This window comes from Dermacentor andersoni, chromosome 4, assembly GCF_023375885.2.
Source record: "Dermacentor andersoni chromosome 4, qqDerAnde1_hic_scaffold, whole genome shotgun sequence".
NCBI lineage: Eukaryota > Metazoa > Arthropoda > Arachnida > Ixodida > Ixodidae > Dermacentor > Dermacentor andersoni.
The window spans coordinates 219,535,501-220,437,560 of NC_092817.1; the positions used below are offsets into that span (position 1 = coordinate 219,535,501).

At 47.0% G+C, this 902,060-nt stretch overlaps 5 protein-coding genes, 6 long non-coding RNA genes and 1 pseudogene across 19 annotated transcripts; 6 read left to right on the top strand and 6 right to left on the bottom strand.

Moving 5' to 3' along the window:
* Positions 1 to 24,482: 24,482 nt before the first annotated feature.
* Positions 24,483 to 504,999, top strand: Mip (Myoinhibiting peptide precursor). Of its 3 annotated transcripts, none has more exons than XM_055074774.2 (5): positions 24,484 to 24,650; positions 250,425 to 250,479; positions 437,656 to 437,860; positions 470,031 to 470,181; positions 504,568 to 504,999. In XM_055074774.2, the coding sequence occupies exons 3-4, from the start codon at positions 437,657 to 437,659 to the stop codon at positions 470,151 to 470,153; spliced, it is 327 nt and encodes a 108-aa protein (XP_054930749.1). In that variant the 5' UTR covers positions 24,484 to 24,650; positions 250,425 to 250,479; position 437,656; the 3' UTR covers positions 470,154 to 470,181; positions 504,568 to 504,999. The 3 variants fall into 3 exon arrangements, with proteins under 3 accessions (XP_054930751.2, XP_054930749.1, XP_050041165.1); XM_050185208.3 differs by having other exon boundaries at positions 470,031 to 470,160; XM_055074776.2 differs by lacking the exon at positions 470,031 to 470,181 and having other exon boundaries at positions 24,483 to 24,650.
* Positions 505,000 to 562,288: 57,289 nt separating this feature from the next.
* LOC140217435 (uncharacterized) lies at positions 562,289 to 567,684 on the bottom strand. 2 transcript variants are annotated; one of them, XM_072288037.1, is made up of 5 exons: positions 565,326 to 567,684; positions 564,908 to 565,235; positions 564,511 to 564,591; positions 564,022 to 564,298; positions 562,289 to 563,913 (listed from the first exon to the last, which is right to left on the bottom strand). In XM_072288037.1, exons 1-5 carry the CDS (start codon positions 565,432 to 565,434, stop codon positions 563,836 to 563,838), a joined length of 873 nt encoding a protein of 290 aa, XP_072144138.1. In that variant the 5' UTR covers positions 565,435 to 567,684; the 3' UTR covers positions 562,289 to 563,835. The 2 variants fall into 2 exon arrangements, with proteins under 2 accessions (XP_072144138.1, XP_072144137.1); XM_072288036.1 differs by having other exon boundaries at positions 562,289 to 564,298.
* Positions 567,685 to 599,548: 31,864 nt separating this feature from the next.
* Positions 599,549 to 625,034, bottom strand: mRpL53 (mitochondrial ribosomal protein L53). Its single transcript, XM_050185262.3, has 3 exons — positions 624,798 to 625,034; positions 608,829 to 608,941; positions 599,549 to 599,841 (listed from the first exon to the last, which is right to left on the bottom strand). The coding sequence occupies exons 1-3, from the start codon at positions 624,920 to 624,922 to the stop codon at positions 599,741 to 599,743; spliced, it is 339 nt and encodes a 112-aa protein (XP_050041219.1). The 5' UTR covers positions 624,923 to 625,034; the 3' UTR covers positions 599,549 to 599,740.
* A 128-nt stretch (positions 625,035 to 625,162) lies between these two features.
* On the top strand, positions 625,163 to 629,715 carry LOC129386662 (uncharacterized). The gene is made up of 2 exons (XR_008613961.2): positions 625,163 to 625,389; positions 629,551 to 629,715. It is a non-coding gene; the product is annotated as an uncharacterized lncRNA (long non-coding RNA).
* A 13,944-nt stretch (positions 629,716 to 643,659) lies between these two features.
* LOC140217291 (uncharacterized) lies at positions 643,660 to 644,729 on the top strand. Its single transcript, XM_072287709.1, has 2 exons — positions 643,660 to 643,741; positions 643,915 to 644,729. The coding sequence occupies exons 1-2, from the start codon at positions 643,660 to 643,662 to the stop codon at positions 644,508 to 644,510; spliced, it is 678 nt and encodes a 225-aa protein (XP_072143810.1). The 3' UTR covers positions 644,511 to 644,729.
* A 345-nt stretch (positions 644,730 to 645,074) lies between these two features.
* LOC140217212 (uncharacterized) lies at positions 645,075 to 646,563 on the top strand. The gene is made up of 2 exons (XR_011893741.1): positions 645,075 to 645,966; positions 646,475 to 646,563. It is a non-coding gene; the product is annotated as an uncharacterized lncRNA (long non-coding RNA).
* A 12,433-nt stretch (positions 646,564 to 658,996) lies between these two features.
* On the top strand, positions 658,997 to 746,829 carry Doa (CDC like kinase darkener of apricot). Of its 5 annotated transcripts, none has more exons than XM_050185248.3 (11): positions 658,997 to 659,349; positions 673,512 to 673,612; positions 689,406 to 689,523; positions 690,164 to 690,248; positions 690,401 to 690,467; positions 705,481 to 705,594; positions 705,647 to 705,746; positions 722,346 to 722,809; positions 726,964 to 727,069; positions 738,552 to 738,730; positions 746,665 to 746,829. In XM_050185248.3, the coding sequence occupies exons 2-11, from the start codon at positions 673,521 to 673,523 to the stop codon at positions 746,666 to 746,668; spliced, it is 1,329 nt and encodes a 442-aa protein (XP_050041205.1). In that variant the 5' UTR covers positions 658,997 to 659,349; positions 673,512 to 673,520; the 3' UTR covers positions 746,669 to 746,829. The 5 variants fall into 5 exon arrangements, with proteins under 5 accessions (XP_050041205.1, XP_050041207.1, XP_050041209.1 ...); XM_050185250.3 differs by having other exon boundaries at positions 659,000 to 659,349; positions 705,656 to 705,746; XM_050185252.3 differs by having other exon boundaries at positions 659,001 to 659,349; positions 726,982 to 727,069.
* LOC140217072 (piggyBac transposable element-derived protein 4-like) lies at positions 696,488 to 704,861 on the bottom strand (annotated as a pseudogene).
* Positions 746,830 to 766,407: 19,578 nt separating the features above from the next.
* On the bottom strand, positions 766,408 to 774,607 carry LOC140217436 (uncharacterized). 2 transcript variants are annotated; one of them, XR_011894012.1, is made up of 6 exons: positions 773,839 to 774,607; positions 773,686 to 773,751; positions 771,979 to 773,078; positions 768,310 to 768,475; positions 767,661 to 767,743; positions 766,408 to 766,718 (listed from the first exon to the last, which is right to left on the bottom strand). It is a non-coding gene; the product is annotated as an uncharacterized lncRNA (long non-coding RNA). The 2 variants fall into 2 exon arrangements; XR_011894011.1 differs by having other exon boundaries at positions 768,310 to 773,078; positions 773,839 to 774,603.
* Positions 774,608 to 796,846: 22,239 nt separating this feature from the next.
* On the bottom strand, positions 796,847 to 806,387 carry LOC140217437 (uncharacterized). Its single transcript, XR_011894013.1, has 2 exons — positions 806,299 to 806,387; positions 796,847 to 798,310 (listed from the first exon to the last, which is right to left on the bottom strand). It is a non-coding gene; the product is annotated as an uncharacterized lncRNA (long non-coding RNA).
* Positions 806,388 to 833,177: 26,790 nt separating this feature from the next.
* On the top strand, positions 833,178 to 837,722 carry LOC140217213 (uncharacterized). Its single transcript, XR_011893742.1, has 3 exons — positions 833,178 to 833,795; positions 834,436 to 834,495; positions 836,533 to 837,722. It is a non-coding gene; the product is annotated as an uncharacterized lncRNA (long non-coding RNA).
* Positions 837,723 to 881,620: 43,898 nt separating this feature from the next.
* On the bottom strand, positions 881,621 to 885,549 carry LOC129386708 (uncharacterized). The gene is made up of 3 exons (XR_008614009.2): positions 884,781 to 885,549; positions 884,084 to 884,146; positions 881,621 to 881,836 (listed from the first exon to the last, which is right to left on the bottom strand). It is a non-coding gene; the product is annotated as an uncharacterized lncRNA (long non-coding RNA).
* Between the last annotated feature and the right edge of the window lie 16,511 nt (positions 885,550 to 902,060).

Below are 902,060 nucleotides of genomic sequence, written 5' to 3' on the forward strand. Positions count from 1 at the left end.
TATGAAAGAATCGCGACTTTCAACAACTGGGACTCTGACGACAAGCTGCGGCATGTACACTTCGGCTTAGAAGACGCCGTGGAGATGACGTACCTGTCCCGCCAGCCCACGCTGAAATGTCCGAGGAGAAAAAGCTTCGCCTACTCATGCGTGGCGTCAAGCAACAACTTTTCGCCGGAATGATACGAAATCCACCGAAAACCGTCGAAGAGTTTCTTCATGAGGCCACAAGCATCGAGAAACCTCTGGAAATGCGGAACCGGCAATTCAACCACCGCGCTAGACGAGCAAACTAGGCTGCAGTTCAATCATTGGCCACCTACGACCTACGCGAGACCATTAGAGCGGTCGTGTTAGAGCAACTTCAGAGGATGTTCCGAAGATCCCAGCCGCAGGTTGCGTAGATCGCGGACGTCGTGAGAGTAGAAATCCAGCGGCCACTGGCACTTCCCGAAGGCCAGCCGAAATCGCCAAAGGCCCAGCCTGAAGAGATGACCTACGCCGCCGTCGGCCGCCGTCATAGTAACACTCCGCAACCGCGCCAGAGCGCAGTAACGACGGAGTTCAGCCGTCACCGCCGCCGCCGCCAGCTCGCCCCCCCCCCCCCTCTCCCCGTCGTCCAGCGAAGCTACACAAGGAAAACAGACGTCTGCTGTACCTCTGAACAGCGCCCGCTCTGTTACCACTGCGGAGAAGCGGATCACGTCTACCGCCGATGCCCATACATGCGAGGTTTCACTGTTAACGCGCCACGACAACAGCTTGGCGAACGACCTCGCGATATCGCCGACCACCTCGCCTCAGCTAAGTGGAGCCCTCCACGACCGTCCCGTTCGCCATCACCAGGCCGCTACCTGTCGCCGCAGCGCCGACCATCGCCGCAGCGCTGGCCCAGCCCGGGGCCAGTCTGCGAGCCCCATATCCGGAAAACTAAAATCAGCAACCGATGGAGGTGCGGTTGCTGTTCGCCGAAACTGACGAAGATCCTCCGCCGCCGACGCAGACGGGGAAGAGACCATCTCGACAACATAACAACGAAACGCCGCCATCCCGACCAAGTCTGGAAGCAAAGAATACGCCGACGAAAGACGACCTGACGACGCGACGTTCCAGCTTGAGTTCAACACGACGCAGCCGCGATCCGATGCCAAGACCTAACTCGAACGCAAGACAAAGAACCACCGATCTCGACGTGCTTCTCGATGGCCACGCAGTCACTGCCTTAGTGGACACAGGAGCCGATTACTCCGCCATAGGTGGGCCCATCGCCGCCCTCTTGAAGAAGGTTTAGAATGCATGGGAAGGCCCTCAAATTCGGACCGCTGGAGCACACCTCATCACGCCGACTGGAATCTGCACGGCAAGAATTACCGTTCATGACCGGACTTACCCTGCCACCTTCGTTATCCTCCAACAGTGTTCAGGAGACGTCATTCTCGGCATGGACTTTCGGAACCAACATGGTGCAATCATCGACATGAAGTCGACTTCGATAACGCTGTCCGAAGATCGAGCGATACCGCCAGAGAGCTGTCGTAGCAACCACTCCTTGAGTGTGCTCGAAGATCAATTCAGCATCCCGCCGCGCTCCACCAATGTCATTTCCGTCGGTATGAAAACGCCAGCAGACGTAGAAGACGTCATCGCGGGTGACGAACGTCTACTGCTCGACCATAAAATTTGTGTCGCAAGAGGGATCGCTCGACTGCACGCAGGAAAAACGAAAGTGTTGCGGACAAGCTCCAGCCAGGAGTTTAAGCACATCAACAGTGACACGACAATCGCTTACGTCAAGGAAATTCTCGAAACCAGCAATGCGTTTGTCCTCTCGGATTCTGCCGCATCTACCCCGACGACCGAAACTTTTGCAGAATCTGAAAAAATCGTCATCCGCCACTGTAAATAACACATGAAATTCGTCATTGATTCCAACGATATTGACCGTGCGCATTTCATTAGATGCCATGCAGAAGGCCGTGCTCGGCCACTTATCGTAAAATTGAATCAATTAAAAACTAAGGATTCTCTACTTTCTAATAGCCCTAAATTGAAGGGAAGCAATTTCAGCGTCGGAGATTTCCCACTGCCCATCAGAATTGCTCGCAAAAACATTATCCCGTTCGCTAAATCGAAATCCACGTCCTGTTCTCTGCGCTTCAAAACATTACATATAGGTACCAAACGACACGTGCATAAGCATTCCACAGAATCTGTTAAGGAAATATCGTAGCAATTACCCAGTCATCAACATGTGCCTCCCCACCCTCGGCCCGCCCCACGATCAAACTTGTTCCTTCCCACTATTTTCACTAATGTACGGAGCTTCATCCCAAAATGTGACATTTCTTCTAATCTGGTTTCGTCATCTAATATTAACGAAAACATGGCTTAGACGTAATGGACAGCGAAGTGCTCGCTGACCTACCAAATTTTCAACTGTTCCGAAACGATCGCAGGAGCACGAGGGGGGGGGGGGGGGGGGGAGTGGTACTTGTCGCCGTAAGCCAAAATAAATCATGTGCATCTGTGAACATGATGTCCCATGTTGAATTCATATGGCTTAAATGCCATGCCGCACCCCATTCAATTTTACTTGGCGTTTGCTATAGGCCCCCTCATAGTACTCCAGACTTCTCTTTCAAACTGAATAACATTCTAAATGAAATAACGACCACACACCCTAACATGCATGTAATTCTATTTGGAGACTTTAATTTCCCTAATATCGATTGGTGAAGCCGGCCTGCACCAACGGCTACATCAAAGGAATCGATAAGTTCCTTGAAGTATGCCCCAACTTTAGCTTATATCAAGTGCTCACAAAATCAACCCGTGTCACCGATAACTGCCAAAATATTCTAGACCTTGTCTTAACAAGTAATCCCGAGGGCGTGTCATCCATCGCGTATCGTCCCGAAATCAGTGACCATAAAGTCATTCATGTCGACTTCGTACATAAACCCGTTTTGACCCCGACAGGTAAAAAGACTATTCGTTTGTATGAAAAGAGCAATTATGAAGCAATTAATTATGAACTAACCCAATTTTACCCCAGTTTTGCAAGTGCCTTTCCTTGTCATGCCATAGGTGAAAATTGGCTCATTTTCAAAGAGAAACTAAACAATCTGGTTGGCAAATACATTCCCCAAATTACCATTCATTCCAATTCAGCACAACCCTGTTCAATAAAGCACAGAAGCGATTAAAAAACAAGAAAAAAACGCCTCTTCCGCGCAGCTAAGTCACGTAACACCCCTAATGCGGGGAATAAATTCAAAGCCGCTGAAACTGCCTATCTAGAAGCCATACATGATGCCAAACGCTCATTCTTTTATTCTGATCTGCCGAACATGCTTAAGAACGACCCAAAAATTCTGGCAAGCATTAAGCCCACAGGACACGCGAACTATTACCCTATCGAGTGAATCAGGTGATGCCCTAACCGACCCAGAATGTGCTCACATGTTCAACACATCTTTTGCATCAGTTTTTACTCATGAAACTGAACTGTCATTTTCTATTACCCATTCGAACTTTCAATGTACTATGCCACCAATTATATTTTTTTCCATCCGGCATTCCATACCTCATAGACAATATCAAACTTTCATCGGCAGCTGGTGTGCATGACATTACGCCTAAACTTCTAAAAACACTAAACATATATGTAATAAACGAGAAGAAAGGGGGTTAAGCGAGGGGCCTAATTTTTATTAGTCATATCATGAGAAGCCAACAAACACTGACACCAAGGACAACATAGGGGAAATTACTTGTGCCTAATAAATGGAATGAAGAAACGATAAATTAATGGAAATTAAAGTGGATGAAAAAGCAACTTGCCGCAGGTGGGAACTCAACCCCCAACTATCGCATTTCGCGTGCGATGCTCCACCAATTGAGCTACCGCGGCGCTGTTTCCCCATCCACTTTCTTGGGTATTTATGTGTACTAGTAGAACCCTGGGAGTGTTAGCCAGCGCCACCACTCACACACCTTGGCGGCGTACGTGGAACGTCCTTTTCGCCGCAGGCGTCACGAGAACGTGATCTTCTTGGGTGAAGGCAACCGGTCAATAAACTCGCCTATGCTACCTGAAGGCATCAATGGTGGTGGATTCGAGACCCTCGTTATGCAATAAACGAGAAGAAAGGGGGTTAACCGAGGGACCAGATTTTTATTAGTGATATCATGAGAAGCCAACAAACACTGACACCAAGGACAACATAGGGAAATTACTTGTGCTTAATAAATGGAATGAAGAAACAATAAATTAATGAAAATTAAAGTGGATCTAAAAACAACTTGCCGAAACATATTTGTGCAGCATACCTCTGTCTTCTATTTTCAAAGTAATTTTCAACAGGCTGTGAATGGCCTCCTGATTGGTAACACGGAAAGGTCGTTCCAGCTCACAAATCGGGCTGCAAACACAGTGGGTGAACAAAACATGGCTTAAATTATCACCCCATCTCATTAACCAGTGTACCCTGCAAAATCATTGCACATATCATCTACACACATATCATGGACTTCCTTGATGCCAACCACTTTTTCCATCCTGCGCAGCATGGCTTCAGGAAAGGTTTTCCCTGCGAAACGCAGCTAGCTATGTTCGTTCACGACCTGCATGTAAACCTTGACTTTTACTTCCAGACTGACGCCATCTTAATAGATTTCGCCAAAGCTTTTGACACAGTTCCTCATGAGCGTCTACTACTAAAATGTGCCGCATTACATCTTAATACCGATATCTTAGCATGGATTAAATAATTCTTGTGTAACTGTTCACAATCAGTCGTCGACAATCAAGCCTCTAACTCTACCCCTGTAACCTCAGGCGTACGCCAAGGGTCGGTCTTTGGTCCACTACTATTTCTAATTTACATTAATGACCTACCAATGCATATACCTTCTAACATTCGTATGTTTGCAGACGATTGTGTAGTTTATCGTAAACTTATCAGCGTTTCTGATAACACATCCCTTCAAGACAACCTGCGAAGTGTACAGCAATGCTATAACCTTTGGCTAATGAGACTAAACCCTAACAAATGTAAGACTGTCTCTTTCCACCGCAGCAAAAATCCACTTCTTTTCTTGTACCAAATTACTGACGTTAACCTTGAATTAGTTCCTTTCTTCAAATATCTCGGAGTAATCCTTTGTAGTGATTTATCCTCGGAAATGAACATTAAGAACACCATTTCATCTGCTAACGAAACACCCGGGTTTTTAAAACGCCATATGGACCAGGCCCCCCAAAATGTTAAATTACTAGTCTATCAGTCTCTCGACAGAGCGAAATTGTAATATGCATCCACCATTCGGAACCTTCATCAAGTATATCTCATTAATAAACTGGAATCACTTGAAAATCGAGGTGCAAGATTTATTCATTCTAAGTACTCGTACGACGTCAGTATATCGGCACTGAAAGCAGAATTCAGCTTCTCATTGCTTGCATCTCGCCGCCGCACTGCTAGCCTTTGTCTTTTTTGCAAGTTCTTTTACAGCTCACTTGGCAAAGCACCGCACATTCTCCCCCCGGCACGCATCTCCAGTCGCACCGGTCGCCCGCAACAAGCCGCGCGCCCGCGTATCCGCACTGTCACTTTTTCGTCTTCATTTTTTGTGTGCACCAACAGACTGGAACGGCCTTTCTAACGAAATCACATCATAACCAATCCTAGCACATTTTTAAACACCGTAACAAATTACCTTACCCTGTAATAAAAATGTGGCCTTCAATTTTTCATGTCATCACGGCTTCATCACAATCATCATCATCATCATCATAATTAGCCTGGTTACTCCCATCATTATCATCATCATCAGCCTGGTTACGACCACTGCAAGGCAAAGGCCTCTCCCATACTTTTCCAACTACCCCGGCCATGTACTAATTGTGGCCATCTGCAGCCCCCTGTTATCTATCTGCAGCCATCTGCAGCCCCCTGTTACGCTTCCCTTTCCTTGGAATCCAGTCCGTAACCCTTAATGACCATCGGTTATCTTCCCTGCTCATTACATGTCCTGCTCATGCCCATTACTTTTTCTTGATTTCAGCTAAGATGTCATTGACTCGCGTTTGTTCCCTCACCCAATCTGCTCTTTTCTTATCCCTTAACGTTCCACCCATCATTCTTCTTTCCATAGCTCGTTGCGTCGTCCTCAATTTAAGTAGAACCCTTTTCGTAAGCCTCCAGGTTTCTGCCTGGAGGCTTAGCAAGGTATGCTCCATTAACACTTATTTACAATTCTTCACAGTCCAGGTTTCTGAATACCTCCTGTAAGCACGCTGTAAATAGCATTGGAGAGATCGTATCTCCCCCCCTGACGTCTTTCTTTATTGGGATTTTGTTGCTTTCTTTATGGAAGACTGCGGTAGCTGTGGAGCCGCTATAGATATTTTTCTGTATTTTTACATACGGCTCGTCTACTGCCTGATTCCGTAATGCCTCCATGACTGCTGAGATTTCGATTGAATCAAACGCTTTCTGGTAATAAATACAAGCTATATATTAGGGTTGGTTATACTCCGCGCATTTCTCTATCACCTGATTGATAGTTTGAATATGGTCTATTGTTGAGCAGCCTTTACAGAATCCTGCCTGGTCCATTGGTTGACAGACGTCTAAGGTGTTGTTGATGCTATTTGCGATTACCTTAGCAAATACTTTATACGCGACGGACAGTAAGCTGATCGGTCTGTAATTTGTGAAGTCGTTGGCGTCCCCATTCTAATGCATTAGGATTATATTAGCGTTCTTCCAAGATTCCGGTACGCTCGAGGTCATGAGGCACTGCCCATATAGGGAGGCCAGTTCTAGAGCAATCTGCCCACCATCCTTCAACAAATCTGTCGTTAGTTGATACTCCCCAGCTGCCTTCCCCGTATGCATAGCTCCCAAGGCTTTCTTTGTCCGGCGTTACTTCTGAGATTTCAAATCCCTCTAGACTATCCTCTCTTCTATTATCGTCGTGGGTGTCACTGGTGCTGTATACATCTCTATCTTGCTCCTCAGCCACTTGAAGTATCTCATCCATATTCGTAATGATTTTGCCGGCCATGTCTCTTGCCTATTCCTAGTTTCTTTTTCACTGCTTTTAGGCTTCCTCCATTCCTGAGAGCATGTTCAATTCTATCCATATTATACTTCCTTAGGTCAGCTGTCTTACGCTTGTTGATGAACTTGGAAAGTTCTGCCTGTTTTATTCTAGCTGTAGGGTTAGAGGCTTTCATACATTGGCGTTTCTTTATCAGATCTTTCGTCTCCTGCGATAACTTACTGGTATCCTGCCTAACGGAGTTACCACCGACTTCTACTGCACACACCTTAATGATGCCCATAGGATTGTCGTTCATTGCTTCAAAACTAAGGTCCTCTTCCTGAGTTAAAGCCGAATCCCTGTTCTGTAGCTTGATCCGGAATTCATCTATTTTCCCTCATACTGCTAGCTCATTGATCGGCTTCTTATGTACCAGTTTCTTCCATTCCCGCCTCAAGCCTAGGCTAATTCGAGTTCTTACTATCCTATGGCCACTGCTGCGCACCTTGCCGAGCACGTCAACATCTAGTTTAATGCCAGGGTTAGCGCAGAGTAAAAGGCCTATTTCATTTCTAGTCTCGCCATTCGGGCTCCTCCACGTCCACCTTCGGCTATCCCGCTTGTGGAAGAAGGTAATCATTATCCGCATATTATTCCGTTGTGCAAACTCTACTATTAACTCTCCCCGCTATTCCTAGAAGCTTTGCTATATTCCCCTACTGACTTGCCTCCAGCCTGCGTCTTGCCTACCCTGGAACTGAAGTCGCCCATCAGTATAGTGTATTTTGTTTTGATTTTACGCATCGCCGATTCCACGTCTTCATAGAAGCTTTCGACTTCCTGGTCATCATGAGTGAATGTAGGGGCGTAGGGCTGTAAGACCTTCAATTTGTACATGTTATTAAGTTTCACAACAAGACCTGCCATCCTCTCGTTAATGCTATAGAGTTCCTGTATGTTACCAGCTATGTCTTTATTATAGGAATCCGACTCCTAGTTCTCGTCTCTCCGCTAAGCCCTGGTAGCACAGGACGTGCCCGCTTTTTATCACTCGTTGCGCTTCTTTTATTCTCCTAACCTCACTGAGCCCTATTCTATCCCATTTACTGTGTTGTGTGTTGTGTGGTGTTTTATGGCACATAGGCAACTAAGGCCATTATGCGCCAAGCTCGAGGTATAGGAAAATTTTCCGTGTAGTTTTATAAAAATGTTAATAGTAGTCGGTGGTGTTGTGTGCTGAAATAGAGTTACCTCATGATGGAGTAAGAAAAAGATTGTAACAATGGGTACTGATAAAAACTTTTAAAGGGGGTCGGGTAACCTCAGCGGCCATCCTTGCCAGGGCAAGGATCTCGAGGCTCCTAACCAATCAAATAAGGTCCTCAGCCTTTTTCTCAGAAATGAGAAGTGGCTGTGGTGTATGAGGTGAAGTACTGCGGGATGATTTACATATTTTTAAGAATACCAGCTTCTGTTAAAAATCTAAAAACGCTAGACATATCTACAATTGCATTATCACTCAAGAGCAGTGCGGGGTGAAAAGGGATGCATTGGTTATAAAACGGGGAAAAGCACTTTTTCCGTAGCTTTTCCAGTTTACAGCATGAAATTAAAATGTGATTGACTGTAAGTTCATCTCCGCAAGTGCAAATTGGTTTGTCTTCTTTCTTCAGCAGAAAGTTGTGTGTAATGTGTGTGTGACCTATACGGAGACGGCAGATAATGACTTCCTTGAAACGCTTCTGGTGCACGCATGACTTCCATTCACCTAGAACTGGTTTTATTAATTGTAGCTTGTTATTTTGTTCGTTGTTCCAAGTGGACTGCCATTTTTCTCTTGCATTACTATGTAGTAAGTTCATGCAATCTCTATAGGGCATATTTACATTCTTAATTTGCTTGCCGTAAGCTTGAGCAGCGCACAAATCCGCTCTTTCATTGCCTTTTATGCCGACATGACTTGGTACCCAGCAGAGCCTGATGTTTTGGCCTTGAGCTGTGGCTGCTGTAATGCTGTGTATGAGGTCTCCAAGCAGAGGAGCCGTTGCATTTCCAGAATGAAAGGCCGTGAGCACACTCAGTGAGTCTGTGTAAATAACACTGTTGGTAAGTCTCTCATTTACTATTTTTTCTATGGCTACACAGATGGCATAACTTTCCGCAGTGAAGATGGAAGCACACTGTGGAAGTCTTACTATTTTAGTCCAATTCCCCTGTACAGCTGCGCTTCCTACATAAGCATCTGTTTTTGAACCGTCTGTGTAAAAAGCTGCAAAATTACTGTACTTTTCTTCAAGTGTGAGGAATTCTTGTTTTATATGTTGTTGCGGAATTTGTTTTTTACGGAAGCGTGTCAGAGTGAAATCACAGATTTCAGGAAAATTGTGCCATGGCGGCAGTGGACCTCGCCTTTGGGCAATGTTTGGCAATATATCTAGCATGCCGAGGTTTTGGCACGTCTCTTCGAAACGCAGGAAGAGTGGCCTAATAGCTTGTGGTTTGTTATTAAACAGTGTTCTTGATGGGCACTTTGTGACTATGGGGTAACATAGGTGTTTGGGAAGCGAACGGATTTTTAGAATGTACGAGCATGTGAGCATGGCTCTTCTATCTGTAAGTGATGGCTCATTGGTTTCTACATGGAGACTGTTTATGGGTGATGTTCTGTATGCACCAGTGGAGAGACGCAAACCTAAATTATGTACTGGATCTAGCCGTTTCAGGTACGATGGTCTTGCTGACCCATACACTATACATCCGTAATCCAGGGTAGAGCGTACTACAGAGCGGTAAATTTGTAAGAGACAAGTCCTATCGGCTCCCCAGTGTTTTCTCGACAGCACTTTGAGTATGTTCAGGGACTGAGAAGCTTTCTTTTTCAAAGCATTTATGTGAGGCAGGAAGGTGAGCTTCCTGGCAAATGTTACACCTAGAAATTTGTGTTCATTTTTTACAGGTATATCTATTTCGTTCAGGTGTAGGGTGGGATCTATTTGTATGCCTCGTCTGAGTGAGAAAAGAATGGCCACCGATTTCTGAGGAGAAAAACGGAAACCATTTCTGTCCGCCCATGTTGCTAATTTGTTTATTGTTAGCTGTATTTGTCGTTCGCATGTTGATATGTTCGAGGATGTGCAAGCTATCTGGAGATCATCTACATAGAGAGAGTACATAACGGATCTTGGAATTATTTTGCAGATAGAATTCATTTTTACAATGAAGAGTGTTGGGCTCAAAATACATCCCTGAGGTACTCCATTTGCCTGGATAAAATTCCTTGAAAGGGTTGAGCCAAGGCGGACATGAAATGTACGGTTAGACAAGAAGTCCTTCAGGCAGTTCAACGTCCTGCCGCGGATGCCCAGTTCAGCCAGGTCCTGAATGATCCCAAACCTCCACGTTGTATCATATGCCCTCTCCAAATCGAAGAATACAGATAGACAGTGTTGCCTGTGTATAAAAGCTTCACGAACAGTATTTTCAAGACGGACAAGGTGGTCGGTGGTGGAGCAAGCCTTTTTAAAACCGCATTGATGGACATCCAGGAGCTCCCGGTCTTCTAACACAAATGTTAGTCTGATATTCAATAGACTTTCAAACGACTTTGCTAGACAGCTAGTTAGAGCTATGGGCCTATAGCTGCTAGGAAGGGTGGATGGTTTTCTGGGTTTTAATAATGGAACAATAATGGCCATCTTCCAGGCTTCGGGAAGTTTCCCCGATACCAAAACTTTGTTAAAAAAATTTAAAAGTGCCTCCACAGCTGGTTCAGATAGATGAGCTAACATATGATAATGTACTTCGTCTGGGCCAGGTGCAGTTTGCTTACCAGCGGACAGTACTCTATTAATTTCCTGAACTGTAAGTAAGTTATTATAGGGTTCATTTGTACCGCCACTTGTCGGCAGTCTTTGTCTTTCAGCTGTGTTTTTGTATTTCAGGAATGATTCTGAATAGTGGGATGAACTGGAGACCGCAGAAAAATATTCACCTAGAATATCTGCCTGTTCTTCTATATTTGTCTGTATACTAGGGTCAGAGAGAAATGGAACCGTGAATGGTGAGTAGCTGCTATTTATCTTTTTTACCATCTCCCACATTTGTTTTGATGTAATTGTGCTATTTATTGAGGACACGTAACCTTGCCATGAAGTTTTTTCTGCATTACGGCGAATATACCGGGCTTTTGCTCTGAACTTCTTGAACTTGATGAAATTTTCCTGCGTTGGGTACCTACGAAAAATTCCCCAGGCTTTGTTTTGTCTCCTTTTTGCATCTCGGCATTCTTGTGTGTACCAAATTTTGTGATTCTCTTTTACTACTCCTGACGACTGAGGAATTGCCAGGCGTGCAGCGGTTAAATACAGTTCGTGATAGCTTGATTCAGTTCGTCTATGCTTAAATTATCTGAAACTATTTTATCTAAGCTGGCCCTTTCTTTAAAAAGTGCCCAGTCGGCTAGATGTAACTTCCACCGTCTTGGTTTTGTTGGGATGACTTTTGGTGGAGAGGTTAGGCTGATTAATACAGGCAGGTGATCGCTGCCGTATGGGTTGTCGATGACATCCCATTTAAAATTGCTAAAAACAGAGGGTGAACTAAAAGACAAATCTATGGAACTCTTTTTTCCCGTGATCGGAGAGCAGTATGTACTTTTGCCGGTGTTTAGGAGGCAAACATTATTACTTAAAATAAAATCTTCTATAATACGGCCTCTCGCATCGGTGTGTGCACTTCCCCAAAAACCGGAATGGGCGTTAAAATCACCAACTAGCAGGTACGGCTCTGGTAGCTGCTCTAAAAGGGTTTCTAAATCATTAAGTGTTATTGTTAGGTTTGGCTCAAGATATATATTGCATATTGTGATTGTTTTAAAATGAATGACAGTGACAGCAACAGCTTCGTATTTGGTTTTAAGTTTGATTACTTGGGCTGCAATACCAGTCTTAATTACAATAGCAACACCTCCAGACAGTCTACTTGCGTGTTCTCGGTCAGACCGAAAGACATTGTATTTGTTTAAGATGTTTTTTTGTTTGGGACCTAAGTTGGTCTCCTGTAAGCATAAAGCCACCGGGGACAGTGTGTTCAACAGTTCTTTTATGTCACTGTAGTTATTTATTAGTCCTCGGCAGTTCCACTGTATAAGGAACGCCATGTTTGATGAGTGTAGTTAAAAATTAGGTTGCTGGTTTTCGGGGTGCCAATACTGGGGTTCTTTCTTTTCTTTTTCGCTCCAGGGAGCTGTACTTCTGCTGCAGCAGAGGCGACTTTTGTGTTATGTCCATTGCCTCACTAGAGGCTCTGGACTTCCGCAGTGAACCCGCGGGTGTACGATTTGTTGGCTTCTCTCGACTGGGGGAAGCCTTGCGGGCAGCCAACTTAGAGGCCGGCTCGCCTTTGTTCAGAGGAGGCAGAGCAGCCTTCGCTGCGTCTGCCGGGGGCGGGAGTGGCCCTGCCTCAGGCTTTGCCTGGGCGGTGGCCGAGGCCTGGTGTGGTGTGCCGCCCCTGCACACCACATCGGCGAAATTTGTTTTTGCTTTGAATTGAAATGTTGAGGAGTGTCGTTTTCGTGCCTCTTGATAAGTTATGTTTTCCTTGGTCTTGATCGTTATGATTTCTTTCTCTTTCTTCCAGGTTGGACATGATCTCGAGTATGCGGGGTGATCCCCTTCACAGTTCGCGCACAGTGGTGCAGCGGTACAGTTCACAGATTCATGAGCATTTGATGAACATTTGGCACATGTTTGGCGGCCACGACAACTCTGAGAGCCATGGCCGAATCTTTGACATTTGAAACATCGTCTCGGATTTGGAATGTATGGTCTTACAGTTATTCTAAGATAGCCTACGTCTATGGATTCGGGGAGTTGGCTGGAGGCAAAAGTAAGGACTATGTGTTTTGTAGGTATTTCCTTGTCGTCTTTTCGGATTTTGATACGATGGACTTCGGTGACATGCTGGTCTTTCAGACCATCCAACATCTCTTCTTCAGAAAGGTTCAGGAAATCATGCTCAGATATTACTCCTTCGACTGTGTTTAGTGAGCGGTGAGTAGTTACGGTTACCCGGACGTCTCCAAGGGACACTAAGGTTGGGAGTTTCGAGTATTGTGCTTTGTCTCGGATTTGGAGGAGTAGGTCGCCACTGGCTAGCATCGTCACCTTGTAGCCAAGGCCCATGGCGTGAGTCAGAGATTTTGATACTATGAATGGGGACATTTTTCGAGCTGGCTGGTCTGGATCTTCACTATGTATCACATGATACCTGGGGAAATGTTCGTTTGTTTTTTGGAAGCATTTGGAAGTTATGTCCTCGGTCCGCACTCTTCTTAGAGTGCGATCATTTTCTGAGAGAGGTGGAGCCATAAAGTGCGTTTAATGTTCGGTCATGATGCCAGCCGCCCACCATGGAGCCCAACGAGGGGACGGGACAGGAACTCGCAAGCAAGTCCTGCCCACGCCAGCTGTACACCTCAACTATAACCTAATACGACATAACCAAGGTAGGTTAGCCACACAAAGTTAACCCTTGCCGCCGGGAAACTGGGAAGTGAGAAGAAGTGAAGACAGGAAAGTTCAAAAAGTAAGAGATAAAGACGAAGATTCGAGAGGAAGAGACAGGAAAAGGCGACTGCCGATTTCCCCCGGGTGGGTCAGTCCGGGAGTGCCGTCTATGGGAAGCAGAGGCCAAAGGGGTGTGTTGCCTCCGCCGGGGGGCCTTAAAGGTCCAAACACCCAGCATCAGCTCAACCCCCAGGATCCCCCTTTCCCCAGACACGGCTAAGCCGCGCACGGCTACACGCGGGAGGGTCCCACCCTCGTGTGCTCGGGTACGTGGTGTCGCAACGCACCAAACGCCTGCTTACGCAGACGCCCCTGCGGGGATCCCATTTACTGCCCTCTAATTCCTCCAATAGCGCTGCTAGACTCGCCTCACCAGATAATGAATGAATGAATGTGTGGTTTTTACTGGCGCAAGGGCCAGGTATGGCCAAAGAGCGCCAAGACAGTGCTAGTGATTTCGTGGTGGAATGATGCGTTCTGTGAAGAAGATGTGACTTGGCTGTAAAGGAGCCTAAAATAGCCGCTGTAAAGTGGGTAAAATCTACGTGGTGTAAGATTATGGCGATGTGTAATGACGAGTACTGTGAGCCTTACACTGCAATGCGGGAGAATGATATAAGAAACATGTAAGATGCAAAAATTAACTACAGCACAACTGCCTCACAAGAGTCCTTGAAACACAAGGGCCTGGAGGCAGGTGCTATACAGTACAACTATCCCAGCGGCATCCTCTAAAGAGAGGAAGCGCTACGAATGTATGCGACTAATTACATGTAAGACCACATCTCTGAGGAAACCTTCGACTGTGTCTGTATTAAAAAGCGGTTCTGGACCGAGAAACATTGCAGGATGAAGAGGAATGTTCTGCCGGTATGCTAAAGGAAAATGTATCTTTCTCTCAGATTCGGCTTCCCGACACTCCAGGAGGACGTGGAGTACGGTCAGCGTCTCCCCGCATCTACCACAGGTTGGTGGCCCTCTTCCAGTAAGTAGAAAATTATGTGTGCCAAATGTGTGTCCTATTCTGAGGCGGCAGAATAGGACGTCTGTTCGGCGCGATTTTGTAGTAGAGGGCCCGAGTCATAACTGTGGCTTTATTAGGTGGAGCTTATTATCCGTTTCCGCGTCCCACATGTGTTGCCAGTGGTCCCGCAGTCTCCTTCGCAAAAAAGGCCTCAGATCTCTGACAGGCACCTCAGCGGTAGAGTTAACGGCTTGCGATGCGATAGACGTGGCCATCTCGTCCGCCAGAACGTTGCCCTCGATGCTCCTATGGCCAGGCCCCCAGCATATAATTATATGCTGGTTAGATATGTACGCTTTACACAAGATGGTGTAGAGTTGATTAAGTACTCGATTTTTGCGTCTATAGAGTGACATCGAGGCCTTCACGACGCTTAGGGAGTCTGTATATATCGCTGATTTTTGAAGTTTTGATTTTCTTATATGATTTACAGAAGACAGTACTGCGTAGGCCTCGGCCGTGAAGATACTTGTTTCCGGATGCAGTCCACCAGATTCTGAGAAGGATGGGCCGAAGGCAGCATAAGACACCCCGGCATTTGACTTCGAAGCGTCTGTGTAGAACTCTACGCAGGAGTGCTTGTGCTGGAGTTCTAGAAAATGCATTCGGATTTCTATCTCTGGTGCGTGTTTTGTTACTTCTAAAAAGGATATGTCACATTCTATCAGCTGCCACTCTCAAGGTGGTAACACCTTGGTTGGATGCATTAGGCGAAGCTTGTGGAGTGGGACACGCATTTCATCACTAAGCTCCCTCACACGAAGCGAGAAAGGCTGTCTTACTGAGGGACGGTTATGGAAAAGTGTAATACATGTCATATCGTTAACAGTGTTAAAACATGGATGTTGATGATTGGAATGTATTTTCAGGCAATATGTAATGCTGATGTAAGTTCTCTGTAGATGGAGCGACCATTCATTTGATTCCGCGTATAAGCTTTCAATCGGTCTTGTTCTGAAAGCGCCAGTGGCTAAGCGGATACCTTGATGGTGGACAGGATCTAGGATCTTTAGTGCGCTCGGAGCGGCAGAGTTATATACGACGGCGCCATAGTCCAATCGTGATCGAATTAGGCTCTTATAAACATTCATCAGACATTTCCTGTCGCTACCCCATGTTGAGTGGGATAGAATTTTAAGTAAGTTCATTGTCCTTAGACATTTTTCTTTAATATATTTAATGTGCTGTATGCAAGTAAGCTTGGAGTCTAGTGTAATACCTAGAAATTTGTGTTCTTTGTTGATAGGTATTTGATGTCCACACAGTTGAACACAAGGATCTGGAAGCACGCCTCTCTTTCTAGTACAAAGAACACAAGAGCTTTCGTGGGGGTTATTTTAAATAAGTTTTCGTCTGCCCACGTGGAGACCTTGTTCAAGCCCTGCTGTACCTGTCTCTCGCATACTGTGAGGTTGCAGGATTTGAAGCCTATTTGTATATCGTCTACGTATACGGAATAAAAAATGGCCGGTGGCAGTGAAGTACGTAGTGTGTTCATCTTAACGATAGAGAGAGTGCAGCTGAGCACGCCTCCCTGGGGTACACCAGTTTCCTGCGTAAAAGGACGTGACACTGCATTACCGACTTTTACTCGGAAGGTACGATTGACAAATAGCTTTCTATTAGGTTTACCATGAATGCCAATTTCTGACAAGTCTCTCAAGATTCCGTAGCGCCACGTTGTGTCGTATGCCTTCTCCATGTCGAGGAATATGGATAGGAAAAACGTTTTGTGTACAAATGCATCACGAATGTTTCCTTCAATACGTACAAGATGATCAGTTGTGGAGCGCCGCTCTCTGAAGCCACACTGATAGGGATCAAGCATTTTGTTCTGTTCAAGAAAATGAATGAGTCACCGATTAATCATTTTTTCAAATATCTTACAAAGGCAACTTGTGAGGGCTATCGGGCGGTAACTTGCCGCCAAGGAAGGGTCTTTACCCTGCTGAAGAAGAGGCACCACAATCGCTTCTTTCCCTGTGGATGGGAGGTATCCCGCAGCCCAAATAGTGTTTAAAAGTGTGAGAAGTGTAAGTTGTGTGTCAGTATGTAAGCTTCTGATCATGTCATACATGACTCGGTCAGGTCCCGGTGCAGTGCTTTTGCATGTGTTCAATGCAGCTCTCAACTCGGCAATACTGAAAGGCTGGTTATACGGTTCATTCTGTCTGGATTTTCGTAAGATTGACTTACGTTCTTCTATTTCTTCAACTTTAAAAAAGGATTGGGAATGGTTGATTGAGCTCGACACGCGCTCAAAGTGCTCCGCAAGTGAATCTGCCTGAGCTTGCAGCGTATCGCCTTCTGTGTTTACCAAAGGGAGTGAATATGTTTGCCGCCCTCTTATTCTATTAACCCTGTTGCATACTTTGGCCTCATCTGTATACGAGTTGATGCCGGATAAAAACTTTTGCGAACTCTCTCTTCTGGCCTGTCGGCGCGTTCTCCTGCCTTGGGACTTCGCTTTCTTAAAGTTAACAAGATTCTCCGCAGTGGGAGAGGCGCGTAGTAACCCCAATGCTTTGTTCTGTTTCTTTCGAGCGATCCTACATTTGTCGTTCCACCACGGGACACACCATTTACACGCCAAGCGATTTACTTCCGATATGCATTTAGATGCGGCATCTATTATGAAGGCTGTATAATACTCCACAGCAGCATCAATTTCTCACGAAGACATGTCAGCCCATGAGATACTAGTGAGAGCTCGGAATTTCTAGCAGTCAGCTACATCAATCTTCCACCTAGGAGCCTGTGGTGGATATTCGTTTTCTTTAGGTGTTCTTAGCAGTATGGGAAAGTGGTCACCTCCGTAAGGATTGTTGATAACTTCCCATTCGAGTTCAGGCAGTATGCACGGGGAAACTAGGCTGAGGTCAATTGAAGAAAATGTTCTGTTTGCGAGAGAATAATATGCGGGTGCTTTCTTATTCAGCAGACACGCACCAGAAGAGAACAGGAACTGTTCAACAAGACGACCTCGCGCATCTATGCGAGAGTCGCCCCACAAGCAGTTGTGCGCATTGAAATCCCCAAGGACAACGTAAGGTTCTGGCAATGCATCTATGAAAGACTGAAATTCATGTTTAGTTAATTTGTAATGTGGGGGTATGTAGAGCGAGCAGACAGTGATAAGTTTGTTTAGGAGAACAGCAGGAACCGCCACTGCTTCAAGGGGCGTTTGTAGCTGCAAACGTTGACACGCTATGCCTTTTTGAATAACAATGGCAACACCGCCGTATGATGCGAGAGCATCATCGCCATCTTTCCGAAAAGTAACATACTGTCGAAGAAAGTTTGTGTATTTTGGTTTTAGGTGTGTTTCCTGTAAACACAGCACTTTCCGATTGTGTTTGTGGATGAATTCTTGTACGTCATCAAGGTTTCTAAGAAGACCTCTGACGTTCCATTCAATAACTTGTGTATCCATATCTAAAGTAACTTGGTGCTGTGTTTACGGAAATGGAAGTGATGCCTTAGTTTACAGAGCTCTTTCGAGGCCCTGTAACCCGGGTTTTGCCCTTTCTGTAGCGTTCGAGGGAGTCTCGCCGCTCCTTAGGCGTTTCGTGCGCCTTGAGGACAGGTGTAGTGTCCATTGCCTCTAGTGAGGCTCCGGACACGTGCTCTTGCAAGCGAGAAGTTTTCAGTGAGAATCCCGCCTTGGAGGGCAAGACCTACCAGCCCGGAGGTCGATGGGGCTCCCTGAGGGATTTGGCTGCGCCGGCTGTTGCCAGCGCTGGAAGGGGCCGGGGAGGTTGGGGCAGCCTGGGCTGCGCCCACATTTGGGGTCGATGGTCCCTTCTGCTCGGCTGGCGGAGCAGTGCTAGCTGCAACCACCGTGGGGGCAGATGGCGTAACTGCCGACTCACTGCTTGTGGGTCGGACAGCCGCCGGAGGCCGTTGTGACGCTGCCCCCTGACGCGCCACTTCGGCAACGCTTTTCTTTGGCAGGTACGCTACCCGCCTGCGTGCCTCTTTGAACGATATGTTTGCCTTAACTTTGATTGTGACTATTTCTTTTTCTTTTTTCCATGACGGACAGGACCGCGAGTACGCGGCGTGTTCCCTATCACAGTTCACGCCGTGGAGAGAGTTCTCACAAGCTTTAGAGGTGTGTTCGTGGGCACTGCATTTCGCACAGGTTTGGCGGCCTCGGCAGCTCTGCGAGCTGTGGCCGAAACGTTGGTATTTGAAACATCTCAGGGGGTCTGGCACGTATGGCCTAACGCGGAGCTTAATATACCCTGCATCGATTGACTCGGGCAGGATATTTGAACCGAAGGTAATTATCAAGTGCTTCGTTTAGATTTCTTTGCCATCTCGCCTCATATTAATTCTTTTGACATTGATTAGATTCTGTTCACTGAAGCCCTCCAAGAGTTCAGCCTCAGTGAGCTCCAGCAAGTGATCGTCCGACACAACGCCGCGGGTGGTGTTCATAGTACGGTGCGGGGTTACTGTTAGTTGGTTATCCCCAAATCACACTAGCTTAGGCAGTTCCTCGTATTGCTTCTTATCGCGGAGCTTCAAGAAGAGATCACCGCTTGCCATCCTGGTGACTTTATAACCGGCTCCAAAAACATCATTAAAAGTTTTTGATACAAGGAACGGTGAAATAGTGCGCACTGGTTTGCCGGGTTTTTCCGAGTGAACTACATAGAAACGTGGGAAGTTGTGGACTTGGCGTCCGAAAAACTGAAAAACTTCATCCGTGCGCCCTCTTTTCTGAGGGCGATCAGGGAGTGGAGGAAAGGAGCTATCCATAAAGATATGTGAGATTTCGCCAGTAACGCCAGCCGCCCACCATGGAGTCCTACAAGGGGACGCTGCAGGACCCGTGAAACACGGCCTGCAAACGCAAGCTGTACGTTACCACTATAACCAAATATGAAATAACCTAGGTTGGCTATTCACACAAGGTTAACCTTTGCTGCCTGGAAAAATTGGAAGTAAAAGGGAAGCCAGAAGAAGACAGGAAAGGTGGACAGTAAGGGAAAGACGAAGCTTGTACGGAGAGAGAGACAGGAAAAGGCAACTACCAATTTCCCCCGGGTGGGTCAGTCCGGGGGAGCCGTCTACGTGAAGCAGAGGCCAAAGAGGCCAAAGCGGGGGGGGGGGGGGGGGGGGCCTTAAAGGTCCGAACACCTGGCATCGGCTCAACCTCCAGGATCCCCCTTTGCCCGGACACGGCTAAGCAGCGCACAGCTACACGCGCGAGGGTACAACCCTCGTGGTCACTAGATAACGTTCCAGCGTTAAACATTGCCAGGTGCAAATTCCAATGGCGGCCTGTTCGTACCCAGGTATTCTTAGCACCCTCTGCTGCGTCACAGGTCTGACCGCCATAGTGGTTAGTTGCTTCGCAGCTGCTGGGGACTTAGGGCCGGGGTTTGATTGTTGTATTCATATAGGAGGTTTTGGCCAAGTGCTGCACCAGGGTGGCCAATCCTCTTCTGGTGAGGGAGTGGAGTGCGTTACCGGTTCTGGTCACCCGTATCAGGCCGCACTCCCGGCCTGTTGATGCAATTTTATCAACACGCGGATTTGTTTTCTTTATTCCAGTGGAACATTCTGCGGCACCGCGATTCGAGCCTCGGTCCTCTAGCAAGCGAAGCAGATACTCTACCTCTATGCCACCGCTGCACCTACGCCATGTATATACCACCCCCCTCTACCTTATGTAATACCCCTTCAATGGGGCCTTTAAGGAAAAAAAATTATATGAAATGAAATTACCGCTGTTCCCGAACCAGACTTCAATATAAATCAAAGTCTCCTCATGATTAAGCAGCAACAGCTAAGAACCCTTGACGATACAAAGACTCCATTTCGACGTCATAGAGGATTCGACAAAGACCAGTCGCAAAACATCGCATTATAACCGATGAGTGCGCTCGACCACTCCGCCAGAGGCCTTACCGAGTTTCGACGCAAGAACGTGAAGCTATAAGACAACAAGTCGACGAAATGCTGCACGACAACATCATCCAGCCATCTAAAAGCCCGTGGGCTTCACCTGTTCTCTTAGTTAAGAAAAAGGACGGAAGCCTACCTTTTTGCGTCGAGTATCGTCGACTGAACCAGATCACTAAGAAGTACGTATACCCCTCCCAAGGATAGACGACGCATTGTATCGGCTCTTCAACGCTAAATACTTCTCGTCGATGGATCTCAATTCTGGCTACTGGCAAATAGAAATCGACGAGAGCGATCGCGAGAAAACCGCCTTCATCACGCCAGACGGCCTCAACGAGTTCAAGGTCATGCCACTCTGACTGTGCTCGGTGCCTGCAACGTTCCAGCGCGTCATGGACACGGTGTTAGAAGGGTTGAAATGATAGACCTGTCTTGTTTACTTGGATGACATCATCGTCTTCGCCGTTAATTTGGACGATCACCTTAGGCGTCTTGCGACAGTACTAGAGGCCATCAAGTCATCAGGGCTAGCTCTGAAGTCAGAAACGTGCCGCTTTGCTTACGATGAGCTTCTGTTCCTCGGCCACGTCATCAGCAGGTCTGTAGTCCCCCCGGACCCGCATAAGACTGCTGCCATCGCAAAGTTCCCATAGGCCATCCACGAGAAGGCAGTGCATCGATTCCTTGGCATCTGTGCCTACTACAGGCGATTTGTCAAGGACGTTTCACGCATCGCTGAGCCGTTGACATATGTAAATGTGATGTCGAGACCAAGTGGGAAACGCCGTAAGCCGACGCATTTCAAGAACTCAAACGACGCATGCAGTCGCCGCCCGTACTTGTGCACTTCGACGAGTACGCCGATACCGAAATCCACATTGACGCCAGTCGCCTTGGCCTCGGTTCCGTCCTAGCCTAGAAAAAAGATGGACATGAACACGTGATAGTTTACGTTAGCCGGTTGTTGTCAAAAGCGGAAGGCAATTATTCTACAACCGAAAAGGAATGTCTCGCGATCGTTTGGGCTACAGTGAAATTTCGCCCTTACCAATATGGCAGGCCATTCAAAGTCGTCAGCGACCATCACGCCTTGTGTTGACTAGCGAACTTAAAGGATCCTTCAGGACGGCTGGCGCGGTGGAGCCTAAGACTGCAAGAATGTGATATCACTGTAAGCTACAAGTCGGGACGAAAACACTCTGATGCCAACTGTCTATCACGTGCCCCCATAGACCCGCCGCCGCAAGATGATGAGAATGACAACGCCATCCTTGGAATAATAAGGGCGGAAGATTTCGCTGAACAGCAACGAGCAGACCCGGAGCTAAAAGGCACACCGACGTTGTCCCTAGGGCATTTAATCGCGGATTGTCTTCGTTTATGCTACAAAACTACCTGCTCGTGAAGAACTTCTCACCAGTGCGCGCCAACTACCTTCTTGTTGTTACGTCAGCATTGCGTCCAGGAATACGGCACGCTCTGCATGACGATCCAACATCTGGGTACCTTGGATTCTCTCGAACGCTGTCAAGGATACAGGAGAGGTATTACTGGCCGCACCTGGCCGCCGACGTCGCCCGTTACGTCAAAACATGCCGAGAGTGTCAGCGACGCAAGACACCACCGAATAGGCCAGCAGGATTACTACAGCCAATCGAACCTCCCTACCGACCATTTCAGCAGATCAGGATGGATTTGTTGGGAGCATTTCTGACGTCAACATCCGGAAATAAGTGGACCGTCGTGGCGACGGGCTATCTCACTCGCTTCGCAGAAACTAAAGCTCTACCAAAAGGCAGCGCAGCCGAAGTGACGAAATTTTTCGTCGAGAACATCCTGCAGCGACATGGTGCCCCAGAAGTCCTCATCACCGTCAGAGGAACGGCTTTTATAGCAGAGCTCACCCAAGCCATTCTGCAATACAGCCAGGCAAGGCACAGGAGGAACACTACCTACCACGCGCAGATGAATTTTCTCACAGAGCGCCTGAACAAGACCATCGTCGACATGCTAGAAATGTACGTCGACGTCGAGCACAAGACGTGGGACGCGGTCCTGCCACACGTAACCTTTGCGTACATCACGGCGGTGCAAGAAACAACAAAGATCACGCCGTTTAATCTGGTTTACGGCAGGAACTCGACGACGACTCTCGACGCCATGCGCACGTCACCGACGAAGAGAATCCTGACGTCGCTACCAATCTCCAGCGCGCCGAGAAGCTCGACAGCTCACCCGCCTACGGATCAAGAACCAGCAGCGTACCGACAGCCGGCACTACTACCTCCGACGATGTTACGTCGAGTACCAGCATGGCAACCGTGTTTGGGTTTGGACCCCCGTACACCAACGAGGACTCATAAGAAACTATTGCGACGCTCTTTCGGACCCTACAAATTCTTCCGGCGGCTTGGCTTACTGGACCATGAGTCATGCCAGGCGGCATTTCGCATTCACAGCGGTGCCGCACACGATCTGAAGTGGCCCAGGAGGTGCGCCTTAAACCTTTTTATGCACGCTGACGAGCTTCCTTATTTTGTTGTTTCTCTGCTACAGGTGTATTTGTTTAATACTTTCGTTTGTTTGCAGCTTCGGGTCGATGCATTTTAAAAGGAGCGTATTGACCCGTGTACCTGTTCATCTTTATCGGGCAACCGCGTTTCATCGCCTTACAAATGTTATCGCACGGCGCAGGATGCGCCTGCATGCATCAGAAGATTCTGGAATGTTATCGATGGTTCCATCCGCTGTCTGTGACCGAACCTTGCGTGAAGTGACTGCGCGTGTGCGCGACGCGAATAATGTAGAACTTTGTGGAAGACACGCGATTCCAAGCGATTATTTTGGAACATTCGACGACTGATGTATAAAAGCCGACGCGCTTGACCCGCTAATCATATTTTCGACTATCGCCGAGTATGTTCGCCGCTATCGTTGTTCTTTTAGTGTAACCTGGTTTTGAGGGCACAAGTTCGCCCAATAAAACACTAGTTTCGTTAATCACAGTTTCGCTGCCTTCTTCACTGTCACTACTAGGTGACACTATCTTACCGTTGCATACGCACAGATTGCGTCCTCGATGTTCAGAGGAATAAGGAAATGTACTTGATTTCGGAGTCATCTGATCCTTCGTGTCCAAGTAAGTGTTTCATCAGTTTACACTTTACCTGCGCTTACACAGAACCGCTCCTCGCGTGTCTAACAAGTGAACAAGCGTGTTCTAAGGAAAATCAGGAACTTGTAACAATGGCGCAAACGGTTAGAGATAAACTGCTGTACAAAAAAAAAAAAAAGCTATTGCGATTGACTGACTTCTGACATTCTCTAATGCTGGATATTTAATTTTCACCAAGTGTTATTCACAATGAAAGCAAAGACAACGAAACAAAAAGCGAGAATTGCATAATTTGTAAGAGAAACAAATTAATCGAGGTGTTTTTCTAACAAGAAATAATAGTTGTGTCGCATATCACAACGCTCATTCGTGCTCACTCACTGAGAACCGTGAGCGCCTTTTAATCCGACGCGACGGACCACCTGCCGCGTTTGTGGTTGGATGTCTGCGTTTGCGTGACGTGAAAACCTTGCCATTCAATTCGTAAATCGATGTGACAGCGCATAACGGCTTCATGTCAGCAGGCAAACAAAACCAACAGTTTCTTGCGCTCACCGTTCGGGGCGCCGCTTCGGTCGCTTCTGTGACGGCGCCTACGCGCTTCCTTCTCCGTTCCAAGCACAGTGATCCGACTAAAAGCGCATGCGCGCGTGTTGTCGGGCGCGACGAATGAGACGAGCAGACCACGCCTCCTTCTCGGCTTCGCGGCCAATTGCGTTGCGTGCGACTGCTTGTCGCCAAGGCAAGGCTTTTCCTTCACACTCCCGACCCTCGCGTCGCTATAAAAGCAGGCGCCCGGTTTAAACTCTGCTCACGTGCTTCGAGGTGCCTCAGCTGAACCTTTTTTTTTTCTCCTCCCGGCGCGCGCTTCTTGGAACCTTCGTCGTGCGCGCTCGCTCTCCGGCGGAGGTGTGACGATCCAAGAACCCGGCACTTGGACTCCGCGGCGACACCGAGAGAGCTCGGCAGACCGGTAAGCCTTGTTTTGTTTCCGCTTTTATTTCAGCGATGACCTTCCACCGCCTTGATTTATGCACAGTAAGCGATGATCAAGCCTGAAAGTCAGGTATGCTTTTCCTCGTATATTCAACTACAGCTGCAGCTGAACTATTTCAGGGGACACTCCGTGGTTCTTGTGGACTTTGAACCTCGGAACCTAACAATTTCCTTGAGGTCGACTCGGCGGTCATTGTAATATTACCGAGGATATGTTGGCCAACTTGTGCTTCGGAATTTATGAAATCAATGTAAAATTTCTAAACAAATACCTAATTGTACTTGTATCCCGTAATGCTCAGTACTTCGCTCTGCTAGAAGGTGGCGAAGCTTACACCAGAATTTTGTTTCTAAACTATTTATTTAATTTTCCGCTACAAGCATGGTTTCAGTATCGAACAGCGAACGAAAAGCGGAATATTACAACACCTACAGAGGCGCTTTCTCAGCACGCCGTCCAGGAAATGCCAAATACATAACAAAATGCGAGCACCTTCAAGAGTCACGCAAGCGATATCAATAAACACATTCGTCAAGAGGAATGCGTAAACAATGTACAAGTGCCATGTGGTCATTGAAAGTAAGGGGACAAAAAAAGCAAACATCACAAGAAAAGCAAACACAACAATTAAACATCTGTGCTTTCAGACATAGATGTGGATTATCATAAATATCATGACATAGTTTTCTATTACTCAGTCTGTTATGAAGCACTTAGGCCAAATAATTTACTGCTAGAGAGAAAATAATTTGTTTAACAACAATATCGCTGCTTATTTCTCATTAACACGGATTCGACCTCACTTTCACGTATTTGTTTATAAATTCGAGGACTTTTGGACTTTGTTGGGAACATAAGTATCTAGTCATTTAGTGCGCTCTCCTGTATACATGGTTTCTAGCGTATTCGACCTGCGAAAAACAAACGGGCTGTTACGGCCTGCAGTGTGGAACACCTATATGGAGAAAAGACATTATTGACCAAGGCGCCCACTCAGCGACTTACTCAAGAAAAGCGTTTGTGAATTTGGCCCCTGATGGGTTTCGTGCTTTCGACTCTGGAACTAGAGAGTAACTTGAATTGAGTGTTATCAGCACATAGGATCCATTCATGAATGTTGTGGCGCGTCAGCAAGCATATGCAGTAAGTGAATAACAATATCTTGTTAGCTTATTAACTAGTTGCGTTCTTTATTATGCTGCTCTCTCAAGAGCGCACTGAAATGCCTAAGAGCAAAAAACAAATGCCTATACCCCTGTGCAAACTGAACAGGGTCGATAATTGGCCCAATAACGACCAAGCTAACACCGAATACAGTCATGCTGTCTCCAACGCAAAAAAAAAAAAAAAAACCGAGAACATTTTGTATTCCGTTACCAGTGCCCTTGCGCTAACACCCTAGTTAATTATGGAACATAGTTATCGACTCCAGCAGCAATTTAGTTCAGCTAACTCTAACTAGTTCGGCTAATGTTCCTACAGGACAGTGCCGTACCATTTTAAGTAACATATTCATTCCGTTTTTTAATCAATACTTTATAACATACGCCCACCTGTGTGTGATTAGAATTTCAGCTAATAGATTCGATTTTTATCGACTGGGTTAACCTTCTTCTCCGGGTCCACATTTCATAAATTCAAAAATAATCTTGATTGCTACAGGTGTGTATTCGTCCAAATTACTGTGTAGGCTGTTCCGCAGTCTTTTGAGTTTTTTCCCAGGGGCTGGAAATTGGGGGCATGAAGAAACGCAAGAGCGGAAGAAACGCAGTAACAACGTCAGAAGTAACCTCGCGCCCAAGTTTAGGAAAGCCCGGCAGTTGAATTCACTGGGAGCAGAACACGTGAAAACTGAGCACGAGAATAAAATAGACTGGCATTTACTGGCATGCACACGAAAAAAAAAAAGAAAAAAGAAACTAGGGAATGTGGCTAAGGCAGTCAACATTGGCATGGCGTTTGCCTTTCTTGTGCGCACTAGAAAATCGAACTGTTTAAGCGCTAGACTCCACCTCATCAAGCGACTGTTCTTGTTTGACATTTGGTTTAACCACACTATCGGTGACAAAAATAAAGGAAGAACCTTTCAAGTAACATGAGAGCTTTTCGAGAGGCCACGCTAAGCAAGCCCATTATTTTTCTGTTGTGCTGTAGGCTTGCTCGCGTGAAGTTAGCTTTCTACTTGCGTAGACAACAGGGTGCTCCTCGCCTTTTTCGTTCACCTGACTGAAAACAACGCCCATACCGTGGTCACTGGCGTCACACTGAACTAAGAAAGGGAGAGAGTAATCCGGTGCCGCGAGAACCGGTGCGCTGACAAGAATATTTTTTAATCGCAGCAAATGAGTCCTTACGCGCCGTATTCCAACGCACAATAGTAGGCTCGGTCTTGCACAGAGCATCTGTAAGAGGACTAGCGATGTGTGCGAAGTTTGGAATGTAGCTTCTGTAATAGTCAGCTAATCCCAAAAAGGAACGCAAGTTAGTCTGATTTTGGCAAAGGAAAGCTGGTGATGGCCTCAACTTTTAATTCGAAAGGGCGTCGCTTCCCCTGGCCAACAACGTGCCCCAAGTAGTGGACTTCAGTGCTTGCAAGACAGTATTTGCTCAGTTTGAGAGTCAAGCCTGCTTCGCGGATTCGAAGGAATACCTGCTGCAGATGGTCCAAATGCTGATTCCAAGTACTCGAGAAAACAGCGATGTCATCGAGGTAGGGCGCAGCGAAAGACTCGGGGCCTGTGAGAACTTGATTCATTAGTTGTGAAAATACAAACGGTGCATTCTTGAGGCCAAAAGTAAGCACCAGAGGGCGATATGTGTCTGTCGGAGTCATGAAAGCGGCGAGCTTACTGGCGTTCTCCGTGAGTGGCACTTGCCAGAAGCCGCGTACCATATCTAGCGTAGAAATGCACTGTGCCGCGGAAACTTTAGGAATAGGTAACGTCTTCGTTATCACATTCAGCTTGCGATAGTCAATGCAGGATCTGGGTTCCTTGCCAGGACTTTCTACGATAAACATGGTGACACGTATTCGCTTTCCCCTGGCACAATTAGACCCATTGAGTGTCAACATGTTCTGAACGGAATCGTTCAACAGCTTCTCATGACGGGGCGAAAATCTGTGCATCCTTGTACGAAAGGGTTGGTCAGATGTCAACTCAATGTCGTGTTCCACAAGGTTTGGCCTACCGCGATAGGTACTGAACAAATCGCTGAAGTTGTGTACAAGCTCTTTTAACTCCTTACTTTGCGCGATTGTTAAAGAAGGTCGTTTAGCGACAGATTCGAGTATTTCTGCTGTTGACGGGGAAGAGCAAGGGGTCGGTACTTGAGGGACTGGAACATTTATTTCCTCTGGTTCGTTTAGGACGATGGTCAGCGTCTCCATACGTTCGATAAATGGCTTCATGAGATTGCAGTGGTAGATTGTCACGTCGTTGCGTTTGCCAGGTTATTGGTGTTTGAAAGCTTTTGCTTCACCGTGACCATGCTACTTCCAGTTTGTTTACCTTCGACGACTTCAAAATTAGCAATTTGTCGCCTTCCTTGAAGGCTCGAGTGCGTGCAGAGCTGTCGTAATAGACCTTCGCGCGTTGCTGCGCTTCTTCCATGGTGATCTACACCAATTCTTGCGATTCACGAAGGCGTTTCAACAAGGTGAGCACGTACTCGACAACGGATTTGTCTACGAATTTGTCTTCCCACTTTTCTTTTAGCAAGGTGAGCGGGGAGCGAAGCGCTCGACCGTAAACAAGTTCAGCCGGGGAGAATCTAGTTGCTTCGCGAGTGACTGAGCGCAAAGCATAGAGCATTGCAGGAATAGCTGCGTCCCAGTCGGCGCCCTTCTCGAAGCAAAGCGCACGCAGAATGCGCTTCATTACGGAGTGAAGTTTTTCAACTGAATTGCTTTGCGGGTAGTAGACAGAGTTGTGGTGAATGAATGTGCCACATTTCTGCAAGAATGTCGTGGTAAGCGCACCTGTAAACACAGAACGTTGGATTTCACTGGGAAATCCGGTTCTGGCAAGGACGCTGAGTAGCGCGTTGACTGCAGCTGTGGAGCTTAATTCCGGTAACACCACTGCTTCCGGGAACTTCGTGGCAGGGCATATGAATGTTAGCAGGTATTTGTTGCCCGCCAATGTTACTGGACCAACGATGCCGACTACCAATCTGCGAAAAGGTTCGCCAATCAAAGGCACTCGGACCAAAGGCGCCTTGAATTTTTCGTTCGGCCTTCCGGTCCTTTGGCAAACGTTGCAAGAACGTACCGAATGCTCAGATTCCTTGAAGCACATCGGCCAGTAGTACTCGTTCAATAGTCTGCTCTTAGTTTTATTTATTCCTAAATGGCCAGCCCAGCTATTGGTATGAACCAGATCGAGAAGTGCAGCACGATACTTCTGGGGGAACTACCAGCTGTTCGAAAGAGCGGCCTTTCTTGTTTTTGAATGTTCAGTACAAGAGGCAGTGAACGATAGTGGTCTCTTTTGGTTCCGTCTTGACCTTTCCCAGCACGTTTACAGTGACTCGTCGTTCGCTTGATCCATTTTGAGAACGCTTTTGTGTACTTTCGCAAGAAGTCGAAAGCTATCACTGACTGGGCTTATCGTTTCGTGTCCGGGCGCGCAAGCGACCGGAGAGTTATCAACGGATGGTGTGGCTGGAACAACTTCGCTCGTTGCGGCAGCTTGTGACGAATCACTTTGCTCTGGAATGCCGACGACACGAGTAGCGTTAGTAGCTTGCGCTCTTGCGTGGGACCTTGTGACGACAATTACAGGGTTCGCATGTAGTTCCATTCCAGCATTTTGCAAGTCCCTCATTGATCTGTTAGAAAAAATATAAGGGAATCCATGCGGCTGCTTGTCTGAAACAGCGGCTTCAGTTTGAAATTTACCGAAGGCGTCCGTCATTTCAACTTTGGCTACCGGGAAGCACTTCGTGTCGGGCTCTAGTGCCTGACGCACCCATACACATGATCCATTAAGGTCTTCGGGCTTAACAAACGACGGGTGGACGATATCAAATGTAGCTCCTGTGTCACGTAGAACCTTGAAACTGAGGCCATTCACCGTCATGTCATAGGTGTAAGGCAAGAGTAAATTGCTCTCTTCAGTTAGCAAGTTAACGGACACAGTTGCTTGTCGGCACCCTACTGCGATATGGCCTGGTTGTTGGCACTTGTGACAGACTAACGGTAGCTTTTCTTCAAACTTGGAACTTTTTGGTTCACTCGACTTGACCGCATGCACCTGGGCGGGAACGTTGTCGGATTTCCCTTGGTTGCTTTCTCTCGCTCGTTTCTGAAACTTTTGAATGCTCCCGACGGTTTCTTTTGCACTTCTGAAGTTTGCATTCTGCGAGAACAGTATTCGTCCGCCAAAGTTGCTGCCGTTTGCAACGTATCTACGTTTGGCTTGCCCTGAATCCGCAGGCGCATTTCCTCCGGAATAGACGCATAGAATTGCTGTAGCGCGAACACTTCAATCAGACGTTGCTCGTTCTCGTATGCGTTGGCACTTTTAAGCCATTCTTCCAACAAGCTCATGGATTGATAGGCGAATGCCGAGAATGACTCCCCTTGACTACGCCTCGTGTTACGAAACTTCATCCTGAAGGCTTCTGTAGACAACCTGTACCTTCGCCTTAGCTGAAGCTTTACTTTATTGTAGTCACGCGCAACTTAATCTGGCATTCTGGCGATTACGTCCGCTGCTTCGTTTGGAAGCAATGTCAAGAGGCGTTGCGATCAGGTCGCTTCTGCAAGTGCTGCTCTAGTACACGTCCTCCCAAAGTTGACGAGGTACAAAGTGATGTCGCTACCAGCCCTGAAAGGTTGCATGTATCCGCGCATGTCGAAACTGTCAGTTCGTTCAAGGCTATGCAGCTGCATCTCTTAACTTCAGTTCTATATCTCTTTCTTTTAGCTGTTGGGAAATTGTCTTCCAACATTCCTCGACTTCGTCGTCTTTCGCTGTGCATTTGGATATTGCTTCAATAATTGCAGGTTTACGCATCGACTTCTGTACAGGGATACCTAACTCTTCTGCTAGCAACATTAGGTTGGGTTTCGTTAACGATGTGAGGTTCATGATTGCTGAGAACAAGTGCTACGCTTGCACGTACTAATATTTAGCAAAGTCAAAAAGCCTCGACTACCAAGTAAATGCCGCTAATGCTCCCAATGAAGTCAAGTAAGCCGTGCTCTCACCAAACCGGACGCCAAGGCCACCGCCGACGTGCGCTCCATCCGCTGCCACCAGCTGTTCGACGGCTAGACGCCGAGAGCGGCAGGGGAACCGGCCCAAGGAACAGACGACCCACGCAGCGTCAGGAAGACGATGACGTTTATTCGTTCGGCGACGCGCTTTTTGAGCGCTAAGCAGCCAATCAGGGAGTGGCTAAAGAAAGGAAGCTATCGCGGCAAGCGGGACAATCTTATCTACAGATTACAACGTAGAATGCGACCAGCACCGCGAATGTTACAATCCACACGACCTGCAGTGCAAAGCTAGGCTGCTGCCAAACGTTAGCCGAAGCTCATAAGGGGGACGCTATCCATGCTGCAGCTGGTCAAACATGCTGTTTTGTTTATTCAGCAAATATTTAGTCACATCTTACAACCTTCTGGTAATAGCGTGCTGATAAGCTATGTTCTTTTTTTAGTAAGTTCTTCATTTGGGCGAAATAAATACAAGGTTTGCCCGCAAGCTAAGGCAAAAGGAGGTCGTAAACCTTCTGACTAAGGCCTTTAACTAGCTGGAGCAGCAGAAGTAGCAGTTTACTAATACAACCAAATACAACTAATAAGACAGGAAAACATCAAAACTATTTACAGCAAAATACTAAACGTATTGCAAGGTATCAACTGTTTGTAAAATAGGAAGTAAATAAAATACAGCACCGTAAATATATGAGCATAAGTTATACATTCAGAATATAATATTTATAACATTACTGTTGATATCAAACAATTTAAAACACCATTCAAATTCGTTAAACGTGTGATCACAAAATAGTGTGTTTTGCATTGCATATTTAAATTTGTGAATTGTTCTACACTTTATAGCTTCGTCAACAATGGTAGGTAGTAGTATTGCATAAACACATAGTTTCGTATTCGACAGTTTGGGTGCCATATTCTGTCCTTGGTTTCTTCATTACTGTTCAAGTGCGACGTAGGCTGTGTCTCTACTCAGGTAAAGATTTGAAAATTGTTGAGTGTTGCTGGAGACCTCTTTTAAGAGCCGTATGCAGATCTTTGTTTTGTTAGAGTCTCTAATATTAGGAATGTTGTAGCACTGTGTTGACAGTTCTTTATCCAAGAGAGGACATTTTGTTCAAGGTGTACTTGATTAGATTTTAGTGAAGGTAAATCACAAGAAACAGTGGCAAACCTCTTTAAATATTTTCCATGGTAAACTATTTCTACTACTACTCCGACTAAGTCTTTATTTGCACGTCGCTCTAATATGGCCCCCTAGAACTGAACCAACTCGCTGAGCAACGTATTCTGCTTGCCCACAATTGCATATCAATAAGCGTATCATAAATTTATAAGATACCATGCATTGTTTTGAGAAGTTAAGCAACCGACCAGCTCGCCGTTCCAGTACTTACAATTTTTCTATATTCGTTTCATTACCATTTCCCCATACTGAGACGCAGAAGCTAAGATGTGAGTGCACAAACGAAAAGTACAGTTGTACAGGTGCTTCTTTTCGAGACTTTAGTTCGTCGGAAGGTTTTTGCGGTACTTCTGCCACTGTTTCTCGTGATTTACCTTCGCTAAAACCTGATCAAGTACACCTTGAACAAAATGGGCTCTCTTGGATAAACAACGTTCAACACAGTCGTTAACAGCACACAGTGACTAACAACTCTTCTTGTTTTGCACCTGTAACTACCGGGAGGCCACAAGTGCCGGTCCTTGAGTGTCTGCTCTTTCTTACTTTTAGTAACCACTTGCCATACAGCGTTAATATTTTCCATAATAAACTGTTTCTATTACTACTCCGACTAAGTTTTTATTTGCACGTCGCGCAAATATGGCCCCCTCGAACTGAACCAACTCGCTGAGCAACGTATTCTACTTGCCCACAATTGGATATTGTGCCACGTGATTGGCCTTTATGGCTCCCATAAACTGCAATCTGACCTTGATAGAATTCCTTGGTGCAATAACTCGCCCTGAGTATTAGTATTAATATTAACAAAAGTAACCCTATGCTTGTATCTCGACGCCTAAAAGCCAATACTAACGCATTTCTTTGTCTCTCCTATGGCGGCACCACAACAGACTTTGTTGACAGTACCTCGCCAGTCATATCGCCAACAGCCTGTCACGGAAATAACAATACCAGTAGCGCTCTTTGGTTCCTGCGGCGTAAATGTCCCAGGTAAACCTAAACTAAACATCTACTGGACACTTTTTTCGCTCGAAATTCGAGTGTGCTTTGGCTCTGGTCACAGGCACCGGCTACGGGGGGCCTCCAGGGCCCGAGCCCCCTCCGAAGTTCTCCGCGGGGGCAGAACTCCATTGGCGGCGATTCCGAATCCCCCCCCCCCCCCCTAAAGTGTAATTACTGGAGTTCTGTTATCCACATCATTTGACATTTCCTTTGAGTTGCCTTTACCTTTACAGTTAAAATATGATTGTGGTTAAAACTTTACTGCACCATTGTTCGCGCTTAATGCTTTCGCTTTGCTTCTGCAAATACTGACACTAGTAGGACGAGCGCATTACAAGCACGAACGACGGGTACCTAATCCGTAATTTTTCACCTCAACATGTTTTTTTTGTTATTTCCGCTGTGAATGTCAAGCACAGACGCAATATATTAAAATATATACACAGGACAATGTTTCTTAAATATTTAGACAGAAGGAGGTAGCCAACTAACAATTATTTCAATGGTATATGGCCAGCCTATGCTTATAGAATGATGTGTTGCTCAATGATAACCTCGCTTCAAACTGATTTACGCGCTTTTTTGACCCTGGAAAAACCTGCAGACTTCAGCGACCCCTTCGGCACAATTTTATATCAACGACATGTGAAATGACCGTGAACGATGTGTGTATCAGTATTGCTTCTCTTTTCAGTAGACAATGCTAACAACTAAAGAAAAAAATCGTATAATAAGTTACAACTTTTATTAGGGATGAAAACATCGCCACTTACATGCAGAGGTCACAACATATTTATAATTATAACAATATTATAACAATATACAATAAAACGTTTATAACAACAACTTACTTATGCTCAGTCAGCGGGATTGCAGACAGCTCAGTCAGCAGGCTCAGAGCACTTATATATAACAACAACTTACAAAACAATTATAATATTATAACATTATAACAATACATTTATAGTTATAACACTCAGTAACCGAAATAATGCCAAGCCGGACTCAATCAAAAACTGAATCAATATCAGGCAGCAGCATCATGAGCACATGAGCGCTCATACTCTGACACACTATAACAGGGAAACAAAGGCTGCAGTTTAGCCGGAAAGGCTAAACTGCCAAGTGTATCTGCTACCTTGACGACATCGTCGTTCTTTCTCGAGATTTTCCAACACACTTTGTTCGTCTTAGTGCGAGTCTCACGCAGTAGTAGGTCTCATAGTAGGTGTCATCGTGTGCATGGAGCGCGTTCTTCCAGACCCCGCGAAGCTCGGGGTAGTAGCCGAATATCCCAAGCCGAATTTCATTAAACGCTCCCAAGTTTTATTCGGCTGTGGTCGTATTTGCGACGACTTTTGGGGGACTTTGCTTCCCTCATCGCGGCTGTTACCAACCTTCTGACAGCCTCTAAGGGCCTGTCTGTTTGGTCGCTAGCGTGCGGCGTATTTTTTCTGACACTACGGCGCTTACTAATGTCGCAACCAATCCTTCGTAACTTTTACCTTAATGCGCCCATAGAGATACATACTAATGCCAGTGGTATTGGCCTTCGTGCAGTATTGGCTCGAAGAAAACCAGGATATCAAGAAGACGCCGTTGCTCACGCGAGTGGAGCCCTCAAGAAAGCCGAGTGTAATTATTCCTTCACTGAAGAGCGAGATGCCATAATTTGGGCTTTGGCTAAGTTTCGTCCGTGCCTTTAGGGCAGCTCTTTCTACGTCGTCAAGGACCATCATGATCTATGCTGACTCTCATCGCTGCAAAATTCCTCGAGATGCCTCGCTTGTTGGGCTCTTCGCCTGCAAGAATACTGTATTCGTGTTGCGTACCGATCGGGCCGCAAGCACTCGGACGCTGACGCGCTGTCCGGCTCGCCGCTAGCGTCCGACACGGCTTGTCCGTCGGCTTCTTCGGCTCCCTTGTCGCCCATTGCCTTCGCAGACATGTCGTCGGGGCAAGGCAAGGATGCGTGGATCTGTCTACCTCTTGACTTACTAATGGATCCATCAACTTATCCAGCCTCAAGAACGCTCCATCTTCAAGCCGCCCATTTACGTATACAAGACAATCCCCTCGATCGGCAGAATTACACGTCTGGTGGCGGGATGTGGCTGCTATTGGTAGCGCGCAACATGCGCACGGAAATCTGCGCTACTTTCCACACCGACCCTCAAAGTGCTCGCGCCGCCGTTCTCAACACCTACAAGCACCTGCTTCGGCGATACTACTGGCGCTGCATGTATATATTTCTGTGAAAGTACATACCTCCTTGCTCTGCCTGTCAGCGGCGCAAGGCTCCACCTCAGCGCCCGGCCGTTACACTTCAGCCTCTCTCTTGCCCTGCCCGTCCATTTGACCGCGTCGATGTGGACATATTTGGCCCGCTTTCCTCGACCACCTCGGGAAATAGGTGGATAATTGTCGGCGTGAATCACCTCAAGCGTTACGCAAAAATTGCAGCTTTGGCCACAGCCACAACGAGAGACGTTCAGTTTTTCATCTCGCGCAACTTCGTCCTGCGCCACAATGCTCCCCGTGAACATGTGAGCGACAGACGACGTGTTTTCGTGTATAATGCTATTCAAGCCTTGTTCGTTCAGTGTCATATCGTACATTGCATGACAACGGCATATCATTCGCGAACGAATGACCTAAGTAAAGAATTGAATCGCACTCTGGGTGATATGCTGACAATGTACACCGCATCGGATCATACCAATTGGGATATCGTCCTTCCTTTCGTCACATATGCGTACAAGACTACTACGCGCACGGCCACACGATTCTCTCCATTCTTTCTCTGGATGGGAAGCGAGCCATCTACACGCGGGACACTATGCTTCCCTAGACATCTGACTCATCTGAATACACTCCAAATTCTGATGTCGCCAGGTACGCCGCAAATTGTCGACGATTCATTGACAACCGACGACCAAGGTCACCAGTAGCTAAGGGACAACGCCGACCGACCTCTCCTTACTTTCGCGATCGGTGTCATTGTTTGGCTTTGGATTCTTCCGAGTACTCCTGGGCTTTCGTCTAAATTACTGGCCCGCGATCACGGGCCCTAGCGCATCCACGCTCGGACATCTCCAGTCAATTATGAAGTTGAGCCTTTGACACCGTCCCAAGGCGTACGTCGTCGTGGTCGAGAAATTGTCCGTGTGAGTCGCCTGAAGCCCCGTTATGACCTCGCTATAATGCCAATGCCTCGCAACGAGCAATGGAAAGCAGAATTATGGGTGTAACGTTAAGAGATAAGATAACATTGTGTGAGGGAACAAACGCGAGTTAATTACATCTTAGTTGAAATCAAGAAAAAGAAATGGACATGGCCACGACAGTAGGAGGGAAGATAAGTAGGAGGGAAGATAACCGACGGTCATTAAGAGGGCGGTGGGCCGAGTAGGAAGACATCTGGCCGGGTTTCTAGGACGCGGAGGATGACGGGTATGGGGAAAGGTATGGTGCGGCTTCGAAGCTACGGCGGTAGGACGTTGCGCAGCGACGACAAAATTGTGCAACGTGGCCAGGTGCACCACACGCAAAACATATTGGTCGGTTGTCAGGAGTGCGCCATTGTCCACTGCTGTACCGCGGCTCAGCGAAGTGAAGAGGTGAGCGCAGTGGCACGACCGATGGGTATGGCGCAAAGGTCGGATGTGGTGGCCGCGCGAGAGCCTCGGCATAGCTCAGAGGTGCAGTCACCTCGGGAAAAGCAACGGTAGTCAGCACAGGCGGAGTCTCGCGCGTAGAAGGGAGAGCTGCGCACAATTGCTCGTGGATGACCTGGCGAAGGCTGGCCGGCAAAGGCGAAGGTGGTGGCGTGGCGGAGGACAGCAGCGAAATCGGACGAGTGACCTCAGCACGGACGAAGTCTTTTATTTGGCAAAGCAGGGAGTCCATCTGAGGAGCCGCAGTCATGCTCGCGAGGGTTTCGTCGGATGCAGGAGGGCACCGCATGAGAAGGCGCTGTGTGCAGAGCTCGTCGAAACACTGGCAAAGCTCAATGACCTGAGAGACAGTACCTGGGTTTTTGGAGAGGAGCATATGAAAGGCATCGTCGGAAATGCCCTTCATCATGTGACGTACCTTGTCCGCCACCGCCATCATCGCGTTGACACGCCGGCAGAGGTCGACGAAGACCTCTATGTAGCTGGTGAACGTTTCACCAGTTTGCTGGGATCGACATCGTACGCGTTGTTCAGCGCGAAGTTGGCGCACGCCAGGGCACCCGAAAACCTCTGTTATGCCGGTCTTGAAGCTAGCCCACGTGCGGATATCGTCTTCGTGGTTTTTGAACCACAGCTTGGCGACGCCCGACAAATAGAAGATCGCGTTGCCGAGCTTTAGGGGATCGTTCCATTTGATGGTGTTGCTGGCGCGTTCATACGATTCCAGCCAATCTTCAGCGTCTTTTTCATCGGTGCCGCTGAAGATATCAGGATCCCACTGACGCTGAGCACCGGCACATACGATGGCAGGGGTAACGATTGGGGATGTCGGGCTGGGGTCGTCAGGCATGACGGATGCCAGGGTTGGGGTGCATAATTGCAGGTTGGGGAAAACCGTAGCACCTCCACCAGAATCTAATATGATTACAGCACAAGAAAGTACCAGGCAGCGTGTCTCAACCGGAGCAGCTCAGACAATCTCCAGCTCGTGCCTCCCGGGCGACTGGCGATGTGGCTGCGGAGCCGGGCAGTCCTCTTCACTACAATATATATATATATATATATATATATATATATATATATATATATATATATATATATAGGGGGCTGAGGAAATCACGCTGGCCCCGGTAGCAAAATGAGGAAACAGAGTACGACGTACGTTGAATTTGCAAAGTCTATTTCACTGACGTTTCGGCTGGTGAGCCAGCCTTTGTCAAAGCCTGGTCCACCCAACAGCCGAAATGGGAGTGAAATACGCTGTGAACGTACGTCGTACTCCCTATTTCTTCATTGTATATATATATATATATATATATATATATATATATATATATATATTGTAAGGAGGATGACGAACGTGCGCGCAGTCAGCAGCATCGGCAGCATCAAGCGCGCAGCAGAGGCTCGAGCTCGGGGATTGAAGAGTTGAAGAGTGGTAGTCGTCCTACGAACGGGTGAGCGTTCACAACAAATGGAATGACTCGGACAAGCTGGCTAACGTAACATTCTACCTCGCGGGCGTGGCCAGTCTCTGGTTCAGAAATCATGAAAGGGATATCCGAACGTGGTCGACACTGTTGGCGACGTCATCAGCTTGTGCCAGAGCTATGATGAATTGCGTAAGCAGCGAGCACTGACAAGGGGATATCCCACACCAAATGCGGCATCACTCTGCAGCCTTACCACCGGCCCAGAACAAGCCTCCCTGAAAACGCAAATCAAGGATTTCTTCCGCGAAGAAGTCGCACCACAACTATCTCTGCTGTCCGTCACTCAGGAGTCTGCCAGCACTTTGCCGTCTCATATCCGTAACGTGATCCATGAAGAGGTCGCGGAAGCGCTGCCGGAAGCGCTGCCGCTGACGACATCCTGCCGGCCGAGCAGAAGGATATCGTGACTACACCAGTCACTTATGCTACGGTGGCTGCAATGGCCCCTCGCAGTGTGCCCGTGCGTCGCTTCCAGCAGCCTGTGCACCGCCCTCCCCCTCCCGTCCCCTGGACCACCACTGCCGTCGCTAAACCGTGGCGTACGCCGGACAATCGCCCTATATGCTTCGCATGTAGGTATCCCGGTCATGTCGCAAGGTTCTGCCGCCGCCGATCGCAGGCGTCCGATGACGATTGCCGAGCGCCCTATGTGCCACCTGATGCAAATGCGCCTTAATAACCCTTCGACCCATCACCAGCTCGCTCCCAGACTGATCGCCGTCCTCGCTTCGAACGCCTCCGGTCACCCTCCCCACGTCGTTAATCGCTTTCCCCTATGCGTCGACGACCCGTCTCTAACGAAGACCTTGCCGCCGGTGTGAGCACGATGCCCATTTACAATAATCTTTCATCGCCGCTATCACTACTCCGCCGAGAATGCCTCGGTTACGTCGAGTCGGTCGATTCAACACAATTTGTCTCCGTCCTCGACGCAGTGTCTTCTACTGCCGCCCATGAACTGAGTGCCCTCTCCGTACGAGACTCAACATCGACTGGTGTGTTCAGCCCATTTATCGCCGAAGATCTGACACCTTTGGAGCGATTTCAAGTTGTCGCAATCCTTGAGCACTTCCGCCTTTCTTTCGACGTTGCGCAAACCTCTCTTGGCCGTGCATCGACAGTCAAGCATTACATCGACACTGGCACTCACTCACCCCTGCGACAAAGACCATATCGCGTGTCCGCTACGGAACGTCGCGTCATTGCAGACCAGGTTGATGACATGCTCCGTCGAGGCGTCATTCAACCTTCCCAGAGCCCATGGGCCTCTCCCGTGGTCCTCGTCACAAAGAAAGACGGTTCCATCCGCTTCTGTGTATACTTTCGACGGTTGAACAAGATCACGCTGAAGGACGTCTACCCATTACCACGCATCGATGATGCTCTGGACTGTTTGCAGGGAGCCGAGTTCTTTTCTTCGCTGGATTTGCGTTCAGGCTACTGGCAGGTTCCGATGGCAGAGGCCGATCGTCCGAAAACTGCCTTTGTTACACCAGACGGCTTGTATGAATTCACCGTCATGCCTTTCGGACTTTGCAACGCACCTGATACGTTCGAAAGAATGATGGATAATGTTCTTTGTGGCCTCAAATGGAAAATAATTCTGCTATCTTGACGACATTGTGGTGTCCGCCCCTGATTTCCCAACACACCTGCTCCGCCTCCAGCACGTACTCACTTGCTTGACCAACGCCGGGTTGCAAATTAACTTGAAGAAGTGTCGATTGCTGTTCGTCAGCTAACAATTTTAGGCCATGTCGTGTCAAAGGAGGGCATTCGCCCGGATCCCGAGAAGTTACGTGCCGTTACTGCATTCCCAAAACCTACTACTATGAAAGAGCTACGCAGTTATATCGGCCTCTGCTCTTACTTGTGGCGATTCGTTCGAAACTGCGTCAAATATATCGCCTCTCACGCAGCTCGTTGGTGGCGCTGGAGATCTCTCATCATGGTCTCCAGAGTGTGACGACGCCTTCACAACCTTGCGCCGTCTTCTCACGACGCCACCCATTGTTCGCCATTTTGACCCACAAGCGCCAACCGAAATCCATACCGATGCAAGCGGTGTACGCCTTGGCGCTGTGTTGGCACAGCGTCAACCTGGCCACCCAGAATACGTCGTCGTATACGCAAGTCACACGTTAACCAAGGCGGAGACCAATTACAGCGTTACAGAAAAGGAGTGTTTCGCCATTGTGTGGGCGCTTGGCAAGTTTTGCCCATATTTATACGGCCGATCTTTTGACGTAGTGACCGACCACCACGCACTATGTTGGCTGTCGACGCTCAAAGATCCATCGGGCCGCCTTGCCCGCTGGGCATTGCGAATCCAAGAATACGACATCCGCGCGGTGTACCGTTCCGGGCGAAAGCACTCCGATGCTGACGCGCTATCCCGATCACTGCTTTCCCCGAAGGCCAGTCACGACTCCCCCTGCGAGTGCACATTATCCTCTCGGGACGTTGACACTATCGCTGCTGCACAGCGTATTGATCCCTGGACTGCATCTCTGCTCGACCTTCTCTCGGATGCGTCGAAAGCTCCAGCGTCACGTAGGCTTCGGCGCCAAGTGCCTCATTTGGCGATTCGCGACCAGCTACTATATCGACGCAGCTATGCCCAGAGGGACGCACCTGGTTACTCGTCATTCCGAGAATCTTGCGATCAGAGCTCTGCTCCTCATTCCACGTCGACCAGACGTGACCGTGTGGCCATGCGGGAGTCTTCAAGACCTACGAAAGACTTCGACACCACTATTACTGGCGGGGAATGTATAATTTCGTTCGAAAGTTTGTCCGCTCTTGTCATGAGTGCCAACGCCGGAAAGCGCCACCGCACAACTCCGCCTGTGAACTCCAGCCTTTACAATGGCCATCCCAACCCTTTGATCGCGTGGGCATAGATCTCTACGGGCCACTTGCGTTGACTCCTGCCGGCAATAGGTGGATAATCGTTGCGGTAGACCACTTAACCCGTTATGCGGAGACTGCTGCTCTACCAAATGCTACAGCGCAGGAGGTCGCCAATTTCCTACTTCGCCGTTTTCTCCTTCGTCATGGAGGTCCACGTGAACTTTTAAGCGAAAGAGGCCGCGCCTTCTTATCTGAAGTCATCGAACAACTGCTTGCTGAATGTGCTATTGTTCATCGTAAATGCACTGCTATCACCCACAGACTAACGGTACCACGGAACGCTTTAATCTAACTCTTGGTGACATGCTCGCCATGTATGTCTCACCTGATCACTGTAATTGGGACCTAGTTCTTCCGTTTGTCAGCTACGCCTACAACACCGCGACTCAGGCCGCTACCGGATTCTCACCCTTTTACCTTCTTTACGGCCGTCATCCTTCGCACACCATCGACACCATTCTGCCCTACCGGCCGGACCCATCCGAATGCCTGCCGATCTCGGAAGCCGCCAGACAAGCAGAGGAATGCCGCCAGCTTGCCCGCCGATTCACCTCGGACGACCAGAACCACCAAAAAGCCATTCACGACGCCCAGAACTCGACTCCCACTTTTCTCCCGGGCGCTCTCGTTTGGTTGTTAGTGCCACACCGCACGCCTGGGCTCGCTTCAAAACTCCTTCCGAAGTATGACGGCCCATACCGCGTTCTCGAGAGAACATCACCCGTCAATTACCTGGTTGAGCCGCTAACGACGCCGTCCGACATGCGACGTCGTATCCGCGAAGTCGTTCACGTTCAGCGTCTCAAGCCGTCTCATAATTCTACCGTCCTTCCAGAAAACTAAGTCGCCAGGATGGCTACTTTATTTCCGCGGGGCCATTGTAAGGAAGATGACGAACTTGCGCGCAGTCAGCAGCATCGGCAGCATCAAGTGCGCAGCAGAGGCTCGAGCTCGGGGATATTGCTCGGTGCATCGTAGAACCGGCATATATATATATATATATATATATATATATATGCATATAACCTCACCAGCCTCGTTACGCCCACTGCAGGGCAACGGCCCCTCCCATACTTCTCCAATTACCCCGGTCTTGTGCTAATTGTAGCCATGTTGCCCCTGCAAACCTCTTAATCTCATCCGACTACCTATATATATATATATATATATATATATATATATATATATATATATATATATATGGGCCTCCAACTTCTCAGTTCACATTAAAGGTAGCTGGACGTGTGTTACACCACTACCGTGCGCTACGTTCCTGAATGTCATACTTGTAATTAACAGTATAGTGGGCAGATGGGGATACCTTTCAAGATACGATTCAATAGCCACAGATCACACTTAAAATCTTTTTTGAACCTTGCCCTATCCGAACATCTCTGCTTTCCCCGTCACTCTTTCGATGACTCAAAAGCGACAATATTGGAATTAGGCTTTCGCTAACACAAGGACAGAGAAATTCGTGAGCCCTACCTTTTTTCTCATTTTAAAAGCGCCATTTCGAGTAATAAAATAACTGAGGAAGTCACGTGCTTACCTTCTGCTTAGAACAATGTGCTTGTAGCCGACAGGAAATTTATTGTAATCTAACCACGATGCATGTCTTGCTTCGTGCTGATACGTCCGCATGTTCCCTCCCCCTGGAGACGCTGCTATGTTGCATGCCCCATTCGTGCGGCATGTTTGTGGCAGAGGGGCGTCTTCTTAGCGTAAACGATCCCTCGAGACTGCCTTAGTTTATCGCAGACATGATTTCCACGTCCGCCACGGTAGAAACTACGTTCTTCTTCCTTTACAGCGAAGCTGCTAGCCTCTAGCTGGCCGGGATTTTTCGATGTGCGCTCACCAGAAAACATTCTCGAAACGGAAGCTGGAAAAGGAGCTTGTGTTTCAGTTTATGCTTACTAAAATTATGGTTTCTCGTACATTCCAACTACAATATAATGCTATCATGTCTGCAGGTTGTGTGTATATTTTACTTTACGAAATTCAATTATTTCAATAACGCACTTGCGCTAGGTGGAGTGCCCACAAGAATGAGGTTATATGCGGCATTTCCACACACGAGCGTGCGCGTGACCTACGTCGCTTTTGGTGGTGGTGCTTGTGTAACGTCTCGTAACGTCGTTCGAATTGAGATACTTGTCTTATGTCGGCAATACGCCACTGTACATCCACTTTCACAAGGTGGAATGGAGGCGGACTTTTTTCCCACATTTTCCAAGGAGAGGGCAATGCTTCCTCGTCCGTGACTTAACGTAGCTCTCCATCTGTTGTGTTCTGTTCATGTGTGACCACCGCCCGCTCTGCTATCACTGCGGAGAAGCCGGCTATGTGTACCGCCGATGCCCATACCGCGACTTGGGACTGAGAGGGTTTGCCGTCAACGTGCAGCGTCCACAGCTTGGGAAACGCCCACGTGACATCGCCGACACTCTAGCCACCACTCAGTGGAACTCTCGACGACCATCCCGTTCGCCGTCACCAGGCCGCTACCTGTCGCCGCAACGACGACCATACGCTGGCCCAGCCCGGGGCCGGTTGGTCAGACCATATCCGGAAAACTAAAAGCAGCAACCGATGGAGGTGCGTTTGCTCTTCGTCGAACTGACGAAGATCTTCCGCCGCTGACGAAGACGCCGAAAAGACTATCTCGACGACACACCGCCGTCCCGACAAAGTCCGGAAGCAAAGAATACGCCGACGAAAGGCAACCTGACGACACAACGTACCAGCCACAGCTCAACGTGACGCAGCCGTGATCCGACACCGAGGCCTAACTGTAACGCAAGACAAAGAACCACGGACCTCGACGTGCTTCTCGACGGCCATGCAGTCACCACCTTAGTAGACACAGGAGCCGATTACTCAGTCGTGAGTGGACCCATCGCCGCCCAGTTGAAGAAAGTTAAGACTGCATGGGAAGGCCCTCAAATTCGGACCGCTAGAGGACACCTCATCACGCCAACTGGTACCTGCACGGCAAGAATTACCGTTCATGACCGGACTTGCCCAGTACCCCACCAGATGCCAGGTAGTAGTGACGGTTGAGCACAAAGCAAGAAAGCTGTAAATGGTGAAAATAACTTTATTGGGCGAACCTGTGCCCAGAAAAACAGGCTACACTCAATGCTCAATGAAAACGGCGAACACAATCGGCGATCGGCGAAAATCTGATCAGCGAGTCAAGCGCGTCGGCTTTTATAGATCAGTCGTCGAATGCTCCAGAGTAATCGCTGGGACCCGCGTGCCTCCCACATAATTTTACGCCATTCGCGTCGCGCATGCATGCAATCAGATTACACAAGATTCGGCGACAACGGACAGCGGATAGAAGCATCGATAACATTCTAGAAACTTCCGATACATGAAGACGCGTCCTGTGCTGAGCGATAACATTTCTTAGGCGGTAAACGTGCTCACCCGTGAAAGATAGAGTTCACATGTCAATACATATATATATATATATATATATATATATATATATACACACACATATCAGTGGCGTTCGGAAGGCTGATCGGGCCCCAGCCTTCCCCCCCCCCCCCCCCCTCCCGTACTCGAACAAATGAAAACTTTCCGCCTATGGCCGTTTGCTCTTAGACCTACACCGCCATCTCCCTATCTTTAAAGTTAGGCATAAAATTTTTCGTTCCATCACTCTCTGCGCAGTCCTTGACTTACTCTCGAGCTTCTTTGTTAAAGGGACTCTGAAACAATTTTGACGATTTTGTACAAGCGTACCGATTCATTAGAGTAGGTCCTTCTGGTCATTAATTGACGCGTATAAATACTCCGCGTAAAGTGTGTAATTTATTATAAGGTTCCCAAAAAGCTACATCACTGCCGATCGCAGCACATCGCTGAGTTGAATTTTAAGCCGTCCCGACCCATTTGACGTCATTCACCCCAATGACATAAGTAGGGCGAGCTATCTGACTGGCTGCCCAGGGCGCGTCATCAATAATTTTTCCAACTTTGTGCCGAACAAATGTTGTTCGTAATAGTTGGAATGTTAGTTAATATGCTTCTATAAAAAGAAAGTAACAGAAAGAGAATGCACGAGAACAACTTCTAGCTACACTTAGGCATTTCCGGCAGACGGCAAGCATCGTCTGCACGTGTTACAACGTGCTCCATTTCGACGAGAGCTCCGTGGTCAGAGTCGGTCTCAGTCTTTTCGCGAGCGCCATAACTCCACTTTGTTGCGTTGTGGGCTGCGAACGTAGCAACTGGCAATATGTCAGGCTGCGACATCGTGCCCTCTGCAAGGCAAATGATGAGCAACTGGCTACAGCGCATCAGGCTGCCGCTATCCGATCAGCGCCTTTGCGTTTGCGGCCGTCACTTTACACCGGAGGATTACTGCCACAACAGCGTCTCGCGAGTCCGGTATTCGGGTAAACGCAAGCGCAAGGAAACAGGCCTTGGCCGTTTGACCGTGCCGTTTAATGGTGTGAGCAGAAGCGCAAATGTGAATGGTCTGTACGGAGCAACCGCCTGCTGGCACAGAGCTCAACCACACACATTAGCAATAACGAAATGTATTCTTCTTTGCTGCTGGTGTAAATTTCTCGCAGGAGTATAATCATCAGCACGTTGTTTTTGTAAATGTATAAAATGTCTTACACTTAGTTAGAGCAATATTAGCGCTTTATTTGGCTGGTTAAGCTCTGCGCCAACAGGTGGCTGGGCCGTCGAGGTCGATCAGGCCGCTCACGTACGTCTGCGCTAAAGTTCTTTCATCTGCTTGAGTTTATGCCTCCAGCCATCCGACGAAATGCTCAGCTCCCCTGCGGTTACCGGAACACCAGACAGACAGACAGAAAAACTTTATTCATAGCAAGTGAGTTTGGACTCCTCTGGGTCCCTGGACCACCGCACGGTCCCGCACTATGTCGAAACGTTCATGCTCCTTTTGTTCATGACGTCGGCAGCCCGAGCCACCGCAGTAACCTGCGATGTCGGGTCCGTCGACGAGAGCAGGACCTCCCAGTCCTCCCAGCTTGAGATGGCGGGCTGTCCCTGCGGGGGAGGATCGGCAGGGCAGCCAAAAAGGATGTGGGAGAGTGTGGCGTGAGGGTCTCCGCATAGGGAGCATGTAGGGGAGATGCCACAGTAGTGGGATAGCAGCTGAGGGGATGGGAGAGAGCGGGTCTGGAGGCGTCTCCAGAGGATCTCTTGGGAGTGCGTCAGGGAGGGGTGGGGAGGAGGGTAAGTCCGACGGTCCAAACGGGGTATTTGCGTGAGCTCCGCAAAGCTGTGTACCCGCTCCCTCGAGAAACCCGGATCGAGGCTGTCCTGAGCCCGGCAAATTAAACCTCGGGCCAATTTATCGGCAGCCTCGTTTCCGGGGTTCCCAGAGTGAGCCGGCACCCACCGGAGCTCAACCCTGCGTGGTAAATTCTGGGTGGGGATGTTCAACAAGTTCCAGGCAGGGCTGTGAATTCTGCCTCTGGCAAAGTTGGACAAAGCAGTCTTTGAATCGCTAAAGATGTATTCAGCATCCGAAAGGGCAAGGGCTAAGGCGATGGCGGTCTCCTCTGCTTCCTCAGGTGTAGAGCCCGAGGGAAGATGGTGAGTTAGGGGTCGGGGTAAGGTTGGGTTGTAAGCAACTGCTACAGCTTCATGCGTTGTACATGCGGCGTCCACCCAGATGGCTTTCTCGACTTGTCCGTAATACTTGTGGAGGGCATTTGCGCGAGCTACGCGGCGAGAGATGTGATATTGGGGATGGACGTTTCGAGGAAGGGGTTTCACTACAAGGGGTGTATGAATGTATCGAGGAATGGCTATAAGGGTTGACTGATTAGCGGGTATGTTGATGCGAAGGGAGGCGAGGATATGGCGGCCAGTGGCGCTCGCGGCAAGTCTTAAATACTGCGTCTGAAGGTGCGCCTCAACTAGTTCAGGAAGCGTGTTATGCATGCCTAGTGCAAGGAGTTTCGCTGTGCTAGTGCTGCGAGGCAGGTTGAGGGCTGCCTTAGTTGCAAGGCGGATCATGGCGTTCACGCGCTCGGTTTCCGTGCAGTTCAGCTTGAGATATGGAGTGGCGTACAGAATGCGGCTAAGCGTAAAAGCATGTACAACTTTCATGTTGTCTGCTTCGTCTAAACCCTTGTGCAGGGAAGATACGCGGCGTAGAAGCTGCAACACTGATTGCGTGGAGGCCTTCAGTGTTTTAAGGGTATGGTCATTGCGTCCGGAATCCTGCAGGTAGAGGCCAAGGATGCGCAGGGTGGGAGTGATGGGGATAGGGGATCCTTGTAAAGTGATTTGGATGGGTGAGTTAGCGGCAGATTTTGGTCTAATTAGGAGGAGCGCGGACTTAGAGGGGGAACATTCGAGTCCGATAGATGATACGTGAGCGGAGATCGTGTCGACTGCTAATTGTAGAGTTTCCTCAATTTCCCCGTCTGAGCCATGAGTGGTCCATGCGGTAATATCATCAGCGTACAGAGTATGTTTTAGGTGTGGGATGAGATTGAGCTTCTGGGCTAAGGGGATGAGAGCAATGTTAAATAAAAGGGGGGAGAGGACCGCGCCTTGCGGGGTTCCAAATTCACCGAGTGTATAAGAGGGTGTGCTGAGCTGATCAATGTGCAAGGAGGCAGTGCGGCCAGAGAGGAAGGCGCGAACGTAGTTGTAGGTCTTAGGGCCTACCTGTAGTTCCTGTAGTTCCCGTAAGATGGCAGCGTGTCGAATTCTGTCAAATGCCTTAATGAGGTCAACCGCCAGGATGGCTTTAGTAAGATGGGGGATGGTATCATCAAGCACATCGTGCGTAATTTGAAGTAGGGCATCCTGCGCAGATAGATGCGCACGAAAGCCGACCATACTGTGGGGGAAAAGGTGATTTTCTTCCATGTACGTTGTCAGTCGGGCAAGGATTATGTGCTCAAAGGTCTTGCCGAGGCAAGATGTAAGAGAAATGGGGCGGATGTTCTCTAGGGTGATGGGCTTGTGAGGTTTTGGGATAAATATAATTTTTCCATGCTTCCAGGGGGCAGGGAGGGTACCTGCCTCCCAGCACTCGTTAAAGTAGGTAACGAGGTGAGATATGGAGACATCATCAAGATTTCGGATGGCAGCATTCGTAATTTGATCTTCCCCGGGTGTGGTATTGCGCAATTTCAATAGGGCTGCGCGAAATTCAGATTCTGTAATAGGAGCGTCAAGCTGTGGTTGGGGTGAGCCCGTGTACTCGGGATGTTTGCAAGGAGGACCTGGGGTGGTATAGGTGCATTTCACCTGCGCGAGGAAGGCGTCGGTGTCCTGCCGATGATTATGAGTGAGGCGGCGAATGCTAAGACGCGTCTGAGTTTTAGATTGCGTGGGATCGAGCATATGGCGTAACAGGTGCCAAGCACGGGTTGTGGAGAGATTGCCTCGGAGGCCGTCACAAACCTGAGCCCAGTTAGCTTTGCAAAGAGTGGCACTATGTTGCTCTATTTGGGATTGAAGCTGGGTGAGTTTTAGTTTTAGTTTCCTGTTGTGCTTTTGAGTTCTCCACCTTCGCGTTATGTTCTCTTGAGCTTCAAGAAGGTGGGCGAGCTTACTGTCGATAACAGGGGTGTCTGGGGTAGTATCGAGCGTTTGGGTATGTTGGCGAATGTCTTTCTGTAACTGAGTAGTCCAGGTGTCTAGGTCGAAGGGGCCCTGTGCTGGCTGCGCTTGCCTAAATTTACGGAGCTGATCCCAATTAGTGTGCCTAGCGGTAAATTTGCGCTGAGGTCGGCGATAGTTCACCGCTATGCGAATCATGTGGTGGTCGCTGCCTAGTGTGGCTTGCGTTCTTTCCCACTGTAGGTGAGCCAAGTTTCTACCAAGCGTGAGGTCTGGGCTAGTATCGGCAGTAACACTGTTACCAACCCGCGTAGGTAGGCTAAAATCATTAAAGATGGTCAGGTGAAGTAATAGCGTATTATTGTATAAAACTGTGCCTCTGTGGTTGGTGCGTCGATAGCCCCAGTCCACGTGAGCGCAGTTAAAGTCACCGGCAACCAGTAGGGGGTTTGATCCGGCCATTTGGGTTACGGATTTGAGGAGTGGAGCAAGTAGGTGAATCGGCTGTCGTGGGAGAAGATAGCAGTTAAGCATGAACAGGGGAGATTGTGCAGGGGTGTGGGGTAAAATTTCGATGAAGGTGTGAGCAATAGGAGAGGTAACGTCGTGCTCCGCGTAATGCAAGGTGTTACAGACGTATGTAACCACCCGAGGAAGATCAGTGGAGTCAGAGGGGATAACAGCGTATCCTGGCAGTTGCCTACAAACATTGGCATCCTGGATAGCGATAATGTCTGGTGGGGACAAAGAATTGGCGATAATCTGCTGCAGAGGGTCGCGCTTTCGCCGAAAGCCCCTGCAATTCCATTGAATCATTTGTAAGGAATTATGGTGCCTCGGAGGAGCCATGTTGAAGGGTGGCGGGGCGAAGGAGGAGTGCAGAAGGCGGGACTGCGGGAGGAGAGGCCGCTGACAGTCCAGATATAAGGTTAGCTAAACGCTCCTCAACCTTGGCCATGATGCTAGATATGACCCTATCTATTATACCGGTAATGGTAGCTTCAATCATAGTCTGGCACTGTGCAGTGACCTGCGCAGTAATGCGCTCTGTGAACTTGGATTCTAGGTTTTGGGCGAGGTCCTGAAATTTGGCTTCCAGGTCTATAGGTTGGACTGGGCTCTCATCAGGCCTCCTCTTTTTCTGAGGAGGTTGGTCGGACGGGTTGGATGAGGAAGATGGGGATGGTGGAGTGGGGGGTAGAGCAGGGGTGGAGGTAGAGAGGGCTGCCTTGAGCTGCCTTACCTCATCCCGCAGAGCCTTCACGTCCAAGTCCTGGGAAGTCATGATGTTCGTCTTGGCAACCTTGGAAGCCCATGTAGAGGTAGACGGGAGGGTCGTGCTAAGCGGGGGAAAGTCCTTCTTGGTAGGGAACTTTGACTTCTGGGGCGGTGGGCTAAGTCGTTTGGTGGCGGTATTTCTTGCCTTGCACGAGCCTGTGCCCGTGAGGTGCTGCCCCCCACAGAGAATGCAGATCGGGATGCAGGAGGGAACATCTTGCAGCTCATGCTTGTCCCCGCACCGCGGGCAGAGACCACTCTTGGGGTGGGGGCACACGTCGTGTCTGTGGCCCGGTCGACGACAGTTTGTGCACGCGTCTGGACTTCCCTTGTACGCCGTGCATCTATGCACTACACTCATGTAGCGTATGGTGTGAGGGACTGGGCCATGCGCAAATGTAATCAATATGGAAAGGGCCCTACCCATTCTGCGGGCTGCGATGATATCAGCTTCCGGGTTGCGAGTCTGTAGGTCTTGTAGCATCTCTTCCGGTGTTTCCGCCCAGTAGGCTTGCGAGATGACTCCGCGCGCAGCAGCGGGCGGCGGTGCGATGTAGGCGGCGACGGGGTAACTGGTTTCTTGAAGGATCACTTCCTTGATTTGGACGAGGTGAAGGGCCGTTGACTCGTGAGGTGTAGCGACCGTGAAGGTGTTATTCGTCGGGTGAATCCGGAGGTGAAACTCTCCTAGGTCCCGGTCAGCGGCGGTGACTCGTAGAGCTTTCATGAGTGGCTGCGCCATGGCTCCGTTCAAAGCGAGGCCTCCTCTTGGTCGGAAGACTACCCTTATGGTGCCGGGAGGGAGTGAAGCAAGTTGCTTACTTCGCAATGCGATTGCGTGCGTCACGCGCAGCTGTTGTTGTTGAGCACGGTATGTCGGCTTGAAGGTCGCAGGGGCAGTGTCGGCCGGAGCACCGACGGCGGGCGCGGCAGGCTTATCTCGAACAGGGGCTGCATGAGGAGGCACAACCAGCGTTTCCGGGCTTGGTTTGCCTCCCTTGTACGCGCGGAGTATCGTGGTCCACTCACTGGGTCTGAACGTTGTCGGGTCGAGGTCTTCGCCTTGCGATTGCACCTCCATGGCTGTTGGGGGTGGGTGCGCTACCAGTGATTGGCCTAGCCTCTAGCGAGGCAATACCCAGTGCGGCGGCTGGCCAGGAGCAGACTTTCCGACATCGATACGGTCCAAAAAAGTTCGGATGTAGGTTTAGCGGTCGGCAGCGGCGCAAACGGAGGGGATTCGTGCGTATTCCGTGGTGACTGGCACACACAGCGCACGGCACCTCGGGAGGCCCGGGCGGGGGGCGACGGGCAAAGCTCGCGCCTCGGGAGGCCCGGGCAGGGGGCGACGGCCAAAGCTCACGTCGGATCGGCTCGGAGTGCGCGCCGACGGCACGTACGTTCTCTTCGGGCAGATTTCGGGGTCCGGAGAGCGCCGACGGCACGTCCGCTCACTTCGGGTGGCTGTGGTCGAGTCCCCCCGGAACACCAGACACGTTCCGCGCTGCAACAGAATGCTTACAAAGCCCGCTGCTTCGTTAGCTCTGGCTTGGGGTTAACTGCGAAGCAGCTGGTAGAGAGTTTGGAGAGGCTTCGCGCGCTCGCTCCTAGAGAACCTGAAGTCGACGACACGACGTGCCATCATGCCGCACAGCCAGTGAAGGCGGAGCTCAGCCCTGATCACTCGGCGAATGAGTTGAGGAGAAACTGCATGACTATGGAGGAGGGTAACCTGTAATCGTCCGTAGCTCTCTTAATATGAGTAGCTTCACACAAACTGTGGTGCGGATGATTAACTTTAGCTGTACCCTACGCGTCTACAAAATTTGTCCGAGCCGTTCCAGGGGACCTCTAACCTCATATTTCTTTCCATATGTTTGCAACGGTAGAATGCTATGTCTGTAGCCTTTCAACAGCAGTGATAAGCTCCCAGACAGGATTTGCTCACGCCTGCCGTATGCGCTCCAACCCATTATTCTGCAAATGCTCTCGTGATCAGATTCCCCTGTGAGCAATTGACCTAGACAAACGTACTCTATACACAGACTCTATAAGCTGACTGGCTATCATGAACTCTTGTTTCGTTTCCGTGCTACTGAACATTAATTGCCTTTGTGTTCTGCATATTATTCTTCAACTCCACTCTTACAGTTTCTCAGTGAAAATCCTCAATCATTTCCTGCAATTTATTCCCAGTGCTGCTGAGCAGCACAATGTCATCTGCAATCCGAAGGCTGCTCAGATATTGCTCTGGGATCCTCACTCCAAAGCCTTCCCAGTCTAATAGCTCGAATACTTCTTCTAAGCATTTTTTATTAACAAATTCTCCAGTTTGCTTACAGAAAACCAGAAGGGTCAGGACTAAAGGCGCTAGCATGATCCTGACTGATGCCTTGACCCCTGTACAATCTGCGCTCCAGCGAAGCAATCAGGACAGCGTAAGAACAAGGAGAAAAGAAAAAAACGGGGCAAGCTTTTTCGAATTCGACAGAATTAGATAAATAGCGTTCGATAAGTTATCTCCTTGCCTGACCCCTTTCTTGACAGGTATTTTTTAACTTTTCTTGTAGGAAATTAAGGCAACTGTAGATCATTGTACATATATCCCAAGATATTTACCTGGGCCTTCTGTACTCCTTCATTTCGCAATGCCTCCATGACTAATGTTAGTTCTACTGAACCAAATGTCTTTTCATAATCTATGAAAGTCATATATTTCTTCAGCAGTGAAACAATACAATTTTTATCGGTTTTCGGCTCAAGAGGAAAGTCCGCACTCTGGAGCAACCGACGTCAGGCAACGTCGGTCGAGCACTCCAGTAACCTTAGCCTGCCGCTCGTTGCACTGGCCGATCGCCATCGCACACTCTTGAAGTTTTCACCCTTATGGGGCTGATCTTGTCCCGCAAAAATATTCGTCATCTATCTCGCCCGCATTTTCTTTCTTTAACGCTGCGAGCCCGGTATTTCTAGGTCACTATCAGCATGCTCGTTGTCAGCGTTGCACAGCGTCGTCGACAGGAAAATAGCGAGCGCATAGTTTTCAAGAAAGGAAACGCAACCAAGGCAGATTACGATTATGATTGTGGGACAAGATAAGCCCCAAAGGGTGCAAACTTATTTAAGAGAGCAGCACAACCGAAGGATTGTGCGCTGAAGACCCTATCGTTCCCCAGGGTGTCTACCAAGTAGACATTCCTAAATTCCCTAAGATTTCCAGGTTTTCCCTGAGAGCCTTTGCAGAATTCTCTCAGCGACACAGAACTTCGTTTTATGTCAAGACAGCTGACACCATGTCACCCAATGCTGCCACTCCCTAGTAGGCAATGCTAAAGAATAAAAACAAAATACTTAACCCAGTTGCAATAGTAAAGAGCAGCGTTTATTTTATTCAAAAAGAAGTCAGAAGGGATGGGTTAGTAAAAGGGGCAGCGAATAAAAGATCTTTGAGAAAGAATGACAAAACCTATTGCAAATCGCGTCGAACATTCTCAAATATGAATAAAATGAGATGCACACAGAAACAAATATTTTCCAATATCCCGTTCAGTCGAGAATCATGATCGACTGTCGATACATATGTGAAGCCTAGGTGGTGTTTGAGACTCCACTGAAAGCAAATCAAGGTGGCACAATGACTCTTTGAGCATTTTAAGATGGTCATCAGAATTACAGAGTAGTTAAATATTTGAATATTGTAAAGCCAGTCATGCTACATTTCTGTATAAAAAAATTAAACCCCCCACAATAATTCAAGATTGAAAAGAAGTATATTTCAAAGTGGCTACCAACATGCACCACATCAAATTTCACCTAAATCCCTGTAGTGCATTCACTAGAGGGGTGCTCTATAACGATACATATCACTCAGAAGTAAAATGGAAGCACTTTAGGTTATCATAATGTTCAGTTTACCCTAAGCCTAACGTCTCTGCTCTATTCCTTACTACCACTGCACAGAAATTGCAAACATAGGTCGCGTGCACAAATGTGGATGCTGTAACTCAAGAGGATATGAGCTATTTTGATTAACTGATAGTAAGCTCATCGGCATGAGGCTCGAACATTGCCACAAGTGAGATTCTGTCGCGACAGCCCCTGTTCTGTCTCGACAACCTCAACTGTTCTGACATACTTTGAGCCCTCGCACAACGCCTCAGTTTCGCGTTTCACTGCTTTGAAAAGTTTATTTTGGTTTCGATGAGGGGCACCTGCATCTCGGCGTCGGCCACAACTTTGTTTTTTGAGCTCAAGCTCCTTGGAAAAAGCGGCGGCACGGGCCATTCCCGTTAATTCCTCACTGCGTAGGTCCTTTCTGTTCTCGTCTTCCATCCACTGTGCATTGGCATCACGGACTATTCGAAGCATCCTCTTGGCCAGTTGTATTGTCAACATCCGATTTTTCGGGCTCCCTAGGGGCCGCAAGTACATCCGAAAAATCGGGCAGTTAGAAACAATGAAAGCATGTCTTTTACGGCCTTTATTGACTGAAATCGCCTCGGGCACATCCGAAAATGCCTGCCAGTACACTTATTATGCATATCGATGATACTACTGTGACAGGAGATTGCGGGTGGACGCGTGTATAATTAAAGAATACATACTGTGTCCCATGACAATTGCCCCTTCCCACACTTGTTATGCTTCACCGCTATACTTTCGCGTATGCTTCACCGCGTAGCAGTGACGTTATAAGACGAAGCTCACTTTTGAGAACCAGCATTATTCAACGCGTCGAGCTTTCCGAGCTTTAAAGCCAATCGCGAGGACCACAAATTCAGAGTCGGTGCCATTGCTGACAGCGGCTAATTCTTTCAGTGAAAAACACGGCGCCGAACGGCAAGATGCCTAATAGCGAACGTCGAAGCAGCTAGGCCTAGCGTATGCAACGGTGGTGGCTACGGCTACCAACAGGTCTGCGTGCGAGAGCGCCGGTTCGAGGCGGCAAGGTTATCGAAATGGCGGTGGTGGTGGCATCGACTAAAGCCGTTTCGGACGTGCGGAAAGTAAGAAGTCCGGGAAAGTCGGACAGCGAAGGGATCTTGCGTCCGAAATTTCAGACGTTTTCATACATTGACTCCATGGGGTACGTGGTGGTGCTGCGAAGCCGTCCAAATTATCAGGCATCTGGAAAGTCGGTCGTTGACTGTGCACTGGTAACTCTTCCAGGCGATGACACGGCTTCAAAGACGATTCGTTACGATGTCTCTCTCTTGCTCGAGCCAGCAATACCGCGACGTTCGTTCGTTTTCAATAAAATTACAGCTAATTTTCTCTGATAGAGGCACAAATTTCCTGAGTTTTTGCTCAGCATTTTCGGACTATTCACAATCCCTGAGAATTCCCGGGTCTCCCGGTTGGTACAGACCCTGTTGCGGTGTTGCTCCGCATCTGCTTCATGTTACTTGCATGTGTAGCTATCTTGTATCTTACGCTCATCTCTGTAGAGGTCGCCACCTGTGTATATAAGGTGGCGTTACAATCTGAAAGGACCTTATATTTATAAGTGGCTTTAGGGAGTGGGAAAAACATTCTTTTGGTTTCCGCCTCACCGGTAGTCCGCCTGCCCCTCCGCTCCTGTGCAGAACATGGTGTCAGGAGTGGGGTCCCACCGTTAACACTAACATGCCTGACGCGGAATCCACCCACACCGAGACCACCGAACCAAAAGTGCACAACGTTAACGCTGGTGCATATGTGGATTCCGACGTTCAAGGATCATGTTTTCGTGGCCGGCCACCACAGTGCCAGCGACGAGGCACAGGTACGGACACTTCTTTACTGTATGAGACCGCAAGCCAGGACAATTCTTTCGTCCTTGGGGGTGTCAACACCAGAAGCGATTTCTTTCAGTGCCGTCAAAGAAAAGTTGGATTCGCACTTCGTGCGTCCAGTAAATGCGATATACGAAAGTCGTCGTTTCCACCGCCGCACTCAGCAGCCAGGCGAATCTGTTGATAACTTTTTTCGGCATTACGCAACCTGATAAAGCGTTGCAGCTATAACAGCTTGCTCGTTGAGGACCGCCTTGTTCGCGACAGATTCGTCGTAGGCATACGTGACGAGAAACTACCTGATCAATTGTGCCTGTGCACAAAACTTACCGCTGAGGAAGCACTGTGCCAAGCCCGCATACACGGTGATGCAGAAAAAGAGCGGTTATCACGCGCTAGATTGACTATGCATAACGCTCTTGCCGAAAGGCTAAATATTGTCTCCACTCGGCGAAATGATACGCCCACCCCTTCACCACGTTTCCGCAATCAGTCTGAGCACCAGGCTAGGTTATCGTGTGGCTTTTGTGGACGACCGCGTCACTCTCGAAAAGGCTGCCCAGCCAGAAAATCAGTTTGCCACTACTGTAGGAAGCTAGCACATTTTGCCGAAGTCTGCGTGAAGAGGAACGCAAATGAGCGACTGGGTTCCATCGAACTTCACAACGTGAATTCACGACGACCAAGGTACACAGACTAGTGAACGGGCACCCGGCCGAGTTTAAGAGACTCTCGCGCGGAAGTATCTGTTGTCTCGCCGTCTTTCCCAGGCTGACCGCGGTTGCTAGTTGACGTTGAAGAGGAAATCTTGGGCCCTGGCGAACAGAGTCTGAACGTACTTGGTACCTTTAAAGCAACCTTACTGTGGGGTGAAAAGTCCACAGTGGAGACCTTGTACGTGGTTGAACGCTAGCGCACTCACCTGCTTGGGCTTCCTGCAATTGAAGCCCTTGGTGTTGTTCACTTCCTGGATTCTGCGGAGTGCGTTCTTTCCCCACCAGCCAAAATTTTCCAAGGGTTGGGAAAATTTCGGCAAGCCGAATATCGCATTGGCGTTAATTCCTGAGCGCCCCAAGGCGGATTCCAATTCCTTTGAACGACGTTGTCAAGAAAGAGCCAGACGAACTGGAGTCGCAGGACGTCATAAGAAAGGTAGACACTCCAACTGAATGGTGCATCTGGTTTGTAGTCGTGCCCAAATCATCGAGCGGCTACAGAATCTGCGTCGAGCTGACGAAGCTGAACGACGTCATCGAAAGGGAGCGCTTCATCTTGCTGACGGTAGAACATATTCTCAGCCATTTGGGTGGAGCGCGAGTATTTTCCAAGTTGGATGCGCGGTCTAGTTTCCATCAGGTGAAGCTTAGCGCCGACAGCCAGGAACCCACTACGTTTATAACGGTGTTCGGCCGGTACTGTTACAAGAGACTCCCTTTTGGTATAGCAGCGGCACCAGAGTATTTTCAGCAGTTAATGCCAAGGGTTCTTGAGCGCTTGCCTGGAGTCGTGAACCTGATTGATGACATTCTAATCGTCGGGGAAGATCGTCGAGAGCACGACGAGCGTCTGGCTGCAGTCCTAGCTTGCCTTGAGGAGGAGGGTGTCACCCCTAACGAAAAAAAGTGTGCGTTTCGGGTCAGCTCGGTCAAGTTCCTTGGAGTAGTGATTGGAGCGGACGGGATTTCGCCAGACCCGGACATGGTGAAGGCTGTCAGGGATCTGCCGCCACCGACCGACGTCAGCGGAATACGACGATTGCTCGGAATCACCAATCACGTCGCATGGTTCACGCCTCACTTATCCGACGTGACGGAACTCATTCGTTCCCTCTTAAACAAGATCAGCACCTGGACTTGGAGTCCCCGTCAAGAAAAGGCCTTCTCACGCCTCAAGTTGCTGTCGAGCTCCGACACGTGCATGGCAAAATACGATTCTTGCTACCACACTGTAGTATCCGCGAATGCCAGCTCCTACGGTCTGGGAGCTGTACTGATACAGGACCAGCCTGAAGGTAGTCGACGGGCTGTAGCGTGCGCTTCAAGGGCGCTTACTCCGATGGAAGCACGTTATAGTCAAATAGAAAAGGAAGGTCTGGCGGTGACTTGGGCCATTTCACGGTACGACCAGTTTCCTTGTGGCCTAATCTTCGAGGTAGAGACAGATCACCTTCCTCTGGTCACCCTTTTCGGTAACAAGGACCTAGAACTCGTGCCGCCTCGCATGCAACGAATGCGAATAAAACTAATGCGATATCATTACGTGGTGAAATATGTCCCTGAAAAGCAGTTAGCTATGGCGGACACTTTGTCGCGAGCTCCCTCTGATTTGCCACCTACTCGCATGGTAGACGGCCTGGAGTTGTTTGTCAGTGAAGTGTTCAAGGAATTACCACCTCTTGTAGCAAGACGGCTAGACAATTAAACATACACCAAGCGCAAGATGGAGTCTGCTCTATGGTCCTGACTTATTGCACAAAAGGGTGGCCAGAAAAAAAAACAAAGTGGTGCTGCAGATCGCCCCATTTTGGAAGGAAACAGACAGGTTGAGCATATACGACGGCATCCTTCTGCTGGACCGAGGACTTGTCATTCCTTCAGCCTTGCGCCAGGACATCCTCGCCCTATCACACGAAGGGCATCAGGGAGTGCGCCGCTACGAAGAACGGGCCAGGGAGTCTGTTTGGTGGCCTAACTGTAACTAAGATGCATGTGGAGCATATGGTGACCCAAAGCGCCATATCCGCTGAGACTCGAGTTCAGCGTTCTGAGACTATGTTGTCCACGGTGACACCCGACAGACCATGGCAGCACCTTGGCATCGATCTGATTCAACTTAGAGGGCGCGATTACGTCCTGATTGTTGATTATTATTACACGTTTCCTGAAGTATTCTCCGTGGAGTCCACCACAGCACCAGCAGTCATCTCGGCGATCAAGAGCTGTATTACCCGTATTGGCATACCAGACATCGTCCGGACCGCCAACGGACCGCAGTTTGTGTCCAACGAGTTCGCCGAGTTTGCGCGATCATACGGCTTCCGTCACGAGACCAGCAGCCCGAGGTACCCCCGTAGCAATGGAGAGGCCGAGCGCATGGTGCGCACAGTGAAATTGCTCTTCACTTGCTCTTCAAAGCCCCTGATCCCTACCTTGCTTTACTGTCGTACCGTGACAAGCCCGACCCCAACGGCATTTCCCCGGCTCAAGCTCTGGTGGGAAGGAAATTGCAAACTCGTCTCCCGAAACTACCGGAACTGGTGCCGTCGTTACCTTGCCACACGAGTTTGAGGGAAAAGGAATCGTGGAAGAAGGCACATCAACCGTTGACCTACAATCACCGTCATGCTTCAAGCCAATTGGCCCATCTGTGTCCTAGAGACTATGTATGTATCACTGACGCACTCTGCAATGGTGAAGTACTCTCGCAGGCTCAACGTCCGCGGTCTTACCTTGTTCAAGCCCCCCAGAGGCGTCCTTCAGCGTAATTGTCGACACCTGGTACTTCATTCATCGGAAGCGACCCCAGCTCAACTGGCAGCTTCTTCGCTTGTCCCTCCCGAGGTCATGCAGCCTGCGACACCTCAAGAAGATACAACGCAGCCAGAAGTAACGCCGCAGGAAACGGTGACACAGACTCGCAGCGGTCTTATAGTGAGACCACCGCGACGGCTGGACTTGTAGGGCCCTGTCCCATAAGAGGTGAAAAGGAGGGATGCAGAGGATGCCACCTGTGTATATAAGGTGGCGCTACAATCTGAAAGGACGTTGTATTTATAAGGGGCTTTGGGGAGTGGGAAGAAGAGCGGGAAGAAACATGTTAAGAAGGATATAAGAAAACTTGAGGGTGTTCAAAGAAAGGCTGTACGGTTTATATTCGGAAAATATAGAAGGACGGATTCACCATCGTCCCTGATGAAACGTAATATCATTACAACATTGGAGATACGTAGAAAAATAAACACACTTTCGTTACTTCACAATTTTATGTCCGGAAAAATCGCCCTATCTGAATCAAGTTACGTTCAACCTGCTGCTACTAGGAAAACAAGACACACAGCAGATTATTCACTGAGACCTATCTTTGCGAAAACTAATTTCTACAAATACAGTTTTTTCCCTAGAACAGTTAAAGAGTGGAATGAGTTGCCGCCAAGTGTTACCAGGGCCGAAGATTTTTCGGCAGAACTTTAACGTTTCTTTTGTGAGCAATAGATACTTGCAATTGTATAAATGTAGGTATTTGCTGCTGGTTTAGTTCTGTTGTGTCTGTTTTGATTATTTTTTGTTGTTGTTGTTTTGTTGAAAATTGCTTCATTGTGTTAGCGCTGTTGCATTTGCCCCTTTTGCTGTTTGCGAATTTATTGCTGTTATTTACTGTTTTGTCATTCCGAAGATGCCCTTCCTGCTAGGGCGAAAGAATTGGCCTGCAGTATGGTTAAATAAATAAATAAATAAATAAATAAACATTGTTTTTGTTTCGGCCTTGCCCGTAGTCCGTGTCGGCCCTCGGCTCGTGTGCAGAACAATCTCGTTGGCCTCTTAAAATCATAATCATCATCATCAGCATCAGCCTATTTGATATCGACTGCAGGACGAAGGTTTCTACCTGCGATCTCCAATTACCCCTATTCTGCGCCAACCTTTTCCAACTAGCACCCGCGAATTTCCTAATTTCATCGCACCACCTAGTCTTCTGCCGTCTTCTACTGTGCTTCCCTTCTCTTGGTAGACATTCTGTCACCCTAATAATCCAACGGGTGTCTAACCTGCGCATTACATGACCTGCCCAGCGCGATCTCTTGTAATGAAGAAAGGAAGAGAATGGCATCCCGATCATCATCAACAGCGAAGGGCACGAGATCGACCCTCGAACACCACCATCTTGTTCTCCCTGCGTACTGTTCCGAGCTACCGCCCGTTTGTTCGACTCGTTCAATAAACCTCCTTACATTTGGTGGATCGTGCTGGGTAGGCACATCGCCGGCACCCTGCGACTCCGATCCCGCACGCTGCACTCGACCATGCAAGCTGACGCAGCCCAACCGCCGCCACCTCTCCCGGCCGCCGTCTGCCCCCGCCCGGTTCGCCAGCGAGACCCCCCGGTATTTTCGGGTACGGAAGACCAGGATGTCGAGGACTGGCTGTCGTCCTCCGAAAAAGTTAGTGGACCCAACAAATAGGATGACGCTGCTAAGTTGAGTACCGCGAACTTTTAGCTGGCTGGCGTGCCGAAACTTTGGTACACGAACCACGAATCGCAATTTGAGAACTTGTCCGCTTTTAAGGAGGCAATATCTGCCGTTTTCGGTCGCCCTGCCGTGCGGAAGTTACGCGCCGAGCAACGGCTGCGCACACGGTCACAGGAACCGAATGAAACCTTTACCGCCTATATTGAGGACATAATCGATCTCTGCAGGCGCGCCGATGCCTCAATGAGCGAAAGTGCCAAAATACAGCATATTATGAAGGGCGTGGACGACAATGTATTTCAAATGAAAGAGCGTAGGTTAGGGCGTGTTGGTATTCCATAACTGAGGTTTTTTAGCGCACTAAAAGGTACGAAAGACAGTGGCGAGACGAGGACACAGCGCTAACTTCCAACAATGGTTTTATTCCACGAAGCGGTACACACACACACACACATATATATATATATATATATATATATATATATATATATATATATATATATAGGTAACACACACAACCGTACGCATGCGCATATGTACTGATTTCTAGTCAAATGAGACAGCAACGAGACATGTGTAATGCAGGAAGCATGGGTGCAGTCCCATTTATAAGCAGTGCACGGTGATAGGGAGAAGCCCAGCGCAAACAACACGTGAGATTATTGAAGCGGCGAAGATTGCTAGTTTAGGGAGCGCTTGTGTTAGCGCGCCTTCAATAGATCTTTCAAGTAAAGAATTTGATTTTTCAAACGTGATACAGAGGGTAGCCGGATGGAGATTACATTTTAATCTTGCAATTACAAAAAAGAAAAACTTTTTTTGGCTATGCATGGTCGTTCTTTCATCTTTGATATCATCTTAACTTTCCATTACACCTGTCTCGTTGCTGTCTCATTTGACTAGAAATCAGTACATATGCGCGTGCGTACGGTTGTGTGTGTTACCTATATATATATATATATATATATATAGTGGTAACTCTGTGCCACAGCTATGACGAATTTAGAAGTCAGCGGGGGCTCTTACCCGACGTTCGTCTCAGACGTACAATCAACCACTCGCTGCACTGGACATCATGCCTGACCAGTCATAACTCCTCGCACAAATGAAAAATTTGTGCGTGAGGAGGTGGCCCGTCAGTTGTCTCTCCTGCCGCTTGCTCAACGTCAGGAGCTCCCACAGCAGCAGCAACTGCAGCGACCAATCCCGTTGGCACCCGTGCTTCGATACGTCATTCAAGAGCAGATTTCTGAGGCCATGCCGGTGCCCATTCAGCAGCAAGCTATCGCCGCGCCGCTTAGTTACGCTGAGGTAGTAAAGCGGCAGCAGCTTCAACAGCCCTCACCGCCCCATGGTGTGTCGTATGCTGCAGCCCCGATGCAGCCGTCCGTGGCCTGAGCTGCTCCCATCACTGCAAATCCCTGGCGAACGCGCGACAACGGGCCGATCTGTTTTGCATGCGGTGGCCCTGGTCATATCGCCCGATTCTTCCGCCGCCAGGATACTCAGACGCCCATTCACCGAACTGCATGGATCGTCCCCGCTCTCGTTATTAAAGCCCGGGTCCCCAAACAAGCACGTCCTCACGTGACTATCCGCAACCTACGTCTCGTGGCTCACCTTCACCCCGTCGCCGCCCGTTGTCGTCCATGCGTCTTCGAGAAGCCCCTGAAAATGAGGGAAACTAGCCCCCGCAGTTCGTGAGGCAAGAACTGCGCTGTCGAAATGCTCAAGTCCTCGAACTTTGCCGTCGAATATTGTCTATGTTTTCGTAGAAGGCACCCGTGCATATGCTCTTGTCGATACCGGTGCAGCCGTTTCTGTTATAGACGCCACACTTTGCCGCAAGCTTCGGAAGGTGACCACGCCTCTTGAGATGATGCCTTTACGTACAGCGAATGGAGACCCTGTTCGGCCTATAGCTGCCTGCACTGCTCAACTGATTATCGCTAAAGAGCACTACATTGTTGAGTTTATCGTCCTTTCATCCTGCTCGCACGACGTCATACTTGGCTGGGACTTTCTCTCGTATAATCACGCCGTTATTGATTGTGCCAGATCTGAACGTGAGCTCTTCCCGTTGTGTGACCAGTCCAACAACCCCGATCATCAAGCCGCACACAAAATAGTCGTAACAGAAGACACAGAAATTCCGCCGACAGCAGCTGTTTTGCTCCCCGTGTTCTGCAACAGCATATGTGATGAAGCTGCATTCTTTGAACCATTGCGCCTTCTTTTAAGTCGGAAGCCACTTTTTTTGCCTTATTCGACCCTCTCTATTTCGAATGGAACAAGCGCTCTCTGCCTCACAAATCCTCTTCCGTATCCCATCAAAGTGCTGAAAGGTGAATCCCTTGGATGCGTGCAACCCATTGATATCGGCCAAATTTTTTCCATGCAGCAAGACTCAGCTCGACGCAACCTCAACGTCGTCAGTGCTCTTAATCCTTCTGATGTACCAGCTGCCCACCTATTCGATTCGTTGATCGCAGACGGACTGTCATAATTTAAACGCTCTGCTCTTCTCCAGCTGCTCTACCAGTTTTGCGACTCTTTCGATGTTGCCCAACGTGCCCTTGGCCGAACTTTTACCATTGTTCACTATATCGACACCGGATCCAACTCTCCAGTGCGACAACGGCCTTACCGTGTCTCCACCGCGGAACGTCAAGTTATTGCCGACCAGGTTGACGATATGCTTAAACGCGACGTTATTCGCCCTTCACAAAGTCAGTGGGCATCGCCTGTGGTTCTCGTTAAAAAAAAGGATGGATCGATTCGCTTCTGCGTGGATTACCGGCGCCTAAACAAGGTCACTCGAAAAGACGTGTACCTTTTACCCACAATTGGCAATGCCCTTGATTGCCTACAAGGTGCCGAGTTATTTTCGTCGTTAGATTTGCGTTCTCGGTATTGGCAGGTGCCTTTAGCAGAGGCCGACCGTTCAAAGACAGCCTTCGTCACGCCTGACGGTCTATATGAATTCAATGTCATGCTTTCGGCCTCTGCAATGCGCCTGCCACCTTCTAGCGCATGATGGATTTGGTTCTGCGGGGTTTGAAGTGGCGCATGTGTCTCTGCAGTCTCGACGACATTGTTGTCTTTGCGCCAGATTTCGCAACCCATCTCGAACGCCTCAACCATGTCCTTACGTGTCTGAAGACCGCTCAGCTGCAACTAAATCTCAAGAAGTGCCGCTTTGCTGCGCGAAAACTTACAATTCTCGTTCACGTCGTTTCAAAGGACGGTGTACTTCCGGACCCAGCTAAACTACGTGCCGTGACCGACTTCCCCAAACCGACGACTCTAAAGCTGTTACGAAGCTTCATAGGGTTATGCTCCTACTTTCGTTGGTTTGTGCGCAACTTGGCCTCTATAACTGCGCCTTTGACCCAACTTTTAAGCAGCGCCTCCAATCTCTCGTCATGGTATTCTGACTGTGACCAAGCCTTGTCCACCCTTCGCCGTCTCCTGACGTCACCACCTATATTGCGCCATTACGATCCTACGGCCGCAACTGAGGTGCACACAGATGCCAGCGGTGTCGGCCTCGGTGCGGTTCTCGCACAACGAAAGCCTGGGTTCGCAGAGAATGTCGTCGCATGCGGCAGCAGGACGCTCACCAAGGCTGAGTCAAACTATAGCGTCACCAAGAAAGAATGTCTCGGCCCTTGTCAAGTTCCGCCCTTACTTATATGGCCGCACGTTTGATGTAGTTAGGGACCATCATGCATTATGTTGGTTGTCTTCGTTGAAGGATCCGTCAGGTCGCCTTGCCCGCTGGGCTCTTCGACTTCAAGAGTTTGACATCCGCGTTATATATCGTTGCAGACGCAAGCATGCCGATGCTGATGCACTGTCGCAGTCACCACTACCCACCGAATCTGCGTCCATATCCACTATAGACCACCCATTGTCAGCTCTTGACGTCGCCACCGTCTCCTCTGCACAGCGCCACGATCCCTGGATCGCTTTGCTTCTTGACGTTTTATCCGAGGCACCCACCCTTTCGACCAGTCGAACACTGCGACGCCAAGCTTCGCACTTCAGTATCCGTGATGGCATCTTGTACCGGCGCAACTACTCGCCAGATGGTAGGAAGTGGCTCCTAGTTATCCCCCGAACGCTGCGCTCTACAATCTGCGCTTCCTTTCACTCCGACCCGCAGTGTGCTCACTGCGGTGTCTTCAAGACCTATCAACGCTTACGGAAAAGGTACTACTGGCGCGGAATGTTTCACTTTGTCCGCAAGTTCATTCGCGGCTGCCACGAGTGTCAGCGACGAAAAAAAGCACCGCATCGTGCCGCAGGTTAATTACAGCCCCTTCCATGCCCAGACCATCCATTCGACCGCGTTGGAATTGACCTTTATGGACCTTTACCTTTGACCACGGCGGGAAACCGATGGGCTATCATTGCTGTCGACCACCTTACACGATACGCCGAAACTGCTGCTCTTCTCACGGCGACAGCACAGGACGTCGCCTCTTTCACATCATCAACCGTTTTGTGCTTCGACATGGTCCTCCTCCCGAACTCCTCAGTGACCGTAGCCGCGTATGTCTATCCGATGTAATTCAAGCACTTCTTCAGCAGTGCAACATTGTACATCGGACGTGTATTGCCTATCACCCTCAGACCAACGGTCTCACTGAGCGGTTTAATCAGACAGTGGGCGACATGCTTGCGACGCATGTTGCATCAGATCAATCAAACTGTTACCTGGTTCTTCCATTTGCGACATACGCGTCTAACACCGCTACGCAAGTCACAACCAGGTTTTTCCCCCTTCTTCCTTCTGTACGGTCGCCAGCCGACGCACACTATCGACACGTTGCTGCCATACACACCAGATGCTTCAGAGTGCACACCCGTGTCGGAAGCCGCCCGTTACGCTGAAGATTGCCGACAACTAGCCAAGCGCTTTACTCTAGCCGACCAACAATGCCAGAAAAACGCCCGCGATGATGACCACTCTCGTGCCGCAACATTCGCTCCTGGAGCACTTGTGTGGCTGCTTGTGCCACCCTGCGCCCCTGACTTGTCGTCCAAACTACTCCCAAATTACCATGGTCCCTACCGCGTCGTCGAGCGTACTTCCCCCGTAAACTGCGTGATTGAACCTCTTACGCTGCAAGGCGACCGTCGTCGACGTGGACGTGATGTTGTTCACGTAGACCGCCTCAAGCCGTATTTCGACCCTCTTGTCCCCACCTGTTAGATCGCCAGGATGGCTCCACCTTTTTCGATGGGGGCAATTGTAATGAAGAAAGGAAGAGAATGACATCCCGATCATCATCAAGAGCGTAGGGCACGAGATCGGCGCTCGAACACCACCATCTTGTTCTCCCTGCGTACTGTTCCGAGCTACCGCCCGTTTGTTCTACTCGTCCAATAAACCTCCTTACACTCTGAATGTCAATTAGAATATCAGCTATACTCGTTTGCTGTCTGATCCAAACCGCTCTCTTTCTGTCTCTCAAGGTTATGCCTAGCAGTCTTCGGTCCATCGCTCTTTGTGCTGTCCCTAACTTATTCTCAAGCTTCATTGTCAGTCTGCAAGTCTCTGCCCCATATGTCAGCACCAGTAAAATGCACTGGTCACACAACTTCCTTTTCAGTGATAATGATAAGGTTCCAGTCAGGAGCTGACAATGTCTGCTGCATGCGATCCAACCCATTGTTATTCTATGAATTTCCTTCTCATGATCAGGGTTCCCTGTGATGAATTGAATGAAAACGGCTACAAAATTATACAGTAATGTTATAGTGCCCTGCAAGTACAATAGCATTATGTGTAATGTGCTGGTGCAATGACTGTGTATATACATGTCATTGCTGAAAAATTTAGCTGATTGCAACTTACAGGTGTTTTCGAATCGACCTTGTTATAATGGGTAATAATTGTTTGGAGTAAGAACCGTATTTTGAAGGCATCATATGTTATCGTCTATAGCAACGTAATCTAAGTATGGTAGCACGTTTTGATAAAAGTCCAGAGGAGGGCAAGTGGCAGAAATACAAAAACGTTTTTTTAATTGAGCACTTCGTCTAACAAGCGTTTACTCCACAAACCAGGATGTGATTTCAGATGGCAATAATATACAACTGAGGCAACAATTTGCATTGAGCTATCTTTTCCCGTGTGTGCAAATTTAAATACTTGCCCTGTGGAGTAAAGCAGCTACCAGTTCAGATTTTGGCAGCTATAAAAAGTAGCATTTCTGCTCGACCATGGATTCGCTACAGCGGCTCAATTAACGTTTTACTATGTGAATAACTTGTGAGCACTAAAGCTAATCCAACTGTTGTTTTATTTGTCATTATATTTACATCATGCGTGACACATATACCACCTTAAGTGCCTAGCTTCAGCAAAGCTGATGCGCAGGTATCTTTAATATGCTTATCGACGTTTTTAATTTAATTGGATTAATATATTTATTACAGTAAAACCGACACGATTGCCTAAAGTATCTGCTACAATGTTCATATGCAAATTACAAGGCCTTTTTCTTATGTTACAATCATGCGCACTGTTGAGTAAAAATTTATTTTCGCTCCCATTTTTCTTACACTTATCCGTAGTTCTCAAATAACCATTAGGCCAACATTGCTAAGCGGCTGTTTTGGCCTGTATGCCTGTATGCAGTACAAAAACATTTAAGACAACCAATGCTGACGAAATTATTTTTTATATGTCTATTTGAATATACAGGTCCCACTTGGGACTGTTACAGGAGTGGCCTTACATACAAGAAAATGCAATTTACAGTCAATATTAAAATAAGATAGTAATCAGGTGTAAAAAGACAAGAAATCAGAGCTTTCATGAGCAAACACATCGAGTCAGGGGCGTAGCCCGGGGGAGGGGGGTCTTATGGGGCTTGAGCCCCCCCCCCGAAATTTTTTCGTGCTTCCCATGCACCGCCGGCCAAAAGCAACCCTCGGCGCCGGAAATCATTATGGATTTTGTCTAGAACGTCTTTTGCACGCTCGAAAAGCCATTTCACCGCAAAAATTGCGCACTCGGGCTGGATTTCGCGGCAACGCCCATGCACCGGGAGTCGCATAACGCAAGCAGCCCCATCAGAGCACAAAGTTTCAAGGACGTCTAGTTCTCATAAACTTTTGATGTGAAAGGTGCATTGACATTTCCAAACGTGTGCTTTCGATTTTCAATTGCGGAACTTTGTAAGTTTAATGTTCCCATAAATATTTGACGCCAAAGGTTCATTAACTTTTCCAAAGTCGTACATCGGGCCATACAACGAGACAAGCCAAATCAACACACTATCAGACAAGTTGACAAATTCCGCAGCGAGGCCCGATGAGACGAAGCGTTGTGGTGGTTTATTCGTGCCGTCATGTCACATAAAGGTATATCAACATTTTTTCTTCACCAGCGCCAAAGCATGCAGTGAAGACACTAAAGTCAGCCAAGGTAACTGCGTTCTTATTTATGTTTTTCTACTTTGACTTTTAATCGCGAGGACACATTGAGCCTCTTTCATTTTTTTGTTCTCGTTCCCTTACCCACTGGCTGCCAGAGGCAGCCAGAGCGCACGCGTTTTTCTCGTGTTGCCCCGATCACCCCGTGGCGCACTTCGGTGCGGGTTTGGTTTTCTCTGGCCGAGTGCATTTTCGCCTGGCAGAGTTTTGGACGCTTTCTAGGTAGCAGACGAGAAAAAGAAACAAGGGTCACTAGCCGCCATCATTGTGGGGACTCGACGGATTGCACCGCGTTCGCTTGAGCGCAACATCTCCAGAAAGTCTTGTCTCGCCGGTGTAGGATACCGAGCAGTATGCGCATGGTTCTTGGTGGACCAAGCGTCTCGTGTTTTCTTCGATATTCCTTTAATAGCCACATTAGTTGCCCAAAGTAGGCATTCGATTGTGACCAACATACTTTCCATTGCGTTTTTTTTTCATTACGGTGCCCTCGCCCCACAAAAGGAAAAAAAAAAATTGTTGCGGCGCAGCGAATCGCCGCATGGTGAAAGTTCTAGTTTGTTACTTTTGCGGAAAGTAATGGGCCATGGGACGCTTAAGCTGCCCGATACTCTTATTATATTATTGCGATAGCAATTATATGGAAACTCTAGGCGCATTTCTGCGGTCACCGTCGCCCTCATATTCCGCATAAAGTCCAAGGGCGATAACATCGTGACCACGCGCCGCATGCTGTATGTGCGAGTGAAAGCGTGGGGGGGGGGGGGGGGGGGTAATGGGTGAGCCGACGATGCTGGCTCAGTCTTGTGTGCGCAAGAGAGAAAATGAGGAGCCAGCGCGCCGCTTTCCGTCGCGCGCGATACATCGGGGGGAGTGGATGGAATGGGGGAGGAATCTAGGGTTCTGTGAATCTGTGATTGCGCAACATGGTTTATTTGCCTTGTTTGAGCCATTATACAGCGTGACTTTTTCTTAGATACGTACATTTATTGGAGGCTTACGCGCAGTGAAATTTGTTTCCAGTGGCACTTTTTTGCCTTTTATCAAGCTGTATCTTTGCATTTGTATATTTCATTGTGTCTTCGCATTTCTAATGTTCGAGGGTGAGTCAAATGAAAGTGAGCCTACCTACCCTGCGCAATTATGGTTCTGTTCATTATGTGCAAGGCCTGCGCATAGCACACAGGCATCTCTCATTTACAAAAGTGACACGCAGGTGTGAGGATAAATGTTCTTTAATGCACTCATACACTGGGTTGAACAGGGTTGCGTGTCGTAATGGATGCTCCAGAAGTTGAGCAGCGTGGTGCCGTGAGGTTTTTGACAGCTGCAGGTGTTTCCCAAAAAGAAATTAATCACCGTATGGCTGCCGTGTACATTGAACATTGCATTTCATTGGCCACTGTGAAGCGTTAGAACAAACGGTTCAAAGAAGGGCGTAAAAGTTGCAAAGATGATCCCAGACCGGACCAAAGCCATCGTGCAATTACCCCTAACAAAATTGCAAGTGTTGATGAGCTGATGACACAAGAACGGAGGATAAGCATCGATGAACTGGCACAGCGTGTGAACATCAGTCGCGATTCGGTTCACCGTCACCGTTCACGCCATAATTCATAAACATCTCGGTTATCGACTCTTGTGTGCGCAATGAATGCCCAAGATTTTGAACCACCGCCAGAATACGGAGAAGTTCGGCGCTGCCTTTACTCATCTGATCCGGTATCACAATAAGGGTGACGATTTCTTGTCTGCAATTGTGCTCGGAGACGAACCATCATGCCACTAGTGCGCACCTGAAACACGACGGCAAAGCTTACAATGGAAACATTCGAATTCACCACCCCCACTGAAAGCGAAGGCCGTCATTTCCGCCGGAAAAGTGTAGTTTACATTTATTTTTCGATCACCAGGGGCCATTACTGATAGAATTTGCTAAATCTTGAGAGACTATCAATTGCTTCCGATATTGTGGAACGCCGGATCGGCTGCGTGTCGCAGTCAAGAACAAACTACGTGAAAAATTGACGAATCGGGTCATCTTGTTCCACGACAATTCCCGTCCCCACGTCGCTGATGAGGTTAATACAAAACTTAAGAAAAATTAAAATAAAATAATGGGGTTTTACGTGCCAAAACCACTTTCTGATTATAAGGCACGCCGTAGTGGAGGTCTCTGAAAATTTCGACCACCTGGGGTTCTTTAACGTGCACCTAAATCTAAGTACACGGGTGTTTTCGCTTCGCCCCCATCGAAATGCGGCCACCGTGGCCGGGATTTGATCCCGCGACCTTGTGCTCAGCAGCATAACACCATTAATACAATACTGGCGAAGTTCAAGTAGGAAACACTGCAACATCCGCCATACCTGACTTCCACATTTTGGGGCAATCGAAATAAAAAAAAACAGCTCAAGGGAACCAGATTCGTCTCGGACGATGACGTGAAAGTCAGTAACTGATGTTTTGAAGCAACAACCCAAGGAGCTTTATGAGACGGTAATTACGCGACTCGTTAGTCAATGAGACAAATGCTTAAATGCTTATGGAGGCTACCTTTAAGTAAAGTACCCCGTTTGTCATATATTCGCATTGGCTCACTTTCATTTGACTCGCCTTCGTATATTCTGCAGGACTCCTGCTTTTTAAACGTGATCTCTGTGGCGACTATAATTTCGGTGCAATTACTCACGATACACGACCGGTAACAGCTGCTCCTGCGTAATACACTGGAACAAATGACAGCGTCATTGAGATTTTTCACAGGCCGTTGCATATGTACAAGAATGTAAACAAGGATCTTTAATGACAAAGTTTCAATAAATATTTGTCCTCAACTTGTTCATTACATGGCCTTTACATTTTTCATATCAGCGGCATGCACTGCTTTGCTGGTTTCGAACTGATGTAGTTCTAAAGTGCGTGTGATATTTTCTTTACTTAATAAATAGACAAAAATCATGTAAGCATTGACATCAGTTATGTTGGGCACAATTTTGGCACATACGAGTATAATATTTTACTTGTATTGACAGTGCGTAGCGTTCAATAATTAGTTTGCAGCATCTTTGGCAATGGCAATGCAGTTATTATTCAAGCTTTAGCTTGGGCCCAACTCCGACGCGGCTTATTCAGATACATGTAAAACGCAGAAACGCTTTTCTGAGATAGCTCCTGAATCGCTTTTAATGATATTTGTTGCATTTGAGAGAGCAAGTTAAATTCTAGTGTATGTTGGACGCGGAATTTCGATTTAGGGCCCGAACTTGGTTTAAAATATTTTGAAAAATTTGAAACTTCGAAAAAAAATAGAAGCACGAAGTTTACAAATTAATAGTTCTGCATCAAAACAGATATCGCGGTTCTGTAAACGGTATCGATTACACCATTCAAGGCGGACAAATTCGGTATGTCTATTTGTATATTATGTGATTTGGTTATGTCATGTACAAGGGTTCTGCAAAAGCCGTATTTCCATAATACTTAATTTTTGAGACTCATGTGTAACATCAATTTTGTCCGCTGTAGATGTACTATTATGTGTAATTCACAGAATTGTGACACCAATTTTCATTGCTGATTTACAAAGTTGTAAACTTCATTGTTTCGTTTTCTGAAAATTTTCGATTTTTGCCACCTTTCAATAAAATATTGATGACCTAAATCGAAAATTCGAAACGAACAATCGCTAGAATTAAATTTTTCTTTTAAATGCAATGAACCTCATCAAATTTGGTGAAGTGGTTGCCGAGAAAAACGAATTATCCTTCGACATGTATTTGCATAGGAGCATCCGACCTAATGTTTCCTCTTAAGAGGAGGCCGAGCTGCATTGTGAGCCCTCCCCCCCCCCCCCCCCCCCCGAACGAAATTTCTGGCTACGCCACTGCCTGGTGGTCAAACTTAATTCGAAGTCCCCCACTACGGCGTTCCTCGTAATGAAATCGTGGTTTTCGCACGTAAAACCCCAGAATTTAATTAATTCTAATAGCACCAAATGGATGACTTTCAATGAAAATACGTACATACGCGTATACCCATCTAGACATGCTATACAGAAATCTGAAACCATATTCGTGTAACGTGGGAAGAGTGCGCCCGTTCATCATAACGTATCTTGCTTTTACAGCCTACTCTGAGACTGCGTATCTAAGAGAACCGCCACTACGTAAAGAAAGGAATGTTCGTCTTAGTTGGCTGTAGGCGTTGGCATAAACGACACTTTCTTGCGTGTCTGCTTTTGCGTGTGGATGTTCGTTGAAGCTAACTGTAATATACTATGGCAATGCAAGTTACATTAAATCAGACCGATAATTTAGAAACAGCCTATAGGAATCAGGGAGCACATAACATTTCTAGTAAAGGTCGCTCCTATGTGAAAGCAAGGGCCAATTTGCACTGCAACGACAGCTTATGTTTGTACGCCTTCCATCGTTTAGACACTGTGAATTACAGCGCCCACTGGGACAAGCACAGGAATGCCACCGGCTGTCCTCGTCGTTTCCTCTGCTGTGGTCTCGCTGTAAGTCAGAGCGACCTGCCCCGTCTCGAAACTCGTCGCAGATTAGACACGCCTGTTGTGCACTGTAGGTACAGCGGCATTCCGTTATTGAAAGCAGCAATAAGTTTTATAATAATGTTTTTATCTTAGCAAGGAGCACACATTTCATAGGCGTAAAAACGCATAAGCAACAAGACATTGTCTGGTTCCTTATGCCAGTTGCTTAAGCCAAAGTGACAAACACGGCTGAGGCCATTGTTATCAAAGGCCTGCCCATGCAGCCCAAGTTTTCCTATAAGACGCGCAACAGACGGCAGGCTTCGGTGCAGACGCAGCTATCCCCTGCTTCGAGCAAGGAAAATATCGCAACACCGCCTTACCAATTTGTGGACATGTAGTCTCTGATTGACACCATAGCTTTTTACCAGGAAGCGTTCTCCACTATTGAGCAGTGACGGCTTAACAGCCCGCGATACTCTGTTGAGCTCGGGTGACGTATCAGCTAGCAGTTGTCTGTCGGCGGCAATGCGCAGACGACGCACGCAACGGCGGCGGCCTCGCTGTTTCGCGGCGTGCCAGTGTGGCCGGCCGGCCCAACTGCGACGACCGGGATGCTCAGTGCCGCCCGCCAGAGAAGCTGTTTGTGCGTTGTATGCCTCGCGGACGACAACATAACTCGGCTCAACTACACGACCGTGATTTCTATCCACACGTGTTTTACTCAAGTCATTGCTAAATTGCAGCGTGTGCATGATTCTAGGCCGCGCCCAGAACTTGCTGCGTGGCGTGTGCAAAGCTCGAAGTGCAGAGAGGGGCACCTTGCAATGAGAACGTGTACGGCGAGTAAAGCAGGCACTCGGCGGAATGACCTGTCTCGGAGTTGAGATGTCAATACAGAAACTATTTCTTCTCTTAAACTAAACACAATGCCTTTATTCAGCAGTCCGCCTGTTTTGCATAATACTAAGCAAGCACAGAGGAGTTCTTCATACGTATTAGTATGGCACAGTGCTATGCAAAAGGCCAGACATCACCATGCGCCTGCCGCAGTTCATGCTTCTTGTTTAATAATCTGCTACACTTGTTTTCGACGTTTATTTGAAATTGTTCGACGCCCTTCAATAAACTTATTTAGTTTCACAGTTTGTTTGTTGTACTTCAAGTCTTGATAATCCATCTTTGTCATAATAGTTCTGCGGAAAACCGCAAGGTGGAGAGAAGTAATTAATAAAGGGAAAATGAGACATCCACCCGAACATAGGAAATCGCTACAAAAGAAACTCAAACGGGTTACTCGAAAGAAAAGGCCTCGCCATTGAAGAAAAATTCGCCCTTGTCCGGGACTCGAACCCAGGACCACCGCTTTCCCGCGGCAGCCGCTCTGCCATATGAGCTAACCAGGCGACTAGCAGATGGCAAGGCGAAGTCGAATCCGTCAATAACTCGAAGCAAACGCAAGAGTTTGACGTAATAATTCTGCGGAAACCCGCAAGGTGCAGAGAAGTAATTAATAAAGGGAAAATGAGACATCCATCCGAACGTAGCAAATTACTACAGATTATTTTGTACATGGGTTGCTACTGCTACAATTGCTACATGGGTTTCCTTTGTAACAATTTGCTACATTTGGCTAGATGTCTCATTTTCGCTTTATTTATTCATCTTTGTGTTTGTGTCCTGTAGGTCATGGTATTCTTAAACCATCACTTTCGGCTATAGTTTTACTTGCACTGGTTAATTCGAGCTCTTATCCTCAACCAGCCAATCAGCGCGCACTGAAAGTGGCATCTCCGAAAATAATAGTGTGAGCATACGGCCCTTGGGTAACGATGCGCATCATTAGTGGGGTGCTGGCAAATAATTTCTGTTGAAACTAACAAGCTGGAGGTAGATTCATAATAATGATGACTCAGAAGGGTTTGGGTGCGAGCTAGTTGGTACGGATCATTCATATTTAAAATAGCGCCAAAAAACACGGACAAGGGAGGACACAGGACGAGCGCTGTTCTGTGTTAGCACTCGTCCTGTGTCCTCCCTTGTCCGTGTTTTTTGGCGCTGTTTTAAATATGAATCATAATAATGAAACAATCACTTTTTTTTCAAGTTCACCACACGGTTTCTTTATTTAGCATTGAAGTATAAAGTGGTGTCTTTTTAAGTGTGTAATCTATTATGTTACTAATACATTAGTAATAGTAATAGATTAGAATAGTAATAGAGTAACGGCACCTGTTATGCAGTATTCTCCTAGTGTGACATTTTTTAAGTAAGACTAAAAAGTGGAATAACACACTATGTGCCTGAAGTAATGCATCGCGCTATTCAATTATTCTGAGGTTTAATAGTGGCTGGCTTTCGTGTCAAGTCCTGCGCAATAAAACAACATGGTACAGCGATTATTTCCTACCTCACAGAACCAATTGAATGTCTTCCTTGATCAAAACATCATAGTAGGTGAAAAACAGTCATAAACCCGGTATTTTCTGCGTGGTGACTTGAAATGCATAAATTGGGAAAACAACTTGTTTATATATTTTTTTTCATATTACAGACCCAGCTGCCATCGTAAATTTCTTAAAACAGCATCGCTCAAATTTTTTTGCCGAACCGACAGTTATGTATTTTAATGCGAGAGGACATATATTCTGGTTAAAAGTATCACGCCAAGTTGAAAAACGCAACTTTTTCCTAAAACCTTGATCTTTATTTTCTGCTTAACTAAGTGCGTGATTTATTGAAGAACAATTTTGCAGCAATTATTAAGTTCCTATGCTGCCTGTTTTAAAACATGCAGAGTTATCATTTTTATCTTTTGCGCAATTTTTATATGTAGCCTGTTGCAGATAACATAATTCTAGTCCGAAGCTGCATTATTCAGAGAGGCGCAAATTACTTGCCCGGGAAATCAAAACACACACTCAATTAATTAACAAGAATTGACTATTTATCTTTTTCTTTATTACTTTACGGCACATAATGGAAATTACGAATTGTAGCCGGTGAAATGGCAAGGCTATCCTCTACGAATGAAATTCCAGAAGGATGTCAATTTTGAGACATGAGCCTTCGAAAGCGCCTTGAATATACACTGTTCCAGCTGCTTTCTTAACAAAACGCATTTTGTGCACTGAAGCACATGAACAACTGGAACGCAAACTTTGGGAAATAATATTTCTAAACTGCCGTCATCTCGGAAGTTAATTTCAAGTGAATACGTCTTCCAGGATCACCGTATATAATTCGTAAATTGCAATATATGCCGTAAAGTAATTGCTTCAGAAATTAATAAGGAAATCTTCCTCAAGTGGTTAAATATGTGTTTCAGTTTCCGTTGCTAGTAATGTCCACCTCTTGGGATAATCCAGCCCAAGGACAAGAATTATGATATGTGCCGCCCCCCCCCCCTCCCAGGCGATATTTAATAATTCCATAAAACTTACAAATCATCATCCCGTATAGCGAGACTAATAATGCACCCAGTGGCTGTGACATGGAAACCGAAGTGCATCAGAAAGCTTGGATTATCTGGCATTTTCTACTTTTCCTAAGGTTAATATTATGTACAAAGGAGTTATAAGGCTTCAAAAACATTCACAGCCTGTTTCCACCTGTGATAAACAAACTCTCTGAAAGGAGACGCACTCAGTTTCAAATACTTTGTTTTGCGTTATCCTGGCGTTTTGTCGGTTAAATGAATAGCCCACTGCATTTCTCTGTGGTGTTTATACAGTTTTTTTTCATGTACGCTTGCAGCTGGAGTATGGCAAAGATGCGAGCGCGAAGGTGACAGCAGCGCTTCGGGAAGTATATAGAAAATTGGTTAAAAAAGTAAATTATGGGGTTTTACGTGCCAAAACCAATTTCTGAATATGAGGCACGCTTAGTGGAGGACTGCGGATATTTCGACCACCTGTGGCTCTTTAACGTGCACCTAAATCTAAGTACACGGGCGTTTTCGCACTTCGCCCCCATCGAAATGCGGCTGCCGTGGCCGGGATTCGATCCCGTGCTCAGCAGCCCAACACCATAGCCACTTAGCAACCATGGTGGGTAACAAAATTGGTAATTGATGTGTTAAGTGTCTGCGGTATTTTTGAATAAGTATTGAATAAATCTTTGGTATTCTTGAAACACTGGAAGGAAACAATCAAAGATCATAGAACTCTGTCATACATTGTCTTGCCCTGAGTAAGTGCTTCGAAAGTACGCATTGGCAGAGGGCAACCAAGAACGCCCATTCGAACCCTGCGATTCTTAAACTTGTGGTATCTGACGCTCTCTATCATTTCAATAATTTCGAGAAAGACATACCTGACACGGTGAAAGCAGTTAAAATAACGTATGACTTTTACAAAGGTAAATCTTGCAATTCATCAGCCGCTCAATGTGAAGCGCCCCCCCCCCCCTCTCCGCTGCTGTATTGATGCTTCAAAACAAACTAGAGAAATAAATCAAGTGCTCCATGCGCAAGAATAGACATTAATAAATATTAGGAGGAGAGAAGCTACGAATTTCTTAGCCGTTATGCTGAACCGATTAATGAATACCTCTACCTCATATTTTCGAAGTCACTTCATAACAGCTGTCTACCATCTAAATGCAAAGTAGCAAAAATAGTCCACATTCACAAATCAGGCGACCTAACGTCCCCGTTAATTACCGATCTATATCTCTGACTTGTACCTGTTGCAAAATTATTGAGCATATTTTCTTGAAGTTTCTCAAAGAACATACCGAGACCAACAATATCATTCATCACAACCCGCATGACTTCAGAGCAGGATTACCTACTGTTATTGGCAGAAATTTGTCATGACCTCGCACAGGCAATCAACGATCAAAGTCGAACTGATATAATTTTCCTCGTCACTCAAGGGCTTTCGACTGTGTCTCACATGCTAAACTGAACTTCAAACTAAATCAGATACTTGTCAATGGTTCCGTTACGAAATGGAGGCCATCCAGCTGGCCAGGGCCGTTGCCGAGGATCTCGAAAGATCTTCCTCGAGCGATGGACCCCTGGCAGGCTAGCCCCGGGCACCACCATCAACAACCGTTGGACAAATAAAGTTTATTCCTATCCTATCCTATCCTTTCAATTAGAACCAGCATCATTCCTAGCTCAAAAACAAGCTATAGTCAGCCGAAAAGAAAGCAGCCAAATAAAACAGCTTCATTGCGAAAAATTACTCACCAACGTCTAGCATCGCTAACATTAAAATATCTCCAAATCTCCCCTCTCTAGAAAATCGAAAACTGACAGGACTTATTTCCAATTTGCGCAAGCTTTATCACTGCAGGTCGTCTTTCAGCGTATGCCACATCAGCCATCGTATCTTCCCGCGCCTTGATCATGCCTTCAAAGGGCAGCCCTTTCTTGCGCGCACTAAGTTTCCTCGCCCCCTCTTTCTCGCGATATATCATTGGAATAATATGCTACCAGACGAAGTCTTATCCGCTCTAAGTCATGATGATTTCCTAGGAAAACCAAAACACTATTTTGGCCTACACACGTGGGATTATCTTGCTCATTCATCCCATACGTCAGTGTTTCCTTGTGCTCTTTTTCCTATTTCACTTTTTTTTCCTCACCATATTTGCGTGTTCCTTGCGCAAATCCCTTTGTGTTGGTCAGCACCGAGTTCCTTGTACTGCAGATACTTTTTTTCTGGTTACGTTCTTTTTCCATTGTTATATGCAATAACTGGTGGTAGGTGTACCTATTTCAGAAGCATTTTCTTTGTACCAAGTAACCAAGTAACCTCGATTTTGTGTAACACCCATTTTAATGCCTATTGATGTCTTCACCGTTTAGGATGTGTCTTTGTAGTGTTACTACGTCCTTTTTTATCTTGTTAACCCGCTTGTGTGCTTGTTTTTGTTTTAACATGCAATATATGTTTAGATGGGTGTACTGTATCTATCACTAGTTTATTGTAACACCCCTATGTGATGAGCCGTTATAGTACTTGAATAAAAAGAATTATTTATTTCATTTATTTATTTATTTATTTACTTGCAGGGCCCGGAGGCACTACAGAAGGGAGTGGGTTAAACATAACAAACAACTTGTGCAAAGAACGTTGGATTTAAGCAAAGGCATGTTGAATGGCGTTCTTGAAGTTAGTAGCGTCTGTGATGGCGGCGATCGCAGTGGGAAGATGGTTCCATTCCGGGCTTGTTCGAGGAATGAAAGAATCACTGTAAAGATTAGTCTTACATGACGGCACACCAACTTTAAAGCAATGATCTGATCGAGATGAAACGTAAAACGGCGGTGTGAGAAGCTGCTTTTTTAATACAGGGTTAAAGTGGAAAATTTTATGAAATAGGGAAAGGCGAGCGCATTTTCTACGGGATGAAAGATCGGGTAAGTTTAGGGTATTTTTCATTGCTGTAACAATGGAATGACGCGAGTAATTTGATAAAATGAATCTAGCTGCACGGTTTTGCATTGATTCGAGGGCAAGCGTTAGAGTGGTTTGAGCGGGATCCCATATAGCGCATGCGTATTCGAGCTTTGATCGCACCAATGTTCGGTAAAGTACTTTAAGGGATGAAGGCGCAGATGAAAAATTACGACGCAGGTATCCAAGCATGCGGTTAGCATTATTACAGACATGCTCAATGTGAGTGTGCCATGAGAGGTTATTTGTGATATGAAGACTGAGATACTTCTTTGAGTCAACAGGTGTTGGCTGATAATCATTAAGAAAGTATAGGCGCATGGCACTGCATTTTGAACGGTGGGAAATTTGCATAGCTTTACATTTAGTTACGTTAAGTTGCATTAGCCATTTACTGCACCAGAGTGACAAATTATTCAGATCGTTTTGAAGTTTGCTTGCATCGGTTGGATTAGTAATTTTATGGTAATGTACACAGTCGTCAGCGAAAAGCTTAATAGAGGAAGAAGTAATGCAGCCAGGGAGGTCGTTAATATAAACGAGGAAAAGCAATGCACCCAGCACCGATCCTTGCGGCACTCCCGATGTTACAGCAGAGGAAAGAGAAGAGTAACCATTAGCAGTTACATACTGTGTTCTGTTAGTCAGGAAGTCTCTAATCGAAGATAAGACGTTAAGATCAATATTAAGTTTGCTGAGCTTAAGGATTAATAAATTATGTGGGACCGTATCAAATGCCTTGGCGAAATCCAGGAAAATGCAGTCAGTATCAAAACTTAGGTCAGCATTAAAGAACAGGTCATTGGTAAATGATAATAGTTGAGATTCACATGAAAAGTGCTTCCTAAAGCCGTGCAGACAAGGGTTAAAAAATCAATTGCTTTCTAGGAAATTAACTAGGTGTGAATATATGACGTGTTCTAGAATTTTGCAAGGAATACTGGTTAATGAGATAGGGCGATAGTTCTTGGGTGAATGCGTAGTACCTGACTTGTGAACAGGAACCACCTTCCTATCTTTCCAATCGTCGGGTAGAATTGAGCACTGTAAGGACTGTTCAAAAATTTTACAGAATAATAGATGAATATACGGCAGTACATTTTAGAATTTTCGACGTGATTTCATTGGGTCCTGCAGATGCAGATATCTTTAAGCCGTTAATTAGATTGGTTACACAGTCCCAATCTATTACAATGGGATTCATAGGTGGGAAACTCCGAACCGCAAGAAAAGGGTTGCAAACAAGCGACACTTTATGAAACACTGATGTGAAAGCATTATTGAGCACAATGCAGCATTCATCGACAGGAACAGCGATGTCGGAATGTTCTAAATAAATTTGCCTGTTAGTTCTCCCGCCAACAATGCTCCAAAATTTACGAGGGTTACTGTGCAAGTACGAAGGAAGTGTAACAGTAAAGAAAACGTGTTTTGCGTCAGCAACGGCGCGAACATAAGCAGCGTTAGCAGCTTGGTAATCTGACCAACGTATAACGTGGTTCGAACGTTTCGCGCATCGAAACAAGCGCTTCTTTTTGTTGCGCAGGCGGTGTAATGTATTAAACCACGGGAAACGTTGGTCAGATTTAACAATTATTTTGGGTACATAACGATCAATAGGGTACAATAATTTGCTTTTATACATCAACCAGTTTTCATTGACCGAGCGCTGATCAAACTCAGCAATAAATTCATCAACAAAGCGCTCTGTTTCTACCGTCATAGCCTGAACATCGGATCTAGAGAAATCATGGATATGCTTTACACTTCTTTTTTATACAAACACGAGCTTGCACATCAAAATGCACCACTAAGTCATCACTTATTCCTGGCTGCATGATAACATATTGAGGAAGCAAGGTCAGGTGAGCTGGTGAGGGTCAAATCTAGGGTGTTAGAGCAATTAGGAGTAATGCGTGTAGGTTTGTGGACGAGCTGAGTGAGGTTGAAATCAGAACATAGGTTTATGAATTGAGTACACTCAGACGAATTGTGCTCTAAAGAAAGAAGTTGGGATTTGCATTTTATGTTCGGGAAGTTAAAATCGCACAGAAGGAAAAAGGTGAATTTGGATATCTTACAAATAATGTGTTAAGGATGTCGTGAAGATCGGAACAAAAAGAGGGTGAGGCAGTAGGCGACCAATAGCACGCGCAAAAAATGAAGTCACGAGAGGAAAAATTTACGCGTACACAAATCAGCTCCAATGACGAGGCAACACTAATAACTGAAGAGTTGAGCGCATCGGCGATGCCAATTAAAACGCCTCCGCCCGAGCGAACGTCGCGATCATACCGATAAATGTTGTACGCTTTTTCACAATCGAATATTTCATTGTTATTTATTTTCGCTGACAACCACGTTTCAGTAAGAATGATAATATCTACCCCGCAAGAATCAACGATAGAAGAAAGCTGAGCACGCTTGTTGAAGATACTACGTGTGTTTGTAAAAAGTACTGATAGATTGCTGCAAGCGGGTCGAGTCGAAGATAGCTGCAGAGGCGGTGTTGGCGGGGTTGGGACTACTGTTCCTTGGGGCGCACGCGGCTCTCGAGCTGTCTCAAGTTCGCACACCATATCAGTAGCCGCACCATAGATATAAGTCTTTTTATGCATTACAAGCTTATTCGGGCGTAAAGAAAAAGATTGGTCTGCAGCTTTGCCAAACTCAATTAACCTTTTCCGCCATCCCCGTGTTTCTCGGCAGAAGTCTTCACTTAGAGAAACGCCTTCGTTTTTTTTTTAGTTTTTTTCTCTGTGATAAAATGCTTTCCCGTGTTTTATATGAAGCGAACTTGACAATTAGAGGACGAGGCTGAGAAGCCATAAACTGTCCCAGTCGGTGTGCTCTAGAAATGTTATGGTCAGAAATGTTGAAATGAAGGTAGCGTGAAATAAGTTCACAAATGTGAGCTTCTGACTCCTCCCAAATCTCGGACGGCTTGTCGGGGATTCCGTAAAAGATCAGGTTGTCCCTCCGTGAGTGATCTTCAAGATTATCTAACCTTGATTTCAGCTCGGCGTTCTCACATTTAACAGCCGCAGAAACCATGCTACTAATATCTTCTGAGGGCTGTGTACCCTCAAGAGATTCAACAATTGTCTCAAGAGTCTGTAGTCTGGTTGATAGATCTGAAACCTTTTGAGCAAGTGTCTCTTGATTTTGTTTAAGGTCACCGAATGCCTGCATTACCTCATTATGACGGGATTCAAATTTTGATGAAAGCGCAGTTATAGCAGCAAGCACTTTTTCATCAGGCCCAGGGTTTAACTCAACGTCACCACACATCAGTAACTGTTTAAACACAAAAACGCATTGTTGTAACGTGGCATAAAGAACACTTGGGCACGGGAGGAGCAGCAAGCATGCATTACTAGAACGCTTAGCATAAAGGGATGGTAATTCACCAACCTGCACAAGGAAATCAAACGGAGGGATTAGCGGCCAGCGCATGTCTGCCGCTCTCCCGTGCCCACTGAAGGCAGCGTGGCGATGCCAGTCGCTTAAGTAGGCCGATAATGGCTTGTTGTTGTCGATGTCGTTGGTTCGTCCGGAGAAAAACTGTAGATGGTGCCCGGGTTCTGTCGATAACGAAGGCACCACTCATCCACCATCGGCGCCGAGAGCTTCAGGTCCAGTGGCGACTGCGCAGTCGTCAAAGCGCCAGGTGTCGAAGGAAGCCGTGTGCCAAGCAGAAGAAACTACACAAGGAAATTAAACGGAGGAAATAGTGGCCAGCGCATGTCTGCCGCTCTCCCGTGCCCACTCAAAAATGCACTACATGAAATTATTGGCAGCAAGAGAATTTAACGCACTGTAGCATAACCTTAGTTCTTTGCAACGATATTAATAACTACTTGTGATCACTGTAGTGAACACTGAGGGCCAAGCTGAGGACCTGAGCGCTGAGAGCCAAAAGGAAATGAAATTTCCTTACCTCGGTAACGAAGCCTTCATTGCGCTGAGGCCACCTAATGTAACTTCGAAAGCTTCCTGACAGAGGGGCCCTCAGCGAAGGTTTCCTTGGCGTTTCCTTGGCGTAAGGCAACTCCGAAGCTACCTTCATGCGTCCTTATGCCGGTCCTAACCCTGAACGAGCGCTTAACCTCACTGATAAGCCACGTGACGTTTGCTTGGGCATGCGCGCTGCCGCCCGCTTGCGGAGGAGCGCGATCATGGCACCTCTTGCCAAGCATGTTCGGCATGAGTGGCGTTCCTAGGCGTTGCGATATCTGTTTCAGACATCAAGTGCAACGCTGCGGAGGATAGACATACTTTTTGCAGTGGCTGCGTCCGTAATTAAGAAAGAGTTCGATATTCTTGACCACAATGGTGCGAAACTGCTCTTCATTCGGGTTCAATACTGAATGAAAAGGAAGAAGTTTTAATCCTTTGAAACACGCCCATCTAAAGCGCTGATTTAGATTTATTTGTTTTTCGTACCGTTTCTTTTGGATTTTTTTTTATTTTTGTAGATGGGCAGCCCGTCGCGGCAACCTCACGTGCACGCTCGCGCGAGCACACGCCGTTGGCTCGCAGAGAAGCACAGTCGCAACGCGCGGAGTGATTCTTCTTTCGTCACCGATCTTTTTGCGTAGGTTCCACAGCGTTGCACCTGATCTATGAAACAGAGAATAGGCGCTGCACGACGGCGGTGTGCAAGCGTTGCTGGAGCACATAAAGTTTGGCGCTATAATGAGGTACTCTTTTACGTTAAGTAAACAAAACTAGAAGAAAGCGTGCACGCTTCTCTAGGCTAGAGCTTCAATTTAAAAATTATGCTACAATACACCATCTTTTTATTAAACAATGGTGTTCGTGTAAAGCTTTTAAGAGATCCTCTCGAACCCAGGCATGCGACAACCTTTCCCTATGTGAAGGCGGGCGAAGGGAGCTTTCAGATGCGTCCTCTATGGGTCTTTCGCTATAAGGAGGCCTCACGTAAGGTTAGGAAGCGGTCCAAGGAAAGGAACGTTTCATTGTTTGGACCTGAGCTTTCCTGTTGCTTCTTTAGAGCGCTATCACAACACAAATGAAATCAGTTGCCAGGCGGTTCATCTTTTACATATGAAAGTTTAGGAACGTCACTCTGTGCTTCGTATGCTACAGTTGCCGGTTCCCGACAACTGCAGCTTACGCTACCGTAATCTCTACAGGGAACCCATGCGCTGAACGCTATGTGCTTCGCATTGTTCAACGCGCCTGATCATCAATCATGTGGTTTGGACACCCCCCTTTTGCTTTTCTTTATTAAAACCAATACTGGGGTCTGTGCGTAGTTCCAATGGAGGTAGGCACGTATTTCGTGGAATGGTCTCCTGTCGACTATTCTCTCGACGGGAGAAATCCCTGGATCCGAGTCATGCATGGATTCGTTGTAATAATTAAACAAAATGAGCTGAGCCCCGAATGAGACATGTACTTTTCTTGCGCGTGCGCCACGTCGCAGCGCCTCGTGAATGCGTCTCGTCTCGTGGCGGCGCATTGAGCCGCGCTGTGTCAGACGGCACAGACTCGTGCTCAACATACCGCAGTCCTTTCCTCGTAGCAGCTAAATAGGCCGCACGCCATCGTTTTAAATGTAGTTTTAAATCAAGTAGCAGATATCGTTAGGTAGGCGCTGTGCGGCGTCCTACTTTCTTCGGGAACGGCCCAGGTCGTAACGGAGCAAGTTGTAACTTTTCATCGCTCAAATAAAAACGAAAGAATCAAGCGTCATACCATCCCCTTTGCGCTGTTGTCGTCATCACGCACGCGCTCGCTTACGTCGCACACGAGCACGTTGGTCCATCTGATGGCCTTTTGCAGAACGAGCGATGGCAGGTAGCCGAATTTACCTGTAAACATTTCTCACATAAAATTAGTTCGCACAGCGTTTTAGAAAGGCGCGGAAATGGGCAAAAAGAATGCGCTTTTGTGAAGCGTCATTCAGGTAGCGCTCTGTCATGCAACAGTGCGCTGCCTCGTTGGCTCCTTTTAATGGTGGCTCATTTTGAGCCCTCGCTAAAGATCCCTGCCGCTAATACGGCTTATGCGCGGCCGCTATCGTCGGCACTCCCCACCACGAGCCGCGGTGACAGCCTTTTTTCTGCGCCGTCGCCTTAATCCAGCATCGCTTGCAGGGCGTCCTCTCGGCGCAGCCCGCAGGATTTGCTCGCTGTAATGCGAGGGTGCAATCTCATCAACTGGGCCGAGTTTAATTTCTTCCAGCCGCAAATCGTTCTCGCGCATTCCCGGCGGCCGCGAGATCGCTGCTCCACGCTTGTGCGAATGAGCCGAGTCGTCCCACAGGGGGAAGGAAGTTATTTTTAATAATTCAAGGAGGTCTTGCAAAATCCACCGGAAGAGAAACGCCTCCATAAAAGATAAAACTGAGACAGAAAGTGAGGAACAATGTCTGGCAAAGAAATTCCGCTCTAGATGGACGCTTGACCTTGTCTGGCGAGCGACGTGAAACAGACGCAATTTGCTCGGGGCTGAGGCTGCTGCATAAATGCGCCGCGAGAAAACTGTAATTGCAATGTAATTAAAGCCGCTTGTTTTGCAATGTGTGCACGGCGAAAACACGCGTTGCTCGGTGGATTTCCGAGGTTCGAGTCGCATAGGCCGCGCACCAAAACGCTTCCAGTGAAAGTGTGCCTACGACGAAGACATTCGTCTTCTGTTTGACTTGTCGCACCTGGCTTGGCTCTGCGCACATTACAGTAAAACCACACAAATGCGACAAATGTTGCAGCCATGCGGTTTCACGCCCTCGGCCTTTCGCCATAATTAGTCGCAGCAAGCAAAACATATCGTCTGGGTAACTTTTGAGTGCCTTAATACTGAAACAGTATCGTTTTGTGCGCTTCATTTTATATCTTGGGAGAAATAAAAGCGTTTCAGGTATGTCGCCGACGTCGTGGGTGAACACGACAAGGGAGCGATGCAATGTGTGCATCGAGCGAGTGCTGGATAGTCGCGGCGAGTGCGAACGGAAGCTGGAGGCGGCTATGTTGCCGACGCCCCGCACGGGCGAGTTAATCACCAGCCTGTGATATCCCTTGTATTACAATTATGTCCCAATTTGTGTTTTACTCTTGCATAACACCCTCATTGGACATTGTTATCCGGAGATTTCATCCATCGCCCCTTCCTGTAATGCGTCCCGACCTTCTTAAGGAGCAAATAAATGAAATGAAAGGACCTCTCCCAGAGCTCTCCGATTATCCTTGTCCTCCGCCAGCTAATTCCAACTTGCGCCTGCAGATTTCCTTATTTCATTGCCCCTCCTATTTCCATGCGTCCTTACCTTGCCACCCGCTCTCTAGTGCACTCCCGCATATCTGCGTTACGTGCTCATTTTCTTTATGAAGTTGAGGGTATGACGGAAGCCCGTCTGGTCGGGATGATGCATACTTAAAAGGAAGAGGTCTGGACACCGACCAAAAATGGTTTAAAATAGGTATTTACGTTTCGGCTCCCCCACGGGAGCCTCGTTCACAGTGAAAGAAGCGGCAGAGCTGGCGCCCCTTTTATGTGCGTTTCAAAACATGATTAAGGCACCTGGCATACATGGGCGGCAGATTGCCTTCGTTGTGATTAAGAGTGTACGCCGTAGTTTGGATGACTAGGGACTCAAGATAAAGACGCGAAGAATGATTTCGTTCTATGGCAATCACACGAGATTTCTCCCAGTTAATCGTATGTGATGTGGCTGCGCGGTGTTCGGCCAAGGCATTCGATGCAACGTGTCGTTTCTGGACGTCATTCATGTGCTGCTTAAGTCTTGTTTTGAAGTTGCCGGTTTCACCCACGTAGACAGACCGACAGTCCGCACACGGAATGATATACACCACGCCTGGGAACTTGTCCTTTTCCAAAGGGTCCTTCACATGCACGAGCTCGTGTCTAAGTTTCCGGGAGGGCACGTGCGCAGTCTGCACGTCATATGACCGCAGGACGCGTGTGAGAGTCTCGCTTATGCCGGGGACGTACGGAATCGAAGCCCGTCTTTTGGGGGTTCCAGGCGGGGTGGGTACTGTGCGAGCCAGCTGGCGCCCTACTGAGTCAATGACGTACTCAGGGTATCCACAAGCCATTAATTCCCTTCGCACAAGTGCATTGTCCGCCATGCGGTCTTCCGCTGTTGTGCACACGTTTTTTGCCCGACGAAGAAGAGAGCCGACAGCAGACCTCTTTTGCGAAGCAGGGTGCACCGATTTGTAGTTTAGGTAGTGGCCCGTGTGAGTATGCTTCATAAACATCTTGAATAACAGGTTTGGCCCTTCTCGTTGCACAAGGGTGTCCAGCAACGGCAGTTGCCCTTCAGATTCCACTTCAACGGTGAACTTGATTGCTGCTTGTATATTGTTTAGGTGAGCCGTGAAAGGGTGAAGGTTTTTCCTTTGCAAAATACTGAAACAGTCGTCGACATATCTGAGGGAGACTTTAGGTGCCGGTGTAAACGAGGACAACGCTTGAGCTTCATAGCCTCCATTGTTAGGTTAGCTACTGTGACCTAAATCGACGCACCCATTGCTGCTCCGTGTACTTGCCGGTAAAATTTCTTCTGGAATGTGAAATACGTTTTTGATAGGCAAAATTTTAGTAGCCTACCTAGGTAATCCACATCGATGGGGGATCTGTCAGGCAACGTCGGGTCTTCGTCAAGGGCGGCGACACGAACTTCCACGGCCATGTCTATTGGTACGCTTGTAAACAGTGAGACCGCGTCAAAAGAAACTGAGACTTCGTCGGGGTGGACGCTTGTCCCTTTAACCCTTTCAATGAAGTCGTACGTGTTGCGTATTTGCGTGGCACGTTTTCCAACGAGTGGCAAAATGATTCTGTGCAGAAAATTTGACAGCTTGTGGAGCAGCGAACGTATGAAGTCCACAATGGGGCGCAGGGGAACGTCGGGCTTGTGTACTTGCGGTAGGCCGCGTATTGCTGGAGCAGATCCATTGTGGCAAAGCAGTCTGTAGTACAACTGCTTGTGTTGAGGCGGCACCATAGGGAAGAAGTCGGCGAGCAGTTTCTGCAGGTCCCTCTGAAGCTTGGGTGTCGGGTCTCTTGCGACGCTGGCGTACGTGTGAACGTCACTCAATAGCAAGCACATTTTTTCGATGTATTTGCTCCTGTCTAGAAGAACGGTAGCATTCCCCTTGTCGGCGGGAAGCACGACAATATCCCGATTCTCCTGCAGCCTCTTGACGGCATCACGTTCTTGCTTGCACAAGGTGTCCACGGTCGGTTGGGCGTGCAACTTCGACAATACGTTTACAACGCGTGTGCGAGCCTCGTCACGGCGGGATTAGTCGACCAAGTTCACAGCGCGCTCAGCGGCGCATATTACTTTCTTCGTGTCCGTTGCAGGTCTCGTGTTGAAGTTGAGACCGAGACCTAGAACTGCCATTTCGTAGCCGTCAGGCTGGTATGAGGACAAGTTATACACAGAGTTTTTGAGGGCATTTGGCGGACGTGCTGTGCGGCACTGCTTCAGACTTTCGAATTTCCTGTCGTGGCATTGCTCATCTTTCTGAGCGCGAAGATTGGCTTGAAAATTTGCATGCTGTGCGTGTATGCGTGCCACCTCTTCTGGGCAGTGATCCTCCAGACGCCGCCGAGAAAAGAAAGCATCATTCCTAAGTCTTCGTACTTGGTCCTTGCAATCCATGATACTCGCTTGCAACAGATGCCGTTCTGCCTTGGAAACCACGCTTAGTCCAAATCTCGTCGACACGGGTCTATGAAGACGTAGCGAGCGCGAGATCGAACCCTGGGACTTGCAGGCAAGGTTGAACGTCACATGCCCGTTGAATGCCAGAATGCGCGTAGTCAGTGAAACGAACCGGCGAATTTCAGTGATCACTTGCTGGCCGTAGGCCTGTCGCAAATGCATGAAGTTGAGAGTATGACGGAAGCCCGTCTGGTCGGGATGATGCATATTTAAAAGGAAGAGGTCTGGACACCGACCAAGAATGGTTTAAAATAGTTATTTACGTTTCGGCTACCCCACGGGATCCTTGTTCACAGTGTATTCACAATGTTTCAGTATGTTGCACAGGAAAAACCTTCACCCTTTCACGGCTCACCTAAACAGTATACAAGCAGCAATCAAGTTCTCCGTTGAAGTGGAATCTGAAGGGCAACTGCCGTTCCTGGACACCCTTGTGCAACGAGAAGGGCCAAACCTGTTATTCAAGGTGTTTAGGAAGCACACTCACACGCGCCGCTACCTAAACTACAACTCGGTGCACCCTGCTTCGCAAAAGAGGTCTGTTGTCGGCTCTCTTCTTCGTCGGGCAAAAAACGTGTGCACAACAGCGGAAGACCGCATGGCGGACAATGCACTTGTGCGAAGGGAATTAATGGCTTGTGGATACCCTGAGTACGTCATTGACTCAGTAGGGCGCGAGCTGGCTCGCGCAGTACCCACCCAGCCTGGACCCCCCAAAAGACGGGCTTCGATTCCGTACGTCCCCGGCATAAGCGAGACTCTTGCACGCGTCCTGCGGTCATATGACGGGCAGACTGCGCACGTGCCCTGCCGGAAACTTAGACACGAGCTCGTGCATGTGAAGCACCCGTTGGAAAAGGACAAGATCCCGGGCGTGGTGTATGTCATTCCGTGTGCGGACTGTCGGTATGTCTACGTCGGTGAAACCGGCAACTTCAACACAAGACTTAAGCAACACGTGAATGACGTCCGGAAACGACACGTTGCATCGAATGCCTTGGCCGAACACTGCGCAGCCACATCACATACGATTAACTGGGAGAAATCTCGCGTGATTGCCAAGGAACGAAATCATTTTTCGCGTCTTTATCTTGAGTCCCTAATCATCCAAACCACGGCGCGCACTCTTAATCGCAACGAAGGCAATCTGCCGCCCATGTATGCCAGGTGCCTTAATCATGTTTTGAGACGCACATAAAAGGGGCGCCAGCTCTGCCGCTTCTTTTATTGTGAACAAGGCTCCCGTGGGGGAGCCGAAGCGTAAATAACTATTTTAAACCATTTTTGGTCGGTGTCCAGATTTCTTCCTTTTAAGTATCCTTTTCTTTATGTTTTTCTCTAATAATGCCAACTAGAATAGTGGATATTCCCATTTGCTCTCAGATCGACACCGCTCTCTTGCCGCCTGTTGATATCAGCCCTAACAATTTTCGTTCCATTGCTCTTTGAGCGATGCTTAACTTGTTCTCCAGCTTCTGCATTAGTCTCCAAGTTTCTGCCCCATATGTTAGCTCCTACTTGTGTCTTGTTCACCATATAAGCCAGCATTTAAATCCATTGTCGTGTACCTGTTTAATCAGTTACTGATTAAAAAGGGTAAATATAAAATGACAGACTACGCCGACCATTTCATATACGAGCTCACTGCACTCATTGCAAAGCTTATTAGAGAGTTTTAGATCAGGGGAATGCAATCGTTGGGGCCCCAAGTACTAGGGGGCCTCAACGCTTGCGTCTGCTTAATCTGAATCGCTATAATCGCTTGATAATCCTAGTTTGCTTTGCGATTACATAGAGGTACTGTGCACCTATTTGTTAGCCTATGCACTTCTTTCTTTTTAATGTCGCTGTGCATTAGCTAGCTAGGTTGTCACTACTTGAACGACATTTGGGCCATGCCCAACTCAATCAAATAACATTACTTTGCTATAGCTCACTGACTTCATGCATCCTCTACAAGCTTCTTTTTTATCTAGGGAAAATAATAAAAAGAGAATGCATGCATAAAGGATGTTGACAACAGCAAACGGTCTCAAAGCAATCATCCTTGATTGTCATGATTGCTGAGAGAGGAAGCGTGTCTGTGTTCACTTTGACCACAGGCTCAACATTGTTTTAAGGCTGATAGAGTTACGGATAAACAGTGAAGGACCAGCAAATTGGCCACCCAGGCCTTTATACATAGGCATTGCTGCCTTGTGTCTCCCCTTAAGCCTCTCTCATCTCTTAAGGCATGAATGAGATAACACTACTGCTATTTGCCGGGACATTTTTAGCACCAACAAGAAATGGATACATTACGTTATTTCACGCCTATATGGAGTGTCTTTTCAGCAATATTAATATTTGTTTTCATACAAACATACTACTCTAGAAAACATATCTGACAAGCATCTCTGCCTGAAGAATTATGATACGTACATCTCACTTTTATGTCTGTGATAATTATAATCAATCGCTGAAGTCCTACTGGTAGGCTAGTTGGTTAGTCATGATGTAATATGGCAGCGCACTTTGAAATAATGACGTAACGTAGAATGAACAAATACTAGGTCTGTCTGTGTGTGTCGCAAAGCGCTCCTGTACGTTCATTCTGTGTTACATCATTGTTTCGAAGTGCGCTGCCATGTAATCAATCGTAGGCTCACTATTAACTTGACAGCTACTAAAGAAACCTCACCAGCAAAGTGCAAGTTTATTTGTTTGAAGTGACGAAGTTGCGTTGATTTTGTGTATCTTCAACGTTTAGGACGTGTCGTTGTATTGCGCTGTTATTCTTTCCTGTTTTTCCGCTTGTATTATTTTTATTGTAGCATGCATTACCTGTTAATATGCCTATGCTATATCTGTCACTAATTGATTGTAAAACACCTATGTAATGCCCGCATGGGCCTTTAGGGTACTTGAATAAAAAAAAATCAACAAGCCATTATTGAAGATTCACAGGCGTAGTCGGTGATGAAGTGACTTGTCAATCAACAAAGCTGTATTTCACTATAATAGAACCATCTGTACAGTAGTATGTTAATAGAAAACGCTGCGGCGCTTCAGTGTGCTACGCTTTTGCTGCGACAGATCTCTTTTTCATTGGCTTAGATACACCTGTATGTTTGGGTACGCGCGTTCTTGCAAGCTGCTGCCTACAGGTTCTGGCCCCGTCCGTGAAAGCAATTCGCATCGGCTCGTGGCAGAAAACAGACTGAGTTTATTTTCTACAACACATGCACACGAGAGCTGCATGTGTTCGAGGGTGCAAACTCTCGGTCCCTGTCCAGTGGCCGAGACGCTGGGGTTGATCGAGAATTCTCGGAACTCGACTCGGGTGGGGTCGCTTCGTGTTTCTTCCGCACTGGCGCTTCGTGCAGCCGAGGAGCGGTGGTGCGTCGCTTGTGCACGACATTGTCCTCCCTTCTCAGACGGAGTTGTCGTAGCGATCCGTGGGGCGTCGTTCCCGCTATGGGCATGACTCTGCAGTTTTGTTTGGCTCGGTCTCAGGGGCAGTGCCAATCTCTGGTTTGGTCACTGATGATTGCGAGGACTCCAGCGTTCCTGGGAGAGTGGCCTCCGACGATGTGGAGTTATGTGCTTTTATCCCAAGCATAAATGGGAGCGGGACACTGCACCCGGTTAGCGCACAGCCCTTATCCTGTGTTGCCGAATCTTCTATGGGGTGTCTCAAAGCGCTGGGCTTGATGTGGTCATATTGTCATCGCACTAACCCGTTAGAGCCTTTAAGGAGGCACGATGTGTAGCCTAGCTTTTCCAAAACCGTTCCCTCCGTCCAGATCGAGTTCCCTCGGAAGTTTCGAAACAAAACTTGTCCTACAGCGAGTGCTATCGACTTTGTGTCCCTGTTGAAGTTGGTATGGATTTTGTTCGCTTTTGCTTATTGTTTGCAGCTCACGCCCGAAAATAAGTACAGCTGGCATTTCGCCCGTTGATGTGCAGATGGTGGTGTGTCGCTTTAGCAAGAACGGGACCAGCATACACGCCAATCTTCCTTCCTTGTTTTCGGGTAATGCTTGTTTCGTTTCTCTTGTTACTGCACCCGGCAGGGACGCCATCACTTACAAATAACTCGGTAACATGAGCGGTACAGCGGCCAGCGGCCTCCTAGAGCACATTAACGAAGCCTGGGAGAGCTCGCAGTTGCCGAAGGAATGGAAGGACGCCGAGGTCCACTTCATTCCAAAGCCCGGCAAGGCCCTCACGATAGACAACATACGGGCCATCTCTCTCACATCCTGCGTGGGGAAGGTGATGGAGCGCATGGTCCTTCGCCGGCTGCAGAAGCACCACGAAGAAATGGATCAGATGCCAGAGACGATGTACGGCTTCAGGCCACATCTCAGCACCCAAGACGTGATGATCCAACTTCACGAACTGGTCGTCACGCCGGCAACGAGGTACGCGCCGCGCGGGATACTCGCTCTAGACCTGAAGGGAGCATTTGACAACGTGTCCCACGCGAGCGTGTTGCAGAATCTAAACAAAACCCGGTGTGGCCGAAAGACATTTGGCTACATAAAAGATTTTCTGTCAAACCGAACGGCGACCATCAGAATAGGGGAGGAGAAGTTGGACCCTGTCGAACTCGGCGATAGGGGCAACCCTCAGGGATCGGTCTTGTTGCCCCTGCTCTTCAATCTGGCCCTGCTGCCCCTTTCCGATGTACTCAAGCAAATTGAAAGCGTGGACCACGCGTTCTACGCCGACGATATTACGGTGTGGACGGCCCGAGTAGGATCCGATGCCTGGATGGAGGAAGTCTTGCAGCGGGCGGCAACGATGGTGCATGAGTACGCAAAGTCGTGCGGACTGAGCTGCGCTCCCCAGAAATCAGAGCTGCTCATGATCCAACCGGGAAAATCCAAGAAGGAGCTGCCGCCGAACGTGATTACCACCATCGCCGGAACTACCCTCAAGCCAACACAGCAGAATAGGATTCTCGGCCTACTACTTCAGAGCGACGGGAAGGCAAAGGCCGCCATCACAAAGATCAAGACTTCTACCGAACAGATACTTGGTATGATTCGGAGGGTATCTAATAGAAACCGATGCCTTAAACTGGACGATGCCATGCGCCTGGTACGCACGTTCATCGTGTCGCGGGTTACCTACTCCGCACCGTATCTCCAGTTGACGAAGGCGAATAGGGACACCCTAAACACGATGCTTCGTAAGGCAACGAAACAAGCACTGGGCATGCCCATTTACTCGTCCACTCAGAAACTGCTAGACATGGGCGCCCACAACACGGTGGAGGAGCTCATCGAAGCCCACCTCTCTAATCAGAGAATCCGGCTCAGTCACACGGAACACGGACGAGCCGTCCTACGCAAAATAGGATGGCAGATCGAGCCAGTACCCATAAAGACGGCCCTTATGGAAGACTGGAAAACGATCATTCAGACAAAACCCCTTCCCCGGAACATGACGCCGGGCAAGGACGACGAGAGGCGCACCGCGCGAGCTAAAGCCCTAGCCCGGAAGCTGGAAGAGAACCCCAGGGTCCTCTACGCGGACGCCTCGCTCCGAAAACACAGTGACCGTGCAGCGGTGGTGGTTACATCAAAAGGCAGGCTGATCGTCAGCGCGTCCCTGAAGACAACAGACCCCGCAGTTGCCGAAGAAGCGGCCGTGGCCCTCGCACTCGCACAGCCAAGCGTGGACACCGTAGTCAGCGACTGCGGTGTCTACAGAAGCTTCCACAGGGGGGTAATCTCCTCCGCGGCCCGAGCCATTCTAGCCAAGCACAAGCCTCCGGGAAGAGGCATAGAGCTCGTGTGGGTCCCGGCTCACTCACAGGTAGCAGGCAACACCATCGCCGACTACCATGCCCGAGAAATGTTAATCCGGGCCGAGCACGAGCCGGAAGAGCTACCGCACCCGGTTACCAGCTTTCGGGACATTACCCGGATGTACCGAGAGGAAAGGTGCAGACTGCCAGAACCGCACCCCAAACTCACCAGGCAACAACAGACGATCCTGCGTCGAGCGCAGGCGGGATCGCTTGCGCATCCCGTACTCATGAACCGCATGTACCCTGCGGAATACGATATCCTCTGTCATTTTTGCAGAAGAGAAAAGGGCACCCTGCCGCACGTCTTGGCAGAGTGCACACAACTCAAGACACTCCCTCCTCTTCTTCCCACCAACAACCCCAATCCCCAACCCCTTGAACGATGGGAGACCTTGTTATCCAGCCCCGCCCTAACGATTCCGCTCGCACTGACGGATAGGGGCCAGGAGCTGCTGGAAACATACGGGTCCCGTAACTAGGGAACCACCCCGTCTGGTGCCTGCGTGCACCACCGATTTATTTCGGGCCCAGCAAATGTTGCTTCATCATCATCATTTGCTTCGTTTCAAATACCATCCTTTCTGCTTGGCCATTCGTTGTAGGATGATATGGTGTGCTTGTTACATGGGTCACCCCATTCTTTTTTAGGAAGCTCTCAGCTTCTACTGAAACGAAGGATGGTCCCTTATCAGTCACAAGATTTTTGGAGAGCCCAAAGGCTGCGAAAAGGTTCCCGAGTTCCTGAATCAATGAGGTAGACTCTGTATTGCGCATGGAGCACACTTCAAACAATTTGCTGTGAGTGTCCACAACAATCAGCAACATTCTCCCTTCTACGGGACCAACGAAGTCGGCGTGAACTGTGTCCCAAGGCATTCTTGTGCGTTCCCATTTGGGCACGGGTGCCCTGGCTCGTGCCCTTCGGTGTTTACAAGTTGCACAGTTTTCACGTGTCGTCACGCTTCGCCCTGTTCCAGACCGACGCTTTTGACGCATTGGCGCGTACCGAAGCTTGCCGACGCGTGCCAGTGGTTGGTTCTTTAAACACGCGCCGTTATCCGTCGCTCGAAAGGCCGTGGGGGGGGGGGGGGAGGGAGGGGCGAGCGAGGGCGGTAGGTGGCGCTGGCTCTGGCAGAAGTTGCGTATTACGCGAACGGGAGGAAGGGGAACTCACGATCGCGGCTCATTCTCGCGCGTAAAACGGAGGAAAGTGGCGAGGAAACGCGGGAGGGAAGGGAGGCGGCTTCTACTCAGCCAGTAACTGCATATTTTGCGCGGTGGGGCGCGGTCGCGCGCGCCGTGTCTTGAAAGCGATCTGCACACGGCTCATACCTTTGCGCTTGCTGCCTTCTCACCGTTTTTTGCGTGTAAGCGATAGATGGCACGAAGGTCACTTCGCTCGCGGCTGCTGCGGCGCTTCCTCTCGGCAGCATTTTGACAGCGAGTGTCCGCGGTCATCGAGTGTGATGCGTTCATGTATGCCTGTGAGCAATGACACCATGCTTGTTAATTCATTTAGTAAGCGAACGTTTCCAAGTTTATACGGCCAAGAAAACTACTATCCTCACTTCGCATAAGTGTCTACTAATTTTATCGGAATCGTTGCTTAGCCTTTGCGGCGAAACACACTGATAACTGACTGCAGCGCGACTGGAAGAGGACAAGGAATTGACATATGCACATCACTACTTTCAACTAGAACTTTTTTATTTCCCTCTGCAAACACACACACACACACATACGCTACAGGCGTTACATGCGATACATGCCTCTCTTCTTGTTTTCCAGGCTTTTAACCAGTTGTTAAGCCATGGTTTTTGTTTGTGCGTTCGAAAGGTAATTTTTGGTATGAACCTATTCGACACGTTGATCATTCTTTCTTTGAACATCTGCCAGTTTTCATAAATGCTGCGGTTATGAAATGTGTTTTAGAAGGAAGGCACAAGATTGTGTAAATTTTCCCATATTCCACCATTGTTACTTTTGTCGTATAAGTGGAAATTATTGTCGCGCTTCAGCCGCAGAGCTGGAGCAAAGCAAAAATAAAAAAGTATAGATGACCTTGTGGTCAATAATTTGTCTAAGAAAAGTGATGGATGACAAGCTGTCTGAGCGGTTCACCAGTACTAAACCCAAAATGTTTCAGTGTCTTGCGCAACGCGCTTCGGTTCCGATACGAGTTCGATTAAAGTTTACGCAAACGTCCGGCAAATCTCTCGTTGAGGTTTCATTTAGTGTAGAGAAAGCACTCTGTTGCGGCAATCAGACACACACACACACATTTGAATTAAAGTTTTCAAAAATATGAATGTCGGCATTAGGGTAGCGACAGCAAAGCACTTTTACTGCATTGTTTATATTTCGAGTGAAGTTGGCATTATAGCGAGGCGGCGTATAACACGCACCTAAATTTACAGATTGTGGGGCGGCATGGCATAGAATAGACAGTATTTCTAATTCTGATGTGATGTTGATAGTAGAGCACGTTAGCTGATGAGAATAAGCACGCCTCCTGCTATAGTCCAGGCACGGTCTTTTCGAAAGACGCTCAAGTGTGGCAAATCAGCCAGAACTTCTGGACGTCGTTGCTTAGCCAGGATTCCGTGAGTACAATAGCGTTCTACGACAGCACGGCACACGGGTTCTCGTTTTAGAATGAAGTATCTTAGGCGCCGCATTGGAATTGGGCAATTTCTTTAGCTCTGCCTTTACTGACGAAACCCCAATATCATGTACTCTACCTGTTAATTATTTAACTTCTCAAATGCAAGATATATGTATCACTACCCAAGGCATCGTAACAGCCATTGATCGCCTTGGTGCGAATGCTGCACATGGGTCTAACGCCAATGCCGCAAGCTACTTAAGAGGAAGCTTTAGCTCAGGCCCAACTCCAAATACAAATTCAGATACATTTAAAACGCAAAAACGATTTTCTGAGATAACCCATGGGCCGATTTTAATAACTTTTTTTTTTATATTTGAGAGAAAAGGTTAAATTCTAGTGACTGTATTAAGCGTAATTTCGATTTAGTTTGTGAATTTTGTTAAAAAGATTTTCAAAAATTGGAAAGTTCATAAATTCATAGCCCTGCATCAAGAACATATATCGCGGTTATGTAAATTGTATTCATTAGACCATTGAAAGCGGACAAATGTTATGTCATTTTATATCTTACGGGAATTGGTTACGTCTTTCACTGGGGTTCCGCAAAAGATGTATTTCCATAATATGAACTTTTTCGAGATTCATGTGGGACATAAAAATCTTGTCCGCTTTACATGTACTATTAGATACAATTCGCATAATGCATTATCATTTTTTGTTGCTGAGTTACAGAGTTGTAAACTTGATTTTTTTGTTTTTGAAACTTTTCGAATTTTGCGAATTTCAAAGAAATAATTGATGACCTGAAGATGAGAAAATTCGAAACAGTCATTATATTTTAAGTTTCTTTTTTGAAATACAACAAACCGTCAAATTTGGTGAAGTGGTTGCCGAGAAAAACGAATTCTCCTTTTAGATGGATTTAGATAGGAGCAACCGAGCTAAAGCTTCCTGTTCAGGTAGGAAAGTTACAAGTAAGTCATACGTTAAGTGCTGTGGTTTCAACAATCTGTTGACAGAGGCTGTGTGCTCGACCACTGGAAGGTGGCTAGCCCGCGTAATCCCTATATTTAAATCGGGTGACCGCTCTCATCCAACAGGCCAATCTCGCTCACAACTGTCGCCAGCAAACTGCTCGGGCACATCATTTCATCTGCAGCCATGAAGTACTTGGGGGAAAATAACTTCCTTTTTTTATAACCAGCGCGGCTTCCTGCGTGGTCGATCTTGCGAAACACAATTGTTTGAGTTCATTACTGACATTTACGTTGTTGTGCGAAATTGACGCCGTTCTTGTGGATTTCAGAAAAGCTTTCGACAAGGTCCCTCATGCTCCGCTAATAAAAAAGCTTACCACTCTTAACTTAAACACTCATTCAACCAATTGAATAACTGAGTTCCTAACAATCCGTTGCAGTTAACGAGAATAATTCCTCATTAACACACGTGAAATCGGAAGTGTCGCAGGAATCTGCGCTCGCACTGATTCTATTTCTCACGTACATTAATAATATCGCTAGTTTCAGGACTTCCACCGTAAGGTTATTCGCAGATCACCTGCGCGTTATATAGAAATGTGACTAACATGAAGATGCTAATAACTTGCAGAACAACCTAGAGTGGTTAGACAAATTTTGCCAGCACTGGCAGATAGAAGTCAACGTGAACAAAACAAAACTGTTTCTTTCACTACAAAATTGAGCCCAATAACGTATCCCTGTACACTGAATAAGAAACCAGTTAAACAAGTGTCCAAATTTAAATTCTTCGGTGTTCATTTAGCGTCTGATTTATCAGGAAACTTAAGTATTTACACTATACCTAGCAGCACATTTAAAATACTTGATTCATTAGGCGCAACTTGTATTTCCCCAACTCTGCTACTAAACTTTAGCGCACAGTGCATTACTCCGGCCTAACTTGATTATACTTTGCAAATCTGGAGCCGTCACCTGGCATACCTTATAAATAAATTCGAATTTCTTCAGAACAAGAATGCCCATTTCATAACCAAGAATTACTCTCGGGCATCTCGCATTACTGAAATAGAAATGTCCCTAAACTTGTCTTCCCTGCAGTCGCACAGACTAGTGTCACTTTTATCCTGGCCACCAAATATTTGCTCGATTAAACCACGAATTCAAATTAGAACCTCTCTTCGCCCCAACAAACGTGTGTTTACGTACTATTTTAGTACTGGCTGTTAATCATTGGAATCAACTACCAGAAGATATTGTCTGCATATCAAACCATGACAAATTCACTCGCAAATTAAAGCTTCATCTTGGTGTCTGAATGACTTTGCATAATTGTCTCAAATTTATTATGTGCCTATATTAACTTGTTAAAAACACCATATAACGTGCACAAATGTGTTCACTTGACTAACTCTAGCAGGATGTGAATGCTCAGCCTTATTAGCTTATTCCCTTCTGCTTTCCTTTTTAATTCATAAGATTTGTCTTTATAGTAGTATACGTTCGTTTCTATCTATATATCGTTTCTGTACCATTAGTGGCGATCGTGTTACGCTGCTAAGAACGACGTCATGGGATAGAATCCAGGCCACGGCGGCCGCATTTCGATGGGGGCGAAATACAAAAACACCCGTGTGCTTATATTTAGGTGCACGTTAAAGCACCCCATGTGGTCCAAATTTCCGAAGTCCCTCACTACACCGTGCTTCTTAATCACATCGTGGTTTTGGCACGTAAGCCCCCATAATTTAATTTATTAATCGTTTCTCTACTTGATTGGTGAATTGATTTAAGGTGTCTATACTACTCCCCACCCCCATATGTAATGCCCTTGGCCCTTTGGGGTGCATCAATAAATGAATAAATAAATACATAAATAAATTACTGAAAGGCAGACATGCGATATAGGTTTCCTTCGAGGGGGGTGGCTTGTTTCTTTTGGCGATGTGATGACTGCTATAGTTATGTCACTGTTTGCTAGGCGTCAGAGAGCACGTAGCGCTTAGAACCGATGAAAAGAGTGCAAAGAAAGTGGCACAGACTTTGATTTCGCAAAAGACACAAGTTGCCTGCGGGAATTACGAACTGCTGGGGAACCGATGCTGATGTCGGCGTCCTCAAGTTTGCGCGCATTTGAGAGTACCATTTCTTTCTTTTCATTTTATTGTGAGTGAACCTTACAAGTATTGTAATGTTACAATTGCAATTGAACCAGAATTGGTGGGCGCTGGCGATCAGCAGAATGGCGGCCAACACGACGTGCTCGCTTTATATCTTGAGGAATTCAATTAGCATTCAGTTCAAGTGGTCCGAGCATAGACGCAAAGCTGTTGCTTCAGACGCGGCCGGCGTCTCTGATGCTGCTGTGTGAGGGAGGCCCTGAAACAAGATTATTTCGCCTTGAGCGGTTCTCTATATCGTCAACGCGGGCATTCAGAGTTCAGAGTTTGAACAAGCCGTGCTGTTTGCTCAGTATCGGCCTATATAGTCTGGATCTCCTTTTGCATTTGTAATAGTTTTTGATAATTGGTCCTCTAGATCCGCTTACCACTTGCCTAAGTTGGTGAGTGCGACACTGGTAGCCGCACCCTGGCTTTCAAGGCCCTGAATGTCGGCTATTATTGTGGCTTCGCCAGGAGACAGTTTCTTCAGTCCGGCAAGCACAGCAGTGATATCAGGACCCAGGTTCGTTTCATCGACAAGTTCTTTGCCACGCATATCTACAGTCTTATCTTCCCAAAGTGAATGATGTGAGTTTAAATCCCCACAGATTGTTCTAGGCGAGGGGCAACGAATACAAAGGTCCTTTAAAAACGCCTCCATGGAGACCTTCCTTCGTGCACTTGCATACACCGAGACCACACTGAGTTTTCGCTTTCATAGGCACACTTGCACAGCTGCGACTTCCAAGGAGGTAGAACAAAGGTCTTCCACATGTAAGGTGACGTGAGGTCTTTCGCGTCTGATGTATATCATTGCACTACCATTTGCAAATGAAGGTATACTCGGATTGCCGTGTCTTATGTACCCTGGAATCGTCCTTCCATTTGGGAGACCAGCCTCCGAGAGTGCTAGTATTGATATAGGCATGTCTCGAAGGAAAAAACAGCCGCGGATGCTGTTGACTTATATGTGGCGAACGATGGCAAACCGACTTTCTTCAGGCCACCTGATTCATGGACTGCCATAGACCTCGTGTTACACTCTACATATATTTTGCTATCATGGACAACGGCCCCGTAGAGGGTGGGCAGTGAACATTTCCCAATCTTCACAAACATCGTTGGATTTCAGAATGCCGGTGGCCAATTCTGTATTGTGACACGCTGGGACACATACAGAAAAGCGTTGGGAGAATCGCTCGGTGAGCTGTTCGCAGATATGTTGCGGGGCAAGAGAGTGACTACTACAGTGTTGAAACTGCCAGCTCATTTCCCTACTTCTGACTTGAAGCTAAAGAACCTCTGTGCAGCGCGTAGGAGAGCAGAGCGGCGACAAATGAGAAAAAAGGAAAATCCCTCTTCGAACACTGAATATAACAGGATAAATGCTGTCATCCGTTACCACACAAGAAGGTTAAGAAGGGTTCAGTGGGCTGCTTTCTGTGAGAGCTTGTCGGCATTTACACCCATGACAAGGATATAGGTAGTACTCAATAGCCCATCCGGAAAGATTCGCCCACACAAGCCATTTGAAGCACTCGCTTTAAAGCAACGAAAACATTTACGAACCCTTGCAGAAGATATTTCAGATGTATACACATCTCGCAGATCAGCGGGAATGGCGAACCCTCTGTCGTCTCAATCATTCCATGAAATGGATACACCATTCACCTTTCCTGAGTTAAATTTGGCGCTTAGCAGATTAAAAAGACGCTGTGCTGTGGGTTCCGATTAGATCAGCAATACAATGCTGACAAATCTACCATACGAGTGAAAGTGTGCCATTCTTGGCATGTTTAATCGCGTCTGAAGCACAGGAGAGATACCCAAAGCGTGGAAGACAGCATGGACGGTGCCAGTGCTCATGTCCGGAAAGGATCCTGCGAACATTGCCTGATATCGGCCAGTATCGTTAGCATCATGCGTATCAAAAGTGATAGAAAAACTAATATATACTAGGTTAACTTGGTATCTTCAGCAAGGAAATGGACTGCCATCGTTTATGACCGTATTTCGCCCACGCTTCAGTGCTCAGGACAGTGTCTTGTACTTACTAAGCCACATCGAGCAGCTTCGCGCTGACGGCATTTCGACACTCGCTATCTTTGCGGGCGTTCACAAAGCATATGACTGTGTGCTTCATACTGGCATCATCAACGGACTCCAAGCCCTTAGTGTCTCTGGAAATGCTCTTCGATTCGTCCATGAATTTACTAGAGAGCGACATGTTCAGGTTAAGCACGGCAATATAATGAGCGAGAAGTGACGCATTTTACTCGGCGTCCCACAAGGAAGTGTGCTGTCTCCCTTGCTTTTTTACGTTCCTACCTTATAGACGCACTGAAGGTGGGCTGGACGGCTGTTAAAATGTCCATCTACGCAGATGACACCTGCATTTGCATCTCGGGGCACCAGCACAAACGTTCGGCCCGGATAGCCTAGGGTGCAATCTCCGTCATCGATCGTCACTTATCGACGCTTTGCCTATTTTTATCAGCGGAAAAATCTTCCTTCATGCTTTTCCAGGGAGTGAGGCGCAAATCAACTCACCTGTCGCTGGATATCAGTGGCCGTCCAATTCCCCATGCAACTAGTCTTCGATTCCTGGGCATCACCATCGACAGTAATCAACTATGGCGGCGCGCAGTTGAAAGTATTGTCGCTGCATCAGTGCAAAGAGTAAGCGAACTTCGTCGCATGTCAGGTGCATGTTGGCAAAACAATCCTGTGTTTATGCTTAAACTGAACGCTGCACTGACAATGAGCCGCATTCTTTGTCAGCTGCCGCTGATATCACCATCACCGAGCCGATTCGAGTGCTTGGAGGTAGTGCACGGAAAAGGACTTCGCTTGGCGATGGAAGTTCCTCTGGCGACTTCAAACGAGAAAGTTCATAATGAAGCGGAGTCTCTTCGACTCCGCCTTTTGGTGTCTCAGGCCTTGGTGATGCAGCTTTTAAGGCTAGGCGAGTCCTCCGCGGGCGCGGCCCTTCTCCGGCGGCTAAGGACGAGTACTCGCTCCTATTTCTAAGCGACGCTGAACACCTTTCAATTTTAAGGATTAGAGTGGCCTAAATGGACTCACGTCGACTCGCCGTTGTCTTTTTCGGACGTTAGTTGCACCGTCGGCGTGCCCCAGCTACCGGCGAAACGCACCCTCTCAACTGCCGAAGCAAAATTTCTTGTGCTGGACCACTTGAGCACAGCATTTCAAAGCCACCTACAAGTGTACACAGAAGGGTCAGTATGTGCACAGACAGGTGCAGCGGTGTTCTGCACACCCTCCCTTTATGTGTCGTGGTCTGGCCGCCTAGATCGCGTGGTGTCGTCTACAACAGTAGAAAGTGCCGCCATTACCGCGGCCTTGCGAAAACTACGCACATATTCCGCACGTGACGTGGTGGTGCTGACGGACTCAAAATCATCGTTACAATTACACCGTGGCCTCTGGCACTGATCAAAGTTTTAATGAGCAAGAGATTTAACGGAAAACTTCAAAGGATTGAAAATTGAATTGAATTTCAAAGTATTTCAACGCAGGTATTGAAGAAAATGAAAAAGCTGACGCTCTTGCACGCCGGGCACGGACACGTGCCCCAAAACTAAGGGCACCAGAGATAACCCCAAGAAAGCAATTCGCATTCACATTAGGGCCATGCACCAGACTCCACACCCAGCCTGTGTGAACCATGGCCTTACTCGGGAAGAAGCAACGGTGTTGTACCGCATCCGAACCTGCTTCGCATGCACCTCGGCTTGGTAATTCAAGACTGAACGATGAGCTTCCCTGTTCTGTGCCTCCTGTGGTGTGATCGCCGACATCGAACATGTCATTTGTATATGCCCGCAGGTTGACACAGAAAGGAAAGCGATGGTCGACAACCTGCGTAGGACCTTTGAAGACGTTGTTTTCCCCGGAGGGCCGGCGGCAATCAGGAAGAGGGCACAACGACTGCTGCTTGCCTTCATGCGAAACACGGGGCTCTTCAACACCTGGTGACACACACAGTGACACTAATAGCAGGCTTAGGCGGAACGATTGCCTGCTATGTATGCCAGGCCAGGTATGCCCTCCTACTGCAACACCACCACCACCGCCACCACGAATAGATGAGGAGTGAGGAGAGTGTTGCTATAAACAAGGGACTGAGGCAGGTGTGCCTTTTATCCCCACTGCTGTTTATGATGTACGTTAGAGAGCATGGAGGGGACGCTAGAAGGAAGTAATATAGAGTTTAATCTCTTATACAAGCTGACGGGTAGAGTAGTAGAGCAGCAGCTGCAAGGTTTATTTGATGCGGACGGCATTGTGTTGCTAGCTAACAAGCAAAGTGATTTCCAGCGGCTGGCTGAGGATAGGAAGACTAGAATTAGGGTATGGAATTTAGCGTGAGAAAATCAGGTGTATGGTACACAATGAAACCAGGTAACAGACAGTGGCAATACAGGGCCGGGAAATACCTCGGGTAAAATATTATAAATGCCTTGATATATGGATAAACGAAGGCAATAGATGTATCGAAACACAGGAAGAAACAATAACAATAAAGGGGAAGAGAAATGTATCCATAATGAAGCACAAAGTCAGAAAATTTGGTTATGGGAACTCATCGTGTTTTTTTTTTAACCTAGGTAGGACATTAGGCAGTATAATAAAGAGCTTGGTGGCGTAACCTACCGCCCCGTTCCAAAGGAGACGCTCAGGAGATCCAGCCGTCCAACCGACATGGCACTTGTCAGAACCGGCGCGACCATATTCAGCGACGCAGTGTTGCTAGTTTTGTCTATATATAGTCCAATTGGGCTACAGAAAAAAGATTTAGCGTCGACTTTGGCGAGTACGCTATGTGGTGACTTGGCTTTGTTTGCGCTATAAGTCACCATCATCAGCCTCACTAAGCCCACTGCAGGGCAAAGGCCTCTCTCATACCTCTCCTACTATCCCAGTCATGTGCTAATTGTGGCCATGCTTGCTCTGCAAACTTCTTAATCTCATCCGCCCACCCAACTTTCTGCCGCCCCCTGCTACGCTTCCCTTCTCTTGTAATACAGTCGGCAACACTTAATGACCATCGCTTCTATTCCCTCCTCATTACATGCACTGCCCATGCCCATGCCCATTTCTTTTACTTGATTTCAACTAAGATGTTCATAACTCACGTTTGTTCCTTCACCCAATCTGCTCTCTCTTATCCCCCCTTAACGTTACACCCATCATTCTTCTTTCCATAGCTCGCTGCATCGTCCTCAATTTAAGTAGAACCCTTTTCGTAAGCCTCCAGGTTTCTGCCCCGTAGGTGAGTACTGGTAAGACTCATCTGTTATATACTTTTCTCTTGAGGAATAATGGCAACCTGCTGTTCACCCGTCGTGGTTGCTTAGTGGCTATGGTGTTGGGCTGCTAAGCACGAGGTCGCGGGATCGAATCCCGGCCACGGCGGCCGCATTTTGATGGGGGCGAAATGCGAAAACGCCCGTGTACTTAGATTTAGGTGCACATTAAAGAACCCCAGGTGGTCGAAATTTCCGGAGTCCCCCACTACGGCGTGCCTCATTATCAGAAAGTGGTTTTGGCACGCGAAACCCCATAATTAAATGCTTAACCTGCTGTTCATGATCTGAAAACGCCTGCCAAGCGCACCCCAGCCCATTCTAAAGTAATAACCTTAAGCATTAAGTAGGCTATAAGCTCTAAGTAGAGTTTACGAGAATACGTTTGGATGCGACAAGCAGCTGGGGCGGCGCAGGCTTTGCAGTGAGGCAAGACGACGACGACATGTACTGTGGCGGTGCTGCGATCGAAGTGGATTGGGCCGCATCAAGGTCGCGCCGTTGGAGACTGCTGGCGATACTTCTCGGTAGGGTCATTCGTACTACTATATGCATTCAGGACCCCCAGACGGTGTTTAAAATTGCATATGACATGTATTTTTGCCTTGAGAATAAAATACATTCTTTCTGTTCTTTAGTTAATTTTATTTTTTAATGCCGCTCAATGATTGCGCGGGCACTGCGGCCGTAGCGTCAGCTTCTATTAAACTATGTTGTTTTACGGTTCCCTTTGGAGAACAAATATGTTTCTTGTTCTTCAAGCCGCCTGTATCGCTCGCGTGTAGCTTTGCGGATACAGTTTTCCATCAGTAGCTTGCTGCTGGCTGCTAAGAAGCTTACTGCTTGCCGCTATAACAAATCAAACATATCTGCCTCACCAAGTACCCTGTACTCAGATTCATGGGAAGTATTCTTAGAGCAAAATAAAGTAACTACAGTGCAACATTCCACTCATGTTTCCGGCTTTCTCGCGTAACAGAATGATGACTAATGGGTACGGGTTCTTTTATTGAGGTCAGACTTCTGGCGCCGAAATCAGTTTTAGCTAGGCATTATATGGTGATCTTTGGCCCGTAAGCCGTGTGAAATTTTTGTCCAATCCATGCTCACTAAGCAAAAGAAGAAGTGGCGCGGTCGCCTGATTAGTGGCTACATAGTCGATATGGCCTTGTGCTGCTAAACGCGAGCTCACGGGTTCATCAAACCAGGTCGCCGCATTCGATGGGAACGAAATGGAAAAAAAACTTGTGTACTTATGGTTACGTTCACGTTAAAGAACCCCAGGTGGTGAGAACTGAACAGGGAGGGGGGCTCACAATCATATCGTCAGGCGTAAGCGCCAGAATTTGTTTAATTAAAAAAAAAAGAAGGTAGCTTGGTCCTTTATCTTTTTCCTAGTTGTGTAAACGAAAGAAATTATTCTGTAGTCCGATTTCTGTGGAAAACATTTCGCACTTATCTTGTGTTTCATCATTATCAGCCCATTTTGTGTCCACTGCAAGACGAAGGCCTCTTCCTGCGATATCCAATGACCCCTATCCTGTGCCAACCGATTCCAATTAGCGCCCGCGAATTTCCTTATCTAATCGCTCGACCTAGTCTTCTGCCGTCCTCGAGTGAGCGTCCCTTCTTGTGGTACCCATTCTGTAACCATAATGGTCCAATGGTTAGCTAACCTGCGCATTACATGACCTGCCCAGCTCCATTTTTTTCTATTAATGTCAAATGGAATATCGGCTATACCCGTTTGCTCTCTGATCTAACCCGCTCTCTTTCTGCCTTTTAACGTTATGCCTAACATTTTTCCTTCCATGGTTCTTTGCGCGCTCCCTAACTTGGTCTGAAGTTCTTTTGCCAATCTCCATGTCTCTGCCTCTTAACGTTATGCCTAACATTTTTCGTTCCATCGTTCTTTGCGCGGTCCCTAACTTGGTCTGAAGTTCCTTTGCCAATCTCTATGTCTCTGCCTCTTATGTCAGCACCGGTAAAATGCACTGATTGTACACCTTCCTTTTCAATGATAATGACAAGCTTCCAGTCAGAAGCGGACAATGTCTGCCCTATGCGATCCAACCCATTTCTATTCATGGCTGAATAAACGTACACTGGCCAACTGAAAAAAATTTAAAACACAGATTGACGTTTCGGCGCCCAATACGGGTGCCTTGTTCACAATTATTCAGCCATGTTCTTTCCTCGCCAGAGGAGTTTTCGTCAAACCCTGGACTGCATTTCTATCCTTCTATCAATTTCCTTCTCATGATTAGAGTTCCCTGTGATTAGTTGACCTAGGTAAACGTCTTCCTTCACCGACTCTAGAGGCTGACTGGTGATCCTGAACTACTGTTCCCTTGCAAACATGTTCATCATTATCTTTGTCTTCTGAATATTAATATTCAACCCCACTCTTACACTCTCTTTGTTAAGGTCCTCAATTATTTGTTGTAACTCGTCTGCAGTGTTGCTGACTAGAACAATGTCATCAGCAAACCGAAGGTTGCTGAGATAATCGCCGTCGATCCTTACTCCTAAGCCTTCCCAGTTTATTAGCCTGAATAGTGAGTTCTTGCGAACCGCGAGAACTCACTATCAATCCACATATCTTGAAGTTCCTGGCAATCATTCTCACGTAGTGTGGTCTAGATTAAACACACTCCTTCACCCCGGCCACCTTACCACCCCTGTTTCAAATCTAGAAGTAAACGGTATAGATATGGATGGATCAGATTTCGCTGACGCATTTAATATTTTGTTCTCTGATATAATAACGAGCGGAGCCCCGGCTGATGCGTGCGAATACGCAAGTGTTCACAACGCACAATCATTGTACTTGCGTCCTGTCACCGCCCACGAAGTCTAATCAACAATAAAAAGTATAAAAAATAGCGCCAGTTGTGATATCGACGGCGTCTTGTCAAAGACGTGTCTGATGTTATTGCGCCAATTTTAGCAGATATCTTTAACATTTGTTTAACTAACTCTGCCTTTCCTTTAAGTATGCAAATAGCAAAAGTGACCGTGCTTTGCAAAAAAGGTTTGCGAAAAAACTTTGGCAATTATAGACCGGTGTCTATCTTGCCTGTGTTCTCAAAGGCTTTAGAAAAAAATTCTGCACACTCGAGTTTCAAATTTCATTGATAAATATAATTTATTTTCACCTAATCAATTTGGTTTCTGGAAAAATAAATTAGCTGAACTTGCCCTGTTGGAGCAAAAAGTGTATATGCTTAAACAATCTGAAAATAAGGCACTCGTTCTTGGTATTTTTATTGGTTTTTCAAAGGCCTTTGATTGAGTAAACCATAAAATATTGTTAAGGAAACTGCATCGCTATGGTATTCGTGGCCAAGCCTTAACGCTTATTGACTCTTATTTATCAAACAGACAGCAGGTCTATAAGCGACTCTATTTCCGGATTGAAACCTTTGCTGTGTGGAGTGCCACAGGGCAGTATTATAGGCCCACTAATATTTAACATCTATCTTAATGACATCGTAAATATTAATTCTGAGTCCAAATACATAATATATGCTGATGATACCAGCATACATATTTCTGGGCATGATATTCACGAGCCTATAAGAACTTCTAATCACGCATTGAAAACGCTAGATAGATGGTCAGCAGCAATTGCTATGCGTATGAATGAAAATAAAACAAAAGCTGTTATATTCTGAACACAAAATTAAATTGTTCCATCTCATGAAGACATAGTACTGAGTACTCACACTATTGACATAGTTGACCATTTTAAATGTCGCATAGAAGTGTTATATGCGCTATAGGCGTGCTCTGTTTGACTTGATCGCGCAGATTTTTGGGTATTTAAGCGGGAAGTTCTTCGAAAATAAAACCAGTTGTTAGAAAGCTCTCGTCCTCGTGTTCCTCTTATTATTTGTCCCTGTTTGTTTGCGCACAAAAACGTTTTTAAATAATGAGTGTTCCAACTAGGCCGACTCGCAGTTATGCTTCAGTTCACTTTTATCTGGTACGAAAATAAGCTATTTATTTTTAAAAATGGTGTCTGTATTGGTTCATGTGCGGCGCCTGCTCCTTGCAGTATTTTTTATAGTTTGTCGAGAGCGCTCCTAAGAGTGCGCTCGACAAACGACAAATATTTAGACATGTTAACGATTTTCTTGTTGTCATAAAACAGAGTAACAACTAATGCTCCCTTCATCATCATCATCATCATCAGCCTGGTTACGCCCACTGCAGGGCAAAGGCGTCTCCCATACTTTTCCAACTACCCCGGTCGTGTACTAGTTGTGGTCATGTTGTCCCTGCAAACTTCTTAATCTCATCCGCCCACCTCACTTTCAACCGTCCCCTGCTACGCTTCCCTTCCCTTGGAATCCAGTTCGTAACCCTTAATGACCATCGGTTGTCTGCCCTCCTCATTACATGTCCTGCCCATGCCCATCTCTTTTTTTTTATTTCAACTAGGATGTCATTAACTGGCATTTGTTCCCTCACCCAATCTGCTCTTTTCTTATTCCTTAACGTTACACCCATCATTCTTCTTTCCATGGCTCGTTACGTCGTCCTCAATTTAAGTAGACCCCTTTTTGTAAGCCTCCAGGTTTCTGCCCCGTAGGTGAGTACTGGTAAGACGCAGCTGTTCTACACTTTTCTCTTGAGGGATAATGTCAACATGCTGTTCATGATCTGAGAATGCCTGCCAAACGCGCCCCAGCCCATTCTTATTCCTTTGATTATTTCAGTCTCAGGATCCGGGTCCGCGGTCACTACCTGTCCTAAGTAGATGTATTCCTTTACCATCTACTTAGGACAGGTAGCGACCGGTGACCGTAGAGGTAGCTATCCTTACGGTAGCTGATATTTTAACTCTGTTCAATGACAATGGCAGAGGTTTAACTTTCACACATGAGCTATCTAGGGACGGTAAAGTCCAGTTTTTAGATTTCCAGCTATCCTTATAAACAGGTCATGTCTGTTGGATCTACTCGCCGCGTGCACGTAAGGAACTTCTACCTTATGCGCCTGCGCACTCAAAGATTGTGAAACGCGCCATTGCTTTGATGTGTCCAGAATCTTCGTTAATGAAATCCTGTCATCACACTGCGAACCAGAGTTTCATTGCACAGTTAAATAGGCTGCAGGCTGCGGGTTACCCAAGTGTGGTGGTGAGGTCAGTCTCTGAGGTATTGCTTCAGAAACTGAAGGAAAGCGTCAAAAAAGTAACTGTGTTACACAAAAGGAAAGGCCTGAAGTTGTGCCGTATTGCTATAGAGTGGCTCATGATCTAAGGAATGTCGCCACTATATACTAAATCCCCGTAGTGTTTCCTGCTCCACAGAAACTGTCAATGTTGTGCAGCCGTGTTTTAAAAACAAGAAAGCTAGTTTGTGAAAAGAACCACGCGAAGGTTGTAGATTGCAGCGTCGATGTGGTAGATAAGATTCCGCTGTCATGTGGCAAAGAGTGTGTACGGTTGTCAGGCCGCTGTGTTAACGGGCGCCTTAGAGAACAGGAGCGATGCATACAGGCAGGCACAGGTTCCCATTTAGCTCAACATTGTAAAATATGCAAATGCAAAGCTACGTTTTATAATACTACAATTTTGATAAAGAGCCGTGATTCCACCGCCCGAGAACTATCGGAAGCTTTTTTCATGCAGTCATTGAGTTCGAAGTGCATTAGTGCGCCTTCGTTAACCTTGTACAGCGCTGAATACAGTTTTTTGGATTCTGTCAGATGAGTGCGCTCTGGTGATCTTATTTATTTATTTATTTATTTATTTTACATACTTTCAAGGCCCAAAGGCACAGCAGAAAGGCATGGTACATAACAAAGCAATGTAATATGCAGACAATGGTATGCAAACAACAATAAGCGATAGCGTGGTAGACTGCTGTTTTGAATGAAGATATATCTGATCTGAATGATGGAAGCAGGAAATTGGTTGCAGTCGACAGTTGTGCGGGGTAAAAAGGAATTATGATACTTGTTCGTTTGGGAGGATGGGACGGCAACAACGATGTTGTTGGTACCTGCACATGGTGCTCACGGCGGATGTTCTTCCAGATTCTGGTCTCTATAAAGGAGTGAGGCAATAAAATGATGTCAGTTAAGAGTGGCGCCTTGTCCTGTCGTCTCTCTTGTGTCCGTTGTTTTGCGCTAAACAAAGTCATTATGGATTTGCACCAACTAGCCAGCCAACATACTGGGCTCACGTGTATTTTAGTACCGTCTAAAAAATGCTGGCATTGTAGAGCTAGACGATGCGAGCGCAGAACACTCCCTCATGTTGTATGGTAGTCTTTATACTGCTTCTGAACTCGCCTGCTACTCAACCACGTTATACAAACGGACGTTTTGTAAGAGCGGTTATTCGTGCACTGAGCGGTTACGTGTACCTGAGCAGTTATACGTGCAAAATAAACATTTGGAAACATTCTCTTTGCATACACACGATCCCGTTGTCGGCTACCACCAATCACGCTCGCTATCCACTGAAGTCTTCGTTTTGGTTCTGCCGGAAAATGAACCAATCTCCAACTATTGCCGGAATGATTCGTGCACAGCGGCACGCAGGCGTTCTGTGCCGAAAACGACTGCCACGCGGGCGCGCAAAGTAGACACGTGCTGGTTCAGCGGGAGGTGGGCCACCGACGGCAGCTGCGAAATCCGGTCGACGCGGTGACAGCGCCTCCACCCTGAACGGGGCGAGAGGGCGCACCCAGGCACCTTAGCCCCGTCTATTGATGTCAATCCTGCTGTTAACAGCGCAAAATGTAGACGAGAGACGAGAGGCCGACACCACAAGTGCTGTGGTGTCGTCTTCTTGTCTCGTCTATCGCCTACACTTTGCGCTGTTAACAGCAGGAGGGAAAACCAACAAGCCCAAGCTGATATTCTATTGGTGCCAATGTTGCGAGGTGCTGTGCTCTGCGGTTGGCTGCACACACGTACTTTAAAACTGATTTTAATTATGCTCGAAGATATATTCGCACTTCATATTTTCTAGACGATATGTATGTGTCCACATAAACCAATCTCACAAGTTAACTGCACGCAAACATTTTGTGTCAGTACTCCTTTAAATTAAGAATTAGTCGAGGCATTCCACGTTTATTGAAAGGACCGCACGAGTGTGAGCCACGCTGTGGTAACAATGAAATAGAATTCCGCGATAAGTTCAGTCTATAGTACGTGCTTAATATTGTGTAGGTCTTTGTGAACTCGCAAGCGCGCTGGCTTGTTTTCGCTTTGACCCCCAGTCCCCCCCAGTCCCCCCCCCTTCCTCAGACGGCGGCGAGTCCTTGCTTTCTGACGGTGTCTTCGGCCATCCCGACGGCCCAGAGCAGCTCCCCTGGCGCCAAGCTGAGCAGCAAAGTCTCCCACTGCTCGGCCGTAGTTATGATGCGTGTGTAAGTGTGGTAGGTGTTGGTGGGTGAGGCTTTGGGGCATTGCAAAATTATTATTACTATTTTGAAATACTGCAGGGCAATGTGGTGGCCCAAGCAGGTGTGGGTTACATCCAACATGAATGTACAAAACAACAGACAACAAAAAGCAAGAAAGAAACAAAAAGGAAAAAGAAAGCTTTAGAGAGAAGGTGACACTCCAACTCAGCGAGAAAATTATTGGAACCAAAAATATCAGACGGCAATGAATTGCAATCTTCCACAGTTCTAGGAAAATAACTGAATTTGAAAGATTTTGATCGGGCAAAGATTTGGGTTAGAGCAAATTCATGGCCGATAATGTGATCGAGGTCAGCGCGGGCCTCGCACGCTTTGCAGAGTGGGGAGTATGCATCGGGGTAAATGCGGTTGTAAAGCACGGGGTTCGGGAAAGTTCGCGTCTGAAGGAGTCGCCAAGTGGTGGATTGATATTTATTCAGTGTTTTGTGTGCTGGGGGTAGCGTAACCGCTCTCTGCGGTCGTGGAGGAGAATTTCTGTGAACGTGACCATTCGGTCCCGCGCGTGACCGCGATGCAGAACAGAGGGCTGGTCGGGATCGGAAGACACAGGAGAAGAATGATGCGCTCGGTGTGCGAGAGCTCGGGCGGCATCAAGGGCGGCTTCGTTTCCAGCCGGACTCCAGTGACCAGTGGCCGAGATGACCTGGACGCGGCGTTGCCGTGAGGGAGGAGTGCCAGAGAGTATCTTCTGCGCTTGGGTCGCTATCAGTCGTCTTGTGTAGTTTCGAATGGCCGTTTTTGAGTCGCTGATGATGCAGTGCGCATTGGTGGCCACGTAAGCCAAAGCGATGGTCATTTATTTTCCTTCTTCGGGTTGCGTGGTGAGTACTGATGCGGCCGCAGCGAGGCGCTACTGCGAGCCCGCGACTGCGACGACCGCCATGGCGTTTTGGTTAGGGTATTCCGCTGTGTCCACGTAGGCTACGTCAGCGGCTTGGTCGTAGCGCTCTTGTAGTTGTATAGCTCTTTCTGCACGTCGCTCTGGATTGTGTTCAGGGTGCATATTACGAGGTATGGGTGGGATAACTAGCTGAGCGCAAATGCTTGGAGGGATGCGTACTTCGGTTCGAATTGGGTGGTGTAGGTTATGCCTAGGGTGCCTGGAATGTGCCTGCCCGTGGTGGAATTGGCGAGTCGTTCGTATTGGATAATACGCTGCGCTTCAGTAAGCTCGTCTATGGTGTTGCAAATGCCGAGGGTGTCCAGTTGCTCGTTAGAGGAGGAGCGGGGAAGATGTAGGGCTTCCTTATTGGCTTTCTTGATAATGGTATTGAGTTTGAGCTTGTCAGTTTCATTCAGGCCTAGGTACGGGGTGACATAGGTGATCCTGCTCAAGGGGGTAGGTGGTTACCAAGCGTATAAGGTTGTTTTATTGCATGCCGTGATGTCGATTTGCGATACATGCTATGAGGCGAGTGGTTTGGTGTACATGAGTATCTAATTGCTTGAGTATCTCCGCATTTCTGCCGTTTCGTTGGATGCGTAAGCCTAGGATACGGATGCTAGATACAGAAGGTATGCGTTGCTGGTGCACGTGGAGTTCTATCTCGGGCAGGTGAGGGTTTAGACTTCGACCTCCCCGATTAGGCTTGTAGAGAAGCAGCTGATTTCTGTGGGGAGCACGGCAGGCCGCGCGGGTTTACGTATGCAATGACATCGTTGATTGCTTGCAGCAGCGTGTCGTCCTGGATGTCCCTGTCGCTGTCCCCCGTCACCCACAGGGTGATATCGTCTACGTAGAGGCTATGCTTGAGGTTGGGGATGCTAGCTAATGCAGGCGGTAGTCCGAGCAAGGCCACGGTAAATAGAAAAGGGGACAGAACCTATCCTTGCGCCGTGCCTTTGCTGCCGAAGTGAATAATTGGTGACTACAACCCTCCGATCGTAATGGTGGCCGTGTGACCTGTAAGAAAATTCTTCACGTAGTTATATGCGATGTCCAACCTGGAGTTGTGCCATTTGGTTCAGTATAGCCTCATGCGTGACGTTATCGAAGGTCTTGGTTAGGTCTAGCCTCAAGATGGCTCTGGTGTCCAGCCTGGAGTTTATATCGCCATCGATAATTTGGTGCTCGAGCTGAATCATAATATATTGAACAGAAAGTTTCGGGCGAAAGTCAACCATGGTATTGGGGAACAGGTCGTGGTCGTTCATATGTCTGTGTAAGCTTGTGAAAATGACATGTTCGAGGACCTTTCCAACACATGAAGTAAGGGAAATAGGGCGGAGGTTTTCGAGTAGGAGGCGCTTCCCTGGTTTGGGAATAATAATAATTTTGGCTTCTTTTCATTGTGAGGGGAGGTTTCCAGTTTCCCAGTACGCGTTAAAATGAGCCGTGAGGGCTAGTGTAGAAACCTCATCTAGGTTGCGAAGCATTTTATTAGTAATGCCACCAAGTCCCGGGGCCGAGTTAGGGCGGAGTGCGAGGATGGCTTCACGTACTTCTGCTGCTAGTGTATACGTGCGTCCAGGTTGTAGTCAGCGGTGCCAGTGTATGCAGGAGCGGGTGTAGTAGGTTGAGGTCTTACGTATCGGTATATCAGCTCTTGAAGAACTTGTGCGTCCTTGCCCGGATTGGTGTGAATAATTTTTCACAAGTTGTGCTGTTGTGTGTTCTTGCTGTTAGCCGGATCAAGGAGGGAACGGAGGATATCCCAAGTTTTGGACATCTTCGGTTGCCGCTCCATGCTGTCGCATGCGCTGGGCCGATTTTGACGAGTAAGTTGTGCATAGTTTTCGATGTGAAGGGTGAGTGTGCTAATACGTTTCCTTAGCGTTCGGTTGAGTTTGTGTTCGTATCTGCGTTGCAGACTGGCGAGGGCTTCCCACATATGCAGGAACTTGCTATCTGCCTCCTGCAGATTGGCTTTCTCAGGTGTAGTGTTATCAAGCACGCGTGACGTAACGTAATCAAGCCTGCGTGCTGATGTATAGCATAAGCAAGACAGATTACACGTGTCGCACTCTTGCTATCATGTCCAGTCATGTGGCTCTTTTCTGTTTCGTTATAAAACTAGCAACACCAAGCAATAAAGCGTTTTTTGATCGGCCACTACCCGCCGGCTACGTTCCGTCACTTCAGTGGCGATGAGGATAGGATAGGACCGGCTACACGATGACAACCAGGCCACCTGAGTTCGACGACACGACCAGTAGCTGGAACACTTACCGGGTCCATTTGGAAGTCTTGAGGGCCACAGCATCGCAGATCCAGGAAAACAGCGTGCGCTTGTTGTGTCAGCACTAAGTGACAACGTGGTTCGCGCACTTCAAGGCCAGTGCCAGTCAGAATCGGTGAACCACCTGAGCTATGAGGTCGTCGTACAGCACCTGGACAACCACTTCGATCCCCAAGTCAATTAGATAGCAGTGAGCTATGCTTTTTTCATGCGGAACCAAGCAGAAGGCGAAAAGGTACGGGAGTACACAACTGACCTTAGACGTCTTGCAAAATATTGCAGTTTCGATAAGTTTTTGGATCGTATGTTGCGGGATCGGATTGTCTGCGGAATCCGTGATAAACAAGCTCGACGACACATGTTGTCTCAGAAAACGTTGACCTTGGTGGAGGCAGAAGCTTTTGCTATAGCCGCAGAAACCGCAGAAACAAATGTCCGGGCAATGCAAGAGAGGAGCTTCAACAACAACGGTGCTGCGAACTTCATACAGAAGCCCAGGATAAATCCGCAGAAGTCCGGACGTGGGCATGGATCCATGACCGAGGCTACTCAATGCCGGAGATGTGGCTCGAACCATGTTTCGGAAGTGTGCAGATACAAGAAAGCGACGTGCTACAAGTGCGGCAGGAAGGGACACCTGGCAAAGATGTGCTCCAGTGGTCGCGCTAACCCCTCAGGAACGTACGCTGTGAAAGAGCTAGACGGCAGTGACGAAAGTGGAGAAAAAATGCTCCACGCTTTGGTGGCTCACAGCTACAGTGGTAACGAGCCCGCACGGCCATTCGAAAGGGATTTTGTCTGGGAAGGCCGGAAACTGCGCATGTTGGTGGAGACATGATCCACTATCAGCGTAATTCCAAGGACGGTATTCGAAAACCATCGCGAATGGTGGCCGACACTGGAGAAGACTTCACTGCGGCTGACATGCTTCCTGGGGTCTCTGCCGGTCCTTGGCCGAGTGGCGAGTGGCCATGAAAGTCCCATACGATAATACGCAAGTAGACAGCTCGCTGGTGGTAGTGGATTGCGACGGGCCTCTGTTGTGCGGCCGGAACACCATCCAAGCCTTCCGGAATGCTGGCATGGCGCTACTAGAAGAATTACGCTCTACGACGCGCAATGTGGTTCACTGCGACGCAGCGACAGCGAAACTTTTGGTTAAATTTCCAGAACTGTTTGAGGAGAAGTTGGGGTGTTGCAAGGGGTCGCCCGTGAAACTACACAAAAAGGAGGTCGCTGTGCCACGCTTTCTCAAGGCTCGACCAGTGCCGTACGCGCTTTCGGGAAAAGGTGTCTGTAGAAATTGACCGCCAAGTACAGGAACGAGTGCTTTCACCAGTGAGAGTTTCCGAGTAGGCTACGCCCGTCGTGCCCGTAGTGAAGCAAAAGGGTGATATTAGACTCTGCGGCGACTTCAAGCTAACCGTTAATCAGGCGGCACATCGGGAACAGTACCCGTTGCCGAAAATTGAGGACATCTTCGCGTCTTTGTACGGCGGAGAGTTGTTCACCACTTTGGATTTGCGGCATGCGTATAATCAATTTCCACTGAACGACGAGGCACGAGAAATGGCCGTGTTGAACACGCACAAAGGGTGGTTTGCATACAACCACCTCACGTTCGGAAATGCATCGGCTCCGGCTTTCTTCCAGCGCCGCTTCGAATCCGTTCTGCAAGGCCTCCCTCGCGTCAAGGTGTACTTGGATGACATCATTATAGCCGAAAAGCAGAACGACAACTCAACTCTCCGGCAAGTCCTCGAGCGGCTGCGCGACAATGGACTCAAGTTGAACCGTGACAAATGCAGGTTCCGCGAGAAGCTGGTTTCGTTCTTGGGCCACAAGATCGACGCAACTGGTCTACACCCTCCTGAGAATAAGGAAGCCATCACCGACGCACCAAGACCGGAGACGGTGAGCCAGCTAAAATCCTTTTTGGGATGGCTCACTTATTACGCCAAGTTTTTGCCTAACCTTGCAACCACGTTAGTCCCACCTATAGGCTGCGGGCTAAAGGAGTTCGATGGCAATGGAAAGCCGAACACGAGAAAGCCTTCCAGGCAGCCAAGCGCGCTATGGTGACAGCGGAACTACTCGTGCACTACGACCCCGAAAAGCCGTTGCGGCTTAAATGCGATGCCTCGCCAGTTGGAGTTGGCGCGGTGCTGTCACACCGAATTGGGGACACAGACTATCCCATATCGTTCCGTTCGAGGACACTGACACCTGCTGAGCGGAATTACTCGCAATTGGCGAAAGAAGCGTTGGCCTTGGTGTTCGGCGTTACTAAGTTTAGAGACTACTTGTTGGCGAAGCGTTTTACTCCGGTGACGGATCACAAAACACCGACTGGACTGTTTCACCCGGAGAGGCCGATACCGCACATGGCAGCAGCGAGAATTCAACGGTGGGCATTGCTACTGTCGGCTTACCATTATGACCTCGAGTACCGCCAAAGACAGCTAAATGCTAACGCGGACGATCTCAGTCGCCTACCACAGCCATGCTTAGGTGACCGAGGAGGGCAAGAACCCATGGAATACGTGCTTTATACGCGGAGCCTAAATTCCATGACCCTTTCCGCTCAGCAATTAGCGGACTTGAGCTGATCGGACGATACGCTGCATCAGATCAGGGGGTGGATCACAAATAGCTGGCCGCAGCAGTTATCGGTTGCACAGCAACACCTGATGCCGTACTTTTCTCGCCGTAACGAGCTCACGGCCTGTCACGATCTGCTTTACTGAGGCCATCGAGTAGTGCTGCCAGAGGCGGCGCGACGATGCATGCTAAAGGAACTGCACGAAAGTCCCCCGGTATCAGTGCCATGAGGCGCACAGCGCGGGCGTTTTTTTTTGTATCCTGGGCTAGATAGGGACATCGAAGTGTCGGTTAAAAGCTGCCCTCAGTGTATACAATGTTGGCCCATGCCGGTTGCCGAAGTTCCGTCTCCATGGCCGGCGAGTAACAAACCATGGTACAGGTTGCATATGGACTTCGCGGGCCCCATCAGTGGATGCCAAGTTCTTGCGTTGGTGGATGCCGAGACGAAGTCGATTGAGGCCATACCTTCGAAGACCGCCACAGCGGAGACGACCATTCAAGTACTTCAAGGTATTTTCGCACGTTTCGGCCTGCCCTAATGCTTAGTATCCGATAACGGACCACAGTTTTCAAGTGCCACTATGTCCAGTGTCTTGAGGAAAGCCACGTGAAAGACATCAGAACAGCCCCATACCATCCTTAGTCAAATGGGTTGGCGGAACGGGCTGTACGGACAGTAAAAGAAGGGCTGCGAAAGAATCCGGCACGTACATTGCAGGAGCGACTCGTCAAGTTTTTATTTCGTTATAGAACGACGCCATTGGAAGGAGGAAAATCGCCTGCAGAACTGCTGTTGGGCTTCCGTCCCCGAACCGGGCTGACAGCTTCACTGACAGATAAAAAGGCGACAGAAAATGATGGTTCCGGCGAACCTGTTCTAGTAGCGGCAAAAGCACCAACACGGTATCAGCCTGGCAGGCAATTATGGTCACGCCAGTTTTAGTCTGCTCGGAAGTGGATGCCGGCGACAGTAGTGTATGACGGGAGCACGCATGGTTACACTGGAAACACCGGAGGGACCGCAGCGGCGCCACGTAGACCAACTCCGGCCACGGCTCGGCACAGGGTCGTCACCTAGCAAGCCGAGCGAAGTCCAGACCGGCGACGAAGCTCAGTGTAGCGCCGAGCAGGCCGCAGCTCATGAAGGTTCGGACTCACGGGATGTCGGCGCTCAAGCCGAAGACCAACAGCTACCTCGTTGTTCGACTCGCCTACGGAAGCCCCCAGATCGTCTCACTTACTCCAGCTTAGGGGGAAGGGATGTAGTGTTATCAAGCAGGCGTGATGTAACGTGATCAGGGCCGCGTGCTGATGTATAGCATAAGCAAGACAGATTACACGTGTCGCACTATTGCCATCATGTCCAGTCATGTGACCCTTTTCTGTTTCGTTATAAAACTAGCAACACCAAGCAACAAAGCGTTTTTTTATCTGCCACTAGCCGCCGGCTACGTTCCGTCACTTCACCAGGCACCAATTTAGTGGCTTCGCTCGCGTCTTGCAGCAAGGATGCGACCCAATCTTCGAAAGGGGGTTAGGTACCGGCGAAAAAGATGAGTGCTCTGGCCTGCCAGAAAGCGTCCCAGTTGGTTATGCGGATTTGACGGCCCTCAGGCTTTTGCGGGCCCGCTCGAATTGTTGTGTGGATTAAATAGTGGTCACTGCCCAAGTTACCACTATTATATAACTATAACGGATTTCACAGTCAGACTGGATCAACACACAAGTTGGCCAGAGGTTCCTTTCAGAGCGGCACATACGCAGTGCATTCATGGCGCAGATTGTCTTGGAGAGAAAGGCATTCAGTGAAAGCGGCACATGCCTGGTGCATTCGTAGCGTAGCCTGCTGATGCGTCTGGTTGCTGTCCTTGAAGAACCTGTGGGACGAGGCTGAATTCCGGTCAGCATCAGATAAATTTCAGTGATCTTTTTCTTCATTGTAGAGTGGCACAATCTCAGTGGCAGACATTTGGTTGCCCAAGTTGGCGTCAAAGACGTTCATTAAAGAGCAGCGCACACCTACTGGCACACCTACTAACAAGCGGGTGCTGCCCAGTCCCGCATCTACAGCGACCCATGGCGGTGTGAAAGCAGTTCGTTGAAAATCAGCACATATGTACACAATGCCACATATTCAGGGACACAAGTCCCTGAATATATCCCAGGTAGTTGGTTTCGAACCCTCTTCCCTCAGTCACTGTATCAGAACGGAATGAAAATAAAAACGCAAAAAAAGAACGGTAGTTTTGACCACAAAAAACGTAACCGAAACTGTATTTATTATTTTGTTCCGGAGTGCGACCGAAATATTTTTCATTGGTTTTTGGTTCAAGGAGAAAGTCGACAATCCAAAAGAACCGACGTCAGGCAACGTCAGCATTAGCGCCTATCCCAGCATAAGCGCGTATCTCAGGCATGGATAGTGCGAGCGATAGCCTGTCGAGCGCCCCACTAATCCACACGTGCCGCTCGGTTCACATCGGCATGACAAGGAAACAAAATCCTATCGTTTCGTTTTGTGCTTGTACAATGCTTTGTTACCGAAGTTTTATCGGCAAAGTATTCTCGCATATCGGCGAGTACACTGAATGGCGAGTTGCTTCCGACATAATTGAGAAAAATAAATACCATGCTTTTATCGTTACTTCCAAAATTTTTGCTTGCGAACCAAAACTGTTATGAACGATTACGGATCTCTGTTTTTTTCTTTTCGTTCTGCAGAAGAGCCGGACAGCACGTTTTCCAGTGGAACGAAACTAAAACCAGAACGAAAAGCAATTCGTTTCGACACCCTGCCCTCTGCAGCCGCCATATGCGCTACCCATTCGACTGCGGACTACTTAGTGACCCAGCTGGGAGTAAAACGGTTAGATAGAAACACATAGATACAAGCACAGCACAGGGCTGGTGCGTGAAGTACCCAAATAATGCTAATGCAGTAAACGTGCTAGCGCTTCTCCAGTCATTTCAGTGCGTTAGCATTGTAGGGTACTTGACGTAATTCCGGGAGATACGTATCTGTGTTAGCGCCTCGATTTCAACAGGCACTAATGAATCTTATAGTGAATTCCAATGGCAGATTCGGTGTGGCCGACGAACTCTGCGCCGGAGCCCTCTGCTACGGCGGAGGGCGACGGCATGGAAGTATGGAGGACGCTTCGACTTTGACAGGAAGCTTTAGCTCGAGTGCTGCCGTGTAAATATATGTAAAAAGAGAATTCTTTTTGCGCCAAATTTGACAACGTTTGTTGCGCTTAAACGAAAAACTTAAAATCTAGTGACTGTTTGTTTCGGATTTTTTATTTAAGTCGTAAATTTTTTATTGAAAATTGGCAAAAATGAGAAATTTTCAAAAAACGAAACAATCAAGTTTACAACTCTGTAACTCAGCAACGAAAATTGATAATACACTCCCGTTAAATGCATCTAATAGTACATCTAAAGCGGACAGAATTGATATGTTACACATGAATCTCAAATAATATAATAATTTGGAAATACAGGTTTTGCAGAGCCCTTGTAAACGACGTAACCAATTAACGTAAGATTTACGACATATTGACACGTGAACTCGTTTATCTTTTACGGGTGAGCGCTTTTAACGGCTAAGAAATGTTATCGCTCAGCGCAGGACGTGTCTACATGTGTACGAAGTTTTTAGAATGTTATCGATGCTTCTATCCACTGTATGTTGTCGCCGTACCTTGTGTAATCTGATTGCATGTATGCGCGACGCGAATGGTGTAGAACTTTGTGGAAGGCACGCGGGTCCCAGCGGTTTTTCTGGAACATTCGACGACTGGTCTATACAAGCCGACGCGCTTGATCCGCTGATCAGATTTTGACGATCGCCGACTGTGTTCGCCGTTGTCGCCGTTTTTAAGTGTAGCCTGTTTTTGTGGGCACAGGTTCGCCCAATAAAAGTTAGTTTCGTCTTTCACAGTATTGCTACTGTGTTCTCCATACGTCACTCCACGTGACAATATAGAATTTGTCCGCTTCCAATAATCTAATTATTTCCGTTTACAGAACCGCGTTATCTGTTTTTATTCAGAGCTATGAACCTGTAAACTTCGTGCTTCTATTTTTTCAAACATTCAATTTTTTTAAGATCTTTGTAACAAAATTCAGGACCTAAATCAAAATTCCGCTACCAACAGTCACCAGAATTCAACTTTGTCTCTCAAATTCAACAAATCTCATTAAACTCGGTCCAGGGGTTATCTCAGAAAAAGTTTTTAAGTTTTACGTGTATTTGAATAGGCCGCGTCGGAGTTGGGCCCGAGCTAAAGCTTCCTCTTAAGAGTAGAACGCGAAAGCACTCAAACATCCCTGACTGCTCTCACGCTCCACCGCAACTGCAGCGTATGTAACCGCAATGTTTAGCAGGAAACGCTCGCGGCGAACCCTATGCACGAAGGCGGGCGTTCGGGTAGAAATGCGGCCTCTTACATTGGCCGCGATGCGGCGGAGGCGAGCGCCATTTGGAAATGTTTCAAAGAAGCGGGCCTGACACTTCGTGGGCTCCCAGATAATTACGCAATGGCATGCGCAAATGACGGACGCCGTCTCCGGTTTATACATTGTAGACACTCCAGAAAAGGACTTTTGGCGTAACAGAACTATGTTTTCTCGTATATTCAAACCACATTACGAGAGCTATCATGTCTGTAGGTTGTCTCTCAGCCGTAGTTTACGATTTTTCGCGCATATTAGCTTGAGAAATTCGATTAGTTCGGTCAATTCTTTGCATCACATGGAAGGCCTGGGTATGCGTGGTTCGACGTCCGGCGCCGGGTGCAAGACGCCGACACCGCATTTTCTGCGATACGGGCTCCTTAACGCTATCACGTTAAAATCTGCCATTGAAACACAGGCACTCCCGTCAGAGCATTTGACAGGGAATGCTACCGCACGTACGCTTCTGAAAACGCTCAGCATTCCTCTCGTTTTTTTTTTTTTTTTTTTTTTGTCGTTTTCGGACTTTTCAGCTGGAACTCGCACGTGCTTTCTGTTTAGAAGTTGTGTGTTTCTTTTTTACGCTCCTTTGCTCACATGGAAGTCACACCGCGTGTGCTCCTGTAGTCCTCTGTGATTGTGTGCCGGACACTGCAGCGACGGCCGCGATAAGTTCGGTGGCAACACATCGAGACAGCCTGACGTTCCTTCGGAACTGCACTTCATCAACACCGGTAAAGGCTGTTAAAATACCAACTTCCGAAATGGAGCCGTTGTTACGTTTTCAATTGTCTACTGGCGAACGACGTTTTCGACAAAACGCGCAACTTTCAGTCTCTTGGACGGCGTCTGAAACATGATGGTGAAAGTCTGCTTCAACACACTAGCTTCCGAAGCTTCGTCGCTTGAGTCCCCGCTGGTCGATTCGGAACTTGAGCTAGAATAATCATCGCTCTACGCAAGCAGTAAAAGCGCACGTTCATTATGCAGAGCACCACTCATTTCTTCGGAGAGACCGTGATTCACGTTCATGGGCGCGCGCGCCATAGCGGTGCGTGAGCTGTGGGTGGCCTGACTTCAAGCGACTTCCGGTGACTGTCAATTTTTGCGGAGTAGAGAGCGCTCCTCCGTGGATGGGATCTAGTGGTGGAGCTGTTGCAATCCGCCTATGAAAGATACGGGAGTTACTCTCAATCTGCCAGTGGAATAGACTTGCTCCGTAAGGACCAGAAAACTACTGCCGGAAGCGCTCACAATGTACCATTGGAATTTATCATCAACCAGCTCACTTCCCACAAAAAAATGTGGCCAATAAAGCTTATGCACAAAACTTGCTTGCACAGACGCCTGCAGCTTCTACATTGGGCACATCCGCGACACGGGTCTCGCAACCGAAAGTGATGGCCCCTATGTCCGAACCGAGAAGCCTCTCTTGAGGAACAATTGCCTACGAGACGAATTCATTCGACCTACAAGCCAGTTCACTCAAACCGTCCAAAATGTTTTCTCCAGTGTGAAGAGAAGTATCTGCCTCCTCCTAAACGACGCATCATAATATGGCTTCACAACCAAGGCAATCCTTTACACTAAGCAGATAGGAATGGGCCCATCTCTGTGAATCACATTCGAACTATTTGGAAATCTTAAGTGAAGTTCCTAAAAGAGATTGCCAGATAACATGTCAACCCAGCTAGGTTCGGACCAAAAACTGCATGGCTGTTATACAGTAAGTTCGGGAGTATTGGTGTTCCATTACTGCTAGATGCAGTAATGTAGAATGAAAAACCGACGAACACAGTGTGCATGTCCGTTTTTGCTTTGGCCTCGTCTTGTGTTGTGCGCTAGTTGCAGCAGCAGTTTTACAGATCGTTTACTGCTACGCTACCAAATTATATTGCTCGAAAAAAATTTCTATCTTCTTTGATGGTGTGAAAGAGGATATAAATATATTGTGACACTCTTACATATGTGCTGGGCTCACTCCTCAGCAGGATGTGAGACATCCAAAACGAGTGTGAAGAGGAGGGAAGGCGATGTGTGGCTGCTAGCTGAATTTCGACAAGCACTCAGCTAATCAAGGCCGTCGCGACTGCCTGACCGATCTATAAATGCCTTTCATAGGCGTAACACAGTGGTGGAGCGTGCGGGGTACGACACAACGTACCACGCAGTCGGAACGTTGTGTACTTCGCCGGAGCCGCCGCCTTGCCGGTCTCTCTCCAACGGCTTTTACCATGTCTCAGGACAGAGGTGAACGAACGCCAGTGCCAGTGGTACCTGCTCAAAGGCCAAATCTCGTTGTACCTTTGCAGCACTACGTGGAACCACGCTCGCTCGTGGGAAAAGCGGGCTCACATGTCGATGAGTGATTGAGGCAATGCGCCAAGGTGAGCCGCTACAACCGTTGGGACTCTGTCACTCAGCTTTACTATGGCGTACTGTTTCTCAGCGAGAGAGGGCTGATGTGGCGTGAAAATCATGAGGGGCTCCCTACCAACGTGGGAGTGCTTCGTCGAGAGAATGAAGAAGTGTTTAGGCGGCTGCTATGCAAAACAAGCGCGCGGAGCGAGCACTAGCCCAAAAAGCTCAAGTTCCAGCAGATACGTGCACTACATACATAGAAGAGATCCCCAAGCTCTGCAAAATATCGAATTCCCAGATGTATGAGGAAAGCTGAGCCGGAAATTTCCTAAAAGGAATTGCAGAAGATGTCTACAATTCCCTCATGGGCAGGGATCATGTTGGCTCCGTCTTAGATCTAACACGACACTGCCGCACATTTCAGGCGTTGAAGACACGTCGCATCGCGGCGAAATTTCGACGAATGGCAAGTGTGACAACCGTTGCAAACGTCGATAAGAGTCTCTCCGTCGATCTTTCTTCTACCTTAGGACACATCGTGCGTGAAAAACTGCTGCGATACGAGGTACTCGCGCGCAACGTCATGCAACAACCTGCTTCCTATTGCCCGGAGCACATGGCGCCTGCAGCACCGTGTGCTGCGTGGCAACCATCGTTGTGTAACACGCACACCAACCACAGAGGAACTCCATGGCCACGTGAGAGCGCATTTACACCCCATCCACGGCATGAAGAAAACCCTCGCCCCGGGCAGGTTTGCACGCAGGCCGACCGTTCCTCCTGTGTGGCAGGCTCGGTCACCTTACCCTGCTATACGACCCCGCACGGCTGAGCGCTACAAGGAGTAGTTGAACGATCGTCGCTTACCCGTGTGCTATAGCTGCGGCGATTTGGGTCATATTGCCAGGTACTGCAATTGCCGACAACCACCGAAGTTCGACCGATCGGCGATGTCTACGTGGTACCGCACTCCACTTGTTGAAGCGTACTCGCCCCCGGAGAGGCCAGGGAACCGTTCTCCAGGATCCGATCGCAGCTTGACCACACCATCCGCTCCTCGCGTAAGCCAGTCGCCGTCTTCGCGGCGTCGCTACGCCGGAAAACTAGTCAGAGTGGCAGTCGGAGGTCGCTGGACAATCTTGGCTGTCGACAGCGATACCTCAGCCTATAGGTATGTTTAAAAATAAGGTGTCTGTACTAATTGACGGAGTTTCAACAATGACCTTAGTGGACACCGGAGCGACCGTTGCAGTGATGAGTCTTGCGTTTACGAGCCTCCTAGGACGAAAAGTGATGTTTCGCTGCTACCGCACTGATAGCATTTCTTGATATTAAGGGAGCCCACGGCAATGTAGACAGGGAGTTGCGGGATATTCGCAAGCATGAAGGCATAGGTAAGGTACTTGTGGAGTAAAAATTCTATGGGAAGGCAGAAATTGTAAAGAACTAGTGCAAATTCACCAAGGACTGAAAGAAGGATGCCCTCTATCTCCACTGTTCAAGCTTCATGTTAGGGGCATAGAAAGATTACTGGAAAACAACCAATTAGGATTTGATTGATGATATTTGCGTAATCGACAAATGATCCAACAGTGGGCCCCCGCTATTATGTATGCGCACGACATAGTTCAACTAGCGGACAGTGCAAGAGATTTACAGACACTGGTCAGTATGTGTAACAACGCAACGACAGCTCTTGGCCTTAAATTGAGCGCAGAGAAATCGGGAATTATGATCTTTGATGAAGAGACGAGTGACTACGTGGTGTCGATAAATATCAAGTCATACTCATAGTCAAGCAGCATAAATACGTCGGCGTATACATAAACGAAGAAAAGATTAACTCAAGCCCCTACCAAGATAACGTGAAAATAAAAGGCAAGCGGAATTCAGCAATAATTAAACATTGGGCACTTTGGCCCCACAATAAATTTCAAGTGATGCGCGGGATCGGGAAATGAGTCACGGTGCCAGCGCTAACTTTCGCAGATGCCATTCCGTGCCTAAAATAGAATACATTGCCGCGGTGGGAAGTTAACCAAGGATCGGTGGGCCGGTTCGCTTTGGCATCCCACAGAAAAACCACAAATAAGGCCGTGCGAGGACACGGGGGCCGAGTTTTGTTTGAAGTTAGAGAAGCACAGAGTAAAATTGCCTTTGAAGAAGGACTCGGGAACCTGGATCAAAAGAAACGGGTGGCGTAAGTGCACAAGTATCTTTGTCTAAGAAGCTTCGATCCAGAAAGGAGGAAGAGGTCAAGAAAGTTGGTAACCAAGGGCAGGGTAAATGAAAGTGTAGACAGAGAGCCAGAAGGAATCAGAAAGAAAGTGAGTGAAATAGAGACCGCGAATTCGATGCGCAGAATGGAAACGAACAAGACCGTGGAGATTGAGAAGAATGAGAGAAAGGAAATTAGACAGGAAAACGTGTACTATAACACGACAGGAAGTGTCTGGTTATTGAGGCTCGAGCTCGTTGCCTAAGGACAAAAACGTACCGCAGCAAATATTCGCAATTAGTTGATAGATGTGTATGATGCGGAAAAAAATTCGGACACCACTGAGCACATCCTCATGGAATGTGAAGCGATAAACCCAGTGTGACAGTAGGCATCCTACACCTTCCAGAAGTGCTTGGATTTAAAGTGCATGGAAGCATCAACCGGTAAGCAGCCGAGATACGCAAGAGATGTTTATAGTATTGGTGGAAACAAAAGCATGGATGAGATTGATACTACCGGATCATGTACTGGCGTTGGCAGTGGTACTAGGTAGCGGTACATTACTTTCCTTTCCTTATCTCTACTTTGTTACCACTTTACCTCCCCCTCCCCTCTCTCCCCAGCGTAGGGTAGCCAACCGGATCTTTTTCTCTGGTTAATCTCCCTGCCTTTCCCCTTTCCTCTCTCTCTCTCTCTCACTAAAAGTCAAAATGCGTAATTGACTAATTGACAGCATTTCTCTAATCACGTTTGTAATGCTAATTGCTTGCTTTACCGCCTCCGTAATATTGCAGTTTACGAAGTGTAACCCGTGGGCTTGCAAGGCATATCGACTTAACACTGTGGATGGGACCTGTTTTGAAATATGCGCTGTTAGACTTGCGGTAAAAGATGTTTTGCAGCGAAGCACAAAAGTAACTGTACCGTTGATCCAGGAAAAACACGGGGAATGCGGGAGATGGAAATGCAAGACGATGAGCTATACGAAAACAAGCTAACAGCCGGAGCCAACGCTTCGGCAAGCGAACATGACTTCTTCAAGGCCGTTAACGTATTTCATCGCCTACTTTGGGAACAGATATCTCGAAATGGGTGTCACGCTTGCAATTTTTTCCTAGTTCCTCACTAACTCACCGACCACAAATACAGTAGAACTATAGAATGAACATAAATTGAAGTATAGTCACTTTAAGAATGACCCCATATATATGATTTTTTTTTCGGAAAACACTTGGCAATGCCTTGAAGTATGGAGTACAAACTTGGGAAGAATTTGTGAGGACAAGTACATTAGCACTCGAAGACACATTTTGGTGCTGTGGCTTGTTCACCTAAAAGTTGCCCAATACTGGTTATTTCAAGAAGGCAAAAAATAAACTGTTGAGTGTGATTGATTATAAGATATTGTATAAATGGCAGAGAACCTTACATCAGGAGGAATATAGTCTGTCATTAGGAAAAAATGGACAGTGCGTTTGCTCGAAAGAATGTGCATATCACGTTATAAAATTCAGGGCAAATTGATAAACGTGCGCTGGTGACCGGTAACATGTACAAAACAGGCACTACAACATGACAATATTGTCATGATTAATGAAAATACATGAGCACGCTAATTCTAAACTGCAGACAAGGGTTTATATCTTATCAGCTTACATTTATCTTATATTCTACAGCGCCTTTATTATCCAAAGAACTTCTTAAAGAAGCCTGAAAAATTGCTTCAGCACGTGTTTCACTTTGCTCCAGTGCCCACACTAGAGGCCAAAGGTCTTCTAGACATGGCATCTCCGTAGCTCCTGACGAACCCGTGTCGATTTCTGTTGCGACAGCGATGATAGGCAAACAAAGGATTGGGTTACTCGTTCGAGAGTTCTTCTGCGGGAGACATTTTGCGGCACTCGAGATAATTGAGAAGCTAACTTTCTTTATGGAAAGAACATCGTGTCAATAACTGCAATGATTAACGGTGCACCTAAACGAGCTTGCCGCAAATTAGTATAGCATTAGAAGAAACGCTATAGGATAAGCTTGGTCTGACGTATCGGACTCTATAGGCGCCGTGTATTTTCGCCCAATTCATCCTCCTCATTTAATGTAATTCCCACCTACACGGCTCTACATTCATCAGTAATCGTTTACACGACGCCCAAGCGTGGATTTGAGTGCAAAGAGTTTCCAGCCCATTGCGTTCGAACGGAAGGGCCAAGGAATGGCGGGCGCCACACACATCAGTGATTTGCCAAAAAAAAAGACCGGCGCTCTTCCTCCTTCCTAGCACCCCCCCCCCCCCCCCCCGCTCACTCGGGAAGGCACTGTCATCTGCAAGTAGATATTGAATCGCCATCCAACTTTTTGCAAGTGGCCAAACATATCTTTTTCTTTTTTGTTTATCTTATCTTTTATCTACGTTTCAAGCACCTAACTAAGCGTCATCGCTAGAACCCGTAGCATTCGGCAAGGAGGGTCAGCGCTCGACCATGAAAAATCGAGCACCTGAGTTTAGTCCCGAGTATAGGTCGGCTGCTAATGATGAATTCCAATAAAACTAGAACTGTCTGCTGGCAACTAAGACACAAAATGCCCAAACATTTCCTCGACAGCCGAAGCGACCCTATGCTGCAAGGCCCAGCTCACCGGTGTGCTGGCGCTTTAGCGATGGCGTCGCATACTGGAGAGCGCTGGGTGCGAAAAGCAGCCCTGGAGCGAGAAAAACGCGGCGCCTGGCTACCGCATGTGTTTTGTTAAGAAAGCAACCAGGTGTATTTTAATGCAATATTAGAAAGAGACATGAAATAGCACGACAACCACACTCTTAATTATGCCCGGCGTGAAGTGCTAGCGAATAGCCAGAAAGCCAGGTCAAGAATGAAACGCTTATCAGTGGTTTGCTTAGGCGGCCCAACCCACATGCGGTGCCATCCGTAGCCGTCCTGCTGCGTAAGCAGCCCACACCGCAGGCAGCGTGTTTTCTCAGCGGCCCAATCTTATAGGCGGGACTCGATGTAGCCCGGAGATTTTTAGTCTGGCGTCCCGGCTAGTTACAAGGCCACCTATAGCGATCTGCTGATTCTTCGTGATTCCATCCCGATTGTCCTGCCAATAGGCGGCTCCCGGAATGAGCGGAATTCTTATGCCCTGGCTATTGGTGGTGTCTAAAAGCGGCAAAAAAAAAATCTTTTCTTATTACTGTTCTTGGTAGTCCTTCTGCGCATCTGGAGTTTGCACACACGCGTTATCCACATACACAATCGTTATACAATTACTGCAGTTAACGGTAAACCGCATATAATTCACAACAAACACACAGGACTCGAGCTCGCGCACGTCGTATCAACAAGCACATGCGCTGTCTGAAACACCTCTATTCTGGAAAGTAGCGACAGCCTCACGCGCGCTTTTCTCCTCAATTATCCTCAAGTTCTCCCAAGGGCCGGCGTGTTGCGCACGGCGCGCTGTTCGGGCCGTCGCCGCGGACGAACCCGTGCGCGCGCTTCTCGTTTCGCTATTCTGAAGCGTTAGTGCGGAATGCATCGCCCACTGACACTGGCACGGCTGTGGTAAACTGGCGACAAGACGTTCTGACGAATATTTTCGAAAATATAATCCGAGATAAAGTAGCGGAAGCGCCCTAAACAATTACTCACATCGACCGGCTTGCTCTCCATGGTCGCCTGGGCCATCCATGGCGCAGCGGAGTGATGCGGTATGCGAAAAATTGAAGCAGTGCAGACAATTTATGCGTTCATTTCATATCGTTTAATTTAACTTTAAGTAAGCAAGATTTTGGTTTTTACCGTAAATTATGCGACCTTTATCGAGCAAGCGCTTGACGCGAGACGCGCGCTTGCCTGAAGATTATTCAACGAAGGACGCGCGTGCTCGGACTTCGCAATAAAGCGGCAGCATGTTTTATCAAGGGGCCCAATGCAATGCGCGCAGCTGGCGACAAGCGGCGAATAAAGCCGCGATGTTCTTCCGCACAGCCAATGCTGACGTAACTTTTAGCAGCGGGTGACATCAGGCCACATTCTCCAATTCCTGTGTACGAAGTTAACATTACTTGGTGTGATGGGAAACTACGCGCGGTTTTTTTTTTCTTGGAGCCATTCGTCGCCGCTGTTCCAGAATTTCCGACACTTTACTCTACCGAAATGTCCAGCTTCTAGAGATGCGAGTACTAATTAATAAAAGAAAAGATGGTTCACAGGTATGCAGACGTGATTCAGCTTTCGCGACTGGTATACAGGCGATACGCCAAAAAAAAGGCCAGAGAGAAAGGACAGCTCTTGGACATTAGCCTCTGAGTACTTATTGCTAGGTGAAAGCTACTTTTCTTTTAGCTTTATTGGTGAATGCACTTTTATGAGATAAATGCAGCCTCAGTGATAATTGCAGTGATAAATGCGGCCTCAGTACAATTCTTAAGCTCGAATTGATTGTACGAAAATGGGGATAAAACGCGATAGCGCTTGGAGTATATTCGAGGCAAGAAAAGATACTCAACGTATTTCTATTTGATTACATTGTTATACAAAAACGGCGTACTACGCAGCAGTTTTTATTGTATGCGTGTCAAAAGACGTTACGTATCTACTGTGTAATATCATAGCAGCATGCATGCCTTGCACCGTCAAAGAGTATTGACGGTTAAGAAGGCAGCAAAACTGTGGTTGACGAAACTGGCGTTTTATTGGGCGAACCTTTGCCCTCAAAAGCAGCCTGCACTTAAAGCACAACGATAGCGGCGAACACAGTTAGCGATCGTCAAAAATCTGATCAGCGGGTAAAGCGCTTCGGCTTTTATATATCAGCCATCGGAGGTTCCGAGAAATAGCTGGTCCCGCGTGTCTTCCAGAAAGTTCCACACCATTCGCGACGCGCATACATGAAATCAGATTATACAAGGTTCGGTGACAACAGACAGCGGATATAGAACCATCAATAATATTCGAGAAACTTTCAATACATGCAGGCGCGTCCTGCGCTGTTCGTCAACATTTATTAGGCGGTGGAAAGCGGCCACCCGAAAAAGATAAAATACACATGTCAATGCCCTCCTCTCAAAAAGCATCGTCCAGATGCTAGAAACATAACAGGTGAACGAAAAACAAAAATGACACTTATGAAACAAAAGTAACAAAAGGACAAAGAAGTAAAGCCCAAAGTAACACATTCCAAAAAACAAATTCCAAAGTTCAGGTATGCAAAGTCCCATAGTTTGTTAGCGCTGGTAGAACGGCTTAAGCCGCACAACGTAGACTATTTCAGGTCTTGAGCAGCGCCGCTGTGACAGCGAAATGCCGTCGGGCACGACCTCATAGTGGAGTACGCCAATGCGCGCGATTATCTTGTAGGGTCCGAAATAGCGGCGTAATCGTTTCTCACTGATTCCTCGTCAGCGTATCGGTATCCAAACTCAAACACTGTAGCCGAGCCGGTACTCGACGTAGCGTCGTCGAAGGTTGTATTCTGCGCTGTCGGGCCTTTGCTGGTTCTTGATCCGCAGGCGGGTGAGCTGTCTGGCTTCTTCGGCGCGCTGGAGCTATGTGGCGACGTCGACATTTTCTTCATCAGTGAGGTGCGGTAGCGTGGCGTCTGGAGTCGTCTTCGGGTTCCTTCCGTAAACCAGCTTGAAAGGCGTCATCTGCATTGTTTCTGGTGCCGCCGTGTTGTCAGCAAAGGAGGTTACGTACGGCAGGATGGCATTCCAAGTCTCGTGTTTGACGCGACGTACAGTGCTAGTATGTCGGCGAGAGTTTTGTTCAGCCGCTCCGTAAGACCATTCGTCTGCAAGTGGTAGGCAGCTTTCCTCCTGTGGCTTGTCTCGGTATATTGCAGAATAACTTGGGTGAGCTCTGCTGTAAACGCGGTTCCTCTGTCGGTGGTGAGGACTTCTGGGGCACCATGTCGCAGCAGGATGTTCCCGACAAAAAATTTTGCTTCTTCTGCTGCGCTAGCTTTCGGCAGAGCTTTCGTTTCAGAGAAGCGCGTGAGGTAGTCTGTCGCCATGGCGATCCGCTTGTTTCCAATGTTGGCAACAAAGAAGTGTTCCATCGCAAAAGGGTCCCAACCAATCCGCCCCTATCGGTCTGCTGAACCGGTCGGCAAGGTGGATCGATCGGCTGTAATCCAGTAATCCAGCTGGCCTCGTTGGCGGTGTCTTATATATCGGTGGCAGTCACAGCAAGCCTTGACGTAACGGGTGACGTCAACGGTCAGGAGCGGCCAGTAATACTTCTTTTGTATTACTGTACTGTATACTGGAAAACCCGAGGTGCCCGGCTGTCTGATCGTTGTGCAGTACTTCTGAACGGAGTGCTGCTGGCACAACGAGAAAATAGTTTCCACGGGCTGATGAAAAGTTCTTCTTCACCAGGACGCCATTTTCCAAGAAGAACGAAGACAATGCGCACCTAAATATCCTCGGGGAAAGTCGGCCTTGCCTTCCAAGTACTCAGCAAGGCTTCTTAGCTCGGAGTCAGCTCGCTGCTGCTCAGCAAAGTCGTCTGTGCCTATTGTTGCTAAAAAAGCATCGTCGTCTCGGTTATCCTTGTTCGGCGGGTCCACGGGAGCGCGAGTGAAGCAGCCGGCATCACAGTGTTTTCGTCCGGACTTGTAAATTATAGTGATGTCATATTTTTGCTATGTGAGGCTGCACCGTGCGAGGCGTCCTGAAGGGTCCTTTAAGGTCGCTTGCCAACACAAGGCGTGATGGCCGCTTACGACTTTAAACGGTCTGTCATGTAGGCAAGGGTGAAATTTTGCTGTAGCCAGCTAGCGTAAACTATCACCCGTTCAAGTCCATCTTTCATCTGGACTAGGACGGCGCCGAGGCCCTATAGTCTACTGGCGCCAGTGTGTATTTCCGTATTGGCGACTTCGTCGAAGTGTGCAAGTACCGATGGTGAGTGCATGTGTCGTTTGAGTTTTTGAAATGCATCGCCCTGCGGCGTTTCCCACATGAACGCGACATTACAGTTAGGTGGATGTGTCAGCGGTACAGCGATGCGTGAGAAGTCCTTGACAAGGCGCCTGTGGTAGGTGCACCTGCCAAGGAATCTACGCGCTGCCGTCAGCTGCTGGAGCTTGGCCATGGCAGCTGTCTTCTGCGGGTCGGGGCGTACTCCAGACTTTCTGATAATCTGTGCCAGAAAGAGCAGCTCTTCGTACGCAAAATTACACGTTTTCAGTTTAAAGAGAGTGCGGAAGACTTGATTGTCTTTCGTACGGTTTCAAAGAATCTGAAGTGCTCGTCGAAACTTGCAGAAAAAACGACGACTTCATCCAAGTGGACGAGACAGATCTGCCACTTCAACCCTGATAACGCCGTGTCCATCACGCGCTGAAACGTTGCAGGCACCGAACACAGTCCGAATGGCATGACCTTGAACTCACAGAGGCCGTCCAGCGTGATGAAGGCTGAATAAAACCCCTCCATCTCCAAAAGTAGCGATAACGACTTCCCTCTTCCTCCGCTGCACCCCCGCCGTCTGCGCGGCCTCGACAGTGGCGCCGCCTATGCTTGCCTTTATTTATTTATTTATTTAATAACGTTACTGCTAAAGGCCCTCCAGGAGAGGGTATTACATAGGGGGGGCGGGCCGATACAGGTTTTAATAAACGCGATACATTTCAGTAATAAGTTCAATAAAACAAGGCATAACACAAAAAGGAAAAATGAACACAAGCAATAACATCAAATTTATACATTTCCGTCACAGTGAAGAAACTCTTGGAATTTTATGATGTCGGTTTCTGTGGCGATGGCTGATGGTAAATTATTCCATTCGATGATAGTACGGGGAATGAATGAATTGGCGTAAGACGAGGCATGACACTTCATACGTTTAATTTTGAAAGAATGATCACGGCGTGGAAAGATGGCATGAGGTGACTGAAACAAATCACTTCGAAGGGAGGGGTGGTGATAAAGTTTATGTGTTAAAGTGTTAAACGAGCAAGTTTGCGGCGATATGACAAATCTTCCAGTTCGGCACTTTTTTTTATGCTGTAACACTTGTGAAGGGTGAGTAGTCTGAAAATATGAAGTGAACAGCGCGGTTCTGCAAGGATTCGATGTTATTGATAACGTAGGCTTGCTCAGGGTCCCAGATGGTCGCAGCATATCCGATTTTAGGGCGTATTAGAGTTATATAAGCCAGTTTTTTAACGTGCATAGGGGCGTGTCTGAAGTTACGTTTGAGAAGACCAAGTGAGCGGTTAGCAGACGCTAGGGTGAGGTCGATATGGGGATGCCATGATAGGTCAAACTGAAGGTGCACACCAAAGTACTTGCATGTTGTTGTTAGTTCTACAGTATTGTCATTAAGAATATAAGTGATTGGAATGCGATCTGTGCGACGAGTGAAAGATATCTCTTTTGTTTTAGAAACGTTTAATGACATTTATCAGGATGAGCACCATAAGCTTAATGCGTTGAGATCAGATTGTAGGCATTGGCAGTCACCGTCACTAGTAATGTTACGGTAAATTACGCAGTCGTCAGCGACAAGTCTAATTCTAGATGTTACACAGGCAAGTAAGTCATTAATAATAATTTAAAAAAAGCAAAGATCCGAGCACACTTCCTTGCGGTACACCAGATGTCACATAAGCAGAGGAGGAGTGAGAATTATTAACCGAGGTGAACTGCGTTCTAGATGACAAAGTTTTTAATCCAAGTGAGCACGATAGGGTTTATGTTAAGCTGTGCTAGTTTCAGTTGAAGTCTGTGATGAGGAACCCGATCAAAAGCCTTTGAAAAATCAAGAATCACTGCGTCGACCTGAAAGCCCGCGTCAAGTGATAATTGTAAGTCGTTAACGAAGCCAGCTCGTTGAGTGTCACATGAAAATCCCTTGCGGAAACCGTGCTGATAATTGAAAATAATGTTATGATCTTCGAGGTAGTTAATGACTTGGCTGTGAATGATATGCTCAAGAAGTTTGCAAACGGTGATGGTTAACGAGATGGGTCGATAGCTCAATGGAGAGGAACGTTCACCTGATTTAAATATAGGTATTACTTTGGCTATCCGCCAGTCATTCGGAATTAGTCCATGTGATAATGATTGCGAAAACAAACAGGACAGCACAGCGCAAATGCTTTGAGATGTACTCTTAAGTATATTATTGTTAAAGCCGAGGTGATCCGAACTACTAGTAATTTTAAGATTGTTTAATAAAGCTAAGATACCTGTTTCATTAATCACAATTTCAGGCATGCAAATGTAATGGATTGTATTTAAGACAGGGGATGAGCGAATGTCTTCTTTGGTGACTACTAATGAAAAGGTGTCATTAAAAGCCTGGGCACATTCAGACGCACTAATTATGACGCCGTTACTGTCGGTAAGCAAAATGTCAGGATGAAAGCTAGGATTTATGATGCGTGAGAACTTACGAGGATTGTTGGTTAGCAGAGGTGATAGGTCGTGATTGAAAAACTGCCGTCTAGTGGATTTTGGGAGTGACTGGTAGTCCTTGTCGCATTTCTTATACTTGTCCCACGCGCTTAGAAGACCATTTTTTAGTGCCTGCCGATAAAATCGCTTTTTTATATTATTCATACGTCGCAACCTCTGATTGAACCACGGTGCACTGCTGCTACATCGGATGGTCATAAGTGGAACGAAGTCATCAACAAGCTTATTAAAAATATTCTTGACTAAATCCCAATTCTGCTCAACAGTGCGCAATAAATATTGATTCATGAACTGGGTTGTGAAATAATCTAATTCGGAATTTATTTTTTCATAGTTAGCTCTGTTGTAACGCTTGATTTGTTTAATAGTAGTTTTCCTTTCGTTAAAGGAACCTGTAATGCGTCCTGTTATTACGCCGTGATCAGAAATGCCGTCTAGATGAATAATGTCTGAACAAATATCGGGATTATTCGTTAATATGAAATCCATAATGTTGGCGGTACACGATGTGCGACGCGTTGGACTTGTAATAAGTTGTGCTAGTGAAAAATCAAGATATGACTGAAGAAACATGTTAGCTTCGGTTTCACTCGCTGTGACGGATTGTGAAAACCAGTTTATACTAGGGAAGTTGAAGTCTCCATATATGAGTAAAGTACACTTAGGGAAACGCGTACATATTTCACACAGGATTCGATGAAATTCAGACGAAAAACCATCATTCATATTAGGAGGACGGTAAACAGAACCAATAATTACATCAGTTGAACAATACTTAAAAGAAACCCATCCACATTCAAGAAAAGAACTAATCATCACAGACACGGTTAGCAAATCATCCCTTATCCCCAAGAGTACACCACCTCCTTTACGGTACGGTGTGTCGCATCGAAAGATGTTAAAATGTGTCTGGCTGACAAAAATTGAGTTATCAGGAATAATATCAGGTTAGCCGTAGCAGGCGACGGCTAACGCGCAACAGAGCACACCTGAGGAAAAGTTCGTTCGATCCCTGCGGAGCAGCTTTTGGTGCGAGATTTTGTTTCGTCAGATGGTAACTGGTCCTAATAACTAACGCCTAGTTGGAAATGCGCTAAAAAAGATCGAGAAAAGGACCATTATTTAAGACGTAAAGCGCCCGCACGTTGAGAGTTCGTGTTGCTGAAACGCGACGCGTGCACACGGAGACCTCAAACACGCGCGTAATTATTTATTTTATTTATTGATGCTGCAACCCCAGGAAGGGATTTTCGCAGGGTTGGCGTACAGATACAAGCACGGACCAAATATTTTCAGGTTTTGACTGCGTGAAAGTGTGCGTCCGTGGTTTCGTAGGGTCGTCTACGTACCTGCAGGATACTTTTGTTCGGCCGGCGCGTGAGAGATTCCAGCTGTCTGGGGCCAGCAATGCCTACCAAAAGGGCCGCTTCTGCTCCGCGCCTTTTCTAGGTGTGTGTAGCCGATGCACGGGGTGTGGCGGCCATGAGCAATGTTTTCACACGTAGATAGTATTGATAATTTGAACAGCATACTAGCACATGAAATCGTTTTTTATTTATTATTACAGTGCAAATGGTTGGAATTTAATACCAAGAGTCAGATGTTCCGAACATAATTATCCCCTCCCTCATTAGCATTAGTAAAGCTTTTGTTGAAACGCTTATTTTATATCTATATACTACTTGCGTATGTATTCTTTTGTGTTGGAAGTTTTGGCAAGGTAGTAGTGTTGCTTTAACTGAAACACCCAAGCCACACAAGACAGAGAGAGAGAGAAGCGTTTATTATTTGAAACAGTGACCCGAGCGAGGCCCGGTATCACCCTAAGGTGGGAAAGCTCCTTAGTCCAGGAACCCTGTGGCTTCTACTGCCCTCTTAGTCCCTGGCGAAGAGTTGTCGTTGGTCTTCCAGGTCCCCGAGGGCGAGCTTGGCCTCCCACGTTTCGAATAAATGGTTTGCTTCTTGTGCTCATTTTGCGTCCGTTTCCGGTTGCATTTCACTGCCTTCCTGCCACAGGCATTGAAGGAGCAAGTGCGCCAGAGTGTCGGGTACGTTGCAGAGTGGGCAGAGGTAGCTGTGGAGCGTCGGGTAGAGACGATGCATTATCGTTCCATGAGCGTACGCGTTACTTGGCAGGCGTCTAAGGATCATGCCTTCTCTGCCGAGTTTAGGGTCCAAACATTGTCAATCCGCCCGTCCGGTCCGCCCTCGTCCGCCTGCGTGCTGATGGCTCTCTAGTGGAGGGCGACGAGCGATCGCAACTATCCCGTCTGCACGCCTGCTCGTCTCTCATTGGCTGAACCAAGGCGGACGGTGTCGGGTGTTGTCACAGCAAACATGGCGCGTGCTCGAAACGAAGTGAAGTGGGGGTGCAAGGCCTAAGCTACAGCCGCGTCAGAAACAGTCTATTTTTCTCCTTCTTATGATTTTTACTAGAGTTTTTTGGCACCCACGGAGATAGTCACCGAAGGCAGAAAGCCGGTGCACCTTTCCAGGCGTCGTCAGTACGTGCGATCGCCGACAGAAACAGACGGAGCGCAGGAAGTGTACCGTGTTTACGAGAGCGTCGGAATAAATATTTGAAGCCGTCGACTTCGTGATCTTTTGTTCCATGCGTCGCGTGCGCGTCGCAAACGAGAAGTCCATCACATATACGAGCATTCTGAGCAGAACACATGTTTGCGCGGCGAAATAAGTATTGTCCGATCGGCGTGCCCAGCGTACGCGATTGGTATCTGTTCTGTGTATGCGGTTCGCTGCCGCGAAGTGGTGAACTCCTGTCCTTCGCAACTTTCAGATGTAATGATACGATCAGTAGCGATAACTTTTTATTGCCTTGTTATCGCTGTCATTCCACGTGTGCTATACAGTGTGTGAGCCGTTTTGCCGGCTGCGATGCGCCGTGGTGACCGCTACGTTGGATCTGTGTTCTTGATGTTATAAAGTGTGTTCTGTACTGCGTGTGAGCCGTTTTGCCGGCTGTGATGCGCTGAGGTGACCGCGATGTTCGAGCTGTGTTCTTGGTGTTATGAAGTGTGTGCGCAAGCTACAAATCGTGATATATATGTGCGACGTGTCGCAGCGTTGCTGGGTGTAGAAGTGCTCGTTCTACGCGATGTGCGCGCGCTCAGAAGTGTTGCCGATCGCGTTTTCATATTTAGTACCCTTATAGATAAGCCCTATCACACCGGCCTTCTCTCCTTCGTGCATGTATCGTTTGTTTCAGAAGTTACTGCACTTTTGAAGCTGGTTCTATTGTGGTGGAGTTTAGCGAACATCATAATAGTTACGTGCGTCAAGACATACAGTGCTGTCCTGAAATGTAGACACGCCTGATAATGTCATGAATGAAAAGTTCAGGCCGCCTTGCTTTTTATCATGTGGATATCGGTGTGAATAGCAATATTTCTAGATTTCACGAAGTAAATTGCTTTATACTTTGTGAAGCAAGCTGCTTACATACCTAAAAATCCTAACTGCTTCTTTTTGGCTGATGACTAAGCACAGAGCATGTAATGGCACCAGTGGCATGGTAGATGAATATGTTATAGGCAAGAACTGGATACTTCCTTCTTATTAAGCACAAATTTTAAGTTTGCGGACAAAAAGCAAGATAAATGTAAAAATGAACACGTAAGACAAGTAACGACAAGTAAGTGTCACAGGGATAGTGAATATGACATTCTGCTAGCAGCCAGCAGAACTGCGTGAAAAAAATTTTGCCTAGAGGTCTTCCACAATGGTCGTGTTATTAATGCAGGCAGAATTCGGTAAGCGAAAGTTTGCCGTTACTTTATATATCCGGCCTATTTAATTATCTGGTTCGTGTCACCTGTTTTGGCACGAGCCTTCAGTTTAAAGCGAACAATAGCACAAGTTCCAGCTTTATGCCTGATAAGTGCTTTATTTTCTACCCTCGTGTTCATTCTGCCAATAGTCATTAGCAAATAATGTGCATTAAACTGACTTGGGCCTGCAAAGTATGTCTAGTGAATGTTTTTCCTGTGCACTTTCATCTATCTGTAAGCTTACTGCTGCCTAACATTCGTGGATGTTGGACACTATAAGGGGCTATCTCACTAATCGTTATATTGCACAGGCCACGGTTCCACTTATTAACTGAACCGTTTTCAGCTGTGCTGCCAGAATGTGGAAAGAGGTGCCTCGGCTCTTCTCATTATTTAGCATGTTCATGGCCACAATGCATTGCCCCTGAGAAGTCAGCTGCTATCACAATGTAAAACGTGCCTATTGGCTGCCATGAGTTTACCCTGAACACAAATTTTCACAGTTATGTCAGCATTCCTTATGTGATCGAAGCCAGCTAATGAGGATGAACTGCTGGCAAAACTTTCAAGTGACTCTGCCGGCAGAGTGTGTGCTCCCTATATTATGTTGGCCACCCTGTTTTGTCAGTGTGCTACATTTTTCTTTTTTTGACATGAATTTAGTACTCAGCCAGATAATATGTTGTCAAACCATCAATTTTAGGCCCACACATATGGTCACTTCTTTGTCATTTTCTGGAAATGACACCCATGTCTAGCTTAGATTAGCAACATCAGCTTAACTTATGCATGGAGTTGGGTTGCTGCATGTGAGAAAAAAATCACTGCGTAGCTAATAGGAATTAGACTGGTACGAAAAAAGTTGTCTTTATGTCTTGTATAAGTTGTGCTGTTCATTTGACGCACACAGTAACACGTAAACACAAATGTATGTGTACCTTGCATTTACGTGCATGTACGTGTGAATAAAACAGCACAACTTCTAATATTAAGGCATGTTGCACCAACTATGCCCCATTAAAGATGTTTTATATGGTATTCAGCTGATCTTATTTAAATTTTATTACATGGTGCAGTTACAACATTACATACCTGTGTGTAAACCAATTTATCGACTGTATCCACTGCATGTGAGAATGAATATTTTAGACCAATGCAGTACCTGAGGCAGCAGCTTTTTATTTAGCTTTTGCCATCGCTTATTAGAGGGATCTTGATTATGCCATGCAAACATCTCGTATAAAGGTTTCTGTTGAGTATACCAGCAGTGAAATACTGAATGCAGCTGTAATTCTTTGCATACTAGTGAGACGAATCCCACTGCTCATCGTTCTGTCACGTGTTGTTCTTTAGTCACACATGGTGGCTCTATTTCGTGGCATGAGTTCTAGGCTCTTTTTCACACAGGCCTTTCGATAAAGTGAAATCTGCCTCTTCAACAGTCAGTTTAGTGAAAAGCCACCACTGGACCAATAGCTCAAAGACGAATTACTGCATGCTTTTCGCCAATCGGATGGCGTCCGGAAACTATGTGCGAGACATCACTTCAGCTACACCAATAATCACACAGCTCAACCTGCTACATGTAATTAAGTCATTGATATAGGCAGAGGAAGATGTTGCACGTATACAACAGTTACTCATCCCTTGAAATGTGAATGACCCAAACCTTCGCGAGCATATTGATCGCAACCATCCGGCAGCACAACTGGGAATCCTTCTGCTGTCACAAGTGAAACCAAGTAGAATAGTGCCACCATCGCAGCTGGTTTGTCGAGATTACCTTGCCTGCAAGTTTCTTGTTTATATTGGGTAGCCTTCCTATTTTATGAATTAACACCTTTCACAACATTTACTGCGCTAATGAAGGCACAGCACAGATACCAGTACTGAAGAAGGTATACACAAGTAGAGCAGAGAACTTATGGGTAAGTTCAAGAATATACAGGTAAAACTACGTCAAACCAACTATTTTCACATTAGAAGATGTACCACCGGCAATAAATGCACATTCAGAACATGAATAAGCGCTATGTGGGGAAGATTGAGACGTGTGATTGATGCCAAGAACCTGTTTGCCTTTTGAATATTGACATAAAGAAAAAGTCCAGCCTGCACTTCTGTGTCCGAGGGTAAAATATCAAAGGAGAGCTGCAATACGGATTTTGTATGCAGCAGTCCCTTATGAATGTGCTACTCTAGTTGTGCCAAACATAGCTACCTGTGTGCAAAGCATTGGACAAGGTACCATATGTATGTCTGACACATTAAAAATCTTTTTTCATTGAACATTGTAAGCTCTAAATGTGAAATGCATGCAGTTTTCAGCAACAAATAGCGCATATATATATTTGACCTGCACCACAATGAGCTTATGTGAAAAAGAAAATTTGTACACCTTAGTGCTATGTTGCTTTTCATGGTGTCTAAGTCTACACATACAGTGTTGAATTTACCGGTTGCTTCACATGTTTATAGCTAAAAACCACAGAAAACTACTTGCATTGCGACCTCCAGGTCACAACACAAGCATTTATGTGGTATCCTTCTTGTCCATTGACGTGGCCTTGCACTATAAACGTACAATGTCACACCTGCAATGCTGACCATCCACCCTTACATTTCAACCTATTTTAATGTTCAGCAGTTATACTTATAAGTACATTCTGACAACAAATCTACACCACATTAATTTAAGCGAGATGTAAATGGCTGTTAGCGCATAGTCAAGCTATTCTAGCGTGCGAGCAGGAATACAGCATTGTACAGTGGCACCGTATAGTCCAGGCGCAACAGTGAACAATTAGTAAACAAAGCGGCTGATAATACTATGCTTACCCATATGTTGGAGCATTATATTCTCTAACCCACATGCAAAGTTGCCTTTAGTGTACTGAAAACCACAGCTTTGATTTGCCAAGTTATATTACTGCTCACACACAGTGCTGAAACAGTCTGTATAAATGGTGAAATGGTGAGCAATGCGCCAAGGAATGAAAGATTACTTGTGATGTGTGGACTTGAATAATAGATGTGAATGCATACCCAATTCACCAGTATGTGTGTTTTCTTCTGCAACAATTCTACATTTGGCACAGAGGCTGAGCCATTGCGGCATCTTACTGCAAATTTCTGTGCTCTCACAGTGCTAATGGGGGTATCATTCATTTGGCTACCCGAATAGTGATTAGATAACGGAGCACAACAATCTTCCAGTTTTACGCAGAACACCTTGTGCTATATTCACGAAACTGAACCTAAGGAACTATTCGTTGGTTTGTTATGCAATAAAAAGAATGGCAATGAATGTTTCCTCACGTTTTATGTGGCCCTGACTTCCGCCATATGAGCCTTCATTTCATTGTCATGTGTATGGTAAAGCAGCTACTAATTAAGAAAGACAAACACAAAACTACTAACTACATCACAACCTTTTCACACCACGAGAGGTAACTGAACTTACTGCTAAGCTAAGTCACTTGATAATCTCGGTCTGCTTTCAAATAAATGCCGGTAGTTACTAGCTGTGTGTTATGCCATGCATTTTTTCATTTTCCTAAAGTATGGCTGTGCATCAGCTAGCTAGGTTGTTAATGCATAAATACATAAACAACATGCAGCCCATGCCCAACTAACTCAAATAACGTGAGTAGAGCTTACAGTAGTTCATGTATCATGTGCATCCTGTGTGAGCTTATTTTTTATATGTAGAGCAATCAAAATAGAACACGCATGTATGATACTGACAGTATCGAACAGTCTCAAGTCGATCATCCTTGTTTGCTGCCATGGGTGAGAGAGGGAGCATGCCTGCCATTGTACTGCTTAATTTTGTGCACTTTGGTAATGTTTTGTACATTGTTGAAGTGTTAAATTAGGTATGTCTAAGTAGTAAAGTGGCAACAGATTGGCCACCCAGGCTGGCAATAAAGAATACAATTGTTTGATTTCACTCATTATAAGTTCTATTATCAGCAAAATATATTATTTGCTTTCAAATAAATACTGCCCTTGGAAACATCTCCTCAGTATATATCTGCATACGGTCACCGCTACACATACATATTGCTTTTATGCCAGTCATAATGAACTGTACACTCACAGCTTCACCTTCAATTCCTTGCTTCATTAAGGTAACCACTTATGCACAACTTTTTTGCACACAGTCAGAACTTCATTCATCGCTGAGCACATCATTTAAGGTTATATTTTGTTTGGAAAGTTTATAAGCAGCAAGTATTACATTTTTAATATGCATGTTTGATGCCTCATCTATGGTGGTTTTTTTATTTTTATTTACAGCATACTGCAGACCCTAACTGGGTCCTTGCAGGAGGGGCAACACAAAAAGAACGACAATAACAACTGCAAAAAGCACAGCAAATTACAATGCAGTAATGAGAATATATAAACAATGACACATAGCACGAACAGAAAACAATAACTCTGCAACTGTCAATAAGTAATTTCGTCCAAGACATCAATACTGGTTAGTAGATCAGTCGGGAGTAAATTTCATTGAGTGATTGTGCGCGGAAAGAAAGAGAACTTAAAGCATTGACTCTAGCGTTGTACGGTGCTAGGGATTCTGCGTGATGATTTCTTGTTAGGCGTGTTGTGGTGGACTTAATAAATGGAGCAGGACTCATGGAGAGTTTGTTATTTTTGATTAAGAAATGTAACTTCAATCTTTGAATTTTTCTTTGATTTCCAGCGTCTGTATGTTGTTGTGCCATGAGAGTGGCGGGGGGGGGGGGGGGGAGGAGTCAGTAGCGCGGTATTTGTTAAAGATAAATCGAACAGATTTACGCTGGATCATTTCCACGCCTCGATGTTATCTTTTGTGTAAGAGTCCCAGACAGTGCATGCATATTCGAGTTGAGGTCTGATTATTGAGGTGTAGGCTAAGAGCTTTGCGCTAGTAGGGGCAGCTTTTAATTTGTGCCTGAGGAGGCAAAGTTTCTTAAAAGCTGACGTGCATATGTTTGAGATATGTTTATTCCAACTAATATTATTGGTTATAGTAACACCTAGGTAAGTGTATTCATTAACTTTTTCGAACGGCTGAGATGGAAGGCTATATGAAAATGATAGGCTACTCTTTTTGTTGGAAACTTTCATGAAGACTGTTTTATAATTGTTAAGCTTCATGTCCCATCGATTGCACCAAGAATGAATGTTCCGAAGGCTAGAATTAAGAATGACTTGATCTTCAGAGGTCCTAATATCATTAAACAATACACAGTCGTCGGCAAAAAGCCTAATCTGCGCTGGTTTACTAATCATATCAACAATGTCATTTATGTAGATTAAGAAGATTAATGGTCCCACCCCACTTTCCTGTGGTACGCTAGAAGTGACTGGGAGGTGGCTGGAACTATGAGAATCAATACTGACGAACTGTGTTCGGTTAGAAAGGTAAGCAGACGCCCAGTTAATTATGAAAGAAGGAAGCCCAGTAGATTCAAGCTTACATATTAGTTTGTCACGTGGAACCAGGTCAAGCGTTTTTTAAAATCTAGAAAAATAATGTCAATCTGCCCGGACCCGTTTAGTGTATCAGCAAGGCAATGAACTACAGATGTTAGTTGGGTGGCGGTTGAAAGTCCCTTTCTAAATATATGTAAATAAAGCAAAGGGCATTTCATGCATCCAAATGCATTAAGCACACTCTTAAATTTGGCAGAATGAAAAAAAATGCATGACCAAGCGAATGCAAGCATGTCAGCAAGCTGTACACGGAGCCTCACACGCGTGCTCAGTGGTAAACCGGGGTGTCTTGGCGACCTATGCAGCTGTATTCCGCGACAGATGTGCGTGTATTTCGTATTCTTGCAAGCTGTCACTAGCACTACAGAAGCTGCGCCATCGCGCCGAACACGGGGATTTCGGACGAATGCTTCCGGCGGCAATGTCACGTTCGCGTGACGTATAACGCTGCACGTTGGATAATTCGAGAGATTTTGCTCAACCAGCTAGGGCAGCGCGCACTCAAAGTAATCGTCCGAGAATATGCCGCATGTTGCCGACATGATGCGATTGCAATACATATTTAAAAGGTGGCGCAGATAAGATGCCTATGCTGTGTTTTGAAGGATAACGGTGGCAGTGCAATACATGCGGCTGCAGAACAGAATGTGTTAGCCTAGAGTCGCATTTTCACACACGCGAAAGCTTGAAATGACATCTACAAAAATGGGCCAGAGTCGTCTGCTGCAGCGCTTCCTCTACGTAAAGCAGGCGATGTATGCTGTCAAAGGTAGTTGCCAACCTTAAGCACATTTGCTCCGCCGAACGGTTACCAGCTGTCAACAGGCCGCGTCGCCCAATAAAAGTGCGCGTGCGATCCGCTCGTGCGGATTGTGCGTGCACCGGGTTTCGCGCAACCACCCCCCTTTTGAGTGTCCGCACGCGGGCGGACAAGGGCGGACGGACGGGCGGATTGACCATGTTTGTGCCGTTAGGGTGCGGTGGAGAGCGCACTTGACGCTCGACCGAATAGTTGGTGGGTACGGCCTCCGCCTCTTCTGTTGCGGGTCGGAGAGCGCGTGGGGAGAGGGGTGCCCGGCTATCGTGCTCGCGGGCAGCGGTGTGGGCCGCTTCGTTCCCCTCTAGTCCCTCGTGTCCGGGTACCCACGTTACGCAGCTGAACGGGAGCGGAGGGATCCGTCTTTTATTGCGAAAGCAATACTGCTCGCACTTTCGGCCCATCGGTGGTCGTGGCGCCTCTTTACACAGCTGCGCGTCACGTGACCATGTGACGTCACGCCAGACCGAGAGACGGGGCCCCAGCTCGCGGCATCGATGGTGGAGGCGAAGCCTTGCGCGCCGCTGCTGCGGCGCTACCGAGAGAGGGCGCTCGCTGGTGTGACGTCACGCCAGACCGAGAGACGGGGCCCAACTCGTGACATCGATGGTGGAGACCAAGCCTTGCGCGCCGCTGCTGCGGCGCTACCGAGACAGGGCGCTCGCGGGTGTGACGTCACGCTAGGAGGATAACTGGGGCTACAGCTCGGCTCGTCGCGTGGTCGGCGCGCTGCCTTGCGCTATGTCGGATGATGTATAGCCATAAGTTTAACAAAGGGCTACCATGTCCACACCATCAGCCGAACCAACGCGCAGCCAAGGGTATTGCTTTCGCAATCTTCCAGGCTTAACCAAGCTAAGCCTTCAGCCAATTTTTTTAGCATCTTGAGTGCGTCGGGCGAGATGCGACGCCCCTCGAGAAGTTTCTACAGGTGGCCTGCGAGTCGGTGAATGTAACTGCTGCGTCTGTGCATGTGGTGGTGGCGAGAGCGATTGCCGCTTCTTCAGCCGTTTCCGGGTCGCGTACCTTCACGGTTGTCGATGCTAACTCGCAGCCTCGGGAGTCTACGACGCTGAGAGCGTACGCGGTACGATGCCGATACTTGGCGGCGTCGGTGTAGCGGGCATTCGGGTCGTGCTTGAAACTTCATTTACCACACAAGACACAGAAAAAAAATTATGCAGGTCCCACGCACAGTTGGAATCGATGTAAGGGAAGCATTCCGTGCTGGATGCTTTGATTGACGATAATTAGCGGTGATGTTGACGGCTAAAGCTTAATTTCTTCAACGTTTAGCCTAACACGAGAGTGGTGAGTTGATGTTAAACGTTACTTTGCGGGTACCACTGCTTTTTGTCTGTGTCTTTGTTTTTGTCCCCTCTGGCCTCGCACGTTATTAGAAAGGGAAACGCTGCAGTTTCTGCAATGCTTCTGAGGGGAGTCACGGATAATTACTGTTGTTAAGTGGCTAAGGTGCTGACGATCAGGGAGCTCCAGACGGTATTGCGCACATTCGACGCGGTGGGGTGAAAATGTGTTTCTGCCGTCGCCTTTCCTCTCTTACTCTCGCCTATCATCCATTTCATCGGGCGTGGAGGAAAGGGCACTCGGAGAGCCTTTCCCGCTCTCTGGCTTGTGCGATTCGGCGCGGCGCTGCTTGAAGGTATTGCTATCGCGGGCTGCGGAACGATTTCGAGACGTTTAAGATCTTACTTTGTGAAATGAACAGAACCGGAATCTATATTACCAGCATGGAAATTGTAAATCTGCTCACTATCTGATCGCTTGGCGTAGGAACTAAAACATCAAACATATGAGTGCATGCTTGTGTACGGCAAACCACGAAACATCTGAGCGGCAGGCGCTATCAAATAATTGTGATATCGGCATCCTTTTCACGCATTTCAAGTCTAGTAGGCTTGAAATCACTATATGTCTACGCTAGCTTTCCTGCATGAGGCCGATGGCGCTGCTCAACACAGCGATCACTGAGGTTTATATTTAATTTAATTTATGCGTGAATTGCCAGACATACCACTCAGGTCTACGACCGAATGAGTTATGTCAGCAGCCACAGAGTGTCCTGCTTCTAGTGACTTTAAGATGTGTTTTTTTTTTTTTAAGAATGACGCAGCGGAGTTCGCAGCACCTCCCAAGTGCACATCCCACGAATTGGGGCCATGCTGCGGGCAGGTGAACCAGCATGATACATGTATAAGCTATGTGCTTCGGCACTGCCGTTTTTCCCTGTACAGAACACACATGGATAGGTGTTTGCTTGAGGCGTGTTGCGCGCCATATTTCATAACGTCTAGATGGCACATCGCATTGTGGCACAAGTATTAAACTTGAATTGGATTATAGGGCTGTACGTGCCAAAACACCAATCAGATTACGAGGCACGGCATAGTGGCGGATTCCGGATAAATTTTGACACCGTGATGTTCTTTAACGTGTCCCAAAATCTAAGTGCGCATGCGTTTCCTATGACGCCCCCGTCGAATTGCGGCTGCGTTGGTTGGGATCAAATCCACGGCGTCTAGCAATGCCATAACCGCGAGACGTGGCAGAAAAGGACTGCCGAGGACGAGGAGGGCGGGTAGAGAGCTGGGGAACGCTGGGTTGAGACGTTGAACGCACGGAGTTTAGACCCATGTTCTCAAATTCTTGTCTGACTACGGCCTGAATCATCGAAATCGTGGTTGCTGGCGGGTCGGGAGGCGTCGCGGAGAAAGTTGGCGAACAGGCGGCCTTGAGCTCGCGGCGAACAATACGGGTTACGTCGTCACAGGTGGTGGTCTGACGCGATCGACCCTCACATGTCGACGTAGCAGCAGTGTTGGGTAGCCGCATGATGTGGTGTGGTACGGCGGCTGTTAGCTTGTTCAAGACGCCGGCATTCTTTTATGATGGCGTCGATAGTCGAGACGTTGCCGAAAACGAGCAAATTGAAAGCGTCGTTGGCGATGCCTTTTAGAACATGTGACACTTTATCTGCTTCAGACATAGCATCGTCAGCTTTGCGGCCTAGAGCCAAGACGTCGAGGATGTATGAAACGTACGGCTGTGTAGATGTCTGAACACAAGACGCAAGAGCCTTTCTCACGGCAACTGTGCGGTCAATGGGGTCGCCAAACAGTTGCCTAGTTTTTCTTTGAAACTGTCCCAACCGGTTATCTCGTCTTCATGCGTTTGGTGCCACAAGCGTGGGGTGCCGCCGAGATAAAAGATGACATTGGCGAGCATAAGCGTTGGGTCCCACCTGTTATTAGCACTGTTGTGTTCGTAGAGCTTGATGCAGTCGTCAACGTCTTGTCCCTCCAGGCCAGAGAACACACCAGGGTCGTGATGTTGGGCAACGGTGACGATTGGAGCAGTTGGACAAGCCGAAGCCGTTGCAGAGGTGGTCTCGTCACCGGGAGGCATGGTGACAAGCTCGATGTACACTCTAAAATATTTAACACCCTTAAGGGTGTAAATGACTTGTCCCATGGGTTACACCTTTTGGGGTGTATTGCTACACCCCAAGCAGAGGGGTGTAAATTAACACCTCACAAAGGAAAAGCTGTTAATATGACGTCACCTTGCCTATGGGTGTGCAACAAACAACACCCTTCCTGTATGGGTGTAACACAGACACCACCCTTTCAATATGGGTGTAGCATGGACAGCAACCTCCCGAAAGGGTGTTATCACTGCATTTTAGCGTTCACTTCAGCCATGCAGTTAATGGACAGACTAGCTGTTGTGAATGCTGCCTAGCCTTAGCTATGATACTACCTTGTTCAGTATGAGCCAGAATGTGTGAGGCGTCGTCATATCGCGCTTCTGCTTTGTCATGTGGTAGCATATATAACGTGCAACCCTTTCAAGAAAAAAAATTAAGTTTCACGATCGCAGCAATGCACACATCCTATGCTTTTTGTCATCTTCCTCTGCAGTGATAGTACACTGCCGGCAGGATGCAGAGCGCAATAAGAACGCACGCTGCACTAAGGACACAGGATCTCCCGCTCCTTGGTGAACCAGTACTTATCACTCCATGGAAACAGCACACAACCGAAAGCATGATATTACATGTATTTTTGAAATAATTAAAAACCTCCACTTTTCTTGGTCAAAAATTTTCGCAGCAACACCAGCTTGACCAAGAGGGAAAGCCACCACAGCTTGTTATTGTAGCTCATATTGAGTGCAATAGAGCGCAAGAAATGCATGGATTGGCGACGGTAACCAGTGCAGTACTACAGAAGCATACGTTTGCCTGTCAAGCAGTTTTTTGCCGTTTTAAGCACATATTTGATACCTCTATTCAGCAAAGCTGTCATTTATCTCCACGGGATGCTTCTACTAGTACCTTCGCATGTATAATGACCTAAAGGTAGCACTGAAAGCCAAAGAACAAAGTGCAACAAAGCGCTTCTTCTTAGAATAATGTTTCAGCATTTACAAACAAAACCGCACGTGTAGCTGTGCGTGCTGTTTAATATATAAGCATGCAATAGTTCGTGAAATTTATGTATGCTCCATTTACTGCCAGTGACCTGCTTTTAACCAATAATTTAGCTTATTTTTCACCATGTGCTTGCACTGAACATCCCACAGGCATTGTAAGTTAAGCTACCACAATAACAATCAGCTAGCCTAAGGTTACCTAATTGAACAAAATCATCGTAAAATTTGTGACGAAATGTCAGAAGAAAAGTATTTATTATTTCATTAAAGAGAAATGGTTACATAATAATGTTTGCACATTTTAAAAGTAAAAAGGAAGGTAAGGAGTAAAACCATACCAATACAAAGACATAAGCACTGAATATTAGCACAGGCTTGTTCAATTAAATTTTAAGCAGAAAAGTTTTTTAAAAAACCTCACTACGAACTATCACATGTTTTCATTCGAAAAGCACTGCATCTTATCATAAAGTACGAAAATAACTGGCCACATAAGAAAGAACAAGTCTGAGTATATCTATGTGAACAAAAGATAGAAAGTTGGACGAGTTAGTACGGTAACATGATCTAGGATTGTAGCGCAAAGTGACACGGACACAGTCTAGAAGCAGACAGGACGAGCGCTAACTCTCAACTAAATTTTTATTGAAACGAAGAACATATATATATATATATATATATATATATATATATATATATATATATATATATATATATATATATATATATATATATATATAGGTGATTGCAAAAAACCGCAGCATAAGAACATGACAAGGTATGAAGACATCAGTTAAACATATCAGGAAGTAGGGAAGTCAAAAAAGGAAACAACGAAAAGACACTACTTCAGATTAACGCACGTGTTGTGAAGATACTGAAATTCGCATTTTACCAGAGACAAAGATGCATGGCCAACGCAAGTTTCTCCTAATCTTTACCGTAGAATGCCTCGATTATTTCCTGTGTGGTTTGGCATTTTCAAACAAAGGTTTACAAACGCAATTGAAACGATGTGACGTTAGATGTGAAGCATTAGGGTTGTTAAGTGAATGTTTGTGTTCTTTTAGTCTTATAAAAATTCGCCTGCCGCTCTGTCCAATGTAAGCCTTACCGCACTTGAGAGGAATCTGATAAGCTATACCAGTGTTTCAAGGCACAAAAGGAGACACGTGTCTAACGCCGCAATCATCTTTTCTTTTTTGCCACCCTGTTCAGCTTTCCTATTTATCATAGGGCACATGATAGACAACTTGTGGGGGGCCGACAAAACTGTATGGACGTAATATCTATTGGCTATGTTCCGTAAACCATGGGATAATCTATGTACATAGGGCACCACAGCAAACCTTTTTTTTTGTTTTTGTTCTTGTTCCTTAGCGGAGCTTTTTACCCATTTTAAAAGCTTTTCGCAGGTTAGTGATAATAAATGCACAGAATACCTACCCTTCTCGAGCCTATCTATTTGTTGTGAAAAACTTTGTTTCATATTGTGTGGACATGACTAGCTTACTCAGCTCTTAAGTCTGTCATTATTAAGTCATGTACACACAATATGAAACAAAGTTTCTAACAACAAATACATAGGCTCGAGAAGGCTAGTTATTCTGTGCATTTATTATCACTAACCTGCGAAAAGCTTTTAAAATGCGTAAACAGCCCTGCTAAAAAACAAGAAAAACAGGAAAAAGGTTTGCTGTGGTGCCCTATGTACATAGATTATTCCATGGTTCACGGACGTGGCCAATAGATATGGTGTCGATACAGTTTTCTTGGCCCCCGCAAGTTGTCTGTCATGTGCCCTATGATAAATAGGAAACTTCAACAGGGTGGCAAAAAAAGAAAACATGATTGCGGCCTTAGACATGTGTCCCCTTTTGTGCCTTGTAACACTCGTATAGTTTATCAGATCGCTCTCAAGTGCGGGAAGACTTACATTGGACAGAGCGGCAGGTGCATTATTATTAGACTAAAACAACACAAACATTCACTTAACAACCCTAATGCTTCACGACTAGCGTCACATTGTTTTAATTGCGGTTGTAAACCTTTGTTTGAAGACACAAAAATTCTTTCAAGACAAATGCCAAACCACGCAGTAAATAATCGAGGCATTCCACATAAAAATATTAGGAGAGGCTTGCGTTAGCCATGCATCTTTGTCTCTGTTAGAATGCGAATTTCAGTATCTTCGCAACACGTGTGTTAATCTGAAGTAGTGTCTTTTTGTTGTTTCCTTTTTTGACCTGCCTACTTCGTGATATGTTTAACTGATGTCTTCATACATTGTCACGTTCTTATGCTGTGGTTTATTGCAATCACCGATATATATATATATATATATATATATATATATATATATATATATATATTTATTTATATGTTATTCGTTTCAACAAAAATTTTGTTCAGTTAGTGCGCGTCCTGTCTGCTTCTAGCCTGTGTCCGTGTCACTTCGCGCTACAATCCAAGAACATAAGTTAACAAAACATGGCTAGTAATAACTAGTGCGCACTGCACAAAAGTTGAACATGAAAACTAGTAATAGTAAAGACATACTTCGCTCAGCTGAACTGCAAGATATTGCAAATATCACAAAGACAGCATAAAAACTGGGCAGGACGGAGCACTGACTGTTAGTTACAGTTGCAATATGCACACCAAATCTAGACATAAAAAGTAAAAACTAAACTGCCGGAAATGGTCATGTCTCTCCAAGAGACCACTGAGGAACGAAAGGTATACTTTTTATAATTCCATCACATAGATTATTGATTTAATTAAACTTTAGACACATGACCCCTTGTGTGTCACAAATGTCCTGTTCGCATTACCTATGCATCATTACCAGCCTTGTTGAAATAATGACTTGCACTAATGCTTTGAAGAAACACCGGTAAAAATGCTGCTTGTTCTCAACTTTCTGCTGTGACAGCTTACTTGTGTGCAGTTATGAACGCAGTTGCCTATAGGGCTCAAACAATATGTTTTGGCTGCACAGGTACCGTCTACCGAACACCTCGTTCAAGATAGCTTGCATCTCGGAGTGTGCAGCCACATTTTTTTTTTTTCACCTTGCCAGTTGATAAAGCCTCGGCAGCTGCAATCACCTGCGACTGCTCGTAAAGGTGCCATAAAGCCAGGCAGCAAACAGATACCACGTAGCAAAACTTTCAGAGTACATTGTGTGAGTCGAGGTGTATATATTGTGTTTTAGTTGGGCAGCATTGCCACAGTCAGAACTATTCATTGCAGCTCCTAAATTTCAACCACATAAACAAAATAAATTAGGACACTTCCTTCAGTACGATGGCAGATGCTCAGCTGCAGGCTTTCTAGAACCATGCATTACCTTCAGACAGTGCCAGTACAGCCCGTAGCGCATCTTTCAAGCACTCCAGACAAGTACACCGATTACATTGTACACAGATCATCTGGTGTGCATTTAGCTATAGAGGCAAGGTAGCCCCTAGAACACGTTTAGTGACAGGCATGCTGGACGCTTTGTCCCCTGAAATGCAAGTGCCATTTGGTACTTCAGTTCCTGTAGTGCCCTTTACTACATCTAAACGAGTATTTAATACATAGTAATAACATGAAGACGACAAAAAAAGCAACCAGCCATCAACTGTGTGGCAAATCTGGGTGCAAGCTATTCTCTTATCAAATATACCTGTAGGCATTGCAACCAATGTGCTCCCAAGATGTATGAGGCATTAGTCATTGCAGAGCTGTAAGGACATGACAATCCTAGGATGATTAGGTTCTTGAGGCTTTTTTCCCCACTTTTCATGTTTTGAAACGTGTATACTGTAGTCATGAAAACAAAAATGCTGCAACTGGCGTGTGGTATGTTTTGCGCCTTATTTCCAAGCAACTCAATGAAATGAACCACGATGACAAATTGGAATGCTGTTACCTCATCAGACATTCAAATTTCTTAAACACTAACAAAACCAGATAGGCATTAGAGTGAGCATCACTTAAATACATTACACTGGTTTAAAGTTATTGCACCGCTTTGTGCCGGGTAAAAATGTTAGAAACATCAAAAATGTTCAGGTTCTACGGCCAACCGTGAAAATTAAATGAAAACATCATTAAGCTTTCTTAAAGGGGTTCAGAAGCTTTACAACTGGCAGTCTTGGCGATGGACACGCTGATAGACGAGCAGCCATTCCACTGAGATGAGAATGTTGAAGGCTTCGCATGGAAGCCTGCGAGACACTGAAGAGTAGTTCTTGGTCCACATGAAGGAGGTTGCTTGCATACACGTCTGGGCCACCAAACTGAATGCATGGTGTTACCGAAACTTTTTCTCCCTGCGTTGTGGTAAAGAAAGCACGGTTGAATTTAGACGATATTTATTATGCATAAAAAGAGGTGTGGCGTGCAGACAGGACACAACAGTAGAGAAGTGGACAACGCGAACGCAAAAAACACGAAAAATTGCATGAAATTGTTTTAATACACAAAATTTTTGTGCTATGTGCCATTCATTATGAGGGTTCATAACCGCAACATATTTCATATATAAGCAAGTAGAATTATCAGCTTGGTCAGTTTGTACAAGCTCGTCTGAGGCAAGTAATAGAGTTTCACAGACAACCTCAACATTCTTGATTGAAAAAGGAACACCTCAGATGACATGCATTTCTGCGAGTGGGAATTGCACAGTTCAAGAAAAACAAATTAAAACTGGCGCACCGATCCTGAAAAAAAGAATAAGCACCTTCTCCTGCAAAAAGCAAATTAATTGATAGGTTTTAATAGCACAAGGGCATCGTTGGCCAAAGAGCACCCAGTCTATACTGCACAAGATAAACTTAGCGCATCTTTACAAAGCAAATATATAAAGATCACTGATGCCTCTCTGCACTACAGTTGCTTCGCTCTCGAATGAAGTCATTTTAATGCATGCGCACGTACATACACACGCTACACCTAAGTGTAACAGCTGCAGAATTAAAATTGGGCAGCAATGATGTCGCAACCTTTAACCCTTGATCCCGAGCTGTACTAGTTAGTGACTGGAGGTAGTACCAATATCGCCAATGAAGAGTCGCACTCTTTCTGCCTGATGTTATGCTGCTGTTATTGTCAAAGATGAGTTACAGTAGGCATTGAGGGAAAGCTGCCCTCAAGAGCAGCTTTTATTTTTGTGTTATTTCTAACCAGAGACCAATGAAGTAATATATTTTTAGAATGAGCATGACACCGAAAAAATGAGTACATAAAAATTTCGAAAATGTGGTACATTATTTCGGAATTAACTTCGGGGTTAACAGGTAAAGCGGCAAATCCAGAAACTAGAACAAGTTTTGACATGTTTGCTACCAGTGAATGCTAGAAAATATGTTTGCATTCTGTAGTTTTGTCCAACAATGCAAAAGGGATTCGTAATAACTAAAGAAATAAATGGAAAGGCATCATGAAGTATACTTCGTGAATGTAATGCAGATTCACTCAGCTTGTGTTACTATATAATCGCCACTCAATTAACCTTGTGGGGGTTCCACTCTGCGTGCGGCTAGGGCTGAAGGCGAGCTCCGGATCTAGCCCCACGCAGTCGCTTCGTGGTACTCCCAACCCGTAGCGCGGGAATCGCGGCTACGCCGGGTTCGGACGAATAAGGCAACCAGCGGTGTCAACGGTAACAACGTTTATTGCTATTAGCAATAGCGAACACTCGCAGAGGGACGTCCTCTCCGTAATAGTAATAAATAGTCTGGCCTCGTTGCCCGGGATAGTCAGGCAACGTGGTCACTCACGGGTAGCAGCAGGTACTCCAGTCCGGCAGGTTATCGGTCCGGCCTCAGAGAGAGCGAGGGTCTCCCCCGGTCGCGCTGTTTTGTACCTTTTTAGCTGGGCGAGGGGAATGTCCTCCTCGCCCGTCAGCTGCCTGCCCGCGAGTCGCGGAGGAAGGGCGCGTGCGCGTCGCGAGAGCGAGGGAGAATCGGGAGAGGGCATAGTGCGCCTCTCCCCCGTCTATGCCGGCTCTCGACGCGACGGCGCGGGGGAAGATGGGCGCGTGTGCTCCCCACAACCTGCACTTTCTGAACTGCAGGCTTTGTACTGGGCGAGTTCACAGCATTCCCTGCACTTGGTCGAAAGGTAGTGCATGTTTACGCAGCAGGTGTGGTGCCGCTTCTGCGCGAGCGAGGTGCAGAAATCATAGAGTTTCATGCAATAATTACTAGAGCGAACTCTGACGCTAGTGTCTACAGGAGATGAAACAAGAACGGTTGTACCAGCATGGGAATTATTGGAAGTACATGGATTTGCCTAAACTTCGTCTGTTTGGCTTAAAATGGCTTTGTGACTTTGTAAACTAGCCGTTTTCAACAATATACTGTGTAATAAATAAATAAATAAATAAATAAATAAACATCATTAATATCGTCCGACGACAGGATTCGAACACAGGAACTCTAGAACAGAAGTCTGATATTGAAACCATTAAGCCACAGAGGCATGTAAAGACAAGTGAGTGCAACGCCCTGGTGAATTTATCGCGGGCATACCACTGCCTTGAGACGCTTGGCGCGTTTCGATTTGGACACCTGGACAAGCTCAATCGTTGCAATTAATAGCAATTATGCGTGTTGGCGGCTTCTTCTGCACTTCGAAGAGTATAGCCTGCGCTGAAATTTACGACAATAAGATTTATATAGCGTATAACATACAAAGCCACACGAACGTCTGAATTCACAAGCACGAAGATCAGAGAAGTCTATGTGCTTCCCATCGTTCCTATGGTGGTACCACTGCAGCCCAGAGTTCCCTCTAGTAATTACTGTAAGAAACTCTATGGCAGAAATAACGGAAGTGCCGGGCATTTTGTTCTGAAGCAATAAACTAAGTTGTGCTGTCCCATAAATCTTACTGGTCAATAATTCCAAGTTTTAGTGCAGTCACATGTTTAGTAGGCAATTTTGGTATTTTGCATAAACATTGCAAAGCCAACGGTGATGAAAGTTCACTCTGCTAAATTGGTTATGATCGAGTAGCATAGACTACTGACGCAATCGCGGCTATTTCTGGAAGGCTAGTGAAGTAATTTTATTATTAGCAGCCTTTAAACAGCATTCGAGCATATGACACATACACCTCAGATATGCAGATATTTCCTTGACTCAGCAAGAAGCGATGCCTCATGTTCCACGAGGCTACTTCAATCAACGCAATATTGGTGCTCTCTAAGAACAATTCCAATGCAGACGATTTAAATATTTTTCAGGGGCAACAGTTATGCCTGAAATCATGTTAGATTACAGTTTTTTAAACACGTGAGCAGACCATGTTAGAAGTGCTTCTTAAACCGTCCTATTAGACTGGTTATATCTCTGTACACAAAGGCTACTAATTAGGTCCCATGCTATATCATCACCTTAACAAAAACTTCACTTAGTAATACACATGCTGTGATAAGATTTCTTTGAGACCACATTGAGATGCTGTACAAGGTGAATTCATTGTTTTTAAAATGAAGCTCCGGTTCTTCCAAACGAGAAGAAAGCGAACTGAGAGTCGAAATTTTTCCTAATCACAGCTGGGAGATGCCAGGGAAGGCACGTGGAAACCTATTTTCAATTTTCTATTTAAATGTACAAACGATAAAGGCAAATGAAAATGGTAAAAAAAAGACAGCCATGGGTGGAGAAAGAACCTACAACCTTTGCATTAGGCATGCGATGCACTAACCACTGTGCTACCAAGGCAGTATTAAACCATCCACAATGGCCCCTCAGATTGTCGACGCTTGAACGCGGCCGTAGTACCACAGTGGTTAGTATATCACATACGTAATGTCAACGTTATGGGCCCGTTCCCCACCCACAGGTGGATGTCGTTTCACCCACTTTCATTTCCCTTGAATTTATCATTTTCATACTTCACTTAAAAAACTTAAAACATGTTCCTGTATGCTTTCCTTGGCCTCATTATCTGCTGGCTTCGTGCAGTTCTCTTACTTCCAACACTTATACATATTCTCATCTGGTAAGTAAACAGCTTTTGCATGATGCTGGAATGCAATATAAAACATTATTGCAGAGCCGTGTTATGTAGAAAGCCTTGCATTGCCCAGGCAAGGTGTAATATTGTAAATTGAAAAAAGAACAATTCCCCCTCTAGACAGCAATGCTGTGTACTGCTGTGTGTAACAGGGTTTAAAGAAAACAACTTGTTCAGAAATAAAGCCACCAAACAACGGGGAAATATGAAGATTTGTGCAGTTGCATGTTAAAAATTTAGCACAGCAACAGATCAAGACATAATGAAGGAAGCGCGAGAATGGTTTATTTTGGAAACACGAGGCAATATACTTGAAACATGCATATGAGCTTACATGTGAAGAAATATATATTGTTTATGTAGCAGCTAAACTACGAACAGGCCTAGAACACACTGATACAAGGTGTCGAGCATGTAAATCTCATCGTGCCCTTAAGTCAAAGAAACATGGCTTTCTCATGATTCGCTACACATGGCTGGCTCACACAACTTAGCCGCTTCTATATATGCCTTGTAAGTACGAGGTGGTCTGTGTGACTTGTGCAAGCTTTAAATATGTACAAGTGCCACGTAGCTGGACAGAACCAAGATAATGTCATTTGCCATCGTTCTGAGAAATTGAAACCAATTTTTTGCATTTTTCCTAGTTAGGTAATTAGTTATTAATGAATATTTAACTGCTGAAATATTATATTCAAAGTAAAAGTGTCAGTGCGAAAATTGTAGAGTATCCTGAAAAATTCCCAATCCAGCTTTGTACCGCTCAATGGGTGCAATACAATTTTTTTTTCAAGCTTGAAAGAAGCCTGTGAATACATGCAAGAATTGCTGTGCAACTAACCACTCGTGCACCTGAACACCATTTGGCTCCTTCTTTCATGCTAGAAAAAAACAGTTTTGAGAAGAATATTTTAGAAATTGATTATTATTATTGACTGTTTAAGTCAAAATGCATGAAATAGTGTGACTGCCACCTCTATTTTCGGCGACATGACTTGACTCCCTTTTCATGCCCAAATCCAGCTATACATGGTGCGTCTTTTGAGCTGGTTTTGTAATTTAGGCTAGTTTTGACTAATTGAAGCTTCGCACCCTAATTTATTCATTCATTCATTCATTGTACCCTCAGGGCCGAAGCATTACAGAGGGGAGTGGCAAAAAAAACATTTCTGTGAGAAGATACACTTATACGTGGAGTTATATAATGTACCAATACAAATACATATACTCTAATTAACAAACATTTTCAAATCAATACAAATCACCAAACTACAAAACAATGTAAAATGAGTAGATGATAAAGGTAAGCACAAGCAAACAAGAGCAAAAAACGAGAAATAACATAAGGTAAAGAACTAATTAGTTACTGTTACAGCCCTTTTGAAATGTTGATGGTCTCTAATTTCTGCAGTAGTGGTAGGTAGATGGTTCCACGCTTCACAAGTCCTGGGAAAAAATGAATACTGAAAAGTAGAAGTCCTGCAAAAGGGAACGGCTGCTTTATGTCGGTGGTCAATGCGTGATGATACGTACTGGGGAAGAAAGATGAAATCATCGTGTAGTGAACGATGGTGAAATATGCGGTGAAAAAGACACAAGCGATAAAACTTACGGGGAGATGCTAGTGATGGTAGTTGAAGGCTCGATTTCATATTAGTCACACTTGCGGTTCGAGCATAATTAGACATACTAAAACGTGCAGAGTTATTTTGAACCATTTCGAGTGAGTAGATTAGATTGTCATAGAAAGGGTCCCAAACAGAGGCGGCGTATTCCACCTTCGAACGAATCAGTGTTTTATAAAGTAAAAGTTTAAGAGCCTGAGGAGCGCGTGAGAAATTCCGGTGAAGATATGCAAGTGTTTTGTTGGCGCTGGCGATTACGGATTCAATGTGATCATTCCAGGTTAGTTTTGAGGATATAGTGACGCCAAGATATCTATATGACGATACTACTTCTAAAGGAAAGTTATCAAGATGATATGAAACATTTGCATTAGTAGATCTAGTTACACGCATGACTTTGCATTTTTTAGTGTTTAATTTCATGCACCAAGTCTTACACCAAGCGGACACAGAATCAAGATCAGACTGTAGAATAGTAGTATCGTTGGGACTAGTTATTTCTCGAAATATTACACAGTCATCTGCAAACAAGTTGATATCGGAAGAGACGCAGGAAGGTAAATCGTTAATGTAGATTAGAAAGAGGAGAGGGCCAAGTACTGATCCTTGTGGTACTCCTGAGAAAGAGGGACTCGGAGGAGAGTCAGTGTTATTAACAGAGGCAAACTGGGAACGATTTAAAAAAAAATTCGAGCCATACAAGCAGTTTGGAATCCAAATTTATTAACTGCAACTTATATAAAAGGAGATTATGGCATACTTTATCGAAGGCTTTAGAAAAATCTAAAAATATACAGTCAGCTAAAGAAGAACGGTCGAGGATGGCATGAAGACGGTGAGTGAAACATACGAGTTGAGTATCACACGAGGATGTCTTGCGGAAAGCATGTTGCGAAGGCGAAAAAAATGAATTCGATTCAAGAAAAGAAACAAGATTTGAAAATAGAATATGCTCGAAAATTTTACACGGAATGTTAGTTAGCGAAATAGGGCGATAATTTAGAGGCGAGCGTGTATTGCCAGGCTTGTGAAGCGCAACCACCCTCCCTATCTTCCAGTCAGCGGGGAGGGAACTGTTCTCTAGCCCTTTCGCTGTCGGACGTTTCTGGCCGTGACGCACCCCCAGTGTCGGCTTGGTTTCAGGGAACGAGCATAACAGGGAATGAACATAGCAATTTATTTTTGATTATGATTGGTATACAAATAACATAGTCAATGCAATATGCACATTTCAGTGTTCTGCAGCTGTTGTTAGTAAACATCATCATCATCATCATCAGCCTGACTATAAAATCTGTTCAACATCCGAATCTGTCGATGCGGAACCCTCTTCGTCTCAAGCGACTTTGTCCGAGTCCGAATCCGAGCTCGGCTCGTATTCTGAATCGGAATTCAGCCACCGCTCCCTTGAGCAGACGAAGGTCCCGCGCGCCGAGCCATCCGAAAGTAACCGCGCGCAGGGAGGATGCGCTTTCAGTCGCCCGCGCAACGGAGAGAAATGGGACGTTGCGTGATCAAGAAGACAGAGGGAGATGGAAAAAGGCTAAACAAAGTTCGAAGGGCTTTATGTTTACTGCTGCAAGTCGGAAGCGAGGGTGCGGCGAGAGAGCGAAAGCAGCAATCGAGTCACCCTTTTTGGAGAGGCAACGGCACGTGCGCCTGAACTTGACGCGCCGTAGCAGGCACACCAACAGAAGAAAAATAAAAACCTTCAAACCAGCGGAGATTGCAGAACAACCCTTGAACCCATAACCACACGCGCGCGACGCATGATCCAGCGAACGCGGAGCCACCGCGCCACTCAGCAAAGAGAAAGTGGGGAGTGGCAGTCGCACCGTACTCTTCAATACATGGGTTAACACAGGTCGGAGCGAATATACGAACTTGTAGAAAGAGTCAACAAATGGCGTGGCCAATCCAGGAGCGCCTGCTTTTGCGCTCAGGCGCGAAATTTTGAACGCACGATAGAGAACGTACCGGTACGTCAGTGACACCGTGGGGGGGAAGCGCGATGACGTACCGGTACGTCAGTGACAACGAAAGGGCTAGAGACTGTTGAAAAATGTTTCTTAATATAATTGATGACTAACAGACTGTATTTATAAGAAACCTAGGATTAATAAAATCGTACCCAGGTAAGGAGGATGCTTTTAAATTTTTTATAGCTTTGACCACTCCATTGTAGTCAATTATAATGGGAGACATTGCTATAAATCCTAAAGGCTTAACATGAGGAAGCATTGTTTGTGTTGTTGTAGAGAAGTTGCTGACAAAGACTTCATTTAACACACGGGCACATTGCGCATCAAGTATAGCATTCCCAGCAGAATCAACAAGACTGATTGCGCTGTCACTTTTAGAATGAAACACGCGCCAGAACTTTTTGGGATCGGATGTGAGCATTGACGGTAACGTGTCATTCAGAAAAGTATCTTTAGCATTCTTTATGGCTGCTATGTACACGGCGGAAGCTTGTTCGTAGGCTGCCCAGCGGTCGTCATCTGGGGACCGTATTGCTGAGCGGTATGTGCGTTTTTTTTTTATTCGACAAACGTTCTATATGGCGGTTGTACCATGGTGCATCAGCGTTTACAATTATTGTACGAGTAGGTATGTATTTATTTGTTAATTCTTGAACCTTATATAAAAATAAATCCCAGTTTGATTGTACCGTTCGCTCTTCAAAACCATCGAGAAAACCGTCAAGAGAAGTGCAAAGTTCCTGGTTGATTAGTTCGAAATTCGCTTTTTTATAATCTTTTATAACTTTCTTTCTGTTTTTTGCATTTTGGACGTGAAAGGTTAATGCGAAATTATAGAATAGAGTGGTCACTTATACCGGGCAGGTGAGTGACGTTAGAAATGTATTCAGGGTCTAGTACGAGATCAGGAATGTTTGCTGTTGATTCAGCAAATAATGGAGTCTACAGCCTAAAAAGAAATTGGTACATAAACGGTCGTTGTCAGTACTCCATAGTCCTTTAACTTAGTGCAATGTGCTTGTGAGCGAAGAAGTTGGTAGTTCTAAGCAGTATTTCTCATTCTGACCTGGTGTTCTGGCCGCGTTACTATGGTGCCATGCTGCTGTCATGCTGGTCACAGCTTCAATCTAGGCTGGCAGCTGCCCTCCAATGGGGGTAAAATGAAATAACGCTTATGGGCACTTAGATTCAGGTGTACGTTAAAGAAGGCCAGGTTCCCAAAACTTTAGGTTGTGACTTTGGAATGTAAAAGCTCTAATTTAATTTTAAAATCTAAAGGTGCTTTATTAGGAGCACGACATCATCTTGAGCTTTTGCTGCACTGCCATGGTACCAAGAAGCTCCGAGTAAATAAAAACAATTTCCTAGACAATCTCCATTTCTTGCAAACATTTACAAACACTTCTCTGCATGCACCCCTGTTGCTGTTATATTTAGTTCCGTATGCCAAGACGGGTTAGGATGTTAGAACAACTTTCAAACCTGTTTTTTTTTTACCGCTTTAAAGTTGTTGGTTATTTTGCATCTCTGTGTGTGCCGAATGCACATATCAGTGCATCAATTTCTTCAGGAAGTGCACTCTTTATTTGTGCATGCAAAAAGGGTTCAGATGAACTGCTTTGTGAATATCTGTATAACAAGCAAGAACAATTCTATGTAGGCTGCACAAAGAGAAATGATTGTTTTGTAAATATGTTATTTAGTTCTTTAAAAAAAGGCAGCTGTAAGTATTCTGTATCAAAGTGAAAATTGCCCCTACCTGGCTCTGCTTCATTTTCCGATGCTGATGGTCCATTCGGGGGCACTCAACTGACAGGCTGCACTTTGGCCTTGTCCGGTGTGCTGTCACCAGGTCCAAGGTCGATTGGCATCCTCACCAAAAGTCGAGTCCTAACTCTATAAAGGAAATATCTCATCGTTTTGCTATCAGTTTTGTCATCTTGTGTATTTCACACACGGCCGTCAGTGAAATATTCCGTCACATGGATACTGAAAAAAATTCAAGCATTTCCTGGCAGCCAAGCTGAATACAGAATAAATGGAGAACATTAAAGAGCAAATACAGTTGTCACATTAGATTGATCAAGTGCAGCAGAAATGGAAATAAATCAGTGATACTGTGTCTGTTGGCTTTGAATGCAAGAAACGTAAAAACATGAACTTGCAGCCACGCCACTTTGAATTTCCCGCGTTTGCTACACCTCACAACAAGTTTCGCATCGTCCGGTACTCGAAGATAGTAATCGCTTAAAATTAAGATGAATGAGTGTCGGCATAAATTAACAGGATACTTAACCGGGCAATATTTGTGCATAAAAGAACTCACGTAGCGAAGCTACTGTCAAATACCCGATGACGAATCTGCGGGCGGTGCGGTTTGGGCGAAGAATTCAAAAAAGAATCCGAGTTTCACTTGTTGCGCGCCTACTAAGCTAAGATAGAATTTGAGTTTCCTACTTAACTATACTGGATATTTACGCTCCGAATAAAACGCTGGAAATTTTGTTACGTCACATTGCGTACGTGTGAAAGTGAGAAAATTGCTTTTATTGTATTCTGCCCAGGCGGCATGTAGCAGCTACCACTTGCATGCAATAAAAGCATGAGTGTTACTCGCGGCACGGAAAACAAACACATACAGCGCCAACGTTACGCCTCTTGGAGTTAGAACTAAGCACGATCAAGCCAGTTGTCTAGCCTTCATAACGCCACGAACACGACCAAACATCAAGCGAAACAACTGTCAACTGTCAACTGTCAAACAACTCTCCAAAATTATTACCGCTTCCATTTACATACCTATCGCAGCCACAAGCAAAAGTCAATGGGCTAGCTGTCCACAAGCCGCAGATTAGACTGACAGCGACATATTACAGCAGCGAAAAACAATTTCCACGCTAACTTAGCAGCCGCGGTGCGCGCTAAGTGCCGCAGTTCTCGTTTGCCGCTCGAAATTCACACCATGATGACGGGAACTGCATCTTTCACATGAAATATTGCACGCTTTGCTCCGGAGCTCAATAGGAGGGCGAAACGCATTCGCACGTACCGGAAATCCGCATGTCGGAAACCCGTCGACGCTTTCGAAGCCCATACGGCCGCTTCACTTGGACGGGAGGCATTTCTATCAAACATTTCACATGCAACATGTCTCACACCGATTATGCGAACACGAGAAAATGACGCAAGCCGCATTGCGACGCCATGCATCGACCGATGAGCTGCGTGCGCGGACTTGCAGAGAACAGAACCATACAAAACGTTAGGAGCGAGAAGATTGCGGCTCTCGTTGCGGAGACGAAGCAGCGGTGTAGCCATGGAGGAAGGAACCAATGTTGCCAACTGTTGGTACCGACGTTATGCCGGCGGCGGTGACTTTAGTGGCAGGGGCGTAGCAAGGGGGGGGGGGGGGGGCGGGCTTGTGGGGCTTCAGCCCCCCCCCCCCCCCCGAAATTTTTTCGGGCTATGATGCACCGCCAATCAAAACAACCCACGGCGCCAGAAATCATTCTGGATTTTCTTTAGAATGTATTTTTGGCGCCCGCAAAAATATTTCGGCGCGAAGATTGTGAACTCGGGCTGGATTTCGTGGCAACGGCCATGCACCTGGAGTCACATAACGCATAGATTCCCACCCGATCACAAAGTTTCAAGGGCGCTTTGATGGCGAGCGGGCCCGCCGCTGCATCTCGCAGAGGCCGCGGAATCTACGGAGCGCGTGGATTTCAATTAAGAAACTTTAGAGGTATAAAGATCACATAATGTTTTGATGCGAAAGGGGCATTGACATTTCCAAAGTCGTGCTTTAGATTTTCCATTCCGGATCTTTGTGGGTTTAATGTTCTATTAACATTTGATGCCAAAGCTGCATTTACTTTTCTAAAGTCGTACATCGTACCATACAGCGAAACGAGCCAAATCAATACACTGTCAGACAAGTTGGAAAAGCAGCAGCGAGGTCCGATGACACGAAGCGTTCTGATGGTTCATATTTGGCATCATGTCACAGAAAACAATATCAACATCTTTTTCACCTGCGCCAAAGCATCCATGTCAAGACACTAAAGCCAGCAAAGGTAACTGCGTTCTTATTTGTTTTTTCTACTTTGAATTTTATTCGCGAGGACACATTGAACCTCTCGAATTTTTTGTTCTCGCTACCCGCAGGCTACCAGAGCGAGCCAGAGGTTATGCGTTTTCATGTGTTGCCCTGACAACCGCGCGGCGCACTGCGGTGCGCGTTCGTTTTTCTCCGGCCGAGCGGATTTTGGCCTCGGAGAGTTTTGGACGCTTTCTGTCTAGCAGACGAGAAGAAGCAGCAATGGTCACTCGCCGTCACCATTGTGGGGACTCGACAGATTGCAACGCGTTCGCTTGAGGGCATCACCATCGTTTCGATGTTATCGCAACGTTTATGAAAAGTCTTATCTCGCCAGCGTAGGATAACGAGCAGCATGCATATGCTTCTCTGTGGACCAAGCGTCTCACGTTTTCTTGGATATTCCTTAGGTAGCTACATTAGGTGCCCCAAGTAGGCATTCAATTGTGGCCAAGATGCTTTCCTTTGCGTTTCTTCATTTCGCTCCCCCGCCCCCCGCACACACACACACGCACAAAAGACATTGTTGCCGCGCAGCAAATTGTCGCATGCTCGAAGTTCGATTTTGTTACTACTTTTGCAAAAAGTAATGGGCCATAGGACTCTTCACTTGCCTGATACTCTTACTATATTGTTGGGATAGCAATTAGGTGGACACTCAAGGCGCATTCCTGCTGTCGCCGTCGTGTTCCGTATGAAGTCCAAGGGCGATAACATCGTCAGCGCGCGCCGCATGCTGTATGTGCGAATGAAAGCGTAGCGGGAGGGGGAAGCCGACGATGGTGGGTCAGTCTTGTGTACGCAACGGGGAAAAGCGGCAAGGAAGCGCGCCGCCTTCCGTCGCGCGCGCTGCATCGGGGGAGTGGAGGGAGGGGGAGTGCGGGCCTTAGGATTCCGTGATCTGTGAAGCTGTGATCGCGCAACATGTTTAGTTGCCTTGTTTGACGCATTATACAGCGTGTTTTAGCTAACTTTAGCCAGAGTTTAAAGATATGCCGATGCTTTCTAAGACGACGCGACCAAATGCATGTATCTCACTTTTGTATGCACTGTGTAGCTATTTCTGTATTTTGTTTAACTAGAAAATGAGTCAAGATTATTTACTAACTTCTGAAGCAACGAAGCTAGGAAACAAATTAGAATTAGAAAGTTTCAGAGGGCTTTGCAAAGCGTCCGAATAAACCGTTTCTGTCTTTCTGTCTATTAAATATTAATGTTTTTCAGCTCACTGCGGAATCCCGCGAAATGCACAAAACGCAACGTGACATGCCCGTCGTGATTTCACTGCTCCCAAGCTTTCCGCGCTCAAACAGCCATCGGTGCACTAGCTGCGACTTAAACATCCACAGAGCAGCGACGCAAGCGTTGGTTGTTCGATTTAAGCTAGCAACCGTCATCTACTGTGCTGTGTAAAGCGACTGATGGACGTGGTTGTAGTGGCAGGTGACAATTCCAGACAGCGATAAACAGACTATCGTGCATCGGCCGCTAAAGCACGAGCAATTTCGTGATGCCTTTTTCCAACGAGGAAAAAGGAAACACGATCCTTCCCCTAGTAGCTGCAAGCAGAGAGAGACGGCAGGCTGCAAGAATATTTCGAAGCTGGCACCCGGGCACGCGACTGAGCCCGATGACAATATTCAACACCTATGAGTTGCTGAAGCAAACCGGCAGCTTCACAAGAAAGAGGCAGATAGCTTCATTTATAAATAATGAGCTTCGCTCCAACGTTTTGCCTTTCACGGCGGCTAATCCACACGCTAGCACGCGTCACGTGGCGCACAGCTCGGCGTGTCCAACTCAACTGCTTGGGTGATTTTGAAAATAGCTGGACTGCACCCTTATCACCTGCAGTGGCATCAATGCCTGGAGTCAAGGGATCTTCCAAAGAGACTCAACTTTGAGAATTGGATTTTGATTCTGCAGGAGTAGGATTCTGACTTTCTCACCAAGGTATCCGGACTGACGAGATGAACGTTTCTTGAAATTGCCAAGTAAATATCCACAACGCCCAGTACAGAAATGAGAAAAATCCCCATTGGCTAGGAATATCCCGCCGCCAATATCAGTGGTCTTTTAACGTTTGGTGCGGAATATATGACAGCACACTCATTGGCCCAATTTTTTTGACAGCACTCTGACCGGCAAGAGGTATGTCAGTTCCTTAAAGCGCAGGTTGAAGACTTCTGCTGCAACATGCCACTAGCCCAGCTTGACGCAATGTAGTGTCAGCACGACGGGGCCAGTCAAGCACGAGCAAGCCTTGATGTTACTTTTCCAAGGCAATTGATAGGGAGAAACGGGCCTGTGCTGTGGCTGACAATGTCATCCGACCTCAACCCTCTTGACTTTTTCTTCTGGGGCTATATTAAGGACCACGTATACACGACGGAAACGGCGACTCCAGAAGCCTTAAAGGAGAAGATAATTGAAGTCTGCCACAGAATTTAACTGACGGTGCTCAAGGCAGCGATAGCAAGCGCTCTCAGAAGAGCCCAGTGTTGTATCGCTGCAAAAGGTGACCTCTTCGAGCGCTTGCTGTGAAAGCGCATGGAAAATAAACGTAAATTAAGTGAAATACCGCGTCTGGTCACTAATGATACTCTTATTCCACTATTTTACTTAAACTTAGTTTTTTTCATTTAGGGATGTTCAATTTGCTTACAGCTATCGCGAAATGACGGACCTGTTACTACCGGCAGCACAAGCGATAACTGCAGCGTCTGCTTAACGCTATGACGAACTTTAGCGAGGGGGGCACATCGCTGGCGTAAACGGCACAGCCGATGCCTATGTGGTTGCCCTGTCGCCATTTAAGTGGTAGCGCGCCTATGGCTGTTTTTGCGCGGTAGGTTGGGGAGCAGCGCAATCAGGACGCGCAAGCGGGCATGTCACTAGTTTTGTAGTTCGCGGGCATCATCAGTAAGCTGAAATACACCAATACCTAATATATATTTAGAAAGACAGAAACTGTTTATTCGGACGCTTTGCAAACCGCCCTGCAATTTTCTATATGGAATTTCTTTCCTAACTTCGTTACTTCAGAATTTGGTTTATAAATCTTGACTAAAAATCTAATTAGGCGAAATACAAAATATAGCGCGACACACCACGTACAAAAGTTAGCAAGATGCACTTGGTCGCGTCGTCTTAGAGTGCATCGGCATATTTTTAAACTCTGGCTAAAATTACCTGAGACACCCTGTATAAAGTGACTTTTGCTTAGATACGTAGATTTATTGGTTACATAAACGTATATTTAAATATCTTGTTGCGAGGCTTTGTGGATACATGCAGTGATCTTTGTTTCCTGAGAAATCTTTTTTGATTTTTATCAATCTTTATCTTGGCATTTGTGTATTCCATTGTACTTCGAATTTCTAATGTATATTTTGCAAAACTGCTGCTTTTTATATGGGATCTCTATTGCGACTACGATTTCGGTGCAATTACAATACGCAACCAGTGACAGCTGCTCCTGCGCAGTACATTGGAATGAAGGACAGCGCCATTGAGATTTTTCCCTGGCCGTTGCACATGTACAAAAAAGTAAACAAGGCTTTCGTATGACAAAGTATCATTAACATATTTGTCCTCAACATGTTCATTTCATGGGCTTTACATTTATCATATCAGCGGCATGCACTCTTTTTCATGTTTCGTATTGATATAGTTCTAAAGTTCGTGTGATATTTTCTTTCTGAATAAATAGACAAACAACATGCATGGAAGCATTGATATCAGTTATTTCTGGCACAATTTTTAGGACATAAGAATACAGTGTTTTATGAAAAAATACGTATTTTACTTGTCTTGACAGTGTGTAGCGTTCAAGAATTTGTTTGCAGCATCTTTGGCAATTGCGATGCAGTTATTATTCATGTATTTGATCCCTCGACAAATTATGTGAGGAGGCCAAGCTCCAACATGAGGCCACCCCGAACGAAATTTCTGGCTACGCCACTGTTTAGTGGCGTGTGTTGCGGCAGTCTAATTTTTTATTTCTTTTCCCCAAACAGTATCGTTAAGATCAGTTCCTTGTTTACATTTTTTTTTCTGTGTCACCTGGCATTATTTTTTGTCTTTTTATGCGATTAAGCGTTCAAATATGGCCTCCTAGATTCGCGTGCTCCAGCTTCGCATGCAAATCTTGTAGGCCATGGGATAACGCGTAAGGATACGTCGTTCTTGTCGTTAACATTTCATCATGGTTACTTCAACTTAGATAGAGGCGTAGTGTCCCTCTTCCCGGAGGTAGGGAGGGGGCGACCAAGACGACATCGCTCAGCGGAGGGCGGGGGAGTAGGCTGGTGTTGGTTGTTATCACGAAATTCGTGAACCCTGCGATTTTCTTTATAACGTAAGCATTTCTATACTTACCCAACAAGAAAAAACCATCCGTCCGTCAGTCCGTACCGCACGATACCTTTCAAAATAGAACCCGCAGCAGCGAGTGAATTCACCTTCGTGCTAGCTCTTGCTTCAACGCGACTGAAGCGGCGAGAACACAGCGCTCACGAAGCTCTCAGCTTATGCCGCACTATGCTCTTTTCGCAGATCACTTTCAAGATAGGTGTACGCGCGTCTGTTTTCAAAGCGAAGTAAACGGTGAGAACACAGCGCGTGAAGTTTTCAGCAGTGGGCACACTCTGTCCAAATTGCAGTTCGCTTTCGAGATACGGTTCGCGCGGCCGTGCCACAAGCAACCGCCGCCGGAGAACGGTTGATAATGGTTCGACGCGGATGAGAAGGGCTGAAGAGCGATAACGGCTCAAAATGAACGGGACGTCGCTAGCGCACCTGGCCCCGCCACCTGCAGTACTTTGTTTGCGACATTCACTTGGCGCCGTCGACCACAGCAGCTCGTGTCGCCGCAGCGCTGTCGCTTATACTCTTCGGATCAAGTCTCATAACATTGATAACGACATGGACTGCATGTACATGAGGAAGTGTCACAATGCTTACGCATACTCAGACAAATCCCAGAGGAGTTCCTGCGTGATTTTTTTTACCGGAAATGTGCAGTCGGTGGTGACCCAGAGTTGACAATGCATGTAAGAGGGGTGCGAAGCTTTTATTTTTATGAGAGTCTTGCCCAGCTCCCAAAGATCTGCTCAAGTTAAGACTTGCTGATGGCTGTATGTGTTTTTTTTTTTTTTATGGTCGCATGCCCTCGAACGGCCATGAATCCTACTATGTAATGATGCATTAGAGCAGTATTCACGTCCAAAAGGAAATGCAGCCGGTAATACGGGAACAGTATTCAGTATTCAAGTTAGGGGGAGGGGTCTAGAGCAATCTTACACCCCCCTCCCCAGAGTGGCGTGGCCTGAAAATTTTTCGTGTGAAGGGGGGGGGGGGAGGTCCCAATTGACCGTGGAAGGGGAAGGAGCGGGGCCATTGCCATAGTAGCAACAAATTTACTGTTACCCCCTTGGCTACTCCCCCCCCCCCCCCGCCGCAATGGACGCAAATCGAGCTATCAGAACGTGCATGACGCGCATGCATGACATAACATGAATGACATGCCGTGAAGGTGGCATGGATGTCGTGACATCATCATCATCATCAGCCTATTTTGATGTTCATCGCAGGACGAAAGCTTCTCCAGCGATCTCCAATACCCCTGTCTTGTGCTAACTGGTTCCACGTGTCTTCAAGTTTCCTAATTCCATCACGTCCACTTTATTCTCTTCCGTCCTCGACTGTGCTTCCCTTCCCTTAGCACCCACTCTGCAACTCCAATAGACCAGCAGTTCTCTCTCTTACGCATTGCAATGTCTGCCCAGCGCGACTTCTTCCTCTTGATGTCAACCAGAATATCAGCTATCCCCGTTCGCTCTCTTATCTACATCGCTGTCTTACAATCTATTATCGTCATGCCTAATATTTTTCATTCCATCGCTCGTTGCGCGGTCCTCAACGTCTTCCCAAGCTTCTTTGGTAACTTCCAAGTTTTGGCCCCATACGTTAGTAACGGTAGAAAGCAATGATTAGCAGTAAGCGACATGGTCATGATTTAGTAGTGCCTGCCGTAAGCCCTCCAACTAATTTCTTTATTTTTGTTAATTCCCTTGATGAGAGGCCCCTGCGAGTAATTAACCTCAATAAACGTATTTCTGCGCAGGTTCTAGAGGCTGACTGCCGACCACGACATTTCGTTCTCTCGCCAGGCTGTGGAACATTACTTTTCTTTTCTGCATACTAACTTTTACACTTTCTGCGCTAAGGTCCTCAAACGTTTTTTTGCAAATAGTCTGCAGCGTTGCTGAGTATGCCAATGTCATCTACAAACCGTAAGTTGGTGAGCTATTTACCGTTAGCCCTCACTCCTAACCATTCCCAGTCTAACTGGTTGCACACCTTTAAGTATTCAGTGATACCATTGTAAATATTTTGCCATTGATCATGCGAAGCCTTTTGCAGATATCTGGCTATGCAAAGTCGGTGCGTTAGTGTCATCCGTTCGATATCAACATTCGTGGGAAACTTCATTTTTGACCGCTGTTCCGAGTCACTGCGCTGCTCCCTAGATGCCCCGATCTAATCATTCCAGCTACCTGATTCAAGCGCAGGTAGCGCGTGTTTCATGTATAGCCAGTATCAACGCGTTAACTGCCAATGTTCATTTATCATATACTGCAAGCATGTTCACTTACGCCCTTATAATTAGGATGTAAATTAGAAGGACTGGGGTGTTCCAAGCGTGTTTTCTTCTTGAATACCCTTTTCCGTTAAAAAATGGTGTTTCAAGGGTCTTTACAAGGGTGAAAAGATAAGTACACCCGCATTACACCCATAAGGGTGTGAAAATTTTAAGAGTGTACCGACCACTTCGGAGTTACGTGGTGAGGACGAGGATCGCTAACGTCCACCATAATGTTACGTATAGAAAGACATGGATGAAAGGGGCTATTTGCAGGCTATTCACACTGGATCCAGACAGCCAGGTCAACACTCGCCCGCAACAAGGCACAGACCGACTTTATCGTCGTTCTTGCGGTGGCTCGTCTCTTGAGTATCTCCCGATAATATCTTAATACTATGAATACATCAGATCTGACTTTATCGGATTAGCTAACGAAAATGACTGCTAACATAGTGCCCGAGTTCTATCCACGCTAGTTGTGGGCCATTTGTCGTTCGTGGGCCGCCGTACGACGATGGTATTGATCGCGAAGTGTAAGATTCGCTTGCCTCGTTGTAGCGTGGGACCCATTTCTGCGCCAGCGCCCCACAAAAGAAGCGGCCACGTTCGGCACAGCGTGGCTTGCACCGACGAAGGGCTTCGTCAGTTATCGCATCACTTGGAAGCAGCGGCCGACGGCGCTTCACAACTGACCACTGACGCCCAGAAACCACAGCGGTCTGTTAACGCTCTTGGCGCTTGACCTCGCGCTTCGAAGAACGCACGCTGATTTCGGCGGTGCTGTCGGCTGCGATGCGAGCACGGCCGAGCCGATACGCTGTTCACCGTGCGCTGAGCGGAACGATATCGTCGGTGCTAGACGTCTGACACTAGGCATCGCTTCTCCTCAAGTACACAATTTACGAATGTCTTTATGCCAGAGTACATTTCTTTGCCTCGATGAGGGGGTGTAGCCGGTGTCAGCGTGCATGCTTCACGGCCGCCCGTCGGTTGCACGGCGGACCTGGAAGAGCTCTCCCGCGGCAGACGTGATTCGGGAAGCTGTTACGAAATGCTTAGCGCTTGCGTAGACATGATTTGTAGGTTCAGTACTCATCGCAGAAGTATTTACAACGTTCTGTTCAGTGGCCAAAACATATTTCAGAATATGTCGATAGCACGCTGATATTGCGATCGCTCCGCTGCTCTATATAAACCCTCTCATACTCGTCTGAAAGCTGAGACTGCGTGAAAATCACACCGATTATCATTGTATCATAAATCTTCAGACTAAAGTTTTGTCAGTTTTGCTGCACCACTGGATGAAGCATTGATTTCCATCCAATTTTATTGGAACACTTCCTGGAAACCGCACTACCATGCAACAGGAAGTGAATGTTTATTAGCAGAAAAACACCGTATTTGTATATCCGGACACCCCGAGCGCCTCTTAAACCCTTGTTTCAGAAGTGCTCTCTTGTCTATACAAATGTATTTAAAGTGACGCGAGAAGGGGTTGAAGCTGCTTTGATAGCGAAGGCCGCTGATAACTGCACAAGTTCCCATTCAGTTCCTCTGACTACAATGGAATTTGCGTTCCTGGAAGCGGCTGCTTTTCATGTGCGGTGATTGGGCCCTTTCGGAGTTCGAGCCTACAAATGCGGTGTATGTTTTGCTGGAAATAAACATTCAGTTCTAAGTTAGCACTCGTCCTGTTGCCTCGCTCTTGTGCGTGTCTTCCAGAGCTATGTCCCCCATTGATGTATCTAGCCAGCTAGCCCAAACAACCATACATCTAAACTGCAGAGCTTACCTTTCTGGTGGACTGCTGAGCACGAAGTAGCGGGATCGAATCCCGGCCATGGCGGACGCATTTCGATAAGGTCGAAGTGTGAAAACACCCATGTACATAGATTTAGGTACATGTTAAAGAAATGGAGGTGGTCCAAATTTCCGGAGTCCCCTGCTATGGCGTGCCTCATACTCTGATCGTTGTATTAGCACGCAAAACTCGATAATTTAAATTTATACCTTTATAGTAACACGCAAGACGAGAGGGAAGCTAGATATGATGGCAGACAGGAAGGAGGAGAGGGAGCAGAAAATAGGTATAACCGACGCAGTCGCGAAACAAGTGAATGCAACAAGCCTTGCAATTCCTCGCTTGCAGTTCCCATACAAAGGGGGGAGGGGACATAGGATGAATGTGACGCGAGAATTAGTCAAAGATGCGCTACTACTATTGACACCACAGCGGTTGCGGGCAGATTCGATAAATTTACGTTCGAAGTACGGTAGGTTCCTGCTATTCTGAACGATAAGCCCCACGAAATTTGTCGGGCGGACAAACTACGCAGGCCGCACAGAAGCAGGCACGCATTAAAGCGCTCCGTGCGCGGCGACATTACGGAAGCGGTCACGCGTCATATCAACAATTCTGTGCTCGCCGCGTTGTGTTCGCGGCTACGGCATTGCTCGAGGTCACAGGTATGATCCCAATCGCGGCAGCCGCATTTCAAGTCGGGCGAAATAAAAGAAAAACACTTGTGCGTTTAGAATTAGCGACGCGTTAAATAACACCACAGTGTCAACTTTTATCCGGAGTCCGCCACTACGGCGTGCCTCATAACGCTGTCGTGGTTTTGGCATGTACAGGCCCATAATTCAATTAAAGCTTCGTGCTTCTGCCACGATGCCATGTGCCATGTGAGGAAATGACAGCGCTCAACCCTCTCAGAGGTTATCAAGTATGGCACGCAACAACGCCTCCAGCAAACACCTTCTCCTGTGTGTTGTCCGTACCATACGCAGACAAACAGCAGTAGTGCACGCAAGGTAACATTTGACATCAGCTCAGCAATCGTGTCGGACTAAATGTTGAATAAATTAAAGATTTTCTGTCAACATCGCCACTAATTATCGCCAATCAAAGCAAACAGCACAAGAAAGATCTCTCACATTGATTCCCTCAATGCGTGGGATCCGCATATTTTTTTTTTTTTTTTTATTCTACAGTTACAGAATGGTTCAGTCACAGTGCAGCCGTCGCCACAAGGAACTAAAACCGCTAAATCACGCCACGTGATCCCAAGAAAATTAACGAGGAGCGGAAATTTGTCGCATGTGTGAGACATTTGGGAAGTTAATGAGCCAGAGGAGCGACGTGATTATGAGGCACGCCCATTGGCGCACCCAACGGGCACCCTTCAGGGTTAGGGCGGCCGCAAATTGAATCTTGTAAATGCTATTGCTTTGTACGAGGTATATTCAAGCTCATATATCTCGGTTGAAATGAAAACAAAGAGCCCTGAAAACGTTGTGCCTCCGTACCAGGACTTTGCATGTGGGGGATTTAGCACAGAAGGTATGACGGTTTGCTGAAACTTGAAACACCTTCTGTAAGCTCTCTTGCCCGCATTCGCTTTTAGCAGTCAGCACCTCGTCAGGCTATTGCTAGCTGCTCGTACAGAATGGTCAAAATCTTATGGAACAAGAAATAAATGACGAAGTTTGTGCAAGCGAGCCTTTTGCCTTTATCGTTACTTTTTTTCCGAGGGCGGCAAGGGCGTAGGGTTGTCACGCTTGCGTGCCCTCCCTAATCTGGAACTCAGTGCCGCCGTATAGTCGTGGACTGCAGTGTAATTTTGACCAGTTGGTTTCCTTTAACGTGAACACATCGGACAAATAACGGGCGTCAACACTTTGTGGGAGGTGGCGCGAAGAGGTAGCCAGCCGTCGCCACGTTTCATTTAGGGCCGATTTACGCTCGAGCAGCCCATCGCCGCAAGCCGCACCGCATGTGGGCGGTTCGTGAAAAGCGGGCGGTTGTCGCGATCGATCACAATATTGTATTTATGGTGAAACCGCATGGAGCGGCGCTAAAGCCCCTTAAACTTCGCAAAGTACTGCCACGCTTTGAAGAATGCCGCCTCCTCCTCGCACGCTCTGGCCTAGGCCAACGCCGCGTCGCTATTCGCCTAATAGCATCACGTGGGCCCTCGCGCCACGCATCAGCGCCATTTTTGCTCGAGAAGCATCTACGGAGTGGCGAGGAGCGCATGTTGGCGCTGTTTCTGCGCTCGAGCAGTGCAGGCGGCGTCGAGGAGGCAGCGTGAAAACGAGGAGGAGGAGAGTGTCGCTACTTTACGAAGGGGCTTTAAGCGGTGCGGCTCGCATGGGCCCTCTGGTTGTCCAAAAAGGTAAACAGCGACCGGCAACATGCAACAGCGAGTTGGCAGCGTCGTGGGCTAAGTAGCGAACATTGCTTAACTGCGCCAAGAAACGAACCACAAAGACAGTAAGGGACAAGGACGGGCGCAGACTTGCAACTAAAGTTTATTCCACAACGTCCACATATAAGTACACCCCCGACATACACCACTGCGCGTGCGCGAAAGAACGGTAAGGTAAAAGAAATGTACAACCTTGTATAAGCAAAACGCGACCTACCTACGCTCGTCAATAAACCTCATCTCACTGTTATAAAAGTACAACCTTGTAACTGTTCTTTTATCTTACCTTCTTTTCGCTCACGCGCAGTGGTGTATGTCGGGGGTGTACTTATATGTGGACGTTGTCGAATAAACTTTAGTTGCAAGTCTGCGCCCGTCCTTGTCCCTTGCTGTCTTTGTGGTTCGTTTCTTCGCGCAGTTAAACAATGTTCGCTAATTTCCACCAACTCGCACAACAACAAGTTCTTCTAAACTACGTGTGCTAAGTAGCCGCAAAATTTCACACCGTGCCAGGATATTTTATTACGTTTGATTTCTCATTAGTTATATTTTATTACTTAGCTCGAGCGGATCGCATGCGCCGGCATCCGCACTCCGATTTGGGGACGCGACCGCTTTTGAAAGCTGGCAACCGTTCGGCAGTGCGCAGAGCTAGGGCGCTATTCTCGACACGCAAGGCGGCTGCACGGCCGCCATTATCCGCCATGTTGACTCTCTGATTGACTGTGGAGAACTCACGTGCCTTCAAATTTGTGCTGGGAAACAGAAGTTTTGGAAAATGTAATTTTGCGTTTTCATGAAGATGATGAAACGTGACGTGGAGCTGCAAATATTATCGACAATTTTTTTTTTTTGGTTCGTGGCACCTATATTGCGACGTTAGCGCTTCAAAAAGAAAGTGAGTGGCAGCGTACAGAAGCCAGTGAAAAGCATCTGCAATTTCGCGAATATGTGGTCGGGATCCAAGATGTGCGCCATGCCGGCTTGCTGATTGGCTGAAGGAATATGCTGTGGTTAGCGTCACAGGAAGGGCCGTCTCTTAAACATCGATTTGACGTTGCGTGACGTTGCGCTGGACCGCCATTGCAGAGATATTTCGCCATAATTTGGGGTGAGACAAGCCGCGCGAATCATGGTAATGAGCAGCCATATACAATGGCGGCCAAGATGAATGCGTATTGGCACGTTTGTCCCGTCGTTTGGCGCCATGAAAATCTTTTGCTCATAACGCGTGCTCATAGTATTTGCATCGCTCTCGGGTGATGTTGGCATTCGTGTTGTGGGCCAAATTTTTTTGAAAGAGCGCGTTTATACGAAATAATATTGGTTGAACATAGCAAACTTTCCGCAACGTTATCCACTTTTCACTGCTGCGTTTGTATTGTAATCAAGATTGATGCCTTTTTGCACAATCGAAAGTTATGACAACGGCGTCTTTCTATCTAACTTATAAAAACGAATGTACGCAAGGCGGCGCCTTGAAATCTCCTCCCGCGGTCCGAGTAACCAGCGAACTGAACAAGAGATGGCAGCACCGGCGCTTGCGTCGCGCTAGCGATTATCTCTGGCGTGCGCGACGCTGTCGGTGATATTCGGCCGTTTCTCAGCCAGCCGAGTCGGGCTGAGTCACTTGCGTTTCACGAGATAGCGATAACGTGCCCTGGAACGTATGCTCAGCAGCATTGGTCGGTCGCGTACGTTACCTCGAGGTAGAAACCAAGCGCGTTGGCACCAACGTACGATGACTCGTTCCGTTTTCCGGGTACACGCATCCTAGCTAATGAAGCAGACGACCGCTTGTACGCTGCAGACGACGCAAGCGAGAAGCCGTTTCGACGGAATAATCGTACGCTTTGAGCTAGCTGCTCTATTTTTACCGAGGAAGAAAACTGCTTTGCTTTATCAAGAACGTTAGGTTAGGTGCCTCCATTTCAGTTGCTTAGGCAAAACGTCAAGTTTGCGTTACGTTACGAAAGCAAAACGGGGCAATCGGCGCCATTTTGAACGCGTCGCGTCTACGTCACGCCTCGAAGAAAATGGCGCAATGTCCAGAATAGCTCCCCTACAGTAGAGTGTACTAGAAGACGGTTGAGTGGGACGAGCGGCTGGGGCGGTGCATGCTTTCCTGTGAGGCGCGCGACGACGAAAAATACTATGGTGGCGCGGCGATCAAACTAAATAGAGCCTCATCAAAGTCGCGCCGTTGGGAACTGCTTACGATTCTGCTCGGCGGGACCGTTCGTACTGCTTCGCGCGCTACTGTTTGCGATGAGAGCGACTAAAGGGTGCTTATAATCGGATGTGACGCGTTTATGCCTTGGGAATAGGTGCCTTTCTCTCGTTTCTTTATTTCATTTTATTGATTTTGAATGCTGCTCGCTGCCTGCGCGTGTATTGCGGCCGCAGTGTCGGCTTTCATTCTAGTATGTTATTGCACGGTTCCCTTTGGAGAACAAATATTTTTCTTGTTCTTCAAGCAGTATGTATGCCTCGTATGTATTTTTGCGCATATAGTTTTTCATCAGTAGGTCTTGCGAAGCGCAGCCAGAAAAAATATATGTTAACGTCCTGCTTGCCGCTTCAAACAAATAAAACACATCGGCCCCATCCGGCGCCCTGTACTCAGATTTCCGGGAAGTACTCTGATAGAAAACAAAAAAAAAACCTGCAGTCCAGCATACCATTCACGTTTCTGTAATCCTCGCGTAACAGAACGCGGAGTAATTGGCGCGGGTTCTTTTAATGCGGATGGCACTCGGGAGCCGAAAACAGTTTTGGGTAGCGATGATGTATGTTAATCTTTGGTCCGTAAGCCATGTCTTCTTGGCAGAACACTTGTTTCCGTGCTCTGTGCATTTTTGGTGAAATATTCACCTTTCGAGGTGCCTCGCCTCCGCGTCTTGCGGCCATGGACGCGGAGCATGGCAGAGGCCCGCCTGGCCAGAAGTCATCACGGCCCACAACCGCAAGGAAGCGAGTTGGCTCCCCCAGTGACACCGAAGACACCGAGCTGTACTCTGTGTCGGAAGCCGATTCATCCGGCGACAGCTTCATACCCGTCCGGAGTAAGAGGGCGAAAAGAAAGATCGTCAACAGAGCGCCGTCAACTCCTGCGAGTACAACGACTACGAAGTCAAGACCTGCGCGCTGGCCACACGTCATCATCTTTATGCCGGAAGAATCCTCAGGCACCCTATGACTGCTGAACGGGCAAGCCCTATCCATCTTTCTGGAATGTGCGGTGCCGGATCAAATTAAAGACATCAGAATAAATCCACGCAAAAATATACTCGCCATAGACGTGTACAATGCGAGTGCGCTTGGAAAACATAAAAAAAATCAGGGAGCTAGGCAGAATGAAAATGCGCCTTTTTATCCCGATCGACGATACATCCATAGCTGGTGTAATTTACGACATTGCCATTCCCAATGATAACCTACCTAGCTTCATGAAGATAGCAAGCGAGGGCATGATCATTACGCAAGTGCGCCGCCTTGGGAAAACGCGCTGCGTAAAAGTAATTTTCAAGGGGGATTGCATACCATCCCACGTTAAAGTCGGACATTTACGACATTCGGTTCGACCATTCATCCAGAAGCCGCTTCAATGCCATCAGTGTTTCAGGCTAGGACACGTCAAGGGCGTGTGTACCATCTCGCTACTGTGCCTCCGTTGCGCTGAACCTCATGCAGAAGAGACCTGCGGTGACATGGTTCTGAAGTGCGCCAACTGTAGCGGCCCTCAAGCGGCCTCGTCGAAAGACTGTACCCGCATCAAGAAGGCAAATACTTTCTGTACCGCCTTGGGACATCGACAAACACAAGTAGTGCACGCAAAGTAACATTTAACGTCAACCCACCGCTCTCGTATTAGACAGCTTAAGAACTCAAACATTCGCCGTAAACGTCAGCGACAATTATTGTTGATTGACGCAAACAGCACAGAAACGTGCACTTACATATTTTCTTACAGTGCGAGGGATCCGCCTAACTCTTTTTCATCCGTCTTGAACCAAGAACCCACACAGGTCATCTTCCCAATGTTACCTAAATTCGACCGCAAGACTGCCACTAATTGTGACACAAGTCAGGCATGTAAGCTTGCTAGTGCGTGAATAATTGTAACTTGTGTTACGCCTTTTCTACCCTTTAGAGCTGATACACAGTCGGCAGCGCGCACGAGACCCCACTGCGGCTACCTCCCTCATACAGCCTACCTGAACTTTATTGTTATCCAAACGGGTTGCTAAGTCATGACATATTTCAAATAAATGCGCTCTACATACAAATTCTATTAGAGAATTGCTTTTTAGCAGTGAAAACGCAGACTGAAATTATAAGAAATAAATTAAGCGTTAGCACGTGGTATCTATTACTCCCTAGCAGATGTCGCGCCATTTCAGTCTTTCGCCACTTCTTCATTGCATCCAGGCTGTGTATGTATATTCAGGCTATGGGCAGTGACGTGGAAAATGAAGTTCACAAGAAGATGGCAAGATGCAAAACCTATGTTGTCGCAGATGACGTCATCGGGTGTGAGGAGACCTGCTGAGGCATAGTGCGCGCCTCAGCACTCCCTCAAAAATTTCATAATAGCAAACAGAAGAGAACGACGACAGTAAAACTTAGACCTTTTTTTCTTTCCTGCAAATTGAAATCGGTGCTTTTTGGTCGTTGTGCATGGGAAGAAAGCGAGGCGCTGATGTGTCGTGCAAATACCGGAACAGGTCGATTGCAAACGTCGTGAAGGAGACAAGAACGAAAAGGGACTTTCGCGCCTTTGAGACTTGCACTCGGGGTGACGGAGAATCGAACAGGCGCAAGCGAGCTGCAGTATTTGTTTCACTTTCGTTTTTAGGATTCATAAAGTGAAAGACCAAAAAAAAAAAAGGTGACGAAAAAAAAGGACCTCTCGTAGACTGAGAGGCGCAAGCGGTTCAGAACAGACCACCGTCTCACTCGCCTTTATTACTATCAGTTTTCATTCACACTGCTTCTGTAGCTGCCACAACGCATCTGGTAAAACACGTGTAGGACGTCAATATGAACACTAAGTAGATACACTCGATATACGCAGATTTTACGACCAAAGGAGTTCAAACCCAGCAAGATTACAAAATCCAGCCATACAAAAAAATCATTATTCGCAACAACTGTGAATTGGCAAGGCATGTATTGTCTTCTTTCTGCTGTCCGCTCTGTTTCACTTTATTCTTAAAGGGCAACTCTGGCGATTTTTCGATGTCGAGGGATCTCGATGAAATTCGCTGGGCACGTTCCTCTGTACACTTCCGTCATGTCCTCAAAAAGTTGGTTTGCGGGTTGACAGATACTTTGCAAATGAATGTAATTAATTGCCTCGAACACCCTAACTTGCCTCCTCCTCAGTTACAGGCCACATTGTGTATGATGTCCGGAGTGTTCCATGTAGAGCATGCCGGGATCATACAGACGACAGCGACGAGAGCGTTGAGGAGTCAACGATCGTCAGCTGGTGCATGGCGTGAGATGTCGCGAGATGTTGCGTTCCCTGCAGATGTCCAAGAGATGGGAAGCAAGTGCTGATGCGTTGTTGGCTGCACGAACTTCAGTCCTTGCCATCCGCACACACAGTTTGAGCAGATGCTGATCGCGTTCAGCCGAGGTAAAGCCTATGTGTCACAGTCGCGTAGTTCATGCGTCTGCTGCTGGCAGACCTGACCGACTGACCTTAAGATAATTAAGCCATCAGGAGGACGAAAATTCCTTCTGTGATTCAGTTTTTGCCACACGGCTCTAGAATAAACGATTCCTCACTTCCTACACATAAAGCGAGAAGCGACTACATGGAGCAGTATCGACATCGGTGTGTTGCCGTTTCGGACGGCACGCTGCCCGCCGCACTCACTGGCATTTCCCTAAATTATATACGACTACGAACGTGCGTGTATTTTTAAGTATTGTCATGCAGACTCATTATTTAGCTTCCGAGGTGCACTGTTTGCCTCGTATGCCAAACTGGCAGCAAGCGCAGGCCCCTCGATACAGCAGCGTGATTAACCACCTCATTCAGCTGCAAACGGGGTCAATACTGGCATCGGCATTTCCTAGAATAAACTTCGCGTTCTCTATATGAACGATCATGCGCGCAAAGCGCTCATTTATGTCCATTTTACGGAACAGATTGTGCGCATGAAGAGAACACGAAGGATGATACGTAGGCAGCATAACAACGCTGCCGTAGTGTGGTCTCCAGCTCGCTGTTTTCGAAGGTGTGGGCACGCTCATATCAGTGTGATTCAGATTGATGCATCATCATCATCATCATCATCATCATCATCAGCCTGGTTATACCCACTGCAGGGCAAAGGCCTCTCCCATACTTCTCCAACTACCCCGGTCCTGTACTAATTGTGGCCATGTTGTCCCTGCAAACTTCTTAATCTCATCCGCCCACCTAACCTTCTGCCGCCCTCTGCTACGCTTTCCTTCCCTTGGAATCCATTCCGTAACTCTTAATGACCATCGGTTATCTTCCCTCCTCATTACGTGTCCTGCCCATGCCCATTTCTTTTTCTTGATTTCAACTAAGATATCATTAACTCACGTTTGTTCCCTCACCCTATCTGCTCTTTTCTTATCCCTTAACGTTACACCTATCATTCTTCTTTCCATAGCTCGTTGCGTCGTCCTCAGTTTAAGTAGAACCCTTTTCGTAAGCCTCCAGGTTTCTGCCCCGTACGTGAGTACTGGTAAGAAATAGCTGTTATACACTTTTCTCTTGAGGGATAATGGCAACCTGCTGTTCATGATCTGAGAATGCCTGCCAAACGCACCCCAGCGCATTCTTATCCTTCTGGTTATTTTAGTCTCATGATCCGGATCCGCAGTCACTACCTGTCCTAAGTAGATGTATTTCCTTACCACTTCCAGTGCCTCACTACCCATTGTAAACTGCTGTTCCCTTCCGAGACTGTTAAACATTACTTTAGTTTTCTGCAGATTAATTTTTAGACCCACCCTTCGGCTTTGCCTCTCCAGGTCAGTGAGCATGCATTGCAGTTGGTCCCCTGAGAGATGCAACGGTGCTTAAATGCGCGAAATCTGCCTATTTTGATATGTTGAGACAATAACTGAACTCACCGATGAGCGGCAAGCATTATACCTTAAACGAACGACGAGTGGTCGCTGTAGGTGCGGATGTAAACAAATGCATTTTCAGTACTTCGGACTGTCAGCGGCGTTCTTGTGGGATACAAATGCGGAAAGTTGTGGTCCACATCTTACAGTGAGCATGCGAAGCGCTTCCATGAGAAGGAATAAAACACTTAAGATAGCAAGCAGCACATATAAAATTAGTGGTTAGGGCTATCCTTGGACTTCGTGTTGCAGAAGGATATGTAGAACATGGCCGATGGCTCTCGTGGTGCCGGCTCGAGTGCTAACGGTGATTCGTGGCTATTGAATTCGTCAGAATCATACCTGTCAATATTTGACACATCCGAAGAGCTGGTGCAGCTGACATTGTCACACGGAGGTCTGGCGCGGTCGCCATTCAGCCGAGCGTGTGCTCTTGGCTGCCAGCAGGCGAGACCGGCATGCCTTGCGCGCCTTTCCCAGTAGGGAAGCTCATGACGTCACACGAATAGGTTCGCTCGGCTGCTTGGTGAGGTATCGGCTTCATTTTTGCGGTTTTTGCCTATTTAAAATTTTCTTCGAATTTTCATAGCAATTCTTCTATCAAACGTGTGACAGGGGTGTCTCGGGAACTAAAGCATTCCATTATCTTGACATGGTCGAAAAATCCCCGGAGTTGCACTTTAACTAACTCGCTCAGCGTCCAGCCATTAGCAGCACAAGAGTTGGATTGCCTTCTTGTCAAGCATGTACAGAATGATATGTAAACATACGTTGGCGACATTCTGAAAGCAATGTATAGCACTTTTGGGTCATTTATTTATTCATTTTACATTGTAATATCACAGATCACGGCACAAGCAGCGTGGGTCATGCAAAAATACACAGTAACAAGATAAGCCAACAAAGAGTTGGAAAGCCATTCAACCTCCACTTGGAGTCGACGATAAACAAAGTCGTCCTGCTCCAGTTGGTGCTGAGATAGGGGCCGAGTCGCTGCGAAGCGCACTTTATCGCGTGACCCTTAGCATGAGTGGAAGAGCGTTGGACTGAAATTTTTACTCAATTGTGTGGGAACTCCAGGCGCATTTCCACCGGCGGCGTCGCCGTGAGGATCCGTATAAAGTCCACGTGCGAAAACATCGCGGCCGAGCACCGTGAGCGTGAGTGAAACCTTGCGAGGGTGAGCCGACGATGGTGGCTCGAGCTCGCTAGGGACGATGGCGGTGACGAAGCGCAGCGTTTTCTTCGCGTGCAAGGCACCGGGAGCCAAGGGCCTTCTACTCGGGCGGTGGCTGCGTATGGCGCGGGTCATACATGGAAAGCGATCTGCGATGGGGACAGAGTGCGCCGAGTGCCGATAGCTTCCTGCACGCTGTGTTGTCACCGCTTAGGTCGCCCTGAAGCGAGAGGCAGCACGAAGGTCAATTTCCTCGCTGCTACTGCCACGGCTCCTCACGCCAATGTTTTAACATCGAGTGTGCACCGTCATCGAGTAAGCTGTGTTCATATTTGGTTGTACGCTCGTGACACCAGGTTTCCTTAATTAACTTAGTAAGCGAATATTTCCAAGTTTATGCGGCTGGTAAAGCTGCTATACTTACTTTGTATAGCTACCTAATAATTTTCCATCACAATCGACGCTTCGCCTTTCGCTGAGACTACGACTACGACGACTCAAAACTACGATCTCATTATAATGCATGCCTTGAGGGCGGGACATCGTAGCCAGACACACTGGTATGTTGCTACAGTTCGTAAACTGCAATATGTGCCGTAAAGTATTTAACAAAAAAAGGTAATTAGTCAATCTTTTTTTCATTAGTTGAACATGTGTTTCGATTTCTGCTACTAGTAATGTCCGTCTCTACGAATAAAACAGCTCAAGGACTAGAATTACTCTATCTGCCACAGGTGATTTATCAACTTGGGAAAACGTGAACATTAAGAAAGAAGCACGAGAACAAGTTAATGACCGTGTAGACAGCCATGAAAGCCAAAATGTTAGGCGTAACGTTAAGAGACAGCAAGATAACAGTGCGGATCAGAAAGCGAACCTGAACAGTCTAGTTGACAATAAGAACAAAAAATGAAGCTGAGCAGGCCATGTGATGCGTAGGGCAGATAAGCAGTGGGTAATTAGACTTATAGAGCCAAGGGAAGTGAAGCCCACTCGAGCACATCAAGAAATTAGGTTGGGTGATGAAATTAGGAAATTTACTGGCACTAGTTGGAATCAGCTAACATAAAACAAGAGTAATTAGAGATCGTTGAGAGAGACCTTCGTCCTGTTGTGGACTTCAAGATAGGTTGCTGCGGCCGCTGCTGCTAATGATGATGATTTCGCACTTTATTCTGCTACTGCGTAACTTTTTTATGGAGCTAACGTGGAGCGCCAACGACGAAACTTAGCTCGGTAACTCCTATATAAATGCCTGGGTACGGAGAGATTGCTTTACTTGGCAACCACTGCACCAAATTTGATGAGGTTTCTAGCATATTAAAGAGGAAAACAGAAACCTAGGTCTGCGAAGCGTGTTTCTTGTGTGGTTGAGAAATTTATAATAAAACTTGTTGAATATGGCAAAAAAGGAAAATCTCAAGTATCAAGTTTACAGCTTTGTGATGAAGCAATAATAAAAGAATATAACAATACTGTAAAAAGAACCTAATAACACATCTCAAGCTGAAAAATTTGATGTGTTATTCAGCGACCTAAATTAAATCGCTAATTTGTGAGTAGGACTTTTGATAAACTTTCCTAAGCCCTCAAACACATTCAAGGAAGCTATGACCTTAAATCTACTTTTTGTCCACTTCAGATGCTTTAACACATCCACTTTCAGCAATTACGATGTTTATTTTTCAATCAGACTTGCAAATTTGTATACGTCGTGCTTCTGTTTTTTTACCCTTCCAATTTTCGGAAATAGAAAGCAAGGCCTCAAGTTTGAATCATATTGTTGCTTCTAGAATTTAACTTTCTTTCACAGATGCTTCATTGAAAGTCATGCAGTGGTTGTCCCATAGTAAAAGTCATCATCATCAGCCTGGTTACGCCCACTGCAGGGCAAAGGGCTCTGCCATAGTTCTCCAACTACCCCGGTCATGTACTAATTGTGGCCATGTTGTTCCTGTAACCTTCTTAATCTCATCCACCCACCTAACTTTCTGCCGCCCCCTGCTGTGCTTCCATTCCCTTGGAATCCAGTCCGTAACCCTTAATGACCATCGGTTATCTTCCCTCCTCATTACATGTCCTGCCCATGCCCTTTCTTTTCCTTGATTTCAACTAAGATGTCATTAACTTCTTCATTCTTCTTTCGATAGCTCGCTGCGTCGTCCTCAATTTAAGTAGAACCCTTTTCGTAAGCCTCCAGGTTTCTCCCCGTACGTGAGTACTGGTAAGACACAGCTGTTATACACTTTTCTCTTGAGGGATAATGGCAACATGCTGTTCATGATCAGAGAATGCCTGCCAAACGCGCCCCAGCCCATTGTTATTCTTCTGGTTATTTTAGTCTCATCATCCGGATCCGCGGTCACTACCTGTCCTAAGTAGATGTATTCCCTTACCACTTCCAGTGTCTCGCTACCTATCGTAAACTGCTGTTCCCTTCCGAGACTGTTAAACATTACTTCAGTTGCCTGCAGATTCATCTTTAGACCCAGTCTTCTGCTTTGCCTCTCCAGGTCAGTGAGCATGCATTGCAATTGGTCCCCTGAGTTACTCAGCAAGGCAATATCATCAGCGAATCGCAAGTTACTAAGGTATTCTCTATTAACTCTTATCCCCAATTCTTCCCAATCCAGGTCTCTGAATACCTCCTGTAAACACGCTGTGAGCAGCATTGGAGAGATCGTATCTCCCTGCCTGACGCCTTTCTTTATTGGGATTTTGTTGCTTTCTTTATGGAGGACTACGGTGGCTGTGGAGCCTCTATAGATATTTTTCAGTATTTTGACATACGGCTCGTCTAAACCCTGATTCCATAATGCCTCCATAACTGCTGAGGTTTCGACTGAATCAAACGCCTTTTCGTAATCAATGAAAACTATGTATAAGGGTTGGTTATATTCCGCGCATTTCTCTATCACCTGATTGATAGTGTGAATATGGTCTATTGTTGAGTAGCCTTTAGGAATCCTGCCTGGTCCTTTGGTTGATAGAAGCGTAAGGTGTTTCAGATTCTATTTCCGATTACCTTAGTAAATACTTTCTAGGCAACGGACAGTAATTTGATCGGTCTATAATTTTTTATGTCGTTGGTGTCCCCTTTCTTATGGATTAGGATTATGTTAGCGTTCTTCCAAGATACCAGTGCGCTAGAAGTCATAAGGCATTGCGTATAGAGGGCGGCCAGTTTTTCTAGAACAATCTGCCCACCATCCTCAAACAAACCTGCTGTTACCTGATCCTCTCCAGCTGCCTTCCCCTTTTGCATAGCTCCCAAGGCTTTCTTAACTTCTTCCAGTGTTACTTGGGGGATTTCAAATTCCCCTAGACTATTCTCTATTCCATTATCGTCGTGCGTGCTACTGGTACTGTACGAATTTCTATAAAACCCCTCAGCTTATTGAACTATTGATCCATACTAGTAATGATATTACCGGCTTTGTCTCTTAACGCATATATCTGATTATTGCATATTCCTAGTTTCTTCTTCACTGGTTTTAGGCTTGTTCCGTTCCTGAGAGTATGTTCATTTCTCTCCAAATTATACTTCCTCATGCCAGCTGTCTTACGCTTGTTGAATAACTTCAAAAGCTCTGCCAGTTGTATTCTACCTGTAGGATTCGAGGCTTTCATACAATGGCGTTTCTTGATCAGATCTTCCGTCTCCTGTGATAGCTTACTGGCATCCTGTCTGACGGAGTTACCAGCGACTTCTATTGCACACTCCGTAATGATGCCCATGAGATTGTCGTTCATTGCTTCAGCATTGAGGTCCTCTTCCTTAGTTAAACCCGAGTACCAGTTCTGTAGCTTCATCCGGAATTCCTCTATTTTCCCTCGCACCACTAACTGATTGATCGGCTTCTTATGTACCAGGTCTTTCCTTTCCCCCCTCAAGTCTAGGTTAATTCGAGTTCTTACCATCCTATGGTCACTGCAGCGCACCCTGCCGAGCACCTCCACATCTTGTATGATGCCAGGGTTAGAGTAGTGTATAAGGTCTATTTCATTTCTACTCACGCCATTCGGGCTCCTCCACGTCCACTTTCGGGTATCCCGATTGCGGAAGAAAGTACTCATTATCCGCATATTATTCTGTTCCGCAAACTCTACTAATAACTCTCCCCTGCTATTCCTAGTGCCTATGCCATATTCCCCCACTGACGTGTCTCAAGCCTGCTTCTTGCCTACCGCGGTATTGAAGTCGCCCATCAGTATAGCGTATTTTGTTTTGACTTTACCCATCCGCGTCTTCATAGAAGCTTTGGACGTCCTCGTCATCATGACATGATATAGGGACGTGCGACCTTCAATTCGTACCTCTTATTAGGTTGCACAAGACCTGCCACCCTCTCGTTTATGCTATAGAGTTTCTGTATGTTACCAGCTATATCCCTATTAATCAGGAATCCGACTCCTAGTTCTCGTGTGTCCAGGACGTGTCCAGAACTCCTAGTTCTCGTCTGTCCAGGGCACAAGACGTGTCCGCTTATTAGCACTGTATATGCTTCTTTCGTCTTCCTAACTTCACTGAGCCCTATTATATCCCATTTACTGCCCTCTAACTCCTCCAATAGCACTCCTAGACTCGCCTCAATAGATAAGATTCTAGCATTAAACGTTGCCAGGTTTAGATTCCAATGGCGGCCTGTCCGGATCCAGGGATTCTTAGCACCATCTGCAGCGTCAGAGGTCTGACCGCCACCGTGGTCAGTTACTTCGCAGCTGCTGGGGGCTGAGGGCCGGGGTTTTATTGTTGTATTCATATAGGAGGTTGTGGCCAAGTACTGCACCAGGCTGGCCAATGCTGCTCTGGTGAGAAAGTGCGTTACCGGTTCTGGTCACCGGGATCAGGCCGCACTCCTGGACTGTTTATGCAATTTTATAAACACGCGGATTTTTTTTAATCTGGTGGAAAATTGCGTGGCACCGGGATTCGAGCCATGGTCCTCTTGCACGAGAGGCGGATGCTCTACCTCTACGCCACCGCTACACGTCTACGCCACCACTTCACAAATTACCACATGTCAGAAAGAGCGAACGAAATAAATGAACACGACCAAACAGGAGACAGGGGGTGCTAAGCTTCTAACTGATTTATTTTGTGACACCTCTGAAAGCCATTGTATTCCGTGGAAGCAACAGCACACGCGTAAAACACTTAGTGGCAAGCCATGAAAGGTCGGTTGTTTACACGATAAATCTAGAGACGCCGTACTTCGACATACATGTATCTGTCCAAATCTTGCTATGGCTTCAGCTTCCTTTATTTTACGTGTAAGCTGACTTTCCCAGTACTCGTTACTGCGCTTTGACTGTGAAAGAAGGTCGTCAGAGCGCTTGCAAACATTGGTATTTCGGGCTGCTGCCGTTGCATAAATCCTTCATAACAAGTGGCAGGCCAGGTCGCAATTGTTGGGCGAGTAGGTGTCCCATAACGTTTTCACGAATTAGCGCCTGTCAAAAACAGCGATCGAAAAAAGCGTACATGACCAAACAGGAGACAGGGGGCGCTAAGCTTCAAACCGATTTGTTTTGTGACACCTCTGAAAGCCTATGTGCTCCGTGGAAGCAACAGTACACGCGTAACTGATTGTAACTCTTAGCGGCAAGCCCAGAAACGTCGATTGTTTACACGATAAAGCTACAGACGGCGTACTTGGACATATCTGACCAAATCTTGCTATGACTTGGGCTTCTTTTATTTTACGTGTAAGCTGAATTTCCTGTTGTCTTTTCACTGGCAAAACTAAGGATGCGTTTCGTGCCCTTGTTTACACCTTCCTAGATTAAGCAACTGCGAGCATATTGATCTTTGAAAAATATGGGAAGCTTCTTCTTTGTCTCCATGCTCCCAGCAGGAAGTATTGTGCAGCTCTTGGAAAGCTGTCCAACTCGATCGTAGCGGAACCAAAGTCGGACGTCGTGCGCTTGAGCTTGCTCGCCAACTTGAGCGAAAGCTTTCCCCGAGAGATCCCGTGCCTGGGTACGGAGAAACAGTTTTGTTCACTGTCTACTGCCAGAACTCGAGGAGGTCTATTTCATCAAAAAGAAATTTCGTCAAAAAGAAGTATTAGAATATAGCCACAGGAGAAGCATATTTTATTAAGGCTAACAATTTTTACGCTTATATGAACGGTCGACTGAGGCCACCGTCGATGCTACCGTTGTCGCGCTGTCCCGCTGACCACGTTTGGCTGCGAAAACGGCCAAGTGCTCAATCGCCTCGCTGGCGATGCCTTGCTGGCCTTGTGCGCGCGGACAATTGAAGCTTACTTGCGTTCCTGTTGAGGGTGGAGGCTCTGGCCCGAGCAGCAGGCGAACGTTATCTGACATTTTTCTCGTCACTGACTCTTCTCGACTACTCATCGAGGTACATCGCCACTGGTGGCGCCTCTCGTCTCGTTGCCAGGGCGCAGTTCCCCTTCAGGACGCCGTCCCAAAAGCATTGCCATCACTTTCACTGTTACGCCTTTCGCGTGAACCTGACACATTTCAAAGCAAACACCTTCAAAATCGCTAAACAAGCATCAAATCGAGAACTACATAAACCGTTATCACTATTCTGTAAACTGTTTATGTTCAGACATCTAAAGCACACTAAATGTATGTGTTAAACGTCCCTATTAAGTTTGTCACTAAATTGTGAGTGGAACTTTTAATAGTAGTTGAACATTGTTAAAATCTCTATGTACCTGGAAATACATACACCGTATTTGGTCATTTGAGATATTGCAGCAGCTAGAGAATTGCAATATTTATTTTTAGTGCGCAGCTATGGATTTCTAAAGCTTGAGTTTCAATTTCCTGAAAGGTATCTGTATAGCGCAGCAAAACAGACACAAGAAGAAACGAAGACAAGCGCTTGTCTTGATGTTGGTTTCTTCTAGTGTCCTTGTTTTGTTGCGCTATACAGATACCTTTCAATGATGACCGACCAACAAGCCCATATCGCCACCCTGGTCGATTTCATGCCTCGCTGATAGTCTGCAATTTTCGTAAATACTATGACACCCTTAATAAAGATCATGCTTCTGTGGAAGGCGGCGCGACGTGGTAGCCGTCGTAGCCACAGTTTACTGCCAGCCATGGTACCGCGGGCCCTCTCCATTTCCCCCCTCTCCACCATGGTCGGCTGCTAGCGATAGTTGCGGCCGCTGCTCTAAACGTGTATCACGTTCCCCCACCTCCGAGATTTTAGCGGCATCGGCAGGCACCCACGTCAAGCCATTGGTCGAGCGCGCGCCAACCTAATAATCGTCACTTCCTCCGCATTGGCTCGGCAGCGAACGCCGTCTCTCCGCTACCTACACCGAACTAGACTGTACTAGAATATGGTTGAGTGGGGGACGAGCGGCTGGAGCGCGCGACGCAGGACGGCGCATGCGCATTCGCGCTTCCGCTCCGCTTAACTGCTTAGCGGAGCGTAAACACGCTCAACTAAAACACTCTACTTTGGCGGCGCGGCGATCGAACTGTATTAGCCCCGAGAACGAACTACAGGGGTACTGCGAGTGCCACTTGCGTGACGTCACGGCACGGACTCGCGCCTGTCGTCTGCGACAGTTCGAGCGTTGTCCGGGCGCTTTCTGCGGTGTTTTCGTTTGTTCGCCCTCGTTCTCTCTGCTTGTATACTTATGGTGGTCGTCTTAAATATATTTTTACGGCGTCTTCCCCTGCGAACATTTACTCAAACATCTAATTTCCTAGACAACAATGCAGCTCTCAAAGGCAACGCTACAGTGCCAGCCGAAGGAGCGAAGACCAGCCCATTGCGGGTTTTTCATGCGCGGATGGACAATCGCAAAACACATAGCATATAAGAATCCAGTTATGATACCATTACCTGCCGCGGTGCAACAAGTATGTCGCAAACGCTGGCTATATATGACTTCTACAACAGTTACGTTGATTTTAATTCGCTAAAACAGGTTTTCTCACGACGAGTAGTTCATGGTATAATATCGATTTTTTTTCATTTCTTCACAGAAACGCTCGGCAGTAACACGGGGACTTAACTAATAATTCTACAGGACCACTTGCTTCTTTAACTACTTGTCAACATTAGGCGGTTCTTCACCTGTTTATTTTAAGCGGCGGAAATTTGAAGTAAAGTTAATGAAGGCTTGCAGCTATTTACAGAATACAAATAGGAATGTACCAATATATATTCCCTTTTCCGTGCTACACGTTCAAATCACTTGAGAAATTTACTGGTGCTTGTTGCCTGAGGGATATACATGACGAATCTGTTTGGCGAACTGACACAGGCTGCTCGGCCTAATTTTTTTGTGAAATATGCCTGTTGTACCGCATGGCTGTAGCCAGAAGGAAGTCGAAGCGTCAATAATTAGTAGTATGGGACATATTTAAGATATCAAAATTTCCCGGTGGAGGGTCAGAAATCAAGTGAAAGGATATACAAGGCTTGTGGTGCTTTCTTTATGAATGTGTGCGATTGGATTGGAGCAAACTTTATTTAGCCTGCCATTGGGCAGGGTTCTCTGTTATGTACCGACGAAGCAAATAGTTATCCGTTTGTATAATTAAAGAACGCTGGATCGAGACATGTTGAGACAGAAGGTGCTTGAATTTTCGTTTTCTGGGCAATCTAAGCTGCGCTGTAGTAGCTCGAGAATACTTTAGCCATTCCAGTTGGCACTTTAAAAAAATGCTTTGTGGTATCAATTCGAAGTTGTAGTGAGCTGATGGGTTTCGCGAACATAGCGTGCCTCGCCATACCGACAGTCGATTGCTACCGTTAGGTGATCAGGGGTGTGCCATATTGTCGATAAAGGCTACTGAGGGCCACTATGAAACATTTTATCACTTTCAATTGATTGGCTCTCGATCTTAACAATGAAACCTTTCTCTGAGGTCATTGCTACTATGGTGTTTGTGAATTAATTATGTAAATACTCTGCATGACGCGCCGTCGTGTTAGCAGCCACGAGCAATTCGTTGTTTGGAGGCCTCTTTCAGAGGGGGATGAAAGTAGCAGCAATCTTTTTCATAAGAAATGCGCGCCTATTTTTTTACGCATTAATGAATGGCCATATTTGAATAGAACAACACACCAGAGTAATAAGAATCATGGGGCAATGTCTTTCTAACACGGATAACAGGCTGACGCCAATTACCAAGATATTTCTTCCATGTAAAATGCAATGTCTCTCATAGCTAAACACTAAGGGAATGTTAAGTGTTTAGTGAGACATCGTACACAACTTCTCGTGTTGGATTTGCAGAAATTCCTTTTACGCAAAATTGCAATATCCATTGCAATGCCCGTTACATAGCTTTCGATATCCAGGCCGCAAATTTTATTGACTCACGCGCATTAGGAGAAGGAACTGTGTGTGGTTCAGGCATGGCAGCAGAAAGAAGCCGACATATCCTTCAATAGTTACGGCTCGAGCCACCCATACCCCAAGCATGCACGAAGGGAACGAGCGCGCGCGGCAGCCCAGCGAGCCGGAGCGAGCGGCGTCCTGGCCGTGACGTCACTCGCGAGAGGGCGCCTCTCCTAATGCTCGCCGCGAATAGGGCCGCATCAAGGTCGCGCCATATGAAACTGCTGGCGATTCTGCTCGGTGGGGTCGTTCGTGCTGCTTCGCGCGCTGCTGTTTGCGATCAGACCGGCCAAAATGTTGATAATTGGATGTGAGATATATTTATGCCTTAAGAACAGATGCCTTCCTTTCTCTATTTCATTTTATTGATTTTTAATGCTGATCGGTGACTGCGCGCGCATTGCGGCCTCAGTGTCGGCTTTCATTCTACTATGTTACTGCACGGCTCCCTTTGGAGAACAAGTATTTTTCTTTTTCTTCGAGCAGTAGGTATCCCTTCTGTACATTCTTGCGCATATAGTTTTTCATCAGTATGTCTTGCCAACGCAGCCGGAAAAAACATATCTAAACGTCCTGTTTGCCGCTTCAGACAGATAAAACATATCGCCCTCATCGGGCGCCCTGTACTCAGATTTACAAAAAGTACTCTGATAGAAAAAGAAAAAAAAACTGCCGTGCAACATACCATTGACGTTTCCGTCCTCCTCGCGTAACAGAACGCGGAGTAATTGGCACGGTTTATTTTTATTGCAGACGGCACTCGGGAGCCGAAAAGTGTTTCAGGTAGCGATTACATATGCTAATTTTTGGCCTGTGCGCCGCGTAAAATTTTATTTTCAGTACATATTGTACAACAAAACTCAGTGCCCTTCCACTCTGTGAAGGATGTCCAGTGAAGCTGTGTATGTGGTCCGCTTAGTGACGAACTGCACCTCCACCGCCGGTCGGCCCGGTATCGTACTACCTTCGGGATCGGCCCACGCCTGCCTCACCTCCGCCGCGGGTCGGCGTGGCATTGCAGCTTCGGGATTTTTTGCTGCACGCGGACGTGATAGTGGGGAAAGTAGATATTAACACCTTCGCTGTTAAGTGGATATGGCGTTGCACTGCTAAACTCGAGTTGACGGGTCCAAACCAGTTCGCGGAAGTCAATTCGTAATTCTGTTTAGGCGCATGTTGAATCCCAGGTGGTGAGAACTGAACAGGGTGCCTCATAAGCATATTACGAGACGTAAAACGCTAGAATTTGGTCAATCAAAGAAGAACATAAAAAAAGAACGTAGCTGCGTCCTTCGGTTTTTTTCTAGGGGTGTAAACGAAAGAAATTATTCTCGAGTATGGTTACTGCGAGAAACAGGTTACGCTTATCTTATATTTCATACCTTCCATGTCATGACCTTCCCGACTGTAAGTCCCCTCAACTAAGCAACTTCTGCAGTATAAACGGCTGCTTTCAGTTATCCGGTGCACTATCATGAAAACAATATTGAAGCATTTAAAGCAACGGCATGACTCACACACACACGTAAACATATTTGTGGATCTGCCATGTTCGTTGAAGAAGTGTGGTACTACACTGGGCACCCATTTTAATGGGTTACAGTCTTGCAGACATGATGAGACTGTCAGAAAACGTTTTCCTTGCCTTAACCAAGTTTGCAGATTTACAGGCTGTGCCAAACGAGTCGTTTATATTGAATCACAGCTGGGAACTTGTTCACCATAACCGATTAGCACCCATGCGTTAATTCTCTCAGCAACTGGTGCCCTGGGCGCAACAGCCACGACTCTCAAGCAGCACAATCATTCGGAATAAGAGTCCTCACTTGCATCGGCCCCTCACCTTCGAGGCTTCAAAAGTGCTGCTATTCCTTACATTCGAACGCAAACGGCTATTCAATAATTTTTAAATAGTGAATTCTGAAGTCGAATACGATCTGAATAGCAAATACCATTCGATTAGACTGTATGTTTCTACTTAAGTTGGCCTGCTGGCAGGTTGAAGGAGACTGCCATACAAGCCATGGAGATGGATTTGCTGAAGACGTTCCGATCTCCACGACTGTGTCTGAGTACACAGGCAATATCTTGTTCCTAACACTGTTGTTCATATCGACACGTGTACTTGTTTTCTTTTCCGGCTGACCGCTTGTCACCTCCTAACAAATGTTATCGCACAATGCAGGACCTGCCTGCATGTATGGATGGTTATCGATGTTATCGATGGTTCGATCCCCTGTGAACCTTGTGTAATCTGGTTGCATGTATGTGCGATGGGAATAGTATAGAACTTTGTGGAAGACATGCGGGTTCCAGCGATTACTCTGGCACGTTCCAGGACTGATGTATAAGCCGACGCGCTTGACCCGCTGATCAGATTTTCGACGACCGGCGACTGTGTTCGCCGCTTTCGTTGCGCTTCGAGTGTGGCCTGTTTTTCGGGGCACAGGTTCGCCCAATGAAGTTAGTTTCGCCATTCACAGTTTTGCTGCTGTGTCCTCTACCGTCACTACCAAGTAACAATATTAACGTTCAATTATTGCCTTCATTCCTTTTCTTGGAAAGTCTATTGGTTCACCTGGGGCTGGTGCAGCTTCTAAAAGAAAAAATTAAATTATGGGTTTTACGTGCCAAAACCACTTTCTGATGATGAGGCGCACCGTAGTGGAGGACTCCGGAAATTTCGACCACCTGGGGGTCTTTAACGTGCACCTAAATCTAAGTACACGGGTGTTTTCGCATTTCGCCCCCATCGGAATGCGGCCGCCGTGGCCGGGTTTCGATCCCGCGACCTCGTGCTCAGCAGCCCAACACCATAGCCACTGAGCAACCACGGCGGGTTTCTAAAAGAAACGCGCTTATTCCGGACGGGAGTTCTCACTTTTTTAATCAGTGCATTTAGAATATTTTATAATTTTTCTCTTGCATACGTGTCGTGGAGATATATGTCCATGTACCCTTAGAGTTACGTAGATAGTTATTACATTGGCCTTTTGCATCTCTTCGCGCTGCGCAGTTAATGAACCTAGTATATGTCACTACAATATTGTTTTCATTGATTATTGCCCTTATCTATATTCCACCAACAAGAAACTCGCGTCAAATGACACGATATCAATAAAGTTTTCTTACGTAGCTTCACGTTGCAGATAGGTGGCCCCTGTGGGGAAAAATTACGTGTTGCATTTAGAAAACAATCTTAAAAAATTGGCTGAAGGCTTAGCTTGGTTAAGCCTGGAAAATTGCGAAAGCAATACCCTTGGCTGCGCCTTGGTTCGGCTGATGGTGTGGAAATGGTTGCCCCTTTGTTAAACTTATGGCTATACATCATCCGACATAGCGCAAGGCCGCGCGCCGACCACTGCGAGGAGCCGAGCTGTAGCCCCATTTATCCTCCTAGCGTGACGTCACACCAGCGAGCGCCCTGTCTCGGTAGCGCCGCAGCAGCGGCGCGCAAGGCTTCGTCTCCACCATCGATGCCACGAGTTGGGCCCCGTCTCTCGGTCTGGCGTGACGTCACACGGTCACGTGACGCGCAGCTGTGTAAGGAGGTGCCACGACCACCGATGGGCCGAGAGTGCGAGGGTATTGCTTTCGCAATAAAACAGCAGTTCACCTTGCTAAAAGTACAATTGGTAACGGCCAACAAGAGTTGTGAGCGCACCAATGCAGGTAAAACGATTAAAAATTTTACTGCACAGACTTTTTGCAAGAAAAACTGGGCGTCCGCCAGCGTCCGCGCAAAGAACGCGCGCTCGCTGGCAGACGACGCACTAGAAAACGACAGCGAAATTGAAGACGTCGTCTTGTATAACACATGCCTGAAATATATATACGTGTGAAAAATGTGGTATTGAAATTTTGCAGTCGAAATAAAGTACTATTATAAGAGCGTACGAGCGCAACCGGTGTCAGGGATCGCAGCGAAATTACGTCGAACTTCCAGCGAAGCGCGTCTCCACCTCTATCCAGTTCGCAGCGCCCTCGCAAAATTTTTCCACACGGGGCGCTTCAGCGAGAGAGCGCCGTTAGGTACACTCGACCATAGTCTGGTGCACTCTACCCAAACCACATGAACCTCCGCTCCAATGGAAAAACTAGCGACGCGGCAAGCATGCAGTAAAGGCGGCATTGCGCGGGATATCGGGAACAGGTAGAGCGGTGTTCTGTTCTCGCGCTACCGGCACGTGCGTCCATCTTCTTTTTCGCCTGTTCTGGAGACGTAATCGCGCCGCTACAGCGTTGCCCTCGTAGTGCGAAGTGCGATTGAAATAAAGTCCAATCACAGAGTGCAGGTAAAGTGTGTAGATGGTGTCATAGTTGTTAGTGTCGGGTTCACGAAATCCCAGAGAGATGCACTAGGCAGCACGGACAGCGCAGGTTGTGAGAGAACCGCGGCCACAATGATCATATTGGCTGTGACGGTGGAGCGCAAAGGACACGGCACTTATCACTCTTTCTGTGTTTCCCATTTGGGCGGGGGCGCAACGCTGCTACAACAGGCCTATAGTACAACTTTTCTTGGACCTGCCCAGCTGCTTTCATCTGCAGTACTATGCTACCTGCAAAAAGCATTTTCATCGCCTATGTTAAACTGGATATTTGAACTTCGCGCCTTCTGTTCGCAAGCCGGACCACGTGTGCTGCCATCGTCGTCGACGAAGCGCAGCTCGTAACTGAGCCGGGGGCTTTTCCTATTATATTGGCTGTGGCGGTGGAGCGCGAAGGACACGGCACTTATCGCTCTTTCTGTGTTGTCCCAGGTTGGTTTCTTTCTCTACGTTACTCATCTTGCAACGCGCTCTTTCCGCTACAGCCAATCTACAGATATGTGTTCATTTGTTGTTTTTATTGCCCTATTTTGGAATGTCATAGACCTGTACAGTTGCAAACTATGTCACGTTGCTGTGAATGTCGCTCTGTGATAGATGAAAGCGAATAGTTTCTGACTTGATCACAATGTGAATTTTCGTATCATAGCGGTACCTGCTCCGGCGTTGCCGAAAGTGCCTTTAAGGGCAAAAGAGATAGATTCAACAAGTCTTGGAAGTGTGAGTCTTGCAAACCTACAGGAAGTAAAAGCTCCTCCTCTGCCAAAGCGTGTAAAAATTAAAAACAGAGATAATAAAAAAACTTGCTGAAATGGACCAAAAACTAAACTTGCTTGTTAGTCTGCCAAACAAGGTAGATGGGATCGAACAGTCCATCCAAACACTTTCCGATCACTTTGATGAAATTGAAAGAAGGCTTGATAGCCCCGAAAAGTAATGAAACACTGTCAAACGGAAGGTAGGAAGAATACAGATGCACGCTTCTCCAAGGGAGCTCGATCAGATTCAGGCTGACATAGACGCAATTGAGTGGCATAGCAGATGTCTTAGCAACGGTGTACTTGAGGCTGACAGTGAAAACCTACGCGAAAAGGTAAATGATCTTGCAAAGAAGCTTGAACTTCTACCTCTATCTGAGGAAGATGTGGCAGGTCATAGGCTCCCGGCAAAGCAAGGAAAAACTCGAGGAATTATAATCCGCCTTGCACGGCAGGAACTGAGGGATGCGTGGATTGCCAAAAGGCGAGCCTTAAGGACAACCAAAGCAACATATTCCTTAACGAAAACCTAACCTCTCGCTCGAGGAAGCCCCTTGCCACTGCCAAAGAATGGGCAAAGGAGGCGGGATACAAGTTCTTGTGGCACTCAAATGGAAAATTTCTCGTGCGTAGGGCAAACGGGTGAATCGCCAATTGTCGTTAAGGGAGAAAATTATCTTCGTGCTCTATAGGAATGAACGTCAACTTCTTGTAGCTTTCATTTAACTTTTTGGCGAAATGAATCATTTGCGATATATTGGCAAGGCAGTTTGGTTCACGTCCTTGGCCACTCAAAGGAAGGGACTTTCTTTCATACATATGAACAATCAATCAGTCGCCAGCAAGCCACCTGAATTAGAAACTATTTTTTTCTTATATAAATAGTCAATGCAATGTAGTCATGCTAGCTAAACGAAACATGGTATTGCTCTGATGATGTCATTCGCCTGCCTTGCAAAAAAGTATTTCATAAAAACCAAACCTCACGTCGCGGTGGAGGAGTATCTGTTTTGGTAGATGATTCGCTAACATGTGAACTGTTAGCCGAGTGTTCTTGTATGACAGGAAACTGAAATGTTCTGTGTCCAAAGACCGGGCGTACTCTTTGCAGTATGTTACCGCCCGCCGGATGGTTTATTGGAACCTCTTTTTTTTCATTTTTTTAGAGTGTATGCTAGAATTTGCGTCAGAAAACAAATATAAAGTGGTCTTAAGAGAAGACTTCAGCATTGACATGAGTGCCCATGGTGCTAGGAAAATGATATTTCAAAGAATTTTTGTGTCAAGCGGATGTACAAATGCAGTTGAAACTTTCACGAGAATAACAGAAACCACGAAAACTGCTCTTGAGCTTTTTATAACGAATTCATTCTTAGTAACTAATGGAATCTTAAACTGTCGTCTTAGTGACCACATGCCAATAGTCATGTTTATGCACACAAGAGCAAACGAAACCGAAAAAGATAACTTTGAAAAAGCATTTCAAACAATAAACGAGTAGACATTAACTGCCTTTCAAGATGCCTTGAGACATGTGTCTTGGAAGGAGGTTTTTCAACAAAACGAGGCTGAGCCAGCATACAACATTTTCTTGCAGAAATTCTCAGCTGTTTATGCACAACATTTCACACACACGAACAGAAACCACAAAGCTTATAGGAAAGCATGGATCACCAAAGAGCTTCTGAAAAAGCAAAGGAAAGAGATAAACTTTATTCCAGGTTTATAAAATCTCGGTAAGGCGAGGATCTAAAATGCTTCAAAATTTTTAGAAATAAATTAAATTAAGAGCTAAGGAACACAAGAAATCGCTATTATTTACGTGCTTTTTCTTCATGCGAGGGACATACAGAGAAGTTGTGAAACAAGTTAAATTCACTAATGGGACGCAAACAAAACACTGAACCTATAAATACAGTTTCTGTAAACGGATGCCTTTAACCGGAGATCGTTTAGTTAACGCATTTAATGATTATTTTACAGACACTGATTCTCATTCATCACAAAGCCCACCATATACATTTCAGTTCCCTGCACCTATGGACACTATTTCTTTTTTCAAGCGACAACCCCTACCGCGATTTGTTCAGTTTTTCTCGAACTGAAAAAATTCATGTTGCTGCGATGCTGATGGCCTCCAAATAAGACCTATCAAACACGTCAATTGTGACATTTCACCTGTGTTAGCTTATATCTATAACTTAAGCATAACATCTGTTAATTTTCCTGAAAAGAAAATGAAAATTGCAAGAGTAATTGTGTTATATCAGAAAAGTGACAAGCTCGATATAAAAAATTGCCTTCCGATATCTATTCTCCCGCAGTTTTTAAAGGTGTTGAAAACATCATTCTTAACCAATTAGCATCTTTCAGCAAGAAACGTAAACTAATAGCAGACGCTCAAGACGGTTTTCAACAAGGTAAATCAACAGAACTAGCACTTGTAGCACGGAAAGAATATAAACTGCACAACCTCAAAAATTAGTTTCTTGTAATTGGACCATTCATGGACTTCACAAAAGCGTTCGCCTGCATAAATCATGACCTCCTGATACTTAATTCATTTGATTTCATTTATTACCACCTTGAAGGCCCGAAGGCATAACAAGGGCGGCGGGCAATACAAACACGTGTAAGAAGGGTTACGTACAAAACAACAAAAAAAGAAACATTGCTGATTTTGTATGACTTTAAACGATCAAAGAAAAATTTCTAATTTAAAGAACTAACGCGGCAATACATTCGAAAAAAAAAAGCTAGCAGCTTAAAAGATGTGGCATCAGGGGCCTTCCTCTTCAGTTACTGACACCGTACCTTAGAAATAGGCACTATCTGTCTGTAAACACTAGCATATCATCTACACCACAAATACAAACAGGTGTCCCTCAGGGAAGTATCCTTAGTCAATTTCTATTTAACATCTACATAAACGTCATAGTTCTCATTCACCGAGAAGCAAAATTCATAGACTACGCAGATGATACAAGTGTGTTTTTATCAAAAAACTCTTATACAGGCCTCACTGGTTCAGCGAACAATTTCTTAACCCATCTCTCAATGTGGAGCCAGGGCAACTTTTTAAAAGTAAACTCCAATAAAAAACAAGCAGTCATCTTTGAAACAAGAGGTACGTGTACTCCATTGGCCCACAACATATTTTACAACTCTGAGAATATAGAGGTTGTTGACGCGGTAAAAGTACTTGGCGTATACTTTACCGACACATTGAAACGGGACGCTCACGTGGATCTTATACTCCAGAAGCTGAGCAGCATAATAGGTATACTACATGGAAATCGGTACCTTTAACCAACGTCAGCTCAACTGATCATTTCCAATGCACTGTTTGCCTCGCATGTAAATTATTGCCATTTTGTATGGGGCACAACATCAGCGTCCAATCTCTCTAAAATACTACTGATGCAAGAAAAAAAAATACGCGCTATCGCAAATGTGCCGTACAACTCACAGACTGAAGGTCTTTTCACCAAGCACAACATAACAAAAAGTCATTATCTCTGCAATCTCTCCTACGCACCTACTACTTTCATGCAAAAGACAGCAGTAACTTAATAACACATATAGCAAACTTAAAAGAGAATACACCCACATATGACACGCGCAGTCATGAATAATGGTTGACACCTTTTTCGAGAACAAATTACGGCCATCAAATGGTCCCAAACACCTTGCCACGGCTACTGAATTCTTATCTAGAAGCCGGCATTGACATCCATACCTTGACACCATTGGAGCTCATCCGTCTGGCGAAAACTACGATTTAAATCACCATGGTACTGTGAAACCATGTGTATTCACAGCGAAAGAAATGTAATTAGTCCCTTTACTTGATGTAATCCACTCTTATTTCTGTTTCATTTGGGAAAGTGTTCATTGCCACCGGTCTGCCAATATGTAAAGGGGGCCAGGGACCACTCAAGCTGCCAATAAGCAGCTGTCACCTTGACACCCCTCCATTTTCTTGTAAATGGGCCCAAATTGAATGCAATTAAATGTAGTATGAAATCGCGACCTGCCGCTGGCTGTCCTATGTACCCGTGTCTGTACAAGTTGTAGATCCAAGAGTAGAGCGTCCGGCAGCTTGCGACTTGCGGGGAGATAGCGCAGGTGTTGCTCACTCATGTTGGCGTACAATTGCTTTTCCAGCTGAAATAACTAGATGCCAGAGCTGCTCCTGCAAAACTTCGGTAGCCCATGCATCCGTGGAAGGTGCGAGCACAGAACAACGGACGACTCACCTGCTGCTGCTTGCGGTGAAATGTCGAATGCCGATAGCATCAGGGTAGCGGTGATTGCTGAATGCGTCGCGAAGGTTGTGCTTGTGGCATCGCCGTTCCTGCGAGAGTGAAATTTGCGCCTTGGGGAGCCGGTGGGAGAGAGCCTCTCCATCGGCGATGAGTGAGGTGCCCCCGAAGGGAAAGCGGACAGCTTGCGGAAACGTCCAAGGAAGGAGAGCGACGGACAATAGAGTAGCTGACAGCGCTCGCCTTTGGCCTCGTGAATTGCTTAGAAAGTGTCGTCGCGCAGCTGCCTTTGAGCTGGAGAAGAGGCTCACGGACCGACTGGAGGTTTGATGCTGGTGCCGGCGCGTGCTGACGATCGGCAAGGGTGGGTGCTGGCAATGTGGGACGACAGGACGCGGAATGGCGCGGCGGTTCAAACGGCGGAATCTCTTGTGAGTGAGCGCTCGGGGTGACGTAGTCAGCGAAGACGACACACTACGTCACCCGCGAGTCCGTCGGGCCCGGGGGATGACAGCCGAAGCCTGGAACCTTGTTCAGAAGTGGCTGTCCAGCTGGCTGAACCAGATGGCCGGCATATCAATGTACAATTCCCGGACATCCTACAATCGCGGCACGTCTGCCGGACTGTGTGAGGCCACGTCACTTGCCTTGGTAGAATCGATGCGCTGGCACGGCTCGGCTAGGTCGTCCATTGTCACCTGTTTTTTGGGAGATGGCGTGACGAGGCAGCCGCCGTAGCCACTGTTTACTTAGGCCGGCCAGCCGTGATGCGGCGGGATGTCGGTGGAGCAGTGTTCTGTTCTCGCTGTACCTGAGCCAACCTCCTTCTTCGCACGCTTTGGAGGCAATAGTCGCGCCGCTACACTTCTACAGACTGTGGAATTTAGCTTTCCCTCTTAAATGCAGGCTAGTTTACTCGAATACGTTCGGTGATTTTCTGCTGAAAGCATTCTGCGTTTTACATTTTTTATACAGAATTTGGAATTGGCTTCCGCTTAACGTGCGTGTCTATGCAGCACTTGCATTATTCACCGAGACCAAAACGTCTTCCAGTAGCCTGTATAAGGAAACCATCACTTATTCGTGGGAAAAGTTACACATGAGGATCAGCCTTTCCCATTATGCGGTAAGTCCCTTTGTAGATCAAGGAAAACTTGTGCATACATGCTAGTTGAAGGATTGTGTTCTTAGTTTCTGCGGGCACGATACGTCAGATTTTTTTTCCGGATGCAGCTAACGATTTACTTCTGAGGTGATTAAAATGTTAACTTAAGGCGAGAACTCTACATTTCGTAGCAAAATTGTCAGGTGGCCTCACGAAGCAACGAAAATGCTGGGGACACCCTGCATAATATTTATCGCATGGTTGGCAACAGTGCCTATGGCGCCCTGCTGTTGCAGAGCACTCCCATGAGCGGCAGGCACATGCATGTCGAGGCCAAATGGGAAAAAAAGTACCTGCTACCGGCAATTCGTTGCGTGTTGGAAATCTAGAGTTACTGAAAATTATTCACAAGCTTCTTATCTGGCGTCCCTCAGCCGAAGCTCTGTTGCTCAGGAACATCGAACCCCGCGAAGTAATCACTCTATAGACCTATCAATCGATTAATAATCAATAAATAACAATGCTTATCAAGATCGCGAGGAATGTGCTATAAGACATCTCAATGACAGTGCAAGACGTATTTTGGTTTGCGGCCATCTCGTGACCGAGGTGGAGAGGCTTTTGTTTGCATGAACGTCACTGTTGGAAAACATTGTAGTATTTATTATCGTTGTGTCTTGCTCTGCGGGAGATTTGGATCGTGAGGTGTTCTTAGATGTCTCAGTATCACGTGTAGATGGATGGTGACACCTGCACGCTCAGTGTTTTCACTTCAGCACTCACTTAAGAGCTCACTATGCTGGAGTTGCCACGATAGAAGCAACCTTTCGGCGATAGCGCGAGGCCACCCGCCTAAGTGAGCTGGAAAATTCTCGCCCTACATTTACGCCTATCGCTGCGAACTGTCGACACAAAGAAAACACCACCAACACCAACATAGCTGTCATTTGTTAAACAGTAATATCTCAGGAAATGCGAAAATGCACTCATTCGTGATTTTTTGCAAGACCTCCTGCGTCGAGAGTGCAGGACCAACAATTGCACCAGAATCCCTTTATTTAAGAACAAAACAAAAAAAAAACGAGCGCCAGTGAACTTCGTGCCACTGCTTGCTCCCTCCTCGCCTGCTATCCACGACAGAACACGGCAGTGCCCGACAGAGGGCGAAGCCTCGGCGAAACCGTCGAAGCAGGCTTGGCTTCTGAAAGCGACCCACTCATCGGCGTGAGCGAGGTGGGTGCCGTTCGTAAGCTTTACGCCCAAGTCAGCCTGACGCTCGCCATGCGAACGGCAACGCGAGCAGGCACCGCGTTATCCGCCGGTATTGCTGCGGAAATGGGATGCAGGCCTCGACGTCCCGTTACGACCTTCCTCCTGATTGGTAGCCCCCTTCGCGCGCATGCAAGCCTCCGGTGGTGCGCACGGGCAATTAGCGGCAGCCCATGGACTGGCAGAATGAATTTACTTTTCTTTTTTTAAACTTTCGAGTAGAGTTTGATTCCCTTGACAACGGGGGCTTCTCAAGTTGGTTTGACCTAGCGTGGTGAATAAGGGAGAGGTGTTATGAGTGCCCGTCTTTTTTTTTTTTTTTGTGCATGCCGCGCTTAGCGCTTTAAGCATGCCACACAGTTCAAGTAATTATACAGCGCAGGTCTACCCGCGGTACCCGCAATGCTGAAGGGTGGCCATATGAAAAAATATGGACAAGGGATTCATCTTTCTCCTCGCAGCTGCAGTGTATTACAATTCCAAAAGTAATTCCGGCCGTGGTCTCACTCTTCAAAGGCGACTGCCGTGAAAGGAAAATTATAATAAATTGTTGACTTTTATTTCTGGAAATGAAGAGTGCATTTGTGCAAAAAGAAACACTGAAATGTTATTTCAGTAATATATTTGACGTTTTGGAGCAAAGGGCGTGAGCAATGATAGCTAGGCTTGACTCCTGGTTGGCGCCATGCATCACGCACAGAGGCGGCTGCTTCTGGGGAAGAACACAATTTGGTAAAACACGTTGATATGAGTTACCTGGAAAAAAAGAACGCGTGTGTGTGTGTCGCATGCTGCCCTGATTTTTTAGTTTTTTCAAGCCCGTTGTGTCATTGCCAATGAATCTTTGAGTGCCAAAAACAGTCGTGTTTGTTCATGATGAAACAGATCCGGCCATTGACATTATCGCGAAAGTGGTCTTGACATCAACCTGTCGTGATATATTGAGGGAGCACCGTGCGAAGCTAAATGCTTTAGCCGGATCAGACCGCCTTGCCAACCACTGCATGAGATGCCAATGCACACCCTTATTTGACAACACGTGTGTTCTTGTACAGTAGACGAGGCCGTCAGGTGCATGAGCCTTCCTTCTCGTTGCACTGGCGAAAGAAAGAACTCGATAATCCCTTGTCAAGCGGCTTCGTGTTTTGCGGTATGAATATAGTGGCATTAGTCAAATTGTTCTAAGCTTATGGCCCAATATGTAGCCTTGCTTTCATTCATTTCAAAGAAGGCATAGTCAGAGATCACCGCCCTAGCTTTTCTGTTGTCCTTTCGTCTCTGCACCTCTATGTACCTTTATTACGCGCTGTAACATGTGCTTATCTAACGTACAACTAGTCCAACTCTGAAAATGCCGAACCTTCAACGAAGATTTGAGCGAACACTGATCGACACAGCTTATAGAAGCGACACACTTGCTCTGTGAGGTGCTTAGCCGATTGGAGATATACCTTAGGAATGGTTTTTGTATGGCTAATCATACAAACTATTATTGACATAACAAATGGTATGTGGCATGGATGTCCCCTGTTTTTGTTTTACAAAACATTGACCATTGGTTCTGGACTGTTACTGTCACATGTTGTGTTCTGACCTTTTTTGTTTCAGTGATCTCATAGTTCACTCACTTATTGAGGCCAAGTTTTTGGCAGAAGACTGCATAGTTTTTTGCTCACCTCCGGTCAGTATCTTTCCAACTCAATAAATACTCGTATAAAATGACGAATGGAATAACAACGAGCAAATGCTTACAAATTTGGAAAGAGCGGTATGAATGGTAGTGTGACGCAAACGCGCACATTTATATTTGATATACGCAGAGTCTAGAGCTCCCTTGTCGGAGTAACTGAATGTAACTAACCGAGTCTAAATGTGCAATATAACCTGAGCTGGACAAAGCACATCGATGATATTGGGGGTAAAGCTGGAAAAAAATATTCAGGCTTACCTGGTGCGGAGCCCGCGCCAACTGCATTGAAATGGTATCTGTTAAGCGACAGGAGCGACGGCGTCACCAAAAAAAGCCACACCTGCTTGGGTGGGATTACTGTGCCGCACGGCAGGAAACTACGCACTTGTTGCTTCCTCCTGCGTGAGCAGCAAGCAGGCGGGATGTGCAGCTGCAGCGTAAGAAATAAACAGAAAATGTTTAATTTATTTTTGCAGCATCATAAACAGATGTGTGCTAGTAAACAAGCATCGGGTTATTTTTATAAATGAGGCGATGTCCGGAGCAACAGGAAATCAGCATATTCGGTATGTCCGATATTCCGGGCTTTTTGCGGAATATTATAGCTGTTTCTTATCACCGTAGTGGAATAAACTACAGCAACGAGTTGTAAGCGAATAGCCGAGAAACTTTCTTTGTTCGAACGCTCTTTCTTAGGAACGTGGCAGTATGGGCACGTTGGTATTACACTTTTAAGAACTGTACAATCGCAAGGAAAGCACGGACAAAAACGGGCACACACACACATAGGCGGCGCTACTTCTAACAATTTCTCTCATCCCGATGCTACTTTTTATCTGTCACATAGTTTGAACACACCAGTCCACAGAACTCCAAGGCAGTAGGAGCCCACAGTTCTGTACGGGCGAGGATGGCACACCCAGAAAATGAAGTTGTTGTCTTGTGAGCGCGATATCGGGGGCATGCTCAATCACATTTCACCCATCTTTTCCATTTCTTCTGCATCTAAAATCCCTCTCATAAGCTGATTCCTATTTCAGCCAACAATTATATAATGTGATTCAACGGAGCAAAACCACAACACCGCCAGAAAGACAGCGGCCACGTTTTTGAAATTAGAAGTGCGCTCGTGCAACCGATCGTTAACGCAATGGCTGATCCAACATAGCTGCGACCAGATGAGAACGATAAGCAATAAATTACGCATTCAGCACAATCCACAAATTTGTTGTTGTGCTTCTTTTCGCAACCACGGTTTCTGTGTGCGTTTTGCAGCCGTGATCTTGCACATATTTCCCAGCTTTTCTGGTGCTGAAAGAACCACACGCACAATATTTCGTTGAGCATATCCTCTGGCTCGCCCAACACCATCCTATGCCATTCTTTTTCTTTGCTTGTGTTTTTTCTTGCTCTTTCCTTTTTTCCCCGCTCTCCCGCTCTTGATGGCTCCCTAAGCTCTGGCTCCCCCAACACCCTTCTCTATCTTTTGTTTTTCCCTTTCTCCCCGCCTTCCAACTCTTGTCCTCTCGTCTTAGAAACCATGTCTAGAGACTTCAGACGACGGCGTGCAGCCAGCTGCCACCTACAACGACCGCTGGTGTCGGCACTCTACTAACCTACTATGACAAACCTGCCTGGAATTTTATGCCACAGTGGGCTATTCCATCTGTCAACACCACACTTGGTTTACGACTTCTTTAGAACATTCTTAAGCACAGACTAGCAATCTTTCTTAGTAGCAGATGCATAAGTGCCTCTTCAGAACTTGTGCTCGCAGCCAGTGTGGTTTCTTCTAACGTGTGTGGTTTCTTCTTTTCTATGACGCATTCTTCAAGACGTTGCGTGTTGTTTAATTTATATAATGTTAAATGGTAAATATCGTAACACATTTTATGTCGACACTGTATGGGGCTCATAGGACATTCAATAAAAAATCCCAGGACAACTAAGCATTTCTTATGAGTTGTGAAATCGAAAGCATTACTGTTCAGTTGAAAGCCGCTACGCGGTCCTTCGACATATGGCTCCCCGCGGGCAAGCGAGTGCGTTGACGCTTGGCACGTCTCGATTGAGCCTTGCCGAGGAGGCGCAGTTCGAACGCAGGCCAGCGCGGGCAAGCAACAGCGTCTTCCTGCACCGCGTCTGCTCCGGCGCTGGCGAGCGTGGGCGATGCTCTCTCTCCCCTCACCGCGCTCGTGACGCAGCAGGTGTCTGACTCGCCCGCGCGGCTCCGTCGAGGCGCGCTTGTGACGGGGCGTGGCAGAAAAAAGGCAGCTTTTTGGCGCTATGGGCAACTTGATGCTTTCGCATCAAAAATGTGCACATCCATTGAACATGTAGGAATCTGTGTGAAGCGAAGCTTTAGGGAAGTGGCTATTTGAGTGCCTTAGAAGTATTAGCCACGTGTACAGTTTTGTTTGCTTTCATGCCATTAAACCTGTAATCTCATGAAATGTTCATGTTTATCGCCACAAAGGTCATAACTTTATTGTCATGCACTTTTCATGTAATAACGCGACATCGATCGGAATTTATGCCAAAATGCAAGCACCGAATCTGCGCTCTTCCTTTATTGTTTTTCTTATTGTGTCCTCGTTTATTTGTGCTTTAAATCAAGTATGAATTTTTACAAGCTCGCCCAAATTTCACCAAATCAGGCACAATGTGAGACGCATGAACAACGATGTCACAAGGGCGAAGGCGATGCACGAGGCTTGTTGGGGGAAGAATGGTGGCGATGGCCCGTGCATGTAGAGGTTGCAAAACGTTCTGACGGTTCGCTGCATCTTGTGTGGCATGCCCGTTTTGGAGCATTCTGGAGCATGCGTCACACACCCAGTGACTGAGTGTCAAAATTGAATGAAATAGGGGAGATAAATGCTGGATCATCTGATGTGCATGCGTAAAACGCGGAGAAATCGTAATCTCAATGTAAATTGTCAAAGAGACATTGTGGAATGCGATCGATGCAGACTTGTTAGTTCCTCTTATAATAATATTATTATTGTTCATTAGAAGAGTATATCAATATGCAAAAGCGGACCTGCGAAAGTCAAATGAGCGTCTCGACACGCCTGTCTCCTAGATGCGATCCTTGTGCCTTAGTTACGTGAGAAGATTTTGAGTGTCTTTTTTTTTTCTGAAGAACGTGTTGCACTTAGTGGACACTTGAGCGCAGCAAACTACACAGATTGACTGTGCGAATTCGGGTGGCGCCGTCTGCTGGGAATTAAAAGCTCTGGTTTGCCCGTTTGGTTTGCTCAAGCATTTAATGGCTCAATGCGCTAATATTACACATTTAGTACTTCTCAACACGCCCGATACTGAAAGAGATTTAAACGCAAGTCGCTCCCCTGTATCACATGTTTCAGACGTAGCAAATTTCCTCAGCTGAATATTGCGCCGGTAATTTGAAGTTACGAGCGCCTTGTGCTGCCATTACCTTTCTTTTTATACGCCTTATAAGGTAACGTTGCAACCTCTTTCCCGTGTAGCATGGTTGTAGAATTTGTGCACTTTTGCTGTAAAGACGTTCTATCATTCAGCTACCGTATTTCTTTAATTTTGCTCACTGCTTAGAAAGGCTGGTTGGCATGCTCTCTGTAACTGTACTCCCGCTTGAGTGTGATGATTGCTCTTATCCTAAACCTGCGAGTTCTTCGATGGTCTATGCTTCCACGTCGTAAATTAACAGTTGCGCTTCCAGAACGTCATCACTGCGCTGTACGTAAGTTTAGATTACGCTCTCTTGCGAAACGAAACTCCCACTACTTCCAAACAAATTATTCTGGGGTTTTACGGTGCATAACCACGATATGATTATGAAGCACGCCATAGCAGGTGACTCCGGAATAATTTCGACTACCAGGAGTTCGTCAACCTTTCGCCACACTGGCGTTATTGCAATTTGGCCCAATCGAAAGGCCGTTCACGTGCGGGATTTGATCCCACGATGCTGGAGCTTAGCAGCGCAACGCCACGGCATTATTTCTCACAAGTGATGTCATACCATCGGTGATTTGAGTATCGACAGCGTACAAATGTTTTGCGCAGTATAATGGATAATTTCCCAACATCGGCAACTTGCGTTACAGCGCAGAAAAAGATACGCTGACAACTCAAGGAACCTTAGCGTTTCACATAGGCCGTGCACTCGATTCCGTTATTCGGCGGGAGGGATTACATCAACCCGGGGCCCGTTGTTTGAATACCGTTGCTTGATTACCGTTTAAGGGAGTAAAGATGGCATCTGGCAGAGCACTTCGAAACAACGAAGTAACAGAGAATGAACAAACACGAGCACTGTACTGCAACTGTCGGTTTGTTTCTGGGAAACATCTTACTTACTTCACAGGCCTTTCTACTGCACACAAAAAAAGAAAATGAAAAACGAAGTGAGTGAAACACACCACCTGACAATGCCGCTTTCAGATACATAAAGGCCTTTTTTGTTTCTGTCAGATAAAGTGGCTGAGGCGAAACTCACCCAAACGCCTGCACCGCGACGCATGCTCCTAGCTTTTACCTCCATATGTCTCACCTAGCCTCTATCCACTATCTTTTGCATAGCTGCGCCTATTTTTAAGCGTTCGCCGGGTACGGCTGGAACTGAAGCTTAAACAGCTCCGCTGTTAAAAATTGAGGAGTTCAGCAAAGTACTATGTCTGGCTTTTTGGTGCACACCAGGCAAATAATAATCTCTAAGGCATCAATATTATCGCAAACAGAGCCCTAGTAATCGAGAAATTGAGGAAAATGCAGGGCATGGTTAGGCACTCTTCCGGGACATTCAAGTACTTGCCGAATGGCGGAAACACTCCTCAGTTAAATTCTCTCACTAGTACTAAACTATTCAATGCAAAAAAAAAAAAAACATCTTTGTATTGTATGATAAGACGAAACGAAATGGTACTTGTCCGGTTCTATCTCACTTTTAGAAAAAAGAACTAATTCAAATTACCCTGGACAACGACGCGGGTGGTCAAAACCTTTCATTTTCGCTCCACTCCGCGCCACCCACGCTTTCGCGTTTCACTCGTTTTGTTATCGCGTAGTGCAGCGCTGGTTTTGCAGGCTCGCAAAACTCGCACGAACTGCAAGTAGCAGAGAATTCAACTGATGTCGCGGGATGCCCGAACGGTCTATGCCACTTGACCAAAAAGCAGCTGCAGCAACGAGTCCACCGCTCTGTCTGGGATCGGTGCCGGCGTCTGTCGGGTACCGTTCTACACCACTGTCACACTGGGCGTCCATTCGCATCGAGTGGCATTCGCCCGCGGAGGTGCTACACTCGAAACATTAATGTTATTCGATGGCGATATCAATGGCGATCATCCCGAAAAAAATGTGGCGAATAAAGCAGAACAAAGTAGGTATAAAGTGCTTGGGTAAGTGCACATACAGTGCTTGCTGATGCATGATTAACCAAAACGTGCCTCCAGGCGCCCGAGTGTTTACAATATGGCCGACGAGCAGAGTGGCGGCGGCATGGGCGGCGGCCAGACGCTGCTGAGCTGGAGAGTAACAACATTTTGCGACAGCCTGCCGTACAGATTTCGTTTCTTTAAAGTAACAAATCCATTAAAACACGGAAAAGTTCTTATTTCTATACGAGTACAGATTTCAATTTGCAAAGGCTCTGTCCTGTTTTGCTTTGTTTCTGGGGTAGAGAGTACACATTCGCTCCGAGGGCGAAGCCGAATGAGTTTCTCGAACTCATTCGATTGCTGATGTCATTCGGTGCTAATGGCATTAAATATCGCGGTGTAGCAGCCCAATAATGTCATACGATGCTGATGGCAGTTGATTCGAATGACACTAAAATGCCCAGTGTGACAGGGGTTTTACTCACCGACGGCAGCAAAGGGTGATGACGACGTATGCAGCGTCACCATTCCCCCGGGTGGCTGCATAGAGATTTGAATTTCAAAGAAGACATTGGGACCCTTCATATGCAATTTTCTCGTAAACTAAATCTTTTGTTGGAGGGAAACAAGCCCTGCGAGGTTTCTGGAACGGTATCTAAACCGTCCACATCGATTTATCACTTGCCTTTAGTGTCCCTTTAAGAAAACTGTAAGGCGCAAAGCTAAAACCAACCGAAAAGACAACATGATTGGTTCTAACCTTGCGCCTGGCATCCTTCGTAAGAGCAGACGCGCATGCGAGCAACTGTCACGAGACAAGCGAGCGGTAGATATCAACTTGGATTTCATCCGCACGGTCGGTGTTTCATTAGGCGTCATCTGCTGCATTGTCATTGCAGCCGTGCGTGGGTCGCACTGTGCAGCGTGAAACCGCAAAATTGTGGCTGTACATTGGGAGCGTGTATAGCGCGAGGGAGCTGTCAACTAGACCGTAAGGAACCGAAAGTAATAATTACTTTCTTGCTCGGCTATCTATACACCGTGCTGCGCTCGATAAAAAATATATAGAACAAATAGGTCATCGGGGGCAGTTGGCCTCGCGGCAACCCCCTGAATTCGTGACGATTCAAGACAACAAAGTTCCTCAAAACAGCTGCAATCTGTTACGTACGTCTGTTTGTACGCGGCACTACATTAGAACATATTTCTAAATCTGGACGTTTCCCAGAAATCGCTCGTCTTTGCCCTTTTTCATCGAAGGTCAGCGTCTTAGCGACCCGATTGTAATCAGCTTGCTATAAGACATCACTCTACAGTAAATGGCCTCGTTGATGTATGTATGTATCCGCGGCCACCGTTTGTATATGTGGGCGTGGCGAATAAACATTTCGTAGTGAGCGCTTCAGCGAAAAGGGAGGTGTGTCATTTACTGTGATGTTTTTGTGTGTGCGTGTGTCTTGTGCGCTTTTAAGAAAGTTACCGAGATAGATTACAAAGTGGCCCAGCTACCCGTTCTTCTAAATCTAATGTAGCTCACTGTTTGGTATTTGTAGTTCTGTGGATGCTTTAAGAGAAATTAAATTATGGGATTTTATGTGCTAGAACCACGATTTGATTATGAGGGACTCCAGAAATTTGGACCACCTGGCGTTCTTTAACGTGCAACTAAATCTAAGTACACGGCTGTTTTCGCATTTCCCCCCATAAAAATGCGGCCGGCGTGGCCAATATTTGATTCCGCAACCTCGTGCTTAGCAGCCAAACACCATAGCCACTACGCGACCACGGCGGGTAGGATGCTTTTCCTGTTCGTGGCTAGCAACAAAAAAAAAAAAAAATTACGATAAGCAGTTGTAACACTCAGTCCATGCATTTAGGCAGCAGTGTTGTGGCAAAGGGATTTGAAAAAACTAACCAATTTCCACCGGACTAACAAAATTTGTTGATGTTGTCACGAAGGCGAGATGTAGGCGACGTGCACAGGGTGTTTGAGCTAACCCTAGCCAGAGATTTAAAATATGCCGATGTACTCTAAGACGACGCGACCAAATGCACGTTGCTCACTTTTGTATGCAGAGTGTCACGCTATTTTTTGCATTTTGCTTAATTAGATAATTACTCAAGATTAATTATCCAACTTCTGAAGCAAGGAAGCTAAGAAAATATTCCAATTAGAAAGTTGCACAGCGGTTTGCAAAACGTCTGACATAGACAGACAATTTAATAGACGACTTAATAGGTAAAAAGACAGTTTGCGTCTTTCTATCTATGAAGTATTAGTGTGTTTCAGTTTACTGCGAATGCTCGCGAAATACACAAAAAGCACCCCGTGACATGCCCGCTTGCGCGTCGTGATTGCACTGCTACCGAGTGTTACGCGCACAAACGAACCTAGCATTTAGCTGGGAGTGCTGCCGCTGCGTCCGCTTATCGCTCTCATGAACCGCCGCGAGGGGCCTGGAGGGCGGTGGTCTAAATCGAAGATGTCACCATGGAGCGCCCAAATGTGGTAGAGATTTTCAGCTTGCGCCTTGGTCAGATCGGGAGCGTTCGACTTCTTTATGTCGCCGAGAGACGAAGAAGCGAAATTGGCAGAAAGGCGGCGAAACATCTGCATCCAAAGCGGCAATCTTGCAGGGATCAAGCGCGGTCGTGGTGGCCGGCGACACTGCCTTGCGGGATAACCTTCGCGTTGCGAAGGGGAACGACTATCGTATCGTCAGCAACGGAAAAAATAGTGTGAGCAAGGGCGACATCGCGGACTAGAAGAACGCCAAAAATCAAAGACGCAGTCGCCATCGCGAATATCACTTGAAGACGTCAAAGTTACGCGTGTAGCGTATTGAGGCGGCAAGCGAACGCGATGTCGAGAGCATAGGCGTGGTGACATGTCGGCTGGAATATCGGGATGATGGGGGAGCTCAAGCTGAAGAGACGTGATTTGATTGGTTGTGTGACCCACAAGTCGCACAATCAATGAAGGCAGATTGAAAGGACAGGAAATCTAAGCCGAACATGAGCTCATGGGGGCACTCCTCGATGATGGCACATTGGACTGGATGGTCAGCAGTGCGGATCACAAGAACGACAGGAGGAGCGCCTCCATCAGCGACGCGCAGGATGCGGGACGCGGCAGACGTGATCACTTTATGAAGGTGACGACGAAAGATCTGCGCGCCCCAGAGTCAATGGGCGCAGAAATGGCGACGCTATCAGCATCAACGTCCAGAAAGCTTCGTCTCGTCGGCAGCATCAAAAGCGGATTTGTGGTAGAAGTCGTCAATGCAGCGTCACTTGCGGGCGCGGAACTCTTTAGTTTTTCTGATAGGCAGGTGCAGGGCTAAAGGGGGACGACGGCCAACGAGTCGGCGGTAAACGAGATGACGGGCGAAGGCCTGGAGGCGGGCGTGATTCGTGACCACGCGGTGACGGTGAGCGACTATTAATCCTTGCGGGAGCATCGGCGTTGGGGAAATACGACCGCGTTAATGTGGGAAGCAGTTAGACTCCGGACGGCGGTAAGGTGGAGATGACGTTCGAGGCTTCGAGGACCAGCGGTGGCACAGTAACGGGTGACTTGGTCGATATGGTGACCACTGCGTGCGTGATTCGTGACCACGCGGTGACGGCTAGCGACTATTAATCCTTGAGTGAGCATTGACGTTGGGGAAATACGACCGCGTTAATGTGGAAAGCGGTTAGACTCCGGACGGCGGTAAGGTTGAGATGACGTTCGAGGCGGCGAGGACCAGAGGTGGCACAGTAACGGGCGACTTGGTCGATATGGTGACCACTGCGTGCGTGATTCGTGACCACGCGGTGACAGTGAGCGACTATTAATCCTTGAGGAAGCATCGACGTTGGGGAAATACGACCGCGTTAATGTGGGAAGCGGTTACACTCCGGATGGCGGTTAGGTGGAGATGACCAGCGGTGGCACAGTAACGGGCAACTTGGTCGATATCATCATCATCTTCTTTTTCTTCATCATCATCATCATCATCAGCCTGGTTATGCCCACTGCAGGGCACAGGCCTCTCCCATACTTCTCCAACTACCCTGGTCATGTACTAATTGTGGCCATGTTATCCCTGCAAGCTTCTTAATCTCATCCGTTCACCTAACTTTCTGCCACCCTCTGCTACGCTTTCCTTCCCTTGGAATCCATTCCGTAACTCTTGATGACCATCGGTTATCTTCCCTCCTCATTACACGTCCTGCCTATGCCCATTTCATTTTCTTGATTTCAACTAAGATATCATTAACTCGCGTTTGTTCCCTCACCCAATCTGCTATTTTCTTATCCCTTAACGTTACACCTATCATTCTTCTTTCCATAGCTCGTTGCATCGTCCTCAATTTAAGCAGAACCCTTTTCGTAAGCCTCCAGGTTTCTGCCCCGTACGTGAGTACTGGTAAGACACAGGTGTTATAAACTTTTCTCTTGAGGGATAATGGCAACCTGCTGTTCATGATCTGAGAATGCCTGCCAAACGCACCCCAGCCCATTCTTATTCTTCTGATTATTTCAGTCTCATGATCCGGATCCGCAGTCGCTACCTGTCCTAAGCAGATGTATTCTCTTACCACTTTCAGTGCCTCACTACCTATTGTAAGCTGCTGTTCCCTTCCGAGACTGTTAAACATTACTTTAGTTTTCTGCAGATTAATTTTTAGACCCACCCTTCGGCTTTGCCTCTCCAGGTCAGTGAGCATGCATTGCAGTTGGTCCCCTGAGTTACTAAGCAAGGCAATATCATCAGCGAATCGCAAGTTACTAAGGTATTCTCCTTAACTCTTATCCCCAATTCTTCCCAATCCAGGTCTCTGAATACCTCCTGTAAGCACGCTGTGAGCAGCATTGGAGAGATCGTATCTCCCTGCCTGACGCCTTTCTTTATGGGGATTTTGTTGCTTTCTTTATGGAGGACTACGGTGGCTATGGAGCCGCTATAGATATCTTTCAGTATTTTTACATACGGCTCGTCTACACCCTGATTCCGCAATGCCTCCATGACTGCTGAGGTTTCGACTGAATCAAACGCTTTCTCGTAATGAACGAAAGCTATATATAAAGGTTGGTTATATTCCGCACATTTTTCTATCACCTGATTGATAGTGTGAATATGGTCTATTGTTGAGTAGCCCTTACAGATTCCTGCCTGGTCCTTTGGCTGACGGAAAAGGACCAGGCAGATTGGTCGATATGGTGACCAGTAAAGCATATCGGTCGATCCTCACGGGTGATTGCGCTGTCGTGTAGGAAATTGCTGCTCTGGAGAGGATGAGAGTGGACGCCACGATGTTTGTGTTGGGCTGCCCACTGCACACAGAGGAAATGCCCATGTTAGCGAGCTCCCGCTAGACAATAGCTTGAACGAATGGAGTCGTAATCGAGCTCGAGTCACCGGCGTGCACTGTGACAGGGGTGATGGCCTCAAGGTCGCGGTGTGGAATCGGAGTAAGCTGATCTAGTGGAACTGACGGCTGTGCTGTCGTGTGGTATTTGCAAGAAGAAGTTGCCGCCGTGTTGGGAAGCCGGGCAGTCGCGTGACCAACGCGTCGGATTTTAGCCTTCTGAAAGCGCCGGCACTCTTTTATAATGTCGCTCACTGTAGAAAAGGTTTTGCACATTAAAAAGTTGAATGCCTCGTCGGCGATCCCTTTCAAAATGCGGCCAACCTTGTCGCCCTCCAGCATCTCGCCATCAGCCTTTCGGCATAGCGATAACAAGTCTTCTGTGTTCGAAACCTTAAGATTCCACAGACGGCTGTGGACGTTACGCGAGCAAATTGTTAGCAGCGGCCTTCCAGCTAACGGGCTTCCCAAATAAGTCTCGTAGTCCTTCTTTGACCCTGCTCCTGATCTCAGTTTCGCTCTTCTTTTCCTGCCCTCGTGCGCTACGCGAACACCACCGCTATGAACCACGACCAACTCGCCCGAGCCTCCACCCTAATCACCCTCGTGGTTGTCGAAACATACTGTCGCAGTACCTTTGGGGTGGAACATAACATTTGGTCCTATTTGTAGTTCGCACTCACGCGTTCGTAATCCGCCAGCCAGTCTTCAACGTCCGCTTCACCGGAACGGCAAAAAGTGCCGGGATCTTGCAGTTGCACGAGCACGACCATTGAAGTGACGGGCGCCACGTCTCCCGCCATTGCCCCGTGTCGCAGAAAATTCTCTGTTGGCGTGGCCCGCACGAAAAAAAAAAAAAAAATTCGTCCCGAACCGCGCAGGCCGTGGCGCATGGGCGTTACTGAAGTTATTGAATGTCTCAAAGCAAAATGCGTCAGAAAATTCACAAAGTACGACAGACACACAGCCTTTCGACATAATAGCGTCAAATTGTAATTTGATTATTCCAGAGTACTTAATTATATGGCGTTGAAACTCAAACACAAACCACTTTTCCAGCTGCCGTTTGACGCTTATCTTAGTGGCCGCGGTCGCTAGGTGTGGATACGAGGGGGACCCATTGAGTGGGTTGTTGTCTTGAACTGGATGAAGTGCGTTAGATACATGTAATGAGGAACGATATCGCGTTCCACTCTTGAAGGCGGGGCTAAGCGTCCTACAAGTTTTTGTTTTCAGTACTAAAATTACTATCACCTGCCTTACCATAGCATTGGTACATTAATGTTCTGAAGTATTCTTGGTGAGATGTTTTCCACATTACTATTTGGCAATGGCACCTTAAGGCTTATGATATGAAAAATTTGTGCCTCATTTTGTGCCTCATAACATTTATTTTATTCATCACTCTGCAAAACTACTGGACAAGAAAATACAGGGATAGAACATTTTATCTGGAGCCGTTGTTTTTTCGCGCCGTGACACATAGGAGAAACAAATTCGAGGACTACGAATTATGCTAAAAGGTTGGAATAGCGAGCACAGCCTCTGCCGCACGGAGCGCCGAGGTGTGTTCGTACGAGCACGTGTAACCTCGACGCTTCGTCGAACGGCCGCCGCAGCGACCTCATACTGGCACATTTATGCAACAGAGATGCGCTACCACAGTTATCGCAAAATCAAGAAGTCCGTTGAAAGCCTGAAACTGTTACTTCTCTACCTTAGCTCGAACATCGGCTCCAGCCTTGTAGCTAAAGTTTTTGTTCATTTTCAACGATAATTTTATTTTCAGATATTACTGGCCCGTGAGTGGCTGCACGAGACCGCTGCTGCGATAATTTCGCAATTCAGAAAATTTATACACGCCGTGCTTGAGCAGTTGGTGGGCAAGCGATACTTTTAATTGTAGCAAATTTTCAGCACTACTAATATAGAAAGGTTTGAAAGTGTCCTGTGTTGCTTATCATTTCAGTGTTTACTTTTCTAGCAGAAAGGCGCTGGGGCGCTCTACAAACTCAAATATTGATGCCAGAGCTGGTCTACTTGTGGTGGTATACTTTGAAGCAACTTTCTTCTTTGCTTCTTTCCCATTAAGAACAGAAGTTCCTTCGAACTGCCGCTACTGGAAGGCACGTGCCCAGACGAACAAACGTCCTTTCCGCCAAAAAATTATGTGACCCACAGTTTTGCACAGTGCCGGATTTTTAAAGACGACGTGCTCTGCATTGTTCAGTATGTTTCTGAAGAGGACGGCGAGAAACAAGAGAAAGTTTGTTGAGTGAGTGAACAAGTGCAGGAAGAATTTGGCCTCTCGGTGCACGTTAGTGACTGGACGCCGAAAAAGGCAGCAGGCTGTGGTGTGCTTCTTTTTACATGTGCTGGTTCCGTCGCGCGGCGTCAGTGATGAAACGGCACGAATGCCTGCTAGCTGGACAATAGCAGAACTTGCGATTCGTTACCCGACCGCCAGCCGCAGATGCTTTGCCGTGTGCACGTGCTGACAGAAGGTGCTCGTGAATCAGTGTGATGAATAGACTACGGGCATCTTCTCCCCAGCTCTTCATTGGTCTTTCTCTCTTAGGGTTCCTCAATTCATACCAGTATTTCCGACTGAATTCCTCGTGGTACTATTAGCTCTGCGAAAACAAGGTTTAATAACCCCATCAGGTGTCACAATAACATATTCATTACACTTATGTTCATCGCTCACTTCCAATGGTGATCCTCATGGTTTGCGTGCGTTCCATTCCATACATCCTGTTCAATTAAGATGCATCAGGATTTTCGGGATACCATATTTATGAATGAAATGTCAGATAGCATGGTGAGAGGTGAGAGCCGCCCTCAGTGGCGTAGTTCCCTGGTTACCTGCAGTGTCAGCATTAGTGCAGCTAGATTCCGTGATATGCATACTGCTTGACTTTTTATACCCAGCTATAAATATTTCCACAGCGTGTTGACACCTTTGGCGCCGAAATTCCTTAGAAACTCGTACAACAGCTAAGTTTCGTTCGATTACGGAGTCGAACACCTTCATTAAAATTTTATCGACACAGGGTTGGTCTGGCTTCCTCCCCGCTGTTTCCGTTCTGCTGTGCAGGTGCATTTCTTTCTTCTTTTGTCGCCGACTCACGAATGCAAGAAAAACATTTTAAAAACAGCATTTCTACAAATTTATGTCAATTTTACGAATCCCTAGTATCTTTCTCTTGGAACCTCCTCTCTTGGCCATTATCACATGGATGCATGCTGACCCGTTAAAGGTTGAAGGTATGATGGTTTGAAGAAGGTTCCTAGTTAATCTTTTTTTTTAGATCTTATATTCCTTTGATTCTTCAGCAGCTATTTCAGTTGTTTTCGTAAAATTACTAATCGGTTTCTAATTGAATACGGCTCATGGTCAATGCCCCAGGATATGGGGAAACAGACTGTGCGGACACCGTTAATAACAGAGGCGAGCGAATGGCCGAACGCTGCTCGCTTCACTTTAACGGGATGATGCGCTAGCGTGCGTATAGTTTTCGCAGGGACTGTATTTTGGCAGCGTTTGTTGTTTGGTCCCGCAGCTCTGTGGAGAACCAGCTCATCTGTAGAGGTCGCTATACTAGCTGGTTCTTCACACGTAAGCTGTTTTCAGCGGTGCGAGCACCAGCGTTTACTGCCATTATTCCCCCCGCAAGGAGGAATAAAGGAGAGGCCATGCTAACGCACGGTGGTAACGATACCGCGGTGTCATGGCAAGAGAGAAATGCTGGAGAAGAACAGCAACGCTAAGCGCATGGCTGGCGTCGGTGCAGCACCGGCCTTTCCCACTCGGCCCTAGGAAGGCATTGTGCAAAACAAGAGGTGAGGTGTGCAGACAGGACACAAGAGTAGAGAAGTGGACAACACGAACGCCGACTCTCAACTGAAGGGAGCACTGAGGCGAAAAAAGAACGAAGACACAAAACTCATCTGCGCAAGCTCAGGAATGCCACGTGTCAGTCGGGTACATGTGCCGGTCTACGTGAGAGATAACTGTTAAGGCACTTAATCGCTTCCTTATGTAATGTAATCGAAGGCTGACCTACGCATGCACATCCACCATTATAGATATTCCATGCCTCCACCATAAGCCGGGTATCTTCATTCTTATGCCTGTATAATATCGCGCATTCATCTAACTCTGGCGTGCAGTTACAATCTTGGCAATTTAGGGAAAGATTAGAAGGCGATCCACCGGTCAATGACATTTCATGTTCCATTAGCCTCTGATTGAGACATCATCCCGTTTGCCCTACGTAGAACTGGCGGCAGCTAAGGGGAATTATATAAACCACACCCATACGACAGTCAGTAAAATTTTTTTCTTATTGTGCTTCACTGGACAAATATTTGTTTGTTTCTTGCCTTTTACCTACTCCTTTTTGCTCTGTACGGCAGCGCATATCTTGCCTAGCTTATTGGGAGCAGTGAAAGCAACATTAACATCATATCTACGAGCAACTTTTTAAAGCCTGTGCGACACTGAATGAATGTACGGAATAGCCACTACTCTTTTTTGTTGTTGCTATTACTGCTTTCTGTAATCACGTCCGTCCCCCTCGAAACCGACTTCTTTAGGCGCGCAGCCACAGTGGCCACTCCTACACTAGGATAACCTGCTTCTAATAGCCGCCGGACCTGCGCACTAAAACTGGCGCTCATTTTGTGCATGCAGGATCTGGTGAGAGAAGACTTAAAGCACGACATGGCAATTCCGTTTTTCCTACTTTGGAATGCTTGGATTGAAAGTTTAGCAAGATCTTGGGGAATACTGCCAACAAACGTGATTTAGTTCAAAGACCAAGGAAATGTCAGAAACTCAATTACGCATCGCTGAGCAAATTCGTTGGTAAACTTTATTCCTCCTCCATAAAGCTTAAATTGCTCACTTACTGAGGTAGCAGCGGAATCGAATTCTTCCCTATTGCAGAAAATCAGGTATTTATCAACGTAACGAGATATCTTGATAACGCTATCACCTAAGGCTTTCTCTGAGCAGCTGTCAACCTTACTCAGGTAAATATTGCTAAGAACAGGGGCAACCTTTGAGCCAATGCAAATGCCTGATTTCTGCAGAAAAACGCCATCTCTCCACCCAATCAGCGTAGACTTTAAGTAGATTGAAAGAATTTCTAGATTCTAAATTCATTCAGAGTCGCACAGGTTTAAAAATGTTGCAAGTAGATATTATGTTAATGTTGCTTTCACTGCTCCCAATAAGTTAGGTAACATATGCGCGGCCTTAGAGAAGAAAAAGCAGCAGGTAAAAGGCAAGAAAAGAACAAATATTTGTCCAGTGAAGCACAATAAGAACAGTTTTACTGACTGTCGTATGGGTGTGGTTTATAAAATTCCCCTAAGCTGTCGCCAGTTCTACGTACGGCAAACGGGATGATGTATCAATCAGAGGCTAATGGAACATAAAAGGTCATTAACCGGTGGATCGCCTTCTAATCTTTTCCTACATTGCCAAGATTGTAGTTGCACGCCAGAGTTAGATGAACGCGCGATATTGTACAGGCATAAGAATGAAGATACGAGTCTTATGGTAGAGGCGTGGCATATCTATAATGGGGGAAGTACACGCGTCAGGAAGAGATTAAGTGCCTTAACAGTTATCTCTCACGTAGATCGGCACATGTACCCGACTGACACGTGGTGATACCATTCCTGAGCTTGCGCAGGTGAGTTTTGTGTCATCTTTCTTTTTTCGCCTCAGTGCTCCTTTCAGTTGATAGTTGGCGTTCGTGTTGTCCACTTCTCTACTCTTGTGTCCTGTCTGCACGCCTCATCTCTTTTTTGCATAATGAATCCTTACCAACTAGCTCAGCTTTCTGTCGTCCTAGGAAGGCACTCGCCGGCGGATTGCTGCAGGAGGCAGTGTTCATTACGAGACAATTCGCAGGACGCCTTCCGAGTCCTCTTTTTATGTTGAGCAGCTTGGGTGGGGGGCTGCACCGGATTGTCGGATCTAGAAATGGTAGGGTTAATATTTTGGACTGATCATCACCGAATAATTGGAATAACAACGGTCCGAGTATATCTGTCTGCTACTCTACTGAGAAATAAATGATAATCTAGAAAATAAATAAATGAGCATATAAAAATCTCTTACTGGCTATAAATTTATTTCACTGTACGGCTGCTCACAAATTTGGTCGTATTAACAGTCGTAGTTTCGATGTCTAATTCAGACCAGCTATCTCTTACGGGCTTTGTGGGTTGGCAGGGCAAAATTACTGGCCTGTTTCTTTTGCGCCCCATTCGGAGACAACACGCAATTGGACAGAATGCCATTTTTCTTTCTCCCCATAACATCGTCGCTGCAGAACCGGGAACTGAAAGCGCTCATGTGCCTTGCAGTAACGCACGTGACATGAATGAGAGCTCCCACTGCGCGAGCAGTAAGTGCCAGAGGCGCGGAAATCTCAGTGGCCTGCCATAAAAAGGGAATTAGCCGTTTCGATGGCGCCGCCTGCTTCATCACTTTTTTATTCGAGCTGGGGATCTTCCCGGCTCTCGCCAGTATTGTCGTCCGCGAACTCTTCTGGGGTGAAAATATTGTCCGCTTCCGCCTCGCTGCCGAGGAGCCAGATGAGGCTAGTTGAGTGCGCTGAACGCCTACGGCCTCCGCGGCGCCGCTAAAGAGATTTGCACTGACGATTGCACGGAAGATTAGGATTCTCTTTCAACAAACGATTTTGTAGTTGTTCCCCCTGGAGTGGCTGTCAGCGTCGCATATTCCTCAAGCTGGGCAGAATTTTCTCAGTAATGAAACACCGGAAAACCTAGCGCGACACAAAAGCACATCGCAAATTACACGTAATCCTATTGGCACAAGTAAATGGTGCACAAAGCTGACATGCTTCTACAACAAAGTACATAAAACCACCTTTGCCGAGAGACTTATGCGTTCTTCCCGCCATGCACCTAGGGTGAGGGAGTAGGTAGCTCGTCTTGGTTTTAGATATGTTAGTTTCATGAGTATGAATTTCGAATGCTTGTTAGTAAGAGAATAAAGAAAAAAAAAACGGGTATGCGGACGGATCCCACGCACTGTGGGAATTAATCTAAACGAAGCTTTCTGTGCTGCTTGCTTTGATTGACGATAATTAGCGGCGATGTTCAGAGCGAATGTTTCATTTCTTCATCATTTAGTCCAATACGAAAAACTGTAAGTTGATGCTAAACGTTACCTTGCGTGAACGTCTGCTTTTTGTCTGCATAGTACACAGAACACACAGAGAGGCGTGTTTGTTTGAGGTGTTGCTATACGCCATTGTTTATAACCTCTGACAGGGTTGAGCATTGCTATTGCCTCAAATGCTACATCGCGTCGTGGCAGAAGTGCTTACCTTAAATTTAGTTATGGGGCTATAGGTACGAAAACACAAGTAGGTTTTGAGGCACGCCGTATTGGCGGACTCCGGATTAATTTTGACACACCGGTGTGCTTTAACGTGCTCCAAATCTAAGTCCACGAGCGTTCTTGTACTGCGCTTCCGTCGCGATGCGGCTGCCACGATCGGGATGGAAGCCGCGACCTCGAGCAATGCCATAGTCGCAAAGCAGCCGCGGCGGGCACCGAAGTGGTGATTTGACGGGCTACCGCTTCCGTAGTGTTGCCTAGACCTTACCGTGCTCAAATGCGGCTTTGGGTCTCCACGCCCTGCGCATGTTTTCTGCTTGACAAATTTACACGGTGCTTACTTTTCCTAAATAGTCGAAACGTGCCATACCGAACCTTCAGTTTGCCCGCAACCGTTGTCACGTGTTTCCTTGCCTTCTCACGTCATCTTTTCTTTCGACGCCCACTGTACGCGAACTGCGAGCAAAGAGTGGCGAGTTCACTCGTGTCGCCACTGCGTCCCACTCTCCGCCCTTTCTCTCTCCTCCTCTCTACCATTCTATCTATCTATCTCGCCTCTGCACGTTGGTTGAAAGGTAAGCGCTGCTCCGATTTATGCAATGCATTTGTGGGGGTCGGGACATCGCGGATGAAACAGCTATTAAGAGGCTAATGTGGTGGCGCCCAGGGAACGCGAGAGGCCATTGTGCACATGCGACGTGAAGGAAATGTCCAAGCAAGGTTCTCGCGTCACCTGTCCTCTCTGCCACGCTCCTTCCATGAGTATACACACCCTGAACCTCCCCTGTCGCGGCGTGCAATACAGCGACAGCAGCAGTAGAAACGCTGAAGAAAGAAGCAAAGAAAGCTACGCTTAAAAAGTGTCAGCGAATAAGGAAAATCTGCGTGTGCAAGAAGTAGTCACTGTTGGCTTTGATTCTACTAATGCGTTAGCATTTTTTGACGAGTACCCCTGCTCCCTCACGCGAAAATGCATGCGAAAAGTTTAATGGTTTGTATCTGCACAAAAATGCGTAATTTTCTTTAACAATCGATTATAATAGTGCAAATGAAGATGATATGTAGCCTTATAAGTCATAAGGAACAATTTAAACGAAAACATAAAATTTATCAGAAAATACCCATAGGAATAAGTAAGCTCCACAGAAGAATAAAGGGGAAGCTCAAATTGGGGTGGGCCAACCTAAAATTTGGAGATAGGCCAACCTAAATTTGGCGATGGGCCAACTTGATGTCTGAGGGTGAGGCAACTGATATTTAGAGGTGGGCCCACTGAAATTCGGGGGTGGGCCGACTTGGAATTTGGGGTGGGCGTACTGATATTCGCGGGTGGCCAACCTAAGTTTGCGGGTGGGCCAATTTAAATTTGAAGATGAGTCAAGTTAAATTTAGGGATGGGCAAGCTTATATTTAGGGTTAGATCAACTTGAAAATTCGGGCTTGGTGAACTGAAGTTTGTGGGATGCCCAACCTAAATTTCGGTGTGGGCACACTTAAATCTTGGATGGTCCAACTTGAAAATGAGTACGGGTCAACTTAAATTTGGGAGCATGCTTACGCACACTAAAACAACCTCAGTGCAGTTTTTTTAATATTCCATACAAGAAGAATTAGTTACGATATTTGCTCTGAGACTAACTCAGACTTCTTTAAAACATTTGCACTACTCAGTTTCAATTGTTCGTCATTCGAAACCTATAAAAAGACTCTTTTGGACAAATAACTTCAGAATGAACTATCCTAGCTCGGAATATTAGGCCTAAAGAATGCTGCGTGATAAGTCTTTCTTTCTCAAGGCACGGTTTCCGATCATGCCAATATTATATGCAATTATATTTCAATAAATGATCCCGCAGCGTTCTTCAAGTCAGGAATATGAAATGTTTAAAAAAAAAGCTCTGCTAAACCTTAATGTTTAGTCTGTTGTTTGTTTTAGAGGTTTTGAGTCAGTGCTGTGTCACTTACGGCGTGCTACCTGAACCTATGCCATTACTCCATAAGGATGACATCTACGAACGCCCGTGTTCATATAAAACTCCACGTCATCTCTTATTCAGTGTGAATTGCGCGCTTTCTTAGTATCTTTAACAATGCTTCCAAACAGGTAATACATATGTACACATTACATGAAAATATTTTGTTTCTGTAAAGTTCTGCTCGCCAGTGCCCGCTTGAACAAGCATCGAACATGCTTCGTAGACGCTACGTCATACGCTCAAGAAGAAGCCTTCTGCTGTGTGGTCATCGACTGTGATTCCAAAGTCCTCAGCTGCGCTACCATCCGCACTTCTAGTTCCAGCGTTGCAGAGCAGGTTGCTATTACTCTTGCATTGACGAACAGTGTACACGACACGGTATATTCAGATTCCAAGGCCACTGTCAGGGCCTTTCAGATGGGAATGCTGATTCCCCAGGCCCTACGTATGACCCAAAATGCTAAAGCCATCAAATATCACTCATTAGCCTGGTTCCCTGCGCACTTTGGAACCATTGCGGGTGCCTCGCTCAACCCCAACGAGGAGACGAACTCGGCTGCACGAGATTTGACTGACGGGCGCCCGGTAACGCATCCTCTCCTGGGCGACCCGAGCCTCTCTGCTCGTACAACGAGATCTGCAAACATAATTATCTATCAAGAAGACTCCTGCCTTTGCTGCACTCCTCGCGGTACTGGGCCCAGGCAGTCACTTCCAGACTTCTGCAAACAAGCACTTACGCAAACTCTGCGGCGCTGCTCATAATATACCCCGAGCGGTTCCCAAGCCCGGACTGCCCTCTGTGGGGTGGTTATGTGACGTCGAGCATCTCCTGAGGGGCTGCACCTCTGCCGGTCCCCCTTTCACGCAAGAGGAAATGATAAAGCTCATTAGGGCCCAGGACCAGACCTCTCAAATCCTGGCAGTCCAGAGGGCTCGCGAGAGGGCCTTCAGGTTTCACCTGATGGTCCTTGAGTGGGCTTAGCCAGGTGACGTTGAGTTTATTTGCGTCTACTGTGGACCAAATAAAGTTGTTTCACTCACTCACTCACTCACTCTTCATGCTACGTTTCGATTATCTGTAATTTGCTTGTTGCCAGGCGCTGCCATTCAAGCCGTCTGTTTCTTTAGCAGGCATCAGTCTTGTAACTGGTTGATATTGTTATCAATAATATAAACAATTATTAGTCAGGTTGCGGTGGCGGCCACGGTAACAAAGTAAAACACGGTAAACAAAGTAAACACGGTAAGTAAAGCGAGAACTGTACAACACACATTTATTAATTCGCATAATGCGTGAAATCAACTTCAAGGATGCTGTCTGCAAAGCAAGCGCTTCTGCCACCAATGCAGTGGTGCTTGTTGTTACAATTCATATGAAAATAACTCTGAAATGAAGAGCGCCTTTGGTTCAGCAACAAAACTACGAATAGCAGAAATAAGAGCATCGTGGAATACAATGACCTCCAGAATTAACTACGCAGTTGATGCGTCGAAGTTGACGGCCCCGACCTCCTGCGTTCTTACGTAGGGCGTATACAGCACGACGTTGTTGGGAATTTTCCATACTCAAGCTTCAAGGGAACTATGAGTTTTACTTCGCCAACCAGTCGATGTTCACTTGCGGAAGCATAAAGTGGTAACAGTTACTTGGCAGTGCACAAGACCACCCTTGCTCCCATGAACATTCCTTCGGCTGATAGCGGCTCGAGGGTGAATTGCATGGCAGTTCTGCAGCCGCTCACGTGGGACGACTCTGGGCAGAGGCTGTTCTATACCTTTATTTTTGTCTTCATGTGCGAAGGAGTTCATGCAGCCATACTAAACTGCAGCACTTCATAGCCAATTCCTCTTAGCTCTTTTCGGTGACACATGTTGGAAATCTCACATGCGAGCATCTCCGGCCTGTTCTTTTACCACAGGCTTCTAAAGTGGCAACACATAATGAGTTCAGTTTAGTTCAGTTTTATTTCGCTAATGACCCCTTGGTCAGGAAATTACATAAGTGCGGGTACAGTTGACAGCATACGTGACAGAAACACAGGTTTTAGAAAAGCGAACGGTGAAAGCAACATTTCAAAAATGCATAAAAACAGAATGAACACCGAAAAGCAAAACTAATGCAAGTGACACGAGAAAGAAGAGAATATTTTTTGGCCAGTAAAGTATTTTCCAAGAAGGACATCGGGCAAGGGATTGCAACGACGTCGCGAACAATTTTCTGCCTAATTCGGCGAATATGCTGCTGGAAATGCTACGATTCGACATTTCAAAGCTGCCAATATAGACTTCGCTTCAACACAATAATTTTCTCTGTAGGACAAGACCCTGCGCAACTTGTGGCAGGGGAGGTTTCTGATTTCACATCGCCACTGTGGAGGGCGCGTCTCCTCTACTTATTACTTTGCTTGTGCTGCGAATTACAGCTGTGCACGCTAGCGCATAACGCGTATTTGCAAACATAACTGTTTAACATCTTCCTCAGGCTTTTCGGTCACAATGTAAGTCACTAAATTGTTGCGCCGACTTCTGTTTCCCAAATCGTCTTTTTTCTTTGTGATAGCCTGAAGATGTCTGTTCGTGATTTCTGCATAGTCTCTCACGTTCATCTAGTCTTTCTTCACATTTCTTCAGTCGGCCCAATTCATTTCGATTATTCCTATTCACCGATGTTCCGACGTGCTTTAGGTTTGTGACATTTTACTTCAAAGTTTGTTGGTTTTTGCTTGTTCTTTTAAAATCTTCTTCAATAGTTCGTTGCAAGGAATGCTGCCAGAATCTGAGTCCCAGTTGGTCCTGGATTAACTTTGACGTCACTGCACGGCAGCAGAAAGAGCCTAATGGCACCATAGCAATCAAGAAGCATGCTTAGGAGAAATCTTGAACTTGGTAGCATCATGAGAGCATCATGAGCACCATGGGTTTCACCTAGCCTTTTCAAAATGATTACAAAAAAAGATCGCCTGTACCACAGTTTTTTGGTAACCAGAAATCCTAATGATTACGTTGTGTTTAAGCACTTTAGGAAAAAATTAAATTATGACTTGCGCAAAGCCAAGCGCAACTATTACTCGGTAATTTTCGCTGGAAGCAAGAATAATTCAAAGCTAATTTGGCGTACAATAAATGAGGCAATTAACGATAGAAATGTATCGAATGACATTGGCGAATTGATTATCGATGGGTCACCAAAATCAGGCATACTATTAGCCGATTGCTTTAACAATTTCTTCACCGAGCAAGCAACAGCAAGATATCACGCAGATGCGTGTTCTATAATTTCAAATAAAACAACCAGCTCAATATTTCTTAGCCCAACAGATCCATCAGAAGTATTTACCGTTCACATGTCCTTAAGAAATAATTCCAGCTCTGATGTAGAAGGCCTCACAATTAAACCAGTAAAGTTTGTTACTGACTTTCTTGCACTACCTCTGTGTCATATTATTAACCTTTCACTAGAATCATGTGTTTTCCCTGCAGGAATGAAACTGGCCAAGGTTATAGTCATTTTCAAGTCAGGCTCGAAAAACGTCATGAGTAATTATCGCCCCATCTCTATTCTACCTCTTTTTTCGAATGTGCTAGAAAAAATTCTGCTCAAACGTTTGCAGAACTTCTTTGATTCTAATCAGTTAATATTGCTACGGCACAATATGCGCGATCGCGAAAGGCCAGCAGTGTGAAGACGACGACGACGATTAGAAGCTAGCGCGGGCTGTTGCCTCTTGGCCAAGCGCAGCGTATTTTCCTTGTAAATATATTTGTACATAGCTTTTCGTCTGCGTCTTCCTACGTAACATATCTGGTGGAGGTGGACGTTCCCTGTACCTCGTCACGGAGCTTCGCAGTGGACGGTACGTCGAGCCTTCCTTCATGGCTCCCGGCGACGACAACCCGACTCCGCCGGCTCCGACACCTGCTGCCACTTCGACGACCTACATCACTCTCCCCGCTCCCCGTGATCCTGGCGTATTCTCGGGCCAAGATGGGGAAGACGTCGATGACTGGATCAGCCTGTATGAACACGTCAGCCGCAATAACCGGTGGGACCCTACTATTATGCTCGCCAACGTAGTCTTTTACCTCGGTGGCACACCTCGAGTTTGGTATCGCACGCACGAAGATGAGCTCACCAGTTGGGATTCACTTAAGACACAGCTTCGAGACTTGTTCGGCAACCCCTACGGTCAACAACTTGCCGCGCAGAAGGCGCTTTCCGGCCGTGTGCAGACGTCAACAGAGCCCTATGTCACGTACATTCAGGACGCCTTGGCTCTGTGCCGCAAAGTTGACACCCACATGACTGAGTCAGACAAGGTTTCCCACATCCTCAAAGGCATTGCCGATGACGCCTTCAACTTGCTCGTTTGCAACAACGTAGCGACGGTGGATGCTGTTATAAGAGAGTGCCGCCGCCTGGAACTCGCCAAAAGCCGACGTATTGACCAGCAGTTTGCCCGTCTGCCCAACACCCCAGCGACATCTTCCTGTGCCGACGCTCCTCGTCCCAACAACACTGCCGATGTTACCAGGATCGTCCGGCGTGAGATCGAGGCCGCCTATCCGGCTGCCTTCGACTCCAGTCCCACCAACACATCTGCAGTCACGGTCTCACTGATCCAGGCAGTTGTCCGCCAGGAGTTTGAAAACATGGGTCTTCACACCATCTGCTCGGCCCATCGCCCTAATACCCGCCCGGCTTCTTCGATTTCGCCCCGTCCCGCATCTTCTTACCCACCACGTTTCCGCAACCCATCTGAATGGCGCACTGCTGACGACAAGCCTATTTGTTTCCACTGCCATCGAATCGGGCACATTTCTCGGCACTGTCGTAGTCGCTGGAGTTCCCCGAGCCGGCCTACTTATACTGCCTACTCTCGCCCCTCAGGTGGCCCTTCTCGTCCCTATGCCGCACGCTCCGATAATGCCGCCACTGATTCTCCTGCAACGAACCGCCCCTATTCTCGTTCGCCTTCGCCCCAACGACGACAATCTCGCTCTCCCCAGCCCCGTCGCGCCTATTCGCCGACTCCCTTCGGACGCCGCTCCCAGCCGGAAAACTAGACGATGCAGCGCCTCGAGGTGACGCTGCATTGCTCCCTACGCCGCCAAATCCTCTACTGACTTTGCCCACTCATCTGAACCTTCTTGACGTGCAAGTCGACGGTGTTTCTGTGTCTGCTCTCATAGACACTGGGGCGCATTTGTCCGTAATGAGCGCTGACCTTCGTAACCGGCTCAAGAAAATTATCACGCCCGCCACGACGCCTGTTGTCCGTGTCGCCGATGGCGGAACAGCCCCCGTAATTGGTATGTGTACCGCCCGCGTCTCCTTCGCCGATCGCTCAACAATCGTGCTATTCACAGTCATCGCCCACTGTCCTCACGACATCATCCTCGGCTTAGACTTCCTTTCCGCACATTCTGCTCTCATCGATTGTTCCGCCAGTACTCTCCGCCTTGACCTGCCTGTTCTGGATCCTGCTGAACCACACCCCAGTCGCCTCAGTTCCGCCGACTTCGTTCGCTTGCCACCTTCGGCACTGACCTACGTTGACCTAGTGTCATCCCCACCAGTCCCCGACGGTCACTACATCGCGGCTCCTATACAAGACGTCCTCCTTACACATGGGATCACAGTACCCTATACAGTTTTATCTATTACGGCGAATTGCGTCTGCCTGCCAGTGGTCAACTTTGGCTTGACGACACAAGTGCTGCCACGCGGGATGTCTTTGGCCCAGCTTTGTTCATTCGAGGATCACTCAGTAGCATCCATTGCAGTAGACGACACTTCATCCGATACTCCTCTACCATCGCAGTCGGCAAATTGTACCATCGCTGACTTACGGAAAATGATTGCCCCCGACTTGCCCTCCGACCACGCTCGTGAACTCTACCGCGTTCTGTTTTCCTACCACGATATTTTTGACTTTAACGATCGTCCTTTAGCCCAAACTACAGCTGTCAAACATCGCATTAATACCGGCGATGCCCCTCCTATTCATCGCCGCCCGTATCGAGTGTCACCAGCTGAGCGTCAAGTTATTCACGCAGAAGTTCGCAAAATGCTTGCCAAGAACATTATTGAACCATCATATAGTCCATGGGCGTCACCTGTAGTACTGGTCAAAAAGAAGGATGGCTCATGGCGCTTTTGCGTGGATTATCGGCACCTTAACAGGGTTACCAAAAAGGACGTGTATCCCCTACCTCGGATTGATGACGCCCTTGACTGCCTCCACGGTGCTCGCTATTTCTCTTCTATTGACCTTCGCTCCGGCTACTGGCAGATTGCCGTGGACGATCTCGACCGCGAGAAGACTGCTTTTGTCACACCCGACGGTCTTTATCAATTCAAAGTGATGCCGTTCGGTCTATGTAACGCCCCTGCCACTTTTGAACGCATGATGGACTCCCTTCTTCACGGTTTCAAGTGGTCCACGTGCCTGTGCTACTTGGACGACGTTATCGTATTCTCCCCAACGTTCGCTACGCACCTCGAGCGCCTCTCAGCAGTCCTGGACGTTTTTCGGCGAGCCGGTCTGCAACTCAACGCATCGAAGTGCCAATTCGGCCGTCGCCAGATTACCGTCCTTGGACATCTCGTTGACGCGAACGGAGTGCAACCGGACCCAGGCAAGATCCATGCTGTTACGCACTTCCCTGTTCCGAAGTGTGTCAAGGATGTGCGCAGCTTCATCGGCCTTTGTTCGTACTTCCGCCGTTTCGTGAGAAATTTCGCCGCCATAGCACGACCACTAACCGACCTTTTGAAAAAAGACGCTCCTTTCCAGTGGGGCGATAACGAGGCCTCTGCATTCTCTCATCTAATCGACATTCTCACAACGCCTCCCGTTTTGGCCCATTTCGATCCTTCTGCGCCTACCGAAGTCCGTACTGATGCCAGCGGTCACGGAATTGGAGCAGTACTGGCACAACGCCAGCGTGGCCACGACCGTGTTATCGCTTACGCCAGCAGGCTCCTCTCACCCGCGGAGCGCAACTATTCCATCACTGAGCGTGAGTGTCTGGCCCTAGTTTGGGCGGTTGCGAAATTCCGCCCATACTTGTATGGCCGATCCTTTTCCGTTGTCACAGACCATCACGCGCTTTGCTGGTTATGCTCACTGAAAGATCCTACAGGAAGACTTGGTCGCTGGGCCTTACGCCTCCAAGAATATTCGTATACTGTCACCTATAAATCTGGCCGACTACACAAGGACGCTGACTGCCTGTCTCGCTACCCGGTCGACGAGCCTGACGACGCCGACAGTAGTAGCGCCAACGGCATTTTCTCTGTCTCTGCCTTCGGTAACATCGCCGATGAGCAGTACCGAGACCTATCGCTGCGAGCACTTATCGAGCGTCTGCGCTCTACACCTACCGACGCATCCGTTCGCCGATATGTCCTCCAGGGTGGCATTCTGTATCGAAGGAACTTCCTCCCTGACGGCTCTGACCTTCTTCTTGTCGTGCCAAAACAGCTACGACAGACTGTGCTCTTTGAGATGCATGACGCACCCACTTCAGGACATCTTGGGGTAACCCGCACGTACGACCGCGTCCGCCGCCGCTTCTATTGGCCTGGTCTCGCTCGCTCCGTTCGACGCTATGTTGCTGCCTGTGATCCCTGCCAGCGTCGGAAGACACCTCAGGTGCTACCTGCCGGTCATCTCCAGCCGATCACCGTCCCTGTGGAACCGTTCTTTCGTGTTGGATTAGACCTGCTCGGTCCCTTTCCCACGTCATCTTCTGGGAACAAATGGGTAGCCGTCGCGACTGATTACGCCACCCGATACGCTATCACTCGGGCTCTCCCTACCAGCTGCGCCACTGACGTCGCGGACTTTCTCTTGCGTGACATTATCTTGCTTTATGGCGCCCCGCGACAGCTGCTTACTGACCGTGGTCGAAACTTCCTCTCGAAAGTTATCGCTGACATTGTGCGTTCCTGCTCCATTCAACACAAACTGACTACTTCATACCATCCTCAAACCAATGGCCTGACAGAGCGGTTAAACCGTACTCTTACCGATATGCTGGCCAAGTACGTTTCCAAGGACCACCACGACTGGGACATTGCCCTTCCTTACGTAACATTTGCGTACAATTCTTCCCGGCACGACACCGCCGGATTTTCTCCCTTTTATCTACTGTACGGTCGCGAACCTACCTTGCCCCTAGACACGGCACTTCCTCCTGCTGCGGTCTCAACAAGCGAGTATGCGCGCGACGCCATCGCCCTCGCCGACCATGCACGCCAGCTTGCCCGTGCTCGACTGACGGCCTCACAGACCACTCAGCAGTGTCAGTACAACGCCCGCCATCGTGACGTACAGTTTTCACCTGGTGCGCTCGTGCTCCTGTGGTCGCCCTCTCGTCACGTCGGACTTTCAGAGAAGCTCCTTTCGCGATACACAGGGCCCTACCGCGTGCTGCGCCAGGTGACGCCTGTGACTTACGAAATTGCTCCTGTGGCCTCAACCTCGTCCTCTCCTGTGGCATCTAGTGATGTCGTACACGTCAGTAGGCTCAAGGCCTACTACACTGCTTCCGAGTCCGATCTTTAGTCGCTCCGGGACGGCGCTTTTGCAGCCGGGGGTAGTGCTACGGCACAATATGCGCGATCGCGAAAGGCCAGCAGTGTGAAGACGACGACGACGATTAGAAGCTAGCGCGGGCTGTTGCCTCTTGGCCAAGCGCAGCGTATTTTCCTTGTAAATATATTTGTACATAGCTTTTCGTCTGCGTCTTCCTACGTAACAATATCACACTCTTAATTCGGCTTCCGTAAAGGTTTTTCTACAGAATTAGCTTTATTAGTGCAATAGGAAATTATTTTACAGAATATTGAAAACAAACTCTTAACACTAGGAATTTGTGGATTTCAGTAAGGCCTTCGATTGTCTAGACCATACTATTCTCTTAGATAAGTTAAACAAGTACGGCGTTAGGGGAAGGACACTTCAAATTTTTAGTTCTTATCTTAGAAACCGTGAAGAAATAGTGAACATAGACGGTTTTTGTTCATCGAAACGTTATCTGAAATGCGGCGTCCCTCAGGGAAGCATATTAGGACATTTTCTTTTCAATGTCTATATAAACGACGTGATAACAATTTTGAGAGAAGCTGATTTTGTAATTTATGCCGACGACGCTTCCCTATTTATCTCTGGTCTTTCGGCTACAGAAATAATTTCAAAAGCAAACAATGCCCTAAACAGCCTTTTAAATTGGTTTAAATTAAACAATCTCAAAATAAACACAACTAAGTCAAAAGCTGTTATTTTCCGCGCCATAAATCGTCACATAGGGACTAACTTAACGATTAACCTAGGCAATAATATTATTGAGGCTGTTAGCCACCATAAAACACTTGGTGTTGTATTTGATGAGCACCTTCGATGGACTGAGCACATTAATTACGTATCCCTAAGTTTATCTAAAGCTGTTGGAGCACCTTCCCGGTGTCGTGGCATTCTTCCAGTGCACATTAGAAAACATATATATGTTTCATTATTTCGATCACACATTGCATATTGTCATTTTGTTTGGGGCACGGCATCACCGACTAACTTGAATTGAATTCTGAGCCTGCAAAAGAAAGCGATCCGTGTCATTGCAGACGAAGAGTACTGCGCACACTCCAAACCGCCTTTTATTCGGTTAAAAATTCTGTCCATCAGTGTTATGCTACAGCACATTATTGTTTCTTTATTCACCACTAAAACCACGTTTCGTATTAACTTGCTTATCAGAATATCAGCGCTCAAGGAACGTGTACCAACAGCCAACACTCGACAACTAGAAAAGTGGTGTCTTCCCAAAACTCGAACGAATTACGGTCAACAAATGTTAAAGTATATAATACCTTACACCCTGAACAATAATACAACCTTAATTGATGGCCCCGCAATAAATAAACGTGCTTTAATTGAATACCTTTTAAACAGTATAGCTTAATTGGCAACAGATTTATATCATACAGTTTACATTCGGCGTTGTGCGTTCTTTTGTGTGGATTAGTGTGGAATGGTTTTGCAGGCATTGTCTAATTTCACTTTTCTTTTTCTCGCTCTCCGCTTTTGACAGTTCATTCTTCATAAAATATTTAACATTATACATGTGTGCACTTGAATGGTGTGTGTATATATGCCATGTACGCGCGTATATGCAAATGTATATGTAGGTGTACATATATGTATATATAGGGGCGTATGCGCGCCACTTCTACGGGTGTTTGCTTGTGTACGTGCGAGTATAACATGTCAGTGTACAATATTGCTTTGTTATTGGTTTATGTATATGTAGATATTATTTTTTCTCGTTCTTCACAGCTTGGTGCGAACAGTTTCTTACTTTCTTTTTTATTATTAGTTTTTCGTTTGTCGAGTTGCTGTTTTTTTTCTCTCTCTCTTCTAGTATGGGTGTACGACATACACTGCTGCTTTGCCGCTGTTGCCACTGCCTGTAGGGCCTCAGGCCTCGTCAAGCTGCTCAATGAGCAGCTTTTTGTCTGGGGTCTATTTTTCCTTGAAGAAAATAAAACTGATTCTGATTCTGACATAATCGTCTCCAACTGAGCAAACAGAGCTTTTGCCACCATACTGTACGACAAAAACAACGAAATTGAACATGTGTCTCTAGTCGGTGCCACCAAGTCCACAGGAGTATCCGGCTGGCGGTATGTTGGTTATATTCCTGCGCAGGCGTGGTTCGGTCGATGTCACAGCGGCAACTCCGTGATAGCACTTCTCCTGGTTTGCCTCGATGTAGCGCTGATTACACGCATTTCCTTGGAAAAGGAGCTGCCTTGCCACCACTGCCGATAAACTGCCTTCCAACGGGGCATGTGCGTCCGGGATGGTGCTGCGGCCAGTCGGTCATACAGCAACCTGTATGGCAAAAAGAGGAAATTGAACATGTGTCTCTGGCCGGTGCAGCCACGCGTATTGAAGTATCCGGCTGGCGGGATATTGGTTATATCCCTGCATAGGCGTGCTTCCGCCGACGTCACAGCGGCATCTCCATGAAAACAATTCCCCAGGCTTGTCTCGATGTGGTGCTGATGTGGTGCACTGCCGATAAACTGCCTTCCAACAGGGCATGAGCATCCGTGCTGGTGACGCGACCAGTTGAGCATAGAGCAACCTGTACGACAAAACGACGAAACGGAACATGTTTCTCTGGTCGGTGCCACCAGGTCCACTGAAGCATCCGGCTGGAGGTATGTTGGCTATATTCTTGCGCAGGCGCGGTTCCATCAACGTCGCAGCGGCATCTCCGTTATGGCACTTCTCCAGGCTTGCCTCGGTTTCGCGCTGATTACACACATTTCCGTGGAAATGCAGCTACCTTGCCACCACTGCCGAAAAACTGCCTTCCAACGGGGCATGTCTTTACGGGCTGGTGGCGCCTCCAGTCGGTCATAGAACAACCTGTATGGCAAAACAAGGAAATTGAACATGTGCCTCTGGTCGGTGCCACCAAATCTACCGAAGTATCCGGCTGGCGGAATATTGGTTATATGCCTGCATAGGTGTGGTTCCGTCGACGTCACAGCGCCATCTCCGTGATAGCGATTCCCCAGGCTTGCATCGATGTGGTGCTCTTTACACGCATTTCCTTGGAAAAGCAGCTGGCTTTCCTCCACTGGGATAAACTTCCTTACAACGGCGCTTGTACGTCCGGGCTGGTGATGCGGCCAGTCGGTCATAGAACAACCTGTGTGGCAAAACGAGGAAATTGAACATGTGTCAATAGTTGGTGACACCAAGTCTACTGAAGCATCCGTCTGGCGGGATATTGCTTATATCTATGCGTAGGCGTGGTTCCGTCGACGTCACAGCGGCATCTCCGTGATAGCGATTCCCCAGGCTTGCATCGATGTGGTGCTAATTGCACGCATTTCTTTGAAAATAAAGCTGCCTTGCCGCCACGGCCGACCGATAGACTGCATTACAACGGGACAAGTACGTCCGGGCTGGTGATGCGGCCAGTCGGTCAAACACCAACCTGTAGGGCAAATACGACGAAATTGAGCATGTTCCTCTGGTCGGTGCCGCCAAGTCTACTGAAGTATGCGGCTGGCGGAATATTGGCTATGTCCCTGCATAGGCGTGGTTCGGTCAACATCATAGTGGCATCTCCGTGACAGCGGCTCACGAGGCTTGCCTCCATGTGGTGCTAATTACACGCATTTCCTTGGAAAAGCAGCTGGCTTTGCTCCACTGGAATAAACTTCCTTACAACGGCGCTTGTACGTCCGGGCTGGTGATGCGGCCAGTCGGTCATACAGCAACCTGTACGGCAAAACGAGGAAATTGAACATGTGTCTCTGGTCGGTGCCACCAAGTCTGCTGAAGCATCCGGCTGGCGTGATATTGGTTATATCCCTGCGTAAGCGTGATTCCGTCGACGTCAGAGCGACATCATGATTTCGGTTCTCCAGGCTTGCTTCAATATGGCGCTGATTACTCTAATTTCTCTGGAAAAGCAGCTGCATTGCCGCCACTGCCGATAGAGTGCCTTCCAAAGGGGCACATGCGTCTGGGCTGGTGAGGCGGCCAGTGGGTCTTAGAGCAACCTGTAGGGCAAAAACGGCGAAATTGAACATGTGTCTCTGGTCAGTGCCACCAAGTCCATTGCCTTAGATGCCTCAACTCTATCTGAATAAATCGTCGCCTAGGTAACTTCACCTTAATTAGCACGAAAGCCTGTGACTTCGACTTCCGCAAATGTTCGTGGGTTCGCCTGCCACCAAAATTTGTGGGCTCGTGTGCCTTGATTAAGTTCGCCCTAAATAACACCAAAGGTCGTGTTTCAAGTGCCCTATTTAACTCAATCTCAAATAACTGCACCTTAACTTCGCTTTAATTAACACCAAATTGCGTGGATTCGAGGGCCTCAGTTAAGTCTATCTGAATTAACTATTAATAACCTTCACCTTAATTAGCACCAACTGTCCTGGCTTCCATTCCCACCAAAGGTGATGGGTTCGATTTGCCTAATTAACTTTGCCTGTATAACACCAAAGGTAGTGGGTTCGAGTGCCTTAATTGAATATATCATACATAGCTGTTTCTTAAGTAACTTTGCCTTAATTGATACCAATGGTCCTGGGTTCGGCTTCCTCCGACGTTCGTGGGTTCACCTCCTACCAAAGGCCGTGGGTTCGAGTGCCTTAGTTAACTCTACTTAACTCAATCTGAAATCACTGCGGCTTAATTATCTTCGCTTAATTAGCACCTACGGTCGTGGGTTCGACTCCAACCGATGTTCGTGGGTTCAACTCCCACCGAAGGTCGTGGGTTGGAGTGCGTTAGTTAACTCTACTAGAATTAACTGTGCCCTAATTCATTTCGCTTTAGTTAACAGTAAATGTCTTGTGTTCCAACCCTCCCGAATGCCATGGATTCGAGTGCGTAATTGACTTTGCTTAAGTAAGACCAAAGGTCGTGGATTCGACTCCCATGAATGGTCGTGAATGCGAACCGCATGAATGGTCGTGGGCTGCACAATGTCCGTGGCCTAGAATTTTAGTGCCATAACACAGGACGGTAAATTTTTCGATAACTAAAAAACAGGACCCATGAGCCACTTAAGGCTTTTCCCTTCAAGTGCAATCGTGACCAATTGTTTAGAGCACCGGGCTGCTATATTGGACGGCAGAGGTTTGATTCCACTATCGGTCTCACATTAGTTTCCTTTTACGTATTACACATTTTAAGTATTAAAGCAAGCCGAAACTGGAACCTACCTTCAAAGCGCCAAGAATGAGTCAAAGGGTGCGTCGCAAAAAAAAAAAAAAATCTCAGCAGCCTTTCACTCTGTGAAAAAGGATGACAAGCTAAGCTGTACGTGTGGGCACCTTAATGGCGAACTGTCCCTCCGCCGCGGGTCGGTCCGGTATAGCGCTATTTTCGGCATTGGCCCAGGCGTGGGGAGTGCTTAACGCCTGCTTCACCTCCGCCGCGGGTCGGCCCGGCATTGCACTTTCTTCGTTATCCGCCCACGTATGGTGAGCGCTTAACGCCTGTTTCACCTCCGCCACGGGTCGGTCTGGCTTTGCACTATCTCCGGGATCAGCCCACGTATGGGAAGTTTTTTTGCTTACCACAACGACACGAAAATTTCCTTGTACAGCTTTGCTGTAAAAAAAAAAAAGTGTGCATACCATATGCAATAGATGTCATGCGAAGCATGAAGATACACATATGCCATATGAACGTTGTTAGTTTCTTTTATTGTTCTTGCTTATGAAATCTACTGCGTCACGCTTTCGCGCGTGTTTTGTTCTGCTGCATGGAGCTCCGCTGCCATTGATGATAAGAGTTACTGCTTATGCCAAACAATGGGACCATATACAGCAGATCTAATTGATGGTGATAATGTTCCGCTTCAAAGACAAGAGCCTTGACGTATGCTGACTGATGGAATAACAAATGCGGATGTCCATCCGGTCGAAAGTCTTGAGGTGTCACTATAAATTTGTATACCTCGACGGTGATAATCACGTAGGCGACAGAGAGTCTAAGTTCTCACCACACCTTTATTAAGCAACTAATAAATGTCATGCTGCGTTTTATTAACAGGTTTCTGCTTCAATCATACCCAAGAGCCAACCATATTTATGCAGGTATGGTCGTCATTTATTGCACGGTTGCGCAGAACATACCTACGCTCCCCTCTACTACTGGGTGGGTCAAATTTTCGTGCTATGTAATCCAGTTCGCTTTAGTTAATGTATTGCAGCTCCAGGAATGCTTGCAGGCGGTTGTCCTTGAGTCTGGATTATGAATGACCAGGATGTAACGATCACGACGACATCACGAACACGACCCATAGTGGCCCTTGCTGGTAGACAACCTGGGTCACTCATTCGGCGTAAACAGACAGACAGACAGACAGACAGACAGACAGACTGACAATAGATAGATAGATAGATAGATAGATAGATAGATAGATAGATAGATAGATAGATAGATAGATAGATAGATAGATAGATAGATAGATAGATAGATAGATAGATAGATAGATAGATAGATAGATAGATAGATAGATAGATAGATAGATAGATAGATAGATAGATAGATAGATAGATAGATAGATAGATAGATAGATAGATAGATAGATAGATAGATAGATAGATAGATAGATAGATAGATAGGGTCAGAACAGCTAAAGTAGGCAAAGAATGGCAATCACAATAAAACTGCTCATACCAAGTCGTTCTTGCGAAAATTGGTGTCAGTGAATGTTATACCCCTGTCAAGCGGGCAAGTTAAGTGCACTTATGGGGAATGCACTTCGGGACCTTGAGTCACACTTTAGGCAACGCGCTTCTTAACGGGAAAACAGAGTGCACTCGCAGTAAAAAAAATGGTGACAGACTAAGAGCGCGTTTTTAAAGAGGTAAATTAACAAGAGAAAGCTGCTAAAAAGAGATTGGTTTAAGTAGAATTATATATAAAAACAAACTTCATCTATTTGTCTCAACAAAAAACGAAGATGTCTTTATTATAAGTGTGTTGCAAGTCAATGCTGGCCAAGACGAATGCCTAGCCAATCCAAAACAACACGGCGGCGTGCGGCAGTTGATCCTGCTCAGATCCTGCTAGAACAGAATATGAGCGAGTATATATGAGCAAAGACGGCGAGTTCTATATTTAGCTACACTGCAAAATGCCACGCACATGGCTCAAAGCACGACTGGCGTGGTCAGCACGCTTTCACACCAAAATAAACACGTACTGAATGAACATGGCGGCGCCGCAGTGCCGCGTCATTCTGGCGCTGTTAGTTGCGTACATGATAAATTCGTTTCTTTATTGTGCTGTTTCGCCTCTCGCTAAACACAAATTATATTGTTAAAAGCTGCTCAATAACTGAAATGAACTTTTGTGTCCTTTATTTATGCATTACATTTTGCGTCGTTGAAAGCGTTGGTGGCGAGGCTAGGCACTCCTTCAACCCGTTGGCGGCGAGGCTACGCACTCGGCCAGCAAAGTGCGTTCCGTGAACGTACTCCGACTTGAGTGCACTCATCTGAGAGTACACTCCGCTGCGACGTTAAGATTTGGGAAAGTGCACTTAAATACCGAGTGCACTCGCCGTAAGTGCACTTACTTGCCCGCTTGACAGGGGTACTATTCTTGTTCTGCTTGCGGTAGAAGGCTTCACACAATGCAGCAGATTTCATAAATTTTTCCTGAAAGACTGTTTGTTGTGCAACAACACGGTTCCAATAATTTTCCCTCGGGTTCTCAATGTTACAGTGGTGTTTGCACTCATGAGATGTTAGGGTTATTCTAATCTTCTACGTTTTTCCGAAAATAAACTTTACAGGTTTGTTTTGTATATGGTTGAATTGGAAACCTTATTTAGTGTGTGTCCCACAGTCACGACGCATATTCAGCTTGCTTTTGACGCCGAAATTACACGCTAAAATATTGATACTTAATGGAGCGTTCCTCCGCTTTCTTTATAAAAAATAATTTTTAATAAGCTTAAACAGACATCTGTAATGTACGCGGGCCATGATAACTTAATCTTTAGTTTTACGAATAGTCTGATTTCGACGGTAATAAGCGAATATGTAGACATTTCCGTTTCTAGTAAGATGAAGCAGCGCAGTGTTCTCCCTGTATAACTCCATACTACAAATTTAAGACCACTTATCTATTGCCATAATTATCGACTGCAAAGACATGGGTCCTTGTATGTTCTGCTTTGTGTATATCATCATCATCATCATCATCATCAGCCTGGTTACGCCCACTGCAGGGCAAAGGCCTCTCCCATACTTCTCCAACTACCCCGGTCATGTACTAATTGTGGCCATGTTGACCCTCCAAACTTCCTAATCTCATCTGCCAACCTAACTTTCTGTCGCCCCCTGCTACGCTTCCCTTCCCTCGGAATCCAGTCCGTAACCCTTAATGACACCCGCCGTGGTTGTTCAGTGGCTATGGTGTTAGGCTGCTGAGCACGAGGTCGCGGGATCGAATCCCGGCCACGGCGGCCGCATTTCGATGGGGGCGAAATGCGAAAACACCCGTGTGCTTAGATTTAGGTGCACGTTAAAGAACCCCAGGTGGTCGAAATTTCCGGAGTCCTCCACTACGGCGTGCCTCATAATCAGAAAGTGGTTTTGGCACGTAAAACCCCATAATGTAATTTTTTTAACCCTTAATGACCATCGGTTATCTTCCCTCCTCATTACATGTCTAGCCCATGCCCATTTCTTTTTCTTGATTTCAACTAAGATGTCATTAACGCGCGTTTGTTCCCTCACCCAATCTGCTCTTTTCTTATCCCTTAACGTTACACCTATCATTCTTCTTTCCATAGCACGTAGCTTTAAGTAGAACCGTTTTCGTAAGTCTCCAGGTTTCTGCCCCGTACGTGAGTAGTGGTAAGACGCAGCTGTTATACACTTTTCTCTTGAGGGATAACGGCAACCTGCTGTTCATGATCTGCGAATGCCTGCCAAACGCACCCCAGCCCATTCTTATTCTTCTGATTATTTCACTCTCATGATCCGGATCAGCAGTCACTAACTGTCCTAAGTAGATGTATTCCCTTACCACTTCCAGTGCCTCGCTACCTATCGTAAACTGTTGTTCCCTTCCGAGACTGTCAAACATTACTTTAGTTTTCTGCAGATTAATTTTTAGTCCCACCCTTCTGCTCTGCCTCTCCAGGTCAGTGAGCATGCATTGCAGTTGGTCCCCTGAGTTACTAAGCAAGGCAATATCATCAGCGAAGTGCAAGTTACTAAAGTATTCTCCATTTACTCTTATCCCCAATTCTTCCCAATCCAGGTCTCTGAATAGCTCCTGTAAACACGCTGTGAATAGCATTGGAGAGATCGTATCTCCCTGCTTGACGCCTTTCTTTATCGGGATTTTGTTGCTTTCTTTATGAAGGACCGAGCACGCCCACACCTTGTATGATGCCAGGGTTAGCGCAGAGTATGAGGTCTATTTCATTTCTGGTCTCGCCGTTCGGGCTCCTCCTCGTCCACTTTCGGCTATCCCGCTTGCAGAAGAAGGTATTCATTATCCGCATATTATTCTGTTCTGCAAACTCTACTAATAACTCTCCCCTGCTATTCCTAGTGCCTATGCCATATTCCCCCACTGCCTTGTCTCCAGCCTGCTTCTTGCCTACCTTGGCATTGAAGGCGCCCATAAGTATAGTGTATTTTGTTTTCACTCTACCCCTTGCCGATTCCACGTCTTCATAGAAGCTTTCGACTTCCTGGTCATCATGACTGGATGTGGGGGCGTAGACCTGTACAATCTTCATTTTGTACCTCTTATTAAGTTTCACAACAAGACATGCAGCCCTTTCGTTAATGTTATACAATTCCTGTATGTTGCCAGCTATATTCTTATTAATCAGGAACCCGACTCCTAGTTCTCGGCTCTGCGCTAAGCCCCGGTAGCACAGGACGTGCCTGCTTTTTAGCACTGCATATGCTTCTTTTGGCCTCCTAACTTCACTGAGCCCTATTATATCCCATTTACTGCCCTCTAATTCTTCCAATAGCACTGCTAGACTCGCCTCACTAGATAACGTTCTAACGTTAAACATTGCCAGGTTCATATTCCAATGGCGGCCTGTCCGGAGCCAGCGATTCTGAGCACCCTCTGCAGCGTCGCAGGTCTGACCGCCGCCGTGGTCAGTTGCTTCGCAGCTGCTGGGGACTGAGGGCCGGGGTTGGATTGTTGTGTTCATATAGGTGGTTGTGGCCAAGTACTGCACCAGGGTGGCCAATCCTGCTCTGGTGAGGGAGTGCGTTACCGGTTCTGGTCACCGGGATCCGGCCACACTCCAGGCCTGTTTATGCAATTTTATCAACACGCGGATTTTTTTTTTAATCCGGTGGAAAATTGCGCGGCACCGGGATTCGAACCACGGACCTCTTGCACGCGAGGCGGGTGTTCTACCTCTACGCCACCGCTGCACTTGTGTATATGTGCAATGTTATTTAATGAGCTTTTAACCAGTCCAATGTATGTATGCAGTAATTATTAACTGTAATCAAATATGATTTTGAAGGAAATAATTGTAATTGTAATCGGTTAATATTGATCTGTAGCGTGTACGAATTTGACAGGTGCTCTGCTATAGCTTTCGCTGCACAGTGAACGAATTGACGAGTACTGGACGAAAACGCGGCATGCACATCACAGTTGTAAGTCAGCTCATTCGTGTGCCGCCGCATTGTCTCGTCTTCGTAAATTCGCGCTAATATTTGTTTACTATTAACCGGAATCAACTAGCCCACCAACGAGCTTTAATCTGTCCTACATATTCGGCGGAGGCTGTACATAAGATGGCCGAAAGGGACACCATCACAAGCAGCGGCACGCATTCAAAACACGCCGGTGTGCTTCTGGCCGACCCACTACCTGTCGACGCGAAATGGTTCCACTAATACTATGGTTGGGTACAGTTGGTGATGTCTCTGCGCTGGCTTCTCATTCTTGCATAGATCTTGCAGAGCGTTTTTGAAAATGTTTCAAAGCAACTGTGGAGCCGTTAACATCCATCTAAGACATTAGCAGTGTTCACTGGCGCTTACGCCGTATATCAGTAATGCTAGTGACCAATTCTCAAGAAATTTATGCTGCATGCGTAAGACATAAGGCGGGCAACTGTTATGACATTCTTGAGGCGATCAGCGCGGAAATAACACTTGTCACAATAGACTAACACAATGCCGGTATAAAAGCTCGCCCAGCAAGCCATCCTACTTGAGACGCTGCACAGAACATGAAACGACTTCGAAGGCCCGTGTATTCAGCGAGCGTCTTGTGCAGTTCAGGTTGCCTTCAGGTGGTAAGGGCGTCCACTAGGAAACTTCCCGAGCTTCGTGCCTTCACTACGACAGAGGAATCAGTCGCGGTATAATTTGATTTCGTTCGCTGGTGAGTCACTACATGGCGCCTCAGTGTGTCACGTCTTCTTTTCGTCCTTGTCTTTTTCACGCGCTATAAGCCTCAGTATATAGGCAGGCTCCCTTACAAGTTGTTAGTCCTCACTGTTGCTGCGGTAAGTAAAACCAGCGATAAAGTCAAGCAATTATCATAGCCAGGCACGTCACGCTTATCAGGCAAGCACGGTATTTACGTAGCCATGATTTAGCCAAAAGGAATAGTGAGAAAAAGAGCCATCGCCGAATTCACAGTTTTTCAGAAGAGCATTCTGACAATAATTGGCTGCCTTTACCAAGTTCGCTCTTACAATTGGCGGCGCCTGTTAGCTCAGCGTAGAAAACTTAATAAATCCGTGAGTGAGCTGCCGAAGCCAACACCCAAGCCGTCTAGAGCACGCTCGACCTTTGTAATAATTATTGGAGATGGTTATGTGGCAGTGGTTATTGCCAAGCGCAATAAGTGTTCTAATCTTGAGTATTTTGCGTGCTTGGCTTATCATATTGTGACTTCTTTGAATGTCTTTCAGAGTACGAGAGCGGCTCCCGGTTTTCGTCTGCTTCAGCTAACATCGAATATAAACTGTGAGTGCATTCCTACTACATTCACACCTTCGTGCATGCCTGTAGCTATCAGTCAGTTCACAAACTCTGCTAGTAAGCAATAAATGTGTGGTTACGAGAGCTTATTCACCGCAAACGCCACTATGTTTCCTCAGAGTGTGTCTTAGAAGTACCTGCGATGCAGCTCATATGCGTGACATGTCGCTCGTGTAATCATTGTGAATCAATTAGTGCACTGCTGCAATTATTTGTGCCACCACAACGTGCGCGTTCTCCATATCTCGACGGTGTTTGTCATTATGTAGAATTCCCTGTGCCATTTTTTTTCATAGCCTTCGAGGATGCACCGAAAACCAACGGCTGACTACTTCTTGAGAAAACGATAAGCTCTTATATTTAGTAGTTTTATGTTGCTATCTACATTGCAAGATGAAACGCTCGAGAAGATGCAGCGTTTCCTTTTTGTAATAATTTATTTGCTTTTTTTATTCATTTATTCGCCATTTGTTTCATTACTTATTCCTAACATCAACAACCATTTTGCTTCGGCAATTTTAAATTTTAGTGCTTCCAAAATTTTCTTGCTGCTTTTTCTCGATCGGCAGTAGAAGGCACTTCCATAAAAAGGCTGAATGCTCAGCATGCGAATTCCATCTCCTCAAACTTATGCATTCCTTCACAGACTTTGTCCTGAAAATGAAAGCGTTTTCCTTTGAGAGGCTTCCTATTTGCTTTCCTCTAAAAAAGAGCCCACGTGACATGCTACGACCAATTACTATCATTTTATTTTACTCAGCGATTGACACTGCTAGTCTACTCTCTTCAGTAGTAGTAGAAAAACTTTATAGTACAAAATATGATGAGCTGTCTTCAGGCTCGTCGAGGCCCTGTTCATGGGCTCCGCTGGCGCGAGTTCTTCGGCTCGCCTGCAGTGTGCGGTAAGGCTCCCCCTATAACTTTTGCGGTGGCGACATGTGCCGCAGGCGCCGCCTAGGAAGCTCCTGTAGCAGACGGCGTCCACGCTAAACCGCGGCATTCGAGAGGTGAAGAAGTATCTGCACACGTGCGGAAATAAAACCTGCTGGTGCCTGACGGTGGTGAAAAACGAAAGAAGGGCCCGAACTGCTAAGTCTAGTACTTTAGTTTCAAATGAGCGCTGAAAGAAAAACGCTAAAGAGAGCGGAATGAGGGCTGGATCGCCTCGATTCTGCATGTTTACACTTCGTTCGTTTGCGCTCAGTCACCGCGCGAGCCTTGGTGGTTGCTTGCACGAGCCAGTGCAAGTGTCGTGACATTCTGAAGCGGCGGTGTGGGTCGTGTCATCGAGTCTCCTCGATTGTGTTCGGGTTGCCAGCATGGTCTAATCTTGCGACACACCAACATTGAGCGTAATGTGTGCGCGCGTGGGAATGCGGTTGACTGTTTTCGCGAACCGTGCGACGTCGCCACGTAAACTTGAAATCATGACGCGCATTGTTGTGTTTTTGCCTTTTCGTCTCCATGCACCGCTACAACCCCGTAAGAATTAGCGGGCACTTATACGTAACGCACGCGGATTGGCCTAGCTGTTACTGCACTGTGTTTTTTCTGGTAATCCTGTATTGCTTCTGGTGTTTTTCTTATGTTAATTTGGAGTTGTGTGTTTTTCATCAGTAAAATGGCATCGCCGATTACTGAAACATCTCCGAGTGTAAGGGAAACTTGGAAGGAATGATCTCGCAGCTGTATGTAATGTACATTGACATATTGTATTATGCTTTAATATTTGATGGCCAGTAGCAGTGGCTATGCAGTATTTGTTATTATAAGCAGAGTAATACAGGCACGTAGCAATATATTTATTCACATATGCAATGCACAAAATACGATTAGGATATGCAGAGTTGAAAATGACTTTTTGTACATATTCTAAAGCGCAGTTAACAACGCGCTCACAAACAAAGGAAGATGTAAAAGTAGAATTCGCTGCCGAATTTTTTTTATTTTTCATAGCACGTAGCGCAATCCGCATATTGGTCAGCCAGTTAATGCGCTTCTGCCCCACTATGTACTTGCGTGCTATTCATACTGCACTTGCTATGTCAACGGGTTCATAATGCACTAAAATCAATAATCTCAGGAAACTTCGGCCGTCAACATTTATGCGCGCGAATGAAATACTATCGCAGCTCTGCACACACACGTGTATACTTTCTCTCGCACCTTCGTATCGCTCTGCGTTACTTTTCTCGCATATAGTCGCGCAATTACCGACAGTTCAGTCCTTCGGTCCACTTCCATGCGGCCACATTCATCTTCTGGTTAGGTTTTGTTTACCGCGAGGGATGCAATATAACTTCTTGCCGTCCTCCGTCTGATCTCAGCACCCACCCGCACAGCAACAAGGCATTTCGGTCCTTCGCTTCCTAGGTCATACTGAGCTATTCAAGGGGCTCAGAAAGAACTAAAATAAATAATCTCCACATACTCCGACCATCAACATTCATGCGCGCGAGTCAAATACTATTGCAGCTCAGTACCCGCACGTGTATACTTTTTATCGCACCTTTGTATTGTTCTATGTTACTTGCCTCGCATAGTCGTGCAGTTGCCGATGGTTCAAAGTCCTTCCGTCCCCAATTCTGTGCAACCATACTTTTCTTCTGGTTAGGTTCTCGTTGCCGCGCGGGATGCAAAATAACTTCTTGCCATCCTTCGTCCGGTTTCGGCACCCAACCGCACAGCAACAAGGCATTTTGGCCCTCCCGGAACGAAATTATCGCAGCAATGTGCATAGCACAACAGGAAACGCGCGCACTTCGCCCGGTGCACAGGAACTTTCATGGCGGCAAAGGGGCGGAGCAAGGTCACATGTCGCCGATCAGCCTATCGCTGGCGTCGTCGGCAGGATGAAACCCCTTCTGTACTTTAATATTATTGAGGGACATTAGTATGCAACCCTCCGGGGCGCCTCCTCCAAGCTGGAGAGGAAGGCCTCCCATCCCTTTCGCGTTGTGGTCTCATCAATGTTTTCTTCAGGCTTCAGTGTAAATTTCCGTTTATTAAGGTGAGTCACTAGAGTTTATTGACACGTGTACTTGTCTTTATCGGTTAACACGTTTCACCGCCTAACAAATGTTATCGCACAGCGCAGGAAGCGCCTGCATGTATCGCAAGTTTCTGGAATGTTATCGGTGGTTCCATCCGCTGTCTGTGACCGAACGTTGTGTAATCTGATTGCATGTGTGGGCGACGCGAATAATGTAGAACTTTGTGGAAGACACGCGGGTCCCAGCGATTACTCTGGAACGTTCGACGACTGATGTGTCAAAGCCGACGCGCTTGACCCGCTCATCAGATTTTTACGATCGCCGACTGTGTTCGCCGTTGTCGCCGTTCTTTAAGTGTAGCCTGTCTTTGTGGGCACAGGTTCGCCCAATAAAAGTTAGTTTCGTCTTTCACAGTGTTTCTACTGTGTTCTTTATACGTCACTACCACGTGACAATATTCATAATGGAGTGCGCAGGAGGAGGTCCGAGATGGTACAGCTAAATGGGGACCTCCGATCCGCAAAGGAAAGGTGCAGCATGTGTAGAAAAAGCATCAAAGAAAAAACCGCCCGAACAATTCCGTACAGATGGTTAAGCACCCTATTGCAAAACCCAGTACCCAGCATCCAGTGTCCAGCGCTTCGCCGCATTATGGGCCCAGTGTTGCGCGCTGGATGCTGAAGCGCTGGGTAGGCGCGTCGTACTGGGAGGCGCTGGGTACTGGTGCGAAAGACAGCTCTAGCACTTAAAGGGACACTAAAGGCTAGTACTAAGTCGACGTGCACTGTTCAAATACCATTCCAGGAACCTTGCAATGCTTGTTTCTTGCCCAGAAATGTCTTAGCTTACGTGAAAATTACTTCGTGCGCAGAAAAAACTTACCTTACGCTAAAGGTACGAATACCTTTAGCGCAATTCAAGCTTTCCGCTGCCCAACCGGAGGAGTGGTGACGTTGCAACGCTATCACCGCCGTCTGCTGCCGTCGGTGAGTGAAAGAGCGTCCGACAGACGGCGGTACCAAGGCAAAAAGCGCCAAGTAAACATGTCTGCAATAGGGATTTGTAAGAGGCGATCGGAAGATTGGTGGAAGAAAAGTAGAGAAACAACAAAAAACGCAGACGTACAAAAGCAAATTTCGCAATAGGTGGTCAGGAAATCTGGTTGTGGGAGTTCATATTCGTTTTTTTTTTTTTAAACCTAGGTAGGACATCAGGCAGTATAATAGCAAGAGCTTCGTGGCGCAACCTACCACCTCGTTCCAAAGGGACGCTCATACATCCATCCATTCATCCAGCGCAAGCGGTGAATTCGCCGCTGCATGCTGCTTTTGGGTCAAGTGGCATAGACCGTTCGGACATCGCGCGGCATCACATGGAAGTTGAATTCTCTGCTACTTGCTGTTAGTGCGAGTTTTGCGATGCAGCAAAACCAGCGCGGCACTTCGCAATGACGAGAGTACTGTGAAACGCGATAACGTGGGCGGCACGGAGTCGAGCGAAAATGCGACATTTCGAGCGCCCACGTCGTTGTCAAGGGTAATTACTGTGAGTTATTTTTGCTACGAATGAAATAGAGCTGAACAAGCAGCGTTTTATTGCGTCTTGTAATACAATCCAAGGAAGTTTCTTTTTTTTTTTTTTTTTTGCACCGAATGGATGAGTACTAGTGAAAGCATTTCAAAAGTGCTTTCGTCATGGGGCGAGTACTTGAATGTCACGGGGAAGTCTCTAATCGGGACCTGCATTTACCTGAAGTTCTCGGTTATTAAGGCTCTGTTGACGCCTTAGAGACTCTCGAACTCTAATCTATCCTTTTAACTTGACATAATATTTGCCTTTCATCATCATCAGCAGCAGCAGCAGCCTGGTTACGCCAACTGCAGGGCAAAGGCCTCTCCCCTACTTCTCCAACTAACCCGGTCCTGTACTAATGCTGGCTATGTTGTCCCTGCAAACTTCTTAATCTTATCCGCCCACCTAACTTTATGCCGCCCTCTGCGACGCTTCCATTCTCTTGGAATCCAATCCGTCACCCTTAATCACTAGCGGTTATCTTCCCTCCTCATTACATGTCTTGCCCGTGCCCATTTCTTTTTTCTTGATTTCAACTAAAATGTCATTACCTCGCGCTTGTTCCCTCACCCAATCTGCTCTCTTCTTATACCTTAACGTTACACCCATCATTCTTCTTTCTATTGCTCGTTGCGTCGTCCTCAATTTAAGTAGAACCCTTTTCGTAAGCCTGCAGGTTTCTGTCCCCTAGGTAAGTACTGGTAAGACAAAGCCTTTATACACTTTTCTCTTGAGGGATAATGGCAACCTGCTGTTCATGATCTGAGAACGCCTGCCTAACACACCCCAGCCCATTCTTATTCTTCTGATTATTTCAGTCTCATGATCCGGATCCGCGGTCACTACCTGTTCTAAGTACATGTATTCCCTTACCCCTTCCAGTGCCTCGTTACCTATCGTAAACGCTGTTCTCTAAGGAGACTGTTAAACATTACTTTAGTTTTCTGCAGATTAATTTTTAGACCAACCCTTCTGCTTTTCCTCTCCAGGTCAGTGAGCATGCATTGCAATTGGTCCCCTGAGTTACTAAACAAGGCAATATCATCAGCGAATCGCAAGTTTCTAAGGTATTCTCCATTAACTCTTATCCTCAATTCTTCCCAATCCAGGTCTCTGAATATCTCCTGTAAACACGCTGTGAATAGCAGAGGAGAGATCGTATCTCCCTGCCTGACACCTTTCTTTATTGGGATTTTGTTGCTGTGTTTATGAAGAACTACGGTGGCTGTGGAGCCGCTACAGATATCATTCAGTATTTTTACATACGGCTCGTCTACACACTGAATCCGTAATGCCTACATGACTGCTGATGCTTCGACTGAATTAAACGCTTTCTCGTAATCAATGAACGCTATATATAAGGGTTGGTTATATTCCGTCCCATTTCTCTGTCACTTGAGTGATAGTGTGAATATTGTGTATTGTTGAGTAGCCTTTGCGAAATCCTGCCTGGTCCTTTGGTTGACAGAAGTCTAAGGTGTTCCTGATTCTATTGGCGGTTACCTTAGTAAATTTCTTGTAGGCAACGCACAGTAAGCTGATCGGTCCATAATTTTTCAAGTCGTTGGCGTCCTCTTTCTTGAGGATTAAGATTATGTTGGCGTCCTTCCAAGATTGCGCTGCGCTTCTGGTCATGAGGCATTGCGTATACAGGGTGGCCAGTTTTTTAGAACAATCTGACCACCATCCTTCAACAAATCTGCTGATACCTAATCCTCCCCAACTGCCTTTCTCGTTTTGCATAGCTCCCAAGGCTTTCTTTACTGCTTCTACCGGTACGTGCGGGATGTCAAATTACTCTATAGTATTCCCTCTTCCATTGTCTTCGTGGGTGCCACTGGTACTGCATAAATCTCTACAGAACTCCTCAGCCACTTGAACTATCTTATTCATATTAGTAATGATATTGCCGGCTTTGTCCCTTAACGCATACATCTGATTCTTGCCGATTCCTAGTTTCTTCTTCACTTCTTTGAGGCTTCCGCCATTCCTGAGAGCATGCTCAATTCTATTCATATTTTTCTTCCTTATGTCAGCTATCTTAAGCATGTTGATTAACTTGGAAAATTCTGCCAGTTCTATTCTAGCTGTAGGGTTAGAGGCTTTCTTACATTGGCGTTTCTCAATCAGACATTTCGTCTCCTGCGATAACTTACGGGTATCCTGTCTAACGAAGTTATGACCGACTTCTATTGCACACTCTTTAATGATGCCCGCAATATTGTCGTTCATTGCTTCAACACTAAGGTTCTCTTCCTGAGTTAAACCCGAATATCTGTTCTGTAGCTTGATCTGGAATTCCTCTATTTTCCTGTTACTGTTAACTCATTGATCGGCTTTGTATGTACGAGTTTCTTCCGTTCCCTCCTCAAGTCTATGATAATTCGAGTTCTTGCCATCCTGTGGTCACTGCAGCGCGCCTTGCCGAGCACGTCCACATCTTTTATGATGCCAGGCTTAGCGCAGAGTATAAAGTCTATTTCATTTCTAGTCTCGCCATTCGGGCTCCTCCACGTCCACTTTCGGTTATCCCGCTTGCGAAAGAAGGTATTCATTATCCGCAAATTATTCCGTTCTGCAAATTCAACTAATAAATCTCCGCTGCTATTCCCGTAAGCTATGGCATATTCCCCGACTGACTTGTCTACAGCCTGCTTCTTGCCTATGCTGGAATTGAAGTCGCCCGTCAGTATAGTGTATTTTGTTTTTACCTTACCCATCGCCGATTCCACGTCTTCACAGAAGCTTTCGACTTCCTGGTTATCATGACTGGATGTAGGGGCGTAGACCTGTACGACCTTCAATTATACCTCTTATTAAGTTTCACAACAAGACCTGCCACCCTCTCGTTAATGCTATAGAATTCCTGTATGTTACTAGCTATATCCTTATTTATCAGGAATCCGACTGCTATTTCTCGTCTCTCCGCCAAGCCCCTCTAGCACGGGACGTGCCTGCGTTTTAGCACTGTATATGCTTCTTTTGTCCTGATAACTTCAGTGAGCCCTATTATTACCCATTTACTGCCCTGTAATTCCTCCAATAGCACTGCTATACTCGCCTCACTTGATAACGTTCTAGGGTTAAACGTTGCCAGGTTCAGATTCCAATGGCGGCCTGTCCGGAACCAGGGATTCTTAGCACCCTCTGCTGCATCACAGGTGTGACCACCGCCGTGGTCAGTTGCTTCGCAGCTACTGGGGACTGAGAGCTGGGGTTCCATTGTTGTATTTATATATGAGGTTGTGGCCAAATACTGCACCAGGGTAGCCAATCCTCCTCTGGTGAGGGAGTCCATTACCGTTTCCGGTCACCGGGATCAGGCCGCACTCCAGGCCTTTTTTATGCAATTTTATCAACACGCCGTTTCTTTTTTATTCAGATGGAAAATTGCGCGGCACCGAGATTCGAGCCACGGTCCTGTTGCACATGAGGTGGATGCTCTACCTCTACACCACCGCTCCCACTCTACGGCACCACTTCCACCAATTTAAGGTTTAATCTCTCATAAAAGCAGGCGGGTAGGGTAGTATAGCAGGAACTTGCAGGTTTGTTTTATATAGATAACGTGTTGCTAGCTAACACGCAAAGTGATATGCAACGTCTGGCTAATATTTGTGGACAGGAAGACTAGAATTTAGGTCTGAAATGTAGCGTTAAAAATTAGGTGTTATGGTATTCAATGAAAACAGTGAACAGAAAGTGTTAACTGGACACTAACAGTTATTATAAAGTCAAGGTAAAGTGATAAACCAATGCTCTAGAACGTCTAAGGCGTCAATATAATCCCAAACAGAGCTTTAGTAACCGAAACATTGAGGTAAATGCATGACACGATTTGAGACCCCCCTGCGACATTCCGGTACTAGCCCGATGACGAAAGCACTCCTCATCATAATTTATGTCACTAGTAGTCAACTACTCGTATTAAAAAGATCATTCCATTAGATTATAAGACGGTAGAAAATGCTATTTGTCTGCTTCCATTAGATTCTAAGAAAAAATATCATTTTGACGTTACCGTTGAGTAGCATGGGTGATCGAAAGGTTTCGTTTTCGCTCGAGTCTGCGCGCCCGACTTTGCGTCGCGCGCGCTTTGGAGTTTCAGTTGTCTCGTTATCGCGTCGTGCTGCGGTGGTGCTGGTTGCTCGCGAAACTTGCATTTGGAACAAGCAGCGAGAATGTCAAGTCCATGGGAAGTCGTGGGAAGCGCGAGCGGTCCGCGGAACTTGGCCAGGGGCGGTCGCAGCGGCGAATCCAACGTTACTTATCACTGTGTGCCAATGAGTGAACCTCTCCGTTCGAAGTGGTTAAGTGCCGTACCTCTGCCACAGCCCGCTGGCAAAGAGGCGAAAAATCACGTAGTGTGCTCGCTGCGCTTTCGTCCAGAGGACTACGAGTTCAACGCCGACTTAGTGAAGTCATGTGGAGTGCCTTTCAAAGCAGGCCGCCGTCGTAGTAATACGCAGCGACGCCGGCAGCGTGAGCCCCCAGCAGCAGGTCACGTTCATCAGTACTTAAATCGCTGAAGTCGAGTAGCATCGCGAGCGAGCCGATGTGTCGTTGTCAGGGTGGTCCATTGCGACGAGCGTCGAAGTTGGCGTCATAAAATAAAGAACCAGCTTATCGTCGCGCGCTTTCCCTTCCGCTAACCACCATACCTCCGCTTTCACGCAGCTGTCGGCTCTGTCTTGGCTCTGTTTCTGGCCGCGCGTTAGTGTTTTGCGCAGAAAAGCCGTAGCGCAGTCAGCGGGCGCCGTTTTACTCACCGACGGCGCAACGTCACTATGAGACCATGACGTTACCACTCCTCGATCGGAGAGCGGGCAATTTGAACTGCGCTAGAGGTACGCGGATGCTTCAGAATGCATTTTCTCTTAAAATAAGTCTCATCATCGCACGAAATTAAAATAAGTCTCTTCATCGCACGAAACAAGCGTTTCGAGGTTTCTGGGATGGTATTTCAACAGTCCACGTTGACTTAATGTTAACCTTTAGTGTCCCTTTAATACAGGGCCAGGAAATATCTCGCGTGAAAGAATATGAATACTTTGTTATATAAATAAACGAAAGAAATATGTAGAAACACAGAAACAAAGAATAATAAATGAAGCACATAGCTAAATCTGGTACAGCGCAACATAGAAAAAAAAAGAAACAAGCCGAACCCGCCAGATGAAGGAACAGAGCGCTCTGTTCCTTCATCTGGTCGGCTAAGCTTGTTTCTTCATTTCTTTGTTGCGCTGTACCACTTTTAGAATGCAATATCAACTCACCCAATCCTCAACCCTAGAAACACATAGCGCTATGGGGAAACAATAGGTACGAGGTGCTCCGGGGTATGTGAAAAGGGGTAATGGTTCCAGGACACACATTTGGAAATGCGGTTGTTTGCTTGAAATCAGGGGTACAATCTGGACTTGATCGCAGCCAAAGGTCAGTGGGACGTCTTGCATTGGGCGCTCACGGGAAAACTACAAATGAAGCTGTGCAGGGTGATATGGGCGCGACAAGTTTTGAAGTGAGAGAAGCTCACTGTAAACTTGATTATGAAGAACGACTGAGAAATATGACAGAAACTAAATAGGCTAGTGTTGTTCAGGTATTTGTAGAGGAAAAACACTGATTTACAGTGAAGGAAACAGAAGTGGGAAGCTTACCAGCAAGTATGCGAGCTGTGTGGTTAGCGACATGACAATAAGATGGTCAAGCGGGAAGCGGGACGAAACCTACTATGAGTAACTTCTTAAAAGGAAAGTAAAACAAAACGAGGAAAGAAACAATTTATGGCAAACTTAAAGGGAAGCTCATTACTTTTCCAAACGAGATCGGGATGCCTAAGAACACGCATTTACAAAACGTGATACAAGAAGGAAAAAGAAGCATGTGCTTGCTGCGGTAAAGCTGTGGAAACAATGAAGCACGTTTTATTAGAATGTCGAGATATCTGCTCGGCGGTTGATTTAGGCGTCTCTAGCCTCCTTGAATCCCTTGGGTACAGCGACAGCAGGGGGAAAGTAAACATGTCCGCAATAAACATTAGTAATATGCGATCGGAAGATTGGTGGAAGTCGAAAAACGACGAACAATGGAGCCATATAAGTTGAAAGTTCCCAATAGGGGTTGAGAAAGTTTGGTTATAGCAATTCTTCGTGCCTTTTTTCATTTCTTTTTTTTTTATCTTATTTAACATAGATACAGCACTAGGCAATATAGTAATAATACGTTGGTTGCGCAACCCACCGCCCTGTTGTAAAGGGGACGCTCGTAGCATCCATCCATCCATCCATCCAACGAGATTCCTTTGATCGCTCTAATGAAGACAAAGCTCACGTCGTGGCACCTGGGAAGGGCTCGTGAGCTAACACGTCTCTTTTAAACACGCAGTACAACAAACACTTTCACCCTGGATACACAAATAATGCTATGGAACGTCAGAGGACTCCTCCACTGCCTCGATGACGTTAAAGAAATACTACACAGATTTAATCCTATGGTGTGTGTTCAAAAGACGCACCTTAAATCAACACAATGCAATCTCCTTCAGCAAATACGCCATTTTCCGCCAAGACCGAGACGACACTTTCGCGTCGTTTGGTGGTGTAGCAATAGTTGTAGACAAGTCTGTAGTTTGTTAGCATCTTGCCCTTCAGATGGTTCTTGATGCTGTGCCAGTACGGGCAATCGTGTTTAGTAAATCGACCACCGTATGTTCTATGTACATATCCCCAAGCTATCATCATGGAAAACGCGATTTTTAAAATCTCATTGATCAGCTTCAGGAACCCTAGGTGCTTGTGGGTGATTTCAACGCTCACAACATGTTGTGCGGGGACTTGTGATGTGATCCGAGAGGTCTACGTACAGAAAACTTCTCTGCAGGTTGTGGTTGGATACGGCTTTCGCGAAGGCTGATTGGAATGACTGAGAGTGCTGCATGCGACGTCTGCGGCGTGGAAGAGAATATCGAACATTTATTGTGCCATTGGTATCGATTTCAGTGGGAAAGACAAACATTACCTATCGCATTGCGACGAGTGGAGGATCGGCCGTTGTGTGTGCAGGTGCTACTTGAAAACCGTCTCGATCGCTAGCCGGCCCACAAAGCAATGAAGACACTTTTGTCTTGCTTGAGGGCGACTGGCCTATGTGAACTCCTTTCACTCGCTCAGGCCGTCCGCGTGCGTGTGCCAGGTCACCGCAGCTTTCCTCCATCTGCCCTCCCTCTTTCTGTCTTATCTTTCTATTCCCTCTTTCCCGTTTCCCAGAGTAGGGTTGCCAACCAGACGCCTTTGTTGAGAACGTCGTTGCCTTCTCTCTTTATTTCCTGCTCCTCCTTCTCATTGACGCAGCAGGAAAGTTCATCCCTCATACAAAAGGTCGCTTACGTGGAAGACGAGTTCCTTAGTGGAACGATGACTGCAGACAAGCTCGGAAGAAGCAAAACAAAGCATTGGGCATTCTGCGCTGAGCGACCGCAGAAAGCCTTGTTGAATTCAAGCATTCTAATCGCAGGGAAGGCGCACGTGACGGCAGGCTAGGAGGGCAAGCTGGGAGAGATTTCTGTCGGGAATAAATTAATATACTCATATACTTATTACTGCAGTGACCATAGGATGGTAAGAACTCGAATTAGCCTAGACCTGAGGGGGGAACGGAAGAAACTGGTACATAAGAAGCCGATCAATTAGTTACCGGTAAGAGGGAAAATAGAGGAAAACCGGATCAAGCTACAGAACAGCTATTCGGCTTTAACTCAGGAAGAGGACCTTAGTGTTGAAGCAATGAACGACAATCTTATGGACATCATGAAGGAGTGTGCAATAGAAGTCGGTGGTTACTCCCTTAGACAGGATAGCAGTAAGCTATTGCAGGAGACGAAAGATCTGATCAAAAAACCCCAATGTATGAAAGCCTCTAACCCTACAGCTAGAATAGAACTGGCCGAACTTTCCAAGTTAATCAGACAGCTGACATAAGAAAGTATAATATCGATAGAATTAAACATATTCTCAGGAACGGAGGTAGCCTAAAAGCAGTGAAGAAGAAACTAGTAATTGGCAAGAATCAGATGTATGCGTTAAGGGTCAAAGCCGGCAATATCATTACTAATATGGATGAGATAGTTCAAGTGGCGGAGGAGTTCTATAGAAATTTATACAGTACCATTGGCACCCACGAGGATAATGGAAGAGAGAATAGTGTAGAGGAGTTCGAAATCCCACAAGTAACCACTGAAGAAGTAATGAAAGCCTTGGAAGATATGCAAAGGTGGAAGGCAGCTGGGGAGGATTAGGTAACACCAGATTTGTTGAAGGATGCTGAGCAGATTGTTCTAGAAAAACTGGCTGCCCTGTAGACGCAACGCCTCATGACCTCGAGCGTACCGGAATCTTGGAAGAACGCTAACATAATCGATAAGAAAGGGGACGCCAAAGACTTGAAAAATTATAGACCGATCAGCTTACTGTCCGTTGCCTACAAACTATTTACTAAGGTAATTGCAAATAGAATCAGGAACACGTTAGACTTCTTTCCAGTTTTGACTTTACCCATCGCCAATTACACGTCTTCATAGAAGCTTTCGACTTCGTGGTCATCATAACTCGATCTAGGGGCGTAGACCTGTACGACCTTCAATTTGTACCTCTTGTTAAGTTTCACAACAAGACCTGCCACCCTCTCGTTAATGCTATAGATTTCCTGTATGTTACCAGCTATATCCTAATTATTCAGGAATCCGACTCCTAGTTCTTGTCTCTCCGCTAAGCCCCTCTAGCACAGGACGTGCCCGCGTTTTAGCACTGTATATGCTTCTTTTGACCTGCTAACTTCACTGAGTCCTATTATATCCCATTTACTGACCTATAATTCCTCCAATAGCACTGCTAGACTCCCCTCACTTGATAACGTTCTAGGGTTAAACGTTGCCAGGTTCAGATTCCAATGGCGGCCTGTCCGAAACCAGGGATTCTTATCACCCTCTGCTGCGTCACAGGTGTGACCGCCGCCGTGGTCAGTTGCTTCGCAGCTGCTGGGGACTGAGGGCTGAGGTTCGATTGTTGTATTCATATAGGAGGTTGTGGCCAAGTACTGCACCAGGGTAACCAATCCTGCTCTGGTGAGGGAGTTCGTTACCGGTTCTGGTCACCTTGATCAGGCCGCACTCCAGGCCTTTTTGTGTAATTTTATCAATAGGCGGATTTTTTTTTAATCCGGTGGAGAATCGCGCCGCACCGGGATTAGTACCCCAGTGCTCTTGCACGCGAGGCAGATGCTCTACCTCTACGCCACCGCTGTAATTTTAGAACTCAGGATACTGGATCGCAATTGTATAGGAAACCATTTATCTAGCGGTCCTTCAAGATGGCTGAGCTTAGAACAGCCTTGAACGTCTGCAAAAGCTTTGCGCCGGGTACAAACAGGATCATATATGACATGATCAAGAAACATGGACACACAAATTACATTTTTCGCACTTTTTACTACCATTTGGGCAGCCGGACACCTTCCAGCTGCATGGAAAGACGCTATCGTTGTTATAGTTTTGAAACTGGGTAAAGGCGCATCCTTGGTAACAATATACCGTCTCATATCGCTTACAAGCTTCCTTTGTAAGGTTTCCGAGAAAAAAGTGAATCGCCATCTTTTGCATGTCCTAAAATCAAACAACATTCTTGATCCCCACCAATGTGCTGTTGAGAAAATCAGTCCACAACCGACATATTGTGGGAATTGAGGCAAATAAACAATATATCTTGTTAGTTGTTCTAGCTATGGAAAAGCCCTATGAGACCTCATTTGGAGTAGGGGGGAGCAAATAAATTGGAAGCATTAATCAGAAAAGCCGTCAAGGCTGCGCTTGGTCTGCCTAAGACTACGTCAAACGATATGTTGTTACGACTCGGTTTGCTTAATACTTTAGATATAATTGCCGAGGCTCAGCGTACGGCACAGAGGGAGCGGTTGCTAGGTGCACCAGCTTGTAGGCGTATTTTAGAGTCAACTGAAGAATCGGTGGCTGTGTCGCACGATAGGGTGCCCCTACAGGAGTTGAACATGAACCTTAGGGCAAATATCATGGTTCGTCCGTTTCCGTGGAATGTGCACCCCTTGCACAATGTAGGGAGGCGGGTCGCGAGAGCTAGGGCTTTGTTGCGAGAGACATAGGATCAGCAGGAGGAGTCTGCGTTTGTTGACGCCGCATGAAATAATGGGGAAAATGCTTATTCGATGGCGGTGGTAGATGGCAAAGGGAGCGTTAGAAATGCTGCTTCGATTTATACCAAAGATCCGGGGGTCGCCGAACAGGTGGCTATTGCTCTAGCAGTAATTGATTCAAGACGAGTTTTGGTGTTTAGTGACTCGCGATCTGCGATTAAAGCCTTCTCGAGAGTGCTTGTTTCGGAACCGGCTAATAGACTGTTGCTAGGTAGAGATATCACTTCGCATACAGTTACTTGATTTCCGGCGCACATGGGGACAGTGGAGGGAGCCCCGCGTAACCTCAACGAGGTGGCGCATAGGGAGGCACGAGGATTAGTGTACCGTGTACTCCCTGAAGGGGCTGGATCTCCCGCTCGTGAGTACAGGGACCAACTGTTAAAATACCACGAAATCACCAAGCACTATTATTTATGGCGCAGGGCATTCGCCCTGCCACATTCTAAGTTTAATAGGCCACAGGCGGTTACATTAAGGCTTCTGGAGACACGAACGTACCCTAACCCACTCGTCATGAACAAAATTAGTCCGGACTGCGGGGTTTCAGTGTATTGTAGTAAGTGTGTGTGTGTGTGGGGAGGGGGGGGGGGGGTTTGCTCGATTTAGAACACATGCTTTGGCGCTGCTTGGCGCTGGCCGGTGATGGTTCTCGAGGTGAACAGTAGTGGCAGCGGATGCTTCACTGTGAAGTGCTGGCGCACCAACTCAGGGCTGTCCAGAGGGCCCGTGTGACCGCCGAGGGGCTCGGCCACTCTGTCCCGACGTGGAAGCGGCGCGCATCAGTACCAGACTGATCCCTCAGGACCTAAATAAAGTTCTTCATACCATAACATACCACATGGCACTACGGCATTATGAGAGACCTATCGGAAATGAGTATCCGTGGCAACATGCGTAGCATAATTAAAAGCTGTCTCTCACACCATACTTTCCGTCTTAGAATTGGTAATTCTCTGTCTACGTCATTTACGCGGGAAGCTGGGGTACCTCAGAGTGGCGTACTTAGAAAACATTTTTAAATGCGCAAATAAAAGGTCACAGAGAGAGCACACAAGGACACAAGGACTTAGATGTAACCGGTTAATTGTTAAAATGAGCTCTTTATGTCCCTGTATTCCACAAAGTATATTTTATTCAACATATGTCCATAATGTACACATTGGAGTTAGATCGTGTAACATCGCAGTCTGCGAGCGACACGTTCAGTTTGGGCTGAACAAAGTATCGGCATGGGCAATTCAGAACAACTTCAAGCTGAGTCCGCAGACAAGCGCTTGTGTCCTCCTTAGAAAGAAGAGAGTACTTGCCGCAGAGCTTAGTATCCAGCTCCATGGTCAACGCTTACCTTCGAACAAACAGCACAAATTTCTTGGTGTCATATTTGACTATAAACTTACGTTAATTCCAGATATAAGGTATCTGAAAGTCAAATGTTTAATAACAATGAGCGTAATTAAAATTCTTGCACACACGACGTAGGGCAGTGACAGGGATTGTTTGATGAACCTGTGCAGAAGCCTCATACGATCACGTCTAGAGTGTGGTTCCATGGTATATCATTCTGCCACCCCAAGTGCATTGAAGATTTTAGACCCCATTTACCACTTTAGTATTCGCCTGGCCACAGCGGCCTTCAGAACAAGTTCTACACAGAGTTTATACGTGGAATCCAATGAGTGATTGCACATGCAAAGAGCGCTATAAACTTCACAGATTTCCTGTAAGTGCAATCTAATCTAATTATAGCTTACAAACATTTGTAAGCTGCCTTAGAAACATTTGTAAGCTGCAATTTCTTTTATCGCTGTCTGGGACTATATAGTTCCATGGGACTCTATTGGCTGGCTAATATTAGGCAAGTGGGCAGTGCTTGCATGTTTCAGTGTTTAGATAATGCCGTGATTTTCACTTCTCTCATCATTGTATTAAAATAGGCTCACTCAAAATGCAAATGGCATCGTTCCTCTCGGCAACGAAGGTTTCGCCTCCGTTACTGTCATTTCATGAACCTTCTCTCACTTGAGGGCATTCAGTTAGATTCTATAAAATAAATGCTGGCAGCGGACGAATTGTCTCTATTACCGAGTCGCGGAATAAAGGCACCAATAAACGAAAGAACAACAGGTACTCTTAAGCCTAGACCTAGTCTTCGAAGAGGCATTTCCGATATAATAGTTCTTGCCGCATAAAAGGAGACATCAGGAAACAATCATTTGTCTTTTCCTCTCTACAAAAAGGGCAAACCGGAGAAGCTACCCAACGGGACCCGTGCAAATAAAATTTCAGGGAAGGAATGCAGGAGAGTTATATTATGAGGGACACCTCAGGCATCCTTGGGTTGTAGAATTCGTAACGCCAGCAAAATTACCAGATGCTTATATTCTGGAGAAGCAGTGAATACTGGTTCTGATAATGCTTTCACGATTGAACGCATCCGAAATCAGGCCGCCGCGATTTGTGCTGTCGCTGGCTTAACAAGAAGGACTTTGGCAGTGATTGTGCAATTTCATTAAAGGACAAACCTACATGACTGGGCATCCAAATAAGAACAATGCATTGCTGATGGGCAGGAACTAGCAAGTGAAAGAGCTTTAGCATGGGCGAATCACTAGACGCGCTAAGGGAAGAGCACACAGATAGTGAGTAAGTGAGAATAACGGCTACTGTAGGGGTTTAGCACAATTTACGTACGGCTAAAATTACTTCTATAAACTAAAAGGTACCCAACGGTACCTGTGAACGCAAAGGTAGAGCATCGCACGCGTAATGTGAAGACGTGGGATCATTCCCCACCTGCGGCAACTTGTTTTTCCAATCCACTTTCATTTGCATTTATACATTATTTCTTTAATTCAGTATGTAAGTACGAGCAATTTCCCCTGTGTGTCTTTGCAGGCTTCGGTGCTCCTATGTAAATACGTGTAAAAGATGTATTTTTTTTTTCTGGCCAACCACTGCAGCAAATTTGGCGACGTTTCTTGCATTTACAAGAAAAATTAAAATCTAGTGACTGTTGGTTTCAAATTTCTGATTGAGGTAGCCAATTTTGTACAAAAAATTGGCAAAAATTGAAACTGTTCAGAAAACGAAACTATCACGTTTGTAACGCTATGACTCAGCAATGAAAATTGGTATCGCATTATGTGAATTGCATCTCATAGAACATCTAAAGCGAGCAAAATTGATATGTTACACATGAAACGAAAAAAACATTGGTCATATGGAATTATAGCTTTTGCGCAACCCATCTACACAAGGTAACAAATTCAGGTTAGATATCAAATTTGTTTGCTTTCAAGGATATAGTGGATGCCGTCCAGAGAACCGCGATATCTGTTCTAGATGCAGCGTTATTAATTTCTAAACTCCGTGCTCCTATTGCGAACTTATGAATTTTTGAAAATATCTTTTGGCCAAATTCACCCCCTAAATCCAAATTCCGCTTCCAACAGTCACTAGAATTCAACTTTCTTTCTCAAATGCTACAAATTGCTTTAAAATTGGCGCAGGGATTATCTCAGAATAAATATTTTTGCAGTTTACATGTAATTGAATATGTAGCGACGCAGGTGGGCAGGAGGTAAAGCTTCCTCTTAAAGGACCGTTCATCAGATCTGGCCATCTTGAGCTGACAAGCGTACAGCATTAATTGCGTGATAACGATCGTGTCTGCAAACTATTACATCGCTACGCGCCGCGGAAAGATGTGAAATTTCACACAGAACGACATTTTCTTTTTCTTTTCCTCGCGGCTGCCGCACTCCAAACCGGAGGATGACGTACTCGTGTCCCTGCGCCTACGCACTGGTGTCCGCAGTGCGACGTCGCTTGTGGTGACACGTGACTTGGAGAATTATTCAAGAAAGCATCTGGTATCTGTGCGATCGGTTGCTTGAATTGACGAATTGAAGTTTAGAGAAATAATAGAACAGACAAACGGAATGTCTGCGTGCTTTTTTTTTTATTTATTTCTCACCGAAACAAGAGCGACGTACCTCCGCTTCGCCTGCTTGTTCCCGCGGTCGTGCGGTCACGCGCTCAGGTACCGAAACTACGCCATTTTCTACCGTGTTGCAGCGCGTGATTATGCTCTGCGATTCGCTTGTTGTGCCTCAGTCTTCATAATTCGTGCAGCACTGAATTATGCTGCTACTCGGGTTTCCTTGTGCACAGTGCGCAAAATCGAGCGCTGCTAGAGACGAGACAACACGCCGCGCTCGACGCCGTCAGCAGAAGTGCCGAAAAAAAAAAAGCGAGGTCATAAAATGATGAAGGCGGGGCCTGTGGCGCGTCACGCGAACCTCGAGGTCCGGTATGGGAGAATGCAGGGAACAAATTTTGCTTGCGGAGGCTAGACGAGGCGAGTGGAGAGAGCGTCTTGCTTGGCAGTGGAGCCCACCTGCTGAAATCATGGGTTTGCGGCACTGAAATATTTCTATCTCGGCTATTATTGAGCCGATCTGAAATTTTTTTACGGCAGAACGCTCATAGAAGACATGTAACAACTTCCAGCGTAATACCAAAATTTGCTACTGGGACTGGTGAGGGGCCCTTTACGGCCCCGAGCGATAACGATGTGTATGTACGGACGACAATGATGCACACTAGAATGTACTAGAACCCGGTTGAGTTGGACGAGCATCTGGGGCGGCGCATGCTTTGCAGTGAGGCGCGCAACGACGAAAAATACTGTGGCGGAGCTGCTATCGAAGCGGATCGGGCCGCATCGAGGTCGCGCCATTGGGGACTGCTGGCGGTAGTTCTCCTCATTCGTACTACTTAGCGCACTGGTATACCCGTTGAGGCCAATCAAATGGTGTTTACAATTGGATGTGACATGCATTTATGCCTGGGGAGCCTTTCTTTAGTTCATCTTATTTTCGAATGCCGTTCGGTCATTGCGCGTGCACTGCGGCCGCAGTGTCGGCTTCCATTCAGCTATGTTCGGTTTCCTTCGGAGAAGAGATATCTTTCTTCTCCTTCAACCACCATGTATCGCTCGTGAGTATTTTTACGCATATAGTTTTCCATCGCTTGGTCTGGCGGAATGCAGACGGAAAACCCATATGAAAACGTCCTGCTTCCTGATTCAAACGAATAAAACATATATGCCCCATCCGACTCCGTGTACTCACATTTACGGAAAGTATTCTTATAAAACAACAAGAAAAACTGCAGTGCAGAATTCCCTTCATGTTTCCGTCTTCCTACATTAATTTATTGGGGTCAGACCTCTGCACCGAAAAGCGTTTTAGGTGGCCATTGCATATGCCAATCGTTGGCCGTAAGCCGCGAAAATTTCTTTATCCAGTCGGTAGAAGACGACGAAGTGTCTTCTTGACAGAACGCTTGTTTCTGTGCTCTCTGCATTTTTGGTGAACTCTTTGCCTTTCGGGGTGCCTTACCTCCCCGTCTTGCGACCATGGACGCGGAGCATGCCACAGGCCCTCCTGGCCAGAAGTCATCACGGCTGTCAACCGCAAGGAAGCGAGTTGGCTCCCCCAGCGACACCGAGGACACCGAGCTGTACTCTATGTCGGAAGACGACTCATCCGACGACGGCTTCATACCCGTCCGGAGTAAGAGGGCGAAGAGAAAGATCGCCAACACAGCGCCGTCACCTCCTGCGAGCACTACGACTATGAAGTCAAGGCCTGCGCGCTGGCCACACGTCATCATCTTTATGCCGGAAGAACCGTCAAGCAACCTACGGTTGCTGAACAGGCAAGCCCTATCCATTTTTCTGGAACGTGCGGTGCCGGATCAAATTAAAGACATCAGAATAAACCCACGCAAGAATATACTCGCCATAGACGTGTACAACGCGAGTGCGCTTGGAACACTTCAAGAAATCACGGAGCTTGGCGGAATCAAAATGCGCCCCTTCATCCCGATCGACGACACATCGATAGCCGGTGTAATTTACGACATTGACATTGCCATTCCCAATGAAGATTTACCTAGCCTCATCAAGCCGGCAAACGAGGGCACGATCATTACGCAAGTGCGCCGTCTTGGGAATACGCGCTGCGTAAAAGTAATCTTCAAGGGGGATTGCATACCCTCCCACGTTAAAGTCGGACATTTTCGACATCCAGTTCGACCATCCAGAAGCCGCTTCAATGCCATCAGTGCTTCAGGCTAGGACACGTAAAGGGCGTGTGTCCGAACTCGCTTCTGTGTCCCCGTTGCGCTGAACCTCATGCAGAAGTAACCTGCGGTGCCACAGTTCTGAAGTGCGCCAACTGTAGCGGCCCTCACGCAGCCTCGTCGAAAGACTGCCCCCGCATCAAGAGGGAGCGCGCGGTTCTGAAGCAAATGGCCAGAGACAATTCGGCCCACAGGGAGGCAGCCGAAGTAGTCCGGCGTCGGCGTCGACGTCGGCACCGTCGTAAGTCTTCAAAGAAGGCGCATGAGCGAAGCGATAGTACCCGCTCCACTACGGTACCACTTAGTCGCGACGCGATAGGGCCCACCACTTCCACGAGGGCATCAGATAAGACTCTTTCTTTAGAGGAATGGCCTACGCTACCGAGCCGCTCCCTTGCTAAGGAACCTCAGAAGGTCACGGCGCCACCGGAGCCTTCTCCGGCCATTGATGATTCACCTAAAACAGATCAAGTCATCTCGGTGCTACGTTCCCTCATGGAGGCCATCCGAACGATTTTAGTTGAGATGGGGACACCGTCTGCTCGAAGCGCACTTAAAGTGCTGGACGCCTTAAGCCCAGTGCTTGAATCCCTCAACTAGAAAGATGGCTACCCATACCCCATCCTTCCGAAAAGAAGTCAAGGCAGCGTCCGTCATGCAGTGGAACGCCAGAGGGCTAAAATCACGAATTTCAGATTTCCGTCAGTATGTGTACACCAATGTGTTTCCACTCATCGTCATTTGTGAGCCCAACTTGTCGAAACCAATCAGACTGTCAGGGTACGAATGTTTCATGTCATCAACAAATAGTGCATGCAGCAAAATCATTTTTGTTCGTCGGGAACTCACCTATGTTTTGCAACCGATTGCGCCCCACGACGACAATCAGTATATATGCGTCACAGTTAAAAAGAACAAACTCTTGTTTACTCTCATAGGCGTGTATATATCGCCTTCCAACAATTTCGACACTAAAAGATTAGCGGATATCTTGAGTGTTTGCCCCGCTCCATGGGTCATCATAGGAGATTTCAATGCACACCATCCAGCATGGGGAAGTACAAAGACAAATGTAAGAGGAAGAAGATTATCAAGCATCGCCTACAACTATGGCCTTACTCTCTTGAACGATGGTAGCCCCACCTTTCTTCGAGGCGTGACATACGGCAGCTGCCTCGACCTTGCTTTTGTCTCCAACTCTCTCGCCAGATATGTGAAGTGGTTTCCAGATATTGAGACCCATGGGAGTGATCACATTCCCACCTATCTGAACATCAAAGGCTTGATGTCTACATCTAGCCCACGGAATACCATTCGGACGATTCAATGGGCCAACTTCAAATCTGATATGGAAGATGCCTGCAGCGAGGGCCTGCCCTCTGGGTTAGAACAAACAATTAAAAATACGATGCGGAACGCCACTCGCATACTGACGATCTCTCACACGCGAAACGACTTCGACATAGAATTAGAGCGACTTCGCGCACTTCGTCGCCGGGCGGAACGTCGATATCGGCGTACAAGATCAATCCATGACCTTAGGGCAGCCAGGAGGATACAAAAGAAGATTCAGCGTCGAATGAATAGATTAGCGTCGGAACGTTGGGCAACGTTTTGCCAAACACTCGACCCCCGCAAGCCGCTGTCTCACATTTGGAAAACGGTGCAAGGTCTGCGTTGCCTTCCGGAACAGCGTTTTCCATTCAAGGCACTCGCGCTTTTCCAAGGGCGGCAAGACATCGATGTCGCAGAAGACTTTTGTGTGCGAATGGCAGACCAAGCGACACGCCCAGATCCTCCAGCCCGAGATGATGTCCCCCATTCCCGAGATTGCCGCATGGACCTTCCTTTTACAATGGAGGAGCTCGAGGCGGCACTAGCTCTCTGCAGGCGCTCATCATCTCCGGGTCCAGATGGTATATCATACCGAGCCTTGTGCTATCTCGGAGAATCCGCACGGACAGCACTATTGAGTCTCTACAACACCTCATGGCAGGAGGGAAATGTTCCTGACGAATGGAAAGTGAGCCGCCTGGTGCCAATATTGAAGCAGGGCAAATCCCCACTAGAGCTCAGCTCTTACCGCCCGATAGCGTTGGCCAGCTGTGTAGGAAAGATAATGGAACGGATGATCCTTGGCCGCCTGGAATGGTACCTTGAACACTACAAGATTTATCCGAGTTCCATGGCTGGTTTCCGACGTGACCGCTCTTCCATCGACAATGTAGTTGATCTCGTTTCATATGTCCAGCACGAAAGGTCCCGTAAACGTTTATCTGCAGCTTTATTCTTAGATGTGAAAGGGGCATACGATAACGTATTGCATGAGGCTATTCTCGACGCTCTTGTGACGGTTGGCCTAGGTGGCCGAGTATTTTTATGGATTGCAAGTTACCTATCTGCAAGATCATTCTATGTATTAACTGACGATGGCCCAACTACGCGACGCTATACCAGCAAGGGCGTTCCTCAAGGCGGTGCTCTCAGCCCGACGCTATTCAACCTCGCTCTTATTGGGCTTGCTGAACACTTGCCAACTACCACCAAAATTTCAGTATACGCAGACGACATCTGTCTCTGGACTTCGGCAGTCACACGTCCTCAGATACGTGCACGGCTTCAGAGAGCGGCTACTTTGACAGCGAGCTACTTGTGTGAACAACGTCTCAGCATATCGCCAGAAAAATGCGCCCTAGTGGCGTTTACTCGCAAACCAATGACGCCTTATGTCATCTCAATCAACGGGCGGACCATTTCCTATGTCAGAACCTACAGATTTCTAGGCGTAATTATCGACCGAGACCTCTGTTGGAGCCCGCACGTGGCTTACATGCAACGACGCCTAACAGCAACCTCCCAGTTGTTTAAATACCTGACAGGAAAGACGTGGGGGATGTCAGTAGACGCAATGCTGAGACTCTACAGAGCTCTGTTTCTCGGTTTTTTAAGATACAGTCTACCTGTACTGAACAACACCTGCAAGACAAATATTCGTGTTCTGCAAGCAGCGCAAGCTCAAGCACTCAGAGTTTGTCTTGGTTTGCCGAGATGCACGTCAACTGAGCCAACTATTGCGATTGCTCGGGACCATCCAATGCAGACTCACATCACGGTGGAAACCCTGAGAACGCATATCAGACATTTGGCACGGGCCCCCTATCACCACCTTGCAACACTACCTTCAGACAGGCACCAAGCATCATTCTCAAAAACTATTGTCAAGTACAACGACAAACTTCCCTCGGGCTTCACCGCTGCATCTAAACCATCGATGCCCCCTTGGTGCCTTGTCAGCCCCACAGTCCATCTCAACGTGCCAGGAATCGGGAAAAAGTCTGAGCTGTCGTCGCCTGTGCTGAAACAACTGTCTCTGCTTCTTCTGCACGAGAGGTACGCAGACAGTGCACATATTTATACTGACGGTTCCACAAACATCCAGTGTTCGTCCGGTGCTGCAGTCGTCCCAGAAAGAGGTATTACCATCAGCTTTAGGACTGACCACCCAACGACATCTACATCTGCGGAACTAGCTGCTCTTCGAGCTGCACTTTGTTTTGTCAATCGGGAACCACCTCGACAATGGTCAATTTTCAGCGACTCAAAGGCAGCCCTACAATCTGTACTATCAGCTCTGCGTCGCGGGCCATCTGAACAGCTCGTATTCGATATTAGATGCCTACTTCATACATCACATGAGAAAGGACATCACGTGACGTTTCAGTGGCTGCCAAGTCACTGCGGCGTCATCGGAAATGAAGACGCCGATAAAGCCGCTCGGACAGCTCTTGAAGACACACAGGAAGAGGCCATACCACTTTCACGTTCCGACGCAGCCAGCAGACTTCAAGTGCTTGCACAGGAGATCACGCTCTCTCTATGGTGCACACCAAGCAGCCAGACCAACCGCAGCGATCATCAACACGACCTGCCCTCCTTGATGCATCTCTGTATGCCAACCGGACTCCGCCGAAGTGAGGCCACCCTGCTTTATCGCTTATGGCTAGGGGTGGCCTTCACGAAATCTTACTCGTTTCGCATTGGAATGGCCGACAACGCTCTCTGCAATGCCTGTCTTTGCGAGGAGACGCTGGAACACATTCTGTGCGACTGTCCTGAATATAATGTTCAGAGACAGTCCATGGCGTCCGTTCTAGCGCACCTTGACAGTAGACCATTGTCAGTTGCAACCATTTTCACATATCGCCGACTGAAGACATCGCAGCTGAAGGCGACGAAGGGACTACTTCGGTTTATGAAGGATACGGGCTTGGACAAGCGACTGTGACAGTGATGTCACATACCACACAAGAGTGACAGACTGTAACCAACGATGTGTGTGCCGTGTTATGTGCCCTCTATCTCTTCTCCCCATCTTTCATCCCCCCCATCCCGCTCCCATGTGTAGGGTAGCAAACCGGTTAGGCAAAACTGGTTAACCTCCCTGCCTTCCTTCTCCACTTTTTCCTTCCTTCCTCCTTTATCCAGTCGAGACGACGAAGTATCTTTTTAACAGAACACTTGTTTCTGTGCTCTCTGAATTTTTCGTGAAATCTTCACCTTTCGGGGTGCCTCACCTCCCCGTCTTGCGGCCAAGGAAGCGGAGCATGCCAGAGGCCCGCCTGGCCAGAAGTCATCACGGCCGTCAACCGCAAGGAAGCGAGTTGGCTCCCCCAGCGACACCGAGGACACCGAGCTGTACTCTATGTCGGAAGACGACTCATCCGATGACGGCTTCATACCCGTCCGGAGTAAGAGGGCGAAGAGAAAGATCGCCAACACAGCGCCGTCAACTCCTGCGAGCACTACGACTATGAAGTCAAGGCCTGCGCGCTGGCCACACCTTATCATCTTTATGCCGGAAGAACCGTCAAGCAACCTACGGTTGCTGAACAGGCAAGCCCTATCCATTTTTCTGGAATGTGTGGTGCGGGATCAAATTAAAACATCAGAATAAACCCACGCAAAAATATACTCGCCATAGACGTGTACAACGCGTGTGCGCTTGGAGAACTTCAAAATATCACGGAGCTAGACGGAATCAAAATGCGCCTCTTCATCCCGATCGACGACACATCGATAGCCGGTGTAATTTACGACATTGACATTGCCATTCCCAATTATGATTTACCTAGCCTCATCAAGCCGGCAAACGAGGGCACGATCATTACGCAACTGCGCCGTCTTCGGAATACGCGCTGCTTAAAAGTTATTTCCAAGGTGGATTGTATACTATCCCACGTTAAATCCGGACATTTTTTGCATCCGGTTCGACCATTCATCCAGAAGCCGCTTCAATGCCATCAGTGCTTCAGGTAAGGACACGTCAGGGGCATGTTTTCCAACTCGCTACTGTGTCCGCGTTGCGCTGAACCTCATGCAGAAGAGACCTGTGGTGGCACAGTTCTGAAGTGCGCCAACTGTAGCGGCCCTCACGCTGCCTCGTCGAAAGACTGTCCCCGCATCAAGAGGGAGCGCGCGGTTCTGAAGCAAATGGCCAGAGACAATTCGACCCACGGGGAAGCAGCCGAAGTAGTCCGGCGTCGGCGTCGACGTCGGCACCGTCGTACGTCTTCAAGGAAGGCGCATGCGCCAAGCGATAGTACCCGCTCCACTACGGTACCACTTAGTCGCGCCGCGAAACGGCCCACCACTTCCACGAGGGAATCAGATAAGACTCTTTCTTTAGAGGAATGGCCTACGCTACCGAGCCGCTTCCTTGCTAAGGAACCTCAGAAGGTCACGGCCCCACCGGAGCCTTCTCCGGCCATTGATGATTCACCTAAAACAGATCGTCAAGTCATCTCGGTGCTACGTTCCCTCGTGGAGGCCATCCCAACGATTTTAGTTGACATGGGGACACCGTCTGCCCGAAGCGCACTTAAAGTGCTGGACGCCATAAGCCCAGTGCTTGAATCCCTCAACTAGAAAGATGGCTACCCATACCCCATCCTTCCGAAAAAAAGTCAAGGCAGCGTCCATCATCCAGTGCAACGCCAGAGAGCTTTAAATAACGAATTTCAGATTTCCGTCAGTATGTGTACACCAATGTGTTTCCACTCATCGTCATTTGAGAGCCCAACTTGTCGAAACCAATCAGACTGTCAGGGTACGAATGTATCATGTCATCAACAAATGGTGCATACAGCAAAATCATCGTTTTTGTTCGTCGTTAACTCACCTATCTTTTGCAACCAATTGCGCCCCACGACGACAATCAGTATATATACATCGCAGTTAAAAAGAACAAACTCTTGTTTACTCTCATAGACGTGTATATATCGCCTTCCAGCAATTTCGATACTAAAAGATTAGCGGATATCTTGACTGTTTGCCCCGCCCCATGGGTCATCATAGGAGATTTGAATGCACACCATCCAGCATGGGAAAGTACAAAGACAAATGCAAGAAAACGAAGATTAGCAAGCACCGCCTACAACTATGGCCTTACTCTCTTGAACAATGGTAGCCCCACCTTTCTTCGAGGCGTGACATACGGCAGCTGCCTCGACCTTGCTTTCGTCTCCAACTCTCTCGCCAGATGTGTGAAGTGGTTTCCAGATATTGAGACACATGGGAGTGACCACATTCCCACATATCTGAACATCAAAGGCTTGTCGTCTAGATCTGGCCCACGGAATACCATTCGGACGATCCAATGGGCCCACTTCAAATCTGATATGGAAGATGCCTGCCGTGAGGGCCTACCCTCTGGGTTAGAACACAATTAAAAATACGATGCAAATCGAAGTCACTTCGTCGCCAGGCGGAACGTCGATATCGGCGTACAAAATCAATCCATGACCTTATAGGGCATCCAGCAGGATGCAAAGGAAGATTCAGCGTCGAATGGATAGACTAGCGTCGGAACGTTGGACAACGTTTTGCCAGACACTCGACCCCCGTAAGCCACTGTCTCACATTTGGAAAACGGTGCAAAACGGTTCCGGTTGCCTTCCGGAACAGCGTTTTCCATTCAAGGCGCTCGCGCTTTTCCAAGGGCGGCAAGACATCGATGTCGCAGAAGACTTTTGTGCGGGGATGGCAGACCAAGCGACACGTCCCGATCCTCCAGCCCGAGATGACGTCCCCTATTCCCGTGATTGCCGCATGGACCTTCCTTTTGCAATGGAGGAGCTCGAGGCGGCACTAGCTCTCTGCAGGCGCTCTCACCTCCTGGTCCAGATGGTATATCATACCGAGCCTTGTGCTATCTCGGAGAATCCGCACGGATAGCATTATTGAGTCTCTACAACACCTCATGGCAGGAGGGAAATGTTTCTGACGAAAGGAAAGTGAGCCGCCTGGTGCCAATCTTGAAGCAGGGCAAATCCCCGCTAGAGCTCACCTCTTACCGCCCAATAGGGTTGGCCAGCTGTGTAGGAAAGATAATGGAACGGGTGATCCTTGGCCGCCTGGAATGGTACCTTGAATACTACAAGATTTATCCGATGTCCATGGCTGGTTTCCGGCGTGACCGCTCTTTCATCGACTATGTAGTTGGTCCCGTAAACGTTTATCCGCAGCTTTATTTTTAGATGTGAAAGGGGCATACGATAACGTATTACATGAGGCCATTCTCGACGCTCTTGTGGCGGTTGGCCTAGGTGGTCGAGTATTTTTATTGATTGCAAGTTACCTACCTGCAAGATCATTCTATGTGTTAACTGACGATGGCCCAACTACGCGACGCTATACCAGCAGGGGCGTTCCTCAAGGCGGTGCTCTCAGCCCGACGCTATTCAACCTCGCTCTTAATGGGCTTGCTGAATACTTCCCGACTACCACCAAAATATCAATATACGCAGACGATATCTGTGTCTGCACGTCCTCAGATACGTGCACGGCTTCAAAGAGCGGCTACTTTGACAGCGGGCTACTTGTGTGAGCAAGGTCTCAGCATATCACCAGAAAAATGCGCCATAGTGGCATTTACTCGCAAACCAATGATGCCTTATGTCATCTGAATCAATGGGCGGACCATTTCCTATGTCACAACCCACAGATTTCTTGGCGTAATTATCGACCGAGACCTCTGTTGGAGCCGGCACGTGGCCTACCTGAAAGGGTGCCTGACAGCAACCTCCCAGTTGTTTAAATACTTGACAGGAAAGACGTGGGGGATGTCAGTAGACGCAATGCTGAGACTCTACAGAGCTGTCTTTCTTGGTTTTTTAAGACATAGTCTACCTGTACTGAACAGCACCTGCAAGACAAATATTCGTGTTCTGCAGGCAGCACAAGCTCAAGCACTCAGAGTTTGTCTTGGTTTGCCCAGATGCACGTCAACTGAGGCAACTATTGCGATTGCTCGGGACCATTTAATGCAAACTTACATCAAGGTGGAAGCCCTGAGAACGCATATCAGACATCTTGCACGTGCCCCCTATCACCACCTTGCAACACTACCTTCAGACAGGCACGAAGCATCATTCTCTAAAACTATCGTCAAGTTCAAAGACAAACTTCCCTCTGGCTTCACCGCTGCATCTAAGCCATCGATAACCCCTTGGTGCCTTGTCAGCCCCACGGTTCATCTCAGCGTACCAGGAATCGGGAAAAAGTCTGAGCTGTCGTCGCCTGTGCTGAAACAACTGTCTCTGCTTCTTCTGCACGAGAGGTACGCGGGCAGTGAACATATTTATACTGATGGTTCCACAAACATCCAGTGTTCGTCCGGTGCTGTGGTCGTCCCAGCAAGAGGTATTACCATCAACTTTAGGACTGACCACCCAACGACATCTACATCTGCGGAACTAGCTGCTCTTCGCGCTGCACTTTGTTTCGTCAACCGGGAACCACCTCGAGAATGGTCAATTTTCAGTGACTCAAAGGCAGCCCTACAATCTCTGCTATCAGCTCTGCGTCGCGGGCCATTCGAACCGCTCGTGCTCGATATTAGATGCCTACTCCATAGATCACATTAGAAAGGACATCACGTGACGTTTAAGTGGCTGCCAAGTCATTGCGGCGTCATAGGAAATGAAGACGCCGATAAAGCCGCTCGGGCAGCTCTTGGAGACACACAGGAAGAGGCCATACCACTTTTACGGTCCGATGCAGGCAGCAGACTTCGAGTGCTTGCACCTCAGATCACGCTCTCTCTATGGTCGACACCAAGCAGCCAGACCAACCGGAGCAATCGTCAACACGACCTGCCCTCCTTGATGCATTTTTGTATGCCAACTAGACTCCGCCGAAGTGAGGCCATCCTGCTTTATCGCTTATGGCTAGGGGTGGCCTTCACAAAATCTTACTCGTCTCGCTTTGGAATGGCCGACAACGCTCTCTGCAATGCCTGTCTTTGCGAGGAGACGCTGAACACATTCTGTGCGACTGTCCTGAATATAATGTTCAGCGACAGTCCCTGGCATCCGTTCTAGCGCACCTTGACATTAGACCATTGTCCCTCGACACGATTTTCACATGCCGCCGACAGAAGACATCGCAGGTGAAGGCGACGAAGGGTCTACTTCGGTTTATGAAGGAGACGGCCTTGGACAAGCGGCTGTGACAGTGATGTGACGTACCGCGCAGGAGCGACAGACTGTAACCAACGATGTGTGTGCCGTGTTATGTGCTCTCTATCTCTTCTCCCCGTCTTTCATCCCTCCCATCCCGCTCCTATGTGGAGGGTAACAAACCGGTTAAGCTACACTGGTTAACCTCCCTGCCTTCCTTTTCCACTTTTTCCTTCCTTCTTTTGTCCAGTCGCTGCTTCGCAAAAAAGAAAAGAAGAGCGGAGTGGTAGCCTAATTAGTGGCTTCATAATGTATATGGCGTTGCGCTGCTAAACTCGAGATCACGGGATCTAACCAAGTCGCGGAATTCGATGGGAACGAAATGGAAAAAACTCGTGTAGTTCTATTTAAGTACACGTTAAGGAACCCTGGGTGGTGAGAACTGAACAGGATGCCTCATAACCATATCGCCAGACGTAAAACGCCAGAATTTCTTTAATAACACAAAACAAGAGGAGGTAGCCGCGTTCTTCGGGTTAATTCTAGGGGGTGTAAAAGAAAGAAATTAATTTCAAGCCTGATTTTCGACAAAAACGTAATAGGCTTATGTCATATTTCATGCCTAAACGGAATGTCGTTCCCAACAGTACGTCCGTTCAAGTAAGTGCAGCTTCTGTATTATAAGCGGCTGCTTTCAGTTATCCAGTGCACTATCATAAAGACAATAATCAAGCAATACAAGGAGATGCATGGCTCACATACACGTAGAGATATGTGTACATCTGCTGTGTTCGTTAAATATTATATTTGTGATAGCACATTGTGCACACCGATTTAATGGGTTGTAAACATGATAAGACTGTCCACAAATATGCTTTCCTTGTCTGAATCAAACGTGCAGATTTACAGGCTGCTCTAAAACGGGGCTTTTATATTGAACGACAGCTAGGAACGTGTTTAGCAGAATCGATTAGCACCCGTAGAGCGCCTCTATAATTTTGTTTCGATCACACGCATACATGAAACTGGCGGCCTACAGAAAAAGCTGTCGTAATGGCTGCTTGACAAGGCCCCTAACTGGCAACTTCACGTAGCACTCAGCAAGTCACACAGAATTTAACATTCAAATCCACGGGATCGAAATGTCTGCGTACAGAAAGAAAAAGAATACATCAATTTCTAGGGCCTCGCCTTACAATATCCGGAAGTCGAACACCATAGATTTTAATGTCAAGACATAATACATCTAACAAACTTTTAAATTCACAATCATCTAACAGAAGTTATTTATTATGTTCAAATTTCAAGCCAACGTACATTTAACAAAGTTTAAATGCGCAATCACTTGTTTCTTTTTGGGGATTTACGTGCCAAAACCACGATTTGATTATAAGGCACGCCGTAGGGGGGGACTCCAGAATAATTTGGACCAGCTGGGGTTATTTAACGTGCAGCTAACTCTAACAAATTGACAACCAACAAACAGAAGTTACTGCATTAACAAAGAGGAATCTACAAAAAGGCTTGGCTCAAAAGAGAGAGCATGATTCAGCAAATGGATTAGCCCCGACAACATGTACAAGAACGCTGTAATAAAATGAAAGCAAATGAAGGTTAGCGAAATGATTCCATGTGCTTTTTAATAGTTAAAGTAAAAAATAAATTATCGTTTTACGCGCCAAATCCACGATCTGATTATAAGGCATGCCGTAGTGGGCGACTCCGGAATAATTTTGACCACCGGGATTCTTTAAGGTACACCTGACTCTAAGAAATTCACAACCAAATAATGAAATTACTGCATTAATAAAGACAAATCCACACAAAGGCTTGACTCAAAGGGCAGCATGATTCCGACAATGAATAACGGTCGGAAAGATGTACAAAAACACTGTAATGAAATTAAAACAAATGAATATTAGCGAGATGATATTGCGTGCTTTATTTTTCACGCAATTATATAACAAAAAAAATGAATTATCGGGTTTACGTGCAAAACCACTCCGGAATAATTTTGACGACCGGGATTCTTGAACGTGCACCTAACCCTAAGAAATTCACAAACAACATAATGGAGTTACTGCATCAACAAAGATAAATCCATCCAAATGCTTGACTCAATATAGAAACCACGATGCCGACAATAAATTAGCGCCGGAAATATGTACAAAAGCCCTCTGATGAAATAAAAACGAATGAAGATTAGAGAAATAATTTCGTCTCTTTTCATTCGATCATTAAAGTTAAAAATGAAATTAAATTGTTGGGTTTACGCACCAAAACTACGACCTGATTATAAGGCACGCTGTAGTAGGGGACACCGGAATAAATTTGGCCACCGGGGTTCTTGAACGGGCACCTAACGCTAAGAAATTCACGTCTAGCAAACACAAGTTACTGCATGAACAAAGAGAAATCCACACAAAAGCTTGACTTAAAGAAGAGACCATGATTCCGACATTGGATCACTGCTAGACATGTGTACAAAAACACTGATGATATTCAAACAAATGAAGATTAGCGAAATGATTTCGTGTATTCTTTTTCGATCATTCGATCATTAACGAAAATAAATAAATTAAGTTGCCGTGTTTAGGTGCGAAAACAAAGATCTGATTACAAGGCACGCTGTAGTAGGGGACACGGGAATAATTTTGACCACCGGGGTTCTTGAACGTGCACCCAACTCTAAGAAATTCACGTCTAACAAACACAAGTTACTGCATGAACAAAGAGGAACCCGCACAAAAGCTTGACTTAAAAATGAGACCATGATTCCGAGAATGGATTACTGCTCGAAATGTGTACAAGAACATTCTGATGAAATTCAAACAAATGAAGATTAGCGAAATGATTTCGTGTGTTCTATTGCAATTATTAAAGTAAAAAATTAAATTAAATTGTCGGGTTTACGTGCCAAAACAACGATCTGATGCTAAGGCATGCTGTAGTGGGGGAGTCCGGATTAATTTTGACCACCGGGTTTGTTTAACGTGCGCCTAAATTCAACTGCACAGGTGTTCTTGCACTTCGCCCCCATCGAAACGTGCCGCCGGGATCGCGCGACCTCGTGCTTAGCAGCGCCACACGAAAGCTACGAAGCAACCACGGCGGGTTTCTTGCAAGTAATGTTCTCAGGTTAACGTTTTTCTTATCCAATGTATTTAACAATGGCTGTTGCCGGTTCTTTAGCATTTGTAAACCATGTGTTGTTCTACATCTGTCAACTCCCAGTCTCTCAAATTTTTGTGTGTTATATAGGGTAGAGTGTATCTTTTTAGTTTCACAAACTTGCGTTAGAAACAAATATTATTGTTTATCTCTTGTTTATGTCCTTTGCACAGCCGATAACAATATGTCTTTGTAACAGGTAATACACTATACGTGAGAATTAAAGATTGAGATGGATAGTACATAGGGACATTTGCAACAGCACGTAGAAACCTTTTTTGTGGAACGTGCATTTTATGTAGATTTTCTTTCCGTGGATGCCCAATCTAAATAGCAATAATTAAGCATCGGACAAAGTAATGCGCAATAGTGTAGCATCGTTTTCTTATGCGGCAGTAAATTGCGTTTCGGCATGCGAGCCCAACTACTTGCGATAGCGTTTTTGTTCTTGTTTTTATGTGCATTCCAAGGCAAGTTCTCGTGGAAGAAAACGCCTAATACACGTGACAATTTCGTTCAGCAGGGCACTCTCACTTTCATTTTTATGTTTGTATTTCTAGCAGCAATAAAACTGTCTTTGTTATTTGTATATTTATTTTAGATAGGCGTCTGTCCATTTTTCTTGCTTAGCTAGAATTTCATTCGAGTGTTGAATAACGTGGTCGATTTCTTTCGCTGACCAAAACATACTTGTGCCATCTGCATAAATGATACATTTTATTGCTGGAGTTAAACGGATGATATCATCTATGTGAAGATTAAAAAGAAAAGGCCCCAAAATAATGCCTTATGGCGATGCTTACTTTTGTGAGCACAGGTGCTCACAATATGCACCGAATAAAAATTTGGCATCGTGATTTACAGTTTTGCTACTGTGAGTACCGTCATTACAACGTAACGATATGTCGAAAGTGATGTCATCCTGGAGTTTGACTTGAAGCGGATAGGTCTTGCAAGCTCACCGGCTACAATTCGTAAAATACAATGGGCCGTAATGTAGTTATTGTTGTTTGCACGATTCTACCATCGTAACGCGCAGTTATATTACCGGCCAAATCTAACACAAATAACTTGGTGCCGATTCCACAGCGCACATCAAGTAACAAAACCCGAGTCGACACGTACCTTGTTGAAACAAGTTTATGGAACATACAAGGGCACACAATAAGATGGCGAGCTGGGCTTGTTGGGTGAGGCTCATGTTTGAAATTTGATTGAAGCGCACATAAGGCGGGGACAAAAATGGGCAATTAGACAGGACAGGCAAGCGCCGTCCTGTCCACCTCCCTATTTGTGTACCCGTATCATGTGTGCTTCAATCAAATTTCAAACATCAAAGGCACAGAGACACGCATACAGCTGAATTTTAGCAGCTAGTCGCTATCGGAGACTGATGACACCGGTGCTTTTTGTTGTCTGCCGACTGCAGAAAGCCATCCTCAATTCCATCTAATGCATTAGAAATGCCACACGTACAGCAGACTCGAATATGGCGACCATTAACGAAGCCTTAAAAAAACATCTATTCGATGACAGTGTATCTAGCTACATTGCATTGGACTTTTGTTTGTAGTAAGAATCAGTTTCGTTTTTGATTTTGAGTAGAATTACTTAAGATTGTAACGCCTTTGCAAATTTTAACACACGTTTTATTAAAAAACAAGGGGTGCGTTAGGATCATGCAAACGCGGTAATTAAGAAGTTATTTGTGATCCTATGTTGATAAGCTGAACATGCGTTTCTATTTATTGTTCTAGTAGTGTCCGCCGCTTCGAATAATCCAGCTGAAGGACAAGAATTCTGCTCTCTGCCTCAGGTGATGTCTAAAGATGCTCATACAACTTGAAGATGATCACCCTGTGCATGCGTGCGTGTCTGGGTGTGTGTAAATACACAATATTCAGCAGCGGCGCCAGAATCCCAACCGTTGCGATGAGCGGTGAGCCGGCTTTCGCGACAAAGCCCGAACACGATCGAATTTCTCGATTTTCATTAGCTCATTTGCGCTAACTTCGAAAGCTAATCACTGTCGAGAAAATCGATCATAACCGTGTTCGAGCGCGATCGAAATTGCACCTTGTTACTCCTGTTTAAGCACCAAAAACAAAGAGAAACTGAGATGAACCGCACAGAGGTGAGCGAACGAAATCGGAGCTGGTAAACACGCCGTGCACGTTGTGTGGAAGGCTGCTGCAAGCTGTCATCACGAACGCAGCCGCAGCGTGCGTCTGCCCATGCAGACGATGTGTGGGAACCACGCTACAGCAACGACGTAACCAAATGCACAGTTGTCACGCATTCTTACGTGCTTATGGTACAGCTAGTCCTACCGTCTAACCTCGCAATCCTGCGTGCAGAGGGCCACGCGCCATGCGAACGAATGAGTCAGGCAGCACAACGGATTCAGTGCGTTCGTGAAGCAAGACTGATGCCGGACTGCGGATGCAGTTCCAGTGACCAGTGTGGTCAGCCGTCTTCCATACTGCAGCGCAAATGGCGCTTCAGGAGCTCATGAAATTAGATCTTCTGAGAAACTTCCTTATTCTCGAAGATTCCGCTATACGACGACAAAGAAGTCGCGGCTTTGATGATGATATGCACAGATGAGGAAAATAAGATGCAAATAGTTTGCTCAACTAAATTCCTACTCTAGCGGAAGTGGCCAGCTTGGCCGCAGAAGTGTGCTACGAAACGCGCCGTACATAAGGTTTCAAACAAGACACGTGCATAATCTCGGTACCGCGACAACAACGGTCAAAGGAAGTACAAAAAGGTGAATTGCGGTAATTAACAGGCGAAGTTCGCTAAAGAATCCAGTAGGGTCCAAGAAAACCACTGTGAAATGTGTCACATAATTCGGGGACACGTACAAGTGTCCGGCGTAGTAATTCGTCGCCAGGGCAGAAAAACACACTTTGGCGAGTGGACTCGTAGCCGTGCTTGAGTGCATCTTGGGAGATGTCGTTAATGCGAGCGAGGTAGCGGCAGTAGGTGAGGCGAGAAACGAATTCTTCGGAAAAAGCATTGCCGGTGAGACAAGGGCCGAGCAGAAAGATGTATAGAGGGCGAAAGTTGCTTAGTGGCAGTAGGCAAGGAAGAATGGGGAAAAACTGGGGGTGCGTTCAGGTGCAGTGCTACAGGCAAAAGTAACAAACGGCATGATTGCATCCCATTTTGTGTGGCCCGGGCGGATGCGTACATTGAGATCACGTCGGAGAGTGTACGATGAAAACGCTCGGTAAAGCCATTGGCCTATGGGTGGAAATTGTCTTATGAACAGTGCTGGTTGCTCGTAGAACTTCGGCAAGAACTGAAAAGAGGAACACCTTGCCGCAGTCACTGAGGAGAACGCGTGGTGCTTCATGGCGTAAAAAGATGCTTCGCAGGAAAAAGTCCGGAACTTCAGAAGCTGTCTCAGCATAACAAGTGAGATGATCAACAGCTTTCATGATCCAGCGATTACCGTTTGTGGACAGGGGAAGAGGCCCGTACAAGACTATTCCGACAACCTCTAAGGGAGGACAAGGGAGGGGTTGGAGGGGCCCACTGGTTACAGGGCGTTTGCGGCGTTGACAAGGCTCGCAAAAGGCGATATACTTGGCCACGGTGGAGGAGAGGTCAGGCCTAGAGAATCGGCTTCGGATCCAGTCGTACGTCTTGTGACATCCATGGTGTACTGCCGTTGGATCGTCGTGAAAAGCTTGTAGAACGTCGCTTTGCAGAGAACTGCGAATGACGAACACCCACTTGTTGCCATCTGGGTAATAAATGTAGCGGCATAGGGTGCCGTTGTGCAACTGGAATTGGTCAAGTTGTCGAGGCAGACGAGAGTTTGGGGGCGAGGAGGAACCGCTAAGGCAGGCAAGAATTATCTGACAGCGCGGGTCTGCTTGCTGGTGCAAAATAAGAACGTGATGACAGTCAGCGCCTTGATAGTCCAGTGTTGCTATTTGTAAAGGGGATGACGATGGCTCGCGAGACCGGCTATATTGAGTAAGTTTGGGTGGGTGATGCGAGAGCGGAAGCGGGCAACGGTAGGGAGCGTCGGCGTCTTGGTGCTTATTGCCAGACCTGTGCTTTATGTCGAAGTCTTTCTCTTGTAAGCGAATCACCCAACTCCCAAGACGACCAGATAAGTTCTTCAGCGAGGAGAGCCAGCACAACGCGTAATGGTCCTTAAGTACCGTGAAACCGCGGCTGTGTAAATACGGACGGAATTTTAGAACAGCCCAAACACCAGCGAGGCATTCCTCTTCAGTAGTCGTATATTTTTTCTTTACTGTAAACAGGCAATGACCGGCATAGGCAATGACTCGCTCACGAGAGTAATGGTCACGTTGTAATAAAACAGTGCCTATGCCATGACCGCTAGCTTCGGTTTGGATGGTGGCAAGTGCAGTCGTGTCGAAATAGCATAATAACGGCTTGGACGTGAGCGCTCGCTTTAGAGCCTGCGCAAGCCTTTTTCACGATTTCGCCGGGGAACGTTGAGGACTGCGACAATCTTCTACGGGTCCGGTCAAATCCCTTTTTTACTAAGTGTCCCAGAACCTTGATCGTCTTGCTCGCGAAATGGCATATTTTTTTGTGTGTTCCGCTGCAGCCCAGCCTTGGCAAGACACGTTAAAATTTCATCAAGGCGCTCGATGTTGTAAGAATGTTGAAGAAAAGACAACTATTTTTTCAAAATAGCATAAGCAGGTCTTCCATTTGAGGCCACGTAAGACACTGCCTATCATGCGCTCCAACGTGTCAGGTAGGTTGCAGAGTCCGAATGGCATCACGTTGAATTCATAGAGTCCGTCTGGGGTGACAAATGCTGTTTTCTTCTTGTCAGGCTTGTACATTGGCATTTGCCAGTAGCGAGATCGAATATCAAGACTGCAGAAGTACTCAGCGCGATACAGCGAGCCCAACGCGTCATCAATTCGTGGCAAGGGATAAACGTCCTTGCGTGTGACTTTGTTGAGGGCGCGGTAGTCGACGCAAAGGCGTACTGAGCCGTCCTTTTTGTGTACAAGGACCACTGGAGAAGACGAGGGACTTGAGGAAGGGCGTATTATACTCCGGTCAAGCATATCGCACAGATTTTTTTTTCAATGAGCTTGCGCTCGGTAACAGACACTATATGGACGTCGGTGAACGATGCGGGAACCATCGGCCTGAATGCGATTAGTGGCGACGGGCGTTTTCCCGAGGACCGGTGAGTGGACGTCGAACAAGGCACCGTGTTTTTTCAACAAATTAAGCAAATCTCGAGTCTGAGTAGGTGAAATGTCTGGGCAGATGGAACTTGTCAGAAGACAGCAAGAGGAGTTGAGAGGAGCTAAAGTTGATTCCGTCGTTGCAACCGTCAAAGGAACGAGGACAACGGGTTTAGTATCAACAGCGCATGCAATAGTTGATCCACAGGACAAAAATTGGGATCGCGAGTAGTGTTCAATGCAGTAACCATCGCACACCCGTCAGTGAAACGAGGAAGGCTGGGAGCGATCACGATTCCTAGTGATGAAATGCAGCCATAAGGGTGAATGAACACGTTGCAATGTGCAATCTCGGCGGAACGAACGACGATGATTTGTGAGGCCGAATCACTTAATCTGTGGCTGTTACGAAACCGCTGTGTGCATGATCTGTATAATGGGATTGCTGACTGCTGTCGGTCAGGGAAAGGAGGCGCTGGCGACAGCTGATATACGCGGAGGCCGATGGCGAGAAATCCCAACCCAAAATAAGTTTCTGAGTGCACTCACGTAGCATGGCGAATACTATGTGAGGACGCATGCACGGTGCGCGCACGCACGTTGACGACAGGGGAGACGCGCAATTCCGAAGGACAGAATATTTGCGAGTCAGTTAGGCCAGATTGTTTTAAGTTTACCAAGATTAATTCAATTCAGCCTTATTCAACATATGCCAGATCTTTGAAGCACGGACAAAAAGCCTGAAAGGCTTTAAGTGTCGTGAACCAATTATTGTCGTTGCCCATTGCTATCCATATCGTTATAATTATTATTCTATTTATCATTATTATCATTATCCTTATTATGAGCATATGACTGTGAAAATGAGGACATCGGCCACAATTTTTTGTGGTCGACATCAAATTCTCAACTACTTACCATGCCTTCTCCCGCCCAGGCGGGTTTCCGTCAGCCCCTTGACTTCATCGTCCTTTTCAGTTAAGTTACACATGTAGGTGTGAAAAGTTCACGTCATAACCGTTTTCGGGAATGCTTTGACGAACCGGCAGTCGCTATACCTTCCTATCGAAGAAACCCTTGACTAGAGGCAACCGCGCGCCTACACCCGGACACTCCATGCTTGCAAAGAGGAGGCGCAGTTGGCACTGCTGTCTACCGCTTCAAGCGAGCGGTAAACTACAAATAACAATGCCGCTGAAATGGAAAAAAGAAAAGGAGTAAGGTAAAATGAAGTTTATTGATGGTGCTGACACGTCACAAGAGGAATACGGAAGTTTTAAGTGGGATCCTTCAGAAACTGAGCTTTTTATTTTTCTCTTCGGTCTGTCACTTAGAATCTTCCTTTTCCGTATTTTTTTTTTTTTGCGCTACAATACCATGTCGTTCAACAAACAACACAGCGGAAAAACGACAATTTTGTTCATTCTTGGTGTTCATTGGATCGACAAGAGCTAAACAGAACGAGACCTGTTCTGCTATTGCAGAGGCGTATTATTTCGGCATTTCCTTGTGGATACCTGTAAAGCGTAGCGATCGGGAGAAGGCGCGCCCCGCCCAGGGAAATCGGCGTAAGTACAGTCATCGCTGGGCTCCGACGCAAGGTTACAATAACCTACCGCGGAACCGGCCAAACCACGCCCGGCGGAAATTTTACTGACCCGCTTGATCGCTTACCTGGCTGTTTACTGCTCCTGAATCCCGAGAAATCACGGGGGTACCGCAAGTTTTCTGAAAACCCATGATAGAGAATCGAGGCAAGATGTGATAGCTGTGCCTCCCTGTAGATAATTTGCTAGGAACACAGATAAATTATGAAGTAGGAGCACATCTATTTATGTTGTCTAATCAAGCTTCTAAATCGAGCGGACATTTCTTGGGTTTCTGGTATTCTTCGAGTCTCCGGTTTTAACGAGTTTAGATATCTTTGTTGAAAATCTTGTAGACGCGATACTCCGCACATAAAAGACTCTTTTATGGCGCTTTGTTTGTGGCCGCGAATAACTCGTGCTGGGAATTGCCGTATCACGGTTGTTGTGTGCTCCCAAGCTCATTCCAACGAGAGTGGAGCACGAAAATTCATGCGCGCTTAACACACGACGCTTGCTCAACACATTACTGAGCTGCGTCCCTTGTTTGCCGCTATTCAGAACGCCGTCCACCACTCATATACTTACAGGCCACACTTGACATATACAAAACCTGTACACTAAGGATCATAAAGGACGTCACTACTTGTATGAGTGCGACAAAACAACGTCAGCATGTCTTTATCAAATGCATCAATTGCGGGAATCTAAAAATTTCTTGAGGGGATATTGATAATTTAGCACCCTCCGCTAATTGCCTATATAATAAAATCATAAGAAGCCAACAAACACTGATACCAAGGACAACATACAGGAACTTACGTGTGCTTTAGAAGTGAAATAAAGAAACGATAACTTAATGGAAATGAAAGTGGATGAAAAAACAACTAGCCGCAGGCGGCGAACGATCGCACAGCCTTTGCATTTCGCGTGCGACGCTCTACCCCCGGGATTCTACTAGGAAGCATAAATGCCCGAGAAGCTTGATGGGGAGACGGCGCCACAGTAGCTCAAGTGGTAGAGCATTGCACGCGAAATGCGATGGTTGTGGGATCGTTTCCCACCTGCGGCAAGTTGTTCTTTCATCCACGTTCATTTTCATCAATTTATTGTTTCTTTATTTCATTTATAAAGCACAGTTTCCCCCATGTTGCCCTTGGTGTCAGTGTTTGTTGGCTTCTGATTATATGACTAATAAAAATAGGGCTCCTCGGTTAACTCCCTTTCTGCTCTTTTAACGATAAAATGAGATGCGATAGGTCGTTACTCCATGTGCCATCCTTGTTTCGTGTTCTCGTTCTCGATGCGAAATGCAATGTAGTTACAGCAACCATAGCAACCGGAAGGTTTTCATCATTCCAGTGGGGGGGATTGAGGCTTGACCAGACTTCTGAACCCCCCTCACACGCGCGCACACACACACACACACACACACACACACACACACACACACACACACACACACACACACACACACACACACACACACACATATATATATATATATATATATATATATATATATATATATATATATATATATATATAATGTTTCTGTAGGTTCTATATATAAGGTTCTGTAGGTCCGGCGCATACGTAGTTGAAGAAACGAAGGAGCACACTTACAAAAATTACATTTTTAATGTTTGTACGTTTCGGCCGTGGCACTGCCTTCGACAGAATAAACACAGATACAAGTGCGCACCCGCTTTTATGGACATGCGCACGTGGGCATAATGAGCAGTACATGCACGTGTACACTTGCTAATAATAACAGAAAAACTGCAGCACTAAGTATAACTTAAGCACAATAAATTACATGTATGAAATATCATTATGGTATCACGATGATTATACATTAATTACAGAATGATATCAATTGCGACATGGCAAAACTAGGAGCAAATTGATTTGGCATGGTTTCTCAATTCTGTACAAGAACATACACATCAATTTATGGCAGAAAGGCACGATATTTTGATTACGCTCTCGCTGATACCAGATGACAGTATTAAATTTATGAATGAGAAAGAATTCTCGTACTTCTCCATCATGGTGCGATTTGAAACCTGACTGTATTACTGTTACTTTGATGTTGTGAAACGTATGACCTGGTAGTCGAACATGTTTAGATAATGGAAGGTGTCGCAAGCTGTTAACGTGTGCTTTGTGGTTGTTCAACCTGATGCGAAATGATGCTTCGGTCTGACCGATATACTGCATATGACACACTGAATATTCAAGCAGATCGATGATGGCAGTACTGTCGCAAGTGAAGTCGCCGTTGATTTTAACAGAAAAATTGAATTCTGTGCTTCTAGCATTCTTTGATGCGGTCATATATGTACAAATTTTACAACGGGGCTTATTACAGGGATGACAACCAGCAGGAGCAATTGCTTTAGTCTTGAAAATGTTACTAGGTCACGCAGATTCCTAGAGCGACGGTCGACCACTCTTCGTAATTCCGTAAAAATGTTTTTAAGACGGTCGCTCTGCGTCAGTAAGTTATAGTGCTTCCTGAGAATGTGCGACACGTTAAGACTAGATACAGAGTGTATCAGGATAAGATTAGTTCGTGAAATTGGTGCCGATCGCGCTTGTCCGTGCAGATCAGTTTTTTCCGGTCGATACAGTCGGCCCGTTTAAGGGCATCTTCAATTATTTGTGAAGGGCATTTCCGTACGGTTAGTGCGTACGAAGCTGGTTACAGTTGCGAGTGAATTCACTGTGGTCCAAACAAATTCTTTTGAACCGGATAGCTTGGCTGTAGGGAATGCTCTTTTTGCTATGTTTGACATGGCTGTTCTTGAGATGTAGATATCGCTGTCGGTCAGTGGGCTTTCTGTAAAGATTTGTAGTTAACTTATAATTGCACAGAGATACCGAGACGTCAAGGAAGGTTATGCTAAAAGATTAATGGGAATGGGAAAAGGAAATTTACGGTGCGACGTTGTTAAAGTCAGTAATTCAGCTTCACCATGGTGCCAAATTACGAAAATGTCATTGATGAAGCGCTTGTAATAGAATGGTTTGAGGTCTCGAGTAGCGAGGAATTTGTTTTATAATATGCCCATAAAATTTTAGCATTAGCATATGCTAACAAATACGACGCACTAGATTCTTTACAGGGTGCCGATTATTTTTCTAGTCGTGATCTTAGATCCGGCTACTTCCAAATACCGGTGTCAGAGTCCGACAAGGAGAAAACCTCTTTTGCCACCCTAGATGGGCTATAGGAGGTTAAAGTGATGTCCTTTGGTCTCTGCAATGCGCCTGCCACCTTCGAACGCATGATAGATAATGTCTTGCGCGGTTTAAATTGGAAGACAGGTCTTTGCTGTCTCGTAGTGTTTTCAACCACGCTCTGAGAACATCTTCCGCGTCTTGAACAAGTGCTAACCTGCCTCGCAAACGGTTGCCTACAGCTCAACACGAAAAATGTACCTTTGCAGGAAAGACTATCAAAGTTTTGGGGCACTTAGTTATCAATGATAGCATTCGGCCGGATCCTGAGAAACATTCCGCCGTCTTTGAGTTTCCTCGTCCTTTGAGCTCAAAAGACTTACACAGTTTTCTCGGACTGGCTTCGTACTTCAGGCGCTTCATACGCAACTTCGCTGCGCTTGCATCTCCGCTCCATTAACTCCTCCCAAATAACGCGCCCTTCGTTTGGTCTACCGATTGTGAAAGGGCCTTTTTGACGCTCAAGCAGGCCCTGACGTCCGACCCGGTACTGTGCCACTTTGACCAAACTGCAGCTGCTATCATTCACACAGACGCCAGCAGTCATGGTCGCAATGCTGTTCTCCTGCAACGTGACACCACCTTGCGTGAACGAGTCGCTCCTTATGCCATTCGGACGCTGTCTGCTGCCGAGAAAAATTGCACCGTCACCGAACAAGAGTGCGTTGCTGCTGTTCGAACAGTGCAGAAGTTTCGGCCATACCTCCACGGCCGTCACTTTACAGTCGTCAGTCATCATAATTATCATCGTCAGGCGCGCAGCTTTTTTTTCGTCGTATATATATACGTGCGTGCGTGTGTGTGTGTGTGCGTGTGTGTGCGTGTGTGTGTGTGTGTGTGTGTGTGTGTGTGTGTGTGTGTGTGTGTGTGTGTGTGTGTGTGTGTGTGTGTGTGTGTGTGTGTGTGTGTGTGTGTGTGTGTGTGTGTGTGCGCGAATTATTTATTTATTTATTTCAAGATTACTGCCAGCCTCTGGTTAGAGGCCTTAAGCAGGAGTGGTTACATACATGACGAACAAGACTGAGTACAAGGTGTGAAGCGTGAGCAAAATGAAATAGCACTGAATTTGAAAATATAAGCAGCGTGTCATTTGCGAAAACGTAGCAATTAGCGCTAACAATGTGAAATTATTCCAGAAGGAAATGTAAACTGCTCTTAGCGCCAAGTTCACAAACACTTAAGAGACAGAAAAACTAAACTAGAATAATATAAGCATACCATTCGTGGTAAACGATTACAGAACATACATCCTGTCAGAGAAATATAATGTGGTAGTGTGTAAAAATGTGTAGCCGTGGCAGAAGCATCAGAAAACACGTGCGTTCAGCTATGTGGAAGGACAAGCCGAAAAGAAAAGAAAAAAAGGAAAGGAGGGCAGGTATGTACCCCGGTCATTTACACAATTTCTTTGAGCAGCTTTAAGAATGATTCGATGGTGTCGCAGGCAACCACCGCAGCAGGAAGTACATTCCATTCCCTAATGGTTCGGGGAAAATATGAATTTCTAAAGGCTTCTGTTTTGCAGTAGTAATCTTTAAGCTGCTTAGCGCGGCTAGACCGAGTTGATCGACGAGTTAGAGGCTCGGTATACGTGTCCTTGTCGATGCCCAATTTTCCATGATAGAGCAGATACATGTACTTTAATCGTTCTTTAAATCGCCGTTTTTGCAGGGTAACCAGTTCTGCTGTTTCGAGCATAGCACTTGGTGATGCATACCGGCTGAAGGAATTGAATACAAATCTTATCGCCTTTCTCTGAATTTTTTCCACCTTTTGTATGTTAATATCGCTATGTGGATCCCAGACGACAGACCCATACTCAAGAATCGGGCGGACGAAAGTTTTGTAAGCTAGTAGCTTTATCTCATGGGGTGAATTTCTTAAGCAACGCCTCAAGTAACCAAGCTTCTGCATGGCTTTCTTTTCTATGTATGACACGTGCTCATTCCATTTTAAATCCGAGCTGATAACTACACCCAAATATTTATAGCTTGTCACGCGGTCTAAAATTTGCCCATCGATCGAATACCGGTTGTTTAAAGGGTGTCGTTTCCGCGTCACGGTCATCGCTACAGTTTTTTTCGCATTGATTTTCATTTGCCATGTGCTGCACCATGATTGCACTGTAGACAGCGAGGTATTTAACAGCGATTGGTCAGCGGGACTACGGATTTCTTTATATAAAACGCAGTCGTCAGCAAACAATTTTATTTTAACTGGCAATACCTGTGCAATATCATTGATGAAAATTAAGAAAAATAAGGGCCCAAGCACTGATCCCTGTGGGATTCCGGATAGTACAGGTCTTGAACGTGAATGTGTTCCGTCTATGTTTACAGTTTGTCGTCTCGAAGTAAGGTATGCTTGAATCCAAGAAAGAAGGGACTCATTTTTGAGTATAGGTTTCAATTTTATCATGAGTTTGGTATGTGATACCCGGTCAAACGCTTTCTCGAAATCTAGAAAAATAATATCAATTTGCCCTTGCTCATCCAGAATAGCTGCGAAATCATGAATGGTTTCTATAAGCTGAGTAGTAGTTGAAAGCCCTTTACGAAATCCATGCTGCCTGGGGTCAAGAAAACCATGAAGCTCAAGATAAGCTGTTAGATGTTTAAAGATAATGTGTTCAAGAAGTTTGGAACATGTGCAGAGTATAGAAATGGGTCGATAGGAAGAAAGCAGCGATGGGTCTCCTCCTTTTGGCACTGGAACAATCTTTCCAAACTTCCAGTCATGAGGCAACTCGGATAGTTGTAACGACTTATTAAAAATCACACATAAGAATTTAGAGCACCACTCGGCATACCGGAATAGGAATGTGTTGGGTATCGCATCGACGCCAGAAGATTTTTTTGTATCAATGTTAAGTAGAAGCTTTAGAACACCTTCTTCCGTTATTATAATATTACTAATAGGTGGAACGCTTTGCAATGTCGAAAATATGGGTTTTTCACCGTTATCAACTGTAAATACGGAACAGAAAAAGTTGTTGAGCGATTCTGCAACTTGTAATTTCTCCGATACTGTTTCACCATTAATGCAGAGGGTGGGCACGGTTTTTGATATTGAAGAAAAATGCCGCCAGAATTTTGCAGGGGACGAAAGGAGAAATTGTTTCATAGTGACATTGTGGTAGTAGTCTTTTGCTTTTTTAATGTTTTGGCTTAAATGAGTGCGCAGCGCTGAAAGTTTGCGCATGCGACTTTCAGAGGGGTGCTTCCGCAGTTGTTTTCTTGTCTTCTTCGCCTTGCGTTCCAAGCGTACAATTTCTTTTGTTATCCATGGGCGGGTTTTGCGGACAGTGATTACTTTAGTCGGTACAAAGTTATTCACGCATTGCAACACAAGATCTTTAAAGTATTGCCAAAGATCCTCTACTGAGCATAAAGCAGACTGGGAGAGGGAAACAAAGTTGGAAAAAGATAAGTCCAGAGCATCTAATATGCGTTCATCATCTGCTCGTGAGAAAACAAGCACTGAGCGCTTTTCATGCTGAACCCGAGCGACATGTCCCAAACACATCGTAAGACATACCATTCTGTGATCTGATATGCCGTTGACGACGCTAAGTCCCGTAACCCGAGGAAGCATACTTCTGCTAACTAAAAAAAGATCCAAGATAGATTCTGAGTCGTTATGTATGCGTGTAGGTTGCTTTACTAATTGCGTTAGGTCATGATACATTAAAAGATCAACAAATCTGTTGCACCCACCCCAATCGCGAAAATTTTTTTGCATGTACTGTTGCTTTGTCAGAACTGCAAGCTCCTTACAGCAACAATGTGTCTTGGCAGTGGATAAGCGTCTAGGGTGGCCTGCTATGCCGCGTACGTATTTAGGCTTGACGCCGTACCGTTTCATGTATTCCCAGACGAAGGCGGGACCCCGGTTGAAATGTAGGAAATAAAGCATCGTTTTTTTCGTACGCGCGTCCTCAAATTACAAGTGCGTGTTCACACACATATATATATCACCAGTTGCACTTTACGAAACTTCGTCTGACCTCGAAGAATTGTTCACTGATGTGACGGCCTTATATGAGTGTTTACAAGACCTCATAGTAGGAGACAGTTCAGTTTCACAGCCTGAGTCTTCTCGCAACAATAAGCATGTGGCGTCTCTCGGTGGTGCAATCTTCCATCGTGTAATTACCGTATACTTCGCTATCACTAATACTGCTTCAGCTTTCCGGAGAAACAGCAGCCCCCGCCTCTCTCTCTCTCTTTTCTTTTTACTGTGCGTCAGCGCTGCTGCGCATGACTGCTGTTGATTGTGACTTCGAATGAATCCGGCTTGCCTCATTTCGATTATTAAGCGAAGTCACGTGGAATAGCTATGAAATGCACTATGAAAAGCTATGAAAAGCTGTGAAATTTTCACGTGCTATGAATAGCAAGTGAACAAAAAAATAAAATAAAGAAGTGAATTGTAGTTTCCCAATGATCATGTACCATGTCCTTAAAGAAGAGCGCGTTACTCATATGGTTATTTTCATATGTAACATATGGTTTCCAGTACAGTGGAGTGGCTGACAGTAATTTTTTCGTTAATGATATTTAACTAGGTAATTGTAATGAATTATCTAACTCGAGAAGTACTGTCCTAATTGTGAATGTGTCAATGAGGCATTTGCAAGCACCGCCAAGGGAAATCTAACGACGGTATATTTAGCGACGTAGTAATTCCCTGCTATTTTTTTTTCCAACTGTTAAAGAAACCCCACGAAATATCTACATCGCCCTCATCACTGACATTTCTCGCTTCAAAGCTGCCATCGAAGGCCATCGTTCAAGTCATATTACTTAACCTGACACGCCGTTCCTTCAATATGTGCCTACCCCTCATATAATGTCTTGTGCAGGGACCTTTGAGGTATAATAAAGAATAATTAAATAAATACCACGTGACTGCGCTGCCACCAGCATCATAAAGCGGCGCCCACAAATAAGCTGATTGAAAGCAGCTGCTTTGCCTGTCTCAAACCAAAGAGAGAGACAGCGGATCACCTGGATAATTTTACAGAAGGAGCACGAACAGCAGGTTTCGCGGCTTCGCAGCTATTCCTTCCTCTCATTTCTATGTCACACTTATTATCGTCTCTCAAGGCCGTCTGATCACATTGATAACAAAAAGCACTCGATAACGCGGCAGAAGCGCCGCTTCGACCACGCATGAAACACGAGAAACAATGGAGTAGAATGTTTCAACATCCCGGCTGTGCTCGCACTGCATCGAAAGAATGCGCGCTCAGCTATATTTCGCGCCAGAAGCTTGTTTCGGACAAAAACGAAATTAAAGTGACGGTTTTACTTTTCATGAGAGTGTATATGGGCTGCAAAAACAGCTTCAAATGGCAAAAAATAAAAGCAAAATTAAGGGACAAGGGAGCGACCCACGTGTAGAGAAATGGCAAAACCGTTGCGTTTAAGTAAGTAAATGTACCGCTTCTAAATTAGCCGAATTGAGAATCAGGACGTCTGCACAAAAAACAACAAAAAAGCACGTCAGATTTAGGTGGTCCTTCATATCTGTAAATTCGTAAAGGCCGCTGGACACCAGTTGCTGCCTAGAGGGCGTGTTCGAATAGGTGTCCTTCTACAGCTACCGCAGCACTGAGTCCGCTTTATCACAACTTCAGTGCCGTTCTTGATGAACGACGCTGGAATTCTACGGCAGACATCCGTTATCCTTGCCCTTCAGCTCATCTCAAGTCATCGTCTCAGTCATGTAAAGGCGATCTTTCGCATAAGCCCATAGAAATAATTCGAGAGGAGAGAGCTCAGGTGACCTAGCCGGCCGATTTACAGGGCCGAGCCTTCCAATTGCGCCGCCAAGTCGCATCCAGCCAGTTTCGTGCACGGCTGCTGCTAGGTGATGTGGTATCTTGCTGATATCACAGATGTTGAAGGCGTGACAGTGGAACTTCGCTGAGAAAATCATCCACCACTCCCCCAGCACAGGGTAGCCAAAAGGTTAACATTCCTGCCTTCCTTTTAGCTCTCTCATCCACCACTCTTCAAGGATTTCGTGCAGGTGACGCTGTCCAGTCAGCGTGTAATCGAAAAAGATGGGACCGATTATAGCAACGGCGTAAATTCCGCGCCACACAGTGAACTACCACTGGTTCTGGCACCGAGTGCGATTTACCCAGTGTGGATTGGAGTCACTCCAAATAGCGTGCATTATACGACTTCACCTGGACGTTTCTGCAAAGATTGGTTCCATCTGTGGAGATGATGTTGCTCAAAAAGCACGGTGACCCATCGGCTTTTGTTAGGGCCCAGTTCGAGAAATCTAGATGATTTTGCAGGTCCCTATCTTCCAACCATTGATGCTGGCTAAGGTGGTACGAGGGAAAGGCCGAGAGATAAGTTGGAAATTGGTACCTGGACGGCCACGTCCCGCACGCTAGCATAAGGGTCTGAAGCCATAAATGCTAGAACATCCGTGCCTATGCTAGGACTGAAAGATGGAGTCCTCCGCCGCTGTTTCTTGAAGCTGCCGGTTTGTCTCAGGCTTTCATAATTTCTGAGAATCGTCAATGCGTTTAGTCTACCGTCCCACTTCCCTCAGTGATATGTCCGTGCGGCCTTCTTCCTGCGGCCATTTGCAGCTCCCAGGGCAAGGATCATGTTTACCTTCTGCTCATCAGAGAAAGACGTAGAGACTGGGACGAAACAAAGCGCACCTTAAGCGTTTGCACTGAAGTCAATTCGCTTTTCTGGGGATAGATATTGTTGAAAAAAAAAAGAACCACCCGTGCACTTTCTTTACGCTAAGACAACATCTACCACAGCTTGTTTCATACTAGCACCAAAAGCGAGGTGCTGCTTCGGCCGGGGCACGGCAGATAAAACACCAGTTCGACCCCGATGTTTTTTTTTTTATTTCCTTTATTTCGTACTGGCTATCCCAGAGGGAGCCTGTTCGAGGGCGCTGCTTTATGATGCCGGTGGGAGCGTAGTCACGTGGTATTTTTTATATTTCGCGGAGTTTATTTCTCAGTCGCAAAAATTTTTACTCAATTAGTACGTCGCTGAAAATACCGCAGTTACCCTTGGCTGTGCCTACAAATCCCTCATTAGCACTTTTATAATTCGGACAGTACCTCTCGTGTTAGATAATTATTTACAATTACCTAAGTAAATCTCAGTAACGAAAAAATTAGTGGCGGCTACTAGACTGTACTGGAAACAATATTCACTAGGTTTTCTTCGACTAATGCATTGGCAATTTCTTTTAAATCTTGGTGCATCATGGTTAATCGGGACGTCCTCTATATATTTGGAACCCCTGCGTATATGTAACCACGATTCCATCCCTAATATATGTTATAACTTATTGGAAGATTTTCTCCTTTTTTTCATGAGTCGCTAGCAATATTGTTTACTTGAAAGAGAAGCAATCATCATCATCATCATCATCATCAGCCTGGTTCTGCCCACTGCAGGGCAAAGGCCTCTCCCATACTTCTCCAACTACGCCGGTCATGTACTAATTTTGGCCATGTTGTCCCTGCAAACTTCTTAATCTCATCCGCCCACCTAACTTTCTGCCGCCCTCTACTACACTTTCCTTCCCTTGGAATCCATTCCGTAACTCTTAATGACCATCGGTTATCTTCCCTCCTCATTACGTGTCCTGCCCATGCCCATTTCTTTTTCTTGATTCCAACTAAGATATGATTACCTCGCGTTTGTTCCCTCACCCTATCTGCACTTTTCTTATCCCTTAACGTTACACCTATCATTCTTCTTTCCATAGCTCGTTGCGTCGTCCTCAACTTAAGTAGAAACCTTTTCGTAAGCCTCCAGGTTTCCGCCCCGTACGTGAGTACTGGTATGGCACAGCTGTTATAAACTTTTCTCTTGAGGGATAATGGCAACCTGCTGTTCATGACCTGAGAATGCCTGCCAAAGGCACCCCAGCCCATTCTTATTCTTCTGATTATTTCAGTCTCATGATCCGGATCCGCAGTCACTACCTGTCCTAAGTAGATGTATTCCCTTACAACATCCAGTGCCTCACTACCTATTATAAACTGCTGTTCCCTTCCGAGACTGTTAAACATTACTTTAGTTTTCTGCAGATTAATTTTTAGACCCACCCTTCGGCTTTGCCTCTCCAGGTCAGTTGGTCCCCTGGGTTACTAAGCAAGGCAATATCATCAGCGAATCGCAAGTTACTAAGGTATTCTCCACTAACTCTTATCCCCAATTCTTCCCAATCCAGGTCTCTGAATACCTCCTGTAAACACGCTGTGAATAGCATCGGAGAGATCTTATCTCCCTGCCTGACGCCTTTCTGTATTGGGATTTTGTTGCTTTCTTTATGAAGGACTACGGTGGCTGTGGAGCCGCTATAGATATCTTTCAGTATTTTTACATACGGCTCGCCTACACCCTGATTCCGCAATGCCTCGACGACTGCTGAGGTTTCGACTGAATCAAACGCTTTCTCGTAATCAATGAAAGCTATATATAAAAGTTGGTTATATTCCGCGCATTTTTCTATCACCTGATTGATAGTGTGAATATGGTCTATTGTTGAGTAGCCTTTACGGAATCCTGCCTGGTCCTTTGGTTGACGGAAGTCTAAGGTGTTCCTGATTCTATTTTCAATTACCTTAGTAAATACTTTATAGGTAACGGACAGTAAACTGATCGGTCTATAATTTTTCAAGTCTTTGGCGTCCCCTTTCTTATGGATTAGGATTATGTTAGCGTTTTTCCAAGATTCCAGTACCCTCGAAGTCCTGAGGCATTGCGTATACAGGGTGGCCAGTTTCTCTAGAACAATCTGCCCACAATCCTTCAACAAATCTGCTGTTACCTGATCCTCCCCAGCTGCCTTCTCCCATTGCATAGCTCCCAAGGCTTTCTTTACTTCTTCCGGTGTTACCTGTGGGATTTCGAATTCCTCTAGACTATTCTCTCTTCCATTATCATCGTGGGTGCCACTGGTACTGTATAAATCTCTATAGAACTCCTCAGCCACTTGAACTATCTCATCCATATTAGTAATGATATTGCCGGCTTTGTCTCTTAACGCATACATCTGATTCTTGCCAATACCTAGTTTCTTCTTCACTGCTTTTAGGCTTCCTCCGTTCCTGAGAGCATGTTCAATTCTATCTATATTATACTTCCTTATGTCAGCTGTCTTACGCTTGTTGAAAAACTTCGAAATTTCTCCCAGTTGTATTCTAGCTGTAGGGTTAGAGGCTTTCATACATTGGCGTTTCTTGATCAGATCTTTCGTCTCCTGCGATAGCTTACTGGTATCCTGTCTAACGGAGTTACCACCGACTTCTATTGCACACTCCTTAATGATGCCCACAAGATTGTCTTTCATTTCTTCAGCACTAAGGTCCTCTTCCTGAGTCAAAGCCGAATACCTGTTCTGTAGCTTGATCTGGAATTCCTCTATTTTCCCTCTTACCGCTAACTCATTGATCGACTTCTTATGTACCAGTTGCTTCCGTTCCCTCCTCAGGTCTAGGCTAATTCGAGTTCTTACCATCCTATGGTCACTGCACCGCACCTTGCTGAGCACGTCCACATCTTCTATGATGCCAGGGTTAGCGCAGAGTATGAAGTCTATTTCATTTCTAGTCTCGCCGTTCGGGCTCCTCCACGTCCATTTTCGGCTATCCCGCTTGCGGAAGAAGGTATTCATCATCCACATATTATTCTGATCTGCAAAGTCTACTAATAACTCTCCCCTGCTATTGCTAGTGCCTATGCCATATTCCCCCACTGACTTGTCTCCAGCTTGCTTCTTGCCTACCTTGGCATTGAAGTCGCCCATCAGTATACTGTATTTTGTTTTGATTTTACCCATCGCCGATTCCACGTCTTCATAGAAGCTTTCAACTTCCTGGTCATCATGACTGGATGTAGGGGCGTAGGTCTGTACGACCTTCAATTTGTACCTGTTATTAGGTTTCACAGCAAGACCTGCCACCCTCTCGTTAATGCTATAGAATTCCTGTATGTTACCAGCTATGTTCTTATTAATCAGGAATCCGACTCCTAGTTCTCGTCTCTCCGCTAAGCCCCGGTAGCACAGGACGTGCCCGCTTTTTAGCACTGTATATGCTTCTTTTGGCCTCCTAACTTCACTGAGCCCTATTATATCCCATTTACTGCCCTCTAATTCCTCCAATAGCACTCCTAGACTCCCCTCACTAGATAACGTTCTAGCGTTAAACGTTGCCAGGTTCATATTCCACTGGCGGCCTGTCCGGCAATACTGAGAAGCAATACTGAAACATATATCGTTAACGTGCATTTCACACGTCATTGATAAATGATTCTGCTGAAGGGGTTACTGAAGTGTGCAGGTCTTCTTTTCAGGATCAAAAAAGCACGCAAAGGAATTTCAAACTAGGTGAACAAGGCACCTACCCATGATTTTTTTCTGGCGGGGGGGGGGGGGGGGAGGAGGGCGGGCAACCCAAGGTAACATTTCTAGCAAATGAAGGGAGGTACCTTTACTAGCACAAATGTGAATAACGCCCACCATTCTCCATAAAACGCGTAAAGCCAAAAAAGAGAAATGAAATAAGGTGCATTTTACAGGTACGCCGGTGCGATGCACCACTCTTTTACTTGGCAAACAAAGAACCATGTCAATTGGACTCGCGCTGGAAAGAAGCGCAGGAAGAACACTGCCAAGAATAAGTACAAAAGTGAAAGATTACTTTAGTAGAATAGAACTTTAAAAAAAACAGCAGTTGGCAACAGATGCGCACGAACCGCGCGGAGTTGTGTTACTCCGCCAGCCAATCACAGAAGCAAACAAAATCGTCGTCATGCGGCCTTTTAAAAATGGCGTCGTACTCTATACCTCCGGAGCTTGTGCCTTTCTTGAAGTCTTTTCATCGGCGAAAGCCATGAGGTGTGCAACAGACATGCACAAAATGTACGGAGTCTGGGGATTTCGCTCTTCAATAGTCTGCGGTTCAGTTTATTTCACTGCTGAACCCGTTTTAGTTGTGAAACTGCACTGCCGACTGAAGTGAAACTCCACAACAAATACTTGCAGCGAAGCAAGCATGTTACTTCAATTCAAGAAAGAATTATGTATTCGCCATTCCACTACAATAGGCGAGGGAACGGCATGCAATTACGCACTAATAATTTTATTTTTGTAGTTACCGCCATCTTTGGGTAACAGAAAAGGTTTGAAGTACTAATTATTTGCAGCCTCGCGGAGGAACGGCGGCTGGCAGTTATATGGGCGTGGGCGGGGTTTCATTGCCGACTTAACTTGTATCCGGCTATAGTAGCGCTTTTTGAATTAGCTCTGGAAGAATTATACACAAATATATTTTTGCAGAACAATCACAGTTCTTTTGGATCCCTCGTTTACTACTCTACCAAGTGCCACAACCAACTCGTATTGCTATTTGGGAAGTTACGTAACGATGCGTGGCCGCCAGTCGCGTACAAGCGCGTATGGCGCAGGAAGTTGCGATTCTACACGTACTGCGCCCACCGCCGGAACGTTAGAAAAACACCTAGATAAGCACAGCAGACAAGTGGCTACGTTAGGCGGCTCGAATGATAACTGTAGAAACGTCATTCAGAACACACGGAATTGTCCTTCACTTCCGGCGGCGTTTTCTCTACTTCTTTTTTTAAATAAAAAGGTGTTGGTCCATAAATATTTTCATAAAGAACGGTTCAATTTGTTAATTTTGACTTTTCCTTCCTGTTTGGCTGTTGCCTTGGCTGTGTCCTTTAGTTGACTGCTTAATTTCTGAAATAAGTGGGGCTATTGTTTCCAGTTGGCAATTTCGCAAGAAAAGAGCTGTGCAATTAGGGAAAACCAAACGAGTTAACGCGTGTAGTCATATTGCTTATGAGTTTAAAGGTTATTGCAGGGTTTGATGATGGACCCTGTCTCGCATTATTTTATTTTCCCCTTTACCTAAACCCATATCACGGGTATATGGTTCCGATGATCTGTCAGCGTCGCGGCGAGCCGTCACTCGAGGAAATAATGAAACAAAAAGAAAAGTTGAACGCAATTGGCATTTTCTCTGGCCACAACACGTTCCACGTACATACAGACCAGCTGACCACGAACTGAATACCTTTCCCGGCCCCTGGATGAGTCTAAACGAAGAAGGTTGAACTAACGAAGCAACAACAATGCGCGTGACCGTTGAATAGACGGTGACAACTGAATCTATCTGGAGTTAATCACGTGGGAACTGAATTGATGAGGAAACTGGACTTCACATCCCAGGAGACGCCGATAACTACCGCCATCCAAAAGCAGTGAAAAGGCCAGCAAAATGTTGACTGCTGAATAGATGTCAAGTCTCAACATCGATTTGGCGGTGCTTTAGGAATGTGTGTGAGAAGTGGTGGGGTGGGCAGGAAGGGGGAGGGGGGGTATGCGTCTTAGTTTCGGGAGGGGGTGGGGCGGCACCCCCGGGCCCCCCTTTAGGTACGTGCCGGAGGGGAACATACAGAAACACATTCATTCTCTAGGCTTAGACGATCTATACCTTTATATATAATTGTTAATTGGCATCTCTCAAAAATATAATAAACTTTGTCCTGTGCATAGATTTAAATATATTGTGTATGTGCACGGTGTTCACAGTCAAAATTTAGAACAATGTGGAAATGAGAAAATACGGATGAGCCAGCCGACGCTTATACTTCCAATGTGCTTGTCATCATATTGTCAGGATTTGAGTAAATAAAGCGAAATTATGAATTAAGAGCCGTGCGCGTCCGCGCCAACAATGATACAGTAAGCTATTAGCCCCAATAAAATTTTAGGTGAGAAGGTAGAGGACAGTCAAAAGAAACCTCAAATGATGTGGTTGACAAAACTCTGGTAATGACACTTTAGGTGGGAAGGATGGGGGGGGGAGCGCGTAGGCTTTGGGATCGCCGGTGGGGGCTGCTCTACCCCCAACTTGAAAACTTCGGAGGGGGCTCTGGTCCCGGAGAGCCCCCGTAGTCGGCCCCTATGCCAGCAGGCGCACTTTTTTTCCGGCGGTGCAACAGGGCTTCTCGTCCGCATGCAATGCACGCTGCGCAGCAGAATCTTGCTGACCAGCAGCAGATTGTTTTACTTTCTCACCTCAAAAGGAGAATCCTCGCGCAGCGACACCAAGGCACGTTTGTTTCCGAGTGCTGCGGTATCAGGCATTCTTCAGGTGTGCTTGGCTGCGAGCATACGCGTCTGGAACGACTCCAGGACCGGAAATTTGTTCCCTGCAGAACAGCGCCGGCGCAGGAATGTCGATGGAACGAAGGCGAACACGTGCGTGCACCGCGGAAACGCGAAGCGCACCTGCTTTCGGAAGTCGGAGAAACGGGTCACGGCGCGGCACCTTCCGTTTCAATAAGCAGTAGACGTGAACGGGCGCCATATCCTGCTGCCATGCAGCGAACAGCTAGGCGCGTGCTCTGGTTGCGCCTTTGGTAGACCTGCGTTACTGCAACTACAAATAAAACAGTTGCATTGGCCACAAAGGGGGCTGTCGTGAATTACGTGACCGAATTAAAGGTTGCTAATGTACATATCTGTTTTGGGAGCAGTGGCTCCTTTACAAAGCAAAAGTCGATACGCGCGCCGTTGAGCACTGGCAGTAGCACTTGTGCAAGGGCGGAAACCAATCACAACTGCATGTGCTCTGGGGAACTTTTCAATCATGGGTACGCATGACCTCTCGTCAGATAACCTCCGAACAATGTATATGTATATATACATCTACTGCATATGTACAATACATGTACATATACAATACACGTATTGTGTATACATGTACACATGTATGTATTCTAATTATTGTTTAATCTTTGAGTGTGCTCTCCCCCCTTACAAAAGGCCTCTAAGGGCCTGTAAGGGTTCTTTAAATAATAATAATAATAATAATAAATTATTCACGAAGGTTTGTCGAAAGCTGGATTGCGCCAGTGCTGCTGCTGCAACTACTCCTAAACTAGAAAAGGCCCTTGTTTTCATTAATGCGCCTGTGCTGGGTGATTGATCGACCAACCTTTGGATTAACATGTTGAAGATTTGGGCACGCCTATTTCCTTAATCAACAAAATCAAGGAAAATCAGGCAGCCGCCGGCGCCGATGCACGCGGTGATTACTGGCCAAACGAACAAGTAAGTGGCCTTGCCTCGGCATGAATCACCTGTTAAGAACGAAAGCTTTATTACCTCGCTAACGCCTGGCGAGAAAACCTGTTGCAGCTGGCAGTGCAGGCATGGGAGTTCAACGAACGATCGCGCGTCGCATGAAGGGTCATTAGCGCAGCACTCTTGAAAGCGTGCAATTCCCATTGCACGATTAACAACCATCCCTCGGCGTGAGCACAAAGCGAAGCTTTATTTTCTCGCCGGCAGTAGGTAAGAGAAAAACTGCGTCATAGCTTAGTCTACAGAGAATTGTTAGAACAGGTCGCACTAAAGACATCTTCAGAAGGTATAAATACCGTAGCGAAGAAGACAGGCATGTGCTTCTGGCGCATGGCCAACGCCTCGCTTGAGAACAAAGCTCGCGCGCTCGGTGTCCGATGCTCGATCAACGGACCTGCCAGTGTATCGTGTAGCTTTCTGGCTTGTTGATTAAATCACCTTACATATTTAATGGAGGTTCCTACGTTTTCCCCAAACCTGGAACTTCTCAGTCGGAAGTTGCTGCCTATCATGCCTGAGTACGACGCATGTCAAACACCACCGCCGGCCTCGCCCACCTTCTGTGTTCAGGAGGGCTCCGTGAACGGGATCCACAAATCTTCAGCGGCTCCGACAAAAGCGACATTGAAGACTCGCTTTCATCCCACGAACGCCTCAATGCCCACGAGAAATGGGAATATGCTTATAAGTTGAACAGCGCGGGTCTTCTACCTCACGGGCGTCGCCAACGTGTAGCTGCGTGACCACGGGCCCTATAACGTAAAACTATTCCAATATGGTTTTATTCCAATCTCCTGACGTCAAATTTGCGTAACCGCCAACGCAAGCATCGGGCGGTAACCCTGCGGATCACCGCCAGATGTCTCAACTGGCCAATCAAACGCTCTCCTCATTTATGACAGGTCACTTTTGTTTGCTTTATAAACGAACAACATTGCCTACACTGAGCGGTTTGTCTTATCTAATTGGCTCACAAGAGGCGAAGAGCAGGCTCAAGTGGAGAGGGATTCGATGGGGCCGAGCCAGTGCACTGAAAATCGATAACCGGATGAAGAGGGTGGTGCCGGCCCCTGCGATTGGTCCGCTTTGCCTTACTTAGTTTGCGGCGGCTGGTGGAAAATCGTGGCGGCATGCAACAGAAGGTTAAGAATGCCGCTAAAACGGAACCTCAGCAAAGAAAAGTTGGCAAAGCGAGGTCGTAAACGTGCTGAAAGTCCTCGAAAACGTTATACGGCCACGCAAAAAGGTTTATTGTAGGCAAATAAACCCATTCTCTCCGGCAGGTGCGAGTAGCCAGTGACTGAGCAATCGGCGACAGCCATCTCTTTTTCCCTTCGGAATGGTGCAGCCTGTGGCTATACAGAAAATAATTCAAATTTGTTCGGCATATTAATGCATCTTTAACGCGTACACGTCACTTTGACGAGGTGAGTTTTCTCGGTTTTGTTACGTCGTGTGACAGGCAGGCGAAGTGGGTGCAGCCCTGGAACTTTTCACCAATAGCCGAGGTGTAATAGCGAAAAGGCGTCTAAACAGAAATAACTATTTTTCTTTTGCTCGGTCCAATCATGCATAATCAGTGTGTACACGTCATACCATCAACTACATAGAAGACGTAGTCGTCCTTTGCAAGCGCGCTAGTAAATCAATGACCTAATTAGAGAAGATCCTTCATATATTGAAGGACATCGAAGACGGTGTGTTTCAAATGCTTCTATCGAAAAACCTGCTCACACGTCGCCGAAGACGCTGATCTTTGTGAGAGTTATGCAGACAACGTTTCTTGACCCGGCGTTCTTCCACGTGGTATGCCTGTATCACAAGCCTTTCGAGGTGCCTCGCCTCCCCGTCTTGCGGCCATGGACGCGGAGCATGCCAGAGGCCCGCCTGGCCAGAAGTCATCACGGCCTTCAACCGCAAGGAAGCGAGTTCGCTCCCCCGGTGACACCGAAGACACCGAGCTGTACTCTATGTCGGAAGACGACTCATCCGACGACGGCGTCATACCCGTCCGGAGTAAGAGCGCGAGGAGAAAAATCGTCAACACAGCGCCGTCAACTCCTGCGAGCACAACGACAGTGAAGTCAAGGCCAGCGCGCTGGCTACACGTCATCATCTTTATGCCGGAAGAACCATCAAGCAACCTACGATTGCTGAACAGGCAAGCCCTATACATTTTTCTGGAATGTGCGCTGCCGGATCAAATTGAAGACATAAGAACAAATCCACGCTTCTTAAGAATATACTCGCCATAGACGTGTGCAACGAGTGCGCTTGGAAAACTTCAAGAAATCACAGAGCTAGACGGAATCAAAATGCGCCCCTTTATCCCGACCGACGACACATCCATAGCCGGTGTGATTTACGACATTGCCATTCCCAATGATAACCTACCTAGCCTCATGAAGATGGCATACGAAGGCACGATCATTACGCAAGTGCGCCGTCTTGGGAATGCGCGCTGCGGAAAAGTAATATTCAAGGGGGATTGTATTCCATCCCACGTTAAAGTCGGACATTTCCAACATCCGGTTCGACCATTCATCCAGAAGCCACTTCAATGCCATCAGTGTTTCAGGCTAGGACACGTCATGGGCGTGTGTCCCAACTCGCTACTGTGCCCCCGTTGCGCTGAACTTCATGCAGAACAGACCTGCGGTGCCACGGTCCTGAAGTGCGCCAACTGTAGAGGGCCTCACGCGGCCTCGTCGAAGGACTGTCCCTGCATCAAGAGCGAGCGCGCGGTTCTCAAGCAAATGGCCAGAGACAATTCGGCCCACAGGGAGGCAGCCGAAGTAGTCCGGCGTCGACGTAGGCGCCATCGTGCGCCTTCGAAAAAGGCGCATGCGCGAAGTGACAGTACCCACTCCACTGCGGTGCCAGTTAGTCGCGCCGAGAAAAAGCCCACCACTTCCCCGAAGGAAGCAGAAAAGACTCTATCTTTAGAGGAATGGCCTACGCTACCGAGCCGCTCCCTTGCGAAGGAACCTCAGAAGGTCGGGGCCCCACCTGATCCTTCTCCGGCCATGGATGATTCACCTAAAACACACCGTCAAGTCATCTCGGTGCTACGTTCTCTCATGGAGGCCATTCGAGCAATTTTAGTGGACATGGGGACACCCTCTGCTCAAAACGCACTTAAAGTGCTGGACGCCTTAAGCACAGTGCTTCCATCTCTCAACTAGAAAGATGGCTACCCATACCCCATCCTTCCGGAAAGAAGTCAAGGCAGCGTCCATCATCCAGTGGGCTAGAGGGCTAAAATCACGAATTTCAGATTTCCGTCAGTATGTGTACACCAATGTGTTTCCACTCATCGTCATTTGTGAGCCCAACTTGTCGAAACCAATCAGACTGTCAGGGTACGAATGTATCATGTCATCAACAAATGGTGCATGCGGCAAAATCATCGTTTTTGTTCGTCGTTAACTCACATATCTTTTGCAACCAATTGCGCCCCACGACCACAATCAGTATATATGCATCACAGTTAAAAAGAACAAACTCTTGTTTACTCTCATAGGCGTGTATATATCGCTTTCCAGCAATTTCGATACTAAAAGATTAGCGGATATCTTGACTGTTTGCCCCGCCCCATGGGTCATCATAGGAGATTTGGATGCACACCATCCAGCATGGGAAAGTACAAAGACAAATGCAAGAGGACGAAGATTAGCAAGCATCGCCTACAACTATGGCCTTACTGTCTTGAACAATGGTAACCCCACCTTTCTTCGAGGCGTGACATACGACAGCTGCTTTGACCTTTCTTTCGTCTCCAGCTCTCTCGCCAGATGTGCGAAGTGGTTTCCAGACATTCAGACACATGGGAGTGACCACATTCCCACATATCTGAACATCAAAGGCTTGTCGTCTAGATCAGGCCCACGGAATACCATTCGGACGATTCAATGGGCCAACTTCAAATCTGAGATGTAAGATGCCTGCCGCGATGGCCTACCATCTGGGTTAGAGCAAACGATTAAAATTACGATGCAAAACGCCACTCGCATGATGACGATCTCTTCCACGCGAAATGACTTCGACATAGAATTAGAGCGACTTCGAGCACTTCGTCGCCGGGCGGAACGTCGATATCGGCGTACAAAATCAATTCATGACCTAGGGCAGCCAGCAGGATGCAAAAGAAGATTCAGCGTCGTATGAATAGGTTAGCGTCGGAACGTTGGGCAACGTTTTTCCAGGCACTCGACCCCGCAAGCCACTGTCTCACATTTGGAAAACGGTGCAAGGTCTGCGTTGCCTTCCGGAACGGCGTTTTCCATTCAAGGCGCTAGCGCTTTTCCAAGGGCGGGAAGACATCGATGTCGCAGAAGGCTTTTGTGCGCGGATCGCAGACCAAGTGACTGGTCCAGATCCTCCAGCCCGAGCTGACGTCCCCCATTCCCGTGATTGCCGCATGGACCTTCCTTTTACAATGGAGGAGCTCGAAGCGGCTCTAGCTCTCTGCAGGCGCTCATCATCTCCGGGTCCAGATGGTATATCATACCAGGCCTTGTGCTATCTCGGAGAGTCCGCACGGATAGAATTGTTGAGCCTTTACAACTCCTCATGGCAGGAGGGAAATGTTCCTGACGAATGGAAAGTAAGCCGACTGGTGCCATTCTTAAAGCAGGGCAAATCCCCATTAGAACTCATCTCTTACCGCCCAATAGCGCTGGCCAGCTGTGTAGGAAAGATAATGAAACGGATGATCCTTGGCCGCCTGGAATGGTACCTTGAATACTACAAGATTTATCCGATTTCCATGGCTGGTTTCCGACGTGACCGCTCTTCCATCGACAACGTAGTTGATTTCGTTTCATATGTCCAGTACACGAAAGCTCCCGTAAGCGTTTATCTGCAGCTTTATTCTTAGATGTGAAAGGGGCATACGATAACGTATTACATGAGGCCATTCTCGACGCCCTTGCGACGGTTGGCCTAGGTGGTTGAGTTTTTTTGTGGATTGCAAGTTACCTATCTGCAAGATCATTCTATGTGTTAACTGACGACGGCCCAACTACGCGAAGCTATACCAGCAGGGGCGTTCCTCAAGGCGGTACTCTCAGCCCAACGCTATTCAACCTCGCTCTTAATGGGCTTGCTGAATATTTGCCAACTACCATCAAAATATCAATATACGCAGAAGATATCTGTGTCTGGACTTCGGCAGTCACACGTCCTCAGATACGTCCGCGACTTCAAAGAGCGGCCACTCTGACAGCGAACTACTTGTGTAAATAGGGTCTCAGCATATCACCAGAAAAATGCGCACTAGTAGCATTTACTCGCAAACCGATGACGCCTTATGTCATCTCAATCAATGGGCGCACCATTTCCTATGTGCGAACCCACAGATTCCGTAGCGTAATTATTGACCGAGACCTTTGTTGGAGCCCGCACGTGGCCTACATGAAACGGCGCCTGACAGCAACTACCCAGTTGTTTCAATACTTGATAGGAAAGACGTGGGGGATGTCAGTTGACGCAATGCTTCAACTCTACAGAGCTCTCTTTCTCGGTTTTCTAAGATATAGTCTACCTGTACTGAACAACACCTGCAAGACAAATATTCGTGTTCTGCAGGCAGCACAAGCTCAAGCACTCAGAGTCTGCCTTGGTTTGCCCAGATGCACGTCAACAGAGGCAACTCTTGCGATTGCACGGGACCATCCAATGCAAACTCAAATTACGGTGGAAGCCCTGAGAACGCACATCAGACATTTTGCACGTGCCCCCTATCACCACCTTGCAGCACTACCTTCAGACAGGCACCAATCATCATTCTCTAAAACTATCATCAAGTACAACGACAAGCTTTCCTCGGGCTTCACCGCTGCATCTAAACCATCGATACCCCCTTGGTGTCTTATCAGCCCCACAGTCCATCTCAGTGTACTAGGAATCGGGAAAAAGTCTGAACTGTCGTCGCCTGTGCTGAAACAACTGTCTCAGCTTCTTCTGCACGAGAGGTACCCGGACAATGAACACATCTATACTGATGGTTCCACAAACATCCAGTGTTCGTCCGGTGCTGTGGTTGTCTCAGCAAAAGCTATTACCATCAGCTTTAGGACTGACCACCCAACAACATCGACATCTGCTCAACTAGCTGCTCTTCGCGCTGCACTTCGTTTCGTCAATCGGGAGCCACCTCGACAATGGTCAATCTTCAGCGACCCAAAGGCAGCCCTACAATCTGTACTATCAGCTCTGCATCGCGGGCAATTCGAACAGCTCGTATTCGATATTAGATGCCTACACACAGGAGAAAGGACACCACGTGAAGTTTCAGTGGCTGCCAAGTCACTGCGGCGTCACTGAAAACGAGGACGCCGATAATGCCGCACGGGCAGCTCTTGAAGACGCACAAGAAGAGGCCATACCGCTTTCACGATCCGACGCAGCTAGCAGACTTGGTGTGCTTGCACAGGAGATCACGCTCTCTCTATGGTGCACACCAAACAGCCAGACCAACCAGAGCAACCGTCAATACCACCTGCCCTCTTTGATGCATCTCCATATGCCAACTGGATTCCGCCGAAGAGAGGCGACTCTGCTTTATCGCTTATGGCTAGGGGTGGCTTTCACGAAATCTTACTGCTTCCGCATTGGAATGGCCGACAACGCTCTCTGCAATGCCTGTCTTTGCGAGGAGACGCTGGAACACATTCTGTGCGACTGTCCTGAATATAATGTTCTGCGACAGTCCCTGGCATCTGTTCTAGCGCACCTTGACACTAGACCATTGTCCCTCGACACGATTTTCACATGCCGCCGACAGAAGACATCGCAGGTGAAGGTGATGAAGGGACTACTATGGTTTTTGAAAGAGACGGGATTGGACAAGCGGCTGTGACAGTGATATCACGTACCATGCCAGATTGATGGACTCCAACGGACGATGTGTGTGTGCTGTGCTATGTGCTCTCTCTCCCGCTCCCCTTCCCCATCTTTCATCTCCCTATCCCTCTCCCATGTGTAGGGTAGCCAACCGGTTAAGCTAAACTGGTTAACCTCCCTGCCTTTCCTTCCTTAACCGCAGTTTCCAAACACGGCCCCCTGCTCTGTGAGATCAGAGTTCACCCACGCCGAAGTCACTCAGCAGCTGTCTTTACTCACTGCCGTTCCATACTCTACGCCATATTTGTATACAGAGTTGCGAGAAATGACACAAAAGAAAGTATCTGAGGATATTCCGTCACCGCCTACACCGTCGCTGGCGCCTGCACCTATGACATACGCTGAAGTTGTAGCGCGGATCATGCCGCCGACGTTCTCGACACAACAGCCCGCTGTACCGTCACGTCCGTCAGCGTTTCCCATCAGGATATCAGCCAACGCTGGGCCATGGTGCACGCCCGACTACCACCGAATATGCTTCTACTCGGGCATCCCTGGCACGGTTCTGTCGACGTCGCTCACGGCTTCCCCGAGCTGACCAACTTGCACACGTCCCTCGAGTTCCATCCTCGTGACGGCGTGAATCCCATCCGACTTGTCTACGCACCGCCAACTCTGCGCAGGATCGTCGCTCGCCATTTTCCCGACATCGTTCTCTCTCCCTAATGCGTCCTCGTCCGATTCCTACCGAACAGGAAAATTAGTCGCCGCACTTCCCGACGCAAGAACTGCGTCTGTATCGAACAGCACAAGGCCTCGCTCTTCTTTGACGATCGTTATCGAAGAATGTGTAGGTGGAGTTGTTGCACTTCGTTTAGTTGACACAGGAGCCGCCGTTTGTGTAATTACCGAAGAACTTTAGTGCTCGCTCAGAACAGTGATCACACCCTTGTCTGCCCGGTCGTTCCGTACAGCAAGCGCGCAGCACGTTACCCCTGGTGCACCGTGCACTACACGCATCACCATTCAAGGACTCAGGTACGCAGTCAAGGACTCGCGACACAGCGCCAGTCTCGTGTTTTTCTTCGTCATTGTCTGTTTCCCGCTGTTAATTTCTGAAACATTATTTACCACCAACTCACCCAAGTTTCTCTTATAGCGCAGTCCATTTCTTCTACATCGGGCTCTGTCTTCTATCCAAACTACTTCTCGAAAAAGAGCTGGAGCTATGCTGTATTGATTGAATGTACCCTTCCCACCCCGTAACTGCCGGAAGGGGCTAACAGTATTTGAAATAAGTAAACAAATAAATAAATAAATAAACAATGTTACCAGCTGCTCAACCTGCCTCGCAAGTACTCTACATTCGATTGTCAGCAAGCGACTGTGGGCCGCACATCGACGGTATATCACGACATCGATCCGGACGCCCACGCTCTCCTGCACCTGCGACCTTGTTCCGTATCACCCACACAGCGCCGTGTTATTGAAGACCAAGTCAGCGATATGCTGCAGCGCTGAGTTATTCAACCTCCAATAGTCCCTGGCCATCCGCTTTAGTCCTTCTAAAGAAAAAGAAAGTATCCGGCCATCCGGTTTTGCGGGGCTATCCCCGCCTTAACAAGATAACGCATAGAGACGTACATCCTTTGCCGCGCATTGACGAAGCTCTCCATTCTTTGCAAGGGCGGAGTACTTTTCCTCACTCGACTTATGTTCCGGCTATTGACAAGTGCCCGTGGCTCCGGCTGATCGCCCAAACACAGCTTTTGTAACACCACACTGCGTGTATGAAGTTAACGTTATGCTGTTTGGACTTTGCAATGCAACTGCTACTTTTAAACGGATGGTAGACAATTTTCTCTGTAGCTTAAAATGGAAGACTTGCTTATCTTACCTTGATGGCGCGGTCCTCTTTTCTCCTGACTTCGCCTGTCATCTGTCACATGTTTGCTCCGTTAACGCAACTGCAGCAAGGCGAAACCGGCCTTTCAACATTGTGCCGTCTGCTCACGTCGTCGTTCGTGCTGCGCAATTTCGGCCCCATGGCTCCTCCCACCGAAGTGCACACGGACGCCAGCGGTGAAGGTCTCGGTGTTGTGCTGGCTCAGCGCAAATGTAGATATAGTGAATACGTAGTAGCCTACGGCAGCAGGACACTGACCAAGGCCTAATATAATCACTCCGTCACTGAAAAAGAGTGCGAAACTATGGTTTTGATGCTTCCTAAATTTTGAACATACTTGCATGGCCTTCCCTTCGATGCCGCTACCGACCATCCCGCCCTATGTTGGCTGTCGACATTGAAAGATACGTAAGGCCACCTCACCCGCTGGGACCTCCGGTTACAAGACGTGCGCGTTGTCTATCAGTCTGGCCGCAAACCCACTGACGCGGACTTTCTCTCTCTTGCTCCCCCACGTCAAGTGACCCGACTGACCTTTCTGTCATCCACTAGGTATTTTCGTCACCAGCAGTCATCAATATGGCTACGGAGCATCGCAAACATCCGTGGATTGCTGCTCTTTTGAACTGCCTATTTGGCTACCCGGCAACTCACTGTTCCCATGCTCTCCGCCACCAAGCGTTTCCATTTGCGGCACGGGAGGGACTGTTATATCGCCGCAACTACCCTTCCAAAGTTCGCAAGTCGTCTCTCGCCGCCTCCGTGCAGATGTGTGCTACGCTTTCCCTGCAGCCCCCGAATGAGCTGGTCTCTTCAAAACGTACACCAAGCTCCGCTAGCGCTTTTAATGGCGTAGCGACTTTTTCTCAAGAAGTACATCCGCTCATGATCAGAACGCCAACGCCTCAAGTCTCCTGCTCGCCGTCCTTGTGGTTCCCTGCAGCCAAATCCGTGAGCTGCTCGACCATTCGAACGCGTTCGCATCAACTTTTACGGTCCTCTAGCCAGTACACCTGCTGGGAATCGCTGTATTGTTGTTGCCGTAGGTCACTTGACGCCCTATGCAGAAACAGCTGCTCTACCAACCGCCACAGCCCGCAACGTTGCGTCATTCCTTCTGATTGACAAAGCACGTGTCTTCCTTTCCGAGGTAGTTAACGCAGTCCTTATTGCATGCCGTACTGTCTATCACACCTCTACTGCGTATCACCCGTAGGCTAACGGCATGACTCAACAATTCAATCGCACTTTAGGCGATATGCTATCCATGCACATTGGGTACGATCACACCAACTGGGACCTTGTTTTGCCAAATGCGACCTAAACATACAACACCGCCTCACAGGCCACGACAGGATTTTCCCTATTTTTCCTCGTATATGGGCGTGGACCTTCCTGCACCTTCGACACGATTCTCCCCTGCCGACCTGACCCATCGGAGTGTGCACAACTGTCTGAAACTTCCCTATACGCCGAGGAATGCCGCCAGCTCGCCCGCTCTTTTACGACTGACGATCAATGCAGCAAACGTTCCGTCGGGATGACGACCGACCGACCAGTGCTCCTGGTCCTCCTGGTGACGGTCCTCCTGGTGACGGTCGCAAGGAAAGCAGAACTAGAGCACCAGGAGCGGTGCCTCCTCGATGGGGTGGATTGCCTTCGTAGGACCGTCACCAGGAGCGCGCCACCTTCGACAGCTGTGATCAAAAGAACAGTATCTTTGTTTAGAGACAATGAACTTCGGCTGTTACTGAGTGACAAAGAGGGCGGTTTCGTGATAGCTCCGTCTGCGGTGGTCTTCAACAAAAAAGCCATTCAGGCTGTCAACAAGAACTCCATTCTGGCAAATGAGAAAGCTCAGAAGGTAAAACGCAAAGCCATTTCTTTATTGGAAAATATAGGCCTCACTAAGATTGTGAAAGATGTAAAACAATGTAAGGTACTTGCTCTAGAGGTTTTTTTCACTGCAAAAACGCCCAAACCAGATGTGCCTTTCCGTAGAATCGTCAGTGAAAACAACTGTTGGGAGGTTTTGGTTAGCCGCTTTTTGCAAAATCAGTTGAAGCATTCAACTATTGACGATCCTTGTGGCATAAAGGATTCTTTCGATGTTGTTTCCTTTCTGGAAGACAACCATTCAGTAGCCGTCATTTTTTCTGTTGACGACGAAGATCTTTACTATTCGATACCACATGATGATGTATTTCGCAGTGTGATGACGTGCATCGAAGAAAGTGGCCAGGTAGATTGTCGCAATGCGACCGGGTTGTCCTCCGAAAGTTTCATGTCCCTTCTTGAGTTTTATTTAAGTGCAACTTTTATCCTGTTCGAAAACAATCTTTTTATCCAGAAAAATGGTGTGTGTATTGGTTCATGTGTGGCGCCTGCTCTTTGTAATATATTTTTATCGTTTGCCGACCGCGCTCTTAAGAGTGCCGTAAACAATGACTCGGTTCAAATTTTTAGATATGTTGACGATTTTCTTGTTGTGATAAAACAGACTAACAACGAATACTCCGTTACGGTGGCTGATATTTTAACTCTGTTCAATGACAATGGCAAAGGTTTAACTTCCACACATGAGCTATCTAGGCACGGTAAACTCCAGTTTTTAGATTTGCAGCTATCCTTACAAACAGGCCACGCCTGTTGGATGTACTCGCCACGTGCACGTAAGGAACTTTTACCTTACCCGTCTGCGCACTCAAAGACTGTGAAACGCGCCATTGCTTTGATGTGTCTAGAATCTTCGATAATGAAATCTTGTCATTACTCTGCGAACCTGAGTTTCAATGCACAGTTAAATAGGCTGCAGGCTGCACGCTGCTGGTTACCCAAGTGTGGTGGTGACGTCAGTCTCGGAGGTATTGCTTCAGAAACTGAAAGGGAAGCGGTACAAAAGTAACTGCATCACACAAAAGAAGAGGCCTGTAGTTGTGCCGTATTGCCACAGAGTTGCTCACAATCTAAAGAATGTCACCACTAGATACCAAATTCCGGTAATGTTTTCCGCTCCTCAGAAACTGTCAATGTTGTGCAGCCGTATTTCTAAAACAAGTAAAAAACCAGATGGTGAAGACAACCACGCGAAGTTTGTAGATTGCAGCCTCGGTGTGGTTTATGATTCCCTTGTCATGTGGCAAAGTGTATGTAGGGCAGTCAGGCCCCTGTGTTACGAGCTGCTTAGAGAACATGAGCGATCCATACCAATAGGCACAGGTTCCCATTTGGCTCAGCATTGTAAAACATGCAAGTGCAAACCCATGTTTCGTGATACCACGATTTTGAAAAAGAGCCGTGACACCACCGCCCGAGAGTTATCGGAAGCATTCTTCATTCAGTCATTGGGGTCACAGTGCATTAGTGTGCCTTCCTCAACCTTGTACAGCGCTGAATTTGGCTTTTTTGGATTCTGTCGCATGAGTGCGTTCTTGGGATCGGATGTTGGTGGCTCCAACGCATGGTGCTCACTCCGCATGTTCCTGTAGTTTCAGCTGTCTATAAAGGAGTGGCGCGATAAAATGATGTCAGTTGAGAGTAGCGCCTTGTCCTGGTCGTCTTTCTTGTGTCTGTTGTTTTGCGCTAAACAAAGTATTCATAGAGGAAGACGTCGTTATTCCGTGCCAACATGGCAGAGTGCAGCGTACGTGATTTCGTCTGGTCCTGGCGCCGAGGAGCATCGAGAAACCAAAATTGCAGCGTGAAGCTCATACTCATACTCCCGCACTCATATTCCCGTAAGCAAGTAAAAAAAATGCAATGCCTCATACCCCCGTAAGGCAGAGGCTATAAGCACAGAGCAAAGTTAAGCGAACAGTGCATATATTCTTTGGAATCACGCATACAACATGTACAGCAAACGTTTCAATAAAGACCAAGCTCAAAACAAGCATCCCAACAACGTAATTGATGATAAGGGGCGCGCGACAGGAATGCGAAACACGTAGCCCTCCCCGCATACGTTTCCCGGTAAAGACTACTGTTGCGCAAGCTGCCGCGGCTACGCCGGCTTGCGACGTGGGGAGTGACGTATATAAAATAACTAGCTTAGCAGCTGATTTCAACGTTATTGCAGCGAGGGGGCGACGCGCTGTCAAGGTGCTCCCATCCCTACCATTGTTCTAACATAGCACTATATGATCATTACTCTAAAGCCATGAAGTATTGCATGCCCCTCTCAGCGGTTGTAGTAGTGGTTTTGAACATCTTCGCTGGACACCCACTTTCGCGGGGCCGGGATGGCGAGCTTTTTCTTCTTTTCATGTTTCACAGGCCTCTTTCAGAGCCCGAAAGGAAAAGTCACGTAAACATGACGTCACGGAAACAACATTACTAGGTGTTTCTAATATTACGCATCTCTGAAGAATGCTTTTAACTTTGCATATTTAAACGTGACTAATTAAGTAACTAATTGCACTAAAAATTCAATGAGCAACCCTACGCGAAAATGAAAAAAACTGTCACGAGAGCGAAAAAGAAGACGATTACTAAGACGAAAGAGAAGACGTAGTGGGACTAGCCTCACGTACCGCCATACTGGTTGTAGCGGCCCTATCTTCTGACTAGTAAACATGGTCCTATTTAACCTGATATGCATATCATATTGACCGCAAATAAAGACAGTGCTCGAGGCGCAAGCTCCGCACACACAGTGTCGTTCTGGAAGCTGGCCACGCTGGTCGCTGCTCCGCTCGGAGCCTTCGCCCTTCTACCAAAAATAAGTGTAAAGACGACCGCACGACTCATGGGCCGCCGTCACGTGCCCCTACAGCGGTGAGCCGGTAGAACGCACCTCTCACCGGGCGACACACTGCCTTGGCTAACTGGCTAGAGCCACAGTTCAGTCCACCACTGCCGCCGTTCCGGTCCAGCTACGTCGGTGCATGGTTCGCGCAGTTTGAGGCCGCTCTGGAGTTGAATAACATATGGATCGAAAAGTTCCAGGCGCTCCACGACGACATCCTGCCGCTTGATCTCCAGCTCTGCCTCAGCGTTCCATCACCTGGTCCGCGCCCCTACGACGAGCTGCGGTAGTCAGTCTTGAACTTCTGCAGCGCGGCTTCCAGCTTTCTTCCAGAGCTTCACCGCACGGTGCGCGACTCATCTCTGCTAGCACCCTCACGGCCAGCACCAGGCACATCTGTTCCTGTGCCCGTGGATCACCGTCAGCAGGTTGGTGTTCTTCCCTCGGCCTGTCACGATGACGTCTCGACGGCCGACAGATGCGCTACCGTGCGTTCCCCAGTCTCATCGCCTTTATCACCACCAACGACGGCACGTGGCATCGCCTACCCAACACCGTGTGCCGCACGTCATTGGGTATGTCTCCACCGACATAGCTCCTGCCATTGGGCCCCCGACATACCCTCTACGCGATCCGCCGCGCCGTCTGCTCAGACGGCCTCCGAGTCGCCGCGTGATCTCTGCTCCTTGCCGACTCCGCTGCCTCCGACCCGGCCAACTGTCGTGCACCGCGGTACCTCTAAGCCAGCGAGAGCAACGCAGCTGTAGCAACGATCTCTATCCCTTTCGTACGCTGGCGGTCCTCTCCTTCGGCCAACTTGCCGTAGGGCCCCTCGGGCGACAGCTCTGACAGGTCAGACATTGGAGGCTGTGAACAATCGACGCGCGACGCGGATAGAGCAGATTGACTGTCACCACTGTCCCTCGTCGCGAGCCCTGATGGTGTCTCATTTCCACTACCTTCTCTATGCTTTGCTTCGTGCCCGCATTGCAGCTCACGAAAGCGCAAGAATGGGCTGCTGCTCCGGCTCTCACAGTCTTTCGCCAAGCCGCGCCGGTTCAGTCATCGTCCGACGACGCCTTCCTCGCAGTCTCGAGCGCCAGTCGCTCCTACGGACGCTAACAGCGGTCAGACCTCAGCTCCGGCTGGTGCCTGCCGTGCTCGTGACACGGGCGGTGTTCTCCGCAGAGGTCTGCAGCTTGCGACAGGTTCCCGTTCGTTTCGCATGGCCTGCCGTCTCCGGCTGCTCTCACACTCTCCGTGCGGGTGTCCTGTGTACCGTTTGTCCGCAGCGCCGCTCACAGCCTCGTCTGCCGGAGGGATGTGCTAGTCCCCTTCGCTGCCAACAGACTCGCACTACTTGTATTGCCCATCGATCTTCTGAAAACGCGCTTTCACTGGCTCCCGCCTGGACCTGGGGCCCTGTATTGCACGGCGACGCAACACACGGACGCTGCTGCCAGCGCTGTCAGCCGGCGCCTTGGTGCCGCCTGCGAAGGAAGATGAGAATAAAGTAGGCAGGCGAATGGGGGCTCGGCATGCGCAGTGTCGTTCTGGCCACGCCGCAGCTCGGCTCACTGCCTTCGTCCTTCTACCAAAAATAAGTGTAAAGACGACGGCACGGCTCTTATGCCGCCGTCACGTCCTCCTACAACTCTATCACAGAGCGCGAATGCCTCGCACTCGCATAAGCATCGAGTACATTGCGGCCGTACTTATACGGCCGACCTTTCACTGTAACCACGCACCACCACGCTCTCTTTGGCTCTCAACACTTCCAACGTGTCACCTAGGTTGCTAGACACTAGGTCTTCAATAATTCATTTACTCCAGCGGTGTACAAGTGGGGTAGGCTCCACAAGGATGCCGATTGCTTGTCTCAAGACTCGTATGATGTACCTGCTGAAGTATTCACGCTCTCCACCTTCCACCACATTGGCGAGGAGCAAGAACGCGATATGTCCTTGCGCGACCTCTACTGCCGCCTCCGTGCCGACCTATAAGACCATGTTTCGCATGTTTCCCATTCTGGACGCCATCTTACGCTACCTAAATGTGCGACGAGAAGGACACGAACTGCTGACAGTCGTTTCCTCTCATCTCCGGGCGACTGTACTCGCGCAACTTCATAATATCCCCACTGCTGACCACCTGTATGTTTTCAGGAGGTACGACCGTGTTAGGCGACTATTTTTCTAACCTGGACTCTCATAGTCATGATGCCCGGATCTGGAGCATCCGCCCAACATGGCTGGAAGTGCTATCTACTAAGTGACATCACTGAACATCTTTCTTTGCTTTTGGCAAAAATGGATGTTTCACATGCGACGAACATAGCTCCAAGTGGCGCTGGGTAACACTCTAGGTCTAGTAAACATAAATACCGAATGTAATGGACGAATTGATAGCCGTCGCTGTAGCACAATTGGCAGTGCACGCAGAATCCAGAAGTAGGGGTGTCGGCTCCCACCGGCGACAAGTTATCTTTTCGTCCAATTTCATTTCCGTTTTCTTCGTTATTTTCTACATTCCAATTTTAGCAACACACAAATTGCCTGATGGTTTCCCTCGCTTCAATGTCTTTGGCCTTTATGCGGTCATGTTTATATACGTATCATATATTGCATGTAAGTACTTGTATATAATTTTCAACCCGTCTATAATTCACCACAAAAAAAAATCTCTTCGTACAACATGCTGCTCTTAATACAAAGCTTTATGCCCAGAAAACCACACTTTATATACACACGAATGGTTCATGAGCAAGTCACACCTATACTGCTTAGATTTACGTGGATGTCACCACGAGTTGTCTCTGCGTGCTTTTATTTTTTATTTTGGGGCACCAAAAGTCCCCCCTACCGTTATATGTTGGGGTCGCGTTATTTACGTGCGAATGCGACGCGTTTTTAAAGTCTCTTAGTGACATTTTTTTTTTCATTTTCAGTATATTCCAACATTTATATAACACCCCCCTTTTTAGCGGGTCTTTAAAAGGCATTCAAATGAAATGAACTACCCTCGTGGCCTTCCTGCCCAATCGAAAACTGGCATTCTTTCAGTGGTACTCTTGCGGTCGGATGTCTTGAAGAGCCACTCGCAGGGAACTGGGCTGACGATAAAACGGCCGCTCTAGTGAAATAACTCCATAAAGAATAAAACAGCATCACACATGAGGGAGTCAAAGACATTACCGGGTCACGTGAACGCTCACTTCATTCGTGTCGCGCTATTAGAACCAGTCGACGCTGTACCAGCCGGCGTCTGTCTATTCTGCGATAATTTATTTTCCTGGGCTCACGTTCAGCGACGCTAAGATCCGTCGTGCAACTGAGAGTGCCCTCTAAGGAACCGCCCCACAACGACGTCTGGCGACACCATCGGCGGGCGTCGCCGGTTGAGCAACACGACGTGGCCCGATCGATGGCACCGTTGACGAGCTCAGTCAGCTTTGCATGCGGTGGCGGAGGACCACGTGTTCCTTCTGAACACGCGTCGGCTGCTGACGGTGTGCTCCGGCTGCCTGGTTGCACATCCGCGGTGCACCGTGCGAGCGCGCCCGCGTGTCCTCTGTGCGCTCCCAGACGACAGCAAGCTCGGCAATCGCGACGGGCGTTCCTGTCTTTTGAATCAACTGCGACGCGTAGCTGAGCACAACCCTTGGTGATCCAACAAAGCCCACATTACAGAGAGCCTAGCTGCAATTATCCTGTGCTTCGACATTCATATTTTACGCCTTCATCAACTGTGCACTGTGCCGATGTCTCTCTTTTGAGTTTATATGACGGCTATCTTTTGTCAATGTTGGTCCTTTGATCTCTTCGCAAAGGCGCACTTTCACTGTACTACACTGAAAGTACAACCCATTTACACGTGTTATTGCAAGGACGAGAAATGCATCCGTTACATTGCCACCGCTGGTGCAGAACGCAGCTATGTTGCGTGGCATCGCATGTTTATCTTTTTTGAAAACACCTTGTGAAGGGAACAAGTATGCATCTGCGACGCCTGCAAGAGTGCAAGTTCTGTCCGCAGTGAGTGGGCCATGGCCTTTTTTTACAAACCCGCATCCTGCTTCAACCTCGCTAATCATCGTTTGGGAAATATTTATATGAAAGGGAGCAGAGGCGGCTGATGGTGATCCGACCAACTCTCTCCCTCCTCATTCATTTTTCTTTCCATTCCTCCCTCCCCTGGGGCACTTTCCCACCTCTGCTGAGACCTGCTGTAAATACCGAGATGTGATGCGAAATTTTTTTCCGAATTATTAGCCTCCAAAATTTCCGTCACCAATATTTCATCTAAAAACTGGTGCTAAAAGTTTTGATTTTGTTGTGCTCTTAACTCTACATTCCCAGCGGTTATATCACACAGTGGTTTCAAGGTAATCCTTTTGACGTGAGCTATGAATAAAGGCCGACAACAAATCTTCTAGAGTAACGCCAGAGAGGGCGCAGGATTCTGTCAAAGTAGCTGCTGCACCACACGATTGAGCGGCAAGGATGTTTCGGCATTTCTCTCGCCTTTTTCCCTTCATGTCGCACTGTCATCATAACCTCGGCCTCGATTTCGTGGTCGTCCAATGTCGACAAACTACTCTTAGTAAGGCTCTCTCCTGTGGATTCACTTACTCACTCGAAACCAATGAAATGTTCTTGAATTATTACTTTTTTCATCAATTGTGTCCAAGAAGCGGACGGCAATCGAGATCTTTGCGGCTGATGTCAGATGTGCAGTAGATAATGAGGTACTTCGCAGTATCCAACTTTTCTAGGATGCGTTTTAGCACGTTCATGGCCATCATTTCGATATCATTTCGAATATTTCTTCTGCACTAGTGAACGGCCACGGTTTGGTTAACCACATATCATGATTTTGGCTTCTAGCGCGAAGTGAAACACGGACACAGAAAGGAGCAGACAGGACGAGCGCTAACTCTCAACTAAATTTTTATTAAAACGAAGAACATATATGTTGGTGATTGCAAAAACCGTAGCATAAGAACATGACAAGGTAAAAAGCATCAGTTAAACATATCATGGGGTATGGAAGTCAAAGAATAAAAATTACTTCAGATTAGTACACGTATTGCGAAGGTACTGAAATTCGCAATCTAACAGAGACAACGACGCATGACTGACGCAAGTGTCTCCTAATCTTTTTATGTGGAATGCCTCGATAATTTCCCGCGTGGTTTGGCATCTGTGTCTAGAAAGAATTTCTATCTCTTGAAAGAAAGGTTTGCAACCACAATCGAAACAATGTGCCGCTAAATGTGATGCATTAGGGTTGTTTAGTGAATGTTTGTGTCCTTTTAGTCTAATGTTGATGCACCTGCCACTCTGTCCAATGTAAGCTTTCCCACACTCGAGTGGAATCTGATAAACTATACCCGTGTTGCAAGGCACTAAAGGGGACACATGTTTAACTCCACAATCATCTTTTCTTTTTTTGCCTTCCTGTTCAAGTCTCCTATTTATCAAAGGGCACATGTTAGACAACTTCCGTGGGGCCGAGAAAACGGTACTGACGTCATACCTATTGGCCACATTCCTTAAACCATGGGATAATCTATGTATGTAGGGTACTACATCAAACTTTCTTTCTTTTTTCTGTTTTTCTTGTTTCTTTCTTGTTTCTATTGGTATAGTTTATCAGATTCCACTCGAGTGTGGGAAAGCTTACATTGGACAGAGTGGCAGGTGCATTAACATTAGACTAAAAGAACACAAACATTCACTAAACAACCCTAATGCATCACATTTAGCGGCACATTGTTTCGATTGTGGTTGCAAACCTTTCTTTGAAGAGATAAAAATTCTTTCTAGACACAGATGCCAAACCACGCGGGAAATTATCGAGGCATTCCACATAAAAAGATTAGGAGACACTCGCGTCAGTCATGCGTCGTTGTCTCTGTTAGATTGCGAATTTCAGTACCTTCGCAATACGTGTACTAATCTGAAGTAATTTTTGTTCTTTGACTTCCATACCCCATGATATGTTTAACTGATGCTTTTTACCTTCTCATGTTCTTACGCTACGGTTTTTGCAATCACCTACATATATGTTCTTCGTATTAATAAAAATTTAGTTGAGAGTTAGCGCTCGTCCTGTTTGCTCCTTTCTGTGTCGGTGTTTCACTTCGCACTAGAAGCCAAAATCATGTTACCGTACCAACTCGCCCAACCGTCTATCCTTTTGCGTAACCACATATCGCAGGTGCTCCTTCACACCACAGTCAAATTCCCCAAGTAGTTCGACTATTCCCCACAAAAGTCCGCTGTTTTCTGTGGAGAACCCGTCAGAAAAGCCGTTAAAGAGTGCATCACAGATATTGCGTCGTTTGTGTTGGACCTATAAGACTTTCCCGCGAATCAGCAAGATAATTGTCGCATTTGACGCGACGTAGTATGGTTCAACTAGCGCCTTTTGCGAATTTTTTTATATGCACAGCGTCATTAAAACCACCTGTAACATGTCTACAGCAAACACAGACTTGTTGTCTATGCTACGTCTTCGTACCTACTATAAGTAACGCAGCCCCCGTCGGAGCTCTCCGTTTTCTTTGAAGCGTAAATATGAACGTCTATGAAATAGTGGTTACATTGTGCATACCTTATTTGAATAGAGCACTTCATAACAGCAAGAACACAGCTCGAACGTCGCGGTCACTTCGGCGCATCGTAGCCGGCAAAACGGCGCACACGCAGTATACAACACACTTCATAACAGCAAGAACACAGCTCGAACGTCGCGGTCACCTCGGCGTATCGCATCCGGCAGAACGGCTCACACGCAGTTTACAACACACTTCATAACAGTAAGGAAGCTCGAACGTCGCGGTCACCTCGGCGCATCGTAGCCGGCAAAACGGCGCACACGCACTATACAGCACACTTCATAACAGCAAGAACACAGCTCGAACGTCGCGGTCACTTCGACGCATCGCAGCCGGCAAAACGGCTCACACGCTGTATCGCACACGCGGCATGGCAGCGATAACGAGTCAATAAAAACTTATCGCTACTGATCGTATCATTACTTCTTAAAATTGCGAAGGACTGGAGTTCACGACTTCGCGGCAGCGAACCGCATACGCAAACAGATACCAATCGCGTACGCTAGGTGCGCCGATCGGACACTATTCATTTCGCCACCGCCCTGAACATGTGTCCTGCTCAGAATGCACGTGCGTGTGATGAACGCGAATGCCACGCGCAAGGCGTGGCAGAAAAAATCACGAAGTCGACGGCTTCAAATATTCCTTCCGACGCTCTCGTAAACACAACACACACTTCCTGCGCTCCGTCTGTTTCTGTCGGCGATCGCAAGCACTGATGAGGCGTGGAAGGGTACACCGGCTTGCTGCCTTCGTTGACTATCTCCGTGGTTGCCAGATAACTCTAGTAAAAATCACAAGAAGCAGCAAAATACACTTTTTCTGACGCGGCTGTAGCTTAGGCCTCGCTTCCCCACTTCGCTTCGCTTCGAGGAAGCACCATGTTTGCTATCACGACACTCGGCACCGCCGCCTCGGACCAGCCAATGAGAGACGAGCAGGGGTGCGGACGGGAAAATTGCGACCGCTCGCCCCTCTCCACTAGAGAGCCATCAGCACGCGCGCTGACGAGGGCGGCACGGACGGACGGATTGCCACGTACCAGACCGCTTACACACGAGCGCCGGCAACGTGTCCTGACGGCGTCCGCCCAAAGCGTCCACTATACATGGCGTCCGCGATTCGCGTGGCTAACGCCGTACTACAGGTTTCCCCGCTCAATTTAATCCAAGCGCCAGTCAATTTAATCCTAACGCCAGTCAATTTAAACCAAGTGCCAGTGATTTTAATCCGATCGCCACTCAATTTAACCCAAGGACCACTCAATTTAATCCTAACGCCAGTGAATCCAGACACAACGGAATTCAAGAATCTTTGAATTTCAAGACTCCTGAAAATTTGCGAACATATTATGAGTTAATGCCTTGAAAACGAAAGAGCGAGGCGAGAAACCAGTAGCTATCCTGCCACGTGACTGAGAGCGACACAGCAGATGACAATTCTCGAAACAGATTGAGAGGAAACGTCAGTATAAGTACGTTGAGTTATTGATACACATGCTATTTGGTCATGGCTATCAAACGGAACAATAAAGGGTGATTCGGTGATAATCACTAGGCCCTCGCCGGGAGGCTTCGGTTGCTAGCGAATACGATTCATTATTCTACTGCAATATCCGCAGCCTCCAATCGAACACCTTGTCATCGATACAACTAAAACACTCATAAATAAATTTTACTATCACTAAGGCAGCTTTCACTCGTGAGTGCCGTCAGTAGTATCATCAAGGTGTAGCAAGGTGAGCACTATTGTGTAACCGCTGTTAACTGATACCACCGAGTTTTCAGTGATTACTCGTGATGCGCCTACTGCGATGCTCTCCGATTTTCATGCAGAATAGCGTCATAGACATAAAATAATATGTCATTCAGACGGCGATTGAATAACTATTATTTATGAACTATAGGACATACTAAGATTGAGTCACTAGTGATGAAGAAACACTTTGTGTTGTGCGATAATCACAGCCATGGTTCATGCACATCATCAATGGTATAAATGAAAGGGTCAATAAATGAGAGTTTTAATGAGCCAACATTGCTAATTGACATAACAGAGTCATTAATGATCAGTAGCGATAAGCTAAATTATGGGGTTTAACGTGCCAAAACCACTTTCTGATTGTGAGGCACGCCGTAGTGGAGGAGTCCGGAAATTTCGACCACCTAGGGTTCTTTAACGTGCACCTAAATCTAAGTACACGGGTGTTTTCGCATTTCGCCCCCATCGAAATGAGACTGCCGTGGCTGGGATTCGATCTCGCGACCTCGTGCTCAGCAGCCCAACACCATACCACTGAGCAACCACGGCGGGTACTAGCGATAAGCTCTGTTTAGTGTCACAGCGTCATGCGTGTCAAATGAAAACTCTTTTTAAACAACGATTCAATTATTGTCATTTACGATCAGTGAGCATTTGTTCTGCTACCATTGCTACCTGATAGTGAAGAGTGATTAGCGATCACTAGTGACAAGCTCAGTTCTTTTTTTTTTTCGTCCTTTCTCAGAGCATAAAGTCATGGGTATCAGATTAAAATTGAGTCAAATGGCAATTCAAGTTTAATAACTAGCAGATGCTAGGAATTTGTCCCTAGTGATCACGAGCTATGTTGGTATACAGCGGCAGCCATCAATCTTGCACGTAGTGATTGATAGCTATCAAAATGTCATTGAATTACCATTTCTTCTGCTACCATTGCGACCTGATATTAAGTACACTCTTGAAACGGTTGCACGCTTGGGGGTGTATATTTGTGCCGCAACAATAATCTTCATCTGCCTTGCTTGCGTTTCCTTTCTTGAAAACTCGGCGCTTGCACCTTTCCTGTCAAGAATATTGCAGTATTCTTGAGAGGAAAGTAGGGAGCACGGGAAATGCGAAGGTTGTAGGATCGTTGCCTACCTGCGGCAAGTTGTTTTTTATCCACTTTCACTTCTATTAATTTATCGTTTCTTTATTTCATTTATTAAGCACAATTACCCCTATGTTGTCCTTGGTGTCAGTGTTTGTTGGCTTCTGATGATATAATTCATAAAAATCAGGCCCCTTGGTTAACCCCCTTCTCGTTTGTCATTTGACATGCATGACGCTGTGTTGCATAAAAGTACCAATGAAACAAAGAAAGCTCCAAACAGAGCTTATCGCTAGTGATCGTTAATGGCTTTGTGATGTCAACTAGCATTGTTGACTGAATAAAACACTCATTGTTGAGACTTTCAATTATACCATTGGCGACATGCATGAACGATGGCTGTGACGATCAAACTACTCAAAGTGATTATTCATCACTGGTGACTCAATCTTATTATTTCCTATAGTTATTAAGTTATACTTATTGAATTGCCGTCTGAATGACATTTCATTTTATATCTATGACGTTATTCTGCATGAAAGTTGAAGAACATCGCAGTCATTACTAAAAACTTGGTGGTATTAGTTAGCAGCGGTAACACAATAGTGCTCACCTTGCTACACCTTGATTGATGCTACTGACGGCACTCACGAGTGAAAGCTGCCTCAGTGACAGTAAAATAGGTGAATAATATTCACTAATGACTTAAGCGTACGAGTTTATAGTATGCATAGTGAGTCACTCGTTTCATCGCATTTCATTGGATATATATGACGTTCTGTTGTGGAAAACACCCAGATCCCTGAACTGCGCATTATATTTCTCTTTTGCTCACTAAGTGACCCGACCATATCAGTTAGGTGTATTATGCAGATAAATTTTATTCATGAGTGTTTTAGTTGTATCGATGACAAGGTGTTCGATTGGAGGCTGCGGATATCGCAGTAGAATAATGAATCGTATTCGCTAGCGACCGAAGCCTCCCGGCGAGGGCCTAGTGATTATCACCGAATCACCCTTTATTGTTCCGTTTGATAGCCATGACCAAATCGCATGTGTATCATTAACTCAACGTACTTATACTGACGTTTCCTTTCAATCTATTTCGAGAATTGTCATCTGCTGTGTCGCTCTCATAACGAAGTAGAAAATAAAAACCTCCAAAAGTAGTCGTTAGTCACGTGGCAGGAAAGCTACTGGTCTCTCACCTCGCTGTTTCATTTTCAAGGTATTAACTCCTAATATGCTCGCAAATTTTGAGAAGTCTTGAAATTCCAAGGTTCTTGAATTCCGCTATGCCTGGATTGAATTCACTGGCGTTTGGTTCATTTCGGCTGGCGTTGGGATTAAATGAAGCGGTGCTTGGATTAAATTGAGTGGTGCTCGGATTAAAATCACTGGTACTTGGATTAAATTGACTGGCGCTTGAATTAAACTGACTGGCGCTCGGATTAAACTGACTGGCGCTTGGATTATACCGAGCGGGAAAACCTGTAGACCCCGCGGTTGTCTCTACTCTGTACGGAGAGGCGGGCGAGGAGGTGGACATCAACAAGGCGCCGTAGCAGCCACCAGAGTAGAACGGCCCTGCTCCTCGCCTCACCGCCCTGCCTCGCGCACCGCAAGAGGGCACGCAACGGGGCCGCGTTCCTCACTCGCGCACGCGTTCGCCGGCTCACCCTCACACGCTGTCTCTCATACGGAACTCCACGGCGACGCCAGAAATGCGCTTGGAGTGTCCATATATTCGCTATCTCAATAATAAATCAACAAAGAAGCGACAAATGAGCAAGTGCCACAAAAGAGCGCTCAGTGAATTGGCAAGAAACGGGTGGCTTCGTACAGCCTACAGAAGGCGTCAGGCAAAAGCAGCTGAGAAGCGGAGCAAGGAAAACGCGCTGGCTTGGGTGGGACGTCAACGCTCGGGAGGCCAACCGCTGTCAGAGGGTCGAGCGCCAACGCACAGCCAAACGGTGAGTGCGCGCTAGTAGACGCTCCGAACAGCCGTGGATATAGGGACAAAAGACTCACTTGCCCCCATGACCTTGTATTCTGTACGTTTGAATGTTGTGTGTTTGTGTGCGGTGGTTGTTGCCGTTCCTTGCTTGCTGCCCTCGGACGCGCCTCACAGAAATAAACCTGATGATTTGTCATGTTATTTTGCCATCGAGCTTAAGGCAGCATCTTGTACAGATGGTTTCAACCGTTTGGCGAGAATTCCCAGCTTCACCGTTTCTCATGTCCGAACACCAGTCGAGGAGTGATCGGCATTTTGGCAGCTGGCTGGTGGCCACATATAACTTGGGTGTTCCTCGCTCTGCTTTGTAGAGCGCGGCGTCTGGAACTTACGCTGCAAACACATCTATCATTGAAGCGCTACTGCCTAATTCTTTACCTGGTCGCCGATGTCCAACGCACGCGCGGAAACTCGCCTAATCGGCCGTGAATAATGAACGACTGGGCCTTGACTAAGAGAAGTCTTCCCCTAGGCTTAATTTCACCCTCGCCACCCTCTCCAGATTACTTTATTTATTTATGGGAAGCATTCCTTGGTTCTTTTCAGACACTTTGCAGTAGGTAGGTTCTTGTCTTGGATCGTTTGGAGCCCCCTTAAATAAATAGAAAATGTGTCCGGCGGCGGTATTCGAACCAGGGCTCTCCAGAACAGACGCAGGCATGGTTGCAGTCACTTCTCCTACAGCTGCCGTTAGAAGACATGCGTCAGGACGTATAGTTTGCCTACATAAACAAATGCAGGTAATTCCTCCCATTCGTCAGAAGCGAGGACAACACACAGCGCGACGTTGCTGTGCCAACGTGCGAGTTGGAGCGCGAAAGCGGAGCGTCACGCTCAGCGCAGAGCCAAGCATTGTGTATCGTCAGTACATCACCAAACTTCGCATCATCAAGCATTACTAGGATTTAGTGGCTTACCATTCAATAGTTTCTCAATTTATCTATAGTTTATATAGGGTGTCCCAGCTAACTTTAACCAGATTTTAAAATACGCAAATGCCATCTTGCTGGACAGTACACAGGCAATGTTTGCCGTCGCTTGAAGATACCCAGATTTTTTTTTTTCATTCCGCCTAATTACATAATTAGCCACTGAATCTTAAGATCAACAAAGATCTAAGAATTTTAAGATCAACAAAGATCTAAGAAGCTAGGTCGTAGGCCGAAGGGTTGGGTACCGGAAGTTGAGCCTTGCATTAGAATTTATACTAGGGGAGGGTCGGTGATACCCAAAGTTGAAGCAATCAGGGTCCTGGGTTTTGTACTTGAAGCGAATAGATCGAACATTAGAACCATTCAGCATATTACCAAGAAGACGGAGGAGGCCATAAGACTTATAAGAAGGATCTCTTATAGGCATAGGGGTTTAGGAGAAGAAGGTGCGATGCGCTTAGTTCACACATTTATTATGTGTCATTTCTCGTATGTGGCAGCTATGCTAAATTGGAATAGGGGGGAGAAAAATAAATTGGAAGCATTAATCAGAAAAGCCGTCAAGGCTGCGCTTGGTCTGCCTATGACTACGTCAAACGATATGTTGTTACGACTCGGTTTGCATAATACTTTAGATGAAATTGCCGAGGCTCAGCGTACTGCACAGAGGGAGCGGTTGCTAGGTGCACCAGCGGGTAGGTATATTTTAGAGTCAATTGAAGAATCGGTGGCTGTGTCGCACGATAGGGCGCCCCTACACGAGTTGAACGGGAACCTTCGGGCAAATATCATGGTTCGTCCATTTCCGCGGAATGTGCACCCCGTGCACAATGTAGGGAGGCGGGTCGCGAGAGCTAGGGCTTTGTTGCGCGAGGCAAATGATTAGGAGGAGGAGTCTGCTTTTGTTTACGCCGCATGGATTAATGGTAAAAATGCTTATTTGGTGGTGGTGGTAAATGGCAAAGGGAGCGTTAGAAATGCTGCTTCCATTTATACCAAAGATCCGGGGGTTGCCCAACAGGTGGCTATTGCTCTAGCACTAATTGATTCAAGAAGAGTTTTGGTGTTTAGTGACTCGCGATCTGCGATTAAAGCCTTCTCCAGAGGACTTGTTGCGGAACCGGCTAACAGACTGCTGCAGGGTAGGGATATCACTTCGCATACAGTTACTTGGTTCCCGGCGCACATGGGGACAGTGGAGGGAGCCCCGCGTAACCTGAATGAGGTGGCGCACAGGGAGGCACGAGGATTAGTGTGCCGTGTACTCCCTGAAGGGGCTGGATCTCCCGCTCCTGAGTACAGGGACCCGCTGTTAACCTACAACGAAATCACCAAGCACTATTACCTAGGGCGCAGGTCATTCCCCCTGCCACATTCTAAATTAAATATACCACTGACGGTTACATTAAGGCTTCTGCAGACACGTACGTACCCTAACCCTGTCATCATGAATAAAATTAATCCGGACTGCGGGGTTTCACTCTATTGTAGTAAGTGTGGGGGTTTGCTCGATTTAGAACGCATGCTTTGGCGCTGCTTGGCGTTGGCCGGTGATGGTTCTCGAGGTGAACAGTGGTGGCAGCGGATGCTGCACAGTGAAGTGCTGGCGGACCAACTCAGGGCTGTCCAGAGGGCCCGTGTGACGGCAGAGGGGCTCGGCCTCACTGTACCGACGTGGGAGCGGCCCGCATCAGTCCCAGACTGATCCCTCAGGACCTAAATAAAGTTATTCATACCATACCATACCATACTGAATTATTCAACTAAATATTTATTCAGTTGAAAAGTGTGAATTAAAAAGCTTGTAGAGCGACATGAAAAACTCCCGATACAGCTTTCTGTGGCTCAATACGCTGTGCACAAATGCTTCTACAAGCGTGAAAGAAGCCCGCGAATGCACGCCACGTGCTTCGAGTGGCCAGCGCACGGCATTTTGCCTGCATTTGCGGGTTTCTTCCACGCTCACAATAACACTTTTACGCAGCACATAATGCGCAACAGAAAGCTGTATCGGCAGTTTTTCATGCCGCTCTACAATTTTCTCATTGAAACTTTTCGTATAATTATAATATTTTAGAAGTTGATTAATTATTCAAGACTAATTGTGTCATTAGGTGGAATGAAAAGAAATGAGTATCTGGAAGTGGCGGCAAACAACATTACCTTTGTTCTGTCCAGCTACGTGGCATTTGTATATTTTGAAACCCTTGCTAATGTTGGCTTGGACACCCTGTATACTCCGTACCTAAATCGCCCTTATTCTCTCGGCTGTGTAACCATCATCATCATCATGATAATGATTAGCAGCCTATTTATGTTCACTGCAGAATGATGGTCTCCCTCAGCGATCTCTAATTATCACAGTTTTGCGCAGCTGACCGGTTTTGACGCCTGTAAGTTTCCTAATCTCGTCACATCACCTAATTTCCTGCCGCCCACGACTGCGCTTACTTTCTCTTGGCAATTGTTCTGAAGCTCTCATAGGCTACCAGTTAAGCATTACAGAGTCAGCTCAGCATCGTTTTGCAGCGCTAGCTTTTTTTAGCGCGTTGCTCAGTTTCGCGGCGTGCCCTTCTACCGCTGAGAGAGGACAGTTCGGCCACAGAGATGCAAAGCTTGGTTCCCTTGAATGTCGCCAGGGGTCTCGCCCTCCGCGCACCACGGGAGGCAAAAACCACTTTCCCGTGGTAGGTGTTAGTGATTCGTAAGCCCACCAAGGTGCAAACCAACCGACTGTGGCCACAGTACCGCGAAATATTTATTTATTTCTTTATTTATATGTACCTTACAGGCCTTCGAGAAGGCATTGTGTAAGGGGGGGAAATACAGTAACATATTAGTATGGAATCGGGAAATAGAAACATCAGTATAATGAAAGGAATATGCACGCAACATGGAAAATTAATACGACATTAGCAAATGCATATGTTGAACAATAACAATGAACGGTAAACAAAATAACATAATAGCATAATAACATTATAAATGGTTTTGCATGTTGCAGTAGTAAAAAAAATTATGATCACTGAAATTCTTTTGTTAACAGGAAAAAAATTGCAGGAAAGAAATTTAAAGCAAGACAAGACGTGTTAGACGGTTGAAACGGCATATTGATCAATTAGAAGATTGCGAAATGCGCTGTGTTTAGATGGCAAGCGATGCTATCTGGCAGAGCGTTCCATAAACGGACCGCACGGGGCAAAGCTGAAAAATTAAAAGCGCGTGTGTTGCCATAAATTCGAGTGTCGCTGAACTGATTGTTCAGTCTTTGTGACGTCGAGCACGCTTTTTTCAGGTTTTATAAGGTAGGCCATCTTTGTGAATGAATCTATGAAATAATATTAGAAGGGCAATATCACGGCGAGTGGTTAGTGATTGCAACGACAGATTGACTTTTATTTGGGTTACACTTGACTGGTTACTATAATTTTTTCGAATGAAACGGCGCGCTCTATTCTGGATACTCTCCAGGAGTTAGATGACGTATTTTTGATGAGGAGACCATATACATGAGGCCTACTCAATTTGTGGCCGTACAATGGTTATGTAAGCTAGTTTTCTTAGTGGCGAAGGCGCAGTTCTTAAGTTGCGGCTCAGAAATCCTAATGGTCTGGAGGAGTTAGCTGAAATGGAGGTGATGTGATTAGTCCATGAAAGATTGTGAGTAAGGAGCACTCGTAAGTACTTATATTCTGTGGTGTGATCAACAATGTTAGTATCCAAATGATACGAAAAGTGAGAGTTAACGGTTTTTCGGGAAAAGGAAACCCCTTTGCACTTCGACATGTTTAGGGACACGAGCCACGTAGCACACCAATCACTAATATGTGCAAGATCATTTTGGAGTGCCGCGTGGTCAGCGGAACAGTTAATGGAACGGTATACAATGCAGTCGTCAGCAAATAATCGTACAGGAAGCAGGACCCTCCACGCGAGCTCAAGATTGTGAATGCCTGTAGCCCGCCAAAAAAGAGTCGTGCATTGCGGGCCGCGGGGACCGGCGACGTAAGTCAGATGACTCATCGGTTCGAGCCGCAGAGGCAAGGCGCGCCATGACCGGGCGGCCGAGACAAAAGCGAGGTGCTACAGTCTGCACTAGTCAAATGTACCAATTAAGATAGAGGCAAGCAACCGAGGCATTCAGCACTCATGTTCGGGATGTGCACTCTGTTGTGGCTCAAGAATGATTTTTGCGCCTCACACCAGACTCATGGGAGCTTCGCAATAGCGACGGCCTCTCGATGTTTTGGTCGGGCTCCTCGTGTCTGCATTCGGTTCGTAAACACAAAGGTTGGCTTGCACGAACGTTTAATAACAGAAATAATAACGAATTTAAGAACGCGTTCTAGTCTGGACTAGAAATTGTCTAGCGCTCATCTAAGACCGCGTTCTCAAATTCGTTAGTATTTTCGTTATTAAATGTTACCCAATACCCAAATACCCAATATGTCCACCAACCAACGGCTATAACTACCCACTCAACTTCCCAGCGTAATCGCTGCTGCTCGGGAGAGAGACAACTTTATTTATCCCATCTTAAAGGGAAAGGGGCTGCGGGAAGAAGGCGAGGGAGGTAGTCCTACTCGCGGCAGGCCTCCTCTGCCACCTCAGGATAGCTTCCTGAAGTTCGGGGTTGTAGCTGCGCATGGCAGCCTCCCACAGCTCCCTACTGCTTAAAACTCTACAAAGATCAGGGGGCGGGGAGTGGTTCTTGCATTGCCACATAATGTGGTTAAGGTCCGCTCTGCTAGCAGGACAAAACTTGCAGGCTCAAGTAGGGTATATTCCCGGGTGAATTTTGTGACGTAAGGCAGGAGATAGAAAAGTGCGAGTCTGTAGTTTACGCCATAGAACCTCGGGTATGCGTGACGACCGAATCATTAAAGAAGGGAGGGTTAGGCGACCTAGGCGGTAATGCCCGCAAATGTCGTGATATGTAAGTAATCTGTCTTTGGAGGTGAATGCTGGAGGGAGATTATTGGCGTCTGAACCGTCCCCTAGTCTAGCCTGTGCTCGGTTCGTGAAAGCTCGAGCACTTAGGTGGGCCGCTTCATTGCCGATTAAGCCTGCGTGAGCAGGTGTCCAGATTAAACTCAGAAGTTGGGCTCGCGGATTGGGAGATAGAATGGCTAGGGCTGTCCTGCAAACCCTACCCGCTCCAACATGGCAGTTTTGGAGTCACTTACTATGACAGAGTAATTGGGTATTGTTGCGGCGAGTGCCACCGCCGCCTCCTCTGCCTCCTCCGAAGAAGAGGCTATAATGGATGCTACCGTCGCAATACTGCCATTGGAGTCAACGACTGATATGGCGAATTTGTGTCCACACGGATACTCTGCAGCATCGACATAGAGCACGTCTTTGTAGTTAAATAGCTTTTTCTGCAGGGCTTTAGCTCGTTGTTGCCTTCTATGTCCGTGATGAACAGGGTGCATATTCTTAGGGAGAGGAGGGATATGAAAGTGCTCATGTATCGAGTGAGGAATATTGAATTTCTCATTGGTCATGGGTACTGGGGCAATACTTAGGGAGTTTAGGATGTGCCTACCAGTGTGGGTGTTCGATAAGCGCTGGTATTGAGTGGTCAGGTGGGCTTCTGCGAGCTCACTAAAGGTATTCAAGGTACCTGTCGCCAAAAGTCCCTCAGTAGAAGCTCTACTAGGCACTGCAAGGGCAGATTTGTAGAGTCTGCGTATCAGTGAATTAACTTTATCTTCCTCGGCCCTAGTTAAATGGAGACAGGGAAGGGAGAATGTGATTTTACTGACAGAAAACGCCTGTACCAGTCTTAGCAATTCTGCCTCGCGGAGACCTCCGTGCTTATTGTACACCCGTCCTATTAGCCGTGTGGTGTGACCTACGCTGGCCGTAACCGTTTGAAGTGTATGCGTATGAGTCGGTTAGAATGAATGTGCATGCCAAGTACACGGATTTTGTCTACTACGGGAACTTGCTTCCCCTTAATGGCAATCTGAATGTTCGGCGTAACGCGTTTATTTGCGGATAGAAGTACCAGCTCAGATTTGGTGGGCGAACACTCGAGGTTCATGAACCCGGCTCCCGTAGCCACTGCATCTGCAGCCTCTTGTAATGTATCTTGAATGTAGCCATCCGAGCCACCCTTAATCCATAGGGTAATGTCGTCTGCATATAAAGAATATTGGAGATCCGGTATTTGTGCTAGCTTCCCAGCAATAGACCTCATAGCTAGGTTAAATAGAAACAGCGAGAGCACAGATCCCTGAGGAGTGCCAAAGCTACCTAAGGTGATCGGAGGCGGAGTTTGATCATTGAGACTTATGACGGCTGTCCGATTGGCGAGAAATTCGCGGATGTAGTCATGCATTTTTCTACCACAGTTAATAACATTCAATTCACGTAAGATAGATCCATGATCTATGTTGTTGAATGCACCGTGAAGGTCGAGTCCTAAGATTGCTTGGGTGTCTTTAGTAAACGTAGGAGTGAGAAGGTCATGCTTGAGCCTTAGCATGGCATCCTGGCAAGGAAGCGACTGACGAAAGCCAATAATCTCTGACGGGAATAACTGATTGTCTTTGGCGTATTTATTCAAGCGATTAAGCATGACATGTTCGAGCGTTTGCCCAAGCATGACGTGAGTTATGTCAGAGGCTTTATTGGGTTTGGCAATAAAGATTACTTTAGCGGTTTTCCACGAGCTTGGAAGAGAGCTGTTATCGAAGCAATGATTATAGTATTCTGTGAGGGCAGAGATTGATTTGTCGTCCAGATTTCAGAGTAATTTATTATTTACATTATCTATACCGGAGGCAGATGTAGTTTTAAGGGAAGCTGAGGTGTCGAACTTCTGCCTCCGTTATTGGGACGTCGAGAAGTTCATCAACCTCGCCTGTATAATCTGAATTCTCATGAGTTGGGGTAGGAGAGAGGTGTAATCGTGCAAGCTCCTGAAAAAGATGGGGAATATTATCCTTGTGTTTGTGCAATAATTGAGTGATGTAGTGACTGTGTTGCGCGCGCGAGGTCGAGGGATCCAGCAAATGTCTCAGCAGTTGCCAAGTCTTTTTACTACTGAGATTACCATGCATGTTTTCACATACTTGGCCCCATTCTTGATTAACTAATTGGGTCGCATATGCTTGAATGTCATCGTCAGGTCTAGCTACACGGATGCGAAGCCTGCGGTTATAGCGACGTCTTTTCCACCGCTTTAACAGTGATTCCTTCGCTTGCCACATGTGTAATGGTTTGGCATCAGCTGTTCGAAAAGGAGCATCAGGTGGCATAGTTGTAGTATGATTGTCAACGTCCGTTTGGAGTTGACTAATCCATTGCTGTAGATCAAGTATGGAATTGGGAGCATTATTTGCGCGAGTTTTCCGAAATTTGTCCCAATCCGTAAGTTTGGGAGGCAGAGTGTGAAAGGGCTTGTGAGAGAAAGTAACAGAAATCTGTATGACGTAGTGATCGCTACCAAAATTGTTTTGAAGGTTTTCTTCCCATTTAGTTAAGTTAACCCGAGAGGTGAGGGTGAGATCTGGTGATGTATCTATGGAGACACTATTTCCTAAGCGAGTGGGTGTGTCGAAGTCATTGTGGAGGGTGAGTTGATGATCCTGAATGTGGGTCCATAAAGCTCGTCCTTTAGGTGTGGAAGTAGTGTGACCCCATAGTTGATTCGGAGAGTTAAAATCGCCAACAATGAGGAGCGGGTGTCTCCGAGCTTCCTGTTTAGCACGAGCAAAAACAGTAGTAAAACGGTGGTGTTTAGAGCTGGGACTGCTGTAAACGTTAAGGATGTAAATAGGAGCCGACCTGGTCTTTTTGGAAAGTATTTCTACGAAGTCGTGATCAGTGTCGATACTCTCGAAATGGGAGCAAGTAACATTCAAATGTTTTTGTGCTAGGATCGCAGTATTGGGACGTTCGCATCTTTTGCATTGGAATGTGTTGTATCCGGGGAATTTAACGTAACCATTCGTTTCTTGTTAAGCGATGACTGCGGGCGGTTGTGGGAGATTGGCTATGTATTGTTGCAGACTGGCCTTCTTTTTCGAAAAGCCCCTACAATTCCACTGCCACACAACTAGGTTGGAGCGCTTAGGGGATGCGGCCTTGCAGTCGATCGAGTCTTTCGATAATTTGGTTGAATCGCTCATTAATTTGGGTAAGTCACGCGTCATCCTGGTTAAATTGAGGATTTATATGGGCACTGAGGCTATGAACGTTAGTAGTGAGGGACTCAAGCTTGGCTTCTACGGCATCCATGCGTTTTTCAAGGGCCTCAAAGCGATTGTTAGAGTTTCTAATGTGTGCGGTGAGTTTACGACTTAGGTTATCGTGTTCCTCCCAAGTATCCCTTGCATCATCAATATATTTGCGCGTGGTGGCGGTTACGGTAGTGGGAGGAGGAGAAGTGTCCATGGTTAGAGTTTAATTGCCATTCTCACTGACAGGGGGAGGAGTTACAGTGGGTTGTTCATCAGTAGAGGGTTGAGATCGAGTGGTAGTAGTCGTACATGAAGAAGGGGTTTGGAGGTCGAGAATTTGTTTACGCAGAAGACGATTTTCTTCCTGAAACTGCTATAGGAGGGCATAGATTGGGGCATCAGGTTGCTTAGGCTTAGGTAAGCTGTGGGAAGCTACCGACGCCCAGCTTACCTGAGGAAAGCTTGATTTGTTGTTAGATGGGGCAGCGGATAGGAGAGGCCAATCTTCGTCTTGTTTTTTCTTAGGAAGAGGTCCCTGCTTCTTGGGCGAAGGAGAAGACTTGGTCTTGGATTGAGAGGAGTCTTGTCAGCCTTGGGGAGTGAGATTTTGGGCTTATATCGTAGTGCGCACTTAATGGATCCACTCTCATTATTTCCACTACATAGTACACACTTGGGAATGCACACATGGTCATTCGGAGGATTCAAACTTCCGTATTTATGGCAAGTATCCTCAGTATGCGTAGGGCACACGTCCGGTCGATGTCCAACTTTCCAACAGCGTGTGCAGGCCTCCATTCTTGGTCGAAAAGGCTTGCACCGGAGCATCGCCATTTCATATTTGACCCAAAAAGGAACTTTCGTTCCCAAGAAAGTCACGAGGACTGCGTCGGAAGTTTTTCCCATTCGTCTGGCTTCTAGAGAGAGAGAGAGAGAAAAAAACATTTATTCGAACCATCGAGGTGGTTGAGCTTGAGGTCGAGTGGGTGGTGTCCTCATTCCGGGACTCCACTGGCCATGGCTGCTCGGCGTACTTGCTGGACGAGAGCTTCTTGTCCCGCCAGGGTATCGCCGGTCAGCTGTCCCTCCCACCGCTCAAATGATGTGCTAGGCGTCTTTAAGTGTTGAGGTTTGCCCCCGCACCCCCACGAGATGTGAAAGAGTGTAGGGCGTGTGTCGCCGCACCAAGGGCAGATGCCGCGATATGCATGTGGGAACATTTTACTGTATCTGTGTAGGTTTGGAAATGTGTTTGTCTGAATAAGTCGGAGAGCTACGGCATCTTCAGTGCTGAGCTTTCTGTGAGGCGGAGGATAAATCCTGCGGTTGAGTCGCTGGATCTCGAGTCGGTCGCAGTAATTGGACGACAGGGGCATGAAGGTAAAGGGTGGGGATTGATGAGACGATTCGTCTTGCCCCGCTCGGTTGATTAGCGCTCGAGCTAGGGCGTTCGCCCTTTCGTTCCCCTCCAGACCCGCGTGGCCCGGCGTCCGCGTGATTTGATGGTATTCTTGCAGCCTCGGGCCTAGAATCTGAGCCGCCAGCAGCGGTGTTCGTCCGTTGGTAAAGTTACGGCAGGCCTGTTGGGAGTCGGTAACGACATGGACTTCCCTGCCTACCCTGTCTTCTTGCCTTATTACCAGCGCCGCGGCTATCGTCTCAGCCGCAGCTGGGGTCTCTGCCCTTACGGAGGCCGCGAGGGTCAAGGAGTTGTCTCTCCCGTTCACGGCGGCTACCGCGAAGAGGCCCCCTACAGGGTACGCCGCCACGTCCACGTACATGTACGTTACGTACGGGTCACCCTTGAATTGTCGGCGCTGTCTGTCGACGCGAGCCTTGCGTCGTCCTTCATGGAGTTCATGGCTCATGTCCTTCGGTATCGGGTTCGCCTTGATCTTGTCTCTGACCTCAGGCGGGAGTGATCGTTGCCCATCGAGGGCACGGAGCTCCGTTGCCGTTCCGGTCCAGTGGAGGATGGCTCTGCCTGCCGCCGTCTTCTGTAGTCTGGTCTTTTGCGAAGCCATAACCGCGTCCGACAGCTCAGCGAAGGTGTTGTGGATCCCAAGGGCCGCTAACTTCTCGTTTGAGGTGGTGACAGGGAGATCCAGGGCCGTTTTGTATGCGCATCTGATGATGGCATCGACTTGTTCTTGGTCGCGTTTGTTTAGCGAGTGATAGTGATACGGCATGCTATACGTTATTCTGCTGATCACCAGAGCCTGGACGAGGCGAAGCGTGTCCTCTTCTCGCATGCCCTTGCGGCTTCTTGTAATTCGTTTTATAATCCGCGAGATCTGGTTGGTGGCAGACCTTAGGGTTTGGATGGTGTGGGAGGCTTTCAGGTTGCTCTGGATCCAAAAACCCAGAATCCTAGTCTTATTGCCTTCCGTGATCTTCTGGCCCTCAAGATAGAGGTCGATAGGGCCGGGGGACTTGTAGATTCCTCCTCCGTGCACCCGGATCACCTCGGACTTTTCGGGCGCACAACGCATCCCGCTCGCTGCCGCAAATCTCTCCACGGCCGTCGCGGCCTCTTGAAGGGTCGCCTCTTTTCGCGCTAGGGAGCCCTTGGTGGCCCAGAGCGTGATGTCGTCTGCGTACAGGGCGTAACCTAGGTCGGGGATCTTCCGCAGCTCTTTGGCCAGCGCTAGCATCGCGACGTTGAATAGAATCGGGGAGATTATCGCCCCTTGCGGTGTTCCTTTGTTCGGCACGTCGATCGTATCCGATTGAGTCAGGCCTATTCCGATGGTTGCCGTCCGGCCCATCAAGAACGATTTAACGTAATTAAAGATGCGCTCCCCGCAGCTGATGTCGTTCAGTCCCTTGAGAATGGCCTCGTGAGAGATGTTATCGAGGGCCCCTTTTAGGTCGAGTGCGAGCAGGAGGTGTTCTCCTCCCTTCGGTATGCCCTTGAGAACTTCTTCCCTTAGGATTAGGAACGCATCTTGCGCAGAAAGGCCCCGCCTGAAGCCAAGCATGGCGTGGGGGAAGAGGTCACCGTCCTCTATGTAATGTTGGAGGCGGGTATCGATGACCCTCTCGTACAGCTTGCCGAGGCACGAAGTCAGCCAGATGGGACGCAGGGCGTCGATCGCGGGCTTCTTGCCGGGTTTGGGAATGGTCACGATTTCCGCGTGTTTCCACTCGTTCGGTACGTGGCCCTTGCTCCAGAGTTCCTTGTTTAGGTAGTCGGTCAAGTCCTGGATGTGCATCGGGCTCAGGTTTCTAATCATGGCATTGGTGATTTTGTCAACTCCGGGAGCAGTGTTGCGCTGTGAGGCTCGTGCCGCGGCATACACCTCTTCCTCCTTGATGGGAGGGTCCAGTTCTGGTCTTGGTTCACTTTCATATTTTAGGAGGCAAGGTTGTATGGGGTCGCTACCCAGATATCTGGTTTTTAGGGTGTCAATCACATCCTGGTCGTTTCCGGGGAACTTGTTTGCGATTTCTAGGAGCGTCCGACTGGTTGTCGATTTCGCCTTGTCGGGCTCGATCAGGCAACGTAGGATGGCCCACGTCTGCGCCGTACTCAGGGTACCCTTGAGCGAGGTGCAAAACTGTACCCAGTTTTGCTGCGTCAGCTCGTTTGCGTAATTTCTGGCTTCGTCTGGTATTTTCTCGATTCGTAGACGTAGCTTCCGGTTTAACCGCTGTCGCTTCCACCGTTTGTGGAGGCCCTCACGGTCTTCCCACAGGTGTAAGAGCCGGCGGTCGACTTCGGGCGTCTCAACCGTGCACTGGATGGTTTTAGTGGTTTGGATGTGGGCGTCATCCGGAGGTGCTGCATCCATTCCGCTATGTCCGTTATACCGTTTTCGGGCGGGGGGTACTGCCTGAATGCCTCCCAGTTCGTAAGCCTAATTTCGCCAATTGTTCTCTTGAGTTTCGGCGTTGATACCGAGATGCTGAGGATGTAGTGATCGCTGCCCAATGTTTCGTCCAGGTGCGCCAATGAGTATTCCCTTGCGTTTTTCACAAATGACAGGTCCGGAAACGTGTCTCGACTTACACTGTTGCCTACTCGGGTTGGTTGGAGGAGGTTGGTTATCAATTCGTTCTAAAAAGTGCATTTGTGGGTTGCACTCACGAAGCATGGGTAGAATGTCTTTTTGATAGATAACTTCTCCCAGGCATACTCTGTCAATGTAGATAATGCCTTTGCACGTCTCGGAGTTTGGAACGCTGTAGGAGGTGACTTCGTGCTCTCGGCCGTCGGCCGTGAGCGACTTGATGGCGAAATATTTCTTCAAGCGATCGCAGCTTTCCGTGTTGAGGGTAACTGTGTTGGTGGTGGGGTTGATGGTAACGATGTCTTGTCGCAGCTCCGCAGTGGCTGGAAAGCTGGCTGCCGTACAGAGAATCTTAGTGAGTTGAAAGTGGCTGAAGCGGGAGGCGTCGAAGCCTCCGCGAATGCGAAAAATAGCCTCGTATGAGCCTTCGGGTAACTTGGGAGGCCTCACTTTGTTATTCCTTGAGATCATCTGTTTCCATACAGCAGCCTTGGCCGTGGCAGCGATGGCGTCCTTGCGGAGTGAGTCTTCATATGCAGCGTCGTATATGTGCGTTTGTCGCCACTTGAGCATCTCCTCCGGGGAAAGATCTTCCCATTCTACTACCTCAACCGGGTTCATGACGCCCGCACGAGGTGTGTCAACGCCTATGGCGTCGGAGAGCCACCAAGCTCTCGTAGGCGAGGAACCACAAAAGTCACAATAACAAGCGTTCTAATGCACAGACCTCTTCAAAAATAGTCTCAAAACGTCGCGGAAATCTTAACACATGTCGCGTGAAAGAGCCACTAGCCTGCTCGGGAAACTTCTAGAATGTTAGATGGGTCATGCTCCCATGCAAGGAAGCCAAGCGCATGTGCGAAACGGCGCACGGGCGACGTCTGCGCGATGCCCCCAAATAAAATAAAAGACGCGCCATCTCCTCCTCATCTCCCGTTTAATGCCAGCACTAAGCTCCTCCTTGACATCGGTTGCCATAACACGGTGGCGGAACTAGTCAGCACTCATCGTTGTCGCCAAGAACTGCGTTTGCAGCGCACGTCTCAAGGCACGCACATCCTCCATAGCATCGGTCATCATCCGGAAGCGGCGTCCCTTCTGAACACGAGCCCACTACCCCCGAAACAACGCGAACTCCTAACCGTAGCTCCACTGCCACGCCATATGAATCCAGAACGAGGCAAGGAGAGGCGACGACAGCGAGTTGCCTACTTCAAGAGGTACACGGCAAGACACCCTGATGGCATATACTTCTACGCTGACGCTAGCGTTGGTGCACGGGGCTCCGCTATAGCAGTCGTGAATAACGGCCTCCAAACTGTACATACTGAGTTACTCCCAGAGACAGATCTGACCTTAGCGGAACTGACAGCCATCGCAACCGCGATCAAACACATGCCCCTTAGTAACTCAGCCTACGCAAGAATCATATTTACCGACTCCATGGCAGCTTGCAGGAAATTGTTGCACAACGATCTCCCGGCCCACATTTCGACATTTATTCAAGAGCACCTTCAGGGTCCTCTGGAAATCATCTGGATACCTGGTCATGATGGGCTGCCGGGAAATGAAAGAGCTAATCAGCTTGCCTGCGAGACTTTGAACCAGGCACCCTGCATTCCGCGACCAGCCCAGACGAAAAGGTGGGCTCCCCTGCTTCTGCGGCCATATCAAGAGGCAAGACGCAAGTTCCCCAAGCTCAGCAAAATGTTCACCCGTGAACAGGGTGTACTGATTCGTCAAGCCCAGACTGAAACACTCCCTACACCAGCGCGAATGCACCTCCTCCGTGGCCTCTTACCTGAAGATCCCCCACCCTGCCGATACTGTGGCGAATACCCGAACACATCCCATATCCTCTGGTCCTGTGGACCACCCCCACCTCCCCTTCCTGCCCCCACAAATCTTTCCCCTAAGCCCCAAGCCGGGTGGCTGACAGAAGCAGCCAGCGCCAACGACCAACGGTACCTTGCGGCGTTTATCAGTGCTGCACTGAAGAATGCCGCAAGCGAGGCTCTGGACTGAGAGCCTTTCCACCATACCACCCAACATGAAAATAAAGTTTTTTCTCTCTCTCTCTCTCCTCCTCATCTGCCTGCGTTGGCTCCCCCTACGCGGTGCTGAACTAGCAGACGCTCTCCGCGCGTTTCTCTTTTACGCTAAGTGAGCGGCGAGAAAAAAAAGCACTGTTTGTCGGCATCGCAGATCTGTTTCAAGCCGCCCGAGTACGTTTGGTCACGGTTGATAAAAGTTCGACGAGAATGGATAAGACGCTCAAGAGCGATAACGGCTTCTACTAATCGGAACGTTATCAGCGCACCTGTTTGCCTACGTACCATCACCGCTTCATAACCTACCGCGATATACTCAAAAGCATACGTTCAGGCCAAACAAAGACAACGCCACGATATGCATGACTGCGCTACAAAAGCACAAAGGAGGCGCGAAACGTCGTGCTTGCGTACGCCACTCTTAATGTTCGGCACCGCGATCGCGGCGGAACCAAAAGTAAGAAAAAAGCGCGTGAGGGCGTTCGGCCAATGTGGGGGCTTAGCGTTGAGGGAAAGCGCAGGGGAGGAGGACGGCGGCAGTCTTCAAAGGCTGGTGTTACTTTTGTTTTTTATTGAGGGGTTTTACGTGATAACTGTGCATGGATATATCCTTGCTATTCTCGTCGCGCACGGTATCTGATTACACAAAGCTTAGCGACGATAGAGCCAGCGATAACATTCGAGAAACCTTCGATGTAGAAAGGCGCGTCTTGCGCTGGGCGATAGCATTATACATCTGTTAGATGAAAGGCGGTCTTCGGGAAAGACAAGTACGTGCGGCAATCTCCTCGTCTTAAAAAAGATAGTCCCAGTGCTGCCTACAGAACACGAAGACGAAAAACACAAGTACAGATAACAAAAAATATAGCGAAGCGACATACAAATGACGTCACAGAGTTCCTTAGCTCGAGTAGAATGGCTCCGATACTTAGGATAAACTTGAATGGTCCGAAGTAGCATGGCAGTAGCTTTCACAAAGTTCACGTCGGTGTATTGGAGTCCTAGATACATAGTCAGTTGTTAGTCTGCCACTAACAACCATGTATCTTGAATGAACAATAAACTGAAACTGAAATGCAAACATGGTCGCCGGGCTGGTATTCCACATAGCGTCGTCGAATATTGTAGCGTCGGCTGTCGGCCCTTTGTTCGTTCTTTATATGCAGGGCGGCAAGCTGTTGGGTTTCTGCGCGCTGTAGGTAGACGGCGACGTAGAGGTTGTCGTCGTCAGTGACGTGCGGCAGCACGGCGTCGAGAGTCGCCGACGGGTTCCTTCCCTAAGCCAGATTGAGCGGTACTGTCTGCGGTGTTTCTTGCACTGCTTGTTGTAAGCGAATGATACTTAGGACTCAGGGAGTGCAACGAACTTGTTGGACGTCGGCGTATATCGCTCACGTGTCGGCGAGGATCTTGTTTAGCGTTCCCTCAAGCCATTCATCGGCGGGTGGTAGGTGGTGGTCCTGAGGTTGCCGGTCTAATTATAATGCAGGATGGCTTGAGTAACCTCTGCTGTAAGAGCCGTTCCTCGGTCAGTGATGAGGATTTCAGGAGCGCGATGCTGTAGCTGGATATTCTCGACGAAGAATTTAGTCACTTCAGTTGCGCTACTTTTGGGCAAGGCTTCGACATCGGTGGAAGCGATAAGGCAGTTGGTGGCCATGACGATCCACTAGTTGCCTGATGCTGACGTCTGAAAGGACACAAACAAGTCCATCCCTATCTGAACGGTCGTCAAGAAGGTTAAATAGGCTGTACCACTCTAGCTGATCTTGTCGGTGGTGTCTCGCGCCGCTGTCGTCTCAGCAGTTGTTGATGTAGTGAGCAAAATTGGCGGTGTTGTAGTCAGTAATACTTCTGTATCTCCCATAACGCGCGGGAAAACCCGAAGTGCCTCCTGGTTGGCTGGTCACGCAGGGTATCTTCAGCGATACGGAGTGTCGGTTCGTTGCTTGAGCGGTAATCGCAATGATGTCGACAGTCATAGTAAGCTGCGTCTTCTTCGTTCTTTCTTTTTTTATAGCGAAGTTCTGTATGCCTAGATTCTGGCGAGTCTAGTCTCTCTTGGTGAATCTAGTGTACATAGACCAACTATTTTTCAAAAGTGGGCCGATCCCGAAGACATTGCAATACCGGGCCGACCCACGGCGGAGGTGAAGCAGGCGTTAAGCACTCCCCATGCGTGAGCCGATCCCGAAGATAGTGCAATTCCGGGCCGTCCCGCGGCGAAGGTGACGCAGGCGTTGAAGGGCCCCTCACCAGGCCTCATAGCAAATTTTGGTTATATGCTGGAAGTTGTTACGTGTATTTTAGGGAACATTCTGCCGCAACGATTTTTCAAATCGGCTCATTATTAGCCGACATAAAAATATTTCAGTGCCGCGAACCGATGATTTCAGCAGGCGGGCTCTGCTGCCAAGCAAGACGCTTCTCCAATCGCGCTGTCTAGCCTTCGCAAGCGAAATTCCTTGCCTCCGTTCTCCCATACCGCACGTCGAGGATCGCGCGACGCATACGTCATAAGCATCGCCGTCGTTTTTTTTTCTCCTCGCTGTGTTTTTTCGGCGCTACTCACTTCCGCTGACGGCGTCGCGCGCGAGCTGTTCTCTCGTTCGCGCAGCACAATATTTTGCGCCCTGTGCTCAAGAAAACATGACTAGCGGTATAATTCAGTACTACACGAATACTGAGGCAGAAAAAGCGGATCGGAGAGCATAATCCCGCGCTGGAACCCGATAGAAAATGGCATAGTTTCGTTACCTGTACTGGTGTCCACAGTGTGACGTCGCTCGTGGTGTGATGTGACTTGGAGGATTGTTCAAGACATCTGTTATTGGTGCCATCTGTTACTGGAATTGACGAATTGAAGTTTCGAGAAAAAATAAAACAGACAAACGAAATGTCTGTATGTTTTTTTTTTTTTTTTATTCACTTCGCGCCGAACCAAGAGAGATGTATTTACGCTTCGTCTGCTTGTGCCCGCGGTCGTGCGGTCACGTGCGTAGGTGCGCACGTGACCGCACGTGCGCACTTCCGACCGACCTCCGGGCGAAATCCACACTGACGCCAGCAGCCTAATCCTCGGTGCCGTCCTAGTGCAGCGGAAAGACGTACTTGAACGGGTGATAGCTCATGCTAGCCGGTCGATGTCAAAAGCGGAAGGCAATTATTCTACGACTGAAAAGAAATGCCTCGCCATCATTTGGGCTACAGAAAAATTCCGCCCTTACCTATACTGCAGGCCATTCAAAGTCGTCAGCGAAAAGCACGCGTTGTGTTGGCTAGCTAATTTAAAGGACCCTTCAGGACGGCTGGTGCGATGGAGCCTCAGAGTGCAAGAATATTGTCGCAGTACAACGTGGACAGAAGACCGGGAGACGATCAAGAACAACAGGACAACCTGTTCAAAACCAAACAGAGCAGAGCCACGTCTTCTTTGTCATCATCCAATCTCACTCTGACCCACTAGGCGGAGTCCGTTAGTGCTCCCATCGTCGTCGTCGTCGTCATCTGTATAGACTACACGTGTCATTTGTCCCTCCCTACGAGAGCATCGTCCCGATGCTAGACAAGAAATGTTACTTGTGGAAGTAAAGGCCGTTAGCATAGTTATTCGCTCACATACGGCTCCATGCGGACAACGTGCACAAGTTCAGGACGGTGTGTGCGGCGGCGCGTACTGTTGGGATTATCGGGAACGACCCCGTAGGTGACATCACTGAGTCGCCGCAATACCCGATATGGTCCAATGTATCGCCTTAACAGTTTCTCGGAGAGGCCTCGTTTCCGTATGGGTGTCCAAACCCACACTCTGTCGCCGACGTCATAGATTACTATTCTACGGTGAAGATCGTAGCGGCCTGCGTCGTAGTCTTGCTGCTGGCAGATCCGCAAGCGCGCGACCTATTGAGCTTCTTCTGCGCGTTGCGTAAACACATCGGCGTCCGTATCAGTGTCGTCAAAGTCGTGTGGAAGCATCGCATCCAGCATCGTTCGTACATCTCGTCCGTGAACAAGGGTGAACGGAGTCATGCGCGTCGTCTCTTGTTTCGCCATGCTATAGGCAAAAGTGTTATACGGTAGGATGTCGTCCCAATTTTTATGTTCGACATCCACGTACATTGATAGCATGTCTTCAATGGTTTTGTTGAGGCGCTCTGTTAACCCATTGGTTTGTGGATGGTAGGCGGTTGACCTTCGATGGGCCGTTCCACTTAGTAGCAAGACACGATCTAGAAGTGCAGCCGTAAATGCGGTTCCTCGGTCTGTTATTACGACGGTTGGCGCGCCGTGTCGCAACACCACGTGTTCAATGAAAAAGCGTGCTACCTTGGCTGCTGTGCTGCTCGGGATTGCCTTTCTTTCAGCGTAACGTCTGAGATAGTCGGTTGCGACGATAACAACGCGATTGCCTGCAGTAGAAGTAGGAAGTGGGCCCAAAATATCCATTCCAATTTGATCAAATGGTCTTCGAGGGACCTGGACGGGTTGTAGGAGGCCGGCTGGTATCGTCGGAGGTGACTTGCGCCTCTGGCAGTCGAGACAAGTACGAACGTGATGTTTCACGGCAGTGGTAAGTCTCGGCCAGTAGTACCTTTGCTGCGCTCTAGCTAATGATCGCGTGTAGCCTAAGTGACCAGAAGTCACCTCGTTGTGGCAAGCTTGAAGTACTTCCGTACGTAGACCTGCAGGAATGACAAGCAAATAGGGGGACCCGGTCGAAGAAAAATTTTTTTGTAAAGGACCTTGGCCCGTAAACAAAACGACAATGGTCCTCTTGCGAAAACTCTAGGTGGTTTCGCAGATCTTCCCTTTAAGTATTTGATTAGTTCAAGCAACTCAGGGTCGTCCCGTTGTTGCGCGATGGGGGATGTGTCCATAACACAAAGAAATGCTGAGTCTTCTTCTTCGGGCGGGGCAGGTGACTCTATCGGCGATCGAGACAAGCAGTCAGCATCCGTATGTCGTTTCCCCGACTTGTACGAGACAGTCATGTCAAACTCTTGCAGCCTTAGGCTCCAACGCGCCAGTCGTCCAGAAGAATCTAAGGTTTGTCAATCAACATAGTGAATGGGGGTCGCTGAGAACTGTGAAGTGGCGGCCATACAAATATGGGCGAAATTTCATAACCGCCCATACCACGGCGAGGCATTCTTTCTCAGTTGTGGAGTAATTAGCCTCTGTACGTGAGGGTGTTCTACTTGCATAGGCAAACACTCTTTCTGTGTTCTCTTGCTGCTGCACAAGAACCGCTTCCAAGCCAACACTGCTAGCATCAGCGTGGAGCAATGTAGGAGCGTTTTGATCAAAGTGAGCAAGCACTGGGGGTGTCTGGAGACGTTGCCTCAAGTCGTTGAATGCACCTTGCTCTTCGTCGCCCCGTACAAAAGCAACGTCGTCTCTGGTCAGGCGAGTTAACGGCGACGCAATGCGCGCAAAGTCTGCAATAAACCGCCGGTAATAGGCACAGAGGCCGAGGAAGCACCTGACAGCCTCTTTATCGGATGGTACGGAAAACTGTGCGACGGCTGCAATTTTTTTCAGAATCCGGCTGGACACCTGCGTGGCTGAAACCGTGACCGAGAAACTGCAGTTGCGCAAAGCCAAAGTGGCACTTCTGCGGCTTCAGGGTGAGGCCGGCGGACCGTATGGACTGCAGAACCGCTTCAAGGCGTTCGAGGTGTTCTTCAAACGTTGTAGAGAACATGATGACGTCGTCAAGATACACTAAGCAGGTTTTCCACTTCAGACCCGAAAGTACAGTATCCATGAGGCGTTGGAAGGTAGCAGGGGCAGAACACAAGCCGAAAGGCAAGACTTTAAATTCGTATAGGCCATCTGGCGTCACGAAAGCAGTTTTTTCACGGTCTCTCGGGTTACTTCGATTTGCCAATATCCGCTTTTTAAGTCCATTGAAGAGAAGTAACGTGCCTGTCGAAGGCTGTCGAGTGAATCATCTATACGGGGAAGCGGTATACGTCTTTCTTTGTCACCTTATTTAGCTTTCGGTAGTCCACACAGAAACGCAAGCTGCCGTCTTTTTTCTTGACCAGAACTACAGGAGATGCTCAGGGACTCGTTGATGGTTGGATCACGTCATCTTCAAGCATTTTTGTCACTTGTTGTTGTATGGCTTCACGTTTTCTAGGAGCCACACGATATGAATTTTGGTGAATTGGCCTTGCCGTATCCTCTGTAATTATCCGGTGCGTTGTTAGAGGCGTCCGTCCGACGCTGGACGTCGACGCAAAGCAGTCGTTGAACTTGGCCAATAGCGTCAGAAGCCGCTCTCGTTCGTGCTGCGACAAAGCAGTGCTAACGTCAAGTACAGGAGCTGGGTCTTGCGTAGGCGCTTCTACGAGTAGTCAACAGCAGTCACGAACATCCGCAACGCCGTCAAAATAAGCCACAGCCGTGCCCTTGGGAAGGTGCCGTCGCTCTGTGCTAAAATTTGTTAGCAACAGGTCTGTGCGCTCGTCGGTGACATTCACGATTCCTCGTGCGACCAAGATACGGTGATTAAACAACAACGTGGTTATTTGGTCGGCAACTCCTTCGCAACAAAACGGTATGTCACATGCTACCGAAACAAGGGCACACGATCGAGGGGGGATGACGACGTCGTCTTCTATTAGACGAAAGGAGTCGCGTTGCGGCGATAAGCAATGGACTGCGCCCAAGAGCGCCCAGCCGGGCCTCGAACCATCGCTTGCGCCCACGAGTCTGTCCTCCACTTCGACTGCTGGCTCCGATGGCGGAGCCGGCATGACATGGCAACCCGCAAAACGGATTGGTTGGAGATGATACTAGCCACAGTCTCAAATGGATATAGTGCATGTTCGCTACAGCACACCCTGACACACCACCCCGCACCACGCCATACTGTGCGCTAGTTCATCTGGACGCTGCCCAGCTAGAAGAAAACCAGCAGAAGCTGGCACGACACGCAGCCAAAGACACCAGAGAGGCAGACTGTAGTGCCCAGCAAGAAGAAGGAAAGCGCCTGAAGGAACCGGCAAGTAGCGTGGCGCCATCTTTTGAGCTGACGCGAAACCCGCGCCACTAAACTCACGGACCGCTGCCGTTAAAAATAGCGCAGGTCTGAGCGACAAAAGATGACAATCAAGTCTATGGTGCCCTGCACCTGCCTTTTGAACGTCGCTATTGGAAATGACAAATGAAACTTGAGCGTACTAGAAGCTACAGCTTTAGTGATATTGTAAGTAAGCCTTAGAAAAACTCAGAAGGAATATTTTTTGTAACTTCTTTGGGAAATAACTAGCGTGTGTACTGGTTGCCCGGATGATCCCGTTTTGTTCTCGCAACGTGTCCGGATAACGGCTCTAGCTTTTAGCTCAAGGTAACTTCAAGGTTGCCGACAACGGGAGCTAAGAGCTTTCTATGCTTGAAAATAAATGGCAATAAACAGGAGAAACGTCTTTGCAAATAGAGGAGAACGTTCACTGTGTCCTTGTGTGGAGCGACATGTTCTCGACCATTTCGAACTGCATGCCTTTTCCATATTTGCCTCGGTTACCCACAGTGCTTGAAGTGACGCATCAGTAAGCGCTCGAACCGTAGCCTAGTACACCTGACGCATAAATTGCTTCGGCGGGAATCCCTGGAAAGACGTTATTTTTTAGGTGCATTTTTTTTGGCAAGAGCGGCACACTAAACGAGAAGTATATGCGGCGGGCAGCGCTTGATGCGTTGGGTCGTTTTCTGCATAGTTGGTTGGGCGGTCAAGAGAGAGGGTGGGGGGTGTCGCGTGCCATGGCGCGCGTTCCTGCCTGCCCCACAGCACAGCCACGGGAAAGTGACCCACACTCAAGAAACACTTCGAGAATCGAACTGTGGTATAAAGGTTATAAGCAGGAATATGGTGCCTCAGAAAAATTAGCCAACGTTTTGATAGGAGGACCTATCTTCGTCAAAGACGGCCTCGTTATCCTCGGCATGTTAGTTTTAAAGGGTTATTACAGTGACCTCACATGTGGTTGTTGTCAGTGGCGCCTGGTTGTAAAGGGAGAGACTTCAAAGAGAATCAGCGCTGTCGCCTGACGTCTGTGAGCGTGGTTCCTAAGACGAGGGGACAAGAGCAGGAGAGCGGGAAGGCGGGGAGAAATGAAAAGGAGAAAAAAAAGAAAGAAATGAGAAGGAAGCTAAGAGGGAAAAAAGCACAAGAAAAGAAAAAGAAGGGAATGGTAGGGTGTTGGGGAAGCCAGATTTAGGGAGCATTCAGGGGTGTCGCTGGCGGCATGTTTTTGTGGCTCTAGAAGAGCCGATCAGGCGGTGAGTGCGCGAGTAACAAAAAGGGCCCAAAAAGATATAAGTTGAAAGAATGACTACAGTAGCGTAGCAGCAATTCATCGAGTAATGTTGAAGGAGTTAACATGGCGACAAGGGGTCTGGGGTGCAATGCATGGGGTAATTGGAAGGGAGCGGCATGGTCTTTCAGGGGACGTTAGCCTCAGTAGCTCAACGCAGGTGTCGTTATGGCGGTATACAGAAGTGACGATGCCTTTTGTGGCTGAGGCGCCGAAAAGGGTATCCTGGCGTCTGGTACCTTGGAATGTGTTAATGAGGGTGTTTCAAAAAATTGTATACTAAGAAAACAGACAAAAAAGGGGAGAACGGAAACCGGAACAAATAGGATGGCGACGTGCGTAGAAGCGGGCGGGGACAGGTGTAGTTGGGAAAAGCGGGTCGTACAGTTTGTATAAACGTAAAAACATGAAAGAGTATATTACATTGAGGAGTAGGCAGGAAAAACATTTTTCGATATGGAGGAATAGGTGAGGTTAAGAATTACGCTTAACTTGTGGCATAATGTGTTTTGTGTCTTGGCTGATGATCTGAGAATTTCAGACTGAAGCTACTGCTTTTAAAGATTCTAAGTTGCCACGTGCCAAATTGATTCCCGTTGGTTGTAGGGAATTAAACGTGTGTAAGTAGTATGATTCCGTATATTTCTTTTCACGAGGTGAACGGAAATGTGTTTGTAGAATATAGAGCCTTGCTTTGTCGGATATATGACCATGTTCATTGAAGTGGCCGGCTACTGGTTTAAGTAAATTGTGTTCTGTATCGGCGCGGTCACCGTTGAGTCTTGTATGAATTTGTTGCCCAGTCTCACCTATGTATTGTTTGCTACAAGTGGCGCATTCTAGACAGTAGACTACGTTGCTTGATGTGCAGGTGAAAGCCGAAGTGACCTTTTGTGCGTAATTCCACGCTGTACTTTTTACTGCAGCAGTAAATTGGATATTGCCACATGGTGTGGCACAGCAAGGGGACTGAAGAGGAAGAGGACGAGAACGGTTAGGTTTCGTGAAGTACAAACGCCTGCATCCCCATTCAGCGTGTATACTTCGGCAGGGTATACGCGACAATTTGGTGGAGCTTGCTGGGTACACCCAACTTATGCAGGAGACCCCACTGGGCAGCAAGAACCTCTCACAATTGGAGTTGACTCCAGTTCACCGCACAAGCCAGCGAATACGAGGCCTCGCCCCAGAATTTGGAAGCCTCCAGCATACAGTGATGACTACGACCACTGCGACGTCTACGGAAAGGATGACGCCGACTTGCCTAACGCTGCTGAACCCCCAAGTGCCGACGGCTTTTCATGGCGACATATTTGAAGACGTGGAAGACTGGCTGGCGGAGTTCGAGCGCGTGGCTGCGTTTAACGAGTGGGACAACAACGCCAAACTCCGGAACATCTACTTCAGCCTCCAGGATGGCGCTCGCACGTGGTTTGTGAACCGCGAAAGTGCCCTGTCATCATGGCCTGAATTCCAGCGCAAGCTACTGGAGACTTACTCCAGCCCCGATCGCGGGAAAAAGCGGAGCGAGCCCTTCCGTCACGCGTCCAAAAGCCCAACGAGAGCGTCACGATGTACGTGGAGGACATGACGCGTCTCTTTCAGCGTGCCGATCCGAGCATGTCGGAAGAGAAGAAGGTGCGTCATCTGATGAGAGGCGTAAAGGAACAGCTCTTTGGCGGTCTTGTTCGGAATACGCCCAAGAATGTCGCGGAGTTCCTCACCGAAGCCATCGCAATGGAGGGGACGCTGCAGCAACGGCCGAACATGTACAACCGACAAGTAAATTCCGCCTGCACTCTGGATACGCCGGTAGGCTTCGGGTGCGACGTCGCCTTGCTTTGCGAGCTGGTTCGCTCAGTGGTTCGCGACTAGCTGCAGAAGCACCACGGTACGTCGCTACCTACTGTCAGCTCCCTCGCCAGCGTCGTACGCAACGAAGTCCAGCAGGCACTGCAGGCATCTCTTTCCAGCAGTGAAGCGCCACCTCTGCCAAGTGAGTTCCGGCGGAAGACTTACGCAGAAACATTACTGAGCCCCGCCCAAGCTTTCGCACCTACTTATGTTGCGTCGCCAATCGCGTTGCAATCGACGCAAGCCGCTCCGACAACTCCGCTACCGTACTTCGACGACCGCCGAACGCCCGCGAGGAAATCAGAGGTTTGGCGAGCACCCGACCGACGACCGCTGTGCTACCACTGCGGCGAAGCTGGTCATGTGTATCGGGAGTGCCCCTATCGACGACTCGGCCTGCGGGGTTTTTCCATCGATTCGCCTTGACCTAGGTTTGGCCAGAGGCCTCCCGACATCGCAGAATTCATCGAGCAGCAGCGCAGTCTGAGCACATCGCAGCGGCAGTCACGCTCACCATCACCGCGGCGATATTTCCCTGCTCGTGATACCACCTCGAGGACGACACAAGGGAGATGACCAAGTCCACGCCAGGAAAACTGATGTCAGCGACCTTCCGAGGCGGGGTCGCTGATACTCGACACGCTGAAGACCTCGTATCGTGCCGACCTCAGAACAACGAGAACACGACGACGCCAGAACCAGTTCCCGCCAACAAGATTTCACTGGACATAACTGTGTTGATCGACGGCAGAAAAATGAGTGCACTTGTAGATACCGGCGCCGATTACTCCATTCTTAGTGGCAAACTGGCGAGGGTTCTCAAAAAAGTTACGTTGCCCTGGAACGGGGCACCAGTTCGCACTGCAGGTGGCCACGTCGTCACACCACTTGGCTTATGCACGGCGAGAGTAGAAATTCGCGGTGCTGCTTTTCTCTCCACTTGTCTGGTTCTATGCGAGTGTTCCCGCGATTTAATCCTTGGGATGGACTTTCTCCGGGAATATGGCGCCATTATTTACCTCCGCGAGCGTTGCATCACTTTCTCGACACAAAGGGCAACAACACAGACCGACGCCGTTGGACACAGATCCGCACTTCGCGTTTCGGACGACAGCATCACGATACCGCCGCGTGCAAGTTTTATGGTTCCGGTCAAGTCCGACGAGCTAGAAGACGGTGAAGCCATTGTAGAAGTCAACATTTCTATGTTGCTTGCCCAAGGTATTTGTGCAGCGCGAGGCCTTGTGGAACTTCGTGATAGCCAGACAGCGGTCCTCGTTACCAACTTTACCTTTGAGCATCGGCAGATTTTTCGTGGCACTGCCGTCGCCTACGCCGAACCTTCAACGGACATCATCGAGTGCTTTGCTTCTGAACTGGACACTGACAACGGTTCACTCAGAGACATCGATGTAGACTCCGAGCTTACGGACGACCAAAAGAGCGCACTGCAGGAACTTCTGAACGAATTCCGCGCGTGCTTCGCTCGGTCTACTAAGGTGGGCCAAACGCCGATCACGAAGCACCGAATAACAACATCCGCCGACGCACGCCCCATCAAACAACATCCTTATCGTGTCTCGCCGAAAGAACGTGAGGCAATTCAAGCCCAAGTCAAGGAGATGCTAGATGATGGTGTCATTCAGCCTTCGCACAGTCCGTGGTCGTCCCTGGTCGTTCTGGTCAAGAAAAAAGACGGAACGCTTCGTTTCTGTGTTGATTATCGACGCCTCAACGATGTCACTAAGAAGGACGTGTACCCACTACCACGTATCGATGACTCTTTAGACAGGTGGCGGCGAGCTAAGTATTTTTCATCTCTCGATCTAAAGAGCGGTTACTGGCAAATTGAGGTAGATGAACGAGACCGCCAAAAAACTGCTTTCGTCACTCCAGATGGCCTTTACGAATTCAGGGTACTTCCTTTCGGGCTCTGTTCGGCACCAGCAACCTTCCAGCGAATGATGGACACCGTTCTCGCTGGTCTGAAGTGGCAAACCTGCCTCGTCTATCTCGACGACGTGGTTGTTTTTTCGGCGACATTTGAAGACCACCTGAAACGACTGCGGCAAGTTCTCGAAGCCATCCGATCGGCTAACCTCACCCTTAAGCCTCAGAAGTGTCACTTCGGCTACAAGGAGCTTATGTTTCTGGGACATGTGGTCAGCGCGGAAGGCGTTAGCCCGATCCCGCGAAAACTGCCGCTGTAGCCACGTTTCCAACACCGACCGACAAGAAAGGTGTCCGACGCTTCCTGGGCCTTTGCGCATACTACCGGCGTTTCATCGAAAATTTTTCGAAGATGGCAGAGCCGCTGACTCGACTCACGTGGGACGATGTATCGTTCGTCTGGGCCTCAGAGCAAGAGACTGCTTTCACTGAGCTTCGACAGCGTCTGGTGTCAGCACCAGTTCTCACGGAAGTTCATACAGACGCCAGTAACGTCGGTCTTGATGCTGTTCTTGTACAACGACAGGAAGGTATTGAAAGAGTGATTGCCTACGCAAGTCGCACACTATCGCGTGCAGAGACCAACTACACCACTACGGAGAAAGAGTGCCTTGCCGTCGTATGGGCGCTGGCCAAATTTCGAGCTTACCTCTACGGCCGCCCATTCAAAGTTGTAACCGATCATCACTCGTTATGTCGGCTTGCAAATTGGCGGGACCCTTCTGGACGACTGGCACGGTGGAGTCTACGTTTGCAGGAGTACGACGTGACCATCGTGTACAAGTCGGGCCGCATACACGAAGACGCTGACGCACTCTCGCGTGCCCCTATAGACACTACCGACCAAGACATTGAGGACGACGGTGTTTTCCTTGGGGCCGTAATCGTTAGTGATTTGTCCACACGGCAGCGCGCAGACGGCTCACTACGACCTATATTCGAACATATGGAAGGACGAAACCCATCAATACCCCGGCACATCGCTCGAGGATTGTCGTCTCTTTGTTTACGACATGGCGTCTTGTATAAGAACTCCGCTGCCACCAACAAGACATACCTTTGGTCGTTCCAGCAGACCTCCGCGCTGAAGTTTTATTCGCCTGTCATGACGAGCCTCCGTCTGGCCATTTGGGTTTTACGCGAACGCTTGATAGAGTGCGCAAATCCTACTACTGGCCGAAACTTGCCGAGTGTGTTAAGCGGTACGTCCAAGCCTGCCGTGAATGCCAGCGCCGAAAGTCGCCAGCTGTGAAGCCTGCGGGATTGCTGAATCCGATTGACGCACCTGGCAAACCTTTCGACCAGGTCGGTATGGATCTTCTGGGCCCGTTTCCACTGTCATCTTCTGGCAACAGGTGGATAATCGTCGCCACAGACTATTTAACGCGGTATGCTGAGACAAAGGCGTTGCCTCGAGGCACAGCTTCCGAGGTTGCCCAGTTTTTCATACAGAGCATCGTCCTACGACATGGCGCCCCATCGCACGTCATCACAGACCGAGGCAAAGCCTTTACAGCGCAGCTCATTGAAGACGTTTTTAAACTCAGCTGCACAACCCATCGAAGGACAACTGCCTATCATCCCCAGACAAATGGCTTGACCGAACGACTGAACAAAACGATGACTCACATTTTATTTATTTATTTATTATTTATTTATTTATTTGATACCTGCTTCGCCTTTGCAGGCATTACAGCAGGGGGGTACATAAACATAAGCATCATATTTGACACCAATAAAGAAACTAATTACACAAAGCGCGGTAAAAAGCATCATTCGACACATTGGATACAATCATAGGCGGAAGATCATTCCACTCTCTTATACATCTAACAAAAAATGAATAGCGGAAGACGTCACCTTTAAAGGAAAATTCATTCACTTTGAGACTGTGGTCCCTTCTTTGGGATATATAGGACGGCTCTTGAATGTACTTCTCCTTATTGATTCCAGTTTTAGAATGGTAGATATTATGGAAAAATTTCAACCTGAGGTTTCGTCTACGATCTTTCAATTCTTCCCATTTAAGTTTACGTTTGCATTCTCTCATGCTAAGTTGACGATTCCAATTACCCAGAACGAATCGCACTGCCCTATTCTGTATTTTTTCAAGCGTATCGATCAGCTCTTTGGTATACGGATCCCAGCAAACGCATGCGTACTCCAGCAATGAGCGCACATGAGTGAAATACAGTTGTTCTTTTAAATTAAATGGACGTTCGCTGAAATTTCGCCTTAAGAAACCCAAAACACGTGCAGCCCTTACTTTGATGTGGTGAACGTGCTTAGACCACCTCAAATCACTCGTTAAATAAACTCCTAGATATTTATATTCCCTGGCCGTGCTTAAAGTAGCGCTATTTATGGTATACGTATTCAACTGGCATGAACGTTTCCTCGTAAAGGTGACGTGAACACACTTTTTAACATTCAACGACATTTCTGAATGGGCACACCAGGATGATATTACATTCAAATCATGCTGCAGGTATTCGGAATCACGTTCATTCTCTATAATCCTGTAAACTACACAGTCATCCGCGAACATTCTGAACGAAGATTTGAGGCCAATAGTAATATCATTTATATACATCAGAAACAAAAGAGGGCCCAGAACTGAGCCCTGAGGAACTCCTGAGGTCACGGGAACATATCCGGAGGAACAACCGTTGAGAACTACCGACTGCTGTCTTAGAGAGAGATACTCGGCTATCCATGCAATAACTGATTCATTCAGTTTATAGCCCCGTAATTTACTAATAAGAAGGTCATGGGGAACAACATCGAACGCTTTTTTGAAGTCCAAGAAAATACAGTCAACTACTTTACGCTTATCTATTGCTAGAGCCAATTCATGCGTGAACTCAACAAGCTGTGTTGAGCAAGAAAAACCTTGCCGAAAACCGTGTTGACTAGAATGCAGAAGATTATGTTTAACCAAATGTGTCATTATACAACTATAAAGGACATGTTCAAATATTTTACATGGTATACTGGTTAATGACACCGGCCTGTAGTTCTCAACGTCATTTCTTGGCCCATTCTTATGAATAGGTGTAACACGTGCTAACTTCCAATCACAAGGTAGTGCTTTCTCAACTAAGCACTTCTGAAATAGACGGTGAAAGTACAACGATAACGTTGCCGAACAGTTCTTTAATATCGCCGCTGGTATATCATCTGGGCCACACGCTTTTGCTGGTTTGAGATTTTCTAACAATTTTCGAATACCAGGCACACTAAAAGTGACCTCGGGCATCACTTCTGCCTCAGTTTGAGAAACCATGTTACCAACGCGTGAAAAACTTGGACTAAACACGGACGAAAAATAATTGCTAAAGATGGCTGCCTTAGACGCATCATCGTCAACGATTGTGTGAGAATATTTTAGAGGAGGAACAGATGTATTATCTTTACCATTGAGACGAACGTATTTCCAAAACTGTTTCGAGTCCTCCACTAGCTTCTTACCAAGACTGGAGAAGTAAGAATTCTTAGCTACTTTAGTTAGACTTTGAAAGTTAAGTTTCATTCTTTTCAGCTCACACTTGTTTTCTACAGAATTATTTTTTTTTACATTTCCTGTACATTCGCCTTATACGTCGCAGTAGAGTACGCAGCAGAGTGTTAAACCATGGTTTATCTCTAGTGCGTTTAGTTGACAAGATTCGAGTGGGAACGAAAGTTTCACGCAGATGAAATAGTTTTTCTTTAAATACGTTCCATAACTGTTCTGTATTCAGTTCGGCTGCTAGTGTATCAAAAGTGGGAAAATAGGTTTCAAATGCCGAATTAATTGCATCATAATTTGCTCTAGTGTACGCGTACACCTTTCTGGCAGCTGCTGTCTATGTACGTAGACGTACAGCACAAGACGTGGGACGAGATACTCCCATACGTAACGTTTGCCTATAATACTGCTACGCAAGAAACAACACGCTTCACGCCGTTTTACCTCGTTTACGGCCGTGAAGTGCAGACTATGTTAGAAGCAATGCTGCCATGCGACAACATCGATCACCTCGATCTCGCCCAAGATGCCGAACTCTTCGTGCAGCCCGCGGAAGAAGCCCGTCAGCTTGCCCGAGTGCACATAAAGAAATAACAGAGCATCGATACGCAACGTTACAATATCCGCCATCGACAAGTCGAGTTCCAACCTGGCGATCAAGTTTTGTTCTGGAGTCCCGTGCGCCGAAAATGACTATCCGAGAAGCTTTTGAGTCCCTACTTCGGACCTTACAAAGTGTTGAAGCGAATTAGTGACGTGAATTACGAAGTCCTTCCTGACGGAAGCCAGCCTCCCCGACGTCGACAAACGCAATCTGAGATTGTGCAGGTTGTGCGGTTGAAACCGTACCATAGCCCCTAAAATTCGACGTTTTCAGCCGCTTAGGTTATTTTGTTGTTGTTGCTCGTCCCTCAGTGCCTTGTGACTACATCGCACACCACAGTGATTGTGACTATGGCCTATGTGTTCGTCCTAGGCCATCTCGGCGCTCTCACGTCAAGCCTGTGTATGTTTTCATTCTTTTATTATTATCTTTTTTGAAGAGGAGGTAGTGCCACATGGTGTGGCACAGCAAGGGGACTGAAGAGGAAGAGAACGAGGTTCGTCTCGGCATCGCGCGTCAACGGTTAGGTTTCGTGAAGTACAAACGCCTGCATCCCCATTCAGCGTGTATACTTCGGCAGGGTATACGCGACAATATGTTTCCATGTAGAGCACCTGGGGCAGCCACAGAGACCGGTACCCAACTTCGTCTTTGACCTTAGTTTGGCATGCACAAGAATATCTTTCAAATTAGTATTGCGTCTGTAGGCTACTCTATGCGGGTCGGGAAACATCTTATTAGGTTTCTGGTTGCTGTTGACAATTAGGTAGTATTTATTGACGATGTTCACGTTTGGCAGTACGTTTGAGAATTTAGTAGTAAGAAGAGGAGTTGTTGTTCTCGTGATCCTCGGACGGGGATTGAGGACCTCTGCTCGATGAAGTTTGGTTGTTGCAGTGTAGGCTTTTTGAAGGTCACTGTTTGGGTGGTTCCTGTTTGACAGGATTTCTTTAAGGGGATCGAATCTATCTATGTAGTCTTGGCTTTCAGCGCAAATGCGACGTAGTCATGTGGCTTGGCCTTTAAAGATGCCTTGTTTGCAATGTCTGGGATGGTGGCTCTTATATTCTAGATACTGTTGTTTGTCGAAAGGTTTCCTATACAGCTTTGTCTTTAGTGCCCCATTGTCAATGTATATTGTTGTGTCAGAATGTTTATGCGCTCAGTTGAAGTTTCTGATATGAATTTTATTGTTGGCTGAAAAGAATTTAGAAATGCTACATATTTATCTAGGCTTTCTTGACTATGGGGAATATTATGAATATGTCGTCTATGTATCGTAAGTATGTGCGGGGCTTCTCACTGCAGCGCGATAGGAAAGCCGTTTCCAGAATACCCATAAATATGTTCGCGTAGGTTGGTGCAAAAGGCTTACCCATGCTTGTCCCGTGTATTTGTAGGTAGTAACCCTCCTGAAATTGGAAGTAGTTATGTGTTTGAACTCAATCAAGGAGAGACAAGGAAACTTCAATAGACTGTTGTGCATTGTGTTTAAACAGCGTTTGTTTTATCGAACATAAACCACCCGGGATTGGAATGTTGGTGTACAGGGCCGTGAGGTCTAGTTTGGCCAGAGACATGTTGTGGGGTAGTGTGCCTTTGGTATTAATGTCCTCGATAATTCTCAGCAAGTGGGGCATATCTTGTACAAATGACGGAAGTGCTTTTGGCAAGTCACCAAGGAATGATTAAGGAATGTGGAGACGCTGTCTGTCGGGGTGTTGTTGTTTGATACTGTCGGGCGAGCTGGAATAATAACGGTGTATTATTGTTCAGTGGATGGAATTTTATCAATTTTTGGAAGGAGATAGAGGCACCCGGCAGTTTTGTTTCTTGGTTTAAGAAATTCGTATTCTGTCGGTGTTAGCAATTCATCTGCGAAAAGTCATTTCAGCCTGTTGTTAATTGTCACTGTGTAGGATAATCTCGGATCGTTATCTAGCTTACGGTAATGTTCTGAGTTGTTTAGTTGTCTGTAAGCTTCGTGCTTGTATTTTTCTACTAGCCAAATAAGCATACTTCCACCCTTATCTGCTTCCTTAATAACAATGTCATTCCGGCAACTAAGATTTGAAGTGATACGACTCTCCGACGCAGTTATGTTTTTAGGTCGCTCAGACGTCTTGGATTGTCTGATAATTTCTTTATTGACAGTTTTAAGGTATATGTCAAGTTCTGTGGCTTGTTCTGGTTCAGGAGTCCAAGTGGTCTGGGCTCTAAGTGGTGTCGTCGCGGTGTCTGTTGTGTTGTTGTCTGCGAAGAAGTGCCTGATACGCATTCGTCGGAATTCTGAAAGGTCCTTGTGAAGCTCGAATTCATTTATTGTGTTGTTCGTGGCACTCGTGGCTCAAAAGTTTAGGCCCTTGCTGAACACGCATATTTCTTTTTTACTTAATGTTATTGAAATGTCTACAACACTGGACTAGTTTATTGTTGTGGAAGTTTCCGTCACGTCTGGTATTTCTACACTCGAGGCCCCTCTTGTTTGCGTGAGGTGGCTGTTTGCCTGGAAGGTTGTTTTTTCGATTAAAGTTTGCTTTTTCCCTTTGTTATTGAACCAATTTTTTAGTATGTTTCTCGTCGTAATGCTCTAAATCTTTCTTCTCGTCCGGTGTCAGAGCTATGTTCAGAAGTCTGTGGCTAAAACATTCGATTTGTTCTTCGCAGTGTTCCTTGAGGATATTCAAAAGTGAAAGTGAGGCATTGTTGAATGTTGTTTGCCAGTTTGCACGATGGTGTGGTGGGAGTGTTCCTAGAGCCTGTACGGCCTTCAGTGTTAGACCTTTAGGAATTATATTTTTCTCTGTGCAGACTGTGTACGTTTTCAGATGGGAGGTGTAGCTCGCCTGTTTTTTAGTAAGTTTTCTAGCCTGTAGAAATTCGGCGCTTCGTGGTGGAGAAGTGTTATTGATTTGCGATGGCTGTCATTTATTTGTCTTCTTGCGGGTAGATTTGCATGGGGTGTGTTTCTGTTTGGCAGATTTATTACCGCATGCCTGGCTTAATTCCACCTCGGTTTCTGTTTGACTTTGTGCGTGTGCAGGCATGCGTGTGGGCGTATGGGGCGCCCACACGCATGCCTGGTGCCTCGCCGAGTGTCCTTCAGGACCCCTACTTTTGGAAATAAATTAATAAAGGGAAAGTTTTACCACCACCACCACCATGGCGGCGCCTGACGTAATTCTATAATGATTGGCGCTCAGATATTTCGAGGCTGCACTGAGTTAGCCGAGCACGCCAAGTGTTCAGATAAATGAAAATATTTTCCCATTAATGCTGGCAGCCCACCAAAATAGTTCACGACTCGTATACATCGAGAATGGTCATGCAAGTTGCGTGTTTTGGGCAGCTGCAGTAGACATTTATGGGCTTAGTCACCGCTGCACCCAAAGGTGGTTGTCTAGGGGCAGTCATTCCTCGAGGACCTCGTACGCGCTGACATCACGTAAATGTTCTGCCCCAGAACGAGCTAGAACATTTACGCATAGCAACGCAGCATGCTACAGCGACGCACACAAGCAGCAGCATCGCGTCAGCTCGCTGAGAGAGCTCGCGAACCTGACGCCTTACCTTTCATTCTCACCCGAGGTCAAGCTGCGGCTTCTAGACGCATGTGGCCAGCTTTCGGCTCAGCAGTTTGTGCTCGATATATAATCGGGTTCGGCGAAGGCACAACACGGCCCAGTCTGAACGCAGCAGAGAGGTATGCCGGCGAGACCTTTGTTCAGACGGCCTTCTGGTGGGAGCTGCTGCAAAATATTGCGCAAGATTATCCAGCGCAATCAAATATTTTTCAACTGCGCTAGCTGGTTCACATATTGCGGCCTAAGCAGGCATTTGTGGAGGTCACAATGCTACTATCTGTCGCATTTTGCATTGTGTATGGGCAGTTTGCGAGAACTTGATAACGAATTCATGATTCGCTCGGCTGTTAAAGCACTCTTAGTTCGCGTGCTTCTTTGTTCAATGCGAGGATACTTATTACCATCGTAACACGGAAAAGAATGTAGCTGCTGCCACACAAAATATTGAAGCTGGTCATAGCGCTTTTTTCCCTCCGTAGCCTCGGGCCAACCATGCTTCTTATTTTTCATCCTGTCGCTCTTTCGGACTCTCGTTATCATAACCACGCGTAATGGGGAATTTTTTTTTTCACGGTAAGCGAGACCGCTTTCGAGCACAGCGTTTTTCGAAAAGCGTATTGGACCACGATGTCGCCTTTCGCAGCGGGGCGATGCCGTGGAAGAGCTTCTACGCGGCAAAGCACGCTCACCAAAGCTCTCTTCAAAGGCGCAAACTTGTCGCTCTGGGCACCTCTGTTGTGTCCACCATTAGCGAGATGTCGACGCCACGTCGCTCTTTGCTGGTGCAAATTGATTTAGGCGCGGCTTGCTCGCCCCCCAGCACAGCGCCGCCGCTGCACTGCGAAGACCCGGCAGAACATATATGGTCGCCATCATTTTTGGAGACACTCACCACCGAGCGCGCCAATTATACATCGTAATTGCATTCCATCCACGCCACCGGTTTCGAGAACTACACGGAGCACGCAGCAGCAATCGCGTCTCCGGCAATTCGCGGCTCTTGGACGAACAGGACTGACGGCTCGCATCGCATGCTGCCTGCACTGAGAGCCTTTCAGGTCCATGGGCTCGTGCGACGTCCAAATATCGCAGCAATTCGTGTTTTCCGAGACGGGCGCCCATCTCAGCCTTCGAGTCGTTGGGTGGCCTGTGTAGCGACGTCGCCTGGTGACGATGGTAAATGTTGTGCACCTCTCTTTCTGGGCTTTGAGCTCTTTCCGCTGACTATCGCATCCCGTGCAAGTTTCCACTGTCATCTCGCACGGCGAGGCGTTGTGCTTGGCTCTTTTTGCGGCAGCATGAGAATGCCTTGGCACCAAGCCACAAACTGCCAAGTCGTGCCGTAACCGAGGACACGTGCCTCATACTTTCGTAGAGCCACCGAGACGAGTGCATGCGCGAAATTGTAGCTGCATGGTGGATTTTCTTTAAGCATGTGCACTCATATCTTCTGTAGCCGTAACTAAAGAGAGCGTTTAATTCTTGGATGATTCTTGACAGATCATCGCATTATTTTTACTTGTCTGTCCCATGGGTATATGTACTCTTACTGAGCCTCTTTCTTTTATTTCATTCTTTCTGCCTGTGTTGTACGTATATGGCATGAAAGATGCTCCAGCTAACTTTATCCAAGTGCTACAGAAAGACAGAAGAGTTGTGCGACCTTGCAAAATTACAGGAGGCGGAGGAACAAACTTTATTTGTAAAAATGAGCTGACCGTGGAGTCGCCCCAGGTAGGCAGTGTCCCATTTAGTTCCGGTTGCCTGAGCTTGTCCCTGCTTACCAGACAATGCTAGTCTTCAGGGCTGGGGCTTGTCAGCTGAGAAAAATTACAGCCGAATTTCTATTGAGTCTGTCGGGCAATTGCATCAATGTAATTGACCTGGCTGAAATTACAATGCATAATTAAAAGAACTCCTGCGTATGACTCGGCCGCTCTGAATGGTGGCGGCAGATAGTGTTTCCCGCCTTTATTACGGATATTTTTTTAAACGTTCTTATGCATCCGCGCACATTTCACATAGCGAGCACATTGTCAGTAACGTTTCCTTTGTTTGAACTGAATTTAGTCTTGGTGGCATACATATTTCTCTCCGGTGAGCATGCTGAATTCTGCGTCGTTCATAAAACAAACTGTCGTGTGCTCTGCTTTTATCCCCAAAGATGAACCAACCAGCTCCTTTGGACACACAGCTAACACAATACTTGCAGTGGTCTGGAATGCTTCCTTGCATAATTTGCCCCTAAGTTGACAATAATTTTACAAGCATTGAACTTCACTCACACACTGCACATATCATGTCCCTAAATTTAGGCATATATAAACGCGGTACCTTGTTCTGTTCACCGGTGATACCAGGGAAACCCACTACGAACCTCGTTCGTAGGGGGAGAAGGAGGAAAACGAAGGTTCAATAACTATTTATGTGGGCTGCTAAGCACGAGGTCGCGGGATCGAATCCTGGCCATGGCGGCCGCATTTCGATGGGCGAGAAATGCGAAAACATCCGTGTAATTAGATCTAGGTGCACGTTAAAGAAACCCAGGTGCTCCAAATTATTCCGGAGTCCCCCACTACAGCGTGCCTCATAATCAGAGTGTGGTTTTGACACCTAAAACCCCTTAATTTAATGAACTTTAGTAATAATTATTTACAACGCTCCTAATTCGGCAAGCGACATTAAAGTTTCCAGACGCACTAGTTATTAGTACACCACTCTGCTGTGCGGAATACTAATAAAAGGGGACGCCTACACGATAACTTATCAGTGGCGCTGGATGCACAGTTGCGCTGTGCGCACACATGTGGTCGCCACCTGCCAGCAACGTCTCCGCACCGCGCAGCATTTGCCGTGTCCGGCGTGTCCGTTCGAACGAGTCGGTTAGACCTCTACGGTCTTCTACGACCCACAATGGACGGCACAACATTCTCGGATAATCTCACGCAATATGCGGAAACTGCAGCCTTCGTCACGGCAACTGCTGGCGACGCCACTTAGAGATTGCCTATGCAACTCTTATATTCATATCGTGACTTCCGATAGGTATGCGTCCGAAAACATCCAGTTCCGCGCTCTGCAGTTTGTCGCCGCACTGCGGGATTCTCGTTTAAATCGTAGGACATGAAATGCCAGAAGTGCCACGTGATTACGCGGCCTCGCGTAACGGCGCAACTAGGGGTGACTCGGGGGTGCTTTTGTTGCCTCACTCGTCAACAAGCGGCCCTGTGGGCTCCCGCTGCGTGTTCGGCGTGATTATGATATTGCAGTGGTGGACGACTAATGACCGATCACCATAGGTCTCATAATCGTACATTGCAGCAGTACATTTTTACCAGCTTAGCTGGGACAACCGACATGTTTTACGTTATTTTCCCACAGCCAGACAGCGTTTGTCTATACTCTCATTACACGTGCTTTCCGGTGCGCTACTACGATTTGAAGTCGCCCCATTTACAAGGCGTGCGATATTCGCTGCCTCGGCACTGCCACTCGCAGAGGCACGGCGTGCGACCAGGAGGACGCCGTGGCTGCAACACGGGTCTCATTGCCGAAAGTCACGGCGACACTGGTGGGGCTTTCGCATCAGGACTCACTATGCGCCTTCGCTGTCTCGGTACACAGGTGTCGTTCTTGATTGGGTATTCGCCCACGTTATAGCCACCCTCAATAAATTTTAATGCCGCAGTGACCGTGAAGAACACAGAAGCCGTAAATCAGTAGCTAACGCTTTTATTAGGCGAAACTGTGACAACAAAATCAAGTTACACTTGAAGCACAACGACAGCGGCGATAGTCGAAACCTGGTCAGCGAGTGAAACGCGTCAGCTTTTGTACTTGACTCACGGAAGCTTCTTGCAAAGCCGAACTGCGCACGCGCAGCGCGCTAGTGGCTGAGGACCGAAGCAATTTGGAAGGCGCACGGCCGGGCTCGACTCTCTCCTCCGAGTGAGTGGTGCACGGCCGTGGCAGGCGCTGCACTTGTCAGTGGAATAGGGCGCCAGCAGTTTCTCGTAGGCCCTTGCGGACCGGCACATATCCGTGTCTTGCCGTTCTACACGGTTTACTCCGACGTATATCGCGATGACGCCTCCCCGTCCAGCAGGCAGACCTCCACTCTAGCCCACATGCACCGGGAGTGCGGGTATAAAGTTATTTCACTCGTCAACCTTGCCATTCTCGCTGCCGCGCGCACGGAACCCCTTTCGAACATTATTACCATCGAAATTTGGCGCGATGCCAATGTCGTGTCTCGATTACGGCTCCACCTCCCGTGACCATCCCAGCAGGGCCATGCGGATTTTCTGATTTCTATCGGTAAAACGTGATCGTCCGCGCCGTGAAGCCTAGATTAGGGCTGCACTTTGTGACAGGTATGTATTGGCATATGCAGTTTACCTCTCTAGTTTTGTCATTATATGAGCAGTCTCGACGAAGACGCAAATGTATGTTTGAGCTAGCGAAACGAACGATCTCTGAGCTCGCGCAACCTGGTTGAGTGAAACGCGAAGTGTTCTTTTTTTTTTTTCTATCGCCTTTGTACGCCTTTATGCGTCCGTCGCTAGAACGCCGTCATTTCTCAACTCCACACCGTGCACCCTTGCAGCTTTATAAACGCTCAGCGAATGTTCGTGAAGTAGGCGTAGTTATGTGTCGGAGCCAAGCTCACCTGCACTGCTGGGCTAACGTGGGCAACAGCGCGCACTGTGGAAGTAGCTGATAGCGCTATTTAGCAATCGTTGCTAGTTGTCGTTTCGTCATTCTTGTCGGCACCAAGTGAATATTTACTTGCAGAAGGCTTTTGTGCACATTTATTGAATTGGGATGTAGCACGGTACGTACTAAGGCTCATTTTCCTGTGCGGCATCTTCTGGAGTCGAGTGGCGCGTCTTATTGTGTAACTGATACATTTCAGGGGCGCCGTCGCCCAGACATCTGGACTTCATACTGACACGTGTACTTGTTTATCTTTTTCGGGTGACCGCTTTTCACCGTCAAACAAATGTTATCGCCGAGCGCGGGACGCGTTCGCATGTATTGGAAGTTTCTCGAATGTTGTCGATCGTTCTATCCGCTGTCGGTTGTCACCGAACTTTGATCCTATTGCATGTATGCGCGACGCGAATGGTGTAGAACTTTCTGGAAGACACGCGGGCACCAGCGATTACTCTTGAACGTTCGATGGCTCATGTAGCTGACGCCGTTGACGTGCTTGACCCGCTGATTAGATTTTGACGATCGCCGACTATGTTCGCCGGTATAGTTGCGCTTTAAGTGTAGCCTGTTTTTCTGGGCACAGGTTCGGCCAATAAAAGTTAGTTTCGTCATTCGCTGTATTGCTACTGTGTTCTTTGCCGTCACTACTACGTGACAATGCCGACGCTGTTTGTGTACACACACCAGTTCAAAAAAAAAAAAGGACGCTATCGACTGATATGTTCGTACAGCGACTCGTTCTAAAAGGAAAGCAGGCGTCCCACAAACAGGAGGCATCACCGATTTTGGTCATTTTGACCATTTCTTTGACATTTTTGAAGATGTACACACACCTTATGTCGCTAAATAACATATGCAACTTGGCATTCTGTTGGCCTCCCCCACTACCTGTGTATGTATGGTGTGGCGAAGTACCTCGATGAAAAATATGAACGAATTATTAACATTGCAAAAAGAGGCCTTAAAAGCTATGGCCAATGTGCACTTTTTTAACTCCCTCTAATACCGCTATACTCAAGTGTTAGGAAAGTAACTGCTCTTGATAGCATGCGTATTCATTACGTGTATAAGTCGCAAATTAAGCACGGAATTACTTGTTTATCGGAAACCCGAATATACAGAGAAACCCAAATGACTATACAAAACGACACCATCAATTCTGGATTTTCACACGTCCGTTAACAAATTATGGAATGCAAGCACTGAAGTATGCCCTTCCGTCAACTCTAAATAAGCATAGTTTAAATTATTTGTCTATTAAAACCATTTCTCCTTAAACCTTAAGAAAATATTTTTTCCGATTTTTTTTATGAAGTTTGGGAAATGTATAGCGTAACATTTCAGTTGTGTTATTAGACAATTCGCTGAAAGTACTATTTGCAATACTCTTATTGAGTTAATCATCTGTTTGCATGAAACTGCCTGATGTACTTACGGAGGATGGGAGCTTTGTTAGGCCACGATACAGTGGCTTTTTTCCAACGTCCTCGGCCATGCGATGTAGTACACGCCTGCAACAACAGAAGGCCAAACGACTAAACAAGTGTCGACGCCCCCCTCTTCAAAAGCGTCGTCCCGATGCTGGAAACAAACACAAAAGCGAACGACAAAAGCATCCGCAGTGAAGAAGAAAACAACAACAAAGAGTCCCACAGATGGACTCCAGGTCGCGCGCGGCGCCGCTGGAATTGCAGCCTTGCACGACCAGTGCGCCAGCACGTCGGATAACCTTGAAGGTACGCAAATAGCGTCGAGAAAGCCTGTCGCTAAGTCCTCGCCGACGTATCGGGGTCCGAACACGGTCGCGGGCTGGTGTTCCGCGTAGCATCGTCGGCTGTCGGTACGCTGCTGGTTTTCGATGCGCAGGCGGGCGAGGCTTCTTCGGCGTGCGGGAGGCGACGTCGAGGTTTTCTTCGTCAGTGACGCGTGCCAGCACGGTGCCGAGAGTCTTCGTATGCTTTCTGCCGCAAACCACCTTGAACGACGCCAACTTCGTTGCTTCTTGCAGTGCCATGTTGTATGCGAAGGTTACGTGCGGAAGGATGTTATGCCGCGTCTTGTGCTCGACGTTGAGGTACATCGCAAACATGGCGGCGAGCGTCTTGTTCGGTCGTTCCGTTAGGCCATTCATTTGCTGATGTAGGCAGCTGTACTCCGGTGACTTCTCTGGCTGTAGTGCAGGATGGCCTGAATAAGCTCAGCAGCAAAGGCGTTCCTCTGTCAGTAATGAGCACTTCTGAGGTGCCATCTCGCAGGAGGGTGTTCCCGATGAAGAATTTCTATACTTCCACCGCACTACCGATGCTGCATAGCGAGTGAGGTTGTCGCTGGCCACGACGATCCAATTGTTTTTGGATGTTTATACGTCGGTAAGAGGCCCAACAAGCCCATCCCGATCTCTTGAAACGGTCGCCAAGGAGGCTTGATCGTCTGCTGCAATCCCGCTGGCATTGCCGACACGTGTTGACGTAATGGAGACGTCGGCGTTCAAGCGTTGCCAGTAATACTTTTCCTGATGTCTCGCTAGCATTGACGAAACCATAGATGCCCTGCCATTGGGCATCTATGGGCATTGGGCATGAAAGGCGTGGAGAAGCTATGGCCCCAATGCGCAAGGCGCAACCAGAAGGTAGCTGCCTCGGACTGGCTACAAGTATTTATTTGCGAGAAGATCATTTTAGAACGAGAACGAAGAGAACACGCGCTTAAATACCCTTGGGTCAAGGTCGGTCTTCCTTTACAAGAACTCGACAAGGCTTCTTAGTTCCGTGTCAGCTCGCTGCAGTTCGGCGAAGTCAATGACACCTATCGTCCGTAGGAAAGAGTCGTCGTCCTGGTCGTCTTGCCGAGGCTGGTGAATCGGAGCGCGGGAGAAGCGGTCAGCGTTGTGGTCTTCTCGTCCTGACTTGCCTCGCGCGGTCAGTCGCGCGGCAATCTTGCGTGTATTTGCGGGCTTCCTTTCCGCTCAGGAAAACACTTTTATTCAGCACGTATTGAGCAACAGAAAGCTACACGGGAGTTTCTGATATTGCTCTACAATTTTATCATGAACATTTTTCATCTAATTACAATATTCGAGAGGTTGACTAATCATTTCAGACTAATTACCTAATTACCCGAATGAAAAAAAAATAATCTGTTATCTCCAGGCGACGGCACACAAGATTACCTTGGTTCTGTGGCATTTGCATATTTTAATGTTTGGCTCAAGTTAGGTGGAAACCCTGTACACTGGCCCCGCGATTGCATTACCTTAGGCGTCACTGAAAGATGCATTGAAGAAAAAGAAACAATAATTGAATGGACACTATCATCCTCAATAAATGCCAGTGCCTGCCGCAGCAAGAGTCATCATAATGCTTCACGTGTTAGCGCAGGTTAATCATAATTAATCATAAAAAATTCTAGAACAAATTCTGAATTCGCAACAGTTGTAATAAAAACGCGGCTCCTTCAAAATATACTCAATAGACGAAGGATTTCATTATGCCTTGATTATATTGCTGGTGTAATTTTCCTGCTGGTGGTGCGCTTGGAGGATGTGTATTTATTTACTTATTTATTGATACCTCAAAGGTCTTAATAGCACATTACATGTCAGTTGGACACGTAAAAGAGGGGAATGATGATGATGATGATGACATTACAGACATGAGTAAAAAATTTGGAAGACGCTTGACTTGGTGGAGCGACGAATTTAGGAAATTCGCTGGCGCTGGTTGGAATCGGTTGGCGCAGGACAGGGGTGATTGGAGATCACAGGGAGAGAGGCCTTCGCCCCACAGTGGGCATAAAATAGGGCAACTCAGGTGATTTTTTGACCATGTCAATGCAATTGAATATTTAGGTTCCCGAGACACGCGTCTCTGGGATGTCAGGTTCTTGGGAAGATATCGTGCGCGCAAGGGCAACCTTGGCGCGAATATTAGACAGAGCTGTTTGCGGACGAAATGCGATCGTTTCTCACTGCACTCTCATAAGACTGAACAAGCTATACTTGCAGCGCATGGGTAGGAGCACTCAGAATATGAAGTCGTTATAGCTGGCAAGAATCAACAAGCAGGGCGCTATCACAGCTTTACACTCTTAGCTCCGTAGCGTTTACTAAATGGGTATGTTCTCACAAATGTCTGCACCCTTTAATTTATAAGTTAAACAGCTGCCTTTACAAGCTTAACTTCTATTAAATGGAAGTAGGTATGCACTTAAACTAGACGTTACAATAACCTTAAGCACTTTAACCGTCAGTGTAGGCATACAGTATTGAGTGCGTTTGCCTAAATATATAGGGTACTTTCTACGGTATACCAGTTGAACCATCAAAATGTTTACAGAAAGCGGCTTGCTGGAGGTCGCAGATGGACGCCGCGCTGCGCATGCTCCGTAGAGCAGGTGCCGCCTAGCAACAGGGGAGCGGCTCTTCTTTCTTCCGGGCTTCTTTCTACGGTATGTTCCATAAAAGCCCGTTGCTCTGCGTTTGCTACGCCTAGGCAGTTGTCGCCCAGCAACAGAGGTGCGTCTCTTCCTTCTTTCGCGCTTCTTTCTGCTTGCGCATCTTCTTTCTTATGCGCTTCTTTCTGCGGTCGTATTAGGCAGCTTGCAGCCATGCGCGGAGGAATGTGCGCCCTCGCGGAGGACGCCCTCGGCCAGTCCTTTTCGGATGCTGCCTCTACACGCGCTTGCGCTTCGAAATAGTTCACGTGTTCACCTCGTGCGGTTTCAAAGGCAAAGGTTGTCCCTGTGTCCCTCTCAGCCTAAGCAAAAAAAAAACATTGCGTTTTGCAGGCAACTTAGACCTTACGCGCCCCGCAAGATCTCCTGTTTGACGTCAAGGATATGAAGAAATAAAAAATTGGAGGACGCTTAAGCTCCGCCTTCAAGAGTGGAACGGGACAGCGTTCCCGTCGACCCGCCAAGGGATGTAAGACATTGCGCTACGGCGCACCGATCACTTATGAGACGCTCCGCATGGGACTTTGCGCCCACCAATCACGCGGTGAGCGCCAAGCAACGCAGCGTTCGGCGCGGCAACGAAACGTGCGCCTGAGCAAGCGGAACGAACCAAAGAACTCGGTGTGTCGGAGGGAAAAACGATCTACGCGAGCCAAACGTCGTGATCGGCACGGAAAGCCGTGCCGCGACGCGCCATGAAGGCCGACGCGATCATGGGGCTGACGCCTCGATGGGACCGTCCTCTATCTCGCTTGGGAGCACCACGCAGACGCATGACTCCTCGGTAGCAGCTCGGCACTCATCGCAGGGGACGCTTTCTCACCAGACGCGCTACGGCGCAGCGACCACGTCAGAGGCGTCCCGCATCGGACGCTGCACCTAGGAATCACGCTGCGAGCGGAAAAAGAAGCCACCTCGCCAAAACACGAGTGTTTGAGTGACGAGTGAAGTTGGAAGGGGAGAGAGCGAGAAAACTTATTAAACGCAAGGGTAGTGGGGCATCCTCGCACCGGTCCCCGCACGGCCCGAAAGGTAGAAGCGGGCGAGTGGGGCGCCACGTGTCGGGGCAGCGCCGTACATTGCGAGGAAGGGGTCTTGTGTGTTTGCCGCAAGATGGCTCTGCGTGTGCGCAGAGCGCAGGAGAAATGTAGCGGAAACGTACTGCGCTACTCGTGCAACTGCGACTTCTGTAACTTACATGCTCATAATTACCGATATACACCGCAGTATAACTTTCTGCGGCACGTTTCTAAGGCAACACCACATTAGTGGCTGAGTGGTAGCGTCTCCGTCTCACACTCCGGCAACCCTGGTTCGATTCCCACCCAGCCCTTCTTGCAAGTTGCTTTTTATTCATGAAGTGCCTCCCGGTATTTATCGCTCACGGCCAACGCCGACACCGACGACACCGGCTTTTCTGCGACACGAGCTCCTTAAGGCTGTCGCGTTAAAATGCCACCTACTGCCCAAAAAGGCGCAACAAAGCTGAGCGCGGGAGCCACAGAAATTTCTCTACTTTCGAATAGTATATTGTAAGTTATAGACTCATATATTCTTTTGGGTTACAATTGTGTAGCTGCTAATCAATAAATGAGGCAAATTTTGGCTTTGCCAACGTCAAGTGTTCCGACCTTTGGCTCGCGCTGTTGCTCTTTGTCTTCTCCTGCACATGCATAAAATTATGTTTACTAGGTGGATTGCTCCTAAGGTATCATTTAGCATGCGAAAATAAAAAAAAAGGAATTTCAGCCGACTTATTTTCTTTCTTGATTTTTGCATGCTGAATGATACCTTTTATTTATTTATTTTTTTTTTTCAAAATACTGCAGCAAGCAATGCCGCCGTAGCAGGAGAGGGTTACATCAAGTGCAATGACAAAGATTTCACAAAGGAATCTACATTTGCACAATCAACAACAGACTCTGGCAGACAATATCACTCTTCAATTGTGAGCGGAAAAAAGACTTCGAAAACATTTTTGTCCTCGCAAAGTACGGGCGGATAACATTCGAGTGATTAATTCTAGAAGACCTGTGTTGTGAGCGGGAATGATATGTTTCGCGCGGGAGACCGATTTTGTTCTGATATATCAAATAAAGCATTTTTAGTCTCGCAATCTTTCGGCGGACACGGAGGGTTTGCAGATTCAGTCGCTGCAACATGTCAGTAACAGATGAACAAGACTGATAGTCAGATACAATAAATCGGGAAGCGAGGCGCTGCATTCGTTCTACTTGTGCGATATCCTTAACGTAGTATGGGTCCCAAACTGCGGAAGCGTACTCAAGGACTGGTCGAACCAAAGTGCGATATGCCTCGAGTTTAACACTTGACGGCGAGTCTTTTAGTTTCCTGCGCAAAAAGCAAAGTTTATTGAACGCTGTTGTACCAACGTTCTTTAAATGTTTGGCCCATCTTAAGTTGCTTGTGATAGTTAGTCCTAAATATTTGACAGACTTTGCCGATTGAATAGCTTTATTAGCAGTGTGGTACGTATGAGACAGTGGCCTTTTCTTTGTGGTTATTCTCATGGCAACTGTTTCATCGAAATTTATTTGTATAGCGTTTCGTTCGCACCAGTCCGCGAGTGTACAGAGGCTATTGTTCAGTAGTGTTTGGCAAGAGGAGCTATTGACAACACTATACATCACGCAGTCATCAGCAAACAATTTTATTGTAACACAATTATCGATGTTAGAAGCAATGCCGTTTATATAAATTGAAAACAACAGAGGACCAAGCACTGAACCTTGTGGGACCCCAGACAATACCGGCAGATCAGTAGACCTAACACCCGCACACTCCAAAAACTGTAAGCGATTACTCAGATAAGCCTGCAACCACAATATCAATCTCTCAGGAAGCCCAGCATCCCTTAATCTGTCAATGAGTAAAGTGTGTGGCATACGATCAAAAGCTTTTGACATGTCAAGAAAAACCGCATCTATCTGCCTACAATTATCTAGAGCTGAAGCAAAATCATGTATAACCGAAATTGTGTAGTTGCTGAGACAGTCCTCCGGAAACCATGCTGATACTCAACGAAGAATTTTTTTGATTCAAGGTGCTGAGATATATGGTGAGCTATTACATGTTCCAGCAATTTACAGCATGTACTTATTAGAGAAATCGGTCTGTAGTTACGAGCTTCTAGCCTGTTTCCCGATTTAAATAGAGGAACTACTCTTGCCGTGAGCCAATCTGCGGGTAAGGAGCATTGGTTAAGTGATGCGTTAAACAGAACATAAAGGTAATGGGACACAATCTCCGAGTACCGTACAAGGAAGGCGTTCGGTATGCCGTCAGCGCCACTTGACTTCTTCATTTTTATATTTAAGAGAAGAGAAAGTATTCCTTCGCGACCAAGAACTAGGTCAGGCAATGAGTTTGCAACGGGCGGTAGGTCAGAGTATTGCCTTCGTAAATATTGAACATTTGGTCTTGTAAACGCTTGGTGAAAAGTAGTGTTAAGTTCATTTACAACAAAAGTAAGGTTTGTACACATATTACCATTATTCTTTAGATAATTCACGCACGGTTGGGAACCTGACAAGTAGCGCCAGAATTTCTCAGGAGATTCCTTCAAGAAAGCTGTAAGAGTTTGGCCGTAAAAATTACCACGCGCAAGCTTCAATTTAGTAACCAGCTGTCCTTGAAGGGCGGTTAATGCTGACGTAGTTTTACCCTTCCTTTTTCGTTTAATATGCCGCTTTACATGGATTATGTCCCGACTAATCCATGGGTTCCGACGCTTTGTAATCTTTCTACGCAAAGGAACAAGCCTGTCAATACATGATGACACTAATTTCTTCAACTCGTTCCAAAGATGAGAAACATCGCCACCATGCTCAAAATCAAAAAGTGAGAGATGCATTGCACCTAGGACAGATTCATCATCTGCAGCAGAAAAGTCATGAAAAGTTGCTACCGAGGGAGGCGTTTTTGTGCTATTGATTTTTAGAGTAACTTGAACAATTTTGTGGTCGGAGATACCATCGGAAGTAAAAACTGAGTAATCTTCAGGAAAATTTTTCAGAGAAACAAGGTCAAGAATCGATTGCACAGTTGCAGTGGTGCGAGTCGGAGTAGTGACTGTTTGTTTCAAGTCATGAAAAAATGAATAATCGAGAAGTAGGCGTGCATTGTCAGCATCATCGGGCCCCGAGATAGCGAGTACATTCCAGTCTATGCCTGGCAAGTTGAAATCACCAGTGAGCACCAGCTTGTGATTTGGTTTGAGCATGCGCTCTAGGTAAGCGGCCAGTGCTTCCAGGTATGACACATTGCTTTTTGGTGGCCGGTAAACCACGCCAAACAAGGTAGAAATATTTTTGTAATTGATTTTACACCAGACACTTTCATGGTTTCGAATGCCCTCAAACTCGATACATTGTACTTCATTTTTTTATTATAGCCACGCCCCCTCCTCGTCCTTAGCGATCGCGTCTTATTATTTCGTCTTTGGAACAATCGCGTCTTTATCGCGTCTATTATTATTATCGCGAATATTTCGCGTCTTTGGAACAATCCACACAGTAAACGTAAATGCTTGCGCAAGAGGAGAAAACCAGCAACAGCACGGGTCAAGGGGCTGAACGTTTGACGTGTTCATGGGCAAAGCAAAAATTTCCTTCATTTATTGCCTAACAGCTACACAATTGTACCCAAAAAGTGTGCGTCTGTCACTTACTATGCAATTCGTAAGTAAAGATCTGTTCTCCCGCGCTCACCTTTGTTGTGCTTTTTGAGCGGTTGAGAGCATTTTTTCACTAGACATCCTTGCAATCGAAGAGGAGATGCTATGGCTCGTGTAAGTTCTAAGTTTCCAGCAAAAGGCAGTTTTCTTTTTTTGCTTAGGCTGAGACACAAGAATACCCTTTGCTGTGGAAACCACACGATCTGGACGCGTGAACTCTTCCGAAGCGCGTGAGGAGACAGTGTCCAAAAAGGACTGGCCGAGTGGCGTCCTCCGCGAGGGCTCAGATTTCTCCGCGCACGGTTGTAGCCTGCTTAATCTGGCCCCGGAAAGAAGCGCGCAAGAAAAAAGAGGCGCAAGCAAAGAGAACCGCGAAAAAAAAGGAAATGACGTACCTCTCTTGTTTGGCGACACCCGTCTGGGTGTACCATGCGCGGATTTGGCTTTTCTAGTACAAAACCAAGAGGTGCCGTGTCCCCGTAGCTAGGCCGCACCCGGCTCGACTGACCATGTAAAGAGTGGGGCCCATATAAAATTCTCTGCAAGAAAACCGCGCAGCTGAATTGGGGTAACAAAACCTTACTCCCATTTAAATCAGTTAAATTGTATTTCAGCCAGCAAAGGGCTATTACTAGTATCCTTTCGTATTTCTGACGGAATGAAGCTCCCCGTGAGATAGTTGATTACTCAACATCTGAGCAAATATGTAACGGCAATGTTCCCAACAATACAGTTCAAGACAAAATATTAAGGGCTGAGGAGAAGCTACAGTTAGCTTGTATAAATTATTCGAGTACAGATTGACAGTCTCAAAGCTGGTATAGGGTTCTTTAGAATGCAATATACTTATTTGAATATACAACATAGGATACACCACAAATACAGCAGGCCTTGCTGGCACATGACTAGATTGGAAACTTCAAATGAAGAGTATCACTTGCATAATATCACAGGAAATCACTTATCATATCACGGTGTTTGATCCATGTATGTTATCATTGAATGCGCGATAACTGTCCATGTAAAAGTTTGCACTGCACTCTGGAAGAAGGAAACAAGGCAAAGGTTAAGTACATGTGATTGAAGGCACTAAAGCATGAATTGGACACTTGAGTTCAGATCCCAACTTGGACACTACAGAAAAATAAAGCTTTACACATCCTGTGCAGCTTTAGAGCACTACAATAAAAACGCTCCCAATTCAATGTAGCAAATGCAAAAGATATACAAAGTTTTCGCTATAGGTGACAACTCGAAAAGAAGAGGGGACCATAAGGCCGTGCATGCTTCCAAACCAATATAAATGTAGATTTGTCATCACGACCAAAAACAAGTCTTTCAGCCTACGACTCAACGTCATCAGCCCGGTTACGCCCACTGTAGGGCAAAGGCCTCTCCCACACTTCTCCAGCTACGCCGGTCATGTATTAATCGTGGCCATGTTGTCCCTGCAAACTTCTTAATTTCATCCACCCACCTAATTTTCTGCCGCCCCCTGCTACGCTTCCCTTCCCTTGGAATCCAGTCCGTAACCCTTAATGACCATCGGTTATCTTCCCTCCTCATTACATGTCCTGCCCATGCCCATTTCTTTTTCTTGATTTCAACTAAGATGTCATTAACTCGCGTTTGTTTCCCCACCCAATCTGCTCTTTTCTTATCCTTTAATGTCACACCTATCATTCTTCTTTCCATAGCTCGTTGCGTCGTCTTCAATTTAGGTAGAACCCTTTTCGTAAGCCTCCAGATTTGTGCCCCGTACGTCAGTACTGGTAAGACACAGCTGTTATACACTTTTCTCTTGAGGGATAATGGCAACCTGCTGTTCATGATCTGAGAATGCCTGCCAAACGCACCCCAGTCCATTCTTATTCTCCTGATTATTTCCGCCTCATGATCCGGATACGCCGTCACTACCTGCCCTAAGTAGATGTATTCCTTTACCACTTCCAGTGCCTCGCTACCTATTGTAAATTGCTGTTCTCTTCCGAGATTGTTAAACATTACTTTAGTTTTCTGCAGAATAATTTTTAGACCCCCACTTCTGCTTTGCCTCTCCAGATCAGTGGGCATGCATTGTAGTTGTTCCCCTGAGTTACTAAGCAAGGCAACATCATCAGCGAATCGCAAGTTACTAAGGTATTCTCCATTAACTCTTATCCCCAATTCTTCCCAATCAAGGTCTCTGAATACCTCCTGTAAAGACGCTGTGAATAGCATTGGAGAGATCGTATCTCCTTGCCTGACGCCTTCCTTTATTGGGATTTTGTTGCTTTCTTTATGGAGGCCTACGGTGGCTGTAGAGCCACTATATATATATATATATATATATATATATATATATATATATATATATATATATTAATATGTTTGAGTAATTTTACATATGCCTCGTCTACACCCTGATTCCGTAATACCTCCATGACTGCTGAGGTTTCGGCTGAATCAAACGCTTTCTCGTAATCAATGAAAGCTAGATATAAGGGTTGGTTATATTCCGCACATTTCTCTATCACCTGATTGATAGTGTGAATATGGTCTATTCTTGAGTAGCCTTTACGGAATCCTGCCTGGTCCTTTGGTTGACGGAAGTCTAAAGGGTTCCTGATTCTATTAGCAATTACCTTAGTAAATACTTTGTAGGCAACAGACAGTAAGCTGATCGGTCTATAATTTTTCAAGTCTTTGGCGTCCCCTTTCTTATGGATTAGGATTATGTTAGCCTTCTTCCAAAATTCCGGTACGCTCGAAGTCATGAGGCATTGCGTATACAAGGTGGCCAGTTTTTCTAGAACAATCTGCCCACCATCCTTCAACAAATCTGCTGTTACCTGATCCTCCCCAGCTGCCTTCCCCCTTTGCATAGCTCGCAAGGCTTTCTTTGCTTCTTCCGGCGTTACTTGAGGGATGTCGAATTCCTCTAGACTATTCTCTCTTCCACTATCGTCGTGGGTGCCACTGGTACTGTATAAATCTCCGTAGAACTCCTGAGCCACTTCAACAATCTCATCCATATTAGTAATCACATTGCTGGCTTTGCCTCTTAACGCATACATCTGATTCTTGTCTATTCATAGTTTCTTCTTCACTGCTTTTAGGCTTCCCCCGTTCCTGAGAGCATCTTCAATTCTATCCTTATTATACTTCCTTATGTCAGCTGTCTTACGCTTGTTGATTAACGTAGAAGTTCTGCTTGTTCTATTCCAGCTGTAGGGTTAGAGGCTTTCATACATTGGCGTTTCTTGATGAGATCTTTCGTCTCCTGCGATAGCTTACTGGTATTCTGTCGAACGGTGTTACCACCGACTTCTATTGCACACTCCTTAATGATTCCCATAAGATTGTCGTTCATTGCTTCCACACTGAGGTCCTCTTCCTGAGTTAAAGCCGAATACCTGTTGTGTAGCTTGATCCGGAATTCCTCTAGTTTCCCTCTTACCGCTAACTCATTGATTGGCTCCTTGTGTATCAGTTTCTTCCGTTCCCTCCTCAAGTCTAGGCTAAATCGAGTTTCTACCATGCTGTGGTCACAGCAGCGCACCTTGCCGATCACGTCCACATCTTGTATGATGCCAGGTTTAGCGCAGAGTATGAAGTCTATTTCATTTCGAGTCTCGCCATTCGGGCTCCTCCACGTCCACTTTCGGCTATCCCGCTTGCGGAAGACAGTATTCATTATCCGCATATTATTCTGTTCACTGCATATAGGCACTGCACTGCATTCTGAACACTGCATATAGCTCGAGGTTACGGCAACAAGCGCGCTACATCGTCCTTTCATTGTAATGTAGGGGAATACGCATCCAACATGCTCCAGGAGGTATTCATACACCAGCAAATTTTCAATTCTGGACAAGCAATGATTCAATTCCGAGTATGAACGCAGCAATTATGCGCGCTCTGTTAGGGCACTGCGTCCTAAGCTTGAGGGAAAATAATAATGGCTAAGAATTTCGCTCTGATACAACGCGTCGCGGTATACGGCCAACACAGCGTTGCACAGTGTCGAGAGAGATCGCTAAGCGGAACACTGACTTCACTCTATTTTGGATCGCCAAGAAATAGGACAGCACAGTGCAAATTGGAGTGCCAACGTCGGTAAACCAGCTGTCACATGCAGCGACAACGGAGCTGCTAGAGACGTCATCGACGCTGATATTACCTATGCGTCTCAGCGTACGCAATATGATATCAGCACAACAAATGCTACACCTTTATCAGATACTTGCAATATCGCGGCTTTATCAATCCTTCATGGCCAAGCAGGAACGTCATTACAGGGCGTGCTCATGCAACAAGTTCAGTTCGTCACCGGCCATCGCAATGCATTTCGCACCATGCGACGTCCGCCAATAACGAAAAGAGTACACTTAAATCACTCACCTATATCGCAATCCATCGTCGATTCCTTCCAATTTTTAAGGTGAAATCTCAAATGCAACAGGTATGCCACCTCCGCACACCGCCATTTGCAGCCGCTGTGAACTCAGTACTCTTGTGCCGGAGAAATGCAACCCGTCGTGCAGGAGCGACGAAGGGTGGTAAGCAGCGCAGCCACTAAAACCTCTTCTTTGTGTGTGTGTTTTCATGATTCGCTAATGAATAATGTGGAAACAGCGTTACCTATGATCATATTATGTAACTGCCGGTGAGAGTGGGCAGTGTCTTTTCTTCATATTCTCTGCGTGTTCCTTTTTCGCTCTTATCATGTTCAGTTGCCCTCCACATTAAATTACGGACCGCTCTCCGTATATCGAAAACTGAGCTCACGTCCATTTTTTTTTTTTTACTTAGAATGTTGCTGTTTTTCAAGAAACGGAACTGTCTACGTAATTTTTACGTATGGTTTGACCGTAAAATTACGAAATATTTTTACAGTGTAACCGCGATAGCAGTAGAACACGTTCTGGCGCTAGTTGGTCTAGTTGCTCCATAGCTTTCAAAAGATGAAGCGACGACAGAGACAACAGACCAATGAAGAAACAACAATGACATGACAAAGCGCTTTATTCTGTCATTGTGCTTTCTTCATTGATCTGCTGTCTCTATTGGCGCTTCATATTTTGAAAGCTCTGAACCGCGATAGGATTTCGCTTGGACTACTCGGAGGGAGGCTGCTGCGGCGGAACAGCGCCCTGCTAGACGTCGATGGTGCTTTTCTTTTTTTACTAAAATTATTCAGATAACAAAACACACATTACAATCACTACAGTTAATTTGCACTCCAACTCGTCGTCACTAGCACACTTGCTACGGGTGCCGCGTCTCGGTCACCGCTCTCGTTCTTGGGGACGACAGGAGCATGAGCAATGTGAAGAGCTTGCAACTGGTTTCTGCGAGACGTCACAACTCAGTCGCTGTTATCGTGCACGGGCTGCGCGGTAACCATCGCCACCCAGTCTCTCCTGTAGCTGGACCACGCCAGGAAACCGAACACCCAGCGCCAACTTGGAAGCAACAAAACGTTAGCTTCAAGGTAGGGTTCTAGGCTCTGCGTAGACACGGCACCTTGATTCTCGACATCTGTTCGAATGACGGTCGGAACGCTCCGTGGACCCGCTCCCTTCAGTCGAGTGGCGCGCCACGTTTACGCTGTTCCGAGACGTGGCGCCGTGGCTTCAGTGAGTCGCTCGCCTGCCAGTGTCGTTTCCCTGCGTGCCGAATCAATTTTCTTGAGAATATTGAAGGCTCGATTCTGCTGGAGTCGCGCACTTAAGAGCAAGAAACGTGAGCACCCACATTGTTATTTAAATTCAGATTCTCGCCAAAGCGAAGGCGATCGAAAATCCGTTTACGGGCTAGACGAGGCGACGTTTCTCCTTCTCGCCTACGTTCCTAATGCACAAATCGAATTCACCGCCACGAAACTCATTTCGCCGGTCAGAACCCCAAACACAGTACGTCGCGTCCTCGCGGCTGCGCAAACACGCACTTTCAGCGTATGTCCTCTCCGCGGCGTTCGCCGAGCAATCTTTTCTTTTTTTCTTTTTTTTTTTTTTTTGCGCGGTTCGTTCTCCACGTGTCCCACGTAACTTGTTCGCCATAGAAGAAGCGCTTTCATTGCCACCTCCGGTGTTGATGCAGCTTTGTGGCCGTCGCTAATTTTCGCGCGTTTTTCCCGCAAAAAAGAACACAAGACGCCGTCAATGCGCGTCGCGATGCTATGTGTAAAAAGTGCGGCACGTTTTTTATAGTTCTTGTTTCGCCTAAATAGCCGCGCCTCTGTAGTAACGGTGTAAAAAGAAACAAATAATTTATCGAGATCTAATAAAATGAATTACTAATACTCAACATTGCGCCCAGTGAGGACTTGCTTCATTTGATGTTTGGTCTGAAATTCACTATTCGCCCCCATCCTTCGTGAGGCAACCTCAATCCCTGCCTGCACTAGCCACGATGCATCGCCGCCGTTTCTTCCATAGTCTGGAGTGCGCATGGGCAGCTCTCGATTTCTTTCGGCTCGAAACACCGCCAAGCGGCAAGGCACTCCAGATTAATTTCGGTCAAGCCGAGAAAGACAGCGGTCGGCTATCTGGTGTGTAATCCAGAATAGAGACATAGTGAATAGGAAGCTCGAGTTGGAGGAGGCCGGAAGCTCAGTCAATCAGTGCTGAGTGGTGTGATAAAAAGTCCAGGCCGAAGATCAAGTCGTGGGAACACCGTTCAAGAATAGCAAATAAAACAGAAGTATTGAAACCAGCAACAGTTATTCGGGCAGCGCACATGCCAAAGGTAATGGGCGCTGCTCCATGAGCGACCCGGATAGTATGAGGTGCGGCATGTGTAAGGGCTTTCTTCAAGCAGCAACAAAGGTCGTTGCTCATCACCAACTTACGGCTCCAGTATTAACAAGCGCTGGGAGAAATACACTGTCAACTTCTACATCGACTACATTGCGTCTGATCGGCAGGTTGACAGGCTTTGGTAGAGATGTCGACAATGCAGCGTCACATCTGAGAGCTGCATCTTTTAGTTTTCCGAAGGTTTGCGCCCAGGTCGGAATGGCTGTGACAGGCGATGGGACTGGGGTGAGCTGGACGATGGGCGATGACTCTGTGGCGAACGGGACTGGTGACTGCTCGGTGACGGTGTTCGACGGCGCCATGCCGTCGTACCGTCAGTGGCGTGCAGGCTCGCATATGGCGTTTGGATATGGCTAAAACCGCCCTCAGGACAAAGGCTGTTCGAGAACGGCGTTGAGGACCAGCGGTTGCGATATTGGGCGACGTGACGAGCACGGCGACAACTAAAGCCAATAGGTCGGCCATCCGGTGTTCGCCACTGTGCCATGTTACGAGAACCTGGACGGATCCATTGATTTTTACTATTCACGAGCAAAGCACGTTCGGTTGGCCATGAACTGGTGCAAACTGACAGCAAGCCGACGAGTTCTTGGCGCACACTAGCCTGAACAAGGGGAACCATAGGAGCGCATGTATTCTTGACAGGTGGCTACGGAGCCGCGGGACGCATGGCGTCCAGCTCACGGCACACGATCTTCGTCAGCTGCTGTGAAGGTTGCTGCTGCCGCGAAGGACGGTCCTGTCGGTCTTCACAGGACGATCTTGCAACTGTATTGGGAAGCTGTGAAAATGACCCATAGATACAACAGCGTGTCACCTGCTCGAAACGCTTGCATACCGCGATAATGTCATTAACCTATGTACGCTTCTTACAAATGAATAAATTGAAGGCGTCATCGGCGATACCTTTTAAGACTTGCCCGACTTTTTCAGACTCCGGCATTTCAACGTCGGCTTTGCGGCAGAGTGCCAGCACGTCTTGTATATAGGCGACGTAGTCTTCGGTGGACGCCTGAGCTCGCGATGCCAGCTCTTTCTTGGCGACGACCTTCGGACCCTGTGGTTTCCTGAAGAAATCTCGCAGCTTCTGCTTGCAGGTATCGCAGTCACGGAGTTGTTCTTCGTGGTTTGGAAACCACTCTCGCGCAGTTCCCGCCAAGTAAAAAATTATGTTCGTCAGCATTATTGCGGGATCCCATTTGTTGTGGCTGTTCTCCCGCTCATACATCTCCAGCCAGTCGTCGGCGCCATCAGTGCCGCAGAAGCTTCCCGTATCACGCAGATACGTGTGTACGACAGTCGACGCAATCGACGCAGGGTTGCCGAACAAGGCACCGTCTCTTGCGACATCGGTAAAGGACTGAAGCGGGGCCCAGTGCGAAGCTTCGTTCCGAGTCGTTACCCAGCCCCTCCACGGAATGTTACGAAGAGGAAGCCCGGTGCACAAATGTATTTACGACGATATACATAGGGAAATGTTTGTAGTAATCGCGCTGGCTGGTACAAAGCTCACAGCTCAAGAAGACATTCTACCACTTCCTCTTCGTCCCTCTCTTGCGCGCACGGTGCCCTAAAAATGCAGCGTAACGATATCAATCAGCTCTCTTGACAGCCAAGAACAGGATAATTGCGGACAAAAATTCATTCTAGCATGATTATAAGAAAAAGTTGGCAGTGGCTTAGCTCTGCTGTGCCAGGATGTACGTAGTGAAAGCTAAGGCATCGCATGGTTAGCCTTGGTTAATCTTGATTGCAAGTCCACGTCAGTGTGGTCATCTAGCTATCTTGCGGCGTTTAGCCTGTCGTTCGGCGCGCTGGGCGTCTGTTTCCTCGGCGATTCGTTTCCTCTTCATCTCGTTCCGATGTCGATTCCAGGACTCCTCCTGCTTATCAGAATTGTCGTCGTTCATACTGCCGCCTCAAGGGTGGTTGAGGCGCACGCGAGCTCTCCTTTTCAATCCTCCGACATATTATCAGGCATGCGATGCAGCTGGCGAAGCGAGCGGAGGCGAGCGCAACGACAGGGAACGCGGTGGGACGTCATACCAAATGGCGACGGCCGAAAGGCGCAGCGCTGCGCAGCGGCGGAACACCTGTGGCTCGGTGCTACTAGTGGCGCATGCGCAGTAGTGACTAGAGATAGAGAGAAATATCCGCGGCGAGGCGCGCGTTCTGACGTCATGTGCCTCCTCGGAGCACCGCCATGGCGAAATCGCAAGTTCGCGCCCAGTAAAGCTTTCGCTTTAAAAGGCACACACGTGAAGACGAGAACAAACTGTGAAATGCAAGTAATGGAGCCTACTCGGAACGGAATGGGGTGATGGTAATAAAATTTACACATGTATAACGCACACAAAGGGTCTTGCAAGTGTTCAGATAATAAAAAAAAGATTAGACACACAAGTACGCAATAATTTACTCAAAATGGGATTGTTCTAGAAGAAAAAATATGGCGCTCTTTTATGTACTTCTGCGAAAGAGCGTGAATTAAGGTAGCAAAATTGTGTGAATTGTTGCATACCAAAATAAAATGGCTACAAAAATAATTGGCCGCGCACCAACCTCCTCACCTCGAATGTGTAAGCCAGTGCGTTCATCATTAAACAGCTGCAACACATTGGTATCTCAGGAAATTAAGCGCGTCGACTGTGCAGGGGGTCTTCATGTGCTGTCTTCAAAGCCTTGCAATTGTCGTCGGATAGTTGGAAACATGCCTTTGAATATGTATGATGTCCTTTGGCTGTACACTATTTTGCGTAACAAATAGCGGAGATTCCTGCAATACGTGGAACGACAGAGGCAGAAGGTAAGCAATACTGGAGGCTTCACAGCTTTTGAATATAAATGCTACGCGCTTTCATGTAATGCGTATTTTTCTTATTTAACACAGCGACTGCCTCAGGTATTGATGTATGTCACCAAAAAGAATGACTATCAAGGAAGCACTGTTATAAATGCTAATGAACGAGGAACTTTCCATAGTAAGGAGTCCATAGACATTTAAAGCATTAAAACACGCGTATTCAGCGGAATGCAACACAGCTAAAGACGTATTCAATTCCAGCAGGACGTTCTGACACGGACAGAACAAGTGCTTGTGTTTAAATGCTTGTGTTCCTAGAAGCATTCCACGCCAACACTCTGAGCCCAGCGTGCGTCGTCGTCTCTTCCTGTCAGAACGTTCCGCTGGAAGCCAATTCTGCTATGCGCAACCAACGAGCTCAGAGAAGCACTATTCTGAAGCTAAAAACGTCCGAGAGCATACAGCATGGGGTACAGGTTAAGAGAGCGCGCATTGTGGCCATGCAGCGAGAAGTAGCCACATCTGTTTTGCTGAACTTTTGCTTTTGCTTCCACCACCTTCCTCAGAAGCAACTGCGCGCAAGCTTCTTGAATAAATCGACATAAAGCCATCTGGAGCGAACGGAATATGCTCAGAGCCCGAGAATGTTTGAGAGTGTAGAAGCGGGGGAGTTGCTCCGTACTGGATGCAGCTGCAATGGCGCCGAGGTCATTCAGCAGTGCACGCGGGGGCCGTCAGCGAAATTATGTTGAGAGCTGCGACGGCGCCCCGACACGCGGGTGACACGAGGGATGACAGAGCACGCGTGCAAAGTGCGTTTCGTGGAATGTGACGGAGGGTCCTTAAGCGTGGAAGGTAATTCCACTGGATGTGGCTTTTTCAATCAGTGTTGCTGCAGAGGGCCACCTGCTCAAGTGGGCATGATGGGGGGCAATTAACCGGCAGCGAGTGAATGGAAAACGCTTGCGGGGTTTGACGAGATGGGGGTGGCTCCCGTAGGGGGACGGGGAAAGCATACACATTCAAAGAATGTACGCATTTTCTTTTTCGCGGTTGTTTGTTTGAGCGAGATGGAGCCCTTCAATAGGCGCGCTCGGGATGAGAAGGGGAGCTGTCTGGGCGTGGCCCACGCTTTGCTGCGGGAAAAAAAACGCTGTCCTCCATCGGACTCTGCATGGGACTCTTTTTTCCCGTTACCGCTCGGGTCATCAAGGGGCGCCAGAAACCATGAACTAAGGCCCCTCAATAATTTTAAAGTAGAGAAAGGCTTCGATCCAGCCGACGACGCCAGCGATAGGCTGACCGGTAACATGTGACCTTGCTCCGCCCCTTTGTCGCCATGAAAGTTCCTGCACGCCGGGCGAAGTGCGCGCGTTTCTCCTGTTGTGCTATGCCCATTGCTGCGATAATTCCGTTCCGGGAGGGCCGCAATGCCTTGCTGCTGTGCGGTTGGGTGCCGAAACCGGACGAAGAATGGCAAGAAGTTATTTTGCATTATGTACGGCAACCAGAACCTAACCAGAAGAAAAGTATGGTTGCACAGAATTGGACGGAAAGACTGAACCATCGGTAACTGCACGACTGTGCGAGGAAAGTAGCGTAGAGCGATACGAAGGTGCGAGAGAAAGTATACACGTGTGTGTGCAGAGCTGCGATAATATTTCATTCGCGCGCATGAATGTTGATGGTCGAAGCTTGTGGAGATTCTTGATTTTAGTGCGTTATGAGCCCGTTGACTTAGCAAGTGCAGTATCACCTAGCATGCAAGTAAATAGTGGGGCAGAAGCTCATTAACTCGCTGACAAATATCCGCATTGCGTTACGTGCGATCCAAAATCACAAATTTCAGCAGCGAATTCTACGTTTACACTTTCCTGTGTTAGGGCTCGCGTTGTTAACTGCGCTTTACAATATGTACAAAAAGTCTTTTTCAACTCTGCATATCCTAATCGTATTTTGTGCATTGCATATGTGAATAAATATATTCCTAAGTGCCTGTGTTACTCTGCTATTAAAAACAAATAGTGCATAGCCCCTGCTACTGGCTATCCAATAATAAAGTATACAATATACCAAAGTACATTACAAACAGCTGCGAGCTCCTTCCTTCCAAGCTTCCCTTATACTCGAAGATCTTTCAGTAATAGGCGATGCCATTTTACTGATGAAAAACACACAACTCCAAATTAACATAAGAAAAACGCCAGAAGCGATACAGGATTACCAGCAAAACACAGTGCAGTAATAGCTAGGCCAATCCGCGTGCGTTTTGTATAAATGCCCTCCAATTCTTACGGGGTTGTAGCGGTACATGGAGACGAAAAGGCAAGAACACAACAATGCGCGTGATGATTCAAGTTTACGTGGCGACGTCGCACGGTTCGCGAGAGAAGTCAACCGCATTCACACACGCGCACACACTACGCTCAATGTTGGTGTGTCGCGAGATTAGACCGTGCTGGCAACCCGAACACAATCGAGGAGACTCGCTGACAAGATCCATACCGCCGCTTCAGAATGTCACGACAGTGACACTGGCTCGTAGCACTGAACCACAAAACACAAAAGTCGTCGTGTAATCGCTACACGACACACACTCAGCGGCAAGAAGGCTGTTGGTGCACGCGTTTCCACACACACACAGGATGTTGTTTAGTTGCCGTGAGGGTCGCACGCTTCAGTGACGTTATGGCGAAAATTTTTCGGTCCAAGCGACTGTCAGCCTTTTCTGCACGAATTATTCGTTCAACGTAACCGCTATGTCTACGCAGCACACTCACAAGCAAAGGAATTCACAGAGCAAACGGGATTAAGCGCAAGCAATCACCAAGGCTCGCGCGGTGATTGGGATGCAAACGAACGAAAGGTAAACATGCGGAATCGAGGCGATCAAGCCCTCATTCCACTCTCTTTAGTGTTTTTTCTTTCAGCGCTCATTTGAAACTAAAGGACTAGATTTAGCACTGCGGGGCCTTCTTTCGTTTTTCACCACAGTCAGGCACCAGTAGGTTTTATTTCCGCGCGTGTGCAGATATTTTTGCACCTCACGAATGCCGCGGCGCTGCGATTTAGCGTTGGCGCCGTCTGCTACAGGAACTTCCTAGGTGGCGCGCGTGGCACGTGTCGCACGGAAAGCCTGTTCGGATTTTGTGGCGGATGGACGTGCTTTTCGGGGCTCCGTGGCGACGACGAAGTCATAAGTTTTTGTGCATGCTTTGAGCTTGCTTCTGTTTTTTTATTTGCTGGTTTTTTGCACTGAAATAATAATTGGGGGGTTTTCCTTTTCTTTCCCTTTTTTTGTCTCTCGTATTTCGGGTGCGCGGGTGTGCTTCGTGTAAATTTGTTTTGCAGGATGATTAGAGCGTCCTTTCGTGCCACGTGTTCCAACACGTGCAGCCGGGTGGGACGTTGAGTGTTTGTAGTCTTTAACTAGTAGCTTCGAAGTGGCAAGACAAACAGCTATTAGTGGTTATACTGTGCGTGTTTGGTCGAAAAGTGAGAGCGTGGCTGCGTGGTTGAGCGCGTGCGAGAGTGTGTCATACCTTCGGTCACCGCGGCATTGATTGTTTTTGAAACAGTGGTGAGAGTTGCTTTGCGGCATTTTGAGGATTTGGATTCTGTGCGTTTCGGTTTTTTCTAAAAGGCACGTGCTCTGCATTGATATAGTATTATAGTATTTGCAAAAAGCCTTGCAATACATGGCCAGAATGCCGGTAAAGCAGGCAGTACGGGGGGGGGGGGGGTCCCTCAAGGCAGATTAGGAGACGCGTGAGAATGCAGAGGGCTTCGAATCAACTGGCACACAATGGGATGTCGATACTAGGCTGCAGAAAATGGAGGCTTCCCAGGAAGAGTTTCTCAAACAGGTGCAAGAGCTCAAAAATGAGCTAAACAGGGAGCGTGAAGCACGGAAGGTAGTTGAAAAAAGGCTTGAAGCAGCCGAGGAAAAGCTGAACAGGGCCGCCATTGTGAACGACAATGTGCGTGAAAATGGAATGCAGACCCCCGACGCGACACGCGAGGCAGGGTCAGAGAAATACGTCGAACGCAGGCAGGGTGATCAAGGGTTAGCTGGAAAGAGCAGCACCTACCTTGAGGCCGCTACGCGGAAAAAGCTGGAGCCCAGGGGACAATCCCCCTTGTCGAGTCCGAATCACGCGGAAAATGACAAAGGGAAGCAGGGAGAGGAAGGAGAAAGTGAAATGGTCATTATCGCTGGCGATTCAAACCTGGCTGGGTGCTCAAAAGCAATTGTGGAGAGGGTGAAAGGCGACAGAAGAGTGGCGGTAGCGACATTTCCAGGGCGCACACTTGGTTCTATCATGGAGCGAGCAAAAGAAAAGCTCGCGGAAAATGCCCACGTGCGCAACCTCCTCATAGTAGCAGGTGGGCTAAATCACGTACTAAACAGGAAAGGGCCAGGACTAGCCCAGCGCTTGGCGAAGGGGGTGGACGACTTGCGTGAGCTATCCCCTCAGGTGCAGATCGTGGTGTGCACGGTACCGGAGGTGCCTGTGCGTGACAGTCACGTAGAAAGAGCCGTAGTGTCTGCTAATGAGGCAATCTGGAAAATGAGCCGAGAGAAAGGCTTCGAGGTTGTCGAAGTAAACAGGGAAGTGAGAAGTTGTGGTGGTTTTAAACGAGACGGGATCCACTTCAATTACAGGTTAGCACGAGAAGTGGGCTGGCGGCTTGGTGGTCGCGCTGTTGCTTTTTAGGGGGCCCGCAGGCGCTCAGGAGGTCAGAGTAGATAGTAATGAAGAAGGTCCCCTAGGGGAACATCAGAAGAGCATCGCTGTCGATAATAGAAAAAGGAGGAAAGCAAGAAAAAGAGCTCGCCATGCAATAGGCTACATAAACATGCAGGGCGGCAAGAGAAAGGAAAAGTGGGCAGAGATTGAGGAGCAGTTACACAGAGAACAAATAGGGGTTTATGCGGTTACAGAAACGCACCTTAGAGACTCAGAAGAGCCGCCAGTTATTGAGAATTATGTTTGGGAAGGGTGCAACAGAACTAAGTCCGAAAGAAAAGGAGGGGGAGTCGGAACGCTCATCCACCAGGGAGCCAAATGGAAAAGAGTAAATTCACAATGTCAAGAGCATCTTTGGTTATCAGGTACAATGAGTGGGAAAGAAACTTGGCTGGGTGTTACCTATTTGTGGACCGGAAAAAAATTGCACAGAGAAGAATAAAGAGTTAGTGGAATGCATAAGCGCCGATATTAAGGGTTTCGGGAGTGGTGCTGAAATTGTCCTATTAGGTGACATGAATGGCCACATACAGGATTTAGATGGCTATACCGACAATAACGGGAAGTCAATGCTGGACCTTTGTGAGCAACATAACCTCGTGATCGTGAATACAGGGCCTAAGTGTGAAGGACAGGTCACGTGGGCAGTGGGAAACCGGCAATCAACCATTGATTACTGTCTGATGACAGAAGAAATTCATGATAAGTTGAGAGAAATCGTCATCGATGAGGAAGGGTTTAACAGCATAGGGAGTGACCATAAACGCATCATATTGAAAATGGGATATGTAGTTGGGAAAGAGAGCAAGGAGACCAAAAGGGCCAGTCCAAATTTGAACGCTGAACAAATAGCAAATACAATCACTAGAGTTGAGGAAGAACTTGGCAAATGGCCAAGTAAAGAGTGGGAATATGGTTAGCTTCTAAGTGTAATAACGACAGAAATACGGAAAGAGAAACAACATGTTCGTTGGAAAGGAAAAAAGAAACCAAAAAGCTGGTGGAACAAGGAGATACGAGAAACGATCGCCGAACGACAGAAAGCATCTCGAGAGCACAGGCAGGCAAAGAAGGCGCAGTTGTCACAGGTTGAAGTAACTAGTAAATGGGAAATATACCGGGAGAAAAAGTCTGTGGTTCAAATACTGGAGCAAGCAAAATTAAAAGGTGAAAGTGAACGTTGGTTGTCAGAAATACGTGAGAAAAAGAAGGCCGCACCTAGAATATTTTGGAACCACATAAAATTATTAGGCAGGAAGTCAACAACAATACAACAACATATCCTAGACGAAGATGAAAGCAGACTGGAAGGAGAAGCGGCAATAAATCACGCCGAGGACGAACACGCCACGGCGTCGCTCGGTCGCTCGGCGCCAGCATCGCGCCTTCTCAAAAATCCCTAAACGATGCTGTCCCTAGGCACCTAGGATCAGGTCACGTGAGGGATTTTTGTACGACAAATAGACGCACGCGCCGAGAGAGGGCCGGCGCACAAATAAAGAGTGCGCCGGAGAAGCGGCAATAAATTACATCCGAAAAATAACAGCCGAATCTTTCCAAGGCAATGACGAGGTTGTATTTGATGAAAAAAAGAGCATGAAAGAGACCCAGGAAAAGGAGCTGGTTCTGACAAATTTAAACTGGAAGAAAGCGGAAGAGAAAATTCCTAAGCGCACAGCCACAGGGCTAGACGAGGTTCCCGTTAAGCTGATAAATGAACTAGGACCAAAAAGTAAGGAAGCTCTGGTGAAAGCAGTGTAAAAAACTTTAAAAGATAGACGGATACCAGACAGTTATCGACAAAGTAGAATGAATTTAATTTATAAAGGTAAGGGGGAGAAAGACAGAATTCACTCGTATAGACCGTTGACCATTACATCGGTATTATACAGGCTAGCAATGCAGGCAATCAAATTAAAGCTTCAAGCATGGACAGAGAATAATGGCATTTTGGGAGAGCTTCAGAATGGCTTCAGAATAGGTAGGTGTTTGTTCTTACTCAGTGTATTGAAATATCAAAAGCAGAAAGCAGACCGTTGTATGTGGCCTTTTTAGACATTACAGGAGCCTACGACAACGTAGACCGCAACATTTTGTGGGATATTCTGGAAGGGGAAGGCTTAGGTAACGATTGTATACAGCTTTTGAGAGAGATTTACCTAGAAAATACCGTTTGCGTTGAATGGGGAGGGATGTGGAGCGAGGAGAAAGTTCATATGAACAAGGGACTGCGGCAGGGGTGCCCTTTATCGCCGCTGCTGTTTATGATGTACATTGTGAGGATGGAGAGGGCGGTAGAAGGAAGTAATATCGGGTTTAATCTCTCATACAAACAGGCGGGTACAGTAATAGAGCAGCAACTCCCAGGTTTATTTTATGCGGACGACATTGTGTTGCTAGCTAACAAGCAAAGTGATTTGCAGCGTCTGGCTAATATCTGTGGACAGGAAGGCAACAATTTAGGTTTGAAATTTAGCGTTGGAAAATCAGGTCTTATAGTATTCAATGAAAACAGTGAACAGACAGTGGAGATACAGGGCCAAGAAATACCCCGGGTAACAGAATATAATCACCTTGGTATATGGATAAACGAAGGCAATGGATACATGGAAACACAGGAAAAAACCATAACAGTAAAGGGGAAGAGAAATGCTGCCATAATGAAGCACAGAGCGCTATGGGGACACAATAGGTACGATGTCCTCCGAGGTATGTGGAAAGGTGTAATGTTTCCACGACTTACTTTTGGAAATGCGGTTGTTTGCTATAAATCAGAGGTACAATCAGGACTCGACGGGAACCAAAGGTTAGTGGGTCGCCTCGCATTGGGCGCCCACGGGAATACTACAAATGAAGCTGTGCAGGGTTATATGGGCTGGACTAGTTTTGAAGTGAGGGAAGCTCGCAGTAAAATTGAGTATGAAGAACGGCTGAGGAATATGGAAGAAAGTAAATGGGCTGGGAGAGTGTTGAGGTATCTGTACAGGAAAAACATTGATTTTGATTCACAGTGGAGGAAAAGAACTAGGAAGCTTACCAGCAAGTATGCGGCCAGTACGGTGGACAACACAGCAACAAAGAAGGTCAGGCGGAAAGTCAGAGAGAATTAATCTCATGGGTGGCGGCAATGGAAAAGAAACCTGTCATGAGTAACTACTTAAGAGGAAAAAACGAAATCAGGAAAGAAACCATTTATGATAACCCAAAGGGAAGCTCATTACTTTTCGAAACGAGATCGGGATGCCTTAGAACACGCACCTATAAAGCGAGATATAAGAAGGAAGAAGAAGCATGTGCTTGCTGCGGTAAAGCTAGGGAAACTACGGAGAATGTTTTATTAGAATGTGAGGACGTCTACCCAGCGGTCGATTTAGGCACCACTGGGCTCCTTGAAGCCCTTGGGTTCAGAGGGAGCAGTGGTAAAGCAAAGATGTCCGCAATAGACATTAGTAAGAGGCGACTGGAGGATTGGTGGAAGAAAAGTAGGGAAACGACAAAAGACGGAGACGTACAAAAGCACAGTTTGCAATAGGCGATCAGACGATTTGGGCGTGGTAGTTCAGAGTGTATTATTATTTTTTTCAGTGTTTTAACAAGGTAGGATAATAGGCAGTACAGTAGCAAGAGCTTGGTGGCGCAACCCACCGCCCCGTTCCAAAGGGGACGCTCATAATATCCATTCATCCATCCAGCGGAAATGCCTCTTTTTTGTTTAGTGCAATATCCTTTAGCTTATACCGGTGCTTTATAGCTTTATACCGGTGGCGTACGCTGGGTACGCGCCGTGCTCGCCTCGCTGGCATTGCGGCATGCCTCAGTTGCCGCGTTTTAATGGCCAGCAGACTAAAGAGCCTCTACTCACGCCCATACAAACAAGCCATAAGTGAGTGAACAGGATGTGCGACTTTATTAGCAGAAGAAAAGCAGTGCACCTTCTCATGCAAGATCAGAAATAAAATTTGCACGTCGAGATGCGCTGAAACCATTAACGCGAGGTCGCAAACTGCTCACTTTTGTCGACAAATAGTAGCGCAAGCAAATTGAGCATTGCACCACCTGTTTGCATCGCCAGTCGCCATAACTTGCACTTCGAAGCGATCGGGTGACGCAAGGCATCTGCTGCCGCGACAGCGACATGGACTGAACGATATTTTAGCGTTCCCGCCTTTCGAACCTGCACGTTTCTTTTTGTTCGTTCAAGGGCCGCTAATGTGTAACTCATAGTTCGTGCCTCACATTCTCTTTATGGGCATCACCATTTTGCAGCCACTTTCGCAGGCCTTTCCACCCATGTGGCTATCAACTTCGGACCATGTAATAACGTGTGCTGGTCTCCGCTCACGCCGCATCACGGCCGATGAAGGCCCACAAGCATAATTTGCCGGTGGCTGCAGCAGGAAATGTCGAATGGGGAGAGCACCAATTACGGTGCATGTAAATTGGGAGTCTTTGTCGCTGTGTGGACTGCAGGAGCACATGGTTGCCTCGGGAGACTGTTGACCATGCAGCTGACCAGGTCGCCACATCGAAGAAACATAACACGGCGACCATTATCAAATTAGACTCTGCATTCAATCACCGCATAAGGTTCAGACAATACACTGTACTTTGGCTAAGATCCACATGACAACAGTGTGCATTCACGCGCTACAGGTCGCTTACAGCACATTCAGCTATCCGACTTCAGACACAGTGCTTGCCTACGTCGCACATGGTGGTCTTGTAACGAGTGACAACCAGCAGCACAAGCAGATTGGACAGTGCCCCACCTGTTTGCACTGACAGTCGCAGTAACTTGCACTGCAAATCAATCGGGTGACGCAGGCACCTGCTGCCATGGCCAACACAGCGACATGAACTACCCGGCATCCTAGCGTTACCTCCTCTCCTACATGCACGTTTCTTTTTATTTTTTCGGTGGCCGCTAGTGTGTCGCTCACACTTGGTGCCCCACCTGCTCTCAATATGGATGTGGTCTGTTCTGTGAGAATCGCCATTTCGCAGCCACTTTTACAGGCTTTTCCACCCATGTGGATATCAAATTCATACACTTCAAACCATGTAATCATGTATGATAGTCTCTGTACACGCCAGGTCACGGCCAAAGAAGGCCACAAGCACACTTTACCCACGGCTGCAGCAGGAAAGGACAAACAGGGAGCACCAATCGCAGTACATGTAAACAGGGAGTTTGTGTCACTGTGCGAACTGCAGGAGCAGGTGCTTACCTCGAGGGGCCGTTGGCCAATGCAATTGAACAGGCCGCCACATCCCAGAAATGTAACACGGCAACCATGACCAAGTGGGACAACATTGAAACAAGATTCTGCAATCAAATCACTTCAGCATACTCTAACATAATGCTCAATCTATACATATGCACTATACATTGGCTACGATCTACCTGACAACAGTGAGCATACACGCACACGGGTTGCTTGCGGCAAATTCAACTGTCCGACTGTAGGCATAGTGCTTGCCTTCGTCGCACACGGCAATCGGATAACAAGCAACAACCAGCACCGCAAGCAGATTGGACTATGTGTCCCGCGTGTTTGCACCGATAGTCGGCGTTGAATATGAGCAACTTGATGAGCAATACGAGCATTGCGAAGCAATCGGGTGAAACAAGCCTCTGCTGCCGCAGCCAACACAGCGACATGGAGTGCCCGGCATTTTAGCGTTACCGCCTTTCCAACCTGGATGTTTCTTTTTGTTCTTTTGTATGCCACTAATGTGTAACTCACACTTGGTCCCCCACATTCTCTATATATGGGCATGGTCGGCTTTGTGGACATCACCATTTTGCAGCCACGTTTGCAGGCCTTTCCACACATGTGGATATCAAGTTCATACACTTAGAACCATGTAATTATGTATGAGAGTCCGCGTTGACGCCAAATCATGGCCGAGGAAGGTCACAAGCAAAATTTGCACATGGCAGCAGCAGGAAAGGACGGAGCGGGGAGCACCAACCACGGTGCGTGTAAATTCGCAGTCTATGTCACTGTGTGGACTGTAGGAGCAGGTGCTTGCCTCGAGAGACTGTTTCCCAATGCAACTGACCAGGCTCCCACGTATGAGAAACGTAACATGGTGACAAGTACCAAGTCGGACAGCAGCGAAACCAGATTCTGCAATCAATCACTTCAATGTAGCTTGCACAGAAACACAGGCTGTCGAGCAAGAATAGCAATCCTGAATGAGACTAGGAATTCAATATGAGAATGAGGAAGCTTGCATTCAAGAAAGAAGCCACTCTACCTTGCAAGCACTGAAAGCCAAGAACATTGACAAAAGTTAAATGCTACATAGCACACAGTGTAAAGCTTAATGCAAGACACACGCCAATGTCGCATCAGCTATTTCAGGAGAGGAATTGCACATGGCAACATACACTAGAAAGTACTGCTACAGATATGTTATGCTTCTAGACAGTGACTGGTATTAAGTATGAGCAAAGACTCGGTTGACCTTTTATGTTCGGATGAGGAATAGGAGTGATCTCTAACAAAAATGTGGAATGAAAAAGCTTGCATTCATTGAAACAAAATTATACTTGGCACGAATTGGCAAGGCCAGGAAGCTCACTAAGGAAGGGCAAGCTGACAGAACACTCTTAGCCAGCGTCGTCTGTGCTTGTTCAGAGGTTGCAGGTACATCTGAAGACAGAATTTTTGTTGTTGAGGTACCTGGATGACTCGGCCAATACCCATGCTGGTGGAATGATGTCGTAGGCGCTTTTCACTCTTGAAACAGTCATCCGTAGACTTGATATCTCATCTAAATAATTCTGGAATGGCTTCTTTGTTCGTGCTCTTGGGAATTCAGCTCCAGCCCCCTCCTGTTGGTGTAGATGGGGCTCCCGTGATGACCAAGATGTACTTGGCACAGACTCTGTTGGGGCAGAACAATGACACATGAGATACAGCAGATTATCGAAACTCATGTAGTGTTTTTTTTTAATGTTCGAACCAATTATGCTGAACTGCAAACATGAACAAACGTTCATATCATCTGCTACAAACAAATGACACGTATCTCAAGACTAGCAAGCCAATACAGCATATATCAAGCGTATTTATTTTTCAACCCGGTGTTGTTTACCTTGTAGTAGCAGCCAAAGTCCACACAATGACCTTGTTGTAGCAGGCAGCAGCTTCTATATAGTGCATGGAGTTTGTTGCTTTATACTGGTGCCATTCTCATTACTGCATGTCTGAAACAGAAATTTTGACTGCATCAGAAATTGAATAAGCACAATTTTGCAATATAAAATGCGAAAAGGTGCGACATATACATTGCAATGGTTTGCGACTACAGAACACACGCAAATGTACACCATTTGTTCTAGGGTGCCTAAGGAGCATGGTAAATAAATATGGTTAATCTCTGTAAAATTGATGTCTGCGTAACTACAATGCATGTCAACAGCTTAAGTATTATTAAGATCACAAATAAGAACATTTGCGCCCTCGTTTATACACTAGAATCACACTGATGATTTCACAAGCGAATAGATGAAAGACATGAAGCTATTAGAAATGATGCATTCTTTTTGTGTATGAACGTAATGCACCGCTTCACTACTGCAAAAATAAATGTCCTGAGATAAGCCAAACTGAACAGCAAGAACATTTGGGACCAACAGGTACGAAATATGGGTGAATTATCATGTGTGCTACTGGTTAATACATTAAATTCAGTACTTTAGCTTCAGTTTATCAAAAGGTTATTCGGTTCTGTGAACGAAAGAAGTTGCTGGCGGACTTGAAAAAAAAATATATTGATAAGGCAACTCATAAGGCAACTTATGGCTACGGCTACAACGAGATGAAAAATGTGACGCTCGTTCCGATATCGCTTTCTCTTTCGTGAATGTGTGTATAATGATGGCCTCGCAACTGAAAGTTTATTTCGGAAACAGCAACGGGGGGTCCTGACTGCCCATATGTTATGGAGCATCTAGTTCTTTAACTTGCCTCCGCCTGTAAGCTAACGAGACGAATAAACTACATAGCGATTGAAGCAGTGGTGTTAAAGGACTCACCGGTATTGCTGTCCCCAGTCGCAGCAGGGCCCGGCTCCCATTTCGATGCAGAAGTGTTCCACATGGCTCACGACTGAAACATTGCTTTCGGGCTTACACCCCAAGTTAAATAACGCGAGATATCGAAGCGCATTAAACTGATGGTAGCACAAAATAACCAACCAATGTACGAACCAATGGAATCCGTACCTGCCGTGCACGCGAACATACAGGTAAAAATTTTTAATCCAGGCCAGAGGTCACGTGGGAGGTCGATGATGCTGAACGCTACTTTGGGTTTAAAATGACAAAAAACAGCAAAGTTGGTAATGAAAAGTACAGTGTAAAATTAGGAATTATAATTTTCTACTCTTTATCGTGTAATAAAAACGCTTCGTTTACTGTTGAAGAAAGTTTGTAGGTTAAAATTGCGCCTACTACGGCGCCTCTAGCGGGAAATAATATGCTCAAGGGGGAACCTTTTTAATTGGTGTAATATGCCGGGTTCTTTAGCAGCGCCGCGCGGTCGATTTTTTCGCCCTCTGTGGTCATTTGTTGAACTTGAGAGTGTTCGGGGCCTGGGGACCTTACGAACTAACTGGCCGCATTTCTCAATAAACCATTTCACTTTCCTTTTTATTCGAAATTCTTCATTGTTTCGAACGTGCTTCGCAGCTCGGACGCTGCTGCGTCGCTGCTACCGCTGAAATCGCCACTTATTGCTGAGCATGGTAAAAAAAGAACAATAATACAAAATGAAATTCAACTGTGCGAATACGAAGCACCTGTTTATGGTTTCGAGACCATCATGCCCCTCTCCCCCTCCTCTCGTCACTCGTTTATGCGGCTAACAGTGACACAACGAAATACGAAGAGAATAAGTGTTTAACAACGTACAAAATAAATTTATGCGACCTTACCGTGAAACAGCGACGAAGCAGTAGTTTAAGACGCTGGCAGAAGAACCCAACAACGATCCTCGGGCGCCTTTAACAGGGTACCGATGTCGAGAGCCCGGCGACGGGGTCTGATTGGCATTTGTACACGTTGGATCGGGCTACCTGTCAAGCTGCTAGCCATGGCCGCAACCGTAACCACCTCATCTTGAAACGCGTAGGGCCAGCTGCCGGAATCGGTGAATTTCTATAGCTTGGCCGCAAAACGGCTCGAGTGTCCACTCTTGCCGTTTGCGGGGTTATTGCATGGTAAAGCCCCGAAAGACTGCACTTTTCGTTTTGGTCTCTGGCTATCTAAGTTCAAGGTTACTGGCATGCCTATTCTTTCTTCGTTCGCAATTCTTCCAAGCATTATCCTAATTACTGCATTTATTCGCGCCATTTAGAATTCAAAATAGTGTATTACGTATTTTAATTGTACTTGTTTTAAGTCTCACAATGTAAGTCAGTCCTAGTGCTTTTTCTAAACCGTTGTCAAACAACTGTTTTCTCTCGCTGAATTTCCTGCACAATTATTTATCCCCTCCTATGTTACCTACATTGTACCATCCCCAACCTTACGCAGTGCATCCATTTATTTCAAAAGCTGTCTTACAGACGTGGCTATGAAGTGCATCACTGTCGGAGAGTGTCGGCCGGGCTTAGTGAAATTGCAGCTTTTTCGCATTGCCGCCGTCCTCTTGAGAAATTCGACTAGTGACCCACTTTCTTTGCGGCTTCGCGTGCGATCTCCCAATAAAAAGCTGCGTGTGAACTGCTTGTCTTGAATGTCACACAGTCGCAGTCTGTAGCGAAATCACTCACTCAATGAATCAACGAATCAATCAATCAGTTAAGTTCACCATAGATAAATGGCCAGGCAACTAGCCATGATGCTAGTTGCCGGTATAAATCAAACTGCATCGACAGGTACGTAACAGAGACGAACTAAAAAAAGAAACAAAAAAGGCGACAAGCTTGAGACAGCATAAGAAGGGTTTAATTCATTATGCAATTGGGAATTTGGTTATGAAGGTTGACGTGACAACAGAAATATACAACTGCGTGTAGGCATCCGGGTATATCACTCGAGAATGCCTCGACGATTGAAGTAAACCGGCTTAGATTATAATTGCAAGCCGCCACTCATGCCTGTCTTGGCCACGTTACAAAATTATTGATTTCGCCCAGTGTTGCACGTTCATTATTTCGAGGGAGTTTGTCAAAGAATGCGCGCGATCGTTTCCCGCAAGCGCCTCCGCATAGTGGGTAGGAGAAAGGAGCTCCAAGCTACGGACAGGCTCGAAGGGCCGAGAAGATGAAGTTGCCGACATGGAAAGAAGACGAGTAGACCGACTTTGTCAAGCCAATCAGTTGTCACTTAAGTTTAGTGCATATAGCAGGGGTCCCTGGCCACCCAGACATTCATATTAATGACATAGCCGATTCCTTAGCACGAGCTTCTTTAGCAGGTCCTGTGCTATGTGTGCTGCCGGCAACTTCGCACATTACTGCAGCCAGATATAGGCAATTTTCTTTGAGCGAGGACAAAAAAGCTCTGTCATTAGCAAAATCTTCAGATTTTTTACACCTAGATCATTCTTGGAACCGGCAATGGTGTCCTAACCGGAAATTCAAAGTTTCATTTACTAGACTGCGTTGCCGTATTCCAACACCTAATTTTCATTTGCAGAGATGTGGTCAGGCAGTATCCCCTCTATGCTACCTCTGCAATGAACCGGAAACTATAGATCATTTTTTATTATCATGTCGGCGGTTTTCTACGCATCTAAAGCTATGTCTAGATATTCCACTTCAAAATTGAGGATTACCTTTAAGCAGTACTGTTATACTCTCTCTTGGAGCAACAGTTTTGGGATGTAGCCACAGGAACGTTTGCCTAGCCATTTATAATCTTCTATGTGAAATAAAAAGAATGCCTTGTTAATAGTTTTTAGTTTCAAGAATTGATTTATTTTTACTTCAGTTTAGAAAGTTCAAAAAGTAAAAACACAAACTCACAGTTTAGATCGTACTATTAATATTCATAATTTACCTTACTTTTTTCTTGCTTTTTTTAACAATACTATCAATGCAAGGCTCACTATAGTATTGATCAATACTTTATCTCGTGTATTCACACTTTATTTTGCATCTTGGGTTATTTGTTTTCCTTTTTTTCGTGTGTTATTTATTTATTAACCAATTTATTTTATTTTACTTATTGAATCATATTACCACCCGATTCGTGGCCTATCCCCCACAGTGGGTTTGTGCCATTAACTGAGGCTTCATTATCATCATCATCATCAGTTGACCAATGTTAGTTTACGCGCGAACGAGCGAAGGTTTCTCGCTGCGTCAGTTATCGAAAACAGGATGACGACATCCGACGCCGCTGACGGCATACAGAAAGGAACGGCGGCGCGCAGCGAAAGCCGTGTCTTGCGATCAAGTGACAAAGATGGCTACGCATGCCCTTTGTGCAGAGCACGCAGCCGCCAAAACCCTTGCGGTGCATCGCGTCACACGAAGTCGGGCCGAAACCTAAGATGGCGGCCGCTGCTCCCGTTACTAATGCACCGGATATGGCCGGTGCCTTCTGCGAGTGCATCCTCGCTAATGGCGTTATGCCTTTTCAGCGAGACCAAGTTACCGCCACTGGACCCAAGTTTGGGGCGACGAAGGTTCTCCTCATCGCGCAGCGCCGCCTCTCAGCGCACGTGCAGAATGTCATCTGGCACGCCTTCCAATAACTTCAGCCACGCGCTGTCGGATCTCGAAGGCCGTGCTTATGGTTTCGGTCCCGCCATGATTTACGGCACCAGCGTTGAAACGTTGTTCTGCGCAATAAGATTTTGCGGTTTGCCCGCATAAGCTATCTCGTGTCCAAATAAAATTATGTTGTGGGATCCAGCCCTACGGCCACCGGTTCGGTCGGCTTGTCGAAAGACGTCGAATGAAAGCCACACCAAAAGAGCCCTAAATTTAATGATGTTTCGGCTCTCATACGGAGATGCTCACTGCTTACGTGACATATTGAAGCGCATTTAAATTCACTGTCTTTGCTAAGGCCGCAGGGCCTTAGCAAAGAGTGCAACACATGAAACGTGAAAAACAGACGCCACAATCGCTTCTTTTTTTTTTTTTTTCGCGTCTTCCCTGCGCTGCTGGCTTGGTACGTCGTACCAACTAGCCCATCAAACCGTGCTCGCTCTCTTTTGCTTCATCGCTTTTGTTGTGAGCAAGGCTCCCGTATGGGAGTTGTGTTGAAAGCTATAAATTTCAGGGACCTACAAAGGGAATACTTATTTCGGACCAGTTCAGCAGCTAAGATGCCTTCTATCGAAGAGGTGGAGTAGAAGCGTATTCTGCGAGCCTCGTACTCTCATTCACCCGGTTTAATGCTGGAGTACGGCGTAATCCTCTGATCAGTGCTGAGGCGATTGCTTTAGGTGGTACTTGAGCTCGCCTGAGAGCAAGTTCGCAAAGTACACTTAATCGCTGTTCCTGCAATGTGCCACGCTGACTTTTCGCAAGGACACGCCCGCGGTCGGCAGGGCGTTTACTTTGCTAATTGGAAACTATAACAGACGACGCTTGAAAACGCGCGCTTAGTTTTAACTTGCACGCGCCATCATTTCAAAACAACTAGCGCCACCGAGTGTGCCTGTACCAGTGGTCCACTATGGGCACTTGTCGCTTCTCAAAGCAGTTTGATCCTATCTGGCTGACCCAATGAAACGGCCGCCGTGCGCTATTCAAATCCACTGCAACTATAACTTCTCTTGTCGGAGAATGCGGACAGCAGCTTTTTTTTTTTTTCTTTTTTTTTGCAGGGCCATTTTGTGAATCTTCCCAAAACCACAAAAAACCGTCCTATTTAGCCGTTGAAGTGTCGCGTGACAGTAATCATTGAATCACACCCAGGAAACGGCTGAAAAGTGCAAAGAGAAGGAGGACGGCGGCAAGACAAAAGAATTTACGAGTCTTTGGCATACGCTTGGATCATCCGCAAAGAGGTCTTTTCCAACCGGGTGACTGTGCGTCGGGTTGTTCAGCACCAGCGTCCATGCCGAGAGTACCGCCCATGACAGCGCTAGTCTTCCATGACCACTGCTGGTGTTCGTCATGCTGCAGTGAATAGAAATTTTATTGACATTTTTTTTCCGCGGCAATCGAATTTAGCTGGCGCACATTGCGAAAACGCTCGTCTAACTTACACTGGAAGAACCCACGTCATGAAAATTGACGCGGTGTCTCCGATGACCCGGGCGCTGCAATACGATGATATATATATATATATATATATATATATATATATATATATATATATATATATATATATATATGTACAGACATCCAGGATAACATGGGAGAATTTACTGGTGCTTACTTATTGAGTAGTTCAGTTTACCCAGCGTTTCCTTGCCTTCTCACGTCACCTTTTCCCTATCCCCCGCCCCCCTTAAATTTATATGGGGAGTGTGAGCGTACCGTGGCAATGATATTATTCACTCGTTTCCCGATTGCGTCGGTTCTACCCATTCTCTGCCCGCATTCTCTCCCCGCTCCTCTTTTCCATTCTATTCATAGTCGGGTACAACTTTAGTAAAAATGGACGTTTACTCCTACAAGAAGGATGTACACGAGCCTCCACCAATGGACGCGCACTCTAGACGGACGTCACAACCTAGACGGCCGGTGACCCCGCCGATGGAGAAGATGGCCGCCCGCGGTTCCAACTGGGCCAACTCGCGTCTGTCGAGTACGTCTGCCTTCGTCAGAGTAAATTACCAAAGTGTTTGTGGTGGCCTACCATGCCGCAAATATTATTGCTAGCTTACGATGCGGCATTCGTGGCGCGTGCGTTTATTCTGAGCCGTGATCCGGCGACGAAAGATTGCAGCGACCATGGCTGACGCTTCGTCTGAAAACAGAATCCCTTGGCGACACACCGCTACAAACAAACATCTTGCGTTCTTGTTCCTTGTTGTTTTCTTTTGCTCCAATATGAAGTTACGACGAGGGAAGTTTTCAAAGTCTGGTGACTACTGTGAGCGGCGGGTGTATTCGTTTACTGTGTCGCTGAACAAAAAAAATTGAAAAGGAACGAAAAAAAAAAGCCGGTCACATTCTTGTAAATAAGTTTGTGAAAACACAAAACCAAAAAAAAAAATATTCAAATCTTATGCTATTTAAAACCAAGGGTATTTGTTTAAAACAATGAATGAACCGGTTTTCTTTTCTTTCTGGCCTCGATCGTCTTCTCGTCCCAGGTTTGTAACGCTTTAGATAAATGCATTTTTTAAAGCACTTGCTCAATAGCAATTGATTCACTTTAAGCTCGGAAAACGAGTAGGAAATAAGCCGTGTATATGTAAACCTGCGCAAAAGCCATGCAGAGCTGCTCTTTTTATTTACATCCCTTCCAATGAACCGGCGGCTGCTGCTTACACGGAGCGGCCGCGCGGGCGCCGTACCTTGAAAGCGATCTGCGACGTGGACAAAGGCCGCGCCCACGCGGGCCTCATCTTCAAAGCGATCTGCGATGTTTGCAGAGTGTACGTAGTACCAGCAGCTTCGTGTGCGCTGTGCTTTCGACGTTTTGTTCGCGTTGAAGCAAGAAATGCACGAAGGTCAATTCCACCGCTGCTACTGCCGCGTTTCCTCACTCCAGCAGAGATGTGTTTTTTTGCGGTCGCTGCGTATTTGGTGTGCTTAGCATGGCTCCAGCCTGGTGCGGTTTCACGACAGTATAGCGTTGATCGATTTACTTCTTCGCCACTTTGCTCTCCCAGGTCACCACTACGACTTGCGTTTTACTGACACCGAACCTGTTTCGCGAGTACACCTTCACACTGAGTCACCCCGTTAGTCTGATTCTCATGCTGCAACCACTGCTTTAACGGACGCGAAAAATTCTGAGCTGACTGCTCCGCAGAAGTAAGACCTTTCTGTCTTTCTGCAAAAACACAGCGCTTTACATCACGTTCACTTCAAGCTTCAGGGGCTCACTTTATTCACATCGCATCGGAACCGAAGGCTGTTCCCTTGTACGCCGCCGCACATGCTACGTGTCTTCCGCAGAGCGAAAATCATTGCGGACAACGTTGATGACATGCTCAAAAAAGACATCATTCGGCCATTGTGCAGTTCTTGAACGTCTACTGTTGTGTTGGTCCTGAAGAAGGACGGCTCTGTATGACTTTGCGTTGGTTATCGAACACTTAAGAGCACGCACAAAGGCCGATGTCTATAATCGACGATGCCATTGCCTCCCTTCAGGACGCTAAATATTTCTCAAGTCTAGACCTCTGATCGCGGTATAGGCAAAAACCTATGCACGAACCAGACAAGGACAAGATAGCTTCTGCAGCACCAGATGGACTTAACGATGTCAACGTGATGCCCTCTAATTTATTTCATGCTCCAGTAACATTTGAATGCCTGATAGGCACAGTTTCACGCGGCCTCATTTAGAAGACCAGTTTGTTTTACTATATTTTACTAGGTTCTACAACTTTTCGTCGATACCTTGAGCGCTAGGACCAAAATTTCACATGAATTTCCAACGCTGCACTGCAACTCAACACAATGACAACCATTTTGCCTGAAAGAAGATCAAAGTGTAGGGCCACCTTATCAGTAAAGACGGAGTTATCCTGACAAGATCGGGGCCGTGATTCGGTTTCCTGGCCCCGAAAATAAACAAAAAATATGTTTCTTGGGCGTGGCATCCTACCGGCGCTGCTTTGCTGCTATGGCGTAGAAGCTGCACAAGTTGCTCACGTCGGGCGCTGCTTGGACTGCGAACGTTCTCTGCGAGCCCTCAAGCAAGCTTTAACACCCGTCTTCTGTCACTTTGATGAAAACGTACTAACTTGTTTGCACATCGACGCCAGTGGGCATGGGATTCGTGTTATCTTTCTACATCTTGATGCCACTACACGAGAGAGAGTTGTTGCTTATGCCAGTCGCGCATTAACGGATGCCGAATATAACTACTCGATAACAGAGCCGGAAGGCCTCGCAGAAGTTCAGGCCATACAAACATTTCGGCGATGTCTTTACAGACACCACTTTGTTGCCATAAGCAACCATCACGTCTTATGCTAGTTGTCGTCACTGAAAACTGTCTGGACGCCTTGGTGGGTAGGTTCTCTGACTGCAAGGGTACACTTTTGACGTTGTGTACAAGTCTGGAAAAGAACATCACGATGCGATGCTCTGTCTCGCTGCCGGCAGCCACTATCACCTACGAGCGCGTCTCTCTATTGCCCGCCACTTGATGATGAGACTCTCCATTATGTTATCACCGCTAGCGGTTACTCACACGCTTTCTTCCAATCACGGCAGTCAGTTCGCCTCGTGTCAGTGTGCTGATCCATACTGCAATCGCATTATCCAACACCTGTGCGGAACTATCTGCACCGAATGCCAGATTGCGTCGACAACTGCGACTATTTAAGATCGAAAACCAAGTGCTACACTACTACACCCACGGACACTGCTGGATACCTGCTCTTCCACGTTCGCTGCGCGCACAAGTCCTTGACGCCTTTCTCGACGACCCATCTGCTGGCCCCTTGGGTTTCTACAAAACACAACCGCGTTAGGAGCCGTTTTTCTTTTGGCCAGGCATGCCCACCTTTGTGGCCAAGTACGTCGCTTCTTTCGTCCTGTGTACACAGCGAGAACGACCGACTTCGCCTCCGGCTGGTTTTTACAGCTTATCCCATGTCCCGAGACCCATTTTGCCATGGTTGGGATAGACCTCGTCGGACTTCTGCCCATAATGCTAGGCAGGTCATTGTGACAGCTGTCGACCATCTCAGGCGGTATGAAGAGAGCGCTCCTCTACCTACTAGTTCGGCCTCAGACGTTGCCACCTTCTTTCTGGGCGCCATTGTGCTGCGTAATGGTGCACATCATGTACTGCTGAGCGATCGCGCGTGGACTCTCATGTCAACAAGGATCAACGAAGTACTCAGAGCTTGTGGCACGTTCATAAGACGACATCTGCATACTACCCTAAAAAATGGCTTAACAGAGCAGGAAAAGCCGCTAGGGGGCCGTGGAGAACAGACGCGCTTCACATGAGCTCCCGCTTCTCGTGCCTGTCAACCAGGATCACGGCCAGCGACCAACTTAATTTTGCCAACTGCATAACCGGCAAGACGAGAGGAATCGGCGGACACTAGCCACCATCAAGTGCGTCTCATATTTACTTATTTCTGCAACGGCCGCACAGCCGCCTAGCTAAGCCCAAGGCCGAACGAGCGGCTGCGACCCCGTGGCGCGTGCTCGCGCCGCTCGAGCGTATCTGCGAGCATAGCACGGGCGCCTGCCCACGCAGCGACGAGCTCTCGAGATGAGCGAAGCAGCAGTAGAAGCAATCAACACACCAAGAGACAGCTGGAAGATACAAACACAATGCAGATGTACCCGACTGAAGTAAGCAACGCAGAAACTGCCTGGAATTATGACGCAAGCAGCGGAAGAACTATTGAACGCGAGAGCATCTGGATTACGAGGGGCAGAAAAGGCAAGAAGGACGCAGAGCATCAAACGACACAAGAAAGCAACCCAGCCAAGCAACAAACGAATGAAAAGCCACCACCACCACAACAGCGAAAGCCCCGAATGCCGCCTCTACCAGTCGACGATTACAAGGTCGTATTCCGCCCACAACCAGGCCTCGAGCTTGCAAAGTGGAACAATGTCGCCATTATGCACGCCATCGGAAGAGCCGGCGATTTTTCGCAGCAAGACTTTGGCGAAAAAGCGTGTGTTCAAGTGCAAAGAATTGAGAACCTGATTATTGCAAGCACGGCCGACTGGGAAGACGCGAAGAAACTCGAAAATATCAGCACAATACAACTTGGCGGCACTTTCTTCACTGTAGAAGGCAACACGAGAACCCCGGACGATGTATCCAGAGGCGTAATAAGCGGGCTCTTGCCCGGCACGAGTGAAGAAGAACTCAAGGCAAGTCTTCGCGCACCAGCGAGGCACACCATCCTCCACGCTCGTATGTCCGGCAATCTTCCGCTGCCGTGATCTTTTTCCAAGGACCGCACGTTTCTTATTACGTCTGCTTCCAGAGTCTCGATTTTCGATGCCGACGCTACCGCAAGTCAGTGCAATACTGCAGAACTTGTGGCAACACGAGACACCGCCAGGATGTCTGCCCGAGACCATGGCCAGCCTTCTGCTCTCAATGAGGCAAAACAAACCCGACCACGAGTGCAAACCCGCATGCAAGTTATGTGGAGAAGGGCACGAAACCGCAAGCAAAGATTTCAAGAAAAGACTGAAACCCAACCCGCCGCCATTCAACATACGACAGCAACGCATCGACAGGCTCGAAGTGAGAGATAGTCGCTGGAGCTCAGACGGCGAACAATTCCCACAATTAAGAAGCTCAACCACCAGCTTGAGGGGCAGTGATGGCAGCATCCCCAAACGAAGTAGATCTAGATCTATACTCCGATCGCCTTCCCGATCACGCTCGCACTCGCCCAAACGCGTGAGCTACGCGGATGTGGTAGGCGGATCGAGTGGATCGAGAACCACGAGCAGCTCCAAATTCTTGTCGGCCGAAACTGCGGCCCTTCAGGCTCTCGAAAATAAGGTGCAAATTCAACAAAACACGTTGCACAATCAAAACAGTCAACTGCAAACCCAACAGGCCCTTATCGACAAGCTGATCCAATGTCAACAGATACAGCAACAGATACGACAGGCTTCTACAGAAGTGCGAGGAGCAAAAAGATATCATTGATAAACTGCAACAGAGATGTACGAAAGTCCAAGAGAGCATTGCACAGCCGCGATCCTCACTTCCCGACGCAGATGTTCAATCCGTAGTTGACGCAAGATTCCAAATCTTCCAACAAACTCTCATGAAAAGTACCCACGACACAATTGAGAAAATCGTCGAGGCAGCAATAACGAATTTCGCCGCAGGTATTGCCAATAAGGTCACCACGCTAGACGCCAAGGTGGATGGACTCGCAGCGCAACAAAACAACTTCATAGCCCACATCAAGAAGACGTACGTAACAAAACAGGACCTGAACACGTCACTCAATGACATTCAGCTCGACAGAAAGCGGCCGCGAGCAAACGGCCGGAGTGCCTCTCGTTCAGTTTCACCTACCCGCGAGTGCCGGCAGGGAACAGAAACACCCGAAGATGGCGGTCCCTAATCACAGGACTACAAATGCGCTCTCAACTCTCCGCATATGGCAGTGGAACTGTTGTTCCTATCGACCACGGCATGCTACCTTACAAGAATTTGTCAAACAAGACCCACCCGACCTCATAGCGCTGCAAGAAACAAATACACAAAACGACCGGCTACAAGGGTACAACGCCCACGTACAAACAAAACGCACGGCAATTCTCACCAAGAAGAATCTCACTGTACAGGAATCGGAACCCGTCAATTCACCGATCGAACACACCTTAATCGAAATCATACCGGAGAGGAAATCGCTCAAGAGCGTATTTGTAGTCAGTGTGTATAGCCCTCCCAGAGACGCCCTTTCAGACTTCGAACACCTTGTCCGAGAAATTAGGAAGCGCACCGATGGTCATCAAGTCGTTATAGTAGGGGACTTCAACGCCCCACACACGGCCTGGGGATACCAGACCACCACAAAGAAAGGAGCCCGAGTGCACGACACTGCGCAACAGCACAGACTCACCATGTGGAATGACCCACTCGAAACAACGAGGATAGGTAATAGTGTCTCCAGAGACACAAACCCGGATCTCACCTTCACGCTAAACGTGCCCTCGGCAGAATGAAGCCGACTACCAGAAACCCTGGGCAGCGATCGCCACATCCTCCAACTAACCGTGGCTCACACTCGCAAGCCCGCTAGGCTTGGAACGGCCCGGGTAACGGAGTGGAAGTCATTCAGAGACATGCTAAATGTCGAGACCACCATCGAGAACATAGATGACTGGCTGGAGAAAGTCCTGACATGGCAGAACGCCACACGAAAACAATACAGCTGAATGAAGTAGTGCCAGCCGTCGACACGCACCTCCTTCACCTCTGGGAAGCCAGAAGAGCTCTCCTCAAGAGGTAGCAGAGACAGAAGCTAAACAAGAAATTAAAGAAGCGAATTGCCCTCCTCACCGAGCAAGCACAGGCATGCGCGGAGAGATTAGGAAGACATAACTGGCGCGCATTTTGTGACAAACTCCAGGGAACCCTGAGCACAAAGACGACGTGGCATCTCCTGCGCGCCCTTCTCGACAACGGCCCTACGAAGACGCACCAGCGACAGAACCTCTGTAGGCTCGTGCACAACCACGCCGGATCGGAAGAAAACCTCCTCCGAGGAATTCAGAAGAAGCTGTGCGGTGACCCACCCCTTAATACGACGGCACATGACAAAGTTTACAATGGGAAACCAAACCGCGACCTTGACCATCCCTTCACGTATGCTGAACTCTGCAGCACTGCCGACGCTCACCAGAAACACTAGCCCTGGCAAAGATCGGATCATGAACAAGCATCTTCGGAACCTTCCGCAGCAGGCTACCGCGGCCCTGTTCCAGTACTTCAATGCATGCTGGGAGAGAGGAAAGCTACCGGCTGCATGGAAGCACTCGGAGATTACCATGATCCCCAAACCAAATAAACAGCTCAGCGTAGAGAACTTGCGCCCAATTTCCCTTACCTCGTGCGTAGAGAAACTTTTCGAGCATATGATTCACAACCGGCTAACCTCGTACCTCGAAGACAACGGATATTTTCCTAACACTATGTTCGGTTTCAGGCAGAACCTGTCAACGCACGATGTCTTCCTTCTACTCAAGGAAGGCCTCACCGACCACCTGAGTACCAGAAGCAAATCATCGATTTTAGCCATCGACGTAAAGGGAGCTTTTGACAACGTTAGTCATGAAGCTATCCTCTGCAACCTCAAAGACCTGGGCTGCGGTTCTAGGACATACGACTATGTCAGGAATTTCCTCACGGGTCACACGGCCACAGCTGGAAAATACAACCTGCGCAGCGACAGCTTCCGACTACCGAGCAAAGGCAGCCGACTCCCAGATTCGTCCCAACGGTCATATCGCCGTTGCTCTTCAACGTCGCAATGATCAAACTACCCAGCCTCCTTGACGCGATACCAGACGTAAGACACTTTTCTATGCAGATGATATCGCGTTATGGACAAGGGCCTCGAACACTGGAACACAAGAAACACGCCTACAGGAAGCAGTAGATACCATCGAGAGCTACTTGCACAAATGCGGCCTCCGCTGCTCTCCCGAGAAGTCCGAACACCTCGTCCTCAAGTCAAGAACGAGAGGCAGACCACCCGGCTACGATGAACCCGATCCTAACGTCACCCTCAATGGAACGCCCATTCCAAAAATGGAAACCCTACCAGTTCTAGGGCTACACATACACAAAGACGGGTCCGGGGCGGCCACCCTCCCGCGACTACAGCGAACGCTATCACAGCTAACGCATCTCGTCCGGAGAGTTGCAAGCCATAGAAGCGGACTTAAAGAACAATACACGCTACGCGTGATGCAAGCACTCCTCACCAGTTGAATAACATACGGCATGCCCTATCTCGCGCTGAAGAATGTAGAGGTAGAAAAAATTAACATTCAAATACGGAAAGCCATCAAAATCGCACTGGGCCTACCATCTACGGCTTCGACTACGAGACTTATCAATATGGGCGTACACAACACCTGGCAAGAGCTAGCTGAAGCTCACAAAGCCAGTCAATTAGAACGACTGAAGATCACGCCCACCGGAAGATCAGTGCTGCAACGGCTGAGCTACGGTGAAACCTTTATAGCCACTACGGACCGAAAAGAAAGAATTCCTTCAAACCTCCGCGAATCCCTGTGCATAGCCCCAATTCCACGCAACATGCACCCCACGTACCACAAGGAAAGAAGACAAGCCCGAGTGGATGCTCTACGGCGAAGACACAAACAACATCCGGACGCCAGATACACCGACGCAGCCAAATACCCGCAAGGAAAGGCTTACGCCCTGAGCGTCGTAAATTCTCAGGGCAGAGAGCTAGCGTCTGCCACAGTCCGTGCACAAAACCCCGAGACTGCAGAAGAGACGGCGATCGCCCTATCAACTACCACGTGCATGGACGTAGCTGTCATCTTCTCCGATTCGCAAGCAGCCGTCAGGAACTACGCTAAGGGTCGCGTGTCGACAGAAGCACTGAAGCTATTGAAGCACCGCAGTACTCCGATCCCCTACACCTGCGTGACATGGGGCTGGAGGGGAACGAAGCGGCACACGCCTCGGCCCGAGGCCACACCTGCCGGGCCAACCCTTCCTACTCTCGAGAGGCCCGGTCTGCGCCAGTGGAGGCAGAGACCGTACCCATCACGGACTCAGGGATCCTTCAACATCACAGGCTGGAACGCAGGGTGTACCCACCACCTCACCCAAAGCTCAACAAAGGAGAAAGTACTACACTCAGAAGACTGCAAAGTAATACTTATATCCGCGGAATCATCATGCATACACTGTACTTAACGCTACAAGGATACCACTGCCCAATATGCGGCGTACCGGACACCTTAGTGCCCCTGATCCTCGAATGTCCATGGGATCTAGACAAAGACGCATTGCCTTCACTGAGAGACGGTCGCAACGCCAGACAAAGCGAAGACCTCATAGAAACGTGGGAGGCCAAGCTCGTCTCCGAGGACCTGGAACAACAACGACGTCTCGTCGCCAGGGCCAAGGAAGCAGCGAAGGCCAGAGTGTTCCTGGAATGAGGAGACCTCCCACCGAGAGTAGAACCGAGGTTTACTCCGGAATACTGTTTCCAAAATAAAAGTTTATTCCTCCTTAACAGAGCAAATTCATCCCACACTAAGACATATAAGGTCATGTATATCGTGCCAACCACAACTGGGACACACTTTTACATTTTGTGACGTTTGCTCACAAAGCCGCTATCCAACCCGCCGTGGTTGCTCAGTGGCTATGGTGTTCGGCGGCTGAGCACAAGGTGGCGGGATCGAATCCCGGCCACGGCGGCCGCATTTCGATGGGGGCGAAATGCGAAAACACCCGTGTACTTAGATTTAGGCGCACGTTAAAGAACGCCAGGTGGTCGAAATTCGCGGAGTCCCCCACTACGGCGTGCCCCATCATCAGAAAGTGGTTTTGGCACGTAACGTAAAACCCCATAATTGAAGAAAAACAGCGCTATCCAACGAACTACGGGATACTTCTCTTTCTACCTCGTTTACGGCCAATCGCCGACATTCACCATGGACACCGCTTTCTTGAATGTCCCAACTAACACATCGGCCAGTATACCCGAAAAGTTTGTATCAAGACTTGACGAATGTCGGCAACGTGCTTGCCTCAACACAGAAGTCAGTCAGCTAGATCGCAAGCAACGTTACGACATCTCGTCGAGACGTCTCCGTTCGTCCTGGAGAGGAAATGCTCCTTTGGACGTTTATTCGTACACCAGGATTATGTGAGAAGTTTGAATGACGTTTCCTTTGACTACATATTTAATGAAGAAACATTCCCAATGAACTATCACGTTACTCTCGACGCGGTTTCTTCGGACCATCGTTACCGTGGTTCGGAGATCCTTCACGTTTCGAGTTCAAACGATTCCTTCGGTGTTTCCGTCCTGGCTCAGTCGCGGCCTGGTTGGCCCCTTGCGCGCGCAGAAAAGTTAAGTGTGAATATTATTCATACACTTGATCTCGTCTGTATATACTCATCATAACGTTTCGCGCCTTTGTTGAGGAGCTCTCACTCGAGAGAATAAATACGTTGTCTTATAATATATATAAAAACCTTTGTATATATTTTGCAAACTAAAATATGCATGCGAACTGTTCTGAAGCGTAGATTCGCGTTGTGAGCAAACCATTTGGTTAATATAGTGCGTATGCAAGTGTACTCGTCTTGCTCACAGTCGCCATTTGTCCTGCGTGGTCATTTCAGCCTTTGTTTTGTTGACGCTGTTTTAATCATGCTCGTAAAGGTAGTGTCGCAGTAGGCACTGAAATATCAAGCGCACTGATTAACTCTCTTGTGGTGCTGTCATAAAATTTTCTACAGCTAGCATCCCTGCTGTTTGCTATTTTATCAGTACATCTCTATCGTTGGTGCTTTCTTAAATTATCTGCTTAATTCTTTTTTTCCGTTTATATAAAACAATGCAAAAATTACAGCAGAACCGATATCAGGATGGCTGTCGACGGTAGTGCCATTAGCATTCAAGCAAAGTAGCGACAAACTATGTTCCTGGAGTCACGTTATTTATAGTGAAATCTATAAATCTATTTTAAATATCTATAAAATCTATAGTGCTATTTCTGAGACTTGCGTTGCTTCACCTACATCGCACATACATTTTCTCCGGTATCGGTCAACTGGGCTATGGCACTCGCTTGCAATGGTCACCCATAAACACGATGGCATGACGACGACTGTATGACGACGCAGTCACAATGATGGGATGACGATGGTATGGGGACAATGGCTATGTGAAGGATGGCTTGGCGTCAGCTGTTTGATAAAGCTGGACTGACGACGATGGCACGGCCACGACGGCAGCAAGACGACGCTAAGAGAGCGGGTGCATGGGAGCGATGCAGTGACTACACAACCAAGGTTCGGTCTCGATAGCATGATTACGATAAAATAATGAAGGAGGAATTGCGTCGATGAAGCGAGGAAGGCGGTATGATGATGGCGGCACGAGGACAACTGTCTGACGACGATGGCGTGACGACAACGGCATGAGGTACTCCGATGGCGAATGTATAAAAGGGCGACGAGGGAACGCTCATGATGGTATCACGACGGCGTATCATGATGAGACAATGACGTCGATGATGTTCCAATGGTGTTAGCAAATAGCATGCCGACGAGTGTATTTTTACGATAACGTGACGACGGCGGTATCAGGAACATTGTATGACGACGATGGCATGGCGAGGTTTCACGATGCCGGCGTGATGAGAACGAATCGACCACGACGTCCTTACGATGAGGGAATGGCAACTAATGCATGGCGACCTTGTTACGATAAAATGTCACGTGGTGGTGACGTTGAAGAACGCAGTAGCAATACTGTGAAAGGCAAAACTAACTTTTATAGGGCGAACCTGTGCCCACAAAAACAGGCTGCACTTATAGCATACCGATAGCGGTGAACACGGTCGGCGATCGTCGAAAATCTGATCGGCGGATCAAGCGCGTTCGCTTTTATACATCAGTCGTAGAATGTTGGCGAGTAATCGCAGGGACCAGCGTGCCTTCTACTATGAGAGCAGCATTCCGGGCAAGTTGGTAATCCATTACTTACTTAACTCTTTTCATTAATCACCCTACTTATTATCATTTCAATTGGGTGGCCAAACTTGCCACTCATATTGGCATTCACGTGAATACTTAGTGTTTTTCTTCGTGTTTTGTTCTGATGTATACGTGTTCTAAGCTGTAATTGCACAGTGACCTATTTAGTTTTGTATTTCTGTGAATGTTACCCGTAAATGAAAAGGGATTCATAATGTCTGCATTTTGTTTTGTTTTTTTGTTGTTGTTTTTTTTCTGTTCGTGTTTTTCGTAACTTGTATGCCAATACTATATCTGCATTCATGTCAATTTCTTCGCCGCAGTGCGACGTAACTTTGTATAAATAGTCCCATTTATCCACATATTGTTTATATTTTTTATTGTTCATCTTGTACTTGTGCACGCATTGCTACGTGATGCCAAAGAAACCAATAAGGGACACAGACCTAGTCAAGCCGATTTTATGGCTTTTTGTCTGTGCCCCTGCTATCTGTACGTTGTATAGATACAAATAAAGTTCAAAGTTCAAATAAATGATATTGCTCGACAACAAAAAAAAACGACACGGACGTGAGAGAAGACGACACACCAAGCGCAAACTTTCAACTAAGTTTATTGTGCCACTGCGTCGATTTTATACATGGGAGGAAGTGTAGACCACTCATTCCCTTACAAGAAAATGAAGTGCGAATTCATGTAACATAGTTACGAGTCATGTGATGCCGCGTCCAAGAAACTTAATTCTTTTTCTGTGAGAGCCAGAGACGGGAAGCTAACACACTTATCACCCCATTTTGCGATCATCTGCGCATCAGATATTTCATGGATGAGCTGCGTGCTGCTACGGGATGCAATCGTGCATTGATCCTCAGGAGGTTTGCATCCATGATCGCGAAAGTGGATCGCCAAGAAACCACCAGAGCCGTTTTTTACTTTGTTGTGGTGTTCGCGGAGCCGATCATTGAGGCAACGCCCAGTTTGTCCGATATATTTGTTCCAACATGAAAGCGGGAGGTTGTACACCACCCGGTGGACAGACTCGACAAACTTTTTGCGGTGATGCTTTCTGCACTTATTGGAAGGGACGGCATTTGGATCCGTCAGCCTGTAAAGCCTGCCGAGCTTGTTGGGAGCAGAAAAAACAACTCTTACATTCGCCCTTTGGGCCATCTTTTTCAAGTTATGGGATATTCCGTGCATGTAAGGAATGACACTTACTTTAGGGCGTGTGCCGGGAGGGGAATCGGCAACTGACTTATGCGTGCTGCAACACACGAGCGGCTTTTCTGCAACACGAGCTCCTTAACGCTGTCGCGTTAAACTCGGGAAAGTTTGTCAGCGTCCGTAAAAGGGTTTAAGACGCACCACGTGGATCACTTCAGATCGTGCGCGGCGGCGCTGTGAATGCGAAATGCCGTCTGGCGCGACCTCATAGTCCAGCGCGCCAATACGTCGGATGACCTTGTAGGGCCCGAAATAGCGTCGCAATAGATTCTCACTCAGTCCTCGTCGGCGTATCGGGGTCCATACGCAAACACGGTCGCCGGGCTGGTACTCGACGAAGCGTCGTCGGAGGTTGTAGTATCGGCTGTCGGTACCATCCTGCTTCTTGATCCGTAGGCGGGCGAGTTGTCGGGCTTCTTCGGCGCGCTGGAGATAGGTAGCGACGTGAAAATTCTTTTTGTCAGTGACGTGCGTTAGCATAGCGTTGAGCATCGTCGTCGGGTTCCTGCTGTAAACCAGCTTAAACGGCGTGATCTGTGTTGTTTCTTGAGCCGCCGTGTTGTAATCAAATGTTACGTACGGCAGGACGGCATCCAAGGTCCTGCGTTCGACGTCAACGTACATTGTTAGCATGTCGGTGAGGGTCTTGTTCAGGCGCTCCGTGAGACCATTGGTCTGCGGGTGGTAGGCAGTTGTCCTCCTGTGGCTTGTTTGGCTGTATTGCAGAATGGCTTGGGTGAGCTCTGTTGTAAAAGCTGTTCCTCTGTCGGTGATGAGGACTTCTGGAGCACCATGTCGGAGCAGGATGTTCTCGACGGAAAATTTCGCCACTTCGACTGCGCTGCCTTTCGGTAGAGCTTTAGTTTCAGTGAAGCGGGTGAGATAGTCCGTCGCCACGACGATCCACATTTTTCCGGAAGTTGATGTCGGAAACGGTGCCAGCAAGTACATCCCGATCTGCTGAAAAGGTCGGTATGGAGGCTTGATCGGCTGTAGAAATCCTGCTGGCCTTGTCGGTGGTGTCTCGCCTCGCTGACAGTCTCGACATGTCTTGACGTAACGGGCGACATCGGCGGTTAGGCGTGGCCAGTAATACCTTTTTTGTATCCTCCATAGCGTCCGAGCGAAACCGAAGGGCCCAGCGGTCGGATCGTCATGTAGGGCGTACAGTACTTCTGGACGCAGCGCCGACGGAACAACAAGAAGGTAGTTGGCGCGGACTGGTGAGAAGTTCTTCACGAGTACGTTATTTTGAAGCGTGAACGACGACAATCCGCGCCTAAATGCCCTAGGGACAACGTCGGTGTGCCCTTCCAAATAATCGACGAGGCCTTTTAGCTCCGGGTCCGCTCGTTGCTGCTCAGCGAAGTCTTCCGCGTTTATTATTCCAACAAAGGCGTCGTCATCCTCGTCGTCTTGCTGCGGCGGTTCAATGGGGGCGCGTGATAGGCAATCGGCATCTGAGTGTTTTCGTCCGGACTTGTAGGTTACAGTGATGTATTCTTGTAGTCTGAGGCTCCACCGCGCCAGCCGTCCTGAAGGGTCCTTTAAGTTAGCTAGCCAACACAACGCGTGATGGTCGCTGACCACTTTGAATGGCCTCCCATATAGGTAAGGGCGGAATTTTGCTGTAGCCCAAATGATGGCGAGGCATTCCTTTTCAGTGGTAGAATAATTGCCTTCCGCTTTTGACAGCGACCGGCTAGCATAAGATATCACCCGTTTAAGTCCGTCTTTCCTCTGGACTAGGACGGCACTGAGGCCTAGGTTACTGGCGTCACTGTAGATGTCGGTATCGGCGTACTCGTCGAAGTGTGCAAGTACCGGCGGCGACTGCATGCGTCGTTTGAGTTCTTGTAATGCATCGGCCTGTTGCGTTTCCCACTTGAACTCATCATCACATTTGGTTAGATGTGTTAGCGGCTCCACGATGCGTGAAAAGTCCTTGACAAAGCGCCTGTAGTAGGCACACATGCCATGGAGTATACGCACTGCCTTCCTGTCGATGGGCTTCGAGAACTTTGCAATGGCAGCTATCTTCTGTGGGTCGGGGTGGACTCCAGATTTGCTGATGACGTGGCCTAGAAAGAGAAGCTCCTCGTAAGCGAAGCGGCACTTTCCCGGCTTCAGAGTAAGCCCTGATTACCTGATGTCCTCTAGTACTGTTGCAAGCCGCCTAAGGTCATCGTCGAAATTTCCGGCGAGGACGACGACGTCATCCAAGTATACGAGACAGGTCTGCGACTTCAATCCTGCTAAAACCGTGTCCATCACGCGCTGGAACGTTGCAGGCGCCGAGCACAGTCCGAATGGCATAACCTTGAACTCGTAAAGGCCGTCTGGGGTGATGAAGGCGGTCTTTTCGCGATCTCTTTCGTCGACTTCTATTTGCCAATAGCCTGACTTGAGGTCCATCGACGAGAAGTATTTAGCGTTGCAGAGCCGATCCAATGCGTTGTCTATTCCTAGGACTGGGTATACGTCCTTCTCCGTAATCTTGTTCGGACGAGGATAATCGACGCAGAAATGTAGGGTTCCGTCCTTTTTCTTCACCAAGACTAGAGGAGATGCCCACAGGCTTTTTGACGGCTGGATGATGTCTTCCCGTAGCATTTCGTCGACTTGGCGTCTTATAGCCTCACGTTCTCGCGTAGAAACTCGATAAGGGCTCTGGCGGAGTGGTCGAACACACTCTTCGCTATTATGCGATGCTTTGCGACTGGCGTTTGTCGAATCCTTGATGACGTCGAAAAGCAGTCTTTGTATCGTCCAAGTAAACTTCAGTGTTGTTAATGCTTAATCATGGGGAGACATGGATTTATGTCGAAGTCTGGTTCGGGAACTACGGTCGTCGGGGTAGATGCGACAGAATCCGAGAGGACAAGCGCATCGCTGGTTTCCTGAATTTCCTCAATGTATGCGATCGTCGTGCCCTTGTTGATGTGCTTGAACTCCTGGCTGAAGTTTGTCAGCAACACTTTCGTGTTTCCTCAGTGCAGTCGAGCGACCCTCTCGCGATGCAAATTTCACGGTCGATCAGTAGACGTTGGTCGCCTTCGATGACGCCTTCTACGTCAGCGGGTGTTTCGGTGCCGACCGAAATAACAATGCCGGAGCGAGGCGGGCTGCTCACTTGATCTTCGAGCACACTCAAGGCGTGGTGACTACGAGGGCTCTCCGGCGGAATCGCTTGATCTTCCGACAGCGTTATTGACTTGGACTTCAGGTCGATGATTGCGCCGTGTTGGCTCAGGAAGTCCATGCCAGAATGACGTCTCGTGAATACTGTTGGAGGATAACGAAGGTGGCAAGGTAAGTCCGGTCGCGAATGGTAATTCTTGCCGTGCACATTCCAGTCGTCGTTTTGAGGTGTCCTCCAGCGGTCCGAATTTGAGGGCCTTCCCATGTAGTCTTAGCTCTCTTCAACTGGGCGGCGATGTGTGCACTTATGACAGAGTAATCAGCCCCTGTGTCCACTAAGGCGGTAACTGCGTGGCCGTCGAGAAGCACGTCGAGTTCGGTGGTTCTTTGTCTGGCGTTGCAGTTAGGTCTTGGCGTAGGATCACGGCTGCGTCGTGTTGAACTGAAGTTGGAACGTCGCGTCGTCAAGTCGTCTTTCGTCGGTGTAGTCTTGGCTTCCTGACTTCGTTGGGAGGGCGGCGTGTCGTTATTATGGCGTCGAGATGGTCTCTTGGTCGTCTTCGTCGGCGGCGGAGGATCTTCGTCAGTTCGACGAACAGCAACCGCACCTCCATCGGTCCTTGCTTTTAGTTTTCTGGATATGGGCTGACGGACCGGCCCCGGGCTGGGCTAGCGCATGGTCGTCGTTGCGGCGACAGGTAGCAGCCTGGTGGCGGCGAACCAGACGTTTGTCGAGGTCTCCACTGAGTGGTGGCGAGGTAGTCGGCGATATCTCGAGGTCGTTCGCGAATCTGTGGTCGCGGCGCGGTAACGGCGAACCCTCGGAGTCCCATCTCCCGGTATGGGCATCGGCGGTAGATGTGCCTAGCTTCTCCGCAGTGATAGCAAAGCGGACGGCGGTCGGGAGCGCGCCAAATGTCACTCTTTCTTGGAACGGCGCGTGAGGTGACGGCTTGGCGTGTTGGCGGCGGGGGTGGTGGTGGTGGATGACGGAACTGCGTCGTCACTGGGCCCTGCCGTGGGCGCGGAATGGGAACGTGACGGCGGGCTACAGCGGCTTATGTCATCGCTTGCGGCTGAGGCTGCGGTGATTCAGGGCCTATTCCGAGTTGTTGTTGGAGCTCCTCACGTACGGTGTCGGCAATCGAAGCCACTTGAGGCTGTGATGAAGGCAACAGCTTCTGTAGTTCCTCTCGCACGACCGCTCGGATAGTCTCGCGCAGGTCGTCGGTGGCCAGTGACTGAACTCCCGCGTAGTTTGTCGAGTTCGTGCGGCGGTTGAATTGCCGGTTCCGCATTTCCGCTCGATGCTAGTGGCCTCACGAAGAAACTCGTCGGCGGTCTTCGGTGGGCTTCGTACCATTCAGGCGAAAAGTTCCTCCTTTACACCACGCATCAGTAGGCGGACTTTCTTCTCCTCGGCCATTTCCGGGTCGGCGGGGCGGAATAGGCGGCTCATTTCTTCTGTAAAGATCGCGGTGCTTTCATTAGGCAACTGCACCCGGGTTTCTAGTAGTGCTTGGGCTCGTTCTCGGCGTACGACGCTTTTGAAGGTCTGCAGAAAGCCGCTTCGGAATAGGTCCCACGTCGGTAAGATGGCTTTTCGGTTCTCGAACCACGTCCTGGCAGCGTCTTCCAATGCGAAGAAGACATGTCGCAGTTTTTCGTCGCTGTTCCAGCTGTTAAATGCAGTGACCCTCTCATACGTCTCAAGCCAGGTTTCCGGGTTCTCGAATGTTGAACCGCGGAACGTCGCAGGCTCCCTGGGCTGCTGCAGCACGATGGGGGACGCTGGGGCTGTCATTGGGGTTGCCTTGGCCACAATCTCCTTGGTCTTCTCAGGTAGAAGTCCGTGCTCCGGGGTAAGCTGTTGAAGACGGCGGCTTGCTCGATGGTCCGGGACTACGTTGGTGTTCTCTTTGCGGTCCGGGCTTGGATCACGTCTTGTCGGAGGCGTCCGGTACATGAACGAAAGGCACCTCCAGCACATGTCACGTGGTGGTGACCTTGAAGAACACAGTAGCAATACTATAAAAGACAAAACTAACTTTTATTGGGTGAACCTGCGCCTACAAAAACAGGCTACACTTATAGCACAACGGTAGCGGCGAACACGGTCGGCGATCGTCGAAAATCTGATCGGCGGTTCAAGCGTGTCCGCTTTTATACATCCGTCGTCGAATGTTCCAGAGTAATCGCTGGGACCCGCGTGCCTCCTACAAAGTTCTACATTATTCGCGTCGCGCACACATGCGATCACATTATACAAGGTTCCGTCACAGACAGCGGATGGAAGCATAGATAACATTCCAGAAACTTCCGATAGATGCAGGCGCGTCGTGCGCTGTACGATAACATTTGTTAGGCGGTGAAACGTTTCGCACGATAAAGGCAAACAAGTACACGTGTGAATAACGTGATGACGACAGCATAATGAGAATCAGATGGCAAAGCTTGAATGACGACGATGCAATGAGCACATTGGCATCACGACCAAGAACACATACCTAGTGGTCAAAACTATTCGCCAGTTTTGGGCTCCTGAGGGGGCTTGGAATGCTTGACAACAACGGCATGAAGAAAGTTACAAGGCAAAACTGAAATGACGATGACAGAATAACCACGATGGCATCACGACTACAATCATAGTGGTCCAAGGCATTAAGCAACTTGAGCCACAGAGTCGGCCTAGAAGGCGGGATGACGACGGCATGACAGGCATCAGATTACGAAACTGGAATGGCGGCCATGGCACGTCAATGATGGCAGGAAGACGACAGTAAGGCAACGGATGTTTGCAAGCGATTGTTTTGTGACTGCGTAAAGACGACTATAGCTTGAAAATGGCGGCCGAGTATCGCGACTGAATGACGACAGCATAATTAAAAAGAGAATAACGAAGAATGAATGGTTACGATTGGGTTTACATTTCTCATGTGATAAAGATAATAAAATTATACGTGACAACGACGGCTTCACAGCAATAGTGAAACGCTGACTGTGACGACGATTGCATGGCGAATACGTCATGACTACAGTCGAACGACGAATCTGATGACGGTGGAACGACCGCGACGACTTAACGGCAGTGGTATGAAGATTAATGCATAACGACTGGGTAACAGCGACAAGCGTGGCAGTGACGGTATGGCAAGAGTCGGATGAGAAAGCTTGGATGACGATGCAACGACCACGAGTGTCTCACGACCTACGTTTTGGACTACACTATTAGACAACTACTGAGTTGGCATGGAAGGCGTCATGGCCAGAGTCACGTGATGATGCTACTACGAGCACACACGCAGTGGCTTGTGTCATTAGGTCGGATAGATAGATAGATAGATAGATAGATAGATAGATAGATAGATAGATAGATAGATAGATAGATAGATAGATAGATAGATAGATAGATAGATAGATAGATAGATAGATAGATAGATAGATAGATAGATAGATAGATAGATAGATAGATAGATAGATAGATAGATAGATAGATAGATAGATAGATAGATAGATAGATAGATAGGCAAGCTCAAAACGCCTGAAGTAGGCAAATAAGGCTTATCGTATTAAAAATAAGAGACGGACGTCATATTGCACTTCTTGTTCTCGTTATTTCTTAGTAGTGTTGTTTTCATTCGCTTTACTACATCGGGCCTTGGCTTTCTCTATTCTTGTGTGTCTAGTTTCTGTAGTGCTCAGGAGAAATGCAAGCGAAATACCGATCTCATTTTGCCTTCCTGCAAAGCAAAGATGTATCAAGACCTGTATGGTTATTTCAAAGTTTCGACACACGCTTCCTTTTACAGCGAAACCTCTCGATGGTCGGCATTTTCCGTGTCCGCGTCCGTTACAAAACATGTGGGCCAATGCCGGCGGCAGTGCAAGCCAGGAGCAGTGACTCCTGTAAGGCAGATGCTTCAAGCACTCAGAAAAGGAGAGCCCAAGGTGCATACATTCTCTGGAATGACGCATTCACCATGCAGGTCAGCACGTTTCAGTAAAGAAAAAGCACAAAACAAGCATACCAACCGCATAATTGATGAAAGGGCGCTCCGGATAACAATTCCAAGCCCTGCATGTATTTCCCGGCAAATATTACTGCTGCGCCAGCTGCCGCGGCGAGGACAGCTTGCGACGAGGGTAGTGACGTCCCTGCCTTTCGTGTACCAGCCAAGCAACTACTTTCATTGTTGTTGCAGCACCGCCGGCGGCGTGCTGCCAAAATTACAATCACTTCCATTACTCTAACTTATCATTACTAGCATTACTCTAAAGTAAGAAAGCATTGCATCCGCCCTCAGCTCTTGTAGTGGTGGTTTTCAACAGCTTCACTGGACATACACTTTCGCAGGGCCGGGACGGCGAGATAATATTTATGGCCTCATTGGGCCATGGATGCCATTTAATCTGCGTCCACTAATTAACATCGACCGAGGCACTGAACAAAGCAGCGCACTGCTAATTTTTGTAAACATTCCTTGGTCCCATTTCTAATAGGCGAAATGTCCGTATTTTTTTCTTTTATCCAATAGGTGGGGTTCAATAAACGCAGAAAGTAGGCGGCACGAACAGGACCAAAAATGAGTGATCCCTCGTACGCGCTGTCCCTGATCCAATTACTGATCGAGGCCTCTGACCATGCTCTTCTTGGCCGTTTGCGCTGTCGACTGTCGAAAGGTTACGCCTATCCATAATTACCGCGACCGCGCGATGTACATGTGCTATCTACCGCGGCATTAATCCTAAAGCCTCTGAGACTTTGCTCTTGAATACACGGGCATCAGAATTAACCGTGCTCCATCAGACAGTATGCGTGCTTTTATAAGAAAAGCCATCGTCACAGAAAATAACAAGGAAACCGAGGAAGGCATTTATCGTAATAGGAAAGCTGAGAAGACGGCCTGAATCAATGTCGAGACCTGGTAACTCAGCATTGGGGAAGAAAAATGGCTGCAAACAGAGTAAGAGAAAAATGTGCTCATGATCAGCGCGAAAATTGTGGTGAATGAAGTTGAACATGGAAGACCGTTGAAAGTGTCAAATCCAAACCATGCAAGCAGTTGAGTTTTATTTTTATTTTATTTTTACTTTTTTTTGGGGGGGGAGGGGGACAACTTGGCTTTGGTCCAAAGGAAAGGCAACAATGCTAAGTTGGTATTTCACGCATGTGGCGCTTGAAAATAAAGAATGCTGTACGCATGCTTCTTCAGGTTTTCTTGAGTCCTCTTAGCGTTCCCTGTTAATTTACGGCAGCATTGAATGTTCTTCATGAGAACCGAAGGGCTCTTGTCAAAGCAACGCGATAATATTAATACTTCCTCAGAATGCAGTAATATCCTAACCTAACTAGGCTCTATGGGCTCGATGAATGGTTTCAATGCATTTTCACACGGTGAGCACAAGCGCTGCAATTATCTGAAATACTTGTGCCAGTCATCAATAATATGAAGATTGTATAATTGCGGGTTACAAATCCTTTACCCCGCCTACGTATCTAGCTGCAAATCTGCCAGAACATAAGAGTCCTGCTTTTATATTCAATAGTGTGGCTGAAAGAAACGCTGTAGTGCACGAGAAACCTTCAATCCATCACCGCGAGAACGGCTGCCCTCAAGCTCACTTTCCTAGGGACGCTTATTGCCTGATCTACCCGCCGCGGTTGCTTAGTGGCTGTGGTATTGGGCTGCTAAGCACGAGGTCGCGGGATCGAATCCCGGCTATGGCGGCCGTACTTGGACGGGGGCAAGAACACTCGTGTACTTATATTTATGTGCACGTTACGGTATGCCTCACAATCGTATAGAGGTTTGGCCCGTAAAACCCCATAATGTAGTTTTTTTTTCATAGCCTGAGCTGAAAACGATGAACGAACTAGAAGATATTTTGCTTTTTCGTTGTAAGAGGAACAACATGATGGAGACAGCAACGACGTCCACTGAAATGGCGAGTAACCGGTGTAAACACGAGGCAACGTGCCGAAAGCCAACATAAGCTGCAACGCAACTTGTTGGAATCTACGTACAGCTAAGCTTCGTTTAAATACATCGAGATAGCTGAAACGTGTGTCAGTTTCCGCGTTATTAGGCGAGGGCTATTAGGCTAAGGCCCAAGGTGCATTCATCTATGCTGGCTCGGGCGCGACTGTGCCACGCGGCGATAATATCAAAGAACTATACAGAGATAAGACGTTGGATACCGCCATCGGGCGCACGCAAAGCTTCTTTTTTATAAATTTGGTTATTTGGCAAGCAAAGATAGATTCTTTCTGGTGGGCAATATTTACGAGCATAACATCTCCTAAGAAGAAGGAAAAGACCGTGAACATGCAAGCAGCACGACATGAGGCCAACTAAAAACAGTGGTTATATTGGTGCGTGTCTATATAAACAAAGACAGCAGTACCAAAGTGATTGCATTACAGTAAAAAAAAGCTAGAACAATCGGGGAAAACCTGCCCTAAACAAGGTAATCAGCCAGTCAATTATTCAATCAATGTTTATTTTTCATCCTGTGGATGTATGTATTGAAGGACTGTGAGCAATCTTTCTTTTTTTATGTGCTTCTTCAAAGCCACGGAATAAATTTCGGTACACTTTTTTTCAGTATAGCCTAAACATTAAGAGAGATACAAATAGTTACAGAGCAACAAGTTCATAACCGCAGCACAACTGCATTATAAGAAAACAACTAGACACAATGGGACTATAATATACTAGATACAAGACTGCCGATCTATCGTGAAACACAAATTACGTATAGGAACATTAAAGAACACAAGAGGTGGAAATTATTCCAGAGTCCCCCACTACAGCGAGCGTCATAATGATACAACGGTTCTGGCACGTAAAGTACCACAAGCTATATTTTAAGTTTTATTCGAAAAAACGAAAATGTTACAAATTTTTAAGCGTAATGCGCCGTAATCTGAAGCACCTTGCCGGAATTTTTCGCATTTATGCATAAGATAATTGATGATGCTCCTGTGAACTATCACATAAGAATTTTGGATGCATAGCTGCACGTTTCTCTAAACCATGTCTTCTTTTCTTTTTGTCATTTCAGTGAAGTCGTTACAAACGTAGTTCAATAAGGCTTCCTGCTAGTCCATTTCCTTCATAATGCTTACAAATAATAAAATACGCAGCGCAGACAAGGACGAGAAGGCGACGAACACGGACAAGTGCAACCTTTCAAAGTTTTTCAAATTTTTCAACGTTCTTTAAGTCTTTCAACGTTGCAACGTAACAAATGTTTTCGTGCTTAGAGAGGAAGTGGCGGTGATATCGATTGGGATAGCGACTCGGTTGTCAAGGTCCCTCTAACAGCCATACTGATTTTCCTCTTGAACGATATCCTGATGCAGTCGACTAAAAAGAGGGTAATTCATGGATCATGCCTTTCCGAGATTTCAATTATCCAAAGGTCGACTGGCCTTTCGTACAATTACGTCAAACCAAGCAGGTGCTAAATACTTCCTTGACGTTTGCTTTAACTTTAACTTAAAGCAGTTCGTGACAAGCCCAAGACGCATAACCCAGGCTTGTCAGAACCTTTTAAATTTATACTAACCACTCATACGAGAAATCTTGTCTACCATTAACTACCTCCGGAAATTGAGTCATCATGAAGTAATTCACGCCGCCTTCACCTTTAGTCGTAACATGCGACTCCACTATATTTTTCGATATGCTGCACTGAATCAAGATCTACATAACATTTATGAAATATTCCAATCAAGTATCAAGTTTTCATTCGCACTCTGGGAAACAACTAGGGACCTATAACCTAAGACTATTCCAATCTGTTTTTGCTCCAATCTCCTGATGTCAAATTTGCGTAATCGCCGACGCAAGCATCGGGCGGTTACCTGCAGCGTTGTCTGACCAGCCCAATCAAACGACGGTCTCCTCGTTTAGAGAAGGTGACTTTCGTTTGCTTTGAAAACGAATAACACTGCGTACATTGAGCGACTTGTCTTATCAACTGGCTGACAAAAGGCAAAAGTGGAGAGGATTTCGGTGGAGCCGACGTTGCGCAGTGAAAATAGATCACTGGATGGAGAGGGTGGTGACGGCATCCATGATTGGTCCGCTTCCCCTTACTTAGCTTGCGGTGGCTGGTCAAAACTCGCGGCGGCGTGCAACGTAAGGGTAAAAATGGAGCTAAAACGGATCCTCAACGCAGAATGTTTGGCCGAGCAATGTCCTGTAAGTGCTGAAAGGGCTCGACAATGCTATCTTGCATGCAAACGTTTTTTATTACGCGGAAATAAATCCGTTCTCCCCGGCAGCTCCGAGTAGCAAGTGCCAGAGCGATCGGCGTGTAGCCATATTGTATTAATCTCGGAACGAGGCAGTCTACGGTTATACTGCAATAAGTTCAGCTTTGATCGGCACATTAATGCATCTTTGATGCGTGCACGTCACTTTCACGAGGCCCGTTTTGGCAGTTTTGTGACGTCGCGTGCACAACAAAATTAATCCGGATTGATTGATTGATTGAAAACATTATTGTTCCACCGAGCTGGGGTGCCCGCCTCTTAACCTACATGTAGGTAGGGGGGGGGGGGGGGGGGGGAGGACGAAGCAGTCCCCGCGCGTTGAGGACGGTGAGTCTTCACGGCCTCAACGGCCAGGCGGATTGCTTGACGCTGGTCGTCTTCAGCCTCGCTCTGGAGCAAGGCCTCCCAGGCTCCTCTACTGTCAATGTTTTCCTTGGCCCCTGGGGAGCCAGCACACTCCCATATTATATGGTCTAGCGTACCTTTTTGCTTACAAATTTTGCAGAGGGCGTCGTTATAGTCCCTCGTCTGTGTTAAGTAGATCCAATGTGGTTATGTATAATTGTTTCCCTGGAGGCGTCGCCAAATGCGAGCGTCCTCCAGAGAGAGAGACCGATGCGGAGGCGGAAAGATTCTTCTTTCGGCTTTGTAGTGATCGACAATTTCCCTGTACGTGATAATGCTATCTTTTATCCCTGGAACTGGCTGCTCTAGAATCCGGAGTCCCTCACTACGGCACGCGTTATAATCACATCACAGTTTTGGCTCAAAAACGTCGGAATTTAATTTGTTTTCAAGTATTACTTTCATGCCAACCGACATCACCAATCGTTTAACAAAACACTTAAAACTGTTGCGAGCAAAAAGAAAACTTCTTTTTTTCGACTCGCAAAAATTAAATCATGTCCCGGCCCCAGGCCTACGAGGCTACGAGGCTGAGCGTGCCTACGTGGATGCTGTGCGCACGCATAAACACTCATTTTATCAGAACAACCCTCATCACGTCATAGCTGTTAACCTACAAAAATTTTGTCGCATCACTAATCCCCCAGACATCTTGTACTACCAGTATTCAAACTGATATTCAAGATGACTGGTCCTTTATCAGACATTGACAGTGTAACGTGTTTGACACGACGTTTTCAGCATAGAATCTGATACGCCCTTTCCAAACATGTCTGCTATTGCCATGTCATAAATAACTGTCATGGTCTTTTCATTAAAAGGCATCAGCAGCGTAATAGAAAATCTCAAAAACTAGTCTGCTGGCCCTGAAAAATCATTTCAGAACTTATAAAAACACCAAAATCATTGCTGCTTTTTTTATTCTTGCTGTTACCGAGTCGTTAAGCATAGGTAACCTACGGATTGAGTGGAAAGTGAGCAATGTCGTGCCTGTCTATAGATCCCGGAATAGAGATTCACCACGAAATGACCGCGCAATTTACATAGCAATAGTCACTTGAAAAATCATGGAACATATCATTTTCTCTCAATTAATGAGCTTTTTCCACTCAAACGGTTTCGTCCATTCATCACAGCACGGTTTCTATAAGGGACTGAATTGTGAAATACAGTACGCCATCTTTCTTCATGATTTACATTCCAACTTCGAACTAACACACAGACTAACGCAATTTTTCTCGATTTCGCAAGATCCTTTCACAAGGTAACTAATCAACGCGTGCTTCTAAAGAATTCTCAATTCAAGATGCATCCTGTGTTAAGATGAATTCTTCAAATATCTAGATATCACTTCTTCTCACGGTATTGACTCGTGTTTACATGTAAATTGCATTATAAAGCTCGCTAACAATAATCTCGGTTTATAAATGTCAGTGACAAAAAGCTCCTCCCCAGGTAACTCTAAAGTTGAATACGTTTCTCCCATCTGGAGCACGCATGAAATTTACCCCACTAGCGCCCTTGAAGCCGTACAGAATCGCACTACTAGGTTCATTCACTGAGCATATTCTTAGCCGCCGTAGTTGATTAGTGGCTATGGTGTTGGGCTGTTAGGCACAAGTTCGCGGGATCGATCCCGGCCACGGCGGCCGCATTTCTGTGGCACGCCGAAATACGAAAAAAACCGTGTACTTAGATTTCTGTGGGCGTTAAAGAACCCCAGAAAGTCCAAATTATTCCTAAAACCCCCACTATGGCGTGCCTCACAATGAAATCGTGGTTTAGGCACGGAAAACATCATAATTCATCAAATTCAGCATATTATTGCGATATGACCCAGTCATTCCTTAAAACAGGCTCCCGTTTGTCAGCTCTTCACCACACGATCATTATCATCACATTAAGTGCCGCGTGCCCCAAGTCTTCTTTTTTTTTTTTTTCGAGCGTACTTGCAGACTGGAACCGCATTCCTTACGATATCGCTGCCATCACCAGTTTATCTATTTCACCCAAGCAGTGTCAGCGATTTCTAGCCTTAACTAATATTGTTTTAACTACAGTTGTAATCCCGCCCGGTATGTAAGATCCATGTCTGGGGTATTTAAGTAAAAAAAAAGAAGAAAAAAGAGAGAAATCCAACTGAACAATTTTATTTTCGCTTGATGCAATCGACTGACAAGCGAAACACAGTGGCATGAGAAAAATCTCCTCTATCGAAGCTTGACCAAACTCATGCAACCCCTTATCTTTCTCCGGTGACTGCTTTTCACGGCCTAACAAATGTTAAACTTAATCGCTCGGCGCGAATTGGCCATGAACAAAACGAGAACATCTCCCGTCTTACCCCTGTTTTGCCTGAATTTCGACCCGAATTGGGTAGCTTTTTCAGGAAGGAACGCGGGCACCACCAAATACGCTGGAACCTTGGATGAGTCGTGTGTGTAAAATAACCGACGCGCATTAACCGCAGGTCATATTTCGCCGATTATACCCACCGCTTTCGTGGTGCTTTAATGTCACTTGCTTTTCAAGGAATAAGTTAAAGAGTTAGTTAAGACACTTGCAGTAGTGCGAATATTTTGTTCTTTCCCCTTCAATATATCATAGCAAAATATGTACAAAGAAAAGGATATAAAGGGCCAAGTAGGATGATCGCTTTAAAATGCTGACCGTCCGCTGATGCTACACTATTCTGTGAACACATTTTGTTGCTTCCTGTCCCACGTTATACCGCTGGCCGCAATGGTCGCTGCCCCACACTGAGCAGTTCCCCTTGCAGGATGGCCACAAGCAGCAGCAGCAGCGTCGCCGGCGTGTGGATGCTGGCGCTGCTGGTGCTCGGCTCGCTGCTGGGCGCCCTGGCCGAGCCGCAGGCTGGCGGTGACTGGAACGCCCTGTCCGGCATGTGGGGCAAGCGTGCCTCGTCCGACTGGAACCGCCTTTCCAGCATGTGGGGCAAGCGGGGCCCCTACGGACCCTACCAGGTACGCCAACTACTGGGCTACACGGGCGCATTTACTTGTCTGTCTTTTGGTGCTGTCTTTCGTGCCGAAATCAGGAGCGCTAGAACGTCAAGCTGTTCCAATTCTTCTAATTTCATTTCTGGCACCCCCTCTTTGCTTGTCTGTCACGTGACATCACAGAAACCGTGATAATTCCCCATCTCATATGACGTGTGCACACCGATCATGTATGATTAGGCGAAACAGCAGAAACAAAATTCTTCAGTGTTCTACCCATTTTTCTCCATGATCCCTACTCAATTGGTCAAAATTTTTCGGGCTGGGCCCACATGGCCTCTATCATGCGACGTCACAAAGCCGTGAGAACTCTGTACATCAAAGTGGCATGCACGCGCTTAAGATTCCTTAACATGCTGAACAAACCCAACATTTTCTATTTCTGAATAGCCGGAAATAGCCTCGTTACGAAAGAATGAAAATGCCAGCCTACCAATGGCATTGGCTACGCAGATCGGCCGGGGACAGCGAATTCCTCCGCCTATAATGAACACTCTTTGGCCGCAGTATAACGCTGTCGAGCCCTTTATACGAGAACACTCTGGCAACTCATTTCTGCTGAGGATCTGTTCTACCGGCATCCGGAGGGTTGCGTCGCGACCCGGTGCCAACCAGCTACCCCAAGCTAAGCAATGGGAGGCGGATAGATTGCAGACGCCGCCCTTCTCATCAGGTTATCGACTTTCACTGTTCTAGCCTGGACCCACCGTAACCCTCTCCACTTGGTCACGTTTGTCGCATCTTGTCGGCCTATTTCACCACAAGAAGCTGTCAAGGCAGGCAACGCTATTTTCGTTCAATGCAAACAAAAGTGTCCTAGTATAAATGAGGAGAGCGTTGGATTTGGGTGTGGAAATAATGCTGTAAGTCACTGCCCGGTTCTCCAGTCGGTGGTTATTAAAATTGTTGCCAGGAGATTGAAATAAAGTCGGAAAGGAATATCTTTATGTGGCCCAAGCACCAACTGATGCTCACTCTTACCATTAGCATAAATATTGCTATGTTATTTTTGTAGCGATAGCAATTATATCTACACTCATCGCAAGTTTTCGCTGTCACCATAATGTTGGGCACATATTTATCTATTCTCATGCTAAATGTTTGATGACTTTCGCCACGAGACAGCAGTTTACTGGAGAATACAAATGGGTTGCAGTGGATGCAACAAGCATTACCAAATCCAGACTTGGAGCTTATCATTGTTGAAAAAAAAGTTCACAATCACTGCATTTACAGGTGCTAACATATGAAGCTTAACAAAGAAGCTCAACAACAAAAACCGCACGAAGACCGATGGAACAATAAACGTTAGGCGTGACATTAATAGACAGAAAGAGTCGTGTGGATCGGAGAACAAATGGAGACAGCTGATATTTTAGTTTACATTACGAGAAAAGAATTCAGATGGACAGGCCATACAAGGCGTACGGCAGGTAACCCGTGAATCGTTACAGAATAGCTGCCAAGAGATAGGAAGCACAATCGAGGACGGAAGGAAAGTTACGCGGGGTGATAAAATTAGGAAATTTGCACGCGCATGTGGGAATCAACTGGTGCAACACAGGACATAAAGATGTGATGATGATAATGCTACATGTTTATCTATCAAATGTGCCACCGTGATGGCTTAACGGCCATGATTTTGCGCTGCTAACCATGAGCTCGCGGCATTATCGTATACAATAATATTGAGCAGCGCATTCAGGGAGGACTCAGGACTGCCGCTCTTGATGTCGAAAACCTTGAGGTGGCGCCACCAGAGCATGGGCTGTTCGAACACGCTCGTGGGATAGAAAAAAGGAAACCGACTAGCTGAATCGACGAACGATAGAAAGCATAACGAGAGCGCAAGTAGGCAAAAAAACAACACAGTTGCCGCAGGGTGAAGTAGCAAGAAAATGGGAATATACCGGGAGAACAAAATGTATTGTTCAAATAATGGTTCAAGCAAAGATAAAAGGTGAAAGTGAACCTTGGTTGTCAGAAATTGGTGATAGAAAGAAGGCCGCGCCTAGAATACTTTGCAACTGCATAAAATTATTAGGCAGGAAGTCAACAACAATACAACAACATATCCTAAACGAAGACGGAAATAAACTGGATGGGGATGCGGCATTAAATTCCATCCTAACAATAAGAGCCGAACCTTTCCAAGGCAATGGTGACGTTATATTTGAAGAAAAAAAGGCCATGAAAGAGAACCAGATGGAAAAGGAGCTGGTGCTGACAAATTTCAACTGGAATAAAGCAGAAGAGTAAATTCCGAAGTGCACAGCCACAGGTCCAGACGAGGTTCCCAGCCGTTAGGCTGATTAATGAACTAGAGCCAAGATGTAAGGAAGCTATGTTGAAAGCAGTAGAAAAAAACCTTAAAAGATAGACGAATACCAGACAATTGGCGACGAAGTAGAAACAATATAATTTATAAAGGTAAGGGAGAAAATATAGAATTTGCTCATATAAATTGTTCACCACTACATAGATAATATACAGGTTAGCTATGCAGACGATTGAATTAAAGCTACAAGCATGGGGGGAGAACTATGGCATATTCGGGCAACATCAGAATAGCTTCAGAATCGGTAGGCATCTGGATGATAATTTATTTGTTCTTACTGATTGTATTGAAATAGGAAAAGTAGAAAGCAGACCGTTAAATGTGACTTTTTAGACATTACAGGAGTGTATGACAACGTAGACGGGAACATATCGTAAGATGTTTTATAAGGGGAAGGTTTAGACAACGATTGTACGCAGCTTTTGAGAGATATTTACCTAGAAAATACCGTTTTCGTTGAATGGGAAGGCATGAGGAGCGAGGGGAAAGTTGATATCAACAAGTAACGATGGCAATTGTGCCCTTTATCCTCACTGCCGTTTAAGATGTACATGGTGAGGATGAAACGGGCGCTAGAGGGAAGTAATATCGGATTTAGTTTCATACGAACAGGGTGCTACAGTAGTAGAGCAGCAGCTTCAGTTTCGTTTTATGCGGACGACATCGTGTGGCTAGCTAACAAGGAAAGTGATACGCAACGTCTGGCTGATATCTGCGGGCAGGATGGTGACAATTTAGGTCTGAAATTTAGCGTTAAATAATGAGGTGTTAAGACATTAAATGAAAACGGTGAACAGAGAGTGTCAATACAGGGCCAGGAAATACCTCGCGTACAAGAACATAAATACCTTGGTATATGAATAAACTAAGGCAATAGATATATGGAAACAACGGAAAAACAATAACAGCAAAGGAGAACAGAAATGCACCCATAAAGAAACACAGAGCGCTATGGGCCATATCCAATATGACCTTGTCAGGCCATATTTGTACGGCCGCTCGTTTTCGGTCGTTACAGACCATCATGCCCTCTGCTGGCTGTCTTCCCTCCGGGACCCCGCAGGACGGCTTGGACGCTGGGCTTTACTGCTCCAGGAATTTTCATTTGTTGTCAACTATAAGTCTGCACGTCTGCAAAAGGACGCTGACGGCCTCTCGTGTCACCCCGTGGATCCTTTGGATCCTGTTGCGCATGATCCGGTGACCTGCCTGATGGCTTTGACTGACATGACCAACATGCGCCCTGAACAACAACGCGATACATCCTTACCGTCGTTCCGTCGTTCCGTCGATCCGTCGTTCTCCATCATTGCCGGAGTGCAATCTGGCAGCACCAACGGCACGTGCCGCATGTTCATGCTGCATGACGGCATCCTCTACCGCCGGAATGTCAAACCTGACGGACCGGAGTCGCTCCATCTTTTTCCTCGTCATCTGTGATCCGTCGTTCTTGAAAAACTTCACGATGCACCGACAGCGGGACACCTTGGAGTTTTGCGTACATACGATCGCGTACAACAGCGGTTCTTCTTGCCGGGCCTCTACCGCTCTGTGCGTCGTTATGTTGCAACTTGTGAATTCTGTCAGCGCCGGAAGAAACCTCCCCTGCCAGCTGTTGGACGACTCCATCCAATTGAAGTTCCCTCCGAACCATTCTCTCGCGTAGGCCTTCACCTGCTTGGCCCTTTTCCGACGACACTAGAGGGAATAGTTGGATCACTGTGGCTACTGATTACACGACACGCTACGCGGTAGCAAAGGCGTTGCCGACTAGTTGCGCAATTGACGTCGCCGATTTTGTCCTTCATGACGTTATTCTCAACCATGGTGAGCCTCAACAGTTACTTAGAGAACACGGCCGCTAGTTCTTGTCTCGAGTCGTCAACGACCTCCTCCGCTCTTGTGCCACTGAGCACAAGCTGTCCACCGCCTACCAGCCACAAAGGAACGCTCTTACGGAACGTCTCAACCGAACACTCACAGAGATGCTGTCGATGTACGTTTCCAACGATCACCGCGACTGGGACGCCACGCTTTCCTACGTGACGTTCGCGTATAACTCGTCCCTGCATGACACCGCAGGGTATTCACCCTTTTATCTTTTCTGTGCACGTGACCCCACTTTGCCCTTTGACACCATCCTACCCTCTGTACCCCGCGTTGCCACTGAGTACGCTCGTGAAGTCGTCGATCGCGCTCACATAGCGCGTCAAGCCACCCAATCTCGCTTATTAGCTTTGCAGCATCTGCAAAAAGAGCGTTACGACCGGTGCCATCGTGATGTTCAGTTCGCCCCAGGTGCTTGGGTGCTGCTTTCAATCAATCAATCAATCAATCAATCAATCAACCAATCAATCAAGTTTTATTTTCGCCGCAGACAGTACATTGTTACTGCGAAAATAGGGGGCCAGAGAAAAAGCTGCATCTGTGCAGCTTGACTAAGCTCTAGCCACCCGTACACCAGCAGGGACACGACGATTTGGTATAAGGATTCAGTTATGTAACCATCAGCAAATAAAGAAACGATCAGACGCTTCCATCACAAATGGCAATTGCAAGAACAATTACACAGCATACATATTTCAATGAACAATTAAAAGCATAAACAGTTTTAATACAGTCAAACAAACAGGTCAAATAAGGTTTTGTTAGCAAGGGCCAGAACGTCCGCATTTTTGCGGTCTAGCTCATTTAGTGTAGTTGCTAGAGCGTAGTCAAGTTTTTCTTTCCCATAATGGGTGCGCGAGAAGGGGACGTAGTATGGCGGTTGATATCGTAAAGGGTAGGAAATTGTACTTTTTCTGAGATTTGATAATTCTTCGAATAGTTCCGCCCTACCTAATGTGGATTTGGTCACCATGTCGTCGGGTCGGCCTCTCACAGGAGCTTCTTTCTCGCTACACAGGGCCTTATGAAGTCCTCCGTCAAGTTAACGACCTCAATTACGACATCGTGCCGTTACAATTTGATCCATCCTCAAGTCCGCTGTCTCTTGAGGTCGTGGACGTTTCGCGGCTGAAGCCATACTTCGCTCGCACTCCTTCGCCTACAATGCGCCGAGACGGCTCTTCATCACCCGGGAGTCCTGTTACGGAAGGGTGAAAGAAGAGAGATAAGAAGATCGCGAGACGCTCGCTGCTGCGTCTTGTTGCTAGTCAGCCATTTTAACCCAATTGACTCTGCTTGTAATTGCAGTGTTATACTCCCAACATCCCCGTGACAATATATACGAAGTCTCAGGGGTATGTCAAAAGGTTTATTGGTTTTAAGACTTACACATGTAAAAGGCGGTTGTTTCCTTTAAGTCAAGGGACTCGATGACAACCAAATGTCAGTGGGACGCTTCGCATTGGGCTCTCACGGGAAGACTACAAATGAAGCTATGCAGTGTGATATGAGCTGGACAAGTTTCGAAGTCAAGGAAGGTCACAGTAAAATTGATTATGGAGAGCGTCTGAACAATAACGAAGAAAGTAAATTGGCTGGGAGATGGTTCAGGTATTCGTAGAGGAAAAACATTGATTCACAGCGGAGGAAAAGAACTAGGTAGCTTACCAGCAAGTATGCATCCGGTATGGTGAGCAACAGGGCCACAAAGAACGTCAAGCGGAAAGTCAGAGAGGGTGAGATAATCTCATGCGTGGCGGCAATGGAAAAGAAACCTGCTATAAGTAGCTACGTAAGAGGAAAAAACGAAATCTGGAAATAAATAATATATAACCCAAAGGCAAGCTCAATATTTTGGAAGCAAGGTGAGGGTGCCTTGGAACTCCCACTTAAAAAGCGAGATACAACAAGGAAGAAGCAAGTGCTTGCTCCGGTGAATCAAGAGAAAAGATGGAGCATGTTTTGTTAGAATGTGAAGATATCAGCTCATTGATCAAGTTAGGCACGTCTGTCTTCCTTGAAATTCTTGGGTTCAGCGAGAACAAAGGGGAAGTAAACATGTCCGCAATAAAGATTAGTAAGACGCGATTGAAAGATTGGTGGAAGAAAAATACGCAAATGACAAACAACGGAGACGTACAAATCCAAAGTTCCCAATAAGGGTTCAAAAAGTTTGATGATGGAATTCTTCGCAGTTTTTTTTTTCACTTTCACATAGGTAGAACATTGGGCAATGTAATGACAAGAGCTTGGTGGCGCAATCCACCGCCTTGTTCAAATGAGCACGCTCATGGCATCGATCCATCCATCCATCCATCCATTCATCCATGCATCGATCCATCAAGCCATCCATCCATCCATCCATCCATCCATCCATCCATCCATCCATCCATCCATGCATCCATCCATCCATCCATCCATCCATCCATCCATCCATCCATCCATCCATCCATCCATCCATCCATCCATCCATCCATCCATCCATTCAGTCATTAATCCGTCCATCCGTCCATCGACCCATCCATTCATCTAGTCGCGTCATGCACCTCTATCAATGCCCTATGGCGCTTTCTATACATTGCCCTTAAGAATGTGCTTTTGTTATTGCTAACACGCCAAAGCTTACACATCCCTGCTTCGACGGCATTGTCCAAATCATTAATTCTAATCTTTATCTCTAACCGGTCCTCGCTGAGCCAGAATCCGTTAGAGAAGTTCTTAGAAAGGTATAGAGAACAGCTGAAATGTGCATGAAATTCTTACAATTACGTGTCACACACGAAAAAGTGTATCAATGAAAACCTAATCCTTCGTATGCAGATATCACTCAAACAAAACATTAATGTTATGTAGACTAAGTACTTTATTTCTAAAAGTCATAGGGTTAACGATGTACTGAATAAAGCAGACGTACTTAATTAGAAAATGATCATTTGCTTAATTACAATATTATTAAAGTAGTATGAGAAATGCAAACCAGCAGTACAATTATATTGTACTAGTTACCTGGTAATTTATTTAATAGCTATACGTTTGAATTACTTGAGTCATTTCAAAGTTGGACAATTAAATATAGTTCATTGATTAAGTAAACAATTAGACCCATTCAGCTCTTTATACTGCGGTGACAAGCGCTGTGTATAAGTCAAGCTGGAATACCTCAGGGAAAATTAAGCCTTTATTTTAAACACTTCCTCGTTTGAACTACACAGACTAAAAAAAAATAGCAAGAACACAAACTTGGGCGTGCGCGCTAGCCACGTACAACTGGCACAACTGACAACAGCAGGAATGAACGATGGTTGTTGGTGGCGGCGCTGCTGTCGGGTGGGTTGGCATTCAACCTTTCCACACTTGCCCCCTCCTCGCGGCAGTGCATGGCGCCTGCCGCCCCTCAGCAAGCGACCCCCCTCGGTACACTTTAGCGGTATCAAATAGCAGCCGCATTTCGATGGTGGCGAAAGAAAAACACCTTGATTCGTGCATTTGGGGCACTTTAAAGATCGTTTGGTGACCAAAATTATTCCGCAGTTACGGCATGCCTCATAATGAAATCGTGGTGTCTGCACGCAGAAGCCCAGAATTCAATTCAATGCGCGGATCATATGCAAGGCACTTGCTATGCTATTCAATCGCCACCGTTGGTCAAACTAGGCCTCGTGTTCCTGAAAAAAATTATGCCTCAGCTTGTTTTTTTTTTTCAATTACCGCGCGCAAGCAAAGTCGTAAAACCTTTTATGCACAGCGCATGCGTTTTACCTTAAATCCTCTTACACTAAGAAAAAGTGCAAAACAATAATAGTGCTTGATCACAATCTAAAAGGGATGTGATTTCATTGGCCGCGCTCTTAGTCGCAGCCAGCGCAGTGGCGCCTGTGCGATGTCCTTACAGGCCCTTCGTGACGTGGTGAAGCTGTCGGCAAATTGGCGCAACGGCGTGTGTCGCGTCCTGCGTGTAGTTGGAACACCATCCGAGGAGTTTGAGTGTAACGCTACAACTTGCTGTCCCTGCCAGTGCTTCAGGACAAACTGGCAAAATTTTGCCAACACTTGTCTGTGTAGGAGCTGAGTCCAAAACTATATAAGCGGTAAATAAAGGGCCACTGCACATGCAAGAAGCGATCACAGCTTTGTCGCACAAGTGTGCATGACAGTGGCTCACTAGAGAGTAGGTCAACTCCTCGCGACAGAGCTTTGTTACTCCACCGCAAGAGAGTGCTAGTACTCTTCCGCAGAGTGCTAATACTCCCCCCACAGGGGTAATAGTACTCCCCCAGACCAAGTGCTTCTACTCCTCCAAACAGAGTATTTCTACTCCTCCAATCCGAGTGTTTCTACTCCCCCAAACAGAGTGCTAGTACTCTTCCCAATAGTGTGAAAGCACTAGGTAGATCCATGGTCACGTTTGAAGGGATTCGCAATATTTACATGTGGGGAATATTTGATACCTTCATAAGCAGCTTCTGCACTTATGCTTGGTGAATGGAATGGAATCTGTAGTCGCCGAGTTACTGAAATTAAGCATTATCTCTCTTAAAAGGACAAAATATTTATTGATCAGTCACAAGACAAACTGAATAATAATTTGAGAAACATACTGACAAACACATAAAATCAGATTACAATGATGCCCATGAACTTTAGAACACATCTTGTAATAAAACATAAGTATATTCTCTAAAGTTTCATCAGTACTGCAGTGTACAAATATCCTTTAATTTCAATTGGCTCCTTCTTTTCAAAAATATACAATGGAATGTTAAGCATAGAACACACATGTGCAAACTCGCAAAGTATTGACACTATGACGAAGAGAAATATGCGCCACATTACTGGCCAGCAAACGCATTTGTGGCACAAAACGCGTGCACTTATATGACAGAGGTTACCAGATGAGCTGCTAAGCATGGGGCTAGTAAACCAGATAAATTGTGCGAGAAACGTTTTTGTGTGCCATATTCTAAGACAGCAGCTCATTTGATAATATCCTGTACAGCGTATGGATGTTCCTGGCTGAGAGTACATTGCATTTAGAAATTGTTGTATATTCTCATGTGAGGCTACAGGTCTAGTTAGCTTTGCTTATACAATGTATTTCGCATAAAGTTATTCATGTGTGGTCTACACCCCATTGTTTCTAAGTGAGTCTTGTCGTAGTTCTGCAGCAATATCCTAAGGACCCGGTCTCAAACCGGTAAAGAGGCGTATTATATTTCCTATTCGGTCGGCCTCCTCACGAAAGTAGTTTCTTGGTGCTGTTGGGATTCATCCGTTACACTTTCTCACAAATAAATAAAATTTACAATATTGCCTAGTGTGTAAAAAATGAATATAGAAGTGCAAGGAGCATTGGCATTAAAATCGTGCGATCAAATTTCTTGTCATATATGGTAGCTTTTCATTCCCATTACGGAATGCTATACTTCTGAGGAGCAGCTTCCATAATTACATGATCAATTATTGTGACTCGTTGAATATTCGATCTAACTCAAGTATAACATGGCTTCAGATATGAACCAAAAATCAGATGTGACGAGTATGATGCATCAAAGGCGACATAAGCATAAGTACAGGCAGGGAAGTGCACGAAAAAGACAAACAAAGAAGCAAAACATGAATTGAGAATGGCACCATCCTGTTTCACATATCCCTTCCATGCACGTGGATTTTGCAAGCGACTATGCATATACTTGCACAATGAACCAGCTACCTGAAACCAAAGCTTGTTTGCTACTGAAGTGGTTAAGATGCGGTAAAGAAAAGTTATCACACTTCACAGTATCTTCGTCCCGAAACAAGTACATATGTGTCTAGGAAGAATAATACATCCCCTCACTGTGCACTCTACCTAAAGTCCTGAAGAATTATATCTGCAGAAGCCATACACCTAAGGTGCTTTTGCTTAATACACATGTTCACATCCGCCTATTGATGAAGAAGTGCTCTACTCAGATGCTCTCAGTTCTTTGCATTAAACGCATCTCTACCTCCACTAGCATACTTGGTTGGCAAGTAGATAAGAGAAACCACAATTTTACATTTTTAAAATAACTTTCAATTCCAAGTGACTGTCCGGCTTCTAAGACGTAAGTTGTGTACCACGGTGTACACAATTAAAGGCCTTAATTGCTCCTTGCTTTTGCTTCGGGAGGCACAAGCAGTTCTAACGAACTGGTTTCGTGAGCATGCACGTGAACGATGACTTCTTAAACATGGGATTATCTTCCCGCAATGCTTCCCCTTTCTGGGACTTAAAAGGAAGCCCTAATTTAAAGCTAGGTGCAAGAAATAGATAAAAACGAAGACATGAAAATCTGCCTGCTTCATGTCAGCATTTAAAATACAGACTCACAGTGGTTTGTATGTGCACACTTGCATTCACATGTTTGAATCTAAGCTATTAAAGCGGTTAACTGTATGTAAGCACTTAACCAAGCAGGAGCTCTTGCTTTTTACAATGAACACAGGCACCGTGCTCATTGCAAGTATGTATCATGCCACTAAGCAAACATGCAATTACATTGTAGCATTATTTTTTATGACATGAATATATCTGCTGAGAGGCAAGACAAAAAGCAGTCGTTTCTCAGAACTAATCAGCTTTTTTTAAACACGGTCTTGGCTTGTAGCGCGAAGTGAACACGGACACAGAAAGGAGCAGACAGGATGAGCGCTCGTCCTGTCTGCTCCTTTCTGTGTCTGTGTTCACTTCGCGCTACAAGCCAAGACCATGTTACCGTACCAACTCGCCCAACTGTCTATCCTTTTTTAAATACATTTCTAACTTTTCAGTGACGCTTGCTCCTATGTGTTTGTCACCAGAGAGCATACTTGATTTTGACTTTCCCATCAGAGGCCCTACATAAATATAGCATGTTAAGACGACTGCCTAGAGCACGTGGGAATTTTCATCTTGGTGTGACATACTGCATTTTGATTTTGTTGACATTTAGTCAAATGGTCACCTAATATACCCACATTCTAGTTTTCTTGTCCAAATTGCATGGCAATGTAATTTGATTCTTTGGCGTTTGCTCCCCTGCACTACGTGAAGTCGCGCTGGGCTGGCTCTTTGGCATGCTTGTGTCCTTGCACTGCCTTCTTGCGTTATATAAAGCGGGTGCCTGAAAAATATCGCGTGCAAAAGTCAACACAAGGACATGGTGTTACACAACATCAAGACAGTCAAGGTCATGGCACTAAAAGAAAGTCTCAGCTCTTAATCTGCCTACTGAAATGCATGCGAAACATCTAAATAACTGCAAAACTGCAACAGTCAACTGCTAAACTAACAAAAATTTAAACAAAAAGGAAATAAGCGACAGTTCATGTTTCTTCGCCACCATCGCTAAATACTCCGGCTAATAAATAGAATATTGGTCATTGTCAGATATCATAGGTCTGTCATTAGTCTGGTGTGTCATTAGTCTGGTTAATCCTCAAATTATGGCTTGAGCAGTGGCACAACCAGAGATTGTGCGGAGGCGCACTGGGCACCTGCTTAGGACGTGTCACAAGTGGTGTTTGCGACACACTAGACTAATGACGGACATATGACATCTGACAATGACCAATACTCTATTTATTAGCAAGAGTATTTTAACGTTGATGGCGAAGGAGGATGAACTGTCGCTTATTTCCTTTTTGTTTAAATCTAAAATTGAAGTTGGTTTAGCGGACCAAGGACCAAAGAGAACATGTTTGCGCAATTCATAATATAGCGCCAGCCTTCGAAGCTTGAGAAATATAAAAAATACCGAAATCAGCTAAATCGAGAACTAAGAAGTGCCAAGTTAAGGTACTTAATGCGTTTTATGAGGGATCCAACGAAATGTCCACAACCAGTGGGACCAATTGAACAAATTACTAAATCACACCTCAAAAACAAGTATTACGACAATAATGAAAGATGGTATACTGATAAGTGGGGAGGAAGTTTGTAATGAATTTAATAATGTCTTTGTTAATGTAACCAAAACATTATACTGTCTCTCTGACACAACTGTGGGTTACGCGTATAACACTCCATGTATTCCGGAATCCCTGTTCATGTATCCCACACATGAAGACGAAATCATAATGGTGTTTAGAAATCTAAGAAATAGCAGAGCTGAAGACAAAGATGACTTTCAGGTCAAACCATTCAAGTTTGTAGTTGACATACTAGCCCCAATGCTAATGCATATCTATAACCTAGCTTTAGCATATGGCGTCTTTCCAAGCGAAATGCAGGTAAGAAAAGTGGTGGTCATTCACAAAGGTGGTGCTACCTCGGATATGGCTAATTACAGACCTATTTCAATTCTTCCGATATTATCCAAAGGCCTGGAAAAGATTATTTACGTGAGAATTAATAATTTTCTAGTTACACATTCAGTTTTATCAGACAGTCAATTCGGCTTCAGAAAACAAAGGTCCACGGAAATGGCACTAATTAAGCAAAAAGAGATAATAATAAATGCGCTTGAGGAAAAGCTCCTTGTACTCGGAATATTTGTTGATTTTTCAAAAGCATTTGGCCTGCCTAATCACGTTTTACTGGTACATAAACTCAATTACTATGGCATTAGAGGAACGAGCTTATCTTTAATTGAATCATATTTGAAATATCGTAAACGAATGGTCTCCCTTAATCACGCTATATCAAACTCACAACCTATCATCTCTGGTGTACCCCAAGGTAGCATTCTGGGGCCGCTATTATTTAATATCTACATTAATTATATATTTTCTGCTCCTCTTCCTGCACACATAATAGCGTATGCAGACGACCTCACAATGCTTGCCTCAAGTAATACAGAAACTGGCGTACTAGCACTCGGCAATAAGTTCTTAGAATTCCTGCGTCAATGGTCCTTTAAGAATTTCCTAAATGTAAACATTACCAAGACGAAAGCAATATTATTCCGAGCTAAAAACAGAAGGGTGCGTGCAAATCTCAACCTTTGGCTAGCAAACGAAAAAATGAGGTCGTACAAGTTGTGAAATGTCTTGGTGTTGTGACCGAGTCTCCTAATTGGGATAAACATATTGGGCATATCTGCTCTAAAATAAACAGGATTAATGGCATCCTATGTCGCCAGAGGCACACACTTCCCCCTAAAGTGAAAATATTAATTCACAGTGCATTTATATTGCCACATATAACTTATTGTCTCATGGTCTGGGGAACAACAACCAAGCAGAACCATATCAAAATTCTGATTGATCAAAAACGAGCAATTAGATTAATAGCTCATGTACCGTGGTGTTCTCATACGGGTCCCTACTTTGCAAGGTTCAATATCATGACAATATCAGAGTTATTCCCATTCAAGTTAATCTTTATGTATAAAAACGCTGTTTTCACTAAGAATGAGTTCCTTTTATCAAGTCTCAACCTAGCTCGTTCTATTCTATCCTACATTACACGAAACAAAATGTCATGGTGTGTACTTTCTTGCCGCACAACATACGGCCAGCAGTCACTGATATATTATTTATCACATTATCTCAATATTTTGCAAAAGAACATCATACTTGAAGGGAAATTAGTCAAACTCATTCCCATGCTTGAATGTATATAGTTCGTGATTAGAGCATTATATATAGCTTCGTGTACCTTCATTTTACTTGCAGTGTATCATTTTACTTGCGTTGTATTGTAAACATGATTCTAAGTGAGTTTCCTGTGCATAGATTATGTGAAATAGTTTTTTTCCAATAACGTCCAGTGATAGTAGAGGCGTAACTTCATGCAAATGTCAGATGTAGATATCTTGTGGCTGCATTTCTTTTGTGTGTTTGTGTTTGCGAGTGCGCTCTTCCACTGTTGTTGTGATCAGCTGCTGGGCTATACACCCCGGCAGAGTGCGCAGGGTGGCTCTCAAGCTGCAACAATGCAGCTTTTTGCATTGCGTCCTCTCTCCGTTGTGGCTGAAGTAACCTTGGGAGAGTTAATAAAATATATTGTATATTGTGTATTAGCAAATGCACAGACATGTGCAAAACAATAAGCATATCCAAAGTGCCCCTTCAATTGTAATTCCACACAGCAGCGGTTATATTCGATACCTTTGCATAACTCGCTGCTTGAAAATTCACCGAGTTGAGTTCGTAGATATAAGCACCCTTTCAGATTCGCACCGTGCTTGAAAACCGCAACAGGAGACATAAAATAACACATATAATCATACCATTTCAATACATGAGCAAATACAGTTCAGTCTTAGGGCTAAACCCCATCAGAGTAATTTAGTGAGCGACGGCGACAAGCGACGGCTTCAAGCGCCAAAACGGGCCGTTGCTTGAACAGATCGCTCGGTTCTGGAAACCTAGAAATCGTCGCTAGTCTCCCGGAAGTGCTATGAGCGACTAGCCAATAGCGCGAAGCAGGAACTGGATGTACATCGCTCAAATACTGCCGATTGTCGCGCGGAACGAGCAAACTATTGAATTTTTATACCTGCAAGGATAAGAACCTACTGCAAGTCCTTCGGAAATATTTCATGTTACCTTTTACAGTAAATTCATCAACTTAAATTACTAAAGCACGCGTCACGCTAGTTTCGACGCTCATTTGCTGCCCTCATACCGGCAACACTGGGGAGACGTCGCTCAATATCGATGCTCGCACGCAGTACGACTTTAGGCGACGAGCGAACGCGACAGCCACATCCATCACTTCGCTTGTCGCTGCCGCGCGCAAGACCACTTACATGTCGTTTATGCTTTATTCAATATAAAACGAATTCCTCATGCGCTTTCAGTAAGCTCAAGATAACGCGCCCAACTGACCTCTTACAGCATGCAGCTGAATGCCTGTGGCAAAGTTTCCAACTAGCACTGGCGCTGCACGTAACTTCAGTGGTCGCAGATTACCCATGGGCGAGATTACCCAGTGCACTGCTTAATTATACCGAAAGCATGCGGCCAGCAAAATGACCCCTTCTGTTATGAGACTCCTTATTTAAACAGCGTTCCGTACACAGTAGACTGCCACACCGAATAAATCCAAACACACAAAACGCATGCTAAGCATGCTCCGCCTAGGTTCGGAAACATGGGCTGGTGAACAAACCATTTTAAGCGTCCTCTCGCCTCACATCTTATTGAACGTGCCACGGTTGTAGTAGCGTTTGCGATTTTCGAAGCTCTTACGCATAGTGGCAAGTGATAAAATCACGTGCAGTTATCGCGACGACTGGCTTTTTCGACTAACATCGAGAGACACAGCGCGCATGCTAGTCCGTTGTCAATCGCGTCGGCTAAGCGCTGCGACGACTTCCTGGCGATGGCACGTCATATACGCAGAATGTGCACCTAAGCTAGAAGTCACTTACCATGGAGGATTTGTTGTTATATCCAACGAATGACGAACGACTGTCGTGTTTTCGCGGCGACGCGAGATTGCTGACACACGATCCCCCTGGGATGGCCTTCGTTACTGCTCGCTGGACGGATAACCTTTCTCCGGTGCTATGTGTTTCCGCGATGTTGAGCGCGCGCGCCGTGGAGCAACTCCGAGTGAAAAAGTAGAGAGCTCGTTCCGCGTTTCTTAAAACTGTGGCTGCCTGATCTCTTAGAAGCAAAAGGGTGTGTTCTTTGCTCAGCGTGCGACAGTGATACATCGCCATGGTCAGGGCCAGCCTCCTAGAGTAGACGAGTAGAACGAGCATTCTACTCTCTCTCAGAATGGAAGAGTGAAAAGCACATTTCACTGTGCCACAGGCGTTTCTTAAAACTGTGGCTGCCTGATCTCTTAGAAGCAAAAGGGTGTGTTCTTTGCTCAGCGTGCGACAGTGATACATCGCCATGTTCAGGGCCAGCCTCCTAGAGTAGACGAGTAGAACGAGCATTCTACTCTCTCTCAGAATGGAAGAGTGAAAAGCACATTTCACTGTCTCCTGGGTGACGGAGTGAACAATGCATTTCACTCCACTCGACAATTTGCGAGAGTAAAACAACGCTTTGAAGAGTAATCGGCGGCTTCACTCCTGCGATACCCTCCCTAGGTTTACAGTGTTCCTTCACCAGTACTGTCGCGGCAGAACCGAGGTGATATATATATATATATATATATATATATATATATATATATATATATATATATATATATAGTGTAGAGAAGGATTGGAATGGTATAGTGGGTTGTCCTCTCCAGTGCTCTCTAGTGGGTCGTTCTCTTCAGCGCTCTTGCTAAGAAAACGCTGCTCGTGCTGTGAATCCGTGCCCTCCTCTAACGGTCGGTCCCAAACGCCGGTTACTATTAAACGCCCTTACAATATTGACTCGTCTACTTATCTTTATCGGGCAACCACGTTTCGCCGCCTAACAAATGTTATCGCACAGCGCGGGACGCGCCTCCATCTATCCGAAGTTTCTGGAAAGTTATCGATGCTTCTATCCACTGTCTGTTGTCGCCGAACCTTGTGTTATCTGATTTCATCGCGTGACGCGAATTGTGTAGAACTTTGTGGAAAGCACGCGGGTCCCAACGATTAGTCTGGAACATTCGATGACTGCTGTATAAAAGCCGACGCGCTGGACCCGCTGATCAGAATTTCGACGATCACCGACTGTGTTCGCCGCTTTCGTTGTGCTATAAGTGTAGCCTGTTTTGTGGGCACAGGTTCGCCCAATAAAATCTAGTTTTGCCTTTCACAGTATTGCTACTGTGCTCTTAACGTCACCACCACGTGACATCTGGTGGAGGTGTTTTACGTTCATGTACCGGACGCCCCCTACAAGCCGTAATCCAAGCCCGGACCGCAAAGACAACACCAGCGCCGTCCCGGAACATCGAGCAAGCCGCCGTCTTCAACAGCTGCCCCCGGAGCACGGACTTCAACCTGAGAAGACCAAGAAGATTGTGGCCAAGGAAACCCGAATGGCAGCCCCAGCGTGCCCCATCGTGCTGCAGCAGCCCAGGGAGCCTCCGACGTTCCGCGGTTCAACATTCGAGGACCCGGAAACCTGGCTCGAGACGTATGAGAGGCTCGCCGCATTTAACAGCTGGAACAGCGACGACAAACTGCGTCATGTCTATTTCGCATTGGAGGACACAGCCAGGACGTGGTTCGAGAATGGAGAAGCCACCTTGACGACGTGGGACCTGTTCCGAAGCGGCTTCCTGCAAACATTTACAAGCGTCATGTGAAAAGAGCGAGCCCAAGCTCTACTGAACCGGGCCGGATAAAATGCCTAATGTGTTTTTAAAGAGATATGCGGTGTGGATATCAAAATACCCGTGCTTGCTCTTTAACCAAACACTGTCGTCGCGCACCATCCCGAAAGACTGGAAAATAGCAAAAGTAATCCCTATACACAAGTCCGGAAATATGAGCGAACATTCTAATTATAGACCAATCTCTTTAACTTGTACAGTTGGTAAACTGCTCGAAGACATAATCCTAAAACACGTAAAGAATCATGTAGGAGAATACAATATTTTATCTCCTTTTCAACATGGTTTCCGCCAGATGTCCGTGGTAACCCAACCGATCGAATTGGTTCATGATGTCTCCTCAAGCACTGATGATCAAAAACAAATCTATCTCATTCTGCTGGATTTCTCTAAAGCCTTTGATCGAGTGTCACATAACAAACTTATTCTGAAACTCCAATTTACGCTGTGCAAGGGACAAATTCTTGATTGGATCACTAACTTTCTCAAAGACAGAATGCAATTCGTAGAATTCAATCATGTGAAGTCCTTAGTCGTACCGGTAACCTCTGGTGTACTGCAGGGTAGTGTTTTGGCGCCGGTATTATTCTTACTGTTTGTGAACGGTCTACCTTCATCTGTTAATGTCGGCTGCAGGTTGTTTGCAGACGACTGCATTTTGTACAAAGAAATAAATTCCCATGATGACCACATAACCTTAAATACAGCCTTAGAGACAGTTTCAGTGTGGTGCAGTGACTGGCAAATGCACATTAACAAAAAGAAGTCCCCTTTGTTATCCATAAGCGGAAAAAAAGATTCATCGAACTTTCATTATACCATACATTCAACTAACTTGTCTAAAGTAAGGAGAATTAATACCTAGGTGTCATATTGTCTCAAGATCTAGGATGGGATTCTCATATACAATATATCGCATCATCTACACTAAAAGGACTGCTTTTTCTAAAAAGACGATTAGAGCTAGCCCCACGAAACAAAGTTGCAGGCCGATAATACACTTATCAGACCCATCCGGGAATACGCAAACACTGCTCGGTTTCCGTACACAAGAAAAAAAGACTAAGCAACAAACTCGAAGGACTTCAAAGTAAAAGCGCTTAGGGTCTTTTTTAACAAATTTAACCGGACAGATTCTCCCAGAGAACTGTTTAAGAAAGCTGGATTACTAGCCATAAGAAGATTGGCGAGCTTAAAAATAATGTACCAACTGCTACACAACCACCTAAATATAGACATGTCCCGTTATATTGAGCAATCCGCAGCGAGAACTACCCACCAGTGACATTGCCATACCCTTGTGCCATACAGATGCCCTCAAATTCACGCTTTTTTTACCTGGCCATCAGAGAATGGAATAACATTACCCCCTGCATTACCAGTAGCACATCTTTAGCTCGTTTCTCTAAATTTATTAAAAGCTATTTGCTAGCCTCTCAATTTTGAAACATGTTTTCACCTTTGTCCTCATATAAACCAAGTGCCAATGCCTTTTATCCGTGCAGTCTACTTTTGTAGATACCGTTGTATGCATTACAGCCGTCAATTGCGCGACATTTGGTTGATAATGTTTTATTTGTCTTTATTTCTATTTTTACTTACTTCAATTTTAGTACTAGCCCCCCCCCCCCCTGTTATAATCCCTATTGGAATTGACAGTACTTATAAATAAATTAATAAATATTATAATACCGAGACCGATCAAGTTGTCCAGCGCTGTTTATTCCAAAAAAGGCAACGCCCGCAGCTCACGCGCGAAGAAGTCGAAGAAGAGGGAAGATGATGATGGCTATGTACAAATGAAAACGACGAAGTACGTTAATAGTGCTTACACTAACTTCCCCCCGTCATGGAAGCGGCCAGCCTGGCCGCAGATTAGAGGTTATCTAAACGGGGAGTGAAGGGCTTCATCCGCGACACGTGAACAATTTCGGCATTCCGGCGGCGCCGGTCAGTGACGGAGTGTACTGGGCGGACGAGATAGTTCACTGCAGATGTTTGCTGCACAACGGTGTATGGACCAATGTAGCGTGGAAGGAACTTCTCACAGAGGCCTGGGGTGCGGACTGGAGTCCAAAGCAGGACTTGGTCTCCTGGGTGAAAACGTAGGTCACGGCGTTTGTTGTCGCAGTAACGCTTGCGCTCAGCTTGGGTAGCTTATGTGCTTTGCCGGGCGATTTGACGGCAATGTGCAACTCGGGCAGCAAAATCTTCTGGAAGCGACGCGTCAGGCGAAGAAGGCGCGAAAAATAGTTCTCTGTCGAATATGGTGGAAGGAGATCGTCCATACACAAGGAAGAAAGGGCTGTAGCCGGTAGTCCGTTGAATAGCAGTATTATATGCGAATGTCACAAAAGGAAGAATTTTATCCCAGTCAGTGTGGTCAGGACGGATGTACATGGCAATCATGTCAGACAGCGTACGGTGGAAGCGCTCAGTAAGGCCATTGGTTTGCGGATGATAAGTAGAAGTAGATTTGTGGACGGTATTAGTGGCTCGAAGAACTTCCTCGAGAACTTGTGAAATGAACGCCTTGCCACGGTCACTGAGAAGAACGCGAGGAGCCCCGTGGCGCAAGACGATGGCGCGCAAGAAAAAGTCGGCGACCTCAGAAGCGGTGCCGGATCGCAGAGGGGCAGTCTCGGCATATCTTGTTAAATGGTCGACCGAAGTGACAATCCAACGGTTACCGGAGGGTGTCAACGGCAAGGGACCATATAAATCAATGCCAACAAATTCTAAAGGTGCGTCCGGGCAAGGGAGAGGTTGTAGTAAACCGGCAGGAGGGGATGTCGAGCGTTTGCGGTGCTGACATGACGCACAAGAGGCAATGTATTTGGCCACCGTTGTGGATAGGCCAGGCCAGAAGCAGCGGGTCTTTATGCGGTCGTAAGTCTTGTGGAAGCCTAAGTGGCCAGCCGATACATCGTCGTGAAGGGCCTCTAATACCCGCAAGCGAAGGCAGCGAGGTAGAACTGGGACCCACCGGTGACCTGTTGGGTGGTAAACGTAGCGGTGTAGCACGCCACCTTGAAGGCGGAATTGTCGAAGTTGGCGTCGCAAGCGGCTGTTGGGTGGTTTGGTGAACCCACTAAGGCGATCCATGAGAGCTCGACAGTAGGAGTCGGCCCGCTGAAGCGAGACGAAATCAGAGCGTGATGAAAGCGTAACTTGGTCCAGGGGCGTTATCGAGAGCTGGTGGGAGGCAAGCGTAGCATCGGAACGACGTGGTTGGGAAGACGACGGCGCGTTACCGGGAGAGAGTGAGAGTGGGCAGCGAGACAATGTGTCTGCATCATGATGGCGTTTTCCAGACTTGTATGTTATGGTGAAGTCATATTCCTGCAATCGCAGTATCCAGCGTCCTAAGCGTCCTGACATGTTTTTCATTGATGACAGCCAACACAGAGCATGATGGTCGGTGACGATGGTGAAGTGGCGGCCGTAAAGGTATGGGCGAAATTTCTGAATCGACCAAACGATAGCCAGGCACTCTTGCTCTGTAATGGTGTAGTTCCGCTCAGCTGGAGAAAGTGTTCGGCTGGCATATGCTATGACTTGCTCTTTAGATTCTGTATTACGTTGCAGAAGTACTGCGCCAATACCTTGTGCGCTTGCGTCAGTATGGAGTATGGTGGGGGCACGATTATCGAAGTGGCGAAGCACTGGTCCAGAAGTAAGATGCCGCTTAAGAGCTTGAAAAGCCGACTCGCAGTCGCTAGTCCACGTGAAAGAGGCACCGGTAACCAGTAGCTTGTGTAGAGGAGCTGCTATTGCTGCGAAGTTGCGTATAAATCTACGAAAATATGACGCCAAGCCGAGGAAACTACGTAGATCTTTCTGTTGCTGGGGGCGAGGAAACTGAAGAACGGCACTAATCTTTTCGGGGTCAGGCTGGATGCCAGCTTTTGAGACGACGTGACCCAATACTTTTATTGTTTTGCTTGCAAATTTGCATTTTTTGTATTGATTTGGAGACCAGCATTCGCAAGGCACTTGAGAACTTCGTCTAATCGATGAAGATGTTGGCTGAAGTCAGACGAAAAGATGACAATATCGTCCAGATAACAGAGGCATGTCTTCCATTTTAGACCACGAAGGACGTTGTCTATCATGCGCTCAAATGTGGCAGGAGCATTACAAAGGCCAAAAGGCATCACGTTAAATTCATAAAGGCCATCCGGTGTAGCGAATGCGGTCTTTTCTTTGTCAGTCTCCTTCATCGGAATTTGCCAATATCCTGACCGAAGATCAAGGCTGGAGAAATACTCCGCCCCTTGTAGTGTGTCCAAAGCGTCGTCAATTCGAGGTATTGGATATACGTCCTTGCGTGTGATCTTATTGAGCGCTCGATAATCCACGCAAAAGCGAACTGAGCCATCTTTTTTCTTTACCAGGACCACGGGAGACGCCCATGGGCTAGATGAAGGTCGTATTATCTTCCGCGCAAGCATGTCAGCAACCTGTTGTTCAATGACCTTTCGTTCGGACGGCGATACACGATAGGGGCGTCGTCGTATAATAGCGGAACCATCGGTTTCGATGCGGTGTGTAGCCGCAGGAGTTTGGCTCAACACAGGGGAACAGCTATCGAAACAGGCTTTGTGTTTTGCCAAGACCACCATTAGGGCTTCGGACTGCGCGGCTGTTAGGTCAGAACCAAGAACGGCTGGAGGAGGGAAAGAATCATCCAAACCTGAGGTTGGGGCTGGCGATGAAGAAGGGCAAAGCGCGACTAGAGAGATAGGTTGAGTGTCGGCGAGGGTTGCCACAGTCATCCCTTTGGGCAGCATCACAGGATCTGGGGTCGTGTTGCAAGCAGACAGAAGGGCGCGGCCGCGTGAAAACCGGACGAGACAGGTGGCAATGAGAATTCCGCGAGAAGTACAGCGGGAAGAAGGGGCGACTAGGGCGTCTCCGTCGGCGATCTGACTGGATGTTACGGCTACAACGTCTTCGTGACCAGGACGCAGGACGTAGTCGGCAGCGATGGTCAAGTTCACGCATGAAAGTGAAGAGTCCGCAACAGGTTCAAGCTCTGTATCCGTGATGTGGACAACTTCCTCTCTACATGAAATGACGGCTGAAGCAGAATGTAGGAAGTCCCAACCCAGTATAAGTTCATGGATACACGTTGGAAGGATGATAAACTCGATGTGGTGGCGTATGCCGTCGATGAGAACACGAGCAGTACACTGTCCGTCAGGGTGAATGAATGCATTATTAGCACCACGCAAAATAGGTCCAAGATAAGGCGTTGAATGCGACAGGCCCAATGCCTTTTAAGATGTGGCGAACGCGTTCGGCTTCCGTCATGCTAGGATTCGCACGGCGACACAGAGCCAAGACATCCTCTATGTATGAGGTGTAAGACTCTCGGGGAAGTTGGCGCCGCGTTCCCAGCTTCTGTTTGGCGACTTCTGCACGGCCAGACGAGGAAGCGAAGATTTGCCGCAGCTTCGAGGTAAACGTGGACCAATCCGCGATGTCGGATTCGTGGTTGAAATACCACGTCTTTGCAACACCGGTCAAGTAGAAGGCGACGTGCCTCAATTTCTCGGTGTCGTTCCACTTGTTGCAAGAACTCACGCGGTCGTAGTGGTCGATCCAATCGTCTACGTCATCACCGCGGAGTCCCGCGAAGACAGGGGGATCGCGCTGAGGGCTCGTCACAGTCCAAGAGGGCGCCGCAGGCGGGGTCGTCGGTGTGGTAGGGTTAGAGGCGCCGGAAGGGCCGGGGTTGGAAGTGTCCATTGTTGTAGGGGTAGCTGGGTGCAGGCGGCGACCGGAACGGAGCTCCAGGGAGGACGGGAACGCGAGAGGACGTCGGGATCTTGACGTACCTCCACCACTTTATAATACCGAGACCGATCAAGTTGTCCAGCGCTGTTTATTCCAAAAAAGGCAACGCCCGCAGCTCACGCGCGAAGAAGTCGAAGAAGAGGGAAGATGATGATGGCTATGTACAAATGAAAACGACGAAGTACGTTAATAGTGCTTACAATATATACATAATAAGAAAACGAACATTAAGGCATATGTTTTTACTGATGTTCCAGCCGGAGGAGCGGCCTTCGTCAGACTAGGGTGCAAGTGTAGTGGCCTCACAGTTATATATCTAGACACCAGACACTAACACTTTGTCCAACACGAACATGCACATAATCAAGCCCTAGTCAAACAAAATACAAAACGAGTACAGCGGGAAAAAAATATAAAAATAGCCGGGCCGCTCTAGAAAACACAGCAGATAGGCAACGTCCCTGCATGTAATTACAGAATCATGCGGCGCTAAAGAAGCACAACCTGCACACTAGTATAAGATGAAGGCTAGCGCTGTATAACGAACTGCAGCGAAAATCAGGCTTGCAGAAAGGAGACACGGACAGACTTAACAACGCACACGTGGACAAAAACCGGTATACCATGCTTATAAAACCAAAGCTTTCCATCGTCTCCAAATTACAATAATCACGCCCGTGGCATGAGCCATTATGTCACCCGTGCAGCTTATGCCACAGCCGTACCTTCCAGCAGCCGGGCACCAATCTGAACATTCCCAACATAGGAAGACGTCGTACAAAAGGCCACCGTAACCACGTGCACAATTAAGAAAGTGTATATAAACTGGTCAATCAAAATTATTGACGCAGGTTAGTTTCCGATGTTTTCGTTAATACTACAAGAAAGAGCGTCGAACTTGTGTATCAGGTAAGATTCGTGGAGCAAACGATCGTGGTGGAAAGGAAAACCAGATTCAAGTATAGTCACTCTAATACCGTCGAAAGAGTGTCCAATTGTACTTACATAGGTGTTTCAACAGCGGAAGCTGTGGGAAATGCTTTGCGTCAGAACGATGATAACTAAATCGGATTCTGAATGGTGTTTCTGCTTGACCAATATATTGTAGGTGGCACGTACCACACTCAAGGAGATAAGTGGCGTTCGACGTGTCACAGTTGAAGCTGCCTTTGATACGGACTGCGAAGTTTGAAGCCCAGCTTTTCGCCGTTATTGTAGTTAGCATATGTGGGCGTACCTTAAAGCGTGGCTTGCTGCATGGACTACAACCTGCAAGTACGCGGGCGCCGATTTTACAAGTGCTTATCAAATCGCGAATATTTTTGAGCGTCAGTACACAACTCGCGGTGCCACTGGAAAAATTGTTATATCGTCACTGTCACTATGGTCTAGAATATTTCCATGCCGTTTGAGAATGTCGCAAACATTAGGAATTGGCGCTCAGTGCGTCAAAATAAGGTTAGTTGCAGAAGTGGTCGCCGCCAGACTGGAGTTAACGAGAATGTCTTTCCTTTTCAAGTTACTGGCTGGTATTATTGCGCGATCAATAATTTTTTTGCGGTGCTGGCAGTCCACAAGTGTACGCTTCAGCTCAGCGCATCAGAATCTATTTGTTCAAACATATACGCCTAAAACGGTGCGCCTGACAGTAGGGCTTTACAATGACGAACGTGGCTGCTTTGGAAATGGAGGTATTGGTGCCTCTCCGTTGGCTTTTTCTAAAATTTGGTTGACAGATTATTTCCGGTTATTGAAACTGTAGCATCGAGGAAGACAATCTCTGAAGAGGAGTGGTTATGTTTAAACAAAATGTTCGTGTAAATGCTATTGAAGGCAGCAATAAAGGTAAGCAGTGTCGATTCGCCATGGAGCCACACCAGAAACACGTCGTCAATGAAACGCCTATACATAGCACAAATGGTTAGGGTGCGGTTTTCATGAAATTTGCTTTCTAGTATGCCCATAAACATATTGGCATAATTCGACCCAATCCGTGTTCCCTTAGAAGTACCACAGACCTGCACATAAAACCTGCCATTATATACAAAATTCATCATCATCATAATCAGCCTGGTTACTCCCACTGCAGGGCAAATGCCTCTCCCATACTTCTCCGACAACCCCGGTCATGTACTAATTGCGGCCATGTTGTCCCTGTAAAATTCTTAATCTCATCCGCCCACCTAACTTTCTGCCGCCCCCTCCTACGCTTCCCTTCCCTTGGAATCCAGTCCATAACCCTTAATGACCATCGGTTATCTTCCCTCCTCATTCAATGTGCTGCCCATACCCATTTCTTTTTCTTGATTTCAACTATGATGTCATTAACTCACGTTTGTTCCCTCACCCAATCTGCTCTTTTCTTATCCCTTAACGTTACACCCATCATTCTTCCATAGCTCATTGCGTCGTCCTCAATTTGAGTAGAACCCTTTTCGTAAGCCTCCAGGTTTCTGCCCCGTAGGTGAGTACTGGTAAGACCTAGCTATTATACACTTTTCTCTTGAGGGATAATGGCAACCTGCTGCTCATGGTCTGAGAATGCCTGCCAAACGCACCCCAGCCCATTCTTACTCTTCTGATTATTTCCGTCTCATGATTCGGCTCTGCCGTCACTACCTGCCCTAAGTAGATGTGTTCCCTTACCACTTCCAGTGCCTCGCTACCTATTGTAAATTGCTGTTCTCTTCCGAGACTGTTAAACATTACTTTAGTTTTCTGCAGATTAAGTTTTAGACCCACTCTTCTGCTTTGCCTCTCCAGGTCAGTGAGCATGCATTGCAATTGGTCCCCTGAGTTACTAAGCAAGGCAATATCATCAGCGAATCGCAAGTTACTAAGGTATTCTCCATTAACTTTTATCCCCAATTCTTCCCAGTCCAGGTCTCTGAATACCTCCTGTAAACACGCTGTGAATAGCATTGGAAAGATCGTATATCCCTGCCTGACACCTTTCTTCATTGGGATTTCGTTGCTTTCTTTATGGAGGATTACGGTGGCTGTGGAGCCGCTGTAGATATCTTTCAGTATTTTTACATACGGCTCGTCTACACCCTGATTCCGTAATGCCTCCATGACTGCTGAGGTTTCGACAGAATCAAACGCTTTCTCGTAATCAATGAAAGCTATATATAAGGATTGGTTATATTCCGCACATTTCTCTATCACCTGATTGATAGTGTGAATATGGTCTATCGTTGAGTACCCTTTACGGAATCCTGCCTGGTCCTTTGCTTGGCATAAGTCTAAGGTGTTCCTGATTCTATTTGCGATTACCTTACTAAATAGTTTGTAGGCAACTGACAGTAAACTGATCGGTGTATAATTTTTGAAGTCTTTGGTGTACCCTTTCTTATGGATTAGGATTATGTTAGCGTTCTTCCAAGATTCCGGTACGCTCGAGGTCATGAGGCATTGCGTATGCAGGGTGGCCAGTTTCTCTAGAACAATCTGCCCACCATCCTTCAACAAATCTGCTGTTACCTGATCCTCCCCAGCTGCCTTCCTCCTTTGCATATCTCCCAAGGCTTTCTTTACTTCTTCCGGCGTTACCTGTGGGATTTCGAATTCCTCTTGACTGTTTTCTCTTCCATTATCGTCGTGGGTGCCACTGGTACTGCATAAATCTCTATAGACCTCCTCAGCCACTTGAACTATCTCATCCATATTAGTAATGATATTGCCGGATTTGTCTCTTAACGCATACATCTGATTCTTGCCAATTCCTAGTTTCTTCTTCACTGCTTTTAGGCTTCCTCCGTTCCTGAGAGCATGATCAATTCTATCCATATTATAGTTCCTTATGTCAGCTGTCTTACGCTTGTTGATTAACTTCGAAGGTTCTGCCAGTTCTGTTCTAGCTGTAGGGTTAGAGGCTTTCATACATTGGCGTTTCTTGATCAGATCTTTCGTCTCCTGCGATAGTTTACTAGTATCCTGCCTAACGGAGTAGCCACCGACTTCCATTGCACACTCCTTAATGATGCCCAAAAGATTCGTTCATTGCTTCAACACTTAGGTCCTCTTCCTGAGTTAAAGCCGAATACCTGTTCTGTAGCTTGATCTGAAATTCTTCTATTTTCCCTCTTACCGCTAACTCATTGATCGGCTTCTTATGTACCAGTTTCTTCCGTTCCCTCCTCAGGTCTAGGCTTATTCGAGTTCTTACCATCCTGTGGTCACTGCAGCGCACCTTGCCGAGCACGTCCACATCTTGTGTGATGCCAGGGTTAGCGCAGATTATGAAGTCTATTTCATTTCTAGTCTCGCCGTTCGGGCTCCTCCACGTCCACTTTCAGCTATCCCGCTTGCGGAAGAAGGTATTCATTATCCGCATAATATTCTGTTCCGCAAACTCTACTAATAACTCTCCCCTGCTATTCCTAGTGCCTATGCCATAATTCCCCACTGCCTTGTCTCCAGCCTGCTTCTTGCTTAAGCTGGCATTGAAGTCGCCCACCAGTATTGTTTATTTTGTTTTGACTTTACCCATCGCCGATTCCACGTCTTCATAGAAGCTTTCGACTTCCTGGTCATCATGACTGGATGTAGGGGCGTAGACCTGTACAACCTTCATTTTGTACCTCTTATTAAGTTTCACAACAAGACCTGCCACCCTCTCGTTAATGCTATAGAATTCCTGTATGTTACCAGCTATATTCTTATTAATCAGGAATCCGACTCCTAGTTCTCGTCTCTGCGCTAAGCCCCGGTAGCACAGGACGTGCCCGCATTTTAGCACTGTATAGGCTTCTTTTTGCCTCCTAACTTCACTGAGCCCTCTAATTCCTCCAATAGCACTGATAGACTCGCCTCACTAGATAACGTTCTAGCGTTAAACGTTGCCAGGTTCATATTCCAATGGCGGCCTGTCCGGAGCCAGGGATTCTTAGCACCCTCTGCTGCGTCGCAGGTCTGACAGCCGCCGTGGTCAGTTGCTTCGCGGCTGCTGGGAACTGAGGGCCGGGTTTGATTGTTGTGTTCATATAGGAGGTTGGGGCCAAGTGCTGCACCAGGGTGGCCAATCCTGCTCTGGTGAGGGAGTGCGTTACCGGTTCTGATCACCGGGATCAGGCCACACTCCAGGCCTGTTTATGCAATTTTATCAACACGCGGTTTTTTTTAATCCGGTGGGAAATTGCCGGCACCGGGATTCGAGCCACGGACCTCTTGCACGCGAGGCGGGTGTTCTACCTCTACGCCGCCGCTGCACTGAATTACTTAATTTCAATATGAGTTTAATAGAGTGGCCAGTGCGAGAACGCTAATGTGCTTCGCAGTTTCAACTCGTCCATAGGCTAGGGACAAAGCGCGAATGCCGTCTCAATGCGGAATATTCGTATAAAAGCATATGAAATCCAGTGTCGGAAGCTGTGAACCAGAGCTAATGCGTAGGTCTACTTATTCGCTGTAGAAATTGCTAGTTTCTTTTCTATAATAAGGGAAGGTAGGGGGAATCGGTTTGATTAGCTGGTCTACATACCGAGAAAATTCTTCGTCTTGTTTGAATATATATCTGACAAAGGGTTTCACGCCAGGCCCGATGGTACAACATTCGAAAAATAAAAAAGGCGAACGTAATGGCTAACGTATTGACTAACGTTTCGGCCGGAGGACCCGAAACATCAGTAAAAGCATATGCTATAACGTCCGTCTATTTCTTTTTCTTTTTTGATATATATATATATATATATATATATATATATATATATATATATATATATATATATATATATATATATATATATATATATATATATATCTATAGAGAGAGAGAGAGTGTGTGTGAGGGAGAAGCTGTGCGGGCAGCTCAACCTGTTGAACATTCTAAAGCAAATAGAGGGCAGCGATAGCGACTGTTTGGAAATGTTTTTCTTGGCTAAGACTCATATGGTGGGATGTGTCTTCCACGTGACCGTCCTTGAATCTAGTACGTGGCAAAAGTGCGTAGCGGACTTCATGCAAATCAAGTTCAAATTACTTCACGTAGTCGACCCGTTCCTGACTAAAGATTCTGCCGCCATTATTGATTTCCTAAGGTGAAGTGACCACAAATGTTTAAGCACTTTCTGTGTTGATATAAAAAATTATTCTTTTACAAATAAAGAACTGCTATTCCGTGTCAAGGCTGCAATTGACGAGCTCGATGCTGTAGACTTATAAAACGCCTGTGGAGTGAGTACCACTGGTTTTTTAGAGTGATTATCATGCTATTCACCATCAACCTTTGTGGCTTTTGACAAGAACATTTACCCGCAAAAACAGAGTGCTTGCATAGGGTCGCACATTGCAAATATTTTAAGTGATTCGCTTTTAGCCCGATGTGACAAGGCTCTTTTTGACCTGCTGGGTGAACTTAAGGTTTCAAAAGTTTTCCGGCACGTTGATGATTCATTATATTTTTTAAATAGATCTGTTTTTACGGGCCCTATTGGCCAAGCTCCTTTAGATTGCTTTTTAGATTTTTCAGACCCTATTTTCTCGCGTATTTTACCCTCTTTTAACGCATGTTTCAGGCCATTCACTTTCGCCTTCTAATTCCGCGAACAGGACAGCATTCAATTTGCGGCTGCGTTTCAGAGATGAACACACGTGTTCAATGAATGAGTCAAGAGCCAAGAAAACCCCTTTACCACACAGCTCAACACATTCTAAGGTTTTCCAAAGAAATATAGTGCACTCTTTCTTGTCTGGCGTTCTCTTCAAATCACGCGATCAATCCATGGTAGAAAGCCTTCAAAGGCAAATGGCTCGCTCGGAGGCGGCGTGGTATGCGAGGCACGCCTCAGTTGCTGAAGGCCGGCATCGCAGAAAGAAGGCTGAATCGAGCATGAGTGACAAGACCGGAAAGTGCTTGAAAGTGCGTCTGCAAGAGCACAACAAAAAAGTCAATATTGCTGCAGACGGCTAACTGGCAGCTCATGGTAAAAAACGTGACGCTCAGCCACCTTGCCGGCCTTTCTTTGACCAGACTGTTGTCGTGTATCGTTATCGCAATAGCTTAGCTAGGGAAATAATAGAAGCTGACGAGATCACACGGGCAGGAGATGATTGAGTCAGTTGGCCGTCAGTGATTTTACGAAAAAAAAAAAAAAAAAAGAGCTTGAATCTTTGACATATTCAGCACGTGGCAGTGTACCTTCTTCCTCTGTGTGGATGGGTGTATCTATATTCTCAGAATCCGCATTAAAATCCTCTTTGAAAGTTAGCGCTTGTCCTGTCTCGACTTGTTCGTGGTCCTTAATGCGCTGTGTTGCTTGTATGACGTGGTCCGCCTACAAGATTCGTTCACCTACCAATGACGTGTTCCTGCCGTGCACGGTTATGCAATGTGCAAAGCTCTCGCTTACAGAAGATTTCAAAGGACTCGCACGTTTCCCGCGAAATAGAAAAAAATGAAAAATAACCGGCCCAATTGTATTGCACATGTATGTTAAGCCAAGTATTTTTAATGCTATTCGCTCGTGAACCATATTGTGTGTATACAAAGAGTGGTTATTGAGATACAAATATTAGTTTAAAGAGCAGCATGGTATGCGAAGAAACTATTTACAGCGAGTGAGGGACAGGATGGACACATATATACACCCAGAACACAATATTTATAACGTTATTTGCTAAAACTTTCAGTGGCGATTCACAGAGTGCTGTTGCACTTATGGTGTTCACGATGCGTCGGTATCCTGTCATGCAAATGCGAATCGAGGCGCACTGAGTTTCGCTCAAGACAGGGTGTTCTATGCCGCTAGTCAAAGCATGCGTGTGTGGCGTAATGGTATCAATGACAGGCTTGTCTGCTAGGGGTCCTGTGTTCGAATGCTTCCTCCGGGAAACTTTATTCATGCTTAATAAATCATTTACCATGCCGTACTTTGCTTGAAATGAGTTAGCGAATTCATAATAACGTTCGAAACCAGAAGGACCAACTTCAGGCTAATTCATGTAATATCGATCACTCCCATACTGGCTGAATTGCACTGCTTGTAGCTCCCATAGACGCTAGTGCCACAGTTCTATCTACTAATTATTGTACGAAACTCTCAGTTTGAGATGGTAAACTAATTCTTCGCTACACCGTCGCTAGATGACGCCACCATTCTGTTCAATGCCTTCGGCCTTAGAGGCCAGATACGTATGCAAAAGTGCCTCGAACTCCGAAATAAAGCTTCACTTTAAAGTTCTGGTCATCTACTACTGACCATTCCGCGGCTTCAGTCGATGGAACCACTAATGGCAAAGGTGAACCTCAGGGTGTTGGCAGCGTCGAGAATAAGACAATATGCCATTGTTGCGCTGCAACACGACTTTCTGTCATGCCCCGTTTCGCACTTAGGGACATTGCTGGAGGAGGAGGCAAATATGCATGGTTCATTGTCTGAAAGCAACATGGCCGTAACTTGTGCCGGAAAATACGCCGAGGCCGACGTTCTCTTTGTCCGAGCCATTGTTTTGCGCTGATCCGCTTACCGTTCCGTTATTTACGGGTTGAGATTTTACTGGCGGTTCGTGATTTTCCTTTGGGGCATATGGTTTGCGACAAGGCGTATAGAAACTGTTCTGGTGGCCTTCAATGCGCCATTACGGAATGTCCAAACGTGTGCAAAAAGTCACTTGCGTGACTCAAATCAAACGAATCTCGAGAAATGTGTACTACAGATTCGATCACGATCTGGCCTGATAAGCTAAATAACCCGGGGCCCTCTCTCAAATGTGCATGGCGTGACTTGTTCACGAGAGCCCAAAAGACATGTCAATAAATTGGACAAATCAGTGCAACCTAGCCAGGAGAAAAAGCTAGAAGCTAAAAGTAGGATAAGAAGTCTTCTTTTTTTGTGTGTGAAAAGGTAAGTTCTCTAGCAGTCCACGTTCATGCACTCCATCGGATGGAGCCAGTCTGGAAACTGGCAGAAGGAATCTCACAGCTATTGCAATGCGGCGTGCAGGCCCTGCTGCTGCGTGCCGGAGAGTCTGGCGAGGGTGCAGGGCACGGCATCAGCGCCCGTGCCGCGGGACCGGCTGCCCTGCGCGAGAACCACTGGAACGACCTCAGCGGCTACTGGGGCTGAGGCCGAGGTGAACGCCCTCTAGCACCACGTAATTCGTGCCCCTTTCTCTGTTGTCTATAAGGCAGCTTATCAATTTAACTGAGTGTAAAGAATTACATTCCTGCGCATGAAAACAAACAAGCTTCGCACCGATAATGCGAACGAGAGAGAGAAAAACCGGAAGTGTCTACCGCACAGTCATGATGATGAAGAAATATAGCAGTTTGGTGAAAATGTTGAATTGGAAATGAGAATGATTCGAAATTACTGCAGTGTTTATCACCGCCATTTAACCGAATATGAATACTCGGTTGGCAACCATGGGGTAATAAAACATGGAAGCTTAAGCAACAAGCTCGGATCATCCTGTCACACCTATCTCATCAATCAGAACGCATCCCGGCCGGCAGGAAGACTAGAATGGTGTCAAAAGTGTTATCTGATCTCGCGTGAGCGCAAAACCAACAGTCAGTCGGTCATGTCATTCCTCTGCAGCAAGCGCCAACCGGCGATCGCAGCCACAAAGGACAAAGGCGGTAGAAAGGTTCGAGAACTTTCTTTAACGTGCGATATCACGGTAGATACACGCCAGAAAAGGCTCCTCCTGCACTAAGTTGGTGATGAAGTCTACCACATATTCCGCTCCGTCCCTCTCAGTACTACGCAAGCCGCAATGGTTACAAGCACGGCCAAGACCACGCAGAGCACATCGACGCTGGAATATGATACAGCACGAGCGAAACTGAGTGCCATCTTGAAATAAAGCGGAAGGATCTCATGCCAAAATACCAGCTTGCCCAGCATTCAACTCTTTAGTTAGGTCAGCATTCAACGCTTTCAACGTTAGTGACGGTATTCTTGCCTTTGGGCAAACAAAACATGAGCACGACACCACCTTGGAAGCTGTTCTGCAATGACTTCAAGAAGCTGGACTGACAATCAATGAAAAGAAGTGTGAACTGAACTTCTTTGGCCTTGTTTGTTCAGCTGATCGCGCTCGTCCTGAACCCCAGAAAGAGCAGTCTTCTTACAAAAATAAAACACCGGAGTTACCACAAGTAGCGACGAGCCTGCTAGGAATCATCAACTGTTCAAGCAAATTTCTGAGAACTCTTGCTGATCTCACACAGCCTTTGCGTGAACTGACATTGAAGAACGTTGTATGGGAAAACAGCAGGAGAAACTGAGTGCGTATTTTTTTTCCACAAGTGAACTCGTTATTTGCGATCTAAAATTTTGTCAAGCACCGCAGAACGTTGGTGAGTCACTAGACGACTTTCTCGCCACTACAAATTTGAGAGCATCGACGCTGAAGTCGAAAACCAAATGAACCTCGCCACAAGATGTTATCGCCTTCAAAATATGCAATGCTTCAGTCCCTGACTTTACCAGACTTATTAAACAGGGGAGAATGTGCGAGGATGTCGCACGGGATGCGTCCGAAATTGAAAAGAACGTCGACAGCAATGCGGCAGCGCTCGCAGTGCACGAAGGACCGCACCATGGCTAAGACCGAAGAAATTGACGACAGGTGCCACGGCAGACCTAAGCACCCCAACGACCTTGTGTCTCATCGACAGATTGTCGCAGCTGCGGTGGGAAGGGGCCTTATCAAAGCGGACGATCGAATTCTGCTGCATCATGCAAAACATGCAAGGCATGCAACAAGGGTGGTCGCTTCAAAATATTCTGTCGTTAACGGAGAATAATGGCACAAACACAGGACAATAGCAATGGTCGAAACAGGAATACACAGGCAGTGTGCAGAAAGAAGAGTTCGAGTACCAAACAACATGCTCCTACCCGTGACACCATTTCAAGCAGTGACGAGTATTGTTGGCTGGTCATCATTGAAAGGTATCTGTTTAGCGCAACAAAGGAGGGCACAAGAAGAAACAAAGATGACGACAAGCACTTATCTTCGTCTTCCTTTCTTCTTGTGTCCTTGTTTTGTTGCTCTGTACAAATACCTTTCAAAGGTGACGACTATGTTTTTGTTGCCATGACTTCCCCTCAAGCAAGCCCATCACCAAAGGTTTTTGCCACGGCCAAAAATGTGCCAGTCACTTTCACCAGCCTTCAGAAAACTATGCCTGTTGAGACACAAACTTAAGAAAGCCCCATTTAACGTTAAAATAATATGCTACTCCTCCCTAATTAGACCTAAGCTGGAATATGCTTGCCTAGTTTGGTATCCACACACAAAAACTAATATCAATAGTGCTGAAAGAATTCAGAGAAAAGCGGTCAGATCTATTAACAAATTTTCCAGATTTGGTTCCCCCGCCGAACTCATGAAAATTAACAACGTTAAACCACTGGAACTTAGAAGACAGAAGCAGAGACTTGAATTCATTAAACTTCTTCACACCAACAATTTATGTCTTGACCCATCTGAACGTTTATCGCATTATCGACCAGAACTACACGCCACCGCAGACATGATGCATTAACCCCTTACTTTGCAAGAGCAAACAAATATAAGCTTTCTTTTTTTTTCTCGAACAGTAACCGAATGGAATTGTGTAATTGAATCCACTTCCTATTCTTGTAATTTCATGGTTCTATTTGTTTTGTCAATCTGATTTTCATTGTATGTACCATATGTCGCCCTACCTCCTTGGACCACGTGTCCGCAGTATTTAATAAATAAAAAAAATAATCGACACAAGCACTTGGCGAGAATAACTTTATGAGCGATCTCCTATATGTGAAACTCTTGGAAGCATTCATCAAGGTGTTCCCATACAAAGCAACCTCCCTACTTGAAGTTCTAGCAATGTCGCTGTCGCAGTGAGATACAAAGATAACTGCAATGAAGAAGACATCTTTGTCATTCCAGGAAAATGTGCACCACTCTTAAGCTTTACAGTAGCATCCAACCTGGGGCTTGAGCAGATCAAATACAAAATTAATGAGCATCAAGGTGACAAGTATATCGTGGAAGCATTCCCCGAATTGTTTAATGGAGCTGGAAAACTCAAAAACCAGCACATTCACCTTTTATGGACGACACCGTTCCACCTGTTTCACAACTACACAGGCGTATTCAGTTTGCCTTACGTGACGCCACAGAAAATGGACTTGAACGCCTCCTGTGAGAACACATCATCGAGTAAGCCATCCGACCTACAGTATGAGTTTCCCCTGTGCTTATTGTGCCTAAACCACACCAGCCTGATGAAATTCGAAACTGCATTGCATGCGTGTTGTCACAGTCCTCCATGTTCGATGCGAAATCAATCTTGATTCATTAAACACAGCCATTCAACGTGAACAAAATTTGTGCCCAACAGTGTATGACACCATTGTTGTCTTAAATGGAGCAACAATCTTCTCCAATCTTGACTCGAAGAATGAATATCATCAGTTGTAATTTGACCCTTCTTCAAGGCAACAGACAATATTCTCAATACATGTTGGTTTGTTTCCCTACAAACGCCTGAACTTCGGCATCAGCAGTACAGCTCAAATGTTTCTGAACGCCATACGCCAAGTGTTCAATGGCGTCCCTAATGTCCTGAACGTTAGTGATGATGTTCTTGTCATTGGGCGAACAAAACAGGAGCACGACACCTCCTTGGAAGCCGTTCTGCAGCGACTCCAAGAAGCTGGATTGACACTAAATGAACAGAACTGTCACTTCCATCAACGTCAACTGAACTTCTTTGGACTTAATTGTTCAGCTGATGGCGGTCTTCCTGACCCCAAGAAAAAAGCAGCCTTCCTACAACTTAGAGCACCGGAGTCACCACAAAGAGCGAAGAGCCTGCTAGGAATGATCAACTACTCATGCAGATTTCTGAGAAATCTTGCTGACCTCACACAGCCTTTGCGTAAACTGACATTGAAGAATGTTGTAAATGAGTGGAAAGAACGACAGAAGGACACTCTTAAGAAGCTAATGCAAGCCATGTCCAATGCCTCCACCTTTGCTTGCTTTGACATATCCTAACCGACAGAGCTGGGGATAGATGCAAGTCCACATGGACTGGGTGCTATCCTCATACAGCGTGACAGTGAACGCATTGCAGTGATAGCTTGTGTAAGCAGAGCGCTTATACCAGTGGAAAGGCGCTACTTCCAAATTGAACGCGAGACGCTCGCACCTGTATGGGCACACATCCGTCTTTAGCGTTTGTGGAGTCAACTTCGTTTTGCTGACTGATCACAAGTCATTGGTGAGCATACTGGGAAGCCTGAGGTCATCCGCGCGCATTCAGCACCTCGCTCTCCGAATTACAAGTTTGATGTACTGCAGGAAGTAGCGATTCTTCCGATCACCTTTCTAGGCATCCAGTTCCTGAGGGGAAAATGTGTGCCCGCATCGACAAGGTACCCAATGAGTATGTCAACTTTGTCCAGTGCCACATCATCTCAAAGGCCTTCTCGGTTGAAGAAGTCGCTGACGCAATTAAAGCAGACAAGCAGCTACGGTTATTCATCGGTGCTATCCAGCAGCCCCCACTCAACAGCTGGGTCTCAGCGGAACTGAAGCTATTTGCATCAATAAAGACAAAACTAACAATAACGCCTGAGGGCATCGTCCTTCTAGGAACACGCCTATTTCTTCCCACAACCCTGCAGAAACAAGCAGTGCTGCTCGCCAAATGTTGGGCGTCAGAGAAAGCGCCACGAACTTGTCAGTGCATTAAAGCGCGAAACTTAACTGTCCACCACGACCGCGTCACAGTGCCAGGCGCGCCCACTGCGTTTTAAAGTACCCCTAAATGTAACGAATATTGTCACAATAATGTTGTGGGTCACCGAAAGCGCCAAAACTTGTCGCAGTAAGAATCAATACTCTAGCAACTGCGTCACAGCACTCTGTGCGATTAGCGTGCTCAAAAACTACCGAAATAAGTTAAAATAATATTTGGGCTCATAGAAATTGTCGCAAACATCGCGCAGTACGACTTTTCAAATTAACCGCGCCACGACGGCCACGCTGTTTTTCGTTAACTGCGTCACAAGTCTAGCCTCGGTGCCGTGCCATAAGCCTAATTGCTTGAAATGCGTCGCAGAGTGTCGAACAAAGTTTCTCACCTTGCCGTAGTCCAATAGTGCCATGTCGATGTTCAGAAAGAACGCAAGAATTCTTCGTGAGCCCACCAACCCAGGCTAAATCCCAAAATAGAAAAACAGGCAGACGGGCGACCGAACAGGCCAACGCTCAGATGCGCGGCCTGTCTCTCTCGCTTCGGTGGTGTGTTTGACGAATCACGCATGACTCTGGCTCGTCATTCGCCGATTCGCCTGTCGCTAGGCAACGGAAGTAAGCCGCAAAGTTTAATTTAATTTACTCGCAGATATTTTTACTTTTGCCGGAAAAGAATAAAAATAATAAAGCGATTTCTGGTAATCTCATTTCACATACTTTTTTTTTTCGATGCTCGCGGCAGCAAACAGTCGGCGTTAATACTATAGCGTGACGTATTTTGCCGAGTGTCCCCTCTTGTTATATTTCTTTCTCTATGACACAAGCTTCGGTGACAACAGGTAGCAGGAAGAAGCATCGATAACATTCGAGAAATTCCCGATGCATGCGCGCGCGTCCTGCGCTGAGTGACAACATTTGTTAGACCGTGAAAAGTGGTCACTCGAAAGAGATAAACAAGTGCACTCGTCAATGCCCCTGTCTCAAAAAGCATCCTCCCGATGCTACAAACAGAAGAGCCAAAAACAATAGGACAGTTATTCACCAATAAAAAACAACAAAGTCCAATGTAGTAGAGACCAAAAAAAAAATAACAAGGAAGTCGAAAGTTCAGCTGTGCAAAGTCCGAAAGTTCGTGAGCACTGGTAGAGTGGTTTAAGTAGCACAACGTGCACTATTTCAGGTCGTGAGCGGCGCTGCTGTGATAGCGGAGTGCCGTCTGGCAAGACCGCATAGTGGAGTGCGCCAATGCGTCGGATGACATTGTAGGATCCGAAATAGCAGCGTAAAAGCTTCTAGCTAAGCCCTCGTCGGCGCATTGGGGTACAAACCCAAACACGGTCGCCGGGCTGGTACTCGACGTAGCGTCATCGAAGGTTGTAGTGTCGGCTGTCGGTCGTCTGTTGATTCTTGATGCGCAGGCGGCCGAGCTGTCGGGCTTCTTCGTCAGTGACGTGCGGCAGCATGGCGTTGAGAGTCATCGTCGAGTTCCTTCCGTAAACCAGCTTGAACGGCGTGGAGTTGTTTCTTGCACTGCCGCGTTATAAGCGAAGGTTACGTACGGAAGGAATGTATCCCACGTCTTGTGTTCGACGTCGACGTACATGTACATTGTTAGCATGTCCGCGAGGGTCTTGTTCTAGCGCTCGGTAAGAGCATTCATCTCCCTCTTACGGCATGTCTTGCTGTATTTCCGAAAGGATTAGGTGAGCTCTGCTGTAAAAGCCGTTCCTCTGTCGGTGATGAGGACTTCTGGTGCGCCATGTCGCAGCAGGATGTTCTCGACGAAGAATTTCGCCAATTCGGCTCTGCTACCTTTAGTATATATAGGGCTTTCGATTCGGTGTAGGTACGGTAGTCGGTAGCCACGACGATTTAGTTATTTCCGGATGTTGACGTGGGAAACGACCCAATACGTTGAAACGGTCGGCATGGAGGCGCGATGAGCTCTAGCAGTCCTGCTGGCCTTGTCGGGGGTGTCTTGCGTCGCTGACAGTGTCGACATTTGTTCACGTAACGGGTGACGTCGGTGGCGACGCGTGGCCAGTAGCACTTGCATTCTTGCGAAGGTGCGGGAAAATCCGAAGTGCCCGCCTGTCTGATCATCGTGCAGGGCGTGCAGGATTTCTGGCAGCAGTGCCATGGGCATAACTATAAAGTAGTTTGAGTGGACTGGGGAGATGTTTTTTTTTTTTTACGAGCACGTTGGTCTGCAGCGAAAACTAAGACAAACCTGGCCTAAGTGCCCTAGGGACAACGTCGGTGTTGCCATTCAAATAGTGGAGGAGGCTTTTTTTAGCTCCGGGTCCGCTCGTTGTTCTGCAGCGAAGCCTTCCGCTAATCGTTCCTGGAAGGCGTCATCATCTTCGTCGTATTGCGGTGGCGGGTCAATAGAGGCGCGCCATACGCAGTCGGCGTCAGAGTGTAGGCTACAGTGATGTCATATTCTTGTAGTCTGAGGCTCCGCAGACTACAAGACTCCGTAGCCGTCCTGAAGGGTCGTTAAACTTCGCTAGCCAACACAACGCGGTATGGCCGCTGACGGCTTTGAATGGCCTGCCATATAGGTTAAGGGCAAATTTTGCTGTAGCCCAAATGATAGTGAAGGATTTTTTTCGGTCGTAGAATAATTGCCTCCCACTTTTGCCGAGGCCTAGGTTACTGGCGTCAGTGCGGATTTCTGCGTCGTCGTCTACGGTCGAAGTGCGCAAGTACCGGTGGCGACTGCATGCGTCGTTTGAGTTCTTGAAATGCGTCAGCCCGCGGCGTTTCCCACATGAACTCGACATTAGATTTAGTTAGATGTGTCAGCGGCTCAGCGATGCGTGAAACGTCCTTGACAAAGCGCCTGTGTATCATATTGACCGCAAATAAAGAGGGGCACAGCGGAAAAGAACAAAAAGAACAGGGGTGGTTTTTGTGTTCTCTTCCGCTGTCCCCGCCTTTATTTGCGGTCAATATGATATGCAGTAAATACCAAATAGGCCAAACTGAAGTTCTAAAGCACCTGTAGTAGCCACACATGCCAAGGAATGTACGCACTGCCTTCTTGACGATGGGCTGCTAGAACTTTGGGATGGCAGCTGTCTTCTGGTGGTCCGGGCGGACTCCATACTTGCTGATCACGTGGCCCAAGAACACAGGCTCATAGTAAATGAAGCGGCACTTTTCTGGCTTCAGAGTGAGCCCTGGTGACTTGATGACCGTAGTACTGTCGCAAGCCGCCAAAGGTGATCGTCGAAATTCCCGGCGAAGACGACGACGTCATCCAAGTAGACAAGACAGGTCTGCAACTTCCACCCCGCTAACACCGTGTCTATCACGTGCTGGAACGTTGCAGACACAGCGAACAGACCGAATGGCATGACCTTGAACTCGCAGAGTTTATTTTTTCTCAATCCCTGTCGTCGTCTTCCAGTTTCGAGTAGCCGGTCTTGAGATCCATCGACGAGAGGTATTTTGCGTTGCAGAGACGATCCAATGCGCCGTTTATCCGTGGGAGGGGGTGTACGTCCTTCTTGGTGATCCTATTCAGTCGATGATAATCCATGCAGAAACGTAGGCTTCCGTCCTTTTTCTTCACCAAGACAACAGAAGATGCTCACGGGCTTTTCGAAAGCTGGATGATGTCGTCGTGCAGCATTTAGTCGACTTGTATAGGTTCACGTTCTGGCGTCGAAACTCGGTAAAGGCTGTGGCGGAGTGGTCGAGCGCACTCTTCGGTCATTATGCGAGGCTTTGCGACTGGCGTTTGTCGAATCCTCGACGACGTCGAAAAGCAGTCTTTCTATCGTCGCAGCAGACTTCTGAGCTGTTGCTGCTTAATCATGCTAAAACTTGTATTCATGTGGAAGCCTGGTTCGGGAACCATGGTCGTCGGCGTAGATGCGGCAGAATCGGAGAGGATAAACGCGTTGCTGGTTTCCACAATTTCCACGATGCACGCGATCGCCGTGCCCTAGTTGATGTGCTTGAACTCCTGGCTGAAGTTTTTCAGCATCACTTTCGCTTTCAGTCTGTGCAGTGGAGCGATCCCTCTTGCGACGCAAATTCCACGGTTGAGCAGTAGACGTTGGTCGCCCTCTATGACGCCTTCTACGACTGCGGTTGTTTCGGTGCCCACAAAAATAAAAATGCTGGAGCGAGGTGGGATGCTCACTTGATCTTCGAGCACCCTGAAAGCGGGGTGACTACGGGAGCTATCCGGCGCTATCGCTTGATATTCCGACAGCGTTATCGACTTCGACTTGAGGTCGATGATTGCTTCGTGTTGGTTCTGGATGATCATGCCAAGAATTACGTCTCATGAATACTGTTAGAGAACAACAAGGTCTAATGGTAGGTCCGGTTATGAACTTGCAGTTTCCAGATGCCGTGCAGATTCCAGATGGCGTGATGAGGTGGTCCTCCAGCTGCCCAAATTTGAGGGCCATCCCATGCAGTCTTGACTTTGTTCAACTGATGACGGTGTAGTTGGCTACAGTGTTTGCAAGCGCGGTGACTTCAAGGCTGTCGAGAAGCATGTCGAGTTCGGAGGTTCTTTGTCTTCCGTTGCACTTAGGTCTTGGCGTCGGATCACGGCTGCGTCGCGTTGACCTGTGGCTGGTGTCGGGAGCTTGACGACTTTTATCGGTGTATTCTTCGCTTGCATGCTTCGTCGGGATAACGGCGTCTCTTTGCTGCGTCGTCGAAATAGACCTTCAATCGTCATCAGCGGCGACAGACCATCATCTTCACTTCGATGTACAGCAACCGTACCTCCATCGTTCTTTTGTTTTAGTTTTGCGGATTTGGGCTTGCGGACCGGACACGGGCTGGTCCTATGTACCGTGCGCGCTGTGGCGACGGCGAGCGTACTGGTGACGGCAAATTCAAAGAACGTCGAGGTCTCCACTGTAGGTCGGCGATGTATTCAGCGATATCGCGAGGCCTACTCACCTGCATACTCCTGCTCTAGGCGGTCTAGCCACGAGCACAGCACACACGCCCTACAGAAAAAAAAAAACTGTCCCGTTCTGTTCGTGTACTGACTCAAACCGCGTTTCTTCCACCGCGTAAGAGCGCGTTGGAAAAAAAGTAAAAACTTTTGTTACGTACTTATATCTAAGCAACAAGCCTTATAACAAGCCTTATTTGGGGTTGCTCCTCCCCAACAAAGCATGAAAAATATTTCTTAAAGATTGCTCGCTAACGTAACACTTCTTAAAATAAATTAGCGAACTGACAAATAAGCAACATCATTGCCCATTGCACTCCGTGCAGATGGTTAACCAGCGAAGTTGAAATGTGCGGCCCCGGCGTTTATCACTGGGTTAATCCCGATTGCTCATTAAGCGATGGCTTGGCAGTCTGCCGGATCCTCGGCACGTAGTTGCTGCTTGCGCTCGGCTGCACGAGCCTGTTCTTGTGTTCGGGCTGCAGCATCGGCACGGCGTAGTGTCGTATGTGTCGATTTGGGGCAGTGGGTAACAGTCGGCTATCGTTCAGCTCGACAGTCGACACAATACTGTAGAGTACCCTCCAGCGTAGCGCCTTAACGGTACTCCTGTTAGGGAATCAAGCAAGTTCTCGGCAATTCAGCAGCAGAATCAGCGTAAGCTCATTGTGCTGTTATATAATGGTGTAGAGTGGCCGCACAGGAGCCTCATCTGTGCGGCCTCATCCCAGCAGACTCTCAACATCTGTTGGGATACTGGGGATGTGCCTCTGGCAAGGTTGTTCAGCACGCGCCAAAGTAAACTCTTTGTTTGTTGTGGCTACTTGACCCCCCTTCCACAAAACCACATAGATTCTCAATCGTGTTGAATTCGCAGTGGTACAGAGACAGTCTTAAGACATCATGACCGTGCTGAGCAGTAATAGTTTCTATACTGTACGGAGTGCCAGCGTTGGGCGCGCTCACTCTTTTTGAAAGTTCGGCACGGACTGATACCCAGCAATCCTCCGCCTTGTAAGCCGCGCTTGGATGCCACCTTTTCATCGGCATGCGTTGGGCACTTTTCCTCGAGCGACATTGCGATGCAGCGCATTGTCCGTACTCTGTTGTGGGAGGTGTTGGGCAACAGCTTCGTCGTAAACCAGTGCTCGAAGTATGTGCCATCCATCTCGAAGTATGTGTCCTCCATCTCGAAATGGTAGTCCACATCAACGCATTTATTGACCCTGAACAAGTCTGCTGCGTCTTTACCGATCCAGTATCACTGCTTCCTGTGTGCATGAGAATCGGGCCGCATGCCTTTCAGGATGGGGCTACAGGACCCGTTGTTTGGCTCTTAGATGACTCCACTGTGCTGCCTTGCCATACTTCGTGCTTGTTATGGCATTCATGCACGGTTTGTTCAGGTAAGTGATTTTCATGCGCAAGAATAGGACAGACATACATATCTACAGCCTACCTGAAATCTTATTTACAACGACAAAGCACCGGGGTGGAATTCACTAAACGAACTTACAAACAAATTTTGCCGTAAGAAATATCTTATGAAAAAAAACCTATTCGTAAAGCTAAAGCTGTTCGTAAGATCAACGAGCTTGCGATGTCCGCCGCTGGAAAGACGAACGCTGTAGTCGAAAAAAGGTACGTATGCAATGGTAGCGCAGGTTCTCTAACTTAAGTACTTGCGTCAATAGCAAGCGTTAGTCGATTCACACAACCTAAAAAGCCGTCGCGGCTGGCGATTTAAGAAGAAACGTCTATGACAGGCCGACAGCAGTGTTACGAATGTAATTATATCTATGTACGCCGCTCGAGCTAACGCGGATGAGCTTTGGCGCACCCTATACCAGCTGATTGGCAAGAGGCCACAACTGATAGCTGAGGATGGCGCGTACTCATAATTTTGTGGCGCGCTCTGATTTGTCAGCTCAAATGCATTGAGCAGTTTTAGTACATAATCGTATTGGGCGTGCGGTGCTGTGGAAGGCCGTAAGATAACTGCTGCGCTGCGAGCCTCTGCTGAATGTCTGATAGGCTGTGTTTTTTTATACGCGCAAAGCCGTATCATTAATACCTTCCCGACACTCTGTTGGGTACCAGCAAATATAAACGTGGTGTCCGTCCCTGACGGCCATCAAGTTTGTCATTCATAACTTTTGAGCACTCATTTTTTTCTAGTTTGAGCTTTCGCTCACAGGGCTTCGGATGATTATATATCGCGGCGCTTTTGCCGCTATACATCTCCATAAGAGATGAAACAAGAAAAGAAACGCCTAAACGTTACTAATTACCAAATCTTGTTGCTGTTGTACAATTAGCTGTCATTTTCCATGCTACCAGCCTTAGCCTTATATTACTCATAGTTTCGAATCAGCGTTAAGTCGAAGCGACGTAGTGTCTGTGCTCACGGTTTTGCTCACCCTGTGGCCTACGGTGTGAGCGAACGTATTCGTACGATGGACGGAAATCGTGTCTATGATGTGAAGCGGGACGTCAAATACGTAGAAGACGCAAAAAAAGAAATAGCGAATAAAGTCACGTACCTTTATTGATGCGAAAATCACGTGGATTGCTAGAACAAGAGTGGTGATGTGAAATAAAATGCGCGTCACGAACGGTCTGAATAATTGTCGCGTGAGTCCACATACGCACACACACACAAGCGCACACCCATAAATAATGGTCATAAAGACGCCCCTGCGTTTTTGTTATTACTGGCAAAGCCTGTAATAGACAAGAGGCCATGGGAAGCGCCAGACTACAAAGCAAAGCGACAGCAGACGATAGCCATCGTCGTCTTATGATCGGCTGCAGATACTTATTCTAAAACCCAGACTAAGATTGGTCTTGGCCGAAAATACGTCACTCGCGTTTCTCAGTTGCTTCGTGCGATGTTCTTTTTATCTTTTCCATTTCTCAACTAAGAATGCTTTCGTAGGCGTTTGGGGATTCAGCGCAAGAATTTTCGTCAATCCAGTGGCGGTCTTACTGTGCTGCGCATTTGCTGCGCAGTAGTCAGGTCAAAATGACGGATGAAAGAGCCGGCCGCAGTGGCCTGGCATCGCGAAGTGAATGATTAGATTATGGGGTTTTACGTGCCAAAACCACTTTCTGATTGTGAGGCACGCCGTAGTGGAGGACTCCGGAAATTTTGACAACCTGGGGTTCTTTAACGTGCACCTAAATCTAAGCACACGGGTGTTTTCGCATTTCGCCCCCATCGAAATGCGGCCGCCGTGACCGGGATTCGATCCCGCGATCTTCTAGCAGCCCAACACCATAGCCACTGAGCAACCACGGTGGGTGAAGTGAATGATGTGAAGCGTGCTAGACGATAAGCATGGTCGCTAAAATGCTTTGTATCAGCAAGATCAGTGCTTTCGTTGCTCGAATTATGCTTCCTTGTCTGCTCTCCCTGCGGCGCGCAGTTCGAACTTCTTTAGTGCTCTTGGACGAAGACAATCGCGTGTAGTTAGCGGCGCAAGTGCATATCGTGCGGATCGCACTGAAGGACTCACATCAAGGCCGCGTATTTGCCACGTAAGTGAAAAGGCCGTGTAAATACGTAAAGACATAGCGCATGTATCCGCAACTCCTCAGGCTTCGAATCTGCATCAGTGATCTGCCTTCGAATCTGCCGCAGGCTTCACAGGTTTTAATTATGTGCAAGAAAACTGGAAAAATACTTATCGAGAAAGTGCTCAGGCAAGGAGACACAATATCTACAACGATATTCATTACATGCCTAGAAGAAATGTTGAAGCTGTTAGACTGGGAAAGATTAGGAGTGAAGGTCAACGGCGAATATATCAACAACCTTCACCTCTTGTGTCTCGTCCTTGTTCCTTTGTGGATGCATGTATTAGCGCTCTTATAATTTTGAAATCAAGTATGCACGAACTCGCCCAGAAAGAAGTTTTAGTTAAACTTCAGCTTGCCGATGGCATTGTCCTGTTCAGCAACGTTTGGAAGAAATTGCAATAATTTATTCAGAACCTTAACCGAGAAAAAGTAAGAGTAGGCTGAAGGTTACTATGCAGGAGACAAAGCTGACATTGAATAGTCTTCCCAGCGAAAAAGAATTGCCCATCGGCCGTCAACCTTTAGTGTGTCTGCGGGAGCAAGTTCATCTAGGTAAATTACTCGCAGGGAATCGTGATCATGATAATAAAATATACAGAGGAATGAAAATAGGTCAGAGCGCACACGGCCGCCATTCTCGAAACATTACGGGGAGCTCAGCACGGTCCCTAATAAAGAGTCTGCAATCATTCCACACTTTCAGCACTATCATATATGGAGCAGCAACTCGAAGGTTAATATTGGAGCTGGAGAACAAGTGCAGGACCGCTCAGACAGGCGATGAAACCAAGGATGTTAAGCCTAACATTAACAGACGGAAAGAAGCAGTGTGGATCAAAGAGTAAACTGGGCTAGCAGTAGTTCAAATTAACACAAAAACTTGCAGCTGTGCAGTGCAGATAATTCGGAGGGCAGATAACAGGTGGTCCATTAGAAATATGGAGGGGGTGCAAGGGGAAAATGAGCGATAATTAGGTGGGGTAATGAAATAATTAATTCTGCAGGCACAACCTAGAATCAGATAGCGCAGGTCAGCGCTAATTATATATCGCTGGGAGAGGCATTCGTCCTGTTGTGAACATAAAAGTACGTTGATGAAGTTTTGCAACATCCAAAACCCGTCCGAAATTTTAACGGACTGTAACTCTGGAGCCGCAGTTCACTTCGCACTGCGAGGGCGCATTCGCATGTTTACAGAACGGCGTCGGGCTCCGCTTGGATGCCGCCACCCCCACCATGGCACCGTACTGTATGTGTACTCTGAACAAAGTGCGTCAGTGCCGCAAGATCGAAGACTGGAACTGATTTGATCCGAAACCAACTAGAATGTTGAACCACTATTTGGTGCGGAGTATTCTGACGAGCATCGATATGGTGTTGACTGATTAGCATTGACTTATATCAGGTGACTCTTGGGCTATGACAGACAGCGTATAGTAAGGGACCCTAGGCCGTGACGTCACCAACTTATAATTTATTACCAGTCTCCAAAGTTGATGTGCACGCGGCTTTGCGCATTTCGCCTCTGTCAGAATGCGGCCGCCGGAACCTGCGAAACAAACTCTCGATCTGGTGCGAGGCCTCATCGTGTTTTATCAGCTTAGGAGAAGCCAAGAAGAGGCGATGGACGCTGATACGATCTCAAAGAGTGATAGGCAGCACGACTCGCAGGTATGCATATTACCCAGTGAAGTTTTCTGTCGTAATTTGCGGATGTCCGTAGCCACGGCTGCTGTCATAATTCTCCGTGCGCTCGACAGTGATCCTATGAGAAGGGAGTTTCGTCATCGGTTGGTGGTGGATGACATCGTTGACCAGCAGCTTCTAGACGGTGTGCCGACTGCCGCAAGGAAACGTATACGCACTCGCAACCGTGTACAGCGCAATCGCATACCACATCGATGAACGTACGGATGATGGGCCCTTTGCCTTGAGGCCATAGAAGCATATATTATGGAGCTTCTTATTTTTATTTCCGTAATTAGCATAGAAATATGGACATTTAGCTGCTCTGTAATACGGTGGTTGTGGTGATGCATACAGACAGGGTCAGCCTGGCAGACCTTGCCTGCAATTGCTCCGACTGAGCGTCTCTTTTTGCGCCAGATATGTCACCATGTGACCGTCAGTCGTGTCTATCGCACAAATGTGAGAAGAATCCGTAACACGTCCACTGCATTTCTTTGTACGGCAGTGCGTTCAAAAGGCGAGGGCGGTGGTGCTTGTCCGCGCTGCAGCAGACGACCCAAAAAAAGTAAGGTTGTCGAATAGGGCGGTTTGCCCTAAGAATATAGCCTCGTCTACACATGCAGCATGTGCGATCATGCTGTCTGCTGACCGCGCTTCTTTCATTTCCTGTCGTTTAATCCGAGCTTTGCTTCCTCCTCGCTCTCATACGGCACCGTAAGTTAAATGCGCTGCCACTCCGGCAGCACACTTCCTTCAGCTATGAACTTTTTTGGCTAAGAGATTGCGTACAGACAGCACAGTTTACTGAATTCTGCCCCTGAAGCTTAGCGACATTGCGTTACGTAAGAAACAATTAAAATGCCAAGTAAAGCAAGTGTTGCTCTATTTTAGCCAATAGAGTGCATAAACTCTTCGCAAACTAACATAAAAAAACAAGAAAACGCAGTAAAATGAGCTAAGCATCTAAATCGCAAAAGTATAAATCATGGTTCGTACCCGCCAGGCTTCCTTAATTCCTCCGTGGCTCTCAAGTAAAACTCTGACGCCAACCAAAAATGATATCATCGCGGTCTATGACCGCCAGCTTTCATTTCCTTTTGTCAAAGCAGTGTGATGCAACACCCTCCACAATGTCGTTTCGCTCAGCTGCGGCGGGTCATCTTCTTCGTTAACCGCTTGCAGAACTTGCTCAAGAGCTGAAAAGTTCTTTTTCAGCATACATACGATGCACCTTCAGCTCAACAGCGAGAAGCATAAAACTGCCCTGCTTAACGGAACGAAAGCGTGACACTCCACGAGCACCCTTCGGTAGTTCAGTCGGCTGGAGGGTCTTCCATTTTGCGACAGTGCGCTCACCTGTCAGCGCTCACAATATCAACAACTTCGCGGGCTCTTAATTAAATTATGAGGTTTAACCTGCCAAAACCACTTTCTCATTATGAGGCACGCCGTAGTGGATGACTCCGGAAATTTCTACCACCCGGAGTTCTTTAACGTCCAGCTAAATCTAAGTACACAGGCGTTTTCGCATTTCGCCCCCATCGAAATGTGGCCGCCGCGGCCGGGATTCGATCCCGCGACCTCGTGCTCAGCAGCCCAACACCATAGCCACTGAGCAACCACGGCGGGTTCGCGGGCTCTTTTTCGGGTCCTTGTCGTGGCATAGATATTCACAATTGCACTGCTTCGAATACATCGCGAAACGTATCCCAGAAAACAAGCGAAGAGCTGATGCGCTTCCCACTGAAGCGGGAGACGCCATTTTGTTTGGTTCAGCTATCCGGACGAAGCAAAACATGATACAAACTATGAGACGGATATTCAAACCAACATGCTTTGGATATTGGAGCATTAAGTGTGGATCAACTTTGTTTCTTAACAAAACAGTGACGAAATCCTAGTTATTATAATTGCGATGACATTTTTTTATTGCCTCGAGCAGCGTTGTGCACTACTTTATGTCGTCGTAAGCAGCACCCTTCTTGGCAGTGTTGCACGTTATGCATGAGACGGAGTAAATTCTCAGGATGTCGCGTAACGGGAGCCTAGTGCGAAGCAGGCGACGCTTTCTGTCGTCTGCTGCAAAAACAGATGAAGCTGCGTTCTTTTTTCACCTAAGCGCTAATAAGCTCGTTGCCCGAGGGCATGCACAAGCACTTTCATTATGCCTTGGCCAGTCCCTGTTATCCGCATTTCGATGGGGTTTAAATGAGAAAACACCCGTGTGCTTAGATTTAGCTGCTCGTTATTGAACCCCTGGTTGTCTAAATTATTCCAGAGTCTCCTACTACGGCTTGCCTTATAATGAAATCGTGGTTGTGGCACGTCAAAGCGCATAAAAATAAAAGGAAAAAGAAGAAAATTATCACTTATCATTTTTTCTACGGCAGCCATTGCAGTCACAAATAGGAACCCGCCACGCCGTTCTTATCCTTTGTTATGGTCATAAATATCACCTACTAGGCCTCCCTAGGTCACAATTTTAGCCGCGGTTTCTAAACTTCGCCTCGGTGCGTGCCCCTGTCATGTGATGCTTGGTAAGAAGTTTGTGGCGCGTCGCTTTTTCGCGTGCACATAAAAGTGCCGTCTGCACTGCGCACTCCATTCAACAGTGCACCGCGCCAAACGACGAGGGCCTGCAGCCGCGATTACAGCAGCGCGCTTTATTTATGCGACAGGCTATTTTCTTTTATGCTCTCATTTTATGGCCCTGGATAGAAAAGACCGGTTCATGGCCTTTCATTCACTCATGTAGGGATAGCACTGGCACTTGTTTAGTTTAGGAAGGGGCCGCAACCGTGAAGGCCGCGCTCTAAATACTGCGTGGATCATGGACTATTGCAATTGCCATGTAAGCATGCGTTCTTCTTTTTCGTTTTTTTTTTTTTTTTTTGTGGGGGGGCGGGATCTTGAATGCTAATGCAAATGCGCATGCTCAAGCTATACATCTGTCCTCGGTACGTTCCGAATTGCTGGAAACAAAAAGCGGCGCTCAGAGATTTCCTCCCGCACGTAAATGTTTAGGTTCTTTTTAGGAGTAATACGAAGGGCGTCATGGAGGAACGGGAGCGTGTGAGGAGCACGTATTCTTGAGCTCTTCCAGTAGGCACCTAAAGCTATCGATGCGGGGTACGCGATTTTTTTAGGTTTGTTTATCTCGCAAGGAAAAGCGGTGTCCCTTCGCACAGGCCGTTTCAAGGATCACTGATCAACGTATTTTGTTCCTTTTTTGGTTGGGTTCGTCACATTTCATTTGCTCAGCTATCTGATATGTGTCAAGTGGATGACCGTGGCCGCGAATACTGTTTGCACTTGAACAGTTTCTTCTACCCTTGACGCAACAGTTTAGTTCTAGAGGCCCTATTGCAATTACACAGGCTATAGTCATAGCCGCTATGTGCAAGTACTGTATCGTTTTCTCCGATTCAATTACTCCCGAACGTCACCTACTCACCACCCAGATATGCAACTACTATTGCGTGCGTACGTGGTGCGCGGTCTTTCACGAACCACTTTCGGATCGCGCTCGTGAATCGTCTCGCGCACGGCGTGCACTTCTCCTCGGGGCAGACCTTCGCTCTCTCTCTTCGCTTCTTTTGTTCCACTTTCAAAAAACACTCCAACCGTGAAATTCCTTAGTTCCTTCGTTCCCGTTCATTCGCTTTCAGTTTTTGCGTTGAGGTGGGATGCCTCGACAAGGTGGCAATTGCGCAATAAGGATAGCCTGCTCCCTCAAGAAACCTGGCTTTCGATTGAGAGTTATAAGTAAAATAAACATGTGTTCATGTAAATAAAATAAATAAAGCATTTGGCATTACGTTAGTACGTCACCAGCTGACATTTTTGATAGGATGGACGTATCAGCTTATGTTTTTACTAATGTAATGCAGACTTAGCTGGACTACATGACAAACTCCAGCTTGCAACTAGGAAGGCTGACTTGGATACGTCGGAGGGATCACGCAAGAGATCAAGGTGTTTCTCGAAAACACAAAGCACCTTTTGACCGTGGCCTCATTCGCTTCTTTCTCCACACGTTTAGTAGGACGGTCTTGAGGGCCAGTTCGATCATACTTGAAGGTTGGTTAAAACTGCGCGAAAAACGAGGACAGCGAAAGAAACGCACCACACGTGTAGACTGCTAACTGTTTATTCATGAAATCAGAGTATAGGCTATTTCAAGCCGGATGCCCGGCACACGACCACATCGTCACTCACACATGTGCAGATAATATGAGAGAATTCTGCAGAATAACTGTCACATAGTTTGCACCGAATAAACATGACAGAAAAAAAAACCGAACCAATCTGTTGTGCGCACAAGCATTGAGCGATGCAAAAAAAAAAAATGAAGACGGCAGATGCCGTAACAGTAACCGAAGTTTAGGCAACATGTGAGGGAATGTAAAAGCGCGATGGTACCTGTAAAACGTGGTTACAAGGTCATTACTAGTCACGTAAAAACAAGAAAAGATAAGCAAGATGGTAGAAGGAAAAGACAACAATCAACTGAAGTAAAGGTGAAGGTGAAACGACTGAAACCTGAAAACTTGTGAAATGGCATGAGGGAAGAATCATGAAACACGTTAATATATGACGAAAGTTAGCATGAACTCACGAGTTCACAAGTGGATTCCTACAAAAAAAGGAATTTTTGGTGTAAAAGCGAGACAGATGGCGTGCTGACACACTTGTCGCTAGAGTTTGTAATGTGAAATGCTTTCGCAATCTCCCTTTCTCTCTGGTTTTTCGATCCGAACAAAAACTTGGTGTTTTCCAACATCGGCTTGCAAGGAGTCTTTTTCTTGCCCTCACCTTTACCTTTCCATCCTTTGCAATGTTGGGCTAAGGTGCCTCCTGCGTTATTCTTTACATTCCAGTTATATTCATATGCACTATCGTTGAAACACCTACCCGTTTGTCCTATGTAGAACCTGTCACAGGTGAGGGGAATTACATAAACAAGCCCACAAATGCACTCAGTGAACTTCTTATCGGGCGTTGTTGTGCACTGAGGCCTATGCTTATTTTCTTGCGTCACCAAAGGGCACACTGCTGAGTTCACATGGAGCCGAGAAGCCGACCTTGACCTCATAACGACTGGGCACTTTTTTAATGTTGTGTGAAACGCGATGAATGTAGGGCATAACCTGCAGTTTACCTTTATTGAAAGTCTCATTATATATATTTTTTTCTGACCTTTTTGTTTCTGCAGGAGACTCACGCGCGCTGGTGAATAAATTCGCCGGATATCCAGCCGGAAGGAAGCGCTGCACTTGGGCTGCCCTTGCACGCCGTCTGTCTCGCTTTTACACGAAAAATAGCTTTTTTCGGGGGGAGCCACTTGTGAGCTCGTGAGTTCATGCTGACCTTCATCATATATTAACGTGTTTCATTACTCTTCCCTCATGCCATTTCACAAGTTTTCAGGTTTCAATAGTTTCACCTTCACCTTTACTTCGGTGGATTGTTGTCTTTTCACTCTGTCATCTTGGTTATCTTTTCTCCTTTTTACGTCACTAGTGTTGTCCTTGTTGTAACCATGTTTTACAGGTACCATCTCGCTTTTACATTCCCTCACTTATTGCCTACACATCGTTTACTGTTATTACATTTTTTTTTTTTTTTGTATCGCTGAATGCTTGTGCGCACAACAGATTGGTTCGTTTTTTTTTTTTTTCTATCATATTCATTTGGGTGCAAACTATGTTACAGTTAGTCTGCAGAATTCTCTTATGTTATCTGCACAAGTGTGATTGACGATGTGGCCATGTGCCGGGGATCCGGTTTGAAATAGCCTATACTTTGGTTTCATGAATAAACAGTTGGCAGTCTGCGCTCACGGTGTGCTGTGAGTTTCTTTCGCTGTCCTCGTTTCTCGCGCCTCTTTAACCTACCTTCTCCGTGTAATTTTCGTGTTACTTCACGCCATCATTGTGCACAAGTCACCGAGGCAACACATGCGTAATGCAGATTCAGTTTAAAAACTTGGCCTCTAATTCGCAAATAACACGTCAACAAGGAGCACGCCGCAGAAGCTCTCAAACATCACAGCGGCGGCACGTGCCATCGGCGGCAGCTAAGCTGTTGAAAGAGAAAACAAATGCGCATTTGCAGGTGGACATTAATATACTTAGAGCAGTGTCCTTGCTGTTTTTCAAAAGTTTTGCTTAGTACTGTCGAGGTTGAGCCAAAATAAAAAATGAGCTTGTTTTGTTTTTGTTGTTGTTTTTTTTTTTCTTGCGGGGGTTGGGGTTTCGGCAGGGAGATTTGTCGAAGAATTCTGGCCATTCAACCTTCGGCCGTCTGTCGAACTTCGCCGCAATGCACAAGCGTAAATCGATGGGCAATATTTAGAAACAAAATGCTATTTTGTGGCCCCCGTGGAAACAAGTTGTTGCATTGTGGTGTCTTAGAACGCTGTCGGGCTCGTTGGTTTATGACCTTAAGGAAACAGCGCTACCACATGTGACGATACAAAAAGGAACTCGCAGAGACAGCGCTGACTGAAAAGTGTATCAAGTTATGACAACTGTGCGAATAGAGAAACTGAGATGTGTGATGAAAACGAGTACGTTTATTTGTTGTTTTGCTTTGACCGTGTCAAGATGAAGATCAAGACTTGATCTTTATCTCTGTAGAGAAGGCAAGGCGTGTGAACAAATTCATGCAGTTGCTAGCGCCGTGCCCGCGTGTTCCTTCTTGTGTGTTGTAGCGCTGTGTTCTTGTGGCCGCAGAATACAGCCCCAATATTTTTGAGCAGGATCAGCGGCTGCGGCAAGAAAAACACCTCCTCCTCGCGATCGACATTGCGACGTCCCTCTGCAAGCGCGCATCCTGGGAACACCGCGCTCTTGGTGGAAGAATTACTGTTTGTCAAGGGGAAGTACCGAACAAAGAAAAGGCAAAAAGCAACCAAAAAATACTTGCAATGTAGGTATGTATAGCGCAGGCGAGTGTGTACAAGACTGAATATGATAAATTCAAGGCCTAAGTATATACTTGCGAATATTGCATATACTTGTAAATTACTCTTGCAAATAGTGGTGTCGCTCGCAACTCCCTCAAAAAGACAAAGAGAAAAGAAATACTTGCTATGTATTATTGCATATTTATAATATTGTTACGCGCAGTACGAGTCATGAAGACGAGCAACTATTTACAGGTTATAGTTACAACAGCGGTTGCAGCGCTGACCGCTTAGATTCACCGCGCGAGCCCAGTTCGTTCTTCCTCCTCTTTTTTCGAGTGATGGCGCCCACGCGCCTCGTTCAAACAATCAAATACCACACGCGTGTAGCATAATCCCCCGGCGGCAGAAGCGACGTCCCGGAGCGTCTAAATGTCATCACTGAGAGGATGATACAGCTTCAGTTGTGTAACGTGCACGATGTCACTGGACTGGGAAGCGCATGGGGTGTCAGGGGCGATCTCGTAGGTGATGGGAGTACGGCACGAAGCACTCGGTATGGGCCTGTGCAACGAGACAGCAGTCTTTCGGACAGGCCGACCTGACGCGACCGATACCATATAAGCACCAAAGAACCTGGCGGGAAGTGCACGTCTAGGTGTCGCCAGTCGTACAAACGCCTTTGCATCTCTTGGGATTTCAGAACGCGGTCACGGGCAATTTTCCTTGCGTGGGCACAGCGGGCGATGACGTCAAGTGCATATTCACTGGTCGGTGCCGCGTGACCAGGGATAATAATAATAATAATTATGGGGTTTTACGTGCCAAAACCACTTTCTGATTATGAGGCACGCCGTAGTGGAGGACTCCGGAAATCTCGACCACCTGGGGTTCTTTAACGTGCACCTAAATCTAAGTACACGGGTGTTTTCGCATTTTGCCCCCATCGAAATGCGGCCGCCGTGGCCGGGATTTGATCCCGCGACCTCGTGCTCAGCAGCCCAACACCATAGCCACTGAGCAACCACGGCGGGTGTGACCAGGGAGGGCTGTGTCGAGGGGCAGTGCTGGTTCTCGGCCGAACAGAAGGGAAAATGGGGAATAACCGGCTGTGCCGGGGCTCGAGGAATTATAAGCAAATGTGACAAACGGTAGAGCGAGGTGCGAGCCAGTGTGGTCTGAAGAGACATATTTCGCGAGCATGTCTGTAGAGTGCGATTGAGACGCTCCGTGAGGCCATTTGTTTGCGGATGGTATACCGTGGATAGCTTGTGTCTCGTGGCACAGGACTGCAGGATGTCCGCGATAACCTTTGATAGGAATGTCCGGCCACAGTCTGTGAGAATTTGTCGGGGAGCTCCATGTAATAAAATCACGTCGCGTAGAAGAAAATCTGCGACATCTGTGGCGCAGCTTGTGGAAGCACTCGGGTGATGGCGTAGCGCGTGGCGTAATCCGTGGACACAGCGATCCACCTGTTACCAGAGGTAGAAAGAGGAAAAAGGCCAAGTAAGTCCAAACCAACCCGAAAGAATGGTTCCGCAGGAATATCGAGTGGTTGACGGTACCCAGCAGGGAGCGTCGATGTTGTCTTGCGTCGCTAGCATTTCTCACACGCAGCTACGTGTCTTTGAACGGAGCGAGGAAGCCCTGGCCAAAAGAAGCGTCGGCCGATCCGGTCGTAAGTACGTGACACACCCAGGTGACCGGCAGTGGGCAGGTCGTGAAGTTCGTGGAGAACAGCCAAGTGAAGGTATATAGGGATCACAATGAGTGATACAGGGCCGTCAGGGTGAACGTTGTGGCGGTAGAGTACGCCATCTTGAAGTGTGAATAAGTTAAGGGAACTGTCGGCAAGTGACGATTTCAGGCGGTCAATGATGATTCGCAAGGGCGGGTCACGGCGCTGCTCGTCGGCGACATGAAGCAGTGGAAAAACAGAGAACACAGGCGTCGGTGTCAGTATCAGACGTAGAGGTCTCGGCTTCGACTGGGTAGCGAGCGAGGCAATCTGCGTCCTGGTGTTGTCACAGTGTAGGGATATTCTTGTAGTCGGAGGGCCCAACGACCAAGCCGGCCAGTAGGATCCTTGAGCGACGAAAGCAAACAGAGCGCATGATGGCCTGTGATTACTGAGAAGGGCTTGCCATATAAATATGGGCGGAACTTTGAAACAGCCCAGACGAGATCAAGACATTCGCGCTCGATAGTCGAATAGTTGCGCTCTGCAGTTGTGAGGAGCCGGCTAGCGTAGGCTATAACGCGGTGGTGTCCGTGTTGGCGTTGCGATAAGACGGCGCCGATCCCATAACCATTGGCATCGGTTCGAACCTCTGTAGGTGCGGACGGATCAAAGTGGGCCAAGACCGGTGGATTGCTTAAAATCGCAACAAGTGAAAATGCGGCAGTCTGAGGGGAACCCCACGTAAGAAGCACATTTTTCTTCAGAAGTTCAGTGAGTGGTCGAGCGATTGCTGCGAAATCTTTCATGAACCGTCGGAAATAAGAAAAGAGCCGCACAAAACTCCGGACGTCTTTGACAGACTGAGGGACAGGAAAAGCTGTTGCTGCTCGAACCTTCTCCAGGGCTGGTTGCACTCCGAAAGCATCGATGAGATGGTCTTGCACTGTAATCCGTCGGCGCCCGAAGTGGCACTTTGATGAGTTTAATTGAAGCCCAGGCTTGCCGAAGACGTCAAGGATAGCTGCGACGCACTCTAGGTGCGTCTCAAATGTAGGAGAGAACACAAGGACGTCGTCGAGGTAACAAAGGCAAGTTGACCACTTGGAACTTTCAAGCAGAGAGTCGATCATCCGTTCGAACGGGGCCGGGCATTGCATAAACCGAACAGCGTAACCTTGAATTGGTAGAGGCCATCTGGAGTAACGAAAGCGGTCTTTTCTTGGTTTTGCTCATCGACGGAAATCTGCCAATAACCAGATCGAAGGTCAATGGGCGAAAAGTATTTGGCACCGTGAAGATAAGAGCATCGTCGATTCGTGGTAAAGGGTAAACGTCCCTTTTAGTAATTCGGTTTAGGTGGCGGTAATTAACGCAGAAACGCCACGTGCCATCTTTATTTTTGACGAGCACGACCGGCCACGTCCAAGGGCTCGACGAGGGCTCAACAGTGCCTCTGGGGAGCATCTTGTTTACTTCCTGCTGAATAACGTGCGGCTCTGCCGTGAACACGCGATACGTGCTGGCGGTGAATGGGAACAGCATCACCAGTGTTTATAGGATGCTTAACAAGGGACGTCTGACCAAGTGGTCGATTGTTAGTTTCAAATATGTCGCGGTAGGAACGCAAAGGGAGATATAGGGTGGCTGCTTGGTCAGGTGCGAAGTGCGGAGCGACCATGGGACGTAATGGGCTGTCCAGGTTCAAGGCATCCTATGAGTAATCAGGAGGATCTGGAGGCGCATCGGCTGCAAAAGCAGTGACGTGGTCGTCTGTCACTGACCTGAGCATGGCCACTGCTAGGGTGGCTAGAAGGGGAGGTGTGAATACCGGCGGCACAAACGTGACCCCACAGCGCACCGATGCCGCGGGGCGGCGCTGTTGACCAAGGCGGGGTAAGCACGCAGCCGAAATGAGCGCCTCGCCAGCCTCGCGTCGGCTGCATCTCTACCACCGAAGTGAAAGTGAGCCTGTTTCGGGTATCCCGCGTTTTCTGCGAGCGTCAAAGAATGAATCTTTATCATGAAAACAATGTTATGTCAGCCCAAATCATTACTCCTGTGAAATTTTACGGGCCCAGTTCGCACTGTATCGAGATTCAAACGCGTTTTGTCTGTGCGCATTTCGTGAGCTGACTTTGGGTGTTAAGAGCTAGTGGGAGCTTCGAAATAATTTCGACCACTTCGGGTTCTTTACCGCGCATTGACATCATACGGCACACGGGCGCCTTGCATATCGCCTCCCTGAAAATGCGACCGTCGTACTCGAGATCAGCAGTCAATCACCCTATGCGTGCCGTAAGACTTGTAAACTGCAGACATTACCTGATAAAGTCTGGACGCATTTACAAACCACTTTTTGTCTGCGCTTGCAGACCTGTAGCATGTCATTTTGACGCTCATATAAGGAATTTACTATGATTGCAGACAGTGAAGCAGCAGATCTGGTCATGAAATCGTTTATTTACAAGTGAGCAAAAAAATTTACAACACACAAGGTTTCAGTGTTTTCCGTTTCTCTCACTGCTCTGCTGATTGACACCTTTAAGCAAAAAGTGAATCCTTGCGAGGCAATAAAAACGTATAACTGAGGCTGTCAGGGTAGCAGAATGGTCTAGGCAACCAATCTTTGACATTTAACCAATTGACTGCAAAATCTCGGCCGCAGCTTCGGCATGCTAGCGTGTTACACTGAATTAAAAATTATGGGGTTCTACGTGCCAAAACCACTTTCTGATTATGAGGCACGCCGTAGTGGAGGGCTCCGGAAATTTTGACCACCTGGGGATCTTTAACGTGCACCTTGATCTAAGTACACGGGTGTTTTCACATTTCGCCCCCATCGATATGCGGCCGCCGTGGCCGGGATTCGATCCCACGACCTCGTGCTCAGCAGCCCAACACCATAGCCACTGAGCAACCATGGCGGGTGTTACACTGAATAAACGAGTGAGCTTGTTTTCAAGGGCATTGTCCAGCTTATAGAACGATTCTGAGGGATATAAAAGGCCCTCAAGGTCCCACTCTTTGGATGCCTCTGGTGGAAGCTCTCTGGGGATATTGCCTTTATGGTGCTTCGCAGTCTTCACAATGTGTGGGCAAAACACGCCTTCTCGCCACATAACCTGCAATGTAATAAACTAGCCGTGCGTCGCTGCGGTGCTCAATATAACTTTGGTGGTTCACAGCATCTCGCCCTCGAATGACGGAATGTCGGGAGTAACACTCCAAAACAGGCGACGAGACCAACTGGCAGCGGAGGGCGCAGGCCAGCGCGGGAGTACCACGCCGTAATACCACGCCGCGAGCGGCAGCGCCACGTTCCCCCTGGTGGCATCGGTGCGCAAAGGGGTCACGCGCGCCCGAAGGAAAGCGCCGCCGGTATTCACACCTCCCCTTCTAGCCACCCTACCACTGCTATGGCATCATGTAACACTTGCTTCGTCAAGCCAAAATTGATAACGAGTAGACACATCCGATTAGCGGCGACGGTTACGACGGAGTGTGGTACAGAGATGTCTTGCGCCAGGAGGACATCACGAATAGGTGCGACGACATAGTCGCCATCAGGCACGGTTGCCGTTGAGGCCAATTCGATGAAGGTTAAGGCTTTTGGAGGTAAGCAAACAAATGGTGTAGTGCAGAGGGTGTTCGGTTGTTCGGGGCGAACGTCTGAAAGAAGAGGAAGCTTGAGGCACAGCGTATCGGCCGAACAGTCGGTGAGGGCAGACTGCATCATCACAAAGTCGAGCCCGAAGATTAGGTCAGGAGGGCAACTGGTCAGCACGGCGAACAGGAGCGGAACTTCGCGGACAGCAATTGCTATGCGAGCAGTGCACATACCCCTGACGGCAACAGTGGCGCCATTGGCGACGCGTACAGCTGGAGTGATGGCAGGCTTAAGGACTTTTTTGAGGCAGCGACATAGGTTAGCGCTCATTATGGACACTTGGGCTCCTGTATCAATTAATGCCGTAAACGGAACACCATCTACGTCTACTTCAACTGACCCGCCGTGGTTGCTCAGTGGCTATGGTGTTAGGCTGCTGAGCACGAGGTCGCGGGATCGAATCCCGGCCCCGGCGGCCGCATTTCGATGGGGGCGAAATGCGAAAACACCCGTGTACTTAGATTTAGGTGCACGTTAAAGAACCCCAGGTGGTAGAAATTTCCGGAGTCCCTCACTACGGCGTGCCTCATAATCAGAAAGTGGTTTGGGCACGTAAAACCCCATAATTTAATTTTTTTTCTGCTTCAATTAGACTCGTGTCGGTGAGGAGCGTCAACGGAAGATTTGGACAGGACAAACGTGATGCAGCACTACCTCCAAGAGCTGCATGACCTAGTTTTCCATCCGTCGGTTTGGCGAGGGAAAGCGGCGAGGTTGGGGTGACGGGGAGCGACGGCGTTCAGGCGACGGCAATCGCACGGAGCTGCAGCTGCCAGGGGCATCAGAAGTAAAGTACAGACAGCGAGGTGAAAAACGGCGAGCGTCGGCGTATGGGTGAGGAGCAGGGTAGGAGCTCCAGTAGGGCGGCATCCAGGTGACGCGGCAGTAGCGGCATACATGACCAACGAAAGCAGATCGGTTTGTCGTCTGGAGTTCGTCATTCAGCAGGATTGCGTGGTCTGGGAGCGAAATACTCGTCCTTACAGGTTGTGGACATGGGAATGGGCGCCGAATCAGGTCGCGAGACAGAGCAGGTAGTAGGGAGGTGAAGGTTTGCAATTTCTTGCCGCAAAACTCCTTGAATAACGGAAATAGTGGGGGCCGCTTCGTCAAGGGTACCGCCAGGGGGTCGTGAATGAAGGGGGGGCGGTCTCGCCGCTTCAATCTCACGGCGAACGATATGTGTGACGTGCTCTTTAAATGGTCGTGTGGTGGTAAGAGCGGAGCAAGAGGACGTCGCAGGGGTGTTTGGGAGCCGGGAAAACTGCCGGACGACGCGGCGGTTTTTGGCTACCTCGAAGCGGCGGAATTCTTTTACGATGGCGTCGACGGTAGAAACGTCGTTATAGACGAGCAAACTGAAGGCGTCGTCCGCGATGCCTATTAGGATATGACCCACCTTGTCAACCTCAGTCATCTGCTCGTCGACTTTCCGCCAAAGCGCGAGCACTGCCTCTATGTAGGAGACATGCGATTCGGTCGAAGACTGGACACGGGTGGCAAGCTCTTTTCACGCAACCTGTTGGCGACCTGACTGGTTGCCAAATAGGTCGCGAAGCCACTCTTTGAAAATGTCCCAGCTGGGGAGCTCGATCTCATTGGTGCGAAACCAGACACTCAGTGTCCCGTCCAGATAGAAGATCACATTGCCAAGCGTGATGGTAAGGTCCCAGTGGTGGCTTTGGCTAACACGCTCATACATGCTGAGCCAGTCGTCGACGTCACCGTCATTTTGGGCGGAGAATGTCCCAAGATCACGGAGACTAGGAACCGAAACGTACGTTGTGGTTGGCGCCGCAGGGATAGGTGGCGACGGGGTGGTTCCATCGGAAGCCATGGCTGAGAAGACGATGGTGCGACCGCTTCGGAGCTCTGTGGCGAGGACAGGGAACGTTCCACCTCCACCGCAATGTTATGCGAAGGAAGAGTCAGAAAGTTCACAAGCGGCGACGTAACGTCGTACGGAATGGGCAAGGCCCGGCCAGAAAAAAAACGGCGACGTACACGGTCATAGGTTCGAGATACGCCGAGGTGTCTGGCCGTTGGTGCGTCGTGAAGCTCTTCCAGAACGGTGGAGCGGAGGTGTTTAGGTATTACAAGCAGGAACTCGCAGTCGTCCGGATGAAGGTTACGATGGTACAGAGTACCGTCGCAGAGGATGAAGAGACGTAAAGCAGCATCGGCCGGAGAGTGTTCAAAACGGTCGATGAGTGCTCTGATGTAGGCGTCACGTCGTTGCTCGTCGGCGAAATGAAGCAGCTGGGATACAGAGAATACGCAAGAAGCACTGGCTATATTGGAGGAGTCAGTGTCGTCAACAGGGTAACGCGATAAACTATCAGCGTCTTGGTGCAGGCGGCCAGACTTGTACATCACGGTATATAAAAAATCCTGTGGCCTAAAAGCCCATCGACCAAGCCGGCCTGTAGGATCCTTTAGCGATGACAGCCAGCAGATAGCATGACGGTCAGTGACTACGGAAAAAGGGCGACCGTAAAGGTAAGGGCGGAACTTTGAAACCGCCCAAACAACAGCAAGGCACTCTCGCTCCGTAATGGAATAGTTGCGCTCCAATGGTGCTAGGAGGCAGCTCGCATAAGCAATAACGCGATCCTTGCCACGCTGACGCTGGGCTAAGACGGCACCTACGCGATGACCGCTGGCATCTGTCCGTCATTCTGTAGGGGCCTCAGGGTCGAAGTGGGCGAGAATGGGTGGTGAGGTTAGAAGAGTGACGAGACCAGAGAAGGCGCCGGCTTCTGCAGTACCCCACGAGAATTGTACGCCTTTCTTCAAAAGATTGGTTAGGGGCCTAGCAATTGTCGCAAAATCAGGAACAGAACGACGAAAGTACGAGCACAGCCCTACAAAACTTCGAACGTCTGCGGGTGTCTTCGGAACCGGAAACTCTCGGACAGCGCGAGTTTTGTCGGGATCAGGCTGTACTCCGGAAGCGTCAACGAGATGGCCCAGAAGAGTAATTTGTCCGTGGCCAAAACGACATTTCGACGAGTTAAGTTGCAGCTTCGCCTTTCTAAATATATCAAGTATAGTTGTGAGACTCTCAAGGTGAGTGTCGAACGTTGGCGAGAAGACGATGACGTCGTCGAGGTAGCAGAGGCATGTGCACCATTTGAAACCTTGGGGCAAGGCGTCCATCATACGCTCAAAGGTGGCAGGGGCGTTGCATAATCCAAACGGCATTACCTTAAATTGGTATAGGCCATCAGGTGTGATGAACGCGGTTTTTTCTCTGTCCATATCGTCAACAGCAATCTGCCAATATCCCGAACGAAGATCAATAGACGAGAAATAGCTGGAACCGTGCAGGCAGTCAAGCGCGTCGTCTATACGTGGGAACGGGTAGACGTCCTTCTTCGTAATGCTGTTCAGATGACGGTAGTCAACACAGAAGCACCACGTGCCGTCCTTCTTCTTAACCAACACCACAGGTGACGCCCAGGGACTCGATGAAGGCTCAATGATGTTTTTATCGATGATTTTGTTCACTTCATCTTGAATTACTCGGCGTTCCGACGTAGAAACTCGATACGGTCGTCGGTGAATAGGCGCAGCATCGCCAGTAAGAATCCGATACTTGACCGCGAGCGTCTGGCCTAAAGGGCGATCGTCGAAGTCGAAAATATCTCTATAGGGCGATAATACATGGTAAAGGTCTTCAGCCTTCGCAGAAGACAGGTGCGTCGCAACCATCTTCTGTATCTTGCGATCGGCGGCCGAGGCTAGCGCGAGGGGCATGCTAAGCTCGCGAGAACCATCGGGCGATAACGCTCCCACGTATTGGTCGCTCAGACAATCAATGGTGGCAAGGCAAATACCTTGCGGTAGAATTTGCTTTGCCAATCCCATGTTACACACAGGCATGCGAGTGTGGTTTGCAGTAATTGTAAGTCTACTGTGAGGCACGGTGACATCATACTGTATTGGGATGTCGGGCAGAGGAGTGACGAGGTACTCGCCATCAGGAACTGGTGGTAAAGACAACAGTTCAATGTAGGCTATGGACTTTGGCGGCAGGCGAAGAAAGCCGGTGGAGCGTAAGCGGCAGTGGGGTGGGTCAGAAGGGTCTGCGAGCATTGGCAACTCAAGGCGAAGGGTACTGGAAGAGCAGTCAGTAAGGGCAGAATGGGCGGAGAGAAAATCGAGGCTCAGAATGAGGTCGTGGGGGCAATGAGCAATTACGGTGAAGAGGACAGGAGTGTGGCGGCCGGCGATGCTGACACGTGCCGTACACATGCCGATGATAGGCACAGTACCGCCATCCGCAACGCGGACGACGCGTGCCGACGCTGGGGTGAGGAGCTTGTTCAGTCGTCGTCGGAAGGCAGCACTCATAATAGAAAGATGTGCTCCTGTATCGATGAGTGCCGTGACAGGATAGCCGTCAACGTCAACGTCAAAAAGGTTTCGGTTCGTGGGTAACGTGAGCAGAGGATTTGTGGGCGGGCTCGACAACGCAGCTTCACCTCCAGAAGCTGTAGTGCCTAGTTTCCGGCTGGCTCCGGGAGGCGATAGGAGGCGAAGAGAAGCGGCGGGGTTGGGGCTAACGAGACTGGTGGCGTCGAGTTGAGGGCGAGCGGCTGTAGCGAAGGTTCGGAGCAGGGGCATCAGCGGTAGTGGGTTCATGGCGGGTGGCATAGGGCACAGGAGGTTCAAAGGTGCGGGAATAAGTGGCGGCGTAAGTCCGAGGAGGTGGTGGCCATCGGTTTCGGCAGTGACGGGCGACGTGGTCGATGCGACAGCAATGGAAGCAGATCGTCCTGTCATCATGGGCACGCCATTCGGACGGGTTGCGGCGAGATCTGGCAGAAAAGGACTGCCGGGGACGAGGAGGGCCGCTAGATAACTGGGGAACGCTGGATCGAGACGTGGAACACACGGTGTTCAGACCGATGTTTTGAAATTCCTGTCTGACGACGGCCTGAATCATCGCAATGGTGGTTGCTGGCGGATCGGGAGGCGTCGTGGAGAAAGCTGGCGAACAGGCGGCCTCGAGTTCATGGCGAAACAACACGGGTGACGTCGTCACAGGTGGTGGTCTGACGTGGTCGACCCTCACATGTCGACGTAGCAGCAGTGTTGGGTAGCCGCGCAATGGGATGCGAGATACAGCGGCTCTTAGCCTGTTCAAGGCGACGGCATTCTTTTATAATGGCGTCGATAGTCGAGACGTTGCCGAAAACAAGCAAATTGAAAGCGTCGTTGGCGATGCCTTTTAGCACATGTGCCACTTTATCTGCTTCGGACATATTGTCGTCAGCTTTACGGCATAGAGCCAAGACGTCGAGGATGTAGGAAACGTATGGCTCTGTAGATCACTGAACACGAGACGCAAGAGCCTTTCTGGCGGCAGCCTTGCGCCCAATGGGGTCGCCGAACAGTTCCCGTAGCTTTTCTTTAAAACTGTCCATACTGGTTATTTCGTCATCATGCGTTTGTGCCACACGCGTGGGGTGCCGCAGAGATAAAAGATGACATTGGCGAGCATAATCGTTGGGTCCTACCTGTTATTAGCACTGGCGTGTTCATAGAGCTTGATCCAGTGGTCGACATCATGTCCCTCCAGGCCAGAGAACATACCTGGGTCACGATGTGGGGCAACCGTGACGATTGGAGCAGTCGGACAAGCCGAAGCCGTTGCAGAGGCGGGCTCGTCACCGGGAGGCATGGTGACAAGCTCGGTGTGCCGACCACTTCGGAGTTCCGTAGTGAGGAAGGGGATCGCTGACCTCCACCAGAGATGTTACGTGTGGAAAGACACAGACGAAAGATGCTATTTACACGCTAGTTACGCTGGAGCCAGGCAGCCAGGCTGACACTCGCTCGTGGGAAGGGCACCGACCAACTTCTTCGTCATTCTCGCGGCGGCTCGTCTCTTGAGCATCGCTCGATGATATCGTAATAATATAATTGGGATTTTGCCTAAGTACTGTGTGCAAAGGCGTGTCGGTGCTTCATATACGCCAGCATGCCAAAGGGGCAACGGAGGAGGCACCAAAGCTGGACGGGACTGGACTGCCGTCGTGGCCACGCTTTAGTTGATAATAGCGCGTGACATAGCTTACATGTCTTCAAAGTTTGATCCTGGAATGCAAACGCTTGAGTCGAAGAATTTGTGTTGAAAACGCAGCGCTGCAGAGCTGAACCACAGAGACGAGAACAGCATATTCGAAGCGCATCTTGCAACAAACAATTTCTTCTATCCGTACGCGCTTGTCCGGGTAACTGAAATATATGTGGTATAAAGCCAATTTGGCTCCAAACCTGAACGTGTCTGTTTTTTTTTTTTCATGATTGCCATTGCTCTATTTTCGGTTCTAAGGTTGGCATAAAGAACGTGACACTTCTGAACTCCAGAAGTCGTGCTCTTGCTGAATTGATTTTTGTGTGTCCTACCCCAATATTATTACGACTCCTGTTTCTGTCATTGAGTGCTGTAGGTAGTGGATGTATCCGATGCTACATGGAAATGCGGAAGCAAAATGTTGTGGTTTTGACCATCCTCATAGCAGCAAATCAGGGTGCATGGAAGGTGATGATATCTATAGGAACTTGTTGGTACGGCATATCTTATTTCGTTGTAGCGCAAGCTGAACAAGGACAACCGAAAGGCGCATCTTACACACAAAGCGCTGTGTGTGTCGGGTTTGCCTTTCTGTTGTCCTCGCGATGAAAAAAAAGTTTGTTTGTTTTTTTTTTTTTTACCACGAAAGTGTTTTGTGCTGAGCTCCACCGAAAACGGGTCCGGTATAGGTACGCCACGCAATCATCTTCGCCATCTGCCGACAAAACTCGCTCATTGTTTGCGGCCTCTATCAAGAGCAGGAGGTAGTTGAAACACCCTACACTGCAAGTAGTTATTTAAGGTATTTCAGTTAGTAGCCTCCGTGTTGAGTCTACCATCACATACTTAAAAAAGAAACGAACTTGTTGCACTGGTGCAATAATTTTTTCAATGCTTTTACCAGTTGCAAAGGTGAAAAGAATGTCTTCTGTAGGAGTATTTAGTGTGCGTCTTAGGAAATTCCTAATTACAGAAAACCAGAGTGTTTGAAAATATGGCAAAAGTCATTCTGAGGCCTTGTGTATATTTAGGTGCCGAAAAAGAATTCCCTATAACTGCATACTCATTTTCTTGGCGCATTGAAACGACAGCGGGCGCCCCTGGTAACTCGTCGCCTTGCTTGACTCATGTCGTGTGCCTCGGTCATAGTGCCTTGCTTGTCAGGTGAAAGATTTCAGAGTTGGTTTATTGCATACCATTAGACACTGCTTTTGCCTTGCCGCAGGTTTACCACCGAGTGCTTCCGACGGCCGCAAGCCCTTGGGTTGCCTCCGCTGATCCCTGGAAGAATGGCAGGCATGTGTACATAGGAAGCCAGTTGTAGCCGATGAGCAGATGATTCTGAAAACACCGCCGTTTAATTTCATTCTGTTTCCGGCACATAACTGGTCACCTGTTGGCGCCAGTAGTTGGATTTCAGCTTGGACTCCCACGTATCTTTTGTTTCGTCAGCCTGTAGCTGCTCATTTCAGCAGCAGCCAATAGGAAATGAAATCTTTCCACGTGCACAGCGTGCCACAGAAATGTTTGTAGCACCTACTGCAGTTTAATTTTATCAGACAGGCTTTGTCCATTCTTTGATATGATTGATCTAACCACGTGTTTCTTTACCTCCGCGAGTGCTCCCGCACCAATAAAGGCAACCCTTTGAAAAAGATGCTGACGGCCTCTGTTTCCTTACTCGTCCAGTCACCGCACATTTCACCGCCATCGCTGGTGCTTGCGTAGATTCCAGAGTGCCCGCTGCTCGGCCATTAATTGGACCGCATGGCGAGCGATGCTATTCGCGCCATCGTAGAATCGCTGGGTGACAGCCACGCTGCATCACCAGGTCGCCTTTCTTCTCATCGCATCAGCCTGGAATACCGCTGATCGCGCAAACTCGGCCACTCAACTTCCCGCCGACCTGTGTTGCGCTGCGTTTCTTTACCGCCGTCGCATTTTCACCCGGCCACTAATGCACCAGAGACAGGAGTGTAATCACAAGTGTGTGCGTGCGTAATGTAGGCCCACGTTAAAGAACCTAAGGTGGTCAAAATTAATGCAGAGTCCTCCATTACGGCGTGCCTCGTAATCGAATCGTGACACGTCAAACCCGAGCATTTAATTTCGTGGATTTTAAAATGTATCGAAGTTCACACAGGCGAAAGTGCTCGTCAAGTTTCGAGTAAGGCAGGCGAGACCTGTGCCGAGGGACAACGGTGATAATCTGGTGGCACTGGCACAGAGAAAAGCAAGACGGTGAACGTTCACAAATAACCGAGTTGTCTGGGCAGCAGCTGGCACACCTTTGTTATAAGAAATTGGGTGAGAGACGAGTCAATAAAATCTATCGAGAATGAGTCGCGAAATGTATTCAAGCGCGACATCTGCCCACACATGAGAAATGAAAGCCGTTTTCTTATATATGGGTGCTATAACGTAAAACTATTCCAAACATTTCTATTCCAATTCTGCAATCAGCCCACCGCGATTGGTTAAAAACTTTTTTCGACCACCCCCACTTCACCTTTCCGTCTCGAGACGTCATGAAAACCGCGAGAGCTCCCCATCTGATATGACGTGTACACACTGATTATGCATAATTTGACCGAACAAAACAAAAATAGCTATTTCTGATTTGACGCATTTTCGCCATTAGCCCTCGGCTATTGGTGAAAATTTTTCGGGCTGTACCCACTTCACCTGCCTCTTACACGACGTCACAAAACCGCAAAAACTTACCGCGTCAAAGTGACGCGCACGCGTTAAATGAGTATTAATATGCCGGACAACGCTGAATTTTCTTCTGAATAGCTGCAGGCTGCCCCGTTCCGAAAGGAATAAAAGATGGCTGCCGCTGATCGCTCCAGAACTGGCTACTCGCCCCTGCCGGAGAGCAGGGGTTTATTTCCGTGTAAAAAAGAACTTTTTGCGTGGCCGTGTAACGTTCTCGAGAAATTTCGGCGTGTTTACGACCTCGTTCTGCCAACTTCTCTTTGCTGACGATCCGTTTTAGGGTCATTCTTAAGATTCCATTGCATGCCGCCGCGATTGTCGCGGAGCCACCGCCAGCTAATAAGAGAAAGCGGACCAATCGCAGACGCAGGCACCACCCTCTTCATGCGGCTATCGATATTCAGTGCAGTGGCTCGGCCCCATCGAATCCCTCTCCACTTGAGCATGCTCGTCGCCTCTTGTGAGCTGATTAGATAAGACAAGCCGCTCAGTGCACGCAATGTTATTCGTTTTTCAAGCAAAGAAAAGTGACCTCCTATGAACGAGGGGAGCATTTCATTGGTTTTTTCAGACAACACTGTGGGTGACAGCCCGATGCTTGCGTCGGTGGTTACGCAAATTTGACGTGAGGAGATTGGAATTAAAACATATTGGAATAGTTTTACGTTATACGGCTCACGTAGTGTGATCTTTCGAGCTAGATTGCGGCGAACGAATAAAAGGCAGAATACTCAGTACATAAATCTCTTCAGAATAATCTGTTAACCTTATGCCAACGTGACGTACGAGCCTTACAATACTAAGCTGTTCGGCTAGTCGGTTTGACATGATTATTCCAAAGGGGAGCGCAGAAGCGTTACGGCAAAGTGGAGACCTGGGGCGCTATAACGTAAAGCTATTCCGGACTTTTCTATTCCAATTCTACAATCAGTCCTCCGCGATTGGTCAAAAGCTTTTTTGGACCACCCGCACTTCACCTGTCTGTCCCGCGACCTCACGAAAACCGTAATAGCTCCTGATCTGATATGACGTGTACACACTGATGCATGATGATGCATGATGCATGATTTGACCAAACAAAAGAATAATTGTTATTACTGATTCGATGCCATTTCGCCATTAGCCCTCGGCTATTGGTCAAAAGTTTTCGGGCTGCACCCACTTCACGTGCCCGTCACGCGACGTCACAAAACCGCAAAGGCTCACCGCGTCAAAGTGACGTGTACGCGGTAACGATGCATTAATGTGGCGAACAAAACTGAATTTTCTTCTGAATAGCCGCAAGCTGCCCTGTTCCGAAAGGAATAAAACATGGCTGCCGCCGATCATTCAGGCACTGGATACTCGCACCTGCCGGATAGCATGGGTTTATTTGCGTATAGTCAAACATTCTGGGTGCCCATGTTACGTTTTGGAGCACTTTTGGCACGTTCCCGCCCTTATTCTGCCAACTATTCTTTGCTGAGGATCCGTTTTAGCGTCATTCTTAAGATTCCGTTGCATGCCGCCGCGGTTTTCGACCAGCCACCGCGAGCTAAGTAAGGGAAAGAGGACCCGTCAAAGACGCCGGCACAACCCTCTTCATCTGGTTATCGATTTTCAGTGCACTGGCTCGGCCCCATCGGATACCTCTCCACTTGAGCGTGCTCCTTGTCTCGTCAGTCGATTAGATAAGACAAGCGGCTCAGTGTAGACAATGTTATTCGTTTTTCAAGCAAACAAAAGTGACCTCCTATGACACAGAGGAGGAGGCGACACAGAGGAGGAGGCGCAGAAGCTTCAGCCTAGGGCGAAGAACGTCAATTCCTTGTCCATCATATGCACTGACGGGGCACTAATACAAAGGTTAACGTGAGCGTGAATCTGATCTGCCTCGAGGATTTGCCTTTCGCGTCGGTCTTTGGATCTGCTTTAATATCCCTTTTATCGAAAAGCAGTTTACAGCCACATTCCCTGCAGTGCGCAGGAAGGTGCGCGGAGTTGCTCAGGGTCTTGAAATATGAAGAATGTTTTCTTAGCCTGTCATTTAGACAGCGGCCCGTCTGCCCGACGTAAACTTTTCCACAGTCGAGTGGTATCTTATGTAACACTTAGGCGGCACAGGCGGCGAGGGTCTTCGTGTGTTTCTTTTCGCAGTTCTTCTTATGGCCGTTCTCAAGGGCACACAACCGAGAAAGCTTGAAAGGAGCGTGAAGACGAGGTCAACGCCGTGTACTTGGCCGATCCTTTTGAGTTTGTAAGAAATCGTGTGGAGATATGGCATCACGACAAACTTATTTGGCCTCCGGCGTGCCATACATTAGGTGAAGCCTGGAACTTCTTTAAAAGTGTTGAACCCACTACGACTAGCACAGTCAACGCACATTCTACCTCTTGACTGCTCTCACACCAAACTGTAAAGACGGATATAGATTTGTCGTGCCTCAAGTCATCCCTGACCAAGTCTTGTGTACCGATGGTTGGTCATAGTTTTGAACTACAAGTGTCTTGCCTGAAAGTCTAGGGATTCCCTACGACTGTGCCACTCGCAGTGGGTTCAACACTTAAAACCACTGCGACCGAGTGCTTCGCGGTGGTTCAGCGTGCATCGCATATTCTACTGCGTGAAAAGCCATGTAGGCAACGTAACATAAGCATTTCATATGGTGGGTCACAGGGATTTCAAAAAGGTAGGAAACGAATTGTGTATGATGTGATATCGAAATCTTTTGTGGGGATGCTGTTTACATCTAGCCCCCGAGTGCATCATCCGCATGTTTTCCCAGAGGGGGTACTCTGGGAGGCTGGCGTCCGTATCGTGGACCATTTCCGGGACAGGGGGAAAGAGTGTGGCGACGGCGCCTGTGCATATGGCCTGCACTTCTGTGGTTATTGCACCACGTGCGTCGGAGGCACCGGCGCTGCTGAAATGCAGATGAGTAGGGGAGAGGGAAAAAAGTGTGGCGACGGTGCTGCACCAATAGAGATGGGTAGTAGGAGAGGGGGAAAAGATTGTGACGAAGCGCCTGCGTACGTGGCCTATGTAACTGTGATTTTAACGTCACGGCATGTCGCAGGTGCCGGCTGCAGTAGCGGATGCGGAAAATGCATGAAGGGTGCGGTGAGCGCGGCGGAGCTTGTGTCGGCGAAGTCTTGAGCCGTACGACAAAAATTTTGATTTCATAACGTATGCAGCCCATGTGTGCAGCTCATGTATGCAGTCTAAACAGCTTCACTGGTAATCCGTCCCCATATTAGTGTTGCGGCCCTTCGAATTTTTCAGTTGTGCTTTGGAGAATGTCTAAGAAGAATACGTTATCCCTACACTTTACAAAACATTGATCAATCGTTTCAGCAGGTGAACACAAACGGTACTTTGTAGACGACGGCACGAAACGACCGCTTTTTCCAACCATCGTTTGAGAGCAAGGGTTGCCGAACGTAACCAAAAGAAAACTCTTTTTATCATTCTATGGACACGCTTAACTATATCTAGGTAATAACATTCCACGTAATTGAAGCGCCCGATTATGGGGAACTGGAAAAACGTTTGTATGAGTGCAGCAAAATATCTTTGTGGGAGGCAGGGAAAATATAACCCGTACAAAATCGAGCGTTTAGAAATTGAAAGTCTTCAAGTGCCTCCGTCAAGAAACACCAAAGGTGCATGTCTGACAGATGACGACACAACTTTTTCTGGAAGTTAACTTATTAATCGAAGTTGTAACATCTCGCTCAGAAATGTACTATTTACGTTAAGAAAGAAGAATGAAACGGAGAAGTCAAAAAAGAGATAGCTCAAAGAAGAAGGAGCTCAACAAACTCAAGAAAGAATTGAGTGTTGTAGAACAGCACAGCCGAAATAGTAACCTACATATTGTGGGAATCCCATTGACATAATCCGAAAACCCAATTTCAACGATGAAAGGAACTTTAGCTGTATCAAAGTGCATGCAAATAAATAAGATATTGATGTCATTCACCGCGTTTCTCTAAACGCGCGCACGTACAGACTATCGTAGTAAAATTTCGTACAAGGACAGTCAGGGATAAAGTTTTGTAAGTAGCAAGAAAATGCAGAGTAAACACTTCTATCCCAGGTTTTCAAGGCGAGAGCAACCAAGCCCACATTTATGAGCACCTGATCGCTCCCAACCAGGGCTGTGTAAGATACTTTGAAATTTATCGAGATACGATACAATATACTCGGGAAACAAGTATTTGAGGCACAGATACAAGATACTACCGCATTTATTATATCCGATGTGATACTTCCTATTTCCCTATTGCAAAACCCAGTGTCCAGTGCTATGCCGTATTATGGGCTCCGTGTCGCTCGCTGGATGCAATGGCGCTGGGCAGGCGCGGCATACTGGTGCTGTGACAAAAACAGCTCTAGAGCCTAAAGTACCCAGTGCCTGGCCACCGCATATATTTTTTCACTATAGAAAGCAACAGAAAGCATTTGAGTGCAATAAAAAATACGAAAAAAATTTTTTCCACCAGGATTGGGTGGATCCCAAGCTCGGTAGCTTACCACTACGCCAAGCCAGGACACGGGCTTCTGTGGATAATTTGCCATGGCAAGGTCAAGGCGTAGCTTTAGTTTCGCAGAGACGGGTATTGCACTGCCATGCGCTGTCGCCCCGCAACTAAAACTTATGCCTGAATCAGAAGAAAAGTTGCTGTCCTTGCTCAATAGTGTGGCTGGAAGTGCCACAACATAGATTGTCGTTTGCGACTCGTGTTTTAGCTTCGAAAAAAGTCCTATAATAAACGTCGACCACGGACGCTGTATGAGCTGTTACTGCTGATTTTGACAGCACTTTCTTGTTCTTAGCGCAAGGGATATGCAACGTTTTCATAGTTAAATGATACGTTTCAATCTGCACGTCACATATATTCGTCACAGAATTGTAAGCTAGCACTGGAAACCTTCGGCGATAGAATGCACATATACCTATGTTTATTACGCGTCACATTGGCGCTCATAGCTTCATGTGCTGATGCTGTAGACATGAAAAAAAAAGGTTTATTTAAGAACACCGATGCGAAAGCTGAAATAGAGAGTGATTTGTCCTCATTAAACTTGTTGATTCCTGAGCCCAGATGGGCCGATAGCATGTAGACGTACTCGGTGGATACGCTAGCCTTAACCTTCGATGGAAGGGACCGATCTCGCTGCGGGTGCCTGGCGAATGTTAAATGTGTGCGTTTGCGACTCAGAACCTTTTATCTATTATTTGGAAAGTGAAAGTGCACGAATCGCCTCAGCTTTGTTATCGGTGCGGTAATATCAATCAGCGGTATGCTTCGAACTCGGGGTCCGTTCGAAGGCGTCTGAACGAGTTCTGCGTTTCGTGTCGACTCCACAACACTGCGTCAACATAGACAGCTCCCAGTCATCGCATACGTACTACCTACTGAAAAACGATGCAACGACAACATAGGCGAAATTATTTGTGCTTAATAAATGAAATAACGAAACGATAAATTAATGGAAATGAAAGTAGATGAAAAAACAACTTGCCGCAGGTGAGGAACGATCCCACATCCTTCGCATGCGATCTGCGATGCGGACAGTCCAGGCGCACTGAAGGTCCAGAGTGTCGTGTGCACCAAAGCAATCATACGCTTTCGTGTCTCCCGCGTTCACGAAGTGAAACGTCACTTACCTTTTTGTTTCCTGAAATGCAATATCTTACATTCAGCTGCGAAACAAGTGCGACCGCTGACCCTGCCGTCGTTTACTATGTAAGCCACGGGGATATTGTATATTAAGCGTTAAGGAGAGGAGGCCCGCCACGACTTCACTACTAAGGTACAGCGCCTACACACAGCGCTATTACCTTTGTTTCGCCTGTACCTCCCCGCTGGAGAATCACAGCTGCAGAAAGTGCGTTAAATGCAGGGTCATCTGCACTCACAGGGGCTCCACGAAGGAGCCATACGCGGCAACTCTGGGCTCTTTCCCAAAGCACTCGACATCATCTACCAACGCGGACGCTCCTTGGACGCCTATCATATCAGTATCCTCGGGCGGATAAAGCTGGTTTAGAAGTGGTGAGGATTCGGCCCACGTTGCAGAAACGTCCTTTTCACGGTTGGTCACTGTGTGCTCATCAGTCTTTGCTGTAGCTGTGTCCGGAGCTGGTGACACTTCAACCTCCTCAGCAGGGTGGTCTTCAGCAAGTGCTTTGCCAAGGGCATCTGCATCTTCAATGGCATCCATGAGGTGATTAACGAAGGTGTCATCGCCCACTGGTCGAGTACGACAGAGTTTGTCAGCATGCGCGCCAGCGCATGCCTCTGCGTTATGACCATAGCGGTGGCCCTTCGCACAGCGTGGTGTTTTACACCGTCTGCCTTCTTATGTGCCCTACTCTTTGCCTCGAATACACAAGGGGAGGCGATCTGGAAATGCGAATGAGGCATTGATGTCCGAAGATTGTCAGAAAATGAGGAAGAGAACTGGTAGAGACGCCTCCTTTGAGCGTAAGCATAATATCGCGATTCGCCATCTGCCAACTCTCCATGCACTCACAACGTAACATTTCTCTCGTTATAAAGTGCACCATGTCATATGGTTCCAATGCCTCCACAACAATACGCTTCTTTTCTAAGTTAAGAGAAACCCAAAGAAGATTAATTTCGGCGTCGCGGAGTGCGAGAGCGACCGCTGCTGCTTCTGCTGCTGCGCTGCATGCGGCGCGGATGGAGGCAGAGGCTACCGGGTTCCCCTGATTGACCACGTCGATTGTGTATTTGAGCCCACGACGTGGCGACGAGGGATACGGGCTAGCGTCCGTGTAGTATGTGTCTGGGTCTCTGAAACAGCGTGTGTGCAACATTCGGGCACGTGCTGCTCTCCTCTCATGATAGTGGGCGAGGTGCATGTTCTTGGGGATAGGATCTACTACAATGTTCTCTCTAACGTGGTTAGGCAGGAGTTGTGTTTCTTCTTTGCAGTACTGGGGTGCCAGCGGGTACCCTAGCCGTTGAATAAGGTGCCTTCCCTGTTATGTCTTGTTGAGGCGCTCCCTCTGCGATATGAGCGTGGCACTTGCTAGCTCCTCAAAGGTGTGGTATACCCCTAGCGCTAGTAATTTCTTTGTGCTTGTGCTTGACGGTAGCTGTAGGGCAGCGTGGTACGCCGTTCTTATAAGAGTGTCTATGCGCTCCGTCTCGCTTTTGCGCTTGACTTGATACGGGAGTGCGTATGTGACACGGTTGATGGCGGGGGCTTGTACCAGTCTTAAGGTGTCGTCCTCTGTGAAACCATCTTTCCTACGCGCTACTCTGGCGATGAGGGATGCGATGCTTATAACGTGAGTTAATTTCTCTCGGGCTACCTTTATGCCGTTTTTCTCCGGTACGTGCATACCTAGTAAGCGTGTTGTCGGGACGCGCTTTATACCTTGTCCGGCAATCTCGAGATGTATTGGCGGGGCTCGATGTTTCTTAGCTTCTACGCGGTTGCACCATTGTCGCACCATAGAGGTTGTGATTGAGTTATGAAGCAAGGCGTTGATGTCATGCCGGGAAAAATTAATAGTGTAATGACTATAGAGAAGGGCTCCTTTCCTATAGTCCTTTCCTTTGTTTGGCCTCCTTGGACGATATGTGCTACCCTACTGTCCGATTCATGGCCAAAACCCCGCTGCGGATATCTGCCATGGTATGGAAATCATCGTCACCATATTCAACATTCCAACAAGCTTCTTGTTCGATCCTCTCTTGTGAGCATATGCCATAGTATGGGAATCATGAACATGCCGCGATCATCTATTCGCCGTTGGCACCAGAGCGTAGGCGCAGTTGCATATGGTCGCGCTTTGATGTCCTCCGCTAAAGTAGGTCAGTCGGCCTGTGGCCAAGGTACTGCCCAGGCTCAAGCAAGCAGTAATGACCATCATTTGCCCTGCCTTGTCTTCCAACTGGCAAGCTCGTCACCGACGCTATTTTTCTACGTGCTGGCCTAGTCGGACCCCCTTAACGCCCTCAAGGCTTTAGAGATACCCTACAGAAGATTATAGACTTAGGAGCAATAAGCCTAATCGGACAACTCCACATGTCCCATGTACGGATGGTGACAGCAAATCGACGTCCGCATAGGTCAGATGAGTCACCTGCGGCGAATTTTCGAATAAATTTTGGCGATGTATTGTGATTGATCCGGAACCGGTCGAGGTAAAAATGACGATATGGTGGCTTCCTGAACGTTTGGAGCATGCTTACATTCGTGAGGTCCTCTGGACTTTCGGAAAGGTGATTTCAAGATCTAAACAAAGCTGGAATGTATCGGATATGGAACAAAAGGCAGCTCTCAGTATAGATGTATTTGTCCTTCGCTTATGGACTCAGCGTTGCTGATATCTGACACCTACTGGCAGTCTGCAACATACAATGTATTTTACGCCTCCCTGGAAGGCCCCCACTATAACTCACTGACACAGAGTTGAGCAAAACGTGAACAAGTTGAATGCAGGAGTCAACGTTTCGACAAGTGGACTTGTCTTCTTCGAGGTGACGTACGCTGTCCTCGCCACAGCATATATAGGTGGGGTTCTTCTAAAGGGGAGAGGGTGTGAGGCGGCAGGTGCGGAAACGAGGAAAGGTGTGGTAGCGTGTCGAATTGAGAGTAAAGGAACGCTGTGCACAAGGTAAAAGGTAGGGCCACACCCCCCCCCCCCCCCCCCCGGTCTGTCAACGCCCGCGTGTTAGCCGGCGTGTCAAGGGCGTCTGACACGCCGGCTAAAAAAAAATAAAGAGGAATGGAAAGGGAAAAAAAGGGTGCGATACGCCGAGAAATCAAACTAAGTGTTGTTGCCTATAGCTTGAAGCTTAGCATAGCGAATAGATTCTAAAGCTCCCTTTGAAACGTCTATGCCTATTGGTTGCAATGTCTTGAACTTATGGATAAGGTATGATTCTCTGTATTTTCTTTCTCGTTCGGAACGGAAATTTGACTGTAAGATGTAGAGTTTAAGTTCATCAAAGTTATGACCTGGTTGGTTGAAATTCTCGGCGACGGCTTTGGGAAGCCTTTTAGCTGTGTCCGCGCGATGTCCGTTTAATCTGACGTTCATTGGTTGTCCTGTTTCACCGATATATTGTTTCTTACAGAAGGAACATTCAAGCATATAAATCACATCCGAACTTGTTCAAGTGAAGCTAGATTTGACATCATGTGTATAACTATGTGCGGTGCTTTTAACTTTATTGTCACTTTGAAGGTGCCTGCAGGTTTTGGAGCTAGGGAGAGAACATGCTTTTATTACGTGGGAATGCTCTTGGCTGACTTTTGCGTGCACTAACATGTCTTTAAAGTTCCTGTTTCGGCGATAGATAACCCTAGGTACATCCGGGAACGCTTTGCGCAGACGCTCGTTACTTGGTAATATTGGGTGGTATTTTCTTAGGACGTTATTTATGTTTGGGAGTGAATTAGAATATTTTGTGATAAAGGCCGGCTGTCTGTCAGATTCTAGTGTGGGCTGTCTCTTCGCCAATTCCGACTGTCTCTCCATGTGACCAACACAGAGTTGGTCACATTTGCCGCCACTGTCGGATGCTTAGGTGCAACGATTTCCCGATGCTTTCGACAAACGGCTTCGGACTGTGCATGGCATATGCTTACAAGCTACGCCATCGAACGTGACCTTCAGATGACGGACTGCAGGATCACATTATGAATGTCACAGAGGTCTTAGGTGCAACTTACACCAACTTACACCTGCCAGCTTACTCCAACGAAGAACTGCCACCGGTCAGCGCAGAAGTTAGCGTGACAGCATCGACTAGGGAGACCAGAATGGCACAGTCGGAGCCTGTGGAAGAGGCAGCAAATGAGTGTGAGGAACTAGAGGCGGTGGAGGCAGTTAGCAGGAAGCACGCCAAAGAAGACGTTCCAGCTGCAGAAACCACCACTGCTCAGTTTAGGAACCGGTGTTCTACCCCTACTGCTGACACCCTCTCAAACGACGGTTTGCTGAAGCGTGGTCTCTCGACAACATCCCTATCGAATGAGCAGAGAATGCCAAGTTCTTCCAGGTAACCGATGTTCCCCCAAACATCAGGAGTGATACCGACGATCAAGATCTAGGAGGCCTGTTGTTAGTAGAGAAGAATTCCCTTCCCCATTCTTCGGTTTTGTGAAGGAATAACAAGAAACGCTGTGCAGTCACTATGATGCTCTCGAAGCAACTATTTTTCGCAACCATTAAGCAAGTGCAGTGCGAGCATACAAGCAGGCGCAGCTAGGCCGACTGCAATACAGCAAACGGGTCGACTTTGTCGCCATTGGGAAGACAAAGATTGAAAGTGATGAAGACATTACAAAAGCTTTAAGGCTCTTTTAAGCATTAAATGCTTTAACCTCTTGTCGGTGACCATAAAGTGACCTTGAGCCAAACGCCAGAGCTTTTACACGGTCACTCAAACGAGATATCCGGGTAACGAGTCAAAACTTTACAAAAATGTGGTATGTTGCGTTACAGACCACCGCTAAAGGGAAGAACTCCCAAGAACTACAACACACAAACCTACAATGACATAATAATAATAGTGTCGTGAAGCACTTTGGGCAGTAAGCGTTCGCGACTAGAATGATGGAGCAGCGAGAGGTAATACAGCCAGTCGTCTGCGTGACCAAGGTCATGATTTTCAGTTACACTGGATCCCGGGTCCCAGGAAATGAACGGGCCCATCGACTAGCGCGCGCTACGCTACTATCCGCGCTGTCGAAACCGCCCGAACAATTACTGAACAACTTACCTGAAGACACGGAAATACACAGCCAGTGGTACGATCCCATGAAATCAATAGCCGAAGCCAAGCGCCATCCACGCAACTATCTCTTCACTACGACCAATCCCATGGACATTGCTCCTCTTCCCTCCCAGCCTGTTACACGTCGGCCGCAGGTTCTGCTCCGGCAGGTACAGACCGTCACCCTCCTTACTCCCTTCCTCGTGCAGCGTTTTCGCAGAAAAGAGGACCTCCATGGCCTGGAATGTTCGCGTGCGGGTACCTGCAGCCCCTGCAACACCAGGGCGGACCTCCAGCACTTAATCTGGGACTGCCCGCTATATTCTGGCCCCAGGCAAAGGGCCCTTGCTTCGCTCCCAACGGAATGGCAACCAACCTCCCTAGAGACCTGGGCGCTAGCGCGACACTGCAGTGCTGCGACCGCCGACGAGCTCTGGAGGTCACTGTACGAATTCCTGGATGATCCTGATGCTCCAGCCACTGAGACCAGGCTTCTTCATCTTGAGCGTACCAGCGAAAGCATCAGAACCCATGATGTAGATAATTAAGTCTCAAATTATTTCCCTTACCTCCTCACTCCCGCCACTCTCCAAACCAATTCACCGCAGCCCTTCAAGGGCAAAAAATGTGAATAAAGACGTGTAAACAACAACAACAACAACAACAACAGCCGATCGAGCACCGAAACAAGGTTTCTCTCTCTCGTCGTCGTTCTCTCTCTCCAAGCCACAGCCCCACTGCTCCTTAGTTTAAAGTACAGCTATCTCCCTCGCGGGAAAGGAAGCCGTCCCGGCGACCTACGGGTAGGACAACGCAGGCGGGTCATAGTACGGCTTTAGACGCTGGACATGCACAATTTCACGTCCTCGACGGCGACGATCCAAAGGTACCTCGAGGGGTTCCACGATATAGCTGACTGGAGACGTTTGGTTGATCACGCGGTGGGCCCTAGCACTTAGACGCGAGTTTCGGTGACAGTCCAGGGCGAAGCGCTGGAACCCAAAGCCACACTAGCGAGCCAGGAGCATAGGATACAGGGGCATGGGAAGTTTCTCGATGGTTCTTCTGGCGTTGCTGGTCTTCTGCCATAAATATGCGGGATAGCTTGTGACACTCTTTTGCGTGTGCAAGAGCTTCGGATAAGGTAGTGGATTCCGTGGTGTCAGGGCGGTACGGAAGGATAGTATCTATTGTGGAAAAAGGTTCGCGTCCGTACAAGAGAAAGAAGGGCGAAAATCCCGTGGTAGTCTGCGTGGCGGTATTATAAGCGTAGGTCAGAAATGGTAGAACGTGGTCCCATCTGCTTTAGTCGGATGCAACGTACATGGCCAGCATGTCACCAAGAGTGCGATTAAAGATCTCGGTCATGCCATTTTTCTGCGGATGATATGGAGTAGTGGTGCGATGAATGATGGGGCATTCTTTGAGGAGAGCCTCGATGACGTCGGAGCGGAAAACGTGGTCTCTGTCACTAAGCAATTCCCTGGGGTCTCCGTGGCAAAAGATGATGTGGCGCAGGAGAAACCAGGCAACGTGACGTGCAGAAGTACTGGACAAAGGGGAAGTTTCCGCATAGCGCGTAACATGGTCGATGGCCACGATTACCCAGCGATTTCCATCTGATGTGGTTGGCAGAGGTCCATAAATGTCGATGCCTACTCGATCAAAAGCACGTGCTGGGCAAGGCAACGGCTGCAATGGAGCGGTTCCAGGACGAGGTGGATCTTTGCGGCGTTGGCAATCGAGGCAGGAGCGCGCATAATGACGGATGAATCGATACATGCACCGCCAGTAGTAACGAAGGCGTAGACGTGTGGATGTCTTTAGTACACCTGCATGCGCGCACTGGGGGTCGTCGTGGAACGCTGCAAAAATATCCGAACGCAGACGCCGAGGGATGACAAGCAACGATTTGTGGCCGTCCGGGAGGTAGTTACGACGGTACAAGAGCCCGTCGCGAATGGAAAAGTGATGTGCTAGGCGACGTAATGCGCGATTGGTAGTGGGTGTTGATGGGGTGGACAAGAAACTCAGCATGGACACGATCCATGGGTCTTTCTTCTGCTCCAGCAGAATGTCCGTGGTAGCAAGGGAAGACTCGGACAATAGGGCCTTCGGGGAGCTAACCTCGTCTGTTAGTGGCGAATGAGACAAGGCATCCGCATCCGAGTGTTTTCGAGACCGGTACAGCACTCGGATGTCCTACTCCTGCAGTCGAAGGGCCCATCGAGCAAGACGACCGGATGGTTTCCTTAAGGACTACAGCCAGCACAGCGACTGGTGATCAGTTATGACGTCAAATGGGCGTCCATACAGATACGGACGGAATTTTGCTATGGCCCAAATTATAGCCAGGCATTCCCTAGTTGTTATTGAATAGTTTGATTCAGGTTGAGTGAGTGCACGACTGGCGAAGGCGACGACGTATTCATCGAAGCCAGCCTTTCTCTGAGCGGGAACGGCACCAAGGCCGACGCCACTGCCATCCGTGTGTATTTCAGTTGGAGCGCTTGGGTCGAAATGGCGCACGATCAGTGGTGACGTCAAGAGACGACGCAGCTTTGTGAATGCGGCATCGCAATCCGGTGACCAGGTCGAAAGGTAGTGGCCACCACGAAGAAGCTACGTTAAAGGTGCTGTTATGGTGGCGAAATTGCGGAGGAAACGGTGGAAGCATGACGCTAACCCAATGAAGCTGCGCAGTTCTTTCAAGGTCGTTGGTCGCGGAAACTGGGAAACAGCTTGTAGTTTCGCCGGATCGGTGAGTACACCTTCTTTCGACCCCACATGGCCGAGGATGACCAGCTGCCGGGCAGTGAAGCGACACTTCTTCAACTTAAGCTGGAAGCCAGCATCGGCGATGCACTTGAGGACGCGTTCAAGTCGAAGTAAGTGGGAAGGAAAGTCCGGTGAAAAGATGACGATGTCGTCCAGATAACACAGGCATATCTGAAATTTGAGGCCGCTCAAAATGTTGTCCATCATTCTTTCAAATGTGGCAGGCGCGTTACACAGGACAAATGGCATCACGGTGAATTCAAATGAACCGTCAGGTGTGATGAAGGCCGTTTTTGGACGGTCTGACTGGGCCACTGGCACTTGCCAGTACCCGGATCGCAGGTGTAAAGATGATAAAAATTCGGTGCCTTGGAGGCAGTCTAGCGCGTCGTCAATACGGGGTAGTGGATAAACGTCCTTGCGGGTGACCTTATTGAGTTGCCGGTAGTCCACGCAAAAGCGAATTGTGCCATCTTTCTTTTTGACCAGCACTACAGGAGAAGCCCAGGGACTATGCGAAGGTTGTATGACGCCGCGTTGAAGCATGTCTCCAACTTGCTCAGCGATGACGCTACTCTCCGTGGCGGATACACGATACGGCCTGTGGCATAAAGGCGCATGGTTGCCGGTGTCGATGGAATGGACAACAGTGGAAGTACGGGCTAAGCGAGATTGTTGTAGGTCGAATGACGCGCGACAGCGGTGAAGGAGATTGACGATCTGGGCGTGCTCACTTGGAGTGAGGTTGGGATCAATACACCGGGAAAGCGTTCGGTCACACGGCGGCGTGGGAGGAGAAACTTGAAGGGCCAGAGCGTCAACCAGAGGAGAAGCCGGGTCGTCAGGCACATCGTAAAGGAAGCTTGGTTCGATTTCATCAACATAACCAAGACACTCATCGTGGAGCAGGCTAGCAGGGCAGAAAAACAGGTTCGATACATAAAGTGCGCTGGAACCTTGACGAATCGCAAGGAGGGCAAAAGGAAGCAAGAAGGGATGACGGCGAGCAACAAGCTTAGATGGCGTGAAAAGAACTGTGGAGTCGGAAAACCCAACGCAGGAAATGGGTACAAGTGCGGCAGAGTATGGAGCAATCTCTGTGTCGCAGGTGACGAACACACGACCGGAAGCATCATCATTATCTTCGAAAATGGTGAGGCCAAATGGCGACAGCGCGAGTTCAGCACGGGCACAATCTATAACGGCATGATGAGAGGACAGAAAGTCGCATCCTAAAATCATGGCATGGGAGCTGCGAGGCGGAACAACGAACTAAACATGGTATAAAGTGCCGCTTGTAACAACGCGCTCGGTACACTTCCCTAAGCGTTCAATCGGCGCAGCGCTTGCTGTACGTAATGAAATGGCAGAATATGGCGTCGCGACTTTTCTAAGGTTAAGACGAAGGTGGCTCGAAATCACTGATATTGCTGCTCCCGTGCCTACAAGCGCATGAACGGCAATGTCTTGTGCATAAACTTCAAGGACGTTCGCAGGAAATACATGAGGTCTTGACGAGTTCGTTGAGATCGCAGTTCTTGCCTCCGGAACTACGGTCCTTAGTTTTACTCTCAGATAGCTTCAGGGTGACGGATAAGCGGCGACGGAGAACGCTGACGGGGAGACGGACCCCGACGGGTAATGAAGGTTCGGGAAGCATGAGGCGAGGTTTCGAACGGCTGAGCGGCAGAAGTGGAACGGGTCGGAGAGCCGAAACCGTTGCCTTGTGCCCTCGGAGAATCCGAAGGATACTATCCGCGCCAGCGGCAAAGCCGTGCTACATGTCCAGGTAGGCCGCACGAATAACAGATAGGCCGGTTGTCATGGGTGCGCCATGGATTGAGAACAGCGGGCGGAGACTGATGGAAATATTGGCGAGGTGGGCGCATGGGCTGCTGTGACGGCGAGGAGCTGCGTGGAGGGGCATATGTTGCAGCCGCTTGCGGAGGTGAGGGAAAGGCGCTGGTGAGTCTGGGTTGAATAGCTGCAGGCGGAGGCCTTGGATTGCGCACCTTCGAACTTTACGGCCCTACTTTTGCGGACCTTCGAAAATACTTTAGTGCGTAGAAGAAGAAAACAAAAAGGGAAAAAGGAATGGTATAGCTAGTGTATAATATTGCTGCACTTTTACTGCGGACTTATCTGCGCTTTCTGCGGTGCATTTTGTGTGCGCTGGTCTCTGGTGGCTTTCTTGTATGAATAAACAGTGTCTTGAAAGCCGAATGTTTGTACTTCCTAATTCTAAAACTTCAAATTACATTGTATTACTTGTATTGCATTTGTAATTGTATTAATTGTATAACTTCAAATTGTATAACATAATTTGTATAACGATGTCTCAATATGGAAGGAGTTTTCTCTTTTTGTATGCATGGATTTCAGTGAGTGCTGTTTATAACTCATATATATTATATAATTTGCTGACTGTTACGTGAAGTTGCCAGTGCGGGGGCCTGCGGCCTTGTCAAGCTGCAATGCGACAGCTTTTTAACGCGACAGCGTTAAGGAGCTCGTGTCGTAGAAAAGCCGGTGTCGCCGGTGTCGGTGTCGGCGGTGTTGGCCGTGAGCAATAAATCTCGGGAGGCACTTCATGAATAAAAAACAGCTTGCAAGATGGGCTGTGTGGGAATCGAACCAGAGTCTCCGGAGGGTGAGACGGAGACGCTATAATTCAGCCACGAGTTCGATGCTTCAAAGTGGTACAAAAGCGCCTCTAGTGAATGCGATGTTGCCTTAGAAACGAGCCGTACAAAGTTATATTGCGGTGTATACCGGTAATTATGAACATGTAGATTACAGAAGTCGCAGTTACACGAGTAGCGAAGCGCGTTTCCCCTACAGTTCCTCTGCGCTTTCCGCACACGCAGAGCCATCTTGCGGTAAACACAGAAGATCGCCTCCTCTCAATGTACGGCGCTGCTCCGACAGGTGGCGCGCCACGCGCACATTGGGGCCGATGGGTCGGATTTAGATTTTGTGGCGGATGGACGTGCTTTTCGGGGCTCCGTGGCGACGACGAAATCATAACTTTTTGTGCATGCTTTGAGCTTGCTTCTGTTTTTATTTGCTGTTTTTAACAGCAAATACGACAAACAATTATTCATTGTTCGTCGACTCGTGTTCATGCGTCGGCCTGGGCGCCGCTCTACAAAACATAAACCCTGTACCACGGTGCATCCGACTATTCGTTGGCCGTGGTGGTACAGCTAGCGCACGACCAATTGCACCTCTTCTCTCTTACAGTAAAACTGGTGATACGAACAGCTCCAGAGTTTGGATGGAATGATCGAAAATTTTTCTCGCTGTAAAGGTGCTGCACAACATTAATCATTGTTCGTCGACGGGTTCTTATGCGTAGCCCTGGGGGCCATTCCACAAAACATAGATCCTATACCCCGGTGCATCCGACTATTCTTTCGCCGTGGTGATACAGCTAGCGCACGACCGATTCCAACATTTCTCTTTTGCACTAAAACTGGTGATACGAACAGCTCTCGAGTTTGGATGGAATGATCTAAAATTTTCCTGGCTGCACAGGCGCTGCACAACATGACTCATTCTTCACCGACTCGTGTTTATGCGTCGCCCTGGGGGCCATTATACAAAACATAAACCCGATACTAATGTGCATCCGACCATTCGTTGGCCGCGGTGCGACAGCTAGCGCATGACCGATTGAAACTCTTCTCTTTTGCAGTAAAACTGGTGATACGAACAGCTCCAGAGTTTGGATGGAATGATCTAAAATTTTCCTCGCTGCACAGGCGCTACACAACATGACTCATTCTTCGCCAAATCGTATTTATGCAGCGCCCTGGGCGCCGCTCTACAAAACATAAACCCTGTACCACGGTGCATCCGACTATTCGTTGGCCGTGGAGGTACAGCTAGCGCACGACCGATTGCAACTGTTCCCTTTTGCAGTAAAACTGGTGATACGAAAAGCTCCCGAGTTTGGATGGAATGATCTAAACTTTTCCTCGCTGCACAGGCGCTGCACAACATGACTCATTCTTCGCCAATTCTTGTTTATGCGTCGCCCTGGGCGCCGCTCTACAAAACATAAACCCTGTACCACGGTGCATCCGACTATTCGTTGGCCGTGGAGGTACAGCTAGCGCACGACCGATTGCAACTCTTCTCTTTTGCAGTAAAACTGGAGATACGAACAGCTCCCGAGTTTAGATGGAATGATCTAAAATTTTCCTCGCTGCACAGGCGCTACACAACATGACTCATTCTTTGCCAAATCGTGTTTATGCGTCGCCCTGGGCGCTGCTCTACAAAACATAAACCCTGTACCACGGTGCATCCGACTATTCGTTGGCCGTGGAGGTACAGCTAGCGCACGACCGATTGTAACTCATCTGTTTTGCAGTAAAACTGGTGATACGAACAGCTCCCGAGTTTGGATGGAATGATCTAAAATTTTCCTCGCTGCACAGGCGCTGCACAACATGACTCATTCTTCACCGACTCGGGTTTATGCGTCGCCCTAGGGGCCATTCTACAAAACATAAACCCGATACCACGGTGCATTCGACTATTCGTTGGCGGTGGTGGTACAGCTAGCGCACGTCCGATTGCAACTCTTCTCGTTTGCAATAAAGCTGGTGATACGAACAGCTCCTCAGTTTGGATGGAATGATCGAAAATCCTCGTCGCTGTAAAGGTGCTGCACAACATTATTCATTGTTCGTCGACTCGTGCTTATGCGTCGCCCTGAGGGCCGTTTCACAAAACATAAACCCGATTCCACGGTGCATCCGACTATTCGTTGGCCGTGGTGGTACAGCTAGCGCACGACCGATTTCACCTCTTCTCCTTTGCAGTAAAACGGGTGATACGAACAGCTCCAGAGTTTGGATGGAATTATCGAAAATTGTCCTCGCTGTAAAGGTGCTGCACAACACTAATCATTCTTCGTCGACTGGTTCTTATGCGTGGCCCTGGGGGCCATTCTAAAAATATAACCCGATACCGCGGTGTATTCGACTATTCGTTGGCCGTGGTCGTACAGCTAGCACACGACCGATTCCAACATTTCTCTTTTGCACTAAAACTGGTGATACTAACAGCTCCGCAGTTTGGTTGGAACGATCGGAAATTTTCCTCGCTGGGCGCTGCATGACATCAATCATTGTTCGTCGACTGGTTCCTATGCGTTGCCCTGCGGGCCATTCCACAAAACATAAATCCTATACCACGGTGCATCCGAATTTTCCTTGGCCGTGGTGGCACAGCTAGCGCACAACCGATTCCAACACTTCTCTTTCGCACTAAAACTGGTGATACGAACAGCTCTCGAGTTTGGATGGAATGATCTAAAATTTTCCTGGCAGCACAGCCGCTGCACAACATGACTAGTTCTTCACCGACTCGTGTTTATGCGTTGCCCGGGGGCCATTCTACAAAACATAAACCCGATACCATGGTGCATCCGACTATTCGTTGGCCGTGGTGGTACAGCTAGCGCAAGACCGATTCCAACATTTCTATTTGCACTAAAACTTGTGATACGAACAGCTCCCGAGTTTGGAATGATCTAAAATTTTCCTCGCTGCACAGGCGCTGCACAACATGACTCATTCTTCACCGACTCGGGTTTATGCCTCGCCCTAGGGGCCATTCTACAAAACATAAACCCGATACCACGGTGCATTCGACTATTCGTTGGCGGTGGTGGTACAGCTAGCGCACGTCCGATTGCAACTCTTCTCGTTTGCAGTAAAGCTGGTGATACGAACAGCTCCTCAGTTTGTATGGAATGATCGAAAATCTTCGTCTCTGTAAAGGTGCTGCACAACATTATTCATTGTTCGTCGACTCGTGCTTATGCGTCGCCCTGAGGGCCGTTTCACAAAACATAAACCCTATACCACGGTGCATCCGACTATGCGTTGGCGGTGGTGGTACAGCTAGCGCACGTCCGATTGCAACTCTTCTCGTTTGCAGTAAAGCTGGTGATACGAACACCTCCGGAGTTTGGATGGAATGATAGAAAATTTTCCTCGCTGTAAAGCTACTGCACAACATTATTCATTGTTCGTCGACTCGTGCTTATGTGTAGCCCTGGGGGCCATCCACAAAACGTAAACCCTATACCACGGTGCATCCGACTATTTTTAGTCCGTGGTGGTAGAACTAGCGCACGACCGATTCCAACATTTCTCTTTTGCACTAAAAGTGGTTATGCGAATATCTCTCCAGTATGGATGGAATGATCAAAATTTTCCTGGCTGCACAGGCGCTGCACAACATGACACATTCTTCGCCGTCTCGTGTTTATGGGTCGCCCTGTGGGCCATTCTACAAAACATAAACCCGATACCACGGTGCATCCGACTATTCGTTGGCCGTGGTGGTACAGCTAGCGCGCGACCAATTTCAACATTTTTTTTGGACTAAAACTGGTGATACGAACAGCTCCCGAGTTTCGATGGTACGACCTAAAATTTTCCTGGCTGCACAGACGCTGCACAACATGACTCATTCTTCGCCGACTCGTGTTTATGCGTCGCCCTGGGGGCCGTTCTACAAAACATAAACCCGATACTATGGTGCATCCGACTATACGTTGGTTGTGGTGGTACAGCTAGCTCACGACCGAATTCAACTCTTCCCTTTTGCAGTAAAACTGGTGATACGAACAGCTCCAGAGTTTGGATGGAATTATCGAAAATTGTCCTCGCTGTAAAGGTGCTGCACTACATTAATCATTCTTCGTCGACTGGTTCTTATGCGTGGCCCTGGGGGCCATTCTAAAAACATAAACCCGATACCGCGGTGTATTCGACTATTCGTTGGCCGTGGTGGTACACCTAGCACACGACCGATTCCAACATTTCTCTTTTGCACTAAAACTGGTGATACTAACAGCTCCGCAGTTTGGTTGGAACGGTCGGAAATTTTCCTCACTGGGCGCTGCATGAGGTGCTGCATGACATTAATCATTGTTCGTCGACTGGTTCCTATGCGTTGCCCTGCGGGCCATTCCACAAAACATAAACCCTATACCACGGTGCATCCGACTTTTCCTTGGCCGTGGTGGCACAGCTAGCGCACGACCGATTCCAACACTTCTTTTTCGCACTAAAACTGGTGATACGAACAGCTCTGGAGCTTCGATGGAAGGATCTAACATTTTCCTGGCAGCACAGGCGCTGCACAACATGACTCATTCTTCACCGACTCGTGTTTATGCGTTGCCCGGGGGCCATTCTACAAAACATAAACCCGATACCATGGTGCATCCGACTATTCGTTGGCCGTGGTGGTACAGCTAGAGCACGACCGATTCCAACATTTCTATTTGCACTAAAACTTGTGATACGAACAGCTCCCGAGTTTGAATGGAATGATCTAAAATTTTCCTCGCTGCACAGGCGCTGCACAACATGACTCATTCTTCACCGACTCGGGTTTATGCGTCGCCCTAGGGGCCATTCTACAAAACATAAACCCGATACCACGGTGCATTCGACTATTCGTTGGCGGTGGTGGTACAGCTAGCGCACGTCCGATTGCAACTCTTCTCGTTTGCAGTAAAGCTGGTGATACGAACAGCTCCTCAGTTTGGATGGAATGATCGAAAATCTTCGTCGCTGTAAAGGTGCTGCACAACATTATTCATTGTTCGTCGACTCGTGCTTATGCGTCGCCCTGAGGGCCGTTTCACAAAACATAAACCCTATACCACGGTGCATACGACTATTCGTTGGCGGTGGTGGTACAGCTAGCGCACCTCCGATTGCAACTCTTCTCGTTTGCAGTAAAGCTGGTGATACGAACAGCTCCTCAGTTTGGATGGAATGATCGAAAATCTTCGTCGCTGTAAAGGTGCTGCACAACATTATTCATTGTTCGTCGACTCGTGCTTATGCGTCGCCCTGAGGGCCGTTTCACAAAACATAAACCCGATTCCACGGTGCATCCGACTATTCGTTGGCCGTGGTGGTACAGCTAGCGCACGACCGATTTCACCTCTTCTCCTTTGCAGTAAAACGGGTGATACGAACAGCTCCAGAGTTTGGATGGAATTATCGAAAATTGTCCTCGCTGTAAAGGTGCTGCACAACACTAATCATTCTTCGTCGACTGGTTCTTATGCGTGGCCCTGGGGGCCATTCTAAAAATATAACCCGATACCGCGGTGTATTCGACTATTCGTTGGCCGTGGTGGTACAGCTAGCACACGACCGATTCCAACATTTCTCTTTTGCACTAAAACTGGTGATACTAACAGCTCCGCAGTTTGGTTGGAACGATCGGAAATTTTCCTCGCTGGGCGCTGCATGACATCAATCATTGTTCGTCGACTGGTTCCTATGCGTTGCCCTGCGGGCCATTCCACAAAACATAAATCCTATACCACGGTGCATCCGAATTTTCCTTGGCCGTGGTGGCACAGCTAGCGCACAACCGATTCCAACACTTCTCTTTCGCACTAAAACTGGTGATACGAACAGCTCTCGAGTTTGGATGGAATGATCTAAAATTTTCCTGGCAGCACAGCCGCTGCACAACATGACTAGTTCTTCACCGACTCGTGTTTATGCGTTGCCCGGGGGCCATTCTACAAAACATAAACCCGATACCATGGTGCATCCGACTATTCGTTGGCCGTGGTGGTACAGCTAGCGCAAGACCGATTCCAACATTTCTATTTGCACTAAAACTTGTGATACGAACAGCTCCCGAGTTTGGAATGATCTAAAATTTTCCTCGCTGCACAGGCGCTGCACAACATGACTCATTCTTCACCGACTCGGGTTTATGCCTCGCCCTAGGGGCCATTCTACAAAACATAAACCCGATACCACGGTGCATTCGACTATTCGTTGGCGGTGGTGGTACAGCTAGCGCACGTCCGATTGCAACTCTTCTCGTTTGCAGTAAAGCTGGTGATACGAACAGCTCCTCAGTTTGTATGGAATGATCGAAAATCTTCGTCTCTGTAAAGGTGCTGCACAACATTATTCATTGTTCGTCGACTCGTGCTTATGGGTCGCCCTGAGGGCCGTTTCACAAAACATAAACCCTATACCACGGTGCATCCGACTATTCGTTGGCGGTGGTGGTACAGCTAGCGCACGTCCGATTGCAACTCTTCTCGTTTGCAGTAAAGCTGGTGATACGAACACCTCCGGAGTTTGGATGGAATGATAGAAAATTTTCCTCGCTGTAAAGCTACTGCACAACATTATTCATTGTTCGTCGACTCGTGCTTATGTGTAGCCCTGGGGGCCATCCACAAAACGTAAACCCTATACCACGGTGCATCCGACTATTTTTAGTCCGTGGTGGTAGAACTAGCGCACGACCGATTCCAACATTTCTCTTTTGCACTAAAAGTGGTTATGCGAATATCTCTCCAGTATGGATGGAATGATCAAAATTTTCCTGGCTGCACAGGCGCTGCACAACATGACACATTCTTCGCCGTCTCGTGTTTATGGGTCGCCCTGTGGGCCATTCTACAAAACATAAACCCGATACCACGGTGCATCCGACTATTCGTTGGCCGTGGTGGTACAGCTAGCGCGCGACCAATTTCAACATTTTTTTTGGACTAAAACTGGTGATACGAACAGCTCCCGAGTTTCGATGGTACGACCTAAAATTTTCCTGGCTGCACAGACGCTGCACAACATGACTCATTCTTCGCCGACTCGTGTTTATGCGTCGCCCTGGGGGCCGTTCTACAAAACATAAACCCGATACTATGGTGCATCCGACTATACGTTGGTTGTGGTGGTACAGCTAGCTCACGACCGAATTCAACTCTTCCCTTTTGCAGTAAAACTGGTGATACGAACAGCTCCAGAGTTTGGATGGAATTATCGAAAATTGTCCTCGCTGTAAAGGTGCTGCACTACATTAATCATTCTTCGTCGACTGGTTCTTATGCGTGGCCCTGGGGGCCATTCTAAAAACATAAACCCGATACCGCGGTGTATTCGACTATTCGTTGGCCGTGGTGGTACAGCTAGCACACGACCGATTCCAACATTTCTCTTTTGCACTAAAACTGGTGATACTAACAGCTCCGCAGTTTGGTTGGAACGGTCGGAAATTTTCCTCACTGGGCGCTGCATGAGGTGCTGCATGACATTAATCATTGTTCGTCGACTGGTTCCTATGCGTTGCCCTGCGGGCCATTCCACAAAACATAAACCCTATACCACGGTGCATCCGACTTTTCCTTGGCCGTGGTGGCACAGCTAGCGCACGACCGATTCCAACACTTCTTTTTCGCACTAAAACTGGTGATACGAACAGCTCTGGAGCTTCGATGGAAGGATCTAACATTTTCCTGGCAGCACAGGCGCTGCACAACATGACTCATTCTTCACCGACTCGTGTTTATGCGTTGCCCGGGGGCCATTCTACAAAACATAAACCCGATACCATGGTGCATCCGACTATTCGTTGGCCGTGGTGGTACAGCTAGAGCACGACCGATTCCAACATTTCTATTTGCACTAAAACTTGTGATACGAACAGCTCCCGAGTTTGAATGGAATTATCTAAAATTTTCCTCGCTGCACAGGCGCTGCACAACATGACTCATTCTTCACCGACTCGTGTTTATGCGTCGCCCTAGGGGCCATTCTACAAAACATAAACCCGATACCACGGTGCATTCGACTATTCGTTGGCGGTGGTGGTACAGCTAGCGCACGTCCGATTGCAACTCTTCTCGTTTGCAGTAAAGCTGGTGATACGAACAGCTCCTCAGTTTGGATGGAATGATCGAAAATCTTCGTCGCTGTAAAGGTGCTGCACAACATTATTCATTGTTCGTCGACTCGTGCTTATGCGTCGCCCTGAGGGCCGTTTCACAAAACATAAACCCTATACCACGGTGCATACGACCATTCGTTGGCGGTGTTGGTACAGCTAGCGCACCTCCGATTGCAACTCTTCTCGTTTGCAGTAAAGCTGGTGATACGAACAGCTCCTCAGTTTGGATGGAATGATCGAAAATCTTCGTCGCTGTAAAGGTGCTGCACAACATTATTCATTGTTCGTCGACTCGTGCTTATGCGTCGCCCTGAGGGCCGTTTCACAAAACATAAACCCGATTCCACGGTGCATCCGACTATTCGTTGGCCGTGGTGGTATAGCTAGCGCACGACCGATTTCACCTCTTCTCTTTTGCAGTAAAACGGGTGATACGAACAGCTCCAGAGTTTGGATGGAATTATCGAAAATTGTCCTCGCTGTAAAGGTGCTGCACAACACTAATCATTCTTCGTCGACTGGTTCTTATGCGTGGCCCTGGGGGCCATTCTAAAAATATAACCCGATACCGCGGTGTATTCGACTATTCGTTGGCCGTGGTGGTACAGCTAGCACACGACCGATTCCAACATTTCTCTTTTGCACTAAAACTGGTGATACTAACAGCTCCGCAGTTTGGTTGGAACGATCGGAAATTTTCCTCGCTGGGCGCTGCATGACATCAATCATTGTTCGTCGACTGGTTCCTATGCGTTGCCCTGCGGGCCATTCCACAAAACATAAATCCTATACCACGGTGCATCCGAATTTTCCTTGGCCGTGGTGGCACAGCTAGCGCACGACCGATTCCAACACTTCTCTTTCGCACTAAAACTGGTGATACGAACAGCTCTCGAGTTTGGATGGAATGATCTAAAATTTTCCTGGCAGCACAGCCGCTGCACAACATGACTAGTTCTTCACCGACTCGTGTTTATGCGTTGCCCGGGGGCCATTCTACAAAACATAAACCCGATACCATGGTGCATCCGACTATTCGTTGGCCGTGGTGGTACAGCTAGCGCAAGACCGATTCCAACATTTCTATTTGCACTAAAACTTGTGATACGAACAGCTCCCGAGTTTGAATGGAATGATCTAAAATTTTCCTCGCTGCACAGGCGCTGCACAACATGACTCATTCTTCACCGACTCGGGTTTATGCCTCGCCCTAGGGGCCATTCTACAAAACATAAACCCGATACCACGGTGCATTCGACTATTCGTTGGCGGTGGTGGTACAGCTAGCGCACGTCCGATTGCAACTCTTCTCGTTTGCAGTAAAGCTGGTGATACGAACAGCTCCTCAGTTTGTATGGAATGATCGAAAATCTTCGTCTCTGTAAAGGTGCTGCACAACATTATTCATTGTTCGTCGACTCGTGCTTATGCGTCGCCCTGAGGGCCGTTTCACAAAACATAAACCCTATACCACGGTGCATCCGACTATTCGTTGGCGGTGGTGGTACAGCTAGCGCACGTCCGATTGCAACTCTTCTCGTTTGCAGTAAAGCTGGTGATACGAACACCTCCGGAGTTTGGATGGAATGATAGAAAATTTTCCTCGCTGTAAAGCTACTGCACAACATTATTCATTGTTCGTCGACTCGTGCTTATGTGTAGCCCTGGGGGCCATCCACAAAACGTAAACCCTATACCACGGTGCATCCGACTATTTTTAGTCCGTGGTGGTACAACTAGCGCACGACCGATTCCAACATTTCTCTTTTGCACTAAAAGTGGTTATGCGAATATCTCTCCAGTATGGATGGAATGATCAAAATTTTCCTGGCTGCACAGGCGCTGCACAACAGGACACATTCTTCGCCGTCTCGTGTTTATGGGTCGCCCTGTGGGCCATTCTACAAAACATAAACCCGATACCACGGTGCATCCGACTATTCGTTGGCCGTGGTGGTACAGCTAGCGCGCGACCAATTTCAACATTTTTTTTGGACTAAAACTGGTGATACGAACAGCTCCCGAGTTTCGATGGTACGACCTAAAATTTTCCTGGCTGCACAGACGCTGCACAACATGACTCATTCTTCGCCGACTCGTGTTTATGCGTCGCCCTGGGGGCCGTTCTACAAAACATAAACCCGATACTATGGTGCATCCGACTATACGTTGGTTGTGGTGGCACAGCTAGCTCACGACCGAATTCAACTCTTCCCTTTTGCAGTAAAACTGGTGATACGAACAGCTCCAGAGTTTGGATGGAATTATCGAAAATTGTCCTCGCTGTAAAGGTGCTGCACTACATCAATCATTCTTCGTCGACTGGTTCTTATGCGTGGCCCTGGGGGCCATTCTAAAAACATAAACCCGATACCGCGGTGTATTCGACTATTCGTTGGCCGTGGTGGTACAGCTAGCACACGACCGATTCCAACATTTCTCTTTTGCACTAAAACTGGTGATACTAACAGCTCCGCAGTTTGGTTGGAACGATCGGAAATTTTCCTCGCTGGGCGCTGCATGACATCAATCATTGTTCGTCGACTGGTTCCTATGCGTTGCCCTGCGGGCCATTCCACAAAACATAAATCCTATACCACGGTGCATCCGAATTTTCCTTGGCCGTGGTGGCACAGCTAGCGCACGACCGATTCCAACACTTCTCTTTCGCACTAAAACTGGTGATACGAACAGCTCTCGAGTTTGGATGGAATGATCTAAAATTTTCCTGGCAGCACAGCCGCTGCACAACATGACTAGTTCTTCACCGACTCGTGTTTATGCGTTGCCCGGCGGCCATTCTACAAAACATAAACCCGATACCATGGTGCATCCGACTATTCGTTGGCCGTGGTGGTACAGCTAGCGCAAGACCGATTCCAACATTTCTATTTGCACTAAAACTTGTGATACGAACAGCTCCCGAGTTTGAATGGAATGATCTAAAATTTTCCTCGCTGCACAGGCGCTGCACAACATGACTCATTCTTCACCGACTCGGGTTTATGCCTCGCCCTAGGGGCCATTCTACAAAACATAAACCCGATACCATGGTGCATCAGACTATTCGTTGGCCGTGGTGGTACAGCTAGCGCACGGCCGATTTCAACATTTCTCTTTTGCACTAAAACTGGTGATACGAACAGCTCCTCAGTTTGGATGAAATGATCGAAAATCTTCGTCGCTGTAAAGGTGCTGCACAACATTATTCATTGTTCGTCGACTCGTCCTTATGCGTCGCCCTGAGGGCCGTTTCACAAAACATAAACCCTATACCACGGTGCATCCGACAATTCGTTGGCGGTGGTGGTACAGCTAGCGCACGTCCGATTGCAACTCTTCTCGTTTGCAGTAAAGCTGGTGATACGAACAGCTCCTCAGTTTGGATGGAATGATCGAAAATCTTCGTCGCTGTAAAGGTGCTGCACAACATTATTCATTGTTCGTCGACTCGTGCTTATGCGTCGCCCTGAGGGCCGTTTCACAAAACATAAACCCTATACCACGGTGCATCCGACTATTCGTTGGCGATGGTGGTACAGCTAGCGCACGACCGATTGTCAATCTTCTTGTTTGCAGTAAAGCTGGTGATACGAACACCTCCGGAGTTTGGATGGAATGATAGAAAAATTTCCTCGCTATAAAGCTGCTGCACAACATTATTCATTGTTCGTCGACTCGTGCTTATGTGTAGCCCTGGGGGCCATCCACAAAACGTAAACCCTATACCACGGTGCATCCGACTATTTTTAGTCCGTGGTGGTACAACTAGCGCACGACCGATTCCAACATTTCTCTTTTGCACTAAAACTGGTGATGCGAACAGCTCCCGAGTTTGGATGGCATGATCTAGCATTTCCCTGGCTGCACAGGCGCTGCACAACATGACTCATTCTTCACCGACTCGGGTTTATGCTTCGCCCTAGGGGCCATCTACAAAACATAAACCCGATGCCACGGTGCATTCGACTATTCGTTGGCCGTGGTGGTACAGCTAGCTCACGACCGAATTCAACTCTTCTCTTTTGCAGCAAAACTGGTGATACCAACAGTTCCGGAGTTTCGATGGAATGATCAAACATTTTCCTCTCTGTAAAGCTGCTGCACAACATTATTCATTGTTCGTCGACTCGTGCTTATGTGTAGCCCTGGGGGCCATCCACAAAACGTAAACCCTATACCACGGTGCATCCGAATATTCTTTGGCCGTGGTGGTACAGCTAACGCACGACAGATTTCATCATTTCTCTTTTGCACTAAAACTGGTGATACGAACAGCTCCCGAGTTTGGATGGCATGATCTAAAATTTTCCTGGCTGCACAGGCGCTGCACATCATGACCCATTCTTCGCCGACTCGTGTTTATGCGTCGCCCTGTGGGCAATTCTACAAAACATAAACCCTATACCATGGTGCATCCGACTATTCGTCTGCTGTGGTGGTACAGCTAGCGCACGACCGACTTCAACATTTCTTTTTTGGACTAAAACTGGTGATACGAACAGCTCCAGAGTTTGAATGGAATTATCGAAAATTGTCCTCGCTGTAAAGGTACTGCACAACATTAGTCATTCTTCGTCGACTGGTTCCTATGCGTGGCCCTGGGGGCCATTCTAAAAGTATAACCCGATACCGCGGTGTGTTCGACTATTCGTTGGCCGTGGTGGTACAGCTAGCACACGACCGATTCCAACATTTCTCTTTTGCACTAAAACTGGTGATACTAGCAGCTCCGCAGTTTGGTTGGAACGATCGGAAATTTTCCTCGCTGGTCGCTGCATGACATCAATCATTGTTCGTCGACTGATTCCTATGCGTTGCCCTGCGGGCCATTCCACAAAACGTAAGTCCTATACCACGGTGCATCCGACTTTTCCTTGGCCGTGGTGGCACAGCTAGCGCACGACCGATTCGAACATTTCTATTTGCACTAAAACTCGTGATACGAACAGCTCCGGAGTTTGGATGGAATCAATTAAAAGTTTCCTGGCTGCACAGGCGCTGCACAACATGACTCATTCTTCGACGACTCGTGTTTATGCGTCGCCCTGCGGGCCATTCTAAAAAACATAAACCCGATACCACGGTCCATCCGATTATTCGTTGGTCGTGGTGGTATAGCTAGCGCACGACCAATTTCATCATTTCTCTTTTGCACTAAATCTGGTGATACGAACAGCTCCCGAGTTTGTATGGCATGATCTAACATTTTCCTGGCTGCACAGGCGCTGCACAAGATGACTCATCCTTAACCGACTCGTGTTTATGTGTCGCCCTGCGGGCCATTCTACAAAACATAAACCCGATGCTACGGTGTATCCGCCTATTCTTTGGCCATGGTGGTACGGCTAGCGCACGACCGATTGCAACATTTCTTTTTGCACTAAAACTTGTGATACGAACAGCTACCGAGTTTGAATGGAATGATCTAAAATTTTCCTCGCTGCACAGGCGCTGCACAACATGACTCATTCTTCACCGACTCGGGTTTATGCGTCGCCCTAGGGGCCATTCTACAAAACATAAACCCGATACCACGGTGCATTCGACTATTCGTTGGCGGTGGTGGTACAGCTAGCACACGTCCGATTGCAACTCCTCTCGTTTGCAATAAAGCTGGTGATACGAACAGCTCCTCAATTTGGATGGAATGATCGAAAATCTTCGTCGCTGTAAAGGTGCTGCACAACATTATTCATTGTTCGTCGACTCGTGCTTATGCGTCGCCCTGAGGGCCGTTTCACAAAACATAAACCCGATTCCACGGTGCATCCGACTATTCGTTGGCCGTGGTGGTATAGCTAGCGCACGACCGATTTCACCTCTTCTCTTTTGCAGTAAAACGGGTGATACGAACAGCTCCAGAGTTTGGATGGAATTATCGAAAATTGTCCTCGCTGTAAAGGTGCTGCACAACACTAATCATTCTTCGTCGACTGGTTCTTATGCGTGGCCCTGGGGGCCATTCTAAAAATATAACCTGATACCGCGGTGTATTCGACTATTCGTTGGCCGTGGTGGTACAGCTAGCACACGACCGATTCCAACATTTCTCTTTTGCACTAAAACTGGTGATACTAACAGCTCCGCAGTTTGGTTGGAACGATCGGAAATTTTCCTCGCTGGGCGCTGCATGACATCAATCATTGTTCGTCGACTGGTTCCTATGCGTTGCCCTGCGGGCCATTCCACAAAACATAAATCCTATACCACGGTGCATCCGAATTTTCCTTGGCCGTGGTGGCACAGCTAGCGCACGACCGATTCCAACACTTCTCTTTCGCACTAAAACTGGTGATACGAACAGCTCTTGAGTTTGGATGGAATGATCTAAAATTTTCCTGGCAGCACAGCCGCTGCACAACATGACTAGTTCTTCACCGACTCGTGTTTATGCGTTGCCCGGGGGCCATTCTACAAAACATAAACCCGATACCATGGTGCATCCGACTATTCGTTGGCCGTGGTGGTACAGCTAGCGCAAGACCGATTCCAACATTTCTATTTGCACTAAAACTTGTGATACGAACAGCTCCCGAGTTTGAATGGAATGATCTAAAATTTTCCTCGCTGCACAGGCGCTGCACAACATGACTCATTCTTCACGGACTCGGGTTTCTGCCTCGCCCTAGGGGCCATTCTACAAAACATAAACCCGATACCACGGTGCATTCGACTATTCGTTGGCGGTGGTGGTACAGCTAGCGCACGTCCGATTGCAACTCTTCTCGTTTGCAGTAAAGCTGGTGATACGAACAGCTCCTCAGTTTGTATGGAATGATCGAAAATCTTCGTCTCTGTAAAGGTGCTGCACAACATTATTCATTGTTCGTCGACTCGTGCTTATGCGTCGCCCTGAGGGCCGTTTCACAAAACATAAACCCTATACCACGGTGCATCCGACTATTCGTTGGCGGTGGTGGTACAGCTAGCGCACGTCCGATTGCAACTCTTCTCGTTTGCAGTAAAGCTGGTGATACGAACACCTCCGGAGTTTGGATGGAATGATAGAAAATTTTCCTCGCTGTAAAGCTACTGCACAACATTATTCATTGTTCGTCGACTCGTGCTTATGTGTAGCCCTGGGGGCCATCCACAAAACGTAAACCCTATACCACGGTGCATCCGACTATTTTTAGTCCGTGGTGGTACAACTAGCGCACGACCGATTCCAACATTTCTCTTTTGCACTAAAACTGGTTATACGAATAGCTCTCGAGTATGGATGGAATGATCAAAATTTTCCTTCCTGCATAGGCGCTGCACAACATGGCTCATCCGACTATTCGTTGGCCGTGGTGGTACAGCTAGCGCACGACCGATTTCACCTCTTCTCTTTTGCAGTAAAACGGGTGATACGAACAGCTCCAGAGTTTGGATGGAATTATCGAAAATTGTCCTCGCTGTAAAGGTGCTGCACAACATTAATCATTCTTCGTCGACTGGTTCTTATGCGCTGCCCTAGGGGCCATTCTACAAAACATAAACCCGATACCACGGTGCATTCGACTATTCGTTGGCGGTGGTGGTACAGCTAGCGCACGTCCGATTGCAACTCTTCTCGTTTGCAATAAAGCTGGTGATACGAACAGCTCCTCAATTTGGATGGAATGATCGAAAATCTTCGTCGCTGTAAAGGTGCTGCACAACATTATTCATTGTTCGTCGACTCGTGCTTATGCGTCGCCCTGAGGGCCGTTTCACAAAACATAAACCCTATACCACGGTGCATCCGACTATTCGTTGGCGGTGGTGGTACAGCTAGCGCACGACCGATTGCAAATCTTCTCGTTTGCAGTAAAGCTGGTGATACGAACACCTCCGGAGTTTGGATGGAATGATCGAAAATCTTCGTCGCTGTAAAGGTGCTGCACAAAATTATTCATTGTTCGTCGACTCGTGCTTATGCGTCGCCCTGAGGGCCGTTTCACAAAACAAAAACCCTATACCTCGGTGCATCCGACTATTCGTTGGCGGTGCTGGTACAGCTAGCGCACATCCGATTGCAACTCTTCTCGTTTGCAGTAAAGCTGGTGATACGAACAGCTCCTCAGTTTGGATGGAATGATAGAACATTTTCCTCGCTGTAAAGCTGCTGCACAACATTATTTATTGTTCGTCGACTCGTGCTTATGTGTAGCCCTGGGGGCCATCCACAAAACGTAAACCCTATACCACGGTGCATCCGACTATTTTTAGTCCTTGGTGGTACAGCTAGCGTATGACAGATTCCAACATTTCTATTTGCACTAAAACTTGTGATACGAACAGCTCCCGAGTTTGAATGGAATGATCTAAAATTTTCCTCGCAGCACAGCCGCTGCACAACATGACTCATTCTTCGCCGACTCGTGTTTATGCGTCGCCCTGTGGGCAATTCTACAAAACATAAACCCGATACCATGGTGCATCCGACTATTCGTTGGCCGTGGTGGTACAGCTAGCGCACAACTGATTTCAACATTTCTCTTTTGGACTAAAACTGGTTATACGAACAGCTCCAGAGTGTGTATGGCATGATCTAGCATTTCCCTAGCTGCACAGGCGCTGCACAACATGACTCATTCTTCGCCGAATCGTGTTCATGCGTCGCCCTGGGGGCCGTTCCACAAAACAAAAACCCGATTCCACGGTGCATCCCACTATTCGTTGGCCGTGGTGGTACAGCTAGCGCACGACCGATTGCACCTCTTCTCTTTTGCAGTAAAACGGGTGATACGAACAGCTCCAGAGTTTGGATGGAATTATCGAAAATTGTCCTCGCTGTAAAGGTGCTGCACAACATTAATCATTCTTCGTCGACTGGTTCTTATGCGTGGCCCTGGGGGCCATTCTAAAAACATAAATCCGATACCGCGGTGTATTCGACTATTCGTTGGCCGTGGTGGTACAGCTAGCACACGACCGATTCCAACATTTCTCTTTTGTACTAAATCTGGTGATACTAACAGCTCCGCAGTTTGGTTGGAACGATCGGAAATTTTCCTGACTGGGCGCTGCGTGAGGTGCTGCATGACATTAATCATTGTTCGTCGACTGGTTCCTATGCGTTGCCCTGCGGGCCATTCCACAAAACGTAAATCCTATACCATGGTGCATCCGACTTTTCCTTGGCCGTGGTGGCACAGCTAGCGCACGACCGATTCCAACACTTCTCTTTCGCACTAAAACTGGTGATACGAACAGCTCTGGAGCTTCGATGGAAGGATCTAACATTTTCCTGGCAGCACAGGCGCTGCACAACATGACTCATTCTTCACCGACTCGTGTTTATGCGTTGCCCGGGGGCCATTCTACAAAACATAAACCCGATACTACGGTGCATTCGACTATTCGTTGGCGGTGGTGGTACAGCTAGCGCACGTCCGATTGCAACTATTCTCGTTTGCAGTAAAGCTGGTGATACGAACAGCTCCTCAGTTTGGATGGAATGATCGAAAATCTTCGTCGCTGTAAAGGTGCTGCACAACATTGTTCATTGTTCGTCGACTCGTGCTTATGCGTCGCCCTGAGGGCCGTTTCACAAAACATAAACCCTATACCACGGTGCATCCGACTATGCGTTGGCGGTGGTGGTACAGCTAGCGCACGACCGATTGCAACTCGTCTCGTTTGCAGTAAAGCTGGTGATACGAACAGCTCCTCAGTTTGGATGGAATGATCGAAAATCTTCGTCGCTGTAAAGGTGCTGCACAACATTATTCATTGTTCGTCGACTCGTGCTTATGCGTCGCCCTGAGGGCCGTTTCACAAAACATAAACCCTATACCACGGTGCATCCGACTATTCGTTGGCGGTGGTGGTACAGCTAGCGCACGTCCGATTGCAACTCGTCTCGTTTGCAGTAAAGCTGGTGATACGAACAGCTCCTCAGTTTGGATGGAATGATCGAAAATCTTCGTCGCTGTAAAGGTGCTGCACAACATTATTCATTGTTCGTCGACTCGTGCTTATGCGTCGCCCTGAGGGCCGTTTCACAAAACATAAACCCTATACCACGGTGCATCCGACTATTCGTTGGCGGTGGTGGTACAGCTAGCGCACGACCGATTGCCAATCTTCTCGTTTGCAGTAAAGCTGGTGATACGAACACCTCCGGAGTTTGGATGGAATGATAGAAAAATTTCCTCGCTGTAAAGCTGCTGCACAACATTATTCATTGTTCGTCGACTCGTGCTTATGCGTCGCCCTGAGGGCCGTTTCACAAAACATAAACCCTATACCACGGTGCATCCGACTATTCGTTGCCGGTGGTGGTACAGCTAGCGCACGACCGATTGGCAATATTCTCGTTTGCAGTAAAGCTGGTGATACGAACACCTCCGGAGTTTGGATGGAATGATCTAGCATTTCCCTGGCTGCACAAGCGCTGCACAACATGACTCATCCTTCACCGACTTGGGGTTTATGCGTCGCCCTAGGGGCCATTCTACAAAACATAAACCCAATACCACGGTGCATTCGACTATTCGTTGCCCGTGGTGGTACAGCTAGCTCACGACCGAATTCAACTCTTCTCTTTTGCAGTAAAACTGGTGATACGAACAGCTCCTCAGTTTGAATGGAATGCTCGAAAATCTTCGTCGCTGTAAAGGTTCTGCACAACATTGTTCATTGTTCGTCGACTCTTGCTTATGCGTCGCCCTGAGGGCCGTTTCACAAAACATAAACCCTATACCACGGTGCATCCGACTATGCGTTGGCGGTGGTGGTACAGCTAGCGCACGACCGACTGCAAATCTTCTCGTTTGCAGTAAAGCTGGTGATACGAACACCTCCGGAGTTGGGATGGAATGATCGAAAATCTTCGTCGCTGTAAAGGTGCTGCACAACATTATTCATCGTTCGTCGACTCGTGCTTATGCGTCGCCCTGAGGGCCGTTTCACAAAACATAAACCCTATACCACGGTGCATCCGACTATTCGTTGCCGGTGGTGGTACAGCTAGCGCACGACCGATTGGCAATATTCTCGTTTGCAGTAAAGCTGGTGATACGAACGCCTCCGGAGTTTGGATGGAATGATCTAGCATTTCCCTGGCTGCACAAGCGCTGCACAACATGACTCATCCTTCACCGACTTGGGGTTTATGCGTCGCCCTAGGGGCCATTCTACAAAACATAAACCCAATACCACGGTGCATCTGACTATTCGTTGGCCGTGGTGGTACAGCTAGCGCACGACCGATTTCAACATTTCTCTTTTGCACTAAAACTGGTGATACGAACAGCTCCCGAGTTCGGATGGAATGTTTGAAAATTTTCCTCGCTGTAGAGGTGCTGCACAACATTATTCATTGTTCTTCGACCCTTGCTTATGCGTCGCCCTGGGGGCCGTTTCAAAAAACATAAACCCTGTACCATGGTGCATCCGACTATTTTTTGTCCGTGGTGGTACAACTAGCGCACGACTGATTCCAACATTTCTCTTTTGCACTAAAACTGGTGACACGAACAGCTCTCGAGTTTCGATGGAATGATCTAAAATTTTCCTGGCTGCACAGGCGTTGCACAACATGACTCATCCTTCACCAACTCGTGTTTATGTGTCGCCTTGCGGGCCATTCTAAAAAACATAAACCCGATACCACGGTCCATTCGATTATTCGTTGGTCGTGCTGGTACAGCTAGCGCACGACCGATTCCAACATTTCTCTTTTGCACTAAAACTGGTCATAAGAACAGCCCCCGAGTTTGCATGGAATGATCTAAAATTTTCCTCGCTGCACAGGCACTGCACAACATGACTCAGTCTTCGTCGACTCGTGTTTATGCGTCGCTTTAGGGGCCATTCTACCAAACATAAATCCAATACCACAGTGCAACTGACTATTCCTTCGCCGTGGTGGTACGGCTAGCACACGACCGATTGCAACTCTTCTATTTTGCTGTAAAACTAGTGATAAGAACAGCTCCGGAGTTTGGATGGAATGATCGAAAATCTTCCTGGCTGCTCAGGCGCTGCACAACATTTTTCATTGTTCGTCGACTGGTGCTTATGCGTCGCCCTGAGGGCCGTTTCACAAAACATACACCCTATACCACGGTGCATCCGACTATTCTTTGGCCGTGGTGGTACAGCTAGCACACGACCGATTCCAACATTTCTGTTTTGCACTAAAACTGGTCATACGAACAGCTCCGGAGTTTGGATAGAATGATCTAAAATTTTCCTTCCTGCATAGGCGCTGCACAACATGACTCATTCTTCGCCGACTCGTGTTTATGCGTCGCCCTGTGGGCAATTCTACAAAACATAAACCCGATACCATGGTGCATCCGACTATTCGTCTGCTGTGGTGGTACAGCTAGCGCACGACCGATTTCAACATTTCTTTTTTGGACTAAAACTGGTGATACGAACAGCTCCCGAGTGTGTATGGCATGATCTAGCATTTCCCTAGCTGCACAGGCGCTGCACAACATGACTCATTCTTCACCGACTCGCGTTTATGCGTCGCCATGGGGGCCATTCTACAAAACACAAAACCGATACCACGGTGCATCCGACTATTCGTTGGCCGTGGTGGTACAGCTAGTGCACGGCCGATTTCAACATTTCTCTTTTGCACTAAAACTGGTGATACGAACAGCTCCCGAGTTTGGATGGCATGATCTAACATTTTCCTGGCTGCACAGGCGCTGCACAACATGACTCATCCTTCACCGACTCGTGTTTATGTGTCGCCCTGCGGGCCATTCTACAAAACATAAACCCGATACCACGGTCCATCCGATTATTCGTTGGTCGTGGTGGTACAGCTAGCGCACGACCGATTTCAACTTTTCTCTTTTGCACTAAAATTGGTGATACGAACAGCTCTCGAGTTTGCATGGAATGATCTAAAATTTTCCTGGCTGCACAGGCGCTGCACAACATGGCTTATCCGACTATTCGTTGGCCGTGGTGGCACAGCTAGCGCACGACCGATTTCACCTCTTCTCTTTTGCAGTAAAACGGGTGATACGACCAGCTCCAGAGTTTGGATGGAATTATCGAAAATTGTCCTCGCTGTAAAGGTGCTGCACAACATTAATCATTCTTCGTCGACTGGTTCTTATGCGTGGCCCTGGGGGCCATTCTAAAAATATAACCCGATACCGCGGTGTATTCGACTATTCGTTGGCCGTGGTGGTACAGCTAGCACACGACCGATTCCAACATTTCTCTTTTGCACTAAAACTGGTGATACTAACAGCTCCGCAGTTTGGTTGGAACGATCGGAAATTTTCCTCGCTGGGCGCTGCATGACATCAATCATTGTTCGTCGACTGGTTCCTATGCGTTGCCCTGCGGGCCATTCCACAAAACATAAATCCTATACCACGGTGCATCCGACTTTTCCTTGGCCGTGGTGGCCCAGCTAGCGCACGACCGATTCCAACACTTCTCTTTCGCACTAAAACTGGTGATACGAACAGCTCTGGAGCTTTGATGGAAGGATCTAACATTTTCCTGGCAGCACAGGCGCTGCACAACATGACTCATCCTTCACCGACTCGTGTTTATGCGTTGCCCGGGGGCCATTCTACAAAACATAAACCCGATACCATGGTGCATCCGACTATTCGTTGGCCGTGGTGGTACAGCTAGCGCACGACCGATTCCAACATTTCTATTTGCACTAAAACTTGTGATACGAAGAGCTCCCGAGTTTGAATGGAATGATCTAAAATTTTCCTCGCTGCACAGGCGCTGCACAACATGACTCATTCTTCACCGACTCGGGTTTATGCCTCGCCCTAGGGGCCATTCTACAAAACATAAACCCGATACCACGGTGCATTCGACTATTCGTTGGCGGTGGTGGTACAGCTAGCGCACGTCCGATTGCAACTCTTCTCGTTTGCAGTAATGCTGGTGATACGAACAGCTCCTCAGTTTGGATGGAATGATCGAAAATCTTCGTCTCTGTAAAGGTGCTGCACAACATTATTCATTGTTCGTCGACTCGTGCTTATGCGTCGCCCTGAGGGCCGTTTCACAAAACATAAACCCTATACCACGGTGCATCCGACTATTCGTTGGCGGTGGTGGTACAGCTAGCGCACGTCCGATTGCAACTCTTCTCGTTTGCAGTAAAGCTGGTGATACGAACAGCTCCTCAGTTTGGATGGAATGATCGAAAATCTTCGTCGCTGTAAAGGTGCTGCACAACATTGTTCATTGTTCGTCGACTCGTGCTTATGCGTCGCCCTGAGGGCCGTTTCACAAAACATAAACCCTATACCACGGTGCATACGACTATGCGTTGCGGTGGTGGTACAGCTAGCGCACGACCGATTGCCAATCTTCTCGTTTGCAGTAAAGCTGGTGATACGAACACCTCCGGAGTTTGGATGGAATGATAGAAAAATTTCCTCGCTGTAAAGCTGCTGCACAACATTATTCATTGTTCGTCGACTCGTGCTTATGTGTAGCCCTGGGGGCCATCCACAAAACGTCAACCCTATACCACGGTGCATCCGACTATTTTTAGTCCGTGGTGGTACAACTAGCGCACGACCGATTCCAACATTTCTCTTTTGCACTAAATCTGGTGATGCGAACAGCTCCCGAGTTTGGATGGCATGATCTAGCATTTCCCTGGCTGCACAGGCGCTGCACAACATGACTCATTCTTCACCGACTCGGGTTTATGCTTCGCCCTAGGGGCCATCTACAAAACGTAAACCCGATGCCACGGTGCATTCGACTATTCGTTGCCCGTGGTGGTACAGCTAGCTCACGACTGAATTCAACTCTTCTCTTTTGCAGTAAAACTGGTGATACGAACAGCTCCTCAGTTTGGATGGAATGCTCGAAAATCTTCGTCGCTGTAAAGGTGCTGCACAACATTGTTCATTGTTCGTCGACTCTTGCTTATGCGTCGCCCTGAGGGCCGTTTCACAAAACATAAACCCTATACCACGGTGCATCTGGCTATTCGTTGGCCGTGGTGGTACAGCTAGCGCACGACCGATTTCAACATTTCTCTTTTGCACTAAAACTGGTGATACGAACAGCTCCCGAGTTCGGATGGAATGTTTGAAAATTTTCCTCGCTGTAGAGGTGCTGCACAACATTATTCATTGTTCGTCGACCCTTGCTTATGCGTCGCCCTAGGGGCCATTCTACAAAACATAAACCCAATACCACGGTGCGTCTGACTATTCGTTGGCCGTGGTGGTACAGCTAGCGCACGACCGATTTCAACATTTCTCTTTTGCACTAAAACTGGTGATACGAACAGCTCCCGAGTTCGGATGGAATGTTTGAAAATTTTCCTCGCTGTAGAGGTGCTGCACAACATTATTCATTGTTCGTCGACCCTTGCTTATGCGTCGCCCTGGGGGCCGTTTCAAAAAACATAAACCCTGTACCATGGTGCATCCGACTATTTTTGTCCGTGGTGGTACAACTAGCGCACGACTGATTCCAACATTTCTCTTTTGCACTAAAACTGGTGACACGAACAGCTCTCGAGTTTCGATGGAATGATCTAAAATTTTCCTGGCTGCACAGGCGCTGCACAACATGACTCATTCTTCGCCGACTCGTGTTTATGTGTCGCCTTGCGGGCCATTCTACAAAACATAAACCCGATACCACGGTGTATCCGGCTATTCCTTCGCCGTGGTGGTACGGCTAGCACACGACCGATTGCAACTCTTCTATTTTGCTGTAAAACTACTATAAGAACAGCTCCGGAGTTTGGATGGAATGATCGAAAATCTTCCTTGCTGCTCAGGCGCTGCACAACATTTTTCATTGTTCGTCGACTGGTGCTTATGCCTAGCCCCGGGGGCCATTCCACAAAACATACACCCTATACTACGGTGCATCCGACTATTCTTTGGCCGTGGTGGTACAGCTAGCGCAGGACCGATTGCAACTCTTCTATTTTGCAGTAAAACTGGTGATACGAACAGCTCCGGAGTTTGGATGGAATGATCAAAAATCTTCCTGGCTGCTCAGGCGCTGCACAACATTTTTCATTGTTAGTCGACTGGTGCTTATGCCTAGCCCCGGGGGCCATTCCACAAAACATACACCCTATACTACGGTGCATCCGACTATTCTTTGGCCGTGGTGGTACAGCTAGCGCAGGACCGATTGCAACTCTTCTATTTTGCAGTAAAACTGGTGATACGAACAGCTCCGGAGTTTGGATGGAATGATCGAAATTCTTCCTGGCTGCTCAGGCGCTGCACAACATTATTCATTGTTCGTCGACTTGCCCTTATGCGTAGCTCTGGGGGCCATTCATCAAAACATAAACCCTATACCACGGTGCAGACGACTATTCGTTGGCCGTGGAGGTACAGCTAGCGCACGACCGATTGCAACAGTTCTCGTTTGCACTAATACTGGTGATACGAAAAGCTCTCGGGTTTGGATGGAATGATCGAAAATTTTCTTGGCTGCACAGGCAATGCACAACATGACTCATTCTTCACCGACTCGTGTTTATGCGTCGCCCTGGGGGCCTTTCCACAAAACGTAAACCCGATACCACGGTGCATACCACTATTCGTTGGCCTTGATGGTACAGCGCACGACCGCTTGCAACTCTTCTATTTTGCAGTAAAACTGGTGATACGAACAGCTCCGGAATTCGGATGGAATGATCGAAAATTTTCCTCACTATAAAGGTACTGCACAACATTATTCATTGTTCGTCGACTCGTGCTGATGCGTCGCCCTGGGAGCCGTTCCACAAAACATAAACCCCATACCACGATGCATCCGACTATTCGTTGGCCGTGGAGGTACAGCTACCGCACGACCGATTCCACCATTTCATTTTTGCACTAAAACTGGTGATAGGAACAGCTCCGGAGTTTGGATGGAATGATCTAAAATATCCCTGGCTGCACAAGCGCTGCACAACATGACTCATTCTTCGCCGACTCGTGTTTATGCGTCGCCGTGGGGGACATTTTACAAAACATAAACCCGATACCACGATGCATCCGACTATTCGTTGGCCGTGGTGGTACACCTAGCGCACGACCGATTGCAACTCTTCTCTTTTGCAATAAAACTGGTGATTCGAACAGCTCCGGAGTTTAGATGGAATGATCGAAAATTTTCCTCGCTGTAAAGGTGCTGCACAACATTATTCATTGTTCGTCGATTCGTGCTTATGCGTCGCCCTGGGGGCCGTTCCACAAAACATAAACCCTATACCGCGGTACATTCCACTATTCGTTGGCCGTGGTGGTACAGCTAGCGTATTACCGATTCCAGCATTTATCTTTTGCACTAAAACTGGTGATACGAACAGCTCCCGTGTTTGGACGGAATGATCTAATATTTTCCTGGCTGCACAGGCGCTGCACAACATGACTCATTCCTCGCCGATTCGTGTTTAAGCTTCGCCCTCGGGGCCATTCTACAAAACATAAACCCAATACCACGGTGCATCCGACTATTCGTTGGCCGTGGTGTTACAGCTAGCGCACGGCCGATTTCAACATTTCTCTTTTGCACTAAAGCTGGTGATACGAACGGCTCCCGAGTTTGGATGGTATGATCTAAAATTTTTCTGGCTGCACAGGCGCTGCACAACATGACTCATTCTTTACCGGCTCGTGTTTATGCGTCGCCCTGAATATTCGTATTGATAGGGTGTTCATGCGCGATGGGTGTTGTTGCTGTCGTGGATGTACACCTGGGAAGGCCAAGATAAATTCGCAGAGTTTGAGCACGCACAGACTGGAGGGCACGGAGGTTGGTCTTACCGGTCCCGCCCAGTACAGGTAGGCTATTGGGGGCGAGGAGTTACTGAGTCGCCATCTGTCGGAAGCGCCTCCCTTGCTATGTATGAGGGGTCACGCGGCGCGCTCCTCACAGGTTTGGGTTACGGCGCTCAATAAAAACACCACGCGGTAGCCCTCCTGGACATTTATGTAAGTACTCTCAAAACGAGGGAAGTCTTTTACTGTCGAAATAATAACCTTGGGCAAACTGAAAGCACAGAATCGTTTACAGACGCTATCTCTTTACCGAATACGTACGGTGAACGACACTGCGCGCGGTCGCCGTGATGGAGTCTTCCGAACCGGCTTCTTGCGTGAACGGTAGGCACACGCTGGGAGTAAACTATGTGAAATGTGTTCTTATAGTGGGCTGTCTGCATAACCAAATGGGGCATAACAGAATGAAGCTTCAATGCAGCGATCGCACGGGTTCGCAGCGACTGACTGCGCGTCTGCATGCATGTCCGCGCACAATGTTTCGCTTTCGCTGTGAGCGCGTTTTCGCACTGGACCGTGAGTCTTAGGCCGCAGCATTTGCCAGTACACTAGCAACCATTGTTGTGTCGACGCTATCAGAGGTGTTCGGAAATAATTTCGTTAAGAGACTTCGACGCCTACGGCGACTGTGATGTGCCGTCGCCATGATTCAATCTTTTTTTGTCTTCTAAATTCTTCGACATTTCAATATTATTTCTCAAGTTGCGTCGCACTGTATGTTTGTTGGTTTTCTCAGCGTGTTATTTCCCTCTGCTTCTTTTTCGTAATCCAGTGCATTAATTCATAACGCAAACATGACCACATACCATGCCTTTTTTTTAACGTGCGTCTTCCGTTTCCTTTCCGTTCCAGTGAACTTGCCAGTATCTAGCATCAACCAGTTCACAGACCAAACCGTCATGACATCAGCCGGGCAGCGGGCGCGGGCGAGCGTCTCAGTGCGCGTTTTCTGCTACTCACCGTGCATCGCATAGTCCCGGCGCGGTAGCAGAAATCTTCCTCGCGTCTGTGCTTGCAGCATACGCGAATTGTAGCTGATGGCTGTCTGCCGGTTCTAAGTTTCGCCAGCCAAGTTTCACGTAGCTTCTTGCCCTGCGGCTACGTGCGAATAAGGCTGACACCGGGCTCCGTTGCGTACGTCCGGCACTGCGGCACCGAGCAGTAGCCTACCATGCTGCACGTCTCCAAAGGCAGTCACTACCTATTATAGTGCTTTCAAATGTTGTCAAGCAGACACCCAAGGCGGGAATGCCTCACCGCTTATTCAAAACCGCGGCGCAGGTGGGACTTTAAACTTTCGTTTTCTGCTTGTTTCGGCGCTTCCGAAGCAGCCGACGCGGCCGCTGTGTCCACGTGATCCCTCATGCCACGTCACGCCGACGGTGGCGTCAGCCTTTCCAGTGATGGAGCTAACCCCCAATAGCGTAGGAGACCCAGGAACAGTGCTTTATAAAGTCGGAGCATCGCACTCACAGACGCACCAGATGACTTTCCTGCAAGGAATCTGAGCACGTGGGTTATAATGACTAGTTTCCTTTCTATAGGTGCGAGGAGAGGCCTCGATATATTATCACTCCTAGAAAGCGGTACGTTTTCTCGTAGGCAATAGGCTGTCCATTAATTTGGGCAACTTACGGTCTCGTTGCTTTGTGCGTGAAAGAGACCATAGAGTACTTGTCGGAGGAGACCTCCAGACTTCGTGCTCAAAGATAACCTGATTTTATTGTGGCCGCTTTTTTGGATTTATAATGCAAAAAACGGCAAGGCGTGCAGACACGGACACAAGAGAAGTGGACAACACGAGTGCTTCTCTTGTGTCACCCGCCGTGGTTGCTCAGGGCTGCTGAACACGAGGTCGCGGGATCGATTCCCGGCCACGGCGGCCGCATTTCGATGGGGGCGAAATGCGAAAACACCCGTGTGCTTAGATTTAGGTGCACGTTAAAAAACCCCAGGTGGTCGAAATTTCCGGAGTCCTCCACTACGGCGTGCCTCATAATGAGAAAGTGGTTTTGGCACGTAAAACCCCATCATTTCATTTTTTTTCTCTTGTGTCCGTGTCTGCACGCCTTACCCTTTTTTGCATTATGAATCCTTACCAACCAGCCCAGCTTTCTGTCGTTCTAAGCCGCTTTTTGGAGTCTGGCGCGCACCTTGGGACGCGCCGCTCCTGATGACTACAAGCATATGTCGCCTGCATATATCGACACCTGGACGGATTGCGGAAGGGTATGAACTAGGTCGATGAGCACGAGGTTAAATAGAATGGGGCTCAAGACTCCGCCTTGCGCTACGCCACGGTAGGTGTTGTGTTGTGATGACGCACCATCTTTTGTTTGCACAAATAATGACTTCGAGTAGCTGAATATCCATCGAAACACAAGGCCACCTAGCCCGACATCGCCCAAGCTGTCCATGATGGCTCTATGGGTTACGTTGTCATAGGCACCTTTAACGTCGAAGGACATCGCCGCTCACAGTCGCCTCAGGTTTTTTTCCTGCTGAACAGAAAATTGTGTGCCCACAGTTTCACGTTCAAGCATCTGTGAGTCTGTCCCACATACAGTAGAGAGGGACGTCATACACTATACTGTATGACGTCCCTGTATGTCTGTATAACACGCAGAGCAGTCAGCGAACCTATCTTTATCTGTGTGTTCGCACATGAGGCACATGAGCTTTCAACGAGGTCCGTCAATGGCACATAACTGGAAAAGGTTTTTTGACAGAAAAACAACAATGCTCCCGCATGCTGTTCAATCTTTCGTAGTCTATGTGACGCGTAATGTATGTATGCAAGGAATAACACGAGATAGGGAATAACGGTGTACATAATGCGAGGTAGAAGGCACCGACATTGGGCTTTCCCACCTCTGCCGGAAAAGCCCAATGCTACCTGCGCTAGGTTCGATTATAATTGAATAGGCCTAAATAAAACAACATCGGAAGTGCTACACGAATGCAGTTTGGATCTTTTGCCAGCTTCGCCCACCCCGTCTTGAAACATTGCCGTGAGAACAGGCCAAAATGGGCCACCTGAGAACACATGGCCTATTCGATAATATCACGAAGGAGACGGGCCATAATAATACGTGCGCCGACGAAGAAACGCAGGCGCCACCGCCTAGCTCTCGCGAGCAGCTTTCCGATGAGATTTCACGCGCGGAGGGGCAGTCACTTTCCATGAGACGCCCAAGTGAGGCGCGCACTTAGCGAAGTGCTTTTAGGGCCATTTCTACGACTGTCTCCTCGCGTTAGCGGGCGTCGACGTCGAACCAATCGGGCCGCGTCGGTCTGGAGGGAGCAGTGCCGTGTGTGCGTGGGGAGCAAGGAATGCGCTCCTTCGTGTCGACAAATACGTGAACCTGCGAAGCTGCAGATACGCCGTACCTGCCCGCGCACTATGCGCAATGAACAGTACTTGGAATAAATGCTACGAACACAAAACGTTTCGCATATATTTTTTTTTATTAAGCATTGATTGAGAGACAGTGAAAGTGCTGTATGGCAAGGCAGAACATTGTCTGCCGTACCAAGGCCTCGTAAACCGTACACTATTCGACCGTGAGGTAGCTTGCATGCATTATACATACACAGCAGACATTATACAGGGTGTCGTAGCTAACTTTAGCCAGAGTTTAGAAATATGCCGATGCAATCTAAGGCGAAGCAACCAAATGCATGTTGCTTACTATTGTATGGAGTAAGTCATACTATTTTTTTATTCTGCTTAATTGCATGATTAGTCAAGATTAATGAGCCAACTTCTGAAGCAACGAAGTTAGGCAAGAAATTTCAATTAGAAAGTTGTAGAGCGCTTTGCAAGACGTCTGGTTAAACAATTTCTGACTTTCTACCTACTACGTATTAGTGTTTTTCCGCTTACTGCAGATGCTTGCGAAATACAAAAAAAAAATCTCAGTGCCCTTCCACTCTGTGATGAAGGATGGCCAGCGGCAGTGCACTATCTTAGGTTTCAGCCCACGTATGCGGAGTGCTTAACGCCTGCTTCACCTCCACCGCGGGTCGGGCCGGTATTGCACTATCTTTTGAACTAACTACTGAACTTCCCACATATAGCACATTCATCAGGCTTCTTTCTATGCTTAAAAACCGCATATTTGGTGTTTTATCGATGTTTAACTGTAGCTGGCTCACTGCTAACGAAATTAAAAGTTTATCTTATTATTATTGCAGTACACGTGGCTGTTACTGAGAAAAACACACATGTGTCGTCAGCACACAAAACTATGTTGGAGTAAGCGGTAAGTTTACAATATCTTTCACGTATATAATTAATGATCGTGGACCTAAAATTGACCCTTGCGGCATACGTAGTGTTATTTTATTCTTTTGCGAACAAAACTCATTATTACATGTGTATCGTTGTCTAGAAGTGAAGTGATTTCCAATCAAGTTCTGGGCAGCCCCGCAAATTTCATGGTATGGCACCTGATTAAATAGGATGATATATTTAATGGAGTCGAAAGCTTTTCTGATACCCAGGAAATGACAAACCGTATATAATTTGTTATTAAAATTACTGAGTATTTTTCCTTTCATCTTAACAAGTGTCGTTTCAGTAGACCTATGTTCACGGAAGACAAATTATTGATGCAAAATTGCGTGCTTTTATCTAGAATATGATTAGACTGCCCTTTTGGAGTCGTTTCAGCGTTGTCAAGAAAATAGAAAGTATGGATATCCGTCTGTAATTATATAAATCAACGACGTAGCCTCGTTTGTGCAATAGAACCAATTTGGCGATTTTCATTGGATCGGGATAGATATCATTGCCTAAACCACTGTTATCGATATGGCATAATAGAGCCGAGGCAACATCAGCAAAAGCTATGATTGGTTCAGCTTTTATGTGATCAGGCCCTGCAGTAGTATTCTTCTTCAAGACCTTAAGAATGGAGAAAGCTTTCATTTTAGTGCAAGTTGATAGGAAATTGGAATTTCAGCTTTCGTAGTTCACATAATTTCAGATTCCATTAATGAATGGGATTCCCCACCAGCCAGTAAATACTGATCATTGAATTTCTTGGCCAAAGACACGTCGCTACATTCAATGTCATCAAACGTTAGAGTACCCGGGTTTGTGCCTTGCTGGTTCCCTTTAAACTTTCCAACTGCGCTCCATATTTTGTTTGGATGGTTTGATACCGTGGAAAACATACTCTCATAATACCTGTTTCTAGCTTTTTTGAGCTGCGAAATCAACTTGTTTCTTATTTCCTCGTATTCACTTAACACAACAAGTTCCTTGAAGCTAATAAATGTATAAAATAGTTTGTCATAATTCTCAATTCTATTATACGTCTCTCGAGTTACCAGCGGCTTCCTTGCTTTCTTGCACCTCCTCATTTCTTTTAATGGAAAAGCGTCTTAATAACAAGACTTTTTTATCTCATAAACGTATCATATGAAATATTTGGATCACTCTCGCCATACGTTTCAGACCATTCTGTGTTTTCTATCACGTTAAAGCGGCGACTGCTATTATGCAGTCGCATAAAGATTAAAATGCAGTAATTACCAACATTAGCTGATTGCGATTCAGAGCGCGCGCAATAATCTTTGACAACGTTCATAATACTACAAATAATTTCCTACTTCCTTCAGAGAGGCAATTAACCTTCGCTATATTGAGCCAATTACGAGCGGTCAGAAAAAGCAGCGCAGCTAGTCGCACGGCGCTTTTCTTTTTCGTTTTGTGGGCATTCCTTCAGGCTTGGAAACCTTTGATGTAGCACATATAGAGCAACAGTGAGTTTAATGACGAATTTTTCAAAATCTTCCATATTTTCTCATTGAAACTTTTCCTCGGATTATACGAAGTTGATTAACTAATAACAACTCATTATTAAACTAGGCGATATACAAAAAATAGTCTGACTAGCTCGAAGCAACGGCAAGCAACATTATCTTGGTTCTCTCGAGCTACGTGGAACTTGCGTATTTTTAAAAATTTTGGAGCAAGTTACATGGAACAGGTGGCGTATTCAAGGGTGATCATTTTCCGGTTTTGCGGAATTTTTCTAAGCTTCCCTGCAGCAGATAACATCATTTTAGTCCTTGTGCTGGAGTGTTCAAAGGGAGTGGGGGGCGTTACTTGCCAGACAAGCCAAAACATTGATTCAATTAAGAAAAATTCACTAATTGACCTCTTAATTGCTTATTTTACTGCACATAATGTGCAGTGTACGAATTTTCGGCGGTGAGATTGCAAGGCCTATCCATTTTGAATGATTAATTTCCACAATGGCACCAATTGGGAGATATGCGCCATCAAACTCGCCGTAAAAATGCATTTTTGTTGCACTTAATTTTTTAACATAATGTAACTGGAGCGCCCATGCATTCCGTCCAACACCAGAATATCTCGAACTTGGAGAAAACGCGAAGTATCCTGAACACGCATACAGGGAAGCCGCGACGGAGCCTACGTATCGCTCGTTCGCGTGTTTGGGGCAACGTGTAGGCGGCAGAGGCCGTAGCGTAACAACACGTCCTGTGACAGCGGTTCTTTGACGGTGAGAGCCTCTCAAAAGGAGCTGCAAGTGCACGTAAGCAACGGAGACGCTAGAAGTGCATCCCCGACTGGTCCCTGGGTTGTGGGCTCGCCGAGGGTGATTAACATCAGCGTTCCGCTAAGCCAGTCAAAAATAAAAAAATGTAAATAGAAATGGGGTTTTACGTGTCAGAACCACGATCTGATTATGAGGCCCCCCGTAGTTGGGGCTATCAAGACTCGGGGTCGAGGACGAGGGATGGACTGTTGGAGCAGACGAAGAGGAGACGAAAACCTTTATAGAATATGTACAAAATATATAGCAGAAAATAGCATAGAAGCAGCGGTTAGAGCGCACCACACCGACGGGGCGGCTAGTGGCGACTCTCTCTCTTAACAATGGGCGGGTGCTGCCTAAAATCCCTTGGGCGACCCATCGTGGACAGAAATGGGGCGGGGCGGGTGCTGACGTCGCCCATGTCACATTCTATTCGCCTTTACACGCATTCTTGCATGTTAATACCAAATGACACGTGCCTATAATTAAATATTTTCAGCTGACGTCGTCTGGCGGAGCTTCCTACAGGAACTACTGATGCTTACCTGGTGTCAAAACGTTGGATGAATGCACAAAAAGCCCGCAACGAGCATTTATATGAGAATAAAACATTTCCTCATTTCACAAGGCGTCTTGCGTCTTTATGAAATTGCACCTGGCACATATTCGATGGAGGTTTATAAAGATCGCTCGAATGAATTTTACTTAACAAACGATTTCGCAGGAATGCCGCGCGCGTACGAGCTGTAGAAGTAAAAAAAAAAAAAAAAGAAACGGCGCAGCCGGCGTGACGCGTACCAGCTAGCATTCAAAACGCGCGCGCACAATACCGAAACCGGAAGTGTGGTTCAGGTATTAACGCCGGTGGCTTGGTGCGCTGCAGTCAATTGGGCCGCTGGGCTCTATGGGAGTGTCCGCTCTTGTATTCATTTCTTTATGGCTAGGCTGTATGGGAGGGTCCACTCTTGTTGAATCATTTTTGTGTGGTCGTAGCCACATGCAGCTGAGCTACGCCCCAGCCAACGCTACTCAACCTCTGGGACGCGACTCCACTACCACTGGAACTACGAGTCGCGCAGAACTCAACTGAGATTAGTGAAAATTGCGCGGTGCCCATTTTATGTACCATCTGTATTTAGTTTGTGTCTAGTCCCACGTCTGCTGTCCGTGTATAAATTCGTTCCTCTCTGTCTCAGATGATTCCTTAGTGCCCCTGGCTGACCTGCGCCCCCACATTTGCCCACAACTTGTAAAAGCTGGAGCCGGAAAGAAAAAAAATTGATTTCACTTCATTCTTTGCACCCATCCCAGCACTGTGTACGACCAGTGCTCCGTTTTCATCGTATTTAACTCTTCCACTAGGTTGACGCTATTTCGAATGCCTTCAGAGCACTGAACAATGATCTCCGCCATCACACAAATGCGGTGCCCTTACTTTCGAGGGTTCCTCTAATCCTCTGCATTTAGCTGATTTACTTTTTGTTACAACATAACAAGATGACACTAGCTTCTTCACGCTGCATACTTTTGTTATTTCTTTTCACGAGAACTGTTGTAAGTTGTAAAGATATAAGAGCAACTGAAAGCACTATCATCAGCTTCATTGTCTTTTTGCAACATTTATTGTTAAAGTGCGGCTAACGTGTCAAAGACATTTCACACAGATTTTCCACGTTTACCATGCTGAGAAATCCTTATTTAACTGTGCTGCACTCTGCTGTTCTAATTAGCTCACATGGAAAGTGGGCGTACTAGACGAATGCCCCGTTTGTTGCACTTGTGCAACGCAGCAGCTGTACATAGCACTATCATACTGTCACTTAGTAGTGACGGTAAAGAAGGCAGCAAAACGGTGCTTGACGAAATTATCGTTTTAGTGGGCAAACTTGCGCCCTCAAAAGCAGGCTACACTCAAAGAACAACGATAACGGCGAACACAGTCGGCGATGTGCGAAAATTTGGTCTGCCAGTCAAGTACGTCCGCTTTTATACACGAGCAAATGAACATTTCAGAGAAATCGGTGGTGCCCTCGCGTCACTGGAGATCCGGCACTGTCCCAACGGAATGGAGGGAGGCCAAGGTGACGTTTATACCGAAACCCGGCAAACCACTAACAATGGAGAACCTCAGGCCCATATCACTTACATCCTGTATTGGCAAAGTAGCCGAACATGCTATTCATAATAGGATAATAGAACACATAGAAAACCAGGAGCTTTTCAGACACAATCTCATAGGCTTTCAGAAGGCATTATCCACACAGGACGCCATGCTAATGATCAAACGGGCTATTATTGACGACCCTAGCAGGGACGTAAAGGGCCTCCTGGGTCTGGATCTTAACAAAGCATTTGATACGGTTGCACATAAACATATCCTACATGAAATCTCAACCTTGAACCTGGGAAGCAATTTTTACAATTATGTGAGGTCCTTTCTAGCTAATCGGACAGCTCGGGTCAAACTCGGGTTAGTCACAGGCGGTCCATACAATTTAGGCAACAACGGCACACCGCAAGGTTCAGTATTGTCCCCACTCCTCTTTAACATTGCCATGCACAGGCTCTCGGAGGAATTGTCCAAAATCCCGAGCTTGGGGCACGTCATATACGCTGACGATATCACAGTGTGGGTCCCAAGGGGGTCACTCGCAGCACTAGAGCAGACACTACAGGCAGCGGTAGACACCACAGAATCCTTCCTTAAGGGCACCGGACTCAGGCTATCACCTAGTAAATCTGAGCTGCTGCTCTTCAGACAGGGGAGACAAGGTGTTAGAAACCTTGTGCCTTTAGAAACTCTGCCAATAAAAATCACAGACAACACAGGATGGGTCATACCCAGAGTAGAGCAAATAAAAATTCTGGGTCTTCTCATTGACGCAAGGAGCTGTAACGCTACGGCCCTAAACCGTCTCACAGGTCAGGCCAACAGTACTTTAAAGCTCCTGGGCAGGGTCTCAAACCGAAATGCAGGCCTCAAGGAGGACAATCTCATCAGAGCATATCCTGCATTTTTCATCAGTCATGTGACGTACATTGCATCATACCTGAACTGGGGGAAGGGAGAGAAGGCTAAGCTAAACGCACTTATACGCTCCGTACTCAAAAGGGCTCTTGGACTCCCGCACGGAACGAGTACCGAACTCCTCAACAAGTTAGGACTTCATAACACTATAGATGAGCTCATTGAGGCACATTCGATGTCACAAATTGCAAGACTCTCCAACACTAAGCCAGGGTGTAAAATTCTAGATGAAGTCGGAATACTGCCTCGAGGTGGAGACGTCTCTAAGTTCAAAATACCCAAGGAGGTGGAGACACAATTAGTTGTAGACCCCATACCTAGAAATATTCATCCTGTGTACAACAAGGGCAGAAGAGACGCCAGGGCCAAATGCATTCTGGGTAAACTGCACCAACAACACAGCTCAGCTCTTTTTGTCGATGCAACTAGTTATGGATCGGGCAACCGCTACGCTATTGCCGTGGTCGATGAGAGCGGTAAATTGAGATGAGAGCGGTAATAAACGGTAAATGAGGAGAGGCTCCACGATTTTCTCTGATTCCCGTACAGCTATTAGGAATTACTCAGCCGGCTTCATCTCAGTGGAAGTACACAAGTTACTTATACACAGTATTAATACTCATAATTACGACCAACTGGATAGCTCACACCTAGTCTGGTTTCCGGCTCATCAGGGCCACTCGGTCAGCCCCAGTGGCTGCAATCCTAACGAGCAAGCTCACTCTGCTGTGCGAGATCTCACATGCCGCGCATCAGATCAGGAACTGCTCCAGGATGACTGCGGCTCCTACAAAGACCCACTTACTACTTTTCACGAGATCACCTCACACTATAGGGAAGGCAGGAGGTTTTTTCCTCCCCCCCATCAGAAGCTCAACCGAGCTCAGGCAGTCACATTAAGAATGATTCAAACTAAATCTTATCCCACACCTTTTGTGCTTAACAAAATTGACCGGGATTTTCCCGCGGAATGTAAAAGTTGTGGACACACTCCATGTCTATTTGATCATATGTTCTGGCTGTGCCCCAACCAAAGGGCTTCGGATCTCAACAGTGAGGAGGACTGGAGTCGGCGCATATCCAGCGAAGTCCTCCAAGATCAACTCCTGGCCGTCCGGAGAGCTCACGACATCGGGAAAGCCTTTGGCCTACCGGTGCCTACGTGGGCGGAGCCACCGACTTAGCCTGGGGGCTTGTGCCCTCAGACCCTAGTTTCTCTGGACTAAAATAAAGTTCTTCTCATGACATGCCATGCCCTCGCGTCCTCCAGAAAGTTCTACACCATTCGCGTCGTGCATACAGGTCATCAGATTACACAAGGTTCGGTGACAACAGACAGCGGACAGAACCATCAATAACATTCCAGAAACTTCCTATACTGTAGCAAGTATGTGATGCCCCCTCGGACATAATCTTGGTTCGCCCGCCAAGCTCGGCGGCCTGCTATAGCTCGGCAGGCAACACTGGTCACCGCACCACAATAAACACCGGGCCTCTTCGATTTTCGGAGTTCTGGGAGCCCGCTGGCAGCCAGACGGCAGCCAGCTAGTTCCGGTTCTGAGAGGAAATTGCGTCATTGTCAGGTGGGCTGAAATTTGAAGGCGAGCCTCAGTTCGTACAATCGAATGCCGCGGAAGGAGCGCCGGCGTCGTCTGCTCGCTTGCGCGTTCTCCGCGTGTAAACATGATTGCCGAAGAACTCCTCCGAGTGGCTACATCGCTGTTCAGCCTGCTTTTCGCGAGATCATCCCGTAATGACAACGCCGACGAAGATTTCATCGGTGATGAGTTCGCATTAGTTCTCCATTTAACGAAGCTGCAAAGACAGGATCGGCACAGGGTGTCTTTGTACGTTGAAAGTGTCGTGCCAATGTACCTGGAATTTGAGTTTAAGAAGTTGTTCCGGCTCTCAAGAAGCACGTGTGGAGCCCTGGTCGAGGAGTTCCGAGGCGTCGAGCTACTACCCAGAAGGTACCCGAGGACGTCCCCGAATTTCGGCCGAGAAAACGGTTCTTATTGCGCTAACGTACATAGGCACGCAACAAACTATGTATCACATTGCCGACAAGTTCGATGTCAGCGAATCAACCGTCCACGCTGCACTTAACCGTGTCTTGGATTTTATCTTCTCCATAAGTGCGAGAGAAGTCTGCTGGCCTGACCGCGACGAAAAGGAGCGGAGCAAGCGGGCGTTCTTGGGGTTGGTTCGTCGCAGGTCGGGACTCCCGGACGTTATCGGTTCCATCGATGGATGTCACGTCCGCATTTCTAGGCCGTCGGAGTCTGAGCAAAGTTATTACAACAGGAAGAAATTCCACTCGATCATTCTTCAGGGGGTCTGCAATGCAGATATGCTGTTCATCGATGTGTTCATCGGAATTCCCGGGAGCGCCCACGATGCTCGTGTTCTCCGGGACAGCTTCGTGTACGACGAAGCACCGGCCAATTGCGAAGGTATGAAATCACCTCATTTCGTACCACTAATGCATATTTATTATAATGCAAAATTAAATTAAGTATAGCACGCAAGGGGTCAGAAAATGCATGCATGTATGCCCACAGGCAAGTAATGAATACGCTGATGATGCGTAGAAGCTCGAATGTTTGATATAGCTGTATATATTTTCGTGTCATATTCAGTCTGTGTGTGTTTCAATTATTTTATCACCATACATTAACCGCCGCAGGAGGCTATGTTTGGGGGACGCTGCATATCCTTTGACGACGTGGTTGCTGCCACCCTACCGCCAGACTACGGCGAACTGGCAGCCATGGATGAGTGCTTTCAACTACGCGCACAGTTAAGCAGCGAGTAGTAATTGAGGGGGCCTTCGGAATCCTCAAAGCGCGGTTCCAGCGGCTGCTGTATATTGATGTCGGCAGCATCAAGCAGGCGGTACAGATTGTACTTGCAGCCTGTGTGCTGCACAACAAGGCTCGACGATGCGGCGACGTCGTGGAGGACCTCGAGGCGAGCGACAGCGGTACCGACGTCTCGTCTGCTGAACCCGCCGAAGGCGATGACGCACCAGCCCTGTCGGCAGCAGCCTTCCGCGACAGCATCGCCCAGAGCCTCTAAATCACGACCTACTGTATAAGGGTTCGTGATAAGGGTTCGTTCGCAAAGGTTATTTACATTTGTGGCTTGACTGTGATATATATTATCTTACTGTACGCATGGCACACACACATATACGTTTCGTTTTTTCAGTATCCGTCCACTTGCGTGCCTCTTTTTTTTCTTTTTACTTTGCTTTTATTCTCACGCATTGATCAATCGAAACCAATATAATTTTCATATATGCTCCTGTTTTATATACCTGCACTAGTTCTTTAATATTCACGTGTCTTGCAATTGTGCAGAAATTTAATCATATATACTTCCAGCTTCGTTTCTTCATTGTATGCTTACTTTTGTAATGTCGAGCGCACATGTGTATGTACTTTTTGTTGCTTGTTCACTTCATCCTCAAGGGATATCACTCTTGATATATGCAACTCATTAAGATTCTTTAATTGTTTGTATACATTCTAGTATTTTCATGTGATTACAGTGCCATTGTGTTACACAATTTGTGCACCCGTTTGATAACTAATTTACAATTTGATTAACTATTCATCCGGGCCCACATTATGCCTGCAACCTGGGGTTGTTTACTACATGCTACATCTTGGAGTACATGCACGTGATGTTCCCTTTTTGAAATGCAGTAGTAGAAATATGAAAGGCAGTCAGCTTTTATTCTCTTAATGATAAAAATAACCTTCATGGCTCTTCTGAACCAGGCCTGTATTGATGATGCTCAGTAACTACAATAAATATACTTTGCACTTGTTACTCATGTATTCTTTGCGATGCATACACACGTGCATACAGCACGTGTTGGCACTACTACACCATTGACTAGTGTATTTTCGTACTACAAGTTTCCGAACAATTGCCTCACTGCATGCATATTGTTTCTTTATTCAAAATCCTACCAGACTAGATAAATATTGCCAAAATTTCAATACAAAATTAGGGGCTCTAAATTTATTTAGCCCACGCTATACATGCTAGGCCACACTGCAACATGTAAACTTGTTGCATAATGGCCAGGATTTGGATAATCAACGACCCAAGATTTTTTTTTTCAATGAAATATTTATTCCTTGGATAAATTTAACTCGCACAAATAGAATAATTCACAGATAACGAAGGTACAACACTACAGTTAAATGGCACAAAAGAATATATAACAAGTGAAAAGGAACAGTTAACATGAAAAAAAAGCACAATGCAACAAATAAAATGAACATTATAATTTAAATATGAAGGAAAAGCTAGGCAACAACAATTAAAGGGTGCAAAGGAACAATAAATGAAAAAGAACAATCTATACGATTGAAAAGGTGCATGCAATAAAAGAATTTAAATGAACGTTATAATTTCTTGGATAAATTTAGCTCGTAGAAATAGAATAATTCACAGATAACAAAGGTACAACACTACAGTTAAATGGCACTAAAGAATATGTAACAAGTGAAAAGGAACAGTTTATATAAATAAAACAAAAGTTACCGACGATTACGTTACTTCCTAATGCGAAATTTGAGCGCAGCAAATAAGCTGTTTCACCTTTTCGATAGATTGAGGCAAAGAAATCGAGCAACACATGTATGCGCTATGACAGAATTTTTTTTTTTATTTTTCACACGTATTCCTTTAACAAAGACTCCACTAACAGTTCTTGACAGTCATGAAGGAAGCTTTGTGGTCGGAGAAATATACTGATATATGTTCGACTTGGTACACCAATGCTTGATTCTCAAAGACGAGATCTATACAAGTGCCTCGCGAGGTTGTCACAGCCGTGGGACGCGTTACGAGCGAGAGGAACGGGATGTTCTCCCGCATAAGTGTTAGGAAATTGCTGTTTGTTTTTATGTCAACATTAAAGTCCCCCACTACTAACATCGGTGTGGGTCGATGGACGGTTAATGCGAGTTGCAGGAAGTGCACGACGTCTTTCGTGAGTGCGGTAGGGGCGAAGTAGGCAGCTACTACCAGCAAGATAATTTCGCAGTGGCGAACGGCAGCGGCAATTTCGGCTCGGGCGGTGCACATATACAGATCCGCCGCCACCGATCTGGCTCTCTGATTGCCACCGCACAGGGCGAACGGCAGCGGCAATTTCGGCTCGGGCGGTGCACATATACACATCCGCCGCCACCGATCTGGCTCTCTGATTGCCACCGCACAGGGGTTGCATTGGAGGAGGAGCGAAGAAAGGAATTAAGTTCGAGCCGGCGCTTTGACAACCGGAGACTCGCAGGAAGAGGGGGGAGGGGGGCGGCGTGTACACCCAGCGGCAAACGATGGGGGCAGAAGCGCGCGCAGCAAGCGGACAACACGATAAAGGGAGGAGGGAAGAGATAGCAGCGACTGACTGATGCCGCTGACGCCGATAGTGAGTCAACCCCAGCTGCGGAGTTGGTTTCAGGGACAACGCCGCCGATGCCGACACAAACAATATGATACCCTCGCTTCCGCAGCGCTAAGAACCAGGTCTAGCCGTGGGAAGGTGGGCACGTATTCGTCGACGTGCCGGGGCCTACGTGAAATAACCGGCGCGTCGGCAACTGAAGAGCACCCTATCCGCCACACAAGAACAGGGGGGGGGGGGACCCTTTCCTCCTCTTTCTGCATGGCGGCGACGGTGTTCTATGCAGTCACGTTATCTTGACTCTCTAGCGGCGTCAGCGGCATCCAGCGGTATCAGTCGGTCGCTGCTAGCGCTGGGGGGATGAAAGGGGGGCGGAGCTGGTTACGAGGCCGACGACAACGCCGACGACGACGCGAAACCCAGGAACGGACGCCAAAGAGCTGCGCTCTAAAACGCACAATGCAACAAATAAAATTAACATAATTTAAATATGAAGGAAAAGCTAGGCAACACAACAATTAAAGGGGGCGAAGGAACAATATATAATAAATGAAAAAGAACAATCTATATGATTGAAAAGGTGCAATAAAATAATTAAAATGAACATTATAATTCAAGTATTAAGGAAAGGCTAGACAAAAGAAGAATATATGTAACAAATTGAAAAAAATTATATGAATGAAAACAAGATGACATAAATAAAATAAATTATAATTTAAATGTTATGAAAAAGCTAGCTATCATCAGGAGCAGGCTGCTGCTGCTGATGCACAACAGCATCTGCCACCTGCTTCAAGACAGCCAGGGCCTCCTGCAAGACAGCCAGGGCCCCCTGATCAAGCCTCATGCGCTCATTGTGGCGCCGTTCTCTGTTTTCTTCCGACTGCTTTAGATAGTTTAGAAACCCTTCTATAAGCACCCGGTTTGGATCTTGTCGAGGTCGTCTTCCTGAAGGGCCCTGTGGTGGTTGCTGGGCAGGACTCAGCTGCTGGGCAGGACTCAGCTGCTGGGCAGGACTGGGCTGCTGGGCAGGACTGGGCTGCTGGGCAGGACTAGGCTGTTGTGCTGGACTGGGCAGTGGTGATGGACAGTCTGGGTCCAGCTCCATCACGTCTTCTGATATGCTGCCCCTACTTGTCGTTGCCTGGGGACTCTCGACAGCTGGCGACTGGGGGCTTGAGACAGCTGACTGGGCACTGGTGGCAAAATATTGTGCCCCAAGTTCAACTGTTTTACAAGATAAAGAGCATTCTACACTGAACAACTAGCAAGCAGTAATAATATTACTTATTACCTCATCACTTAATTACAATAAGGAATAGGTGCTATTTAGGCATGGAAGCTAGGTGATTATTGATGGTATGCACACAATGCATTTCCATAAGAAAAAAAATGAATTGTAACTTGCCTCAATACTCGTCGACGTCCTGCCGCCGCGACGTAGACAGGATTAAACGAGTGCATAGTCTCGAAGACCTCAGCCAGCTGCCTGAAAAACCGAAATCAAGGCTACTTTTGTGCAAGCTTTTAATTGGCAGACTGCTTTTCAGCATGTACCTTCATAAATAATAAGTTGACGGCTGTACAACGGTGGACTCATTGGAATTAAGCTGAAATCTGGTCGATTTGCTGATTTATGAAGTAGTTTCTATTTTTGAGCATCAATTAAGTGGCTACAAAAGAACACAGAGAAAAAATTTTTTAACCATGCAGAATATATAGCTCGAACACTCAGCCATGCGAGAGCATTATGTCGAATTAAGTCGAACTAACATGCAGGGAAGGGTTTAAAAATGTTTTCTCACTCTTCAAAGTCGCAGGTCCTCCGGTCACTGCCAGACATGCTGTTATGTTGCTTCACTAGCCTGTACTTTTTTTCTAGCGATCTCCACTTATTTTCTATTTGCGAAAAAACCATTTCGCAATTAAACCTCTGATTAATTGCGTCCGCCAGCATTTCCCAAACCTGTCGTTTAGATTTCTTCCTATTTCTTAAATCGGATTGATAGCTCTTGTACATTTCAATAAGGAACAAAACTTTGGCCTCGGGCCACATCTCCTCTGCCCTCTCCTTTGAGGGACCTGGGACTGCATCTTCTGCCGCTTCATAAAGAACTCGAACTTGCACGCCTTCTGCAACAATAAAACCACGCTGCGCTAAGATTGCATGAGAAGCTACACAAATAGTAATATCGCAATCATGAGAGGAATAGTTTACTGTACCTGCGGTAATGTAGACCGGGTTGCCGTTTTCTGTGATAGAAAGTCCATCATCATTGAGGGCCGGGAAATTTTCCGTTTCTTCGTCTCCGAGGAGCACTCGTAGAGACATCCTGCAAAGGAGCGAAGTGAGCAAGGAATCGGGAGCTGCAACCGCGAAGTCTTCGCTGATTGTAGAAAAAAAAAGTTACCGACGATTACGTTACTTCCTAATGCGAAATTTGAGCGCAGCAAATAAGCTGTTTCACCTTTTCGATAGATTGAGGCAAAGAAATCGAGCAACACATGTATGCGCTATCACAGAATTTTTTTTTTATTTTTCACACGTATTCCTTTAACAAAGACTCCACTAACAGTTCTTGACAGTCATGAAGGAAGCTTTGTGGTCGGAGAAATATACTGATATATGTTCGACTTGGTACACCAATGCTTGATTCTCAAAGACGAGATCTATACAAGTGCCTCGCGAGGTTGTCACAGCCGTGGGACGCGTTACGAGCGAGAGGAACGGGATGTTCTCCCGCATAAGTGTTAGGAAATTGCTGTTTGTCTTTATGTCAACATTAAAGTCCCCCACTACTAACATCGGTGTGGGTCGATGGACGGTTAATGCGAGTTGCAGGAAGTGCACGACGTCTTTCGTGAGTGCGGTAGGGGCGAAGTAGGCAGCTACTACCAGCAAGATAATTTCGCAGTGGCGAACGGCAGCGGCAATTTCGGCTCGGGCGGTGCACATATACAGATCCGCCGCCACCGATCTGGCTCTCTGATTGCCACCGCACAGGGCGAACGGCAGCGGCAATTTCGGCTCGGGCGGTGCACATATACACATCCGCCGCCACCGATCTGGCTCTCTGATTGCCACCGCACAGGGGTTGCATTGGAGGAGGAGCGAAGAAAGGAATTAAGTTCGAGCCGGCGCTTTGACAACCGGAGACTCGCAGGAAGAGGGGGGAGGGGGGCGGCGTGTACACCCAGCGGCAAACGATGGGGGCAGAAGCGCACGCAGCAAGCGGACAACACGATAAAGGGAGGAGGGAAGAGATAGCAGCGACTGACTGATGCCGCTGACGCCGATAGTGAGTCAACCCCAGCTGCGGAGTTGGTTTCAGGGACAACGCCGCCGATGCCGACACAAACAATATGATACCCTCGCTTCCGCAGCGCTAAGAACCAGGTCTAGCCGTGGGAAGGTGGGCACGTATTCGTCGACGTGCCGGGGCCTACGTGAAATAACCGGCGCGTCGGCAACTGAAGAGCACCCTATCCGCCACACAAGAACAGGGGGGGGGGGACCCTTTCCTCCTCTTTCTGCATGGCGGCGACGGTGTTCTATGCAGTCACGTTATCTTGACTCTCTAGCGGCGTCAGCGGCATCCAGCGGTATCAGTCGGTCGCTGCTAGCGCTGGGGGGATGAAAGGGGGGCGGAGCTGGTTACGAGGCCGACGACAACGCCGACGACGACGCGAAACCCAGGAACGGACGCCAAAGAGCTGCGCTCTAAAAAGAGGATACCACCCATTAGAAACAGGAAGAGATATCACCACAGAAACCGCAAAAGGCGCCGCAACGTAGAAGCACCTAGCTGCAACCTGCGAGACACAAATCAGATGTACGTATACGCAGGACGCGAAAACGAAAGGAGACAAGCGCTGACTAGCAAGTTAAAAGTTTGCCGCCTCGCCTATCGCACCATCTCACAAGTCGGAACACAGTTTAGAAGATAACGACGATACGCGCGCAGTGAGAAAACTCTACACGTGAAATGATCATATCTCCGAAAGCTGGCAGCGACCGCGTAGCTCACCGGCGTTAACGATGTTTGCGGTCTCTCATCATACACTTTGACAAGACGCGGAAAAAAAGGATGTCGGTAAATTTGCGGTGCGGGAATGAACGTCTACAATCTGCGTGGAACACGGCGAAGATAACATGCACACATGTGAGCGCGGCGCGCTGCACGGATAGACGCTTTACGGTAGACACACACACACACAGGTGCACACACAACTTCCATTGCTCGCCGCCTCTCGTATCGCACCGCCTCGCAAGGCGGTACGATGCATTAGAACTTTATAATCGAAGGTGACCGTAGCCAGCTGGCTAAGCGAGGTAAAAAGGCCCTTAGAGCCTGCGCTGCGATCCGTCAGGTCCCCACAAAGATGGCGGCGAGCTCCCATCGCCTCTTTTAGTCGTCTGCTAGACAGAGAACTTCCAGAGAGCAGCCAGACCAAAATCGTCCTGGCAGGTTCTGGCAGCCCGCGGGTAGCCAGAACCGTCCAGCCCGAGCAAAACGAACGCCCGGCGGAAGTGCGTAGAGCGGTGGGCGGAGCAACCCGAGAAAAACGAAGACGCTCTGGCTGGCTCTGGCAGCCCGCGGGTAGCCAGAAGTGGAAAATCGAAGAAGCCCGGTGACGAGCACGGCAGCTCGCCGGTCGGTAATCATTCAGCACCACCACGCTGCGGAGCGTCCGGCTATCGGAGGGTGCCAGAAGCCCTCCCTTGTTCACGACTCGGGGTGGATCGTGACACTGGCGACGAAGATGGGATCCTCGTGACTCTGGCGACGAAGCTGGCGACGAGTACCTACGGAGCGTCCCACGCCGCCGCGGGCGGCGAAACACCGCCCCCCGTTGCTGTCGCCATGCCGCTGTACGGAAGGCTCGAGCCGTTCGAGGGAGATGGGTTCGCCTGGCAAATTTACGAGGAGCAAGTCCACGTGTTCTTCCGGGCAAACGACACACCCGAGGCCAAACAGCGGGACATTTTCCTGGCCAGCTGCGGGACCTGCGTCTTCAGCCTCCTGCTCGACCTTCTCAAGCCAGCCACGCCGCACTTTAAGACGCTGGGTGAGCTGCTTGCCATACTGCGCTCGCATTTTAACCCAGCACCGTCCACGCTAATGGAGCGTTTCCGCTTCAACAACCGGAGCCGCCGGGAAGGAGAGACCCTCGGGCAATTCGTTGCTGCGCTACGAGGGTTAGCGAGTGCCTGCGCCTTCGGAGACCAACTGGACTCGCTGCTCCGGGACCGTTTCGTCTGCGGAATCAACAACCCCGCCATGCAGACGCGACTCCTGGAGCTTCCCGACCCGCCGCTGGACGACGCCGTGAAGGCAGCGCTGGCAATGGAAGCTGCCGCCAAGGACGCCGGCGAGATTTCCCGTGCGACTGGCTCACCGTCGGCGGAAGCGGCGGTCAACAAGTTCGCGACAAAGGGCAGTACCTGCGGTCGCTGTGGTGGTGCCCACTCCCCTTCACAGTGCCAGTTCTCTCAAGCACAATGCTTTACGTGCGGGAAAACTGGGCACCTGGCACGTGTATGCCGAAGTGGGAGGACGAACAGCAAGCAGCAGCCGGATTCAAGCCCAGGTACAACACAAGCCCGCGGCCAGGGTAGCCATCGCAAGGGTACGCGGCGGAGGCATGCGGCAGCAAGCTCAAGTTCTTCCTCGGCCAGGCTCCACATCGTGGCCGAGGACCCACCGATTTTCGACATGTGGCACACAGGCTTTGTACCGTCGTCTGTGCCGCCATACATGCTGACCGTCGAAATCTGCGGGCACCCCATTTCCATGGAGCTGGACACGGGGGCCAGCGTGTCTGTAATGGCCGGGAAGCTCTTCAAGCGGACTTTCCCCGGCGTGTCCGTCGAGGCTTCGGGCGTGATGCTGCGCAGCTCCTCCGGGCAACTCTCCCAGGTCCAGGGTCAGGCACAGGTCAGCGTTCGTTTTGGCGACAGGGAGGCAACCCTTCCCCTTTACTTAACGAAGGGGTCGTCGCCGACGCTGCTGGGCCGAAACTGGATTCATGTACTGGGCATTCGTCTGCCAGAGTACCCGGAAGCCAGCTCGCATGTGATGCAGAGCTGCCAAATCTGCCAGGAGCATCAGCGAGCCTCGCGTAATGTGGAAAGCACCCCCTGGCTGTTCCCACAGAGACCCTGGTCCCGCCTACATGTGGATTTTGGGGGCTGTGGCGGTGGTGGCGGAGCAGCCTCCCTGCGCTTGGAGGACCTGCAGAGCCAGCTCGAGGAACAGCGGGAGCTGGCATGGGCACGGCTGCTGGAGCTGGAACAGCTTCAGCTTGACCATAAGGAGGCCCTGAAGACGGTGGAGCGGCTGCGGATAGAGCTGCGGTCGCTGCCCGAGAGCCTGGTGGTGAGCACGGCAGAGTACAAGTGCCTGCAGAGCCAGTTCTCCGTGCTGTACAACGAGAGCATGCAACTCAAGACTCAGCTGGACGAGTGTCGCTCCTTGCTGTCGACAGCCAAAAACTCACACCTTCGCCACATTGAGCAGATGGAAAGCAAGGAGCTCGTTGTCCAGAAGAAGCTTCGCTCGGAGGTCATCCGCCTCGAGGACAACATCGCGCAGATTCGTCGAGAGTACGAGAATCTACGCACTGAGTTTGAGGCGTCGTCGGTGTCCAGCGAGCAGGCTCAGCCAATCAACCGGGAGATGCGGCACATTATAACGAGCCTGCAGAGCCGCAACAGGCAGCTCAAGAGCGAGGTCTCCCGCAGTAAGCGCAAGCTGCGCAAGGCTCAATCAGAGAAGCAGAAGCTGGCTGCTGACCAAGGGTGCCGTCCCGGGCCTTTGCCAGAGTCGGGAGCTCCAGTTGTCGCCAGGAACTTCCGTCCTGGCCCACCCTGGTCTGCCGGACAGGTGGTGTCTCCTGCCAGCGCCTCATCGCTGCTCGTCCGCATGCCAGATGGGGCCATGTGGCACAGACACGCCCACCATGTCAGACCTCGCCTCGGGACCTGGCCAGCACCCTCGACTGCCACTGAGTTCCAGCCCGCAGGAGGACTAGCGGCAGCACCAGTCGCTTCTAGCGGAGTACCACCTACCTCGGAGGCGGCAACCGTAGCCAGTGGTGCGGCACCCGTTGGACCGGTGTCGAGCTCGGCACCACTCACGAGGCCGACCACTACGGACCCTCCGGATGGAGCGAGGCTGGCCCAGGCAGCACCCGGCGTTGCCACACCCGACCCGTCAACACCGGTGCCCAGGCGGAGTACTCGACGGCGGAGGCCACCAGACCGTTATTAGCCTGGGTAGCAGGCACCGTCGACCCAGCTAGGGTGGAGGCAGAGCCTCATAGTGTGAACTTGGACGTTTGTTTTAGAGCGCAGCTCTTTGGCGTCCGTTCCTGGGTTTCGCGTCGTCGTCGGCGTTGTCGTCGGCCTCGTAACCAGCTCCGCCCCCCTTTCATCCCCCCAGCGCTAGCAGCGACCGACTGATACCGCTGGATGCCGCTGACGCCGCTAGAGAGTCAAGATAACGTGACTGCATAGAACACCGTCGCCGCCATGCAGAAAGAGGAGGAAAGGGTCCCCCCCCCCTGTTCTTGTGTGGCGGATAGGGTGCTCTTCAGTTGCCGACGCGCCGGTTATTTCACGTAGGCCCCGGCACGTCGACGAATACGTGCCCACCTTCCCACGGCTAGACCTGGTTCTTAGCGCTGCGGAAGCGAGGGTATCATATTGTTTGTGTCGGCATCGGCGGCGTTGTCCCTGAAACCAACTCCGCAGCTGGGGTTGACTCACTATCGGCGTCAGCGGCATCAGTCAGTCGCTGCTATCTCTTCCCTCCTCCCTTTATCGTGTTGTCCGCTTGCTGCGCGCGCTTCTGCCCCCATCGTTTGCCGCTGGGTGTACACGCCGCGCCCCTCCCCCCTCTTCCTGCGAGTCTCCGGTTGTCAAAGCGCCGGCTCGAACTTAATTCCTTTCTTCGCTCCTCCTCCAATGCAACCCCTGTGCGGTGGCAATCAGAGAGCCAGATCGGTGGCGGCGGATGTGTATATGTGCACCACCCGAGCCGAAATTGCCGCTGCCGTTCGCCCTGTGCGGTGGCAATCAGAGAGCCAGATCGGTGGCGGCGGATCTGTATATGTGCACCGCCCGAGCCGAAATTGCCGCTGCCGTTCGCCACTGCGAAATTATCTTGCTGGTAGTAGCTGCCTACTTCGCCCCTACCGCACTCACGAAAGACGTCGTGCACTTCCTGCAACTCGCATTAACCGTCCATCGATCCACACCGATGTTAGTAGTGGGGGACTTTAATGTTGACATAAAGACAAACAGCAATTTCCTAACACTTATGCGGGAGAACATCCCGTTCCTCTCGCTCGTAACGCGTCCCACGGCTGTGACAACCTCGCGAGGCACTTGTATAGATCTCGTCTTTGAGAATCAAGCATTGGTGTACCAAGTCGAACATATATCAGTCTATTTCTCCGACCACAAAGCTTCCTTCATGACTGTCAAGAACTGTTAGTGGAGTCTTTGTTAAAGGAATACGTGTGAAAAATAAAAAAAAATTCTGTGATAGCGCATACATGTGTTGTTTTATTTAACAAACAAACTGGTGGTAAGGGGTTGTAGCAAGTATGTGACGCCCCCTCGGACATAATCTTGGTTCGCCCGCCAAGCTCGGCGGCCTGCTATACCTCGGCAGGCAACACTGGTCACCGCACCACAATAAACACCGACGAGCACGGCAGCTCGCCGGTCAGTAATCATTCAGTACCACCACGCTGCGGAGCGTCCGGCTATCGGAGGGTGCCAGAAGCCCTCCCTTGTTCACGACCCGGGGTGGATCGTGACATATACATGCGGGCGCATCCCGTGCTGAGCGATAACATTTGTTACACGGTGGAAAGCGCTCACCCGAAAAAGATAAACAAGTCCACGTGTCAATGCCCCCCTCCCAAAAAGTATCGTCCCGATGCTAGAAACATAAGAGGAGAGCCAAACGCAAGGGGGCCCTTATCAAAGAAAGTCCAAAGTCACACAGTCCAAAAAAATAAAGTACGAAGGTAAGCTACGCAAAGTCCCAAAGTCCATTAGCGCTGGCAGAACGGCTTATGTGGCACAACGGGGACTATTTCAGGTCGTGAGCGGCGCCGCTGTGATAGTGAAATGCGGTGTGGTAAGACCTCATAGTCAAGTGCGCCAGTGCGTCGGATGATGTAGCGCCCGAAATAGCGTCGAAATAGCTTCTCGCTAAGTCCTCGTCGGCGGATTGGCGTCCAAACCCAAACACAGTCGCCGGGCTGGTACTCAACGTAGCGTCGTCAAAGGTTAAAATGTCTGGTGTCGCGGTCCTCTGCTGGTTCTCGATCCGCAGGCGGGCGAGCTTTAGGGCGTCTTCGGCGCGCTGGAGATAGGTGGCGACGTCGAGACTCTCTTCGTCGGAGACGTGCGGCACCATAGCGTAGAGAGTCGTTGTCGGGTTCCTGCCGTAAACCAGCTTGAGCGGCTTGTTTCTTGCACCGCCCAGTTGTAAGCGAACGTTACGTACGGCAGGACGGCATCACAGGTCTTGTTCGACGTCGACGTACATTGCTATCATATCGCCGAGGGTCTCATTGAGGCGCTCCGGCCATTCATCTGCGGGTGGTAAGCAGTTGTCCTCCTGTGGCTTGTCAGACTGTATTGCAGAATGGCTTGGGTCAGCTCTGCTATAAAGGCCCTTCTTCTGTCGGCGGATGGATGGATGGATGTTATGAACATCCCCTTTGGAACGGGGCGGTTGGTTGCGCCACCAAGCTCTTGCTATTATACTGCCTAATGTCCTAACTAAGTTAAACAATAAAAAAATAAAAAAGAAACACTATGAACTCCTACACCCATATTTTCTGATCCTCTATTGCTAACTGTGCTTTTGTACGTCTCCGTTTTTTCTCGTTTTACTTTTCGCCCACCAATCCTCCAATCGCCTCTTACTAATGCCTATTGTGGACATGTTTACTTTTCCACTGCTCTCGCTGAACCCAAGCGCTTCAAGGAGGCCAATGGTGCCTAAATCGACCGCTAGGTAGACGTCTTCACATTCTAATAAAAGATGCTCCATTGTTTCCCTAGCTTTACCGCAGCAAGCACATGCTTCTTCTTCCGTCTTATATTTCGCTTTATAGGTGCGTGTCCTAAGGCATCCCGATCTCGCTTCGAAAAGTAATGAGCTTCCCTTTGAGTTGTCATAAATTGTTTCTTTCCTGTTTTCGTTTTTTTCCTCTTGAGTAGTTACTCATGGCAGGTTTCTTTTCCATTGCCGCCACCCATGAGATTATTTCAGCCTCTCTGACTTTCCGCTTGACCGTTTTTGTTGCTGTGTTGCCCACCCTACAGGCCACATACTTGCTGGTAAGCTTCCTTGTTCTTTTCCTCCACTGTGAATCAATGTTTTTCCTGTACAGATACCTGAACACTCTCCCAGCCCATTAACTTTCTTCCATATTCCTCAGCCGTTCTTCATACTCAATTTTTTACTGCGAGCTTCCCTCACTTCAAAACTAGTCCAGCCCTATCACCCTGCACAGCTTCATTTGTAGTCTTCCCGTGTGCGCCCAATGCGAGGCGACCCACTGACCTCTGGTTCCCATCGAGTCCTGATTGTACGCCTGACTTAAAGCAAACAACCGCATTTCCAAAAGTAAATCCTGGAACCATTACACCTTTCCACATACCTTGGAGGACCTCGTACCTGTTGTATCCCCATAGCGCTCTGTGCTTCATTATGGCTGCATTTCTCTTCCCCTTCACTGTTATTGTTTTTTCCTGTGTTTCCATATATCTATTGCCCTCGTTTATCCATATACCACGGTATTTATATTCTGTTAACCGAGGTATTTCCTGACCCTGTATCTCCACTGTCTGTTCACTGTTTTCATTGAATACCATGACACCTGATTTTCTAACACTAAGTTTAAAACCTAAATTGTTGCCTTCCTGTCCACAGATATTAGCCAGACGTTGCAAATCACTAGGCTTGTTAGCTAGCACCACAATGTCATCCGCATAAAATAAACCTCGGAGCTGCTGCTCTACTACTGTACCCGCCTGCTTGTATGAGAGATTAAATCCGATATTACTTCCTACTAGCGCTCTCTCCATCCTCACCATGTACATCATAAACAGCAGCGGGGATAAAGGGCACCCCTGTTTCAGTCCCTTGTTGATATTAACTTTCTCCTCGCTTCTCATTCCTTCCCATTCAACGCAAACGGTATTTTCAAGGTAAATCTCTCTCAAGAGCTATACACAATCGTCACCTAAGCCTTCCCCTTTCAGAATATCCCACAAAATGTTGCAGTCTACGTTGTCATAGGCTCCTGTAATGTCTAAAAAGGCCACATATGACAGTCTGCTTTCTACTTTTGATATTTCAATACACTGAGTAAGAACAAATGGGTTATCATCTAAACGCCTGCCTATTCTAAAGGCATTCTGAAGTTCTCCCAAGATGCCATTATTCTCTGCCCAAGCTTGAAGCTTTAATTTGATTGCCTGCATTGCTAGCCTGTATATTACCGATGTAATGGTCAACGGTCTATACGAGTGAATTCTTTCTCCCCCTTGCCTTTATAAATTAAATTCATTCTGCTTTGTCGCTGACTGTCTGGTATATTCGTATATCTTTTAAAGTTTGTTCCGCTGCTTTCACCAGAGCTTCCTTACTTTTTGGTCCTAGTTCATTAATCAGCATAACGGGAACCTCGTCTAGCCCTGTGGCTGTGCGCCTAGCAATTTTCTCTTCCGCTTTCTTCCAGTTGAAATTTGTCAGCACCAGCTTCTTTTCCACTTGGGTTTCTTTCATTCTCTTTTTTTTCTTCAAATACAACCTCGTCATTGCATTGGAAAGATTCGGCTATTATTTTTCGGATGTAATTTATTGCCGCTTCTCCTTCCAGTCTGTTTTCATCTTCGTCTAGAATATGTTGTTGTATTGTTGTTGACTTCCTGCCTAATAATTTTATGTGGTTCCAAAATATTCTAGGTGCGGCCTTCTTTTTCTCACGTGTTTCTGACAACCAACGTTCACTTTCACTTTTTAATTTTGCTTGCACCAGTATTTGAACCACAGACTTTTTCTCCCGGTATATTTCCCATTTACTGGTTACTTCATCCTGCGGCAACTGCGCCTTCTTTGCCTGCCTATGCTCTTGAGATGCTTTCTGCCGTTCTGCGATCGCTTCTCGTATCTCATTGTTCGACCAGCTTTTCGGTTTCTTTGTTCCTTTCCTAACGGCGATGGGGCGCCATCTCGCAGCAGGATGTTCTCGACAAAGAATTTCGCCCCTTCGGCTGCGCCATATGGCTGCGCTACCTTTGGGCAGAGCTTCCGTGCGTTTCAGTGTGCTCAGTGGCCATGGTGTTGGGCTGCTGAGCACGAAGTCGCGGGATCGAATCCCGGCCACGGCGGCGGCATTTCGATGGGGGCAAAATGCGAAAACACCCGTGTACTTAAATTTAGGTGCACGTTAAAGAATCCCAGGTGCACGAAATTTCCGGAGTCGCCCACTACGGCGTGCCTCAGAATCAGTTTATTCAAGGCAAAAATGGGAATCATTACACGATAAGTATATACAGAAGGAGGTCCCATAGTTCGAAACCGAAATGGGACCTTCTGTGCATGATGACTAGAATTAATAAAACAACAATGGCAACATGTGAAATTTCCGATAATAAAGGTTTTAGGAGACAAGGCATAAGTGAACAGAAAAGCAGCAGATGAATGTATGAAGCAATAAAAAGGCTTTGGATTAGAGAACAAAAGGTGAAACTACAAAAAATAGCTTAAGAAAAAGAAGAAGTAAACAAAATGCGAGAGACATATAGAGAAACAAAGTGAAAGATAAAAATATAACACATAGTACACTCAAATGGGAAAGTTGGAGGAAGCTAAGAGAAAATACTTAAGTTCTGTATGAAACCTGTGAGCTTTGAACAATTTTAAAGGGAATTGTAATGTGTTTCACAGAGATAAAGCTGAAAAATGTTGTGACTGCTTACCATAGTTGGTGCGAACGATGGGTAAAATGAAGTTCATATTTCCTGCAAATCTAGTATTACTTACATTAGTAAGGGATGTCCTTGGTAGGATGGTTACTGGAATACCATTGTTTAATGACCTAAATGTATATGGCCAGGTTATATTTAACAAGATCCGTCACATTCAAAATATTATGTGCATGTAACAGCCGATTTGCGCTAATGCTACGAGGTGAAAATGTTATTACTCGAATAGCTCGATTCTCAATGACTTGCAACAAAGTTAGGTGACTGTTATAAGTGTTCCCACATGATTCAATGTTATAGTTAATATGAGAATGAACAAAAGCATAATAAAGCGACTTGAAAGTTGAAAATGAGAAATATGGTCGTGCTTTGATTAAAACGCGTATTCCGTATGCCATTCTCAGAAATTTCATTTTCCATTCCATTTTCCATTTTCATAATCAGAAAGTGGTTTTGGCTCATAAAACCCCCAAATTTAATTTTTTCGTTTCAGCGAAGATGGTTGGTAGTCCGTCACCACGACGATCCACTTATTTCCAGATGTCGACGTCGGACAGGGTCCCAACAAATCCATTCCGATCTGCTGAAATGGTCGGCAAGGAGGCTCGATCGTGGTCAGTGGTTCTTTGTCTTGCATTACGATCACTGCTGCGTAACGTTGACATGTGGCTGCTGCGTGGTGTCGTCAGATCGTCTTTCATCGGCTATTCTTTGCTTCCAGATTTTGTCGGGACGGCAGCGTCTCGTTGATATGTCGTCGAGACAGGGTTCTTGGCGTCTTCATTGGCAGCGGAGGATCTTCGTCAGTTCGACGAACCGCAACCGTACCTCCACCGGTTGCTGCTTTTATAGCTTTGCAGATATGGGCTCGGAGAGCGGCCCCGGGCTCTGTAAGCGTATGGTCGGCTTTGCGGCGATATGTAGCGGGCCTGGCGAGGACGGTTGCCGAGGACTCCACTGAGTGGCGGCGCGATAGTCGGCGATGTGACGTGGGCACTCCCCAAGTTGTGGATGCGGCGCGTTTACGGCGAACCCTTTCCGTCGCAAGTCGGGGTATGGGCATCGGCGGTACACATGGCCGGCTTCTCCGCAGTGATTGCACAGCGGGTGGTGGTCGGGGGCTCGCCAAATGTCCGTCTTCCTCGCGTAGCTGCGCTGGGCGGCGGGTGGTCGTGCTGGCGGAATCGCGCCGTTACAGGGCCCTGGCGCGGGCACAGAAGGGGACCTTGAAGGCGGGCGACGGCGGCGTAGGTCATCACTTCCTGCAGTGGAAGTGGCAATTCGGGCTGCGCTTCGGAAACGCCCAGTGACCATCGAAGTTCGTCCTTAACGATGTCAGTGACTGAGGATGTCTGAGATTGGGACGAAGGAAACATCTTGCGCAGTTCTTCGCGCACCCTCCTGCTGCTTATCCGTCGGCTATAGACAAAGCCAGATGGGAAGCCCAGTGCTAATCCCGGTTGTTAACAGTGGTGGCTCCTTGTCGAGCAATGTCCTCAGGTGACATATCACCTGTGGAAATGGGTGGCACCCAGACCAGCTCTTAAAAGCATCTGTAGATGTTGCTGGGCACAGTGCCGAGACGTCTGATATTCGAAATCCCATCTCCTTGCGCCTCTTATGCAGCCATGCGCTTTTTGAAATGCCATCTTTCTCTGTTTAGTGCCCTAATAATTTATTGGCGTTTTCTTTGTCATGACACTTTGGTTGGTAAACAGCCTCTTGAACAAGTCATAGAACTATGTGTGTCTAGGCCAAGTAGTCACAGTGGACCTAGACCACGAGGATAACACCAAATAAGAATGAATTGGAGTGCCTAGTTCTGTCTATTGCTATCCTCGAAGAGAGAACTACAGAATCAGTGCATTCTAGCAATAATAAACTGCAGGCCTAAAACTTGGTGGATAACAAAAACTTGTAAACAAACAAGACCGTTCAATGCATGGTGGATAAGACTGTGACAGGTTTAACATTATGAGACAAGAATTGTACAGCACATATTTGACAGCAAATGAGTGTAGCCAGTATAGTGGTCCAGATTAACAGAACTGGAATTCAACAGATCATGCAATGGAAAGAGAAGATAATCGACACTCTTATTTTAACAGAAAGTCTGCCAAGGGGAGGGAAACATGGTCAAGGGTAGCAGAAGTCATGGTAGCACGGTACTATTAATAAATCTGCAAGCATAGTATGGAGTTCGCTAACACAAGGCAGGATAGCCAGAGATCGCTGTTACCTTCAATGTTTTCCGTACAAGAGAACCCACTGTTTGTACGAAAAGTATGAGTAATCTTGGTTTTCAAGGTATACAAAAGTTATCACAACTCTGTTGTTTTTCATTTCTTTGAGTGTTTTTCACTGTACAGCACCTTGCACTATCAGCTCCCTAGCCATCATCCTCTTTCATTGTTTCCAGTTTGTTAAACGACACTTTTATTGCTGCTACTCCAGGGCACGGCATGTGTCGTCATTTCCTTGCCATATATAATTGTGGTAACTTGGGTCATTGGCTATGTACAAAAATAGACAACCTATTGCTGATTATTGCATGGTGTAGTAAGCAATTTCGGCAGAGGGAATGTGCAACGAGGTATGCGCTCATTCTTGGCTAATCCCCCAGAATGGGTGCGCTACTGAGACACACGGAGTATGAAGCCTCAAATGCATTTAGATATTTATGTACTTGTCTTCGCACATGCCTGTCACCATTGGACCTGCAACACATGCTCATTCACGTTGCCTAGCTGCAGACCTGCTCAATACGGCCCGCCATGAGGTTGAGCACATGCTGGAACTAGGAATCGTGCATCCATATTTCAGCCCATGAGCACGTCCATTGCACCCAAGAAGGCTCCAGGTGACTGGTGCTTCGAGACCTACCAGTGTTTGACGTCCCCGTCTGCTAGCCAGTGCCACACGTTGAAGGCTTCGCAGCAGCACTGCACAGAGCTGCTGTCTTCTACAAAACCTCTCATCTCATCCTCTCAACATTTTCCCATTGACAAGCATCACAAATCGCCTTCATCTATAGCCCAGAGTGCTAACAGCTACAGGCAGTCATGCTGTGCTCACGTGGTATGCTACTGCTGCAACCTCACCAACTCAGACAAGCTTCGTGGCATTTAGATTTCGACACTGTACAGGATCCGCGTGTTTGATGGTGATAACCGCCTAGGTAATATTTTAATACAACCTGTCTAGTAGTATTTGGAATGTTACTATAAATCTGGAAAATGTTTCCTCTACATTTTGTGCAGAACTGCCACAGTGGCGTGCTTCTAGTTCTCGAGGCAAGTTGTATTATTTGTTACATCTTGGTACATGAACGCATGGTTGGTTATAAAGTCAACAATTTAAATACAGCTGTATTGCTGAGTGGTCAATCTGGTTTGCTTGTTTTTCTGGGCAACCGCCATCCAGTGTCACAGTCACATCATCAAGGTCATTTGTTAGAACTAACCTCAACAGCTGCACAGAGTGCACAGAGCCTCACATTTTGCTAATAATCACATTTGCTGCACGGTATTGTGTTCTGCTCACAAGGTGTTAGTACAATGCCGAGGATTGATGGTTGTCGCAGTTTTGTGCTGGTTGTAAGAGTTGAGGAGGACGTACGGATGAAAAACTTGGGAGGTTTATTTACACTATTTACAGTGAGAGTCAATTAACAGTCGTAGAGTCATTACGGGTCGGCAGCAACTCGGACGCTGCGGCCCGTGGCAAGAAGCTCGAAAGAGATTAATGAAGGAATCTCTAGGAATGCTCTCCTGCTGCTCCCGGTCTGTGTCTTTTAAGCCCTTCGGTGTCTCGAGGACACGTCACGTTCGGCCAATGGGCAAGCCCGCTCAGATGACGCCATTTTCGGCCAATCGGCGAGCCCGCGCAAGTGTCGTCATTTTCGGCCAATGGTAGGCGCCCGTGCGATGGTGTCACACCCGGCGGAGAGGGTCGCTGCTTGGTCCCCCAATGTCCGAGGGCTTACTTTTCCCTGCGGTCTTGCCTTGCTGACTTGCAATGCGCCGTCACAATAGGCGGATGGGGGCGACGCTGCCAGGTTTTGACGGTGTATTACAGCTGTCTTGCTTCGGGACCCACTTTACCTGCAACGGTGCCAGGCTCTCGCTTCACTTTCGGGAAGAGTCAAGCAGTGAATAGCTCCACCTGCTGCACACGAAGTGGCGCCCGCCAACTTGTTTCCACGTGCCGCGCCTCATGAATCTGGTATCCGTGCTTCTGCGCTCCTTAATTAGCTGTGGTGCGATTCGATGTGGTCTGGTGAACTCGAAGTAGGCTCAGGAAACGGTCCCGTATCTAACATAGTGTGCTTGAAAAAAATCTGGTTAGCCCAGTAAAGTAAAATGAGTGTTGCTAGAATTATGCATTATTACAGCAGAAACTATATGGTCTGTAGAAGGCCAACTTTTAATTTCACGTCCAGGTATGCGAGTCTCCTTTACTTATGTACTGTTCTGGACAACTACACTTTCTTTTAGCAGGAACTATTCTTCTTTGCTAGTGCTGTATTCCTTCCCACTGGTAGCAGCTTTTATTCTTTTCCTAAGGGAACCACTTAACAGAAATATAACTATTTTTTGTTATATGACAAGGTTAGTGCATCTAGAATCACTGAACAACATAAGTGCTAGCTTGAACCTGCGTGCTGTCCATGTGTGTGCCAATCTGTCCACACTGTTTTTCGGGAAACAAAAAGTGCTAGTAATCGGGTGTAACACGCATGAGCAGAGTTAGAAATGCAGGGTTAATTTGTAGCATAGTAGGAAATTTGTTTCAATAATCACTTCACAAGTGTAGCTGTTTGGGCAAGAATTCGGTAATGCACTATTTGATGTAAGAAGTTCACAGTAACTAGTGAAAACATGAAAAAGGCAAAGACTGGGACCAATAGTGCGGCATGTGTCCGTTCTTTTGCCTCTTTTGTTTTTGTTTGATGTGTGCTTACAACAAATCCTACATTTAATTTGGGAGTGTTGCATGGAGATTAGCTGGTGCTCAAGAGGTTTCAGGGGATGTTAGTTATACTTCGAGCTTTGCTGTAAATGGAATTGATTCCTCGTGGCTGTTAAAGTCTGCAGACCTTTTTTTTACAGGTGCAGTTTCCAGACATTCACCAAATGATTTCGCAGTTCCAAGAAAGTGTGCAAAATTACGTTTTGTTTTATAGGTGAAGCACCCAGCCATTCTCAGTGATTTCTCGATACAAGAATGTGTGTGCAATGAACTTGATTATTACACCAACCTGCCTTTTAAATGTTTCATTTATGATTAATCTCATGCTGGATTGCAGAACAGCTAGAACATAGCCTCAAAACTTTGTAAGATAGTGCAAAATTGTCTGTTCTGTAAATTTTACAAAAGACATCCTAAATACTTGTATATTGGCGTCCAATCTGCAGAACAAACCAATCAAAGTCTGCTGGCTTCAATCAGAAAGGAGATCTCATGTAAGCACATTTTGGTACATTTTATTTTGCATACAGTTTGCTCAGCAATAATGCTATTACACAGGTATTGCACTTAAGGAATTTAGTTATAAAAATTGATTTGGTAAATGAGAAATTTGATATTTCCCACTTTTTTACATAACTGCTTATGTGAATGCACGTTATGTGCATACCATACAGTCGTTTCTTTTTTGTGCATGTGTTCAATATACTACTTGAGTTTTCCCTTTTCCAATTAGGTAATTTATTTTCACTTATAACATGCCACCAGAATTTGTTTAATCCCATCCATAAAAAAGCCTATGTGGCAGTGGAATACAGTTTCTTAACATGAGTGAGAAATGGGCTTTTAGTGCATTTGCAAACCATTATGTATTATTTTATTCTTCACATTTCACCCATTACTCCCAGCATTTTGAAAGATACTGCTGTCTTCATCATCATCATCATCAGCCTGGTTATGCCCACTGCAGGGCAAAGGCCTCTCCCATACTTCTCCAACTACCCCGGTCATGTACTAATTGTGGCCATGTTGTCCCTGCAAACTTCTTAAACTCATCCGCCCACCTAACTTTCTGCCGCCCTCTGCTACGCTTTCCTTCCCTTCGAATCATTCCTGAACTCTTAATGACCATCAGTTATCTTCCCTCCTCATTACGTGTCCTGCCCATGCCCATTTCTTTTTCTTGATTTCAACTAAGATATCATTAACTCGCTTTTGTTCCCTCACCCAATCTGCTCTTTTCTTATCCCTTCACGTTACACCTATCATTCTTCTTTCCATAGCTCGCTGCGTCGTCCTCAATTTAAGTAGAACCCTTTTCGTAAGCCTCCAGGTTTCTGCCCCGTACGTGAGTACTGGTAAGACACAGCTGTTATAAACTTTTCTCTTGAGGGATAATGGCAACCTGCTGTTCATGATCTGAGAATGCCTGCCAAACGCACCCCAGCCCATTCTTATTCTTCTGATTATTTCAGTCTCATGATCCGGATCCGCAGTCACTACCTGTCCTAAGTAGATGTATTCTCTTACCACTTCCAGTGCCTCGCTACCTATCGTAAACTGCTGTTCTCTTCCGAGACTGTTAAACATTACTTTAGTTTTCTGCAGATAAATTTTTAGACCCACCCTTCGGCCTTGCCTCTACAGGTCAGTGAGCACCCATTGCAGTTGGCCCCCAGTTGGTCCAGTTGGCAAGGCAATATCATCAGCGAATCGCAAGTTACTAAGGTATTCTCCATTAACTCTTATCCCTAATTCTTCCCAATCCATATCTATTAATACCGCCTGTAAACACGCTGTGAATAGCATTGGAGAGATCGTATCTCCCTGCCTGACGCCTTTCTTTATTGGGATTTTGTTGCTTTCTTTATGGAAGACTACGGTGCCTGTGGAGCCGCTATAGATATCGTTCAGTATTTTTACATACTGCTCGTCTATACCCTGATTCCGCAATGCCTCCATGACTGCTGAGGTTTTGACCGAATCAAACGCTTTCTCGTAATCAATGAAAGCTATATATAAGGGTTGGTTATATTCCGCACATTTCTCTATCACCTGATTGATAGTGTGAATATGGTCTATAGTTAAGTAGCCCTTATGGAATCCTGCCTGGTCTTTTGGTTGAGGAAAGTCTAAGGTGTTCCTGATTCTATTTGCAATTACCTTAGTAAATACCTTGTAGGCAACGGACAGTAAGCTGATCGGTCTATAATTTTTCAAATCTTTGGCGTCCCCTTTCTTATGGATTAGGATTATGTTTGCGTTTTTCCAAGATTCCGGTACGCTCGAAGTCATGAGGCATTGCGTATACAGGGTGGCCAGTTTCTCTAGAACAATCTGCCCACCATCCTTCAACATATCTGCTGTTACCTGATCCTCCCCAGCTGCCTTCCCCCTATGCATAGCTCCCAAGGCTTTCTTTACTTCTTCCGGCGTTACTTGTGGGATTTCAAATTCCTCTAGACTATTCTCTCTTCCATTATCGTCGTGGGTGCCACTGGTGCTGTATAAATCTCTACAGAACTCCTCAGCCACTTGGACGATCTCATCCATATTAGTAATGATACTGCCGCAGAGAGCTCTCCACATGCCAGGTACAAGCACTCTCGTGAGGCACCTTTCGAAGCGTCTCATCGCTAAAATCGCCATTAGAAGAGCGCCAGCAACGCCTCGCGCATGGCGATACAGCGCGTGTCTCCCGTGCACGCGCTCACGGCAGCGCCCGAGTCTGCCGTCCAATGAGAAGCCACGGCGTGGCTCTTGGCCTTCGGGGCGCGTGAAAAGTGCGTTCGGCGGAGAGACGCGGTTGACTGTGAAATAGGCTGCTGTTAACTCTTTTTTTCAAAGTGTATGAATACTTAATAATTGAGTTTCCGGGCACAAGTTCGCCCACAATAAACCAGTGTGTTTAGTGTGCTTCATTGAAGAGTGCTACATTTCTGGTGGAGGTGCGGGGTATGATTGGAAGTCCCCAGTTCGTAAGAGAACGGAGCCCCGACCCTCAGCGATTGGAACCCAGGGAACTGACTCCAGTACACCAGCGCACAAGCCGCCGCATCCGAGGAGACCCACCCGAGTTCGGACCGCTTCCTGTTGCTGCAGCAGTGCGGGCAACAGCTATCAGTGACGGTGCAACCATGACCAGCCCAGTGGCATCATCCCAGCTCATCGTGTACCCACCACGCACGCCCGAGTCCTTCCACGGCGATACGTTCGAAGATGTGGAAGACTGGTTAGAGCAGTTCGAGCGAGTGGCAGATTTCAACGGCTGGGACGAGACACGGAAGCTTCGCAACGTGTACTTCGCGTTAGAATAGTCAGCGAGGACGTGGTACGTCAATCATGAAGCGACACTATCTTCGTGGGAAGAATTTCGGCGACAGCTGCTTGCCACGTATGCCAGCACCGATCGGCGAGAGAAGGCAGAGCACGCCCTACAAGCCAGAAACCAGCGCACTAACGAAAGTGTCGGCATGTATATCGAGGACATGTCCCGTCTCTTCACGCGCGCTGATCCAAACATGACCGAAGAGAAGAAATTACGCCATCTGATGCGTGGCGTTAAGCAGGAGCTGTTTGCAGGACTCGTCCGCAACCCACCACAAAGTGTTGCTGAGTTTCGCGCCGAAGCGACGACCATAGAGAAGGCGCTGCAGCAGCGTGCCCATCACTACAATCGTGATGTCACCAGCGCACCGGCCGATATCCTGTCAGCAGGCCCAGGCAGTAACACCGAAGCACTAAGAGAACTGGTGAGATCAATCGTAAAGGAGGAGCTTCGAAAGCTGCAGCTACCGGAAGCCACGCCGACAGTCTCAACTCTCGCCGCCGTCATTCGAGATGAAGTTCGCCACGCCATTCTGCAGCCAGGACGTGAGGAACCGCCTGCTCATCATGACCAACCACCACCCGTACGTCGCGTGCCAACGTACGCTGATGTGTTATGCCAACCGACCAGGCATGCATTCGCGACTCCCAGCAGCCGCCAGCCGACTCTGCGCAGTGGACCCCTTCTAGCAGAGCTGAGGCCACGAAAAAGTGACGTGTGGCGTGCACCCGACCGGACACCACTCTGTTTCCACTGCGGGGAAGCTGGACACCTTTACAGAATGTGCCCATATCGCAGAGCAGGTCTTCGCGGCTTTACGATAAATGCGCCTTGCCCCCGTAATGGCGAAAGACCCACCGAAATTCAGGACTACTTGACCCGACAACAGGATCCGGCTGCTAGATACCAACACCAGCCCCGATCATCAGCGTCTGCACGCTACCGATCACCAAGTCCACGGCCATCCTCGATTTCACCAAGGCGTCGTTCACTGAGCCCACGTCCGGAAAACTGAAGCGTGCGACCTGTGGAGGCGAGGCCGCTGACGTTCGAAAAAGCCAAGATCCTCCGTCAAGTTTACCGAGCAGCCGCGACGAACAGAAGCGGATGAATAAGATAAGTGAACAGAGAATTTCTTCAGACTTGCGCATTACAATAGACGGTCATGAATTGAGTGCATTAGTTGACACAGGTGCCGATTATTCCGTCGTAAGATATGCACTCACGAAGGAATTGAAAAAAGTTTTGATGCCATAGAGTGGACCCCAGATACGTACGGCTGGTGGGCACCTCATTACGCCCCTGGGTAGATGTACAGCGAGAATCGGAATTCGGGGTTTTTCTTACGTCGCTGATTTTGTCGTGCTACCAGAATGTTCGAAGGATGTAATACTCGGAATGGACTTTCTCCTAACAAATGGTGCCATAATCAACCTGCAGAATTCTAGCGTGTCATTTTCTACGAAGCAGGCTATAGACATGCAAGAGTCGGAGGAGGTAGAACACGTTGCCTTGCGGGTTACCGACGATGACATAACCGTACCACCACGATGCAGCATGCTGGTTCGCGTAAGAAACGAAGCATTCGACGACTCGGAAGGTATAGCGGAGGCCAACGTCGAGCTACTGTTGAAAAAAGGCATTTGCGTAGCACGAGGAATTGTTCAACTACGCGATGGGTGTGCTGATGTATTGCTGACGAACTTCGGAAGTGAATTTCAGCACGTCGCAAAGAGCACAGCCATCGCCTTCCTGCACAGCGCTACTGCGGTCACAGATGTATGTAGCTTAGCGTTAAGGCCACCTGCTGTCCAAACTATGCATGACGCCGTAACATCAGTTGCGATCAACCAAAGTCTGACGCCAGCCCAGAAAGAAATGATGGAGGACCTTATAAATGAATTCGCAGAATGTTTCTCCACCTCGTCAAAGGTACGGCGCACACCAATTGTTAAACACCGTATAATAACAGACGAAGCGACCAGGCCAGTATACCAACATCCGTACCGAGTGTCACCGGTTGAACGAGAGATCATAAAGAGTCAGGTGCAAGAGATGCTTGAGGACGATGTCATTCAGCCATCAAACAGCCCGTGGGCGTCGCCGGTAGTCCTTGTGAGAAAGAAGGACAATACATTGAGATTCTGTGTTGATTACCGGAAATTGAACAGTGTGACCAGGCGGGATGTGTACCCCCTTCCCCGCATTGATGACACGTTGGATCGCCTACGACATGCAAAATTTTTCTCTTCATTAGATCTCAAGAGCGGATATTGGCAAATTGAAGTAGACGAAAGAGACCGTGAAAAAACTGCTTTCGTAACCCCAGACGGCCTGTATGAGTTCAAAGCGCTTCCATTCGGTCTCTGCTGTGCGCCGGCGACATTCCAGCGCATGATGGACAGTGTCCTCTCGGGTCTTAAATGGCAGTCATGCTTAGTTTACCTAGACGACGTAGTGGTATTTTCCGAAACATTCGACCAGCATCTCCAGAGGCTGCGTTTAGTGCTTCAAGCCATCCGCTCGGCAGGCCTGACCATTAAACCGGAAAAGTGCCAGTTTGGATTCCAAGAACTTCGTTTCCTGGGTCACGTAATTAGCGCGCAAGGTACTGCTCCGGATCCCGACAAGACTGCTGCTGTTGCACGATTTCCAAAGCCTACAAACAAGAAGACGGTACGGCAATTTTTGGGACTATGCGCTTATTACAGGCGATTTGTAGAAAACTTCTCGAAAATTGCCGAACCTCTGACGAAACTTTCTAAAGAAGACGTACCCTTCATGTGGCATGCTGAACAAGAGGTTGCGTTCAATGAACTAAAGGGACGATTGCAAGCCCCACCGATCCTCGCCCACTTCGACGAGACAGCGGACACAGAAGTCCACACAGATGCAAGCAATCTCGGTCTCGGCGCGGTTTTAGTTCAGTGGCAAAATGGGGAAGAGAAAGTCATAGCGTATGCTAGCCGCACTCTCTCGAAAGCTGAAACAAATTACTCTGCGACGGAAAAGGAGTGTTTGGCTGTCATATGGGCCATCAGCAAGTTCCGACCATACCTTTACGGCAGGCCGTTCCGTGCAGTCAGCGATCACCATTCTCTTTGCTGGCTGGCAAACCTAAAAGACCCATCTGGACGACTTGCGAGGTGGAGCCTAAGGCTCCAAGAATACGACATTACTGTCGTGTACAGGTCTGGAAGAAAACATAACAATGCTGACTGCTTGTCCCGCTCACCAGTGGAGTCGACTCCTTCAGAAGAAGAAGATTTCCCGTCTCTTACAGCGATAACAGCTTCGGAAATCGCTGAGCGTCAACGGGCCGACACAGAATTGCTCCCACTCATCAAACACCTCAAAGGATACGACGTCCACGTCCCACGCATGTTTATGAGAGGTTTATCGTCATTTTGCCTCCGAGATAATGCGCTCTACAAGAGAAACTTTGAACGCAACAAGGAAAAATTCTTACTCGTCGTACCGTCAGCCATGCGACCAGAAATTTTGGAAGCTTGCCATGATGAACCATCGTCGGGTCACTTAGGTGTCAGCCGGACGTTCGCCAGAATTCGTCTCAGATACTTCTGGCCTAAATTGTTAGCGTCGGTGCAGCATTACGTGAAGACATGTCGCGAATGTCAAAGGCGCAAAACACCACCCGTGAAACCGGCCGGACTTCTTCAGCCCATAGACCCACCAAAGACTCCATTTCAACAAGTTGGAATGGATCTTCTTGGCCCGTTCCCAACATCATCGTCAGGGAAGAGATGGATCGTAGTAGCGACGGACTATTTAACACGATATGCTGAAACTGGCTGCCTTGAGCGAGGAACGGCAGTTGAAGTTGCAAATTTCTTCGTTTGTAACATAGTACTGCGACATGGTGCACCAATGGTCGTGATTACCGATCGAGGAGCGGCCTTCACAGCTGATTTGATGCAATGTTTGATGAAGATGACTCACACCAGTCACAGAAAAAGCACTGCATACCATCCCCAAACAAACGGCCTGACGGAACGTCTAAACCGAAGCCTGGCCGATATGTTGTCCATGTATGTCGACCTCGAACATAAGACATGGGACGCAATCTTGCCTTACGCCACTTTCGCCTATAATACGGCAGTACAGGAGACAACCCAGGTCACTCCATTTCAACTGGTCTATGGCCGCACAGTAACAACCACACTGGATGCTATGTTGCCGGTAGATGATGACAGCAACAACCCGTACGACATCGACGACTTCCTACAACGAGCTGAAGAAGCCCGGCAGTTGGCACGGTTCCGTATCCGCCAGCAACAACGTAGGGACGCAAGCTACTACAACCTGCGCCGCAGAGAAGTTCAGTACCACCCGGGCGACAAAGTGTGGGTATGGACACCAGTGCGTCGTCGCGGACTAAGTGAAAAACTCCTTCGCCGATACTTTGGACCTTACGAAGTTATTCGCCGAGTAGGTGACCTGAATTACGAAGTCATCCCTCATGAACAAGAGCAATCAAAGTGGCAGAACCATGCGGATGTCGTACACGTAGTCCGCATGATGCCTTACTACGACAGGCAATGAAAACACATCTATAGATAAATTTGTTCCATACGCATCGGGACGATGCGTTTTCGGAGGGGGACTAATGCCGCAGAGAGCTCTCCACATGCCAGGTACAAGCACTCTCGTGAGGCACCTTTCGAAGCGTCTCATCGCTAAAATCGCCATTAGAAGAGCGCCAGCAACGCCTCGCGCATGGCGATACAGCGCGTGTCTCCCGTGCACGCGCTCACGGCAGCGCCCGAGTCTGCCGTCCAATGAGAAGCCACGGCGTGGCTCTTGGCCTTCGGGGCGCGTGAAAAGTGCGTTCGGCGGAGAGACGCGGTTGACTGTGAAATAGGCTGCTGTTAACTCTTTTTTTCAAAGTGTTTGAATACTTAATAATTGAGTTTCCGGGCACAAGTTCGCCCACAATAAACCAGTGTGTTTAGTGTGCTTCATTGAAGAGTGCTACAATATTGCCGGCTTTGTCTCTTAACGCATACATCTGATTCTTGCGTATTCCTAGTTTCTTCACTGCTTTTAGGTTTCCTCCGTTCCTGAGACCATGTTCAATTCTATCCATATTATACTTCCTTATGTCAGCTGTCTTACGCTTGTTGGTTAACTCCGAAGTTCTGCCAGTTCTATTCTAGCTGTAGGGTTAGAGGCTTTCATACATTGGCGTTTCTTGATGAGATCTTTCGTCTCCTGCGATAGCTTACTGGCATCTTGTCTAACGGAGTTACCGCCGACTTCTATTGCACACTCCTTAATGATGCCCACAAGATTGTCGTTCATTGCTTCAACACTAAGGTCCTCTTCCTGAGTTAAAGCCGAATACCTGTTCTAGCTTGATACGGAATTCCTCTATTTTCCCTCTTACCGCTAACTCATTGACCGGCTTCTTATGTACCAGTTTCTTCCGTTCCTTCCTCAGGTCTAGGCTAATTCGAGTTCTTACCATCCTATGGTCATTGCAGCGCACCTTGCTGAGCACGTCCACATCTTGTATGATGCCAGGGTTAGCGTAGAGTATGACGTCTATTTCATTTCTAGTCTCGCCGTTCGGACTCCTCCACGTCCACTTTCAGCTATCCCGCTTGCAGAAGAAGGTATTCATTATCCGCATATTATTCTGTTACGCAAACTCTACTAATAACTCGCCCCTGATATTCCTAGTGCCTATGCCATATTCCCCTACGGCCTTGTCTCCAGCCTGCTTCTTGCCTACTTTGGCATTGAGGTCGCCCATCAGTATAGTGTATTTTGTTTTCACTCTACCCATCGCCGATTCCACGTCTTCATAGAAGCTTTCGACTTCCTGGTCATCATGACTGGATGTAGGGGTGTAGACCTGTACAGCCATCATTTTGTACCTCTTATTAAGTTTCACAAGACCTGCCAGCCTCTCATTAATGCTATAGAGTTCCTGTATGTTACCAGCTATGTTCTTATTAATCAGGAATCCGACTCCTAGTTCTCGTCTCTCCGCTAAGCCCCGGTAGCACAGGACGTGCCTGCTTTTTAGCACTGCATATGCTTCTTTTGGCCTCCTAACTTCACTGAGCCCTATTATATCCCATTTACTGCCCTCTAATTCCTCCAATAGTACTGCTAGACTCGCCTCACTAGATAACGTTCTAGCATTAAACGTTGCCAGATTCACATTCCAATGGCGGCCTGTCCGGAGCCAGGGATTCTTAGCACCCTCTGCTGCGTCGCAGGTCCAACCACCGCCGTGGTCAGTTGCTTCGCAGCTGCTGGGGACTGAGGGCCGGGGTTTAATTGTTGTGTTCATATAGGAGGTTGTGGCCAAGTACTGCACCAGGGTGGCCAATCCTGCTCTGGTGAGGGAGTGCGTTACCGGTTCTGGTCACCGAGATCAGGCCACACTCCAGGCCTGTTTATGCAATTTTATCAATACGCGGATTTCTTTTTTTTAATCCGGTGAGAAATCGCGCGGCACCGGGATTCGAACCACGGACCTCTTGCACGCGAGGCAGGTGTTCTACCTCTACGCCACTGCTGCACTCCTAGGAAGAGAATGGTTTTATGGATATGTGGTACAATACCGCAGTAATATTGTAAGACACACTTGAAAGGAGCAATTGCCAGCCTTGAATGCCAGGATAAAGCCCGCTTGTTGCTACAACCTATACAAACCTTCACGTGAGGTCTGCAACATCATCTGTGGGCAGGCAGTGGTATCCAAGAGGGAACATTGCTGTGGTTACCGCAGCTACGTCTTCATTTTATATGGTCACCTTTTCTATTGTTTCTAAATTATGTAAATCCAGGAAAACAGGGGGAACGCAGGAGATGGAAATTCAAGATGATGAGCAAAACGAGAACAGGTTGAAAGCAGGAGCCAATGTTTCGACAAGTGGACTTGTCTTCTTCAAGGTGACATATAGAGGGCGTAAGGCGGGTGGATGATATAGAGGGTGACATATAGAGGGCGTAAGGCGGGTGGATGCGGCAACAAGCGAAGCTGTGTTAGCGGCGAGGGTGTCGAATTGAGAATAAAAGAGTGCTGTGCACAAGGCCAGGGACACGCCCGTCTGTCAATCACGTGTCAACGGCCGTGTGTCAGCCGGCGTGTTTGGTGGTCGTGGGCTATCGTGCCTCTGAAAGAGATAATAGAAGGAGCGACAGAAACCAGTGCTCGTAAAAAAATATTAAAGAAATAAAAGAATATTCAAATGGAATGAATAAATAAATAAAAGAAAAAAAACGGGAATAAATAAAGAAAATCACTAAGCAACTCTAAGCAATTCTTCCCAATCCAGGTCTCTGAATACCTCCTGTAAACACGCTGTGAATAGCATTGCAGAGATTGTATCTCCCTGCCTGGCGCCCTTCTTCATTGGGATTTTGGTGCTTTCTTTATCGAGCACTACGGTGGCTGTGGAGCCACTATAGATATCTTTCAGTATTTTTACATACGGCTCTTCTACACCCTGGTTCCATAATGCCTGCATGATTGCCGAGGTTTCGACTGAATCAAATGCTTTCTCGTAATCAATCAAAGCTATATACGAGGGTTGGTTATATTCCGCACAGTTCTTTATCACCGGTTACTATATCTCCAATCTTGACATGACATCATAAGCTCTATCGAGAGCAACTTGAGGATAGTTTCTTTCGAGAGACAGTCGGAATCAGCGAAGAAACAGCCTACACCATAATCTGACAGACCACCGGTCTTTATAACAAGATATTCTAATGCAATCCCAAACACAAACATCCTATGAAAATACCTCCCAATATTATCAAGTAACGAGCGTCTGAGTAAAGCATTCTCGGATGTACCAAGGGTTACCTATCGCCGCAACAGGACCTTTAAAGACATTTTAGTGCACGCGAAAGTCAGCCAACAGCATTCCTTTGTAAAAAAGCATGTCACCCCAGGTGAAAAGCATGCAGGGACCTTCAAAGTGACATTAAAATTAAAAGCACCGCAAATTGTTATATACATGAAGTCAAATCTCACGTTACTGTACAAGTTCGGATGTGATTTACATGCTTTAATGTTCCTTCTGTAAGAAACAATATATTGGTGAAACGGGACCATCAATAACCGTGATTAAACGACATTGTGTGGACACAGCTAAAAAGCTTGACAAAGCTGTCGCCGAGCATTTTAACCAACCGGGTCATAACTTTGATGAACTTAAGCTCTACATCTTACAGTGAAATTTCCGTTCTGAATGAGAAAGGAAATACAGAGAATCATACCTTATCCATAAGTTCAATACCTTGCAACCAATAGGCATAAACGTTTCAAAGAGAGCTTTAGAATCATTCGCTATGCTAAATTTGAAGCTATAGGGAACACTTAGTTTGGTTGCTTAGTGGGGATTTTTTTCTTTCCGTTTATTTTTAACATTTATTTATTTATTCCATTTCACTATTTTCTTTGATTTTCTTTCTTTTTACGAGCACTGGTTTCTACCGCTCCTTCAGAGACCATCAGACGCGTCAGCTGACACACGGCCGTTGACACGTGATTGACAAGACAGCCGTGTCCCTGGCTTTGTGCACAGCACTCCTTTATTCTCAATTAAACACCCTCGCCGGTAACACACCATCGCTCATTGCAGCACACACCCACCTTACACCCTCTCCCCTTTAAAAGAACCCCACCTATATAGACTGTGGTAAGGAAAGCTTATGCCGCCTTGTAGAAGACAAGTCCACTCGTCGAAAAGTTGGTTCCTGCTTTCAGCTTGTTCTCGTTTTGCTCGTCTTAAATTATGTAAAGTCATTCTGCATGTCCTTTATGTTTTATTTTTTATTTACAGTATACTGCAGTCACGGAGGACCATGCAGGTGGGAACTTGTTTGTGCACAGTTTTGTGGCCCGAATGAAGCCGCACGGCACACAAGCACGACAATACAAATCAAGCGTAACCACAACCAGTAAAAAAAAACCGGTTCAACCTCTCCAGATAAAATATTACAACCCATAGAAGGGTGCAAAATAATACAGTTCACAATCGAGTGCAAGACCTATAACAGCAGGAAGATGCAAAAAAGAACTCTCCACTGAAATACGTCAGGTATACAGATTCAATGCTTTGCAAATTATGAAATAACACTGCATCAATAAAACATTGACATTCTAAAGAAATGACAAAATATCAAAGTACTAATAGATCAAGTAGCGCACTTTCAAGAGCACTTGCACATTCTAATGAAACTATTTTTCAGGTAGTGAATTCCAATCAGCAAGAGTTTGCGGAAAAAATGAGTATTTGAAGAGGTTTCTGCGCGTTTGATACAGAAGTAGATTGTAAGCACGCAGATTTCTCGACGTGCACGACAAGAATGGCTGAATATATGCGCGTGCATTCACATTGAATTTGTTGTGATAAAGCAAGAAAAAAAATTTGTCTCGCTATTTGTCTGTGCTGCTCTATTTACCAGCATTATGGATGACGGCGAATCTGTTCTTTTATATTTGTTAAATGCAAAGCGTACTGCCCGCCTCTGGACCACCTCGAGCCTATCTTATCTTTTTGATAGTGGGGATCCCAAACTACACTCGCATATTCAACTTTAGGCAAAAGAAAGGTTTTGTAGGCAAGAAGCTTTGCATCAGACGGCACACTTTTAGTTTGTCTAAGTAAACAGAGTTTCCGAGTAGCTGCCCTACAAATGTTTTCGATGTGGGAGGACCACTTAAGGTTATTAGTGATTGTCAATCCCAAATACATATTTGTATTCTGTGGTTTCTGTTCGAGCGTAGTTAATTTTATATGTGAATAAAAATGGTCGTCTTTTATTGGTTACGCGTAGCAGCACGGTTTTCTCCGAGTTCAAGGAAACTGACCATGTTGTGCACCATTCATGAATTTTCGCTAGGCTACAGTTTAATGAAATTTGGTCGTTCTGGCTCATCACCTTTTTAAAAAATCAGACAATCGTCAGCAAACAACCTAATTTGAACATGAGGACACACAGCAGTGGTAATATCGTTCACATACATGAGAAAAAGAATGGGTCCCAACACGCTTCCCTGAGGCATGCCAAACGTTACAGGAAAACATTCAGACGAGTAGCCATCGACATCCACAAACTGAGTTCGGTTGGACAACTACTGTTTGGTCCAATTTATAATAAAAGATGGTAGGCCAAATCTGTGAAGCTTGTTTAAAGGTTTACTATGGGATACACGATCAAAAGCTTTGCTGAAATCCAAAAAGACTAGATCAATCGGTCCAGCCAAATTGAGGGTTGCAGCAATCTCATGAATAATAGTGGCAAGCTGTATGAATGTTGAAAGGTTTTTGCGAAACCTGTGCTAGCGATTAGATAGCAGTTTATTACGTTCAAGGAAGTCGGTTATGAAATGTACGAGGATGTGCTCAAGTATTTTGCAGCAGGATGAAGTCAGGGATATCGGGCGGAAGTTTTCTTTTTGTAAGCAGTCTCCCTTTTTGTGAAAAGCCACTACCCGGGCGACACGCCAATCGTCTGGGATAGCCAGTTTTAAGCGGGAACGAAAAATCGCAGCGAGAATATATGATACAGGCTCAGCATACTGGCGCAAAAAATCATTGGGAATGTTATCTGGGCCGCCTGAAGATCTTTCCTTCAGGTTCCATAAGAGAGAGGAGACGCCTTCAACAGATATAAAGTCAAGATGAAACATTGAAGGCCCAAATGACTGGATGTCGCCTTCAGCTGGAGAGAATACAGAATGGATGTATTCATTTAACAGGTCAGCTATGCCCCTCGGCTCCGTTATAAGCATATCCGCGTTTTTTATTTTGTCAATTTGTTTAGATATTGAGCTGAGAAAGTGCCAGATCTCCTCAGGATTTGTTTTAATAACACTAGGCAAAGTAATCCCGAAATATTTGTTTTTTGCACATGACAAGTCACAGGATAATTCTTCTCTGAGTTGACGTAGCAATTCGTTATTGGTGACTTTTTTCTTTGCTCGCTTAATCCTACGCTTCAAATATATAATGTTCCTATCAACCCAGGGGTTGTGGCGATGCAACTTAATGTCTCATAGAAACAAAATTGTAAATGCATCTTTGAACACTTTCTTTAAACTTATTCCAAAAAGCATCATGGTTTCACAAGTTATCTACTAACAGCTCGTCGAGAATCACGTTATCATTTGCCTCATTAAAGTTTTTAACAGTTTTGCTCTTAGGTGGAGTCTTCACAGGTATTTAGGGTGCAAGAAAAATGAACTAACTTGTGGTAGGATATACCATCCTCTACACCAACGACATGATCAACAATACTTCTGCTGACAAATACAAGATCCAATATTGTGCCACTCCCTTCAGATTCACGGGTGGTTTCATGAACAATTTGAACTAAGTCACTTGTCAGCATTATATCTTGTAATGGGCTGTCAAGCAGGTGAGGTGTGATGCTGCAAGCCCAGTCAATTGATGGCAGATTAACATCTCGAGCCATAATTAGTGATAGTGATCTGATAATGCCAGCAAGAATTCAGAAGGCGAAGGAGGAGGCCTGTAGACAGCACACAATGTAAGTGCATGTCACCAGCAGTTTATTTTCAAAAAAATATGTTCATGGTTTTCTATCTGGGGAAGCAGTGTAGCTAAATGTGTTTTTTTTTTAATATAACTGCAATGCCGCCTCCCCGGGACATACGGTCACGGCGGAAAATATGGTGCGATTCGTCAACTATTACTTCGTCTGGTACACCAACATGCAACCAAGTTTCCGTTATTATTGTGATATGGGGATTGTGGGTAAGGAGGAGGCATTCGAGTTCTTTTGTTTTGTTCGCGATACTACAGGCATTAAGATTAAGCACTCTAAGACATTTTGGCCTCATGCATGCGTGGTCTCATGAATCCTTTGACCCTGTGCTGTGGCTGAGTTCCTCTGATTTGCTCCCTTCCTCTGCACTACCCTGCGTAAATGTTTTTGGTGATAGAACTGCTCGATCGTTTCTGGCTTCATCGAACACGTAAAGTACGCCATCTAATTTTAGCCTGTCATGGATAAGAGACCCTCTGGCCCTATCTTCTTTCTCAGACTGCCACAGAAGTCATCGCTTATATTGTGTCGAAGAACTATAATCATTACTAATCTATAGATTAGTGCCTTTCAACTTATTTGCATTCCGCAGCAGCGGATATGGACAATGACTGGTCTATTTCCACGACACCTTCCAAGGCGGTAAATTCTCACCACAGATTTGCAAGTCTGCCCTAATTTTCTGCCAAAGAGATCCATAATCACCTTCTCTCTTAAAATTTGCTTATCTTCTTCGCCTTGTTCCTGGATGCCATAAACAACGATATTATTAGTCAATAAAGCCGCTTTCTCACAAGATCAGGTGGTAATCTTTTGCTGCACATTATGCACATTTGCTTTGGATGAGTCACTGCACAAAGAGCCCATTTACACACGTTAAATTTTATGCAGGTTATTATAAATAATGTACTGCTTCAATTTATTTTTCAGTTTTACATAATAACATGCCATGTATATGAAGCTTGCACATGGATGGTATGCTGAAGTAGCCATTAATTTTGCTTTTTACCACGCCATTGTAGGATAACCATTTATAAATGCTGCTGTAAGGACACCTATAAAAGCCTGTGTATTGTTTCCGAAGCCATTATAACAGAATTCTGGGAATGTCTAATAAAATGCTAATTTTGTTCTTGTAAAGATGTTTATAAAACATCTTTATATAAGCATTATATATGCAGGCTTCGCCTGCATATATAATGCTTGCGAAGCCACTCCTACACAACTCTGGGAACGTCTAATACAATTCTTGAAGTTGTTCTTGTCGAGATGTTTATTAGCCAGCTTTTAGCATAACGTTAGCAGGGCTTACTAAAGTATCTGTAGGCGTTCACATTTAGAAAAGATCTTGACCAGGACAGCTATTAGACTTTTGAATTAGCTGTTCAAGAGATTTTTTAGACATCAAATAGCTGCTTCCGTGTTTCATGGGTATATATAGGGAGTTTTTTTAGCTCCAAGATTGTTTTGAAAATTGCCTGTGGCAAGTAGCGTAATTCTAACCCATGATCTAAATTACTTGATGAGGCAGCTATTATTTCCATGTAAGATCAGAACACTTAATTGAAGAATTAGCATAGTCAGGCTAATTAACCATATTGTTAATTACTTCACTGCACATATTTCAATCTACGAGTTATAGCCGGCGAGCCAGCACGCCATATCCACTTGGAGCGAATTCTCAGGTCTGCACCAATCTCGAGGCATTATTTTTCAAACTGTCTGAAGAAACACATTGGAGTTCCAGTTACCTTTTTTTTACAGAATACGCTGTTTCATTCATTGAAGCACAAGAGTACCTGGAACACCAATGCATTTTGTCGGACACCCAAAATTAATATCTTGAAACTGGTGTGGTCCTGAGAATTCGTTCCAAGTGGATAAGTCTGAGAACTCACTAGCTTCAATTCATAGAATAAAATGTGTGCACTAAAGCAATTAATTAAACAGCTTATTATCGTATTTATGTTATTCAAATAAGCATTTTGATGTTTCGTAAAATGGCCGCCTCATCGAGTATTTTGGATCAAGGGTTAGAACTGCGCTATCTGCCACAGTCAATATTCAAGAATTTGGTACAGCTAAATATAGAATAAAACAGAATTTATTGACAGGAAAGTCAGAGAGGTCGACCTGAGCTAGTACGCTCTAGTCAGCTACTCTGCACTGGGGAAGAGGGAAGGGGAGTGAAAGTACTGGGATGAATGATGATGATAAGAGAAGTGGTGAGTGCTTATGTTTGAGACAGTTGCCTTGCTAGAGCCGCCCGTCGAGCTTGGTATCCTGCAGAAACTTCAACAACACTTTAGTTGCACTAATTGAAGTTGCAGTGTCAGGCCATTTGACCAGGATAGCTTCCTCCGACAGTGGTTGCCTGCCAACACTGGCAAGGAAACTTTCTAACGTCCTTCGCTCCACCATATATGCTGGGAAATCGTACAGTACGTGTTCCAGTGTTTCAGGCATCTGGCAGTGTTCACAGTCAAGGCTGTTCGATTGGCCGATAAGGTGCATGTAGCGACGGGTGAAAGCAACGCCCAGCTGAATCTTGGGTAGCAATGATGTTTTGCTCCGCGTAACGTTCAATGGCAAACAGAATTTACCCTCTGGGTCGATCATGTGTAGCTGTCTGTGAATGTTGTCATCGTAGGCTCTGTATGCCTTTGTAAGCTCCTGCATGAGTACCTTGATCATGGAGTGGGCAAGGACTCTTATTCGCCCTCGTATATATAGTTTTTAGGTACAGCTAAAGAGAAAAAGGAAACTCTATTGAGGAGGGCGAATCAGAGTCCTTGCCCATTTATATTTTTTTTTCCAGCCAAGTTACGGCTGTAAATGCAAAGTCAACATCTCCATTCCCAGCAGTGAACCTTTCTTGAACCGGTTCGGCCTTATCTGCCGTTAGCTGCACGGCATGGTGCTGCTGACAGTTGTTGAAGATGTTGGTTGCGCATCACATGTCTACTGCGTACGAGCAGCAAAGTATGATTAATTTTCTATGGAGTAGGGGATGAACGCTCATTGATATCCATAGGGAAATGCAGCCCACGTAGGAGGAAAAGTGTCTTGCTTTGAGAAGCGTTGTGGTGCTGTTGCGAGTTTGCAAAAAGGCCCTGAAGACTTGCATGACAATGAGCATCCAGGGAGGCCGCGTGCATTGCTGACCTACGACAAGGGCCTCTCGAATTTAGTGCTGCGATGAGAAAAATGTCTGAGCTGGAGTGGAGACTCTGTGAAAAAATAGTGTAAGGTACATAGTATAGTACGTATATTTGCAATTACCTGTAAGTACCCTATTTTGGCTAATAAAAGATAGGTGCGAAGACTGTGCACCATTATATTCTTCAAGACAGCAGTCACGGTCAGGAAAGTCTTCGGTGTTCACAAAGAACTTTAATAGCAAGTTGCCGCAGCAGGTTGTTGTTCTTTTTAAAATGCTCGTCAAAGACCTCTGCGCCCACTGTGCGACTTTTTGCGCATCAAACACTCAACAGACGTTTTCGGACATGAAAGGGACTACAAGCAACATCCAAAAGCTACAAATCCTAGAAAGAAAAGACACCGACGTTGAGCCACATAATATTTTATTATTCGACGGGGTGCAGGGTGACAAAGCGCGATAGGAGAAAGGCGACGAGGCAGGTGGCGAGCACGAAGCAGGTGGCGAATATGTAGAAGGTCTCCTCGTCAAAGAGGTCCCGGAAAGCGGGCACCTGGCTGTACGCACGCAGGAACAGTTCCGCCTGGGGCGTCAACTTGTCACTGTCCGCCTTGGCCATGGCCCGCCAGACGGCCCACCGCTTGTAGCACTTCCAGGCAGCTCAGGTGGCCGCACCGAACCACGGCTTGACGACCGTCCACTGCGGGCATTCGATTGCTGAAGCGTCGTTCATGCACCTTGCCTTGCCACCCTTGCTACAAAAGCTCACAACAGTGCAGTGTCAAAATTACTTTTATTCAGGCTTTCCCACACCCACCCACGCCTTTTGGCACCACATTGCATGTTGAAACTATTGAATGGTTATAAGTGGATCTATGATGAAGGACACAAGTTTACGAATGAAAAAAAGCGAGAAGTACAGCGAGTCGTTTTCTGGGAATTTAGTTTCAACTGAGAAGGGTCCAAGAATGACTAGAGGCGATCAGGCGAGCACACAGGCCTACATGGGCTACAATGCAAGGAACCTGGCGAGGTCATGTATCTCAGATTGCTGCCCAACGATCTTTAGTTTATTCCTATTTTTGTCCGCTTTGGCTGCCAGTGCAATGAAAATGAGAAGGGTCGCAGGGTGTAAATCGTGCGAGCCCTATCAGTCTTAACACTCTGACAACTGCAGGGGCAAGTTCACTGACTGTAACATGGGGTTGCCATCTATCTAGACCTATTTACATCGTTTGGGGTTTGTAGTTTACCCCAAACAATAACCAAGGTCGATCTTCACTTTAAACAGCTCTATTGGTGCATCGTGGCACGCAGCACGTGTGATTGCTTTTGAATTTCATCTTGCACAAAAACAGGTAATCAAGCCTACTGGCCACCACAAAGAAAGCAAGCAAATGTGCTACCGTCGCGCCGCCGCCGGTTATCCGGTACTCTTCGCTGATGGTGGCGGGATGGCATGACAGTCTACGGAACTTGCGAATAGGACTGGCCTTTGTATCCGGGGCCGGCGGACCTTGCGATCAGTCCGCAGCTCATAATAAAACGTCTGTATTCGTCGACACTATCGTCTGCACATTTATGTCACTCATAAGTGACAGTACAATTAGTTTTACTGGCGCCGTCGGCAGCGATGATAAAACACGCTAGCCAGGCAAGCCACTTCACATGGACAATTGCTGACCACTTGCAAGTCGAAATCACGCCAATGATTTTACTATTTCGTGCAATGTTTTCTAACATGCAGACTTTCGAGGTCACTTTACGGGTTATTTCATGTCAGAAACAAATTGTAGCCAATTTTTGTGCCACCGTCTCGACCAGGGAGAAAAAAAGCACCGGGATGATCGGAGTGGTGAGGCTTGCTCGTCAGCCCCACCCTGCCGGGTTTGCTATGTGCCACGCTATCAGCGCTGTCATTGGCTGCAGCCGTCCGATCGATGCGGCACTTGTTCGAACTAAAGCCCTCTCCATACACGTTTTCAAAAGAGCATGGATGGAGGGGATCTTTATTACTTTTTGAAATGAGATCAGGATGCCTTAGAACATGCACGTATAAAGCGAGATATAAGAAGGAAGAGGAAGCATGTGCCTGTTGTGGTGAAGGAACATGTTGTATTAGAATGTCAAAATATCTGCCCAGCGGTTGATTTAAGAATCACTGGCCTCCTTGAAGCTGTTGGGTTCAGCAAGAGCAGGAGGAAAGTAAACATGTCCACAACAGAGATTAGTAAGAGGCGACAGGAAGGTTTGTGGAAGTAGGGAAATGACAAAACGGAGGCACACAGAAACAAAGTTCACAAAAGGGGTTCCAAAACTTTGGTTATGGGAATTCATTGTGGGTTTTGTTTTTCCCTTTTCTTTCTTTAACATAGGTAGGACATTAGGCAATCAAAATAACAAGAGCATGGTGGCGCGACCCACCGCCCCGTCCCAAAGGGGAAGCTCATAACATCCATCCATTCAGGGGCTTTAGTTCGAACCGGTGCAAGCACATCCAGCGAGTTGGTCACGCATACAGCATGGGAACAACAACTGAGAAAGAGAGCACATGCAAGCAGCACGGCAGCCAACGCAAACTCGTGACTACAGTGTACTAGAAGGGGCAGTGGAACGAACGAAGCGGCTGCGTGCCGCGCCGACAGGCGATCGTAGCGGCGGCACTGTCATCGCTCACTACTGCAACTGTTGAGAGCGTCTGCATTTGGCACGCACGTACAGTGGCCGGCGGAAGCGTGTAGTTGCGTGTTCTTAGCGTGGTTAACGCATCCATGAGTGCTAAGCAGCGTCTCAACTGCTGCTACGCGCCAGGGTGCACGACTGGATATGCACAGGCAAAAAATGCACAAAGACATTCCCTGTTTAAGGCACCTGCCAATCTAGAAAGAAGGCGACAATGGGAGAGAAATTTGCACAGGGCCAACAACCACTCACTGAAGACAGTGCAGTTTGTAAGCTTCACTTTGAGCAGCGCTAAAGCATAAGAGACTTTGGTTACTGTGCTTCGATTATGTGACCTCCGTAGGGCCTGTGTTCATCTCTGCCCCTGAACCGAGCGGAAGGTGCCTGAAGATCACCTCTGACACCACTGAGGCACGAACTGCACGAGTGGTTCTCCTGAGCATACTAAAGAATGCAGGTGTGTAGCCCGTCTCTCCAAGCAAAGTCGTGTATTCCAAAGCCACTGAAAGTGGTTTACTTTTTCTTCCAACAGCTTGCACTGTCTTCTCGCTGTATTCTGTTAGTGAAGTTCTAGCCCAAGCAAGCGGATGCTTGCTTATGACAAAGCTTTCTATAATAAATTGTTTTTACGCATAAACAAGATCATTCTTTGTACACAGTGCAACGCTTGTACACTACACTCAAAATTCTAAGGTTGTTGAGCCCCTCATAACATCGAAAACAAGTCATTTTTAAACAGTGCATTGCCTGTATAAGGAAAACACCCTTTACCAACATTCTTCCGACAAGATAATGTTCACAGCACGACAGTTATTTCAGGTACCGCTAACTTCAGATGACACGGATAATGATGCCAAGATTATTAAGCTCCAATGTACCGATCACTCAGTATTATTTTCTATATTTTTCATATTTTCCACCAATCGTCCTGACTTCAATCCAAGAAATGATTTGCCCTATCTCTCAAGGGCGTTTATGGAGCAGGCATTCAATGCTTTGACGTTTCAGTCATCAAGCATTACGAAAACATGTACTAGAGATGAATGACAGGCACAAAGTAAGCTGCATCAAACAGAGTGCCAGGAAGCGTCAGAAGTGCATAGCCATGCAGGAAGGAAAGAAATCTAGGAGGGAGCGTCACGATTCCGCTAGCCTCGGCAAGCAAACTCTGAAGCCACCCCTCCCGCTGTCCAGGGGCTTGTGCACGGTGCCTTTTGGGTAGGAATAAGCCCACATGGTTGCTGGGCCATTAGTAATTGTTTGGTACGTGGTAACCCAGCCTGAAGTCAAAGGTACGGAGGCACGTAGGAAGTATAGCATGTGGGCTTCTGCTACCGCATGCGTCGTTCATTTCAAATGCAGTGCCTTTAAACATGGAGAAAGACTCAGGAGCCAGACCCACGGCAACATAATGTTCAAAGCACCACTTGCGCTTACCACTGCCATTCATCAGCACTCTCACCTCGAAACCTGTCCAGGGTATGCCCGATGGAGCATGGTCTACTGTTTCGTCAAATCAGCTGTTGTGTACCATAAACTGCGGTGCGTATTATCGTGCTAATTTTTGTTCTGCTGTCTTGCACCTATACAGGACGAGATGAGATGTTTTGAGGGATAGTTATTTGTCGCGTTGTTCATTAGTAAAAGGTCCTGCTGTGTGTCTTTCATTGCGAAATAAATAAATAGCATTAGCCTGCACTCCAAAATCATCGCCTTTTATTGAGATTTACGTGCACTATTTTGTAAGATAGTGTAGTGCAACGTCGTTACGCTGCGGAAACACGCACGCCTATTGAGTTCTCACCGGTCTGTTGAGAGGCAGAATGCACTGAACAGAACGGCAGCATCTACTGGGACTGTCCCATCAATCACCCAGCGGACACAAGTGGCTCGACAGAAGAAATAGAGGTTCACGCAGTTGGTGCAGTCTCGGACCTGGTAAGCAGAAAAGCTCTTGACCGCTTAGTTGCCACAACTGCAAGTGACCCGGAGTTAGAAAAAGTGATGCGCTATATCAGCGGCAGCGACAATCTTGGTGGCTGCATGAAACCTTTTGCTACTGAGCTGTCACTAATAGAAGGAGTGGTGCTAAAAGGAACCAAAGTACTTGTTCCAAAGTCGATGAGGAACGAAATACTTCAACGTATACACGAAGGGCACTTGGGCATAAACAAATGCAAAGCACGAGCCCGACGATTGGCGTTTTGGCCCGGAATTAATGCAGATATTGAAACGATGTTGAAAAGTTGCGCCGTCTGCTGAAAGTATGCATACAGGCAACCAAGCGAGCCTTTTATGCTCAGACCAACGCCGGGCCACGCTTTGTACAGAGTTGGCGTTGATATCTTTCAGCATGGGGGAGGCTCGTACTTGTGCGTGTTCGATGCGCAGTCAAACTTCCCGGAAGTGGAAAAACTGGGCGACACCACGTCGAGCACGATCCTTGCCAAATTGAGCTGCATTTTTGCGCGATATGGAATCCCAGTCGAAGTATGCAGTAACAACGGCCCCCAGTTCACGTCTCACGAGTTTGCCACCTTTGCGTCCAGGTATGATTTCAAGCACGTGACATCTAGTCCTGGCTTTCCACAGTCCAATGGACTAGCGGAGAAAGGCGTCCAGATAGTAAAACGGATCATGAAAAAAACACAAGAAAATCACGACGACTTCTGGCTGGGCCTGCTCAGCTACCGATCTACACCACTGGAGCACGGTCGTTCCCCGGGTGAGCTGTTGCAAGGCAGGAGACTACGAACCAGGCTTCCAGACTTCAGCTCGCAACCTAAAAATTTTGTGTCTAAGCATAGACAACTTGGCACACACAGAACGGACCTACCAGTACTCCGAAAAGGGGATGTGGTGAGGATCCGAGATAAAGCATGGACCCGCAAAGCGCAGGTCGTGGGACCGGCTGCGCCTAGGTCCTATCGCATTGTTACTGAAGGTGACCAAGTACTTCGTCGGAATCGGAGACACCTAATTACAACGCGTGAGCCATTTCGACAAGATGACCTCAACAGCGATGAGCCGGAAAGCGAGGACGACCAGCCGGTAACATCCCCAACTGGAGTGCCAGCAAGCCCGACTCAACTTACAACACCGATCCCAAGACGGTCTAGGCGGATAACTCGTCAGCCAAGACGGCTGCAGTACGACCACAATTTCAATCAAGTGCATTGTGTATCTCGGCTTTATCCAACTATTAAACAGAGAAAGATGTATCGTGCAGACTACGCATGCGTCACATGTATCGGCCTGAACTGACTGACAGCACGAAGATTACGGCAACACATGCCTGTGAATGCCGATGACGATATATACCCTGCGTGTTTCCTGAATAAACGTTCTTTTCATTCTTGGATCCCGTCCATACGATACAAAGATGAGATGAATTTTTTTCACACGGGAAAGCAGTTGCTGTGGACCCTGGATGCTTGCTTGATCGCCTCCCCATGTTTGCAGGGGCAAAAAACATTATTTCCCAGAAGATACCCCCAAACATGATGAATTGCCATAAAAAGGGTGGCTTGGTTGCCTTCACACATTTGCAAGATTAAAGGTTTCCTCATTTCCCTGAAACCGCCCTGAAATGCAACCAGTTGTCCTTGATGTGGTCCACCCTGTTTGTTGAGCCCAATGCCAGTTACAAGACGCTTCCATTTGCTACAGCCTTGGCTGCTGCTTGAACGGCCAGCCACGTGGTGGTTTGGTGCGACTGACATAGCACAGACTCCACTGCCTCACACACTTGAATTCCTTCACTAACCTTGGCGTGGGTTTGCCATGTCTACCATGTGCACAAATTCCGAAACCCCCTCAGCAGAACCGACCAAAGCGAGCAGACTAAATCTACTGCTTGCCTATCACGTGGGGGCATATTTCCCATCATCCCATTTCTCAAAATTTTTTATGACTGGGCTTGACTAGGCTTTTATGACTAAGCTTATGACTAGGCATGATTAGGCTTTTATGACTAGGCTTATGACTAGTCGCCGTCAAACATGCCAGGCGTAGTTGTACCACTCAACAGTTGTACACTCTATCGTGGCGTAGTGTTTCTTCAGTTGTTTACAGGCCCTGTCCATTGATGTCAATGTTGCAAGGTGCTGCCTTCTGCGACTGGCTGTGCGCACATACTTCAAAGTTAATTTAAATATGTTCTAAGCTATATTTGCCGTTTATATTTGCAGACGATGTGTGTGTGTCCACATAAATTGATCTCACAAGTTAACTCGACTTCAAAATTCTGTCGGTACTTCTTCAATGTATAAGCATGATCAAAATTTCGGACACCTTAAGGCATGCCGTTTAATCATTCTGAACCGTCTGCATAACTGCGTGCCAATTTGACCACCAAGTTGAGTGGAAATGGCAATATTTTGGCTGTGATACGCTGCTGGCATTGCCATGGCATGGTCATCAGCCATGTTGATGACACCTCCTCAAAATTGAAACTAGCAAAGCCTAGTTAATTCAGCACAGACTGCACCCCAAACTGTAGGGCAAGCAAACCCTGGCAAAGCATTTGTGAGTCCCGCGGTGTTGGTTCTGTGCATCCGGCATTTGTTCACTCATGTGTTAATAGCAACAAGGTCCCGGCAACTTGACATTGTTTAAATGACGGTGACTCCACCCTCGATGTCTGCAAGGTCAATGACTGTTTCTAAAGAAAGCCAGTCATCATTCAGCTACGATAGCGCGGTCGCCTTCTGGGACGCAATTTCGTAGCAATGCATTACACTCGATTCGATGTGCCACCCTTATCGTCCGTTCATGGCCGGCTGAAAAGGCATCGCCACAACATCGAAGTCCTGTTATGTGGCTGAAGAGTCAGTGCATTCATTGATTGTATTTTCATCTATCTATGGCAACAGCATGACAATGGTAGAGATTGACAGACTGAGTAGACAAGGACTGACCAGATCATAGGCAAACGTATGTGCGTGCAGGAACATGTTGACAAACTTTAGCTTTATTTTTGGACAATCCCTTTTGGAATACTTTTACTACATTTCACGTGACTAGCACCAGACACGTCAATGGACAATAGCCATTGTAGAACAGTGCCAATGCTGTTGTTCGCAAATGCAAATGCGTTTGAGAGAGTTTTGACAGTGCGAAGTTACCGAACGATAAGTGCAGCAATACTCTCCTGGCCAAGCACTGCGCATGCACGCACTTTACGGAAAGACTTTTCGTACGGCATAATAGACGGTAAGGAGTCGTTAAGGCTTGTCTCGCATCGTGTTTTGCAAGCTGAGCCGCACCAAGCCAAAAAATAGTGAAAAACTGGCATTGGCCCCAGAGTCCACACCATGCATGTGTGCGTCTCGCATGCTTTTTTTCACCGTGATAGGGCCAAGGCACAAGTTAACTTTAATTCACCTTCCGAGACGTGACGAAGTGGCAGCAAGTATGACAGTCCTTCTTACTGGAAGATAAACTTGAGCTGAACTGAACTTGTGGCCATACACTTGGTAACAGATGAGTAATATATTCAAGCCAAATGAGAAAAAAAAAAGAATATTAAAAAAAGCTAAAATAATAAAAAAAAACCAGTAAACATGGCAAAAAACTTCGGGTTGGTGGTGTCACCTAGTTACGCAGAGTTTACGTGGAGGGGAAGCAGAGATACCTATATTCTACTTATGTGCTGGTGTAAAGTGTCGGCAGCGGTGCAATTTACAACAAACAGTTCTTTTTTATATACATTTCTTAAACAAAAGCACTTATGTAAAAAAAAAAATGTTTTACGCGTTGTAGGACAGTTTTACGCGTTGTAGGACAGTGTCACATAATGTCGCTACCGGCCTTGTGACTGGCGTCTACACTTGCCGTAATCCAAGATTTCCATAAAGAATAATGTGTATATTCTAGTATTTGCCAAAATGAATATTTTGAGCTCAGCACATAATTATTGTATTCTATAAGGCCTGAATGTTAGCCACTATCATCATTGTAACGTTACCCTATGCATCGAGCCGCACATATAGCTAAAACATCTTCGGTCATCGTGGTAGGTTAGTACGGAACAGTAATACCGTACCATATAGCGCACTTACCGTATGGTAATATAACACTGGTAAAACTCTCTAGTGAGGCGAAATTCCCCAAAGTGATCGTATTCCAAAAGTAGTCATCCGAGAATGCAGCAAATTTTTTTAACCACTCGTGAAATAGTCACTTGTGTTTTGGTAAATTTGGATGTTTCAAACTCCCGATTATTTGGACTTTTAGGCAGTTCATGTCCAGCCTGAATTATCAGTCGGCAACAAGATAAGGCAAAGTTTGATTTATTAAGCTGCTTCAGTCATGCAACATAGAGTGTGGGTGTAGGCCTGCTGGTGATGCATGATTTGGAAAGTTACTACAAAGAATACAAGAAACTTGAAGAAAGGGACAACATGAGGCGGTGCATGCTACGCATGTCTGCAGCCCACTGCAGCCAGAGACGTATTGCACAGCCGCTAAGTTTGGTCCACTTAAGCACAAAATTGTGTTTTTTATGGAGATGGCACAGGAAATCTTGTTAGGCACAATTTGGCACAGGCATGCAAGCACTTGCATATACTAGTAGTAGGCAGGCATATAATAGCTCACTAGGAGGAATATACTAGCTCATATACTAGCAGTGACTACATTGGTTATTCAGCTAAGCTGCACAGCACTCATGATGTTAATCCACAAAATTTCCAGAAAAAGCAACTGCAAGTACTGACAGAACACAGAAAAAGCGACAGCACAGACAGCACCACATATACAGCAGCGTGGTGTCTCAAACCACAAGTCGCTGCAAAAGACCCCGCACCTCACAACCCCTTGCGAGAATGTTTTTGCTATTCGCTTATTACTCCTTCGTATTCTGGATAACTTGGGCTACAACAACATTCACTGAAGCTCTGCACATCTATCTACACTGCCATCAAAAGTGGCGTGCAAGTACACAGACCAATCACTAGAGCAACAAAGATCCCCGAGCTTGGCAGCAGGAAGGTACCTACTTACAGAGTGCAATCTCAATGGTAGGTTCTGATCGGTCGCACAACACTTCCGTCTTGACGGCACACTCAGGGTTGGTCAACCGCACTCGTGATGTACTCACGTGGAATAGGAAGTCCCTGCACAGAAAGTACTTTTCCTTAAGACAACATTTTTATAGATACACTACTTGCTTTGCTGCCAGACAGGCATGACCGTCAGCCTATTGTTTATGACCACTGCAGAATGATCACCTCTCCCAGCCATCTTCAATTACTCTCGTCTTGCACTATCCGATTTCAACTTGTGACGCAAATTTCATAATTTCATTCCCCACCCAATTTTCTGTCATCCTAAATTGCACTTCCTTTCCTTTGGCATTCGCACTGTAGCTCTAATGGTCCACCGGCTACCTGTCCTACGTATTACATGGCCTCCCCAGCTTCATTTCTTTCTTTAATTGTCAATTAGATTATCGGCTGTCCCCATTTCCTCTCAAATTCACACTTCTCTCTTCCTGTCTCTTAACATTACGCTAAACATTTTTCATTCCATCACTTTCTCCATGGTCTTTAAATCGTTCTTGAGCTTCTTTATCAACGTACACGTTTCAGGCCCTTATGTTAGCACCGGTAGAACGCAATGATTGTACACTTCTTTCGATGACAGTGGTAAGGATTTGGTAATGCCTGCTGTATGCACTCAAGCCTATTTTTATTCGTCTGTAAATTTCCTTCTCCTGATCAGGGTCCCCTGTGAGTAATTGAACTGAATAACCGTACCCCCACACAGACTTTAGAGGCTGACTGGCGATCATGAATTCTCTTTCCCTAGACAGGCTATTGAACATTACCTTTGTCTTGTGCATATTAATCTTCAACCCTACTCTCATGCTCTCTCAAACAGGTATACATGTACTGCCCTTCAGTAGCCCCACAGGGCTTTGGCAAGCTTGTTTTCTGTAATAGTGTTGAAAATAAAGTGGTATTTAAGTATTACTTCAAGCAGGGGCTATACTCATCTGCAACATTTAGGTCAGCGTTAGGTTAAACAAGGTTGCCACATGAAAAAATATAGTGGCAAAGGCAACAAAATGACAATTATAACACAAATGGCAAGAATAAATTTTCAAAGATTACCTAAAGCAGAACAGCGGTGAAGCCAGTCGAGTCAAAAACAAGTGGGACACAACTTAAAGGGGCTCTGAACCACTTTTTATCAAAGAGAAGGCATTTGAAGTTAAAATAGGCTATTTCAGAAATACTTTGCCGCAAAAAGTACTTCCATGCATTCAGTAGAAGCGGAATTATTGGCAGTCAAACACGGCCTCCACTGCGCTCCTGTTCTTTCTTCAATGCCTTGCACTGCGAAGGTTACGGCCCAGTGAACCGTGACCACAATGCTCCGCCTTCTAAATGTCACCGTGGCGCCCAGTTCAAATTTCATTTTGGAAACGTTATGACTTCCGCCTTTGGTGTCTACGACGGGCTAAACATAAGCCAAACGCGGTTGTCCTCGGAAAGCCACTGTGCGCTTAGCCAGTGGACTCGTGGCGGCACTCCATGACGGCCACGATATTTACACCATGTAGCCGATCGCAGCTTGATGTCAGCTTTCAGCCGATGGCAACCGTCTAAGGGGATGAAGAGATAAGCCGTCCACAAGACAGTGAGGACAGGGCCTGCTGACGAAAAGAGCGTATTTGAGAGAAAGGTGACTTGGCAATCCGCTTGCGAGCTCCATGCACCACGTACGACTGCAAAACTTAGCTGAGATGTTCACAGCAGCATATGGTACCCACAGACTATGCTATATCACCAATCCTGAGGGGTGGTTCAGGGGCCCCTTAAGGTGGCATTACTAAATAAAGAAAAGAAAAACATCTTGGAGCCCTGCGTCACTTCACACATCACTGAACACTAGTGTGGAATTTCAGCACCCTCCAAGAATGGCAGCAAATACAGTGTGCATTAACACAGTTAAGAGCTCATGCATAGTGGTAACTCTGCATATGCACCGTAAATCATGTGTTAGCTAAAAAAATTTTGCCAGAACCCATCACCTCACAATGACTGTCGACGGTACTGCATTAGCACTGAGCCAATATAGCAACACCTTGTAGGGCCACCATTGAAACAGGTTATATATAAGGTGTGTACTGCAGCAAGACTCCTCTTTCACCCTTCCCTAAAAACAATTGGTGCCATCTAGCGCTGCCGCTGCGAAGCCCGCACATGGTCTCCAAATGCGTGGCGCAGTGGTGCATGCGAACGCTAGTGGCATGAAGCAGCTGGGCTCCTCTGTCGTGCTTCCTTCAAGTCCGCGTGTACACTCCAAGACAAGAATGGTGTGCCGGTGCCTCCAAACGTTGAAAATTGCTCTCTCGCTTGTCGCACACTCAGTGGCACATACTCAGTGACCCAAGTTAGCGAGAGGTTCATTGAAGAGCGACACATAGGCACTTACCCAATGCGTTTGTGGCACAGCCTGCTAATTTGTCAGGCTGCTATCCTTGAGGAACCCTTATGAGATGGGCTCGATTCCACTCAGCAATGAAGAAATTTTAGGGATCTTTATTGTCAATGAAGAGAGCCGCATTCCCATTGGCACGTGCCTAGTTACCCACGTTGGCGTCAGAGGCGTTTATTGAAGAGCGACACACACCTACTGGCACATACCCCGTGACCCAAGTTGGCCTCAAAGAGGTTCTTGGAGACTAGCACAGTGGTGCATACACAGTGACCCAAGTCAGTGTCAAAGAGTTTCTTCAAACAGCAGTACCTACCGGTTCCCACGTATATAGTGACCCGTGTTGGCGTGAAAGAGGTTCGTTGAAGAGCGGCATGTATGTATAAACTGCCACATGCTCAGTGACCCATATTGGTCCGATGGTTGGTTTCAAACTCTGTTACCTGCGCACTGCAGCCCTATGTGCTGCCCATTCGACCACGAACTACCCAGTGACCCATTAGACAGGAAAATGGATAGATACAAACAAACATACATACCGTATTTACACAATTGTAAGTCGACCTATCTTTTTAATTTGAAAATCTCAAGTGGGGGGTCGACTTACAATCAAAACCAAAACATGGCACTGCCAAAAAAGCGAGACCAACAAGATATTAGGGGAGCTACAATGTAGTTACAATTTTATGTTTGCTCTATGGCCCTACCCGTAGCTTTTCGCTATCCTGTGTGTTTGTTCGCTTTTCGGAAGGGTTTTGAAATATTTTTGAGTTTTACAGTGCACACAACACTCATGGGGGGGGGGGGGGTGTCGGTGGTTGATAGAAGTGCTGCTGTTCCATTCACGGCTGCACCCTATGAATGGCGGCGCTTGCGGGCAGTATCAATAGTTCATGGAAGAGCAGACACCGCTCACATGTTTCTTTTTACCTGTATTCAATTTGACTTATTCGATTCGATTTGATTATTCGATTTGACTGCCGGCTACGTGCTACTACCATGCTTCCTCAGTGCTTCCAGGCCCACTAAACATTCGGCGCTCATTCACAGCAGCGTTCAAGAGGGCTGCCATCGTTTACGTCGAAGAAAGAAATCACTATGCAGCGGGCTGCAAGTTCAATGTTTCTGAACGGGTGGTGCGGGAGTGGCAACTGCAGCGATGCAAAATTTTCACCTGTGGCGGCGAGGGAAGAATTTCCCACGGGCCGAAGTCTGGACACTTTTCGTAGCTGTAGGCCAAGCTTGCGGCGAACGTCGCTGAAATGCACGATTGGTCCCTGCCAGTGAAGTGCGACGTGGTCATGAAACAAGCTCGGATCTTCACCTTTTAAGGACCTGCTCCGCCATGAGTACGAGTGGCTGGTGGCAGAAGACCACGAGCTTACGCCAACCGGATCTGTCAAAAGAGCCTCCCTGATGGCTACATGTGGTTGGTGCATTTGGCGTGGGCTGCTGTTCCACAAGATGTCGTAGTGCTGTCGTTTGCCAAATGTGGAATTTCGCTGGACGATGATGTGCTGTGGGACCATAGCAGCGATGACGATGGCAGCACTAGTGAGGACAATGGCACAAGTGAAGACGAGTGGTCCTGTGACCATGTCAGCTACTAATAAATTTTAGTTATCAAATGCGCCCTCGGGTATGCTCTTCTTTTTTTTCCTGTCACACGCGATATGGGGGCTCAACTTACATTCGAGTCGACTTACAATCGTGTAAATACGGTAGACAGATAGAAACATATACATAGCCCCCGTAAAGTGCGTAAAGTACCCCAAGAATCCTAGGGCATTAAGAAGTTATGCAGATCCAATGCACATACGGAAACCTTTGTGAAGTGAAGCTTTTATGTAGCAGTTAATGAAATGCTTTGTGATTGTTCATATTCTGCATGCAGTGTTTTGCAGCGCGGCAACTATGCACGGGCCTCACAAGACTCCCTCCATGTGACCCCCACAACTGTCTGGAATCGGCTCACTATGCTATGACACTGGCAAACCACTTTACTGTGGTCTAGTCACTTTTCTTGGCATGAAACCAACAGAGCAGACATGCCAAACACCAGTGAATTAGGCATAGAACGCTTTGCTTTAATCATGCACTTGGAGGTGTGTACTTGTTGCAGTGTAGATATACATACATATATATATTTTTTTTTCCGCTTCTGCAGAGAACAGAGTGGGCCACAGACAAATATGTAGGGGCAGTACACGAGACTACACACATGATTAGTTTTACGAACCACTGTGTTAGCTATTTGGCAGCAGCCATGCTGAGCAAAGTTTGGGAGGGTTTGCAAAGAAAGCTTCACTTTACAACACATATAGCGAGCAGCACACATTGTGGCCTTCTTCAAGTAAATATATTCAAGCAGTGACAGGGAGCGCTGGTGGCCAGAAGTAACAAGAAAGAAGAACAGCACCTAGCAGCTGTACCCCCATCATCATCAACATCATAAACCTATTTTAGGCCCAATGCAGGATGAAGGCCTCTCCCTCCGATCTCCAATTACCCTCGCTGCGCCAACGAATTCCAACTTGTGCCTGCGAATTTATTAATTTCATCACCCCACCTAGTCTTTTGCCATCCTCGACTGCGTATTACCGACGCATTACATGACCTGCCCAGCTTCATTTCTTTCCCTTAATGTAGATTAGAATATTGGCTATGCCCATTTGCTCTCTGATCCCCACCGTTCTTTCCATCTCTTAACATTAATCCTCCCATTCTTCGTTCCATCACTCTTTGTGCAGTTCTTAACATGTTTTCGAGCTTCTTTGTCAGTCCTCAAGTTTCTGCCCCATATGTAAGCACTGGTAGAATGCATTGACTGTACACCTTTCTTTTTAGTGATAATGGCAAGCTTCCCATAAGGGTCTGAGTATGTTTGCCGTATGCGCTCCAACCCAATTTTATTCTTCTGTAAATTTCCTTCTCATGATAAGAGTACCCTGTGAGTAATCGTCCTAGGTAAATGCATTCCTTCGCATACTCTAGAGGCTGACTAGCGATCCTGAACTCTTGCTCCCTTGCCAGGCTATTGATCATCATCTTTGTTCTCTGCATATTAATCTTCAACCCCACTCTCACACTCCCTCTGCAAAGGTCCTCAATAATTCTTTGTAACTCGTCGCCAGTGTTGCTGAATAGGTCAATGTCATCTGCAAACCGAAGGTTGCCAAGCTATTCGCCGTTGATCCTTAACCCTAAGCCGTCCCAACTTAATAGCTTGAATACTTCTTCCTAGCATGCAGTGAATAACATTGGAGAGATTGTGTCTTCTTGTCTGACCCCTTTCTTTATAGGTATCTTCCTACTTTTCCTGCGAAGAATTAGGGTAGCTGTGGGATTTTTGTAGATATTTTCCAAGACATTTATGTAAGCCAACTCTTACTTCTTGATTGCATAGTGCCTCTATAACTGCTGGTATCTCCACTGAATCAAATGCCTTTTCGTAATGTATGAAAACCATGTAGACAGTTAGATTGTACTCTGCTGATTTCTCGATTACCTGATTGATTACATGGATGTGATCTATTGTGCAGTATCCTTCTGAAGCCAGCCTGTTCCCTTGGTTGACTTTGCATCCAGACTAGTTCACTTGTATTAAGTTTTCTCGTACTTGCTGTTGGCAAGCCATCTGCCGATTTTTCTTGGGGCGTGATGCAGTCTATTTTCGTCCTAATCTGGTAACCCAGCAAACGTTCTGCCGGTGACTTGCCATCCTCCCAGAGTGTTCAACGGTACCTGAGCAAAAAACAATCCAACCGTGTTTTCAAGTCCTTTCCCAGATTTTTCTTTAGTCGTTCCTTGATTGTGTGCACCGCTTTTTTGGCTAACCCATTAGATAGTGGGTGACAGGGTGCTGTTGTGAGTTGTATCTTGTTACGTGCCAGGAACTCGCGGAAGACTATGCCCGCAAGTTGTGGTCCATTGTCAGACACAAACATTTTTGAAAGTCCAAACCGTGCAAATATCAAGCTTAGTGCTCTGACCGTGGTTTCCGACGTGGCAACCTTCAGTGGATCTGCTACAATCCATTTTGTTTCCGAGTCTACACTTACCAAGACCACGTGTCGATCCAATGGACCTGCAAAATCATTGTCCAGACGGCTCCATTTTTCCCCGGTCGCCAGCGACATCGTCGGTGCCTGTACAGGTGGCATTACAGAAGCCTGCGCACAAACATAGCATGATCTCACCAGTCGCTCAATCTCAGAGTCTAGTCCCGGGTACCTAAATAGCGTCCTGGCTGTATTCTTCATGGAAAGCATACCGGGATGAGTTTCAAGTAGCAGGCTTAGTGCACGTCTTCTTGCCGCCAAGGGTAAAACAATGCGATGCCCCCAATATACCCAACTGTCACTTACAGCCAGTTCCATCCTTCTGTTGAAATACAGTCGGTAGTCCTCGTGATCCTGTGGGCGAAACAGCAGCCACCCCTTTAAAATCGATTGTCTGACCTGTTAAGAGTGGTGTCTTCACCGGTCTCTTGTTTCACCTCTCAGGCACATATTGTCGTTCCTTCCAGGCCTTGGGAAAACAAAACGTACTCCTATGCGCCGTGATGGCGATTTCGGGGCTCTGTAGCCAGCAGTGGCAATCAGCTGAGGGCATCGGCATTTGAATGCTCACTGCCCTTACGGTACTGCAACGCATAGCTGTAGTTGCCGAGGAACAAGGCCCAACGCTGAATTCTGGTGACCGCCAGTGGTGGTATCGCCTTCCTTGGATTGAACAAACCAGTCAGAGGTTTGTGGTCCCTCACTAGGACGAACTGATGTCCGTACAGGTAGTGCTTAAACCATGCAACGCCAAACACGAGTGCTAGAGCCTCTTATACCATCTGCGAGTAATTACATTCTGCCCTTGTGAGCTTCCTGGAGAGGAACCCAAACGGAACACCATTGATGTGGTGGGACAAGACAGCTCTATTCCAACTGGTGACGCATCGGACTCAAGCCGCAACGGCTTATCAGGATCAAAATGGGCCAGGAACTTGGAAGCCTCCATTGCCTCCTTAACTTGCCGACAACATTCTTTGTGTTCCTGCTTTCACTGCCACCTGGCTCCATTCGCGAGAAGGGTGTAGTGGGGAGCCAGCAAGGTGGCTAGATTCAGCAGGAACTTGCCGTAATAATTTACAAGATCTAAGAAGGCTTTCAGCTCGCTCACCGAAGTGGGTTCTGGCGCTTCGAGAACGGCCTTTATGTTCTTGTCCTTTGGCAGCAGTCCGTTAACGTCAATACGATGGCCAAGAAATGTGACTTCGCTTTGCCGAAATTAGCATTTTTCCTTATGCAATCGGGGACCATACTCCCATAGTCTCTGAAGGACTTTGCATAGCCGTTACATGTCGTTCTCCTTTACCGCGATGATATCATCATCCAGATATACCTGCATGCCTGGAATATCACCCAGCAGCCCGTCCATCTGTCTCTGAAATGTGGCTGGTGCAGAGCTTATGCCAAAAGGTAGTCGTTTAAAGCAGAAAAGGCCCTTTTGAGTGTTAAGGATCACTATCTTCTGGGCATCCTCATCCAGTGGTAACTGGTGGTAGGTCTAGCATAGGTCCAATGTCGTGAAAACATCCCCGCCGTTCAGCTTTGCAAAAATGTCATCCACTCGTGGCAAAGGATACTGGTTAGTCACTGTGGCCAGATTGACTGTCATCTGAAAATCCCCGCTAATTCTGAGCGACCCACCACTCTTTAAAATGGGTACAAGCGGTGTTGCCCACCCTGTTGTTTTCACCGGCATAAGGACGTCTTCTGCAACTAGCTGGTCCAACGCTTCCAACATCTCTGTCAAAGCATAAGGTACCGTACGGACCTTGAAAAACCACGGACATGCATTTTCTTTTAACTGAAATGTCACGGTGGTCCCTTGGAAAGTTCCAAGACCTTGAGCAAATACATCAGCATGCTCACTGAATAGTGCTTCTAATTCCGTGTTCGCTCCATTGGACTTGATTGGTTGCACACTCGTGACCAAATTCCTCAGCTGGGGCACACCGACCTCGTTAAAAGTGTTTATCGTCTCTGCCACATAGCGACGGTCCTTGGCTGTTGACCACTATGACCGTGTCAGGAATATCTTTCCCATCGCACATGGCCGTCATGCTTAGTTGTCCAAGCACTGGAAGTTTGCCCAATAGGCAGGACAGCTTTAGCTGCGTTTTCCGAAATGGCAGCCACTTCTACTGAAATTATGCTTACAGGTGATCCCATGCCCGCCAGCACTGTTAGAGCGACGTTGTTCCAGCTGATGACTTTGTAAATTGGTTTAACCTTGCGGATGCTGGCCTCTTGATAAACAGCCTCTATTGTGTATAGGGCCCCGTTATCGTCCGAGGTTGCTCTGTCTTCAGCTGTCATTGCGTACGAACCCCGACACCATCCATCTGTGTATGACCTCTGCTGTCGGCGGCCAGATGTGGTTGACTGACACATTCAGCTCAGGTGGCCTCGTTTGCCGCACCTGTAGCACACTGTGCGCAGGTATTTACATTCATTGTCAGCATGTCTTTCACTACCACACCATCCACACAGGCCACGTATATCCGGCTTTGGCTGAAAATTCCCCATACGGCTCTTTTGCCGTGTAAAATTTACAGAACATTGCTCTGTAAAGTGCATCATCCTGCCATTCTCAGCCGCTTTGTGCCGCAATTGCAAGTCGCCGCCGCTCCGCTGTGGCTTAGCGGGGCCGCTCGGAGTGGAGCGTACCGTAAAGACGTTCAACTAAAACACTCTAATAAAACATTCTCCATCATTTCCCTAGCTTTACCGCAGCAAACACATGCTTCTTCCTTGTATCTCGCTTTATAAGCGTGTGTTCTAAGACATCTTGTTCTTGCTTCGAGAAGTAAAGAGCTTCAATTTGAGTTACCATAAACTGTTTCTTTCCCCGATTTTGTTTTTTCCTCTTAAGTGGTTACTCATAAGCAGGTTTCTTTTCCATTGCCGCTACCCATGAGATTGTCTTCTCAGCTTGACTTTCTGCTTGTTCTTTGTTGCCATGTTGCTCACTATACCGGTAACGTACTTGCTGGTAAGCTTCCCAGTTCTTTGCCTTCACTGTGAGTCAATGTATTTCCTGTACAAATATCCGAACACTTTTCCAGCCCATTTACTTTATTCCATATTCCTCAGTCATTAGAAATATATGAATGCTATGAGCATCCCCTTCAGAACGGGGTGGTGGGTTGCGCCACCAAGCTCTTGTTTTATTGCCTAATGTCCTACCTAGGCTAAAAAAGGGGGAAAAAACGATAAATTCCTATATGCAAACTTTCTGAACCCCTACTGTGAACTTTTTCGTATGCCTTCATTGTTCGTCGTTTCCCTATTTCCACCGATCTTTCAATCATCTCTAATTATTCTCTATTGCAGGCATGTTTACTCTCCCCCTGCTCTCGCTGAAGCCAAGGGCTTCAAGAAGGCCAGAGGTGCCTAAATCGACCGCTTTGCAGATATCTTCACATTCTAATAAAACGTGCTCCATTGTTTCCCTAGCTTTTACGCAGCAAGCACATACTTCTTCTTCCTGATCTCGCTTCAAAAAGTAAAGAGCTTCCCTTTGAGTTATCATAAATTGTTTCTCTCCCGATTTCGTTATTTCGTTTTCCTCTCAAGTAGTTACTCATAGCAGGTTTCTTTTTTATTTCCGCCACCCATGAGATTATCTTAACCTCTCTGATTTCTCCTTGACGTTCCTTGTTGCCATGTTGCTCATCATAAAGGTTGTATACTTGCTGGTAAGCTTCCTAGTTCTTTTCCAGCTGAAACAACGCCTCTCTGGGGAAAGAAACAAATGCAAAACCGAATCTGAACTTACATCGCAACAGTGGGCAGCTGGATATTTTGATATTTGAGCGAATAAATGCATGAACACACCAATTTATTTATTTATTACAATATCCTTAGGGCCAAGAGGGGCATTACAGAGGGAGTGGGTGAAAAAAAGAAAGTACAAGCACAAATCGAAAATTATAATGCAAATGCCTGTTCAATGATGTGCTTGGTGATGGCTGTCTTGAAGGATGGCGTGTCTTTAATGCAGGCAATAAGAGGTGGAAGGTGGTTCCACTCTGTGCTAGTCTTAGCTACGAAAGACTTAAAAAGCACATTCGTTTTGCAGCTAGGGATGATCAACTTTATGCAGATGATCAACACGTGACGACATATATGACTGGATTGAAGAAAAAAATTTATGTTTTAGTGTCTGGGTTTGGTCATGAAAAAAAATGCTGTGGAAAAGACTAAGGCATGCAATTTTTCTGCGAACTGCAAGATTAGCTGAACCAAGTTTTGATTTCATTAAAAAAACACTAGCTATGCGAGGATAATTCGAAAGGATGAAGCGAGCTGAGCAATTCTAAACACATTCTATAGCCTCGATTGAAGTGAGTTGTACAGAATCCCAGATGGATGATGCATATTCTAGCTTAGGCCATATTAGTGTTTGATACAAAAGTAACTTCAGATGGGGTGGAGCTTGAAAGAAGCTGCTGCACATGTAGCCAAGGGTGTGGTTCACATTGTTAGTGACATATTCGATGTGCATGCGTCAGGATAAGTTAGCAATGTGAACACCAAGATATTTATAAAATAGTTCACTCTCAAGTGAAACTCCATTAATCTTGTAACCGAATGTTCTGGACAGATTAGATTGGCATGAGATGGATATAGCTTTACACTTAGACGGGTCAAGAATCATACACTATCGCTCACACCAATTCAACACGTTGTCAAGATCAGAGGGGCACAACTATCGTTATGGTCATTTATTGCACGAAAATGAACACAGTCATCAGCAAAAAGCTTAAGGGAAGAGTTAATTCCAATCGGAGGGTCATTAATATAAATTAGAAAGAGTAAAGGGCCCAAAACAGAACCTTCGGGAACACCAGATGTTACGGCACAAGGTGATAATGAGTTGTTAGCTGATACAAATTGAGAGCGGTTAGTCAAGCAACATTAAATTCATTTGAAAAGATTGGGGCCAATATTCAGAGAACTAATTTTAAGGAGTAATTGATGTGACACCTTATCAAAAGCCTTATCAAAAGCCTAGAAGGATACATTCGGTTAGCAAACCACTATGTAAAGACGATGCTAAGATATTAGTGAAAGAGTTGAGTCACGCAAGAAAAATTCTTTCGAAAACCATGCTGACAAGACCTGAAGAAAGAGTTGCTTTCAAGAAAAGAAATGAGATTAGAATATATAATGTGCTCTAGAAGTTTACAGGGAATGCTTGATAATGAAACAGGCCTGCAGTTAAGAGGAGAATTCGCATTATCTTGTTTGAAGAATGGAACCACTCTCGCTACCTTCCAATCAGCCGGCATTGTGGAGTGTTCAACAGACTGGGTGAAAAGGTGCGCTAAGTATACGCTGGAATAAACAGCAGTATTTTTCAAAAACTTTGAATTAATGTGGTCAACACCGCAACTAGACGATAACTTGAGGCCCTGTATTAATGTCCAATACCTGTGAAACCGGCGACAATGGGGTCCACTGGGGAAAAAATCACGCTTAAAGGGATACAGAATAAAAATCGAAGAATATAGAGAAAGCCCCACAATTGCATTCCTAAGACACGATTGCTATAGTATATAGTCATTATTCGGGTTACTTTTGAGCGGATGGCTTTATTTTTGACTCTCTATGAGCGGCCACCGCGTCACTCGCAAAGCGCTCCCGACAACAAGCCGGCGGATCTGACGTCACACCTACCCCCAGCAGCCGCGGAGCGAGCTGGCCGGCTGCGCAGTTTTGTTTTCCTCGCGCTGCGCAGTGCAATATGCAAAGTTCTAGTGAGAGCGATAGCATGAGCGGAACTTATGACTCCGACTTGGATGAGCGGCCTACTGAACGACCACGAACGATAAAGGCGTATGCCTACGATCCGTCCGCGTCGTCAAGCGAAATTGACGACGACCCGCCGCAGCAGTCCCCCTCCGCGGTGCCGAGAGAGCCTGGACCAGCAAAGTGGTGTTTACACTGTGCATTCCATGTACACGCGTTCGCCTCGAGAGATCAGGGGCGGCATCATAGGTGGACACCAGATATAAACGCGGTTGCGGCGGCTCGGATCGCAAGCTCGCACCTGTCACGAATGAGTTAGCTAGACCAGAGGCGCACGCCTCATTGACAGTTTTGCATGCGTGGCGGTGCGCCCAGCGTGATTCACTCACGCAAACGCTTTGCCATGTTTGGCTTCAACAGAGCGAGGACGCTTATGCCTCAGGCTATGCAATGTCAGGCGACGTAAGGAATTTACTCAGCGTTCCGCGCAAAGCGGCTTGCTCCGCCCGCTTGGATGGATAGCTGCTAGCGCGTAAAACATGAAAGCCACCAATGCACAATACAGGTGTCGTGAGTACACACTGTACAAAAAAAAAAAAAAGAAAAACGTAGAAATCGTTGAAGATATTGACGCGTGTAGACCTTCCCTGTACCTACGCCCTCGGAGCAGGTGTGGCCGGCGGCGTGAGCATAACAGTCGGCTGCCGACTCTCGCGCGGCATCAGACGAAAATACCCGCCCCCTCACAAACAACTAAATAGAGAAGACGCCGTAGCATGGCGGCAGCTACAAACGGGAACATTCCCGTGCCTAAACATGCTAAGTAAGATCTACCCCACGCAGTACGAGAGCAAGTGCCCATGGTGTGGAGACAAACCAACCCTATACCATACCACATGGGCTTGCCAGAAAATAGATGGGCTAGCCATAATAAAAAACCCGAGTGCGGAACAGTGGGAGAGGATGCTATCCAGCGACATCCTGAAAGTCCAACAAGGACTAGTAAGGCGTGCACGCAGGGCAGCTACCCTCAGCGGAGCCCTGGACTAGGGGAACCGACCCTGGAGAGAAGATGGAAGACTCCATCTGCAGCCGCAAAAATCACTGCAAAATAGAGAAAATAAACGTTTTTCATCATCATCATCATCTCGCGCGGCAGGTGCTTGATGCGCGCAAGTAGCTGTTTTGAGAATAGATGCGATGAAGCAACGGGTGAGGATTGAAGCCAGGCATGTGCAGTAACTGAAATGCGCCTCTGTAAGCGGGAAACGTCTTGTTACTGACGGAGTGAACGAGTACATGCGCAGCGGTTTCAGCATCCCGTTGTTTCATCGCAGCCGAGCACTCCTTCCCTTGGTGCACACGAGATGGCGCCACCAGTCTCATGTCAGCAATTTTTTTTTCGTCAGCCGTCGCTTCAGACTATCTTCAGACGATGCGGATTTCGATTCATTCTGGCAGAATTGGCCAAACATCTGGCTCAGAACGTCGTAGAAATGACAAATTACGGTCAAACGGCACCTGTGCGCAAAACTACAGCGTGAACGAGTACGCGAGAAAAAGACTACCGCTGCCTGCCGTTTTCACATGCGCACAGCAGACCCACGGCATTTTGCGGCGTTGACACGGCTGCTCCACACATCAAACCACAAATCCACGAGATGAAAGACGAGGTTTTCGAACAGCTCACACGAGGAAGCGGTACGAATAGGACGGTGGAACAAAGAAAGCGCGTTGCTGCAAACGTCAACTCGCCCCTTCGCGCGCTCAGTGTGGACGATCGCTCGCAATAGGCAGGTTGCGCACGTAGTTCCCGCGCCTACTAGGGCGCCCCTCGCGGCGGTGAGCGCGGAACCGGCAGGATACGACCGGCTCGCTTGCGTTCGGAAAGCCTGTATGTGCACTGTTTCGCGCGTAGCTGTTGCCTTTTCTGAGCAATGCCGAAGTGCAGTCCGAGCTGTTGAGTAGTGGGCTGCAACAGCACGTACACCAACTCACGAGGAACAAAGTTTTGCAGGTTTCCAAGCCGACCACATGAACCAGAACGGCGTCAACACTGGATAGCGCTCGTCCGACGGCATAAGCTGTTTTATGTTCCGGCGTTATGCCAATTGCGTTATAACGCTGAATTCTTTGCTTTTCACTGCCTGCAGTGCGTACCAGGATATGCAGCAAACAAAGTAGTTTGTTCCCACACTACACCGCAGTAAAGATGTGGAACTCTTTCCCAATCCTCTCCCATTCAAACAGCGCTAGGGCTTGCTGAGAGATTTAAGGAGGGGTTGCAGCCGGCTGAGCTGGCATACACCCTTCTGCGCCCAGCATATCAACGAAGGGGCAGGTGAGATCACCAAAATTTTTGACAACGTGGTTTATTGGAACCTCCTTTGCACGCAATGAAAAATCGCAACATAAAAGTATCGCGCTTCCAGTAGCTTGGGCGAAAATATTTTCCCAGCGTAGTCTAACAACTGGTAAGTTCATCCCCTTTTTTTGTGTTTGGGGAGAGCAACGTTAGAATACCTCTGGTAGGTCTTACGAGTCGTTCGTACGCCCCACGTTCTTGGATGAAATGTTTTGGATTCGTATTTGCCGTCCTGTATGTACAGGGAAACTACCGCGGCGTCCTTGCACTTCCCTGCGATACCAGCACGGCAATCGCAGCTCCCCGCTAGGATTTGTCTGCTGTCGCCGATCTTCAAGAATCAATGTCGCCTATAATTTCATGCGTCCACACCATAGATAACGAAGTAACTTAAGCTGAGCTTCACGCATCTCGCTGGTGCATTATTTTTCGTTTGCGGAATAAACCTAGCAGCCACTTCCGATCAGTGCGAGTTCAGCACTTCGCTCACGCCGTAGACGTGCCCCACTTCAAATAGACGACTTCCTTTCTCTAAATTCTTTTCCCTAAAAAAGCTATGAAGATCTTGTAATTCCCGAAACCCGGTTAAAATAATATCGGCACGCTGTTTCGCGCCATCGCTACCGTTTGACAGGACGCCAAACACGCAGCGCGGGCTGCTGACGCCGCGAGTAATCCTACCACATTCGCGCAACTATTCGTCAGATGGCGCTAGGGGTCGGAAAGACAGGGCGCCGCCTAGCACTTGCAACGTGCCCATGGGCCTCGAGGTGGGTAAACGTGACGTGATATCCGGTTTTGCCAGAGCTTTCGGAGGAGGCCGGTAGGTGCTGTGATTTGAGAAATATTCACTAAAATAATTACTTTTCGCTCACTTCTACTCAGAAAGAGTGTTGTTTTGGTCGCTCTCGGTGCAACAGCTATCACTGGAGACAGAAATCTCGGCGACAAATTTTTTATTCACTATACCTTTAAGCACTTCAGGGGCCACATCAAAAGAACAATCAGAAAACGATTTCGCAAAAGCGACGTTTAAGGCAGCACAACAGTCATCACTTGTCACAGTATTCCCAGCGCTAGCAAAAAGCTGAATGACATTTCGAATAACGCAGGAGGGAGCCTAACGCCAACTGCAACTCCGGGGAGGGTGGTCTAGCTTGCACAGGTGGAGTGATATGTTTGGCAGGCACTGAATTAACTATCCGATCCTGCGTCGAAAACCCGGCATATGGGTGCGTCTAATATGGCCACTTCGGCCGCTCCATGCGGCCTTCGTGACCATGCATGCAATTCGCGGCGCACGCCTCAGTAAGGATCGCGCGCAGCCGGTCGCGAGCTGTAGTGACCCACCTCACCGGAGTCGCATTGCTGTGAAACGGGTCAATTCTGACCGTCACTCTCTTGAAGGGCTCCAGGTGCAATGCTTTTGCTGCTTGACCGACGGCCTGCCGCAGAACCCTTACGGCGGTGGACATGATGGCAAAACAAGCATGGACGGCTACGAAGAAGAACAAAAAACAGTCAATGGTGCTTTGCGCTCACCCAACGGTCAAGAGAGTGCCTCAGCTTTTTTTTTTTATGTACAGACGGAATCACGCTTTCCTCGTGCACTGCCTCCTTCATGAGGATGAATGATGATGATGATATATGCGGCTTTCCCATTTGTATCAGGTGATTAACGAGAGTTCTGGCACTCATTAGAAGAATCTCATTAGAAGAATCCCCGAAGAATTCATAAAAACACAAAACTAACATGCAAAGAAAAAAAAGACAATCACTTAGCGGAGAGAGGAAAAAAAGGCCGTGTCTGCTGTGCCCAGGAGACGAAAGGTGCCCGAAATGTCTACGTTCACCTATGACGTCACGTCCACTATAACTTATGATGTCACATCCGCTCATTTCCATGGCGGCCGTCTTACGGAGCCGGTTGCGCTGCGAAACGGTCCGTATTCCGTGCCAATTCATCTTTCCGCGCTATATGCGTGTAATAAAAGATTGGGGCTGTGAGCTGTTTGATGCGTTACCATTAGGTACCTTGTGCGCATATTTTGCCTCCTGGCCGCGTCAAATTGCAGCCGGCATGTGGAATGGGCCGTGGCATCTCATGTGAGTTGCTCATGTGAGTGGTATTGCCTCCGTCAGGATCGTCAGTGCGTGCACAGAACCATTCAGTAGTCTGGTTCAGGGGAGGATGCGCGAAAGAACGAGGACGTAAAAAAACATTGGCATGACGAACTGTTCCGTCAGATCGCGTTACATGGGGTTTTTTTTCTAAGACCATCTCGCTCGGGCGAGAGGATCTTAGAACAGCATTACTACTGCTTTTTTACAGCTTTGCTGCGGCTCATTTAATCATCACCTGCATTCTTTTAATAATACAAATGGCATCGCTGCGGGGAAGAGCGTCTCTTGAAGTTTCCAAACAAGAGCCGAGCCAATGCCGCCGTGCCTGCTGCATACACGCTTACCTTTCCTAACGCAGTTAAGACGCGGCACTAGCTCTGCTACTGCGTGATACAGGGTCACCGTGATAAAAAAATTAAAAAGAACAACCGAAATTAATGCAGAAAATGTCAAACGTCGCCAAGCGTGATAAACGAACCTGCCTCGCTAGATGAGTTGAAGAAATCGGGGTCCTGAAGTCAGGTTCGCCGCAGTAGACTAGTGTTACGCGGTGAAGCGTGTCAGAACTGAAGAGTGACCACTTTCACCGACATATATAATATGTGTTCCTTAATGATGTACGCGTGCACCTGCCGTCTCCTGTTACATTACGCGCGCCGAGGCGCCTAAGTGTACTGGCCGGCCTTCAGCGCTATTTCGGACGTGGCTGTGATGCTTTGAGCCGTTGGTTTGTCGACCTCGTTAGCCAGTTAATGTTTACACGGCCATTTTTTTTCTGAGCTGTTGATTTCTTCCATAACAGCTACGTAATTTCGTAGTTTCCTGTTCAACTGCTTTGGTCATATGCGAGTCAAGGTGTTCTCTTTAGCCGAGCGCAGTTTTCGAAAGCGAAACGACGCTTTTGCATAAGCATATACCGTCGCCCATTTACAGCACAGTCAATCAATGTCATTTTGTATGTCACTGGGAAACCGCCGATAGCAGGGAACTCATTCGCATGCGGGGAACTGCATAACTAGCCACGGGATTAGCGTGCCTCTTGGGAAGCTTGCACCAGCCTGTTCGGCCACCGTTATCACCGCAACATATTTGTGTGTTGCGGTGAAGCATGCCGATATTGTGAAAGATTTACGTGAATCTGGAATGTATGGTTTCTGTCAGCAACGAACCTAATGTTCTACTCTCAACAAAGCAGATTTTCGTGGCAGGATGCATGATGTTTTGAGAACTTTTGTTGGCTAAAGCCATACATGCCAGGTTAGCTCTTGTCACAATAATACGCTTTACCGCAATGCACAAGAGGCCTCGCTGCAGGACATGCCTGCCGTAGTTAGCCAAAACCTTACGTGATCGTTCACTGCAAAACACCTCCTGTATTGCGGTGAATCGTAATAAAGCACATTTGTCAGTTTAGAATGTAAAGACCCTTGCCCTTCGCTTTTGTAATATTGTTACGTGTAGAAAGATACAGACGGAAGAGGCTATTTACAAGCTATTTACACTGGACTGGAGCCAGAGCGCCAGGCTGACATTTTCTCGCGCCAAGGGCACGGACCCACTTCGTCGTCGTTCTCGCGGCGGCTCGTCTCTCGAGTATCTACCGATAATATCGTAATACTACCCCCCCGGCAGCAAAAGCGCCGTCACGGTGCTTTTAAATATCCAAGTTGTCATTTTGTATGTCACTGGGAAACCGCCGATAGCAGGGAACTCATTCGCATGCGGGGAACTGCATAACTAGCCACGGGATTAGCGTGCCTCTTGGGAAGCTTGCACCAGCCTGTTCGGCCACCGTTATCACCGCAACATATTTGTGTGTTGCGGTGAAGCATGCCGATATTGTGAAAGATTTACGTGAATCTGGAATGTATGGTTTCTGTCAGCAACGAACCTAATGTTCTACTCTCAACAAAGCAGATTTTCGTGGCAGGATGCATGATGTTTTGAGAACTTTTGTTGGCTAAAGCCATACATGCCAGGTTAGCTCTTGTCACAATAATACGCTTTACCGCAATGCACAAGAGGCCTCGCTGCAGGACATGCCTGCCGTAGTTAGCCAAAACCTTGTAGAAAGATACAGACGGAAGAGGCTATTTACAAGCTATTTACACTGGACTGGAGCCAGAGCGCCAGGCTGACATTTTCTCGCGCCAAGGGCACGGACCCACTTCGTCGTCGTTCTCGCGGCGGCTCGTCTCTCGAGTATCTACCGATAATATCGTAATACTACCCCCCCGGCAGCAAAAGCGCCGTCACGGTGCTTTTAAATATCCAAGTTGTAGGGCTTGAGTCGGGTGACGTGGACAATGTCACTGGTTGTCACACCGGAGGACGTAGTGGGCGTGGCTAGAACAATTTCACAGGTGACATCGGTCACTTGGCAGAGCACGCGATATGGGCAGGTATAACAGGAAAGCAGTTTCTCACAAAGGCCAACTTTACGCGATGGTGACCAAAGCAACACGAGGGTGCCGGGCACAAAATGGACATCATGGTGACGGAGGTCGTAGCATCGCTTCTGTTTGTCTTGAGAGAATTGTAAACGAACGCGCGCAAGTTGACGAGCATGGTCAGCACGGGCGATTGCATCACGGGCATAAGCGCTAGTTGAAGCTGTGGTGGACGGAAGCACGGTGTCTAGTATTAGCGTCGGTTCGCGGCCATACAAGAGGTAAAACGGGGAAAAGCCGGCAGTTTCGAGACGGGGAAAGTTGTATGCAAAGGTAATGTAGGGTAGAGCCAGGTCCCAGTCACGGTGGTCGTCTGAAACGTATTTGGATAGCATGTCTGTAAGGGTGGGGTTCAAACGCTCAGTGAGGCCGTTCGTTTGAGGGTATTATGACTCAGTTTAATGAGAATGTGTATTCACTGCTAAAAACATCCACATTGAAATGGAGATATGAACACTGATGGCAGCCTGTGTGATGTTTTATCCCTTTAGTTTTTTGTGTACCTGTCACGCTGCCATTATTAAATTTTCCTGTACTTTGTAAGGTGCTGATGTACATAACATTACATCACAAGGAGCCACTGTGTAATTAGTGTTCAAGGACCAGTGTGATGGCTTTTCTTAAGAAAGGTTTGGGTTATGTTGTTGTGAAGGTTATTTTTTAGAGAGGTAGCTTTCTGAGAAGAAATCAGTTGTCAGGAAATAGACCCCAATGGCACAGTAATCTTGGCTGCCTTTTGCTCAAACGTGGCCTAGACATGCATAATTGAGTGATTTGCACTTGCAACTGGACAGCAGCCTTAGCTTGGGAGACCAGTGATATGGCATATTTTATCAAACTAAGTGAAACATAGCATTACCAGTCCGAATAGAGACCTGTTTAAGTGTTTGTCACCTTTAACACCTAGATTTTCGACCATGAATTCAGAAAAATCTGTAGCACATTTAGAGCCTAGATTTTAAATGCTGTATAAGTTGGCTTCTTGTTCACTGCAGCTGTGCTCGGCTTCTGTCCAAACGGGAGAGCACTTCTGCACAGCTTATTAGGGAACATTCTTATTTACATACCTTCTTTTTATTTATCTCGCCTTCAATCACAATCAAATGTTTATAGCACATGAATGGGCTGTGCATGAATCTAACTTACAATGCCATGTTCAACAGCACAGTGCATGTAGCTTGTGTTGGTTCATTCAAGCTAAGCATTGCTACAGCCTTTAACTGTAGGTATCATGGTATGAGAGCAGAGAAATGGATATGCAAAGACAGTTGGGCACATTGAGACAATATCTTTGTTGTGTGTGAAAAGGTGACAGATGCATAATATGGGGAGAACGCATGCACTTTCATATTTTCTCGCGCACAAAAAAAGCCGGAGGAATAAGGTTTCTTCACTGTGCCATAGAAACTATATGTTAGCTCTCAAAGGTAATTCTGATTCATTGGATATGTTCCTGTGCTGTGTTTATTTTCTTGAGTGTGCTTTAGTTTTTGCACGTTAATGTTTCAAACTCGTTTTTATTTTCACAGACTGAACATCCCATGTCTTGGTTTGACTTCCTGGTACAGGATACTTGCACTTAGCATGGAGTGATGAAGCAGAGCAGTGTACTTTTATTAAATGTGCAGATTTTAGCAGTATAACAGCAGTTCACTAAAAAAACGTGTGCTGAAAATAAAGTGTTCTTACCCACATTCCTCGTTGTCTATTTATTTATTTATTAATACTGTCAACCCTCATAGAGGGTCATAACAGAGAGGACAATAGAATTACGTAAATCAAATATTGACAATGTGAATGTATGTAAAGTTGCTTAACACTTGTCAATTCACAGTGAATAAGATGTTCACTTGAATGCTGTTCAGCACACTTCTGACATTTATCCAAATACGTATAATGAATATCAAGTCGCACATATCACTTGGCACTTCAAAACTAAATCGAAAACTCCCATAAATATGCCTCAGCAGCATTTTCAAAGTCGGTGACATCTTTTAGGCTAACAATAGCGTTTGACAATTGGTTCCACATTTCTATCGCATCCAGGAAAAATGAGTATCGATATGTATCACTGTTGGTACGGTCTGGCTTTATGAGATAGTCGTGGTTAGTTCGCGGGTATCTTTTGCCTGGAGCATGTAGATATTTGAGCTTATCAATCTTAAGTTGATCCTGCATTATTTGATAAAGCACCTTCAGCCTATATTTTTTCCTACGTACCTCAAGAAGATCGAAGTTGCAACGCTGTAACATAAGCGTGACCGATTCCTTCTTTTGGTATGTCAAACAAATAAAACGCGCCGCCAGACTCTGTATCCTTTCCAACTTCCTCTTAAGCGTCACTTGATGGGGACTCCAAACAACGGCTGAATATTCTAGTATCATCCTAATGAAGGCGGTGTATGCAATAAGTTTTACATTACGCGATGCACATTCCAGTTATTTTTTCTCAGAAAATATAACTTTTGATAGGCAGTCATGCAGATGTTATCTATATGTTGGTTCCATGTCAATTTTGCTCGTATTCCTGTATTCTCTTCAGCAAAACCACTTACATGGGGAACTGATCATGATAAGTGCTCATGAGCATTTTAAAGAACAGCCTTGAACCCTACTCATGCACTGGTAAAATGTATAGATGCAGTGAAATTTAAACAGAAGGCAAAATAGCAAACATGATGCAGTATTTGTCAGACAATTATGTCCGCAATTCTTGCATAAAACGATTTACTTAGAGCATACTAGCACTACAAAGCACCCATCTTTCTTGTTAGGCATACGTTACTACAAGCTCTTTAAAGGTGGTCACAAGAGAGATGCTGGCTTTAATGAGGAACTATAGAGGTTAAAGGCAGCCATGAAAATGTATTAAGAAATTATGCAATGCATAGCATTCACTCAGTTCAGAGAGCTTCCAATGTTGCCATAAGGCCTTGATAGCTGTGGATGAGGGAACAGTTGTAGCCCTATTTGGAGCATGAGAAATGAACATTAAGATCGAAACATAAGTAACAACTCGTAATGCAATTAAAAAATCTTGCTATACTTTTAAAAAGACAGTGAAATGAAGTTAGTGACACAATTTCCTTTTCTTTTTACTTCATTTAGGTTCAATATACTGATTTTAGTAACACAAAAAAGCAGAGTGGTGAAGCACATAAGAAAAATGCTAGTCTGTTTTTATATTCTGCCTTCTCTAAATTCAAAGTTCAGTAAAGTTAACTTAGAAAGCTACGGTGAAGCCATTGCTTCAGCCTGAATGGTGCATTACAGCAGCAATCGCCAGCCTAACTGCTTGGAATTACAGTGCCTTATTTGTATTGTATACCTTTTAAGTGCTGAGCTACTGGAAGATTGATTAAGGTGACCAACATGCTGAACCAGTAGTTTACTGAGTAAAATACATGGAGAAAGGTGGAAAGATAGGACAGAGCACATGGGATGTATTCCGTGTCCACCTAGTGGAAATGTCCATTTCATCTGCTCCTGAAGTTCTGATTGGCTAGGCTGGGGTATGCATGAGAAGGAGACATGCTCCCCCAGCTAATTTGCACTTCAGCAGAAGAGGATATGGACATGTCCACTAGATGAATACTTACAAAGCTATTTAATAAAGTACTTCTGTAACCAACATGCCTGCTATGCCATCCTTGCTTTCAATGTTTGTCTTAGTAAAAGTGTGAAAGAACCAGGTTTATGTATGAAAAGTTTTCCTGAGGGTGTGTGCCTTGAAGCCCGTAGTGGTAATCACAGGAAACGGGGGTGGATCCAGAGTAGCACCAAAGGGCAAGCCTTCATCGAAACAAATATGGAGGGAAGTGACTGCATGCTCAAACTTGTCAGCTCACAAGTTTTCCAAGACCAAGTGATATCAGAAGTTGATGAAGCCTACATGGTTAATGTATAACCGCTTAGGCCAAAATTATTTAGATACTTTTTATGAGGACTACATATTTACTGGAAATCTCAAAATAATTATGTTAGTGCAGAATACCTTCCACTAGTTGTGACGTCCTTGAAAGAATGAAAATGTTTGAGTTGTACTTGTGTGGTGCATGAAGTTACTTAAAAAAAAAGACTCGGCAATGGAAACAAAATGCAGAGTAGTATTCGAAATAAATTTCCACCTCTTTAGGGCTAGATGAATTCAAATAATAATAATAAGCAAATGAAGATCGGGCATACAAGATAGATGTCTCGGCTCCCACTTGAAAGCCTTGTTCACAAAGATTGTGAACAAAGCTCCAGTTGAACCAGTTCTAATTTTTCATTTTTATGGTTGGCATCTAATTTTAAACTACTTACCGTGCCTTTTTTGACCAAACCAGACAGGCTGCCGTCAAACTCTTCACTACTTCAATGCAAATAATTGGAGGTTGGCAAATACATTTTTCTAATAGGAATAGTAGGTAACGAATAGTCAAACACTGATGCATACAGGTACAGCAGGCATATTTATCTTGGAATTAAGCACCATGCTTATATTGTCTAGTAAAAAAAGGACAGCTATCAAGGAAGATTAGGATTATTTTTAAGCAAAAGTAATTATACCTCATATACTTGAAGCAGATGTAGTGCTTCTCAAGAATCACGTCCAAACTGCACACACTAAAACATTAAGCTCGGATATTCAAAAAGACAAGTACATGTTTTGCTCGCCAAGTGACTTTTAGTGTGCTCAATTATGTAACATGTGCTATTATATGATTAATGTAATTTGCTAATGTAAAGAAAGAACAAGCCAGGATCTCTTGCTTCATATATGTGTGCTGAATCAAGAAGGTAATTAAGGAAGAGGAACACCAGAAATCCAGAAATAAACACGAATATTTGTGTGCTTTCTGGCATAAAATAATTCTCATGTAAGCCACATAACATGCTTTCCAAAGCATCCCCTACCTTAACTTACAGCTGCATCACATGAAGGCACTTTCTAAGAACACACATGCTTCATGATCATTCACTGTGTTAGTGAATCCCACTGAAGTAAACTGAGAACATATCTGGGCATTGCATTCAGTAGCTGATGTAGAGTGAGAAGACTGCTGCTTGTAGGTATGAGTGAACCAAGTGAATAAGAAATATAGGTTCTCAAACTTCTAGTAGTAAGTGTGGCAGCAGTTAAGAAAAACATATTGCAACTAAAAATTGCAACACATGATGAAATAACTGAAATAGCTAGGGAGAGTTTAATAGACCAATAAACAGGAAACTGCAAATTCCCAACACTTCTGAATACTTTTCTTCACATGTACTCACCTCATAAGTATGACTTCCCTTAATGCTCGAACCTCTGCCTTAATTTCATGATTCCCCACTCTCGCTGCTTCGCTCATGCCGATTGACATCTAGCACAAAGGTTGGCAAAAGTAGCTGATCATGTGCATGTGTTGTGAGGCAAGCTGCCCACATCTGGTAGCCGCATGCCAATTTCTCAGAGTAGATGAAAGGGAAGCCTTGAGGGTAAACCATAGAGAAGACGGATACCTTGGTTCAATATGATAACTGAAAACACCAACATGGAAAATTTGGACAGCCCACAGAATCAGCAGAATTGACATACTTTGGAAAAACTGAAAAGATGCATTATGATATTTATGTTACACAGGTTCCAGTCAAGTTGAAGATTTTTACTGTCTAATAAACTATGACAATACATGACCAGCAATACTGTATGGAACCTAAACAAGTTTAATAAGGTCACCTAGAAGTCAGGATGGAGAAGTGACTGAATTGAGGATGCTAAAATGGATGAGGTGGAGGCAGATTGTGAAGACAGGTCTTAAAAAATTAACATACAACACACACTTAAGTTGGCAAAGATTGGACTCAATGTTCAAGAAGAAATTGACTAAGATAATTTATTGATATACATACATGAGAGAGCAGCAACAATACAGCAGAGATAACTGTCATGCAAGAGGAAAGGACGTCAGTCTAAAAATTAACATTTGATCAGAAGAATGGTTATGCATGGGCTCAGGCTCATGTACAATTCTGTATGGTACGCATGATGTCAGAGCTGCATTGCATAAGGAACTGTGGCCTTACATGCCTCGATTATGAAATGATGTGGGCCAAGAGTGGAACAAGGATAGCATCAAGAGGGGGCCTCCTCCAAAAGGAGAATGGTAGGAAAACGGGGCGAGAGAGATTTTCTACGCAACAGATACAGAGTCACATGAGTCACAGTCATATAGAAACCATGACCCAAGGAGCTGCACAACAAGGTATATAAATTCAAATCTCTATACAGTTAAACCTCAGTATAACGAAGTATTTAACTTTTCATAACCTCTTCTCCATAGAACACCATGCATTTAGAGCATCAATATAAAGAAGTGTGAATTTGTGTGCAATTTCAATATAACGAAATATCGCTTCTGCCGCAGAGGAGTGCCAAGACAATCAATGGTAACTTCCGCGGACGCAGATAGTCGAATGACTGAATTACAAGCGGCTGCTTGCAAACGCACCTCTCAAACTGCGTGCAGCGCGACAAGAACAGCAGCTTGGAGCCGCATTATGTTCCGTATAAATTAAGTCCAAGTGCGATCAGATCCTATCGCGCACTTGTGCTTTAGGTGCGAGTGAAAGTGTGCGAGGGTGAGACAAGAAAGATGGTGGCTTCATAAGTGCGGCCTTCCCACGCGAGCAATGGCAAAGTGGGGAAGGAAAGCGAGCTCGCGGTAACGCGATCAAGCGCGCGCGAGGGGGCGGAGCGGGGGGGGGGGGGGTAAGTTGGCGCGCGTCTCGGCCATGACTGCGCGTGGCTGTAAGCGCGGCTGAGCGCATACGCAGCCGCGCACCCTGCTCTAGAGGTAATCTGCTGCGTGTGGAAAGAGCGGGCATGCCATGAAGGCGTGGCACCATGTAAGCTGTTTTCCCGCACGTTTAGTATTAAAGGTTGCGCAATCTCAATGACCCGTTGGAACGAGAAACAGACGAAGCATTCGCTCCCAGCTGCCGGCGCTTTTCATGATAGCGTCGTCGCAGTGCGACCGGGCGACGCTTTGGGGGCGGAGTGCACGCGAAAGCATGGCGTCACTCAATTCGTACCGCTGATGTGAAGATATCAACGTGGCATATGAAACCGTATCATTCATCGCTGACTCCTATATTCGTCAAAATAAAATGTTTTCTCATTCAAACTTGCTTTTTTTTATTGCCCAATAATTCGGAAAATTGCATGGCCCCTTTCGTGCAACAAAAATCGATCGGTGACTGTACTCATTTGCATAACAGATCGAATTTCAATACAAGGAAATTTATATATGACGAAGCGAATTGCCAATTTTACCTACTTTGTTACATCAAGGTTTAAGTGTATAACGAAATTTCCTGTTCTCTACACGGGGGTGGCAATGCGGGCTTGTTCGTTGATCATCATGGAATGGCATGTAGTGTAGCGCAGCAAAAACAAGAACACAAGAAGAAATGAAACACAGCTAGACACAAGCGCCTAATTATGTCTGTGTTTTGCTTTTTCTTGTGTCCTTGTTTTCGTTGCATTACACTACATGACATTCAATACTTTCACTGCCACATCGAGCACTGAAAACCTAGAATCAACTAATATCTTGCCTGATTTGCCATAATTAAAAAGAAAAATGTGGGTATAGTAGGTCTAATTGAGTTCTGGGGATTTTAGTATCACTGACATATATAGCTTTTAAGAATGTTTAATCGTTTCTTCCTTTAAGGCAGAGTACATGCTCAACTGCTACAATAAGTGTGAACGTAGGCAAAAACGACATTTTTGGCTCTTGCATCAATTTTATGGCATGTTGCGTGATCTAATCAAGTGGTTTCAATTTGACGAAGTTCTCGATTTAACAAAATAAACCCTCACATCCCAATAAAATTTATTAGCTAGACTTACTGTACTTTATAACCAAAGTACTGTATAACTATAAGCAGCTACAGCCGCCATGAGTGGCGAGCAGAACTGAAATGAAATTGCTTTAGTCGAAACACGCCGAGCGCTGCTGCTAAAGTACACGCCACATGCATTGGGCAACTGCGGGAACCGCGGTACCACACGCACTTATTCAAAGCAGCACATAAAGGTGCCGCGGACTCAAATTGGTTAGTAAATGCATTCGGAACCAGTCTTTCGATTACTCAATTAATATATCAGCCACACACTCGCATAGCACGGCCACGTGGCAAACGCGGCCATGCGGACGCTTCACTATGCGCGGATTGGCTGGTTGCAATATTGGGGCACTCTATGGGTGCATGTTTAAAGCACAGCGTTTTTTGCCTATCGCGTGATCGTTGCGGGTGCTCCATGGCTGAGTGTATTGCATGGTACAGAATTGGCCCCAGTACCAAAAGTACACAGGTAAGGCGGTCCGTGCAGATGAAGCGTGAACGCGAGCTCAACATAACCACGTCGTCATTATTCTGTAGCGATTATTTATGCGAAAGCGTCAAATGGCCCATTGAGCAAAAAAGCCGGTGTCTATCGTCTCAGCGAAACAGCGCCTCAAATCCCATTGGCTGCGACCACATCACGAGCGCGCCTCGACGAAACAGAGCAGGTGAAAGGGTACACCTGCTGTTGCTATAGTGCACCAGGTGTTGCATGAGGGGAGAGGGCATCGCCGCGACGCCACGTCATCCTTGCTCTCGCAAGCCGCCGCCCGGTCCGTATCTCCCCCCTCCATTGGGCTTAGCTGCTGCGCGTGCCTGCCAGCCTTGGTGGCCACTGCTGTTTCCTGGTCTCTGGTCGTGCAGCAGGTCAGTGGCATGCAGTGTTGGCACCACAGGCTGCTGCTGCTTGCTATCTCGGGCCCAATGTAGCTCTAGGGTGCATCACTTGCAGCGTAAAACTCGAAGGACTGCTCAGTGGCTTTCAATTGGGCATTAATGCTTTCGCAATCACAACTCAGATAAGACATGCTTACCTGTGCTCATATGTTTTTCTTTAGTTGCCAAGTGGACGCATCATTGTTCACCATTCACAGTCTTCAATCTGTCATCATCATTGCATTGTCATTTCAAATTAGTTGTAATATCACGCCGTCGGATGCTGCCGCCTTCACGCTGTGTAGTAGATACGCAGTCATTGCCATGCATGCACTCATCATCCCAAAGTCGTTATGCCTCAATCGTGATGACTCTAGAATTGTCATCCCATCGTTGTCACCGCATCAGCATCATACTGTTGTCGGCATTCGACAGATGCATTACACAGATTAGCATTACCTTTTCAGCTTCTAGAACAGAATGCACGTGGTGAACCGCAGTAATATGAGAGACACTTGGGCGGAACAATTGCTGGCCTCAATCGCCAAGCCTCCCTGTAACATCATTTATTTTAATCTCCATAATAATCCTAAATTGTGTCACAAAACTTCTACAACGAATGTCAACATGGTTGCCATAATTAAGACCTTGTCTCTCATGAAAAACACAACTATATTGTCATGTTCACTAACTTGATCTCCTCCATTGAACTTAGTTCTTGTGTTGAATGGACGCTTTTAGCATTTTAAATTCTGCTACTTTGTGCCACTGCCTCCTTCTCCTGAATAAGCTTACTTAATATTGATCCACATGCAATTACTAAAATTCACTGAATGCTTTCTTCATGACTAAACACAATTTGTATGTTAACAACTCCAATTCACAAATCTGTCTTTTGTCACTTCTGGCATGCCACAATGCTGAGTGTATAGGCCCTTGATTTTTCTTTCTGTTGATGACTGTGTGTTTTGTCATGAAACAACCAAACTCTGGCAGGTCCGTTTCTGTTCAAACAGACTTACAAACGGCCCACTGAGTAAAAAAGCCAGCGTCTGTTGTCTCAGCAAAGTGGAACCTCAAATCCCATTGGTTGTGACCACATTGCGAGCATGCCTCTACGGAGCAGATCTGGTGAAAGGGTACATCTGCCATCACTCTAGTGCGCCAGGTGTTGCGTGAGGGGAGAGGGCGCCGCCGCAATGCCACGTCATCCTTGCTCTCTCAAGCCGGTGCCCAGTCCATATCGCCCCCCCCCCCCCCCCCCCACTTGCTTAGCTGCTGCACGTGCCCAGTGGAGCAATGTCTCCACTAATGTCTCTCCGGAGTGCCAGCACTAGTTAAAAACCCAACATCAGTACCCTAGCAAAAAAAACTGATAGAAATTTCTACAAGTCTCTTAGGAATATGTATAGGTTGTACGGGTCCTCTAAGAGTGATATATACTCCTACCTGACCCATAGAACTATTTACCAGATCGACTGGCAGGCAGCAGATAGATCTCACTGTGCTGCCTACAAGACCAAATAGCATGATGTATCAGTCTTTTAAACCCAGATAGAGATCATCATATGACATACAGAAATCTGATTGAGGCACTGATAAAGCATGTTAGAAATAGCACACATGCCGGTGCCCACACGCCTGAAGAGACGTTCTTAAAATGACCATTCCCAAACCCGGCAAGAAGCCCGCGATCGACGCCCTGCGTCCCATCTCGCTGACTTCGTGCCTCGGCAAGCTGTACGAGAGGGTCATCGAAACCTGCCTCCAACATTACATAGAGGACGGTGACCTCTTCCCGCACACCATGCTTGGCTTCAGGACGGGACTTTCTGCGCAAGATGCGTTCCTAATCCTAAGGGAAGAAGTTCTCAAGGGCATACCGAAGGGAGGAGAACACCTCCTGCTTGCACTCGACCTAAAAGGGGTCTTCGATAACATCTCTCACGAGGCCATTCTCAAGGGACTGAACGACATCAGCTGCGGGGAGCGCATCTTTAATTACGTTAAATCGTTCTTGACGGGCCGGACGGCAACCATATCGGAATAGGCCAGACTCGATCGGATACGATCGACGTGCCGAACAAAGGAACACCGCAAGGGGCGATAATCTCCCCGATTCTATTCAACGTCACGATGCTAGCGCTGACCAAAGAACTGCGGCAGATCCCCGACCTAGCTAGTTACGCCCTGTACGCAGACGACATCACGCTCTGGGCCACGTGCTCCCTAGCGCGAAAAGAGGCGACCCTTCAAGAGGCCGCGACGGCCGTGGAGAGATTTGCGGCAGCGAGCGGGATGCGTTGTGCGCCCGAAAAGTCCGAGGTGATCCGGGTGCACGGAGGAGGAATCTACAAGTCCCCCGGCCCTATCGACCTCTATCTTGAGGGCCAGAAGATCACGGAAGGCAATAAGACTAGGATTCTGGGTTTTTGGATCCAGAGCAACCTGAAAGCCTCCCACACCATCCAAACCCTAAGGTCTGCCACCAACCAGATCTCGTGGATTATAAAACCAATTACAAGAAGCCGCAAGGGCATGCGAGAAGAGGACACGCTTCGCCTCGTCCAGGCTCTGGTGATCAGCAGAATAACGTATAGCATGCCGTATCACTATCACTCGCTAAACAAACGCGACCAAGAACAAGTCGATGCCATCATCAGAGGCGCGTACAAAACGGCCCTGGGTCTCCCTGTCACCACCTCATACGAGAAGTTAGCGGCCCTTGGGATCCACAACACCTTCGCTGAGCTGTCGGACGCGGTTATGGCTTCGCAAAAGACCAGACTACAGAAGACGGCGGCGGGCAGAGCCATCCTCCACCGGACCGGAACGGCAACGGAGCTCCATGCCCTCGATGGGCGACGATCACTCCCGCCTGAGGTCAGAGGCAAGATCAAGGCAAACCCGATACCGAAGCACATGAGCCATGAACTCCATGAAGGACAACGCAAGGCTCGTGTCGACAGACAGCGCCGACAATTCAAGGGTGACCCGTATGTAACGTACGTGGACGTGGCGGCGTACCCTGTAGGGGGCCTCTTCGCGGTAGCCGCCGTGAATGGGAGAGACAACTCCTTGACCCTCGCGGCCTCCGTAAGGGCAGAGACCCCAGCTGCGGCTGAGACCATAGCCGCGGCGCTGGTAATAAAGCAAGAAGACAGGGTAGGCAGGGAAGTCCATGTCGTTACCGACTCGCAACAGGCCTGCCGTAACTTTACCAACGGACGAACACCGCTGCTGGCGGCTCAGATTCTAGGCCCGAGGCTGCAAGAATACCATCAAATCACGTGGACGCCGGGCCACGCGGGTCTGGAGGGGAACGAAAGGGCAAACGCCCTAGCTCGAGCGCTAATCAACTGAGCGGGGCAAGACGAATCGTCTCATCAATCCCCACCCTTTACCTTCATGCCCCTGCCGTCCAATTACTGCGACCGACTCGAGATCCAGCGACTCAACCGCAGGATTTATCCTCCGCCTCACGGAAAGCTCAGCACTGAAGATGCCGTAGCTCTCCGACTTATTCAGACAAACACATTTCCAAACCTGCACAGATACAGTAAAATGTTCCCACATACATATCGCGGCATCTGCCCCTGGTGCAGCGACACACACCCTACACTCTTTCACATCTCGTGGGGGTGCGGGGGCAAACCTCAACACTTAAAGACGCCTAGCACGTCATTTAAGCGGTGGGAGGGACAGCTGACCGGCGATACCCTGGCGGGACAAGAAGCTCTCGTCCAGCAGGTACGCCGAGCAGCCATGGCCAGTGGAGTCCTGGAATGAGGACACCACCCACTCGACCTCAAGCTCAACCACCTCGATGGTTCGAATAAATGTTTTTTCTCTCTCTCTCTCTAAAATGAACTGAATATACAACCCTGAATGCATTGCCTTCCACATGAACAGATTAACAAACACAGTTGGGATATTAGAGTATCAAATAAAAATGAAGTGTGTAAACTGTGCAATTATCAAAACTTTTTACAGCTTGTATGCAGATATATTATCCTAAACATGTTTCAACATAAATTAAAGCGCACATTTTCAAAGCACAGCAGCGTTACTTAGCCTGTGAAACTACATTGGGGAAGTTGCATGAGAAAAGTATCAGTCCATCTTTGTAGCAGGTTTGCTCCAGTTCTTTTAATACAAAATTACATTTACAAATTTTGCGAGACGGATGTGCAACATTTAATGCATATCCAAAACAGGATTACTGTCATCATCATTATATTTATGTCCACTGCAGGACGAAAGCCTCTACCTTCGATCTATAATTACCCCTGTCCTGCGCCAACCGATTCCAACTAGCACCCGCAAATTTCCTAATTTTGGCGCACCACCTAGACTTCTGCCATCCTCTACTGCACTTCGCTTCTCTTGGTACCCATTCTGTCACCCTAATGGTCCAACTGTTATCTAATCTGCGCATTACATGACCTGCCCAGCGCCATTTTTTTCTCTTAATGTCTATTAGAATGTCATCTATACCCGTTTGCTCTCTTGTCCAAACTGCTCCCTTTCTGTCTCTTAAAGTTATACTTAGCATTCTTCGTTCCATCACTCTTTGCACGGTCCTTAACTTGTTCTCAAGCTTCTTTGTCAGTCTCCAAATCTCTGCGCCATATAATGCACTGATTGTATACTATCCTTTTCAATGATAATGGTAAGCTCCCAGTCAGGAGCTCACAATCTCTGCCGTATGCGATCCAGCCTATTTTTATTCTTCTGTGAATTTCCTTCTCATGGTCAGGGTTTCCTGTGATTAGTTGACTTGGGTAGACGTACACCTTCACAGACTCTAGAGGCTGACTAGCGATCTTGAACTCTTGTTCCTTTGCCCGGTTATTTATCATTATCTTTGTCTTCTGCATATTAATCTTCAGCCCCACTCTTACACTCTCCCTGTTAAGGTCCTCAATCATTTGTTGTAACTCGTCCGCAGTGTTGCTGAATAGAACAATGTCATCGGCAAACCGAATGTTGCTGGGGTGTTCGCCGTCGATCCCTACTCCTAAACCTTCCCAGTTTAATAGCTTGAATACTTCTTCCAAGCACGCAGTGAATAGCATTGCAGAGATTGTGTCTACTTCTCTGGCTCCTTTCTTCATAGGTATCTTCCTACTGTTGTAATAAAGTTTATTTACAAAAGCAAAACAAAGCACTTTCAAGACTGTGAATACTAACTGTAGCTCTAACATGTCAGGCTGAGTTTGTGAATGCCATAAATTAGACACTACCAACGTGATTTCATTAAAGCTACTTTCTGGGCTAGTTGGTGCATACTTGATTTGAAGATTATAACAATGCTAATGCATCCATCCACAAAGGAACAAGGACAAGACACAAGCAACATGACTACAAACATGACTAGGGTTTATTTTACACTCCATTATCTAAAGAATAAGCAAGCAACTTTAGCCACATTTAAACAAACACATAAGAGGAAGAACACAGACTGAAGTACCAACTTCACCATGCCCATTTGTGCTCACATATGCTGTATAGAACACCAGGTCTAATTGGCACATGCTTTTATAATATTACAACTTCATATGAAGCTATTTTCTCTAGACTATGCACTTTTGCATTCATCCCAAAAGTGTTGTGATATGTGACAGAACACAAGTGAGCTTGTGCAAAAAGAACAAACTGGCATGGCACACTGACAGGAAGCAAGGAAACAGGACAAGCATCGCTATTGGTACAAGATCTACAGCAATATATCAGAACATGACAATGCAGCAATATTATTTAAGCAAAAGTGAGTACAGATCTGAGAACTTATTCAAGTAAGAACATGGATTTACCACTTTTAAAACCACACATTCATGAACAAAAACAGCTAAACATCAGTGCACATATTGCAAAATCAGAAGGCACAATTCTTCACTGGGTGCTAGTTCAACCACCGCACGTCTAAATGTGTAAAAGTAGTTTAACCTGTGTAGCCTTCAGCACGCGACAGCAAAGAAGACTATTAGAACAGGCTTCATATATAGTGTTTGGAGTCTTTGATTCAAACCGTAATACACTGTTAAAATAAAATTTCAGAGTTTTCTTCTTTCATTCATAAAAAAGATAGTGTCTTAGTCATGCCGCCACAGTTAATGGATAAACTTGCACCATGCAGCTACACTGAGTCAAAGGAGAAAATAAAGTGAGGAAGACAGATGCATGGTGTGAAAATGATGCTGTTGTATCAAGTAGCATAACTGCTCACTTAACATTCACCTGCTTTCCATGCCTCTGCATACAGACTGAGAAGCTTTACCTCTTCACCATCTGCTAGTGAAGCACTGTTTGTTCACTGTGATCACCCACTCAAGGCAGTCACTTGGTTAAGTAGGGTCCTTCGCTACATGTAAGGACACCGACCGGAAACTGTGCATAAGTCCTGTAAAATATTGTCATGTTTTGGCTACTGCAACTGTTCATCAGCAGCTGCGTCACTACTGCCAACATGCAGACCATGCAATTCCCCAAGCACTTAATTAACAAGAGTACGATAATGAAGAGTGGCAAATTGGGCTAGCTGGTTCATTAGGAAAACAAGAAGCTATCGCTATAAAAAATAAACACTATAGAATTTTGATGGCTCTGGCTTGTTTAATATATTAATAACGGAGAGCTATCGGTTCTTCAATCGCTGTCAGTTGGAAGGTGAGCCCATTCAACAGTTCATCGTTGAAGTTCGCCGGATTGCGGATGGCTGTAATTTCGGTGGCATGCTAGACCGGATGCTTCGCGACAGGATCGTGTGTGGAGTGAGGTCAAGCGCTGTTCAGAAGCAGCTATTAGCGAAAACAGATTTGACGTTGAGGGAGGCTGAAACAATTGCCATATCAGCTGAAGCAGCGGAAAAAGATGCAAAGAAGATGTCATCTGACATTGAACCCATGCTCAAGGTCAGTGCACGACAAGCTGATGAACTAGTGTCAGTATGTGGGCGTTGCGGAAGTCAGAAACACAACAGAAACGCCTGCGGCTGGGCGAAAGCGAAGTGTTACCGCTGTGGTGTATACGGCCATCTGGCGAAGATGTGCCAAAGCGACGTGCGGAAAGGACGCCCAAAAGCTCGCTCACAATGCAGGCAAGGAGAAGCGTTTGCAGTAACAGCGGATGTCACTGAGGAAAATGCAACGGTGCGCACATTTGGACACTAACCGCACCCTCCAATGGTCGGCTACCACCACCTATTCTTCGTACTTTCACATGGTGTGGCATTGATGTACCTATGATTGTGGACACCGGTTCACCGGTCTGTGTTGTGTCCAAAGAGATTTTTGAGAAAAACCGTGAACATTGGCCGCAATTAGAAACCGCATTCATTAAACTGTCCTGTTATCTTGGAGAACTTCCAGTATTAGGGAAACTGAGTATGTCAGTGTCCTACAACGACAAGGAGGTCAAGAGTTCCTTGATGGTCCTGAACTGTTCAGGTCCGAGCCTCTGTGGACGAGAGTTGATTTCCAAGTTCAATGACGCAGGATCCTCGGTGTTGAACGTATCAGTGCAACAAAGCTCTGGTCCAGGAAGCAGCCGTACCCCCGCCATTAATGCCGTCCTGTCAGAGTTCAACGACGTCTTCAGCTCCGAGCTGGGTCTAATTGACGGACACCCTGTCCATCTGAAGCTCAAGGAAGGCGCCATGCCAAATTTTGTAAGGCCCGTTCCCTTCCATTTGCTTTACGCGACAAAGTTTCGGAAGAGATTGATAGGCTCGTAACGCTTGGAGTACTGTCACCTGTAACGCACGCCGAGTGGGCTACTCCCATTGTGCCCGTAATGAAGAAGAACGGCGCGGTTAGAATCTGCGTTGATTTTAAGGTGACCTTGAATCCCGTCTGTGAACTGGAGCAGTACCCGTTGCCAGCTATTGATGACATTTTCGCATGCCTGAACGGTGGGGACTGCTTCAGCACGCTGGATTTAAGAGACGCGTATAACCAAGTTCCCCTCGATGAGGACTCAAGGAAGATGTGCGTAATCAATACACACCGTGGGTTGCTTTGCTACAACCGACTGCCGTTCGGCATAGCTTCCGCGCCTGCCATCTTCCAGCGGAAAATAGAAACAGTTCTGCAGGGCCTGACAGGTGTTCAGGCTTACCTTGACGACGTTTTGGTATCAGAAAAACTTGGTAGCACCGACACGTTACGACAAGTACTGCAGCGTTTTCGTGAACATGGAGTGAAGCTCAGACTTGAGAAATGCAGCTTTCGCCAAGAGGCAGTGATGTATCTGGGTCATAAAATTGATCGTGAAGGTCTGCATCCAATAGAGACCCAGTCAAAAAAAACAATTGAAACCATTTGGAAATATCAATGGGTCCAACTGGAAACGGCAATTTCCAATTGGGCCAAGTGTTATCACCAACAGGACCATTTGGACCAGTTAGAACGGCCAATTGGTTCATATGGAAACCCTCACTTCCAATTGGGCCAGATGGAGTCTCCAGCAGGACCATTTGGGTAAATCTGGATTGCCACATGGTCCAAATGGAGTTTTCAAAACCATTTGGACAAAATTTAAGTGAGAAAATGTTACTGTCTTTTGTGTACAAAATTTGCAGATTTCTCTTTCCCTTTTGAAATTTCTCTTTTGAGATTTGGACGTGAGATTCGAGATTGGATTCGTGAGATTGGAAGACACTATTTGGCATTTGGAGGGCAAGTAAATGTGGAACGACCGCAAAAAAAAAAGTGGTCGGTCTATTGATCATGTTACAGTAAAAAAAAAAAAAAAAAAACTTGCACTGTTTTATGTGTTTCTTAAACACACGACTCAAACAACTTTTAGGCATAAAACAATTTGTAATTTAGCAATAATGTTTAAATTTTTTATTTCACATCTATGAGATAATTCTTCCTTGGAATTAAATTTTCTCTCAGCGTCATTTTTCCTTGGCGACCGAACGGGAGAGCATAATCGACATCAACATTAGCAACATGTGCTCGTGTGTGCTGATCGCCTTGCGTGCTTCGTGCGACCGTCTGACAGCACTATGATCACCCACGCGTACGTGCGGTACGAAATCGACAAACATTTAGCAATTGTGCCCGTGACAGACATAAAGAACTTCAAGCCTGACGACGACTTTTCGGCGGCTTTTTATATGGTCAAGTGGACGGACGCGGCCGGCACGTGTGCCCACTACCGTGCCAGAATTTTGCAGATCGGAGGTAAGTTTCCGCGTTTCCAAAGCTCTTGTAATTATATTGCATTACTGCACTACACGAGTGCACGGGTCACTCACACTCGTCTGAGTTAAATGATTGCACGCATATATGTATACGATTTTGTGTAATGTAGCAAATATGCATGATGCACTGAACTAATTTGGACAAAAAGGTTTCAAGTGTGTTGCATGAGTGTTTTTTTAAAAGCAAGGTTTCCCCGAGAGCGTCGTGACAGCACTGGTGAAACATACGTGGGGGAGAACATTGCTGACATTGACAGAACAGCGAAAAGCTATACTGATTAGAACAATTTTCTTCCATTTGCTGCTTGAACCTTAGCTACATAAACAGCAAATTGTGACTCTCTTAAACCTGGTCGGATTGCTGAACATTAAAGTTGAGGTGCCTTTTTATCCAATTTCAGCTTGCCTGTCTTGCCAGCTTTTGAGGGCAACAGGTTTTTCAGGAGTCCATACACAATGCTGTCTTTCTTTTTTATCCATTTCTGCAGGTTGTGCCGCGACTAGACCGGAAAGGTGCCATGAACAGTATCCAGCATTGCATTTTCCTTCGTAATAAAGCTTTAAATCCTACTTTTCACTTGTTGCCTCATTGTCACATGTAGTTATTATCTTAAGGAAGTAGTGGCTCCTTGTTGTGTGATATGATGTGAAGCAAGAAAAGCATTGGAAAGAGCATTAATGAAGAGATTCGCTTTTTGTGCTGTTCATATTGTTTTGCATCATATTAGATCTCAATATGTATTAACCAACTTGCCGAGCAACATGTAACGTTGTGGTTCCTTATTGCTGTGCTAGTTTGCCAGATTCACACAGCGCAGGCCGTGCACAGCCAAAACCATTTGACCCGTCGAGCGGCTCCATTTGGACCATTTGGTTCCATGCCAATTAGCCCAATTGGTTCTATGCCAACTGCACCACGTGACCCAATTGGCAACAACCAATTGGTTCTATGCCGACTGCACCATTTGAACCAAATGGTATGCAACCAATTGGCCCAATTGTTCCAAGTGGCCCAATTGTGTACTAATACACAAATGGAACCAATTGGAAACAAGTGGAAATTTTCCAATTGGGTCCAATTGTTTTTTTTAACTGGGGAAGCATGTTGAAGCAATCGCGCGAGCCCCCAACCCAGAAAATGTTCAGCAGTTGAGGTCGTTTCTGGGCATGATTACATTTTATTCGAAGTTCGTGCCCAACATGTCTTCCGTACTTGCACCGCTGTACAAGTTATTGGAGAACAGCACGCGTTGGTTCTGGGGACATGCACAAGAAGCAGCTTTTCGTGAAGCAAAAAAATGCCTTCGCGAAGCGGCTGTGCTTGCTCACTATGATCTCGAGAGACCCCTCAAGCTAGAATGTGACGCTTCACAGGACGGAATAGGGGCCGTGCTTTTCCATACATTCGGAAAGATAAACAAACCTGTCGGGTTCCGTTCTAGAACGCTAACAAGGGCTGAGAAAAATTATTCCCAGCTTGAGAGGGAAGCCCTTGCTCTTGTGTTTGGAGTGTCCAAATTCCGTGATTATCTCGTAGGCCGAGAATTCGTATTGGTCACCGACCACCAGCCGCTCGTGGGCCTGCTGAAGGCGGATCGACCAACTCCAGCATTGGCAGCCGCCAGAATACAGCGCTGGGCGCTGTACTTAGGCGGATTCCGCTATCAGCTCCAGTACTCTCCTGGTAAACAACTGCCACAACGGACGTCTGAGCCGAAGCCACCAGAAGCGGACCCACCAGACTATCTGCTGGCCTTGACTGTGTTCGATGAGGGAACTGTGTCAGTTGAGGAGCTAAGGCAGTTGACTGCTGGTGACCCTGCTCTCAGTCAAGTTATGCGATTCGATCACTAAGAACGGTTGGCCGCCCTGCGCAAAAGGCTTGAGCACGAGTGTCGCACCTTTTTTTGACAAGAAATTGGAGCTTTCTTTGGCCCACGGGTTGTTATACTGGGGCCGGCGAGTAGTCGTTCCGATGGAGGCGCGACGTCGCATATTATACCTTTTGCATGAGACGCACCAAGGATCGTCCGCTATGAAGTCGGTGGCTAGATCGTCATTCTGGTGGCCAGGGTTAGATCGCGAAATTGAGGCAGTCGCAGCGTCGACCATGTCAGAGTTGTGTTCAAAACCTGCCCATGCCAGCTACAGCAACGCCAAAAAGCTGGCCCGCTACTGTTGAAAAATGGGCAAGGGTGCATATCGATTTTGCGGGACCTATAGCAGGGAACATGATACTCGTGGTCGTGGACGCATACAGCAAGTGGATTGAAGCTGTGCCACTCCGACAAGCAAATGCTTCATGCACGATCAACTGCCTGCGCGGTATCTTCTGCAGATTTGGCGTGCCACGAACCATCGTATCCGATAATGGAACGCAGTTTACCGGTGACGAGTTCGCTACTTTTGTCAAGAGGAACAACATAACGCATCTGCGCACAGCTGTATATCACCCTCAATCGAACGGACTAGCAGAAAGGGCTGTCAGGACAATTAAGGACGGCCTCAAGAAGATTGGTGAGGGGCGGTTGGAAGATAACATAAACAGGCTGCTTTTCAATTACAGAAGGACACCTAACCGCTCTGGAAAATCACCGTCAGAGCTGCTCTTCGGATACAAAATTCGATCCCGTTTAGATACATGTTTCCCTCCTGTGCACGCAGGGCCAGCCAGCGAAGCAGACGAGTGGCCACTGCCATTGCCTGAAGCTACCGTGTACGCCCGCAACTTCGGAACGGGTGAGAAATGGACTCCAGGAATTGTAGAGTCTACAACAGGCTCTCGGATGGTGAGCATTCGAACACCAGCCGGATCAGTAAGACGACATGTTGACCAGGTGCGGAACCGGGAAGATGCGAGTCCGCCACCGCTTGGTAAAGACCAAGAAGCGGCAAATCGAGAATCAAGAACAGGTACTCCTCGCGACTAACCATTGTCGCCGAGAACGCCAGCCGAACAAGGGGGCATAACAGAACCTGAGCATGAACTTCAGCCGGAACTCGCAGGGAGCAACGCTGAACCCGTCAGATCACCCCAAGCCTTGCGGCGCTCTACACGTCAAAGAAAACCAGTGCAGCGACTTCAGTATTAAGGGAGAAGAGATGTTGTAAAGTGACGTCAGCCGCAATCAGACTGCCTTGCAAGCGCTGACGGCACGTGCGTTTATCGTTTGATATCCTTTCCTTGTTCTCCCTTTCCCCTTTCCCCCCTCTCGAGAGGGGGGAAAGGGGAAAGGCAGATCTGTTTCGTATATATACGAAACAGATCTGTTTCGTATATATACGCTCCGAGACGGAAGCAATAAAGATTCATGTTCCAACCTTCGAACGGCGTGCTGTCGTATATAGTAAGGCACAGCACGTGTGTCGTAACTATGTAACAATATTCAAACATAAAAAAGCTGATTATTACAGAACGCCATAAAGCGTGGTGCACTGTTACCAACTGTTGTTTTTTAAAGCTATAACCTGTTATTACCAGACATTCATGTACCATGGCTAAAGACATACTGTTCATTGTTGCCATGTCTTGAGCAGGGGAATTAGTCTCTTTCATAAAGGTTTCGTATTGTCCATTCAAAAATATTGTTGTCTATTTCTATAAACACATAAAGGCACATAACTTCGCTGGGTGTTACGTAAACTAGTGGCTCCTCTCTCCTGACGCAGACTGAAAGGTGCTTTGCATGGAGAATTTCAACAGGAAATAGTTTCTTGCATTTCAGAATTATACAAGAATTCGCTCCAGTAAGAATTCTACAAATGAGAGAAAAGGCACCTGAGAAGCTAACAAATGCACTGTTTTTAGTCTTTATAGTTCAAGTGTACTGGAGAGAGTGGAATGTTTGTTGGTTGATGACCATTCGGTAATATTCAGTGACACTTGTTGAGTCACCGCCACGGTTGTGGACTACAGCCTGTTTTTCACTTTCATCAAGTTCAGGCACAGCTTTCCAGTGCCTAACAAAACTGTCTGCTGACCAGCTCTCCTTTCTTGTACACCAAAAAAAACTCACTGCTTCTGGTGAAAGATTTAAACTAGCTTTAGCTGCCTGTAACTTACAAGCAAGTACATAACATTCCAATATTTGTAAAGGAACATCATTAGCTCCGCTGACCAATTTCACAAGAAGTTCATTTCTGCCTTCAAATGCAAATGAAGAATGCGACCAATGAGGTCCTAGTTTAGCCGCACCTTTAGGAAGATGCAGGATTTGGTGTACATTGTGTGTCATTGCACCCAATTCATACAAGGACTGTGCTCTCACAACAAACTCCCAGAGAAGATCAGATGATCTCATTATGGTCATCTGAAGTGACGGTGTCTAGTAGAAGTATATATATAGACACCCTCCACAAGCAAACTGGAATGTCTGACATACTTATCCGGCAAAAAGCCATGAAGGCGTGGTAATGAATAATGAAGAACCCACCACTTCCATTCACTAGCTTTCCAGATTGTGAAGTCTGATAATCTTCGTGGTGTACGTGTGAACCATTTCGGTGGCTTGATTGCCAATAACCTCCTGTTTAAAGAGGCTAAACTTTGTTGTGAACCAATGCAAACATCTTTTCTCTTTTAAATGTGATCACATTTTTATTCTTTTTAAGCTGTTGTATGGTGTATATTTGTTCCAACAATCTTTCCTTTCTGAATCCTGGGCTTCATATTTGATTTATATGTATTGTCTTTTGTGATAATATAAACGCATTATTTCTGACTCATTTTTTGGGCAAATGAGGAAGCTTGCTTCTCCTTGAAGCACATTACACCTATACAACACACATAGATACTGATAGACTATAGATCTGGCGAACTAATATGAATACACTATTACACTAATAAAAAGATACACTAGTAGACTTGTACAAGCAGAACAGCACAGATACGTCCAGAATAGAACTAAAAGTAATTTTATCAGTGTGTCAGTTGTATCGTTTCATAATGCAATAGAAAAAAACTGATATAATTTTTATTAGGTTGCCCTATCAGATTTTTTGCTAGCAATCTTTCAGTGTAAATGTATATCAACTTTTTGACTAATGCTAATAACTGAACACTTGGCTTTTTGTGTTGCAAGTTTTCTTGGACTCCTGCTTCCCTTAAACTTACACTGTATAATATGCTTGCAAGATAAAAAAAACTGGAGTATGCTTCACCAATCCGGGATATACCTACAAAAAACACAACTCTCATATTTAGTTGAAGCCATACAAAACCAACCTCTAAATTTTATTGTAGCTGCTTATTCCCATACCGCAAGCATATCAAAACACACACACACACAGACACACACACACGCACACACACACGCACACATATATATACCATGGCACCCATTCCGTAACTCTAATGCTCCATACGATAGAAAATACGATAGAAAATTGGGCAAGTTCTTGAAGCTTCATGGCAGCTACTGCATGACAGATGCCGACAAAAGTAATAGAACGGGACAGGATACAGCACTATCAAATGAAGTTTATTGAAAGAAAACAACCAATATATAACACACATCACGTGACCAACACCCGGCCCCCTAGCATATGCAGAAACATACCAAAACAACCTTCACATCACCGGCAACACACATGTCACGGCTGATTAACCAATGTAAAAAAACAATTACTAAGGCACAATGCAACTCAGTGGCTTTACTTAAGATCTAACACGGCAACCTCGCTATCTTGCAGCGAGATGGATGGCTGGCTAACACATAGTGAGCTTTTCTTTCTAATGTGATAAGCCTCCATTAATTCATGTGAGAGCTTTTCACAGTGTGTGAACAGCAGAATAGTACTTTCAAAAACTGGATGACGCCCAATGCTGCAACAATGCACAGAAAGGTGTGGATGCGCAAAAACCCTTAAAAAAACTATGGTACTTCCTTAGTCGAATGTTTAAGCACCTTCCAGTCTGACTGATATATATTTTGTAGGCTTCAAGAAAAAGGAATCGAATAAACAACATTTCGTGTGCAAGAGACAAACTGTATGCTATATTTCACTTTGCAGTCCTCCCTGCTCAGACACCCGTTGTGAAGATTGCGCTTGTTTATTGCTTCACATATTCACTTCAGCTTATCTTTAAATGAAAACCCAATCCTCTCCTGGAACTTAGAAGTCACCTTTTTCTGCCTGTGCGACAATTAATAGAGAGGATAATGGCAACTTTGATACACTCTTGCTCCTTAAGCTTCTTCCACCCTGGTTGCACCTTAAGTTCCTTAATTAACGTGTTTCAAGATAAAAAAACCACTGAAACTGAATAACCTGCCTCGTTAAGCCTTGTCACCAGATTCCTTACACTTTCAAGGATAAGGTGAGGATAGCTCTTGGTTGGGGCATCTCTAATTGTGTGAGTGGCAATACTGTACTTAATAAGTTTTGAATGGCTAGACCTATAATCAAGAAGGGGCTTAGAAGTTCTCGACTGATATCCCCAGCATACGTGATCCCACATAAAAGCAAGCCTGATATAAGAAGTTGCAGCACATTTTTTTTCTGGAACTTCTAAAGTGAAGTTGAAACCTTGCTATTGTTCTCTAAATAGCTTCAGTACTTCGATGACAGCTCTGCAAAAGTTATCATTTGCTCATGAAAAACAAATAATCATCCACGTATCTGAAAATTTTAGAAGCAAGCCCACTCAGGTTTTGATTATTTTCTGGTCAACATAACTTAAAATATTACTAAGCACTGGTGCAACACCAGAACCTATGCAGATGAACCTATGCAGATGCCAGCATTCTAGACAGATATTTTACCTTCCCACTGGACCAAAATTGACCTTAAATAGAAATCAAGAAGCTCCAGAAAGTTTGCAACAAGAATTTTACACCTTTCAGCAAATTCCAGCTAACCTGTTTGATTGTGTATGCAGTCCTTAACAAACTGCAAGAGACGCACCTACGGCAAAGAATTGTATAGATCTTCTGCATCTATACTAAAGCCTGCCTATTTTCCCAGATTATGCTCCTGCAGGAAGTGTACAACAGTCTGAGAGCTGGCAGCAAGGAATTGGTCGTTGATTCCCAGCCTGTCAAGGTGTGTCTGCAGAAATTCTGAAACATGAAGCCATGATTTATATTACGACACAATGGTTCTGAAATGGATTCCCTAAGCTTGTGTGTTTTGCACTGAAGAAGGCGCATAAAAGAAGACCTTTTTCCACCTTAACATCATTTGAGACTGTTGTCAAACCAAACTGATTCAACTTCGTGACAGCTCAACATTCTATGTCAGCTATATTGGTATAAATTTCATTAAAATGTATGTCAGTGGCTGACACACCCTCCTCCGGAAAAGCGCTTTCCAACATGACATCACAATGTCCTTTTTTGTCTCCAAGAAACCTCCAAGTTTCTGCCCCATACGTTAGCACAGGTAGAAGGCAATGATTCTATCCTTGATTGTACACAATTATATGTGTATATATATATATATATATATATATATATATATATGTGTGTGTGTGTGTGTGTGGGTACTTTGTATTCACCATCCAGGGCCAGGGAACAAGAGAAGCCAGACACCACTGACCAATTTCTGACTAAAAGAAATAATTTTTGACCTTATACATCTTGTTTTTACTGTACATGTCCCTTACCTCCATCCAGGTTCCCAACATTTATATCTAAAAAGCTTGTCTATCACCACATACAGGGTCTGTCCTGAAAGTAATGTCAGTAAATTTATTGTGATGTGACTGTATGTCAGAGCGGTCTAACTGGTTGAAACTAGTAGTGACAGAATCCAGCTGAGCAGCGGTGCGTCACTCACTGTGCTCCGAAAATCGGAGAGTGTTGGATGGGCCTGTCCGTGAGAGCTGTTTTTTATTCTTGTGCAAGTGAAAATGCAGCGCTCATTAGAACAAAGATTTGCGATCAAGTTTTGTGTGAAATTGGCAATACCGCTGCGGAAACTGTTACTATGCTCAAGACTGCTTATAAGGAACATGCCCTGTCAGATCGGCAAGTGTTTCGGTGGCACAAGGCCTTTTGGAAAGCCGGGAAGAGGGCGACGACAAGGACTGCGCTGGATGGCCATCCACGACCACTACGACTGACAATGTGACACGAGCGAGGGAACTGTTGAACTCAGACCAACGATTAAGTGTTCGTTTAATGGCCGACATGTTAAACGTTCCAAAAACTCAAGTTCATGAAATTGTTACAAACGATATCGGCATGCAGAAGGCGTGCACAAAAATTGTTCCAAAAGTGCTCACTGACAACGAAAAGTCACGCCGCATTGAAACGTGCCAAGAAAATCTCAACATGTGCAAACGTGAGCAAAAATTTTTGGACGTCATTACAGAAGACGAGACTTGGGTATTTGAATATGACCTGGAGACCAAAAGGCAATCATCTGAGTGGCACACACACTCGTCCCCTCCCCAGAAGAAAGCCAGGATGAGCAAATCAAAGATCAAGATCATGCTCATCATTTTTTTTTTTTTTACATGCATCCACAAACTGGTTCATCATGAGTTTGATGAACCTGGAACCACTGTGAACTCCAAATGTTATGTGGATGTCCTCGAAAGACTGAATGCCGTGTCCGTCGCCGACATTGAGAGCTAGCTCTCGAAATAGGTGGTGAATAAATCGGCGTTGCTACGGTACGCCCCCTCATGCAAACGCAGGGTTCAACATATCCGGCCGGACATTGCACACAACTGGAAGTTGCACCCCGATAATGTGCTGGCCCACAGTGCCTTCATCGTCACCGACTACCTGGTTAAAGCAGGGGTGCCAACGATCCCCCAGCCCCTGTACAGCCCAGGCTTGGCTCCCCCCAACTTTTTTCTGTTTCCATGCCTCAAAACACAAAGGCAATCATTTTGGGACAGCGGACGTGATCAAAGCAGCTAGCACCACAGCATTAAAGGCCATTCTGGAGGAGGACTACCGCAACGCATTCAAGAGCTGGAAGTCTCGCTGGAGCCGATGTATTGATGCAAAAGGAGAGTATTTTGAAGATTTTTAAACTTTTTGTAACAAATTCAATAAATGATTTTTAATCGCCTTACTGAGATTACTCTCAGGACAGACCCTGTACATATTGCACCTTGAAGGTATGTATGTGGAAAGCATTTCAACCTCTGCTTGCTATTATGGCATGGAATAAAATGGCCTTTTGTCTCTAAACCACTTACTTTTAAACTATTCCATTTGGTTCATTTTTCTAACTTCTGCAGAGTTGCATTCACAACTTTCATAGTTAACCGGCTCCGTTTTCATTCTTGCTTCCTAAAATATGCCCTCCTGTCATGCATAATTTGGAAGGCCTTCTGTTAGCAATGAGTATTGTATTTCAAGACTATCAGTGCAATGTTGCATGAAGAAACCTATTCTTGGAGTGAATTATTGTTCAGCTTGATATCATGATACTGCTGCATGGTTCTTATTTAACTATGCAAGAGAATGGTCCTGCCATCCTACCAAGAGTTCATTTCATCCATGGGTATTAGTCTCTTTCTTTGGACATTAGTTTATGAGGCTTACAGATATGTATATGTGTCAACAATAACACCTGACATCTAATTTTGTGCAACATGCACTACATTTAATCAGATAAAAGTTGCATGTTTTGTCTCTTGGACCAGTCTGCTCAGTGGTAGGAGGTCGAGACCACAAATGAGAATGACTGGCCAAGATCAGTGGTGTATGTCCCGTGTTATGCATCTGACAAGATTTCATGGTGGCAAGAAGACATGTCAGACATGATGTGATCTTTCTAATTATTGTGCACATATCAGCATGATAATATCCTTGATGCTATAAAGAGTACCTCCAGCAAGCAGTCTATATGCTTATGCCTTTTTGTTGCTTATGGCAACAAAATCCAACATCCTTTGAAACATGTTCACTTGCTGTCTGATGCACAAAATGAAGAATGCTGCCTTCTCTAAATTTATTAGCAACAAGAAAGCCACTCTGGAAGCAATTCTATACATACACAGCAACACACACTAAAACCTACAAATGGAGAAAAAACACAAACTAGGCTAACAATAAAAGAAACCTGACACCCAACAAGTGTTACATGTTACTCAAGTATGCACATTCTACCTGAGTTCAACCCGCACTCCCGTGCATGCATGTGGATATGTTAAGCCTCAGCTACTCTTTCTATATCATAACTATCCCCATGTTTGTGAAATCTGTTGTACAACCGCAAGAACAATGATGGCTTGACAGGTGGTTCACCTTTCAATGAGTTCTATAAGGAGGGTGCATCAACTCTTCCAGCCAATGTACACATTACCACATGAAAGCAGCAGCTTATAAACAGCACAACACCATACAGCACAAATGATATATTTGCCACATGTTATTAAACTTACATCATTAAAGTACATTAGAATTGGTGCTAAGGCTGGTGCACAATATATGCATATACTTTAAACAATCATAAATAATGCAGGAGTTTGAAATATGATTGACTATTCTCGGAACTGCTTTGATAATACAAAAGTCAAGGCTTTGTTTTGGCATCACCCACTCTAATTCGTTTTCTTTTTTTTTTTAATTTGAAGCATTGGCAAGGTTTATGCCATGCACATCGACCGTGATTTTTCCTTGTTCGCGCACGGCCATGACCATAATACAAGAAAATCGCCCCAGTAACGCAGTGGTCCCTGCCTACCTTTACATATACTTTACCGCAATACATTACGCATGCTTCACCGCATATCATGGCTGTATTGCGGCAAAGCTGATTTTATGGAACTGGCATTATGTAACGGACCTTTTGTCCTTCTGCTGCTCGCATGAGCATAAGCTCGAAAAACCACAAAATACAGACTTGGCTTGCTGCTGGTTGATTTCTAGCTAACATTTCGAGACGTCCACGTTGTTTACAAAAAATCGGGGAAGTTTCTCGCGCTCGGACGCGCTTCAAAAGGCAGCGTGACCACCTATAATTAAGGCAGTCATAAGCGGCAACGAAATCCACACAAGGTACATCAACTTCCACAAAGCTACTGGGCAACGCCATCAATAACTGGCACAGGGGCCACCCAGGAGCTGGCAAACGCTGCGATGACATCCACACAAACCACGTCGCTTTCCACAAAGCTAATTGGGCAACACGATCAGTCACAGGCACAGGTGAAGTCCACAAAACACTACATGGGCAGAACTACTACGGCCATACTCAATCACTTCGCCACAAGCTCTCACATTTAACGACATCAAACAGCTACAATCACTTCTCCACAGCAACGGACACAGGCGAAGACCGCACCACACGTACCGCACGGGCAGAACGGAAGCACCGCTCTCGTCGCGTTCTAGAGTTACTGTGTATGCTACCACAGGTAGCATACACAGTAACTCTAACCCCTGCTAGATAGTAACTCTAACCCCTGTGTGCAATTAACAGCTTCGAATGTACGCCCGCATGTATTGATTTGGTTTGTGCACGGTGATTAACGTTTTTAACGTTCCGCGAAGCGACTAAAGCTAGGATGGAGGTCGTAGTGGATGACTCCGGATAACTTTATCTAGCTCGCCTGGGGATGTTTAACGTGCACTTTGATCGTACGTGGCCTGGTAAATTCCTCGTTGGTGTTTCATAATTACTCGCGCGCTAGCGCTGCTTTAGAAGTTGGCGCCTCGGCGCGATTGTATTTCTTCAATAAATGTTATTTACTAGTTGTAACAACTTGTCATTATTTCGTATTACTGACGGCGCCTCCAGGGCACCAAAGCGGCAACGGGAACACCAAAGCTAGAACCAGGGCTGGATGGGGCTCGCCGAAGCCTGTGCATGCCAAGGGGGTATAAGATTGCGGACAGCCAATTTTGTATGCGAACACTCCCTGCGACGCCTGCATTAGTGTAATGTTACGTGCTCTTCAGAGGTCTCCGTTAGCCATACATGTGCCCTCCTGGAGCAGTACTTGTAAAAAAAAATCGTCACGATTACCAAAGCACCCTGCAATGAAAAAGCGGCCCTGTGCCAGGCATTGCTGACCGCACACAGCCGGAATCTCTCACGCGCCGACCGAACAAAAGTGTCCTGCAGGTACGTGAATGAACCTACGAAACCACGTACACATACTTTCACGCTGTCAACACCTGAAACTTCGGTAATAGAGTGTTTTAGTTGAGCGTATTTACGCTCCGCTAAGCAGTTAAGCGGAGCGGAAGCGCGAATGCGCATGCGCCGTCCGCTTAGCCGTAAGCGGGATAGCGGAGCGAGGAACTCGGTCCGAAGCTGCCTGAGCGGAGCGTGCCGCGCAGCACTTTGGCTAGCGTTGGCGTCCGAACGGATTGGATTGGATGCCGAAAGCAAGCGCGCTGGCTAACACGTGGCGTTCCCCAAGACGGCGCTTTATTTTCCATTGGATAAAATGGACCGGTAACGCATTACAAGCGCACGTCTAGATACTTCATGAAGAAACAAGTTATATATATACATATATACGTTTTACGGCATAAGAGTGATCATAAAGTGTTTTTATTTTGCTTCATTAGCCTGAATTTAGGCAGGGGGCGCTGTAACTACGAAAGGTCCGCTCCGCTACGCCAAACGTATAAAACGTCTGCCCCGCTGCGGCTTAGCGGGGCAGCTCGGAGCGGAGCGTACCGTAAAGACGCTCAACTAAAACACTCTAATTACGCGCGTGTTTGAGTACATCGCGTGCTTGCGTCGTGTTTCAGCAACACGAACTCTCAAAGTCGCGCGCTTTACGCCTTGAATAATGGCCATTTTCTCTATTTCTTCCGCAATTCCAACACGAAATTCTAAAGGCCAGTTACCGACTGACGAAGAAAGATCTCGATTGAAAAAACTGCTCCGCAGTGCTTGAACGAACTTTTCTGCGGATTTCCTCCCGTAGCGTGTTAGCCGTCGTCTGCTACGGCAGGCCCACCACCGGCGGCGCCACCATCGAGGTCGCGCCGAGCGGAGGAGGAGGGAAGCGAATGGCGCAACTTTGGGAGATTGAGGGGCTTTAGTACGTCGTAGACACTAGCGCCACATTTCCCTCTATTTAGAAACTCTATGGTCATAACCTTTTCATGAACGTTCTAGGATTTAAAATATTTTATGCTTAAAATAATAACGAGCATGTTACTTGTCCCAAAAACTTAACTAGCAAAGTAAGGATGTGTATTTTTGTTTGTTTCCTCGTTCGTCGTCCCACATCTACACGCAACTAGCTCGACACGACGTTCGTGGCTGCGCCATTTTTTTCATTCGGGCGATATTAAAAGATAGCCTCCAAGCTGAAGTTTTAAGCTCGCGGACTTGCGTTGTTGGCGTCTCAGAGGTGCTAAGGTGAAGCCTCTTCAAAGAAAGAACGTCGGCGTGTGGTGACTGCACATTCAGCGAGCTCCAAACGTTTCTGAAGGTGAGGCCTACTTGACTGCGCTCTACTGAGGTGCGAACAACCGTCAACCGTCTCGATGGGCTCCGTGCCCAACGTCATGTCGGGAGCCGCTCCTTACGTCTGCTGCTTGCCTACGCGCCGTGTTCTGAGGGCGGCGAGTTAGGTCAACGTTAGGTGTTTGGCTACAGCGCGGCGTGTTAGGCTTCGCGACTTTCTTGTTGCCATGTTTGTGGCATTGGTCTCGGCATAGCCTCCTAGATAGCTTCTAGGTGTCGGTGTCCGCTCGCCATCATTGCTTTCTTCTGGAACTTTCTACACGCATGTGCTGGTTGCATGGGCGTCTCGTCAGTGTGCACAGGTGTCGCAGATGCGGCGATTCAGTGGAAATCCCGATTGAGCGGAGAACCGAGCTGCATTGCTGTCGTTTGTCGGTTGTAGGTGACACGCGAGCGAGTGACGCAGAGCCAGCGGCATGTAGTGCGGTGGTTGCGCTTCAGAGATCGTTAAGATATGCCACCATCTTTCAGGATAAAATGAAAATTGGGTCTGAAAGCTAAAAATTATTAAGAGTCTTAGATGGGCTAGTTGGTTGCTGGTTTGATGGAACATGGTCGTAACGGCTAGTTTTGAGGACTGGATACAGAAAGAATTCACTGAGCGACTGTTCTCTGCATTCTTTCTGTGTCCCGACCTCAAAATGCGCCGTTACAACCGTGTTCCTACAAATTCCGCTCATTCTGTGGCGAAACGGAGACGTCAGACCATTTCGTGTCTCGCAGGAGTTTTGCTGTAATGATATGCGTACTACGGTGTGCACCCCTGCTGGAACGTCACGATGCACAGGTGCCACCTAGGGAATGGCAGTTCTCGCATTGGTGAATATTTTTTTTTTTAGCACGTGTTAGCATAGAGATTAGGGTTGGTGCAAGGTTAGGTTAGCGTTAAGCAAAGTGTGTAAAGGTACGTTGGACGTACCCGAATCCCAGAAACTAAATATACGTCGGACGCACTTGCCCTGCTTCCGTTTCGCTAGCTCCACGGCTCCCGTCTACGGATTTTTGCAGATGTTTTTGCAGAAGGACGTCTATTTAACTCGAAGGGGAGCATTAAATAAATGCTTTTGGAAAGCCGCGGAGAGCAGCGTACGAAAAGCGTAGCACAAGCGTAAAGACTACTGGAAATTCCGCTTCGCAATATTGGCCTAGATTTAGCTCTGCTTGTGATCCTCTTTTAGAGCGTCTGTTATTGTGTTCAGCCACAGAAATGTTTGCTTGGCAGACCAAAATTACCTCATTGAATCTAATTGATTACCATAGTAGACTGACCGCCCCCCTTCCCTACCATAGTTTTATTTATTTATGTACCTGTTATTAGTTTTTTTTATTCGCGGTTTTCGTTATTGCGTTCTTCCTCTCACAAAAAAAATTTAGTTTCTGCATGTTCAAATGGTTAATTGCCATAGTTTTATATGCACAATATAACCACCCAATTCATCCACAATCCCCCACTGTAGGTATGTGCCACAACCACTCGGGTCAACAACAATTTCATTTTCCTTGTAAAGCCTAGTTGAATAAGATGGTTAATATGGTTCAACTATTGAAACAGAAGGTCTATGTTTATACGTTGAAAAGTGTCGAAATGAGGGTGTCTGTGAGCAGTAAACTAATACTGTAAGATGCAAAACCAAAACTGTTTGGCAGGTCTGTTGGAATATTATTGAACTGTGCAAGGGACAAGCATCAGGCCGCAACGCATGCTTAAATAAAAAAGACCTTTATTACAAACTTTTTTTGGACTGCCTATGTCAAACTATACTATGTCTCATCAACCAATCTAGTACATGCCCAGCTGCAGCAATCCCTCAGGTAAAATTGTCAAGTGGGGAGTACTGCAAGAATGTGACTATTGCGAATTGGAAAACGTATCGACACCATCATGCCTATGCCAGCTCTGTGTTCCTGAATGCCACGCACTGCATTGTGTATTATTAGCATAGAAATTATTACTACCGCAAGAATGTCACTTGTTTCCATTCGAGAAGTGGCAGCTGGCTAACTGGTGCCATAAAGTGGCTGAATCCAGATGGCTCAGTGTGGCAACCAAGTGCGTTCCTGTGGGGAGGGTGTAGTACTAATGCAGCAACTGGTGCAACAAAGTATGTTGCTCGTGTGATGCCTGAGGCTGACTCTGTGCTTTAAAAAATAATTGAAGCCCAGTCACAGCAATAACATGGAGACTCGCTGATCCACTGCCCACAAACCTGATACAAGCGTGCTCAAATGGAAGCCAAAAGAGCACTGCGCTGTCAGCTTCCATGGCCATGGAAGGCACGAGTTGGGCTATAGTAGGATACAACTTAGAAAACTGCAGTTTGCAACCGAGGCACACAGACCGCCTGGGGTTGTGTTACTCTGCCAGCCAATTACCGGACAAAGCAAAATCGTTGTCGTGCGACCCTTTCAATATGGCGTCGTACTTGATGCCTCTGGAGTGTCTGCTGTTCTCTGGTCTTTTCGTCGGCGGAAGTGATGAGGTGTGCAACAGACGTGGACAAAGTGTGTGGAGTCTGAGCATTTTACTCTTCAAAAGTCCGCGGTACAGTTCATTTCACTGCTGAGCCTGTTTTACTCGTGAAATTTCACTGTCAGCTGAAGTGAAACTTGACAATAAATAGTTGCAGCGAAGCGAGCGTTTTATTTCAGTTCAATAAAGAATTAGGCTTTCACCATTCCACTATAACAGATGAGTGAAAACATATAAGACTACCCTCGTGTAATTTTATTTTTTGTGGTTACTGCCTTATTTAGGTAACAGGGAAAGTTTGGAGTACAAACTATTTGCAGCCTCGCAGACTGGTGGGTGGTTATGAGGGCATGAGCAAGGCTTCACTGCAGACAATATCCAACTATATGGTTGGTCATTCATAGCAACTTGCCCATCTGCTTTTCTGCAAGAACTTCGTCAGTGTGCTTCAAGATCTGTTCAACATGAACCATTGAAGATTTGCATTCAATTTTTTGCTTGTGAGTACAGTGCTATTATAGCAGTATTGGAGTTGAGCAAGAACCAAAGTGACACCTTATATCAGTGCCCTTCATTTGTGCAAGCATGGCTCAAGACTTGTTATGATGCAGTGTGTGTGCCGCATTCTATTCTTTGTTGTTTGCACAGCCAAAGCGTAATCTTTCCTGTGTTAATAAAAAGGAAGTGCCAATTAATTGATTAAATAATGTATTGCAGTGGTTTCACCTGTGCAGACCACTCCTGCTACTGGTTAAAAAAGTGTACGCATGTTTTATGGTACATTCAGTTCAAAATTGAGCACTTTGAACACATTCGGCTTTTAGAGCACTGTGTTCCAGCACAGAGCGCAAGAGAGATCCGGTGGAGTTCCGGTTTCATGGTTTCTACCCATTGTTGGTGGGGCATCTGCTGCATTCCTCGATGCATGCGCAACTTGTTTGTTTGCAACACAAGTGCAGACTTGTTTCCTGTGAAGGCTCTGGCAAGCAACTGCTGTTTGGCTTGGTCATGTTTTCTCTGGCTCCGATAGAGAGCATTGCAATCCAAGTTGGAGCGTGGCAGAAATCATTAGAATATACAGTTTGAATGACCCGACTCGCCACAAAACGCAGCACTTTTCTCTGACAACTGCATTTTTGTTGGCCAGGAAGAAATTGTGAATTTCTCCCATGGCAACACATGCAATCAGCTCTAACGGTGTCACCAGTGGCTTTGGCATTCCACGCCACCCCTATGTAAGTGCCTGTCTTCATAGATGGCACGCTAAGATTGAGCATGATCTTCACAAATCCTTCTTTTTTTTATGTCCGGCCAGGATGTGCCAGATCCACAGTCGGTGTTGGAAAGGCCACATGGGCGTTGGTTATAGAGCATCGCAAACAGTGCAGTCCGTGCCACATCAAAGAAATGAAATGGAGGTCTTTCTCATCATTTTAACATGATGTAAAACTGCTATGCAACTGTGAAACAATATACACAGATTGCATATGCTCAAACTCGCCAGCACACAAATTTATTGATGCAATGACAGGGAACGCTTTTCACACAACTCTCACTCCCAGTGGCCCAAATACTTTCTCAGGCCTATGGCAGGGAGTGCTCACATGTTCGCGAATTGTCAGTTGTGCACATTCTGCAGAAATTTTCATGCACTAATGTTTATCGTAGATATTTTTAGGAAAAAAATTTGATTGTGGTGTTTGACATGCCAAATTACAATCAGATTATAGAGGGGGCTCCTTATTTGGAACACCTGGGGTTCTTAAGAGGAAGCTTTAGCTCGGGCCCAACTTCTGATGCAGCCTATTCATACACACGTAAAATGCAGAAACGCTTTTCTGAGCCACTGGGCCGATTTTAATGAAATTTGTTCCATTTGATGAGAGTTAAATTCTCTAGTGACTGTTGGAAGCGGAATTTCAATTTAGGGCCTGAATTCTTTTAATGGAATATTCGAAAATTGGGAAGTTCGAAAGAAAGAGAAGCACGAAGTGTTCACATTCGTAGCTCGGCACCTAGAACAGGTATCGCAGTTCTGTAACCTACATCCATTAGAGCATTGAAAGCAGATAAATTTGCTATGTTGATTTAAGTCTTCCGTGAATTTGTTGCATTGTTTATTTTTTATTTATTTAGATAATACTGTAGGCCTTGTAGTGGCCCTTGCAAGAGGGGCAGAAGTACAGGGATAAACAAGGAAATGCAAGAGTATGTGAGTAGCAAAACAGAAATAACAAGAATTACATTGGAATGATAGCAGGAAAATAAAAAAAAAATAACAATTTCAGAAACACGGCAACAAAACAAGATAAAGAAAGCAAAAAACATTTTTCAACTGTCACATGTTCAGCTGTCAACGCATTCAATACTTTCAATGTTAATAAGTGATATGGGCAGGTTATTGTGCGAGGAAACAAAGAATATTTAAAGGTGTTGGTTCTGGCAAAATATGGAGTTAATGACTTGGCATGCCGGTGCCTTGTTAATCGCCCTGTTAGTGGTTGCATGTATTGCTGCGGATTAAGAGATAGGCGATTATTTTGAAGCATACAGAAGAATTTAATCCTTTGAATTTTCTTTCGCAAGTTTAGTGTTTGTATATTATTTATTTTCATCAAGTTTGAGGGAGAGTCAGTTGGACGGTATTTAGAAAATATAAAGCGTACAGCTTCTCGCTGAATTTTTTCTAATGCATCGATCTTACGTTTCGTGTATGGGTCCCAAACAATTGCCGCATCTTCTAGTGTAGGTCTTATAAAACAGTTGTAAGCCAACAGCTTGGTTTCCGGAGGTGCCATTTTTAATTTATGCCTGAGCAGACCAAGTTTTCTTAAAGCCGAAGCACATGTAGTAAAGATATATTTGTTCCAGGAAAGATCATGCGTTATGATAACCCCCACGTACCTATATTCCTCGACTTCGGATAAGGGTTGAGATGCAAGATCATAAGTAAGCAGTAAAGGGTGCTTTTTTTAATAATTCTCATAGAAACTGTTTTATTAACGTTGAGCTCCATGTTCCACTGCTGGCACCAGGAATGAATGCTCTGAAGGGTAGAATTTAAGAGGACTTGATCTTCGTGGCATTTAATTTCATTAAATAATACACAATCATCAGCAAACAGTCGTAATTGAACGGGGTGAGCAATTACTTCTACAATATCATTAATATATATTAAAAATAACAAGGGGCCAAGCATGCTGCCTTGAGGAACACCGGAAGCAACTGGTACTTCATCTGAAGGGCATTCGCTTATGCTGACGATTTGTGTGTGCTTAGTTGAGTATGCAGAGATCCAGCTAATTAAGTATGGTGGCAGCTTTATGATTTCGAGCTTCTCGATTAGTTTATGGTGACAAACAAGATCAAATGTTTTTCTGTAATCCAGGAATATAACATCAATCTGACCAGGTTTATCAATAATGCTAGCAAAGCTGTGGATGACTGAAGCCAACTGAGTGACAGTGGAAAACCCCTTCCTAAAGCCATGCTGTACCGGTGTGAGGATGCTGTTGTCGCTCAAGAATTCTTTTATCTGGCTAGCTATAATATGTTCAGCAAGATGAAGTAAGGGAAATCAGTCGATAGTTCGTTATTAATGTCGCTTCGCCTTTCTTAAGCACTGGTACAACCCGAGTCGATCGCCAATCATTGGGAAGGGTGGAGGAAGATACACTAAAAATGCACACTAGAAAACGTGCAATCATCTCTGCATAGCAGCGTAAAAAGGCATTTGGGATGTTATCCGGTCCTGGTGGTGATTTCGTTTTTAAATTTAGCAGCATAGAAACCACACCAGTCGTCGATATAACAGCAGGGTCAACATGGGGCTGAAGGCTACATGGTTCGAGACACTTGAAAATACGCTGTGAAAAATTGATTAAAATGTTCCACTATACATCGCTTCTCAGTAACAGTTATGCCGTTGTTCACAATGCAATCAATGGGTCTCTTCGTGCTAGCTAAATGGTTCCAGAATTTTTCTGGTGCACTGCGCATAAAGCTAGGCAGGGTATGTTGAAAATACTGTTGCTTAGCTGAATACAGCCTGATTCAAGGCCTCTTGAATGTTTTGGATTGCAGTGCAGAGGGCATGCCGTTGCTTTAGCCTTTTTAGTTTTCGTTTAAGTTGAAGTACTTTTCGTGTAATCCATGGATTACGTTTGGGCTTCCTTTTAACACATTTCTTTCAACTAATTCCACAGCACCACGATGTCATTCCCATCAAATTCGCTCAGCTTGTGATCTAAGCAGTCCAAAACGCGTTCATCTCTGGCATGGGAAAAGTCCTTCACAATTACTGTTTTCTCAAGGGCAGTATCGCAACGTTCCATGGGACATGAAAAGTAGACAAGTTCGTGATACGAAGTACCTTTTTCTACAGAGGTGACAAAATTTTCAATAAAGCGACTAGTAAAAATAAGATCAAGCATAGTTTCACTATTTCCTTGTAAGCGCGTTGGCTGTGTCACAATTTGTTGCACGTTATTAGTTAGCATAATATCAACAGTAATCGACATTCTGATCGTAACTGTAAGCAGCATAATCCCAGTTAACACCAGGCAGATTGAAGTCACCAACGAGAAGTATTTTATCCTGAAAAAAAAAAAAAGAAAGCCGACATATGCTCATAAACGTCATTTAGGAACTGGGTAGGTGGCTCAGGTACGTGATAAACAGCGAATAATAAAAAGGATTGCCCCCAACAGCGAGGGTTTAGGCTGATACTTTCTTGATTTTCAATCTGCTGAATTAGAAAAGCAGGTATGCTATGTCTGACTAGTACAGCTACACTGCCTCCTCTGGAAGGCCTGTCACGTCGAAATACTTGATAAGAAGGTGGAAAAACACTTGTGCTATCAATGTCATCGCGCAGCCAAGTTTCAGTAATCAATCACAACATGTCGATCGTAACTTAGAAGGGTAGCCTCAAGCTGGGCTCTTTTGTTCACTACGCTGCGTGCGTTTATGTTTAAAATCCGTAGGTTCTTAGTAGTCGAACTAATTCATTGAGGGGTGGATGACCTTTGATGAGTATTTAATTCTATTCTGGAGTTAGTGTTTTCGTCCCACATAAACAATTGTCCGTCCACTCGTAGCTTATCATTGATAAAGTTTAGTTTCTTGCCCAGTTCTTTTTCGCTTTTCGCACTCTCCCACAAAAGTTTCCGCTTTCTGCGCGTGTCCAGAGAAATATCGCTTTGAACTGATGTTTTCGATCCTTTAAGCTTGTATGCGTTTTTGAATTCGTGCTGTTTCTCGTTATAATCTTGAAAGTATATTATAATTGGCCTATTTTTGCCAGGTTTGCCAAACCAATGAATTCTCCCTACCGAGTTGCAGGTAACATTAAGTTTCTGTGAAAAGATGTCCCTCAAGACATTTTGCTTCAGATCGTTAACATTTCGGCACTGCCTTCTTGTACCCCGAAAACAATCAAATTTAACCGCCTGGTCCGGTCCTCTAGGTCAATGATTTTTTTATGCAGAAGATTCACCGATTGTTCAAGGGATGCAACGCAAGCAGCTTGTTTATTGATTTCGTCGAAACGTAACGCCATATCTGACATTAACTTTTCCATCGTGCTTTGCTTAGTCTTAAGTGCCGCCACTTCAGCGGTAAGTTTGTGTGGCCCTTCCAACAGTTCTTTCAGAAGTTCTGCTGTCTGTGGGCCAGGGTTCAATTCTACATCCCTGCAAAGAAGCTGGCACACACAATACACATTGTACGCTATGATAATGCACTGTTGTGGGCATGGCATGACCAATATACTGCGGCAATCACTTCTAAGCGTAGTAAAGTATGAACTAACCCGCGCGATACAGAACAAAGGCGTAGACATCCTGCCGAAGCTCAGTCTGCCATGCCCACTGAACTCGCAGAGCTGCAGCTGTTTTTTTATAGTCGGGCATAATGACGTCGCTTGGTGGACGAGGGGGCGCTGGGGGTGCATCGCAGATGATGTCCTCGAAAACTGAGGCACTGCGTCGCTGGTCCCACTGTCCACGAGCAAGATTCATCCGGCGGTATCTTGAAATAGCCAGACAATTGATGAAGCGGCCTTGACGCTCCGGCTAAGCTCAGCAGAAAACCCTCCGCGATACAGAAGAAAAGCTTAGACATCATGCCGAAGCTCGGTCTGCCATGCCCACTGAACTCGCAGGGCCTTGCAAAAATTCTACTTGCAAATTAGTGGTCTAGTTGAGAGCCACGGTTTACTTGTTTTCTACTTGGTCTACTAGTGGTCTACTTGAAAGCCATATATCCATTTTATCTGCTTTAGATGTACAGTTGAACCCCTTTATAAGAGACACGTACTTGTGGTACTGTGGTGGTGGTGTCTCTTATATGAGACGTCTCTTATAAGCAAGGTACCAAGTTCTCATTTTCTAACCAGTCCTTGTATCGATGTTGGCAACATACAATTAAAACAAGCACAAAAGCAGGCTATAACCTGTTGAAAAAAAGGTTTATTATATGACATTCGTTGTTAAGCTTTGTTAGTGGTGAAATAGTTCTCAAGCTTGGTTTGCTTCATGGCTGCATTGACAGTGTTCTTCACCACAGCTTCTTCCAGCTTGGTGACAAGGCTAAGAGATCCTTCACGGTCACTGGTCCAAAGCTGTATGTGTTGACGAACTCGGCTAAGTACTGTCATTACCTCCCCAGAAGTCATTGGTGCTGCACAATCACTTTCGTTGTCAGACACATCTGTGGCACTGTCTTCACTTTCCTCATCTTCCTGCACCATCCTGATTATGTTCTCATCACAGAGGTCTTCTGTAACAGCAAGATTGTTATCCGCTTCAACAAAGCCCTGAAATGTGCCCGACTCATTAAAGTTCCTCTGAATGATTGGCCAAGATTCTGGCTCCTCATCTACAGGACCAGAGTCTTCATCTGCAATGTCTTCGTCTGTGTCTTCCTGCTGCAGATTAAAAGCTGCTTTACGGAAGCACCCTCTCACAGTGCTGCTCTTAATGTCGTTCCAGGAGCCAAATAGCATTTCAATTGCTGTCCTCAAGTTGATCGCTGTTTCCCGCTTCTGCAGCATATCAAACAGCAGCCGCTGAACAAGCCGTTATCTGTATTTTGCTTTAACAGCTCTAATGACCCCTTGATCCAGAGGTTGTAGCAAAGACGTGCAGCCGGGTGGAAAATAGCTCAGCTCAACAGCTTTCAATGGTGGGGTTTTCATGTGTGCCGCACAGCTGTCTAGAAACATGAGAATTTTTCTGTTTTTCATTGCCATCTTCTGATCAAAACTAGTCAGCCATTTGTTGGAAATCTCAGCTGTCATCCACGCAGCCTTATTTGCAGTGTACTCTACATTCATTGAGTAGTTCTTTAGGCAGCGTGGTTTCTTGGACTTGCCAATAACCAGATTTTTTTCTTTTTCAGTTCCGTCCATATTAGTACAGAACATGGCTGTAATACGATCTTTTGACTTTTTGCCTCCACTGCAATCTTGACCAGCAAGGCAAAACGTCTTTCCAGGGAGCATTTTGAAAAATATTCCTGATTCATCCAGGTTGAAGACATCGCAAGCTTTCCTTCCTCTCAGCAATGTTGGCAATGTCTCGTCTTTCCACTGCCTTACGGCATTTTCGTCGGCAGCTTTGCTTTCGCCGCAAACAGCTTTGTAGCTAATTCCATGCCTACGCTTGAAGCGGTCGAACCATCCTTGACTGGCCTCAAACTCAATGCCAAGGCCAAACGCAAGCTGCCTGGCTCTGGCTTGAACTAAGGGTCCGCTGAGTGGTATGTTCTTGCTCCGCGCATCCTGTATCCACAGAAGAAGCGCTTTTTCTTAGGCAGGATGAGACGACTTACGCAGTTTCGATCTGCTTGCTCCGGTTGGCGCTTCTTTTAGCAGCTTCTCTCGTTGGGTCCAAATCCCGCCGACCGTCTTTCTGGACAACCCAAATTTTCTGGCGGCGTCAGCTTGCTTCATTCCACACTTTATATCTGCAATGATGTCCAACTTTTTTGCGACGGTCAGGAAAGTACGGCGCTTGACGGAGCTGTTCTCCATACTGATGCGGTGACAGCGAGGCAACAGCTGTCCACGTCGATGAAGCACGTGAAGATCAGTTGCACATGGATCAGTCGGACAACAGCATGGAGAAGGAAAATTGGAACAATAGGGCGATAGCGATTCGGCTATACACTGTGGGCAGGGTTGATCGAGTTACCTGCGGGCTTGCCGGGCGAAGCAAAACTAGAAATTATAACGAAACTAAATAAAAAAATATACACGGATGTATAAATGGTGCAAATGATGAGTAAAATAGACGACCCTTTGAGATTTGTTGCTCGGACCGTTGTCGTCCATAACGACAACCGGCTTGTTTTTATTTGACTTGGCTATTGTCTCGCTTTCAGCTGATTCTAGCCCGCTCAAGCCGACCTCGGAATATGAAACTCCTGTCTCCGCCGCTTCGGTGGCAGCAGAGTTACTATATATGGCTCCTGCAGGGAGCCACATAGAGTAATTCTAGGTGGCAGAAGCAATTACCGCCATCCATTAGACGAGTGGGAAAAACAAAACTCGCTCTTTTATGACCTCCGAGATTTGCACGCGCCGGTGCGCATATCTTGGAGGTCGTAGCCTTTTTTTTTTTTTCCACGCTTCTCGCAACTACGCTCCCCTCGTCACTCCCTTATCTTCCACGCTTTCCGGTCTCTCCGCGCGTGCCGGCCACCATGTCGGCGGCTTGAAGTTGAGTTGTCACCGAGCGATGCCGAGAGTTTGCCCCGCTCAAGTGCCTGCACGCGTGGTCGCCGCTCGTACCTCTGGGCGCGGAAAAACCAGACAGACGTTGAGGCCTTGTTTTTAAACGCGGGCCCGCTTAACGGGACCAAGCGCCGCTGGCCTTCGGTCTTGTCATGTCACAGCCGATTCGTTCCTCGCGCACCGGGAGCGTGCTTGCATGTCCTCCTCGTCGTCTTTTATGGTCGGCTCACTGTGGCGCATAGTTGCCCGCTACATAACCTTGGTGGTAAGCTTGAAGTGCTTCTCTGTGAAGCATTCCCATTGCAGTGGTCTTTAACCGTTTTTTCTTTTTGCTTCCACAACGGATGTAACTGCAGTCAGTGGCCGACGGCACCGCATGTAAACCTCGAATGTCTGTTACAAGCGAGGTTATTGGCCAAAATTTACGTACAACTTGTCCTTTACAACCGATTGTCTTCTATATGCGGTGTCTCTTACAAAAGAGGTCCAGTTAATGGGAGAGATAGGGCGGCCAACCATGTGTGCGAATAGTGTCCATTATACCCCATTGTCCGTTATATCCGTGCCTCTTATAACGAGATTCAACTGTAATTAGGTTCAATTTACAGAATTGCAATATCACTCTTCATTGCTGAGTTAGAGTTGTCAACTTAAGTTCCGTTTTCAAAATATTTGCGATTTTTTCAATATTTAATAAAAATTGGACAACCTAAATAAAAAAAATTGCAACCGGCAGTCTTAGATTTTAACATTTTCTTTTAAATGCAACAAACTTCATCAAACTCAGTGCAATGGTTGCACAGAAAAACAATTTCCCCTTTCCCATACATTTATATCGGAAGTCTTGAGCTAAAGCTTCCTCTTAAGGGGCCCCTCACCGGGCGCCGTAGCAAATTTTGGTTATATGCTGGAAGTCATTACGTGTCCTCTAGGGAGCGTTCTGCCACAAATGTTTTTCAAATCGGCTCTTTAATAGCAGAGATAGAAATATTTCAGTGCTGCGAACCCATGATTTCAGCAGGCAGGCTCCACTGCATAGCGAGGCTCCCTCTCCACCCGCCCTGTCTAGCGTTCGCAAGTGAAATTCCTTCCTTGCGTTCTCCCATATCGGACCTTGAGGATCGTCTGACACATGTGTCACGGGCCCCGACATCATTTTTTTTCTCGCTTTCTTTTTTTCAAGGGTGCGCGTTTCCGCTGGCGGCGTTGCGCGTGAGCTGTTATCATTTCGCATGGCACACGATTTTGCGTACTGTGCACAAGGAAACATGACTAGCGATATAATTCAGTGGTACACAAATACTGAGGCAGAACAAGCGATCACAGAGCATGATCACGTGCTGGAACATGGTAGAAAATGGCATAGCTTAGGTACCTACGCACGTGACCACACGACCGTCTGAACAAGCAAGATGAAGTGGAAGTACATCTCTTTGCTTCGGTGCGAAGTAAGGCAAAAAAGCATGCAGACATTGCGTTCTTGTGTTTTATTATTTCTCTTAACTTCAGTTCGTCAATTCAAGCAACAGATCGCACAGATAACAGGTGTATTGAATAATTCTCGAAGTCGTGTCACCACGCACGTCACATGCGGACACGACTGCGTAGGCGCAGGGGTGCGACTACATCCCCGTCTGGCTTGAAGCACGGCGGCCACGACGAGAAGAAAAAAACAGCGTTCAGTTTAAAATTTCAGATCTTTCCGCGGCGCATAGTGATGTAATACTTTGCAGACACGATCGTTATTGCGCACTGTATGCCCTGCGCTTGTCAGCTCAACATGGCCAGACATGGTGAGGGGCCCTTTAAGGTGAGCCTAAATGTAAGCGCACAAGCATTTTTGCTTTTCACCCCCATCGGAATGCTGTCACTGCTGGGAATATCTCGGCAGCAGATCGCCATAGCCATGGGGCTTCCCAATGTTTCAAAGGTAATGCAGTACCAAGTTGCAGAAGCATGGCCACTGGAACTGAAGGTTTATTGTCGTGCGAGTACCATTTATGTCCATGTATACAGTGCATGTTTGGGTGACTAAAGATACATCAGAGGGGTTAGATCTTAACGCTATAAGTGCAAACAAGATAAAATAACAAAACTAGCAAAACAAGACCATATGATAGACTACTCTTCCCTTTGGGGCAGTGAGATGCGTAAGAACGTTCTTGTCTAACCAAAGGAGAACAGACCCTCTCATCCTGTGAACCTCTATCGCTTCTAAGATTTCTCGGGTAACTTTTTTCCTTGCTCACCACCTTGGTCCTTTCCAGTTCAGGTGAGCAGCTGCAATCTCTGCAGGGGAATGCCAGGTGTCCGGAATCTTTTTTTGAGCTGTGTTTATGATGTGCAGAGAGCTACATGGCATACGGGCATAACGCACAATGGTGGCATATTGCACCAAACACGCAGAAACCTTGAGTTCTTTGAAACAATGCCATGCTGATGCATCTGACGGTTTCCTGACAGAACCCACCGATGACTTGGCTTTGATACTGTTGCATTTGTGAGCTTCCATTATATTTCCGCTTCTCTAGTGCAGTAAGGATGATAAGGCCATACGCTGTTATGGTGCTGTTCACCACATCTTGTCAGCTGCAGTATGAACAAGTGTAATGGTTAGTCATTCATGGCTTGATGCAACATATTTTCCCATGTCCTGCAACATGGAGGCTAACAGTATGTATGAAATGTCTGACATTTAAAGAAAACATAACAAAGAAGAGGGAAGTTTCTAGCCGGTGTTATTAAAAGATCGTCCTGCTTACTGTTCCTTCCGATCATTGCTTTTAGCCAATGAGTAAATGTGAGGAGCGGACTTGTGGCAATATATAAGGGCTGAATTTACAATATTAGTTGAGCACATACTTTGTCCCGACTGCTGAAATCAGTACCGCAGCTTATCGAGTCTGGTGCCTGTCTGCAGGCAGCAGCCATGCCTCGAAGACGCCACCGTTCCGAAAGCTGCGACTCGCACAGCTCATCAGACAGCAGCTACCAGCACAAGCGCAAGCGGCTTGCCAAGACGTGAGTTGCCCCCTCCCTTTCTGTTTTGGAAGCCTGGCTACTTGGATGGCCGCGTACTTGTGCTAGTGTGGCTCTGGATTGACATCATTCTCAAGGTCCTTGAAGCATGTATCTGGCAACGGGTGTTCGTCTGTCATTAGTCTGTAGTATCAAATGCTATTTTTCCTTTCTTGTTGCGCAAGAACATTTTATATTAATAAAGTACTTGTGCTAGGGTGCAGAGTTGGCACATCTATTGTAATGCTTTAATGTTCGCTTTTATTTTGGAAAAGTTCACTAAAATATGATCTGCATGTTAGAATTGAGTGTGAAAGCAAAACTGCGATTACTAGTGTCCAAATCTCTTGCATACATGTACAAGTTACTAAAAAAAGTAACAAGTTACTGAGTAACAGGGGGTGGGGGGAGGCCTTAAAGTGAGTAGAGTACAAATTTTGTTTTAAAAAGTACTTGAATGGAATACTTATTAAAAAAGAGATTAACTCATTACTTGCAAGTTATATATGTCTATAGAACAATCATCCAATCTAACATTACAGAAATGGTATAATTGTCCTAAAAAATTATATTTTCTCCGAAATTTGACTCACAACTTGCTGCTGTTTGTTATGGGGTAGCTGTCACTGAAAAGTATTGGCAAAAGAAATGGGAGCTTGCTTTTATGGAGGCACAAAAACGAGGCCTATTACAGCTGTGGTTTCACTGTTAAAAGTGCACTTTCAAAAATTTAATATTGTCTAATGCACCTTCGTTAGGTTTGTGTAAATAAAGGTCACAGCACACAGTGAAAAGTTTCAGAAGACATTCAACTCAACTTAATACTGCATGGTCTTCGTGTCTAAATTTAAAATGTGTCTTGCGCAATATCATCATGTAACGAATATATTGTAAGCCAGTTATGACCATAGTCTAACATAATGCTTATAATGTAGATATTGTCGTGCGTGATGAAAGTTTGTTATAATGAGGTTCGACTGTTATTTCTGTGTGCTTTAGTCAAAGTTGCAAGATTGTGCTACCAGTGCTGCTGTGTAAGAATTTCTCCGCTGAAATATTCAATACATTTATGTGCAAGTGAAAACACTGATATAATGGAATTGGAATGCATTATCCTGCAAATACCGTATTTACTCGCATAATGATCGCACTTTCTTGTCAGAAAAAATTGACGCAAATTCAGGGGTGCGATCACTACGCGGGTTAAATTTCCCACGAAAAAAATATTTTTTTTCGTCCCCAGTTTGCTGCGGGATGCGGGTGCGGGACACCAAAACAAAAATGGCAGCCGGCTGAGCAAGCCGAAAGCGCCCAATGCGATTTTTTTCTTTCTTCTCGTGAGTACATTACCTGCATTGAAACAGTTTTTTCCGTATCAGTAATGAATAATATTGTTAATATCGGCAAGGTTGCGGCAATAATGTAGCCATGTCCACTTTGAGGGGGCAGAAACAGATGGGCGCGCTTAGCTGTCAGTGACATAGAAACACATGGCGGGCATGCTGCGGAAACTGCGGCATCTGTCTTCACTACTATCCTAATACCGCACGTTTGCGCTAAGGGTGGGTGAATATCTTAGCTGTGTTACAAGCGTTGGCGCATGAATAAGGTAACCTTTAACATATCAGTGTAAACGTGGCTACTATCGTTGCCGCTTGCGATTTGTTGCTTGCCCACGAGTGCAGATGAGAAGAATCGAAAGGCGCCTTTTTCGTTGTTGACCACAACCATTAGAAAGCCCTACACATAATAAAGGAAAGTTTGGTTGTACCTCTTTTTGTCATGGAAGTGCGGAAAGTGATGAAAGTAATGAAATGAGGCATTTACTTAAGAGTGTTTGGTGCGTGCAGACCGCCTGGTTCGTCTTGAATAGTCGTTCGCGTAGCATTCAACAGATGGTAAGCGCAATCATTATTAGCTAGACTTGGCACACGACATATCGCTGCGGCAAGTTCGGAGTGCGATCATTACGCGGGAAATAAAAAAATCGAATTTTGACGACAAAATTCAGGGGTGCGATCATTACGCGAGTGCGATCATTATGCGAGTAAATACGGTAATAGGCTATGCACCATCTATACGGCGAAGCACATTTGGAAGAACCTAATGCGCCACCGGACCCAGCGCGATGCAATGTGAGGAGTAAGCCAGTGAAAACCTATAACCTACCGAGTGCACCTTGTGTAAACCTTTTTACATATTTATTAATCAGCGCGAAAACAACAGAAGACCGAGTTGGAAGAACATAGGACGAGCACTGGCTAACAACTGCAGTTTATTGAACAAGATGCTCGAAAAAAACACAAATAAGCCAACTACAGTGAAACCTTGTTAAACCATAGTTGGCCGAAGCTCGGAAAAAGTACGTACTAAACGGTAGTACTGCTTAACCGAAATAGCATGAGATCGCCCACTTACCTGTCAAAAACGGCACTCGGAGAGAGTGCGATGAAAAGGGGAAAAAAGATGTAGTATTTATTCACTTCGTGCTACAGAAGTTATTTTCGTTTGATGCCGTGCTGGCCTAACAGCGACGACAGTGGCCTCAAACTTACTGAAGCTGTGAGCCAGCTTTTCAGCCAGGCTCCTCTCCTCGGCAAACATTCGCATGGCAGATTCCTCGTTGGCATTCCATGTTCTCCGTGCACGTGGGCGGTAGCGCTGTAGAAGTCGTGGGGCGCCTTTTTTATTGCGGGGTGCTGTTCTCGTTGTGACGATTGCATTCATGAGGCTGACGTAACGCGCAGCTTCTGCCGGGCCAGAATCACCCGTGCTGTCGCTTTCCATGTCATCCTCATCACTGTCGCTAGTCGACACTTCGGCAACAACAGAGGCATTGACGACGAAAAGTCGAACCTCGTAGCTGTTATCTTGCTCTTCGCGGTCCCAGCAGCGCTGCCGAGCAACTTCTTCGCATTCCAAGTGCCACACACCGTAGTCAACAGTAGATGCCTGTCACGTGCCAGCGCCAACTTCGTGTCACGTTCGATAGCACGAACAATGTCAAATTTTTCTTTTATGCTGAGTACCCGGTATCTTTTTTATCTGAGCTTCGGCATGACTCGAGCCCTTGTTTGCACAACGCCACAACGCTTCCTGCCTCGGTGCCGAAATGATGTTGCTGTTGATGTGGCTTCACGTACAGGACGCTGTTGTTCTGATCCCTGAGGCTTGTTCTTCTGCCGGGCCGCCTGATGGAGATGACGCACCGCCGTGCTTGCGCAACGAAAAGTGGAAACACTACGTGTTAACTGATATGATAGTACGCAATAAGCTGGTACGGTTTATGCGGATACAAAACACATTATGTTCAATGGCCGCTGAGTAGGGGATTTCACTTTACTATAAAGTGAAACTGCTGTTTAAGGGGGGAAGATAGGTATTGAAACTTTTTTTTTATTTCTTGACTAAATCTAATAAAAATTGTCACCTAACAGTTTTTGATGCTGATTTCAAAAATATAATTACCGTATTTACTCGTATAATAGGCGCACCCCCAGTTTCGTTGTGGAAAATCAGATTTTTTTATTTCCGCGCATAATAGGCGCCCCAAACTTGGCACTGTGATCAGTACCGCATTTACACGATTGCAAGCCGACGCCCTACTGCCCCTCCATCTCGGGTGAAAAAACTAAACAAACGCACGCACATTCCACAACCCAAGCTTATCAATGCATTTGCTGGACTACTAGTCTCATTAGTGTTGCTGCCGTCGTAGCTGCTGAGGGCCCACAGTGCAAACAACAACGCGAAAACTAGTTCCTCTATTAACTACCGACAGCCCCCTCCCCGAACCGCCGCGAAGCCAGCGAGCACGACGAACTAACGCGTCCGTAGAAACAAAAAAAAGAAAAAGAAACCACATCAACGAGCGAAAAATAGTTCTTCCATTAACTATCGATAACACCCCCTCTCCTCCAAACCGCCGCGCGGATGTAAGCTTTTCGCTACCTTCGCTTAGGGAGCTTGGAAAGCTGGGAGACTCTCGGAGGTCGGGCGACTCGACACAAGCGACAGTGCCATCGCCATCAATGCTCTACACAGGCTGACACAGGCAAAGAAAAGACAAAACGCCACATCTCGTCATTTTGCAAGTGGTGTGCAGTTCGTGTGGTCGTGTGTTCCGCAATGGGCAAGTACGGCAGCTACATGGCTGCATTCAAACTGAAAGCTGTGCAGTATGCGCTCGAGCATGGGAACCGTTCTGCAAGCAGGCATTTCAGTGTCGGAGAAACAAGCATTCGCTACTGGCGAGGTGAGCAAGAAAAACTTCAGGACACAAAGAAGTCGCGACGGGCCTTCCGCGGTGCAAAGTCGGGAAAGTATCCGCAAGTGGAAGATCAACTAGTTCAACACATACAAGGCCTTCGATAGGACGGTTGTGCAGTGTCTCTCGACATAGTGCAGACTGAGGCGTGCAGAATTGCCCGGGCGCAGGGCATCGAAGCGAGAGACTTCAAAGCAAGCTCCGGATGGACAACGCGCTTCATGCGACGCCACGGACTTACCCTGAGGAGGCGCACAACGTTGTGCCAGCGCTTGCCCTCAGCATACGAGGACAAGGAAGTTTCACCGTTTTGTCATACGGCTCCGGCAGCAAAAAAACGTTCATTTTGTCACAGATAGGGAATGCAGATCAGACTCCTCTCTGTTTCGACATGCCGAGAAATACAACAGTAGAAGAAAAAGGTGCACGAAGTGTGCTTATTCGAACATCTGGCGCAGAAAAACAAAGGTGTACTGTCATGTTGGCAGTGACTGCGGATGGGCGCAAACTACCGCCTTATGTTATTTTTAAGAGAAAGACGCTCCCAAAGGGAAATTTCCCTTGAGACATCTACGTGGGGGTCCAGGAGAAAGGTTGGATGTCCGCGGAATTGATGGTGGACTGGGTCAAGACCGTCTGGGGCCGGCGGCCGGGCAGCCTGTTGTATCCGACCATGCTCGTTTTAGACAGTTTTCGCGGGCACCTTGTAGGACGTGTACGAGAGAAGTTGTCAGAGCTGCGTACGGATATTGCCGTGATTCCGGGAGGCCTCACTTTCGTGCTGCAACCTTTGGACGTTTCCCTAAATAAGCCTTTTAAGGACAACGTTCGAAGGCTGTACACCAATTGGATGGCTGGAGGACAGCGTCAAGTAACCCCCGGTGGCAAAACTAAGAGGCCGCCTATGGAAATGTTGCGCGAATGGATCGTGGAAGCTTGGCGAGAGATCTCCGATGACGTCGTCAGGAAAAGTTTCAAGAAGACTGGGATCTCCAATGCACTGGATGCGAGCGAAGACGACATGCTGTGGAGCTCAAAGAAGACGAGTCTCCACCCGGCGGTGATGAGGATGTTCTCTCGGACTGAATAGTCTTAATAAATTTTACGTGTGTGTTCAGTCAACGTCCCTCGCCTGTTCATTAAAAGGTAAGTACGTAGCTCTTATTTTCCATTTTATGCTGGATTTATTGGTAAATTATGTGAGAGTAGCCATATTCCTGACATATGTCAAAATTTAAAGTGCGAAAATGTGAGTTGAAAAAATTTTGTAAATTCTATCCCGCGTAATATGCGCACCTCAAACTTCGAGCCGGATTTACTGAAAAAAAAGTTCGCCGATTATGCGAGTAAATACGGTACTTTTTAAATTGACTGAGTGGTTCCAGATATAATTAAAGTTAATGGCCTATTGTTTATTGGAACAATGATGAGATGAGTATCAGCCAGAATATTTATAAAGACATATGGCTGGATACTGCAAAGTGTAAGGCACACAAGCGTAGGACCACTTTTTTTTATATTGCAGGTATTACCAATTTTACAGCAATTTGAAGTCCAATCTCCGGACGTGACTATCATGTGATCTAATTAGTAGCCTGATTTAAAAAAATTTACAAGAGCAAAATTAAAAATCTGCTCCTAGCACTGTGTAGTACACACATGTAGCTACATGCCGCTGTTAAAATTATGATTCTATGTGCCCTGAAGACTGAGATAGCGCTTTGGCAAGTTTAAGAAACGCCAAAAATGAGATTCTGAGAAAACTTGAAAAAACAAAATGAGCTTATTTTTATTACAGAATACCACAAAATATTTGAATATTTAGAAGCACTGTTGCATTAGTACCCTCCAGGAATATAGTCAGTCTGGCTAGAGTCACTACAGTGATGCCTTCTGAGCACCTGCTGCAAATTTTCAGCAGATGCATGCTTGCGTGAACATGCTTGAGCTCGGCGGCGATCTTTTTCCATCATGCGCTTGGTCATCTGGTGACCAGAGCTTAGCTGCAGTTCTTTAAGTATCGATGTGGAGGCTTTTTCATTTCCCGCATTGAACTTCATGACGCCCTCCGCCACTGCCGCTTGCACAGCAAACAGTGATGCATGCTTTTCCTTTGGGGCAAGGTTCCATATCATTGAATGAAGAAACTCATTGTTATTCTGGGTTTTTCCTCTTGTGCATCGCAAAAGTAGTTTTTCATTAGACAAACGTTCATACAAAGAAAGAAGCGCCTCACATACGTGGGGTGGCAGATTGTAACGGTGCTTTGGAGTTGGCTCCCCTTTGGCCTTCGCGGCATTTTGGCGACACCATGAGTTTGGGCCTTCTGGACACAGAGTGTGATTTGAAGTCACGTCTTTCGAAGTAACATGGTGGTATGTTGCCACGACTGCTCTATGCATGGCCTTTACATCACCTTTATGTGACTTCAAGGCCCAGCCATGGTAGCTACTAAGCTTGGTAATTAAGTCGCCAGTTAGTTTACCTTTGCCACCAAGGTTCTTGGTCTCGGAGGTCTTCTGTTTTGAAATTAGAGTGCGCAGTGCCGTACCCATTCTCTTGTGGACGTGGTTCACACAGTCTTCTTTCTCAACTGGTATGAACCCGTACACTCGGGCTTCTTTTATGGCAAGAAAAGTGTGGCCGTCACCATCTGATAACAAAGTTGTGTACCGCAGCCCATGCTTTTGCAGTGACCTTTGAAAAAGGATCAATGCAGCCTCAACTTCCATCTCACCAGCTTTCTTATCAGTGTTTTTTGGCATACATGGTCTTCCTTCCAGGCCTGGAGGTCGGGTCATCATCCTTTGGTGCCCGTGCGCACCCAGCACAAAAGTTGCTGAGCACTACAAAATCGAGGACAAAGCCTGTGAACAGCTCTATCACTGTCCCAACGCCTATACAGGACGAATGGCCCCGTATCATCCAGGAGCCATCGTATGATATGGAAATATTATTTGTGCTGCTGATCTTCAGTTCACGATATAAATCGCGGACTGACTGCGCACATGTCCCTATCAAGTTTTCTGTAGCTTCAGTCACCGTGGGTGCGAGTTTTGTTTTCAGTTGCTTCTGCCACGTTTTTTTGTGCATGCCCCTGTGCGATATGTTCATGGCCGCAAAAATGTCATTTAGGGTGGTTTGTCGGTTTCCAGTACTCTGCATTGCGCGCGCAGCAATGATGTTTATCACGAATGGCCTGACCTTTGCTTTGCCGCTTCCATGCGGCGAGCTCCACCCTTCCACAATATCGCTGCAGTCCGCGCACACAGCAGCTAACTTCACGGCAAGGCCAAAATCCCGCTCACCTTTTCGCACTGTGACGCGACCACCACAAACCGCACACCTACAATTCAGACGCCAGTAGCGCACTCAAACAGTCGAAACTTGCGATGAAGAAGCTCGTAGCCAGTTCGTTTGTCCCTCCAGCAGTGTCGTCAATGCGATCTAGCAGTTCCGATTTTCTGTCAGTAGCAGGTGTTGACGCTAATGCTTAAAGTTTTCGTTGGGCTTCACTGTCCATATGCCGCAATACCTCCGGCTGCAGAATAGGCGTATCGTGCCGAAATGTCTATGAAACACGGCCGTTGTCAGGAGCGCTTTGTGAAACTAGGCCTAACACTCCTTCGGCGTCGCTCGACTGCGGGAGCGGGCCGTTAGCGCTGTCATCGGGAAGCGGCGAGGCGGAGAGTCGTTTCTCGAAGTTGTAGGGCGACTTCCTCTTCCTTTTTTTTTTCCATATTTATGCTTCGTAGCGAACTTTGGAGTCGAGGTCGACATCGCTGCCAGCGTGGGAAAACTCGGCATGCGCAGCGGCCACAGAGTGATGCAGACGACGCCATCCTAGCCAATGGTGCGGCTAGCTGAGGGTCCTGTGCCTTCGTTGACCGATTACAGCACTCATTGGGAATTTTTTTAAGGCAGAATTTCTTCACTGCCAATGTGCGGACGGAGCCAGTGATGGCGGGAAAATGAAGACGAGAGACTGCTCTTTTAAATGGGTCGGCGGGACCGAATGACTGCGGGGGCCGTCGCGCATCGTGGAAAAAGCGCTTTTTTACAGAAACATTGGCTTGTATTTAGCTGACACTGGTGCTAAAAATTTATATTACCACTGAAATATCGATTTGGAATGTGCAAAATTTGGCAAAGTGGTAGAATAATAGTTGGAAATTGCGAAAAAACCATTTGCAAAATATCTATCTTTTTTTTGCGATTTATTGTTCTCTAAAACCCGTGTCCCCCCTTAATGGGTACAGTTTAACAAGGTTTTACTGCATGCGCAGGAAGTTTAAGTCACCTGGAAATAGTTCCTGAGCAAGTGCGTTTCACAATGTAACAAAACGATAGATGGCTCAGATAAGCAATCTGTGCTCAAACTTTCTATATGGAAGGTTTCGGCAAGTTCACAAGCCACAAGCCTTTCTGTCTTTGTGCTCATCAGGCACTGTTAAACATTACTTTAGTTTTCTGCAGATTAACTTTTAGACCCACTCTTCTGCTTTGCCTCTCCAGGTCACTGAGCAAAAATCATCAGCGAATCGCAAGTTACTAAGGTATTCTCCATTAACTCTTATCCCCAATTCTTCCCAATCCAGGTCTCTGAATACCTTCTGTAAGCACGCTGTGAATAGCATTGGAGAGATCGTATCTCCCTGCCTGACGCCTTTCTTTATGCAAAATAGAAGTGAGGCGTGCAGACAGGACAAAAGAGTAGAGAAGTGGACAACACGAACGCCGACTATCAGCTGAAGGGAGCACTGAGGCGAAAAAAGAAAGAAGACACAAAACTCAACTGCGCATGCTCAGGAATGGTATTCCTGAGCATTCCCAAGCCATTCCTGAGCATGCGCAGATGAGTTTTGTGTCTTCTTTCTTTTTTCGCCTCAGTGCTCCCTTCAGTTGATAGTTGGCGTTCGTGTTGTCCACTTCTCTACTCTTGTGTCCTGTCTGCACGCCTCACTTCTATTTTGCATAATGAATCCTTACCAACTAGCTCAGCTTTCTGTGGTTCTACACCTTTCTTTATTGGGATTTTGTTGCTTTCTTTATGGAGGACTCTGGTGGCTGTGGAACTGCTATAGATATCTTTCAGTATTTTTACATACTGCTCGTCTACACCCTGATACCGTAATGCCTCCATGACTGCTGAGGTTTCGACAGAATCAAAACGCTTTCTCGTAATCAATGAAGGCTATATATAAGGGTTCGTTATATTCTGCACATTTCTCCATCACCTGATTGATAGCGTGAATATGGTCTATTGTTGAGTAGCCTTTACGGAATCCTGCCTGGTCCTTTCGTTGACAGAAGTCTAAGGTGTTCCTGATTCTGTTTGCGATTACCTTCGTAAATACTTTGTTGGCAACGGACAGTAAGCTGATTGGTCTATAATTCTTCAAGTCTTTGGCGTCCCCTTTCTTATGGATTAGGATTATGTTAGCGTTCTTCCAAGATTCCGGTACGCTCGAGGTCATGAGGCATCGCGTATACAGGGTGGCCAGTTTCTCTAGAACAATCTGCCTACCATCCTTCAACAAATCTGCTGTTACCTGATCCTCCCCAGCGGCCTTCCCCCTTTGCATAGCTCCCAAGGCTTTCTTTACTTCTTCCGGCATTACCTGTGGGATTTCGAATTTCTCTAGACTATTCTCTCTTCCATTATCGTCGTGGGTGCCACTGGTACTGTATAAATCTCTATAGAACTCCTCAGCCACTTGAAATATCTCATCCATATTAGTAATGATATTGCCGGCTTTGTCTCTTAACGCATATACCTGATTTTTGCCAATTCCCAGTTTCTTCTTCACTGCTTTTAGGCTTCCTCCGTTCCTGAGAGCATGTTCAATTCTATCCATATTATACTTCCTTATGTCAGCTGTCTTACGCTTGTTGATTAACTTCGAAAGTTCCGCCAGTTCTATTCTAGCTCCCGGAGCATGCGTGCTAGACCGGAGGGCTGCCCCCTGTACGGGCTGGCGTCATCGCGATATGCGTCGGGGTAAACCGTGTAGAACAGCAAGACACGGATATGTGCCGGTCCGTAAAAGAGTGATAGAAATAGCTGACGCCCTATTCCACTGACAAGTGCTGTGCCTGCCGCGGCCGTACTCCACTAACTCAGAGGAAAGTCGAGTCCGGCCGTCCTCCTGCCAAATCGCTTCAGTCCTTAGTCGCTAGGGTGCTGCACATGCGCAGTTCGGCGTCGCAAAAGGCGGATTTGCTGTGCCGCAACAATGTCCTTCTTTTGTGGGACGGGGGGCACCGAAATGAAGAAAACCCGAAGTAAAGCACGTTGGCCACAATCGAATGCCTACTTTGGGCACCAAATGTGGCTACCGAAGGAATATTGAAGGAAACGTGAGACGCTTGGTCCACAGAGAACCATACGCATAGTGCTCGGTATCCTATACCCGCGAGACAAGGCTTTCCGGAGAGGTTGCGCTCAAGCAAATGCATTGCAATCCGTCGAGTCCTCACAGTGATGACGGCAAGTGACCATTGTTTCTTTCCTAGTGGAAAGAAACAATGGTCACTCCATTATCGTCTCCTAGTGGGAAAGCGTCTATATAATTCTGCCAGGCGAAAATCCACTCGGCCAGAGAAAAAGGAACGCCTACCAAAGTGCGCCGCGCGATAGTCGAGGCAACACGAGAAAAACGCATGTGCTCTGGCTGACTTTGGGAGCCCGCGAGTAGCGAGAACAAGAAAATTGAAGGGGGTCAATGTGTCCTCGTGAATAAAAGTCAAAGTACAAAAAGAAAACATCAGAACATAGTTACTGTTGCTGGCTTTAGTGTCTTGACACGGATGCTTTGGCACAGGCAAAAAACATGTTGATATTCTTTTCTGTGACGTGACGGTAGAAATTAACCACCACAACGCTTCGTCTCATTGGACCTCTCTGCGCGCTTTGTCAACTTGTCTGATGGTGTGTTGATTTGACTTGTCTCGTTGTATGGTCCATTCAGAAAAGTCAATGCACCTTTGGCGTCCAATGTTTATAACAACATTAAACCCACGACGTTTCGGAATTGAAAAATCTAAAGCACCACTTTGGAAATGTCAATGTAGGCACCTCTTGCACAAAAAGTTTGAGAACTTTATACCCATAATGTTTCAGAATTGAAATACATGCGCTCCGTAGATACCGCGGCCTCCACGAGATGCCGCGATGGACTCGCTGGCCATCAAAATGCCCTTGAAGTTTTGTGCTTTGATGAGGCTCATTGCATTATGTGACTCCCTGTGCATGGGCGTTGGCACAAAACCCAGCCCACGTTCACAATGTTTACGCTGAAATGTCTTTTCGAGCATGAAAAAGACATCCAGAATGATTTCTGGTGCCGGGGGTTTGGTCGGCGGCGCATGACAGCACGAGAAAATTTCCTGGGGGAGGGGGCTGAAGCCCCATAAGCCCCACCCTTGACTACGCCCCTGTCAAGCGTACTATTTTCACACGTCTCTCCCAACCCAGGCACCTGCCCATGGCGGGCCCGGGCCTCCCCCCCAAAAAATTGAGCGGCACAGCCCCTCCTCCCCGCCACCACCACTCACACACATTCCTTAAGCGCTGCCAAATCAATGTTGACACTTGACTGCTTTTCGATGGTCAACAATTTGCTGCCGATTTCACTCCTTTTGGATGGCGGTAGTCATCAGCATCTCCTGGGCTGTGAAGGGCAGTTTCCTCACCAATTAGTTGCCTGCGTGATTAACTCGAGATGCGTTCAGTTGTCACCATCTATTCAATGGTCACGTGCATCGCTGTTGCTTCATTAGTTCTTCTTTGTTTAGACCTTAGACCTTTTGTTTAGACTGATCCAGGGACTAGGAAAGGGATTCGGTTCGTGATCAGCTGGTCTGTATGCTCGAGAAACTAGTCGCGGCCGGAGAAAATGCAAGTTTCGTTTAACTTTTCCTTTTGCTTCATTATTTCCTCGAGTGATGGTTTGCCGCGACACTGGCAGATCCTCAGTACCATGTACCCGTGGTATGAGTTACACAAGGTGAAAAATAAAATAATGTGAGACAGCGTCCACAATCTGTGGGGTTCTCCTCCCGTACTCTTGGGACAAAGGAACGACAACACAGTAGTGCAAGCAATCACAAGGGCATTTATTGCACCTTTCATAGATCAGTGCCTGCTAGCCGAGTTGCTATCCACAAAACATGCCGATGGGCGCGCGACAAATCTAGACGTCTGACTCACCGCGTCCGGATAACAGCGAATATGTTTGCCCCATGCTGGATCCCACCGCCTGGTCGTTCGCTCGTACGGTCACGCAAATGGTGGCGCGTTCGAAGGAGGCCCAGCGAGACGGTCTCGCAGAAGCATGGATCAGCGCACGTCTGCGCTGCTTGCTGTGCCCGACCCAAAGAGGAAGAGCTTTCTCCTTTTCGCGGACAAGTAACCCCGCCGGTAGGCGGGCATCAGCGGTGCAACACTCGCGCCATCTCTCGCACTGTGCTCCCCCCCCCTCCTCCTGAAAAAGAATTCTGGGTACGTGCCTGTCCCAACCCATGACGTGCCACATGGTTGCTTGACGAAGTTATGCCGCTAGGTTCCAACCTGACATTTGGGGAAAGTGTCCGCTTTGTTGTAGGCGCGGCAACCTTGCATGAAGCTTGTTAAACGCTCCGGTGGCGGGGTTTTTGTTCCGCTCTCAGACAATTTCAATATGTCCACAATTTGGCCCAAGAATGCTTCGAGATAAAGGGAAATAAATACGTGGCACGTATGGGAAATGGTTTGGTGCCGCGAAAAAATATTGACTTAGCTGATTTTACGAGATATGAGAGTTCCAGTTGTTTATTTCAACATACTGTCAAACCTCTGACAGGGTTATTACAGGAGTGGGGTACAGAAAGAAGCAGTAATAATAGTAATTGTCAGGGGCAGATATGCTAAACAAGTACAGTAAGAAGAAAAAAAATATACGTACAACAGCAAGTATGAATATGAGTATTGACAAGCATGCCAATAGAAAAAACAAATAATCATATAGAGAATACAAATAAATGCTATGACATCAGGCTGATGAATAGGTATTAAGTGAGTTATGTAACAGCTCAAGGAAATCGTCAATTCTTTGCTGTTTGACTACTAGTCTGTCAAGAGTATTCCATTCCTGAATGCATCTAGGGAGAAAAGAATACAATATATTGTTATTGCACTAATATTCTTGGAGTGTGAGACCATGTGTGTGACATAGGTGCCTTGTTTGTTTAGTTTCGATGTATCTTGTGTGGTCTATCTTAAAATAGTTGTGCTGTAGCATATATAAGAACTTGAGGTGGTGAATTTTACCTTGACTTTTGAGTGAGGGCAAACCTGCATGCCGTAGCAATTCTGTCGGGGAATCAAGGCGTTGATAGCGGTTAAAAATAAATCTAATCGCTTTGCACTGCAAGTTAACGATGTATTACTGTAGTTTGCTTTAGAGAAACAAGATGCCGCTTTCAGTGCCAAGCCAGCCATTGCCTTAAGTGAAGGCTCACGAATGCGAAACCATTGCCACTTCTGCCCTGCTGTTGTGCGATCAGCTGTCAGAAATGCGACTTGGTGATTGCTAATACACACCTCTTTCATGCTGCAAAATGTGCAACAGTGGAGAGAAGAGCTACATGTGCAGTAGTTTGCTGCATAAGTTGTGACAGGCATGTTAAAGAATGGAATGAATTTGTGTGGCCATGTTGTTGGTCCACTGCTGTGCAAGTACTGCCTGTGTTGGTGGCACATCGAGATTCGTGGCATTCCTCTGGGATAAAAAAAAATTCGCCTATCATCCAGCGTTGTATAGTGCAGTCCACTTATAATGATACCACATATAATGATGAATCGACTTTAAAGTATAAAATTATGCATTAGAGCTATGAGAAAAAAAAAACCGTATTTACTCTAATCTAGGCCGGCCCCGATTCTAAGCCGATCCCAAAATGTCCAAAGCGTGAAAAAATAAAAGAACTTGCCGCAAATTGTAGGCCGAACAAAAAAGTGAGGACAGAGGTCACAAAATGAAAACAGCATTTATTTAATATGAACATGCCGAGCTTACTCTACGTTATCGCTTCTAGCCTCGTATGTATGTGGGCGCGCGCACGCTCGCATCCGCGTGCCCACGCATGCGCAGACAGTGCGACACGGCTCGTACGCGTCGAAACGCGGCGCGATCTCGCTGAACAGCTCTTCTGATGTTCCTTATCGCTGTGATCTCGTTGCGGCACACGCGAAAGGCGTCTCCCGTTGCCCCCTCCAACGACAGTCGTTTTTCTGGTCGATGCTGATGTCCCGTCCGGCTTCAACATTTAGCGATCGGCTAGCACAACTTTTCGTTTGAAAGAGGCAGCATAGTGACATCGCCTGTATGGAGCCGTTATGATAATGCCACGCCGCACGCCAATACGACACAGGTAATGGCGACATCGCTCGTGTACTTCATTTGGTTACTGGCACAGCTAGTAGCGGCTGTGATGCTGACTTTTCTAGTTGGTGCTTGCTTTGTACCATTATTATCATTTTCAATTCCAAACTGGCGAGTTTTTTTTTTTTTTTTAATTCTCGAGTCCACTTTCATCTCATGTTTAGAAAAAGGAACTCATTGAAATGACCGTTGACAACGACGCGGCCGGTCGAAAAGCTCCGTTTTCACTCGACTCAGCGCCGCCCACGCTTTCGCGTTTCAGTACTTTGCTGATCGCGTAGTGCTGCGCTGGTTTTGCTGGCTCGTGAAACTCGCACAAACTGCAAGTAGCAGAGAATTCAACTTGCATGTGACGTTGCGGGATGCCCGAACGTTCTACGCCACTTCAGAAAAAGCAGCCGCAGAGGCGAATCCGCTGCTCCGACTTGGCTCGGTGCCGTCGTCTGTCGGGCGCCATTTTGCTCACCGACAACAACAAAGGGCGATGAAGGCGTATGCAACGTCACCACTCTCTCGTTTGGGTGGCGGGTGATTTGAATTTCGAAAAAGGCATACGGACCCTTCAGATACAATTTTCTCGTAAACTAAGTCTTGGCACGAAACAGCCGTTGCGAAGTTTCTGGAAAGATATTTAAACAGTCCACGCCGACTTAGTATTTGCCCTTTAAGCAGACGGCCCAGGCACTTGGGGATCGTCACGTGCAAGTTCCAGCTGCCGCCTCCGAGATCGCTCACTCTTGATTACGCGTCAGTTTCGGTATCATAACGGCTATTTTGCGAGCTTCTCGTGACGCTCATTCTGTTCCAAACGTGAAATTTCACTTGAAGTATCCTCTGTATCTGCCCCATCTCATTTTACGCGGTCCAGTGTCTCGTTGCAGTTGGCCTTTAATGTTACATTGAATTGCATACGACGCGTGTCTTTCATGCGCGACGCGCTTCTTGTTGGTCGCGTGCGCGAGCAACGAGAGTAGTGTTTCTGGCTTTCGTAGCTTTGTTAGCGAGGCGCTGGTATGTACATTTCAACCACCTAAGAAGTCGCAACTGAGCCGCGGAGTGCAGGCATTACGGAATGGCAAGAACAGCGTTCTCCTCCTCCTCGCAGTAGCCACCGGCGTGACGCGGAGGAGGCCCGACCGTCGTCGTCGCACCATCGGCGGCGGCGGCGCAGCAGCCGCCGAGACCACCACCGCGGCGGCAACGGCGGACACCACTCTTCGCGGGTGAGTGGCGGCCCTTCCTTCGGGAAGGGGGGGGGGGAGGCGGTGGCGGCGGCGGCTATTTCGGTCCGGACCCGGGGCCCGCTGCCGAGCGCGGCCGTCAGTCGTATTCGTGGGGGTTTTTGCGTCGTTCGGTAAATGGTAGGACGCAGTGCTTCCTCCTCTGGCGCCGCTGGGCCTGCGTCGGCGGGTATGTCGGCCGAGGCTGCTCAGGTGAGGAGCAGTGGGCTTGCCGCCCTCCGGACTGGTCGCGCTGTGGGGCTGGGGGGTCTGGCCGCCCCCCCGCGTGGGGGGGCTTTGCCCGGGGCTGCTGGCTAGGCTGGCTCGCCGCCGCAAGCGCACCTCGGCCGAAGAGGAGCTGGTGGATGTAAATTTTTCGCATGCTGGTTGGGGGGGGGGGGGGCAGATTTGGTGAGAGCGTGTGTGTGTGTGTGTGTGAGACGGGGCTGACGGAAGGCCCCCTGGTGCCTCCTCTCTGTTGTTGTCTTCTTCATGCGGGTTTGCGTGACTTGCGCCCCCCTTCCTGACCGATGGGTGACCGGCGGCGATATCCGGCTTGCCGTTTGTGCTCTGGGTGGTCCCGGTGGTGTTTGGCTGCTGGTGCTGATGCTGATGCTGGTGCTGCTGGTCCGTGTGGTGGCAGTCGCCTGTGCGGAGGCCCCCGAGCGTGGAGGACGACGAAGAGGGCCATCTGGTGTACCGGCCGGGAGACGTGCTCCAGGACAGATGTATTGGTCCTCCCTTCTCTTATCATGGGGGGGCCACTCCTACTAGGGGGGCAGGAGGGAACTGGGGTGTGCATAGTAACTGCACCGTGGGTTTTGTCAGAGGGTACTGACCGGGGGCCCCCACGTGGGCTTTCTTCCCATGCCTCTTGCAGACAAGATTGTCACCACTCTGGGCGAGGGGACCTTTGGCAAGGTGGTCAAGGTGATTGACATGCACACGTGAGTAGACCTGACAACATTGCACTGCATGTGTGGGGGCTACCAATCCTCATTTTTTTTTTACACAAATGATGTGAATCCAATTTTATCAATACTTGTGAGGGTGTCTGTAGGAAGAACTTGATTCATGCGAGCTGTTTCATCTTGAAGGTATATTGAACTATTGCAATGGGACGAGGGCGAAAAAATGCATGCAACAGTCCTAGTCCTGTTGTGCATGTCACATCACGCTGCTTCAATATACCTTCTTTTGAGAGCTGGGCCTTGGCTCCTGTACACCTTTAGTTTTTGTGTGTAACATAACTTGCTGATGTTCAAGAAGTGTGTGTTGCTGTTTTATGCTAGGTTAAAAATTACTCCACTGCTAAACTGCACTCGTAAAGTTCGGGAAGTTGCTTTGCATGCATGGCTCATTCAGAGTCTACTAAACAGAATGGCTTAGTGGGTGCTGTCAGCGGGTGTGCCGAGTCTGCCGATGCATTTGTGAAATGCGACACAGCTACCTTTCGCCTTGTGACAATGGCCACTAGCATGTTGCCCAGTTTGCTGGCGTTGCAAGGCCAAGCCAGCGTTGTTTTTGACCCATGCACATGGTGAGGGTAGTAGGTGTGCTAAAAGTAGCACACCTCTCCCTTTGTAGGTGTTTAGCAGTTGCTCTTGCTGCACGGTGTGACGACATCTTCTTGGCTGGCTGCTGCCACTGAGCGCGTGACTTTGGCCTCTTGCTTGCTTCTTGGAGTTCATGCAAGTGAGGGGGTGGTGGTCTAAAAAAAGAAGCCTCAGTGGTGGCCTTCTTTTTGACACACTTGCATATTAATTTGAGCTCTGTGACATGAGGTAGGTGGCACATTGCTGGCCCAGTTGATGCTCGTGTAGGGAGGTTGCCTAACGGGAATCTTGTCTCTCTGCGTCACATCAGCTTTACTTCTAGAAAGCAGTCGAGAAGCTTTTCCTAGGGCAACATTAATGCTTTAAAATCTGTTGTGATCCTCTGCATTTTTATTTAATGTTTTTCTTGAATGTATGTGACCATAAAGTAGAATGTAAGCATATGAACACAGCGCATCCTGTGTTCATATGGTACACAGTTGTACCTGCAAGGTATTTTTTTTTTTTACCAAGAGCAATAGCATGCTATACACTCAATTTTCTTTGTGCCATGAGTCAAATATTCGGTGGGGAAAATGATGAAACATAATTATTTATATTTGAGAATCATTCAGATTTTACTCTCTGCACTTTTTGAAGTCTCGGGCATTTCACTGTGTGAAAAAAGTTTGAAACACTCCAGCATGGCCTATCGCCCTTTGGTGAATCTGAGCCACACGTATCATCAGATTCAATTTCTTCTTGAAAAGAAGACTGAGAAATCACTTTTTGTGGAAGGCTTGTCATTACTGTCAGTATATCTAATGTACAGCGCACTGAGCATGCCAGCTGCGGGATGCAGCCATTTCTTCTGCCACCTGAAGCTATTGAAGACAACCAAAAATATTAGCCATCTAGCAGTAACATATTTAACCATGCTCAGATAAGCCAACAAGTGCTGCCATCCATCAGTAGTTACGAGAAGTACAAAATATGGCGGCCTGGCCATTCGTCTGCTATGGCAGTGTGGCAGCCTCATGGCCACATCGCAGCAGCCGAGACGCCCTCTCCCATCTTTCACCATCGCTAGAATGTTATTGCGTTATGTGCAGGGAAGGGAGGATGGTATGAGGATGCGAAACCTAGCTTCCAAGGTTGGATGATGCCAAAAATAAGGTCAGTTGTTTTCTTCCTCAGGGATGCATTACTCGCTTCTGTCTGCACAATCCAGCTGCGCTCGCATCCCTGACGACATTGGTGACTCGGACTAGTAGCAAGTGCTATGGATACACCTAAGGGCACCCACCATCTGACACTCTTCGTCGTCAACGTTAAACTACCCCCCATTTTTGCATGGCAGATCCTGAATTGTGGTTTATCCAGGTAGAATCTCAATTCACTGCACGGTGTTACGTTTCGCCTACGACGCGCGGTATAGCCGGCGCGGATGCAACGGACGCCGGGGCTTCGTTCAAAGCGGCGGACATTTTGGCCCGTTCGGAGCTGCCGCAAAGCCTCCCCGCCAAGCGCGTCCAGGCATGTTTCAGTGCCACGTGTCTTCAAGTGTGCGTGTGTGTGTGTGTGCATGGTGGTGCCACGCTTGTCAAAGCGCGGCAGCCGGGGAGAGGAGCTCCCCAAGTGTAAAGCGAGGAGGCCTGACCGGCGCCAGCTTGGCGGATGCGTCACTACACTCGTCTCAACGTGTCTCTCAGCGTGTCCGTGGCGCCGTCACGTGCGCCAGTGACGTGACGTTCCTTCTTGCCCTCAACTCCGAGAGTATAAGAGCAGCTGCCCCCGGACGCCGAGAGAGAGGCTCCGATTTCTTCTGTTGAGTAACGTGCACTCCCGTCTCTCCACTTCGGTCGACCTGACCGGCCGCTCTTTTGCGATGTTAAAATAAACAAGTTGTTCTGTTACCAGTCGACTCATGCTTTGCCGGGACCTTCGGATGCTTCCAGTTGTGCCCCAGGCCGCCAGGCCAACGCTACCCTTGGGGCTTGCGACCCATTTGCAATAACGGGCGTCAGCACTGAGATTCCAACAACTCGTGCCAGTGGTGCGGTTCCAACAACGGCGCATCATGACAGACCTTGCGAAGTACGGCGGTGAGCAGTCTGCCCCCATCAATTGCTAGTGAAATTCGAGACCTGCTGTTTTCCCCTTCAGCAGGCAATGCTTACGCCAGGCTGAAGGCAACACTCATTCGCAGCGTCACGCCCCCTGAGAATCAACGGCTGCAACAGGTGCCAGCCATCCCACCTCTTTGACCGCATGTCCAGCCAGCTGTTGTGTCATATGCAGCAACTACTTGGCAGCACGGTGGATGGTCTCAGTAATATACTATTGCTCCGAGAAATGTTTCTACTGTACTGAATGCACTGGGCACAGTGCTGGTGAAAGAAGACGAGAAGCGCTTGCTTGCCCGCTTTGCCATAGCACCGACTGACTTGTTTCGGCCTACCTCTGCAAACCTACAACTTGTGCTGGTGGGCAAACACCCCTATTGTATTTGGTGGAGGTGCGGGGTGTTGATACCTGTACCTCTTGCTAATGCTGTTGCCCGGGCATACGATACTCCGGCTCCTGATGCCTACTGGACCACTGGCACCTTCCACGTGTCACCGCCACCTTTATGCCCGATTTACGCCCTGCCACCTTTACGCCCCTGTTGTCAACCTGTTGTGAATACCTGATAACCAGCCAATATGCTATTCATGCCGTTTTCCTAGCAACGTAGCACGATTCTGCCGCGGTCGCAGCTGCCATTTACCTGACAGCGTACATGCATGTAGCCTCAAGCTACATGCCTGTTCGGCTTCCGCGTCACGAGTCGTCTAATCTTCCTCCGGACTCGTGTTGCAGTCGCCAACCCTTTGATTCATGCCGGCCGCCTTCCCCATGTCACCGATCCATTTCCCCAATAGTTCGCCGACCCAGCTCCGCCAGAGATAAAAACGGTTGCAGTTTCAGAGGCAAGAATTGTGTTTTCGTTGAATATTTCAAGGCCTCATTCTTCCCCTGTGAATGAAATTGCGCTGTTTGTAGACGGCATTACCATACATGCACTTATTGACACTGGAGCCACTATTTCTATTACAGTCGCTGACCGTTTATTTGGACCTCACGGGGACTGCGCAAATGTCCGAATAAACAGGTGTCCGAAAAAGCAGAATAAGAAAAAAAAGAAATCCTTTATTTCCATGCACTTATTCAGGCTCGGCAGTAGGCTTGAAGAAATTGTGAATGTGCTATTGCACGCTGTTCCGTTCACATGCAATCAGATAAGCCTGAATCTCTGAGAGGATCGTATGGTCACTAGAGGGTCGAGTTCTGCGCATCTTAGTACAGCAGTATCAGCACCTGTGAAACTGTCGAATGAGACGGTGTCCGGAATCTCAATGCAACCACTGTGCAGGTCTTCGCAGACCATTTTCGGCGTCAATAGGGAGCATATCGGAAGGCGACAAATCCTAGGCCTCCTGGCACCCGCTTGCCGACATTCCCCAGTGCAGTCTGCGCGGGCACTGTCGGCGCCATTAGACACTTCATGCGATGTTTCTGTGTGCCGCGTTGCATCACTGCAACCTCGACACAGCACACATCACCACGCCAACACCAGTCGCACAAACGAAAAACGTGGCCTGTTCGCAGTGTCGTGCTTGAAGAAAGAAACAAATCAGCTGCTCGATTGCCTTGACATGGCTTACTAAGCTGAGACCGGAACTGCTGTAGCCACTCTATTGAACGAGGCAGAAACAATGATGATGAGCGGGGATTTGCAGTAGCACCACTTCGTGAGGCAGCAAGGAGGCTCCGTTCAAAACAAAAATTGCGTTCAGCAAGTCGAACCCTGCGCTGGTCAGAGTCGGTGCATGGTGCTCTCTATCGAGTTGGCTCAAGCAGTGTCCGAAAAATCAGACGAGAGGTTGCAAGGTGTCCGAACTTTGGGCAGTTGTTATACATTATGGTCTATCGGGAGAATGGCGGTGATACGAAGCAGACCGAATAATCGAGCATGTCCGAATTTTTGGAGTCTGAAAAATCAGTTGGTGACTGTACAGTGGAATCTTCATGATACGATCACGGCTAATACGAATTGCTGGATGATACAAATTTTTCTGTGGTCCCGGCCGAGCTCCATTTCTTTGCAACGTGCTAGAGAACGGTTGTTACGAATCAATTTTCGAGACTCGTCGGTTGATACGAAAATTATCGAAGACACCTTGGAAATTCTAAAGTGTGCTTGGCGAAAGCCAGACGCTGCTGCCGTCTGCGCTCTGCTTCCCTGGCTTTGCTGTTCAGTGAAATAGCCAGTCGCTGCTGCCGTCTGCACTCCAATTCATTCGCTTTGGTGTTCGGCAATATCTGCTGTCACTGCTGCCGCTTTCGTTCTGCTTCCCTGCCTTTGGTACCCGGCGATCTAATCAGTCGCTGTTGGTGTTTCCGTTCTGCCTCCCTTGCTTTCTCATCTGGTGATGTGTTCAGTCGTCGCATGCGCATTCACTCCTTGTTCTTCTGGCGTTTGGTGTTGGGGGAATCTGGCGTCCGCTGCTGCTTCCCCAAACTGCTTCCCCAAACTGCTTGTTGCGGAATAACTGGGCCGCTTCGTAGCCATGTGTCTCACTCACTCGACTGCAACGAGACGTCTGGCGAAAGAGCGGCGGCAGCGGTGGTGCAGCTGCCACCGCTGACGCACGCGCGCTCGTTCTACCGCTACTGTGTGGCGTCACTGCTGTTATGCGCAGCTGCGCCCCCAACTGGTGCGCCGGTTGCTAAGGAGGGGAGGAATTTGCGCCACTGCGCGGAGGAGAGGCTACAGTTAGCACGATTCCAGCGTACGGACGGACGTGACGGCGAGCATGAAAGGCTTTCGCCTTAATAAACGCCGCCCCACCGACGGCCGCGAAAGAGAACAGTGCGCAGTCACACGATTTCTCTCTTTCTCTTTTGGTGCGGAGGCGTGAACGTAGCGCCGGACAGCGCGGAAGCCGCGACTGGGCGCGAAGAGTTTGGAGGTGTGGCCCTTTTGTTGCTTTTGTGCTTTTCCTCCTCTTCCGCGCGCCATCGGATGGAGTAGCTGCTGTGCTTCGGGCCGCGTTCTTTGTGTTAGACGTGGGCAGCGGCGTAGGACCACCATTGGCGGCTGAAACACTGCATGCGCTTGAAGTTCTGATGCGTGCTATGGCCACGGATGAAGTCAGCGATGACACGTGCATGTGTGTTTATGGATTTGAACAAAGTCTGCTAAGTGACCTGACAAAGAAAAAGAAGCAGAAGGTCATTAGAGACTTCTTCTTCAAGAAATAAATGCTTTTTACGTACGTGTGCCTGAGGGAGTTCACCTCTGACTCTCTAACTCTTTCGCTACCAGGGGGAAAAGGGCAGTTTTTACTAGGTAGAAGGAAATATTTTTTGGCGGCTATGCACGAATGCCTCATTTACATTGTTTGGTATCAAAATGTAGCTAAAAGGAATTTCCTATTCAATAACATAAATGTTGCATCTATATTTATTACACAAATTAATGAAAAAATGTTTATAATGTAAAAATTTATACAGTGAGGATATCGCTCTGCTTGAAAAAGGTGCACAACTTTAAAAATATCAGGGGTAAAAGAATTTGAAGATATACATTTTGTAGCCTTATATGTTCTAAAGAAATAACACGTTTCAGAAAGTTTTTCGGAAGACTGTTCTTTCCACAAAAAAGAAAAGTTAGCATGGTTGAGTGGCATGCCATTCTCCAAAGCAGTCCCTTGTTGGGATGAAACAGAGATGCACACCACATGGCTCACAAAAAACTGCCGTCTTCATCTCTACTTTGTTTTTCTCATAGCAGAGCTTGCAGTTCCGCCGCTTTTCTTGCACCTGGGGCTTGTGCTCAGACTTCGGAGGAGGTGGAGGGTGACTAGGTCTGTCGTCCAACCCAAGAATCTGGTTTACCAGCTCAATTCGAAATGCAAGCTGGTCAAAGCCAGTCTTTCTGGAGAGCTCTATCACGGGGTGATACTCACTGTGTTCCTGGAAAAATGATGCTGTTGACGACAGCAATGTCAATGCAGTGGAAGAACAGAGTCTTCCACCACCTGACACACTTCATCAAGACATTATAGGAAGCAATAAGTTGAGCGGATTCGTCAACACCAAGCATGCCCTTATCATAGTCTTCTATCAAAAGCGGCTTCCTGGCGGGGAGCTTTGTCCATTGGTCTCCTCTCTTCACTTTTCGCATTGCAGTGACGTGATTGTTGGCAGTGTGTGCTGTGCTTATCATGTTTACAGCGCGCTTGTCTTTCCACTGCAAGTACAGCACATCACAGCACCGCAGCCAGCGAATGTCACCTTGAGTTGCTTTTTTCTCCCAAGTGGAGTATTTCAACTGGGAGGGAAATCCACGACGATCTTTGCGCTTTGTTCCGCTAGAGAGAGTCTTCCTTTCAAGGAGATGTTCAAAGAGGGAGGTGGACGTGTAGAAGTTGTCAAGGTAAACAATGTAGCCTTGATCCAAATATGCATCACAAAGGCGGGTTACGTCATAAGCCAGTCCCTTTGATCTTGGTGTTTCTCGCTTCCCGGTGTAAACACTGAATTGAACAGTATAGCCTGTTCTTGAGTCAGAGGACCCATTGCTGATACCCCCACTTGTGACCCCCTTGTCACGCATATACTGCCGAATTCTCGATCGTCCTTTTGATTTAACCATTCGTTCGTCCATGCACAAATTTCGGTATGGCTGGGAAAGCTGACCTGACATGTCATTCATATGCTGCAGTAAATGTGCGATCCTATGCAGCTTGCCATTGCGGACAGGGTCAGTCTTCTCCGGGTCCATGACACTAAGAAAAACAAGGAACGAAAAAGATCGTCTCCTGGGCATATTGTTTGGAGGAATGAGGCCCGAAAATAACTCCGAGGTATTCCAGTATAGATGGAGGCGAGGTAGTTCCACAATTCCCATGTATATCAGGATTCCGATGCATTGCATTACTTCACCCGGACTGAAATTTTTCCATGAGCCGTCCTTTTCTGCATAAGTCTGCGTCTCTAAAATATGCGTCCACGCATATTTGTGTTTTCGCAGATAACGTTGATTAGCTCTGCTGTGAAAAATAGTTGAAAGACATCGATGGCCCGTGTGAAGTGCTGCCCCGCCAACTTCGACCCCCTGGTTTCTTCTCGGAAAAAACTGCACGCGCTTTACAGCCGCTGGCAGGGAATCGTGTCCGTATGACGTTGAGACTCTGAAAATACATAATATAGCTGTGAGTACATGCTCCACTGCCCATAACTATTTATTAGTAATCGAAATGTGCGCCGCACATAGAACTGACACTCACCCACTGGATGTTCCGGCTTGATTTGATGCATCCTCGTCCTCGGTCTGCAAGGCCTTATTGCCCATCTATCAGAGGCTTTCTGATAAGAGGCTATGGCAGCGATGCCAACGGGGCAAGACCCAGAACAATAATAAGTGCTTGCACTCAATGATATGGGCACTTGCGCCAAAGGAGCGGCATGCCTCGTTCGCTATTGAAGCGACCATAGCCGAAGCGGTCCTGAAATTCAACGCAGGAAATGCAAGAAGCTCTACAGGCATACTAAAGGAGCTTGGCCTCAACCGTGACATTCGAGATGTCAGCGCCATTTATCGCTACAGGTGGGAAATAGCCGCAACGACGGCGTATGGCCTCTGAGATCCGAAAATATCGTCGGCCAACTAGAATTGTAGACAATGTGTGCTGCTTAGCGTACACTACACTATAGCGTATAGCGTATGCTAAACTAAAACTGTCTAGTGACCCCATGGACTTAATGTGTAAACACAACCCATATTTCAGAGAACCACTCTCTACATTCGATTATCTGTACTTCGTCCGTGACTTCCCCCTTTGCATAGCTCCCAAGGCTTTCTTTAATTCTTCCGGCGTTAGTTGTGCGATGTCAAATTCCTCTAGACTATTCTCTCTTCCATTATCGTCGTGGGTGCCACTGGCATTGTATAAATTTCTATAGAACTCCTCAGCCGCTGCAACTATCTCATCCATATTAGTAATGATATTGCGGTCTTTGTCTCTTAACGCATACATCTGATTCTTGCCTATTCCTAGTGTCTTCTTCATTGTTTTTAGGCTTCCTCCATTCCTGAGAGCATGTTCAATTCTATTCATATTATACTTCCTTATGTCAGCTGTCTTACGCTTGTTGATTAACTTGGGAAGTTATACCAGTTCTATTCTAGCTGTAGGGTTACAGGCTTTCATGCATTCGAGTTTCTTAATCAGATCTTTCGTCTCCTGTGATAGCTTACTAGTATCCTGTCTATCCAAGTTACCACTGACTTCTATTGCACGCTCCTTAATGATGCCCACCAGATTATCGTTCATGTTTTAAACACTAAGGTCCTCTTCCCGAGTTAAAGCCGAATACCTGTTCTGTAGCTTGATCTGGAATTCCTCTATTTTCCCTCTTACCACACATTGGAACAGGATAGGGGGGGGGATGAAAGATGGGTAGGAGAGAGAGAGCACATAGCACAGCACACACATCGTCGGTTACAGTCCGTCACTCTTGCGTGGTATGTGACATCACTGTCACAGCCGCTTGTCCAAGCCCGTCTCTTTCGAGAACCGAAGTAGCCCCTTCGTCGCCTTCAGCTGCAATGTTTTCTGTTGGCGACATGTGAAAATCGTTTCAGCTGACAATAGTCTATTGTCAAGGTGTGCCAGAATGGACGCCAGGGACTTTCTCTAAACATTAAATTCAGGACAGTCGCACATAATGTGTTCTAGCATCTCCTCGTAAAGACAGTCATTGCAGAGAGCGTTGTCGGCCATTCCAATGCGAAATGAGTAAGATTTCGTGAATGCCACCCCTAGCCATAAGCGATAAAGCAGTGGCCTCTCTTCGGCGGAGTCCAGTTGGCATACTTAGATGCATCAAAGAGGGAAGGTGGCATTGACGATTGCTCCGGTTGGTCTGGCTGCTTGGTGTGCACCATAGAGAGAGCGTGATCTCCTGTGCAAGCACTCGAAGTCTGCTGGCTGCGTCGGACCGTGAAAATGCTATAACCGCTTCCTGTATGTCTTCAAAAGCCGCCTGAGCGGCATTATCGGCGTCTTCGTTTCCTATGACGCCGCAGTGACTTGGCAGCCACTGAAACGTCACGTGGTGTCCTTTCTCATGTGATGTATGGAGTAGGCATCTAATATCGAATACCAGCTGTTTGTATGGCCTGCAACGCAGAGCTGATAGCACAGATTGTAGGGCTACCTTTGAGTCACTGAAGATCGACCATTGTCGAGGTGGTTCCCGATTGACGAAACAGTGCAGCGCGAAGAGCAGCTAGTTCCGCAGATGTCGATGTCGTTGGGTGGTCACTCATAGAGCTCATGGTAATAGCTCTTACTGGGACAAAGGTCTCTGCTTCTTCTCGTGCCTTCTTCTCTGCTTCTTCTCGTGCTGGATGTTTGTGGAACCATCAGTATGGATGTGTTCACTGTCCGGGTACCTCTCGTGCAGAAGCTGAGACAGTTGTTTCAGCACAGGCGACGACAGCTCAGACTTTTTCCTGATTCCTGGTACACTGAGATATACTGTGGGGCTAAGGCACCAGGGGGGTATTGATGGCTTAGATGCAGCGGTGAAGCCCGAGGGAAGTTTGCCGTTGTACTTGACGATAGTTTTAGAGAATGATGCTTGGTGCCTGTAGGTAGTGTTGTAGGTTGTGTTGTAGGTGCCTGTAGGTAGTGTTGCAAGGTGCTGATAGGGGGCACGTGAAAAATGTCTGATGTGCGTTCTCAGGGCTTCCCCCGTAATGCGAGTTTGCATTGGATGGTCCCAAGTAATCGCAGTAGTTGCCTCTGTTGACGTGCATCTGGGCAAAGCAAGGCAAACTCTGAGTGCTTGAGCTTGTGCTGCCTGCAGAACACGAATATTTGTCTTGTAGGTGTTGTTCAGTACAGGTAGAGTATATCTTAAAAAGACAGAGAAAGAGAGCTCTGTAGAGTTTCAGCATTGCGTCTACTGATATCCCCCACGTCTTTCCTGTCAAGTATTTAAACAACTGGGAAGTTGCTGTCAGGCACCGTTTCATGTAGGTCACGTGCGGGCTCCAACAGTTACGCCAATAGCTACGCCAAGAAATCTGTGGGTTCCGACATAGGAAATGGTCCGCCCATTGATTGAGATGACATAACGCGTCATTGGTTTGCGAGTAAATGCCACTAGTGCGCAATTTTCTAGTGATATGCTGAGACCTTGTTTACACAAGTAGCTTGCTGTCAAAGTTGCTGCACTTTGAAGCTGCGCACGTATCTGAGGACGTGCTGAAGTCCAGACACAGATGTCGTCTGCGTATATTGAAATCTTGATGGTAGTTGGCAAGTATTCAGCAAGTTCAACAAGAGCGAGGTTGAATAGCGTCGGGCTGAGAGCACCACCTTGAGGAACGCCCCTGCTGGTATAGCGTCTCGTAGTTGGGCCATCGTCAGTTAACACAAAGAATGATCTTGCAGATAGGTAACTTGCAATCCACAAAAAGGCTTGACCACCTAGGCGAACTGTTGCAAGAGTGTCGAGAATGGCCTCGTGTAATACGTTATCGTATGCTCCTATCACATCTAAGAATAAAGCTGCAGATAAATGCTTACGGGACCTTTCATGCTGCACATATGAAACGAGATCAACTACATTGTCGATGGAAGAGCGTTTACGTCGGAAACAAGCCATGGAATTCGGATAAATCTTCTAGTGTTCAAGGTACCATTCCAGGCGGCCAAGGATCATCCGTTCCATTATCTTTCCTACACAGCTGGCCAGCGTTATTGGGCGATAAGAGGTGAGCTCTAGTGGGGATTTGCCCTGCTTCAAGAGTGGTACCAGGCGGCTTGCTTTCTATTCGTCAGGAACATTTCCCTCCTGCCATGCGGAGTTGTAAAGACTAAATTCTCTCCGTGCGGATTCTCCGAGATAGCACAAGGCTTGGTATGATATACCATCTGGACCCGGAGATGAAGAGCGTCTGCAGTAAGCTAGTGCCGCCTCGAGCTCCTCCATTGTGAAAAAAAAGGTCCGTGTGGTGCACGGCCTGCGTTGCCTTCCGGAACAGTGTTTTCCATTCAAGGCGCTCGCGCTTTTCCAAGGGCGACAAGACATCGATGTCGCAGAAGACTTTTGTACGCGGATGGCAGACTAAGCGACTCGTCCAGATCCTCGAGCCCGAGGTTATGTCCCCCATTCTCGTGACTGCTCGGATCTCTTGAAGATGATATAAATGCAGCCAAGGCGAAAGTGAAAAATATCAAACGTCCACTCATCATGAGCATGCTTCATGCTGACTGCTTTGGCAGTGTCCCCTCGAGCCGCCAACCATGGAAGGTGGGCCTACGTGTGCAACGAACGATGGTTTCACGATGCTAACACACCAAAGATGACACAGGCCAGAACTCAACATGGCGGCACTAGCGATGTGATGCGAATGTTTGAGAGTATGGCTAGAGTAAATCTTCACTGTTTGACAAATCACATTACCGCTAAATATTAAAACATTTTTGCTAGGTAAAAAAGTACCTATGGGGCACCGTGGTTGTGTGGCAGGTTTCCTTCTATTGACGAGTGGTGCACGCTGTGTGCTAGAGTAATTGCTTTTCTGCTCGGAAAGTAGATGTGCGATCTCCTTTCCCACAAAGGAACTTTGCCTTAACTCTTTTAGGACTGCCCAAAAGAAGGCAATTTTTATACATGCTTGAAAATATTTTTATTCAATGAAAATTTTGCATTATCTTGTTGAAACGTGAATCAAAATGAAGCTAAGTGGTTGGACTTTTATTGTAGAAAAATTGAAATGACTAAACATTATACATCATAGAAAAAATAAGATCTCAAAATACAAATTTTCTCAAGTAAACAAAAAAAGCTGGAAATTTTTGCATATGAAAGTAAAAAGCAGCACTAAAAAAATTTCAGAATATACAGAATGTGCTACAATACCTCTATGATAACTTTGAGGCGAAAAAAACTTTGCAGGCTTATGTGCATTTTTGGGTGTGTGTGTGATATCTCGCACCACTGCTCACCACTCCTGTGCACACTCTCTGTGCCACTCAAGGAAGCAGTTCCGTGAAGCATTGAAGCACAAATGTGTGTTGCAGTCACTGCAGAAAACGGTAGTTTTCACCTCATTTTTTGTTTTTTGATAGCATAGCTTATAATATTTGTCTTCACTTTTTGGGGCTTGTGAAGTGGAGGCTTTGCAAGTGGTGGTGGAGGAGGACGAGTTTGCTTGGCTCCTTCAAGATGAAGAAGCAGTTGCACCAATTCCTCCCTGAAAGCTAAATGGTCAAAGGAAGCATTTCTGGCCAGCTCAAGGACTTCTGGATGTAATTTGATATTCTTGGACTAGTATAAAACTATTCGTGCATGCAATGTCGATGCAGTGGAAGAAGAGTCTTCCACCAGCGGACGCTATGCATCAGTACATTGTAGTAGCCAATCATCTGATCTGACTTATAATTAGCAAAGGCTTTGGGATAGAAATTTGGGTCCAGGTACTTCCACTTGTCTTCTTTTTGCAGTGACTGTCTCGTTAGCTGTGTGCATCATGCTCATCATGTTTACTACACGTCAGTCTTTCCATTGTAGATAGATAATTTCTTGGTCGTGCAACCATCTAATTTCACCTCGTTGAGCTTTCTTTTCCCAGCGTGCATCTTTCAATTCAGCAGGGAATCCTCGGGGATCTTCTCGCGTAGTCCCTCAAGCCAATGTTTTCTGATCGAGGAGGTGACTGAACAGGTGTGTGGAGGTGTAAAAGCTATCCATACATATTTTGTAGCCCTGATCAAAGTATTCGGCACACAGCTGGCAAACTACATCAAAAGCCAAACTGTGGGGCCCTGGCTGCTCATGCTTGCCTGTGTATACAGCAAAATTCACTGTATACCCGGTATCAGAGTCTGCAAGGACCCACAGCTTGTATTGGTTGCTTTTTAACCAATAAATAACCACAGCTTGGTTATTTTATCCTTGATATACTGCCGTATCCCTGATCTCCCTTTCGACTTTACCATGCGCTCATCCACAGAGAGGTCTCGATGAGGCTGAAAGAGCTTTGCCGACACTTTGTTCATGTGCTGCAGAAGCCACCACACGAAGCGAAGCTTTCTTTTTGACAGCTGGGTTACATTGTCCAAGTCAGCGACATGTAGCATTGCAAGCAGTGCTATAAAGCGATGCTGCGGCATAATTCGTGGTGGCAGCAGACCACTATAGATGCTTCCCACATTCCAGTACAGCTTGATTCGTGCTGTTGTCAAGATGCCCATGTAGATTATGAGGCCAACGAACTTCATCATTTCACTTGTAGTCACCTCTTCCCAAGACCCATCGCGACAGGCATGAGTGGGCTTCTCTAAGATCTCCATGTAAGCATATTTATTGGTGTTTTCACAAATAGTTCGGATTACTTCGGCCAAGAAAAAAAGGAAAGAGAAGTGCAGGGCGGTGAGGAATCTCTTTGTGGTGCTTCGGAGTGCCACACCCACATCTTCGGTCGCCTGGGAGAAAACTGAATACGCTTCTGCCGCAGGGGCAGGATGTCGTTCCCTTAGGTTGTGGATACCCTACCAAACACAGAAAAATAACGAGAACATATAGTGATCCCGCGTAAGTACTCAAGAGCGAGCGGAAAGTGCAACTATATACTCACCTTCGGACACTAGTTGACGGTCCAGGTGATCGCGATGCTGGATCACTCTCTGAACTGAAATCAGAGCTTGAGAACTCATCTTGGGACTCCTCGCTGCTCATTGGATCAGAAAAATCCGCAGTCGAAGCAGCTGAATCACGCGACAGACGCTTCTTTCTTTGTGCGGCCTGACGCGACGTCGACGCCGTGCTTCTCAATCTCTGCCGCTGCGCCCAAGATTAAAATCTCTTCTACGTTGCCGCCTGCCGCGAGAGAGGCGAACTACACAAAAACGAAAACTGCAGGTGTGCAGCGACCCCACTAGATGACGATATGTGTTCCAACGTGAAAATTTCGCACTTGAGAGCGCGCGCAATTTGATTGTGCATTTTTGTACGATATCCGGACCGCTGTCCTGAAAGAGTCAAGGGAGGTACTCCTTTATCGTGTGTCATTGTGCTTGAACGCCTTTCTGGTAGATGTCCCCTTACCTAAAGGACTTTAGAGTGCCCGTGTTTCAGGGGTATTAGATATTGTTGATACTTTCCTAATTAAAAAATAATGGAATGGTCAGTACTAGGCTTTATGTGTGATTGCAATCCCCTTGCCGCTGTGCATACTAGCAAGCCTCTGATCACGGCGGTAGATGTATTTGAGAGCATCTTGTTATTGTACTAATTGTTGAACTTCATTTCTTGCCCTGTGTAAGGGGATGGGAACTGTGTGTGTTGTCCACTGCAGGGAGCAGACAATGGCATTGAAAATAATCAAGAATGTGGAGAAGTACCGTGAGGCAGCACGCCTGGAGATCAATGTCCTTGAGAGGCTTGCCAAGTGGGACCCATCGGGCAAACAGTGAGTGTGTTGTGTCCCCTCAGCAGTTGGTGTGGTGTCATGTGACTTGTAGATCTTGCAGCTTGTGCGTCAAGATGCTGGACTGGTTTGACTACCATGGTCACATGTGCCTGGCCTTTGAGATGCTTGGCCTCAGTGTCTTCGACTTCCTGGTGAGTCACGAGTTGCATGCAAGCAGCTTTTTGGTAAGAGTGGTTGTGTCCACCATGTTTCCTTTGGCGTAGCTGCAAGGTGGCTGTAGAAAGGTGCTTACTGATTGTCGCTGGGCTCTCAAAAAATGCAACCACCACCTTTTTCTAAACCTGCTGTGTTCTCATAAATTGGTCATGTCACGCTGACAGCTTATCGCACTTTTGTGTATATTCATCCTAGGGTACTCCCCACCACGGTGGCTAGCGGAGGAAATGCTGCCTAATTCTCTGGGTTGACCCCTTTGAGGGGGCATCCAGCAATTAGAATGCAGCTGAGACCACTTATAACGTAATCACTTATAATGCAGAACCAGCTATGATGCAGCCTTTTCTGACTCCCATTTATCTTCCCATAGAACTCTATGTATACTGTGGTCTCCTTGCTACGCTCACGGCGCGCATGCTCTGATATCGAGTGCGCCGGACACTCGGCAAGGGAGACCTTAGCGAGGCTCTTTAGAAGCAACGAAGAACATTAAGCTGGGATTCGATACAAACACAAGTTTAAACAACACATCCAAATCTAAATCTAATTAAGAGACAAAACATGGACAAATGGTCGTCGGTGGCTGCTAACGGCCCACCGTGACAGAGAACAAAGAACACAGCCGTGAGAGGCTGGCTCTCCTTCAGTCAGCACCCACCATCGCGCACCCCCACTGCAGAGGAAATGGAAACAAAAAGAAACAGAACAGACGGGGGCACGATCGGAAGACGCTGCCTCAGGAAATTGAGAAGACGGAAGAATGCGTGCACCTGCCGAGGCCGGGACCCCGACGAGCCGAAGTAACTATTGGCCGGTGGCAGACCAAGGGGGCTGGCGGCGGCAGAGAACAGGTACGCACGCACCTTCCGATGCCCCGGTGTGGTCTCTCCTCAGGCCCCGTCTTGTGCGCTCATACCCGGAGTGCAAGCAAGCAGGGCCCGAATCCCGCCAAAATGTCGGTCAGTGGGTGAATCCCATTGACCTTCCCGTAGGTGGGATGACAGCCGAGTGACAGTGTTATATTATCCGCTGCCACCCTGTCCAGGCAGGGAGGAGAGGGACACGGAGCCCCCGGAAATGCAAAGCAGCGGCTCCACACAACTGCTGCGAGCGCCCGAAATCCCACATCCCTCCCCCCTTAAATCGCCCCTACCAATGGAAGTCTGGTGACTCCAGTGCTGGCAAAAAAAATAAATAAAAAATAAATAAATAGTCATTACAATGCATACGGTAGTGCGCGCCGATGGACGCGCCACTGGTGGCGGCTTTGCGCATAACACGCGGGAGAGGAGCCAGCCGCGCACCGTAGTTTGTTGTGTCGTTGATAGTGCTTCTCTATCTTGTCACGTTTTTACAGCAAAATGGGCAACAGCAATGTCGAAGAATTGCAATGAAAGGAAGATGTAAGTTGTAAGATGGAAAACAGTGTAAATTAAAATCGTTGTTAGAAACCCAGTTCTCAGAAATACAAATAAACGAGAAAGAGTGATCAAGACTGGTGATAACGTTACCAATGTCATCATGATTCCTCCTAAGGCTTCGAGTGTTAAGGGGGGACGCGGGTTTTAGATCGCGAAAAATGGCCAGAAAACCGATTTTTTGAAAATCACATTTTCAGTTTCTATAACCCTTTTTCTGTGTGATACCCAAATATCATCCCTGTAAACCACCTAGAAGTGCTCTAAAAAATTCGTTTCATTAGCCAAGGTGGCGAAAAATCTCGCGGAAATCAAGAAAGAACAGCGTTTTTCACGCCACAATATCTCCGGAACGGCGCGACCGAGCGCCGCCATCTTGGTCTCGTTGGAAAGCGCATTTCTCCGTCTTCAAATTTGTCGCTTCAGCGATCTCCTCCATACAGAAACAAGCGCACAAAAAGCAAATGATTGAAGGTCGTGCCGGAGTCTGCGATTGGCCGCGCCCGCCACGTGACTCCAGCGCGGTTCGCCATTGGTCCGGCGCTCGCGTCGTCTGCTCGGCTCTTTGCACCTCGCGAGTTTGGTGTCTCCACTCGCCGTAATCTCGACGTGTCAAAACGGGCGCTACGCGGACATCGCAGTAGCGTGGCCGATCCCTACGCTTGTGGACGTTTCAGACTCGCGGCTAAGCATTCCGAGCGTCGGCGACGCGGACTTCGCGACCAAGATTCACGCGCAGAATCCTCGGACATGCGGCTAAGCCTTTCAGCACTCGGTGTTTCGAATTCGTGACAAATTCGTATCGCGCACGCAATCCTCGGAAACGCGGCTAAACATTTCGCGCATAGGGAGCCTCCGACTCGGCGATCATGCACATCGTGCGCGGACTTCTCGGACCGTCACCTAATCATTTTGTGCATCGGCGCCTCCGACTGCGCGAACCAGCGCATCGAGTGTCGACTCCTCGAGCCGGCGGCTAGGAATTTCACGCGTCGACACGTAGGACTGCGCGAATGAGCGCGTCGAGTGTCGACTCCTCGAGCCCGCGACTAGGCATTTCGCGCGTCGGCTCCTGGTATCTGCAGCTATGCATTTCGCACATCGGCACTTCGGACTTGCAACCAAGCACATTGCGCGTTCACTCTATTATCATATTGTCACGATAGCTCGTAACAATATCTATCATACCACCCCTTCATTAAGAGAACCTCATCATGAGCTCTGTTCACTAGGCCCCTTGGGCTGGTACACACCTGGCTGCAGAAGTGATCGAGGCATCATACAAAAATAAAATTCTGGAAAGCACCTAGCAGCTGCATATCTATCACTGACTCTCTGTTCCTAAGTTCCACAGCCACTGTCAGGTGAAGATGACTTGGAAGGCTACTTACACTCAGAGCCTTCATTCAGTAACATGGTCAATTATACCAAATGAAAAAATGCCTCACTGAATGTAATGGAGACTGCTATCAATCAGGCAGCCTGCATGTACAACACTGGAACTATATTCATGCCCACACAGAGTTCTACCCTTCGGTTTGAAACCCAGGCACCATGCTCTTTGTAGAGCATGGTGCCTAATAAAGTTTCTTGTGCTAGTTCAGTGGCCAGTGTGCTATTATTCTGAGAGTGTGCAGTCACACATTTAGTATGGCCATTCTTACAAAACATAGAGCTTCAAAACGGTGCCATTTGTATTGCTGTAGATTCACTTCAGCAAAAGCTACATTTGTTTGAAACTTCAAATGCGTTTATTTCAGTTCGATGTTTTTGCACACTGTACTCCGCCTTACGGGTGTTTTCTCTGGGTTGTTCTTGGCCAAAAATGACAAGGGTGGTGTAATTTTATTCGTATTGAAATGATCTGGGGGGTGATGCTATTTTTATTAGTCTTGCGCCGTCATGAAAATTACATTCAGGTATAGTAATCGCTGCTAATTAGAAAAAAATTTTCATAATAAATGCAAGATTGTTTTCTTGTGCACAAAATGCTTCCAAATGAATAAAAATAGCATCACCCCCTACAGTAGGTCTTTAGCAATGGTGTCATGCATTTAGTTTTTGGTTTAGCAAGACGGAATCATCAAAAATCCCCGTAACGAGTTTGAAATTAATTTGACTTCAGACCTCAATATTTTTTGAACTGCTACAGCTATCAGAAATCTAATTACAGATCTGAAATCAGCACGAAAAATTACCCCAGTCAGTGGAGTTTATTAAAGATTCACCCAAAAATAAGAAAAAAATTTTTAAGACCCACCTCCCCCCTTAAAATGGATCAGTGATAGATTATTACTCGAAAGTTGATACTTAAACCTTTCCGGGTACATCAAAGACATGACAGGTTAAGGTGCACAGGCGCACGGAAAAGATTAATGAAAGACGGTTAAGTGAAGGTGCGCAGGTCAGCCTCAGATGAAATGCGGAATACTTTGCTGTCACTGGTCTTGCGAGCTTTAATGAGGCAAGTATGTCCACAGGAACTGCCAGTTGTTATCCTCTTTTAGGGTGAGTGCCTTCGCGAAAAGCCTCTCCTTGTTGGGAGTTGAATGGTCATTTCCAAAGACTGGAGCTGGGGGTGGAGAGGAGCCTGAGATACCAATTTGGTTGGTTTGTAGGTGGACCTTTTGCGCTTTGCGTAGGGAATTCGTTTTTCTTGTCATGGCAGCAGAAGCAGACAATTAAGATTTTTTCGCCAGTCTTTGTAGGCACACAATGTACGGTGTCTAGGTCAGAGGGCGAAACAGAACGCTCAATCATGTTGCCCATTAAGGGGGGACGTGGGTCCTAAACATTTTTTTCTTATTTTTGGGTGAATCTTTAATAAACTCCACTGTCTGGGGTAATTTTTCGTGCTGATTTCAGATCTGTAATTAGATTTCTGATAGCTGTAGCAGTTCAAAAAATATTGAGGTCTGAAATCAAATTAATTTCAAACTCGTTACGGGGCTTTGTGATGATTCCGTCTTGCTAAACCAAAAACTAAATGCATGACACCATTGCTAAAGAGCTACTGTAGGCGGTGATGCTATTTTTATTCATTTGGAAGCATTTTGCGGACAAGAAAACAATCTTGCATTTATTATGAACATTTTTTTCTAATTAGCAGCGATTACTATACCTGAATGTAATTTTCATGACGGTGCAAGAGTAATAAAAATAGCATCACCCCCCAGATCATTTCAATACGAATAAAATTACACCACCCTTGTCATTTTTGGCCAAAAACAACCCAGAAAAAACAGCCGTAAGGCGGAGTACAGTGTGCAAAAACATCAAACTGAAATAAACGCATTTGAAGTTTCAAACAAATGTAGCTTTTGCTGAAGTGAATCTACAGCAATACAAATGGCACCATTTTGAAGCTCTATGTTTTGTAAGAATGGCCATACTAAATGTGTGACTGCACACTCTCAAAATAATAGCACACTGGCCACTGAACTAGCACAAGAAATTTTATTAGGCACCATGCTCTGCAAAGAGCATGGTGCCTGGGTTTGGTGCCTGAGCATGGTGCCTGGGCTCTGTGTGGGCATGAATATAGTTCCAGTGTTGTACATGCAGGCTGCCTGATTGATAGCAGTCTCCATTACAATCAGCGAGGTTTTTTTTTTATTGGTAGAATTTACCATGTTACTGAATGAAGGCTCTGAGTGTAAGTAGCCTTCCAAGTCATCTTCACCTGACAGTGGCTGAGGAACTTAGGATCAGAGAGCCAGTGATAGATATGCAGCTGCTAGGTGCTTTCCAGAATTTTACTTTTGTATGATGCCTCGATCACTTCGGCAGCCAGGTGTGTGCCAGCCCAAGGGGCCTAGTGAACAGAGCTCATGATGAGGTTCTCTTTATGAAGGGGTGGTATGATAGATATTGTTACGAGCTATCGTGACAATATGATAATAGAGTGAACGCGCAATGTGCTTGGTTGCGAGTCCGAAGCGCCGATGTGCGAAATGCATAGCTGCAGATACAAGAAGCCGACGCGCGAAATGCCTAGTCGCGGGCTCGAGGAGTCGACCCTCGATGCGCTTATTCGCGCAGTCCCGAGGTGTCGACACTCGACGCGCTCATTCGCGCAGTCCTACGTGCCGACGCGCGAAATTCCTAGCTGCGGGCTCGAGGAGTCGACACTCGATGCGCTTGTTCGCGCAGTCGGAGGCGCTGATGCACAAAATGATTAGGTGACGGTGCGAGAAGTCTGCGCGCGATGTGCATGATCGCCGAGTCGGAGACTCCCTATGCGCGAAATGTTTAGCCGCGTTTCCGAAGATTGCTTGCGCGATACGAATTTGTCACGAATTCGAAACACCGAGTGCTGAAAAGCCTAGCCGCATGTCCGAGGATTCCGCATGTGAATCTTGGTCGCGAAGTCCACGTCGCCGATGCTCGGAATGCTTAGCCGCGACTCTGAAACGTCCACAAGCGTAGGGATCGGCCACGCTACAGCGATGTCCGCGTAGCGCCCGTTTTGACAAGTCGAGATTACGGCGAGTGGAGATATCAAACTCGCGAGGTGCCAAGAGCCGAGCAGACGACGCGAGCGCCGAACCAATGGCGAACCGTGCTGGAGTCACGTGGCGGGCGCGGCCAATCGCAGACTCCGCCACGACCTTCAGTCATTTGCTTTTTGTGCGCTTGTTTCTGTATGGAGGAGACCGTTGAAGCGGCAAATTTGAAGACTGAGAAATGCGCTTTCCAATGAGACCAAGATGGCGGCGCTCGGTTGTGCCGTTCTGGAGATATTGTGGCCTGAAAAACGCTTTTCTTTCTTGATTTTCGCGATATTTTTCGCCACCTTGGCTTATAAAACGAATTTTTAGAGCACTTCTAGGTGGTTTACAGGGATGATATTTGGGTATCAGATAGAAAAAGGGTTATAGAAACTGAAAATGCGATTTTCAAGAAATAGATTTTTTTGGCCATTTTTCACGATGTAAAACCCGCGTCCCCCCTTAACTTGAGAATCACGACACAGTCTTCCCCATTGGTGGACAGGACACCTTTAATCTCGACATTACTCGTTCGAGAATACTGTTTGAGATGGGCAACTTTCTTTTCAAGCTCATTATTGCGTGCTATCAGGGCTCTGTTCGCTGCAAGCAGCTCGCCCTATTTCGTCATCAATTCATCGAAGAGGCTGCTCAGGTGCTTGACACTCGCACTGAGGATAATATGCTGGTTCAAGCCTTCGCTGGAGAGTTGATCCTTGATTTTCGACGCTAGGTCGCTTACCAAGGTCTCCATCTTTGCATTGAACAATCAATGCAAACAACTTTTTTTGCTAGTTCCGCGTTTGAGGGCACCCTTCAGCACAAGACAATGAACTGTGCAACGGTTGGGGCTAGAATAAAATGTTACGAGTCATGCAAAGAAAGTGTAACCAACATGGGAACAGATTGCAGGAGAATTAGACGCTGTTCAGACTGCCGCAACTGCCACTACCAAATGAAGACTCGTGCCTTGCAGTCTCTATAGTTTGTCCCGGGAGCAGAGCATGCAGACGCAGCCGGTTGTAACGTGCCCCACACTAGGTGGCGCTGCTGGTGAAGGTAGCCACGGAAGCACGTAGAAATAAGCCTGGGAACAGATCGCAGAATTAGACTGCCGCAACTGCCACTACCAAAAAGAAAAATAATGAGAATCAAGCCCACGACCTTTGTTCTTAATGGCGGCCAAGTTAATTAAGGCACTGTTTATTAAGATTAAGGCATGGGAACCCACGAGCCAACATGGAAGATATGGGCAAACCGGCCATATCTCAAAGTTGGATTCCAGATCATATCGTGAAGGTCGAGAGTCGGGACCCATTACCCTTATTGTTAATTAAGGTCAAGTTAATTAAGTGTGTGTCCCATACTCTCTTGTCCGGTGTAAGTCTTTATGTTGTTTCTAAACATTATGGAAAACCTCTAACTTGCCCAATCTGCCGTTCTGCGCAAAGCAGCCTCACTCTTGGGCCTTCTCGTCTTACGTCGGCAGTACTGTCCCAAAGATTTTTTCTAAGCGGTCTGGTTGCTGCTGAAAAATCCTCAGAAATTGATATCTTGCTTCTGTTCAACTTAAAACTGTTATTTAGCTCCTTGACTTTCTCGCGGTGGTCAAATAATTTCAGAATTAATGGCCGGTCAGTCGGATTTCCTCCCTCGCAATCTATGAATTCTTTCTACTCATGGTACTTCACATCCAGTTTCTTCTGAAACAAATCAACTACTTTTTCTCTGAGAGATACTGACATTTCCTCAGTGCTCTCAGGAATGCCAAATATGACAAGATTATTCTGTCTGCCTCTGTCCTTGAGGTCAGCTAACTTTCTTTAGTAGAAAATTTTGAATTGTTCTTTCCATATGTCATTTCTGTGCGAATTTCTGTCGCTATTGCCGCAGACATGTTCTTGCTGCCGTGAAGCCACACTTCAAGGCTGAAATTTGCATATAATCAGCACTCTGACGTCACTGCAAAATATTTTGAATTTTTGGTGGGGATACATGCGCAAAAATATGGTAATCCAATAAAATGGTGCCACAGAATAAATACAGTTAGCATAAACATTGCTCATTTTCTTTTGTGCATTGCTGAAAAAAATATTCCTAGCCTGTTGCCAGCATGGCCACAATTCACTGAGAGAGAGAGAAACAAGCTTGAATGATATGCTGGAGATGTTAGCCTGGGTGTTTGCCAGACGTGCTACTTCAGGTGCTGGGTGAGAATTACAATATACAGTGCGGTCAACTTGTAACGATATCAAGAACGAAAAATCGGATCGTTATAACCAATCATCGTTATGTCTAGACTGCTGAAAAGAAAGCTGCCGAGCATACCTTTGTAGCTCCGAAACCAAATTTGCCACTTACAGTAAAAAATTGACGTAGAAAGTAGGCTGTGAAAAATGAAACGTTTGTACCTCTAAACAGCATGTCGAGTGTTAGCCGTGCTGAAATAGTAAGAAATCTGCACTTGTTTCACGTTCACAACTGTGGTGTGCATCGCGTCCAGTGGCTGCATGAACACTGGCGGCTATAATGTAGTCAGCATGAAATCAACGAGTGACTCTGTCAACGACAGGGTACTTTGCGGGAACATTGGAGTCGGTGTCAGACGGGCCACTGTCAATCTCCTCACTGCCGCTGCTGTCATCGCCTCTGTCGCACAACGCTGCCGTCTGTCGCAACAATAATCGCCCCTTTGGAGATGCTTTGCAGAACGAGGCAGCGCTATCAGCACTTGGAAACTCCTCCATCGAAACACTTATTTTATCGCCAGTAACGACCTACACCCAGAGTTCGGTAATGATGGCAACATGGCGGTTGCCACCGTGTCGGTTTCACACATGGGGGTTTGGCCTGGAGCACAAAGCCTGCCTTTCCATTGATTGGCGTAGTCACTGGTTCTAGCATTCATGATCGTGGTGCTCGCGGTTTTCAGAATCGTCAGTATTGACTGCAAGAGCTTGTACTTTTAAGTCTTGCAAAATTTGCAGCTTCGTCTCGAGCGACAGCTTTCCGCTTTGTTGGCGAACCTTCCGCTCCTCCTTCGGTGCATTTCTACGCTTGCTGAGGAACGCTTTTTCTTTTCTTATCTCTTTGGATGCTCACCGATGGCGCAGATGCACAGCAGCTGGCGCCATCTTGTGGCAAGCTGCGCCAACTTGCGATGCTTTCCGTCGCTTTCGAAATCGGTGTGCTGGCAAACGCGCTGCGTGGTAATGGCAGCACATACGAACATGCGTAGGCTGACTTTTCATTCCGTCTCAGTTTAGGGGAACTTGGCAATGCAAATTGAAGATTATTCTGCATGGAAAACGCCACCCAAACGGCAAAATTTCGATCGTTACATCCGATATGTGGTGAAGAACATGTCGTTACATATGGTTTTTTCTTCTCATAGTCCTAATGCATAAGTTGATACTCTGAAGTTAACTCATCGTTATAACTGATATATTGCTATATGTGGTGTCGTTATAAGTGGACTGCATTGTGTACAGTGATAAACATTCAACACACAGTCGTGCAGTCACACACACACACACACACGCGCTATAGAGATATGTACAAAGTTTCGTTAAGGGCTTGTGGCCTGCAAGAACGTGAGCAGAGCTTTCGTGGCGCTTAAAGGGAAGCTGAAGAGTCTGTCGAATTCAATAAGACGCTCATATATGGATGCGGGAACCTTATAAACCATGAAGGTAAAATTTTGGGGGGGATTTTTCACTTAGGAGCGACGCAATCGTCGGTTAAAATTGCGCTGTAGCTCCGCCCCCCGTCGAGCGCCGCGCGCTGCTGCTGACGCTGACGTTGCGAGCGGAGACCGGAAACGGCGGCGTAGTGACGTCAACACTAGTGTTCCGCTCCTTCGCAGCCTCCGCGACCGTGCCTGACCGAGCTTATTTCTGCGTACGTGCCGTCCTAATCTGCTTCGCTCGACCCTACATTCCTTTATTTGTGTGTATATAGGAGTGGTAGTTGACGTGCGCAGCATCAATTGAACTTGTAGGCCGATCATGCCGGCGTTCTGTGCAGCCTACGTTTGCACGAACACCAGCGGCCGCGACGATGTTCCGATGTTCCATTAGTTCCTGCAAGACAAGAAGCTTTCAGCTAAGTGGGAGGCTGCTGTAAAGCGAAACAACTTCAAGCGCTCAAGAACAACAGTGTTGTGCTCTAACCACTTCTGTGACGATTACTACCGGAGTTTATCAATAATGCGTGCTTTGGGTTCTCCTAAAAAAAAAAATAGCACGCTGAACGGAAGGTGCATGTTTCGCCCACCCTTGACGCAGGTTTCATCGCCAAGCGCCGCGAATTTTCTATTCGCACGTGTGTTGTGAAACAGCCTGCATGCAGCTACCATAACGCAGTGCAAGCGTAAAGTTTGCAGGTGTTGGAAAGCCTGCTCACGCCAAGACGCAGCACTCCCCCTTCTCTCGCACAGATAAGAAACCGACCATCTCACGTAACCGACGGAATTCGCCGGTTACGAGTAGCGTGCGGATGGCGCGCTGATGAAGGTTCTATACTACACGTGCTACAACAGCCGGTAAACTTTTCCCGCGTTTAAACCGTCTATGTAGATTGCCAACAGCTTTGGGGCAGCGCACAAATGCTGAAGATTGCATCACTGCTTACGTTCTACGAGGAGGCATGCAGGAACATAACACTACAGTTGTTTGCCCGGAAACGTACTCACTGGAACGCTGAATGCAGCTTAGCAAAAAGCATACTCGCCAAAGAACATTTCCAACACAAGGAGATGCTAACACTTCGCCTTCGTTCGCGTGAAAAGCAGTGCTTGCACCAGCATTTTTTGCTTATTGGAGAGGCCGGCTCTTCGCAATCGGCTCGTACATGTAGTATGTACAAGTATGTACGTACGTGTAGTATGTACAAGTATAAACCCCTTACAAGTGATCTTGCGACAGCGCTACAAGCGAGGCGATGGCTGTCGCGTTCACTCGTCGTCTGCAAGCCGACGAGTATTGCCACGTAACCTCAACTGATGAGAAGCCCAACCATAGCTTTTGTCCCCACGGCCCTTATTCATGGTGCAAATATAATGCAGCAATTGAAAAGAATGAGCCCCCCCCCCCCAAAAAAAAAGCAGATACAATCTGCCATATGCTGTAAGCAATGCACTGCGGCCAGTGTATGAGCGCCTCTCTGATAAGAAGCTCTTGCAGAGGTGCCAGAGAGTGAAGACGCAAAATGCCAATGAATCGCTGCACTCGATCATTTGGAGCCTGGCGCCAAAAGAAAAGAATGCATCACTGTTTGCTGTTGAGGCTGCCGTGGCAGAAGCTGTTATGCGGTTTAACCTCGGAAGCCACCAGTCTAGCTCGCACATACTCAGTGAGCTGCACGTGCAACAAGCTTGCGCAGGCAGTAGGCGAGCATCCGAGAAAGACAGCCGCCGTATGGCCAACGCAGACAGACAGCGCACATCGGCAGCATTCCAGGAAGCCGTCAAGAAGAAACGCAAAGAAAAGCCTGCTTCGGACTATTCTCCAGGAGCATTCTGATTCATTGTAGTAGTGAATTCTATGATTTTGTCCCATAAAAAGTATTTTTCACATTGCTAAATGTTTTTTGCGTTTTTCTCAGATCATGATTTTTGCAGGCGCGAAGATTTGAGATGTGCACTGTGTCTCTGCTAGTTCTTCGATTTGCACGATTCTTTTTTTTCCTGAATGCTAAACAGTCGGAGAGTACAAGAAAACTATAATATAAGTATGTTAGTGCAATGCAACTTTTTCAAATGTTGCAAGAAGTAACAACAAAATATTTTCTTCCAAAGTTGCTAATTCAAATTTTGATAACTTTGGCTAATATGTAGATAGAGATACAAAACTTTATATGTGCACTCTTCAAACATTCAAAAACATACCCAGTTAATTTTAGGTCTCTCAGTACAATAAATTTCTTGAAAGTCGCATCCCAAATTTATAATACTAAGGATTGCATAACTTTCTTTTCATTAAACATAGAAAAAAAACTGATTACATATTTACAATCAGCTCACTAAACTGAATATATGCTGTAAGTTTCAACTCTCTAGAGTTAATAACAATAAAGTTCTGCTCGTGCACCAGGTCCCCCTTAATGCACAGGTGGTGCTTTGCCATGGGCCGAGAATGTGCTGTAGTACCAAGCTCAAGTCCTGTTGAAGGTGCAGTGCTGCCTTCAAAGAGTCTTTTTTTTTTTCTCTCTTTCTCGCACATATATGCAGCAGTCGCACAGAACATGTTGCAGGTCTTCAGGGACATAGATTCAGAGCACATTGGCAAGTCCGCGGGTTGAATCACGTTGAGTCTTGTGCGGTGAAGGCACGCTCGGTCTTGTCTATTGAGGCCTCTTAGCATGCAAAAGTGACACGATGGATCCATTTTGTATAGGGGTCCGTACTGGTAGCTAGCATCTGCCCAGAGGGAATGCTGGAGATGCCAAGCGTGTCGCTGTGTCTTTTCTCGAGAAAGGTATCTGGACCATTTCTCTCGAAGTGTCATGTCCAGCTTTGGCAGCATGGTCAGCTTGGCAATGTTGACGTTTGGGGTACCAGTAGCAGTGCTCGTTTGCAAAAAACAGCATGTGATTACCGCCACACTTTCTCCAACACTTGCCGGGGCCTTTACCATGTTTCTCTTTACCATGATCTTGCACGACGAGGGCACAAGAGCCTCCGATTGGCTGTCTGAGCTAGCGCTGTGGGCCAGCCAGGATAATATTTTGCAGGGAGGTGTCGCCGACGGCCGACGTAGTGCGGATCATGGCAGGGAAAGTGGGTGGATGGAGCAGCGCTGTCGGGCTAAACTACTTTCGGCATGTGGTGACAGGTTTACCCGCCACTGCAAGGGAAAGCCAACTTCGGAGGCACTTTTGCGCCGCTTGACGTTCGATATAGTGGGAGTCACTGGTAATTTTGTTCGATGTAAGCGTAATCTTTGCTATATATACTCATTGGAACTATACCGCGTTCAGAAATTGTTCAATATACAGGATTATTTGATGTAAATGGGTTAGATATAGTCGACTGTAATCGTCATCAATCTTGCCTACATTCCCTTTCTCTAACGCTGTGCGCACAGTACTTCCAGGTCACAAACGGCATGTGCATCGTCAGCGGGAGATGGCATTGTCTACAGGAACATAGTGAGCGCAAAATTTTCAGGAAAGGAAACACAAGCCAGGCACTTGACTATTGTTGTGTGACAAGATAAACCCTAGAGGATGTGAACTTTACCAGTATAGCAGTGCAGTGCAGTATTTAATGGTGGTGGCATCAGGATACATACTGAGATGGGGTAAAAGTGAAGTAAAAAGATTGCCTTAAGTATTTGTCGAAGCAACAAAGACGAGAACTGGTGCATGCATTTTGAAAGTAAAATGTGCTTTAAAAATTAAATTATGGGGTTTTACATGCCAGAGCCACGATCTGATTATGAGACACGTCGTAGTGGGGGACTCCAAAAATTTAGGCCATCTGGGGTTCTTTAACGTTCACCTAAATCTAAGTACGCTGGTGTTTTCGCAATACGGCTACCATGGCCGGGATTCGATCCTGCGACCTCGTGCTCAGCAGCCCAACACCATAACCACTGAGCAACCATGGCGGGTTAAAATGTGCTTTCTACAGCGCCGAGCACATAACAGAAATGCTGGAAGTGCTTGTTTTGCATATATCGGTACGGGAAGGGGTGCTGGCTGCAAGTGGCTACGCTTTGTGTTCTGGTTTACTTGAATCTATATTGCCTAATAATGGCTAATGACTAATAAATGGCTAATAATGACGGGAGATATTAATTTACCCCACATAAACTGGAAAACTCTCGCCCGGACACACAGAAGTCTCGAGTGCTGAAAAACCACTGGGAATTATGATTTATCATACTTTACGGCAAATTGTTGAAGAAAATAGATGAAACACTTGATATTCTAAGTCGTTGTTGGACCTTGTGTTCCTATCTTGCAAAATAGCTGCTAATAGTGTGTCAGTCGAACCAGGGATATCGGACCACAAAATGATATCCGTCGATATACCAATCGATATACTCAGTCGCCGGCGGTCACCTGCTTTTAAACTTATAAAAAGACAATGCACGGGCAGACAATACAACAATAGATAACTTAAGTCTATCATTTAGTGAATTTGAACTTGTGCCATCTAGCTGATATGTAGAAGAATTGTGGCAACATTTCAAGGGAATCGTCAAATATTGCATAAATAAATTTATTCCTACCAGCATTAACAAAAACAAAGCAGCGTAGCCCATGGATAACTCTGGAAATAATACACATAAAATGCAAAAATAAACAAAAGCCAGCCCAGGTGTCCAATTTGCGTGCTCAACTAAAATTAGCGTTACGGGACTCTAATAAGAAAAAGTACTTTAACGTACCGCTTCCTTGGTTCCTGAAGTCTTCGCCACAAATGTTTTGGATGCACTTAAGGGACAAAAAAGAAGAGATACACCAGATAAAAAGCGGATCTCCAATGATCACGGAAAAGATGCAAATAGCAGACTGCTGCAATGTATTCTTCCATTCAATATTTAAGAAGACGAGAACAGAGTGAGGAAACAAAGACCACAGTGAATTGGGCGCCTGCGCAATGCGCTCACTAGAACTCGCTCAGGCAGGTATATTTTAGCAATTGCTCACACTTGATACCAAGAAAGCAAGCGGGCCAGACGGGATCCCAAGTGAACTTTACGGTGATATGCCGAATGAGTGTCATTTTACCTAACAATAATCTTCAGAAAATTCTTGGAAACCAGTTCACTACCTCAATATTGGTGCAGCGCTGTTGTGATTCCGGTTTTTAAATCCAGCAGTCGAAGTCAAGTTAGCAACTATTGTCCCATATCACTTACTTCTGTGATTTGTAAGCTTATAGAGCATGCAGCAGCAAAGCATATTCTTTTCCTTGAAGCCAATAACTTTCTTTTTGTCACAACATGGATTCCGAAGCGAATTATCCACTATTTCGCAACTCATTGAGACGGTTCATGATTTTTATCTAGCCTTGGATGCCTTCAAACAAATTGACGTCATCTGCATACGCATTGTAAGTTGCTTTTTAAAATTCAGAACGCAGGTATTGCTCCAGACATTGTGAACTGGATGTCAGCCTACTTGAGTGGTCGTTTACAATCCGTCCGCATTGAAAACATCATGTCTCATCCACTAGAAGTCTTGTCTGGGGTTCCACAAGGGTCAGTATTGTGGCCGTTATTCTTCTTGATTTATATCAATGATATTTCCAGTGTTCTGGAACCACCTGCTAAAATAAAACTTTTTGCCAACGATTATTTGCTTTATTCTACACTGGCAGATAAAAGCGACCAAAGGAAAGTTAATCGAATTAATTAAACTTTGGAGGCATCGATAAACAATGCCTCCAAGGTTTACATGACTGGTGCGTAAAATGGGGAATGGCAAGTTACTCGAAATCGACAATTGCTCATATAACAAGAAAGAAAACCGGGCTTTCCTTTGAGTATAAAATTGGTGACAACTCTTTGTTGAACGTACATAGCTTTAGGTACTTCGGGGTGATCATTCATCGTGAGTAGTGCTGGCGCGCCTCCAGGTGGAGGAGGCCTGCTCAAGGGCTTACAGCAGACTGTTCTTTTTGAGAAATAAGTTGCAGCATGCACCAGCACATTTGAAGCTCATTGCGTACAAAACATTTGTTCGCCCGGTCTTGAAGTACGCCTCCCCAGTTTGGAGCCCTCACCAACTGTACTTGCGAGACAAACGTGAAAAAATTCAGAGAACTGCTGTGCGTTTTGTTTGTTCGCGTTATCGGAGAGCCGATTCTGTAACGCACATGTTGAAATGTTGCGGCTTGGAACTGCTAGAAACACGACGAGAAAAAACAACTAATTAAATTGTTTTTCCAGATAACCAGAAATCAAATAAGAATAAACAAAGAAACATACTTTTGCCCCCCTCTAAAACATAGTGCGCGTTTCAACCACAGTGCTAGTATAGAGTTTTATAAAACACGCCTTGATGGTTTTCAATGCTCATTCTTTCCTTCGTGTATTAATATATGGAATGGCCTTCCGGACTGCACTGTAACAGCACGAAATGTTAAAGAATTTTATACTCAACTAGAATTGTATTACAGGCGACGGGATAATTAAGAATTGATCATGCTTACTGTTATTCTTGTATTTCTAACAGACCTTACACGTGTTCATCCTCTCTGTAATTTGTGTTTGACAATGCTGTATAATGTTCTATTGCCGGTGCTGAAATTGATCTTTTTATTCGACATTTTCTCTGTAATGGCCTTCAAGTGAGGGCTACAGTATTCCTAAATAAAAGAAAAAGATTGAAGCATTGTTGGGGACATTAGCTGTGTGACTGAATGTTGCAGAAATTTTTGCTCTCCACTGCATGAATTAAGGTCGCCAACGATGCTCACACTTTATTTAGTCTCTATAATTGCGGACAGAAGTCCCGGAAGTACCCAGTGTAGGAATGTTTTTACGGTGCCAGCCACATGGTTCACCTTCATTCATAGCGCACCTTCGAGCACCATTACCGGCTACCTATATTAGACGCCCATGGGGATTTCCAAAATCATTGAATTAAATGAAAAAAGTGGCTGGGTGGAAGCTCTTAGTGTGCCCCCCCCCCTCTTCGCTGGTTTGTGCAGAAGGACAACCACTACCAGCCGTACCCGATCGAGCAGGTGCGGCACATTGGCTACCAGCTCTGTTACTCAGTCATGTTCCTGCACGAAAAGCAGCTGACGCATACTGACCTCAAGCCAGAGAACATTCTGTTTGTCAACTCGGACTATGACATCAGCTACAATGCCAAGAAGAAGCGTGACGTGCGACGTGTCAAGGACACAAGCATTCGATTGATTGACTTTGGGTCGGCAACCTTTGACGAAGAGCACCATTCGACCATCGTGTCCACCCGGCACTACCGAGCGCCCGAGGTGATCCTGGAACTGGGCTGGAGCCAGAGCTGCGACGTGTGGAGCGTCGGCTGCATCCTGTTTGAGCTGTACTTGGGTGTCACGCTGTTCCAGACACACGACAACCGCGAACACTTGGCCATGATGGAGCGCATCCTGGGCCCGCTTCCTTATCGCATGTGCCGCAAGACCAAGTGAGTGTCTCTTCGGGGGGCTTCTTGTCCGGCAACGGTTGGGGCTGGGTTTCGCACGGGCTTTCCACGGCTTGAGTGGAAAGCCCGCGGACTTTACCTGTACGGCAAGGTCCGCCTGACACGGGAGTGAAACGTGCAGAGAGGATGTAAGCAATGGTGGCACATTTATGGAAAGGCCAACAAAGACATCGTATCAGAGCAGGCAGAATATTTTCACCACCTATAACTAGGCTTGAGTCATAATTGGAAAACTATTAGTGAACTACAGTTAGGAGGTCAGTGACCTTGAAAGTATTAATCCCTTCAGGCATCACTTCATTGTTTTGCATATCTCGAGTCCTTGGAATCAAGAAAAGCTTCAGAACGGATTAAGAATTATTGAGTCTTGACAAGCTTACAGAATCTGGGCTTCATGCGAGAACTCTCTCCAGGGAGGGCAGAGATGAGTGTCCAGCATACTTGAATAATATGCTTGCATGATAGCATACTGACTCCCAGTCTCCCAATTCGGCTTACCAGAACACTTTGCATATACGAGTGTTCAAACTTGCAGCACATACACAATCAGAAGTGTTTTAAGGTGTGTTGTTTTCACTAGTGCTTGCCCTTTTGATTGTGCGTACAGTGCCTGAAGGGGTTAAAAAGAATATTGATGCATGTATTCTATGCAGACGACAACGAAGATAGGGACATTAACGGACTTCGTCTAGTGGGTCAGTGAGATTCGGTGAGGACAAAGAGGACGTGTCTCTGGCCTGTTTGTTTTTGAACAAATTGTCCTGCTGTTCTTAAAGAACGTCTCGCTGTCTACTGTCCGCGCTGTACTGCGGCGCTGTGTTGATGTGTAGCAGGCTGTGATTTGATGCTGACATGTGGCTGCGTGCGCACTGCCCCATAAATGATGCGCACATTCTGGCCTGTCTTGATTGCATGGCCTGGCAGTACGGTCAAATTGCTATAGAAATATAAATCTGAACTTTGGTTGGTCATGTTCAGTAGAATATTCTACTGTAAGGAAACAAACGTGGGAGCTGTCGCAGTACCAGTTATAGCAAAGGAAGTGTTTGTTTGCACATGCCTCAAAATTTATATTATGGTAGCAGAAATAGTGTATACAGTTCATTATTTAAGCGCTATATTTTTCTGACTTCTCTGTGACACTGCCACCTACGCTTGACACAAATATGATGGTAACTGAAATTACAGACACTGCACATTGTCACTCAATTTTTCGGAAATTCATGCACGTGATGATGCAAATATGCAGGCCGTGAACAATTTTGTCGCTATGTCAATTAGAAAAAAAGGAAGAAGAAAACTCTGGTCGCCTATTTCCAATAAAGTGTTGCTGGTTAGGCCTAGTGGCCTAACCAGTAGTGCGATTGTGGCAATAATCTGTTGACAGCCAGCAAGGTGGCTGGTGACAAGCCATTGCACAGAAGCTTGCCATCAGTGTGTTTGCACTTGTAGACGTTATTGGCAATTGAGCGTGACATCAGACGCACAAGCCAAATTGATGACGTGGTAGTGGAGCAGGGGAGCCACTTGCAGTTCCTTTCGTGTCTGAAGCGTCTTCTAATGACTGTACTCAGCAGTAGCAACTTTAAATGGCACGCACGACGTGCATGTACATGTTTCGGCAAGTGGCTTGGCATACTCGTACTGTAGTCGGCAAGTCTACATGCTGATCCCGCATGATAACAGCAATTGCACGGTTGCTCATTCGCGGTGGTGTAGGACGCGTCTGGGATTTATTGTTGTTCCCGTGCCACGTATCGGCATGGCAAGCGGCCAGCAGGTCATCAAAATCCAAACCCTTTGCAGGCCCATCAGAAGCATGTTGCTTGTATGTCTGACCGTGAATATTTTTACACTGATTTCTGCATGTGTGCATCGGGTAGAGTGAATATCGGCTACGACGAAGGTATTTTTGCGTCTGATGTGACATTGCTATAGTGTCTCGCCTATCATGCAAGCAGAACTTGTAGAGCTGTCAAGATGCTTTAGAAGTAAGGCAAAAGGCATTGGCGTTATGCTGTGTGCTGACATTGGGCAATACAGTGAAAGCTCGTTAATTCCAACTTCAATAATTTGAATTAATTGATAATTCGATCTGTATAATTTGGCCCGGCCAAGCTTCATACAAGCCCATGTATAAAAAAGCCTGTTAATTTGAACACGAGTAGGTTCCGCCACGGAACTACCCGCCACTGCATCGGCGGCGTCTGGCACACGGCCAGAGAAACGCACCAGCGGTGGGGCGGCTTCCTAGTCACGAGGCAGCCACATTGACCCGGAACAGAGAGAGAAGGTAAAATTGAGCAAAGCCAAGCCGACGCGGAGGACAGAGGACAGAGGGCAGTGGTGGCTGCCTCCTTTCCGTCCTACATAACCTCCAAGAGTTGGATCTTTAGACGCCAAACTTGGAGGCTTCGCAAATCTTGTGCAGCTGTAGCTGTTGAGCGACAGGGGGCACGACCAGCACAAAAACGCACCAAATCGGGTGCATCGTAGCTTCACCCGCACTCAAGAACCCAGAAATAGAAGCTTTCGCCAATGTGTGTTTGGCACCTTTGTCCCTGAAGTCTCCGTCTCAGGCGTGCCTCGTACACCGGAAGCACCTTCCATCCCGATTCTAAGCAAGAAATAGTAAAGAAGCATGTAATACTAAAAAACACGTTATTCATTTCTATAAAAAATAAGGGCTATTGAAGACTCCTTAGAGGCAGAAGTTGCCAGTGAAAAAAAAAGAGGTTGCGGCCTGCAGATCATCCTGACCTCGAGAAAGCGGTTCTAATTTGGAATGAGGAAGTGCATGCGCTGGATGTACCACTGAGCCGTCCCGTCATACTGGCAAAGGCAGGGAACTTCACCCTGCAGCTGGGCTGCGATGACTTTGCTGCTTCAGATAGGTAGTTGCACCGTCTTCGAGAGCCTTATGACCTTGTTTTCCATATTGTGTCGGGAGAAATGAAGGCCGTGAACATAGAAACATGTCAAGTTTGGCGCTCCAAAGTGCTTCAAGGCTATGTGGAGAAGTATTCTCCGCAGGACATATTTAAGGCCGACGAAACTGCCTTAGTGTTAAAATTGCTGCCCGCTAAAACCATCAGATATAAAGCTGACAAGCGCATGGGAGGGAAAAAAAGTATAACTACGTTGGTTGCAGCAAAGATGACTGGGACTGAAAAGTTGCTGCTGTTTCTGATTGGCAAATCAAGAAGTGCTCATTGCGTCAAGAACATCCGGTCCTTCCCAGCAAACTACATGGCCAACAGAAAGGCCTGGACGATGAGGGAATTGTTTGCACACTGGCTAATGAAGATCGACAAGAAGTTGGAATGCTGTGGCCGTAAAGTCTTGCTTCTTGTAGACAACTGTTCAGGCCACAAGGTCAAGACGAAGGCCGTTGAGGTGGCCTTCCTTCCAGCAAACACAGCAGCAGCGCTGCAGCCCATGGACCAAGGCATCATCAAAAATTTTTAATCGTTTTATCGGCGCCACATGTTGGAACAAGTTATTTTATGCAACAACTACCAAGTGACGCTCTCAAGTGCACTACACATGCTTGTACGTGCTTGGCAGCAAGTGACAGTGGTTACGACAGTTAATTGCTACTGCCACTGCAGCTTTGGCACGCAAGCTCTGCAAGCTAATGAGCCAGCTGCGCTCGAACATGGCGGCGTCGGCCCCATGGTGGACGTTTTGGAAGGCCTTGCGGACTGCGTCGATGTGGTCTGTGGTGCGCTCACAGATGGACATAATTTCTCGTGTAAGAAGCTCGGAACCTGCCTCTGACAAGGAGGAGGAGGACGAAGCACCAGTGCGGCCCTCTGCTGCTGAAGTCATGGCTGGATTGAATGCTCCTTCAAGGAAAAAAGGCAGACAGCAATCATCAAATTAAAATAAGTAAATTGTTTGCATACCTTACTGCTTCCCAATCGCACTGTACGGTTGTTCTCCTTCACTTTCGTTAGTTCGAACTTTTGTAATTCGAATTGAGGTGGCTTCCCCTTGCACTTCGAATTAACGAGTTTTTACTGTATTCCAATTGCTTACCCGAGGCAAGAGATATGAGACAGCAGTGTGTAAAGCTCTCATCCTGACAGCTCTGAGGTTCTAGCAGTGCAAGTATCTTTACCTTTATCATTCAGCCATCATCGGGGTTGCAGGACCAAGTACTTCTACCATGGTCGCCTGGATTGGGATGAAAAGAGTTCTGCAGGGCGCTATGTCAAGGAGAACTGCAAGCCGCTTCAGGTGAGCCTCCCAGCATGCAGCACCCATTCGCACGAGTTTCTTTGAAAATTAAAGCAATGTTGCGGTGTCACAGGAACCTCATTGCTGTTAGCAGTTATTCTTGTAACTGGATTTTACATAAAGCTATGACAAGCCCATTTCGAGCCTTTAAAGGGGCCCTGAACCACTTTTTATCGAAGTGAAAAAAGACATTTGAAGTGAAGGTAGGCTATTTCAGAACCACTTTGCCGCAAAAAGTACTTCAATGCATGCAGCAGAAGCAGAGTTATTGGCAATCAAATATGCCCTAAGCTGTGCTCCCCTTCCTCCTCCAGTGCCTTGCACTGCGAAGGCTACGGCGGAGACGTCACTGGGGCGCGCAGTTCGAATTTTCGATTTGGTGCCTGTGCCGCACTAAACATAAGCCAAACGCGGCTGTTGTCAGAGAGCCGCAGTGCGCTTAGCCACTGGACTCGCGGCGGCCGCAGTGTATCCGAGCGCAGCGACTAATAGCAGCCATGTATTGGAGTGGGCTTTATGACGAAATAGAGCACACAGAAAAGAGCGAGGATCATGGGGTTCTTGAAACGAGAGCGTTTGAGAAAAAGGTGACTTTGCGCTCCCCTTGTGAGCTCCATCGACCGCATACTACAGCAGAACTTGGCTGACATGTTCACAACAGCGTATGCTACCTGCGGACTATGTTATTTCACTAAGCCCGAGGGGTGGTTCACGGCCCCTTTAAAGGCACAACGAAATTGAAATTTCACTTAGGCTAAGTTGGCTTAACCCCCCCCCCCCCTAGTTTTTTTTTTTTTTTTCTTTTTAAGTTTGAGATTCTTCACATCTGCAGCCTTGGAGTGACGACTGACACTGGCAAAAGATGCCGTGAGCGGGTGGGGCTATACTAATCCAGGTACAACCAAATTAGGAAGGCCCACTAAGCTTGAACAAAGACACTTCCTCACCAGAACAGGAATTTGCCTCCCTAGTGCAGTATTCGGCCACAACCTCCCTGATATCTACAATTAACCGATGGCCTTCAGTCCCCAGCAGCTGCGGAGCACTTGACCAAGGCGGCGGTCAGACCTGTAACGCAGCAGAGGGTGCTAAGAATCTCTGGGTCCAGACAGGCTGCCAATGGAAACTGACCCTTGCAACGTTTAACACCCGAACCCTCTCGAGTGAGGCTAGCTTAGCAGGACTCTTTGAGGAACTATCAGACATTGCTTGGGATATTATCCCAAGCATTATCAAGAGGGTAGCAGGAGTCGTAATCAAACTTGATAGGAGGTATAGATTAAAGGTAGTACAAGCCTACACTCCAACATTCAATCACGATGATGAGGAAGTAGATCAGTTTTATGAACTGATAATGAATGAACATTCATGAACATGTGACATTGCTATAATGTCTCGCCTGTCATGCAAGCAGAACTTGTAGAGCTGTCAAGATGCTTTAGAAGTAAGGCAAAAGGCATTGGCGTTATGCTGTGTGCTGACATTGGGCAATACAGTGAAAGCTTGTTAATTCCAACTTCAATAATTTGAATTTATGGATAATTCGATCTGTATGATTTGGTCCGGCCAAGCTCCATACAAGCCCATGTATAAAAAAGCCTGTTAATTTGAACACGAGTTGGTTCCGCCACGGAACTACCCGCCGCTGCATCGGCGGCGTCTGGCGTGTGCCAGACGCTGGCCAGAGAAGCGCACCAGCGGTGGGGCGGCTTCCTAGTCACGAGGCAGCCACATTGACCCGGAATAGAGAGAGAAGGTAAAATCGAGCAAAGCCAAACCGACGCGGAGGCCAGAGGGCGGTGGTGGCTGCCTCTTTTCTGTCCTACATAACCTCCAAGACTTGGATCTTTAGACGCCAACCTTGGAGGCTTCGCAAATCTTGCGCAGCGGTTGCTGTTAAGCGACAGGTGGCCTCACCAGCACAAAAATGCAGCAAATCGGGTGTGTCGTAGCTTCGCCCGCACTCAAGAACCCAGAAATACAAGCCTTCGCCAAAGTTTGTTTGGCACCTTTGTCCCTGCAGTCTCCGTCTCGGGCGTGCCTCATACGCTGGAAGCACCTTCCATACTGATTCTAAGCAAGAAATTGTAAAGAAGCATGTGATACTGAAAAACACACTATCCATTTTCAAAAAAAAAAAAAAAAAAAAAATAGGAGGGCTATTGAAGCTCATGTATATTAGCCAATTTGCGCTACTGCTTTTGTCACCAGTAAAATGGTAGAAAAAATCACCGTGCCTTTCAGTTCGTGAAGGTGGTTGAACAGCGAAGCTATGTTAGTTATACTGAGTGTTACGTCATGCAAGTCAAACTTTGCAAGCAGTCTATATTGTAAATCTTGTTTACCCACACATTGTGAGTGTGTGTGGGCACAGCGCATGAAGCGGCTATACTCGCGGACATCCTTTCTCGGCTCTGACGAGAAAACTACGGAGCTAAAGCAGCGCGCCTCTTTCACTGCTGCAGTTTTGTTCATGTTTACTTGCGTGGGAAAAATGGAAAACAATATGCTTTTCGTTTTTACAGCAGGGTGATTAGCGATCAAACATGCATGTCAGCTTGATATTTTTTCTTTGTCTGGTTTTTTATGTCATATAGGAATATTCAAACTGCACGGAACCGAAAATTTTATTCCCGGAAGGCATTCCCGGCAAGCCAAAAAACTATTTGAAGGTGACGGCACGAGCGTCGTCCTATTCCTTACCACAATATTTTCCAATTTCACAGCCGAATTAAATGCCAGCTAAAAACATTGTGTCGAAAAACATTTCTGCTAATTTTAGTACGCTTCACAGTAAATTCGTTCCATGCATTTTTTTATGCTGTTGACAGATGAAAAAAATTTTAAATGGCGGCTCTCCCGTAATCGAGAGTAGGGGTGCTATAACGTAAAGCTATACCAAACTTTTTTTGTTCCAGTTCTGCAATTAGCCCTCCGCAATAGGCCAAACAATTTTTTTGGGGGACCACTCCCCCTTCACCTGTCTGTCATGCGATGTCATGAAAGCCACGCTAGGACCCAATCTGACGTGACATGTACACACTGATGCAGCGGTGGTGCAGCGGTGGCGTAGAGGTAGAACACCCGCCTAGCGTGCAAGAGGTCCGTGGTTCGAATCCCGGTGCTGCGCAATTTTCCACCGGATTAAAAAAAAAAAAATATGCGTGTTGATAAAATTGCGTAAACAGGCCTGGAGTGTGGCCTGATCCCGGTGACCACAACCGGTAACGCACTCCCTCACCAGAGCAGGATTGGCCACCCTGGTGCAGTACTTGGCCAAAACCTCCTATATGAACACAACAATCAAACCCCGGCTCTCAGTCCCCAGCAGCTGCGAAGCAACTGACCACGGCGGTGGTCAGACCTGTGACACAGCAGAGGGTGCTAAGAATCCCTGGCTCCGGACAGGCTGCCATTGGAATATGAACCTGGCAACGTTTAACGCTAGAACGTTATCTAGTGAGGCGAGTCTAGCAGTGCTCTTGGAAGAATTAGAGGGCAGTAAATGGGATATAATAGGGCTCAGTGAAGTTAGGAGGCCAAAAGAAGCATATACAGTGCTAAAAAGCGGGCACGTCCTGTGCTACCGGGGCTTAGCGGAGAGACGAGAACTAGGAGTCGGATTCCTGATTAATAAGAACATAGCTGGTAACATACAGGAATTCTATAGCATTAATGAGAGGGTGGCAGGTCTTGTTGTGAAACTTAATAAGAGGTACAATATGAAGGTTGTACAGGTCTACGCCCGTACATCCAGTCATGATGACCAGGAAGTCGAAAGCTTCTATGAAGACGTGGAATCGGCGATGGGTAGAGTGAAAACAAAATACACTATACTGATGGGCAATTTCAATGCCAAGGTAGGCAAGAAGCAGGCTGGAGACAAGGCAGTGGGGGAATATGGCATAGGCACTAGGAATATCAGGGGCGAGTTATTAGTAGAGTTTGCGTAACAGAATAATATGCGGATAATGAATACCTTCTTCTGCAAGCGGGATAGCTGAAAGTGGACGTGGAGGAGTCCGAACGGCGAGACTAGAAATGAAATAGACGTCATACTCTACGCTAACCCTGGCATCATACAAGATGTGGACGTGCTCGGTAAGGTGCGCTGCAGTGACCACAGGATGGTAAGAACTCGAATTAGCCTAGACCTGAGGAGGGAACGGAAGAAACTGGTACATAAGAAGCCGATCAATGAGTTAGCAGTAAGAAGGAAAATAAAGGAATTCCGTATCAAGCTACAGAACAGGTATTCGGCTTTAACTCGGGAAGAGGACCTTAGTGTTGAAGCAATGAATGACAATCTTGTGGGCATCATTAAGGAGTGTGCAACAGAAGTCGGCGGTAACTCCGTTAGACAGGATACCAGTAAGCTATCGCAGGAGACAAAAGATCTGATCAAGAAATGCCAATGTATGAAAGCCTCTAACCCTCCAGCTAGAATAGAACTGGCAGAACTTTCGAAGTTAATCAACAAGCGTAAGACAGCTGACATAAGGAAGTATAATATGGATAGAATTGAACAAGCTCTCAGGAACGGAGGAAGCCTAAAAGCAGTGAAGAAGAAACTAGGAATTGGCAAGAATCAGATGTATGCGTTAAGAAACAAAGCCAGCAATATCATTACTAATATGGATGAGATAGTTCAAATGGCTGAGGAGTTCTACAGAGATTTATACAGTACGAGTGGCACCCACGATGATAATGGAAGAGAGAATAGTCTAGAGGAATTCGAAATCCCACAAGTAACGCCGGAAGAAGTAAGGAAAGCCTTGGGAGCCATGCAAAGGGGGAAGGTAGCTGGGGAGGATCAGGTAACAGCAGGTTTGTTGAAGGACGGTGGGCAGTTTGTTGTAGAAAAACTGGCCACCCTGTATACACAATGCCTCTTGACCTCGAGCATACCGGAATCTTGGAAGAACGCTAACATAATCCTAATCGATAAGAAAGGGGACGCCAAAGACTTGAAAAATTATAGACCGATCAGCTTACTGTCCGTTGCCTACAAAGTATTTACTAAGGTAATTGCAAATAGAATCAGGAACACCTTAGACTTCCGTCAACCAAAGGACCAGGCAGGATTCCGTAAAGGCTACTCAACAATAGATCATATTCACACTATCAATCAGGTGATAGAGAAATGTGCGGAATATAACCAACCATTATATATAGCTTTCATTGATTATGAGAAAGCGTTTGATTCACTCGAAACCTCAGCAGTCATGGAGGCATTGCGGAATCGGGGTGTAGACGAGCTGTATGTAAAAATACTGAAAGATATCTATAGCGGCTCTACAGCCACTGTAGTCCTCCATAAAGAAAGCAACAAAATCCCAATAAAGAAAGGCGTCAGGCAGGGAGATACGATCTCTCCAATGCTATTCGCATCGTGTTTACAGGAAGTATTCAGAGACCTGGATTCGGAAGAATTGGGGATAAGAGTACATGGACAATACCTTAGTAACTTGCGATTGGCTGATGATATTGCCTTGCTTAGTAACTCAGGGGACCAACTGCAATGCATAATCACTGACCTGGAGAGGCAGAAGGGTAGGACTAAAAATTAATCTGCAGAAAACTAAAGTAATGTTTACCAGTCTCGGAAGGGAACAGCAGTTTACGATAGGTAGCGAGGCACTGGAAGTGGTAAGGGATTAGATCTACTTAGGACAGGTAGTGACTGCTGATCCGGATCATCAGAGTGAAATAATCAGAAGAATAAGAATGGGCTGGGGTGCGTTTGGCAGACATTCGCAGATCATGAACAGCAGGTTTCCATTATCCCTCAAGTGAAAAGTGTATAACAGCTGTGTCTTGCCAGTACTCACGTACGGGGCAGAAACCTGGAGGCTTACGAAAAGAGTTCTACTTAAATTGAGGACGACGCAACGAGCTATGGAAAGAAGAATGATAGGTGTAACGTTAAGGGATAAGAAAAGAGCAGATTGGGTGCGGGAACAAACGCGCATTAATGACATCTTAGTTGAAATCAAGAAAAAGAAATGGGCATGGGCAGGACATGTAATGAGGAGGGAAGATAACCGATGGTCATTAAGGGTTACGGACTGGATTCCGGGGAAGGGAAGCGTAGCAGGGGGCGACAGAAAGTTAGGTGGGCAGATGAGATTGGGAAGTTTGGAGGGTCAACATGGCCACAATTAGTACATGACCGGGGCAGTTGGAGAAGTATGGGAGAGGCCTTTGCCCTGCAGTGGGCGTAACAAGGCTGATGATGTACACACTGATTATGCATGATTCGACCGAATGAAAGAAAAATAATTTCTGATTCGACGCCGTTTCTCCATTAAAGGAGGCGGAGGGGATCAGAATGAACTTTTTTGTTTCTTGACAGAAAGGGCTGAAATTTGGCACACACTGCACATTGCAATAAAGCGACAAATGTAAAATTTCATTAGGATATCTTCATCAGTTTTTGTTTTATAAGAATTTATAAGTTCCTTGCTTGTGGAAAGCCTGGCACAGTAACGAAACACAATAGAGAGCTGGGAATACTTTGCATGTTTGCCCAAATGTCTAATCTACAACAAGACAGTGTTCGATTTTTTTTTTATGCGCTAATAATTTTTTGCTCAACATAACATGCACATGACTATGCTTCACTGCATTGAGCCATGTAGTTATTGTGAAATAATTAAATAATGGAAAGATGAAGAAACATTTCAAGACTGTCTTTAAGTACAGCATAGATTGTGGATCTCAGCAAAACAAACTGGACTAAAATCGGTCCAGCCATTGTCGTGCTACGCTTTCCACGATCGAGGTGATTGACAAAAAAAAAATGCAATTGAGAAAACTGGCTGCAAATTTTTAAATGCACTGCAAATTTATTAACCAGGGCTGTAATATTTTTAATCATTGCTGTCAGGCATCTTCTTACACTTTTGCCTCTTTGTTTGGTGGGCTTTGGATGCCTTCTTCAGGCGTTCTTTATCCTTTTCATGAGCCCTCTGGAGTAGTGCATGACCACCATTTTCACTGCCAGACCAAGGCTAGTGTCGCAGTGCACAACTACAGAACACTGTTGGCATCTTGGGCACAGAGTTTTAGCAATCAAAGAGTTCATCGCGGAAACCTTCACAATAATGAACTCACAGTGACAAGGGGCCGAAATTGTTCTTGGCCTTGCTGGTCCATCAAACTGCACTTCCGCTCAGTTGCGGACACTGCGTGAAGGGAGTCGCGAACGCTGCATGCCTGTGCTTCTGCAGTCACCGCTGACACAAAACGCGGCTCGAGGCGCGTCTGAATCGTGCGACGTTCGGGCGACAATTTGTCTGGTGAGCCTTGAGTCACCATACTGTATGTAGCTCGTCGACGGTTGGGGCTCACTCGCAGGCTGTGTGTCCCGCAGGATGCGTCACTCGCAGGATGCGTCATAAATGGTACACAGTCTCTGCTGGCGATAGTGACTTTCGACCCATGTCGCCTCCAACAATGCGATCTCGGTTGCTGACTCGCGCGGCCGTACGCACAGGTATGAGAGCCTCCATTGGCACGTCTTCCGATGGCATGGTTATGAGTGTCGATGTTACAGGGCGATTGTCGATTTCGCTGCTGGTATCGCACGGTGCAAGATAACACGGCACATTATCCACGTGTTCAGTCGGGTGCTCCGCTTCTCCCGCTGGCCGCCGTCTTTTTCTCCGCATAGGAGGCTTGCGCTTCCGTTTTCAGAAGGCATGCTTTGTTTAAAATTTCTTTTCGAAGGAGCGACGATCCAACACTGACCTGGGAGCTTTCATAAATCTGAATTCTGCGACTGTCAAACGAAGAAAGACGCCGGCGTGGTTTTCAAAGCAGACAACTCTGGTCCGTTGCGGTTGCCAGCTTGTCCGCTGCTGCAGCAGCAACCAATGGCGAGACTTTCAGCACGGCAACCAATCGGAGGCCCGCTTTCATCGCAGGGCCCGTGTGACCACCTCTAGCAGACCCGCGCTTCTTTTGTGTTTGTGTGTTTGTTACAAGACGGCGACAACCGAAGAATTCAGAAACTGAATGGCGAAATTTCGAGCTTTCGAACGATACCAAGATGGCGGCGTTCGGTGGCGGGAAAGACTAGTTAGGGTTCCGTGAACTGCGGTGATTTTACGCGATTTAAAACTGTTTTCTTGCCCGACGCACTGAAAAATTACTTTTTTTCGGGCACTTTTAATGCGTTTTCAGCCAGACCATTTTGATACAATGTAGATAAGGCATTGCAGATACCGGAACGCGTCGTTGCCAAAAATCGATCTTTTTTTTTTTTTCGATTTTCGCAATCTGATCCCCGCGTCCCCCCTTGACTCTGCTATTGGCCAAAAGGTTCGAGGCTGCACCCACTTTACCTGTCTGTCACTCGACGTCAGAAAACCGCGATACTTCTTTCAAGCACGCAGTGAATAGCATTGGAGAGATTGTGTCTTCTTGTCTGACCCCTTTCTTTATAGGTATCTTCCTACTTGTCTTGTGTAGAATTAAAGAGGCTGTGGAATCTCTGTAGATATTTTCCAGGGTATTTATGTAAGCATTCTGTACTCCTTGATTACGTAATGCCTCTATGGCTGCTGGTATCTCTACTGAGTCAAATGCCTTTTTGTTATCTATGAAAGCAATATAGAGAGGCTTATTGTACTCTGGAGATTTCTCGATAGCCTGATTGATGACATGGATGTGATCCGTTGTAGAGTATCCCTTCCTGAAGCTAGCCTTTTCCCTTGGTTGACTAAAGTCCAGTGTTGCCCTTATTCTATTGGAGATTATTTTGGTAAATATTTTTAATAATACTGTGGGAGTAAGCTAATGGGCCTATAATTTTTCAATTCTTTGACGTCTCCCTTTTTGTGGATTAGTATAATGTTTGCATTCTTCCAGTTTTCTGGGACCTTTGCAGTCGATTGACCCCTTGTGTAGAAAGCCGCCAGTTTTTCTAGCATTATGTCGCCTCCATCTTTGATTAAATCAACTGTTATTCCATCCTCTCCTGCCACTTTTCCCCGTTTCATGCCTTGCAAGGCCTTTCTGACCTCATCTCTAGTTATAGGAGTTCCTGTATCCTCTTCATTATTGTTTTGAATAGAGTATGCCTGAGTCTTTTGGGTACTGTACAGGCCAGGACAGAATTCTTCCGCTGCTTTTATTATATCTTCGAGATTGCTGATATTACCCTGCTTATCTTTCAGTGCATACATCTTGGTTTGTCCTATGCCAAGTTTCCTTCTCACTGATTTCAGGCTGCATCCATCTTTTACGGCTTCTTCAGTCTTTCTCACGTTAGAATTTCAAATACCACTTATTTTCACCGTGTTGATCAGTTTTGATATTTCCGCAAATTCTATCTTATCTCTTGAGTTGGAACTTTCATTCTTTGTCATTTCTTTATTAGGTCCTTTGTTACTTGTAAGAGCTTGCCTACTGGTTGCCTTGGTGTCTCGCCTCCGACTTCAATTGCTACCTCTGAAGCCAGCCTCATTACGATTTCATTCATTACCTCTATGTCGTCATCATCTCCGTTCTAAGGCTGCATATTTGTTTGGAAATACCAGCCTAAATTTGTCTGCTTTTATCGTTACTGCCTCTAAGTTGACCTGTTTCTTATTGACCAATTTTTCTCTTTCTCTGTTCAATTTGAGATGAATCCTAGCCCTCAATAACCTATGATCACTGCACTTTGCCCTACCTAACACTTTAACATCCTACACTATGCTGGGATTGGCAGAAAGTATGAAATTAGTTTCATTTCTTGTGTCACCATTAGGGCATTTCCAGGTCCACTTTCTGTTGCTACATTTCCTGAAAAAAGTGTTCATTATTCTCAGCTTATTCCTTTCTGTGAACTTTACCAGCATCTCTTGTCTAGCGTTTCTAGAATTGACGCCGTAGTTCCTGCTTGCCTGTTCACCTGCCTGCTTTTTCCCCACTATTGCATTGAAGTCACCCATTACTACTGTATGCCGAGTTTGCACTTTTCTCATCGCTAATTCAACATCTTCATGAAACCGATCTACTTCCTCATCATCGTGACTTGATGTTGGAGCGTAGGCTTGTACTGCCTTTAATCTATACCTCTTATCAAGTTTGATTATGACTACTGCTACCCTCTCGTTAATGCTGTAGAATTCGTCAATGTTGCCCGCTATGTCCTTATGGATTAGGAATCCTACCCCGTATTGGTTCTTATCAGGGATACGTACCTCTATAGCAGAGGACATGGCCGTTACTTAGCAATGTGTAAGCCTCACGAGTTCTAATCTCACTGAGGCCGATAATATCCCAAGCAATGTCTGATAGTTTCTCGGAGAGTCCTGCTAAGGTAGCCTCACTCGAGAGGGTTCGGGTGTTAAACGTTGCAAGGGTCAGTTTCTGTTGGCGGCCTGTCCGGACCCAGAGATTCTCAGCACACTCGGCTGCGTTACAGGTCTGACCGCCGCAGCTGCTGTGGCTGAGGGCCATTGGTTAATTGTAGATATTATCGGGGAGGTTGTGGCCCAATCCTGCACCAGGGAGGCCAATTCCTGTTCTGATGAGGGAGTGTCCTTGTTGAAGCTTAGTGGGCCTTCCTAATTGGGTTGTACCTAGATTAGTATAGCCCCACTCGCTCTCGGCATCTTTTGCCAGTGTCGGGCATCACTCCAAGCCTGCAGATGTCATCATCATCATCAGCCTGGTTACGCCCACTGCAGGGCAAAGGCCTCTCCCATACTTCTCCAACAACCCCAGTCATGTACTAATTGTGGCCATGTCGTCCCTGCGAACTTCTTAATCTCATCAGCCCACCTAACTTTCTGCCGCCCCCTGCTACGCTTCCCTTCCCTTGGAACCCAGTCCGTAACCCTTAATGACCATCGGTTATCTTCCCTCCTCATTACATGTCCTGCCCATGCCCATTTCTGCAGATGAAGTGCATGGAAAATATGCACGCAAAATTTCACGATTCTGCGGGCTGGTTGTTGTTATATCTGATATATATATTGTAAAAACCAGTGTCATTGTAGGGGATTAGGCTTTATTTGAGATAACATCAAGTGCCTTCCAACTGCTGTTTGAATCAAGCGGCATTGCAGTCTGAATGAGTCACGGAGGCGTTGATAGTGAAGCTAGGGCGGAAAATGGTGGAGCAGTTGTTCACGGCTTGATTTTACAGCTCTGTAAATAGCGAACCAATTTGCAGGCTTCTGCTGTCCTTGTGAAAGGGTTGGTGCTTTCACAGCTGACCTCACCACAGGACTGCTGTTTACAAATTAGCAATGGGCCATGTTGTGCAACGGCAGCTGTTGCCCTACTTTCAGTGGCAACACCAATCTGGTGACAGGCCATTTTTTCTTGTTCTTGGTAAATGTAGTAGCAGTACCGTAAATGCTATTAATAGCTTTTCATTGTGCCACAGAAACTCCCCTAAGAGCTGCATTTCAGACTGCTGACCATACCTAGGGATTCCAAGGGTGACCCATGTTGCTAACGGCAGCACATATTTGTTGTGCAGCGATACCTGTCCATGGATGACGAAGCAAGCCGGCAGCTCTTCCACCTCATCTCTCAGATGCTGGCATATGAACCATCGCAACGCATCACGCTGCGAGAAGCCCTCGATCATCCCTTCTTTGAGCCACTGCCCGAGGAGGCCAAGTTGCACTTGCATGCCCGTGACCACAGCCTCAGCAGGTTTGCCATTTCCCCACTTGAGGGGCCTTTTTTGTTGGTGCAAATAAATGCTTGCATGAGGACCCTAGTACGAGGTGCTTGCTGGCCTCGTATGTAGAACCCACCAAAAGGCACTGCACATGCCAAGATTGGGAGAATACAAAACGCAGTGTTGAATTAGCATGGCATAATAATTTGCTTGTGCCGTCTGGAAGAGATTGGCTCGTACCTGCTGTCTTTGGTGAGTTGTTGAAGCACTGCTGTCTGCCAGCATTTTATTAGCTTCCACAAAGCAGCTTGGGCCAACAAAGTTCCAGTGGCCTTGGGTAATTGTTTCACCTTGATGCTCGGTTGAAGAAATGTTTTTATTTGTCATCTCTTTCTTTCACTTTTTTGTGTGCTTCTGTCACCATACTTGGATGTGTATATCAAATTTTGAAGATTTATTCTCTTCAGTTTGTGTGTGCTAATTGAAAGTTTCTTCTGGCATTCAAACTTTCATCACTTTTGGGGCACTTGTGTATGCCATGCAGTGAAACCTTGTTACTGCGAGAACACCACATTAAAAAACTTTTTGGAAATCCCCAGCTGACTTATGGTTTCAATGTATATATACGTCAGTACTACAAACTTCAGGATACCGAACAGAATAACAATCGTTATCCAGTTTCCGTGTCAGGTTAACACCTCAGTACTACGAACTAATATTCCGAAATCTGGGGATTCTAAGAGTTCTGTGTATCCTTCACGGCAGCCAAAGCTAGCAGATGACAAGGAGCAGACACTGCGGTGCACAGGTTTGGAAAACACGGGAGATCATTTTTTTTTTATCCATTGTGGAGGCATGCTCTGCCCGTGCAAGTATCGCCTAGCAATGGAGGCGAGTCTGTTTCTTCTTTTGGCCTTCTTTCTGCATGCACCTCTTTCTTTCGTGCTTCTTTCTGCAGCCGTACTAGCTACACGCGTGGGGAAATGTAAAATGTCATCTCCGAACTCGTGGAGATGCCACACTTGGCACTTTCCCTATAGTCTCGTTTGCACACACTTGCGCTTAGGAATAGTTCAGGTGTCTGCCTCGAGTGATACAGTTGCAGTGTCCATTGCAAGGAATGTGAAAAACAAGCGAACAAAAAACATCGCGCTTTGGAGGCGATATGGAGCTTCCTTTTTGTGAGTGGTTTTCTCAGTGTCTACATTGCGTTCGTCACTCTTATTATAGTGTGGTTCGTTTATGCGTGGCAGCACATACTATGGAAAATAGCAACAACGCGGGCCAAGAGCCAACAGTGACGTTGGCTCCATGTCACTCAGCCAGTGTCGTTGGCTTCGAACTCCACGGGGAACGTAAATAAGTCTGAACTGTCGAATGTCTGAAAAAATGAATGTATTCAAAAAAGATTAGTCAGGTTTTAAGGCCCCTGTGTAAGGAAGAAGTAGTTGATTCATTGCTGCATGCACTTCTGCTTACGTGCAACCAAGTACATTTGCGTTTCTGCCATTTGTGTGTTGTCTCTGTATGCTAGTGCAAGGACTGCAAAAGCTCGAATCAGATCCGCATGTGAAGGCTCCGGAACACGTGACACATCATCATCTGCGATAGTCTCAGTTTGACGGTGGGAGAACTTGCTCACTTGTTTTGTCATCGTTCATTTCGACACACGACGACACCACACTGTCGAAGTCTGCAAAGTCTTCAAATGTAACTGCAACAGGAATCGGCACACCGCAGCCTAGCAGGTCATTCGTAATGTCGCGCATTTGAGCTCGTTATGGTTTGGTGGCAGTTTAGGCTCGTCAATTGCGGAGCCGGGCTCATTCGGACTGCGACTCAAGACTTACAGTCGCCGACTGATTTTTGGGACTCACCCGCCGTGGTTGCTCAGTGGCTATGGTGTTAGGCTGCTGAGCACGAGGTCGCTGGATCAAATCCCGGCCATGGCGGCCGCATTTCGATGGAGGCGAAATGCGAAAACACCCGTGTACTTAGATTTAGGTGCACGTTAAAGATCCCCAGGTGGTCGAAATTTCCAGAGTCCTCCACTACGGCGTGCCTCATAATCAGAGAGTGGTTTTGGCACGTTAAACCCCATAATTTAATTTTAATTTAATATTACGGACTCTGAAAATTCGGACATGCTCGATTATTCGGTCTGCTTCGCGGCACCGCCATTCTCCCCATAGACCATAATGTATACCGTATTTACACGATTGTAAGTCGACCCCTCCATATCGCGTGACAGGAAAAAAAAAGAAAGAGAGAGAGCATACCCGAGGGCGCATTCGATAACGAAAATTTATTAGTAGCTTGCGTAGTAGTTCTGCGGAAACCCGCAAGGTGGAGAGAAGTAATGAATAAAGGGAAAATCAGACATCCACCCGTTCGTAGCAATTGCTACAAAGGAAACCCATACGGTTTCCTCGAAAGAAAAGCCTCATAGTTGAAGAAAAATTCGTCCTGGTCCGGGACTCGAACCCGGGACCACCGCCTTTCCGGGGCAGCCGCTCTGCCATCTGAGCTAACCAGGCGGCTAGCAGATGGCAGGGCGAAGTCGAATTTGTCGACAACACACGAGGCAAAGGCAAGGTTTGATGTAGTAGTTCTGCGGAAACCCGCAAGGTGGAGAGAAGTAATGAATAAAGGGAAAATCAGACATCCACCCGTTCGTAGCAATCGCTACAAAGCTTTATTGCTACAAGCTACAAGCTACAATTGCTTTATTCATTACTTCTCTCCACCTTGCGGGTTTCCGCAGAACTACTACGCCAAAGTCTTGCCTTTGCTTCGTGTTGTCGACAAATTTGACTTCGCCCTGCCATCTGCAAGCCGCCTGGTTAGCTCAGATGGTAGAGCGGCTGCCCCGGAAAGGCGGTGGTCCCGGGTTCGAGTCCCGGACCAGGACGAATTTTTCTTCAACTATAGACCGTTTCATCGGGCGAGGAGGATAGGACGCGCGGAGAGCCTTTCCTCCTCTCTGGCTTGGGCGATCCGGCGCGGCGCTGCTTGAAGGTACTGCTGTCGCGTGCTGCGGAACGATTTCGAGATGTTTTAGATGGTACTTTGTGAAATTTACGCCATGTCCGTTCATATAAGGTCGTCAGGGAAGCGTTTCGGTGCCTTGGTAACTACAGTAGGCGGAAATATCTCTTGGGGGCGCAAAAATGTGACGCGTTTTATCAGCCGCGGTGTACGCACATTATCAGTCGCGGTGTGTGTAAGTGTTGTGAACTATTTCGCTTATATCAGTTTTAATTCAACAAAGAAAACCGGTGTCTCTGTATTACCAGCATGAAATGGTAAATCTGCTCAATATCTGATCTCTTGGCCTAGGGAGTAAAACATAAAGCATAAGAGTGTATGCTCGTGCACGGCCAACCTAAGGCAACCACGAAAAATCTAAGCGGCAGGCGCTATCAAATATTTGTGATGCACCGGCATCGTTCTCGCGCATTTCAAGTCTAGTAGGCTTCAAATTACCATATGTCTACGCTAGCCTTCCTGCATGAGGCCGACGGCGCTGCTCAACACAGCGATCACTGCGGTTGGTGAACCAGCACGATACAAATGTAAGCTGTGTGCTTCCGCATTGCCTTTTTGGCCTGTATACAGCCATAATATGTGAGAGGGATCGCATAAAAAGAATGCGATGGCTATTTTTGAGGACAAAATTTCTGTAATACGTGTGAGTGCGTCGTAGAGAACGGAACGAACACAACCGAAAAAAAAATTCAGTTATCATCCTCTTTCTCGAAAAAGCAAGAGAAAACGCGCTAACGCCGCAATAGGACCTCGCATAGTCACGCCGCACAACGTTTATAAACATATAACCGCTGATGCCGTATACTTGGACCATGCGGTATATAGACCAAAGATATATGTAATCCAGCACCTACCACTGCTTAGGACGCTCGCGCAGTTTGTAAACTGTCCCTTTGCTGGACAAGCGTAATTCAGACTGTAAGGTATGCTTCTTTTACTTGCCAAAACTATTTTATTCAGGGGCGGAAACCTCATCCATCGAACCAAGTTGTCACGCAATGTAACCTGCAGCGAACAGTTTGAACGCTTTGAACTTCGCCAAGGGGCAAATCTGCAGGGAGGCTGAGCGCGTACTGCGAGCGGTAAAACTAGACGAACGAAAAGTACGACTCAAGTGGTTCCCGGCGCACGCGGGCGACGCGTCGGAACGCAATAAGAACCATAATGAGACGGCACACGCCGCGGCGCGAGCGCTAACCAACCGCGCCCCGGCGACAGACCGTCCGACATGGTTCGGAACCAAGGACCGCATGACAGATTACAGTGAAATCACGAAGGCCTACCGCCTGGCTCGCAGGACTCTCCCACCCCCGCACCCGAGACTGAGTCGAGCGGAGGCGGTAGTATTGAGACAGCTCCAGACCGGATCGCTACCGAGCCCGAAACTGATGAATCGCATGTACCCCGAGACATATCCGACAGATGTGTGCAGAGTCTGCCGGAGGGAGACCGCAGACTACACGCACATCTTGTGGGACTGCATTAAATATCCAGAAGACGCTAAATCAAGAACACTCCCACCGCGGCTCGAGGCAGCCGCAAAGAGCTACGACCGAGACGATCAGCTCTGGGCCGTCCAGCAGGTCCTCGAGGCGCTCGAAAGGCACGGACCCAGCGAGCCGGCAACAGCGAGCGGAGACCCGCACCGAGTAACGGCAACTTCGAGGATGACGTAGGCCCTCGTCGGGGCGCGCGAGCGCCCAACTGCCCAACTGCAGGCATAAATAAAGTTTCTCCAATCCAATCCAATCCAATCATGGCTCCTAAACCGCAGCTTAGAAATAGAGGATAATACTGCAATAAGGTCACATTAGTGATTGGAACATTCAGAAATACACAATTTATCTCCGAGGCTGATTGTAGGCTCAAATATGCGCACGCACATCGCGCTGCGCGTTCTGTCCACCTCAACACCAGCAGAAATTCCGGCCATGACGCCTTAAACCACTTCAGCACGTCTCACAGAACCGTTTACCACGTAGAAGACGCACGTCATACTAAATAGACCGCACGACCGCGAAAACAAACGCCAGAACCTACCACCGAGCGTATACCTGCCATGCAAAAGACCGCTTTCACCCAAGCCAGTATGGCGCTGCTCATAGGCGGCGCCACTGCGCTCACAATATGGCGGCGCCTACGAAAAAATGGTCTATATGAGGCTTTTCTTTCGAGGAACCCGTATGGGTTTCCTTTGTAGCAATTGCTACGAACGGGTGGATGTCTGATTTTCCCTTTATTTATTAGTAGCTGACATGGTCACTGGACTACTCATCTTCACTAGTGCTGTCATCGTTGCTGCAGTCCCACAGCGCGTCGTGGTCCAGCGAAATTTCACATTTGGCAAACGACCGCACCACGACATCTTGTGGAACAGCAGCCCACACCAAATGCTCCCAACCACACGCAGCCGTCAGGGAGGCTCTTTTGACAGGTCCGGTTGGCGTAATTTCGCGGTATTCTGCCGCGAGCCACTCGCACTCACGGTGGAGCAGGACCTTAAAAGGCGAAGATCCGGGCTTGTTTCATGACCAAGTTGCACTTCACTGGCAGGGACCGATCACGCATTTCAGCGACGTACGCTGCAAGCTTAGCCTACAGCTCCGGAAAGCGTCCAGACTTCGGCACGTGGGAAATTCCTCACTTGCCTTCACAGGTGAAAATTTCGCTTCGCTACAGTCGCCACTCTCGCACCACCCGTTCAGAAACAGAAATGCGGCCCGCTGCGCAGTGATTTGTTTCTTCGGCGTAAAGGATGGCAGCCCTCTTGAACGCTGCTGTGAACGAGTGCCGAACGATTAGTGGGCCTGGAGCACTGATGACGACTGGGGGAGCATAGAAGTAGCATGTAGCTGGCATTCATGTGGAACGCATCAAACCAATGCCAATGCCTTTCAACAGAGAAAGAGAAACCCGCGAGCGGTGTCTGCTCTTCCGTGACCTACCGATACTCCCTGCAAGCGCCGTCATTCTGAGGGTGCCGCCGCAAATAGGAACAGCGGCGCTTCCATCAACTATCGACGCCCCCCCATGAGTGTTGCGTGCACTGTAAAACTAAAAAAATATTGAAAAACCCTTCCAAAAAGTGAAAAAACACGCGAGATAGCGAAAAGATATAGGTAGGGCCATCGAGCAAACATAAAATTGTAAGTAGGTTGTAGCTCTCGTTGGTCTCGCTTTTCTGGCGGGGCGATCTTTTGGTTTCGATTGTAAGTCGACCCCCCAACTTCAGACTTTCAAATTTTAAGAAAGTGGTCGACTTACAATCGCGTAAATATGGTAACAACTGCCGAAAGTTCGGGCACCTTGCAACTTCTCGTCTGATTTTTCGGACACTCCTTGAGCCAACTCGATCGAGAGATCCATGCACCGACTCTGACCGGTGCATGGTTGGACTTGCTGAATGCCATTTTTGTTTTGAATACAGCCTCCTTGCTACCCCACGAAGTGGCGCTACTGCAAATCCCCGCTCATCGTTTCTGCCTGGTTCATAGCTACAGCAGTTCAGGTCAGCTTAGTAAGCCATGTCAAGACAATCCAGCAGTTGATTTGTTTGTTTCTTCGTGCGCGACGCTGCGAATAGGCCACCCTTTTTCGTTTGTGCGACTGGTGATGACGCGGTGATGTTTGCTTTGTGTGCTGTGTCGAGGTTGCAGTGATGCAACGCGGCATACGGAAACATCGTGTCAATTGCCTAATGGCGCCAACAGTGCTTGCGCAGACTGCGCTGGGGAATGCCAGCAAGCGGATGCCGGAAGGCCTAGGATTTGTCGCCTTTCGATGTGCCCCCTCCTGATGCCGAAGATGTTCTGCCGAGACCTGCGCAGTGGTTGCATTGCGATTCGGGAAACCGTCACATTTGACAGTTTCACAGGTGCTGATACTGACATGCGCAGAACTCTACAACGGCGAGATCATTCGTCAGGTTTCTGTTGCGCCGCCGGACGATAATGCACCGTGTGCTACGCTGTCCAAGCAGTGACTGTGCTTTCAGCCGCCTATAGTGACCGTACGACCCTCTCCGAGATTCAGGCTTATCTGATTGCGCCTGAACGGAACAGTGTGCAACGCCGCATTCACGATTTCTTCAAGCCTCTGCTGAGCCCGAATAAGTGCATGGAAATAAAGGATTTTTTTTTTTCTTGATCTGCTTTTTCGGACACCTGCTTATTCGGACATTTCCGCAGTCCCCGTGAGGTCCGAATAAATGGTCGGCGACTGTATTCGGAGTCGGACTGCGAGGGCACCGTTAGTGCCGTTTCACGCGGACTGTCGATAACTTCGCGAGAGAGACTTCTTGAAGCCAGCAAAGCGCTGTCTGGAATGCATACTAAACAAACAAGCAAGCACAGGGTAGTGGAACACTGTTCGGAATGCAAATGCAACAAACAAATGCAGCGGGCCATGCGCACTGGTGCCGGAATAGATGTGATGATCGCTATGTTGACGTGACCTCACAATTCAGGCAATTCCTCCAAGATTGGCATTTGCAGTTAAATCACTGAGGCACAGTGCTGCGAACAAGGAAAGGCCTCGGGGATTACCATTTGGCGTGTAATCTCTGAGGCTATAATTGATGTCTCGTCGAGGTTACCATGGGAGATAATGTCGGTAGAGTTGGCGTACGCTACAGCCATAATTGAATGCAGAGCTGGCGGCTGTCCGAAATATCACTTGTCTTTACATGGGAAGTCTGTTGGCTTATTGGCGGTGCCGCAAAGCTGTCCGAGTTAGCAGGCATGTCCGAATTATCAATGTCAGATTTATCGGTCGGCGACTGTATAACGAACGATTTTCGGCGGTCCCGTGTGATTCGTTATATCGAGACTTGACAGTAACAGCAGATGACTGTATGTTGTTCATGCATTGCCTATGTCATGTAGCACTGCTAAGCTGGTTATTGACTACTACTGTGCAGGTGACTATGAAGCTGGGGGCCCCAGTCAGCAGCGGCCTCTGATACACACTGTAGATACACCCCTCCCTGGGAGGACACCGAAAAATGCTGGTGGTTAGCAGGATGCACTCACCACAAGTTGATTTCATTTGTTTTATTGAAATAAATGCTTTTTGTCTCATTTAAGTACTCTTTGTGTTTGATTAGCACATTGGTGAAAAAGCTACTCAATTGAAGAAACACTCTGATAAATTTTTCAGCAAATACAGTAGAACCACGTTGATACATTCCCTTTACGTGTGTGTTTTAACCGAGAACAGAAATTACCCAGTTGAGTTAAGCTCATTTTTAACTGGTTCATATTTAGTATCTTCATTTACCGGTTCGTATGACCGTATCTTCAAATCAATCTGCAACGTGGACAAAGTGCGCTCAGTGTTGATAGCTTCGTATTCACTATGCTTTCGACGTTTAGTTCACGTTGAAGCTAGAGACAGCATGAAGGTCAATTCTCTCGCTGCTGCTACTGCGCTTCCTCACTCCCAACGTTTTCACAACTCTCTGCGGACCCGCCGGGGTTGCTCAGGGGCTATGGTGTTGGGCTGCTGAGCACGAGGTCGCAAGATGAATCCCGGCCACGGTGGCCGCATTTCGATGGGAGTGAAATGCGAAAACACCTGTGTACTTGGATTTAGGTGCACGTTAAAAGATCCCTAGGTGGTAGAAATTTCTGGAGTCTTCCACTACGGCATGTCTCATAATCAGAAAGTCGTTTTGGCACATAAAACCCTATAATTAAATTTTTTTTAACTTTCTGCGGTCATCGAGCAAGATGTGTACATTTTTACCTGTGCACACGTGACACCGTGCTTGTTAATTTAGTAAATGAATGTTTCCAACTTTATACGGCCGATATGACTACTATCCTTACTTCACAGTTGTCTACTGATCTGCTATTGCAATCGATGCTTCTCTCGGGTGAAACTGCAGCTTTTTTTGTTTCTTTATTTTGGACGTTCCTCGTTCTTTGCAATATTTTGTTACACATCGCGACCAAAGTTTCAGAAATGAGGCATTTCGAATAAAACTGACATATTTTGTTGGATTATCAGGGCCCATTGTAACGTGAGTCTTCTGTACCTCGCTAGCTCAAGGTAATAAAAACCGGAAAAAATTTTGAGAGAAGCAAAGTATCGGAAATTGCAGTGGAAAGTTGAGTTTGTTCTAAAAAGTTCCTTGCTTCTGACCAGCTCTTCAACAAGAGTTTCGAACTGGCTCTTCGTAAAGGTTTCAACAGAAAAAGAAAACTACCAGAGATATCAACCAGCTCAGTTTTTTGGCACTGCTACTTTATACAGTGCATAAAAACTGCGTAAGGTTAGTCTGCCTCACGGCAGCACTTAGAAAGGTGCCCTCGAGCTGCTTCACACATTGCATGAGCCGATCGTTCCTGCTGCTGCACTCAACTTTATTACGCAGCAAGCAAAGCATGTTTCTTGCTTAGGCTAATATGTCGGCACTTCTCAAGGTCTTTCTTCATCACCGCCTTCACTGTCTCCGCCGTTTCCAGCCATCCCAGCGATTCCAGCGACAGTAAATTCACAGAGTACATACATACAAGGGCAGTACATAGCACGTGTGGGAAATGGTTTGGTGCCGCAGAAAACTTTGACTGCCGATTTTTTTAGGCATGCGAGTTCTAGTTAACGAGGTATTACTGTGTAGCTGCATGCCGTGGAAGCTTCACCACAATACTAGCCCGCCCGTCTCTCATGAAAACGCCGGTGTGCACTCAGTTTCTCATTTCGCTACCAGCAGATCTTCTCTGGGGTCGTCGCACGAGGCATTCAGAGCTATCGCTGCCAGTCCTAGCGTCTTTGCCTGTCTGTTTCACAGCACATGGTGCTGTCAGAAACGTAGCGCACGCTTTTAATAGGCAATAACCGAAACATTCCGCCGTTCCCTGCTGCATACTGCAATCGTATACGTTTTCCGGCTACCAGTCCCATGTGAACAAGAATAGGCGTGAGGCGCAGGCAATCAAGAACTGTATATGGCTGCCCATCTCACGTTAAAATGACAGCGCACACAGTTTCTTACTCCAGTACCAGCAAATCTCCACCCAGGTCGAGCAATTCATTTTCCAAGGCAGCAGGGCCCTCAACTGTGGCACCACCGCTCGGAAGAACATGAACCACAGGGGTGCCTCACTTCTGGGAACTTTTGCTCCCTAAGAACGCCATTTGCCTAAGTTACTAATGCAGGAAACGCCCCTAGGTCCATTCGTCCCTAGGCTACGCTGTTTGCACAATTTGAAACGCGCTGCAGTGAAGTTGCGCCTGCTGCATTTGCTGCTCTGCTGTAATAAATCTAATAAATCTTTTTCTCTGTCACGAAGGGGGCATATGAAAACAGGATAATCGCAAGGTGGTGAGTGAAACGTTTGAAATTAACGACGTGATATCAGTATTTCTGCATGACTTTGGTGCTGAAGCATCACTTGTGATTCTCAGCTGGAAATCCACACCATGTGAATGTATCGTAAATCTAGCTCTGACCATTTCCCATGCCGCAAAGCAACATCATGCTTGCGCATGCATCAACGCAACTTTTTGAAAGTAGAAAGCGTAGAGTTTTCAAGAAAGGAGACTCAAGTAGCAGTGATGACGATTACGGTGTGCCAAGATGCAAACGTTTTTTGAGAGTGTGTAATGCATATCATGCACTTCTGAACAAATGTGCGTATGTACCCCGCCCCCTTTCTTAAGCTATCATTTCCTTCTACATTGTTCATGCAAATGGTTCTGCGGCCACATTCTCGTTTGCACGAGCCTCGCCCTATCGCAGGACCTGTACCTTAATTTTTAAGTGCAAATAAATAAACGGTGTTGAAAAGCTGAACCTATTTTCGTATAATTTGGTGGTGCCAGAGTGTTGTGAAAGGTCCGCAGGGGCATGTGTACTATACTGTACAAAGTCATATTGATTCATATTAATTTCAGCTTGGCTATTGACAAATACATTGCAAGAACAGTGCAACTCAGTCTCAATCAGCAACTTAGCTGGCATATTACAAAAAATAGAGAAAAGAATGTTTGCAGTCAATGTAGGACTGCTGAACATGATTCTAGTGGAATCGTGTTATGTTTGCATTACTTCGCTGCCCTTGATCTTCTGAATAGCTGAAACTTGATCATTCTTACTGCAGCTTCTGGTCGATGTAGGTGTTTTATTGGAAGGAAACATTCATGAAGTAATTTTGCCGTTTTCTACTTGTGCACCTTTTCATCTGCCATTCATTCGTGAACCTGGAAGAGCTGACTGAATGCTAAAAGTGTTTATGCCAACCTGCAACATATTTAGTGGTACAAGCAATCTCTGAATAGCTGATACTTCCAGCTGCACAATTTGCTACTAGCAATTCAGTGCCCAGCCAGGTGCTGCTAATTCTGTTATTTTGTAGACACTTCCCTCAGCTGCTCAATCTTGCCACGTGCACCATTCAAGAGCTACTGTGCTTGTTCCTTCCACCTACCATTCACAGCAACGAGGCAGTAGCATGGTATCAGTAACGTTTATAGCTCCGGTCACCAGTCTATATAGTGGCAAGCACTCTAATATCATCTGAAAAGGCCAAGTATTCACTGTAACGTTAAGCACTGCAGACATATATCTTTCTGTAGAATGTGAAAATCATTCCCTCCGTTAGGAACACAGCTCTAGCCAAGACAAAAGGCAACATAAAGCTGGGACGCTTGTGACACGTGTACTTGTTTATCTTTATCAGGCGACCGCGTTTCACTGCCTACCAAGTGTTATCGTACAGCGCAGGACACGCCTGCATGTATCAGAAGTTTCTGGAATGTTATCGATGGTTCCATCCGATGTCTGTCACCGAACCTTGTGTAATCCGATTGCATGTATGCGCGACGCGAATAATGTAGAACTTTGTGGAAGATGCACGGGTCACAGTGATTACTCTGAAACATTCGACAACTGATCTATAAAAATCGACGCGCTTGACTCGCTGATCAGATATTTCGACGATCGCAGACTGGGAACTTTCGTTCAGCACTGAGTGTAGCCCGTTTTTTCTGGGCACACGTTCGCCCAATAAAGTTAGTTACGCCATTCACAGTTTTGTTGCTGTGTCCTCGACCGTCACTACCACGTGACATCTGGTGGAGGTGTTGGTTCGTTCATGTACCGGACGCCCCCGACAAGCCATGATCCAAGCCCGGACAGCAAAGACAAAACCTACATCACCCAGATCATTGAGCAAGTTGCCGACTGCAACTGCTACCCCCAGAACACGGACTTCTACCTGATACGACCAAGAAGATCGTCGCCAAGACAACCCCAATGGCTGCCCCAGCGTCCCCCGGTATCCTGCAACAACCTCGGGACCCACCGACCCTCCATGGAACAGTGACTGAAGACCCGGAATCCTGGCTGGAGACCTAGGAACGAATTGCAACTTTCAACAACTGGGACTCGGACGACAAGCTGCGGCATGTATACTTCGCCTTAGAAGACGCCGCCACAACATGGTTTGAGAACCGGGAGTCGACCTTGACAACATGGGACCTGTTCCGTAGTGGCTTCCTGCGCACCTTTACGAGCGTCCTGTGCAAGGAAAGGGCCGGAGCTATGCTGGACTCCCGACTGCAGCTACCTAACGAGAATGTTGCTATCTTTATGGAAGAAATGAGCCGTCTGTTCCGCCATGCTGACCCGGATATGCTTGAGGAGAAGAAAGTCCATCTGCTGATGCGTGGTGTGAAGGAAGAACTTTTCGGTGCAATGATGGGAAGCCCACCAAAGACGGTATAAGAGTTTCTTCGCGAGGCCACCAGCATTGAGAAGGCACTCGAAATGTGGAACAGGCAATTCGACCGCCGCACAAACTCTACAAACTACACCGAAATTCAATCACTGGCCACCAACGATCTGCGCGAGACCATCAGAGCAGTCGTACGGGAAGAGCTGCAGAAGTTGTACCCGAGGTCACAGCCTCAAGCGGCCTCAATTGCTGAAACCGTCAGAGGTTCAGCGATCCCTTGGAGTTATTGAGGTGCAACCACAATCGCCACAGCCCCAGCCGGAAACGATGACTACGCCGCCACCGCCCGCCGTCAGGGCCCCTGCGCGACCGCGCCAGGGCCCTTTAACACCACAATTCTGCCGTCCGCCGCCGCCAGCACGCCCACCCGTCGCTCAGCACAGCTACGTGAGGAAGATGGACATTTGGAGCGCTCCTGACCACCGCCCGCTCTGTTACCACTGCAGAGAAGCAGGTCACGTCTACCGCTGATGCCCATACCGGGAGATGGGACTGCGGGGTTTGCCGTTAACGCGCCGCGACCACATCTTGGTGAACGACCTCGCGATAACGCCGACTACCTCGCTACTCAGTGGAGCCCTCGACGACTGTCCCGTTCGCCGTCACCAGGCCGCTACCTGTCACCGTTGCCCCGACCATACACTGGCCCAGCCCTGGGCCAGTCTGCGAGCCCAGGGCTGGCGAAATTCTTTGTCGAGAACATCCTGCTGCGACATGGCGCTCCAGAAGTCTGCAGCATCGACAGAGGACCGGCTTTTATAGCGGAGCTCAGCTAAGCCATTCTGCAGTACAGTCAGACAAGCCACAGGACGACAACTGTCTACCACCCACAGATGAATGGCCTGAATAAGACCCTCGCCGACATGCTAGCATTGAAGCAAGGTTTGGGTATGGGCTAGTTGGTATTCCATGGTATAAGTCGTCACAGCGCATACCTAGACGAGGGACAAAAAAAGACGACGAAGACACATGCGCTCTCGTTGTTCTTAGGTCAGGAATTTTGAATGCATACTCATGTCGGGTTGCTGCTTTATAGGGGGCACTTTTGTCTTGGTGTCCCAGTATACATATGTATGTTTCTCATAATAAAAATCAACTGGAAGTCAGCGCTTGTCTTCGTCGTCCTTTTTTGTCCCTCGTCTATGTATGCGCTGTGACGAATGCTAGCATTGTACGTCGAACACAAGACCTGGGATGCCGTTCTGCCGTATGTAATCTTTGCTTACAACACGGCGGTGCAAGAAACAACACGGATCACGCCATTTAAGCTGGTTTACGGCAGGAACCCGACGACGACGCTCGACGCCATGTTGCCACAAGTCACTGACGGAAGAGAATCTTGACGTCGCTACCTATCTCCAGCGCGCCGAAGAAGCCCGACAGCTCGCCCACCTATGGATCAAGAACCAGCAGCGTACCGACAGCTGACACTACAACCTTCGACGACGCTACATCGAGTACCAGTCCGGCGACCGTCTTTGGGTTTGGATCCCGATATGCCAACGACGACTCAGTGAGAAACCATTGTGACGCTATTTCGTAGCCTACAAGGTCACTAGACATATTGGTGCACTGGACTATGAGGTCGTGCCAGATGGCATTCCGCATTCACAGCGGCGCCGCGCACGATTTGAAGTGGTCCGCGTGGTGCGTCTTAAACCCTTTTATGCACGCTGACGAACTTCCTTATTTTGTTGTTTCTTTGCTACAGGTGTTTTTGTTTATCACTTTCGTTTGTTTGCAGCATCAGGTTGATGCTCTTTAAGAGGGGGTATTGACATGTGTACTTGTTTATCTTTGTCGGGCGACCGCATTTCACCGCCTACCAGGTGTTGTCACACAGCGCAGGACGCGCCTGCACGTATCAGAAGTTTCTGGAATGATATCAATGGTTCCATCCAATATCTGTCACCAAACCTTGTGTAACCTGACTGCATGTATGCGCGATGCGAATAGTGTAGAACTTTATGGAAGATACACGGGTCCCAGTGATTACTCTGGAGCATTCGACGGCTGATGTATAAAAGCCCACACGCTTGACCCGCTGATCAGATTTTTTTGATGATCGCCGACTGTGTTTCCGCTTTCGTTGAGAACTAACTGTAGTCTGTTTTTTCTGGGCACAGGTTCGCCCAATTAAGTTGCGCCATTCACAGTTTTGTTGCTGTGTCGTCAACCGTCACTACCACGTGACACTTGTCTTGTCACATGGATCGCTTCAATGGGTATTGGCTTCTGCACATAATGGCCGCTATCTGCAGCCAAGTTCTGCAGTGTTACATAGCTTGTAATGCCAAGGTTTTTTGGGGGACCCTGACCCTCTGCAACACAGTCTGAAAGCACACTTGAAACAACTTCGCCTAACCACAAGCACTCGGCAGCGAAGTTTTTGGAGAGCTTGCTGAACCACATTTCAGCCCTCATCTTGCATGGTTCTCCTGGCAGTGTTGACGCCTTGTTGGAACAGCTTGGAAGTTGTAACATGCACCTGTGATCAAAATTAGGCAGACAGTGTTCTGTGGATAAAGGAATTTCTTAACAACGCCGACTCCCAGCATTAAATTGATGAATGCACTGCAATCGTTGCAATGCCAAGTCTCAACTGCAGTTTCAAGTTCGATGTCAAAGATAAAGAAAATTTACTTTTTTTTGCGGATCCCCTGGTGTCGAAATTTTTATTCTCAGTAGTTTACATCAATAGCATTATGGTGCAGCCCTAAAACACTCTGCTGTGGCAGATTCTGCCAACAAACATTTGCACCTCCTCCGTGCTCCTTTAACATTGACCTTTAGGCACCCTGTGGGCAACCATCCTGCAAGTTTGATGCATTTAACCTCCTGCTGCTGCTATACAACACTCCAGTGGCCTTGCTGACCATCATGTTTACTTGATTGGGATTTCGTGCTGGCTGCCAGTCTGCCGTTCGGAACTAAAAGGCTCAGTCTCTTCGACTACTTTCTGAACCTTTCTGCTGTTCTCTAAAACACAAGGTGCCAGCCTTGCAGGATATTCCCTATAGTGTCCAATGCCGGGTGTCTACCAACCGGGAAAACCGGGAATTCTGTTGGATATTGAGAAGTCTGGAAAAACTCAGGGAATTTGTGCCTCTATCAGGGAAAATTAGCTGTAATTTTATTGCCACCACTGCGGCAATGCTAGGCCTAGCTGCTTCGACGTTCGCTATGAAGCTTCTTGCCGTTTGGTGCTGTGTTATTTATTGAGAGAATTTGCTGCTGTCAGCAATGGCACGGACTCTGCCTTTGCAGTCCTCGCGATTGGCTTAGAAGCTTGGAAAGCACGGTGCATTGCATAATGCCAGTTCCCGAAAGTCGGCTTCACCTCCATACATATATGTTCTTGGTGAAGCATACACAAAAGTATTGCAGTGAAGCGTAAGCGTGGGAAGGGGCTATTGCCACGTGACACATGTATTCCTTAATTGTACAAGCGTGCACCCGGTATTTCCTGTCGCAGTACGAGCACCAATATGCCTAATACGTGTACCGACAGGCCTTCGGAGCGTTATTGAATGTGCCTGTGGCGGTTTTAACCCTTAAGGGCAGTAAATGACATGCATTTATTTTTTTCCAACTGGCCAATTTTTCGTACGTTTTCGCGGCCCCTAAGGAGTTCAAAAACTCGGACGTGGACTGTGCAACTAACTAAGAAAATGCTTCAAATGGTCTGTGGGGCGAACGAGTGGCGGAAGGAGTACAAGAACAGAAAGGACCAACGCATTGAGGAATGAACGGGAAAGGAAGTGTGCTGCCATTTTGAAGGAGCTTGAGCTCAAGAAAACAAAGTGTTGGCTGATGCCGAGATGCAAATGTCCCTCATCCAAACCGAAATAAACTCTATAAAGCAGTGAAACACAACAGTGAGGCGCAGTGCGTGGGCTGAGAGTATGTCAGGGGACAGTTGCGGTTGACTTACGAGCTATTGAGAGAGAATCTCAATTGTGACAAAGTTCGGGCCTCATACCACTGAGCTTGCTTTCAGTTGATAGAAATAGCTCATATTCGAAAATATTTGCTTTTGTATGCATCTCCTTTTTTATTCGTACTTGAGAATGGCTGACTCGATTTGCAATTTTTTTCGAAGACATTTTACGTGTGCATTTTGCTAACCCCTTTCTTCTATTCTCTTCTTGAATAACATAAACACTTCTCCTTAGTATTCAAATTAGATTAAGTCGTTTTTCTTAAATTTTTTTTTCAAATGCTTACTATAGAGTGACAGCACCGGGCGATATGGTTTCAGCTCGTCTTGACAAAAAACATAGTTCTGCATCACTCCGGGAATTTTGCAAAGGTACTCGGGGGAAAACCTGGAGAACTCGAGGAACTTGGAAATGTCAACTTGGTAGACACCAAGTTGACATTATACCTTATACATTAAACTGTATACTTAACCTCTGCAACAATAGCTATATCCGCGAACTTATTGAAAAATGTACTTCTATCCAGAATTTATAGAAAAATGTTACAATGTACTTACTATCTGGTACTGTGTCCTAAACAAATTCATGAGTTAAAAGAAACATCCCTTTTATTGTTCTATAACCTCTGTACTCTGCTGCGTTTTCTAACAGTTATACATTGCTAGGAATGGTTATGTTACATTTTGTATAATGCTTGCACAAAGTTTGTACTCTTTAATATGTTGCCATTTATGTATGCATTTGTTCTTGTTATGGGTTATTGCTGTTTGCATTATTGTGTGATTCTGTTACTCAATTTAAGATGTCTAAACGCGATGTCACTTCTGTTCATGATAATTTTTTGTCGTGCTTTAATGTACAAAGCCATTGTTTTTCTTTTTTTATTCTCACTGCTTCTGAGCAAATGTATGGGTGGAGGGACCTTAGTCAGGCAGAGTTCATCTGCCTTTAGTTTTTTCAACCCAGGCAATGTATGTCTGAATAAACAAACTGAAACTGAAACCCTGCAATGCCACCGGTGGCACTGTGCCTACTGCTTTGCCTTAAAGGGACACTAAAGGTTAGTACTAAGTCAACGTGGACTGTTGAAATACAATCCCAGAAACCTCGAAACACTTGTTTCATGCGAAGAAGGGGCGAAAAAGAGAATATGCGTTCTGAAATGTCCACGCACCTCTAGCGCAGTTCAAATCGCCCGCCCTCCGATCGAGGAGTGGCGACGTCATGGTCTCATAGTGACATTGCGTCGTCGGTGAGTAAGATGGCGCTACGGCTTTTCTGCACATAACGCAAACGTGCGGCTAGAAACGGAGCCATGACAGAGCCGACAGCAGCGCAAAAGCGGAACTATGGTGGCTAGCGGAAGGGAAAGTGCGCTACGATAGGCTGGTTCTTTATTTTATGACGCTAACTTCGACGCTCGTTGCAATGGACGACCTTGAAAATGACACATTGGCTCGCGATGCTGGGCTCGACTTCAGCGATTTAAGCACTGATAAACGTGACCTGCCACTGAGGGCTCGTGCTGCCGGCACGGTTGCGTACTACTACAACGGCGGCCTTGACACCGGCTCTCCGGAGCGCTAAGGCAACGAGGACTCCAGCGATGCGACGAAGACCGTCTGGACATGCCATCGCAACTCTCAAGCACGGAGTGATACGTACAGATGCTTGTTATTGCGTGCTGCATCGGTCGCTTAGAAACTTTACCTGGCATTCGCAATGCGCTGTTGAATCTAATTGAGACCTGCTCGTTTCCTCCTTTGCGACCAGCTATGACGTGGCATATCATTTTCGTGTTTTAACGATCGAAAGCAGTTCAGGGCCAAGCCCTAAACAAGCACGATGCCTGTAGCTCCGTGTTGAATGAACCTATGAGTCGAGCTGTCAACAGTGCGGGATGCAGCATTGCAAATTACGTGTGTAATCTGTACCAGCTTCTTAGACTGAACGGCTTTATCGTTATTTTATGGTGCGTGCATTACTGTAACTTTCACATTACACATTACAGGTGCGAATGTGGACACTGCCAGGTGCTGGCGAACTTTCTTGAGTAGGAGTGTCTCTGCTGTCGCAAGATGGGTGCACCCGTAACTGTTGCTCAACCACAGGGTTGCATCACGGAGCATTCGGACTTTAATGTTTTCTGTCTGAACATTGCAGTGCTCCGTATGGTGTACCTTGAACTTTGTTCATGGGGGCACACCATGGATGATAAAGTGCACAGGTTCTTCGTGTGCACAACTTTCTTTGGACCAATGCAATAAATGTGCATAACTAAAGCACATAGCTTATTAAACAAACAAACACGTCAGCTTCTTTAAACGCTGTTTGCCTATTCGGGTTGTTTTGGAAAGGACAAACAGAACACAAAGAAATGTTTCTTTCAATATGTTAACAGAATTAGTTTGCAAACACAGCAAGGTCAAGACTTCCAGTCGACAATTGTTTGTATCAGAAATGAAAATTTTGTGCACATCAACTCTCTAGCTGTGTGTAGGGTAGGAGAGCATATATCAGGCACGAAACCAACGAGGCCCCCCCCCCCCCCCCCTAAATGAAGCAGCATACTCTCCCCCTCCTCCTCCGGGCCACGCCACCACTCCTAAAGCGCCGCCAAATCAATCTTGAGACTTGACAGCTATTCGGCCGTCAACACTGGGCTGCTGTTACAGTATTATTATGGCCGAGGCATAGAGGCTATCGCTGATCGGATCAAGGGAAAGGACACTGAACTGAGGGCGTGAAACAGATTGATATTCTCCCAGCCAAAAAATGGCGGAATGTTTTTGCCTTTCTCATTATTTCTATGTTTCGAAATCTGAAGATGCTGCTGCTAGGAAGGCCCCACTGATATCTTTTCAACGATCTACGCTTCCAGTCATCCCTAAACATTTCGAAATTTCAATCAAACCCTGCAATAACCGTTGAACCCAGAAGAAAAGTGGCAATGGGAAACAAGAGTCGCAAAAATTGAAAAATTAAATTATCTACTAAGGGAGAGAGTCAAGGCAACAGCCAAACAGGAAGGAGAAGCAAAAATTTACAAATTCAGCCGTTGTTCGTGAAAATATTTAAGAATGAAAATATTTTTATTTAAAAAGGAAGTAGAGAAAACGCCGCTGGAAGTGGAGAATGATTCCGTGTGTTTTGAATGGCGCTTCTACAGTTATCAGTCGAGCCGCCCAACGTAGACACTTATTTGCTGTGCCTATGTGGGCGCTTTTCTAACCTTCCACGGTGGGCGCAGTACGTCTAGGACCACAGCATCTTGCATTCTACGTGGTTGTACGGGACTAGTGGCCGCGCATCCTTACGCAATTTTCCAAATAACAATACGAGTTGGTTTTGGCATAGAGTTTTCAACAATATACTAAAGGGAGCTCTGGCACTTCAATCATTGAGCCACCATGGGAATGATGGGAACTACATGGATTTGTCTGACCTTCCCACTTGTGGATTTGTATATTACGCTTTGTATTCATTCATTGTCATACATTTCAGAGCAATGTGTACTTTTCTAAGCCCAGAAGATGCTATGAACACAGACAATCGCTACTAATTGCAACAGTTCAGCTTGTCAAGGTGGCCAAATCGAAACTCGCCTAGCGTCTCAAAGTACTGGCGTTCCCGCAATAAATTCATAAGGGCGTTGTAACGTGTCGATGCATGCGACCGGGGCATAATGGTTTCAATATCGGGCATTTGTGCCTCCTAGAGGTCCTGTGTTCGAATACTGCAGTCGGACAATTTTAGTAATGTGTATTTAATTACTTACTGCGCAGTACATTGTTGAAAAATGACGAGTTTGCAAAGCCTTATGAAGCCGGAAGAACGAAGTTTAGGCAAATCCATGTACTTTCCATAATTCCCATGCTGGCTCAACTGCTCCCACTGCAGCTCCCTTAGACACTACCACCAGAGTTCCCTCTAGCAATTGTACGAAACTCTAGGGGCTTTGGTACTTCATTTGGTAGAGCAGTAAACAAGGTACCCAAAAAAGCTGTGATTGTTCTGCAAACATATTGCTACGGAGCAGCCGCCACAGTGAGGCTGCACTTGGGAGGAAGAAGACGACGTGGGCCCGCTTGATATAGCGTCGCCATTTTGGCCTTCCGTTAGCTTCCCTTCCCTGTAAATAAATTGTATATAGTATTGGGCTCCAGCTACACGTAACATTAATTTGGTGGAGGTGGACGTTCCCCGTACCCGTCATGGAGCTTCGCAGCGGTCGCAACGGCGACAGTACAACTTCGGCTCCTGCTGGTGGCACTTCATCTACACAACCGTCTCCGCCTGCAGGCCCGACCTACGTCGCCGTTTCCCCCCCTCGAGATCCTGGTGTTTTCAACGGACTCGGCAGTCCTGATGTTGACGACTGGCTCCGCTTATACGAACGTGTCAGCACCAGTCACAGGTGGGATCCGACTATTATGCTTGCGAACGTTCTTTTCTACCTCGACGGAGCTCCACTTGCATGGTTCCAGACTCACGAAGAGGAGATCTCGAGCTGGGATCTCTTCAAAGAGAAGCTCTGCGACCTTTTTGGCAATCCGTTCGGTCGCCAAGTTAATGCCAAGAAAGCCCTTGCCACACGTGTACAGACGTCGACCGAGTCCTACGTGTCGTACATTCTCGACGTCTTGGCCCTTTGTGCCAAGGCTGACCCGACCATGTCTGAGGATGATAAGGTTAATCACGTCCTCAAAGGCATCGCTGACGACGCTTTCAATTTACTGGTGTTTACGAACGTCACCAGCATCGATGCGATCCTCAAGGAGTGCCGCCGTCTTGAGCATGCTAAAAGCCGCCGGGTATCCCAGCACATCACGCGACTTCCCAACACAGCTGCTACGTCATCCTGTGACGACCTCTTCCACCAGTCGTCGCGATGTGACAACTTGACCCGCATCATTCGTCATGAGGTCGAAGCGGCACAACCGGCGGCCCCTTCATTCCCGTCACCTGAATATTTTCCGGTGACAATCTCCTTGATCCAGGCCGTCGTCCGTCAAGAGTTGTCCAACGTCGGCCTGCAATCCATTCGTTCCATACGCTCGGAAGCTCTTTCTCCCCGCACGTCCCCACCGCGCTCTTCTTACTCCTCTTACGGACAGCGCAACTCTTCCGAATAGCGAACAGTGGACGACAGGCCGATCTGTTTTAATTGCCGACGCATTGGACATGTCGCTCTCCACTGCCGCAGCCACTGGACTTCTCCGATGCGCTATTCTCCTGATTACCACCCTCGCCCCTCTAGCGCGTCTTTTTCCTTCGCCCCTTCTATGCCCGCTCCATCATCTGACCCTGCGACACCTCTGACACAACCCCGCTACTCCCGCTCGCCTTCTCCCTCCCGTCGTCAATCTCGTTCGCCCCCGTCACGCCGTGCTCCTTCTCCTACCTACTCGCCGCACCCCCGACCGGAAAACTAGACAGTGCAGCTTCTGGAGGTGACGCTGCAAAGACGACATTGGCACGAAATCCTCGCTTCACCTTACCCACGAACAAGAATCTTTTAGACGTTCTCGTCGACAATGTTCCTGTGTGCGCGTTGATTAACACTGGGGCGCACGTGTCCATTATGAGTGCTGCTCTTCGCCGTCGGCTCAAGAAAGTTCTGACGCCCGCCCCGAACCGGTTTGTACAAGTCGCCGACGGAGGGACTGTCGCTATTGTTGGCATGTGCTCTGCCCGACTCACCATTGCTGAGAGACAAACCGTCGTTCTCTTCACCGTCATCGAGCATTTCCCTCATGACCTCATTCTCGGTCTGGATTTCCTTGCCAATCATTCGGCCCTCATTGACTGTTCGGCCAGCTCACTTCGCCTTGACTTGCCTCCTCTTGCTGACCCTGTGGACCCGCCTCCAAGCCGTTTGAGCTGCATGGATTTTATTCGCCCACCGCCTCAATTTATGACACACGTCGACTTGTTGTCCTCACCAGCTGTACCTGACTGTAATTACGTCATCGCACCAATTCCGGCAGTTATACTTACACATGGTGTTACCGTGCCGCACACTGTGATGACAATTACTGGCAACCGCACCCGTCTTCCCCTTGTCAATTTCGCGCTAACCGCGCAAGTTCTGCCTCAGGGGATTTCATTGGCTATAATAAGCGCTTTGCAGGATGGTGAGATCGAGCCATTCACAGTGGAAGATCGTCACAGCTCAGCCCATACCGTCACGTCATCGCACGGTACTGACGTCGACACTGAGAAGATGGTTTCCTCTGACCTTACACCTGTTCAAGCTGAAGCCCTTTGCCGCGTTCTTGACGGCTATCGTGACATTTTTGACTTTGACAATCGACCCTTAGGTCAAACGTCTGTCGTGAGCCATCGCATAAACACTGGCGATGCGAACCCTATTCACCGACGTCCATATCGTGTTTCTGTGTCCGAACGAGCTGTTATCCAACAGGAAGTCAAAAAGATGCTTGCAAAGGACATTATCGAGCCTTCCTGTAGTCCCTGGGCTTCTCCCGTCGTACTTGTCAAAAAGAAGGATGGAACGTGGCGTTTTTGTGTAGATTATCGCCACCTGAACAATATCACAAAAAAGGACATGTACCCTTTGCCACGTATTGATGACGCTCTAGACTGCTTGTACGGTGCCACCTATTTTTCTTCTATCGACTTACGGCCCGGCTACTGGCAGATATCCGTCGCCGACATGGACCGAGAGAAGACTGCATTTATTACCCCTGACGGCCTTTATCAATTCAAGGTGATGCCTTTCGGTCTCTGTAACGCGCCCGCCACGTTCGAACGAATGATCGACTCTTTGCTTCAGGGGTTCAAGTGGTCCACCTGTTTGTACTATCTGGACGACGTCATCGTTTATTCGCTCACATTTTATACGCATCTAGACCGTCTTTCAGCGATTCTTGACGTGTTTCGCCGCGCCGGTCTCCAGTTGAACTCGTCAAAATGTCACTTCGCTCGCTGCCAAATCACCGTCCTTGGACACCTCATGGACGCCCGAGGTGTGCGACCTGATCCAGACAAAATTCGCGCTGTTACGAACTTTCCTGTTCCGAAGTCTACCAAGGACGTTTGTAGTTTCGTAGGGCTGTGCTGATATTTCCGACACTTTGTGAAGGATTTTGCGACTATCGCACGTCTCCTTACCGACCTCTTGAAGAAAGACGCCCCATTTTCTTGGGGACCTGACCATGCCGCATCTTTTTCGCAGCTCACTACTCTTCTTACCACGCCTCTAATTCTGGCCCACTTTGACCCGTCTGCCTCAACGGAAGTTCGAACTGATGCCAGTGGACATGGCATAGGAGCAGTGTTAGCACAACGCCAGCGTGGACATGACCTTGTTATAGCCTATGCCAGCCGACTTCTATCACCCGCTGAGCGCAATTATTCAATCACAGAGCGCGAGTGCCTCGCTCTTAAGTGGGCTGTTGCGAAGTTTCGTCCATACTTGTACGGACGCCCCTTCTGTGTTCACCACGCGCTCTGCTGGCTATCCTCGCTCAAGGACCCCACGGGACGACTCGCTCGCTGGGCATTACGCCTGCAAGAATATACTTTCTCCGTGGTATATAAGACGGGACGCTTGCACCAGGATGCCGATTGTTTGTCTTGCTACCCCGTCGACGAACCGGCTGATGCGGATGCCATCGCTTGGGTTTTCTCTGTCTCCCAGTTGCTTGAAATCGGCAACGAGCAACGCCGCAATCCTTCATTACGAGCCCTCATCGACCATCTGTAGTCAACACCTGACGACGCCTCTCTCTGGATGTTTCTCCTTAAGGAGGGGACATTATACCGCCGCAATCTCGATCTACACGGCCTTGACCTTCTGCTCAGAATTCCATCACACCTGCGTTCGACTGTCCTCCAACAACTTCACGGCGCTCCCTTGGCTGGACACTTGGGCGTCTCTTGCACATACGACCGTGTACGCCGTCGATTCTTTTGGCCGGGTCTTGCCCGCTCCGTGCGGCGCTACGTTGCCGCTTGTCAGCCCTGTCAGCACCGGAAGAAGCCCTCCACACCTCCGGCTGGATGTCTCCAGCCGATCGACATCCCACCCGAACCCTTTTTCCGTGTTGGTCTAGACCTTCTTGGACCGTTTCCTCTCTCGGGCTCCGGAAATAAATGGGTCACCGTCGCTACTGATTATGCGACGTGTTACGCAATCACCAGAGCCCTTCCCACAAGTTGTGCTACTGACATTGCTGACTTGCTGCTCTATGACATCATTTTAGTGCATGGTGCTCCCCGCCAATTACTCACTGACCGTGGCCGGAGCTTTCTGTCGGCAGTCATCGAGGACATCCTCCGCTCCTGCTCGACAAAGCACAAGTTCAGCACGTCCTACCACCCACAGACCAACAGCCTCACGGAGCGCCTCAACTGGACCATCACCGACATGCTTTCAAAGTACGTTGCAACCGACCACCACGACTGGGATTTTCACTTACCATATGTGACGTTCGCGTATAATTCATTGCGCCACGACACCGCCGGCTATTCACCATTCTATCTCCTATTTGGCCGAGAACCCGCGTTGCCCTTGGACACTTTGTTGCCCTTGGCCACACGTTCAACCACTGAATACGCCCGCGATGCGATCGCACACGCCGACCACGCGCGCCAGCTCGCCCGCACCCGTCTCGAGGCCTCACAGGAGCATCAGAGACACCTCTATGATTGCCACCATCGCGACGTGCACTTTACTCCGGGTTCTCTGGTGCTTTTCTGGTCACCCATTCGACGTGTGGGCCTTTCAGAAAAGCTGCTGTCGCGCTACACTGGCCCATACCGTGTGGTGCGACAAGTGACCGATGCCACGTATGAAGTCATCCCTGCCGACCTGTCAGCATCATCGTCGGTTCACGTGGCGAGACTGAAGCGATACCAGACACCTTTCACCGCGGATGTGTAGATTAAGCACCGGGACGGTGCTTTTACCGCCGGGGGTGATGCTACGGAACAGCCGCCACAGTGAGGCTGCACTGAGGAGGAAGAAGACGACGTGGGCCCGCTTGATATAGCGTCGCCGTTTTGGCCTTCCACTAGCTTCCCTTCCCTGTAAATAAATTGTATATAGTATTGGGCTCCAGCTACACGTAACAATCTCTTTCACTATAATTCACTCAGAACTCATTATGAAAAAACTAACAGAAATCTTCATTTTATTTGTTCTTGGCTGTGTCCTTTCTGTGCCTCTTTCCTGCGTGAGTCAATGTGATGTGGTTCCTGGTACTTGTCAGATACATCTTGTTTCATTTCCGTTTTGCAGGTTTATGTGCCTTTATAGCGAGCGGTGGGAATTATTAAGGTTTGTACTAGTAAAAGTAGACTCGCCCCTGATTTTGCATAGAAAAGTTACTTTAGGGGTTGCCTGCCCCCCTCCTGAAAAATTCTGGGTACGTGCCTGGCATACATATAGTTTGATCAAACTGATGCTCATCCAGGAGGTCACAGGTACCATCGGGGAGACAAGTTTATAGTTTCTTGTTGTAAAGTTGATCTTAGAAGCGAATCCAGATATGTTTCCTATGCTTTTAGTGCAATTCATATTGCATACAATTGTTACACCCAGGTTGTTATTTCTCTGGTGCACCTAATTTCAGCATTGCTCAACAAATGGCTGTGCATCAATGCCGTTGTCTCATTTATAATGGCCATGCACACTGTTTTATTAACATTAATTGCGATAGTGGCCTCATCACCGCCTTCGAATTGTTGTCAAGGATTCACTCAGGAATACTTTGTTTGTTTGTAGGCATCATTTTTTCATTCTTTTGAGCCAGCCTTCCCATTGCAACATTCTGCCGCTAAACATCTTGATGTGCACATACTGCATGACATACCCCAACAGCAAAGGTAATAGATATTGAAACAGCTGTATTCGTGCAGTGATAGCTGTAGTTCAGGATGGTTGCGAATTAAAAAGGAATCCAACAAACAGCAGATAAGTCTGTGTATTTACAAGGACTATTGATCTGGAATGACTGCTACTTATTAAAAATGGCAATTAGAGAGAACGCTAGATATATAAAACAAAAATACAGATGAATATCTTCATTAATAAAGTAATGTAGCAAAATAAGTCATGGTTTATGCATAAAAAATAGCTTTGGGATGAATGTGGCAAAATAGGTGGCAAGAAGATGTAGCAGATGCAGCCGCACATGCTTCTTAATTCCTGAGTGGCGGTCTGTAGTCAATGAACTCACAGTCGTGCCTTGCTCACAAAGAAATTTGAGACCTCTTACGAGGCCTTTTTTTTTCATCTGGGCACTTGCCTGCAGTTGTTCACTCTACAAAACAGGAATGCACAGAGAGCACCGCTGGTACTGATATACAGCCTGAAAAATATAATCGTAGCAATACCCGGTTTTGAAATCTCAAAAGAAGGACCATCTCTTTACCGCGATGAGCCACTGAACGGCTTGGATTGCATGCCAACGTTGCATGCCATATTTTAGTTGGCTGGGGTCACTATTGCTTGCATTATTTAATAAGACACTACGTGGCGCTATGGAATCTTGAGAGACTTGTCGGGAATTGGCATCCGTGGCAATATGCTCGTCCTAATAGAAAGCCATTTGTCCAATCATACATTCCGCGTGAAAGTCGGCAATGTATTGTCGCGACCTTTTATACAGGAAACTGGTGTACCCCAGAGAGGCGTGCTCAGCTGCACTCTCTTTATCATTAAGATGAACACGCTACGTGCTTCATTACCGCCAGCCATTTTTTATTCTGTTTACGTAGACGACATACAGATAGGTTTCAAATCCTGCAACCTTACAGTATGTGAGAGGCAAGTTCAACAGGGCTTGAACAAAGTGTCCAAATGGGCAGAAGAAAACGGATTTAAAGTTAACCCCAACAAAAGTTCTTGTGTGCTTTTCACAAGAAAGAGAGGGCTCATTGCAGAACCCAGTATCGAAATGTATGGTCAGCGAATTCCTGTGAACAGAGAACACAAGTTCTTAGGCATCATACTTGATTCGAAATTAACTTTTATTCCATACATAAAGTACCTCAAGGTCAAATGCTTAAAAACAATGAACTTGCTGAAAATTTTATCCAATACAGCATGGGGCAGCGACAGAAAATGTTTAATGAAGCTTTACAAGAGCCTCATCCGATCACGGTTGGACTACGGTGCCGTGATCTATCATTCTGCAGCCCCGACCGCGCTAAAGATGCTAGATCCGGTCCACCATCTAGGAATCCGACTGGCCACTGGAGCTTTCAGAAGAAGTCCTATTGAAAGCTTATATGCAGAATCAAATGAGTGGTCACTTAATCTGCAGAGAACATACATCAGCCAGACATACTTTTTGAAAGTCCACTCTAATCCTCAACATCCGTGTTTTAATACCATTAACGATACGACATATGCTACACTCTTTCATAATCGTCCCTCCGTAAGACAGCCTTTCTCGCTGCGTGTGAGGAAGCTTAGTGATGAAATGCGTGTCCCAATCCTCGAGCTTCGCCCAATGCATCCAGCCAAGCTGCTACCTCCTTGGGAGTGGCAGCTGATACAATGCGATATATCCTTCATGCAAGTTACAAAACACGCTCCAGAGATTGAAATCCAAATGCATTTCCGGGAACTCCAGCACAAATACTCCTGCACGGAGTTCTACACAGACGCATCGAAGTCACACGGCGGGGTGTCCTATGCAGCAGTCGGTCCATCCTTCTCGGAAACCGACGTACTGCATCCGGAAACTAGTATCTTTACGGCTGAGGCTTACGCACTGCTGTCGGTCGTAAAGCATATAAATAAATCAAAACTCCAGAAATCGGTTATATATACGGACTCCCTTAGTGTTGTGAAGGCCTTGATGTCTTTCTGTAGCCACAAAAATCCGGTAATTAATGAACTCTACTCCGTACTGTGTAAAGCATATATATCTAACCAACATGTGATTATATGCTGGGTGCCTGGACATAGGGGCATTGAGGGAAACGTACTAGCGGACCAGATGGCCACATCCATTTCATTGCATGCAGTTAGTCCTACTGCTTCAGTCCCTGTCACAGACCTGAAGCCTTTCTTAAGAAGAAAACTGCGAAACCACTGGCAACGTATGTGGGACGCAGAAGTAAATAACACAACTGCACGTGATAAAACCACAGTTAGGTTCTTGGCCCTCCGTAACAAAATCACGGCGAACAGATGTCCTATTCTGTCGCCTCAGAATAGGACACACATTTGGCACGCATAACTTTCTACTCACTGAAAATGATCCTCCAACCTGCGGTAGATGCGGGGAGAGGCTGACCGTCCTCCACGTCCTCCTGAAGTGTCGGGCAGCCGAATCTGAAAGAAGGAAACATTTTTTCCTAGCATACCGGCAGCACATCCCCCTACATCCCGTAATGCTACTCGGCCCAGAACCTTTATTTGACACCAACGCAGTCCTAAGTTTTCTGAAAGATGTTGTCTTGCATGTTTTTAGCCCCACATGTTCATAGTGGGTCCTCTCTTCAGAGGATGCCGCTGTGATAGCTCTTTCGTATAGCATGCGCCTCTAGGCCCTTGTGTTTCAAGGGCTCCGGTGAGGCAGCAGTGCTCCAGGTAATTTTACTATCTCATATATCTTCTATTCTGCATCATTCTTTTACGATGGATTTTAATGTTCATAGTATTCGTCATTAGTCATCGCCATAATTTTATAGCACGTAGATTTTATGCACTGTACAGCGACTATTTTTAGGCCACTTTACAGCCAAGTCACATCTTCCATAATACATCGTCAACATTACCACTTGTCATGGCGCTCTTTGACCAAACCTGGCCCTTGCGCCATAAAACACCACACATCATCATCATCATTTAATAAGACCTATCATGAATGCATCTCAACTGCTTCTTGCTCGACTTACCTCCTTCACTTGAACTTGCTCTGTGTGTATGATTTTTCTCTTTTCAGGGCACAGGAAGGAATATGAGAGGAACTTGGCGCTGTGGCCAGAGGAATCACATCCCACAAAACTGCAGGCTAGTATCACTGAGCTCTGTCAGCAAAGTTTCCTGATGCTCATCCCAGACCTGTAAGGAAGTCACGAGTAGAGTTGAAGTGCGAAAGTGGCACAGGGGACAAAGAGCTTTGCTAAAGGAATTCACCCTGTTAATGAGCGTGGGAAGGTTAAAACTGCGAAAAAATGAATACAAGTGGAAGGAATGCACAACACACCACGAGTGCAGACTTGTGTGTTCCTTCCGCTTGCCCTCGTTTTTTCGCGCAGTTTTAACCTTCCTTAAAGTATGAACCAACTAGTTAGCAAGAATGTTCTAATGAGTGTGCCTCACGCTGACTCAAAATGTAACTTGACGAGGACATAGATTCTTGAAAGAATGAAAAATTGGGCAAGTTGGTTGCATTCATGGTAGTAGGCAGGTCAAAAGATGACAAAGAACTACACAGGATGAGTGCTGAACTTCAACTGCATTTTATTCGCAGAAATTGCTTGTTTTAATACAAAAGAAGATACATGAACCCAGCTATGACATGAGATAATGACAGTGGAAGGAGAAACAAACCTTGAGGATAACACAGACTTGTAAATGTAACAAAACTTATCAGGTACATTAAAAAGTGACACTAGTTAAAAATCATTGGTTGTCAAAAACTGTGCAAGGTTACTTGCTTTCTAAATGTGATACTGATGTCTGGCTGATGCACGCAATCTCTCTTTTATGTACCGTATTTACATGATTCTAAGTCGACCACTTCTTTAAAATTTGAAAACCTGAAGTGGGGCGTCGACTTACAATCGAAACCAGAACATGGCACTGCCAAAAAAGCGAGACCAACGGGAGCTACAACGTAGTTACAATTTTATGTTTGCTCTATGGCCCTACCCGTAGCTTTTCGCTATCCCGAGTGTTTGTTCGCTTTTCGGAATGGTTTTTCAACATTGTTGAGAGTTTTACAGTGCACACAACACTCATGAGGGGTGTCGATAGTTGATGGCAGTGCCGCTGTTCAATTCGCGGCGGCACCCTCAGAACGGCGGTGCTTGCAGGGGGGAGCATCGGTAGTTCATGGAAGATCAGACACCGCTCGCGGGTTTCTCTTTGCCTGTTGCGCTTAGCTTTCTCTATAGTTTGACGAAAGGCATTGGTTTGACGCGTTCCACTTGACTGCCGGCTACGTGCTACTTCTATGCTTCCTCAGTCATCATGAGTGCTCCAGGCCCACTAATCATTCGGCGGCGTTCAAGAGCGCTGCCATCCTTTACATCGAAGAAGCAAATCACTGCACAGCGGGCTGCAAGTTCGATGTTTCTAAACGGGTGGTGCGAGAGTGGCGACTGCAGCGAAGCGAAATTTTCACCTGTGACGGCAAGTGAGGAATTTCCCACGTGCCGAAGTCTGGACGCTTTCCGGAGCTGTAGGCTAAGCTTGCGGCATACGTCGCTGAAATGCGCGATCGGTCCCTGCCAGTGAAGCGCGACATGGTCATGAAACAAGCCCGGATCTTCGCCTTTTAAGGACCTGCTCTGCCGTGAGTACGAGTGGCTGGTGGCAGAAGACCGTGAAATTACACCAACCAGACCTATCAAAAGAGCCTCCCTGACGACTGCGTGTGGTTGGGTGCATTCGGCGTGGGCTGCTGTTCCACAAGATGTCGTGGTGCGGTCGTTTGCCAAATGTTAAATTTCGCGGGACGATGACGCGCTGCGGGACCATAGCAACGATGACGATGGCAGCAAGAGTGAAGATGAGCAGTCCCGTGACCATGTTGGCCACTAATAAATTTTCGTTATCGAATGCACCCTCGGGTATGCTCTCCTTTTTTTTTTTTTCCTGTCACGCGATATGATGGGGTCGACTTGCAGTCGTGTAAATACGGTATGTGTTATGCCTCGACCAGTTTGCACGCCAATTTTTATTGATGCTGATGTGATTTTGCAGCACAGAAATCAGAGGGCCCACAAGCTGGTAGAGGCATACAAAATGAAAAAAAGAGGAATCGCGTGCGTCAGCCAGACATCAATATCAGTTTTACAATACGAAGTAACCTTGTTGCGCAAGGGCTGGTCAGGCACATAGTTTTTGAGAATGTGATTTTCAACTAGTGTCTCACAATTTGATGCACCTGATGTACACACATAAGTCATTTATATTTTTAAATCTGTGTTATCCTTGCGGTTTGTCTCCATCTTTTTTTGTTCATCTTGTGTAAGAGCCGAGTTTACTTTTTGTTTCTATTCCAACAGACTCTTTCTGTGAATTAAATGTAGTTGGTTCAGGGTTCGTTCCACACAGTTCTTTGTCCTCGTTGTTTGTGCTGCAGATTACCATAAGTCGACAAGCAGAGAAGGTCACCCACTGACATTACATTGAGATGGTTTATTACAAACGAGACAGTGTAAGTGCATTGTACACCGGATACAAAGGAATAATGAAGAAGTGCAGGCCAGATTAATTAAGCACCAGTGAAAACATGACATGCTGTTGCCTGCATAGCGTGCCCGTGATCGTCAAAGACAGCATTTATTTCTGCAGTAATGAGATAGGTGGATTGCTCATTCACATTGTGCCTTTCCATACTTTCTGGGCTTCTTCAAATAAGGGTTCCACCCACAGGCATGACAACGATTTGCTAAAAAGCCTAGTTCGTCATTGTGCACATTGTTATTGTGCTCATGCAGAGAGTCATTTCAACATAATGCATCTGCTGCTTGGCTACACATTTGCATTTATATTATGTTCCTTTGGAAAGATAGTGTTTGTGCGAGATGGAAGATAACTACTTGCACTCCTACATGCTTTTCCATATTTTTTTAAGGCAGGAAACAAGATGCATGTATAGTGTTAGTAATACCGTGTCATGCTTGCAAGTTACCCTTTCCGCCTAACAGTCAAACATAAGCTTGTCATGTTTTCATTGGTGTTCTATCTATGCTGCACTTCCTAAATTCTTAGTTTCTAGCATACAGCATGTACATGTGTAGTATATGTATAATACAGAGACCCATCAGAAAGGCAGTGCCTGTCCTCGCCTACTCATTGATTTCTGTTCTTGTCCCAAGCTGTGCAGTTACACTTTCAATTATGCAGGACAAACTTCCTCAATTTCTGCCGTTACTAAGTTACATTTTTTGGCCATACTCATCTGAGCCACCAATGCAGTACATTAGCTTACACGGTACTACCAGGACCAGTTTTCACCAAATAGTCTTGTGAAAAAAACATATCCTATGGCTGAAGGAACTACTTTCCTGCAGCAACCAACCCTTTTTTTTAGTTATATCCCTGGCAGCAAAAAAAGAAAGAAATTGATGTTGTTTCCCTTGGTGTGGAATGATTATGTCTGTAATGTCATTGATTTAGTGGTTCTGAATAAAATGAAAATGGCAATCCAATTTACTGTCCTTTCATTACTGATGCAATGAACTGCACATCATAATAATGTGTTTTCACATTGGTGAAAATAAGCACAGAACTAATACTCAGGTTCGAAATAAAGTTCTTTTTTACTATATTTGAATGGTGTGAGAGGTACTGCAGGTTGGCATTATGAAAAGTGGAAGCTGTGCATTTACCATGGTGACTACAGGAAGAAGGTATGCCTTCTGGTAATTGAAGAAAGCTTGGTCACTCATGAGTTGCACACCCATCAGCTGCATCATCCCGAGAGCACTGGTAGGACCTGAACCGAAAAAAAAGCAAAGCCGTTGCCAACTCGATGTTGCCCCTTGACTTGGTTCCAACAAGTGGCTGGCTGGACCACGTATGCACGTGTGCATGTTGACATTCAGTTTCTGCTGTAATGCATGTGCCATTGTAAAATAGCTTTACTATGCATGAAGCTGACAAACAAGTGCAGCACTGGCTCTGAAGGGTGACCAGGCAGGTGCTGTGGGCAAGGAAGTAGTCTTTCTGATTAGCATGCATCTCATCTTCATACCTTCTGGAAAATGAATTGCTCACTGTCAGGTTTCACAAATATATGCATTTGACAATGCACACTGTTTACACCATGATTAACAAATTGCTTCACTATATATGGGAGGTAGTGTTCCATAAGTTATGTAGTACGAATTACCTCAGGAAAAACTTCTTGTGATGACACTCATAATAGAAAGCGCTACAAATGATTTTGTGAAAGTTTCCTCTTAATTGTGAGGGGTTTTTTTCTTATAAATTCTAATGGTAATCTTGAACCTCACTCTCTAATTTGTGTTGATCAAAGTTGAAAAAAAAACTGTCCAAGGTGAAGCCCCTAGACTTATGCCATTTGAACTCTTTTTTTGCAAATGTGAATGGTTCTAAGAAATGGAATTGGTGTCGGGAGTTGCTACTCCATCTCTTTATCATTGCATGCCACTAGTTTTGAGCATGGGTTCCTATGTTGTAAAATATGAATCCTGGTCACCCATCAGCAAATGTTGCATCCACGGTACAAGTTGAGTTGTCTGGCTCATATGCGTGTCATGCCTGTCAGCTTTGCAAGCTACCGGTGATGCATCAGGTGAGACGAGAAAGCTGGCCTCCTCTCTAGATGTTTGTCGCCATCGCTTGGCTCCTTCAGCTCTTCAAGCCCTGTAACGCCTCTTCACAGGCATTGACGTCATGGGCTTCCTTCTACAAACCTGCGTTCCCTTTTCCTTTGTTTGCTTCATTGTTGTGTTAACTTGAACACCTGGAATAAAAGTCACGTTGGAAAAAGGTATTCAACTGACCATTGTAGGTGAGAATTGCTTTAAATATTGCTGTAAATTGAAATGAGACTACCTGTGATTAAAATGAACATTCCTTAAATGTAGGTGCTGATGCCAGTAAATACCACATATCAATTAATAACACAACAGCTATGAGACACACCTCACTAGCCTGAGCAATCACAATGACATGACAGTTTTACTACCCTTGCGATATACTGTTCTCGTAAACAAGAAAAACTGCATTTCGTGAGTTCAGTGTGGCTGTGTGCATAACAAGGAGACATGTAAGTAAAGGTGTCCTCTATTGTATCCGAATATGCCCAGTTCGGAATGTGCGAACATTACCACAAGCGAACTCGCCAATGCTTGTGCCGGGCAGACGAACTTGTACAGATTCCGTATTTCGAATACTACTGCAACTTTTTTCAGCAGTGCTCGACGAGAGGCTTGCATCTGTCCCCCCGTCACGAGTCGCCTAGAAAATGCTGAACAACTTCGGTGCACCAAATTTATGCAGCGACTTCTGTCAGTGCAGTTATCGAGCGAGAACGCCAGTAATAGCCAGTTTTCGCGCATTTTGCGTACCTGCGCGTTGTATTTGTCGGAGTTGTCGACTGTCGAAGCGCTGGTTTCCGATTCGCTATGTTCAGCCTGAAAATAAAAGCAACTGTATGTCATGGCTGTACATATTCACACATTTGTAGCTTTTCCTTCGTGAAAATCAAATGCCGCACTTACTGCCCCGTCTTCGTCCTGCAGTAATTGGGCTTCGGAGAATGCAGGCAAGACAGAACAGCGCTACGGGAAAGCATTGCTTTGAAAGGCACTCCACACGACTTCAGTAAGTCGGCGTTGAACTCGTAATCCTCTGGACGAAAGTGCAGCGAGCACACTGATTTTCCGGATCTTTGCCAACGCGCTGTGGCAGAGGTAAGGCACTTAACCACTTCGAAAGGAGAGGTTCGCTCGTTGGCACACGGTGATAAGTAACGTTGGATTCGCCGCTGCAACTGCCCTTGGCCAAGTTCCGCGGACCGTTCGCGCATCCAACAACATCACATGGACCTCGCTGCTTGTTCCAAATGCAAGTTTCGCGAGCGAGCAGAACTGAAACTCGAAAGCAGGCGCAGCGCAGTCGAACGAAAACGAAACCCGTCAACCACCCATATACTCAAGGATAACGTCAAAATTTTATTTTTTATTAGAATCAAATAGAAGTAGACAAGTAGCATTTTCTTGCATCTTATGATCTAATGAAATGATTTTTTTAATACGAACAGTTGAGTACTAGTGACATAAATTATGATGGAGTGCCTTCGTCATCGGGCTAGTACCGGAATGCCGCTGGGGTGTCTCTAATCGTGTCATCCATATACCTCAATTTCCCGGTTACTAGAGCTCTGTTCGCGATTATATTGACGCCTTAGACATTCTAGAGCATTGGTTTGTCACTTTAACTTGACTTCATAGTAACCTTTAGTATCCCTTAAAGTGCTTGACACCACTCTCGTCGAGGCTACACCCATAGAGTTTCTAAAAATACCCTAGAGGGAAATGTGGCGCTAGTGTCTACGGGGGTTCTCATGCGCGTTGCCTCAACCTACATGGGAATGATGGGAAGTACAGGCTTCGGATTGACTTCGGTCTTTAGACTAGTGGCGTTTGTTTCTGGGCCGGCGTTGCGCGTACCCGGTGGTTCGAACGGGTGCGTTGCGTTCACCCAAATAGCCAACTAATACTGATTTGGCTTGGCTCCCGTTGGATTTTTAAAAGGCAGCGGTAGTGCGCTTTGGACCACGCTTTGGACATTTCTTGGATTTCTTGTGAGCGACTGTGAAACAGGGTGTAACCTTTCTCTATGGTGAAACCTTTACGAGGTGTTTCTGCGTTGTATTTTCGATTTAAGTGGCCTTCACTGCCGTGGTTAGTTTGTTTGGCTGGTTAGTACATGTGCAAACGCTCTTTTGTGATGTTCTGGAGTGGTGGAAGGTCGTCGCCCCTATTGCAAGTACTTGCGTTGTCGCGACATCATTCGAACACTATACAATCGGAGCAGAAACAAGTGCTATAAACTACCCCGGTGGTCGTGTAGGCGTCAGCTCTCGAAGTATTGGGCAATGCACGGTGGGAGCCCGTTTTATCTGCGGATGCGTGCTTGCACCAACTCTGACGAAACTGATCATTCGGGACCTATGAAAGCAGTGCTGTGGGTATTTCGGTAACACTGAACTTAGTGTCACACATTACCCCCCCCCCCTCCTTTGACTTCTGGATTGGATTGGCGCGGCTCGCTGCGTGCTTGCGCGCGCTTTTCCGAGCGCACATTGCTGTGCGCCTGGTTTCTCCACTAAGCTTTTGTACAGTTGCTTTTTCGAGCGCAGATCGTTGTGCGTCTGGTTTTTGCACTAAGGTTTTGTACGATCGCTTGTCGCTGCTTTCCAAAGGAAACTAAGGAGAGGCCCTACCCCCTCCGCGCGCTAGGAGAAAAGTGTGGCGGAAATGACGTAGTAGGTTCTCATTTTTTTGCTGCTTTTTTATTTTTTCTGTTGTATGGCCACGCCTTTTGGGCCACAATGGCGGCGTTGTTATGGTTTTGAGCGCTCACACGTGTTGCTCTGGTAGGTTTCGGGCCGTGGCAAAGGCGCTGAGTGGGCGGGTTTGCGTTAGTCACCGTGTCTTGTTGCGCTGTGTCACCTGCACCGTGCTCTGCCAGATGTTGCGCGAGCGCGCGACACCACGCGCAGCGCGGCGTGGTTTCGCGAAAGATGTAAACAAGCGAGGAGGGTGGCCCAAAAGGCGGAGCATCGCCAGCGTGCGTCTAATTGTCGTACAAAAATCCCTCACGTGACCTCATCCTAGGTGCCTAGGGACAGCATCGTTTAGGGATATTTGATAGCGTCCTCGATCACCTTGCCCCGGGGTTGCCCCGAAACCAGAATGGTGCGCTTTGCCCCGCCGTGGTGCCGCACTGCGGAGGGTCAACATCGAGGACAAAACTGCACCCTGTGCAGGGTGCTTGCATGCAGCGCTACTTTGCCCCTGGCGCGCAAAGCGTGCGCGAACACGCGCGCGCGCATATTTTATTGTTTGCAGATGCTGAGCATCTGCGGCAAGCGCTCGAACCTTGTCAAACTGCGTGCTCCGACATACCTGGTTGCAAGCAAATACCAATGGATTTTATAATTAATCCTGACGACCCGTTCAATGAACCTGTCCACTTTCGGCCGCTCTTCACCACACTGTTTCTGGACGAGGTCGAGCAGCATGTCGTCTTCGCTGTCAGACGAACTTGAAAAATGCTCATCGATTGCGGCAACTAGCAGCGCTTCCTTTCTCATTGTCGACAAATCCACTAGCTAACTCCGTCAACTCCGTTGCAACGTACCGCAGCTATCGGGCCAGAGCTTCCGCGGTTCTGCAGTCGGCAGTACGCGCGGTACGCGCGCACGTCGCGCGTCCCGCAGTGCTTGCTGGGATTGCACTCCGGCGCACCGCCGATTTTCTCGGTGCGAGACGGGGCAACGGAAAACCGCTCCAACAGGGTGCGCTTCCGGTGATCGAGGATGGTCAGTGCGCACCGGTGCGGTTGATCGAGGATGAAAGTGCGCACCAAGGCGCCCCGGTGCGCACCGGTGCGGGTGATCGAGGACGCTATGAGAAGGCGCGATGCTGGCGCCGAGCGACGCCGTGGCGTGTTCGTCCTCGGCGTGATCGTTCTCTGGACCGCGCGTTGTTCAACATTGCTCATGTAATCGTGCTTGTGTTGCTTGTGTGTTGGTTGTAGGTTCTGTGTTACTTGGCGGAAAGCCGTGAGTAGTGGCGGTGCGGCAATGCGGCTTTGGCCTCGATGAGCTCTGGCACTACATAATCTGCGTTGTGTGACCCGTGCTTTCTTGAGAACCCGGCGGTGGTGACAATTGAAATATCGAAGTGGCCTAGCGCCTCGGCAGCGAAGTTCTGCGAACCGCGATGTGGCGTCGCCGTGTCCGACTTTGCTTAACGGACATCGAAGGATGTGCTGCTCGCTGCAAGTCATGTAAATGCAACTGCGTCGACCGCCCACTGTTCAGCGCTGAATGTGTGTTTGGTGTGCTGTGCTTGAAACGAGTGGTGCAGCCGTGCAGCGGGGGTGGCGGAGGAGCAGAGTGGCTTAGGGTTTGCGCGTTCACAGACATGTGCTCCCGTCTTGGTCTCATTAGCGGCTGACGCGGGATTGTGGTGTGCTAGCTCCTTGCCTAGTATGAAGTTTACGACGCTAACACACAGCATGTTCACGTTTTTCCGCGCAATATGTCATTTGCATGACGGCCGAGTTGAAAACGAGACATATAGTGTGCTTTGCGTTTGTGTGTTGTAAATTACTTTCTATTATGGAAGTTCTGAGAGTCTTATTACGCAAGGAGTGCGAACGTAAACATAAACACATATGTGTGTCTGAAATTTTGAATTACCCATAATACCCTTTACGACTGATAAGTGGGCTACACGGCCTGTGTGAATCAGCTACCGTATGTTGCGACGCTCTTTCGTGTGGTAGACTGATGCATGGTGCGCGTTTATTTCTGTACTGTTGTAAAAACCATTTGTTTATTCACTCAATACAAATGTACGGCTTCTTCGCCGCAGTACAGCTTAGTTACGCGGTGAAGCATACTAGAACTGGGAGGGGGCCGTTATCAACCAGCATAGTATGTCCACTTAGGTGACCTGAGAGGCGGCGGGTGCGCGAGTGTATAATTTAAGAACTCTTATTATGTCCAGTGACAGTGGAGATCATTAACTGTAGCACCAAAGTAGTGGACCACTACCAGAACAAAGGCATGTAGTATGCCCATCTCAATTCTTGTGCTTATGCCAGTCTTATTTTTTACAGCAATAGCTGCTATGGGCTAACTCCCCTGGTTGTTCTGATGTCTACTGGTGTTGTCACTGGAATTCCCGAATTTCTTGCTAGAGTATTGCAAATAAAGTTCTCATTGTGCTGCGAGGATTTAAACATATGATCAAAAGAGTGGCAGTCCACATTTCTACATTTCAGCCACTCTGCTGAAGGTACAGTCGTGGTGAATACTGATCCTGGAGAGCGTGATCTAGCCAACAGGTGCCTAGATTGGCTAACACCTGCTCAATGTCTGCATACTGTATATAGAGCTGGCATCCACACCTTCAAGTTCTTGCACATCACCTTCCCACTTGTGAAGGCAGTCCTATGTTAAGTTTTCTTCTTGCATGTGATGACAATGATTGGGTGCATCTGCTTCATTAATCTTCTTCTAGTGCTTGGCTTCTCAGATTTACTGGATGGAGCTGTTGGTGTCTTGTTTTCCTCAAGCAAAGCGCGAGACATAGCAATGCTTAGCCCAAATATAGATTTGAGAAAACCAAAACGAATTCAGCAGTAAGAAGCTAAAGGGTTGTTTTGGTGTAGATCAGTGGCTAAGTCCGGATATGAAAGAGGAGGAAGAAAAGCAGAGTCTTTCCACTTCAACACTGAGGCACAACTCCCACAAATAAATAGGACTCTTACTTATTTTACTTTTTTAAGGAGATTACAGACTTGCATTGGCAAGTGTTCACAACACTTCAGCAAACACTGCATGAAGTAAGCTTCCTGTGCATATTTCACCAGCTACTGCATCATTGTTTCACATTATGAGTGAAACTGCAATTTTCTTTATGCCACAACTTGCCCAATTTTGTGTTTTGCAGTGGGATGTTAGCAGTGCTAATAAGGCACCTAAATACTCCCATGAATAGTCATACAGAGAAAAAAGAAGTAAGAAAGCAGTGGCTTTTTGTGCGTAGACTATGCATACACCTGGTGCTCTTATGGTCATTTTTTCCCTATCCGCTCAGCCATTCTAAACAAGAAAAGTTTATACACAATTAGTTTATATACAGACCACAACTAAACCACAGGTATCGTTGGTAAGCAAAGTATATTTATTCGGTGACATATTCTGCAGCCCTGCTATTGAGCTTTCCTTCCTTCCTTTTCAGCTGTGCAGGTTCACTAAGAAGTGATGATACAGTTTGACAATTTTAATCATTGAAAGACTTAGCGAAACCTTTTTCGGGTTGTTTTTTCTTGGTTTCAGACTCTGCACATTGCATTTTAAGGCATGTTTTCTGTGTTTGTTGCTTTTTCTTTATGGGTAGGGCATGTCAACATTTTTTACACCATTTCAAGTACGTGGTGCCATAGACTGTTCTTAGATGAAGTCTTGCCCTTTCATTCTGTACAATATGATGTCGGTTTTTTGTGTCCAAGGCCGTTTTACAGCGTGATTGTAGCATTTTGCTAAGTTTTGCCTCTGTCACCCAAGCTTGAAAGATTGCTACCCACTGGTGGTGGCATGACACATGCCACGTTTCTTTTTCAATAAAAGGAAGTCTGTCACTTATCCTGTGCACTGGTTGCCTTTTGTCTCTTTGAATTGCAATTTGTTGCCTATATTTGCTCTTTTGTTGCATTTCAGATTAGGAATGGCTATCATAATTGACATTTAACCATATTGCACACAATGTGGATGATATATAATTGCAATATATGGCCACCATAAATATAATAGAAGTTAATAATTCAAGAATAGTGCCTTTGCATGGTGGTCCAGCCATGAATTGTGGCTATAAGGTACCAGCGCTGCAGATAGCACTGCTTGTGCAGAATATAGTGCAGATCTACTACTTTCAACCATCATTGTTTTTATCTGCATTTCTATAGCTCCAGTTTCTGTGAACAATACACATCCAGTGGAAGGGTGGCTTGCACCTGCAGTTGGGTCCAATGAATAGCCAAATTTCTGCCCGTTTTCATGTTATTAGCATATTAGTAAAGGCAGTCGTTTTTATAGTAGCCTGTTTGCCCAGTGTAGAAGCCGCTGCAGGGTGTCGGGATCTCATACACATCTTCAGCTTTGCAGGGGACACAGCATCTGGCACATAGTTTGTCACAGGCCATGTATTCGGGGCAAGTTGAGTTCACTCACTAGCAAAGGGAGAACCAAGCTTGTCGGATATGAAGTAAACCGCCTGTATACTCAGTGGCCTTCATTTCGTGTGACATATGTGGTTATAGCGACCCTTGTTTTAAGCACTTCTTGTCTAGCAGCGGTCGTTTGCTTTTTGAAACACTCAGGATAGCTTTCAGCAAGCTGGACAGGAATAACGCTGAAAAACCAGCAGATGTTAATTGTCGCACTTATCATGCGAAGCTTCATACAGTATGATGAGGGCGTAAATAAATGAGGGTGTTCCTCAAGGCCTTGTAGCACATGTTGCGAGTTTGGAGCAACATGATGTCTAGCACTTTTTTGATCGCATGCTATAGGTTTGGCAAGTGTGGCCATGGTTGAAGTGCAGTGCAAGGTCAAGAAAACAGATATCTATGAGCAGCACCCTGGTAAGGAGACTCTGGGAAAACTAGTGGGAAGCCTGTTGAACATCTGGTTGACCCACTTGCTGGCTCCACCAGGCAAAGTATAATAAAGAGAAGGAAGTCATCAACACATCAGAAGGTTTTTACATATAAACACTGTGCTAAGGTCATAACATGCCAACAAGTCTTTGTGCGCAGACTATGCACGACCAACTACATACGCCTTCTGTTCGGGCATTGCTCATTGTAACTAACAAGGATGGAGTGGACAAAAAAAGAACAGCAGCTCCATTAATTTAGTTTCACTGGTATCGACAGTGTTTTGTAAGCGTACATTGCCATACTCCCCAATGCCTTCTTGGGTGACATCAGCAAAGGCCAGCTTGAGGCAAGGGGTAATAGACGTCTTTACAAGCTAAAAATGCATGAATGCATGGAGAGCACATTGTGTCCAAAAAGTAGGCACTTCACAGGGGCACTGGAGAAGGAACAGGTTATTAACAGTGGGCAAAGACAAGCTACTAAACACCCAACACTGTTGTCATGTAACGACCTCTGAAACAACCCCTCTTAAAGAGGAAATCATCTTTGTGTATCCATAAAGAGGGCAGATGGGCAAAGCCCCTTCAGTAATGCTGCCAGCTTCAAAAGCCTATTTTGCACATCCTGAATGCTTCCTTCTTAAGACTTTGCTGGGTGCAAGCATTCTACTGTCCAAAAGCTGTCATTGAGAGCACTGTTGGTTTGGTGGCAATAAAGTTCAGAAGCAATTGCAACAAACCTCCCTTCCTAGTTGGCCTGGATGCTCACGGTGCTTATGAAGCAGCACCATGAGGCAAGCAAGGTGAATGGATGCCTCCAAGCCCTTGTTCGTTTATCACACTGTTCTGTTAGTAACAACCATGAGACTTGAAACCAACAAGCTCAAGCTCAGCACTCGCATGGTTACTGCGGAGGATTCATAAAAAGCACAAAAACAGAAAACTCACGGGAAAGGATAAAGCACCATTTAACACTTAGTATTGCTACAGCCCACCCCCTTCTTTTATTTTGTCTGGTCGTGCTACATCTTTTTACTATATATAGGCATGAACTTAGGTGATGTTCCCAATCAGTGTCCAATATTTATATACACTATGTGCTGGTTCAATGATGTTCAAAACACTGCAATGGAAGCTTCAAGTAGAAAAGGTGCCTGGAAGAAAGAAAAAAAGCTGTGCTGCCACCATCTTGGCAACATCTTGTCCCTTTAATAAAAGTTGTGCTTTCATATCAACTTGAGCCCTCCAGTTTAGAGTAAAGTACCAGTGCGCATATGAACAATGAATCAATTCTCAAAGAGCATGTGCAGTCCAGGGGCAAGAATCCGCATTGTGCTCCTGCATTGAAGGTGAATAACACGTACCATAATGGCGAATGTGCTTTAGTAAGCTTCATTGCAATATTAATTTGTAATGTACAAAGAATTGTCAATGAAGCTTACCACGAGCACAGATGCACTTGCAAATTATGTCACAATTGAAAGTAATGAGCACAGTGAAAACCTATGTGCCCTTTCCATTCTTAGCATGCTTTACTGCACGATGCTTATTTACACCCCTGTATTGCGGTGTAGCAAGCTACAAAAGAAACGTTGCATAATTAGGCTTTTTACGATTATCTTTCTCGCAATACACTATTATTTCGCGGTGAAGCCTAAGCAATGTACTGCAGTGAAGCATACTAAAAGTGAAAAGGGGCCACTGTCACTGGACATAATAAGACTTCTTCAATTATACACTTGCGCAGCCGCCGCCGAGTTCTTTCGTACAATAAAAAAGTTTATTCTCTCTCTCTCTCAGGTCACCTAAGTGGACATACTATGCTGGCTGATAGCGGCCCCCTCCCACTTTTAGTATGCTTCACCGCGTAACTAAAATGTACTGCGGCGAAGAAGCCGTACATTTGTATTGAGTGAATAAACATGTGGTTTTTACAACAGCAAGAAGTAAACGCGCACCATGCATCAGTCTACCACACGGAAGAGCGTCGCAATATACAGTAGCTAATTCACACAGGCCGTGTAGCCCACTTATCAGTTGTAAAGGGAATTATGGGTAATTCAAAATTTCAGACACACATATGTGTTTATGTTTACGTTCGCACTCCTTGCTTAATAAGACTCCCAGAACTTCCACAATAGAAAGTAATTTACAACACACAAACGCAAAGAACACTATATGTCTCGTTTTCAACTCGGCCGTCATGCAAATGACATATTGCGCGGAAAAACGTGAACATGCTGTGTGTTAGCGTCGTAAACTTCATACTAGGCAAGGAGCTAGCACACCACAATCCCGCGACAGCCGTTAATGAGACCAAGACGGGAGCACATGTCTGTGAACGCGCAAACCCTAAGCCACTCTGCTCCTCCGCCACCCCCGCTGCACGGCTGCACCACTCGTTTCAAGCACAGCACACCAAACACACATTCAGCGCTGAACAGTGGGCGGTCGACGCAGTTGCATTTACATGACTTGCAGCGAGCAGCACATCCCTCGATGTCCGTTAAGCAAAGTCGGACACGGCGACGCCACATCGCGGTTCGCAGAACTTCGCTGCCGAGGCGCTAGGCCACTTCGATATGGTGGCTAGATAACTTCGATATTTCAATTGTCACGACCGCCGGGTTCTCAAGAAAGCACGGGTCACACAACGCAGATTCTGTAGTGCCAGAGCTCATCGAGGCCAAAGCCGCATTGCCGCACCGCCACTACTCACGGCTTTCCGCCAAGTAACACAGAACCTACAACCAACACACAAGCAACGCACGCACGATTACATGAGCAATGTTGAACAACGCGCGGTCCAGAGAACGATCAAGCCGAGGACGAACACGCCACGGCGTCGCTCGGCGCCAGCATCGCGCCTTCTCAAAAATCCCTAAATGATGCTGTCTTTAGGCACCTAGGATCAGGTCACGTGAGGGATTTTTGTACGACAAATAGACGCACGCGCATCGCCATGAGCAACGCCAAATTCCGGCTTCACTTTTGCTTCACAAAGAGTGACGTCAGGGCCTCTCCTTAGTTTCCTTCCTCCGTGCATTTGGCGCTGCTTGGTGCAGGCGCACAGACTTGGTGTGCGCCTGCTTTTTGCACTGGTCTTTGAACACATCGCTCGCTGCTCGCACTTATATATAAATACGAAGTGAGCAAGGTGAGCGTCGCTTATCGCGGAAGTGCTACCGTGTGTGTAAGCGCGCAGCAATGCTGGGAAACATTCATACAAAAGCAAAGGGTCAGGAAACTGCGCTTTGTTTTCCATTACTTTGTCATGTACCTTCGCACTGGGTAGCGCCAAGCGATCGCTTCTAACAAACGCAGAAATGAGTTTTTGCAGCGCGTGTGGCGATTAATTGACTCCCACCACAGCCATGTGAGGTGCGACTCCAGCAGCGGGGCAGTTACCCTGCAGCCGGCTGCGAGGAGGTGGCGCTTCAGTTTCTGCATGCCAATAACATTCCATTTTTTGCGTGTCAACGCTCGTGATTGGGCCAACAAAGTTCACGCTGTGTTTAGTTTCCCATTGCAGATTGAGGCTCGCTCCGTTAGCATCCAAGTTCTGCATGCAGTTGTATGCGGCCCATTCATCACTGTGGATGGTGGTCCCCGGTTCAACGTAGGCTGCCGCGTCCCGTCTGTCGACCTTGAATAGTCGGAGCTGCCCGGTGGTCACGCAGATCATGCCGAATACCCATGGTCCACGATCTGCAATGCCGCCGTGATTTGGCGGCTCGGCGGAACGTTGTCGCCCGTCATCAGGGGGCCTCGATTGTATTTTCGATTGCCGCGAAGGAGGCATTCATCAATTTGCACGATCCTCCCGGCCGGGGCCACCGAGTGGGGGTCGCGCCAGCAGCTCGTCCCGCACAACCTCACGAGCTATCGCGTACGGGCGTTCACACGCAAAAAAATAGAAAGTTATTGGCAGAAAGTGAAGCGCCACCTTCTCTCCGCCGGCTGCAGAGTAACTGCACCGCTCCTGGAGTCGCACCTCACATGGCTGTGGGGTGGGAGTCAATTAATGGCCACACGCGCTGCAAAGACTCATTTCTGCGTTTGTTAGAAGCTACCGCTCGGCGCTACCCAGTGTGAAGGTACATGACTTCCGCGCTAAGCGACGCTCACTTTGCTCACTTCGTACTTATATATAAGCACGAGCAGCGAGCGATGTGTTCAAAGACCAGTGCAAAAAGCAGGCGCACACCAAGTCTGTGCGCCTGCACCAAGCCGCGGCGAATGGAAAGCAGCGACAAGCGATCGTATAAAAGCCTAGTGCAAAAACCAGACGCACACAGATCTGCGCTCGAAAAAGCAACTGTATAAGAGCCTAGTGCAGAAACCAGGCGCACAGCAATCTCCGCTCGGAAAAGCGCGGGCAAGCACGGAGCGAGCCGCGCCAATCCAATCCAGAAGCCAGAGCAAAAAGGGGAAGTAATGTGTGACGCTAAGCTCAGTGTTACCGTGCTGTGTTGTTTTTGTTCCCTGCTTAGTTCGCCTGTTTACATACTCGCCTGAATGTGTGCTATTGTGATTTGTAAGTTTTCCCCCGTCGGTCTGTACCAGATACCTCGCATTCAGCTGCTTGTCACCTGTGGTCGTTTTATAACTTTGCTGCAAAATTTTGTCCTTAAGTCGAATAAACTTGGGAAGGAAATCGTGAAGCTTTACTCCCGGAAAGCGCTTGTACGTCCATAGAATTTACAGTTCAAATGCAACACATATCCTCATTTAAATTTTAGAAGAATTTATGATTTCAGTAAATTGAAATTGCAGTTAAACAGAATTCAATAACTTTATATTTCTATAATTTCTATATGCACACCAAATAAGTTCTGCAAAGTAAAACGGTTTGTTACATTAAAGTTCAATATATGGAGGTCTAATTGTACAAAATTGATTGATATAGGGGTTGAGTGGATACAGGGTGTGCATATTCACACGCCTGCTCCCTTAGTCAGTCGTTACGTGCCGGTCTACTTGGACAATAAACCAAGCAACAATGTTAATGTTTTCGAACTGTTCATATATCGGGAGCACACCAAGAAGGTGATCTAAAACCTCCAGGCATATGGTGACTTTCTGTTCCAAAAGAAAAAAAAGTAATAGTAATAATGTGTACAGTGGCATAGCAGAGTAAACAAACAAAAAAGCTGACTTTTTAAGGCAATGCTACATTTTTTTTCCTAATTACAGCAGCCGTGCAAGGTGTTCTAGATCAGTTACAATGTTTGAAAATTCATTGTGATGGGCCGGTCTGTTTCCCTTAGTGTTATAATGGCCTCATATTCTTGTGAAGTTAATCATATTACTCCTGTATCCTTACCACATTGAACTCCTGAAATGTTTTATCCTGGCCACTCCTCCTCATCCACCATGCTTCTTCTGCTTAATAGTTCTCAAGGCAATTATATTGCCCTCCTCTCCCTATTATTAAGGCAAAGAAACAGATCCACATGGCCATCACAAACTAATTTTCACTTGCACATGCCCTGACGTTCAAAACATTGCAGTTGAGCTAGAAGCTAGAGGGAAGCTAGAATTAGCACTAGTGAAGTGTGAAGGTTGTTAGCAAAGGTGCCCACAGTGTGTGAGGCCACAGTTTATGCGAAGATAAAAGTTTTGAGAAAAATTATATAAATTTTGCAGTTGATATTGTTGTTTTATTAATGCTGCTCTTGCTTTAGTTATCTTTTTTTTTTGTCACCATATGTGTTAAATGTCACAGCATTTGATATTATAGCATTCACATATATCAGTGGGGGGGGGGGGGGGTCCTCATCTGGGTAGTTCATTTCTAATGCATACACTTTGTATGGCTTGTTCGCGTTGCCAACACCTACTGTATTACTTTGCAATTAAAACCTTCACAATTGTTTTTCACACAAAAATAAAACAAGCAGTCTAAAAATGTTCCTTTGTATCATGCAATATAGCGCTCCTCTCACCTAAAGCTGTATGTTCTCGAGACACAAGTAAACAGCTACATGTTAGCTGCAAAACCTCTTAAATTTGCAACAATATCGAATATATTGAGACAAAAAAAATACCTTGGTGAACATATTGCTGCAGATGCTGACCAGCACATGAGTAGTGCTTCTTTTATTACAAACATTTAATCACCTTGCAGAGAGTGTCTACCACTTAAATCACAATCATTTTATTGAGATATTTTTGTGTCATTTGCATGTGGCAGAAGCAGGAAATAGTAAGCTGACTCTGCCTTAAAGCAAACATATGCATGAGAGAGCGCTTAAAGCATTACTTGTTCAAACCAAGGCTTTGGTGTCTAGACTTCACGACGAAGAGAGTAAAATGTGAGGTCACTTGCCCTGTATTCTGAAACCATCTATGACTGGAAGCTTCATTCCACTGAGCTGAGCGCAGTGCCACCCCTCGACTGAAGCCGACGCTGTGTTTCACAGTAATTGACATGAAGTTTAATTAAAGCTAAGCAACCACCTCTGTCAAGGAGCGGGGCTGCTGTGCATTTGAATCCAGGTGGAGTGGTGAGTGGAGAATACGGGAGTTGGTCATCTTTACCTATCCTCGAGCTTCTTAAGAGATTTCCTACAACATTTAAGCTCAGCCTTTCTGTTTTCTTACAGCATGGTTATTACAGGTGGTACAAAACATTCCATTGTACAGTTTCTATAATTCTTTGGGAAAACATCCATCACCTCACTAAACAGGAATAGGCTCAATAGGTTCACTGGTATCATCTATAGTGTCTCCATCCAAGACCTATTGCTATTACAAGGCATTGCAGACATTCAGTGACGTAGCCAGAAATTTATTTCAGGGAAGGATTCTCCACTGGCCATTACCACTCCCCCATCACCTCTCTCTCTTGCACTATATAAATGTGTGGAGGGTTTTACATCACACCAAGACAAACTCCTAGCACTCCCCGGACAGGAATGCTTTAGCAATGAGGATGCACATTTTTACGTTGCCAAAACAACTTTGCTTAACTTCTGACAAAAGTTTTTCATTGCTAAGGCATGCAGCCACTATGCTTAAAATTATGCTATCATCCTTGTGCTGTTTTTAAAAATGATTATATTAAAAATAACATTTTGTTTACAAATTGATGTACTTATATAATGTATATTATGACCTAGTTGGTACATTACTTAGGAAAGCGAACTGTGCTAAAAACATGACAGCGCTCTGTCTTGTGTCTTCTTGTTTGCAGCCCAGACTTGTTGCAGCCCAAGTAACAGTGGAGGTCAGCGTTATTTTCTTACCAGGTTTGCTAGTGAGTGGTTCAGCCATGGCTGTGTATGGAAGAGAGCGGGCACTATTTTGCAAGTCGCCTATTACTTAATTGCAGGCATTAGGGGCATGCTGCCCTGACACCTGGCTATTCTAAAGACTGCAGAGCAGCAAGCACAGCACATGCTATGACAGGGTAGGCGAATCTCGGCTTAGGCAACTGGCCACGGCCATCTGGTGTTGAGCGATCGAGCAGTGATGAGACAATCCCCCTATGTTCCATAATTTTTCACTTAACTTCATTCTTGACTCCCTTAATGCGCATCACCACCCTAGCCCCCTTACTTTATCCACCTCCCACTCCCTGGAGCTCTCTGAAACTCTTTTCAGCTAATCACTGTCGCACTTTTCAACATTCATGGGGTTGTTGAATTCCTATATTTATGTTTCTGTGTGGACATCGAAGCCATTCACCTAGCTCCCCTAGTTTGTTGTGGCGGCTTCTTAGCTTCCCTGGTCCAGCACCCCATCCTTGATATAAATTGCCGCGCGCAAATCAACATTCTGTAGGCCTTTCTTTCTTGTCCCGTTTTCTCTCCATTTTTTCATTCTTAGCAGTGTGTACAAACTAGCCTGAGAGCAAGTTCTTCTGACGTTAATTAACATACTGAAAGTCAGAGTCAATGGAAAGTAAAAGAAGAAAAAAAAGGGGGGGGGGAGTGTTTTTTATGAGTTTTCTAAACAAGCAAGTTGTAATATAAGTAAGTTGTATAATAGCAAGCACAAAGTATGAAAGAATAAAAAACACATTTGCACTTCTCGTCTGACGAAATTTACTGTGCTTTTACAGAAATGAAAATCATTGAAAAGGAAGTAAGTGTTCACGTTGAGATATGAGCACGTAACCTGTAAGCCTTGTAAGCTTATGTCAAGTAAAACAACATGAAATCCTGAGAGATTGAGCTTCTTAAGTACACGTGTTATAATAGGAACACCAACCTTCTTCAGGATGATAAAAGCACTGTAGATCAAGGTTCTCCACGTAGTGGAAACATTGTTAAATCTGTTAAGATGTGAATGTGGGCAAGTTGGTAACAAATTTCTAACTTGCTAAAGCACATTACTGTCCTCATCGAACTAATAACTATAGTTTCTTGTACATGTGTCTTGATCACATTCAGCACAACATTATGCATTTTTATCTTTCTTTAATACATTCTGTAGCCCCTCAGTGGATTCAAGATGCTAGAAATTTATGTTGAACCACAAAGTGCTTGCCATTAGAAAAGACAAGAAGTCAGTTCCTGTGTTAGAAATATGTATTAGTTAGAGAAAGGCTAAAATTTAGTATGAACATTAGCCATGTTTTGAAGTTTTCATCCTACTCATTTTACAGTTGAAGCTAGCTTGCTTCTCAGGTTACTTGTGCTTAGGATTAAAGCAGATGAATGGCTTGCCGGGGTGTTATCCACAGAAAGTGGTCGCTTTTCTCACTCTCACCGTAGTGTTTGGGCTACTGCTGGTACTGTTTGCCGCATAGCAGCCAGTGCAGTGCCACTGAGTGTCGTGTGCCGATGTGCCAGTTTTTCTTAGCATGTGGACACTTCTCCCACGAGTTTCTTCGATGTTGTCTTGACGAGGGCCGAACAGTGAATGAGCCAGTTCATCTTGAAATTTTATAATTGGCGTAGAGTTTCCTTCAAGCATGCCACGAATGTTCCACGCATTTATGATGGCACTTCCAACAAGCAACTCAACAGCTACCTTTCTGTACCACTTGAGTCCTTTTCTAAGGCAGTTGTGGTATAACGTCATTTGTTCACTATAGTCGACGCCCTTTTTTGCTGCATTGCAATCGAGACCGGCCTGATGTTTCATGATTGGTGCGCCGTCCCTTGTTTTCTTCCCACTGAACACCGAAGTTGCTTTATATTTGGCGACAGATGTGAGTATCAGAACAGGCCTCTTGTCCATCCACTTCAGTGCCTTCACTCCATTTTTGGACTGAAGTCCGGTAACACTGCCATTTGCAACCTTTACTTCAGTGAGATCTTTTGGCAGCCCTTTCCTCACTGAGCGAACTGTGCCACGAATGAAAGTGTCTTCCTTTAGAAGGCGAAGAGTGAGCGGCAAGCTCATGTAGAAGTTGTCTACGTACAGCGGGCGCACGACTTCCTTGTAATTTTGCAGGAGTTTCAAGCATACATATTCGGCATGTCCGATGCCAACTGTTCAGTCACACTTTCCGGCATATACATCAACCTTTAGCCTGTAACCGTCTTTGGTACATGCCTTGAACAGCCTGACTCTGTAAGAACGAAAGTCTGCCACGCCATGGCACTATTGTTTCATCTATCACAACCTCCTTTCCCGGCTCAAGCACAGTGGCAAAAATTTTGGTTCAATTTCTCTACCAGAGGATGGATCTTAAAGACATGATCCTGCAACTCTGCAACCAGTTAATTGTCCGCAAAATGCCGGAACCTCAAAAGTAGGGAAAAGGCGGCCACAGCTCATATTGTGACGAATGAGTTCAACACCATACAGGTTACTTTTTGCCCAGTAGTGACTCAGATAGGAAGATAAACGAGATTAATACAAATTGGTATTCCAACAAATGCTTTCGTTTGTTGGAGATTGGTTTCCATCCAATTTTTCAACTTTGATTTAGATTTGGGAGTAGGAAGACAGAGGAGACCAATACAAATCAGTATTCGAATAAATGCTTTAATTTCTTGGGCATTGGTTTCCGTCCAATTTTTCAACCATGATTTAGATTTAGGAGTAGTTGACTTCAACACTTGTTGTGTGAACCTGTTTGTTTCATTGACCATCATTTGCCAAATGTCATCCGTAATAAACAGTGAACATAAAGATGGGGCATAACGGCTAGATGGCAACTGAATGATAGTGGGCGGCCTAGAGTGCGGTGTCACACTAGGCGAAGTGGTTGTTGCCGGTGTCCATTTCTCTAGAGATGGGCTGAGGGAAATGAGAGCATCGTATCCTGAATCATTCACCTCAGAATCATCAGTCAGGTCTGACTCTCCATTCGACATGCTGGCTGAGGTCTGTGATGGTTCGTAAACACTATCTTTGTCACTGATTTCACTGTCTGTCCAGTGCTGAACATCTGACACTGAAGCACTTGACTCATCCGCTGGTGATCGCGAAGTTGCTGGTGCATTCTTCTGGCCCAAAACTAAGTTTATTTGTTTCCTCTGCATTGTGCTTTTTTTTTGCATCCGGAAGGGGCATGAGGATCTATCTATTAGACACGCTGAAAAGTTTGGGAGTAGCAAGAAAAATGCAGGTACTTATTCCAACGGCACGTATTTCAAAAACTGCGGCGAAAGTTTGCAAGAAACCCAACTGAGAAATGCGCCGTCACTCGACTCTCCGAAACAAACATGCCACCCCGTGTCCAATGCAATAAAAATATATGTTAGTTGCAATTTCAAACCTCAGATGGCAACACAAGAGCGAGAATTCTTGCGTGTGGGTCACTGGAGAGTCACGCCGCACACAGCATAAAAACGTTTTCATTGAGTGCATCGTGGATTGCCAGTGGGTCATAGCATTTAACATCAGACAAGTAGTCTACTGGCTATCTATAACCTCACACAACAAAAATCGTACCTCTGAGTTCAAGTGTCATAATGTTATCGCAGCAGCAAGCAGATGAATGCCCATAACTTTGCTGCTGCGTAGGAGCACAGGCTGTGCTGTGATGTCATTCAGAGTGACACGTGACTTAGATTCAAGGCAGCATCAGTTATTTGTTGAATCTGTTGCTTCAGTGGACTAATTAAAGTTAAGAGAAATAATGAAAAATACAACCCGAATGTCTGGGTGCTTTTGTTTTACTTCGCACTGTAGCAATATGAATTTCCGTTTCGTCTCCTTTTTCCGACGTTTGCACGCGCGCAGAGAACGAAACTATACGTCATTGTCTATTGTGTTCCAGCATTGCGATCATGCTCCTTCATCCCCTCGCGTTTGCCTCAGTGCTGGGGCACTGACTTATACCGCTAATCACGTGTTCTCGTGTAGAGCGCGCATTATCGTCCGCTACAGGAAACGAGACAAGCGCAACAGCTCGCACGACACCGTCACCGGAAGTGTGCCGGTGACGGTGAAAAAAAGAAGACGGCAGGGTATACCCGCCGCGCGACCCCTCGGCTCCGGTATGGGAGAACGCAGTGAAGGAAATTCGCTTACACAGGCGAAACGGGGAAAGTCGAGAGAGTGTTTATATAGGCGGCGACGCTTGCCTCCTGAAATCATGTGTTCGCGGCACTTCAATCATTCTCTCTCTGCTGTTAATGAACCAATATGAAAAATGCTTGCGGTAGAACACTTCTTAGAGGGCACGTAACAACTTTCAGCGTATAACCAAAATGTGTTATGTAGCCTGTGAGGGGCCCTTTAAAACAAACGCGGTAAAAATCGGGTGTACCGTGGGATGTTGTTACAGCTGCGTCGAGCTTCACAGCCCCCTACACAAGCATTGCTGTGAAGCCTGTGGCAGAAATAGAGTTTTATTAAATCAAAGGACTGCATAGAGCGCGCTCTCGTGTTGTGCTACGTGAATTAAATCATTCGTTTCCTGCCTGCACAAACGTCTGCATCTCGAGTGGATTTCGAGCACACCGTATAATAATGTACAGTTCCGTCGTGCTTCGCAGCACTATACACAAGCACTGCCGTAAAGCTAGTGGCAAAAGTACGATGTCATGAAACCAGATCAATGCATATACCACGCTCTTTTGGTGCGCTGCGTGAATGGAAACATTGCTTGCCTGCCTGCACAAACGTTTGCATCTCGAGTTAATATCAAACAAACCATATAATATATGTGCAGTTTTGTCGAGCGCTTCACCGCACTGCATGCAAGCATTGCCGTAAAGCCTGTAGTATAAATAGGGTTTCATGAAGTCAAATGAATGCGCAAACCTCGCACTTGTGGTGTACAAGGTAAACAAAGAATTCGTTGCCATGTCTCCACAGTAGTTGGTCACGTTGATTTGTGTGAGCATATAGGTTCATGTGCCCCATCTACCTCTGTGATGAGAAAATAAGCAAGAATATCAGCTGCTATGTGTCGATGCATATGCTTTTTATTACAAGGTGTAGGAGCAGTACATCTTACTGCATGAGTAAACCACTCATGGAAACAGTACGTTCCTTGAACATTGTAGCTATTTAATAGCCTAGGAAGCGCGCTATATTGGAAGTTGCAATTTTTTTTCTGTTCGCAAAATTCAATAACTCAGTGCTTTTTCTAAAAGCAAATTTCGCAATGATACGTGTGCTGCGTCAGTAAGTTAAGTAGGCAGCACATAATTACGCTAAACCAGAGGAATATCTGCAGGTAGGGATTTATACAAATGTACAGAGTATTTTTAAAAAAATCTTTTCTCAAATGTTTTCAGTGTGGATCCAGTTGCATATGCGCCCAGCGCTGATTTCCAGCGCTTAATTTTTGTTGAACCTTGATGTAACAAAGACGTAACACTCAGCACTCTACTTTGTTACATCAAAAATTTTTTTACAATGGAACACTGCATTCTACTATACGTGCCGCTCATGCGCCCCAAATTTTTGGCCCCTCTAAGGAAGTCACTGTTTTAAGTCACTGTTCTCTAAGTTTCGTCCGAAACTTGAATAACGCTACTTCCAACACTCGTGAAACCAGCAGCCACGTCGGCTTGCCGCCTTTACACCGGCCGCAAATTACTTTTAAAAAATGTGGCACGCGCGGGCCGTGTATATGCACTCTGCTGCGCGCGGACAGCCGTATGCACGGGCACGGCCGAGCAAGAGACGTCGCGCGCTCTCCTACCCTAGCGCGCGCTTGATCACGGGACGTGGATAAAGCGCGCATAAAGCTGCCATCCTTCTCGGCTCACCCTCGCACCCTTTCATTCGCAATTAACCCCAGCACGTGGGATGCAACGGGGCACTATAATTTTTGTCACACTTGGACTTTAAACCAAACATCAGGGCGATGGTGAAAATTCGCTTAGGGTGTCCAAAAATTGCTATCGCAATAATACACTATGGAGAAAGGTATTATGGAAATTATCTGTGGATGGGTCGAAACCCCCTAATTTCCCAAACACGCACCCATCCACTGGCACGCTGCACACCACGGATCCCGCGCGGCACGCTGCATCATTAAGGCGTATCGTTCTTCTCTAGCTCTATGATCATTTCTGCAGTAGTCACTTGGCGAGAAGCTTAATTTCCAACCTATGCGCAAGTGTCGTACCTGAATTTCGAAAGTACACGGACCATATATATGTTGGCAAAATAATCGGAACTCGCTATTTAGACTCGCCAAAATTATACTTAGCTGCTCACTTGAACTCATAAGAATATACTACTCAGCCGAGCTCACTCGGGCTCAAACTCGCCAAAATACTGCTCAGCTGGGCTCACTCAGACTCATGGGATGATCTGAGGGAGTTGACTCATCAGTGAGTCTTCCAGCGTATGATGTGTGCTGAACCACAAACCTGGCTTTCTTGAATAAAAACAGTTGGTCGCTGCAGCATATGGATGCACATAAGTGTAATTCAGAGAGCATGGCATTGTAAAGGCTGCCACAGTTACCATGCCATGCTGCAGCTCATTTCAATCATGTCAAATGCAATACCCCTGCCAGCTTTTAGTCAGTCGATCAAATGTGATTGCTATTTATCTCATCACAACACCTCATTTTTCTGCCTAAGGCTTTGGGTGAATTTTCCTTGGCATCCATTTTGTTACTCTAACAGGTTACCAGTTATCTGTTGCCTATACGAAATTTGAAGTTGTGCACATTTCATGTGGACTCTATGCCAAACTCGTAGTACTGCATGCGTTTTTGCAATTAGGTCTAGAGTTACAGAATCGCATGTGGGAGTTACTTTAGTTAGCAACTGTAGCTTTGGAACAAACATGTGCATGAGAGGGTGCTTAAGTGTTACCTGTCAAGGCTGGGAGCACCAAGGCAACTTGTGCAGTAAAGGCATGGGCAGTACGAGCCCACAGATTTTTTAAGTGTGGCTGAGGTGATGCGTCTAGACTTCACTATGAAGAGAGCCAAATAAAAGGTTGCCTATCCATCATACCTATTCTGGAGCCTTTTCTTGAGCTTTTCTAAAACATTAAGCTCAGCGTGTACACTTTATCACAGCATAATTATTACATGTGATATAAAACATTGTATTGTGCAGTTTCTCCAACTCTTCGTGAAGGCATCTATCCATAGATTAAACAGGAATAGGCTCAATGTTGACATATCTCCACAGTAGCCTCGTACTGTCACAATGCATCACAGACATTATATAAGTGAACTCCAAAAGTGAAGCTCTTCGTTAACATTGGCTAAAATTGTATCTTTATATAGCAAATTGATCATGCATAAATCTGTATGTCATGACAGAACACTTCGTTTCTCACGGACTTTAGTTTGCAATTGTTTTCAAGTTCAGGAAAATTGTGCAGTGGGCTAGTTGGTTCAACATACTTAACACTGTTGTGCGGAGTGACGAAGGGACAGGACTTGAGTGAGGAAACAACACACGACACCTGAGCACAAACTATCAACTGGTGATTATCACAAGACAATGATTCTGCTGAAAAGTAGGAACCAAAGGAAAAGAGAAGTCGTGGAAGCATACAACCTCAAGGTGGACCTACAGGGCTCATGTGTCAGCCCGCCGTCTATTTCACTCAGCAATAAAGAGATTAGCATAATCGCTGACAATAGAGGGTGTAGGTAGACCGGGAAGAGGACTCCTGTGCATGCGTGTAGGCTTTATGTACGCTTCACTTGCAGAAAAATAAACCAGTTCGTAGTTTGCGCTCAGGTGTCGTGTTGTTTTCTCGCTCAAATCCTGACCCTTCATCACTCTGCGCAACAGTGTTAAGTTTTCAGGTTGTTCACTATGTGATGTAGGAAGGGTAAAATTGATGGGAAATCCCAATATTCTTGGGCATATTGCGAAAAATATGGCCCAAATCAAGTGTCATTTTAGGCTTCACTGTCCCCTTTTATAGGGCAAATAGTAATAGTTTGAATTCTATGGACGCTGGTTGCTTTTTCTGACTTAACCTAGGCAGTGCTCAGCTCTCAGTTGAAAGGAACAGGTAAACAGGAGGACTTGCCACATAAGCAGGAGGTAGCACACCACACAGACTTAAGCTTAATATACTGCGTGCTTCCACAGCCCTAGGGGGCTAGTCTGTAAGTGTTGACTAAGTGGACTGTCCATTCCAGTACACGCTGAATGAATAGAGCACGAGAGCCCACGGTGACGATTGCCGTTTGCTCTATCAGCTTAGAGCTCTACCTAATCAGTGTGTGCTGAAATAGTCCACTTAGTGCATCCTCACAGAATCCTTCCCGACTGATGTTTGTGTTGGTAGGTTGCAAGCATTGCACTTTCTTTCCTTTCATGTGGGCAGTTCCCACATATGGATGTCATTTAACATATTGTATTCATATTGCCTTTGATCTATAAATTTCTAATTCATGCTTATAACCAGGCCTACCAGCTCTTGTCCTGCATATTTATATAGCCTTCTCATTTCTGCATCAACACTGCACATATTTATAGCAAATTGGAGTCATTCTCCATTATACCCTCAAGCACTTGAAGTAGACACTGCAATAACCCCAAGGGAGGGGGGACAGTAACGCAAAAACCTTATTGGGCTTGTAATGCTGCTGAAGGATGCACACATACCATGTATGCTAAAATTCTCAGCAGACATTCCAAAGTTTGTACGAGTTCGACTTTAGCTGGCTAAACTGAATGATTCATATTGAAGGCAATTCTTGCAACACTTGGTCAAACTTAATGAAACTGGACAGCACAATTAGCTGTGTTCATCTACCATTTATACGACTGCTGCCCCGAGCATTTCGCCTGTTACTTTGCCTTTCGTTTCTGTACTATCAAGTTCAAGTACACATGTACTTTATCACTGTACAACTAGAATGGCTTCAAGGCTTTTCCTGGGCATTCAACAGTCACTATTTATGCCTATAAACCTTCCTGCATGTGAAGGCAAAAAAAACTTATTAATTCATGCTGGAAGTATAAAAAGACAGGTATTTGCACAGAAAATGTTTATTTTGAGCACCGAGGTTCTTGCTGATGTAGATGTGGTGCTGGCTCCCTCCTTGCCCGAAGCATCTGCTTGCTGTACACAGCACCAGATGATGGCTTCCTAGGTCAAAAGATCAAATTGAAATAAGAGGCATTTTGTTTTAGCTCCGGAAAGAGAAAGCAGGATTGAGACATTAACATGTATAAAAAATACTTGCCTAAAGAAAAATTAATACACAAACAAATTCACTAAAGAGGTTCACTTTCAAGAGCAAAAGTATGGTTACGATGAAAATTACAAGGACGCTTCACTGCTCTTTGAGGTTTCGGTTCAGTAGTTGTTGAGCCACGAGGGTTAGCATGCTACATCTTGCATATTATGTTTTGTAGAACAATATAGCACTTTGAACAATGTAGTGCCTATTTAAATGTACTGACAAGGAATGCTGAAACTCCAGGCTAGTTTGGTCTGCACAAGATATGATACAGACACTGTACTGCATTCATTTAGTGTTTTTGTCACTGATCTCATGCACAAAGGTCATTCACACCTATCCTACATGAAATGCAGTTTCTTTGAAGCTTCATCTAGTCCTTGAATTTGCTGCATGCTTATGTCTTAGGGAATTCGTTTGGTTCCCTTTAATGCAGTACATCTAAGCAACTGCTATCAAATGCCCATAGTGTTCCCTTGCATGTACAAAACATTTTTGGCCCTTTCAATGCACAATACTCATTACATTTGACACTTGGGACTCGTGCAAGGCGCCATTTAGTATTATATGCTTGTCCACATCTGATAATACCTTCATAGCTGGGTCATTCCCATGCCAAATGCCTTGGTTATTACTGTGACCATCTCACACTTTTCCTTTAGAATCTTCTTGCCCACTTTTAAGGAAGCATCCCACGACACAATGTCTCCATCCTAGTGGTGCTATGGAGTTAACTTATGTGCTAGTTGTAGCAGATGACGTCAACTGAAGGCCACTGAAGATAAAACTCTCTGCGAGAATTCCTTTTGCACAATAAATGCAAACAATACAGAATAGTCAAAATGTAGTTATCTGGCAAGACTGGCTGCATCCATCATCTTTGTTTGGTGCAATTCTGAGGTGGCTCCATGTTACAAGACACTTGGCGATTATTGCCATGTGACTGTTCGGGACTCTATAAAACACAAGAATTGCCTTACTCCGGCCTTTCTCTTTGTGCAGCAGCCAACGTTATTATTCGTCCAATCGCACCGTGTACTGTTCGTGTGTCCATAGACTAAATTCTTCACCACATTGTTTTTGCGGTATTTCGTGAGTGACCCATGAACTCATCTTGGGGTGGGACTTCTTTGGCGTCTGCTTCCACCTCTTGTCGTCAGCGCCTCACACAACTGGATGCCACTGGCAATTCTTTTCCTAACCACGAAGAACGCATTCGTCTCGTCACCTCTTCCGATTACGTTCTTTGGCCACCTAGAGAAGAGATTATAGGTGTCAACTCCTGTAACATTGTGGATGGCGGCGTACTCATTCTACCCTATGACCATACCCTATCTCGAGCAATTCTGATTACCCCTGGCCTTATTCGCTTCTCTGAGGGGTCTGCATTGCTTACTGCAATAAACCAAACTCTCGAACCCCAATTGTTGCCTCGTGGATCAACTGTCACTTGAGCTGTTGACACTCATGTCGTTGCAATTGTCACGAAGACAGCTCAGTGTGTTCTTGCGTCTATTACCGTGCGCTGAACAAAATCGTGCGCAAAGATGTTTACCCTGTGTCATGGATGGATGATGCACTAGATTCACTCCACGGTGCTGAATAATTTTCTAGCCTTGACTTTAGACCAGGCTACTGGCAAATACCGATGTCCAAATCCAACAAAGAAAAAACGACATTTGCTACCCCTGATGGGCTCTACGAGTTCAGTGCGATGCCTTTTGGACTCTGCAATGTGCCTGCCACATTCGAACCCATGATCGATAAGTCTTGTGTGGCTTGAAATGGAAAACCTGTCTGTGCTATCTCGACGACATTGTGTTTTCAACCATGTTCTCACAACATTTGCAACGTCTTGATGAAGTCCTTGCCTCTCTTGCAAATGCTGGTTTGCAGCTCAACACGCGCGCGCGCGCGCGCACACACACGCACGAATGCACGCACGCACACGCACACACTCACACACACACACACACACAGATGCAGTTTCGCCAGCAAGGCCATCAAAGTTCTGGGGCACATAGTCAGCAAAGAAGGTATTCGACCGGACCCCGATAAGTTTACTGCCATCCTCGAATTTTGTGTCCACTGCGTCAAAAAGACATGCACAGTTTTCTTGGACTTGCTTCTTCCGGCACTTCATATGCAACTTCGCTACGCTTACGTCCCCGCTCCATCAACTCCTCGCCAGTAATGCGCCCTTTGTTTCGTCCGACGAATGTGAACATGCTTTCCTGCTTCTGCAACATGCCCTGACGTCAGACCCAGTACTGTGCCACTTTGATCCGACCGCGTCCACCATCTTTCACACCGACGCTAGCAGTCAGTCTCGGTGCCATTCTACTGCAACGTGACAACACATTCCGCGAACGAGTAATTACTTATGCTAGTCGTGCACTAACCAGTGCAGAGAATTACTACACCATAACCAAGCAGGAGTGCCTTGCTGTTGGGCAGTGCAAAAATTTCGCCCATATCTTCATGGCCGCCATTTCACAGTCGTTACCGACCATAACACACTGTGCTGGCTTTCATTGCTAAAGAATTTATCAGGTCACCTGGGTTGCTGTGTGCTTCACCTACAGGAGTACGATTTCAATGTCACCTACAGGGCTGCAAAGAAGCATCAAGACACCAATGCTCTCTCTTGCTACCCTCTGAAGAATCATGACGATTCACCATAACCTCTCCGTGATTGTGTACGTCCTGAGTCCTCTTCATCGGCTTTACCCATTGTAACCCTCGAATGGCTAAGACACGACAGCCCATCTTTCCTTGTGTCCCACCAACGCATCGACCCATACTGCTGAACTATTCTCCAACGCATGGAAGATTCTTTGTCACCTCCAAACGCCTGACTTCGTCGACAACTTAATCAATTCAAGCTGCACAATGAGGTTTTACATCGCAACATTTATCACATCGATGGCAACAAATGGGTCGCAGTCATACCATGTTCTCTGCAATGTGAGGTGCTTGAAGCCTTTCACGATCATGCGACGACTGGTCATCTAGGCTACCACAAGACTTACAACAGAATATGAAGTCGCTGCTCCTGGCCTGGCCCATCTTCAGCCGTTGCGAAGTATGTTGCACCCTGCGTTCATTGTCAAAGCCGCAAACGACCAACAGCTCCTTCTGGCTCTTTACAACCTCTGCCTTGTCCCGCTTCGCCTTTTGAAGTAGTTGGAATAGACTTGTACTCTTCCCACGACTCTTCCCACGACTCTTCCCGAATAGACTCTTCCCACGACCTTACATGGCAATCGTTGGATTATAACGGCCATAGACCATCCAACACGCTATGCGGAGACAGCATCTCTACAATCCGGGACTGCTGCTGAAGTCGCCGATTTCTTTCTACACAACATTATCTTACACCGCAGCGCTCTGCGCGTTCTCCTCAGTGACCGCAGCAGTCTTCCTCTCTTCTATCCTTACCGAAGTTCTGTGCACCTCTAACACAATTCGCAAGACGACTTCCAGTTACCATCCGCAGACCAACAGCTTGACGGAGTGTTTTCACCATACCCTCTCTGACATGATTGCGATGTACATCCACCCTGGCCACACGAACGGGGATGCAATCCTGCCGTTCATGACATTCGCCTATAACATGGCTACGCAACGTACAACTGGCTTTTAACATTTTTTCTTCATCTATGGCTGTTCACCAAGTTTCATTCTTGATGTATCATTCCTTTCGACTCCTGTACCCCCATCAGTTCCTTTCTTGGAACAGTTTGTGTCTCGCCTCGCCCCGCTTAACACAGGCGTCTCCCAGGACGCTCGCAAGTTTCGTTACGACTTGACCCACTGTGCTGTGACTTTTTCTCCTGGTGACGAAGTTCTTTGGACTCCTGTGTGCGTTCCTGGCTTATGCAAAAAATTTCTGGTGTTTTATTCGACTTTCCGCGGTCGTTGAGCAGACATCACCTGTCAATTACCATGTCTCGCTTGTTAGAACGCCACCCGATTCCCGTTGCTGTGGCACAGAGATGGTGCATGTCTCCCGCTTAAAACCAAATACTTGACGCATTTTATAGTACTTACGCGCAGCCAGGCGGCCGCTTCCACAGCGAGAGAGAATTAGCATGGGCACAACACATGCCTGACTTTCAACTTCATCATCTGCACATCTTTTTCATCTGCATATATCATCACTAGCAGCACAGTTTAATCCTCGAGGTAGTAGTCCGAGCTTGGCTGGAATAAAGGGGTTCCTTACGATACATATATATATATTTCTTGCACTTCAAGAAACTTCGTTTGACCTCGAAGACTTGAGCACTGAAGTAACGGCGCTAAGTATATACAAGACCTCATAGTAGGAGACAGTTCAATTTCACAGCCTGAGTCCCCTTGCTGGTGTAATCTTCCTTCGTGTAATTGTCGCATACTTGGCTATCACTAACACTGCTTCGCCTTTCTGCAAAACTGCAGCCTCTTTTTTTTTCTGCTAGTCCGAGCATAAGTGCTGCCGCACATGACTGCTGTTGATTCTGATTTCGAGTGAATCTGGCTTGGCCTCATTATGGTTACTGAGTGAATTATAGAGAGAGAGAAATAGAAGAGAGGAAAGGCAGAGAGGTTAACCAGACGCATGTTCGTTTTTCTACCCTGCACTGGAAAACGGGGTATAGGGATGAAGAGAGAGAGTGTTCCACAGCTATCATGCACTAAGATTAAAAAAAAAAAAGGAACAGTTCCGTTACTCGAAGAAAACCTAGTGCATATTGTTTCCAGTAAAGTGGAGTAGTAGCCAGTAATTCTTTCGTTACTGAGATTTAATTTGGTAATTACAATTATCTAACTCGAGAAGTACTCTCATAATTTTCAAAGTGTCAATGAGGCATTTGTTGGCATCCCAAAATGACATCTAACTGCAGTGTTTTCAGCGACATACTAATTGCGTACAATTTTACCGACTGGAAAATAACCTCACGAACTATGAGGAGGAGGAGGAGGAGGAACTTTATTATTGCAGAAGCTGTTGCGCGGTTTATTCCTGGGTGGTTCCCTCTGACAGGGCTCCACTGGCGATCGCGGCTCGCCGGGCCTGGTCGAGGGTCGCCAGTTGGCTTCCCAGGTCCAGTTCGGAGAGTCTCGCCTCCCAAGACCACGTAGTGAGTGTGTGTGTTGTGACTCGTGGCGAAATCGCGTCGCCCGGACGGTCGGTGCATTCGTGCGTTATGTGCGCGAGTGTCGCTATGTGGTTGCTACACCAGGGACATGTTCGGGACGTATAGCTGTCTGGGGAGATTGCGTGTAGACGAGACAAGCGTGGGTATGTGTTAGTTTGCAGGCGGCGCCAGTCCCTTGCCTGGAGTTTATTGAGAGCTTTGTGTGGGGGAGCGTATTGCGTTCTTCCGAGCCGTTGGTCCTGTAATATTTGTTGACCTGTCGTTAATAACTCGTGGGTCGCTCGTCGGTCTGTTGGGGGCTGAAGAACGGTGTGGTCTGCCGCTCGGCTAGTGAGACCTCGAGCTGCGCAGTCCGCCTCTTCGTTGCCCCGCAGGCCTTCGTGCCCGGGACACCAGACGATACCGTGGGTCCATTCTAGTGTGCGACCCAGGATTCGAATGGCTTGTATAGGGAGTGTTCCATTCATGTATAGACGACACGCCGCTTGTGAGTCCGTAAGGACGCGGGCGGACCTTCCCTTGCTCTCGGCGTCGCGAAGTGCGAGAGCGATTGCTGCTGCTTCTGCTGCTGCGCTGCATGTGGCGCGGATGGAGGCTGAGGCTACCAGGTTCCCCTGATTGACAACGGCGAGTGTGTATTTGGGCCCGCAACGTGGCAACGAGGGATACGGGCTAGCGTCCATGTAGTACGTATCCGGGTCTCTGAAACAGCGTTTGTGCAACATGCGAGCACGCGCTGCTCTTTTTTCTTGATTGTGGGTGGGGTGCATGTTCTTGGGGATAGGGTCTACTACAATGTTCTCTCTAATGTGGTTAGGCAAGAGTTGTGTTTTTTCTTTGCAGTACTGAGGTGTCAGCGGATACCCTAGCCGTTGAAGAAGGTGTCTTCCCTGTTGAGTCTTGTTTAGGCGCTCCCTCTGCGCTATGAGCGTGGCACTTGCTAGCTCCTCAAAGGTGTTGTATACACCTAGCGCTAGTAATTTCTTTGTGCTTGTGCTTGACGGTAGCTGTAAGGCCGTTTTGTACGCCGTTCTTATATGAGTGTCCATGCGCTCTGTCTCGCTTTTGCGCTTCACTTGATACGGTAGTGCGTACGTGACACGGCTGATGACGAGGGCTTGTACCAGTCTTAAGGTTTCGTCCTCTGTGAAACCATCTTTACTGCGCGCTACTCTGGCGATGAGTGATGCGGTGCTTCTTATAACGTGATTTAATTTCTCTGAGGTTAGCTTTATGCCGTTGTTTTCCTGGACATGCATACCTAGTATGCGTGCGGTCGGGACGCGCTTTATAGGTTGCCCGGCAATCTCGAGATGTATTGGCGGGGCTCGATGTTCCTTAGTTTGCTTAGGCCGGACTTGAAGGTACTCAGACTTGTGTGGGGCACACCTCATTCCTGCTGTGGTTAGGTACGACTCAATGTATCCGATAGCTGTGAGCAATGTGTTTTCTCTGTCGCCGTATGAACCCTTGGTTGCCCATAGAGTAATATCGTCGGCATAGAAGGCACATCCGAGTTTTGGGATGTTTTCCAGTTGTAAAGCAAGTTTTCCAAGTCCGATGTTGAAGAGGAAAGGAGATATTATTGATCCTTGCGGAGTACCCTTCTGCGGTAGATCATATATGTCCGATTGTAGACCTGCTATGCCGATGCGGGCTTTGCGGTGGCAAATACCATGAGAGTGAACTCTCACCCGCATCATAAAGCAGTGCCCTCAAATAAGCTGATTGAAAGTAACTGCATTGCCTATCGCAAACCCGAAGAGACAGCGCACCACCTTGATAATGGTACGGAAGGAGCCCCAACAGCAGGTTTCGCAGCTTCTCCTTTCTCTCTACGTCACACTTATCCCTCTCTCAAGGCCGACTGATAAATGATAACAAAAGCACCTTGATAACGCAGCCAAAGTGCAGCTCTGACCACCCACGAAATGTGAAGAGCAATGTAATAGGCACAGAATGTTTCAAAATCCAGACTTTGCTCGCACCGCATCGAAAGAGTGCGGGCGAAGTTATATTTCGCACCAGAAACTTGCTTCGGACCAAAGCCAATATAAAGTGAGCGTTTTATTTTTCATGAAAGTGTACACGTGCTGCAAAAACAGGTTCGTGTCAACAAATAAAAGCGAAATAAACACACTGGAAAGCGACCAACTTGTAGAGAAAAGGCAAAACCAATGCATTCACGATATTAAATATACCACTTCTATGAGCCGAACTGGCAATCAGAATGTCGGCACACACACACACACACACAAAAAAAAAAAAAAAAAAAAACTGTGTGCTCTTACTATCTATTAATTCGTAAGCTGCGTTGAACATCAGCCTAGAGGACGTGTTCAAATAGGTCTCCTTTTGCAGCTACGCAGTACTGTCTATTTTATCACACCTTTAGTGGCTTTCTTGATGACCGATGCCGGAATTCTATGGCAGACATCAGTTATCCTTACCTTGAACTAATGTGACGTCCGTCTAAGCTGACGTCCGGCACAATCTTTCACATAACCGAAGAAACTTAACGGAGAGGTCAGGTGACCTAGCCGGCCTCTTTGCAGGCTCGTGCCTTCCAATCTATTTGAAAAGTAGCACCCAACCAGTTTCGTGCTCGGCTGCTGCTGTATGCAGGTGGCCCATCTTGCTGATACAGCAGAAGTGGAAGATGTGACAGCAGGACTTTGCTGAGAAACTCATCAACCACTCCTTCAAGGATTTCGTTCACATAACGCTGTCCAGTCAGTGCGTGATTGAAGATGGTACTGATTATTGCACTGGCGTAAATTCCAAACCACACATTGAGCGACCACTGGTATTGGCGCCGATTGCGCTGTACTTAATGTAGATTGGAGTCCCTCCAATAGTGTGCGTGAATGACAATGAATGTATATATGATGGCACTTGCACCGTTCTTTTGCGCAAACTCATCATGCCACAGGTTCTTAGTGTCAAGATGTAAAACTTACCAGACCCAGCTTGTCAGTTAACAATATACACTATAGAATTAACGTCTAAGGTTATCACTAAGATGAGTGCTAAAACCCCTTAATGCTTACATAGGACCAGAATTCACAAGTGGCTGTAATATCAACGTGCAAGTGCTCAGAGGGTTCCTGAAGCACTCTTGAGCACATGAACATAACTTCCAGCCGGGATATACACGTGCGATGGGAGACAATGACTCGTTACAAAGCCATACACAACACCCTTTCTCACAAAACCTTATAACACTAGTAAAATTTGTTGGCCAAGTTACGATTTATCCTACTTTGAAGCAAGCACATAAAGAGAACATCCCAGTCTTCATCCACGATTAAATCACCAGTATTAAATGGACCCACCTTAAGGGTTATTTGGCAAAAGCATGTGTATGTCCATGCTTGTATCGTTTATTGATTGTCCCGCTCTAGTAGAATGGACGACCACGCAGCCTGATCATGCACTTTGTAATGAAGCTTCTTTCTAGAAAATCACAAATACCGACCGCACACACAACCTTTGTCACATCTGCACAGAGCACTCGAGCGTTACGCTGCGGAGAAAGGTTACCAGAGAATGGCTGTTGACAGCGCAGCGATATTGCTATGTAAAGGCTCATATTACTATGTAAACGAACGCTGTTTCCCGTGCGTTTAATGACGCCCCGTGCGTTTAATGACGCCGCAAAGCACTCATTTAGCGACTTCATTCACTACCGCCCTTAGTCGGCGGTCGGCAGACCTGAACCATGTGTCAGGAATGTGCGTTTACATTGCGAGATAAATGATGAATACTCCTTATTTTCTCTAAACAAGTGCGCGCACATGCCGCACTTGGGTCATTTGCCATTTACACATTCTGCCGTGTAGCAGCACCGTAACCAGGTAATGTTACGTTTAAGTGATTGTGAAAAAGGCTCTTACAAGTTTGAAGGAACCTAAGATAAACAGTGTCGTCTAATATGCGTTCTCGGCGCTAGTACACTGTAGCACTGGCTGATCGGTGCGGCGGTCCGCGGGATGCGTCACAAGGAACTGGTAAGGAACCTGGAAATGAAGTATCAGGCAGCCGAAAGCGTAGGTTTGCATAGTAGAGGCACATCGAATGGAAAAGTGAAGTACTTACGATAGCTTACGCTAGCACAAGCCCCAAAAAATAAACGATCCACATCTTTGTATTTTTGTCCAGTTGTTTGAGCGTAGCTCACCTTTGAGCTTGCCATTCTGCCGCCAAAACCAAAGACGGATGTGACATCACGGACGCGAAAAACAAAGAATGAATGCGACATCCCGGACGTGACGTTTGGGTGACCCTAACGCCTGCGTTCCGTCGACCGGGTGAACGCAGACACTTTCTTGTTTCTGGCGCAGTAAACAAAGCTATACTCAACTATTATCGTGTAAAATCTAATTCTATTTCTGCAGTATGTTATATAATGTACAACACGCTGCATAAACTTTGTATGACTTTGAGATGGAAGCATGGTTTACTATGGTTTGTCACCAGGACACACCAGGGTATGCATACTTGTGCGATTCTGTTCCTAATTTAACGCCAAAGAATAATTATTTATTCATTTTTTTCAACAGCAAAACAACCGTGCAAGTACTTATATAAAAAATACTCATCATGTATTTCTGGAAATAAAAATGTTGTATTGTGACAAAGTGTTGCGCCCTTGAGTGGAATGCTACAAGTGTCGTCTGCTACGACGCCTGCTCGCTGCAAACGCGAGTCTTTTCTCGCAGACGACAGGCACTTGCGAACTCTCTCGCTCTTTCGAAAGGTTGCGTCGGCTGTCACGATTGCTGAACGTCTTCAAGTACTTTTAAGCACATCTGCTGCAGTGCTAGCTAGGACGCTAGTGGCCTCCTACGAGTATGCTGCATCATATTTTATATTGGCGTACCGCTTCCGAAGCGTTACAGCGTGGCTTTGCGGGTACCCATTGTGCGACACTAGACTACAGCTAGGAAGCAGCTATCTTTCCTACCACAAGTAAGTTTGTGTTCTCAAAGTCCTAAGACACGCATTTCAATGAGCACATAAATGAGCACATAATGAAGCCCTCAATAAAATTTGATTGTCAAGCCACTAGAAGTACAACTGTATATGTTTTGTATCAGTAGTGCCTTCTTTGTCCTATTCTGAAGTTTCATAAAGCACGTAACGCTACAGTGCCAACGTAACACACTTAACAAACAAAGGTCCAAACGCTCAAAACATGTTCTTTCAACGTTTACGATGCCGCCGCTTTCTCGTCACGGCTTCGACGCCACACCGCGACACAAGCATCGTCCCAGTCGCTGGCCCAGCGCGCTATCGCCACTCCGAGCAACATAACAAAGGCAGATAGCTTTGCGTTGCACTGTCCAACTGCAGGTTATAGCAATTGCGCTTGGAGCGAAACCAAAACTGCCAAAAAAATACTTGTACACTAGTTCGCCAGTCAATAGAATGCCAATCCGAAGCCTGTACTTCCCATCATTCCCATGATGGTTGAACGATCGCAGCGCCAGATTTGCCTCTAGGTATACTAATATGAAACTCTATGGCTACACCAAACTATCCAAGGGTCAATCAACACGACTGATCACTCTGCGTCCACCCTCAGTTTCGCTACCATGCCTCTCTACAACTGTTACCGAGTACGAGTACTCCAACAGATCACGACCTACTGGAACTCCAGACCTGCACAGATATCCGGCTTCTATGGGAGCAGCTTGCGCCCACTTTCGTTCAACCGACGGCCGTAGGTGGCGCTTTTATAACCTGTTCGTCTGCTACGCGGTGGGCGGCTGTGCGGCGTTGTAATTAGTACGGCAGCTGTTGTGTTGTGACGACCTGCTGCTCTAGTTGATGATTTTTGCTAACACAGTGACAGTGATGTCACAAGGCTTTGATCGGTCACTTGGCTCCAAAAGTTGACTGCCCGAACCTAAAATATGTCGGAGCGTGTAGTCCGCTGCTCTCTAAAATAGCGTTAAATAGCCGCTCCTATTGCCTTTTTCAAGCAGATTATTATAAATCACATTGTGTATAGAGTTCGCAACGTACATAACAGTTTCATTGTACACGTTGTAAAATTCGCGTCTGCGCTCTTTAGAAACTTGAAGCCACCGTAATGTTCGACGACAGAACGATTACCACTCATTTTAACTCTTAAAAGTTGTCCGTGAATGCGTCGCGAGTTCAAAAAGTGAATTACGTACACAGCTTCATTGCGTACGTATCTTAAGCACCACCGTTATGCTGCCGCCGTACCACGCAGAAAAGCTAGCTTTACAGTTTGAAAAGAGTTCCGTGTTAAGGCCTGCAGTGCAGCACGTTTTAAAGGGAAGCTGAAACGGTTTTCAATTTCTATGAATTGCTGGGATTGGGAAGAACAGACCTAATAATTTACGGTTCCGAATTTTTTTTTTTTCGTTTTGTTAATATAACGGGCGGAAATCGCTTTCTAAATCACCCGCGCGGACACGCCCCCATCGCTTCCCGGAGCGCCGGTGAGGACGTTGGCAGAGGAGAGAACCGGCGAGAGTGACGTCATGGGCGGAGACCGAGCCAGCCGAGCTGCGGACCGGCGTGCTGACATGTGCTGGCATGCCTCTTTCCGTCCTGCGCTTTACTGAACGACGCTACGAGAGATCTGCCGCCGCCGCCGCCGCTCACGTTTGTTTTGCGATTTTCGTAAACTGTTCTTTCCTTCTGTGCTGTGTGAGTGCCTACAGCCAAGGGCGCCCAACATGCCCTCGTTCTGTGCAGCATTCGGCTGCGCGAACACAGGCGGGCGAGACGATGTGGTGTTTCACAAATTCCCGAAGGAAAAGAAGCTTGCAGCGCAGTGGGTACGTGCGGTGAGGAGAGATAAGTTCGTGCCGACGAAATCAACTGTGCTGTGCTCGGACCATTTCCGCGACAGTGACTATCATCGCAGCTTGACAACGATGCGGGCAATCGGTATTCCAATTAAATCGGCGCGACTGAAGCCCGAACAACTTCAAGTACACAGCTTGGCAGAATTCGACGGTTCTTCTTTCCCAACTTTTTCCATACTAGCCAGACAAACTGGCGGTATGCTGCATACCTCAACTGTCTGTAAAAAAAAAATTGCTTTTGCATCACTCTTTTTCCATTGGCCATATCATTTTCACACCTGTGTGTAAACTTCTTGCCTTGTCCAGCCTGTTCGACTCCTTTCTGGGCAAGTGCCACTTCCAGTACTGCCCTGCTGAGGCACACAGTCCTGAATTGTCTTGAACTTGTTACGCACTGCGTGCGCTTCTGTTTTTTCCTAATCTCTTGCACCTCCTGGCAGCACAAGCAGTTCTCTTCATCTTCCATCAATACGCAGCACATGCAGGTGCACCTAGTTTAATGAAAGCGTGATTAGGCCCACATTGATGCACTGGAGAAATACGAACATTTGCAGCCATTAACGTCTGGTAACACAGTTTTAGCGTAGCCGGATAGCCTTACGACAAATGCGAAAACGCGTTGTTGCTAGCGTTGCTATACTCCGTTTCATACATCAGGTGCAACGCTGTGGAGGCTTGAGATACTTCTTGCAGTGGCTGCGTTCGCACTTAGAAAATGTTCGGTGTTTCTTGACCCGATTTTTCAGAAAGCTTTCCATATATAAGCTCAGTTCGGAATGAAAAAGAAAAAAAGAATTTACCCATAGAAACCATCCGTGTATTTATACGGCTGCTAACACGTTCTCTTAAAAAAATTCTTTTCGGTATTTTTTATTTGCAGCCCGTCGCGGCAGCTTCACGTGCATGCTCGCGCGACCAAACGCCGCTGGCACGCTGCGAAGCATAGACGGAAACGCGCGCAGTAATAAATTTTGGTGACCGGACTTCGAGCGTAGCTTCCACAGCGATGCACCTGAGGTATCAAATGGAGTGTAGGCTTGCCTAGTGACATTCGACGTACGGTACAGTTATCGTTTTTACCACACGGCGGTGCTAAAACTGCCTAATATCTTTATGTCCACACTAGCATGGAGCACGCATACCGATTCTTGATCGAGCCACACTCGCAAAGTCGTCGAACCATAGTATGAATATTGCACATAGTATAATACCTCTGGTCATCTCTGGATGTGTATGATAAGCAACTTCCATGACTGTACCTCCCAGCACTGCATGTGCGCGCTTTGAAACGCGGCACTTATGTTCGCAATCGTGTATCAACGCTGAAAAAAAACACGGGACTTTATAGACAAGCAGCGGCAAGGTGCTTGACATCGCGGAATTGCACTCGTGTAAATCTAATGAGAAGTTAGTGCTTCGGCATTCTTCCAGCAGCATGTTCCCAGTGACACTTTAGCGCATTTTTTCTCCCGTCATTGCAACGTGCAGCTACATGAAAAAAAATGCGTACCAGCTAAGATTTCCAGCGCGCGAGAAGGTGCACACATCGCTCTCGCTCTTGGCACACTCAATATCGTCGTTGACTCTGTTGCCGCCATCGTTTTCCGTATCGGCTGTGGGTTCAAACATGTACGGGGACAATACAAGCTGTCGGAGACAGCGAGAACGTTCCATCTTGCAACTCAGCTATGAACCGCGTACTACCAGAGAGAAAGGAATGGTGCTACGCTCTGAAACGGAGACATGCGGCGGCGCCGACCGGCGACTACCGCCAACGACGTCACAGCGGCCCCGACCAATCACGGGCAACAGCGGCGTTCGCGCGATGCCCTGAGGCGCTGGGGCGCGTTTTCTTGGAAAAACTGCCGCTTGCGTTTGTTTCCGCCCTTTTTGAACCAAATATTCGTGTTCAGGGGACTCAAAACTGTAGAATGCCGCAGAGAACTCATTTTTTTCGAAAAGTGTTTCAGCTTCCCTTTAAAGCACTGGGATCGCTTAATTTTTTGCAAGCTTTCTGCTGAGCTAGACATCCAACGATATTAAAAACAAGATATGCTCACCTTCCCTTGAAACAGAATCGATCAGCCTATTGCACATATCGGGCGGAGGATTTACTCGTGAATACTTTTACTATACATTTACCAGATCATCTGCCTTTCACTACGGCACACAGCAGTAAATCCTAATGTAATCTACGACATTAGGCTGTCTGTAATCAACTAAAAGAAGCTAGATTATCCCATGAATCTTTTAAAACAATTTTTCCAGTCTCTTAAGGAGGCTAGGAAAGGGAAATTTATGCCGTCGATCTAGCATTGCAGCGGCTACCTATGCTCGTTGTTTACATTTCTTGCACCGCTCCTCCTCTTCTAGTTTCACTATTCAAACGCAAAGCATTCGCAAATATGTCTTCTTTTGTATATTTGTGACTTTATTAATTTACCGCCAATACAAGCGCTTTGTGCCTGCAGAAATGGCAAGACAAGCGCTGAACAGATCGCAGAAGCAGACGACAGCGAACAGGTTATAACTAGCGCCACTCTGCTCGTACGTTCTTTCCCTAGCGGTAAAAGAGGCAAACTAGACCAGGCGTGCTGGAGGAGGGAGATCTGTGCAGGTCTGGAGTTCAGTAGGTCGTGCAACAGATCACACCAAGCTCTGCAGTGCCCCATTCTTTTCATCTTATACTTGAACGCCAAAGTGTGCCTTGCAAGTTTCACAACTTCACCCTTTTACTACTGCTCTTAATATGTGCAAACAATGACAGAATATGGGATTAGCCAATAATAGTTGCAACCATGCCTTCCATGTGCAATATTTTCTGCTCTAGCATTTGCAGAGCAGCTGAGATCTACTTTTGTGTCATCTGATCTGGCACATAGATTTTACCGTCATGAAATTAAAAACTTCAAATGAATTTTAAATTAAATATCCATAATTATAATAAATGCTGTATCTGGAAATTTTTGTCAATATTGTCACGTGGTAGTGATCATGATGAGCACAGTAGCAAAACTAAATGGTGAAACTGGAACAACAAGTGATCTCATTCCGCTCGGACGTGTTTTTCCGTAGCTCCGGATTTTCGCCCCGTTTGCTTGTTTTCTTTTTCCCCGCTACTGGAACTCTGTTGTTTATGAACCGCTTTGGCGGTTCGTAATTACTACTGGCGCCTATCTACAAGGTCCGTCGTCATCTACACCCTCCTGCTGCGTCGTCTCCGAGTTCTTGCGCGGCTTCGCGAGTGCGAGTGCCCCCGCGGCACTCGCCACGTCAGCGCGGAGCAACCAAGCTGCTGTCCGCTGAGTCGAATGAGCGGAACGTTACCGATGCAACTGCCATTGTAGTGAACACAAAAATGCCGCGGATAAACCGCGGTGCTGCCAGCGCGGAACAGAGCCGACCGCAGTCGACCGTAGCCAGCCGGCCGCCGAGAGAGCGTGCTTCTAATTGTCGTAAAAAATCCCTCACGTGACCTGATCCTAGGTGCCTAGGGACAGCATCGTTTAGGGATTTTTGAGAAGGCGCGATGCTGGAGCCGAGCGACGCCGTGGCGTGTTCGTCCTCGGCGTGATCGTTCTCTGGACCGCGCGTTGTTCAACATTGCTCATGTAATCGTGCGTGTGTTGCTTGTGCGTTGGTTGTAGGTTCTATGTTACTTGGCGGAAAGCCGTGAGTAGTGGCGGTGGGGCAATGCGGCTTTGGCCTCGATGAGCTCTGGCACTACATAATCTGCGTTGTGTGACCCGTGCTTTCTTGAGAACCCGGCGGTGGTGACAATTGAAATATCGAAGTGGCCTAGCGCCTCGGCAGCGAAGTTCTGCGAACCGCGATGTGGCGTCGCCGTGTCCGACTTTGCTTAACGGACATCGAGGGATGTGCTGTGCTGCTCGCTGCAAGTAATGTAAATGCAACTGCGTCGACCGCCCACTGTTCAGCGCTGAATGTGTGTTTGGTGTGCTGTGCTTGAAACGAGTGGTGCAGCCGTGCAGCAGAGGAGCAGAGTGGCTTTGGGGCTCCGTTTGCGCATTCACAGACATGTTCTCCCGTCTTGGTCTCATTAGCGGATGTCGCGGGATTGCGGTGTGCTAGCTCCTTGCCTAGTATGAAGTTTACGACGCTAACACACAGCATGTTCACGTTTTTCCGCGCTATATGTCATTTGCATGACGGCCGAGTTGAAAACGAGACATATAGTGTGCTTTGCGTTTGTGGGTTGTAAATTACTTTCTATTGTGGAAGTTCTGGGAGTCTGATTACGCAAGGAGTGCGAACGTAAACATAAACACATATGTGTGTGAAATTTTGAATTACCCATAATACCCTTTACGACTGATAAGTGGGCTACACGGCGTGTGTGAATCAGCTACCGTATGTTGCGACGCTCTTTCGTGTGGTAGACTGATGCATGGTGCGCGTTTATTTCTGTACTGTTGTAAAAACCATTTGTTTATTCACTCAATACAAATGTACGGCTTCTTCGCCGCAGTACAGCTTAGTTACGCGGTGAAGCATACTAGAACTGGGAGGGGGCCGTTATCAGCCAGCATAGTATGTCCACTTAGGTGACCTGAGAGGCGGCGGGTGCCCGAGTGTATAATTTAAGAACTATTATTATGTCCAGTGACAGTGGAGATCATTAACTGTAGCACCAAAGTAGTGGACCACTACCAGAACAAAGGCATGTAGTATGCCCATCTCAATTCTTGTACTTATGCCAGTCTTATTTTTTACAGCAATAGCTGCTATGGGCTAACTCCCCTGGTTGTTCTGATGTCTACTGGTGTTGTCACTGGAATTCCCGAATTTCTTGCTAGAGTATTGCAAATAAAGTTCTCATTGTGCTGCAAGGATTTAAACATACGATCAAAAGAGTGGCAGTCCACAATTCTACATTTCAGCCACTCTGCTGAAGGTACAGTCGTGGTGAATACTGATCCCGGAGAGCGTGATCTAGCCAACAGGTGCCTAGATTGGCTAACACCTGCTCAATGTCTACATACTGTATATAGAGCTGGCATCCACACCTTCAAGTTCTTGCACATCACCTTCCCACTTGTGAAGGCAGTCCTATGTCAAGTTTTCTTCCTGCATGTGATGACAATGATTGGGTGCATCTGCTTCATTAATCTTCTTCTAGTGCTTGGCTTCTCAGATTTACTGGATGGAGCTGTTGGTGTCTTGTTTTCCTCAAGCAAAGCGCGAGACATAGCAATGCGTAGCCCAAATATAGATTTGAGAAAACCAAAACGAATTCAGCAGTAAGAAGCTAAAGGGTTGTTTTGGTGTAGATCAGTGGCTAAGCCCGGATATGAAAGAGAAGGAAGAAAAGCCGAGTCTTTCCACTTCAACACTGAGGCACAACTCCCACAAATAAATAGGACTCTTATTTTACTTTTTTAAGGAGATTACAGACTTGCATTGGCAAGTGTTCACTTCAGCAAACACTGCATGAAGTAAGCTTTCTGTGCATATTTCACCAGCTACTGCATCATTGTTTCACATTATGAGTGAAACTGCAATTTTCTTTATGCCACAACTTGCCCAATTTTGTGTTTTGCAGTGGGATGTTAGCAGTGCTAGTAAGGCACCTAAATACTCCCATGAATAGTAATACAGAGAAAAAAGAAGTAAGAAAGCAGTGGCTTTTTATGCGTAGACTATGCATACACCTGGTGCTGTTATGGTCATTTTTTCCCTATCCGCTTAGCCATTCTAAACAAGAAAAGTTTATACACAATTAGTTTATACACAGACCACAACTAAACCACAGGTATCGTTGGTAAGCAAAGTATATTTATTCGGTGACATTTTCTGCAGCCCTGCTATTGAGCTTTCCTTCCTTCCTTTTCAGCTGTGCAGGTTCACTAAGAAGTGATGATACAGTTTGACAATTTTAATCATTGAAAGACTTAGCGAAACCTTTTTCGGGTTGTGTTTTCTTGGTTTCAGACTCTGCACATTGCATTTTAAGGCATGTTTTCTGTGTTTGTTGCTTTTTCTTTATGGGTAGGGCATGTCAACATTTTTTACACCATTTCAAGTATGTGGTGCCATAGACTATTCTTAGATGAAGTCTTGCCCTTTCATTCTGTACAATATGATGTCGGTTTTTTGTGTCCACGGCCGGTTTACAGCGTGATTGTAGCATTTTGCTAAGTTTTGCCTCTGTCACCCAAGCTTGAAAGATTGCTACCCACTGGTGGTGGCATGACACATGCCACGTTTCTTTTTCAATAAAAGGAAGTCTGTCACTTATCCTGTGCACTGGTTGCCTTTTGTCTCTTTGAATTGCAATTTGTTGCCTATATTTGCTCTTTTGTTGCATTTCAGATCAGGAATCGCTATCATAATTGACATTTAACCATATTGCACACAATGTGGATGATATGTAATTGCAATATATGGCCACCATAAATATAATAGAAGTTAATAATTCAAGAATAGTGCCTTTGCATGGTGGTCCAGCCATGAATTGTGGCTATAAGGTACCAGCGCTGCAGATAGCACTGCTTGTGCAGAATATAGTGCAGATCTACTACTTTCAAACATCATTGTTTTTATCTGCATTTGTATAGCTCCAGTTTCTGTGAACAATACACATACGGTGGAAGGGTGGCTTGCACCTGCAGTTGGGTCCAATGCATACCCAAATTTCTGCCCGTTTTCATGTTATTAGCATATTAGTAAAGGCAGTTGTTTTTATAGTAGCCTGTTTGCCCAGTGTAGAAGCCGCTGCAGGGTGTCGGGATCTCATACACATCTTCAGCTTTGCAGGAGACACAGCATCTGGCACATAGTTTGTCACAGGCCATGTATTCGGGGCAAGTTGAGTTCACTCACTAGCAAAGGGAGAACCAAGCTTGTCGGATATGAAGTAAACCGCCTGTATACTCAGTGGCCTTCATTTCGTGTGAAATATGTGGTTATAGCGACCCTTGTTTTAAGCACTTCTTGTCTAGGAGTGGTCGTTTGCTTTTTTAAACACTCAGGATAGCTTTCAGCAAGCTGGACAGGAATAACGCTGTAAAACCAGCAGATGTTAATTGTCGCACTTATCATGCGAAGCTTCATACAGTATGATGAGGGCATAAATAAATGAGGGTGTTCTTTAAGGCCTTGTAGCACATGTTACGAGTTTGGAGCAACATGATTTATAGCACTTTTTTGATCCACTTGCTGGCTCCACCAGGCAAAGTATAATAAAGAGAAGGAAGTCATCAACACATCAGAAGGTTTTTACATATAAACACTGTGCTAAGGTCATAACATGCCAACAAGTCTTAGTGCGCAGGCTATGCACGACCAACTACATATGCCTTCTGTTCGGACATTGCTCATTGTAACTAACAAGGATGGAGTGGACAAAAAAAGAACAGCAGCTCCATTAATTTAGTTTCACTGGTATCGACAGTGTTGTGTAAGCGTACATTGCCATACTCCCCAATGCCTTCTTGGGTGACATCAGCAAAGACCAGCTTGAGGCGAGGGGTAATAGACGTCTTTACAAGCTAAAAATGCATGAATGCATGGAGAGCACATTGTGTCCAAAAAGTAGGCACTTCACAGGGGCACTGGAGAAGGAACAGGTTTATAACAGTGGGCAAAGACAAGCTACTAAGCACCCAACACTGTTGCCATGTAACGACCTCTGAAACAATCCCTCTTAAAGAGGAAATCATCTTTGTGTATCCATAAAGAGGGCAGATGGACAAAGCCCCTTTAGTAATGCTGCCAGCTTCAAAAGCCTATTTTGCACATCCTGAATGCTTCCTTCTTAAGACTTTGCTAGATGCAAGCATTCTACTGTCCAAAAGCTGTCATTGAGAGCACTGTTGGTTTGGTGGCAATAAAGTTCAGAAGCAATTGCAACAAACCTCCCTTCCTAGTTGGCCTGGATGCTCACGGTGCTTATGAAGCAGCACCATGAGGCAAGCAAGGTGAATGGATGCCTCCAAGCCCTTGTTCGTTTATCACACTGTTCTGTTAGTAACAACCATGAGACTTGAAACCAACAAGCTCAAGCTCAGCACTCGCATGGTTACTGCGGAGGATTCATAAAAAGCACAAAAACAGAAAACTCAAGGGAAAGGATAAAGCACCATTTAACACTTAGTATTGCTACAGCCCATCCCCTTCTTTTATTTTGTCTGGTCGTGCTACATCTTTTTACTATATATAGGCATGAACTTAGGTGATGTTCCCAATCAGTGTCCAATATTTATATACACTATGTGCTGGTTCAATGATGTTCAAAACACTGCAATGGAAGCTTCAAGTAGAAAAGGTGCCTGGAAGAAAGAAAGAAAGCTGTGCTACAACCATCTTGGCAACATCTTGTCCCCTTAATAAAAGTTGCGCTTTCATATCAACTTGAGCCCTCCAGTTTAGAGTAAAGTACCAGTGCGCATATGAACAATGAATCAATTCTCAAAGAGCATGTGCAGTCCAGGGGCAAGAATCCGCATTGTGCTCCTGCATTGAAGGTGAATAACATGGCGAATGTGCTTTAGTAAGCTTCATTGCAATATTAATTTGTAATGTACAAAGAATTGTCAATGAAGCTTACCACGAGCACAGATGCACTTGCAAATTATGTCACAATTGAAAGTAATGAGCACAGTGTAAACCTATGTGCCCTTTCCATTCTTAGTATGCTTTACTGCACGATGCTTATTTACACCCCTGTATTGCGGTGTAGCAAGCTACAAAAGAAACGTTGCATAATTAGGCTTTTTACGATTATCTTTCTCGCAATACACTATGATTTCGCGGTGAAGCCTAAGCAATGTACTGCAGTGAAGCATACTAAAAGTGAAAAGGGGCCGCTGTCACTGGACATAATAAGACTTCTTTAATTATACACTCGCGCACCCGCCGCCTCTCAGGTCACCTAAGTGGACATACTATGCTGGCTGATAGCGGCCCCCTCCCACTTTTAGTATGCTTCACCGCCTAACTGAAATGTACTGCGGCGAAGAAGCCGTACATTTGTATTGAGTGAATAAACAAGTGGTTTTTACAACAGCAAGACGTAAAGGCGCACCATGCATCAGTCTACCACACGAAAGAGCGTCGCGATATACGGTAGCTAATTCACACAGGCCGTGTAGCCCACTTATCAGTTGTAAAGGGTATTATGGGTAATTCAAAATTTCAGACACACATATGTGTTTATGTTTGCGTTCGCACTCCTTGCGTAATAAAACTCCCAGAACTTCCACAATAGAAAGTAATTTACAACACACAAACGCAAAGAACACTATATGTCTCGTTTTCAACTCGGCCGTCATGCAAATGACATATAGCGCGGAAAAACGAGAACATGCTGTGTGTTAGCGTCGTAAACTTCATACTAGGCAAGGAGCTAGCACACCACAATCCCGCGACAGCCGTTAATGAGACCAAGACGGGAGCACATGTCTGTGAACGCGCAAACCCTAAGCCACTCTGCTCCTCCGCCACCCCCGCTGCACGGCTGCATCAATCGTTTCAAGCACAGCACACCAAACACACATTCAGCGCTGAACAATGGGCGGTCGACGCAGTTGCATTTACATGACTTGCAGCGAGCAGCACATCCCTCGATGTCCGTTAAGCAAAGTCGGACACGGCGACGCCACATCGCGGTTCGCAGAACTTCGCTGCCGAGGCGCTAGGCCACTTCGATATGGTGGCTAGATAACTTCGATATTTCAATTGTCACCACCGCCAGGTTCTCAAGAAAGCACGGGTCACACAACGCAGATTCTGCAGTGCCAGAGCTCATCGAGGCCAAAGCCGCATTGCCGCACCGCCACTACTCACGGCTTTGCGCCAAGTAACACAGAACCTACAACCAACACACAAGCAACGCACGCACGATTACATGAGCAATGTTGAACAACACGCGGTCCAGAGAACGATCACGCCGAGGACGAACACGCCACGGCGTCGCTCTGCGCCACCATCGTGTCTTCTCAAAAATACCTAAATGATCCTGTCCCTAGGCACCTAGGATCAGGTCACGTGAAGGATTTTTGTACGACAAATGGACGCACGCCCCCTTTTAAGACTGCCACGCGCGTGCACCCAGCGCCGGCCTTTAAGAAACTCCCATAGACGGTGGCGCCAGATTACCCTCTAGGTGTTATAGTGAGAAACTCTATGGGGGCAGGAACCACCTTCTCGGCTCACGCGGCAGGCATCTAGTAAAGGAGGCATTGGTTTGAGAAGGCGCGATGCTGGCGCCGAGGCGTGCGTTTATTTGTCGTACAAAAATCCCTCACGTGACCTGATCCTAGGTGCCTAGGGACAGCATCGTTTAGGGATTTTTGAGAAGGCGCGATGCTGGCGCCGAGCCATGCCGAGCGACGCCGTGGTGTGCTCGTCCTTGGCGTGATCGTTCTCTGGACCGCGCGTTGTTCAACACATGAATGAATGAACGAATGTTTGGTTTTTATTGGCGCAAGGGCCAGTAATGGCCAAAGAGCGCCAAGCCAGTGTTGATGAATTCGCAATGTAGTTATGAGTTCAATGAGCTTGATGTGACGTGGCTGTAAAGGGGCCTTAAAATTAGTCGCTCTAGAGTGCGTAAAATCTATGTGTTATAAGATTATGTCGATGATAATGACATGTTCAATGAGAAATAAAGTGCATCGTGAGAGAATGATGCATTATAAAAGATCTGTGAGATGGTAAAATTACCTGGAGCACTACTGCCTCGCCAGAGCCCTTGAAACACAAGGGCCTGGAGGCATGTGCTATACAGTATGACTTTCACAGCGGCATCCTCACAAGAGAGGAAGCGCTACGAATGTATGGGACTAATAACGTGTAGGACAACATCTCTGAGGAAACCTAGGACAGTGTTTGTATTAAAAAGCGGTTCTGGACCGAGAAACATTACTGGATGAAGGGGAATGTGCTGCCGGTATGCTAAGGAAAAATGTCTCCTTCTCTCAGATTCGGCTTTCCGACACTCCAGGTGAACGTGGAGCACGGTGAGCCTCTCCCCGCATCTGCCACATGTTGGAGGGTCATTTCCGGTGAGTAAAAAGTTATGGGTGCCAAATGTGTGTCCTATTCTAAGACGACAGAATAGGACATCTGTGCGCCGTGATTTTATTGCAGAAGGCCAGAACCCTAATTGTGGCTTTATTACGTGCAGCTTATTATTTGTTTCCCTGTCCCACAAGCGTTGCCAGTAGTTTCGCAGTTTCCTGCGCAAGAAGGGCCTCAGATCTGTGACAGGGACTGCAGCAGTAGGATGAGCAGAATACGATGCAATTGATGTGGCCATCTGGTCCGCCAGAACGTTACCTCCGATGCCCCTATGACCCGGCACCCAGCATATGATGACATGCTGGTTACATATATATGATTTACATAGGACGGAATATAGTTCATTGATTACTGGATTTTTGTGCTTACAAAATGACATCAAAGCCTTCACAGCGCTTAGGGAGTCCGTATATATAACAGATTTTTTCAGATTTGTTCTCCTTATATGCTTTACAGCCGACAGTAGTGCGTAGGCCTCAGCCGTAAAGATGCTTGCTTCCGGATGCAGTACATCGGATTCCGAAAAGCATGGGCCGACGGCTGCATAGGACACCCCCTCGCGTGACTTCGATGCGTCTGTGTAGAACTCCGTGCAGGAGTGTTTGTATTGGAGTTCCCGGAAATGCATTTGTATTTCAATCTCTGGAGCGTGTTTTGTAACTTGCATGAAAGATATATCGCATTGTATCATCTGCCACTCCCAAGGAGGTAGCAGCTTAGCTGGAGGCATTAGGCAATGTCTGAGTGGGACATCCATTTCAGCGCTAAGCTCCCTCACACGAAGTGAGAAGGGCTGTCTTACAGAGGGACGATTACGGAAGAGTGTATCATATGTCATATCGTTAAGGGTATTAAAACACGGATGTTCAGGATTAGAGTGGACTTTCAGGAAATATGTTTGGCTGATGTATGTTCTCTGGAGACAGAGTGACCACTCATTTGATTCGACATACAAACTTTCAATGGGACTTGTTCTGAAAGCGCCAGTGGCCAGTCTAATTCCTAAATGGTGAACCGGATCTAGCATCTTTAGCGCGCTCGGGGCTGCAGAGTGGTAAATCACGGCACCGTAGTCCAATCGTGATCGAATGAGGCTTTTGTGAAGATTCATCAAACATTTTCTGTCGCTGCCCCATGCTGTGTGGGATAAAATTTTCAGTAAGTTCATTGTTTTTAAGCATTTCGCCTTGAGATATTTTATGTGTGGAATAAATGTTAGTTTAGAGTCAAGTATGACACCTAGGAAGTTGTGCTCTTTGTTCACAGGGATTTGCTGGCCATACATTTGGATATCGGGATCTGCAACGAGGCCTCTCTTTCTTGTGAAAAGCACACAAGAACTTTTGTTCGGGTTCACTTTAAATCCGTTTTCGTCTGCCCATTTAGATACTTTGTTCAAGCCCTGTTGTACTTGCCTCTCACACACTGCAAGGTTGCAGGATTTGAAACCTATTTGTATATCATCGACGTAAACAGAATAAAAAATGGCTGGCGGTAATGAAGCACGGAGGGTGTTCATTTTCACGATAAAGTGTGTGCAGCTAAGCACACCTCCTTGAGGTACACCATTTTCTTGTATAAAAGGTCGCGACAATACATTGCCGATTTTCACGCGGAAGGTACGTTTCGACAGATAGCTTTCTATAATGTTTAGCATATTTCCACGGATGCCCATCCCCGAGAAGTCTCGTAAGATCCCGTATCGCCACGTCGTGTCGTACGCCTTCTCCATATCGAGGAATATCGATAAGAAGAACTGTTTATGTATAAATGCGTCGCGGATATTTGCTTCAATGCGTACAAGATGATCAGTCGTGGACCGCCCTTCTCTGAAACCACACTGATAGGGATCAAGCATATTATGCAGTTCAAGGAAATGTATTAGTCTACGATTAATCATTTTTTCGAATAGCTTACAAAGACAACTTGTAAGAGCTATCGGGCGATAACTTGCCGCCAAGGAAGGGTCTTTGTCCAACTTCAAGACGGGAATAACAATAGCCTCCTTCCATGAGGATGGGAGGTATCCGGCAGCCCAGATAGAGTTGAAAAGTGCCAGGAGTGTCATTTGTGTGTCTTCGTGTAAGTTCTTAATCATGTCATAGATGATTCTATCAGCTCCCGGAGCAGAGCTTCTACATGTGCTCAATGCAGCTTTAAGCTCGGCAATGTTAAAAGGACGGTTATAAGGTTCATCTGGACGGCATTTACGATCAAGTGTCTTAAGTTCAGCTAAGTGTTTATATTTGAGGAATGATTTTGTGTAATGTGTGGAGCTTGATACATGTTCGAAGTGTTCGCCCAGAGCGTTTGCCTGGTCCTCCAAGGTAGTCCCTTGGTCGTCCACTAAGGGCAGAGGGTGAATTTGTTGACCCTTTATCTTTCTTACACCATTCCAAACTTTAGATTCTTGAGTGTAGGATGTGATGCCCGAGAGAAACCTCTCCCAGCTAGCTCTCCTTGCCTGTCTCCGCGTGCGCCTCCCTTGTGACTTTGCCAGTTTAAATTGAATAAGGTTTTCTGCAGTCGGGGAGCGACGCAGCAAACCCCACGCTTTGTTTTGTTTCTTTCGTGCCAGTCTGCATTCTTCATTCCACCATGGTACCCGTCTTTTACAAGAGAGACCTTGTGTTTGGGGAATGAACTTTTCAGCTGCGTTGAATATAAATGAAGTAAAATATGCTACAGCATTGTCTATGTTAAAATCAGTGATAAAATCTCGTGATAAGTAAGTTGCTTCCTTAAAATCATTCCATTCGGCGGAGGCTAGTTTCCACCGGGGTGTATGTAGGGGGCATTCATGTTGAGGCATTGAATTTAACATTACAGGAAAGTGGTCACTTCCATATGGATTTTTTATTACATGCCATTGCAAGTCCGGGAAAATTGAAGCCGAGCCAATAGACAGGTCTATTGATGAATATGAATTGTTATGGATATTATAATAAGTTGGCTCCTTCTTGTTGAAGAGGCATGCACCGGAGTTCACAAGAAAATTTTCAATGAAACGGCCTCTCGCGTCACATCGCGAGTCTCCCCACATGGTGTGGTGTGCATTAAAATCGCCTGCGAGTATGTAAGGGTCCGGAAGCTGATCGATTAGGTTATAAAAATCACTTTTTTCCAGATGGAAATTGGGGGGTATGTATAAGCAACATACAGTGATCAATTTATTAAAAAGAATTGTCCGAATTGACACTGCCTCAAGGGGCGTCTGAAGGGCAACCTGGTGACAGGCTACGGACTTGTCTACAACTATTGCAACACCGCCAGACGAGGTATTCGCCTCGTTGCGGTCTTTACGGTAGATAGCGTACTGACAAAGAAAGTTTGTTTGTGTGGATTTAAGATGTGTCTCCTGAACACACAGCACCTTTGGGTTATGTTTGTGTAAGAGTTCTTTAATGTCATCGAGGTTGTGGATAAGACCTCTAACGTTCCAGTGTATTATTTGTGTAGCAATATTGTTCGTGTTTTTATGCTGTGTGTCAAGAGGAGTTTAAAGAGAAGACTTACGGAGCCGTTTCAGGCCCCGTGATTATGGTACGGTTTCTGTCTTTTTTGGAGCGGTCGCGAGACTCGCGCTGCTCCCGAGGCGCTGGATGCGCCTTCTGGCTCGGGGTTGTGTCCATCGACTCCTGGGAGCCGCTGGACTTCCGCTCACTAGAGCGGGGTGTTTTCAGGGTAGGCCTTGCCTCGAAAAGCAGAGCCTTGGAGGCCACCAACCCAGAGGTCGATGGGCCGTCCTTTAGAGACGGCGCAGCAGCGCTCGCTACTGTCGCCTGGGGGGCTGAGGACACTGCCGTGGCCACACTCTTTGTGGGCCGGGCTGATGCCCCAGTCTGCTGCGGTGCTGCCCCCCTACGCGCCGCACCAGCATACCCTGCAGTATGGAGGAAAGAAATACGCTTTCGCGCTTCTTGAAAAGAAATGTTCTCCTTGATCTTTAATGTGATTATTTCCTTTTCCTTCTTCCAAGAAGGACATGACCGAGAGTATGCAGGGTGGTCACCCTCGCAGTTTGCGCAGCGGTGTGCATTGGTACAATTATCGGCAGGGTGTTCGTTTGAAGCGCACTTTGCACATGTGGTACGGCCCCGGCAGCTCTGAGAGCCGTGACCAAATCGCTGGCACTTAAAGCAGCGGCGTGGGTTCGGAATGTAGGGCCTTAGTTTTATTTTCATATAGCCTGTTTCAATGTACTCTGGTAAAGTGCTTGTGCAGAATGTCAAAATTATGTGTTTAGTGGGGATCTCTTTGTCATCCCGCCTGATCTTTATTCTTTGGACATTTGTCACGTGCTGTTCCTTCCAGCCTTCAAGCAGCTCGGTTTCACTCAAATCAAGGAGATCTTGTTCAGATACAACTCCGCGTGTGCTGTTCAAAGAGCGATGCGGGTTTATCGAGACGGGGGTACTATTAATTTCAACAAGTCCAGATAGATTCTCGTACTGTTTCTTGTCACTAACTTCGAGCAACAGATCGCCGCTGGCCATTTTCGTGACCTTGTAGCCGGGACCTAGTTTCTCAGTAAGAGACTTTGCGACAACAAATGGTGATAGGGTTCGAGCTGTTTTATCAGGGTTTCCACAACTTAAGACATGGTACTTTGGATAAATTTCTTTGGTCTGGCCAAAAAGTTTCAGGGAGTCATCGGTGCGCCCTCTCTTGGAAAGAGGGCGATCAGGGAGTCGGGGGAATGATGAAAAAGCCATCAAAATAAATATCACTTCGGTAGCTATGCCAGCCGCCCACCACCGAGCCCAACAAGGGGACGCTACGAAGCCCAAAAGCTACGAAGACGCCAGCTGTACATAGTCACTATAACCCAATATACGATACCCAAGGTTGGATAACTACACCAGGTTAACCCTCGCCACCTGGAAGTCTGGAAGTAAGAAGAAGCGAAGAGAAGACAGGAAAGATTGAAAGTTAGAGAGAAAGACGAAGATTGAAGAGAGGACAGGAAAAGGTGACTGCCGATTTCCTCCAGGTGGGTCAGCCTGGAGGTGCCGTCTATGTGAAGCCGAGGCCGAAGAGGTGTGTTGCCTCCGCCGGGGGGCCTTAAAGGTCCAAACACCCAGCATCGGCTCAACCCCCAGGATCCCCTTTTCCCCAGACACGGCTAAGCCGCGCACGGCTACACGCGGGAGGGTCCGACCCTCGTGTGCTCGGGTCCGTGGTGTCGCAACACACCAAACGCCTGCTGACGCAGACGCCCCTGCGGGGGTTGTTCAACACATGTTCCACATTGCAAATGTGATTATGTTTGTGTTGCTTGTGTGTTGGTTGTAGGTTCTGTGTTACTTGGCGGAAAGCCGTGAGTAGTGCCGGTGCGGTAGTGCGGCTTTGGCCTCGGTGAGCTCTGGCAGTACAGAATCTGCGTTGTGTGACCCGTGCTTTCTTGAGAACCCGGCGGTGGTGAGAATTTAAATATCGAACTGGCCTAGCGCCTCGGCAGCGAAGTTCTGCGAACCGCGATGTGGCGTCGCCGTGTCCGACTTTGCTTAACGGACATCGAGGGATGTGCTGCTCGCTGCAAGTCATGTAAATGCAACTGCGTCGACCGCCCACTGTTCAGCGCTGAATGTGTGTTTGGTGTGCTGTGCTTAAAACGAGTGGTGCAGCCGTGCAGCGGGGGTGGCGGAGGAGTAGAGTGGCTTAGGGGCTTCGTTTGCGCGTTCACAGACATGTGCTCCCGTCTTGGTCTCATTAGCGGCTGTCGCGGGATTGTGGTGTGCTAGCTCCTTGCCTAGTATGAAGTTTACGACGCTAACACACAGCATGTTCACGTTTTCCCGCGCTATATGTCATTTGCATGACGGCCGATTTGAAAACGAGACATATGTCTGTGTTCTGTGCGTTTGTGTGTTGTAAATTACTTTCTGTTGTGGAAGTTCTGGGAGTCTTATTACGCAAGGAGTGCGAACGTAAACATAACCACGTGTGTCTGAAAGTTTGAATTACCCATAATACCCTTTACGACTGATAAGTGGGCTACACGGCCTGTGCAGCTACCGTATGTTGCGACGCTCTTCCGTGCGGTAGACGGATGCATGGTGCGCGTTTATTTCTGTACTGTTGTAAAAACCATTTGTTTATTCACTCAATACAAATGTACGGCTTCTTCGCCGCAGAAGTGGGAGGGGGCCGCTATCAGCCAGCATAGTATGTCCACTTAGGCGACCTGAGAGGCGGCGGGTGCGCGTGTGTATAATTAAAGAACTATTATTGTGCCCAGTAACAGTGGCCCCTTTTCACTTTTAGTATGCTTCACCGCGAAATAGTGGTGTATTGCGAGATAGATAATCGTAAAAAGCCTAATTATGCAACGTTTCTTTTGTAGCTTGCTACACCGCAATACCGGGGTGTAAATAAGCATTGTGCAGTAAAGCATACTAAGAGTGGAAAGGGCACATAGGTTTACACTGTGCTCATTATTTTCAATTGTGACATAATTTGCAAGTGCATCTATGCTCGCGGTAAGCTTCATTGACAATTCTTTGTACATTACAAATTCATATTGCAGGGAAGCTTACTAAAGCACATTCGCCATTTGGTACGTGTTAATCACCTTCAATGCAGGAGCACAATGCAGATTCTTGCCCCTGCTTTTGGCTGGACTGCACATGCTCTTTGAGAATTGATTCATTTCAAAGATTCATTCTTTGATTAAGCGTGAGACCTAGCAATGGGTAGCCCAAATATAGATTTGAGAAAACCAAAACGAATTCAGCTGTAAGAAGCTAAAGGGTTATTTTGGTGTAGACCAGTGGCCAAGTCCGGATATGAAAGAGGAGGAAGATAAGCCAAGTCCTTCCACTTCAGCACTGGGAGGCACAACTCCCACGAAGAAATACGAATCTTACTTATTTGACTTTTTTATGGAGATTAGCGACTTGCATTGGCAAGTGTTCACTTCAAGAAACACTGCATGAAGTAAGCTTCCTGCGCATATTTCACCAGCTACTGCATCATTGTTTCACATTATGAAGCTGCAATTTTCTTTATGCCACAACTTGCCCAATTTTGTGTTTTGCAGCAGGATGTTAGCCGTGCTATTACGGCACTTAAATACTCATGAATAGTAGTAGAGAAAAAATATATAAGAAAGCAGTGGCTTTTCGTGTGTAGACTATGCATACACCTGGTGCTCTTATGGTCATTTTTTCCTATCTGCTAAACCATTCTAAACAAGAAAACTTTGTACACAATTAGTTTATACACAGACCACAACTAAACCATAGGTATCGTTGGTAAGCAAAGTATATTTATTCGGTGACATTTTCTGCAGCCCTGCTATTGGACTTTCCTTCCTTTTCAGCTGTGCAGGTTCATTGTTTATTATTTATTTATTCATACTGTCGATCCCATCAGGGATCATAACAGGAAGGGCATACATAGTTATCTTGCAGTGTAACAATAATAATTAGCACAATAATAAGATTAGACATATTAGACATGCAGTTTGCAGAGGCAGACAATGTACTAGGCAGAAAAGTAATGTTATACACTGTAATAATGTTACGAGAAAAAAACAACAGGTAATCAAAGGTAGAAAATTTACAAAGGTGAACAAAATGGTAGGCATAAATTATACAATAATACATAGCATTAAATTTAAGAGTAACAAGGGGTAATGAGGTAGTCTGTGAAATATCAATGGTGGTAAGCAATAATTACAACAGGAAAAGAAGTAAATTTGCGTAAATAAACATTAGTACTCAGTAATGGCAAGTAATACAAGTTATAAAAGTGAGGTATACACAAGAGGTAGTAATCCATAAGATACGTTTAAGGTGTCGTTAAAGAGATTGTGATTATGTACACAATCTAATGAAATAAAATGGCACAAAATAGATTGTGACACAGGTACATCATAATTGTGAAGCACGCAATTCATTTTCGGCTAATGTCAAAAAAGTAGTTAACGATGGGCTGCCTGTAATACTAGGGCCCAGCTTATTCCATTCACGTGTCATTGAAGGGAAAAACGAATGCTTATGGCTCTTCGTATGAAATGGGTGTTCGTTTAATGATAGTGAATGTTTATGTCGGGTGAGTCGTGTTTGTGCTAAAGATAAGTATTTGGAACTGTCTATTTTCAATTCATTATGAATAAGTTGATACATAAATTTTAATCGTGCAAGCTTGGCTCGTTTTTGTAAGGTCAGTATACCGGCCTGTTTTAGCAATTCTGTGGGTGAGTCTGTTAACCTATGTTTGTTGTAAATATATCTTAGTGCCTTCCTTTGAATTGCTTCTAGTTTGTTAATGAGTTCTTTGGTGAAAGAAAACCAAACAACGTTAGCATACTCTAATACAGATCTGACAAATGTGTTATATGCTAGTAGTTTTGTGTTTGGGGGTGCTAGTCTAAGACGTCTGTTCAGGAAAAACAATTTTTTTGTGCGGTCGAGGTAACGTTGTTAACATGGCGCTCCCATCTGAAATCGTGTGTTAATGTTAAGCCAAGGTACTTGTACTCCTTTACTTTGTTAAGTGTGGCGTTATTTATAGTGTAGTTAAATTCTGATGCGAGCTTTTTTCTAGTAATTGATAAAATAGCTGATTTTTTAATATTTAAAGTCATTTGCCATTCGTTACACCATTTGTACACAAGTGACAAAGCGTCATTCAAGGCCACATGGTCATTATGAGAATTGATTACCTGATACAGAACACAATCGTCAGCAAAAAGTCTAACATTTACTGGAATATTAGAAGGCAGATCATTATAGTATATGAGAAATAAAACTGGAGCCAGAACACTTTGTTGTGGAACTCTGGATCTTATGCTAGATTTCATGGAATATTGCTGGTTGACTTCTACAAATTGAGTGCGGTTAGTAAGGTAGTCTTTGATCCAGTTCAGCATAGGGCCCTTTCCCAAGGTAAGAACTGATGAGACAGTTTGACAATTTTAATCGTTGAAAGACTTAGCGAAACCTTTTTCGGGTTGTTTTTTCTTGGTTTCAGACTCTGCACATTGCATTTTAAGGCGTGTTTTCTGCGTTTGTTGCTTTGTCTTTATGGGCAGGGCATGTCAACACTTTTTACACCATGTCAAGTTTGTGGTGCCATAGACTGTTCTTAGATGGAGTCTTGCCCTTTCATTCTGTACAATATGATGTCGGTTTTTTGTGTCCAAGGTCGTTTTACAGCGTCGCACCAAAGCTTGAAAGATTGCTACCCACTGCTGGTGGCATGACACATGCGACATTTCAATAAAAGGAAGTCTGTCACTTAACCTGTGCACTGGTTGTCTTTTGTCTCTTTGAATTGCAATTTGTTGCCTATATTTGCTCTTTTGTTGCATTTCAGATTAGGAATGGCTATCATAATTGACATTTAACCATATTGCACACAATGTGGATGATAAGTATTTGCAATATATGGCCACCATAAATATAATAGAAGCTAATAATTCAAGAATAGTGCAGCCATGAATTGTGGCTATAAGGTACCAGCACTGTAGGTAGCACTGCTTGTGCAGAATATAGTTCAACTCTACTACTTTCAAACATCATTGTTTTTATCTGCATTTGTATAGCTCCAGTTTCTGTGAACAACACACATCTGGTGGAAGAGTGGCTTGCACCTGCAGTTGGGTTCAATGAATAGCCAAATTTCTGCACGTTTTCATGTTATTTGCATATTAGTAAAGGCAGTTGTTTTTATAGTAGCCCAGTGTAGAAGCCGCTGCAGGGTGTCGGGATCTCGTACACATCTTCAGCTTTGCAGGGGACACAGCATCTGGCACATAGTTTGTCACAGGCCATGTATTCGGGGCAAGTTGAGTTTACTCACTAGCAAAGGGAGAACCAAGCTTGTTGGATATAAGGTAAACTGCCTGTATACTCATTGGCCTTCTTCATTTCGTGTGACATATGTGGTTATAGTGACCATGTTTTAAGCACTTCTTGTCCAGCAGCGGCCGTTTGCTTTTGAAACACTCGGGATAGCTTTCATCAAGCTGGACAGGACTAACACTGAAAAACCAGCAGATGTTAATTGTCGCACTTATCATGCAGAGCTTCGTACAGTATGATGAGGACGTAAATAAATGAGGGTGTTCCTCAAGGCCTTGTAGCACATGTCACGAGTTTGGAGCAACATGATGTATAGCACTTTTTGATTGCATGCTATAGGTTTAGCAGGTGTGGCCATGGTTGAAGTGCAGTGCAAGGTCAAGAAAAAAGATATCTATGAGCAGCACCCTGGTAAAGGAGACTCTGGGAAAACTAGTGGGAAGCCTGTTGAACATCTGGTTGACCCACTTGCTGGCTCCATCAGGCAAAGTATGATAGAGAAGGAAGTCATCAACACATCAGAAGGTTTTTACATATAAACACTGTGCTAAGGTCATAACATGCGAACAAGTCTTAGCGTGCAGGCTATGCACGACCAACTACATATGCCTTCTGTTCGGACATTGCTCATTGTAACTAACAAGGATGGAGTGGACAAAAAAAGAACAGCAGCTCCATTATTCACTGGTATCAACAGTGTTTTGTAAGTGTACATTGCCATACTCCCCAATGCCTTCTTGGGTGACATCAGCAAGGACCAGCTTGAGGCAAGAGGTAATAGGCGTCTTTACAAGCTAAAAATGTGTGCATGCCTGGAGAGCACATTGTGTCCAAAAAGTAGGCACTTCACAGGGGCACTGGAGAAGGAACAGGTTATTAACAGTGGGCAAAGACAAGCTACTAAACACCCAACACTATTGCCATGTAACGACCTCTGAAACAATCCCTCTTAAAGAGGAAATCATCTTTGCGTATCCATAAACAGGGCAGATGGGCAAAGCCCCTTCAGTAATGCTGCCAGCTTCAAAAGCCCATTTTGCACATCCTGAACGCTTCCTTCTTACGACTTTGCTGGGTGCAAGCATTCTACTGTCCAAAAGCTGTCATTAGGAGCACTGTTGGTTTGGAGGCAATAAAGTTCAGAAGCAATTGCAACAAACCTCCCTTCCTAGTTGGCCTGGATGCTCGCGGTGCTTATAAAGCAGCACCATGAGGCAAGCAAGGTGAACGGATGCCTCCAAGCCCTTGTTCGTTTATCACACTGTTCTGTTAGTAACAACCATGAGACTTGAAACCAACAAGCTCAAGCTCAGCACTCGCATGGTTACTGCGGAGGATCCATAAAACTGCACAAAAACAGAAAACTCAAGGGAAAGGATAAAGCACCATTTAACACTTAGTATTGCTACAGCCCACCCCCTTCTTTTATTTTGTCTGGTCGTGCTACATCTTTTTACTCTATATAGGCACGAACTTAGGTGATGTTCCCAATCAGTGTCCAATTTTTATATACACTATGTGCTGGTTCAAAGAGGTTCGAAACACTGCAATGGAAACTTCAAGTAGAAAAGGTGCCTGGAAGAAAAAAAAAAGCTGTGCTGCAACCATCTCGGCAACATCTCGTCCCTTTAATATAATTGTTCTTCCATATTAACTTGAGCCCTCCAGTTTAGACTAAAGTACCAGTGCACTTATGAACAATGAATCAATTCTCAAAGAGCATGTGCAGTCCAGCCAAAAGCAGGGGCAAGAATCCGCATTGTGCTCCTGCATTGAAGGTGAATAACACGTACCGTAATGGCGAATGTGCTTTAGTAAGCTTCCCTGCAACATGAATTTGTAATGTACAAAGAATTGTCAATGAAGCTTATTACGAGCACAGATGCACTTGCAGATTATGTCACAATTGAAAATAATGAGCACAGTGTAAACCTATGTGCCCTTTCCATTCTTAGTATGCTTTACTGCACGATGCTTACTTACACCCCTGTATTGCGGTATAGCAAGCTACAAAAGAAACTTTGCATAATTAGGCGTTTTAGGATTATCTTTCTCGCAATACATGAATATTTCGCGGTGAAGCCTAAGCAATGTACTGCGGTGAAGCATACTAAAAGTGAAGAGGGGCCACTGTCACTGGACATAATAAGAGTTCTTTAATCATACACTCGCGAACCCGCCGCCTCTCAGGTCGCCTAAGTGGACATGCTATGCTCGCTGATAGTGGCCCCCTCCCACTTTTAGTATGCTTCACCGCGTAACAAAAGTGTACTGCGGCGAAGAAGCCGTACATTTGTATTGAGTGAATAAACAAATGGTTTTTACAACAGTACAGAAATAAACGCACACCACGCATCAGTCTACCACACGGAAGAGCGTCGCAACATACGGTAGCTGATTCACACAGGCCGTGTAGCCCACTTATCAGTCGTAAAGGGTATTATGGTTAATTCAAAATTTCAGACACACATATGTGTTTATGTTCACGTTCGCACCCTTGCGTAATAAGACTCCCAGAACTTCCACAATAGAAAGCAATTTACAACACACAAACGCAAAGAACACAATATCTCTCGTCTTCAACTCGGCCGTCATGCAGATGACATATAGCGCGGAAAAACGTGAACATGCTGTGTGTTAGCGTCGTAAACTTCATACCTGGCAAGGAGCTAGCACACCACAATCCCGCGACAGCCGCTAATGAGACCAAGACGGGAGCACATGTCTGTGAATGCGCAAACGGAGCCCCAAAGCCACTCTGCTCCTCTGCTGCACGGCTGCACCACTCGTTTCAAGCACAGCACACCAAACACACATTCAGCGCTGAACAGTGGGCGGTCGACGCAGTTGCATTTACATGACTTGCAGCGAGCAGCACATCCCTCGATGTCCGTTAAGCAAAGTCGGACACGGCGACGCCACATCGCGGTTCGCAGAACTTCGCTGCCGAGGCGCTAGGTCAGTTCGATATTTCAATTGTCACCACCGCCGGGTTCCCACGAAACACAGAACCTCTTAAAAACTTCTTGAAACGGCTACAAACGGCTATAGACGTCTTGGTCTATGATAAGACTGAAAATAGAATTTCTTCTAAACATAACCTCAGCACTTGGAATATGCTAGTATATATTCTATCTGCGACAAAACCCACTACTGGTGTCACTAGAGTCTGTTTTGGTAAACGCATTCAGAATGTCTAACTCAAAAACTTTTCTAGATCTTTTTGTCTAAAAGTGCATAAAATGCCAAACGGCGTGTTAAAAGTGCGGTTACCGTTGGCCGTCGGCGTTAGCGAATAAAAGACGCCACAGACAAATCGAACTCGTTGGAAGCAACATAAGTTAATTGGCTTTGATATTAAATAATTTCGCACCAGAACTTCAACAATCAAGGGCGTGTTATTGTTTTCCATACGGGGCGCGCACACGACGCCTGGAAGCCATTCTATGCTCGCGCAGCAGGTATACTGACAGCAGCAGGAGCGAAACGCCGGCGTTGCACAGCGGTGTCACAGAGCCACCGCGCTGCGATCACTTCGGCGACACAATCCAAATTTGTCGGACATCTCATTCTGTGCTGGAAACACTGGGAGGCAGGAAGTTTGAAAAAACGGCCACTGCCGCCCCCAATGTCTCTGTCGTGGGTTCGTTATGCCAGTTGTGCGTCATTCTAAGCCGTTCTGTACATTTATACTGGATATTAATTGGAGTCATTTAGCTGTGCTGATGCTGTTTGCCGTGTGTTTTGCATCAGTGCTTCGTGACATCGGCTGTATTGCGTGTTTTCGCCGACGGCTTACTGGGCTTACTACCACAATGGCGGGATCTGCGTTCGCCGCCTTCGTGTCTCGGTGCGTCTTTGTACGTCGCACGTTCGGATAACACTTTTTCCGGTAAGTGAAATACATTGCACTTCGTTTTTCGTCAACAATGTGAATATTTTTAGGTGTTACCCGCGACAGTTCTTGATATATGGGCTCTTCTGCCCTGCGAGTTTTCGTCATTACTTTTATACGAGGGTTCTGCTTGTGTTCAGCCGTTCAGCACTACCGCGCTCCACGACTTCCGCAACACCAGTCAGAACTTTGCCCTGCTTGTTAGTCTTTGTGGTTGACGTAGCACGAACCAACCGAAAGGAGTGCAATCGAAGACGACGCGCTGGCTGTAATGCTGAACCAGGCTGAACTCGCCCTATTTTGTGTCCTTTTGTTCTTGCGTGTGCGCGCGTGTGTGTCAGTGACTATGCAGTTTGTAGCGTTCCCACTTTATAGCAAAACAAAAAATATAACTGCTATGTTTACTTCATCTATACAATTCCAAATTAAATCGTCTGCTGATGTACAAATTTCACTTGTGTTTTGTTCTAAATAAGCAGCAAAACCTTTAACCTAGTAGGTGCTTCATCTGGGAGTGAAAACACGACAGCTTGGCACTTATTATTGAATGACTGTGACTGGGTCATCTTAGTTGTAGTTGCAAATCTGCCTTTCAACTGACTTGATGCTATCTTATTTTGTTCCTTTCACTCTATAGACAGCTGGACATCCTTCTTGTACCTTGGCGCTAGCTGGATGACGGGACATCATGATCAGTGTAAGCCAATGTACTGTACCCTCTCTGGTCCTCCCAGTGCTTTTTATATGGGTTAAGGCCAGGGAGTGCTTCGTGGTAAAATAGCTAGTTGGTGTCTCACAAACGGGCATTTTTTTTTTTGCGCTGGTCCATTATAAGCTGCCACTATTATAACCAATTTCTCAGTGCCAGTGTACATACACAGTTCTACTAATAATTAGTTTCCCTAAGCCTTACAAAATGTACCTGTAGGTAGTCATTGCTATGTAAGAACTCAAAAATTAACTCTGCTGTGTCATACAAGTGTACCATACATGAGTAAAAATTTGCTACAACAGTGTACATTACACCTTGCTTCCCTAATGCACAAATGTATTCAAGCCAGTATTTGAATAGTTTGGTATTCTAAATGTTTTCTGTGTGATTTAGTTTCTTTACAGGAATTTACTGTACAGCATCAGCAAGCAGTGTAATTTAAGATTTATGTGTGCTGTAAAAGGTGTGCTTTGCTGCTAGAATTGATAAAACATGGGCCGAGGCTTCCATACAAAGACAAACTTCAATTTCGCTCTACCACCATCAGCACTTGGCTGGCGCTTGCAAAATGAATCACATCAGGTAGCTTGTGCCAGACTGTTTTTTAACCTTATTGTGAGGAGATCACAAAGTGATGTGTGGAGGCGCCTGCGTCTGAGATGTAGATTGCGCTGCAACATATGTGCGTGTAGAACAGGCATGATGCTCAGGGTTCCAGCAGTTTGCAGAGGTGCTTTTAAAATTTTGTCATAACTGCAATTTTACCTGTGCTGTTTTTTATCACCTATTTCAATAATATCATTGGAGGTGTTATTAAAATTTAGCAATCTATTTGCCCTAGCCCATTAGCCTGCCACATTTGCCTTTTCACTAGGTGGGAAATTATTCAGCATGGACCATTACTTGAATACACCTTTTTGTGTGCAGTGGCTTCTCAACTGCGAGTCAACATAGATTCTCAGAATTACCTGAGGCTATAGATGCACTGATGAATTTGCTACCTATATGAATCACTTTGCACTTTCTTGCGCAAACAGCATGTTAACACTTCCAAGACAGTGGGCAATGTTATCGTTTGATCACATCATGAGATACTTTCAATTTTGTGTGACACATCATCCAAGGTGTTGCATCATTTGTGTGAGGTATTGCCCTAAACCAATTGGGGTCACATGAAAATATATCAACAAAAGTGATTGATCCAGCTAGGAGTGTTGCTTTGGAACACTATTTTATCACCAGTCCTCCTTTGCATGCTACCTGCTTACTCTGTACTGTGTCATGTTTAAGTTTGAAAAGAAGGCAACAGCTAGGCAGTGCAAAATGTCAAACTTGCTTTTAGTTTAACAATATAAAATGCTATTTAACTTTTTAATTAAGTTAGTACATCATTTACCTGCAGAGTGAATTACTGTCTTAAACTGATTATATTTTGCAGGAAGCTTCTCAGACTTGTTTCACAGGTTGATAAGTGGCTTTTTAGCCACAAAACACCATATAATAATTTAAAGGCTGACTCTGCTATGCAACTTAATGACTATATGGCAGGAACAAGGTCTCTGAGTTGTGGCGCTGGCTAACACTCCCAGGGTTCTACTAGAACACATAAATACCCAAGAAAGTGGATGGGAAAACGACGCCGCTGTAGCTCAATTGGTAGAGCATAGCACGCGAAATGCGAAGGTTGTGGGTTCGGTTACCACCTGCTGCAAGGTGTTCTTTCATCCACTTTAATTTCCATTAATTTATTGTTTCTTTATTTCATTTATTAAGCACAAGTAATTTCCCCTATGTTGTCCTTAGTGTCAGTGTTGGTTGGCTTCTTATGATAGGAAATATACTAGTCATTTTAACCTTAACCTTTAACCTTTTTACCGAAAGATACCCATAATTTAAGAGAAAGGAGTGCTTAAATTTATTTTTAATGTGAGCAAACTTCTTACTTAGCACATATTACTAATTGAAGTTCTGATTTCAATATTCCCATTTCCTCCCTCGCCTTCTTTTTCCTCTTCTGTGCAGGTATTGCTTGCCTATGTCTACAAGAACCGTCACGCGTGGCCTGTGACAGCAAGCTTTTGTGGGCAGCAAGTGCTCTCCTACGAAGGCTGGCCTACTCTGGCAGCGGCGGCAATCATCTTCAAGATTTATCCATAATCACCTTTCCTGCTTTTTGTCACTCTTGTTGATTACACTTTCAGCGTCTTTTCTAATTTATTAGGTAATAAAGTATGAGTATGTGACATGGTGTGAAGTTGATGTCTTGCTGCATTTTCGCTTGCACTCATCTTTTATGCATGAAAAGCTCATCGTACAGTTTATGAAAAAAAATAACAGCATATTATGATTTATCTTTCAGTTCTGGTAACATGCAACGTACAAGGAATTCACTAATGGATGATATGCCGAAGAACTGGCCATTATTTCTGCGTGATGCTGTGCAAGCATGTGGCGTTACTTACAAGAGGCACCCACAAAGTAAGTTACAATTTACTTTTAAATGAAGCATGGACATCAGAAAAAATATATTTATATTGCTAGTTAGAGTGGTTCGCAGAGTGTTTTTCCAGATGTGTACTATCCTTTATTTCTTAACTCATTGCAGCACAGTGTTCTGTTTCGTATACTGGTGTAATGCTATTGTGCCCCCTGTAGCTGAAACCAGGATGTAATTTTTGCCTGAACTGCAGCATCACTGACAATTTTTCTTTGCTAGAGGCTATTTCAATTTGGTGGAACCCAGCAGGGCGAAGTTTTGTCAATAATGACGTGTTTCATGCAGAGATGTTCTTGTTTAGGTCAATGGGTGAACATTGGAATGATATCATCATACAATACAGATCTTGTTTCATTTGCAAAATAGTTCTGACAGGCGGCATTCAATTGATTGGTCTAATTAAAAAGCACTAATTGACCAATGAGGTCTTACTACACTATTCCCATGATTCACATCTGGAAAAACTACCTGTGCATCACTCTATCCGACAATATAAACTTTTTTTTTCTGATGTCCATGCCTCGTTTAAAATAAATTGTAACTGTGGGCAAACGTCGTGTTACTGTAACAGCTGCCGCAAAAATTTGAGGGAATGTCTAATAAAAGTCTTCAGTTGTTCTTGTCAAGCTGTCCATTAGCCAACTTTTAGCGTAACGTTAGCAGGGCTTACTGAAGTACTTCTAGACGTCCATGGCTACAATATGTCTTGATCAAGACAGCTACTAGGCTTTTGAATTAGCCGTTCAAGACATCTTTTAGACATCAAATAGCTGCTTGCGTGTTTCGTGGGTTCTCAAGAAAGCACGGGTCACACAACGCAGATTCTGTACTGCCAGAGCTCACCGAGGCAAAAGCCGCACTACCGCACCGGCACTACTCACGGCTTTCCGCCAAGTAACACAGAACCTACAACCAACACACAAGCAACGCACGCACAATTACATGAGCAATGTTGAACAACGCGCGGTCCAGAGAACGATCACGCCGAGGACGAACACGCCACGGCGTCGCTCGGCGCCAGCATCGCGCCTTCTAAAAAATCCCTAAATGATGCTGTCCCTAGGCTCCTAGGATCAGGTCACGTGAGGGATTTTTGTACGACAAATAGACGCACGCGGCGCCGAGCGACGCCGTGGCGTGCGTGTTCGTCCTCGGCGTAACCTATGGCGTAATCGTTCTCTGGACCGCGCGTTGTTCAATATTGCTCATGTGATTGTGCGTGCGTTGCTTGTGTGTTGGTTGCAGGTTCTATGTTACTTGGCGGAAAGCCGTGAGTAGTGGCGGTGCGGCAGTGCGGCTTTGGCCTCGGTGAGCTGTGGCAGTACAGAATGTGCGTTGTGTGACCCGTGCTTTCTTGAGAACCCGGCGGTGGTTACAATTGAAATATCGAAGTGGCCTAGCGCCTCGGCAGCAAAGTTCTGCGAACCGCAATGTGGCGTCGCCGTGTCCGACTTTGCTTAACGCACATCGAGGGATGTGCTGCTCGCTGCAAGTCATGTAAGTTCAACTGCGTCGACCGCCCACTGTTCAGCGCTGAATGTGTGTTTGGTGTGCTGTGCTTGAAACGAGTGGTGCAGCCGTGCAGCGGAGGAGCAGAGTGGCTTTGGGGCTCCGTTTGCGCGTTCACAGACATGTGCTCCCGTCTTGGTCTCATTAGCGGCTGTCGCGGGATTGTGGTGTGCTAGCTCCTTGCCTAGTATGAAGTTTACGACGCTAACACACAGTGGGAAGCCTGTTGAACATCTGGTAGACCCACTTGCTGGCTCCATCAGGCAAAGTATGATAAAGAGAAGGATGTCATCAACACATCAGAAGGTTTTTACATATAAGCACTGTGCTAAGGTCATAACATGCCAACAAGTCTTAGTGCGCAGGCTATGCACGACCAACTACATATGCCTTCTGTTCGGACATTGCTCATTGTAACTAACAAGGATGGAGTGGACAAAAAAAGAACAGCAGCTCCATTAATTTGGTTTCACTGGTATCAACAGTGTTTTGTAAGTGTACATTGCTATACTCCCCAATTCTTGTTGGACATCAGCAAAGACCAGCTTGAGGCAAGGGGTAATAGACGTCTTTACAAGCTAAAAATGCATGGAGCGCACATTGTGTCCAAAAAGTAGGCACTTCACAGGGGCACTGGAAAAGGAACAGGTTATTAACAGTGGGCAAAAACAAGCTACTAAACACCCAACACTGTTGCCATGTAATGACCTCTGAAACAATCCCCCTTAAAGAGGAAATCATCTTTGTGTATCCATAAAGAGGGCAGATGGGGCAAAGCCCCTTCAGTAATGCTGCCAGCTTCAAAAGCCCATTTTGCACATCCTGAATGCTTCCTTCTTAAGACTTTGCTGGGTGCAAGCATTCTACTGTCAAAAAGCTGTCATTGAGAGCACTGTTGGTTTGGTGGCAATAAAGTTCAGAAGCAATTGCAACAAACCTCCCTTCCTAGTTGGCCTGGATGCTCACGGTGCTTATGAAGCAGCACCTTGAGGCAAGTAAGGTGAACGGATGCCTCCAAGTCCTTGTTCGTTTATCACACTGTTCTGTTAGTAACAACCATGAGACTTGAAACCAACAAGCTCAAGTTCGGCACTCGCGTGGTTACTGCGGAGGATCCATAAAAAGCACAAAAACAGAAAACTCAAGGGAAAGAATAAAGCACCATTTAACACTTAGTATTTCTGCAGCCCATCCCCTTCTTTTATTTGTCTGGTCGTGCCACATCTTTTTACTATATATGGGCATGAACTTAGGTGATGTTCCCAATCAGTGTCCAATATTTATATACACTATGTGCTGGTTCAAAGACGCTCGAAACACTGCAATGGAAGCTTCAAGTAGAAAAGGTGCCTGGAAGAAAAAAAAAAGCTGTGCTGCAACCATCTCGGCAACATCTTGTCGCCTTAATAAAAATTGTGCTTTCATATCAACTTGAGCACTCCAGTTTAGAGTAAAGTACCAGTGCACTTACGAACAATGAATCAATTCTCAAAGAGCATGTGCAGTCCAGCCAAACGCAGGGGCCAGAATCCGCATTGTGCTCCTGCATTGAAGGTGAATAACACGTACGATAATGGTAAATGTGCTTTAGTAAGCTTCCCTGCATTATGAATTTGTAATGTACAAAGAATTGTCAATGAAGCTTACCACGAGCATAGATGCACTTGCAAATTATGTCACAATTGAAAATAGTGAGCCCAGTGTAAACCTATGTGCCCTTTCCACTCTTAGTATGCTTTACTGCACGATGCTTATTTACACCCCTGTATTGCGGTGTAGCAAACTACGAAAGAAACGTTGCATGATTAGGCTTTTGACGATTATCTTTTTCGCAATACACTAATATTTCGCGGTGAAGCCTAAGCAATGTATTGCGGTGAAGCATACTAAAAGTGAAAAGGGGCCACTGTCACAGGACTTAACAAGCCGCCGCCTCTCAGGTCGCCTAAGTGGACATACTATGCTGCCTGATAGCGGCCCCCTCCCACTTTTAGTATGCTTCACCGTGTAACTAAAATGTACTGCGGCGAAGAAGCCGTACATTTGTATTGAGTGAATAAAGAAATGGTTTTTACAACAGTACAGAAATAAACGCGCACCATGCATCATTCTACCACATGAAAGAGCGTCGCAACATACGGTAGCTGATTCACACAGGCCGTGTAGCCCACTTATCAGTCGTAAAGGGTATTATGGGTAATTACAAAATTTCAGACACAGATATGCGTTTATGTTTACGTTCGCACTCCTTGCGTAATAATACTCCCAGAACTTCCACAATAGAAAGTAATTTACTACACACAAACGCAAAGAACACAGACATATGTCTCGTTTTGAACTCGGCCGTCATGCAAATGACATGTAGCGCGGAAAAACGTGAACATGCTGTGTGTTAGCGTCGTAAACTTCATACTAGGCAAGGAGCTAGCACACCACAATCCCGCGACAGCCGCTAATGAGACCAAGACGGGAGCACATGTCTGTGAACGCGCAAACCCTAAGCCACTCTGCTCCTCCGCCACCCCCGCTGCACGGCTGCACCACTCGTTTCAAGCACAGCTCACCAAACACACATTCAGCGCTGAACAGTGGGCGGTCGACGCAGTTGCATTTACATGACTTGCAGCGAGCAGCACATCCCTCGATGTCCGTTAAGCAAAGTCGGACACGGAAGTCGGACACGGCGACGCCACATCGCAGTTCGCAGAACTTTGCTGCTGAGGCGCTAGGCCACTTCGATATTTCAATTGTCACCACCGCCGGGTTCTCAAGAAAGCACGGGTCACACAACGCAGGTTCTGTAGTGGCAGAGCTCACCGAGGCCAAAGCCGCACCGCCACTACTCACGGCTTTTTGCCAAGTAACACAGAACCTACAACCAACACACAAGCAACGCACGCACGATCACATGAGCAATGTTGAACAACGCGCAGTCTAGAGAACGATCACGCCGAGGACGAACACGCCACGGCGTCGCTCGGTCGCTCGGCGCCAGCATCGCGCCTTCTCAAAAATCCCTAAACGATGCTGTCCCTAGGCACCTAGGATCAGGTCACGTGAGGGATTTTTGTACGACAAATAGACGCACGCGCCGAGAGAGGGCCGGCGCACAAATAAAGAGTGCGCCGGAGAAGCGGCAATAAATTACATCCGAAAAATAACAGCCGAATCTTTCCAAGGCAATGCGAGGTTGTATTTGAGGAAAAAAAGAGCATGAAAGAGACCCAGGAAAAGGAGCTGGTTCTGACAAATTTAAACTGGAAGAAAGCGGAAGAGAAAATTCCCAAGCGCGCAGCCACAGGGCTAGACGAGGTTCCCGTTAAGCTGATAAATGAACTAGGACCAAAAAGTAAGGAAGCTCTGGTGAAAGCAGTGGAAAAAACTTTAAAAGATAGACGGATACCAGACAGTTGGCGACAAAGTAGAATGAATTTAATTTACAAAGGTAAGGGGGAAAAAGACAGAATTCACTCGTATAGACCGTTGACCATTACATCGGTAATATACAGGCTAGCAATGCAGGCAATCAAATTAAAGCTTCAAGCATGGACAGATAATAATGGCATTTTGGGAGAGCTTCAGAATGGGTTTAGAATAGGTAGGCGTTTGGACGATAACTTGTTTGTTCTTACTCAGTGTATTGAAATATCAAAAGCAGAAAGCAGACCGTTGTATGTGGCCTTTTTAGACATTACAGGAGCCTACGACAACGTAGACCGCAACATTTTGTGGGATATTCTGGAAGGGGAAGGCTTAGGTAACGATTGTATACAGCTTTTGAGAGAGATTTACCTAGAAAATACCGTTTGCATTGAATGGGAAGGGATGAGGAGCGCGGAGAAAGTTCATATCAACAACGGACTGAGGCAAGGGTGCCCTTTCTTCCCCGCTGCTGTTTATGATGTACATGGTGAGGATGGAGAGGGCGCTGGAAGGAAGTAATATCGGGTTTAATCGCTCATACAAACAGGCAGGTACAGTAATAGAGCAGCAACTCCCAGGTTTATTTTATGCGGACGACATTGTGTTGCTCGCTAACAAGCAAAGCGATTTGCAACGTCTGGCTAATATCTGTGGACAGGCAGGCAACAATTTAGGTTTGAAATTTAGTGTTAGAAAATCAGGTGTTATGGTATTCAATGAAAACAGTGAACAGACAGTGGAGATACAGGGCCAAGAAATACCTCGGGTAACAGAATATAAATACCTTGGTATATGGATAAACGAAGGCAATGGATATATGGAAACACAGGAAAAAACCATAACAGTCAAGGGGAAGAGAAATGCAGCCATAATGAAGCACAGAGCGCTATGGGGATACAATAGGTACGAGGTCCTCCGAGGTATTTGGAAAGGGGTAATGGTTCCAGGACTTACTTTTGGAAATGCGGTTGTTTGCTTTAAATCAGGGGTACAATCAGGACTCAACGGGAACCAAAGGTCAGTGGGTCGCCTCGCATTGGGCGCTCACGGGAAGACTACAAATGAAGCTGTGCAGGGGGATATGGGCTGGACTAGTTTTGAAGTGAGGGAAGCTCGCAGTAAGATTGAGTATGAAGAACGGCTGAGGAATATGGAGGAAAGTGAATGGGCCGGGAGAGTGTTCAGGTATCTGTACAGGCAAAACATTGATTCACAGTGGAGGAAAAGAACTAGGAAGCTTACCAGCAAGTATGCGGCCTGTGGGGTGGGCAACACAGCAACAATGAAGGTCAACCGGAAAGTCAGAGAGGCTGAATTAATCTCATGGGTGGCGGCAATGGAAAAGAAACCTGCCATGAGTAACTACTTAAGAGGAAAAAACGAAATTAGGAAAGAAACCATTTATGATAACTCAAAGGGAAGCTCATTACTTTTCGAAGCGAGATCGGGATGCCTTAGAACACGCACCTATAAAGCGAGATATAAGAAGGAAGAAGAAGCATGTGCTTGCTGCGGTAAAGCTAGGGAAACGACGGAGCATATTTTATTAGAATGTGAAGACGTCTACCCAGTGGTCGATTTAGGCACCACTGGCCTCCTTGAAGCCCTTGGGTTCAGCGGGAGCAGTGGTAAAGCAAACAGGTCCGCAATAGACATTAGTAAGAGGCGATTGGAGGATTGGTGGAAGAAAAGTAGGGAAACGACAAAAGACGGAGGCGTACAAAAGCACAGTTCGCAATAGGGGATCAGAAAGTTCGGACGCGGTAGTTCATATTGTATTTTTTTTTCTTTGTTCATTGGTTAACCTAGGTAGGATATTAGGCAGCATAGTAGCAAGAGCTTGGTGGCGCAACCCACCGCCCCGTTCCAAAGGGGACGCTCATAACATCCATCCATCCCATCCAGTGCAGGCGGCATGGTTCGTCGTGGTTGGTCGTGGCTCGCGGACGCTCCTGTGGACGAGGCTTCAACGAGGCTTCAGCGACTTCGTTCGTAGCTAAGTACTCTTTTATCTTTATTAGCTAGTGTTTTGAAGTGGTTTTTTTTTGCATGGAGTAGGGGCGCAAATTTTGAATTCTTGGTAGGAGTAGTAAACGTACCGGCTTTGTCTAGGTCTGGCGGCTCCCCCGTTAGGCCTAGGGGGTAGGAGGGACCTATTTGATAGGCTTATTTAATTCTTTCAGCTAGCTCTTCGGATTCTTACATGGAGTAGGGAGTGATAATTCTTTATTTTTGTTTGGGATAGCGGTCGAGGTCGGGTTTGCGTGAGTGATTTGGCGAACTTGCTCGTTGGGCCTAGGGACGTAGGCCTAGCGATGAAATCGAAGAACGTGAAGGCTGCGGGGGACGGGGAGCAAGTGCAGTGCGACGAGTGCCTACGCTGGTGCTTCCTCGACGAGACTAAATTCCAGAATTTAGCAGACGCGGTGGGGTCCAGCTTCACGTGCAGGTCGTGCGAGGGCGTCAGGGAAGCCGTCCAAAAACTGGAAGGAAATTGGGCGGCTAAGTTTGAAGAGCTTAAGGCAAACCTGAGGGAGAAGCAGGAGAAGCGGGTAGCACTGCAGGCGAAAGTTGAAAATTTCGTCAAGGTGGAGGCGGCCCAGGCCGCACAGTTAGTAAGGACTGTGGCCGAGCTTGAGGAAGCGAAAGAAAGGAGCGCCGAACTGAAAAAGCAGCTCGACGCTCTTGAGACTCGGGCAGCGGATAATGTCGGGTCAGGACGCCAAAGCGGTGGCGAAGACTGAGAAAGTAGGGTAGACCCTACAGGCGAAGTGGGAGGCAGGGAGCCAAAGCAAGCGGTCGCTAGCTCGCCGCCGGTGAATCGGCGTAGCTATAGTGAAGCAGCGCAACACGCCCCGAGTGAGGCGACGCTGCAGCCAGAGGAAGCTGGAAAGAGCGGCACCTACCTTGAGGCCACCATGCGGAAAAAGCAGGAGCCCAGGGGACAATGCCCTTTGTCGAGTCCGAATCAGGCGGAAAAGGAAGCCGGGAAGCAGGGAGAGGTAGGAGGGAGTGAAAGGGTGATTATCGCTGGCGACTCAAACATGGCTGGGTGCTCAAAAGCAATTGTGGAGAGGGTGAAAGGCGACAAAAGAGTGGCGGTAGGGACATCTCCAGGGCGGACACTGAGTTCTGTCATGGAGCGAGCAAAAGAAAAGCTCACGGAAAATGCCCACGTGCGCAACTTTGTCGTAGTAGCAGGTGGGCTAAATGACGTCCTGAACAGGAAAGGGCCAGGACTAGCCCAGCGCTTGGCGTAGGGGGTGGACGACTTGCGCGAGCTATCCCCTCAGGTGCAGATCGTGGTGTGCACGGTGCCGGAGGTACCTGTGCGTGACAGTCACGTACAAAGAGCCATAATGGCTGCCAATGAGGCAATATGGAAAATGAGCCGAGAGAAAGGCTTCGAGGTTGTCGAAGTAAACAGGCAAGGGAGAAGTTGTGATGGTTTTAAACGAGATGGGATCCACTTCAATTACAGGCTAGCACGAGAAGTGGGCTGGCGACTTGGGGGTCGCGCTGTTGCTTTTTTAGGGGGCCCGCGGGCGCTCAGGAGGTCAGAGTAGGTAGTAATAAAGAAGGTCCTCTAGGGCAACATCAGAAGAGCATCGCCGTCGATAACAGAAAAAGGAGGAAAGCAAGAACAAGAGCTCGCCATGCAATAGGCTACATAAACATGCAGGGCGGCAGAAGAAAGGAAAAGTGGGCAGAGATTGAGGAGCAGTTACATAGAGAACAAATAGGGGTGTATGCGGTTACAGAAACGCACCTTAGAGACTCAGAAGAGCCCCCAGTTATGGAGAATTATGTATGGGAAGGGTGAAACAGAACTAAGTCGGAAAAAAAGGGAGGGGGAGTCGGAATGCTCATCCATCAGGGAGCCAAATGGAAAAGAGTAAATTCACAATGTCAAGAGCATCTTTGGTTATCAGGTACAATGAGTGGGAAAGAAACTTGGCTGGGAGTTACGTATTTGTGGACCGGAAAAAATTGCACAGAGAAGAATAAAGAGTTAGTGGAATGCATAAGCGCTGATATTAAGGGTTTCGGGAATGGCGCTGAGATTGTCCTATTAGGTGACATGAATGCCCACATACAGGATTTAGATGGCTATACCGACAATAACGGGAAGTCAATGCTAGGCCTTTGCGAGCAACATAACCTCGTGATCGTGAATGTAGGGCCTAAGTGTGAAGGACAGATCACGTGGGAAGTGGGAAACCGGCAATCGACCATTGATTACTGTCTGATGACAGAAGGAATTCATGATAAGTTGAGAGAAATGGTCATCGATGAGGAAGGGTTTAGCAACATAGGGAGTGACCATAAACGCATCATTTTGAAAATGGGATATGTAGTTGGGAAAGAGAGCAAGGAAAGCACAATGGCCAGTCCAAATTTGAACGCTGAATAAATAGCAAATATAGTCACTAGAGTTGAGGAAGAACTTGGCAAGTGGCCAAGTAAGGGGTGGGAATAGGGTGAGCTTCTAAGTGTAGTAACGACAGAAATACGGAAAGAGAAACAACATGTTCGTTGGAAAGGAAAAAAGAAACCGAAAAGCTGGTGCAACAAGGAGATACGAGAAGCGATTGCCGAATGACAGAAAGCATCTCGAGAGCACAGGCTGGCAAAGAAGGCGCAGTTGCCACAGGATGAAGTAACCAGTAAATGGGAAATATACCGGGCGAGAAAGTCTATGGTTCAAATACTGGTGCAAGCAAAATTAAAAGGTGAAAGTGAACGTTGGTTGTCAGAAATACGTGAGAAAAAGAAGGCCGCACCTAGAATATTTTGGAATCACATAAAATTATTAGGCAGGAAGTCAACAACAATACAACAACATATCCTAGACGAAGATGATAACAGACTGGAAGGAGAGGCAGCAATAAATTACATCCAAAAAGTAACAGCCGAATCTTTCCAAGGCAAGGACGAGGTTGTATTTGAAGAAAAAAAGAGCATGAAAGAGACCCAAGTGGAAAAGGAACTGGTGCTTACAAATATAACTGGAAGAAAGCGGAAGAAAAAATTCCTAAGCGCACAGCCACAGGGCTAGACGAGGTTCCCGTTAGGCTGATAAATGAACTGGGACCAAAAAGTAAGGAAGCTCTGGTGAAAGCAGTGGAAAAAACTTTAAAAGATAGACGGATACCAGACAGTTGGCGACAAAGTAGAATGAATTTAATTTACAAAGGTAAGGGGGAGAAAGACAGAATTCACTCGTATAGACCGTTGACCATTACATCGGTAAAATACAGGCTAGCAATGCAGGCAATCAAATTAGAGCTTCAAGCATGGGCAGGAAATAATGGCATTTTGGGAGAGCTTCAGAATGGCTTTAGGATAGGTAGGCGTTTGGATAATAACTTGTTTGTTCTTACTCAGTGTATTGAAATATCAAAAGCAGAAAGCAGACCGTTGTATGTGGCCTTTTTGGACATTACAGGAGCCTACGACAACGTAGACCGCAACATTTTGTGGGATATTCTGGAAGGGGAAGGCTTAGGTAACGATTGTCTACAGCTTTTGAGAGAGATTTACCTAGAAAATACTGTTTGCGTTGAATGGGAAGGGATGAGGAGCGCGGAGAAAGTTCATATCAACAAGGGACTGAGGCAGGGGTGCCCTTTATCCCCCCTGCTGTTTATGATGTACATGGTGAGGATGGAGAGGGCGCTAGAAGGAAGTAATCTCGGGTTTAATCTCTCATACAAACAGGCAGGTACAGTAATAGAGCAGCAACTCCCAGGTTTATTTTATGCGGACGACATTGTGTTGCTCGCAAACAAGCAAAGTGATTTGCAACGTCTGGCTAATATCTGTGGACAGGAAGGCAACAATCTAGGACTGAAATTTAGTGTTAGAAAATCAGGTGTTATGGTATTCAATGAAAACAGTGAACAGACAGTGGAGATACAGGGCCAAGAAATACCTCGGGTAACAGAATATGGTATATGGTATATGGATAAACGAAGGCAACGGATATATGGAAACACAGGAAAAAACCATAACAGTCAAGGGGAAGAAAAATGCAGCCATAATGAAGCACAGAGCGCTATGGGGATCCAATAGGTACGAGGTCCTCCGAGGTACGTGGAAAGGGGTAATGGTTCCAGGACTTACTTTTGGAAATGCGGTTGTTTGCTTTAAATCAGGGGTACAATCAGGACTCAACGGGAACCAAAGGTCAGTGGGTCGCCTCGCATTGGGTGCTCACGGGAAGACTACAAATGAAGCTGTGCAAGGGGATATGGTCTGGACTAGTTTTGAAGTGAGGGAAGCTCGCAGTAAAATTGAGTATGAAGAACGGCTGAGGAATATGGAGGAAAGTAAATGAGCTGGGAGAGTGTTCAGGTATCTGTACAGGCAAAACGTTGATTCACAGTGGAGGAAAAGAACTAGGAAGCTTACCAGCAAGTATGCGGCCTGTGGGGTGGGCAACACAGCAACAAAGAAGGTCAACCGGAAAGTCAGAGAGGCTGAATTAATCTCATGGGTGGCGGCAATGGAAAAGAAACCTGCCATGAGTAACTACTTAAGAGGAAAAAACGAAATTAGGAACGAAACCATTTATGATAACTCAAAGGGAAGCTCATTACTTTTCGAAGCGAGATCGGGATGCCTTAGAACACGCACCTATAAAGCGAGATATAAGAAGGAAGAAGAAGCATGTGCTTGCTGCGGTAAAGCTAGGGAAACAACGGAGCATATTTTATTAGAATGTGAAGACGTGTACCCAGCGGTCGATTTAGGCACCACGGGCCTCTTTGAAGCCCTTGGGTTCAGCGGGAGCAGTGGTAAAGCAAACAGGTCCGCAATAGACATCAGTAAGAGGCGATTGGGAGATTGGTGGAAGAAAAGTAGGGAAACGACAAAAGACGGAGGCGTACAAAAGCACAGTTCGCAATAGGGGATCAGAAAATTTGGACGTGGTAGTTCATAGTGTTTTTTTTTCTTCATTGGTTAACCTAGGTAGGATATTAGGCAGCATAGTAGCATGAGCTTGGTGGCGCAAGCCACCGCCCCGTTCCAAAGGGGACGCTCATAACATCCATCCATCCATCCATCCATTAGTTGGCACCGAGACTCCAAGCCCCACGCCTCGTTCCTGCTTTCCTCGCGCGTGCCAATAATTGGTGACCCGGACGTGATCGCTATGAACCAGCCAAGCGACGCCGACAGCCCCACGGTAGCCGTACTTGATGTCAAGCTACCTCCGTTTTCGAATGGCGACCCGGAACTTTGGTTCGTGCAAGTTGAGTCGCAGTTCGCTGCACGCCGCATCACTGCTGACAGCGCCAAATACCACCACGTGGTGGGCAGCCTCCCGCCTGCGACGGCCAGCGAGGTGCGGGACCTATTGCTAACACCACCCGCAGAGAACGCCTACCAGACGCTAAAAGAGACACTGATTCGCCGTGTCACACCTACAAAGCCGGAGAGTCTCCAACAGCTACTGTGGGAGGCCGAACTTGGCGACCGCCGACCCAGCCAGTTGCTACGCCACATGCAACAACTGGCCGGCGACGCGACAGCAAGCGACGGTCGTTTAGTGCGGGAACTGTTCCTGCAAAGGCTTCCCACAAGTGTATGGATAGGCCTCACGGCGTCGGGCGAGACAGACCTTGCCAAGATGGCCGAGCTCGACGACAAACTCATGGCTGTCGCCGTGCCCACAGTCGCGTCGGTGCACGCAGACGCACCGTCCGCCAATTCCTTGCAAGAGATGCGAGAGGAAATTTCTCGCCTCGCAGACACCGTCGCAGCGCTGCACTCGAGCGGAAACCAGCGACCACGACAGCGTACCGCATCACAACCACAACAACGTAGGGTGTGCTGGTACCACCGCAAATTCGGCAACGCTGCACGGAACTGTGTGTCGCCCTGTGAAAATTCGGGAAACGCCCCGGGCCAGCACTGAGGGTGACCAGTGCCCCCGCCCCGCCGGACAGTCGCCCATCAGTTTTCTTCCTGACCGATCGGGAAAGAGGTGCTCGTTTCCTAATCGACACAGGGGCGGAAGTTAGTGTCGTGCCGGCGTCGCCAGCCTACCGCAAACGACCGTGCGCAGCACCGTTGCAAGCTGTCAACAATACGACGATACCGACGTACGGGCAACGCTCCCTCTCGCTGGACCTGGGCCTCAAGAGGACGTTTCGGTGGATTTTCGTCGTGGCTGACGTAAAATTTGCCATCCTGGGAGCGGACTTCTTGCGCAACTCCGGACTGCTTGTCGATGTCCGCAACCGGCGTTTACAGGACCCCATGTCACAAGCAGAAGTGCGCGGGAAGCCATCCAGGCATCCACCCCTCAGCCCCACGTTCGTAGCACCGCCTGGCGCTACACGATTCACCGGCATCCTCGGCGATTTCCCCGAACTGACGCGGCCACCACAGGCCAGCGCGGCCGTCAAACACAATGTATGCCACCACAGTCCCACCAGTTTACGCACGCCCACGTCGCCTGTCCCCGCAAAAGCTGCAAGCAGCTCGACAGGAATTCGACCACATGCTCAAGCTCGGCATAATCCGCCCGTCCGCTAGTCCGTGGGCGTCTCCACTGCACATGGTGCCGAAGTCTATACCAGGAGACTGGCGACCCTGCGGCCACTATCGAGCCCTCAATCAAGCAACCGTGCCCGACCGCTATCCGGTACCTCACATTCATGATGTCACGTCCAGCCTACATGGTGCGGCGATTTTCTCCAAGGTCGACCTCGTGCGGGCGTACCATCAGATCCCCGTGGCTCCAGAGGATGTATCGAAGACGGCGATAACCACGCCCTTCGGCCTGTTCGAGTTCCTACGCATGCCGTTCGGCCTGCGAAACTCCGGACAGACATTCCAGCGTTTTATCAACGGCGTTTTGCATGGCCTCGACTTCTGCCATGCATACCTCGACGACCTACTCATCGCAAGCACTTCACCGGACGAGCATGAGGCGCATCTGCGATCCGTGTTTCAGCGCTTGGCGGAGCATGGCATCTTGGTGAACACGGACAAGTACGAGCTGGGTGCCGAGAAGCTGACTTTTCTTGGCCATGTTGTTTCAAGCTCTGGCATTCAACCTCATCCAGACAAGGTTAAAGCTGTCGAGAAGTTAACACGACCCACCACTAAGCGCCAGCTCCGCGAGTTCCTTGGCCTTGTAAATTACTACCGACGTTTCGTACCTCGGTGCGCGGCCGTTCTACACCCTCTCCACCTCCTGCTGTCGACACATGAAGGTGCTGCTAGGGAGCTGCTCTGGACGGACGACGCCGAAGCGGCTTTTCAAGAGATCAAGAGACACCTCGCCGACGCCACACTTATCGCCTACCCGCAACCGGGAGTCCCACAGTGCGTCATGGTCGACGCCTCGTACGCAGCTGTGGGTGCTGTCCTTCAACAACTCAACAAAGGAGTATGGCAACCGATCGCTTTCTTTTCTCGGAAATTGACACCCACCGAGCAGCGTTACAGCACTTTCGGACGCGAGCTGTTGGCCGTCTACGCAGCAATCCGGCACTTTCGTCATTACTTAGACGGGACGGAATTCTTTGTAATGACTGATCACAAGCCTCTCACCTACGCCTTACGCTCCCTCAAATCTGATGGCGGCACGCACACAGCCCGCGAGCTGCGGCAGATGTCCTACATATCGGAATTCACCACGGACATTCGCCACATAAAAGGAGTAGACAACGCTGTCGCCGATGCTCTGTCGCGCAGCCCAGTAAATGCCAGTTCTCACACGGGAATAGACCTCACAAAAGTGGCGGCCGCTCAACGCGACGATGACGAACTGCGCCGTTTGCAGAAAACATCGACGTCACTCATCCTACAGTGGTTTCCTTTGCCGGGAGCAGGAGACATTTGTTGCGATACATCTACAAGTAGCCCTCGACCATTTGTGCCTGCTTGCCTCCGTCGGGAGGTATACGCTTCGTTACACGAGCTTTCACACCCAGGAATCCGGGCGACCCAGAAGCTGCTCACGGCACGTTTCGTATGGCCTGGCATCAACCGTGATTCCCGACAATGGACTCGCGAGTGTCTTAGGTGTCAACGGTCCAAGGTTCAGCGTCACACGGTGACACCGTTGGAGACTTCCAGGGCCAGATGCTCGATTCGACCACATCCATATGGACATAGTCGGACCATTGACACCTTGCCAGGGCCAAACGTACTTGCTCACTTTGGTCGACCGTTTCACGCGGTGGGCAGAAGCTATCCCGATTCCCGAAATGACAGCCGAAACTGTTGCTCGCGCTTTTGTCAACCACTGGCTATGTCGTTTTGGTGCACCTTCCTCCATTACAACGGACAGAGGAAGACAATTTGAGTCTGCGTTGTTCGCCAGTCTGATGAAACTCATCGGCGCCTCACGCATCAGGACTACGGCCTACCCCCCGATTAGCAATGGAATGGTCGAGAGGTTTCACCGGCAGCTGAAAGCAGCACTTATGGCAAGTGAACATGACTTTTGGGTGGAAGCATTGCCTATCGTGCTCTTGGGCATACGCACAGCGTGCAAGGCAGATATCGGCTGCAGCGCTGCGGAAATTGTCTACGGCACGACGCTACGTCTGCCCGGTGATTTCTTCGCATCTGGCCAACAGCAAGCTCGCATTTCTGCCAGCGACTACGCATCTCGCCTCCGTGACATCATGAACAAGCTTCGAGTTACACCTCCGCGACAGCCCACAGAGAGGAGGACACACGTGAGCAACGAGCTTGAGTCATGTAGTCGCGTCTTTCTGCGGAATGACGCTGTACGACGACCACTACAAGCACCGTACGCTGGGCCATTCAAGGTTCTCCGTCGTGGGCGGAAGACGTTCACTATCGAAATGCGGGGGCGGCGGGAAGTTGTCTCGTTGGACAGACTTAAACCTGCGTACATGGAAACGCAGTCCATAACACCCACCTCCACCCCGTCGCCTGGAACCCATACAAAAGTGCCTCGTCCCAGGGCAGCGGTTTCCACCAGGGCGGAAAACGCAGCCACGCCTGACACTCGCACCCACCACACGCGCAGTGGCAGACGTCTAAATGCGCCAAATCGTCTCAACCTCTAATCACACGAGTGTTTTGTCGTGTTGGTTGCGTTCGTGTTCTCACTAGGGGGGGAGTGCTGTAGTGAACACAAAAATGCCGCGGATAAGCCGCGGTGCTGCCAGCGCGGAACAGAGCCGACCGCAGTCGACCGTAGCCAGCCGGCCGCCGAGAGAGGGCCGGCGCACAAAGAATAAATATCAGTTGGCACCGAGACTCCAAGCACCACGCCTCGTCTCTGCTTTCCTCGCGCGTGCCAATAAGTGTACCGTAAAACACCCTCTACTCTCTGGCTCATCCCGATGTCCGGTGATCGGGATAAGACGAGACGATGTTGCTGGCGCAAATGTTAGGCGGAGAAGCGCGGTGTAAATTTTAGGTGTATTAAAGATGAAAGCCATCAGCTCAGAGAACAGCGTACAAAGGGGAGGGGGGCCATTTCGCGCACACGCACAGCCGCGCTGCCGGCTCAGCCAGCGAAAACATAGCCTTCGAGACTTGTTTCTACTCGATGAGAGCCACCTGTGCAACGTCGATTGGGGCGCTACTTATAACCCAAGCAAAACCAAGTCGAAAATTTTCAGTAGCCCAAATATAGCCATGTAACCAACTTTCCCAAGCCGACGCCAAATTTTTTTTCTGTAGACCAATTTGGCGATATATAGCCAAACCTGGTAACACTGTTTATTTCAGTATAGTGAACTAGAGGCTTTCTAATGCGTGCGTCTATTTGTCGTACAAAAATCCCTCACGTGACCTAATCCTAGGTGCCTAGGGACAGCATCGTTTAGGGATTTTTGAGAAGGCGCGATGCTGGCGCCGAGCCGCCGAGCGGAGCCGTGGCGTGTTCGTCCTCGGCGTGATTGTTCTCTGGACCGCGCATTCATGGCGCGTTGTTCAACATTGCTCATGTGATTGTGCGTGCGTCACTCATGTGATTCGTGATTCGTCACTCATGTGATTCGTCGCTCATGTGATTGTGCGTGCGTCATGTGATTGTGCGAGCGCCACTTCCGCGGCCTAACGCCTCGGCAGCGAAGTTCTGCGAACCGCGATGTGGCGTCGCCGTGTCCGACTTTGCTTAATGGACATCGATGGATGTGCTGCTCGCTGCAAGCCATGTAAATGCAACTGCGTCGACCGCCCACTGTTCAGCGCTGAATGTGTGTTTGGTGTGCTGTGCTTGAAACGAGTGGTGCAGCCGTGCAGCGGAGGAGCAGAGTGGCTTAGGGGCTCCGTTTGCGCAAAACGGAGCCCCTAATGAGTAAAAAGCACAAAAACAAAACTCAAGGGAAAGGATAAAGCACCATTTAACACTTAGTATTGCTGCAGCCCACCCCCTTCTTTTATTTTGTCTGGTCGTGCAACATCCCTTTACTATAGATAGGCATGAACTTAGGTGACGTCCCCAATCAGTGTCCGATTTTGATATATACACTATGTCCTGGCTCAAAGAGGCTCGAAACACTGCAATGGAAGCTTGAAGTAGAAAAGGTGCCTGGAAGAAAAAAAAAGATGTGCTGCAACCATCTCGGCAACATCTTGTCCCCTTAATAAAAATTGTGCTTCCATATCAACTTGAGCCCTCCAGTTTAAAGTAAAGTACCAGTGCACTTATGAACAACTAATCAATTCTCAAAGAGCATGTGCAGTCCAGCCAAATCATGGGCATGAAACGACATTGTGCTCCTCCATTGAAGGTGAATAATGTTACAAAATGGTGAATGTGCTTTAGTAAGCTTCCCTGCAATATGAATTTGTAGTGTACAAAGGATTGTCAATGAAGCTTACCACAAGCACAGATGCACTTGCAAATTATGTCACAATTGAAAATAATGAGCACAGTGTAAACCTATGTGCCCTTTCCACTCTTAATATGCTTTAATGCACGATGCTTATTTAAACCACTGTATTGCGGTGTAGCAAGCTACAAAAGAAACGTTCCTTAATCAGGCTTTTTACGATTATTTTTCTCGCAAAACACTAATATTTCGCGGTAAAGCGTACTAAAAGTGAAAAGGGGCCACTATCACTGGACATAATAAGAGTTCTTTAATTATACACTCGCGCACCCGCCGACTCTCAGGTCGCCTAAGTGGACATACTATGCTGGCTGATAGCGGCCCCCTCCCACTTTTAGTATGCTTCACCGCCTAACTGAAATGTACTGCGGCGAAGAAGCCGTACATTTGTATTGAGTGAATAAACAAATGGTTTTCACAACAGTACAGAAATAAACGTGCACCATGCAACAGTCTACCACACGGAAGAGCGTCGCAACATACGGTAGCTGATTCACACAGGCCGTGTAGCCCACTTATCAGTCGTAAAAGGTATTATGGGTAATTCAAAATTTCAGACACACATGTGTTTATGTTTACGTTCGCACTCCTTGCGTAATAAGACTCCCAGAACTTCCACAATAGAAAGTAATTTACAACACACAAACGCAAAGAACATTATATGTCTCGTTTTCAACTCGGCCGTCATGCAAATGACATATAGCGCGGAAAAACGTGAACATGCTGTGTGTTAGCGTCGTAAACTTCATACTAGGCAAGGAGCTAGCACACCGCAATCCCGCGACATCCGCTAATGAGACCAAGACGGGAGCACATGTCTGTGAACGCGCAAACGGAGCCCCAAAGCCACTCTGCTCCTCCGCTGCACGGCTGCACCACTCGTTTCAAGCACAGCACACCAAACACACATTCAGCGCTGAACAGTGGGCGGTCGACGCAGTTGCATTTACATTACTTGCAGCGAGCAGCACAGCACATCCCTCGATGTCCGTTAAGCAAAGTCGGACACGGCGACGCCACATCGCGGTTCGCAGAACTTTGCTGCCGAGGCGCTAGGCCACTTCGATATTTCAATTGTCACCACCGCCGGGTTCTCAAGAAAGGACGGCTCACACAACGCAGATTCTGTACTGCCAGAGCTCACCGAGGCCAAAGACGCACTATTCACGGCTTTCCGCCAAGTAACACAGAACCTACAACCAATACACAAGCAACGCACGTACAATCACATGAGCAATTTTGAACAACGCGCGGTCGAGAGAACGATCACGCCGAGGGCGAACACGCCAAGAGGTCTATTCGATTCAGCCAAGTTTCTCTGCACCTTCTGCACCTATTCACGGTGCACTGCACCTAGACCCTCGATTCCCCAAGGTGCAGCAGTGCACCCTGCACCCCCGTGCTCGATCGAATGCGGTGCAATGCAAGTTGCCGCCGCGGTGCACTGCACCCTTGAACCTTGCAGCGGGTGGGTGCAGCCCGGCACCCCCTGCACTTTTTCGTTTGAGGTGCCGTGCACCTTTTTCTGAATCGAACAAACTTAAGGCGTCGCTCGGCGCCAGCATCGCGCCTTCTCAAAAATCCCTAAACAATGCTGTCCAGGCCATAGAGTTTCTCACTATAAGACCTAGAGGGTAATCTGGCGCCACCGTCTATTGGAGTTTCTTAAGGGGGCACCGTGCCGTCATGGGAATGACGGTATATGTGTCTGCGAGGCTCGTGTTGGCTGGTGTTGTAAGAGGCTTCGTCTGAAACGTGGATATGGCTACGCAAATAACGCGTTCTCAAAGTAAGATCTTCATAAAATGTTTCCATTCACGCATATTACATGTTTACTCACCCACGATGCATGACCAAGCGAAGAAAAACAAGAACAGACGACCAACTGTTTCAAAGCGAGCGCGAACCTTGTCGTCTGTCCTCCAACTTTAGCGGCCCGCTGATACTTTTTACGTAACATGTAGTCGTACACACAATAACAAGTTCTCATAGTTAAACAAAACATATTTTCGCGTAATAATAAAGCTAAAACAGCTTTTCACGTGCTGTTCTAGTAGAAAATAAATCATTGTGACAGACGGAACGGTACTTGCCAAGCGCGTCTTCAAGGTGTCCTGTCTCTACGAGAACGACGCCAATCCGAATCCACAATATACCGGCATTCCCATGCATACCGCAGCGCAGCAGCGCCAGATTTCCCTCTAGGTAATGTAGTGAGAAACTCTATGGTCCAGGCACCTAGGATCAGGTCACGTGAGGGATTTTTGTACGACAAATACACGCTCGCCTTTTTAATCATAGAGTTTCCTACAAAATTGTAGGAAACTCTTATGTTTCTAATGGCGCGACGGCCGAAGCGCGCTCGCGTGCGTCTATTTGTCGTACAAAAATCCCTCACGTGACCTGATCCTAGGTGCCTAGGGACAGGATCATTTAGGTATTTTTGAGAAGACACGATGGTGGCGCAGAGCGACGCCGAGGCGTGTTCGTCCTCGGCGTGATCGTTCTCTAGACCGCGCGTTGTTCAACATTGCTCATGTAATCGTGCGTGCGTTGCTTGTGTGTGAAAAGCCGTGAGTAGTGGCGCTGCGGCAATGCAGCTTTGGCCTCGACGAGCTCTGGCACTACAGAATCTGCGTTGTGTGACCCGTGCTTTCTTGAGAACCCGGCGGTGGTGACAATTGAAATATCGAAGTGGCCTAGCGCCTCGGCAGCGAAGTTCTGCGAACCGCGATGTGGCGTCGCCGTGTCCGACTTTGCTTAACGGACATCGAGACATGTGCTGCTCGCTGCAAGTCATGTAAATGCAACTGCATCGACCGCCCACTGTTCAGCGCTGAATGTGTCTTTGGTGTGCTGTGCTTGAAACGAGTGGTGCAGCCGTGCAGTGGGGGTGGGGGAGGAGCAGAGTGGCTCTGTTTGGGCGTTCACAGACATCTGCTCCCGTCTTAGTCTCATTAGCGGCTGTCGCGGGATTGTGGTGTGCTAGCTCCTTGCCTGGTATGAAGTTTACGACGCTAACACACAGCATGTTTACGTTTTTCCGCGCTATATGTCAGTTGCATTACGGCCGAGTTGAAAACGAGACGTATGTCTGTGTTATTTGCGTTTTGTGTGTTGTAAATTACTTTCTATTGTGGAAGTTCTGGGAGTCTTTTTACGCAAGGAGTGCGAACGTAAATATAAACACATATGTCTGTCTGAAATTTTGAATTACCCATAATACCTTTTACGACTGATAAGTGGGCTACACGGCCTGTGTGAATCAGCTACCGTATGTTGCGACACTCTTCCGTGTGGTAGACTGATGCATGGTGCGCGTTTATTTCTGTACAGTTGTAAAAACCATTTGTTTATTTACTCAATACAAATGTACGGCTTCTTCGCCGCAGTACGTTTTAGTTACGCGGTGAAGCATACTAAAAGTGGGAGGGGGCCACTATCAGGCAGCATAGTATGTCCACTTAGGCGACCTGAGAGGCGGCGGGTTCGCGAGTGTATGATTAAAGAACTCTTATTATCTCCAGTGACAGTGGCCCCTTTTCACTTTTAGTGTGCTTCACCGCAGAACATTGTTTAGGATTCACCGCGAAATAATAGTGAATTGCGAGAAAGATAATCGTAAAAAGCCTAATTATGCAACGTTTCTTTTGTAGCTTGCTACACCGCAATACAGGGGCGTAAATAAGCATCGTGCAGTAAAGCATACTAAGAGTGGAAAGGGCACATAGGTTTACACTGTGCTCATTACTTTCAATTGTGACATAATTTGCAAGTGCATCTGTGCTCGTGGTAAGCTTCATTGACAATTCTTTGTACATTACAAATTAATATTGCAATGAAGCTTACTAAAGCACATTCGCCATTATGGTACATGTTATTCACCTTCAATGCAGGAGCACAATGCAGATTCCTGCCCCTGCTTTTGGCTGGACTGCACATGCTCTTTGAGAATTGATTCATTGTTCATAAGTGCACTCGTACTTTACTCTAAACTGGAGGGCTCAAGTTGATATGAAAGCACAATTTTTATTAAGGGGACAAGATGTTGCCAAAATGGTTGCTGCACAGCTTTTTTTTTTTTCTTCCAGGCACCTTTTATACTTGAAACTTCCATTGCAGTGTTTCGAACCTCATTGAACCAGCACATAGCATATATAAATATTGGACACTGATTGGGAACATCACCTAAGTTCATGCCTATATATAGTAAAAAGATGTAGCACGACCACACAAAATAAAAGTAGGGGGTGGGCTGTAGCAATACTAAGTGTTAAATGGTGCTTTATCCTTTCCCTTGAGTTTTCTGTTTTTGTGCAGTTTTATGCATCCTCCGCAGTAACCATGCAAGTGCTGAGCTTGAGCTTGTTGGTTTCAAGTCTCATGGTTGTTACTAACAGAACAGTGTGATAAACGAACAAGGGCTTGGAGGCATCCATTCACCTTGCTTGCCTCATGGTGCTGCTTCATAAGCACCTTGAGCATCCAGGCCAACTAGGAAGGGAGGTTTGTTGCAATTGCTTCTGAACATTATTGCCACCAAACCAACAGGGCTCTCAATGACAGCTTTTGGACAGTAGAATGCTTGCACCCAGCAAAGTCTTAAGAAGGAAGCATTCAGGATGTGCAAAATAGGCTTTTGAAGCTGGCAGCATTACTGAATGGGCTTTGCCCATCTGCCCTCTTTATGGATACACAAAGATGATTTCCTCTTTAAGAGGGATTGTTTCAGAGGTCGTTACATGGCAACAGTGTTGGGTGTTTAGTAGCTTGTCTTTGCCCACTGTTATAAACCGGTTCCTTCTCCAGTGCCCCTGTGAAGTGCCTACTTTTTGGACACAATGTGCTCTCCATGCATTCATGCATTTTTAGCTTGTAAAGACGTCTATTACCCCTTGCCTCAAGCTGGTCTTTGCTGATGTCACCCAAGAAGGCATTGGGGAGTATGGCAATGTACGCTTACAAAACACTGTCGATACCAGTGAAACTAAATTATTGGAGCTGCTGTTCTTTTTTTGTCCACTCCATCCTTGTTACTTACAATGTGCAATGTCCGAACAGAAGGCATATGTAGTTGGTCGTGCATAGCCTGCGCACTAAGACTTGTTGGCATATTATGACCTTAGCACAGTGTTTATATGTAAAAACCTTCTGATGTGTTGATGACTTCCTTCTCTTTATCATACTTTGCCTGGTGGAGCCAGCAAGTGGGTCAACCAGATGTTCAACAGGCTTCCCACTCGTTTTCCCAGTCTCCTTACCAGGGTGCTGCTCATAGATATCTGTTTTCTTGACCTTGCACTGCACTTCAACCATGGCCACACCTGCTAAACCTATAGCATGCGATCAAAAAAGTGCTATACATCATGTTGCTCCAAACTCGTGACATATGCTACAAGGCCTTGAGGAACACCCTCATTTATTTACGCCCTCATCATACTGTACGAAGCTTCGCATGATAAGTGCGACAATTGACATCTGCTGGTTTTTCAGTGTTATTCCTGTCCAGCTTGCTGAAAGCTATCCTGAGTGTTTCAAAAGCAAACGACCGCTGCTGGACAAGAAGTGCTTAAAACAAGGGTCGCTATAACCACATATGTCACACGAAATGAAGGCCACTGATTATACAGGCGGTTTACTTCATATCCGACAAGCTTGGTTCTCCCTTTGCTAGTGAGTGAACTCAACTTGCCCCGAATACATGGCCTGTGACAAACTATGTGCCAGATGCTGTGTCCCCTGCAAAGCTGAAGATGTGTATGAGATCCTGACACCCTGCAGCGGCTTCTACACTGCGCAAACAGGCTACTATAAAAACTACTGCCTTTACTAATATGCAAATAACATGAAAACGGGCAGAAATTTGGCTATTCATTGGACCCAACTGCAGGTGCAAACCACCCTTCCACCAGATGTGTATTGTTCACAGAAACTGGAGCTATACAAATGCAGATAAAAACAATGATGTTTGAAAGCAGTAGAGCTGCACTATATTCTGCACAAACAGTGCTATCTGCAGTGCTGGTACCTTATAGCCACAATTCATGGCTGCACCACCATGCAAAGGCACTGTTCTTGAATGATTAACTTCTATTATATTTATAGTGCCCATATATTGCAATTACATATCATCCACATTGTGTGCAATATGGTTAAATGTCAATTATGATAGCCATTCCTAATCTGAAATGCAACAAAAGAGCAAACATAGGCAACAAATTGCAATTCAGAGACAAAAGGCAACCAGTGCACAGGATAAGTGACAGACTTCCTTTTATTGAAAAAGAAACGTGACATGTGTCATGCCACCACCAGTGGGTAGCAATCTTTCAAGCTTGGGTGACAGAGGCAAAACTTAGCAAAATGCTACAATCACGCTGTAAAACGGCCTTGGACACAAAAAACCGACATCATATTGTACGGAATGAAAGGGCAAGACTTCATCTAAGAACAGTCTATGGCACCACATACTTGAAATGGTGTAAAAAATGTTGACATGCCCTACCCATAAAGAAAAAGCAACAAACACAAAACACACGCCTTAAAATGCAATGTGCAGAGTCTGAAACCAAGAAAAAACAACCTGAAAAAGGTTTCGCTAAGTCTTTCAATGATTAAAATTGTCAAACTGTATCATCACTTAATGAACATGCACAGCTGAAAAAGAAGGAAGGAAAGCTCAATAGCAGGGCTGCAGAAAATGTCACCGAATAAATATACTTTGCTTACTAACGATGCCTGTGGTTTAGTTGTGGTCTGTGTATAAACTAATTGTGTATAAACTTTTCTTGTTTAGAATGGCTGAGCGGATAGGGAAAAAATGACCATAAGAGCACCAGGTGTATGCATAGTCTACGCACAAAAAGCCACTGCTTTCTTACTTTTTTTTCTCTGTATTACTATTCATGAGTATTTAGGTGTCTTATTAGCACTGCTAACATCCCACTGCAAAACACAAAATTGGACAAGTTGTGGCATAAAGAAAACTGCAGTTTCACTCATAATGTGAAATAATGATGCAGTAGCTGGTGAAATATGCACAGGAAGCTTACTTCATGCAGTGTTTGCTGACGTGAACACTTGCCAATGCAAGTCGGTAATCTCCTTAAAAAAGTAAAATAAGTAAGAGTCCTATTTATTTGTGGGAGTTGTGCCTCAGTGTTCAAGTGGGAAGACTCGGCTTTTCTTCCTCCTCTTTCATATCCGGACTTAGCCACTGATCTACACCAAAACAACCCTTTAGCTTCTTACTGCTGAATTCGTTTTGGTTTTCTCAAATCTATATTTGGGCTACGCATTGCTATATCTCGCGCTTTGCTTGAGGAAAACAAGACACCAACAGCTCCATCCAGTAAATCTGAGAAGCCAAGCACTAGAAGAAGATTAATGAAGCAGATGCACCCAATCATTGTCATCACATGCAAGAAGAAAACTTAACATAGGACTGCCTTCACAAGTGGGAAGGTGATGTGTAAGAACTTGAAGGTGTGGATGCCAGCTCTATATACAGTATGCAGACATTGAGCAGGTGTTAGCCAATCTAGGCACCTGTTGGCTAGATCACGCTCTCTGGGATCAGTATTCACCACGACTGTACCTTCAGCAGAGTGGCTGAAATGTATAATTGTGGACTGCCACTCTTTTGATCGTATGTTTGAATCCTCGCAGCACAATGAGAACTTTATTTGCAATATTCTAGCAAGAAATTTGGGAATTCCAGTGACAACACCAGTAGACATCAGAACAACCAGGGGAGTTAGCCCATAGCAGCTATTGCTGTAAAAAATAAGACTGGCATAAGCACAAGATTTGAGATCGGCATACTACATGCCTTTGTTCTGGTAGTGGTCCACTACATTGGTGCTACAGTTAATGATCTCCACTGTCACTGGACATAATAATAGTTCTTAAATTATACACTCGGGCACCCTCCGCCTCTCAGGTCAACTAAGAGGACATACTAATTCTGGCTGATAGCGGCCCCCTCCCACTTCTAGTATTCTTCACCGCGCAACTAAGCTGTACTGCGGCGAAGAAGCCGTACATTTGTATTGAGTGAATAAACAAATGGTTTTTACAACAGTACAGAAACAAACGCGCACCATGCATCATTCTACCACGCGAAAGAGCGTCGCAACATACGGTAGCTGATTCACACAGGCCGTGTAGCCCACTTATCCGTCGTAAAGGGTATTATGGGTAATTCAAAATTTCAGACACACATATGTGTTTATGTTTACGTTCGCACTCCTTGCGTAATAAGACTCCCAGAACTTCCACAATAGAAAGTAATTTACAACACACAAACGCAAAGAACATTATATGTCTCGTTTTCAACTCGGCCGTCATGCAAATGACATATAGCGCGGAAAAACGTGAACATGCTGTGTGTTAGCGTCGTAAACTTCATACTAGGCAAGGAGCTAGCACACCGCAATCCCGCGACATCCGCTAATGAGACCAAGACGGGAGAACATGTCTGTGAACGCGCAAACGGAGCCCCAAAGCCACTCTGCTCCTCTGCTGCACGGCTGCACCACTCGTTTCAAGCACAGCACACCAAACACACATTCAGCGCTGAACAGTGGGCGGTCGACGCAGTTGCATTTACATTACTTGCAGCGAGCAGCACAGCACATCCCTCGATGTCCGTTAAGCAAAGTCGGACACGGCGACGCCACATCGCGGTTCGCAGAACTTCGCTGCCGAGGCGCTAGGCCACTTCGATATTTCAATTGTCACCACCGCCGGGTTCTCAAGAAAGCACGGGTCACACAACGCAGATTCTGTAGTGCCAGAGCTCATCGAGGCCAAAGCCGCATTGCCGCACCGCCACTACTCACGGCTTTCCGCCATGTAACACAGAACCTACAACCAACACACAAGCAACGCACGCACGATTACATGAGCAATGTTGAACAACGCGCGGTACAGAGAACGATCACGCCGAGGACGAACACGCCACGGCGTCGCTCGGCGCCAGCATCGCGCCGATCGCGCCTTCTGAAAAATCCCTAAACGATGCTGTCCCTAGGCACCTAGATCAGGTCACGTGAGGTATTTTTGTACGACAAATAGACGCACGCGTCGCGAGGCGTCTAGAATCATGGGAAAAAATTTCAGAGTACAGCATTCCTTTTCCCCGCGCCGCCGACGCGTTTATTGGCCCAACCGTACCACGTGACTTTGGGGGTGCCACATACCTTCCAAGCGCCGGGCGGGCCGGCTGAGTTAGAGCGCAGGCAGCGCAGGTTCCCTACGTTTTTTGTGTCCTGATTGTCGCGCTCGCGTTTGACTGCAAGGAAATCATGCCTAGCTGCTGCGCCTTCGGATGCAGCAACCGAACTGAGTCTGAAAAGACTTTTTTCTAGATTCCGACCGGGAAAAATGACCGAGAGCGTCGTTCTGCATGGTTACACATAATCGGCCGGGAGAACTTCAAGCCTACAAAAAACACCCGCGCGTGCGAGCTATAAGTACACCTTGCTTGTGCTTTTCGGCACCGTTTTAGAAGATATTTAAGCGAAGAAGTTCATTGCAGGGATCGTTCGCGTCTTGCACGATTGACGCGGGTACACGTGTACGCGTTTGTTGCTCAACACACGTGGTTATTCCGTGCTCGTGGCACGCGAAGGCACACTTGTCGCGCGAGAATTCAGCGTCCTCACGTGCACCAGGTACTCGCATGATTTCTCCGCGCACGTGAGCGCGCTCTCGCCTCGAGTCACTCGACCCATATGGCGCTTGTTTTTCGCAGATCGTGACGATCGCAGTCAATAAAAACATGGCCAATACAAGGCCCATGATACTTCCTTTTTTCCACTTATCCTTTGCTCATTTATACATACGCATTTCGAGCTTGAAACCAATGGCCAGGTGATATTCACAACACATGCTTAGAATTTTGAGCTTGTAAGCCGTGGACATGCAATGAACTGAAGTCAGCATACATATTATGTTTTATGTTGAAATGCTACGGTGCATACCCAAATAATGTTGTGCTTGATGCATAACAAGAAATACAAAACAACAGAACACCCAGTAGCATTAGTTTCACTCTGTCAGTATGCATGTTACATAAACCGCTCTAAAAGCACAAGAATATTATACATCGCCTGTATAGCTTAGAAAAAGAAAAGTGCTGCATCACCAGCCGGCGTTCCTGCTTTTTTTTTTACACAGGCAGCAAATCTTGGCAGTCTAAGAAAACAGTCATAAATAAGTTGAGAAGAGTAGCCGCTCATAAACGCGCTAGACAGCCGCGTTCATAAATCGCAATGTAGCAAACTCTCGCTCATTATCAGTGTACAGAAGTACATATACGTTGCTGTAATCACGCAAATGGCTCATATTGGCCTTCAACAAGATTTAGTGCGCGAAATGGTCATTGAAGCTGGTTTTTTACGCCTGCTGTGCACAGATCGTCGTACGATCACCCCCAAACACCGGTGCGCACACGGCAGTCGCAGTGTGTCGTGCGTATACGGCGGACGATGTCGCCTGGCAGAATCGAGAACGCGCGGTATCCGTTTACAAACTAAATTAAATGTATCCAATTTAGCTTGTGAAATTATACATTGAACGTACGTGCCTGTGACACTGTCAGGTGTTAGTTTCGTCCTGCTTGGAAACATTTAATAGAAGCCGACGGCGGTCCCCGATGTTCATGCCCAAAGCACAAGCTTGCCTCATTCCGGCTCGAAGTGACGAAATGTTTCCTTCGTAGCTCGCTCCGCGGAAAGGAAAAAAATGCGTGCATAAGCTCCCTATAGCAGCGCTAAGCTGCTGCCCACAATCGTAGCACAGTTTCAGCAGTAAACGCGATCGGCGTGCAAAACAACCACCGGCTGCGTTACTTCGCACAAAATAACATTTTATTTTCTTCCTTAGCAACCATTACCTCCGGGCACAAAGTATTTGTACTTAAGTAAACACTCAACCCGATGTGTCACGGAATATGAAGCTCTTCCAACACGGCGGCCATCCCGCGACGCAGTCGGCTTGGAAGGTATACGGCACCGTTTATAGATTCTGGTATATGGCGGTGGCCGCTCAGTGTTGCCAGTCAAATCCCGACCTTTGCGGTACTCTGAAAATTTTCCCACTGACTCTACCCGAGCAGTGTTGCCAGGTTTGGCTATATATAGCCAATTTGGGCTACAGAAAAAAATTTTTGGCGTCGACTTGGGCGAGTTGGCTACGTGGCTATGTTTGGGCTACTGAAAATCTGCGAACTGGCTTTGTTTGGGCTATGAGCGGCACCTTAATCCACGCTCCAGAGGCGACTCTCATAGAGTAGAAACAAATCTTGAAGGCTATGTTTTAGCTGGCTGAGCCGGCAGCGCGGCTGTGCGTGTGTGCGCGAAATACTCCCCTCCCCCTCAGTGCATCGTTCTCTGAGCCGATGGTTTTATCATTGACGCAGTTAAAGTTACACCGTGCTTCACCCTGCTAACATTTACTTCAGCAATGCTTCTCATCATCATCTTATCCCGACACCCAATCACCGGGCATCGGGATGGGCCTGCGTGTGGAGGGTGCTTCACAGTACACTGTACTAACGTGGCTATGCTGACAAACGGAGAGCAATACTGTTAGGCGATCTTGGCGCCGACATGAAAAAAAGGAAGCACGGGTAGATTACACGCTCCAGTGTGCCCATGGCGAAGGCGTCTGGTTGAAGTATCGCGCTAGGCACAGTTTTCGACCTAGTCCGCGTTTCTCACGGTAAGCTTTTTACTGCCAATTTCCTTTGCGTGCGAAATGCACTTTAACGCGACAGGCGTTAAGGGCGCCGTGTCGCGGAAAATCGGGCGTCGACGCCGTTGTCTGTGTGAGAAATATGATCGCGAACCACGTAGGCCCTTCGGCTGGCGCATGTGCATTACTGAAATAATTGTTTTTCTCGAAGTAAAACGGCTGAGAAAATTCGTAAAGTACGACTTACACTCAACCTGCAAACATGGTAGCGTCGAATTGTAATTTAAATATACGTGAAAACATGTTTGTTACGCGGAACCTCGAACACACATCCCTTTTCCAGCTGCCGTTCGAACTCTTAGTAGGGGGCCGATGGTTTGGGCTAGTTGGTTTTCCATGAGACTGAGTGATGCAGCGCGAAGCAGGACAGGGGACAGTGGGAAAAAACGAGGACAAGCGGTTACTGCCAAGTAGGAGCGGCGCGCCCCGCTCGGTTCCATGCGACACCATCCAGAAGGCACTCGCCTCCGCGGCAGCGGCGGCGCTTGCCGTGCGAGTGGAATGAAAAAAAAAAGAACCAGAAAGCTCGCCTTCTACATATTGTTCGCCTCCAGCATTTGCAGGTAAACATTATGGTTGCATACGCTGCAGTTGCCGGGAAGCGTGAGAAGCACTCGGGGATCTTTGAATGCTATCACGTTCCACTCTTAAATGTGAATATTAAAGAGCTGAGAACCAATTTTCATGGTACCTATATTTTAATGCAATGAAAAGTTTACCGGTCAGAGTGTAATCAAGAAGTGGTAACGCGGAAAATGCCATGAAACATTTTTATCAGAATTTTTTCATCTGCAGTGAGGATGTAGTCTTTCACTGGCAGCTTACTGAAAGCGGTGATAGGTGAGCGCGATAGTGATTATACGACGGCATTAGTGGGAAGCAGACGAGAAGTGCGGCCGTAATTGTGACAAAGTATTTTGTCCAGCAATTCGAAATTCATGCGATTCATGTTTTCCGAAGTGCTAAGTACTTTTGCGGTAATAGCTACGCGTTCTCATTTTTTCCTGCCCAACTGCTTTGGTATTTAAACAGTCAAAGCAAAACCAATCGGATTGAAAACGAAACGACGATTTTACACGTGATACGCAGTTCAGCGTGTTGCCACGCGTGCGCTTTTGATTTCCGAAGCACAGAATAAAGCGAAAGTGTCTAATATTACAGCGACTGCAATTTTAAGCAATAGTTATGTTGTACTTAATAACAGCCGACTTACAGTAATCTCATCGACTACATCCGAAGTACCAAGATTTCATTGCCAGGCCTCGCCACTTCCTGGCCTTTGAGATCTTTGTGAATTTAAAATTATAATCCCTAGTTTACAAGAACTTGTTGTTGGGCGAGTTGGTAGATATTAGCGAACATTGTTTAACTGCGCGAACAAACGAACCACAAAGACAGCGCCCGTCGTTGTCCCTCGCTGTCTTTGTGGTTCATTTGTTCGCGCAGTTAAACAATGTTCGCTTATAATCCCTACTTCAATCCCGAACAGCATGCCTGTTTCTATCACCATAAATCGTGATAAGTTTATTTCCATCAACGTCCCACGACACTTTCTGGCCAGTTGTCCTTCAAGTTCTTTGTTCGTGCTTCCATTCGACATTCATTTCGATAGGTTTTCCCTCAGCAGTGATCCGCTGTAACTTGAGTTTCCGGGGCCTACAAAAAAGCGTTTTGTGGGAAAGCATTATGTAGCTGTTGATGTTAAAGGTCGACCGTCACGGCATCACGGACATTTCTTTTTTACGACGGGTTGTACAAAAAGGGGTTACCGTAGTCGAATGTGAAAATGTACATACAGACAAAACTGAAAATAGCAATGGCTATATTTGGTAACAAATTTGTTTTGCTATTTTTGTGTTTGGCTACATTTGGGCTACAGTTTGTCTAGCTTTGGGCTGCGCCGCGTTGTCCGACCTGGCAACACTGTACCCGAGTCATCCTCGCGTGTCGCGACATCAGCAGCGGCCTCCTCGCAGCCGCCGACGTTCGGCGGGTGTCGAGCATCGAGAACGTCATCATGCGCTACTTGGACCTCTCGTCCTTCAGCTCGATACGGGCGTTCGCCAACGGCGTGCTCAAGTCCGAGATGCACCTGGACGTGCTGGTGCTTAGATGATTCACTGTAAGCCGTAACACTAGCATAACCCAAGACTACCACCAGCCATACTACCAGCTGATACGAGAATAACACACTATTGCTTCGCAGTCACCAGGCTTAACCAAGCTAAGCCACGGCCGTTTTTTTTTTTTACTTTACACAAACCATTAACATAAACAATCGAGGTGTCTAAGGATGTTTTTTTTACCTCAGGCAAATAGGCAGTTGATTTATTAAAAAATTGATTGTTGAAGCTGTTTTTTAGTCATAGCGTCAAGGTTTTTGTACTTGATTAACCACCGACAGCCTATTGGTATCGATGTGTTTCCTGGCCGTTGGCGTTCGAATACTACGGCGGTAAAACATTTTCGAAAAGCATGCTGGTTTTGTCTGCGAGTCATTACATAGACTTGCTATAAAGAGCTCTACTCTTGGCAAAAAATAGTGCCTCATTTTGTTTAGGCGGTGATTGGTAAGATGAGCTTCCTTGAGATCCCGATACGTATTCACCATGCCCAGAAGGCTCTGGTTAGAGGTGCTGACCGGGAGATCAAGGGCGCGCTTAACTATCGGAGGATGACCTCAAGGGCGTCCTCCTGATGCTTGCGGAGATGGAGGTATGGAGTCAAATGCAATATTCGGCTAGTCATCATAATGAATGCGGCGGAGGTTGAGGGAGTACGCTTGAAGGTACGTTTTTATCCGTTGATCTCCATAACACCGTAAGTACGCAAACCGATGTCACAGAACACCCGATGCATCATTGTGTGTTCTCCGTTATCGCTTGTTTGCTGTAGGCCTACTAATTCTTCATTTCTTCTTCAAATGTTGCATCCTCATTTTGTCCTTGTTCCCTTGTGCTTCACTTACAGTATGTCGTTTTGTCAGCTGTAATGCGCATTTGCAAAACCAATACATGTTTGATAAGATGCAGTGGTTATCATAATTTCACTACACATGTATTAAGCTGGCACATATGGTTCAGATACAGATACCTGTATGCGGACTTGCACGACGTTGATGCGGAGATTAGGATAATTATGACACCCGTAAGGAAGAGGCAGCTGACGGCCGTAAGCTGTTGCGTTCTTTCCGCCAAACTACCCGGCCTGGTAGTGCTGTAAAGATGCTGTATAAAAGTGACACGCAGTGACAGGGAAATTATTATACTTAGCAGCCACTGTACGTATTGTAGCTTAGGTCTTCTTTCTTGTGCGTTTGTGCTACCCTTATTAATGAGCCATTTCTTGACTATGTTCTTGACTATGTAACCGCGTTTGTGTGGATGCGTAGACGTGTGCTTTTTGTTGTACTTGTAATATTGAAATAAAATATTTTCAAGTTTACTCAATCTTTGGTGTCGTGTGCGTTTATTCCAGTCGAGGCCATCGTGCCACCTGGAAAGCGCATTCTGTCAGTAGCCCTACACGAAATGCAACAGCTGGAGCGCGGAGGCACAACTCGATATGACTCAGGGCTACATATATTCTGCTGCGCCTCGATCGTGCTCCCGCCAGTTTGATTGCTGTGTGGCAAACGTAGCGCCTACCAAACTGGCGGGAGCACGATCGAGGCGCAGCAGCCAGAAACCCAGTAATGCCACAGAACACCTGGTAAAGCGGCAATACTGTTTCCGTTTCCTGTTGTACAGCGCCGTCTGTGGTCGCATACTTTAGTTCACGACGCCACCGCTACGCTTATTTTCGTTGCACTGTGGAAGGTACAGTTTCCCTTCTCTAAGTTTGTATAGGTGTTCTGTGGCTGCACCGCCGCTATGCCGCTCCTTCGTCAGACGTCTCGTTGCAGTCGAGTGAGTGAGATCCAGTGATTGCGCGCCAAGCGGTTCGGGGAAGCGGCAGCGGACGCCGGATTCCCCGAACACCAAACGCCAGAAGAACAAGGAGCGAATGCGCATGCGACGAATGAACATGTAACCAGATGCGAAAGCAAGGGAGGCAGAACGGAAACGTCAAGAGCGACTGATTAGATCGCCGGGTACCAAAGGCTGCGAAGCAGAACGAAAGCGGCAGCAGCGACAAGCGATATCGCCGAACACCACAGCGAATGAATTGGAGCGCAGACGGTAGCAGCGACCGGCCGTTTCACCGAACAGCAAAGCCAGGGAAGCGGAGCGCAGTCGGCAGTAGCGTCTGGCTTTCGCCAAACACACTTTAAAATTTCCAAAGTGTCTTCGGCAATTTTCGTATCAACCGACGCGGGTCGAAAATTGATTCGTAACAACCGTTCTCTAGCACGCTGCAAAGTAATGGGGCTCGGCCGGGACCACAGAAAAATTCGTATCATCCAGAAATTCGTATTGGCCGTGATCGTATCATCGAGATTCCACTAAAAATACTGGCATGTGAGACACACTATACTTTTCTGCATATTTAGTATGCTGCCAATAAGGCGCAGAAAAAATTTTGAAACATACTTATGGCAACAAGATGCACAAAAAAGAAGACAGGGCTCATTGTTCTAGTCTGTGGTTCAAAAACCAAGCTTGCCATTCTTAGTTTGTGTTGTGGATTTGTGCAGACAGTTGAGTGTATTTTATTTCATTAGCCCTTTATCAACAAATGGTGCCTACATGCAACAAACAAGAAATCTTTTTTTTTTGTAGGATTTCAATGTTTAGTACAAAGGTTTTGGCTAAATGTCTTCAGACAACACTGAATCACTGGCAGCAAGCATCATTTCTTGGTTTCGAGCAGGGACACAGGACGAGGAAGATGAAGTGTGGCTCACGACTCATTTCCTTTTCAAAGAAGGTGAAGATAAAACAGATTGATGCAAGATCTAACTGCGGTAGTCTTGTCTGAAACGTACAGGTGATTCACATACAATGGCTGTCTGTACAAATTCCAAATAGTCAAAGGCGGCTTGGGGTGAAAGCCCACTTCCAGTTTTCTGCATGGTGGTTCCTCCCTATAGCTAAAAAAGTTTCTGCAAAATATTTTTTCTTTTGAGTATGATTATTCTCGATGTGTTTTGCATGCTTAAAAAGAAAATTTGGTTATTTCAGGTATTTATATGTGTAAAGTACGCATAAAAAGGGGAAAATAAAATATTTCTTTGTACTCTCATGAGATGGGAACGTTATGCAACCTTAAACCACATAATCCAACCTGTCTCGTTCGAATGAATGTTTGATGTTTAATGGTGCAAGGGCCAGGTATGGCCAAAGAGCGCCATGCTAGTGTTAACGAGGATGTAGTGGACTGATGGGTTCTGTGAAGTTAATGTGACAGGGCTGTAAAGGAGCCTAAAACAGTTGCTGTAAATTCCATAAAATCTATGTGTAATAATATTATGGGAATGACTTTTGACATGTACTATGAACATTAAAATGCATTGAGAAAGAATGATGCAATATATAAAATATGCGAGATGCTATAATTGTCTAGAGCACTACTGCCTCACCAGGGCCCTTGAAAACCAAGGGCCTAGAGCCATGCGCTATACGAAGAAACTATCGTAGCGGCATCCTCTGGAAAGTGGATGCGCTACGAAATTAATGGGCTTGTAACATGTAGCACAAAATCTTTCAAGAAAGCAAGGACTGCTTTGGTCTTAAAACGCAGTTCTTGACCAAGAAACATAGCCGAATGCAGAGGGATGCAATAGCGGTATGCAAAAGGAAAATGTTTCCTCCTGTCTCTTTCGGCTTCCTGGCACTCCAGGAAGACGTGGAGAATGGTCAGCTTGTCACCACATCTACCACAGGTTGGAGGCTCATTACCGGTCAAGAGAAAGTTATGAGTGCCAAATGTGTGTCCTATTCTTAGCCTAGTGAATAGGACATCTGTTCTTCGTGTTTTTGCAGTTGGGTGCCAGAAACCTAACTTCAGCTTAATTAGGTGAAGCTTATTACTCGCTTCAGCGTCCCACAAGCATTGCCAGTGGCTTCGAAGTTTGTTAGGAAAGGCTTCATGTCTGTGGCAGGGACAGCAGCAGAACGGATACCCTGCGATGCTATTGATTTGGCGATCTCGTCAGCAAGCACATTTCCCTCGATTCCTCTATGGCCAGGAACCTAGCACATTACACGTCTACCTGATAAATAGATGCTGCATAAAAGTGAGTAAAGTTCACTGAAGACAGGATTTGTATGCTTTTGTAAAGAAATAAGTGCTTTTACAAGACAACGAGTCTGTGAATGATTGATCTGTCAAGTTTTAGTTTCTTTATGTGTTTTACCGCAGACAGTACTCCATAGGCTACTGCAGTGAAGATATTTGTTAGGGGGTTCAAAACATTAGATTCAGAAAAAGAGGGGCCAACAGCAGCATAGGATAAGCCAGCATGTGATTTTGACGCATCTGTGTAGAATTCGGAGCAGAAGTACTTTGATTGAAGCTAACGGTAATGCATAGCAATTTCAAGCTCAGGAGCATGCTTTTTGACCTCTACAAAGGATACGTCACATTCTATCACCTGCCACTCCCAGGGCGGTAATAGCTTAGCTGCAGGCATTAGGCTATGTTCGAGTATTGGGACATCCATTTCTTCGCTGATTTCTCTTAGACGCAGTGACAAAGGAAGTATCATAGAGGGTCTGCTATGAAAAAGTGTTTCACACGTCAAGTCGTTAACTGTTGTAAAACACGGATGTTCCTTTTTAGAGCCCACTTTGAGAAAATAGGTGAAGCTGAATGTATGTTCTCTGAAAATGGAGTGACCACTCATCTGGCTCTACGTATAGACTTTCGACAGGGCTTGTTCTAAATGCGCCAGTGGCCAGGCGGATACCCAGATGGTGGACGAGGTCTAACGTCTTTAGCGTGCTCGGGGCAGCAGAGTGATAAACCATGGCACCATAGTCCAGTCATGACCGAACTACCATATTTACACGATTGTAAGTCGACCCCCCCATATCGTGTGACAGAAAAAAAAAGGAGAGCATACTTGAGGGCGCATTCAATAACGAAAATTCATTAGTAGCTGACATGGTCACTGGACTACTCATCTTCACTCGTGCTGCCATCATCATCGTTGCTACGGTCCCACAGCGCATCGTCATCCCGCGAAATTTCACATTTGGCAAACGACCGCACCACGACATCTTGTGCAACAGCAGCCCACACCGAATGCACCCAACCACACGCAGCCGACAGGGACGCTCTTTTGACAGGTCCGGTTGGCGTAATTTCGCGGCCTTCTGCCGCCAGCCACTCGTACTCACGGCAGAGCAGGTCCTTAAAAGGTGAAGATCCGGGCTTGTTTCATGACCGTGTCCAAGTTCACTGGCAGGGACCGATCGCACATTTCAGTGACCTACGTCGCAAGCTTGGCCTACAGCTCTGGAAAGCGCCCATACTTCGGCACGTGGGAAATTCCTCACTTGCCGTCACAGGTGAAAATTTCGCTTCCCACTCTCGCACCACCCGTTCAGAAACATCGAACTTGTGGCCCGCTGCGCAGTGATTTGTTTCTTCGACGTAAAGGATGGCAGCCCTCTTGAACGCTGTTGTGAACGAGTACCGAACGATTAGTGGGCCTGGAGCACTCATGACGGCTGAGGAAGCATAGAAGTAGCACGTAGCTGGCAGTCAAGTGGAACGCGTCAAACCAATGCCTTTCGTCAAACTATAGAGAAAGCTAAGCACAACAGGCAAAGAGAAACCCGCGAGCGGTATCTGTTCTTCCATGAACTACCGATCAGTGTTGCCACGACACATTAAAAAATAGTAGTAGATTATTTCGCGAATAATCAGTAGAAATCAATAGATTTTTTATTTCAATTTTTGCACTCAGTTTGAGCCCACGAATTCAGCGCTTATATTAGTACTCTGTTGAAGTATTGTAACTTCCTGGAAATAGAACAAAAATTGACCCCGAGATTCTTAGCGATACTTTTGAAAAACGCGGGGATCTAGAGAGTCATTGTCAAGCACGAATTTAAAAACAGTGAAGCCCTCCGATGGCCTATTCAAAGGCGTCAGATGGTAGTTAGGACCCGCCGTGTTTGCTCAGTGCACGAGGTCGCGGGATCGAATCCTGGCCATGGCGGCCGCATTTCGATGGAGGCGAAATGCGAAAACACCCGTGTACTTAGATTTAGGTGCACGTTAAAGATCCCCAGGTGGTCGAAATTTCCGGAGTCCTCCACTACGGCGTGCCTCATAATCAGAAAGTGGTTTTGGTACGTAAAACCCCAAAATTTAATTTTTTTTAATGGTAGTTAGTACGTGAAAGCCTTAGAGTATAGTATCTTCAGACAGGGGTAATTGGAAATCGCTGGGAGAAGAAGAAGAAGTATTTAATGATTGGAAATGTAGAGAGGTCGGCCGGATAATGGAGCATCTGGCCTGCTACTCTATGTAAGGGAAGGGGAAGAGGGGAAGAAAAAGGGTCACAATGGGGGATGATAATGGGAAGAACGAGGTGAATGACACATTACACAACTGGTATCACAGGCGTGAGTCCAGGCCCGTGTCACCTAGGAAACGTGAAAGTGCACGCATTGTCTCTGTCGTCTGCCAACTCTGTGGCCACGCGCCTAGCAAGAGGTCCTCCGACAGTGGTCCATTGTGTAAATGTCTCAATGTATCTGCCAATATCAGTCTTTCTCGCGCATACTCAGGGCACACCACGAGCACATGTTCTATAGTCTCTACAGCGCCACACACTGAACAGTCCGGGGAGTCTGTCCGTCCAATAATGTGCAAATATTTGCGCGTGAAGGCGACGCCTAATCGCAGTCTGTGTATCAGGCATGTATGAGGGCGTGGAATTCCACGCAGAATAGGAAATTTCATATCGGGATCCAGGCTTTTAAGGCGGACGTGACGAGCGTCTGGCTGGGCCCAGTATCTTCTCGTCGCACTCCTCATTAATTCCGACAGGAGGCATGTGATGTCCGGTCTGGAGAATGGAACTACAGTTCGCAGGCCATTGCTGAGGGCGCGCCTTGCTGCAGCATCGGCCATCTCATTACCGTTGAGCCCACAGTGTCCCAGGATCCAATGGAACACTATGCGGTGTTGTTTTTCTTGAGCGTATGAAAGTAGCTCGGTGATCTGCAGGGCCAGAACCTGATATGCGGTGTGGCGCAGGAAGCATCCCAAAATTTGCAGCGCGGGTTTTGAGTCCGTGAAAATGCACCACTCTTGAGGTCTTTCCCCGCAGATGTGGCGAATCGCTTCCCGAATAGCCACAAGCTCTGCAGCGGTTAATGTTGAATTATGATCTAGTATGAAACCTCGAGTCATCTGTTGGGCTGGTATCACCACAGCTGCTGTCGATGCCTTAGGTGACGCGGAGCCGTCTGTGTAAACATGAACATATGTCTGGTATTCTGACCAGATGTACGCGAGAGCAAGTTGTTGTAGTCCACTGACGGGAACCAATGATTTCTTTAGTATGCCGGGGACATGTACGCATACGGAAGGTTGAACCATCACCCATGGTGGTTTGACGGGGTGATATGGAAGGGCATAGCCTGATGTTATGTGGGGTAGATGGCAGCGGAGTGCACTTGTGAAACTGCTGTCCGGTCGCTCATGTAGAACCGACGTCAATGGATGGTAATGGTGTCGTGTCAGTAAGCGTAAATACACACGAAGTGGTCCGTGGGACAGGTATATCGGTAATGGGCATACGTGGGCTTCCTCAATTGTGCCTTTGTTGGAGGCACGCCGTGGCAACCCGAGGCATATTTTTAGTGCCTGCGCTTGGACGCTCTCTAATGTCCGTAAGCAGGAAATGCTCAAGTTTGAGAGTATCGGAAGGCTGTATCGAATGTAGCCTACGAAAAGAGACTGATAAAGTCTTAGTAATGAGCCTTCCGTGGGGCCCCATTTCATGCCTGTTGCGAAGCGAAGAACATGGCAAAACAGATTGAGTTTTTGCTTCAACATATTAACATGCCTCGTCCATGATAAACCGCGGTCGATGATAATGCCCAAGAATCTGTGGTGGGAGAGATAAGGTATTATGACACCGTTAATGGAGATCGGGTAGCGGCAGACGGATTTGCGCGTGAATGCAACCACAGCACATTTTTCGGCAGCTAAGCGCAAACCCTGACGCCGTATGTATCGTGAAGAAGATGACACAGCCCGTTGTAGCTGTTGGGAGAGGCCTCCATAGAGGCCTCCGTGCTGCAGTGCACATAAAAAAAGGTTGGTCATGATGATGATGATAATGCTGGTTTCATAGTTGTGGGGTTTGGTAGTGCACCCACTTCCACAAATTCACCGCCTCACCTTTTCCCATAGAGCATAGAAACTCTATGCCTTTTCCCCACTTTGCTCAAAGACAGAGCATAGAGTTTCTCACTACATTCCCTAGAGGGAAATCTGGCGCTGCTGCGCTTTGGTATGCATGGGAATGCCGGTATATTGTGGATTCGGATTGGCATCGTTCTCGTAGAGACAGGACACCTTGAAGACGTGCTTGGCAAGTACCGTTCCGTCTGTCACAATGATTCATTTTCTGCTAGAACAGCACGTGAAAAGCTGTTTTAGCTTTATTATTACGCGAAAACATGATTTGTTTAACTATGAGAACTTGTTATCGTGTGTACGACTACATGTTACGTAAAAAGTATCAGCGGGCCGCTATAGTTGGAGGACAGACGACAAGGTTCGCGCTCGCTTTGAAACAGTTGGTCGTCTGTTCTTGCTTTTCTTCGCTTGGTCATGCATCGTGGGTGAGTAAAGATGTAATATGCGTGAATGGAAACATTTTATGAAGATTTCACTTTGAGAACGTGTTATTTGCGTAGCCATATCCACGTTTTAGACGAAGCCTCTTACAACACCAGCCAACTCGAGCCTCGCAGACACATATACTCCGTGCATATACTATAGTGAACTAGAAGGGGGTAGTGGGATCAGGGAGAGCCCGCGGGTGTGGCATCTCACGTCGACGCCGCCAGATGGCGCCACTAGAGCATGGGCTGTACGGAACGCGAAACTCTGAGCATTTTCAACGTAGAGAAAGCCGTGTGCGCTTGGTGTCGCGCCGAAAAAAGAAAGCACGCAGCTCCGTAGCATGTTTTCTGAAAACTTCTTCTGAAATTAAGACAAGGCGCAGAGAAAGGTGGAAAGGCGGACGTTCTTCAAGCTTGCGTGAAAATAAAGCCGACCCAACGAGTGCAGACTAACGGCCGCACGACGATGCGACTGATTTCTAAACTAAAAGCTCGCGAACACCGTAGAAGAGGTAAATAGGTGAATGGGTAAATTGCTTAATTCATTTGCCATTAACAATTTTTATACAGGTCAGTACCCAATCGCATTCAGAAGTTCAAGTGAGCCAAACAATTGCGGCGCGTGTACTAACACATTCGGAACAGAGGCCAGATATGATGAGGTTTTATTCCTTTAAGTGCGATTTTGTTTACGAAAGCATATATCCAAGTTACGCACATGATCCGGCGAATAACAACCAAGACAAGAGGCATGGGGGAGGCGGACACGCTTCGGCTTGTCCAAGCCTTCGTCGTGTCTCGAATAACTTACGCTATTCCATACGCACTACTCAACGAGACGGAACTGAAGAAAATCAACACAATGATCAGAAAGGCATATAAGCAGGCGATGGGCCTGCCAACCAGTACGTCCACAGAACGCCTACTACGACTAGGTGTGCACAACACGGCCGAGGAGCTGATCGAGGCACATTTATCCAGTCAGCGAGCAAGGCTGGCGGTTACGGAAGCAGGGAGGTCCATTCTCTTACGCCTGGGGCTCTCTGCCCCTCTGAGCCATCCGCCGCCTCAGACTGTGAGCTTACCCCATGCCATCCGGAGAAACATCACCGTACGTCCTCTACCTCGCAATATGCACCCAGTGCACCACGCAGAGCGAAGGGAGGCCCGCGCCCTGGCCATACACAAGCGATACGGGACTTTACCCTCTACAGCCTACACGGACGCGGCTTCTTACTCCAGACGCGCAGCCACAACAGCCACCGTAGTCGTCAACACAGAACATCGGAGCAGCATTTCGCTCACACGAAACAATCCCCTCCAAGCCGAGGAAGCGGCCATAGCCCTCGCGCTCTCCCAAACAGAGGTTGAAGTCATAGTGACCGACTCCCAACAGGCGTGCCGCAACTTTGCTAGTGGCAGAATTCATAGCACTACGCTCCGGATCATCAATCAAAAGCCGCCAACGAGATCAGTCATGATCATCTGGGCGCCAGCTCATCAAGGCATTCCTGGCAACGAGGTCGCCAACCTCGTGGCTCGAGATCTGACCCACCGAGCCGACGCCGAGGAATCTGAACCCGAGCGCATGCACCCTCTGGTCTCTTACCAAGACATCACACAACACTACAAGCTAACCCGCCGAACATATGCACCCCCACACAAGTCACTACCTAGAGAGCAGGAGCGATTCCTCCGAGCTCTACAGGTTAATACATTCCCCCACCCAACCAGAAATCACCTCATAGACCCTACAAAATTCTCTCCGCAATGCCGCTTCTGCGCAGAGCCCGGGTCCCTCTGGCACATAGTAGGGGGTTGCAGAGCGGCACCATTAACTCCTCCGAACCCTTACCCCACTAACGAGCTTTGGGAGAGAGCCTTGGCCAGCTCCGACCTCGAGGATCAGCAACGGCTGATTGCGAGGGCCCAGGACGCGGCCCGAGCTCAAGGCATTCTGGAATGAGGACGCCTCTCCGAAGCTTCATTCACCGAATAAAAATGTTTATTCTCTCTCTCTCCACTGAAAGCTAGAGAGTTAATCCTGTGGTGACGCCACTATTATGCGGTCGTAGTGGTTACCAGGGATAGCGAAATTTCGTAACACAGCAAAATAAAGAGAACTCGTGGTGGCCAAACTGTTCTCTTTATTTTGCTTTATTGGTACAAAAGTTGGGCAGCTACTCCTTTCTCAAAGTGCATGGCTGCTACGAGAGAGGTACTATGAGGAACGGCTTATCTTCGCGTGCAATTTCTTTTCACACCGTTTCTGTCGCGATTGGTTGATCCCTTTTACATAGAAGTGCAGCCTGGTCAGCACATAGAACTTGGTCAACTCTGTTGTGAGCGCATCTGAGTGCTGGCTGCAGCCTAAGACATAGCCGAAGTTCTCCTTCACTAGCAACATTACATCCACTATGCTGTCACTGCAGAGTTTCTCTCTGCTGAAGAACACAGTGAAGATGTCCTCCAACCTTCACTGCCCTGAAAAGCTCCAGCGAAGGATATAACAACCCTCCCTTGTCGCATGTCACAGTGAACTCAGAGTCTCTGCTTTCCGTATTGGGGGTTTCCAAAAGAAAGACCTTGCAAGGCATGCAGTCATAACACTTCAGAAACTTTCGAGCAACATACCCTGCCAGGTAATGTATTAGACGGTCGTCGCTTTTCTGCTCGACCAACTCTCTGTGCTCAGCATGCAGGAATACTACGCAGCATGCGCTCGGCTGAAGCTAGCTTTCGTTCCTCAATGAGATGGTCGAATGCAGCAGCCCTGGTTTATTGAGCTGGAGCATCTTGCGCACTCAGGAGAGAACTCATTTCTCCACTAGCTCCATTAAGGTCAGCATTGCCTGAGCGTACTATTTCCGCAAGATTATAAAAGGATAGGCAATTAACGACAATTAGAAACTGCGTTGGTGTTGGGTGGTCATTAAACCCACATGATTGCCTGACTATACCGAAAAAGTTTTCCAGCGAATCCTGGCTTAATTTGGATGTCATAACATACCTAAATCCCTGACTGACAAGATAATCCAGCAGTGAAAATGTGCTGGATATAGTCACCCTTAGGCCATCTGCAGTTGAATCGCTTAAAAATCCACCTACTCTTTTAGCATGTTTCGCGCACAAACCGCACATGTTTCGTCGAGTTTCTTGACTTGGCGGGGCAAGTTGCGTTCCCAAATTCGCCGTGTTTATTCATCTTTCGGCGCGGTGAACAACGACGGCTGCTTTCCTTTTTTCCACTTATATTTTGTTTCACAGCCGGGAGCGAACCCATGAAACACGCAAGCAGCTATTTGATGTCTAAAAGATGTCTTGAACGGCTAATTCAAAAGCCTAGTAGCTGTCTTGATCAAGACATTTTGTAGCCATGGACGTCTAGAAGTACTTCAGTAAGCCCTGCTAACGTTACGCTAAAAGTTGGCTAATGGACAGCTTGGCAAGAACTGAAGACTTATTAGACATTCCCTCAAATTTTTGCGGCCGCTGTTACAGTAGCACGACATTTGCCCACAGTTACAATTTATTTTAAACGAGGCATGGACATCAGAAAAAAAGTTTATGTTGTCGGATAGAGTGATGCACAGGTAGAGTTTCCAGATGTGAACCATGGGGATGGTGTAGTACAGTCTCATTGGTCAATTAGTGCTTTTTAATTGGACCAATCAATTGAATGCCGCCTGTCAGAATTATTTTGCAAATAAAACAAGATCTGTATTGTATGCTGATATCATTCCGATGTTCACCCATTGACCTAAACAAGAACATCTCTGCGTGAAACACGTCATTATTGACAAAACTTCGCCCTGCTGGGTCTCCACCAAATTGAAATAGCTTCTAGCAAAGAAAAATTTTGTCAGTGATGCTGCAGTTCAGGCAAAAATTACATCCTGGTTTCAGCTACAGGGGGCACAATAGCCTTACACCAGTATACGAAACAGAACACTGTGCTGCAACGAGTTAAAAAATAATGGATAGTACACATCTGGAAAAACACTCTGCGAACCACTCTAACTAGCAATATAAATATATTTTTTCTGATGTCCATGCTTCATTTAAAAGTAAATTGTAGCTTACTTTGTGGGTGCCTCTTGTAAGTAACGCCACATGCTTGCACAGCATCACGCAGAAATAATGGCCCGTTCTTCGGCATACCATCCATTAGTGAATTCCTTGTACATTGCATGTTACCAGAACTGAAAGATAAATCATAATATGCTGTTATTTTTTTCATAAACTGTATGATGAGCAATTCATGCATAAAAGATGATTGCACGCGAAAATGCAGCAAGACATCAACTTCACACCATGTCACATACTCATACTTTATTACCTAATAAATTAGAAAAGATGCAGAAAGTGTAATCAACAAGAGTGACAAATAGAAGCAAAGGTGATCATGGATAAATCTTGAAGATGATTGCCGCCGCTGCCAGAGTAGGCCAGCCTTCGTAGGAGAGCACTTGCTGCCCACAAAAGCTTGCTGTCACAGGCCACGAATGACGGTTCTTGTAGACATAGGCAAGCAATACCTGCACAGAAGAGGGGAAAAAAGGTGAGGGAGGAAATGGGAATATTGAAATTGGAACTTCAATTAGTCATATGTGCTAAGTAAGAAGTTTGGCTCACAATAAAAATAAACTTAAGCACTCCTTTCTCCTAAATTACGGGTATCTTAAGGTATGTATGCGATGATGTTTAAAATGACTAGTATATTTCCTATCATAAGAAGCCAACAAACACTGACACCAAGGACAACATAGGGGAAATTACTTGTGCTTAATAAATGAAATAAAGAAACGATAAATTAATGAAAACTAAAGTGGATGAAAGAACACCTTGCCGCAGGTGGTAACCGAACCCAAAACCTTCGCATTTCGCGTGCTATGCTCTACCCATTGAGCTACAGCGGCGTCATTTTCCCATCCACTTTCTTGGGTATTTATGTGTTCTAGTAGAACCCTGGGAGTGTCAGCCAGCGCCACAACTCGGAGACCTTGTTCCTGGCATATAGTCATTAACTTGCATAGCAGAGTCAGCCTTTAAATTATTTTATGCTGTTTTGTGGCTAAAAAGCCACTCATCAACCTGTCACACAATTCTGAGAAGCTTCCTGCAAAATATAATCAGTTTAAAACAGTAATTCACTCTGCAGGTAAATGAGATACTAACTTAATTAAAAAGTTAAATAGCGTTTTAAATTGTTGAACTAAAAGCAAGTTTGGCATTTTGCGCTGCCTAGCTGTTGCCTTTCTTTCAAACTTAAACATGACACAGTACACAGTAAGCAGGTAGCGTGCAAAGGAGGACTGGTGATAAAGTATTGTTCCAAAGCAACACTCCTAGCTGGATCAATCACTTTTGTTGATATATTTTCATGTGACCCTAATTGGATTAGGGCAATACCTCACACAAATGATGCAACACCTTGGATGATGCGTCATACAAAATTGAAAGTATCTCATGATGTGATCAAACGATAACATTGCCCACTGTCTTGGAAGTGTTAACATGCTGTTTGCGCAAGAAAGTGTAAAATTATTTATATAGGTAGTAAATTCATCAGTGCATCTATAGCCTCAGGTAATTCTGAGAATCTATGTTGACTCGCATTTGAGAAGCCACTGCACACAAAAAGGTGTATTCAAGTAATGGTCCATGCTGAATAATTTACCACCTAGTGAAAAGGCAAATGTGGCAGGCTAATGGGCTAGGGCAAATAGATTGCTAAATTCTGATAACACCTCCAATGATATTATTGAAATAGGTGATAAAAAACAGCACAGGTAAAATTGCAGTAATGAAAAAATTTTAGAAGCACCTCAGCAAACTGCTGGAACCCTCAGCATCATGCCTGTTCTACATGCACATATGTTGCAGCGCAATCTACATCTCAGACGCAGGCGCCTCCACACATCACTTTGTGATCTCCTCACAATAAGGTTGAAAACAGTCTGGCACAAGCTACCTGATGTGATTCATTTTGCAAGCGCCAGCCAAGTGCTGATGGTGGTAGAGCGAAATTGAAGTTTGTCCTTGTATGGAAGCCTCGGCCCATGTTTTATCAATTCTAGCGGCAAAGCACACCTTTTACAGCACACATAAATCTTAAATTAGACTGCTTGCTGATGCTGTACAGTAAATTCCCGTAAAGAAACTAAATCACACAGAAAACATTTAGAATAACAATCTAATCAAATACTGGCTTGAATACATTTGTGCATTAGGGAAGCAAGGTGTAATGTACACTGCTGTAGCAAATTTTTACTTATGTATGGTATACTTGTATGACACAGCAGACTTAATTTTTGAGTTCTTACATAGCAATGACTACCTACAGGTACAGTCGCGGACAGAATAAAATGGACCACGGGATCTCCGAAAACCTTCAATTCCCGAGCAGCCTGTAAAAGTAACCAGTAAAACTGCCCACGACAACGTTGTTAGCATATTCTAGTCGAGGTCCAAAATGCAAATACCAGATTGCGTTGTGAGGTTGCGGAGATATTCAGCTTTTTCTTAGATTTCATGGTCCATAATATTCTGTCCGCGACTGTACATTTTGTAAGGCTTAGGGAAACTAATTATTACTAGAACTGCGTATGTACACTGGCACTGAGAAATTGGTTATAATAGTGGCAGTTTATAATGGACCAATGCAAAAAAAAAATGCCCGTTTGTGAGACACCAACTAGCTATTTTACCACGAAGCGCTACCTGGCCTTAACCCATATAAAAAGCACTGGGAGGACCAGAGAGGGTACAGTACATTGGCTTACACTGATCATGATGAGGTCCCGTCATCCAGCTAGCGCCACGGTACAAGGAGGATGTCCAGCCATCTATAGAGTGAAAGGAACAAAATAAGACAGCATCAAGTCAGTTGAAAGGCAGATTTGCAATTACAAATCAGGTGACCCAGTCACAGTCATTCATTAATAAATGCCAAGCTGTCGTGTTTTCACTCCCAGATGAAGCACCTACTAGGTTAAAGGTTTTGCTGCTTATTTAGAACACAAGTGAAATTTGTACATCAGCAGACGATTTAATTTGGAATTGTATAGATGAAGTAAACATTGCAGTTATATTTTTGTTTTGCTATAAAGTGGGAACGCTACAAACTGCATAGTCACTGACACACACGCGCGCACACGCAAGAACAAAAGGACACAAAATAGGGCGAGTTCAGTCTGGTTCAGCATTACAGCCAGCGCGTCGTCTTCGAATGCGCTCCTTTCGGTTGGTTCGTGCTACGTCAACCACAAAGACTAACAAGCAGGGCAAAGTTCTGACTGGTGTTGCGGAAGTCGTGGAGCGCGGTAGTGCTGAACGGCTGAACACAAGCAGAACCCTCGTATAAAAGTAATGACGAAAACTCGCAGGGCAGAAGAGCCCATATATCAAGAACTGTCGCGGGTAACACCTAAAAATATTCACATTGTTGACGAAAAACGAAGTGCAATGTATTTCACTTACCGGAAAAAGTGTTGTCCGAACGTGCGACGTATACAAAGACGCACCGAGACACGAAGGCGGCGAACGCAGATCACGCCATTGTGGTAGTAAGCCGTCGGCGAAAACACGCAATACAGCCGATGTCACGAAGCACTGATGCAAAACACACGGCAAGCAGAATCAGCACAGCTAAATGACTCCAATTAATATCCAGTATAAATGCACAGAACGGCTTTGAATGACGCACAAGTGGCATAACGAACCCACGACCGAGACATTGGGGGCGGCAGTGGCCGTTTTTTCAAACTTCCTGCCTCCCAGTGTTTCCAGCACAGAATCAGATGTCCGACAAATTTGGATTGTGTCGCCGAAGTGATCGCAGCGCGGTGGCTCTGTGACACCGCTGTGCAACGCCGGCGTTTCGCTCCTGCTGCTATCAGTATACCTGCTGCGCGAGCATAGAATGGCTTCCTGGCGTCGTGTGCGCGCCCCGTATGGAAAACAATAACACGCCCTTGATTGTTGAAGTTCTGATGTGAAATTATTTAATATCAAAGCCAATTAACTTATGTTGCTTCCAACGAGTTCGATTTGTCTGTGGCGTCTTTTATTTGCTAACGCCGACGGCCGACGGTAACCGCACTTTTAACACGTCGTTTGACATTTTATGCACTTTTAGACAAAAAGATCTAGAAAAGTTCTTGAGTTAGACATTCTGAATGTGTTTACCAAAACACACTCTAGTGACACCAGTAGTGGGTTTTGCCGCAGATAGAATATATACTAGCATATTCCAAGTGCGGTGGTTATGTTTAGAAGAAATTCTATCTTCAGTCTTGTCATAGACCAAGACGTCTATAGCCGTTTGTAGCCGTTTCAAGAAGTTTTTAAGAGGTGCTGTGTTTCGTGGGAAGCAGTGTCGTTGCCGTTGACGTTTTGACCTTCCTACTTCTCGCGTGTTCGGCCGACTGCGCGCGAAACAGACTCGAACGGTAGGTTGAAACAACAAAAAACTGTCAACGTCGCGAATCAAGCTTGCACGAACAAGCGCGCGAAGCTCTTTATTCTATGGCGAAGCAGCGGAGGGAGCCAGCCCACGCGACTACAGCGCCGCCACCAAAATCCGCGTCCCGTCCGCACTCGCCGCCTCGCTGCAATGCATAGGGCGCTCCGGCTCCTGAGCCCACTAACCCCTTCTAGAACACCATACATATACCGTCATTCCCATGACGGCACGGTGCTCCCTTAAGAAACTCCCATAGATGGTGGCGCCAGATTACCCTCTAGGTGTTATAATGAGAAACTCTATGAGACAGAGGTAGCGCCACGTTTGAGAGTCTGGAAACGCAAGAATGTATGTTAACCTCGGAGCCAACCACGTTTTTTTTTCTCTCGCTAGGTGGCATTACATTAATATAACCTCTGTAACCTCTATAACCATCCATCCATCCATCCTCTGTACTAAAAAAGTTGCAGATTTCGCTTTCGTTTCAGTAGAAAAGCAAGAAAATCAGCAGATTCAAGCGCTTTATCACTGAATCAGCAGAAAACTTTAAAAATCAGTAGATCTACTGATAAATCAGCAACCGTGGCATCACTGCTACTATAGTGCCTAGAATATACTGGCACTATAGACCTTTGCACTGAGGCTTCCACGGGCGCCACCATATTTGGACTACTGGCGCCGCCTAGCGTCTGCTTGGCGGCGATGCCATACTGGACTGTATGTCGTTGCTCAGCCTCAGCCGGCTCAGCGCTGCCTGGCGCTGCTGTTGCTATCAACAAACAGATCTAAACACGTTCGTTGCTACCCATATCTGTGTTTCTCCGTATCTTCGGCCTTCACAGAGTCGTCTTGCCACTTTCGTGCTATTCTCACCAGCGTCGAGAGGCATCGGCTACGCATCGAGACGGAAACTTTCCTGCTGGCAGCGGCCGTATACGACTGCGCGCGACTGCCAGATGGCGAAGCGTCAGCTCAGCCCTGCAGCTGCTTTCACCTATGATTCTGTGTCTTAAGTCTCCTCAGCGTCGTTTTGGGCCTTTAGTGCAAGTATCACCAGTGTTGAGAGGTGTCGCTTTACGCATTAAGGCGAATACTTTCCTGTTTTGAGCGCCCATGGCTGCGAATCAGTCCGTGCGATTGCGGAATGGCGTCGACGTCAGCCACTGTCGGCTAGCCGCCTGATTCTGAGGCACCCATCGATATCGGGCACCCATCGTCATATTTGCATATTTACAACCCATCTAAATATTATGGGCTGACGATGGAGACACAAACACACAGCGCACCTTGCCTTCCTCGCGTATCTGAGCTGAAGCATCGGATCTGGATTCTCAGGTGTCCGCTTCCCGTCGATAAAATGAATCGAGCAGACGCGCGACGACTCCGTACAGGGACGAATCCCTAACGATTTACAGCGCTAATCCAGCGATGCCTCAGTACCGCATCGGCAGGAAAACAGATACAACAGGTACATGTTGCAGCCGCAGTCCTCTTGCAGAACATTGTGCGTGCTGCACTGCACTTGCTGCATTGCGCTTCTTCTGGTTGTTCGAACAACCATACACAGCGCAGTGCTGCCCGGACGTTCGCATAGCCTGTGCCGATAAGCTTAAAATCGCGAAAACGTCGTGCAGTCAATGCGGGAACTGCGCGCGTGACAGTCCAGCAAGAGCGGGCAACTATGAGACGCTAGCTACTCTCGCTCCCGGGGGCCTGATATCCGTTTCCGACTCTCTGGTTCGAGGCTTCCGGTGCAAAGGTCTATAGTAGCAGTATATTCTGGGCACTATTTAGTAGAGTATATTCTGGGCACTATACCGATCACGGAGGAAGGAAACTCAGGAGAGGCCCTGACGTCACTCTTTGTGAAGCTAAAGTGAAGCCGGAAGTTGGCGTTGCTCATGGCGTTGCTCCGCCTATCGGGCCAGCTCTCCTCTCTTATTTACATTTCTCGCGAAACCACGCCGCGCTGCGCGCAACCGTGATGCTTGGACGCGCGCGCTCCGCAGCAATACTAAACAATCGTTAGCACGTTAGCATGATTCCGCCAAAGAGGGCAATATTTCCCGCGGATATTGCTTCGTCCGTTGCCATGGGCACGTTGCAAGTGCTAGGCGGCGCCCTGTCTTTCCGACCCCTAGCGCCATCTGACGAATAGTTGCGCGAATGTGGTAGGATTACTCACGGCGTTAGCAGCTCGCGCTGCGTGTTTGGCGCCCTGTCAAACGGTAGCGATGGCGCGAAACAGCGTGCCGATATTAATTTTAACCGGGTTTCGGGAATTACAAGATCTTCATAGCTTTTTTCGTGAAAAGAATTTAGAGAAAGGAAGTCGTCTATTTGAAGTGGGGCACGTCTACGACGTGAGGGAAGTGTTGAACTCGCACTGATCGGAAGTGACTGCTAGGTTTATTCCGCAAACGAAAAATAATGCACCAGCGAGATGCGTGAAGCTCAGCGTAAGTTACTTCGTTATCTACGGTGTGGACGCACGAAATTATAGGCGACATTGATGCTTGAAGATCGGCGACAGCAGACAAATCCTAGCGGGGTGCTGCGATTACCGTGCTGGCATCGCAGGGAAGTGCAAGAACGCCGCGGTAGTTTCCCTGTACATACAGGACGGCAAATACGAATCCAAAACATCTCATCCAAGAACGTGGGGCGTACGAACGACTCGTAAGACCTACCAGAGGTATTCTAACGTTGCTCCCCAAACACACAAAAAAAGGGGATGAATTAACTTACCAGTTGTGTTAGACTACGCTGGGAAAATATTTTCGCCCAAGTTACTGGAAGTGCGATACTTTTATGTTGCGATTTTTCAGTGCGTGCAAAGGAGGTTCCAATAAACCACGTTGTCAAAAATTTTGGTGATCTCAACTGCCCCTTAGTTGATATGCTGGGCGCAGAAGTGTATGCCAGCTCAGCCGGCTGCAAGCCCTAGCGCTATTTGAATGGGAGAGGATTGGGAAATAGTTCCACAGCTTTACTGCGGTACAGTGTGGGAACAATCTACTTTGTTTGCTACATATCCTGGTACGCACTGCAGGCAGTGGCGTAGCAACGGGGCCAGAGGGGGGTGTCATATACGTCTGAAGACACGCGGAAATTGTTGACATCCTCGCCTTCCTCGAATAAATCCGGGGGGGGGGGGGGTGACGGGGGTGACAGAAGACCTATGGGCCCCGGGTGCCAGACGACCTAGCTACGCCACTGACTGCAGGTGTCCCGTTGCTGCCATCATTGCTGTAAAAGCAAAGAATTCAGCGTTATAACGCACTTGGCATAACGACGAAACATAAAACAGCTTATGCCGTCGGACGAGTGCTATCCAGTGTTGACGCCGTTCTGCTTCATACGGTCGGCTTGGAAACCTGTAAAACTTTGTTCCTCGTGAGTTGGTGTACGTGCTGTTGCAGCCCACTACTCAACAGCTCGGGTTGGACTTCGGCATTGCTCAGAAAAGGCAACAGCTACACGCGAAACAGTGCACAGACAGGCTTTCCGAACGCAAGCGGGCCGGTCGTATCCTGCCGGTTCCGCGCTCGCCGCCGCGAGGGGCGCCCTAGTAGACGCGGGAACAACGTTCGCAACCTGCCTATTGCCGTGGTGCGGTGCATTGCGCACAGCGTTGCATGCGCGTTCATTTCACCAACTTTAGTTCCTCGAGTCCCACCTGGCCACAGCAAAATCCGGGAGAGCACGGTCCAGCTAACGCAGCGCAACAAAACACGGAAACCAACGCGAACCTGCCCGCACAGCGCCTTTGCCACGGTACGAAACCTACGGAACAACACGTGTAAGCGCACAGAACCAAAACAAAGCCGCCATTGTAGCCCGAAAGGCGTGGCCGCCACGGCAAAGAAATAAAAAAAAAATTACCGACGATTACGTTACTTCCTAATGCGAAATTTGAGCGCAGCAAATAAGCATGCATGAAGAACACAGTCTGAATTGACACAAGTCCGAGTTGGGAAACGCACACCGGAGATTCTCACGGCACGTATCCGGAAGCGGTTTCACGTCATTTTGGAACCAGAGCCGATCACACACTGAACACAAACTTCCAAACGGATTGTCTGTAAACTGTCGCCGGAAAGCATTTGTTGCACCCTGACTGTTTGCGAGCCTTTGTTTGCGTTTGGCCTCGGCCTCGGCCGCGCGAACGGTAGAGTCTTCTCTGCGACGGCGATGAGCTTCTGCTTCAGCCTCGCTTACTGCTGGTTGCTCTCGACGGCGGCGATGAGCCTCCGCTTCGGCGGTGCGAACGGCAGGGTCTTCTCGGCGGCGGCGATGAGCTTCTGCTTCAGCCTCGCTTACTGCTGGTTGCTCTCGACGGCGGCGATGAGCCTCCGCTTCGGCGGCGCGAACTGCAGGGTCTTCTCGGCGGCGGCGATGAGCTTCTGCTTCAACCTCGCTTACTGCTGGTTGCTCTCGACGGCGGCGATGAGCCTCCGCTTCGGCGGCGCGAACGGCAGGGTCTTCTCGGCGGCGGCGCTTAGCCTCTGCTTCGGCGACGCGTACTCCTGGATCATCTCGACGGCGGCGACGGTAAGCTTCTGCTTCGGCGGCACGCACCTCTGGATTCTGACGGCGACGGCGCTGGGCCTCTGCTCTGGCAGCTCGTTTAGCAGCAGCAGCAGCAGCAGCAGACGGAGGACTTCCATCGGTCGTCTCGCTCATGGCTCAGAAAGAACTGGCAGATAATTTCGCAGTGGCGAACGGCAGCGGCAATTTCGGCTCGGGCGGTGCACATATACGGATCCGCCGCCACCGATCTGGCTCTCTGATTGCCACCGCACAGGGCGAACGGCAGCGGCAATTTCGGCTCGGGCGGTGCACATATACAGATCCGCCGCCACCGATCTGGCTCTCTGATTGCCACCGCACAGGGGTTGCATTGGAGGAGGAGCGAAGAAAGGAATTAAGTTCGAGCCGGCGCTTTGACAACCGGAGACTCGCAGGAAGAGGGGGGAGGGGGGCGGCGTGTACACCCAGCGGCAAACGATGGGGGCAGAAGCGCGCGCAGCAAGCGGACAACACGATAAAGGGAGGAGGGAAGAGATAGCAGCGACTGACTGATGCCGCTGACGCCGATAGTGAGTCAACCCCAGCTGCGGAGTTGGTTTCAGGGACAACGCCGCCGATGCCGACACAAACAATATGATACCCTCGCTTCCGCAGCGCTAAGAACCAGGTCTAGCCGTGGGAAGGTGGTCACGTATTCGTCGACGTGCCGGGGCCTACGTGAAATAACCGGCGCGTCGGCAACTGAAGAGCACCCTATCCGCCACACAAGAACAGGGGGGGGGGGACCCTTTCCTCCTCTTTCTGCATGGCGGCGACGGTGTTCTATGCAGTCACGTTATCTTGACTCTCTAGCGGCGTCAGCGGCATCCAGCGGTATCAGTCGGTCGCTGCTAGCGCTGGGGGGATGAAAGGGGGGCGGAGCTGGTTACGAGGCCGACGACGACGCGAAACCCAGGAACGGACGCCAAAGAGCTGCGCTCTAAAATCAGCAAAAAAGAGAACCTACTACGTCATTTCCTCCACACTCCATCTCCAAACTGAGAAGAGGGTAGGGCACGGAGGAAGGAAACTAAGGAGAGGCCCTGACGTCACTCTTTGTGAAGCAAAAGTGAAGCCGGAATTTGGCGTTGCTCATGGCGATGCTCCGCCTTTTGGGCCACCCTCCTCTCTTGTTTACATCTTTCGCGAAACCACGCCGCGCTGCGCGTGGTGTCGCGCGCTCGCGCAACATCTGGCAGAGCACGGTGCAGGTAACACAGCGCAACAAGACACGGTGACTAACGCAAACCCGCCCACTCAGCGCCTTTGCCACGGCCCAAAACCTACCAGAGCAACACGTGTGAGCGCTCAAAACCATAACAACGCCGCCATTGTGGCCCAAAAGGCGTGGCCATACAACAAAAAAATAAAAAAGCAGCAAAGAAATGAAAACCTACTACGTCATTTCCGCCACACTTTTCTCCTAGCGCGCGGAGGGGGCAGGGCCTCTCCTTAGTTTCCTTCCTCCGTGGGGTAGGGCCTCTCCTCAGTTTCCTTCCTCCATGATAACGATACTCCCCGCAACACGGCCGCCTCGATCACGCGCGCACGCCCCGCCGTGCGCGCGTGATCGAGGCGGCCGTGCCCGCAACATAGAGTTTCTCACTACATTACCTAGAGGGAAATCTGGCGCTGCTGCGCTGTGGTATTATAGTGAACTAGAAGGGGGTAGTGGGATCAGGGAGAGCCCGCGGGTGTTGCATCTCACGTCGACGCCGCCAGATGGCGCCACTAGAACATGGGCTGTACGGAACGCGAAACTCTGAGCATTTTCAACGTAGAGAAAGCCGTGTGCGCTTGGTGTCGCGCCGAAAAAAGAAAGCACGCAGCTCCGTAGCATGTTTTCTGAAAACTTCTTCTGAAATTAAGACAAGGCGCAGAGAAAGGTGGAAAGGCGGACGTTCTTCAAGCTTGCGTGAAAATAAAGCCGACCCAACGAGTGCAGACTAACGGCCGCACGACGATGCGACTGATTTCTAAACTAAAAGCTCGCGAACACCGTAGAAGAGGTAAATATGTGAATGGGTAAATTGCTTAATTCATTTGCCATTAACAATTTTTATACAGGTCAGTACCCAATCGCATTCAGAAATTCAAGTGAGCCAAACAATTGCGGCGCGTGTACTAACACATTCGGAACAGAGGCCAGATATGATGAGGTTTTATTCCTTTAAGTGCGATTTTGTTTACGAAAGCATATATCCACTGAAAGCTAGAGAGTTAATCCTGTGGTGATGCCACTATTATGCGGTCGTAGTGGTTACCAGGGATAGCGAAATTTCGTAACACAGCAAAATAAAGAGAACTCGTGGTGGCCAAACTGTTCTCTTTATTTTGCTTTATTGGTACAATAATTGGGCAGCTACTCCTTTCTCAAAGTGCATGGCTGCTACGAGAGAAGTACTATGAGGAACGGCTTATCTTCGCGTGCAATTTCTTTTCACGCCGTTTCTGTCGCGATTGGTTGATCCCTTTTACATAGAAGTGCAGCCTGGTCAGCACATAGAACTTGGTCAACTCTGTTGTGAGCGCATCTGAGTGCTGGCTGCAGCCTAAGACATAGCCGAAGTTCTCCTTCACTAGCAACATTACATCCACTATGCGTCACTGCAGAGTTTCTCTCGGCTGAAGAACACAGTGAAGATGTCCTCCAACCTTCACTGCCCTGAAAAGCTCCAGCGAAGGATATAACAACCCTCCCTTGTCGCATGTCACAGTGAACTCAGAGTCTCTGCTTTCCGTATTGGGGGTTACCAAAAGAAAGGCCTTGCAAGGCATGCAGTCATAACACTTCAGAAACTTTCGAGCAACATACCCTGCCAGGTAATGTATTAGACGGTCGTCGCTTTTCTGCTCCACCAACTCTCTGTGCTCAGCATGCAGGAATACTACGCAGCATGCGCTCGGCTGAAGCTAGCTTTCGTTCCTCAATGAGATGGTCGATTGCAGCAGCCCTGGCTTATTGAGCTGGAGCATCTTGCGCACTCAGGAGAGAACTCATTTCTCCACTAGCTCCATTAAGGTCAGCATTGCCTGAGCGTACTATTTTCGCAAGATTATAAAAGGATAGGCAATTAACGACAATTAGAAACTGCGTTGGTGTTGGGTGGTCATTAAACCCACATGATTGCCTGACTATACCGAAAAAGTTTTCCAGCGAATCCTGGGTTAACCTGCATGTCATAACATACCTAAATCCCTGACTGACAAGATAATCCAGCAGTGATAATGTGCTGGATATAGTCACCCTTAGGCCATCTGCAGTTGAATCGCTTAAAAATCCATCTACTCTTTTAGCATGTTTCGCACACAAACCGCACATGTTTCGTCGAGTTTCTTGACTTGGCGGGGCAAGTAGCGTTCCCAAATTCGCCGTGTTTATTCATCTTTCGGAGCGGTGAACAACGACAGCTGCTTTCCTTTTTTCCACTTATATCTTGTTTCACAGCCGGGAGCGAAGCAGTGTCGTTGCCGTTTTGACCTTCCTACTTCTCGCGTGTTCGGCCGACTGCGCGCGAAACAGACTCGAACGGTAGGTTGAAACAACAAAAAACTGTCAACGTCGCGAATCAAGCTTGCACGAACAAGCGCGCGAAGCTCTTTATTCTATGGCGAAGCAGCGGAGGGAGCCAGCCCACGCGACTACAGCGCCGCCACCAAAATCCGCGTCCCGTCCGCACTCGCCGCCTCGCTGCAATGCATAGGGCGCTCCGGCTAAAGCCCCTCAATCTCCCAAAGTAGCGCCATTCACTTCCCTCCTCCTCCGCTCGGCGTGGCCTCGACGGTGGCGCCGCCGGTGGTGGGCCTGCCGTAGCAGACGACGGCTAACACGCTACGGGAGGAAATCCGCAGAAAAGTTCGTTCGAGCCCTGCGGAGCAGTTTTTCCAATCGAGATCTTTCTTTGTCAGTCGGTAACTGGCCTTTAGAATTTCGTGTTGGAATTGCGGAAGAAATAGAGAAAAGGACCATTATTCAAGGCGTATTTAAGGCGTAAAGCGCGCGACGTTGAGAGTTCGTATTGCTGAAACAGGACGCAAGCACGCGGCGTACTCAAACACGCGCGTAATTACCAAAGTTTCAGGTGTTGACAGCGTGAAAGTATGTGTACGTGGTTTCGTATGTTCATTTACGTACCTGCAGGATACTTTTGTTCGGCCGGCGCGTGAGAGATTGCTGACCGCACACAACTGGAATGGCTGTGTGCGGTCAGCAATGCCTGGCAACAGGGCCGTTTTTTTCATTGCGCGGTGCTTTGGTAATCGTGACGATATACTGTTTTTTCTTTCACAAGTACTGCTCCAGGAGGGCACATGTAATGGCTAACGGAGGCCTCTGAAGAGCACGTGACATTACAATAATGCAGGCGTCGCAGGGAGTGTTCGCATACAAAATTGGCAGTCCACGATCTTATACCCCCTTGGCATGCGCAGGCTTCGGCGAGCCCCATCCAGCCCTGGTTCTAGCTTTGGTGTTCCCGTTGCGGCTTTGGTGCCCTGGAGGCGCCGTCAGTAATACGAAATAATGACAAGGTGTTACAACTAGTAAATAAAATTTATTGAAGAAATACAATCGCGCCGAGGCGCCAACTTCTGAAGCAGCGCTAGCGCGCCCGCGCGAGTATTATGAAACGCGAACGAGGAATTTACCGGCCCACGTACGACTCTACGATCAAAGTTCACGTTAACATCCCCAGGCGAGCTATGTAATGTTATCCGGAGCCATCCACTACGACCTGCATCCTAGCTTTAGTCGCTTCGGAATGTTAAAAACGTTATTCACCACAAACCAAATCAATACGTGCGGGAGTACATTCGAAGCTAAAAGACTGAATCGTAAGTCATATTGAGCCTTGCAAAAGCGTCGAGAATGTGCTAACTTCTGCTGGAGCTCAAAACACACCCTGAATAAAGTCGCTCTTATATCACAGGCCAGCTGCAGATGCGTGCATTTCACCGCAAGACGAAACTACATGAAACAAAGAGCTCATTCGAAAAAAAAGTCAAACAACGCGCTAAAAACCACGCAGAGCATGAACAAACACTTTTTCAAAGCGGAAGGCGTGAACTATGCTCGAAATAAGAGGTTGTGAGTAGCCGTGGCCCTTACTTCACTAAGCCGTGCGTTCTTTGCCACTTCCTCGAAGTCAGCCCGCCCGATCCTGCGAATCCACACTTCTTTTTGCGTTGCGCCCACCGGACGGCAAAGCAAAAAGCTTTTTGCCCTCGCTGTGTCTGTTGCGGCAACCGAAGGTGCAGCAGCATGGCGTCGCAATGAAGTTCTCGGCCCTACACATTCTATTACGCTAACGCACTCCGTCAGTCCGCCTGCCGTACTTTCGTCGCGCAGACAAAAACAATGGAGTTCGGCGCGCGCTAGAAAGAAAAAAATAAACAAAAGCGCGACGCCTGCTCCGCGCAGGAAAGAAAAAATAAACAAAAGCGCGGCGCCTGCTTCCACGTGACACAGGTTGGCCAATGGAGAAGCGGAGGAGGCTGGGGCGACAGGAAGCGTGGAGGAGGATGCGCCAGGGTGAGCGGGGTGGCGGAAAGATCTAAGAATGGCGCTACTTTTGAAAAATTGAGGGGCTTTAGCTCCGGCTCCTGAGCCCACTACCCCCTTCTAGAACACCATAGTGGTATGCATGGGAATGCCGGTATATTGTGGATTCGGATTGACATCGTTCTCGTAAGACAGGACACCTTGAAGACGCGCTTGGCAAGTACCGTTCCGTCTGTCGCAATGATTCATTTTCTGCTAAAACAGCACGTGAAAAGTTGTTTTAGCTTTATTATTACGCGTAAACATGTTTTGTTTAACTATGAGAACTTGTTATTGTGTGTGCGACTACATGTTACGTAAAAAGTATCAGCGGGCCGCTAAAGTTGGAGGACAGACGACAAGGTTCGCGCTCGCTTTGAAACAGTTGGTCGTCTGTTCTTGCTTTTCTTCGCTTGGTCATGCATCGTGAGTGAGTAAAGATGTAATATGCGTGAATGGAAACATTTTATGAAGATTTTTCTTTGAGAACGCGTTATTTGCACAGCCATATCCACGTTTTAGACGAAGCCTCTTACAACACCAGCCAACACGAGCCTCGCATAACACCGTTTTTTCGTAGGCGCCGCCATATTGTGAACGCAGTGGCGCCGCCTACGAGCAGCGCCATACTGGCTTGGGTGAAAGCGGTCTTTTGCGTGGCAGGTATACCCTCGGCGGTAGGTTCTGGCATTTGTTTTCGTAGTCGTGCAGTCTGTTTAGTATGACGTGCATCTTCTACGTGGTAAACGGTTCTGTGAGACGTGCTGAAGTGCTCATGGCCGGAATTTATGCTGGTGTTGAGGTGGACGGAACACGCAGCGCGATGTGTGAACGCATATTTGAGCCTATATACAATCAGCCTCGGAGATCAATTGTGTATTTCTGAATGTTGCAATCACTAATGTGACCTTATTGCATTATTATCCTCTATTTCTAAGCTGCGGTTTAGGAACCATGAAACATACGCGACGATCGTTTACGAACTGCGCGAGCGTCCTAACCAGTGTAGTAGGTGCTGGATTACAGATATCTTTGTTCTATATAGCATATGGTCCAAGCATACGGCATCAACGGTTACATATTTATAAACGTTGTGCGGCGTTAGCCCGTTTTCTCTTGCTTCTTAGAGAAACAGGATGATAACCGATTTTTTTTTCAGTTGTGTTCGTTCAGTTCTCTACGACGCACTCACACGTATTACGAAAATGTTGCGCTCAAAAATAGCCATCGCATTCTTTTTATGCGAACCCTCTCATATATGGCTGTATACAGGCGAAAAAGGCAATGCCCTAGCACACAGCTTATATATATGTATCGTGCTGGCTCACCAACCACAGTGGTCGCTGTGTTGAGCTACGCCATGGGCCCCCTGCAGCAAGGCTACCATACTTTCATAAGCATAATTTCAAGCATACTAGACTTGAAATGCGTGAGAACGATGCCAGTGTATCACAAATATTTGATAGCGCCTGCCGCTCAGATGTTTCGTGGTTGCCTTATGTTGGCCGTGCACGAGCATGCGCTCTTATGTTTTATGTTTTACTCCCTCCCTCAATCGATCAGACAGCTGATTTACCCTTTAATGCTGGTAATACAGAGACGCCGGTTTTGATTGTTGAATTAAAATCGATATAAGCAAAATAGTAAACAACACATGCACGCACCGCGACTGATAATGCGCGTACACCCAACACCTCCATAGATCTCTAGAGGGTGTTGGTACACCGCGGCTGATTATGCACGTCACATTTTTGCTCCCTCAAGACATATTTCTGCCTATATATGTATACAGTAGTTACCGATGCACCGAAAGGCTTCCCTGGCGACCTTATATAAACGGACATTGCGTAAATTTCACAAAGTAAGATTTGAAACATCTCGAAATCGTTCCGCAGCACGCGACAGCAATACTTTCAAGCAGCTCCGCGCCGGATCGCCCAAGCCAGAGAGGAGGAAAGGCTCCCCGCCAACACCTCCTAGAGGGTGTTGTCCCCGCGCGCCCTATCCTCCTCGCCCGATGAAACGGTCTATACCGTCATTCCCATGACGGCACGGCCATAGCACGGTGCCCCCTTGAGAAACTCCCATAGACGGTGGCGCCAGATTACCCTCTAGGTATTATAGTGAGAAACTCTATGCCCCGCAAGCGCCGCCTTCTAGCCACCCTACCGCCGTTCCGAGGGTGCCGCCGCGAATGGAACAGCGGCGCTTCCATCAACTATCGACACCCCCTCATGAGTGTTGTGTGCACTGTTATGGTGGCTTAGCACTGTAAAACTCTCAAAAAGGTTGAAAAACCCTTTCGAAAAGCGAACAAACACCCGGGATAGCGAAAAGCTACGTGTAGGGCCATAGAGCAAACATAACATTGTAACTACATTGTAGCTCCCGTTGGTCTCGCTTTATTGGCGGTGCCATATTTTGGTTTCGATTGTAAGTCGATCCCCCACTTCAGATTTTCAAATGAAAAAAAAGAAAAGTGGTCGACTTACAATCGTGTAAATATGGTAGGCTCCTGTAAAGATTCAATAAACACATGCTGTCGCTAATGGGATAGGATTTTAGTCCATTGTTTTTAGACATTTTTCTTTAAGATATTTTATGTGTGGAATGAAAGTAAGCCTGGAGTCAAGTATAACACTTAGGAATTTGTGTTCCTTGTTCACAGGTATTTGTTGCCCATATATTTTGACAATGGGATCTGCAGCAAGCCCTTTCTTCCTGGTGAAAAGAACGCAAGAAATTTTGTTGGGGTTCACTTTGAACCCGTTTTCGTCTGCTCACTTGGAAACTTTGTTTAGGCACTGTTGTACTTGTCTCTGACAGACTGTTAGGTTGCAGGATTTGAAACGTACTTAATATGTAGTCTATGTAGACGGAATAAAATATAGATGGTGGTAATGCTCTATGAAGCGTGTTCATTTTAACGACAAAGAGCGTGCAACTCAGTACGCCTCCCTGGGGTACTCCAGTTTCCTGTATGAACGCATGCGACAGTGCATTACCTATTTTCACCCGAAATGTACAGTTGTGCAGGTAGCTTTCTATAATATTTAACAGTGTCGCGAATGCCCAGCGTCGATAGGTCACGCAGGATTCCATGTCGAGAAACACACATAAGGAGGATTGTTTATGCACGAAGGCATCACGAACGTTTGCTTCGATGCGCACTAGATGGCTGGTTGCAGGTCGTCCTACTCTGAAACCACACTCATATGAATCAAGAAATTTATTTGATTCAAGGAAATGTAAAAGTCAACGGTTTATCATTTTTTTCAGAATGTTTTCATATACAACTTGAGGGCAGTTGGGCGGTAACTTGTCCTTGCCCTGTTTCAGAATCTGAATGACAAGGGCTTCTTTCCATGCGGTAGGGCGGTACCCCGCAGCCCATATAGCATTAAAAAGTGCTAACAGAGTAATTTGAGTATCACTGGGGAGGTGTTTAGTAGTACATGATCCTGTCGGGTCCAGGTGCAGAGCTCCGACATGCAATCAGGGAGACTCTCAACTCGGCAATGTTAAAAGGTGCGTTAAAAGGATCGTTCTATCTGCATTTGCGGTCGATAGCCTTGCGTTCTGCTACTTGTTTGTGTTTCAGGAATGCCTTGGAGTAATGATCAGAAGTGGAAACTCAGTGGAAGTGTTCGCCAAGGGAGTCAGCTTGGGTCTTCCAAGCGGTTCGCTTCACCGTGCACTAGGGGCAACGGATGAATTTCTTATCCCTTTAGCCTTTTCAGCCCATCCCATACTTTAGCTTCTTGAGTATACGAATTTATACCCGAGAGAAACCTCTGCAAGCTTGCCCTCTTTGCCTGTCGTCGCATCCTTCTTCCCTGCGATTTAACCTGTTTAAATTCTATTAGATTTTCGGCTGTAGGACTTTCACGTAGTATGCTCCAAGCTTTATTTTGTCTCTTCCGTGCCTCTCTACAATCGTCATTCCACCAGGGTCGTCTTTTGGATGAAGTGCCTCTTGTTTGAGGAATGAACTTTTCAGCGGCGTCGGTGATAAAAGCGGTGAAGTATGAAACAGCATAATCTATAGTAAAATTATCTATAAAATCCCGTGATATGTGGGTGGATTTCCTAAAACGTTCCCTGTCAGCTGAGGCCAGTTTCCAGCGAGCGAAGTGTGGAGGGAAGTCATGTTTGTTTACGAAGTTCAGCGCTACTGGGAAGTGATCACTTGCGAATGAATTTTTAATTACACACCATTCTAAATCAGGGAAGATAGAAGCGGCGCTGATCGCCAGGTCTATTGACGAGTACGAGTTATGATGTGGATTATAATATGTTGGTTCTTTCTTATTCAAGAGGCATGCACCAGAGGTCAAAAGGCAATTTTGAATTAATCGACCTCTCGCGTCGCATTGCCAGTCTCCCCACGTTGTGTTACGAGCGCTAAAATCTTCGAGTATGTAAGGCCCGAGAAGCTGATCAATGAGATTATAAAAGACTGTCTTTCCTGGATGATCGCTTGGGAGTATATAAATGGTACATATAGTGACCAACTTATTAGGGGGGGACACTGCAATATAATCTTTATTTTCCCACCCATACTAATCAAACTTCGCAGTCTCATTGATATTTTTGCACTGATTTCAAATATGTACTTAGTTTTGGCGTAGCTCAATTAGTTCTTAAGGTAATTAATATTTAATTCCCTTTGTTTGGGGTCTTAATTACAAATAAATGGCACAATAAAAAATTATTTGTGAGGCATGGTTAGATAGCATAAGGAGTAAGCATTGAAGTATAGCAAACACTTTTTTGATGTGACCATCAATAGATACATTACAGCCCATTGAATGCAAGCCCACAAGATGTGGCAACCATGTGGCACAAAATCTAGCAAAATAATTAATTTCTGAAATGAAACACAAGAAAGCCGCTTGCTTTCATAGAGTACACATTAGACTTCATTCTGCAAAAAGAATTTCAGCTCTAACTGTTCTAGGTGTTGAGATATTGAGGCCCCAATATTGCATGTAGCCAAAAATTTGTGTTTTGAGAAAAATGCAAAAAAAACAGCACAAAATGTAATGAAAATTAACATTTCGCACATATTTACACACACACATTCCTAATAACCACCAGGAATATAGTCTAATTGCCAGCTGCTGTTTAAATGTTGTCTGTTCAGTGCCCCTTGAACACTGTCGGCCAAGAAATGAATCTGAGCGCATTCTTTTTCTCTGCGTTTGTTCTTCTCAGTCATCCATTTGTTGCTCATTGGGCTGGGATTCAGGTTGAGCTCGTTCAGGATTGCTGCCGATGTCCTCCTGTTGCCTGCCCTGAATCGCATCACTGCCTCTGCCACAGCAGCTTCTACAGTGAATAGCGATGCATGGCGTTGCTTTGGTGCAAGTGACTAGATTATGGAATGTAAACTCTCATTATTGTTCTGAGTTTTACCGCTCTGGCACAGCTCAAGAAGCTTCCTTTCCGAGAGGTGCTCGTAAATTGGAAGCAATGCCTTGCACACATGAGGTGGCAAGTTATACCGGTGTTTGGGAGTAGGCTCGCCTCGCGCTACTGCTGCATTAATATGCTACTGTGGTAATGTGTTGCCATCACAGACTTGTGAGTTGACTCTACATCTCCTTTGTGCGATTTCATCACCCAACCATAGTAAGAGCTCAACTTTGATGTGAGGTCACCCATGAGCCTTCCTCTGCCACCAAGGTTCACTGTCCCCTTGTGTTTCGTGATTAAGTTGCGCAGGGCTGTGCCGATATGCTTTTGCACGTGGTTAACACAATCTTCTTTTTCAATTTTTATGTAACCGTAGACATCAGCCTCTTGCAAAGCAAGAAAAGTGCAGCTGTTGCCATCAGATAACACTGTCGTGTAGCGAAGGCCATTTTTCTTGAGGGACCTCTCGAAAAGTAGAAGACCAGCTTGCACCTCCATTTCTCCAGCCTTCTTGTCTGTGTTCTTTTGGCATAAATGGCTAGCCCTCCAAGCTGTGTACATTGGGTCATCCTTCTTTGGTCCCCGCTCGCAGTCAGCACAAAAAGTGCTTAAAACAACATAGCCCAGCAGGAGCCCCGAGAAAAGTTCGACAACTGCACCTACCCCTATATGGGATGAGTGTCCACGTCATCCACTAACCATCAAAAGTTACGGCGATGTTGTTGGTGTTCCTCAAGTTCAGCACACTGTATAGTTGCTTAACCAA

Bases quoted from the DNA above. Each gene is read 5' to 3' on its own strand.
- LOC140217435 (XM_072288036.1), bottom strand. From the start codon at position 565,434: ATGTCTCTACGAGTGCTCCTCGGAGACGAAGAAACGGAAAATTTCCCG. The intron at 564,592-564,907 runs GTGAGAAAACAT...TCGGTTTTTCAG, and splicing joins AGGACCTGCGACTTTGAAGA to GCAGCTGGCTGAGGTCTTCG. The intron at 564,299-564,510 runs GCAAGTTACAAT...TTTTGCCACCAG, and splicing joins GGACGTCGACGAGTATTGAG to TGCCCAGTCAGCTGTCTCAA.
- Doa (XM_050185248.3), top strand. From the start codon at position 673,521: ATGCCTCGAAGACGCCACCGTTCCGAAAGCTGCGACTCGCACAGCTCA. The intron at 673,613-689,405 runs GTGAGTTGCCCC...TCCTCCTCGCAG, and splicing joins CGCAAGCGGCTTGCCAAGAC to TAGCCACCGGCGTGACGCGG. The intron at 690,249-690,400 runs GTATTGGTCCTC...TGCCTCTTGCAG, and splicing joins AGACGTGCTCCAGGACAGAT to ACAAGATTGTCACCACTCTG.
- LOC140217291 (XM_072287709.1), top strand. From the start codon at position 643,660: ATGTCATCTGACATTGAACCCATGCTCAAGGTCAGTGCACGACAAGCT. The intron at 643,742-643,914 runs GTCAGAAACACA...GATGTCACTGAG, and splicing joins AGTATGTGGGCGTTGCGGAA to GAAAATGCAACGGTGCGCAC.
- Mip (XM_055074774.2), top strand. From the start codon at position 437,657: ATGGCCACAAGCAGCAGCAGCAGCGTCGCCGGCGTGTGGATGCTGGCG. The intron at 437,861-470,030 runs GTACGCCAACTA...TGCGGCGTGCAG, and splicing joins GCCCCTACGGACCCTACCAG to GCCCTGCTGCTGCGTGCCGG.
- mRpL53 (XM_050185262.3), bottom strand. From the start codon at position 624,922: ATGTCCACCGCCGTAAGGGTTCTGCGGCAGGCCGTCGGTCAAGCAGCA. The intron at 608,942-624,797 runs GTGGGTCACTAC...CTTTCTGTGCAG, and splicing joins AGCAATGCGACTCCGGTGAG to GGACTTCCTATTCCACGTGA. The intron at 599,842-608,828 runs GTAAGTAGGTAC...GAATGCCCGCAG, and splicing joins TACCATTGAGATTGCACTCT to TGGACGGTCGTCAAGCCGTG.